Here is a 1,153,433-nt window from a genome sequence, read left to right on the forward strand (position 1 = left end):
GAACAAGGCCCAGTGTATGGAGGAACACAGCCTGGTCTCCCTGAGAATGGGTCCGGACGTGGGCAACCCTGCTGGTGCAAGATGATGCAGACACAGGACCGGGGACAGGATTACACACAGGCACCTCCGCGGCGGCCTGTGCTGCCTCCTGTCCCTGCCCCTGTGCTGCACCACTAGCACCAGTGGAATGCCCACCTCCAGACCCCATCTCAGTCCCTTGCACGGCCTCCTCCTCCACCAAACCCACCACCAACCTGGATGACTCCCTGCCATCTTCCGCCGCGGAACCCTGTGGGGTCTCAGCTGCCCCTTCTGCTGCCGAGGAGTCCAACTTCCTCCTGCGCCTCCTGGACCTCCCCTCGGCAGCTGCGACCTGGGACACAGCACCGGACTCCTCACTCCCCGACGAGATGACAACAGGGGAGGGGAGCCGGGCCTTGCGTCTCCGGCTGGCGGTGGCATCCCTGCCGCTGTGCTCCACAGCACCTTCTCCGCCCTCCACATCAGATGACGCTGCAGGCAGGGAGAGACAGGAGACAGGCATCAGGACACTGTACAATTGACTCACACACATAACAGTTGTACAAGAGTGGCATTGTCATACTCCAGACCTGGCATCACAATCCCCAACACACTTGTCTCCTCAACGCACACACATGAGTCATTCAACAGCCATATTGCTACAGCCCGCTACATACATTCACATACAGCAGCATGAGCAGACAAAGGTGAGCCACACATCACATGATACACACGGACTCAAATACACATGCACACATGCAAAGCACACATCCAAGCATGTGTACCACTCCGCAAACTGTCAGTCATGAGATGAACATCCATGTCACATTTGCAATTCACTCTCCAACATGACAGTGTCACCTGCATCCATGTAGCAACACTGTTGCACCCTTCACAACTACACACACGCACACGCTGCAGACTAATGCACCTGGAATCAACATCCATGTGTCACACCACAAGCATGCCAACTCACATGCACAGTCAAACACATGTGCCCACACACAAGCATTTGCACTGCAAGCACACACACACACACATGCACCATCCTTGTCTCACACATCCCAGGCACACATGTGCTTGTCTCACAGCCCTGCACACACACATTTATACATGGCCACACAAAGACATGTGCAACATGCACACTCCTGGCACACCACCACACACACAGCTTACAATCAGTATGCATGTACACTCACCGCTCGACTCCAGACGGGTCTGCCTCCCAAGGACCTGGACATGGAGCGCTGGGGATATGCGTTCCAGGACCCGAAGTTCATCTTGCGACAAGTGGCCCCGCCGCCCCTTGGCATCCACTGCCTTCACGAGGCGCCGGGCCTTGTTCAGGGTCCTGGACCTGTAGTCCTCCCAGCGCTTCTTGACTTGATGGAATTCTCGGACTGCCACCCCCTCTGCGTTGATGGCAGTCACAATGTCCGTCCAGATCCTGGTCCGTCCTTCCTTGTCGAGGCGCATCCGTCCGTAGAGGGCATCATACTGCCCCAGGACTCGCTCCACCAGGACACCAACTTCGGTGGCACTGAAGCTGGTGCCCCTCTGCCTCCCTGGCCGGGGGTTGCCAGTCGTGCCAGATGTTGTGCTCCCTGACATGGCAACCCCAGAGGCAGGAGTGGGTGGGCAACTGGGTCCTGGGGCTGGGCTGTGGAGCGATGGTACGGCTGTCGGGAGTCTTTGGTTCCAGCAGGGGTGGTCACAGCAACTGCACCCCTGGCTGATGTGCAGGCAGAAAACAGCAGGGCACGTGGGCAGCAGGCAGTCAGGCAGCAGCAGTTGGCAGGTGGGAGCGTGCTCGGGGCTCTGGGGGGCAGGATTCCGGCCTTCGGGGCAGGAGCGTGGTCTTCCGTGTGTGAACGCGTGGCCAGCTTGATACGGAGTGAATTGGCACGTGAAAATCATGCACGTCTGCGTGGAATCCGAGGAAAGGCCGCGTAAGCACGTCAGCACGCGTACGCGATTTCATTGGTCCAAAGGGACAGGCGCGTAAGCGCGTCTATAACGCACGCCCGTTTCCCAACCCGCGTGATTGGTCCAAAGGGCCAGGCGCGTAAGCGCGTCTATAACGCACGGCCGTTTCCCAACCCGCGTGAAAAAATAAACCTCCCGCGCGAGCGCGTCAGCACGCGTACGCGATCTCATTGGACCAAAGGGCCAGGCGCGTAAGCGCGTCTACAACGCACGGCCGTTTCCCAACCCGCGTGAAAAAATAAACCTCCCGCGCGAGCGCGTCAGCACGCGTACGCGATCTCATTGGTCCAAAGGGCCAGACGCGTAAGCGCAACCATGACACGGCCGTTTCCCATCCCGCGTGAAAGAAACACAAGCCAGTGTCAATGCGTGTGATTGGAGGCTGGCCCTTCAGCGCCTACACGCGGAAGTGACGCAGGACCTGTGGGCCTGCATAAAAGGTACATGTAGAAGGCCATTTCCTTGTACGTGCTTTTCGTGGAGAGCGAGTTGGTGTATTCTGTACTTCTTGTCAGTTGACACGCGATTTACTTCACAGCGTTCAAAGGTCGTACTCCCTGTTACCTCTGACAGCTTTTTCTCTTTTGCTCTTTTTCCTGGGCCTGTTTCCTCACACAGCGTTCCCTTCTACTGTTGTCCTGTCTCCTCAGACAGCGTACCATTCTTCTTTTGGCGGGGGTGTTGCCAACGCGCACACGCGCGTCTTTTTGACGCATTTCTCCCTGGCAGACGGTGAGTTGCGCACGCATCTATCATCTGTGCTTGCCCCGTGTGTCACGTACCTCTTCAGAGGTCAATCTAGGCTGCGTGTGACACGCATACGTTCATTCTTGTGTTACTGGATGCCACAGCGTAGTGCAGGGTTTTTTATACGCACACGTGGTCTAGGAGGGGTATCGTGCACGTTCCTTAACTTTTTTGGGGTGCCTGTGCGTTGCGTGACCCGTCATCTTTCCCCAGGGGTGTCATATAGCCTTGCCACTGCACTAGGGTACGAATACCATCTGGTACCCAACCCCTTTGACACCCAATTGCCCAGGACAATTGTGCACACTGACTCCCATACGCACAATAACATCAGTGCCATGGTTGGGAGGCGTGCAAGCCGTAAGGGTGGCAAAGGTGGCCGAGCCACACGTGGTGGCCGTGGAGGATCCACTAGGGGACGTGGTTGTGACTTGCAGGGTGCCCCTGTCCCCCCAGTCTGGAGGACCAGTCAGGGACACCCATGCCCCCCCCCTCCCCCCCTCTCCCCCCCCAGGTTGAGGGTCATGTGGCTGATACCAACCCTGATCAGCCCTTGTTGGACCAGCCCATTGTGGCACCAGACCTGTCCGAGGGTGACTCCATCGCTGACATCCAGGTCAGCAGGTCCACTGCACGTGCACCGGTGCACATTGGTGTCATCAGGACACGCGCATCTATGCCAGATAGGTCATCTGCTGCCCCCCGTGGGCAGGGTGTGGCTCCATCCACCCCACCTCTCATACACCCTGCCAAGACTGTGTCGGTCCTAGTTCATGCACCTCAGATCAGGCCTGACCCTATCCCTCTACCCCCAATGCCTGCACCTACTCCCATGCTGAGTGTGCAATCCCACACACCCAGTACTGAGTCCACCACGGCTCCTGCCCCTAGTGTCCACAGCGGCATAGGACACTCTGGATCCCCACCCCCTTCCAAGCGGAAGAGGAAGAGGAAGAGTGCACGTCCGGCACAGGCTGATGCCCCAGGCACGGCTGCACAGTCCGGCCCATCAAGGAAGCCCAGCTTCACAGACGCCGAACTGAATGCACTTGTTCAGTATATGTCAGACCATGATAGGGAAATGGTCATCGTTGCAGGGTCCAAGACCACACATGCCAGACACCAGGCACACTGGCAGACCATTGCTGACAAAATAAGTGCCCTTGGAGTAGTGAGGCGCACAGCTAGTGATTGCCAGAAGCGCTGGAATGACCTTAAGCGCAGGGCAAAGGATAAGCTGGCCTCAAGTCATGCCGCAACCTTGGTGACTGGAGGTGGGTCCCCAGCACAGGAAATAGAACTCACACCACACGAGTCCGTAGCTGGATCCTACGTCACCGAGGGACAACTCCAAGGTGTGGGAGATCTCCCTGATTACGAGGCATCATCCGCTGAGTGCACATGCATGTGTGTTATATCCATGTGCATGGTGTGTGTGCGAAGCCTTCATGTTGGGTGCCTGTCAAGGGGGTGTGTGGCAGAGTTGATAGTGTCACCCATGTGCCTCATCCAGTATGTTCAGTGCAACACCATGTGCCCACAGCACTATCCCTACTGCCAACAGTGCACATATGGCCCTACACCATGGAAGTTCCCCTTGAATTGTCATTTTGTCACGACATTGTTGCTCATTCTCCCCTGTCTATTCATCTTATGTCTTACATACCATTCCTACACTTTCCCCCAGCCATTCAAGTTCCATCGTCACATGCCTGACATGCAATGATACCACATGCTAATGCGTCCTCTGTATATACATGGCACTCAACATGCTGTCATACTGTGGAATTTGCCTTGACACCCACCTCCTACCTGTGTGCTCTTGTTCCGTCTGGTTTCAAGCCCCATTCCCTCACACTCCATGCTGCTCTTCATGGTCTATCTTCCCTGACTTCTACTGTTCAGACCATCGTGCCCTACTCACGACACCTGCTTGCAAACAGTCAAATGAGGGCACCCTGCCCTCCAATGCGACCCACCCTATTGCTGACAAGTACATCTGAGCCTACTCAAGGTTAACTCTCACTGACATCTGCTCATACATGCCTTTGCCTGTCCCATGGACCCTTCACATGGTCCCAGTCCTCTCTCCTTGCTCCTCTTCCACCATCAATGGTGTGACCCGTTGGGGTGTACTCTTGGCCTCCTTCCAATCCTCAGAGGCCACAATTGATGTGTATGGTAATGGGAGCATCTCAGTCCAAGGCCCTCAGGCCAACCTTATTCTCCTTGACAAATGCTACCCACATCTCATCAACTTCCTTTCCTCTCCTGCTGTCCCCCCTCCTCTCTCCTCATCTATCCTGCACTGCCTCCCTGCACCCTCCCATGATCCTTCTCCGCCTCCCACTCCAACTCCTACACATGCTGCACCTCTGATCTGTAGCACTCCCCGTAAGTCCTACAAGGCTGTCAACCTCCTCCACATTTACACTCCTTACTCTGCCGCTGCATCAGGCATTCCTCCAATATATGTCACTTACATGAGGTAATGCACCTTGACATCCTTGGTCTCATGGAAACATGTCTGACGGCCAGCTCTGTCTGCATCTTTGACACACTCCTACCTGACGTTCAGGAGATCCTCTCCTTGGCCCGGCACTACTGTGCAGGGGGGGGGGGTGCCCTTGCCTTCCCTGAGGGTATTCCTGCCACTGTCACTCCTACGTAGACCTACTCCCCTCTGAATGGCTTGTGTGACGTCTCTCTCCATCTCACCTCGACATTCACAAACTGTGCGTACTGTGTATCGGAAAACTGGTCAAATGTACTACTTCCTTTCTGAGTGGCCTCACCTCTCCTCCTCACTCATGTCCCCAGACACTGAAATCCTCTTCCTTGGTGATGTACGCATCCACCTGCATGCTTGTTGTCCCCCCCACGTGACTTTTCCGTGACCCCAGCAACTCCCTATCACCCTTTAAACTCCCGTCTGTCCCTACTCATTCTGCAGGGCACACTCTTGATGCTCTGATCTCATCTGACCTTCCCCTCTCCATCCCTCTCTGCACTCCTCTCTCCTGGAGTGATCACTTTCTCCTCTCCTCCCACCTCACCCTCACCACCCCACAGGCAAAGCCACCCTCACCACTGTCACACACCTTCTTGGTATTCCAACCCATGAAGTGTGTGTCAGTCGAGGCTTATGCTGCCAAAATCTCCCCCCCCCCCCCATCCAGCTCCCCCTTAGGCTCACTCCCATCCTGACAGGGCCCACTCCATGCTCCACTCTATGTCAGGTACACTGGATGTCTTTGCCACGGTCATGACAATCCGCCTGAAGCCCCATGCCAATGCTGACTCCTGGCATGACTCGGATCTTGTGAACCCAAAACACAGGTGCCGGGTGGCAGAGAGGAAATGGCCTGCATCATGCTCATCCTCTGGCAAACTGGCCTGCCGCCTGCTCCAAAGGCAATAGCGTCTCACCATTCTCACCAAGATGAGAGCCCCAATCCAAGGGCACATATCTGCGGCATCTGACAACTCTGCAGGACACATTGAAATCTGCAAGGACCTTGCCGAGCCAGATGCAGTGTGTACCTCCCCTGTCCCCTCCGAGCCCACAGCACTGCATGACTGTCTCTGTACCCCTATAGGCCACCCCCCCAGCACTTGTCTGCGCCTACCACCATCTGCCCTCGACGTTAAGTCCTACTTACCTTGTACAGCACTTCCAGCCGCCACTTCCCCTTGCACTTCATTGTGCCACCCACCTCTGCACTTGCGTTACATGAATGACACCAGCACCAGTAGGATTGTTGAATGGCATCCCCTTCTGCCCCACCACCCCTCAGTGCTCCGCTGTACCTTCATACATTTCTGTACAGGTGCTTCACGAATGCTATATGAATCCATTACAGGTGATGGGGAGGTGGAATCTCATTGTTTACTGCATTTTGTTAATGTTGACAAGGCACTGTGCATCGTGGCCAATTGGGACTAGCAGATCCATGTCCAACATGTTAACTTCTTGATGTGATGAAGCAATGTCAGGACCAGAGTGGCCAAAATCCAAATTAGTTGCCCTCCTCTCCCTCTTCACTTGGTGGCTATGTCACATGCCATGTGTGTGATGGCATGTGCATTTGACATGGCAATCACCGGCCAATGTGTGATGCCAGTGCTAGGCAGCATGGGGAGCAGGCGTTGCTCTCCATTCTCTGTGTCATCATTGTGTGCCCTGAGCCTCCCCTCCAGACCCAGTGATGGTGAATGCATAGGAGGTTTCCCAGTCATGTGGGACATGTGTCATTGAACTACTGCCTCTGTTGTTCATCAGCCCTTGTTGTATGCCATGGTGCTAATGCCTGTTTCCATTTCTCTCTTTCATGTCTTTGCAGGGGACGAAGCACTTGTTGATGCTGGGGATGTGGTGGTGGAGCCGTCCCAGGAGGGCAACCCGGGCCGACCTTCCACAAGTGAGGGATGTGGTGTGTTTGTGGGTGAAAACCCACAAGTGCTGCAGGTCGTGCTGTCGAGGGGTGTCTCTGGGGGTTCCTCCCCCGAGCAGTATTCAGGTGTAGACTCGGAGGATGACACCTATGTGCAGTCGCAGGTGAGTGTTCTTGGGAGAGAATCTCCTCTGTCCGACCCACCTGCAGCCGGGTTATTGCCCTCAATGGGGATGTCAGTGTCGGCAGCTCAGCCTCCGGTGGTTACGGATGCAGGGCCACACCACACAATCTCTGATCCTGTTCCTGGGGCTGCAGATCAGAGAGGGAATGCAGTCCTGCAGCCTGAGGCTTTGCCGGCACAGCAAGGCGCAGTCCGCCTTGCCCCAGGCAGGTGTGGTGCCCGCCAACGTGGTGGCCGTATGCCACCTGGCAATACCGCTTGGGAGCAATCCATCTACGGTATGGCCACCCAACAGGCAGCATCATCCGAGATGATTGCACAGGCCATGGATAGGGTGGCCACTTCCATTGTCCCCCCAGAAAGGCTGATGGAGCGACTGGAGCAGGCTACAGAGTCCATCTGCCAGGCACACAGGGAGGACATGTTGGCGTCCAACATGGACAGGCGGGCAGGACTGGCGACTCTGCGGGAATCACTTTCCATGCAGTCCCAGCGCCACAGGGAAGGCCTGAGGGAAGAATTCCATCACCTCAGGTCGACCCTGTCAGAGCTTGAGGCTTCATCCCATAGAAGGACAGAGGAGCAGCTGGAGCGTCTGACACGGACGCTCTCGGCCGAGATGCAGGCAACTCGTGCGGAGGTCAGGTCATCCCGGAAGTTACTGCATGGGGACCTCCGCATGATTATAATCCAGAACCAGACCTTCCAGACCCGCCTGCTTGCAGCCATGGAGGAGCAAACTCGGGCTTTGCGTGGGCTGCCTCCCATTGTCACACCATCTTCTGAGGCAGCTCCCCCACCTCCTGAGTCAGCTGCAGGGTCTGGCCAGAGCGATAGCGACTCATCTCCCACAACAGAGTAGCCGTGTGGGCCACGAGCCTATGGGGTGTTTTTATTTCCCATGATCCACACAGGTGGATTGTGGCGTGCATCCTGTCCTCGGACCTCATAGGTGGCCCCCCCCCTCCCCGCCGGCCCTTTCATGGCCATTTTTTCTTATCATATTTTTCTTTTTCAAGTGTGTTGCCTTGTGTGGGTACCTGGGCATACACTGTATTGTGGCTGGGCACATGCAGGCTTGTCCTGAGTTTGGTTTCGATGCTTGGGTACCTGACATCCACACCCCTCCTGCTTCCGTTTCCATGGGCTTGCAAAGGGTGTGCCCAAGTGACAGCAAATTACACGGTGACATTGGACTCCCATGAGCTGTTGGGCAGTCCATAGTCAATACTGTGTAGACATTCATAGTGTACATTGTTGTTGCACCTAACTATGCATGATGGTTTGATATGTGCCTCAACTTACATATGTTACTCATGTTTTGCAGGTATTTCACACAGTTCTTCACACGGGCATACTCTCTGGAGTCAGACTACATGTCGGTAGATGTGCAGTGACACTTTTGCGTGGCGCCATCACTGTACATCTGGACGGTGAGGACATACCAGCACAATCAGGTATTGAGACTACCATTGATTACATGCATTGTGTCTTGTTTTGGTGGGCTTCAGGGTGGGTTGGTGTGTAATTTGATTGAAATGACTCTTACACAGGTGTGTAGTAGTGCCTCCATCACGGTTAGCTGTTCAAGTGCGGCTATGTTCCATTTGGGGCACTGCAATTTGTGACACCGGTGTCATGTTGTGAGGGTCAGTTTGTTTGCTCTCACATACCATGACATGGTGTCCTCTGTGGCGGGACTGTGAAGGGATTGGGTGACATGGCAATGTTGTCATGTAGCAATTCGCCTGTGCCAATGCATATTTGATGAATGGAGTTGTGTCTTTTCGTAGTTATGCATTGCTGGTGTATGTGTAGGTAGGGGTGCACACATAGTGACACTTCCATGTTAACAATCTCAGGCTGATGTGTTTCTGACAGTTTATTGTCAAGAAATTTTGTGACATTGTCAGGTAGTGTCATCATTGATCGTCAGATGGTATGTGCCAGAGCAGTGTGCACTAGCCAGCACTGTGATTCCTAGGTGAAGAAGTTGGCCACCAGTTGCGTACGGGCTGCCTCCCCCCGTGCCCTTTCCCCTCCCATGCGCAGCGGGCGTGCATGTGGTTGTGGATGTGGGGGCACCACCATGTCCACGGGCAGGCCCCGGCGTGTTGCAACGTTGTGCAGGACACATGCTGCCACTATGATCCTGCACACTAGTGGGGGAGCATATAACAGCTGCCCGCCAGAACGGTCAAGGGAGCGAAAGCGTGACTTCAGCACTCCGAATGTGCGCTCCACTATGCCCCGTGTTGCAATGTGGGCTGTGTTGTACCTTACCTCGGGTGGCGTGGTGGGGTTCCGGATTGGGGTCATCATGTGGGGGCTGATAGGGTAGGCACTGTCCCCTGCGGAGGTGGTGATGTGTATCATTAGTGGTGTTGTGACATGACCCTGTATCTGACATGCATGCATGTGCAGTGGCATTCATGCTCTCCAAGCAGCCATGTATCTCCATGCCGGCCAGCCTCTAGGTCCCGGCTTAGGGTAGACATTCTGTAGATGAAGCTGTCGTGGGTGGACCCGGGATAGTTGGCATATACTGATGTGATGATTCCCTTGGCATTGCATACAACTTGCACGTTGATGGAATGCCAGTGCTTGCGGTTTCTATAGATGTGCTCTGTTTCCCTGGGGGGACGTAGAGCCACATGGGTGCAGTCAATTGCACCAAGCACTTGGGGGAATTGAGCCACACCATAGAATTCCTGGATGCACGCCCGCCTTTCTGCAGGAGTGCCTGCGGACTGATGGCCGTGCAGTGATGATGTTCAAGACCTGGTGTAGACAGCGTGACTGCGTGGCCTGTGACACACCACCCACTATGGCACTTGTCCGCTGAAAAGATCCAGTGCCCAAGAAGTGCAGTACATTCAGGACCTTCTGCAGGGGGCTGAGTGCTTGGGAGCACAGGGTGGGTGATGTGAGGTCATCCTCCCACTCACTGACCAGGTCCAGTATGATGTGTGCTGGAAACCTGTACCTCCCATACACCTGGTCATCAGGCATCCCGAATAGGCTGGATCTGGTTGAGAAAAATCTGGCCCTGACTCTCCTCCTCCTCCTCCTCCTCCTCCTTTGGTAACCCACAGCCACTGCTGCTAGGAACGGTATGTTCATCTTTGCACTGAGCTTGTAGGATGTTTTCACATGAATATTTAGACGTGCCGGGTCACGTACGCCTGCTTCCTGCAGGCGTACGTCTTTCCGTATTACCTGTTGTAATTTTGCACGTGTCGTGGCCGAGCGTGTGTGACTACATGCTCGAGGTTTACCAGGTTAAATGTACGTTATTAATATTGTAATTGTATTCAGATGTAAATGGTAACCGGGCGTTTTTCACGCGCGCTGTTGAATATGCGATTACTCGCTGTGTGCCTTTGGACCAATGAAATCGGGTACGCGTGCTGACGCGCTCGCGCGGCACGTGTATTTTTTCACGTGGGTTGGGAAACACCCGTGCGTCATAGGCGCGCTTACGCGCCTGGCCCTTTGGACCAATGAAATCGCGTACGCGTGCTGACGTGCTTACGCGCTGAGGGCCTTTCCTCGGATTCCACGCAGACGTGCATGATTTTCACGTGCCAATTCACTCCGTATCAAGCTGGCCACGCGTTCACACACGGAAGACCACGCTCCTGCCCAGAAGGCCGAGTTACTGCCCCCCAGTGCCCCGAGCAGCCTCCCACGTGCCATCTGCTGCTGCCTGCCTGCCTGCCTGCTGCCACCGTGCCCTGCCATTTGGTGCCTGCACATCAGCCATCTGCAGGCGTACAGTTGCTGTGTCCACCCCTGCTGGAACTGAAGACTCCCGACTGGAAGAACACCACTCCACAGCCCAGCCCCAGTACCAAGTTGCCCACCCTCTCCTGCCTCTGGGGTTGCCATGTCGGGCACTGAAACATCTGGCACCACTGGCAACCCCCAGCCAGAGAGGCAGAGGGGCCCCAGCTTCAGTGTCACAGAGGTTCGGGTCCTGGTGGAGCGAGTCCTGGGGCAGTATGATGCCCTCTTCGGAAGTAGCCGCGCCAACTATGAAGGACGGACTCGGATCTGGGACGACATCGTGACTGCCATCAACGCGGAGTGGGTGGCAGTCCGCGACAACCGACATGTCAGGAAGCGTTGGGAGGACCGCAGGTCCAGGACCCTCTCAAAGGCCCGGCGCCTCGTGGAGGGGGGCCGGGGCCACATGAGTTCGATCCAAATGAGGGTCCTGGCACGCATACACCCAGCGCTCCACTCCCAGGTCCTTGAGAGGGAGACCCGTCTGGAGTTGAGCGGTAAGTGTGCAGGCATTGCTGTGTGAGACAGTGCATGTTGCAGTGTGCTGGTTGTGTGATGCTGTATGTGTGGAATGGGCCTTGTAGGCATGTATGTGTGCAGTGTTGTCATGGCGATGCATGTGCGACCAGTAATTTGTGGATCACATGGTTGTTGTATGTGTTGCTATGCAACCTGAGGAGGCCTATGCAGATTGGACACATGTGAGCATGCAAGTGTATGTTCGTGGACATGGGTGTGGGTGAGGGATGGATGCTGATGCCAGGTACATGTATGGTGTCGAGGTCGGTGTGCTTGACCTGCATGTCTGTGACTTTTGAATGGCATGGATGCATGACACATGTCTGTGACACTGTACAGATTCACTGATGCTGCCTAATCATCCTTGTATCCACTGTGTTTGTGATGTACGAGGCCACATGGATGTGACAGAGGTGAAGTGTGTGCGTGTGATTTGCATGACCAATGATGCATGTGAGTTCCATGACATCGTACTTTAGAAGAGTGCAGTGGACATGTATGTTGATGTGCATGCCATGGACCATGGGTGTTGCGTGTGTGTATTGCCTGACCCATGTGTTGTGGAGGGACATGATAGAAGTGTACTTTACCATTGCCAGTCATCTGATATTGCTTCCTGTGTAGGGGACCATTGTACAGTGCCCTGATGCTTGTGTTCTATGTCTCCCTCTATGCAGCGGCTAGTGATGGAGAGGGCGGAGACGGCGCTGTGGAGGTAGACGGCGGGGATGCCCCCACGGCTGCGGCGGAAGGGGTGGGTGAGCCCCCACAGGGGCCAGCTACAGCGGAAGAGGGCAAGGAGCCATCCAGGTTGGTGGTTTCTACAGAGGAGGAGGCGGCGAGACTGAGGCACACCTGAGGCCTGGTGGGGGCATCCCTGCTGGTGCAAGTGGTGCAGTCCAGGGCCAGGGGCAGGAGGCAGCACAGGTCGCCGTGGAGGTGCCTGTGCATGTCACTGTCCCTGACCCTGTGAGTGCACCACCATGCACCAGCATGGATGCCCCGTCCCAGGCCCGTCCGCAGGTGGAGGGGGTGTCTATGTCATCTGACTCCCCTCCACCTGCGGACGAGGGGACCCGTGGGCGCATGGACAAGGTGCTGATTGGGGTCGCGTTGCGCACGGGGGTCATTCGTGATGACGTGCGTGCTTCCCGGGAGGAGCACGCACATCATCACGAAGAGCACCGTGCCGACGTGGCCCAGTTGGGATCTGCCATTGCCGCGGGTTTTCTGCAGGTGATGGCCAATGTGTCGGGCATCTCCTCCTCTGTGGAAAGTATGCGCCGGTCGTTCTCCTTGCCGTCTTCCGGCCCAGTTGACACCAGTGCCCCCTGTGGACCTGCCCCGACCAATGCAGCCGGCTCAGTGGGGATCCCATCCCTGCCACAGTCGGGAGTCGGTGGTCCAGCAGGTGTGGACACCATGGCAACTGGACCCCTGCAGGTGGAGGATGTGCCGGCATCATCAGGCAGGGCACGTGCACGACGGCGTCGGTGGATACCATCAGCCTGGATGCCGTCGTGCTGGCAGAGGCAGTAGCTGCAGAGGCAGCGGCAGCGACGTGGGAGGCGTCATGGCTCGGGGCCATCAACATCGGAGGGGCAGCCATCGGCTGGAGGGCAGGAGGACCCTGGACAGAATGTGTCTTCCGTGTGGCAGCGGTTAGGCCACGCAATAGATGCGGAGAGGCGGCGGGCAGAAGAGGGGCGGCTCGCTATGGTCAGGGCGGTGGACTCCATGCAGAGGGCCCTGAGGCGTGCCGAGTGCCTCGAGGAGATCCGCAGGGGCTTGGAGGTGGACACTGCGTCAGCCCTGCGGGCCCTCGGGGCCATTGAGGATGAACGCCTCGGGGAGATAGAAAGGGAGTTTGATGATGCCCTGGCCCATAACATCTCTCAGTGAGCCGCAGGACTGGCCCGCCGCCTTTGTATATAGTTATGTAGATAGTAGGTTTCCTTTATTTTTATTTATTATTTGGGTTGATTGGACAATGGCCCACGTTTTTTGTATATAGTTAGCATTAGTTAGGTTTTGGGTAGGTTTCATTTTATGGTTTTTATGGATATTGGACCCGGACAATCATCTTTGTACATAGTTTGTGGATATTTTCGATTTTATTATTTGGACCATGGGGCAATGTGTTTGATTTTGATTTCCATTTTGATTGACTTTGCACCCGTTCTTTTGGATTTCACCTTTCATTTGATTTTTTTTGTTTTTTACCTGTTACTTTGTGTATTCATTTAGGTGTTTCTTTTTTTTTCCTTCTTACATTTTAATACATTGTTCTTTTGATTCTATTGTGTGGACTTCTCTCATTGGTTTGTTGACTGTCACAATCTGGGTTTTCACAGTCATGTGTTGCCATTGTGTGAGTCTGACGGACTTGGACTCATGCACATACTGCTCATTGGTTATGTATCATGTAATGGGTATTTGATTTTTGAATGGATGTGTACCTTGGATGTGTGTATGGACTGGGGTGACATGGGTTGGGATGTGGTTGCCCATGGGATCCTGGGATCTGTATTGTGATTTCCTATTGGCAGGGGAACATCTGTGTGGGCCTGGTGGAGGGTGCCCCATGACTGCTGGGGGGTGGGGTTGGTGGGAGACATGAGTGGGACATAAGTGGGGGCCTGCTGGCAGGTGCCCCACAGTGCTGGGGGGTGGGTGTGGTGGGAGGCATGAGTGGGACATAAGTGGGGGCCTGCTGGCAGGTGCCCCACAGTGCTGGGGGGTGGGGGTGGTGGGAGGCATGAGTGGGACATGGGTGGGGGCCTGGTGGAGGGTGCCCCATGACTGCTGGGGGTGGGGTTGGTGGGAGACATGAGTGGGACATAAGTGGGGGCCTGCTGGCAGGTGCCCCACAGTGCTGGGGGGTGGGTGTGGTGGGAGACATGACTGGGACATAAGTGGGGGCCTGCTGGCAGGTGCCCCACAGTGCTGGGGGGTGGGGGTGGTGGGAGGCATGAGTGGGACATGGGTGGGGGCCTGGTGGAGGGTGCCCCATGACTGCTGGGGGGTGGGGGTGGTGGGAGACATGGGTGGGGGCCTGGTGGAGGGTGCCCCATGACTGCTGGGGGGTGGGGTTGGTGGGAGACATGAGTGGGACATAAGTGGGGGCCTGCTGGCAGGTGCCCCACAGTGCTGGGGGGTGGGTGTGGTGGGAGACATGACTGGGACATAAGTGGGGGCCTGCTGGCAGGTGCCCCACAGTGCTGGGGGGTGGGGGTGGTGGGAGGCATGAGTGGGACATGGGTGGGGGCCTGGTGGAGGGTGCCCCATGACTGCTGGGGGGTGGGGGTGGTGGGAGACATGGGTGGGGGCCTGGTGGAGGGTGCCCCATGACTGCTGGGGGGTGGGAGTCATGAGCAGGTGTGCAGGGTAATCCCCTGTGGTGTGGACTGCATGCAGGGGACGTGGAGGCTGTACAGGGAAGACCTGTGAAGACCCAACGATCGGAGTAGCGTGTTCAACTATCCACGCCCCCCTGAAATGGACGTAGCCTGGGATTTCACGTGTGAAACGTTCCCGCGCACCCCTGAAATGGAAGTAGCCTGGGATTTCACGTGTGAAACTTCCCCGCGCACCCCTGTAATGGACGTAACCTGGCTTTTCGCGTGTGGGACTTCCCGCGCACCCCTGGAATTCCCGTAGCCTAGCTTTTCGCGTGTGAAACTTCCCGCGCACCCCTGTAATGGACGTACCCTGGCTTTTCGCGTGTGGGACTTCCCGCGCACCCCTGCAATTCCCGTAGCCTAGCTTTTCGCGTGTGAAACTTCCCGCGCACCCCTGTAATGGACGTACCCTGGCTTTTCGCGTGTGGGACTTCCCGCGCACCCCTGGAATTCCCGTAGCCTAGCTTTTCGCGTGTGAAACTTCCCGCGCACCCCTGTAATGGACGTATCCTGGCTTTTCGCGTGTGGGACTTCCCGCGCACCCCTGGTATTCCCGTAGCCTAGCTTTTCGCGTGTGAAACTTCCCGCGCACCCCTGTAATGGACGTACCCTGGCTTTTCGCGTGTGGGACTTCCCGCGCACCCCTGGTATTCCCGTAGCCTAGCTTTTCGCGTGTGAAACTTCCCGCGCACCCCTGTAATGGACGTACCCTGGCTTTTCGCGTGTGGGACTTCCCGCGCACCCCTGCAATTCCCGTAGCCTAGCTTTTCGCGTGTGAAACTTCCCGCGCACCCCTGAAATGGACGTAGCCTGGGATTTGACGTGTGAAACTTCCCGCGCACCCTTGAAAATCGCATGGGCCGCTTGCCGTGATGGTCCAGGGTTAGCGCAGCCCCTTGCGCTGGTTTGGGATTTTTATGAGATTTCCCAGCGCAAGGGGCGTTCCTGGGGGCGTAACTGGCGCTGCAGCGAGTCGCTGCGCCACTGTGCGCCACGGCTGCCTGGGGAAGCTAAAATCCATGAATACGCTGTGCGCAGGATTCGGTTTTGGCGCACGCGGCTGGCGCAGACTATCGCACGCGCACGCTGTGCGCCAGCCGCGTGCGCTACTTGTGCGCTGAATTCTATGAATTACCCTGATAATCTTCTGCTGTCACATCTATTTTCAATAATAGATTCTTACAGTTGGTTACCCAGTTCAATAACACTTTACATTACTTCGATTCTAATTGAGAACAAATTCCATAATACACAGAATAACTTGGAAGAGAACATTTTTGCATCAGTTGGCAATTGATGCATGCTTTAAGTGAAATCAGACCTAATTCATGGCAGATAATACTCACCGGGAGTCGCTGCGGGAGGTTTAAGGTTTGCTTCCAGATGAAAGCTTCTATTTGGTTCCACTCAACTACGCACTCTACAATCTGCGCACCGTAGGTAATTTTGGAAATTATTTTTTGTTGGTAAAATTGCAACAATGGTCTAATTGAAAATTTACCAAAACGCTTATCTAACAGCCTTAATTGTGTTGCAGACATTTTTGCCTGGGCCATCAATCTATTAAATACTTTGTTTTTATTCCCAACTCCTTGGAACATCGCGCCCAGATAATTAAAATCTTCCACTGTTAACAGTTTTAAAACATTTAATTTAAGGTCAAAGCTATAACTTTGATTCATGGCATGTTTTCTCGGTTTCAAAATCATCACCATCTTTTTTGTGTTGACAGACAAATGTAGATCCTTTAGAAAACGGTCTACTGCCGCAAGACCCCTTTGTAGGCCTATTGCGGTTTGATCACAAATTATAAGATCATCTGCGTATTCCAAGCACTGTACATAAAACCTCTCTAATCATGGCAGATTAGTATTAAGATTATTAAAAGCCGATCCAATGCTGTGAATATAAAAGTTAAAAAGAAACTGTGCAAGTACGCAACCTCGTCTTATGCCACAACTGGTATTAACCCATTGGCTAGAGGTACCCCTATGGTCCAGTCTAATTCGTATATGTGTACCCTTATGTTATCCAATTAAAATATTAAGTTACCTGGACAATTCCTATTTCGCAATGTTTTCCATAGTTTGTTTCTGTTAATACAGTCAAAAGCTTGGGTGAGGTCTAAAAATGCCATGAATGTTTTTTTCAGGGCCATAACTTGCGCAGTTAGGAGCTGTAAAATAAAACAATTTTGAGCGGTGCACATGGCCATCTTAAAACCTGCTTGAAATGTATCCACTGCACCCTCCTGCAAAGCCCAATGTTCAAACTCCCATTCTGGGGGTAGCGAGCAATGAAATTGGCTGAGCATTTTAGGGATTCGGTCTCCCTCCCTTTTTAAAAATCACAACAATGTTCGCCCCCCTTCCAGGACAGTGGAATACAATGTGTATGAATAATGTTTTGGAAAAATCTTAACAATAAAGCAGATCATAATACCGGGTCAGATTTAAACGTACAATTCGATAAACCGTCCAGGCCCGGATCCCTAAAGGGTTTGCACTTCACAGTGTTATGGTGAATAACCTCCACCTCTAAATTCAAATACCAGACTTCAGGAATAGTTGCACAAGAAGTCGTTTGAGCTGAGTCGGCTTCGTTAAGGGAACCAACATACTCAACCCAGACTGGTTCATCTGTTGGGACAGCTTGTGAAGGGATAGTTGAGCTCCTGGATTTTTTATCGGAGTCCAAAACATACCTGGGTCTTTACATGACACTGCTTTTAACATTGATTCCACGTCTTTTTGAGCCATAATCAATTTGTGACTTCGAAGCCAGTTCATACATTTTTGTTTTGCCTTGAGAGACTTTGATATAAAGTCTGCGCAATTGGTGTTTCTGAGAATTAGATTGGTGCACGGTTATTTCTTTTTTTCTCAAACCAATCCATGAAATTTGGGCACGTGGTTTTTTTGCAAATGAGACCTTAGTAGTATCAAACTTCCCTACAAAACAATTTTAGTTTATGTTCTGGGGTATTTATGTATACAGATTAAATATGAAATTGCATCAGTAAAAGTGGATTCTGGACCCAAATATCAGCCGTTGAAGATTTTAATCAGATATTAAGGCTCAACAATCCCCCTTGGCATCATGGAGTTAGTAGAGCTAGTAGACAAAGAAAGGGTTTGTTAAATCATAACACCGAACAAGGGCCGGCTAAGCTTCAAGGCACATCAGGTAACCATGAAATCAAAATTAATTACCATGAAATCAATGGTTTAGCAGCTAGGTAAGGAAAACTTGAAGCGCCGACTTTGGATCTCCTTACTTTGGGCAGGATTAGGCGATCAATATAGGGAGTCCTACTGGGTCTTGAGGAGTAGGCTTTGGCGATTCTTTGAGATAGGTAAGGGGGCTGTGTGGGAGAGGCACTTATGGGCAATGGACAGGGTTTTGAAAGTGATGCACTCTTGGATGGGGAGCCAGTGTGCTTCTCTTCTTGCTTTGGAGATATGCTCTCTTTTTGGGATGTTGAGGGCTGCTCTAGACGATTTATTTTGGATGACATGGAGTTTGTGGATGTTAGCAAAGGAGGTGCCTACGAATAGTTCATTGCAGCAATCAATCCTGGCTCCAATAATAGAGTTTAGGGAAAGCAACAGTTCTGCAAATATTTTTTAGATAGGAAGGATCTGGCCGCATTTAGGACCTTGTTGACGTAGGCTGCTGAGGAAGCAATGGCGCTCACTTGTCTGGACATGGTGAGTGAGACGTCAAGGTAAACCCCTAGAGTCTTTACCGTAGTTGAGATAGGAATTGAGCAGTTGTTGATCTGGAAGCCAGTGTATTGCTTGTTAAGATTTTTTAGGGCACTCGTGGGCCAACAATTAAAGTTTCTGTTTTATCGCTGTTTAGGCATAGGTGATTGGCTGACATTGAGGCCTGTATTGTGGAGTAGATATTGTTGAGTGTGTCAGAATCATCTGCATAGTTGCCTGAGAGTGGGATCAGGATTTGGGTGTCATCGGCATAGTTGGTGTAGGCTATGCCAAGTGAGTTCAGTGCAATGAATAAGGGCCTGGTAAAGATGTTGTATAGATTCGGGGAGATACATGACCCTTGCAGTAGCCCACATGGGATGGGGGATGGAGAGGCTTTGGCGATCTCCAAGAAGCCCTCGTGACTCTTCCTTCCAGGAAGGATGCAATCCAGGCAGTGGGTGATTGGTTTAAGCTGGCATAGGTGATGGCAAAGGATTTGGTGGTCAACCAAACTGAATGCCACCAATAAATCTAGGAGGGGGAGAAGAGCAGAGTTTCCCTCATCTCTAATCTTGTCTAGCTGATTCTTTATGTCAAAAAGGGCAGATTTGGTGCTGTGCCCGGGGCGCAAGCCCGACTGCTGCATTCCTAAGATTTGGTTATCCTCAAGGAACTGCTGAACTTGCAGGTAGGCTGCCTGATCCAGTATTTTTAGTAAGTAGGGGACAGTGGTGATTAGCCTGTAGTTGGAGGGAATAGCTGGGTGTAATGATATTTTCTTTAGGAGTGTGTAATGCTTGTGCGAAATGCGAGCTAGAACAAAATGGCGTCAGTGCGCAGCCATTTTGGACACTCATCTCCCATCACTGCAATAAAAGCCTGTGTCTCTGTGGGCCTCGCCGAATAAACGAGCATTTCAGTAGTGAAAGCAGAGCAAGGTCACTTAACTACATACATATTGTTGGCGAGTAGACTTGCTGTTGCGAATAGTTATGGTATTGTCCACTGAAGGACGAATACGGTAAGGGAGTCGGAGCGTCCTGCAGGTGCATGATAAGGGGTTCTGGGAATGAATGTGAGGAGAGGGGCGCTGGGTTTTTCCACTCTGCCCCTTCCACTTGTAATCTGCTCTTTGGCCGAGGGCAGACACAAGTGAGAAGGGTGGGGACATGCCCCCCATAAAGAATAAGGCATTCTGTGGCAAAGTTAGTTAGAAATTGGACCCACGGGTGATGCAGTCTCGCTGAGAGGGGGGACGCTCCGCCTCAGACCTAGTTAGCATGAGGGATCTCTTTGCCTACCTGCTCTGGGACTAAGCAATGTCATAGTGGCCAAGATGAAGGTGTCTTCTGAGTCTTTGCTAACGGTGAAGCAATTAATATCTATATTTCTATATATCTAACTGTATGTTTGTTTATGTATGCTAAGTTCATATATACATATAGTGTAGATGAATAAAGGGCCTATAACGAGCCATATTCATTTTTTACTATAATAATTAGTCTATGTGTGATTTCTTGTCTGTCTTGAGTCCAATAACTTGTTTTGCCTGGGGCCAGGGAAACTAAAGTGTAAGTGTTCTCCTCACGTGGCCAAGCAAAGGCAAAACAGAGTGGGAGGACCCAAGCTTCTTTGAGGCTGGCTGGAACTGTGCTTTTGTCGAAGGAGGTGTTTATGAAGACTGTGATGAAGGGGGCTAGTATTTTAGCACAGTCTTTGATGAGGGATGCAGGGCATATGTCTCCTTTGAATTGTGAGGGTTTCAGACTTCTAATTAAGTTGGTGACTTCTGTTTCTGATAGGTATCTGAAGTAAACTGGAGGCTAGAGGGATTGGGGTGGATGCAACGCTGGTGTCTGTGGCTTTGGGGTATTTGTGGAATTTGGCTTGTTGTAGAAGAATTTTCATGTTCAGTTTATTTTCCATCATGAATAAGTAGCTTGTGCGTCACTTTGCGACCAAGGCAACGTAAACCTATTATCACCACCGTCCTTCTGCCCTGCTATATGTCCAAAAATGTAGCAAGAAAATCAAGAAAGGAACCCTTAGGGAAAAACCTGAAATGCCTTGAACTGATAGCTATCGGTCAACCAACGTAAAAGAATGATTAGTCGAAATCTCCATGTTCTCACACCACTCAAACAAATTAGACATAACTCTCAACACATACTTCGACGAATGATCAAGTCCCGATAAATGGGGATGAAAGCTAGAACATGTTCCTGCCCAAAACTAATAATAAGCGAGCATTGGCAAAGCCATCATTTTGGGCTTTTTTTGTGTGAATGGAATACATATTATCTAAGCACTGCCATAATGTTACTTCCCTCCATAAGGTGGAAACAGCTGGAAATTGGCGTGAGTACCTGGGCAAATGAAGTCAGTGTCCGCCAAATCACTAAGCGGGAAGTACCATTATGGCAGTGCTTAGAAAATATATATTGCATGATTATTCCATTCACACAAAAAAGACCAAACTGTTTGCTTTGCCAAGGCTTGCCTAATCGTACGTTTTGCTAGTTTCCCATCCCTTCGTCACATTAACAAAAAAATGTTCTACACAATTGCTTGTCAGACTTAAAATTGCAGTTTAGGCAAAGCTGCCAACATCTTGATTTTCTGTATTGGGGAAGGTGGGTAAAAGCAGTTTTAAGGTGCAATCGTTGACCGATACAGAAGGGCTGGTAAAACATGCATGCCAACGTGTCTGTCATTTGGAGGCTGCTCGTCCTGTAGCAGTTTTTCTCTTTGCACCTTCGCCTCGTAGTTTTTTAGTGTTATTATTATAAAACCAAAAGGGCAAGACCTATGATGAAAAATAAATAAATGGATTCCCATCTCCTGGATGACACTGGGTATGCCGGCTTATAGGGCAAAGGAAAGGAGGAGCAGAGCAATACAAGGAAAGGTGGGGCATATTAAGCCTAGGTTTCAAACCGGTTCCTTTCTAACAACCAAAAAAACACCTCTCTGCTCTTTCATCCAGTCAGTCACAAATAGAACAGTAGTCTGGAGAAAGAATAACGGTCCCACTGAAAGTGCTGCATAGTAATACTAATTTTTTAAAGATATACAAAAAGAAAGCTTGAATGTTGTCCTTTGTAAAGGTAAGTCCAGGCATATTTTCTGAAATCATTCTCTTTTATTGTACACTAGTTGCAGTTTTATTTTCCCACCATAAGCACCAGAATGCAAACAGATGTGGCCTTGAAAGTATTGCTTTAAATGTGCCGGCTTTAACCGGCCCTCAGTACTTGCACTTCGTATTTTTGCCCATAATGAGGTTCGGGGCTTCTCCTGGTTTGAAGAGAGTACCGGTACTCATTGCCAACATTCCTTATTTCCTTGACACATTTCCCCTGTGAAAGGTCTAAGCGCAAGAAAGCACAGAGGCTCCCCTTGAATTTTCGCTTCGTGCTAAGTAGGGCAATTAGGGGTTGCTAGCCCAGGCACAGGAGGACTGGTGTCCATTAAAAGGTGAGGATAAATGGGAGGTGTGCATTAGATTGCATGCTGTGTGAAATAGAAGCTTTAATAAGTGACATTACATTGCGTTGCACAGGCTTTTACCGTGATAGAGTCAGGATAGGTAAAATAAAGCTATGGTCCTATTTTTGCTCAACGTGTGTTTTTAAACTATTTACATAATGTCAGATTAGTGTTTTTATATAGTGTATGTACTTTCAAATGCACTGCTATGAACATATTATTTTATATTTTCAATCCCAAACCGTAAAAAATTTAACTGTAGACGGAAAGATATGTGGCCAAGTGTTTAAATGGTCGACTGGGCTCAAATTTTGGTTTCAGCACAAAGTGTGATATCTTGGACAAACTATTTGAAATCACTCACTCAAGCCAATGTGGAAAAGGAAAAGAAAGATGAAATTGCGCGATTTGCAAAGCTTTTCTTGTCAGAGTGCTCAGTACATGATGTGCGCTCGGTAAAAGGACACAACCACGATGGGAATGGAATTAAAATGTGAGCATTATGAAGCGTCTCATGGCACGAGGCTGCCGCGTGTGTGGAAGCTTCTATTAGCAGAAGATAAAGCTGCCACTGTAAGAACTGAAGAGCCTCTCATTACAGCTGGCTCTGAGAATGAAAGATGTTGAATCAATTACCACCAAGGAAGACCACGCATCCCTGCTCAGCTTATACAACACCTCATACAGCCAAAGAAGAGGGGTCCGGTGCTTAGGCTCACACAGCCTCTTATTCCCTGGCAAGTCTACTGCAGCTCTGTGGAGAAACAGCCAAGAGTCTCCCCATCCAGTTTCACGATCGCCCAAGAGAAGTGTGTCTTGCACACATTTTCATGCTAGGGTGAGAATTGTGACAAATAAAAAGAGCAAAGAGCCCAACTGCCATTACTTGATCAAAAGGGTTTCATGCGAGTTACTATCCTATCCGACATATTCCAAATATTAAATAAGGTGATCATTCTTACTCCCAAAATGCTCTTTCCACTTATGCAAATGAGCGGCCATGCATCCATTTCCTTCCAGCACTGGTCTGTCTGTGGATGCGGGGCTGCTGGAAGTTGTCATGTCTCTGTGACCCGAGACTCCTCGCAGGTCTGGTGGCTGGCAAGGTGTTCCCAAACGCAGGGGAACAGGAGGAAGGGGGAGCCATGGGGGAGCCATGACAGCTGGTTCGCTCTCAGTTTCAACACATGCTTCCGGCTAACACTCTGCTCGGCTCATACTGCTGCTGCCAAATAGGGCCTCAGAGTGCTTACAAGATGGTGTCCATTAATAATGCTATAAGCTGCCACAAAACAGGGCTTCATAAAGATTACTTAAAGTTGATGTGTGGCTTTTGGAAAATGATTGTTCCCTTTGCTGCAAAGAATTTTAGCAATAGGTAAATACATCAAGCACATAGTAAGTTAATACAAATAATGCCATTTTCTGCTGCAGTTCGGGAAGCATTTGGCACACAGCAGAATTCTTCTTCTGTGAGACAATCTTCATTATTATGTTCAATACTGGAAAGAAATAACTATGTAACCGGCTGCACAGTAGTTACCATGCAGTGTGCATGTGCAAACCTTTTCAAACATTTCCGCCAGCATGGAAGAGCTCAGAGCTCAAAGAGTTCCGAGATGTGCAGGAATGGGTGGGATTAGACAGAGGGATTTGTGTGGCTAGGGGCAGGGAATGAGAGGGGTGAATAACCAAACACCACCAAATATCCTCCTCAAATGTCATTCGTGTGTACACGTTGTCCAAAGCCTTCTTCCCTATGTACACATGATTCAGTATTTGAATGCAATAGTTTGGGCTACTAAAAATTAAAGATTTATTCCAATGGAAAGTTTATGCTCCAATCTACATACACTAGCATTGCCCCAGGCCACAATCCTACAAGACCAACAAAGTAAGGCAACTGATCCCCCAATACTAGAACCCCAGTAGTAGAAGCAACAGATTCTACTTCCCTCCCTACTGCTCTACTACACATTCTTAGTAACAACAAAAAGACTAATAGCCACACCATGGTAGACCGCCAGACGTCCACACCTCCTTCTCAAGAGATTCCAGTGCAATTCAATGCAATTACTGCAGAGGTCTTTAAGCAATGTTTTTTGTTGTGCTCCTTCAGTGGATCCAGACCATTCCCTGGCACCATCCGGTTCAATCTATTAACTATTACGCCATGCCTTTGCAAAGGTTGTGTAACGCTCCCAGCAATGGGCCTGCTTCAGCTGTCGGCAGGCCACAGTGCTCGTCAATTAATGCCAGTCTTGCATGTGAAACACACTATTCTGGTATTCGCCTCACGTTGCTTTTTACCATCTGATGAATAAGATCAACTGGGCTTTGAAAGCTTCTGCATAACTCCATATTAGCATAGTAGTGAAATATGTGTATGTGTCTTTTTTTAAGCAAAGCAAAATATATAAATACCCTCCTAATAAGGTTCTGGGATCTCGTGATGGGGAACTGAAAGACTGAATGGTATGTAGAAGCAAGATGGAAGATTACTGGATGTGATCTCAGACCCGTTTAATTATATCAGTATACAGAGTCTTTGCAGGTCTAAACGTTTGTATAAGTGCACATTACATTTTTTTGTGAATCGTGCAAACATGAAAGCAGTCATGAAATTAGATTTCAATATCAATGCGTTTACATGTTGTTTATGTCTTGCTTGTTTATGTAAAAAAAGTGTTCATGCACATTTGTTTAAAAGATTTGGCTTTGAAATGTTACTGTGCAATTCAATTAACTATTGTTTTTTTTATTCTAAAAAGAAAGGAAGCTTTAAAAATGCATTAAAAAATTCAATAAGTGGATGCAAGGTTTTTAGGTGTAGAACATGTTTGGCGCCCAACAAGAAGTCTAAATCCCAGAAAGTCAGCTCATCATTTCCCAGAGATCCATGGAGGATCAGCAAGTAAGCAACTAATAAGTGCAGCACTTTGATGTTCTGCTGAGATAATGCCGGAGATCTCGAGTATTCCTTTCCCGCCACTTCGCAGCTACTGGTCATGGCCTATCTTTGGCCAGACTGAAGTACTGGGTCTGATGAAGCAGCCCGGGACACTACAAGACACCCACCCGTGGTGCGGGATCGCGAGAGGAGTCTCGACACAAAGGCTGACTGACAGTGACGCTCATCATAAAAAAGGGAACAAAAACTATTCTCAGAAAAAGAAAGTCGTAATGAAAGGGCGACTATAGCTCATTCTCATTAAAGTGCAATTCAAATGTATGACGCATAACCGTATTCAGAACTTAATGTATTTCCGTAGCTACACGGCTCTCACTGATAGCTTCCGGGCATGCATTGGAGAAAACAAAAACATGTTGCATGTTAAGAAAGCTGATTAACCCAGAACAAATGGCTGTTTCATAAGTCTAGTTAAGATTATGGTAGTTATTGTTTGAGCGGTCATTTTGAAAAATAAATACACGCAGAACTCTGTGGACATTGCACAACCATATGAATAAACGTAAGCAGCAGTGTAACATTATTGACTGCAACTGTCACAGGTTATGTGTGATGCATGCATCCATTAACAAGAAAACAGAAAACCAAATGCAAGTCATTGCAAGAAACTACATGTATATGCCGTTGGCATTGCAGACCCCTATTATTATTGTTAGTGTATTTGAGGGCGGAGCTAGCTTTGGAAAGCAACGCAGCGCTTTACAATCGCAGGGGGAAGAACACAGTGAGGGAAGCAGAGAAAAAAGGATCAGGGAGCTAGCAGGGGGCGGGGCTGGGGGATGCAATTGGCAGCATGGGGGCGGAGACAGTGGGGAGCAGATCAGCGAGTCTCAGGTAGGGTGGGGGAGGGCGGGGTGTGTGGACCTAGGTGTTAAGGAGGAGCCATTCCATGTGCTGGCATCAATTCGAAAATGTGAATCCCACCATTGCGACCCCACCATAGAGAAAAGGTTTTGGAAAAAGAAATACATGGGTAAATTGGGATGGGCATACGAAAAGGTGTTAACAACTGGTTGTTGAGATGGAAAAGGGGGAGAAAGTACGGAGCTGCAGAGATGAGGATAGGCTGAAGCCCCCATTGAGAAAAAAAAGAAAAACATAATTCACTAAAAACAAAAAGCCAAAATGAAGGGCAAATATTGCCCACTCATTAAGGGGCAATTAGAGTGTATGGCACATAACCAGAAATAAGGGAGCATGTATACTTACCAGTAAAGATGAAGTAACCGGAAAAGAAGAAACATTTTTTTTAAAAAACAAGCTACATTTATAAAATCGGGGAATAGGCACCTTGCCCACACAGTATAAACGCTGATTCTTTTCTTAAGTCTGGGAGAAGGGAAGCAGGAGTACAGATGTGCCTCGGCAGGGTGGTAGGGGGGGGAGGGTTAGGCCAGAGTCAGGTGACGGACCAGGATCACTGAGAAGTCTCAGAGGGGTAAGATGTAAGGAGCGACGCAGAAACCAGGGTACCATAACGCTTATACGGTGAGAAGGTTTCTCTAGCCCTTGAAGAATGAGAGAACTGGGGAAAACGTCAGACATTAAGAGGGAACCAGTGCCTGAGAAGGGGCGGAGCCCGAGAGGTAGATATATTTTGAGAAGGAGGCAGACCCTGGGAGAAAACCAGACCCTGGCTGAGAGACAAAGGGGGGAAAGCCAGAGACCCAGACAAAAACCCAACAGCCTGTTGAAGGCTATATTTAAGTCACTGGTGAAGACATACCTGAAAGCGACAAGCACAAGAAGCCAACCTGCTGAGGGCTATATCTCAGATGCTGGCAGAGGCCAGCGTGAAAGGAGTACAAGTGGATACAAGCTCATTGACAACTGTATCTCAGACCATGGCAGCAGCCAGAGACTAGAAGAGGAAAGGCAGAGGCCCGTCAGGGCTCAATCGCAGAAGGGAAACCCCCAAACTGGTAGGGGATATCACCTTCAGCCTTACAATCACCCTGGGAAGGGAAGACAAAATACGTTCCATTAAGCTAACAGGAATACTCTGGCATGAGGAATGCAATTCCTGCTGGTCAGGAAATCCCATATGGCAGAGTGCTGCTGGTATGTATATTCTGTCATCATACCAAAGAGACTATGAAAGTGAAACACAGCCAGAGGGTGATGTGATCTGTGAAAAGAAGAAACTCAAAGGAAGTCAAGACATTTTTTGGACACTAAATGCCAGAGACTGCAAGTTGAACCAAGAAGCCGGGCCCAGCAGCAGTGGCAGAGGCTGGCACTAGCTACCCTAAGTAAACAGCATCTTTTTTGTGTCCACTGTTGCCTGGCCTTTGTCTCGCAGCCTTACTTCTCATGGCTAGCCCTTCCTGTGCCCTCACTGTTCCCCCTCATGGTGAAGCACATAGCTCCCACTGTTTCTCCACATCTTGCATCCCTATTTAACTCCTCTCTTGAGAATGTTACTTTTCACATGCTTTTCCAGAATTCTAGATCGAGTAGTATTCAATTGACTAATTGAGTTCCTTGATACTCACAACCTGTGGGAACCCTCTTCAATCTGGCTTCCGACCAGTGCATTCTACTGAGGCAGCTTTCCTCAATATCAGCAACTTCATCACTTACGCAAGTCATGCAAACCATTCAAATATTCATATTCTTCTCACCCTCTCTGCTGCCTTTGATATTGTGGGCCATTCTGACCTTCTCTCTACATTATCTCTCCTTGGCATCTGAGAGATGTCCCTTGCTTGGTTTTCTTCATGCCGTGCCCCTAGACACTTTCAGGTGTCCTGGGACAGCTTTATGTCCCCACTAACCACCCTTACTGTTGGAGTTACCTCTAGGTCTGTCCTAGGTCCACTTCTATACTTAAGCTCTTGGTACCCTGATCTCCTGTTAGAGCTTCTCCCATCAACTGATGACACGCAGATCTTATCCTTTTCCCTCCTTTTCTGATGAGCTGTTGTCAGAAATTTCAATTTTATCTCTGCACCATCAAATATTGGATGGTGTCTCACTCGCTCATGCTCAACTCCACTAAGACGTGGTCTCCAATTCCCAGCCAAACAGACTCTCTCTTCCTCTCCCCCTCTTCTTTTATCTCTGGACTATCTCCTGTACTCTGCTTCTGCTCATAACCTTCAACTCATCTCACCACTTCTCGCTCTTCATCTTGAAATCTGGCCACTACAGCCAGACTCAACTACCTCAATACCAGATAAATCTGTCATCTTCTTCCTTTCAATACTACTAAACAGCTATTCTCATCCTCAGTCCTTTCTAGATCAGACTACGGAGCCAGTCTCCTCTATGGCTTTCCCAACTATGAGTTTTCACCTCTGGATAAATTCCTGAACTTCGCAGTCCGCACACTGTTCAACGTTTCCCTGCTTTACCTCTAGCTTCTCGCTCTTCATCTTGAAATCTGGCCACTACAGCCAGACTCAACTACCTCAATACCAGATAAATCTGTCATCTTCTTCCTTTCAATACTACTAAACAGCTATTCTCATCCTCAGTCCTTTCTAGATCAGACTACGGAGCCAGTCTCCTCTATGGCTTTCCCAACTATGAGTTTTCACCTCTGGATAAATTCCTGAACTTCGCAGTCCGCACACTGTTCAACGTTTCCCTGCTTTACCTCTAGCTTCTCTGCCCGCCGCCAGATTGTCTGGCTAAGTATAAATGTATCCTCTTCAAAACTATCCATGGACTTGCCCCACCCTACGCATCTACTTATCTCACTCCCTACTCTCCCCCTTGCTCATTACGAGGATCCTCAGCTCACCCATCTTGCCACCACTGCAGCCTCATGCGCTGTCTCTCATCGCTCCCCTAATCTGGAATGTTCTTCTTCCCCCTCTCCATACTACTACAACTCTACCAGTATTTAAATCCAACCCCAAAGCCCTCCTACTTTCTGAAGAACCTGTTTTATAGCACTATATGTTACTACATCACCTGGATTCCATCTCTCCCTACCCTCACAGACAACCCTACTGCACCTTTGCATCACCCATTCATCCTTAATTTAGCACTTCCCCCACAATTCCGTTCCTATGTTATTCTGTCCTGCCCTAGTCTCCGATTTATGTTTCCACCTTCCCCTGCAGCATCTGGTCTTCAAGTCACATTCTCTCAACCCATTGTCAAGGACCCATGTCCTCCGCTCTGTTATCAATGTTAAATTATGTACGCGTTTTTGTGCCAAACATGCATTGCTTTCCTGTGATTTCAATAAATAAACAAGGACATGCCATCATAGGGGAAATCATGCAGCCAACTGGCAGTACATATCTCTTATCAGGCGTCGACTGTCAGACATCCCAACAATCCTACTTGGGCCTGGATGGACCGTTACCAGTTGATTTTTATACTGCAACCAGTTGATTTTGCATCCTAAGAAATAGCCTGTGCTTCACTACCGCGCCCCAGGGACCTTTAAACTATTCCATTCACCACAATCTATTATTATCATGTCACTGTCCTTCCAAAACTGCTACAGGAATATTATTCCACCGTCCCATAAATAAAAAGAATTGGCAAGAAATTCAAGAAAGAAATCCTCAGGGAAAACCCTGAAATGCCTTGCACTGATAGCTATCGGTCAACTATCGAAAAATAATGATTAACCAAACAAACGAAACATAAGACTGAACACATACTTCTCGATGAACAATCAAGTTCCGGTGTATGGGCATATAAACTGGAACATGCTCCTGCCCAAAAATAATAATAAACAAGCATTGGCAATGCAAACAGTTTGGGCTTTTGCGTAGGCATGTGAAATGCACTTACCAGGCACTGCTCTAGTTGTATTAATTGGCCATTGATGGTAGCAGGAGTAAAATGGTGCAAGCACTTGGGCTTCTAATAGCAGTACCTGGCAAATGCCAAATACTTATACACAAGCCAAAGCTGTTGGCTTTGCCAATGCTTGTTTTTAACAGGGCTTCAGTGAAGGGCAAGCATAGTGCTTATAAATCACCTGGCGGAAGGCAGACCTGGTTAAGACATTTTTATTACACCTCTCGTGTTTACTGCTCAAATTAAGTCATTAACTCTCAGAAGACTGCTTTGAAAAAACACTGAAAGGCACTTGAGTGCAAAGTTTGATGGTAAGGCGTGAGTGAAGTTCGCTCAAGAGTTTACACGAGATGGTGTTTTGGATGAGGAGTGGCAGCAAATAGGTGGGAATGGCCATAGGGATTAGCATTGACCATGGGCAGTCAATGGATGGGCAAATAACCAAACAACACCTACCTGGTGTATGTCCCTCCTCATTTGCCATTTCTCCCAGCTGTATTCTAATACAATAGTTTTGGTTTATAGCCCAAACTAAAAGCAAAGCATCTTTTGCAACAGAAAGCTTATGCTGCAATCTGCGCACGCTAGCCCCAGGCCAAAATCCTACCATACCAACAAAGTAAGGCAACTGATCTCCATATACTACAAATCTGGCACTAGAAACAATGACCTCTAACTCCATCTCTAAAGCTCTACGACCCATTCCTAGCAACAACCACAATAAGAAAAACCAATATACAAACCCTAGAGGACCAGCAGACTTCCACACCTCAGCCTCAAGAGATTCCAGTGCAATTCAATGCAATGCAATTACTGAAGAGGTCTTTAAATACTGTCTTCTGTTGTGCTCCTTCACTCTTTCCAGACCATTCCCCGGCACCATCCAGTTTAATCTATTAATTATTACACCATGCCACCATGCCTTTGCAAATATCTTGTAAAGCTCCCAGCAATGGGACTACTCCAGCCATCGGTAAGCCCCAGTGCCTCTTGGCACAGCCTTGGATGTGAGACTCTCACTAGTCACCCCCCTCACTTTGCGTTTTAATACGTGATGAATACGATCTGCGTGACCTTTAAAGCCCATGCACTATTCCATACAAGAGTATACAGTTAGTCTGATCAATCCAACCTTTTGTGTTTTTTTTTTAATACAAAAAACCAAATATAGACGACAGCACTGAAATGTCTCAAAATAACACAAAACAGCAACTTTTTTGTGGGCTGCTTCATCTCGGACTAAATGAATACCATCAACGAAGTGATGGAAACACTTTCTAAAAGTAGCAAGTAAAAGGATTTGCTACTGGGATTCCCGGAGGCCATATCCGTTGCATAATTGTATTCCCTCTTAATCGAGGGCCATTATTTAGGTTTGCAGATCTGTAAGAATCCTGGCCGCGGTATTGCCATTTTTAAGCAGAATATGAAGCTAGATGGATACTGCAACAGTTCACAGTCTGGCGAAAGGTTTAGCAAAATATATCAAGTATCTATAGGTGCTCAGATTACTATTCTCGTCAATAATGACTATATAACTAATATCAAGGAAATAATTACCTGATGTAGTTGTGGGTGCGGTTATCTCCTCCTTCTGTGTACACAAATAGTCAAACAGATTTAAATGTATCTCTTTACAGATGCTTTTCATGGAATGTACTAAATAAAAGTTCTTCCTGAGAAACTCCAACAATTTGGACGTATTCACATAACCGCACCCACAAAATATAGCAGTTAATTATTTCCTTGATATTAGTTATATAGTCTATTGACGAGAATAGTAATCTGAGCACCGATAGCTCATACTATTGTTTGTTTTTATCAACAGTTCAAAGACTAAATGCTGACATTAGCCAAAGGAAGGGAAGATTTAAGCTGAATTCCTAATCGCCTAAGTATCTACTACGCTTTCTTCCGATTCATGTACCAGACTCAAAATAGTGAACAGAAACATGTTGAGCTATATGCCCTGTATAATTGAGTGTGTTAGGGTTTATAGAAAATAGGTTGTAAACATCAACAGCCCAAATAAGAACTAAAGAGTTTTCCTTTACTTCTTGACAAATTCACTCATTAACAAGAGTACCATCAATAGGAAAATGCATGTTACAGACTATTTTTTTTTATAATAGTTTTTACTTGTATTAATGTATGAATTTTCATGATATTTCATTATAATTTATTAGATAAGGTGTTTAATAAATAATTGATATATTTTGCTAAAACATTCTCCAGACTCTTTGAGCTGCAGTATCTATCTACCTTCATATTGTGCTTAAAGATTACCCTTACCCGGAAAAAGGTAGGGATTTCACTACTTAATTAGTGTGTATTGGGATTCCCCCTAAAATTTAGAGTGGCGCGTTATTGCTAGCCATCTAACGTCTCCCAAGTCAGATGTCCTCCAATATTCTGTGCTAAGATGGGTATGGATACATATCTTTAATTTCGAGAACAGGTTTCAGGCTAACGCCCTGGGTATCTCATAAGTGGAGCTATATGAACTTCAATGGCTTCTAGTGCAGGCCTGACCAGAAACACTGTAAAGAAACATCTGTATTAAATACACACATATTTATCTGTTTCTTGTTCACAGAAACAATCAGAAAAGCTGAATTACTTTTACTGAAACTGTGAACACCTCCAAATTCTCAGGGATGGGAGAAAACCTCTGGGGTGTGTGGCTCGAAGACCTCATCAATGTTCACATAAAAAGAGGCACCTAGAAAGACCACTGGCTGGGTGTGTGCAGCCCAGAAGAGCACTCTAAAGCAATTCTGAACACAATGTGCACTCAACAGATTTTCAAAACACACAAAAGAGCACACTCATTTACTTTTCTGAGATGACAAAATGATAACCTACTTTTTTTTTTAAATGATTGCTATAGAGAATGCAACTAATAGGCCCAAAGAACAAATCTTTAATGAAATCATAGACCCCAAGCTGGAAGTGAAGATATAAAGCCTTTTCTGCCCAACAAATCCTTGTATTCTCAATAGAAGTGCCATACACAATTTATTTAATCTGCTACTACCGTTACGCTCTATTGAGATGAGCGATATTAAAATTGCGGACCAACCTGAAAACCAGCCATTAGCTGGGCGGTACACAACTTGAGGATCAGGAATGCTGTCCTTGAATCTAGTCAGGAATTCTTGAAAACGGGCTATAAATGTGATGTGATTGACAACGTATGGATGAACACTTCGATACCAAACATCAGGAACAGGAGTGGTGATAAATGTACACTTCAAGATGATGAAGTCACAGTTAATCAAAGAAATGTGAAGAAAACAGAGGGAACATATATCCAATGCACTAGAAGAGAAAAAATCAACAGAAGGCAGAGAGGGTCATGGCTAGCAGGGCTGCTCCAACCGAAAGAGCCGAGACGCCCCTGATGCATACAGTGTTGTACGCTCTTGGAAAACTCAAGGAAATGCGCATTATAGGAATTGTAGAGGAGCAGGTGGCCGCATTCTCCCTAGTCACCGCCCCTTCACCCCCATCCTATTGGAATGACAGACAAAGAGCCACAATTGGGAACCCATGCGCAAGTTTATGCGACATGTCAATACTGTGTCGATTATATGAAAGGCGATATGCACTCAGGCAGACATTCAGAAGATAACTTCACATTGAAACACTGGAAGAAAGCTACCAAGAAGGATGTCCCTTGCTGAGTTGCCGAAATGCAGCCATAAATTAAAATGGTGCATGACATGAATGTACGTTAAATAAAGTTTAATGACAGCCAAAAGTAGATGTATGAACCTATCCTGAAACAATATGAAAATACTTAAGACTGATGATGCAATTGAAGCACTAAGAGAAACATGTACTCCATGATGCAGTACTTACAAACATAAAGAGGAATGAAGAGATTCACTGGTCAATACGTAGAAGCATGCTTATAAGAAGTATATATTCAACATATAGGACGACCATTAGAAGGAAATGGACAACAGCTCATGTCAATCAACCCAGCTACCTCAAAATACGAGCCCAGGATCTTAACGTGGAAAAATTATGAAGAAGCTCTTTTCCTTTGCAAAATAAAGGAGTATATTGGCTTTGAACCAAGGATGCTATTTCAAGAGATGGAGGAACAGCACAAAGGGAGTCTATGAGCAGAACATGTGCAAGGACATATTTCCCAAATATTAGGAGGAACAAGAACATTTACTGATGCCAAATATTGGACAATTAAAAGGGCATGAAGTTAATATGGTATAGAGTGTGCAAGTCTCTAAAGGCCAAGAGGAGAAACTGCACCCAGCATCTTTGAATCAAATGGTGTTAAATGCACCGTCGATGTGGACAATTTCATGGTCTTGTAACACGTAATGAAGAGCTTGCAAACAAGGGCTATTAATTAAGTCTGAAGCTAAGATAAGGATGTGCCTACACTCCCTCGAATGTCCCGAGACAGTGCAGACTGGCAAGGTCAGTCTTCAAACAGAAGACACTGGCATGAGGCCTACCGATGAGAGGGTAGACTGATTGGGAAAACAAGGGGAAAGCTGACGTATCTGCAAGCATCTGAGTTTCGTTTCTATGTACGTGCTGCTAGCAAGCCAAACGTCCAAGGTTGGATTTGGGTTGCCAAACAATTAGAACAGCCTGCCATACACTTTTAGATACAATTTTGCAAAGTATTATTCTGTTGCCATATTCTCTGCTATGACGAATACCTTACACCACCTGTATAGAAGTAGCTCAGGGTGTGTCTCACAGATAAGAGACCACCAATGAGGGACTAACACGCACATTTTCTATTGGTACACATGTTCCCTTAATCCAATCCCACCCCTTGATGGGTTTTTGCAGCTTGCCACATAGAATTACGTCATAGATGACGCATCTAGCATTATATAAACTAAGTATAATCGAAAGGACATTGTGATCTTGCATGAATCGACTTTAGTGTTTATTCGCCCTGCTTTGCTTCTTTGAGATTAAAGCAGTATTTTACCATCCCCTTTGAGTCTGTCCGGTTATTTGGTCTGAGATATTTTATTGGTATTCCATCTAGCACACAGATGCTTCAAGGTGCTAGAGCACATTTGGTAGCAGTGCGTATGGTTCAGGTCTAATCGACCTAGAGCCCAGACAAAGAACCCAGACCAAGTTTCCTGGATGCTCGACGACTCCCGCCATAAGCCACACGAGCACAGAGTTTCCTATGGTGAGCAAACGTATCACATGATCAACATATGGTTTGCAGGTCCCCCTTTGAAGAAATTCCTGTTCGGTCCCTGCAGGTGCCCCGTGGGGAGAGTCGATGCCAGGGGACTCAAGCGGAGTACCAAAAGTGAGTAGACCATTGCAGTTGGTAAAAACATATGGGGGGAGGGATTGTAATTGTGTTACGTTGTAAATAAAAGGGACATAAAGAGTAACTGGGCTTTTGGGGATTATAAAAATAAAGAGAGATAAGGATACCTCGAATTCAGGGGCTTAAGAGAGACGGAAAGCGTACACGCTATAGTTCCATAATTGGAGCATTAAGGATTACTAAGGGCAGAGCCCATCAGAAGAGCATGCATCAAACTCTAAGAGGGGGTAATAAAAAGAGGAGACAACATCCACAAAGGCAGTGGGGAAAGACGTACGTAAAGGGAAAATATATATATATATATATATATATATATATATATATATATTTCCTTAACTCACCAATGTGGACCATCGGTGTGCAAAAGCCACACTCACAGGCAGTAGTAGTCAATAGATAAAGCAGTTGCAAACTCCATGAGAAGCACCAATGTCCAGAGTTTTTTTTTTTTTAACAGGTTTAAAATCACCTTTTTATTCTTCAAATTGCATTTAAAATAATTGCTTTCATTTCGCACCCAGCAAAGTTTCACGGGAGGCAAAGCAAACAGATGACGCGTTTCGCTACTCCTGGTAGCTTGTTCACATGATTTTGCAATTGTTGTTTCACACAATTTATTCCCACATGCTAGAAAAAATATGACAGAGAGGGGATTTAACTTGGCTTTTTCATAAGTCCCTCTTCTGTGTCAATTACATTGTAAAGCGCAGCAGTACTTCACAAATGCAGTACGGCAATATTGGCATTCTCACTTGTATACGAGGCATTTCCTACCGAACCTGCTTTACAAAGGAAGTTTAGAAACACAACCCAGATGGAATCCACTATAACAACATGTATAACAACCCAATTGGACCGCGACAGCCATTCTCTACAAGCGGTATGTTTATGTTTAATGCATCCGCTTCTATGCGAATAACATCCAACTGATATATTACATCACGTACTAGCAAAAAGTGCTGTGTGCTTATAAAGTGCATAAGGTATGTTCCTAATTATAAGGTGCCTGATTTTAAAGTATATATATTGGAAGTGAATATATGTAAAGGGTATAATATGATTGTATAGAAGGTAACGTGTTTAAAACTAATAACAAAAGAAAGTAAAAAAAAAGAATAGCGCAAATAAAAAAAATAAAAACATTAATTTACACTTTTTGACAAAGGATCGACATCGATCAAAAAGCTAGAATTAGACTAAACAAAAATAGAAGTAAAAAAGAAAGTTTGAAGATACTAAAAAACCAAGAACGATATCAAAATAATTAATGGAAAATGTAAACGAAGGAGTTAGAAACATAGTGTCAAATATATTTTGTTTTAAAAAAAAATAACAAACGAAGGTAGGACAAATATTCTGATCTCCTGGAATACGAGTGGTGATTGATGGTGCCTACCCAAATATATTGAAACGAGATATTTAATTAATTTGAAGTAAGAGAAAAAATGTGAGTAAGTATCAACAGCCTGAATTGGCTTGTCACAATGGAAGAAACACCTCTCACACATCTATGCACACACTGCCAAGATATACAGCCAAGATTATGCAGTACCATTCCAAATGGCTTAAGGGCACGACCAATAAGACATTTAAGCCCTGGCCTCCAGAAGGCTCGTTATCAAATACTGTATTAAAAAACCTGACAACATATTTACATGCCACGCATAAGGGAAAGAAGCTGGAGCAAAGATTGGCAGTACTAGAGCTTTGGAAAATGTATCAGAATGAGAAAGAAGATCCAGTCTATAGGGAGTGGATGCATAGTCAGCATAAAGGGGAAAACATTACGCCTTCAGCTCCTCTTTCCCCGCCTGAGAAACAAGACGTAGAAGATAAAGGGAAGGGATTTTACCCTCTAAAGGAATTGAAAGCAGCAGCAGGTATGTTAATCCACCATACAAACCCCTTGCCTATCCTAGTGAAGAGACAGAGGAAGAGAGCAAATGTAGAGAACGCAAATATATACAGACACACATGGAAATTGAACAGCATGATGATAAAAAGGAAAGGTCGAACAAACAGATCGAGATAGAAGCAGATGCAGAGAAACAAAGAAGAATAACAGATATAGCTAAGGGTACAACGATAGTACAGAACGAATCCATGGGAGGACAAATATTGCTCAAATTAGATGAGAAAGGTATTGGTAGAGTTCGAGAAAGAGAGGAAAGAGAAAGGGGTTATATAAACAAGAAAGACAAGGAATGTAAGCGAAGGGAAGAACAAACAAAGTATGAGGTCAAAAGGGAGAAGGAGAGGCTAGAAGAAGAGAAATGAGAAGAAATAGAAGCCCAAAGATTGAAAGCACGTAGGTTACAAAGAAGACGAGAGGAGGAGGAATTAAGGGAAATAAGGAGAAGGGAGGAAGAAAGGAACAGAAATAGGGGATTTAAAGATGAGATTGAATATTGAATATTTATGCCATAGAAGCATGATGCGCATAGAAAGCCAAGAGCAAACCGAAGAAGAAAGGGGGTCAAAACTGTCCCGTGGAGGGTGGCGAGAACCATTAGATATGCCAACATGAAGAGAAGAAGGTACAGAGACCATAGGAACAAGAATGGGGAAACTATATAAACATATGAGGGATAAGGAAGGGTATAGCACTCTAGAGAACGAACAAGGAGCATACGTTATGGGAACAGGAGGCAGCTTAGATGAGATCGGAGTAAACTATCATAGAACTATATCCTTAAGTGGATTAGATCTTGAGGACGCAGAAGAGGACAATAGTCATACGAGTTGTGGCATAATGATGTGAAACGAGGAAAGGAAACTAAATAAGAAGACGCAAGATGAGGGTGCATATGGATTTACAAGAGAATCAAGCTTAAAGGGGTAAAAGGGTTAGATCTAGACGACCCTATAAGAAAAACACCAGAACCAATACCATATACTGAACAACCACAAGTATGATGGCATAGTACAGGGGATGTGTCCCCGCCTTATGTAAGCAGACTAAGGGCATTGCCAGGGAGAAAACAAGCAGGCAATGGTAATGTTGCCTGGAAGACGAGGAGCGTGGGCAGGTATGAAAGGATCAGGGTTTTCACAATTGTCACTATTAGAGAAAGGAGGGGGGTCGATCACAATATATGCAATGGCCCCAGATGGATAAAGATAACTTAAAATGCACATTGCCGAGTTTGACTTCCGGTGCGGGAAAAGGGATTAAGGAACTGGAGAAAAGGACGTCAGGAATGATATAAAAGGTCTATTATCAGCCATCCTAGGGGAAAGATCTCTTGACATTTGGAAAAGAGTAGGGTATCCAAAATTAACTGCGCAAAACACAGTGCACGATGAGGTGCCATTTAATAACTGTAGAGCAGACCTATTGCGAGTGCTTAGAGTACAATATCCAGATACATCGGATATTGGAGAGATAATGACTAGGAAGATGAGGGAGGATGAAGACCCCATTGCTTTTATTCAAGATATTCAGGATAGCTGGAGTGCAAAGACGCATGAACCAGGGGATATAACAGTAGCGTTATTTTACCACATATTATGTCAGGGACTGCCAGAACCAGTACAAAGGCAGTTAAAGAAACAAGTGGGAATGGAAGCAGAACCATGTCCAGAGATACAATTGGCAAACGTGCGTTATGGCAGAATGCTAAAAGAGAAAGACACGAAAAAAACTGAGGGTAGAAAGCAAGAAAAGGCGAAGTTGGTGCAGATAAAAAGGATCAGTTCATCATAGAGGGAACAGTGTTGACAAGTAATGAGGGAAACACAGCGCAAATAGTGAAGTTCCCACAGCAAAATAACATAGCCAATGCACAAGATGAGAATGAATATAATTATATGCCCAGAGTCAGAGGGAATGAGCCTCGAAGAGGAGGATTTCAAAACCCTCAAGGAAGGGGAAGATTTAATGGTGGACCACCATTGGCATGTTGGAATTGTGGAACAATAGGACATGTGGCTACAATATACAGAAGTAGAGGAGGCATGCAACAACAGAATTGGCAATCTTCAAGAGGGGGATAGGATACGCTCCACAATATAATACAGATTCACAAGGATATTATGCCCAAGATAGCATGCAAAATCAGGCATATGTGCCACAACCAAAGCAGTTTCAGCAAGTGCCAATACATACACAATTGTCACAATTGCAGCAATTCCAACAAGCACTAATGCAGACAAAGTCACTATAGGGGCAGCAACAGCAAGCACCTATGCAAATACAACAGGCACCCACACATCAGATACAATATATCCCAATGTAACAGACAGGTGTATCACAATGGCAAAGGGACACAGGAGATACGCAAGCAGCCAAACCCAAATTAGGAACTATGACTGTGGTGGGAGGGAACCCTTTCACAGGCACGGGGACAAATTTATACCCACAAATAGGTCAGCCCACAGGACGACCTGATGTGTTCAGTACTATCTATAACACCAGACCCCCAAGAGGAATGAAGGGTCAAGGTGACGATAGGAGGCAAGACATTTTCATTTCTTGTAGACACTGGAGCGACTCGTTCCTGTGTCCACAAGGGAAAATATCCGATGTCAGGCATTGCCATGAATGCTCAGGGATTTACTGGGGCAACAAGTTTAATTCCATTGACAGACAAATTACCCATTTCTATAGGGAAACACGACATGTCCATGCCATTACTATATTCTAAACAGACACCTGTCATGGTCATGAAGTCGGGGGCACAGGCATGCAGGAGTCGCATGCACAGGAGACCTGGGTGGACACTGTCCTGGCGCCTTTGGCGCCAGGCTCATGAACAAAAGTAAACAAGAACATCCATTTAACACCAGAAGGCTTTTATTATGGACATAGCACTTCAGATGCATTAACCTTGAACATTCCATCCATTAAGCAGGATGCATTAACCTTGAACATTCCATCCATCAAGCAGCCCCAAGTGTATTCTTGGGTGTGGCTGCTAATGGATTGCCTTTGCACGTGCTCACTCTCTAGGAGTGGCAGGGTGTGGCAGGGTGTGACTGGTAACCCGGCCCTAATGGGCGTGCCCACGATCTCAGCTATATAACCTGCCTTGACCCTCAAGACAGACGCTTCACATTATTCTGCACTTGCAAGCAGCGTAAAGCTCACCGTCGCCTGAGGTCAGACTTACCTTTGAAGATCCGGATTCCTGGACATCCTGCTTCCTGCCAGTATACTTAACAACTGGGGGAAGCTGTTCTTACCTGTACATCTCTTCGGCGCACCAAGTATTAATCTTTACACTTTCCGTAGCGCCAAAATGTTCATCTTGGCACCGCAGCACGACACGCTCCATCGTCGACAGCAGCGCCTGCAAGGAAAAACAGACGACAATGTTAGACATCAGAAAAAAACAGTCCGTTTAATGTTGCGCCATCCTTCGCGCTTTTCCTTAAACCATCACTTCACTTACCTGCTGTCGAACATTGCGGTAGCATCCATTTTCCATCTGGCCGCGTCTCGCATCTCACAGCTGCATTGAGTCCGCATTTCCATCTAAGGGAAGAAAACAGAAGAGAGACATTATTGCGGGCATAAATAGGAGCAATATATAAAGACATTAAAGAGAACGAACAGCATCACAAGAGCTCAAGAAAGACTTACCATTCATAAGGAGAAGCATAGTCGCAGCTGGACTGGACTAATCCTTATCAGGGATCAGTGAAGGAACTAGACCCCATTCGACGCGCCCCTGCCAGAAGTAGCAGGACGGAGAGCTTATCTTCCATAATTCACAGGAGCAGTATCACCACGTACCACCGCTCACAGCTTTTCTACTGAGGGAAAGGCCTGAAGGGGGTAATTCAAGTTCAGGGAGGGCTGCAACCGTGCCCCAACGCCTCTGCATAGACCAGGTGGGCATAACACACCAGTGAACATACCAGGACGTGATTTAATGACAAAGCTTAACATGACGTTATCTTTTACTGAATTAGGCATAGCGTATTCAACCACGGGGATACATTATATAAATGTGAGGGAATTTATATTAGCCTTTGTAGGAAAGAAAGCCTTAAGGAGAGTCCCCCTAGACGAGGAAGTGTACTTGTATGGAGTGAATGTTTTATTATCATGGTTACCCAAATTGACAGGCAAGATAATAAGGATGCTGGATACATTTTTGTTTAAGCCAGAAATTCACATGGATGATGAGGAAAGGCAAGTTATTCCTCTGGAATTAGAAGCAACAGTGGTAAGAGAAGAAAGGGTGATGCTTCATGGGACAGATGAGGAAAGGGAATGGAGAACAGTGATAGCCCTCAATGAAGGATATAGACTGACAGACGAGGAATTATTTTGGGATGACTATTCAGATGACGAATTAGTATTCTTTATGAGTCTCACAAATTGGATTAAAGTTGAGAGCATAGAGGTACCACAGAGAATGGCGTTGGTAAAAACAAAGGCATCATTTTTTCAGGAAGACCTGGAAAAGGTGGCAAATATCTTATGGACCACAAGTCTTATGATTTGGGTCTATTGAAAGGAGTACGAGCAGTGCCAATTAAGCTTAAACCAGGATCTATTTTGCTACGTTCAAAACAATACCTGATGTCCGGAGAAGTGGAAGAGGAGATATTCGAAACTATATCCGCCCTAATGAAGCAAGGCATTCTGGTACAATCCGATTCTCCATGCAACACAGCCATGTACCCTGTCAAATAAATCTAAGGGGGTCGTGGAGATTTATCCAGGACCTTTGCCCTTCAAACCATATAGTCGTAGAGGTTTCCTTTACTTGCAAGCCCTGTGACAATATTGTGCAATGTCCCGTCGACAGCCAAGTGTTTTACTGTTGTTGATTTGAAAAATGCTTTTTTCTCAAATCCCTTACAAAAAGACTCACAGGATTTGACTTCCTTTTCATATGGAACAATTCGCCTGACACATACTCATTTGCTTCAGGGGTACTGTGAGTCCCCTTCGATTTTGAATAGAGTCTTTCAGATGGACTTAGAAAATGTTGAGCTCGTGAGCACCATAATTCAATGCGTGGATGACATTTTAGTTTGCAGTGAGAGAAGAAAAATGTAGAGAAGACTGGTAAACTTATGACTATACTTGCAGGAAAAGGGTGCAAAGTAGACAAAGGAAAATTACAATATTGTCAAAAAGAAATATTATACATAGGACAGTTAATCTCGCATAAAGGGAAAAGAGTGACACATGAAAGAGCAGAAGCAATTATGAGAACCGTGCAGCTAAACAAAGTGAGACAAATGCAACCATTTTTTAGGTCTATGCAATTATTGAAGGGCATGGGTCTTTGACGACAGTACATATATTCAACCACTTTTAAAAGTGCTTAAAGAAGCACAAGTGGCTAAAACTAAAATAGTGTGGACAGAAGACATGACTGAAGGATTTAATTAATTAAAAAATGCAATTAGTACAGCTCCTGTATTAGGGATTCCAAATTACAGTGAAGTATTTTACTAATTTTCCCATTCAAATGGAGAAGTCATGACAGAAGTTCTTATAAAGACGACATTAGGACATGGTCACCAACCATTAGCGTAATATAGTGGGATCCTACATCTGGTTATAAAAGGACACTATCCTTGCGTTCAATCTTCGGTGGCTGCTGCATTTGCCATAGAAAAGGCTTCAAGTATAACTATGGGATGGTCTGTAACTCTTTTTGTAGAGCATGCATTATTTACAATTCTAGAGAAACCCAGAAGTACATTGACCACTCAAAGAGCATGAGGATATGAAGTAATTATCTTAAATCCTGCGATCAAAATTGCAAGGTGTAGTATAGTGAATCCAGCAATGTTCATAGCTGAACCAATGGGAGAAGATGAATGTGCATGACTGTTACATATACTGAATGTTATATTTATATTCCCCATGTTAGAGAGAATGCTCTAGAAAGAGGGCAAGTGGTTTTCATTGATGGTTCATCTAAAATTGACCAACAAACTGGGTTGAGGCATACGGGATTGGCAGTAGTAAGGGTGACCTGAGAGGGAACCTTTGAAGTATTAATGAGCAGATGATTACCGCCAATCTATTCAGCAAAGGCTGCAGAATTAGCCATGCTTATTGATGCACTACGAAGTTTTAAGGATGAGGAAGTGACGTGTACACCGACTCTGCCTATGTGACGTCAACAGTACATGCAGACCTAGCACATTGGAAGAAGAGGGGCTTCCTCCACACAGACGCCACTCCAGTGCAACATGCAGGGCTATTAGACAAACTCATTGATGCCTTCAGCTTTCCAGCAACCATAGCCATCAGAAGAGAATCTCTCGCGGGAACGAAGCCGCAGACTTAGACACCAAACGTGCTGCATATTATTCAGCTATGTATGAAGATGAGTTAAGAGATTTGAAGAAAGCGGCAGGGCGATGCATGTTGGTTAAAAAAGGATTTCATATGACGTCCATTGTACAGTTAATTGAGACACAAGGATGAGCATGAAAAGAAGAAAAGGAGCTATGGAAAAATCAGGGTTGTTCTTTATCCACCACTGAGGCAATGTGGAGACAGGACAGTATAGGAAAGCCAGTTATGCCTCTAGCATTGTTAAGAGTAGCTTTGGAGCAGCTCCACTATCCCAAGCATGTGACTCGAGAGAGAGTCTAGCTGTTGCAATAGCAGAAGACTGGTTCGTACCGAACCTCAGTGAACATGTGGCACAGTTTATTGTAAACTGTATTGTGTACCATAAATTCATGGCAGGGCATACCCTGCGAACGGTGAGAGGAGTAATCCCCAGACCTAATGGCCCCTTCCAACATTTGCACATAGATTATGTGGATATGTTGCAAACATGTAATGGTTATCGATATTTCATAGTTGTAGTTTGTCCCTTTTTCAGAAGCATTAAAGCAGGTCCGTGCATGCATCCTGATGCTGCATGCGCTGGAAAGTTTTTAGTCTGCGAAGTATTTCCAAGATGGGGCGTGTGAAGTTTTGCAATCCGATAATGGACCGCATTTTGTGAATTAACTTTTTGAAAGTATAGTCTCACTTTTGGGCATTAAGCATAATTTTGCTCGGCCAATCACCTGTAAGCCAATGGAATATGTGAGAAATTAAATGGACTTCTGAAGGAAAGTATAGCAAAATGTAAAATGACATTGAAGAAGGGATGGCTGCATTTCCTACCACTTGCATTTTATACATTACGAAATAAACCTGGTTCAGATCACCATTTAACGCCCCATGAGCTGGTGACTGGACGCCGAATGAGAACTCCTCTCATACACCCTAACAAGGGCAAATACAGACGCCCATATCAAAGCAAGGGGATTAGGCGATGAGATGCATGATTATTTGAAAAGGCTGACTCAAAGTATTTTATTTCTCAACAGATCAAGCGTCAACAGGAGCGGTAAAATGTAAACAAAGAAGACAATTTGCCTACCAATTTGAAAAACGCATTAAAGACATTGGCAGTATATATAGGGGACCAGTTGCTAGTATGCAAGTCAATTTGAAGGTCCACATGAAGTGGAGGACATAACTGCTGTTAAACTGAAGGGAAGTAGGGCGTGGATCCAACTGCACATCAAAGCCTATAAAGGTGAAGCAACATCCTGCACCCACCCACAATGCAGCACGTACCCACAGTGAAGCAAATATTCACAGTGAAGTAAGAGAAGGGCAACAAAGAATGACCACGCAATCAAGTGCTTTGGTGTAAAGCGCTATATAAAAATGAATAAACACAAATACAAATACAATGGCCAAAACCTTGGACAAAGAAAGCGAAACATTTTTAATTCTGGGTTGACTAATGGATTAATTCATCTGCAGTGATCTTGAAACACTTTCCCTAGACTGAGATTGAGAAGACTATGAGATAATCAAAGAGGGAAAAGAATATTTGAGCTTTTATGTTACCAATTGTGCATACATTCATACTTGCTGTTTTTAGCTATATACTTCTGTCTTATCCAGCTTTAATATGAAGAACTACAAACATTGTGACATTTCTCGGAGATCCAAGAATAGCTTACTCGTTTTAAGAATTGCTTTGGCAATCATGTTACAGTTCTTGTTATAAATGTAGGATTTGCGGTTAAAATGATAAAAAAAATTATATTACAAATTAAGTGGTACCAATAGAAATGTTCCAAGAGGTAAGAACTGTAGCTCCACGAAAAAGATGTACCAAACGAAAAATAATGATTGGAGCTTTCTGTGGCATTTTGACCTTGACGGTTATCCTTATGACGTTGGCATTTATGCATGTTATAAGCAGCAAGGAGCCAGAAAATAAGACATCCCCCACTAGTCCCATTATTCATATGGTCCCTATTAAGAACCCCAAAACCCCTTTATGTTCTGATATTGAAAAAACCCTTTCCAGAGCAAAGAAAGATGCTGAGGAAGATAATGGAAGTATCAACACATACTTAGATAAATTGGCTCATTTGGCAAATAACTTATGGCACCAGCACAAGAAAGAGGTGGGTGAAAGAACATCAGAAGAAAGTTTCTATGTCTGTTCCTTAATACTGTATGCCAAGAATGCAACTAGAACATTTATTGCAAGACAAATGTCCCCACACAATGTAAAATGTCTCAGTCATCTAGCAGCCTGCACTACAAGAGGTAAATTTGAAGGGAAGTGCGCCGCTTTAAGATGGCGATCTAGACAGACGTTTCTATACGAAGATACATACGTAAAGACAAAAAGAAATGGGAGTGGATTAGGGTGGACAAACAAAAAACGTATATATCCATCCCAATTTGGAGAGAAGCTACAAGCTGTTGACATGAAGAGAATGAATTGCTCAGACATGACTGAACAATCAGGAGAGCCAGGATGCTGGGAAAGAGCACAGATGTTGGTGTATGGGCGTGTAGCAACTGAAAATGAATGGGAAGATGGACTAATATCATGCCCTGCACATCTACTGAAGAACGACTGTCCACAGAGTGCAAAAGGTGAACGATGAATGCTTGGAATCATGGACTAAGCATGCAAAACTACTAACTTCTGTTGACAATGAAGCAGGACCAGTGCATATACTACAATTAAAGAATGCAACAACATGCTTCTAGAATGATGGCAAGGTCTATGTTGGAAGAAAAAAAGGTTGTGGGGAAACAAATGAAGTACCAGGCATAAATGGAGGAACTGGAGGTCTGATGGATCGATATTGAGCCTGTGGAGCCAGAGCCTACATGTAGTTGCCTAAAGAGTGGGGAGGGTTGTGCTCCATTGCAAATGTACATATCCCAGCACTAGTGATTCCCCAAAGTGACCTCCACATTGAAGAGTTCCCAAAAACCAATGAATATAACAGAAGGAAGAGATCATTTCATCATCTTCGCTGACTGAAGAGAGATTATTACTTCTCATCAAAATCAATAAGGGCTTACGAAGACATTCCTGATGAGCACAAACTATTCAGCAAGACCACCATGACAATTACATATATGTTCACACCAGGAGTTCAAGCTGCAGGGAATGCCAAGTGGCTCCAGATAACAAGATGGGAGCTGTTGCAATAAAGGAAGAGTTGATGTATGTTCTGGATCTGATAACAGCCATGGAAGGAGGCGTGTGCGCAAAGTTTGGACCTTCTTGCTGTACATTTATACCTTCTCATGATGGAGAAAATGGGACCTTAACAGAGCCAATAATGATGCCGAAGACCCTACAGACAAAGATGGAAGATGACGCTGATGAAACGGCAAGAGGTGACTGATTTTTCATCTTTGTTTGGATGGATTCCATCTTGGTTGGCAAATACTTTTAAACTACTTGGAGCAGTATTACTATTAGTAATGTTGGGATTCTGTCTCGTAAGGAACATCTTGGGACAATGCCAGAAGACAGCTGAGAAATCTATTGCAATGAAGCTAATAATTGACATTAACAGTCATGCTGGCCTACAGATGCAGACAGAAGAAAGTACTTGAGAGAATATAAAGAAGAGTCCTCTTGCACCTCTAGGAACGAAGTTCTATTATCCTCAGGATCGGAAGAAATATGTGGGATGATGGATATTTTTTGCACCGGCAGGAGATTGTCATCTGATAACCTGGATTGTGTATGAACACAAAGAATGCTGGCCACCTGAGAGGGCCGACACAAAAATGGGTCTTAAAGAAAAGAAAATATGACAAGATGATCTAAGAAGATGAAGCAGGAATTGCAGAAGAGGAGGCGAAGAGTTTGGTCGAGAATGCAACCAGAGGGGGGAAATGTAGAGAAGCAGGTGGACGCATTCTCCCTAGTTACCGCCCCATCACTGCTGTCCTATTGGAATGACAGACCAAGAGCTACAATTGGGAACCCATGCACAACTTTATACGACAAGTCCATACCGCGTTGATTTTATGTAAGACGATATGCACTCAAGCAGCCATTCAGAAGACACCCTCATGTTGAAACACTGGAAGAAAGCGATCAAGGAGGTTGTCCATTGCCAAGTTGCCGAAATGCATCCATTAATAAAATGGTGCACAGCATGGATGTACGTTAATCAAAGCCTAATGACAGCAAAAGAATGTCCTAAAGAAGATATATGAACCAATGCTGAAACAATATGAAAATACTTCAGAATGCCAAAGTAGCTGAAGAACCAAGAGAAACATGTACTCCATGATGCAGTACTTAAGAACAGAAAATAATGAAGTGACTCACTGGTCAATAACTTTAAATAGACTGAAACACAAGATAGAAAGAAGACGTAGAGCTTGCTTATAAGAGGTATATATTCAACATTTAGGATGACCATTAGAAGGAGATGGACGACAGCTCATGCCAATCAACCCAGCTACCTCAAAATACGAGCCCAGGATAATTGAATCAAATGGTGTTAAATGCACTATCGATATGGACAATTTCATGGTCTTGTAACACGTGACAAAGAGCTTGCAAACAAGGGCTATTAATTAAGTCTGAAGCTAAGATAATGATGTGCCTACACTCCCTCGAATGTCCCAAGACAGTGCAAACTGGCAAGGTCAGTCTTCAAACAGAGGTCAATGGCATGAGGTCTACTGATGATAGAAGGTAGACTAATTGGGAAAACAAGGGGAAAGCTTACGTATCTCCAAGCATCTTAGTTTTGTTTTTATGTACATGCTGCTAGTAAAACGAATGTCCCTGGTTGGACCTGGGTTGCCAACCAATTAGAATACACTGCCATGCACTTTTACATACAATGTTGCAAATTATTATTCCGCTGCCATAGTCTCTGCTATGACGAATACCTTACACAAGGTGTAAGGAAGTAGCTCAAGGTGTGTCTCAGAAAAAAGAGACCACCAATGAGGGACTAACATTTTCTATAGGTAGACATGTTCCCTTAATCCAATCCCACCCCTCGATAGGTTTTCGCAGCTTGCCACGTAGGATGACATCATAGATGATGCATCTAGCATTATATAAACTAAATATAATCGAAAGGACATTGTGATCCTACATGGATCGACTTGATAGGTGTTTATTCACCCTGCTTTGCTTCTTTGAGGTTAAAGCAGTATTTTACCATCTCCTTTGAGTCTGTCCGGTTATTTGGTCTGAGATATTTTATTGGTAATTCCATCTAGCACACAGATGCTTCAAGGTGCTAGAGCACATTAAGATGGGGACAATTGGACACATATGGAGAAATTCTCCATCATTGTGTTTCAGGAAACCTGGGCCGTTGACAAACTATCAAGTGATGGGAGAAACCATATTCAGAAAATGGCTAGGAAGGGTCCTAAGGGAGGACTTTTAATCAGCCTTATTAATGACTTGAACATCGATGTAGTAGAGGTAGAATCGCATTACATTTCGGTTGGTGTTGTAACTGCGAAGTGGCTGAATGACAACTACTGCTGTGATTATCAATATCTATGATCCCCAGGAATTGATGAAACTCCTAAAATTCTGGTAATACTAGAAAGTGTGTCCAGGAAACATGCCCTTGGGCCTAATACCCACTCTAACAGTAGCGGACCTTAATGATTGGGAAGATAGTTTCCATGGCATCCCACAAGGAAGGGAACACTGTGAGGGGTTCCAGACTGAGGTAAAACTTGATAAATTCTGTTGTTCTGGACCATTTGATGGAGTCATCAGAGATATGAAAAGAGACATAAAGAAAACACTTAGAAGAGTGTTGAATTCAGGTATTGATAAGTCCCTGATTGCAGGACCATGCAAGGATATTAAACTCAACTATTGTAGGTGGTTATGCTATGTGACGAATCCCACGGTATTGTTATTGCTTACATGGAGGACGCTGCTTCACATGGGGATGGTATTCAGTAGGTGGATCTCATGGGGAAGGAAACCCTGCATGGGATCAGTGACAATAGCCATGGGAGAATGCAGTATTCAGTCCCTCCATTGGTGTCCCCATTGTCCTTATACACCTCAGTCCCCTCTGGTCCCCTATACCTCTATGAGTTATAGTAGAGTACAGAGTTTCATTAATCATACTGGGGCAAGGAAGAGTGAGGCATACCCTGGTAAAATACAAATTACCACCGACATGAAGAAGATGAAGAAAGGAGGCAAAAGCCTGCGGAAACAACACATGTGGTACAGCTTACAAGAGGCAGCCTCAATCATAAAAAAGGGAAGGAGGACAGGATAAAGCATCAAGCCAGCCCTGGAGGAGCAATTAACCAGATGCCAGTTCTGTGACAAGGGACCCGAAGTCTGGAAGAAGAGACACTGTCAAGGAGAGACGTGACTCTCCATGAGGTTCATGCAACAGGGAGCTGCTCGGTGGTGCAGAGAAGAGATGCTCGACTGGGAAAAAGCACACATAGAACGTTAACGCATGTAGACAAAGACATGAGGGAGAGTCGAACGGTGTGGAGCTGCAGAATGCTGAGTGTGGCAGAAACAAAGAAGCCCCACTCTGCCTCCAGGAGAGACCGTAGACTGTACCAAGACTTCCCAAAAGGTAGGGAAAGTGTCAGACTGGTTATTGGGACACTGAGGGGACTGAATGGATTAAAAGGGCAAATAATTACATCCCAAGAGGTAAAGGGGGCTAACAGAAGAATTATACAATTTGATATGAACTTTGGGAATCACATAAATACATCCTAGTAAAAGGGAATAACAGAGGAATTACATAATGTGATACTAACTTTGTGAACAAGCCTATGTGGAACAGTATCTGGCAGGTGAATATACCAGGTCTGTTCGAGTGGATATTAGGTGAAACAGGGACGGTGATCCCACAGAAACAGAAGAGCAGGGTCTGGTACACATATGAAAGCAGGAAAACCCTGCCAGTGGATATCAAGGTCTGGGACCCATGTGGAAACTGACAAAGATCACCAGAGAAGTATTGTGGGATGTATTGACCCACTAGGCTCTGCCCTGCAACATCACTGTGCGCTGCTTTCACCAGAACCAACCGAATGGCCGCAAAAAGCCCTACGCGCTCTAAACCTCTGAGAAGTGCGCAGTGAAACCGGAAAAATTGTTTGCTGATCTACTTTCCCGTGTCAGTGGGGAACAGGAGACCACACTGCCAAAACCTGTCATTGGGCTGCCCACAGAGGGAAATGGAACTACCTGAAAAGGCAGTGCTTCATTGCAAGGAAATGTTACGCTCACCTGGCTCCCACAGGGGCGTCGATCTGAACTGGACAGCTGCAGTCTCCACCAATGTGACACGTAGTGACGAGATGACGGACTGGACTGGCCCACCTAGCTTCGTTTGCTTGGCCCGTAGGAGTATTCTTCTGCAAATGGAGAAAGGGAATTAACCACCCGTGGAGTTGAGCGTAAAACCCCCCACCCCGCTGTTCTCCCCACTGATCACCTTTGATGTCCCCTCTTATAGTCTCACCTGATGGTTTGGAAAGATGAGCTCTCCATCCTGCATTGAGCACAGGGGCGCGTAGATAACCAGTTGCTTCACTGGTTCGAAGGAATTGGTGAGTTCCAGAACAATATTTTGCAAGACGCCGTAAGTATGTAGTTCGTAAGAGTTCAAATGTCTGACTTTCACTATTGTCCGATTCCTTGCAGGTTGCAGCTTGACCCTAGTGAAGAGTTCCTCGTGGCAACCGGTAATATTCAGGTAAGGATTTGTATTATCCAACACAGTTCGATAAAATAATGTCAGTATGTAACCTGTTGCTTTCTCCCTTATTCAGGTGCTGAGAGAAAGTATGAAGTCTCGGGGAATCTATTGTGGTGAGGAGGTTTCCCCTTGTTTGTCCCTTTGTTTCACCTTCCTGTCCTTTTGTTCCCCTTAGGGGCCGGGGTATGGCGAGGATGCGGTGGAGGATGCGCCGACCCGTGAAGAGGAATAGTACCCCGGAGGTAAAATCAGGTAAGTCTATGGGGGGTAACTAATATTGCCTCTGTTTATTCCCTTGGCTCACCTTGTTGTTCTTGTATTTCCCTTAGGTGCCGGAGTGCGACGGGAACATGCTGAAGGATGCCGAGTGATAGTGAAGATGCTGCGAAGGCCAGTGAGTTCAGTGCGGCGCTGCAGCAGGCGAGGCGACGAGCATAAAATAACTTCTTTCTTCCAGCTCGAAGGCGCGGTGGATCTGGAATTCAGGTAAGGATCAAAGGTATTGCTCTTGTTCTAACCTTTTCTCATTCTTCTAGGAGCTCCAGACTCGAGGCGGGCGTGGCAGAAGACTGGATGCAGACTTGCAGGCACGGTGAGCGTTACGCTGCTGGATGCAGAATAAAGCGAAGCGTGTGCTGCTCTTCGGGCGTGGTTTAAATAGCCTCCAAAGTAGTCCCAGGTAAGTATTCCTCCCCGACCCCACCCGAGTAAAAAATAGTCCCAAGGTAAAGTAGTCCCTTTCAAGCCTCTTTTGGCTTGGAGCTCTTGCAGCATGGTCTGCATCAGGTAAGTTTGCAGCATGGTCTGCATCAGGTAAGTTTTAATCTATGAGCCTGGCGCCTATGGCGCCAGGACTGACTCTCCATATGAGCCTGGCGCCATAGATGCCAGGACTGCACCCAAATGGCCCCTAGCAGGGGTTGTTGGGCTTGCTTGAAATAATTTGGTGCCTGCTTCCGGGGCTACTGGACTTGATCTGGATCCCCGGGGGTAGGCATCATGACAGGAAACCCAGAAGTGCTCTAAAATCCGTTTTTCCTTGGCTGTTGAAATTGCAAAATAATCGTTCTCAAACATCAGAAAAGATCCAATATCCTTGATGGGTGTTAACATCACCTTATTTAAGGAATCCACATAAGTGCACTATGTCAGGAAAAGCAGAATCTATCAGAGAATATCCACATTAAAAAGGTACTTGCCTGGGAAAATCTTGTCAGATATGGGCGCAGTACCGCTGGCCGCCTGTATCAAAGCTGTCATTAAAGTACACTGGCAGTTTGAAAAGAAGTGACTTGCCATCAAAAGCAATATAGGTTGCCACTATTTAATTTCTATGTTGAAAAAGACTGGAATTGGATATATGTATGCCTGTTTTTAAAATTATAACTTTAATTTCAACAGAGAACAATGTAACAATTTGCCTTAAAGTAACTTGATTCAGCAAAACTTCAAAGAAGCTTCCCCCACTGTGAAACACACCACCCTTCTCCTTCCCACCAAAAGGGCAGGAGCTCTCAGTCGGATGTTAATGGGGCGGGGGGGTAGATTTTGCTCTGCTTCTATGGGGAGAGACAATAGACTTCCTGGACTGAAAGGGTATGCAAATTCAAGTGTCAAAAGAAACCCCTGCCAGCAGGAAGAGAGGCCAGGATTGCTCTTTGCCCAGCAAAACTTTGGGGGCGGGCCAGACAGATATGTGTATCCTTAAACCACAAAAAATTAACTTTCTGAAAAAGACTCACAGAGAACTGTGCAAAACTGTAAAAATCTGTAAAATATAGTGTTGTTAATATGAAAATCCTGGTCACAATTTGAAACTACTCAGAATTCTGTGCTATGTTCAGAGACATGACTACAGAAATGGAGATTTTGTAGCAATTGTGATGATGCTAGAAATATGAAACTTCACAGGATTATGCCAGATGTCATGCGCATATATGTATAAAAATGTGGACAAATCTGACATTGGATACCCAACCAAAAGCATGAAAAACTGTCAAATCTGAAGTAAAGCTCTCACTGAGATGGAACTCAGATGAATACTTGCTCCACTAAATCTGTGATGTAAATATGTTATCGCTAGCAAGTTGGTAAAATTGTAAATATGCTTTATATGAAAAACAGATTTACTGTGCAGAAACAAAGGAGAAGTTCTCCCTGGATTGTAAAATACAGCATCATGATACCAGAATTCTTCTCAAATCAGGTGAGAGGACAGACCCTAACCAATAGGATTCCTAGAGGGTGTGCCTAGTATAATTCAGCCTACCCACCCCTTTGGGAAATAGAGACAGCTTAGGACCTAGACACACACACAGATACACCCATCAACTGACTGCTGGCGAAGCACTTTGCAAGACAAATCCAGATCCAAGACTCCAGAACTTTGAAAGCAGAGAGGCCCAATTCCAAAGCTGAACCCTTCTCAGCTTGGCCTTTTAAAATCCTGAAACCATATTTTACCCCAGACCTCCAAGGGGCACCAAAAGAACAGCCTGGCTGTGCTGTTTCTGATTTCTTGCCAATAACTCTTGCTCGAATCCAGAGATCCAAACCAATAGAGCAGAGCTGTAACCAGATAGCTGTGAACCAGAACCAACCCCTCAGATCCAGTCCAGAGTGCCATGCAGTGTCCAGAGTGCCCTGCTGAGTGCAGAATCCGAGCACCCTGAATCCTGTCCGGTGGGCTAGCAGAATTTCAGTCCAGAAATCTTTGACCAGATCCCTGACGGGTCCATTCAAAACAGTAGTAGTGAGTATCTATAGCATAGCATTGTCCCTATCATAAGTAATCCTAGCCAAACCCATTCTATCATATGCAGAACTGCATTGTAGAAAATCTTTTGTCTTGCCTGAATCTTTCTCTCATTCCTATAGTCCTTTGGTAATGGTAGTGATAATATCATCTTTGCACTAATATATTTGCTGAAGAAAGACAAGTGTCTCGGCGGGCAAAAGCCAGACAGAGGCGTCACTGATCTGGTGGCTGTACCGTTGGGTGTCTTGTATCTTCATAGACTCCCTAGTATAAGAACCTTGTTTGTCACTTAAAAAAAGCACATCTTTCATTTGAAAGTTTTGACTCTTTCTGAGAAGAACCAACCTCTACTATAACCTTCATAACTTCCGTACCGTGCATGCTAGAAACGAAATTTAAGTGTCAAATTGAAGCTAGCATCCTTTCCGCATTCTTTTAGTTTTTCCGCAATCGCGCTTCTCGCGCGTGGAAAAGTTTGCCGCAAATTTTTCATTTGGTTCAATTTCATCACGTGTAAAACAGCTGTTTTTTGCATCCAACCTCAGAATTCAGTTTTCAATCTGCTAGTGACTCAGTAATCATTGGCTCCCACTAGTTTTGACTCCAATTTAGTGAATGAAATACATTTTTCTGTGTTTTTAACCATTCATCCAAAGCCACATTCAAAAGCATTTTTAGCCCCGTTTGCAATCATTCCTGTTTCTCTCTGAGTTTGCTGGGAGAAGTTGGGATTGAAACTGTATTGGTTGAGTTTGTATTCCTGAAACCTGTTTTCTCTCCTTCCATCTCTTTATCTTGCATAAGAGATTGTTGATTGTAACATCACCCCATTGGTGATCATTTTATAAATATTAAATAGTGTGATATATATTGTGAAATCCATAAAATAAATCTTTTAACTTTGCAAACAGCCTGCTTCCTGGTTCAGTTAGACCAGGGGTGGGGGGGGATTCAAAGAGAGGGGCGTGATATAAGGGTACATCATTCAGAAATAAAAACTTATAGACAAAAATATATAATTAACGGTTCCAGCTGTGCATCACACGCTAGGCATTGACTTAGGTGGAGTGCCGGGTTGAAATCACTTACAAGATATATGGGTCAATGACCCACACCAGTATGAAGATACATATAATCAATGGGCTGGAGCCCAGAGTAAATCGGGGAGATCCCAGGGAAGTATACAAGGATCTGGAACTCAGAGAAAATAGAGAAATACGATATGGAGCTCAAAAATATTCAATCACGTCTGGTTGGATAGTGAACCAGACTTGATAGCACATTGGTGACCTGAGATATTTTCACCATTGACTTCTGTAAAGAGTAAATATCTGCAATCAGGTCTGGCAGGCTAGTGAACCAGACCTGATGGAACATTTATGAGCTGAATCAAGGACAGAGGAAGAGGTTCCCTCCAGAAGCTTGTGGAAATGTGTTGTGTTTGAGTTGGACTGAACATTCAGTAAGTGAACATTGAAGTTAAATATTCTTTCACAAGATTTGCTTATCAAGGATTGAACTTTTGTCTCTATATCCAGAATGAGAGGGGCCTCCTTCTGGATGAAGAAGACACCCAGTTTACTCCAGTTAGTTTAAAGTGTAAGGGGGGTGGAAATAGGTTTGGACACAGGGCGGTGCACACTTTACTTTATGGACATCGTGACAGAGTCCTTAGTATTTTTGTTGAGGTAGGGCAACCCCTCATAGTAATAGGGCAACATACGATTTTCTTTTTCTTTAACCTTTATAAATTAATGGTTTTGCCAACAAACATGCCACCACTTTGTCAGACTCGTACTTCTGCACCCTTACAGCCGTCATACAAATGACCAAAAGTTAAAACAATGGAAAAAGCGTATTCATATAGTACAGGAAAATGACTGAGGTGGCTTCTGTAGAGTAGTCCATTAGAAGACTAGAGGTACGGTAGCAAAAGTGGGCATGTCAAAAGAATCGTGAGAAACCTATGTGGCAGGCACTTTTGGTGTGATGGGTAGAACCACCTGGCTTGATTTTGAACCTGATGAGTCTTGGCAGTTAAAACATAAATTACAGGACATTGCTACCCTCATCAGAAATAGTAAGGATGCTAGAGCACCAGGGCCGGATGGCTTGTGCAATGCTCTGATGAAGGAAGACGTTGAAGGGTGGAGCCAAGTACTCTTTGCATTATTTAAGATTAGTAAGACTGGCTGGATCCTGGAAACCTGGACCAAAAGCATCATTGTTCTAGTGTTTAAAAGGGAGCGCTATCTGAGCCAAAAGGTTATTGCCTCCTTGCGATGCTAGATGCCCCAGCACAAATGTTCTGCAAGACGAATTATCAGAGTGGAGTGAGCATAACACACTGCTACCCTTCAACCAAACAGGCATTTACAAGACCTAGTCCATGGTAGAGAACATAATGACTTTATTTGCTCAGATCGAGAGGTCATGGAACGGTAAGCAATCGATTTACGTGGCCTATGTAGATTTCAGCGCTGCGATCGACGCAGTGGATCATTGCAGTCTGTGGAAAAAACTGCAGTCGTGGGGCATTCCAGCTAGCATCCTCAATATCATCGGTAAGCTGTACAGAAACATTGAGGGGAGAATTCGCCAACGTGGTTCGAATCAAGGTTGTATATTACCCCCTTTCCTATTCAATCTATATATGGTCGGATCTGTCCTTGACCTTGGATAAATTGATAACTGATCCTCCCAAACTGGGAAATATCAGAATTCCCTGGTGAGGATATGCTGACAATCTTCTCTGATTAATCAAACTCCTAAGGGGTTACAGAACTTATTGAACCAACTCCTGATATTTTCGGAGGACCATGATCTATTTGTCAACTTCTCTAAAACAAAGACTATGGGCCTCATTACAGGTCGGGCAGTCCGGAAATAACAGTGGCAGTAAACCCGCCGCCACTGTTAATTCCGGACTGCCCGATCCCGACTCCTGCAGGCGGGAGGTGATGTTCCCGCCTGGTCTGACCTGGCAGGTTTAACACCGCCCGCCTGCAGGTGGACGTGGAAACACCAGCACCATCACGAGATGCTGCCGATGTTTCCACTTCCCCATTACCACTGAGTCCTATAGGACTCAATGGGAATGGGGATGGGGATTTACCGAATTCCGCCTCCGGAATTCCCGGGACACCAGGGTCGTAATGCACTGGTATTTCTGGGTGTCACGGAGGCGGAATGGTAATACGAGTCCGGCGGTAACCAGGCGGTTTTACCGCCTCGGTTACCGCCGGACTCGTAATGAGGCCCTATGTCCTTCATTCCTGGCAAAAGATCAGCAAACAGGAACGTTTTATAGAAACTACAAGGCACTATTATAGAAAGCTTCCCAAATATACTCTAATCTAGTCTAAGCTACAAGAAAAAAGAAAGAGATAAACAGGTTATCCCATTTCCAAAGGGGTTTGCTTCACCAGTTATGGATTTTCCATGCATGTATGTAATAAAGTTTTTAAAGCCCACCAAGTTGGTTCCTTTGTTGTTCAATTCATTTTGACATCAGCAAGGATTTTGGTACCTTGTCATTAAAATATAATCCGATGTGTGGTCTGAAAAATCAAGTACAGACTTGATTTCCCAAGCAAGTACCTTGTCCGGCCAGACTAGTCAAAAGAATCAAGAAACCTTTCTAGAAATTGTTTGCCTAGTCATTGTCCACTCACAAAGGCAATGTGATTATTGCCACAATTTGCAACAGAGGCGCAGACCTAGAGGAGCTGAATTTAGGAGAAAAGTGACTGCTCTCTGTAGGAACCCCATCTCCACTAGTCAATAGAGGGTGAATGGTTTGAACAGTTCCAGTCACAGGATCTCACAGGGAAGCCCATAGCAATTTTGATGAATCCCATGATGTCACCACTGCTTTCGAAGGGGAAGCCCCTTCCCATGAGGCCAGGTTGGTTAGGCCTCTACTCGATAGTCCCGCTGGGGTTGGTACTCAGCAGGTGGATCTCATGGGAGGGGAGAACCCCTTTGGCACCAGTGACTACCACCTCGGAGGAACGCAGCATTCCCAACCACCACATGACCCCGGTGCCCCTTTCCAGAATTGCCCCACCTTTCCTTCCTCCCCTAATTCTTCTTCACACTTACAGTCACATCACATCTATTTTGCTAAGGCCACTCCAGTAGAGATTACTGAGACGAGGCGTACTAGTGAGTTACCATCTCAGTACTCACCAGGGGCTGAGACGATGAGGGAATGTAGAGCAATACCACCAGTAAGCCCAGCTGCCTCAATGGAGCCAGCAGTCGCATATACCATGCAACAAGGTACACAGGAAGCCACAGGGGCTCGGAAACCTCAAAGAGATCATTGCATAAGCCGGAGGCGAGTCTGGGACTCGCACCCAACTAGTACATGGACTTGCAATAAAGCTTGGCAGGAGAGTGAACCAAGTCTACAAAAAGTGGGAATACCACAGGAAAGGCGAGTCTGGGACTCACAACCAAATCGTACATGGAACTGTACCAAGGGTGGGCAGGAGAGTGAACTAGGTCTACAGCTTGGAGAGAATATCCAGGCAACACTTTTACAATGCTATCATTCGGTGAAAGGGAACCAGCTCTGCAAACAAGGATCAGTGATCCATACAGATTAGGGAGAGCATTCAGGCAAAGCTTTTCAGGACAGTAGCTGGCGAGGGTAAACCAAAGTTACCAACCAGGGTCTAGGATCCCAAAGAAAGGATTTGTAAGCCTGAGGAAGGCTGGAGAAAGACATTTCTCTGGCAGCCAAGGAGAGGCTAGAGTTAGATGAAGGGAATCTGCCAATAACTGCCTTTTGCCCAGGGGAAGGGAGACACTCATCTAAATCAAGAAGACACCTCCTTTTTGTTTAATTAGCTTAGTGTGTAAAGGACAGAGTTAGGATTTTGACACTGGACAGTGGGATTTTTACTTTGGACATTCTGACACTAGTTATTCCCGCTGAGGCAGGGAAACCCCTCTTAGAGTTAGGGAACGTTAGGGTTTTCTTTTACATTTGCACCTTTGAAAACAGGTTTATAGCCAATACCATGACCCCCTCAGTGTCCGTCTTACTTCTGCAACCTTACACAATACTCCAAGAAACTGGGAGATGATGCCTCAGGGTGCTTTGCCAGAAACAAAGCAATGGCAGTGAGTTAGCACCAACCACACTAAGGTCAGAGCAATAAATGAGCAAGACTGTCCTTTAAAAGGATTCTTCAAGAGGCGTCTGTCAAGAGCATCAGTCGCGACTGAACATATCGAACCATCATCAAGCACCGCCCTTATTTGAGAACAAACCGTGCCTTAAAACATATACTAACTTTAACTCTCTTCACCACGGCAGCTGTCAAGGAAGAATCCTGCTTCAGCATCCAGCAGAGCCTTCTGCTCTGAACATGACACTTATTCTGCTCAAAACCTCACACCACAAGAAACAGTCAAGAGTATCTGAGTATCTAAGGTTGTAGAATACCTTTGATAGATCGCAAATACCTGCTTCAGTGAAGATAGATCCAGAACTGTTTATGCATAACAATGCTGATACACTCAGAACACAGAGCACAGCATGGCTTATGAACTAGCCTTCAATATAAAGTCCAATATTGACACAGACTGTTTATTGAATCTATTTTTAGATCACCATAATTCAATAGGTCCATAAGATAACACATGCCCTAAAAGTCTAAAACTGAACAGTACTAATGCTATAGATTTTACAAGCAATTGCCATGACATGCTGCACATAATACTGGCTCACTGCCAACGTCTTCTTGCTCCCCAATGGGCAAATGCCAGATGATTTCAGCATCCTGCATGCTGACAGAATACTGTGCCCTTGTGGCAATGGCGCTTTCATCCTTTGGCCCTTTCTCTCCTTGAAAAATATAAATCTCAACTCCAACATCAAATATTTTCTGTATACCATACATTGCCAGCAACAAGTGCAGAAACTGTCTCCTCCCAAGCCAATTGAAAACTTTGCCCAAAAACAAATACCGTAAAACATGATCTATAGCCGTGGTCTGCACTCTTCAGCTCTCGAGATGTTGTGGACCACAAATCCCAACAGCCCTAGCCAGCGTAGTCAACAGTGTGTGATCATGGGAGTTGCGGTCCAAACATCTGGAGAGCCACAGGTTGCAGACTCCTCATCTATAGCCAACCATCATCGTGTTACTTGTTAACAGAAACTTATGCTGGGATGAACCGGACACTCCAATTGCTTATGACCAGAACCTTCGCACAGAGGAATCTTCATGCCTAACTCAACATGTAATGTTGCCTCATCTAGACAGGGTTGTCCAACTCCAGACCTCGGGGGCCGGAGACCTGACAGGGTTTCAGGATATCCCTCAATAATATTTATGAGCAAAAATGTGCATACATTTAGAATCATTGTATGCAAATGTATCTCAGGAATACTAATGAGGGGTATCCTGAAAGTCCGACATGGATCTGGCTCTTGAGGCTGGAGTTGGACAACCCTTATCTAGAACATACTCACAATCTAATACTCATACAGGAGAGAAAAGTTTAATCGCCAAACCTGTCCCTATTAATTGGTCTCATTATCCTGCAATTCCATTCCAAATATTTCAGGGCTACGTTGCCATTAAAGCTTGAGCTCAGTCCTTTTCCATAAAAGGGTTTCATTGAAAATATTACATTATGCAAATCCTTATAAAATGTCTCAGGCAACAGCCCCTGCCTCTAATAAAGCCAGTCAAAAATCCTTCAGTTGGAACTCTAAAACCGGATAACCTCTGCCATTGATGAACCCATCCAGCTCAAAACAAAAAGATCACAACATAACTCCCTCTCTGAAAATTGATCAAAGCCTTTTCTTCGAGACCTCAAAGGGGATTTACCCTCTTGGATTAACTTAATGTTCATCTAATTCAGGTGTGTAGAAACAAGGAATGTTGATCTGAACCATGGCTGAGCCCTACGAATCACAGACCTTTGCTTGTTTTGGCAGTGTGTGAGCTAAAGGAGTTCCGGGTGAAGGAACGGGCTGAAGGTTTGCCCGAGATGCTGCTCAGAGGAGGAAGGTGGTAAGAAAGTAGGGGTGCTATGAAGGGCAGGAGGACAGGACAGGGGCTGCGAGGGAGAAAGTGCTAGGGACTAGGATGAGTGGCAGGGGACTGGGTTTTGGGGGCAGAGCCCACACCAAGAAACAGGGGGGAAGGGACATATAGTATGATATATGATAATCCATTTATAACACGCCTGTACAAAAATGTTTCTAGCGCAACAAGAAGGGGGAAACAAAAGGAGGACAAAACAACAATCTTACTAGGCCTTGTGTGATTCAGATCGTGCAAGTGCGAGGAAGAGGGAGGGCAGAAGTGCCAGGGGGGGCGGTAAGGAAGAAGTGCAGGTAACTCGTTAAGTGCAGTCAGAGGGTGGGTCATAAGTGCAGAGAGAAGGGACTGTAGGGTTTCAGACACAGACCCTTAAGTGCTGGGGAAGTCCGGAGGCAGTGCGAGGGCACTTGGACCTGCAGTAGCCTGGGCCAGAGTTCAGAAGGTGGCCAGGTGACAAGTGCGCGGAGCAGTCTGGGACATCGGAAGGGGAGAGGGAGAGAGAAAGCAGAAGCCAAAAGGAAGGACTTGAGTTGCTTCCTGAATCAGAGGTGGCTTTGCTCAAGTTTGAGAGAGGCAGAGAGGTTGTTGCAGAGGGAGGTTCCAGCCGGGGAGAGAGATCTGCCCCGCACTCTCTGCTTGGCGAAGCGCCTGACCCTCAGAGAGTCAGAGGTGGATGAGCAGATAGCTCGAGAAGGAAGATGCTTAGGAAGAAAACGTTGAAGGTAGTGCGGTCCCAGGCCCCAGAAAGCCTTGTGGATGATGCAAAGGGTCTTGAACTTGATCCTTGCAGCCACAAGGAGCCAGTGAAGAGATTTCAGAGCTGGAGAGATACAATCCCTGGGCTTGAGCCCAAGGACAAGTCTTGCAGTCCTGTTCTGGATAAGTTGGAACGGTCGAAGAGTACAGACAGGCAGATTTAGAAGGAGGCTAGAGAGGACCAGGGCTTTGGAGACAGTGAGCTTCTGGGGGAAGTGAGAAAGGAAAGAATACCTCTCAGGAGGTGCAGCCGATAGTGTGACTTCTTAGAGATGTCAGAGGTGTGAAGAGAGAAGGAGAGGGTGGAGTCGAAGATGACACCAAGGTTCTTAGCCTCACAGGAAGGAGCAGGAAAAGAGCCCAGATTGGGTGGCTAGAGAGAGAGAGAGAGGAAAGGAGGGAGCAGGTGTCCTGATGAGGAGGATCCGAGTCTTAGTGGAATTAAGGCGATGACTGGCGGCACACCATTCCTGAATTGCTTGCGGCCAGACATTCTGGTATGAGAGAAGGAGCAGAGGTGGCTGAGGGGAGCCTGAAAGAGCGTTTGGTGTCATCCGCATAACACTGAAAATTGGAGCAGAGAGTAATGATGCGGTGGGCAAGAGGTGCCAGGTAGTGGTTGAAAAGCCAGGCAGAAAGGTTAGAACCCTGACAAGCACCACAAGTAGAGAGAGAGAGAGAGAAGAGAGGAAAGACCCCAGTTGGAACTGGGGGGGTCCGTCGGTGAGAAAGAAGGTCAACCAGGCCAGTGCCTGATCAGTGATACCCAGGTTGTCACAGAGGCAATTGAGCAGGATGGCATGGTTTACTGTGTCAAAAGCAGAGGATATATCACAGAGAATGAGGACAGAAGGAAGATTAGAGTCAAGATTAGACAGCAGGGCTTCACGGGTGTTCAGGAGAGCAGTTTTCATGCTTCTGGCAACTCTGAAGCCAAACAGGTGGTCTTGGAGACAACCAACAGATTCAGTATGCAGATTAAACTGGGAGATGGCCAGCTTTACCAGGAGTTTGACCAGAAAAGGAGTGATGGAGATGGTGCGATAGTTAGCCAGAGAGGAAGGATCGTCAGAGGGCTTCTTTAGAAGGGGGTGTACAAGGAAGTGCTTAAGGGGGTAGAGGAAGGTTCCAGTGGCAAAGAAGGGGTGATTGCAGAAATCGGCCAAGGCTGCAGCAAGGGTGTTGATGCAGTCTTTGATGGTTCTGGATGAGCCTGGGAGAACCTGCTTTGACAAGACTTTCTTAGATCGGACTGGTCTAGAAACATTGTCAGGGGTGAACAGGGGAAACGAGGAGAAAGGAGGAAGAGAAACAACCAAAGACGGGCCAGGAGTGGTAGAGGAGGAGGAAGAGAAGGTACAGGAAGAGAGGTTAGACGGGATATCCTGAGTTTTAGTGTGAAATGAGAAGCCAGGGCAGTGCAGAGGGCCTGGGAGGGAACAGGAGAGGTAGAGACTGGTTTGGCCAGCTCCTTGCAGATTTTGAAAAGTTCGGCCCAGTTGCTAGATGCCGCCGAGACGCAGGCTTGGATGTAGGCTATGTAAGGAAGGCATGGTATCAACAGTAAGACAGACACAAGTGACCACAGTTCAAGGGTGTTTACTGAACTTCAAAGAGGGGTTGAAAAAACAGCTATCTAATCCTAATCTACAGATGGGGGCAAACTACGACCATCAAAAAATAATAACGCAGTCCTAGTGGTGTCTTGTCAAAATGAAAGGGCCTATACTAATCCTTACTTCCAAATACAAATAGTGTGGGAAACAATGTTATGCAAATGAAAAGTGTTCACAAAATGATTTGTCAGGATGTTCAGGCTGTTGGCTTCCCTTTCTCATGTTTTCAGAATGGGACAAGGCTGTACACTCGAGCTTTGCACAGTCTCTGGCTTCTCTAGCACAAAGATATAGTTGAATCATTAGCATCAGGGCCTTCCGTGACCAGGTCACTCTGCCTTTCAAAGTCTCTTCTTTCAGAGGGCCTGATGCACGAAACAAACAATATGTTATTTTCCTCTTTCAGATTTTCACAAGTACTCAATTTCTGAGGCGATTCACTATTCACCTCGGATCACCCTCAGCCGGCGCAGATCCTCTTAACACAATGTTCGTAGACTATTCATGTATCCAATTTCTCATATGATATTCTTTCTCGGGTGACTCGCGGTTCACCCCGTATCTGCCCAATCAGGCTCAGATCCCAGATCCCCTTCAGCCGGGCTCAGATCCTTTTAACACAATGTTGATTTAGTATCAAACTGCTGGGTTCGGGCTAATTCCAATTTAACTTTTCAACACACACTTGCTTTAACCAAAAAGCTCTCAGCTGATCTCCATCCGCCGGGCTCGGATCAACTTCAATTTACTTTGTCACCAACTTTCTTTATACAATTACTATCGAAGACTTTCGAATGTGCACATGGTTTTGCTTGACCCATTGCAGGAACCCTTCGATGTCACAATTCTTTCTCACTCTTTAGCATTTGCCACTTTTCAGTTGGATACCTAACAGAGACTTTCGAATGAGCACACAGATGGTGCAGACCACTCTAAGGTATTGTATCTTGGCTTCAAAGTTCAATCACTCATCTGTTGTTTAATTTCATCTGCGTCGCTTGCCACATAAGCTTCATACACTGTTCTATTCAGCTTTCACTAAACAATGTTGCTGCTTGCAACTTTGGCTTCAACATAGACCGGCCTGGTATCAGTCTCCCCAACTCACCGGCTGTGCTTACTTCACTGGAGCTGCTTTTGTTGTAGGAGCCAAGGACTTTTCCACAGCAGCAAACTATTCTCCCCGCCTTGACTATCGACGCAGGACAGCCCCGGCTACCTCCGACACACAATGCAGGGTTCTTCAGCCTTGATTCCTGGTTTTACGTTTTCTATGGTTCATGAAAGTAAAGGTCTTTCATTGAAAAGGTCAAGAGCACTTCCCTCCTTGCGATCTCCTTCGGTTTTGCCGTCTTTTGCCTTGTTTAATAACTGCCATCTTGGAACTGCGTCTTCCTCGTGTGCTTTGCCTTGCTCAGAGTATGCTCTGCATTTTATCCATGTGGGGGAAGTGTAATGGAAGTCAGGTGTGTGTGTGTGTAATGGTCAGTAATTACCCGATCCTGCCTGACCATTGTACATGTCAGGTATACGGCTCAGGTGTTAGTCCGTTTTCTCATGTACTGAGCTGTCCGTGAGGAAGTGTTTGTGTTGGGAAAGGGGGTAGGGGTTAATCTCCTAAGTATCCTACTTGGTAGGATGGAGTAAAGGGGTTACAGGGAAGGGGGGATAACGCATCTCGCCATCCCATATCCCACTCCCACAGGACCCCTCACTCTGGTGATCCTCCCGCACTGGTCCACCCCCAGGAACTGGATCCAAAAGCGATGGCCATGTCCTGGCCACCTGGATGACCGATCCCAGGGGACTAGTGGGTGAGACACCTTGAGGTTTCTCACAGCTCTCTTCTTAGAGAGGACAGAGAGTCTGTACTGCCTTCGAGCATGCGGCAGGCTACTTTGTCAGAGAGTGGACCTGATGCCTTGCACTTCCTCTCAGCAGCCCTACACTTGCGTTTACGGGTGGCGAGATACATGGTTTAAAACCAGAAAATAGGGCATATGGGGGAAGAGACCCCCTTTAGAGAGGGATTAAAAGAATAGCCAGATCGGCAAATCCGATTCATTTGGTATAGCTGAACAGAAGATAGGGGAAGTCAGTGGGCAGGATTCACTGGGTGGAGTTTTCACAAGTGCTGCTTAGAAGAAACACATAGGTCCCTCACAAGAAAAGTCTGGGCTGTGGAGACAAACTGAATGCAAACCATCCTTAAGCAAGATAAAGAAGAAACCTAAGCCATGTCGGGTATTACAGAGCTTCTATATGGCAAGAAAAAAAAGGCACTATTACCCCAGTATATTTGAAGCCAGGAACCGCCAATGATATTTAACATGCAAACTGAACCCTCAAAACCCTCAGCGAAATACGTTCACATAAAAAACCTTTGAATTAGCCTGGCTCTTTTCTTTCTGACTGTAGTAAACAACGATTGACTGAGAACCCCACTACCTGCCCTCCTGCATTCCTCAGCTTCTTTGCTTGACTACTTCAAAACATTACTCAAAACGTCCAGAACATGTTTTCATTCTTGTTCTGAAAAATCTTCAAAATCCTCTGGCTTGCATCCTTCCAGCATATGTAGGACATTATAAACTACTCAGTCTCCTCCAGTGTTCATTGAAGATTTTAGAGAAAGGGTGTAATCCTTCTCTTGAAGTAACCCATTAGTTAGTACACATATATTGCAATTTCAGGTCCATCACAAATCTCCTACAGCATTTATATATACTACATGCTTGACTGCTATTAGGTGCGTTTCAGGCCAAGTGAATGCATTGAGTTGGCCCTTGCCTCCTTGCAGGAAGACATCCAGCTGACAGCAGGGACACATGGGGCCATGCCTTGATAATCCTGGGCATATCTTCTGCTTTTGACATTATCAACCACAATATCCTGCTAGTGAATGCTCAGTCTATCACCTCCATCCAAAAACCAGATTCCTCAATTTCTCTCTGCTCTTTTCACAGTTACCTGCAATGTCCCACAAAGTTCTGTCTTATGTTATCATTTTGAACCTCTACCTGGGACCTATGCAAGAAGGATGATATGTAGGAAGCTCCTCCACAAAGCTTCTGAGAAACACCCAACATCACCTTGAAATCTGTCGCTTAAATCCTCTATTCATACAACAAATATTTTGCATTCAGGAGTGGATACAATATGCTCCATATTACCCTGAACTCCTCCCTGCTATACCACATGGATACTGGAATAAATAGATTCCTGATATTCATGAGATCATACACCTTTGATATAACCAAATGCTTGTGGGACCCTTTCACAGTGCTCACATAACCTCAACGACAGCAAAGATGGGCAAGAAAGATGACTCCATTGTTGCATTCAGTGCCCTTACACTGAATCTGGATCCCACAACCTGCAGCTCAGCTGTTACTTCGGCAGAGGATTGGCTGCCGCTGCTATTTCACAAAGGCATCTGACCCCTTGAGAAATAGCTCAATTGTCCCAGAGAAAGCATCCACATTGCACCTTGCTTCCACGACCTGTCGCTCGTCTGAGACTTTCACAATGGATCAGATGCCAAAGTTGCTATTTTGAAGCCTGTAACATCGAGAGCATGGCTTGATCATTACACAGCTGTTCCAAAGCCTGCGCCAGCGTCCAATGGAGTCAAAGACGGTGAAATACAATCTGGGGTTGGGAGTCCCCGGGCCATAGGTGAAGATCATGCTGGATGTCAGTGGCCATCATGCCCCAACCTCCTAAGCACTGATTCAGGCAAGTGAAGGCGGTCAGCAGCCAACATTAATCTGTTATTGCGCTCAAAAATACCGGAGGCCTCAATTTGTTTCCTCTCCAACAATTCACCTGCATCAATCAAGAATGGCCTCTCATCATGGAAAATCAGTGGCCACTGTTAAGGTTTTATGATGGTACTACATGCACCTTCACAAATAAACCGACATAAAACTCCCTATTCCATTCTCACTTTAATGCATGATCGCTAGTGGCTTTGTAATGCTACTTTGGGCAGCAGTGGCCCTGTAAAGCTGTCCTTGGCCGCTAGTTGCTGTGATGAATCTAGTGAGATCCTCCCTAAGATTCGGACATGGGCCTCCTCTCATGTGGCTAGGGAAAGGCAGTCGCTACCTGATCCTGACCCTGGGGGTGGTATTAGGTGGGAGGATCACATGGGAGAGGACTCATGTCCACGGGAGTGGGAGATCTCTCTTAATGATTCTCCTAATATTCCTGAAGCCCTAATTGTTTATTGTAAACAAGCTGACAATTTTACAAAAAAACTATGAACTTCAAGTCCTATCATTCTTGTAGTACTGGGACAAGGAAGAGAGACTCAGAGTTGAAGTATAATGAGCGGTTTAGTGGTAGAAAGCACCTGAGCGGGACCTTTAAATATATAAATGGGTTCCAGGTGCAGAAGGAAGGAGAAGCTGATGGTGTAGTAGTGGTGGCAGCAGGACTCTGTGCGGAAGATGCAGAGGAAGTGTGAGAGTGCAGAGAATGCGCAGCAGGAAGCAGCTCTGAAGAAAGAGACACACTCCTGACATGCTGTGGATTGCTCCGGTATTGAAGTCGCACCGGAGAATAGATGGAGATGTCAATGCTCCCTTGAGGGACTGCACGCAACATGGCAGTCAAACCAGAGCTGGCAGAAGTGTAAAAGGCCCCAAAGAGACTCGCAGCAACACCAGCGAGTCAGAAGGAACCGCAGAGGCATACCAGTGAGTTGGCCTGAAGTAGGTACCGCTGGGCACTTTGAAGGAGACCGCTAGGTGAAATTGATCATTTTGAATACCAAACAAATTAACTAAGGCAAATTGCGTGCAACTCTCCTAACAAGGGATTCCAATTAGGGAACAATTGTAGCCTGCATTGCCAAAGCCACAGAAAAGAGATATTAAGGCAAACTGGGAGCAACCCTCCTAAGGGATACCACTTGGGGGGTGACTGTAACCTGCATTGCCTACAGCCAAAAGGCAGTAAAAGAATAACACAGAGACAGCAGGGGAACATATTCCCTTTCATGGAATACCAATTTGGGAAGAACTATATCGCACTTTTTTAAGAGTCAACAGACTATAAAGAGAAGCAGTTGTTGGTCAAACCTCCTCGCGTAGGATCCTGGTGTGGAGTGTTTTGTAACAAGCATTACCACAGAGTATAATTGTAGAAGTTGGGGTTTTATCCTGGCAGGCAAGTGAACCAAGAAAAGCACCAATAGTAGTTAGTCCTGTCAGGCGAGTATACCAGGAAAAAAGAAGATGATTTAAAGTACTGTGGTTGTGGTGTGGTGGAAAAGAAGTGTTAAATCCATCACCTTCTCTTGTATTTCAGAAAGAGTTTTCTTTGAAGAAGTATGATTACAAAGCTATCCTGACAAAAGTTTTTCTTTTGAAGAAGGAGGATGATTTGCTAATAATTGCTTGACCTTTTGAGAAAGAACATCTGTCCTATATTATGAACTTGTCTTTTGGGGAAAAGATATTTGTTTTTTCCAAACAAGAGACTGTGAAAAATGAAGTGTTGCTTTGATTTGTGAACAAGCCTTTGGTAGAGAGATATTCACTCTGCCAAGTGGAAGGATCTATTGCATGGAAAATACCTTAAGTGCTACGCTGAATCGAACTTTGTTATTGCACAGAACTTTCTTGAACTTGAACTTTGCTCAAGGTAATCCAGGCTTGATCCAGGGGAAGGGAGTCTGACCCCGGTCACAAGGAGTATTTTCAAAAGCTGATTCTGCTCAGTAGTGGCACTAAAATACTCTTCTTGGTTGCTATTGGAAATATCCTTGATCACGTATGGTCCTGCAAAGCTATCCATGATCGATAGTGGTACTGTCAAGCTGTCATTGACCACAAGAGTCCCTCCAATACTGTCTTTTGTCACTAGGAGCCCTCAAATGGTATTGTGGGTCACTACTGGCCCTGTAACACTGTTTCTGGTCACTAGTGGCCCCTCCTTGCCTCTATTGCTCTTACACTCCCCTACTGTATCATACATCTACAACTGCAAGGACTACTGACCGCTACTTGTGCCTAGAAACACTTGTGTACAGGTGTGTTATAAATGCCATATCATATACTCTCTCCCTAGTGCCCTCACAATACCTCTATCTCTATTTTTACAATTTTATTATTAGGGGATTTTTTGAGGCCAGGCCTAGCTTTGGGAAGCAACAAAGCAGTTTTCAAATTATAGGTTGAAGGGCACAGTGAGGGAAGAAGAGATACAAGAGAGTGGGGAGCTAACAACGGAGGAAGGGGGAGCCAATTTGGCAGCAAGGGATCTACAAGCAAACAGGGAGGACACAGGGGGAGCAGGTCAACCAGTCTCAGGTTTTATGGGGAGTGGAGGGTGTGTGGACCTAGGTGTTAGGGAGGAGCCATTCCTTGAAAAGGAGGTTCTTGAACTCCTTACCCGTGGAGTTCAAGTCTGCACATAGCCTTACTTCTGGTGGATCATAGGCCTCAGGAGATGCTGATTTTTCTCAGTGATGTAGCATGGGGACTTCAAGGTGACAGCCTTGTAGATGGTAGGATTTAAAGATGAAACTTGATTGCAGCAGGAGCCAGTGGAGTTTGATGAGTGTCGGGGTGATGTAGTCCAATTTGCAGAGTCTTTTGATGAGTATTGCTGCAGCATGAAGGACACATCTCGGGGGTGGCAATTTAGTCTGGCCCTAACCTGACCCTAATGGTCAAGCCAACAAATGGCCTGTCCCTCGCCTCCTTTGCTATTCTAATATTCTGGAATGTGTGATGATAAAAAGGATTACGAGTTACATTTAGACTAATGATGCCTGTGATCCTCTCCAATTTGGGATCTGCAAAAGACACTCTACTGAAATGACACTGACCCACGTCTCTCACTTTGTCTTTTGCCCACCCATCCAAACTCTCCTTTACCAACCAAAGCTCTTCTCTTCATCCTCCCGAAACTCTCTGCTGCTTTTGACATTTTCTACCACCTTTCTCTTCTGCTAACTCTCTCAAACCTTGGAATCCAACGTACCGCCTTCAACAGTATTGTGTCCTACCTCAATGGTCTTTCCTTCACCATATTCTATAACACTGGCACCTCTGAGCCTTTTGTAATTATTTCAATAATAGGAATGCCATTTTGAACAGAAATGTACAAAGGCAGTAATACAAATGCTAGGAGCAATCCCTTGGTAGGGTAACTTTACAATAGAGGATCAATGCCCGAGAGAGAGAGGGGGGTCAGGGGACCAGTTGTTGTAAGGGTAGTGAGAGACGGAGGGGGGACCAGTTGATGTAGGGGCAGTAAGAGGCAGATCAGGGTTAGAGACATGGGACGGAGACTAGAGACAGACAAAAATGGGTAAAACAAAAGGCCCTCGTGTCTTTACCTGTGAGCTATATACATATTTACATATAGTATGTGGATATTGGAAATAGTCAGGAGGGAGAGACTAGGGTCAGTTTGAGAGAGCCGGTGAACATATGGGATGTGCCCTTTCCTTGGTTAATGATTGGATCTTGCGTCTGGTCTTTCATATCTCTACTGATGGGCTGGCTTTAACGTCTAGGAGGGAAGGTATTCCAGTGGTGGAGGAAAGTAGTAAGAAGAAGCTAAAACAGGAGAGACAGAGGGGAGTCGGGGGAAAGAGGTTGGGTAGAAAGAAGGATTTAAGAGTTTGAGAGGACGAATAGCGAGAGATGGAGAAGGTAGCGGGGCAAAATCATGAATTACGAATTTAAAGAGTGATTTTGCATGGAAAGCCATCCAGCCTGGCATCAGAGTGCAGAGGGGGAGGACCTTAGTAGATTCTAGTGTGCACAAGAAGCGAAGTTGAGAACTTGGTTTAGGGGATAGATTAAATAGAGTGGAAAACCGAGGAGTAGTCTTGAGCAGTAATCAAGTTTGCTGATCACAATGGTCAAGAGTAATGTTTTGGTAGAGTGCTGGGGCAAATCATTCTAATATTGAGAAGCTGTATACTGCCAGCAATAGCTGTTGCAGTAATGAACTTTAAAAGTCTTCTATCACTGTCAGAGGACCCAAAGGTTGTGAGCCTTGGGCGAGGGTGTAAGTAGGTTAGGAGGGAAGGAAATGTGAGGGATGGAGAGTGGGGTTAGCCTTAGAGTCAGGGAAAAAGAGGAATACTGTCTTAGAGGAGTTTAGCCTCAGGCGGGGTAAAATAATCCATTGTCGGATGGCTGTGAGGCAACAGGTGATGCATTCAGAGAGGTCAGGGTGAATAAAGGAAATGAGAAAAAGATTTAGGTATCTGGAGCAAAGAAGCTGCAGTAAAAGCCAAAGGTTTAGATGTTTGCCCAAGGAGGAGGTGTAAATAGTGAATAGCGGACACAGAACTGATCCTTGGGTGACTCGCACTGGTAGGAGTGTGGGGGGCTGAAGTGTTAAAGTGCAGAGAGAAAGAATAGTGTGAGAGGTAGGAGGCTGTCCAGTTGCATGTAGTGTCCTTAAAGCCAAGTGGGGAAAGAGTATTGAGGCAGTGATGGTCGACAGTGTCAAAAGCTGCAGTAAAGTCGATTAACAGAAGGATGAAGTAAAGGGAAGAGTGGTGAGCAGTGGCTAGCAAGCCAGAGACATGTGGAGGGTTTACTCCAATAACCTCAAGATTGTCGACACTGCAGTGGAAAAGAACTCTGTCAAGGGTTTTGGTGTGGTGGGGCAGAAGGGAGCCGAGACGGTAGAAGGCAGGATTTTTATGTTTGGCAGATTGACTTTGTAGCAGGTAGAAAAGATGCCTGTGGAGAAGGAGAGATTAAAGGAGGAGTAGACATAAGATCAATTGACAGGTGCAAGCCCTTTAGAATTCTGTGGTGTGAAGAGGTCAGTGGGAGCACAAGATGGGTTAGCAGAGTGCAGAATGGGTAAGAGCTCAGCGGGGGGGTGGGAGAGAAGTACAATAATGAGGAGGCTAGGGGAGGTCAGAGGTGGTGCAAAGGAGAGTGGTGGAGGGAGAGAGAGAAAGTTGGACAAGGTCACGTATATTTTTGTGATCTTGGAGAAGTATTAGGCAATGATATTAAGTAGGAGAGTGGAGGTTAGAGAGAAGTGTTTTCGAGAGAGAAAACAGCTCGGGGAGTGACAAGAGAGGTTATAAGGTCAGTAGAGCAATAGTCGACAACAGTGGTGAGGGCAATAAGAGAATCTTTGTGGGCAGTGAGAAGACTAAGGGAGTCATCCTTGCACTGCAGCAAAGGTGAAGATGCATGGTTTGCGTCAGCTGTTGGATAGCTAGAGATGCATGATTGTGGGCAAGAAGGTTAGTAGGAACGAGCAGAACAGTGAAAGTCAAAGGAGCTAGGAAGTGTGACTGAACTTCCTAAACATGTGATAGATGGAGTCGGCAAGTGGAGCAGAGAGGTTATGACCTGGTACAGGTACACGGCTATGGAGTCAGCTTTGAACTTCCTTTTTGTGATAGAGGAAGAAGGTGCAGGAGAGTGGACGGTGCACAGAGAGGGTAAAGCGAATAAGTGATTATATGGGGAAGGGACATTGAAAGAGAGCAGAGGAACTCAGTATGGACAAAAGAAAGATGAAATCAAGGGAGTTCAGACATATGTGGAGGTTTTGTAGGCTTATCAGGGAGTGGTCAGATAGAGTGGATTAAAGCTGTAGTTAGTGTGCCTTATAAATGTTGAAGGGGTTGCGGTTGCCCAACATGTCCAACATGTCCAAGGGATCCTCTAGCAGTTGGAATTCCCTGGGGCTTTGTCCTCCTAAGCCCACTACTCCATCTTCAACGCCTCCTTCAAGTCATCACATCATTTCTGTTCTCAGATCACCCCTTTGTTGATGATACTCAAATATTCCCCTCCTCCACCTCTGGCAACTTCTTCAGAGTCTCAGACTGCTTCTCCGCCATCCATCACCGAATGGGGCTTGCATGACTTATGCTTCACTTCACAAAGGGTAAAAGTAATTATCCCCAGCCTTCAATCTCTTTCCCAGTCTTCCCTGCCCTACTTATTTGAGCTATTTGAGCTATCTTCCCGGCACCCTCTTACCGGAATTTAAATCTGTTCACATGCTAGCCTCCATCATCATTCATAATCTGGCTGCCTTCATCCCTCAATACTCTCCTCCTAGCACCCTTCTATCTAGTACCCTCTTCAATCTGCCCAACCATTGTCCACTTTGCGCAGCTTCTCAATTCCACCCCATTCAAATAAACCGTAAAGCTCCCCCTCATGCACTTTGGGGACCCCCTGCTGACCCCTACTGAAGCCACAACCTTTACCACCAACGAACATACACTGAGGCCTCTCTGGGAACATTGCTCTATTATAATCCAAGCATCTGTCTTGTTCTTTTTCCTTAAACATCCCGAGACGATCCCATATCTCCACCGTCAGATCTGACCTACGATGGCTCCCGGTAAAACAAAGAATTGCCCTGAAAACTCTAGCCTTGACCCACAAATGCCTGAATAACAATGCCCCAACCTACCTCTCCTCTCGCCTTACACTCCACACCTCCTCTCGACCCACTAGATCAGCCCAAATTCACAGCCTTACCCTGCCTAGATTCAAACTCCAAAAAGCGGGTGGTATGAGTTTCCCTGTCCTAGCCTCTAAACTTTGGAACACTTTGCTTTTAAGAACGCCAAATCTTGGCTGTTCTCTCATGAATTATGAGGCTCCTCACTCAGTCCTGCCTTCCACGTGTTATATAAATTATGTGTATATACACCCCATAATGTACTTGCTTTATAATCTGTAAATGATATTTTTGCTGTATACTGTGTATATTCGAGTAATTTTTCTATGTACTTACTGTCACTGTAACCTGTTTTCAAGAGTATGCGCCCGGTTGCCCCTGGGCCTGGATTGCGCTTTACAAATAAACAAAACTTCAAACTTCAAACTCCTGGCCTATTTTCCGCTAATCCACCACCCTCAACTGGTCATGTTGCCACTGTTTACTGCTAGAAAACCTTTGTAGGGACCTGCTTGCGGGTCTAATTAGTTATTTATTGATAATTTATAAAGTGATTGCTGCAAAACAATCGCTTCAAGGCATGCAACAATCGCTTAAAGCCAAGTGTCTATTGCTGTGCAAGGCTGATCGAAGCAGCATGTCCTCAATAAATATAAATACGAATGATCTTCTCCTTTGGATTAAACTCATAGATATGCACATTTGACACCCAGAACCTGCTCCTCTGTACAGAAAACAGTGGCAAGAAAGCCCCTTTGCACCAAGCTCCAGTCTGTGGACTCTTAAACATGCATCCACTGGTTGTAACTGAATCCTTCAAGCACAACAGGCATACTCATTGCTGAAGGCCCAAACCGCTGCAGTAAATCTTGTTTGACTCCTTCCTCAGAGACCAGCACCCACCCAGCCAAATACATCCAAGATCTGGGATTCATCATTGACAGGAAACTCTCGCTCACATCCTTAATGAATGCAGTCATTAGATCCTGTTTTTTCCAACACATGATACACTATAGAATCTCAACCTACCTCTCCTTTTCGGGCAGAGTAACAGCCATAAATACCTTGATCTATTTTCTCCTCTTTTATGGAACAGCTAGGCTCATGTCCAGTTTGGTTACCCGACACCTTTAAAGTGTCCCAAATGCAGCAGCAAGATTCACACAATGTCTTGAGCACAAAGGGTGCATCTCAACAGTCCTCACCGCTTTCCACTGGGCGCCTGTTGCAAAAAGTACCCAATTCAAAATAGCCTTCATTGCCTGAAAAGCTTGAAATAGACGGGCCCTGAATTCATAATTTCCTAATTCACAAAACGCCCACAGTGCAGACAACTGTATTCTGTAGATGCCAGACGTGTTGCATCCCAAAAATCAGAGCCAAATCAAAAAGACGTACCTTGGCAGTGAAATTCTGGACCTACCTCCTAACCATACTTCATCATGAACCTTGCCTCACATGTATGTAAGAGCTTGCTCATCATTCCTTATGGATGGTTAGGTCATTTTCCCAATTTGGTCCTATCTCGACTGCGCCTTTATAGTATTCTGCAGTGATATTTGTATAAAGCGCTTTGAAACACTTGTCTGTGTATAGGCGCTATATAAACAATAGCAATATGTTTGTGCTGTGGGTTTTGCGTTCTCCATTTCACAGCACGGCCCAACAACTGCCTTAAGGGGGATTCAAGCAGATCTTTAGTGAGCCTTGGCCGACATCCGTTTCCAGGGAGATGATGTGGAAATACAAGTAGGGCACCTCAAGCCGTACCTTTGTCCTCATCAACTACTATCTGCACTGGCACTTCCTAATTTCTTTTTTACACAACTAAAAGACAAAAGTGTCACAACTTGCAGATCTGCACGCCCGGGGACTTAACTCCTGCATGCAGAACTGGGTGTCGCCGTGTCTGGTGATCTTTTCGATGCCAGGGAGTTAAAACAACATCAGACACACATTTAGGGAAAGCACCTCTAACTGGGTTGCACAAACGTGCTTGCCCCGTTTGCCTTGTAAATTCACGCGCACAAAACTGAGTTTTCTTTCAAGCGAACCATTGCTATTTATTGATACAATCCCCGAATTAGATTTCCACTCTCAATAGATCAGGAGAACGATGGAGAAACATTCTTAATATTTTGTTTTGAAAGCCCACAGCTGGAAATCCAGTAATCAATGCCCGACATCTCTCAATGATGAACATGTGTGCCTTCTTCATGCAATGCTCCGTTGCCTTTGAGGATAGGTTCAGGTTCCCGTTCCAGAAAAGAAAGTGTATTTGTAAATAAATAGTAAAACAAAGCATGAATATTTCTAACTCCTTCCAACAAAGCATTGGTTTGTACATATTTGTGTCTCAGTTCTTCATGCCGGTTGCAAAATACAATATGTTCATAATACCTTGAGGTGAGAACTTGTACACACTTATCCCACCCACGTTACTATTTTTGTCCATTTGCAAGCATAAATTGAGAGGGGTGGCATGTGAAATCTGAAATATACATGCAATTTCTGGATCGGGGTTGGCCTTCAGTTTGACCTCAAGGATTCTTCTCAAAGTATACATTTTTAGTTTTGACTTACAAGTGGAGTTGTCCAAAATAAATCTGTCGGTGAGGTTTGCAGTATAAGGTGTTGTAGCATTGCTTGCCCTCTTCCATGGTTACAACATACATTCCCCACTACCTGACTCAGCCCAGAGGATGGAGAAACAAGCCATGTGCAGCAGACTTACTCATTGCTCTCTCGTCCTGCCCAGCCTCACCTCAAGTTGTGATTCAGGAGAAAAGTGTGGTAAACTGCAGGTGTATGTATTCCTCATTACCCGATTCATCCCTGAGCCATGCGAAGGGAGTTGCGTGTCTGTGGAGTTATCCGTCATTATTTAATTCTGCCCAGCCTCGCCTCGTGCCCTGATTCAGGAGAAATAAGCGGTGTGTGTGTTTGTGTCCGGTTTCAACTCTCTGCATGACGATCATCCTCTGGCCTCTTCTCAAATCTCGTGGCAGATATTATCTGGGCCTTTCTACAGAGGGAGGGCAGGTGCATTGGCAGGGCATGATTATCAACTATTGAAAACCAAAATGAGTGTTATATGGCCATTAGACGTAGGTCCACACCTATAAACCCTAAGGCTTTGCCATGGAGCTCAGAGACCTTCAGGAACGTTATCTTAATCTCATTTTTGGTAAAGTAATGATCCACATTTGTTGGGTTATCCACAGGTCTTTCAAACTCACTACAAAAATATTGAAACTCTGCCTCCAGTCCATTGCAGTTTTGTTAAGCTGCCAAGGAGCATTTCCTGGGAACGGAATTGATAACAGTGTCATTTACAAAACAGTGAAATACATATTTCATTATGTAGAATAGTTTGGGCTGACACATGGCAAAAAAATGATAGAAATTGTGCTTCTGGGTTTTGATTTGACATTTCCTTACATTTATGCAAATGAACCTAACCTGGGACTGGGCAATCCGCCCCCCCCCTTTCCTCCCCTGGTTGATTGTTTGTTTGTTTATTGAATTTATAAGGCGCACCAGACCCGGAAGTAGCAGGGCGCAGCAAGGTTATGCGAAGCTTACAAGTTACATAATGTACAGACAATATGCGAGTAACCACAATACATGATACAATATACAGTATGCCAATAAATTTTACAGGTGGCCGGGTTAATTACATTTGGGTACATAGATGAACATAATGATTGTAGTTCCTTTGCTGCCCAATTGTCTGCCCTTTACCTCCCCGGTTGTTAGCTCTCCGCTCCCCGTTATCTCTGCCTACCTCACTGTGTACTGTAAGGAAGACATGGTATCAAACAGTGAAGACAGCCAAGTGATCACAGTTCAAGGGTGTTTATTGAACTTCAATGGGTTGGGTAAATGCCTATCTAAACAAAAATCTAAGGATGGGTGCAAGCTATGACCATCAAATAATAAAGCAGTCCTAGCGGAGTCTGTCAAAATAAAAGGGCCTGTACTAATACACCTATTACCAATCCTTTCTTCTACATACAAATGGTGTGGGACAACAAAGTATGCAAAAAGAAAGGTGTTCAAGAAATGTCAGGATAGTTGAGCAGTTGGCTTCCCTTCCTGACGTTTTCAGCACGGGACAAGGTGGCACTCTTGAGCTTCTCACACACTCTGGCTTCTCTGGCACAAGGTTATAGTGCAAAGCATAGGTATCTGGGACTTCTGTGCCAAAGTGTCTTTCCAAATAAAAGGTCTCTTATTGCAGAGGGCCTGCTGTAACAAAACAAGCACCAAAGTTCCTTTCTTGTCAGGATTTTCACATTCACAATTTGTCTCCTTCGTTCGGGCTCAGACCCCTTAAAAACAATGTTCACAACTGGTCTCCCTCGTTCGGGCTCAGACCCCTTATTTCACATTCAAAATTGGTCTCCCTCGTTCGGGTTTGGCCCCTTGTTTCACAATCACAAATGATCTCCCTCGTTTGGGCTCGTACCTCTTTGCTTCAAGAATCAAAGACTTGCAATTGTGCCAAGGGTTTTGCTTCAACAGTCGCAAGACCACTTCTATTCACTACAGTCTTCATTCTTTTCATTTATTTTCTGCCACTTCTTGGCTGGATACCTCACAAAGACCTTCGATTGAGCACTCACAGTGCTGGACCCCTCTGTTCCTGGTTTTGTATCTTTCTTACTTCGAGTTCAAATATTCATCAGCAATTAAGCTTTCCTCACACACATTATTCACATGTCGTACTTGCGCTCTTTATACAATGTTGCCACTTGCATCCCTGACTTCAACACAGACCGGTCTTGCATTGGTCTCCCCAACTCACCGGCTGTGTTGATCTCTTTTCGGCTGCTTTGCTCTTGGAGCCAAGGACGGTACCATGGTGGCTGCTGCTCCTCCCTGACTCGACTAGCCATGTACGAGGGTCCTGGGTATCTCGAACACCCAATCCAGGATTATTCTATTCAGTCTGGTTTCCAGCCCTATGCTCTTTAATCTGAAGGATTTAGAAAATACATGGTTTCTTGATGGAAAGTCCAGGGTATTTCCCTCCTTATGCACCCTTCTAGGTTTGCCGTCTTTCTCCCCTCGTTCATCTGCCATCTGGAAAATGCTATTCCTTCACATGCTTTGCCTCACCTAGTGTGTGTTCTCGTGCTCCGCCTTTTATCCGTGAGGGTAAGTTTGATGGAAGTCTGGTGTGAGGGAAAAAGTGCATTGAGTAATTTTGCAATAAGTGGAAGAGTCACAAGGGTGAAATGATTTAAAGGATGGACAGAATTTCAGAAGTGTGTCTAGGTTGTATTAGGTTCGAGGGGGCAATGCTTGTTTTCATGGTGTGTATTCGAATTTGGTTATTTTAAACGTGTGGAGATGGGTTGGCTGTGTCCAGGCGCAATACGATTAGGTTTCGTTGTTATGGGGTGCTTGACTTTATATTGAAGAAACACTGGAATGTGGTTGTAAAAACTCTTTAGACAGAAATGCAATCACCACCTAGCCCGATCTGAACCATAGGTGCAGACAGATCTCCACCCCACCCCCACTGCTGCATGATGGCCTCTCTTCTGGGCCTCTATGACAAACCTTAACATACATGCCCAGGGCACATGCCTGGTGGTGGCCCTGAGCACACAGCAACAGGTGGTGTCCGTGTCCCGCACCACTCCAAGCTGCAGAGGCTGCAGTAGCCCAGAGCGGGATGGGACAGGGTGCCTTGAGACCATTAAAATGGACGATGTGTGCAGTATCAATCATAATAACATAACATGGTGTGGGATAAATTAACCCACTAAGCTGTGATTTACTACATCAATTTGCTGCAGTGGTGCAAGAAACAGCAAAATGGCAGCGTTGACTCCTGTGCATGCCAGGATCTCTAAACTGCATTTTTGAAACAACCATAAAATGGCTGCACCACCCTGCCACACACATTTCAGTCCTTATGAACCACTGTGATTAAAAAGGCCCTGCAATTCCCAGGATTATCCATTGTGTCTCAGAGGAACCAGGCCTCATTTGAATGATAGCTTCTGTCAAAAATATCTTTGATAAATCAACCAGGGGCTTTGTTTTCATTTTACACGGGAAACATGTCTATTTTCTTTGCAAAAGTATCTAAATCAGCTATTCAGAGAAAGACGCTAAATAGATGCCTGTGTAAATGTATCCATGCTGCTAAACAACTCCAGCACTCAAGAAAAGAACTATAGCTGCATAAAGTGTGTATTTGCTGGAGATGAAAACCGAATTTAAAGAAATAGTAAAATGTTATTTTTCTGACTGAAGTGAGAAAATCGCTTATGTAAAAGTAAATTGTTGTGTGAAAGCCTGTTTACTTAGCAATGTAAAATGATTTGTTGCTGGTAAAAGTACACCTATAAACTGTTTTGATTTCACAGGTTTAAGTCAATATGTAAAACTCATAAGTTGGCAAGCTAAAAAAAAAAACTTCCTCTGCCAGTTGCTAGCCTTCAGAAAGGGTGACACATCATAAACTTTTGGCACAGGAAAGCGCTAATTGTCAGCTTGAAAGACTGTGAATGCACCAGGACAAATAAACTTCACAAGCTCATCAGATATTCGTCTTTGCTCCAGGCTGGGACAATAGCAGGCTGAGACTCTCACCTTCAATCAAGAGAGAGGCCCCTCATCCCGCTTCAAAGGAAGTGACAATTAACAGCAGTTGGGGAAAAAAAGAAAAAAAACCTGAACAAGTGACACTGGACTTCCTTTTGGTTTTAAAGGCTATTTTGTAACTGAACTTTAAAGATGTTTAACTTTGCAGCAAGAATTAGGAAAAATAAGTTTGTAGTTATAAATCTAATGTTATGCTCTTTCTTTGAAAACGTGGTAGAACTCATTACTGCATATGGAAGAGACGTTCTAAAAAAAAGACAGATTACGGGGAAAGTATTGATGTTGCGAACATAACATTTTGTACATAAATCCCTGGGGTAAATGTGCATCTGTGTACAAAACTGTGGACTTTTAGGCGAAATCCTTCATGTCTAGAATTACCAAAATGTGTCAGAAAGGTTAAACCAGGTCCCACAGACTTGGGGTTTGTATTGAAATATGACGCACAAAATATGTAACCTGCGTATCTGAGTTTCTCAGAGGTTGGAACTGCATAAATATGTGTTTGTGGCAAAATTAGATTTTGGTTCCACTAGCTAGGGGAGGTTTCTAGACATTGTAAAAATCACCCCATAAACATGACAGCCTTTTGCTGTGATCCAATCAGCGAAGAGCTAGGAGGAGACTTCTACCTTGCCCAATCCCGTTATTTGAGGCAGTAGTAGTAAGCCTTCCCTGGTCATATACTTTAGTGATGTCATCTGGCATGATAAATCACGGCCCTTGAGAGCACACAGGACACACACTGATTCCGGACTTTCTTTCTGAATTCCTGCGTTGCGTCTGGTTCCTGATTTCTTCATCCCGTTTGATCCTGATTCCAGATTTTCATTACAAAGCCAATGCCTATGCATTGCTGACCCCATTTTCAGCTAGGCCTCAAATTCAAAAGAAATCCCAAAAGCCCAAGGGAATCATCCTGATCCAGCCTGGCTTGCTGCTATTAGATGCATGCCTGCTGCAAACTTGTCACCCGCTGATCGGCAGTATCCAGTTACCAAAAGTGCCAGACCAGTGCAGTCCATTGACCAGAACGGCCCAGCTGATCCTGTCCTGCCAGTTTAGTCCAGCTGTCCTGTGTTAGACCAGATCCGTGTGGTGCTCCAGAACCCTTGACGGTCCAAAATCCTAAATTAAAGTGGACTGTAAATATTAATTGGAATCATAGAAAACCATAGCCTACCTTGCCTTGCCCTATCCCAATCTCTAAACCATTCCATCCTTACCTTAATAACTTGTAACAGTGTAAGAATCCTTATTGCAATCCTGTCCTTGATTTATCTTGCTAAGCACCATTTCTTTAGTCATTTTTATCTTTGTAAATCCTAAACTATCAATCCTATTTCGAGTGATCAGACTGGTTCCGCCAGGGTGGGCGCTGGGGATCTGGGGTTGAAGTCATGAATCAACTCTAGTGCTTACTGTGTCCCTCTTTGGTATTCTAGCCGGAATGCTCTAGTATAGAGTAAAACATGATTTTTCTAAAAATGCCTCTTATTCTACATTGCATATCTCACTCAGTTTAATAGCTAGAGACCTCATTTCAATTCTTGATTATACATAAGACCTCTAGCTACACCCCAACCTACACTCAAATTCAGCCAGTTTTTATTGAAAACCGTTTGGTTAATTTTAGGCAGAAATAAACATTTTTGCAAAGTTTTACTCGTGTTATTTTTATTCTAAATTATTTTTAACCTACCATTCAAATTCAAATTGTTTATTTTTGCTCAAACTATTGCTTATGACTGCTAGTATCTTTTCAATTTTGCTTCCATAGAAATTTCTACTGATTTAGGGATTTTTGCACACTTTCACACTTTGTTTTGTTCAGCCATTTTCGAGTATCAGTTTATCATTGTAAGGTTTCAAATCTGTTTTTCTCTCTTGTTTGAGGAGGGAAGGTTGGATTTGAATTTTGTTTATTGCTCCTCATTCCTGATTACCTGTTGCTTCCTTATATCTCTTTAAAATTGCTTATTTGTGGGTTGAGGAATATTGCAGGGGGAAATTCTAACTTGCGTGCTATCTTTCCAAAAATTCAAAGTGTTCCTATTTCTCTGGTGTTTTCTATTTTTTGTTGCTAAAGAGTGAATTTAAGTGCATTACATACCTTCTTATTTTTTATTGTCACCACATTGGTGATTGCTGCCCCATATATTAAAAAGTGTTTGATTTTCTTGAATTTCTAAATAAATAAATGAACATTACCTTTACCTATCAGCCTGGTTCCTGGTCCATTGTGACCGGGGTATCTGAAAAGGGGGTGTGATAGGAGTGGTGTATCTCTCAAATATTGAACCTATAGATAACGAAATAAGCATTTCAGTTGTGCGCTGCATACTAGGCTGAGACCAGGGTGCATCGCCTGATTGAAATACTTCAATGGACACTTGTTTGTGGTCAGGCCCTGCTGAATTTCAAAAGAAACTGAATATAATTGTAGTTCTTATAGGACAATTTTAGAATTGGGTTGAAATAAGATAGTCATTATTGATTGCACCAAAGTTGATTTGGAAGACAAGTTATTTTGTATTTGCATTGAAAACAATTGCTGACCAGATGAACACTTCCTTTTTCCGCATGTATTCTTGGACGTTAAAATTTGCAAACAAATTCTAAAAGGTTACATTGAGAACGGGGTGTATTTACAGTAAAGAACAAAATAAATATTTTGTTCTTTGGAAGAGTTGAAATACTTTCTTATTTTCACTGCACAGCTTGTAAATGAAAATAGAAGATATTATTGTTCATTTTTTGTGGCATATGTTCCCGAAAACAAAACCTTGCTTTGGCAATTTGAACACACTATACAGGTTCTCTGTGATTTGTCCTGCAATCCCTCATACTAACAATTTGAAGGACACAATGTGTCGGACAGCCACAACGAATTGATAAGATTCACTATAATGAAACCCAACATGAGAAGGTGCAGTTTCTATTAATGAGCTCTGTTAATCGAGACGGTTGCTCGACTTAACAGAGAGAATGGAAAATCAGAAAATGTTGAGAAGGAGAGAGGGTCTTCCCAACCCTCTAGGCGATAACTAACGAGAACTAGACGCTAAGAGAGCACATGCAGGGAGGAGGAGGGAGGTGGAGCGCATGATCACCTTAGTGAACGCATTACAAGCTATATGGTAGACGCATGTATGAATGCCATCTTGGCAAGCGGCAGCCATCTTAGAAGTTAGGCCCATTCGCGGCAAACAATATTTTGTGTATTAGTATTAGGCCCCTTGCAGGAGCACAAACACCACCCCCACCCTGGCCTGAGAGATCCACAACCTCCTCCATTGTTCAGAGTTACAGGCCCTAGCGCCCTGGGAAGAATGTGCCCTGCAGAGCGCCTCTTGGCAGTACCATCCTACGAAGCAGATAGCAAGGCACTCCTACCCCCAATGATCCCCACATGAGAAATACAGATTAGCCGTGCTTTCATCCCATGACCCCCACATGCCACATCACCATCCAAACCCAGACCACTGACCATAAAACTCCCCTTGATCGATCACTAAGATCAGAAGGCAAGACTATGGGTCATGTGATTTGTGCAACGAGGCTCAGGGTGGCATCAGAATTATAGCTCAAAACTAAGGTGGAGGACCTTGGGGGTTGCTGATCTGTCTCTGCCATCCCTGTATCTGCCAGGTGCATTGTTACAATTATAAGAATTACATTGTGTGTTAGAGTAGCTAATTAATTGTTATGTCAGCTCACCACGGATGACAACCCCAACAGTACCCAGATGAACAAAGATGAACAGATGAAGATGGACCAATGGCTTGGCATCCCATAGGAGCAAGCCTTACATCTATGGGCCTCCTCCAATCCATATTGCAGAATTGTACTATATACAATGATGTCATTAGTGAAGCTAATTGTGTTTATAACGTACCGCACATACCAACGGACCTCAGACCGTTCCGCGGAAGCAGATTTCTTTGCTGATGCATTGCTATTTTTGTACAAATAAATACTTGTTACACTTGCAGAGTGTCATGGGCCTTTTTCCCTAGCAGGATGTATTTTTTCTGATGTGAGCGTGCAGGGGTGTGCCGTCACAAATAATGTAAGGAAACATTTGCATAATATTTATGCAACTGATATTGGCATATGTGCTATATGCTTGATTAACAATGTGCCACATTTATGTTCAAGTTGATGCAGAGACTAGACAGCATACATGTACATTTTACAGTAAATTGTTATTTAACTTGTGTGTACTGTGTATATATGTATCGTTGCAATATGCGTTTGGCATGGATACAACCTTCCCATGGACGGGTTTTTTTAACCAAAACTGGACAATAACCATCAGTAACAGAACTGTAATATCCATATTCTGAGATGATCGTCAGGCACCAGTTTGTCCATTTTCGGTGACAGTAATACGGAGCAACATGCAAGCCTTTATGGTATGAAAATGTGCAGATCGAAAAGTGTTGCATTTCAAAGTGAAAGAATTCCTTTGTTCTCACAAACGGAACACCATGTGCGTCGACCAAACATCGTAGATGGAACCCAAGTGCATTAGATTTAACCACACAGAAGTCTGACTTCACAATGCAAATACAGGGATTAATAGATCTGTGATAGTTTTGGAAAAAATGTGAAGCGTGGCATGTTTTCTGGCTATCGCTGTATTCGGAAAACGTTTTCAATGTTTTCGTGGATGCAATCTTCTATTTTGAGCATCATGTTAAAAACATAACTACTTCTTACATTCCCGACTATTCGTATTTTCTTAAAAGTATACATTGTTTTTGTGAAAAAAAGAACTTTCACACTGTGTGTGGATGTGTGTGTTGATCTTCCTAGATTTGCGTTCGATAACATTATGACGTAGGTGATGACTGGGTACAATGGCCTCGGCCGGCGCCATAGAAGAACGGTGTACCAGACTGGACAGAATTGTAAGAGTAAATAAAGGGGTACACCTGCACTCACAATCCCTGATCCTTCAGGTAGAGTATACAACAATCAAAAAGGTGGATCAGTGGAATAGGATGACACTGGTTAGATATAAATCACATTTATTTAGAAAAACTCATCACATGAACAATTTTTTTTCTTACATAAAAATTACCTAAAAAATCTTACATCAACTCATACCTTCATACGTATCCACATTCAGAAATACATTTCAACATCCATCGATACAACACCCTAGTGTAATAATAACACCAAATTGTGTTGTTCAAGAATTGCTTTCTAAAAATATTCAATTAACATTTCCTATGGTGACCCAGTCCATAATATCAGGTGTCATCATATAACCGGTGTCCAATATCACCAGATATCCCTCCTAGAGATCACGTCGACACGTGTTTCGGTCAAAGACCTTCTTCAGGACGTCGGGCTGGGAGCACTTGCTCCGCCCGGTTCTCCACGTATCTGGACCAGTAGCGAATCTAAAAAATGTAAAAGCCAGTATGTCATCCCTATTTCTTTTCACAGGTGACAGACAATGTCACAATATGCTTTCCAAAATAAGCACATAAAGCCCAACTCACCCCCACGTTTTCCGCTTGCGGGACAGTGAGGCAGGGCGTCGGAAAGGGCTTTCATATGTCCCCACTATGAGAGCCGATGCCTTTAATATGGAACTCGAGCTACAGAGATTTTTTAGGAATATTAGACTCAAACATTTTTTTGAGGTTTACCTTCCAGCGCACCCCTATGAAAAGGGTTCCGCTTTGGATACGGTACCCAATATAAGTGGGCTCAAAACGAGATCTAACTTCACTCCACCGCCACATACCTGTACACCTGAAATTATAGCTTTCGAGAACATTGTTACTCGCGAAATACTTGCAGTTATCAAATCTAAGAATCACAAACCCGATAATTTGACAAAAGCGGAAAGACACAAGGATTGTGGTACTAGACACGGTCAAGTATGTAGCAGAATGTTTGCCACTATTGGGTGACACATTGTCCTATAAGAAACTAGAGAGGGATCCTACAGGTCGTCTACAAGACGAAATAAGGAGTCTAACTGATCATGCAGTAAGAGAACGGTGGATAAGTGAAGAAGAAGGTCGCTTCCTTAATAAAACTGAGTCGAAAAAGGCGGCCTTCTATATATTACCCAAGATCCATAAAAATATCACTGAGCCGCCTGGCAGACCTATAGTGTCAGCCATTGACTCGCTGCTCGAACCATTGTCTGTTTATTCAGAGGTATTCCTTAAACCATTTGTATTGGGTATGCCATCTTATGTAAAAGACTCTACCCATATGATCAACATTATCAAAAACATTGAAATCAGAGAGCATGACATTCTCGTCACTATGGACGTAGAGTCGTTATATACGGCTATTCCCCAACTAAAATGCTTACATGTACTTGGCCAATTTCTGAACAAAAGAACGAGACCACATTTGCCTCCTACGGAGTTTGTTCAAGAATGTATTAGGCTTGCCATGACAGAAAACTTTTTCTTGTTTAGGAAACAACTTTACAAACAAGAAAAAGGCGTCAGCATGGGGGCTACTTTTGCCCCCGATGTGGCAAATTTATATATGGCTAATTTTGAGGATCAGTTTGTCCTTGGTGAAAATAATCAGCTCATGAACCATCCCACTCTAAACATGCATCTGAGGTTTTGGAAACGATACATCGATGATATTTTTGTAGTTTGGAGGGGTTCAGCGACATCCCTAAATGAGTTTCATGCCTGGCTAAACCAATGTGATACAAATATCAAATTCACTATTGAATACAACTTTCACCAGGTGAGTTTTCTTGACCTTGTGGTCAAAAAATCCGCGAATCAACTTATCACAACACTTTTTAGAAAATCCACCGATAAAAATTCCCTACTCCATTTTGACAGCTTTCATCCAGCTAGCCTCCGACAAAATCTACCCTATGGGCAGTTTTTGCAGATCAAAAGAAACTGTTCTGAGAAAGATTAATTTAAATTCCATGCAGGACATTTAAAGGAGAGGCTGAAAAACAGGGGATATCCAAATAGACTAGTGAAAGATCAATTAAAGAGAGCGGATAATACCAATCGGGAGATATGTTTGACCACCAGAGAAAAAAATAAGAATGAACGTTTGGTATGTGTTACCAATTTCAATCCTGTGAGTACAGATGTAAAAAGAATTATCAACAAGCACTGGAATTTAGTTAAACAGCCTGGCACATTACTGAAAAAGCCGATGTTTGCGTTCAAACGCAATCAAAACTTGAGACAGAAACTAGTGCACACCTATTTAGAGCCCAAAAAAGAACCCACTATTAATGACCAATGGGGACTGCCTCCCATCATTGGTCATTATAAATGTGGTAAATGTGTTGCATGCCCGTTGACCGAAACCAAGAAAGAAATCCATTATGGCAATAGAATATAGAAGATGAACTGTCACACTAATTGTCTAACGAAAAAGGTAATTTACATCATTAGTTGTCCATGCAAACTCCTCTATGTGGGTAAGACCACACGTGAAGTGAGACAACGGATATCCGAGCACAGGAGCTGCATACGCAATAAGGTGGCAGATAAGCCGCTGGTAGAACACTTTGTGAAAATGCAACACAAGGACACAGATATGAAGTGGTTTATACTCCAACATATCAAGAATACCATGAGAGGGGGCGATATTGACAAAATATTGCATTGTACGGAACAAAAATGGATACATACCCTTAACACAGTCCAGAAGGGACTGAATGTTTCAGTAGAATGGAACAATTTGGTTACAAAAAACTGAGGATGAACACCATTGTACTGTTGGGGAGGATAGATCAAACATAATGGAAATATACTTAATGATGTTAATAAGTTATGATGATCTATCCCCAGATATCATGAAAACAGTCCAACACTATGTCAGTATGTGTTACAATGGGCATGGATTTAATTCAGCTGGTCCGCTATATTCGAAGTTTAAGGGTATCTACCCCCAGGTGTGCAGATACCATGGAAGTAGTTCAACGGGTTAGACATGTTCTGGTATACTGTGTTACAATGTGTTATTATGGGTATGGATCTAATCCAGCTGTTTCGCTGTATTTTATGTCTAATGGTATCATATACTCAGTTGTTCACATAAATATAATATGCATATGTATGCAATTACCTTAGGTGTGTCCCAGTTCCTTTCATCAGGGTGTACATTTATTTGTCTCATCGATTGCTGTGTACGATTACATGCAGTACGCGAAACACGTTTAAGTGAAATTTGGGGGCATTTTAAATTTTCGCATTAGCTGGATTTTTCGATGGCTGCATTCATTTCTTACCCCTTCATTTTCTACCCTTCTTTATGTGTTGATTTTTTCTTGTGGTATAATACTTAGTGTGTACGTGTTTCCGTAATAATACACAATTGGTGCCACAATAAATATTACTCTTTATACTGTGCACCTAGTTTTGTGTTTTTATTAAATACTGAATGTGCAAGACACTGCTTTTCCATGCTTTGGCAGTGTTCTCTTGGGAGGACTGGTCCGCCCGTTCTTTTTTCGAGCCAGTGATGGTGGTCCTTTTTTAGTGTCTATTGTTAGTGCGGCTGGCAGGCATTCTGTGTCAGTCTTTCTTTGGTTTCCAGCCCGAGTGGGTGGGTTTGGAACGAGATTTGAAAGTTATAAGTGTAGATCCGCGGCAGCAACCATTGCGTATTTTTGCTGTCATTGCTTGAGATTCCGGCGCTATGTGAAAGCAGGAGGACCGGACGATAGGATTTATTTTCTATCCCGCAGGGAGCGGCGCGGTACGCTAGGTAAGGTAGGCAACTTTTTCGAGTTACTCATGATGTGATGACCGCAACTGAGTACTCGCATGTATGTACATGTGAGCAGATGTATGCGGCATTTGGAAACTCACTAGATGTAATTGGTGGTTGTTACTGATTTGTCACATATACACACATGTAAGTGCACATGGGAAGCGTGTTTCTGTTATAGTACACGGCGGGAGCACTCGGAAACTCACTAGATTTAATTGATGGCTGCTATGGACTCCCTGCATACACATGCATATAGGTGGATATATGAAGCATATGGGAAGTGTGTTTTTGTTACAGCTAACGGTGGTGCCACCGGGACACGTCACATTGTTTGATTTGTTTGGTACTTTTCCGATGGGTTCAAATATACGTTGGGTGCAAGAGTCCATAATATGGCAACAGCGGGCACACCCCTTTGGGATGGGTGTGTTGCCCCAATATGATATATTTGGGAACTGTTTATGACAGAATTAACAGTGAGGTGTTGTATGGATATATTACAATTAGTACACACTGCAATTCTGTTTCATCTTGTTACAGAGGTACGGAGATTTTTTGTGTGACCGACTCATCCGACATAGATGTACGTGGACTAGAGGTGCTCCTGGGTCTTGTGAACTATAGGAGTCTCCATCAGCTCCATCAGTGTTTGTGTTGGTTCCATAGGCTCAACAGTCATATTGAGGTCCATGGAGGATTGATTTCCGACGCCCTGCCTCACCGTCCCGCAAGCGGAAAACGTGGGGGTGAGTTGGGCTTTATGTGCTTATTTTGGAAAGCATATTGTGACATTGTCTGTCACCTGTGAAAAGAAATAGGGATGACATACTGGCTTTTACATTTTTTAGATTCGCTACTGGCCCAGATACGTGGAGAACCGGGCGGAGCAAGTGCTCCCAGCCCGACGTCCTGAAGAAGGTCTTTGACCGAAACACGTGTCGACGTGATCTCTATGAGGGATATCTGGTGATATTGGACACCGGTTATATGATGACACCTGATATTATGGACTGGGTCACCATAGGAAATGTTAATTGAATATTTTTAGAAAGCAATTCTTGAACAACACAATTTGGTGTTATTATTACACTAGGGTGTTGTATCGATGGATGTTCAAATGTATTTCTGAATGTGGATACGTATGAAGGTATGAGTTGATGTAAGATTTTTTAGGTAATTTTTATGTAAGAAAAAAAATTGTTCATGTGATGAGTTTTTCTAAATAAATATGTGATTTATATCTAACCAGTGTCATCCTATTCCACTGATCCACCTTTTTGATTGTTGGACAGAATTGTATCCACATGCAGAGACTGGATCAGGGAATGATCCTCCCCCTGCAATGGATATGACTTAAGACATGAAGCGGGGTACTGTAACCTTCTCGGCTCCTTTCAGTCCGTCTGAACTTCCTCAACTTCTAGGAACCCACTTTGATGGTATGTTTACTGTCTAGGAGCAGGCCAGGCCCCAGACACCATTGCTGAAAATCCATATAGTCTGCCACCTAAAGGGGTACTTCAGCTAGAGTCTTTTTCCAGCTACTTACCACTGGGATCATATGCTCAACACCATCCACTTAAGAGAACAAGGAGGAACCCCTACTAGAAGATGAGGGAGGATGAATAAGAAAGTTTGGATTTCCTACATTGGTGCGTGTCCAACCGCAACACCTCCCGGAAAATGCAAACCAACCTCTTCTCAGTAACCCTCAGCTCTGCTTGTTTTTCCGCAGGGACCCCTTCTTCCTGACAGGCAGAGAAGAGGGGGAACTAACAGACTCCACCATCGAGGAGAGGTGCTTCCTTTTGCCCACATGCTTTCCAGCACTCATGGTAGCACTGCTGTAATAAATAATCCAGCAGGCACCTCAACAAACTGCAGCTCCCAATAACCGACTTTAGGAAGAAGACCAGGAACCAAGTGTGCCCTAGTACACCTGCATCCTATTGTAGAGGCGCATTGGTGCGGAGCAGGTGAACATCCTTTCACCAACGTTTCACTAATGTTTTTCTATCCCTTCATTGCAGGCTCTGTGACACGCACCAGGGCCTCAGACACACCCAGCCCAGCCATGGGGTCAGACCACCTAATACAAAGTGTTGACCACAAACACACCCCAAGTGCAGCTTTAGGACAACCAGAAATGTTGCCTGGGGCTCAAGGACACCCAAACAGCAGGCACTGTGCCACCAAGACCCGGTCCTGGACCCCACGTGAAACAAATACACACAGGGGGCAAAGGCCCAACATCTTCCCCACTCATATGCTCCTGGATGTGGAGCAACTCTCCATTCCAGACTGACGCAGGGCAAGCCCCATTGGCAGGTTCTTCCACACTAGACAGCCAAGTACCCAATGCACCATTTCAACTGAGCACCCTGCTCACGAGACACTCCCACCTTCCCCAAACACCCAGAGCCCACCAGGGGGTGAAGGTAGGAAATTGAGGAGCCCAGTGCTTTAGGTGCGAGAGCCGGCCAATGAGGTAAGGCCCAGAGAGAAGGCCATCCCCCTGACTGAGCTGACCGAGCGCAGCCACGCAGCCAGGCGACGTCCTTATGCCCAAAAACTTCTGCAATTCATCTTGCCTCTAGTGCCCCTCCGGCTAGCTCAACCAGCAGTGCTTGACCACCTGCAATGGAAGGTAATCCACGCAACCTGGACCACCTTTAATGTCTTTTATTGACTCTGAGATACAGCGCTCTCCTTACCGTCTATAGTGCTCGCCCCCAGTTTGCTACCAACGTGCTCACCTGCAGCACCCCTCTTTAACACCTGCCATACTGCCTATGCTTTACCTGCTATGCTCCCTTATTGCGCCTGCCTCAGACTAATATGCGCGATTCTTGAGTTAGTCTGCCTACCTCCTGCATTATCCAAACCTGCTGTGCACATATTCTGATCTGCTCCACATGTATGCTACATCGCTCTTCTGCCTGATAATGCTCGTGGTGCAATGCCTGTTTGACATGCCACACTTTTGAATGGTGCCTTGTGTACTCTGCACTGCTCCTTACTTGATGTAAGTGTAGTATACTTGCATAACCTAACCTGCTGTGCCTCACTACTGATTGGTGCCCCATGTATGTTGCATTGCTATTTGCCTGATATTCCCACATTTGCTGCAAGCCTGGTATCTGCTTTGCCTTTTCTACCTCTGCTATGAATGTGCCCATTCATTCACCCAGTACTGCCTAGACTGCCGCATTGCTACAACTGTACCCTGTGACCTTTTTGAGACCCTTTTGGTCACCTACCATTGCACCCTGTGACCTATCCGAGACCCTTTTGGTCGCCTACCACTGCACCCTGAGACCTATCCGAGACCCCTTGGTAGCTTGCCACTGCATCCTGTTACCTATTTAAGACCCTTGGGTCGCCTGCTTTGCACGTTGCTAACTACTCTAAGTCGTGCATTTTAGTTCATATTGTGATTCTTGAATATCATGATCCATATCACTAGATGAACCCCTGGCTATAACTTGCCACCCGCAATCTATATTGGGACACCCTAGCAAGACATCCTAGCGAAGTAAGGGAAGTAACTTGAACCATTTAACTACTCTAACTACCATGTGTAGAAACCGGACGTCCCTGACCCTCCTAACTACAATCATGGCCTTTGCTACCTACAGCACTAGCCCCCCCACAGACAGAAACCTGAGACTTAGGGCAAGACTACCTTGCATTTATGAACCCAAAAGAAATAGCGCAAACAATACTGTTAGATCCCCAACTATACAGATGCACTTGGATAAGCAAAGTCAAGCCACGAAACCCTCAACTCCGACCCCGAATCCCACTCACTTGCATAAAAAGAAACCCCCGTGTCGAAACAAGCACACAGATAAATCTGCAAGCTATCCTATTCCTAAGAATACTTTATCACTTATTGGATCCCTTATCAACGCCAGATCCATGGTAGCCCATGCAACTGAAATTGCTGACATACTAAACAACAGCAGCATCAACCTCCTTGCCGTAACAGAAACTTGGCTCCACGAGGCAGCAGGACCCTCCCTGATGCTAGCCGTACCTGACAATTACCAGATCCACAGAGTAGATAGACCCAATGCTAAAGGCGGTGGCCTAGCCATCATCGCTAAAACTACTTTGCCTATCAGACTCACCACCTCACCTCCCTGTGCTTCCTGCAAAGTACCCTCAGCAAAACTGCAACTCTCTAATAACCGCACGCTAACTATTCACTTGATCTATAGGCCCCGAGGTCCCTTGGGAACCTTCGAAGATGACCTTACCACCCTTACCACCTCATAGCTAACAATACCCAAAATCACTCGCAAAAGCTGTTGCTGGGCGACTTTAACATTGGCTTCAATGAGCCAGATAATAAAAATGCCCTCTCTCTAACAGCTATCCTAAACGACCACGGCCTTAGTCATTACTGACATCATCCCTCAACCATGGACCGACCACTATCTAATACATTTCACTGCCACACTTGACCTCCTCAGCCCTAAAATTATCAAAATGATACCACCACTCCCTACCAGAAGTAAAAAAGACATTACTACAGAAAAACTCATCCCCCTCCTCCTGCCTACTATCAATGGGCCTGGAGAACAATACTGACCCAGACACCTTTAATAAAGCTATGTCTCATGCACTAGATACTATTGCACCACCCAAACTACGCAAAGCTAAACAAGAAGCCCACCTTAATGCTTGGTTCACACCCCAACTTAAGGACCTTAGAAAGCAGAAACGAAAACTCCAAACTATCTGGCGCAATTCGCCTACTGACGACAACAAAGTTAACTTAACCCAATTCACCATATATTACAAGACAGAAATGATCAATACAAAAGAAAATGTATTCAATGCCAGAATTACTAATGCCAAACCTAATACCAAGGAACTTTTTGCCATTCTCCGGGAAATGGAATCCCCCATCCAACCAACTGACACGGTCCCCAAGGACAAGATATAGTGCACTAACATACAGAATGCCCTATCGAATAAAATGTCCACCCTCCAGCTTAAAATAACTAATAAAAAGGATGCCCTCTCTCCTACTGATCAACAAGCACCTCTAGTGACTGAACCTAATACTATCCCCCCTTTTAGCTTCAAACCTATCTCCATCATCGACACTGAAAAGGTTATCCTCTCACTGAAGCCTTCCAACTGTAAGGGCGACAGTTGCCCAACTCAAATAATAAAGGACGCAGACAGAGATTTAGCCCCGTTTATCTCGAAGCTCATTAACTCCTCTTTCAAATCCAACACAGTGCCAGCTAACCTAAAAGAATCCTGGGTCCTCCCCCTTCTTAAGAAACAAACCCTTGATCCATCCATCCCAACTAATTATAGGCCTATCACCACTGCACCTTTCCTACTAAAAATCATCGATAGAGTAGCCTATCTCCAAATTCATGATTACTTAGAAGCTAACCATCTACTAGGCTTGCGCCAATCGGGCTTCCGCCCTCTCCATGGCACCGAAACAGCCTTGATAGATCTTAAAACTAAAATTGAGGAATTCAAGGATAGTGGGAAAACAGCGCTGCTACTACTACTGGACTTGTCAGCAGCTTTTGATTTGGTGGATCATGCAGTTTTATGCAACCACCTCAAGCTCGCTGCCAATTTCACAGGTGAAGCTATAGCATGGGTCCAATCCTTTCTAACCAACCGGACCATGAGAGTCTTTTCCACCTCTACCTGTGCTGATCCCATCCAAATTACATGTGGAGTCCCACAGGGCTCCTGTGTCTCACCCACTATGTACAACATTTTCACCAAGCCATTGTTCGACAAGTTGGACAGACTGGGTGTCACCTACACAAATTATGCAGATGACAACCAGATCCTCATACCCCTTTCGGGCAACTATGAAGTGGACATGGCTATGGTGAATAAAATGTACATCCACATTCAGGCATGGATGGCCACCCATGGCCTCTGCCTGAACGACGATAAAACTGAAATCCTGCTCCTCGGATCAGACCTTAACCTAACTAAACTTACTCCTGACTATGCCTCATTTAACATCGACAATAATACTATTAAGGTTATGCGAGAGGTTAAAATTCTAGGTTTTTACCTCGACTCAGCTCTCACCCTTAAAAAGCAAGTGAACTCCCTCGCCTCTACAAACACTTACACGTGTAAACTCATCCGTGCTGCCAGACCATTCCTGTCCAGTGCCAGCTGCCTCACCTTGGCCAATGCCCTTGTCATGTCCAGACTGGACTATTGCAACGCCCTATACTCAGGTGCAAATAAGTCGGTCATTGACAAACTCCAGAGATTACAAAATAATTCCCTAAGAGCAGCTTTGAATATCCCACGTAGAAAGCATATCTCCAAACACCAGACTGAGGCCCACTGGCTAAAGATAAAGGACAGAATCCTCCTTAAAACTATTTCTCTCACATCCAAATGCCTCAACAATCAAGCACCCCCCTACCTAGCTGAAAGAATCAACTGGAGACCCTCAAACCGACTGACGAGATCTGCCAACACCTTCTTACTTGAAGTCCCGAGATTCAAACTCACCACAGCGGGTGGATCTAGCTTCCCTGTTAGAGCTGCACAATCATGGAACATACTCCCACCTGATCTCAGACGCCCATTACCCTACACTAGATTTAGATGTAACGCTCTCAAATGGCTGCACAACAATGATATGTAACGATATTCACCCTTATCTAGCTGATCATGCTATACATATGTCAAGACGGTATTCTTCTACGCTTACCCATCTTGATCCTATATGTACTGTATCACTTGTATCATTTGTTGTAAGTCCCATCTGTTTTGTAATAGCCTGTGTCAGGCACTGTAACTAAGTTTCGAGTCTACTTGTATTGTTGCGCCCAGCTGCCCAAGGGCTTGGAGCGCATTATCAAATAAACAAACAAAGAAATCTAGGTGGGCAGCTTTGGAGAGGGGACATGGCCAAATCGTGCTGGCTGTGGCTTAAGTGGGGGAGGGTGGGCGGGGGGGTCAAGTGACTTAGGGAAGGCCCACCTGCCCCAAATAAGCAATTCATAATGAGGCCCTGCAAACATGTACTTTGGGCACTCCAGCGTGTTCTTGTTTGCATCCAGTCTGCGTTCTGTGAATAAAACTCTCTCTTATTCCGTTTCCAAATAAACTGAGGTCTGCAAATAAATCCCTTCCTGATTTCAGATGTAAGCAATTCAATTAGCGAGTAAATCACCTTCATTGTGTACATAAATGACCCAGCGCAGGTGCTCATTTAGGGTTTCAGCTCTCCTGCTGTCTGCCTATCCTGTGATAATCTGTAGTCATAATTGCCCCTGCAAACAAAGGTCAGCATGCACATATTCCATAAGGAGGTACCAGTCTTCTAAAACTAAAGTCCATGTCACTTAAATGTGCTTTTGCTGGCCAAAGACAGACCTCAAGGTGTAAACCTTTCTGTGACATCTTCAGTCAGCCCTGAAATCACCAAGGAGAGCAGCCGTGAGAAAGGGGAGGAGGCAGGGACATCAATTGGGGGGCTACCAGGTGTCGCAGTTGCGACCCCTGGCAACTCCGGTGAAACCCCTACCTCTGCCTCTGCGACCCCTGGTTAAGGGTTGCGGAGAGAAACTGAAAGTAAAGAGGGCTCTCATACTATAGCCCTCTCTACATTCATTTCTTTTTTAAGTCACTGACTTCAGAAAGAAATTATTTCTGTTACTGAATTTCTTTTTGAAGTCAGGACTTCAAAATGAGTCCCTCCTCACTCCCCACAGGACATGGAAGGCTTCAGCTCCCCTGCTCTGCGCATGACAGGAACCAGAGCTGGTTACTTGCGTGCATGGGAGCCAAAGAGGCCTGCCTGCAAAAGGAGTACCTCGGAGCAGCAAAGGATTCAGGAAAAGGTAAGAAAATGTTTTTTTGTAAACGTGTGTGCGTGTTTGAAAGGGTGTATGTAAAGGTATATTATGTAGTGTGTGAGTGAGTACATGATGTATGGATGTGTGAGTGACTGGTGGATGGGTGCATGTGTAAAGAGGCACGTGAATGCGTGTGTTTGTGCTCAATGTCTAGATTACTTACTGGTAATCGTCATTACTCCTAGTCCCACTCTTGGGGGTTGGGGTTGAGTGGGAGGGGAGAGGGTGTGTGTCGGGAAGGTGGGGCAAGAGATGATAAAGCCGGCATGATATGTTTTTTTTTAGGCTAGACTCGCATTTGGATGCAGCCAGTCTATCCATTTCTTACTTTATCGTGGCAAATTCTTCTGGGGATCTATAATGAAGTAAGCATCATAAGTGTTATTACATGCCTAGACTAGCATTTTGCTGCAGCTAGACTAGCCATTTCTTACGGTGGCTTGATTTTGGACTGGGTATCTCTGATAAATCATGATATGTGTAATTACCTGGCTAGACTGGCATTTAGGTGCAGCCAGTCCTTACTGTAGCATTGTATATTTTGTTTTTCTGGGCATCTATGATAAAGTAAGCATGATAAGCGTTATTATGTGGTTAGATTGGCATTTTTGTGCTGCCAGTCTAGGTATGTTTTACTATGGCATTTTTTACTGTGCATCATCAAGGCAACAGCAAACATAAGTGTTATTACGTATCTGGTCTACATTGTACAGTCTGTTTTGACAGGTCTTCTTATGGTGGCATTGCATTTTTAATAGCAAAGAGGTAAAATAGCTCAGTGGATTGAACGCTTGCTGCTGCGATCTGTGTGTTATCTACAGGTCATAGGTTGAAATCCTGGCACAGCCAACTCAGCCTTTCATTCTTCCGTTGTTGCTAAATGAGTACCAACTTCAGTTTGGATGATAATTGTATGTAAATATGTGCTATGTACAGCGCTTTGGTGAAAGCGCTATATATGAATAACAATCATGAATTAAAACATTAATGGTCCTGTGCACTGAAAGTGACTTGCATCTATTGGACTTTTGGATACTGTATTATCGCAGCAATTGGCAAAGTAGGGGGAACTACTTTTCATATAATGACAATACTTGTCATGCAGCTATAATTGGCATAGTATGGAAGTTGCTAGCCATACAATGCTAAAGTGGAATACCTATGGCAGTGCCTCAGTCTATTTTTTTGTTTGTTTATAGTTTATTAAAAACTTAACACATTTTTAATCATTTACTTCAAAACTCTTGTTCTTTACAAATGGCAGAAAATTCCTTCAGACACAACATTCTAAAACAAACATTAGAGAGATTAATTCATTCAACACAACACAATACCATATACTATATACCAATCAGGGCCTCCCATTCTAACCCCGAAGATTACATTTACCACCTAGCCAACAAATTACTACCTTCCCTACTTCATTATGGTGGACTAATCAAGATAAACATTTTCCCCAACTTTTTGTGCAACACTATTCAAATATTGACTAAAGTAGTGGTCGTTGAGGTAGAGTAGCTATACAAGAACCTAGCCCACATGACTTCACGGTTTAAAGCCTCTAATCTCCTTATGAACTTTCCCAACCACATTTTCCTTGGCCCTGGTGTTGCACTACAGCCAATGTTTTAGCGTTTCTATCTTCCCTGCCTTTTATAGAGCCAACAATTTCTTTCGTGCCAAGGATTCCTCTTATGGGACCCCACCTTTGTTGGGATCCTAGTAAGTTAAGAAGAAAGCGTGAATATATGTAACATATTTCGGCCCTGGGAATATCATCATGGAGGACTGTATCTCCTCATATTTTCTCAGTGGTGTGATGAATCCAATGGAGTCATCACCGGTTCCCCGGTGGTGACCTCTTCCCATGTGGCCAGCGGCCGACAGCCGCTTCCTGATCCCGACCCTGAGGCGGCTATATAAGGGAGGATCACATGGGAGGAGAAAAATACCATTGGGACGTCATAGCTTCATTGGGTGAGATGCAGTATCCCCCTTTTCCCTGAGGAAGACCCTCTAATGCCGAAAGCCTCAATGGCTTATTGTCAGGTACTGGGTCCCCCCTGTAGAGGGAGTAAAGAAACCTCTTCTCGCCATCCCTTTGGTTAAACCCCCGCCTATGACCTAAACACACAAAGCTCCAACACAACACTTTTTGCTTCTGAGGTACCTTTATGGAAATCTTTAAGAACTGTTTAAACACCATGGGCCTCATTACGGGTGTGCCGGTCTGGTAAAAATGCCAGAAAAATGCTGGTAGTACCGGCTATGGCATTTTTACCAGACCGGCACACTGCGTTTGCCGGTAGGGGCAGAGAACTACCGGCACTACTGACCTGCCGGGAGTTCAGGCCGATACGGCAAATAATTGCCTCGATCACTGGCACTTCCTTAGACAAAGCTGTTCTGCCAGCATCTCCTGACTCGGCAACCCTGGTCTGTCTCTGGGATAGCTTGATTGGTTTTAATACGAGTCTGTTGTCCATCTTTCCATCATGGCCGTCCCAGCCACATTATGCCTTCTTCTACAGCAAGCTTCTATATGTCTCATCTACCTTGCTTTTCTGCGTATATACATTATTAGTCAGCCATTAGTCAGCCTGTTACTTTATCTTCTTTGCATATATGATTTCTTCATATTCGATTGCATGTTCCTTTTGTTACTTCCGTTACATCTTCATTCTTTAAGTATTTACATACCTGTCCTTCATGACATCACTCTGCTCTCATCACTTTTCACTTATAACTGTTACGCTCACCTGGACCCCATAGGGGTGTCGATCAGACCCAGACAGCTGCGGTCTCCGTCAACGTGATGCGTAGTGCAGAGATGACTGTCTGGACTGGCCCGCCTAGTCTTGTCTGCTGGACCCGAAGAAGTATTTTCCTGCAAGTGGAGACAGGGATTAGCCACCTGTGGGTTTTAATGATGGCCTCCCAACTGTTCTCGCTCTCCCCCACTAATCACCTGCGATATCCCCTTAGTAACCTCACCTTATGTTTGTAAAAGATGAGCTCTCCATCCTGCGTGTCTTGCAGGGGCGCGTAGATACCAGTTACTTCACTGGTTTGAAGGCGTTGGGAGAGTTCCGGTAAGCATTGACTCTGAAGTCCCAGGCGGGATTGGTAAGTATCAAGTTCAAAGAGTTCAATGTGCCCAATGTTCACTCTTGTCCCCTTCCTTCCTTAAGTTGCAACTGAGTTTGTGAGAAGAAGGTCTCGTAGCTGCTGCTGGCGTTCAGGTAAGAGTCTGTGTTACCCAACGCTGTCCGGTAACTATTGCATGCGTTAACGTGTTGTTTTTCTCCCTCTTTACAGATGCGGCATATGAAGATATGGAGAATAATACCGCTGGTGGTAAATCAGGTAAGTCTATGGTGTTAAGAGGTATTTGTTGATTCCCTTGGCTCACCTTGTTATTCTTGTGCCCCTAGGTGCCAGAGTACGGCGAAGAAATGATGGAGACAGTGCCGGATCGAAAGATGCTGTGAGAACTGGCGAGTATGGCGCCATGCTGGAGCTGGCGAAGCGACGCGTGCAGGACTGATGTACTTTCCAGGTCGGGAGATGAAATGGATCCGGAATCAGGTGAGGAATTTGAAATAAGTTTGTTTTCTAACCTTGTCCTTTTCTTCCTCTTTATTCTAGGAGCTCCGGGTTCGAGGCGGGCGTGGCAGAAGACTGGATGCTGGCTGTAGGCATGCGGGCGTGGCAGAAGACTTGATGCTGGCTGCAGGCACGGTGAGAGTCACGCTGCTGGATGCAGAATAACACGAAGCATGTGCTGCTGTTCGGGCGTGCTTTAAATAGCCTCCAAAGTAGTCCCAGGAAAGAAGTTCCCCAGGACCACACCAGAGTAAAAAATAGTTCCTGTAGTAAAATAGACCCATCCAGGTCTCACGTTGGCTTGGATTTATTTGCAGCATGGTCTGCATGAGGTAAGTAATGTCTATGAGCCTGGCGCCTATGGCGCCAGGACTGTTTTTTATTATGAGCCTGGTGCCTACGGCGCCAGGACCGAACACAGACAGCCCCAAGCTGCGGCTGCTGGGGTTTTTGTAAATGTCTGGATGCCTGCTCCCGGGGCTGATGGGCTTGATCCGGATGCCCGGGGGTAGGCATCAAGACAATAACTCTATGATGTCCAATGGTGTGTGCCCTCAGTGTGAGGGTGTATTCAATATGGTTGTCTGAGTGCACATTGTCTTCTATACACTCAATGTGGTATTGGCATGATACCTGAGGTTCCACATAGGGATCTTCTGCTGTTCAAGCATAACAGAGGTGAGGGGGCGAGAGCTATGGGTGACATGTCCACCTGCTCCTCTACAACCCTCTGGATCCAAGGTCTTTCACCTTGGAGAACATTTTAGTTGGAGCTATTCTTATTTTCAGTTGTGAACACATTTCCTTGAACCCTTTATTGTTTGGTTCATAGTGTGAGGGTCATGATAGGAGGTTCTGGACACAAGGATGGTTTTTCAGTTATTGACATCCTGACACAGACCGATCCTTTGTGTTTGGTTTTTAGGTAGGGAAACTCCTCTTTAGAATAGGGTCAGAGAGGCATTTTCCCAACCCATTTTCATTTAATAAAAGTCTTTAGCCACAAAATGACAACCTTGTGTCTGACTCTCATTGCTGACTCCTCACTATGGTCTTTGTAGTTTATACGACATTCTCATAAATGAAAGTTTGTCTGAGTCCATTTCAGCAAGAATCAGGTCACAGTACTCCCCAAAATTGCTTAATGCTTTTTCATCATTATTGATTAAAGATATATTCAAATAGCGAACCCAACGGTGGAACCAATATTGCCTCGCCCTATGTTGCACTATTGGGTCTAACACTGTCATATCATTACCCCATCCATGGCATATGAATGGAGCGCCCTTGTTAAAATGTGGTTGGTATCTAAAATATTCTTCCCTGCTTCAGTACGTATTTGGTATTTTAAAATCTTTACGTTTAAGAACTTTCTTTTTTTTACGCCGGCAAGCCACTTCCAGTGAGGTCACCAAGGTTAAAGAAGAACTGATGCCATTCGGGTGACAGGTCAAGTGACATCACTACCTGTGATGTCATCAGGTCTGTGATGTCACTTCTGCTACCCCTGGCATTTCGGTGAATCAACGTCCCTGGAAGGAGGACAAATAACACCTATGTAAACTGCATGATATTTTGCATAAAATCAAAAGAGCATTTTGGAAACACAAGAACGAACACACATTTTTATATATGGCATATCCGGGACAGTGATTCCAGCTTGCAACCCTTCAAAGCACGTAATGCACACTGACCTTTCTGCTTATATCATTTATAATAATCAGTAAAGAGACAACAAACTACTTTTCACACGGGAAACTGTCCTAAAGCAGGCAGAATGTTTCCTTGAACACAGAGGGCCTGCTCAGGCCCACTTAAGGCCCTGCAGGTGCCCGTCTGTAGTGCTGCACACCATCTTGTCGTACCTCGGTTCTGCGTCAAGGCGCACGCGGCTCGTGGAGGAGGCACGGGCAGGAGGCACAGCGTGAGAAAGCGAGGAGAAGCAAAATGGGGAGAGGACGGCGCACAAAGACATACTGCTCCTGGGAGAAGTAAATAAAGAGCGCTACACTAATCAAGCAGGTGTCAGCAAGGAGAGTAATTTATGAAAGGCAATAAAGTAGCTTTCATACACACGTCCAGACTACGATTATTCATTTATGTATGTGTTACCATTATTGGATGAATGCACCCACTGTTTTAGGTGGGGTGGTAAATTGAGGGGAGTGGAGGCTTTCGTTAGGGGATGTTGCCCAAATACAAATACTTAGGCCACGCCACACAACAAGAGGTATCCCAGCCATTGCATTTAATGAGCCATGGTTAACTGCCTGCCAGGGTCGCTGAACCTCCCAGGCACCTCTTTAACCACACAGCTCCTTGAATGCAATGGGCTGCCTGCTGCTTGATGTCTCTTTATTCTAAAACAGGAGGAGGGCTGGGTTGGGCAGCCTCGCCTTTTGTTTCTGAGTAAAGACCAGACACACAGTGGAAGCCCTTTAACCAAGCACGGTAAAACCCTACTGTTTCTGAATAAAGAGACATCAAGCGCAGCTCGGTTACACGGCGACTTCAGGGCATTTTCCTTTTTCTAATCAGAAATGCTGACACCTGAGAGGTCGGAGTGGCTGGGTCTATTCGGGTGAGACCCGGCTTGGGAGTCCATCTCAGAGACTGCTGGGGATTTTCCCCGGCTAGCCCCAGACCACTTAAAGCCCTGAATGCACCACTCTACAAGCAGAAAGAGGATTGCATAAGCAGGCAGGCCAGACATCCATCAGAGTTCTCGTTAAACTAATGCATTTTAGCGGCGGAGAGGATTCTTCTCTCAGGAGATATGGGTAATATATATATATATATGTATATATATATTTGTATGAAATGTCAAACAGGATCCGACTCATCCTCATATCCCACCTGTTTCCCATGTCAATAGTTACGGCTTATAAGTACAGCAATACCCAATAGTCAAAACTAAAAACAATATATTTAGTATACAAAAAAATAATCATATTTATAATAAAGCGTCGTGTATGCACGCACACACAAATATAATAACGGAAATAATACATTATTTTCCTCTTGCTACAGCATATGTTGGCGTTATTATTACTAAAACATTACTATTACTAAAAGATACATAGTATATTGAAAGTGATATCTCAAAACCATCTTGAATTAGACTCGTGGCAGACCGTCAATCATCTACATGACGTCGGCATCCCATCCATCATACACAGTGCTCTTACCGATGATGGGTCTGTCATTGACGTGACCATGGCTCAAGCTGACAGCGGAATCGCAGAGAAGCAAGACACCGCCCAGGAACAGTAGAAGCATTGACCCCGGTACAGCAGCCCCAATGATTGTCATCTTGCCACTTGCCCTGCGACTGGTTTCGGTGATCTGAGCTAAGCTAAGTCGCGGCACAGCAGCAACTACAGATACTACTCTGCATTGCATCACCTAGTATCTAATGGTCATGACGTCAGCTTGAAACTGACATTCAGGGAACCGGGACATGTAGTCTCTCCTACACCAAAGGTGGACGGCGCTTAACTAATTGCCCCAGGCATATTCGTCGAATGAAGTGGCCATCTTGGAACATCATATTTTTATGTCCTTTGCTTATAAAACATTAATAAATAAAATGACTTTTTGTGTTTAAATGGGCATCACATTCGTAGAACGCAACTGTAATTTATGTGGTCATCAAAATGATTCCGTTCAAAAACTGGAAAACGCACCAAACACTGACATAACAATACACTTGGCATCGGACCCTTAACACGGAAACGTAATCGAGCCTAGATGGCATCCACATAATAGTCCATTAAGTCAGTGTGTTGTGCCCAAAAGCCGCTAATTTGATGAAAAAAAACAACACTGTCTTTTTCATGAAAAAGGTCGAGTTTCTTGCAAATTCAATATAAATGTGATATTTAAGCAGCGCAGTCGACCTATTCATGCGCGTTCTTTTTAAAAAACAAACAAACACAGCCTTATTGCGAACATGATATGTACTTCATAACGCTGGGACACTTCCCGTTAATATTTGCGGGGAAATTTAGCGTCCTATGACGGCCGCAGCATCATCACCAAGGAAACGGCACAACGGTGTCCTCCGTCCCCCAATAATGTCCTTTTTGTATGTCGATTGCATCTGTCATAGCTAGCAACACAACGACAGCTTCCATACATTAGGTTAGTGAAGGGCCGGACAGCAAGGAAAATACCTTCATTCGGCAGAAACCCATGTTTAATTAACGCCCGGATCTTCATTACTCATGGTCCTACTCTTCCTCGTCCCAGTACTACTTACCTTTGAGTATGTTCTACTCCCAGGAACTATTTTTTACGAGGTGGCCTCTTCTGGCCCTACCACACCAGGAGGTATAACCTCTCACCCACCCAATCCGAGGCAGTAACACCAAAGCCAAGAAATGGGCAATTTTGCTAATGGGCGGGAGGGAAGGGTAGTCCATACTGGGATGAGGAAGAGTAAGACTAGGAGTAATGAGGATTACCAGGAAGTAATCCTGACATTACCTCCACGTCCCTTTTCCTTGTCCCAGTACTTACTGTTGAGTCGTACCAAAGCAAAACAGGAAGGATCCCATACATGCCAACATTGAGATGCACCTGGGAGGGAGATTTCCACAGGGAGCTAGGGAGACACATATTTCCCCATAGGAATGCACTGGGACTACAGTTATTTAAGGCAGGAGACCGTGAAAAATAGCAATAATTTTCACCTAAAAATCGGGAGTCTCCTGCCTAAATCGGGAGGGTTGGCATGTATGGGATCCCCATGTACACCACAAAAGACACAGACACCAAGGGTAATGCCAAACCAACCCAACAGCAATGTATTCAAAGGAAGAACCCACCAGGAAGACAAAGACCCCTGCTACCACCTCAACCAGACACAGCCTCCAGAACCCCTGCGCCAAAGGAATTAGAACGGGGCCCCTCCACGTTGAGATGGTAATGACGAATGAAGGTGTTTGGAGTAGCCAAGGTGGATGCCCGGCAAATATCCAGCAAAGGCACCCGATAGCTCTCAACCATTTATGTTGCAAAGGCGGGTGAAAACACCCAATTTTATTTTTGGCGGGTGAGAGGCCCATTGAAACGAAAGAGCGTGAAGCTGGCTTGGCGGGTGAGTCAGCTGTTTGCAAGGCGGGTGTCACCCGCCAAAAGTTGAGAGCTATGGCACCCCACGCCGGTTAGCCCAGGAGGTGCCCACGCCCCTAGTGGACCGACCCTGGACCTGCACCGCCAGACAGATACTCGCTGAATCATAGGTAAGGAGAATCAAGGATTTAATCCACCGGCTGATAGTAGGAGTGGAAGCCCTGCACCCACAGCCTCAAGCCCCAAAGGTAACCAAGAGATGGTAAGTGAGCCGAAAGAACTCGGTCCGGGAAAGATAGTGCAGGATCACCCGCTTGACATCCAAGCAATGCCAAGCCTCCTCCTCAGACGAGGACGGACCAGGGAAGAAGGCAGGAAGGACCACCTCCCGTGACAGATAGAACCGAGAGGAGACCTTAGGCACAAAGGAAGGGTCACACTGCAGGACCAAGGCCTCCTCCCGGACCATCAAGAACTGGGGCGACACATGAGAGCCCCGATCTCCCCCAGACAGCGACATCCTCCAGAGGCTCAAAGGGAGGATTCAGCAACCTAGCCAGCACGAAGGGCAGGTCCCAGGGAGGATCTCCAAAAGGACCCAAAGGACGAGAGTCCGCCACCCCCTTCAAGAGCCTAGAAACCAGAGACCCCCGCCCCCCAGCCAGATGGAACCAGGAAATCCAGAAGGCCCGAATGGCAGCCCACTGAGAACAGAGAATAGAGACAGCCAACCCCTTCTCAGCCCCCTCATGGAGGAACTGCAAAATATCAGGCAGCCCAGAGCCAGATGATCCCTCGGAGAACACCAAGAAAGAAAATTGGGCCAATGACGGTCAGAAGACATGAGCATAGAGGACCTACGCGCCCTCTGGACCGTCCCAGCAACAGCAGCCGAAAGGCCTAGCACCTGCAAACCCCACCTCATTTTCCATACCCCCCCCACCAGAGAGGGGAGAAGTGGTGACCGCCCACCCTCAAGTGAGATGGCCAATTGGGCAACACCCACGGAGAAGACAACTGCATTTCCAGAAGACATGGGAACTACCCCTAACAGGGCCAGTAAGGAACCACCAGGACAAACACCCCCAGAGAAACCCTGATCCTGCTTATGACCCTCTTAATCAGGCGAAGTGGAGGGCAGGCATAAAGGAGCCCCGGGTGCCAGGCCAAGGAAAGAGCGTCCACTCCCCAGGCCCCTGGGGACGGAGTCCTGGAGCAAAACCAGGGAAGCTGGGCATTGCAGGGGGCGGCAAAGAGGTCCAACTAGGGACGTCCGAACCGCTGACACACCTTCAGAAAAACCAGGTAGTGAAGGGACAGCTCCACTGAGACCGGAAACACCCTGCTGAGATGGTCCGCAGTCACATTGTCCACCGTCGGATATGGACTGCCCGCAAGGAGACCAGACGAGCCTTTGCCCTGGAACCAATGGCTGAAGCAAGATCCTCCAAGGAGCGGGGCCCCGTGCCCCCCTGATGGTGGACATAAGCCAGAGCAGCAGTATTGTCTGTCCGAACCAGAACATCCTTCCCCTGGATTTAAGGCCGGAAGACCGCCAGGGCCCGCTGAACAGCAGCCAACTCCTTCCAATTGGTGGATCGTTCCAAGTCCAGAACAGACCACTGTGCCTAATGAGACAAGTCCAGGAGAGTCGCAGAGGCGTAGCCAGGATTGTCTAACAAGTGGGGCATGAAGCTAATGTAGTTGGGCCCACCGCAGTGACATTAACATCTGTAAATTCCCACAAAGCGACTGAGTGTAAATGACAGATTGTGGGTAAGCCTTGCCCACTCAGGCCCTACTCTGTCTACGCCTCTGGAGAGTCGACCACCCCCCACTGCCCCCACTCCAGGCCACTGGCATCAGTGGTAAGAATGATCGACAAGGGCACACCCTTCCTGAGATGAGACAGGACCAACCACCAGCGAAGAGACGTCCACAGGGCAGGAGAAACCGGGATCAGGGAGTCATACAGAAGGGACGCCGGGTTCTAGTGGGACAGCAGGTGGCGCACCAATGGTCTCAAATGCAGCCGGGCCCAGGGGACCACAAAGACACACAAAGGCATGTGACCCTGAATACACAGAAGGTCCCTGGCCGAAGCCCAAGACCGGCAACTGAGAACCTGCAGGATCGACTGGAGCTGGGAGGGCCGGTCCAGCAGGAGCTGAACCAACCCCTCCCTGGTACAGAACTATGCCCCGATGAACAGAAGAGTATGCGAGGGAGACAAGTGTGGCTTTGGAGATTGAGGAGAAACCCCCAGTGGAACAGAGCACAACAGACAAGACACAGATGGATAACCACTTGAAGCCAGGAGTGGGCCCGGACTAACCAATCGTCCAAATCGCACCTGAATCCCGGGCCAGGTGCAAAGATGCCCCCAGGGGAGCCAACAGCTTTGTGAAGACACAAGGTGCTGATTTGAGACCGAAGGGCAGAACACGGAACTGGAAGTAATCAGGCCGCCTGGCAAACATCAGGAACGTTTGGTGACTCTAGAAGATCGGGACATGATAATAGGCATCCTGTAGGTCGAGGGAAACCAGCCAATCCCCCATCGACATGGCCAGAATGACAGACTGGAGAGTCTCCAACTTGAAGCACAGAGAACAAACCAAGGCATTCAGACTCCTTAGGTTGATGAGACCCCCAGGCTTGGGGACCAGAAAAACAGGAATAGAAGCCAGACCCCCTCTGGCCTAACAGCACCGGGACCAGAGCCCGCTTGTGAAGAAGGTCCAGGACCGATGAGTGCAAGGTTGCCCACTGACGGAATTCCCTGGGTAGTGCAGAAGGATCCGGAAGGAACAAAAGAACTGCCTTGGATTGGGTGAGTAGGAGGTTATACCTCCTGGGGTGGTAGGGGCCAGCAGAGGCCAGCTTGTAACAAAGAGGTCATGGGAGAAGACGTGGAGGTAATTAGTGTGAATTGAGCATGTTTTAAACACGCTCGCCAATCATGGATCGTTTTTTAATAGATTTGATAGAAACTCACACACGAGCATTATACATGTTCTCTTAAATATTGTGTTTCCTTATTGTTTTGTGATTTCAATTTTTTTGTAAGCTTATGATCCGATTAAGACTTTTGACTTAGAGTACAGGGTGATATTTTTATTTTGCACTTAAGGAATTCTTAACGAATGCTGCAACAGTTCGCACGATTTGCACCAAGAAGTTGTAAACACCTTAAAATCGCTGGTTAAAACATAGGATTCTGTTGTAAGGTTTCTAAAAGAACATAGCATAAAGCTTTGCGTTTCATTCAGGAGACTAGTACAAACAAATCTTTCTGAATGTAATACACAGTTTATTGAAATTACAATTATTGCAGGCAATCCTTTTTTACTTAGTTGCCGTCTGAAGAATTCCATAATGGTGAGACGGTGCGCCCAACGGCACTGAAACACAGGTGCATACCCTTCCACCTCCATGCGCAAGTGGAAAGAGAGCTGCAAAGTCTAGTGGACACAGACATGATTGAAAAAATAGATGGCCCAACCCCGTGGGTATCCCCCATTGTCGTTGCAGATAAACCCAAGCAGCCGGGCTACGTACGCATCTGCGTGGACATGAGGCTACCCAACTTCACGATAAAGCGGGAACGTCACCTCATGCCAACACTGGATGACGTGGTGGGTGAACTGCAGGGAGCCTGGGTGTTTTCCAAGCTCGACTTGCGCTTCTGATATCACCAACTTGAGTTGCACCCAGACTCATGCTATATAACCACGTTTACAACACACAATGGACTGTACCGATATAAGCACCAAAGCTTTGGGGTCTCCTCGGCAGCAGAGGTGTTCCAAAACATCATCAGGGGTGCCCTCGCTGGCTTGGACGGCATAATCAATCTAAGTGCCGATATGTTGGTGTATGCAGCATCAGAGACGGAACTCATGGCCCAAGTGGAGAAGGCACTAGAGAGAATATCAGACTTAGGTTTCACTCTGCAACCCGAGAAATGTGAGTTTCTCAAAGACAGTATAGAATTCTTTGGCTTCATCTTTCACTCCAAGGGTATATCCCCTGATCCCTAGAAGGTGAGAGGCATTCGAGAGGCAAAGCCACCAGAGAATGCCTCGGATAGGAGAAGCTTCCTCGGCATGGTAACGTACTATGGGAGGTTCATCCAAAACCTGGCATCTCTCTGGGAACCTCTCCGGGCACTTATGAAGAAAGACATTGCATGGATCTAGTCGGGCACTGAAAAGATGGCGTTCGACACCATAAAGGCCGCCCTCCTGGGAGATGAGACTATGGCGCTCTTTGACCCAGGGAAGGAGTCTGAGCTGGTCGTGGATGCAAGCCCTGTGGAGCTGGGAGCTTTGCTACCTCAACCTGATCTCCACAGGCAAATGAAACCCATTGCATATGCCAGCAAGGCATTGACAGAAACAGAACAGAGGTACTCCCAAATCGAGAGGGCGGCGTGGCCATACTCTGGGGCTGTGTCATGATGCCTACCCCCAGGCATCCGGACCAAGCCCATCAGCCCCGGGAGCAGGCATCTAGACATTTGGTGAAACCTCAGCAGCCCCGGCTAAGGGCTATCTGGGTTCAGTCCTGGCGCCTTAGGCGCCAGGCTCATAGTCATTACTTACCTCAGGCAGACCATGCTGCAAATGACTCCCATCCAACATGAAGCCTGAAAGGGACTATTTTTCTACAGGGACTATTTTTTACTCAGGTGTGGTTCTAGGGACTTCTTACCTGGGACTACTTTTGAGGCTATTTAAACCACACCCGACCAGCAACATACACTTCGCGTTATTCTGCATCCAGCAGCGTAACACTCACCGTGCCTGCAGCCTGTATCCAGTCTTCTGCCACGCCCGCCTCGAATCCGGAGCTCCTAAAACAAAGAGGAAAGAAAGGGACAAGGTAAGAAAACGAATTTATTTCTATTCCACACTTGATTCTGGATCCATCTTGTCTCCGGACCTGTAAAGAACATCATTTCTGCAAGCGCCGCACCTCCAACTGCAGCGCTGCGCCATACTCACCAGTCTTCACAGCATCCTTCGGGTCGGCGCTGCCTCCATCATTTCTTCGCCGAACTTCGGCACCTAGGAGACAAAAGAAAACCACAAGGTGAGCCGAGGGAACCAACAAATATAATTCTTACCACCATAGACTTACCTGATTTACCACCGGAGGCATCCTTTTGTGACTCTCCATATTTTCACGTGCCGCATCTGTAAAGAGAGACAAAACAACACGTTTTCCTCGTGCAACATTTACCGGACAGCGCCGGGTAATACAGACTCTTACCTGAGCGCCACCAGCTGCCACAAGAGCATCTTTTCACGAGCCAGCTGCAAGACAAGAAAGGAAGGGGGGAACAAGAGTGCACATCGGACATATTGAACTCTATGAACTTAATACTTACTGATCCTCACCAGGAACCTCAGAGTCAATACTCTCCGGAACTCTCTCGAGCCTTCAAACCAGTGAAGTAACTGGAATCGACGCGCCCCTGCAAATCCACGCAGGATGCAGAGCTCATCTTTCAAGAATATAAAGTGAGATTGCTGTGAGGGCATTTTGGAGGTGATTAGTTGGGGAGGACTGTGGGGGTGCCATCACTTGAATCCACAAGTGGCTAAATCCATCCCTCCACTTGCAGGAGAATATTTCTACGGGTTAAGCAGACAAGATTAGGAGGGCAGATCCAGTCAGTCATCGCTGCACTACGCATCACGTGGGTGGAGACCGCAGCTGTCCGGGGCCGACCGACGCCCCTGTGGGAGCCAGGTGAGCATAACAGGCTGTCGCCACTTTTGCATTTATCTTCTGGGGAAACCTGTGTCCGTTATCACCGAACACAAACCCCTCATCCCTATCCTGACAGGATCGTCTTCCAAGCCACCACCGATAATAGAGGGATGGATGTTAGCTCTCATGGAGCATGGGGTGAAACTGCAGTACAGACCGGGAACCCACAACCCGGCAGACTACCTGTCACGTCACCCTAGGGGTGTCGGTGGTCAAGAGGCAGGATCGGTAGGGGATTGCGAGGACTATGTTCACCAAGTGGTAGATGCAGCCATACCAGTAGCTCTGAAACTTGAAGAGGTGGCCGATGCCTCACGCGCAGACGTATGCTTTCAACTCGTCCAAGGCGCTGTGGATAGCAGTGACTCGAGGTCAGCTCTGGCAGACATGTCCCACAAAGATAAGGTCACTCAATGTGAGATTCAACTACTGTGGCGAGTCCGACATGAACTGTCAAGGTCAGATGAAGGCTTGTTTCTTCGAGGGGGGCAAATTGTAATACAGAGAAAGCTGATTGGGCGAGTGATGGAACTAGCCTACTGTGGCCACCAGGGCACAGCAAAGACCTAGGCAAGACTTAGATCCAAGGTGTGGTTCCCGGGGCTGGAGGAAAGGGTCGATGACTATGTAAGTAAACGCATTTGGTGTCAAGCAGCCGCCCTTGTTAACAAAGAGTTGTGCATTGAGTCGAAGGAACGAAGTGACAGCCCGTGGGGCACAGTACATGCTGACTTTGGATCAACAGGGAAGGGGATGTACTTTTTGGTGCTTATTGACTAATGGTCATGCTATCCAGAGGTGGAGCATGTCGAATCCACGTCATGTGAACAAACCATACAGGCATTGTAAAAGATATTCGCAACTGTCACGACTCGCTCCCTTCGCTCCCGTTCCCACCACTTGGGGGCATGATTTGGGGTTTATTCCCTACTGGACCTTTCCTCCGAACCTTATGCTACAGTGCTATGATGAATTGGGAGCGCTAAATCCCTATTTTCCAAGCTACTTCCCTTCCGGATCCATTCCAGGTTTTTGGCAGCCAGCATGCTTCTTTAACCAAATGACTATGCTTCCCAGAATGCCTGGCCCACTGCTCCACCTCCACCCTTGCAGGACAAGGTTGGGTGGAGGATAGGTAACAGCTGTGGCTGCAGGTGCAGCAATCAGCACACCTGAGGCGTGTGCTTGTTAAGCAGCTTTAAAAGCCTCAGTCTTACTTCAGTCCAGCGCTGGTCATCGTTTGCAGTGTTCCTGTTGTGACTAGTCCCTTGTTCCTTGCCTTTGCACCTAGTTCCTAGTTCCTGTCTTCTTGTTCCTCCGCCCTGAATCTCGGATTCATGCGCTAATTGATTTCTGCTCCCTTGATTCCCTTTTTGTCTTCCTCTGTTTGCAGGCAGCATTTCTCAGTGCTTTCCCCTTTTAGATGCAGCCCAGTTTGTCTGTGTTCTATATTTCTTTGACTCTGTCCTTTGCTGCTGTAAACCCGTATGCCTTAGCCTTCCTCTTAGATTAGCTTCCTGTCTTTTCCTTGGAGGGGTAGGGAGAAGTTTGCATTGGTTATTTCGTTTTTCCCTGCTCCTGATCCTTACTTTCCATTGGGAACCATTCCATGTTTTCCATTGCACTTCTGCATTTATTTCCCATTTGATTATTAGGTGTGGTGTGCTGTTGTAGCTAGCTCCTGTGTGAATGCTTATGTTTTCCTCACTAATTTGTAATCACTATTCCAACTTAGGTATTTAGTTTTCCTCCCATTGCTGTTATAGCCTTTCTGGGTCCCAGTTTCATCAACAGGATTCGTGGGCTAGCTGACATTCAAGAGGTTTATCTCGTCCTCGTGAGTACTATTCTTTAGTTCCCGTATTTAATACCATCAAGAGTGTTAGTTCACAGATCCTGTCATTGCTTGCCCTCCACGTGGGTTTAGCGCTGTCAGTACCTGTAACAGCAATTGGGGGTAAGGCGCCTGCCGACTTTCCTCGCGGTCAGGTGCTTACCCCACATCCCTTTTCATATATTGGTTTTGTTGTCACACTCTATTTGCACTCCTGGGTTCTAGCATACATAAGTCGTTGTTCCTGTGTGCACGTAGTTTAATTCGAAGCTATTCACTGTGTGATTTAGTGCACATTTCCCTTGCCATATTCGCTGCCTTTGTACTCGCCTGACTAATCCTGACAGAATGACCAGCCCAAAATTCCCATTGAATATGGCAAGTTTAAGAAAGAAAGGCAGCAAGGCCTCTAACAAGTTTGTACAGAAAGCTTCCCCTACATTTACCTGTGACAATCAAATCACTAGTCCTGACTTAAATGAACTCCTTGTCACGAATGGGCATTTACGTGCAAAGTATTTTTCCCATAGGATGGCACATCCTACATTGCCTGATCCTAGTTCTATCTTTTGTTTTGATCCCGATTCTATGTCAGCGCAAGCCTTAGCCGCAGAAAACAACACACTGTTAGACTTATTATACAAGAGTACCTCTGTTGTTGAACCCCATGATTCCAGTTGTGCTTCACCTCAGATAGAACAGTTCCATGGTACAAACATAAAGAATGGAGGGGTTCCTTGCATAACTTCTGTTTTCTACCCTCAGTCTAAAGCATACTCCTTTGCACAGGTACATACTGTAGTCCCTAATGCCAAGAGGTCTAATGTCAATAGTCTGCTTAAGGGAAACACAGACCAAGTTGGTAAGAGAAACTATAAATCACAGAACCTGCAAGCAGTAGAGGACAATGTACAATCGGTGCACATCCAGATTGCTAGTGCAGGATCCAGCCCTGATGCCACTATGCCTCCCCCTGTGCCTACTGATAGTGATGTACAGTTAATGCAGGGCATGCTAAGAGGTACGCTTGAGGAGTTAAGACAAGAATTCATTTCTTTACAAGAGGAGAATAAAACCTTGCACTCTTTACTGAATACACCTCAGACTATCTGTTGATGTTGAGGAAGTGAACACTGTTCAGCCCCTGAGTGCAGAGACTTTGGTAAACCATGATATTTGTCAATATGTTAGATCTATTGGGAGTGAAGGTCTTTCGTCTAGCACAGCGCTTAATCTGGGCACAGTTTCTAACAATTGTTCTGCTGTTTGTCAGGGATTGCAGTTAGCTGAAGATTTACAAGCCACTCCTTTACCTAAAATTTCCTGTGTAGCAGTTTGTCATAATTCTGAGCTAGCACACATACAAGCTTCTGATTTCCAAACACAATCCACAATGGGGGCATTCACAGATTCAGTCACTACAGTAGGCTTAGGCCCTGCTCTTGATACAGCTGCTGAGACTGAAGTAGATGTTAAAGCTGATGTGGAAAACGATGTTACCTCTGGGTTCACTCTTCCTTCTGCCTATTCTGATCAATACGAACAGTCAGAGACAGTACAGATTTCATGTTCTGATGGACTCATTCCACAGTATACAGAACCAAAGAACCGGCAGGCGATTCCTGAACTGTTGATTGTTAATCTGCCTCTTTCAGAAGCTAAAACAGAGGAATGGACAATTGACGAAATCCTGATTAACAGAGACTTTACTATGGTGATTCCACTGGTTGATTTTGACTTCTACAAAGAAAGAGACTCTGTGTCACCCACTAAAGAAAGGGACTGCATGGGTACAGCTCAGTCTTTGGTTACTGGTGCCAAGGAGTCTACTGCCCTAAAGGTGCCCTCCATTCCTGAGCCACCAATGTGTCTGTCAACTTCTGAGACTTCTGTCTGTCCTCCTACAACCATTGACTCTTCTATGATCCAATCCACAGCCCTGCAGTCATCTTTGGCACACGTGTCTTCAACCAATGAACCGCTGCCATGTCTGCCATTTACTCAAGAGCCAGTCCCAAAGACCTGGACATGTTTGTATCCAGCAACCGAGATTGCTTCAGCTTGCATGCCTTCAGCCTCAAGGTTTCCCCTGGCCTGCCTGTCTTCAGCTACAGTGACTCATCCTGCAGATCATCCTTCAGCTTTAGAGCCTCCGGTAGTCCATCAAAAGTGCATGTCTTCAGTCCCGGAGTATACTGAGTATTTGCCTTCAGTTCATGAGACGCCTGTATCCTGCTTAGCCTCGCTGCCAATATCAGAGGTATACCTGTCTACACCATCAGATCCTGCTGTATTTTCTTCTGCTCCAGCGATTCCTCCTGAATCCCAACCATTTACTGTTGATGAACGTCTAGCTTGCCTTTCTTTTGCTTCAGGAGGAGCACCAGAATGCCTGCCTTTTCCACAAGACGATTCTCCCAACTGCTTCACTTTAGCATCAGAGCCTCCTAAAAATGCAGCATCAGAGTTTGAGACTTTTGCCAGCTCCCGCTTCAGAGTCATCAAGCTGGACCAAGTGGTGAGTCAGAACCACTCACCTGGGTGTGCACAGGGGGTGGTGCAGACCGGCGTATTTCCTACAGGACTTGTGCAACAGAATTCCGCCAAGAAGCACCAGTTGGGTGCTAGTAGCCAAAGGAAGGGAATGACTGCTGCAGTTCAAAATGTGTCTGTTATTGCTCCTTCTGCGAGTGTGCCTGAAATACCAAGTACTGCGTCTATCACTCCTATCAGTATGCCAAACGTCCCTGCTGTTGTATCCCACATGCAACAAGGTGGTTACACGACTGTCACCAGGAGTATCAGCCTTGTACAACCAATTGGACTTTCAGGTCTCCAAGGCGTAGAACATGTGCAGTCAAACCTTAGTCACTTTCAACCACAAGCCTTTTCCCAGATGGATGACAGAAGAAAATCTGAACCTCTACCTCAGCCGCCACCTTCTCTAATGGCTGAACATAAACCTTTCCTGAAGCCAGCAATTTCCTCACCTCCCGCATGTCCACTCTCGGCAGAAAGGCTAACAGGGCTTCTACCATTGTCTAAGGCATGTTGCACCAGCCTGCCTCCCTCCTCAAAGACTTACAAGGGTCCACTCCCAGTGACTGAGCTTCCTGGACCTTCCAACTGTGCTTCAGGTCCTGCAAGTCCTTCATGCCTTTCTTCGAACCATGAGTCTCTTCCTCACCAGAAGCCACCGTTTCCATCAGTACCACCTCCAAAGACAAAGCACTCCTATCATGGAAGTCCATCTGCCTTTGCCCACAGGCCACCATTTCCATCAGTGCCACCTCCAAAGAAAAAGCACTCCCATCATGGAAAGAAGATGTCTCGTGCGGGTGGCGGGCACCCGAAGACGGCCGTAGGAGGGGGTATACTGTCACGACTCGCTCCCTTCGCTCCCGTTCCCACCACTTGGGGGCATGATTTGGGGTTTATTCCCTACTGGACCTTTCCTCCGAACCTTATGCTACAGTGCTATGATGAATTGGGAGCGCTAAATCCCTATTTTCCAAGCTACTTCCCTTCCGGATCCATTCCAGGTTTTTGGCAGCCAGCATGCTTCTTTAACCAAATGACTATGCTTCCCAGAATGCCTGGCCCACTGCTCCACCTCCACCCTTGCAGGACAAGGTTGGGTGGAGGATAGGTAACAGCTGTGGCTGCAGGTGCAGCAATCAGCACACCTGAGGCGTGTGCTCGTTAAGCAGCTTTAAAAGCCTCAGTCTTACTTCAGTCCAGCGCTGGTCATCGTTTGCAGTGTTCCTGTTGTGACTAGTCCCTTGTTCCTTGCCTTTGTACCTAGTTCCTAGTTCCTGTCTTCTTGTTCCTCCGCCCTGAATCTCGGATTCATGCGCTAATTGATTTCTGCTCCCTTGATTCCCTTTTTGTCTTCCTCTGTTTGCAGGCAGCATTTCTCAGTGCTTTCCCCTTTTAGATGCAGCCCAGTTTGTCTGTGTTCTATATTTCTTTGACTCTGTCCTTTGCTGCTGTAAACCCGTATGCCTTAGCCTTCCTCTTAGATTAGCTTCCTGTCTTTTCCTTGGAGGGGTAGGGAGAAGTTTGCATTGGTTATTTCGTTTTTCCCTGCTCCTGATCCTTACTTTCCATTGGGAACCATTCCATGTTTTCCATTGCACTTCTGCATTTATTTCCCATTTGATTATTAGGTGTGGTGTGCTGTTGTAGCTAGCTCCTGTGTGAATGCTTATGTTTTCCTCACTAATTTATAATCACTATTCCAACTTAGGTATTTAGTTTTCCTCCCATTGCTGTTATAGCCTTTCTGGGTCCCAGTTTCATCAACAGGATTCGTGGGCTAGCTGACATTCAAGAGGTTTATCTCGTCCTCGTGAGTACTATTCTTTAGTTCCCGTATTTAATACCATCAAGATTGTTAGTTCACAGATCCTGTCATTGCTTGCCCTCCACGTGGGTTTAGCGCTGTCAGTACCTGTAACAGCAATTGGGGGTAAGGCGCCTGCCGACTTTCCTCGCGGTCAGGTGCTTACCCCACATCCCTTTTCATATATTGGTTTTGTTGTCACACTCTATTTGCACTCCTGGGTTCTAGCATACATAAGTCGTTGTTCCTGTGTGCACGTAGTTTAATTCGAAGCTATTCACTGTGTGATTTAGTGCACATTTCCCTTGCCATATTCGCTGCCTTTGTACTCGCCTGACTAATCCTGACAGCAACCCATGGGCTTCCTCGAGTCATATGCTCGGATAACGGGCCACCATTTCAGGGCAGGCAGTTAGCAGAATTTATGAGTGGATATGGCATCACGCACCGAAAGGTAACCCCAGGCTGGCGAAGAGCCAACAGAGAGGTGGAGCGCTTCATGCGCACGCTCAACAAAATATTATGAATCTCACAAGAACAAGGAGGCGGATTAAAGAGAAACCTATATCAGTTCTTCCGGGAGTATCAGTCGACCCCACACCAATCTACTGGAGTACCCCCAGCAGAGGCTTTGTTTAACAGGTGCCCGCGAGGGCCGATTCCGGAGGCAGACGGCCGACCACCGGATGTCATTGACAACCAGAAAACACTAGAGGACAGAAGGGCCCATAATGAGAAGGAGAACGCCAGGCGTGGGCTGAGGCCCCCGAACATAGAAGTAGGAGGCACAGTCCTTGTGATGAACAGACACCCGGAAGGGAAGTTATCCCTCAACTACGAGCCAACCCCTATGGGAGTCACACACGTAAAAGGGTCCATGGCAACGGCAGCTGACCAGAGGGGGACAGTAACAAGGAACTCGTGTTTCTTCAGGAAGATTGCAGGAGATGAGCAACAGCCGGAGCCGGCAGTCGGGATGTCCCCGGCCCAAGTGAGACAAAGGGGGCCCACTCTCGAAGAGGACATGGGTGACCCCAAACCAGAAGGACACAGCCCAGAGAGTGAACAAATTGAAGTGAGATATCCCCGCCGAGAGGGCCGGAGGTGTCCAGCCAGGTTCCAGGACTACATCATGGACCAGAGTTGAAGATGACCAGGAGTTGACGGTATCTGCCCACGTTGGGCCTAGAAACTGTTTTTTTATGTATGAACAATGTTTATATGTCACGTTGACATGCATAATGATAATGCATGATATCTGTTTTGTTATGAAAAGGAGGGATGTGACCGAGTCACGTGAGTGGTCATGTGAGCGCGGCGGCATGGTTAGCTGCCGCGCATGCGTTGAATAAAGGGGTGGACCGGCTCTCATCAGAGCAAGCTGGGAACCCGTGAGAGACAGACCTGTGTCCTGCGTATTATTCAAGGTACGGGAGGGCAGGGCCTGATCACAGGGGTTCCGGGTGCATATTAGAGGCCATTACACAAAAGTTGCAGTGTATTAGAATATCTATAATCTTCCCAAAAGAGGGGAGTCATGTATTCCATAATGCGTGCCCATTCAAGCCATAGCCTCACATCTGAGACAGCTAACAATGAAGTGTGGGCCAGCACCAATGTGCTGTGATTTGATATAAAGCACAGGCTTGCTCACTGACAATTAAAACTTGTGTCATACATAGACCCATTTCTACATTTTGATCAATACCTGCATGGATCAGATCCATGAATTATAGTCAAACCAACGACCATGGTTATTGTGGTGATGTCCGCTTTTAGGCTGGGTGTCATGCCATGCTCTTAATAAAAGGAGCCTCCTGCCAGCAAGTGCAGGAGTACGGTGGCGGATTCAATGTATGCAGTATCCGTGTCTGTCACTGTGCTGGCATAATCCGTGTGACCACAGATTCATTGGTGTTGAAAGTCTGTGTGATCTCAGCACCCCTACTGCCCCTGTGATCACGCCGGCAACCATCCATCCATCCATCCATGAGACCACAGCAACGCCATTTCCCACTGTGTGCACACGGAAACCATCAGGCAAGTCTGTGTGCCCACAGACTCCCCCACAACAATGAAAATTTCCGGAATACCAGCGATGTTTATGGCACTCACCTGGCAGTTTGTGATGCCCTGCAATGGCTGGTGTCGTGTCTCGCCTGAGACTGCAGCGGCTCCGTAACATGGAAGCCCTGCCTCGCTCCAGCAATGGTGGGTGTTGCTCGGACTGGGCCTGCATACGCACACAAAAAGGACGCAGAGTCGGAGGGAGTATGGAACAACCTTCTTTATTAACATATAAGCTAGAATCGCCAACCCACGCCAACACTCCTCCCTTCGACCCTCTGTCACTGAACACGCCCCCAACAGAGGGGCTTCTAAATTAAAGGAACAGGGGACAGTAACATCACCCCCGGACAAATGTTCAAACATCCAGATCAGCACTCTTTGACCCAGCGTCAATGCTTCTGTGTCACTTGCTGGCGTCTAACACCTCTTTCACTCGACTTCCCGTTCCTGGAGGGTCAAGTACTGCCCTTTCTCGATCTATGTCCCCACTGGACGGGACCCATGGGTCATCACGTGGCTTCCGCGACTCTAGATCCGATCTGGCGAAGGTGATTCACAGTCCTCTCTTTTGACAAAATGTTTGAATAAGGAACTGTTTCTCGTGACTTCCTTGTCCTCATTCGGGGCAGTTACCATCGTCCCTTTGACGGCAGTGACACTCATGGGTTTGGGGGCATAGCGTGAGTCTGTCTCCTTGACCATTGGCTGTTGGACGAGAACTTCGTCCCCGATCCGGAGTCCTTGGGCACCGCCCGTCGCCTGATGCCTGACTCCTGCTCAGTTTTCTCCTTCACCTGCGTGTCTCTGGACGATCTCAGCATCTACTTCTCCGGGGGTCGAGGAGTCTCTCACAATGCGAGTGTGCACATCCTATCGTACCATCAGTTCTGCCAGGGTTTTGTTGGTGGCCTTGTGCAGGGTATTAAGATAGTCCTGCAGAAGTGTACATAAGAACAAAAATATAAGAGGACCTGGTCGTTCCCTATGGTCCTCCAGGTGATTATACATGAACAAAAACAGAATCTGGACCAATAGGTTGAAAGATAACAGGAATCTTTTGTGATTTTTTCAAAAATTTCATATGATATGGTATTTATTTCACATAACAGAAAATATTAAGTATTTTGTTATACACCATTAACACTCTAAAATAAAGCTCAACCTTTACAAAACCTTTCCCATCATTCATCATTCATACTTCACTCATACAGATCATCTTCATACTAACATAATTTCAAGCAATGGGTGTTGATTATGCCCAAAACAAAACTGGTTTCTAATATCAAGTCCAACTCTCTTGTGTCTTCTAGATGTGGCCCTCTGTTTGTATTGCAAAGGCTTTCTTTCTTGTCATCTACACATGTTTCGGTTGTGGTGTGATGTGGGCTCGCAACGCTTAGCCCCAACAGTTCTAGCCAACCTTCCTCAGGACGGGATACAACACTCCAGTCCGTGTTGTATCTTGATAGGCTTCGTGAGCCTTTCAATCTAAAAGGATTACAGAATAAGTGTACTAGTTACCATCTCTCATCTAAAACCTGTTATCTTCATAATTTACTGACAATGAATATCTATGTCTCGACAACATGCTCTTGTCTGTTGTGTATTCAGGACTCACCTCCACTGTATGTTCAGCGGGTGGTGGTCTTGAAACCTTGGATGAATCCCTGCTGTGGATAAATCTTCACTCAATGAGTACCCGATAGATGTGGGATATATCTCTGAATTGGGAGAATCATGAAAACCCTCCATTAGTGGTGATAGTCAATAGAAACCACAATTAGTTCATAGATTGTGTGTAAAATATAGCTTTTTTGATGTAAGGAAATAACATTGTTATGTCCCTTGTGTACTTACTTCATTTGTACTTTACTGTTAACTAGCTCCAATTGAGTTTACTTGGTGCACTCCAGACAGTTAGTACCATTTACACATTTCGAAAAGGACACAGTGGTGGATAACCCTGAGAATCAAGGGTCTTTAATGCCCTGTGGAGAAGGAGACAAAGAAGCAAGCAGGGCTAAGTAGAATGCTCCACTTTGCAAGATATCTATAATGTAGAATGCTGTGGTACTTACAAGGCAATGTTCTATTCATAGATACCAACAAAGAGGTGTCCTGTGAACTCGGAATCTCTCCGTCTAAGGAGAAACAAAAGGAATGGACATCCATTAGTACTTAGTCTATCAGGCTCGGCATGAGCACCGTGTCCTATTTAGAATACCCCTTATGGTCGAGGCACTGCCTCCTCTGTGGACACTCACCATGCTGTGCGGGACCGAATCACGCACGTATGCCTCCGCGTCCGGGAATAGATGAGCTGTGTGTTCCCAGCTCCGATATGCTCATGCAATAATGGATAAGAAAGAGGACTAAATGTATACACTTCGCGCTGGTGGCAGGAAGGCACCAATGCATTCGCGTACATTTGTTTTATGTATTTTATATGACTGATGGCCCTAAAAGTCCCTAATGTTGAATGGTAGGTGTCTAGTAGCCCATATCTAACGATGATGAAATTGCAGACCCGGTGAGAGACACCAAGGGCATTGTGGGAATTGTGGTCGGTCAGAAAAAATTGTGTAATCATCTAAATTAGACCCACGGAGCTGGTAAAACCTAGTAAAGAAGTTCCTCCATGTAGGTGACGGGCATATCTATCATTGTCAGAGAGCACCAAAGTATTAACTGAAAAGGATACGGTACTCAAAAGGATACAGGTGGTAGGGTCTTCCGGATCCCTGTTCACGCGTTTTGATAGTTGTGAAGTCAAGTTAAGACCTTCCAAATGATACAACACTCTGACTGGTAAAACAGGCAGAGCGATGGATCACTGGAAAGGGCGTGGGTAAGGTATAGGAAGTCAGCCTAGAACAAAATAAAGTATCATGAATAACTGCCCCAACCTGGGTATGATGGAATAGAAAATGTCATGAATGCACACACTGACCTTGAGTCTAGGGCAGATGAATCCAGCAGAGTCTCTGAGGAATCCAAAGTAGAACAAACGACAAGGAAGGGAAGATTAGTAAGGGAGACTTATCCCGAACGGAACGAGGCTCACGCTAGATACCGGGTTGATGCACCACAGGATAGCGTCCAAAGTACTGTTCACTGTCACCTTCCAATTATCCTTGAAAAGCTTCCTTCCCACGTAGAGTAAAGTATAGAAATGAATCAATCCCCCTGTTAATATCACAGGTGCAGGAGTTGGAATTAGCGCTCCTTTTAAGGTATAAACAAAGTACACGCGGTTCTGTACAGCCGCGAAGAAAAGAGCGTGTGCGTGTGGATTTACACGCGATTAGGATTCACGCAGTCCAGGCCAGCAGCGCTCGAAGACAATATATGCGTGTGTATTTTACACGCGAGCAGGATTCACGCAGTCCAGGCCAGCCGTACTTGAAGATAGCGTGCGCGTGTGGATTTACACGCGAGCAGGATTCACGCAGTCCAGGCCAGCAGCGCTTGAGGATAGCTTGCGCGTGTGGATTTACACGCGAACAGGATTCACGCAGTCCAGGCCAGCAGCGCTTGAAGATAGCGTGCGCGTGTGGATTTACACGCGAACAGGATTCACGCAGCCCAGGCCAGCAGCGCTTGAAGATAGCGTGCGCGTGTGGATTTACACGCGAACAGGATTCACGCAGCCCAGGCCAGCCGCGTTTGAAGACGACGTGCGCGTGTGGATTTACACGCAACCAAACAGCTCCAGGAATCAGCGTGTGGCGGAAAACACGCTATAGAAGGCCCAAAAAGTAGCTGTAGTAACCTGCAAGGATGCAGACCGGAGGTTCAGCTACACAACGCCAAATGATTCGATCAGAAGCAGCGAGTGAAGTTTCCACGCTGCTTAAATACGTAATGCCGTAGTTCACGTGACGAAGCAGAATACACGTGAAGTTAGCGACGTGAAAAGTGCAAACGTCGTTTTCCCGGCAACGTATCGAACAACCGCCATTTGGAATAGAACGGTCTAGCTGTTCTACGAGCGTAGGAGGTAGGACCACGTCCAGCATGCATGACAGTGCCATCCTCCAAAGGGGCAACCTCTCCCCTTCTCGTGTGAAAACGCTTCAATAAAGCAGGAGCATGAATATTAGAAAGAGGTTCCCAGGCCCTATCTTCGGGACCATAGCCCTTCCAGTCCACCAGATAAAATGGCCTACCAGAACGTAGTCTCATATCCAGTATGTCCTGTACCTCGTATTCATCTGAACCCCGCACAGAAATAGCAACAGGCCGTACAGGCAATCTAGTAGCTTCAGAACATGGCTTAATGAGTGACACGTGGAATACGGGATGCACTCGCCATCGTTGTGGCAAAGCCAGACGGACAGCAGCCGGATTAATTACTTGGAGCACTACATACGGACCAATGTATTTAGGCAATAATTTCTTTTTGCCTGGAATTCTCAAGTTCTTAGTGGACAGCCATACTTTCATACCAGCCTTGTAGACGGGTGCGGGTATTCTATGAGCATCGGCATAGAACTTGTCACGTCTTTTAGCCTGCTCTAAATGCTGCTTCACTTTCCTCTGTAATTTCTTCAGATCACGAAAGGTACGGCCTGCGGCAGGAGTATCCAAAGACAAGCTGGAATCCAAAGGTATTGATCGGGGGTGCTGTCCATAAAGCGCATAGAACGGTGAAGTGCCTATGGCACTATGATAGGAGTTGTTATAGGCGAATTCAGCTGCCGGCAGGACCGTGAGCCAATCCGATTGGTACTGCAGACACAGACACCGCAGATATTGTTCCATAGTGCAGTTGACTCTTTCGGTCTGTCCATCAGTTTGAGGGTGATAAGCACTGGACATTCTATCATCAATCAGTAATGCAGAGGTTAGTGCTCTCCAAAAGCGTGATGCAAACTGTGAGCCCCTGTCCGTAATGATTACTGACGGTAGACCAAAGAAACGAAATACATGTTGGATGAATAGGTCAGCCAGAACAGCAGCGGTTGGTAAACCAATACAGGGAATATAAAGAGCCAATTTAGTGAAATAATCCACTACAACCCATATGGTATCGTACTCCTGGTTTGGTGGGAGTTCTACCACAAAGTCCATAGATATCATGTCCCATGGTTTGTTAGGGACAGGTAGGGACTGGAGTAAGCCCACTGGTTTACCAGGAGTGTTTTTACATTGGATGCATACAGAACAAGTTGATACATGATCTATGACATCTTTTGACATGGACGGCCACCAGCACCATCTTTTGAGTAGTTCTAGTGTTTTCTTCCGTCCAGGATGGGCTGCGATCAAGGAATCATGATTCCACTTGAGGGCTTTATTCCGCGTTGAAGACGTCGGTAGGTAGAGCACTCCTTGTGTGAATGGTAAACCGTTTGTACGTCCAGATTCATATCCTGGATAACTTGTGGATGATTTTTCACCCACTCTTGTACTTCGGTTTTTAAGGATGGTTGAACAGAACAACTACATATTACATGATCTGCCAACAACTGATTCTGTACTTGTGCTTCTTCCTTCGCCTCTTCACTCATACGGGACAACGCGTCCGACTTAACGTGTTCTCGGGCAGGACGATATGTGACCTGGAAATCGTATTGGGCAAAAAAGACATGCCATCTGGCCTGTCGGGCCGTAAGGCATTTCATGGATTTGAATGCTTGAAGATTTCTATGGTCAGAGTACACCAACACCTGATGTTTGGCCCCAAGAAGATGATGACGCCATTCTCGGAAGGCATCCTTGATAGCCAGCAGTTCCCGCTCAGTGACGGTGTAGTTTCGTTCATATGGGGTAAGTTTGCGAGAGAAGAAAGCCACTGGGTGCTCCTCCTTGGTTTCTGTGCAAACTTGTGAGAGTACCGCTCCAGTAGCGACACTGGATGCATCCGCTTCAACGATAAACTGGCGATCTGGATCTGGATGTTGGAGCACGGGTGCAGTGGTAAATGCTTCTTTCAACTTTTCGAATGATGCTTGGGCATTTGGGTTCCAACAGAAAGGAACTTTAGAACTAGTTAAGGCCGTCAAAGGAGCTACTGTTTTGGAGAAGGAATGAATAAATCTGCGATAAAAATTCGCAAAGCCTAAGAAAGACTGTAATGACTTGACATTGTGCAGAATCGGCCAATTCAATATGGCCTTCACCTTGGAACGGCTCATTCGAGCACCTAGATTGGTAATGTCATAGCCCAGGAATTCCACTTCCTGTGAATGAAAGACGCATTTCTCGGCTTTCACATAAAGAAGGTTCTCCCTGAGTCTTTGTAGGACTGTAGAAACGTGTTTGACGTGTTCCGAAAAAGATGATGAATAGATCAGAATGTCATCCAGATAAATCACCACAAACTGGTCCATTATGTCCCTAAATATATCATTCATGAAGAATTGAAAAGTGGCGGGAGCGTTGCACAGACCAAAAGGCATCACCAAATACTCGTAAAGACCATACCGTGTCTTGAAAGCGGTCTTCCATTCGTCGCCTTTACGAATGCGAACTAAATTGTATGCTCCTCGCAAGTCCAATTTAGTGAAGTAACTGGAAGTACCTAATTGATCCAATAGAACGTTTATCAGTGGTAAAGGATATTGTTTTTTTATGGTGATGTCGTTAAGTGCCCTGTAATCAATACAAGGCCTTAGATCTCCCTCTTTCTTCGGAACAAAGAATAGAGGAGACGCAGCAGGTGATTGTGATGGCCGTATGAAACCCATCGCTAAAGCTTTGTCAATGTATTCTTTCAACAGAACGTCTTCTTTTGGGGTCAGTGAATATAAACGACCTGTAGGGATTTTGGCACCAGGAATCAATTCAATAGGACAGTCGTACTGTCGATGGGGAGGCAATTGTTCTGCCTGGCCCTTGTCAAAGACATCAGCATACTCAGCGTATTCGCATGGTATGGTAGTGTCGCTTTGATGTACCACGCTGATAGTTGAAGCTCCCACCATAGAGGCCAATATGTGTTGTTTGTTTGACACCTCCTGACTGGTAAAGCAATGTTCATTGCAATGAATCGAAGGATACTGGAGCAATCCCGAAACCCAGTCAACGCGGGATTATGAAGGGTTAACCATGCAAGACCGAGTATGATCTCGTACTGCGGAGCCGCTATGACATCGAAGATGATTTCTTCCGAATGTTTATTCGATAATGTCATCTGAACAGATACCGTCTCCTGGGTTACCATACCAGAAGTCAAAACAGATCCGTTCACGGTATTAACCGTTTCAGGTTTGTTTTTGTTTACAAGGGGTATGGAACAGTTCTTGGCATATGTGATGTCTATGTAATTGTTGGTGGCTCCGGAATCAACCATGGCCTTGGAAACCAATTCTCGTTCACCACAACGTAATGTCACCTCAACAATTACGGGTGCGTGTTTAGGAATGGTACTGGAGTCCGATGAAACACTCGACATAGGGACTCCTGCTATTGTCGAGTTTTGGCGTTTCCCGAACGCTTGATGGGTTTTTTAGGACATGTCGCCAATAAATGCTCGGATGAACCGCAATGCATACATAAATGGTTCTTTCTTCGGTTCTCTCGTTCTGCATTGGACAACCGGCCTCTCACGACGCCAATCTGCATGGGTTCGGGGTCGTTCGAGAGGACTGCCGGTGTCTCTGAACGCCCCGAGGCTTTCATGAAGGGCTTTTTCTCTCCTTTCCGAGCATTCCTTCGGGCATCGATTTGTAAAACCAAATCGAGCAACTCTGTGAATCCCTTAGGAACCACCGGAACTGTAGATAAGGCATCTTTCAGTTCTTCTGAAAGACCCTTGTAGAAAACAGCCGTTTTCTTGCCGTCAGGCCATTGAGTTTCGGCTGTTAGTTGATTGAACCGGGCAATGTAAGGCAAAAGAGGCTGATTGCCTTGTTGTAGATTAAGTAACTCCAGATCCATGGCTTGAGTAGCATAACGCAAGTCAAAGACTTTACTCATAGCAGCCAAGAGATCGTCACAGTCGTACAACAAAGGGCTATTTGTTTCCAACAAAGGGTTAGCCCAAGCAGCAGCTGTGCCCCCTAAATGGGAAAGCACGAATGCTGCTTTTGTGGTTAGATCAGGAAAAGATGTAGGACGGCAAAGAAAATGGAGTCGGCACTGATTAACGAAGGTTCTATAGGTTTTGGGATCACCAGTGAACCGTTCCGGAGGGGCCAAGGGAAACTGAGTGGGCATAACCACATTAATAGTTTCCTGTGGGGGTGTCATAGTCCCAGATCCAGATGCAGTGGCCATTGGAACCTGTGCTCCCTGAGGACTACCGTGCATGGCGTCTTGCATAACGTCCATACGGTGCCGTAACATGTCCTGTGCCGTAACCATTTCATTTCTCAAATCGCTGATCAACTGAGTCAAAACAGCTAAAGGATCCGTACCCTCCATGGCTTCTGATTCTGTCAGAGAGCACCAAAGTATTAACTGAAAAGGATACGGTACTTAAAAGGATACAGGTGGTAGGGTCTTCCGGATCCCTGTTCAGGCGTTTTGATAGTTGTGAAGTCAAGTTAAGACCTTCCAAATGATACAACCCTCTGACTGGTAAAACAGGCAGAGCGATGGATCACTGGAAAGGGCGTGGGTAAGGTATAGGAAGTCAGCCTAGAACAAAATAAAGTATCATGAATAACTGCCCCAACCTGGGTATGATGGAATAGAAATGTCATGAATGCACACACTGACCTTGAGTCTAGGGCAGATGAATCCAGCAGAGTCTCTGAGGAATCCAAGGTAGAACAAACGACAAGGAAGGGAAGATTAGTAAGGGAGACTTATCCCGAACGGAACGAGGCTCACGCTAGATACCGGGTTGATGCACCACAGGATAGCGTCCAAAGTACTGTTCACTGTCACCTTCCAATTATCCTTGAAAAGCTTCCTTCCCACGTAGAGTAAAGTATAGAAATGAATCAATCCCCCTGTTAATATCACAGGTGCAGGAGTTGGAATTAGCGCTCCTTTTAAGGTATAAACAAAGTACACGCGGTTCTGTACAGCCGCGAAGAAAAGAGCGTGTGCGTGTGGATTTACACGCGATTAGGATTCACGCAGTCCAGGCCAGCAGCGCTCGAAGACAATATATGCGTGTGGATTTTACACGCGAGCAGGATTCACGCAGTCCAGGCCAGCCGTACTTGAAGATAGCGTGCGCGTGTGGATTTACACGCGAGCAGGATTCACGCAGTCCAGGCCAGCAGCGCTTGAGGATAGCTTGCGCGTGTGGATTTACACGCAAACAGGATTCACGCAGTCCAGGCCAGCAGCGCTTGAAGATAGCGTGCGCGTGTGGATTTACACGCGAACAGGATTCACGCAGCCCAGGCCAGCAGCGCTTGAAGATAGCGTGCGCGTGTGGATTTACACGCAAACAGGATTCACGCAGCCCAGGCCAGCCGCGTTTGAAGACGACGTGCGCGTGTGGATTTACACGCAACCAAACAGCTCCAGGAATCAGCGTGTGGCGGAAAACACGCTATAGAAGGCCCAAAAAGTAGCTGTAGTAACCTGCAAGGATGCAGACCGGAGGTTCAGCTACACAACGCCAAATGATTCGATCAGAAGCAGCGAGTGAAGTTTCCACGCTGCTTAAATACGTAATGCCGTAGTTCACGTGACGAAGCAGAATACACGTGAAGTTAGCGACGTGAAAAGTGCAAACGTCGTTTTCCCGGCAACGTATCGAACAACCGCCATTTGGAATAGAACGGTCTAGCTGTTCTACGAGCGTAGGAGGTAGGACCACGTCCAGCATGCATGACAATCATCCTAGAGCAATGAAGTTAGCATACATGCTGATTGTGACTAGATCACAATCAATTCCAGGTGTCTAGTGGCCACTATCTAGCAATGACATAATTGCGAACTGGGTGTGAAACACCAGGGGCATTATGGGATATGTGGTCCGTCAGAAATAATTATGTGTACAACTAAGTTAAACCCACGAAACCTGGTAAAACCTAGAAAAATATATCTAGAAAAATATATCCCTCCATGTAGGTGACATGCATATCTGTCTGCCTGGAGTAATGAAGATAACATGCATCCTGATTATAACAATGAAAGATCACATGACGTACGCATAATCCATACCACCGTGGAATCCTCCGGTCCAAAAATCAGTAAGTCCCTGGTAATGGCTCTGAGGGTAACCACTTCTCGTCAGGCTTCTAAATGGATAACCAGTGTGCCATATTTCACAAAATTATTTGATGGAGAGAGAATGAGGAGGGAATGCTCTTAGTGTCTATTGAGGGCATTCCACTCCACGGAAATATTGAGTCTGTGGTGTACTGCGTCTACAGAGGAGGCAGCGCCTCGGCCATAAGGGGTATTCTAAATAGGACAGGGTGCCCATGCCGAGCCTGATACAATACATAGATATTAATTGTCAGTAAATCATGAAGATAACCGGTTTTAGATGAGAGATGGTAACTAGTACACTTATTCTGTAATCCTTTTAGATTGAAAGGCTCACGAAGCCTATCAAGATACAACACGGACTGGAGGGTTGTATCCCGTCCTGAGGAAGGTTGGCTAGAACTGTTGGGGTAAGCGTTGCAAGCCCACATCACACCACAACCGAAACACATGTTGATGACAAGAAAGAAACCCTTTGCAATAAAAACAGAGGGCCACACCTAGAAGACATGAGAGTGTTGGACTTGATATTAGAAACCAGTTTAGTTTTGGGCATAATCAACACCCATTGCTTGAAATTATGTTAGTATGAAGATGATCTGTATGAGTGAAGTATGAATGATGAATAATGGGAAAAGTTTTGTAAAGGTTGAGCCTATTTTTATAGTGTTAATGGTGTATAACCAAATACTTCATATTTTCTGTTATGTGAAATAAATACCATATGATGAAATTTTCGAAAAAAATCACAAAAGATTCCTGTTATCTTTCAAACTATTGGTCCAGAAGTCTACATAAGGCCTGATGGGGACTAGTAGCCTCTTTGCGGGCCCTTTGGAGACTTTTCTTTATAGACACCATGAACCGCTCTGCCATGCCGTTCGCTTGCGGTCACCTTGGTATTATCTTGTGGTGTTTGAACCCTAGGTGCTTCGCCAGTGTCCCAAATTCGTGGCTATTGAATGGCAGGCCATTATCTGACTTTATCACTCTCTGGATGCCCCATTTACTGAGCACTTCCTCCAGGGTGGCCGCAACATGAGGAAAAGCTGTGGTAGCGATTTTCTTTTTTAAAACATCTTTTTCTTAGTATGTCAACAAATAAATTAGACAGCAGTATAATACAGAAATGAATAGCAAACCAAATAAAACAATTCAAAATCATTCAACTAAATTGCATATCAATAAACAAACATCACAATCAAGTAACCCCCCAGACTAAGACACCTTTAATTTATGCAAACAAAAAAGAGCAAAATACAATAGTTGAAAAAACACCCAATATAGAACACACACACAAACACCAACACCAGACCAAACCCCCCAAAAGTAGAACAGTGAATAAATAGAAAAAGAAAGAAAAAAAAAGAAAAGAAAATAAGTTTAACTATATATATTTTACCCACTCCTTACAATTATCCACAGCTCATATAATCAATCATATAAGGCATTGAATGGTCCCCAAAATAGATTGTACACCTCTTGTCTCTTACCTTAAATGAGAGCTTATCAAAATTCGATAAAGTGCGCAAATCAGTCCAGATAATTGACTTCGCCCATCTTGGAGATTATCCTGAAGGGTCCAGTCCACCTATCTGCCAAAGCTCGAGGCTTGGTAGGCTCCATCAGAAGGACCTCCTGTCGCAGAGTCCAATCCACTTGTGATGCTTTAAGGTCATGCCAGTACTTATTCAATTCCTGGCTGGCCTTGAGATTCGCTGTCACCTGTGTCATCCTCCGTCTGAGGCCTAGCACATACTCCCCCACTTGCTTGGTAGGACCTGGAGGGGTGGCTTCCAAACCTTCTCGGATCAAGGCAAGGGCCCCCTCATTGGATGTCCAAAGAGTAACTCAAAGGGGCTGAAACCAACACCCTCTTGAGGTACCTCTCTGTAAGTGAACAGCAGGCATGGCAGGAGAAGATCCCACTTCTTCCTTAGGGGCTCTTCCAAAGCACCTAGCATGCCCTTGAGAGTTTTATTAAATCTCTCAACCAGACCATTGGTCTGGGGATTGTAAGAGGTGGAGAACTTGTAGGTTACCCCGCACTCTTTCCACATGGTTTTCATGTAACTAGACATGAAGTTGGATCCTCTGTCAGAGACAACCTTCTTAGGGAATCCAACATGGGTGAAAATGCCCAGGAGAGCCCTGGCAACCATCTTGGCAGTAACAGTCCGAAGGGGTATAGCCTCAGGGTACCTGGTGTCATGATCGAGCAAGACCAGGATGAACCGATGTCCACCTGAAGTGGGAGGGTCAAGGGGACTGACAATGTCGATGTCGACCCTCTCAAACGGTGTGCCAACCACTGGCAATGACTGCAGTGGGGCAATGACACTGCCTCCAGTCTTGCCAGATAACTGACAAGTTGGGCAGGTCCTGCAGTGGGACTCCACTTCTACTCCCATCAGTAGCCAGTAGAAATGGGCAGAGAGCATCTGCTTAGTCTTCTTGGTACCAAGATGACCAGATAAGGGCACCTCATGCGCCAACTGCAGCAGGAAGGGCCTGTAAACCTGGGGTACCACCAACCTCTTGAGGGCACCAGGTTCAGGCTTAGTGGGCTCACTACAAAGGAGCTCACCCTCCCAATAGATCCGGAATGTCCTAGGCACTTCTCCTTGTAACTCTCAAAGTGGTTAATAACCACTGAACAGGTTATCATGCCGTGTTCTTTTCGAGAGAGGGGCGCCTGCTACCTTTTTTGCATTTTTGCAAGGAACTTGGGGTTGGTCACCAAAAATTACCTGGGGGCAACCAGACGTGGACTCCCTGCTCACTGTGCTCAGAGAGGCGCAGCTTCACCTCACTAATGAGGCCCAACAAGGCTGAAACACGTGTTTGGGGTTGCTGTTGGTACTCTTGTGCAGAGAGGAATTGCCATAGCATTTCGGTGCTGGACTGCCCATGTGGGCGGGACAAAGACTGATATGCAAATGGATATTTCCCATCTGTGAAAGGGAGAGTGAGCAAAAAGCAGACGGCTACGAACTATCAGAGTGGTTAATAACCACTGAACAGGTTATCATGCCGTGTTCTTTTCGAGAGAGGGGCACCTGCTACCTTTTTTGCCCTTCTCCTTGTGCCTGGGACAGGGCCTGTTTTCTCAGACCCTCGAGAGAGTGGCACTCTCTCTGACCCTTACAGAAGTCCGCCCGGGAGGGTCCTCCTTCACCTAACAAGCATTGAAGGTCAGGATGGTCCTCTGGGTTGAGTTCCTCTCCCACAAGAAAGTCTTCTGGCTCTTCTCCCACAGGAGTTGAGACTGGTTTCACCACTGGACTCAGCCCGTCCGGAGCATGAGACCCAGCGGATGCTGCAGCAGCGGCAGGAAGAGAAGGAGTCCCCTCCACAGAGGGGGCCTTCTTACCCTTCCGTTTCTTTCGCGCCTTGGGTTTCCCCGTCGGCGAGGGTACCGGGCTCGCAGCCAGAACCTTTGTGACCTGCGATCGGGTGACCAACTCAACCAAATCGCTGCCTAACAAAATGTTCACAGGCACGTTGTCCTGAACCAGGACCGGAAGCTTCGCTGTCTTGTCTCCAATCGTCATATGGACTAAGGCTACAGGCGATAATTTGGGAGGCCCACCAGTTAACCTGGTAGTTCTCAGAGGAGCACCTACATAGTCCTCTGGCTTGAGCAGGGTCCTGTCCACCACTGTCATGCTTGCCCCAGTGTCTCTCAAACCAGTAGAAGGCTGGCCATTCAAGAGGATACTTCTCAAAAACCTACGGGTGTTCTGTGGGATAGTTGCCAGTACTTCTGCGTACTGGTCCCAGGCCCCCAGGGACACTAGGGTAATCTCTACGGGGCACCGAATGTGATCCCGGTAGAAGAAGGGGGGACAGTGGCCTCCACCTCAGGTACGGAGTAGGGGTAGGTCAGGCTGACAGCCTGGACTCCAAGTGCCTTACCCTTACACTTGTGGTCACCCCTTCTGTGATCCAGAGCCCCACAATCCCAACAAGTGCCAGGAGTGTGGGGTATGGTACTGGAACCACTGGGACCCTGCTTTGCAGCAGGCGGACCACTACTCTTACTCCCACCCATAACAGACGTATCCCCACTAGGTTTTTGGGTCTTAGGAGAGGAAGGTTTTGGTTTACCCGACTGATTTCTTTTGGGACTCTTCAGCTTTTTGAGAGGTCCCATTTTCTTTGTCCTTCCCACTGGAGTCCCTAGGGGACACCCGGTGGGAGACCCACTTGTCAGCCAAACAAGCCAGCTTAAAGGGATCCAAAATGTTCTTGTCAGCAACATACTGAAGCAGCTCTGGTGAACAGGCTTCCGAAAAATGCTCAAAAAACAAAAGGTGGGACAATTCAACAAAAGTTTTCACCTTGTATCCATCAATCCATCCCATCATGTTCATGTGCGCAGCACTCACCTAGTCAACCCAAGACACATTCTCTCTTTTCTTAAAATCCCTGAACCTTTTAAGGTATTGGGTAGGTGTCTTGCCAGACTTGGCAATCAAAGCAGACTTCATGCACTCATACTGACCCCTTTCTTCCACGCTCAGATTCAGAATACATTCATATCCAGTCTGAGGCACTCTGCTTAACAAATACTTAGCCCGATCTCTTTTATCTACATCGTGAATTGCACAAGCCATCTCAAACGCTTCAATCCAATGGAGGATATCAGAACCCTCCATAAACACACCAACCAAATCTTTCATAAACTTGGTGGCTGGGAACCTGCCACTCTCAACTGGTTTCGCTGAAGTCTCCACTCTAGCTCTCTCCAGCTGAATCTTCTGGTGCTCAGTGTCCCTATCTTTGAGTATCACTTGCTGTGCCAACTCCTCTTTCTTTAACTCAGCTTCGGTTTGCAACTTTTTGTATTGAAAGTCTAACTGTTCCCGTTGTAGCTCCAATTTTAAAAGTTCAATCTTCAGGGCTTCCCCCTGAAGAGCAGTGCTGGGGTCAGAACAGAGGCAGCAGGAATGGTGGCATTCCCAGAATCAGATTCAGCTGCAACCGCAGGGGCAGAGTCCTCATTGGTTGCATCCCCCCTTCAAGAGTTTCACCATCAGTCTGATAGTCCACCAGGGCAGCTATCATCTCAGCCCTAGACTTATCCACAAGTCTAACTCCCTGGCTTCACAAGCACTCTGGAGAGCCTCTAAGCTCATCTGAGTCAATTTACCATTCGCAATAGATTCCATTATCTTGTACACAATGAAAACCTCAATTTAACAAAGTGCAGATATTTTGTAAGTGGCACCGTTATACACTGATTCTTAAAACTATAAGCATACCACCGCTGCCACCAGTGTAAAGACTGGAGGGGGGGTCTGTACTCTTGCTCTCTATATGGTAGAGGAGAGGCACAGAGGACCCCAGCCAAGATTCTCTATTGTTGGTAGCAATGGATGAGCAATCAAGGCCTAGCTTCTCAAGAGGTGATGCTGGCTGGTTCTTAAGTACAGTGCAGTCCCCAAGCACCCACAAAGGAATGTCCGCACACTGTATTAGTTAAAACACAGTTTTTATATAATTAATGTTCAAGGTTATGTACAATATCATGATAACTCACTTCGTACTCGGTTATATATAAAGGCAAATCTATACAGTTCTACGTGGTACCACAATCACTATTCAATCTCTTTAAAGTGCATCAACTGTACGGTTAAATGTGACACAAATCAGTTTGTGAAGGAAACCAACAATAGATATAAGAGGAAAGCAGTTGGTTAGAACAATTGTCAGAATACTGGCCCCTACCTCTAGACACAGTTCTGTGTGGAGATTCCCCCACCTGGGCAACCTGGAGAATAAAGATATATCACAAGCCCAGTCCATATATTGTTCACAAGAGTCTTTCTAACAGACGGAGTGTAGATGTCCTGCAAGGAAGAGGCGTTCAGGGCACAGCGATGTCGATAGTTCAGGACCGCAAAGAGTTTGAAGAACTGTGGCCCAGCAAGGGTGTCGAGTCGTCAGCGTCTCAGTGGTCTTTAGGTGGCGGGAAACCCACCGGTGGATGCTCCTCAGCGCTTCGACGGCCTTGACATTCTGCGGCGGGACAAAGTGATTGACGGTGCAGACGAGAGCGTCCTTGGATCAAATGTTCTAAGGCAACGGGAGCACTGCGGCTCTGGTCGGCGACGGTGACTGACAACAGTCCGGGCACTTCTCCTTGGGATTCCGCGGCAGTCCCCATCTCCGGTTGGCAGCCTTTCGTAGGTCTGTCTACCAGGGAGCTTTGGCAAGGATCAGCTGGTGCACGATGGTCCCTCGTAGCTCAGGGAGGGGACTCCTTACAAGATCCTGTCTTGAATCAGTACTTCGAGACACAACCGCTTTCAGATCGGTGAAGTAGAGCAACAGCAATTCTTCTCTTCCAGCAGGGCTTCAAGGTCAAGCTTCAGTTTCAACTCCAGTTACTCTTCAGCTTCTGAACGATTTCTAGCAGTGAGAGGCCCCCAGATATACTAGTTGATCTCCCATTCATTCTGCTGGGTCGCACTCAGGCAACCAATCACTCAGAAGGGCATTCAGCAGTCAGTCAGCCAAACAGGTGCACGGTGCATTCAGGTCATTCTTCTCAATCCAGACACTCAAAACACAGAATGTGGATTCGGACAAGTACCACGCCATTCAACACTACACACTGCATTCATACCGGTTTCGGGCAGGGCTGTCTCAGTCATTGTGTCAAACACCAGATACCAGACATCCATAACAAGAAGTGTATATTCATCACACACTCCATTCACCCAGGTTCCACCCACAGGTGTACCACAAAATACGGTTGTTGGGAAGGCTCCAGCCAGTCTGGTCGGCACTTCCCCACACTACCATATATGGAACTTCCACCCAACAGCCAGTCAGGGGGAAGGGACAGAGTCAGGACTTCCCGGGACTTCAGGAAGATCGAGGTAACAGGCGATGGAAGGCAAGAGGCCACGGGGGCCATCTTGTCTCCATCAGGAATCTACCGATTCCAATGACAGGGCCTGGGCATCCCAAAATGGAGGACGCTCAGGGCACCAGTCATTTCAGCACAGAGCTGCCACCAGCCTGTACCCTGCTCTGTGGGCCACCCACAGGTGCCCAAAAACATACACTAGGGGCACAGGGTTGTACCCCTCACCCATGGGTGCCATAAAGGTATCCCATGGGTCTGTACACCAAACCAAAAGAGAGAGCTGCACCACCAGGAGTCCCACATGAACTCCTGTGTGGAAAACACGACAGAACACATGATAAAAAGCAGTAAAGGCAAGGATACGGAGCCCTGCCCCTCTGATGCATTTCCAGCATCACAATGGGCCCGGGTGTCTTTCCCTCTGGATGGCGGCGTTAGCCATCCTCATGGCGATGCACAGGCGCAGTCTTCCCACCCTCTTTTGGCACAATGACTAGGTGGGAGACCCATGGAGTCGGGCTGGTGGCTGGTTCGATGATGCCATCCGTGAGTAGTTGGTTTAGCTCTCTGGAGACCGCCTTTTGGATATGGAAACCAACACGCCTGGGGTGTTGTGGGACCGGCCGTACTGACGGGTCAATATGTAGTTTGATCGGTGGGCCCTTTAGCTTTCCCAGGCCAGTCCATAGCTGGGGGAACTTCTCCATAATGTCGTGTTTGGTAATGAGTCCGTGGGGGTCACCAGCAGCGACGGCTCTTACGGCGTCCTCCCGCCTATGGCTGACAGCAGCTGATGTTATCACATCATCGGCACCGAAGTGAATGTCAAGGAGCCCCAGGCAATAGGCTGTGTAGTATCTGACGAGGCATCGACCCTTAGTGGGGCATCAAATGACATGGATGGTTGTGTCAGTCTGCCAACCTTTGAGGAGAAGGTGGCGCCTAAACTGGCCAATGGCATGTAGAGGCTTTGCTACTCCCCACTGGAAAATCCAGGATTGGGTCGTCTCTAGTGCTGGTTTGTCGGGGATTCTCGGGTATTCTTGCTCCCCCATGATGTTTACCGTGGCACCAGAGTATACCAGAAAGTGAAAAAGGCTGTTTCCCATCTTGATGGGGATCCGCAGGGTTTCCTTGGCCTCCTTCACTGTCTTGGATGAGGTCGACATATTCATCATGCGCCGGTGGGTCGTAGTATGGAGTTCCTGCATTGGGCATGAATGTATACTGGCTTTCCTCTTCCAGGTACCCCTCAGGGGGCTCATCATATTCGTCCACCAAGCGGGATGGCTGCTTATGGTACCCGTAGTCTTGTGGATAGTCTGAATAGTGGTATTCGTCAACGGCTCGAACATACCGCAGTTGATTGGGCCTATAAAACCTGTGTTGAAAGCATTGGGGTTGCGGTGATCGGTAAGGCATCCTGATGGGCCCCTGGGGTCTCGGGTTAGGGAACAGTCTCCCTTCGCTGCACAAAGATTGGAAATGTCCCTCTCTCCCACAGTTGGCACATCTTTCTGACAAGGCTGGACACGACCCAAATAGGGAATGCCATGCCACATCGGTAGCACTGTCTCTGTTGTCTGGGACCTGGCTGTTCTGTACTGTCATTTTTTAGTGCTGGTGTACCCGCCATCGAGGCGGCTTGGGCATCGACACCCTCGAAGATTCTCGCAAGTTCGCTGACTTCTGGGATCGTGAGGGGTTTTTTCAACAATTGTTTCTTGAGCAAGGATGACAGGCAGCCCTCAATGATGCGCAAGCGTATGGCCTCGTCTAAGGAGAAAGCATCAAACTGGCAGTGGGCCCCTTTGACTCTCAGGCGTGTTGTATATTCGTCAACTGTCTCTTGTGGTTTTTTGCATGCACTGGTTGAATAGGTATCTCTCATAGTCCCTGTTAGGTTCAAAGATGAGTAGTCTGTCAAGGGCGGCAATCAGGGAGCCAAAGTCAGGTTGGTAATCTTCTGGGATGGTTTTAACAATGGTTTTCACCTCCCCGCGACCAGAATGAGAAAAACATCCCGTAGATGAGGTGAGTCCCCTTCTCCTGACCCCCTCACAAAGTGGTAGAAATCCTCCATCCATTTGGTCCACCGTGGACCTTTGTTGGCTTGTGGAGTCATTGAAAATGGAAGAGGCATCCACAGCAGGACACATTTCATGCTGCGTGCAGGGGGTGGTGAAGCAGGTTGTTCCTGGGCCGCAAGGGCAGTGATGCATGGGTGCTCCATGTCCGGAGAATATGGACAGCTGAGCCCAGGCACCCAAGCCCGCGAGGGTGGTAAATTGTGTGCTCCGTGACCCGTGTGGAAAAAATAAATAAAAGGAAGAGTGGCTTTGGTGTGCTCGGAGCGAGAGAGAAAAAAACAAAACAAAAAGGGGCCATGTTGTCCGCTCTATGATCAGGGCTGAAGGGAAAAAGGTGTTGGTGCGCGTCGTGACCGGAGCTGAAATAAAACAAAGAGTGAGGTCTCTGTGCGCTTTGTAATAGGAGCTATAAAAAAAAGAAAAGTGAATCCCGTGCACTCTGTGATCAGAGCTGAAGGAGAAGGAAAAAAAAAAGGTTTCTGTGCGTAATAGGAGCTGGGGATAACATCATCAGGAGAAAAAAGCACAATCTTTGTGGCAAGCCAGACAAGTGTCGGTGCAAACACAGCTGGACACAGGCATTGCGCACATAGACCGCAGTCTCCCCACGTGGCATACCCAAGACAAGTAACCCCAACAGAGCCTCTCATGTGCTCAAGAGGATGGTGCACCGGCGGCTGGCAGAGCACCCCGTCAACAGGGACAATTGGCACCGCTAATTGAGTTTGACGTGTCTGAGGCCCCATCCAGCGTTGGATCTCAGTGGACCTCATTGGTTGAAAGACTCGAAATGTACTTTGAGGCTGTCGAGATAAATTAACGTGCTAAGCGACATACCATGCTGTACTCTGCAGGCCCTACGGTCCACAAACTATTCAAGATTCTTCAGCCTAGAGACAACTCCTACACTGCTGTCGTTGAAGGGCACAATGACTATTTTACTCCCATGGTCAATCTCGACTACGAGCGCTTCCAGCTGAGGTTGTCGAGACAGAAGGAGGGTGAGTCTAGATGCAACAGGAGATTGGGACATCTTGCATTGTCCTGTGCACTAGATGCTGGGAGCTACTGCATGTACATCAATGTCCTGCCAAAGGCCACACATGTGGGAGGTGTGGAATGGCTGACTGTTTTGCAAGGGTTTGTCGAAGCCACGTTACCAGCCACCCCATCAAGTGAATATGCCAGACCGAGAGCTGGGGAACTACGCTCAAACTGCGCCAACACCAGGTGAAGAGCCTAAGTAGAAAGAAGACAATCAAGATGTCCTCTTCTTTTTGGCGTACAAGAGGACAAGCAGGAAGTTAGACAGCACGTGTCCGAAGACTTCAGCTCTCTAAAAATTCCCACCCATGACAGAACATCCAGCAAAGAACTGGTCACCCTGTCCGAACTACAGAAAGAGCCTACCATCAAAGACATGCCGATGAAAGGTGCACTGTGGCCAGTTGCCTATGGTAATGAAAGAGGGCATTGCAGAAGTCCATGAACCAGGCCCGTCTGAGGTCATCATTGCAAAAGAGCATATGGTGATAGCCTCAAGTCGGCATGCCGCCTTAAGGGAGAACCCCTACTGGGTTAAGAGCCACCATGGCCTGGATAACGGGCAGAAGCAGCATTCCGTGTTTGGAGTTCCATCCAGAGGCTGGATCAAGACTCAGCAAAATGAACTAAGCAATGAATTTGACCCAGGAATAGAGGATCCAGTCCTGACCCAGGAGGTGGTCAAATAAGGTGCAGGAGAGATGGGCACATAAGTCGGATCCCCAGTAAAAGATTGTTGATGACCACCAGTCTAACTACAGGACTATTTGTCCCAGATAGTTAGCAAAGGGGGTGCAAGGACTTGAATGCACCCACGGTTGTGATGTTGGGTAACACATGTTGTTGTTGTGATAAAGGAGGAGTTTGGTGATGTACCAGTGTGACCACGGATTAATTGGTGTTGAAAGTCTGTGAGATCACGGCACCCCTACTTGCCCGTGTGATCATGCCAGCAACCATCCAGCCGTGAGTCCACGGCAACGTCATTCCCCGCACTGTGCCCACGGCAACCATCAGGCAAGTCTGTGTGCCCACAGACTCCCCCACAACAGTTCTGAGAAATGAATGCAAAGCAATAGGAAACTTCAGGGCTAGTTGAAAATGTGTTAGGAATGCTGGGGCCCATTTCAAAATGTTTTGGAGCTCTTAGCTTCAGCTGGTAAAAACAGTCCAAAGTACCAGTGGGGTGCATATATTTTCAATGGAGTCAAAATAATACAGCAAGGCGGTTAATCATAATAATAACATTATAATAGCTAATAGCTGCAGATTATCATGCAGAGGCAGCCAGCACGGGGCTGAAACAGTAAATGTCCACTGAAAAGATTGTAATCACTCAGACAGCAGGGTACTGATCTCAAGGGAACCGGAGTAAAAATGCAACAAAGTGATAAGAACGTTGCTGGATACTGCAAGAGGCCCAACGGTGGTGATGCCCTGAAAGCACCAGAAGAGTCTGCCTGTAAAGTATGCACTGCAAAATGGACACACAATTTACTCAATTAAAGGTAAAGGAGCATGTTGCTGTGTCGTAAAACTGAAAACACAGGGAGCTTCCCGGGGAGCAGGGAGGCTCTGAGGCTCAGTGCTCATTTCAACTGAAAAGTTTGAAAGACCATGACAATGTTCCTGGCAAACTGAAAACAATCTCTGGCTGTCAGTGTAACATTAAGGAGCTGGGGTGAACACCACCATGATTGGTTGGCGTTTTCTCAGCGCAGTTAGGAGTACCTCAGAGAGGCATTGCAGTTCAAAAGGTCTATGTTTGGAAGGTGGCAAATCTCTTCCTGGATCCTTGCTGACTCTGCAGGGGTATTGATTATTTTTCTGTTCTATGCCTTCCTGTTTCTCAGGGTTTGTGTCTGTATGTAAATGTTTGAGCGGCATGGGCGTACCATAAAAGGCCACTTCGCATATCTACACAATCCCTGAATCCGCTCCTCTGCACTTGCATTTCCTTATCCCCTGCTATCTCACTCCTTTTTCCAATATCCATCCGTTCTCCCACCGCCTATTGTCTACTTATTTGTCCTCTTTTCCCATTTGTCACTCCCTCTTCTCCCCTCTCCTCTCTTTGTCCCTCAAATGCTCGATTTTGTTCCCCTTTGCTCCTTCCATCTCACATTCCCTCAGACGCCCTCCCACTCACCCCTCCTTCTCTCTCTCCACCCATTACACCCTGTTCCCTAACTCATTCTTTCTTCCTTGCTTGCCCCTTTCCGACCCCACTTCCCCATGCACTCTCTACCCCGACACCCGTCCTCTACTCTCCACATTTCTATCTCTAGCCTTCTCCCTGCCTCTTCCTCTCCATGTCTTTACCTACCTTCCTCCCTCTATTTCTTTTCGCATGCTCCTTCTGTCCATATTTCCCTCTCTTCCATTCCTCTGTGCGAGCCTCTTAGGCAGGTGGTTGGTGGACTCTCTGGTTGCACACAGCATTCCACGGCAGGTGCATTAAAATGCCAGGCTATCTTACTGGAGACAGTCAGGGACATGTGACCCGGGAGAGTGTGGGAGCTGACTCCCTGCTTAAGAGAGGGACACTGAGTGGGCAGCAGAATCATTGGGTTCAGGTGAACGAGGCAATGAAAAAGGGTTGACAGGTGAAATGTTAAATGTTTCGCGCACTGTCACAAACGGAGTTGGTCCCCAGGCTCTCTGGCGGATCTGCAAACAGGAAGGTGGGATGGGTTAGTAGGTGAAACGGGAGTAGGATAGTGAGAGGAGTGGTGTTCTGTTGGCAGCTTCAACTCGGTATACACCGGGTGCTGAGCTTTGGAGCAAGTATTGAATCGATGTCAGTCCTCGTGTGCTGTTGGTGCGGCTTATTGTTTTAAAATATTTTTTTCTTTTTTATGTTTTATTGGTTAGACCGTTTAAACCTTTAACATTTTCCACATTCAATTTGTCTTTCAGTCTCGTCACATCAGGCAAAAGATCATTATTTTTCTGATCTATAGTGTTCTCCTTAGCCATTTTAGCAGGAAGATAATATGAGCCCGTTTACTTCCCTCTCCTGCTCCTTCCTCCTCCAATCTCAATTTCAGGGATTCCACAAATTTTGAAGCATCTATTTTTCTGCCAACCTTTTCAACCGTCAATAGTCTCTCCCAATATTCCTCCTCCATTTCTGGTGAAATCCTGAGAGTATAACTCCCCATTTCCTTCTGGCGTTTCAATGCAGGTTAGCATAACGTGTCTAACGGATTCCAGTTGCTCTCTGTTATCGCAGTGTCTGCAGTATGCTTTTGATTTTTCGAACTGCTTTCTCCTCAATTTAACCTCTGTAGAGTTCCAGATGTTCAGTCTGCATCTCAGTAGAAGGTCTCTGTAATGGCTTGATGGGAACTTCTTTATGTATGGTGGGAGGATGTTCAATGCTTTACGTTCCCATATGATGTTATGACACTGGTTTCTTGTCAATTTCTACTCTTGGGTTTCTTCCGAGTCTTTCTCCTGGATGGTTCTTTTGGCCTTGTCCGGATTGTATTTCAAGGTATCCTCAGAGATGCTGAACTGTTCTAGGATGGCCTTGCATTTCGTTTTCCAGTGTTGGAGTATCGTATCTCTATTTGTTGGCCCAGACTGGGCTAGTATTTCATATGGATGAGGTGGTTTGTCAAGGATGCATTTGCGGTAGAGAGATGGAGTTTTCCGCAGCACTATTGACGCCAGGGATTGGAGCCTTAATTCAGTTCTTATGAGCTCAATCGGCAGCGAGTTTGGAAGGCATAAGATTTTCCGCCAGAAGTAAGACTCACATACGTTCCATACTTCCCAGCTCAGGGCTAGCAAGGCCTCAGGTCCATAAGTGATTACCGCTGACACCTTTTGTTTATAGAAAGTTACAATAGGCGTCAGGGAGAACTTTCCGTATCTTCGATTTATTATCAGCCCTTGATTAGTTAAAGCCGTTAGTTTTTCCTGCATCAATGCATAGTGGCCTTCTTCATTACAGTTTTTGTTTATCCTTAATCCAAGATATAATGTTGTGTCCACCACTTCCAATTTTTCATTCTCTAATAACCAGGCATGATTTTTCATTACCCCTCTTTTACCACAGCTGGACTTTATTATCAGGACCATGGATTTCTTGATGTTTATTTTCATCTTGTTTTCTATTAAGTACTTGTTGAAGGCCTCTATCCTTCACTGTAGCCCGATGGGCATTTGGTCGGCGAATACCGCATCGTCAGCATACAGCATCCATGGCACTTCCGTCCCATTGATCTTTGGGGCAAAGGCACGGGTCTGCTCTTGCATATTCTTCATGTCTGCCATGTATATAACAAAAAGGAAGGGAGCCAAGGCGCATCCCTGCTTGATTCCACGGGATGTTCCGATCTTTCTGGTCACCCCTCCATTTGCTGTGGTTTGGACCTGTATCGTGGTGTTGGTGTACAGGGCTTGGATGGCTTCTAAAAGGTGTACCGGGCATCCCCATTTTTCCACAGGCGTTCCCGGTTTATCCCATCGAACACCTGTTCGAGATCAATAAAGGCTAAATAGATGGCTTTTTTTTCCTTCCAGGGCGTTTGCTTTCATGAGATTGATTAGGAACAAATTTAAAGCTGTTCCTACTCCACTGATGAAAGCTGTTTGTCTCTCATCCAGGATTTTGGACTGGGTCGCTCATTTTTTTTTAGGTCTCTTAGCATAATAGACACAAATAGTATGCCTAGAAACAAGATTGGTCTATAATTTCTGGGGTTCCCTCTATCTCTTTTTTTGTAGATTGGTACAATGTAAGCCTCTCTCCAAGAGGAGGGGATTTGTCTCGATCGTTTTATTTGCTGAAATAGTGCATAGATTAAATCTGACCATTTCTAGCAGCTGTCTTTTAGCATCTTATTCGAGATGCCATCTGGGCCTGCTGCTCTAGAAGCACTTAGTTTTTTTTTATCATCATGACGATGTCATCTCTGTCGAATTCTAGAGCCCAGGGAGTTACTTCAGGGGCCTTGCCTATAGCCATTTTCTTAATTTTCCTCTCATATAATGAGGTGTAGTGTTTAAACCAGTTTTCCTCCGAGACTTGGTTTACACCTACTACTGATTGGTTAAGGTCTCTATTATTGATTATATCCCATGTACTTCTTGCATTATTAGCGGACACTGTCGATAGCATTTTCTCGGCGTCTCGTTGAGCTCTTATAAATCGAGTTGAGCGGAGCCAGTTTTTATATGTTTGCCGACACTTCCTCCATTGTTTGTCTTTATCCCTAGAGTCAGCCTTTTTAATGCGGGTCAGCTCAGCTCTATATTGTTTCCTTCTGGCCACTAAGAGCTCATCATATGCATGTTTCTTTTGAATGGTTTTCACCTTATTTGGATCATACTTGACCTCAAAGGATTTAAGCAGCCATTTGTATTCAACCACATCCTCTCCGTTCCCAATGGAATTTTTATATTTTTGCAACAGTTGTGGAATTGACTGTGTTTTAATCCTTAATCGATTTCTTTCCCAGGAGACTTACGTTTCCATCATTTCTTTTCTCTTCAGTGGTGGTCTCATTTTCCAAGCGAGTTCCGTTTCCAGTAAGCTATGATCACTGTTTTTTTGTTTCTTAATTGTAAAGGAGTTTATCCATTCCAGTGTATTACCTCCTATGAAACAATAGTCCAGACAAGCTCTGGATTTCCCGCAGTGCCATGTATTAGCTCCTGGCAGGTCGCCTCTCGTCTGGCTATTTAACATCCTCATATTTCTGATTCGCATTTCCTCCATCCATTTATGTTCTTTCCCTATTAGATGAGCCGTCTTTTTGATCCTCCCCTCCATCTCCAGCAATTTGATGTTTAAATCTCCGCTAAGGAGTATCAGTTGGTCTTTGTCTTCCATCATTGACTTGTCGATGGCATTCATGATGTCTTTTAAATAGCCTTCCAGGTTAGGCATATTTTCGCTTCAGTAGGTGTTTATCATTAGCAACTTTGACGGCCCCTCGAGCCCCTCTGAGTGGAGTGCTATTTTTAATATTTGTACATAGGGATTTGGGGTATGGTGTTCCAGAACTTGCAGGGCACTGCTAGTTTTTTAGAATCATAATGCCCGTGTATGGTCTGCCTTTAGGCCCCTTTCTGGCTGGGTTAATGTACACTTCATATCCCTCACAGACTGGTGTGTCACGCAGCCAGGATTCCTGGATGGAAATGAGGTCATATTTGCCCAAGAAACTACAGTCATTAGTAAACAAATTTGGGTTTGGGAGGTTATCAGACTATTTAACACCTTTCCTCCTAGGCTAGGCTCTCTGGTAATCCAGTACTTATTGTATGCAGACGACATCGTTTTATGCGACTTGACACCTGTCGGCCTGCAGAGAGCCTTATCGGCAGTAGAGGGATTCTTGGGGAGTTTGGACCTAGCACTGAATCCTACTAAATCAAAGGTGCATGTTCTTAAAGGGGGGAAAAAAGGTTGCAAAACCTTACCCTGGTCCTTGGAGAATGGTAAGCTGGAGGTAGTGAATAAATTTGTTTACTTAGGCCTCACAGTTTATGATAAAGTCACAGGTCCGCAGCCGCAAGTGGATCTGAAGGCTAATTTTCTTGGGGCCCTCTGAGTGTTTGATGGTAAATTTGTTAGATATTCACTGCTACCGGCTTTGAAATTATACAAGCAGCAATTAGTTCCCAAATTAATTTATGGCGCTCAAACTAGGAGTCAGTTTATAGACTGGCCAAAATTGGAGGGTGTTTTGTGGCGAGGTCTCTTGCAATTGTCACAGTCAGTTCCTCTGGTAGGGATTCTGTTTGAGCTGGGACAACTCCCCGTCCAAACTCTGGTGGACTGGGCGAAACTCCAGCTCTTTATAAATATCTTGAACCCCCCCCCAACAGCTTCAGTTTTGGAGGAACTTAACCTGGTAAGGCTTCAGGGCGGATGTAGAGTCCTTAATGACTGGGTTTTAAGCTGTGAATCAATGCTCCGTTGTGCAGAAATCACGCTTGAACAACTGGGCTTTACACCTAAAGTGGCTAAATTAAGATGGTGTAGGTACATTTGGTCAAGCATGAGATCTACGATCATGGATGCCAAATGTTTTGGGGACCATTTTGTGTGGACTTGTAAAACTTTTAATGTGCTTGCCCTTTACTTGAAAAAACACCCTTCAAAGACCTATAGATCTCAAATATTAAGAATTAGGTTGAATTTGGCCCCAACCAACAAAATTATGGGCAGGCGTCTTAATACCCCTCGAGAACAAAGACTATGCCGCCATTGTAAGACTGAGATTGAGACTTTAAAGCCCCTGTGTGTGGGCTGCCCTAATTTGGCAAATCTTAGAATTCAAGCTTTTTCCAGGATAAGGTATTCATCGGAAGAAGATCTGTGGAGGAGAATTTTAAATTGCAATGAATTAAGTCTGAGTATACATGTTTTAGAACTTTTAAAGAATGCTGCAATACTTTTTTTTAGCTATTGGCGGGATATTTTCTCTGTTTATGTGTTTTGATTAATTGTATGAAATGTGAATTGGTAATGACTTGTATGATTATGAATATTTGAATTTTATGATGTGTTAAAAGTACAATTGTACCGTGGAACACAATAAATAAATAAATAAATTAGTAAACAAATGCTTGAAGCCTCTGGTTCCATGAGGCACAGTAGCCGTTTCTTTGGGGTTCCATCTCAATTTATTATTGTTTCTTTGTGTTTAAAGTACTTGCCATCCATGTCCAGTCAGTGAGGATCTTTTTTCCTTCTTTTAGGTAGGTTTTGCTCTTCCTCGTATTCCCCGAGTTATCCATCGTAAACCTCAGGGTTTTCATTTGTTCCTCACTTATTTTTATTGTAAAAGGGCTTTCCCTCTGAAATTTCGATTGTTCTTTGCATTTTCTCTTATGTCCTTTTTAACTTCACCCCCTGGGATCGGTCTGGATTTTTCACTCAGTTTCTCTTCTGTGTCTTTTTTTTCTTTTTGTGGTTTTTTCACCTCCTTGTGTTCTTTTATTTCCTTATTTGTTTCTTTTGAATTGTTTACATGTAATCTATCTTCCAGGGTTTCTGATTTTCTCAAGATATCACTAGCCTCCAACAATTTGTGCATGATTTTGTTGGAGTTTAGGTATAGAATAACTTGGTCCATCCGCCTTTCTTCCGGAAATTCCACAATTTTGATATCCTCTGTTGTTATCGTACGTAAGGTTGAAGTTTGCTTGAAGAGAGTCATCACGTAGCTCCTATTTAGCACTGCCCGTCTTGGGCCTTTTGATGTTGTATCAAGCTTTAGGTAGCAGCCTTTAGGTGGGCTTGCTCTCCTGGGACTCTGGGGACGGGAGACTTCACTCTGATCATCTTCCACTTGCTCCCCCTCATTTTTTTTCAATTTACATTTTTGGCTGGAGATTTCCTGGCTCTATTTGGGCTTTTTTTTCTTTGATGTCCTGCTGCTTCCTTTTTTGTTCCAAGGTTTTAAATGGGGAGGGGGCTCTTTGGTCTTCCCGGAGAGGAGCCCTCTGGATGGGGATTGACTTTTTATCTGGTTTCAGTGACGTCTTGATACGTTTCTCTCTTTGGAATTTCGACATCTTAAGATCTTTTGACTGGGCTCCCAGGTCAGCAGTCTCCCAGTTATCTATGGTTTGCCAATCGGATAAACTGATGCTATCCCATTCCTCCTGTTTGTTGTTTTTGTCTATTATTTCGATGAGGTCACTTAAATCTGCAGTTTGCTCCCTCTTGTCCCTGTCCTCCTCGTCAACTTCACTAGTGTTTTTAGTTCCATTTGTCCTGTGTTCATCCAGCGCGCCCCGCTTGCTAAGTGTTATTTCCCTTTTGGGCTTCTTTGCACATTGCAAGCTTTCTCTTTTAGGCGGCGTTCTTAAATTCCTCAGAAAAGCTCTGGAGCCGTTTACTTTCCGTTTTAGTGTTTCGTTTTTTGATTTTCTTTTCCTTTTCCATTTTTTTGGATGCCACCTTTCACCCTTGATGTTCCTGGCTATTTGAAGTACCGCCTGCGAAAATTGCAAAGTTTGTTCGGTCCTGTTTGGGCATCAGCCTTCTTTTGCAGAGAGATCAGGATTATGTTGTCTGTGGGATTGCCTGTTTGATCTGGTTGAGTGCCTTCTCCTTGTTTCAAATTCATTGGACCTTTTCCAGCCTTTATGTTACCTCCTGGCAGGTCCACCTCGTTCTTTTTACAGAGATTTCTCATCCATTTGCAGTCCTCAAGGACTGCCTCCATCAGTACTGATTTATCATTCGCGTCTTTTCTCGCAAATCACTAAGGCGGTTTTGCCAGAGTTGCGTTTGTTCTGCTTCCTTATTCATTCGTGTGTCTAATTTCTGCAGGGAGGATTCCATTTGCAAATTTGCCTCTTTAATTTGGATGTTAGTGCAGTTACTTCTTGTAGAGAATCTTTTATCACCTCAAAGTTTTAAGAATGGAGCAAGTGTGATGTTTAGAGACGCCATGATCACTTTTTGGATGTGTTCAGTATCCTTTAACCTTTCAATTATACAGGCTTCCTTGATTGTGAGATTTGCTCTTCAGTCATATCACCATGAAACGACCTTTCATCTGCATCAGCCAATGTTTGAGTCATTTTAGTTGATATTTGTTTTTCATAGGGCTTAGTCAGATTTTTACCATGGACTTTATCACCCAGAGCATCCTTTTTAGCTTGTTCTTTATCTAGTGCAGCCATTTTCTCTTTTATGAAGGAGCAACCTTTTCTTTTCTTTTCTCTCTTTCTATTTTCCCCGTCAGGATCGTAATATCTTGCATGATTTTATTTGCTAATCTTGAGTTACTGAGGTTAGCTACAGGCGTTTTTTCACTTTCGTTTACTCTGGAGCTTCCCGATGGTTTAGGGCTCTCTGCCAACATCGGGGTTTGATCATCACACCGCCCACCTTTAGGCACTGCCCTGCTCTTCTCCTGGTGTTGGTGTTGAAGCAGCTTATTTCCTTGGATTAGATTGTTTTCCTTATAGAGCAGGAAGATGTCGAACCCAGTGGGTTCGAATTGGTGGAAGGTTTTCCCCCTTGCAGGGTAGGAGTCATGTAGGGCTTCTTCCAGGTGGCCTGGATCAGCCTTATCCCAGGGATCTGTATTTTCCCATAAGGCCTCTGAGGCAGTGGTTGAGCATGGGGATTGTTCAGCCAAGGCCCTTGCTCCTTTAGGGCCATCAATAGGTAAGTTAGAGTCCTTCTCAGGGATGTTTTCCATCGCATTTCGCAGTTTATTTTCCTTAATTAGAGAGGACCTCCCCTCCCTATTTGGAGTGGCCTGCTTGCCGTCATTAACAGTTTTTAAATTGTGACCCTCGTCCTGGGCACCTTCACCCTGATCAGGGAATTAGGGCAATCCTCGAGGACAGAGATCGAGGCAATCATCTTTACTAGGTCTTGATTTTTCTGTTAGATTAGTAAGCTCTTCCTCAGTTACTTTTGCCGACCTATCTAGAATGTTTTCTGAGATCTCACATGGTTTCTCATTTGTTTGGCCCAAGGGGGTATCACGCTCTTTCATGGGTGGGGGCCTATGCATCCTGCGGTTTCCCCCTAAGTGACTGGTACCTTGGACACCCGGTTCGTCGCTGCCCAACCGGTCGACAGCGCTTTGTGTTCGACCAGCGTCCAGAAGTGAGTGACTTGTACTCTCCACTAAAACTGTGGAGGTAGGGGCACTTAGGGGATCAACCGATTTTATGGCAGGGTCAACTTTGTCCTCTAAATTTAAGGGTACCGGTATGTTCTTTTCAGTTATCGTGTCCTACCCCACTGAGAGGCTCTTTCGCTTCTTGGGGTTGAATGGTAGGCGTGTCTGTTTAAGCATAGGCAGGTCTTTATGCACCACTTTGGATAAGTGGTCAGGATTGGCCTCTGCTTCTGGGAGAGAGGTAATTCTTCATCTTACCTGTAGACAAGTTCTTAAAACCGCGGTCGGTGTTTCCATTGGTAGTAACTTCATTTCGTCGTGCAGCTCCTCGTGTAAGGTCTTACTCAAATTAGCATGGGCCTGACTTCAACTAACCCCCGTCGTTAGGGTGACCAGATTTTCAAAACAAAAAACCGGGACGGCCAACAACATAAAAGAGGGACTACCCCATCGCAGCCCACCAATTACCGCCCCTCTCCCAACACGCCCCCACAACGACCCCCCAACCATATTTCCAGCACTTCTCCTTTCTATAAACTGATTTACAACTCATTTGTGCAGTTTTGTCTGTGAATCGTAGCATGTTAATTGAAAACGAGCGTTAGCTCTAATTGATATCACATGGCTTGCTGTACAGATATTTCCAAGCCAGTCTCTGTGGCACAGTCAGTAAGTGTTCTGACTGGTACCTGAGAGGTTGGGGGTTCGAGCCAAACCTCCAAGTAAAAAAATTCCGTTATTTTTGTGAAAAATAATTACGGTTTTAATTACCGTAGCCCTGCAAACATGCAAACCCCGGACGCGGTTTCAAAAATGAAAAAACTTTCGGGACCCCGGGACGGAGGGTGATTTCCCCGGACTGTCCCGGGAAAACCCGGACGTCTGGGCACCCTACCCGTCGTACAGTTAGTTCGCTGCCAGAGCAACAGCAAGCAGCCAAACAGCACAACAGCAGGTACTCCTGTTTCAAAACGCCCTTTGCGCACACAGGCTTAGCCGCAAGGGTGCCTGGGAGAATGTTTTACTGGCACACTTCCTGCGAGGCCGGGCCCGGAGCGGGGGGGGCGGGGCTTCACAGCACGATGGCGCTTCTCCTTACACACTCGATTCCGCCGATAAACTCCTGCTGAGGAGCAGCTGAGGGGGCAGCTGATCCAGTGCTTTAAGTGGGCCGGGGCCAGGCCCTGGCAGTCTCCAAAAAGTGGGGCTGAGCCAGGGCCCTACCGGGGCCCCCCGGCCTCACCACACCATGGCAGGACGCATTATCCCACCGCGGCAGCATCCGCGACGGGAGATGCCCCCGCCACTTTAACGTCAGGCAAGCTGACAGAAGGCTGGCTGGCACTTCCGTCAGTCACTGTAACTTTCTCTGATGACCCCTCATCTGAGGGGCCATCAGAGGAAGCTAGAGTCCCTTAGTTTTCCCTCGCCAGGTCACTGACCCTCAGCGAACCAGTGGGCTTCATGATCTAATATGCAGATTAGATCACGGAGCCCGCGGGTTCGCAGAGGGTGAAAGACGCCTCGGGCTCTGTGATCTATCTGCTCTGAGCAGAGATCACTGAGCCCGAGGCGCCTTTCTCCTTTGGCAAGGCTTTATAAAAGATGCCTTCAACTGTGTACGTTTAAGCCATCTTTTATAAACGTAGAAATATTTCTATGTTTATAACAGACTGCTTGAATCGTACACAATTCAAGGCATCTTTTATAAAGCTTTGTCGACGGACAAAGCCACCTTGGGTTTTGTCCGACCTCAACGCTTTATAAAAGATGCCTACGTTTCAAGCCGTCTTTTATAAACATAGACATATGTTACAAATGTCTATGTTTATAAAAGGCAGCTTGAAAAGTACACAAACCATAGTAAGGTAAGCACACAAATGTGCGTAACTTACTATGGTTTGTGCACTTACAAGCCACCTTTTATAAACATAGAAATATGTAACATTGCTATGTAGATAAAAGAAGGCTTGAAAAATCACAAACCATAGTAGTACGCAAACAAATATATAAATGCTCAAATACATTTATATATTTGTTGGCGCACCTTACTATGATTTGTGCACTTTAGGCCACGCCCACAATGGAAGCCACACCCCCAAACGAGAGCCCCCCCCTCAATTTCTTACCCCACTTAAAGCACTGAGCTGATCCCACGCATCCACAGCACAACAGCAGGTACTCCTGTTTCAAAATGCCCTTTGCGCACACGGGCTTGGTGCGGCTTATGTGTTGTTGCGGTGTTGTGAAGTGCGTGTGGGTTGTTGGAAAAAAATTCAGAAAAAAAAAGTCAGGGAAGGAAGAATGGAAAAGTGAAATGCAAAAAGTCAAATCAGGGACATTGAAATAAATAAAGGAGGAAAAATTAGTAATGGCAAAAGGAGAACAAAAAGATTGGTGTATCCAAATGCTTTGGCCTGTCCCCCGGTCAAGGCTGAGGTGATGATGATGCGGCTTTCCCACTTTGAAGTTAGCAGCAGCACTTGCTAATACTGCAAAATGCATAGCCTGAGCACTGCAGGAGAGGAGCCAGAAGCTTTGCCTTGCAGCCCGAGTGTGTAGACTGTCACAGACTGCGTGCATTTTAAGCAGTGGCGGCTGCTATGATAGGGCGGCCGGGCGCCGCCCCCCCAAAAAAAGAGAGAAGCTAAAAGAGATTCAGTCAGAGAACTTCTCTGATTGAATCTCTTTTAGCTTTAGTGCTGCTGCATTTCCTTTGCCAACAGCGTGGGGGCGCTGTGGCAAGGAAATAGGCCTGCCCGGCATTCACAGTGGGACCGCGGGGCGCGTCCCAATTTAGTAATTTTTTTTCTATAGTAGAGGCGTGGAGCTCGTAGCTCCACGCACTCTACGTAGCCCCTTTAATTAGAAGCCTGGCGGGGCGCTTCAGGGGTGGCCCCGCCAGTATGAAATGTGCGCAAACAGCGCAGTTCCCCTCCCCTGCCATCGATACAGTAATGTCATTGGCTGACAAACAGCCAATGAGATTACTGTATCTATGCAGGGTGTGTGCGTGCGCGCGCCTGCGCGCCTTCACACCCTGTTTGTTGACTTCAGTTCTTTCTTTCCAGCCATCAACAACACAAGTGTGCTGCTGCCCCACCCAGTGACCAGGCGCCGCTGCGGACCGGTAAGTACCCTTTCTTCTCTGGGCCCGGGGACGGGAGTGTTACTTACATTATTACACTCCCCTCCCCGAGCCCAAACTATGTGGTCCACCACACGGCCAGGGCCAGGGCCCAACCCCACACTGAACGATGTGTAGGCCAGGGCCTACACGTTGTTCAGTGTTGCAGTGCCGAGCTGACTGCCGTCAGCTTGGGGCGAGACAGTACTAGAAGCGGGCCGCCCGCTACACAAGGCTCGCCCCAAGTTGACGGCAGTCAGCTCGGCGGGGGCCGCCTGCGGCCTGGGCCTAGCCTACTTTTGTTTACCCCTGGTCCGTGCGTGGCCCAAGGGCCTTGCCTTGGGCCACGCCGGATCGGGACGCAAGGCCCAGGGCAGGCAGGCGTGCACTGCTGCTGCACTGCAGTGCTGCAGCTGCCCATACAGCGGCCCGCGACCACTCCGCATCTGCTATTGTGCCGTTTTATATTTTCGGCATTTTTCAACAAAAAATGCCGAAAATATAAAACGGCACAAGTCACCCGGGAGAGCCCTGGCAGGGAGAGGCTCTGCCAGGGCTCTCCCTGCTGGTGACTTGTGCCGTTTTATATTTTCGGCATTTTTTGTTGAAAAATGCCGAAAATATAAAACGGCACAATAGCAGATGCGGAGTGGTCGCGGGCCGCTGTATGGGCAGCTGCAGCAGTGCAGCAGCAGTGCACGCCTGCCTGCCCTGGCCCTTGCGTCCCGATCCGGCGTGGCCCAAGGCAAGGCCCTTGGGCCACGCACGGACCAGGTAAACGAAATCGAAAAATGCCGAAAATAAAACGGCACAATTAGCAGATGCGCCGGGGCCCGGAGTGGTTGCGGCTGAGTTGCACTCATGTATTGCAAACGATGCATACACATTGTACAATCAGCCATGCGTAGCGTGCACACACCCAGCAGCCACACTGACTGCATAGCCTTGCTCGTACCTCAGTGTGGCTGGGTGTGTGCACGCTACGCATGGCTGATTGTACAATGTGTGTGTGCATCGTTTGCAATACATGAGTGCAACTCAGCCGCGACCACTCCGGGCCCCGGCGCATGGTCCATCAGACATGCCTATCTGGCTGATGGAGTGACGAGCGAGCGTGCGCACTCTGGAGGGTATACATAACCTATGTATACCCTCCAGAGTGCGCACGCTCGCTCGTCACTCCATCAGCCATGATCAGTCATGCTCTTCACACACGCAGCCTCGCTGATTGCACCCCTTCATAATCAGTACCATCAGCGGTGCTTATTTGAAAAATAAGGATGAAATTAACTTGGCAGTACTTTAAGCCTGCATACAGTTGCACTCATACCTGCCTAACCTCTGAGTTTAGCCCGCAGACTCAGGGTTTTCACGCTCTTCTCTGGGAAGAGTGTGGAGTCTCTGTTTTATCACACCAGTGACCAGGCTCAGAATTGCTGCGGCTAAGGGATTCAGATGGGCTGGCGCAGTCAACATTGAAGCGGCTATGGCGGCACTTGCCGCACCTGCACCCCTAAAAAAGGGTGTTTTTAAAATTGTCAATCATTTTCTAAAGGGTTACCTGTATTTGTTCCTGCCAGGGAAGCGCTGATCAAGGGCGTGATAAAATGTTAGATGTCTCAGCAGGACTATCCAGGCTGCGGGCATTTTCCCCTCATTCTGTTTCTTTTAAGTAACCCACTTGGCACTTCTTATTAAAGGCATTAGCAGAAAAGTGAATGGGAATGGTCAATTTCTCTGTGAAGCCACAGCTCATTGGGATGGGCTGCTTAGCATTTAAAACCCCCATAATCTGCATCTATGCTAAAGTAAATACCAGACTAACAATCCATACTAGTTTGTGCCTTGTCTGCATGGTTGACATGAAAACAATGTTTTTACCCTTTATGAGGCATTGCATATTTTTTTTTCGTCCTGCATAACAAGATGCATGCCAGTGTGAAATGACAGAACTGCATTCTGGGACCCGTAGTAGTCTTGTAGTTATAACAGGGAAACTAGGGTATATTCCCAGAATCAACTTAAAGAGGCTGGAAGGCCGTCTCTGAATGGAATGGTGTCTGGGCGCAAATTTCAAAATGATGTTTGGAGGTCCCTTTCCCTTCAGCTGAGAAGACCTGCCTGCACATGTGAGCAAAAATGCCTCTATCTGGAATAGTGCAAGGTTTTCCAGGTGCAAAAGGTCCCTGTCGAAATGGTAAATGAGTTTTTTTGAGGGTGGTTTCATTTGATGCAGTTTTCTACGCAGTTTATCCTTTTGACACTTTGGCAGAGCCTCGTGTGACTGGGCGGAGTCTTGTGTGGATATGGGCATACAGCTCACTCAGGGATTTTTTTTCTAAAAGTAGGCAGGCCTGGCTGCACTGCACGTCGTCTGCTGTGGGACTCCTCTCCTAGGAGGTGTACCCTGGCTTAGCCACCAGTGCTATCCTAGGCAGCCACTGGACACCTGGCCTGGGTAGAAAGGGCTGAACTCAAGCCTCAGGAGACCCCAGCACCTCAGATCAGCCTGGTTTGCCCCTGGGATGTATTTTTGGGATGGGGAAGGGTCGTCGTGCTACCATCTCCCCTCATTCAGTCCTCTTTTACAAACGATAGTGAGACTCCACTTGGCTGGAGCCTCAACTTGTAGAGTGAGAAGTGCGCAATACAATTTAACGCATGGATGGTCTGGCAGTGGCTGGCACACTCATAAACTGGTAGACACAGTGACCGTATTACAGAATCGGGCACGCCGAGTCAGGCATGTATCTTTAAGTGCTTGAGAAATTGACCTGTTTCGGATATGATTTCATTTATATCAATTATTTAAAACATGTCACTTGTTTCTTTGTCAGTCATGTATATATTCCATTATCGCAACACTTGTTTTTACTCTTCTGAGTGCGTATAACTAACACCCAAAAAAAGTATATGGCAAGTAGTACTATTCAAAACAATACTGCCTACTGTTTGTTTGCTTTATTCATGAACAACACAGAACAGGGAAACCTGGTAAGCACTATGAGAACTGGGTAAATTAATTAGCACAATCAACACTCTTCCCTAAAGGAAAACAGGCGCGCTATAAATAAAATATCATATCATGCCTCTGTCCTTCCCTGGAATTGGCCATTACCATTTTAAAGTGCTAGCAAATAGCTTACATGACCTCGCATGGGGTATTCTGGTCGCAGCACCAGTCATTATCCGTGTGATGTCATCTGTGTGTTCATTCCATAATCACTAAAGATGTTATGTTTAAAAACGAAAGACCCCCGAAAAACGGTCTTACTAGAAGCTTGCTGGTGTCTTGTGCTCATTAGCTTGGCGCACGGCAGCCTGACTGTTGCAAGGCTTCCTCGTGCAGCCATTAGCTGCGCAGCGCATGGCAGTGAACTTGCACAGCCATTTCATTAAAAACAGCCCGCGGGTGTATGTTTAATAGATTTAGCCTGTTCGGAAACCATCTGAAGGGTTTATATCTCATGATGGCACGGCACACTATTAATCATTAAAGTTCTCAAGCCTTTTAAAATCCCAACAAGTCCTCAGGCGGAAGCCCGGGTGGGAGCCGCAGTGAGGAGCTGCGGTAGCATCAAAAGCAGGGACGGCGTCAGGGCATTTCAAACCTTTCAAATGAAAGGGGCCTTGAGCCTCAGAGGGGCCCTGAGCAACTGCCCCCATGTTGGCAGTCTGCAGTCTTCACAAATAGCAACATATTCTTTTCATTCCTGGGTTTAAATGTGCATGTGTAATTAACTGTCAGCCTGTGCTTCTTCTTCTTGCTGTTTACCCACCTTCCCCTTTGACCTCGGCTCACTGCCTTGTGTTGTGCTTGCTTGATCTGTCTACCTTCATCCCTTCATTCCTTGTTGTGGCCAGGCACAGCTGTAGCACAGCTACACTTGCCAGGCACAGTGCCACTTGCCAGACACAGCTGTAGCAGAATTAACTACCCGTTGTTCTAGAAGCAGAAACATGGTGCAAGTTCCTGGACATCATGATCTAATAGCAGTGCCTGGCAGAAGCTTGCACCGTATGCACAAGGCCAAAATATTGGCTTTGTCAATGCTTGTGTTGAACAGGATCTCAGTGGCTTTGCCAATGCTGTTTTTAACAGGACTTCAGCGAAGGACACGCAGAGTGCTTATAAATCGGGTGCCTGAAGGGCTGCAGCAAATTAATTTTGTAATGTGAGCTCCGCAAAGCACACTTTTAAAGCCCCAGAACGAAAACATTACAAAAATGTATATATTGCAGCGTTATACAACTGATGACTGGCACATGGTGGTAGTTGCTGGTACTTTCTTTACACATTGTACTAATGATTATTCTGGTGCAGTTTCAATGTTACAAGCAGTTAACTCTCTCTCCTTCATGTGTGAAAACCATTTTAATACTGCTCTAAGCCTATGTTGCCCTTTCTCAGATCAGTCTCTCGCTTTCTCTTTACAGACCATCAGCAACACCTTACATGAACAAATCCAACCAGTCCAGGGCAATTGTGCAACTAAAAACATCAGACTTCAACCTCCACAGTGCACCTTCCGGGATTTGGATTTCCCATAGCCTGCGAAGGAGTTCATTGCAGTGACCATTCTCCAGAACGAGGTGAGCTAGCATGAGTCTTTTGTAGGGTTTGGTGCTCAGGGCACTCTAACTCTGTTTGTGTTCATCTGTAGTAAAGAAGGCACACAGCTATCTTGGTTAAAAAAAATGTGAAAAGAAGCCCATGTTTGTGGGGATCAATGAGGTGGGGGAAAATCTGATGAACAGTACAGACTACAGAATGGCATCTATGACTAGCTGAGAGGGTGGCATGTGAAAATCGAAAGTCATACATATAATGCAAAAAGGCCTGCTTATGGTTCAACGGAAGCAAACCTGTCCATTTGGAAACTGTTTTTCGAAGGATAGGATTGGGTGGTGGTTCCCACTTACCTCATGATGTCCTGGTATCATCCAGTTGAATGGTATACAGCCATTAGAGGTAGGACAAATATGTCGCATTAATTAAGTGGTTAAAAACTAAAGTCATATTTTAGCTTAGTTTCCCCCTTTCAGAAAATGCCTCAAATCCCACCTTAGTAAGAGGATGAACGCATGTGAATGCCAGTAACAGCATGACAAACATGTTTCCATCATTACTGACTATATAATGAATTTATTTATGCATACACCATAGTACCAGCTATTCCCAGTACAAGCTGCTGTAAAATACACCATCACACTTGCACACGTAAGAATAGTGTACCACCATTAATATGTAAAACCGAATGCTTTTTTCATATTTCGGTGGGTTTTTTGGACAGTAAATTGCACATTTTGTAGGCCATTTTTCCAAAATTTTCACGGGGGGAGAACCCCCCCGCACCCCCCTTGGGGGGGGTGGGCTCGCGCGCTGCGCGCGCTCGCGTCTATATTCGCCCTGGGAAATTTACGCCCGACCAGCTTTCAAACTCACCAGCCGCCACTGATTTTAAGATTGCCTTAGCTCAATCAGTATTTTGTTTTATGTTTATGTATTGTTGGCCGCACTTGCAAAGATCCTGGATGAAAATTCGTACTTAATTTTGAGGGGGGCAAAATTACACTCCTGTCCCCGTTGTTCTAGCAGAATGGGGGACACTGCCACCTTTCCCCTGAGTACTCACCGCCTAAGGTTAGGACTACCTCCCATCGCTCAGTCAAGTGCTGGACACTCACTGTATAAGCAAGCATTGGCAACGCCTTGTGTAATTGGCCTGGGACAACATTGAAATCAACGTGAAACAATTCATTTTTGAATGGTGGTCGAAGATTTCCTGGGCAATTAAGCCCATTGAAGTCTGTAGAAAACAGTGATCTGTTGGGAGAGTGACAATATGTCCAAGGCGGCTGGCACCAGTGCTTAATTTGTAAATTAATACGTACCAGTGCATACATATTTTTTATTGCTCCTTGGACACATGGCGAGGGCAACTCCTGGTCCCTCCACAGTGCCTGCATATTAAGGGTTAACGCTGAAACTCCCACTTACTATTGAGTGATGGATGGACTAGCCGTGGCAGATGTGCAATGTACAGATGACAAACAACATAAAATAACATACTAGATTAAGACACTTTTTTAAACATCATCGTTAACATTTTGCTCGGATTGTATAGGTAGCAATTGGAAGATGTTGACCATCTATTCACTGTTAAACTTGTCTGCCAAACATTACAGTAAAATATTGGTGTATAGGTTGACATTCATGAAAGGCACTCCTCTTAGGCAGCAGCTTTTCCCCTGGCCTTTCCCCTGTGTTGGTGTTGCTGGCTGGTGATTGTCCTCTTGTTGCCAACACTAATGTAGTAGTGTTGCTGTATATTGCAGTAGTGGAGGAGCTCCAGTGTTATGCAGGCGGACTGGAGAAGTGTGTGGGTGTGGCCAGCACAAGCATCAGCAAAGCCACCTTCCAATTTAGGGGGTAATTCATGGATTATTTGCGCAGAAAAAAACGGGATTTGTACGCCATTCTGCCTGCAAATTCCTGTTTAACAAATGGAGATTTGCGGGCAGAATGGGGCAAAAATCCCGTTTTTTTCTGCGCAAATAATCCATGAATTACCCCCTTATTGTCATCAATGATAATGTACAAATACCACTCTGCGATCTACTTCGGTCATCAAGTTCATGAATATGAATAAGGGCAGAATCAATACAATTTGGAATGAGACCATTGCAACTGTGTTATTAATGTTTGGCACAACATTACACTGCTTTGATAAGACAATAGGCCTTTTCATTATCCCAGATGGCACGGCGCACACAAGCTGCACCCCACACCGATGCATTGGCAACACCTCTTCACCTATCCCAAATAACATAACGTTCCAGACACAGCTGCCTCCTCTCTTTCAAACCCCAGATGCCCATTAACAACGTGACCGGGCACCACTCTTGAGTCTGAATTCCAAGGATTTATTTGCTTTGGTTGTGTGTCTACTTGTAATTCAAATGGGATGACTGCTCATTGGGGGGGCAGGAGTGCTCTAAATCCTCACCTGGCCTCTTGGCATCATAAAAACTCAGGCACTTATTCTCATGAATGTGTCCTTCAGAGGGCACATGCCTACCTGCTCGCATTGCAGATAACATTCCTTTCTGTAAGGGTGCAGAAGGAGGAGACAGACACACAAGTGGCATGATTCTTGGCAGACTTATTTGTTCAGAAATAAAGAGGAAACCTATCACTCCCTAACTCTAAGAGGGGTTTCCCTACCTCAACCAAGGAATCTGTCAGAATGTCCAAGTAATTGAAAAAGAGTCCAGTGTCGTGTGTCAAAAGGCCTACTTCTATCCCTTACACTACTAACTAAACTAACAAGATGCTGGATCTTCTTGGTCCAGAAGAATGGCTCCTTTCTTCTGGACAATGGATTATAGTTCCAATTGGCAGGTGGGAACTGCGCTTGAGAGAATGACTCCCTTCTCAAGCTCTCAGCTCCTTTCCAGGATATAACACAACATTCCAGCTTGAGGTGCTGTAAAGTTCTCAGTTCCCACTCAAATGTTCCAACTCAAACATCAATCCTTATTGCCCATAGTTTTCTTCACTATTGGGTTCCTGGAGAATGCCTCCTTTCTCCAGGTATCTTGTTCTTAATACTTGCACAGTGCCAGGGGAATGACTTCCTTCCCCAGGCCTTCCTCAACTATCCTTCACGTTACACAACACCAGGGGGTGTGGTCTGCTTCCCCTGATATTTCTTGGTTTGTAGTTTTCACCATAGTTTTCATGAATTTGCATCAAAGCTATGACTATTGTTCATAGATGCCTATACGGTAAGATTCCCGATTACCTGAGCGAATGTCAAAATCCAGCACCACTACAGATTTACTAGAGCAAGTGAGTCTGTATGCCACTCTATTCCTAAAAATAGATGAGCTAGGGGCATGGGCAGATCTTTTACCGTCCATGCTGCCATGCTCTGGAATCAGCTTCCTAAGGAATTACGTTCAGAGACAAATCTACTGAAATTCAGGGAGGGGTGAAAGACTAGTCAATTTGATTAGCTTTGGATTGGGTTAGGCCTATCTATGTATTCTGTTCTTCGCACCCTGATGGGATCTTACGGCGCCCTGATGCCTGTGGGCTTGGTGCCTTCTAAATTCAAATCAAATCAAATAGTAGGGGAATGTCTCTCTTTCCGGGTCCTTCTCAGGCTCATTACCACAGTTGTTGAAGGCTTGAGGAATGACTCCTTCCCCAGGTCCTTCTTAGGCTATTTAATGAATCGGGAGTAAGACTCAGACACAGGGGTTGTTTTGAGTGGTTGTTATAGACTTTTATTAAAGTAAAAAGAGGTTTGGAAAAATACCTACCTCGCCCAATCACTATGAGGGGTTTCCCTGCCTCAACGAAACTAAAGTTTCTGAATGTCAAAAAATAAAGTGCTCCGTCCTGTGTCCAAAACCCTAAATTGATCCTTACATGCTAAACTTCAAATAATCTGCAAAGGCACATAGTCTTTCAACTGGCCACCTGCAGCTATTTCCAATGTTCCGACACAAAGTTTGAAAGGTGCAAAAAAATCAGTTTCAAAAATGTCCACAATTCTCCAGGGGTTTTGGCGAGGGGGGAGCGTTCTTCCCATGAGTTCTTCAGCTTCCTTTTAATTTCCTCTCACAATTCTCGGGGAGGTGTTTCTCTTATATTAAGATCTTCAGGCACTTTAATCAACACAACAGTTAAAGGGGTATGGTTCCTCCCTTTCTTTCTCATAATATGCTATTTTCACATGCTGAAGGTATGATTCCCTTTTCCCCTGGATTCCACACACTTAATGGACCGCTCTCTCTCGCTTTGATTCTCACAGTTTACTCTACTTTTCCACTCCAGGGGGTGTGATTCTATTCCCCTTGATTTCACATCGTCAAGGGGTTTCTCTTTCTCTCCTTGATCTTTGTACACTCACAATCAGAATTCTCTTTCTCAGCAATATGCAATTTATTTTGTCCGGGGGTATGGCTCTATTCCCCTGGAACTCACATGCTATAGGTGTTTTCCTTCTCTCCTTGTTTTCCGCAGTCCACTCCACTGTCCATACCAGGGAGGGGATATGGTTTCCATCCCCTGGGTTTCCCACTTCCAAGAGGCTGCTCTTCCTCTTTTTGAATTTCACTGCTTTTTTGGAATTGGTGAGGGTCCCAGACTCGCAATCACACTGCCTGGTATACTCTCCTGCCAGGACTTTCACAACAGTCACCTTATGGTTTGATTTCCACAATGTGTTCACCCTTCCAGCCCAGGGGGTAAAGTTCTCATCCCTGGGGATTCACACTTTCAAGAGGCTCTCTTCTTCTTCTTGAATTTAAGAGTCTATTTGTAATTACGTGTGGGTCCCAGACTCGCAATCACATTGCCTGGTATACTCTCCTGCCAGGACTTCCACAATGTTCACTTTATGTTTTGGGTGCAAGTCCCAAACTCGCAACAGGTTGCCTGGCATAATCTCCAAGTAGGGCTTTCTCCACATGCAACAAATCAATTCACTCAGGTTTTGGATCTCCAACCTCTTCTCATTTATCTCATTCTCCAATATATATGGCGTTCCAGCTCCCTTGCCCAGGTATGCCCTGTGAATGCCTGTGCCCTTGCTCGGCATGCAGGACATGATGCAAAGCCGCCCTGGTGTCCCAACTCCCTGCTCTCGGCTGACTGGTGTGGTCTGGCTGCTTCAGCGTCAGTCTGCATTCCAGTACTTGCCGTGCCTAGGCCTCCTTTTTGCAACGTCTCCTGTTGTAGGCCCTTGTGCGGCATACCTTCTTCAGTTCTGCTTCTGGTGATTACACTGGTAGGAGCTCCTCTGCTCCCTTCTGTGAGAAACCAGAGGGTATCCATATGTTAATATCCCTGCAAATATTTCGCCATACAAGTATGGAGCCGTTTTTTTGTACCAATATTAAACCATTGAACCTATGGGGGTCACCCCCGCAAACCCCATATTTTTTTTAAGGGACCGTGTGACACTCTCGCAACCCCTGCTCCCATTTATCCCATAAATTATCCCCATAAATAATGTTGCCTATGGTTTATAGTGATTATTTCAACAGCCATAGTTTCGAATGGCAAAGTTTCGACAACAAATGAGTCAGAAAAATGCATTTCTTTTTAATGGGGGGGGGATGCCCCTGTTTTTTTACCCATTAAGACCCATTTTAGTAAAAAAAAAAAAACCTTTACCCACAAAATAAATGCATTTTTACGATGTATCTTTATTGAAACTTTTGGCTTTCGAAACTATTTTTTGGAAACAATGCCTGGATACCTCGCCTATGCCGTTTCCCAAAGACTATATGTATGGCAACATTGTTTATGGGGATATTACCTGATACCTGGGGATGTGTCTCTCAGGTGGCCAGGGCACAGCCATCGTCTTTGGATCCAGACCCTGGGAGTGGACAAGTGCGGGAGGATGACCAGGGGGGGGTCTTCAGGGAGTAGGGGTGAGATAGCCGCTGGTAATACATGGTATTCCCCCCTTTTTTGTTCATCTACCCCATCCTATTTTTTTCGGATTTTCCAAAGTCCCAACCCCCCTTTTTTACCCAAACACTGGGTAGAGGAAGATGGTGACAGAGAAACGAGACTAACTCTCTCACATCGTACTGGACATGTCCCGTTATCGGGTCAGGCCAAGTCAGGCACTTTACCATTAGTGCATACACCTGATACCAATTAGTTCTCCTCACACAAATAAAAGGCATAACCTGAAGACACTCTCAGCAAGGCAGAACACGAGAACAAGTAGTACGTCCGGGAGAAAGGCACACCTACTGGAGCAGAGTAACAGACCAAGGGATGAGAGCAGCAGGCCGAAAATCCCAAGGCTTCCCTACTGGAGGTCGTTGCCTCCGGCAGACCGTGAAAGACACATGGAGAAGGCCAGATCCCACAAGTGAACATTGCATTGTGTTTCAAGGGCGCCAGTGACCCTCCCGGGTGAACGGCAGAGTTGGGGAGGCGAGGTCAAGCCTGTGGTACTAACCTTGACTTGAAAATTGGAAAACGCAAAACAAGAAAGAAGCACACACAACTGGTGAGTTGGCAAGTGACCTGAGAGACCGGTGTGTGTTCAAGTGAATGAAGTAGCAACATCATATCACAAGTGAAGGCTGCACAGTGTGGATGAGACACGGAGAAAGGCAGACCTGTGAATGCACTATAAAGTAAAACAAAGCTGCAAGATTAGCAATATTAAGTAACGCAGTCTTCTGGGCGCAGACCCCTCACAGTCATGCTCAACAATCAAATAAACACTTCCTTTCTTAATGAACTTTGGGTGATGACGTTCCACCCGTGGATCTTCCTCGTTCGGGTTCGGAACCCAAATGACAAGCGGGATAGATCACTTCTCCTTGCCTTACAATGTCTCTTGGTTTCGTGAATCTTACTGTCTTTTTGAACAAGTCTTCAGAGTTCACCCATGTTCGTCGGCCTCCCTCCTCGGGGTTCACTCTGGCCACCTTTCATGGATCTTAGTGTCTTTTTGAACAGCTCTTCAAGGTTCACCCCTGCTTGTCAGCCTCCCTCCTCCGGGTTCATTCTGGCCACCCTTTGCCTTTGGTGGTCTCCCTCTTCTGGGTCACTCTGGCCACCTTTTGCACAACGGTTCACTATAGGTGTCCCTGGGTAGGTTCACTCCTATCAGCACACTATTTACAGGGATCTCAGGCCTCACCCCCTTCTCTTTAGCATCCCTCCTTCGGGTTCACTGCTGCCAACTTTGTACTTTTCATACCATGCAGGATTTGCTTCCCTTAGTTTCCCATTTATCTGCTGGTCAAATACTTTGACTGTAAGGAGGATTTGACAAGACCCCCGTAGGACCCCATTGACCCCCTTGTGCCTTTTCCTAAGGCCTTCTTGTTGCTGTAGTTCAAGAATACGGTAATTGCCATGAGCGCGCACCAACGTGGTGCCTGACTCTGGTCTGCTTGTTTTCCCTTGTTTTCTTAACAGTTCTTTGTATTCAAAGTTCAATTAGCCCCTCGCTACTTCTGTTCAGCATAATTCCGTTCCTTTATCGGTTTTGCCCCTCGACTCACCGATTTTGATGAACGGCATAGCTTTCTCGCCTGTCGTGTTAAGATCGGTACAATGGGGCCATACGTCTCTCGCCAGCTTGGCTGTCAGCAGACAAGGTGCCCGGGTACTGTTTGCATCTGGTGCGACACACATAGGCTATTGTTCCTGGTCTTACGATTCCTTCTCTTGAGGCTTTACGGGTCTCTATTGATAAGGGCAAGGTCACCTCTACACCTGGTCTCCTCTTAACTTGCACCATGTTTTGCCGCCTCTTGAACTGCCAGGCAGAACTGGCTCTCACGTTGTGCTGTCTGCCTTGCTCGTAGTGTGCTGTCTTGCTCCACCATTTATTGCTGTGGGGAAGGGAAAGGGTCGTCAGATGTGTGTGATTCTAGTCAACTGCCCGACTTTGCCTGACCTTTCTATTGGGACATGTCAGGTAAATGGCTCTGATGTTAGTCAGTTGTCTTTCGTGTTGTGCGAAAGTGTTCGTGTCAGACAATAGGGGGAAGTGTTTAGGAGCATCCTATGTGGTAGGATGGGGAAAAGGTGTTAGAAGAAGGAGGATACTGCATCTCACCCGTCGGTGCCCCACTCCCACTCCCCAAGGACCCCTCATCCAGGTAATCTGCCCACACTGGTCCACCATGTAAGGAAATCATGGTGGCAACAGTAAAGACAAACACAAGTGATACCAGTTCAAGGGTGTTTATTGAACAATAAATGCAGGTTGGAAAAACACCTAAACTATACCTAAATCTAAGATGGGAGCAAGTGTCCACTGTCAAATGAAAATAAGGCAGTCCTTGTGGCGTTATGTCAAAATAAAGGGCATATACTAAGAAAAACCTATTTGCAATCCTTACGCTAAATACAAAAGAAGTGTGGGATAGGGTTTCAATACAGTGTTCTCAAATCATAAGTCAGGATGCGATTGCCAGGCGTCTCCCTTCCACACGATTTCAGCATTGGAAAAGGTGGGTCTCCTGAGCACAGCACACACTCGAGCTTTCCCCAGCACGAGCCAACAGTTCTGCTCCAGCTATCAGTTTCTCTGATGGCTTAAAAGTCTCTTTGCAAAAAAGAAAAAAAGACTCTTGCCCTCGAGGGTCTGATAGTTCCAACAAACACACAGTTCTGTACTACAAATGCTTTGGGTGATGGCTTCACCCCTGGGTCCCCCTCTTCTGGCCGCTGACCGTAGAGACACTAATTTGGGTGATGGCTTCACCCCTGGTTCCACCTCTTCTGGGCGTTGACCCCTCAGAGTCTTACTCGACTACTTCTACAAATGCCTCTGGGTGATGGTTTCACCCCTAGGTCCCCATCTTCCGGTCGCAGACCTTTCAGACACTTTGGGTGATAACCTTTCACTCCTGGATCTCCCTCGGCCGAGGACAATCCAAATGACAATCAGGATTCACTCCACTTGCTTTCTCACAATGCGGGATTCACTTTCCTTGCTTTCTCTCAATGAGGGATTCACTTCCCTTGCTTCCTCGCGATGAGGGATTCACTTCCCTTGCTTTCTCTCGATGCAGGTTGCACTTCCCTTGCTTTCTCTGGATGCGGGATTCACTTCCCTTACTCTCTACTCTTCTTAGGTCAAAGGCTTTCAACTGTACAGGGATTTTGCTTGACCTCCTGCAGGACCACTTTGACCTATCTAGGCGGCTCGCCTACAGCCTTGTGGTATCTGTAGTTTACTTCTACATGGGAATGACCTGTCTCTCGAGAGTTAGCACCCACGGGGTGCCGGTTCCCTCTACAGCTGGTTCTCCCGTTTACAATTTACAGTTCTTTGCACTTTCTTCAAATATCCACTTTGCGACTTTCATTCAACACAGTTTGGTTCTTATCGGCTTTCCCTTCGACTCACCGGCTGTGATGAACCGCTTGGCTTTTCTTGTATCCAGAGTCAAGGCAGGCACCACAGTAGCAGGAGTTTCCCTCGCTCCTGCTTATCAAAGTAGGCACGCTCCGTGTACCGTCGGCATCTGCTGCAACACACATGGGCTATTGTCCTCAGTCTTACGATTCCTTCTGCATAGTTTTCACGGGTCTGTGTCGAAAAGGGCAAGGTTGTGTCTTTCCTCGTTAACCTCTCGATATTCGCTGCCTTTCTCCTCCTCTTGAACCGCCAGACCTCATTGTGCATTCTGCCTTGCTCGTACTGTGCTCTTTTGCTACACCTTTTATCCCTGTGGGGAAATGAAGGGGCCATCAGGTGTGTGTGATTTTGGTCAATTGCCTGACTTTGACTGACCCTGGTATTGGGACATGTCAGGTGAACGGCTCTGCTGTTAGTCCGTTGTCTTTCGTGTTGTGCGAAAGTGTTTGGGTTGAAAAAGGAAAGTGAGAGTTCTTGAGCATCCTACGGGACAGGTGGGGAAAAGGGGTTATAGGAAACAATAGCCTTCTCGATAGGGTTGTTAATAAACTCAGAAGGGGAAGATTGGTAGGTTTTGTGAAACAACTGGGAATGGCTAGGATTATTATTATGAAATAAACAAGGGGGATTGTGGGGATGGTAGTGTTTTATCAGAGCAGGTTGGGAGGGTGGGAAATAATTAAAGGGAGGAGGAGAAGAATGACCAAGAGTGTTCGGGTAGGTAACAGAAAAACAGGAATTCTGGGAGTTGTGGTTTTAGAGTGAAACCGGGTGTGGGCTTCTATGGAATTTGACAGATACGGAGGGGTCGTTGGATTTACCTTTGGGCAGGGGGAATTTAATGGGTCGAAAGGATGATGAGCGGGAATAGCTTATAAAAGCTTCAGGAACTCTGTTCCCCTCACCATGCTTCCTGTTATGATACTGTCTCTCCCCTGGGGTATTTCCCTGAGCATAACCACGGGCTCCCACCCAGGTGATCCTCCACCACTGGTCCACCCTCAGGAACTGGATCCAACAGTGATGGCCGTGTCCTGGCTACCTGAATAAGGGATTCCTGGGCTCTACACATGGGAGAATACTCTCTGGTTTTTTACAACCCCCAGAAACTGAATCCAAAATCCATGGCCATGTCCTGGCCACCTGGATGACATATGCCCAGGGATTAGATTGGGAGACACCTTCAGAAAGAATTTTAAAAAGCTAAATCTTGCATTATTAATTCTCGAGTTATAATTTTGGTTTTGGCCTCTGTAATAGCATGCTTGAATATTAGAACTGATTCCTTGTACTTGGGTTTGGGGCTGGCATTCTTATGCCACTCCCACTCTAAGGCCCTTTTCTCTTTTTTTAGCTTGTATGATGCTGTTGTCAAACCAAGAATTCTTTATATTATCAGGTTTGATCTTTTTAGCTTGTTCCGGTGCCGACACTTAAATAGTAGAGGTGTTGGCACATGAGAGATGTGATACCAGGTCTGAAGGGTTGTCGAAGGATTCCAATGGATCTAGTTTGGTGGTCAGAGTTGCTGAGAATTTGGTAGCCATGACATTTTTTGTTTTCTTAGCTGTTTATCTAGCTTAGATCAGGCCATAGGTAAGAGTACTGTAGTATTAACCATAGGATGGTCTGACCGAGGGCATACCAGTTTGGTAATGGATGTACTTTTGAGACTGTGTATCAATACCCACTCTATGGTATGGCCTTCTCTGTGGGTATGTTCCTCGACTAGTTGGCTGAAGACAATGGCATCAAGAGCTGAGAGTAGAGATAAGCATTGCATATCTTACTTGTCCTCTGCCCAGAGGTTGAAGTATCCTAAAACAATCACTGGTGTTTGGGGTTAGTTATGCGGTTAAGGAGGGCAAGAAGTTGCTCTCCGAACTGGGGCAAGTTTTTATGTGGTTTGTATAGAGTGGGAATACTCAAGGATGAGATAGCATTGACTAATTTTTATATCAGGCTTTCACAACCCTTGTGAATCGAGGAATTAATGGTATGGCAGTACAAGTGCTCTTTGGCAATGTGTGCCACCCCTCTACCTCTCTGACCCAGGTAGTCTGTTCTGTTCTCTGAAGTTACAATGCAGACACATAGTCATTCTTATTACCTTGAGAAAGTACACCAAGAGCTGAGAGCATTTGCGGATCCTAGGACAGGGGACGTCAGCTCTAGCCAAGCACATATCAGTATTCTAGGGGTGGGTAGCAACGGGCAAGAAGCAATGGTAAGACCCTCACACTGCAACTTTGTTACAGTGATTTGAGGATGGACCAGGCCAGCCATCTAACAGGTGAGAGCCAGTAGATTAACATGTATAGTGTTCACTATAGGTGGACTATTCATCAGTACCCAATCCAGTAGTCCGATAGGTTTTCTGGAGAGGGGCCCTGGTTGTGACGTTACTCACATGCAATTTTAGGTCAAAACTGCCATGCGAGCCAGGAAATGTTGAGACGTCCACGGATTTCTTCTGTCCCTCTACTGATCCCTGTTGGTTTTTGCTGTAATTAACCGCAGTTTGAACTTGCCGCTTGACTGAGTCTACGTTCCTCCTGTGGAATGTGTTGGGCATTCTGAGAGTCCGCAAACTCCTAGTGGCCCTCTGGCATGCCTGGGAGTTTATCCCAACACCACAAAAACCCCCTGCATGTACACAAACGCACATGCAAAAAACGGCCCCAGAAGCCCCTAATTCAAAGGGAGGCACATGAACACCCCTGTACAAATTGCACCCTCCAGTACACTAGCCTGCATCCTCACTGGGCCATGCAAGGTTGGGGAAGCAAAACACCCCCTGGCCCCCACCCCCGGTCCTCCCTATGCTTGTATGGCCCTTTGGGTTTGTATGGCTGGGATGCTGCACTGGAAAAAGTGAAGCCAGCACAGGAGCATGTCCCATTATTGGGCTGTAGCTGAGGGTGCAATCTGTTTTTGTTGGGATGGCTTGTTTTGCTCGTCCATAAGGGATGGCGGATTGGCACCCCATTGTCCATTATGGATAAGCACCCTCTGATGAGCAGGGATAAGAACGTTTCTCAAAGGGATTAAACTATCCCTGCTATCTAAATTTTAGAGGGAGACGCTTCAGACACCATTCAAACAAATGAATATATTGAAAGCACATGGAACGTGATCAGTACCAAAAGCCCATGTCTGGGGTGCTCCCTGTTGAGTTTATGAGACATTTGCTGACACACTGGAACCTACAGCTTCATAATGTCTTGAGGTGGCAATGTTCAATGGTAAACACCAGTCCTAAATGAGGGAAGCCCTCATAATATTGGTGCTGAAGCTCTATAAACCTGACATGAAAGGCTGCGTTCCTAAATTAACAGGGACATTTTCAGCAATATTCTGGCCGGCAGACTTTATACTGTTGCCAGTTTGGATGACAGGCCTTCCATTCTTTTGCCTGGAACTTTATGTAACTGATACTCTAGACTTCACCTTTGGACTCTGTATGTTGAAGTTATTATAGCTGTATCAGACCTGTTGCTAGGGTACAAAATGTCCATCTCTGCTCTGTTCAATATCGTTAGAGACACTGGGCAGGGAAGCCCTTGTCACCCCGTTAATCAAACTAATTATGCAGCCCTTAGCATGTAGGCAAAGGACCTTCATTGCTGATTGCGGCAGTTTGTCATGTTGTGTCTTTGTCCACTGATGGCATGCGGTATATAGAGCAACCATTAGTAACTGTGAAGATTGAAGAGTATGTTATGGTGTCTGGCTTTCAATGAATTGACAGAAGCCAATATTCTATCTATTGCTTGGTAGCATGGGCCTGAACGGTCTGTCTCTGCAGCATTCTAAAGTGTCTTTTAGGAATCAACAGTGATTTGGCAAAATTGGCTAAATCAGTAAATGTTTGATCTGAGCTCCCATTGTCTCTTGTAGTTAAAATATCCATGGCTGTTATGGCAATCCTTCCTAGACTGTCCTATTTGTTTTGTTATGTTATGCTGTTTTATACTGCACACCGCTATCACCCAGGGGCAGTCTCCAGGTGCTCACATGGCTCTGCAAGAAAAGAGGGTAGGGTGCGTTAGTGAGGAGAGGATAGTTTCAGAACAAGGATAAACTGGCGACTGTGAACGCAGTCTTGCATGCGGGTTGGTTGTGCGGTCCAGCTTGTTGTAACCGTAAGGGTAAGACTCAGTGCCTTGGATGCCTACTAGTGTTTACGTTGGGTGTGTGAGTCGCATGCGGTTAGGGTGGAAGTACAATCGTACGCACTGGTTTGTTGTAACCATAAGGGGGGTCCAGTGTCACAGTTATTTGTTAGATGTTTGATGGGTTCATTTTGGTGTGTGTCGTGAAGTTGGGGAGTTATGGATTATGTGCACTGGTATGTCCCGTCGGAGGGTGAACTTTTTGGGTGAGTCGTTCAGACATTCCTAGGCAGAGACTGTCAGGGTTCTGTGTGGAAAAGAGATGTATGGGAGAAATCCCCTAACCCCCTGAGGAGTCTCAGGAGATAGAAACACTTTTTTGTGATTGTGTTGACCTGCAGTTCCAGGAGATAGTCCGTTGTCCATGAGTATTCCTAGGTATTTACATTCAAAGTCTCTGGTTGGGTTCCCAGGCCTTGGGGCCAGTCCAGCTGCGGGTTGTGTGAGAAACCTGAAGGTGTCTCACCCACTAGTCCCCAGAGATCTGTCATCCAGGTGGCCAGGACACTGCCATCTCTATTGGATCCAGTTACTGGCGGTCGACCAGTGGGGCAGGATCACCTGGGTGAAGGGTCTTCAGGGAGTGGAAGTGGGACACCGAAGGGTGAGACGTGGTATCCCCTTCCTTATAACACCCTTTTCCCATCCTACCCCATAGGATATTCAGAAGCTCTGCTCCCCCTGCCCCATTTCCAACCCAAACACTTTCTCACACCGTGACAGACAACGGACTCACACCAGAGCCGTTTACCTGACATGTCCCAACACAAGTGTCAGGCAGTCAGGCAATTGACAATAACTACGCACACCCGACAGCGCTTTCCCTTTCCCACAGGGATAAACGGCAGAGCATGCTTTGAGCAAGGCCGAACGCATGAGGAAGCAGCTATTCCGGAGCAGCAGTTTAAACAGAGGAGAAAGGTGGCGAGACCTAAAAGGATGATGAGGGAATTGCTCTTGCCCTTTCCAACTCAGACCCGCGAATCCTCTGAAAGGGAGAATGTAAGATCCGGAAGTACAGTTGGCGTGTGGTTTGATGGGTGTCAATGGTGCCCGAGGCCCTCCCGCATGGATTGCCAAGGTGGGGAAATGCACCTGCTACCGTGGTACCATCCTTGACTCCAGACACCAGAAACACAGATGGGTTCAGCACAGCCGGTGAGTCTTAGAAAGCTGATAGGAAACTGGCCTTTGTTGAGCCCAGGTTTGCAAACGGCAACATTGTGTGAACAAAGAACAGGTGTATGTTTGAACTTTGAATCAAGCTCAGTGAAGGACCAGCCGCAGATTGGTCAGGTGCCATGTGAGCACTCAGTCCAACTCCTTCTACTAGCCCTTTCTGGCTGGGGACTTTTTTGCATCCAAGCTTGCTTAACAGGCTTCAGGTTTGAACCATTAGGCTCAATTGCCTGACTCCTACAATGGCTGCTAGGCTTGATTGCCAGACTGCTATACCTGCATGCCTCTTCAGTCCTCTTCTTCGACTCAGTCCCTCTAGGATTCCGGGACTTGTAGTATTTCCTAAAAAAAAAGTTTAGCTTTTCAACTTCAACAGTCTTTTTAAAGGTAGATGTTATTTTGTTAATATTTCTAACAGATGGGCTGTGAGATTAACTTTACCAGAGGAAGATGGTGTAGAGAAGACAACATTTCCATAATCCTTTATCTTGCACCTTTAGGTTTGAGGAGGGTATTTAGTTTGGGACACCAGTAAGGGTCTTGCTTTCGATTTCATGTGTTCTGAATTTATCTGTTAAGATTTCACAACTTTAGCTCTCATATCAGTGTGAGAGACATGAACAATGACAATCCAATACCTCCTTTCATACAGAGGAAAAATACTGTGGGCCTGATTCACAGAACGTTTTCCTATGGGACTGCACCATTATAGAACGCTTCTGTGAATCAGGCACTGTGTCTCATCCCTCACATTCCCCTCACCAACCTGGGCCCCGTCTCCTCCCAGGTGATCCTCCCGCAGTACACCAACTCCAGGGTTGGGCTCAGGAAGCGTCTGCCATCCCCTGGCCACTTGGGAGTAGACTTTCGGCAGGGTTTCAGTGAGGGATCCTTAGGATTCTTCAGAGTTTCTCCCCCTCCTCTCCTTCCTTCCCAATTACAGCTGGAGACTTCATCTTTTCGACTGATGACGTGGCCATCTCATCTTTAGGTTCATGGTTGAAGCAGCACTGCATATCATAGGAGGGGGAGGGAGCAGGGACGCTGTGATTTCTCACTTTTTAACCCAGCCACACACATTGTTACAACTGGGAGGCCTGATAGCTCGGTGGATAGCGATGCTTATCAACAGCAAAGTAGCAGATTGAAGTGCCTTATGAGTTAGAAAAACAAACTAAAAAAACATGGCTGAGCAGAGCTACCCATGGGGAGAAAATACATCAAGTTTAAACTGTCTTACTGTTTAAAATGGGCTTTTTTAGTTCTACTGTCTGTTCCTTTAAGTGTCTGTGCCTCTATGCATGTCTGTGGACAGTATTGATGTCCTGGCCTGTTTTTTTTGAGGAAATGTGTACATGTTCCCTGACTGGACAGGGTGTCACCACAGCAAGACACATTACCTATGCTATGTTATTCAGAGCATGGGCCTTTGTCTAGTGTTCTTTAATGTGGCATGCTCTAAAGGCAGCTAAATTACAGAAAACGGTCGCTGTTTATGTGATATTGGTGAACATGGTGCTCCGGCTGCTGCTGTATGGGGTACACAGGCATACATTATACAAGCGTACACCCCATCCCCTCAGTAGGCGTTTACCCAGGGCGAAGAAATCTGCCCTAAAACGAGTGCTCTTAAGGCCTAGTTAGTACAGGGCTGGTCTTCGTGGGTTATTCTATTTTCAGTTTTTGCTACACTGGTTTTGCAGTATTGCCTCTCCCGCTTGCAACATTGCTGGTAGTGCTGTACACGTGGTCCTTGTGTGTGAGCTTGCCCTGCCATAACATGTGCAACGCATGGCTTGGTCTCCGTTTGATGGGAAACATCCACTGCTATTGCTTGTGTTGCTTATGGGCTGAACGTGTTTTTACACAGCGAGAGCTGTATTTGTTCTCTGTGGAGGTGTGCACTTTGTTGGTGTGAGTAATATTGTGCTACAGTTTCTGTGAGTGATGACTTTGGGTGAAGATAGGTTTGCCCTGGACTTTTTCCACTTCCCATTTACTGTGTGAACAAGGGTTGCAGCTTTACTATTGCCCCTGCTTTTCTTGTTGGAATATGATTTGCATGTTCTAATGTAGCATGTTTTTCATCATACAAAGTCTCATGTCCCTCTTGAAAACCATTTTAGCATGCTTATCGAGGGGCAGGAGTTTCAAGTTGCTGGCTACTAGCCTGGCCTTGGGAGTCGCTCGCCCTCGAAATTCTCCCCATGCACAAGGCCTGCCATTTCATACTCGCCAGGAGCCAATTGTTGGTTTCTGTGGGGTCAGTGCACATTTTGCGGCCTGGCATTAATATTGGCAGAAGTGTTCACAAATTCTATGTTGAAAAATTGGACAGACCACAGTTTTACTCTTGGTACATCGCTTGCTTTGGGGATGCAGGAGGTCTGCGTCCAGTAGCAACCAGCATTTGTTTTTCTCTTCATATTTGTACAGATGGTTTGTCCTGTGATGTACAAGAATGCTAGTTCCCAGGCATTCGGGCCGTCACTCCACCACCGCTGATGTTGGTCCTGGTTAGGGCAGCTGTTCGTAACATAGATGTTTTTTCTGTCTCTCACTGACAGTCTGGCTCTCTTCTTTCAGATCTTTAGGAGTTGGGAATCCTTTCCCATTTCCTGCAGTGTTTTCATGGTTTCTGGGAACTGTTCCTAGAGATCCTATGCCTAAATTGGATTTTATACTCGGAGAACACGATACAACATATTCGGATTGTGGCACGTTCGACCCGTGGGGGTTTGATGGGACCCATATTGGGCTTTCTGTCTTGGTCTTCCCCAGATAAGTTAATTTGTGTCACTGTTGACGAATCAGTGCAGTGTTCATGCTTCCTTCCTGCAAGGTATACCCCTGGTTCCGTCTCAGTGTTGTAGCTTGGTGGCTTACTGTGTTGTGCTACATGGTTTGACATCTCTCCTGTTTCGCCCACAGTCGTTTCAGGATGAAGTGATCAAAGGGCCTCTTCCATGTATTGTCTACCCTGGTTGGTGCTATTATCCGTTGTTGGACCATTAAGCAGAGTACTGTGGTTTGCATTGCCCACAGAAGTACACTTGCATAGGGAATGCTCCCATTGTGGAGAAACAAGTGTAAATCTATGAGTAGGAAACTAAAACGCCAATATACAAGCTATTTAAGCCGTGGGCTTGGCTTTACCATATGACTGCTACTACTGAATATTGTTCGATTACCCTGGAGATACATGCTTGCTAACTGGAATGAAAAGACACACTCTGACATTATGTGGCATCATTTCTTTTAATGTTATAAATAGCGTTCTCAATAGCTCTGTATGTTGTGTCTGCTTTCAGAATACAGTGGATGGGTCATGCTCTTCTGATAGAAAGATTTTTCTGCAGCTGCTTGATTTCAGGTCTCGGAGATTTACGTTTTCTTAGGTCCTTCCACTGACCTCAACGGGCCTTGGATTCACAGGGTTATGGAATGGTTTTTGCATTAGGTTTCATATGCCTGGCTTTCCCTGATAAGTGTATGGTTTCCATTCTTCATGTGTTGGCTATTGTGTTCGGCTACTGCTGCTTTCCATGGAGGGCAAGTTGAGGCATTGAAGACAGCCCTGAGAACAGCAATGACATTCTGAACACTCTTTGTGGATGGCCACTTGGGCAACTATTTACTTGGCGTTGGGTGACATTTCCAGTTGATGACCAGTGGGAAGGATCTCTGAAGCACAGACCATGATCACATGTAGCAATGGCCGGGGCTGGCCCTTTGTTCCATACTGTCTCCTTGTGCAGAGTGCATCCCTTGCTGTCCCTCGCAGCTGGGCTTCCGAAAGGGGAACTTGCATGTCTGCTAAAAGCGGCAGGACATCCCGGTCCCTTGTTTTATGTCTTGCCTGGTGACTGCCTGCAACGGGACCATCTCTGGCGCCCACGGCTGGTCTCCAGCTCAGTTTGTGACTCTGGGTGGCTGCATCAAGTTTCCCCAAAGGTACAGGAGTCCCTGTTTGCTAGCACCGGGTCCGGCGGCTCTGCCCTGTGGCAGGGAAGAATTCCCTCGCCCTCTTAAGGTTCTACTGGGTAAATTGACTCATGGCCCAGAAGCACAGGCAGAACATGTCCTATTTTTGGTACTAGTAGAAGGTGGATTCTTACCTTAATAGCTTGTGTCCAGGGTGAAGGTGGAGCCTTTTTTGTTGCACTTCTCCGCAGAACAGACATTACTAAGATCAAGGGAGTGCGTGGTGCAAATTGCACCCAGGGTGCAAGAGACATTTGCACCTGTATTAGTCCATCCATCACAATAGACAGATTGCATCTGTTTTGAGTGACCCTTTTTAAAACATTGCATTCCAGGCAGCACCTTTGCACCCCTTAGCTTGATAGAAGGGGTCCACAGGCACCGTTTACAGGTGTGTGCAGATCAGCAAACAGGACTCCTAGTGACACGTTATCTGTCCACTGCCCACCAATGAATTTAAAACCATCACCCCATTTTCCAAAGGCAGCGGAGTCGCCCTCGACCTCCAGCTCCTTGCAAATTCAAGCCCAGGTGGGTATCGGCCAAATCCAGGTAAGGCGGCAGGCCCTGCTGTTGGCATACGGCTGTACACATCTACCACACCTGGATCTCGAGGCGGGGGGCTGGGGAGCTGGCAGCAGAGGGCTCCGAGCGTCGCACCAGGGCACCAGTAGTCCTCGATGGAACTCCAGTGTGGCTTCTGCTCCATGAATATGAAAGGCCGGGTAAGTCTGCAGCGCCTGGCATTGTTTTTTGTAAAACATCAAAAACAGCAACCATCTGCCGGTTTCTGTGAGAAGGCCCCAGATATTGGTCCCCATTTTAGTCAGGGAGGGGCATTCTGTGTGGGAGAGTTTGGAAATGTCTGTCCCCCCCAACTGTATTTACCTCATGAGATTCTAGTGTCCTAGCACATGTTCTATCTGACTCTTTATAAGGTTCTCCAATTCACACGGTGGGACTGTTTGGCACAACATTTGTCTGCCTGGCAGCACTTGACATCCATGTGTTTTTGCTGTTTTGCGTGAAATGGTTTACTTTTAAATAGTAGTAATCAATAGGGCTCCTGGCTAAACCCTGATCTACCCAGGTAGGTTAACAATCAAAAACAGCAACAAATGATCAGGGTGACCAAACGGAAAACAAACACTTCAATATTCATTCAAATCAGATAATGAATGCCGTTCTTTTGAGGTTGGTTAAATGAATTTTAGTTTCAACCAATTGCTTCAATGCATACATCCCTGACAGGATGAAATCATAACAGGACCTACAGTGGTGAAAATACAGTATCCAAAAATTGATACACTAACATTTTTGTCCATGCATTTTGGCCTGGACATATATTAAGAAAAACAACAGGGTTCCAAGTGACATTTCGGGATCAGGTGATCTGGTTTCACAGAAACAAAATAAGTTTAAGCCAAATTACAACATTTACAGTGTAGACATTAGACACTGGGGAGGATGTCGACACAAACGTGTTTCAGTGAATTGAGAGCTGATCTATTGTGCTGAAAATGGATGGCCTTCATCAGGACGAAAAGGAGGGTTAGGTAATTAAGTCCCGTTTCTCACGTGTTTTCACAGTGTCGGATGGAGCAGAGCAGCCTTGGCTTTACTCAGGGGAAGGCAGAAGACACAGCTGAGCAGTCGTGGCTTCACTCAGGGGCAAGTAATCTTGCTTTGCATCTATCTCTCAAATTCTAAAAATCGTTTTGGTTTGGGTGTATTTGTACATCTGTGCACCCCCCTCCTGCCAAGAGGGGTGCACAGATTTAGAGATTGTGAGATGAGAGGCACAAGGAAAGTTTCTAGTGTCAGAACAAATGATGACCTGGAATGACCTTCGGTGTGTCCAACTGATCATCTGTTAAACCCTGAGGAGACACAAAACGACCACCAGCATGTGGGGAGAAGGGTGTCTGCTGTTCCTGGGACCATTAAATCCTTAACAGATATGTGAGGGAGAGGGGACTTAAGGGGGACCTGAGAGGGGACATTAATTTAGAAGGTGAGTACCTGAGCCTGTAAAATGATTACTCACACTGAGATTCAAAATAGTCAGTCCTAAAGGTTCTGCAATGGTTAAACCCTGAGGGCAGTGGGGCTATGAAAAACAATCTTAGATGATTCATTTACCTCTTAAGGATGGGCAGGCCTGTGACTGGGAACCTAAGTTTGAACATGAGGCTGGGCAGGCTGAAATTATGTGGGGCTGGGACTCTCGTAATATTACCATTTGAGATTATACACATTGGTGCCTGAGAATATCAAATGAAATATTACCCTTGAAATTGGGAAGGCCAATGACAATCTGAAATGATGCATTAGACCCTGAGATTGAAGATTAATCATAGAGTTTACCACTTCCTCTAACAGAGAGTATAAGTGAATTAAGTAGCCCTTACATGAAAATCAAAGGGGATTTTGAGTTTTGGTTCCTATGGGCAGAACGAGCCAAAACTTCGAGCGGCATAGACAGTAGAAGGAGGGCTTGTCACTTTTTATGATATTTGCAGAGAGACCTACACGCTCACAAGTGGCACATTCTCTGTGTTATCACAATTGCCACTTCTTCCTGCAAGAACCAAATGAGCTGGTTTAGACCATCTATTTAAACATATTGACTTACAACAACACCTTTAGTATATGCAGTACATGCTAGCCAATGTTCCCACTGTTCTGTGCCCCCCCACGCCCCTTTGCACCAAGTTGGCGACTACTTGCAAATGCGGTCATATAACTGACACTGATGTTACTTCCTGTCTTTGGCCACCCCCCTGGAAAATTCATAAGTCGGCTCCCATGCAGTAACAGATCCCACAGGAAAAGTACATTGAGAAATACAGTACATAAAGCAGGTCACCAACCCCAAAAGGAACAGAGGTTCAGGTGTGCAAATTGTACAAAATGTTGTTAATGCTGAAGGAGTTGCAGTTTTGACTTGTGGCTTCTGTATAACCAGATGTGCCTCAGGAAAGTTGTGGAATCCGAGCGCCTGGATTGTGCATGCTGTTTACTGTAAAGGTGGGTGCGTTGGTTTATTGTCAAGGGGGTTGGGGTGTGTGTGCGCTACTCACCACATGACTAACATACAAAGCGCACCCCAAGACTGCACCTGGACAAGGGGGCAAAGTTGATTTAGGACATTCCAGCCTGCACTCCACTTGTGACCATGACCCAATTGATATATGCATTCATCCCCCACTCACATCAAGCTACCAGTGTCTCAGCCTCGCTGTCAGCTTTGCGTGGGTCAAAGTTGGCAGTTTCACATTATAGATGCGTTGCCATTCCAAGCCGTTGTTTGTGTGCTTGAAAGCACCCTTATAAATAAGCAACATGGCTCGGATAACCAGGACAGGGCTGCTGCAAGTAGGAAGGGCTGTTTAGTTGTGGATATGTTTCACAAACTGCCCACGTGCATCAGCTTTGTAAATTGCGCCAGATCAGCATTCCACCATTTTGTTTATAAATGACATGCACATTTTGCACGTTTGTGAATAGGCCATCGATTACTTTCCGCTAATCAGGAGAAGGGCAGCTCTTTGAAACCTAGGACTACTTTACCAGAAACGGAGCGAGGTCAGAACCTTTACCACTCTTATTTTGTAAATATAGTGATTGTGCCAGCCAGATTAATTTAAAACCGATGGAAACACAATCCAAAACCACATTAATTTGTCCAAGCTTCTAAAATGCCAAAAAGGAGTCATTCCTTAACAAAATAATCGTTCGTGTTTTATCTTGTATTTTCTTTAATAGCTCACATAGTATTACTTACCTTCTAGCTCTAAATCGATCATCCGATGTGCTCATCTTCTTATGTGAGAGCAGATGAAAGTGATGTAATCAGAGCCCCCTCCCATTTTATAAGCATTAATGAACAAATAACCCTTTTATAGTGTCGTTTGCCTTGCCAGTGCAATCAACACAAGTGACTAGCAGAGGGCCATTGTAGACCGGTAGATTCAAAAACAGTGGCCACCTCTTATTCCAGCTCGTATACGGGGTGGGGGGAGTGGCTAGGGGGGGCTGGCTCTTTATTCACCAAACGCCGTTTTAATTTGAGTGATACGAACAGTTCACTATGTGTAACGATGCAATTTAGCACAGTCTGAACATGAGGACCCGTATTACCCAAGGCCTGGGCAGGTTCAGGCATAGACAGTAGTGTGTCCTTGTAATGGGGACGAGCAGACGTGTGAGATTTAGCATCAGCAGGGCGCAACGGCTACCCAATCGCCTCTCCACAACGAAAGGCCATGCTGTGCCTACCTGCAGCAGCAGCGCCGAGCCTTTACATGTTATTATGTGTGTTATCTTGAAGATTTATATATACTGCGCCCCACTGCCCTTTTCATGGTCTCCAGGCGCTATCTGAGTTGATTGATAATGGCACTCGTGTTCAGGGTGAACAATGCAGCAAAACACTCCCCTCGGAAACACACTGCAAAGTGGAGGCACACGCTTGGAAACACACCCGGACGATACTCACAGTCCACCAGCTTCACCTCTGGGCTCTCACATTAGTCACGTGCACACGTGTCCATTGTCCACTTGTCTAACAGCAAGGGATAGGCCAGAACACATACACTTGTCCAAGGCAAGTGCGCCCAAGATCACATGCCTTGTGATCTAAAAAAGACACTGCGACACTCACGAGACCACTTATAAAGGGCTCGATTGGTTATATAACTGAACAGTGTGAATAGTTCTTCCTATTTATTCCTCACTCACGCTTTTAATGTTCTAGCATTGTAAACAATATCAGATTTGTGTATTTCCAGGCACCGAATCAGGGGTTTCATGTTTGAGATTGCAAATCTTGCGTTTCCACTCGAGAGTTGTCATGGGGTCTGCTGCACCCGAGTGCCCTGTGACTTTCTTATATAGTTAGAGTGTAACCTCAGTTGTAAGGTGGAAACACACCATTTTTGGAAGACCTAAGTAGTACAATAACCCCCCTTTCATCAACTGACAGGCCTTAACCACGACCTAACCGGATGTCCCGCCCCCTTTGGGTGTCCATGGCAACGCATGTCCCGCCTTAGCGGATGTCCCTGTGTTGTAGTGACGTCATGTGTTGCGTTGACGGGCGTGGTGGTGTAGGAAAGGGCGTTTCCCGGGGGTGATGTCGTGGGTGATGTAATATTTTGGGGGCTAGGCGTGTCCCAGCAAGGATGGTGACATCACGGGCATGTCCCTGATTTTTTTTGTAAGGCCTAACCTAACAGTGACGTCATGGATTGTGTTTAGGGCGTGTTGGCGTAGATAAGGGTGTTTCCCGGTGGTGATGTCGTGGATGAGGTAATATTTTGGGGGCTAGGCGTGGTCCAGCAGGGATGGTGACATCCCTCTGGGGTCAAGGTCCAGGGCTTTGATGAGATGATGTAGGTATGAAGTTGTGATGTCAGGGGGCAGGCCGGGGGGTGTTGTGGGGGTGATGTAGTTGTCGGTCCTCCCCTAGGGGTGGAGTATGTGTATATATACAGAAGGAGCTCTGGAGAGAGGTAGACAGCGCTCTTGGAGTCTGCGCTAGTATGCATGGTCTGACCCCATGTTTAGGTGGGCTATGGATCTTTTTTAATTGATAAATAGATTTCCAAAACCTGTAAGTTTAGGTATAGGGGGAGGGGGGTACCATTTGGAAAAGGCCACTTCCGCAGATCTAAGAGGTTAGGGTCCTGTCTCTGACGATACACGTTTCTATGTAAATTGATATAATGTGGGGTGACTAGCTAAACATTAAACAGTCTAGGTTATAAATATACCGGTAACAGGAAAGCTGCCTTTTCATTTACACTTTTGCGCCTGAAGTCATGGAGTTTGGAAGCGAAGTAAGTGCATTCTTTTTTGTTAATGTTTAAAAAATGTTTAAAAAATGATTTAAGGTGTATAATTATTGATTCCTTTTATTTAGAGATACGAAGCACTGTCCTTTTACGATGAATTTGACTGCCAAAAAATATTGTTAAGGGTATGTGTATTTTGTTTTACAAGTGTTGAATTAATGTTATACTTGGAAAAAGGTTACATTGTTTGAAAAAGAGTCCCCTGAATAAAACAAAAGGCAATGTAAACGTAGGAGGTTCTGCAAAACCAAAAGAATTGTATTTAGGGTTTGTGTATGAGGCTAATAAAGCTATACTGTGTGTTTTATTTATAATAGATACGACTAAATATGAGAACACATGTGCTTTCCAAGGTAATCTGGATGCTTAAAACTTGTTTGTTGGTTTGGCGCTCTGTGAAGGATATATGTGTAGGTAATCTCTAATATTGATTAGTTAGACACGCGGTGGAGAGCGAAGGACTGAGTTTTTTAAAGGTTTCAGGCAGTCATTGGTTTAGACTGTGAATTTGAGAGTTTTAAATGCAGGGTGGACAGAAGATTATTTGAGCCTATTCAAATAAAATATATTTTAAATCTAGAAATGAATGAACAAAAAAGAAAACAGCAGCCACATGCTATTTTAGATAAAATAAAGTTGTTTCAGATGCGTATGGGGACTCGTGCAATGTAAAAAAAAAAGAACCTGTATTTGACTAGCCAATCTATAATATTTATTTTTTTCTCTGACCAGGACACCGTGGATAAATATTGAACAGCAGTGTATAAATGGACATGGCCATCGTAACTTTTTAAAATGAATCATTTTGGTTACAAGTTAATGGCTTTTAGGAAAAATATGTGTTTAGTTTAAAACAGTAATAGAAGCAGGAATTTTTAACATGGTTTGCTTTTAAGCGGAGGGTGCAACCTTTAAATGGTATTTTCAGTTTGTATTTGGCTGTGGTGCGATTGTTACACTGTGTAAAGACACGATGCAGCTTATGTATTTAGACATGTGTGTTTCTATAATATTGATTTTTTTTTTCTCTGACCAGGACACCGTGGATAAATATTGAACAGCAGTGTATAAATGGACGCGGCCTGCGTAACTTTTTAAAATGAATCATTTGGGTTACAAGTTAATGGCTTTTATGAAAAATATGTGTTTAGTTTAAAATGGTAATAGAAGCATGAAGTTTTAAAGTGGAGGGTGCAGCCTTTAAACGGTATTTTGAGTTTGTATTTGGTTGTGGTGCGTTTGTTACACTGTGTAAAGACACGAGGTGGCTTATGTATATAGACACGTGTGTTTTGTAAATTATATTTTAGAGTGTTTTTTATTTGAACACCAGAAGTCTTAGGATATTAGGGTTCAAGGTGTAATCACATATGAATTAAAAATGTATGCTTTTGTATTAACATTATAGTAGACCGTGTCTATGGGAAAAAGGCTTCCCGAAAGAGGAAGCATGTAAATGCTGCAAATTCTAAACTTGTGAAAGACACACCGGCATGTACGAAAGGTAATCCAATTAATTTTAATTTTATAGTGGTGTGTGTGTGTGTGTGTTTGGCTGCATTATGTAAGGATTAATGTTATAATGTTTTTATATAGATTTACAATTGTTGGGCCGAGCAGAACATGTTGAGGGTCAGCTCAAAAGGAAGCGTTTAGAGGTCGATACGCATGGTACGTGGTTTATGTTTGCTTAGCAGCTTTAAGGCTTATTATAGTTTATTTTTTATTTTTTATGGGTTTTGTATGCTTTAGAAGGAAACAATTATTAGGATTTATGAGCTTCTTTGGTTATAAGGAATCCCACTTATGTTTTTAGTTTTGTAAACATGTATTTGATTATGTTATGGTCAATTTTTTAGGGTCTAGTGTTGTGAAGAAGTCTAAAGGATTAGCACATGGTACCTCTGGATGGCAGGCCGCCGATCGTGTGAAAAAAACAGGCCAGACCTTAGAGCATTTTGAGGGGATTTTGAAAAGGACCTATTCAGGGGACAGCACGCAATGTATGTTATTTATGCTTGCTAGCTTTATAGATTAAAGGTTTATAAAGGTATCTAGGGCATATATTATTATAGGTGTTTATGTGATTTGATTGTTTTAAAAGGAAGCATGTATTAGGTTTTAGGATGGTGTATGTTTATAAGGAATAGGCTTTTGCTTCGAGTTTGTAATGTTCTTTTAATTATGTTTATTTTTAGGGTCTAGTGTTGCGCTTATGCCCTTTGCGGTCCCACCAATGACTCGTGTGAAGAAAACAGGTCAGCCCTACACAGAACACTTTAGCACAACAAACGAGGGGGGTTACCAGGAGTGCTTGGGGCTCCAAAAATGTTTAAAGAACTCTAAACTAAGTTTGAAAAAAGATGTACGGTTTACAGGGGTTCAACATGTTTTAAATGTGACTAACTCTGAAGCTGTGGAAGATCAAAGTATTCAGGACACTCCGGCGGATCCCCCTCAGGCCCAGTCTATTAGCTGTGATAAAAAAACAAGGTCCCGTGTAAAGGTTATAACACCTATAGACCCATCAGCTAATAGATCGCAGCCGGAGAGTATAGGTTGTGGCGAGATTACCCCGTCTAATGTGCTTTCATCTTTAAAGGTAGTAGCCACTTTGGACCCAATACCGGCCGTCGTTAGGGCACGGTCTCCCGATTATGGATACTGTACACCGCCCCATACCTATTCACCCACAATCCCCAGCAGTGAGAGGTATGTTGATATTCCCCAAAATTTAGAACCAGCGTTGGTACCAGGTGTACCAATAGCCCCTGATTCTGAAAATGTTATAATAATTATAGACTCCCCTATAAAAGAACCTCTTGGAGATTTTCCTGCTTTAGACCCAATACAGGATACCACTAGGCAACGGTCTCTGGATTGTGGAGATTATTCAATACCCCATACGTGTTTACGTACAAGCCCCAACAGTGAACGGTGTGCTGATGTTTTCCAGAATTTCAAACAGGTCCCATTGGTACCAGATATACCAACAGCCCATGCTTCTGAACCTGTTATAATAATTATAGACTCCCCTGTAAAAGAGCCTATTGTAAATCCACCTATAAAAGAGCCTATTGTAAATCCACCTATAAAAGAGCCTATTATAGTTAACTCAGACTCCCACATAAAACTAGCTTGTGAAGAATTTGTATATGACTCTGTTATTTGTAGGTTAAATAACCCCCTAAGCCGTTAGATCTTTCAAGCACAGGGCCAAATGGTGTAAACAAACGGGTGTGTGCAGTGAACAATTTTCACAAGATTGATAAACCATGGTCTCCCCTACATACCTTTAAACATGTTAACACATCAGCCGCCAGGGTGACGGTTCCCTGTTATAAAAGGGGTGACACTGCTAAGCGGTTATTTGAGGTAGATGTATTAAATAGTAAAAAAGGAAAACATCTACCAGGTATACATAAGAAAGTAAACTTAGGCTGCCAGAGGTATAGATTAAAGCAAAAGTGTACTAAAAAAGCTTTAATTGATACACGTAGAGGTGTTTGTAAGGCCAAACACCTTTTGTTCAACATGAAATCTAAAACCAATGTACTGGCTCAAGACTATAAAAAACAATCTTTAAAAAATAAAGCTAGGGCTGCTCCAAATCAGTTGACAATCCCCATAACAGCATTAAGGACTGGGTTAGGTCCTGGGAAGTCCACAAATTGTATAGACGTAATGACACCCCCTAGCACCATAGGGCATGGTTTGGAAGATGTGCATACACCCCCTAAGCCTGTAGACATACCACGTTTACCTGTAAAAGGTACAAAGGCCTTGCGTTTAAAATGGCTTCGCTCGAGGAGACAGAGGAAAATGTTTTTGAAACGCTTAAAAAAAGCAAAAGCTATCATTACCCGCCGTGCAAAGAAAGACTTAGAGCTTCACTCTCCAGATACACCTGACACGTCTGATACAGAAACTGTTTTTTTACAGAGGTTGGGAACATACCATCATGATATACCAAAATATAAAAGTGTTGAAAACTATGAAGTTTTTCGTTTTATGAATCTAGATAGGATAACCTCAACAGGTCACGCACTATTACTGATAACAGAATCGGTTGAGAGGCTTGTTTCCCACATTTTGGAATCTGCTGGTCCTAATGACTTTGTCCAGATCCGTTTAGACAGTTCTAGTTTAAATAGACCTCTTTTTACCAGACGATACCACCGACAGGTGTTTGATGTTTTAGTTTTTTTAGAAAACATTGGCCGTTTGCTACAAAGTAAGGCTGAGCTTCTTGTAACGGAACCCTTAAGAATTGTAACTGTGATTGTTAGATCTACAGAGGGTTGCGTGTATAGGCCTTTAAAGAAAACATTCTACAGTATGATTGTGGCTAAGAAGAAGCGTTGGCTTTTGGATTTTAACTATGGGGACTTAAATATATGTATGGCTGCCAGTATCATACGTCTGCTGGATCCTACAACTGTTACTGACGGTTACATACAAAGAAAGGCTTTAGAGGTCCACCAGACTCTGGGTATACCCCCTGACGTCATGGTTGGTTTTAATGAAGTGTGCCTATTTGAAGATTACTTTGGGGTGCCTATCAAAATTTTGTATAATGAAGACCGGATTTGGAAATATTTTCCCCAGGGTGACACTTCTAATAAAAACACTGTCTACCTTTTACATCATGAGAAACACTATTACGGTATTTTAAACCTACAAGGTTTTCTAGGGGTAAAGAATTTATGTCCTTTTTGTTATCATATATACAACAATCGAATGGCTCACAAATGTAGATTACATTGTCACATGTGTCAAAGAGATGGGTGTCTTGTGTTGGATGAATCAAAGTTTAAATGTCCCAAATGTAAAACTTTTGCCCGGTCTGAACAATGCCTTAAAAAACACATTGAGAAAGCAGCGCAGGGTTTAGCCCAATGCTATTTGAAAACGGACTGTGTTTCATGCGGTCGCTTTATAAATGCTGATCATGAATGCCGTGGTAAAATTTGTCCTAGGTGTAAAATTGAAGTTGTTTCATTGGAGGACCATTTGTGTTACATGACCGTTCCAAAAGATGTGGCTAAAACTGAGGATTACATTGTGTTTGATATAGAGTGTATGCAAGAGACAGGCATACACATCCCAAACTATGTTTATGCCAAACATTTGACGGGTGATAAAACGTAGTCCTTTTATGATATAGACTGCATTAAGCGTTTTATTACTAATTTCTTGGATCAAAAATTTAGGGGGTTTAGCTTTCTGGCACACAACAGTCAGGGGTATGATTCTTTCATTTTGATACATGAAATGATTAAAGAACGAGTAGCAGTCAAACTGATAATGCATGGTGCAAAGCTAAAACCTCTAGAGGTAATACCCTTTAAAATTCGGTTTATTGACAGCTTGAATTTTTTGCTTTGCCTATGAAGTTAAGTAAGTTGCCTAAAGCTTTTGGATTTCCAGGGTCAAAAGGTTATTTTCCGCATTTTTTTAATACCCAGCAGAATCAAAACTATGTGGGTCCTATTCCTCCTGTGGAGTGCTATGGTTCAGAATTTATGATGTCTGAAGAAAAGGAGGCATTTCTAAAATGGTACTCAGAGGCCCGTAAAGATGTTTTTGATTTTAAGAGGGAGCTAAAAAGGTATTGTCGCGAAGATGTTAATATTTTGAGAACAGCCTGTAACATTTTTAGAAACGGTATCATTGAGCTAACCCAAAAGGAGCACATGTTGAAACCCAATACTCCTGAGGAGTTAAAATATGTGACGGATGTTGATCCATTCACTTTTATCACGCTAGCTAGCATGTGTATGCATATATATAAACAACTGTTTCTTGAGCCTGAAACAATAGCCCTAGTGCCAATCGACTTGTATCATGGAAAACAAAAACGTTTTTCTACCCCTTCTATACAGTGGTTGATGTACCTATACAACATGCCCTGCGTGGAGGGGAAAAAAAGATGGTCCCTATTTTTTAGATGGTTATGCGTGTCTAAATGGGGAGGAATTGGCCTACGAATTTAATGGTTGTTTTTTTCACGGGTGCCCCCGATGCTATAAGGAAAATGACTAACACCATGATGGGCTGTACTAATGACCATTTACATAGAAGAACACTTTTAAAAAAGAATTTTCTTGAAAACAAGGGTTTGCGCGTTATTACACTTTGGGAGCATGAATGGACAAATATGGTAAAAAAATGACGAGTGGCTAAACATTTTTTTGAAACAAACAAATCTACCAGAACCCTTAGAACCCTGTGATGCTCTCTTTGGGGGAAGGACTAATGCTGTTAAACTTTGCCACGCAATAGCTCCTGGTGAAAAGATACATTACTTTGACTACACCAGTCTCTATCCCTTTGTTAACAATTCAAAACCATAGCCGCTAGGACACCCCCAAATTATCTATGAAGATTTTGGAGATGTTAAACAATATTTTGGACTGATTAAATGTCAGGTGTACCCCCCTAAAAAACTTTATTTTCCAGTGGTCCCTCAAAGAGTTTCTGGAAAACTAATGTTCCCACTTTGTATGACTTGTGCCACTACAAAACAAACTGAAAAATGCACACATAGTGACGAGGAACGCTCTATTACTGGTACCTGGTGTACTGTTGAGCTACAAGTGGCCTTGCAGAAAGGATATCGGCTGGGTAGGATTTATGAAATATGGCACTTTGGGAAAGCTACAGTAGAGCTGTTCACAAAATACATTTGTCTTTTTCTTCAAGACAAACAGGAAGCGTCGGGTTACCACGAAAGTTGCAAGGATGATGAATCCCGACAGCGGTATATAGACGAGTATTACAAACACCAAGGGATACGGTTAAGACCTGAGTTCATTGAAAACAATCCCTCTAGACGTCAGTTAGCTAAACTGTGTTTAAATTCCTTATGGGGTAAATTTGCGCAAAGAACCAACCTTCCAAACACAACTATTATAACGGACCCCGAAGAGTTGACCGCTTATCTTTTTGACTTGGGCTATGACATTTTAAGCTTACAGTTTATAGACGAGGAAACAGCGTGTCTTTGTTGGAAGTATGCCAAAGAGTTCCCAACGTGCTCCAACAACAAACATTTTTATTGCATGTTTTACAACAGCCCACGCCCGTTTGGAGCTTTATAAAGTCATGGATGCCCTCCAAGACCGTTGTTTGTACCACAATACTGACTCTGTTATTTTTGTCAGCTCACCCGGTGACGAGGACCCGCCCCTGGGGGATTATCTAGGTAATTTAACAAGCGAACTAGCTCCGGGAGAGCACATTGTAGAATTTGTTTCTGCAGGTCCCAAAACCTATTCCTATAGGACATCCAACAGTGTTGTCTGTATGAAAGTAAAGGGTATCACTTTAAATGTTAGCAATGGTATAAAAATTAATTTTGACAGTTTAAAGGAGCTGGTGCAGGAATACTCTTTAAACAACATAGCCAGAAATATCACAGTTCATCAACCTTCAATAGTGCGTAAAAAGAAACAATGGGAGATTAGCAGTGAAACGCTGCAAAAAACCTTGAGGGTAGTATTTGATAAACGTGTGCTTACTGCTAATTACAAAACATTACCCTATGGTTATTGAAAAGGGAACAACGTATACGATGGATACCCTTTTTCATGCGTGTTAGCGGGACCTTCTAGCTGTGGTAAAAGCTATTTTATTAAGCAGCTATTAGAAAATGCACCCTCTGTTATGAATACCATTCCTGAAAATGTTATCTGGTTTTTTTCTTGCTGGCAGCCCTTGTATAATGAATTGGCATCTAAAATACCACATCTGAAGTTTGTGGAGGGCTTACCAAATTCTTTGAATGACGACCGCTTGCTACCACCAAATCTTGTTAATATGATTATTGTAGATGATCTTATGATGGAAGGAGGGCATAGCTTGGAAATCGAGAAAGCCTTTACACAATACTCACATCACAGGAACCTTAGCATTTGCTACATTTTTCAAAATGTATTCTACCGCAGAAAGGGCAACCGCTCCATAACATTAAACGGCAGCTATATAGTGTTGTTTAAAAACCCTAGAGATAAACACCAACTAACCGTCCTAGCGAGACAGATGTACCCGGGTAATACCCATTTTTTTATGGAGGCTTTTGAAGACGCTACCTTAAAACCTTACGGTTACCTCTTGGTGGATCTAAAAACAAACACTTTAGAAGACTACAGATTGAGGGCCGGTGTTTTCCCTCCTGATATACCTGTGGTTTACGTACAAAAGACGTCTAGAAAACCCTGGTGAAAAACAATCTTTCCTCATTAGCGACGACGACCAGCTACCATGACGGCCCGTATACGTAGGAACTTTGCTCTTCTTAAAATGCTAGTAACAGATCCACCCCAACAAAGGAAGGCCATTTTGTGCTCAGCCTCTGATGATCTAGTATCGGCTATAGCAGGAACGTTCCGTTATCCACCCGGCAACTAGGCGTTTTAAAAAAGAAAAAAACCCTCCTTAAAAAGCTGAGTAACAAGAGGTTGTCTGTAAAAACCAAAAGAAAGCTTCTAAAACTATCTGGGGGCTTTATAGGGGCACTCCTAGGTTTGGCATTGCCTAGAATTACTAGGCTTTTAGGGGGTGGTTAATGGAGCATGCCCAAAAGATGTATTTGGTTGACAAACGTCAGTTGGAGGGTATAAGTACCCCGAAGCGGGAAGAAGCAGATATCCGAAAAATCAGCCACTTTAAGGCTTGACTCTGAAATGCAAGAGGTTTTAAAGCGGCATGATTTATCAGACTATGATAAAGTGGGGCTCTATTCAACTATTCTACAAATATACTTAACATACTTTAGACAGGTTGAAAATGAGAAAAATAAACTGACGTTGTACATGCCCCCCGAAGACCCTGCAATTAGCTCTAAACCCTCCCTATCAACCTCTGCCCCGGATCCTATCGTAATGGAAGTTTTGGACACTATTAACCCCCGTTATCTGAAAAATGCAGAACTTTTGATGAACAAAATGGGAAGTGAAAAAAACGTGGCAACATGGAACAACAAGGGAGAATTTATCTATAAAGGAACAGTTGTTAAAGGATCAAATGCTCACGATTTAGTTCGCAGCATTACCAACCCTCAGGCTTTTGGAAGACACACAAAACCTTGAGGTTGGGACCTGTTTATGCAAGCAGCTGCCGATGTGAACCTGCCCGCAACCTTAATTGGAAATATGGGACATCGCGAACTGTTGGAAAATTTAAAAGACTCTGAGATCAAACCTTTAACACCAGCTATTGAATCATCTGAAATGTCAATAAAAAAAAGAAAAAAATTAAAGCCAGTAAACGAGCCTCTTGGTTTAACGTGTAACCCCATATTTATTTTCTTTGACAAAATCTTTAACCGTTGTAAAATATGTATATACATGTATATCTTTTTTTTTTTTTTACTATTATTACTTTTCCAGTCTGCAAAAAAAAAAAAATAAGTTCATTGCAATAAAAATATTATTCATACTTTCAAATGCGTTATGTCTAATCATTTCGATCATGTCTAACATGTTTATAAAATATTAAATACATGAAAAATAAGACAAAAAAGACTGTTTCAATTAAAAAGAAAATGTGTTTATTTATATGTGTACACAATTTAAGGTTTAATAACAAGAGTACATTTTTGCCAATGATCAAAAACATTTACAGGGGATCTCCGAAAGCTGTTCTTATTCACAAAAGCAGTAACCATGACATCATTTTGCCGGAGGTCCAGTGAATAGGTCTGCATAACCCTTATCAGCGAGTGTTTCTCAGACATGTTAGATACAAAGTAACAGGAGTGCTGGCCACACGTGATGTCTTCAGGATGTTGCACAGGTGTTTTATTATAATGTATAACGGGTGCTATATCCTTCACATATTCCAGGATAGCGCCTCTTTATATGGGGTGGCTTGGGAAACACCCCAGGCTGTCAAAGACTGTTATTGTATCCTTGTTTATAAACATACCTATCCAATGGGTGCCTTCCTGATCTTGGGGATCGGTGTTCGCCACAAGACTAATGGGTCGCTCATTACTTATGTCTCTTGGAAGGTTATCACATGAATACACACCCTTGAATGTTTTCTTGGCGTGTTTGTCTTTACTTCGAAAACGTTTGATCTGGTAAGTATCCATTACATGTCGTACAGGACTTGTCGTTGATTGTTGAGTTCCATAACCGAGTCAAATAGAGCCATAATAATTAGATTCACCGTGTTGGGTAAATTTGCAGCAAAGCGTACCTCTATGCGTAGATTACCATTTCTAATAAGATTATAATGGCCGGTTGATGTATTATCAGGCCTCAAATCAAAAGCTAACAGAGTATAACCCCCATCATAATCGTCCCGGGGTATCACAAAACCTTTATCGTGCAAGTGTTTACCGCTGATGGAGACAAGTCCCAAATACTCCCTAATTGTATTTTTTTGTTGAAAACTGGGACTGTATGCTTTAGACGGTATAACGACCCTGTCTTTAAAAAGAGCTGCGTAGTTGAAGTTGTATTGTTTAAAATTAAAAGGGTTGCTGGCGTAAGCCCCAGAAAAAGCTGTGTTGTCCACAAAACCAATGATGATTATTTTCGGTAACTGTCCAAGGAATAAGTTATCTTGACTGGCGACACGGCTACCCGCTGGAACACTGATAATTTTCAAAGATGTCCGCTCCACCGGATATTTTAAGTTTGATACTTGTAGAGCATCAGCATGAGCTAATCTGACCGTGGGTGACACATTCACCCTTTTAATAAATAAACTAGCTGATACTATGATCAGCTTGTAGGCTTCAGCATCATCGCTGTTGAGGCATAAAGCATCTTTATTTCCAGAAAGTTTAATTTTCAGATCAACACCGTTTACCATTAGTTTCTCCTGGAAAAATAGATTGGAGAGTAGACGGCTTAGTAAATCAAAATTTCTGCTCCCTCTGGCATGTGTAGCTCTTTTTATAAAACCTGCATTAGCCCCATCTAGAGCTTAATCCTCCATGTGTCCTGCTGTGTCCTTATAGAAAAGCCCCGCTGTGAGCTGAGTGTCCAAAGCGTCATTGCTGTAGTTCTAAATGCTTTCTATATAGGCCCTATACGCATACATGTTGTCGCTCTGTGTAATCAGCCGGTCGCCTAGAGTAATATCCACTTGATTAAAGAGGGTAGCCACAGGGTAAGCAATCGTAGCAACTTTAGCCGTTGCTGGGATAGCTGATCCATCAGCTTTTGTAATTTTACAAGTGAGGTAAAGTAACGTGTCATTTAAATCCAGATACATCTCTGTTGAGCCTGATATATAAAACTCTATAGGCGCTAGCGGAGATAGTTTAGCAAGGGGAGCCACTTCCATGAAAAAGCTGTTTTCAATGCTAGTTTGTGTCGGGGGTACAGCAAACAGATCGAGTTCAGATTTCACACATTACCCTGACGCACAATGGATAAACGCCATCTTTTAGAAAATATTAATGCCGGGGCTGTTTTTTTTTTTTCTTGGCCGACCTGTTCTTGCGAGTTCTTTTTCTCTTCTGAGCCGTTTTCGTTGCTGATCCTGGTTTTTTATGCATCCCTGGAGGGCCCCATCTGTGCAGTGTTTTCCTTTTTCTTTTGTTTGTGTTTTTTTTCACATAAACCAGCCCAGAACCCTCTTGCAGTGGTTGGTTAAAACGATTTGCGATGGAGGTTGTAGCCGTAGACACCACATCCTTAGCAATATTTGTGGCTGCTGTTTTCACATGTGGTTTGGCTAATTCAAACCCCTTTCGTAGAAACGGCATAGCCCTTCGAAAGAGGCTTCTAAAAATACTTCCGAAACCCGCACCATACATAACGGGTGCCCCTGGAAAGTAAGGTTGATTGCCATAACCAGCTTGTCGACGGTAATAATCCCTATAAACGTACGGCTCCCCATAGTTTTTCATAAACACCATGTTTTTAATAGTATTTTTCTCTCCTAGGACGGAGGTGTAGTTTCACTAGGACCTTCCCGTATTTAAATGACACCAACTCCCCCTGATCATCCCTTATCTGTATATTGATGGTGTCAAAATGACTCTTAGAAACCGGTATATAAATCAGCTTTAATATATTGTATATTAACAATGCCATTATTTTCACCTTTCACCTGGGCTGTTCTCATTAGCAGGGCGTACGAGTCACTGACCCTTTGATATTCTACTATATCACTGTAGATCATAAGACTGTAAAATCCCCCATCAATATCAGCATGTGTTTTGTCCAAATCTTTAGTACTTTTTACATGTTGAGCGGTTCCCAAAACACGAAAAAGTTTCCCAGTACATATAAACTCGGTGGTAAGATCCGTCGATTTTAGAAATACTTTTCTCTGCACCTTATCCAGAAACAATTGTATATCAGAATAGCGTTCAATGTTTGCGAGACTTTTATTGATAGCCTCTAACAAAGCTTATATACTGCTGTAAAATCCATGAGGAAAACCGGCGTGTAACAGTTCAATAGGACCTTCACGCTTGATAGTAAATTTGGCCTCTCTTCTAGACACAGTGTCCCAGGTATGGGGGTATTGAATCTCCATTAGACCCGCTTCCCACAATCCTTGTAAATCAACGGGTTTAGCCATTTTAATACAATAATTTGATATTTCATTGTTTGGGAATGTATCGAGAGAAGCGTTACTGGGTAAGGTGATATAAAATCCACTGCTTTCCATCTTCTCAGGGAGCGCCTTTGCTTTGTAGATCCTTTAGAGATGAAGCGCTAACCCAACTGTTAAATTTCTCAGGCCACCCTGTCCATTTCACCAGACTTTGTTTTTTATTTCCTTTACCTTTACTCTGAAGAATTTTCTCAACTCTATAAAAGCGTTGGGGCTCATTGGTGACCTTCTGTAACTCTTCGGTGTAAAAATTACCGCTCACACCATCACCATCATAATCAACCAGCTGATAGATGTAAACCCCCTCTTTCACAGTTACTTTGGTCACTATAAATATTTCATCCGTAAATGATTGCTGATACCCCTTTGTAAAGACACCTTTAAGCTTAGAAACTCGGACATGGTCCCCCACGCGAAAGGATGGTTTCTTGACCTTCTTCGTTACCATGTCAAGTTTTTCCAAACAGAGAATTTTCAGACGTTACAGAATTTGGAGTCATTTTTATAGAGCGATGATAGCTATGGTTGTACGCCTTTATGAAACGTTGTAATACGTCCACATAACGATGTGTATTCTTTGCTGTAAAATATCTCCAAATCTTAGATTTTAAGGTTCTATTAAAGCCCTCAACGACAGCTGCCTTAACTTCGTTATACGTTACAAAATGATACACGTTATGTTGTTTTAAAAGATTTTGGAAGGGTCTATTTAAAAAACTCCTTACCGGTATCCATTTGTAATTTTACAGGCACCCGGCCTTTGCTAAAAACATGTTTAAAAGCGGCCTTCACTCTTGATCCGGTCTTATCCTTCAAAACTTCGGCAAAGGCGTATTTTGATAAAATATCAATAACCGTCAAGATGTACTGCGCCCCGTTGTTCTGCTTCCCATAGGTCCGCATATCTACTATAACACCCTGCCATTGTTCGTCTATTTGGGAAACCACTGTTGTTCTTCTGTTAAAACGTTTTCTAGCATTTTTATGAAGACTATATGCCTCTTCACCAGATAACCATTCCTTAACAGCTCCGCGTGAGATAGGTTTCTTGTCATCTTGTAGTTTTTTATAAAGAGCATCAACACCCCCATAACTGCCAACACCGCTTTCATCATAATAGCTTTCATGCATGCTTCAATAAGAGATGTTCACCGCTGAAACCCTTCAAAAAATAAACAAAGGCATAATGGGTGAAAGATGATTTTATTACAACTCTTATACATATATCGTCTGGCACAACGTGACCCTTTTTGATATTTTTTCTGCAACCTTATAAATAGCATTATACAAAACCCCCCGTTCCTCCCGCATATAACTCTGTATACATAAAACACTTGAGGCATTTAAAAGTTCATACAATTCGCGGTCCTGTAAAACGTATCCTTTAATGCTAAAGTAATGTTCATACAATTGCTCCAACAGCTGATGTAACACCTCTCTAGGGTGTAAATATAAAGAACCCACATCATATTTGTACAAATGCCAGTATTCATCCAATACCGGGAGCCATGTTTTGGTACATATGTTACCTATACACATCAAACTTTTACAAAATGGCTCTGGTGGGGGGGTAGGTATCTGTAGATATTTCAGGGTATCTGGGGCAATTTCCGATATCCGCTCTTTCAGCATAGCGTATAACAGTTTTTCCACACATACACGGCCCGGTTTCAGTTTACGATCCACACGCCTTGCTGGCCCTTCAGAAATCCTATCCTAGAAACAAATATACACATATAAGAAACAAAACTCTGTATATTTCTCCTCTCTTTAAAACAGTTTACGGCGTGCTACACAAGGCTTCAGGGGATTCCCAAAAGTGTATAGGTCACAAAAATCTTTATCCATTAAACGGGCTACCCTGTTTCTAAAACGCACAGGACCAGCCATGTGTAAAGATCTCAATTTTTTCTCGGGATTGGGGCAATGGTATATTTCTATCCATGTTTTAGATAAAACACTCTCCATACTAGCATGTACACGCATGCCCATGCCTTTATATACAGCTTTAAGCAGCTGAAAACCTTTATATGAATTCAACAGAAAACATATCCGACGTATTGCTCTAGCGTGATAATTCAGAAGTAAACAGTCATGAGCATCCTGTTGCGGGTCATCACTTTTATGTCCATAACACCAGCGGTAATAATCACGCTTCAAACACACTTTCACTACACAGGCCGCAAAAGCCTGAACAGCTGAGGTTTCCAAAAAAGTCATAGCTTCCTCTTCTTCATCAGAACTTTCAAAGCGCTTTAAAAAAAAAAAAACACACTTCTTACACATATTACGGGCTTGTGTTGCTGGACTTTCGATCATTTTTGAACAGCACACACAGTAAAAATTGATGGTATTAAATGAAGAGCACTGACTTTCAGCACCGTCAACTTTATCTGCCGTTTTCCGCAATTCCAAAAAGAAAGAAATGTAACTCTTCAATACATATATATATATATATTTTTTTTTTTTAACACATAGTTCACACACACACACCTTTTCCTACATACCAAATTGCACAGAACAGGTCCCTCCGCCTCCGCCTCCATAGCAACAGCTGCATCCATAGACAATCCGGCCTCCACAGCATCAGCTGTCTCCATAAACAGCCTATCTTCATTGGCGCTTGTTTCCAACTCCGGGGTCATGGCTACCTCTGGAAACAGCTCGTCCAAAACCCCCAGATCCGCATACAAAGGCTCTTCAAAAGTCTTCATAGATTCGTCCATAGCCTTCAGATCGGCCTCTGTATAGTCTGCGTCCATTATACCAGCCTCTACACCATCAGCATCTTTAAAAGGATAAGAATCAGGAGGTGTCATATCACCCAGATTCATTAAAAAAATGCCCTGGCTCAACTCATCCTCATACGCCATTCCACTATAAGTGGGACCTTGCGATTCCTCATCAGCTACAGGAATTATTGTTGTCAGACTTCTAGGACTATCAGCCTTTTCAGCGGTGTTGCTGACTTCTTCCCCTCCTGTATTCTTAGAGTAGTAGCTGTAACGCTTCATGATTCAGGGGTATAGTAAGTGTTATGCAAATAGTACAGTCAGACTCCAAGAGCGCCGTTTACCTCTCTCCAGAGCTCCTTCTGTATATATACACCATACTCCACCCCTAGGGGAGGACCCACAACTACCTGACATCACAACTTCATACCTACATCATCTCATCAAAGCCCTGGACCTTGACCCCAGAGGGATGTCACCATCCCTGCTGGACCACGCCTAGCCCCCAAAATATTACCTCATCCACAACATCACCACCGGGAAACGCCCTTATCTACACCTGCACAACCCCATCGCAATGCATGACGTCACTGTTAGCTTAGGCCTTAGAAAAAACTTCAGGAACACGCCCGTGATGTCACCATCCCTGCTGGACCACGCCTAGCCCCCAAAATATTACCTCATGCACGACATCACTACCGGGAAACACCCTTATCTACGCCAACACGCCCTAAACACATTCCATGACGTCACTGTTGGGTTAGGCCTTACAAAAAAAAATCAGGGACACGCCTGTGATGTCACCATCCCTGCTGGGACACGCCTAGCCCCCAAAATATTACATCACCCCCGGGAAACGCCCTTTCCTACACCACCACACCCCTCAACACAACGCATGACATCACTATTGGGTTAGGCCTCAGGGGAAACTTCAGGGACACACCCGTGATGTCACCACCCCTGCTGGACCACGCCTAGCCCCCCCAAAATATTACATCACCCACGACATCACCGCCGGGAAACGCCCTTTCCTACACCACCACGCCCCTCAACACAACACATGACGTCACTACAGCACAGGGACATCCGCTAAGGCGGGACATGCATTGCCATGGACACCCCAAGGGGGCGGGACATCCGGTTAGGGCGTGATTAAGGCCTGGCAGTTGATGAAAGGGGGGTTATTGTACTACTGACCTACCCCCCACCCGTTGCTGACTCAGTGGCGTAAATTAGAATACTGGGGGCTTACACTTATGTTGTAGCAATTATTTCCAGCCATGTGTTTTCACAGTCTTGATAATGGCAATGCATGGTTCAGTGAGGGGTGGCAGGAACAAAGGTCTTTGAAAAATCAAGCTTCCCTGAAACGTGACCACATTAGGAAGGCCTGAGAGCTGAGGAAACGAAAGCCAACACAAAGAACAATCATTACTCACTGCAATGCCTTTTAGGAACACAGCAATATAAAATGTTCCTGCCTAGCATCCTGGTAGAGGAGATAGAGGAGTTGGCGCACACAGCGCAAGTCTGCCGTCCTGTCAACATGGGGCAGCAGGGAATGGCGCAGGCACTGGTGCGCTACCGCATGCTATGTCACTCCCACTCACGTGATATCACTGCGCCATTTCCAAGCGCTACGTCATCCCACGGTCAGCGTGCCACCTACCTGTTCCTTGCCTGGGGTGACGTAATGCTCATTCTCAGTGGTGAAGTCCTACAGTGGGTCGGGTCCACTCTCAATACAACCAAGAATTAGGGAGAAGTGGAGGGATCGGCACACGAAGCTGCCAGTGCGTGTAGATGTGAGCACTAGTCTGGACAAGTATGCATACGCACTAGGCTGTACTCCCAGGTTCAGAGAAGTGCAAACAGGTGAATTGCCATTGCCACACATCCCTAAAGGGCAAAGCTGTAAGCCATTACAGTGCAGCACAGCAAATGTGGTGAAAGGGCAGTCATGTGCCAGTGGTTCCAAGTAAGAACGCCACATCATGTGTGGTTTTGCTAGTGGGTGAAACAGATCTATAATGTTGCATTGGTACAATGACGAGCTGCAGACATCATAGTGAAGGTGCCAGGGCCACAGCAGGAACATTGTCATCTGACCTGATTACTGGTTTCACTACATGAAAATGTATTTTTCACTCAACTACAGTTTCATTCTATTCAGTAAGTAAGAAATGTATTTGGGTTCAGTCAACTGAATGTGCATTCTTCTCTCTACAATGTACATAACTCAATCGGTTTTCATTTGGAATTGTCAGTGAATGCATTTAAGTACAGCTTGTATGAAAATTGTATAATGTCACAAAGATTTTAATATTTAGCAAACTGTTTTTCACCATATACTATTTGACTTCACATATATCATATGGTATTCATTGGTGGGCATAACCATTTCAGAATATGTTATATTCTCAATTACTAATATACATTTTTATTTCGCCACATGACAGTTGAGTATTAATTGCTAATAACGTTTGACTTGCATGGTGTATTTTGCTGATATTTTGCCAACAAAAGGCATGTCAGCTGCCCCTTCCTCCCCCAACTGGAAATTCGGGAAAAATGTGTTTGAAAATTAGCAAGTTATTAAGAAAGCAAAAAAACACAGTTTTCGTCCTACTCACATTGATTTCCCCATAGAGGAAAAGTCTACATTTTTCAGCAGTGTACAGCAAAAACCTCTGGACGGATGGACCAACTACAACTTGGGCAGGAAGCGTGGACTCGATTTCTGGGAGGGGTTTGGGGTTATTCCATCCAGTAGTCGTTACAATATCTGACAGAGAAGGGGGTGCCGAGGATCAGATGCTTGAACAGTTTATACCATTCGGCAACAATACAAGTACCACGTTCATCAGGTTCATGGTGCATTATATAACTACTCAAATTTCTCTGGCTGTTCATCGCCCAGGTGAACTATTTAAAGTGATCAATCACCTTGTGCATCCTTCCCCCTACTCTTGCACTTGCAGCCAGGGCACATTCAGTGCAAGTCTTGTTCCGGCCCAATTCCTTCCCTGATACCCATCAGGCCCGGCTCTAGCAGGGGGGGTCAGAGGGGCCAGGCCCTCCAAGGCCACTCCCCCCCCCAAGGCCACCCTCTGCCCCCCCTAGAAAGTAGGCCATGCCAGTGGGACCTGAGGGAATATGGGTGTGGTAATGGATTTCACTCTACACATGCAGCAGCACCTCAGAGATATTCTGAAAGGCTGAACTGCAGTAGGTCGGCCAGGATTTGTTTTCATGCCCTAGATAATGTATGCCCTACTGCCATGACATGACCAGGGAGATGGAGGGCCATTCACACCTATAAATGAGGTAGCATACATATTCAAGCTGGCTGCCTACAACTGTTTTCTCAAACCTAAAATCACAGTTTTGCTTTCTGTAATTTAAAGCATGTTTATCTTTTGTGGGAATATAGCGGTTTTTCGCATCATGCTTAATAAAATGGTTAACTATATCAAACAATCAATGACAGATGATGTTGCTTGAACACAGATTTCTGCAGAAGGTACATCATCTGACTGGGGGACCTTACACCTTACAAATTACATTCAAATTATTTATTCTGCTGCATTAATTACTTGACTATACATAAAAAGATAAGGTTGATAATAACTTCTCATGCATACTTAACAGTGGGGCTCCGACCTAAATAGAATGCGTCTGTGTGGAAGCCTAGGATAGTTTGCCAGATCGTTTCATGATTCAAACTAAGTACCGACTTGATAAGCTCCCACTCTTCGAATAACTTAACAGAGTTTGCATTCCGACAGAAAACATCATGTACATTGTGGGTCTTGTTTGGAAAGTGTAATGTAGATCCTGAGTGCTGGGTGTTTAGGCCGTGAAGGAATCCCTTAAAGAGCACCTTTAAACAGACCCTCCAGCTTATAGCGATTTTGCAATCCCGCAAAATGCTGCGAAAACGGCCGTTTTGCACAAAACATTTTTTTACATTTTTTTTAATTAATCTGCAAAAATTACTCTTTTAAAAAAAATAATACTCAGGGTGCCAGGTTCTCAACTTTTTTTTACACAAGAAATGAAATACACTAACACATCTCATCACTTGCGCCCCAAAGAAGTGCAGCCCAATCCACAAGGATGGCCTTTTTCACCTCCTTGATCAAATAAAGTGGCGTTTCTGTCAATTTAAAAGCGCATCCCTCATTTCCAAGCAAGATGCACTTTTAAATGTGCAGAAATTGTAGGCAACACTACATGCACGGGATGTGGGGCTGCCACTGCATGACAGGGTCTTTCCTGACCCTGTCATGCATTTCTTTTAAGGTATGAATCGCTGCTGTGTCGCTTGCATTTCTGTTCCTCAAACAGGATAAAAATGCATTTTTTGGATCGCATTTTACAGCGGCAGGCACCTGGAGGGCCTGTCCCTGTGAAAGGCGCTGGGAGCTTGCAGAACACTGTTGGGAGAGCGAAGTACTGCCCATTTTTATGACATTTTTATGTTACAATTTGACCTATTTCGTCCAGTACTATTCGATCGATTTTTGTAAATACTGAACATGTGTTGTCACCCGCTCCGCATGTTCAGTATTTTTGTCTAGGGGGGTTGCAGAAGTGTTTTCCCCTTTTTCCTCAAAATTGGAGGCTGGGACAGAAAAAAAGAAAACGAAAAAGGGACCCTGCCGAGTCGGATCCGACCCGCGTTAGAGGGACAGATCTGGCACCGCAGGGTTGTAGGGGAAGCGGCAACGACCAAGCAGTTAAGTAGGGGAGGGGTGGTGGTGAAAGGTACATTTTGGGTTGTTTGGCTGAAGTGCAAATCAATTTGCAGCAAAATTGACTACGGTCAATTCCGCCACAAATAATTACACTTCGGTCAAACAACCCAGAACACCATTCAAGGCAGCTGGCCAGCGCACAATTTGCGCTACAGCTCAAGCCTGTGGAAATGAGCCAGTCACCTTTGAGAATAAGGTGACCTGCTCATTTCCAAAAATGGGTTGTCTAAAAATAGCATATCCTCCGTTCTTTTTTTAAATGCCCCATTATTTGAGGAACTGGGTCAAAATCTACATTTAAAAAAAAAAAGTTGGTTACACTATGAGAGAGGGAGAGTGATGGGTGAGATGTGAAGTGATAGGCAAGAAAGCAGAGGGAGAGCAGTGGGTCAGAGGAGGAAGCGCTGCACAAGAGAGCAGAGGAAGCAGTGATGCGGTGGGCCAGAAATCTGAGAGCGAGCAGAGGTATAGAAAGTAGAGGGAGCGTGTGGTCAGTGAGCCAGAAAGCAGAGAGGAAGTGGTTGGCCAGAAAGAGGCAGTGAGCTGCAGATTGGGAAAAAGGATGAGGGAAGAGTGCGATAGAATGGGAGAAAGGATGCAAGATGCAGAAGCAGCACAAAAGAATGAAGGACTGTATATTGCGGGAGGAATTGTAGAGTGTAAGGTGTGAGTTGGGAGTATGATTTGGAGTGTGGCAGGGGTTGGGCAGTGCAAATTGTGACTTAACAGTGTGACATAGCACGTGAGTATTTGTAGGACAGCGAGAGGTTAAGGAATGTAAGTTGTGATGGAGAGTTGGTGAGATGTTTGCTTGTGAGAGAGGTGTGTGGGTGTTTGGGGGATTGGAGAACATAGAAGGGGAATATTTTCAGCATTATAATTGATAATGATCAATTTAGTTAATACTATTAAATAGGCATGAACATTAAACCAGAAATGTAGCCAAATCAAACACTGTTCTGCCAAGCCAAAGACATCTGGGACTCTTCCTATTAAATTAATACAAAAGATACATAATAATGATACTCTGGCTCTCTTGTAGCCTTGCACTCTGCCTATTTCCTGCATTGTGGCAATCTTACACCCTCCTGATAATACAAAATGTCCCGCAAAAATGCTGCAATAAATAAAGGTTTATGCCGCAAAATAGGCCATTTCATGCCGCAAAATACGCCATTTCATGCCGCAAAATACGCCATTTCATGCTGCAAAATCCTGGAAGGTCTGTTTAAAATCGTTTAAGAGAGGAGCATTTCCTATAATGTTACGTGCAAAGTATAAAAGGTGTACATCTTTTAAAACTAAAAAGCAGTATATAATATTTCGTAAAGAGTGCAATCAGAGGTGTATTTAACATTTGGACCTGGGACAAATCCCCATGTCCCCCTGCTCTGCCTCTCTCCCCCAAATACAAAAAGCCAGGGCTGCACAGGCCTTCCCACTGAGGTCGTATCTTTTTAACGTGTTTTAGAGGCAACTTATTTACTCCAGGAAGTGATTAACAGAAAGTAATTAGAGATGAGAAAAGGTAACAGGTAGAGAACATTGCTGCGTCACTTTTTTCTTTAAATTATATAGGGTTTTAACAAGCTATTTAAGTGTGATTGTTGGGTGATTATGATACAGAACAAGCAGTGTCAAACAATGATCTTGTCATACATTTCATGTTGTGTCTGTATGAGATTTTTTGTAAACTCTCATTAATGTCTATGCTGGAGCCTGTATACTTCCATTCAGGATGGAGGGAAAAAAAGGAACAATCATAGTGGGTCATTTCATTTCCCAAGCAAAGCGGAGTGCATGAAGTGGTGATAAGTGCACTTATGTTCACTTTTTATGACCTGCAGGATTTTGTATGATTTGGCATGTAAGGTTGGAGACTAGAGGTCCCCCTGCCAAATCAGATTGGTTTTCCACCAGGTTTTCCACCAGCATGTATTTATGTTGGCAGAAAACCAATGGATTCCTCTGGGATCAGTCTGACATTTACGCCTGGTAAAAGCAGGCAGATTCCAAAGGAATCCATTGTGGTTGGCTCCCACAATCATTAATTGTGAAAGTGATTTACACTTTCACAGACACATGGTGGAAATGTAAAGAGCAAATGCAATTCTTTCCTTTGTTTTACACTTTACTTTTCCAGTACTTGGTTGAAACAATGGCAATTAATGAATTGCCCCTTTTGCAAAAAGTGCAAACAGGAGTGGTCCCTTCCTGTGCAAAATGCCCCTCTGACTCTTTTCATCAACACTTTTCTAGAATGATGAATACATTGTCAGGTTGATTTATCATTTGACGTGTGCATTTTTAAAGTAATCTGTATACAATTAAGTATTATTGTAGGTATTCAAAAGCAAACCTCAACTCATATTTCTACCAAGTTGAGCTTGGAAGATGCACGGTCAAGTATCTAAATTTCAGGCTAGGCTCACATTCTGGTTTTACCACTCAACCAAAGTGTGTGATCCTGTACAAATCATTTAATTTCACTATGTCATACCTGCTAAAATTAGGTGCCCCTAGAAGTGATTCATTTTGCATTATAATCTATTCCAAATGCCCCACAAGCATTGGAACCCGCCAAGAATGAACTAAAACACACACACACAAATATCAGGCTGCATTTATTGAACACAATTGAGTTATTCAATAGCAAATCAAAGTAAACACATCAAACAAAAAGTAATCATGGACAATTGCATATTATAACCAATATGTATCAAACAATGATGTACTGGAGCAAAGCAGGGGAGCAAGGACCTCTCCTCCCTGCCATACCGCACCACAAGTGATACCAGGGGCCGGAAACCCCACAACCTGGACAGTCTGCCTTCACATGCAGCACTCCCAGCCCTAGCATTCTCTCCTACATGCTAGCACGCCCTCATACCCTCAAATCAATTAAAATGTGCTGCAAAAATTCAACGTAATTTTCCAAGAAACACAATCTCCTATTCCTTACTTCAGTATTCTGCAGGGGGGTCTATCTTTCACATAAAATGGAGGGATCACCCACACCTCCTGTGGGGCCTCTAGGGAGTGTATACAGTGTTCAGGAAGGCATTGTTGGCCGAACACCATCATCTGAGATGTTACAAAGACTGGGGGCCTCACTGCTCAGCCCTCGCAGAGGTGGTGGAGGATGCATCACCCTCAATGTTCCCCAGCCAGGTTAAAAAAGACATGCTGAGGGCTGGTTGGAGTAGGTGGGAGTGGAGGTAAATGGGAATGGTGATTAGGGGAGCATAGGGAAGGTGACTGGGGGTGAAAGGTGGAGGAGAATAGGACATAATAGAAAGGGAACAGAAGATGGGAAAGGGAGATAGGTAGATTGATTTTGCAACACTATTTTCCTTGCTTCTCCTTTTACTCTCTACAGTTTTTTTTTTATAGAGGGGTGCAAATGTATTTTTCCAGATCTGGGAAGAGGTTTTTGCAGGATCAAGATCAGTGAAATCTGGATCGATGAGAGCACTTTCTTTAGGGTGCTCCTAGACCCAAACCCAGTGGAATTTGGACCCCCCTTATCACAAACCTGGCCCACCCAGATGAATAATCCTGGAGCCGGGTCTGATACCCATCCATAATGTATAACTGGGCTGTGGCAGACACAACCACAAGCATGAAATGGAAAGTCACAATGATTCCTTGTCTGTGAAGTCGCAACTCATTGGGCAGGTGGCAGTAGTATTCCAAAGCCCCTCATCCTGTGTGTATTCTAACTCCACAGTAAATACCACCACTACATAAGCAGTTTATTTTTTTACTTCTATGTAGTAGACAATAGAGCAGTATACACAAATGTCTGGTTGTCTCTTGGAAGGTAAGACATGTTCAAGCATAAGAGTGGTGTAATGTTTTTCAGATTCCTTGATTTTTTGAATAAGGGGTGTTTAAAATGAAGATACCGGAATGCAAAGACTGGCCAGTTTGGAAAAAAGAACGGCCCCTTACAATGCTTCAAGCATATCAGCAATTAAAGACAATGTGTATTTGCCTTTTTCAGTAAACCGATTAAGTCCACAGTAATCAAAACAGGGACGAAGCAGAGTGGGTTCTTTTTTCAGAATAAAAAAAGAGGGAAGCAACTGCCAGAAATTCAGAAGGTCTAATCAGGCCGTTTTCGTAAATTAATGTCGAGATATTCCTTTAGAGCTGCTTTTCTGGTGAGGAAATATAAACATCCTTTCAAAGGGGATTATGGCATCTGGTTGGGCATTGATTGCACAATCCTCCGGGCGATGAGGAGGTAGTGGTTTTTTTCCCAGTGACTCTGAGAAGACATCAGAAAATTCCTGCTATTCAGTCGGCACTTGATTGATATGCGAGACAGACTTTGCCTGATAATTGCACAAATCCACATTGGTGTCCACTGTTGGTTCGATATTCTCTTGAAGACAAAATTCAGAGCCAAGAAATAGGGTTCCGGCGGCCCAATTTATAAAGGGGGTGTGCCTTTGTAATCGTGGCATCCCTAAGACTACAGGATAGCGTGCAGCCTTTATGATGTTGAACTGCAGGACTTCATTGTGATTATTGATTACAAGTTTCACTGGTTTTGACTGTTGTGTGATGGGACCAGAGGAGAGTGGTCTATCGTCAATTGCTTCCATGGTTTGAGTGGGGTATGTGGTTTCACTGGCTCATGAAGTTCTGCCCATTCATCATCGAGGAACACACCCATTGCACCACAGTCCACTAAAGCTTGGACCGCAGTGACTTTTTTATCTTCAAGCTTCAATGTAACTGGAGTACCACCAAAGAGGTACAAATAGGAGTCACGAGGGACAAAGAGAAAAAGGAGCTGCTGTCATCCTGTTTCCTAGCTCCATTCAGGAATGGGAGCTGGTGTTCCAGCATGCCGCCAGGTACTATTGGACAGTTTTGTACTATAGACCCTGTTCAAATCTACTGGTTCTCCCTTCACTGGTTAAGGCACCTCGCAGGGAACCCATTTGCCTGGGTTCAGGGTCGGTTGAGGTGATTGATGCAGATCCCAAAGGAGTGGGTAACACTGGTGTTAGTGTTACTCAGTGATGTCTTTTCTCAGCTTTTCTTTCTTGTAGGAGAAAGTGGAGCCGCATGGACAAATCAAGGAGGGCTTGAAAACTATCAGGTCTAGCCACCGTGGCTAACTCATTCTTAATTTCTTCATTCAACCAATGTCCAATGAGAGTGAAACAGGCGTTCAGAGACCAATCTGCTTCTTTAGCTAATTGTTTGAACTTTGTGACATATGTTAACATATCCTGAGAGCCTTGCTGGAAGTCAAAACGTTTTTCTTGAGCGGTATAAACCACATCTGGGCGATCAAACATTGTTGTAAACGTAGCTAGTAAAGCTGCGTAGTTGTCCAGTTGTGGATCCCCAGCAGAAACAAAAGGTGTTGCTCAAGTAAATGTATTGCCAGGTAAATGTGAGATGGTAAACCCCACCTTTGCTCCATCAGAAGCAGAGAAATTGGGTGTTAAAGTGAAATGCACCAAACAAGAACCCAGGAATTACTTTAACTTACTTGGGGACCCATGGCATATCTCCAGTACTGTTCCTAATGTGGGGCTTTCTTGTGCATGTACATTCCTAGTCAATACCATCTGGCGAAGAGCAGCATTTTCTGCCTGGTGATTTAGCATTTCAGTATTTAGCTCCTGCATGCAATGCAACAAATCTTGAACTGGGTCCATTATCACAGATGTAGTGTTAAGTTAGTGTAATTTGTAGAGCGCAACGTTCACCCAAAGGTATCTTGGTGCTAGAGAGGGAGGGAGGACAGCAGTCATTCGACAAAGCAGCTAAAACAAGCATCTTTTAAGCACTTTCCTATGATATTTCGGAGGGCGGGCATGAGGTATCTCGTCTATATGAGCTACTGGGGACCAGGGTGGGAAAAGAGCTGCTCCAACTGAGGCGAGACTGGGAGGAGGAAGTGGGAGAACCCATGTTGGATGGGCAATGGGACAGAGCCCAAAGGTATCACAAGAAGGTGTCCCGAAACACCAGGCTTCAGCAGATTCAATTGTATGTCACTCATAGGCATACATGACCCCCAGTAAAATAGCCAAGTTTGGAGGATTGACAGTACAGAAATGCCCACGGTGCGGGGAGGAAGAAGCAGGGATGCTACACATGTTTTGGGCTTGCCCAGAGGTGGGGAGGTTTTGGACGAGCTGAAGGCTCGCCTCGCCACAAAAGGAATTACTTTTGAGGTAGAGTCAGCTTGGGCATGCATGCTGGGGAGTTTTACCAGACCACGTAACCTGAAGCACATCAGCAAAATGAAAGACCTGGCCTACATTCTGGCCAAACTGAGAATTGCAATGTGCTGGAAGGCAGCCCAACGCGCGAGAATTGAGATGTGGTGGGCAGACCTCATGAAGTTGGCAGAAGCAGAAACGGCTGCTTGGTACGAAGCAGTCAGCGGGGGGGGAGGTGGGACCCCTGATAGCATGGAGACAATTGGTGGCCTCGATGATAGGACCCTTCCAGGCCGACCACAGTGAAGATGATACGGAAGAGATAACTGAAGTAAACACGCCTGAAGATAAGGACAATGAAATGTAAACAGGGGCTCCGGTTAGGGGTGGGGAGAGGGAAGGACCGAAATGTTTAAATTGTAATATTATGATGCAAGCATATATGCAAATGTCCTTATAGTTGGTAATGTTTGGAGTTTTTGTTGAGAAAACAATAAAAATTGTTAAAAAAAATATAATGTTTTAAGCGCTCTACTGTACAGCAGGTGGTTTGACAAGTTTTTAACTGTCAGAGGAAGGTCGTTCCACATTTGTGCGGCAATAACAGAAAATGCGCGGCCTCCGATACGTGACCTACGAAACGTTGGGACCAGCAGAGGCTGAGAGAAGATGGCGAGTAGGGGTATACCGGATGAATTTTGCCTGAAGGTACTCTGCCCCGTGACCATGCAGTGCCCGTTGTACGATGAACAAGGATTTAAACTTAATCCACTGCATGACTGGAAGCCAATGAAGAGTGCATAATACGGGGTAGATATGGGACCCATAAGGGGACCTAGTGGCCACCCGGGCAGCAAGATTCTATAGGTGTTGAAGCCGTTAGATCATGCCCTTAGGCTGAGCAAGGTATAGAGAGTTCCAATATCCAAGTCTGCTCAGCACCAAGGCTGAAACCACCAGAGGATACAGCGTAGCCGGTAGCAGCGGGAGCAACTTCTTTAAAATGTTAAGGTGGAAGTGACCTGGCTTGCATACAGAAGACACTTGGTCTTTCATAGAAAGAGAAGGTGAGAAAATTACTCAAATTCCTCACCTTGGTCACAGGGACAGGAAGAGGACCAAGAGACAGGGGCCAAAAAGAAGACACCCAAACAGTGGGGTCAGGGGTGGCCCCTACAACCACCACCTCCGTCTTGTCCCCATTCAATCTTAAGCAGCAGTCAGGCAAAGAAGGAGGCACGACGACACCTCAGTCCGATCTAGATCTAATCGAGTTAGTATCTGGGTGTCGTCGGCATAAGAGTAGCACCTGACGCCGAGGGAGCGGATGAGACAGTTCAAAGGCCAGATGTAAATGTTGAAAAGAAAAAGAATGGGTGACAAGGCGGACCCCTGCGGGACACCGCAGGAAAGGCAGCAGGAGCCCGAGAGAAAGGAAGCCAGAGATAACACAACCGAGTGCAATCAGCCAAGAAAGAAGAAAACCAGGCCAGCACCTGGCCCGAGATGGCAATCTGAGACAGGCTACACAGCAGGATCAGCGGGTTTCTCAAACTGTCAGGTTGTCAGAATTAGCAGTTTGGCTCACCTGTGATTTCTTCTGAGACGAAGTGTTAGCTGCCTTTCCTTGGCAAATCTTCTGTTTGCGAATGTCATGCAGGTAAGGCGAGTCTCTCCGGATGCCATCCTGCCTGAAAGGTATCAACCCAGACCAGTAACCTCCAGAGTTGAATGCCGTAAAAACAAGAAACAAACCTTGCCAAAAGAAGTAAAACCTGTGTGAACTTTGACTGATGTGAAGTAACAATGTGGCTGTAGCAAAGTCCAGGTAAGACAAAGTTCCAGGTAAGTGCTACGGGCTGCCAAATGGGGGACGGAAGGAAGCAAATTCCCAATGAGGGCGCAGAGAACACAAGCTGGATCCCAAGCGAGTTGGGATGAGCACAGAAGAGGAACACTGACAGCGAGACGGGGAACAAGACAAAAAACGAGGAAGACACATGAACAGAGTACTGAGCAAGGCAAAAAGGAATTACCAAGCGTTGAGATGGGATGTCTCTGTGCTCACGTACCTGTTTTGTAAATGCGGATAGAGAGCAGCAATTGGTACGCTAGAGTGCGACTCCCGCTCCCACAAGGAACAATGGAGCGCCATGTTGGAAGGAAAAATCACTCCTATTCCTCAAGGTGTCATTCTCCAGGAAGTGACCATGATCTGTGTTTTATGATACCCCTATTCACTGTTGTAGCACTGAAAAATTTACCCATTTCATTAGTATAAAAGGAATAAAAGCTACGGTACGTTTCATTATTCATACTTTGTACACAATGTCTTTGAATAATCTCTCTAAATGCAAAAGTGAAAACTGAGCTTATTCATATCTATAAAAACATGGGGTAGTATTATTAAAGTGTTAAAGTGTTAGCAAACCCCCTATTGTTTCTGAGAAGTGAAGCAAAATAGGATGGTCTTCACTTTGCACTCTTTCAGTTCTGTGCAGTATTTCCAGAGGTACTGCTGTTATGTTCTTAACTAAAGTCCAGCCCACCACTTACCATCACTGGCTTGGTTAATTGACTATGTCAATCTGGAACGTGGACATCATTTGCTCAAGCAGTGGCATAGCAGAGGCCGCAGACACTCACAGTGAAAGGCCTTTGGCAACTGGAATACAGTGGTCACTATATACATCAGTGACAGTAAAATGAAACAACAGAAATGAAAGAGCCACATGTCTTCCATTCATACTTTGACATAATTGTTTCATGTTTATTTTTCTATTGCACGTTTAATATTGCTTGTGATTAATACCACACTTTGGCAACTTGAATGTTGGCAACTTGGCATGATTTATTTACATTAATAATTCCACATATTTCTCCTTGCTTAGGCCAACAAAGATCCATAACAGAGAGCCTACAGGGGACACCACAAGCACTATTTAAATTAACTGCAATCCTTTACAAATTCATAAAGTAAGACAATGAGCAAACCAAGGAAGTGGTTAAGATTGATGAAACTCGTAAGAGCAAACAGGCAAAAATGGAATCTATATTTAAGCCTAGAAGCAGTGTCCCTGCATTGTCTTGTGCAGAGCAAGAACTAGAGATGCCAATGCCAGCAGGACAACCATCCTGCTCTGGGCAAAACACAGCTGCTTTGCCTCACATAAATACTGCTCCATTGCCTACTGTTGAATTGCCAGCAGAGCAACCAACCTGCTGTGGCCAAATGCTAGCTGCTTTTCCTCCAGTACCTACTGCTAATTTGCCTACATGTGAAGTGCCAGTAGAAAAACCAACATGTTCTGGCCCAAACATAGCTGCTTTGCCTCCAGTAAATAGTTCTACGTTGCATACAGTCCAAGTATCAGCAAAACATCTATCCTGCTCAAGCCACGATTTACCTTCTGGAAGCACGGCTACATCAGTGATGTTCATAGATCCATTAACTGTTGATAAATATGGAGGAACTGAGACGGTGACTGTAATGGAATCTGACAATGACGTTGAAATAATTGTATTGACTCTCGCCTCTCGCGATGCATTGCCTAAAGATAGAGCAAACTTTCCCAATAGCTTTGACCAGAATACTGCCTTAAAGAAATTAATTCTTAGAAATTGTCGCTGCAAACCAACAGGACCCTTTCCCCAAGAGATTTAAAAAAGAGCTGTTTTTCAAATTAACACGATTATGCATTAACAAAGGCAGGGAAAAGGGTACCCCGAAGTTGGCTTTGCTACTCAGTTAAATTTGATTGTGTATATTGCTAGCCTTGCTGGCAATGTATTTCTAGGATAATTAAAGAACATAAAATGACAATCTCATTTAGGGGCTTGTGTTGTTCATGACATGTGGAAACATAACGCAGTTGACACAAAATTGCAATCTGAATACCGAGAACAGGTTAGCTTTTGGACTAAAATTATGAGAAGAATTATTGACGTCACTCTCACATTGGCTACATGTAATATAGCTTTCAGAGGATTAAGGGAAAAAATAGCAGTGAAAGATAGCCGGAACATTTTGTAAATCAGAGCTGTTAAGCAAACATGATTCAGTTCTTAATCAACTAATTGAAAAAGACAAGAATAAAAGCTAAGCCCACAAATACAAAATGAACATTAAAATAAAGTGCTAAATGAAACAGTCGGCGAAAATTAAAGATGCACAATTTAACTCCATCATAATGGATACGACACAGGACATTAAAAAACAAGATCAGCTAAGTCAGATTTTCAGGTACATTACAATGATGAAAATGAAAATCCAATTTAAGTGAAAATCAATGAAAGTGTTTTTAGGTTTTCACAATATAAAAGACCAAAGTGCAGAAGGCCTTATAGTAGAAATTCTAAAAATGATTGAAAATAAAGGATTGTCAATCTAAAAGGCCAAGAATATGATGGGGCTAGCTCCATAAGTGGATTATAATCCGGTGTCCATACTCGGACATGCTCTAGAGAGCCAAATGTGGTCTATGTACACTGCACTACTCAGAATTTAAATCTAGTATTAAAAGATGCCTGCATGAATATCTCTGAAATTAGAACATTTTATGATGTTGTACAATGCGTTCATACATTCATCAGTGACGGCATCAAACAGTGGGAACTTCTTATTTCAAGGGAAGTATCTTCATCTTCAAATCCCACATTAAAAAAAACTGTGTCCAACACGCTGGCCATCAAGACATGATGCTCTTCATGAAATAAATGTTTGCCTTCTGGATGTCATGAAAGCACCGATTAAAATAACACTACTGTCTAAGAAGGTAGATACTGGGTTTAAGAAATGCATGGAGACGTTTGAGTTTGTTGTAGTACAAAGCAAAGTTTTAGAAAATGTGAACATAGTTTAAAAACTGCAACAATCTAAGTATGTGGACCTTTTGCAAGCAGCTGGTATGTTGAGGACCACAACTAAAACTTCTTTAAGTCTCCGAGGACAGTTTGAAGATAATAAAAATACTGACTCTTCTCTTGCAACTGCTTAGGGAATGTAACCAAAATTTACTAAAAAAAGAATCTGATACACAAAATAACATTTTGACGAATTGTGTGCAGACAAAAAGATTTTCAGGTTTAATACCATTGTTCAAAGATTTAATTTCATGACTCCACCTGAAATTCTAAAAGCAACTGATGATTTGTTTTTTTTAAATCAGCAACATTTCTTGCAGCTCAATACAAGGATGACTCATTCTCAAACTTACCACTTCAACTTCTAAAATGCTGGGCAGCATTGAAAGGCCAAATCAAAAACATTTCAGGGGGGTACAATGAAAGATTTGGCAGATCTTTTATTTTTTAAAATAGTGGCATTCTGTCAAGTGTTTTGGACGTTGCAACAGCTATTGAATGTTTCCTAACCATTCCACTAACTGTTGATACTGCGGAACGATCTTTTTCTAAGCAAAAAGTCATAAAAAATTACCTTAGAAATTCCATGATACAGGAGAGACTGACAGGACTGTCCATTTTTAGTATAGATAGCGAAAGAGCAAGGAAAGTAGATGTTGAAGAGCTAACAGAGGAGTTTGCCCAAAGAAAGGCAATGAGACACACTTTATTCCAACACAGAACCAAAGTTTCAAAGAAAGGTGCAAACAACCTTTAGATTCTATTTCAAGGATTCAGTAATCTGCCATCATCTACTTGTGTTATTCAAGATCACAGATAAATATAACTGTTCCTTCTTGACTGCAAGTGAGGTAAACTGCCTAATAAAAGACATCTTTTATCTAGTTGTAAAAACATGTTCCTGAATACAGGATTACCCTGCTGCACTGACACTTTGAGACTCCAGATTATGTGAAAACGGAATCAAATAATTCAGCGATTTGATTGACTGACAAGTCCCCCCTCATGAGAGTATTGAAAATGACTAAACCGAGGTACCAAAATGTGAAGTAAGGAGAAGACAATTTGCCAAGAAGTCCTTAGGCCTGAAATTATTGACCTTTGGCTTTTCAGAAGTACAGATAAGAGACCATGGGCCTCACGGAGTAATCAGAGACCAATGAAACCGGCCAACCTCCCTTATAGGATGCTCATGTACAAACCGAGAACCTTTTTCAATTCTTTGTTTTTTGAAAATGAATTGAGCAGATGAGAAGGCAGTAATACAACATTAGCAAATAAATCCCCTCTGTACTCAGATAGTCGGCCTCTATGCACTGTTTTTTTTTCATGTCAAAAACGTACTTATTAGGAGACAGGGTTACTTCTCTCTCCTCTACCTTTCACCCTAGATAATGCCGGCACATCCCAGGGCAAAACAGACATGTGGGGTCATTTAGTACTGGTTGGAGGGATAGAATAGCGTATACAAAATTGAAATATAAGTCAAATATTTAAAATGGACCAACACTTTCAGTGTTATGTGTTGATTGGGGTAATGTGGTCGGTACAGTAGCTCTCTGGTCCTCTTGTGTGCTGATACCTAGAGAAAAAAAACTATTTAAAACCAACCTAAGTAGTGGAAAAGTAAAATAATAAAGTCATTTTCAAACCTAGAGCAATTAAAGAGTGCTTGACTAACAGCATGAAAGTGCTTAACTGAGGACAGTATGATGACAGTGCTTGAAAAACGGGACAAACAGCGTTTTTTGCACTAATACTCTACAACATTAATTTACCAGCAAATCAGTCATCAGTATCTAATTCAGTGTGCGAGCAAAGCAGTAACTGGTGTAGTCCAGTTTGTCTGCCAGCCAAGCAGCCACAATGCTCTAGTGCACTTTACCAGTCTGTCTGCAGTCCAGTGTGACAGTCAAGCGTTTCATAGATATGAGGTATTCATTATTTGTAATGTTCCTTTTTTCTCCAAAAATGTCATTTACAATTGATGTTGAAATTACTTTAATGAGCAGTTTTGTTTTTAGCAAACTTTCACTTAGCATTTTTAACAATGAAGTGGTGCTGAGTATCTCAGTATCTGATCAGATCTTCTGTTATGAAAAATATCGAAAGGCAGTTCATGTACAGATACACAATTACTTTCAAATGATTGTGTAGTTTGCTAGATGGTTTTACATGTGATGTGTATGTTGTTGGTAAGCCACTTCATTTCAGTCTTGTTTCTTTTCTCAAATTATAGTTCAAGGATCTATCACTGTGACAGTTAATTCAAGGGACTTTATTCATAAATCGATGTGCTGTCACACCGGTGAGATCATTTTGTTCTTTCTTTACCCTGCCCATTTCCCTTTTTGTTTCCCATTGATGTTTATGTACTGTAGATTGGCATACACACATACATGTTCTCTGAATTTATACATGAATATAAATATGTCATTAAGATTGTTTTTTTGTGTGAAATCTGCAATTCCAAATTTACAATACCTGATTTGGGATAATTACTATATTGTCTTACTGATAAGCAGAAGCATATATCTTTTAATATTTAACTTCTATCACTATGATTTGGGCTTGTTATCTTTATCACTTATTTATGCATATGTGCTTAGTTTGTATGCATCATAGAATAACAAGTATTGCATTATGTTCTGACTGTGCTATGCTTTGGATATAATACCCCTTAGGGAGGGCTACTCCAACCTTATCCAGGTGCCCAAAACCAAAAAAATCCGCGCAGGAGGATCCAGCTTCCCTACGATAGCTGCCTCACAGTGGAATGCCCTCCCGCCTAGCCTCAGAATGATTCAGATGTAACCACACCAATGAAAATTATTTGCAAACGTGCCACAATGCCCTTGGGCTGTACGTGCGCTCTACAAATGCGAATAAATAAAAAAAAAATACATTGTTATTAATTGGTAGCAATTTTAAAAAAGTGACTACGTGGTACTTCAGTGCAGATGCTCGTCATGGTATGAGTGGGACAAATGGCTGTGTGGAGCAAAAATTTACTAATGAAGCAAATGTGTATGGGCGGGGCATATGGTGGTAGGCGTCGTCTAATTTGGTAGGTGGAGATTAACTATGTTGATGCAGAGTTTAGGGGGCCCCCCCTTTGGGAGTTCTCGCATGGGAGCCCCCATATTTTGTGTTACATGACAGAGTGTGACGCTGGGGTTTTCTGGTTGAGGATTTCTTTGTAGATGTCTGGGGGGCAGGGTACACTTGGAGAACCTGCGAGGTTGGTGTCCTTTATAAGTGTAGAGAAAATGTCTTTATTTGGTTATTAGCTCGGTTTGCATGATGGTCTGTTGAATTATTTCTATTTTTTATCTCAAGTGGTTGGTGATGTCACATAGTGCTTTTGTTGGGATGAGGTCTTTGTTGCTGGATGAATGTTCTTTTAATCTTTGATGATTCTGAAGAGTACTTCTTGTGGGTTGGTTGCCGATTCAATTCTTGTAGATCTCTATTTGTATGTTTAGGAACTTGGGGTTTCACCCTATGTTACCCAGGGTTATCCAGACGTGGACCTCTTGATCACTGTTCTTAGCAAGGCACAGCTTCACCTCACTGATGAGGCCCGACTATGCCGAAACATATGTATGGGGTTGCTGTTGGTAATCTTGGTCAGAGGAGAATTGCCTAGCTTTTCGTGTTGGACTGCCCAAGTGGGTGGGACCAGACTGATATGCAAATAAATATTTCTCCTCTGTGAAAGGTACAGTGAGCTTAAACGTGATTGTAGACCCTCCAAAGTTGCCACCTTCCCAAAGAACCGGTTATTTGGCCGTGTTAATTCTTGGTAGAGAAGCTCCTAGTCCTCTTTTTCAATTCTTGCAATGTCGTTATTTTTGTTGCTTTCAGTACTGTTGATTTGTATAATCAGAGTTGCCTTTGGTATTTTATTTTGCCCCGACGGTTGTAGCATTCTCTCCATATGGTTTCCATTTTGCAGTTGGAGTTTTTGAGTTCTTTCAGCTGTTCCGTGAACCATCATGCAGCAAGTTTTTTGGGTGTGGTTTTGAAAGGTTTTGCTGGTGCTAGATGGTCTAAGGCCTTGGTGATCCAGGTGTTTCGCTCTGAGTCTGGGGTCATTTCGTTCAGCTCTGTGGTGTTTTGTTGCATTGATTCTAGCCGATCTTTTAAGGATTCCAGGTGTAGACATTTTCTTTTCATGGTGGCGTGTAGTACTGACTTTCCTGTCGGTTTGCTGATTTGTAGTTTTATGTAGAATGGTATCAGGTAGTGGTCGCTCCATCTTCCTCTGTAAAAGATTACTTCCTGGGTGGGTTTGGCGTTGTGGGTGGATAGGTTTACTATTTGCTTGAGGTGGAGTGTTTCCATGAGTGCGCAATGTGAATTTGTTGAGGTTTTGTTTTCTTTTTCAAACTAGATGTTGAAATCTCCCAATATGACTAGGTTGTCTTGGTAGGTTGATGGTATGGCTTGGCCCATGGGGGAAAAGGGTGTAGGTGTTTGCTTCCTGCAGGTGCTGGAGAGTAGAGGAGTATCCCTGCAGCAAGCCGCAACTAAGCCCCGCCCGCCTGCCACATCGGATCCTTCAAAATTGCCGGCATCCCCCATGAGGGCAAAGCGAGTGGTGGAATAGGGTGTCCGTGTTTGCTCTCCACTGGGTGTTCGCTGCCCTGCAGGAACAGTCTTTCAGAGTAATTAGTTGGTGTTGACTTTGCCGCCAAAGGCCTGAAACCAGCAAGCACTGGCCGGATGCTCCAGTCATACAAGCAGGGTAAGCGTGTGAGGACGGGAGCTTTTCCTCCTCCTACGGGCCGTTTTTGCTTACAACTTTGCCCGAGTATGAATCAGCCTGAGTGGAGTTGAGCTATAGATGACAGTTATGGAAACTTCTGATAATTGCTTTGACAATTGTTTTCTCTGAGAACTGTTTTATTTTATTGGAACCATCGAACTAGTGGACTTCAATTAACAGACCTAAAGGGGTACAGAGTGAAGGAGACTGACTCTGGCAGCCTCCTGAGCCATTCGGGTGTGCACTGACCCGCATCTTTGACTGACTTTTTTAAAGTCCATCATGCTTAGGCAGAGAGCCATATTTCATGTCTGGAATCTTAGCTTTTGGAATTTTAAATTAGGTTTTTAATTGTGTGGTGGCAAGGTTTATATTTTTGTGAAATGTACTAATATTCCTATCTTGCTTTAAACTTGCATTAACCTGCACTAATTTGCATAATTTTGCACCACCTCTGACCAACCCTGACCTAATTTTATAACCTTGTTAAACAAAACCTTCCATCATGTCTAAGAGGAAAGGGATGTCCTCATCTCCCCTGAGAATCGTCAGAATTATTTTTCTAAAATGTGAACATCATGATCACAGAAATTAAAGATTTAATTCAAGACATTGATTGCCTTGATACTAGTGGGAAGAGGGATGCAAGAAGCCAGGGGAGAGCAGATGCAACCAATTCGGCCTCTGATTGTGTTCCTAAATGTTTTATATCTGGGGGGGATAATGATGTTATTGCATGCATGCCGACTATCCAAACATCCACACTTGGGAGCTCAGTGAGGTGCCTAGTGGAAGTAACTTCACTAAAAAGATTGTGGATCCACTTAGGGCATTTGAAGTAGGAAAAAGCGTTGGCCAAGAATGGGGGAAGACATTTGTGCCACTAGCTACGGATGCACTGCAGGGGTAACCTTGTGATATATCATGGAGGTGTATGCTCAGCAAGTTACCCAGAAGGCGCCCGTAAAGCCCATGAGCCATAATACCATGACCCCACTTTAATGAGAGAGACTATCGAGGCAGATAATGTCCCGAAGATTGGGTCACAGGACGAACAGCCAGAGGAATCCATTATTGTTATTGATTCTAATGTCCCTCTGTCTCATAGGTTTTCAGCCTCAAGCCTGCCTGATTGCCAGGGCACCACCATCCCCAGAGGGAAAGCAAAGAATAGGACGTCAACTGACCCTTCGCATAGTTCCCAAAAAGCGCAGACTAAAGAGTGGTGGGAATCCTAAGTGCATAGCTCAAACGACTAAGCAAATTGATCTCCAATTAACCCAGGTGGGACACAGTTAAGCCCCTGTCACTTGAATATATATCCGCCTAGTGGTGCCCCTGTTACTCAACTGCATGTAGATGTAACATGGGACCCGGCAGGAGACTTCAATATGTGGCCGATTGTGGGTTTACTTCGGGAATTGATGGCAGAGGTTATACTCTTCAACTATAGCATTAATGACCTGGGAGTGAAGATTGTAAGTAGAACCGAACTAGGCAATAGTGAACCTCTGTCAAGGGAAAGTACTGTAAAAGGATTGTCTAATGACGCAAGACATTGTCCGATACAGGTGCCAATAGAGCAGACCGGAGTCCAACAAATTACTGCAGCCCCCAAACAGACAAATAGGCTAAATAGCTGGGAAACAAGTGATGTACCCACTAAATTTAGAGAACTGCAACCAATTAATATCCTAAGGCCTATTATTGAGGCAGCAGACTCCCATGTGCTGCGTACCACCAATATGGAAAGTCCACAGAACCCTTATGGTATCTCGAGGGTTAAGCTGTTTGGAGGGAGGCCAGACTATACAAGAGGGGGAGGGTTGGGGAAGAACTGGCCATATATGCTAATGCACAATGTACATAGGCTCCCACCAGATTGTTTATTAGAGAATCCTGATTTTCAAAAGAAACATACCCACCGGATAAGGACTGTAAAGGGGTGTGCATCAATAATCAATGGCCGGGCTGACTGTATCCAAATATTATTGACCAACCCGTGCATGACCAAGGATCTCCTGACTATAGACTATAGAACCTATACACCCAAGGGAACAGTAATTGCACCAATAATCTATTTGCTGGGGAGCGAGTGGTCAAAGTGCAACACAAGGGTATCACTGGAGGGAATAATCCCACATAAAACTTGCTGAACAGGAGGGGCATAGTACCAAGCAAACCTAGTCCTAATTTACAGGGAGGAAGGTTTAGAAGGAGTATATTGACCATCCTGAATCACCTTTATCAGGCAATTCCAACTAATTTTGTTGCAAGATACCTGGGCCATGGATCCGGTGGACCTACAGAGTTACTACGCATACCATATCCCTGCTCATAAAGGTCTGAGGGGCTGCCCAAGTGGTGGGCTATTCACTTTGATTGATTCAGCTTTGAATTGGAGGGTGGAAAGCTGTACAGCTAAGTCTGCAGATCTACAATATCTAGCAATAACTCAGAATGGACAAGGTATTCCAATTTCAATCTTTAATGTTTAGAACAGGCCTAACTGCAAGTCTGTTATTAATGAAATACATGAACTGGCTCTGTTTAGGGCAGGTATGACTATTAATAACAGATTTACAGAAGTAGTAGGGGATTATAATATGCAGCTTAAACCGCTGTTGGAGCTTGAAGGTATATGGGAGGACCATGACGAGGCTTAGGGTATTTAATCACTTCTCGTGCCAGGAAAACCCATACGTTGGTTATTAACACCATCAGAATTCTGTACGAGATGGAGTTAAGAGCCTGTAATGTCCCTTTTACCAGTGACCAGCGCATTTGGATGACGTACACAGGGCCTAGAAGTTCAACACTTATTGATTATATTTTTATATTCACTAAAAAAAAACTTTGTTAAGGGGACGTTATGGTTAAGTTGCCCAACCAAAAACCTGTGCTCTTCACTAAAAAACCTATTCAAAAGTGCCATTTTGGTTCAAAGTAAAACCGGCTAAGCAACCATAACTGGCCGCACCATTGTGCACTGCTAACACTAACACCCAGGACATCAAAGATGACATCACAAATGTCATTGATGACATCACTGATAACATCACATGTATATTTGATTTTCGGAGAAGGGGTTGTGAATGTCATGTTGGCAAAAAAATATCAGGGGTTATTAGGACATGTGTAATCAACTACATACTCCATCACGCAATATAGGGTGCTAAAGAAAATTCCATTGCAGTGTTCTTTCTAATACCGGAACCTACTCATATAGAAATGTAGGTAGAGCCTGCAGCATACACCATAGAGGTTTTATATTTGCACTTTCTAAAGTTTTACAAGAAAGTGGCGAATACCTCTGTATCTGAGTTTTCAGGTGTCTGAAACATGTACTAAATTGCTAATAATGCATCACTTACTTCATATTTCTAGTAATGCACACAAAACATAAATACACCACAATGTATACAAATATGGGGCTTACATATGGAGAGTACAGTAAACAAACAAGAGCCAGTATCATTAGCAACTGTGTATAATGTACACGATTGTATTCACGCACAAAAACAACAGCTTTCTTTCAGGTCTGCTTCACATGTACATTATAGGATGAGATTAAAATGTAAGGAAAGTTTTGTAAGATTATGTGAGAATAGCAATATCTATAAATGTACTAAGTTTTGAAAGTTACCTTTCCGACTGTCAGTAAATAAAACCACCTAGCCTAGAAGTGGCAGTGAGCAAAAACGAAGGGGCTACACATGTCATGTCATCAGTGATGTCATCAATGACATTTGTGATGTCATCTTTGATGTCCTGGCTTTTAGTATTAGCAGTGCACAATGGTGCGGCCAGTTATGGTTGCTTAGCCTACTGTTGTATTCTTAGTATTTATGTGATGTTGCTATTTTATGTTGCCTCGGTTCCCCGCCTGCACGAGCGTGTGGAATATTTGGGTTTCAAGGATGTGTGGATTCGATCGGGCATTTTACAGGAAAGGACGGAGCTGAGGAGTGAGTGTATGAGAGTCGCAGTGCGGGGCGCCAGGCTAATCACTTGATGTAAATAAACTTATGTTTGTTTTACCTACCGATTCCTGAATACATCACCTACCATAACTGGCGAATTTCAGGAGTTTTTGAGAGAATGAGAGAATTTGCCAAGAGATCGGGAATTGAATGGAGCTTCTCATCATTATATCATCCACAAACCAATGGGCTAGTGGAGAGATGATAGTGGAAACTGTGGAATTGGCTTTGAGAAATAACATGCCGGTAGATGAGGCTCTCAAGGAGAGGATATGGAGCATTAGGATGTCTGTCAAGAGGGGAATGGTTTCTCTCCTTTTGAATTAATGAGGGGGAGAGCCCCTAACACATTACTTAATCTGGAATGGGTCAATCACAGGGGAAGTTTAGAAGGTAAAAGAAAAAGTTCTGACACATATCAAGACAAGTATAAGTTGTCTCCAGAAGAGGCTAGGTTGAGAATTTCACCAGGAGATTTTGTGAGAATAAAGTTTGGGCGTAATGTGAGAAAGGGTTACTCTAAATACAGCAGTCCGGTTAAGGTGATACAAGTGTTCAGAAGAGCGGTTAGAGTTCGTGGTGGATCGGTGTGGAATTTGGATAGGGTCAGTAAATGGATGTGGAAAGGTGAGCATGGAAGGGATAGACAATTTAGACATGAGAGAAGAGCGATTGATTTATTTGGGGATGATCATATTCAAGATGGGAATGAGAATGTGAATGTGAATGGTGACATGGTGAGACAAGTTGGGGAAGCGGACATGCGACAAGATAATAATGCAAATGATGTTACAGAACATAGGATCTTACGTAGTTCAAGAGAGAAGAGACTACCGATATGGTCCAGAGATTACATCATGGAGAGTTAAGGAATTGTATTAAGTTACAGGTGGATTATCCTAGTTGCTGTTTTTAATTGCTAAGTTGTTCTACATGGGGAATGGGTATATTGTTGATTTTTGCTATGCACCGAAATGTGTTATTCTGTTTTATTATTTCCTTCTTCTGTTATTCGATATTAGAAGAGGGGGGATGATGTTGTATTCTAAGTATTTATGTGATGTTGCTATGTTATGTTATGTTGCCTTGGCTCCCCGCCTGCACAAGCGTGTGGAATGTTTGGGTTTCAAGGATGCGTGGATTCGATCGGGCGGTTGACAGGGAAGGACGGAGCTGAGGAGTGAGTGTATGAGAGTCGCAGTGCGGGGCGCCAGGCTAATCACTTGATGTAAATAAACTTATGTTTGTTTTACCTACCGATTCCTGAATACATCATCTACCATAACTGGTGAATTTCTGGGGTTTTTCGGTTTTACTTTGAACCATAATGGCTCTTTTGAATAGGTTTTTTAGTGAAGAGCACAGGTTTTTGGTTGGGCAACTTAAACATCACGTCCCCTTAACAACGTTTTTTTTTAGTGAATTGTGCGGGTTTTTAGTAGGGCAACTTAACAATAACGTCCCTTTAACAAAATTGTTATTGTAACTGAATTGCACACATTTGTTGAAGGGGAACCTAAGCATAACAAGACGTTAATGAAGTTTTTATGCTGAATATACACTATCAGCATGTGATCTTGCAAATATGTAGTATAGTTTGAGTACTTAAACATACAACGTAGACCATACAGAACCTCCTTGCTGTCGATATTGTGACGGCACGGACTGAGCGCCTGTCTGTGGACGGACGTAGATGAGGTCATCACTACCAAAACAATCAGCGGCCATCTGAAATTGTAATAATGTGTCACACAAAAAATGTGCAACTTTGAGAAAGAACACAGAAAGACATTACAATTAGTAGTAAATAAATAGAGAAACCTAAACGTCTGAAACAAAAACTATGCATTTAATGACCATGTAGAATGAAATGGATTGTACCATAAAAAGAAAAAGGATGACTCCAACGTAAGTACCTCACAGAAACTCTGTAGGCAGGACCGACCGTAGACGCACGCACTTCAAGGAAGACAAATTGCAGCAAAAAAGTAAGTTGACTTCTTTTTTCTTATATGTGCGTGCACTTTTTCTGGTATAAGGTGCAGAAAAAATAAAGTCTTTCTTTTCTTTGTGTACACAAATGTGCAGTACTTTGGAGTCGCTGGAGGAGAATTTTCCGCTTGGGGAAATGTCCGAAGATAACGACAGTAATGGTACACAGTGCTCTGTATAAGCAAAATAATGTGCTGTATTTTATGGCCATTTCACATATATATATTTATTTGTAGCAGAGCCTGAAAAAAAAGACGAGAAGCCATCAATGGACACAGATGAAGACAGGCTGAAAAGGATAGAACGTAAAATGGAGACACTGAATGACAATTTTAATAGTTTAATTTGTGCAAAAATTTGTTAGAGGAAAAGTACATTACCACTGCCCCACCTGTACCTGCCCCCCTTCTCCATTCCCAAGTGAACCGTTCCCAAACCTTCAAGAAGAAAATAGACGTTTTGATGAAATATCCATCACTACTTCCCCACACAAATCATCTCCTCACAATCAGCCCGTGTTGAACCCTAATTCCCCTATATTCGTGTCAGTGTCTGCACCCCCCAGAGTTTCTGTTGATTAAAGTGCGTGTCATTTTTATAACATTTTTGTATAGTTGTTGTTGAATACGGGTCAGAGAATTATTTTTTTTAAAAAGACTTCAAATGTTCGCGAACAGCGTGCCTGTTCGAGCTAGCCGTAAGCAATACAATGTGGATGTTCCAACGGCAATATACCTACCCGTACCAATGGCAACCAAGATGCAATTGATCTTAGAAGGCACCATCTGTGCAAGTTGTGTGTAAAGAAACAGAATGGGGCGTGCTAAGGACATTATACCTCTCCGTACGGCTCACAAACAAGTTAAAACATGTTCCTAGAACATAGTGGATAGGCAGGATGTATATAAATGAGGCAAATTAGAAGTGCTCTATGGACACTATATTTGTCCGTATCGTCCGCAGAAAGATGGAACCGTCCGTAGAACAGGCGCGGTGGCCGGCATATTCGTTATCAAACCAAATGGAGGTGTCCTAAGGAGACAGGACCTGTCCTTACAGTCATGAGATCACGTACGCACATGCGCAGTACACCCATAAGTACTGTGAACATCCCGCCTGTCGCTAACTGTCCATCTCGCGTGTGGCATACTTTTATTTAGTTGCAGGACCTGACCACTGTTCATAGAACACTGGCGCGCATGCGCAGGTGTGTTAGTCTGTATTTGCTGTTGTGCAGCCATGCTTTTCCCCTCGTGGATGTGTACTGGACGTCATCATGTGACCACACCCACGCTGAGCTTGTGGACTAATTTGCGCACTTTGCTTCCGCAACTCTGCAAAATAACTGACACATAGATGGGAAAGTATTTTTCAGTATATCACCACCATTTGACACTTCCCTACAATACCGCCACCTAGGATTGTGTCATTTCCAATTTGTGCAGCGTTTTACAGCGAGCAATGTGGTCACGAGCCGCATCCTTCGATCCCTATAAATAGCCACACCCCCAAGCTCATCTTCATTGTGCTTCTGGCTATAGCAGTTAGAGTTGTGCTGCCTTTACTGCTGTAGCGACCATTTGTCAAAAAATCCTTAATGCATCCATAGCTGCTACTGCTGCATTACCCTCAGCACCACCCCCAAACCCTCTACCAACTTCCCAAGGGCCTTCAGAGGGATATACCGGTGAGGATGTAGAGCTCGAGGAAGAAGCGGAAGAAGAGAATGAGGTGGAGGAACTCCACACTACAAACACTCGGCGGGAGTCGTGGATGTGGCTGTTGTTTTCCGTTTATGGGAACGTACCGAAAGCATTGCGAACCTGGTCAAGTGCAACCAGTGCCAGTTGGTGCTGAGTCGCAGGAGACCTGGTGCGTACAGCTTTGGTACGACAACCATGAAGCGACACCTAACGTTGTTCCACAGTGCGGACATTCGCAAGGTGGTGTCATGTGAAGAACCTAGTAGATTGAGTTCCTTCACAGCATCCTCTGTGTCCGATCCTCTAACCACAAGAGACACTCCTGTGGGTGAGCGCATTCCTCCAGCTGCGTCACAAGCCATTCGCGATGCTGTTGACCCTTACCTTTCGAGGGTCACAATAGTGTGTATGTACTGTGAGGCAGTTCTCTGCAAGGGGGAGAGTCTTCGAAGTGCTTTTGAGGCTACAGTCACTGAGCACGAGAAGAACAGCGCCCTACCTAAGTGAAGTCCACCCTATATCTTTCTATCTCCACCTGGCCCTTCTTATCCCCGTGGTTGGTGTCCCTTCCTTACCCTCCCTTGCCCTCCTCTCCTAGTGCGTCGTGTCCATAAAAGCAATGAACTGAAAAGTTAGCAAAATTTAACAAAAGGCTCTTTTCAGAGCCGCCTTTCTCAGTGCAACAATAGAGCTCTGAAATGACCGTTGTAGGCCCCCTCGTTTTTTTTTTTAAAAGTCCGCGGACAGTCATGGGAGACACGAAAATGGAGGGTGCAAGCAAAGCAAAATCAATGTACTTTTCGCTGGGAGTAAGTGGTGGCTCTAAAAAGAGCCTTTTGGTGGTGTTGAGTATGCTTAAAAAACTGTAGGGTGTAAAATGTAAAAAATGGATTACCAAATAGGTTACTATGATTCCAAAAAAAGTTGCAATGCATGTTGTACATTGCGAAGAAAATTTTGATTGCCAGCATATGTGAGATGAACTCCATCTCTGCGAAATATGAAAGAGCTGCGAAACAAAATGTTTTCATTGTGGAATGAGGACGTGCCAACATCTCTTAGGAATGCACAAACAGCCTTATTCACATTGCGCCACGCTTTCTCCATTTGTGGGCCAAATGCAGATGAATGCATCCATTTTTGTCTTTGAGCAATACGGGAAAAAAGTATATGGCAATTCGGAAACATGTCCATGACTTGCGCAAGTCCTTCCTTCATTGCAAATTGCAAAGAAATGCCAGAAACGTGGCCTAAACTATTGCCGCCACAATGAATGATAAGTATATCAGGATGACGCTCTGTCTGTAAAGTAATGCAGAGCGGTAACAAGTCCAACCACCTCATTCCGCGCACGCCATGCCAGTGCACTTCCACATGAGGAAATCCAAGATCTGCAGATGGACTGCAACTTTCCGCATGCACCTTCAGCCAATGTATCCACTAATCTCCCAAAATCCAGATAATCTGTTTTCGAGCACACAGAGCCATGGCTGTCTGGTCTCCTGTCACGGAAAAGACGTTCTGACTAAATATCTCCGTACAAAACACACCAATCCCTACCTTCGCACATTCTCATTTGCATGCGTCTCCACCCCAAAATCCCCGTTGGTAAAAGGCGGCGCCTGCAAACTACCGCCATGTTCGGGGACACGTACAGCACCAGAGCGTGCCGACTGTACATTTAAATATTATTCACCTTTTCCCCTTGAAGGTGGGCTCTGAAAAGTGTATTTTTTTTTGGCAGATGCCTTACAGACACCTGTTATTTTTCTTTTTTTTTTGTGCTATTTTTTGTTCTTACTTTACTCATACAACCATTACAGAACCTTCTCCAAAGCAAGTCTCACATTCCAAAAGAAAATGGCATTTCCCAAAGAAGATAACGCAACACCATCTGCTTTGAAATAAGCCGCATTACTGGGTACAATGTTCTCGTGGCTGCAGAAAAAAATACCAGCACGTAACATAAAAGCACACATGCCACGATTAATGTTACACCTCCCAATACGTTGATCAGGACAGAAAACAGAACTATTGTCCCATTTTCCTCTAGGCAGTAACCCAGAAAAAATTATTTTCGCAGTTGGAAAGATGTTCATGACTCCTTCAACCAACTGTTCCAAATCTTTCAACAAAGTACGTGAACTCACATAGCCCAATGGCAAGCACCATAGTGCAAAAGTACCACATGAGGACTGGTCATCGTTCGCATCTTGGTGCGAACTTGGAGAAGTGCCGCAACATTGCGATCAGTCTCAGCACTCCAAACCACCTCCAGTCCTCTCACATCAAAATGATGTGCCACATGCCTACTTTCGGCGTATACAGCTGTAAACCTTGGACAAAAATGTCTCCAAGGACCAAAACCGTGACCCTCCTCGCCTCTGCCATCTTCAGTATACGCACCGCCTTTCGCCACAAAGGAACAATGTGAACATCTGATTGGCTGATGGCCACAGTCCCTTTTCCATGTTCCATTTGCTGTAGATACCCATATGTGGCACGCCCTACCCGCGGACAAGCCGTGTCCTTCTACCCTTTCCACATCACTCGCGATTCCATTTCCTCATTGGACACAGCTAAGCAGTCACACAACCATCCACCAATCACATTAACTAGCCCTACATCTAACTCCCGTCATTAAAATGTTGCACTTCAAATGTACTACTGATCACTGTGAATGCAAGTCGCATATCATTGCAAAGCACCTACTTCAAAAACTACTGTGCAAGTGTCGCAGATTTTTACGTACAGCTCCATCCATGCGCATATGCACGCGTATAAACTACAGGTATGCATATTTTACTCAGAGAACATGTGCAACCCTTATGATTTCATTGAAACAAATTATTCTAACTGAATCTGCATAGGCAATACATACCAACGCTCGTCCTTCAAGTACAAGATGTCTGATTTTTCATTAACAAACTGCACTACTTCTTACTGTCTTCCGCATAACTTATACATACGTTAGAACCCTCCCTTTTTAGTGGGAAACTCGATTTTCCATTAGAAAATGGCACATTTTTTTAGTGTCTACCGTCTACATAAATGCTACTTCCAATGCGATCGTATGAGAAAAAGTAAACACTCCCGATTGCTGTGGTGACATCTCCCATCGAGGGTCTCCTGATTTTTCGAAAATGTACTTACAATCTGAAAGTACAGATTTTTTTCCCCATTTACTAAACTAACCTATCGCTTACAAACCTCTCTGCCATAGATAGCACAGCTTAAAAGAAACGAGACATTTGCGTAACCTAAAAAGTGTACGCAGTTCTGAAGCACGTCCAACTGCCATACTGCAAGTAACATAGAAAGTCAGCACATAGTGCAGTGAAAAGTACACATCCACTGTGTTCAAATGTCAAAGAAGAATACTGCAACGAAAAATACAACATTAACGTGTACTCTAACATCACAGCTTTAAACACACCAAGTTACTAACTTCTTTTTTTTACAATTGCAGATATCCTTACTATCCTGAAAATCAACAGCATCTACACTGCAAACGACATATCCGAAGAAACTTGGTCATTCTTCAAAAAAAGCAAGTACAGTACGGCCTTTATATTCTAGCTATTCCTCAAACAGACTGTGTTGGTTATGTATTTACTTTGTGCACCAAAGCAAATAGTGATTTCTGAACCATTCTACCCACAAATCGCCATTTACTAAACAAAGATTAACAGACAGAATGAATCACAAATCCCCGTATGTTTGGAACTCAAATAACATACAGATCCCTTAGAATGTTAGTACTAGAAAACAAATAGCTTCTTTCAATTTTATGCCACTACGTTCACTATTAATGCTTCTTCTCACCACTAACCCACTTTCTACTCTCATCTGAAGCACATTGCAGTAGTATGTAAACAGAAAAATCGATTTTCCAAATCATTTTTTGAAGCCAATACACATTCACACACCACCACAAAGTGCTTACCCAGCAAACTCATGCACACAAGCACACATCACACATACATTGTACAACAGACCAAACCATGCCTTTTTTTCTTCAACAGACCCCAAAATATGCAAGTTCGTAGAAAGGAACGCAGAAGTAATGCAAATAAAAATTAAAGTTTCCAACCTAAGCATCCATCTGTAGCAGAGTTTCTAGAGAACGTTGGAACAAAACAGCTAAAGCCTCAACTACCGAAACTTTACCTCCTCCAACAAAATGTGGCACAAAGCACAAAACCCTTCACAAAAAAAAAAAAACTACCAGTACCGGTAACAATGCACCTATTAATCCTGATATAGTAACAAGAACCAATAGCAAAAAAAATATTTTGTCAAAAATAATTCGCCACAGAGACCTTCAGAATCGAATAAGAAGAGGACCGAAATCATCCACACCCCTTAAAACCTACCTTAGAAAAATAATCCTACAAGCTCTCGTGGACAGTGCAATCATTCTCAAAAGGAAGTTGTTTCTATTGGAGTTAAATAGAATGAAACCACTAACAAAACTACGTACCAAACTGCAAAAGAAACTTATCAATAAAAGAAATGTGAACAAAAACAACTTCTTACATAATTCTGGAGGTGAATGGAGTCACACAACAACCACAGAACCATATTTTAATGAAGAAGCATACAAACAAAATCAAACAAACACAATTGCCATCCATAGCAGTGGACGGGGATATGAAAAAATCAATAATACCATCATGGAACAAGAAACACTGCTAGAAAAGTATCCCCTCAAAACTCAGAATTACCCCTCGATTCAACTGAATCAGACCATGCAGTATACAAATGGCTGTGCACGTCAATGTGTGCCATTCCTAATACATCTTTCAAATCTTTAGGTCATCTCCTCAATCAGTATGTGAAAGGTAAAGAGAAAATTAAAATGAAAGTGCTGGAAAATATGGATATCTGTCCAGAGCTCAAATACACAGAACTACAAGGACATTAATTAGCCTGCATTTCTGGACCTATTTGCAAAAGCACCTTCCATGATATCAAAAGGATATCAATACATCATTCGAATGTAAGAAACCTAGTGTATAAAATACACTATGCAAAAAGTCCAGCCTCAGAATTAGCCAATTTAAATAAGACTCTTCTGCATGGTATTCCCAAGTATCTACAAGAAGAAATTGACCGTATCCAGAGAAAATATTTTGGAAGTGAAAGTCACTTACAAAATGCAATAGTTTTAGAACAGACTACCAACATTTCTGCACATAGCAACCTTCTATCACACACATACAAAAAAGAAATAGTAACATTTAAAAGTGCATAGGCTGAAATACCAAACCGTGTGTGTGTTTGTTGCCGGAGAACGTTTTACAAAAGGAACATAAAAAATGTAGACATAGCATACCAAATAGAGTACGATGAAGATTCCAAATGGTTTGAATTAGCTCTCTACCTTTTAGCCGATAACAAATATGAAATAAGTGAACCCCTAATATGTTTTAGTTACTGCACTACAAAACTAGACAACAATCAAAGTCCTTCACGTGCTATCACACATAATTTGGACTTGTTCCCACTACCAAAAACCTTGCAACAACTCAATTTGTATGAGAGCATCATAATTCAAACAGTTCACCCATTTCAAGCAATTATACGCCTTCACCCAAAAACAGCTAAATTACCTCCCTCTGAATTGGTGAAAGGCATTTGTGGCAAAGTAGTTTATTTGCCATTAGATCTTACAGAAAATGTACACACTCTAGGACTGCAATGTTCAATAGAACATTCTTTAATTGTGTTGGTAAATGGTGTACCAACCAAAGACAAAAAGAAATTGGCAAAAACTGGTGGACTTACATAAAGTTAGACAAGCCTTGCAATATCTAAAAGACAATAACGAATACAACAAGGACATAAATATTGAAGAAAGCTTAAGGGAAACAACACATAATTGAACAGTCAGCAGAAACTGGACAATATGAACTTCTGGATCCTGCTGCAGTATCTACTCTTTTGGACCAGTACACAATTCATCCATTGCATTCCAATGAAAGCATACATGATGCACTAGAAACTTACCAAATGCGACAAACCATAGGGTCACCAATCAGCATATGGGAAAAAGGTATATAAGCATGTGCTTTTCCACTGCTATTTCCTACTGGCAAAGGTGGAAGTTACGATGATAGGCCCACTCAGATTATGGCATCAGAATACCGCTCATTTTGAATGTATTCCCAAGATCCCAGGTTTAGACAAAATGTGGAATACATATTCCACCTACTCTTTGAAAGTAAACTAGCAACCCTATGTTATGGAGTTGCAGACATTTTGAAATGTGGAACCCCCTTTCAAAATAGGTCAGCTACACAATTGATACAAAAAATACAAGATAAAGATGAAGGTTTACAGTCAAGTATAACAAATTTGTTTGCAAACATGCGTGGTACAAAAGAATACTGGTTCCGATGACACGGAGACGTACGTTGTATGATCAGAAACCTTGGACGACCGACCTGGTTTGTTGTTGGTCAGAATATGCATGGGAAGATTTACATGAGTTCATACGCATATCAAACAACAACAAATCCAACATACATTTATTAACACCTGGAGAACTTTGTTCTCTAGATCCAGTTAATGTGTCAAGATATTTGCATCATCATGTCATTGCTATGCTACACCTTATTTGCAATAAAACTGTTTCTCCCCTTGGAGAAGTGCAGCACTTCTTTGGGAGAAAGAAATACCAAGCGAGAGGAGCACCACATATTCACATGCTTTTTGGACCAAAGGTGCACCTAAATTTGGTCAAGACACTGATGCCACTGTTTTGCAGTTCATCCAAAAATATGTCACTTGCGAAATCCCTTCACAACGGACACATAGTGACCTGCACAGGCGGATTTTACAATTTCAAAGACACAAATGTGGCAAATATTGTCGTCGCAAATACAAAAACAAAGGGAAATACTACACCAAATGCCGGTTTGGTTTCCCCAGACCAGTTACAGTAACAGGTGAAGTGAACAACTTCATGTCTTCAGTTCGACATAGTGTGAAAGGTAAATCACCTAAAAACACGTACCACATAAAAAGAACCGAAGAATGTAAATATATCAATGATTACAATGCAATCATTGCCCTCTTATGGAATGCAAACATAGATGTGCAGTACATTGCAGATAACTCCACTGCTGTGGCACAATATGTTACCGCCTACTTAACAAAAGCTGAAAAAACGGAGCTTCAAAACCTCTGGGATGACTTATCAGACAAAACACTATCTCAGAAATTGTACAGTCTAGGCATAAAAATGCTCTCTCATAGAGAATGTGACGCCTATGAAGCGGCATGATCGTTTAACTGGTACTGATTTGTGCGGAAAATCAGACAACATAGTATGGCTAAGTCTTGGTCCTGCTAAATCTAGAAAGAGTTCTGAAATCATATGAGGACATAGAAACAATTGCCAGAAATGATCCCAACAGCCAAGACATTTTAAAAAACAATTTACTGGACACATACTATCCAAACAGGAGTAGCACTTTGGAAAGCATGTGTCTATACCACATACCTCAAAACCTTGGATACAAAAATAATGTAAAACCCGATGAAAGCAAAGGCAGATATACAGTCACAGATTGTGAAGGCAGTTTAGTGAAACTTACAAAACGAAGCTTGATTAATCATGTTAAATTGTCATTAAAAACTCCTCAACAGAAAGAACTGTATTACATGTCTCTACTACAACTTTTTAAACCATGTAGAAAAGAGGAAGAGATACTAGATAACTATGACTGCAATGAAGATGCTTTCAAAGCAAATGAAAGTACTATAACCGATGTGAACTTCACGCAGTACAAAGCAATGTTGCACAATGAACAAGTAACATGAAGAAAAACTTCAGGCCCAACTAGATAAGGACTCTTCCGACAATAGTCAACCTTCTGTAACAGGAAGTCAAGAACCACTAGGACAGCCACTATTTGCAAATGAGGTAGAATTAGCTATGACAGAAGTGGAAAACACCATGTGTCACTATCAAGAAAATATAGAAGACTTAACTGTACAACAAACAAAACTTAACAAAGAGCAGCACACCATTTTTGAAGACGTAACAAAACAGATTGCACATGGTGTCGAACACGAAAATAAAGAATGTACCTGCCAAAATTACAAACCAATACTACTGTACGCCAGTGGTGAAGCTGGGTCAGGAAAAACATTCTTAATCAAAATCATCAGCAAGTTCCTTAAGCAATTGACAAACAACAAACTATCAGCTGTTGTAACTGCCCCGCAGGTTTAGCTGCCTACAACATAGGCGGTGTCACTTTACACCGATTACTACTTCTTCCAGTAGAACACCAAAACAAATTAGACTACTACAAACTTTCTGCAGAAGCTGCAATGGAACTACGCAGAGTATTAAAACAAATGAAAATGCTACTAATAGATGAAGTGAGCATGGTCTCCAACCTAATGTTGGCTTTAATTCACCTCTGATTGCAAGAAGTACTTAAACAAACTATGAACAACTCTTTGCAGGGAAACACATTATCGTTTTCGGAGATCTTCTACAATTGACACCAGTGAAAGGGGAACCTATTTTTAAAACCGTAGGACAGAAACTCTGCCGTAAAACTGTTGGCAGCATAGGAAATGTCAACCTTTGGCAACATTTCCAATACAGAGAATTAATAGAAAACATGCGGCAATCTGCAGATCTCACTTATGCCAACATCCTGAAAAATATTAGAGTTGGTGTACTATCTCCGGAAGCACAAGCAATATCGAGAAACCGGCACATTCATGCACTTTACGGCGATAATGCATGTGCTACTGATGTTATGGAACAATTAGTGCACAAAAAATTCAATTGAATGGCCTTAATGCCAACTCTGGCAAGCTGTGTCAAATTCAATGAAACAATGTTAAATAAAGAAATGCAACCAATAATTGAAATTTGCGCCACAGACAAACTAGATGTACATGGTATGACACTACCCATCTGTGAGCAAGCCACAGCAAGACTAAGTAGTTAAGAAAATTCAATATACAACACAGCTGGGTTGGAAAAAATATTAAAATTATCCTTAAATTATAGAGTAATGCTGAAACGTAACCTTGTCATGGAGCAAGGGCTAGTTAATGGGTACTGGGTACAGTTGTTGGCTTTCAATCATACTCGCGTGACAGCAACATTCAGTTTGTCAATATTCGCTTTGACAAACTTTCAGAAGTGAAAAGAATAGGGCGCTCAACTGCTCGATTCCTTCTGTTCAAAGACATGTATGTACGTAGAGAACAATTTTCTCTGACTCTTGCATATGCACTCACCATTCATAAATCCCAAGGTCTTACCCTAGACAAAGCATTAATAGATATAGGAAACACAGTCTTTAAAGAAGGCATGAGCTACGTAGCACTATCACGCTTACGTACAATTGACAGTCTATTTCTAATCAACTTTGATGTAAATGAAGTGACCGCTGATATTCCTTGCATCTTGGAATACAATAGTACTGTACATCCCCATCTGAAACAATATCCTGTTCCAGAAAAGAAAGAAAAGGGTCATCAATTACCACAAGCAAAGAAGAACCTATTAGGGAAAGTAAACCAGGTACTTCTTCAAAGAAGGAAGAGAAACTCAGAAAAAAGCACTCTGAAACGGAACTAGCTGGTCCATTCAAATTTTCAAATGAAAGTGGTGTAAGTTGCTATGCAAATGTAGCAATGAATATTCCATTTCAATTGCCACCAATGGTGAACAATATTTACTTACACAGTACAGACCAATTGTGTTTGCAAATGTTAGTCCTTCATAGAAACACAACAAACAATCCTGACAACACGTACAGTGTTTATGGAATAAGACAAGAATTGGACAACTGTGCTGGAATGGTGAGATTCACTATAAACACACAGGAGGATCCACAAGAATGTTTAATGTACTTACTACAAGTACTGGAAAACAAAGGTATACCTATAAATGAAATCTTCCAGATTTCATACATGTGGAAACATACGTGTGCACTCTGTAGCAATGTCATATAGGAACAAATCCCAAATGAGCGGTTTGTGTATGTATCCATACCTAATTGTGAATCCATTCCATTTCAGCAACTGGTACAGAATGCAAACATGCCAGATTATGTACTATCTGCAATTCAGACAATCGCTCCACCTTACTGATACAAACTCATAGTAAGTACATAATACTTATGCTGCTACGTTATAATGCAGATGGTACCAAAAACAACTGCAAGCTGACCGGATTCACACACGGTCAAGTGTCACTGGGAAAGAAAACCTTTACAACAGTAGGTATAATCTACCATGCAGGAGCTACAACCAATGCAGGTCACTACACTGCATACATTAAAAAGAAATGTGGATGGGTGGAATGTAATGATAGCACCATTACTCTGAAGCAGAGATTGCCAGCTAATCTTACAAATGCGTATTTAATCTTCTTAAAGGCAAAATTTAATGACTAATGTGCACTTCAAAATTACCAAAAAAAGCCTGCATACAGTTAGAATACGCCAACAGGTATCTAACTGCTGTTAAAAATATCAACAAGGCTATAAGCATAACATAAATCAGAATGAACAAGGAAACACTCAAAGAAAGGAAAGAAATAGTTTGTACCATAGCAAATGAAGGTTTTTTTTAATCCGACAAGGATTTTTTTCTCCCAGAACCAAGGATTTCAAAAACAAACACAGAAACTGAGCACAATGCACAGTACACTGGTTTGTAAACTAAGTATAAGGGTAAAAAAAAAAGCTAAACTGCCTATTATATAATGTAAGAAGTCTTCATAAAATGCAAACACTAACATGCTTTTTTCTTTTATCACAGAAATTAAAAAAGTCTATGTGCGCCAAGTACTCCAGTCATGTAAAACATATGTGGATTCTGCACAAATTAAACAGTAAGTATAATTATCAGCATTTCATACATATGTGAATCAACACAGCTAATCTATAGCAGTAATATGGTACAGTGACTATAGGCTAGACGTAGCATCTTTGATGTATAACCCACCACCTACACCATACGGGCAAGCAACCCACACTATAGGTCCTACCCACAAACATTGCTACATATCAAAACCATGGTGCTTCTGATTTCACTAATTTTAAGGTTAGTTTTGCGTGCATGGTCTGCAGCCATACAACCAAGACAGTACAACATGCACACAAACACACCACCACACCACGGCCATGTTCACTTATACCCTCACTCCCTATAACTGCAGACTTGGGTGCATGGCTTTTGACCATGCACCCAAGACTCTGGGTCCTAGGCAGAAACAGCAAAGCATATCGCAACCATTGTGCCTTCTAATTTCACTACTTATAAAGTTGGTTTTGGGAGCATGGCCTTTGGCCATGCTCCCAAAACGCTACGCCCTCCCCACAACCACCTGACTAATGTTTCATAGTACGAGTGTACCTATGCCTGTTATATACTGCAGTAGTTGTGGTCACAAGCTACAGACTTGGGTGTAAGGCCATAGATTTTTTAATGTATGGCTATGCAGTGTATGAAATCCATAGTGGCTTACAACTGCAGTCCTTATAACTTTGTTTTTAGGTGCATCGCCCTTGGGCATGCACCAAACACTAAGTCCTTGCCACAACTACCACACCATATCACAGCCATTGTGGCTCGTAACAAAACTTGAGCCATGCAGCCAAGTCTGTACACACTCTCCACAACCATTTGACCCATAAGCAATACTACAATTGTATGCATTTCTATAATATGCTGCGGTGGTTGTGGCCAGGGCCTAGAGTCTTGGAAGTATGGCCTACGGCCTACGGCCACGCATCCAAGACTCTACACCCTGGCCACAATCAACACAGCATATTACACCCATGGTCGCTTACACATGAGTGACACACCCATACAATGAAACAATATAACTGTAGCATGTACTCAATTTGTACCCAGGACTCTAGGCCCTGCCCACACCTACCAGATTCATAATCGAATGTGTGGCTGAGATGTATGACTGTGATATCCTGCACTGCTGTTGGGCACGGCCTACACTCTTCAGTGTATGGCGTACAGCCTGCAGCCATGCACTCAAAACTGAACGTGCTGGCCACAACTACCCCACTATGTAAAATCCATGTTGGCTTATAACTTTAGAGTTGACAACCACCTCAGTGATGTGCGGTAGTAGAGGTGCAGCGATAGTTGTAGTATGCTTCAGTGGTTCTGGCCAGAGGCTAGACTCCTACCTGTATATCCATACATATTACAATTTATGGGTGTGCAGGGGCTTATACCTCCAGTGCTTATAACTTTGTTCTTGGGTGCATGGCCTGTGGCCATGCAGCCAAGACTGTACACACTCCCCACAACCATCTAATGGATAATCAATACTACAGGTGTATCCATGGGTGTGACATGCTGAGAGGTGCAGAGATAGTTGTAGTATGCTTCAGTGGTTCTGGCCAGAGGCTAGACTCCTACCTGTATATTCATACATATTACAATTTATGGGTGTGCAGGGGCTTATACCTCCAGTGCTTATGACTTTGTTCCAAGACTGTACACACTCCCCACAACCATCTAATCAATAATCAATACTACAGGTGTATCCATGGGTGTGACATGCTGCAGTGGTTGTGGCCAGGGCCTACAGTCTTGAAAGTATGGCCTTCGGCCTACGGCCATGCATCCAAGACTCTAGGCCCTGGCCACAACCACCGCAGCATGTCACACCCTTGGCGGCGTACTAATCAGTAGCACACCCATAGGAACAAATAATATAATAACGACATGTACTGAATTACAATGTTCGCTAACACCACGCGTGTCCTTAGAACAGTTTCAAGGTGCCTGTGCGCAGGAAGGACTGAAATAATACCCCTATTAAAACCCTCATTTTGTGTACAGACAAACATTCTGAACAAGGGGTGCATAGAGAATACAATATTAACACCTCCCGCCTGAACAAATACATTTTTTCACCTATCTCTCACAGTGTGAACCACTCCAAGCACTATGACACAGCAAACTAGGTTTCGAAATAGCATGTCGCTGCGCTGTCGGCGGATCCAAGATGTCGGGCGCAGCCAAACAATCTGAGGCACAACACGTCTCACTGCAGCCAATCCACAGACACGTTGCGTGTCCGCGGTCATAACGCCAGCCCCTTAGCCAATCGGTATCTTGTCCGCAGAGCGAACAGGGAAGTGTGACCGCGGAGCGGACATAGATATCACACATTTTTTTAGACCTACTTTTTGATAATTTTAAAGAAAAGTACTGCATGAATTGTCACCAAATTTACAAAAGCACGCTTTTGAGACCAAGCCCCTGCCACCAATTTGGTTAAAATCCATCCAGCGGTTTGGCCTGTAGCCGTGCGCAAAGTTTTCCCCCATTCAGTCCATGGGAAAAAAAGACGTTTTGGGACCCCCTCTATAACTTTTCCCCCCCTGGACGAATCCTCACAAAACTTTGCAAAAAAATTCAGAGTGGCCCATATACTTTTTTTTGCAAAGTTTGGTGAGGATTTGTCGAGGGAGAGCGAAGTTATAAGCCGCCCAAAAAGTGCTCTTCCTATGGAAACAGCAACTTAACCATAACTACACGGCCACTAATGTGGCCGTGTAATCAGTTGCTGAGTTGGATGAAAACTGCTAACTTTGAGGTCCTGGAAAACCATGAGAGTGACCATTGGTCATTAATAGCAACATTTGAGCCTAATCTTCCACCTACCTTGATTCAAGAAGAGAATGTATCAAACCAGGCCTCAACTGTTGTGGGTCATGGCCGCAGGGGCATTAAATGGGCAAAATTGGACCGGAGTGATTTTAGATCCAACCTCTATGAGACTATCCTCCCTCATATTGAAAAGATATGCTTTCCTGACATTAATGTAACTGAGGTCCTTGAAGAATTTGTAAGAATGGTTGCAGAAACAACCCCCTTTGCTACCAATACCAAATGTTAAGCTAAATAGAAATCTTTGTCCAAGGTTGAATGGTACGACGAAGATTGCGTCCTTGCAAAGCAAGAATTGGTGGGAGTCCTGGCACAAGGGCATATTGTCGATAGAACCTTATTATGCCTGAAACGGGTCGAGTATAAGATAGCTGTTAAAATAGCTCAGCGGGTTGAGCGCCCGCTGCTGCGATCTGAGCGTGATCTGCAGGTCGCAGGTCCCGGCAAGGCCAGCTCAGCCTTTCATCCTTCCGAGGTTGATAAATGAGTACCAATTTCGGTTGGGTGATATTGGATGTAAAATATGTGTTCTGTAAAGCGCTTTGGATTAAGGCGCTACATAAATAAAACATTATAAGAAAATAACTAAGGCAAAAAAAGAAATGTACCTTAGTCTAAGTTGGAACGTCTTGGATAGCCGAAATTACGTTATTTTTTGGGAAATTGGTAACAAGTGTTGAAGTAAAGGGGGACACATATATCCAGTGTAGTATAACTGCAGGGGCATGGTGGGAACAATTATCACCTTATTTGGAGGTGGGAAGCCAGATCTAGCAAAGGAGGACTGTGTTTCCACTCTGGCCGATGTAAGAATGCCCTTAATTTAGCATTGAGGACAAGGCAATTGTATCAACTCACAGAAGGCAGGCAAGGCGACAATTCCCAATAAAGTGCCGATAGATATCTACAAGTAGAAGCCTTCCATATGGGCACCAATATTCTGGAAACTTTTTAATGCCTGCGTTAACACCAATTCTGTTCCCGAATCATGGCGTCTTGGCCGAAATAGTATCAATTTATAAAAAGGGTGGGAGCAGCTGGCAAATTACAGACAAATATCTCTTTTAGACAGTTCGGGCAACATTTTTGCTAAGGTTATCTTGAGGCACATCCAGTTCTGGTTAACAGAAAATGAGATTATTATTACACTCCAGGCAGGTTTCCAGAGTGGTAAAGGCACAGTGGATCAGAGCTTCCCGTCTCTCTTCTATTAACCAAAAATATATCATCCTAAGGAAAATTAGATTGTATGCCACCTTTGTGGACCTTAGGACGGCGCGTGACTGTGTACCAAGGGATATGCTCTGGCGAGTTGTTGAAAAGGAAAAGGTTTAATCATGGTGATTGAATCTCTGCATTAAAAAAAAACAAGGCCGTTACTGGAGTGGGGCTGGGTCGAGAGGTCACTGCCCAACTAGATGTTACCAAAGGTGTAACGCAAGGATGTGTCCTATATATATATATATATATTACACAGCAGTGTAGTTATGGTTAAGTTGCTCAACTACTAGAAAGAGAACTTTTTGCGCAGCTTATACCAAACATTGCAAACAAATTATATGGCTACCTCAGAACGATCTTGCAAAGTTTGGTCCAGTTTAGTTCAGGGGGGAGGGCAAAGTTATAAGGGGGATCCAAAATGTTTGAAATCCTTATAGACATAATGGAAAACAAATTTGCCTTGAGCCTACAGCCCAAACTGCTGTACAGATTTGCACCAAACTTGCGCGTGGAGCAGCAGATTGGTCCCAAAAGCTTGCTTTTGCACATTTGATGTTCATCCATACAGTACTTTATTTTTAAATGGCCAAAAAGGAGGTCAAACAAAATTAGTGATATCTGCGTCCAGTCCGCGGACTCATTTCCTGATGCTTGGTCTGCGGACACCTCTGGGCCAATCAGAGAGCTGCCTGGATGCACGCTGAATGCTTAAAAACATGAGGTGCGTCATAATTATTGAAACAGTCGCCATATTGAATCTGCGGACCACAACCTTTGTCCGCGGACAACGGGGTGAGAAAAAAGTCTGGAAAATGTATTTGAGGTTATTGTGTGACCGAAAGAGGGCCTGGAAAGGGTGGCAGAGTGGGAAAATATGGAGCTCTTTTTATAGGTGAAAAAAGCTGTGCAGGTGCCACAGAGTCTGCAGGCAATTCTACTGTCTGTGGATGTCATTGAGAAGGGGTTGGGTGGGCAGTCTGGGGAGTCTTGTTATTTGAAGGTGTATTGTAGGTTCTTGTTATATGATTTAATTCTATCGTGGTGGTTGTGGCAAGTGGCCAGGTTGTTGGGGGCACGGTACACACACTATCGTAATGTGTATAGTAATGATAGGTACTATGGGGGGACGATACAGTATTTGTAATATAGTTTAAAACCTTTAAATGCATACAATTGTACATATAGATTTACTGTTTTGACCCTATTAAATAGACCATTCTATGTACTATATTTGGTACAACATTAGTGTGTGGTACACTATTGTATTAACATGAAATAATCATTGGGGAAGAAATTGATTAAAAAAGACTATTTACATGCAGTTATTGGCATTTATTGCAGTTTAAAGACTATACATGTTACAGAATACATGTGTGTGGTAGCAAGGATATATTACGAGAGTGTAAGTGTGACAGGATATTTGTTTGAAGTGTGTTGTAATTAAGGGTATGCTTAAAGTAGTTAGATACCTGTTGGCGTATTCTAACTATATTGGGTTTTGCAAGAAGTATTGCAGTAACAATGACTGAGGTATAAAATAAGTATACTTGTGTGATGGGGAAAGGGTAATAAACTATTGATAGTAGAATGTGTTGAGCACTACTGGTGTTAGTAAGGAAGTGGTCGTGTGATGTAATAAGTAGGATCATTATGATGTTTTGAGGAACACAGTGGTTGTTATAATGGTGTGACTTAGTGCATAGATGGGTTGTGAGGGTGTAATTGAGAAGGGGTGAGGAAATATGTATGTGTGTTAGTGATAAGGGTATGGAAGAGTAAGGAACATGAAAGTTTGGTATAGAAGTTGAGAGATGGATGTGTTAGGCAGTAAGGAATTGTTGGTGCATTGAATAAAGAGCAATGTTTAGATAAGAATAGAAATAGTGTGAATGCTGTATTTGTAATGTGTTGGAGTGTTTTTTTTTAAATAGGGAAACTGTGGCTTATTGGTAATGGAATGGCAGTTTGTAGTTGGAGCTGTGCACGGTGTGTTATCGTAGCGGTTGGAAAAGAACAGTACTTTATATGTAAGGAGAAGTGTTGTATATAGATACTTTGGAAGTACACACGTGTGAGCAGGTGGAGAATGGTTGCACTATAAAAGGATGTAATGAGAAAGGTTGGGAAGTATATGACATTTATATGAAAGGAAAATGAAAAAGTGATGTGCGTTTAAAAAAAATCCTTTCTGGAGCATTTTGTTAAAGTAAAAAAATGAATACGTGCATTTACAGCTGCACCGTGTGTAATTTTTTGTATAAGTAAGGGAAATGCAGATGCAAAAGATGTGTAGAACATTGGTAAACATGTAGAGTTTTTGGATGTGATTGGTGGATGGATGTGTGACTGTTTGAAAGGATTGAATGAGGGAGTGTTACAAACATAAAAGTAAAAAAGGGTAGAAGAGATGCCCTGTGAGATGGTGTCCACGTACCATCCTGGTCTTTTAAGGATGCCTAGAATGGAAACGGGACTGCAGAGACTGTGGACAGTCGTGAAGGTCCACAGATTATAGTCCTTATTGTATGCTAGAAAAAAGTATTTGGGACAGAAAATGGTTTCTGTCCTTTTTCTCCAGTATACAATTGTCCATTATTACCAGTAGTATAGTACAAAATGCAAATGGAAATGTTGGAGAATCGAACTACTTTACTGAAAAATGAAAAGCAGATGGACTCAATAAGATAATCTTTTTTGTTCTATTTTTCAACTGTGAAAGGTGGCTTTATCGGAAGCCTCGTTCTGGCCATTCAGAGCCATGGTGAAATCATGGCTATCAGCTTAAACACCTAGTCTCTCACCTACACGTACGGCCAGCCGCTTCTCTCCACCATGTACAAATGTTTACCCTATCTAAATCCTATTCAGGACCACCCTGTAACTCGGTACTCACTTTACACTGTAATTTATCTTGCACCAGGTATTCTGCACACTCTGTTCTCTGTATGTAACTGTTCAGAGCCTGGACTAAAGTATGCACCCTGCTTTTACTGCTGTATTAATGTGTTCGTGTAACAATATGTAACTCTGTTGTGCACATGAATATGCGCCCAGCTACCTGAGGGTTTGGACGCGCTTTATAAATAAACAAACTAAACTAATCTAAACTTTAAAAAGAACCCTTTTTTTGTTTTTGATTTTGTACTTTTTCCAGGAGAGGCATGGAAGTAAGGTGGGGGAGGGAAGGAGCACCAACCAAAGATACAGAGGGGCAGGTAGACAGGGGAAGATTTTGGGCGTGCCTTAATTCTAAGGTAGGGGGCAGTGTTTCTCATGCGCCTTCACTGCAGCCTCAAAAGCACTTTGAAACTGATCCTCCCTGTAGAGTGTTGTGTCGCAATATATATAGAGTATTGTTGGCCTGAAAAGATATGAATCAACAGCCTCTCTTTTGGCCTGCGAGGCAGCTGGTGGGATCCTCTGTCCCACAGGAGTAGCCTGTGTGGTGGCAGGAGCGGTTGAGGAACAGGAGGTAGAGGAGGACAGCCTACTACTCCCAGAGAAAGGAACAGCCTTTCTCAGAGCACCTGAGTCGTTCAAGGGGCTGTGGCGGCGCATGAAGGTGACACCAAAGGAGTACTGCCCAGATTGCCTGTGACTGAGTAGGATTCCACACTCAGTGCACTGAACATGGGCAGCACAAGCCTGTGGTACCCCTTGTACAGTTTTAAAGAACTGCTACACCCATGATTCTCTCAGTGCTGGAGGTAGGCATTTCCTCTCTATCTCATCTTGCTGGTCCTCTTGATCCTCCTCTGCAGCATTGTGCATGTTCCCCTGTCCAGGCCCGCCATCTGGTGGTTGCCACTGGTGAGGAGGGATGGCCATGACTGATGCCATTTTTTATGTTAAATAGTACGTTTGCCAATAGTCTTCCAAGCAGTAGAAGGGTAAACTTGAAAATGTGTCTATTTATGGTATAAAAATACATGTATACATGAAAGGGATGGGGTATCTGAATGGAAAACATAAATGGGAGGATTTGGAACTTCTATAAAGTTATCATTGGGGAGGGAGGGCGAGACGTTTCATCAAACCGAAATTGATTGGGGTGATTTTGGGGGTGAGGGGGGGTGGACAGGTACAAGTAGGACAGTGATGATCAACATTTCTAATATGATTTTTAACATAATATAGAAGTTCTTTAAAGTGTACTGGTAAAAAACTATGAAATTCAGTGAAAAAAATCTTGTTAAAGAGACGCTAAGGCTACAAGAAATTTACCAGTTATGGTAAATTAAGCAACCATAACTCGCACCACTACTGTGCACTGTTAAGACTAACACCCGGGACATAAAAGATGACATTGTTGATATCACATATGAAATACATTTTGATGAAGTCCCTAAAGGGGTAACAAGATGCCAGGGGTGATCGGGAGACCTCTCATAAACTACTCAGTGTATTAAAAAATATACTCATCTAAACAAAACATTATATTGGAGTGTTAGTGTTAATACAGGAACCTAATCTTTTTTACTCATTTATGTGTATAGTTCAAAGAACTTTCACATACGAAATACATAATTGTGTTATCAGCTTCATGGCAACACGAGAAGCTGACACGCACTGGTAGCGACGGACACACGTTGCTTATGAGGTCTTTTTAGAATGTAAGCAATGCGTGTCGGCAGTTGGAGAGAAGAGCGGCGAGTGAGAGCCACGACCATTGGGGCTCTCTCCTTTATCAACTTATTAACTTCTTCATTGTATTCTTTATATGCTTATCAATAAATGTATTACCTCACTCCGCCGTATGCCGCATCTTATAAGTGGCAACAAGGCTCTGGCACCAGAGAGCCCCGCTGCAGTCATCGCATTCTTTCCGAGGTGAGAAGCACTTCTCCGCAGCACCGCCTAGCATTGCGAGAGTGCCACGTTGAGACACTCCCTGTACACACATCAAAGAAAACGAGGGAAGTGCATTGGTTTAACTACATGTACGTGTGCGTCCACGTACCTGTCGAGGGAGATTACCAGACCTATATAATAGAGGCGAACTCTGAAATAACCACGTTCATATCTCCTCTTCACCGGAAGATTACCACACCTGTATAATAGAGGTGAACTCAGAAGAACTGCATTTAAATAGTTTCCTCATTAAACTACGCACACGCCAAGCAAAGGACATTCACCAAGCGCAGGTGATAGGTGCGAAATCCATTTTGCTGTTTCTGCTGGAGAACCACCCCATCATATAAAAGAAGCCCATTTGCCATTTGTTCTTAACCTGTTTATTAACTTGACTTACGAGCCAGGCTACATACACTGCCCAACCTGAATCTGTCTGAACTATCTGCCATCGGCAACCAATCTCACAACACCATGAATACTGACCAATAGCACCACGACCAGATCTTAATGTATCCAGAAATATTTCCAGAACAGCAGAAAGTCTACCGTTGCATATAGTTCCACAAATACCTATATCTCAAGCCTGCATGGCTTTAAATGGAGTACCACCTCCTGTGTTTTTCTTACCTGAAGATGCTTAGCCCACCATTCCATGGAGACAGTGGATAAAGTCATTCGAACATTATGCTCATATTGTTTGTGGGCAGACTTGCAATGTGGAGAAGAGGAAGTACCTTTTGTTGCACTGTTTAGGACCAGCAGGTCAGGAAAAGTTTGAAGACTTGCCAGAACTCGCTGGTGAACAAGCAGCAAACCTAAATGATTACGAGAAGACATTAGAAAAGATTGCCAAACATTATGAAAAGAAACTAAGCACCATCCCTGAACACTACAAATTCGGCAAGAGGGTCCAGGAGGATGGTGAGAGTGTGGAACAGTACATAACTAGTCTGAGGAAGTTAGCAAGGACCTGCAATTTTAATGACTAGCTAGACGAGCATTTTAGGGACCAGTTTATGCTCGAATGCAATAACCCGAAAGTCAGAGAAAAACTCTGGCCAAAAGATAACACGCCTTTAGATGTTGTGTTGCGTGTGGCGAAAGAATTGGAACACACCGACAATTGCATTAAAATATTGGAAGGTAGAACGAAGAATATGAGCATACTCAATGAGGAAAGCAAACCGAGGACGCCACACGCGCAGTCTGCCAACATCAATGAAAACATTATGCCTGTTGACGAAAAAATGGGAGTGAAGAAATATTACGATAGAGGGCGAAGATGCAACAATGTGGGTCATTGGGCAGATGACCCCAAAATGCCCCAGTTTAAAAATCATCTGCAAGTTGTGCAAAGGAAGGGGACACCTATCTAAGTGTTATAAAGTGAAGAAAATAACGACAAATCACATTGATGATGACCATAGTGAAGGAGAAGCAGAAGAATGTGTCTACATAGATTCAGGTGAAGTTGATAAACAAAAAATTGACAGCCCAGAATCTGCAGTGTGTCAATGGCATAGTCATGGACATGATGATGGACTCTGGTGCAAAATACACACTGTTGCCTAAAACCATTGGGATCAATACAAACATGAATATCTTCATGAAACGGATATCAATCCCAAAGTGTATGGAGGTGTGGCGATTGATATAATTGGTTGGTTTTGGGGTGATCTAAAGTTCAAGGGGAGACCAGCCAGAGGAAAGATTTATGTCACAAAAAAAGGAAGCACCCCTTTATTGAGTTGGACCCATCAACAGAAACTCAAGGTCACAATAGACCCCAACGCAGAAGGGTCAGTATTCGCTTTTGAGAGGCAGCAAGTTGTGAGTGAAGGAGTTTTTTGCAATGAAATTGAATGTTTGCAGAGATTGGTTCACAAGATTCAGATGATAGAAGGCCACCAGCCTGTGGTGCAAAAGCTATGAGGTATTCCTTTATCCATGAGGGATGAGGTGAAAACTGAATTGAGGAAACTAGAGTCACAGGGCATCATTGAGAGAATAGATGCCAGTGAATGGGTTTCACCGCTGATGGTTTTAAGAAAAAAGACAGGGCAACTCGGAATATGTGTTGACATGCGCAAATTAAACAAGTGTGTGATTCCCGAGAGACACCCGCTTCCTAATATTCAAGAGATAGTATCCACAATTGGCCCCAGCAAATTCATCTCCACATTGGATTTGATGTCTGCGTATCATCAAGTCAAACTACATCAAGAATCAAGAGCCCTCAGCGCTTTAATAACGCCTGATGGTATGTTTCAGTACAAGAGAATGCCTTTTGGCCTCATTTCAGCAGCATCAGTTTTTCAGAAGGTCATGCACAGGTTGTTTGATGGCACAGATGGAATCATATGTTTCCAAGACAATGTACTTGCGCATACTATCTAGAACTACATAACGAGAGACTGAAATATGTGTTTGAAAGGCTGAATAGTGCAGGAATGACCCTAAGCAGGGAAAAATGTAGAATTAACCATCCAGAAATTGAATACCTGGGCCACATCATCTCAGCAGATGGTGTACGCCCGAACAAACAATTGTTTGATGCGATTGAGAAGATGCCCAGGCTGACTTCCAAAGAAGAAGTTTGCACGTTTATTGGAATGGCAGAGTATTATTCAAAATGTGTACGAAATTTTGCAGAACACACATTGAGATGTTTTTGCATGGTCTTAAGAGTGTGATGATGAATTTTCAGCCATCAAGTCAGCTTTAGCCCAAGGCTCCTATTTTACAGAATTTTCAGAGGCGACCGCAAAACCATTGTTACCACTGTTGCCAGCAATGTCGGGTTGGGTGCTGTCCTCACTCAAGAATATGGCGGAAAAGAATTCCTTATAGCATTTGCATCCAGGTTACTGAAAAATGCTGAGAAATGTTATGCCACTATAGAGAAGGAAGCTTTGGCCATCAGGTGGGCGGCTGATAAATTTAAGAATTTCATATGGGGCACTGATTTAGAGTTTCGCACAGACCATAAACCATTGGTTGAAATGTTCACGTCGAAAGGCCTGGGCAAGATATCAGGACGAATCAGGAGGTGGGTCACACAGATGCAAGAATTCAATTATGTGGTCAGATATGTGCCTGTGTCATGAACAGGTCGGCTGTTTGCCTATCCAGACTCACTAGTGTGATGGATTCTGACAAAGAAGACCAAGACGGCGAAGTGGCTTTCAGCATGGATACTGCTCCCATTGTACGGGAAGAATGGGAAGGAGCCATGAAGGAGGATGCGTCTCTTCATAAGTTGAAACAGTTGATACAAGAAGGTAGAGTAGAAGTGAAGAGGAGAAATTATCTTGGTGACCCAAGAATAGCGCCTTGCTGCTACGTCATCAATGAATTGAGCCACCATGATGGTTTGGTTATGCGTGGGGACAAAATCATTCCACCTTTGAACGTACGATCCAGGATCATAGATCTTGGGCACAAGGGGCATCAAAGCATAATCAAGACCAAGCAGAGGATAAGAAGCGAATATTGGTGGCCTGGTTGTGACATCGAGATATAAAGAGCAGTCCGGGACTGTATCCTTTGCTGTAAAAGTGACAAAGTTTGTGCAAGTTCAAAGTATCCCATGGTTTTGACTGACATCCCTGTTAAACCGTGGGACAAATTGGGTTTGGGCGTTTTGGGCCCTGTGGAGTGAGTGTGAACAATATTTCTGTTTGTTGGTGATAGATTTATATACTCGGTGGGCAGAGGTACTGATCAAACCGGATTTCACCGCTAAGTCTGTTATATGTTTTCTTCATGAAATCAGTGAATGTGAGGGCCTTCCAAGGTGTATAGTTACTGATAACGGTACCTACCTAATTTCGGGCTAAGGAAATGGAAGAATATTGTAGAGCACATTCCATAGAACACAAATTTAGTGCCATATACCATCCCCAGACGAATGGCATTATGGAGAGGTTTAATCGCATTATCAAGGAGGCCATTCGCTGGGCATGGTCCAATAGTTTGGATTGGAAAAAGGCTGTGAGGGACATTGTTGCCCATAATTTTTCCCCCTCATTGTACAATGGGTGTTTCCCCCTTTGAACTCAGTCGAGGGCGTAAGGCCAATACTAAGTTGGTTCCTCCCTGGTTAGAGAGGAGTGCAGAAAGCAAGGTGTGAACTGAATATGTCAGGGAACGCATCAGAAGTGATCAAGTTAAGAACAAAAGGGTGCATGATCGTGCAGGAGTTTTGTGGGCCAAGATTATGGCACCTGCTGTAGGATACATGGTGAGAATAAATCTACCTCACGCTCTTAGGGATGGCCCTTACAGATGGTCTAAACCAATAGTGGTGGTGGAAGTATTTAAACATGCTGTGAGGGTTGACGATGGACGAGTTTGGAACATAGAAAGAGTGTGTGTAGTGCGAGATGTGGGTGGTGTCTCTCCTAGAGAGTTGAACAAAGATTGTGGTGTGAGTGACCAGAATGGGTGAGATGCAAAGTTATGATGTTTCCTTGCCTGGTAAAAATTCAGACAGTGTTCGTCATTTAAGGTGTGGGAGAAACTAACGCAGACCTCAACGTTTGGTGGAGTATCTATTTGACTAAGAAGAGTGCGTCCGAGTGATGGTCTTCACTGTGAAGAAGGGAGGATGTGTAGTATCACCTTCATGACAGCACAAGAAGCTGGCACGTGCCGGTAGTGAAGGCCACGCATTTCTTATGAGGGCTTTTTTTAATGTAAGCAACGCGTGTCGGCAGTTGGAGAGAAGAGTGGCGAGTGAGAGCCACAACCAGTGGGGCTCTCTGCTTTATCAACTTATTAACTTCTTTATTGTATTCTTTATATGCTTATCAATATATGTATTACCTCACTCCGCCGTGTACTGCAGCTTACAAGTAATACATAATCAATACCAATAGGACAATTGAAAAATAAACTACTTACATACAATTTAAATACATTCATTAATTATTTCACACCTCTCAATTCAAGGAAAAATAAAAAAAGAGTCACAGTTTCATTTTGCGGTGACTTTGCGTATAAAGGAATATAGAAAGGTAGCATTTATATCGAGTGAAATTAATTAGATTTTTAAATAAATGATGTGTTACACATTCCCCTAGTTCGGTTTGTTAGGTCTGTGAAGTTTGCCTTGTACAGATTTATTTCACGTATTTAAACAGTATGACCAAAAACGGTCACCTTTGATGTCATCATATCTTATGACATAAGGCCCAAGAAGATTCATATATAATGGGCGAAATCCTCTATATTCGGTGAAAACAAACTGGGCAGAATCGGGTTTATCCTGTACTCGGCAGTGTCAACAGGTCCTGGCTTCTTTTGGCATTGAGAGTTCTGGGCCAAATGTCGCTAGAACTGGGAGTTTGTTGATTCGCAGAAGTAACAGAAATGTGCGAATCATTGGACTAGGGCACAACTTCAAGTAGGGCTGGGGTACCCTATAGGTGTGTAACAAATAAGGCAGCACCTCACCGTAACGCTTTAAAGCACTCAGCTGGATAAGGTTAGAGCACCAATCCCACTTCTCTAGTTTAGTGACAAACGTATCTCTCTGAACATGGTAGCTCTCTTCCCAATTTGGAATCCATTCCACAAATTTAAAGGTTTCCTCAGCCAATGTGGTAAGTTTATTTCCATGCTTTCCCTTTGTCTTGCCAAGTAAGCTCAACAATGGACAAACAGGGGCTAGTTTAGCTTTTAGATAAAGTAAACCTCTTTTTTCTACTTGTGCTACTAGAGATGTCACTCCCAATTCCAATCTTATTATTTCGATTGGAACACTTGGGCCCACTCCTAGTACCCTCCTTCAAAATGTTCCCTCCACAATCTTAAACCAGGACAGATCTTTCATGCCTAAAGCCTCTAGACCATATAATATTGCAGCACAGAAACTTTGATTGTAAAGTGACAATATGCCGAGCAAGCTGAAGCCAGATGTCTCCTCAATACATCTTACAATGACTTGGGTCAGGCAATTGTTTGCATTTCTTGTCAGCTATAATTTCCCCGTAATCACATTCTGACATGTTTTCTAGTCCCAAATATTTATACTACTTTACTCTTTCTACATCCGCACCCTCTAACACCAGTTTTGGCACAGCCATGTTTTTGGCAGCAAAATGCATGCACTTGTTTTTTTCAAAGTTTATCATAAGGCCATTTTCTCCTACATAGTTACACAAAGAAGTCAGGGTGCGTTTTAGACCAGAATAAGTATGGTCACACAGAATAAGGTCATCTACATACAGGAGCCACTTTATCGGGACTCCAGCAATACTAGTTGGATGATTGGCCACCTGCCCCAGATATTCTGGAAGGTCTGCCAGGTACATGTTGAACAGTATACGGGCCAGAGCACATCCCTGTTTTACTCCTGTTTCAATGGGTAGGGTCATTGTTCTCCCACTGTCCAACCTGATTTGTACTACCGTGTCCTCATGTAAATTCTGTACGGCATAAAAGAGGTCAACTGGGCACCCGCATGTCTCAAGGTCTTTCCAAAAACGATTTTGGTCTGTTGTGTCGAAGGCCGACCTGAAATTGATCATGGCCATATGCAGGCTGGGAATGCCCTTGGTTTACCCATCCCTAGTTAACCTGTCATAAGCCAGTCACAATGTGTGGGCCCAGAGCCAGTCCTGAAGTCCATCTGAAAGTCATCTAATATCTTGGCACCATAAGCCCATTTTGTTAGGTCATCGAGTATTAGGGATGCAAATATCTGACCGGTTACATCAGCTACTTTGATGTACTGTATTTTTAATTAGCTCAAAAAAATCAAAATCTTTATTGTCTAGAATTCTGGGCGGCAAGATCTTATGAGTCAATGCTACAAATTCTGATCAGTTTATGTGTAGACGGGGGACCCCTTTTTCCTGGAGTTGCCGCTTTGTAGTCAATACGGGATCGTTGCTAGGAGCAGGATCTTCATTCGGTGGTTCAATTACTTTAGGCAAACCTACTCTTGCTTGTGTCACCAGCAATTGAGCATGTTGCAGTGGGAGTCAAATTCCTTGTTTGGGTTTAGATGTGCTTCGTGCCTCTCATCCAGACCAAACTCTTCTTCACTGTTTGCAGTAGCGACCTCTGCTTCCACATTAGCCTGTCGAGGCATGGAAATCTATTTTGCATTGCCGTTTTTCTTTTTCCATGTTGTAGCTCTTTTTGTTCTTCCCATTATTTTGCCATTTTTCCTTGATGTTCCTTTGCTGGTCAATTCCTTGAGGGCTCAGAGGTTCAGGTGCATCAGTAATATTTTAGCGGTGTCGTGTGTTTTGTTTTCGCTGTTTCCTGGAAAGATAAATAGTTGAGGCAATGCTGTCCTGTTCTATGCTTCCCATACACTCAACACTAACCTCCTCTGGTACTTCCAGGGAGGGAAGGGCTTGATCCCGGTTTTGTGGGACTTCATTAGAGTGTATGGCGTCAATCAAGGAGTCCAGCTCTTTATCAGGGCCTTCTCTTATCGTTCTGGTAGGAACGATCAGGGCAACTTCGTCCAATATTTTCCCATTGAGTCAAAGCAGAACTTTCATAGCAAACTGGATTGCCATCAGTTGTGCTTGAATTTCGCTGGGAAGTGTTGCTTGGTCTTGACCAGGGGTGGAGATTCTTGAATCTTCCTCTGTTGGTAATAGGTTCAGAGTAATTGAGAGTCTAGGAAGGGATGCCGGGTATTGTGAAATGATTGGCACCTCTTCAGGTGTTTCAGTAATGTCTGATTCAAGCCGATTTATTTTCCCCACTTGCCATCCTTTCAGCTTCAGGCATTTTTTCCATGCCCAGGGTATCTCGCAAGGAGTAACACAGAGCTAGGAGTGAGTTGTTACTGTCGATGGCAGCAAAAGACAGGTCAGTAGTGTTACTTCTGTTTTTGGAAGGGGAGTGGAGAGGGTGCTTAGGTAGAGATGTTACTACAGCTGAAAATACGGTTGTCGGATCTGCCGCCACTTCCACTTGATAAAAAGATTTAATTGTGCCTGCATTCCTCTCCTTGTCTCTAAAAGTTCTGCGTGGGGAGTTTGTGGTCTGAGGATTGGATTTGGTGGCTTTAGCTTGTGTAGCTGTAGTAGCCAAGTCTTTATTTATAGGGTGCATTTTTTCAAAGGTTGTAGTTGTTAGCCCTTGTTTGTAACTTCCCAGACATAATTGCTTTTTGTTATGCCGCGTCTAGAGAATTAGGGCTTAGTGCTCTGTGCTGAATAGCAACTAAGTCCACTAATACTCAATAAGTTAGTGGACACTTTCTAGCACTCGCAGCACAGACTTCAATACTATTTATATGGAAAGAGTCAGTAGTTTCACTCACCATTCTGTCTGGTGGCTTTAGGGCACGAGACGCCTCACTTTCTTTTGATGCAAGATCTGGGTAGAGTGTGGTTCAGGGGGAGTCAGTCTCCACTACACCCCTTGCCAAACACCAATCACTTGGCGCACACACTTCATGCAAGCGATTTGCACGAGTGCTCGTTTTTGAAGGAAGGTCCTCCTCTTTTCTTAAAGGACCAGTAAAATTCCCTTGTCAAACAGCCTTAGCAGGAATCACAAATGTACTGCTGTGCTGATTTTCCACAAAAAAAAGACTTTGCAATGAACGTCTTTCTCGTCCGTCAGGTACACAAAACACTTGGCTCTCACACTTTGTGCTAATCGTGTCCATATAGCTTGATGATCACAATAATTCAGAAATCCTATGGGATGAATGTCAGCATGTGATCTGATATGGAAAAGAGGTGAAAACCATGTCTGTTTGACAGAATGGCAAATGCTTGTCTGTTCAGCAATCTCTAGAGACTCCTTGGAGCCGGCATTCAACATAGCAGCAGAAAACTGCAAGGAGAGGGTATATTCTAAAGAAACAGGTCCGCCGAAGCACAGGAACCTAATCATACAAACACATAGGGCAATAGCTGCAGCATGTACCACAGAAGTACAGCTTTTTAATCTGGTAATTGTGGCCAGTAAAATAATAAATGCAACCCTATTATAGTTTAGACTAATATTAAACATGGAAAAAAAGCTAAGAATTCAAGACGTACTACACACTTGTGTTAGTACAAGCAATATATATGAAGACCCACAATGCATACAAATCAGGCGCACAAACAGGGAAACTAAAGTAAGGAAGAAAGAAACATTATGAGAACATGTCAATAACATTAAAGTTCATCATCACATATACAAATTAGTTGTGTGTTTGAGGCCTGCTTATTCCCCCATTTTGTGCACCATGAGCGGGGACAAAACCATAAGGAAAGCAATTTAAGAACATACAAGAAGGTCAACGTCTAGATATATAGGAACCTTTTGAATGTTCATATTCTGACTGTCAATTAACAAAAACAAGCGGCCTAGATATGTGATGTCATCAGTGATGTCATCAAAGACATTTGTGATGTCATCTCTGATGTCCTGGGTGTTAGTTTTAGCAGTGCACAGTGGTGGCGTGAGTAATGGTTGCTTAGCTTTCCATAACTGGCGAATTTCTTCTTTTTTCCCGATTTTACTTGTAACCATAATGCCCCTTTAACAAAGTTTGTTTTACTGTATATGTATATATATATATTTAGTAAAAAAAACTTTGTTAAAGGGACGTTATGGTTACACGTAAAACCGAAAAACACCTGAAATTAAGCTAAGCAACCATAACACGCACCACCACTGTGCACTGCTAAGACTAACACCAAGGACATCAAAGATGACATCACTAATATCATTGATGACACATGTCTGGCTCCCTCTTTTTCCTTTATTGACATATCTAGGCCACATGGTTTTCTTTAGTAACAGTCAGGAAGCAAAAATTCAAAAGGTACTATATTTGTAGACTTATCCTTCAAATATGTTCTTAGAATAATTCCCTTAGGGTCCACTCACATCATATGAAACATATACATAGGGGGAGACACAGGCTTGAAAGACCACAATCCTTTCTGTGCATGAAGATAATCAGTAAGGTTATCAACACTTTCTGACAGTTCTGCTGTTTTTTTATTACTGTACTTTCCCTCGATATGCTCATATTTGTACATATTGTATTCACACTACTTTCCTTAGGGTCCAGTCACATCATGTGATACTTATACATAGGGGAAGTAGCAGCTTTGAAGCAGAGCAATCATTTCGGTACATGAAGATAATAATCAGTTACATTATGAACATTGTCTGGTAGTACTGCTGCTATTTTGCTTACTTCACTTTCCCTGCTCATATTTGTATGTGTTGTCTCTTTGTGTTTTGTCTGTAATAATGCTATTATTGAGTAAGCGGGTTTCATTAGCTACTTATTAAATGTTTCACAGTACGCAAAACTCTAATAAGAAAGCATTTATCATTTTACTATTCAACATGGCAAGATTATTAATATTACACCTCCATCATGTATGCTGCACACAATGTCTATGTTTCTACACGAGTAGCTTAGTATACTGGAAAGAACTTCATAATAGAATGCTATTTATATCAATTCATTGCTTAATGCACTATGTACCTCATGATATTGTTTCCAATGATCCTTGACAGTTTTTGTCAATATTATAATAAAAACCCCTTGTACAGACTTTTCATGAAAAGTAAATGCACATGTGATGTCATCAGTGATGTAATGAATGACATTTCTGATGTCATATTTGATGTCCACGGTGTTAGTCTTAGCACTGCACGGTGGTAGAGTGAGTTATGGTTCCTTAGTTTACCATAACTGTCGAATTTCAGGGGGTTTTCGGTTTTACGTGTAACCATAACGTCCCTTTAACAGTTTTTTCACTGAATCTCATAGGTTTTTAGTACCGCATCTTAAGCATAACGTTCCTGTAAAAGTTTTTTCACTGACTCTACATATATAGATAATGTAAATTTGATAAACGTTTACTAGGATGCCCTTAGTCTATATACATAGAACATACTGAACCCCCTACCTGCGCTAGTGCGTCTGATATCCGCGAACCATGCGCCTGTTCGCCGACGGACTCGGACAACATCAACACTATCCAAAAACTCAGGGGGTATCTTACATTGTTATATCATCCAAACAAAATAAACGCTAAACATGTTCAAAAAGCAGCACATAAATTACATTCAATAATAAATAAGAAGTGAAACTGTGTATGTAAAACACTAACAGTCCAATTACATAGCATATGCAACATAGTGGAATATACCAAAGCACAATAAATATGCCTCCAACAGAATTACCAAACAGAAACTGCACAGCAAAAATCCACAGGACACCTACGCAGAAGTAACAGCAACACTTAGCAAGAAACTAGTGAGTACACTACATGTATTGTATATATTTATAAACTTTCTGTATTAGGTACACTAAAACTAATATTTATGTTTTTTACACAGAATTGTCCAGTACATTGGAATGGCTGGAAGAAAATTTTCCTCGGGATGAAATGAGTGAAGACAGTGATACTAATGGTAGACACTACACTTCTCTATATAAGCCAATTAATAACCATTACTTTATGTGTACTTAACACATTTTTTTTAACAGACTGTACAGACATTAAAAATAATATACTGAGAGAAACGTTAGAACATCCTCTGCAGCGAATGGAGCTAAAAATTGATCTGTTAATGAAAAATGTTATTCTTTTAAAACACTTTGCGGAGGACCATATAAAAGAAAACATCAAATATCGCTGTCCCACATGTACCTGTTCCCCCTCTCCATCTCCCAGCCAACTATCCCCAAACCCTACCCAGCAAGAAAAACATTACGATGAGACTTCCATCCCTTCCTCCCCTCCCATCCATCGTGTCCAAACCCCTAATTGCCCTGTATTTGTTTCAGTTTCTGCTTCCCCCTGACTTTTGTAATTTATATACTGTTATACAATAATAAAATATTAAGTGTGTTAGTATATTCCTCTGTGTGTTCTTTTTTTTTAAAAAGGCAGTTAGGGTGTCCGCGGACAGCGCGGCTTTCTGGGATGTCCACAATTAACCAAAACGGGGGTGTCCTAAGGACACTATGCCTGTTCATATTGTTGGCAATCAAAAATGGAGGTGTCCTTGGGACACACAAGATGTCCGCCTGTCCGTAATTAACCAAAACGGGGGTGTCCTAAGGACAGTATAACTGTTTGAATTGGATGTAGTCAAAAAGGGGGTGTCCGCAGAACACTTAAGACTTCTGCATGTTCGCAGTTATGCAAAATAAAGTGTCCTAAGAACATTCCCCCGGTTCTCATTGTCCGTAACCAGAATGAATATGTCCGTAGAACACATAGCCCATCCACCTGTCCACAAAGTTGTGACTCACATTCGTTTTGTTCGGGGACCTGAACACTGTCCGTAATACAACCGCGTGCATGCGTATCGCACCCTTGTCCCTACGAACATTGTGCCTGTCAGCAACTGTCTGCTGCACGTGTGTCACACTTAATTAGTTCGAGGACTGGAACACTGTCCACAGAACAACCGCATGCATGCGTAGACCCAACCTTTGGTGTCCTACGGAGAGCCGTCCCATTCGCCAATGTCCTCGACGTCATCATGTGACTGCACCCACGCTAAGCGGAATGAACACTGTCTGGGTCCCCGGACACCTAAAAAGTGTTTTTTTCAGCAATCCAAGGTATTTTCCTGGGAAAGTGCACCCTTGCACATGTCCTACACTATGTCCCTGGTGATCTACATACTTTTTAGAATTCTTTGATCCCTTTCTCGGTGTTCGAAATATTCGAGAACAGCACGGGTGTCCACGAAGCATGCCCCAGCACCCCTATAAAAGGCCACACCCCAGAGCTGCTCCTTATTCTGTTTTTGGGCTTCCAGGACAGAGACTGCTCCTTGTTCCATTGGATTGCTCTTGCTCTTTCAAACAGCTGTCCTGATGGCATCCATGGCTGCTGTTGGTGCTACTGCTGTCTCAGCAGGACCCCCCTGCCCCCACCACCAACACCTCCCTGAGGGCCTGGAGAGGGGAACAGGCATCAGGATACAGAGGAGAATGATGAAGAGGATGAGGTAGTGGAAGTCCCTACTACTAGTTCTCACCGTGAATCTTGGGTGTGGAAGTTATTTACCACTGTTGATGGAGTACCAAAAGCATGTGCACACAAGGTGACCTGCAAACAGTGCAAGATGGTCTTGGGTTGTGGGAAACCTGGTTTGTACAGCTATGGTACTACCTCAATGAAGCGACACCTAAAATCGTTCCACGGTGGGGCAATTCATAAGGTTGTACCTTGCGATAAATGTACTAGGTGGAGTTCCCCTGCAGCATCCTCCACTTCCGCTCCTGCCACCACAAGAGACACTCCTGTGGGACAGTGTATCCCTCCATCTGCCTCGCATGCCATACATGATGCTGTTGATCCTTTTTTTGAAGGCCATACTATTGTGCATGTACTGCGATGCAGTACACGGCTGTGGGGAGAACCTTCAAAGTGCTTTCAAGACAGTGGTCAAAGAGCATGAGAAGAACTGCTACCTACCTGAATAAGGCCCACCCTAGATCTTCCTCTCTCCACCTGCCCTTTCTTATCCCTGTGGTTGGTGTCCCTTCCTTGCCCTCCTTTCCCTTCCTTTCCTTGTGTGTTGTCTTTAAAAACCCCAAAAAAATATAAAACAACAAAAACCAACAAAAAAAGGCTCTTTTCAGAGCCGTCTTTCACAGTTCAAAAAGAGAGCTGTGAATGAAATGCACAGGGCCTTGTGCATTCTTAGAAGTCTGCGGACAACCGCGGTCTCCGCGGACAAATCGTAAAATCTGAGCTTGGGGAATTAAAATTTAAATAGTGTGTCCCATTTCCCTTTTGAGGTTGGCTCTGAAAAGAGCATTTTGGGGGTTTTTTTGCAGATGCTTCAGAAACACCTTTTATTTTGTATTTTTTTTTTTCCGTATTTTCCTCCAAAATTCTTCACATTAGCGTCTTCAAAGCAAACCTTATGCTCTAAAAGAGCATGGCATTTCCCATAAAAGATCAAGACATGCCATCTTCTTTAAAGTAATTAACATTACCAGAGTCAATGTTGTCATTGTTGCAAAAGAACATGCCAGCTCTAAGCATAAAAGCTAAAATGCCTCTGTTGATTAAACACCTAGCAATATTTTGCTGAGGACAAAAAACATAACTAATGTCCCATATTGCCCTACGTACCAAACCAGAAAAAATTACACTGACATTTAGAAGTAGTTTCATTACTGCCTGAACCAAGTTGTTTAGATCTTTTAACAAAGTAGGGGTACTGACATAGTCCAAATGCAAAGCACCACAGTGCAGGACAACCACATGTGGACTGTTAACCCTAGCCATATCTTGGCAAACCTCTACCATTGCCTGCAAATTGAAACCAGGCACAGTGCTCCACAACATCTCCACGCATTTTACATCAAAATTCTTTCCCACATTCCTACATTTTGCATACTGCTCCAAACCATTCACAAACGTATCTCCAAGCACCACCACCCTAACTTTCTCCACCTCTGCCATCTTCACTACACACAGCCTCTATCAATACGAAGCAGAACCTCAACACCTGATTGGCTAATCCTCAAAATACACTCCCATTTCATGCTCGGAAGCCCCGATGTGGCATGTCCTGTCTGCTAACAGCCACGCTGTCCGCGGAGCGCGTAAGTAACACTGGGGCAGCCCTTCTACCCTTTCCACTTCACTCTCTGCACCATTCCCTCATTGGATACTGTTAAGCAGTCACACAACCATCCACCAATCACATGCAAGACCTCTGCATCCAACTACATCACAATTGAGCACTTTAGATGTACTGTTGATAACTCCAAGTACAATTGCGCTGTGACTGCAAAGCACCTACAGCAGCTACTAGTAAACTCTCCAAAATTTCTACTTGCAGATTCATGCACATCCACTTGCATGAACACAAAGTACAGGTATGAATATTTTTTGCACAGTACATCATACATGGCAACATTCCAACCCACCTGGGAGGGACATTTCCTCCGAAAAATCGAGAGACATTTGTGTTATAAGAATGCATTGGGCAAAGGTGTATTTTCAGCGGGAGAATGTGAAAAAAAACAATATTTCCCACGGAAAAATCGGAAGTCTCCCGCCAAAATCGGGAGGATTGACATGTATGGTAAATGTACATCTCTTGTATTAATGCATATAAACGGAGTAACTGCCACTTACCCTGTGCAACCTGTAAAACTAGCTCACTGTCATTTCTCCCATCTGCTATCATCAAGTGTCACTTGCAAAGTTGTCTGGTCTCCAAATTTTTATTTACTCATATTATTAACTGCAATGTGCAAGCCGTTATTTTCTTCATTCATTCTATCATTTCTGTAACCACTGCCACATATTTACCCACATTTCAACCATGATAGCAGTTAATGCATTATAGTTCATAAGATGTACATACAATTTCCTTTCTATACATGCTGCATATTTCACATACATTCTATCATTTCAACATCCTTTACAAATGACTATATTAGTAATTAGACAACACACACAGCTATCTAACAAAGTGTCATTTCATGTTAAAAGATGGGTGAAATAACAGTATAATTATGGAAAAAGGCTTTCTAGTGTGTTATAAAATTACACACAGCCAGGATGAGTACATGCAACTTTATTTATGCACACAGATAGCCAATATCATTTGAAAGGCTCCCAGCTGAAACAACACCACTGCTTATACAACTGTTCTTCCATCGACTGCCCATTCCATTCTAGATTTCACAACAACATTCAACTATGCACAGGTGCAGTCATATCCATCACATCATCTACAACTATGTACAGTGTTGTAAAGCAAGGCATACAACATCTCCCCCTTCCCTTCAGTCTGCAACACAAGCACCAGATCCTTCCTTGCAACCCTTACTTTATTTCAGACTCTCCCATCTCCAAGCACCACAAAATCACCAAGTACTTTACTAATCACCTACTGAGTAAACTGCTGACCCCATCAAATCCTTCTTATTTATTTCCCACACCTTCACAAACACATACATTGCATACTTTGCCATACAGTTCCTGCTATTTATCCTGTAAAAATAGCAAACAAAGCATACCATTATTTCTTCTATCTCCTAACATCCAATAACACCGCCTTACGAACCCAAGTGTGCTCTGTGCGTTTACTATTGTACTAATTTCTAAAGCACATTGAACTAACAGATTCTAAATATAATATACAGAATGCACATAGGCAAAGAAAAGTGCATGTGCATGCTATGCACAGTTATCAGAAAGCACCATTGCTGCAAAAACAAACAAATCCATGTCTACATTAACAACAATGCTATTAACACACATATTTACTAACTTCTTTCTTTCACAATTGCAGTGAAGACCACTCTCCTGAAAGGCAGCAGCGTCTAAACCTACTCTTTCAATCCAAAAAAGTAAGTGCAATACTGCCATAATGTTCTGTTACTCAAACACTGTAGAATTCTAGTATTCTAAAACAAACAAATGTATTTACCCTGCAACATTAGATTCAGTATTAGTGCTTCCCAACAAAATTAAACTAAAACTCTCCAAAATAAGCATCCACCTCTAGCAGAATTTGTACAAAAAGTTCCAGCTAATACAGTCATTAAGCAAAAAAAAACAAGCTTCCAGTATAGAAACTTTGCCTCCTCTTTCAAAATGTAAAACAAAACAGAAAGTAATTAACAAGCCGACAGCTACCACTAGTGCTAAAACTGCAGCTATAAATATTGATGTAGCGGCAAGTAAGCATACCAAAAAAATTCTTTTACAAAAAATGTTCTGCCACAGAGTCCTTCAGAACCTTGTAAAAACAGGAGAGAAATCACGCACAACACTTAAAACCTAACGTAGAAAATTAATCGTAGAAACTCTCATAGACAGTGCAATTCTTCTCAAAAGGAAATTATTTTAGTTTTAAACAGAATGAAACCACTAACAAAACTAAGTACTAAACTACAAAAAAGACTTCTCAATAAACGAAATATCAACAAAGATAACTTCACAAACATCTGTGGAGGTGAATGGAGTCACACCACGAGCACAGAACCATATTTCAATGAAGAAGCATACAAACAAAAACAAATAAACCCAATTGCCATACATACCAGTGGACAAGGGTATGAAAAACTTAATACATTATGGAACAAGAAACGCTCCTCACAAAAATATCCCCAGAAAACCCAGTATCACCTGTCCATTCCACTCAACCAATCCGTCCAGTCTACAAATAGCCGTGCACATCAATGTGTAACATTGCAAAAAATCTTTCAAATCTTTACACCACTTCTTCAATCAGTATGTGAAAGGCAAAGACAAATCCTGACCAAATTTAGGAGGAACTTTAATCCAAAAAAGCATGTGGATGTGTGGTGCTCCTCTGGCTTGGTATTCCTTTCTCCAAAAGAGTGTTGCCCAGTAATTCCTCCCTCCAAGGACCCAGACCCGGACCTTTGCCATTCCCATTTCAGCCCCTATAGGGCTGAATGGGAATGGGAGAGGGAGAGGGAGAGGGAGCAAACAACGGGCTGATTACGAGTGGCCCATTGTTTGCTCCCTCTTCCCCTCGCGGGACCCGGTAAGCACGCCTAGTTTTACCAGGCGTGCTTACCGGGTCCCGCGAGGGGACCTCGTAATGTGGCGGTACAGGTTTAATGGGGCCGCATCCTTTTGCGGCACCCGTTAACCCGTTTCGCCAGGGTCGTAATGAGGCCCATAGTGTCATAGGTAAATCACCTAAGAATACATATTACATAAAAAGAGCAGAGGAATCAAAATACATCAATGATTACAATGCAATCTTTGCCCTCCTATGGAATGCAAGCATAGATGTGCAGTACATTGCAGACAATTTCACTGCAGTTGCACGATATGTCAGAGCCTACTTAACCAAAGCAGAGAAAACAGAGCTTCAGGACCTCTGGGATGACATATCATCTGACAAAACACTATCACAGAAATTGTACAGCGTAGGCATAAAAATGCTCTCTCATAGAGAATGTGGCTGCTATGAAGCTGCAGACCGTTTAACCGGTACCGCCTTGCATGGAAAATCTGACAATATATTATAGCTAAGTCTCGGTCCTGCTAAATCTAGAAAAAGAGTTCTCAAATCATATGAGGACATAGAAACAATAGCCATAAATGATCCCAACAGCCAAGACATTTTGAAAAACAATTTATTAGACACATACTACCCAAACAGGAGTACCACTTTGGAAACCATGTGTCTACACCACGTAGCCCAAAACTTTACATACAACAATAATATTAAACCAGATGAAAAGAAAGGTAGATGCAGAGTAGCAAATTGTGATGGCAGCTGAGTGGGAACCAAGCTGCACCTCACTGAGGAGACCCAACAAGGCCGAAACATGTCTGGGGTTGCTTGTGTTTCCGTGCAGAGAGGACCTGGCCTAGCAGTTTGGGCAGAGCTGCTCCCATTGGTGGCAATACCTGACTGATTTGCATATGGCTGGACTCCTTTTTCAATGGCGCAGACGGACTAAAAAAAATGGTGGTGGGGAAGGTTGCCCAGAGCAATGCCAGTTGTCCAGATTAATTCAAAACCTTCCACCCATCACTTATTTGGTTTGAGTTTGTCTCCCTATGCGAGAGAGGGTATGCCCAGACTTGGGTCCCTTGCTCGCTGCGCCATAGGGAACCAAGCTGCACCTCACTGAGGAGACCCAACAAGGCCGAAACATGTCTTGGGTTGCTTGTGTTTCCGTGCAGAGCGGACCTGGCCTAACCGTTCTGGCAGGGCTGCTCCTATTGGTGGCAGTACCTGACTGATTTGCATATCGCTGGACCCCTTTTGCAATGGCGCAGACAGGCTAAAAAACGGTGGTGTGGAAGGTTGCCCAGAGCAATGCCAGTGGTCCAGATTAATTCAAAACCTTCCACCGATCACTTTTTTGGTTTGGGTGAAACTTACCAAACACAGCTTAATCATATCAAATTGTCATTAAAAACTCCTCAACATAAAGAACTGTATTACATGTCCCTGCACCATGGAGAAAAGAAGAAGAGTTACTGGATAAGTATGACTCCTATATAGATGCTTTCAAAGCAAATGAAAGAACTATAACAGACAAACTTTACACAGTACCAAACTATGTTGCACAATGAACAGCAACACAAAGAAGAACTCCAGGCCCAACTAGATGTGGACACTCCTGGAAGTAGTCAACCTTCTGTAACAGGAAGCCAAGAACCACTTCGACGGCCACTAATAGCAAATGAGGCAGAATTAACCATGGCAGAAGTAGAAAACCCCATGTTTGAGTATGAGCAATCTACAGAAGACTTTGCTTTACTGAAATCACAACTAAACACTGAGCAGCGTACCATTTTCCAAGAAGTAACAAAACAAATTGAACATGCTGTGCAACATGAAAAGAAAAACTGTACCTGCCAAGATTACAAACATATACTGCTATACGTGAGTGGTCAAGCTGGTTGCGGCAAAACATTCTTAATCAAAATCATCAGCAGGTTCCTCCAACAATTGACAAACAACAAACTGTCAGCTGTTGTAACTGCCCCCACAGGTTTAGCTGCCTACATCATAGGCGGTGTCACTTTATATCGATTACTACTCCTTCCAGTAGAACACCAAAACAAATTAGACTATTACACACTTTCTACAGAAGCTGCAATGGAACTACACAGAGTTTTCAAACAAATGAAAATGCTGCTAATAGATGAGGTGAGCATGCTCTCCAACCTAATGTTGGCTTTAATTCACCTCACACTACAAGAGGTCCTCAAAAACAGACTACGAAGAGCTCTTTGGAGGAAAACACATTGTTTCAGAGATCTTCTTCAATTAACAACAGTGAAACTGAACTTATTTTTAAAACCTCAGGGCACAAACTGTGCCAAAAAAACTCTTGGCAGCATAGGAAATGTCAACGTTTGGCAACATTTCCAGTACAGAGAATTAACTGAAAATATGCAGCAGTCTGCAGACCTGACATATGCCAACATTTTAAAAAGTTGGTGTACTATCACAAGAAGCACAAAATATATTAAAAACCAGGCACACCCATGCACTCTATGGCCATAACTCATGTGTTACTGTTGTCATGGAACAATTAGCACAAAAAATGTCAATTGTATGTCCTTGATGCCAACTCTTGCAAGCTGTTCAACATTTAATGAAACAATGTTAAAAAAAGAAATGCAACCAACAGTTCAAATTGCCTCCACAGACAAACTGGACGTACATGGTATGACACTACCCATGTCCATGTATCAACAATCCACAACAGGGCTAAACACCTTGGAAAACTCCAACACAGCTGGTTTGGAGAAAATATTAAAATGATCTTAAAACTGTAGAGTAATGCTTAAATGTAACCTTGACGTGGACCAAGGACTAGTTAATGGAGCACTTGGTACAGTTTTTGGCTTTCAAACATACCCACATGACAACAATATTCAATTTGTCAATATTCTCTTTAACAAACTATCCGAAGTTAAAAGGATAGGACGCTCAAGTGCCCGCTTCCTTCTTTTCAAAGACATATATGTACTCAGAGAACAATTTTCTCTAACTCTAGCATACACAGCCACCATTCACAACTCACAAGATCTTACCCTAGATAAAGCATTGATAGATATTGGTAGCACAGTCTTTAAAGAAGGCATGAGCTATGTAGCACTATCATGCTTACGTACACTTGACGGTCTATTTCTAATCAAATTTGATGCAAGTAAAGTAAATGCTGATATTTCTTGCATTCTAGAATACAATAGACTGCGTTCACTCTACACCCTCCCATCTAAAAACCTATCCTGTTCCGCAAAAAGCAAAACATTGTAAAAGAAAACTACTTCAGACTCAATCTATGCAGGATCTCAAAGCAATTCCTCCAATTTTTTTTTTAAATTCTTTTTTCTCCCCTCGCAGGATTCTCAAACTTAGGTGGCCTCTCCACTGTGTACCTACTACGCATTTACTGTTGTTGTTCTGAAATGTGGTAAACTTGTGCTTGCCACTCACTTCCTGTCTGCGTGCTCTCGTATCGTCTGTCTCCCCCCCCACTCCCTCCTACTCCATGGTGCTCTCTATCTCGCCTATCTTCTCTAACTGCTTCTCTATTGACTATCCTGCTCTCCTCACTAAATCTGGTAGGAAAAAGTTTAAAAAGGACATTCTGGTCTCGAACCCAGGCCTCCCTATCGCTGACACCTACACTAGTGCCTGCTCGAAGGAAACTCTCACCGACATCCTCTTTTTTGTGCCTTCGCCTGACCTATGGACCCTTCATATGGTCTTTGTGCTCTCTCCTTTTTCCTCTTCTCCCATTAATGGTGGCACCCGTTGGGATGTCCTCTTGGCCCCCTTCTGCTCCTCTAAGGCCATCATTAATGTCTACGCTAATGGGACCGTTTTGGTCCAAGGCCCTCAGGCCAACCTTCACCTTTTTGATAGATGCTTCCCACGCCTCATCAACTTCCTTTCCTCTCCTGCTGTCCCCCCTCCTCTCTCCTCGGCTACCTTGCCTCTACCCTCCCTCCCTGCCCCCTGTTATGCTCCTTCACCTCTTTCTTCTACACCTCCGCAGGGCGTACCTCTGATCTGTACCCCTCCCCGGAAGTCCTTCAAGGATGGCAACCTTCTCCACATTGCCACTCTTAACTCTCGCTCTGCCATCAAGCATTCCTCTGATATCTGCCGCCTTCTTGAGGAACTGGACCTTGATGTCCTCGGTCTCACTGAGACATGGTTCACAGCCAGCTCTGTCACCAGCTTTGACACACTCCTACCTGACGGTTACAAGATCCTTTCCGTGCCCAGGCCCAACCGTGCGGGGGGGGGGGTGTTGCCCTTATCTTCCCTGAGTGGATTCCTGCCACTGTCACTCCTACACAGACCTACTCCTCTTTTGAATGTCTTGTCTGCCGACTCTCTCTCTCTCTCCTAGCCATTCCCTTACCGTGGCTACTATCTATCGGCCACCTGGTCAAATTGCCTCCTTCCTCTCCGAGTGGGCTGACCTCTCCTCCTCACTCCTGTCCTCAACCACACAACTCCTCTTTCTTGGTGACTTCAACATCCACCTGGATGCCTCCTGTCCCCCCACTGGACTCTTTTGTGACCTCTGCGACTCTCTCTCACTCTCTATTCTCCCGTCTGGGCCTACTCATTCTGCGGGCACACTCTTGATGCTCTGATCTCTTCTGACCTTCCCCTCTCCGTCCCTCTCTCTACTCCTCTCTCCTGGAGTGATCACTTTCTCCTATCCTCCCACCTCACCCTCCCTACCCCACAGGCAAAGCCACCCTCATCATTGTCACCCACCTTCTCAGTCATCCGACCCATGAAGCGCATGTCAGTTGAGGCTTTCGCTGCCACCTTCTCGCTGCCCCTCCCCCTTCGGCTGACTCCCACCCTGACACAGCCCTCTCCATGCTCCACTCTGCTATATCTGATACTCTTGATATCCTTGCCCCTGTCATGAGAATCCGCCTGAAGCCCAAAGCCAAATGTAACTCCTGGTATGACTCGGATCTCGTCACCCTAAAACGCAAGTGCAGGGTGGCAGAGAGGAAATGGCGTGCTTCATGTTCATCCTCTGACAAACTGGCCTGCCGCCTGCTCCAAAGGCAATACCGTCCCTCCGTTCTCACCAAGAAGAGAGCCATTATCCAAGCCCGCATCTCTGCGGCATCTAACAACTCGACTGAACTCTTTAAAATCTGCAAGGAGCTTGCCAACCCTGCTGCAGTCTCTACCTCTCCTGTGCCCTCCCAGGCCCTCTGCACTGCACTGGCCTCTCACTTCATCTCTAAAACTCAGGACATCCTGTCCTCACTCTCCTCCTATCACCTCCCTCCCTCTCTTCCTGGCTCTTCCTCTGGCCCTTCTGCAGCCACCCCTCCTCCCTCCTTCTATGCCTTTCCCCTTTTTTCTGCTGACGAGGTTTCCAGACAAGTCCGATCTATGAAAGTCTCGTCTAAACAGGTTCACCCCTGTTCCTCCAAAACTATCAAGGACCACATCGACTCCCTGGCTCCTGCCCTGGCTGACTTTTGCAACCACTCCTTCGCCTCTGGAGTCTTCCCATCCCCCCTCAAGCGCTCCCTTGTGCACCCTCTTAAGAAACCCTCCTCCGACCCCTCCTGCCCGGCTAACTATCGCCCAATCTCCATCACTCCCTTCCTGGGCAACTCCTGGAGAAACTGGCCATCTCCCAGCTTAACCTCCATGCTGAAACTGTTGGTAGTCTTCATGACCATCAATCTGGCTTCAGAGCGGCCAGAAGCACAGAAACTGCTCTCCTGAACATCCATGAGGACGTGCTCTTGAACCTCGACTCCAACACTCTGTGTGTTCTCATTCTGCTTGATCTCTCTTCTGCCTTTGACACTGTCAACCATGCCATCCTGCTCAACTGTCTCCGTGATAACCTGGGTATCACTGGTCAGGCTCTGGCGTGGCTGACCTCTTTCCTTTCCAATCGACCCTCCCAGGTCCAACTTGGGTCCTTCCTCTCTGACATCTTTTTCTCCACCTGTGGTGTTCCCCAGGGATCTAATCTCCATCCCTGGCTGTTCAACCAGTATCTGGCACTCCTTGCCCACCGCATCGCCGCTCTCTGCCCCAACTTTCAGTGCTATGCGGACGATACCCAGCTCATTTTCAGGCTACCCTCGGCCTCCTCCTCTCCTTCCCTCATCTCTGACTGTCTGTCTGCTATCCAGGAATGGTGTGCCGCCAATTACCTCTGCCTTAATGCCAGTAAGACTGAGATTCTACTCATCGGCACACCCACTCCCTCCTTCCCTGCAGCTCTCTGGCCAGCCTCTCTTGGCCCTCTTCCTGCGCCTACCTGCAAGGCAAAAAACCTCCGGGTCATCTTCGACTCCACACTCTCCTTCTCTCCTCATATATCTGACGTCTCTAAGAAGTCACACTACCAGCTGCACCTCCTCAGAGGTATTCTTCCCTTCCTCTCCTTCCCCCAGAAGCTCACTGTCTCCTGAGCCCTGGTTCTCTCGAAGCTGGACTACTGTAACAGCCTCTATCTTAATCTGCCTGCCTCCACTCGCCGCCCTCTGCAACTCATCCAGAACAGAACTGCAAGACTTGTCCTTGGCCTCAGGCCCAGGGACCTAACTCTCCAGGACTGAAATCTCTACACTGGCACCCAGTGGCTGCGAGGATTAAGTTCAAAACCCTCTGCATTGTCCACAAGGCCTTCTGGGGCCTGGGGCCTAAATACCTTCAACTCTCTCTTCCTAAATATCTTCCTTCCCGAGCCCTTCGCTCATGCGTCTCCAACTCCCTCAGGGTCAGCCGCTTCTCGAAGCAACGAGCTGTGGGTAGATCTCTCTCCGCGGCAGGGGCCTCCCTCTGGAACAGCCTTCCTGCCTCCCTGAAACTTGAGGAGAACCATCTCCGGTTCCGGAAGCATCTCAACTCCTTCCTCTTTGCTTCTGCTTTCTCTCTCCCTCTCCCCTGCTAAATTTTTCACTGAAACTGCACTGAATCTGCAACTGGGCCACTCTCACCGACCTTGGTCCTGGGCCCAGCCACTCTCCACTTGCACTGCCTCCCTGGCAACCCCTGCACTGCGGGACTGTCTCTGTATCCCTACAGCCCCCCCTTCCCAGCACTTGTCTGCACTTACCTTGCACTTGCCACCAGCTGGCCCTATTTATTTATTTTTATTCTACTTACTTTGTACTGCACTTCCCCCCCCCTCCCCTTCCCCTTGCACTTTTTCCCTTCCCCCTACCCCTGCACTTGCGCGGTCTGAATGACACCTGGCCTAGTAGGATCGTTGTCTGTCTTCCCCTTGTTCCCCCCTCCCTGCCTCGTCGCGCCTTGAAACACTTGTGTATAGGCGCGTTACAAATGCCATATCATATCATCATAAAGAAAGTAAAAGAAGGTAATACTTCATCAAGGACCACAACCAAAGGAGAATCTACTGCTCAAAGTAACTCAAGTACCTCTTCAAAGAAGCAACGCACACTCCCAACAAATGACTTGGACACAGAACTGACGGGTCCATTCAAATTTTCAAATACAACTGGTGTAAATTGCTACGCAAATGTAGCATTAAATATTCGATTCCAATTGCCACCAAATTATTGACAATATTTAATTACACGGTACAGACCAATTGTGTTTACAAATGTTAGTCCTTCATAGAAATGCAACTAACAATCCTGACAACACTTACAGTGTTCATGGAAAAAGTCAGGAATTGGACTACTGTGCTGGAATGGTCAAATTCACTACAAACTCACAAGAAGATCTACAAGAACTTCTAATGTACTTGCTGCAAGTACTAGAAAACAAAAACATAACTATAAATGAAATCTTTCAGATTTCATACATGTGGAAACATACATGCACTCTTTGCAGGCATATAGTACAAGAAGAAGTTCCTAATGAATGCTTTGTGTATGTATCCATACCTAACTGTGAATCCATTGCATTTCAGCAAAATGCAAACCATGGCAAATTATATACTACCTGCAATTCCGATAATCGTTCCACCTTACAAATACAGACACATAGTGAATACGTAATACTAATGCTTTTACGTTATAATGCAGATGGTACCAAAAACAACTGCAAACTGACTCGATTCACATATGGTCAAGAATCACTTGGTAAGAAAACCTTCACAACAATAGGTATAATCTACCACGCAGGAGCCACAACCAATGCAGGTCACTACACTACATATATAAAAAAGAATTGTGGATGGTTCGAATGTAATGATAGTACCATTACTCTAAAGCAGAGATTACCAGCAAATCTTGTAAATGCTTACTTAATATTCTTAAAACCAAAATTTAATAACATATCTGTGTATGAACATAAACAAAACTTGAACTTCAAAACTATAACCAGTTAGAATACGCCAACAAGTATCTAACTGCCCCAAGAATATGCAACAAAGAAACACATAAATGTATACCACTAAAATTAAACAAGAAATACACAGTTTGAATACGCCAATAGGTATCTAACTGACCCAAAAATCTGCAACAAGCCATCAGATAGAGGAATACCACTAAAATGGAAAAAGAAATAAACAAATAGAATATACCAACTGCTATCTAATTGCAACAATACTACCACCACTTCCAAATGAAAAACCATACACCTATTCAATTCCTCCTATTGAAATCAATGAAAGAAATCTATTGCACCACAAAGTAGAAAGCTTTGTTTTTTAATACAGCATGTATTTACTTCCCACAGACCCAAAGATTTAATCAACAAACGCAGGAACGGAGCAAATTGCAAGGTACTCTGGTTTGAACTATAGTACTAACTATGAGGGTCGACAAAATACAGAAATGTCTATTATGCAATGCAATACTCAAACTACCTACACTAACATGTGATTTTTTTCTTTTATCACATGGATTGAAAAAGAAGGTGTGCTCCAACTACCCATGTCATGAAAAAAATGCATACAACCACAAAAAGTCAAACAGTAAGTATATAATAATTGGACTCACAAAGATCACAGCATAACACGCCCTTTCAAGCAAACACCTGACCATAAACCACAATCCAAAATGTTTGCTTCCATGGGTATCTTATGCTGCAGCGCTTGTTGCCAAACACTACAATCTTGACTGCATGACCTGGCCTAAACTCTTCATACAGCCTTAACAAAGGAAACAGTAAGTATATAATAATTAAACTCACAAACACAGCAACATAACACAGCCATACAAATGAACACCTCACCCACAAAATACAACCCAAAATGCCTATAGTCTTCAATACCAACAATCTGAACGCAGTCCAACAAACAAACATACATCATCTCACTATCCTATAAACACTATTTCACTACTACCAATCAGTACTCACATTTTTGAAAACATATCCCCTAAGCAGCCCACATATCACAATCAACATTTTTGGTAGAATTGTAGAGTTAAGCTGCAGAGATTGTGGCCAGGGCCTAGAGTCTTGGGTGCATGGCCTACTGCCTACAACCTTCAGCCATGCACCCAAGACTCTAGGCCCTGGCCACAACCACCGCAGAATAACACACCCATAGAAAAACACCTACCAAATGACCACAACCCAAAAACATAATACATCCACCTCAAAATGATCCACTTCAATTAACATTCTACAAATAATTACAACCAACGTACACACTCTTTAATAGATACCCTCTTCGCCAAATACTCTTCTAGCGACCCAAAACCAACATCATACTAAAGTAAAATAGCCAGTAGTGCGCCCAGTGTTCGTATGTCGGCGTACAACCGCAGTGACCGCGGACATCGCAAACACATCACAGCCTTCTCCCACCTAAACAAATACAGCATTTGACCCATCTCTTACTCCTCACCCTCTCCAAGCACTCATACACACCAACATACTTCCTAAAATTGGATTTATGCTCACTTCCAGCGCATGTCCGCGCATCCAATATGGCAGGCGCATCAAAACAATTTGACACACCTCACACCTCATCCCAGCCAATCAGACAACACCTTGCGTGTCCGTGGACATGAAGCAACCCGATTATCCAATCGGTGTCCTGTCCACGGAGCGAACAAGGAAGTGTGCCCGCGGAGCAGACAGAGATCACCAATTCTTTTGCCTTACGTTTTGTTCGTTAAAAAAAACTACTGGACGGATTTATACCAAATTAACAAAAGCACGCTTTTGGGATCAAGCCGTCGCTCCTGCCGCAATTCAGTGAAAATGCGTCCAGCGGTTTGGGTTCTAGGTGCAACAGAAACTTTTTCCCATTATATCTATGGGAAAAACATACATTTTGGGACCCGTCCTATAACTTTGCCCCCCTTGACCAAACCTCACCAAACGTTATAATCCGCACAAAAAGTGCTCTTCCTATGAGTTTAGCAACTTAACCATAACTACACGGCCACTACCGTGGGCTGCGTAATATATATATATATATATGAGGCAGTTCTAGAATCCTTGCTTCTAGACAGTAAAGACCCTCCGAAGTTGAGCCAGAGGAATTACCCTACCCTTTCATTTCACGGACGATGCTGTGATCCTGTCCACAGACCCTCAGGGACTGAGATCATCACTGGCATCCTTTATGAGAAAATGCGAGGAACTAAAGTTGAGCCTGAACACAGACAAAAAAGACACTGGTATTTGGGTCCAAATTCGGTAAACAGCTGAAATTAGATATCAGGGTGAGGGGTACAATTCTTGAATAAGCAAAGACTTACGACTAGATCACTTTCAAGAGAACGGGAACTGGCCTGGAGAAATAAAGTGGCGAAACACATACATTTTTTAATAGACATGGGAGAGGGGGGCTTTATCGCCCAGACCTTGACCTGTATGGAAAACAGGCCACAGCTGCCACTCTTTTTGGGGCAGAACGCTGGGGTACATTGATTTGAAACCATGGAATATTGTGGAAAATAAAAGTCTCTTTTATGACTCCCTCAGAGCACACCCAATGCCCTGCTAAATTTAGAAGTTGATATATGTCCCATTGATTTGATAGCTGCATTTACACACTTCATTAATTGTTTAAGGCTATGGCAGAATCCAGAACTTGGAATCTTTAGGGATGATTTAATACACCTGCTGAGCCTTGAGGGTGCTACCCTTGTGTGGCACATGTCAGAAAGGGTCTTTGTGACTTGAATGAGCAGGACATTTAGCTACACCGAGCAATTAAACAAAACAAAAGCTAATAGTATAAAAATAAAAATATGTGATTACATTTTTAAAGAGAGCATGGTGGTGGCGTGTAGAAACCTCAAGATACCCTCAAATTATGTGAGAATAAAATCCGGCTTTGAAATATATCTTGATTTGATAAGCCCCCCCCCGCCCCTTTGCACGTGCACTGCTTATTAGTTTTATATAAGGCACACTGAAGGTTGCTACATTTACTACATCTACACCGACCCCCTGCTAAGACAGCAGGTAAGCATGCACCAACATGTGTTTACACCCTCTGTCCCAACAGGCCATCCCCCACCCTCTATGGTCCCCCCGTGTTGTTCCCTTGTGCACCCCCCCTTCCTGCACACAGGAGCCTGTCCTGATACATTCTGGTTTCACCATCACGGTCTTGTGGCCAATGCTGGATTTTACTCTTATGGACTTTATTGATTCACGGTGAGTCACCCTTTCTCAACTCTCATGCTGGACTTCCTTTGCATCTTGTACTCATGGTGGCCCTGAATCATGCTGTTCCATCTTCATCTTGTATCCTGGCTTGCAACAGTATGTGTTACTACTGACTTCTGCAATTGTATTCGCTCTCCTCTTTTGCTTTTCCACTCTTTTTGACTGCTTACTCTCTGTTCTCGCCTCCCCTCCCCTCTCCCTTTTCCTATCTCCTCCCCTCCTACCCTTACTTTCTTCTATGCACATACTCTATCAGAATTGTCCCTGGGCCTACTATGATGGCAACCCTGTCTGTCGCTCTCCTATCCCCTTACTGTTGCCCCCCTCCCTCCAGCACTATCTGAAACGTTGTCAGGCCTAGTACGATAGTCACTTGTTTTGTTCCTCCCCTCGCTTTCTGTACCCCTCTCCCTCACCTTTTGTTTTCCTCCAGCTCTAACAGAAATGTCATCAGGCCTAGTACGTTAGTCGCCTGTCTGTTTCCATTTCCTTCCCACTCTCCCCCTTCCTTCCTTATCTATGTTTTAGCACTTGCACTATCTGAAATGTCGTCAGGCCGAGTACGATAGTTAATTTCACATCCTTACTGTTCATGGCCTGTAAGAATGTCATTGTATTTTACCTTGTTCCCTTCCTTGCCTTGAAGCGCTTTGAAACACATTGTGTATAGGCGCTATATAAATAAACTATCATATTATATCATACATTTAATGCATCTTGGGGGCCAAGGAACTTGGGTTTATGCCCGGGTTGTAGTATTTGTGAAGAGACAGTCATCCACTTCCTGTTTCTCTGTCCTAAAACCCAGGGACTGAGAGCCCTATACCATAAGCCTCTTCTAAGACCTTCAGGCATCCGTATTGCTGCTGAGGTCTTCCTTGTAGTTACGTAAGAGATCTGATGGACCAGATAAAGCATATAGAATGTCTGAATATATACATACTGCTTGACTTTTGAGGGCCAAAGTGTAGCATGGGATATGCCCGTCTGCCTTTTTTCATGTTGTATTCAATGTTGTAACTAACCAAAAGCTTACTGTTTTGGGCTGCGTGGAATGTTTATAATCTTGCCTTTTAGAAAAAGTGGATTATTGATGGCTTTTATGGCTCTGAGTCGAATAAAGGTTATATTAATTCAGTATGGCGATGGAGTCTGCTAGTTTCGTTGCAATTTTCGGGTTGTAGGATGGTGGTCTGTAGATGAGGAGGAACACTATGTTGGCTTGGTCATTGAGTTCGATCTTGATGAGGAGGGATTCACAGTCTTCGATGTCGGGTGAGGGGAGTGCGAGGCGCAAATGTGTTCTTTGTGCACCATTGCAATTCCGCCTCCTCTTTGGATTTCTGTTTACGTGTATTAATTTGAAGTTGTCTGGTATGGCTTTGTGTGCAATGGTTTTGTAATTGTCAGATAGGCATGTTTCTGTGAGAAAGAACGCGTCTGTGCCACCCTCGCTTAGGAGGTCATGGATTTCTCTAAAATGTGTTGCCATGGTCGAACGTTGAGCAGGCTGAAGTGTAATCTATTTTCCCTTGTGGGTTATTGTTTGTTCTTTTGTCTGAGCTGGTGTGGTGTAGGTCGGGTTTTCTATGCTGGTGATTCTTCCCTGGCTGCGTTTGCTGGGCGGAGTTGTTCTTGAGAGGTCCATCGGTTCGTCGAGTAGTCTGATTAGATTGATGGCAGGATTGCTTGGTTTTGTTCCAAGCCGGTGAGCGAGTTGTTTGAGTGTTGGTCCTTTGTTCCAGTCTTTGGTAATGTAGGGTGTGTTGAAGGTAATGGACTCATGTTTGTCTATGATTCTTGTTGGTGTATTATCGAAAGTGCTAACCGGGTTGGCTGGTTTGTTTTTTGGAGTGCTGCGTCCAGCGTCCTAATGGAGTCAATATTTATTTTGGTTCTTGAATGAGTTTTATATTTGCCGGTTGTTTTATCTCTTGCAAATGAGCCAGATGTGGAGAGGAAGCAAGAGATATAATCTGGGTTTGCTCTTTTCTTGCTCTGTATCCTTTGTCCAATTGGCATGGTCTTCATGGTGTTTTTAGGTGTTGTGAATTCTTGATGATGGGCTCCTTCCAGTGGGGTTATGGTTTCCCCCATGTTTGTTTTCCATTCTTGCTTCTTTGTCTTTCTTGTGGCGAGGTGTTGTGTATTTTTAAACTTGTAGACCAAATTTCTTTTAACTGGTGTTGCTTCCTGGTCCCTGGAAGTGTTTCTTTACTTTAGTAGTTTAGTTTGTGGATGAGGTGTACGTTTGTTGTTGGTTGTCACTTGTAGTTGATTAATTGTGAGTTGTGAAACTTGAGGTGTGAGCCCTTGTAGTTCAGTTGTTTCCTGGTTTTTCTTTATGGCTCTGTGCGGTCTTGGTTTCATTTTAGGGATTGGTGTGGTCCGGGTAGTATTGTGATTATTGTAGGGCGAAGCACATATCTGGCCCATTGCTAAGTGAATGTGCACAGCACAGTACAATTCTGGCAAACTTGAGTTTTGAGGACTTTGAGGCCCTCTGTGGGGTGTAGCACAGTTCAGCATCTGTTAACTGAGGGGGACACAGAGGTTGGGTGCAGTCAGAGTGGTTCGGACACAGTGGCTAACTATCGGGTGCAGCGCAATAAATACAGTGGCTAACCAAAGTGTGCAGCACAGCTTGTTTCTGTGCCCGGCCAGTAGGGCGCACTACAGTTTCACACGAACCAACGATGGATTAAGAGTGTGAACATTAGTTATAGGTTGCAGCAGAGTTAAGCACTGCTGGCCTAACTATGGGCACAGCACAGTTCGAACACTGGGGTAGTGCACTTAAGCATAGTGGCGGATAGCTATAGGGCACAGTTCAATGCAAGCTTAATGTGGGGCCGGTCACAGATCGGCACAGACTAGCTACGTGGAGCATGCACAGTTGGTGAGGATTGGGCACAGTGCAATTCAATGCAGGCAAATTATGGACTAACTAGAAGGTGCCGCGCAGTTCAAACCAATTTCTAGCTGTAAATTACAGTACGTTTAGCACTACACTTCGAGCCTACTTTAGCCCAGCATTGGAGAGAAACTTAGATTTGATTTGGCCCCGGCACAGCTGTGGAGAAACACTCAGAATCCCCTATCACAGCTGTGTCGAGAGGATCCGAAGGTGTATGCTGGGGCTTCCCTCCTCGCTCAGCTAAACTCAAAGAAAAATAATATGGCTACCTGACACAGTTAGGCTAGAAGCAGAATATTTGCTACTTGACACAATTAGGCTAAAAGCAAGATATGGCCACCTGATACAATTAGGCTAAAACAGAATTTGGCTACCTGACAGAGTTAGGCTGAAATCAGAATATGGCTACATGACACAATTACGCTAAAAGTACAGTATGGCCACCTGAAACAATTAGGCTGAAAGCAGGAATGGCCACCTGACACAACTTGGTTAAAAGCAGAATATGGCTACTGGAGACAGTTAGGCTAAAAGCAGAATATGGCTGCTTGACAGTTACATTGAAAGGGGAATATGGCTACCTGACACAATTAGGCTAAAGGTAGAATTTGGCCACCTGACACAATTAGGCTAAGAATATGGCTACCTGACATGGCTAGGCTAAAAGCCAAATATGGCTGCTTGATACAGTTACGTTGAAAGCAGAAAAAGGCTACCTGATGCAATTAAGCTAAAAGCAGAGTATGGTTAACTGACGATTAGGCTAAAAGCAGAACATGGCTACCTGACACAGTTATAACAACAGAATATGGCTGCTTGAAACAGTTCTGTTGAAAGCAGAATAAGGCTACCTGACACAATTAGGCTAAAAGCAGAATGTGGTTAACTGGCTCAGTTGGACTAAATGCTTGTGAACATGTGATATTAAGTAACAGAGAGTGGATGGGGTTTTACTGGAGTACAGCAATGGTTGTACTCCCTGCCGCCACCACACTTACCTTATCAGTCGCTATTGGTTGACGCGGCAGGCGTCTCTAGCAAACATGGGCAAACACAGACTGGAGCTGCTTTGTCGGGAGCTGTCCTTTGTCTTTTTGGCCTTAGCCAATGGCTGCCTGGGCAAGTGCTGCCCTAGGAGAATATCTTAAAAAGGGATGCACGGGCCAATCACAGGGCAGTAGGTAGGCGGAAGGAAGGGGAGAACAGAAAGCAGGCAGGGAAAGGAGATGGGATAGTACTAGATGGTGTGGAAAGCGCCAAAAATGAAAAACAGTTTAAAGCAAAGTAAAGTGGGGGTCACACAATGGACAGCGGACTACTCACCTGTAGAAGAGGAGCCAAATGCCTACCAGAAGTCCCGCCCCTATACTGCCTATATGTTGGAAGTTGGAAATTGCGACATGCACAACACTGATAATGACACCTATACCATGAAAGATCTTTGAAATAAGGCATCCATTGACAAAGCCCTACAAAATGTACCCGCAGAGAGATGACGGTCTCCAGAGAGAGAGCCCAGAAGAAGTGTGAAGCTGTGAACAAGAGAGGCTGGTGACATCACAAGAGATGAGAGTGATGCACTGAGAAGGATGACCAGACAAGAGACTGCACAGACCTTATGGAATCTGATGATGAAATAAAGAATGGAGTAATCTTTCATGTGCGAAATGAAGATCGCACGTGCGAAGAACACTGAAGAAAATATAAGTCGCTTTATAACTGTGCAGATGCTGCAACGCAAGTAGACTAAGTAATCATGAAGGCTGGCTACACATAGTGAATAGACTGCAGGCAGTGCCGCCATTATATACATTTATATAAACACGTGTATGGAATCGCGATATTCGAAGTCGCAACTTTAGTAAGCCAGGACCCGTGAAAGAGAAGGTCTGAAATTATGGCACAGCAGAAAAAACAGCTGAAAATCGAGGAAGGATCAAGAAAGCTGTCTGGTCCAGTGTCAAGGGTTGGAGCAGCCAAGAACTGGTTATCTATTCAAGGAGATACAAAGAACGTGAGAAGCGAGGCAAGATGCAATGGAAAACTGCTATGAGTGCCAAGTTTTATTTATTTAATATCATTAAAAGCTCAAACACAGTCTCCTGTCACATGGGGTGGATGGAAATAGAACATGGGCAAGCAGCACAGAGACTTGAAGATAAGAATGTGCTCACGCTCCCTTCTATTCTCAGGAGCAGTGATACTTTGCAAGGCCAAGTTCAAAGACAATTCAAATGGCAGACGGCATGAGTAATGATGAATGATCGGCTAATTGGGTGGGGAGGCATGGTCAAGCCCACCCAGCAGCGCCTCAGGTACCAGCTTGCGTGCTGCTAGCGAGTCGAATATTCCAGATAGGTAAAAGTATGCCAACCAATTATAGAGGGCCATGTATTGAAGAGGCTTATAGTTTGAGATCCAATGGTGTGTCGTGTATCCAACAAATATTGAGGATGACTTGCACAAGGGGTGGGCATAAGTTGTCCACCTGACTATAGGGACCCAACCACAATCCAATCCCCTACAGAAAGTATGCTTCGATGTTCCCCGTAGACCAACCACAATCCTAAATATGTTTTCTTAGTTTGCCACGTAGTGTGATGTCATGTATGACAAGTGTTTACTATAAAAGTTTTTTTTTATGTGGTGCCTTGAGATTATGCTGCGAGACATCCGTTGATGTCTGTTGTACTCCCTGTTTTAGACAATTGAGAATAAAACAGATTACCTTTGTTAACTTCCTGAGTCGGTCTTGTTACTTTTTTTTAAAACCTTTATTTAGTGTTGGCATGGAAACAACAAATATCAGGCAAAACATTATGGACATTTAGGAAGCAAGGACACTTATTAAAAGCCACCATTTAAACATAAAGTGTTGCACATCGTACGTAACAATTATGAATTGTCTCTGTCCATCACTCCTCTTCATCCGACCTGTCCGCCGATGGTTGTAGGTATGATCTGAGTGGGGCCCAGATGTCTTTAGGCCTATAGTGAGTTTGTATGCCTTGCGTGTAAATCTCCTCACTTATCTGAGTGTGGATCAGGTCTCGAAGCCAGGTTTGGACTGTGGGGGGAGTTTTAGACTTCCATTTCATAAGTATGTGCCTCTTGGCCACTGCCCCTGCCACTGCCACTGCAAACAGTCTACGAACTTTTATTGAGGCCTTTCCATTATCTCCTGGTAGATATTTCAGTGGGGTCGCCGGGATATGGATATCCAGTATGTCACTCAGTCTCTGCTACGTCTTCCCAGAATCGTCGGATAGGAGAGCAATTCCAATACATATGGATTGGTCTGCCGCAATCGCTCCACACTTGGGACAGACTGCTTGCTTGGATGGGTTGAATTTGGTGATCTTTTTTGGGGTAATATGTAATTGATTTAAAATTTTGAATTGAATGAGCCAGAAATTGGCATTGAGGGAGATAGTTTTAGTGCATCTGCAGTAATGTGTCCAGTGTTGCTCATCGATTTCTATGCGTAGGTCTTTCTCCCATTTGGATCGCATTGTGTTGATAGACGGTGTGTGCGTCTGTACCATTCTGTATATTTGTGAGATGCCTCTCTTGAGCCCCGTTAGTGTTAGGGTATCCGCAAGGAATTTATGTACAGGCGGCTCCTTGGGGAACGACCGCCATATGGCTCTGCAGGCCGCCTTCAGGCGGTGGTACTGTAGTGTCGTGATCAGGCCGGTGCCTATTCTGTCCTGGATTTCAGCGATTGTGACAAAACGGTCCTCCGGAAATAGGTCACCCAGTTCGGCTTCACGTTCCGGGTCCCATCGGCTCTGAAGAGTACGGTCCATGGTTGGTTCAAGGTCTGGGTATGCCCACAGAGGGGCATGTGGCCAGTACAGTGTCTCACATTGGACTCTTTTCAGGATCTGCATCCACGCACGGACCGTGGATGACAATGGGTCTACCAGCACCTTCTATTCCCTTAATTTAGTGAACATCATACTCTGAAGATCTTTGGGTGCCGCTGCAACCTCTTCGGCCTGTATAAGTGCATATTGCTCAGTATCATTGAACCAATATCTGGCGAATTGGACTTGGGCCGCATAATAATATAAAAGGAAGTCCTGCGCAGCCAGGCCCCCTGTGTCATAGTGTTCGCACATCTTGGTCCAGCTAATCCTGGGAGGCGCCTCCTCCCCACACAAAGTGCACACTACCTTCTGTAAAGTTTTGAAGAATTTTTTGATCCGGCCAGATGAGGATGCCACTGAAGAGGTATAATAATTTGGGGACGATCACTATTTTTAGCAGGGATATTCGGCCATACATGGATAGCGGTAGTTTAGCCCATAGGTTGAGTTTACTTTCCAGCTGAGATAGGAACGGGCCATAGTTTTTGGAGTACAGCGTGCTCTTATCTGTCGCCAGAATGATCCCAAGGTACCAGTCCGTAGTTGGCGACCAGCGGACTTGAGTAGTGGCTTCAGTTTGTGTGGCGGAGTTGGTTAGTGGTATTATTTCCGATTTGGATTGGTTGATCTTGTATCCAGAATATTTTGTAAATTCTGCAATGTCTTGCATTATCGGAGGAAGATGTGTATCTGGACCCCTGATGTACAACATAGTATCATCGGCGTAGAGTGAAATAAATTGAGGTTTCCCTATGATACGGATCCCTCTCCACGCGTGTTTGGTTCGCAAGAATGCCGCCATTCCCTCTATAGTGAGCGCAAATATCAACGGAGAGATGGGACAGCCTTGTTTCGTACCTCTTTGTAGTACAAAACTAGCAGAGAGGGTTGCGTTGGTCCTGACTCTGGCAGTAGGGTTGCGGTATAATAGTTGTATAATCCGGATGAATCTCGAGCCAAATCCCATCTTCTGGAGGATGGCGTACATGAAACTCCAGGAGATGGAATCAAACGTCTTTTCGGCATCTAGTGTTACTGGAACGGTCTTCTTCTCGGGGTCCATTTGAGAGGAAATTGCGAAAAATATGCGCAGATTTAGGGCTGTGGAACGGGAAGGTATAAATCCGGATTGATCTGGATGAATCAGTTTATTCATATATGGGTTCAGCTTGTTGGCTATGGCCCTGGCCATCATTTTCACATCCACATTGATAAGAGATAAGGGCCTGTATGAGCCGACCAGAATTGCCCTGTCGTCGACTGTGAGCTTTGGAAGTGGGTAGGAGTCCATGTGGTGTCAAAGGTCTTCAGACGACTTTTGGTCATCGTTCTTGTATAGCTTGGAGTAAAAGAATAGGAATACCTTGTTAATCCCTCTGGTCCGTATGTGTTGTTCCGTATTCATCAGTGATGCTAGTAATTTGTCTGTGGCCTAGTTCCGATCTGATGAGATTGGCCAGTAATCTGCCGGATTTGTTTCCCTCTCCGTACCTCGTGGCTCTTATGGGTCGCATCATATAGAGGACTTCCTGGTCAGCCAGTGTTTTGAATGTTGCGGTGGCGTCCTGTAGAGGGGCCAAGGTGTCTTGCCCAGGTGACCTGCTGTATGCCTCTTCCACAGCTTTTATGCAGACTTCAGTCTGTGGCAGTGTCGAGCGGATCTCTTGGAGTCTGCCATGTACCGTGGCGATCAGATGCCCTCTCAACCAGACCTTAAAAGTTTCCCATATTGTGTTGAACGATTTCACAGACCCCTCGTTACGTTAAAAAAAGTCAGTTACTTCTATGCAGAGTGTCTACACCAGCGTCTCATCTGGCAGGAGATGCTGCGACATTTTCCACATCAGTGGGCCTCGGGTGTTGATCCAAACTGGATGTCTAATACGATTGGGGAGTCGTCCGAGAGGGTGTGGGGCAATATAGTGCATTCCTTAGTCTCCTGGATACACTCAGTGGAACATAGCCAGTAGTTGATCGGGGAGCTCAAACCGTGAACAAGTGAATGAAATGTAAACTCTCTGCGAAGAGGATGGAGTTCCCTCCATGCGTCAGCAAGTGGTATTAGGAGCATAGCATGCTTAATGGTTGATGCTGCCTTCGTCTCTTTTCTGCCACTTGTGGTTGTACTGTCCATCTCGGGATTGAGGATGGTATTGAAATCCCCTCCCCATACTACCTTTTCCTCTCCTTTTGCCAGTATCAGCATTAGCATCTGGTGGTAGAACTCCGGGGTGTCCAGGTTGGGGTCATACATATTGAGGATAATTATGTCTTGTCCCCGAAGCGTTCCCCATATTATTATGTACCTGCCTTCGGGGTCACACTTAGTTTTGGATATGACGAAGCCTATTCTGCGATGGATAATTGTTGCAACCCCTCTGGATTGCGACAAATAATCTGTGGCGATTACTTATTGACCCCAGGCGCGGCTTAGAGATGTAACTGTCTTCTCAGTAGCATGGGTCTCTTGCAAAAGAATTATGTCGATTTTGTGTCTTGCAGCATATGCCATAACCTTCCTGGCTTTAATTGGATTGGACAGGCCTCTAATGTTCCAGGACAGGAACCTTGTGTTCACCATCATACAATGTGTTTCCATTCTTTTCGCAATGTGATGTGTGTATTACGACTTGGTTGTCAAAGTGTCTCTCTCCCCCCGATTTCACCATGCCAGATTTTCTATTTAACTTAACATATGTTAAATGTTAAAGGTATTTGTACCGCGCACCATCACCAATGGAATTGGTCCCCAGGCGCTCTGGCGGATCTGTAAAAGATAAGGGGGGGTTAGTAAGGTGAAGAGGGAGTAGGACAGTGAGAGGAGTGGTGTTCTGTTGGCAGCTTCAGCTCGGTATACACCAGATGCTGAGCTTTGGTGCAGGTATTGGATCGGTGTCAGTCCGCGTGTGCTGTTGCTCCGGTTTATGTGATGTTGCAGTGTTGTGAAGTGCGAGTTTTTGAGTGAGATAAGTATGCAGAGTTTGAGGTTATATTGGTTAGTGGGTTACCTGACCTTTAGCATGCTAACATTCACAGTATTGTTTAATCGTGGCACCCGTTGGTCTTCACAATCCTATTTAGATGCGGCGCAGGCCAATGTTCAGAGTTCTATTTAGGTGTGGGCATGCCAACATTCACAGCCCCATCTAGATGCGGCTCAGGCTGGTGTTCACAGCTCTAAGTGTGGCACATGCCAACATTCAAGTTTCATCTAGGTGCGGGTATGCTATCCTTCAGTCAAAATCATATCTAGATGCGACGCAGGCCAATGTCCACAATTCTATCTAAGTGTGGACATGCTAATATTCACAACTCTATCCAGGCGTGGACATGCCAACATTCACAATTCCATCTAAGTGTGGACATGCTAATATTCACAATTCTATCTGGGTATGGACATGCTAATATTCACAATTCTAGCTAGGTGTGGACATGCTAATATTCACAATTCTATCTAGGTGTAGACATGCTAATATTCACAATTCTATCTAGGTGTGGACATGCTAATATTCACAATTCTATCTAAGTGTGGACATGCTAATATTCACAATTCTATCTAGGTGTAGACATGCTAATATTCACAATTCTATCTAAGTGTGGACATGCTAATATTCACAATTCTATCTAGGTGTGGACATGCTAATATTCACAATTCTATCTAAGTGTGGACATGCTAATATGGGAGGTAAGAGAGTGGCATGGATTTTCTGGCATAGAGTGATTGCTCTACTCCCCACCCATGCCACACTCACGGTTTTTGTTGGTGTCTGTTAGCTGCTGGCTTCCTTGGCGTCCCCTGCGGACATCTGCAGACACATCTTGGGCCGTCCTTTGCCTCAGGGTCCTTCGCTGCAGGGCTGCCAGGCAGAGGGCTGCCCTTGGATGTCCTTGAAGTGGGGTATGGGGACCAATCCGGATGGAGTGGGCGTGTTGGGAGGCGGGCACAGGGGAACCAGGAAGCGGGTGGGCTGGGGAGAGGGACCACGCGCCTAGTGCGCTATGTTGCTTTTAAGCACCTTTCCAATATTGAAATTGCAGGGCTTGGGAAGGTGGGGGTCAGGAGACCTTACCTTTGGCCTCGGTCACTGCAAATGGCGGAGAACGCCGGCTGCAGAACCTCGCCACGGCCTGTTTTTTATTTTATTTTATTTTTTATAAAAAAAGGACCAATCGGGACAGTGGGGAGGCGGGCACAGGGGAACCAGGAAGCGGGTGGGCTGGGGAGAGGGATCACGCGTCGAGTGCGCTATGGTGCTTTTAAGCACCTTTGCAATATTGAAATTGCAGGGCTTTGGAGGTTGGAGGTCAGGAGACCTTACCTTTGGCCTGGGTCACTGCAAATGGCGGAGAACGCCAGCTGCAGACCCTCGCCACGGCCTGTTTTTTTTTTTATAAAAAAAGGACCAATCGGGACAGTGGGGAGGCGGGCACAGGCGAACCAGGAAGCGGGTGGGCTCGGAGACCTTACCTTTGGCCTGGGTCACTGCAATTTCAACTGTTGCCCCCAATATGGGATGAATGTCCAACTCCCTCCCTCCCCCCACCCTCACGCTCACCAATCCCCCAAACGGCAGTGTATCCCTCATAACTACATGCAGTACTGCAATAATGGAGGTGGCGTGTTCCGTCGCCGTATCCGGGGCAGCAGCCTTCAAGGGAGCAGTCTCCTCCTTGGCACATCTCTTCCCGTGGAGTTTATGTGAAGGACCATCTGGGAGCCTAGCTCTGTATCATGCCGGTTGATGTTCAGCTGTTCTCGGCTGTGTTAGGGATGTTCGATTCAACATACGCCATCGCTTCGTCTGGTGTCTCCAAAAGTGGGATCTGCCAGCATGTTGGATGCAGAGTTTCGCTGGATACATCATGGAATAGACAATCTTCCTTTCTCGCAATGACATCTTTACACCATCGAAGGAGCGTCTGGCAGATTCCACTGTTGTCGAGAAATTTGGGTATATGTGCACACGAGTAGAGTCATACAGCAGCGGGGCCCTCTTACGTGCAAGTTTCAGAATCAAATCCCGATCTCTATAGTTTAACAAGCGTGCTATGATAGTCTGAGGAGGGGCCCCTGGCTTTGGGGGAGAGGTCAGCCCTCTATGTGCCCTTTCAACCAGGAATTGGCTGGAGAACTGGTTGTCAGGGAACAACGTGCAGAGCAGCTCCTCAAGGAAGTGTTCCATGGATATATTGAGTTTTGTTTCAGCTACTCCGACCACGCGTATATTACGCCGTCACCGGGATTCTAAATCCTCGAATTTTGCCTTTAGGGTTTTGATGTCCTTATGGATGTCTTCTATGCTCTTGCTCTGTGAGGTGGTCACATCTTCTAGGGTGCTCACTCTCCCCTCCACCTCCGAGACCCTGGAATTGACCTTCCGTATATCCAAACGTATGGAAGCTATATACTCTCCAATGTCGTCCAGCTTGTTGTTAATAGCTGCAAACCACTTTCCATCACCGCCATGTAGGGGGCCATGCATTGCTCAGGTGGTTCTGTCGAGGAGTTTGATGGTGATTGTGGCTGGGTTGGGTCCGAAGTAGAAGCAGAGGCAAATGCATACATGGGACCTTTCTTTTTGTTTTTGGATCGTCCACCCATCATGGGGCCCCTTAAGCTGGTTGCCTAGCGCTATCCCCGTATCAGGTAAGTACCTGAGCTGTTGGCAGTCTCTTGCAGTGATGAAATGTCCTGGAGTGGCTTTATGTTGTAAGTATAGCATCGCGCTACAGGAGCTTTGGACAGAGGGCTAGGGGTTGCTCTGGCCGTAGAGTTCGCAGGGCCGTCAAATTCCCCCAAAGGAAATGTCCCTGTCTAGTTAGGTAAACGGGTGGTGCGTAATCCTCCAGCCCGGGCTGAGGGCCCGGGTCAGCGTGGTGCTTGGAGTCCTGCGAGGCAAGCGGGACACTGCGCATACGTCAAGCGTAGACCAAATGGTGCCTCCACACGAAATGTATTGATCCGGGCCGGGGTATATGTGTTTATGAGGACTTGCGTAACAGTGCGGCTGGGGGCAGCGTTCAAATCAAATGGTAAAATCAACCTGGGCACTGTGTGGTCGCAGCCGTCTGCTGAGAAATTGTGCATATTTTGGGTAATTTGCGCCGGCACGTACCTCAGAGCCGTTCCAAGCATGCCCCGATGAGCTGTCAGCTGGAGACATCAGACCGGCATTGGGGGACTGATGCTGCTGCAGAGGTAGCTTGATCGATGTGCAGGTATCCGGGAAGCCTGCAGCTTTGGCGCTGTCGGGGAGTGGGATTGCACAGTCAATTTAGACTCATCACAATGGGAGATATTACTCCTCTGATGCACCTTTGCAAGACACCACCAAAGCACAAACATTAAAGCGCGGAGTGGGAAAAGGGCACAGCTGTCAAAAGCGGTATTGCAGCACATCAACACATACTTGCACGCAGCGTACACGGGGAAGAAATTGGAGAAGAGGTTAGCTATTTTAGAGCTTTTGGAAGATGTGATGGCAGAGTGAAGGTTTTTGGAGGAGGAGCCCTCCATTTAACATCCTTGCGGCCTTTGAGCGGGCCGCGAACTGAAGGCTGCAGAGTGTTGCTATAGTTGGTCGCAGTCCGTCTCAGGCCTCGCGACCTTGCATACGCTGGACCCCTGCTGTGTAGCCTTGCCCAGCTCTTGGGCTCTCGGGCCCCCAAAGTCATTTTTGTGGCTTTGGATGGTATGGGCTGTGTCTCACATGTCCGAGATTTGGAATTTGGTGTCAGTGTGCTTCCTCCTCCTCTGGTTTCACTTGTTCTGGACTATACGGTCTCTGCTTCCGCCTAATTAACGCTTCCTCTCCGTTCGAGCTGTCTGCTGGAGGGAAGACTCTCCCCCTTTGCTCAATTGCCACGGCGGCCTGGGTGTGCAACTCTCAGGGGCTCCAGGTGTCCTACCTTTGACCCGAGCAGTGTGCACCTTAAAAAGCCATGTCCCGAAGGCGCTTGGATTCGGGGGGTTGGCTACCATTGTGACAACAAAGCAAAAAACTTTGGCTTTGCACTCAGTTATGAGCAGAATAAAAATGTACAATATTTGCAGCACGTCCGCTGCCGCAGAATATCCTGCTCCTGCATGGCAGGAACCTTATCTAAAGGATATTACTTCCCTGCGTGTGAATTGATCTATATTTGAACCACTCCAGATTGAAAAATGCCACTTTCTCAGTAAACGAAGCATCTTTCCTATAGATGACCATTAGGTTCTGGTTTAATTTTTCCACCAATAAGGGACTTCAAATACTCTGGCATATCTACACCTATTGCTGGTCAACTAAAAGACTGTCTGAAAGCCAGCCGGGATCATACTCTCACGGCAATGTCGATAAAAAATACAATCTAAATTGCTTCCCTGTGGAACGGCGCGCTATTTGTACTGTCCCTCATGCTAAGAGTGTGTTTCTGGCTGAGATGACATAAATGTCTTACCTTCTCCTCCTTTGCATAAAGTAGCCCAAGGTAATCAAAACATTGATTTGATAGAGGAGGCAAGTGACAATACGAACATCTTGCCAAATTTCGATGCCTCCTTTGAGCTAAATGCCTTTTTAGCCCTAGTGGATGTCTCAAAGGAAGTCATGTTCTCTCGGCATGGTCTAACATCACTGCAGCCTCCTGCCACACTGGATCAAATCAGAGGGGAGGAGACGCATGACCAGATGCTGGGCTCTCCTTCAATTGTTGCCTTGAATTTTTTTTTAGTTCATTGGTTAAAGTTTTTGAAGGTTTAAAAACGGAAGTCCACTTACTTTTGGGATCCTTGTTGGAGATTTCCAACGATTTAGAACTAAACCCCTCTGGTGTTCTTAAAATTGGCAGTAAATGACTCTATAAAGAAAACTAGCGGGATGCAGACTGCTTGCAAGAGCACATGGTCTAAAAATTGACCTTTGGTCTGAGCATTGGGAGAGTGCAAAAATGGAAATTGCAATATTGAGTACAAAACTTGCTGAAAGTACTGCTCAATCTCTAGGCCCTCTGGTTCCAGTGGTAGCACCTGGGAGTGAGGGTCTTGATGATTCTCCGCTGGGTGCGTCCACTATGGAAGAAATTATGAGATTGGCCCAAGTGGTGGGCGTTGAATTGGCCACCTTGGGCCCGGTAGAGGTTCCTGTAGTGAGCTCTGATCTAGCCTCGAATACTTCCAGTGATCAGCAGGCAAGTAATCCAAAGAAGAAGCTCAATGGAAAATCTAAAAAGAAAATGAAACTGAGAAAACAGCTCTCACTATCCAAAAAGGAGTGATCAGGCAAACGCCTGCAATACAAGTGGTAAAGTTGAACATAGGAAAAAGAAATCAAACCGTTCAGGTAGTACTAATCGCTTTTTAGGCAATTTGCTAGGTCTTCAGAAGCAACTGGCCACCAAGTCTAAGAGGAAAGATCGGATGGGTGAAGCAAGAAAGTCTGTGGTTAGCAAATCTTGTTGCGCAACAAGCCCATGCTCTAGTAGCAAGCCTGTGCCGGTCATAGTAAAAACCACTGTGGGGAGCCAAAGGAAACCAATCAAATAGGCACTCAAGATAGCTCCAATCTTCTTAAAATGGACCAAAGTTGTGCCAAATAAGCCGCCCCTAAAGATTGTTCTAATTTTCTAAAAATTTAAGAGTCATGAGGTTTGCCAAAGCTCAAGTGATGTAAAACTGTTGGGGGGCTTGAATCTCACTCCTGAGGGTCGGGATCAATTGGGGAGCAGTTCTGCTGCTGCACTGGCTCTTCCCGTCTCCAGTTTGCTAAGAGATGATCGGTGTAGGCCTGCTGGGATTACTTTAAGTATTCCTGGGAGAAGTGATGCTTCGATCAATAAAGCCCCTTTAATAGCCACAAATCACCCCTGTACTCTGACAAATTGAAGGGCTTGCCCCAGGGTTTTGGATTACTGCACGAGATTGGCACGAGATACTTCAAATGAGGGATCTAAACTACCTCTCAATCGATCTGTAATTCTTGCAGAGATGAAAGCAATTCCAAGCTTAAAATATATCACAATGACAGATATTGAGCTGGTTGCTTTTCCACATTTGCCGAACACTGACATTGCAGAAGTGACATTGAGATCCAGACTGGGGCTTGAATCATCACTTGGGGCTAAGTCTGAATGTGGTCAGAGGGGCTTCCTAATAACACCGGAATGGCGAGACAAAGGATTTAACTCTGGCATCTCTATCCTCTGTTCCCTTCCCGGTTTTGTCCCAGGTGAAAGTTAAAACTCTGTCATCTACCCCAACAGTCCTGGACTTCGTACCAGAGATAGTTTCCCAGATCGTTCTTAAGCTTGGGCTGGCGGAGAAGAACATCTAACCAAGTCGCTTGTAAGAACTTTGTCCTGGAACTCGAGGGGTTTCTAATTCTTTCTGCAATGAACCCATGAAAAGCTATGTGTTTGGATCTTTTGATTTAATTTTTTTGCAGGAAACTTGGGTGAGATTGTCCTTTGATATTGATGGGTTTTTCTTTTATCACCAGTTAGCTACCAGTGTGGGAGTAGGGCGACCAATGGAGGGCCTTTGTATTGTGGCAATAAACTCAATTTATGAGGATTCAGTATGGTTCTCTGATGAATTTCCGGGCATTTTGATAGTAAGAGCAAAAGTGAAGAGCATATCTGGCATACAGGGTTGGTTGATGGTGAATATCTACTGGAACCCTGCCCTGGGTCCGCTCATGCTGTTTGTTCAGAACTTAGGTGATCTCCTTATTCTGGCAACTGCTCACTATCCCATGGACGATATAATCGTCATGGGAGATTTTAATTCATATTGTCTTAAATCTGTCTCCTCTCGAGGAAGCAGGGATAGTCGAGTGTCATGGGATGGTAGGGTTTGGTGCCAGTTCATGTAAGATTGGAACCTGTGGGCCCTTAGTGGAAACACAAGTAGTGACAACCCTGCGGCACCGACGTGGAGGAGGGGAACTATTGATTATGTTTTTGTTCCCAGGTGCCTGCTTGAGAACTGTAAAAACGTTCAGGTTGCGAAAGGGGGATTGAGCGATTATGATATTCTAGAGGCATCCTTTGAGGTGGTAAGGGCGCCAGGGATCAGCCACTCCTCTCCGAATTTAGCTCTCAATTCAGCAGGTAATAGACTCACAAGATTTAACAAAGGAGGTCAAATCTTGAACAATAATCTGGAGAACTACTTGGAGAAGCTTTCTGATCAGGAATTGGCCCAGCACTGTGCCCCAGAAACCTTTGTTGACTTGCTTTGGTCCCTTAATCCCTGAATATTGACCCAATGACTGTGAGACAGACTCAAACATTATCTTTACCTACAAATTCTGGTGAAGAAGAGAAAAGAGAAGATTGCCGGGACTCATCAAAAGAGCATGAGTGCAATGAAAAGAGCAGATCAGAAAAAATGACAACTTGTATAGGAACTGGTTGAGATCACACAGGGCTTTGAGATTACAGAAAGAGGGGGAGGATATGTTGAAGGCTGTCTGCCATAATAATTCACAACATTTTTGGACCGTGGGAAATCCGACGTCCAGTCAACCACTGGATGCAGTAATCCAAGAACAGGCCTGGGTGGATCATTTTGACAAACTGTATCTTAGTTCAGTATGCTTAGAACAAAGTAGCCCTTCTGCTACATTGTGGGCCTTAAGCTCCTCCATCGAGGAAATTGTAAACTTAATAATGAAGTGTGGAATTCCAGCTGAGTTTTAGGAGTGAGGACTGAGCTGTGAGCAGTGACTTTTCCATTGCATTACCTGGAGGTGGAGCTACTATTGTTGCGAAACATTCAAAATCCTAGACTCGCCGCGAAGCGGCCGCAGAGTCCAGCTGAGTCTTTGGAGGCGTGGGGGCTCTAGCGGCCCTAGAAACATGGACCTGTGCAGCAATTCACAACTGTCAACGCGGAGCAGAGGAAGATCTCTCCAACAACCACTGACACGATCACAGCTGCGTCGAGAGACTGTTGAAGCTGAACAGCCCAGAACCGCCCAACAAGTAAGTCTGTCGAGCGCTACGATATATGATATGGCATTTATAATGCACCTATATACAAGTGTTTCAAGGCACGACAAGGCAAGGGATGGGGAACAGAGGGAAGACAGACAACGATCCTACTAGGTCAGGTGTCATTCAGATCTTGCAAGTGTGTGGGAAGGGGGAGGGCGGAGGGAACAGTGCAGTACAAGGGAAAAAAGAATAAATAACAATAAGTAACAGTAAGGCCAGCAGGTGTCAAGTGCTGGTAGTGGGACTGTAGGGATACAGAAAACAGTCCCCAAGTGCAGGGTTGCCAGGAAGACAGTGCAGGTGTGCGACTGGCGAGGGAGGGGACCTGGGCACTGAGTTCAGAGGGTGGCCAGGTAACCAGTGCAGTTTCAGCCAGGAGGTCAGCAGGGGATAGGAGGAGAAAAAACAGAAGCAAAGAAATGTTTTGAGGTGCTTCTGGAACCAGAGATGAGTCTCCTCAAGTTTCAGGGAGGCAGAGAGGCTGTTCCAGAAGGAGGCTCCAGCTGAGGAAAGAGATCTCCCACCAACTCATTGCTTAGAGAAGCGACTGACCCTGAGAAGAGCTTGAGAAGGGAGATCTTTAGGAAGAGAGAGTTGCAGGTATTGAGGCCCCAAACCCCAGAAGGCCTTGTGGACAATGCAGAGGGTTTTGTACTTACCCTCGCAGCCACTGGGATCCAGTGCAGAGATTTCAGTTCTGGAGAGATACGATCCCTGGGCTTGAGGCCAAGGACAAGTATCGCAGTCTTGTTTTGGATGAGTTGCAGAGGGCAGAGAGTAGATGCAGGCAGATTTAGAAAGAGGCTGTTGCAATAGTCCAGCCTAGATAGGAGGTGCAGCTGGTAGTGTGACTTCTTAGAGATGTGAGGAGAGAAGGAGAGTGTGGAGTCGAAGATGAACCAGAGGTTTTTTGTCTCACAGGTGGGAACAGGAAAGGGCCAAGAGAGGCCGGCCAAAGAGTGACAGGAAAGGTGCGAAACATTCAAAATCCTAGACTCGCCGCCATTCAAAATCCTAGACTATGACAAGCTGCCACTCTGACCTCTACTAGCACATGTAAGGCTTGTTGGGGGTGTCTGGCAAACTTGCCCCCCCCGCCGACACCATGGGGCGTCCCTTTAAACTGTCGGTGTGTCCCTGTAATCAACTCTAATACACGTAATCAACAAAAACTTACCGGGGTGTGTGGCGGACATGGCGACAATCCCCCTGTGGGCTCGTGGTTGCCCTGTCTGACTGGGCGGGGCGTTGGGGGGGATTGCTGGGTGATCATACTGCCTGTCCCCAACTGCGTGTTCTTGCATGGCAAACTGCCGAGGCTCTGCCGTGTGACTGGCTGCGTGACTGGCCGCCTGAATGCACGCCGAATGCTGCTCCCTTCTTCTCCACAAATATTGCTCCTCAAGGAAGCAGAGGACAGTCTTCTTCGATCGCCTGTGATCCTAATGAGGAAATATTGAATGCAGTCAATAAGCTTATTGAATCTGATGTAAAGTCTATAGCCTTGCCCGCTTCAATCAGAGCCTCATTGGAGGTATTCTTGTCTGAAAAGTCAGAAACAGCAATGACAAACAAGACTCCGACTGATGATGAGGTGTTTGTTACCTTGGGAACCCAAATTGAATCAAAGGGAGTCTCAATATCCACCCATGCAGAGACAGTCTCTACCCCGGAACTTCCTTGTCAAGGGCCTCTCTCAAAAGACTGTAGTAAGTTTGGTACACACCCCACTGAGAGGTTGGTGGACGTTCAAATTGACATGGGATCGGTGGATCTGCTATTGCCAGAAACCCTCCCTTGCCTGCCACCCACCCCTGAAGGTTTGTGTGGCTCTTTGGAAAATGATCAAAGACTGGAGAGGAAAAACTTGATAGAAGTTGTCATCAAGGTTCTTCACGACCTAACTCGGATCAATACTGCACGCAGTGGGAAAGAAAATGAAAGGCCACCTGAAACAACAAGGAGCCTGGTCGAAACCGACCAGTCATCAATCACACAATTTAAAGTCCTACTGAGAATCGGTGGCACAGTGGCACCTTGAAACGCAGATGGATTGAGGATAGTGATTCTCCTGGAATTCATTGCTCTCAACAAAGAGTCAGTAAAAGTATAAAACAAAAGGTGCCATTGTATAATGTAGGTGGTCCGACCATGGATTCTCCAGTACAAAGACCAGTGAAAGAGCTGAACACACACAAGTGAGCTCTCGACAGACGATTCCTCTGTGGAGTCCTCCCTCAACAAGATTACCCCAAAATACGGACTTCATCACAGAGGTAATCTAAGGCGAAACAACCTAAATCAGAACCAGGATGAAAATGACCAATAAAATTATTCAAGAGTTGCAACCAATCCTGATGTCCTCAATGTCTATGACCATCTGTCCTTTTATAAAAATGTATGAACAAATGAAAGGCAGTGTCAAAGATTTAACTACGTTGGCTGCCCTAATGAATTCAAAATTGGTAAACCTAGAATGTGAATACCCTCTTTAAACAAATGTCTCACAAACTAACAAAATTGACAGCTCCTTGTCTGCGTTGGCAACAAAAACTCAATAACGGCGAGGACAAAAAGCTTCTTGCCAAAGTCTCAAAGGAAGTACTTGGACTCCTAAGACACCAAAAGGAGCAATTCCTCGCTGGAAAGGTGTCAAAATGGAAAGGAATCGGCCAAACCTATTCAGTCTGAAAATAAGAAAAGTGAGCGTCAATATGTGGAACAAAGAAACCAACACATAGGATGCCTGTCTGGAAAGCTTTGAAGATGTGCAAGTGTCCTCAGCAACAGAAGTGCAAGAAACCCCTGCTAATGGAGCCCCAGTGTTGCAACTAGAGGAGGAAATCTCCTCTTTTGCTGGTGCCCTCAAAAGCGTGAAACAGAGTGGAAACAGTGCAAACGCAGACGTGCAAATACCGTCCATGTCAGCAGACGATAAAGGTCTAGGTGACACTCCACCCGGGTTAGCCCTGGCTGTCTCTGGGATAGACTGTCACTGATGGGATGTTTTTGGTTTTCAATGCTAAGACTAAACAAGCTGGAAAATCGGTAGGCCCTAAACCAGTTCAAGTTAAAAAATCAAAAAATCTAAACGCAAAGAAATCGCGTATGATGAATAGCTCAAGAAAGTTCCTGCGTAACATCGAGACTATACGTTTTAGCCTAAATACAGACTCTTCAAGTGGCTCAGGAAAAAAACTGGAAGAGAGTAAACAAATCCGAACGAAACATCTACTCAAAGTGAAACTGCAGTCGACTCTTCTACCAACAACGAGACTTCGATCAACCTGTTAGACTTGTCGACATATGAAGACGCCGGAGTGGTCGAGGTTTTGCCTGAAATTTGTCGTAAAGAATGAATGTCTGGCATTGACATGGCGGCGGAAGTGCCAGCTACCCGTTTGCCGGCATGCACTGAGAAAAATCCGTCCAGAGTGTGCACTTTGTTTTTGCCTACCCTTGCAATCCATCCAAAGAATTAAAAACCAAGCAGTCCATTGTGACATTAGGTGAAAAATGGAAAAAACTAGCTGACGATCGGGGCCCCAGTGCACCAGATGATGAAAAACTGGAACTGGTCACTGTAACAATCGAAGACAACAACAAGGCCCCACTCGCTCAAGCTCACAAAATAGATGGAATTTTTAGGCCCCAGAATCTTGACAAGGATCCAGCCAGCGCACACAAGCTCCACAATAAAGATCAAGAGCTAAGGCTCCGAAACAACTTTTCTAAAAGTGACAAGCTAAACAGCATCAATAAAACCACACTCCAAATACTGCTTGATCTTGCAGCATATTATAGCAACCAAGGATGGCCTCATGTTGAATCGAAACAACATATTACGATTGTTACACTATGTCCCAAGCCTCCAGACAATTGAGTCAAATGACAAAAATAGTGGAATTCTTTTTAAGAACCTGAAAATGACGTGGTTAAATTACACATTGACTCAAGAATCATATGTAACATCTTATTAGAGGGGGCCCCTGTGTTAATCTCAATGGAATTCAACATTTTCGAAGTCCAAAAGAATCGGGACTTCGAAATTCAAGACACCTGCAATAGCCTAAAGAAAATGCTCGACACATGACAAAAGCCATTGCCCATTAACGAACGTGACGATAAGTTTAGAGTAGGCACAGATGTGCGAATGGTTTCTTGTCCTAAAAAAACAACTTCTGCAGCTGAAATTGCCCAGAAGGAAGCAACTGAAAGTTCCAAGCTGTTTCAGCCTGTTGAACAGATTAAAATCGCCTTTGCCCATGATGTCACAATTATTGGAGGAAATCAGGACGTTGAGGGCTCACACAGGATTTCTGAGGAATCAAATGACTGGAATTGGATTGCCAAAGCATTAGTCGGGCAGAAGTTAATGCCATAAATCAGAAACAAAGAAATTCATCACCTTTGGTTGTTGGAATACTCAAGGATTTTCACATTTCTTTCAATGCAACTGGCTAGAAGGTTTCGACGGTTTCGACATAGTTTGTGTACAAGAAACCTGGCTCTTGGACTGTCCGATACTCTATGAATTTGAAATTGCCATAAATCCTGAAATCAAAAAGGCACTGGGCAGATCGATGGCAGGTCTTCTAACTTTTGTAAGAAAAAGCTCCGGTTATAAAATCAGTGAATCAATAAACACCTAACCCTATATTCAAAAAACACTTGTGGTGTCAGAAGGTCCAACAAAAGCCGGAAATGATTGCCTTCATATCATCAATGTATATTGGCAGCACAAAGCAACTGGAACATCGGCATTCACTGATCAAGTAACAACTTTAATTGATGAAATTCATGAGAGCAAAACTTCACCAAAATGTTTATTTTGTGGAGATTTAAACATCAATTGTTTGAATGCAAAAACAAATCACCTGAATGATAACCTGAACACCCTAAATGTGGCGGCGCAATGGTGCACAGAAATGGAACTTAGAAACATGCACATGTTAAATGGGAACACAACAGGTGACGTTCCAGCCAAAGCCACATGGAAGAGGCTACAGCAGAAGACAACACTGGATTATTTTTTGCTTCTGACTGCCTACATGCGAGGGTTGAAACCCTCCAGGTGATACAAAAATCTGAGAGCGATCATTATTTGGTGATGTTACGCATTGCTGCATTGGCTAAAAATCCCGCTAGTCGGTGGAAACATGATATAGCCATTGAATCTAGCAGGATTAGACTGAGGCACAATGATTAGTGGAAATGCTCAATGAAGCTTACCAGAGTCAGTATGGCCAATTTGAATATCAACATCTTCTTACAAAATTCACTGAAAAAAAACAGGGCCTGAGAAATCCTGCGTTTAAATCCAAACACACCTTTGACCTATAAGTGTTGAAACACAAACGGAACAGGAGAGCGGATATCAGATTGTGCCTTAAAACAGACAAAGTCCAATATATCGGTGGAAAAAAACCTCATAAAACAGTTTTACAAAAGACGGATGGAAACAATGATGTCCAAATTGAGAAATAATAACACTTGAGAATTTGGGGGGCCTTATTAATTAACAGAACGGAACACACGATGCCCTTTAATCTAATATGGTGTCTGAGAAAGAATGGACGATACAACTTTACAGGAAAAAAGGAAACATAGAAGAGCCTACAATTCCCTTTATAGACCATTGGGATCTGAAATTTGATAAGTGACATTCTGGACATCATTAAAAGACTACGTTCAGCATGCGCCCCGGGACCCGACGGTTTGACTAGCTTTACCCTAAAAGGAAACCCAGAGGAATAGGCTGACTTTTGTTATTCCCTGTTTACGAAGATCGGCACCAATTGCGCAACCACTGTATCATGTAAAAGCACGATCATTGTACCTGTGTTTAAAAAGGGCAATAGTGCCAATCCAAAGGACTATCGCCCCATTGCACCACTGGATGTGCTTGGAAAAATATATGCAACCCTTCAACATCAGCTTTTGGAGTGACTATTGCAAGCAATCACATCGACTATAGACAAACCGGATTCGTCAAGGGAGTTGGGTGCAGCTTGAACCTTTTGATTGTAAACATCATGAAAATGGAAGCCATAAGAATGCGTTCGACAGTATAGATCAAGAGATTCTGTGGACTGATCAAGTGGAACTGTCCCTTAAGCCTTTTAATGGTCATAAAAGAGCAGACTTTTAACACCAATTCAAACGTATTGTGGAGTAAAGCAAGGATGCCCACTGGCTTCAATTAATTTCAACTTGTTTTTGTCTGCTATCGACCAGAGCATGGAAAGTGTTGCATCCTTTCCACCTAAAATGAATGTATCTCATAAGTCGACTGCTTTATGCAGACAACTTAATTCTGTTGGATGTAACACCAATTGGTCTCCAGCGAAAATTGAATGCACTTGAAACTATGTCATTGCCAATGGGCTTTGTATCAATACATCAAAGTCGGAAATATTAGTGCTGGAAGGAAGGGGACAAAACGCACGGCGACACACAAAATTCCAATGGCAAATAGGAAAAGTGACTCTAAAAAGCATACCACACACTCGGTACCTGGGCATGCAGATCAATTCCAATTTAAATGACCGGAAGCATAATAAAAGTCATCAATTGGCAATCCAAGCATCCGTACTGAACAAAAAGAATGGCAAATTCTAATTGTTGCCAGTTCTTGCCTTCTTCAAACAAAAGGCAGTTCCTGCTTTAATTCATGGAGCGGAATGTGCGCTGGGTTGCTCTTACGACTTATTGAGCACCCTAGAAAATATTTTTTTGTCTGGGGTCTTATGTTTACCTAGAGGAACTCCAACAGCATGTATTCGCCACAAGCTCAGTCTAACATCCATAAACGCACGAGTATGCTGGAGCACACTCAATCTTTATCAAAAAATGACTATGAAAGAGATTCTTCCACAGTTTAAAATCTTGCAAAATCCTGGAAATGGAGACGAACACTCTGAACTCTCCTTGTGGGGAAACCGATGAAATGAGACAATAAATGAACTTGATATTGACATTGACATCCTACAAACCAATCCCGACCAAGCTAAGAAAATGTTTTGGAGACTCGATTGGAGTACAACTGGTGAACAAAGACGAAATCACAACATCATGAAAAATGTCCCCAGTGAAAAAAGAGCCATGAATGAAATACAAAGCTTTTGGAAGAAATTCCCTGATCCACCCTTATACATGAAGTTTCGGATGAACTTGTTCAAGACTAAAGAAAGAGCAAGCCTTTGGTCAAAGGACGACAAAACCGTAGAGTCATGCAGGCTGTGCAATCTTCATGAAGAAACATTGAAACATTGAAACAGTTATTCTGCACAGCCTTACGTAACGAGAGAACAAAGTACCATGGAAGGTTTATGTTGGAGAGGTCTACACTAAGTGCAGAAGACTGGTGGCAATTGCTATTCGATGAAACTGACAGAAAATTACCAATAGCTTTCACTTTCTTCCTAGAAGAGATGCTTATTTGTCTGTCGATAGAGAATGACGAGTTGTAAAATGAAATAACAGAACTCAACACAACTGTTTCTTTTGCTCTGACTGGTTTGGATACAAAAACTCGTTCTAGTGCCCTAGCTCTGTTACCCTCCTTACCTTCTAAAGTCTCTCCTCTTTTTTCTTTGGTCCGTGTTCTGTAGTGCAGTGAATTATGGTATAATATGTTATAGTCTAAACACATTTGATTTTTAGGATAAACTGTATTTTAAAGGTTTGTAATAAACCATAAAAAAATATTAAAAAATAATAATAATAATGAAGTCTTCCGTGTCCTGAGCTGCAGGATCGAATGGTCTTACAAATGCTATACCAAAGGCTAATCCATTGGTTTGGTCTAGATTGCTGAAGGACCTCTTTGACCAAATCGTGGAGTTCAGAAGGTTCCCAGAGTCTTGGAAAAGTTTAATCATCGTAGCCATTTATAAATGCGGTGATCGTATAGCTGCATCCAACTATTGTCCAATTTCCTTATTGAACGCGGATGGCAAAATATTTGCTGGCCTTATTTTAAGAGACCTCAAAGACTGGGCCAAATCAAACCAGATTATCTCGAAATTCCAAACGGGATTTAGAAAGGGTCTCTCCACCTCCTTAAATGGCTTAGTCTTGAGCTGTGTCACTGCGAGTTGTTTTTCAAAGGATGGGAAACCTCTGTTTGGCACCTGGGTGGACTTAACCCAGGCATTTGATACCATCAACAGAGGTCGGCTATGGGAAAAGTTAAAAAGATGGGGTCTGCCAGACAGTTTGTAAGCAATTCCGATTGAACGTCACCACAATTCCACTCTCTGTGTCAGATTGTCTAAAGCCGGCAAGCTATCCAAAATGATGAAGATAAATAGAGGTGTTAGGCAGAGGTGCTTAGTTGCCCCATTTTTATTTAATCTTTTTCTGGCTGATCTTTTTGACTGGCTCCAAAGCTCTCTTCTGGCCAGCCCTAAACTAGACATGACAAATTTATCATACCTAGCTTATGCAGATGACATTGTCATCTTTGATTATATGCAAATAGGCCTTCAACGTCTCTTAGATGCTCTTGCAGAATACACGAAAGTAAAACTAATGATTAACCCCTTAACCCATTTAACCCCTAGTATTGTATTTTTCAAAAAGCCTCAGAAAAGCCTCAGAAAAGGGCAAAGCCCTTTGTCTGACAGTTAGATAACCAAGTTGTTCTGATATCAAATGAGATCAAGTACCTGGTCTCGAAGGTCTGTGCATTTCCAACCAAAACTTATTTTCTCCATCATTTACATATTAAGATTCTGAATTTGGGGTCACAGATGAGTAAAATTTAAAATAAATTGTGTAGGTTTTCCATCGTTCCTCTTATCCAATATTATGTAGGGAAAGTGGTGCCATCCCTTCTATTTGGTATGGAATGTAGTGCTCAGAGTCTCCTCATTGACTGGAATAAACTGGAATCTAAGCTGTGGAAGAGAACTCTCAAGCTCCCTAACTCAGACCCTATTGTTTCCATTTGTTATGAGTTGGGCCTAACATCCCTTCTAGCATGGATGGAATGGAGGTGGGCTTCTGCGTATAGATTGATTCTGGTCCCCCTCCTTTTCCCTCTATGAAGATATAGCAGTCCAGCTCTCGAAGAAAGATAATGGTTTCTTAAAATGCTTTAAGGGAACAGTCTCTAGAAATCCTCCTTAGAATGGATTCTGATGTCGACACGCTATGTATTAAAATCATTAAAATCAAAGGAGTGTATCAAGAAAGGTGACTGGATTAGAAAGATTGAGCAAATGAGATTATTAAAGCTTTCATTCTCCTTCTCTTTGTGCAATAAACCTCGTTCTTTCTTGGCATCTTATCTGAAGAGGTCTCCGGATCAGAGTGTCAGAGCCGACTTCCTTAGACTTAGGCTGAATATCCTGCCAACTCTCAAGATTCAACATGTGAGAGATAGGGAAGCCTTTCTTTCGAATATCTGCCAGGGCTGTGAGTTGGGAGTGAAGCATTCAATTCAACATGTCTTGACAGTGCCGAGGCACCTAGGCGCTAAGAGCCCTCCGACTGAGTAGAATCCCCTCTGTTCTGGGAAAGGCTGGTCTCGGGTAATGAAGTCTTTCTCACTACTGAAGTGGTTAATATTCTGAGGGTTCTAAAACTCACAAACAAGCCTGGTGGTGCACTAATTGACTGAAAGCTTTAGGATTTCTGCAAAATGTGAAAAGGTCACGCGGGAGGTATTTTATGAGAGACCAGAGTGTGGGGAGCGTATGGAAGGGGAATTTGTCCCTGCCTTGTTCCTGGCTGACAAGACACCCTCACCGCAGGTGATCGGAGTAGTAGGGGTGCAGGTTCCTCCTCAATATTCTGAGTTCATGGGGATCTTTGATAAGGGTGGGGCAGAAAGGTTACCCCCTCATAGACCCTATGATTGTGTCATTGAATTAGAACCTGGAGCCAAGTTGCCATGTAGCAGAATATATGCTTTGACGGAGACAGAGAACCAGCATCTGAAGGAGTATTTGGATGACATGTTGGGTAAGGGTTTTATTAGGCATTCCACTTCTCCGGTATCGTCCCCCTTATTTTTTGTGCCCAAAAAGGAAGGGACCCTCAGAACTTGTATAGATTACGGGGCATTGAATAAGGTGACAGTGAAAAATAGGTATCCATTGCCATTAATTTCTGTATTGTTGGACCGAGTAAAGACTGCAGTGGTTTATACCAAGTTGAACTTAAGAGGGGCCTATCACTTGATACGAGATTAATGGAGGGGGAGGAATGGAAAACAGCATTCAGAACTAAATTTGGATTGTTTGAATATTTGGTAATGCCTTTCGGACTGTGCAATGCGCCAGACACATTCCAATATTTCATGCAAGAGGTGTTAATTGAGTTTATTGATGTATTTGCTATTGTATATATTGATGATTTATTCATCATCAAAGCAACAGCATGTGGAACATGTGAGGGCAGTATTGAAAAGGTTGCAGGAATACCAATTGTCTGTAAAATTTGAGAAATGTGCCTTTCACACAGAACATGTTGAGTTTTTGGGGTTCATTCCGACTCCCACAGGCAGTGTTATGGACAAGACAAAGGTACTTGCGGTTACTGAATGGCCAAGTCCTCAATGTATTAATGCCATGATGCCTACTCCCAGGAGGCCAGTTCAGGACCAGCGTCCCCGAAAGCAGACATCATGTCCCCAGGGAGGGACCCAGCAACCCCTTATAGGGGCTCTTTGGACGTTGTCCTGGCGCCTTTGGCGCCAGGCTCATAGAAGGCATCAGTCCTGGCACCATAGGCGCCAGGCTCATTATGGGAGTGCTTGGATGGACTTACCTGATGCAGACCATGCTGCCGGATCCAGACCTCCTTGAGGTCTGAAAGGGACTATTTTACCTATGGGACTATTTTACCACTCGGGCGTGGCTGAGGAAGAATACTTACCTGGAACTACTTTGGGGGCTATTTAAACCACGCCCAGACAGCAGCTCACGCTTCGCGTTGTTCTGCATCTAGCAGCTGAACGCTCACCGTGTCTGCTCCTGCATCCTGGCTCCAGCCACGCCCGCCTGCAACCTGGAACACCTGAAAAGGAAGGAAAGGAGAGAAAGGTGAATAATTGAACTTTACCTACCTCCATCCGGAGTCCGGAACCATCACTCCGACTATCCTGAGAAAAGACATTATTTTTAGAAGCGCATCGCATCGCTCGCTGCAGTGCCGCGTTCCACTCACCTTCACGAGGCGCCCTCGGGCTCTTCAGCGACCATTGGCACCATCCGTCGCCTTTCAGCGCCTAAGAAGAAAAAGAGACAAAACAAAGGTGAGCGAAGGAACAGATTGAGGAAGGCCTGATTCTTCCACCTTAAGACTTACCTGATTATTGTTGGGACAATCTTTCCTCACCTCGGGTCGGCGCCGCTTCTTTGGCACTTCAGTACCCCGGCCCCTAAGGGGAAAAAGACGCACGCATTAGTGGGTGAAAGCAAGATCACTAAGGGAACCATCCATCAAAAAGACTCACCAGAGTTTACCTTCGGCGAATCCATTCCTCAACGCGGATTCTTCATCCTGCATCTGAAATAGAGAAAAGGACAACGGACAATTAAGGCTTGAACTTTTGCAACTGAATACTTATGGCCTCATATCGGAAAAGTCAAGCGGAGTTGAATACTCACCAAACCCGAGATCCAGTGAAGTAACTGGAAATCAACGCGCCCCTGCATCGGAAGCAGGATGGAGAGCTCGTCCTTTCAGACTCTAAGGTGAGATTCTACGGGGAATCGCGGAAGGGGTTCGAGGAGTGTGAGAGGGGGAAGGGGAGAATCCGACACATTATCCAGCAGACAGTTAATCCCCCTTTCCATCTACAGAAGGATTCTTCTACGGGCCAGACAGGCGAGGTTTGGGGGTCCGGTCCAGTTCGTCTTCCGAGTCCTGCGCATCACCTTAGAAGAGGTCATAGCAGTCCAGAACAGGTCGGCGCCTCCGTGGGAATCAGGTGAGCGTTACAGAACACAAAGCCTACCTACAATTTCCCACCCGGGCGCTATGGAGACTTCCGAGACAGACCAGCTGGCCCAGCTATTGGGGGAATTATGGGCTGAAGTTCATTCCGCTCGCCAGGAGACGAATGCCCTCAGGAGAGAGTTAATTGTATCTAAAGAACGAACTGATGATCTTGCCAGACAGCTATTACAAGGTCAGGCTGGTCAAACTCCTTTACCAGGTTCTGGGGGTAATTCCGCCCCAGTGGTTTCAATTATCCCCATGCAAATTAATCTACCTGGAAATATGCCACTGGCCCCACCGGAACGTTTTGCCGGGGACCCCAAAAGGTTTGCCGTATTCATGAATCAATGCCGATTGCACTTCCTCTGCAGACCTGGGGCCTTCCCTAACGACCAAACCAGGTTGCTTTTGTACTATCATATCTCAGCGGCAGTGCTGCGGATTGGTCAGTTCCACTGGTTACTCAAGATGACCCAATTTTTCAGAACTTTCAAGCCTTCCAGACAAGCATGGAAAGACTTTTTGCACGGCATTCTCAGGGACAGGCCCTGGACAACGAGCTTCTATCCCTACGACAGGGTAACCTGGACCTCTTAGCCTATATCGCGACCTTCAATAGGTTAATTGTGGAGACTGGATGGCCGAGGATAAAAAAATCACTTTATTCCATCGAGGTCTACGTGGAGAACTTAAGGATGTCCTGTCCCAGGTCGTAAATCCACCCCAAGACTGCTCTGAATATATAGACTTGGTGGTCCAATTAGATCACAGACTTCAAAACAGAAAGGCAGATCGGTCCAAGTTTGAGACCCGGGTTTTGGTCAAAACCCATGTTAACCCCAAGGGTGCCGATGTTACTGAACCTATGCAAATTGGAGGGGTTAAAGGACCTTTAACTCAAAAAGAGCGTGAACGAAGACGGCAAATGCAATTATGCCTTTATTGTGGTGTTTCTGGACACTTTTTACGAGATTGCCCTATAAAACCGTCTAAGAAGGCGGTAGGAGTCGCTGATAAGAACCTGATGGAATCTGAGTCGGGAAACAACCAAGCCCGACAAGCATAGGGGTCTGCTTGCCGAGCTTAAAAACTAACTCACTGACCTTGCATTTCATCATGCCAATGGTCCTCGTAAATCCAAAGCAGCCTGGGCGGTTACATGCCATTAAGGCATACATCGATAGTGGGGCTATAGGAAACTATGTGGATCGTGAATTGGCTTCCAGGATCAACCTCCCTCTTTGCCCTAAATCCAGTAAGGATGTCATCACCACAGTGGATGGAACCGAAATCGCCTCTGGGCCGGTAACACACTCCACTACTGAAGTGACATTGTTGGGTCAAGATGGACATTGCGAGGCAATTGTGTTTGATGTAATCAAGGCTCCGCAATTTCAAGTAATTCTAGGAATCCCTTGGTTGGAAACACATAATCCTCGAATTGACTGGCGAGCCAAGAGGATAACCTTTCCAGATTGTGCACAAACCTGTTATACAAGAAATCCAAATATTGGCCTAGCTACAGTAACCCCTGTCATTTTGCAAATACCGCAAGAATACCAACAATTTCAAGACGTCTTCCAAAAGGAACAGGCCAACACTCTACCGCCTCACAGATCGTACGATTGCCAGATCGATCTATTGCCCGGTGCACAAACCCCTTGCAGCAGGATCTATGCCCTTACCGAACCTGAGAATCTTCATTTACGACAATATCTAGATCAGTACCTAGCCAATGGTTTTATTCGTCCGTCTAAGTCTCCTGCATCCTCGGCTTTATTCTTCGTGCCTAAAAAAGAAGGCGACCTCAGAACTTGTATTGACTACCGCGCATTGAACCAGATAACTGTTAAAAACCGATACCCTTTGCCTCTGATCCCTGAACTCCTTGACCAGGTGAAGGATGCCTGCATATACACCAAGTTAGATCCCCGGGGGGCCTACCATCTGGTGCGAATAAGGGAAGGCGATGAATGGAAAACTGCCTTCCGCACCAAATATGGGCTATTCGAGCACCAGGTGATGCCTTTCGGATTGTGCAATGCACCGGCTGCCTTCCAATACTTCATGAACGATGTCTTTCGGGAACTCATCGACGTTTGTGTTGTCGTATATATCGATGACATTCTTGTGTACTCCTCTTCGGAATCTGATCATAGAAAACATGTCAGGGCAGTTCTCGAGAAATTGCGCCAACACAAACTATTTGCTAAACTTGAAAAATGTGTTTTCCATGCCACAGAAGCCGAGTTTCTTGGTTTCATCCTAACACCTAAAGGAGTCCGCATGGACTCACGAAAAGTGGATGCTATCCTCAAATGGCCATCGCCTATCTCCGTGAAAGGTGTTCAAAGCATGCTTGGCTTTGCCAATTTTTATCGCAGGTTTATCCCGGAATTTTCTCGTGTGGTTCAACCCATCACTGCGCTCTTAAGGAAAAATAAACGTTTCGAATGGTCTGAAGAAGCCGAGCAGGCCTTTCAGGAACTAAAAGCTAAATTTACCTCTGCACCTATATTGAAGCACCCGCGCCCAGATCTCCCTTATGTCGTCGAAAGTGATGCATCCAGCCTAGCCATGGGAGCTGTCCTGTCTCAAAGAGATCCCGAAACTAACCAACTGCATCCCGTTGCATTTTGGTCCAGAAAATTCTCGGCACCCGAGGTTAACTACGCAATCACTGACAAAGAACTGTTAGCCATTAAATCTGCCTTTAAAGCCTGGCGGCATTATCTACTTGGCGCTAGACATACCATCACAGTGATCACCGACCACCGGAACTTACAGTATTTAAAGACCGCCAAGGCTCAGTCATCTCGACAGCTCCGTTGGGCTTTGTTTTTTGCGGAATTCGATTTTGTAATCACTTACCGTCCTGGCTGTAAGAATGGCAAAGCGGACGCTCTATCCTGAATAGGAATGGGAGAAACTGATACTAACTCAGAACCTGTACCGATAATTCCCGAACAGAGAATTTTGGGCATGACTTCTTTACAAACGCTTGAAGACATTCAAGCTAGAGTTAAACAACTCCTGGACCCTGCAGACTTACAGGATTGGGTACAAAAGGGATCTGACTTGACTATAAATAATGATTTACCTTATTTCCAAGGACGCTTATTTCTGCCACACAAGGAATTACAAGAGCTCGTTATTTCTCGTTATCATGATACACTAATAGAGGGGCACCCCAGTATTGCCAAGAGGGAAGAAAAGGTGAAACGACAATTCTGGTGGCCTTCTTGGCGAAAAGATGTTAAATCATTTGTGATGTCCTGTGGTGTTTGCGCCCAAAATAAAGGCCAAAAGAAAAGACCAGCCGGTCTCCTTCAACCTTTAGACATTCCGCCAGCACCTTGGCACACCCTGTCATTGGATTTTATTACGGACTTACCTCCTTGTTCAGGATATAACACTATTCTTGTTATTGTGGATTTATTTTCCAAAATGGCCCACTTCATTCCATTGAAAGGTTTACCTTCAGCTTCAGTTCTAGCCAAAGAATTCCTTGAAAATATTGTTCGTTTACATGGATTCCTGTCTGTACTAATCTCAGACCGGGGAAGCCAATTAATTTCCCACTTTTAGCGTAGATGTTGTCAATTGGCACAAATCGATGTAAGATTATCGACTAGTCACCACCCTCAGACCGATGGTCAAACAGGGAGGACGAATCAGACCCTTGAGCAATATTTACGGTGTATGTTGCAGCAATCTGAAAGTAACTGGAAAGACATTCTTTGGATAGCCGAATATGCATATAATAATTCGGTACACTCTGGAACTGGGCAAAGTCCTTTTTATACTTTATATGGGCATCACCCTCAAACCTCAGACGTCGACTCGCCTCAAGGCCTCGGAATGCCCGCAGTGGACCATCTGCATTCTACAATTACCCAAGCCTTCAAAGAAGCAACTACACATTTACAACAAGCCAAGAGAAAATACAAGAAGAATGCTGACCTGCGTCGCAGTGAAGCACCTCAGTACCAGATTGGGGACCAAGTATGGCTGGCTACCAGGCACTTATCGCTCAAGGGACCTCGAACTTTTAATCCAAAATATCTGGGGCCTTACTCCATTACGGCCATAATCAATAGGGCGGCCATTAAACTTGATTTACCAGCTAACATGCAAATTCACCCTGTTTTTTATGTGTCACTTTTGAAACCAGTGCAACCTGGAACCAGACTAATCAAGCCTCCAGAACCCATTCAAATAGATGGAGAACCTGAATTTGACGTGAAGAACATTTTAGATTCAAAGATGTTAAGGTCAAAACTTTTCTATCTAATCGATTGGAAGGGATACGGGCCTCAGGAGAGGTCGTGGGAACCCAGTGACCATGAACATGCACCTCGATTAATTAAGAAATTCCACCGGATCTTCCCAAACAAACCAAAACCTCCAGAGGGAACAATCTTGGGAGGGGCCTTGGGGGAAGAGTGCTGTCATGATGCCTACTCCTGGGAGGCCAGTTCAGGACCAGCGTCCCCGAAAGCAGACATGTCCCCAGGGAGGGACCCAGCAACCCCTTATAGGGGCTCTTTGGACATTGTCCTGGCGCCTTTGGCGCCAGGCTCATAGAAGGCATCAATCCTGGCACCATAGGCGCCATGCTCATTATGGGAGTGCTTGGATGGACTTACCTGATGCAGACCATGCTGCTGGATCCAGACCTCCTTGAGGTCTGAAAGGGACTATTTTACCTATGGGACTATTTTACCAATCGGCCGTGGCTGAGGAAGAATACTTACCTGGAACTACTTTGGGGGCTATTTAAACCACGCCCAGACAGCATCTCAGGCTTTGCGTTGTTCTGCATCTAGCAGCTGGACACTCACAGTGTCTGCTCCTGCATCCTGGCTCCAGCCACGCCCGCCTGCAACCTGGAACACCTGAAAAGGAAGGAAAGGAGAGAAAGGTGAATAATTGAACTTTACCTACCTCCATCCGGAGTCTGGAACCATCACTCCGACTATCCTGAGAAAAGACATTATTTTTAGAAGCGCATCGCTCGCTGCAGTGCCGCGTTCCACTCACCTTCACAAGGCGCCCTCTGGCTCACCAGAGTTTACCTTCGGCGAATCCATTCCTCAACGCGGATTCTTCATCCTGCATCTGAAATAGAGAAAGGGACAACGGACAATTAAGGCTTGAACTTTTGCAACTGAATACTTACGGCCTCATATCGGAAAAGTCAAGCGGAGTTGAATACTCACCAAACCCGAGATCCAGTGAAGTAACTGGAAATCAACGCGCCCCTGCATCGGAAGCAGGATGGAGAGTTCGTCCTTACAGACTCTAAGGTGAGACTCTATGGGGAATCGCGGAGGGGGTTCGAGGAGTGTGAGAGGGGGAAGGGGGGGAATCCGACACATTATCCAGCAGACCGTTAATCCCCTTTTCCATCTACAGAAGGATTCTACTATGGGCCAGACAGGCGAGGTTTGGGGGTCCGGTCCAGTCCGTCTTCTGAGTCCTGCGCATCACCTTAAAAGAGGTCATAGCAGTCCAGAACAGGTCGGCGCCTCCGTGGGAATCAGGTGAGCGTTACAATTAAGGACATCCAATCCTTCCTGGGGTTTGCTAACTTTTATCGCAGATTCATTTCCAACTTCTGACACATTGTGGCTCCGATAACCAGGTTGTTGAGAAAGGGCACAAGGTTTAGTTGGGATGCAGAAGCAGAAGGAGTCTTTCAGGATTTGAAGAAGGCATTTACCTCAGCTCTGATATTGAGACATCCTGACCCAAAAAAGGCATTTCAGGTACAAATTGACGCTTCAAATACGGCAGTAGGAGCAGTGTTGTCCCAGAAGGATGAGCAGGGGGTTTGGCATCCGGTGGCATTCTATTCTCGCAAACTTACTAGTTGAAAACAAAATTATCCCATCACTGACAAAGAACTGTTGGCAATTCGAGCAGCCTTTTTTTTTAATGGAGGCATTATCTGTTCGGAGCTAGACATCAGGCGGTGGTAGTTACAGATCCTAAGAACTTGCAATACTTCAAGACAGCTCACACCCTCAGTCCATGCCAATTGAGCTGGTCACAATATTTCAATGAATTTGACTTTGTGCTCACTTTTCCATCTGGAAGGAAGAATGGAAAGGCGGATACCTTAACTAGGCAACAGAATCTAGAAATTGTGGTGACAGAGGTCAAGGCAATCCTTCCAGCTGAGAAAGTGGTGGGGGGCATGACAGAGAAACTGTTGGAACTGGTAAAGAAAAGTATGAAGTAGAGAGGGGTTTGATGGGGCGCGGAGGATCCATTACAAACTATGAGAAAGGGTCTTCCTTATTATGCAGGGAAATTGTTTTTGCCCACTCAGGAGTTACAAGAGAAAGCATTGTACTGGTGTCACTACTCGCCACTTTCAGGACATTCAGGATGCAAAAAGACCCAACACAGGTTAGAAAAGTATTTCTGGTGGCCAAATCTGAAAAAAGATGTGATTGAGTACATTCATGGATGTGAAACATGTGTTCGCAACAAGGCGGACCATGTTAGGAAGGCAGGTTTGCTCCAACCATTACCCACACCTGAGAAAGCCTGGACACATATCTCCATTGATTTTATTACTGACCTTCCTCCCAATAATCAACATGACACCATTTGGGTAGTAGTGGACTATCTAAACAGGCTTATTTTGTGCCATGTGTTGGTATCCCTAGCGCTGGGGAACTGGCTGAGTTATTTCTGCAACACATTGTAAGATTACATGGTCTTCCTCAAAGTATTGTTTCAGTTTGAGAGCCTCAATTTACTTCCAAGTTTTGGTGTGCCTTCTGTAGGATGCTGGGAATTAATTGCACCATGTCCACCAGCTGTCATCACCAGACTGATGGGCAGAGTCAATCAGACTTTGGAAAAGTATTTACGTTGTTATTTGGGGGATTGTATAGAGTCATGGGTACAAGCATTGTGGCTAGCAGAATTTACATTACCAAACATGCTTCGCTGGGTTATGGCGCCAAATGAATGTTTGTATGGACAGGAGCAAAACATGTTACCAGAGAGTTCACCAGAAGTGGAACAGATTCCTGTATTACAGGAAAGGAAGAAGTTGCTTCTAGACATTAGACAGAAGGCACAATCCAACTTGGAGCAGGGCAAGGCAGCCTACAAGAAGCAGGCAGATAAGAAATGCCAGGAAGTGAGGGGGGCGTGGCCAGCCGAGAACACCGGTGGATGTCTCCTCAGTGAGCTCTGGGACTCCTTCCCCGTCCCGATGCCCTAAAAACCCCTAAAAAGCAGCAAAAACCCTGGAATGCTGCCTTGCGGGTCCCCGAGATAGTGGGGAGCGCTCCATTCAACGGACAGTCCCAGGGATCCTGTCGTCAGGGAGAGAGAACTCCTTATAGCTGGCCACCACTCAGCAGGCCTATAAAGCCCACGAAGGGGAGAAAAGCGGACGGACCCGGTGAGGTGGGGAATTGAGAGGCCTGGCACCGGTGAGGAGTGCTCAATTGCATGGGGATGGAGGAAGCATCAGAGAGCGCCCCCACCAGCAGAATGGTCGGAAAGTAGCCCAAAGGCACCATGGAGCTGATGCTATAGTTGACGTCTAGGCATAGGGGGCCGGTACTTCGACAGCGGAGTGCTTTACTCACAATTGGACAGTGTGGATCTTAGGGGGCTTGGTTCATCGTCAGCAGGAAGGAAACTGAAAGGGGTTGCTTCGAAAAGTGGTGCAGAGAGCAGTGGCAAAATGTCCAAGAGTTCAAGTCAATGATGCAGTCCGCGGAGACCCAAAAACGCAGCCAACTGCAAGCGCAAGACCCGATCCACTCTCCTCCTTCGGGGGTCTTAAGGGATTGTGATGACCCGCCAATTCGCAGGTCAGATTTATTAGCAATGTTACAGGAGTTGAAAAAGGACATTAAAGATAGTGCCACTTACCTAGCCAAGTCCATCATTGACCTTAATAGGGGAATAGTGGCTGTTGAAAGAAGGGTTGATGAGATGGAGACCACAGTAGCCGACCAAAGCCATGACCATGAACAGTTAACCAAAAGGGTCCAGATCCTTGAGAAACAAATGGAGCGGGTTCAAGTCAGACAGGAGGATGCAGACAATAGATCCCGGCAGAATAACGTACGCATCCAGGGGATCCCGACATCTGTCATGGACGGAGACCTGCAACATACATGACGGAGCTGTTCTGGCATATTCTGGGCCTGGAGGTCGATCGGGATATCGTCTTGGGTCGGACGCATAGGGCCTATTCAACGCTCCAGCTAAAGAAAAACTTGGTCCCAGATGTGTTGACCCGGGTACATCTATTCCAACTGAAAGAGCTTATTATGCGAGCCACACGGGAGAAAGAACCCATAAACTTTCGATCTACACCCATCCCCCTCTTTCAAGATCTGTCTCAAGCTACCCTGAACAAGAGGAAACGGTTGAGGTTCGTCACAGACTGGCTGAGAACAAGGAAGATCCATTACCGTTGGGTGTTCCCGACCGGGCGGCACTTTGAGTCGAAGGGGCAGAGGTACACGATTACAAGAGAGGAAGATATGGACGAGCTCATGGCAAAGGGGGAAGGCAGTGAAGGCAACGACCAAGCGAGGCCCCCACGTGGGAATGAGGAAAGGGAAGACTCTTTGGTAAAGGAACAATGGAAGCCAGTGCGTCCCCGCCCAAGGGGCCACAAAAGGGACCCTAAAGTGAGAGACCCAGTGTGAACGAGAGAGACAGTGCCATCCCTCGAGCCACCTGGCTCATTCAAACTCAGGTTCTGGAAGGGCCTTACCTTGTCTCTAATCTGCAGGCCATTGGGGGCATTGCAGAACTAAGCAACAGTCACATGAGCATGAATAAGGGGGGAGGGGTGGGATGGGGGAGACCAGACCCTAAATTTCTCAGGGGATAATACGCCCAGTGACTCTCCGTGGTGCTGCCATGGGGATTGTGTTTGTTGAAGTTTATGGGGTTGAAGCAAGTTTAGGAGTTGGCGGGGGGGCAATAAAATATCCTTTTTGGGGTGGAGGCCATATACGATGGGTTTGAGACGCCTAGAGGGGCGACCCAGCTGGAGAATATGGGTTTGGGCATATTGTTACGGTATATTAATGGCTGACTTAACCTTCATCACATTAAATGTCCAAGGGCTTAACTCCCCAGTTAAAAGGAAATCTATTATGAGCAGGCTCAGGGACATGCAGGCCTCGGTTGTTTGGCTACAGGAGACGCACCTGCTCCCCGAGGATAAACATAGGCTGAGGAACAGGGCCTTGCCCGTGCAATATTTTGCCCCTAGGGGGACGAAAAAAAGAGGAGTGGGCATCCTCATGGCTAAAGGGATCCAATTCTAGAAACAATTTGTAAAAAGGGACCCTGAGGGCCGTTGCCTGATGTTAGGAAGGTCTTTGATGGGCCAGCAGGTCACGCTGGTGGCAATTTATGCCCCCAATGAGAGGCAGGATTGTTTTCTGCTAGAGGTGCTGCCCAAAATTGCAGAGGGGGGGAAGTCAAGCAGATCATGATTGGGGACGATTTCAATGGATGCAGTAATGGATAAAACTCTCCCTGCCACCTCCATGTTCAGACAGGCCCTGGCAAGATTCCTCAGGGAATTGCACTTACTAGAAACATGGCGGTTCTTCCATCCGCTAGAGAAAGCGTACACTCACTATTCAGCAGTACATAAGGGCCATTCTCGAATTGATATGGTATTGATTTCAGGCTCTCTGGTCCCGCAAGTCACGGGCCTGGAAATAGGGGTGCAGTGCCCGTCAGACCATGCCCCGGTTTCCCTAAAGTTGGAGCTGCCTACCCCGTGGCCGCAGACTCGTAGGCCCTGGTGTCTAAATTAGGTGATCCTAAAAGATTTGGCCCTAAGAGCAGATATAGAGCGAGTCCTGAGGGATTGCTTCCAAGAAAATGTCACATAGGAAGTAGACTGGGCTACAATTTGGGACACAAGCAAAGTGGTGGTACGGGGTGAGTTCATAACGCACACAGCGGGATATGTTAAGAGAAAGGAGAGGGTGAGGCGGGAGCTTGAGGCCAAGGTAAAGTAAGCAGAGGTGTAATACAAGAATAGAGGCTCACAAAGAACTCGGAGGGACTTTAAAAAAGCCAGAGCAGCCCTAGAGACGCACCTGGCTGATGAGTCTGCGCAACTCCTTTTACGGACCAAACAGTCCTATTACATACATGGGGACAAGGCCAATCGTTTCTTGGTGGCTAAACTGAGACAGCAGAAAACCCGAAATCGCTTTATACAGCTTATGGATCGGAGTGGGAACCTGGTGAGGGGGGAGAAGGAACTAGAGGAGGTCATGCACTTATATTATTATGCTGACATCCTAAAGGGGGAGGATTTGGAGAGAGAAGCACAGGTAGCATTCTTGGATCAGGTGACCCTGCCGCAAATTAGCGAGCCGGACAGATGGTTGCTGGCAGCACCCATATACGAGGAAGAAGTGGCGGAGGTGATAGGGGCCCTGAAAGGACATAAATCCCCAGGCCCAGATGGTTTAAGCAACGCGTACTGCAAAACGTTCCGGCCGATCCTGGTAGGTCCTCTAACAAAACTATTTAACTATATCTGGGATACAGGGCGAGCCTCAGGGGATATGGGCCCGGCTACCTCAGTTCTTCTGCTAAAACTAGACAGGAACCCCCTAGACTGTGCTAGTTACCGCCCCATCTCGTCGTTGAATGGGATTGCAAAAATGTACTCCACGGTTCTGGCTCCAAGACTAGCGAGGGTTCTTCCAAAGATAATTCACCCAGACCAGGCAGGTTTTATAAAAGAGCGGCATACATATGACAATATACGCAGGGCCATAGATACGATGGAACAGGAGCGGAGGACAGGGCAGAGGTTCTCGGTGCTGCCATTGGATACCTCCAAGGCTTTTGATAGCCTGCACTGTAGATTCTTGCGGCATACCCTTGAGAGATTTGGGTGCGGGCCGGTATTTACACATATGGTGATGGCTAACTTAGTGAATCCGTCAACACGATTGATGATCAACGGCCAGCTCACAGACAGTATTCTTATCCGGAAGGGCATGAGGCAGGGCTGCCCGTTGTCTACGCTGATCTTTGCCATGGCCATGGAGCCGGTAGCGCAGCGAGTCCGGGATGACCAGGGCATCCAAGGCGTGGAAGTGGGTACTAATGGGCCCCAGAACGTAGCCCTCTACGTGGATGACATCCTCATGTTCGTGAAAGACATGACAAACTCCCTCCCCAGAGCCATAGATCTGCTGGATGAGTTTGCGATGGTCTCAGGGTTTCACATCAACTACCTCAAATCCAAGGTACTTAACATCACGGAGGTTACGGAGCATGTGTCAGAATGGAAGAGCCGATATCCTTTGAAGTGGGAACAGAAAGCTATAAAATACTTAGGTGTTCATCTGACCCCCACTTATGAAAGGCTATATGGGGCTAATATCCCGGGCCTCCTGAATTCACTGACACAAGATCTTAAGCAATGGGATTTGCAGGAATTATCATGGCTGGCACGTATTACAGCAGTCAAGATGAACCTGTTTCCCAGGTTCCTTTAAGTGACTGGCGCCCTGCCGATACCTATACCAAACCCAGCAATTAAAAAACTACAGGGAGAGGTGATGTCTTATTTGGAGGGGAAAGAAACCAAGGGTTCCCAAGAAAGTCCTATTTAGACCACAAGCTCTGGGGGGTCTTGGGTGTGCCAGAATTTTGCAGATATTTATGGGCAGTACAGGTGGCGCCCATGCTGCAATGGTCACCCAGGGACAACCAGAACCGTTGGGTGATCCTGGAAAGGGAGGCATCTAAGATACCCCTGGAAAGCCTACGTTTTCTCGCAGCTCAGCATAGAGGCAAAGAGGGCACACTACTGGAAGCTTCCAAGGCTACCCTATGGTATTGGGACAAAGCTCTAAGGGGGAATAAGGTGGGGGCGGGGTGAGGCCCACTCGCACCGGTTGCCCACAATTCGCACTTTATGCCAGGATTACAGCCTAGTTTATGGGCGCATTGGGGATGGGGGTGTGGTGGGGGGGGAACAGGTCCTGGTTTTGGGTGAGGTTGGGTGAGGTTCTATGCGGGAGGGACGCGGTTAACCTTTGAAAATTGTAAAGCCACATTCCAGGTCCCAGAGAGGGAACGCTTCCACTATATACAACTCAGACATTGGATCAATAAAACACGAGGGTTCGGGAGGGAGTAACTGGGGCCCCTACAGCGCTGGAACTTACGGTACAAGAGGGACGGGTCGAGAAAGGGGCATCAAGATTGTACCGGCTGATGGGGAGGCAGACCCAGAGGAAATTCTCCCATACATGCAAAAATGGGCAACAGATGTGGGAAGGCTCATCTCAGGGGAGTCATGGGGTTGCATATGGCACCGCATCACTAGGGGCTCTAAATGAACTTCAATTAAAGAGGGGGCATACAAGCTTTGCATACGCTGGTACATGACTCCACGATGGATGCACTCCATCAACCCGGACTATCCCATGCTATGCTGGAGGAGTTGTGGACAACCCAGGGACCTAATTCATATGTGGTGGACGTGTCCAGTGGCTGAGATCTATTGGAAGGAGGTCCTAAACCATATAAAAGAGATAACGGGGACACAATTGCCGTTTGACCCGGTGGTGGTGTTGCTGGGTGAAGCGATGGAAGAGAGCTATGCTGATTTCCAGATCCAGAGCTGGCCTTATCATCCATATGCTGAGCGCGGCAAGAATCACCCTAGCGCAGGCATGGAAGGACAAAGAGGGGCCGGTAGTGGCCGCGTGGTGGGTGAGACTCTGGGGAGTGTTGGCCATGGAGAAGGTGACGGCAATGGCCTATGGCTCCACCTCGAAATATATTAATACCTGGACACCGTTTCATGAGTTCATGGACGATAGGGAACAGATGTACTTCAAACCTAAGTTAATGTACAATGGCTCTATCTTATGACTGGGGGGACTTGAGTTGCTTGAAGGACTGAGCCTCAAGGACCCCCTGGGAGGTCGGAAGACGACGCCATACTCCACCCAAATGTTGAGATGTTATTTTGGCGGGGGAGTTGGGGGAGGGAGTTCTAACCGTTAAATTTCAGCAGCAGACGGCACCTCTGATGGGGGTAGTTAGCGGGAAGGGTACTGATGATGTTACTGTTTGGTGTTCCTTGATGAATGTTTGTAACTTATGCTGCTGAGAAATGAATACAGTTGATAAAAAAAAAATTAAAAAGAAGAAATGCCAGGGAGCTCCCAAATACAGGGTGGGGGACTGGGTTTGGTTGTCCACAGAAGATACACCCGGTACTCCATGTGTCTCTGCTTAAACCCACAGCTCCTGGGATCTGTATGCGAGTGATTATGAGGGATGGGCCAGTGGAATATGAGGTGAAGCGGATTCTGAACTGTAGGAGATGTCAGCAGGGATTGTGGTATTTGATTCAGTGGAGTGGCTATGGTCCTGAGGATTGCTCATGGGAGCCTGCAAGTGCAGTTCATGCCCCCAGACTGGTGCGTTAATTTCATCCGAGACATCCCGAAAAGCCTGGTCCTGGGAAGAGGCCTGAGAGAGGAGGTAATGTCACGAATTGGGGCTTGAGAGAAGCCAGGAAACGTGTGGGGGCACTAGAGACTACAGTTAGCAGCAGGCTTTGCAAAAACTATAGTCATTCGCACTTCGCGCGGATTAACAGCTGAAGGCTGATTGCAGTTCCTATTTCAACCACCGGCCGCTGTTCAGAAGGCACTTTGGAGATCTGAGGAATGCCGAAGGAATGCTTCACTACATTCATTCCGGGCTGCGGCAGTGTTCTTTATCTGGAGGATTCAACGCGTGGTTACGTTTGCTCTGGGTCTTTTCCCACGGGAGAACCGGGCTGTCAGTTTAATGCTGGGAAATCTGATATGGGCATGTTTTTGATGTACAGGGCATTTCCTTTTCTGCAGGCTAATACGCATTTGGGAATCAGCTGGCATAAAGTAACATGGTGGAGTTAAATGCCTTTCCACGCAGAGTTATCCAATATGCAGCTTGCCTTCACAATTGCCTAAGAACTACACCTCTGGTGTCACGTTCATTTTCGGAGCATTAATGGCAGCTTTAAGACGCTCGATTCCACGTTAATGATTATGTTTGCTTATGCACGCCCACCGGGCCATGTGTGCGTCTCATTCATGAAGGGAGTAATTCCCGTGTATGTTTCATCTCGCTTGCTTTAGTCACTAAGTGTGGCAATGTCCCAATGTGCTACATGTTACTCGGTGTGGCAATATGTTCAGTGTTACTCTGTGAATCTATGCACATGCTTCATGTTATATATATATGCTTCATGTGTCAAATTCTGCTAAAGTATCAGGTTTTGTAAGGAGGTACAGGGCAGGAATTGGAAGTGGGAATATAGCTAAGAAAGGTGCATGCAGGAAATTACTGGCGTCTACAGGTATTAGGGTGCAAAGGTGTTGCAGTAGGCTGGTGTTAGGAGTGCATTTCTATGTGTTTTGTTCCTTCCCTTGCAACCCCCTTACCCTGTTTTCCGGTTTCCCTAATATCCCTTCCCTATCCACAACCTCTCCCTAATCTTTCGTTGCCCCATTGGCTACCACGTGGTCCCCTGTGATTCTAATATCAGGAGCCCGTGCCAACCACGGGTAGAGGGGTCAATCTATTCGGCTTCTGTGGTTCCGGGGAGGGTGTCGTACCCTTATCCCTCGTGTGTGATTCTTGACATATGGTCTGATATTTTATTTCTGTTTTATGTTAGTATTTCCATGATTTATGGGCATTGTATGTGAAATGAAATTGTGTTTTTTGTCGTTTGGTTATGATTATGGTGTAAAAAGTCAGAATTGGTTTTGGCTAATGCACGTTAAAAATAAAAAAAAAAAAGATGTACCAAGAGCAGAGAGAAGATCCACCAGCTGGGGAGTGGGTGCTTACTCAGTGTAGGGAGGAAGGTGTTGAGCCTTCTGCTACCCTTACCTCGCCAGAAGTGAATGGCGAAAGTACAGAAGACTTAGGATTGTGTCCGTTAAAGGAACTGAAAGCAGCGACACGGTATAGTAACCCAATATACGAACCGTCTGCTTATAGCGTTGACGAAAGTCCAGAAGAGATCAAAAGAAAGGAGGAGAACTTTAAAATCGTGCAGAACAAGGGGGAGAAAAGTGAGCGATCGAATATGACAACACACATAGAACGAGAGATTAAGAGATGGAAAGGAGAGAAGGATAAAGCAGATGAGGTAACGCTCATACAGAACAAATGGATGGGAGGACAGATATTTCTCAAGTTTGATGGGAAAAGTATCAAGGAAGTCAGGCAAAGGGAAGATCAAGACGAACAGGAAAGACAGAACAATTGAAAGAGGAGGAACACAAGAGAAAGAACAGGCAGAGGTGAGAACAAATGTATCAGAAAGAACAGCAAAAGGACAAAAGGGCAGAGGAGCAAGGAAAGTATGACAACAGGTAGAGAGCAATTGAACGAGATAAGCAAGAAAGGAAAAGAAGAGGAGGAAGCACAGTATTAAGGGATAAAAGGATACAGAGATGTAGGGAAGAGGAACAACAAAGAGCGAACAAAAGAAGAGGAGAAAAGACAAGAAGAGTAAAGAGGTAGATGGGAAGCAAGAAAGGAAAGAGAATTAGACAAAGAAGTGGAACAAAAAAGGAGACAGTGGGAGCGCGATATTGATCGCATTCAGAAGGCGTTAATGGAACCGAGTTCAGTATTATCATGGGGATATAGAGGAGTTTCTTCCGTCAAAGGAGGCAATGCCAAGGCCATCTAGAGAATTTTGACATAGGGAGCATTGGAGATAGGATCGACAAGGCCCATCAAGACTTAAGAGAAGGTAGCAAATTGGGAAGCCGAGGGAAGAGAGATCGATTTTTGGTCTTCCAATCACATAGTGAAGAAAGAGACCCGTTCAGTCTCGAGCATAGAGCTTTGTCTTTAGACAGGGTGACTTTAGATAAAGGTGAAGGGGATGAGAGCCATACCAGCTTGGGGCTAGATGTGTCAAGATGAAGAGAGAAACCTTCCACGGGGAGGAGGGAGGTAGTGCATGCAGCCCAAGGGATGTTTGCAGACAGACAAGGAAGTAAGATGGTCCGATTTAGAGCAACCTGGGCATAGGACGCCAGATCTTAGCATATCCAGAGCGTCCTAGAGGACGATCATATAGCGAGAAGGGAGAGTAAGCACCATATGTGAGCAGGCTGAGGTCACTGCCAGGTAGAAAGCTATCCGGAACCATTGTCCACACTACTGATAGGGAGACGATGGCAGCCAATTGAGGATTGGGATACACGCAGTTCCCTTTATTGGAGAAAGGTGAGGCCAGACCGCAGTATATTCCATGGCCACAAATGGATAAGGATAATTTAAGATGAACTCTCTAGTTCAATGGCAGCTGCAGGAAAATGGATCTATGAATTAGAGAAAATGACAGGGGAAAATACTCTGGCAATAGGGGACATTAAGGGTCTCCTAGCAGCCATTCATGGGGAAAGAGCGGATGACATTTGGATGACAGCATGCTATTCAAGTGTCACGGCACAGAACATAGCGCACGATGGAGCAACATTTAATAATGGTAGAGCAGATGTCTGGAGAGCTCTCAGGGTGCAGTGTCCCGACACGTCAGATATGGATGTAAATATGAAACGTTAGATCAAAGAAGATGAGGATCCACTTGCTTTAATTCAGGACATTCAGGAGTGCTGGACACTTCAAACTCGTGAGCCATGGGGAAAAACAGTGGCAGTATTTTACCACATTCTAGGTCAGGGGTTGCCCGAACAGGTACAGAGGCAGCTCAAGAAATTAGTGGGAATGGAAGCAAAGCCATGGGTAGAGATACAATTCAGTATAGTGCATCACTGGCAGCTGTTATAGGTGAAAATAGGAAGGAAGATGCTAGAAAACTTAAGGAAGAACAAAAATTGTTCCCAGTTAGGGAACTTCCGCCCCCTGCACACTTTCAATGGCTATATATAAGACCAACAGTTTAGAATACATTTTAGTTGTTTTGGAACAAGTGTGAATGATACAGTTACACATTTGTTATAAATAGTACACTTAACCAATAGGTTCTGAATTCAAATACAATTTTATTGATACAGATTATGTTGCCCAGAGGACCGAAGTTCCCTAACTGGGAGCTATTTTTGTTCTTGTTCATTTCACAACCCATATGCCAGGGTTGATTGTTATCCTAAGCACCTAAAATCCAACAAATATTTCACATTAAATTAAATATAAGACATTGTAAAGAAAAAACATAATTAGGAGTGCAAGGTGATTGCATCTTTAGAAAACTTGAGGAAGCCAAGTTAGTTCAGAAGAAATTGTCAAAATATGCCATAGAAGGGGCAGTATTGACAAGTGGGGAAGCACTGGGACTACAGGAAGCAGTGGGTACATCACAGGCGAATAATCAGCGCCACATGGGCCAACGAGGGATTGGATTTGTGCCATGAGGCAGAGGAATGGGAAGTAGCGGAAGAGGTAGTTTTCAGAATAATCAAAGCGGTTTTCAGAATATGCAGAATGATAATCCGAATGTGCAAGAAGGATTTAACCAAGGGGGACAGGTCAGAAGGGCTCCTCCTGTATGTTGGACATGTGGGATGACAGGGCACATTGCGTGTGTATGCGTGAGCCAAGGGTATGTACAGAATGGGCCATTTTCAAGAGGACGGCCGCTTATCCTTCAACATATAGCTCACAAGCTAGGGATGGGTTTGCCCAAGATCAGACAGTGTACCAGGCACAAGCGCAGCAAATGCAACAGGCATTGCAGCCATATCAGGCACCAGTGAATCCACTGCAAGGGCAGTCGCAGCATGCACCCATGCAGATACAGCAAAAGGCAAACAGAGGACAATTATTGACACCTAGAATAGCGGGTGCCGCTGTGGTGGGAGGAAGTCCTTTCACAGGTACAGGGTTATGTATGTATCCACAATATAACACCTCACAGGGCGACTTGATTTGTTTAGTACGATCAGTGACACCAGACCCCCCAAAAAGGAGCCAAGGGTTGATGTGACGATAGGAGGCCAATCTTTTTCTTTTTTAGCAGACACTGGTGCAACTCTGTCATGTATACGAGATGGGAAAATATCCAATGTCAGGAAATGCCATGAATGCTCAGGGATTCTCTGGATCTACAAGTCGAGTTCCTTTTACTGACGAATTACCAGTCTCCATAGGAGAGTGTGACATGTCTGTTCCATTATTGTATTCACGGCAGACACCAGTTAACATTTTAGGAAGAGATTTAATGACAAAGCTTAACATGACGATTTCTTTCACTAATGAAGGCATAATGTTCTCTATTCCAGGGATACAATAAATGAATGTAAGTGAATTAATATTGGCATTTACAGGGCAGATGGTTCTGCAGGGAATGCCACTGGAACCAGAAGTTTTTATTTATGGGGTACGCATTCTGTGACATGGCTACCTGTCTTAGTGGGAAAGATGAGAATACCTGACGAATTCTTGTTCAGGCCACAGACACAAACTGACGAAGAGGGGGTACAGACTATTCCCCTAGAGTTAAATGCAGCCATAGTACGAGGAGAAATGGCAATGCTCGAAGGAACAGATGATGAGGCCAGGCCATGGAGAACAGTGATGGCTATTGGGGAAGGGTGTAGACTGACTGACGTCACTGGCGATGACATGTTTAGAGACGATCCAACAGATGAAGTAATATTCGAGATGAGTATTACATATTGGATTAGAAAAGAGAGATCCCACAGCGAATGGCGGTAGTGCGGCAGCGTCCAGCATTTTCTGATGAAGACTTTGAAAAAGTGCCAAGGGCTTTATGGACTACAGGCCCATATGACATAGTGGTATTGAAGGAGATAGGGTAGGTTAAAATAAAGTTGAATCCAGGAGCAATTTTACCTCGAGCAAGACAGTACTCCATGTCTGAAGAGGAGGATGAAGGGATTTTTAAGACTATTTCAGCACTGATGGAACAAGGTATTCTGGTACCGTCAGAAGCATTGTGTAATACCCCAGTGTATCCAATCAAAAAAATCAAAGGGAGAGTTGTGGAGATTCATACAAGATATGAGACCGATTAACCAGATTCTAGAGGCAGAGTTTCCTTTAGTTCCTAATCCAGCGACAAATAACCCAGTAGAAGCGTGATATTTTACAGTGATGGACTTGAAAATGTCTCTCTCAATCCTGTTGCACAAGGACTGACAAGACTTCTTTCGTTCTGCCAAATCTGAGTGAAGCACATGTGTTTCCCTCAAGGGTACTGTGAGTGCCTGTCGATCTTTAATAGGGTCCTTCAGATGAACCTAGGCAATATTGATTTGAAGAGCGTTGTGATATAGTACGTAAATGAGATTTGTAGCACTACAGAAGACGAGTGCAGGAAAGACTCGATCCAGTTAATGATTATCCTAGCAGATAAAGGATACAAGGTAGACAAAGAGAAGTTACAGTACTGTCAAGAAGAGGTGTTGTACATAGGCCAGTTGATCTCACATGAGGGAAAAAGGGTCAGACCTGAAAGCGCTCAGGTGATCATGAAAACAGCAAAACCGCACACAGTGAAGCAAATGCAGCAGTTCCTGGGACTATGCAATCATGTTAGAGCATGGGTGTTTGATTATAGTTCATGCACAAGACGCCTTTTGCAAGCTTTAAAGGAAGCACAAGTAAACAATGAGAAAATAGAATGCATGGAGTGTCACGACCCTCAGCCCTGACCACCACTGGCAAGCCCACAAGCCAGGTGGGATGAGGGCTCGGATCTTTAATAAGGCCAGATTTCCACTTTTCAAGCCCTCTTGGGGCCAGTCCTGGTGCCTTTGGCACCAGGCTCATCAGTTGGGAGAGGCATCTGCTTAAGGGACTATTTTATTAAGGCTTTCAGCCAACATGGAGGCATCCACATAGCTAGGTTCCTAGAACCAAGCTATGCGGTCTAGTGTTTTGGGTGTGGTGGCCTAGGGACAACTTTACAGTGGCTTTTTAAACCACACCCGAACAAGAACACACGCTTCGCGTTACTTTGCTTCTAGCAACGTGGCGCTCACCGCGTCCAGCTTCTCGCGAACCCAATGAATTCCGGACCTGCAGAAAAAACAAAAAAACATTGTTAGCAGCAGAATCTTACCTGCAATCTTCATCCATCTCTGCTCACAGCTCCTGGGCATCTCTGTTGGAGGAGTTCGCCGCCCGAATCGAGGGACCAGAGAAAAGGAGAAAGACATTATTGACGGAGGTACTAGAGACATTACAACCATAAAAGCGCTTAAGGACTTACCTGGCTGGCTACTTCTCGACCGGCACTGCTCCGGAAACCCCATCTGCGCTGGGTACTCTCCGCGACCTACAAAAGGGACAAAAACAGGTCAGTGAGAACAAGGCATCGCTGCGCTACGCAAATCGCCTCCTTACCGCATCATAGCGCTATAGCGCGCCATCACCTCCCAGTGAGAATCAGCACATCCTGTTCTCCGAGTGGACACTCCACGCCCCTAGAGGAGATAAAAGAAACATTAGAACAGACAAAAGGCATGCAAGAAATATGACGCCATTAATTGCAATAAGACCTACCTGAAAGACACTACAAGGGCTGCAGTCAGTGAAGTAACTGGACCGCCAGCGCCCACAAAAGCCAACGCGCCCCTGCCCAGAGAGCAGGACAGAGAGCCCACCGATTCCGGCAACCAGGTGAGAAGGGTACCTGGAGGGGCTGGAAATATAAGGAGGTGGGGGATTAAACTGCTTACCTCGGTCGCCCAGTCCTGATATAGTCTTCATTTTTCAAGCAGAATTCCCTCGACACCGAGGCCACAGGGGAACCATCAGGAAGGGCATCAGCGACCAGCTGGCTGGGTGGCGTCCCCGCGGATACCAGGTGAGCGTAAATGGAGGGAGGGTTTGAAGAAAGCAATTTGTACAGCTCCCATTTTAGGAATTCCCCAATTATGCTGAGGATTTCTTTTTATGTTCACATACGAATGGGACAGTCATGCCAGCAGTACTTAGAGGACTACACTAGGGTATAAACCTCTTGCATATTACAGTGGGATTCCAGATCCAGTTATGAAGGGACATGTTCCTTGTGAACAATTGCTGGCGGCACCTGCATTTGCAATTGAGAAGTCTACCAGTTTTCTAATGGGGTGTCCTATGACGCTTTTTGTGGAGCATGCTTTGTTAGCTATTTTGGAGAAATCGAAGGATACATTGACATCTCAGAGAGCTGTGTATGAGGTGATCCTATCGAATCCAGCGATTAAAAATAGTGAGATGTAGAATCGTAAACCCTGCCACATTTGTAGCTGAGCCAGTGGCAGAGGGCGAGCATGCGCATGATTGTGCGAACTATGCCCGCGCGTAAAGGAAAATGTGTTAGCAGGGAGGGGGGTGATTCTTTTTATTGATGGTTCATCGAAATTGATCAAACTCGTGGAGAAAGGCATTCTGGCGCAGCAAATTTGATGTTGTTGCAAGTGCAAGACCACCATCTCACTTTTGGGCCCAAGCGGCAGAATTGGTAGCGCTTGTTGTCGTGCTTAAAAAACATCATGCAGGACAGGAAGTGATGGTGTACAGTGACTCGGCCTATGTAACGTTAACCATGCACACAGGACTAGCACGTTGGAAAAGGAGTGGCTACCTACGAGCGGATGGCACTCCAGTGCAACACGCAGCGTTATTGGACAGGCTTGTTAAGGCATTACAACTCCCAGTAGCTATAGCGATAGTTAAATGCCAGAACATACTAAACAAACTGACTTTCTCACAGGAATGAACCCGCAGATGTAGAGCTCAAAAGGGTTGCATATTCACCAGATATTTCAAGTTTTGGTACTCCAGATGTAAAAGAGAAAGTAGTCAGGATTATGGTACTAAATGAAGGGTTTAATCATTTACCGAGAACACAGTTGATGGAAATTGTGGGCAGTGCACCACAGGAAGAGCAAGAATTATGGAAACAAAGGGGGTGTTCTTTATCCCCCTCAGAAGCATTATGGAGACAAAACAGCACTGGAAAGCCAGTATTGCCAGTAGCATTGTTAAGGGTAGTGCTTGAACCCTGTGCATGTAACTAGGGAACACCTTGCAGCAACTATTGTGGAGGACTGGTTCGTACCGAACCTGTTAGAACACGTTGCATTTAAAGTAGTAAATTGTAATTTATGTCAAATGTTTACTGCGGAGCATACACTGCGTACAATTAGAGGAGAGATTCCTCGACCAAATGGGCCTTTTCAGCATTTATATATTGACTTTGTTGATATGCTGCAAGTATGTCATGGATATAGGTATATGATAGTGGTGGTGTGTCCCTTCTCTAGGTGGATCGAAGCAGGTCCTTGTACACACCCAGATGCCACTTGCGCAGCAAGGTTTTTTGTACGAGAAGTCTTTCCAAGGTGGGGAGTGTGTGAGGTGCTGAGATATGATAATGGGCCCCATTTTGTTATTGAAGTATTTGAACAGAGTAGCCTATTATTGAATATTAAGCACAAGTTTTCTTCTGCTCATCATCCGCAAGTGAACAAGATATGTGAGAGACTCAAGGGTCTCCTTAAAGGGGATTGAAAATCTCAAATAGACACTGAAGAAGGCATGGCTATATTTCCTACCCCTAGCCTTATATGCATTAAGGATTCAGCCTTGGTCAGACCACCAACTCACACCCCACGAGTTAGTGACAGGAAGGCAAATGAGAACGCTTTTGTCTCCTCCATCGAGGAGCAGAAGTGATGCCCAGAAGACTGCAGAAATGTTAGGAAATGAGTTATGTACGTACTTCACATGTATGACCGCTAGTATCTCTGTAATTTCAGATCAACTCAAGCACCAGGAGGTTTGCGGGGGGTCGGTCTCAGAAGAAGGATGAAGACCTTCAACAACCGGCATGTCTGAACTACTACCTGTACCTAGACTTTTTGCTTTAAACACAATATTGATTCAGAACTTTACCAGAAAGTGGAACAAGCTGCGATTTAGTGGACCTAATATAGTGGTGTACGTTACTCCCTCAGCAGTGAAAGTCCAAGGGAGACGTGCTTGGATCCATCTGAAGGACGTCAAACTCCTCACTGGTGAGACCGACGCACCTCTAATGATCAATTCAGAAGCAAGACAAGAAGAGGTTCAGCATGTGCAGACTAGATCAATGACGAGAAAGAATGACGCTAAGGTTGCCGATTAAATAAATGCAAGTGTGCATTTGGACTGTGGCTCGCCCCGGACACTCTTTATAGATATTATAGCCTGAGTGCAAACTCAGTTCTTAAGTCGCAGGAATCTTTGAAAAATGAACTTTAGAAAGGTGTGGATATGTTTGAGCGGCATGATTTCATAAGAGATTGGAAGCATGAACAATGCGCTGATTCTTTTCATACAACGCAACTTTTTGGTTGAGTCTATGGTTCTGACAAACGACGATGCCCATATGCTCCTTCTCACTGATTCCATATTTATTCTTCAAGCTTAATCTGCTCTTGTTGGGCGTAGTGTTGACATATGTACTTTTCTGCATGATCCTAAAAGTGGCCCTGCGATAAGGACCTGTGGCGATAGTTGAACAGATCCTGCAGCTACCCGATTTACCAGAATTGCCTGATCAAAAAGGTTTTTTCCTTCCTTAAAGCAGCATGCAGGCACAATGAGGAACGTTGAAAATGGTACCGTTTTTTTACAGTGAGCAAGTCCAACGACGTTCAGAGAATCGTAAATGGTGGGGGATAATGTATTGCTGTATAATATATGCGTGCTCAGCATTTATCCATGTTTTCCTGGTTCTTTTGATCCACACTGTTTACTTCATTGGTCCAAGCAAAGTATAAGCCCCCTTGATTCTGCCCACTCCAGTGACTCACGTAGAAATGTCTATTACTGAAAGGCCAATACCTTTTGTAATCCCCCCCCCCCTTTGGTAGCTCATGTAGGGTCCCCTATTGCTGAGACAAAAGTTCCTATGGTTAGTCCTGAAGGGAGGACTGTTACTGATATGCTTCTGGATTATTATGCAAGCACTTACTTTGCGAAAAGAGGACATAGGAGAAGCACAAGGGAAGATGATAATGAATTAAATAAATATCTACACAGTACTGCACACTTGACAAGAGAGAGAACGTTAAAAGAGAGTAGATATGTTTGTGCTCTCATAACTTATGCCATGGGGACATCCAAGATATTCATAGCTATAGAAGGAGCAGTTCGAAAGCTCATTGCCTGACACACCTTGCACTCTGCCAGACAAGAGGTCATTTCCATGGTCGACAGCATCCTTGGTATGGGTGACTGAGAAGACATCTCCAAGAGAAGATGACTATGTGCAAGTTTTAAAGACAAGAGAGAAATCAGAGACAAGGAATCAAGTGATAAGATATGAGCAGCCTGGAATAAACGAAGCTGGAATCAGAAGAGAAGAAAACAAAATGCCAAGGAAAGAACCCTGAAGAAATACAAAGATGCAAGGAAAAAGTCATCTGATAAAGCAAGGGAACAGTTTGGACTCCCGAAGGATGGGCAGAAGGCCCGATAGTGTGCAAGGCACCAGCACTAACCGGACGACCTGAAGCAATTGTGTGGCATGCAGAGAATGAATGCAAGCATCATTGGCCGAACATTGTGAAGTTGCTGATGTGGGTCGATGATAAAGGAGGACCTTTGCAGATAGTACCTCTAGCAAATGCATGCTTGTGTTTCAGAAACAATGGCACCAGAAAGGTTGGAATGAATCAGCAGTCTGGCAGAAGTTTCGATGTACCAGGCATGAAACATGGAACAGTAGTGTTAATGGATCACTTCTGGGTCTGTGGATCCAGAACTTATGTGAAGTTGCCCAAAGATCGGCTAGGGCTGTGTTCCATAGTACTTATTCATGTTCCAGCATTAGTGATTCCAAAGAGTGACCTGAACATTGGAGAGTTTCCAAAAACAGATGCTCATATGAGGAAGGGAAGATCATTTGGCTTTTTCAATCGGACAAGAAGGGAGAATTACTTTTCAGCTAAGTCAATAGAAGCCTTTGACGCTATTCCGTATGAACACCGGTTGTTCAGTCAGACTGCTGCGGTATTCACGGCTATCTTTATGCCAGGAATCCAGACGATGGCCAATGCTAAATGGCTACATTTTACCAGATGGGTACTCCTGCAGACGATCAACACTACTATAAAGAGATTCAACGCTATCTAGGAAGAATTGAGATCCATAAGACTGATGACTCTCCAGGATAGGTATGTCCTGGACAGGATTACAGCAATGGATGGAGGTGTTTTTGCCAAAATCAGGGAATCATGTTGCACATTTATACCTTCTTACGATGCCGAGAATGGGACCTTGACAGAGGCCATAATGTTTCTAACTAACTTGCACATCAAGATGGAAGATGAGGCAGAAGATCTTGCAGATGACAACTGGTTTGCATCGATCTTCTCATGGGTTCCACAATGGATGGCGAATATCTTCAAGTTTCTTGCAGCACTATTGGTGATGATCACGTTTGGATTCTGTGTGATCAGCTTAATAATCACATTGTAAGAAGATAGCAAAGAAAGCAGTAGGAAGGAAGGTCATGATCGATGTTGAGTCTGGGTCTGGAGCCAAGGAGCTGACAGATGAAGGAATCAGAACATATACAGAAGCAAGCCTTCTATTACCTGAGGGAGCAAAATTCCTGTATCTAAGGAACCACAAGAAGTATGTTGCACGATGGATTTACTGCAGCCCGAATGGACAATGTAGTCACATGACCTTGAGTGTTAAGGACAATGTAAAAATCAGCCAGATCTCTGAAAGGAGTAATGAAGATATGGACTCCAAATTAGAACTTTTTCAGACGAGGATGTCTGGATGTGAAGACTGATGGGAGAGCGGTCGATGAATCAACCAGAGGTGGGGGGTGTAGAGGAGGAGCCAAATGCCTCTAGCAGAAGTCCCACCCCTATTCTGCCTAGATGTTGGAAGCCGGAAATTGCGACATGCACAATACCGATAATGATACCTATATTGAGAAAGATCTTTGAAACAATGTATCCATTGAGAAAGTCCTATAAGATGTCCCTGGCAGAGAGATGACGGTCTCCTGAGAGAGAGCCCCAAAGAAGTGTGACGCTGTGAACAAGAGAGGCTGGGGATGTCACAAGAGATGAGAGTGACACACTGAGAAGGATGACCATAAAAGAGAATGCATAGACCTTATGGAATCTGATGACGAAATAAAGAATGGAGTAACCTTTCATGCGCGAAATGAAGATTGCACGTGCGAAGAACACTGAAGAGAATATCAGTCGCTTTATATATACATATTTTTTTATTTCTTTATTAAGCAATTCACATCTCATCAACACAAGCCAAACATGGTTACTATGCATTACAACATTGGATACCAGGTAGTTGCGTTCCGAGACAGTTACATCTTCAAGTAGATCACAAAATCAAATTACAAGCTCTACATTGGCACTATGCATGTGACATGGAATTCACGGAACCCCCAAGGAGCCCACAGTTCTCTTCAGGTCCACCTGCCCCACCCCCCAATGATACCCCATGCTGATGGTCCCAGACATTCTGCTCTGGAGAAGGGTCAATCCGAGGTGCTCTCCTGGGTGAATAGATAGGCCATGAGGAGGTTCCAAATATTTTTGAGACGATTTTGCAGCCTGCAGAGGGTTGGCATATTCCTTTCCGCAATTCATTCACTGCCGGGGGTGTTGCACTCGTCCACTTCATCAGGATAGACCTCCTTGCGGCAATCATGTAGGTCGATAGTAACCTTCAATACTGTTTTGGTGGTCCTGGGAGCCACCCAAACATACAGCACAGCAATACGCAGGGCACATCCTGCCCCAACAGCTCTGTGAAGATACCCACCACTTTCTCCCAGAAAGAGTGCAGCTTAACACAGGACCACAGCATATGTAGCAGGTCGGCTGGGTCTGCATTACATCTCGGGCAATTAGCGGGTTTGGTACTGTCATACTGGTGCGTGCGTGCGGGGGAGATGTATGCTCTGTTCAAAGTCTTAAGTTGGATATGCTGCAGCCGAGAGTTGAAGGCCTCCTTGTGTTGTGCCGCACATTGCCACCCATTGCTCGTCTGTGAGGGGCACCCCTGAGTCGTCCTCCCATTTACTCCTGCATTTCAAGGGTTCTTGGGGCGAATCAGTCTGGATGATCTTATAAATTGCAGAAACCACCCCTTTACCCCTGGGGAGTTCCTGATATATTGCAGCAATGGGGTTGTGCACGGGATTGCCGGGAACACTAGGGGCCCATTCTCTAAAAGCTGCTTTCATTCTAAAGTATTGCAATGTGCGCTGAAAATTACTTCCCATCTTGTCTATAAACAGTTCCTGAGAGACGACCACCCGGTCCTGGTACAATGTCATCCAGCCGGATAATGCCCACCCCCCCCTCCAATCTTGTATAACAGCCTCATCACAGGTAGGTGTCAGGATCTCTATGTTCCAAGGAGAAATGCCAGGGTTGAACAGATGTTCCACCCTAGCCTTTTCAAAGCTCTCTGCCAAGCATGCACTGTGAAAGCGACTGGGTCAAATCTGTATTTGTTCTCGGTTTTACTGGATATTAGCACTCCCTGGAGAGAGGATGGATGTACCCAGCATCGTTCTATGCGCACTTGTGGAGTTGTGCCGCCAATAAATACAATTCGACATCGGGGGCACCAATTCCCCTCCTCTCCCAGGGCCGGGTTAGTGCATCCCAGCTAATACGTGGGCTTTGCGGATATGAGGCTAATTTAATCAATAGAGAACGCACTTGCTTGAAAGATCCCATCCCCGGCCATACTGGTATATTCTGAAAAATGTATAAAAGTGTGGGGATCACTATCATTTTAGCCACTGCGATTCTACCCATGAACGTAAGGGGGAGTCTGCACCACCTATCGACACTAGACCTCAAGATCTGTAAATATCTTTTATGGTTGTTCTCTAGCAGGGTCTGCGCGTCTCTGCTCACCTGCACCCCAAGGTACATGACCTCAAACTATTCCCAGCCGTAACCCTCAGTGTTTGGGGGCCGTGGAGTAGCCTTGTTCAAAGGGAATAAGGAGGATGTGGCCCTGTTTATTCCGAGTCTGGAGCCCTCACCGAAACTCACGACTTCCTGCGTTCGCCGGGCTACGTTGCTTGCGAGGTCCCCAACATACACAATTGTGTCATCCGCGTACAGTGATATAAGTTCCCTGACCCCCCCCCCCATCGCCAAGCCCCTGTGACCGTGAAATCCCTGGGTTGCTAGCACTTCACTTGCCATAGCGAAAAGCAATGGCGAGAGCGGGCAACCTTGTCTGGTTCGACACCATAACCTAAAAAGGTCAAATCGTATGCCGCCAATGCCTATCTGGGTGCTCGAGCCTGCATATAGAAGCTGTACCGCCGACAGGTAGTATGCTGGGAACCCCAGCTGGAGTAGGACTTCAAATAAGTAATTCCATTCTACAGAATCAAATGCTTTTTCCATGTCCAACAGTGCTGCCACTGCCTGCGTTTTAGGATCTATTCGGGCCAATATTGGTTCAAAGAGGTCATATTGCCCCAAGGGTCTCATCAACCATGATGGGGTTCGCTACGGCCTCTATTGCATTAGAGCGAAGATTTGGAAGAGCTGCTGCTCTGATGTACTTCTTAAGCTCCGCTTTCAGCAACGTGGCCCGCGAGGCATACAGGGTTTCAAAGTAGTTTCGGAAGGCTTCTGCAATTGTACTCGGCTTCACGACCACCATCCCCGTCTACTGTTTTTACGGCCGTTATCCCCCTGTAGCCCCTCTCATGCCTTACCATTGCCGCTAAGTGTCTACCCAGTCTACCCTACTCCCCATACCTACGGGCTATCGCAGGCCGAGCTAAATATTTTACCTCTCTTTCAGCTAGCGTGTTGAAGCGTTCCAGCTCTTCCCGTAGTTTAGCAAGTGAACCAAATGTGCCTTCCTTGTCTACCACCCCCTCTCATAGTTTGATCTTAACCTTGGTGTCATTTAGCTGTCTCTGTATTAGTTGTAACACTCCCATTTCCAGGGACATACAACCTACGCGAAGCACCACCTTGAACGCCTCCCATAGTGTTCCCTTCCCCGATACCGTGCCCATATTCTCATGAAAGTAGTTCTTGACCAGGCAGTGGGGTTGGCTCCTGAACACCACAACTGTCATTGCCACTGGTTTGAACCTGCAGTAGGGACGAGCTGTTGCTAGGTCCAGGCGCAGGGACCACAGCACCACGGAATGGTCAGAAAGTGTTCTCGGTAGCAACACACAGTCTTCTGTCCGGTGTACGAGATAGGGGCAGGCGAGGATATAATCTAACTGGGACAAAGTGTTGTAAGTCGCCGAGTGATGCGAGAATTCTTCCCCCTCGGTTTGAACAGTCTTTAGACATCCCCCAATTCCAGGGCGGTCAAGACCGCCTCGGCCGCTCTGGAACGTGGCCCCTGCCCTGCCCTTTCATGGGTCTAGTGTCACATTGAGCTCTCCCGCCCACACAATGTTGGTGTGTAAGTATTTTTGACAATGCACTACAATGGTGTTAAAGAATTCAGGGTCATCCACGTTTGGACCATATATGTTAACAAACATGAGCATCATGGTTCCCAAGCACCCCCAGACGATAATGTATCCCCCTTGTGGATCAATCACAGTATCATTTACGTGAAACCCCAATGACTTGTGTACTCCCATTGAGTATGCTGAATATGTAGTGGAGTATTTGCAGTTCCCCCAGCTTCTGGTGACCCCCTCGTTTCCCTTCACCATGAGGTGGGTTTCCTGAAGCATAACTATCCTGGCCCCGTGTCTCTCACAGCATTATACTACCTTACGGGCCTTGCACCGATTATTGAGGCCCCGTATGTTCCAAATGATTACTTTATTCGCCATAACTAGGATGAGGGCCGAAAATAAAAGCAATTCCGTCCTGCTCGTTCAACCATCCTGAAACTAAACTTTTGGGCATTTTAGTGAGATGCAAATCTTTTTGAACTGAAACCACCAACACCAAGAACTTCCCCCCACCCATAACCCAACAAACACCATGCCGGCCACCCCCCAATCACACTGCCCACCCCCAACAAGCAGTGACTGAGGCACCCCTGAAATCCCTTAACAACCAATTTATCATGGGCTACAGCCCAGAGGCGCAGTACACTGCTGCCCAAGTGACCTCCACCTCTTCGGACCACGAGGGGAGGACTTGAAACATAACCATTCTTTCAAGAAAAAACGGACTGATTCATTACATTTCCAGCTTAAGTTTATCAAAACCCATGGGGGGAACCCCACATTTAGCATCTGTTTGATCAACAATCAGTCCGAGCAAGGAACGTGAAACCCTGGAGACAATGTCAAACCATTGCACCATTCCTGGTGCATAGTTTGTAAGATCCAGCAGGTCACTTTGGCAGGGATTCAATGAAGCCATGTACAGACCGTGGATCGGTGAAGAAGTGGGTCTGTCCATTATGTTGGACCCTCAATTTGGATGGGCATTTCATTGAATATTGTATTGCACAGTCTCGAAGCACCCTCTTTTCGCCATCGAAAAGGACATGCATGCTTTCTGGACCCCTGGGGTGAAGTCCGGGTAAAACGACACTTTGGCGTGCGCATATGTGAGGTACCCAAGTTCTCTCGCCCTGCACAGTATGGTGTCTTGGTCCCGATAGTTCAGAACTCGTGTAATAACTGGGGGAGGGTTCTGCCCCGGTCTCGGAGCAATTTGTGACACCCGTTGTGCCCTCTCCACCAGAAACTGGGAGGACAACAATGGATCCTATAGAACATCTTTAATAAAGTTCTCCATGACTACCTCCATATTTTGTTGTGAGATTGACTCAGGAATCCCCACTACTCTGATATTATTTCTTGTCGACCTTACCTCCAAGTCTTCGTTCTTGTCCCTGATGGTCTTTAACTCTCTTTGCATTTCCTGAATTGCATGAGTAGTATCGCTGCTGGCGTCTTCAAGTGCACTGACCCAGGTCACGACCTCGGATGTTCCACTTTCCTCATCTATGCGTCCTGCATTTTATCAACTTTGTACACTAGTCCGTCCAATTTTGTGTTGATAGCAGCGAATCCCGAGTGCATTTCTGCCAGCACTTGGCTTAGCTCTGACGCCGGGTTGCCTTCAATCACTTCAGCAGTTGTCTCAGTCAGGGGCATAGTAGACGGCATTGCGAGAGTTTCTAGGGGGGAGTCAGTTTGCAGTTTTCTTTGCGCAGCCCTTCCTTGTGGGTGAATGGTAAGCGAGATTGCCGCTTATTTCACTTCGCCATATAGCTTCTGAGGGGTGCTCTTCTTTTGTCTCTGTGCTTGTGCTTCTTGGGGGGTACACCCTGGGCCGTTAGCCAGCCCCTGATCTGTAGCCTATGTGCAGCTCTGACTCTGTGGTTGGCAAATTTCAGGGCGGTGTGCGTAGCACCAGGCACGGTTACCCAGCGCTATTCGAGCTGCAGCCCAGGGGGGTTGTGGTTATGTGTCCTGGAGGAGCACAGCCTCCAGTGATTGTGGCCTCCTCTTGCAGACCTGCCCGGTTCTCCAGTCGCCACTGCCAGCGGTCCACTTAGGTCTTTATTCTGTTGGGGTGGTCCAGAGTGATATTCGCTAGATCCTCCACAGGTGTTTCCTGTGCTGTGCCCAGGGTTAAAGCCCCCTCTGCGGTATCCCCACCAACTCTTCAGAGCTCTCCTTCTACACTCTGTTCCCCGGTCTTATAGTGGTATCTCGGTCCAATTATGGGGTTGTGTCCCTGCAGCTAACCGGGTTCATCGTAGCAGCGTTGTTAGCTGTGTCTGCACGTGGCCCGTGGGGGCTAGGGGCCACCCCGCTTTGTTTTCTCCCGGAGGCTGGGGAAATATTTGTTTCCTCAGTATAGGGGCCTTAGGGCTTGGCTTGTATGCATTTAGTCGCGTTGCCCTTCATGTATCCAATTCCTTCCCCTTATGTCTTAGAATGTTGCATCGGACTGCGGAGCCCCCATACATTTCCCACAGCCGGCAGCTGCTTTTCAAATGTTCACCAGTGGGCGCCGTGGCTGGCGCAGCAGTGTTTTCGAACGGTTGTATAGAGTAAAAATGGGATCACACCTCCCCCGCTCACAAGCAGCGAGTGTTTCTTGCCACTTCGGGGAGGGGAGCCGGCGCCATTGACACAGACAAGAGTCGCCACAGGGACTTACTTTTCTTCCGAAGAGTACCCTCGTCCCAGCATCCCCAAGGAGGTCAGGCGGGCGCCGCCGGCAGGTTCCTGATGGTACGCTCATCCCTCCTGTGCTTGCTGTGGTAGCTGGGGCTGATGGTCCTTCCTTCCCGCTCTGCTCTCCCTCACCCGTCAACTGGGCACCCTGCCCCCATCTGCATCTACGGGGACTATGGGCTCGCTGCACCATCTCACTCCAACGGGACTTGGGCTCCAGCCGCCCAGCTCTCTTCACTCGCTCGCAGTTTCTATGCTGGATGGTCCCGTTTTCGGGGCCCACGCAGGTTGCCGTCAGCCACTCTGGTGACACTGCCGTGCCCTCAGCGAGAGGGCGCCTTTAAGCTCTTACTCGGTCTCTCCCTCTCGGCTCCACAAGTGGAGAGTGCTCCCCTCAGCCGGCACCTCCTGGGTCGTGCACAGGCATTCAAGTGCGAAACCAAGCTGCCCGCCCAGGCCACCAATATCTCCACCTGATAGTCGCATTTCTGGGGCACCTAGAGTCACCAAACTCGGACCGCAGATTGCTTGTACTTAACTGGATTCCCTCACCGTTCTGACTTGCATGGTCCCCGATGGGCCGTGGATCTGCCTCCCCTCATCCGAGGTCCTGTAGGGAGCTCACAGAGATGCAGCCATCTTGGCTGTGGGCTCTCTAGCAGCCCCCTAAGTTGCTTTATAACTGTACAGACAATCATGAAGGCTGGCTATACGTAGTGAATAGACTGCAGGCGGTGCTGCCAATATATATAGTAGTGTATGGAATCTGGAAATTCGATGACGCAACTTTAGTAAGCCAGGACCCATGAGAGAGAAGGGCTAAAATTATGGCGTAGCAGAGAAAACAGCTGAAAATTGAGGAAGGATCGAGAAGGCTGTCTGGCCCAGTGTCAAGGGTTGGGGCAGCCAAGAACTGGTCATCTAGTCAAGGAAATACAAAGAACGTGAGAAGCGAGGTGAGCTCTTGTTAATGTGCAATGGAAAGACACCAAGTACAAAGTTGTATTCATTTAATATCATTAACTACGAAGGAGGAGCTCAAACACGGTCTTCTGTCACATGGGGAAGCTGGAAATACAACATGGGCAAGCAGCACCGAGACTTCTAGAAGAACATGCTCGCACTCCCTTCTATTCTCAGGAGCAGTGATACTTTGCAAGGCCAAGTTCAAAGACAATTCAAATGGCAGACGGCATGAGTAATGATGGATGATTGGCTAATTGGGTGAGGAGGCATGGTCAAGTCCACCCACCAGCACCTGGGGTACCAGCTCTCGTGCTGCCAGCGAGTTGAATAGTCCAGAAGAGTACAAGTGTGCCAATCAATTATAGAGCTGCCATGTATTGAAGAGCCCCATAGTTTGAGAGCCAATGGTGTGTTGTGTATCTAAGAAATATTGAGGATGACTTGCACAAGGGGGGGTAGGTCAGGTGGACAAGTTGTCCACCCAACTATAGAGACCCAATCACAATCCAATCCCCTACAGAAAGTATACTTAGATGTTCCCCGTAGACCAACCACAATCCTAAATAAGTTTACTTAGTTTGACATGTTGTATTTTTACTTTAAAAGTGTTCTTTTTTATGTGATGCGTTGAGATTATGCTGCGAGGTGTCTGTTGATGTCCGTTGTACTCCCTGTTTTAGACAATTGAGAATAAAACAGGATTACCTTTGCCAACTTCCTGAGTCGATCTTGTTATTGGTGTAAGAGTTATTCTGCATCCCCTTCCATCTAACGGTTCACACCCCTCAGCACGTAGAACTAAAAAACAATGCTCGGGCGAGCTGCAAAGGGCCTAGATCTTCACTGTGAATCTACTTTACAGCATGGGCCAATCACGGGCTGTATGCGGGAATGGAGGCGGGAGGAAGGGGAGACCAGGAAGCGAGGAGGGAGGAGAGCTGGGATACTGCTAAACGGTGCAACACCAATCATGCCCCCAACTCTCCATCCATCATTGTTTAAGGCTCTGGACAGCTCTTGCTGCGTTTATTCGGGGGCGGCCTCACTTATCACACAATATACATCGCAGCTCCACTGTAAGTGTAGTGGACTGGATGCCCTAGATTGGTTCAATTACTACCACCAAGCACAGCCCCTACAAGGGGTTTTGTGGTGGGTTGGCGGTGCACTAAACTTAACCTCTTAAGTGCCAAGGACGAGGTATCTCGTCCTTGGGATTACCTCCCTGTTGCCAAGGACGAGGTACCTCGTCCTTGGCACTTAAGGGGTCAATGAAGGAGAAAAGGTTAGAAGGCATTGAATGGCGAAATACCAAAATCACCAAAAAAGGTCTTGGCACTGGGGGTTGGGGGGACCCATAATATGGTATATCCTTGTACACTACCGAACATCTTGTGGTCAGTTAAAAGTGCTTCTGCTATGCAAACAGTTCAGACTATGCAGTGTTTGGGCAACCTCAATATTTGCCCTGGATATCATTTGAGGGGTAACTCTTTTGAAGGATTTTCTGGATTACATCATACAGTATTACAGGGCCCCACTGTCCACACTTCTTCTCATTGTTCCTTCCAACCGCCACTCACTCTCTCCTTTACCCATTCTCTTCACATTTTTGTTCACTTCTAGAACCCAAGTAAACACCACACCTCTCCCTCTTATCACTTAGTCACAAAATCACAGTATTTGTTTGGACGCCATTTTAAACTACCGGATACTTTACACTCTTCGTACCCACATTCCTCATTCCTGTACTCTCTCCTGCTCTGCTTTTCCATTCTCACACACAATCTATCCAAACTCCTTACTCTCACATTTTCTGTATGGATCGCTCCATACATCACTGGGCATACTTCTCGCGGTTCCAACCACAAAACTAACCATGACAAAGAAGTCGGCAGTTTTATCTGTACCCAATCTCCCACTCTTACAGCCAACTCTATTGGCCTCTTCCTCTCATCATGCATGGCTTTATTTTTCTTCCGTCTTTCCCCATATATGTATATGAGCCCATTTTGCCATCTGCAACCATAGTGGACAAAGCTTTGTGTTGGTCTTTGTAAGAGGATTCAATTCAGCACTACAGCTAAGTTAACGCCTAGTCTAGAATACTGAATGAAAACCCTTATTGATATATCTTTAGGTCCAGTTCATGCGTTCTGGATGACTACCCCTATATAACACCCCTCTCTTGGAATCCCCCTGACCCCACTGAGCCAAGAAGTAGTTCTGTTTTACAAGTTAAAAGGTTTATTTGATAATTTAAACAAGAGATATATAGATCACACTTTATAATAAATGAATAATTGATTAGCACACTTAATCTGATATGATAAAGATCAACAACGGAGAATCTGGCACTAGCACACTTCTTATAATCACTAATGAGTTGACATGAAATGGATAAGGTAGCACACTGGTAAATCGGAACAAAAGTATAATGTGGTAGAGGATGCTTTAGGTAAGCTCAGGTGGATGCAATATTCAATGAATGCAGTACAGAAAATACTCAATATGATTTCAACCAAACAATGTAATCACTTTTCTCTGGCAATCCCCTCCCCCCCTCTTTATGCAATGCAAGGAAATGGGAGGAAACACACAGTTCTCAGAAATGCAATCAATGTAATTCAGTTCAACCCAGCAAGCTTAGACAACAGAAGTTTAAAAACACAGGCCCAAATGCTTTTATATGTGTTAGCAATGGATGAGAAATATGCTGGAAATGCTGTTAATTCCCTTTCAGAGGTTCAGGGTGAGTGGTATCTAGTTAATATTAGTCCAGGCTCACACTAGCAATGATGCAGGGATAGTTAGCAGGTTAAACGAATTTCTGGCAAATGGAAAGCAAGTAGCAGCAGTTTTTACATGTGAAGAAATTGCAAATCGCGGTAAAATTCGCGGATGCGTGTTCCGCGATTGCGGTAAAACTATAAGGGGAAGGAATGCGGTTCTTGGTGCGATTCAAAGCTACGATTCTAAGCTATCAGAGGAAAGTTACTGCAAGTCTCTAGCCCAAACGGTCGCGGAGATATGAGCGATTTAATAAAGGTCGTTTTTGGGTTTGCAAATTTCAAAAGCTCAAAATGACAAGTGCAGCTTGCAACTAGAAATGACAGGTGACAGCTAGGAGGCAGTTCTCCTTAGGTTAAATAGATTGAATTAGATGAAATTAAACTAAGAGATGGGTTCTACACAGTTCTGCTGGGTACTCACACTATATTCTTGAGTGAAATGGGCCTCGCCATGGATCTGGTCAGGGTTTTGGACTGGACTCTGGTCTGGTCTGGCCTCTGCACTTCACAGTGATCTGGGTCAGCTCTCTCTGCTGGTCTGGGTCTCTCTGGGTACAGCACTGCTTTCTCTCTGGTTCTCTTAGTTCTGGATAGATTGAAGTCTCTAGTTTGGCTTTCTGGAGGTTGATGGAGGGAAGTATGGATTTTTCCGGCAGAGCGTCCCGCTGCAGATGGATTTGGCAAGTCCCTATCTGTCCTGTCTGTCTGCTTTTATGTGTTTAGAATGTGGGTGTGTTCTAGCATCACTGACCCTACCTCTCTCTCAGCTTCTAATTGGTCAAACTTCCATTTATCATTTGATTGGGGAATGAACTGTGAGTCAGCGTGATGTCATTTTACAGCCTGCAGAAAGTCCACTCCTCCTGTCAATTTACACACAAATCTAGATTTGAAACAAATACATATTTGCAGAGGTACATATTGTTTTAAAATCATATGCACCCATCATGCATTACAGGAGGTATACCCTGTTCAAACTCTGCTCTTCGTGGGAGCTTGCATTCAGAACTGGCACATATTTCACTTTTTAACTGATTTTGCAATTTCTGACATGGACCCAACTTTACATACATGTGTGCAGGGAGTAGGGACATTAACTGATGAAGTTTCAGATTTTTAACATGCATACATTTAGAGTAATATCCACTTTTCCGCTAAAACCCCCCTGAACATGCCACCGGGTCGAAAAACCTCTTAAAATGTGGGCAGAAAAATCACAAGAATTATGGTGTCATTTATAAAATTTTCACATGTCCGCTCTATGAGTTATTCATCTTTTTAAAGTTATGTTCTGGCTCCAAAGGGGTGTGGTTTTCCAGGTCACATGGTATAGAAACCAGTCTTTCCAGTTTCTGCCAAGCCAGCTTGCTCTCACAGGCAGTGCTCCTCCCAGCTCCTGCCAAGAGGAAGCTACAATTTACGACTGCGGTAATAAAAACCTTTGCCTGAGTGAAGAGGGCTTTGTTCACTCTCCTGCAGAGCACAGCTAATTCAATTATCAGATGGATGGCATATCCTTAGTGTGGGCAGCAAAAGGAAGGTTGGCCTGGGAACACAGTTGTGACTCAAGTTTCCCTTCTGATGGGGGTAGTTGCCAGGCAGAATTCAGTTCCTTAAGCCAGGTTTCAGATAAAATGTCACTTTTTGTTCCCCAGTTCCTGCATTCAAATAAAACTAAACATTTTCACATATGCAGCTAGAAGGCTGATTCTAAGTTTAAAACTATGACATTTAAACAATTGCAACCTATGTGATACTCAAAAGTAGGTCACTCAGTCAATTTAAACATTTTCGATTTTAGTGTCTTTAAATCCAGTGCAACTTAAACTGCTGACTCCATAGCAGTTTTGTTATGAGCATTGTTTTGGGCTCTTCATTTCCCAGATTTTGTAGGCACACAACACTCCATTCTACCAAATGTCTGCTGGTGTCCAGTGAGTTTTTAGATGTGTTGCAATGTTTAAAATAGACAGTTTGAGCCTGCCTTCAGAGAAACACAGGGTGGTTTTAAACTGCCGGCTTTTGGATAGTGGTGAGTACTGGTACTGCACCCATTTTTGGGATTTCAGAAAATGAATTCCCAACAGTTATGGGTTTGCTTTTGGCAATCAGCATTGCCACTCCCAATGGTTTCAGACTACTGTGCGGGTAGTCCAATGGTGGTTTTAAAGTGCTTTGAAGCTAACCGGCGCTACTGTTTTTCCTTTGGCAACCCATTTCCCTCATGGCAACCCAGCCTTTCATTCTCGCACTGGTGGGTGGCAAGTGAGGCAACCATTTTAGTGTGCGCACAAACTGCGCAGCTTTCCTGGATTTCAGCGCACATGTGGGTTTTCCGCCATCTTGAATTTTCTAAGCCCACAGCACCAAATGTTGCAGCATGATAGCTTAAACGTGGGTCAGGACACCCAACATCTTCCTACACCTACTTATCTCAAATGAAGATAGCCCAGTGGAACTGTGAGGAGTAAATACATATACAGTGACCCTCTCCAGGATCATACTTTTCCAATCTTGTCTATTGGACCATACCAACCTAATACTGTCCTTTATGGCTTTGTTAAAGCGTTGGCCAGTCCCATTTGTCTGGGGATGATGGATCAAGGTATGTTTAGGGGTTCCAATCTAAAATAAATATTTTTTGATTTTGCCTGATCTGCACATCTGTCGTGATAACTGTGGAATATCCTTCTCTTCTAAACCTCTCCTCCACAAATTATACATTTCTTTTAAATTTGACCTCCACCCCTTTCGTCAACACATCAATAAGCAGCATGCATTTGTGAGCCAACCCGTGGCTCTACACTAGACCCACTGCACCCATTGCTACCCCCACCCCCAAGGTAATAGTGGCACCAACATCTCCGTCATGGGTGCCGCTTGGACTTTCAAACCTTTTTCAAAGCCCTCACATGGAACACAGTTCTGCACAACCCTCTCAATGTGTAAATCGCACCCCAGCGACCAATAATACGTCCTGACCCTCTATTTAGTTTTTGGGATTCCTTGACCCCCCTGAGCCACATTGATTATTATCTTCATTCCGACATTCATGGGTGGAATCAAATCTCACCATAAGTACAATATCACCATTCAAATGAAATTCAGCATGAACAAGCCATAACCCCTCAATGTTGGTCCTCTACCATTTTGTTTACTCTTCCTGCACTACCAATTTCCTCTCACTTTACATACATTTGCATTCTCTCTGATCACAGCATACCATTCTTCCTTGGTCACCTACTCATAACTAATATCCAACACACATTCTTCACGCTCATCCTCTGCATCCTGTTCCTGTCGATTGTCCACTGCAAATTTGGACAGTCTGCATGTATATTCTACTTTCCTGGAAGGTATTCCACTTTTAACATAGATTCTTGTATTGCAACAACCCATCTCCAAATTCTGGAAGATACATTTTCTAAACCTTTCTTTTCTAGGAGTCTCCTTCACGGGTTTATGATTTGTCTGTACTGTAAATTTAGTGCCCCACAGAAATTGTATTTTCCAATTGCCCATTTAATTGCCAAAAGCTCGTTTTTGGATTGTCGACTAGTTCTCCTCTGCACCTCTAAGTACATGAGAACCGAATGCTATGACGTGTTCTGCTCCATGAACAACTTGTTTCAAAACCGCACCCACACCATATTTGCTTGCATCTGTGTATCTCTCCCCAGTATGAAGTTCCTCAAAGGGATGCACTTTATTCTTCTTCAAGCATTTCAGATTTGTTTATGTCTCATTCCAGTCATATTTTGTTTTATCTTGTAGAAATAGTCACATATTGATTGTCTTACCTGCAAATATGGCTATGAATTTAGAATAATAGTCTACGATTCATATAAATGAGCACAATTGACCCTTCTCACTTGATTCGAGGAATCCTAGTATCATGTTTACTAAATAACTCCTCAGTTTAGTGCCATTTTTCGAGAACATGTGTCCCAAATATTCAACACTTGCTTGACTGAATCTGCATTTGTCCTTGCTTAAGGTAACACCTTTCTTACCAAGTACTTCCCTTTAAGCCTTTCATCGTGTTCTTTAGGATCATTTCTAAATATTTCAGCATGTCATCTTGGAAACATACTTGCTTAATTCTTACAAAGCGCATACACTATTCTCTGGAAGACTGGTGCAACCGAACCTAAGCCAAGAGTCATGCGAGTAAATTGAAATAAACCCTCTGACGTAATAAAGGCTGTCAGCCCTTTTGATTTTCAATGAAGTTTAGCTGCTGGTAGGCTGATCGTAAATCAAGTGTTGAAAAAACATGAGCATCTCCTATCACAGTTAACACTTCCAATATATTTGGCAATGGATGCCAGTCAGGGATAATACACCTGCACATAGCTCATAGATTAACGCATAGTCTTACTTTCCCATTTGCCTTTGCTACCACCACTAATGGAGGCACCCACCCAAAAGCCTCAATATACTCTATTATCACTTACTTTTCCATTTCTTTCCAACTCCATCTTTACTTGTTCTCTGATTAACAAAAGGACATTTCTCACTTTCTGAACAACTGGTGCTGCATTCTCTTGCATTCTTATCTGGTGAACACCCTACTTCTTCCTTGAATACTCCAACTCCTTTCGTATCCTGGCAACTCTGGCCTACTTCTTCAGGATTTGAGATTAACTTTAGTTCTAACTTTTTTTGGGGCAGTAAACATAGCAGGGGTGATGCTCCCTTACTTGTAACATATATCTTCCCCATTGATTCACTTCCTTGGCACCATGCCATATCAATTTTGGCACTACCATACGCCACTGGTTTAATGTCAACTTCGTGGAGAACTTGTGTGGTAAACATCTGATCAAACATTCATTTAGGCAGCAGAGTATATTTGGCTCCAGAGTTCATCATGCATGTAGGCACTTAATTGATCCGTACTATGTCTGTTGCTTCTTCCAATTGCTCAGTCATCCAGAACTGTGAAAACAGCCTCCTCATCTTCAATCATTCCATCTACTACATTGATAATTTGAGTCGTACAGCTTTTGGCCATATGTCCCTTCCTTCTGCATTTCTGAACACCATGTTCATTGTCCAGCACAGAGGGTTGCTGGCCATCTGACCTATCACATATATTACATCTGCGTTGTTCGATATTCATTTTGGTAACTTGGCCTTATATCATGGTACAACATCTTTACTGCAGTCTTTCCTTTGTTTCTTGGATTCATATTTAATGGAGCTACTTCACTTGATCCCTAGGTGCTCTCCACCAGTGCTATATACTTGCATTTCTTTTCAAGAGCTTGGACGCATTGATTAGTGTGCGCCACTTTATTTTGCTACATGTAGCACTTCTTGCAATACCCGATCATCTTTAGACCACAGCTGTTCTCGTATTTGTCCATCACTACACTTTAACATAACATGGTCTCTCAATCTTTCATCAGTTTAAGGACGGAAATTGCATTTTCTCACCAACACCCTCAGAGATATCATGAGCTTCTAGACTATTTCACCTTCTTGTTGTGTACCATTACCAAACTATTACCACTCTAGTATCGTACTAATTTGTGCCTCAGTGCTTTTCCAATTTGGCTATACATTGTTCATATTCATTCAAAGCTGTGGTATTCTCTGTACACAATTCTGGGAGATCATAAACATTGTCTTGGCCAGCAGTTCCTAAGGAATGCATTTACAGAGTCGTGTTTCTTTCTATACTGTAATGGATCCCACAAACATCATTTCCATAGTGCTCAAATTATTTTTTCCACCTTTTCCATTGTATGGTTGGTTCGCATGGTGAAGCTAGAAAGGAGATAGGTGCAGATATATTTTGTAGCATGTTGTTCTTGCCACTATTGTCACCTCCGTCTAGGGGAGGGCTCATTTTGTTTCCTTTCAGTTATTTTTCCTTCCCTTTTTTATACCCTTTTTTTCAAATGCTTTTTATTCTTTTTCCTTCCTGTCAGTCTAGAAAAATGGATACCTCTACTGTGTGACCGCAAACATATTTTGATGGCCGTGGGCCAACCGTCTCATGCACGATATGACAGAATATAGGTTTTCGAGTTTGCCAATGAACGGCCATTTTGATGTAACAAGAATCGCCATTTTGTTTTCTAACCATTGCTCATTGCTTTCTGTTCTTATTGCTTTGCAGTACATTTTCCACTTACACTGCTCGACTGAAAACATTGTTGTCTGCATGTAAAAGGACAAGGCCGCAGGGCCGCGAGGATAACAAGAGTTCATTGAAACACAACTTAGGCAGCGCCAGGAAGAATGCCCGGCTCCCTCCCGAATGTAGCCTTGAAGCAGAGCTGCAGGGCATTTAATCATTTCACAGCTGCCAGCCAGTCTCGTTATATGGTATAATATGTTAGAATAAAGCAGCTAAAGGCTTGAATTATGCTCTTCTTACGGCCCCCCTTTGCTGAGCTCCGTTAGAGCGTGTCGGCTCCCAGGACACGAATAGCACCTCATATATAGCAAGGTCTGGAATGCAACTCTCCCCCCGTATTTAGCTCGCTTCCAAGAACAGAAGCGCTGTGTTCTGTTCAACAACTGAAAGATGCCTCCGCACTCACAAATTGCAAATTGTTACTAGAATAGATGTTTGAAGGTGTCATAGTTGTCGAAAGTGTCCATCATCACACCAAGTTCAAAGAAACCCAATAAAGGGGGGGGTGTTAAACATGTCATAGCCGACTGTTTGATATGCATTTTGTATATATGTAACTGATGTACGTAATTTACTCTCTTGCGCCCCTCGAGGTCTAGAGATAGACGTCGCGGGGCGTCAGACTGAGTTGGCCAACGGAGACTTTTGCTTTGCAATAAACCCTAGCTTTGGGAACACAACCTTGTGTCTGGCGTATCTATCGTGTGTGGTGACTCGCCTTGTTTCCATAGACGTAAGGGGCCCCTAGGGGCCCCTTTCATTCCCTCCATTTCCTTTTTTTTGTATTAGCTCTCTCTCACTCCTTATGTTCATGTCTTTTTTGTAGTTGAGGCACAAGTTCCATGCACGAATGTCTAAATAACCGCAGGCCTAACCAGCATCCCCTCTCTTCTTGGCAACGTCGCAGTGCCCTCACTTATGAGTGGTCCTTTCCGCTAATAGGAGGCATGAGCGTGGGCACACTCCCATTCTCTACAGGGTGAAACCTTTGCACCAATCAGCACAGCTACCCCATACTTCTATATCCCCAATACCATTCTGTCACATATGGAGGCACAGGGGGTGCCTCCATACCTTTCGTGCACTTTTGGAGGCAGGCTCAAAGTCCCACCGAAATAGCAGAGTGCTATGGTGTCAGCCGTGTGAAGGCCAGCCACAGCGGGGGCCCGCCATCACCTTATTACCACTTGTAAGGTCCATGCTTCACTCACAGTTAAGTTTCATTCGCAATTTATTTAGAATACAATATTACTGGGCCCCACCGTTTGCACTTCCATCCTTTGCTCCTTCTAACACCTACTCGTTCTAACCTTCACCTGCTCTCTCTCTACGTTCTTGTTCTCTTCTAGAACCCAAGAAACCATCACACACTGGCAAGGGTTCTTGGCTCAAGAAATAATGAAGTCAGTGGTTATTTTGTACAACGATGGTAAGATGCTTCCATTTCAGGATGTGCAGAATGAGGTGTCCACATGGGCCACTTTTTAAAATATGTGGCAACATTAGCCATTATCCACAAGGCATGGCTTGGATTTCCTGATGTGCCTCTTAAACATAATGTAGTTTTATCTTTGAAAGGCCTGGTGAATAGGGAATAATATTTACAAGGGGGTAGAACATGCTCTCATTCGTTACCCGAGCAACGTGCACCTAAAAAGCATGAACACCTGGGACAAGAACTTGGACATCGCATTGGAAGGTGTCGAATTGTCGTGTGTGTGAGCATTCACACCAAGGACGTTTCTATGAACGCTAGTTTTCAGTTGATCCATTACAAGTTTCTGCACAGGGTTAATCTTTCCCTACCTGTAATACATAAATCAACCTGAAACCAAGAGTTTGCCTGTGATCTGACTGCCACTGGCTCTTGAACAATCAGCAAACAACCAAATTGACCAATGCAATGTCTGAGAAGTGTGCCTCCCAATGTCTGTGCTGTATGCAGTTTGTATACTGCGAACATGCTCTTAATCTAGCAAACTTTAAGGAAGCACACTTGTAATAATAAAAATAAAATCATGTTTTTAATATAGTCTTTCATGCTGAAAACATCCTGCTCCTAAGCCTTGTAATATGTGATGAGTAGGGATGAACAGAACACATCTATGCTCAAAAAGCTTTAATTCAGGAATCAGCATGAAAAGTAACATGGGATGTAACTGTGTAAACTGGCCTTTCTGAGGATCGGGTTTGTAACAAATCGAGCATTCCCTTCTCTCAAAGGGGGAGCCCTCTGACCCCTTGTGAGACTTGGCAGGTGATCCAGCTATGCAATGCCCTCCCTAGGGATAGAGACAAGAAGCACCTAACCGGGAGAGACCCCCTTTGTGGACAAGGACTCCCGTTCCCAGGAGGAACTCTCTAGTGACCTTCCAAAATAACATCTTTTACCCTTTCTGATGAAAATATCTGTGAAGAGAACAATATGGGCTATTGCCAACACGAAATGGAAAACCTCTTTCTAAGCTCCCATTCCACTGGGATGAAGAGGACAAATGGAGAAGAAGAGAGCCCACAAGAGTAAGAGAAAAAGAAGTAAAGAATTACACAGGGGAAGCCCCATGGCTACCTCAATCCAAAAAGGGGAGGGGCCTGGGAAAATTAAGGAAGAGCCCGCGAGTTTCAAAAGGACACTCCCGCTCAGAGCAGCAGAGGCGAGATGCTCAGCATCTGGCAGTCTTAAGAGACCGAGAGGTGACAGGCGTGCTAACATCGTTAGCAAGGAAGCCAGACGACCTGAAGCTGGATGTGTGGCATCCCGAAGCCGAGAAAGACAAAGCCGAGACTGGTGGTGTGACCACAGGCGGTTCGTGGTGGACCAAGGGTCCTCATAACTTCAAGACCATTCTGCCAAGGCAGACTCGGGACAAGCTGATACCCGAGATACTGGATCGCCATCCAAGACAAACTGAGGGAGGAGAAGCTTGCGAAAGGGCACAAGACACCAGGTTAGGAGGAACAGAAGCCGACCCTCAACAAACAAAAATCCCAGTTAAACCAGTTATTACGGAAGGTAATAGGGATAACAGAAGACCCAAAAGAGTGAATGAAAACCATTATTGGAATGCTCATATTCGTCTGTCTAGAGGGAAGTGTTGTACAGTTAGTGCAAAGAGAAGTGAAAGAGAAATAGTCTGGGAATTACCCAATTCGTAGCAATTCATAGCAAGAAGGCCTAAGTGGAAAAAAGAGCAGGTTATACAAGAGAAAACTGAAAACATGTAGGACTTTGTAAACATATATACATACAAAGAGCAAAGGAAAATCAATGATTATGAACTATTCAGGGAAGTAAGAAATAGCCAAGAAGGAAAAGATATTTGTTGGATAAGTTTAGCATGGGAGGAGAAATGCGTAAAGCAGTGGAGGGGGGCGTCTGTACTTCTGATCTCTATAGGGCAGAGGAGAGGCACAGAGAAACCAAGCCAAGATTCTCTATTATTGGTAACATAGTCAAGCAATCAAGGCTTAAGATCTAAGGAGGTGATGCGGGCTGGTTCTTAAGTACAGTGTAGTCCCCAAGCACCCACAAGGGAATGTCCACACACTATGTTAATGAAAACAGTCTTTATATAAATATGGTTCAAGGTAATATACACAATCATAATAACACACTTTGTACTCTGGCAATACTATAATGGCAAATATATACAGGTCTACGTGGTACATCTCTTAACTATCGATTCCTTCAAAATGTGCCACGGCTAACAGCCCCAATAACATACGACTCAGACTGCAAGATGAATCAATGATAGACACAGAAAGAAAGCAAGTTAAATCGAGCAATGTCTATCCCACTACCATGAGACAGTTCTGTGCCAGGATCCCCCCCACCTGGGCAACCTGTAAATAAAGCGTATTTGACAAGCCCAGTCCAATTAGGTCAGCAGCCTTTTCGAGGGTCTGGCGTCCAAGGGGCTTTGGCAAAGGTCAGTTGGTGCACGATGGTCCCTAGTAGCTTACTTTTTTTAATTCCAAGAATACATTAGAGTCCAGCAATGGGCAGCATATATTTGGCCTGGGTACTCATTTCCAATACATTCATTTATCCCCCCCTCCCTCCATGTCCCCCTGGATGGCTAAGAGGACTGCACGTCCAATGCACAGACCAAAAGCTGAACGCCGAAGGAAGCAGGTGTGCGCAATAGGTCACCATGGCAGTGCAACCTCCAGGGCACTGGAAAAAGTAAGACAAAGCAATTATGTACACATTTCTAATTCCATCGGAACGTGTCAACATTTCGCCCATCATAATGCGTCACATGCACTTTAAATGCAGCAACCATGTTCAATATATCAGCCTTTGAAAATAAACAGTGTACACGCATTTACGATGAAATATCACCCTGTTTACCTCTAAACAGTGAATTGCGCGCCCCTTTCATGCATCAGAGGAGTTTACCACATTTCCGCTCGGAATGACTTCACTGCCACCGTCGAACGCAGAGCCTATACACCGGACCACGCGTAAAGATGTTTCTGAATGATTGGAGATGGAAGCATGCATGCAAGTAAAATTACATTGGGAGTTCAACAAGATGTAAACATCACCCTTCTAAAATGCTATGCAACTGCACAAGGCCGGAACGGCTGGGATTAGGGTGTCATTAGGCTGCTACGTTCTAGGTAACTGAGCTTTTAATGTAAAAGGAGTCCTAGCAGTGAAAGAAGGCAAAGGATGAATTTGGCGCCAGAGTGACATCTAGTGGGCATGGAGGGTGACTGCCAAGCATGCAAGAAGAAAGCAAGAAGGAAGGGCTAAATGCAGTTCAGAGTCACATTAATAGGCGCTGAGAATTAGCACGAGTACAACTTGAAGCGACAGTTTCTAGTCCACTGTGGTCCGATCCTAAATATTAATAAGCAAGATGGGGGCACAGCATATTCAATGTAACCTCGCGGAGGAGGTCAACCTTCTGTAAACCTGTTGTACCATCAGAGGCCATGTGTATTTTGCCAACCCAAATGAATAATAAACTTATTTTGTCTATAGCAATGTAATATTATAGCAATGTAATATTTACCCCCACTCGGGTAAACCATACAAGCCCCATGTATAGAAATGCAATGACGAGAATAGTTTTTTTTTATCAAACTCCAATCTAAAGACAGCAGAAAAAGACTGGCTCAAACCAGTAAGGTTTACTCCAGCAGCCACCATCGCCATCTGTGGCGTGTTAACCTGTACCCCATCACCCCAGAACTCAGATACGAGAACGAGAGATGAACATAAGCCCAGGGGAGGCTGCTTGGATTGCATGAGAATCTATCAAACATACCAATACTGGATGTTAGGAGGGTATTTCACACTGGAGTAGGTTGCTGAGAAGCGAACCTTAGTGGAAGGCCGAGGTTTGCACAAGGTCTAACTAAACTCTCACTGGTACTGAGGCTTAAAGGAAGGAGATGAAAGGGGGTGCGTGTGTGTAAATTACAGTTAGGATACACAATGGTTGTCAAGCAGTAAACAGTCCACACAGGTACATATACAATTAAACCTGTTAACAACAAATATGCATTAAAGATACCAGATTGATTTTTGTGTGCTTGTAATGTGCATAACCCAAGAGTGTCGGGCAGACATTGCTTGCATCTGGGTGCTGATGGAAAGAGGAGTGAACAAAAGGCCTAAACAGAATCAGGTGGTGAAAAAATAAATACATTTCTATATAAAAAGGTGAGTTTTTAACGGTTATCTGAACCTCACTAGAGAATTCAATGAGTAAAGTTGTATCCAAAGGTTTTACTCCATGTAAGTAAAACCATATATTACAGGGCCTGCGGTAGCGGCCCTGTAGTTATGGTTAAGTTGCTCAACCCATAGGAAGAGCAGTTATTGGGCGGCTTATAACTTTGCTCCCCTTGGATGAATCCTTACCAAACATTGCACACAAAAAAGATATATGGCCCCCGTCTGAATTTTTCTGGCAAGTTTGGTGAGGTTTCATCAAGGGGGATCTCAACATTTCTGTTTATTGAAGAGAAGCAATGGTAAAAAAAATGCTCACGTCTACAGCCCAAACCGCTGGATGGATTTTCACTACATTTGCGGCATTGGTCCTGAAAGTGTGCTTTTGTAAATTTGGTGTAAATTCGTTTAGTAGTTTTTATAAAAAGTGGCCCAAAAGTAGGTAAAAGAAATCGTTATCTGGGTTTGGTCCGCGGACGGCCATCGATTGGCCGACGTAATGTCCGCACATCGGACGGGCCTGCTGATTGGATGCTGAAAAGCGTGAAATGCGTCAGATTTTTGGAAATGCCCGCCATGTTGGATTCGCAGACATCTCCAGTGTCCGTGAACATTGCGGTAAAAACCTATTGAAAACACAACATTGCACTTGTCAAACTCAATCAATCTCTGGAGAGGTGGGGGCGATTAGGATGGGATATGGCCAGCCAAAAACTTTTTTTTTTTCATCCCTGAACAGCCTGGATGTTCGGGTACAGTCCTGTGATGTTCGCAACACGTAGATGTTCGTGGACATGCCTATTTCTGCATTTGGTGAAAAGCAGTTTTTGGATGGCTTATAACTTTGGCGTCACTCAATGAAACTGCATGAAATTTTTGAATATTATTCTAGGCTGGATTTTGAGTGGTTTTGGAAAGTGTGGCACTGTTTTGTTAAGAGGGCACATAATTAGAGGGGGGTCCCAAAATATTTGAAAGGCTTCTAAATGTGATGCCATTTGACAACTTTGCACAAAAGTTCTCAACACGATTTTGAATCTAGATATAAATGTTTTTGCAAAGTTTGGTGGGATGCTGTCAAGAGGGGGCAACATTAGAGGTGAAGTCCCAAAATATTGCAAAAGCTTATAAATGAGGTACCACTTATCGAATCTACACATAAGTTTGCAAAAAGATTTTAGATCTAGATATACATGTAGTTGTGAAGTTTGGTGGGATTTTGTCAAGAGGGGGCTAAATTAGAGGGGGGTCTCAACATTTTTAGATGAGTTATAACTTTGTTGTCGTTTGATGAATGTGGACAAATGTTTTCAGAAAGATTATAGACCCAACCTTGAATGTTTGTGTAAAGTCTGAATGGATTTTGTCGAGTGGGGCTACTTTATATGACTATTGTATGTACATACATTTTAACACTTTTGAAAAAATAAAAACATGGGCAGATGTCCAGCAAACTCAAGTAAGGAGCATTGGCAAAGACCTTAAAGCATGATTTTGTAAATGTGCCCGTGTTTTATTTTTTGACAAGTGTCATATAGATACAACAATTAGTGATATACCTTTGGTGACTAAGGTATAACCTGTGGCCATGGCCACGAGGGACGACAAATGCGGTTAAAGTAGCTATGTCCATCTGGGACCAGCTATGTGATAATGTTATTCAAAAGGTGGATAGGTTTGAAAGGGAAAAAAATGTGCTTGTGGTAATATGGTCATAGGGTGCACTCTTCGACTTCTGCAGGTTGCCATGGAAAGGGAAGAGGGGCTCTGTACGGAGACCCGCCTTCCCTTTCCATGGTGGCCATTCTGAAAAAGGATTTTGCTTCCTACAGCAGGACGCAAAATCCTTTTTTTTGGTTGCACCCCAGGGTGCTAAAGGCTTTCATCCCCCATTGCAGAGGATGTAATGGGGGATAACAGTCCGGAGCCCAAGTTTTGCCCCCTCGCTTCGCTTGGGCCGATAACTCGGGCTGCCGGGCCATTATCCCCTGTTCCAGTTCCTGGAACGGGGGATGAGTGCAACATTATTCCCATTAGCATAATAAAAAATGCTAATGGGAATGTTGGAAAATCTTATTGAGACTATGTACTTTACTGAGAAATGTAAAGTAGATGGAGTCTGAGATTTTCTTTTAGTCCTATTTTTTTAAATTGTGAAAAGTGGTTCCTAAAGGAACCTTTCTTGTGTTGTTTTTTGATGTATTTTTCTTTTCACGAGAGGTTAGAACATAAGGTGGGGAGGGAAATGAGGGAAGAGGCACCAAGAACTAATATGGAGGGGCAGGTGGACAGGGGAAGATGTTGCGCTTGTGTTACTTCTAAGGTAGGGGGCAGTGTTTCTCATGCACCTTCATTACAACTTCAAAAGCACTTTGAAATTGCTGCCCACAGCAGAGTCGTGTTTTGCAGTATATGCAGAGGACTGTTGTCTTCGAAAGTTATGGTTCAACAGCCTCTTTTATTGCTTGCAAAGTAGCTGGTGGGATTCTGTGTCCCACAGAAGTAGGCTCTGTGGTTACAGTATTGGTTGAGACAAATGAGGTGGAGGAAGACCGCCTACTACTGGCTAAGAAAGGAACAATCTTTCTAAGAGCATTGCAGTGGTTGGATTTGGTGAGGCGGTGCATGTAGGTGGTCCCGTAGGAGTACTGTCCAGGTAGTCCGCGACTGATTACAAAGTTGCACTCAGTGCATTTCACTTTGGTAGATTCCCAAAAGTGGTAAATAACTGTCACACCCATGATTCTCTCTGGGTGCTGGAGGTAGGCACTTCCCTCTACCTCACCTTCTTGGGCCTCTTCATTGTCTTTAGAAGTACTGTGCTTTTTTTGATGTGTAAGCAGGGTTGGACTGGGAAAGAAATAGGTCCGGTCTCCCAGAAAAAAGTGGCCCACCCCTCGCCTCACGACCCTTTACCGCTGATGAGATCAAGGGAAGTGATGTCATTAGATCCCCCCCAAAGTGACATCCCGTGAAGCGATGAAACACGAGCTTTCACCCCTTGACAAAACAGGAAGTGGCATCAAATAGCATTATTCCCAAGTACACTAAATTACTGTGAATCCAAGCAGATGTCCACGGCCAAATGATAATATGTTACTGTATAGCACTTCCAAATAAGCTCTTTTTTTATGGAACAAATATACATACAATATCACCCAACCTATGTTGGTACTCATTTATCGACAATAGAAGGATGAAAGGCTGTTTGAAAAAAAAAATGAAAAAAATTTGAAAAAGAAAAATATTTTTTCAGAAACCGGCTCCCACTCCCCATGGACGATTTTGGCCCGGCCATGGGCCGAAAGGCTGAGGAGCCAATCCGATCCTGTGTCTAAGTCCTCTAGCTGGTGGTGGCTCTTGGAGAGGAGGGATGGCAATAGCTGATGGCATTTTTAAGATAATTAACAGTTTTGCTAATATTCTTTCAAGAATGTGCTTTGTACTAGATTGTCAATGGTGAATGAGTAAGAATAGGTGTAGGAGCTGTGCAAGGGTAAAATCTGAGCCTGAAAGCTCCTAGATCAGTTGAAAATGCAGTTCTGAACTGTCATTGAAGCACGGATCTGATCGCAAAGTGTGGACACGTTCGTGGACACATTATGTTGCGCGCAATCGGCTGGCACTGTCCGGAAGGTCTGTGATGATGTCAGACGTTTGCAGACAAAAACAGTGGAAAAAGTTGCAAAAAGTGTACAGAAGTGTTCAAAATTATGTTAGAAGGTGGGAAAGGGCAGAGGTTTATGGTGAAACTTTGTAAATTGAACAGAAATGTTGCTATATTGAGGTAAGTATGATATTAATAATTTGTATGAAAATACCATGCACTGGTAAAAACCCATGAAATTCAATGAAAAAACTTTGTTAATGGGACGTTACAGTTAAGTTGCGCTAATAAAACCAAATGAAATTCACTGAAATGGGACGTTATGTTTACAAGTAAAACCGAAAATCATCCACATTTTTGCCAGTTATGGTACGCTAAGCAACCATAACTCGCGCCACCACCGTGCACTGCTAAGACAAACACCCAGGACATCAAAGATGATCTCATATATCTGGGCCACTTGTTTTTATTCACTGACATATTTAGGCCAGGTGGTTTTGTTCACTGACAGTCAGAATATTAAAAGGTGCTATATATCTAGAGTTTAACCTTGTCATATGTTCTTAAAGTACTTTCCTTAGGCTTTGGTCTCAGCTCATGGTGCACATACATGGGGAAATAAGCATGCCTCAAAAACACAATTCCATTGTATACACAAAGATAAACTTGAATGTTATCAACATTTTCTGATGCTGCGGTTTCTTTCTTCCTTACTTTAGTTTCCCTGTATGGGCCTCTGAATTGTATGCATTGTGGGTCTTCATTTGTATTGTTTGTATAGGTGATATCATGCAACCTACGTTTGATCCCCAGTCAGGAGCTTAGAAGCTGGAGGATTGCGGCATTAAGGGGACTACAAATTACAAATAAAACAAGCCAAAATACTGTTATTAATCAATACACTGTTACAAGGATAAAGTGGGGGGGGGGATCTTTAAAGGGAAATACATTAATTCTTAAAGTTCTCTATTTTATTACTTTCCACAGCTACTGGCTTGTAAGGTATGACTGACAAATTCTAGATCTAAGCAAGAGCCCTGACTTTCCACTTTTCCCAGTCTTTTACATATAAATACCGAAAGGAAAAAAGGTCATTTGTCTGTGTGTATGTTTAAAAATCAGTACACATCGGGTATGTTATTATGATTATTATTATTAGTTTATTTATAACGTGCAACCATGGACCCTAAGGCGTGAGGGCGCAGACAAGATGGAATAAAAGTACACAGAATAAAGACATGGGGCCATAGCCACCGGGAAATGAAGAGAACTTTGCAGCTAAGAGCAACAAATAGGTCTCTGTGCACTAATTATTGGAATAGAAAAGTCTTAAGTTCTTTCTTGAAAGAGAGGAGAGAGGAATAATCTCGCAGTGATGGGGGGTAGAGCGTTCTGTATCAATGTGGCAATGCTAGAGACGGCCCCTGTCTGTTCTTTCTTGGTTTTGCATCTTGGGATGAAGAGGAAATTCTGATTACTCGACCTTAGATTCATGTAGATGGATTTTTCCGCAATATGCTATTGTAGGTAGTCTGGCATAATACCCAATTTACAGTTGAACGTTATGACTGCAAGTCTGAATGTAATACGGGCCTCCACTGGGAGCCAGTGTAAGGAGCATCTTGCATCTGTAACGTGTGCCCGGTGCGCCAGCCCAATGGCGACTCTCACTGCGCCGTTCTGTACTACTTGGAGTCTATTGATAGCTGCTTTACTAACTCCTGCCAGGAGACTGCCACAGTAATCAATTTTCATTCCTATTATGGAGCGTGCTATTGTTTCAGCATTTGTTCGGGAAATGTACGGACGAAGATATGCCAATAGTTTAACATAGTTGGTAGTGGCTGCTACCGTAACTCCCACATGGGCTTTCATGTTAAGAAGTTGGTCAAGAGTGACGCCACGAATTGCAACTTTTGGTTGGGGAGCAATGTTCACTTCACCTAGTCTAAAGAGCTTGTATGATGGGTCCAGTTTGGAAAGCGATGCCGATGAGCCCACGATTATAAGCTCAGTCTTCCCTCTGTTAAGTGCCAAATTGTTACGCACCAGCCAGGTCTCTATGATGGTAAAGATTCTGTTAAGTTCGAATTCATCTTGACAGTGGGAACCTGTGAGCGGGATGACACACTGGGTGTCGTCGGCATAGTTGAAAAATATGATATCTTCTTGTTTCAGGTGGGCAAAGAATGGGGCCATAAACATGTTGTAGATGCATGGCGATGTACTGGATCCCTGCGGAACCCCACAGGAAATTGCCATAGGAGGAGTCATGGCTTCATTAGCGCAGACTCTACTTATCCTATTAGCAAGGAAGGAATCGACCCAACGAACTGCGGAAGGGGAGACGTTTGCGAGTAGATCTGAAAATATAGCATGATCCACGAGGTCGAATGCTGCAGATTGATCCAATGAAATGAGAAGCAAAGTAAGGCCCTTATCTATTTGGCCAAGTAGCTTAGCCTTCAACTCCAACAAAGATGTTTCTGTGCCATAGCCCTGTCTGAATCCCGATTGCAGGGAATTCAGAATGGGGTGTTGGTCGAGATACTGAGCTATCTGCAAGTAAGCAACCCTATCTAGGATTTTTAGGAGGAAGGGGGTATTAGTTATTGGTCAATAGTTTAATGGGTTATCTTGAGCAAGGCCTGGTTTTTTAGTATGGGGGTTATCCAAGCTTGCTTCAAGTCAGCTGGAACACTGCCCTAACCCAGGGATGCGTTGATGAATTTGTTCCAGTAAGTAGTTCTCCAACTCCAATAACAGATGCCATTGGTATATAACAGCCATTAACATATGTCCAGGCATTAACAGATGTCCTTTTAAGTGTAACATATGCTGCCGCCCGCAGGGTGATCCTGGCCCAGGGATGGTGCTTTAAGGATTCTCTGGTCTACCCTGCCATGCCATGCCCCAGCCTTCTGGCAACAGCTCTTCACATGGAGCCTGAGCATGCCACTGACACTTTGAGAGAGGATCTAAGCACAAAACCCAAGAACCCATGTGGTACAACCTTTCCCAAAAGTCATCACCTATAGTATTTGTGGGACCTCCATATCCCGCAAGGTGTCCTTGGCTGGTGTTCCTAAACCCCGACAAAGTAATACTTGGGCCCAGCAGAAGGAGGATTTGCCAAGTTTAACACGCAAAGAGGAAATGATAACAGAAGAATTAAAACCAAAGAAACACATTGTCCTTCTCCCCACCAAGCAGACCCATTATATCTGGGATCACGTCATTCAACAAAAAGATCTGGGAGTACATTCACTCTTTGCTTCAAGACTATATCATTGTACACAAGAGACAGCTTGGACATTCTAAATGGATCTGCCAATAGCAATTGGCAACTAGGTTTCACCCTTGTCATATTACACATCAAATCACTCTACACCTTCATAAGAAACAAACAGGGCACTGAAGCCACTAGAACATTCCTCAATACCGGATCAGTCAGCTACTTAGGACATAACATGCTTGCCAGTGTGCTGGCTTTTACTTTGTTTTGCAATGTATTTTTCTTTGATAAATAACTGTACCTGTGGATCTATGAATGTGACCATGCATGGCTGACTGCATTCTTCCCTGCATCTTCAATGGGCCGGACCCTCTGTCGGCGCCCCGCCGCCTTTCAACACAGCCAACATCCACCCTTAGGCCTGCAGTGTTCTTTGGAGTAGGAGTGAGACATTTAGGAGCATTTTCTCATTTTGTCCACTGACCTTGTTTTTGGGCTGAATACTTTTTAAATTGGTGCAACATCTGATTCTGCCTCCCCAGGCCAAGAATTGTTGCGCTTTGCGCATTACCCTCTTGGGGGTCCCCACATGTGCTATTGTGCGCTGCATGCTTATAGGCCTTTCAAGAAGGCCGGATCACAAACCCATTTGAAATGTGTTTGTTCCTGAGTTTGGGCCAGCCCCTGCCCCCTCTCCCATTGGTTGCATTGGCCTTCTTCAGCCACTTGGAGCAACAGGGAGGTGGGAGCTGGCCCAGACAACCAAGGCCCACAGCGAAGGCCCCCGTCTCTCCCTGTCCGCTACCGGAACACTAAAGTATTTTCTCGTCACCCCTGCACTCGAACTTCCTTATTGCTACAACCTCACTCTCCTATGAAATCTGGATTTCCATAACACTCCTCTCTAACTATGGGTACATTCCCTAGTCTGGACACGCTTTTACCTTCTTTTGGCCTCAGCGTCCTTCTCTGCTTGTCCCCCATGTTTGCACTTCTGATTACACTGCGTGTTCACACCCACTGCTAGCTTCTGAATTCTGCTTGCTATTCAAACTTGGCTGTGTTTTCATGCATTTAGCTTAGTTTTAAGTTTGGCTGTGTTTTCGTGCATTTAGCCTAGTTGAAATCATCTTTATCCCCTATCCTTACATCTCTTTCTCCTTTTTCTCAACCCCCCCCCCCTCCCGGGGGCCGGTTTGCTTGCCTGTTGTATCTTGCTCCCGTTTGCTTAATGTCTGTATTCCTGCCTGTTGTGTTTCATCCCCCCCGTTTGCTTGAGATGTCTGCCTATTTTAATCCTTCTTCTTGCCTCCACCTCCTCTCTCCTCTCCCCTCACTATATCCTTAGCACTTACTGTATCAGAAATGTCGCCTGACCTGTATGTTAACAGCTTGTTTGTCTCCCCCCCGCCCTAATTTGTTTTTTCCTCCCTCTCCCCCTCCAGCACTATCTGAAATGTTGTCAGGCCAAGTATGATAGCTGCTTGTTTTGTTCTTCTCCTACTCCCTGTCCCCCACTCACCTCTTGTAAAATTCCGGCACTACCAGAAATGTCATCAGGCTTAGTACAGTGCCACTTGTCTGTTCTCATTCCCCCTGCTCCCCTTCCCAGCCTTATCATGGTCAAAGCTCTTGCACTATCTGAAATGTCACTAGGCCAAGCACGATAGTTACTTTCACATTCTTAATGTAACAAGGACTTGTAAGAATGTCACTGTATTCTACCCTGTTCCCTCCCTGCCTTGAAGCGCTTCAAAACACATTTATATAGCGCCTATATACAATTAATCAACAGGCGTCTGTAAATTCATTGTGTTGGCACTATTATTTCATAATAATGAAGTAATAGATAATTTCATCAGTACAATTTAGAATTTTCCACCTCAAACAGAAGAAAACACGATCACCTTCCCAAATCTAAACTGCACATTCAGAAAAACATGCTACACATTAGGTTTGCAGAACATTCCCCAATTCCATTCGCAGGGAAGACAGAACCCATCCGACAACCTCATCATAAACATTCCTTATGAAGAATTCTTGAGAAGCAAGCAAAGCATGATCTCAGGACGTTGATTCAGAAATAGAAAGCAATCAGAGGTTAAACAGATTCCAGGGGAGAGGCAATTACAAGGAAACAGACCAAGAGCAAGATGGATCACATTCCAAGAACGACCCTATTCCACTGTGAATCATCGCTGTTTAACCAAATCTGATTCAAAGCCTGATAAGCACCTTAGTGAGGTTAAGCAAAGGCAGTGCAGGGGGTGGGGCAAATTAGATCTACAAACTGCAGGCCTTTTAGTGGCGAGTGTGGGTGCTTAGAGTCGGAGAATGAGCTTCGAAGAGAGTTGCAGCGGAAGCCAGTAGATTGAGGTGAAGCAGGGGGAATAGGCTGGAGAAAGGTGGCCGTAGGAAGGAGAAGGAGGGGGAAAGTGAGAAGCAGCAAGAAGGTGGCCGGGGGAAATACCAGAAGGGAATGAAAGATGAGCCTAGAGGGCGACCATTCGAGAGGCAGGAGAACTATTTTCGAGGATATTGGGGATTACTTCAAAGGAGAGGTGATATTCAGGGATAGATTGGAGGGAGAGTCAAGAGGAAAGAGTATTCAGGAGGAGACTGGGGTAGCATCAAGGGAGATGGAGATGTTGGAGGGGAAAGGGGGACATGTTAGTGCTGGTTAGTGGAGCAGGTTAGTGGAGGAGTTGAAGAAATTAAGAGACTATCAAAGAGGAGGCTCGAGGAGAAAACCAGGGTGAAGTGAAAGGGAAGCAGGCATACCCTAAGGCTAAGTTATGTGAGTGAAGAAGGAGTGGTGTGCAAACACAAGGCAAAGCTCCAAGGAAGTGAGAGAAAGAAGGAGAGGACAGAAGGTGCAGGAAAGGTAACCTTAGGCACAAGACTCTTGCTGCTCGTCAAGGAACTAGTCTAGGCCCGAAAAGTTGGAGACTAAAACCAGGAATGTAATACAGGGAGGTACTGAAGAAGGCACCTTAATCTAACTGGTTAATCTATTACTGGTATACAATCTGAAGTGGCCATTGTCTCGGTTAAAACTTTGGGGGCCTTTCCCAGTATCACCCAGCCCTAACTTATGTGATAACCCAGGTGCAACATGCGAGTGCATATGGGCCCCCGAAACCGAGGTGAGAGTTCTATCAGGTGCCACAGATGAGAAGCTGAGGGCCTGAATCTAAAGCATGTAGACTCAAGACACAAGTGGGGTACTCAAACCCCAGGGATGGGAGCGACAGAAATTTGGAGTATATCTCAGGAATGGATCCCCTGGATTGAAGATTACAAACACCAATGACTTTGCAATTTGAACCTGGAGGTGAATACATCCTGTTGATGAGCAACATTTTCTACAATTGGCTCACCCCGGGCTGAGGGTTTGGAAACTGAGACTTGTTGAAAAAGGAGCAGCTATCCTGTTTCTTTAGGTGCTGCCCAAGAGAACCCAATATGTTGATCTGAGTGCTAGTTACTTACGAAATATTCCCAGAGAGCTGGGAAGTATTTGTGAGGGGTTTACTTTGGCCAAAGTTGAAACTACTATTAATACATTTGTCTACGCACCTGTCTGGTGTTGATCCTGCTCGGCTTCATGGTACAACCCTCCTGGAATCTTCTCCCTTCACTTCCCTTCCACAGCAACACTTATGGGGAAGAATGCATACACAATGATCGCCCCGCCATAGATTGCCATGGAACAACAGCTTATGACCCCCCCGTTGCTCCTTCCCACAAACCCCTTAGTTACACAGCTGAATGCACAGTGCAAAGCCATGATAGACACCTTACCTGGGGTCCCCTTCACGTAAACGTCCTTCACATGAACTCTCGCCAGTGGCTTAATGCATCCGATGCATAGACGTGATAGCCAGCAAATACCTTTTTTGTTGCTTGCTGCCTCATCTCCCAAGTGACCACCACCCTGGCAGGTTTGACTTTGATGCTTTGCCAGTGTAACTGCTTCCCTTGGTTCAGCCTGCCTCCCGTCCCAGACCTCTAAATCTGGAGGAATTACTCTAGTGGCAACCTTCACAGCTAAACACATTTTGATACTAAGCCAAGCCAGAGAATCAGGACTTCTTGTACTAATCACAAAACCTGACCGCACTTCGACACCTCGCTTACCCTTTTCATCCCACACCAGGGCCCACACCTCCTGGAACAACCTCAACTTGGCGAACCTCCATAACGGCCGAACAGATTGTGCTGTTAAGCCATGGTTCACACATGCTTTGTAGTAAGCATAACTCTTACCTGTACGTTTTCCCTTCCCATTGCCCTCCATTTGTCTAGTCTTCCTTAAGAATGTCATGCCTACTAAATGTCCCAGTGTACCACACCAACAAATGGTCAGAAACGCCAAACCCTCATGATACAAACAATAGTATCCATAAAATACTAATTCCTGATGCTATACCCTTTTAATCATCTTTACATAGGTGTGCAGAGAACTCTGTCTTGTGTTCACAACTCCCAGTAAAACAGAGATAACCCCCAAAGAGAGTTTATATTTGCTGATGTTCACTGCTGTCCTAGGCAGAGGTTGTCACAGGTAAAACGGGCAGACCGGGACTGGGTGCTCGCCAATGTGAAGCATATATATTGAAAGTGTTCCTCTCTTGATTTAGTAGTCTTTCAACCATGTGTAACCCATTGCCACTCATCAAGCATCAGCCAAACAGCCCGTTTAGAAATCATTTCTGTTTACAGCAACTTGATGTAATCCAGCAGTATCTTCAAGCAGCAGTAGAACACCTTCCAGGGTTCAAGTATTGAAGCTGGACCTTCTTGTGCTTGAGGAGTTCTGCATACTGTAGGGCTCTGCAACCTATGGCTCTCTAGGTGTTTTGGACTACAACTCCCATGATCACTCACCATCGACTATGCCAGCTATGCCTGATGGGAGTTGTAGTTTGCAGAGCCTTTAAACGATTACAGTATGTGGGATCTAAAAGAGACTTCAGAAAATAAGATGGGATCTAGCTGAGAATGCAGATAAAACGGGGAGGAGGGAGGGCACCAATTCTGGATGCTAGTTGACAACACAGTATACCGTTATATGTACTTTATATGCATTACACATATTTACAGTTTGAACCAGAGAGCTGGTGACTAATCCAAAATGACATGCTTGTTATTGTCAAGTGCAGACGAGGGGAGTAGGGCGCAGATCGTCTGGCTCCAGTTAGTAAATTCGCCTCTGTGGCACAGTGTGCACTTGGAAATCCCTGCCCTCGCCCCTCTGGCAGCAGGGCACGCGGCGTTTCCACACATGTTGGCACTTGGGGAAATGAACAGGACAGAAAGTACCGCAGCTCAACCTCTGTGCTACTGGGCTTTCTGCAAATGGCAGACCGCGTGAAGAACGGGCTGTGCAAACGAGGCTCACATCATTCCTGTCGCGTGCAAGACACCAGGAAAGTAGGTAACACGGCAGAAGCATTGGGGCGAGCGTGCTTTTCCCATTTCATAGTGAGCTCGATTTAAGCTGTTCCCTCCACGCGCTGCTTTTTAAGTAACAGACGACCTTAAACTTGGAAACTAAGCCAGGATTTTCATTTAAGGACAAGAAAGTCTTAAAGATAAAATATACATGTATATATCTTCAACCCCGTTATATGGACAGGACTCCGGTTATATGGACAATGACATGTGTCCATGAAATACCACATGTAGCGAAACAATGTGCACCCTCCTCTTAGTGTTTGTACCTGTATCCATGGAACAAAAAAGCAAACAAGGGTAAAGCCAGTAGATTTGTCCTTGTAAAATGTGTTCTTTATTTCCGGAGTTGGTAGGGGTAAGCATTGACAAATAGGTGCTGCCAGACATTAATTAGCGAGTCCCGAGTGTGTGCTTTGTAAACAGAGGATTTGTGTGTTCGTACTTTCGTACTTTTTATATTTACATACCTCTTGGCGTCAGAAGTTCAGACACTAGAGCCGGGGGATCCAGCTTCCCAGTCATTGACGCCCGTTTGTGCAACAACTTACCCCTTCACATGCGCTCTGGGCCTCTATATTGGCCTTTCAGAAAACAACTAAAAGGCAGTTTATTCTGCTATGAACCTTTCTGGTATTATACTACTTCCCTCCTGCCAACCTCCCTCCGCCCTCGCCCACCTGACCTCCAGCCTCCCCTCAACCCTTCCCCATGCAACCAGCGCCTTGTGAGAGTAGGTTTTGGGCGCTCTGCTAACGTAAAATAAATATATGATGTCCTTTCTTTTTAGGGGCCCTTCCAACATTCTTAGAAACAGGGTTTTCTTTGTCCAAGTAGGACCAGGCAGATCCTTAAAAAAAAAGAAATAAATGCCACCAGCTCTGTGGGGGAAAAGAGCAATGTTGGCCCTGTCAGAGTTGTTATACTTCTTTTGTGGTTCATGTACCTCAAAGTAATGCTCACTTTCGCGTTGCAACCAGAAAACAAAAGTAGTCATGACTTGGAGCCCGGTGCGGGTGGAGCTGTCCTCTCCGCACAAACCTTCTATGGTTTTACAAGAGTGAAACTTATTGTATGGAATTTGTTTTGACCAACACAAAAAGAACAAATACTATTTCTATCGGTCCAGGTGTTTCCTTAAAAATGCGGTTACTAACGCTTGCAAAATATAATGTGGGTCTTGCAGGATAGGGCAGGTACATAGCAGCCCCCCCCCCCACGCCCTCTGCCCCCTCAGTTCCACTATATTTTTCCTAGCAGTTTCTTAAAAAATGTTTAACACTTTCAAAATATTTAGGTTCATGTGGAGGAGGGCAGGCCTCTGTAGGGCTACATACATTTTATTTTAAAGACCTGCCTGACCTCCTTTTCAAACAGAAAACTACCATTTCAACTGGAGTTTTTGTAAAGGTCATTAGGAACAAGTAAAATGCTCTTGCTCTTAACTTAAAGTCCCTAAATATTATTTTACTATGTGAATAAACGTCTTTTAAAACTGACTGCACCCATAGGACGTGTTAATTCTCTTTCAGCTGCAGACACACTGAACATCTTTATTCACACAATTAAAATCCTATTTTGGGGCCTGCAGGGAAGTGTTGTGGAAATGTGTCTCTTTTTGGCTAGAGTGGGAAGAGCATAGCAATGAGGGGCATGGCCAAGACGGAATAACCCAATGAGAAACATTGTGGGCATTATTACCGAGCAGCTGATTGACACATGGGTCCCTCTGCCACACACCACCAAGAGCTCCCAACCTAAAAAAGAAACCTATATTCGGAGAAGCACTATGTGGGGTTTATAAATAAATGAAACAACTTTGTCTACAATATATAGATTTTATTTATAGGATACGACTCAAATTAACATTTACAAAACATTTTAAAACAATGCAGTTTGCCTGTAGTGCAGCAAGCTTCTCATTAAGGCCCCAGTGGTACAGTGCAATAGCGTTGTATGCATGTTAAGGACACAGTGCTACTGGCAAACACACACAGAGACACCTTTGTTATGCTGGAATCCATAGACCTTGGGTGCCAATTTCATTGCAGGCTTGGATTAACATGTAAACACTTCCTGCCACCTCGCCTTGTAGTTCAACACATGTGAAACGAAAGGAGGATTCCTTAAAAGAAAATAATCAATGTTAAGTGCATGTTTTCTATATTTGCTGCTGCAAGGCATCAAGTATTCCTTCACGTTGATCAAGAATCTTACTCTACTGTGTTCCCCACCAAATCATGTAGCTATATCCGTGTCCCGTGCACACATGTCACACTGCACTCATTACACGTGGGCATGTAAGATCTTTTTTACATATGGCGTGAAGCACGCAACCAAAAATCTTTGATAGGGGCATATTGTTAAAGTAATAGTGCGCTCAGAAATATTATTGGCTAAAAAGATGGCCAATAATCAAAAATATATCTAAAAAAATATTTTTAAAAAAAGTCCCTATGTAAAGTATTGAGCAAATGAAGCTCAAACTTAAAAATGGGAAACACTAGGAGGCATCCATTTTGTGAAATGGATGCCTCCTGTGCTTGCCCTTGCGGCACTAATGAAGCAAAAGCCAGCCAGCTGTAATAAACAAAAGCTACCACTGGGTGGCTTCTGCTTCATTGGTGCCGGAGGACGGAGACCAGAGACTCTAGGCAGGAAAGCGGCATCTCGGCAAGTGCTTATTTCTTCATTTCTTAAGCACTAGCTGCAGTTTCTTTTCTATGTTTTCCGTGCTGGAGGAGCCTGGAAAACTAGAAAGAAAACTGCAGCATTTAAAACGTATTTATGTTTGCGGTAGCTTCAGCTTGGAGCCCGCTCCAAGCTGAAGCTACCACAAACATAAATACAACGTTGTTGTATTTAAAAACGCTGCGGTTTTCTTTCTAAGTTTCTCGCGCTCCTCCGAGCCGGAGGAGCCCGAGACACTTAGAAAGAAAAACCGCAGCATTTTTTAAACACAACCACGCTGTGTTTCTGCCTGCCGTGGCCATCACTTTGAGTCTCCCGGGCTCCCGTTGGGGAGCCCGGGAGACTGAAAGTGAAAGCTGCTGCAGTCAGAAACGCAACGCGGTTGTGTTTCCATGCCGCAGTGTTTCTGCCTGCAGCAGCTTTCACCTGGAGTGGTCCGGGCTCCCCTGGGAGCCCGGGAGACTCAAAGTGAAAGCTGCTGCAGGCAGAAACACAACGTGGGTGTGTTTTGAAATGCCACAGTGCTTCTCACTACGGCAGATTTCGCGTGGAGTCTCCTGGACTCCCCCAACCCTGAGGGAGTCCAGAAGACTCCAAGCGAAAGCTGCCTCAGTGAGAAATACAATGTTGTTGTATTTGTAAATGCTGCGGTATTTACAAATACAACAACGTTGTTATTCTAACTGCAGTGGCTTTCGCTTGAAGCCTCATGGACTCACCCAGGGTTGGGGGAGCCCAGGAGACTCCACGTGCAAGCCGCCGCAGTCAAAATAACAACATTGTTGTATTTATGATTTCCGTGGTTTTCCAACCACAGCAATCACAAATACAACAACGTTGTATTTTTAATTGTAGCGCCTCTGCTTTTTGTCTTCATTTTACGTTTTCTGTGATTGCTTGGGGAGCACCAAAAACGTAAAATGAAAGTGAAGACAGCCTCCTCAGCTCTGCTCTGGCTGCAGTAAGCAAAAGCTCCTAGTAGGGGGCTTTTGCTGCTTGTTTAGTGCCGCCAGGGCAGAGCTGAGCAGGCTGCCTGAAATGGTAAAATGGATGCTCCCATGTAAACGCTTTGAGCCTCGTTTGCTCAAACTGTTTACATAGTAACTTTCATTCAAAATATGTTTAAACTATGTTTTTGACTATTGCCCATCTTTTTAGCCAATAATATTTCTAAGTGCACTATTCCTTTAAGTCCTGATTCATGCACAAGTTACCTCCACTTGCATGTGCTCTGGGCAAGTCGAGAAAACACCTGCATTCTGCGGGCGCACTGGTGTGCAGAAGTGGGTGTGCACGTGCCCATGACTGTGCATACTCCGATCCACTGTCGTGATGACGTGCGCCCACAGAATGCAGGTAGTGGCCATGTGCATCCCAAACACAGAGGCGGGCTTCCCCCTACGCCGGTCCCTATGCACATTCCCTTGCACCTGTGTCTTCTCTGTTGGAAAGCAGGTGCAAGGGCATATTCAATGCAGTCGGGTTAATTTTCCCGCCTAAAACGAATGCGTGGCATACGCATTTCCATTTTTTTCTGCCTCACAAGGTGGTGTGAATATAAAAACTGCATTTGCATTGATAGCCCTTTAAAGTGCTTCACTGGAAAAGACACACTGAATATTCTATGGTGGATGTCCGACTAGCCCTTTATCAACTCAGCCGCGAATGTGCCGGACACTTGGGTATGCATGATGAGGCTGCTTGTGAATTCCTTGTGTTGGCACTAAGCCCTTCTCCCTCTGTGGTGAGACAATGCCCCCCTAAAAATCTGCACAGTCGTATGAGAATTGGCTTTTTTGCTTTAACGTCATTTCAGCTAGAAATAAATTAACATAAGCGCTATATTATGTAAAATGTTAAGGACACCATTTTGCTATGTTTAGAAATAGTGTCCCCCAATTGAAAGTGTGGTGGGGTTCCAGAAACACCAGAAGATGGGCACGTAGGGGTGTTACGGAAGCCTTGCACTAGTGCAAGTGCTATTTGCATTAGGGCATACACTGCCCTAGATGCCTTTTTGCATCAAGGCAATGCTTGCCCTAGTCAAAGTGGGCTTGCATTGGTGCAGACATATTAAAAGAATGTTTTCTGCGCCCTAGTGCGAATTGCACTTGCAGCAGTGAACATTTCTGTAATACAGACGTGGCTGTATACAAATTAGCATCATCCTAGAACTATGCCGCTACAAAAACATGACAGCAATAATCACGACCAACATAGGATTAGGCTTTTCTGTGCTCTTTCAGAAACAAAGGGGAAGACGAGCAGAAGGAGTACCCCTGCAAATCGCTGAAATACACAGAACATAAGAACTCTAATCTTTGTAAATAGAAATTGTGCCGCAGAGGGTATCCACTGGGCATTAAACTATGAACCATATTTGAAGATTCTCTTCCATGTGTTATAGCCTAGACCTGGGGGCAATGTATGTGCCCAGAAGACCCAAATTATGGGCCCGAGTAAAAACAGATGGCGCTAAAGAATGGCTTAGAGCATATAAATAGCCATATAGCCAGCGGGTTGACGGTTTGAGAGGGGCATAATTCTATGAGCACCGGGTGCTAGGCTGTCTCCTAAATTGCTCCCTTTCTGACCGCTGCACCCTCCTGCCAAGGCATCATGGCAGAGCGTTATGGACTTCAAAATCAACTGCTGTAACATTCCGGCAGGGGGATACAACATTTCCTCGGCAAGGATTTTGTTTAATTTCGATTGTGGGTTGTTATGGGGTGAGGAAACCTGTGAACTTGTAATGTTGTGTTTAGTTTAATCATGCCCCCACTCTACACCCCCTGCAATGCTGATCCATAAAGGAGTGCACAGGTGGTGAAAAACGAGTGTGTGTGGGGGTGGAGGCGTGCGGGTGGGGGGGTTTGAGACATCTAGAAGATAAAACTATAGATCGGTAGCTTTCAAATGCAGGGAGCATTTCACCTCGGGGTCCCGCTTGATGATCTATTAAACTCAAGGTTCGCTTTCATCGGCTACCAGGTGTCATTTGGAACCCAGCTACAGATCTATAATTCTATATACTAGTTTTACTTTCACCCCTTCTGCTGGCAGGACTGCCCATGTATTTAACTACCCTTTCTGTGAAACAATATTTTCAAACCTTACCCTCCCCCCTTTACCCCCTCTGCATTTCTAGGAGTAGTGTTATGCTGAAAGATCCTCAAGTCTTGTAATGAATTTGGTTATGGCCCTCTACTTCTTCCGTTTCCCTGGTGCATACAGTTATGTTATCAAGTCTCTGCTAATTTAATTACACTTTTACAATATGCACCGTTGTAAAGCTCTCTGCAGAACGGTGTCCAATGTGTTTGTATCCTAATGGAGATGCGACCTGGATACACTGCTGCAGATAAGGTCTAACCAGAGCAGTCCATTTACTGTCACTAGACGTATGTTTGGGTCGTGGATGTGCTTATCAGTGCAGAGGTCTAACTCAATTGTCTCAATGTATGCTGGTTAGTGCCAAGGAGATGGGAGTATGCAGGGGTGGGTCAAGGGGGTGGGGCAAGGTCGTGGAAAGGGGTGTATGCAGGGTACAGTCTCATTAGAAGAAAGAAGACCACGATTAAAATGGCAATGATGAAATTGCCTCAAGCAAACCGTCCACTATAAGAATTGTGGAAGAGAAACATAGAACCACATTAAGATGTAGGGGAACACAAGTACATATAAAGTGCTACATTATGTGAAGTGTTAAGGACACTGTTTTGCTGTTTAAAAATAGTGTCCCCTATTATAAGTAGGGGGTGGGGTTTGAGAAACCTCACAAGATGGGCACTTATGGAACTGGTTAGTGGACTAGAAAGATAAGGGTGTTATTACAGAACCCTTGCACTGGTGCATGTGCTAATAACACTACAGGATAAACTGCCCTAGTGCATTTTTGCACCAGGGCAATGCTTGCCCTAGTCATAGCAGTTAGCGTTGGTGCATAAACGCATTGAAAGAATAGGGTTTGGCACTATGTTTGCCCTAGTGCTAATTGCACTTGCAGCAGTAGAAGGTTTTGGTAATACAGCCAGAGCGGTATACAAATTAGCATCATCTGAGAACTATGATGCTCCAAAAACATGGCAGTAATCACGACCAACATATGATTAGGCTTTGCTATGCTTTTTTATAAAGGAAGAATAACACGGGCAGAAGTAAATTGTAAAGTAATTGTAAAGTAAACTGTAAATTGCTATTATAGATGCCCAGTAAAAAAGGCAAACCTGCCCCAAGGGACCCCCCAGCACCTTACACACAATCACGTTCATTGTGTGAGTGTGTTAGGCACTGTGAGGCCCTTGTCTTCAAAACTATTTTGAAGCATGGTAGGCTTTGTAAAGCCTCAGGTTGTGGGCTTGCTTGGGTGTTAGAGACACAAAGATGACTCCCAAAGGTTTTGCCTTCTTGTTTCTTTCACTCCCATTGTTTCTGGTCAGGTTTGCATTCATGGATGCTGTGTTCCATCGTACGCCAGTGTTGCTCAGGGTTATATGCTAAAGAGATGGTGCACGATATGCACATCTTGGCTGATGGATTCCGAAATTCTCTGGTGTTTTCGGCTCATTTTCTTTGGGGGCCTCAGCATAAGTTGTGGTGAAATAATCCAGCTGTTAAAGACCCAGCAAGGTGGTTTTTGCAACTGCTGTGATTTGGCGACAGAACGATCGAATCCGAACATCCAGGATCTTCAGTTTCTGACCTTGCGGGGGCAGTTTCCAACGCCTGTGGCCGTGTAATCTGGATGCAGAGCATCATGACCTCCGAGTTGGTGCTGTTCATGCAAAGACAGCAATCTTCTGGCACAGACCACTGGCAATGGCGCAGCATGGAGAGCCTTCTAGCAACTGAACAATGGTGATTATGAGAAGGCTCCTGTGACGATGTCATGTGAGCGTGAATGTAATGTTGGCCGTTGCGCATGTGCAGTTAATAAAGTGGGCGTCCCCAGGCTTGCCAGTGCGTGCCGGGAACCTGAACCATCGAGACCTGTGTCCCGCGTCTCCTTCCAGGTACGGGGGCGGGGTCAAGGCCTGACAATGGGGGTCCTGGGAGCTACTCATCAAAGCTAACTAAAACGTTGCCCAACAGGGTGCTGTAAAAATGTAAACATTGGGTGGGTGTGATTAGAGAAATCAAGCACCTGAATGACTACCAATGGATCCCAATGTGCGTTTTTGACATCCTCTTAAACTGCAGTTAGTTCTTTTCCATACTGGCTGACAGCTCAGCGTCGAAGGGGTAAATAAACTCTACATTCGTTAGGACACAGGCATACACTCAGTTGTATAATGACTGTGTAACTGCATATGACAAATACAGAAAGCAAAGGCCTGTAGTTGCATTTCACAAAAACAATGGTTTTACTTTGAGAAAATAGGGGTGGAAAATAAAATAGAAAGAAACGTGTCCCGTTAACTGTGGGCGCTGTGTATATAATGATAATGATGTGTTATTTATATAGCACCTTTATCCAAAGGGCTTTACAGAGCACATATTTACATACAATATCACCCAACTTAAATTGGTACTCATTTATCAACCTCGGAAGGATAAAAACCTGAGTTGGCCTTGCCAGGATTTGAACCTGCGACCTGCAGATCACGCTCAGATCACAGCAGCGAGTGCTCAACCTGCTGAGCTATCTTACCGGCATTATATGTTTGGATCTATAGCTTGTGTGGTGAGGTAGTGGTTTTAAATGGGTCCCCCTTTGACATTCAAGGTATTCACCTTGAGCTGTAAGGCATGGTAGTCTATGATCGGTGGAAAGCAGGCGTACAATGTAATTGATGGTCCCACAGTGGCAGCAGGCCCACCTCCGATGGAGCACATTAACACAGAGGCAGGTCTCTGGGCTTGTACCTTAAGGCACTAGGGCTGGCTTTGCAGGCTAGTGTGGCCTGATTTTATTTTAACCAGCTGCGCCAGCCGGATCAGGATTAATGCAAGCATTCTGCAGCTGGTAGTTTTCAATAGTGATGATGACCCAAGGTCCCTTTAAATGAACCATTTGTCGCGACTTTTCCCCAAAATATACCCATGGTCCTATTCAACCTTTTTTATCCTGAAAAAAGTCTCAAATCTCTGTTCTCAAAATTGTGGTCGATTGGTTGCTGCCTGGGCTTATTTGTGTCCCAGTCTTGACTCTGCAGGTCTCATGCAGAGCCCCTGACGCCCCACTCTCCGCAGTCGTTGTCCTCAGTAGCCAGGCTACACAAAGTGCAGCGGTATGCTTGGCACTGGCACACATAAGATCACCCTCCCGATGCTCTTCTTTTGGGCAGTGCCAGTGGAAGCCAGAGTTGAGGCCTGTGGACCCGTTTGGTGTGTCGAAGACAATGTTGGCTCGATGGAAGTGTGGAACCACACCAGCCCCCACTTAAAGTGCAATGATGTAAGGGACGGAGCAGCAGTATCATAGAAAAGGAATCTCCACATGCAATTCCTCTTTGCCAGACTATGCCGCCCTGACGAAGTAAAATAATAAGGGGGAGTGGTATAATGCATAGTAGGGCCTCTACAATCTGTAGGGGCCTTTCCAGTTTGTTATTAGACACTCCAGACAGACACATTTGAGTAGGAATGCATGAAGAGCGGTTATCCTGAGGTAAAGGTATACAATTGTACGTCGTTTAGAAAATCGTTATAATATTTGCAATTAACAAAAACACAACTCTTCAAACAATTAATTGGAGGATTTAAGGTCCATAATAGTTCAAGTAATTATGGCTTCAGATGCAAAGATCTTGCATAGTTGTCGCAAGCTTTCATAGAACACCAGACCCTGTGCAGTGTAACATTATTGCGAGCTTGGGGCAACAGGGCTCTTGCGCTCCCTCAAGCACCCACAGTAGACGCGTTGACCTTGAAGGTACAGCAAATCACAAGCAGCAATAGCACCGTTCAGAAGCATTGCATGTAACACTTCCCTGAAGTGCGAGTCCACAGAACATTCCGAAATGCGAAACTGCATTATCGGGATTCTTACTTTCTCAGTAAAAACTATTCGCCAAAACGATTTTAAAACCACGAAGGCAAATCTCTCCTCAGCTGAAAAGCAGTTGTTGATACTAGAGACGTGCAGAAGGGGTATGCATTTTCCCTCATCTGGAGCAAGATAATGGTAAATAAAAAGCATAACATTTAAAATGTTCTCACAGTATTATGGTTTCACAGTCACCGGTTTTTAAAAACATTGTAATTGTACATTTATATATAACGCGCTTAATACCAAAGAGGGGTTTCTAAGCGCAGGGTTGGGATTTGAACCTATGTTGCACTGCGTTGTCTTGCTTCCAAGACAAAGGCGTTGCCCTTCAGCCATCCTTCCTCAAATATATGAAACAATTTCAGCGTAGCTAGTGTTTTGCAAACCTAAAGTAGTAGTGGGAGGGCATTTTCCCCCATTCAGATCTGCAATGTTTATTGCAAAACACAATCGAGTTTACTCTATTTTCAAAAGAAGTGCATTTCATTATGTTAATCTAAACTAATGCAATGTGTATCCTTTTGAGGCGCGCTACTTTGCGTGCAGCCGGATGCACACAGCATGGACGGTTGCAGAGGCGTCACTTAGCGCAGCCAATCACATCAGGAATCTACAGAGAGCTGGGACTGGTGACTGTTCCACCAGTCAATCCAAACTAAAAAGGCACAACAACCATCCTTTTTCTTAATCTTACTCATCCAGCTCGAATTAAGTGAGCCGACAGAACCATTATACATAAGTTATATCTGTAAAATGTAAACTACAGTTTGACCCTTAAAATATAAAACAAAACACAAATTAATGGAAAATTAATCCCAGGCATAAATAGCTTGGTGCTATTTTTCCTGGGGTTGGGTAAACTCAGGGGCTTGTTAGTAGAAATCAGTTTCTTTCTCAAACTGTCAAATCAGTGTTTTTGCCCAAAATACTATATTTGTGTACAAAATAAAATAAAAGGGTACTTGTGAAATGGCAGTTATAAATCATACCCTGCGCTTCCCCTACATTTTGGTCATTAATATCCAATGACCAATTTGTTTTTCCATCCTGTACCATCGTCAGATTGCTCTATTGTAACTGTGCGTGTTATGTCTCTTTAAACCTCAAAGGCGTGTGCGCTGTGGACAGAAGTACAGTTTGTAGTGCTACATTCACCATGACATGAAAAAAAGGCATCCATTAGTCCAGAAGACTCATTTTACTCGATCGGCGTTGCCAATGCTGTGACGATCCGAGGGTATGATTCAGTGATAATTTGCACGCTCTGGCTAGGCAACCTGAGAAATTCCCAGAAGATAGTCTTCTGATTTCATTATAAAATCTGTCCACTCCTGGCACAGCTCGTCCATGCTACACCCCTCGCCACCATATTCCAAAGGAAGGATATCGGGTCCAAAGTTCTGCTGTAGACTCTGAACATAGTCACTGCCATGCATGTGGATCTAAAACAACAAATAAAAAAACAGTGATTAGGTGATTCCAAGCATTTGACGGTGCTCTGCTTCATGCCATGTATCACATCAGCTGTCACTAAGGCAATTAATGATTCACAGCTGCATGACCAAAGAGCTCAAGGCATCTTTGTATTGCAGTTTGAAAAAAAAGCGGTTCAGCCTGTAAGCAGCAGGTTGCCAATAACCATAACAGATGGCCGTGTGAAATATCAATGTTAGGATGCTTTGGAGGAGGGTAGTGGGGGCGTTGAATGTAAATGAAACTCAGTTTATTGAAGCAAACACCATGTGCTTGGGTGCATTTCTGTTACCTAAAAGCCCCCCCTAAAGTTATAGTAAGACTGATGTTAAAATAAGACCGGTTTATTCTGGATATCCCATTTGCAACTTCCGCGGCACCAGTAGTCCGGGGATGAATATCAGTTTCTAAACCATCAATCAGCCCCACACCTCTAGTACACCAGAAAGGATCCGCACAGATTGGAAACACAAATCAATTATAAACCTCCATGTCCAATTTTGGTAATGTGGACGGATACGCAGGCAAATCTCCGAAAGGTCATGAATCACTGGTTAGTTGTAACACAGAGAAAGAACAAGTTACTTTCTTACCTGGTAACGTTCTTTCGATGGGCTGGTCCGACGACGTATTCCATATCTATGACAGGTAATCACCACAGCTGTGCTGCTTCGGAAACTTTTCCGGCGTCTGCGTCCTGCGTCGATGACGTAGATGCGCCGACGTCGAGGACCTCCTCCGACGTCCGACGTCATCCGATGTGATAAGTAGGACGCACGACGCCTGTAGCCTCAGTTGTAGTTTTTTCCCCCCAGAACGTGTGACATAAGTCAACTGCCAGTCAGACACAAAGCCTTGCGGAACGTAAGCTGCAATCGCAAAAGAAATTCTGCAGCGGGGAAGGCAGGGCGGGAGCGATATGGAATACGTCGTCGGACCATCCCATCGAAAGAACGTTACCAGGTAAGAAAGTAACTTGTTCTTCGAGGGGATTGGGTCCTCCGACGTATTCCATATCTATGACAGACTCCCAAAGCAGTACCAGAGCAAGGAGGAGGGAAAGAATTTACAAACAAAATTTGGAATAGCCAATCAAATAGCAGAGCAAAGGACCGCCTTGCCAAAGGCCAGATCCTGCCCTCTTTGGAATCGAGGGAATAATGCCGTACAAATGTATGTACTGAAGCCCAGGTGGCTGCATCACAGATGTTGCGAATAGGAACACCCCTCTGCAGCGCAGTAGATGCAGCCACACCCCTGGTAGAATGGGCCCGCAAGCCAGCCGGTGGGTCCTTACCCGCCAAGCGGTAACACTCCGAGATGGCCAAAATAATCCAGCGGGACAAAGTCTGTTTCGTCACAGCTTGCCCCAAACGCTTACCAGCGTAACCAATAAAGAGTTGATCGTCCACTCTGACCCGGGACATGCGTGAAACATAAAAGCTTAAAGCTCTCCTAGGATCAAGCCTATGGAGCCTCTCCTCTTCCTTACCAGGATGCGGAGGAGGATAGAATGCCGGAAGAACAACCTTCTGGGCCAAATGAAATTCCGTCACCACCTTCGGAAGAAAAGAAGGACGAACACGAAGGACAACCCTGTCCTTGTGGAAAACAGTGAAGGGTGGCTTAACTGAAAGTGCCTGTAACTCACTCACTCTGCGAGCGGAAGTAACCGCAACTAAAAACACAGTTTTCAGAGTCAACAGCCTCAAAGGGCAAGAATGTAAAGGCTCAAACGGAGCACCCATAAGAAACCTAAGAACAAGGTTTAAATCCCAACCGGGCACTAGGAAAGGTGACGGAGGGAACACATTAGTGAGCCCTTTGAGAAACTGTGAAATTAAAGGGATCTTAAAGTAAGAACACTCATCAGACGAGCGCTTAAAGATGGACAGCGCCGCCAGGTAACCTTTAACGGTACCCACTTGCAAGCCCCTGTGGGCCAAAGAAAGCAAAAAGGACAGAACCATGGGGATGTCACATGCAAAAGGATCCACATTCCGAACTCTGCACCAGTCGCAGAACTTACGCCAACGGCAACGGTACAGAGACTTAGTTGCTGGCCTTCGGGCCGAAAGCAACACCTCCATCACGTCTTCAGGGAGGTCCCAATCCCTATACCTCAACCTTTCAGAAGCCAAGCGTGAAGGTTGAGGGATCTGACCTCTGGATGGAGAACCAGACCCCCCTCCCGTGAGAGCAGATCGTCTCGGTAGGGAAGACGACGTGGAGGGCAGATGGACAAGTCGAGAAGGTCCGGGTACCACGTCCTCCGAGCCCACGCCGGAGCAATGAGGATCATCCGGGAACCGAACTTCCGTAACCTCCGCAGCACTTGCCGGATGACGGGGACTGGAGGAAACGCGTACAGCAGCGGGAACGACCAATCCACCACGAACGCGTCTCCTAAGGCTCCTTTCGGAGGAAATTCCCGCGAGCAGAACCTCTCGCACTTCCGGTTGACACTGGAGGCAAAGAGATCCACTTGAGGGGTCCCCCAAAGGTCGAAGATCTCCAGGAGAATCTCCTGAGCCAACTCCCACTCGTGAGAGATCGCGCTCTGCCTGCTCAGAGTGTCCGCCGTCACGTTTTCGACTCCGGCCAGATGAACTGCCGAGACCGAAACTTCCTGCTGGATGGCCCAGAACTCGAGCTGCATCGCCTCCCTGCACAGAGGAAGTGACCCTGCCCCCCCCTTTTTGTTGAGGTAGTGCATGGCCACCGTGTTGTCCGTCAGGATCAGGACATTCCTTCCTCGCACAGTCGGCAGAAAAGCCTTCAGGGCTAGCCTGACGGCCCTCAGCTCCAACAGATTGATATGGAGTCTGGACTCCGACGGAGACCAACGACCGCTGACTGTCAGCCCGTTGGCATGAGCTCCCCATCCCGAGAGGGATGCATCCGTCACGATCGACACCTCCGGCCAGGGAAGCCAAAATGGAGCCCCCTTCATCAACTTGCCTTCGACGGCCCACCACAGAAGGTCCTGGGCGACCGAGGGCGGCACCTGAATCGGGTCCGACATCCTGCCGGAGGACTGCGACCATTGCATCTTGAGTGCCCACTGCAAAGATCTCATGCGCAGGCGAGCCTCTGACACCAGAAGAATGCAGGATGCCATGAGGCCGAGCAACCTCAAGAACTCGAACGCTGGGAGCGTCTGGGCATGCTGAAACTTGTGCACCATCTGCTGAATGTGAAGAGCCCTCACCTGGGGAGGAAAACACTGCCCCAGGGAAGTGTCGAGCACTGCCCCGATGCACTGGAGCCTCTGTGTTGGCGTCAAATGGGACTTCTTTAAATTGAGGGAGAAGCCCAGCCTGTGAAGGGAGTGGCAGGTGACGGACAGATGATCCAGGACTTGCTCGGGAGAGCTCCCCCTGATCAACCAATCGTCCAGGTAGGGGTAGACGTGAATCCCCCCTTGCCTGAGATGCGCTGCCACCACCACCATGAGCTTGGTGAAAACCCTCGGGGCGGAGGTCAATCCGAACGGCAGGACCCGAAACTGAAAGTGCGAGTCGCCAACCGCGAACCTCAGGTACTTCTTGTGCTTGGGATGGATCGGCACATGGAAGTAAGCATCCTTGAGGTCGAGTGATACCAACCAGTCCTGAAGCTGAAGGGCCTGGAGGACTTGAGAGAGAGTAACCATCTTGAACTTGTCCTTCCTGAGGAGTTTGTTCAAACCGCGCAAGTCCATGATGGGTCTCAATCCCCCGTCTTTCTCGGAAATCAAAAAATAAGGGGAATACCAACCCCTGTTCCTCTCCGCTACAGGCACCAGTTCTATAGCGCCTTTCTCCAGCAGGGCTTGAATTTCCTGCGCAAGGAGCGGATCCGGACACTTCAAAGAGAGGTTCCCCGGTGGATTGTCGCGAGGCCTGTGCCGAAAGGGAAGACAGTAGCCGTGGGCTATGATCTCCAGAACCCACACATCTGAAGTAATGGCTTGCCACTCTACAAGATGCTGCGCCAGCCTTCCCCCAACCGGCGAACCATGGGACATGGCCTCATGACTGAGTAGGAGCGGCTGCGGCGTTACCGGAGGGCAAAGAGGCAACTGCCCGAGCGGCCTTGGCACCACGGGTACCCTGTCGTCCACCTCTGGTACCCCTGCGCTGGCCTCTTTGACTGCCAGCCCCTCTCGCTTTATTGAAGGATGAGTAATAGCGAAAGGAACCACCCCTCCACTGCTGTCCCCTAGGACGAAAAGGCGGAGGTTGGCGAACTGCAGCGCCCAACGACTTCGCTGCAGCTTTTGAGGTCTGCAACCTCTCAAGGCTCTCGTCAGCCTTGCTGCCAAAAAGGTGTTCACCGTCAAAGGGCATGTTGAGGAGCCGGGACTGCACATCAGGAGCAAACCCCGACTTCCGCAACCACGCAAACCTGCGTATCACGGCGCTCGCCGCCATGGACCTACTGACGCATTCAGCCAAGTCCAGACCCGACTGAACGGACTCGCACATGGCATCCTTACCATCCTGGACCATAGCAAGGAAACCATCCCGTTCATCCCCTTCGGGAATATGTTCAGCCGCCAACGCAACACAGTTCCACAGAGTGTGCGTGAAACGCGACAAGGCGCAAATGGAGTTGGCCGCCTGAAGCGCCATACCACCAGAAGAAAACACTTTCTTCGCCCAGCCATCAAAACGCTTGTCGTCCCTATCAGGAGGGATGGTAGGGTACGACGCCTGCTGTGCCGGGGCCGTGGCCGCCTGCACCACCAAACTTTCCGGAGTGGGGTGCCTGGTCAAGTAGCAGGGGTCGCTACTGGCAGGACGGTATTTACGTGACAAGGACTTGCCCACCGCCGGGAGACTCTCCGGAGCAGTCCAAGCCGCCGCCACCCTTCTCTGTAAAGCCATATGGAACGGCAGTACCGGGTCAGTTGGGGGACCAACATCAAGGATGTCCGTCAGGTCATCCTGCACAAACTCCCCTGGGGGAGCAGACCATCCCAGATACTCAGAAACCCTAGCCATAAGGCGCCGGTAAGAGGAATCGGCATGGGAGCCAGGCTCAGGCCGACAAAATTCCACCTCCGGAGAGGTGTCCAGTCCACTGGCATCATGCAGAGACTGCCTCAAATCGTCAAACTGACTATGGCCCGGGACAATGTCATCTGGCACCTGACGAGGAACCAGGCCATCAGAATCCTCATCCGCCTCTGAAATATAATCCAGGAGGCGAAAAGAAGGCACCCGAGAGTGCCTGCTCTTAGCCAGAGCCTTCCTAGGGGGTACACCCGAGACACGGGGCACCTCCGACACAAAAGGCGTCGATGGCGTCGAGCGAATCGGCGCCGCCGTCGAGAAAACCGGCAACGGCGCCGAGAGGATCGGCGTCGACGTCGAGGAAATCGGCGTCGACGTCAGATGCAGCGCCTCCAGTATCGGCGGCGTCGACACAGCCCTCGAAGCCGGAGCCCCGAGCGTGTCCCTCGACGACCTGATCGTCGACGGCTTCGACGACTTCCTCGGAGCCGGAGCCTCGAGAAAGCCTGTCGACGCCCTCGACGCCTCAGACGTCGAGGTCTTCCTCGAAGATATCACAGGTGCACACGGTCTCGATCGCGTCGAGGACCGGGACCTGGAACGGGTACGGCGAGAACGAGCCTCCTTGTCTGAACGGGACCTCTCCCGTGACTCGCGCCGACCACTCTTACGAGCGGTGGCTCTCGACCTCTCACGGCCGACCCCACTCGGGGGCGCGGACGGCTGAGTACCCTGCGACTCAAGAATCGCCAACATCTTCTTCCCGAAGGAAGCCCATTCCTCCGGCGTCGCACGGCTAGTGGGGTAACCGACGGGCCGGGCAGAGTCCTCTGAAGAGGACCTGGAAGGCGACCGGTGCCGGCGCTTCCGAGAATGCCTCGAAGAGGCTGAGGAGTGGCGAGACCGACTCCTAGAAGAAGACCGACGAGACTTCCGACGATGACGCGGAGAGTCACCCCTCGAATCATCCGTCGAAAGCCCCGCCGACTTCGACTTCCGGGGCTTGGACACCCGACCTACCGACAATTTCTTCTTACGCTCGCGTAAGGCCTTGGACGTGAGCGACTGGCAGTCGATACAATCATCCGTGTCGTGGGCCTCCCCGAGGCACCAGAGGCAGGCGTCGTGCGAGTCAGTCACCGACATCTTGGACCCGCACTCCCCGCACTTCTTAAAGCCCGGACGCGGGGTTGAAGACGAAGTGGAAGACATCGTCGAAGAAACACACAAACGAACAGGTTCGAAGAACCAGAAAGAACAGAACTCCAAAGAGTCGAGGCGTAGAACCGAGAAACACGAAGCAACACGTTCGCGGAAAAAACGGAACTGAGGCTACAGGCGTCGTGCGTCCTACTTATCACATCGGATGACGTCGGACGTCGGAGGAGGTCCTCGACGTCGACGCATCGACGTCATCGACGCAGGACGCAGACGCCGGAAAAGTTTCCAAAGCAGCACAGCTGTGGTGATTACCTGTCATAGATATGGAATACGTCGGAGGACCCAATCCCCTCGAAATACAATTATTACCCAATGATAAAAGGGACTGTCCAGTCAAGGTTTTATACAAATATCTACTTTATTATTATGATAAAAGACAGTTCTAACACTACAAAATACAACCCACCCTGTAAAGGAATGCAGAGTAAACAAAGTTTCAAAGAAGGAAAAGGGTTGCACTCTGGGTACCGGACAGAGGGTAGTCGGTATAGTAATCATTCGTAATAGCTCATGGATACTTGGTTTCAACACAAAGGGAGCAATTGGTCGTAAAATGTCACTAGGGGCCTCCGGAGAAGGACCAGGGGGACAGAACCATAATGTACCTGGTGCTTGTAGGTGTTTTTGGTGCTCCACAGGGCCGAGTCGGTTTCAGGGCGCTTTGCAGCTTCTGCAAAAGAGTTCAAGACGGGAGACAGCTGCAGGTATCAGGCGGCAGGCAGTCTGGCGAGCGAGGCTGGACAGACGGCTGCAGGCTAGGCTACACGGTAGCTCGGGGTCAGGAATCGTCTCAGTGCTGGCTGGCGGTTCTGAAGCACTGGTTGACGAGATAAAACCGGGAAGGACATTACGTCCGCAATATGGTCCTCTGGGCTACCTACCACATGATAAGTAGTGTGGCCATTTGCATTATTTGCACCAAAATCTATATAACTGGGTCATCTGTGCTAATTATGGGGTTGATACACTCCAATGGTCTTGATACTTCTTGCTTTGAGTCCGTTTCCCCCCCACCCTCAATACAGGCTGCAGATTTATATCATTGCATATTGGCAGGTCTCCATGCGCATTGGGTTGCACGGTTGCACATTGCAGAGTTAACAGTACCTCATTTCTTGGGGGTAAGTAGATTCTTCAGGATGAATCCAGTTGTTTGATTAAAATCTAGAGATGGTTCCACCTGCTTGCCCAATTAATGGGAAACCAGATCTAATTCTCACTCATTGGCTAGAGTTTCAATAGCTGCAATAGTCAATTGGTGTACACTTCTGACTTGTACCCCCGGACATGCTCGGACCTCGGAAGCATAACACTCCCCTCCACTACAGGGGGCTACCACATCCATATAAAGCCTGGAGTCTGTCAGGCAACTTCCCAATCCAACTCGGGAGGTTGCTGCATCTTCAGTTTCCCTATATGCCACATCACCCTTACAATTCACGCTCAAGAGATTTAAAGAGACTGTGTTTGGCATTTGAACTGCCGAGGGCACTAGCCTTGTAATATTACCACCAGATGCAGAGGACTTACTTTGCTCATCCAGATCCATGTTAGCCTGCTGATTTCCTTTAGTTCGAGAATGGCAAGAATGGAACTAAACTAGGGGTAGGGGGTTCCCGTTAATAAAAATGGGGTAAACTGTTATGGGCAATTCAGGATTGAAAACTGTACAGCTTATACTACTTGCCAAGGGTGTTTACAAAATTGGTACAAGCATGATATGGTGCCAATCCAGTTAACAATTTATTGCAAATCGCACCACCTTACAGTACCACAGAAAGCCGATAGGTCCTCTGAAGCTAACTACTGGCCAATCTTTAGACATGCACGCCCTCACTTAACGACGAAGCGAAAGAGTTCGAAGCACTTCACTAAGTTGTATGGAGAGATAGATAACGATTTAAGAGATAAGCAGTTGCTGATAATAATATAACTGGTGTGCAATGTCCAAAGAGTGTTTCACCGACTAGTCTCTTGTGAGCGGTCATCCAGGTTGCTGGGGCATGGCCATCGCTACTGGAGCCAGACCATGGGGGTGGACCAGTGCGGGAGGAACACCTGGATGAGGGGTCCCTTGGGAGTGGGGCACCCGGAGGAGAGATGCGGTACCCCCTTTCCCATTTCCCTGTAGAACACCCACATTCCAGGTACTATACAGGAACGTTACCACCCCCCCTTTTTCCTACACACACTCTGCTGCATGGACAAAGCGCTTCAGGGAAAGAGACTCACACCCAACCAGTCTGTTTGACATGTCCCAACATCAGTGTCAGGCAGAGTCAGGAACATAACCTTAATGACTCGCACCTGAATCCTGATACCTTTCCGCACTGGGATAAAAGGTGGAGCATGAGAGCACCCGGAGAGTAAGACGAGAAGGGCAACCGAAGCGAGCAAAAACAGAAGGGCAGGAACAGAAGGGCAGGAAATCCTGGGAAAGTGAAGTGACTACAAAGTTTGCAAAGTTTTACACGTGTGATTTTTGTTTTAAATTATTTTCAACCTTCCATCGAGATTCAAAGTGTTTACCTTTGATCAAACTACCTCATGATTGTTAGCATCTTCCCAATGTTGCTCCCATAGAAATTTATATTGATTTAATGTTTTTTTGCACACATTCATTGTTTTACACAGCCATTTCCAAATGTCATTTTAAAAGTCGAAGATTTCAAATCCGTTTTTCCCTCTTGTTTGGAGAAGGGAGGTTGTATTGAAATTCTGCTTGCCATTCCTTATCCCTGATTACCTGCTGCCTCCTTATATCCATTTAGAATTGTCTATTTGTGGGTTGAGGAATACTGCAGGGGGAAATACTAACTTAAGTGCCTTCTTTCCAAACAAGCTAAAAGTGTTCTTTTCTCTGGTGTTTTCCTTCTTTCCTTTAAGTGCCTTACCTACCTTTTTATTTGTTATTGTCACCACATTGGTGATTGCTGCTCCCTATTAAAAGTATATATTTGATTTGAATTTTAAATAAATAAATATTACCTTTACCAACCAGCCTGATTCCTGGTCCACCGTGACGTGGGTTATTTGAGAAGGGGTGTTATATGAGTGGTAGATCACTCAAAATATTGAACCTATAGACATAATAAAATAAGCATTTCAGCTGTGCGCCGCATACTAGGCTGAGACCAGGGTGTATCGCCTGATTGAATTACTTAACAGATTTGGGGGCTTGTGCCGTGATTTTGAATTTGAGTTACCACCAGTGACAGTCTAGCACAGCGGACAAACCTGCAGGGAAGTGACACTTTGCTTGGTTGGTGTACGGTGCTACACTGTGCAAGCGCCTCTCAAAAACAAATACTCTAAAACCAGTCCTGTCTGTAAAGGTAAAAGTAAATCAACCCCGAAATAATTAATAAAGAAATTGATATTTCTAAAATGGCGATCCCAGTAGAAATCAAAATGGCTAGGGAGCACCACCTGCACAAGCTGTTTGCCAGGGGTGAGTGGCCAGAACATAATGAACAGGTCTGGCTGCAGGGAATCACAGAACAGGTCACTGCCATGGACCTGGATATATGGCAGGACAAGGGCCCATTACATCAAGCGCTTAATGAATTGTACATGGCCCCAAAAGTTAGAGAGGAGCAAAGTAAAATTGCCAGTATTGCGGCCTATCTATCCCTCCACATAGGAGTGATGCGGGAAAAACACGCTGAAAACATAGTTCTGGTACAGAATCAAATTGAATCACTAGAGAGAATCCAGAATGATCTAGACTCTGCAGAACAAAGGCTACTGAAGAGCCAAGAATTAGAGGCAGAATCTAGAGATTATGTCACAACATTAAAAGAAGAGCTGGTTCTCCTACAGCAAGAGAAGGCAGAGCAAGACACCCAATTACAGGCACTAAAAGAGGAGTGCCAGGAAAGGGTTGACTCTCCGCAACAGAGTCAACTGAAACTGGCGCAACAATGAAAGTATAATAGAGGCTGCGCAGAACAGATAGTTACCCTACAAAACCAGATAGAAACCTTGGAAGAGGAAAATAATAAAATTATGAGAGACCTACACTCTCAAACAGAATTTGATGAGGAGCGCCAGAAATCCAATGCCATCAAAAAACAAAGGGGATGTCCTGACTGAATAGAGGGGCACCCTAAGTCAGGAGAGAGACGCCTTAGGCCAGGACGTAAGCCAATTAAAAATTGAGCTAGAGGGAAGAAAGCTGGCCCTCCAGGAGCTCAGTGAATTAAAGACAGAACATGGGAAGCTATTAGAGCAAACAAGACGGGTGGAGGATGCTCTGGAAGGGAACACCCAGACCAAAGATGCTAAAACTCAGTAGGTGAGTCTCCTGCAGCAGAAATTGGCCCAGTATTCCCAGACCATGCAGGAAGCGCAGAGAGACAATGAGGCTCTCTGTGAAAATAATGATGTCCTCCACCAACAAGTAGAAATGCAAGAGCAAATTATTGAGACCAGTAAGGCCTTGATAGAGGAACAAAAGGCTCAGATGTTGGCTTATCACCAGGAAATAGGGGCTGAAAAAGGAAAGGAAAAGGGACAGAGCAACCCATGATCATCACAAGGATTCCTGTACTCAGGGACTCTAATCCCTTCAATACCATGAACTCTGTCAGCTTCATGTCTACTGGTTCATATGAACCAGGCGCGATGAGGAGAATTCAATAGAGATGGTAGGATGGGACTGACAGATCAGCGCCCCCCAGAAATTGATGGATGGGCGACCCTGTACAGATCCCCATATGTTAGGGCTAATATCTCTGACCAGGAAGACTCCTATGAGGTGAGAGTCAGGGAACTGGATCCACAAAAATACCGCCTGCCAAACGATCAGTTGGTGAAATTTGGTGGGGAACCCCAGGAAATAAAGCCCAAAAAGAGTATCCTGAAGACCTCTACCCAGTTAGGGTAGTGGGGGGGTACTCTGCCAATCCTGGGAGCAGGGGAGAGTCAGAAGACTCTTCTGAGCACCACAGGAAAAGGGAAACTAGGCCCCCACATTCTGCAAGCCCTTCTCAAGCTCGCAGAATCAGGGAGTGCCTAGAGGATCAAGAAGCCACCTCCAGTAGTGCCTCTGAGTCTGAGGACGAGTGGACTCGGGTGACTAAAACCAAAAAGGCAAACAAAATTAAGAGAGCTATGTAAAAAGATCCCCCTTAAGCAGATCAAGGCCATTACGAGTGTTACAACTCCATATCATAAAAATGCCAAGTATTCTGTCTGGGAATACCTAGAATTATATGAACAGATGATGGACACTTTTCATCTGAAGGACAGCCAGAATTGCATAAAGTATGTGAAATGGACATTCTCTCCTCTATACTCCAATTTCTTTGCGGGACTGGAGGATCAGAACCACTCAAGATGTTCCACCTACAGGGCGGCCATCTTAAAACATTTCTCTGCCCATAGAAACCCCCAAGAGGCCCGCAAGGCGGCTTACAATCTGCAGTGCAGGGAAGATCAGGCCCCACAAGAATTTGTGGAGCTCAAATGTGCCTTTGCGCAGACCACCAGGAGGGTGCGCAGAGATAGACGGGAGTTCATCACCACCTTCTTCCATGCGCTCCGCAAATATATAATGACCCAGCTGGTGAGGGACTTTCACAAGAAGAGATCACTGGACTGGGTCATAGAACAGGTGACCTGGATTTATGAGGTACAAAAACCTATCGATAGCAAAAACACCAACAAAAACACCAAACCAGCCAACACCCCTGCTGCTGCTAAGGTGGCAGAGGTGAAGGTTGCCCCATTTTAGATCTGGAGATGGGGGGCCTAAAAATATACATGTACAAGATCCATCCAACCAAAGAACCAGAAGACCCTCGGGCCACTCCCAGACAGGTGGTAGACAGGGAGGTAATCCCACAAATGGGACCCAAACTCCCCTGATTACATTAGCCCGCAATACAAGGGTAACAAACCCATCCTGAGGTATGTATGGACTCCCCCAGCACAAGTGGGTGGATCCAACCAGGTAGGTACCACCCCAGGAAACTTCCCTCCTAACTTTCCCCAGGAGGGCAGTAATCCCCGAAATGCCGGGTTGAGTTTCTTTCCCCGGTACCCTCAAAACGTCAACCTACAGATCAACCCTCCTTTCTTTCCCCACTTTCCAGAGCCCAGACAGCCCAATCCGGGAGAGGGGAGACTAAGGAGGGAGGGTTAACCCAATTTTCCAAACCCAGGGTACTATGGGAGAAGGGACAGTTGCCAGTGATGTCATTTCACCAAAATGTCAGGGGTAGCGGAAGTGACCTCACATGACCCCTGAACCCCCTGATGACATCCCAGGAAGTGACGTCATTTGACCCCACCCCGAAGTGATATCGCAGGAAGCGATGGAACACAGCCTTTCACCCACTGACAAAACAGGAAGTGGCATCACATAGCATTGTACACTATGAAAAATATGGTTACTATGATGTGATGTACATTTCATACAAGAATGGATCGCCATATGCATCTTTAAGATCAGTGTGTATAGGCCCATATTATCAAATTAATGTGAATGCAAGCAGATGTCCATGACCAAATGATAATTATGTGTTATTATATAACAGTTACGCTTCAACGCTTTATAGAGAAAAAATATACACCCAATGTCACCCAACCTGTGTTGGTACTCATTTATCGACCTCAGAAGGATGAAAAACTGAGTTGAGACGTTTAAGAACAGCCTAAATATTGACTCCCCCCCCCCTGAAGTGTGCCTGAAATAAACCTTTAATTAGTCTAGCAATTAGTGTATAGAATTCCAGAAAGACACATTATTTGGTATTCCTATTCTTTCTTATTTAGGGTCAGTGCTGAAAGTGTTAGACGTGTGGCACTCCTGTTATTTTTCTTCTTTTCTTGAAGGGTCCTGAACAAGAAAGCCAGCTACTCTAGAAGTAAAGAGCTACATGGTGCTGGCCACAGCCCAGGAGCTTGCATTTTGAGAGGTTGCAAGGGCGACCTCTGGCGACTCCTAAATGACGTCCCTGACAGTTACCCTTCCCCTTGATTCACATAGGATGGACCAGGGACCTCCGTACCAGTCGGAACAGGTGTCTCAACTGGATCGCCAGGTCCAACACCTGTCCCAGGATCTGGGTCGCATGTTGAGGGCTCAGCAGAACCATCAGATCAACATGGTGGCTCAGAACCCCACAAACCAAGGGTCTGGTTTGTTTGTTTTTTGTTTTCTTTTATTAACATTTATATAGCGCACATCAGCCTGAGGACATCGGGACATCGTGGCAGCCCGAGGCATCGTACTCCAGAACAATGACGGAGAGAGAACACCAACAACTCACCAGTTCCAAAGGAGGAGGCACGGGGGAGGGAGGTGTAAAGCATTAAAGGAAGCTTCCTTCCCCAATCGTGAAAAGCCCTTGAAAACCCAGGAACCGGAACCAAAATCTCCTGCCTCCGAAAGTCTGCAACCCAAAGAACAGAGGGTGGGTAGGAGAAATAAAGTACCCAAAAAGGCCCATTTTGTGGAGGAGGTTAGTGTCCTCCAATTTGAAGGAGAGGGGTCCCCTGAGGATTCTGGAAAAAAGATCTCTTTCAGGGACAGGGGAACTCCTCCCAAAAAAAAAATGGGTCCCAAGACATCCTAATGAAAACTGGGTGAATGTGGGGACTGAGTTAGAATCGCCCATCATTGAATGCCAGAATGATAATTTAGGAAACCACACTGCCCAATCCTATTGTGGGGACTGCCTCCACAAAGGGGGTGCGGCCAAGAATCAGAACTAGGGGAGCCCAAAACTTCCCCCAATATCCAACTGTCATATTATTCTTGCAAATTCCCAGTATCCCACACAGAATCATGCCCAAACTACCCCTGTGTAGGAATCAAGAATTAAAAAATTGACCAACCAACTGGCCCAAAATGCACATTATCACTGCCCCCTTGAGGAGGAGGGAAGATTTTATGCCCCGGTCCAAATACAAGGGCACTGTACAGTGTCGGCACTGGTGGAGACAGGATCCCAGGCAACTCTTCTGTCAAAGAGGGCCTTTGACCAGCTGAATTCAGGAAGGGGGAGAGATACCAGATACCTCTCACCCCTCTTCCTGGACAACTTCAGAACTTCGATGGAATTGAAATTCCTGTCCAGGGGACTGCGGATTTAGAAATTAAAATGGGCGACACAAGGTGAAACACCCGGTCATAGTTGTGACTCCAGAGGGCACACCATGTTTACTAGGGAATGACATCCTGCGTAGATTGTCTCCCCTCATAGACTGTGTAAACGAGGTTCTCTCGACCCAGACTAAACGACCTATAAAATTAAAACATAGTGTCAACCATGTTAGTTTAAATGGCACATGCCACATGGTTGAACAAAAACCTGACAAAATTGAATTCAATTTTCGAAACCACCAAACACCTGACGTGACAGTAATTGCAGTAGGACAACAAACTGGTGATGGGAAGGGTGTCTAGTCAAAGGATCGAATATAAAGGGTCGACAGGTCAAAGGATCGACACCAAAGGGTCGGCAGATCAAAGGATCACTTTTTTTTTTTCCACATTTTTTTTGTGTGAAAAAGGGGTTTTAGCAAAAAATGGGGGGTGAGGGGAGAACCCTCCCAAAAAAAAATGTGAAAAAAAAATTCGATCCTTTGACCTGTCGACCCTTTGGTGTCGATCCTTTGACCTCTCGACCCTTTTACTGTCTCCTTTGACCTAGAACCGATGGGAAGTCCTCTCTATTTCTGAAAATCAACCTTCCTTAGAGTCTCAAGTGGCATTCAACACTGGAAGGGAATACTCTGAAATTCTGTACCAATTCACAATCAGAAAATCCCACTCCTATAGTCCAAAATAATGAGAAATCAGCTCAAAGCTTGGCTGATCTTCAGAAAATTGGAGAGAAAATTGGACATTCAGTTAAATGGGGGGGGGGAGAGGACTGTTCTCGCCGGAGTGTGCATGAACAACGGTAAGAGCTTTATCAGCGGGGCCATGTTCCGAAAACACCCAAAAGATCCAGCCATTCCCACATTTCAATTGATAGACAAATGGGAAATGGACCTGGACACGCCCAAATCCAAACATCTCCTGCCTAGCAGGTGTATGCTCAAAATGTCCATAGGCAACAAGAGCATAGTCCATAATTGTTGGGTCGTGCAAGATGTGCCTGCTGCATTTTATTTAGGCAGTGACATTCTCAATCGCTTTGCCATTAGTTTGGACCTAATAATCTTCAAAGCCTGGTCCCGATTAGCGGGTAATCCCATGGATTTGATGTCCCAGAGAAAGCATTTCGGTCAGCTCAATTGCTGCCATATGCAGTTGAAATTCAGATTGGAGAGGAAGTCACCATCCCAGAACAGACCAGACAATTCACACAAAGTAAAAATTAAAAGAGGACAGAAACTGCAAAATCCTGACGCATATGTTCACCTCAATGCCCAATTCCAACAGCAAGGGTTGGGGTTAATCCCAACACCACTAGTCAATACAAAACACAACACCATTCCAATAGTGGTGGATAACAGCGACCTTAAGAGTATCACTCTGGGCGCAGGCACCATTATTGGAATGGCGGTTGATGACCGACATTTTTCCATAGATTTAGGTAATGAACTGATAGGACAAATCCCCATTGAGTGTTTTGACAGTGAGAGACAATGACATAACACTAGACAGGATCTTTACCCAGCAAGGGGGGAATTTCCTGTGTACTCTTCCTGCCCTTATGGTAAGGAAGAGGTGACCTGTGACTTCAGGAGGGATGAGGTGATCTTCCAAGTCCACAAGGACTGCCTTCCCTGCCTGAAACCCTCTGTCCAGGTCAATACTTTAACTAGGGACTTCTCCACCTAGCTGGAGGAGGCCGCTGAGATAGCCAAATCAGGGGTCTTTCAGGGCTTCAGGCAAATGATTGAAGAGAGTCAATCTAGCTGTTGCCTGTGGGACTCTGGAGCAAAAGCAAAAGTTGAAACAAGTTTTCTTAGATTTTCAAGATCTCTTTGCGGAGGACTCATGACTTGGTTGCACCGAAATCCATACAACAACAATTCCCACGACCCGGGTATGACCCAAGTGTTTGTGAAGCAATACCGCTTACTTCTCGCATCCATGGAGTCCTTCACAGAAATAATCAAAAACCTTGAGTCCAGGGAGATAATTCGTCCAGTCCACAGCACCTTTAATCATCCGTTGCTGGGGATTTCAAAACCCAACGGCCAGTGGAGACTCTGTGCTGACCTAAGGGAGCTAAACAAATGGGTCCATACGTCCCGATGGCCCCTCCCCTACATTGACCAGGGGCTGGCCCAGATATCCAGGGGTCAAATATATACACTGCCATTGACCTGACCAATGGGTACTGGACCGTTCCTGTAAGTAGGGAGGACAAATACAAGCTGGCCTTTACCTTCGGGGGCAGCAATACACATGGACCCGAACTCCCTTCGGATACATCAACTCCGGCAACAAATGTAATATTTTTTTACACAAGGCCATGCCCGACTTGGCTGAAAGGGGTAACCTGACCTATGTAGATGATGTCCTGATGAAAAGCTCAACTGTGGAGGAACACATGGCAGAAATCTGTTATGTTCTGACACAGTTGAGGGTTGCTAGAGCAAAACTATCCTTCCAAAAGGCACAGTGGTGCAGGACCCATGTCAATTTCTTGGGGCATGAGAACTCCTGAGGGTCTCTGTCCCCAGGAAAAGAAAGTGGAAGCACGCCTGAAACTAAAAGACACCACAACTCTGTGTGAGCTATGGAGCCTCCTTGGGCTGACTAATTACAGTAGAAAGTTCACTGAGGATAACGCAGAGATCACAAGATCCCTGATCCATCTGTTGAAGCGGGGGGGTCAAGTGGGAGTGGGGTCCAGAACACGCCGAGGCAGTAAAGCAACTCAAAAGAAGCCTCTCACAAACGCCTTGTCTAGCTTACCCTGTCAAAAACAAGGAGTTCTTCTTGGAGCCACAGTTCTCAAATACATGCCAAAATGTATACCAAAAGCATAACAATGTCAATAAAGTAATCTCCTATGCAAGTAAGACTTCATCCTCTGTGGAGGAAAAATTCAACGATTGTGAAAAGGCACTCCTGGCAATGGTGTGGGTATTGAAAAATTACCGCCCGTTCATCCGGGGGAACACATCATAGTGGAGACTCCACACCAGCCTTTGTAATATCTCCAAAGTGACAGAATCCGGGCTGGAAATGTGAGTAATTCCAGAATTACTGCCTGGATTCTTTCAATGCAAGGCTTTCCTGTGGAGGTCAGGTATGGCCCCTCGCGCAAGGTCTGGCTGACTTGCATGATCGTGCCAGAGAAAACTGTCTCGAGGACGAAAGTCTTAAAATCCAGGACAACATGGAGGCGTACCTGAATTCCCTGCACAAAGTCTATGAAGAAGACAAGTGCGAGGGAATGCCCACTGTTTATGCGGATGGGTGCTCCTAGCATGTTGACAACAACGGGGAAAAGTAACTGGTGGCCGGCGTTGGGAATGCCTGGGTGAATGATGCCCTGGAACCCTCCTGGGCACAAAAAAATTGGTCCTGTAGTAGTCAGGTGGCAGAACTGATGGCAGTTCATCAAGCCATCCTCAATGCTGTCCAACACCAACTCAACAAACTGGTCATAATCACTGATTCTGATTATGTCCGGAACAGGTTCGTGGAGCACCTGGTTAATTGGAAAACCGGAGGCATTCTATGTGCTAACAACAAACCACTCAAGCATGGCAAGCTAATACAAAATATTGATAATCTGGTCACCTCTAGTGGGATGACCATCTACTGGAAAAAGATCAAGGGTCATTCCAAAATAGAGGGACCAGACAAAACTGGAAATGACCTCGCTGATCAGCTGGCCAAAACGGGAGCCATCCAAGGGGGATCTCCTTGATATCGAGTCCCTGCTGGGGGAAATCCAGGTCACTGCTATCACTAGGTCCCAGACTAATGCTCACAATGAACTCTCAACTGCCCAGTGGAGTAAGGAGACCCCAGATGCTGATTTAATCATGGCTCAAAAAGTTTTATCAACACCTTGAGGACACTGAGAACTTTCCCCTGATGGATACCGAAGTGTTGATGAAATGTCCAAAAATGTTCCGAATCCAAGACGGTTTGTTGGTGAGGAGATCCATTTCTGGCTGTGACCAGTGGGTGGCCCCTACCCCATTGCGAAGCCTGATGCTAAATCACGCCATGATGCGGCCACAGGCAGTCATCGGGGGTTTCATACTACATTAGAAACCTTGTTAGAGGTTGCAAACTGGCCACACATGGGGCAGGACCTTGACCAATACTTGAAGAGTTGTCTTGTGTGTGCACAATTTCAGCCAACATCACTCACACACTGTGCTCCCCTCCAAAAGAGGGGGATGCCACTACCTTGGTCAGATTTACAAGTAGATTTCATTGGGCCCGTGATTCGCTCCTCTAGTGGGAACAAGTACATGTTAACCGTAACATGCTTGTTTACTAAATGGGTGGAATGTCCCCGACCCCAAATTGCAAGGCAGAAACAGCAGCCGCACTGATAATCACATCTTCTCGTGTTTTGCACTACCCCACAGGATTGAGTCATATCGAGGTAGTCACTTCACCAGCGAAGTGATGACAAAGATGTGGGAGATACTTGGGGTAAAAAGGAAACTTCACATTGCATACCGCCTGTCCTCTAGTGGTGGAGTGAGTTGAGAGGTACAATAAAATCATTGTGAGCATACTAAAAAAGTTTGTGGCAGACTCTGGGCCAAGTTGGGATATTAGATTACCCCTTGTCCTGATGGCAATCAGATCTACCCCTTCTTCTACAACTAAAATGTCTCAATTTGAGCTGATGACTGGACGAAGGATGGTGCTACCCCAGCACCTGCTCTACAGAACACAAGAGCAGACACTAATAAATGCCTCCACAACTCATGAGCATGTTGAGAATCTGAGAAAACACCTTCAACATGCTTTTGCTTATGCCCAGCGGAATCTAGAAAGATTTGCAGACAGCATGAAGACCCACTATGATCTAAATACAACCAAAAAGGAAAATGGAGACAGGGTCTACTTGTACAATTTCCAAAGGAACAAAACCAAACCAAAGAGCAAAAATTCTTGCCTAGCTGACGGGGGCCTTTTGAAATTGTGGACAAAATCTCACCAGTCGCCTACAGAATCTGCATCCCCAAGGGCGACTTGACAGAAGAAATGTGGGTCCACATCAAACAGCTAAAGAGTTGCACCCCAGACACACTTTGCAGCAAATATAAAGTCCACAGAAAACCCAGTGGGGGATACTTCTGAAGCATAGATATATTTCAATGTTCACTGAATGCATTTATATCCCACTGCTGAAATCCCGATAGGAGGACCGTTAGTGGTAAAATTGTCATAACCGGTTTGTGTTCTATTTTACAGATTTGCACTGATTATACCGTAACAACCAAGGAGGACCTTCTAGGGGACCCGTAAAGGAGCAACCCATGGAAATCTGGAGTGTCGCTACACACCAGAAAAGAAAACCTGAGAGAAGGCCGGGGTATCGTTCCACATTCCAACCAGAGGCAGCGAAGAGAGCGTGTTGCATCATCCACTTGCCCGACTCCCGCACCACTGGAAGTCCAGACGAAGTCAGGGGGGGATTCTGTGGGATGTTTTGACCCACTCAACTGTGCTATGCTAGATCACTTTACTATATTGGTGCAAGAAACAGAAAAATGGCCGTGCTGACTCTTGTGTGCGCCGAGATCTTTAAACTGTGTTTTATAACCAGAAAATGGCTGCAACCACTGCCACACACATTTTAGTTGGGGTGGAACAGACTACTCACTGCAGGGCTATGCCAGTGTGCTTTGCAACATCAAACATGGAGTGAAGTGAAAGAGGCAGCATCATTGTGCTGAAAACCCAAAATGCCTCTTTAAAATGACACTTTCCCAACCTTAAAAGTGCAGCTTGACGCTACATTCATCATTTTCTCATGAACCACTGTGATTAAAAAGGACCTGCAATGCCCTGGATCATTCTTTGCGTCTCAGAGGAACCGGGCCTCATTTGAATGACAGCTCATATAAAATGTATCCTTGAAAAATCAACCCAGGGTTTTGTTTTCATTTTACGCAGGAAACACGGCTATTTCTTTGCAACAGTATCAAGTATCAGCTGTCCAGAGAAAGACTCAAAATAGATGCCTGTAACTGTATCTATGCTGCAAAACAATTTCAGCACTCAAGACAAGAACTATAGCTGCACACAGTGTACATTTGCTGCAGATGAAAACCAAATTTAAAGAATGAGTAAAATGGGCTTTTTCCTGACTGAAGGGGGAAAATCACCTATTTTAAAGTACATTATTGTGTAAAGACGTGATTACTTAGGAATGTAAAGGATTTGTCACTGTTAAAAATACACCACCTATAAACTGTTTTAATTCTATAGGTTAAAAGTTAAGATTTAAAAGGAGAAAATCAAAGCTAAAACCCAGGCTGAGTTGGCAAACTATATTAATAAAAAAACTTGTTCTGCCAGTTCCTAGGCCTGAGAAAGGGTGACACCTCAAACTGCTGGCACAGGAAAGGCTAATTGCTAGCTTGGAGTCTTTGAATACCCAGGACAATGGGACTTCCCAATTCGCATCAGACTTTCGTCTTTGCCTCAGGCTGAGACAATAGCAGGCTAAAACTCTCACCTTTCAAGTGTGAGGGGCAGGAAACTTCAGTCAACAGTGAGGCCCCTCATTCTGCTTCAAAGGAATTGACATTTGCTGGCAGTTGGGGAAATGAATAAACAAACTGATCAAGTGACCTTTGGTTTTAAAAAGCTTATTTGTAACAACTTTAAAGACATTTAACTTGGCAGCAAGAATAAGGAAAAATATGAAAAGTTGTAGTTTAAAATCTAATTTTATGCTCTTTCTGTGAAGACTTAGTAGAAATCCTTACTGCCTAAGAAACAGAAGTTGTAAAGAATCACAGATTGTGGGGAAAGTATTGATGTTGCACACAACAATTTGTACACACATTAATTGGGAAATTTTAGGTCAAATCTTTTATGGTTAAAATCACCAAAATGTAGCAGAAAGGCTAAACCAGGTACCACGGATTTGGGGTTTGGATTGAAAGGTGACCCACAAAATATGTAACCTGTGTATCTGATTTTCTCAGAGGTTCTAGATGCATAAACATGTATTTGGGGGAAAGTTAGATTTTGGTTCCAGTGGCTAGGGGAGGTTGCTAGTCATTGTAAAAATCATCCCATAAACATGACATCCTTTTCTGTGATCCAATCAGCGGAGAGCAAGGCTGAAACTATGCTCTTGCCAAATGCAAGCATTATGGGTGTTGATAGTAATCCTGCCCCTGCCATATACTTTAGCGATGTCATTTGGCATGATAAATAAGGGAACCTGACAACACAAAAACACACCGATACCAGACGTCTTCCTGATTTCCTGCCTGGTGTCCTGTTCCTGATTTTTTCATCCTACTTGATCCCGATTCCAAATTTCACTGCAAAGCCAAGGCCTTTGCATTGCTGAACCCTTTTTCAGCTAGGCCTCAAACTCTAAAAATCCCAAAAACCCAAGGGAAGCATCCTGATCCAGCTGGCTTGACACTGCTAGATGCATGCCTGCTGCAAACTAGCCATCCCACTGATCTCCAGTCTCCAGGAACCACTGATCTCCAGTCTCCAGGAACCAGAAGGGCCAGTCCAGTGCAATCCAGTGCAGTCCAGTCCAGTCCAGTAACCAGAACGGCCTAGATGATCCTGTTCCGCCTGCGTTGCCCAGCTGTCCTTGGTTAGAGCCGATCCGGGTGATGACCAGAACCCTTGAGGGTCCAAAATTCTAAATTAAAGTGGACTGTGTATTAATAGGAATCATAGTAAACCATAGCATACCTTGCCTTGCCTCATCCCAATCTCCAAACTATCCTATCCTTAACTTAACTTGTAACATTTTCGGAATCCTCATTGCAATCCTGCTCTTGATTTATCGTGTTAAGCACCCTTTCTTTAGTCATTTTCATCTTGTGTAAATCTTAAACCATACATCCTACTTCGAGTGATCCGACTGGTCCCGCTGGAGAGGACACTGGGGATCTAGTGTTGAAGTCATCAATCAACTCTAGAGCTTACTGGGTCCCTCATTGGTATTCCAGCTGGAATGCTCTAGCAAAGAGTAAACTATAGTAAATATTTTCTTGTCCAAACTGAGTTTCTTTCCTGCTTTCACTACCCGATTTTTTTAAAAAAAGCCTCTCATTCAACCTTGCATATCTCCATCAGTTTAATAGCTTCTCTAGATTTTACCCAAGACCTATAGCTATATCACAACCTAAAAACCGCACTCCAAATCAGTGTATTTCACCAGTTTTTCTTAAAAACCATTTGGTTAATTTTAGGCGGGAATCCACAAAGTTTGCAAAGTTTTACACGTGTGATTTTAGTTTTAAATTATTTTCAACCTTCTATCCAGATTCAAAGTGTTTACTTTTGCTCAAACTATGGCTCATGATTGTTAGCATCTTTCCAATGTTGCTCCCATAAACATTTGTATTGATTTAAGGATTTTTGCACACATTAATTGTTTTACACAGCCATTTCCAAATGTCCTTTTAAAAGTCTAAGATTTCAAATCTGTTTTTCTCTCTTGTTTGGAGAGGGAAGGTTGTACTCAAATTCTGCCTGCCATTCCTTATTCCTGATTAACTGCTGCCTCCTTATATCAATTTAGAATTACCTATTTGTGGGTTGAGGAATATTGCAGGGGGAAATCCTAACTTAAGTGCCATCTTTCCAAACAAGCTAAAAGTGTTCTTTTCTCTGGTGTTTTCGTTCTGTGTGCTAAAGAGTGAATTTAAGTGCCTTACCTACCTTTTTATTTTTTATTGTCACCACATTGGTTATTAGTGCTCCCTATTAAAAGTATATGTTTGATTTGAATTTTAAATAAATAAATATTACCTTTACCAACCAGTATTTGAGACGGGGTGTGATATGAGTGGTATATCACTCAAAATATTGATCCTATAGACATAATAAAATAAGCATTTCAGCTATGTGCTGCATACTAGGCTGAGACCAGGGTGTATGGCCTGATTGAATTACTTAACGCGATCGCCTATCTGAAGTCTCTGTATCGAACTGGCAAGTATGTAAAAGTGAAAGCGTGAAAGACTGCAAAGTAGCAGGTGTAATGCTGGCAGTTCGAAGGCTCGCGCCTGATTTTTGGCAAGCTAGAACTGCCGACAAAGGAAGGTCTGAGCTCGGAGGAGGGGGACCATTGTGAACCGGTGAAATTGAACCAAATATTTGTTTAAAATACATTAAGAGTTCCTGAATGCTATAAGCTAGTAGAACTGATAAAGTTTACTGAACTCTGATTTGAGGCTATAGTGAACCCGACGGAGGGATGCCAAGAAAAAGCAAGGGAAAGCGAATCCCGCATTTTGATAAAGTGAATGAACAGTGGTGCAAAGACGAAGGTAAACCCAACGAAGTGGTTTCACGAAAAAGCAACTAAGAGGGGAATCCCGCATGGTGATAGCTTGGGAAAAGTCATGTGCGGCTAACCAAAAGACATTGATTTGAGGGATCCTGACTTTTCGGAAGAAACGGCTTCTTGATGCCTACACACTCAAGGGAAGCTCACAGTCATGCCACTGTTCCGCATTGTCCGGTGATAGGAGTGTATTAGTTCAGCAGTCCTGAACTACAGAAACCCTTTTGGACATTTCAGTTTGCATTACATTCTTTTGTTTTACATTTAGATGGAATTCTCAACTTTAGCCTGCGTCGCACATGGATAGAAATGTGAAAGTTAACATATGCCAAACTTCGATGGAATTCTTAATTTGAGCCTGCGTCACACCTAAATAGAAATGGGAATGTTAGCATGTGCCACACTTAGATGGAATTCTCAACTTCAGCCTGCGTCGCACATAGATATAAATGTGAAAGTTAGCATGTGCCACACTTATATGGAATAGTGAATGATAGCAAGCCTCACAGCTAGATATAATTGCAAGGACAGCAATGCCAATTAACCAATCCACTAACAATCTCACCCCCCTGCATACACCTCTCAAACTCTAACCAAACACAACCACAAGCCTCCACCACCAGAATCCGCACAAACTTCACTACACTGCAACAACAAAACAAACCACACAGACTCGCCAAACAGCACACAACGTCTACTGACCGTAAAACACCCCAAGCCCAGCCAACGGACCGACCGGATTGAGGCTGCCAACAGCACATCACTGCTCTCTTGCACCTTTCCAGCTTATTTCCACTAACACAGCCACCCCTTCCCTTTTCAGAGCCGCCAGAGCGCCAGGGGACTGCTCCGGTGGGGATAGTGCGCGGTACAAATATCCTTTAACATTAACATATCATTGATTGTCCCACACCCTTTTGTCATATAGAGTAAAGATTAAGCAATAGGTTTATTAGCATAGGCCATTTTTGTTTTGACACAATACCACTAGGACAGTGTTTTCTCTACTTTGATGGTCGTAGCTTGCTCTCATCTTAGATTAGGCATTTTTCTCACCCATGTACTGTTCAATAAACACCCTTGGTTTGTACTGCTTGTATCAGTTGTACATCTGATAGCCATGCATTCCTTACAGCACCATGCTGCTGGCTTCTAATTCTGAATTTTTAACTAAATTGTACATAAGCGTCACTACTTCAAAAGTAAGTGTGAAATGCTGACCAGACCACGTTTGTATTGTGACTAAAGGAAGCCTCGCCGCCTGATGCCGTATGGATTAATGAAGGCAAAGTCAGTTAAAAAAGGCTAAAATGAAATTGAAATCAGTTGCCACCAGTGCCTGCGGTGGCAGATCGCATTTGGTGTGCGGCTAAGAAAGACTGCGCCGTCCAGTATAATATGAAATGCTGACAAAAACAAAAACAAAGTCAATTTCACAAAGCTGCAACAAGTTCATGTCCCGTGGGTGCCTGTGGCGGCAGACCACATTTGTTGTTTGGTTAAAAAAGACCTTGTCATCCATTATAATATGAAGAATTTACAAAAGCAAGAACAAAGAGTTTCACAAGCTGCTGCAGGTTCAAGTGCCACTATCGTGAAGGCTACAATTAAGCTTTTCAATCGGATAATGCAAGTACAAAAGGTTGAAATATATCCAAGTGCCGTCACAAGCAAACAGCAGATACACAAAATAACAGTCAGGGGATACGTACTGCCTACTAGTCACAGGAATTGATCTTGATAGATGAAAAGCTTTTCTTACATCGTCCTAGAAACAGTTCCACAGGCCCCATAGACCACAAAGACCACTTTTCGACCACTTCCCGAACCGCGCCACGCTCATCGCTGGTGTGGAGCTTTCAGTCACTGTAACCGCAGCTCAGCAGGGCAGGCACCTTCCAGGACAGCCACTGAAGACAGACTGCTGTACACTGCAGAGACCAGTGTAAAGACTAGAAAGACCACTTTTCGACCACTTCCTAATCCGCCTCGACTGACTATAGCTGTACTCGGAGAACGGCTTTCTTTGCGTTGCACCTGCAGCACGTGCACAGCATTTTTGGTGTTGAATGACCAGCTGAAATAAGAAGTTCTCTTGTGCCATGGCACCACAAGGTAGAGAACATGTGCAAAGCATGGTACATGGTGTTGTGTTCCCCAGCCTTAAGGCAGAAATGAAATTGGAACATTGTCTGCAGACAAAAAGCCCATAGATAGTTGCCAGGGACTTAGCCACGCTGCCAACTCGTACTTCGCTTTGACCCGAGATGTTTTCTGCACCTGAGCTGCCCCTGCCAAAGCAGCCCTGCATGCACAAAGTGGCTAATTGGCAGATGGCATGTTGCAGCTGTGATGCCTCTTCTCACCTAGCCAGTGCTTTGGCCATTTGTCCATATATCCATTGTGAAGTGGACTTTCCTACCCTCTGACCTGTCTAATGTTTTCCTCACCACAGGAACTACTGCATCATACAACTCGGGTGCAGCCTTGTGTGCAAAGTAATTCCAGCTAGAAATTTGTCATTTGGGCATCAACACTTGCCATCAGCTCCAACTCCTTTGTTCTCAACAAGGACATATGGCAAGCATAAACATGGAGGGTTACGGGGTTATTTCTGGTTGTGTTCACATGACTCAGACGTGGCTGGTGTACACCGATTATTCCCCTGCCACTACTATAGATTTGTATCAGGTAATATCCCCATAAAGAATGTTGCCATACATATAGTCGCTGGAAAATGGCATAGGCAACATTTATGGAGATAATTGGGAGCAGGGGTGTCCCCCACAGGTTCCATGGGGTAATATCGCCACAAAAAAACAGCGCCATTCTTGTATGGGGACATTTGTGTGGGGGAATATTATCACCTGGAACCTATAGATTTGCATGCTGCTTGGAGTACTTTGCTGCAGAGCAACTCCCACTTGTGGGGTGTCCATGCAGGGAACTGCCAGCATGCTGCCCCGTGCTCGCCAATTGCTACGGGGGGGACTGTTACTCTGTATATTGGTCCCAATCCTGTGCAAGATGTTTTCATATGGCCAAGCGTCAAAGATACCCCGAACAACTTCCTACAGGACAACACTTAATTTGGCACAGTGTGCAGATGGCAAGATGCAGCTCTTGATCCTAAAAAAAACCACTGGTTGGTGTGAGGACCTGGTTGTGGCTGCCATTACTTGACGATGATCCACCCAACTGACAATGTGGGGTCTCCGAACAGGTGTCACAAGAGTGTAAACGGGATGCATGCTGTGTGGAATATCTGTACTCAGTTTACCAGCACCAGCCCTCCATGCATTTAGTTTGAGTTTGCTTGCTCCTCCATCAGAACCTCTGGCTAAATTCAGACGCAGATTCACTACTTTCAAAACCACCACTGCCATCATAGTATACACAGGCCAACAAAAAGGAATGGGGAGAGTACAGTGCAGATGCCAGTGTGAGAAACGCGAGTGAACAATGCCATTGATCTCATTGGCCTACTCCTGAGAGCTGCAACTCGAACCCCTCTTCATTAAGAACATCTACATCCCAAACACATTCAGTGGGCTACTTCTGCTCGATACCTGTTGCTGAACTATGCTGTTATCAGGCTGGGCTCCCTGTGAGTTCCGAATACCTGTAGTGCAGCGTGGTTTGTGATCCAGAACAACCGGTCCACTGGTGTCCCTCTGGTCCTAGAGATTCTGGTAAGGGTAAAATCTGCCTGGTCTAGAAGATATGTAGTGTGGGTATCCACTCCCGGAGTCAAGGTGGAATGTACAGCAAGACTGGAACAGGGAGCAGTTCCCCAGCACCACAGTAATCAGACCTCCCAGCAAGTCGTGGTGCCGAGCAGTGCAAGCACTGTAAGTGGGAGGCCACGTAGATCTTCACAAAGAGAAAGGGCGAGAAGAAAAAGGGGGTGGGGGAGAGGAAAGAAGAGGCTGAAGGCAGACCAACAATAGCAAGAACAAGTGGCAGGACAGCAAGGTAAGGCAAGGATCCAAGGCGAGCAGAAGAGCTCAACAGCGTTTCATCTTACGGAAAAGGTTGCAATGCATCGGGCTTACAAAGCGCTGCGTCTTTATGCAGTGGTGAAGCCAATGAGGAGAGAAAGCAGGGGCATTGGTTGCCCTTGGCAACGGACCAAGCAGTGCTCACAGCGCATTCGCCGATGTTGCCCGCCGGTCCCAGGCGCAGCACGCGCAACATGGCAGCCCCCAAGCACAGACTGCGACCAGCCCACTGGGGAATCGGATTTGCTTATCACGGCGAGCCTCCCAACGCTGAAAACTCGTCCTGCCTCTTCGTTTCTTCTCAGTTAGCTGCGCAATAATCACATGCAGCCTCGGGAAAAGGTGCCGGGCCCCTCCACACTCAGTCGTTGGGCTTGCGTCGCACCCCTTCGCTTCTTCTCGCTCAGCTGGGCGACAACCACACACAGCCTCGGCAAAAGAAATCTTCAGTCAGCTGTCAGCACATCATACAAAAACTTCTCAACCAGCGCAACGGCGCCTTTTAACATCAAAACGGTTCATTTTCTTTAGTTCAGTATGCCCACTCGTAACGGCCAGCCTCCTCCTCACACAGCTGGGCAGTCTCCTGGCAACGAACAAAAACCAAAAACAGAGCATTCCATCCAGGTTAGAAGAAAGTACCTGAGTGCAGGTGAAATAACACAACAGGAAATGTCTCCATGGAAACTACCGCCCTCCCTCTCCCTAATCAGCCTTTCTTATTCTCTGCTCTCAATTCATCACAGTCACAGACTGCTAATATGGGGCTAAATATTACATTTTTGTTAATGAGCAAAAACGTGTTTAAGTGTCCACGTGGGTCCGTGAAGATACATCCGGTTTCAACTGACAATGTGATCCAGGGCCTAGGTGAAACTTAAATTCTTTATATTGGGGACAATATTGTGTTAAAAAACTGTGAACTCTTAAAAACTTGCTCTATGCTCAGGCTATGCTGTTTAACCTTTTGTTCGCTTCAAGTTAGCTTGCAAGGCCTGGGCGTTAACCACAATATCCAATAGATGTCAACCTGGTCTCAAACGTGTCTGCACCTTATAACTTTTGTTGCAACTCAAGTGCTACATTATAGTAAGAAACCACACTCTTTTCTGTTATGTCAATTATCCTCTATCACAAGCATTGAGACCTCCTTAGTCACATGTCATTTTCAGAAAGATTTTCGCTATTAGGTAGTGCTTCCGTGCCACCTGCAAAACCAACACTACTGACATAGGTGTACACATGGAAGAGAGAGGGAATGTGAAGAGGGATACAGACTAGGTGTTTGGGTATTTACTCACTCACTAACTCAGTCCAAAACACACCTTGCTTGTATTTCTTTAAGAGAGCTCAGTTATGTAGTAGCATAGTACCACCAAGCTATGGGCTTTGAATGGCACGTCATTGTTATATCTTAGCAGTCTTCTTAAAGGTAATGATTTAATTGCATATGTAAATGAGCTGCTAGCATAAAACAATATACGAGTCACTTAATGTTTAGGAAATATGCATCCTCTACTCCTAGCACTGAATTCCTGTTAAAAGTAAGCATTGGCAAAGCCACCAGTTTTGGCTCCTGTAAACGCATTACTTAGGCATTTTTGCCATGATATGTCCAGCTATTCACAACCTCGGTCAGATGTTGCCACGTTATGGCCAGTTAGTACTAACTCTATTATTTTTTCCAACAACAAAACAGAAAAAAATACATCAAACGTCCCTTCCCTCCCCCCAACTAATACCCCCAAACAGCAACAGCCATATTACAACCCAAAGGAGGAGAGGAGAAAATAAAAGGGCAGTAGCGCAGCAGACACAGCCAACAAAAATAATAATCTAAGCATATCTGAGTACACAGTAGCCACTAAAAACAAAGTGTTCTCCCATGTGATAAAGAGATTGCACCCTCTATGCAGTCACAACAATTCAAGCCAACACACGAAAAGACATCTCTCCAAGGACTGCACATGCCCCCCCTAACCCACTTCCCAGGAATGCGGCACTGCGACCCCACTGTTACATTACCCCACCTCGCTATCAGATTGTTCTACGTTCCTAAGCATGTCGAGTCCAATAGTCTCTTGGCCTTCTCCTACATGGCAGCATGGATGCGTAATAGGTTTCACGTTTCTCACAATTATTAAGACAGTTCAGCCATTCTTGCACACTTGGCGCTTTTTGCCTCGCCTACGTCTTAGCGACCAGTGAGTGTGTAACAACGCAGGCCATTTCCAATAGTTTCCTCTCATCCCTGGAGCCAGTAACAATCAAGAAAAACAATCAGAACTCACTCGGGGCATATCTGTGGGCAATTGGAGACAAGATGACTCATAATCCCACTAATCTGCTCCCAGAAAGGGTGCATAGAAATGCAGTACCACACCACATGCCTGAAACATGCAGGCCCCATAAAACATCTATTGCACTTGGCTGACCTAGCCAGGTAGTACTTCTGAAATTGGTCTGAGGTGTAATAAACCTGGTGCAGAAACCTAAAGTGAATCAATCGGAACCTGTTTGTTCAGCGACAGTCTAGGAGTCTGCATGCATGTCTGTTTCCACTGTGAATCCGTCAACGCCCTCCCCAACAAAGTTTCCCCATTTCCTCTGAATATAGTCGCCCTGTCCACCTTCTGTAGTTTAATGAGCCTATACAACGTGAAAACTAATTTGGTGAATCCTGGAGGGTCAACCACAAATTGTACCAGTGGTGAAACAGGTGGTGTTGCAGGATAACGAGGCCAAACAATGTGACCCCCTATCTTAAAAAGCCCCTGTCAAGGCACTTTAGGTCTAAAATTTTAAGATTTAGATTAAATCTAATCCTAATTCAAGAAGTTTTAGTTAGACGAAAGAAAGTGCTGAGGACAGAGACTGTGCCGGCATTGTTATAAGGAAACAGAGACATTAAACATTTGTGTATGCATTGTCCTAACCTGTGGATATTGAGGGTTCAAACTTTATCCATGGATTTTAATGCCGACAGAACAGGAGCTGTGGAGGAGAATTTTAATTACAAATTAAATTTCCTTATCAATTTGCAACCCTCCAGATAAGGTGCGTATGAGGCCTTTTTACGCACAGAAATCTTGTCAATACGGCCCTTTTAATTCTTACTTGTGTACCACTTACACAGGCTATTTATGGCAGCACCCCCATAAATCATGGCACTCACTGGTGACAGCCTGGCCAGCAGCAGGTTGCAAATAACTTGTTAATTTAGCAATCCACACAGTTCTTTGAAAGAAGCAACTTGGACGAGTCCTGGTCTGTTCAATTTTTTTTTAACACTTTCCTCTGTTAATGATTCTGTTAATGATTCTATTGAGTAATGTAGAAGGGAATTTGTGTTTTGTTCAACTGCCTGCATTTTGTAGGTTACAGCGTTAATGAAGCATCTTGAATCATGAACATGCTTTTTACTTTGCTTGAGGACACAGGTATTGTGTAAAATGAAAATTGTCTTAAACAAGGGCTGCATGTCTGCTTCATTTTCCTCGGTCTTAATCTGCTTTACTGGAGGCAGCGCAGTTCAGCAGCATGGGCATTTCATAATTTCTTTTCTTTTCATCACAGAAGCACATCAATTGCATTCAATGGCTTGGGGTTCTTTATTTATGTCATTATTTATTTTGATATTTATAAAGCGCACCGAACCTGGGGGCATCTGGGTGCTTGATCTCTTGAGTTTTTAGGAGAGCCTCCCAGCAAGCAGTTGTTTGGCTTTTGTGAGAAGGAAAAACTTTTTTAGTCTTAAGATAGTATGTGTTTGTGTGCATGAAATGGCACTATACATAGTTTGTTTTCTTAAAGAGCAACAAATAGCTATGCATGTGGTCTGAACTTTCCTTTGCAGACTACCCACCGCACTCAGGTAGAATGGATACAGGTAGAAGCAGTGCTGTATATATTTTCAGTGGTATAGATTGTACCGGTACTTCTCAACAGGACTGTTATATATTCAGGCAAAGTAGTCTTATTTATCAACAGATCTGCTATACGCACGTCATGGCACAATGCCAAATATTCACAGCAGGGATGATTGCATCATGCCCACATTTCTCAGCAGGGCTGCTATGTTTTGGGACAGTACCTGAATTTCTTAACAGAGCTGCTGTTAAGAAAGCACAAACATGTGTTGGCATTTTCTGCAGCGAGCTAAGTACTGAGCAAGAACAGTTTCTGAGCTCTTCTCATCAACCTCTGACAGTGTGAGAAGGTGGCATTGCTATCATATACTTCAATCCCTTCTGCTCGGTCTTGCGCTTTTCAAAACTTCTGCTTCTCCAATGTCCGATTACGGAGTCCCACTGCCAAAAATCAAGCACATTTCAAAGCTGCATTGTGAATCTACTGACTAATGTTGGATAGTCCAAACAGGCATAGAGCTTTTGACAGCCATTTATATCAGGCAAGCCTAACCCTATGTGCCTTTCAGTGTCAACAGCCTGTTGCGAAAGGCAGCTCAGTGGGTCAATAACCCTGAAGCAGAGATTATTGTGCAACTTGTTAATTCAAATCCTGTTGATAAGTGAGTTCATGAGTCCGCATCAGAGATATGCATTTAAGATGCAGGAAAGATTCAATTCTAACCGAGTTGGCTCAACTTCTTACTTCTCAAAAGGACTAAATGTTAACTAATTTAGAACACACACATTCCATCTGGGATGCTCTACTTGCAATGACTCAGAACACACACTTCATCAGGACTGCTATACCTGTGATTGCTCAGAACAGACACATCTCATTTGGGCTGATATACATGTAATGGCTTAGATGAATCACATCCCATGAGGACTACTATATGACTAACAGCTCAGAACACACCTTATCATGGCTGCTGTACCTTTGATGGCTCAGAACAGACAACTCTTCAGGGCTGCTATACTTTTAATGGCTCAGAAGTCGAACACACACATCCAATGAAAACCGCTATACTTGTAATGGCTCAGAACGGACATCTCATTTGGGCTGCTATACTTGTAATGGCTCAGAAGAAGCACATCCTATGAGGACTGCTATACTTGTAATGACTCAGAAAAGACACATCTCATCCGGGCTGTTATACTTGTAATGGTTCAGAACACACAGCTCATATGGGCTCTTATACTTGTAATGGCATACAGTGTTGGTAAAGCATCTGCATTCAAACGAGTGCTGCATCTGGTCAGACAAACCTCTAACTCTATCATTCCCAGCCTAATGGCCAAAAGAAGGCTTGCACACATCTAAAAAGGAGCACCCAATGGTAAAGCTGCACTCGTTTTTTTATATAGAAAAGACATTTTCATTTTTTTGGATAATTATTGGGGATATGTTAAAAGACAAACAGAAAAACAAGAGAAAGAACAACTCAAACTAAGCAATACCACACAAAGGTATGGTGGGGTGAGAGGGGCGAAAGGACAGAGAACATACTAGACAATCCAAAACAAGAATTTCAGCACAGGAAGAGAGAGCAATGAGCTACATGATAGGGCAACAAAGAAAGTGAGAAGGGATACAGAGTTAATAATAGGACAAACACACAATTGGAGTGAAGCTAGATGCAGAGCAAAAGAGACATTTAGAGACAGTACATTAAAACAAAGATCAACAACAGCAGGTGGGGAGAGATGGAAATAGAAAAGCAAGAATAGGGAAGGGCAGGCCAATAGCATAAGAGACTGTGCAAGAAAGATAATCAAAAGGAGTAGCAATCACAACCAAGAAAATGAACGAACATATATATCCAGACTAATAACATGATGGAGGAAGAGGAGTTATATCAACTGATACAGTGAGATATAGTATATAGGAGGGAAAAAGCAACAATAGAATGCAGAGATGGGAGAGGCAGAGTGATAGAGAAACAGACCGCAAATCTTGGTATCGCATAAGGTGGCATCGCACCACTTAAGGGTGAAAGGTAGAGCGTCAGAAAGGGAGAGACAGGGGAAACAGTAGCAAAGGGAAGGCGAGATGGAGCACAAACATGGAGTGGCTGTCAAGCAGGTAGTGCCAGGCTGCAACAGTAGGCCCAAGAGGCAGAGAAGTGGTGCTGGTAGAGTGAGGGACTTGATTTATGAATCACCCGATGTAATTAACTGGCAGCTGTAGTAGCCGTTAACAGAATTTGTGCCCAAGTATCATGAAGATGAAGCTGGGTAGTATGCACCAAAAAGGTTCTTGTGTGGGGAAAATGTTTTCCACAGGTGCAATACATTATTTACAACCACTGTGAAATACAGCTATTTTGTCACTGTTTTCCAACAAAGTTTTAATTTTACGCACAAATTGGATAGTTGTCAGACACTTCTTACTCTCTTGCGAAGGTGGAAACTAATTTTAAGTCTCTTAAAATAAATTGGATTTATTCTCAAATTCTAAATATAGGGAGTAAAATACTCTCAATCCAAAATCCTATCTGGAGCACTTTTAAATTTAAATTCATATTTTAAAGTTTTTAAAGGCATGTGCAGTGGAATTTTAACGTTTGTATTATGAAATTATGAGATCATTTTAAGTAATATTGAATGTTGTTAATCTGGAATTGTTAAATGTCTTTAAATTGATGGTAATGGATTGTTGTGCGTTATGTGTTAAAAGTACAGATTTGGACTGTAATGCACAATAAAATAAATAAAATAAAAATGTGTACCACTTCACAGAACCTTAGATACAACAGCATAGTTCCAGTGTTCCATTCCCCCCCCCGTTCTTTAAGGGGATCCCATGTAAGAAGTATCCTATCTTGCACCATATCCTCTAGTGTATGCACACCTACCCTCTCAAAGTGGAGCCGGAAGACTCTCAGTAGAAGGCATGGGAGCGAGTGATGCCGTTGGTGGGTGCAGTGGCATCATATACTCCTGCTTTCGCCGTCTATGGGGTGCACAGCGTGGGTGTCACGCAGTAGACCCTTACGCCGAGCACCCCATAGACAGCGAATGCAAGAGCATATAATGCGCCTGTACCCACCAAAAGCATCACCCGCTGCCATGTCCTGCACACATTGTTCACAGGCTGTACCTCATCCTACACTGCTGTACGCCCCAGTCCCCACAATACACCCCGCAGATCATCTTGGCGGGTCACTGCTTTTTCCAGCTTAACGTGAGAGTAATCCGGCGATGGGTGGTACAGTATATTGTATTTGGGCAGCTAAAAAATACACATAAATTCGGGTATTCCAAGCCAGCCTTTCTCAAACAGTTGGATTAGGGTGTTATATGAAACCCTGGCCTGTTCTCCCACCCACAGTAATCGCAGCTTCATCTTGAAACATGTCCAGAACACGACTGGGGGGTACAGTCGGAAGATTACAAAATATATACAATTATTTAGCGAGTACGACTATCTTAGCAAGGGCTATCCAGGCTGCCTGCAAGAGGGGGAGAAGGATCCATGATTCCACCCTATGCTCCAGGTGCTCTAGCATCTTCACATAGTTAATATATAAAGAGGAGGCGGCTTTAGTCGCCACAATACCCAAGTAGCGGATTCCACGAAGGCATCACTGAAATTCATCCTCTATATCCTCACCCCGGGCTGTCGCCGTCAGGGGTAATACCTCCGATTTTACCCAATTCTCAATCCAGACAGGTCACCAAATCGGAAGATCTCGCACATCAGTGGTAGAAGATTGTGTTTGGGATGTTTAACACAGAGGAGCATGTTGTCAGCATAAGCATAAAGCGAAATGATTGAAACATGCAAGTATATTTTAACCCCTCTATTGGCGTCATACTCCGAGAGCAGGCAAGATGTTCAATTGCTAACATGAACAGCAGAGAACAGAGGGGGAACACCCTTGCCTGCTGTCCCTGGTTGGACTAATATGATCAGAAACCCCCTGGTTAGTTAATATACTGTCCCCTCAGTGCTGCGTAAAGGAGTCTAACCCACTGTAGGTAAACCAGCCCCAATCCCGTTCTAGGAAGAACCTCTAACAGAACACTCAACAGAGTCGAATACCTTCTCGGCATCGAGTGCAGCAAGGATAGAGACTCATCTATATTGTGCATCAGGGTGAACAGGCGCTGCAAATTATTCAGCATGGAGCATCCTCCTGCTTTGACTTTAGCAAGAATCTTATTGTCTGTATTTATTAAGGATAGATGCAGATATGAGGCACACCTCTGCAGGTCTTTGTTGGCCTTCAAAAAGACTTACCAGGGCAGAAAATGGCCAATCTCAGGGTCGTCATCAGCCACCTGTCGTTCCAATTCCTTGATCTCACCCTCGAGTAATACCATGGGTCTGCACAAATATTTCACCCCCCCCCCCTTAGAAATTCAGCAGTCCCTGATGTAAACAAACACTTCCCAAACTGTTCTCGGGTCAGGCACCAAGCCCAGATTCACCTGAAAGAAAGTAAGAATATCCTGCTCAATTTCTTCCCTGAAGATAACATCTTCAAGTGCACACCCCCTAAACCTCCATCTAAGCCCACAAGGAACTGGCGCAGGACTGGTAAAGGAAATCAGCACCGGGGAGTGGTCAGACAGTGTACGGGGCAGGATCTGAGCAGCAGTCAGAGCTCTAGCAATGACCGCAGACACCATGACGTAATCTATCCTGGAAGCACTATTATGCACAACAGAGTAGAACGAGTATTCATTAGCCACAGGGTTACAGAGCCACCAGAGAGGGAGTGGTACTCTGAGATATTTCCCCATGGCGCAGAAACCCTCGGGAGTGTGTGCTGTGCAGTGGATGATAGATCCATAGCTTCTGACAGAGCCAGGTTAAAATCACCTGCCCAAACAATTGGATATGAAGGGAATCTATATATCTAATTTACACATGCCTGAAAAAATTCTGGGAAGTCAATTTAAAGGAGCATAAATGTAAAGAGAATCTGCATATCCAGATATTCGCCCGCCAGGAGAAAAGACAGCCCCTCTGTATCTGTATCAGCTATCTGGTCATGCAAGCGGAAGCCCAGTGACCAATGGACATAAGTTGACAACCCCCTGGAGTGTGACGTAAAGGGGGAGCCACACCTATGGACGCCCCTCGCTTTGGCCCCCGGTAAAGCTGTGTCCTGTCCCTGTCCTGAAGGCACAGAACGTTCACCTGTTAACTCTTAGCCTGATTTACTATCAGCTGCAACTTTTTATTGTTGGTTAGCCCTCAAATATTCCACGTGATCCGCTCACCCATCATGATACAGCATTATCACAAAACCCTTCTTTCAATTACTCGACACGATAATTATGGACTTCTTATGGGGAAGAGGCAGACATAGGGTGGCCTTGTCCGCATTAGTCTTACCATACAAACAAGGAGGTATCCAACTACCTAACAGTATTATCTGGCAGCTCAGCTGGGATTCGTGTCCAAGTGGCTTGCAGACGAGACCACTTCAGAGACCCCTTTGTTACAGACCATGATCTCCCTGATAAAACTGAAAGAACTAATTTGGGTTCCCCAAAACCTACTAGGAAATGCACCCTACCTGGCGACACTGGGTTGGAAAATATGGCATAGAAACAAGACGATAATGCACTTTAAGCAACCATATTCCCCAGAAGTACCAATAGTCTCGGGGCTGTGTAACACGGATACTGATCTAAGCAATATCAGGCTTTGGGAAAATAAAGGAGTGAATACTTGGTGTGACCTTTATGCGGGAGGAACCTTCCAGGAGTTTTCAACGTTACAGGCAGAAGATGATATACAGGCCAGCCAATACCTATGGTACTGGAAGATACTCAATATAGCACAAATGAAATAGGATACCTGGCCAGAAGAACCGGACACAGACCCTTTCATGACGTTGCTGTATAACCTAGGAGAGGGAGGGAAAACAGTGTCCCAAATATACAGCCTCCTAAACGACACACCTAATCCTCGGAGCGCTGATCTAAAGAATAAATGGGAAACGGACACAGGTCACCCACTGACAGATAAAGAATGGGATAGAGCACTGACATTCCCCAAGGAGGTATCCAGAAATCACAGATTCCGATTGATACAGATAAATGTACTATATCGAACTTACTTAACCCCAAGCAAAATGGCCACATTCAGCAAGTCCGTGCAGCCTACCTGTACCTGGTGCGGAGCAGATGCCGCAAATTTGATCCATATGCTATGGGAATGCAACAAGACACAGAGCCTCTGGGCAAGAATCAAACAAACAAGTGAAGAAGCAGGTGCGACCAGGTATGATTGGACTCCAGCTGAATGCCTTCTGGGAACCTATCCCAGACTGGCCAAACTCAAACACTCAGTTAAACTGATGGACATAATGTGCATAATGGCTAAAGAACTATCGCGATGTCATGGAAAAAGCCCGCTGGACCGAACTACACAGTGTGGTGCAGAGAGCTCGAAAAATGGGCGAACGCTGAGACAAGGGTCTGGGAGGACAGTGTATCTAGGTCTACTGAAGAATCGAGCATGGCGCTAATGGCATGGAAAGACACCGTGACAAAGCTGTTTCGCGCCTCAGACGGTAAACCCCATTAACCAAATCACCTGAGCGGTCCCATGAACCAAAAGGCCTGCCAAGTCAAATGAGACGAAACCACCAAAAGACCAGATGACTCCTGTAAAGGTCTTGGCCTCCCCCATAAGCCCCTCTTGCCGGAAGTTGGGAGAACAATTTCTTCCGAGACAATTAAGGAGACAGGTTGATTTGGTTGTTGTTTGAAACGTTTTTGTTAAGTGTGGCACAGCATAACTGATGTAATAGCTATTTACTTGCACCCACAGAGGTACTGCTCTGTATATATAACTGAATGCCAATAAACACATTTAAAAATAAATTATGATACAGCATATACCACAACAATATGAAGAGGTGCCTACAACGTGCTACAAGGCCCCAACAAGGGGCACAATGTGCGTCCTGCGCCACCCTCCAACTCCAGAAATCCAGGGGGATCATGCCAGGTGAAATAGTTGAGGCAGTGTACGACCAGAACCATTTGCGCTATGCTGCTGTGCCCACAAACACCAACACCCCCCCCACAACCACCCACTCCTCATCCAACCCACCCACGCACAAAACACCAACATACCAGCTATTTCCCCTACCCTCCACCCCCAAATCAAGAACCAAACAAAAATCACACCCTCGTGCAGTTACTGCAACCAACAGGGGAACCGCCGGCAGCTGCCATTGCTCCAAATGACTGGCAACTGGACAGGATAACCATCTTCCAGTAATGACTGCTCAGTACAGATACCACTTGCCACATTGAGGGGACCGGCTACAGTAACAAACCTTATTGGCTCAATCTCTGAGTCAATAATACAATGATAATACCCTAATCAGCGAGGTGAACGTGGGGGGAGGCCCCCGGTTTCCAGCAGACCCGCTGCAAATCTTTTCGCTGACTCAGGTGAAGTAAATAACAGTCTTGCCATTGTGGATCACCCTCAGTTTCGCCGGAAACACATTGCGTATTGTATCTCCTTTTTCCTCCAGATGTTTTTAACCACCTCAAAAGTCTTTCGCTGTTCCTGGACTTGCAGACTAAAGTCAGGGAATATCCGAATAGTCGTTGATCCAAACCACAGCTCGCCGGTCCCCCTGACCGCCCTATGGAGCACGAATCTATCCATAAAGATAAACATTCTGGCGATTATAGCCGCTCAGGGGAGACCAGCGGGGGGCTGAATGCCTGAGAGCAATGTGCTCTTTCCACCAGGAACATGTTGGAGACAGAGGGGCCATCCAGAACTTCCAAGAGCAGTTGTTCAACACACTTTTCCATGTTGTTGTTTGCGGTAGATTCCAGCACCCCAAGGATGAGCAAGTTGGACCTCGTAAATCGACCCTCAAGGTCTTCATTCTTTGCCACCAACGTTTTCATCATCTGCTGGAGGAGCACCATCTCCTTTTGTAATTTCGACACTTTGTCTTCACCTTTTCCAATTCTTTGTTCTGCAGCAGACATGCGGCCATACAGCTTTTCAATTTGCACCGCCGAGACATCAACCTTACATGCAAGGACATTAATCCTTGTTCCCAGATTATCAGCGCTGTCTTTCAGAGCCAATAGGGTATGGTTCAACGCAGTCACATTGATCGCGGATGGGCCCGAAGTAGCCATAGCCGCCACTCCAGGCTGATCAGGCTTTATAAATTGCTCTATTTTGGATTGAAGATTAGGGTTAACCATGCTGGACTGTTACTCCAGGGGGCCTGATCAGACACCTCACAGCAGCGCCAGTGGGCACGCTCTCTCCTTCCAGATGGGTGGTACTGTGCCCCAAGGGTCAGGCCACAAACACCTACCCCGTCAGCAGAATTCAAACCAGGGGCCCCAGTGCACCACACTCCAAGGATGTATTCGCACTGGGGTGGGGAGCAGGGCTCCTCGCCCCACTGGGTTACAGCCCAAAGCCCTCCGCACATATAATGTTCTATCTACTTCTGATCGTGCCACCAAGTGTAACAGGTAGCAGCTCACCAGCACACTACTATCAAGGAGTGCACAGACCCAATGCAGTGCAGATGAATAAAGAAAGTCCTGCTGTTATAGTGGCATATGAAGGGAAAGAAAAATGGTCAAAAGTCATTGTAGAGCGTAATCTCACGAGAGGACACAATGAAACAGACAGTGTGGGCGCGTACGGCATTCGCGGCACGGGCTAGTGAGGGCCAGCACCACAGCCTCAGTGCTTTGACCAGCATGTCAGGCCCCATCTCCTGTCAGCCTACCGCCCTTATCACAACCCTTCTTAAAGACTCACCAAATAAGCCAAGGACTAAGATTACCACAGTGAAGCAACTGGGTGCAAGCAGTATTACTTTATTGGCAATAAAGGCAATGTCACACTAGAAAGTGTCCGTGTGATCAATGGGAGGCCACAACATAATTGGTGGCGACAAGGACAGAAGGGACGACCCACAGTGGACAGCATGCAAGGCACAACACCACCACCAGCATTTCTCCAGTCCCCAGGTAGGCCAACCATACCATGGCCACAGTGGGAACCCACGTTTGTGACGTATGTGGAAGCATTGGGTGGCGCAAACCTCGCGGCAGCAAGAAAGAGGGCCATGATGCCGAACACAATACTGGTGGAAGGCCAGAGAATCTTCTCAGGATTGAAACCCGAAGCGGCAGAAGGTGATGACGACAACGTCTATAAAGAGGCGGTGAAGCGGATCGTGAAGAGGTTTTCATCTAGTGAGAATGTCGTACTGCACAGAATTAGGTTCTGCAGTAAGAAACAAGAGCTGAGCCAGTGGATGATTATGTAACGAAACGGAGAGAACTGGCTGCATTATGTGCCCTTGGAGATACGTCAGAGGAGAGAATATGCAACATGTTGACCCTGCACATCAACAGCCGCAAGATACAGGATAGGTTAATCCTGGAAAAGACACTGCAGCTGGATAAGGCAATACAAATAGCCAGAGCAGTGGAAGAGACCTCTGGGAGGCAGAAAGAATTCAGGGGAGCTGTCCCGAGTCGGAGGTACAAGCACTTCAATTCAAGGAGAGACGAGAGAGATGGCAGCCGGACATCAAGGACATCAGATCAGGGAGAAGAGAACCTGCCAAATGCTACAGGTGTGCCAGCAATAGTCACCTTGCCAATGACGAGGAGTGTCCGGCCAGGAACAAAGAGTACTCAAAGTGCTGCAGATTTGGACATGTGGCCGCCGCCTGCACATGGAGAGGTAGGAAAATGGATGCAGCGATACTCGGCGACACCGCTAGAACGGAAGAGTCCTCGGAAGACGAGGGATGGCTTACTGTAATCATGGTCAACAGAATCACTGCTCAAAGGGAAAAGCCATACTGCATCATCAAAATTGACATCAATGAAACAAGGGCCATGGCTGACTCTGGCTCCGATCTAACCATACTACCCCCTCACTGTGTACAAAGAAATGGTAGGGAAAGAGAGTGGAAGTACGCACGACGAAGCACAGACCAATCGTCTTTGGCGGAGCCACAGTAAACTTGTTGGGCTACATACGAAGCGCCATTAAATTAAAGGGAGAGTAAACGAGAGCAAAGTGTACCTTTCTGAAAGAGGACTAGCCGTGCTGGGTTTGTACAATCAAGCAAAACTGCAGATGCAACTAGATGCCAACATGGGAGGACAAGTGCAATCATTCACCTCGGAGGGCCCACCAGTATCCAGAGAAGATTTTCGCAAGCTGTTCTCCAACGAACCAGGAAGAATAAGGAATTCTGTAAATAAAATAAAGCTAAAGTAGGGAGCCGTCTCAGTCAAAGTGAGGCCCATCTCTGCAATGGCAAGAGAAGCACTACAGGAACAGCTACCCAGGATGCTCAAAGAAGGGACAATAGGAATTGTAGTATCATCCGAGTGGTTGAGCCCGATGATCCTGATCAAGAAACAACACTAGAATGACCTGCACATATGCACAGATCTCTGCTGCCTGAACCTCAAGGTGGTGAAGGACAGCTACCCACTCGCCAGTATTAATGAATTACTCCCTCCTAATGAAAGAGGCCAATGTTTTCGCAAAACCTGACATGAGGGACAGATACCACCAAATTGGCCTCCACAAAGAGTTGAGGCCCCTGATGGCACATACCAGTTCACCTGCATGCCATTTGGTCTGTCGTCGGCCGCCTCAGCTTTCCAACGCATGATGTACTCTCGAATTGGCAAGGTAGTGTAATTCCAGGACGACATTCTGGTTTATGCAGCAGACGTCCAAACGGACAATAGGGTGCTTTGTGAGGTGCTGACACGTCTACAAGAAGCGGGAGTCCGTCTACGATTTGACAAGTGTGTCTTAAGGGCAGACGAAGTAGAGTACTTAGGCTACAAAATCTCAAGTGCAGGCATCAGCCTGAAGAAGGACCTGCTCCAGACTATTGTGGAAGCACCTGATCCATCCATCCATCCATCAGCGACGAACTGAGATCGCTTCTGGGGATGGCCGAATAATACGGCAAGTTTGTACACAACTTTTTGGAAAGCTCATATGCGCAAATTAATGAAAAAGGGGTTTGAGTACAAGTGGGGAGAGGAGCAGCAGGTGGCGGTTTAAAAAAGTGAAGGATTGCATCACACATGCCCCCTGCCTACAGCCTTTCAACCCACAATGGAAGACCATCATAACCACAGATGGCAGTTATTACGGCCTAGGAGCAACATTGACCCAAAGGCACTGTCACGAGCAGAGATGAACTACTCAACAAATTGAAAAAGAAACGCTGGCCCGCCGATTATTTCCATGCAACCGTCTGGGGCCCCAAATTCCAACTGGTGACGGACCATAAGCCGATGGTACACATGCTTAGCCCAGGAGGGACGAGAACTGCCACCCCTCGTCTTGCCCGCATAGCAGCAAAACTACAAGAATATACATACAATGTAGTACATATCCCAGGATGGCAAAATGAATAGGCGGACTGCATGTGCAGACTGCCGGAGCAGAACAGCCTAAACGAGAACTTCCTGAACGACGAGTGGATCGTAGCTTCATTGGAAGATCTCTGAAGCAAAGAATACCTGGAGATGAGTGAGAAGCACTGGAGAGAGGAAGCAACCAACGATTCCACCACAGCAAAACTAACACAATGGGTTTGAAATGGCTGGTCGGATGAAATAAAGATCCCAGAAGCCTGCGGCCGTACTGGAAAGTATCAGATGAGATATTTGAGGACCAAGGCATGCTGATGAGATGACCAAGCCATCCCGCCTGCTGCGTTGAGAAGAGCTATCATGTGCAGGGCCCACAGAGGGCAGTTGGGGAGCAACATGAAGAGGAGAAGAGGGAGAGAGTCGTACTGGTGGCCAAGCATGGACCCCAATTTAAGAATGATGACTGAAAGGTGCCACAAGTATCAAGAGATTTAAAGAGAGGCAAGCACCTCTCCATCTAACAGAGACCGCAGGAGTGTAGCAGAAGCTAGGACTTTACTTCATAGGCCCACTGGAACCGATGAGACCCGAGTATAAATACGGCATTGTGCTAATAGACTACCTATCGAAGTGGGTGAAAGTGGAGTTTGTCCCGGACATTACGTCATCCACAGTAATTAAAGTGTTGAAGAACAGCTTCCAAAGAGAAGGCCTGCCAAAGAATTGGTCACTAACAATGGTGGCCAACTAGTTTCTCGCGAGGTGGACACATTCCTCGGGAAAAACAACATCCACCAATTAAAAGCGGCCCAGTATCAACCCCAAGCAAAGAGGGAGCGATGAAACTAGCCACAGCGTCAGGGAAGGATCCCTTTTCCACAGCCAAGGAAGCAGTGGCAGCCCACCGACTTACCCCCAACAGGATCACCAACATGTCCCCATTACATGCATTACTAAGTGGATGCAGGGCAGCGTCCACATTGGTCCCTCCGTGGATGTCACGAGGAAGGCAAGACGATGAAGTCAACATGGAAGAATTGGTATGGAGAATGAAGAGCAAAGCACTCATGAAGGAGTAGAATGACAAGAGAAGGGCACCCCAGGGCAGAAGAATACGAGAAGGAGACTGGGTAAAGATAAAGCTGACACACAGAGAGCCTGTCACAGGTTTCAAATTCAGCAGACCCATCCGGATGTGCAAAAGGGGGACTAGTCACGTGCACACTCAGGATGGGAGAAGATGGAACCTGAAACAAGTGCTGCTGTTTGAGAAAAGTTTCAAGGAAACACCAGGACTCGCCGCTCGGGCCAAGTGCACGAAAGCAAGTTAAAGGGAGAGGAAAGAAGGATAGACAAAAAGCCACAAATCCTGAACAGGGAGGCAGGTGGAGCAGGAAGAGTACAGCCAGACACCCCAGGAGGAGGGAACGAACAGGGAGGAGGAAGCAGAGGACATGCAAGAAAGAAAAGAAAAGGTGGTCAATTGGACAGGGAGAAAGAGACCTACAAAATTCACAGACTTTGTCGTGGAGTAGCACCACCTGTTTCTGTCTAACAAAAGGAGGTATGTAGAGTGTAATCTCACGAGAGTTCACATGACCTTTCACGAGAGGCCGCAATGAAACCGAAAGGGCGGGCGCGAGAATGGCATTCGCGGCATGGGCTAGTGAGGGACAGCGCCGCAGCCCTGGTGCTCCAACGAGCAGGTCAGGCCCCATCTCCTGCTAGTCTACCACCCACATGACGACCCCTCTTAAAGACTCACCAAATATGCCAAGAACTAGAATTGCCACAGTGAAGCAACTTGGTGCAAGCAGTATTACTTTATTGGCAATAAAGGCAGTGTCACACTAGAAAGTGTCTGTGCGATTATTGGGAGGTCACAAAAGTAGTGCCTGGGTCCCACTCAGGCCAATGGATGTTACAGTGACCTGCACGCAGGGCAGCAAACTACATCCCATGCGGCTGCCTGGTCCGTCACTGTCAGTGACGCTTTGCACAGCGCTGCTCCCAATGCCTCCTAGGCCACCTCTGGCCTCCAAGGTGAGCAGGAAGTGATGCAGAGTGTCCTCCCAAGGAGGAGGGGTGCAAGCGTGTCCAGAGGATGTCATGATCTGGCTCCCCGCCGCCACGCAGGAGCCACCGCTGCTCCACCGCCACCATCAAAAGGCCGCACACATCGGAGAGGAGCTCTGCAGGAGGCCAATGACAATGTAGAGGCGCGTTTCCCTCAGGAAATATAACCCCACCCTAAAAATGGGAGCATAGGCCCCAAGCCAGAAAAGAAAGCCCCCCCACCCCCATGCCACATATCCTGCACTCAAGCCGTGCTCGGGCAGGGTATCCAACAGAGCACAGGGGAAAAGACACTGCCTCGGGCCGCACCGTCACAGGGTCGAATCGGGTGCCCCCACCACAACTCCCACCTCATTTTAACAGTCAGCTGTCACAACAAGGCCACCACTCCACAGATCTTCACACACGAGGGCCTTTGAACACAGGGATTAGTTCAGCGGGTGTCCCACGGATTCCGGTTGCAGGAGAATCTCCTTTTTTTTTTAACCAACTTTATTTTCATTCATTTTTAAACGTAAGACAACAATTAGCTTTCGATTACAGCAGTATTACAACCATTATCATCTGTGTAAACATATTATTTGACCTACCTGAACTTTGGCCTTGAAACTATTATTGTCTTCCAACTTTCCCCCCCCCCCAAGTACCCCCACCCTCGCCCGCCCTGTCCCACCCTCTACCCTTACAGTAATTCTGAACCAAACTGAATCAAGGTTATAACCAAAGCAAAGCTGTTTCCTGAGCTCCTCCCTCCTCAATGTCTTCTGCTGTCATTATCTGATGTGAATGTTTCTTAAAGACCTGGGTTTAAAGAATTGGACCTCCCTCTCCCCCACATAATCCTGAAGTGGATCCCATATGGCTAGGAATTTCAGGTATGTCCCTGACTTTGTGGCGCAAATGTTCTCCATCGCCATAACTCCCCACACTTTCATCCACCACCATGGGGCTGTAGGGCCTTCCACCGTTTTCCATCGTTGGGCGACTGTCATCCTTGCTGCAGCCAGTAGGTGGGTGATGAGGGCCGCACTGTGCCCTGAAGCTGCGTATGTCCCTTCTGCCACTGCCCCCAACAGAATGACCTTGGGGGATTGTGGTAGGTCTGCACCTGTTATGTCTTTGATTAGACTCAGTATTTCTTTCCAATACACCTTTATCTTTGGGCATGACCACCACATATGGAATAGGTCACCTCTTTCACCACACTAGCGCCAACAGTCTGAAGGGTACGTGGGGTTCATTTTATGTATTCTACTTGGGGGCCGATACCATCGATAGCATAACTTATATGCTGATTCTTTGATTGCGGTGGATTTGGATAGTTTGTGAGCCCTCCTCCAGATTTGACTCCATTCTTCCTGAGTAATCTCCTCCCCCATGTCCCGCTCTAGTATCTTGTACAATCTGGTGATCCCTTTTCCCTGTGCCCACTCCCGTATCCTGAGTTCTAGACCTAATGGGGGGCATAGTCCGGCCCTTTTAACTGCAGGGTGCGAAATCCAGTGGCGCACTTGTATATATTTAAATCTGTGCTGTTCGGTGATGCCAAATCTTTGTTTGCATAGATCAAAGGAGAGTGGGGCATCATCTTGGTACTCTCTCGTAAGGACATTGCGTCTGCTCCCTGCCAGCCATCCCAGAACCTCTGTTGGAGCCCAGGCGAGAAATCTGGATTGTGTATAATAGGGGACATTGGACCCAGACCTAGTTTGATCCCCCTGCCATGGATCGCCGTGTCCCAAGTGTGAAGTGCCGTTTTTGTCGCTTCCAATAGGATACCTCCCCTCTCTCGTGCTTTTGGCTTAAGGAATGGGAGCACACATAGTGGAGTGTCGGTCGCGGACTGTTCTATTTCCCCCCACCCTGGGAGGGGGTCTCTACCTGCCCATTTCAGAGCTGGCGCCAATTGGGCCGCTAAGACATATCTCCCTATATCCGGCACTCCTAGCCCCCCAGAAGTGTTGGGCGCATCATGATTTTTTTTTGGATTCTTGGCTTCTTATTCCCCCAGATAAATTTGAAAACGGCTTTTTGGAGTTGCTGAATCATTTTCGGGGGGGGATCACCACCAGGGTGGAGCTTACCACGTACAGCAGTCTGGGTAGCAAGGTCATTTTTATCGCCGCTATCCTAGCAAACCAAGCTAATTCCTGGAGGTCCCATCTCTGCAAGTCTCCTTGCAGGCGCTTCCAAAGAGGAGTGATGTTCGCTTTGAGCAGGTTTTTTGTGGATCTAGTGATGCGGATTCCTAGGTATTCCAGGGACTGTTTTTCCCACTGTAGGGGGTAGCGATCCTCTAGGTATGTTATGGTCCCTCTGCCCTTGGTTACATTCAGTGCTTTGGATTTGGCACAATTTATTGTGAACCCTGATGTTTTTTCGAATCTCTGCAGTTCTTTAATTATGTTGGGTCATGTGTGCTTTGGATCTGCCATGTAAAGCATAACATTGTCTGCATATAGGGCGATCTTATGTTGGGTCTCCCCTGTTTGCACCCCACTAATACCCGGGTCCTCCCTAATCCTGTGGGCAAATGACTCCATTGCCATGGCGAATATAAGGGGGGAGAGGGGGCACCCCTGCCGAGTACCTCTCCGGATATTGAGACTTTCTGATGTGTAGCCATTTACAATTAGGTGTGTGGATGGGAACTGGTAATTAGCCAGAACCATCTTAGTAAATGAGAATCTCTTTTTTACAGCCACATCGTTCGAAAAGAAGGATAGCATGTCACCACCCCCCCAGCCAAGTAGTACTATTGTGGTAGTGGTTGGCAAATGCCTAGCCATTGCCTTTGAAAAAGCCAACACTGTTGGCTTTGCTAATGCTTGTTTAAATATGGTTCGTTGTACAAGTGCCATGTTGAGGCATGTCCGAAGTATGGCAACGTGGTGAATTTCCTAGAGGTTTTAAGTCACCCAGCAGTGTATGGGTCCAAAAATAGCACTAACATTAATCATGTCCAATTGCTTGTACACGCTTTTTCTTTTCCAAAGGCTCAAAAGGTACTAAATCTTAATGCTGCATTTGAAGTGAATGCTCCACATTATTATAGGTACAAATGTTGACATACATCATCCCATAATGTCCAATTTTATTGGTCAAATGTTAGCATAGTGCATATCACAACTGCAGTTAAAGTTTAACTCAATACATCATGAGATGCCAAAATGTATGTTAAGATGTTTTGACTTCCTGCCCCAAGAACGTATGTAATCATGCAGAAACATGTTGCTCTCCCAAATTATCTCGCAACGCTTCCAGGCATAGCATCTTGTTTACAAATATTGGGTCCATTCATCTCTTCATAAACCAAGATTACCACAAATGGCCTATTGTAGTTTCTTTCCTCCATCTGGAACCACTCCGGAATGTTCCTCACACGTTTTTGTGTGTTATAATCACACTTAAAACCATAATACAGGGGCTGGCATCCATTTCTGAATGAGACTCCCTCCGTGACCACATTGACTCATTTTGGAGCGCATTGTTTTTCCCACAGGTTCAGTTCAATTGTATTCTATGTACAAGCACATTACACAGGAGGCTTAGCAAACAGCGATCACATAGTGGCATCATCGATCGTGTGGATAGGCAGTTGTACACAGTCTCACTCTTCCCAGTGGCGTAGCACAAAATGTGGGCCCCCCTGCGAGCCATGCTGAGCCCCCCCCCATACCGCAGCAACAAATCACGGGTTGCGCCACACTCTGGGCCGGCCTAGACGACAAGCTTGCGCAATACACTCAATCATGCTGCTGCACGGGCATGCCGCACACTGCACTAGGAGAAAGGTATGAATATGTGTTTTAATGTATTATACAGCACGCGTTCTTAGAAAAACTGGCTAAAAAGCCAGAGTGTATGCAATTGTTTAGTAGGGTAACACCAATCGAAAAATACAATATATGCAAGTCACCAACAGTGCACAGGAATATTAATGTTTTAATTCATATAATGTTTTGCTATTAAAAATGCCATGCCACAATGAAAACATGTCAAACTGGCTGCACAATGTAGACCAGTCTAGACACAAACATATTACAGTAAAACATGCTAGCCACATTAAGACATACCAAGACTGGCAGCACCCAATGCCAGTCTAGCCAGGAAATTACATTTAGCAAGACCGCTTTATCAGAGATGCCTATTTAAAAAAAAAGAAATCAAACCAAAATAAGAAACCATAAGAATGGCTTCACCAAAATGCCCATCAAGCCACTAACAACACATATCATGCCTGCTTAGCCTGAACTCTGGTGACCATTGCATTTAGTGCACAACCCCCGCCCCAGCCCATCCCCCCACACATACCCTCCCCCTGCCACACCCTACCCCAACCTCCAACATCAGATCCTCATCTCAGAATGACCTCCATGTCCCTCTTCCTCATCCCAGTGCTTACGTGTGAGGCTCCTTGCCTCATAAGTAAGTACTGGGACATGGAAGAGTGGGCCTAGGAGTAATGAAGATTACATGTAACTAAGCCAGACATTACCTCCACGACCCTCTACCTCCTCCCAGTACTTGTGTATGAGGCAGCATGCCTCAAACACAAGTACTGGGAGGAGGAAGAGTACGGATAGGAGTAATGAAGATTATGAATAAGTAATCAACTTTGAAAAATAATCCAGACAGGAGAATTTGCAATAAATATGCTGACAAAGTATAAAAGGAGCCCATCTTTTAAACAAGACCAATTATTATGAAATATTGCAAGGAATTCAAACTCCAAACAGGAAACGTGTGCTTTAATTACCCTTTTATGTTGTCTTGCAGGCATATTTTTTTTAATGTTCGCTTCAGAAACATTTAGCAGGAGTTGCTCTGTAAAAGGAGGGTGGGTGCTGTCCGCACACATGTATCCTCGATTTGTACCCTGAAAATCAGCACAGGACCAGAACCAAAGAAAATAACCCCTCCCATCTCCAAGACTGTAACCTCTTCTGCCACATCCTGGGCAAATATTAATGCCTCACTTGCCCCCTCTTCCTTTCCACTTTCACCCCCACGTTTAATACTCTGTTTTATAAAGATAGCCGCCCTATAGTTAAGGTGAGCCACTCTCCCATAGGAACTCCTCAAAATTCTATTGTTAATAAACTTGGATTGGAATAATGGATTTGACCGGAATTTCGAAAAGGGATTAAAAACCTGCAGCAGATTCGCCAAAAAATGAGAATGTTCATAAGCATCAAAAAACGTTTTTTTTCCCAAAGTGCGCCCTATTTCCCATTCATTTTCCCATAGACAAACCTGGTAAATTTTTGCCAAACACAGACCAAACCGCTGGACGGATTTGGACCAAGTCTGAAACAACTTGGGCACAAAGTGTTGACTTGCGATCCATGCGTGGTTTGGGGTTATCCTGTGAAGTCGTTTTAAAAAAAAATATTTCACAGAGAAGGGGGTGCTCCTTCACAAAAATAGAGCTATTTAGGGGATTTACCCGAAAACCAGTGTTTTTTTAGAAATGAAACATTTTATGTTTCTCTCGATGCGAGCAATATCCATGGCTATAGCCGAGGATAAGGGGAAATGAAACGCAGGTAAAAAGCTATTTTCAGGCCAAAAAACATGCAAATGCCATCAGGATAGAGGTGTGGGGGTAGATAGAGGGCACCAAGTGAAATTTGGGAGTTGGAGGGGGTCCAGGGACCAAGTTTGCAACACAAAGCTATCTGTAGCCTCAGCTATGGCCGCAAATAGCTGAAAAACTGCGTCACAGAAACCGCATCTGTTGTTGTGGGGGCAAGGTAGCGAGCAGGGAAGGTGAGGCCATCTGGGGAGCGGGGGGGAGCTGGAACAGATGAGTGGGCACTTGTTGAGGGCCTGGACCAGTAGGAAAGGATTTTTTCCACCCGTTTTGCCGATATTCGCGGCTAGATCTAGGGCTACGAAGGACTAAAGATATCTGCGGTAGGGATAGTTCTGTGCCCGCGGCTATATGTTTTGGGGTGTCAGTGTTTTATTTATTTGTTTAAGTTATTTTTATAGGTATAGTGACATCAGTGATGGAAAAACACTGACCAAGGTCAGTGACCTTGTAGGTAGTTCGGAATGTTATTTTGGCTTTGTGTTTTTGACTTTTGTATATGTGAGACTTTGGAGAAAAAGAGAAGAAGTTATAAGTTACAGTAGTGACTAACATACTCTTAGTCCATAGTCCCCTTTCCTCCATACTGTATGGGCGTCCCTTCCAAGGGACGGGAGGCAGAACCTTTTTCACCAGAAAAACCTTCGTCCCCTTTAAATTTAGAGGCGCACGGGGCGCGGTCCAGGGAACATGTGCTGCCCTGACTCTGCCCTCCGGCCCCACACCTCAGTTCCCATTGACGTGTCGACAATAGTTTTAACATTGCCTAAAAACACCAGTATTATTAGGGGGAGGTTGGTGGGACGTATAGAGGAAAGGGGACTATGGACTAAGAGTATGTTAGTCACTAGGGTGACTAACTTATAATTACTCTTACGTCCCGTCCCCTTTCCTCGATACTGTATGGGGGATTACAACTGATTGTAGCCCCAGGGTGGGGAGGAGACCCTGCTTAAACAAATAGGTTCCTGAGAACTGCCTGTCCGAAACCTGCATCAGATCTAGAGCCGGCATCAAAACAGTAATGCTTGCAGAAAGCCGAGGGAGAGGCCCAAGTGGCCGTTCTGCTTATGACTTGCCAAGGGACCTGGCGCTGGTATGCGATGGTCGTTGCCTTGGCCCTGACTGTGTGGGCATACATGTTGGCCGGGAGTGGCTTGTGCTGGCCCTCGTACGCTTTCTTGATGGCCAAGACCATCCAGCGGGATATGGAAGCCTTAGAGGCCCGATAGCCTGGCCTCGAGCTGCCGAAAGTTACAAACAGGGCGTCCAACTTGCGGAAGCCCTTGCTCCTGTCCAAGCAGAATCTCAGGGCATGCATGACGTCCAGGCAGTGCAGCACTCTCTGACCTTCGTCCTTGGGGTCGGGAAAGAACGTCAACAGGACTATTTCCTCGTTTAAGTGAAACGCAGAATGAACCTTGGGCAGAAATACCGGGTGCGTCCACATGACTACCTTGTCCTTGTGAAAGGTGGTATACAGTTCGAGGCGACCAGCATCTGAATCTCGCTGACTCTGCGAGCCGAGGTAAGACCGACTAGTAAGGCCGTCTTGATGGTGACCAGCCTAATGTCCACGGATGCTATGGGCTCGAATGGTTTGTGCGCCAGGGCGCCCAAGACTATGTTAAGATCCCACATGGCGTGCTGCCTCTTGACGGGCGGGTTGAGCCTAGCGAGACCAGTCAGATGTTTTTTGACGATAGGGTTGGAGGAGGAGAAAGTGCCCTCCTCTGAGTTCCTGTACGCCCCAATGGCTGCAAGGTTTGTACGGCAGGTGTCCACCTGTACGCCCGAATGAGCGAGATGCGCCGAAAAGGAGAGCACGTCGTCCAAATTGCAGACCAAGCGGTCAATTTGCTTGGAGTCTGTCCAGGGGCAGAACCTGGTCCATTTGCTCTTGTACTGGACTCTGGAGGCTTTGCTCCTGGCACCCTGTGTGATCTCAAGATTGGCCTGGGAGAGGATAAGGTGCGGAAGCGTTACCTGTTCAGGTACCATGCTGTGAAGGCAAATTTCCTTGGCGCAGGGTGGATGATTCTGCCCCCCTGCTGTGCCAAAAGATGTGCTGGGCCCGTCGGGAGGTGTATAGGGGGCACCTCCGATAGGCTGAGGAGCCCCGAAAACCATGATCTGGCCGGCCACCACAGAGCAATCAGAACGATGAGGAGTCGGCGCAACTCCTTGATTTTGAAAATTACCCAGTGGATCAGGGGAGTGGGCCGAAAGGCGTAGGCCCTCATGCCGGTCCAATGGAGATGAAATGCGTCACCCAGAGAGCCGGGGCCCTCTGTTGTGCCAGGTGGCAAAGAGATCTACTTGGGGGTGACCCCACCTGTTAAAGATCTCCTGAATAATGAGGTCGTTTAGCTGCCACTTGTAGTTGTCCGCTCCCAGCCAGCTGAGCATGTCCGCCTCCTGGTTGGATTCCCCCGGGAGGTGGACTGCTGAGAGGAAAATTTTGTTTTCCTAGGCCCATTCCCACATGCTGATCACCAGTCTGCACAGAGGAGGGGATCTGGTGCCTCACTGCTTGTTGACGTAGTACATGCTGGTCGAGTTGTCTGGATGAGGTCAACCTTGCCCTTGAGAAGTGGTGGGAATGCTAGTCAGATGGCGTTCAGCTCTAACCAATTGATGTATTCCTGCTCCTGTGGAATCCAGGTTCCGTGGACTTAAGTCCAGGGTGGCTCCCAAGCCCTCCAGCGAGGAGTCTGTGGTGATGGTGGCCTGTGGAGAGGGCGGCTGAAAGGGCTTGCCCGTCTGCAGGTTGCAATCCATGGACCACCAAGTAAGGTCCGGGTGGAGAGATGGAGGAACGTTGATCGTTTCGGATTGCGAGCTCCTCTCCTGATTCCATGAGGTGGCCCTCTTGATGGTCGAGATCTTGTCCTCCGACGGGAAGACCCTCTCGGAGCACGTGTCCAAAATGAGTCCCAGGAATGTCAGTCTGCATAGGGAGCAGCTGTGACTTCTTGAGGTTGAGCGAGAAGCCCAGGTCATGCAGTGTGTTCATAAGGGCCTGGGAAGAGTGGTGGACCACTTCCGGAGATGTAGCCCTGACGAGCCAGTCATCAAGGTATGGGTAGATGTGGAGGCCTTGCTCTCTGAGGAGGGCCGCTAGAGCGTTCATGAGTCTGGTAAAGATCCTGCGGGCCGAGTTGAGGCCAAACGGAAGGACTTTGTCATGAAAATGGTAGCCCATGATCCTGAACCTTAGGAAAGAACGATGGGGCTGTCAAATCGGGACGTGTAGGTATGCATCCTTCAGGTCCAGGGAGCACATCCAGTCTCCCTTGTCCAATGTCTCCGCTATAAAAGCTGGTGTAACCATCTTGAATTTTTGCAGGGGTAAGGAGAGGTTGAGGGTGGAAAGGTCCAGCACAACTTTCAGGCCCGCCTGGTTCTTCTTCTGAATGGCGAAAATCCTGGAATAAAAGCCAAAGCCTCGCTGGGAGGCTGGAACTTCCTCCACTGCCTGGCTTCTCTACGAGTGACCGGATCTCCGCCAAAAGAGTTGCTGTCCCAACTTGTGGGAGTGGAGATGAGGAGGGAGGAGTAGCTGGGATAGGAAGGCAGTACCCTGTGGATACTACGGAGAGGATCCAGGGGTCCGGGAATTTCTGGTGCCAGAATTGTACGTGGAGAGCAAGCCTGCCCCCCACCGGAGACACGTGGACCCGAAGGGGCATGTCATGCCTTCTTTCCCTCGGAGGCTGAGTAGGGTGACTGGAAAAAGCCCTTAACCCCCACCTTTTTGTTGTTTGCACCGGTTCTGAGACGACAAGTGGTCCAGCTGCCTGGATCTGCATTCCTGAAAGCCGCGGAACCCTCCATAGGTATGACCCTTCTCAGAGCGCTGCTAAGATTGGGTGTACGATTTGGGCATGGTCTTAGTAAGAATGGATAAATACTTTGCTGTTTATGAGCTGTTTCTCTTTGTCCGTAGAGGAGTGGAAGAGGCCCCCCCGCCTCGAATGGAAGATCAAGAATGCGCTCCTGGACATCCAGGTTGAACTTCGTTGCCCGGAGCCAGGCAGTTCTCATATCCGTGGCAATGCAGATGGCACGGCCTGAGGTATCGATATGAGCCACTGTGGATTCCATGAGGTCATGCGCCACGAGCTTGGCTTCCGCTAGCCCTGCCTTAAAGCGCGATTGGCATTGGATGGGGAGTTACGCGAGGAAGTCCGCAATTTCGCACCATAACCGTTAGTTGGTAGCAGCCAGCATGGCATCTGCGTTGGCTTGACGCAGGGAGGGGTTGGAGTAGATCTTCTTGCCATACACCTCCAAGATCTTCTCCTCCCTGCCTAGCAGCACCGCAGAGGAGGAGGCGGAGGACGACTGAGGCTTGGAGTATGGTGATGCTGCAGCGATCACCGAGGAGTGTGGCTTGAGAGCAAGAGTGTATCCCCCTCCATCAGCCTGTACTTGTCGTCCAGGCGTCGATTGACCAGCTGGACCGAGTGGGGCGTGAGCCAACCCTTCTTCACTAGGGAGACTACATCGGTTTGCAGTGGAATCCCTGTGTTGGCAGAGGGGCGACTAGTGAGGACTTCAGCCAGAACCCCCTCTGCCGGCTGCTCGACCTCAGGTTGGGCGAGGCCCAGGTACTCCTCCAGGCCAGCAAGATGTACATGGAAGGCCCTGGCTGAGGATGGCGTGTCCGGATCCTCCTACTCGTCTGTATCCTGCGGATCTGGAGGATCTTGTGGAGCAGGCGGGGTAGATGGTGCCGGAGGCTGGGGTACAGGGACCACAGCAGGAGGCGGCAGAGGTTGCGGAGTTGGCTGTGGAGACAGAGGAGGCCGCTGCACCAGGGCCTGGAGGCCCGATGGAGGCATCTGTGTGCCGTTAGCACAGCGGGAAGGACTTCCTTGACTGCGTCCTTGATGATAATCCCCATCTGCGGAGACTGCACGAGGACGAGAAACTTCTCGAAGAGCACCTCCTCACTGGCCAGAGAGGTGGTAGGGGGTACCGACAGGGAAGCAGGGGTCTGCTGGAGCCGCTGCATACCCTGTCCATATGGATGCAAAGGAAAGCTGCCCTGTGCAAATGAAGGGTAGACTGTAGGCCACGTACCTGGTTGAGGCCAGTCCCACCTCGACACTCGTTCTTCGCCGAATTTGTGGAATGGCGTCGGACAGGTTCCCCTTTTTGGCACGGAGGCCATTTTGTTGAGCTGCCTGCGAGGTGTTGCTTTGGCCTGCTGGGCCCGGCCTTGTCCAAGACTCTTGCATGTGGATCACAAGGCCTACCCTGCTCCTCGGGCCTTGACTCAGTAGGTGTGCCACCCTCGACCCAGGGGTCGGTAGAGCGTTTAGGCACCCCTTGGACATATTGCCGGTAATAGGGCGTAGCCTCTTGGACGTGTTGCCGGTAACAGGGTGTAGCCCCTTGGCCATTATGCCAGTAACCGGGTGTAGCCCCTCGGGTATAGACCCGGTACAAGAACCTTTCGGTCCCTCAACACTGCACCCGGGAGGATCAGAGGACCCCTCGACCCGAAGGCCGGTAGCTGTAGCAGCCTCGGGGCACATGCCTGTAGAAGGACCTAGCCAGTCCCTCCCATGCAGGAGAGGCCCTGGGATGGAGTCTCCCTTGCAGGGTGCGCTAGAAAATATTGGCCCTACCTTGGGCCTGGTTCGATGCTTCATGAAGTTCTTAAGATCCTTTGGAGGCGACCTCTGGAAGAACTTCCTCCACCTGGCTAGTCTGTTCTTCAGCGCCTTCGAGGACAGCGAGACACACGCGTAACATGATTGCCAACCGTGGTCTGAGCCAAAGCAACGTAGGCAGAGGGCATGGGGGTCTGAAGTTGGGAAGAGCCCATTGCAGGATGGACACCTGCTGAACCCTGCAGAAGTCGACATGCGCCTGGGAGGAGCGTGACGCCTGACAAAAACAAGATAGAGAGGAAGTATCTGCGCATTGAATTACATGGCCGAAGCCAAACCCAGGAATACTGCTGAATTTGTCCCGTTGCCGTCCACGCGGAAAAGAGGACTGAGGTGTGGCTCCGGAGGGCAGAGTCAGGGCCGCGCATGCTCCCGGGGTCGCGCCCCCACGCGCCTCTAAATTTAAAGGGGAAGAAGGTTTTTTCTGTTGAAAAAGGTTCCGTCTCCCGTCCCTTGGAAGGGACGCCCATACAGTATGGAGGAAAGGGGACGGGACGTAAGAGTACATAGTTTGACAAAATTAATATAAAAAGGATCAATCGTACTCTAGTTTTAGATCCCCCATACAATGTATTTTAGGTTGTGTATTCTCACTTGTGGTATTATATTGTGTGGCTGTGAAATGTTTGCATAACCAGTTTACTGTTATGTATTATTCTCTGCTTTCTTTATCTTTACCTACTTTACATAAGTACATGAGTAGTGTTGTACTTTATTGATCTTTTAAGTTTCATTGTAGTATAAAACCTGAAGGGAGTCCCCTTTTAAACCAATTTTTGTAGACGCGGTTATGATAAAAGTCAATGAACTGTAACCGCGGGTATAATAAACATGTTTTTGTTTATTTTATTGTATTTGTGTATTTATATGTCATAGGTAGTCCTTAAAAGGACTGTTTTGGGGAACACAGTGCAGTATTTTAGCACATCTGGAGTACTGTTTTGATGGAACACTGCATTTCCTTCATCAGTTAGGTGTACTAAGTCATGTGACTCATGTCTATAGAAATTGGCCATGTAGAACGGTATGTTGTTCATAATCCATCATTTTTTGAAGACTTTCATGAATGCTGAAACTGCTTTATTAACATTTCTCTGGGATTTCTCAATTTTGCCATTACATCTGGTGATCCATCACTATTTTTGCCTCCGAGTCAGATTGTAAAAGAAAAATGGTGCGAGGAAATCTTTCAATTAGTTTTCCAATGTCTTGTTTAATCATTAAAGTAAGGGACACACTATGTACATTCCCCAAATCATTGCCTCGACAATGAATTAGAATGACATCTGGCTGCCCTGTACTTCTCAGACTTAATTGTGGAAAAACTTGGAACAACGCATTCCCTGCAATCCAAACCATTTTATTGTAAAATCTCTCAAACCTAGGTCCATGTTAATATTTAGTTTCTCACAAAAAGCCAGCAACCAAAACGGCCAACTGTCTCCAATTAGCCACACAGTTTTCAAACCAGCCATGATATCTGCAGTCATACTCTGTTTTCAGGAAAGTGATTCCTAGTTTGAATTTTCTAATAGTTTGTATGAGCAGGGTGTGTTTGATGTGTGTGTGTTTAATGAGTTGACGGTATTCTGTGCATGCCGTGTTACCCGCGGGTAAATGTGACACAGTTTTGCAGCCACAGCTATATTATGACAAATGGGACGTTGTGTATTTGTAGCCACGCCTATTAAAAAGGACAGGTGTAGGCGCGTCAATACTTTTCTGGGTTTTATAACTTGTGGCTGGAACCGCGGGTATATTTAAAGCCGTGTCTTTAAACATATATTTTCTGTGCAATAATCTTGTTTTTATGTGGATGGTACAATACAGAATTTTATTTGGTTGCGTTAATGTACTTAGTTGTTCACTTATTTGATTTGAAGGTCAATTTAGTTTGATTTTGGGCTTGCAGAAAAATGTTTGTGTAGCCGCGGATAACGTTGTAAATGTGCACTTCTTTGTTGCAGTGAATATGTGTCGCCCATTTTATTTGTTTTTCTAGAATATAGTCCCCTTTTTCTGATTTTGAAAAGTATGAAACTCCCAATTTTGTTTACTTTTCTCCACATTTTGACTGCAGGGCTCACACTGTGCAGTTCATGTTACCTGTGATAAAATATGATTGGCATTTATCAGTTGTTTGTCATTGTTTCGTTGAAAGGTTTATTTGATAATATATTGATAATGAGGTTCTTTACTGCATTTGTTAACAATGAAGTGGTACTGCTGTATATGTAGAAAAAGGGTGGGAATCAATGTTGGGAGGTGTTTATTGTTAAGAAAAAATTAATTTCAGTACGGTGTACGATATAAAATCATTAAGTATACGTCTTGCACTCAAAATAAAAGAATGGAACTGAAAGAATTTGGGGAGGCATCAGGATTTCAGGTAAATCTCTCCAAGTCCACAGCGATGAGCATCAACTTGCCTCGGAATCTGATAATACAGCTGGAAAGCGACTATCTAATACCTTGGGTGAAAGGGCAACTGAGCTATCTGGGGGTCCAGCTACCAAACAAACCCAAAAGAATATACAAAGCTAACTTCCCCCCACTACTCTAAGAATTCAAAAGTGACTTGATACGCTTGAAGAAACAGGAAATCTCATGGTTTGGGAGGATCACAGCCCTGAAAATGAACTTGATCCCTAGACTGCTCTACCACTGCTCAGCCTTACCAGCAGCTATCCTGAAGAAAGCGGTACAGGAGTTGCAAAAGAACATCATGAAATACATATGGGAAGGAAAGAAGCCACAAATTCCGAGGAGGATTATGCTTCGGGGACGGGCGGTGGGAGGCCTTGGGGCTCCAGATGTAGCAAGATACATCCTTGCATGGCAGCTCTCATAGGCATTCGCTTGGAACACCATCACCCAGAAACCCCGTTGGCTGTAGCTGGAGGAAGCCTGGAGCCTGATCCCAATAGACTTACTGTCACACAAGAAGAGGCCCAGCGATCTAACAACCACGAATCCTCTCTCAGCAAACGAAAACACGGTTCTGAACTGGAGGAAAGCGGCGCAACTATGGAAATGCGGAAGCATGACAGGCCCACTCACCCCCATCTGGAATAACCCGGACTTCACTCCAGGTACTAGCCCAAATAATTTCCACAGATGGAAAGAAGGAGGGCTGGAGAAGGTCCAAGACTTTTTCGAGAATGGAAACCCCCTGGACTTCGAAGCCTGCAAAGCAAAATTCAAAGTTCCTGAGACTGAGAGGTTCAGAAACGCTCAGCTTAAGCACGGTCTCTCAAGCAACGTAATGAAAAAACACAGAAGCAGAGAATTTACAGCCCTAGAGCGAACCCTTACAGCGACTCCCCCCCAAGGGGAGAATATCACCCTCTACTGTTAAACGGGATATCATATCGTGCCTCCTTTATTGTATATATTGGCCTAAGCCCAGTCGCTCTGCGACGAAATCTGCGTTGCAAGCTTCTGACCTTAGATCGGTTTAGCCGCCATTTTAGGTTCATCTGTCATTTTGATTCTCACTCCAAAGTCACCCTGTGTTCTAAAATGGTGGTTAGTGTTCTTCTGTTTATAACTTGATCGTCTTGACCTCGACAAGAAGGTAATGTCTAAACTGCCAGTAGGCCAAAATGTTAGGGTCATGTAATGAGACCTTGTCCTTCGTGGACCTGTAGATCGAGGATTATCTGTGCCAACGAAACTGATCCGCAAGCATAAATTAAGCACAATGTTGTTTAAATATGGAATGTGAACACTTGTTTAACTACATTGTATAAAACATGTACGAAGGCTTAATGTTAAAGCCGAAGACACACTGTTGCCATTGTAACCTATTGGAGTATGTACTAGGAATAATCCATATGCATATAGATTAATAAATTAGAAGTGAACTCGGCATGAACCCCTAGTCCGAGAAATGGTTAACCTGTAAATGGGCTGGACATCATGTTACAAATTGCATAAAAGAATGAATGTTCTGATGTACAGTCACACTCACTTCTCACACTGAAAGGGCTGGTATTCGCTGTGATGTACTGAGGGCCAGATAGCTATCTGATACTTTGTTCCTTTGAAAACTGTTGAGTTATAGAATAAAGATCTGTGTATCTTGGTAAGCCCGCGTTTGGTGTATTTCCTTTTGTGGTACTCAGCCTCGATATTCTCTTTTTGCTTTTACACTACAAGCTTCTGGACAGAACCGACCCAGTCTACAAGGAAGCCTACATGGACAAATGGGAAAAAGGCATAGGGAAGGTTATTGAACCAGAGGAGTGGGGCCATATTTGGGCCAGTGGACACAGGAGCTCCAAATGTATAACTAACAAGGAGGTGGCATTCAGGGTATGCCTCAGGTGGTATTGAACCCCGGAAATGCTCAATAAATGTAACCCCACGATCCCTCCACTTTGCTGGAGAGGATGTCCAGACAAATGCACGCTGTACCACCTACTAAGGACATGCCCCAAGGCCACCCAATTTTGGAACTCTGTGCTAGATCAGATCAAAGCAATCACCGGCCTCACAATCCCATGGGACCCAGGAGTTGTCCTACTGGGTGCAAGGGGCAAAGGCAATTTCCCCTGACAGGCCATAGAGCAGAAATATGCGCTCATTTACTAACGGCAGCAAAAATTTCAATACCAAGGCTCTGGAAAAACCCAGAAAGGCTGGCAATCCAGATGTGGTGGTCGAAGTGTTGGGACATAATAGCGGCCGAGAAAATCACAGCCTTTCGGTTTGGGAACAGAGACACATTTTACCAAACCTGTGCCCCATTCCTAGACTACACACAACAATACCCAGGGCTGGCCAGACAACCTCCCACTCTCCGATGGATGGACAGGCAAGACTAGAGAGGAGGCCGGAAGAGCAGGGCACAACCCAGCGCTAGCTGAGCCCTGTGGGAAAGGCACAAGCAGATGGCCTAGTACGACCGGCTGCCTGGCCCCTCCTCCCCGTGAGAGAGCTAATGGCGACTATCGATGGACCATGGCCACAGAGACACAGCTCCCTCCCAATCCAGCGTCGAACTGTAAATGCCGGCCTCAATCTCCTTCCGTTTCCCTTCGACCCTGTCTTGCCCTCCTCCGTCCTCACTAAGACTTTAAAGACTTGTTGTTTATGTTATTTGTCTCTTCTGTTACCAAATAACCAAGTGTTGAATAAGGTGCATGCTATATAATGCCACGCTGTAATATTGTTTGTACAAAACCAGCAAAAAGAAATTTGGAAAAAAATAAATATAAGAATGATCACAGAGCAGTAGAAATGTGATTTTATCTACAATGCTTTTATAATCACTTATAGTGTGTGTTAAAGTGCTTTTTAGGCTGATATGAAAATGTGTGTGCTTTAAAAATGATTTGGTTTGCTGAAGTCCGTTACTGTGTGGTTATCAAAATACAATGTCTTCATTTTTTTTTATTGTTTTGTGAAACCTAGTGTTTAATTTCATGAAAAATGTGTGATTGATTTTAATTGTAAATATACATTCATAAAGTATATAGGAATGGTATTAGTTGTGCAAAAATGGCGTTTGTTGTGCAAAATGCTATTATGTAAAATAGTAATGGAATGGATTTTCTGGTGCACATTTCCGTAATAAATGCAGGTGCAGTATGTGCTTAGCAATCCAATTTTAGTACACAAATTAGAGGTCGTAACATTTTGGGATGGTTTGTTAGATGTTACCATGTGCAAAAGTTTAAATTAGGGGAAACATTCTTTTTTAAAAAGTTATTGTTTCTCTACTGCTACTTGATACAGAAAAAGTGGCAGCTGCGAATGCCAGTTTACTGGGCACACTGGTTCTTCCATGGAGTAAGGTGAATATTTAGCATGCTCATAGTTACAGGTGCGACCAACGTGAGGGCTTTAATAAAGACTGCAAGGCATTATCTAGGAATGCCCCCTTGGCTATGGGCTTATTGCTATTAGGACTGTGGCTCATTATACTGCAATAGATTGTGACCTTAGGCAGAGTCAACAAGTTAAAGGATACGTTGGATGCCAGGAGAGATCTCATTAAATCTACTTGAAGATGACAGGAGATTACATAAGTCAGTTACAGGATCAGAGGAGCCCACTGGCTCCCACCGCACAGGCTACACCATTGTCAACTGCCCTGGGTGGAATCTCAACTCGCAGCATTCCACTCAGTCATACCTCAAACATTCCATTTGTGACCTCATACTTCAAGCACTCAGCATACATACAGGAAGAAAGACAGAGCAGATAACTAAACAGCCTAGTAGGAGAGAATGATACCAATCCTAACACCTCTCTCCCTTACTCCAGACAACCAATCCTAAGACCTCTTCCTTACTTCAGACAGCAACCCTGACATCTCTTCCTACTTAAACATGATAACCACTCCCCAAATCAGAACAAACACACTACCCAGTTCCAAACACCCGAACAAATTGTACAACCAAGCGTAACTAACTTACTTGCAGAGGGACCAGACCACCACAACTACACTCCTAAACCAACATAGAACACAGACCTTCTTCTGCTCCCCACTGCCACCAGGGAACATCGAAACTGCCACCTTCGAGCACCACCAACCCCATCTTGAGCTACCAAAAAAACAACGGAACCATGTGCTAATATCCCCGCAAAAATATCGCCATATTTTTGCAGCGATATTGAGGCATGGACCCTGTGGTGGACACCCCCGCTCCCACAAATGATCTCCCCCCCCCCCCCAAAAATATTTCATATGGCGTTCCAGACTACCATATATACAGCGAAACATTTGGTGGGGATAATATGTAGGGATACCCAAACACCACCACAACCCTCAACAAACTCTAATCTCCTTTTATCCACCTCTGCCACATGTGAATCATGGGGCCGCCACCCCCAAGCACAAACTCCCCACATTGGGACTGGCACAAGGTCCTACTGCAGCTGAATGAGGAAACCAACTAACTCCCACACAATCAGCCCAGGAAGATCTGACCGGAACAGGAACAGGAACAGTACACCCACACAACATTCACACAAGGGCCACAACACGCACAGAGGAGTTCCAAACAAAACGAAACCCAAGTCACTAATCCCAGTCTGAAGGCTGTTCAAACTGAGCCATCAACAATGTTGGGCCTCAACCCAAAACACACAACTACCCTGAGAAAACCTCTGCCAGCATCATGGAACAAAGCTAACAGCCCTAAAATCACAGGAGTGCGCCAAGGTATTTGGCACTCACTGTGAACCAGAATGGAAAACATAAGAATCATGAAACTCTCACTTTGGCGAATAATCCAAAGTGCAACCAGTCCAGTTCAACAAATATCACTACAGGTACAGCACATTTCCAAAACCCTCCAAGCAGACTTACCACTTGGACACAAACACACCAACACACCCCCGTCTAGGAACTGGACAAAGAGTGGAGGCGTCCCTACAACCCTCGTCAAACGAACAGAGTGCAGGCCCCACACCCATTCCTTGAATGGGCTACACTAACCCATGCCTTAAAAACTACCTTCAATGGGTCACCACAAACCAATGCTTAATACAACTAGACATGCATAACGCACCTCTATACTACATCAATGGTTAAGTCTCACCCATGCACCACACAACTTCAATGAGTACTAAAACATACTTAAAACTACTTATACATGAACCACATGCCTGTACTACATCAAAAGATAAACCATAACCATGCACCACACCACCTTCAATGGCTACCACTAATAACACCTAGACATGCAAATCCATGCCTATACCATATCAATAGGTAACGGACACCCACGATCACATCACCATTAACGACATGCACCAAAATACCCAACAACCAAATCATGGGTACCCACACTCACCCATAATGGGAAACCACATTCAATACACCTCAAAACATGGTTATTATACATAACAGAACATTCCATTTCAGTGTTCATCAACATTAGCATGTGAACCCTACAGTCCATGTTGCCTTATTCCATGGTACAACCTAAACACCCTGAAAATTCTCAAGATGTTAAACTAGCGCAAACACTCATTCATGCATCCATGTATCATGTAAACCTAACACTTATAACAGGGCGTTGGCCAATTTAGACCGCTCTAAAAGACCATGTTGCAACTATAAAGACCTGCAAATCCTCAAAACCATTTCTCTAGAAATGCAGTATTGGCAGTAAACTAACTCACTTAATCAGCCACATAAACATGTAACTCACTTAGAACGCTTCATCTTTACCATCCACTCACAACAATGCAGTGCATTTCAAAATCTTTGACTCTACCATTGACATAGCAAAACATGAAAAATGAACTTCTCCAAATTCAACTCTGTGATGTCCACAATATACATTACCCCCCTTACTTTGCGTGGGTGCTACCCTGAAAATGACAAATGCAACAGCAATGAGTTAAATGACGCTCCGCTACCTTGCATTACAATCCTCCACTATGACTAACGCCAACTTACTTAATGGGATCAGGCAACACTTCCCAACAGATAGTACCCTTTCTGACCGCGCTTCAGAGCCAGTGCGACACAAATCGAAAAATGAAAAACATGCAGAGCAACAGCATAGTGCGCAGATTCCTTGCCGCACGTAACACAAGAGCAACAAACCCTGCTGCCAGCCGTGATTGCCAGGCCTCCAGAGACAACACGATCCGCTATGTCACAGTAAACGCTCTGTAGAATCTAAGGATGACCAATGATTTCCTGATTACGCTGGGGAACATTATCAGGTGCTTTACTCAAATCCTATGAAAGCTCAAACTGAGACGTCACAGTCGCAGATGAAAACACAATGCGGCGGCAGCATTATCCACGGTCGCCAACTCCAACATCGCTCCCTGTGACGTCACCATTCAGGAGCTGGCTACTGCCCCACTCAGAGGTCCCAGCCGCCAACCGTCACAACGGCCGGCACAAAAAAATACTGCAAATTGTACCCTGCAGCTCTCCTGAGCACCGTCCCACTTGAGCGTTGCAGAACTCGACCTATCAACACGCTCCTTCACTTCAGTGGGCTTCCAATGATGAACCGCCCAAACAGTCTCTGGTGCTTTTAATATTTCCCAAATAGTCCCCTTTGACGGACAGACACATTACAGCCCACATGGCTCTCTGTGCCCCTCTGCAGTCACTGACCGCTTTACTTAATTTGTAGATCTGCCAAGACACTCTTGCATCCCTCCTTCTGCTCCCCCTTGCAGCACTGTCATGGGTGCCTCCCAACCCAGACTCTCTGACTATTCTGGGTGCCTCTGCCCACTTCCACCTGGGAGCTATGCAAGGCACACTCTAGCACAATAGGAGTCTGGGTGAAATGGTCTCTGGCACCCTCAAATCCATGGTGCTTAGTGGAAAAGTGTCTGGCACCTTTTCATCATCTCTTACTACTCCCTGGGTATCCGGCAGGGTAAGCACTTTGCCATATAATGGCTGGCTGGCTCCCTGAGCCTCCCTGGGTGGTGGGGCTCATCATGGGAGGCAGTGGCCTCCTTCTGTGCAGTCTCTCAGTTACAACCTCCTCCTGCTCTGCACCCCCGCAGCAGTCTCCTTTTCTTCTCTTCCTGACCTTCATCCACACAGGTACCTGCCATCTCCACGGTTCTTCCAGGTCCTTCCCATCCTCGTCGCCAAAATATGTAGTGACCTCAGGAAGGGTCAACAAGCTAAAGGATATGCTGGATGCCAGGAGAGATCTTCAAGTAGATTTAATGAGATGACATCAGGAGATTACATAAGTCAGTTACAGGATCAGAGGAGCCCACTGGCTTCCACCACCTAGGCTACATCATTGTCAACTGCCCTGGGTGGAATCTCAACCAACAGCATTCCACTCAGTCACACCTCAAACATTCCATTTGTGATCCTATACTTCAAGCACTCAGCATACATACAGGAAAAAAGACAGAGCAGATAACTAAACCGCCTAATAGGAGAGAATGATACCAATCCTAACAGTAGTAATAGTGTCTATTTGGTTGGAGAACAGCAGCAGAAGTGATGCTTTTTCACAGTAGATTCCTGTGTGCAGATTACAGGCCATGCTTTAAAAGGGAGGCACAGGCTGTTCAGTGCAAATTGTGCATGACAACAGTACAATGTGGCCCTTCTAATGTTTTGCCAAAAATAGTGGGAACATGAATCATGATAAATCACTTGGTGTGCATCCCCTGGGATGATGTGGATGATGCATATTGGAAATTGTGTGAACACCCGAAAATAAAAATGCTTAAGGCCGATGTGTTACATGCATGGAAATTGGCACCATGTCCAGTAGGTGATTCCAGTAGTGTGATGCCACCAACTGTTAATTAACCCTCAACTTTGGCAGCAGTGTCAACTCCACATGTTCCAGTTTTACCGTCTGAAAATGTCTAACATACGAGAGTAATCTGTGATCTGTGCTACCAATGGGTAGCTGTGGGAGGTGGTGTAAGGAAGGATTGGGACAAGTTAATACCTCAATAATGATTTTACTAATGCTGCAGCCTTTTCTGGCTTATATGTGGTCTTATACCGTCAATGTAGCTGTCAGTATTTGTTGTGCAGAACCAGTCCATTATAGGTGCTGAAAGTAACAGCCAGAGTCCTCAAACACTTGCAACAGTGTTACACTTTATTAGAAGAGTATTTATAAATAATAGAGAGATGAGGCTTCATTTGCGTGGCATTTTCTTTTTAGAGTTGTCATTTCTGTTATTTTATGTTTTGCTCACCAGTTGGACATTTCAACATGTCTAACAATGTGCAAGGAAACAGTAAGGCGTTCTCCTTCTAATGCTGCGTCAGAAAGCTTGGGAACATCAATTATGATAAATCATCTGGGATGAGATTCCTGGGATGATGTGGATGTTGCGTATTGGAAATTGCATGAAATGGTCTGGACAAGACTGGGCTACAGAATTTGTTTGGCTTGTTTGTGGTATCTTCAATGCAGGTATGAGCAGTGGTTGTGCAGAATCAACCTCCATCCATTATAGGTGCTGCTAGCAACAGCCAGAGTTTTCAAATTTCTGCAGCTTTGGAACTCTATTTGAAGAGTTATTAGAAATGTTAGAGCGCTTCAGAGAGGAGGCTTTTCATGAAGTGTCTACAGATGTGCTGCTCCTATCTCCAGCAATACCACTTGGATGAGCGAGAGGCCTTGCCAGGATCTTTTCTTTCTGATGCAATGCATTTGCCAGAAGTCTTCATCCACTTCATACTGTACTAATACTGTGTTTATTCGGTTGAAGACATTCCTGCATTTCGCAACTGAAAAAAAAGGTCTGCCATGGAATGGGAATGAAGCCTGTTGACCTTTTCGATGGCGAAAAGAAAATGAAACAAAGAAGATGGCTGCCATGGAACCGGAGAAGGGACTACATATAGTTTCTTCTGCATTTCCATGATGGCCATTAAAAAGATAGAAGAAAAAAAACCAAATAGCCGCTATGGAAAGGGAGAAGGGAGTACATGTAGTCCATTCTCTATTTCCATGGCAGCCACTCTCAGAACAAACACCAAGGGATGTAGTGGTGACCGGTGCCTTGTCTGTATGCTATTTCAGATTGTAACAATCCGATTATCCCTTGTCAGGTAGTAAATGTACTTTAAACTGTCTATTTGGATAACATTAGAAAAATTTACAAATTCAGGAGATAGTGAAACACAAAACTGTTACATGATCCGATTAACTGTTACAAACAGTTGCAAAGCCACGTAAATACAGATTTCAAAGTGATTGGGCCTTTCCTCGACCTAGCTATGGCTATGTGCAGGCCCGTCTTCTCGTTGATTCAGGCAATTGGTCAATAATTTAGGCGTGAACACATCATTGCGTTTAGGCGTACCCGCGTGTACGGAACACACATTCTGGTTCGCTGCATCGCATAACCACAGTTATACCCCTCTCCCAAGCAGCATGTTACTGTTTTCGGTAATTGCTTTTTCCCTCTAGGTGGGTGAACTTCTGTGTAAGCCTTCAGGACCTTTTAAAAGCAGTACCTTCATTTATCCATTGTTTTTTTACCTTTCCTCTTCCTATAACTTTGTCTTGTGCTTTGTACTTGGTATTCTTTTGTTATTTTAGCTTGTGTAGATATATATATGGGTAGTAGTCTTGTAAAGATATATTTTAAGATATATTGAGTGCAGTCTTTGAACACAGTAACAATAATAACGTTCTATCCATCAACATAACAAATGTAAACACTTTAAAATGTTAAGCACATATGCAAACAAAGTTTGTTATGAACAGGTTTATTTTGGGGGCGGGGGTGTGGCTGCATAATTGCTTTCTATTTGACTTTGTAGACATGATACATTGTTTTCATTAGCCCAATTGTCTTTATTATTGATGTCAATTATGTATGGAATAACAAAACCCCTGAAATTCAAGGAAAAAAATATTTACTTGCAGAAACGTTAAAGTGAGAACTTGACACAACAAAACCACTGAAATTCATCTATGGAAACCTTAACTTCGCTCCCCTTGTTGCACAGCCTATGAGCGCAATGATGACATCACAGATCACATCACTGATTAAATCACCAATTACATCCCAACAGTAACTGGCATTGAGCATGGCCTTCAGCAATGGTCAGTGTGCATGGCCAAATATAGTTTAACACATAAATAGGTTCTAGTCATGGCCTTCAGTTATGGACAGTGGTCACAACCTTCACCTAAGTGCACTGAATATTTTAAAACACTAACAGGCTACCTACCATAGATTTTGGCCTTTACCAGTGGATACAGTTTTCAACCGTGTCCACTGTATATTATGTACACTGGTCAGGCACTAGCCATGGACTTTAGCACAATACTGGCCAGTGGCCACAATACTTGACTGTGCCCACAATATATTCCAACATATAAATGGGACACTAGCCATGGTCTTTGCCCTTGAGCAGTTTGTACATCTGTTGGACATGTCCACTATATATTTTAAAATAATTAAATGCAATAAGCAATGGCCTTCTGTGCATTATACAACTCTAACCAGCACTAGCTATGGTCTTCGTCCGTGCCCGCTGTATATTATATACACTAACCAGCCACTAGCCATGGTCGTCAACACAAAACAAGCCAGTGGCCACAGCTTGGCCGTGCCAACTGTGTATTCTAACATATTAATGGGCACTAGCTATGGCATTTCGCCATGGCCACTGACCACAGCTATCAACGTTGCTCACTGTACATTTTAAAACAACAATGTCCTACTAGACATGGCTTTTAACCATGCACATTGGTATTTTTTAACACTAACCGACCACTAGCTATGTCCTTTGCTGCTGGCCAGTGACCCCAGACTTTGTCATGGCCAAGTCCATAGCATAAGGTAATCAAAGTTTTCATGAGCTAACTTATAAATTAAGTTGTCTAATTCCATTATTGATGTAATCAGTTATATACAATGTAATTAGTGTTGTCACGAGTGATGGCATCAGTGATGTGATCTGTGATGTCATCATTGTGGTCATACGCTGTTCAACAGGAGGCGCAAAGTTAAGGTGGCTTTTGTTTAATTGTAGGTGGTTTGTTATGTTAAGTTCTCACCTTAACGTCCCTGCAACAAAAGTTTCTTTCCTTGAAAAAAAATATATTATATACTATATATATATATATATATATATATATATATATATATATATATATATATATATATATATATATATGGAAAATGTTATAATATACAAAAGAAATGCTTTTGGGTGCGTTAAATATGAACATTTTTTTTTAAATCTGAATTAGCTGAATTTAATCAACCTTTCAAAATGCATACATAAAATGTTACAATTATATAACAGAATAATAATATGCCTATTAATTCTAATCTACAGTCCATATACATATAAAAAAAGAAAAAAATCTACATCATACTACTAAAAATTCTTCACATATCAAATGACCAATGCTTCCAAGTTCAAACTTGTCAGGAAATTGTTAGTGGCAATTTGGATCGACATGTGCATAGAACTTAAAATTAGAGACTAACATTGTTCAACTTCCAATCCTTCTAGGTATTTGCAATGTCGTCCAAAATGGGTCTCTTTGAGACACATCAATGCTACACATTCTGTGACCAGATGGAATAAAGTTTCTCGTGTCTCACATTTCAAGCAAAAGTGACAATCATTGTAATGTGGCAGAAGTAACTTGCGTTTGACTTGTATGTCTTTTGTTACATTGAAACGAAATCGCAATATACCAGCACGAAATTTTGGAGACGGTGCTTTCACCAAATTATGGCAGAGGAATAAGTGCTTTTTTTGGAGGGAACCTGCATAAGTCACCATCTGTATATTGTAGGCATAATTCTCTTGTCTTAATCCAATCCACCTCAAAGACCTTGACTTTGGCATTTTCAGGATTATTGAGTAACAGTTTGATAGACACATCTGCATCGATCAACACTTGATAAACTTTCCTCGTCCAAGCAGAAACAAAAGCATGTTTCACTGAAAATACATAATTGGCTAATGTTTTAAAGATGACAAGTAGCTCTGTAGCCAATAAACATTTTCTAAACAATGCACAAAAGCACCAATGATAGAGCGCCTGGAGGGAAACCAGACCCAGCTTATATCTAACCCAGGCACCTGGAGTACATTGTGGTAAATCTAATGTGTGCTTCCAGGGTTTGGCCTCCCATTTGTCAAAATGAAAGCACGTCTTGGTTGATAGAGTTTCAAGACCGTACAGTAAACATGGAACTATCTTTAGGTTCCAAAAATGCCACGCCTGTATAATAGAAAATTTGCTGTATATGTACATAATAATTTTTGCCTGGGAGAATGCTGAGATTGCTGTGGCTAGTTTAGATTCCACCCGCTCCATCTGGCCTCTGGCATATACATTGCCTTCAAAAGTCATGACAAGATAGGTGTATTGTGGCTGGTTAATAGACCAAACAAATGTTTTGCGACCAGATTTTTTTGGAGAGTACATCACTATCTGTGTTTTTTATGAACACGTTAATATAAAGCAGGTGGAGGTGGTGGCGGTTGTTCCCCTTTCCTTCCTCCTCCACTTCTTTTTTAGTTTGGCTGTTAGGTGGTGCCCAAGTAGCACCTCATAAGCCAAAATGATTGCATTAGAGTACAGGTAGGAGGGCGATGGCACAAGAGGAGGGTCGCACAGCTTGTGACTGTTTGGCTATTTGCCGGCCCATTGGCTGCCCTTGGCCATGCTAATTCGTATGGCCATTCCCACCCACTACATGCCCCTGCCCCCTAAAACACCCTCTCCTGGGATCTCTTTCAGATAGCTCTATCAAGCAGTAACATCAAGCTATAAGCTTGGCAGAGTTATTTCTAAGTCGCCTAATGAGAGTGAATGGCTTAATTGCAACTGTAAAGGGCTAGTGCTATAATAAAATGTATTAACCAACTTTGACTTCAACAACTTGATTTATCTCTTCCTTGCACTGAAGTGCCATTATATAAAGCACAGCCAAAGCCAACAGTTTTAGCTTGAGGCATTAGATAGGCATTTGCCAGGTACTGCCATCATATGCCCAGGTAATCTCTTCATTTATCAGCTGTTGCAAACTTATGACAAGGTAGTACCATTATATCAAGGCCAGCAAATCAAATTCCTATCCCATACCTCTACAAAAGCTCAAACCATTGACTTTGCCAATGCTTGTTTGTATCCTGCATTCACCCATACACTGCCACATCCTGGCACTAGCACTTCTGCTCAGTTTGCTTGGCACCCCAGATTACACTCTGGTTTTAAGAGGATGTAGTTTAACAACCTTTCAGGTGAAGAAGACTGTATGCTTCAAGGGAACACTTGAGTACATTCCAAGGCCATCACGCAACCGTGCACCAACACTAGTACCACACCTGCAATGTTCTAGAAACAGCCTTCACTAACAATTACTGCCATCGGGAGCGGCTCCTTCTATTCGTTGGCTAGTCTTTCGTATGATCCAATTACCAATGACACATATGCACCCCTGCGACCATGGTCACAAAACCCTCTTCCATTAACCCTTTGTACCTAGCCTTATGTTTGTGCATTTCCTTTCTAGGCCTGTTCCTCCCTTCCCTCTCAACTATTCTCCTTTCCCCTTCCCACCCCAGACTACGGTTTGGTTTACCACAGAAGGTGGCATAGTATGCCATTATCCAGACAGGCTAGGCACCACACTGCGCTGCTGATGTATAACACAACGTGTGTTCAGGTAGGCTGCACAGCACCCTGTTGGCTGCTGGGGCTAGATGCATTCATTATATTAACAAAATACAACTATAATACGTTAAACTATTATACTAACCTTAACTCATACCTCTACTCGCCCAGTGAAGCACTCCAGGATACCCTAGTTGCTGCTTGCCCTTCTTCGACTCTGCTCTCCCCTTTCTTTCAGCTAATGACTTTGCCCCATACATTTCCAAAATAAGGGACCTCTCTTTCTCCTTCCTCTGTACCAGCTCCTCGCTTTTGCACTTCCCTCCAGCACAGAGGGACTGGCACCCATCCTCCAGGATCTTTTTTCGTGAAGAAACCCGCCACCATCTCCATCTACCTACCAAACTGCCTTTCTTCTCCACTAAATTGTTAAAGTCTTAGAGTGTGTCATATTTAATGATATCACGTCAAGCATCAATGTTTGTACTTGCAAAATCATTACATCTCTGGAGGCTAGCAGGATCAATGATCCCTCAAATCGGGGCTCCACAGAAGGCCCTCCTTGGAAATGGCACACACATTTCTCCAGCTCCCTCAACTCCTACTGACTCCACCATCACTCATCTATTCCTAGTCACCTACATATTTCTGCTACCTCTGCACTGTTGAGCCCCTGCCCTTCAAAAACTCTTTTTGCCAGGTGTCAACATCCATCATGGCTTGAATCAGAATCTGCTTGGCTAATGCCTCCTCCACCATCTCCTTAAACACTGACACCTCCTCCACTTCCTGCCACCCGTTAAGTGTCCCCCCCCCACAAAGGTCTGTTCTTGGTGGTCTCCTCTTCACACCTCATCTCTTGGCAAATCATTGTTCTCCTTTGGATTTGCTTATCTTTTTGCCAATGGTATGCCAATCTTTTTCTAATTTCTCTTTCAGCCCAGAGCAATCCTCCCAAAGCACCAGTAGTCACTCTGCAATCTGTCACTGGATACTGTTTTGTGTGAAGCTGAAGTCTTTTAAAACTGAAGTAATAAATACCTTATACACTAAAGCGTTACTATTCTATAACCTTACCCACTGCCTCCTTGCCCCATCCCACTGGGATCACAATCCAGTGATTATTTCACAGTGATCTTAAACAGATGATAACCTCCAATGCTATGGAGGCCAGGTTTAACCTACAAAACATCCAGAAAATTAATCCAAATTTAACCTCTCACTGTAGCACAGCTCTAATGACCCTACTTTCAGCAAGATCAATTACTGCTCAAGCCGTCTCCTGGGCCTCCCTCTATTCCCTTTACCTCTGAGTAAAGTACTGATCTTCGTCAATAGCACCCTCTTCAACTTCAAACACTTCTCATCTACATCCAAGTATAGATAGAGAACAGGTGGTTTTCCATGCAAAATGTCTCCTCTCCCACCTGGCTATTTCCTAAAATTCACCAAATCTCACTCTCCGGTCCCAATCAGTGCTCATACTTTCTCTCCATAGTCCACAATGCACAGCTTCTCCACAGGGAGGTTGCGGTGTAGGGGGAATTATACCACGTATCTCCCAAGTGTTGTCCCCTGTCCCATAGGGCGTTTCCCTCCCCTTGAGATCCACCCAATGACTACCACCCCCCAGGGGGACTATCAGGTAGCGGCCTCACCTTCCTGGCCCCAGGCAAAGTGCCTTCCCCCACAGAAGCAATGACGACATACTGTGATTCTTCGGAATATATTAGTGGTATTGTTCAAGGGAGTGGTCCATCCTGGGGGTGGCACGTCACAACTTGCAGATTATTGCGCCAGGAAGTATTTTTTCCCGGTTGTGGGAAGGACGTAAGGTTTGGGGCTCCGTGTAGATACCTCATTTCCACTCCATGGCAGCACCGGTGCTAAGTCGGCGCAGCGCACAGGCCTCTATCGGCAAAGCTGCGTATATGTTCATTCCCAGCTGCCGCGGGTTAAGGGTGGTGGCTCGCGGCTCCCCTCACTCTAGGTCCGGTCGGGACAGTAGAGTGTGGTCTCGTTCCCACTCATCAGCCTTTGATGATGCAACAGGGGTTCGCTGAGGGGCGGGGTCATTTCACTGGGGGTTTCCAACATAGAGGGCACAATATGCGCAGCGTGCCAGCAGGTGGCAGCGGATGCCCAATGCCACTGAGCGGCTTGTCAGGGGGGTTTCACAAAGCTCAAACGCTCGGTGCAGCAGGGGGCATGCAGGAACCTTTGGCATTGCAGGCAATCAGATTGTGTCTCCGGGCCAGTTCCGTTGCCCTCACTCATCCTTGGGTGCAGCGCCACGTGCGTGCCAGTGGGGGAGGAAGGCCGTCTGGTTAGGGCCTGGCAGCATGCAGGCTATTTTTAGTGGTTAAGTGTAAGTAGAGAGCACCAGTTTGGCCATTTAGGGGGTCGTTTATATGCGGAATATTTAGCAGCTGACTAGCCAGTGGTCAGCATGGCGCTTGAGTAAATAATTCTTTTTTTTTTAAATACAGGAATACATATAGTTTTAAGCTGAATAGAGTGCCTAAGCGGCAGGTGTTTCTTATAGTCTTGGTTAGTGAACAGTGGAGGTCATGACATGTCCAGTGAGCAGGTCAATGAGCAAGTCGGGTCCAGTTGTCAGAAGCGGTGTAGGAAGTTACAGGTGAAGGGGATGCTAGGCAGGGTAGTCCTCAGCAGTGCGGCTTCTGGCAGGGCCCTTGCAGCAGTGGTTGTTTGCAGCCCTTCAGCGGGCAGGGATAAAGAAAGTATGAGGGGGTGTTAGGAGTCAGGAATGAAAGCTATCATGTTCTGGTCATACATTTTCATTCAACTTAAATGGGTTGGGAAAATGCTCTGTGATCCCATTCGAAGAGGGGTTTCCCTACCTAAAAACCAAAGTAAGGATATGTCTTTGTCAGGATGTCGTAAATCAAAAGCCGTGCAGGTGTCCAGTTTTTCCTGACCCTCACACTGAAACAAAATAATAAAGTGATAAGGGAAATGTTTATAACCTGGTATCTGCACAAAAGTCTTCTTAAAAAAAGTAGAACTTCAACATAAATGTTCTCCAGAAAAAGAAAACACATTAACTCCACAGACGAAAAAGACCTTAACGACAGAGGTGATTCCCTTCCCCTGGATTCTTCACTGGTATCAAAGAAATTCCTATGGGGCCAACAGTTCCTTTGTCATCATCATCAAATACCTTTAATTCGGCATTGCCATAAAAAGTGTAATAACCATAGTCAGAAAATACATACATGAGTACATAAATACATGCTTCATACACCGCAGTAAAAAGGAATTACACCACAATAAAAGGAAATTACTTTAAAACAACATCCTAGTCGGGTCACTATAGAATGGCAAAAATGGTGATCTTCTGAGGACCAATTCCAATCCTTCGAAATAAAGAGTGGTCCAATTGTATGCCAGTACTTATGCCGACTAGGTGGATTTGAAGAACTTATTTCTAAGTAACCAAGCAACGGGTATATAAATCGCAAATGCAAAAGTCACCAAGTTGACAGTTCCCTTGTGTCTTTCTTGGCCTACAACAATCCTGTTAGACAAACACTATTCAGTCTTGTAATTTCCTCTTTAACAAAATGTTCCAGCTTGTCACACAAGTTCCTTCCTTGTTTAACAAATGCTGTGTCTGCTTGACACTCATTGTATGACTGTACTTTTCCTGCCAGGATTCTTGATGTATTTTTAATTGTCAGGACTTCGCTTGTGTTCACAACTGCATGGTTTACTCCCCTGCCAGGACTTCTCTTGTATTTCACAACTGCCCGGTGTATGCTGACCAGGACATTTATATTATAGTTCCTCTTTTCTCTTCAAGTAGCATATACCTTTTCTTGTTGGCTCGGTATATTTACTTGACAATTACTTTACTTTCCATAACTTCACAACACTCAAAATGTTCTGCCTTTGTGATTCATAGACAATCTTGCTGTCAATTCACTGTCTAACTGCACAATGTTCTATTTCTCTTTGGCGCTGTAGCCACAATGCCCCGGGGTCCCCACTCTGCTTTGGCAGACACTGGTTTCCTGTAGTGGTTTCAGGCTTGCTCACTCTTATGCAGCATACTCTCGATGCCTGCTTCCCACTCCGGCTGTTTTGACGTCTCTTCATGCTTCCTCGCGGCCCGCTTCGGCACACTGATTCTTCAGTAAGGACAGCCGTTCTTCTCTTGGCTGCCAGGCACCCAGTGACCCTCTCTCAGTTCCTGGCATCTCCACGGCCTGCCTCACTCGCACCACATTTCTCGCCTTCTCTGATGGGGAGCTTCCTCGCTTTGCCATGCCAGCTCGTGTTTCCAGCCTCTGTGCGCCGGCTCGTGCCTTGAGCCTCATCTGCCTTCACTGAAGCAGTCACAACTTCTCCTGAGCTGCATCTTACCGTGTGGTTCACATTTTTAAAAGAACACGCACACAGGTGTCTGTCCAAAAACTAGCACACTCTATAAATTTGCAGCTCTGTCAATTTCTTCATCTTCCTCGTCTCATTAGTTAGGTGGTTATGGGACTTGAAGTTCTTGGATAATTTTTGTTGCATAATGTTTCGATGGTCTTTTCCAAAGTTTCAATATGGGAAATCTGTTTTACCTGAAGGAACACCAACATGGCAATAGGCGATCAGGACACTGGGCAACATGGGTTCTTCTTCATGGGATACCGCGCCTTATCCAGTGTAGCCATGACATTTCCCTGGTGGCCATCTCATCCTATGTGATCCTTCCTTTTATAGCCAGCGTCAGGATCGGGTAGCAGCTGCCGCCCTCTGGCCATATGGGAGTAGGTGATCGCCAGAGAATATGTGATGACCCCTTTGGATTCATCACAGGGTCCAGGAGAAGAAAGGAGGGCATGCCGCGGTGGACAGGAAGGGGACAAGGTCCACTGTTAGGTCGGTTTAGCAAGCTCCATGAAGGTCAAAGTAGCATGGGGGAGTCGGCAGGCGGTTGACAAGATGCGGGGTGGGGTGAGGAAGGGGGACCTCAGAATCAGGCGGCAGGGAAGAAAGGTCAGTTGAGGAAGTTCTTGTGGAAAAGCTAGGGGGAAAGCAGCCAGATGCCCTCACCATCGGTGAGCTGCAAAGTGGGTGGGGCCAGGACGGTTTCCACAGACAACGACAGAGGACGGCGGAGAGGGCGCGGTACGGCCCCTGTGACGGCAGAACAAGGGGCAAAGGGCGGTACGCCCCGGGCCAGAGTAGCGGTGGGGGAGGTGGCTTGGATGGCCCCTCCTGGAAGAAGGCGCAGGAGCATTGGGGTGGACGCCCAGCGCTGGCTTGAGAAGAATCAACCTGGACCAAGTGGTTTAAGAGAGCAAGAGTAGTATACAGCAACAAAGAAGGATGTGGGGATTGGATGGTTTGGGAAGAGAAGGGGTGGGGGACACACTATTGATATAAGTCATTTATAACGCGCCTGTACACAAGTGTTTTTAGGTGTGACAAGACAAGGGAGGGAAGACAGAGGGAGGACAAAACGAACGATCTTACTAGGCCTTGTGTCATTCAGATTGTGCAAGTTCAATAGCGCAATGTGCTGGGGGGAGGGAGAAAGGGCAGTGCAATGGAGGGGAAAGAGGCAGTGCAATCAGGGCAGCATTGCTCAATAAGTGCAGCCATGGCAGAGCGGCTCTGGCTAAGTGCAAGGAGGTAGGGGACTGTAAAATAACAGTTAGTGTCCCTTAGTGCACGGTAGTCCCGGAGGCAGTGCAGGGGTGACTGGTCATTGAGGAGCCTGGTACCCAGTGTGAAAAACCAGAGGGTGTTTCACAACCTAGTCCCCAGGGATTCTGTACTCAGATGGCCAGGGAAAGGCCATTGCTTTTGTATCCCAACCCTGGGGGTGGAGAAGCGAGGGAGGATCACCTGGGTAGGGTGTCTTCGGGGAGTGGGGAGAAGCACCCGATGGTGAGACATAGTATCCCCCTTTTTTCCACAACCATCTAACCCCTATCCCTGTTTATTTTATGGGACCTACAACTCCCATAATATTTCCCCACGTTACATTGACAACACTACTGAGTTGAGGAAGATGAGGAATACGTTTAGGCAGATTACCTCTAATGACATTCAGTGGTTCTGTCCCTATAATGAGGCCAGGCAGAGTCAGGCACGTAATCCTAACTATATACACCTGACACTTATTAACACTCCCTGTCAGGCGAACAAAAGGTGGCGTGCACAGGCACACTGGGCGACGTTGGGTACGAGAAGGAACAGCTCTTTTGGGGCTGATGCAAACCAGGCGATGGAAGTCAGAAGGCCAAGTGGCTGATCAGCAGTTACGAAGATCGAAAGAGAGCCAGGCGAGAATCCCACACTTACGGGAAGCCGTAAGAGTTCTAAGACTGAAACCGAGTGAGCGGAAAAAAAGAAACCTTCAAGATACTTAAAAGCAGCCCGCAACCCTCCTGGGTGAACAACGGCGTTGGGGAGGAGCAGAGGAGCCGTTGGAAACTGCCTTGACTGCTGCATGAAGAGCGTTGATGAAAGAAGACTGATTAACACAATTATTGAGTTACCTAAAGGCAACAAATGGTTTGTGTAAAAGAAAAAGTAACTCAAAACTCGAAGGTTATGTGTGTAAAATATGTGAATTTTGAATATTCCAAAAGTACCAAGAGGCGTTGGTGTTGTGAGATTAGGAATATTGTGGATTGTAGAATTGAGAGAGGTCAAAGTGGTCATGCAGAAGTCTACGTAAAATCCTTGTAGTTTCTAAAGTCTTCGACAGTGAAAAGACACCCAAGACAAAACCTGGGCAAGGGAACCCCCACGAAGAGAAAGGCAAGCTTGAGCTCGGTAGAGGGAAGCCTGTGTTAAATTGTAGGAAAGTTAAAGGTCAAAAGTGGAACTGTACATATGATTGAACTACCAGATGCTGGAAGCCCAAGCCTGAACTGTTAAGTGTAGCAGTAAGCCATACACGTAGCACTTAAGAAACTCTCTGGACACTGTGGTGCTGAACGTGGGGAAGGAAGTGGTTATTTAAGCCCTTCTGACATTTCTTTTGAGACACTAGTTTCCTTTTTTATTCCTTTAACGCATTTGTCATTTTGAGAAGGAGGGCAAGGTATAGGTCTTTTTAGTTTGACTAGACTGACTTGGACTGTTTGTTATTTAATGGTCAAGATTACTCCCATTCTACAGTCAGGGGCAGTTAGGAATTCTATCAACTTAACCAAAATACCAAATAAGGTTTTTCGAAACTTGTATCCATTGTGTCTGTGTCTATTACTGATACCATGCCTTCCTTACACCAGTGAGACTCTAAGGGTATCCAGGACACCAGTCAGTGCTACAGACAGGTAGGTCAGCAGCGGAGAGAGAGAGAAAGCAGAGGTGAAAAGGAAGGTCTTGAGCCGCTTCCGGAACTTCTGGTGGTCCGGCTCGGGTTTGAGAGGGGCAGGGGGGCTTTTCCAGAGGGAGGTACCTGCAGAGAAGAGAGATAGAGATTTTCCCCCCTACTCTCTGCCTGGAGAAGCGTCTGACCATCAGAAAGTTAGAGGTGGCTGAGCGAAGGGCTAGAGAAGGAAGGCTACTTGGAAGAGAGTTGGATGTAGTGCGGGCCACGACCCCAGAAAATCTTGTGGACGATTGGGGAGGGTGAGTTGGTGGAGCGGGATGACGGCGGTCAAAGGCATGGCAAACGTAAGGGAGATGTGGGTCTAGGGTGGGCCTAGTGGCCAAGTTAACAGGCATAGTAAATCTGCTGGTATTTTCTGTTCCCGCAGCAGGAGTCCGTTCTGGAAAGAGTAAAGGTGGTGCTGCCAGGATGGCGCAAATGGTCAGTGTGGATTGGCCACTGAGAGAGGAGCAGGGGGAGAATGAGTGGCAGCATGGGTGGGTAAGGTTGGGGGCGAGGTGGTGGTCACAAGCCAGTGCAGGAAAGGGGATGGGTAGCAAGAATAAAGGTTGTGGGGGGCGGGGTGCAGACACATTGGCGTGGTTGGGTGTGCTTGGTAGGAGCATGGTAGAGGTACAAACTGACCTGAATCCAGAGAAGTGGGACAAGTATAACTGGAAAGGAACAAAGACGGTAAGAGCAAAGCAAAATTAAAGGTGGTACCATACATGGGCATTACAAAGCCACTGGGGATGCATTTGATGGCAGCTATGAAAGAAAAAAAGATGGAGGGAATTTTTGCAGGTTTTTAAGCTGCTTGATAGGAAGATGAGGGCGAAGGAAGAGTCCAAAGAAAAACATTTTGAATTGGGAAAACAAAATACTGTAATGCGCCAACTTTAAACTATACAAAGCTTGGTTGGTGAGTCAAATATTCTAATTTACAGAATATCTTGTTCTTGAAGGAAATAAATAATAACACAAACTTGATTCCAAAGGCATTGAAAAATATATTTTAAATTATACTCTGTGTTCATTGGGGGTTAGGAGTCTGAGAAAGTCTGATAAAACGGTTGGCTTTAACAATGTTATTTAACAGGACTTCAGTGAAAAGAACAGATATAGATCAAGGGTTTGAATTCACACTTTAAGACATTTTTATTAAACCAGTAGCATATTTTACAGCTGGTTTCAAACCAATAAACTCTCAGCAGACATCTTAGAAAAGATACTGGCAGCCAAGGTTTGGTGCTATTGCTTGATAAAGATAGCTCAGGGAGATCCCAGAAGGATGCGTTTTGGGTGGGAAGGGATAGGTACTGGGCGGAAATAGCCATAGACATTAGTATGGCCATGGGGAGCCAATGATTGGGTAAACACCCAAACAACATGTACAAGCTATGTGTCATTCCTCACATGCCATCTCCCTGCTAGGTATACACCAATGCAATAGCATGCACTCATGGGTCACGCTGAATCACCACATAATAGTCAAATCATTAAAAAAGTAATTGGAAAAGCTAACAGTTTGCCTTTTGTGTAGGTATAGGCTAGGCATTTGTAAAAGTTCTACCTGCTGATAAGAGAACAGCTGGAAAATTGGGTGTGTACCTGGTTATATGGTGTCAGTGCTTGGAAAATGCCTATCCAGTACTGATACACAAACCAAAACTGTTGGCTTTGCAAATGCATGTTAATGTAGTTACATCAGGGTGGTATGCCGACACATTTTACCATGTGCTAGTAATGTATTAAAAAAACATCTAAATCTCCATTTTCTCCCTTTGTGTACGAGTGTGTGCCTTGCAAGCCAACTGCCTTGTAACAGCTCAAATGTAATTGTGGTCAGTATTATTTTGGAAAAACATTAACAACTATATTCTGATTACAAGCCATCAGCTATTTCAGAGTGTATCAGACATCCAGGTATGAATTAATGCAAAGCCATTGGGCCTCATTATAAGTTTGCCGGTACAGTAACAACGGTAGTTTTGGGACTCAAGAGCAACGAAGTATACAGTGATTGAAGATGCCATGAATGTAGAGATGGCAATATCTTTGAACACCGTGGAGGACAACTTTGTTAAATAAAAGCCAATAATCACTATTGCATTGTATATGTTTAATCGCTGCTCCCCATCACATTGCCCTTTTAGCTCTTCAGCCTATAACCAAGGGAAAATACAGCAAAGCGTAATAGCCAAAAATATAGAAAACTGAGAAAGGCCTTTCTGAAAGAGAAAGAGGCACCATTCCAAATTATGTAATTTGCTGGAAAGTTCTGCTACTTGCTCGCTGGCATGATGAAAAAAAATGCAAAAACACACGCATGCACTTAAGAATATTCAAAAGTGTAAAAATGTACAACCTTTTCCCAGGCCTTGCATTGAATTTAGAGAATCGCTGGGTGATGCTAAGAACATGCACAAAAATGCAGAGATGTTACAGCTGTGTCATATATAAAAAGACAAAGCCAAGAACTTTGGAGTGCAGTTGTAGGTTATGTAAAATGCGTTCCTTTCAAAGGTGAACTCCTGTGAAAGTTCCAGACCCGTAACTATAAAAACTTTTTCTCATCATTATACCAGTACATCGAGAAGAATGATATGTACAAACAAGAGTAAGAAAAGCAGTTCAAATGCAAGTTAAATAGGGAAACAATGGAGATCACAGATCAATATATCTATTTGGGCTACACAATGTACAATCACCCCCAGATGGGCTCCCACATTGAGAAAGTGTGGGAGGTGTTTATCACTCAAATGAGGAAGATAAATAATATATATGGTCACTTCTCCCTGCTACCTGTAATCAAGTTCTACAGAGCAATGGTAACTCCTGCACTTCTTTATGATGCAGAGATACTCTCTAATACAAAGGAACTGGAGTGGCAGAAACTGGAAGGGCTATTTTGGCGAAGAGTGCTCGGTCTCCCAAATTTTGTTCCGGTGGAAATCATAAGATACAAACTCTTTTCCAAGGCAAGCATGATCAAATGGAGAGCCCCATCGTTCTATATGAACATTCTTGTCCCTCTTAAAAAACCATTCTTTATTGACTTGAAGTTGGAAATGGAGAAAAGACACATTTCATCTTAATAGCTGGGTGACGGATTGCGATTGCCTGCTGACCAAAAAAGGTTGACGCTTGCTCTTCAGCTACTTAAACTAAAGAAAGCCCTATGGGGCCATGACTGGTGTTGAACAAGAAATGTGATCGACAACTATGCACTCTACAGTAACCCGGCATGGAGGAGAAACGTTTCAACACACTTGAGGCATATATAATATACTTTCCAAGCCCTAACTGAATGCCTAGCTTCCTTAGATGAAGCTTGAGTCTACTGCCAACAATGGAAGTACTGGGAACTAGGCTGAATATACCTAGGGAAGAGCAAAGACGTTGAATATGTAACCATGTTAAGCTAATTGAGACATTGGAACACCTCTTTACTGAATGTACCAAAATGTATGGTTATAGACCTAAGCACTTTAATGGCTTTTTACAAAATTAAAATATTCATGCACTCTCACACTTTTGGACCAGGATATTGGCAGGAAAGCAAATATCTCTAATAATAGCTGCACTGATGTACATTGATTACATTTAAAATCATATCGAAGTTATCGTGTAAATGTGATGTTTATGTTTTTTTTAAGTGAAAGATAAATCGGATGAATTGCTTACTACGTGGAATGAATGTCTAGAAGAATGTTGTCACTTTGAAGACTTTTTAGGACAGAGTGCACTAACCTAATTTTATTAGTCTGTTTATATAGTCTCTTGCGTGTTTTTTGGTGTATTTTCTATTTATTTTTGTATGATTACTAAGAATTGTGTAAAGTTTGTCACAATTTTTTTTTTTAAATGCACAAGAAATGCCTTAAGTACATTGATTCGGACCCATTGAAAAAAGGAGAAAAAAAAGATGCACTTGTATATGTGAATTTACCACTATATTTAACAATGTTTTTACTTCACTTCGAAAAAGGCTGTGATTTATACAACTCAATAATTATATATTGCTGGGTGTAGCTTGGGGGAAACTTGAAACGGCTTGAACATAGGAATTTTTAAGGCTGAACTACGGTCCAGGAATGCAGTCTCATGGAAGGGGCCAAACAGTACTACTGCATTCACACGTTTAAACTTGTTTTTCACATTAAACTTGTGGCTACTGCCCAATGGCTTGCTTCATGGAGAAACTACAAAGAGACATGTCAAGTAAACCATACCATAGGCCTCTCAAAATCCATTAGCTAAAAGTCACTGAATTGTTATCGGATATTCTGTACAAAGAAACCTTGCATTGGAATTTTTTCATATTAAGAAGAAGGTGCTGGGGCTAGACCAACAGTGCTCTCAATTGTCCAAAGTCAGATACATTACACTTGCAAAATGAACAGAAAGTAACACGTGCAATTCTAAATCAAACATGCATTATTTAAAAATCATAAGTCGGGGGCGTGGCCAGCAGCGGAGCGATGCAGACGTAGGTCTACAGTGGTCCCGGGTTGCAATGTAAATCCTGAGGAAATCCGTATGGCAGATCCCCATGGTTTGGTGTTGAAACAGGGGGCTTGGTAGCCGAGGCACCAGTGACTTATTTGCTGCACCTGGGAAGGTGAGAACGGGGAAGAAACGACACGGCGGCCCGTTGGATGGATGCTGGCCCGCGACATGTCTAAGATGGCCGCCGGAACACTCGGAGGTGCTCACCCAACACGGCGAAGGCGCGAGGCAGGCAAGTGACGGACAACCGCCTCAGGGGGAAGAGAGGAGGCAGCCCCGCGGCGGAAGGTACCGGCGGCGGTGGGGCTGGAAACGATTGGCCAGCTGACTGGTGGTGGTGAGCCCTCCGAGAGGAGCGCTGCAGGAGCCGGAAGGAAGTCTATCGGTGTGTGGCTGTGGGGCGTCCAGGACCAGCGTGAATGTGAAGGGAGCCCGAGACGGGAGTGTGACCCGGGTGAAAAGGATCATTTCTACAATAGAGGAGGGAACCCCATTGGTACGGAGGCAGTAATTACCGACATTGGGAGCGGCAGGGCAGAGCTCCGAGGTCTGAGAAGGCGGCGCCGAGAGGGGGCGGCGAGCGGTGCAGAGCCCTGTGCACCCCGGCCCTGAAACCAGGTGGAGAGCCCGGGGAGCAGCTGGAGAACTGAACATTGAGGAGCCCATTGGTGCGGAGGCAGCACGTAATCACCGATCTTGGGAGCGGCAGGGCAGAGCTCTGAGTTCTGGGAAGGCGGCGCAGAGAGGGGGCGGCGAACGGTGAGGAGCCCTGTGTGGCCCGGCCCTGAGGCCAGGAGGAGAGCCCGGGGAAATGCTGCACTACTGAACATCGAGGAGCCCTCCTGCGGAGGTCAGTGTGGGACATCCCCCTGGGGGCCTGGCGTGGGTTTGTTGGGGGAGAGAGGGGAGGACACTGCATTGGGGGAACTCTCCGACGTTGGAGGGGGGCGAGAAGCCCCAGACCTCCCATGGCAGCGCAGCCTATAGTCAAGGAGTGGGCCAATTGAGGAGTGGAGTAACGTTGGCCCGGGCAGCACAGGCGCGGGGAGGGTCAGTCCACCCCGGTAGCCGAGGCTAGGACCGCGGAGAAGGAACAGCTATCCCATAGCAAGGGTGGACCCTGAGAGAGGGCCGCCCGGTGGAACTGAGGAAATCGGGGGTCCTTTACTGCCGGAGACAACACAAAGGCTAGCCTGCTTACATTGTTGCGCCCCGTCAAGGTTGGATACCTGCAGGGACAGTAAGTGAGACCGGACTTGGAGATGCAGATTGGGGGCACTCCTGGGGACTCAGGCGGTCGTGTGTTTGGGTCCAGAGGGAGCTCCCTCTACACCTGATCCATCATGGGAAAGAGTCAGCAGCGGATGGACAGATATACAGAGGCAAAAGACAGGCTGCCTAAGCAAGATAAACTGGAGCGGCCGATGGGGGAAAAATCTATTGATAGCGAGGAAGGGGGAGTGACTTTAGACTCATTAATGGCCGCAATACAGGCCTCGCGAGTCACACTCCAGGAGAGTATCACGGAGGTGGGGGTAGATGTCTCCTTGGTGAGAGCGGACCTCCGTAAAGTATGTGAGAGGGTGACGGAGGTTGAACAGAGGGTCTCCACAGTGGAAGACGAGGTTCAAAAACTCAAGAACCAGGTGGCGGGTTTGGTGGGGGCGACCCGTATGCTGGAAGTGAAAGCTGAGGATGCGGAGGGGCGTTCCAGGCGGTGTAACATCAGACTGGTTGGAGTCCTGGAAAGGGAAGAAGGTCCCAGTACAGAATTGTTTGTGGAAAACCTGATTCTTCAGGTGCTGGGCATTAAGGGGCTGTCCAAGCTCTTCACAGTGGAGAGGGCCCATAGGGTGCCGGGAAGACCTCCACCGCCGGGCGCACCGCTGAGGGTAATTGTGGCTAAAATCATGAACTTTAGAGATCGGGATGCTATTCTACAGGCTGCGCGGCAGGTGGGCATCTACGAAGTTTGTCAGGCAAGGCTGCAGATCTTCCCGGACTTTACATTGGAGGTGCAGCGGCTAAGGAGGTTGTATGACGCCGTGAGGGGATGACTCCGGGATCTTAACTTAAAATATATGATGTTCTTTCCGGCAAGGCTGAAGGTGATATCGGGAGGACAGTCATGGTTCTTTACATCTCCGGGGGAGGTATGGGACTGGTTGGATAGGAGGTTATAGGGGGCCGAGTCCCAGCCGGGGGGGGGGTCAGGTACATGTCAGCTAGGGGCTGAGGTGGGCAAAAAGTGGTAGGGAATCTTTGGTATTGGAGGTGTGACGCCGGCAGGGTGCGGAACCCCCAGATTTTATGACACTATTGGCTGCTACCCACATAAGAGGAGGTGAGGATGGGGTAGGTGAGTCAAGGGGTCTACAACAAGGGAGAGGGAAGGTGAAGAGGGTTAATCCTGTAGGGGGACCCGATGACCCACTGCGGTTGAAGGGTTCGGGGGGAGGCGGGGAAAGAGGGGGAAGGTATTAGGGGGGGGTGCTGGGAGGGAAGGGTTCAGGGTTAGCACACCAAGTTGGGGATAGGTGTGAGAGGGAGGGAGTCTGGATTCGGGGGCAGATAAGTCTGGCATTGCGATGAGAGGGGATGAGGGGGTGTGATGCTGGAAATGCATCAGAGGGACAAGGCCTCCGTATCCTTGTCCTTTACTGCTTTTTATCATGTTCTGTCGTGTTTTCCACGCAAGAGTTCGTGTGGGACTCCTGGCGGTGCAGCTCTCTCTTGGCTTGGTGAACGGACCCATGGGATACCCTTATGGCACCCATGGGTAGGGGTACAACCCTGTGCCCCTAGTGTATGTTTTTGGGCACCTGTGTGTGACCCACAGAGCAGGGTACGGGCTGGTGGCAGCTTCGTGCTGAATTGACTGGTGCCCTGAGCATCCTCCATTTTGGGATGCCCAGGCCCAGTCATTGGAATCAGTAGATTCCCGATGGAGACAAAATGCCCCCCAGGGCCTCTTGCCTTCCATCGCCTGGCCTGTTACCTTGATCTTCCCAAAGTCCCGGGAAGCCCTGACTCTGTCCCTTCTCCCTGACTTGCTGTTGGATGGAAGTTCCATATATGGTAGTGTGGGGAAGTGCTGACCAGACTGGCTGGAGCCTTCCCAACGACCGTATGTTGTGGGTACGCCTGTGGGTGGGACCTGGGAGAATGGAGTGTGTGACGAATACGCATTCCATGTTGTGGGTGTCTAGTATCTGGTGGTTGACACAATGACTGAGACAGCCTGACCGAAACCGGTATGAATGCAGTACGAAGTGATGAATGGCTCAGTACTTGTCCCAATACACATAACTTGTTGTGAGTGTCCGGAGAGAAGTGAATGGTCTGAATGCACTGTGTGCCTGATTGGTTGCCTGCCTGCATGAATGCCCTTCGTAGTGATTGGATGCTTCAGTGTGACCCAGCGGAATGAATGGGAGATCAACAGTATATCTGGGGCCCTCTCACTGCTAGGAATAGTATTCAGAGCCGAGTCCAAACTACGAGGAGTAACTGAAGTGAAACTGACGCTTGACCTTGCTAAAATGATTTTAGCTTTGTAAACTGCTTGGAGTACATACCATTTCTCCTTACTTGGGGCTATGGAATGTTTTAGCCAAGCATGTTCTGCACTTTTCTTTTGCTTTTTCAGGTTTGTGAGTTCCTGGGTAAACCATTGTTTATGATTCCATTTTCTTTCACTAGTTTCCTTGTTATAGGGGCGTCTTTGTCCAGCATGTTTGTCAGGATGTCATTATATGTATCCACAAGTTTCTCCGGAATATCAGAGTCATCAGTGGAGAGCATGATTTCCTGCAGGAAACTCTGAAAATGGTGGGACTTCGCCTTCTAATTAGTTGCGATTGTTTGCCACTATGGTTGGATTTGGGACTGTTTTTGGTATATTTTTTTGTTTGATGGTGAAATCTATTATACAATCGTCTGACCAGATGCATGGAGTGCTACTCTTCATAAACACTTGGAGATTTCTAGAGATCACCCAGTCTAAAATATTTCTGGATATGGCCATGGGGTCATTGTTGTGAAATTCATAACTAATTTCTAAGAGTTGTTCTTCCAAAGCTATAGCTTCTTTATCTCTCGGATTGTGAAGCCATCGATTTAGATCACCCACTACCAACGTAGAACAGTTTGGACCATTAATGGTTTTTAGAATTTTGATTAATTCCTCATTAAAATGGGGCATTTCCTGGGGGAAGGGGTCGATACACCAGGATAGGATTAAGGCTACTAAACGGGGATGGGGTGAGTTTTACATGCAATACCTTGCAATTATCGCAAACGCTTGTGCTTTCAAAAAACTGAAAATGTTTTTTTTGCGATAACTGCCACACCACCCCATGTCCCGGGGTTCACTTTTTGCAGATGATAAAATATCCATCTGGAATTGCCATGTCATAGGTAGGACCACTAGCATCAGTTAACCAGGTTTCAGTGAAACAGAACATATCAAGGTCATGAGAAATAAGATTTTCATGAATATCTAATGCATGTTTGTTTAATTATCTCACGTTTAAACAGAGCAATTTTTAAATCCTACCCATTCACCAGATTCAGAGCACAGCCTGAGACTGGGAATTACTAAATGGGGTCCCTGGCAGCTTTCAGGAATGTTTTGAGCCTCTGCTGCACCGTTGTCTGAGGCTTTGGGGTTACTTCAACCAACTTTGGGTCACTGAAAGTACTGTAGTGTGGTTCAATTGCCACCACTCCGGTCGCGGGTACATCTTGAGAGCATGAGTTCGCATTAGGTCCTGCCGTAGTCTGGCGCCTGCTAGTAGGAGGTGGAGCTATATCTAATTTCAGAAAAATATATTTATCGACGATTGCAAGTCTCCCAGCTTTTTGAGCTGCCAGAAGCAAGTCGAGGTCAGAATAATAGCCCATAGCTAAGGTGTGGTTCCTCCTAGAATCGTACACAATACGATGGGTAACAAAATATGCATACTTCCGTGGAAGCTCTTAAGTATCCTGACAATCTGACAACTCTGGATAATGACCGGCAAAGACCGGCTTGTTCCTGGTGCGCCAGGAAATTGACTAAATATGCTTGGGCTGATGGGATCTGTAGTTTCCCAGGAAGACCGTGCGTTCAAAGGCACGCAATGTTACAATGACCTGAAATCGAATGGAATCAAAGGTTGGTAAAGCAAAATCCTGTATTAATTCAACAGTAAAAACACCACACTATTCTTTTTATCTTCTTTAGAAATGAAGATGAAAATGGAACTCAAATTTAATGTGAGCTTTACCAATAGCTTTCACACAAGCACACTACCTAGTACTTCAATAAATGATAATTCTCTCTCAGATGATCTACAGATTAGGGAAATACTGATTTTATGAATCTCACACATGCACATCAGAAGTTAAGGCATAAAACGATATTGCCATTTTATAGTTGGAGCGAGTTCACCCATCTGTTTCATGATTCGGGGACATTAATACAGAAGAGCAGGTTTCCCATAACCCATGTAGAAAAAGGGCATAACTACACAGCTACAGAATACCATTTCCATGGGATGGATAGTAAACTCTTAACATCTATAAATCCAAATCATATCAAACATTTGAGAACATCTATCAAATAAACAGCAAGAATAAAGGTAAATATGCTTAGACATGAAACAATTTATTGCTAAAAAGGTGCATGTAAAGATGAACAAAAATGAAACGACGAGTGAAGGAAAACAATAGAAAAAAAGCATTCTGTTAAGACTGGGGAAGCCAAACCTATGTCACATGCACAGAGGAGGAGGAGCCAAACAAGATAAAATAGTATTTAGACAGAACAGGGGATTAATTAATATGGGGAGATCAATCTTGAATAATATTGGAAACAACTGGAAATGGTTGGGGAGAGTGGAGATCATTTGAGGACTGGTTTGCAGGCATGCATGCTTTAGACAGGAGACACTAGAGGGACAGATGAGCTGCTCATGTTGAATTTGTTCTAGATAAGCAGCTGTCCCTGCGGAGGCAGTAATCGGACTGAGGGAGCACCTGCCGATTCTCCACAAAAAGGGAAACCACATTGGAAAGAAAGAAGGACCCATAGAAACACCAATTGCCCCTAAATTATCCATAGACACCTCCTGGGAATAAAATGGAATGGGGATCAAGGGAAATGGTAATGTGTAAAAGACCCAGGGACAGTGTTCAATATAATGCACTGGGTCTCTCCTTTTGCATTGAATATAAAACATGTCATTTCTCTAAAGCACAATGCATTTGTATTGAGAGGCAAGGTTTAAATCTGAAAGCAAGTTTGGTGGAACTTGAATGCATATTTTGCGTCTACAAACCTAAGAACTGTTAAAAAGAATCCTTGGCTCATGCCAACAGATTCACACAGGCTGTAGAGTAGTGCATGCCTGGGTGAGTCTAGTCATAAATTATATGTTTCCTAAACCCAAAGTTATCACACAGAATCCAACCTACTCTTCGAAAATCACGCAAAGTGTTAAACCCTTGCAGTCCCTAATCTTTGAATGTATAGACGGAAAGTGGCGAGACAAGTAGTTGCTTATGGTTCCTTGGTGGGTCCCGGTGAGTCCCGAGCCCTGTGATTAGGCATTGTTCATCCTATTGTCAGATTCGACAGCTGGTACTTTCTCGCATTCGTAGTAAACCGGGGTGAAGCTTGCCTAAATATCCATGGTCTTCCTCTGCTGCAGTGTGACTAGTGGATTTCTTGTCATAAACAGGCCTAATGCCAGCAGCTTGCCGCAGAGTCTCGCTACGTACTAAGGAGGGTGCTGCCTGCTGTCGTATTTTGGGAGCTAGCCGCAATTAACAAAAAAGCTATTGCAAGCAACGCATCATCTTACCTGAGGTAACTGCAGCGGGTATAACAAGCTCTATTTATGAAATGAATGTGGTGGCGGACGATGAGTGAGGCAAGATCACCCCAGTTTTAAAACCAACTTCTAAAGTTATGATTGTCGAGTCATCACTTGCCAACATTTTGGAAGTAGTTACCACAACCAACACTGACCCCAATTCAACGATGGAAAATCCAATAGATAACAATGAACTCCTAGACTTGGTTTAGAGTTTAGCCGAGGCTAACGCTGCTAGTGCACCGACTTAAGTTGGAACCTAAGATGCAATGTCCACAAAAGGTTTTATTCCCTCTTCACTCTTAGCCAGAACTCCCGATTTGAACCAGATTGCAATGAACGCGTATGGCTCCCCTACCAGACATATCAAGCTCGTCTTCCTCTGACTCTTAGTACAGGGAAGACCTGCAACTTGGATCTGAGACTTTCACTATACTCGGCTCTTTTTTTCCCTTTGTAACAATTTACATAAAAATCAATTAACAATAAAACAGGACTTGAGTTGATTGATTGATATGAATACATCGAAACAAAGCTCATTTGTGCTGGAGAATCGGAATACGGACCCTGGCAAAAGTCCACCTTTGGACTCCTTGAGAATAGAGATTCAAGAAACGAAGCTCACACAAAATGCACATCCACAATGCATTATTGAAGACAGCGTTGCTGGAATTCAATCAGAGAGAGCTCAAGCACCAAATTCTGCACTTAAATCTACCAGCCCAAGCTGCTTCAGTTTCTATGTGGAAATACACTTTGCTAGAGAAGACTAAAAACGGAAATGTTAACATCTTTCTTCCAACCAACCTAGCTTAGTTAACAGGGGTGGCTCTTCTAGTGCAATTGCATCACAAGAATTGAGCTCTCCCTTCCCAAAGACATGGTGTGCCAAGAGACTAATAGCGGCTTTGAGATTGTGATGAAGAAAACACATGAGCCAAAAGCAAGGAATCAACAGGGATACATTTCTGGACTAAGAATGGGAAATAACCATTTCTTCTGAGGAACATCTACCTGACTGTTCCGAAGCTAGAGATGTCTTTTTTGCTTCAAGTAAAAATAATGCTGGTAGACATGTAGGTGCTACTCAGCTGGGCTGTTTGGCTGAGGTGAACATTGTAGATCAAAGCACGGGCATAACCTTTGTCCAAAAGTGTAATCTTCCATTGCCTACTTTAAATACTGGCAATTCAATACATTTAGATTTACTATCTGTGAATGCGATTAATCACACATCCAATAAGATACAAATTATTGATTTGTGTGCTACTACATCTAGCCCATTCTTGAATCAGTCTAATATGCTTGAATTAATCCACCAAATATTACCCTTAAAAATTATCACGACTCAAGACATCAAATTGTTTGAAATTCAGTATACACCTTGGGGGGTCTAATTGTGCTGTGATACATTTGGTTTAGCCAATTGTTACTGAATGTCTCATGACCCAGGCGCCTGTATTTTTGTCCCTGGTTCTGAATTTGTGAAAGAGGTAAAGTCCATGGAAGGGAAAAAGTTGAAAGTGGAGAGTACTGGTAGCCTACTAACGGAAGATGTAAGGATATTGTTCATAAGGTATGCTCTAACCTACAAACTAAAATAATCCCCACCACTAGTGAGGTTACACATTACTATGGGGAGTATGACTTTGATGGGGTTGAGTGACTGGAATGTGCAGTTAAGCAGAAAATTATCCACTCATGGAATATGAGGGAATATAGATCGTTTATAGCTAATCCCTTGGGATTTAATCTTTTGCTTAATGCTGATATTGGCTTCAAGAAACCTGGTTAATGCAAAATATGTATATTGATGGCTATGTTTTGTTCGAGCGAAAGGCACAAAACAAATTGGAGTGGACGACCTTCTGGGGGGCTGGTCTTTGCAGCAGTGATGAGACTAAAAGCAGAAGAGTTCCTCCCTACTCACACCTCTGAGTATGTTCTATCTATTACAATTGAAAGAGGAGAAGAGGGAACTAAGACAAGGCTGCTATTAATAAATGCCTATAATCCACCTGGTAATCTCCAATCTGAAATTATAATTAACCATGTAGACTCCTAGCTTCAGATATGGTTTAGTATTTTCCCGAAAGGGCAATACTATATAGTTGGGGACTTAAATTATAGATGCCCAAAGTTTCCTAATAACCAAGTTATCTTCTCTCAAGATTACATTCATCTTCGAAACACCTAGAATACTTGGGTTATTAGAAGTGATGAAAATGAATACATGACTCTAATCCGTGGTTGCACTTTATTCGCACACATCAAATGTTACAAATGGTTAATGTGGGTGTTAATGATGTCTATTATACCTGGTCTAATGGCTCATGCTTTTCATGGATTGATTTTGTACTGACTAATGATCAGAGCTTTGAAAATATTGCTAATTCACTCTCAGCAATGATTGTGGCCAGCCAATAAAGATGATTAAGGGCAAGTTTCAAATTAACAATGGAGGCAATGGACAGAATGGAATACATGTCAAATAAATCAGGGGTTACTGGATGTGTTGATAACCCATAACCACTTTATATTTAAGCATTTGGAAGAGTATTATGAAATTATTTATTTTTTGGGGATAAAGATGAGAATAAGGTGACAACGTTAATTGCAGTTAATAACCAGCAGCACAAGGTCTGTGAACATACAACAGTGCTGCAGAAAAAAACAAATAAACAAAGCTATACGTTGGGTCAAGCTAGATCTGCGGGACTGGCAGAACCAACTCTTACATATAAAAATATTAATGAGGTTTATGAACTGGCATAGAATGCATAAAGGCACAGCAAATTCTGCCCACTGGAAGATCATGTACATAGCTTTAAAAGATAAAAATATGCGTCCATTTTGGGATGTTTTCAATAGGTTGAATATGGGGCATTTGGCTGTGAGAGAGATAAACACCATATCATTATATTATTGGGACAACTACCCAGTTCTGTCAAATGATTATCAGTCTGTCCCAGATAAAAACTTCTTTATTTTCTCAGAGGAGGAAGTGGAAAATATAATAAAAAGTTTAAATACATTGCGTGCGCCGGGTCCGCGTGGCATACCAAACATACTCTTTAAAAAGTATAGAAAAGTATGGGTAAATATTGCATTTATTATTTTCCAAAAGGTCGGCTCAACAGGAAGTATACCTAAGTCATGGACTCTCTCTTAATATCGATATACAAAAAGGGAGCAAGAGATCTCCCGGGTAATTATCAAATTTTAGCCATGATCAATTTCAGTGCAAAAATCTTTTTACAATTGCTTTTAGGCTACATTAATAGGTGGGTAAAGGAGAAGAGGATTCTTAGTAACTAGCAAGCAGGTTTTAGAGAGGGTTTTAGAACTTTATGAAATCTTTGGCTTTTAATGTATTTTATTAGATCAACTTTGATGAACAAGGATAAAGTTGTGAACCTTTATTTTATTGATTTTTATCAAAGCTTTTGAAATGGTGGATAACCATAATTTATGGGAAAAGATGGCAAAAAGAGACATGCACCCTGAGATTTTATATGTTGTGAAACATGTTATAATGATAATGGTGTTCAAATTAGGATTAATCAGGAAGGTAGGACAAGTGAGCCATTCCAGGTGAATTATATATATATAAATAAAAGTCCCTGTACCAAGGTGCAGGAAAGGTGGAGGGCACTCCGAGAAGCAGTTTGCAGTTAGTAATCTTCGCAGAACACAGAGGCAGGAAACCGTAGCTTGTCAGGCAAAAAATGTACTTTAATAAATAAAATGTCCAGGACAAAAATCACACGAAAACAACGACTCGTTTCGCGGTAACAGACCGCTTGTTCACTAAAACAAAACTTGTTATGGGGACGTTATGGTTAAGATGCCCTACTAAAAACCTGTGCAATTCACTAAAAAAAACTTTACAAACGTGCCATTATGGTTCAAAGTAAAACCAAAAAACCCCTGAAATTCGCCAGTTATGGTAGGCTAAGCCACCATACCTGCCCCCACCACTGTGCACTGCTAACACTAACACACAGGACATGAAAGATGGCATCACAAATGTCATTGATGACATCACTGATGATATCACATGTGTAGCCCCTTTGTTTTTGTTCACTGCCATATATATATATGTATATTCAGTAAAAAGACTTTGTTAAAGGGACGTTATGGTTCACAGCAAAACCGATGTCATCTTTGATGTCCTGGGTGTTAGTTTTAGCAATGCACGTAGGTGGCGTGGGTTATGGTGGCTTAACTTAGCATAATTAGCGAATGGCAAGTGTTTTCCGGTTTTACTGTGAACCATAACGTCCCTTTAACAAAGTTTTTTTTAACTGAATTTCACGGGTTTTTAGAAGGGGAACTTAATCATAACATCTTGTTAATAAAGTTTTTTTGCTGACTATACACTTTCATCATGTGATTTTGGGAGACACGAAGTATAATTTCCTGACTTTATATACATTTAACATAGAACATACTGAAACCCCTCGCTATTGATATTTGAAAGGCAAGGACTGAGCGCCTGTCTGCGGACGGGCGCGGACGAGGTCAACAGTACCCAAACAGTCAGGGGGTATCTGAAATTGTACTATTGTGTTACATAAAAAATGCACAACTTTGAAAAAGGACACAAAGACATTATAAGTACTAATAAATAAATAGGTAAACCTAAACGTCTGAAACAATAACCATGCGTTTAATGACCATGTAGAATGAAATGGACTATACCATAACAAAAAAAAGTATGCCTCCAACGTAATTACCTCACAGAAACTGTGCAGCCAGGATCGACAGACGCACACAGTACAAGGAAGACACATTACAACAAAATAGGTTGTGAACTTAATTTTTCTTATATGTGTGTGTACTTTTTTTGTATGAGGTGCAGAAAAAATAATTTCTTTCTGTTGTTTTGACACAGAAATGTGCAGTACTTTGGAGTGGTTGGAGGAGAATTTTCCGCATGGGGAAATGTCCGAAGATAGCGATAATAACGGTACACACTACTCTGCATAAGCAAATTAATGATCATTGTTTTATGGGCATTTAACATATATATATATTTATTTTCAACAGACCAGGAAAAAAAAGAAGAAAGGCCAACAAATGACGCAGAGGAAGACAGGCTGAAAAGGATAGAAGTGAAAATGGACACACTAAATGACAATGTTAACAGTTTAAGGCAATTTATGTAGGAATTTGTGAGAGGAAAAATACGTTATCACTGTCCCACCTGTACCTGCCCCCTTCTGCATTTCCTAGTGAACAGTCCCCAAACCTTCAAGAAGAAAATAAACGTTTTGATGAAACATCCATCCTTTCATCCCCTCACAAATCATCCCCTCACAACCAGCCTGTGTTAAACCCTAATTCCCCTATATTCGTTTCAGTATCTGCTTCCCCCTGTATTTCTCTTGATTGATGTGTGTGTATTGAAAGTTTTTTATATTAGTTGTAGTGGAAGGGTTTGAGGATTATTTTTTTTTTTAAAAAGAGTTAAAATGTCCGCGGACAGCGCGCCTGTTCGAGCTAGCCATAAGCAATAGAATATGGATGTTCTAACGTCAATACACCTACCCGTACCAATGGCAACCAAGATGGAACTGATCTTAGAGCGCACCATCTGTTCAAGTTGTGCGTAAATGAACAAAATGAGGCATCCTAAAGACATTATACCTCTCAGTACCGCTCACAAACGAGATAAAACATGTTCCTAGAACACACCAGGTGTCCGGGATGTCTGTAAATGAGCAAAATGGGAGTGTCCTAAGGACACTATACCTGTCCGTACCGTCCGCAGCCAAGATGGAACCGTCCGTAGAACAGGCGCAGTGGCCGGCATGTCCGTAGTCAAACAAAATGGAGGTGTCCTAAGGACACTGTACCTGGCCGTACAGTCAGCAGATCATGTACGCACATGCGCAGCACACCCATAAGTACTGCGAACATCGTGCCTGTCCCTAACTGTCCGTCTCACTTGTGTCGCACTTTTAATTAGTTTCAGGACCCGAACACTGTCCGTAGAACACTTGCGCGAATGCGTACGTTCGTTACTCTGCATTTGCTGTCCAGCGGGCACCCATTTCCCTCGCGAATGTGTTCAGGACGTCATGTGACCGCACCCACGCTGAGCGTGTGGACTAATTTGCGCAATTTGTCTGCTTCCGCAACATTGCAAAAGAATTTATACAAACATGGGAAATTATTTTACAGTATAAAATCACCATTTCACATGTCCCATACAATGGCTCTACCTTTGAACGTATTGTTTAGAATTTTTGCAACGCTTTTGAGTGATCAATGTGGTCATGAGCTGCACCCCTCCACCTCTATAAATGGCCACACCCCCGAGCTCATCTTCATTGTGCTTCTGGCAGTAGCAGATTGAGTTGTGCTGCCTTTACTGCTGTAGCGACCATTAGCCAAGTAATCCTTATGGCATCCATGGCTACTGTTGCTTCATTAGCCTCAGCACCACCCCCAAACCCTCCACCGCCACCACCTCCCCAAGGGCCTGCAGAGGGAAATATGGGTGAGGATGTAGAGATCGAGGAAGCAGAGGAAAAAGAAAATGAGGTGGAGGAACTCCGCACTACAAGCACTCGCCGGGAGTCGTGGGTGTGGCGGTTGTTTTCCGTTTTTGGGAACGTATCAAAAGCACGTGCGAACCTGGTCAGGTGTAACCAGTGCCAGTTGGTGCTGAGTCGCGGGAGACCTGGTGCGTACAGCTTTGGTCCGTCAACCATGAAGCGACACCTAACTTCGTTCCACAGTGCGGACATTCGCTTGGTGATATGTGAAAAACGTAGTAGATTGAGTTCCTCCATAGCATCCTCCGTGTCCAATCCTCTCACCAGAAGAGACACTCCTGTGGGGGAGCGCATCCCTCCAGCTGCCTCACAAGCCATTTGCAATGCTGTTGACCCTTACCTTCCGAGGGTCACAATATTGTGTATGTACTGCAACGCAGTACTCTGCAGGGGGGAGAGTCTTTGAAGTGCTTTTGAGGCTACGGTCACGGAGCACCAGAAGAACTGCACCCTACCTAACTAAAGCCCACCCTACATCTTTCTCTCTCCACCTGTCCTTTCTTATCCTGTGGTTGGTGTCCCTTCCTTACCCTCTTTTGCCCTCCTTTCCTAGTGTGTCGTGTGCTCAAAAGCAGTAAACTGGAAAACAACAAAAACTACAAAAAAGGCTCTTTTTCTCAGTTTAACAATATAACTATCAAGTGACCGTTGTAGGCCCCCGCGCATTTTTTAAAAAATATGCGGACAGTCGTAGGACGCCTAAAAATGGAGGGTGCAAGCGTAGCAAAACCAATGGACTTTTCGCTGGGAGTAAGTGGTGGCTCTGAAAAGAGCTTTTCGGTGGTGTTTCGTGTGTTTCAAATTGGAAAAAACGGATTGCCAAATAGGTGACTATGAATCCAAAAAAGGTTGCAATGCATTTTGTACATTGCAAAGAAAAATCTGATTGCCAGCATATGCAAGATGGACTCCATCTCTGCGAAAAATGAAAGTGCTGCGAAACAAAATGTTTTCATTGTGGAATGAGGACATGCCAACATATCTTAGAAAGGCACAAACAGCCTTGTTGACATTGCACCTCGCTTTCTCCATTTGTGGACTAAATGCAGAAGAACGCAGCCATATTTGTCTTTGTGCAATAAGGAAAAAAACTATTTGGCAATTTGAAAACATGTCCACGACCTTCGCAAGTCCTTCCTCCATTGCAAATTGCAAAGAAATTCCAGAGACATGGCCTAAACTGTTTCCTCCGCAATGAATGATAAGTATATCAGGATGACGCTCTGTCTGTAAAGTAGCACAGAGAGGTACCAAGTCCAGCCACCTCATTCCACGCACGCCATGCCAGTGCACTTCCACAGGAGGAAATCCAGGATCTGCACATAGACCACATCCTTCTGCATGCACCTTCAACCAATGTATCCATGAGTCTCCCAAAATCCAGATAATCTGTTTGAGCACACAGAGCCATGGCTGTCTGGTCTCCTGTCAGGGAAAAGACCCTCTCACTAAATTTCTCTGTTCAGAACACACCCACTGAACTTTACTGACCAATCCCTATCTTCGTACATTCTTATTTACATGCTTCTCCACCCCAGAATCCCTGTTGGTAATACGCGCTGCCTGCAAACTACCGCCATGTCCGCGGACACGTACAGGATCAGAGCGTGACACCTGTACATTTAAATATTATTCCCCTTTAAGGTGGGCTCTGAAAAGAGCAGATTTTTTTTTTGGGCAGATGCCTTACAGACACCTGTTATTTTGTTTTTTTTAAAATATTTTTTGTTCTTACTTTACTCCTACAACCATTACAGAACCTTCTCCAAAGCAAGCCTTACATTCCAAAAGAACATGGCATTTCCCAAAGAAGATAACGTAACACCATCTGGTTCAAAATAAGCCGCGTTACTGGGAACAATGTTCTTGTGGCTGCAGAAAAACATACCAGCTCGTAACATGAATGCACGCATGCCGCGATTGATGTTACACCTCCCAATACTTCGATCAGGAGAGAAAACAGAACTGTGGTCCCATTTTACTCTATGGAGTAACCCAGCAAAAATTACTTTCACAGTTGGAAAGATGTTCATAACTGCTTGAACCAACTGTTCCAAATCTTCCAACAAAGTACGTGAACTCACGTAGCCCAAATGGCAAGCACCGTAGTGCAAAAGTAGCAGATGAGGAGTGGTCATCGTATGTATGTCTCTGCAAACTTGCAGAATTGCCGCAACATTGCGATCAGTCTCAGCGCTCCACACCACCTCCACTCCTCTCACATAGAAATTGTGTGCCACATGCCTACTTTCACCATAGTGCTGTAAACTATGGACAAAAATATCTCCAAGCACCAAAACCCTGACCTTCTCCACCTCTGCCATCTTCAGTATACGCACCGTCTTGACACAAAAGAGCAATGTAAACATCTGATTGGCTGATGCCTACAGCCCCCTTTCCATGCTGGATTTGCTGAAGAACCCCGAATGTGACACGCGCTACCCACGGACAAGCGTTGTCTACGTGTGGCATGTAACTCTTAGTCAGTACTTTTACCCTTTCCACATCACTTGCAAATCCATTCCCTCGTTGGACACAGCTAAGCAGTCACACAACCATCCACCAATCACATTCAACATCTCTACATCTAACTCCGTCATCAAAATTTCGCACTTCAAATTACTATTGATCGCTCTGAATGCAAGTTGCATATCATTGCAAAGCACCTACTTCAAAAACTATGATGCAAGTGTCGCGGATTTCTACGTACAGCTCCATGCATGCGCACATGCACGAGTATAAAGTACAGGTACGCATATTTTAATCAGAGAACATGTGCAACCCTTATGATTTCATTTAAACAAATTAATGCCACTAAATCTGCATAGCCAATACATAACAACGCTCCCCATTTAAGTGCAAGATGTCTGATTTTTCATTGACAAACCGCACTACTTCTTACTGTCTCCCGCATAACCTATACATACGTTACAACCCTTCCTATTTAGGGCGAAACTCGATTTTTAAATAGGATGAAACCACTAACAAAACTAAGTACCAAACTACAAAAGAAACTTATCAATGAAGAAGCATACAAACAAAATCAAACAAACACAATTGCCATCCATAGCAGTGGATGAGGGTATGAAAAAAATCAATAATACCATCATGGAACAAGAAACACTGCTTAGAAAAGTATCCCCTGAAAACTCAGAATTACCTCTCGATTCGACTGAACCAGACCGTCCAGTATACAAATGGCCGTGCACATCAATGTTTGCCATTCCTATCAAATCTTTCAAATCGTTACGTCAGTATCCCAATCAGTATGTGAAAGGTAAAGACAACATTAAAATGAAAGTGCTGCAAAATATGGAGATCTGTCCAGTGCGCAAATACAGAGGACTACAAGGACATTCATTAGCCTGCATTATTTGCAAAAAGCACCTTCCATGATATCAAAAGGATATCAATACATCATTTAAATGTAAGAAATCTAGTGTATAAAATATACTATGCTAAAAGTCCATCTTCAGAATGGTTTGAACTGGCTCTCTACCTTTTAGCAGAAAACAAATACCAAATAACTGAACCCCTAATATGTTGCAGTTACTGCACTACAAAACTGGACAACAACCAAACTCCTTCACGTGCTATCAAAAATAATTTGGAATTGTTCCCACTACCAAAAACCCTGCAACAACTCAATTTGTATGAGAGCATCATAATTCAAACAGTTCAACCATTTCAAGCAATGATATGCCTTCAACCAAAAACAGCAAAATTACCTCCCTCTGAATTGGTGAAAGGCATTTGTGGCAAAGTAGTTTATTTGCCATTAGATCTAACAGAAAATGTACACACTCTAGGAGTGCAACGTTCAATAGGGCATTCTTTAATTGTCTTGGTAAATGGTGTTCCAACAAAAGACAAAAAAATGCGGCAACAACTGGTGGACTTACATAAAGTTAGACAAGCCTTGCAATATCTAAAAGACAATAACGAATATTACAAGGAAATAAATATTGAAGAAAGCTTAAGGGAAACAACTGAACTAATACAAGAGTCATCAGAAACTGGACAATTTGAACTTCTGGATCCTGCTGCAGTATCCACTCTTTTGGACCATTACACAATTCAATGAAAGCATAGATGATGCACTGGAAACTTACCAAATGTGACAAACCAAAGGGTCACCAATGAGCATATGGGAAAAAAAGTATAGAGGCACATGATTTTCCACTGCTATTTCCTACTGGCAAAGGTGGAAGACACAATGATCGACCCACTCAGATTACGGCATCCGAATACCGCTCATTACGAATGTATTTGCAAGATCCCAGATTTAGACAAAATGTGGAATACATGTTCCACCTACTCTTTGAAAGTGAACTAGCAACCCTATGTTACAGAGTTGCACACATTTTGAAATCTGGAACCCACTTTCAAAATATGTCAGCTATGCAATTAATACAAAAAGTACAAGAAAAAGATGAGGTTTTACAATCAAGTATAACAAATCTGTTTGCAAACATGCGTGGTACAAAAGAATACTGGTTCTGATGGCACAGAGTCGTACGTTTTATGATCAGAAACCTTGGACCACCGACTTGGTTTGTTACACTAAGTTGTGCAGAATATGCATGGGAAGATTCACATGAGTTCCTACGCATATCAAACAATAACAAAACCAACATAGATATATTAACACCTGGAGAACTTTGCTCTCTAGATCCAGTTAATGTGTCAAGATATTTCCATCATTGTTTCATTGCTATGCTACACTTTATTTCCAATAAAACTGTTCCTCCCCTCTGAGAAGCACAACACTTCTTTTGGAGAAAAGAATACAAAGCGAGAGGAGCACTACATATTCACATGCTTTTATGGATCAAAGGTGCACCTAAATTTGGTCACGACACTGATGCCACTGTCTTGCAGTTCATCCAAAAATATGTCACTTGTGAAATCCCTTCACAACGGACACAGTGACCTGCATGGGCAGATTTTACAATTTCAAAGGCACAAATGTGGCAAATATTGTTGCCGCAAATACAAAAACAAAGGGGAATACTACACCAAATGCCGCTTTGGTTTTCCTAGACCAGTTACAGAAACAGGTGAAGTCTTCAGTTCGACATAGTGTTAAAGGTAAATCACCTAAGAACACGTATTACATAAAAAGAACAGAAGAATCAAAATATATCAATGATTAGAATGCAATCATTGCCCTCTTATGGAATGCAAACATAGATGTGCAGTACATTCCAGACAATTCCACTGCTGTTGCACAATATGTTACAGCTTACTTAACAAAAGTAGAAAAAAACAGAGCTGCAAGACTTCTGGGATGACCTATCATCAGACAAAAAACTATCTCAGAAATTGTACAGCCGAGGCATAAAAATGTTCACTCAGAGAATGTGGCGCCTATGAAGCGGCAGATCGTTTAACCGTTACTGCTTTGTATGGAAAATCAGACAACATAGTATGGCTAAGTCATGGTCCAGCTAAATCTAGAAAAAGAGTTCTGAAATCATATGAGGACATAGAAACAATTGCCAGAAATGATCCCAACAGCCAAGACATTTTAAAACACAGTTTACTGGACACATACTATCTGAACAGGAGTAGCACTTTGGAAAGCATGTGTCTATACCACATAGCTCAAAACTTTGCATACAAAAATAATATGAAACCCGATGAAAGCAAAGGTAGATATAGAGTGACAGATTGTGAAGGCAGCTTAGTGAAACTTACAAAACGAAGCTTGATTAATCATGTTAAATTGTCATTAAAAACTCCTCAACAGAAAGAACATTATTACATGTCTCTACTACAACTGCTTAAAACATGGAGAAAAGAGGAAGAGATACTAGATAACTATGACTGCTATGAAGATGCTTTCAAAGCAAATGAAAGTACTATCACCGATGTGAACTTCACGCAGTACAAAACAATGTTGCACAATGAACAGTAACACGAAGAAGAACTTCAGGCCCAACTAGATAAGGACTCTTCCGACAATAGTCAACCTTCTGTAACAGGAAGTCAAGAACCACTAGGACAGCCACTAGGACAGCCACTAGGACAGCCATAATTGCAAATGAGGCAGAAGTAGCTATGGCAGAAGTAGAAACTAGCTGGGAGGTAGCAAGGAGAATGCTGAGAAGCCAGCGTTAATAGGGAGGCTGAGAAGAAACAAGGCGAGTGGGGCTTATGAAGCCAAGAGTCTGTGAAGGAGCAAGCCGAGGGAGGCTTGCAATGTAGTAGTGACGTGACCACAGGAGAAGGGTGGTGGGCAGCAGGCCCATAGAACAATGCCAATACTGCCACTGGGCGTGACTCCCCGTTACCCTACCAAGTCACCAAGCGGACAAACAAAGAGTCAATGTGAGAGATTCCGAGAAATGGCCGTGCAGTGGAGAAGCAAAGCAAACATGAAGCCTGTAAGAAGCCCAGAGAGGTATTCAGATAAAGAGGAAGGTAATGGGAAACTGGGGAGGCACAGAAAGATCCCAAACAAACATTATTTGAACTGGCTAACTCGTCTGATACCGAGAAAGCCGTCAGAGGAGGTTTGTTGAAATTTAACTAACAGTCTGGGAAAGAAAACAATTCCATTCCCTGAAGGGGAGTCTAAGGGAAATGCAAATTCCTTGATAAACCTGAACTGTATGAATGTAAGGGAATGTGAGATAATGTATCCTGGAAAAAAGGAAATTGAAAGTGAGAAAAGCATGCCGTCAATATTCATGAATGATCTGAATCAAAGAGCTATTGAGATATTTGAAGGACTGAGTCATAAAGTGAATATATCGCTACCTTGCCAAGCAGAGTGAATCGGTTTTGTAACCAAAGAGACGGGAGTAAGAACGTGAAATATGAATAGTGGAAGGCTCGAATAGCCCTGCGGACAGATTAATCTGAATCAAGGACACTTGGGCCCAAAGTGGGAAACAAGTGGACAAAGTTGACAAAAGAACTGTATGACAAGATAAAAAGAGTGGCCACAGAATTTGGAAAGATCATCTATTAAGAAGATAAGCGCGGAAAGCACCAACCAACCAACCAGGAAAAGGGAGTCATTTTCCTGCCCTTTTGTTTTGTTGAATTAGTGATAGGGTTAGATGGGTACAGTTTGGAACGTATTGTTTTGCACATTGAGATAGACGACTAAGTACCTTCGCTATTCCTTTAGGTAGGGAATCCACCACAGCTATAGGGCTAGCTAGACCTTTACATGTATTATTTAATAAAACATGAAGTAACAATGTCCTTAAGAGTCTACGTCCTTCTGATCCTCCACAATACACTGGACAAAAAGTGGCAACATTATAATTTAAAGCCAATTGTGGGTTGCAAATATAGAAGGAGTGTATTTGCCCATTATCTGTTGGAGTATAATACATATACTTGAGTCTGTACATTAATGCCGATATGACTATCAGTAGTGACATTGATTTTTGCAGGGCAAATTCGTAAATCTACTTATTAATGAATAGATAACTTTGTAATGATTTCCTTGACAAAGCTGGAGACTATCTTGCTTTGAAGTCACTCTACTCTTTTAAATACATTTTACATTTTTGAGATACACACTGTTTTTTTGCCTGGAATTGTGGGGTGGGACTGTATATCAGAAATTATTAAACCAATCAAGCCATTCTAAATGAACCTATAAATAAACCTATCAAAAGATTTCTACATAAAACGCCCTGAAACAGCTGGTCTAGATTACAGAATGTTTGCACCGGTGCAAGCACAAATTTGCACCATTTTAGGACTAGGGAAAAGTTCGCTCTAGTCCAAAAAACATTGTGGCCATATTTGAAAACATTTGCACTGTGACAAGGAACAAGTTACTTACCTGTAACTGTTGTTCTCCAGCATGGGTCTGGCATGGATTCACATGCTCATGAATATTCCCCGGCGTCAGGCAGGGAATCCTCGGTAAAGAAAAAATCAGTATCAGTTTCGTTTCTGATCTGTCTTTCTTAGTAGTAACCAATCACTGATCTCTGGGTCATACTGCCCCCAGCCAATGACTGCCCTCTACCTAAGCCCCTCCCCTGGCAGCCATCCTCAGATTTGGTAGCATGTAAAGTGGCAGTATGACCAAGTGAAGAGCCGCAGAGGGAAAGGAGGGAGGGTTCGCATTTGAATCCATGCCAGACCCATGCTGGAGAACAACAGTTACAGGTAAGTAACTTGTTCCTTCCCCAGCATGGGGACTGGAATGGATTCACATGCTAATGAATATAGGAATACATAGCAGTATACACATGCACAACCACGGGAGGTGGCAACAGGCTCAACATTAAGCATCTCTTACCTCCTCACCAGGCTCACCTTAAGCGAACAGGTTGCGCAGCACTGCTTGGCCGACCATGGACTCATCCTTGGAGTCCCGATCGACGCAGTAGAATCTTGTGAAGGTGAGCGTCGACCTCCACGTAGCAGCCCTGCAGATGTCCAGCAGGGGCACACCAGACAGGAACGCCGTGGTAGCAGCGACCGCTCTGGTCGAATGGGCTCTCGGGCGGACGGGCAGCAGTCTGTTTGCCAACCGGTGACAGTGCATGATGCAGCCGGAGAGCCATCTGGAAATGGAAGCCTTCGAGAGAGCCTTCCCTTGATTCACAAGTCCAAACTTCACAAACAGCTGTGATGTCTTCCGAAAACTCCTCGTGCGGTCCACATAGAACTTCAGCGCTCTAGCCACATCCAACGAGTGCAAAGTCCTCTCGGCCAGAGACGAAGGCGACGGGACGAAAACTGGCAACACCAAGGGCTCGTTGAGGTGGAAGTCCGACGGCACCTTGGGCATAAAGGGGGGGTGCATCCTCAGCACCACCCTTGTGTCGTGAAATGTCAAGTATGGGGCCTTGCAAGATAGGGCCTGGATCTCTCCCACTCGTCGTGCGGAGGTGATGGCCACAAGAAATGCTGTCTTCCACGACAGGAACTTCAACGGCCCCGAATGCATAAGCTCGAATGGGGCACCCATGAGCCTGGTCAACACCACGTTGAGCTCCCACGCCGGGGCAGGGGCCTTCACCGGCGGGAACGATCAGAATAGTCCCTTCATAAATTCCTTCACCAGGCGATGAGACCACAAGGACGCCCGTCCTGTAGTTCTGGTGCATCGGGAAATGGCAGCCAGATGTACCTTGATGGAGGCGTGAGCCAGTCCAGCTTTGGCCAGCGACAGTAGGTACAGCAATACTTGAGGGGCTGTAATCCGCAGAGGGTTAATCTTCTGTGCACGGCACCAGACAGAGAACCTCTTCCACTTATGTCCATAGCATTTGAGAGTTGAGGACGCCCTGGCATTTGCAAGAACCTCTCTGCAGTCAGCCGGGATATCGTATCCTCCAAACTCTAGTGCTGCAGGAGCCAAGCCTGCAAGTTCAGCGACTCCGGGTCGGGGTGGAGAATGGCGCCTTCTTCTTTGGAGAGAAGATCTGCGTCCGTCGCCAGCTTGATAGGTGGGGACACTGACAAGTCCAGAAGGTCCGGGAACCAGATCTGTCTCGGCCACGCCGGTGCGACGAGGATCATCCTGCACCTGGACCTCTTGAGCTGGTTGATGAGACGGAGCAGCAACGGCAATGGAGGGAATGCGTACAGGAACAGGCCGTCCCAAGGGAACGAGAAAGCATCGCCCATACCCCTCGGTTGTGTGAACCTGCTGGCGAACCTCTGGCACTTGGAGTTCGTTGCCGTCGCGAACAGGTCAATCTGGGGTTTGCCCCACCGTTGAAAAAGCCGATCCACCTTGTCTTGGCGTAGTTCCCACTCGTGGCACGAGCGCAGCTCCCTGCTGAGTGTGTCGGCAATGGTATTTTTTATTCCTGCCAGGTGGAAGGGAACCAGAAACATCCCCTGGGCGACGGCCCAGTGCCACAGATCCTGGGTCTCCTTGGATAGGGCTGGGGATCTGGTGCCTCCCTGCTTCCGGATGTAGAACATCGTGGTGGTGTTGTCGGTGAAGATCCTCACCACTTTGTGCTTGAGGGACGGAAGGAACGATTTGAGCGCCCAGAACACGGCTCGTAGCTCCAGGATGTTGATGTGAAGAGACCTCTCCTCAGGGAGCCAGGGGCTTCTTGCGTGGAGATCTCCGGTGTGGCCCCCCCATCCCTCCAGGGAGGCGTCTGTCATTACCGTCTCCTGATACGCCGGGGCCTGAAAGTCCATGCCTGCCGCTAGGTGCGCACGGGCACCCCATCATAGAATCGCCCGACGGAACTCCTCGTCGAGCGGGATCCTGACTTCGAAGCTGCCCGCCGCTTGAATCCAGCGGGCATCAAGGAACTCTTGTAGCAGACGCATCCGAAGTCTGCAAAGGGGCACAAGGTAGATGCATGAGGACATCATTCCGAGGAGGGACTTGATGGACCTCACTTTGGCCACATCCGTGGCTAACAGGTGCTGCACCTTGCCCAAAATGGCCTTCGTCCTTTCTTCCGACGGAGATGCCAATCGCTTCACTGTATCGAGCTTCGCTCCCAGAAACAGTGCCACCTGCGACGGGACCAGATGGGATTTGGTGTAGTTGATGGTGAATCCCAGCTCCTTGAGCAGGCGGACGGTCCTCGCTGTGTGTTCGACGGCGAGTTCTCTTGACCTTGCATGGATTAGCCAGTCGTCCAGGTAGGGGTAGACGTGGATCCCTTGCAGCCGCGCCGCCACAGGTGCGAGGCACTTGGTGAACACCCTGGGTGCCGACTTTAATCCGAACGGCAGGGCTCTGAATTGGTAGTGATGCCCCTGGACTACGAATCTGGGGAACTTTCTGTGTCCTAGAATGGGGATGTGGAAGTAAGCATCCTCCAGGTTCAGTGACGATAGGAAGTCGCCATCCTCTAGCTGTCCCAGCACGTGCTGGAGGGTGACCATCCTGAATTTCTGTGCCTTGATGTACTTGTTCAACCGACGCAGGTCCGGGATGGGGCGCCAACCGCCTGTCTTCTTTCTGACAAGGAAGTATCTTGAGTATACTCCGGAGCCCCAGAGCCTCTTGAGGACGAGCTCGATGGCACCCTTCTTGAGCATCGGCCTTACCTCCAATAGCAGTTGAGGGACGTGATTCTCCTTTCTGGCCACGGGAGGAATGCTAGGACACTTCTTTTGAAATTCCAGCGAGTGTCCGCGGGCCAGGGTGTCCAGCACCCAACGGTCGGTGGAGATGGACTCCCACACGCTGATGAACTTCGTCAGCCGGCCTCCCAGCGGGGTGCTTAGGTGGGGGCCCGACGCCACGGCTGGTTCAGTCCTGCTTGGAAGAGGCCTTGCCGCTTTGGCCTCCTTGCCGACGGCTGCGAGACCCTCCTTGCTTGCCGCGGCCTCTGTAGGCCTCCTGGGACGAGGAGCGGGCCGCCTGGCGGTAAGTAGAAAAGCCACCGCTGGATCCCTTGGAGGCTCCCTGTCTGCCTCCAGCGCTCCGAAAGGGCCGCCGTTGCTGAAGGACTCCTAGGGCCCGGGCTGTTTCCGTGTCTGTCTTGATGGCCTGGAGGGATTCATCCACCGTCTTTCCAAACAGGTTGTTGCCGTCGAACGGCATGTCCAACACTCTGGTCTGGACGACCTGGGGAAAGTCTGTCGCCTTGAGCTATCCTCGTCGTCTGAGGCAAACCCCGTTGCCCAGTTGGTGAAATCCGGTATCGGCAATGTCCGTTGTCACCGTTATGGCGTGATCCGACGCCACCTCACCTTCCTGCAGAATCTGTAGGGCCTCTGCCCTCTTGTCGTCCGGTAGGAAGTCTAGCAGAGGAGCTATCTTGAACCAAAGCTCTCTGTCGTAACGGGCCACAATCGCTAAAGCATTGTCCGCCTTAATAGTCGTCGCCGCCGACGAGATGACTCGTCGTCTCATGGAGTCCAACTTCTTGCCCTCACTGTCCGGCAGTGAAGTGGAAGTTGAAGCCGCCGAACCCGCTGCTTTCTTCTTGGCCGCTGCCGAGACGACAGAGTCCAGCGTGGGCTGGGCCCTGAGGCACAAGGGGGCGGCATCGGGGACCCAGTACTTCTTCTCGTACCTGTCCCTCTTGGCGGGTGTCATAGAAGTGTTCTTGAGGACAGCCAGCCCCTCGTCCCAGATGTCGTCGAGCAACGGCACTGTGAGGACCGCCTTTCTCTTGGCCTCTCGTTGTTGGTAAATAAAACCTTCCTTTTTCTGTTCCTCAGGGCAGAGCTGGAAGAGCTCAGATGCCCTGGCTATCATGGCGTGAAAAGAGCCAATTTCGTCGGGCGGAGCGGCCCGGGGGGGGGGGGTGATGACGGGATGTCCGTTGTGTCATTGCCTCCGTCGTCGTCCGTCCCAGTCGCTGTATCCGTCGCCGTATCCTCCCGAGGGTCCGGCGAGGGGGGTGAGGGGTTCACAGGCCTCGCGGGCATGAAGGGCGGTGTGGGGTGGACTCTCCTCCGCTTGTTCGGAGGGCTTCCCGACGGGCCTGGTTCTGTATCCTCCGTTGGGGTCCGTGGTAACATCGTCCTTATCTCAGTACATAAGGATTGGATTGCCAACAAAATGGCCCCCGAGCAACCCTGGGGCTCGGTTAATGGCTGCGACGGACGGGATGGCTGCTCCACTGGGCCCTCGTCATCGCCGCTATCTTCGATCACATCAGCGGGAACCTTCCCCTGGGATTGAACCTTCTGGAACCTCTCGTTGAGGCCTATGAACCACTCGTTGAGGCCTTCCACTGGTTTCCACCAGATCCTCCTTGGAGGCTGAATCCGAGTCCGTAATGGCCACCGGCCCCCTCCCCTCTTCTTCCGCCGGGGTCTTCACGGGGGTCTTAACGCCAGTCTGGAAAGAGGATTCCCTCTGCGGTGGCAGGGAAACTCTGGGCCCCGAGGCCGCCTCCACTGGCGTAGTCTCTGCTGGCTTCACCAGGGCCCCTGTGACAACCTCGATAGAGGCCTTTGCCGGGTGGATCAAGGGCCTCACCACCTTAGGTGTGTCCTGGGCCTTCGCTTTGAGGGGTGGGTCGTCGCCTCGCTCCCCCTCGGCTCCCTTCGAGATCGACCGGGGCCTCTCCAGAAGCTTACCGGGGTTCTCGGACTTCCTCTTCCCCGAACCAGAGCGCTGGCTCGTGGTTGATCGTGCAGGGGAAGTCGCGCCCTGCCTGGCAGCCGAGGAACCCAACCTTTCGGCACTCCCGCGGACTCGCGCGCTTGGCCTTCTGTTGGGCCCCCGTAGCCGGGGCACCCTCACAGGACTTAGAAGACCGCTCAGACTTTTTCTTCGCATTCTCACCTGCTGTGCCCTTCTCCAGCCAGGCGGCGAGGCGGGAACGACGATCTTGCTTGGTCCATTCCGACAGGTTCTTGCAGAACGCACAGTCCTTGTCCGCGTGCGTCTTGTCCTCATGAAGGCAGTAGAGACATCTCGAATGCTCGTCCTCCTTGAAAACATTTTGCAATCCGCATCCTGGGCAGCTCCTGAACAGCTTGGATCCGGGCGTCGAGCTTCCCTTGTCCTGGGCCATGTCCGTTGAGGTAGGCCACAGATCTTCTGGTATCCTCCAAGAAGCGTAACTTGACGAAAACTTCATCCTTGAGGGGCGTAGAAGAATTCCGAAACGGGTCCCCATTATCGGAAGTAGAAATGGTGGAGCTTGAGGCTCGTTACTGAAAAAATGAGAAAAATCTCCTGAAAAAGCGCGAAAACGCAGTAAAACCTCGAGAGCTAAAACACGAGGACTCCCAACACTTGAACGTGCGGTAAAAATCTGAGGTTTGGCTGCCAGGGGAGGGGCTTAGGTAGAGGGCAGTCATTGGCTGGGGGCAGTATGACCCAGAGATCAGTGATTGGTTACTACTAAGAAAGACAGATCAGAAACGAAACTGATACTGATTTTTTCTTTACCGAGGATTCCCGGCCTGACGACGGGGAATATTCATGAGCATGTGAATCCATGCCAGACCCCATGCTGGAGAAGCACCATTTTCCAGGATAAAAGCATTAGGGAAAAAGTGCCCCAGTGAAAATAACATGCACTTTCAATGCATTTTTGCACCAGGGCAAACTTTTCCCCACTGCCAATACCATTCCTTATTAGCACTAGGGCAGACTTTGCCCTTGTGTACAAATGCATTGAAAGTGCATGTTTTTTGCACTGGGGACATTTTTGCCCTAATGCTTATAGCATGAAAAATGGCACTTGTCATGTGCAAATGTTTTCGGATATGGCTGCAAAGTTTTTTCCGCTAGGGCAAGCTTTGCCTTAGTGGTAATATGGTGCAACTTTAAACTTGAACTGGTGCAACGTTTCTGTAATCTGCCCTGATGTTTCATGATACAAGAGTTTCAAATAACGCAACAAACTCAAAGACAGCAGTCCATACTTCTAAATGGAAATTGATATTCATGTGAAAACCTTCAGCAGGACCATGCTAAACTCATTGAATGCATGGTGGAAGTTGCCATCTTAAATGATAAGGGTGGATCAAATGCAGGGACTCTACAAATGACCAGGTTTTAAGATGTCTGTCTCGTCCAGAAAAACAGCATTGGCATGAGGTCTGCACTCTTGGTCACCATGCTTGACTTTCTTTCAGATTTCAACATAGTGAGCTACAAAGTCCTCTGGTCCAAAATTAAGATCATGAAACTTGAAGAAGTGCTCCTGTAGACAATGTTAACGTTGTACACACAGATCCGGATGCACGTCCCCTTACCTAAGAGGATTAAATTATTCACTTATTTTCCAAAATTAAGGGGCCTGATACACGGCTGTCTATAGAACTCATTTTTTCCCCTATGCAAACTATATACAGTAAACATTTTGTTGCATCTGGCTTTGAATGCCATGTAGGATTGAGATATTGTGCTGTGTCTGGTTCTACTGGCCATCTATTCCTGTTAGTAGAATGGTGGTGCTCGAGAGCAAGGGCCAGCTCAGGAGAACTTTGAATGTGTGATGCGTGTAAGTATTCCATGAATGCCAGTTGGGATCGGAGCTGTGTCTGTGCGAGGATGACCAATTGGCGTCTCCATGTCTGTGTTTCCATGTCTACCTATTTAACTACAAGAGTAACTGGAATGCTGTAAATATCGTACAATAAAGTTGCAGGACTTTCCCGCTGGAGAGTCCTGTACTCCTGTCTGAGAAGCCTCACGTCCATCATAACAATGTTAATGAGTGAACATTATGAGACACCCAAGACACTCCAGCATCCTGTGGCTTCGACGGGGCACAGTAGAGGAAACAACCACAAATCTTTTCTTTTTCTTTTTAAGGAAAAAGGAACATGGTACCCAGTAGTGAGCCTGACCGAGCATTATCCTGCCAAGAGTATCAGTTGTTGGTTTAGAAAGAGTTAAATGATTAGCAGCACATGCAGTACTTGACTGATGCTAGACCAGAAGGTCTGGGGCGGTGGCACAGCAGTAGCTCTTGAAGATGGCTTATCTCGGCGTAGCCCCGAGAGCATGTGCGGGAAAACGGGCACCGTTCGCAGCAATATATTGTGTATGCATCTTAGCGAGACCTACCCGTCAGGTGTCCGCAATGTTGAGTGAGGTGTAAGGGAGCGCAGTTCCCCTAGGAGGGATGATGGAGACATTGTCAGGTGGTGAGGTACTCAAAAGGACTGGCCTGAGCTTCAGGAGTGCAGGGGAGGTGGGCTGCACCACAAGAGAAGCAGACTAGTACCTTGTAGCACTGCATCCCTGTGCAAACTCTGACACAATGACAATGTAGTGGAACATAGCAATTCAAAGGAACAGTCTTTGCCTGCTGGCCTCTGGAACACTTCACATCATGGGCTACCCAAAGCCAGGAGAAAATAGGCCAAAGAACTGTGCTGAAGACAAATTGTAAGATTATTATGATGGTATTTATTGAGCGCGGACCTAGCTTTAAGAATCAATGGAGCGCTTTACAGAGGCATACAACAATACAGATACACAATGGAGTGCTTTACAAAGGTGTACAACAGTACAGATGCATAACAGAGCACTTAACATTGGTATGAACAGAGCAGATATACGGGGGTTGGATACAAATGAGCACAGAGGAGGGGTACAGCTGTACAGGGTGGTGGGGACGAGAGGGGTGGACAGCATCTAGCGAGTCAGGTAGCACGGTGGGCGACGTGATGGCCTGGGTGTTGAGGAGGAGAGACTCTGAAGATGTGGGTCTTGAGTTCATTTCTGAATTGTAGGAGGGTGGGGGCGAGTCTGATGTGGACGCGGTGTGAAGCCCGCATTGTTCATGGTTGATGGCCAGGTCTGTATGTCTGGTGTTCAGTGTTGTTGGAAAACAAGTAATGAGGATCCAGTTTTGTTGCGCCAAATCAATGGATTTATTGGTAAATTAGGATTGCTTTTTCATCAATATTTCAATACAACTTGTTCAATCCCCTACTTCTCATTTATGCACAATATTGGTCCATCATAGTATTTAAATAGTGCTAATTTAATCAGTTCAACGCGTGTTTCTCCATCTTTCATGCATATGGTTCATCAGGAGGGTTAGAAATTGAATCGTAGTGTAAGTAACCTAGAACAAAACAAATGTAATAAGCCTTGTGTAAGTATTTAATCTCCGAGTTAACTTGAATCTAATATTGTGTGCCATTTAGTTGTACTCACTATTAGTCAAAGTTCTTGCACTCTTACAAAAATATGTCTAATATGTTCCCTCTCCTTCAATTCTGTTTAATTAAGTTGGCGTTTTCTCCTGCAATATGCGAAAAAATGAAGTAAAAAATGCTATCCCTTATAAAAAGCTAATTCATTTTTAAAACAAAAGGGATTTAGAACCTACAATTATTAAAACTGCCATGATTCCTGAAATTATTTTACCTGTCATTCAAAAGGTTTCCCCAAGAACGCTGGTTTCCTCGCGGTACGATTGCCACAGGAAATCTAAGATGGCCGTATTTAATAGTAATGTGATGACGTGGCCACACACGTGTGTGACCGCGTCATCCCTCAACCTCCATCTTGCCTTGGGATTTATGTGTATATTGCAGATGCGGTTTCCCATATATTTTTTTAATACAGTTGCCGTCCAATTCTATTACCACGTCTGAATTAGCATGTTTTTTCCTTTAGATATACATGCGGTTATGCTATTCATATCGCTCCACTTTAAAAATAAAAGCATTATCGATCAGTAATGATACTGCGAAATTGAGATCAGACTTTATACACAGTGCGACTACGTTTGCCTTCTTAAAATAAACATGAATAAACATGAATATCGTTGATTTATTTTGGTATATTTGTTATATACTATTAATATCTGTCTTCTTTGGAAAATAAATGCACTGGCAATCAGTGATGATGCTACGAAATTTCCAGTTAAGATAGGTATCATTGAGTATGATTTGCATGGGATTAGGTAGTTCTAAAGTAAACTCAGTGCGAATACCTTTAGCTTCCTAAAGTAAACTAAATATAGTTGGTTTGCCTTGGTATACTTACACTTATTTTGCACCTAATGCATTCACTGTCCCCAAGGCAATATCCTTAAAATTAAAGTAAACAGCATTACAATAACTTTAAATTGAAGTAAAATAAATTAAAATAAAATGAAAGGATGAACATACAAGCTACCACAACAATCACATTTCTAGTTTCATGGATTTAATTGATTACGATTTGCATGCAATTAGGTAGTTCATTTTTCAAACATGTGGGGGTGCAGCAAAGAAAATGGTGTATCTCCATATCTCTATTAAGACTTGAATGACAAGTGTAGAATACACAAATTCAGTATGCTTCTCTGCATATTTATTTTTCTTCTTGGTTGCCTTATCTGGGGGGGCAATTGAATTTTTTCCAATCCCAAAAAAATCTTATGTTATGAAGTGATTCTGTTTGATGGTTTTCATGAAAATGAAAGGCCAAAGGAGATCCAAGATCCCTGTTTTTGATTGCTCTCAGATGCTCACCAATTCTGATCTTTAATGGCCTGATGTGTGCTTCTGGTGTACTTTTTATTGCAAATGCATTAGATCTCATATATCACATATTTACAGGGTAATTCATGGAATTAATGTACGCTGAAAACGGGGGCGAAAGTGTGAAAATCTCACCACACGCCTTTGAAAGCCGCGCAAGCGCCCGTTTGGTGATTCATGGAAGGCGCTGCGCGTGGCTTACCTGTGATCTGCGCTGAATCCGTGTGTGGTGCACACGTCATTGCGACATCCCGAAGGCTGTGCGCGAGACGGGCAGTGAAGGCGCAAACTGCCCAGCGCACACACCTAAAAAGGGTGCGGAACACGCAGAATGGGGAACAATGTGGGCATTACGGGGGAAGTACCGCCGCCAAATCCTCGCAACGCCCACACGCGCGCTAACAACACGTAATCATGGAATCGAACAGGGGAAACCTGCGGGCCACAAAAGACGCGCTAAGCCGGAAACACATACAGCAGGCGAAAGCTGGCATAAGCCCCCCGCGCAGCATAAAAGTATGTCCAAACAAACAAGCTCATACCGCTACGATGAATGTACCGTTCCTCGCCGCAGTGGTCATGGGACACCGCAGGAGGATAGCCAGGCCCCGCATTTTTTCACCCAGGACCAGCCTTTTTTGGGATGCCCGATGACCAGGTCTATGGCAGGTACAGGTTTGCTCCCCGTTTCACCTGGTCGTTGAGTGGGAGGATGACCTCACATCACCCACCCTGTGCTCCCAAGCACTGAGCCCCTTGGAAAAGGGTGCTCAATGTACTGCATTTCTTGGCCACTGGGGCATTTCAGCGGACAAGTGCCATAGTTGGGGGCGTCTCAGAGCCCACGCAGTCATGCTGCCTACACCAGGTGTTGGCAATCATGACGGCACGCCCCTCAGTCTGCAGGCACATACATGCCCAGAACACCCCCAGAAAGGCAGACCATGGTCCAGGACTTTTACGGGGTGGCACACTTCCCCAAAGTGATTGGTGCCATTGATTGCACCCATGTGGCTCTGCGTCCTCCTAGGTCCACGGAGCACATCTATCGCAACCGCAAGCACTGGCATTCCATCAGGTGGTATGCGATGCCAAGGGAATAATCACTTCTGTCTACGCAAACTATCCAGGGGCCAACCATGATAGTTTCATATTCAGAATGTCACCCCTAAACCGGGACCTGGAAGCTGGGAGGCATGGTGACACATGGCTCATTGGGGAGTACAAATGCTGTGCACATGCATGCATGTCACACATAGAAATGGCAATACTCAACTAATCACAACCATTATCACCTCCCCCGGGGACAGTGCCTACCCTCTGATCACCTACATGATGACGCCAATATGGAACCCCACCACACCATCCGAGGTAAGATACAACGCAGCCCATATTGCAACCCAGGCCATAGTGGAGCGCACATTCGGAGTGCTCAAGTCACGTTCCCGCTCCCTTGACCGCTCTGGTGGCCAGCTGCTATATGCGCCCCCAGTAGTGTGCAGGATCATTGTGGCAGCAGTGTCCTGCACAACGTTGCAACCCGGCGGGGCGTGCTGTTGGACATGGTGGTGCCCTGCATCCCCAACCACATGCACGGCTGCTGCGCATGGGAGGGGAAAGGGCACGTGGCGAGGCAGCCCGTACCCAGCTTGTTGTAACATTTTTCACCTAAAATCTCAGCCTTGGCACATTCCAGGTGACAATCGATGATGTCAAATGATCAGTCAACTGTCACAACCCTACCACCCTGAGATTCTTTCCCTAGAAGTGCTACATTGTGTGCATCCCAAGCTACTTAGAGAGCCAATGCTGTGTCAGTAAAAGGTACACATTCATGCTGCATAAAGGAATACCCACTTGCAAAACAGCATACCCAAATACTGGTATGCCACCCAACCACCTCCCAAACCACATGTCACCCGCCCGAGACACCATGGCATGACATGCAATGTGAAAGCAACCAAATAAATGCACAACACATGACACAACTGTCACAAAGTGCACCGTCGCAAATGAAAACACGCCACAGACAATTCCCTCTCACATATGAAAAAGAAACTGCACACATGAACATATACTTACCAGCATGACAAATCATGAATACAGGACCCAACAGTGGCAACATCTGAGAGTGACCAATCACAATAGTCCAAGTGTCACAATCTGACAGAGGCAGCACATCAACCCCTCCTATCTTCAGTGTGTTGCTGGTAGTTAAATGTGGCAGGGTACTGCATAAAGCATGTACTGCATCTGCAATGGAGACAGGCAAGGTAACACATGAAGAAGCTACATGTAAATATGCATAATGAGCAATATTGAATACAATATACAAATCAACCATGCAGTGGAGAAACCATCATTAATCCCCACTAGGGGTGTATACACAGTTTGGACTACAGACTGGCCACACAACTGATGGAAGCCCTATGCCTCTGTGTAAGTTACTGTCACTCGGTGCCACCCTTGCGAGCCCATGGAAAGGGGAAGCAGGAGTAGCATGTGTGTCTGGACCCCAATCCTCAAACACAAACACAAGTCAAGCCTGTATAGGCCCAGCTGGAACACACAGTGGATGCCTACGGGTGCCACACAAAGCAACACACTGTAACATGAATGCACAAGACAAAAAAAAGAGGAAAAATTTAAATAAAAAATGGCCATGGCGGACCGGGGTGGGGGGGAGCGCAACCCAGGAAGGTGGAGGTGCAGGGTGCACCCCAACATCCACATGTGTGGATGTTGAGAAAAATAAATCCCTCCATGGGCTCATGGCCCGCATGGCTACCCGATAGTGGGAGAACTGCCGTCGCTGTCGTCACCCTCTGGTGCTACATGAGAAGGTGCACGTGGTACGGGAGGCAGACCACGCAAAGCCATGGCATGCTCCTTCATGGCAGCAAGCAAGCATGCAGGATTGAAAGGTTTATTTCTGCAGGATGATGGTCCGGAGGTCCCCATGCAGTACGTCACGGATAGCAGGGAGTTCTGCCTGCAAGGCCTCACGTGATGCACAGATCTCCTCACGGGTTGCCTGGAGCTCAGCTGAGATGGTGCGTGTTAGCTGCTCCAGCTACTGTTCGGACCGTCTACACCTCAAGTGCACCCACAGTAGCTCTGAGGGAGATGTTATCTTCCCTCAGGGCACCCCTGTGGGCCTGTGCCTCTGCAGATATGGCTGTGCGCAGAGCCCCCAGTTCAGTCTGTTGGTCCCTGTTGGCGGCCAATATGTCCTGCCTATGTGAGCGGCACGTGGACCGCGTTGCCTGCTGCTGGAGCTCCACCTGCATTTCAGGGGGGGAATGGAAGTGGCCACCCTATCCACGTCCTGAGCCATCATCTCACATGATGCTCCCTGTTGTGCAATTGCATACATGCAGTTCTCCCACACAGTATTGCCCGGTGGCGCACAGCCACTGCGTTGCCGGACACGACACCTGTTGGCCCAAAGGTGATGTGCACCTTGCTGTGCTGCCGCTGCCTGAGGCTGTAGGACTGCATTCCTCCTTTGATCTGCTGCCCCAGGAACAGGAGCAAATAGTGTGGAGTGTGACCCTGCATCCGTAACCACCACAGGTGGAAATTCCAACACTGAACAGGCCATTGAGGGGTCTACCTCCAGTGCATTGCGTTGGACAGAATAGCATCCCTGCCAGAAACACTCACCTGCGACGGGACATTTGTTTCAATGTCTGATTCAGCACCTGAGCCATAGAGGTCCTTGGAGGTGTACCCAGAGGACTGTAGAAGCAATGGATTCTCATGCAGGACCACCCCACGTCCTCAAGTGGTGCTTGGTTGGGGCTCTGAGTACTCCTGCGGCATCTCCTCCTCCACAGCATCTAGTGCCTTATTGCCTGCACAAAATGAAAGGAGAAATCATGAAGACACCCATGAACAGCATACATTAATCAGACATGAAACAAACTCAGCCATGCATGCAGTGGCAACGAAGTGGAAGGGGAGCCTGAAAGCAGACACTTATGACTCCAAAATGGAAAAGCAACACATGTGCTGCATGGTGCATAGCACCTGCATCACACATAAGCCTGTGAGTGGCATGGACCATCCACAAACATGACACATGCCAGCATACAGATGGCACGTAGCATAGCCATGGCAGAAATGACAAACACACCCAGATGGGAGTTAATCACTACTGTCCCCCATCCATGTAAAACGCATATCAAACAGAACATGGAAAAGAGTGGAACAAAACACACGTGTCACACGCTGCAACAACGCCAGTGTGTTGAAATACAGTGATGGGAGGCACATGGATACATCAATGGTAGGTCACTTGGACATGACACAAGTGAATTGTCATGTTGAAGGTTCAAACAGGGTTCAGAAGTGAACGTGTGCAGTACATGTGTAGGTGCGCAGCAGTCAATCAGTCTGATTGATGGAATTATTTGCGTGAAAAGCGCACATTTGTGTGCCTTTCTGGTCGAGAATCCCTGTCTGAAGTATGGTGATTTTGAGCCAGAAAGGCACGCAAATCTGCATTTTTCATGCGAATGATTACATGAATCAGGCTGAATAAAGAGAAAAAACTGTAATAACAATGTTGTGGCATGATGGCAGTTTATGGGCAAGTGCAGTCATCGTGTGCAAAGTGTTTGCAGTGGGCAGTAGGGATACAGTGAACCCCAAACCCAAGGGCGGGGGATGGCTTGGAGGCACTACATGGGTCACATATGGCAGTTATGACTACACAGCCTGTCCCGGCACTCGATCACAACACATCACCAAAGCAACATACACATGGTCTAGACACACACGCATGGGCACTCACCAGACATTGTCTCAAGATCTGGTAGGTCTCCCATGCCTTGGATCTGATCCTCTGCGATGAACCCTCCAGCGATTGCCTCATGTTCTGTGAGTTCATCCTCCTCTGGTGGTGACCCACTGCCAGTCACCAGAGTAGAGGTGTAATTAGAAGCCAGCTTGTTTTTTGCTCGGCGTTTGAGGTCATTCCAACGCTTTGAGCAATCATCAGCTGTGCGCTTCACAAATCCCAAGGAACTAATGTGGTCCGCGATGCACTGCAAGTGGGCCCTACGCTGAGCAGGTCTAGTCTTGCACCCTGCCGTCACCAGCATGTCGCGGCCATGTTCCGACACGCAGCCCACAAGCAACGGATGGCTATTATAGGTTAGTTGTCTAAGGACACCTCCTCCTTCGTTATCCTTGGTGATTTCAATCACTGGCTTAATAACACCCTTGACGAAGCCTCCCAGGATTTAATCTTATCCCTGGAATCTATTGGCTTCCAACACAAGTCCATAGTGCCACTCATAAGGATGGTAATAATCTGGATTGGGTCACTACTAAAAATCTTCATATTAATGTTTCTACAATTGTGGAATGCATCTGGTCTGATCACCATTTTATCAATTTTGAATGTTTGACTCAAGCACCAACAACCCATATGCCTAGTAAGAATAATCATTTGAAAACCTGGCGCAACCAGAAAAATGTGACACATGCTGCTTCCAAGGAGTTGGCGATTCCACGTCTTCCTTCACTTTAGAAAAACTACTCCCTTTGGGTCGCTGTCGGACGCCAACGAAGATGGCCGCCTGACAGAGTAGCTGCGCCGTAAATTTAAAATCCTGACAATATCCTGTACATCCAGAACTTAATCCCACCGAATCGAGGCATAGGGCGAAGTGATTGCCCCAGGGCAACAACTGACTCCAGAAGAAGGTGACAGCTGCCCTCTAAACCTGTTGGAGCCTGCTCTTGTGTTCCGGGCGGTGCGGAGCTGGCGAGGCCTCCTGCCCATCCCCCAACGAAGCCCACAGATAGTAGCCGGAGTCGCCGGAGAAGTAAAATCCTGTAAGGCTGCCCTCCCCGGCAGCCGCCGTGTGCGTTGTGGGCGAGCGGCTGGCCTGCAGGGTCGAGGGCCGCCCTATCATGCCTCCCCGACGCACCCTGGAGGACGAGTGATTAGCCCGGTGCCTGCCATCCGAGGCCCGCAGGGCAGGGGGTGAGTGCTGGGGGCGCGGCGTGGGGTGGGGTGGGGTGGATCCTGGCAGCGTGCGCTGCGGCACGTTTGCCTGTGAGCAACGACATACAGGAGCAGAAGCGGGCTCGCCCTCCCCGGCAGCTGGCGTGTGCGCTGGGATTGAGCGGCAGGCCGACCGGGTCGACGCTGGCTCCCCCTGAAAATACTGCCCGACGTCTGCCCCCTCTGCATACGCATACGGTCCACGGGCCAAGGGGAGTGAACAGCCCACTGTAAGAACGGGGTTCATTTCGTGCAGCTGCTGGGGCCGTGGGATCTGTGCCTCTCCATTCACTCCCCGCATAAAGCGACCCGCAATCACGAAGGGGCCCGCTGGGAACCGACATACCAGATAGGGAGGCAGGGGACGTGGAGCCCAGCAGACCCTACGCCCCAGGCCCCAACGGCAACCAAAACATTGGGACTGCGATAGGATTTACTCTGCACCACTTAGGACCATTAAGAGGTCTGGAAAGGGATCACCCTTGGGCGAGGACTCGAGTGCCCCTCACTAAAGACTACTGGTGGCACTGATCACCCCACTCTCCTTCATAGCTGGGGAGGACAGATTGCATCACAGAACCTAAAGCCGATACCTACAGACACAGGTGGGAGTGCCCACAGGCAATAACATTGGGTCCTAACTATTGTGCAATCCCACAGGAAATTACCCCGCCGGGCACCACCCTGAAGCTGAGTGCCCCGGTTGGAGGAACAGTTCTTAGCTGTGACACAGTACAACCGAACCCCGAGGTGCGACCGCAGCGACCCCCACAGCGCAGTAATCCCACGCACAACAAAGGCTGGTGGGCCACTGAAGAACAGCCCACACTGCACATAATATGCCCTGGGTCAAAAGGCACAACAAGAGGGGGCCCATGGACGCATTCACCAGCACCAACATGGGGGACCAAACAGCCGAATCATCACGGGCCGCCACTCCGGGGCCGCAGAGTCCTAGGGGGGACCTCCCCAGACCCTTACATGGTAGCATTGCAGAACGGCTTTGCAGCTGTAAATTCAAGGCTAGATGAGATAGGTACCACCATCATGTCCATTAAGGCGAATCTCCAGCAAGTGAATGCCTGGGTACTAGAGGCGGAGAACCGAATAAGCACTGTAGAGGACACAGTAACTACCCACGGTAAGGAGATAGAATCCATCAAGAAGCACCTGAAGATGGTCCAAACAAAGTGCGAAGATTTAGAATCGAGGTCCCGCCGCAACATCAGAGTAGTGGGGCTGGCCGAGAAACAAATCAATGTCCCGATTGAGGTCTACATAGAAGAGATATTCTGAACTGTGCTCCCGGATGCACAGCTTTCACAACAGTTCCTGGTAGAGAGGGCCCACAGGGTCATGGGGGCACCCCCGAAGCCTGGCGCACCTCGAGTCATAGCCTGTATCCTTAACTACCGCGACAGGGATACAATCATCTGACTATCGCGTGAAAAAGGCACCCTGATGTACGACTCAACGAGGATACACATCTACCCCGATTTTTCAAATGGAGTACAGGCGGCTTGTCGCAACTTCGATCAGGTTAAAAGAGCTTTAAGGGCCCGAGATATCCCCTATGCAATGATGTACCCAGCCAAGCTTCGAATACAACACACAGGCAAAACACATTTTTTTGAATCCCCAGAGGAGGCTATGGCATACATCGAACGTAACATCCCCCTTCCAATGAAGGGCAAAGACCCTGTGCCAGGTCACAGCAAATGAAAACACAAGTCTAATACAAGAAGGTCCAAACCTATGCAAATTCTGGATATGCAAAGTTACTGGTGCGGTGGCCCTTAGGCGGTCTGGTCGGCAGTCGGCGAAGGGAGTGCAACCGCACAGAGCCACCCACCGGTTCAAAGGTTGAACAGTTCAATGGGTCTTACACCGTCCAGTTGGGGAGATGGTGAGGATGGGGGGCCGGATGGGGGTTGGGCCAGTTACCCAGTGGGAGTTGAACAAAAAGCACAAACGTGCACTCTGAACACAAATGAATACCCTGCTAAGTCTGCGAGACACGACCAGAGACATAGACGAAGCACAAGAACAAAAAAAACTGTTGAGTACAGCATAAGAAACATGGAGAAACCTTGGCGGAGAAAGAGTTTGAGACATACCAGTATCAACACTGATGAGAACGCCGGAGATGCAGGGGGTTAGGCTGCTCAGGTGGAATGTGCGAGGACTGGCACACCCAATAAAGGCAAGAACGATACTAGCCTATACAACCCGACACAGTGTGGATATTTTATTCCTGCAAGAGATGCATGCCATAAAGAAAGTCACGGACACATTCCATAAAGAAAGTCACGGACACATTCGCGCGAAGCTGAGGTTACACAAAAGCTACTCATCAATGGTGGGGGGGGGGGCCTTAAAATAATACATAAAAGAGTGAACTTCCGGATGTCCAAGGTCCGAACCGACGAAGAGGGCCGGTACGTGATAATTTGGGATCAATTGCACAACAAGGAAGTTATACTAATTAACAATTATGGCCCGAACACAGATAGTCCCAAATTTTACCTCCACATCTTGGACCCAATATCACCAATAGGCGACGCAAAACTGATCTGGGGTGGAGACCTTAACCTGACCTTGAACTCAGAGTTGGATCGCTCTGCAGGAAACCATAGGCCAACCACCAAGGCGGCACTCACGCTCCAGCAAGAAATGGTCACTCTACGTATGTCAGATATATGGAGGGAACTACACCCCGATGAAAGGGATTACACATTCTACTCAGGGGTACACGGTACTAGCTCCCGTACAGATTACTGGTTGTTCTCCCCTGAGCTGATGCCACAGATGGAACAATGCACAATCCTACCACAAACATTATCTGACCATTCCCCCAATTGTCCTGTGTGTGATACCTAAAAACTCAGAACGTACCACCCGTATATGGCGCATGCCACAAGATATCCTGAAAGACGAATCGGTCAGAGAACCATTGAGAATAGAGATTCGAACGCAATGCGGGTACAGTGCAGACCATGGGCTCGGTATGGGAGACGTTTAAGGTATGGCTGCGGGGCCAGCTGATGGGGATGTCATATGGCACCCTTAGGGACATAAGGAAAAACTTTTCCCGGGTAGAACAGGAAGTGAAGGACTTAGAAGCCCAACAACCCATGCCCTCAGATCAAGAGCATCTACGAAAGCTACAAGAGCGGCTGGAAGAATTCAAAAAGCTTGCAGAACAAGAAGTCCTCCATATTTCCCAACCCATTAGGGCACGGAAATACAGCAAAGGGAACAAGGCAAGACAATGGCTAACCTAATCAGATCCGAACAAGGCTCAAGATATATCACCACCATCAATGATAGGGATGGGAATGTGCAGTCTACACCACGTGACATAAACAAAGTCTTCCGGCGATTCTATTCCAATTTATATGCAAATGCGGACACAGTCTCCCGAGCAAACCTCCTAGAATACATGGACTCTTTCCCATTACCGACATTAGGGGACGACGCAAGATCGATGCTTGATCTCCCACTGACAACTGGAAATCGACCAAGCCATCTCAGTCCTGCATGCAGGCAAAGCCCCCGGGTCGGATGGCATCCCACTCAACCTGTACAAGGTGTATAAAGCTGAGCTAGCCCCGAGACTACTTGAGATATGGGAGGAGTCACTGGAAAGGGGAAATTGCCTACCACCATGAGGGAAGCAATCATAACGGTCCTCCTCAAACCACAAAAACCCCTGCAGGACCCAGCATCATATCACCCCGTGTCACTGATAAACTCTGACACGAAGATCTTTGCAAAGGCAGTGGCAAACAGACTACTCCCACACTTGAACAAGCTAATCCACATGGATCAGACAGGGTTTATTCCTACCAGATGGACTGCACTCAATCTGAGGAGGTTCTTCACAATTACATCTCAGTTCGACCCGAAAGCCAAAGCTGGCGCAATCACGCTTGACGCTGAAAAAGTGTTTGACTCTGTATCGTGGGAATATATGTTTGCTATACTAGACAAAATGGGATTTGGGCCAGTCTTCAAGAGCTATATCCACATGTTGTATAAGAAGCCAACAGCCAGCGTCCAACTAATCACACGCTGTCCCCTCCATTTGAATTAGGTAGGGGTACTCGCCAGGGCTGCCCGCTATCCCCCCTTATTTTCGATCTTACTATAGAGGGTATGGCCGCCAAGGTTAGGCATGAACACATGTGGAAGAGCATTTGAATTAGAGGTGCCCCCAGATACTGTCCTTATACGCAGACGACACAATAGTGTACGTTAGACACCCGGAGGTACACTTACCGCCCATAATGCAGGAAATACACACATTCTTCGAGTACTCCGGGTACAAAATTAATCAGGCAAAATCAGAAATAATCCCCCTTACACCAGCCACAGAACAATCCCCGGCTACTGAGACATTTAAATGGTCCCCCACAACATCACAGTACTTGGGAATAATAATGTCCACTGACACACAGACCCTGTATACTAATAATTACGAGCCATATTTGAAACTGCTAGAGCACAAACTCGCAGTATGGACAGGCTACCGATCTCCATGTACGGCAGATTGGCCCTGCTCAAGATGGTTGTGGTACCCAAATTATTGTACATGTTCTGCGGGATACCCATTTGGCCAGGCAGAGACTTTTTCCAGAGACTACAGAAAATGGCAGTCAACTTTGTATGGGCCGGTATGGGAGACACCACATTTAATTTCATTGTATGCAGATGACATGTTACTGTATTTGTGCTACCCAGAAGAGAACCTCCAATATATATTGGAAGTGATGTGATGAAGAGGTTTGCAGAACTATCAGGCATAGCTGTGAACCCCAGTAAGTCCTGTATGTTCCCGTTGGGTAGATATAGAGGGCTCCCGTTAGAGCATTTGCTGGTCCTACAGATACCGTGGGAGGTTATCACATTCAGATATCTTGGGGTAGACATAAATCACACAGTAGAAGCTGAACATAGGCATAACATGGAAAGAACAGTTAAGAAACTGGAGAGTAGCATGAAGTTTTGGGTAAAGCTCTCCTTGGCAATGATGGGACGAGTGGCGATGCTCAAGATGGTGGGGCTGCCCAGATTGTTGCACTGCTTCGCGAACATCCCATACTCAATACCCAGGACATTCTTTGCTAGGCTGGACGGCATATGCAGGGAATTCTTATGGCACGGGATGAGGAACAGGGTAGCCCTGTGGAAATTACAAAATCCATACGAGAAAGGAGGCATTAAAATTACCAAACTGGGAAATCTATTATGTAGCGAGCCAATTACAATACGTAGCCAAATGGCTCTCTGATGAACCAACCTTAGAACACAGGCTTGTTTCAGAGGGAGTGCGCCCCATACTTTCTACAAGAGATGATATGGTTGCCTAAATCGGAGTTGGAAGGCCGCCCGGGGATGATGGGCCTTGGGTGGGGGATGTGGCGAAGAGCGTGCTGGTTAATGGAAAAGCCATCCCCGTGCTCCCCACAGTTCCCATTGGTCACAGTGGTGGGAAGAGAGGTTAATGATTAGGAAGCACTGGGAACCGGTGGGGATAGCAACGATGGGGGGGATGTGTGGCAGGAGGGGAAGATATTGGAATTTGGGGAGCTGGTGGAACTAATGGGGTTGAGTGTGGGGCAATATATTACATATCACGGGGTGGTGCAACGCATTAAAGATACCTGGCCTGAAGTGGCACTGGCTGAGGAACCGGACGCCACCATAGATACGATATATGACATAGCAGAAGGGGGACACGAAACATCTAGATTATATGAAATGATAATGTCCCAAGCGGGCAAGGAGGTGGTGCAACTTAGACTGGACGGGGAAGAAGAAGTAGGGGCCCCGATGAGTGATGGGATGTGGGAGGGAGCACAAGGATATAAAAAAGTATCGAGAAATGCTAGGTTACAGCAGATACAGTTGTATATAACTCACAGGGCATACCTGACGCCTCAAAAGATAGCTACATTTTAAAACGCCGGACGTCAAGTGTGCCCTAAATGTAATGAAGAAAATGCGGGAATGGTGCATAGGTTTTGGGAGTGCCCATTGATAATATTGGGGAGAAATAGCACAGAAAATGGAAGACAAAGGGATCCACATGAAGGTGGATACTGCATGGGCTTGACCACGTAAGCTTAAACATGTAAGCAAACTGAAAGATTTAGCGTATTTCCTAGCGAAGAGAAGGATTGCGATGGGTTGGAAGGCATGTCATAGATCCAAAATAGAAACGTGGTGGAGGGATCTGCAGAAGTGGGCAGAGGCCGAAACAGTGGTATGGCAGGAGGCGTGTAAAGGGGAGATAGAAGGAGAAGCCGGAACCCTATCGGGTTGGAGGCAACTGATTGCTGAGTTATTTGGGCCTTCGCATGATGGACCAAATGATGGAGACCCAATAAGTTATGTCGAAGAGGAATCCCCACCGCAAGAGGTAGAGACTAGAAATGAGGGGGAGTAGGCTGGGGAGGGGGGAGGGAAGGGGAGATACAGTGGGCTGGAATACAGCAATTTATGTTTATTTGTGATTGACATTATGCATCCACTGAAAGTTTGGTTTGAGTTGTTATTTTTTTAATAAAATTAATAAAATAAATAATCTTTGTATGGGCCAGAAAATCTGTGAGACTACGATGGCCTCGTCTCTGTGAGCGACATGAAACTGGGGGACTGACGGCCCTGATTTCATGCTATATTTCCACGCAGCACAGGCACACTTCACTAAATACTGGGGCGAAGGGGCTGAAAAACATGCTCATGTCCGGCCTGAGAAATTTGCCGTAGCCCTGGCGGATATTCGGACAATGTTGTACACAAATAGGAAGGGTAATATAAAAGAAGTAGACCCGGTTAGCTCCACAATCCGTGCCTGGATGGCGCTGTTCAATAGGGTGGGATGTAACAACCCATACTGGCCACAGACTCCCTTATGGCACCATCCCGACCTGGAACCAACCTTGGACACAGCCATACAACGCAAGTGGGACCCGGAAAAGGAAATTAAAATAGGAGATCTATTCGCGGAGGGCAATTTCGCAACACTAGATATAGTGCACAATAAAGTGGGGAAAGGGCTCGTTACTACACTACAGTACTATAGAATAAAAGCTGCATGCAGAAAGAAATGGCCATCCTTCCCTGTGGTCCCACCGACCCACGAGTTCTTAACAGCAGTAGTAACCCCAGAGGAATTCACCGGCTCAGTATCTAGCTTATACAAAGCGGTCCAGGCACACACCCCATCCAGGAATGTAATGAAAAGTAAATGGGAACAGGACCTGCACATTGACATAGAAGACGCCCAATGGTCCAGATATTGCAAATACACCAGAGAGATATCCATGAACGCAAAGTTCAGGTTAATACAGTTTAAAATTCTTAATCACTTACATATAACTGTGGTCCAGATATTGCAAATACACCAGAGAGAAATCCATGAATGCAAACTTCAGGTTAATACAGTTTAAAATTCTAAATCACTTACATATAACTGCTAAACAGATCTCCAAGTACGGCCCAGCAACCCTAACGATCTGCCCCAAATGCGGCAGTGAAAATGAAGACTCTATACCTATGTACTGGGAATGCCCCCCCATAAAAACCTTCTGGCAAGATGTAGCAGCAAAAACAAGCGACATTACAGGACTACAGATCCCAGCTCTCCTATAAAAATATCTCCTGGGCGACATTGGAAAGGCATCTGTAAAAATCCGGAGACTAGTGGCAGTGGGGGGGGTGGGGCAGTAGCAAAAAGAAACATATTACAACTATGGAAGTCCAAAACCGCCCCCACAGTAGAGACATGGCTACGAGACTTACTATATGTACAGGACACGGAGGAGCGATACATACACAGCATTACCCATACCGGTAGGCCGAAGGACATCTGGGCGCCACTGCGATCTTACCTTACGAACAATCAAGAAGAGGAATCGGAGGACTCCCCATAGGCAACTAGGACCACAAGTCTATACCCCCCAGATGGCATAAAAACAATAGAAGGGAACACAGCACGATGGGAACAAAAATTCAATGCAATGTTATATGACTAAAGTGCCTATGCTGTTATACTAGCAAATCGAATGTCTGTTTTTGTTTTGAAGTGTAATGTACAGGGAAAAATAAAGGTTTTAAAAAAAAGAAACACTACTCCCTTGATGAATTCTCCACGTTATTCAGGTCAGCTAACACTGTATTTGATATGCTCGCCCAGCTAAATTTAATAAATCCACCAATCAGAACAAGTGGTTTTCAGAGGATATTCTAATAGCCTGACGTATCAAACGGACAGCTGAAAGAACTTGGAGAAAAGCTCCATCCACTGAAAATATGTTATGTTCTAAACAGGCTGTCAAAGGTTATAAAGAAATAATCCAGAACGCCAAAGCTAATCACCTGAATGATAGAATTCATCACGCCAAATCTCATACTAAAGAAATTTTCTCCATCTTACAAGAACTGAAAAATAATTTGCCTACCAATCAGTCGCAAGAAAGTAATGCCTGGTGCCAAGCCATCCATGATGGCTTTAATAGCAAAACCGAGAAACACCAACAGGCCATTAAAGAGCAACTGCTCACTCTCACAAACCACCTCCCGACAGTAGAGAGACCTGACATGGGTGCTAAAACCTACCTTGAAGCTTTCTCTTTTGAAAGAGTATCAGACTCAGAGGTTCTCAACATTCGCAATTTAAAACCCTCCTCTTGCAAAGGGGATGCCTTTCCAGCTAAACTTTTTAAAGACTTTGCTGCTACCTTGGCCCCTGGGGTTACGCACTTCGTTAATCAATCCTTCGAGGAATCCCACATACCTAATAATATCAAAGAGGCCTGGATCACCCCTCTTAAAGAAAGATAATCTTGATCCCTCAATTCCTGGCAACTTTAGACCTATCACTAATGTTCTGTTTTTGCTGAAGATCGACAAGATTGCATATGTACAATATCAAAAATGTGTTGAACATAACATCCTTGCCGAGGAACAATCTGGCTTTTGTGCCAATCATGGCAATGAGACGGCCCTCCTCGACCTTCAGAATAATATCGATTCCATCATAGAAAAAGGTAACCCTGCACTGCTTCTCTTGTTGGATCTTTCTTCAGCATTTGATCTGATTAATCACAAACTTCTTGCCGAAAGACTCATCACAGTTGGTAGATGCTCCCAATCTGCGGCTGATGGTTTAAATCCTTTCTAGGTCCTAGATCTCAGCAGTCGTAAAGGGGAATTTCTCCTCCCTAATAATTCCACTCTTATGTGGAGTTCCTCAGGGATCCTGTTTATCGCCACTTTTATTTAACATCTTCTCCAAACTACTGTGTGACATGTTACGAACTATGGGTGTCAGGTTTACAAATTATGCCGATGACACACAGTTGGTTTTCACCCTATCTGGAGACTATGAACAAGATGCTTACGGAGTATGAGAAGTCTTTTTTTTCAGCTATACAAATCTGGATGGACTCTAATTTTTTTTTTTTTTTATTTTATTTTTTTTTAAGAATTTTATTAATTTTTCAACACAACCAACAATACAAACCAAACACGCAGTGCAATTCCCAACCATTACAGTAACATCAATTAGTCTTTGCCCACTGCCCCCCTAATCCCACCCCCCTTTACGAGCCTATTTGTCCATCACACTCAGTATCTGCTACACGCGGCAGGGCGTCACTTTCATCGGATTTCTCTGTATCTAATATTGTTCCAAATAGTCCAGATATTAATGATTTCCATGCCATCAGGATACCCGCTTCTTCTTCCCAAGTCATGCTACTTGCCTTCTGCCATACCACTGTTTCAGCCTCTGCCCATTTCTGTAATTCCTTCCACCATACCTCCACCCGTGGCTTGTGACACTTTTTCCATCCCATAGCTATCCTCCGCTTTGCAAGCACATATGCCAAGTCTTTCAGTTTCCCAACATGCTTCAGTTTTCATGGCCTGGGAAACCCTCCCAACAGGCAGGCCCAGGCTGTGTCTATGATGAGCGTGACCCCTTTCTCTGCTAGCTTTTGTGCCACTTCTCTCCAGAAACACTCGATTACTGGGCATGACCAAAACATGTGTGTCATATCAGCGTTCTCCTCATCGCACTTAGGGCACGCCTGTCTCCCAGCGCTTTTAAACTTAGATATCCTCAAAGGGGTCATATACGCTCTATGCGTTACATACAGCTGTATTTGCTTCAGTCTGGCATTCCTAGATACCTTCTTGTGGTATCCCAGGGCGCGCTCCCATATCCCATCCTCCATTTGGGCTCCCACCTCTGCTTCCCAATCCAATCTCGTGTGTCAATTCCTTCCCAACCTTAGTCATTACCATCTCATACAATCTAGAGATCTCATGCCCCCCTTCAGCTATGTCATACATCATCTCCATAGTGGCGTCTGGTTCCTCCGCCAATACTGTCTCAGGCCACGTTTTTCGAATTTTCCGCACCAACCTATGATGCGTAACATATTGGCCCCCATGTAATCCCGCCTCCTCCCCAAGTCCTTCAAAATCCTGGATGGTCCCCTCCTGCCAAATATCCCCAAGCGTTACCAGCCCTACCGACTCCCAGTAGGTTCTGATAATCGCCCTCAGTTGCTTATCTCCTTCTGCCAAAGCAACCAGCGGTACCTGCGGGGAACACGGGAGCGGGTTGCCCATCATCAGACATGCTCTACGCCACATTTTCCATCCCAGCATCATCATCCCTGGGCGCTCCTTCATTTCTGACTCAGGCAACCAGATAATTTCCTTCAGTTAAACCGGGGTACAGTCCCGCCCAAACAATCTAAATTCAGGGGTCGCTTCATCAGAGAGCCATTTGGCCACATATTGTAGTTGACCCGCTACATAAACCTCAAAATTAGGTAGTTTAATACCCCCTTTCTCATGAAAATTCTGCAACTTCCATAGCGCTACTCTATTCCGGGTACCATGCCACAGGAAATCTCTACACATACCATTCAGTTGAGCAAAAAACCTCTTGGGAATCATATATGGAATGTTACTAAAATAATGTAGGAGCCTAGGCAGAACCACCATCTTAAGCATCGCCCCTCGTCCCATCATTGCTAAGGGCAACTTCTCCCAAAACCTCATATATTTGCGGATTTTTCCAATGGCTATCTCGGTATTATGCCTATGTTCCTCTTCCGCCGTATGATACACATCTATTCCAAGGTAGCGGAAGGAACCAACAGTCCATGGCACCGGTAACACCGGCAACCTTTCTACAGAGGTTCCCTTGTAACTGCCCAACGGGAAAATGCTAGATTTTTGGGGATTCACCGCTATGCCGGACAGCCCCGCATACCTGTCTATCACCTCCAGAATATACTGAAGATTTTCTTCCGGGTATCTCAAATATAATAACAAATCGTCCGCATATAGGGATATCAGGTGTCGTTCCCCTCCTACCTCAATACCTATCGTGTCATATTGTTGCCGTAGCTATAGTGCCAGGGGCTCCAGGGCCAGAATGTACAACATCGGGGACCAGGGGCACCCCTGTCTAGTGCCCCTGCTAAGTTGCCATCTCTCAGATATCACTGTTCCAGTACGGACCCTGGCTAGCGGCGCACTATACAGCATCTCCGCCCACCTGATGTACCCCGGCCCCATCCCATACTCTCCCAAAGCCGCCAGCAGCCACTTCCATCTAACCGAGTCGAAAGCTTTTACTGCGTCTAAAGACACGATTGCCATTTCTCCTTCATTGTTGCAACCCCATTCGATCACTCGATGGAGTCGCCTGTGGTTATGAGTTATATTCCTGTTTGGAACATAGCCCGTTTGGTCTGGATGTATCAATTTGCTAATTACTTTCTACAGTCTATTCGCCAGGACAGCCGTCAATATCTTGCCGTCCTGGTTCAGCATCGACAACGGCCTGTATGATCCACAGCTGTGCCCAGGTTTATTAGGATTGGGGAGCGGTATTATGATCGCTTCTCTGAGCGACTCCGGCAACAGTCCCACTTCAAACGCCTCGTTGAGCATTTCTAGCATTGGGGGGGGGGGGGGGGGGAGTACTTCTGCACTGTATGCTTTATAAAATTCACTAGGGAACCCATCTGCTCCTGGGGTCTTACTCGTAGGCAGCTGCCTAACAACCTCCTCCAACTCCTCCAAAGTAATTGGTGCGTCTAGTTCTTCTCTTTCTTCTGCACTGATCTTGGGCAATCCTATATCCTTCAAAGTTTCAAGCATCTCATCCTGGCTGCCTCCTCCTCTGTCCTCGTATAGTTCCCTATAATAATCCGCAAATTCCCTATTGACTTCCTCTTGGGTGTCCACTACCTCACCATCTTCTCTGGTTATTGTCCGAATCGGGGGCCTATGGGTTTCACTCTTGTATAGCCAAGAGGCGGCCCGTTTTATCCCCACCCGCATGTTGTCTCTCAACGTACTTTTTATAATTAAGGTTGCAGAGCCTTGCCCAGTGTTCCGCACACTGCTGCTGTAGTTTTAGTACTAACGCAATGTCTACACTTCCACTTTTTAGTTCTCTTTCTAATTCATCTTCCACTCTTAGTAAATCAGCCAGGACCCCGCCCTGCAGGCCTTTCGATTTAGCGATGGTCATGCCCCGCATCACCACCTTGAAGGCCTCCCATAGCGTACCCGCCGAGTCAACACTGCCTGTGTTCATCTCAAAGTAGTTAATAATCTCATCTCTTATATCATCTCTAAATACTGGATCTTTGAGCCCCTCCGCACGGAGGCGCCATGTCGGAATCCGCGCACTAGGGCGGCAGTATTGCCACCCCAAGACCAGGGGCGAGTGATCTGACAGGACCCTCGCTTTATATTCTATGTGAACGATCTCTATCATTACATCTGGCGTGGCAAAAATATAATCAAGTCTTGTGTGCAGCTGCTGCGGGGCTGAATAATGCGAATATTGCCTCTCGTTAGGATGCTTTGTTCTCCACACATCTACCAATTCGAAGTCATCTAGCAACGTCTGCAATGCCCTGGCTGCTGGGGCGGGCCTCTCAATCTTGTTATCCGATCTGTCTACCTCGGGGTGTAGCACACAATAAAAATCCCCTCCCCAGATCACAGCGCTACCCACACACAAACCCAGGTTGGTGCACATGGTCCTGAAGTACGCCGCTGTGTTTTGATTGGGGGCGTACGTGTTAACAATGCACACCTCTTTATTTTCCACCAACCCTCTCACTATGACCAAACGCCCCACAGTTTCCACTATTTCTTTTTTTAGCTGGAACGGGACGTGCAGCGACACCCAGACCAGTACTCCCCTAGCATAGGCCGAGTACGAGGACCCCACTACAGTACCCTTCCATTTTCTCCCCACCAGCTCCAACTTTTCTCGTGTCAAATGCGTCTCTTGTAACAATGCAATATCTATCTTTTGTCTTTTCAAATACAGCATGACCTTATTCCTTTTTAAATAACATTTAAGTCCCCTGACATTCCACGTCACTATCTTAAGATCCCCCATAGCTCGTTAGTACCCATCTCCCTTCCTCCCAGCCACTCCCTCCCGCCCGCGCAATACAGACACAATTCCTGGACTATTCCATGTAGGCTCGTGTTTAAACTCAAACTCCCCAAAACTATATACACAACAAACTCCCCACCTCCCTCCCCTCCCCCCACCCGTCCCTTCCCCAACAACTCCCTCCCCAACTGTTGCCCAGCTCCATCCCTGGATCTCAGGCACCCCCACATCTAGCCCTGTCCAATGTGCTCAGAGCTCAGTAGGGTGAAGTCGCCCTAATGGCTACTTAACTATTAATACTACACGGGGGTGTGAAGGATAGCTCTGCAAGGCTCCTTAGTAAAGCACCAGTCACAGTGCTCACAATACATTATCTATTCTAATCTGGTCTCATCTACTAACAGGCCACATCAATGTCTATAGTCAAGTCCCATAGTCTTAAACCGCACCATCTTCCAGTACTCCCATTACTTATTACTTATCTCGTCCGTCTCCGTCTCTCGTCTGGATGTCGGGCTCCTGGGGGCAACCCTGCATGTCAAACCATCCCATGGCATCCGCCGGAGTGTCAAAAAACAAAGTTCTGTTTTTATGAAAAACTTTCAATTTCGCCGGGTAAAGTAGCATGTACTTATGGCCCGCTTCCCTCAGTCTCCTTTTAACAGCCCCGAAGTTCATCCGGCTCCGCTGCACCATCAGGGTATAGTCCGGGTAGGCCGTTATGTTTGCCTCCCCTCGCTTGATCGTTCCACCTTTGCGGAAGTGTTCCAGTATCCTCTCCCGGTCTCGGTAGTTAAGGATCTTGGCGATAACTGGCCTGGGTGGGTTGCCTGGCGGTGGCCTCCTCGTTAGAGCCCTATGCGCTCGTTCCACAGCGAATCCCTGAGATAGAACTCCTCCAGATATCTCCTGCAGCAAAATGTTTTCGACAAACTCCATGGGGTCTTGGCCCTCAGTTCCCTCCGGCAAGCCCACAATGCGGATGTTGTTCCTTTGGGCGCGCCCTTCCGCTTCCTCCGCCCTATTCTCCAGGTTGCCTACTCTTTGCACCAAGGCATGCAGTTCCGATTTGTGTGAGGCACAGTCCGCTGTATTCGAGCTCACTTCCTTCTCAAGGCTCTCTGTGCGCTCCGACAGGGACCTTACGTCCTGTCGGAGTAGATTTACCTCTTCCCGCACTTCACCAACCTTAAGGTCCAACGCTGTTTTCAGTTCAGACACAACTATTTCAAGCTTGGCCTTCCAGGCCGCTTTCAAGTCAGCAATCGCAGTCAGGACCTCCTGATTTGTACCCGCGGCGGCCATGCCACCCGCGGGGGGCTTGTCTTTGCTTCTAGCGCTTTCCGGGCCCGGCGGTGTCCTGGCAAATTCGTCCAGCGTAGGTTGCTTCCCTTTTAGTCTTGGAGGCTTGTTAGACATGACACAGCAGCCGTATGCTGTGGGGCAGCCCACCTCTTATGCGTCCACTTACACCCTCCTTCTCTGCTATTTGGGCAGCGCCGGGACACTCGCAATGGTCAACACCTTTGTATTATGAGCGCGCTAGCGATTGCGCTCAGAGGTGCTATGTTGCGGTGCAGAATGTCATCAGGGTTCCTTGCAAAGCATCCGGATTACCGTATTCCAGGTCGTTTGGTGTCTCACGCTCAAGGAGGCCACCTCAGGATGTTCCAAGATGGCCTTTGTTAGCCTCAATGGACTGTGCCCTCCCACGTACCGGCATAAATTCCCACTTCAGCTCCACCTCGGGGTGAGCGGCACCCCCTTAGTTCCAGTATCACTCGCTACTTAGTTACTTTTCTGTGTCACAGTTGGCGCACTCTCTCCCACCTATGCAGCACCACTGTAACTCGCGGTCAGCCTCCTCCGGGCGGGCCGCATTTGTGTGCTTTGTGTCTGTGTTCACTGCACCCTGTGGGAGGTCCCAATTCCACCCGTCTTGTACGTTCGTGTCGCTTGGTTGGCGCAGGTTCTTTAATTTGAAGCAATGATCCATACACTCAGGTGCCTCCAGCGTTCGTCCTGCTTCAAGGCCGTGTCTATATAGGTGTGGATTTCACTGCAGTGAGCTGTGCCTTAGTTTGTTGTGTCCCACGGTAGGCACCCTTTTCAGGTGATTTTCTGCCCGCCAAGCACCTCGAGGAGTACATTATCATTACATATTGTCACTTATTTGGTTGAGGCAATCAACCTTGTTGCAAATTTCTGTGTACTCCGACTCCTCCAGTACGATCATCCTACACTGCGTTGTCTCTGTATGATTGTGGATTGCTCTGCAATCGGCGGTGCGTTCCGGCGTAATATCCGGAGGGTGTGCGCCCTCTCTTGCACTCTGTCAGGGCTGCCTACTAACACTGCTCTGTGGGATGTCCCATACGAATGTACTGCTTGTTGTATCCCATGCGACATGCAGTATCCCCATGTAATTTCACTGCTGTAGCATAGGTTCTCAGTGATGCTACTTTGTGTCGTGTGCGTAGGCGCTTCCAGTGCTTCCTTCCCGCTTGAGCCGTCACTGCTATGGCTGTGGATTGCACCCAATCCACATTTCCTCCCTTTGCTGTGTCTGCAGGTGTATGCTTGCTCCCCTATTCCCCGATTCAGGGCTGCTCAATGCCTCCTTCCAGCTGCTCCTTTCTATCCTGGTCAGGCGTCCCGTATTGTTATCCTGCCAATCTCCCCCTTCTGTATGCAGGTGGGGGAGGAGGGGAACGTCCCGAACTCGCTGCACCAGCAGTGTCGTGAGGGCAATACCGCACGTATGCCCGTCTATGCCGCTCTCCCCTAGCCGCTCACCTCCTTAATTGCAACTTGCCGTTCCATGCCGCACAGTGGGCGGCCGCTTCAGCTATTTCGCTAGCTGTTTCCTTCACCTCCCTCCCACGTCGGCTCCAGGCCTTTCACCTCAGCCCTCGTTGAGCGTCTTCCTAAACACCGTACCCATTCGTCATAAGGGGCACCAGCGTTGGATTTACAATGTGTCAGCGGTCGCGCTCTATGCAAGGAGCACTTGATACATTGTAGCCCGCCGACTCGAATCCTATGTCAGTTTCAGGGCTCGGAGCTCCGTTTCCTCACCGCTCACGTTGCCACTCCATTCATCGTTCGGGTCCCGTCTCAGTTCCTCGCTCACTGTGTCTCTGCCTCAGCTTGCCCTATAATCCTCATTCCCTCCGTGAATGTATCAGGCCAGCAATGTGTCTGCGGGCCGACGCCGCACCTTATTCCGGGAAGCACTGCCGTGAGATATGATGAAGTTCTATAGTCGGGCACCCGAACTGCCCTCGCTCGTCACTTTCCTTTGTTTGTCAGCCGGCGGCCATCTTTCTGCCTGCTGCGGTCGATTCCCCAAAACTTTCCAAGCTTCTAGTGTTGGAACTATCTTGAGTTTCACCGCGGTAATGATTCTTCATGTGCCCTGAAGTATCCGCTGCATGATCCTTCAAGTGTGGGACCAAAGCATCAGTCAACACACGGTTTTAGCCAGGATGATGTACGGATCAGCAGGAGCCTCGGCAAGGACACGTCCACCTACATGGCTCTCTAGCCACACCCCTATGGACTCTAATTCTTTATCTCTTAATGAGGCCAAAACCGAGCTTATGATAATTGGTACATACCAGAGATTAAAAAATCTAGATGACAACTATCAAAGCTTTAAAAACAGCAACATCTTGGTCTCTGATCATGTAAAAACGCTGGGCATTTTTATGGATTATCATCTCTCCTTTAAAAGACACGTCTCATACCTTAAGTCTACCTGTGCCTTTTTCTCCAATCTTCTCTGTCAAATCCGCCCATATCTTTCTAAGGCCAATCTAGCTATCATAGCTGACGCTATAGTTAATTCTAAACTGGATTACTGCAACAGCTTGCTAATGGGCACCTCTAATTCGAACATAAGAAAACTCCAAACTGTCCGGAATGGAGCGGTTAGAGCCATCAATGGCCTTAGTAAGTATGCAAAGATATCGGCTGAGAGAAGGAAGCTTCACTAGCTCCCAGTTGGGCAAAGAATTAAATTCAAAAGTGCCGTAATGATCTTCAAATGTCTTTCTGGTATGGCTCGCAAATATCTTTCTGATAAAATACAGAAAGCACCTATCAGAAGAAATCTACGATCCAATAATAATCAAGAGCTGGTCCAACCTCGCCAACTCCAAGAGTTGGTAGCATTAACTTCAATTTCTGGGCTCCCAAGATTTGGAATTCACTGCCTCTGTCTCAGGAACTGTGGATCCATCAACTCCTTTAAAAAGCAGCTCAAGACCTGGCTATTTGATGTTGGCACTGAGCTTTCCCCTCGCTTGCCTTCTAGTTTAATGTTCTGGTCCTTCCGATTCTCCTGCTGCCTGCCCTTTGTGTTTTTTTTGTCCTTTTCTGTCCTTGTGAGCGCTCTGAGACCCTTCAGAATACAAAAACCAATATGGATAGACAAGTGTGTCAAGGAAACTCCGCTTCCTTGACGTGCCGGAGGGGCGAGCCGTGTCTGGGGTCCCAGCCTGTTCCGGAAGAGCACGCTTCTTCCTCTTGAGAGGTGGTGCGGACCCTGAGTGGCTTACGCCGCTCCGGTCTGTAGGGGCTGAAGCGCAGGTGGACTGGGCACTGGAAGCAGGCAATGGCACGATGACCAAGGTCTCACTGCAGGCATTGGCTGCTGGGTGCTGTTGCCAGGACCAATCGGCACAACTGCCTTGGCGTGAGGGGCCGGGACCAACACTGTCCCGGCTGGGTGACTCAGAGCCGGAGTGGTGTCAGCTGCAGCTGCCCCTGCAGCCTCCTCACCTGGCTACTCGGGCAGCAGATGACATTGCTGCCCCAGATCCACGTGGCCTGGTGACAGCAACTTTCACCGACACATGTGGCTTGGACTTCGTGACACGGAAGTCGGCCTGCGAGTCATCCCGTGCTTGTTTCGTGACCAATCCGGGCCGGGCTAGCAGGGCCTAAGCTGGGATGGTGTCAGCTGCATCTCCCTGACCCACTGGGGGGAAGGGGCATAGGTGTCCCTGAATGGTCCTGGACACACTGCCCTCTTGGGCCACCCTGCCCATGTTGCCCACCGCTGCCACCTTTGCCACCCTGGCCACCCTGCTCATCCTGGCCATGTCCCCTACCGCGGACACCTCTTGGAGGTCGCCCACCTTTGCCTCCCTTAACACTTGGTTGCCGCCCAACCATGGCACTGATGTACTTGCGCGAATCGGAGGTGCAGGAAACAATTGTCCTGGGTAATTGTGGTGAAGGGGGCAGGTTACTAGATGTAATAGGTACCCCTGTGCTCCTGCAAGGCTGTCTGTGACCCTTAGGGAAAAATGACGGGTCACGCAACGCTCAGGCACCCCAAAAACATATGTGCACGCGACCCCTCAGTAGCCCACGTGCATGTAATTAAGGATCCGCAGTTCGCTGTGGCACCCAGAAACACAGAAAATGCGTACGCGTGGAACACGCAGGCTACAATGACCTCTGAATGGGTACGCGACACACGGGGGCAACCAAGAAGTGAGCTCTGCCACAGTAAACAAGGAGTACACACTGCAACCGTTGTGAAGTAATCGCGTGTCAACCAGCAAGAAGTACAGGAATCACATGCTCGCTCTCCACAAAAAGGATGTACAGGAAATTGGCGTCCTATGCGGACATTTAACCCGTGTGCATAGCAACGCCTACGTGTGCCACGTCACTTACGCGCTAAGGGCCTTTCCTCGAATTACACGCACACGTGCTGATTTTTCACATGTCGAGTCACTCTGCATCAAGCTGGCCACGTGACAACACACGGAAGACCACCGCGCCCTGATGCCTGCGGGCTGCCGGCGCGTTACAAACACATAGACATAGACACTCCTGCCCAGAAGGCCATTTACCTGCCCCCGAAGCTCCGAGCAGCCTCCTACGAGCCATCTGCTGCTGCCAGACTGCCAACGTGCCCTGCAATTAGGTGCTTGCACATCAGCCATCACCAGGGGTCCAGTTGCTGTGACCACCCCTGCTGGGAGGCAGAGGGTTGCCAGCTTCACTGCTAAAGAAGTTGGCATCCTGGTGGACGAAGTCCTGGGGCATTATGATGCCCTCTTCGGACAAGCACGTGCCGACAAGGATGGACGGGAGAGGATCTGGTTGGACATTGTGGGTGCCATCAATGCGGAGAGAGTGGCACCCTGCGACTGTAATCACGTCCATAAGCGCTGGGAGGACTTCAAGTCCAGGACCCTCAGGAAGGCCCGGCACCTATTGGACGCAGTGGATGCAGTGGGGCGCCGGGTCCTGCTTATCACGGACCAGATGAGTGTCCTGGAGCGGATTCCTCCAGCGCTTCACCACCAGGTCCTCAAGAGGCAGACCCGTCTGGAGTCGAGCGGTAAGTGTCCATACGTTCTCATTCAACAAAATGCATGCTGCGGTCTGGCAGGAGTGTGCAGCTTGGACATATGTCTGACATGGCCCATGTATGGATGTGTATGTGTAGGGATATGACCGTGCTGCATCTGAGTCCAGTCATGTGTGCTGCACCTCAATGGTGTATGTGTTGCGATGCATGATGCACAACTGCATGTGAAGATGCACACGTTTCCATGCCTGTGTGTGGACTCAGTCATGTTTGGGGTGTGACACATGGATGCTCGTCCCACCTTCATGTACGTGCACGGTGTACATGTGCGTGTGTCTGTTCAGTGTGTGTGTGACTGAGATGCCATGGATGCATGTGACACGGACATGTAGGTACCCGATTGGCAGATGTGACATAGTGGACGATGATTGCACTGTGACAGGAAGAAGAGATAGCCAGATGCATGTCTGTCTGGTGGCGTGTGTGCATGTGAATGGCATGCTCCATGATGCTTGTGACGTCATGCCACCCTTAGGATGTTCATGCAGTTCCATGTGAATGGATGCAGATGCCTGTTGCACATTCCCTGCTTGTTTGTGCATGTGTATGGGTTCAATTGACCTGAGTGATGTTGAGTGTGATGCCGTCTGTGATGTCTGACACTGCCACTTATGTGCTATACTCATGTGTCTAGCAGACCATTGTACGGTTTCCTGTGTTGTCTCTCCCTGTCTGCAGCGTATACCGATGAAGAGGGCCGGGATGGTGCTGTGAAGCCCAGCGGCAGGGATGCCACCGCCATCCGGAGACGCAAGGCCCTGCCCCCCTCCCAGGTAATAATATCTTCCGTGAGTGAGGGGACTGGTGCCACATCCATGGTCGCAGCTGCCGAGGGGAGGTCCAAGAGGCCAAGGTTGGATGTGGACTCCTCGGCAGATGAAGGGACAGGTGAGCCCCCACAGGTGCATACTATGGGAGACGGCACATAGTCATCCAGGTTGGTGGGGTGTGTGGTTGAGGAGGAGGCTGTATCAAACCCACACATGGGGCCGGGAGGGGGTGGTTCCACTGGTGCAAGTGGTGCAGTCCACGGGCAGGAGGCAGCACAGGTCGCTGTGGAGGTGCCTGTGTGTAATCCTGTCCCTGATCCTGTGACTACATCATCCTGCACCAGCAGGGATGCCTCTGTCCAGGCTTGTTCGCAGGTAGGGGATGTGTCTACGTCAACTGATCTTCCTCTACCTGCGGACGAGGCAATCCGTGACAGGGTTGAGCCTGTCCTAGTCGGTGTCGCGTTGCGCACACGGGTGATTCGGGATGATGTGCGTGGTTGCAAGAAGGATAACGCACATTTCGGACACCTGTGTGGCCACATCCACTTGCTAGGACAGGTCGTTGGCACAGGATTCCTCCGTGTGCTGGACGCTCTTGCGACCACCCCCCTCATCTGCACACCCTATGCACCAGTCGTCCTCCATGCCGTCTTCCCGCCCGTGTCTCACCTGGGCACCCTGTGGACTTGCCCCATCCACCACAGCCAGGCTGGTGGAGAACACATCCCTGCCACATTCGGGAGTCGGAGGACCAGCAGAGGTGGTCACCCCAACAACTGGTCCGCTGCCAATGGAGGATGTGCAGGCACCTCCGAGCAGGGCACGAGCACGGAGGCACCGGGGGATCCCATCGTCCCGGAGGCCATCGTGGATGTAGAGGCAGTTGGCATTAAGGCAGTGGCAGGCTCGAGGTGGGAGGCGTCAGGCCTGTCTACATCACAGGAGCAGGCATCGGCTGATGGACAGGACGACACTGGACTACGTGTGTCTTCCGTGTGGCAGCGGCTGGGCCAGCAGGTAGGTGCAGAGCGGCGGCAGGCAGAGGGGCACAGCTCACGAGGGTCAGGGCAGAAAACTCCATGCACCGGGTTGAGGCGGATAGTGTTCCTTGAGGAAACTTGCAGGGAGTGGTGAAGACCTTGACGACGTCCCTGCGAGCCCTCGAGGACACATCCCAGGCCCGCCTCAGGGACATCAACATGGAGTTCGATGATGCCCTGGCCAAAGACATTAACATCAAGAAGTGAGCCGTAGGACTAGCCCGCCACCATTGTATATAGTTAATTAGGCTTTGTTTTCCTTTTGTTTCATTTTTATTTTGGAGTTGGTGGACTTTGCTCCACTTTTTGTACATAGCTGTTTTTCTGTAGGTATTTTGGTAGGTTTCATTTGGTTTTCGGATGATGGACCCTGAGAATTTTCATTGTATATAGTTGTGGAACTGTGGACATTTTTATTTTCAGATTTTTCACTCCCATGCTGGAATGTTTTTTTTTCATTTACCCTTTGGATTATGATTTTCATTTTTCAGGACATGGACCTCTGGGATTTCTTTCTTATTTATTGATGACATTTTTCGGAATTGCCATTTCAGTTCTGTTCACTTCCATTTTTCCTTGTCATTTTTGGTTTTCGTTTGTGAGATTTCTTTCAATTTTCATACATTTGCATCTGTTCATATATTTCGGTTGTGTGCTCTCATTGGTTTAGTGTATGTGTCAGTCGTCATTGCCTCAGTCATATGGCGGTGGTGTGTGGCCATGTTTGGCATGTCTGTGTGCATGCATGTATGCTTCTGTGCCTGACATGCCATGGGGACTGTATTGGGAAGTGGGGACAATGCATGGGTGTGGAGTTGCACTGTGGGGGGCAGTGTGGGGTGGACATTTGGTACATGCATGTATGTTGTGTCAATGTGTTGGTTGGGAGGACATGAGTCGGGGCCTGCTGGCAGGTTGCCGTCACTGGTGGGGGGACATGAGTCGGGGCCTGCTGGCAGGTTGCCGTCACTGGTGGGGGGGGGCATGAGTTGGGGTTCACAAGTGCATGGTGCCATGTGGGCTGCCTATGGGGCATGGTCACAGGTGTAGGGGGGTGCCCTGTGGTGTGGGCTGCCTCCGGGGCATGATCAGGGGTGTTGGGTGGTCTACTGTGGTGTAGGCTGCCTGCGGGGCACGGTCAGGGGTGTTGGGCTGCCTGCAGGGCATTGAGCAGGGGTATAGGGGGGTCCCCTGTGGTGTGGGTTGTCTGCGGGGCATGGAGAGGTGGGGAGGGCACACCCAATAGGGCACATACAGCCAAATCGCGTAAAAGGCACACTTGCGTACCCCGGAATACACGTACCCCGCTTGCACTGGCGAAATCGCATTAAGAGCACACTTGCGTACCCCGGAATACATGTTCCCTGCTTGCGCCGGCGAAATCACATGGAAAGCGCAGTCGCTTATCCCAAGATTCGCACACCTGTGTGGTGAGGTGCCACATGCACCACCTGCAGGCAGCCCACACCACTGTTGACCCCCCTACACCCCTGTCCAAGCCCCGCAGGCAGCCCACACCACAGGGGACCCCCCTACGCCCCTATCCATGCCCTACAGGCAGCCCACACCACAGGGGACCACCCAACACCCCTGTCCATGCCCTGCAGGCAGCCCATCACCCTTGACCATGGCCTGCAGGCAGCCCTCACCACAAGGGACCACCTAACACCCCTGACCATGCCTCACAGGCAGCACACACCACAGGAGACCACCCTACACACCTATCCATGCCCCACAGGCAGCCCACACCACAGGGGACCCCCCCCAACACCCCTGACCATGCCCAGCATGGTGATCTTTCAACTGGTGAGCTTGTGGACTGTAGGTGCGAGAGGCCCATTCAAGGTACTGTGATTTCGTAATTTATATAACGCCAGGATACCAGAGCGCTCACTGGACTCAAAGCAAGATGTGACAAACCTTTGGAATTCTTCCCTTCTCCCCAAGGGGGAGCCACCCCCTTTGGGACTAGGGAGGTGAATCTGCAACACGATAAACTCCCTAATGGACAGGGCAAGGGGAATCCCACTGTCGTGACACCCCGCACCCCATTAGGGGACAAAATATTGAGACTCAGACAGGCTTAAGAGGAAAAGGGTGCACATTGTGCTAACAGAACTATAAAAGGCGAACACACCCTGGAGGGGTGAACCTGCAACAGAAACCCCACAATGGGGTCAAAGCCATAAGAGAATAAGAAGGTCTGGAGCACCTGAAAGCCCACCCAGGTCTGAGAAACCAAATAAGCAACAAAAGGCTGAGAATTGTGATATCCCAAGACTAGCTGAAGAACCAGACGGTCTACGCCAGACCGAGAGAACTAGTAACCTAAGAGATTAGAACACCCTGGAGGGGTGAACAGGAAATGGAATTCACGAAAGGGGCTAAAACAAGACTGAATGATCTACAAATTGAGGGGGCAAGAATACCCTTCTCTAGAACCAGGAACCATACAGAATGTATTTGAACTGCAGCAGTAAGCTGAAGCCTGAACTACAAAGAGGGAGACCCGAGATGGGGTCACGCACCAGCCATTCCAACCTACGGGAGGGGCTAAAAACACGACATTAGGCTAAGTTATCTTTTCTTTTTTTAGTGGTGGGGTGAGTCAATAGGATATAATAGGTTTGGACAGAAAACAAAGTATATTTTCATAAGATTTTCTATCCAGCACACATTTGTTATTTTTCAGAATAATTAATGAATCTTTTATAATTCGCTTAATATGCTCTAATATGTGTTGCTTTGCATTGTCTTACTTGCAAGACAAACGCGTTGCCTCTAAGCTATCCTCACGGCCCCGGAATAAGGAACCACCATTGTAGAAATAGGAACAGACAAGGAATTTTCTTTATTTTACAAAAGCTGAAACATTTGATAACATGTCCCTTTCCTATGTTTGACTTACCACAAGGGATAATGCTCAACTGAACTGTTTTTACTTGCAAAAAAGTGCTGATTTGGGAAGGTGGTGTTCCATCTGAGCCCAAGATACAGTAAGTACGTTCTGAGGGCTTAGTTCAGGATTTGCAGCTGCTAGTAAATTAACAAGGCTTTCATCATAGGTTATCTGTGCCCAGTGTGACCATGAGAGTGGCACGAATGAGGAAGCCCCATGTCAGGATTAGTGATTTTAGGATAAGAGTAGTTTTGAGTCCTCAGTATATGTTCCGTTTGTATAAATGCCTACATGTGGTGGCCCCACTGCTCATTTTCAGATGAACACACTAGTCAGGATTGTCTAGGTTTGCATCATTAATTGTCCTTTGATAGTGCTTGGCTAATTAGTACCGTATTGTAGTTTTTATTCAATTGTTCAACTGTTGGTCATGGTGACTCCTCACGTCTCATATATGTTTCTGTATGCCCATGAGTTTACGTTGTGTGTGGCGTTTGTTGCAAGGCGTTTTGTGCCTGGTTGCTGTTGCGCTGAGGATTTTCTGGTGCGCATCTTCTATTTTATTGCCTTTTTTGCTGTTGGTAGCCTCCTGGTGTGAATGGGCGTAACTTTAATGTGGTCGTTACGAGTTCCCAAAGTATGCATAGTTGCATGAGTTTTGGCAGTAGGCCTGATGATTGGAGTTAAGAGGCTGCTGATATTAAAGGCCATGCTCTTTAAACCAGCCTGCGTAGTCCAGTCTGTGCCATGAGGACTATGACCATCTGGTTTGTGAGGACCGCGTGTATTGTTTTCTAGTGTGGACTTGAGTCGTAGCTTTTCGTTCCTATTTTTGCATCAGCGAGACACTGATAATATCCCATATCCGGTACCCGCAAGTGTGTGCTGCATTGACCTTCCTAGCGTTAATCATGTTCCTTTAGTGAGTGGAATTCGGTGTGTTGACTTCAATTGTAGTAGTCAAAGAGCTGTACCGAGAAACCAACACCCCGAATGTTGAAGATTTCTCTTGGTCAGGGTGGCTAAAGACTGGGAAGCAGAGAGCAAAACAAAAGAAAGACTGTGGGTTTCCATATTTGGCTGTACTCGGGTTGCGTTAACCCATCGCATGGTCTTACACCTGCACCGGTTCCGTCACACTGCTGGTAACTGCGCATCTTTATGGAACACTCTTAAACTTCGAGGGCCATTGTTCTGCTTGCAAACTCCTGCATCTTCACGTCCCTCTTCTTTATTTCCCGTAACTTCTCATATTCTTTAACTTCTATTAGTCTAATTGGGTTTATAGAGGGGTGCCCTGCCCCCTATTCACTTCTCCGTTTGACTCCATTTTATGTACGCACTTGTTTTATTTTCAGTCAATCAGTGGAGCATAATCAACATACTTTACCTGGTCTCCTTTTGTAATAAAGTACAACAACAAAAACACGTTTACTGCAAAACTCTAAAAGCTTGCCCCTTCACGCACAGGCAGCGAGCGTTCTAAAGATTGAGCGTTTTAGCTTCATGCTTGGAGTATGAGACTCCGGTCAAGAACGATAAACATTACAAAAAAGCAGTGCTCATTGACATAGCCAAATGCATCACACAGGTCCGGCAGTTAAAGGACCAACTTGCGTTTTAAAAAAAATCTATTTCATGGAAGCTGAATGCGCGATTCTAATGCAGCAAGCTTGAGACTACCAAATATTGGCCCTTATTATGCAGTATTTCTTTGGCAATATCACCTGTTACCGCCACTCGGTGCGGCAGAGATTTACTGGTGGTATGGTAAATCACCATTTTTGGTGTCCATATGCATCCATTGGGGATTTACCAGTGGTGGTAATCCTGTCTGTGGTAAATCTGCCCCTTTTTTACCAAAAGGTAAACGATTCACCTCTAGCACTGTGCTGCAAATTTAACTTCCACTCTAAGTTCAAACTTAAAATTATGGCAGGGTGGTAAACGTGGCGGTAATACATTTACAGCCAAAAAATTCGAATAAAGTAATTACTATCGTTTTTTTACCACACCACCAAACTCAGAATGAGGCCCATTGTTTTGAAATGCCAATCATACCAAATGGTGTGCAGTTCGGTAGAGCAGCTGCAGATGCCAGTCTTTGAAAGCCTAATGGTGTGCTCACATCTTGACTTTCATGCATCTCTCTAACTTGGGTACATCCTTTACCTAAAAGCAGAAGAGGATTTGGTAACGGCTTGAGAACATAAAACAATGCATGCCATTTTGCATGCAACCCAAGGCAAAAGTAGGGGACATGTTCCAACCGCACTGAATTCTTGAAACTTGAGAAACGTTTGTTACCAAATCATTTATTTCAGTGGGTGATTAGGTGATCGGTCTAGCAAGACTCTTTAAGCACATAATATAATGGGTGCAAAGCAGAAGAACACAAACATTTGTAAATGGCATTGGACTAGCAAACGCTAATGTTTACTCACCCGTTCCTTTATCTTTTCAGGCAGAAAAGGCCTAATTATTGCAAAGACTGGATGGAAAAATATGGGCTCATTTATCAGATGGATGCCGCGAACCTTGAGTGGAAACGAATCCTAAGGAGACAGCAAATCGTTAGAAAAGTGAGACGAATAGTCACATTAATCGCATGCAGGCTGCAGCTGGTCAGCAGTAAAGGTGTATTACTCTACAAGAGAATGACACCGTTTCGCCCCTCTCCCTTGCCACTGGCATCAACAGCTGCAGTCGGTGATGGAATGGTCTCTTAATAAAACAACCACAGGTGTGGGACCAGGAGAACATAAAGGGAGACTGGGGTACTATGGAGACCAGACTTAGCTACCAGCCAGCTGCTTCAACCTCAGGAAATGGTATATAGAAGATCCTATTGAACTCTGCCCCCTCCTGCAGTCACCCCACCAGGGAGTGGTCCCCAAGACAACCCATCAGAAACTATAGCAAATGGTTAATGAAGGAAAAGCGCTTCTGGTACCACAATCAGAGGAGTACGGTTAGGGGTAGTACCTTCTGAGAAATTCAATCTCCGATTTCACTTAATACAGAATCAGAATACATCGTCCATGAGTTCATGCATGGTGCAGTATTTCTTACCTGAGCCAACTTCGGGTGGGAGGAATTTGGGGGTGAGGAGAGGCAGATGGAGTCGAAACCTTGCAGTGGATTATGGAACAGAGCCAGAACAAAAGAAGTAAAAATGAAGGCACTCTACCTATGGTTCACAAGTAAGTACAATTACTGGAAGTCCCTGCAGCCATAATGTGGGACCACTCGCTCTTCAACATGCGTGAGTTGGACCCCAAATGGCAGATGGGTAATGGGGTCCTATGGTCATGAGAGTAGGAAAATTGGGCGAATTGTATTATCAGGGAATACACGCCACTGCTGCATAATAGGACAACTGGGGTATTCACATGGGGAGGGGGTGGAACCATTTACCACAGATCAATCAAACAAATCCCAGCTACCAGCAAAAATGACCAACCAACTCTTGATAGAAACCATACTCTTGAGTACCATACTCGCAACCGTCTCCATGACATAGCTACTCCGAAAGAAGTGTTAACCACACGAGATTGGCTTTGACAGCTCGGCTACCCACACATAGTGGAACAGAGGTTGTCATGGAGACATCCCTGCCCCAGGGTTAACACCCGGGGGTGGGGCGCTAGGCGTACATGCTCCTGCAATCCTGTTGGACCACGGCACCTCGCTACCGTCTCCATGACAACCTTTAAATAGAACTCAGAGACATGCGCGAGCACGTCTCTCCACAGAAGGCAGGACTACGCTGGAACTCAAGGTAAGCATCGGCGAATACTCGCCGTTTGATCTATAAGGAATGTGAGAATGGCTGCCTAATCGCCTGTTTCTCTAACAGAGACACGATTGACATATGCGTTTTGCTACGCATCCGAAACACACGTGGCTGTTAAGCCGTGAGCGTTGCAGCACGAAATAGAGGAACAGAAGCCCCTGGGGCTTGTAATACATTACAGAGATAGCACATTCAAAGCGATCAGGTAGGACATGTTTCTGTCCTTGATAACCCATACATATAGAGTTCATAACGCTGAAACTAAATGGCAATTTCTGTTTTTCATTTATTTTTTCTGGCGCAACAATTGAATATTCGTGGGACAAACCTAATGGTATGTGCGAATTTGTGAATGAATTGTATATATACCATCTGATGTATTTGAATTGACAAATATATTACAATGTTAAGATTGATGATGTAATCAAGTGCCCATGTACAGCCCTGATGAAGGTTCTTACCGAAATGCATTGGTAGAATGTATATTGATGGCAAAACATGATCGGCCAACACAGTATACTGAAAATTAATATTACTCCAAAAACGGGAATGTGAATAAAACATTCCTGGCCAAAACTACTTGGATATAACTGATGTTTTGATTTAACTAAAATATTGGAGAGAGAATTACACTTCTGGAAATTTGCAGCCCTATTTAGGGGCCAACTGAGATGCGCCAGTTATAATAAGGCAAAGTTGCCTTATTTCTGTTTGTGGTTTATCGAGGTCCTTGTGCTATAGGACCAGTTTTGAACTGGCAGCTCCATGTTAAAATTATATAAAACTGACCGAGATCTTTACACTTAATGAAAGCGATTAAACATTGTGGTGCCCACCACTCCGGTATTTCTCTAGTGTTGGAGACTTTAACAGGGCAGAGTAACAAAGTGAAAAGGAAAAGGAGGATGAGAGGGCCATAGAGGAAAGGGGGTGTTGAAAGCTGCAAAGGAGAAGGATGGGCCTATGGAAGGGGATAGAGTGAAATGGTCAAGAGTGACACACCTGTCTACATGCCTGGAGTGGTAAGGAGCAAATACGGCAAGCCCATAACAGCCTCACATCGGGGACAACAAGCCCAAGGGGGTGGAGGGTGTCATGTGTTTCACAAGGTGAGAGTGCCCTTCACAATATCCTAACAAGTGCAACAAAAGCAAGGAAGAATCATCGAAGCCAAGAAGTGCAGAAACACTTAAAACCCCAGACTATCAGAGACATTTCCTGCCAGGGACACAGAACCTTTGGAGAGGGCGGAGAACCACAGCTCTGCTAATTAATTGACACATTCATATTTGTGTGTTTAAGGCCCATCCCATGGCCTCGCTGAACCGGATTACATACTGTGTGTTGCAAATATACCACTTGAACTACACTCCTGGATTTGAAGTTGTCTGTTGATCACTTCGCTGTGACAGGAGGTTCAGCAGAAAATACATCTGAATCTCCTCCCAACAGATGCAGTGTGGCAGGTTCGGCAACAATGATTAGAAGGGCCTGTTTCTACATATGTGTTGATATACAGATAACACAAACCTATTTTTAAACTGACAGCCAGTGCGCGAATTGTTATATAGTATATGTAAGAAGCCCTATGCATTTCTAATTTGGAAATGATGGATCACTAATAGCTACTTGATTTGTAACTAAACTTTTTTATGAAAACTACAAAAAATAGTTCAACAAACATTATAAAATAAAGACTGAGGAAAGCTTTAAATAAAATAATAGATTCATCGTTAAACCCACTGTAAGTACTGCAGCAATCCTCTTCGCCATCATTGGAGTAATTTGAAAAGCATGTGCAAGTCGCCAGCCTTGAAGATCGAAGATTGCCTTGATTCCATTGCATTGCGTCTCTACCTCTTTCACAAGGAGTTCGGATGTAATGAGGCTTACACGGAATACTTCATATGCTGTAAACAACTTTGGATCCCATTGCGCTGCAAAAAAACAAAATATTGTTTATATTGAATAGAACTGCACCTTTTAGTTTGCACTGCATGCAAATTATCCTTACCTTACACTGTCACTACAGCCCCCTTTCTGATATATAAAAAAACACAAATCCAGGAACACATGGTAACCCATTAGCCTCCACACATGTACATATCCTATTCCATTATTTCACTAGTTCAATCACTCGAAGGGTCTCAATCCATGAGCGGTGCACTGGCTGCGCCTTTCCCTTCCTCCCTACCCGAATCAGAATTCTAATATTTTTTTTAACATCCAACGATTCCATACATCTGTATTGAATGCTTTTATAACCTGTATTGTGTCCCTGGGGATTGATGTAGCACTCTGCCCATTGGCCACTTTCCAGGTTATACGAGCCAGTATGGCCCTAAAAATCCACACCTGCCCATGCTTGCTGGAATCACTCCTCCCCCGGAGAGACCACGAGATGGCAACATCTTCGAGATAACTACACAACGCAAGGTAAGCCCAGTTGGGCTCTGCAAGACCGTTTAGCACAATTTCAACTGCACAAAGATATCAATCCCTTTTGGGTGGCTAATTTCTACATCAAGGTTTTTCTGACTAAATGTGTGCTTTCTACCATGTTGTTTGTAGTTGCTACTTCATTTCTATAACCATTGTGGCCTCAATGGGGCTTTTTTTCTATTGTGACCTTTCCCTTTCTGACCAATTGCAATTCTAAATTCGTAGTTTGTCATCTGGTGCCCCTGTAATGAAATCTATATAGGAAAGACCGAAAGAAAAGTCAAAATTCGGATCACGGAACATAAAAGCTGCATAAAGAATAGAGTTCACTGAGCTCCTTTGGTAGGACACTTCATAGAACAAATACACAAAATAGAGGACCTGAGGTGGTCCATCGTTTGTTTATCAGGTCAAAACTAGTAACAATATCAATTTGGATAGAAAAAGATTGATGTTGAAAGAAAAAGAACTGATGTTCCTGACTAAAAGTGTTGAACTGGGACTGAATGAAAGAACAGAATAAGTTATATGTCCAGAATATTGCTTAATACCAGAGATAGAATTTGACATTATGAATACTATCTATACAATCCATCTGGCTAACAGGAAGAGATTGGAGATAACGGCTTCCCCCACAATACCACCTATGGGATGGATGGTGCAATGACGACTCTACACAAGTCTGTAGTAGTTATAAAACCGAGAATGAAGGTTACGCCAATTAACTCGACCATACATTAGACATGTGAATCCAGGAAGTCACGATCTATGTAATAAAGTATCCCTGGAACAGTTTTGGATAGTTCGGGTTATGAAGAAGCCACTCGCCAAAATGACTTAGAGAGGTAAAACAAATTTAATTAATCTAGTCAAATGTTTCCAGTACAACTTGGAGATGTGAAGTAAAGTACTGTGCACAGAATGGAAATGACATAAAGAGTCATGGTACTTAACTGACAGCTTACTTAATACGTGCAAGAGTATACTGGGCAGTACTACTCTGTTCGATATGCCATCTGGATTACTAAGTCCACCATAGGTGAGATATTGAGGCACCATGGCAAAACTGAGCAAATGGCGCGGTACGCCACGGTACCTTAAAATATACAACATGTGATGACTAAGTTACTCATGGGCAGGAGACATTGCTGAGTCCTTGCAGTAAGTGTAGTCCACATGAGTGGACTTGTAGGTACACTATGTCACATCTTTTCGTTTTAATTTTAAAAAAAGAGACCAAAAGAGTAACTGAACTGGACCAGCTTAGAGAAAAGGACCCTGCAACCGTATAGGATCACGTGACTATGCGATCAAGTTATACATAGGGCATTAGAGAGACAATGTAAAAGGAGAGCCATACAAACGGAGTTCAGAAGCTGGGAGAGACACGGATAGAGTGGACGATATTCGTGACAGCGGCAATCCGCTGGAAGTCAGAAATCATAGTTGCAAGGATCGATGAATAACAAAGCGCTCAGGTAAGTGAACAGAGCCACACTACCAGTTAGGCTAGAACAGTAAAAAAATGTTAATAACGCTTCGATCATGATGGTAGTTGTCTTTTGAGCCAGAATAAGTACTGGTTTTGGTGCTGTCCTTACTTGTAGAGCGCCTAGGATATCGCACTAAATGGAGTTTTCAAAGAACAATAATAGTATTTAGGTTGGAACAGTAAAATATGTTGATAACGTTTCTATTAGTATGGAAGTTGTCTTTTGAGCCACAATAATCACTGGTTCTTGTTCTATCCTTAGTTGCAGAGCGTCTAAGATATCGTGCTAAGTGTGTTTTCAAGGAACAATAGAACCGCCATCTGCTGTGGCCGCCTAACCAACAGAGAAATGTGATATTTAGGACTAACAGGCTTCGGCCAGCTGTATTGCCAACATCAACTATCAGGGTAAGGATACCATTTGCAGTTATGTTATGTCACAATTTAGGATTGAGATGCTATACTAATTAAGTTCTAACATATTTTCAGCAGCTGTATAGATTATGAGACCTGAATGAATGTCATGATCTCTACTTCCAAAAGGTCAGGGTTTTCCCAACTCCCTTGGAAGCAGATCCATAACCCAGGTTCCGAGTGCCAACCAGTCCCAATTGGGACCTTTTGGACCCAGTCCTGGCGCCAGTGGCACCAGGCTCATAAATATGCCCAGTCCCAGCGCTGGAAGCCCCGGGCTCATAATGCTTGGGTGGACTTACCTGCAGCAGACCATGCTGCTTACTTGCCTGCCAGTTGAGCCTCTGATCCTCTTCTGTTTGGAACTACTTTTCCTGTTGGGTGGGGCAGGAGCCACTCCCTAGATTCAGAACACTGGAACTCTTCTGGAAAGCAGGAACTCTTTTCTTACCTAGGCGTGGCTGTGGAAGGAGACACCTAAGCACTACAGGAGGCTATTTAAACCACACCCGATGGATGAATCTTGCGTTATTCTGCATCCTCTGCAGCAGAACGCTCATCGTGTCTTCTGCATCTGATCCTGGGCCTAAGGAAAAAGGCTTACCATCCTGAATCCAGTCTTCAGCAACACCTATAAAGACAAGAAAGAACAGGTTAGCATTACGGTCTTCAGTGACAGCTCTTCACTTACCTGGTCCATCGGCTGTCACCAACGCCTCGCGCTGCATTCCGGCATCTGAAAGAGAAAGGCTTACCTACTCTTCGTGCGCTCCGGAGGTCTTCACACTGCATTCCGGCATCTGAAAGACAAAAGCTTACCAACTCTTCGCACGATCCGGAGGCCTTCGGCGCTGCATCCCGCATCTGAAAGACAAAACAAGGTGCGTTTAAAGACATTGGGGAACTTTAATACTCACGTGCCATTACTCCTTTCCACATCTAACCCAGTGGGTATTCCGGCACCCTGCAGCCGCTCCGAACTTGTACCTGCAAAATAAAAAGACAGTTAGAGCGCATCGTGAAGCAGGCAACAAGCGCTTACTTACGTGCTTCCAGGCGCTTCTATTCATCACACGGGCTCCATCTTCAACTCACTTCAGCCCGTCATCCGCCATTGCCGGAACCCTGCAAAACAAGAAACATCATTACTAAAGACTTTAAAGACATTAGAATTACTCGAAACTTACCGTTCGTGCAGTAAACGACGGACAGCAGTCGTCTGAAGTGAAGATGCATGCTCCACTTATGCAGTGAAGAAACTGGTTACAGCACCCTGCCCCGAGGCAGATGGAGAGCACGGCGTTCACTTACCTAAGGTGAGAGCGTTAACCTTTGGGGTTCTACAGGAGAAGAGAAAGTTAAGAAGAGAGAGACATTCAATAACCCAGTTCCTTAATCCCATATTTTCTATCTGCAGACATCTTACCCTTCGAGTCAGACATACAGTGCACAGAGGTCCAGCCCAAAGAGCCAGCCGTGTGTTACACATCACCTTTGAAGATACGGTATACGCCCAGTCAAGACCGGCGCCTCTACGGGAATCAGGTGAGCGTTACAGAACGCAAAGCCTACCACAAAACTCCCGTCCAGGCGCTATGGAAACCTCGGATACCGACCAGCTAGCCCAGTTACTTGGGGAACTAAGGGCAGAAGTGCATGCAGCCCGTCAGGAAACGAACGCTCTAAGAAGGGAACTGATTATTTCCAAGGAGCGAACAGATGATCTCGCTAGACAATTGCTACAGTCACAAGCCGGACAGACCCCGTTACCCGCATCTGGGGGAAATCTTCCTTCTACATCCTCTATGAATCCAGTGCAGATCAACCTACCTGGGAATGTACCTCTGGCTCCGCCCGAACGATTTTCTGGTGACCCAAAGAGGTTTGCAGTATTTATCAATCGGTGCCGGTTGCATTTCTTATGCCGGCCAGCAGCCTTTCCAACTGATCAAGCTAAAGTAGCTTTCGTGCTTTCGTACCTTAGTGGCAATGCGGCAGACTGGTCGATCCCTCTAGTATATCAAGATGATCCGGTCCTCCATGATTTTCAAGCTTTTCAGCTCAGTATGGAAAAACTGTTCGCAAGACATTCACAGGGGCAGGCCTTGGACAATGAGCTTCTTTCGTTGCGACAAGGTAATCAAGACCTTTTGGCTTATATTGCGTCTTTCAACAGACTGATAGTGGAAACTCAATGGCCTGAGGACAAAAGGATTACGCTGTTTTATAGAGGTCTACGTGGAGAGCTCAAAGATGTGTTAGCCCAAGTAGTGAATCCCCCACAAGATTGTTCGGACTATATAGACTTAGTCGTTCAAATAGATCACAGACTGCAGAACAGGAAGGCCGATCGTTCCAAGTTTGATGCTCGAGTATTTTCCAAACCGCCAACTCCTTCCAAAGGAGTAGACTCCGGGGAACCCATAAAAATAGGGGGACTGAAAGGTCCTCTAACACAAAAGGAGCGGGAAAGGAGAAAACAGTTGCAATTATGCCTCTATTGCGGAAACTCAGGGCACTTTCTTCGAGACTGTCCGGTGAAACCTGCCAAGAAGGCAGTAGGAGCTGCAGTTACCAAAGTTACAAACTCTGAGCAGGGAAACGACCTCGCCCGACAAGAATAGAGGTCCTCTTGCCGAGCGTGAAAACCAGTTCCGTGACCTCGCATTTCGTGATACCTATGGTCCTCATTAGCCCTGATAATCCGGATCGATTACATGCAATTGAAGCTTACGTCGACAGCGGTGCCATCGGCAATTATCTGGATCATGAAATGGTTTTGAGGATGAATCTAACTCTTTGTCCCAAGGCTGTAAAGGACGTCATTACTACGGTGGATGGTACGGAGATAGCCTCCGGGCCAGTAACGCATACCACTCAAGAGGTGACGCTAGTAAGTCAAGATGGACACCATGAGAAGATCGTGTTCGATGTGATCAAGGCCCCTCAGTTTCAGATTATTCTAGGAATACCTTGGTTAGAGAAACACAATCCTCTGATCGATTGGCGAGCAAGAACGGTCCAGTTTCCAGAATGTGTCTCTACTTGTCACCCTCCACCTGGTGTTGCACTGGCAGCAATTTCTTCAGAGACTCACCAGTTACCTCCCGAATACCTAGAATACCAAGATGTTTTCCGGAAGGATCAGGCTAACTCTCTACCTCCTCATAGGTCTTATGACTGCCAGATAGACCTGATACCTGGATCTACTCCTCCTTGTAGTAGAATTTATGCCCTCACCGAGCCCGAGAACCTTCACCTTCGACAATACCTGGATCAATACCTGGCAAATGGGTTTATTCGTCCTTCCAAGTCCCCTGCTTCTTCAGCTTTGTTCTTCGTTCCAAAAAAGGAAGGAGACCTTAGAACTTGTATAGATTATCGCTCCCTGAACCAGATCACCGTTAAGAATAGATATCCGTTACCTTTGATCCCTGAACTCCTGGACCAAGTCAGAAAAGCATGCATATATACAAAGCTGGATCTTAGAGGAGCTTACCACTTGGTACGAGTAAAAGAGGGCGATGAATGGAAGACGGCCTTCCGCACCAAGTATGGGCTATTTGAATATCAGGTCATGCCCTTCGGACTTTGCAATGCCCCGGCCGCCTTTCAATATTTTATGAACGATGTCCTCAGAGAGCTCATAGATGTGTGTGTTGTTGTTTACATTGACGACATCCTCGTTTATTCTTCATCGGAATCTGAACATCGGAAACACGTGAAAATGATCCTCGAAAGATTGCGTCAACACAAACTTTTCGCTAAGTTGGAAAATTGTGTTTTCAACGTGACTGAAGTTGAATTCTTGGGATTCATATTATCACCTGGCGGAGTGCGTATGGATTCAAAGAAGGTCGATGCAGTTCTCAAATGGCCATCACCATCCTCCGTAAAAGGTGTGCAAAGCATGTTAGGCTTCGCTAACTTTTACCGCAGGTTTATCCCCGAATTCTCTCGAATAGTCCAGCCCATCACTGCCTTGTTAAAGAAAAACAAACGTTTTGAATGGTCTACCGAGGCGGAACAAGCTTTCCAGGATTTGAAGACTAAATTTATCTCTGCACCAATCTTAAAACACCCTCGCCCCGAACTCCCCTACATCGTGGAAACTGATGCTTCAAGCCTTGCCATGGGGGCAGTTCTATCACAAAAGGACCCGGTAACCAATCAGTTGCATCCCGTGGCATTTTGGTCCCGCAAATTCTCGCCTCCTGAAATCAATTACACGATTACTGACAAGGAACCTCTGGCTATCAAGTCTGCCTTTAAGGCTTGGCGGCATTATCTGCTGGGGGCCCGACACACCGTTACTGTGATTACGGATCACCGAAACCTGCAATATTTGAAAACCGCAAAAGCCCAATCCTCTAGACAACTCCGTTGGGCATTATTCTTTGCCGAGTTTGACTTCCTAATTACCTATCGACCTGGTACAAAGAAGGGTAAAGCTGATGCCCTTTCTCGGATGGGAGTGGAAGAACACTTGATCAACCCTAAACCTGTACCAATCATTCCCGAACAAAGAATTCTGGGTGTAATCGGCACAGAATCCATAGAGGAAGTTAAGGATAAAGCCAGGCAACTTGTAACTCCAGCAGACATACAGAATTGGCATCTGCAGGGAAAGGACTTTGCAGTAAAGGACAACTTATTGTATTTCCAAGAACGATTATACCTACCCAGCACAGATTTACAGAAAAAAGTAATCTCTTGTTATCACGATTCTTTAATGGAAGGACATCCCGGTATGGCCAAGACCTCAGAAAAGATCAAGCGCTACTTCTGGTGGCCGTCTTGGAAAAAAGATATCAGAGACTTTATAATGTCCTGTGGAGTATGCGCCCAAAACAAGAGTCAAAAGGAAAGACCAGCAGGCCTCTTACGCCCTATTGACATCCCACCTCGCCCTGGGCATACGCTTTCTATGGACTTCATCACCGATCTACCTCCATGCTCCGGATACAATACGATTCTAGTAATCGTGGACTTATTCTCCAAGATGGCGCATTTCATTCCGCTCAAAGGCTTGCCAACAGCAGCAACTCTGGCCCGAGAATTTCTCGAAAACATCGTCCGACTGCACGGTTTTCCTTCGGTTCTAATTTCGGATCGAGGTAGTCAATTTATTTCTCATTTTTGGCGAAGTTGCTGTCGGTCGGCTCAAATTGATGTGAGACTATCGACCAGTCACCACCCTCAGACCGACGGACAAACCGAGAGGACCAATCAAACTCTGGAACAGTATTTACGCTGCATGCTGCAACAAACTGAAAAAACTTGGAAAGACATCCTTTGGATAGCCGAATATGCCTACAATAACTTTGTCCATTCGGGAACTGGGAAAACCCCTTTTTTTCTTTTGTACGGCAGTCACCCTCGGAGTTGGATCCCCTCCAAGATCTTGAAACACCAGCAGTAGACTACCTGCATTCTACAATCACCCAAGCCTTTAAGGAAGCTGTTTCTCACCTTCAAAGGGCTAAAGAACAATACAAGAAAGGAGCAGATCAACATCGGAAGGAAGCCCCTCAATATCAAGTAGGGGATCAAGTCTGGTTATCCACCAAATATCTACCTCTAAAAGGGCCATGCACATTCAACCCAAGATACCTTGGCCCCTATTCCATCACTACCATAGTAAACCCAGTAGCGGTCAAGTTGGACTTGCCCCCGCACATGAAGATACATCCGGTCTTCCACGTCTCTCTATTAAAACCCGTGCAACCTCAAACCCGACTAACTAAATCTCCAAAACCTATCCTAGTTGATGGAGAACTCGAGTTTGAAGTCAAAAGCATTCTGGACTCCAAGATCTCCAAATCTAAACTATTTTACCTAATTGACTGGAAAGGCTACGGCCCCCAAGAGAGATCCTGGGAACCTGCTGAATATGTCCACGCTCCTCGCCTAATCAAAAGATTTCACCGAACATTTCCTGACAAGCCAAAACCCCCGGAGAAGCCCGGTTTGGGAGGGGCCTTGGGGGGGGGGGGTACTGTCATGATCTCTGCTTCCAAAAGGTCAGGGTTTTCCCAACTCCCTTGGAAGCAGATCCATAACCCAGGTTCCGAGTGCCAACCAGTCCCAATTGGGACCTTTTGGACCCAGTCCTGGCGCCAGTGGCACCAGGCTCATAAATATGCCCAGTCCCAGCGCTGGAAGCCCCGGGCTCATAATGCTTGGGTGGACTTACCTGCAGCAGACCATGCTGCTTACTTGCCTGCCAGTTGAGCCTCTGATCCTCTTCTGTTTGGAACTACTTTTCCTGTTGGGTGGGGCAGGAGCCACTCCCTAGATTCAGAACACTGGAACTCTTCTGGAAAGCAGGAACTCTTTTCTTACCTAGGCGTGGCTGTGGAAGGAGACACCTAAGCACTACAGGAGGCTATTTAAACCACACCCGATGGATGAATCTTGCGTTATTCTGCATCCTCTGCAGCAGAACGCTCATCGTGTCTTCTGCATCTGATCCTGGGCCTAAGGAAAAAGGCTTACCATCCTGAATCCAGTCTTCAGCAACACCTATAAAGACAAGAAAGAACAGGTTAGCATTACGGTCTTCAGTGACAGCTCTTCACTTACCTGGTCCATCGGCTGTCACCAACGCCTCGCGCTGCATTCCGGCATCTGAAAGACAAAGGCTTACCTACTCTTCGTGCGCTCCGGAGGTCTTCACACTGCATTCCGGCATCTGAAAGACAAAAGCTTACCAACTCTTTGCACGCTCCGGAGGCCTTCGGCGCTGCATCCCGCATCTGAAAGGCAAAACAAGGTGCGTTTAAAGACATTGGGGAACTTTAATACTCACTTGCCATTACTCCTTTCCACATCTAACCCAGTGGGTATTCCGGCACCCTGCAGCCGCTCCGAACTTGTACCTGCAAAATATAAAGACAGTTAGAGCGCATCGTGAAGCAGGCAACAAGCGCTTACTTACGTGCTTCCAGGCGCTTCTATTCATCACACGGGCTCCATCTTCAACTCACTTCAGCCCGTCATCCGCCATTGCCGGAACCCTGCAAAACAAGAAACATCATTACTAAAGACTTTAAAGACATTAGAATTACTCGAAACTTACCGTTCGTGCAGTAAACGACGGACAGCAGTCCTCTGAAGTCAAGAGGCCTGCTCCCCTTATCCAGTGAAGAAACTGGTTACAGCACCCTGCCCCGAGGCAGATGGAGAGCACGGCGTTCACTTACCTAAGGTGAGAGCGTTAACCTTTGGGGTTCTACAGGAGAAGAGAAAGGGAAGAAGAGAGACATTCAATAACCCAGTTCCTTAATCCCATACTTTCTATCTGCAGACATCTTACCCTTCGAGTCAGACATACAGTGCACAGAGGTCCAGCCCAAAGAGCCAGCCGTGTGTTACACATCACCTTTGAAGATACGGTATACGCCCAGTCAAGACCGGCGCCTCTACGGGAATCAGGTGAGCGTTACAATGAATAGATGAAGGGACATCGCTATGTAAACCCGGTGGACTGACATACAGACACAAGAAAATAAATACTTCTGAACGACTAAAGAGCTTGTACGTTTAGATCAAGGTATTCCAAGAATATATGTACCTCCTTACAATAGGTTATATGTTTTCCCTTTCCCTAGAAGTAGCGGGACGACAACGAGAGGTTAATGCTTAGTTATGCATAGTAGCTCCAATATTGTGGCTAGCCCCAAGTGATATTTGCTTAATATGTTGTCTAAGCTATACTCACAGTGTTCTTCCCAAGAGAAATGAGTCTTAGATATTTTAGCAGGAAGTAGTTGTCAAGTCAATGGTTCCCTTCTGCTGTGATATGATACATAGCATGTTTTAGTAATAAGATTACAACAGAGAGTGGTTGAATAATAAAACCTTCTTCTCTAATACTTGCTTCCCACAGATACCTACTCGGTGTTTGTACCTAGATGAACGAAGAAAGGGTTTGGAACAATTGACCACCCCCCAACGAAGTTGTAAAGACAAGAATAGTGTGCACATTACAAATTGGTGTGGTACTCACCCCTGACGAATTTCCTATTTAACTGTGTAAAAATATAAGGAAAGAAACATATTGGGTGTATTGCGAATGTTGAATGAGAGGAGCGAATGAGTGACGGATGCACGAAGTGTGAGAAGGTGTAGGGACTTGTGTAAGATATCATGATTATAGATTGAGTTACACAATAGATCTTAAACAAAAACTTATTATATGTACTAAATATTAGCCAATTAATTGAAGTGCCAGACAAATTCTTTTAATGTGCTGCATGACGTTGGAGAAATTATAAAGTGTTTTAAGAATTTTGTTGAACTAATGGATATGAGAAATGTGATATATTTTCTTGTATTGTGTTAAGAGATATATTGATATTTTTGATAAAAATGTTGGAAGTGTATTTTACAATATAATGGAAATAGATACATACAATCTAGGCAGACACGAATGGGCTTGGGGAAGCAAGTGACCCTTTGAACAAACTATATTGTTATTTTGGCCTTTCTCTTTCAACATTGCTGCCGGCGCTGCAGCCCCTCCAGGCACCTGAGTGCTCCTTCCACCCTCTTTGGCTGCCGCTGCTGCAGTTGGTTTATTGCTTCTTCCTAAGGCCAATCGGTGAGCCGGCAGGCCAGCGAGTCGGCCCACCGACCCAAAGCCCACATCTAAGGCCACTGTAGCCAGAGGGAGCAACTCTCCCTGCAGCCACTCATCACCCATCCCAAAGGATTTTACGCAAACTTGCCCCCCTGCATGCTTTGACCATGAATCAAAATCCTGACTTCAATTACCCTGGTAAGCAATTATGGATCGCATCGGGCTACCCACCTTCCTTGGACACTAACTGCTCAAGTTGCTGCCTACTCCCTTCCTACCTGCCTAATCTGTAACCTCTGATCTCTGCACCAACAGTCCTATGCATCGTGATGTGCCTCATATTGACTCCTCCTCTATTTGACTCTAAAATGCTCTGCTTCATAAGGAAAAAGAAAACAAATAATGTATAACTCTTTTACTCTCTGGTGTGCTTCCAAATGTGGATCCATATTTTGTACTGCTTTTGAGTGCTTTCGGGCTACGTGCTTACCAATTTGTTAATGATCTGAAAACCTGGGCACTTCCAGGGTGCTCACTGATTTCTGTCTGCTTGGCCGCATTCTGTGATTATATTATTGCATGGTGTTTCTGCCCTCTCCCCTACGAGCCTCTGACCCCCCCAACCCTCTTTTCTCTGCCCCCATGGTTCCCTCTGTCTCTCCTATCCTCTCTAACTGATTATCCATCTCCTATTCTCCCTGTCTCACAAAGTCTGGAAGGAACTATGAGTTCCAACCCTGGTCTGCCCATCTCAGACACCTACATCAATGCTCATCACTGACATTATCTTTGCTGTTCCTTCTTCTAACCTATGGATACCCTGTTTGGTCTCTGCCCTCTCCTCTTTCTCCTTCTCACCCATTACTGGTGGTACCAGATGGTAAGTGCTCTTGGCTCCCCTCGCATGTTCCAAATGCACCATTAATGTCCATCATAATGGCATCATCATGGCCTAGGATTCTCAGACCTACCTACTCTGTGACAGGCGTCTTCCTTCTCTCTTCAACTTCCCCCCCTTTCCCTCCACCCCTCCTTCCCTCTTCCCACCTCCCACGGTGGGAGCACCGCACCCCTGTACCCCCTCGCAAATCTTTGTAAAGAGGGAAACCAGCTTCACTTAGCTACCCTCAATTCTCGCTCTGCTATCAAACACTCCTCTCATATCCGTCACCTCCTTGAAGGCTTTGACGTCCTTGCTCTCACTGAGACGTGGTTCAAGGCCAACTCGGTCACTGCTTTTGACACTCTTCTTCCTGAGGGCTACAAGATCCTGTCCAATCCAAGGCCCTCTCGGTCTGGTGGTGGAGTGGCTCTGATCTTCCCCGAGTGTGATCCTAACACCATCATTCCCTCTTAAACCTACTCAAACCTACTCATCCTTTGAAAGCCTAGTCTGCAGGCTGGCTGTCCCGCCTACTTTGTCTCTTACCCTCGCTACCATCTACAGAACCCAGGACCGTCCTCCCTCTTCCTCTCAGAATTGGCTGACCTGTCCTCTTTTTGCCTCCTCCCCCAAACTTATCTTCCTTGGGAACTTCAATATGCATGTAGACTCTCCAGATGTAGCCACCGTTCTTACACGCAACTTCTGCGGCACTCTTTCCCTCACTAGCCTCCCCTCAGGCCCAGCCCACTCTGCTGTACACACCAGGGATGCTCTCATCTCAACAGACATCCCTCTCTCCAACCCTCTGTAACGCTCACCTGGTATCCACGGGGATGTCACTCAGCCTGTTCTGGCCTCTTACAACCTCAAACCCTTCCCTGGAGTCTACTCGACGGGAGACTGGGCCTGAAACACAGGCTTGGTAGAGTTTAACTCCCTATTGTCTCTGTGTGCTTGAACCCCTTCTTCCCCGGGGTCCAACCCTTCCCTTTGATCCACAGCTCACCTTGTTTTCTTGGAAAGTGTGCTCTCTGTCCTGCTTTCAGCGCAGGGGCGCGTTGATTGATGCAGGCTTGTTGCTGCCTAGTTACTTCACTGGCAAGAGTCCGACAGGTAAATATAATGAGTCTTTTGAACAGTTCTCTAACTTTGTTCCTTTCCTTCCTTAGATGATGGCCAGCGTCCAGGGATGGCGACGTGCTGCTGAGATAAGTGGCGCTGAAGGTGAGTGAGAGCGTGATGCAACCCTTTTGTATTTGTATTGAACTGAGTTATTTTTCGGTGTCTTTTAGGTGCCGTGAAGTTTCCAGCGTGGATGGCGGTTATGAAGAAGAAATGCGGTGAGTAAGCGCGGTATGCGGTGCCTCTAGATGTTTCCACGCTACCCTGAAGTGCCTTTTCCCTCTTGCAGATGGATGAGAAGTTCCGGTGATAGAGTTCCCCCAGAGCGGCTGGGATTCAGGTAAGCGTTTTGAAGCTTGTACAGTCTTTAAAAATAAGCAAATATTTTCTGAATGCTTACTAATGCCTTTTTTCTGTTCTTTTCCCTTTTCCTTAGGAAGCGGCGTGCCGGGATGGGAATCACACCGCCGAAGATGCCCGCAGAACAGAAGGAGCGATGAATGATGGGCAGAAGCGCCGCAAAGTAAGGCTGTTCCTAACGGTGTTCTTGTTCTTGCAGGAGGTGAGCACAGAAGAAAGATGCAGGCCTACTGGAGACCGATCCGAACACAGTGAGTGTCACGCTGCAGGTGCAGAAAACGCAAAGCATATTTCTCAGCCTGGGCGTGGCTTAAATAGTCTCTGGGTATCCCAGGTGTCTCTGGGCTGAACCAAACCCAAAAGAGTAGACTGCACATGCAGTTCTGGGAACCGAAATATGTGGGGGGATCCATCTTGTCCCCATCAATGCACTACAAGTCCAATCCCCAATGTTATCCCATGGGAGTGAGCGAGTCTGGTGCCACAAGCGCCAAGTCTGACTCCAAGTGGGTCTTTGGGGGGATGGAGAAGCCTTTGAGGGCCATGTAGGTGATCGTGGCCTGGCTCCAGCCTGACATCTTGGAGGGCTGGGGACATGAGGGGCAGGAATCATGACACCCTCTCACTACCCCCTCTTCTCCTGGTCCGACCACTCTCTCCTCTCTTCCCACCTTGACCTCCACAGACTCCTTCTCCTGCACTGCAAGTCTCCTTCTCCGTCATTCGACTGATGAAGCGGGTGTCAGTCGCTGTATTTGCCTCTTCTATCATTCCTCCTCCGCCTCCTTCATTAGACTCTCCTGTCTCTGTTCTAGCTAACCTCCACCCCTCCATCTCCAACACCCTGCACATCGTTGCCCCAGTCATGAGGATCCGCACAAAGCCGGCCTCCAAATGCAATTCTTGGTATGACTTCGACTTGGCCGCTTTGAAACACAAGTGCAAAGCTGCAGAGAGGAAGTGGCAGCCATCCAGCTCATCCTCTGACAAACTGGCCTGCTGCCTACTCCAAAGGCAATACCATCGCTCCATCTGCTCCAAAAAGAGGGCTCATGACCAAGCCCCCACCTCTAGAGCCACAAATAACACTTCTGAACTCTAAAATCTGCAAGGAGCTTGCCAATCCTACCAGAGTATCCTCCTCTCCTCTCCTCTTCCCTCCCAGACCCTCTGCTCCTCACTGGCCGCCCACTTTTCCTCCACAACTCTGGACATCCTATCCTGTCCTCTCTGTCTTCTGCGCTTCCACAACCCCCACCTTCTCTTGCCTCCCATTGCCCTCCTCAAATACTCTCCTGCTTCTCTCCCATTGCAACTGATGAGATCTCTAGAGTGGTCTGCTCTATGAGAGTCTCCTCTAACAAGTGCTCCTCTGCTCCTCCAGAACCATCAAGGACAGCATCACCTCTCTCGCTCCAGCCTTGGCTGACATCTGCAACCACTCAATTGACACCGGCTCCTTCCCTTAACCCCTTAAGCACTCTCTTGTACACACTCTCGGAAAAGAGCCATCTGCTGACCCTTCTTGCCCAGCTAGCCCTTTCTCCATCACCCCTTTTTTGGGCAAACTCATGGAGAAGCTGGTCATCCCCAAACTGACCCTCCATACTGAAATGGCCTGCTGCCACCATGACCACCAGTCTGGTTTCAGGACAGCTAGAGGCACAGTAACTGTTCTCCTAAACACTCGTGAAGACCTACTCTCTAACCTGGATTATAATACTCCCTCTTTCCTGATCCTCCTCAATCTTTCGTCTGCTTTTGACACAGTCAACCCATTCCATGTTTTAGAACAGCCTGTTTGCCTGCCTGTTTCACCTCAGAAGACGCTGGATGTGACTTGTATGCCGATTAACAGACAAGCCCGCCACAGCCCCCAACCCAATGGTTGAACCGGCCTGAAACTGGACTTACCGAAGGGAACCTATGGTGGGGTAACTCCGACATCCGGATTGGCCCAGAAGCATTCCCCGGAGATAGGGGCAGGAGTGAGGTCCGAGACTTCGAGGGGCAGTCAAGTGCCTGCCCAATTCAGGAAGGCTGTGATGGGACTAGTACACTCCAACCTGATCGCTGGACGCTTGTTCCTGAAGACCTTACTGACAGTTCTACTGGATATGGGTGTATTGTAAAGGCATCATGAAGTAAGACACAGACAACAGATTCAATTTTCTAAACAAAATGGTTTCTTTTTCTTCAATTTCAGGAAGGAGTAAGCCCCTACTTGCCCTATGCGAAGGTGGGATTTCCCTACCTAAAGAAACTAAGGATAGTCTGTGTCATTAAGTTCAACTCAATAGTCTGTGTCCAAAACCTATGCTTGCCCTCACAACTAAAGCTATACAATGTGTATGTCAGCAACAAAAGAAAAAGTGTTCCAAATAAAGTTCCGAGCTTCTTGCAGCTCCTGGCTTGCTTTCCAGCTTCACCTTACCCAAATTCAAAACAGTTCCAAAAAGGGCTTGGGGTTCCCTTGCCCAAGAGGTCAATATAGTTCACCAAGTCTCAGGATTCCCTTCCCCCCAAAAAAATCAGCTCTTTCAGCTTTAAAACCTACGATCAGTTCAAATCTCGACTTTCAAAAACAGTTCAACTTCGTAGTCATCCAGGCTTTTCAATAGTTCACACGGATTGATCTTTCTCATTCACTTTAGCAACTGGTTTTAAAATACTGCTTATCTTCATCTTTGCTTTCCTTGGCTCTTTCCATGTAGGGGTCACTCTGTCTATGCACAATTGTGGGACCACACGGTCGACCCATCACAGGTAATGCAACCGATAACCCTTGACACTTTGTTATGCTGCTGTATTCTTCAGGCTTTCTTGCCAACACAGGTTCTCTCTCTCTGAACCTGTGTCATTGGTCAACACATTTCTGATTCCTTCTGGCAATCTTTTGGCTTTGCCCCAACTTGTATCTCATAAACCATATTCTCATTGGCAGTCCTTTGGCTTTGCCATAACTGGTATCCTCCCCAACTCTTCCACCACCTTACTTTCATATTATTCATAAGTGCTCATAACTTGCTTTTCACTTTGCTCTGTATTTTCATATGCTCATATCTTTCCTTTAGTTCGATATTCAATAATATGTGTTGCACTCTTAAAGTACCAATAGCAATTTGCAGCTTGTTCAGCATTTGAAAACACTCATTGTGGTCTCCAAAACCAACTATCATAGTTTTCAGTTCATTCAGCATTTACACAGCGCACTGGTATGAGTGTTCCCTACTTTACACTCACCGCTATACAGCCCCTCCTCCGGGCATCTATCTCCTTTACGGCTTCCTTTCGCTCTGCTTGTGCTTCTCGGGAGCCTTGCAAGCGACGCACACTGACTTCGAACCTTGCTGCTTGTTGCACGCAGCCCCGCTCTTCCTTCGTGGAAGCTGGCTTTGGTCTGCGGCGATGAAGAGACTTCAGTGCCCCACAGCTCCGACTGTGGACACAAGGCAAGCGGTATTGCAGGGGTCTCGGTCCTATCACGGCCCGCTCAGGCCCCTGCATCCCTTTCACCCTTCTGCTGCACACAGTGTCTTTCCCGACGGCTCCTCTCTAGCCTTCTCTACGTCTGCCAGCCGTGTCCTGTTCTCCAGGCTCGTTCTTTCCCCGTTTCCCAGGCAGTCTCTCATTTTATGCACCTGGGGCCTCTAAGTGGTTGCAAGTGCAAGTCCTTGCCTGACCATAGTTAAGACTATGAGCTGGGCATGACTGGTTATTGCAATGGTACTCCTCCACAATCCTCTTCCTCGTCTCAGTATCAAAGTCGAGTGAATGAATGGGAGTGGTATAACTCCCAGTTTCTTCCTTGTTTTGGTATTGATGTGATATTTCTCTGTAATAACAAGGGGAAGCTGGTGTGTGCTTAACCTGCCCAAATGAGGTGTCCTCCTAGTTGAGCTTTTCCTCATCCCAGTATAATATATTTTTCAGAGGATAATTTATTCAAAGGAAGGAAAGGGGAAGGGCTGACAGTAACCTATAAAAGCCGCTGGGATTGAAGGTTCATTGTGAAAAGGGAATGGGGGATACCATGTCTCACTCAACAACGTCCTCTCCCGACTCTCCAAGTCTCCTCCACCCAGGTAATCCTCCCTCGCATATCCACCACCAGGGTCGTGATCCAAAAGTGATGGCCTTTCCCTGGCCACCCGAGCAGAGGATGTTGGGGGGGAGGAAGTGAGGGTGCCCAAAGGTCCCTCACAGTATCCAGAGTTGAAAAATTGCACATGCTGCCCCATCTGTCAGAATACTTCACCGGCCCATCTGCAACCCCTGCCTATCATTGAAGTACTGGTCCACAGAATCAGCATGGATTGAGTCGGACCACTTGAACCCTCACAATTGGGGAACAAGTACTTTCTAGTTATCATTGACGATGCAACCCGATATGCATAGGCCCTCCCTATGCACAGTGACACTACGAAGGCCATTCTGAAGGTCCTAGCCACATTCTTCAGACAGGTGGGCTTCCTGGTGGAAATATTGACAGATCAGGGAATCCGTTTCATGCCCTGATTAATGGACAAATTAAAGCGCTCATGCAGATCCAGACAGTGTGTACCCCTGTATACCACCCACAGACAGACTGACTCATTGAAAGTTTTAATAAAACTCTGAAGCAGATGCTAAGAAAGTTAGTCACAGAGGACAGAAGGAACTGGGACAAACCAAAACTCTGAGCATGGTTTGCTGTCCAGAAGACCTCACGATCCTCCACTGGATGTTCATTCTTTGAGCTCATGTACTGAAGAACCAGAAGAAGGATGTGCCTAACATTGAGGGAAGAATGGGAAGGTCCCAACCGCCAGCAGACCAGCGACGAACCCCTGATCCAAAGTAATAGGGAGTACAGGGTGATGGTCAGATGCATTGTACGGGCACGTAAGAAAGAGGCCCGAAACAGACAAAAAGCTGCCTACAATATGAAGCTCCAACTACATCAATTTCAAGTGGGCGACCAACTAACAGTCCTCTAGCCACCCAAGCAAAATAAGCTGGTGGCATGTACCCTACTTGGTTACCAAGAAGGTCTACCCCAAACATATAAGGTACAACAAGCTGACAGAAGGAAATTATCTCAGTTGTACCACGTCAACAAGCTCAAAGCTTGGAAGGACAACAGCAACACCTGCCAAGGCAGCCCGATGGTTGCTGTGGCACTGATGGAAGCTCAGTGACTCCTCCACTGGTGCCGTCACGTCCTTCAGGAACTGTGTGGTTCTGGTCCAGTCTTTTCCTTGATGGAGTCCGTTATGGTCAGATTGGCTTACTTCAGATGCCTTTGGATTACAGTCTGAGCATCGCAAACTTCAGCGGCTGCTCGCCGTTGCTGAGGAAGACGCTACCTGCTCCTGTTTTTCCACCTTTTCCTTCCTCTTGCAAGTCTGTTCCGGTTCCCTCTCATTGCCTGTGTTCCTCCCATGTCCTTCTGAGACCTCCTGCTTCATTGTCTCCCATCCTTGCCTGGACCAGTGAATCCTTCTGATCCGATCATCCTTCAATCGACATGATCTTCTTGCATACCTACCTCTCTTGCTGGATGGGGTTTCTTCTGCCTGTTGACCTTTCCCCATAAACTATGTTTTTCCTATTGGTTCTTTGGATAGGATGGTAAGGTGGCGTCTGGACGGGATTGTCCCCATTTGTACTCCCATTACCTTCACTCCCGAGAAGAGAATCCTAGACATCGCCAAGTCCTGAACCCCAGGTAACCCTACGGGGTAAAGACCATAGATGTGAAAACACCAAACGCCTGCTGTTATATGCCAATAACAGCCACCAGAGTCCACTACCAAGAGGGAAGGCGGGTTGCAATTATATTGGGCTCAACAGGGATGAAGCCTTTTTTTAAAGATGCCTCTGCACATATATGTCCTGTGCAAGTAAAGTAAATCAGATTGACTACGGAAAGAGAACCAACCTGTGAGAAGTGAGTCTTTAATGCAGGAAAGGAGACAGGAAGTGATGGGTGTAGCAGGTGAGGTCAGCAGTGCAGGAGGTTGATGACCAAGAGACCAGCAAAAGGAAGGAAGGAGCAGCGGCACGTGAAAAAGGTCGTTGGAAAAGGTGAGGTGCCGGTTTAGGAGTGATAGTGGTTCTGCAGTGTAAGTGTGTTTGAATGTGAGACAGGTGTGTAGCGAGAAGTGACTGTGAGAAGATTGGTACTGGGCAAGAAGTGGTGGGAGATGTGATGAAGTCACCTTCCAGGACCGCCCTCTTGTGGCGATAAGTCAAGGGACGCAGGGAACTGGGCACTCGGATAAGCCAATATTAAAAAAATACAATTCCCACAATGCCCCTGAGAAACCAAAGCAAAACCCGAAAAAGATTCAGGAAGCAGAATTTGGGGTGACAGACTTTAAGCCTGGAAAAAAACGCACTGAAGACAGGCAAAATACCAGAGAGCCGGGCTCAAAGATCAAAATCAAATAGACAAACCACCCTCAGACCTCTCCCACAATTGATATTGATATTGATATTTTATTTATATCACACTCATACACAAGTGTTTCAGAGCGTGACAAGGCAAGGGAGGGGATCAGGGGAGAACAAAACAAGCTTACTAGGCCCAGTCACATTGAGAATGCGCAAGTGCATGGGAAAGGGAACAGGGGAAAAGTGCAGGGAAGGGTGGTGGGGAGGAGAAGTGAAAAGTGCGGAACAGAGGAGAAAGCAGATAAGCAAATAATAAATAAAGCCGATAAATGATGGTAGTGCAGCCAACAAGTGGCAAGTGCTGGGTTTCGGAGACAGGGTATATCAGATAAGTGCATAAGAAAAACTGATTGGGGATTGTATGGGTACAGAGATACAGACCCCAGTGCAAGGGGTGGCCCGGAGGCAGTGCAGGAGGGTGCCAGAGTGAGCAGGTACCTGGGCCCGGATGACAGAGGGTGGCCAGCTGAACAATGCCAAGAGAGAAAACAGAGCAACAGGGGATAAGGGGGGCAAAGGCAGTAGCAAAGAGGAAGGTCTTGAGGTGCTTCCGAGTGGCAGGGAGGCTGTTCCAAAGGGAGGCCCCGGCCACAGACCGATCTACCCCCAGCTTGTTTCTTTGAAAAACAACTGACCCTGAGGGAGGTAGAGGAGCAAAGAGCTCGAGAGGGGAGGTATTTACAGAGGGATAGTTGAATGTATTTTGGACCCAGGCCTCAGAAAGCCTTGTGGATAATGTAGAGGGTTTTAAATTGAATCCTTGCATCCACTGGGAGCCAAGCAGATCATGTGGGAACTTGAACACTGCTCGAGAATCCTTGGCCCACTTGCCAGCCGAACAGCAGCCCAGCATACAGCTTGTCACACAAGCTGCCTACTCAGATTCTTCCTGTATACATAATTTCAACATGGACAACAGGGTTTTTATAGAGTCAGCCCATAACTCAATCTGAATACCAGGAAATGAGAGGCCAGCCAATTCCAACACTCGCACCCTTTAAGCTCACAGCTGCAGGCTATTAGCCCTAATTCTAATCAGGGGAGGTGGGGGGAGTGTTGCTATAGTCCAGTGTGGGAGTTGACAGGAAAAGGCGGTTCCTGTTTGGAGAAGGTTGGAAAAAGGAGATTGCTGCGGAGAAGTGGTGCCAGAGAGATTTTGAAGACTGGAGACAGATCTGCCAGGGAGAGTAGCTGCAGAAAGGGCAGCAGGAGAGAGGAAGAGGTGATCCTTACAGAAGAGAAGAAAGTGGTGAGATATAAAGGGGAGGCAAACCCAGGATGGGGCTTGCGAGCGAATTTGAAGTAGAGGAAAAGAGGCCTGAAGACAACCCAGGGGGGGCTTGTGAGCTAATATTTGAAGTAGAGGAAAAGAGGGCTGAGGCAAACCCAGGAGGGGCGTTTAAGTCAGTACACAACGTAGAGGAAACAAGGGCAGGAGGGGCTTGTAACCCAGTACTTGAAAGAGGACAGAAGGGTGGAAAGAAAGCCCAGAGTGGATTCGAAATTAATATTGGTAACAAAACTAAACAGGGAAGAAGTAAACCCAAGAGAGGGTTTGAAATCAGTAGTACGAACAGAGGGCAGAAAGGGGGAAGAAAACCCCAGAGTGAAGTTGAAGAGGGGGGGAACAATACAAAAAGGAGGAAATGAGACTTAAAGTGAAGTTGAAGGATGGCAAGATATTAGAAGGTTGGCGAGAGAAAGTAATACCCGAAGTGGAGTGGGAGGCAATGACAAAAGGCCAAACTAGTAGTAAGGAAACAAACAGAAATCCGCATGAGGAGGGTGCAGGCAAAAGTGAGGAAACAGAGTGATACAACTTCAGTTGATCAGAGTGAAGATGATGATTTAGGGGTTGATGAGCTTTGTGAGAGAAAGAATAAAACCAAGAAGAAAAAAGAGGTAAGACTATAATGAAATACTGAAAAGAGAAGGAAGGAGTCAGAGACAGACTAGCTATTTAGAAGTAAGAGGTTTCAGAGGGCCAGGCCCGGCCCCAGGTAGGTTTACTAGGGGGTCGGGATGGGGGTGGAGGGGTTCCAGCAGGTTTCAGGGAGCATAGTGACAGCTCAGAGAGCTGTTGGAAAGAGCCAAGGCAAGAAAGAACGTTAGTACAGTGTAGCCCTTTGCTCCTCTCTTTGCTGACCTCAACAAGATCCCTAAACCATCCCCAAAAATATGATAGAACATTAAGAAATGGTGTAGACTTTGGGTACAGGACCCTGGAAAGCCTGCAACTAGGTTCAGAGGAGCAGAAGACAAGTTTGCAACATATTTAACTGGTGAGGTAACTTACATGAGACATTTGGAAACAGTAGCTGAGATCTGACAGTTTGAACTTGCATCCTGACATTGAGAAAACCATTGTAAGAGACGCTGAAGGAAGAAGACACTGTCTTTTTTTTGTTTCACTGGGAAATATCCTGTTTACCTTTCAGTTGGCCCTCCCCTGTACACAATCCCTAATAAAATTGGTTAACTTTGAGTACATAGTCTTAGCATACTTCTTGGTTCCAAATGTCCAGTTTGTGACAGAGGAGAGTAGTCGTGGTGGGAGGAAAGTAGCACTGGATGATGGAGAGCAGTACTGGTGGAAGGAGGAGAAGTAGTAGTGTGGGAGGAGAGGTAGTGGTTGCAGGAAGGAGAAGGAGTAAGGGGAGGATTAACATCCAAGGGTGGCGGCAGAAGGAGTGAAACATTCGAGGGAAAGTAGACCTGAGGGGAGAATTTAAGGAGAAGGAGCAGGTAGAGTAGAAGGGAAAGGTGAGATTGGGTGTGAGTGGAATAGTAGATTCAGACAGAGAAACTGTAGGCACTACTCCTATTCTCATTAGAAAAGTAACATGTGGTGAGAGTAGGGAAAGCTAGGGAGCTAGTGAGCCAGCATTAAGGAAACCCATTATTAGTAAAAGAACAAGGACTTAGACAATTCAATAGCAGCAAGGCGGAGTTACAGGCATCTGAGAAAGGGAAGGAATCCCAGGGAAGATGAGAGAGAGGGAAACCCCATAACCCCACAAATAAATTAATAAAAAGCCTTGAACTAGCCCCGAGACTCAGAAGTGGTTTCTGTGCCATCTGCGACACTCTGCAGTATGTATGAGTGCAACCACTATCTGTTCAAAGTTGCACTGAGATTTCTGATGTAAAACTAGTATACATTTTTGGGTAAACTCATTCATTCCCAAATTAAATTCAGTGAGAGAGAGAGGGAGATAGAGGGCAAGAGATATAGATAGAGCGAGAGAAGAGTGCGTTTAGACGGACAAAACAAAATGATAAATATGTGAGTAAAATAGAGGAAATTAGATTAGAGGTGAAAAATACCTGTGAATCGAATACATTTATCCACGTCCCAAGATTTTCTGTTAGAGGACGCTGTAGAATTTCCCTTATTCTGTTGGCTCTGCCACAACTTGTTCTTTCCATGGACCTTTCTGAGCATGCGCTCTTTTTTTTTATTGTTGCATTATTAGTTTACAAGAAACCTTATACAACATAATACAAAAAGTAAAAATATACAATCCATTTTAAACACATTATATTATACACATACAAAAAAAAAAAAAATCAACAGCCTACACATAAATGAATCCTGCATGCACTCTATTTTGGACTAAAAAGTGCTGTTTTGAAGAAACGCTTATCAAGGTCGCCGGCACCAATGTGATTGCCTGGACTGGTCGGAACTGTTATGAACAATAAGGTTGCTCAAACAAGTGAAAGTTATCATGTGGGTGGATGTCCAATGACCCTCAGCAGAAATCGTCAGACCGGAAATTGTCATAAGACGTTAATAAAAAATTAACAATAATGAAGGATTATGTGGGGATACAGGAGTTCATTGTTTTGGCAGGAGGTGGGATAAGTGTGCCAAAAGGCATAGTGATCTGTTCTTGAATGTTGCTTAAGTTATCATTGTGGCCGGTGACCGGACCTATAGTAACAACCAGTCTCTTCCGCTGTTCTTTCTCCAGTTCACAAATGTAACATCAAGCCTAGTGCCCTATCCTGCCAGACTTGACTATAGCTTTTAGTGTTCCAGTAAATGTCCCTTCTTTTGGCAATGGGTCCTCAACCCTTTATCTTCACTTTTTGCACCTCGCTCTTGTGTGGGTCCCAGACCCCTCTGGGATATCTCTGGATCTCCCTGACTTCTTGTGTAGCTTATCTCTTTTTTGTGTGGGTCCCAAACCCACTCTATGTTGTCTCGGGACCTCCCAGACTTGCTCTGGGCCACAGCCCCTTGTTTCTGTGCTTCTTCGAACTGATATGGGTCCTTGAACTCTGTGTGCTGTTCTCGCCGGGCTCCACTGACTCTGTGCAAGTCCCAGAACCTGATGTGCTGCTCTTGTGGGGCTTCCCCGACTTCACTTACCTACCAGGCACTGTTTCTCATATGTCTGTTTCTTAGATTTCCCCAAGTACTGGTACAAAGGAGATGGGGTTCTTCAGCCTTCCCTAACCATATCCTTCGTTCTCCGTTATCTCCACTATCCGCTATGGTAACCCAGGTACCTTTTGTGGTGTTACCAGCTTGCTCGGGCAGCTTCGCGGAGGACTTCTTCTTGCAGCGGGCTTCCATAGGCATTCCAGTCGTCTCCACACGTCCTCACAGTGTGAGGAGGTCTGGTCCCTTTAGGGTTGCGCTTCTCAGTCCGACCAATTGGTTTGACTCCTGGTTGCTCCAGGACCTTCGATTCTCCAACCTGGACAAACGGGGAACACAGCGAGCGTTTTCGGCGAGGCTCCATCAGCCTTTCCTGTTCTCCATGATGAACCTCCAACCGGCTCTCGGTTCCTACAGGGAGGATCCGACGTTCCTTCTTCCAATGAAGGATTTGGCAGTCTTAACCAGTGCCCCTTCCCTTGCCGGCTGGCAAAGGATTCCATTCTGTCTGGTGGGCAGATCGGCCCACAGCCCCTTCTTAGCAGCTCACAGCTTCCCTGCTCCTGGCTCCACAACGGGGGGCTTGACAACAATTCATGGTTTACCTCTTCTATTTCTACTCCCCCTTGGCCAATAGGGAGTTGGCAACCACTAGACAGTTCAATTTGCTTCACCCTAGTGCTCTCTATGCTTCTGCACCTCTTCCTCATCTCAGTGGTTGTCAATTCCTCCCTATTCCTTGTGTCAGTATTTCTACCCTTGATCTGCCCTTGGGTCGGTTATGCTCTTCATAGTCCCAGTACTTTCTAGGGAAACTGCAAGGTGACAATAACTCATGACCCTATTAGGGAATGCATTATTGTTAAGGTTGTAGGAAGGTGGTCTAGGGTCAGGATATTGGCGGGTATAACGCAAAATGGATGTCATTGGTCCCACAGGGGGTTTCCTCTCCCATGAGATCCACCCGCTGAGCATCACACCCATGAGACTATTGGGTAGCAGCCTGGCCTCATGGGAAAGGGCTGCCCCTATAAAAGCAGTGACGATACCCTGGGATTCGTCACAGGCGGCACACATATGCAGTCAACCCATATACCAATTAAATATATCTCTAACATTTTTTATCATAAACAATACAATGCCACCTCTTAACACCCTTGCCATTTATCATTCTATATATTCAAACCCTCTTCTATTAACATTTACATGAAATTAGATTCTTTATAAGCAACCAGCAAATTTAGAAGTTTAGAGCCTTTTTAATTTTCTCCAGTATCAAATATTGGTAGTAGTGAAAGGTTGCATAGAAAAATCACATTCATGTACAAATATTTACACCGATTCTCTATCCCTCCCCCCATCCCTGTGTGTGTACATGGGTTTGTGGGTGTCTAGCATGTACATGCAGGTTTAATGCAATCTAATTAGGCAGGTTTGGGTTAGAAAAACATCAATTTAGAATGTGCAAAATATTGATTCACGCAGCCAATGTAAAAAAATAGATGTATGTTTCCTAATACAAGGGTGAGCACCTCTCAAGTCAGTTTGCCAATTGGGTCCCAGAGGTGCAGAGCCAATGCCCTAAGGTGCAATATCAAGAAAGAGGAAAGGATGTATTTACATTAGTATCATTTTCCATGAGAATGAAATCGGGATGGGTAAACTCCCCATATTACCCCATTCACTTTTTAAAATATCTATGGCTTTCACAGGTTTCAAATTATAAAAGGAATTCTCTATTTAGGCTATGAAGCCTGACCGCTGATTCACAGAACAAAGTGTTAGGCTATACCTATGAAAAACGCAGGATTCTGTTTATTTTAGCTGTCAAAATGTTGCACTGCTGGTGCTGACAAGTGTTCCTGGATTTACAAAGTACAGAAAAATAATTTTTGTTCTCATCTAAATGTAATCATCCTTCAGCTTTAGTACAGTGAAAGCAGGATATAACTAACTAGCAAACCACTGTATTCCATTTTCATTCTGTTAATAATGTGTTTGCCCGTGCTCTATGCACAGAATAAATGCTATGTTTTCTACAAGAAGTCAAATCTCACTTGTCTTTAAATAAAGCACAGTTGCATTTCAAACAGAAATATCAATGAATCACCTCCCTAATCCCCTAGCAATCCAGGGACTTAGCAGGGCAATGGTTCTGGGGGATCCATCTAATTAAATTTGAAAGACATTTTTATACTTGCTTTGAAATAATTATTTACGCACCGAGTCAGGATAGACCCTTATAAGTTCATTAATTCCCAGTCAGCCTCTCCTCCCAGAGGAGAGCAGGGCTGTTACAGGTAATAGTCTCCTTATGGATAGGGCCCAACCCGCTAGATAATATCAAGGCTCAACTCATCAATTTGTAACAGGTGTTATCCCTTCTATGCAGCTTTTAATTCCAGAGAAAGAGAGATCTCATTCCCTTGTGTGTCTCTACTTTTATAAATTGGAATTATTCCGGGACTATGTCCTCGCTTTTTCATTGGCCAAATCTTTCCATCCATTTACTTAAGTCAAGCAGTCCCAAAAAATATAAACTCCCCAATCTTCATAGGATGATCAAAATTTCTATAAACGCAAAAAGGAAAATAAAGGTGGATGCTGCTTGCACTCACACTTCTGAATACAAAACTATTTTTTATTCCAAACGTCATCGTAGCAACATGCCACATCGATGAAATATGGATTTTTGGGATCAGGCTGCCTTTACGGACATCTGGATATACAGCATATAGTGCCATATTTTGTAATAACGCTATTAAATATTGTATAAAATACTAAAATATGTAGGCTATTTGAATTTGGATTCATATTATGGATGAATACGTCATAATCATTACACAATTTTCAGCTTTTTTCAAGATGATATGGCTGTGAATTTATAAGCAAAAATCCTTTCCCAGTACATGAGTTGTATTAGTCAAAGAACAATATTATAATTAAAAACAGAGATCCAGCCTTAAGTTTCTTTTCTTAGAATTGTGAAACCATGTGTTCAGCATGAGTCATACTAACAGCTCTGAGAGGCCCGACTGTCTATTTTCAATTACTGGACATCTGGCCAGCTGTATTGCCTTAACTGACGTCAAAGGTGACAATAAGGGCCTGATTCACAGAAGCAGTTTATAATGGCACAATCCTATAGGAAAACATTCTGTGAATCAGGCCCAAAGTGTAGTAATGTGTAATTTGTAGCTTGGCATGGTGGTGGGGGTTAGAGGGCAGGCTAGATGGGTATGTGAACAATTCTGATTCTTAAAAGCCTGAAAACCATGGATTTAGTCTTGGTAAGCTGTATTTATTAGAAATATTTACTTAAAAGTGGTGATATTTCTCTCATTAATTCAGAGGCCTGTCCCACATGGCCCTTTGTATTTCTGTGAACCTAATGTGTTTTCATTATTAAAAGAAAAGAACAAGTTACTTACCAACTGATAATGTTCTTTCGACTGGATGTTCCTCCAACATATTCCACATCTTTGACATGTAGCGTCCCATCCTGTGAGGGAAGCATCCGTCACTACAGTCACCTCCGGCCATGGTTGCCAGAATGGCTCCCCCTTCATCAAGATCCCTTCGTCGGCCCACCATAGAAGATCCTGGGAGACCGAGATTGTAATCTCACCAGGCTCCAACATCTTTCCTGATATATGCGACCACTGCACCTTGAGGACCCATTGCAGGGATCTCATCCTCAGCCTGGTCTCTGGCACCAGAAAAATCCAGGATGCCATGACGCAGAGCAACCTTAAGAATTCGAAAGCCAGGAGACTCTGGGCACGTTGAAACTTGTCCACCATCTGCACAATGTGATGAGCCCTCACCTTGTGAGGCGAGCACTTCCCCAAGGATGTGTCCAACAAAGCCCCGATGTACTGGAGCTGTTGGGAAGGTGTCAGAGGCGACTTCTTGAAATTGAGGGAGACGCCCAGCCTGTGGAGGGAGCGGCAGGTGAGCCCGAGGTGAGCCAATGCTTGCTCGGGAGAGCGCGTAAGGATCAGCCAGTCGTCCAGGTAGGGGTAGACGTGAATCCCCCCTTGCATGAGATACGCTGCCACCACCACCATTAGCTTGGTGAAGACCCTCAGGGCGGAGGTCAATCTGAATGGCAGGACCCGAAACTGAAAGTGCGAGTCACCAGCCGCAAACCTCAGGTACTTTCTGTGCGTGAGATGAATTGGTGCATGAAAATAAGCATCCTGTAGGTCTAGAGACTCCAACCAATCCTGAAGTTGAAGGGCCTGGTGGACTTGAGAAAGAGTAACCATCCTGAACTTGTCCTTCCTGAGAAGTTTGTTCAACCAACGCAAGTCCAGCAAGGGGCTCAATCCCCCATCTTTCATTCGGATCAAAAAATAAGGGGAATACCAACCTTTCTTCCTCTCCGCTACAGGCACCAGTTCTATAGCGCCCTTCTCTAGCAGGGTCAAGATTTCCTGCACAAGGAGCTGATCTGGAAGTTTCAAAGAGAGTTTGCCCGGTGGATTGTCGTGAGGTCGCTTTAGGAAGGGAAGGCAGTAGCCGTGGGCGACTGTATCCAGAACCCACGCATCCGAAGTAATGGCTCGCCACTCTTCAAGATGCTGAGACAGTCTGTCCCCAACCGGCGAACCATGGGACATGGCCTTATGACTGTTTTGGTGCGGCTGCAACAGTGCCTGAAGGCCAAGAGGCAGCTGCGTAAGTGGCTTTGGCACCTCTATTTCCCGGACCTCCACAGGTACTTTTTCGCTGACCTCTTTGACTGGTGGCCCCTCTCGTTCTACCAAAGGAGGAGTAGTAACGAAAAGAACCTTCACTCCACTGCTGTCCCCTAGGACGAAAAGGCATAGGTTGACGCACAGCTGCACTTAAAGATTTTGCAACCTCTCAAGTCTCTCGTCAGCCTTGTTGCCAAACAAATGTTCAAAGGGCATGTTCAAACGACGGGCTTGCACATCCAGGGCAAAAGCCGACTTCCGCATCCATGCAAACCTGCGAATAATGATGCCCGCAGCCATGGACCGGCTAACACTGTCAACCGTATCCAAACCCGACTGAAGGGATTTGCACATGGCATCCTTGTCATCTTGCATGAGAGCAAGGAACCCATCCCTTTCATCCCCCTCGGGAATATGCTCAGCCGCTAAATAAACAGTTCCACAGAGTGTATGAAAACCTTGCTAAGGCACAAGTAGAGTTGGCTGATTTCAATGCCATACTCGCCGCAGAAAATACTTTACAAGCCCAACTGTCGGAGCGTTTGTCGTCCCTATCAGGAGGGATGGTAGGGTACGCCACCTGCCTCGAGGTGGCCGTAGCCGCCTGAACCACCAAACTCTCAGGAGTGGGGTGAGTGGATAAGTAGCTGGGGTCGCCAACGGAAGGGCGGTACTTGATTTGTTAACAGCCGCAAGAGATTCCGGTGGCTGCCAAGCAGCCGTCCCCCTTTTCTGTAAAGTGAGATGAAAAGGTAACACCGGGTCAGAGGACGGACCTTGGTCTAAGATGTCCGTAAGATTATCTTGTATAAAATCTTCAGGAGGACTGGACCAGCCCAGATACTCCGTGACCCTAGCCTTGAGCTGCCTCTATGACGACTGAGCATGAGCCCCAGGCTCAGGCCTGCCAAATTCCACATCCGGAGAAGTGTCCAACCCACTGGCATAATGGAGGGTTTGCCTTGACTCCTCCAATTGACTTTCTCCAGAAAAGACAGGAGCCACATCATGCTCAAAAGGGTCCTCAAAGTCAGACCTTTCTTCCTCCTCATAAATGTCATCCAGAGGGAGGTGAAAACCTGGCCTGGGGACAGAAGAGGACCTGGAGTCTACCACTGGCCTCACAGACTTAGCAGTAGCCTTCCTTGGAGGAGCCACCAGATCAGGGAACTCCAACAGTAAATTTTGGGCAAAAATCCCCGGCAAAGGCGCCAAAGGCTTCGATTCCAAGAGCGTCGAAGGCTTCAGCGTCGACAACAGTGCCGACGGCGCCGATGGCTGATAAGAAGGCAAAGCTTTGACGTCCGAGTCGGACGGACACAGCGCCGACGGAGCCGACGCAGGCTTCGAGCCCTTAGCAGGTTGCAACAGTCTCGCTGGGGACGAGGACCGAGACCTGGAAGCACGTCTCTTGCGACTATCCAAAGCCTTGTCCAAATGGGACCTCGAAGGTTCCCGATGCAAGTCGCATCGTGGACCGAGCACGATGGGTGTGCGAGCCGAGCTACGATATATCGTTCCTTGCCGGCTTCATCAGAAGGAGTAACCGGAACTGTGCCCTGCGATTGAAAAATCGCCAACATCTGCTCCTTAAAGGCAGCCCATTCCTCCGGAGTAGAGGACTTCATCGGGCATGCCACTTTCCTCGCGGCTCCATCCTCCGAGGAGGACGGGGAAGGCGACCGGTGATGGCGCTTCTGAGAATGCTGTGACAAGGAAGAGGAATGGCGGGAACGACTCCGGGACCGAGAACCCCGGGCCGCCTCCTGACATGGAGAGTCACCCCTTGAGTCATCGGTGGACACCCCTTTGGATTTTGATTCAGATTTTCGGGACTTACTGGGCTTAGAGCCCCTATGTACCTGAAGCTTCCCCTTACGCTCCTGCAAGGCCTTGGCAGCCAGCGACTGGCATTTCGAACAGTCGTCAGTGTCGTGACTCTCACGCAAGCACCACAAACAAATGCAATTCGGGTCGGTGATCGGCATTTTAGACTTGCAGTCCCGGCAAGTCTTGCATCCAGACGGCGGAGTCGGGGGGAAGGGGGGTCAAAGAAGAAGACATCTCTACGATGAAATACACGAGGCGTGCTGAGTTCTCGAAGCAAACACGTTTGCGGAAAAAACTGAACTGAGGCTACGGGTGCCGTGCATCCTATTTAAAACATCCGGTGGCATCGCCCTCGATGGAGGACACAATCCATTTGAAACAAACCTTATTCACTCCAGGAGGGCCCAGCCAAATCTCCTGGGAAACATAAACCTCCCCCACTTGAACACGAAAACAGGGCTGAAGTGGAGTTTGTCGTCAAGTTAGCAAGAAATACAACAAAACATTTGCTAATCCGTCTCAAGACAATATATGATTTTGTATGCATGAAAGGCTTATTCACTTCTATTGTATTGACGGGGTGTAAGGCATTCTTATGAAATACTTTACAATGAATGCACACCTTTTTGTTCAACATATCCTACCAAAAAGACACACTGTAATTTAAAACAGTCATCCTTTAATTTCTTCATGATTACCTACTCATGTGCTCCATTTGGAACAATTTGTATGTGAGCTTAAAAAGATGGTTTGCTTTCTCGGTTGAACTACAGTTGATACCATTTCAACAATGTAAACTATGTTTTCTTCTTTGCTTATTGTAATTGTAATTGGTTATTTTTAATGCGCTTAATACCCAGCGGTTTCTAAGAATGGACGCAGGGATCGAACCTGTGCTGCTCTGTGTCGTCATGCTTCCAAGACATGCACGTTGCCCCTGAGCTATCCTCCCGAGAATCCTCTCACTGTTATTTTTGCGATTAAATATTACTGCTCTAACCTCTATTTTTCTTCTCTTCAATGATGCAAATCCTTCAAAACACATGGGCTGATAAATGTTTCGAAACTTCCACCATACTTTGTTGTGATGCATACAATTCTACAAAACCAAGTTTGTGGGTTAAGGGCGTCTTCTTGCCTTGTAATTTGGTAATAACCCATGTGTGGCAAACTCTGCACCATTTGTCGGGTGTCTCTCATGGAAGCAAGTAATTACGGTATCCAGTCATTTTATCGTAAACAAAACAGAGTGGTAAATTTCAGAATGGACAAAAACACAGAAACGTTTAAATATATAAAGGGTAGTGGGTTAAGGGGTTAAAATGGGTCTGGATGGGGTTGGGGTGGCTTTAAAAATGGTGGACAAATGGGGTTTTGGGAGGGGGGGCCCCCAAATAAAATAATTGTTTTTCGATATTGTGACCACTCTGTTATGTACCACTCTGTTTTTGTGGTCGGTAAGATCACATATAATTACCTGCATCCTTTTTGTGGCAACCAGTGAGAAACCTTTATTCAACTCTTCACTTTAAATTGAGGCAGTCTTCATGTCTCTTAATTTGTCTCCACAGAATTATATTGCAAATATGTTCTCAATGGCATAGTACTTTCTTGTCTAAATCGAGAATTTCACTGATGTTCTTTTTTTTTTAAACTTAATTATATCTTCATTAAAAGTTTTTAGAAATTACAAAAGCATCAAGATACCATGCTGAAGAGAAGAATAATGATTAAGATCAAAGAAACTGATGAGTGGAAGAACATTATGCCATCATCTAACTTTATAACATTAAGGATGGTACTATTGTAGTTGAAGCTCATCATGACTATAACGGACCACTAGGTGCCTTATCTTCAATAACAAACAAAAAAACTATGGTAAATGTGATGCGGCATACTAAACTAAAAACAAAATGAAAAAAAAGACTGCTAGAGCAAAGAACCCACCCTTAACTTAGTGAAAGATCACCAACCATCATGACAGTAGACCACGTATGATGAAGACGACAAAGGGGGGCGGCACAGAGTTTGAGTATCCTGTGCAGCCGTCGACCATCAGCATCCGAAAGAAAGGTGCGGGAAGTAGGAGCAGCCATTACTGCTCCCTGCTAAACTACCCGGCCTTTGCGCATACACCACCTAACCGTCTGAAATAACGTACTCGGTCTCTCTGTAATCTTAGGCTCTCCCATCTAGCGGTTAGCCGTACTTTGTATTTTGTCCCTCTCTAGGTCCCCTCAATTGTGATTACTGTTTGCTGTGAACTATGCCCCTCAAGGCTCTCTCCCACTCTCTAGGTCCCACCCACTGTTGTTACTGTTGCACTGTTATGTGTCCCACTAGGCTCTCTCCCACTCTCTAGGTTCCCACCCACTGTCATTACTGTTGCACGGTTATGTGTCCCACTAAGCTCTCTCCCACTCTCTTGGTCTTATCTATTGTGGTTACTGTTGTGTGTCACCTATCTGCTCCTCCTATGTTCCCTACTATGTGACCCTCACCCCACCCCTGCGCATCCTGTGCTGTGCTAGTGCAGGGCTGTGCGTCTCTCCTCTCTTTCGCTCCCTCCTCCTACTTCCCTCTTCGCACCCTCTATGGTACTTTCAGTTTCTCCCATCTTCTCTAACTGCTACTCTATCTCCTACCCTATCCCTCTCACTAAATCTGGATGGAAAAAAAGTTCAAGAGGGACATCCTGGTCTCCGACCCAGGCCTCCCTATCGCTGATACCTTCATCAGTGCTACTTCCAGGCAGACTCTCTCCGACATCCTCTGTCGTTCCGTCACCAGACCTTATGCACCTCTCATATGGCTCGGTTCTCTCTCATCTCTTCCTCTCCTCCAAGACCATCATTAATGTCTATCTGAATGGCACCGTCTTGTTCCAGGACCCTCAGCCCAATCTCTGCCTTTTTGATAGGCGTCTCCCGTGCTTCATCAACTTCCTTCCATCTCTCGCTACTCCTACTAGCACCTCTCAGGCTCCTCCTCCACCTCCTCCTTCCGCGCCTCTCTGGCACCTTCCTCCTCCTCCTCCTCCTCCTCCTCCTCTCTGGGTACTGTGCCACCTCCTGATACCACCTCAGCCCACTCTACCACTTCAGCTGGGTGTACCTCAATTCTGTACCCCATCCCAGCAGTCTTTCAAATGTGGCAACCTGTTCCACATCACTACTCTCAACTCTTGCTCTGCTGTCAAACACTCCTCTGACACCTGCTGCCTTCTGGAAGAACCTCACCGTGATGTCCTCGCTCTCACCAAGACATGGTTCATGGCCAGCTCGGTCACAAAATTTGACACACTCCTCCCTGATGTCTACAAGATCCTCTCCGAGCCAAGAACCTACCGACCAAGAGGTGGAGTAACTCTGATCTTTCCAGAGTGGGCCCTGCTTCTGTCATTCCTAGGCAGGCCTACACCTCCTTTGAATGCCTGGTCTGCACGCTTGCTACCTCTCCTGCCCTCTCGCCGACTGTGACCTCCATCTACAAGCCACCGCAGAGTGGGTCTACCTCTCATCTTCTCCTCCTTGGAGACCTCAGCATCCACTTGGATGCTTCTAATCCCTCCTCTGGGCTCTTCCGCAACTTCTGCAACTCTCTCTCTCTCTCTCTCTCTCTATCTCTCTCTCTATTCTGCCCTATAGTCCGACACACTCTGCCAGACACACCTTGGATGTTCTCATCTCCTCAGACATCCCCCTCTCTAACCCTCTCACCACTCTCTTCTGGACTGACCACTATCCCCCAGGCCAAGCCCACCCCAGCACTACCACCTACCTTCTCGGTCATTCGGCCCATGAAGCGTGTGTCAGTGGATATTTTAGCCTCTACCTTCTCTGCTCCTCATATTCCTCCGGCGGACTCACACCCTGACACAACCCCCTCTAACCTGCATCTTTCCATCTCCAACACTCTGGACATCCCTGCCCCCGTCACGAGAATCCGTCTAAAGCCTACCTCCAAGTACAACTCTTGGTATGACTCTAACCTCGCCGCCCTGAAACGCAAGTTCAGGGTGGCTGAGAGGAAGTGGAGGGCCTCGGGTGCATCCTCTGACAAACTGGCCTGCCCCCTGCTCAAAAGGCAATACATACTCTGTCCTGTCCAACAAGAGAGCCACATCCAAGCATGTATCTCTGTGGCCTCTACCAACACGGCCAAACTCTTAAAAATCTGAAATGAGCTGGCTAATCCTTCTGCAGTATATACTTCTGTTGCTTCCCAGGCCCTCTGTAAGGCTCTGGCTTCTCACTTCACCACTAATACTCAGGACATCTTGTCCTTGCTCTCCTCTTCTTCTCCTACCTCTTGTAACCACCCCCCTAACGACCACCTCTACCTCCTCTTTCTCTCTGACAACAACTGACGAGGTTTCTAGACAAGTCCGATCTATGAAAGTGTCATCCAAACAGGTGCTACCCTGCTCCTCCAGAACCGTCAAGGACCACATTATCACCCTCGCTCCAGCATTGGCCAAGTTCTGCAATCACTCTTTCCCCACTGGATCGTTCCCCCTCTCTCCTCAAGCACCCCCTTGTACACTCCCTCCTGAAAAAACATTCTGTTGATCCTACCTGTCTGGCAAACAATCACTCGATCTCCATCACTCCATTCCTGGGCAAACTCCTGGAAAAGCCTGGCCATCTCCCAGCGTACTCTCCACAGTGAATCGGTTGGTTGTCTCCATGACCATCAGTCTGGCTTCAGAGCATAATGGATCAGGCGACCCTCCCATATGCAACTTGGGTCCTTTCCCTCCACCACCTTTCTCTCCACTTGTGCTGTTCCCCAGGGCTCTAACCTCTCACCCTGGCACTTCAATGTCTACTCGACCTCCTTATCTCTACCTTCTCTTCTAACTTTCCATGCAGAGGACACTCCGCTCTCCTTCAGGCTCACCTTAGCCACCTTTCCTCTCTCGCTCATTCCGGACTGTCTATCCACGATCCAGGATTGGTGCGCCACCAACGACCTCTGCCTTAATGCCAGTAAGACAGAGATCCTTCTCATTGGGACCCATGCTCCCACTTTCCCTCTTTCACTCTGGCCGCCCTCCTTGGACCCTCTTCCTTTGCCTTCCTGCAAGGCAAAAAACAGTTGTCATCTTCGACTCCACCCTCTCCTTCTCTCTGCACATCACAGAGCTTACCAAGAAGGCCCACTGCCAGCTGCACATCCTCAGAAGTATTCTTCCTTTTCTCACTTTCACCCAGAAGGTCACAGTCTTTCGAGCCCTGGCTCCCTCTGGGCTGGACTGCTGCAACAGCCTCTTTCTCAATCTTCCTTCCTATACGCTCCGCCCTCTGCAACTAATCCAGAACCGGACTGCAAGACTTAGCCTTGACCTCATGCCCAATGACCGCATCTCTCGAGCCCTGAAATCTCTCCAATGGCTCCCGGTGGTTGCATCGTCCGCAAGGCTTTCTGGGGCTGGGGCCAGCACTACACCGAACTCTCTTCCAAAATACCTTCCTTCTCGAGCCCTTTGCTCAGCTACCTCCAACTCTGAGGGTCAGAAGGTTCTCCAGGCAGAGAGTGGGGGGTAGATCTCTCTCCTCTGCAGGCGCCTCCCTCTGGAATGGCCTCCCTGCCCCTCTCAAATTTGAGCCGGACCACCCGAAGTTCCGGAAGCAACTCAAGGCTTTCCTTTTCTCCGCAGCTTTCTCCCTTTCCATCCCCTGCTGACTGCCCGTGGCGCTGACTGGTTGCTTGTCTACTGTGAGAAACCTAAAGGTGTCTCTCTGTCTAAACCTCGAGGGTCTGTCATCCAGGTGGCCAGCACACGGCCATCGATACTGGATCCAGTTCCTGGGGGTGGACTAGTGAGGATCACCTGGATGGGTGGGTCCTGTGGGAGTGGGACACCAACGGGTGAGACGCGGTATCCTCCTTTCTTTGACACCTTTTCCCCTCCTCTCAGATAGGACATTCTAAACCACTGCACCCACCCCAACCCCACCACCGCCCCCCGTTTCCAGAGAAGCCAACAGCCAAGCAGTTCATCACAGCCGGTGAGTCGAGGGGAGAACCGATAAGAACCGGGCTGTGTTGAGTGAGAATCAAAGTGGCAAGTTTGGAATCAAAGCTGATGAACTTCGAAGGAACTGCAAAGAGTGTGAAGGGGAGACCAGCTGCAGAGGAAAACTGGCACCACGTGGGTGCTAAAACAAGAGACTCTGGTCGAGCCCCATATGAGAGAAACTACAGATCCCAGAAGGCTGTAGGAGGGCCGGCCAAACAGGTCAAAGTGGTCATACAGTGGGCCAAGCAAAATAACTGTACAATCGAAAGACTTTGATCTACAAGCATTGTGAAAGAAATGAAGTGAATACCAATGATATTGGACAGCTGTGAATGTGAAGTAAAGAGGAGTCCGAGCCCGACAGAGGGAGATCCAGAGATTAAGCTATCACCCAAGTACTAGCAGCCAAGAGAGGTCCAAGCCGGGCAGTGGGAGATCCAAGTGTGAAGCCATCACCCAAGTACTGCCATTCCAGAGGGGTCTGAGCCCGATGAGGGGAAATCCAGGGGTGAAGCTATCATCCAAATTTCAAGTAAGACGAGAACTGACATACATTTGTGGAATACAATTGAGAGGGGTCAGCGCCCAGAAGAGGGGAGGGACACAGGGGTGAACCCATCACCCAGCGAACATTGGAAAAGAACTTTAATTTGTTAAAGGAACTTTTGTTTTGTTGTTGGAACAGGTCAGGTCCTCGAAGGCAAGAGACAGTCAAGTGAAACAAGACTTGGCCATCGACAGCCCTGATAACAAAGTTTGGGGGTAAAAAGCTAAACTACCATCTCGTGCTATAAAAGCCAGAGAGCGTTGCCTGAGAGCTGGCATTAGAACTGCCGTCTCGTGCTGGAGAAGCACGAGACTGTACTGTGCTCCAAGCTTCCATTTTACCCTGTGCTCAACAGGTGGGGAAGGAAGACCCAGGCATCCTGACATATTATCTGCTAACACTTCTCTCTTTCCTTGAGAATTATCCCACACCCTTTTTGTGTTAGTTGTGAGGTTTGGCAATAGGTTTTAGTATAGGCCCTTTTATGTTTGACACAACGCCACTAGGACTGCCTTATTTTTCATTTGATGGTCGATGCTTGTTCCCATCTTAGATTTAGATTAGGCCTTTTTCCAACCTGCATACAGCATTCATTGATCAATAAACACCCTTGACCTGTGATCAATTGTGTCTGTTTTACTTGTTGTCACCATACTACCCTCAGAGTCTCAGTGGGTACCAAGCTCCTCCATGATCAGTCTCCCCTGCACTGCCTACTGGCCTATCACACACGTAGGGGCTGTAACTGTACCGTCTACAGTCCGTTGTCTCCTTGCACTTACCCAGAGCTGCGCTGCCCTGGCTGCACTTCCTCCTTCCCTCTCCCCGACACTTCCCCTTCTCCCTTCCCCCTGCACTTGGTGTTGTCACGCTTGCACGCTCTGAATGACAAGGCCTAGTACGATAGTTTGTCTTGTGCTCCATCGTTCTTCCCTCCCTTGTCTTCTCACGCCTGGAAACACTTGAGTACAGGCGCGTTATAAATGAATTATTTCATATCCATGATTAGGACAGCTAATCTGTATTCAGTTGTCTTGGAGAGGTTATAACCATTTTTTTACATTTTTTATTAGTATATGGTTCAAAGCAAAACCTTTTGCTTTTAGTTACAGAAGAACATTAGAAACCTCAAAAATAATTTTAAAAAAATAAAAACCAAGAAAACATAAATCAACACGACATAAATATATCACTTTGATCAAATAGTTTACATTCCTAAAAGCAAGTAAATTCCTTTCTTAATGTTACTTCTTAAAGTCCTGAAGATGTTTAGGGAACACTTATTTCTTAAATATTTTTGAAGATTTCTTCCACCACTTCCAGCAGGGCCAAAGTAAGCGAAATGCTTGTACCTTGCATCTTATATGCCCGTTTGTCCTTCTCGCTCATAGTTTGAAGATGGCAGAAGGATTTCTCCTAAGATATTTGATTCATGAGCATTCCATTACGAGATTATATATGGTCTCATTATTGTCCTTACATAGTCTGCAGCTGTAATCTCCAAGTTTGGGTTTTTTCCTTGTCTCAAGAACAGCCTTCATTGCCAACAAATTGAGCCGAAGTCTGAGAAATTGTTCACTACTTTTGTCTGAGGGGAATTTTCCAAGTAGGGCGGCAACAAGCTTCTCCTTCTGGTTTCAACGTGGCCTTTTCCATAGATCTTATATTGGCATGCCGCTTCCAAGGTGTTTATCCAATCTTGGTCAAGAAGTTTACGCTTTACCCAATTAGGGTTTTCCAAAAGCACTTTTTCTGTCGTATTTAGCTGGGTTAACTGACCTTTACACATCTCTCTCCATTCTGTAAGGATTGTCTCTTTTACCATTAACAATGAATGTCCAAGAATTGAAAAGCCCCCTTCAACTGGGGGCAGGAGACCTCTACGGTAGAAAGAGTTTTCCACACTGATGTCGCAAACATATAATTCAAACCAAGCTCCCTTCGTATTACGGCTGATGGTATGCAGTTTGGCAGACTAAGCACATATCTCCAGAATTGACCTTCCAGAGTGGACCACACTTACCTGGATAGGGTGAGAGGCGCTTCTGTCCCATAGGTCAGAATAGGCAGAACCTTCAACTTATAACATTTTAATACTGGGATGACGGAAAACTTACAATAGCGAAATGTGATTTTTGCTTATACTGCCAGAGTCTTGGTTTTGCCTCGTAGGCTCAAGATTCTATCGGAATTCAATAAGCTATCGTTGATTGACAAGCCTAAGTATATCATTGATTTCACTTCCAAAATTCCCACACCATCCATGGACGACCTTTTATGAATTGATCTTCTGGCGCGTGACCCACCGAGAATCAAAATTCTGGATTTTTTAGCATTTATCTGCAACCCATTTCACTTTATAAATGTGCATAAGGTGTCCAATTGGCGCTGCAGACCGATCTCTGTTTGATCCATAACATTATCCGCATACAAAAGTCAGTTTACTGGAGTCCCTAACAATCTAGGTGGGAAGCATCTTATATCATAAAAGGCATTTTCCACATCTGACACAAAAATTGGAAATTGCTGGTGCCAGACGACACCCTTGCATAAAACCAATAGTTGTACAAATAGGATCAGTACATTCACCCTGATTATTCAATCTGATTTGTATTTTAGTATTCGTATGGAGGGCCTTGATGGCTTCTCGCAAGTCTTGTGGGCAACCCCATGCGTCCTGTTTAGACCAGAGTAGAGCGATTTACTAGATCGAAAGCCTGTGATTGAAGCCAAGAAGCTTAGGTTTCCTTTAGTTGTAATTGATCTGATTTTGAAGAAATTAATTAGAAACAGGTTTAGGAATGTGCCAGTCACCTTGACAAATCCGGATTGCTAATGATCATAGTGCTGTGTCCCCGCATTCCATGCGTTAAATGTTTTTAGTACCTATGCTGCAAAAATGTTGCCCATCACATTGATTAGGGCTATGGGCCTATAGTTCGTAGGTACAGGTCAGTCGCCCTTCTTGAATATAGGTACTATAATCGATGTTAACCAAGATGATGGTATCTCTGTGGTATATTTGAGGTTGTTATACAGGTAGTGCATCACATCTGTCCATTGTTCCAGGTTGTCTTTGAGTATAACATTTGTCAGGCTGTCCGGCCCCACAACTCTCGAGCTCCTTGCGGTCTTTGTTAACTCCAGGATATCCGCCTTTTTGGTTTCAAAGAACCATGATGGGAACATTTCTGTTCTACCTACCTCTGCTACATGTGCATGACTTTTGAATATTGCTCTAAAATGACTTACCCTGGTACAAGGGGCCATCTAGTTTGCCATTACTGCTTGTTGTGGTCCGCTTAGTGCATTCAGAATCCTCCACATCTCTGCAGTATTTTTAGAAGAGACCAGATTCACCATATGTTCTGCATCTTGTTGATTCAGGGCATACTTGTGATTCCTCAGCCAGTTCTTGTACTTATGCTTACCATTTTTAAGTGCCACAAAAGAAGACACTGACCGCTCTTTTTATGCGTTCTAACTAGAACTTGTAGCTGGCGTTTTTCCGTTTGTATCACAGAATCAAACTGGTGACGATGAAAGAAAATTGGTTTCTTGCTTGTACCTTTCTTTTCACTATATGCAACCAGGTATCTGGGGTAATCCAGAGACGCTACAACTAGAGTCTCTTTGAGAGGATTTATACATTTGGTGATATTTCTGGGGTTCATTCTCAGTCTATTTCTACGTGCAGTTATTTCAATGGGCTCAATCTTGGAGTCACCTACTGCTGGGTGCTTACCAAAAGCAACATCTTCAAAATGTTGTGATCGCTGGTTACCGTATAAATCACTTCCATACTACCTTCTTTTCTTGAATGTTCTCAGTGAGGAATATATAATCCAGGATCTTCAGATAACCAGGTCTCCTGGAAGCAAATGACGGTGAAGTCCACACATGTAAAGTCCCCTTTGCCAAACAGATGTCTATGCCGCCTTGTATTCCAACATCCCAATATAAAATGGGATGGTTCCTGGTCTCGCATAATTTTGTGGTTTTCTGATTTGTGTGCCAGTGCCCCTGCAATCCATCCCCATCTTTGTCGACTGTCATGTGCATACCTGATCTCTGCAGTGTGCCTGGACTCTTATTCTCCACTACAATTCGAAAGTGAGGTATGTTGTTTTCCTCCAGTGTATCCATGAAGTAAACTTTTGGTTGTCGGTTCCATCCCTGTGCGCCTGACTTGTAAGACTTGTAGGATTGCTTTCTCAGATCAGCATTCTTAGGGTCTTTTTCCATTTGTGCTGGTCGGTTCTGGATAGCACCTAGCTCTTTGATCAGAAAGCTCATGTCTGTTAATTTGGTCTTATGATTTAAGAGAAGCTGTAGGTACTTGGGTGACGCAAGATGAATTATCAATTTATCTTTCCTCGATTCTTCTTGAAATTCTATTAATCTTAAAATCGGTGTATCTTATGTCAATTAGGGATGATACACTGTGGAAAAGACGAAGAACATTAGCCCTATTTAGGGTGAGATCATCATTTACTCTTTCCAGTGGAATTCTACAAGTGTCGTTTCAACCTCAATTAGACCTTTTGATAGACTGCTTGTGCCATCCGGCTTCTTTGGGGGACGCTTTTTTGTACATGGCATGCTCTTTTTCCTGTTCAGACCGTGGCTTATTTCTTAAGTTGTCTATGTCTCGCACTTTTGTGCCAATGTGCGAAACACATATTTTCCATGCCCTTGTTTTTCCCCTCGTTGTTTCCTTGTAGTGTGCTCCCCTTGCAGCGCTTTGCAACTGACTTTCCCGTTGGTCACAAGGCTCAAGTCATTGCCCAGAGATTTTGGCCCCTGGTGGTTCGAGTCTGTTTCTGTCCACCAACCTTCGGCGTCGTCCTCGTCTTCTGATGTTGCATTCCAAAGTTGTTCGTAACTGTCACTGCGATCCTGATTACCGGAGATGGGTTGAGATTTTAGTTTAACAGAAGTGTCAATATTCGTTACATCCATCACTGAGTCATACGAGTACGTAGAGAGATTTATGAACTCTTCAATCTCTTCTTCTTCCCTTCGTTGCTTGGTGGTTCTGACGTCTTTGTTGACCACAATGCCTTGGTGAGTTGCACTTTTCATCGGATGGTCCTCCTCCTCTTCCCTCACGTAGACTTTTCTCTTGGTCAACTTGCTTTTTCTGTGGTTGGCTGGGTTGTGGCTTTCCTCACCCTCTCCTGCCATACTTTTCACCATTTCAATTTGTCTCAAATCTGATTCTTTTAGGTTCCTAGTAAGTGATTTAGACCCCATCTTCGGGTCCATAAATTCCTTACGTGTTCCACTGTATTTCTCCAAAAATAATGATTTCAAAGCTTCCCTTTTGCTCTGTGGAAACAAGCCCACATTACCAATGTTCTTATCCTTTTCAGGTAATTTTGAAAATATGTCACAGATCTTCGGTTTTGCGGAGGTCTGAAGATTTGTGATCTGCACCTCCTCCATAGAATTAGAAGGGTCACTTCTTTCATTCTCCTTCTCAAGGGCATTTTCCGACCTCGTTACCAGATTTTCCACAGGTGTCATGTCACCCACAGGGACACTTAATGGGCTATTTTTAATTCATGGATTCAGCCTTTTAACTGTGCCTCTGATGTTTTTTTCTGGTAAGCCTTACTGGGCACTGGAGCCGTCATTACTTCCTTGGTCATCCTCGTCCCTTACTTGGGCTATGTTACCTGTCACCCCTTCATTGGACGATGTTTTCTGCTGACTTATTAGTAATGACCTTTGTCAATATTTGTCGCTAATAATTGGGCCAATAATACTTCTTAGAATATTAGCAATTTGCTCAGCGTTCTTGTCCATATTCCCTTGTAAAGCTGAAACAAACCCCTCCACAAAAAACATTTTTGAATGGAGCATCGCGATGATGGTAGTTTGATCTTCTGTTCAGCTATGTTTTCATATAGCTTCATAAATGGAGCCATGGTAATTGATAGAGAAGCTATCAAATTAGGGTCTAACCCCGGATGGTACGGGCATCTAGTTTCCTTTTGGAAAGTTGCCTGATCTTCCATTTGAGAAGCTGCCAGGTCTAGTGAGAAGTCTTCATCTGACAACGTTTTCTCATTATGGTTGTGTCGGTGGTCCACTTCAGTTTCAAGTGTACGCCGTTTTCGTACAGAGTCAGATTAAGTGTAATTTCTTTGTTCCTCGAGGTTTAAAGGGGGACATTCTGTCTCCTCAGCATCCTCTTCCAGAGCCATAACCTCTGGTGTTGCCAGTTCAACTATTGTGGGGTCTCTTCCACCAAAGAAATGGATATGGATATGGATAACCCGTACTTACAAGCTGGAGTTGTGCAACCTTTGCCACTTGCTACAAATACCTCATTTTCTTCAGTGACCAAAGCTGGTAATAATTGTTTGTCCTTTGACGTATTTCCTTTAAACTTTTAATCCCGTCGAGCCTTATTGGACTCTAGAGGCTAAGGTACATGATTGTAAAAGAAGCGTTGTTTAGCTTGTAGGGTAAGTGGCATCTAGCCCCAGGGCTTCCACGCGGTTTGCTCTCTTATTTGACCCCTGCTATTAAGATTAGTCCTTGTCCTTTACGCCAAAAGTATAAATTTGAGGCTCCTCTCCGAGGGGCTCTCCTTACGGAGCCACCTCCTTTGTTAGCTTGGTGGCGACTCTTGTCGTTTGCAAGTGGCAGATCTCCCCTTACACTGGTGACATGTCAGCTCCAGGACCAACACACTGTTGATCCACAGGCTCATTCAGAGTTTCTTCAGCAGGAAGCATGTCACTCTACAAAGACTCAACTTCGGTCTCCAGAATGTTACACAGTGAATTTGTTTTTGCTGCGATTTAAACCATTACATTGATAGGGCAGTGACCCTCCACCCCCCACGCTCCCCAGAAGAAAAAAAAGGGGGGTCTGGCTGTCAGTACCGAGCTCCTGTGTCCGAATGCAGGGTGCGGAATTCACTCGCTCCTAAGAATGGCACTATAGCCAAGCCTACGCCAAAAAGTCTTGGAGTGAGTGTGGGGGTTAGTGGCGAGTGAATGCTGCCTGCTCCATTACCTGGACAGCAGAGCAGAGGACAGAGAGCCTGTGCTTCTCCGATCATGGTCAGTCTCTCGTGGACTGCTTCTCTGACTCAGAAGTGTCTCAGCACAGTTGCTCCTTGCTCTTGCTTTCGAAATTGCTAGAGAAAAGCACCTATTGCCGTCAAGCCGCACCACAGGAGTAGCCGCTTCCGACAGCACGTATAACAATTATTTATAACAGTTAATACAGCAACTGTCCATTTAACACAAAGCAAAAAGTGTAACAAGAATGCTTATCTAGCTGCAAGCCAAAAAATAACTAGAAAGAACAAGAAAGGCTACCACATATTTCAGCATGCAACAATAACGTCCATTATCAGTATAGGACAAGGGGTAGTGTGGGGTCAGGGAGTAGGATAAAGAAAGAACAAACAGCTGGGAAGCGTCCCAAATGCGATGGGTGGGAGAGATGGATATCTAGGTCTTGAAAGAAGAACTGTCAGGGGATAGAACTGCCCTTCAGAGATGCAATTGAGAAATCTACTCCACACTTTCAGGAGCATGAGCCTGCGTCTTGAAGATGGGAGATCATCCACTCATAGAAGGCAAGCTGCACAATGTCAAGTAGCCAATCTCTCTTTGAAAAAATAGCACACAGGTCAGCAACCTTTGGCTCTCCATATGAATTGGACTACAATTCATATCAGCCATAGTCAGCATACAGTGGTCTTCAAACGTGTTTGGCCTGCCCCCCCGAGCAAACGTGGGAAGACCAGCCCCCGCCCCCACAATGCCAAATGGATAGCAAGTCCAAATGGCTATGAACTATCGTGTGTGGTCACTGCATCCTACTCCCAGTAAAGTCCCTGGGCTTCCCCAACTGGTACCATAACAGTTTCTGGGGTTCCTCATCCCACTCCTAGCCCAGTCCCTGGGCTCTCCTTAACCCACCACAGACCCTGGGCTCCCCCACCCTGCTCCCAGCATTATCACATGCCCCCCCCCCATCCTGCCCCCATTATAGTCCCCGGGCTACCAGCACAGCCCCAGGGCCAGCAGCGGATGGTGAATTGTTTTAAGTGTAGCAGCATAAATATTTCTCCCAGATATGCCATAGCGACCGAGCGTAGCGAGGTAGCCTGAACCAATCAAAAGGTTTCAGGGAGGTCGGGGGCGGGGTCTGCCCCTGTGAAATGTTTTAATATTTTAAAATAATGGGTTAAACTGTTGCATTTTAGAGTATACTTTAAAAAAGAAATTGGGTAAAAAGCCAAAACAGTTTACAATTGGCGCTGGGGGGCCCAGGCATAATATTTTTTACTGGACATCTATCATAGATGACCAGTAAAAAGATACCATCCCTGTCCCCTGTACCGCACAGCATCTAAGACACTCGCACAGAGATTATGTGTGTATGCGCGGCGCTGGGGGGCCCAGGGAGCAGGCATGGTATTTTTTATTGGACATCTAGGATAGATGAGCAGTAAAAACATAGCATCTGTGTTGCCTTGGCCTCACAGCGCCAAACGCATGCACACAATCAAAGTAATTATGTGTGTATGCAAGGCGCTGGGGGGTCAGGGGGAAAGCATGGTATTTTTTACTAGACATCTCTGATAAATGTCTTGTAAAAAATACCATCCGTGCCCCCTGGGATCCACAGCGCTTCAGGAAAGCTGATTTTGGCAGGTGCGAAGGGGATTGTGCAACAAAGACATTTTTAAAATGCTTTTGTTGTACAACACCTCCCCCCACACTCCCCAAAATTAGCACCACAGAGAGAGACACACACACACACACACACACACACACACCAACATCATACACTCACTCATAACACAAGCATACACACATCCCTACACATAAATAAATAAAAAATAAATTTAAAAAATTAACTTATTTTCTGCCCGGTACCTTACTCTCCAGCGCTCCAGCTCCTGCATCATTAACAGGAATCGGGACGCAATAGCTTCCTGGATCCTGCATATACGTGCAGGGGCCCAAGGTAGGTGCTGAAACGCCCTGCTCCAGCCTGCTCTGTCTGTCTGTATGTGTGAGGAGGCACAGGAGCTCCCCCTTACACAAACAGGCACGCAGTTCCCAAGCCAGCATTTCCAATGAGCTATGCAAGGATGGTGAAGCAAAGGACCCCCAGCCTTGTATGGCTCATTGAGCAAGTGCGGCTGAGCAGCTGAGGGAACGCTCAGTATGTCACTGGGCTGGCTCCTCCATAATGGGTGAGGGGGCCACTGGTTTAACGCCCCCTCACCCATTATGGATGAGCCGCACCTGCCCAGTGCTCGCTTCTGCCCAGCTTTTTCTTTCCTCCCATAAAAAAAAGTTTTAAATGTTTTTTTAAAAATAATATACATTTCAGGCTTGGGTCCCGTGCCTTGCCCCCTGGAATAAGGCTGCAAAAGAGGTGGATATAAGATGCTTCTGGTCACACCTAATCATAGGCAATCGCAACAGGCGACACCCCAGATGGGACTTTTTGGAGATTACAGTAGCATTGCTAATAACCTCATGCCCCAGTCACGATAAAAAAAATCCTAAAAAAGCTTTTTTATAATAAAGAGGTTAGGTGGGTACAGAAGATGGACCATCGGGAAATCAATATTCCTATCCATTGCAGGACTGCCGTGCATGATTGGCTATGCTATCACACTGTGAGGGACTAAATATAAACTTTACAGTAGCGATTGTGCAATTGGGAGGTTTGCCCGCCGAATCATTATACACTTACTTGAAAACCCAGCTGACAAGGTAAACTATGTATATGCCACTCTCCTGATAAGTGGAGACTTAAATGCCATCCAATATCGTCTATACCAGTTTCCTGAATTGGCTGTAGTTTGGAGGTAATCTAGTTTAACTAAAATACAGTGGAGACAGGCTTCCCCACCCTTCCTCACGTGAGTAGGTAGAATCAAGCTACAGAAATTACTGTTATTTACCACTTATCAGCACACATGGTCAGAAAGATCAACACAGTTTATTAATACAAAACAATGTTCCTCAATATCAAAACATGTATGCATAATTCATCACAAAATATTTATCCCAAAAAAGACATGGACATCAATCAATATTTGTACATAACAGCCACTGGAGACGGCTGTACTAAACACTCACCTAATACACGAGCAAACCAATTATTGCACATGATTCCTACATTTTAGGTTAGTACAAGTGTGACACAAATCCCACCATCAATGTCGACACATTGTGTTTCAGGCTAGAGGGAGGGCTGTGTCTTTCATCAGCGCACACATTTATTGATCCCAACAAGCTTTTGAAGAACACTTATGTGGGGAATCCTATCTGCATAGACTATGTTGGGATCAACAAATGTGTGAGCTGATGAAAGACACAGCCTCCCGCTAGCCAGTCACACTTATACTAACCTCACTTAGATGTAGGAATCGTGTGCAATAATTGGTTTGTTCATGTATTAGGTGAATGTTTTAGTACAGCCGTCTCCAGTGGCTTTTTATGTACAAATATTGATGTCCATGTCCTTTTTGTGATGAATTATTTGTGATGAATTATCTATACATGTTTTGATATTGAGAAAAATTGTTTTGTATTAATATCTTTCTGACCATGGGCGTTGATAAGTGGAAAATATCAGTCATTTCTGTAGCTTGATCCCCACCTACTGACGTGAGGAAGGGCGGGGTAGCCCGTCTCCACTGTATTTTAGTTGGATTGTCTCTTCCCTTAAAACACAGGCCCCCTCGGTAACAAAAAAGTGAGAAGCACCCAGATTATATTTCAGGTAATCTATTATCAACAAACAAATGCTAGGCATGGCCATTAGCCACATCCAACCTGCCACTAGAATTCCTAGAAAGTTTTCATTCAAATCGCAGAGGCCCCTTTTTACAAGCAGACTATCAACTCCAGGCTGCACATTTTGACACTTGCATTACAATATGCTGTCCTACATGGCATAGCGCCTGGCCAGCAATAACAAGGACAGACAGGAGGAGTGCAGCTACAGACTGAGAATATTAGGGTCATGCTCTTCCAAAAATAAGGACATACTCAAGTGGTATTCAGAAAAACTAGGACATCTGCAAGCCGCCTATCCCCAGGTTACACAACAGCACAGGGCCCTAGCCATGTTTCTTCCCTCTGGCTGTACACCACCCTTAGCATGCTGTGACAGCTGGATCTCAATGTATAGCTGGCTTTATTTACAGCTGTTAGGCACTCCGTCTATTACATCTTTGGCATCAATATTGGCAGACATTATGGAAACACAGGGTGCAGCTGCAGCCATGACCTTAGGCAGGTCCATAGCATCCAATAATTATCAAATGGTTTTGAGCATAATTTTACCTTTATTGAAAGGAGAGCCTGCAAGATTAGAAGTTCAAAGTAAATTGTCCAAATTGAATGAGCAAGAAAAAAGGGAGCAATTTGGGGACATAGTGACTGCTACTCATCAGTCACTAGGCAGAGATCAACTAGGCAGGAGAATTGCATCGGCACAGAAAAAGGCTAACAATGATAGTAAGCCAGACAAGGAGACACCAGCAAGGGAGGCCCTCAAGTGGAAGGGGATCTTTTGCAAGGTAAAAGGGGTGGTAGAACACACAGACAACAGCTTCCCCCGATAGCGGAAGAAAAATACTAAGAACATGAATCAAAGAGTGACAAAGCTACAAAAAAAAGGGATACCCCTCAGTGGCAAGGCACTCACAAGGGTAGACTACCTTGGGTTAAACCAAGGGGGCAGCCCCATTTTAGGCCACCAGACTATGATTTCAGAGACCTAAAACAAATGAGAAGTCCACAGAAATATGATACTGATGAGAGCTCATCTCATTCCTCACAGGCAAAGACGCCATACCCTTCTAAAGCACTGGGGAAGGATGTGAAGGTTGAGGAGAAAACACACAGAGGCCCTCCAAGGACAGCAACATGCAGAGTCCACACACTAATCAAATCATTCCCAAAACTAAGCGACACACTGACTGGATAGAAGTCCTTTTAGATTCTGGGTCTGATATTTCCATATTTGAATGCAGCCACAATGCACTGCTGACGCATACAAAGGCACTCAGAACTGCACAAATAACTACACCCACAGGGCAGACTTTAGCAGATAATGAAGTGTATTTTGTAACCATTCAGCTAAAAGGAGAAAATCCCAAGGAAATCGAAGCACTGTTTTGGCCACAGTTACATATCCAATTATAAAGGGCTTCTAGCATTTCAAGATTGGCCACAATTGTATGCGAGACAAGTACCAAGAGATGAATAAGTAGTGATGCCTGCATTTTCAAAAGAAGTGATTGGGGAATTAGTACAAAAATATACACAAGAATAGGTAGCACTGGGAACAGTGCAACTGTTTCAAAACAATGTAGGACATGATCTGGAATGTCCAGCGCATGAGATTCCAGTAATAAAACTACAAGCAATTGTACACATACAAACCATAGTGGACTATTTAATGCACCAAGGGGTAATTATAAAACAAGCAAGCCCACATAATAGTCCTTTGTTGCCGGTTTTAAGATGGTACTTTCCGTTTTATAGTTGATTATCCAATTTTGAATTCACATTATACGACTGAAGCAGTCCAAATTCAGCACAGTTTGGGACTTCTAGCCAATTTACACTGATGCAGATAAGAAACAAACCTTGATCTAGGTAATGGATATTTTACACAACCTTTAAGTGTGGAAAGCCAGAGATATACTGCATTTATTTTTAAGGGAATGCATTTTCAATTCACTATAATAATGCAGGGGTATGAGACTTCGCCATGCACATTCTCAAGTAGAATACAGAGCTTGCTAGCAGACCTTCCTAATTGTTGCCAATAAGTAGACAACATTTGCATTGCCCAGGAGAATCTCAATGAACACTTGCAACAAGTAGACTTAGTCATTCACACATTGGCTGCAAAAGGGTACCTGACCAAATTGAAGAATAGCTTATCGTGAGGTTACCTTCTTAGGTTTTACTCTTACAGATGAGGGAAGTGGCTTTTCAGCAAATTTTCTAAAAGGGTGTGCCAGGATACGACCTCTTAACACACTTAAACAATTGCAGGAAATCTTAGGTCTTTTACATTTCGGCAGATGTTATGTGTCCAATTTTGACCAGCTGGTGAAACCATTGTATGCGTTAATAAAACCAAATTTCAAAGCAGTTCATTGGCTGCCAGAGCACGCTCACATTTTACACCATGTGTACTCATTGATGAGGCAAACTGGTCCTTTGCAAGAAACACAGAAAGGATTTAGAAATAAATCTGTTGGTGGGAGATATTGCTTTTACATACACAGACTGTAATTTAGGGGAGACAAAACCAATTGCTTATAAGGCACACGTGTATTCCACACCTGAATTAAGATTTACACCGGAGGAGAAAATTCCCTCTTCAGTTCAGATGATCATTCAGAAAGAAAGTCCCCTGCCAGCTAATAGAACTAAACACAAATGCACAGTTCAACTTGAGGCTGCCATAAGAGCTAGCGTGCCCATTGCAAAAGCATTACACACTAGATGGATTCAATGGTCAGCATCTCAACATGCTCCAGATGTGAAATATCATTATAAAGCAGAATTGCAAAGAATGAGTGGTTTGACTTGAACAATAGCTACAGAGCCAGACACATCATTGCTTGAAATCCCATTGTTTGATTATTTCCAAGTAATTTACTGGGATGGCTCTGCACCACCAGCTGTTGGAACACATTCCAAGTATGCAGCTGCATGTGTGGCCATAGTATGACATTTTATATACATACTGATATTGCAACTAAGCACCTGGGAGACATGTCCGCCCAGACTCCTGAATTACATGGATTGTTGCTTGCATTGAAGCAAGCAGACTCAGAAAAGCACACACTGGTGGTTTCAGATTCAGATTACATTGTCAGGACTTAAAACACTGATTTGCATTGGTGGATTCAAAATGACTTTAGAGACATTAGGAATAAAACTATTGCTTAGAGGCAGCTCTGGAGAAGTTTGGGACCTCTATCAGACTCGCCCTTTGCTATAGGTGATGCACACAAGAGCACACACCAAAGCGCCCATTCATAGCATTGGCAATGCACTGGCAGACAAATATGCCAAAAGCACACAGTGAGAAAAACAGTAGCAGCCATAACTTGCTCAGCAACTGCAATGGATGAGGAAATAAAATAAGCTTGTTTGGGTATTTACCGAGGCCAAAAGGTTTCCCAAGTAAATACATGTATGGCATTGGGAATAACAAAGCAGTAGTCACAATTCCTATGAAAAAAGGAGATCCTATTCAAAGATTAATCCCCAATGGATCAGACAGGGAAAAGCTGCCATGCATGCTGGACTTGCCGGTAACACATTTTGGGGTTACTGCAACCACACAGCTACTTCTTGATAGGTATTGGTGGCCAGGTATAACACGTTAAAATGTACATAGTGGATTTCAAGATGGCCGCCGTGTAGAAGAGGCGCGCTCCTCTTCCGTCCGTCTGAGCGGGAACATATAAAGGTGTTAAAAGCAGCCAAAAATCCTCCAACCTGAAGAAATAAGTGTCGGAGGTTGGATGCTAATAAAGATATTGAGAATTGTGCGAGTGACATCGACTGCGGTGCTGATTGTAAGGGGCGAAAGCTCCGCAATCACTGCGTAGCAGAGAGACCCGAAGCATTGGGCGCCCATAGCTGGAGGCGGCAGCCCGGACTGTAGCAGAGAACTAATTCGCTTGCGGCGTCAGAGCTCTGCTTGAAGCGCGGCGCTGCATAGTGCTGTGGGGAAGAGTGCTGCTGGAATGCTGAGAGAAACTGAAGCCCTGGTGTACGAGGAGGAGCGGAGCTTCGCGGGATCTTGGCCGCCCTACGCCGGGTGAGAACACAGCATATTTAAAGCAGGCAGGATCGGGGTCTTCGCCCTCTCCGCATACCGAAGCTAAGGCTGGGCAAGTGGATGAAGGTACTGCAGCCTTGGGAGACGGAGCGGCCAGTGAACACAAAATACATTAAGTAATGAAGGGAGGAGGGAGAGACGTTTGACTGGCCCTGAACGTGGAAAGCATAAGGGAGGCACAGCTCAGCTGCTTGTGTCTTGGGGGTGATCCTGGCGGCATGGCCCCCTCCCAGGGAGCGACAACTGGATTCCCTCCAGCAAGTCTGCAATTGTGAAACCTGATCAGATGGCCCTACAAGAATAAGGGCAACCACAGATAGCAGCCCCCACGCAAAGTCGTGGAAGCTGAAGAATAAAGGTGGACCCCAGAATCTTCGGGCTGAAGTGTATAACCTAATTTGTGCATAGCGGAGAACACGGGAGTGGCTGAAATAGTGTTGTGAAGTTCTGAACCCAACAGACCCACCCTAGGTGAGATAATGGCACTGCACCCCTGCCTCGTCCTCACCCTGGAGTGTGGTGCTGGCCAAGACCGAAGTGAGAGTTGGGAACAGCTGCAAGAGGATCTGTGCAGATGGGAAAACCGAGAGCTGTCTTGGTTTGCCAGAATAGCAGCAGTGAAGATGACTCTACTCCCCCGTATGCTCTATGTCGTCAGCTCCCTCCCAGTAGAGATCCTGCCTGCACTTCTAAAGCTTTGCAGTCAGCAATATCTGCCTTTGTGTGGCAGGGTAAAAGGCCCAGGATTCAGAAGATTATAATGCGATCCCCACTCCTTGGGGGTTTGGGCGTACCAGACGTAGAAAGATATATCCGGGCGGTACACATAGCACCCATGCTACACTGGGCGAGACAGGATAGGGGCCCGGGCTGGTTCCAAATAAAACAGGAGGTCACTACGTTTCCTGTGAAAACATTGCATACCTTTGTACCCCACAAATGCCAGGGAGGGGGAAAACTGCTCAAAGCCACTATGGTGGCCCTTAGTAGTTGAAACAAAGTGTTAGGGAAGAGGAATATTCACTGCGGACTGGGCCCCCCACACTCCCCAATAGCATACAACCCTGAATTCATCCCTGGGCTTCAGGCAAAATTCTGGGAAGGATGGGCAGCCGCAGAAACTTTGACCCTAGCAGACATGTTCCAGGGATGTGGGGGGGAGGGCACTATCTTTTGAGGAATGCAAACAAATATTTGGCATTGGGGAAGACGAAAGATACAGATACACTCAGATTAGGGATTGGATTACACACCCGATAGTTAAAAGAGCTGCTAATAGATCCCAGATAGTCCTTGAACTGACAATACAGGAGGGTTCAACTAGGAAAGGAATATCTAGAATCTATTGGACAAAGCCGTACCGGAAGATACCCTACAGTATTACGGTGGAGGAATGGGGACAGATATGGGCGAGGGCACATAAAACTTCTAGATGCACAGCAATTAAGGAATTGGCCTACAAGGTTTGCTACTGATGGTACATGTCCCCCAGTAGACTGCATAAGATATATTCTAAATACCCTCCATTCTGCTGGAGGGAATGTGGGAGAAGGGGAGACTTTTACCACATGTGGTGGACTTGCGCAAAGTCAGTGATATTCTGGAAAGAGGTACTGGGACACATAAAAGCAATGACAGGAATTACCATGCCATACGAACCAAAAGTCATCTTGCTGGGAGCGGTAGCTGAAAACTCATTTGCAGCATTGGGGCATAAGGCCGCGCTGATCACGCACCTACTGTCTGCCGCTAGACTAATGCTGGCCCAGGGATGGAAAACGGTACAGGGCCCAACAATTGCTTGGTGGTGGATAGACATGGGGAATTATGGCAATGGAAAAGATTTGCACAGTGCAGTCTGGCAGATATCTAAAGTGTACATAGCAAACTGTGACACATGTCTGAAGACGACTGTGGACCACAGCAAACAACCTAAAGAAGCTCCTTTAAGAAAGGCAACCTCACCTTTTGAGATTCAATATTTGGATCAGATAGGCCAACTACCACCAGTAAATAAGTACAAATATAGTATAGTAATAGTGGATTCTTGCACTAGGTTCCCCTGGATGATTCCAATCAGTCATGGTGTCACTCCGGGGTGTAGTAGCCATCACAGCAACTCAAACGTTCTATGCTGATAATGGTCCAGCTTTCGCAGGGCGGGCCCTGAGAAAGGCATTAGAGGCTTGGGATCACAGCTGCACTTTTCTAACCTGTATCATCCAGAGATGAAATGGGCTTAAAGAAAAGGCAAACCACTCAACAAGTTGTGCCCGACTAAATGCATCCTTTCAATGGGGCGGGGGGGGGTAACTGGGAAGACCATGTGCCTCTAGTAATCAGAGGTTTAAATCATTTACCACACCAGTCTTTATACAGCGGTAAGACTCAATTTGAACTCCTGTTTGCAACAAACATTTTTATGCCTGACCTGCACACTCACCCTCCTCGCTAGGCAAGAGCAGCTGCTGGCGACAATGCTGCAGAGGGAACCCCTCCAGGAGGAAGCTGCTGAGACCTCCCTCAAAGCAGGAGACTGGGTTGTGGAAAGGATCCATAAGACTCTGTTTGGCCCTTCCTATAGACTGGCAGTACAAGTAATCGGACTGAAAGGTTCCAGAACTGCTGTCCTGCCCTCAATACCACGCAAGAGAGGCACCAGACAAGTCTTTGTGGATCACCTGAAAACTGCTCCAGATGGTTACTGCAATGTTTTCATGCACTCATCCTCTTCCAGTTAAGGAGCCTGAAGAAGAAGAGATAGAACTTGTCTAGGGTTGCAATACGCCAAGGCAATGTCAGGCTCTGCTTTCTTGTTGCATAGTGTACTTACAATAGGTTTTGTGGCATCACCTGCTTGGGTACTGGGATTGACAAATTGATTTTGCCTGGTGTTTTAAATATTCCTCTTCAACCATACCTTCCATGGTTTGTCAGGAGCTGCATTCCTGGGGTAATGTGCACTTTATTAAGAACACATGGATCAGGGAGGCCTATGTTGTGCCTTATTCACATGCATTTCTTTAACCTTCAAGTCCTGAAATAACACTGTACTCAATACAAGAATGCCAAGGCTCCACTCGCATAGTTTGTGCGCATGCTGAACAAGTGTACTCATGTCACAATAACACTGAATGCACACTCCATGTTACACCATTTGCATTTTTTCACAGTCAAGTACATAGCTTATCTAATGGCTCATAGTTTAATTAATCATGTTGTAATGCTGAAATTGGTATACCAATGCTGGTCACACTGAGCACAAGCCTCAAGCGAAGACCCTTAAAATTTCAAAAACTGAGGTTGCATTTGCCACACCTGCAAAACATGCATTTAAGAGTGTGCAGCAGTGAGAAATCTTATCTGGAAACACTCCGAGTGGTCAAACAGATTGCATCTCTCCTAGCCTTTGAAGATGCAATGGAAGAGGCCATAGACTCTTATTAAATCGACAGCTTACAGTTAATTGGCATGAATACCGTTTTCTCTGCGGTAACTATATTTGGCATAAAAAGCCTGCGAAAAGCCCCGAGCACGATCAATGCGTTCATTAGAACACCAACTTATTTGCAACTTGTTTCACTGTGTGGACTGCTGCTAATACTCAAGAGTTTCTCTTTTATCCTGCTGTAGACACTGAATCATGAATGTTAACAACATGAAGCACCTTGAAGCAACCCGTTTTTGGTTCAAAGCTGAACTATGAAGAGGCCTGGGGTACCAACAGTGTGGCCAATTTTAAAAGCATTTTATTGTTTCATTGATCAGAACAAGTTGACTGTGTAAGCCATTGCCAGATGCGTGGTGTCTACCAAGGATTTCTCTTTTTTTTTTTCAAAGAACTTAGGGGGTCAGAATCTCACCATCCATAATTGCATTGTGACAAGCTTCACTCTCCAAGACTCTGTTTGTGCATAGAGACGTCTGTGGGATACAGAGATTCTTCCCTCAAGTGTTCAATTATGATTTTATTGAAAACCCTCCAGCCGCCACAGCTCGCAATGGGATTGTGTCAGGGAAAAGGAAACTGCTCAGAGGACGAAAACAACCATTATGTCCAGATGTCTCCTGTGAAACCAACACAGCATCAAGTGGAACAAATGGTGCTCCCGTCGCAAAGCCTGATTCAAGCCAGACACAAGATGACACCAGCTTCCTCGCTAATGCTGGGCCCAAGGAGCAAACTGATTCGGGACAAGTGATGTATACTTCTGGTTCCAGGAGTACACGGCATAACAAGGCAATGCCCATGTCCTTGCAGAAATCTGAAGTACAAATTATTTTTCTTTCACCAGTTTGTTTCCCTACACACATCAAGAAGATTAGCAGCAAACCCTGAGTTCAGTAAGGCTGAAATACTACTGAATCCGCCACTATTGGCATCACAATCTGGGTCCAAAGAATTTGAAAATATACTGCATTATACCTCAAAGCCCAGGTTTTAGCACAAGTCATACGTACTTATTGGATTACCTTTACCTGCAAATCACTGTGGATGACAGAGGGACCCATACATTGGTCTACCCAAGGATAACCAATTTAAACTTTGGACAATTTACACAAGTGGACATAATCTCAAAATCACACATTCTAAATCTTGTTGGGTCAGAAAGTCAGGAGCAAATTTGTGCTGGATGTTCATTTCTAATAGGATCTCAAAGACACCCACACCCCTGTCTTTCCACAAGGCTATAGCCAGTAATAGGAATTGGAATTAACCTTAAAACTTCACAATTCAATACGTGTTCACTTATGTTTTGATTTTCTCTTAGCCATAGCCACTGGTAGAAATTACTCTGAATGCTTCCTGTTACATGTATTATTTATTTATGTTTTTCTTAGCTACTACAATATGTTTTCTAGGTGCTCATGTATGCACTCCAACTCGGATACGCAGTGATTATTAATCACAATTGCTGCCATGTGCATGCCAATATAGGCTGCTTGTTTTTGTAAATATAGCTCCTAAAAGTGCCAGTAAGGGTTTCAGAGAGCTACAGATCTCTGATCTATTACGACTGCGTTTAGGGGGGTGCCTTCGTAGCTCAGACAGCCTGTGCACCATTATGATGGGGCATACGCTTTAAAGGCGCATAAGTGTGCCAGGTCTTCTTAGCGCCATAATCCAAGAGCTAACCCAAGTGTCATAACCAGCACGTGTAAAGACAGAGGCCCAAATTTGCACTGCGGTCGTACGTTCCCTAGCTTAGCTAAGAACAAGGAAATGGTACGTTTTCTGCCTCAAGGGCCGGCTCTCCACAAAAGGTTAGTTGGCAGCTTTTGGCAGTGCACGGTTAATTCTTATCTGATGCACTCAAACTGCAGGACATCGCCAGCTAACAGGAAAGATTTGCGTGCCACACTTCACATTTACAAACCCAAAATGCCATAGATTACAATGAGAGGCGCTGGCTAACGGATAAGAACACGTCACCGCTTCATAACAGAAGGCTTTCTAGCATAGCTTACAAATGAACTTGTCTCTGTAATGTTACAGAGTTCTATCTCTTATGTGACACTCATTACTTTTGAAAAAAGCAGATATGACGAATCCACACGTGCAAGGCGGCCATTGTGCAGTTAATAGATATTTAGCACAGCACATAAGGAGACAGAGGGAACGGAGGGCCTGCAGACTTGCTTGCTCATTGAAGCCAGAGGGGCTGGGGAGGAACGGAGAAGAGACAGATAGCCAGGTCCAGCAAGGCAGACCCGGTCAACCTCAGACACTGCAGCTTGCTTTGAAACAGAATTCTCTCTAAACCTGAGTGACAAATGAATTTTCCCCGTGTGCATGGAGACTAGAGGCCGATAGTGCAGAGTAGCTTAGTGAGAGATGTGTTACCCATGCTTTTAAACTAAACATCTCTTGTTCTATTATTTACATATTCAACATGCTGGTTGCTTATATGACACTCTTGTTAATAGGTGTGATGATATGTTCTATCTGCTTTCGTTTTAGCATGTTTAATGAGGATAAGAACCCTCAGAAGACAGGGGATCATATTAAATGCATTCAAATGATAACTCCTTTGTCAAGTGTATATTTCAGGGCAATGAGTCAGATTGGTGTCTCTAATTAAGTCCATGAACCTTCATTTCCTGAATGTGTATGTTTAATCATGTTGATAAGCACATGAGCCTAGGCATGCCTGTCTTTTAGCGCTGAGAGATGGCTAGGGTGTTTTTTGACATTAATGACTGATGACAACGGGTCTGTTGTCACAGCCTTCAAAGAGGTGGAGATAAGAGGCTTGTGGTCACGCCCAATCATAGACAATCACAATACCCCTTTGGGGACAAGGACTCCCGTTCTGATGAGGAAATCCATAAAAATCCTATTCATAATAGCTCGGAAAACATCTATTGTGTAACCATAAATGAAGAAGAAACCTGTATCTAAAATTTTCATACAAAAACCCAAAATATCTTTGTAAATGGAATATTCCATTCCACTGGGACGAAGAAACCAATCAAGAGTAATAATGAGACACCGGGAAAGTCCCTGACGCACGTCATACAGGCGGAGGCGGGATACTGGCAGAAAACGCATGTGAGTTTCAAAGGGCTGGCGTTGCTACTGAGAGAGAATCAGACGAGCAGCGCCCTGCCTGGAGAGAAGGAGAAATAGACACTTAGCGTCTACATGGAGAGAGAGAGAGAGAGAAGGAAGAGAAATAGACGTGCAGCGTCTTATAGATACAAGAGAAAGAGTTGGCTAGGCAGCGTACCAGATCTAACGGAGGCCAAACAACTGATACCAATGCGCAGCCTCTTACCTGAGGTAAGATGAGGGGGAACACACTGACATGGAGTGTCCTGGAGTACCAAAAGAGAATAATATACCAAAAGGTGGTGGCGAGACCACAAAATCCTCATAGTAGACCAGGAGTCACCCAAACAATGCTGAAACAAGCCTGCAGTGAAAACCACAAAATATACAGGTACAGGAAGTACCTTATGGTCATCCGCATATCACAAGTGAATATGGAGAAACCTGACAATATAGAGAAGCAACCCCAAGCCACAAGAGGCCCCAGTGACATTATCCAGAGAAGTCACAAGTAAAGGGGGAAACGACAGACCCAGGAGGGGAGATGATAATCGTTGTGGAACTAATCTGTCATGACTCAACTGCCCTCAGCAAGGCCTCGATCCACACATCAACCTCACGCACTCCTATGGCAGTGGCTCTTTGCATGGCATCTTGTTGGGAGCACAACGGGTTATGCCACTAAACTCATGGCACACAGCAGGCTGTGGGGGCTACAGCTGCCATGATGCTGGGAACTAGGTCATGTGATGTTGCGACGTCCCTGAATCACAACGCTACCCGGAAGCCCTCTGGACACTGCAAGTATTCATATTTAGTCAGCCACAGAGCCGTGCGGTGCTCCTTAACAGTGTGTTTCCATGCAGTGAGCATTGTTACTCTGTCCATTGTTGTGATTTGATCCTGCTTTTTTGACCCTTTTTGTTTCCTGGATTGGTCGTTCTTGCTCCTTGACTGCTGGGAAAATTTGTCTTGCTCTTGGACTGATTTACTGGTTTCTGTGACCTGTTCCTTTGTATAGCAACTGCTGTGACGCCTGCACACTTAGTCATTTTTGGATTCTTAGTTTTTTGCCCATTTTTCCTGTTGTGACGATTGGAGAGTTTTTGGTGTATCTTGGTTCTCATTCTCAGAACTAGTGCGCTTTTGGATTGATTCAACATTGACTTGTGACCTCACAGGAAGTCTGGGAGAATTGTTTTGTTTTCTTTTTGGGGTTCTCCGCCAGACAATGATTTTTTTCTTGGATTTTTCTGGACTGAACTTAATGACTTTGGACATTGTGTTCTCCCTCAAGAACTGGATATTCATCATTTCCAATGTTTGTATCCCATTAGATTGCACCCTCGTGCGGTACGGGTCAGGTTTATTCTTCAAACATGCACCTTCCGTGTCCATCATTCTATAACGAAGTTGCCTGATGAATTACTACATCATTGGTACATTGGTAGAAGCATTCTGTGTCTTATTAGGTTTACCGGCATTATTCACTGGAAAACAGGTAGGAGTTCGGTACAAGGGGAGGGTGGTGGTGCTTTGTCAACAATCATGCAAACATAATACTGACATCATTCATGTTTATGTTTTCCCTCGAGCACTGCTGGTTGCACCTGCCTTTTCACCTGAACCCCCAGCCAGTCAGGTTGTTACTCTTCTCTGCCGGCTGCGCTCTTGGGAGAAAGGTCACTCTGTGAAAGGAGACCCCAGTCATTTTATTTTGGTGGCTGGGGTTATCTGAATCCATGCATATCCATGACATAATCCTACTCATTCCTGTCAAAGTGGAGAGATTGTGATACTTGCACCTAGAAGGGGCAGTGATAATCATTGTGGGATTGATCATACTCATTGCAGTCATAGTAAAGAGTATTTAATGCCCAAAGCAAGAGAAGTGCATGGAAATCATTACGAGAGTAATCTTACTTGTCTCAGTAAAGATAGAGCAACATATGTTATAAAACCTCAAGAAGTGAACAGGAGTCAATACTATAATATTCAGTCTCAAGTGAATAAAGCTGAAAAGAGCAGAGTGAAAAGAGAGACTGGTATTGAGTCTCTGGGGGAGAGTGAATGCCATCAAAATGACATCAACACCGCGAATCAACTATGTGCTCAGTGTGCTTCCCCTGGACGTAAAGAAGGGCCATTGGCGGAAAATTGAGAGTTTAATCCAGTCTTTTCTCTGGGAGAACAAACAGCCACGCCTCAGCTTGTGGAAATTGCAGCTGCCCCAAGACTGTGGAGGTTTGGGGGTTCCTGACTTTGAGAATTATCATTTGGCCTTTGGAGCCAGGCATCTGGTTCCATTTATTGAAGATTCGGAGGATGTTTGGACGCTGGCGGAATCAAGTAGTTCTTCTCCGTTGCCGCCTAGGGCCATACTGTCCACGGTGGATGGATCTGGTTATCGCTCATTTCCGCCGACAAGATTCCTGAGAACTTGTTGGAGGGAACTATGGAAGAAAAGTAAGCGTAAGGTATGTGATAATGATTACATCCCTATCTGGTTGAATCCAGGTATTTTGCTGAATGGGAGGCCGCTATTGTGGTTGAACTGGCTGAGTGGTGTACTATGGTTGAGTGATCTGATGGAAGACGGCAAATGGATCAGCTATAGAAGACTTTCACAAATTAAAGATCTCAGAGACTGTACAGTGGGTGAACACAGAAAACTGAGAGGTTTGCTGCGGAACCAGATAACTGTTGATGGCGGTGGTTGGCAGTTATGGCTACCTGAATATAAGACATTAGGAGGTATGGCGTCCAAAGTATATAGAAATCTGAGCCAACAGTACACGCCAGCAGAGGGGTTGTTAACTAAGTGGTCTGAGGTCCTTGGCTCTGATATGACTGTGGAGAGGTGGAGGTTTCTTTGTAAAAACGTAACTCTGACATCCATTAATCTTGGAGAACAATGCCGCCAAATCAAAATTCTTAATAGAGTGTTTTGGACTCCCCAGAGACTTTATGCGAGAGGGATGATTGACTCAGAGTCCTGTTGGAGGTGTAAGCATGATGTCGGCTCCTTTGAACACTTGATCTGGGACTGTTATGAACTGAGGACATTTTGGAGGAGTGTCACTGAAAAGATTAATGAGGTTCTATTACTGCAAGAGGATTTTGATTATAACACTATCATCTTGGGTGAGGATGATAAAGTGGAAGATCTCACTTATCCACAGAAATGCTGTTTTTTTAGGGCTACAAATTCTGCGAAAAAAATTGTTTTGAGAAAATGGAAATGTGATGAGAGACCGACCTGTTCAGAATGGGTGGAGGACTTGAGGCAAGTGGCCAGAATTGAGAAGGTTATCCTTCGCAGGAACAAAAAGTTGAAATTGTTTGATGATATGTGGGGTGGGTTTTTGGATGACATGTGATATAATAAGTTGGCCTGTTTTGCTTTTTAGATTCTGTGAAGGTTGGGGATGGATATGGGGTGTGGATTCTATGCAATGAGTTCTACGATTACAATGCTGATAAGTTTGTTGCTTGTATGTTTTCTATAAAATTCAATAAACTTAATAATTAAAAAAAAAAGAAAAGAGAGACTGGTAGATGGTGGAACTGTTTATCCCAGGAAGAGAGAAATATATATATTTTTTAAAAAGGATCAAGAGAAACGAGACAGAGCCAAAAAGGATAAGCATCTCAGAAAGGAAAGGTCGAGCCATGTAAACTGTATGAACTAATCAAAACCATAACCAGAGGTTACTTGAAGATTCATTAATTTGCATACAGCAAACCACATCACAAAAGAAGGGAGTCACTCTCCTGTTCTTAATTATTATAGAGGTAGGTTCAGTCAGGTTAGTTGTAGACGGTGGACAGTTTCTGTTAACACATTCATTGACTAGAACCTTATTTAGTTGGTTTTATAGGGACGCCTCATAGAATAGGGAGAGTGAGGCATTTAACTTTTCTTTAATACAGCTGAATATAAATTGGTATATCAGAGTCCACCTCCTTCTAATCCGCCACACTGTGTAATTTGTGATGAACCTGATGTATTTGTCTCTTCTCCCCAACAGGGAGCTGCCCTGTGTGAGACTCGGGAGGTGAGCTCACAATACAAAATCCTGCCTATGTGTTGGGCAAGGGGGCTCTCACTGGGAGGGACTCCCAGTGGGACAAATCTATTCTAGTTCCCTCAAACCCAATACCCAAAATGATTTCCACCTATTTGGGAGCAAATGTTAATGATACAACTTTGAAACCTGTATTTAAGTTTAAATGTGATGCTGACCCCTCCTACCAACCCATACCCCAGGTCCAATGGAAATACATTTCTCGCTACAGCAAAGAACCTAAAAAGGGAGAAGATCCTTACCTGGGCACAGAGCAAAGAGACACCCTGACGTAGAGTCATTCAGCTGGGGTGGAGACACACAGAGCGGATGCCGCTGTTATTGTGTGAAACCAGTGCTGCCTGGAGGCGGGACCACAGAGGGTGGGTGGTGGGCGAGCAGCCCAAGCACTTCGCAGAGCCTAAAAACACTGACACAACAAAGTTTTCCACTCGTGTCCAAAGAGACACTAGTGTGCCAGAGAAAGCAAGAGGAAGAAACACAGGCGAGCCCACAAGAAGGCTGCCACCAGATAGAGCAAGAGGAAGAGACACCAGCAAGTCCACGAGAAGGCTAGCTCCAGAGAGAGCCAGAGAAAGCACCGGCGAACCTACGAGAAGGCTGCTACCAGGGAAACCAGACGAAGAGGGATGGACAAGCCCATGAGAAGGCTACCACCATAGAGTGCCAGGGAAAGTGCTGGCTAGCCCACGAGAGTGTGGAGGAAACCAGAAAAAAACACCAGCAAGCTCACAAGAAGGCTACCATGGAAAGGGCCAAAGAAAGCACATGTGAGCCCAGGAGAAAGCTGCGAACGGTGAGAGCCAAAGAAACATCTGTTGAGCCCACGAGAAGTCTGCAATCAAAAAGTGCCAAAGCAAGCACTGGCAAGCCCATGAGAAGTGCGCCACTGGAGGACACTAGCGACCGAGAAGGCTGCTGCCGGAGAACGACAGAGAGTGGCCTGATGCGAGGGGGTACACCGTCACCACAGCCACTAAACCTCCTTTGGAAAGAGCATTGCCGAGTAACAGGTTTGCAGTTTGGGCTGGAGAAAAGGAGATGTGTGATGAAGCTCTGCAACAAATATGGGAAAGTACAAGACTCAATAATATCTGAGGTAGGCCAAGCTTATGAGAATGCTAGTCACCAATGCCATGTAAACGGACATTAAACAGGAGAATCCCAAGCAGGGTGTAAACCAAGGGGCTAGAGGGGCCAGTACAAGTCTAAAGCGACCAAACAAAGAAACAGGTAATGAGGTGGGCCCGGAGGTCCATAAGAGAAGGTTGACCATAACACAAAGACTAACTACAACCATGAGAGGAGGCAGAGTGGTTCTGGAAAGTGGACAGTCAAGATACATCCTCCTTAATTGTAAGGGGTTGAGAAATGTAACCTATCTTCTGCTTCAGTGAAACTTCCCAGTTTGTGGATGACTAAAAGTGAAACCAGCTCATTTGACTTTCATTAACTGCAGCAGCACTGAGTGACTTGTGCAAGGGCCTGTTGGTGAAGTCCAACTACAGAGAACTGTAATTAATATTTGATTTCAGGAACTGTTAGAGGAGTGGGTCAGCTACAAACCACGCCTAATGGGCATTCATCTTAGAGGTTATTGTTTTTGTTTGTAGTGGCAATGCCATCTTAGTGAAATTAGGATTTGCTTTGAGGACACACTTTCTACATTGATAAAACATCATGACTACCACCTTAGGTTTTCAGTTATAGATAGGGAACCTCATCGTAGGAGTAAGGCAAGTTTTTCATTTGAGTTAATTATAATCCTCTGTTTAAATCATGTCCAGTGGTCCGACTCTTATTTCTGGCCCACCACAAATTGGAAAAGCAAATCACTCTGTATCCAGTGTAAGAAAGGCATGGTATCAATAGTAAGACAGACACAAGAGAGCACAGTTCAAGGGTGTTTATTGAACTTGAACAAGAGTATGATAAACGCCTATCTAATCCTACATCTACAGAGGGGAGCAAGCTACGGCCATCAAATAATAATAACGCAGTCCTAGTGGTGTCTTGTCAAAATAAAAAGGCCTATACTAAAAAAACTATTGCCAATCCTTCCCTCTAAATAGAAATAGTGTGGGGGTAGTGTTGATGAAAAAGAAATCAGTGTTCAGTAAAATTATATGCCAGGATGTTCAGGCCGTTGGCCTCCCTTCCCCATGTTTTCAGCACAAGAAAAGGCGGTTCATTGGAGCGTAGCACAATCTCTGGCTTCTTTGGCACGAGGATACATTTCAATCACTAGCAACAGGGCCTTTTGTGCCCAAGCCTCTTTGCCTATCAGAGTCTCTTGATTCAGAGGGCCTGAAGCAACAAAACGTTTTTTTCCTCTTACAAGTACTCAATTCAGGTGATTAACTATTCACCCTCGATCTCCCTCAGACGGTCTCAGATCCCTTTAATACAACGATTGTCACTTTGGATCCCCCTCTTCCGGGCTCAGATCCTCTTTCACAATGCTCATAGAATATTCTTTCTCGGGTGACTCATGGTCCACCCCAGATCCCCCTCAGCCAAGCTCAGATCCTCCCTCTTACACAATTAGTCTCCCTCAGCCGGGTTCGGACCAATTTCAGTTAGCATAAACTATCAAAAACTTTCGAATGTGCACAGGGCTTGCTGGACCTGTTGCAGGGCCACTTCAATTTCACAAATCCTTTTTATATTTGCCACCTTTCAGTTCGATACCTAACAGAGTACCCACGTGGCGCCAGACCACTCCATTTACATTATCTGTCTTGGCTTCAAAAGTTAAGTCACTCATCTGCTGTTTAATTATAGTCGTGTCGCTTGTCTCATACGCTTCACGCACTGTTCTCTTCAGTTTTCTCTATACAATGTTGCTGCTTGCAACCTTGGCTTTAACACAGACTGGTCTGGTATCAGCCTCCCCAACTCACTGGCTGTGGCGACTTTACTGGCGCTGCTTTGTTGTAGGAGCCAAGGACAGTACCACAGCGGCAAACGCTCCTCCCCACTATGGCTATCGATGCGGCAGAGCCCTGGGTACCTCCGAGACACAATGCAGGTTTCTTCAGCTTTGATTCCGGGTCTTATGTTTCTTATTCTTGAAGGCTCATGAAAGTAAAGGTCTTTCTCTGAAAAGGTCAATGGCACTTCCCTCCTTGCAACCCTCTCCGGTTTTACCGTCTTTCTCCTTGTATTAAATACTTATCTGAGTGGGGAAGTGTGATGAATGATCAGTAATTGTGTGACCCTGCTTGACCATTGTATTGGGACATGTCAGGTATTTGGCTCGGGTGTTAGTCCACGTTCTCTCACAGTGAGAAAGTATTTGTGTCAGAACAGGGGGGAGGCGAGTTCCTAAGTATCCTACCTGGTGGGGAAAAGGTGTTACAGGGAAGGGGATATCGCGTCTCCCCGACCGGTGTCCCACTTCCACTCCCCGAAAACCTCTCATCCAGATGATCCTCCCACAATGCTCCACCCCCAGGAACTGGATCCAAAAACTATGGCCGTGTCCTGGCCACCTGGATGACAGCTCTCCGGGGTCTAGCGGGAGGGACACCTTTATGTTTCTCACACCAGCCTCAAGGCATTGTTTGCAGATTTTACACCAGAGGTTCAGCAATCTATCCGCCATTGTGCCTTGCCAGAATATTTCCTTGGACCTTTGCTGTAGTTTAAAGTAAATTCATTGACTGTTCAAGTCAGGTACAATTGGCACTCTTAATGAAGTCTGTTTGTACACAGTTTGTTCCCATCCTCTACCCTGGTGCCCTTCTGCAACCATCCCTCAATGTATTTGCCAATACAGCTCTCATGGGTCACATCAACAAACCCATATGCAGTATATTATTGATACTAAATAGTGACTCTGAACTCCCTCCCTTCACACCTACTTCCTCGTACCTTCACCTGGCTGGATGGCTTATGCAAAACAGGGCCAGATTTAAATGTATTTTCCTGGTTCACAAATCTATCAACAGTAAGGCATCACTGTATCAATCCTCCTCTATTGAACTCTACAAGCCTTCTCATAATGTCCACTCTGCCTCAACTAGCCTTGTGACTCCTCACACTCCCTGTGCTTCCTCTCACTTCCTCTTTCTATTTTCTTGCTCCACTTGAATGGTATTCTCTTCCTTCGGACATCAGTAAAACAATCTAGATGGATGTGTTCAAAACCAAGCTAAAAGCCTACCTCCTCGCCTCTGAGTTACCCTCTTAACCTTTCTCATCTGCCTGCTAGCTAACATTGTTCCCCTTACCACTAACCTACCTCTATCCCTCACTTCCTCTGCCTCCACTCTAGCACTTCACCCATCATGGTCACATCCCGAGCACAGCGGGCGGTACCACCTACCTGCACTTAGAAATGTCCAAGTTTGGTTGTCTGTAATCTATTTATGTCCACTTATGTATTATCCCCAGTGACTTTTCCATTTACTTCCCTCCACAACCTGGTCAGAATGTCCCTCAAATACACCCCATTGTAAGAAGCACACTGCTTACCGTCAAATCTGATTTTGTAGCTATCATACATTCTTTTGTGATCAAAAGAGCATTGTTCCTCCTGTATATACATTTTTTTTAAATGTAAAGAAATTGTGGCAAGCACTGGGCATCAGGCAAAACACCATTGTAAGGGCTGTTCTTAGTCTAATCACCTGCAGTACTGCTGAGCACGACTATAGCCAGCAAATCTGACTAACTGAATGGCTGAGTCTGCACAAGCAGAAGCTTTAGCACATTGGTATTTCTGAGCAATCTCCGACTATTTACTGTGCCTTTCCTAGCCCATCCACTTTATGCTTGGCTTTTCAAAACTTGGTAATTCCCAACCACAAGGTCTGTATCTGCCCCTTTCCTTGGACTACGTTGTGCTTGATTTCATTTAACTGGTAACACCCCCACAGACAAATGCATTATTGTAAATAGTTGTATTTCGTCAAATGGCTTTGGCCATGTCTCTCGCACACTCATTGTGCTCCTCAGACCTTTGTGCAGTCCTAGTAGACCAGAATATCTAATCTGTAGAGAGTGGGGCACACAACACTACTGGACTCTACACTCTCTGAGAATAAGTTAGGCATTTGTAAATGGCTTATTTTTTCAGAACATGTTTTCAGCTTGTAAATGAACTCTTCCTGTATACACGCCTTCCATGGACAGTGCACATTTTCCAAACTAAATCTCCAAGAGTCCTAAATCAGGCCTAACTATGGTCACCTACGCTTCTCTCTTAAAACAAAGGCTCTAAAACTGGACTAACTGAATTGGCCAGGTTTCATTTGCTAGGCCACTAGACTGTTCTGAGCAGCTGTCCGGAAGGAAAACCCATTTTATACATAAAAGCACAACAGCAATGGAAAATAAACCATTAACTTCCGTTTATAATGGTGTCAGGATAATTAGGAAAATGTTTAGTGCCTGCTGCCACTGTAAGAAGAAGCATTAACATGGCTGTGCATTTTGTAAAGCGGAAACGGTATTTTGCAGCATTAACAAAACATGGACGTGTGCAAGAACTGTCACGACCATAAAATTATTGTCTCCAGAACACACGCCTCAATATCTTCGATATGCATGGGCACAGATTCCCAAGAATTGTAGGTGCACCAAGGAGTGCAAAAAAGTTGTCCCGGGAGGATAGCTCAGCGGCAGCGTGCACGTCTTGGAAGCAATACCACATGAAGCAACAGAGGTTCGATCCCCAGGTCTGCGCTTAGAAACCTCTGGGTGTTTAAGTGCGTTATAAATACGTAACTAAGACAAAACAAAACACAATTGTGCAACTAAGAAAAACAAACAATTCCTGTAACAGCCTCGATGCCCGTGGGCTGTGTGAGCGCTTTATAAATGTAAAATAAATAAATAAAAAGGTGCTACCACCAAGCATGCAACTGTACCAAAAGTCTCCAATACTGTATCTGAACTGTACACAACACGAGAATGGAAGCATCAAAAGTGGTCAACTCTTACGTAGCTGTGGCAAGAAACACAAGACTCAAAGATATGGTTAGACTGCAGCTTTATTCTCAAACACAGGATCAGCAGGAGATTAACACCTGTCGACACTAGCGGTTGATGAACACGGAACTAACAACCACCTTGGGATTGGTGTTAATCAACAATGTCAGGAAGAGACAAATAATACAGTGTTCTAGATTATTCCTATAATGGGGATACAGGTCTCCCAGAGAATCACGAAATTGAACAGTATCCAGGAGAGAACACACAAGCGCCTCTTGGTTCCAGTCCACAACAAAAGATGGGTGGGTTGGCATAAATGCACAGAAGGCCTATAGTTTTATCTGGAACACAAAATGGACCCGCTCATTGGGATTGAGCTCTCAACAGTGTCGGGATGAGATAAAACAAAATGTTTGGGGTGTTCTTACTGTGGGGATAATATTCTCCACTAAGATCTCTTAAGTACAACTGTCTCAGGGATCGAGCACCCAGCCATTTCTTTGCTGAAAACTTAGTCTCGGGGATATAGCATCCAACTGCAACAGGTAATATTTGCAGGTATATAGGCCCAGCTGTTTCTTCTGCCAGAGGTTATCAGAGGTATAGAGCAGAAGCACACTCTTTGTAATCCATACAAGACAGATAGTGTCTGGCACACTTTTTCGGACTCGGTGTACAACAACACTGTTCCTTCTCTGCAACACTTCTTAGATCACTGGCTCCCTCTCATTTCACAATCTATTTCCCCTAAAATGAGTACAGTGTCCTCCACAATATTTGGTTCAACAAAGGATATACAGCCCTTCCTACTCTTGCTTTTTCTCCCTCACATTGAAGGAGGTTAAGGTTTCACTGGGTCAAAGATGTCTGTGTCCTTATGTCTCACCAGGGTTCTGCAGATTACCCAACTGGGTGTCCAAGGTGCCCCAGTTTCTTCTACACAGCTGACTCGGCTCTTTGTCTCCACCTTATTTTTAGTATGCCTTGCACCACTGTCTCCTGCAGGTCTTCTGGCTTCCCCAATCTTTCACAGGGCCTTAGCTTCAGGGCTCTCTGCTGCTAGGCTCTCTTGCTCCCACTGCTGCTCTCTCCCTAGAGCCACACAGCTGTAAAACGTTCTCATGATTCTTTCTGGGCTTCCACTCCCTCTCCTGCCACTGTCTACCCAGTGATTGGCTCCACAGTTAAGTTATCCACCAGCAAGTGTCTTTTCCCCACTGATGTGGCAGCTGAGCTTGTCTGACACAAACTGCTTTATGTAAATCTGGTAGAATTTTGGCAGATTATCCTGTAAACGGGTCTTCTTTCGTGGGTGCATCTTGCTCCAAACAAGTATAATTTTTGGGACAGGACTGCTTTCTGATCTCTCTGCTGCACAAAAGACTTAATGCACAATGTAAACTGGGTGAGGTGATAAAGGCCAAGATCCTTAACTTGCATATAGGCACTCAGGCAACAGCCACATAGCAAAGGGATAACTTGTTCTTCAGAGTCCTACATTACATCATTTAAGTCTCCCTGAACAGAATGGGGTCTCTACAGGATCCCTCATAACGCCCTCAGAGAAATCAAAACACTGGCTCTGAAGCCCTGGAAGGTTGGCTAGCCTGGGCCGCAAAGGTTCTTCTACGTCAAGTGGTAAATATCATGTTCGGGTTTCCTCACATAGCCCAACGCCAAGTGGCTGAAGGGCCAGATGTTGAGTAACCTGTATTTGCCTCCCAGTCTTATTTGGTGAAGTTTAAACCTAACTTATGTTTGGTAATTTCTTTAACAAGATGTTAGGATAACTGTGCTGCTTTCTAAGATAAACAATAAGATAAACTGAGGATTGTAAAAACAAATGAGGGGTGAACTATAGTTAAGATGTTTAAGGACAGATGATAAAGAATGTAGTATATAGTGCATGACTAAATCTATGTTAATCAAGAGGACTTATTGGATGTTTGGACAAATTAAGGCAAACTGTAATTTTATCTAAATTTGCAGTTCAGTTGATAATAAAATAGGCTTATGAGTGAAAGTTGGGTTATTGGAATGTGTCATTTTGTGCTTCCTGTTTTTATTTCCTTCTTTTTTTATATATTCTTGTATATAGCTGCTGATATTTGGGATGTTAAACACCCTAAAGAAGCTCACAGTTGATAAAGTACAAAGAAAGTATCCTGCCTTGTGAAACACGAGTTGGTCGTATAATTATTTATAGCGCTTATATTCTTGAATTCTGATCTTTAATTTGCATGTAGTGCTTCCTATGTACCATTTGTTACATCGACATAGTATTGCATAGACCACAGATTTTATATTGCAGTTAATGAATTTGTTGATGATGTATATTTTGCCATCAGGTAGGTTTATTACTTTGTTCTTGTCCATCATGTGTTTGCAAGTGGCACAAGAGCCACATAGTTGCCATTTATGGATTTTACTCAACTAGATGCAGATCTATTTCAATCAAGTTCACTAGCTATTTTGAGAAAACTAGGACTGATCTTGTTACGCATTTTTGGTGCTTTACAGTGAATAATCTTTGGTTTGTCAGTGAGATATTGTTTTAAATCTGTTTGTGCACTTCTAGGACATTTCAATGTTTTGGCACTATTTTGTATAGCACAGAGATTAGTGTGGTTTGCATAGCAATACACTTTGGGTGTTGTCTTTGGGTTTAGATTTAAAATGTTAATCTCTTTTTAATGTTTTTGCTCTGATCTATGCTATGTTAATAGTCCTCGTATTGTATCCTCTTTCTTTGCTTTTATGCATTTTCATTAGTGCATGTCTTTTAAACTAATTTTCTGCATTGCAGTTTTTTTATTCTAATGAATTCCCTACATGAGATATGAGAGTTTATAGCATGATGAGGATGGTTGGTACTTATGTGTAGAACACAGTTGCCTGCAGAGGGTTTGACATATAGGAAGGTATATATTTGTGTGTTGTTCTCCAACATATTCTAAATTCAAAATTGTATTGTTTGTTTACTTTTCATTGTTAACTTGATAGAATATACATTTCTGCTGAGATATTCCACATATTCTTGGGAGTTGAGGTTACCATTCAAGAGAGTGAGAATGTCATTGATGAACCTTCCCCAATACACTGTAATGTCATTGCAGGTAAATGCACTATGTGACCAAGTGTGTTCGATTTCATAGTCCTCCGTGAAGATGTTCACATAGGCATGGGCTTATTGTGAGCCCATGTCGGTTCCCTACACTTGTTTGTAAATGAATCCATTAAAAATAAAGATGTTCTAATAAGAGAAACTGAGCATTGCTTTAGGAAGTGTTTGATAAGAGATTGTTTTCTCATGCTGAATGCTTGTATAAATTGATGTCACATCTAGCGAAACCAATCTGTAGTTTCCCTGCAAAATTATTTCTTCAAGTGTATAATATCTTTAGTATCGTTTATATATCATGGTAGTGATTGGGGCAGCAGATTAAGGTAGACATCTATATATTCTGTGAGTGACTCAATTCCATTGATTGATCAGCATTTTGGAAATGTGTCATTTTTATGTTTTTTGGAATGACATTAATGGTGGCCATGATAGGATGTCTCACTGACGTATTAGAGTATTCAGGAGTTATTTACTTTTCGTATCAATTTGTTGCCTCGTAAAGATTGCTATGATATAGAAACTCAGACCATTGTTGAGGGTTGCAAGAAAAATGGGATACATCATAGTTTCAAAGAAATGAACACCATGACGCACACCTTTTAGTATAAAAATGATTTACTGAAACAATATATTTCTAAAATGTAACAATTACATGTCTTCATGCAATACTTCATTTTGAAATGATGCTCAATAACCGAAAAAAGTAAGTTATAGAAAGGAATGAAAAGTAAAGTAACCACTTCCCCCACGTGACTTACAATTTGAAAATTAAGAATAATAACTCAGTGTTTTTTGTCAGAATTGTGTGGTAGTGGAATGTGTTCATCACTATTTAAAAAAAGAATGAATAGCTTTTGGTAACATTCATACATGTTCGTTCTCTTGGCAAAACAAGGGCATCTAATCCATAATTTGAAACTACGATGGAACACATTTTTCTAGCAACCCTCAACAATGGTCTGAGGTTTTATATTATAGCACTCTTTACGAGGCAACAAATTGATGTAAGTAAATAACTTTTGTGTTCTGCCATTGGAAACTGTATATTTCTAGTAAGAAATCTGCCACAGCCAACGTCATGTTACGCTCACCTGGTCTATGCGGAGGCGTTGGGACACGGTTGCAGCCCTCCCAGGGGTGCGGTCGCTTGGGTCCGGCTTCGCCCTCTGCGCTTATGTGGTGACTGGTGGTAATAGGTGATGCTGCTCGGGACTGCTCCTGCGTGGAGAATAGGGGGCGTGAGCATGCCAGCTTGTGCGCATGATCCCCTTCCAGGCCCCTTCTCCCAAACCGTGATACCCGTGGGATGCGCAGTCCCTGGAAAGCTTACCTGTTGAATAGTTCCTTCACTAGTCCCTTGCACGTGGTAGTCCAGTCCTGCTGTGACTAAGCCACTATACTCCAGGTAAGTGTTCCCGTTTTCCTTTGTCTTCCCTCGTCTGTTTTTGTTGCATCGTTAAGTTTGTTGTCTTGTATTGCTGTCCGTTCCACTTTTGATGTTTGCTCTTTTGCTTTCTTCCCTTGCAGGTGATGTTGCCGGCCCGGCAGAAGCTGCGGAGCTCGAGTCGGCAACCGGAGGGAATGAGGAACGAAGCTGCAGCGGTACAGTAGCTGGTAAGTTGTTAATTAGGGAGCACAGGGTTCAAATGCGGCCCAGCCTTAGGACGGATGTTCTAACCTTGTCTTTATTCTTCTTCACAGGGTCCGAGTTCGTGGATGTGGAGTGCGGTGCAGCGGCATTGAGCTCAAGATCACTGGATGTCAGGAGATGAGTTTGCAGATGAAGCGATGAAACACTGGTTTCCTCGAGGTGAGTATGCAGGAGAACGCCTGGTTTCAAAGGTAAGTAAAGTGGTCCAAGCGGTGGTGAGCGTCACGTTGCACGCAAGTGCACAGTAACGCAAAGCACCGGCCTTAAGGATGGAGCAGCTTATATAGCTGAGCTTTTGAAGCCACGCACACCAGGTTCAGCCTCCCTGCCATACCCGATGAGTCAGCACATGAGGATATTCTTGTAAAATAAAAGCACTCCTGCACTGAAATAAAGTGTTCCTTCTCACATCTCTATATGAGCCTAGCGCCAATGAGTCCAGTCAGGGCCCCTGTGTTTATTGGTCCCGAAGGTACATAAATGAGTCAAGTGACCCATTGCCCCCCCATCACTAGATGGTTTGGTCTTTGTGTTCTGGGGCCTGTGGCCATGACACGTCAGTAGGGGCTCTACCTTCAATACAAACTAATATTACAGTATTCATCATCATCATAAAGTCCTGCTTTGTTCCATTTTTTCAATTGCTCAAGCCAAGTTTTGTACTAGCTTCTAATGGATTTGTAGAGAGTGATTCATAACTTTGCGTTACATTAAGCTGTATCGTTGCCTCTTCAATGTACTCTTTTCTGCTCACGAGGACTACCTTGTCTCCTTTATCGGCAGGTTTGATTATTATATTGTGATTCACATGTATGTCTTTGAAGGATTTATTTTCCACTTCGGTTAAGTTGTAGAATGGAGTCTTGTTTTTCTTTGGCTTCCTTTTCTCAGCCTGTTTAAGATCCTTAGATACGAGATTTTGAAATGTGTATCACATTATCTTGTCGTGAACACGAAATATATTTCGATTTCATTTTTAATGTAATGCTTATCATCACATCTTTTGATATATTTTGCTATTCGGTATTCACATTGTTCATCTAAATTCAATAAAGTAAATGTATAATCTACATTCCAAATGTATTTAGTTTTTCCATTTACTTATTCTGAAACTCCAGAGTGTTTTAAAGATTTATTACATTTTAAATATCTGCAAAATGTCAGTCAATATGGATTCATTTGTAATCGTTGTGATTGGTAGGGCTAAATGTGAGCCCATGTGTTAATGCAGTTTGTAATTCTGTTGATACTGCTATATCTGATAAATTACACATTGCACTTTCTTGCTGTACTGGGAATTCCTTTGAATCTCATCAGAACGCCTTGACCTTTGATTCTTATTTGCTCCACTTTTGCCCCTTCTGGTAGGGTAATTTTTGTAGATTTTTTTTGTGTACAAGACATGTACGTTTGATTTGCTGGTAAATTGTGTTATTTGAAATTGTTTCTCTACCTTAATTCCTCTAAAAAGTGCATTTCACTTCCTTCAGTGCTGGCTGTACTAGGTAATTGTTCACTATTGATGTATCTATTTCACTTTCACTGGTTGATGCAGACTCCAGTGATGGTATCTCTGGGACTGTTGGTGTACATTTAATTTTAGTCTTCATAGTTCGATATCTGTGATCATTTTTCTTCTGAAAAGTGAAGATTCTCCCTTCTTTTTAATCCTGTTCATCAATTCTAAATGCCTGCTTTTTTTGTTTTTTATTTTGGTAGCAAACCGGGTTAGAATTATGTCTAGGATTTCATCTTTTTTTTTTAAAGTAGCCACTACAATATTAATGGTTTCCATTTTTGTTTTGATGATTTTAATTTCTTCCAGAATTTTGGTGTGTAATTTCCAATTGATTAATAATTCATGTCATCATTTTATTAGAGATTGCAACTAAACATTTTGAATCGTTATTTTTTTGGGGATAGATATTCTAGTCATTCAAATTTGCTTTTAAATTAATGACTTTTGTGATTGTTGGATTCAAAGTAGTGGGTATATCTAGAATTTCCAAATAACTCATCAGCTTCTGCATTTCTAATTTAAAGGTTTCAGATATTTTTGCAGGGTTTGGGTGCTGCACAGGGAATTCTACTGGGAATACTGGAAATAGTAAGCGGGAGACCAATTCTCCAGTGCGCAACTCCCAAAAATTAAATGAATGTTGCATTGCATACCATTGGGAATTTGTGCTTATAGGTTTCCAAGTTAGATAGAATTATCAATTATTGTAGATGCGTATGCGCATTAACTTCTAACAATTTTTTTTTATAATAAAGTATTTTTTCAGGTTTCTTTCTTGGTAGTGGTTCTTAGCTTCATACATGAATTAATTTTTTAATTAGTTCGCGATTGATTCAATCAATTTTCCATGCAGGTCCAACTTGTAAATTGATCAATAAAGGGGTCACTCCTTACTGCATAACAATATTTTAGATAAATCCTTTATTTTCTTGTTGCACTGTGAAATGACCAATAAACGTTGCATTCCACATTTCTCAATAGAAGGCTCACTTCATTCCTTCATTATATGAAATAACTCATCAGGAGGAAGTAGTAACTGTAGCTATAATTATTTCTCTGTGTACCTTGGCTGTGGGAATTAAAATGTTGTCGATTTAATGGTCTAGTTTGCAAACAAATAACACATTAAGTGTATATCGTCAACAATATACATTATACATCCCTGAAGACCTGCTCTCCAACATTGATTCTAACACAACCTGTGTCCTCATCTTGCTTGATCTCTTCTTCCGCCTTTGACACAGTCAACCATGCCATCCTGCTCAAAAGTCTCTGTGATAACCTGGGTATGACTGGTTAGGCCCTGGCGTGGCTGACTTCTTTCTGCTCTGACCGACCCTTCCCGGTCCAACTTGGGTCCTTCCTCTCTGCTATCTTTTTCTCTACCTGTGGTGTCCCTCAGGGGTCTAACCTCTCTCCCTGGGTTTTCAACCTATACCTGGCACGTCTTGCCCACCGCATTGCCGCCCTCTGCCCCAACTTTCAATGCTATGCTGATGACACTCAGCTCATTTTCAGGCTACCTTCGGCCGCCTCTTCTCCGTCTCACATCTCTGACTGCATGTCTACTATCCATGAGTGGTGCGCCGCCAATGACCTCTGCCTCAATGCCAGTCAGACACATTCTCCTCATCGGCACACCCACTCCCTCCTTTCCTGTCGCCCTCTGGCCGGCCACTCTTGGCCCCCTTCCTGACCCTACCTGCGAGGCTGAAAACATCGGGGTTATCTTCGACTACACACTGTCCTTCTCTCCTCACATCTCAGACGTCTCTAAGAAGTCATACTACCAGTTGCACCTCCTCAGAGGTACTCTACCTTTTCTCTCCTTCCCCCAGAAGCTCACTGTCTCCAGAGCTCTGGTTCGCTCTAGTCTGGACTACTGCAACAGCCTCTTTCTAAACCTGCCTGCCTCTACTCTCCGCCCCCTGCAACTCATCCAGAACAGGATTGTGAGCCTTGTCCTTGGCCTCAAGCCCAGGGATCGTATCTCTCCAGGAATGAAATCTCTGCACTGGCTCCCAGTGGCTGCGAGGATCAAGTTCAAACCCCTCTGCATTGTCCACAAGGCCGCCTGGGGCCTGAATACCTTCAACTCTCTCTTCCTAAATATCTTCCCTCTCGAGCTCTTCGCTCATACGCCTCCAACTCCCTTAGGGTCAGTCGCTTCTCCAAGCAATGAGTTGGTGGTAGATCTCTTTCTTCGACTGGGGCCTCCCTCTGGAACAGCCTCCCTGCCTCCCTGAAACTTGAGGCGAACCATCTCCGGTTCCGGAAGCACCTCAAAACCTTTCTCTTTGCCTCTGCCCTTTCTCCTCCACTACCCTGCTGACCTCCTGGTTGAAACAATCTGCACTGGCTACCTGGCCACCCTCTGTTCTCGGGACCAGGCCCCTCCCCCGCCAGTCATACACTCCAGCACTGCCTGCCTGGCTACCCCACATTTGGGGACTGTTGCTGCATCCCTACTGTCCCTGATGTCTGCACTTACCTTTGCACTTGCCACCTTTGCCGTTACTTTACTATTGTCATTATGCTATGCCCATTTTCTGCACTGTCCCTTTCCCCTTCCCCCGGCACTTACCCCGTCCCCCATGCAACGCACTTGTGCGATCTGAAGGATACCTGGCGTAGTAGGATCGCTGTCTGTCCTGCCTTTGTTCCCCCTCCCTTGCCTCGTCGAGTCTTGAAACGCTTGTGCATAGGCGCGTTATAAATGTAATATATCATACACACAATTGATTATGAACAGTAATTTAGCCACAATAATTGACATTCTACATATCGATAATTGACATTCTGCAGGCAACTCGTCTTGGGCCACCTTTTTCTACCAAATACCATTACAGGACAATATCCATCTCCAAAAGGTGAGGTTTGTCCCTGAGCAACCAAATACTGGGATCCTGCCACTTGGCTGAAATGCCAGCCCCACTCTGCCATACATTGTAGCTTGCTAAAACTACACAATGTACTCTCTAAACAAACCGTTAAGTTTCCTTAGTAAATATACATTATTCAGCCTTGCTTTTTTCTAACAACCGTGAAACACATTATTAAGAATGTTAGCTGTGGTAAATATGGATCTATGACATTTCCTCAGATAGGTTTTGTCGAATGCAACTTTGGCGAATTCTTTTGGTAGATTTTTATCCATTTCTTATCACACAAAAAAAAAATCAGGGAGACCCGCCGACCCCCATTCTTTATCAGAAACCCCAAAACATGCCATCTAAAGTCTAAAGTTTGTGGTAAACAAAACAGCAAAATAATAATAAATCGCCCAAAATAAATTCTGCAAAGTTGCATTCGTGGAAAAGTGAAGAAACCATAAATACAAAACAACAATGGGCTCCCCCCCTTTCCTTTACTTTAAAAAGAGGTGCTTTTCATGCAGAATGTCTCAGAGGACCCGAATCTCGCAATATGAATGAAAGTGTTCTCAGCATTTCGCAGTCTACTTCACCACTGCGCTTGTACCTTAACCATTAGCAAGGGACTCTGGTTGTGGCTTGGAGACTGGCAATGACTTTTGAAAAAACCGAGTGAAGATGAGCATTCCTCATCAAACTTTGCTCTGCATTTTCGGTTTCCGAGGTCTTGTCTCCGTTAACAAAATGCTGCTTACTTCTGTGTGGCTACCAGCCTCAATCTGCACACAGGAGAAGATTCTGTGTGGAGAGGCGGGACAACCGTCGTCAAGTTCAACAACTTAATAATGATGCTTACATAAATGTAGGACAGCCTAACCTTTGTCACATTGTTCAATTGGCCATCATGCTCTAATAGCAACGTATAGCAGAATATAAATATTGCACAGAAATAGAAATATCCCTTTCAATGTTTATGCGCATGCATGCTCGGAGAGGCCGCCACTGTGTTCCTGCAGCCCAGGCAACAGTTAATAATCACCTTGGCTAATTATGAAGATTCATTATCTGGGCATAAGAAGCATCCACCAGGCTGCGGACTGGGCGCAAGGGGGGGAAACAATGGTGGCACGTGACCAAAAGAACACTTAAGAAAGGGGAAAAACCGGAGGGCAGCAGCACAGCTTTTACAGGGGGCAGGGCCATGTTGCAACGGGCCAAACAGATGCGCATTCTGCAGCACGGCCTATATGGTTGACATCAGTATCCCGCTTTAGATGTGCCCTGGCAGAGTGCTAGAGAGCTTTCTTGGAAAATCTAAAACATGTAGAGTAAGCAAGCAAAATCTGTGAAAAATTGGGCTTTCCACAACAGCTTCAACAGACATGCATTGCACTAGTGCATGTCCACAGTACACCACAATTTTGCAACAGGAAATTTCACTACACCCACCCAAGATGTTCAAGTACACCATATATAAACTGTTTAAGCATCTAAGAAATTGTTAAAAGTAACCATATCTTAGGGGAATATTTACTTGCCAGAGAAAAACAAATGCGACACTTTGTATTGGCTTCTTACCAATCCTGTAAATGAGAACTCTGCTGCCTTTAGAGTCCCTTGACCTCAGCAGTCCATGGTAACCGGCGCGCAGGAGGTGGAGTACGGAAGATGGGCGCAGGTCTGCAGTTATCTCTGGGCACTCCGCTCGCCATTTATGATAATTTTTTAAAAGCTGCAAAGAAATCCAAGGTAGAATGTGAGTAGGTTGATAGAAAAGCAACACATATTTGTGTAAGCCCAAAAGCATGAAGACTCAAAGCAAACTTAATGGCTTCTTGGTGGGGGTGTGCCTTTCCATAGAAGTTCCGTAGATCGTCGCACGGAAAGCAAGCCCTGCAGCGCTTTAATTTTCTTACTAGATATTTTAAGTCAAGCTGAGACCAGAGGGAACTGAGTCAATTAAGCAATAATATCAAGCCGGGGCGGGGTGAAATCACCAGGGGGAATTACCAAGTCAGGTAATGCCCCAGGGTCCATAGTTACCCCCTCCCGCAGCGAGGGGATTATTGCCATTAGTACCTTGGCCCGTTGGACCGGGGTACTAACATTGTTTTCTTCCTTTCTGAAGGAAGAAAAAAGTAAAAATTGCCCCTTTCCGTGGCAGCCATTGAAAATTAAAAAAAAAGTAAACTAACATTATGGCCGCCATGGAAAGGGAGAAGGGACTACATGTAGTCCCTTTGCCCTTTCCATGGCAGCCATTCAAAAAATAGGACAAAAAGTAAAGAATAAAATAACTGCCATGGAAAAGAAGAAGGGATTACATGCAGTCCCTTCTTTTCCAGGGTGGCCTGTCGCAGATCGGAAGTGGACGACGAGTTTCCAGCCATGCCTTCCTGACAAGGATCTTAAAACCAGGTAAGTGGAGGGAAGGGGGGGGGCTCGAGGGAAATCTGTGGAGGGGAGAGGGGAGCATTTACCTGAATCCCCCAGTGGGGGAAGATGGCAGCCTCCAGCCGTGAGAAGGCTCAGAACGGGGGGATTACCATGTGGCAATTCCCCCGTTCTGAGCCTCCTCATTGACTTGAAGCTGCCACCGCTTCCCCCGCCAGGTATTAATACAGAATAAAGACCACAGGTACAAATAATGAGGCAGTTTGTACTATGCCATGAAAACCTTCTTTGCAAGACAAATTTGTTTGCTTAAAACTTTAGTATATTTCATCAGAATTAAGGTTGTATCTATTTTGAAACCCAGACTGCAATCATTTGACAGATCTCACATTTTCCCCTTTGAGACCTTTTCCATTCCTGGTTGTCACCTGTGGCCTCACTACACAATCTCCTCCAGAAGACAGGCCATTGCTAGACACAATATGAAACTGGCACTCAATAAAAAAAAAAAAAAACAATAAAACAGGCCTTCCATTGCTACATCCCTGCCTACTGGAACACCATCCCGGAGACAAATCGAACAGAGCCAATGCTCTTGCAGTTCAGGAAGGAACTCAATACCTTTCTCTTCAGCCACCTAGGCTCCTTGCATTCCTTCATCACATCTTACATCCATGGTCGCAACATTGTGCCATGTATTGCAACTCCTCCTCCTTTTTCCATATGTTAACCTCAATGACATGTACAATGCACTTTTGCTTCCCAATTAGGCTTTGCAATATAAAACCGCAAAACATTGAGAACCGAAGCATTAAACAAAAACCTGAGGCATGCTAAGGATGCAGGCTTCCCCGTCAGATTTCCTAAAGACAAAGCCTTTAACAAGCCTGTAGTAATGAGTATGGGCAATGCAACAATATTGGCACACTAATGGTGAACACCCTGGTCGGCAGAAGGCCCTCAAAAAAGTGTGCTTCTGACAAAGTTGGGGAGGGGGGGAAGAGGGAGATACTCCAGGTTTCTAACCAACAATAAAATGAAGCCTTAGATGTAGCCTATGGATGGAGAAAGAGGAAGGATCCTCCAGATAAGTCTTGGGGGGACTGCCACTGGTACAGTTAGACACAAAAGATTATTTGTGGTGGGTGGTGAGCACACTGTTGTGGGAGCCAAAATCAAGAAGGGACCGATAATGCAGGGATGTCTGAAAAAAAGGCAGGAAATGAGGAAAAAACACACTTGTGTCTCAGTGTTCAGAGAAAGACCATACAAATCCAAAAGGACGCCTGAAGGATGCAGGAAGACCAACTACTGCGAACATGGGCTGGTGGGGCACAGTTGGGGTACGGGGTGTACCCTGACAGAAGGCAAGTTCTTGAAAGAAGTCTTAAGATTATACTTTGGATGAAGGCAGGCACCAGATTTATATAGTAGATCGGCCATAGAGGAGCTGAGTACTCCAATAATAACAATGTAGAATTATATTGATTACCATCAAGGTTTTTGCAGATTTGTGGCAATGTAAATGACAAAGGCTATTAATATCTAATGCAATAGATACTCGTGAAGCGGCTGCTTGAGGATTACGTGAATGCATGCCAGGGGCCATTGGAAAGGGGCGGGTATTTGGATTTTGCCCTGCTTATTCCACAGAAACCAGTCTACTCCCACTCATTAACCCACCACACTCCCGATCCTATTTATTAATATGTCTATTCCTCTCTGCTGGGTGTAATTCCATATCTGCCTGTGTTCACTATCACTTCCCCCAACCTCTGACTGCTTCAGTGCTATTCCTGGGCATGGTCTTCTTCTTCCTGCCTTCTAGCTTCTAGTTTTATACAGGGTTGCGTAATGGACCAGTAGCTTCTTCCAATCACCATCATATTGCAATCCTATAAGCCCTGCCATACAACTTCTTCCTTTTCCCAATCCTTTACAATTCACTCTGTACGGCCTCAATTCCTTTATGTCATCCCTCCCTCCGAATCTCAAAACAAATGCTGCAGTTTCAGAAGTTGGATATATAGTGTTGTGTGGTTGAAGTGTTTTCAAGAAGATTACGAAATGTTAGGTTTTTGATGAAATGTGCTGTAGCATTTGGTGCTTCTAACACTGTTAAAAATGTTCACGTGTTAGGGATACAGTGCACGTGATGTTGCGTTCTGCACAGAGCTTTTTGTGAGTTTTGATAACGGTTCCAATGAAACTGACTTTTTAAGGCATACACACATTGCTTTTTGTTGAAATATTTGTATGGCCTTGCCTAATAAACTAAACCTTGAAATCAGATACAATTCCCTGTCATAGTCGAGTTAGAAATCAATAAAAAAGTATAGCTTATGCTCTGACACAACTGGTTTGCAGCACAACTGCCACGTCCTGCAGTATTCCACAATCTCGTCCTGCAGTATTCCACAATCTAAAAGGCTGTCGAAGAAACCATTTAAGCTGATGCAGAATGATTTCCTTTAACCCACTATAGAAATATTCCCTTTTCTGTTCTATATTTAGGATGGCATTTGTTTTAAGTTGTTATCCACCCAATATTTTCTTTGTTCCTTAACGGCATAACAGACTAGGAAAACGGTAACTTGTGATTGAATGTGCAAATTACGCAATCGGCACACCTGCTCTGGTATCTTGTTCCCCTGCTATGCATCCTCAACTTTGCTTAACAGTATTTTTAAGCAAAATTTCAGAAACAAATATTTATCGGATTACACACAGACACACACACACACACACACACACACACACCCCTTTTGATGGAATCCTAGCTTCTACTTGATGATCTCCCATGAAATGATTAAGTGATTTGTTATACATCTGTTGATCCAACTCATTTCCAGCTAATGGAAGATAAGATTTTATTTCAAACTAGGGATAGGTTTATATGCTTCTCCCTTTATTTCCAGCTTTGTAACCTGATTTAATTTCTAATATGTACCCCTAATGTCCTTGCCATGTGACCTAAACTCACTTTTAAGGGGATCTATGTGATTATTGCGACCCAGTTTACTGTGCCGGTCGAAAATGACAAAATCTTTTTTCAACCCCCTTTTCACAGACTATATATGCGGGGGGATACCCCCACAACCCCGCATACTCCCCCCAACATTAATTATTTACTTTACCCCATCCCCCACATATATATTCTGAGAAATGGGGTTAAAGAAAAAAATAATAAAGTCCGCATTTTCAGCCAGCGCAGTAAACCCGGCATAGTAATTGTATGATTCCCTTTTAAGGTGTTTATATAGTTTTCTTTATACGTTTCCCTCTTTAGCACACCACATAGCCTTCTATTAAAGTAGGATCACAGCTTTAATTTTTAAATGCATCTATGTGATACACATCTCTAGTCTGATATGTGCTGCACTTATTTCTGGACCTGACTATTTTTTTACAACTAGACTGCAGATATGATCCATCCACTTGTGTTCCCCGCTTTATAGAGGGCAGCCATGCTGTATTAGAGGAATGATTATTTCATGCAATTTGATTAAAGGCTCCAGGAATGTATACTAATTATATCTTTGAATATAGTGAACTTTCTTAAAATAAATGAAGCTTTAATTTTCATAAAATTACTTTGTATTTTCCAGTTTAAACTCTGTGTTGACTTTATTTTTTTATAGAGTTACAGATATTCTCAAGAACACACCATCTCTCAAAAACAGTACAATGGTTTTTATTGGAAAGATTGAGGTTTTTTATTTTATTTTGATATGGCTGAACAAACCTTTCAAAAAACAGAAAATAATATATATTTACATGTACAATATATTACAATGAGATCAACAAATAAAAAAGTAAAGTATAAAGCATGAGGGATAGAGAAAGAAAGAAAAAATAAATAAAACCTACACATCTAAAAATGTTTACAGAGGAGTATAACAATTCAAGTTTCGTTTCACAATTTGATTACACTCTCGTCATATCTAATCACAACTCTCAATACTCAAGTTTAAAATTCATTCAATTTACATTAGTTAAAATGAGTAGAGAAATAGAAAAGAGAAGCATAGTGTTATATCACATTTAGGATTACAATCTCTACTGTTCCTCAGATTCATGCAAATTAACAGACATCAAAAACTTAACTACCGCTATATTCATAGATGTTTTATGCAAGTTAAAAATGTTTTTCCATATCGTCTCAGATATCATATTCTGGATTATGAAAGAAAAAAAAAATGAAGAAATAAGCAGTTCTAGACTTAGCTAATGCTGGACATTCTGATATTACATGCTTAATTGTCTCTGATGATGTTGTGTTTACACAGAATCAACATCTATTTTCTTCCATTGATATTATTTTCCACATAGAGAACTTCTCTTGTGTGCCATAGCTTTAATCTAAATCTCATATTGTATTCTCATTTACAAATCTGGGAATTTAATTATGTGTGGTTCTGGTATGCTCCTTCTTTGTGCATAAAATCATGATTTATGAACAGAGTTAAATTTACACATTGTTCTCTCGTTTTGATCCAGTCACTTATGCATATTTTTTGTTTAACAGCATTAGGATTTGTGATCAAGACAGATCCCAATATACCTTCTAAGTCTAAACACTTCTGAATTTTTGTTCTCCATTTTTGAGCTTTCTCATGAGATGTTTCACAGACCTAGGCGGATATTATATTCAACATTAAGTTTTCCTTAGAGGGCAAGATATACTTTCTGTAAAGGGAACAGACTCTCCAAATGTACATTGCAATGAGGGAAGTCAATCCTAATTAATGGCGAATCGCACAAATTGAGGAGGATTTAGGTAAGCATAAAACTGACTTCCAAAATGTTCCCTCAATGCGTGTCTATAAGGTTTCAGGCAACCAAGCTCTTGTCTCAGCACCATACAACGAAATTGGTGCTACTTTTTGGTTGTAAAATGTTATTGTTGGTTGTAAAGAGAATTTACCAAATATATACTGCAGTATTTGTGCTTGCAATATGGCAGTATTTAGTTTTCTCTCCATTTCTACATGGTAGATTTTGTCAAGTGGATGGTTGCTCATCATGATACCTAAATATTTTAATTCATTGATCACTTGCAGTGGCTTTCCTTGTAGAAACCACCTATGTGTTTTCTTTTTTTTCCCTTGAGAGTTATGAAAAGTGTTTACCTTGCACTTGGATTCGTTGACTTTTAATCGATTTTTGTTAACATATTCACCCAACTGATGCAACAGAGCCTGAAGTTGCCTTGGTGTCTTCGCCAGCAGGACTAGATCATCAGCGTAGAACACCCAGGGGACCGAAGCACCTTTTAATTTAGGAGGATCAGATCCCACAGCTGCGAGGTCATATTGGATATCTCCAATGAAAAAATAAAAAAGTGTAGATGCCAGGACGCAGCCTTGTTCAAGTCCCTTAAAAGTGGTAATAGGATCGGATGAATTACCATCCGCTGATATTCTGATTTGGATACTCGTATTTGTATGTAATTGCTTTATCCAAAAGATGAGATTAGTGGGACAAGCATTGCTTATCAATTTTTCAAATATCTCCCTTGACACGGAGTCGAACTCAGCGTGGAAGTCAATAAAAGCTATATATAGCGATTGGTTTTTCTGTCATTCTTGGGATTTTATGGGTTCTAGAGCGTGCAGATTTATTGCCGTTCCAAATCCCTGTATAAAGCCCGTTTGATGTGGGTCTTGTAGATCGGTTTATTCAATCCAATTAGTACATTCTTTTAGTATAATACTGGCAAATATTTTCCCAGGAATATCAAGCAGGGTGATAGGCCGATAGTTTTTCAGGTCATAGCTATCTCCTTTTTTGTAAATAGGAATTACGATTGATGTTCTCCAAGATAACGGGATCAGCTGTGAGTTAATGGTTTGTGAAAAAATAGTCATCAGGATTTTCACCCAAGCATAAGGATGTGCTTTAATGGTTTGATTAGAGAGGTCATCATGGCCAACAGCTTTTGAAGAGCTTAATCTCAATATATAATATAGCACATCATCAATATCAAAATGCAACGAATGCTTCGCATCATTAGTTTGAATATTATTAAAAGTGGACAAAGGGCAGGCTGCAAATAGTGTTTTATAATATGCAGTCCATACTTCCTCCATTATTGCATTAATCTGCATGCTCATCTGTGTTGAACTCATGGCAGAGTTGAGAAGTGTCCAAATGAGTGCAGATTTTTTTGTCGCTAGAGCACGTAACATCTGTTCTCCATCCTGCTGATACAGTGCAACCCTTCTTGTTTTTATCCAACTTTTGTGTTGGTATTTTAACATGCGCAGTGCGGCTGTTATATTGTTAGGGCTCTTAACTTTCAAGTTTCTTCTTTCAGCACGATAAATGTTTTTTAGCTAGCTCATGGTCATATATATGAAATCTATGTATATTAGACCAGGGCCCTTTTTCATGGGGCGTGCACATATTTGCATGGCTGTTATATAGGAGTTTTGATTATTCTTGTCATCTTGTGTCAGTTAATATTTTTTGCATTCAGGGTTTCATTAAGCAAATTGAGGGCAGGTATATCCCATTTAAATCTATTCCGCTCATTAGACACCATGAAATTTTGAGCATTAGATGGATTTGTCTGCTTTTCAGGTTGTCATCCAAGACCACTGTATTGCCAATAGATCATGATCGCTGCAGACTTGTTTTTTTATTTTAAAGTGTGTTATCTGTGAAAACAGTTGCCTATTCACATAGATATAATCTATGAGGGCAGACTGTTTCCCTCTATGCCACGTATCAACAGGTGGAATATCATCTGTTACCGAGCCATTGACCATGCACATCTGCCCATCTTCCATAATAGATATCCACTGCTGTGCTAGTGCCGATATCAGTTTTTGTTTTCTAGGCAAACTGTCATGCACAACAAATCAGTTGCACAACCACGCACCATATTGCTTGACACCCCGACACACACTGCTAGACTCCCCGGGTCACAGTCCGCCTCCCAAGTCATCACTTCACCTATGGTGCGAGGGAGTCGTCAACACCGGCGGTTTCGGGCTGTGCGCAGAGGCCGGCCCGGTTTGTTGCCTCGTTTTCATTGGCAACTCCCGTGGAGGCTGCGTTCGGGCTTGAGCACCCGATCACGGTTACTTCCTGGGTTCGCGACGATTTCCCGATCACGTGGTCAAGTTTCCGCTCACGTGACTGGGAGCCGACGCACGTAAAAGCCGGGAAGTTCGAGTGGCTCACCGCTTCACAGCCGTTTCACAACTCTGTTTGGCGCTTTCAGGATTTTCGTTGTTTGCTTCATCGGATTTTGGACTCAGGCTTACGAACCACGGATTTGCTCTCTCTTGCTCCACGGATACTGTCACTAGGAACTTTGTACGAATTTTTGGTACTCTTTTGCTACGCTCAACGGATTGATTTTGGATTATCCCTTTCTGGCTTTTGATCTTCCGACCATAGACTACGTGACCAGTTCCAAGTTCCCTTCGGCTACGGAAGGGCTACAGGCACCAGCCGGTACCTACCATCTAGAACACGGCTGTCCGGATCTTTGACGCTCCCTCGCATCTGACCCTAGGCACCCTAGCTCCATCACGCTAGATTTAGGTAAGAAAGTTATTGCACACTCTTTCATATCAAAGTACTGTGTTTGCCTGTGCTAACCCTAACTTCCTCTTAACAGCCTCTGGGATCCTCGGCGTCATCAGATCCAGTGAATCATCAAACCACCTGTGGCCTCAAAGCTCGCACAGGGAGTTCCTTTACTCTTTTCCTGTGGGTGATTTGTGGACAGAGGCCCCTTTATTCTTCACTACGCGGCAAGTCACGACACAAACAAGTTATATTTAGATCTCCTGCTACTATGATGTAGTTTATCGAGGCATCTAGAGCGATCAGATCTAGCAAGTTAATAAGGTCTCTTAGAAAGATTGAATCTTTTATTCCCGCATGCTTCGCTCGATTTTATTCTTACTAGTTGCAAGAACATATTGGGGGATGCCCAAGGTTCCACTAGTAAATTCGATGTGGTTTCAACAGCTACTAGTAAGCCTGCCATTGGTCGACCTCTCACCGGCAACATCGCAGAAATCAGAAACAACGTGTACTTTTCCCATATAGGGATCAAGGTGAGCCACACCTCTTGTAATGCTACTATATCGTAGTCTTTTAGTGGGCTCAAGTTCTCATCCATAAGGTGCTTATGCCCTCTAGTGTTCCACGACGCTAGGGAACATATAGTGAGAAGGTTGGATTGTTAATAGCCATTCTGAATTGTTCTTTTGATCGAAGTTAGGTCAGAATATAATTGACCTTTTTCCACCTGGTTGATATGAGCACATTTTACCTTCTACCTGCTCATTAAAGATGGGTTTATTTATTTGGCTAATTATGTACGACTCCTTATCTGCTGGGTTGATCAGTATAACGCCTAAAGTGTATGTCTCTGGTTTAGCTTGCCACAGCATATTTCTCATCATTCCTGATCTTAACCAAATTTTGGCAACAGTAAGATCTTGGTCATGAATAAACTCAATCTGTTCAAGATCAACTGACTCCAAGTCCTGTAAGGATAGAATATTGCTTAAAATGAACAAGTTACTTTCTTACCTGGTAACGTTCTTTCGATGGGATGTTCCGACAACATATTCCACATCTATTACAGGTAATCACCACAGCTGTGCTGCTTCGGAATTTTTTTTCGGCGTCTGCGTCCTGCGTCGATGACGTCGATACGCTGTCCTCGAGGGCCTCTGTCGAGCCGACGTCACTGGATGTTATAATGTTATAAGTAGGACGCACGACGCCCGTAGCCTCAGTTGCAGTTTTTCCCCCAGAACATGTGGCACCAATCTTCTGCCAGAATGACTACAGAAAGCCTTGCAGAAACGTAAGCTGCAATCGCATAAGAAATTCTGTAGAGGGGCAGGCTGGGAGGGTACGATGTGGAGTACGTCGTTGGAACATCCCATCGAAAGAACGTTACCAGGTAAGAAAGTAACTTGTTCTTCGAGGGGATTTGTTCCTCGGACGTATTCCACATCTATGACAGACTCCCAAAGCAGTACCAACCTATGGAGACGGGAAAAGAATTTAGAAATTTAGAATGCCCAATCAAATTGCAGAATAGAGGACCGCCTTACCAAAGGCTAAGTCTTGCCCATGTGGCTGCTTCACCAATGTTCCGAATGGGAAAACCCCTCTGCAGAGCAGTGGAGGCAGCCACACCCCTAGTAGAATGGGCCCTCAAGCCTACCAGAGGGTCCTTACCCGCCAGATTGTAGCATTCTGAGATGGTCAAGATAATCCATCTGGACAAGGTCTGCTTAGTAACAGCTCGACCCAAATGCCTTCCAGCGTATCCTACAAAGAGCTGATCGTCCACTCTGACACAGGACATGCGTGAGATGTAGAAGCTTAACGCTCTCCTAGGATCCAACCAATGGAGCCTCTCCTCTTCCTTACCAGGATGCGGAGGAGGATAGAATGCCGGAAGAATTACCTTCTGGCTTAAATGAAATTCCGATACAACGTTCGGAAGAAAAGAAGGACAAACCCTAAGGACAACCCTGCCCTTATGGAACACCGTGAAGGGTGGCTTGGTGAATAGTGCCTGCAACTCACTCACTCTGCGAGCGGAAGTAACCGCAACTAAAAATACAGATTTAAAGGTAAACAGTCTCAAAGGACAAGAAAGTAAAGGCTCAAACGGAGCTCCCTTTAGGAATTTTAGAACCAGGTTCAGATCCCAACCGGCACCTGTAAAGGTGATGGTGGGAACACATTAGCGAGCCATTTAAAAAACTGAGAAATCAAAAGGAATCTTAAAATAAGAACACTCCTCAGACGAGCGCTTAAATATTGACAGCGCCACCAGGTAACCTTTAATGGTACCCACTTGCAGGCCCTTGGGGGCTAATGAAAGAAAAAAAGACAGAACCACAGGAATGGCACATGAAAAAGGATCCACATTCTTAACCCTGCACCAGTCGCAGAAATTTCTCCAATGGCAACGGTACATGGACTTTGTTGCGGGCCTTCTGGCCGAAAGCAACACCTCCATCACGTCTTCAGGGAGGTTCCAATCCTTATACCTCAACCTTTCAGAAGCCAAGCATGAGGGTTGAGGGACTTGACCTCTGGATGGAGAACCTGACCTCCGTCCCGTGAGAGCAGATCATCTTGGTAGGGAAGACGGCGTGGAGGGCAGATGGACATGTCGAGAAGGTCCGGGTACCACGTTCTCCTGGCCCATGCCAGAGCAATGAGGATCATTCGGGAACCGAACCTCCGTAACCTCCGCAGCACTTGCAGAATGACGGGACTGGAGGAAATGTGTACAGCAGTGGGAAGGCTACTCCACTACGAATGCGTCCCCTAAGGCTCCTCTAGGAGGAAATTAAATTCCCGCGAGCAGAATCTTTTGCACTTCCGGTTGACACTGGTGGTGAAGAGATCCACTTGTGGGGTCCCCCAAAGGGCGAAGATCTCCAGGAGAATCTCCTGAGCCAGCTCCCACTCATGAGAGACTGTGCTCTGCCTGCTCAGAGCGTCCACCGCCACGTTTTCGTCTCTGGCCAGATGAACTGCCGAGATTGAAATTTCCTGCTGGATGGCCCAGAACCAGAGCTGCATCGCCTCTCTGCACAGAGGGAGAGACCCTGCCCCCCCCTTTTTGTTGAGGTTGTGCATTGCCACTGTATTGTCCGTCAGAATCAGGACATTCTTTCCCCGCACAGCCAACAGAAAAGCCTTCAGGGCTAGCCTGATGGCCCTCAGCTACAACAGATTGATATGGAGTCTGGACTCTGACGGAGACCAACGACCGCTGTCAAATCGTTGGCATGAGCTACCCATCCCGTGACTGATGCGTCTGTCACGATCGCCACCTCCGGCCAGGGTAGCCAAAATGGAACCCCTTTCATCAGATTGCCTTCGACGGGCCACCACAGAAGATCCTGGGCGACCGAGGGCAGCACCTGAACTGGATCCGACATCCTGCCGGAGGCCTGCGACCACTGCATCTTGAGAGCCCACTGCAAAGATCTCATCCGCAGCCTGGCCTCTGGCACCAGAAGAATGCAGGATGCCATGAGGCCGAGCAACCTCAAGAACTCGAACGTCGGGAGACTCTGGGCACGTTGAAACTTGTCCACCATCTCCAGAATGTGATGAGCCCTCACCTGGGGAGGCGAACACTGCCCCAGAGATGTGTTGAGCACTGCTACGATGTACAGGAGCCACTGGGTAGGTGTCAAGTGGGACTTCAAGTTGAGGGAGAAGCCAGGCTTGTGAAGGGAGTGGCAGGTAACTGAAAGATGATCTAGGACTTGCTTGGGGGAGCGCACCCTGATCAACCAATTGTCCAGGTATGGGTAGACGTGAATCCCCCCTTTCCTGAGATACGCTGCCACCACCACAATGAGCTTGGTGAAGACCCTTGGGCGGAGGTCAATCCGAACGGCAGGACCCGAAACTGAAAATGCAAGTCGCCAACCGCGAACCTCCAGGTACTTCTTGTGCTTGGGATGAATCGCCACATGAAAGTAAGCGTCCTTGAGGTCGAGAGACACCAACCAGTCCTGAAGTTGAAGGGCCTGGAGGACTTGAGAAAGAGTAACCATCTTGACCTTGTCCTTCCTGAGTAGCTTGTTCAAACCACGCAAGTCCATGATGGGTCTCAATCCCCCGTCTTTTTTTCGGGATCAAAAAATATGGGGAATACCATCCCTTGTTTCTCTCTGCTACAGGCACCAGTGCTATGGCGCCTTTCTCCAGCAGGGATTTGATTTCCTGCGCAAGGAACGGATCCGGACACTTCACAGAGAGATTCCCTGGTTGATTGTCGTGAGGCCTCTGCCAGAAAGGAAGACAGTAGCCGTGGGCTATGCTCTCCAGAACCCACACATCTGAAGTAATGGCACGCCATTCTACAAGATGCTGCGCCAGCCTTCCCCAACCGGCGAACCATGGGACATGGCCTCATGACTGAGCTGAAGCGGCTGCGGCAGTGCCTGAGGGCAAAGAGGCAACTGCCCGAGCGGCTTTGGCACCTCGAGTACCTTGTTTTCCACCTCTGGTACTCCTACGTTGGCCCCTTTGACTGGCCGCTCTCCTCGATCTACCAAAAGACGAGTAGTATCGAAAGGAACCTCCCCTCCATCGCTGTCCTCTAGGACAAAAAGGCAGAGGTTGGCGGACTGCAGCGTTCAACGACTTCGCTGCAGCTTTGGAGGTCTGCAACCTCTCAAGGCTCTCGTCAGCCTTGCTGCCAAAAAGATGTACACCATCAAAGGGCATGTTGAGAAGCCGGGCTTGTACGTCAGGAGCAAACCCCGACTTCCGCAACTACGCAAATCTGCGCATCACGGTGCTCACCGCCATGGACTGGCTGACATAGTCTGCCATGTCCAGTCCTGACTGAACGGATTCACACATGGCATCCTTGCCATCCTGAACGAGGGCAAGAAAACCACCCTGTTCCTCCCCTTCGGGAATATGTTCAGCCGCCAAAGACACACAATTCCACAGAGTGTGAGTGAAACGTGCTAAGGCACACACGGAGTTGGCTGCCTGTAAAGCCATGCCCCCATGAAGAAAACACTTTCTTCGCCCAGCCATCAAACTGTTTATCGTCCCTATCAGGAGGGATGGTAGGGTACGACGCCTGCTTTGCCGGGGCCGTAGACGCCTTCACCACCAAACTCTGCGGAGTGGGGTGCGTCGTCAAGTAGCAGGGGTCGCTACTGGCTGGACGGTATTTTTACGGCAACGACTTGCTCACTACCGGAGACTCTCCGGATCAGTCCAAGCCCTCGCCACCTTTCTCTGTAAAGCCATATGAAATGGCAGCACCGGGTCAGTGGGTGGACCTTGGTCAAGGATATCAGTCAGATCACCCTGCAGAAAATCCACTGGTGGCGCAGAACACCCCAAGTTCTCCGTCACCCTCAACATGAGACACTGGTATGAAGACTCGGCGTGCGTGCCAGGCTCATGCCTACCGAACTCAACCTCCGGAGAGGTGTCCAGACCACTCGCGTCGTGCAAAGACTGACGCAGGTCTTCCAACTGGCTATGACCAGACAAGAGTTTGTCAGGAACCTCATCAGGAACCAAACCTTCAGACGACCCTTCATCCACCTCAGAGATGTAATTCAGAGGCTGGAATAAATCCCTGGATGAAGGCACAGAAAAAGGTTCAAATACAGGCCTCACTGACTTCTTCAGGGCCTTCCTCAGAGTTTCCACCGATGCACGGGGTACCTATGGTAAAGCCTCCACAAAAGGCGTCGAGGGCTTCGACGGAATTGGTATCTACGTCGAGCGTGGCGGCGATCGCTTCGACACAGGCTTCGAGGGCGGTGCCCCGAGTGTGTCCTTCGACGGCCTCGGCGCCAATGATGCAACGACTTCCTCGGAGGCGGAGCCTCGAGAGAGTCCCTCGACGAACATGGTGCTCATGGCGTCGACGTCTTCTTAGAAGACCTCATAGGCTCTGATGGTCTCGAGGGCGTCGAGCACCGGGACCTGAACGGGCATGGCTAGAGCAATCTACCTTGTCCGATCGGGACCTCGATGGCTCCCGATGATGGTGCCGACCACCCGAGCCCGAAGGCGTGCGAGCGGTGGCCCTAGCTCGTTCCTTGCCGGCTTCTTTCGAAGGCACGGACGGAACAGAGCCCTGCGATTCGAAAATCGCCATCATTTCCTTACTAAATACGTCCCATTCCGCAGGAGAGGAATGCTTGGTAGGACAAGCTACCCGCCGTCTGGTGGAGTCCTCGGACGAGGACGGGGACGGGGAAGACGACCTGTGACGGTGCTTCTGCGAGTGCCTAGAAGAGGCAGAGGAATGGCAGGAACCATTCCGGGACCAAGACCCCCTGGACTTACGCCAACACGGAGAGTCACTCCTCGAATCGTCGATCGAAAGCCCAGCCGATTTCGACTTTTGGGGTTTGGAAACCCTACCTACAGATAGCTGCTTCTTCCACTCGGCAAGGCCTTCGACGTCAAAGACTGGCAATCGTCACAGTCATCCGTGGAGCGGTCCTCGCCGAGGCACCAGAGGCAGACGTCATGCGGGTCCGTAAGCAACATCTTGGAACCGCAGTCCCGACACTTCTTGAATCCCAATCGCGGGGTAGAAGACGAAGACATGATATCTTCACAAACAACCAAGTTCAAAGAACCGATAGAAATCAGAAGAACCGAGGCGTGCCGAGATCTCCGAAGCAACACGTTCGTATCCTACTTATAACATCCAGTGACGTCGGCTCGATGGAGGCCCTTAAGGAGAGCGTATCGCTGTCATCGACGCAGGACGCAGACATTTTTTTCCGAAGCAGCAGAGCTGTGGTGATTTCCTGTCATAGATGTGGAATACGTCGGAGGAACAAATCCCCTCGAAGTTTAAAATACAAGCTCTGTAAAATTCATATTGTGGAAATGGGTGGTTTCTGCAGCACAATATTAAGCTATATTATTTTTGATTAGCATTGAGTAGATGTTTTTTTCCAGAAATATTCTTATTTATGGGTAAATAATTCTCACTGTATTGGGTTTGTTTATTTTGGTTTTCCTTTACATTTTCAGTTCAGAAATGCAACATGCTTTGATGGTTTGTACCTATATTATCTCGCTCCTGAGCATCAATTTTTTTGGGATAGGATACGCTAGAGGATATACTCCCTACAGATGTCATGTAGCATGCTGCAGATGTACTTGCAGCCATTGTTATCAATTTTTTTTTCCATTTTGTTCAGACACTGTCACTAAGGCATTCAGAGGTTCATAATCTAGGAATTATTCCAATGATTTTTTAAATTTTTTTATTAAGTAATGTAGTATTACCCTGCCCTCATGTTGCATACTTTTTTGCAATGGCTCTTCTCCTTGTCATCAGATTGGAGTTAGGCACCATTCCTCTAACATATGCTTCTTCTTTCTTTTTTTTTAAGACATGGTTTCCCTACTTCGCATATTTGATTCGAAAAATGACTTTGGATAGTAGTTTGTTTCAGTTTCATTATTTTTACTGCATCCAGTGCAGATGTCGTTTGACTAGTCTCCAGTTCCTTTTGATGTTCATGTGTATATGTATGTAATTGTTCAACGTCTTCCACATTATTTACTTGTGAATTAATAAGCTGATGTAAAAGTTTGGTTTGTATATTTTATCTATCATCCAGAGTATATCATTTCACAATGGAGAATAGAGACGTATTTATTGTCAGTAATGTTTCAAGTTTGACATTTTGATTTTTACAAACTAAGTGCATTGTTTGATCCGGTGTCATTGTTTTTCGCTTGGGAGTAGGCTCGGCAAACGAGATTGATAGTATGGACGAATTCCTAGCCGTTGGAGAGAATAAGGCTGGCGATTGAGATGGGTCACTTGTCGGTAGTTTTCTTGGGGGTGTTTGTCCACTTCGCCCATCAGTTTCCTCATTTACATGCACTTTGTATCGCCACGGCGCCACCTAATAATGTGTTATTGTCATTTACTAGTTTATTTGAAGGAACTCCTCCACAGCTAGTTTCTGGTATTATTTAGCCGGGTCAGATGAATTGTTTGTAATTGACAAGGAGGGTCCCGGGGGAACGTGCAGCGTTTCCCTGCGGGGTGGTTTTGGGCGCTGCACAGGCCAGCGAGCTGGCCTGCGCATAGCGCCGCTGGGGGGTGGGTATTTAAGGGGGCAGGGAAGGTTCGAGAGCAGGCGACCGTTGAAGGGGAGTCTTTGTCCAGGTCACCTGCTTCGATCCTTCCCTGCGTGAGGCCGGGATTTTGGCTAGCAAGGTATGCGGGTATAGCGCAGGCAGTAATTCGGGTGGGAGTTTACAGTAAAAAAAAAAAAGAAAAAAGAAGAGATCGAAAGTTAGCATAGTGGTACGATAGGGGACCTGCTGTAAATAAAGCGGTCCCAGTTGACATACCTTCAGGGGTAGGCAGGGCCTTCAGCCGGCGGGTTTTGGCAGAGCTGGGCAACTGGGGGTGGGTTCTTGGTTGGGGGCGGCTCCAGGGAGCGAGGCTCATAGGTTGGCTGTTCCGCCAGGCTGCACGTGGCGCAAGGCTGCTGGCTCGGAGCTTGCTGGCTCCGCGGCGGGTCAGTGGGTAGGCGCCGGAGGTGGGGGGAGTGTTGTTGAGAGCCGCGGGCATCGCCAGCTGGTTGACGGGGGTGGGCCTGCGCCCCTCGGCAGCTCCCACATTGGTGGCTGAGCGGCGTGGACCTCAGTGCATGCCGCATGTTGTGGGCGGATCGCCCGCTGGGTGCGGGAGGGGCCGGGGGGAGGTAGCAGAATATCTAGGCAGCAGCTGCTGCTTTTCGTTTGGCACCTCCGCGGAGCCGGTGGTGCAGTGGGACGGTGGCGTTGGGGGAGTTGGGTAGGTGGAGGGAATATAGAATATAAAAAAAAAATTAAACAAAATATATATATATATGGTATAAATGTATGAATAAGCAGTTGGTATTTAGGTAGGTTAGTCAGTTTCTTAGGGCAGTTTTTTCCAGGTGTCTTACCTCTTATAGGCAAGGTTAACGGATTGGCAGGGATACCTGCTACTTTCCCTCCTTTTTTATTGGCAGGGCCGTTGCGCCCAGTAGTGGGGCCCCATTGAAGTAGGTTATTGTGGGGCACCGACTGTGACGCTTTGTTGAAGTATTGATTTCTCATTTGGAGGGAAACCAGCAAATTTGTCATCCTGTGACGTGCTTTGAAGTTTCACCATTTAAAGGCTTGGAGGTTGTTTTCCTTTTACCCTCTTGGGTGCCTGAATCTACCCTTTCAACACGGTGTGGAAGAGATTAGTGGATGCTTTTAAATTTATCCCCTGAAGAATGTTCGCCTGAACTGGGCAGTTAAGAACAGAAACATGTTGGGATGCTTGTTGTTTTAGTGACACATTGAGATTTTTTTGTGTGTTATGTGATATCTTCTGTGTCGTATAAATAAGTTATCTGATGTTTTATATTTGTTTTATATTTGTTTTTTAATGTTTAGTACACTGTGTTAGGTGAGGGTAGTGTTTTTTGGTTAAATTCAGTTTGAATTATTTGAATAATAAACTTGTCAGACATTTGTGTAAATTAGTTATAGCAGACGGTCCATTTTTTAAGGACTAGTGATGCTGGACAACCTTATAGAGTTCCTGTGTGAGGGGGTTGGAGGCAAGTAAACAACACGTATCATCTTGCTCTTTATTGTATTACATATATCTATATCCCTGTTGGTGGAGTAGGATGTCTCCATGTTAATAGGGATTCTTTATACCTATTTAAACATATTATTAAGGTTTGGGGGGCAGCAGCTGAACGGCCAGGGAAACATTTGGTTAGGCAAGGGTGCTGACTTGTTTTCTTCCCGCAGCAGGAGCCCCTTGAGGAGGGAGATGAGGAGCGTTGGAGTGGAGGCAAGGCTACAGCCTGGCGAGGGCAGGGCAGAGCGAGGTGAGCAGGGTAAGGAGTGGTCAGCTGTATGGCAAAGGGGTGACATAAGGTCAGGGTAAGTGGGGGGGATGAGGGTACAAGGGTTGGGGAGAGATGTGGGCACGCAGGCTGCGGGGGTTTCTTGCGAAGAGGGAAAGGTGTTATCAGTGGAGGTCCAGACTGACGGGGTGATGGAGCTCGGGGCAACGGAGGTGCAGGCAGCGTAAGATAAGGAGACAGAGGGTAAAGTGAAGGACAATAAGTTGCCGTATATGGGCATCACTAAACAATCGGAAGCACATTTGATGGCTTCGACAAAGGATAGGATTTGGGCCGGCAAATTTTTGGATGTTTTCAAGCTGTTACACAGGGAGGTCAGAGTAAAAGAGGGTTCGAAGGAGGAGGAAAGGAAGTTAGCTTTGCGTCCGAAGGTTCTGGTGACAATAGAGAATTGGACATCAGCGTTTATCATATACACAAGTGTTTACTGCGAGAAATTCCCGGAGAAGTGTGTAGCACTGTTGAAGTATATGGATGTCATTAGGAAGGCTTTCACGAGCTTTGGTGGTTTTGCTTTGGTGAGATATGACGAGGAATTTAGGGCGAGATTGGCTGAGGATAGCCAGGCGGTTTGGGGGGAGATAGATATGGACCTTTGGCTGCAATGGATGGCGCCGACAAGGCCCGCGACACAGCAAGTGGACTACCCGTGCCTTACCGGCCCTTTCTTGGTCGCCCCGCTCCCGAGGGGGCGGGGAAGGAGGCAGGGGTCAGCCGTCAGCAGTGTGTTGGGGTTTCAACAGGGATGGATGCACGGACGGCGTGCAGGTTCAGGCATGAGTGCACCAGATGTGCAGGGCGGCACCCAGTTAGACAGTGCGTCCAGCAAGGAGACCGTGGGTGAGGGAGGGTAGCGGGACGAGGGATTGTGGGAAAAGGCTTCTACTCCAGTTAAGGTAGAGGTTCTGGAGAGGTGGCTCAGTTTTTATCCGGATAGGGAAGGGGCGAAGATCCTGGGGGATGGTTTTAGGCACGGTTTCAGGTTGGGGTACCAAGGTCCGAGGGTGCGCAGATGGGCGGAAAATCTGAAATCGGCCAAAGAAAAGGGGGATGTGGTTAAGGAGAAGTTGCGCAAGGAAGTGGCAGCCAGGCGGGTGGTTGGTCCATTTGTGGATTTACCGGGCGATTTGGTGATATACCCATTGGGGCTGGTGCATAAGAAGGTGCCGGGAGAATTCAGACTGATACATCATTTAATATGGCCGGAGGGTTTGTCAGTCAATGATTTCATTGCCCCGGAGGATTGTGGGGTGTCTTATGCGAGCGTGGACCAGGCAGTGGAGTTGATCAGGAAGGTGGGGCGCGGCGCATTTTTGGCCAAGTGTGATATCAAGGCAGCGTTCAGGTTGCTGCCGGTGCACCCGGAAGAATTATGGTTGCTGGGAATGCAATTTGAGGATTGCATTTATGTAGACAAGGCTCTACCGATGGGATGCGCGATTTCTTGCGCTTTGTTTGAACGTTTTAGTTCATTCTTGCAGTGGGTTTTTACTTATAGTTCAGGTTTCGGAGGGGGTTTTGCATTACCTGGATGACTCTTTGTTCATCAGCAGGGCAGATGATGAATCTGAGTGCAGGAACATGCTTCAGACTTTTCAGGCGTTGATGCAGGAGCTGGGGGTGCCCTTGACCGAGGATAAAACGGAAGGGCCGGTGGTGGTTTTGACATTTTTGGGGATTGAGCTCGATTCCAGGGCAATGACATCACGCTTGCCGCACGACAAGGTGATTCGTTTGGTGGGTTTGCTGGAGAAGGAGGTGGGGGTGCGGAAGGTGACTTTGCTTGAGATGCAGCAGCTGGTAGGTCATTTGAATTTCGCATGTAAGGTGGTGGCCCCAGGGCGTACCTTTTGCAGGAACATGTCGAGGGCCATGGCAGGGGCTAAATGCCCAAATCATCGGGTGAGGGTTTCAGGGGCGGTGCGGGAGGATTGCACGATCTGGTTTCGTTTCTTGGAAGGGTTTAATGGGGTGTTCATATGGCTACAAGGAGATCCAGTATTTTGGGAGGTGCAGATATTTTCGGATGCAGCAGGTGCGGGTGGTTTCGGAGTCTTCTGGCAAGGTAGATGGTGTGCAGAGAGGTGGCCGTCGAGGTGGCTGGAAGAGGGGAGGAGTATTGCATTCCTTGAGTTCTTTCAATTGTTGGTGGCATTGGATTTGTGGGGCGGGGAGTTGGCAAATAAGAAGGTGACTTTCAATCTGGACAATGAGAGCGTGGTCAATGTCGTCAACAGGCAGTCAGCAAGGGACCAGAGGGTGGTGAGGTTATTGAGGGAGTTTGTATTGCGATGCCTTGAATGGAATGTGCTGTTCAGGGCTACGCACGTACCGGGTAAAGATAATGGCATCGCTGATGCATTATCTCGTTTTCAGTGGCAGAGATTCCGTGGATTGGCACCTGGAGCAGACCGGATCGGGCAGCAGATCAAGGAGGAGCTCTGGAAGCTAGGAAACAGAGCTCTGTCGCTAGTGGAGGGCTCTCTGGCACCGTCGTCTAGGGCAGCGTACAGGAGGGCGTAGGGAGAATTTCTAAGGAAAGGGGCTCGTAGCTGGAAGGGCTGGGAGGTTGCTGAGGAGCGAAGAAGGGATGATGTGGTTAATTTTCTGTTGTGGTGTATGGGTAACGGTTGGTCGAAGGCCACCATAGCGGGGAAATTGGCGGGAATAGCCTTCTACAACAAATGGTTTTGGGGGTTTTCACCTAATGGTGGGGAGTTGGCGAACAGGATGTTAGAGGGCTGGGCGAGGTAAAAAGGTGGGGTGAGGGATAGCAGAAGACCGATATCAGCAACCCTGTTGGTCAGATTATGCCGGGCCCTGGAAGTAGTTTGCTGGTCGGGTTGGGAAGGTGTTATGTTTCAGGCTTGCTTTACATGGTTGTTTTTTGGGGCATTCAGGGTGTCGGAGCTTGTGGGAGCTAAAAGGGGTGCGGGTGGGTTACAGTGGGAGAATGTCAATTTTTCGGATTTGGGAGTGGGTTTTTGGATTGAAAGGTCAAAAACTGACCAGAAGGGGGAAGGGCTGCTGGGTGTCGCTGGGGTGGGGAATTAATGAGCTGTGCCCGGTGAGGGCGGGTTTGGCATGGAAGGAGTTATCAGGGGGAAGGTCGGGTTTGGTTTTCAGACATGCTGAGGGGTCAGGGGTGTCGGCAGCGCAGGTGCCGGGGGTTCTGAGGAAAACATTGAGGGTGGTGGGGGAAAAGCCTGAGGATTTTGGTACGCATTCATTTAGGATGGGTGCGGCATCTGAGGGTAATTGTTTGGGGCTGTCGGAGGAGAAGGTCAAGAGTCTGGGTAGGTGGAGGACTAGGAAGTATAAGGGTTATATCAGGGAGCTGGGGAAAGGGTCTGGTTGAGAAGGTGCAGCAGGGACGTGGAGAGGGGGGGTCTCATTTGTGGGGGGTGGAGGTTCGTAAGTGACACTGTGATTTCGTTTTCAGAGACGGCGAGGAGGCCGGGGCAGATTCGGCAGATTTGGATTGTCGGGCACTCGATTGTGAAGTGAAAGGGGATTGTGAGGTGGTCAGGTCTAAGGGGGCTGCGCTGGGATCAAATGCTGCCCATGATAGCGGGGATGAAGGAGCGTTTTGGGGCCCCGGACGGGTTAGTAATACATGCTGGGGAGAACGACCTGGTGCGGGATAGGAGGTAGCTTTGTTGAAGAAAATGAAGAGGGTCCTGGCATGGCTGAGGGAAATTTGGCCTAAGGTAAGTTTGGTATGGTCTAAGTTGTTACCGAGGAGAGTGTGGAGGGGTGCAGTGAGTGAAGGTGCATACCAGAAAGAAGATAAACAGGGAGATGATAAAGTTCTGTAACCTGGCAGCGATGCGAGTTCTTGAGCACAAGGAGATTATATATGAGAACTTTGAGGTTTTTAGGGAAGACGGAGTTCATTTGTCGATTTACGGTAACAGCTACTATCTCCTGGACTTGAGGTTGTTGGTGGAGGATATGGTGAAGGGTTGGAAGTGTTGAGCGACTCAGTGGTGGGGCAGAAAAGAACACCTCGGGGGAGGGTTTTTTCTGGTGGCGGGGGCATGGCCCCTTTGGATTAGGGGGGAGGCAAGCAATGGGGGGGATAGCGCGGGTAAGGGTGGAGGTGGTGCTGTTTGCACGAATGGGCTACCCCGGGGGTGCAGAGAGACGGAGCAGGTATGGAAGATGGAAGGGCATGGCCCCGGGGAGAGGGTGGCAGAAAGTGGGGACGAAGGCTGGAGAGGATGGTTAGGGGATGGTAAGGACCTGGAGATAGGTAGGGAGGAATTGGAGTTATTCATTCAATTGTTGGGGGATTTAAGAGTTAATTATTTATTTAATGTTTGGCGAAATGTTAAAGTGGTTAATTTAGTCTGTAAGGCCAGGGGCCAGGTTAGCGTTTATTTGTGAGCTTTGGCCTGTCACATTAAAGCGGCCTTTTCCACTTTTAAGCGAGTCTGGGTTTTTGTGCAGTAAGCCCAAAGGATGGCATCTCAGCTAGATTTGATTGCTGCTGCAATCTCGGCTGTTAGAGAAGTGAATCAACAGAACACCTGCCTGCACCAGCGAGTCGGTGGGAGTGTCTGCTATCGTAATGACAGGGGACTTTGTTGTTCTCTTGTCCGGCATAGCAGAGGGCGTGTTTGCAATATCACGCATCGATAAAGGTTAGGCAAGTATTTTGCTTTCAGGTGCACACAAATTTTGAATGTCGGAGGTAAATGAAATAGATCGCGCTTTTGGTTTTGCATTTCTATTATCATTTAAATTAATTGACTGCCAGGTCGATTTGGGAGTTATCTGTACCTTGGAAATGCATTTCCGTATTTCCTTAGCTGGCGGCATTTTAGAGACTAGCGTATGTGGTTTTTCGCATATGTCAGATTCAGAAGCAACTGAATTATGCAAGAATTGTTCAAAGTTTATGAGTATGCAACTTACAAAAGACGAGAGACAAAAGCTGCTATACACATTAAAATGAGTATAATCTGGCGCTCCTGCACCCAGCAACCAGCAAGACAGCTAGACAGCACTTGACCACAGCAATTCCACCAACAGCGCGCACCGGCTATTTTTGTAGAATTCTGGGTAGGGGGCGGGGCCAACAGAGTTATATACTGTAAAAAGTGACAAATACAATATATTACAATATCCGTTGGTGTTTCTTAGTATACAATGACTATTTGATTGGGTTATATCCAGTCCATACCCAATTTAAAGTCCTTGGTAAAGTTGAAAGTGTGGTCCAGCAGGAGCTTGCAGTCAGGAGACAGCTGGACTGCACTTCACCACAGCACTTCTACCAACGCACGTGCTCCTTCAACGCGCACCTGCTGTTTTTGAAGAATTTTGGGTAGAGGGCTGAGCCAACAGAGGTACATACCAATTTAAAGTCCTTAAGTAAAGTTGAAAGGGTGGTCCAGCACGAGCTTGGGGTCAGGAGACAACTAGACAGCACTTCACCACAGCACTTCCGCCAACAGCGGATTGAGGTCAATATGGGTGGTTCCACGCTCGCTCTCGTCTTCACTGGACAGTTGAATCCCTAGCTCAGGAATCCCTAAACCACATGGTGGTCACTAGAGATTGAGAACTCTGACTGTCCAATGCCTGACTGCAGTGCTTACTGCGTAATTTGTAAAAAAATAAGTGCCAATACCCAAATATGTTCTTACATGGGGGAGGGACAGCTCCTAGTGTACTGTTGACACCACCCACTGTTGCTCCATACGGTGTCAACATATTTGGGGTTAGAGCTCCAACTCCCACTGTTTCATTGGGGGTGAAATCAACATGATATATTAGTTGTGTCTTGAAATCAAATAAATGTTTAAGGTTTTCTTTAAAAACACATCAATAGCATTTTGCTCTAATCCTAGCGGTGGCAAGTGGAGCATGTTAACCATCTAACCACAGGAAAAAGAGAAAAAAATGATTTCCTCCTATGATAAACTGATGGACGAATATAAGCAAAATAATTACTGAACTGATGAGTTGCCTGTCAAACACTGCAGCAAGATCATCTTAATCACTCATGACTGGCTCTCCTGTTTGATATGGGCCTTATCACTTTTGGGTGGCGACTGTCCTGTTGTCATCAACCGACCCTGCTAGAGAATTTGCAGCAATGTCGCACAGCTTAGAGCAGCTTTGAATATCCCACATAGAGAGCATATCTCCAAACACAGGACTGCGGCCCACTGGCTAAAGATAAAGGACAGAATCCTCTTTAAAACTATTTCTCTCACATCCAAATGCCTCAACAATCAAGCACCCCCCTACCTAGCTGAAAGAATCAACTGGAGACGCTCTAACCGACTGACGAGATCTGCCAACACCTTCTTACTTGAAGTCCCGAGATTCAAACTTATCACGACGGGTGGATCTAGCTTCCCTGTTAGAGCTGCACAATCATGAAACATACTCCCACCTGACCTCAGACGCCCATTACCCTACACTAGATTTAGATGTAACGCTCTCAAATGGCTGCACAACAATGATATGTAACGATATTCACCCTTATCTAGCTGATCGTGTTAAACATATGTTAAGACGGTATTCTTCTACGCTTACCCATCCTGATCCTATATGTACTGTATCACTTGTATCATTTGTTGTAAGTTACCACTGTTTTGTAAAAGCCTGTGTCAGGCACTGTAACTAAGTTTCGAGTCTACTTGTATTGTTGCGCCCAGCTGCCCAAGGGCTTGGAGCGCATTATCAAATAAACAAACAAACAAACAGGCTGACTGGAGCAGTGTGTATGTACATGGTCAGCATCAGTGCCCAGGATTGTCTCCCTGCATCTCATTGTTTTTCATGAAAATTGACAAATACTCCAGCCCTGCCAACCTGGGTCATCAGGTTTGTGAATAACAATGAGCCAGGCCAGGATGCAGAGACCCCGGCCAGTGCACACTGTGGTTGATTGTTATGTTACTATGACCGACTGACAGATGAAATAATAAAGTTGCCAAAAAAACATAATCGAGCAGTGCTTAACAAAAGTGCCTGGGCTGAGCCCTACAACGCCCCCCACAAATTAAGCACTGTCTGCTCATGATGGTCTAAAGGAAAACGCCTCATCTCCCGCTCTTTCTCTCTACTAGTCTTTGAGAATTCCTAGGTTGATCGGAACCTTGTTCCCCATGAATTGAAATGTTATTAAGAAGTGGTGCCTTCCAGTCACTCACCCAGGTCTCACTTTGTCGTCCTTACACACTCTTGTACTCCTCACACTGAAGTTCGATCCTTCCTCTATAATCAATTTGTACTAACAATTTCCGCCCTCCGCATACATCTCTCAAACCCCAAACCAAACAACCACAAACCTACAGCACAACAAACCGCACAAACTTCACTACATTGCAACAACAAAACAAAAACACACAGACTCGCACAACAGTACACGACGACTACCGGCCGCAAACACCCCAGGCCCAGCCAATGGACCCACCGGGCTGAGGCAGCCAACAGCACATCACTGCTCTCTTGCACTTTTCCAGCTTCCTCCCACTAACTCCCCTCCCTTCCTCTTTCAGAGCCGCCAGAGCGCCAGGGGACCACTCCGGTGGTGATAGTGCGCGGTACAAATGTCCTTTAACATTAACATTCTTCTCTACTCCCGTCTCATCCTCCCACTCCTCTTTCTTTCCCTCTCCAACTCTCCCTCTGAAGGTACTACTTCCGTTCTCTACAACTCCCCCCTCTTCACTCCAATACTCTTCCCTCACTGATCTACTACTCTCCCCCCTCTGAAACACTACTCTCCCTTTCCACTTGCTCCCCTCCCCTCTATACCTCTATACTACTCTGCCCACTACTAGACTCCACCCACACCTCCCACAGACACCCTGCTTTCACTCTCCCAGTCACCTTTAATTCATTCCCCCATTTTCCCCTGCTTTTAGTCTCATTCACTCACTCACCTTGCACGCACTCTCACACCATTCAATACCTCACCTTGGACGTACTTTTGGCAATCTTCAGTACTGTCCTTCCTGAGGTTGGTCCTCCTCTTCCCTTGACCTCATTCGAACAACCAACACTGCCTTGATGTGCCTTTTTATCCACCCCCTTCCGTTGGTTCTATCCCTCAGCTGGTTTCCCGGGCCAATCACTGCTTTAATTCACCACAGGGGCTGGATTACAGGTATATGAGCACAAAGCAGGCCTCAATCCCCGCCCCTTTTTTTTGCAAGCAAGTCAGCTGGTGTTTGGTAATGGTGGCCTGCTCAAAGTATATTTCATTTCAGATTGCGTATGCCTGCTAGCATTTCACAGTAGCAGCTCACTCAAGGTGTAGTCAATTGCAGGATTCTTATCAGGACTAAACGGCGTGTCTGAATTGCCGGTTTCGATATGTGGACCATGCTGCAGGCCATCTGAAAGTACAAATTTCACAGTTTGTGCCCGTATTACTCCGACTATTTTGATAGCCGGTTGGATGTGCTGATTGCTCAGCGGTCTTGCATTTCCCTCACCAGTTCTCTTCTAGGTAATGAAGTACAACTGGACAAACTTGCAAGCCATGTGCATGGCAAAAAAGATGGTACTTAGTTCATTTAACCAGGCACAGGTAGAAGGGACAGAGACTGGAGCACTCCCAACTCCTACACCCCGCCTATGGGGCAGAACTGGTTCAGAGTAGTACTCCTGCCCAGGTTGAGAGGACCCATCTCCTCAGCAAATGACAAATAAGGAATCTGATAATTTCCTATTTTAGATATAATACATTTTTTATTTTTCTTAGAGCCCTAGACGGGCTGTATATACATGATATAACAGAGGTATTCAGTCTGTTATAAATCATAATTTTCTCTGACGGGCCTCCTCCAAGTATTAATCTAATCCTAGACCAGCAATTTGTCTGAAGTTCTGCCAATGTGGCCCTGGCCACCCGCTCCTTCTCTCCAGCATTCTGAGCAGGCTGCCACTCCTGCTTGCAATCTTTTTGGGCTGCTGTGCCCTCTGGGTGTCTCCTGGCGGTGCTGACGCCTCTATCAGTCCAGATAACGATGGGCATGCATTGGGCCTGCCTACACGCATGCCCACACCTGATGGGGTGTTTGGGGTCAGGTTCCCTCGCTTCCCTAACAGGGCCTGACTACACATGTGTCACTCTCCACTGGTTTTCCACCAACAGGTATTTATTGTTGCACTTTCCTTTATAAATCTGTTGATGAAATACTTTCCTAATTCATATGTTCTTGAAGTTTTTTCGCTACGACATTCTGGTAGGTTTCAAAAATATGATTGCATGGAAGAGGCACAGCCTTTTGACTTTCCATCATTTTGTCCTTTGCGGATAGTGATTTCAAAGATGTAACATCTTCAATTTCATGCTTTAAAGAGCAATTTCACCATGGATATCATTTGTTTTTCTTGTTTTTATATGCTCAATTTCTAAGTATTTTTACTCCTACAACAAACGTTGCTTTCGTTATTTTAGGTAGGTTTTTACCTAGTTCTCCACACCTTTATTTCATTTAATTTATTTTTATTTTTATTTATGTGCTTATAAAGCGCTGAAAGCCAGCAGGCATCGGGCGCATAAACACGAAACTGGGTTACAACATGAAAGGTAAAGACAAGTCTAAGCTGTCTAAGGTATTCTTCCTAAAACGGTGGGGTTCTACTAGAAGAGGTGTGTTTTTAGGCTCTTTCTGAAAGCCAAATAACTGGGTTATAGTCTGATGGCTAGAGGGAGGCTATTCCATTATTTTGCCGCCAATACGGGAAAAGCCCTGCCTAGCCCTGTCGCTTGTTTGTGAGTTGGTACTGTGATCATGCCTAGTGCCTCCGATCTCAGGGCCCGGTTTGATGTATATCGAGCAATTTCTTTCTTCAGATATTCTGGTGCCCTACCATGTAGGCACCTATGAACCAAGGTTAGTGATTTAAATTGGATCTGGTCTTCGATCATTAACCAGTGGAGTGCTCTTCTGTCCATGGTGATGTGTTGACTTTTCCTCTTTCTCTTTATTATGAAAACTGTGTTGTTTTCCATAACCTGGCATTTCACCACGCAACTCTTGCCGGCCCAAAGCATGAGTGCGTTCCCATAGTCTAAACGGCACAGAATGGTGACCCTCGCGATCGTGGCGCAGTTACTCTTGCTCAGGAAGGGTTGGATGGCTCCAAGTAGGCGTAGATGGTATAGGTTGCTCTTGTGAAGATGATAAACCTGCACGTCTGCTCCCATTGAGGCTTCCAGGATAAGCCTGAGAGTTTTCACCTTCCCCGAGACCTGTATGTGAGTGTCCTTAATAGAAAAAGCCTAGTTTGGCTCGGGCCCGACGGGTACCAAAAATCATCATCTCCGTCTTATTGCCATTAAGGCACATTCAATTACTCTCCATCAAATTCTTTATGATGTTATACAGAGTTGCGATTTTGGCGCTATCCTCTGAGTATTTACCACTTAATTCAATCACCAACTGGGTATCTTCAGCGTGTTTTGTAAAAAAATAAAAAAATAAATAAAAAAAACATGAGTTGAGGGCCTTTTCCTCCAACTCATCATCGATCATGGACCTATTTATTCCCTTATCTTTACATAACGGCTGACATTTTTCTTGGTGTAGAAAAGCCACTCAAATCACCGTTTTACAAGAATTTTCAATAAAAGTAGCTAATACATTTTCTTGACGGTCTGACTCGAATTAAAGACCCAATTTAAACGTTCACTTGGGCCCGCCATTAACGCTCGCGTTTCAAATGGGGGGATGGGTTTGCATGCATGGAATCAAATCTTTTAACATGGTTTTAAATTCACCTTTAGTTTTTAATCGGAGTCCCATTTCTTTCTATTTTGGAGATTAAAGATCAAATTAAGTCGTCTAGCAGTATATTCGCTACTAGTTATTGAGGATTTCTACTGGGGGTTTCGAAAAGCATTCATTATTCCTTCAACTACAACCCAAGGACCGCCTGCCACATGTTAAACTATTTTAACAGGTGAGGCATACACAGACTTCATTAGTTTCAATGGATACACAACATCCACCTTTTAACCTTCAATGGCTACACTAGTCTAATTACAATGATCGTGTTCATCTCACAGTCACTACCTGAATACGCAGCTAGATGTTTATTTCTCGATTGGGACTAGCACAGTGCAAAAGGCCACAAAGGTCTCAGATGAAAAAAAGGTCAGCCTCCGAGCACTAGGGGTGGCAGAAGTAAATATACATGCCAACATGCAGTCCTGGGACAGGATTTCCTCCTGCATTTAGAAAAAACTAATCTCAGATTCCAAAGGAAAAAAACAATCCATGAACCTTTCTCTAATGGAATGTGGCATGTATGTAAAATGAGTATGCAGAGGGGTGATTCAGTAATACATATTAACATTAGGCGAAGGGCGGTTAGGATGCGCCTTTGTTATTTACTCTTGGATCTTGGTTCCCTTCTTAATGTATGTAGAAATCCCAAAACAAATCCCTGAAAGATCTCGTCTTCAACTGTTTGCAACCCCTTCTGAATCTTTAATTATGGGGATACACCTTTTATGTAGCTTAGTCTTTAAATTGAAAATGAATAACCTATCTGATTGATTACTTCTCCCATACATATTCTCTTAAGTGCTAGTCTGGTTCTCTCCGCTTTGTGAATTTGTAGCATCAAAAATCCTCTCTGAACTCCCTCAGCTTTCTAAAATGTTTTCCTGCTCCAGTATCTCTGTATATCGCCTCTAGCTCTTTCTAGAGTGGATCTCTAGCTTTTTGTCTTATTCTAGCAAGTCTAGAGGCTTCAGCTAGAAGGCATCTCCTTTCTAAGGCCTTAAAGGCATCACAGGTGGTGTTATACAATGGGTCTCCTGGAAGGGTTAAAATTCAGTGATGTGTATTTTTATTTTCTCTATACACAATGTATCTCTTGTAATGTGGCAGCTCCCCATGGCTTCCTGGCCTTCTTCCCTATATTCATCTCCAGAGCTAGTTCCAAAGACCTATCACCTGATACCCCTCATAGAGCAATGCACACCTCCCCACCACCCATTCTCAGGTATTAATGTAGCGCTTATCAATAGATAATCTATTCTTGTAAAGTATTGATGTGTATATCCTGCAGTACTATATCTATTAGCCGTGTTATTAAATCTGTGCGGCCTACACTCTGTTGGCTTTACCGTTACAATGCTCTAATTCAGCAGTCATTAACATATAAAAAAATCACCTCGGACTATAGTTTCATATCCAGAAAATCCCTGCAGGCTTTTAAGAAATTCTATCATGAATTTCCCTGGTCCTACATGCGGGTCATAGACTGAGGCCATAGTCAGCTGTCTCCCTGCCAAGCAACCCTCCACAATTATAAATATACCTGCCTTATCTTGTAATTCACCTTCCAATTGGATGCATGTCTCCCAGCACATTTTAATTGCTACCCCTGCTTTCTTATTAGGTCCAGATGCCTGTCATACATGTGGAACAGTGTGTGTCACAGCCTATGTTTGTCTCCCTCAATTAAGTGCGTTTCCTGAGTAAATGTTGTTTTAGACTCATCTTTTCTCAACAGATTAAACAAGTGTGCCCTCTTGCTAGTGGAATTCATGCACACAATATTGAACGTTATACATTTGAATTGGAAAACTATTTGAACTGTAGCCAAACATCCCGCTTAAAGAAACCAGTGCTCAGTGAGAACTGTAAGGGTGTAGAGCAAGAAGATTAACCAGGAGGTGACATGTTTGTAGGGATACACTTTTAAATAATTCTTTAAAAGTAAAACCTATCTATCCCCATTTCTATGTGGGGATTCCCTGCCTCAACCTAAAACTAAAAGTCAGAATGTCCATTCAAATGAAAGTTCACCATTCTGGGTCAAAATCTCTCTCCATCCCTTACACTACAATTTAGCAGGTTTGAACAAAAAAAGTTCTCACACCAGGAGGTGCATATTACACGTTCGCTTGACAAAAAGACAAGCCAGGGTGAGTGACTCCCTTCCCCTGGCACACTGGTTTCCACAAAGTGGAGGAAATAAAATGTCCCACTCTGGTGGACAAGGAGAATGAGTCCCTTTCTGCTGGGAAATGTTTGGTCTCTAATCCAGGGGGAAAGACTCCCTTCCCAGAGGGGTCTTGTGGATATAACTGACAGTATCTCTCTACCAGGAGAACCACTCCCTTCCCCTGGCACACTGGTTTCCACAAAGTTCAAACCTAAACCAGGGGGAATGACTCCCTTCCCCTGGTGTATTGGTTTTCACTAAGTAAAAAAAAAGAAATGTCCCACTCTGAGGGACAAAGCGAATGACTCCCTTCTCCGGTCTTTGGCTTTCTTCTGGGAAATCTTTGGTCTCTAAGCCAGGGGGAATAACTCCCTTATCCTGGCTGTCTTGTGAATATAATTGTCAGTATCTCTTTAGCCGGAGAATGCCTCTGTTCCCCTGGTACTTATGACTTTCTTACAATGTTTGCAAATTATTTGCCAAGGGGAAATCACTCCCTTTCCCTGGTTGAGTGCTTCTCGGTCTTGAACGTTCTGAATTTCTTCCTTGGGTTCAGTGGCCCTCTTCTGGTCACTGATGTGAGGACATTCTCCTTGGGTGTTTGTTTTATCTGGGTTAGGGTCCCTGACCCTTCCTCTGCTGATCAGCGTTTCTAGGAGCACCACTGGAATCAGAACGCACAACCCTTCTCTGGTTGTCAGCGGGTTTATGGATGGTTTCTGGACGCCACTGTGACAAGGACACACTCCTCGGATGCTTGTTTCGCTAGCCGTCTCCCTCGTATGCCCTACATGGCCTCCCCTGCCCTCCCTTTACCTTCTGCTGGAATAGGGCACTGCTCTGGATCTTCCTGAGATCGGGTCTCCAGTCGGCCACTTCAGCGACACTCCTCCTGCAGTCTTCTGGTTTCACGGGCCTTCCACCGGCAATAGTGCTTCGAGGCCTTTGCGTCGTTGACAGACCACGCGGTCCACCCTGCAAGGGTCATGCCACCACTCTGCAGGTCAGGCAGAGTTGTGCTCTGGCTGGACCTCATCTGGACTCCCACAGCTTCTCGCTGGCACTCGGTGCACTGTCTGATTCTTCCTTGGACACAGTTCAGAGCTCCCAGGTTCCTTGCTGGAAGACTGAGTCCTTTCTCAGTTTCCCTTCTGTATGGTTGGTCCCACCTCAGGGTACCCTCAACACCCGTTGTAAATGACGGGCAGGCAGTCTTCATACTTTCTGAGAGCCACCTCGTGGCAGTACTTGCACCAGGAGTAATCCTTTTACTCTTATTCGTCTCAGTAGGTGTGTTGACTCTAGTCAGAGTGGTGTGGGCAGATGGTAAATGTCTTGTGAAATTAAGGGTAGAGTTGCTGTGCCCAATGTGACTCAGGTGGTCATCCTTATCCCTAGGAAGGGAGTGCCTCCCCATAAACCACCCCTAGGGGACTATTGGTTAGCGGCCGGACCTCCCTAGCCTCATAGGAATGGTCTCTGCCTTGGGGAAAAGTGACGGCACCTAGTGAATCACCACAAGAAGCAGCTATGATTTGATTTCCCCCCCAACATATTTCACTTATTTCTCCTAACCCCCCCACTTTTCCATCATCTTATCCTGTACCTTTCTCAGCAGTGCAAACTCCTACTGAGTAAGTTCACTGGCTCCCGACCAGCTCGTTGCCTTTCCTTTCTGTGGCAATGCATTCACTCACTAAAGAAACGTTCATGTTTCACACGTGAATCCCAACTTGTCAAAAAAGTTCCATTCATCATGTTGCATACGTTCCTTGTATGTATTTTCCCCGTTTATTGAATTACAGTGGTAGTCTTTGCACAGGAAGATCTCTATGCTCCATTTCTTTTTCTTTGTAGCAGAGTTCAATTTGTCTCTCAACTCCCTTACCTTTTGTTCTCGAGGTGACACTTCAAGACTTTCTTGTCCGATTCCTAATAAACGAGCACCCTTCTTTGTCCAAGGAAATTCTATGTGGTATAACTTTCTATGAAACTAAGTTGAAATAGGAAGGTCCACTAGTATGGTATTTTGCTAAACTGAAGGAGTGCTGTCACTATGCCAAATTCCTTCCTTCTCAACCGAGTCCAAGGGGCGACAACCTGAAAAATCAACTTTAAACCCTTCATAATCAATTAAAGGTTTGTTTCTTGATATTGAGAGAATGCAGTGTATTACCGTTGCAAGAAGGAAAGTCACTACCGCGGTTTACGTTAGTTTAAGGAAATGTTTATAGATCTAGGTCTCTAAGAAGATAAAATTTATGTCATCTTGTACTTGTGATTCAGCTAATGTTATTTATGCTTTGAAGTGCCTATTTGGATTATTTTACGTGGGTTTGACGACACACAAGCTACAAGATAGCACACAAGTTCCAGATCCGCAAACAGAATTTGAGATCTTCAGTGGCTCTACATTTTCAAGAAAAAAGACATTGGGTGGTGCAACTTAAATTTGTCATCTTGAAACAGGTTACTCCTCCTAAAAGGAGGCGGCAATGCGGTTTTACTGTTACATCAACTAGAGCTTTATTGGCTTGAAACACTCTCTGCACTACACCCTAAGGGGATGAATTTGGATTTTGATTTGAACGGTTTCATTTACTGTCCTTGGAGATGTACATTATCTACAGTACTGTTGATCTTTGGGTTTCACTCCATTGGGAGTGACCATATTTGGAAATAGGCTTTGATGGTCGAATGACATGCATTACTTACCGTAATAGCATTTCCGATGATTGTATCTGCTTAGATTCACATGCTGTGCATATGGTCCGACATCCAGTGGTAACCGCAGAGTATTGCATCTTGTCTTTTGAGGATCGAAAGGGGACGTCAGCATAATTGTGTCTGTAACACCATCCCTAACGTGGCGTGTAGTGTACCCAAAATCCCTCATGCGCCGAGGTCCCTCCGATTGTATTTTTTCTGCCTTATGCATAGGTTCAAAGGGAAACCCCAGTCAATACCACATTTAGGTCCCATCCGGGAGCTGAGTTTGAAATGGGGGGATGAATCCTCTTAACCATAAAAGCCTTAATAACTGGTATTTTCCAGCACAACACCTTCTGTTGTGACGTAGTGTAGGCTGAGAGAGCAGCTAAGTGAACCTTTAGGGAATTAAACACCAGGCCTGAGTCTAATAAGTGAGTCAGGTACAATACAATGTGAGTAGGAGAGCAGTCAATGGGATAGACGCCCTTGGCGTTGCACCAGATAACAAAGCGTTTCCATTTACTGGAATAGCAAAATCGGGTGTTAGGTTTCCTCGCTTCCCTAAGTATGTCCATGCATCGAGTTAAAGGTGTCCGAACTCTATGACCTCAGGAGGCAGGCTGCTAAGTTCAGAGTTTGCGGGCATGGGTGCAGTGTTTCTCCCCTGTCCTGAGATAATATGTTGTACGGGCAGGGCGGTTTCATAAGAGGGGAGAAGGACATCTCCATCAGATGAGAGAACCAGGGTTGGCGGGCCCACACGGGGGCCACCAATATCATGGTGACTGGTTCCTGGTGCATCTTGTGCACAATCTTGTTGAGAAAGGGAGTCGGGGGAAAGCGTAAACAAATTTCCCTGACCATGCTATCCAGAGCCTGTTCCCCTTGGAGCGGTTCTGTGGGTACGTGGAGGCATAATCTTGGCATTGAGAGTTCTCCAGAGTTGCAAACAAGTTGATCTCTGGGAAGCCCCATTCTGCAAAACGTTGGAGGCGATGTCTTCGTGTAGTCGCCATTCGTACTCTACGGGCAGTGGGAAATCTCTGCTTAGCAGGTCTGCCAGAAGAGCGAGTTCCGCTGGAACGTGTTGGGACAACAGGAACATCCTGTGTTTGAGAGCCCACATCCAAATGTTTTGTGACAGGTTGGATAGCCCTAAAGAGTGCGTGCCCCCTTGTTTTTTCAGGCATTGCATGGCTGTGGTGCGGTCTGTCAAGATCAGGACTGTCTTCACTGTAACTGTGTCTGTAAAGTTTTAAGTGCTTTGAATACCGCTAATAGCTCCAACAGGTGTATGTGGTTGGACACTACTTGTGGGGACCACACGCCGTGAGCCGTCTGATGAAGCAGGTGAGCCCCCTACTCCGTGAGAGATGTATCTGTCGCGAGAGTGGCTTCTACTGTGGTGGTGGTGAAGGCTTTCCCCTTCAAGAGGTTTTCCCTCGACAACCACTGCCGAGAGAGAACGAGGGCTGGCGAGACAACTACCAGATCTTCCCATTGTCCGCTGGCCTGACACCACCGGCTTTTGAGCCACTTTTGCATGGGACCCATGCACAGATGCGCGTGAGGAACTAAGTTAATGCAGGACGACATCATTTCTAGCAGTCGCCTGGCTTTGCGTACTGTCACTTCCTGACTGGCTGCATACTGAGGGATCTGAAACAGCATGCTTTGAACCCTCTCGTTGGATGGAAAGACGAGACCGTCTTTCGTCTGAATTAGAGCCCCTAGAAACTGTTTGACTTGACTGGGGTCTAAGCTGGATTTCTTCTCGTTGATGGAGAATCCCAGACTGAATAAGATGTCTATTGTCTTCTGAGAGTTCAATAAGCATGTTTCGAGGGGACCCCCCTATTATGAGCCAGTCGTCGAGGTAAGGGTAAACCGGGACAGATAGTCTGCGCAGGTGTGCTGCTGCTACTGCCAGCACCTTTGTAAACACCCTTGATGCTGAGGAAATGCCGAAGGGGAGTACCCTGAACCGATAGTGCTTGTCCTCTATCATGAACCTTAGGTATTTTCTGTGCGCTGGCAACATTGAAATATGAAAGTATGCATCTTTCTAGAAGATCTGGCATAGTCACAAAATACATGCTATTTTAAGTAAACATTGGCACTTGTTACATCTCGACAAAGACATCTCAAATTGGTTGGACACTAATGTCAGTGTGACTTACAGCAAAGGTACATCCCTTAAAAATGTATTGAGTCCATCATTTATGAGCCCCTTATCTATACCCAAGACTTGGCTCAATTCCGCCAGAGTGCTTGGTTTTCATAAATGTGGTGTTTGTAATATGTGCAACTTTACATTTGAAACATCCGCAGTCTCTTTTGGGCTACGAGGTAATCATGAAATCAAGTCTTTCATCAATTGCAATTCTAAGTTTGTAGTGTATTGCATTATATGCACCTGTGGCCTGAAATATATAGGGAGCACTATTCGCCCACTTAAAATTAGAATTCGTGAACATCTGGCTTCCATTGGGAGCCAAGTTGCCAAATACCCCCTTGCCTATCACTGGAAAAAATCTCATCAAATCGACTGCAAAAATGACATTCGTTTTGTGGGGCTGTGCAAAGTGTCATTGCCCCCACGGGGTGGTAACCTTACATTAAAATTACGACAATTGGAGGCCAAATTAATATGTAAATATCGCACTGTTTCTGAAGGACTTAATTCGGATCATGAGTTTGCCATATTTTTATAATTCATATTTCCTCTGTTGGGGTTGACAAGTGCCTTTAATTATCCTCTTGGGGGGATCCCCTCCTGTAATTATATTATTGTTCCACGTGTATTATTACTGTGCAATGTGCCTTTATTTGTAATGTTGTTCAGTAGCAGCGCACTCAGGCCCCACACTTTTTTTAGTGCATTGGAATTGTTGGTTTATTTAAATACCACTTCAATTATTAATGACTAGCTGAGGCTTGTTACTTTTAAATTAATTTTGTATTTACAAAAAATAAAAAAAAATAAAATATATATATATATATATATATATATATATAGAAATAAATTAAAACACAAAAATAAATTTCCTCAGCAAAACATGAGTAATAATTGTTTGCTAAATTCTCCTTTTTATTTTTTGGCTAATTTGGGTTTATGGACCGGTTTCACTAAGTTAGGCTTTTCTAAAGGTGTGTTTAGTTCACCCAACATGGCGATCCTTTTTGCCCCTTTCTGTTTGTCTTACTTGGAAGGCCATGCATTGTGCTATACTGCATTCCAGTATATTTAGTCCTACCTTTCTTTCGTGCATTGTGCAATGGTAACACGAGTAGACTGAAACACACGGTCATTGAGGTAGGTCTGTTTATTTTGCTCTCCCCATTTTGTAGTTTTAACTTTTAATTGGCTTTTTTGGTTAACCAGTTAGGAATTGTCCACAGTCCTTTTGAATCACGAGTTAATTGGAGTTAATCTAATGGGTACTTTGGTGGTTTTTTTAATACTAATTTGAGATTTATTTTCTCTTTCTGGTTTCTTTGGCTAAATTAGCTTTCTGCAACTGCGAGGCATTTTGAGGTATGTTTTTATTGATTTTATTGACAGCATTACGGTTTGTTTTGGTAACTTACATAATATTTTTCTGCAATTGGCTTTCCAGTAATTACTTAATCTATCTGCCTACAGAACTGTATCTGGCATTGTCCTACTTTAAATGTGGAGTTCTTATTGCTGCAACCTAAGGTACTTATTTTTGGAATACATTACAGTCTTTGATTTAAGACTTAGCTTACTAAGTGGAACGTGATTGCGCTGCTATGGCCAACTTTTGTTTCTAAAATTATGTTTCTTTTTCTCTTTTTGTTTTGTCCGTCAACGGACTACTACGAATGAAATTGGTTAATTTGTGGTAACTTAATTTCTACTTTTTTACTTTTTCTACATGTGATGTACATGTGTTTTATTTTTTGTGGTTGCATCGCGCGCTGGACTGCTTGCCCACAACTTGTGCCTATGTTCTTTATGTAACAATTCTTTGCACAAAACAATCATGTGTATGTTTTATTTTTAACTTTACCCAATTTGTATGGAAATGATGTACTATGCAATTTAAGCCTCTGATGAAAAGCTGTACACAGCTTGAAACAAGTGTCAGGCTTCTCTTCGCACAAACAATAAAGGCTTCTCTTTGCACAAACAACTAATTATAATTTCTTGGCGCAGTGAGACTGGGAACATCTTTGTTTTTCTTCTGTTTTCTAGTAGTGGTAACCACTAAAATCTGGAGTGACATGTCCCTTGATGTAGGTAAGGTCGGTCGGAGAAAGATGAAAACAGCTTCTCCACCTTAGTGTTCACCGCCCTGGTTTGATGCCAATCTCCTCTTGATAGAGTTAAACAAAGGGATGGCCTGACTGGCCAGAGGTTTTTCTTTGAGTATATCCTTCATGAAATCAGCATCTGGTAGAGCTTCTTGAGTGGCGATCTGAAAATGGTCAGCCACCTTCTTCAAGATGCCGTTAAACGCCATTTGATCATCCACTAGGGAGGCTTGGCGTACCGGAGTGGAGGGGGTGGGGATCTATGCACAGGGCTTTGGGATCCTGGGTCGCAGTAGGGGGTGTCCAAGGTTGAGCATCAACCTGACGGCTGTCTTCCCAATTGTCCATAAGGTCTGCCTGGTCATCCACATTGTAGTTTTCCAGAAAGGTGGCATCCTCATCCTGATCAAATGTGTCCATACCATCATCATCTGTGAAGACACAGGTATACTCCTCATGTGAATCCTCCAAGGTCCTTTGAAACCTGGATACAAGCGTAGAAGGAAGGTCTTCAAGGTCTCTTGGGAGCAAGCTTCTCAGAGTTAGAGACACATTTTTCTAATCTGTCCATACATCCCTCACTTTTCTCCCTGGTCCATAAGGATGAACTAGAGGGGGTCCAGGGGAGGAAAGGGTTCATCTTCTTACCTGTGACGTCAGGATTTGTCCCCCAATCTGCCTGACAAAGGCCCAGGACTCTCTGTGTACTCCTTGCAGTGTTTGGGATGCTGTGGCATGTCTTTTGGCATGTCTCTAGGCCGTTTGTGTTTCGCCGCCTCCTTCGACCATTCCTTCAGTTTAACTGGAGGCAATTCTTGCGATGCTATCGCTAATGCTCGAGGAAACAGAGCGATGTGCCGGCTGACCCGCAGGCTGAGCGGCTGAGCGGCGGATTTCAACGCCACCGGGGCCTTAAGCAGTGTCTGCCTGGAGCGTTTCGATGGCCGCGTGTTTTAGTGCTAGCGCCCTTTGTTTTAGATTTCCCAGTCACAGGCCGCGGCTGCAGTTGCGGGGAAGGCTGCCAATCGTAAAGTTCAGCGGATCCCGCCAAAGTTTTCAACGGGTCAGTTGGCACTTTGACACGCTTTGACGGTACCGCTGAAGCAGAACCTTGGGTTGTGTATTGGTGTTATGATCGTTTATGCCCCCGTCGCCGGGTGTTTTCCCCATAGCCTGACTCGCGTCAGGCCTGGTGGGGTCGGGCATGGGCGTCGCGGACTGAGAGCTGTCCGCCGTTAGGTCAATGGCTTCCGACACGGAGGCCTGGTCATCACTAGTCCCCCCATCACTTTCGCCGATTGCGATGGCGGGGGAAGAACATTCAGCCTGCGACATGCCGTAGGCCGCCCACCGTTCCAAGTGGCGCTGCTTAAGCATCTCTGGGCGCAGGAGTTTACAGACCGCGCAAACCGCCTCGTTGTGGTCGAGGGGAAGACAATTGTTGCACTGAGAGTGCTAGTCTTTCCATGGATATTTGGCCTTACACGAGGGGCAAAATCGAAATTGCGTCTTTTCCATAGTGAAAGACAGGTATAGCAATGACAGAACCCAGGGAGCAAAGAGGGTGAAAGAGGAAAGGCATACTTATAAAGAATATGGCCAGCCCCACCCCACTCTCCCTACTGTATAGGCCAGCCAGAAGGCCAGGCCACGTGGACGGCAGCGCCGGCCGGATCAACAGGCGTCGGAAGTCCTCAGCTGTCTTCGGCATCGTACAGGATTCACCCGTCTAAGTGATTTAATGGGAATAACGACAAAGTTGATAAATATGACAATAACGCTATCTCTATGCAAGAGTATTAGGGCGACCAGTAATCTGGGCGGATAAAAACAATCTGAGGGACCTCAACATGTGTAGGAATTTTGGGTACACTACACGTCACGTTGGGGATAGTGTTACAGACACGCCTATGCAGACATCCCCTTTCAATCCTCGAAAGACGAGATGCAATACTCTGTGGTGACCACTGGATGTCGGACCATATGCACGGCATGTGATTCTAAGCAGATTAAGCATCAGAAATGTTATTATTTTTCAAGCATGGGGTCTGGCATGGATTCACATGCTCATGAATATTCCACGTCGACAGGCTGGGAATCCTTGATAAAAGAAAAATCAGTTTCACTTTCACTTTAAAACTGTATTTCTCCTCTAAACCAATCACTGTCCTCTGGTCATACTGCCCCCCCACTCCCCATCCAATTATAGCCCTCTCCCTAAGCCCCACCTCTGGCAGCAATCTTCAGATTTTTACTGCACACTTCAATGTTGGGAGGCCTCAAGTTGCTCTCCGAGCGATTTGTAGAAATGTTCGCATTTTTCGATGGGAAAAGTTAAATTTTTGTTCCAAAGAGCCTGTTTGCTCTTTTCCTCATCTGCCGGCAACAGGGATCTGTGTTAGTGTAGTTCCGTGTCCCTCAAGGGCGAAGATTCTAGAAAATCTTGGGCCTACATCGTGCTCTCCGACCATGTCGGAAAAGGAGGGAATGTCCCTCTTCAGGCCCTGCACCAAATGAAGGCTATGGAATATGTTTGTAGAAAACAAGCACCTGCAATGCCTCGACTGCCTACACCCGGACCATAAGGAAGTTGAAGGCGAGATGTGGCAAGGTTTTTCTAAGAAAACCACAAGGCTTCTGAACTGTGCTCTGAGCAGGGTCATGCCTCGTCCAGGACCTGCCGGTCCGAGGAGCAGTCTTCCAATCCTTTGAGGGTGACCCATCCGTGGGGGTCCAAGATAAGGCCAAGATCTGCAAGTCTGAGTCCACTGAGTTAGCTGCTGATGAGGGTCCCAAAGTGGATAGGGCCCAATCAACATCACCCTCTGCATCAAGCTCCTCTCCAGAGAGGAAGTTTTCCACCCCAGCAAAACTACGGGAGACATCTGATAAATCAAGGACGGAGGAGAAGAAGGGTGCGCAGCCCAAGCAGGCTCAACCAGCTCAGTCGAATCTTAGTCGACGACTCAGTCAAGGGCTACCACTACCACGGCAGCTGCGGGCACTGATCCTACGAGGGTGGCCCCCACGGCACAAGTGTCCCATCCCCCACAGCGCAACACCGCTGCAGAAGCCTTGACGAAGGCTGCAGGCACCCTAGAAGGGATTAAGACACAGACTAGGGTCCCGGTGCAGGCCCCTTAGCTGAGAGGGCAAGGCGGACCTGAAACAGTCCTCGTAGGTCACCACTCAAACAATGGAGGTTTCGTCCACGGGCAACGAGGATCAAGAGTACATGCATAAGGTCCACCAGGAGGATGACGGGGGCGCAGGGCCTAGTTTTCCTTCTCTACCATTTCAGCCAAGGGACATTTCCGTGGACATTCTAGCGACTCGCCACAACTTGGTGTTGGAGATCCAGATGAGGATGCCTCCGGCACCGGTACATGCAGCGCCCCAAGACCTCGATCAACCCTGACGAAAAAGATGTTACACTAACCTGGCTCCCACAGAGGCGAAGATCTGAACTGGACAGCTGCGGTCTCCACCAATGTGACGCGTAGGGCCGACATGACGGACTGGACTGGCCCACCTAGCTTCGCTTGCTTGGCCTGTAGGAATATTCTTCTGCAAATGGAGAAAGGGAATTAACCACCCGTGGAGTTGAGTGTAAATCCTCCCCAACCCCCTGCTGTTCTCCCCACGGATCACCTTTGATGTCCCCTCTTATAGTCTCACCTGATAATGAAAAGATGAGCCCTCCATCCTGCATTGAGCGCAGGGGCGCGTTGATAACCAGTTGCTTCACTGGCTCGAAGGAATTGAAGTGAGTTTCAGAACAATATTGACTCCGAAAAGTATGTAGTTCGTAAGAGTTCAAATGCCTGACTTTCACTCGTGTCCGATTCCTTGCAGATTGCAGCTTGACCCTAGTCAAGAGTTCCTCGTGGCAACCAGTAATATTCCGGTAAGGATTTGTATTTCCAACACAGTTCGATAAATAATGTCAATATGTAACCTGTTGCTTTCTCCCTTATTCAGGCACTGAGAGAAAGTATGAAGTCTTGGGGAATAATACCTCCGGCGGTAAAATCCGGTAAGTCTAATGTGGTGAGGAGGGTTCCACTTGATAGTCCCTTTGTTTCACCTTGCTGTCCTTTTGTTTCCCCTTAGGGGCCGGGGTTCGGCGAAGATGCAGTGGAAGCGGCGCCGACCCGTGAAGAGGAATAGTACCCCCGGTGGTAAAATCAGGCAAGTCTATGGGGGGGTTACTAATATTCCTCTGTGTATTCCCTTGGCTCACCTTGCTGTTCTTGTCTACTCCTTAGGTGCCGGAATGCGGCGGGATGTGAAGATGCTGCGAAGGCCGGTGAGTTCAGCGCGGCGCTGCAGCAGGCGAGGCGACACGCATAAAATAACTTCTTTCTTCCAGCTCGAAGGCGCGATGGATCGGGAATTCAGGTATGGATCAAAGGTATTGCTCTTGTTCTAACCTTTTCTCCTTCTTTCTCCCTTTTTCTAGGAGCTCCAAACTCGAGGCGGGCGTGGCAGAAGGCTGGATGCAGACTTGCAGGCACGGTGAGCGTTACGCTGCTGGATGCAGAATAACACAAAGCATGTGCTGCTCTTTGGGCGTGGTTTAAATAGCCTCCAAAGTAGTCCCAGGTAAGTATTCTTCCCCAGCCCCGCCCGAGTAAAAAATAGTCCCTAGGTAAAATAGTCCCTTCCAAGCCTCATTTGGCTTGGAGTTCTTGCATCATGGTCTGCATCAGGTAAGCTTGCAGCATGGTCTGCATCAGGTACGTTCTACTCTATGAGCCTGGTGCATATAGCGCCAGGACCGCACCCAAACAGCCCCTAGCAGGGGTTTTTGGGCTTGCCCGAAATAACTTGATGCCCGCTTCCGGGGTTGCTGGACCTGGTCTGGATCCCCGGGGGTAGGCATCATGACAAAAGAGGAAGCATTATTTGATGCCCCCATATCAACCTCCTCCTCGTCGGGCCCCAATCCCCCAGCGCACCCCGATATGGGTACGGGAATGCATACGCCCACGGATGAGGATGAAGACTGTCCCAGCAGACAATTAATCACCACATTTGGATGCTCCTCATAGGGTTTCCCCACCAGATGAGGTGGGATCGTTCCACTCCATGATCACCAGGGCATCCAAGCTCTTCCAGCTGATACCCGAGGAAACCAAGATGGAGGGCTTCTTGTATCAAAGGTGAGAGGCAAAAAGGAAGAAGATCATCGCAGTGCCCTTTCTGGACAATATTTGGGCCTCATGAAGAACCCTTGTATGGCTCCAGCCAAGAGGGACAGGCTAGAGAAGAAGTATAGAGTGCCGGATTCCGTACCCGTGGGCCCGAGGTCCCATCCATCACCGGTCTCTGTGGTGTTGGCTGCTGTGAGAAAACGGTTGGCTAACCAGTCTTCATAGCCAGTCTGTCCGGACAGTGATGGGAAAAGGATGGACGTCAGGGGGAAAAAAAGTGATTTACACAGCGCCATCCACAATCGGTCTGAGCCCGGCTGAGACAGACTAATTGGGAAAAGGGGATCCAAGCCCGCAGAGGGGGATCGAGGGTGAACCGTGAGTCACCGACCTATGTGAATATTTGGAAAGGAACTTTGTTTGTTCGACACATTCGGCCCTCTGAATCAAGAGACTTTGATTACATAAGAGACTTGGGCATAGAAGGCCCTGATGATTGGAACAGAACTGTGCCCTCATGCCGAAAAAGCACAAGAGTGTGCTATGCTCGAGTGAACCACCTTGTCCCGTGCTGAAAACTTGGGGAAGAGAGGTCAATGGCCTACACATCCTGACTTATTTTGTGGAACTTCTTTCTTTTTCATGAACATTTTCCCACACTATTTGTAAATTAGCGAGAAGGATTGACACTTTTTTTTTAGTATAGGCCCTTTTATTTCGACTGCACTCCACTAGGACTGCATTATTATTTGATGTCGTAGCTTGCTCCCATCTTAGATTTAGGTTTAGATAGGCATTTATCACACCCTTAAAAAGGTTGAATAAACACCCTGGAACGGTTGTCACTTGTGTCCGTCTTACTTTGATACTATGCCTTCCTTACACAAGACGTTGGGCCCCCAATCATGCACCCCAGTGGGAGGCCGGCTGACTAGGTTTGTCAGCGAGTGGAGAAAGATCATCACCGACAGATGAGTGCTAGACGCTCTCGCCCAGGGGCACAACTTGGAGTTCCAATAGAGGTGTGCTTGTATTCAGCCAGTTCCCCATCAGGAACAGCACATCCCTCAGCTTTTGGAAAGGGTATGAGCCATGCTATGAAAAGGTGTGATAGAGCTAGTTCCCAACGGTTCCAGGTTTCAGGAGTCTATTCCAGGTACTTTCGAGTAAGAAAGAAGACAGGGGGCTGGAAACCCATCCTGGACTTCCGACGTCTGAGCAAATACTTAAAGTCCTAAAAATTCAGGATGCTTACGTTGCAGCACATGCTCTGCCAACTGGAGAAAAGGAATTTCTGGATGTATTTGTACCTAGAGGACGCCTATTTCCACGGTTTAGGTCGATTTTACCGTGAATAAAATGGTCGTAATGACCAAAAGTTCTAAAAATGCTACCACCAAAAGTTCGTACCTTTGGTGGTAGCATTGCAGGTAAGTATAATAAAAAAAAAAAAAGACTGCGGGTGTGTCCCCCGCAACACCCCGCTCACTATACTCCACAGTATAGTGAGCGGGAGTTGCGGGGGACACCCCTGCAGCCCCGTAGTACGTGTGTTCTCATGAAAAAGGTGCAAACTTTTGGTAGTTCGCACCTTTCTCATGCAAACGTTCCGACCGCGGCCAAATCAGCCGCAGTCGGATCACTCGGATTCTATTTCCACATCCCCATTCACAAGAAACACCGGAAATGTCTACGTTTCGTGATGCAGGGACAGCACTACCAGTTCATGGCCCTACCATTCAGCTTGAAGATGGCCCAAACAGTGTTCACATAATGCCTGGCACCTGTGGTGGCCCATCTACGCCTACAGTACATACACGTATACCCGTACCTGGACAACTGGCTGATTTGCGCCCGCTCGCAAGGCTGACGAGCACACGAAGGCGAACGTCCGTTTGACAGATCTGGGATTCTCTGTGAACTATCCAAAGTCATGCTTAACGCCATCGCAGAAGGCGCTGATCCACGCCACCAGACTTCCGCATGGTGCTTTGCCTGGTATTGCCCTCAGAGGAGAGGCTAGCAGCCATTCAAGGAAAGGTGTAACGACTGTCGTCAGCGAAGGCCATGGTGTGGGCCATCAAGTCGTTACTGGGCACAATGTCGTCCTGCATCTACCTTGTCCGTCTCTGCAGGTTGCAGATGCGACCCCTACAAGAATTCCTGGATGCCCCTTGGATACAGGTGTCTGGAGGTTTCACGGACAAGATCCCTCTCAATGAGGAGTTCCGACAGGCGATAGAGTTAGAGTGGTGGGGGATCTGCTCCTTCATAGCCCAAGGCACAGGATTTCAAACCCCCCCATACCAGGAGACAGTCACCACGGATGCTTGCCTGGAAGGTTGGGGAAAGCACACCGGATGTCTATATTCCAGAGGTCTGAGGCTATCGGAGGAGAAGGATCTGCATATATTCTGGGCCCTCAAGTCGTTCCTACCGTCTCTGAAAGGCAAGGTGGTGAGGATATTCACGGACAACACCACTACCATGTTCTATATCAGGAAGCAGGGGGCACTTGATCCCTGGTGCTCTACAAGGAGGCCCAGGGCTTGTGACACTGGCCATCGGTCAGGGGATGTTCCTCGTCCCTCTTCACCTGGCGGGAGTTAAGAACACCATTGCAGACTCCCTCAGCAGGGAACTGCGCTCCTGCCACGAGTGGGAGCTTTGTCTGGATCAGGTGGACCGCCTGTTTGTCAAATGGGGCAGTCCCCAGATCGATCTGTTTGCGACGGCGGCAAACTCCAAATGCCAGACGTTTGCCAGAAAGTTCCACCAGCCAAGAAGCTTGGGGGATGCATTCTTCTTCCTGTGGGAAGGACGGTTTATGTATGTGTTCCCTCCGTTCCTTCTCCTGCTACAAGTCATCAACACACTCAGACAATGCCAAAGCAAGAGGATACTCATTGCCCCGGCATGGCTTAGGCAGATTTGGTATCCAGACTTTCTCGTCCTGTCGGCGGCAGCTCCAGTCAAGTTGTTGGTGGTTCCGATCTTCTCACCAGAGAGGGAGGTGCAATCCTTCATCACGATCCAGGATCGCTGAACCCGAAGGCTTGGCTCCTGCAGCCTTAGAGTTTGGAGGTTATGAGTTGCCAGCAGACTACAGGGAGGTCCTCGCCAAGGCCAGGCCATCATCGACTTTGAAGTGCTACAACCATAAATTTGGAAACATTTTGCTACATGGTTCAGATTACCCCTCTGAGGGCCATGGCTCCTCGGATCTGGCCGTACCTGCTGTCCTTGGCAAAGGCTCGGATGGCTCACGCATCCATCAAGGTACATCTGGCGGCTATCTCCTGCTACACCAGATCCCCTGGGAGATCCTCGCTGTGGTTGCACAGACTCGTCAAGGAGATTCTCTAAGGGCTTTTCTGATCTTTCCGGCCAGTGAAAACTCTTTGCCCAGCGTGGGAACTCAACATGGTTCCGATGAGATTCAAGGGGGATTCATTAGAACCTATGCATCAGGCCCCATGCAAGTTTCTCTCATGGAAGACTGCTTTCCTTGTGGCCATCACCTCTGCCAGACATGTAGGTGAGATCCAGGCCCTATCTTGCAAGCAACCGTACCTGGCTTTCCACAAATCAAGGGTGGTACTGCATACACACCCCTCTTTCATGCCGAAGGTTCAGTCAGAATTCCACCTCAACAAGCCTTTGGTGTTGCCTGTTTTCTCCCCGAAACCTTTGTCGCCGACAGAGAGGACCTTGAATTCGCTGGACGTTGCTCATGCCTTGAAGTTCTACATTACATGAACAAAGAGGTTTTGGAAAACTTCTCAATTGTTTGTGAACTTTGGTCCTGTGAACCATGGGAAGGCCTTGTCCAAGGCATCCATTTCAAGGTCGCTCTCCGGCTGCATTATGCACGGCCATTAGTTGGCGAACCGACCATTGCTGGGCCGTCCAAGAGCCCACTCCATCAGAGCGATCGCTGCGACGACGGCGTTCCTGTCTGGTGTGCCCTTTCTAGACATCTGCAGAGCTGCTACATGGAGGTCCATGCACACCTTCACAAAGTTCTACTGTGTCGACAGGGATTGCAGGGAGGAGTCTGCCAAGCAGTGCTGCTCAAGCTTTTTGCTTGAGGTGAGTTTGCACCAGGCGAAAGTGTTAATTACTTCTGTTGAGCCTTGCCACCTCCTATGGTTGAGTAATGTGTACTGCTGTGTATTCATTATTCATGAGCTTGTGAATCCATGCCACACCCCATGCTGGTGAAGGTTTAAGTTACTGACCTGTAACTATTGTTCTCCGGGATGGGTCTGGCATGGATTTAAAGGCGAACCCTCCATCTGGCCCTTCTGCGGCTCTTATTGGTCTCTTCTTGGTCATACTGTGACTTTACGTGCTTACCAAATCTGAAAAAGGCTGCCAAAGTCGGGGCTTAGGGCGAGAACTGTCATTGGATGGGGCAGTATGACCCAGAGGACAGTGATTGGTTTAGAGGAGAAATACAGTGTGAAAGTGAAACTTTTTTCTTTCACTGAGGATTTCCAGCCTGCCGACAGGGAATATTCATGAGCATGTGAATCCGTTCCAGACCCATGCAGGAGAACAATAGTTACAGGTAAGTAATTTAAACCATCTATTTCTTTAGTGGCTCAGTATCTGAGTTTTATGGGGGTGTTCATTTTTAGTCTAGGCTAGTAGCAACACCTATAAAGCTCAAACTATTGTATTCATATCCAAAATCAAGTACACATAGGGAAAAAGGAACAAGTTACTTACCTGTAACTGTTGTTCTCCAGCATGGGTCTGGCATGGATTCACATGCTCATGAATATTCCCCGTCGTCAGGCCGGGAATCCTCGGTATAGAAAAAATCAGTATCAGTTTCGTTTCTGATCGGTCTTTCTCAGTAATAACCAATCACTGGTCTCTGGGTCATACTGCCCCCAGCCAATGACTGCCCTCTCCCTAAGCCCCTCCCCTGGCAGCCATCCTCAGATTTGGTAGCACGTGAAGTGGCAGTATGACCAAGTGAAGAGCCGCAGAGGGGTAGGCGGGAGGGTTCGCATGTGAATCCAGGCCAGACCCATGCTGGAGAACAACAGTTACAGGTAAGTAACTTGTTCCTTCTCCAGCATGGGGTCTGGCATGGATTCAAATGCTCATGAATATAAGAATACATAGCAGTATACACATGCACAACCACGGGAGGTGGCACAAGGCTCAATATCAAGCAATACAACAACTCAACATTAAGCAACTCTTACCTCCTCACCAGGCGAACAGGTTGCGCAGCACTGCCTGGCCGATTCTGGACTCCTCCCTGGAATCCCGGTCGACGCAGTAGAATCTCGTGAAGGTGTGCGTCGACCTCCACGTAGCAGCCCTGCAGATGTCAAGCAGGAGCACACCAGACAGGAACGCCGTAGTAGCAGCGATCGCTCTGGTCAAATGGGCTCTCGGACGGCCGGGCGGTCGGTTTGCCAACCGGTGACAGTGCTTGATCCAGCCGGAGAGCCATCTGGAAATGGAAGTCTTCGAGAGAGCCTTCCCTTGATTCACAGGTCCAAAGTTCACAAACAGCTGTGATGTCTTCCGGAAACTCTTCGTGCGGTCCACGTAGAACTTCAGCGCTCTAGCCACATCTAGCGAGTACAAAGTCCTCTCAGCCGGCGACGAAGGCGACGGTAAGAAAACTGGCAACACCAAGGGCTTGTTGAGGTGGAAGTCCGACGGCACCTTGGGCATGAAGGAGGGGTGCGTCCTCAGCACCACCCTCGTGTCGTGAAAAGTCAAGTATGGAGGCTTGCAAGACAGGGCCTGGATCTCCCCCACTCGTCGTGCAGAGGTGATGGCCACGAGAAATGCTGTCTTCCACGACAGAAACTTCAACGGCACTGAATGCATAGGCTCGAATGGGGCCCCCATGAGCCTAGTTAGTACCATACCACGCCGGGGCAAGGGCCTTCACCGACGGGAATGATCGGAACAGTCCTTTCATAAATTCCTTCACCAGACGATGAGACCACAAGGACGTCCGTCCTGTATTTCTGGTGTAACGTGAGACGGCAGCCAGATGTACCTTGATGGAGGCGTGAGATAGGCCAGCCTTGGCCAAAGACAGTAGGTACGGCAATACTTGAGGGGCCGTAATCCGCAGAGGGTTAATCTTCTGTGCTCGGCACCAGACAGAGAACCTCTTCCATTTGTGTCCGTAGCACTTGAGAGTTGAGGATGCCCTGGCCTTTGCAAGAACCTCTCTGCAGTCGGCCGGGAAGTCGTATCCTCCAAACTCTAGCGCTGCAGGAGCAGGCCTGCAAGTTCAGCGACTCTGGTTTGTGATGAAGAATGGCGCCTCCTTCTCTGGAGAGAAGATCCGCGTCTGTCGGTAGCTTGACTGGTGTGGACGCTGACAAGTCCAGAGGGTCCCGGAACCAAATCTGCCTCGGCCACGCCGGTGCGACGAGGATCATCCTGCACTGGGACCTCTTGAGCTGGTTGACGAGCCGGAGTAGCAACGGCGGGAATGCATAAAGGAACAGGCCGTCCCAGGGGAACGAGAAAGCATCGCCCATGCTCCTCGGTTGGGGAAACCTGCTGGCGAACCTGCGGCACTTGGAGTTCGCCGCAGTCTCGAAGAGATCGATCTGGGGTTCGCCCCTTCGTCGGAAGAGTCGGTCCACTTGATCCTGGCGCAGTTCCCACTCGTGGCACGAGCGCAGCTCCCTGCTGAGTGAGTCGGTGATGGTGTTTTTTATCCCTGCCAGATGAAAGGGTACCAGAAACATCCCTTGTGCGATGGCCCAATGCCACAGATCCTGGGCTTCCTTGGACAGGGCAGGAGATCTGGTTCCGCCCTGCTTCCGAATGTAAAACATCGTGTTGGTGTTGTCGGTGAAGATCCTCACCACCTTGCCCTTGAGGGACGGAAGGAAGGACCGGAGGGCCCAGAACACTGCACGGAGCTCCAAGATGTTGATGTGGAGAGTCTTCTCCTCCGAGCACCAAAGGCCTCTCGCGTGGAGTCCCCCGGTGTGCGCTCCCCAACCTTCCAGGGAGGCATCCGTCGTCACCGTCACCTGGTGGGCCGGGGCTAGGAAGCCTGTTCCCGCTGTCAGATGAGCGCCGACACCCCACCATCGTATCGCCTGACGGAACATTTCATCGACCGAGATCCTGTCCTCGAAGCTGCCCGTCGTCTGGATCCAGTGGGCGTCGAGGAATTCTTGCAAGGGCTGCATCAGAAGTCTGCAATGGGGCACCAGATAAATGCAGGAGGACATCATTCCGAGGAGGGACTTGATAGGCCTCACTTTGGCCACCTCCGTGGCCAATAGACGTTGCACCTTTCCTAGGATGGTCCTTATCCTTTCCTCCGACGGTGAGGCCCGCCGCGCCACTGTGTCGAGCCGTGCTCCCAGAAACAGGGCGTCTTGCGACGGGACCAGGTGGGATTTTGGAAAGTTGATGGAGAACTCCAGGTCCGTGAGCAGCAGGACGGACTTCGCAGTGTGTTCCACGGCGAGCTCCCTTGTCCTTGCCCGTATGAGCCAGTCGTCCAGGTAGGGGTAGACGTGGATCCCCTGCAGGCGCAGCCGCGCCGCCACTGGTGCTAGGCACTTGGTGAACACCCTGGGCGCCGATTTTAATCCAAACGGGAGGGCCTCGAACTGGTAGTGCCGCCCTTTGACCACGAACCTGAGGAACTTTCGGTGCCTCTTTAGAATAGGGATGTGGAAGTAAGCATCCTCCAAATCCAACGACGACAGGAAATCGCCCTCCTCCAGCTGTCCCAGCACGTGCTGGAGGGTGACCATCCAGAACTTCTGTGCCTTGATGTATTTGTTTAGTCGTCGCAGGTCCAGGATGGGACGCCATCCTCCTGTCTTCTTCCTCACAAGGAAGTATCTTGAGTAAACTCAAGAGCCCCGAAGCCTCTTCGGGACGAGCTCGATGGCACCTTTCCTGAGCATCGCCCGTACTTCCAACAGCAGTTGAGGGACGTGATTTTCCTTCCTGGCCACGGGAGGAATGCGGTGGCACCTCTTCTGGAATTCGAGGGCGTGCCCCAGGGCCAGGGCGTCCAGCACCCAACGGTGGGTGGAGATGGACTCCCACACGCCGACGAACTTCGTCAGCCGGCCTCCCACCGGCGTGCTTCGGCGGGGGCCCGACCCGACGGATGGTTCAATCCTGCTTGGAGGCCGCTTTGCCTCCTTGACCACCTTGGCGACGACGGCGGGATCCACCTGACTTGCCGCGTCCCCTGTACTAGTTACTAAAATGTGGCGTGCTGTCAGACTCTGCCTTTGGCTGCAGTGCCGAGCCTTGCGCGGCTCCGAGACCCCACACTGCAGGAACAGGCAGTGATGGGGCGAGCTGGCCACTTTACCTTTGGCAGCTGCTGATTGGCCAGCAGTCACCACTCACCAGTAATGGCTTCCACAATAGTAGATAGGCATGACCGTGGAGGGAGGGATTTTCTGTTCTGGAGCCCAATCGGGTCCCAGTCGTATGTGTAAACAGCCCCTGGCTGAAATGACACACCAACATTCACCTGGAAAGGATATTTCCACACATATAATAGTACTAAGAAATGCATTACTAAATATAAGGCACCTGTAGTTCCATGCAAGTTGTTCTCCATCAGTCATGTGCTACAAGTACATCTATCACCCTCGTGTTCCATAAGCTTCTGCCCTGAACTTGGCAGAGTGGCAAAATAATCAATCTATGGATACATTAATGGATGAGTGAGTAGACAAAATGATGTATGGTTGATTTAGCAAGTGTTTGACAGGGAGAGGCAGTATTAGATAAAGGACTGCAAGACAAAACCATGACACTCTCCAATTCTGCAAACCTCAATAATGCAATCTGCGCCTGCAACACAAGAACAAGGTTCACGCCAGGTGGTGATGGCATTTTCTGTAGGTAGGCAGGACACTCCTAGGAGGGCTGGCAGGTAGCGGTTCCATTGTTTTGGGGGTGGTGGATCACATGGGCATTGTACTGTTGGGAACTGTTAAGGAGGCCGAGTGCCTGGTAACCCCCCAAACCCCACACCTTAACCAGGGCCCTCCCCATTAATTCCCTGGCTCCCCAGCTCTACTGCAGGGATGATATGTATGTAAAGGTTGGCTACCATGAATTCCTCAAAGCACCTAGATGTAGTCCATAAAATATGACAAGAATAAGTTACATTGGCAAATGGTTATTGGCACCCTCCCAACCAATCACAATGTTTAGAATTCAGTCCATAACTACTGTTATTGACTGCATTTGGCCTTCAAAAGCAGACCGGGAAACCACAATGCAAGGTTTCTTTCAACAAGACACTTCCTTTTTGTGAGAGCCTTTTTAGTTTGGGCTATTAGGTGTTGCTTGCGACATGTAAGCTGAAACTATTGCGGGACACAGCGTGTAGGTCTTTGGTTCTGTGCCCACCCATTGCCTGGCTAATCCCCCCCACCCCCGATTCCTGCCTCTGACCGCCCAAAACACCTCATCTTGGGAACTCTTTGCGCTTGCTTTAATCAAGCTTTACCATCAGACTTTGCATTCAAAATGCCTGCCAATGTTTGTTCAAAGCAGTCTTCTAATATTTAATGACTTAATTGGAGTTGTAAACACACTTCAGGTGTAATAAAAACATCTTACCAGGCCTTCCTTCACATACTCGATTTATAAGCACCATTTGTGTCCTTCACTGAAGCTATGTTAAAAACAAGCATTGGCAAAGCCAAAATGTTTGACTTGTGCATACGTTTTAAGGTTTTGCCAGGCACTGCTATTAGAAGTGCAGGTACTTGCACCATTTTGCACCTGCTACCAACAATGTGTAGTTAATACCGCTATGGCTGTGCCCAGCCAGTGTCTTTCCCATGCCTACCCACAAGTTCAAACCTTTGGCATTGCCAATGCTTGTTTATTAAAAGCATTTTTCTGTATGAAGAATCATTTAAAAATGAATTGAACATATTTTACTATGAAGTTGCTTTTGAAAAACCATTACCGAATAATTGTGAAGCACAGTATCCTAAATCAAATGATATGCACTGTGGTAAGCAAGTGAGACTAGGGAGTCGGACAAGGTCATGATTCTTAAGGTTTCTTTATTATAAAAAAGGAAATAAGTCCCATATTTTTCCTACTTCTAACAAGGTCTTTGCCCCTAGTTTATAACAGAAAAAGGTCTTACATCATGACAAGCACTTTTATGCAGTCCTCGGTCATAAGGCTAGTCTACCTAACTCTAAGTTTGTCTCTACCACTAACAAGAAAAGAATAACAAATTCTACCAGAAGTCTAGAAAGTGATTTCTCCTCATTCATAGAAAGTCTTGACTGATAAGACCCACGCCCAAATGTCTATCGGGTGTCTTTCCAAGCTACACAGTTGAAAGTTCCTTATGAAAACAATGTCTCTTTACTCGGATAGATAGATAGACTAGATAGAATTGTGAATGTTAGGAAGTCCCACATCTAGATAGAATAGCAAATATTAGCCATTGCCATATCTAGACTGCATTGGGAATATTACCAATGCCACATTTGGATAGAATTATGAATGCTAGCTTGCTTCACATCTAAACAGGATTTTAAAGGTGGGCCAGTGCCATATTTGCATATAATTGTGAATATTGGCGAGCGTCATATATAGAAAGGATTGTGATTATTAGCCTGTGCAGGACCCAGATAGAAATACAGAGATATTCACGAGCCACATCTAGAAAGAATGTGGAAATTGAACACATCACTTCTAGATAGCAAGGCCAATAACCAATCCACTAACAATTTCACCCCTTTGCATACACCTCTCAAACTCTAACCAAACACAACCAAAACCCTAAAGCGCAACAAACCTCACTACGCCGGAACAACAAAACAAACCACACATAGCTTTGCACAACAGCACACAACGGCTACCGACCGGAAAGCACCCCCAAGCTCAGCAAACCGTGTTAACCGAACTGAAGCTGCCAACAGCACATCACTACTCTCTTGCACTTATCCCACTTGTTCCCACTAACTCAAACCCCACCCCCTTTCCTTTTCAGATCCATCAGAGCGCTAGGGGACCACTACGGTGGTGATAGTGCGCGGTACAAATATCCTTGAACATTAACCTCTCACAAGCCATGTGCTTGGTTTTAAAGTTCTGAATTCAGGGTCCTCCTTTTTTCTACCTGTCCTGGGTTTTTCTCTCCACTGCTTCACTGTCGAGTATTGTGAGTCTCATCTCCATTTGGGGTATATCATTTCTCGTCCCTTGCTGGGTTGCAGTATTTCTCAACCCCTGTTAGGGTCCCCGGGGTTCTTCTTATCCCGGCTTGGGCCTCATTTCCCCGATTTGGGACACTTTCCCTCCCGCCCCAGCTTAGGGTTGCTTCCCCTTTTCCCCAGCTTGGCCTATCCTCTCTGCCCTCCATTCATGTCCCTTGAACAACCATGTGCCTTGGCTGCTGTGGCAGTATTCCTCTGTGGAGGCCGTCTCTTGGCCGGATGCAGGACCATCGCTAATGTTCCTTCTTGTCCTTCCAGGTCTGGTCAGGCTCAGCTTGTTCTGTCGGTGCTCAACAGGTATTCAGCATTGTCGGTTCAAGGCACCTGTTGACCAGCTTTGGCGTGGTCTAATCACTTCACGCACGGTCGAGCACACTTGACTGAGGACCCTTGATTGAGGACCGCATATGGGAGGGCAGAGTTACGTGGATCCCTCAGCTCTTCAGCTCTGAACGCTGTCTCCGTGAGGTTGTCTCTGGCCTTCGCTCTGCAGTGGGATGTGTCTTCCTGCTGTTTAGTCCATGGGAATTAATTCTCTCTCTTTGCTGCTTTCACAAGTCTTTTAAACTCCAGGTTAACAAGATTGGACAACCTCCTGTTTTTGTGAGCCAGACACTGTCGTTTTCATACAGGGATCAGAAATCCTAGCAGCAATGTCTAAAGGAACTTGCATCCAATTGTCCATTTAATTCCTATATTATCAATAAATACATGTGACTTTTCAGCAAGGGAGGATGAATAAAAACCCTGCTTGTGAATTCCTTGTCCTCTAAGGAGTCAAAGGGGTCTCTGCCAGTGGGGTCCCATTTGTCTTGTCCTTTAGGATTGTTGGTCGTAGCTGTCACACCTGCCTAGTCCCAAAGGAGGTGGGCTCCCTTGGGAAGAAGGGACAAACTCCCTAGATTCATCACAGCCCCCTTTAAAGATTTCACATAAGTGCTTTATGTAGTTTTAAATCTTGTGACATGTAACAAAATTAATTGTTTTAGAAAATGTTAAATCGATTTTCTTGTATGCTTTTATGGTGCTAGCCAAAATAAAGCTAGAATTGATTTTCAGAGGATTTCCTCTTTGGTTGTATAAGAGTGGAAATTAATAAGGTCTATCTTCTCGGTCATCTGTGTCCTTGTGCCTTGGTCCCACCCTGTAAACTATAGCGATGGACATATCCAGGCCATGTTACACTGGTAAGAGAAGCACAAAAAAAGTTCTGCAAGGATGCCTTGAGATCGGTGTGTGTTCCATTTCCTCCTTCACTGCTTTCAATCTCTGATTGCCTGCATGTCACCTTGAAGTTTGTGAATCTTGCTTGTAACTTCAGTAATTGAATCGTCGTTGGCTTGCACTCCTTCCCTAATGATTGAACCTCCCGTTGCAAAGTTTCCAGAGAATACTGCATTTCTTCTTTTTAGGGGTTAATTTCTTGGGATATGGTGGTCTTCCAGTCCTCCATGCAGTATGTCAAATCTTGCTCTGTAAGCACCACTTTGGTGTTTTTGTGACTTTGGCTCAAGTCTTGTCTGTTCTATGCACGATTGCCATGTTGGATCTAGGCCTTTGAATTCTTTCTTCCCTGCATAGGCGCACAAAGATATCCAGGGTGTTCCTTGGTTTTCTTTTTTGATTCCATGACAAATAATGTCATTCTTATGCTTTGTTCTGCTACTGTATATTGTTCCAGTCTGTGTATTCTGAGTGGAAGAGACTTATTCCTGTTTGCTCAATGTTTTCTTCCCCTCAAGGTTTTGGCTCATTGGGGATTGTGAGAAACCTGAAGGTGTCTCCCTGTCTAAACCTCAAGGATCATGTTATCCAGGTGGCCAGGACACAGCCATCGCTATTGGATCCAGTTCCTGGGGGTGGACCAGTGAGGGAGGATCACCTGGATGGGGGGTCCTTGAGGAGTAAGAGTGGGACACCAATGGCCGAGACGTGGTATCCCCCTGCCTTTGACACCTTTTCCCCATCCTCTCACGTAGGATATTAAAAAATGCTGCCCCCCCCTTTTGCGACACAAACACAATGGACTAATATGCAACCCGATTACCTGACATGTCCCAATCCGAGGGTCAGGCAGAGTCACGCAATTAACCAAAATCACACATACCGGACGGACCTTTCCTTTCCATGCACGGATAAAAAGTGGAGTAAGAAAGCACAATACGAGCAAGGAGAGCACAGAGACAGCACAACGAGATGGCTAAACCGACGCGGCAGTTTAAGCGAAGTAAAAAGGCGTCCGGAATCGAGAAGGTGGCAAGGAGAGAAGTGACCTTGCCCTTTTCATCCCAGGCCCGCGGAACCTTCGAGGAAGAAAGCCTAAGACCGCAAACAATTGCACAAGCGTCATGCAGCAGATGTCAACGGTAAACGGGGCAATCCTATGCCAGTAAAGAAGAGCAAGGGAAGCTCCCATGCCTGTGGTACCGGGCTCGACTCCAGAAACGTCAAAATAACAAGTGGTTCATCACAGAGAGTGAGTCGAGGGGAGAATCAGGCTTCGTTGAGTGAGAGAATCGCAAAGTGGCAAGTTTGAACCAAGTCCGAGGAACTGTGAGTGAACTGCAAAAGTGTTAAGGGGAGACTAGCTGGAGAGGGAAAACGGGCACCACATGGGTGCTAACTCAGACTCTGGTGGATCCCGATTTTGAGTGAAACTACAATTACCAAGAGGCTCTAAAAGGGCCAGCGAAATAGGCCAAAGTGGTCATATAGATGGTCGAGCAAAATCCCTGAACAATCGAAATACTTTGATCTACAAGCACTGTAGAAGAATGGGAAGTGAATCCCACAAATAGTAAACTGTTTAAAAAGAGAACATGGAAGAAGAGGGGTCATTGCCTAGAAGAGGGGGACCCAGGGTTGAGCCACTATCACCCTGATCGAGAGCCACAGTAAACCCGGTGAAGGGAGGCTAAAAATCCAGAGGGGGGCCCAGGGGTGAGAATTCATCACCCAAAGATTGATAAAAATGAAAGCAAAAGTTACGAGACACCAAGATGACGCTATCACCCAAGTACTAGCAGTCAAGAGAGGTCTGAGCCCGGCCGAAAGGAGATCCAGGGGTGAAGCCATCATCCAAACTTCAAGTAAGAAAAGAACTGACATACAGATTAAGGAATACGATACATAAAGGGTTAGCACCCAGAAGAGGGGGGCCAGGGGTGAAACCATCACCCTATCTGAACTGTGGATTATAAATGAGAAGGGTCAGGGCCCAGAAGAGGGGAACCAGGGGTGAACCATTATCACCCTAAAAGAACTTTCATTTGGTTAAAGGAACTTTTTTTGTTACTTGAACACGTCAGTCCCGAAGGCAAGAGACTTTCAAAGGAAACAAGACTTTGCCATCAACGGTCATGAGAACTGCCATTGGAACTGTCGTCTCGTGCTGGAGAAGACCAAGACTACTGTGCACCAAGCTCCCTTCTTACCCCGTACTCAAAACGTGGGGAAGGAAGGCCCAGGCTGCCACATCCTGACATATTATTTAAGAACATTTCTTTCTTTTCTTGAGAACTATCCCACACCCCTTTCTGTAATAATTGGGGGGGTTGGCAATATGTTTCTTAGTATAGGCCCATTTTGTTTTGACAACGCCACTAGGACTGCCTTGTTTTTCATTTGATGGTCAAAGCTTGCGCCCATCTTAGACATAAGTTTAGATGAGGCGTTTTTCCAACCTGCATACAGCATTTATTGCTCAATAAAAAACCCTTGAACAGTGGTCACTTGTGTCTGTCTGTCTTGTTGTCACCATGAGTTCCTCACAGGAATTCATTGTTTCCTCTATGTCATCACCATTAACTCCCCCCAAGTTTACGCAGTCTGTTCTGGCGGTCTCATGGGTTTGCTTCTTTAATTCGCTTATTGTGGTGTGTCTCCTGTTGCCAATTGCTCAAGGTGATTTTCCATACCTTGAAGTGTGTCCAACCTTTACCCTAGGCTTCTTTTGTAGCTATCCCCTTTCATTGCAGAGTGCGTTACCGATCCATCTTATTCACCACTGACTAAGGATTAGAGCCTTCAATACTTTCCTAATATTCCCCATCAAGGGCAGTCCGGATGGTCCTCCTCACCTTGCACCGGGGGCTGGAGTAATTCCTTGGCTTTCTAGGTGACTCTCCCCACTCCACGCTGGATATTTGCATACTGTTGCATTTTCCTCCAACAGTCTTCCGGGTGGTTCTCCTCATTCTGTGCAGATAGGTGTAGTCTTTGAGTTCACTCCTGCCAGCCGGTCTGTCTGTCTGTCTGTCATGACGCTGCATCGATGCCACTTGGGACTCCCTCAGCCCAAAGTGTATTTTTCTTTTTAGTACTAAGTAATGGCAGCTTGCCACTTCTGTCTCGGGTGCCACTCTGAGTAAGCCACTGAAGCTGCTCTCTCTGTAGTATTTTCTCATTTCCCATACGGTCTCAAAGTGCAGCCGGTGCTCTACTACTAATACTGTGTTGTGGGTGGATACCTCACACCCATTTTTATTGACAATGCTTCCAGGTTGGATGGGAGCTCTGCGGGTTGCTGCCTATCGTGTCAACATCTTGGCTTTGCCGTTATTGAAGTTTCATTTTATTGGTGTCTTTTATTTACACACAGATCGTACCAGTGCTTCAAGGGGCCGAAGACATCTGGCCGCAGCCAGAATGTAAAAGCGCTTTTAGACCACTGACAGTTAGTGTTAGTATGCAAATGTTTTCAAGGCACAAGAAAGTATGTTCCAGAATTGCTAAGGAGAGAGGTGGAAGAGTAGGAGGGTAGGTTTGGAATGAAAGTAAGTGCAGTTTACTAAAGAGGTAAAAGTGCTATGGGGTCTGAACATGCATATCAGGTAAGTGCTATTTTGGAAAAGGGAGATGGAAGGATGGAGAGGGTGAAGTGGGAGGGGGGAGTTGGGAAGTGTATCTGGAATGTCTAAGTGCTCATATAGTTGAAAAAGCGTGTGTCTGGATGAAGGAGGGAATGGAGTCATGTGGGTAAAGTGTTGGATGTATGAAGGTTCAAGCAGGTGATGTTTTAAGTTTGTGATTGAAAGTTGGCATTTTTGGATAGTTTTTTGAAGATGTTGATTTTGGGTTTTGGTGGGATGTACTCAGATAGTTTATCCCATACAGCAGGGGCAATGGAAGAGAACAATTTGCTTCCGTGTGTTTCTGTGCCACAATTTGAGAGTGGTTAGTTTGGTCTTATTTTATTTACTGTAGGTATCTTCGTGGGATGGCAAGCTTAAGGAATGATTGGAGGCTTGAGAGGCTAGACGAGTGGATGGCCTTGTGGGCAATGTTTGGGATTTTGAGTTCTACTTTAGTTTTGATCGGTAACCAGTTGAGTGCTTTTAGAGCTTTAGTGATCTGGTCGGAAGGCTAGAGGTTTAGTACGCATCTTGCAGTTTTATTTGGAATTATATTCTATTTTCTGAGAACAGATCCCGATTGGGAGAATGGCAGTATTCCAGTCTGGACAGTACTAGGGCACTGGGACACTGGTGATGATGATCTTTTGGTGGAGTTCCAAGTAGGGGAGTATCTTCCTGAGGATGTCTAATTGTTTTTTTTTTTTTTTTATGGCGTCCTTTACTATGTGGTTTAAGGCATAGATGAGTGTGTTAAGGATTTCAAGGTTCCGTGCTTCTGAAGAAGGATCATATAAAAAGGAAGGTGGTGAATGTGTTTGGTGCCAAATATCATGACCTCAGTCTTCCTGGGGTTGGGACAGAAGTTATTTTGGGACATCCATTTTTGTATGGCTGTAAGGCATTGGCCAATAATGTTGTTGGACTCAATGTTTGGTGAAATTGATAAAACAACTTGTGTCTCTTCTGCATATCCTTGAAATGTGGGAGTGATTTGTACTAGAATGTGCATGAGGGGCTTGCCATAGCCATTAAAGTCCCATGGGGATAAGGTGCATCCCGGAGGAACCCCTTGAGTAATTTACCTAAGAATTTCTAGAAAAACTGACATTTAGTCTTGTATAGCTAGGAGGAAATGCAAGTGTTCAAGAAGTATGGGGTGACTGTCACACGCTGAAGAGAGGTCTAGAAGGATCAGGCAGGGAAGAGTGTTGCTATATAGTGATAGTAGGATGGCTTCTCATGCATAGAAATGCAGTTTCAGTGCTTCTCTGGGTCTGAAACCAGAGTGATTGTTGTGGAGGAGACCGTTTCTGAGAATTGGAGGAGTTGGTCTCCATGACTTTTGCTTTGATTGGTAGATTTGGTGGATTGGAAATTGGTCTGTAATTGTTTGTATACTTTTTTTTATCAAGATTAGTCTTTTTCAGGAGCAGTCTAATTACTGCTTTTTGAGTTCTGTGGGGTAAAAGCCATTTGTTTGAGAATGCAGCATTGCAGAGTTGTGCTATGCAGGGGGCTAGTAGGGATCTATTTTCTTTGATTATTGAAACTGGGCAAGGGCTGGTTTGAGCAGAGGGTGCAATCAGGTTCATTATGATATTTTGCACTTCCCATGCTAAAGGAGGGATGACGGCTTTGAATGTAGGTGGACTAATGCTGAGGTTGAGCATTGGGGTTGTTAGAGGTTTGGTAGGGGTGATAATTATCAAAGTTAAAACATTAAAAACAATACATCAATAATAATCAACAAACCATATAAAAATCACAGTATGAACAGATTTTAAAATCAGTAGGAAAAAGTTCAGGTTAAAATACAAGTTGAAACTTGCCCTATAGCATCTTTTCCCTTTGATACCAGGATTATCTAAAAAAATTCCAAGCAGCCCCATGCAACTGGTATTGTTTCTGCACACAACAAGAAAATCAAAGCGGGTTGGGCTTGAGTGAAGCCTGTGATTTTGAGCAACGGGACAATAGTCCTCTTTCTGATATCATGGTAAAGTGGCCAAAATAAAACAAAATGCATGAGATCTTCTTTTGGAGTGCTGCACCCCGGGCAGACTGGACTGCTCATCGCTCAACCAGCTTTTAGTTATTGCTCTAAGCCATAATAGGTTGAATCGAGCCCTAGTCAATGCCCATCGGTCTGTTATTTTGTTGCTATGCAAAAGATATGGTTGAAGGCCATCTGAGCCTGAAATTAGCAGATGTTTCCTATTTGATTCAATCATAAGTCCAGTTGTTTCCCTATTGGCCACAACAAAAGATAGAAACATCTGCTTATATGTGTTTGTTCGACACAGCGGAAGTTAAAAGGACAGAGGGACACTGCAGACTTCGGGCATTCAACTGTAGTTAACATCGGAAAATAAAATTCAGCCAGGGTATTTTGCGCCAGGATGAACTCTGCATCAGGATTTTAATAATCATGTGCGTTAGGATAGCTCTTGAGTTTGACCAAAGGGCCAACCAATGCGAGAGTGGGGCCGTGTACCAGTCATCACCTATGTGCAGGGTTCCCAGTTAAGTGTCTACGGCATAATTTGGTGCTGAGCTGGGAAGACCAAGAAGTGTTTTCTATTACTTCATTAGGTGTGGTTTTCTCATTGCCCCAAAGAGCTGTGTCAGTTTGATTTTGGAAGTCTATAGAGTACAGACTAAGGCTGCAACAGTTTAATTGGCTGGCACATGTTCTTAAAGCTGGACAGACTACCCAAGGGCCGTTTCATTTTGGAACACTGTTTCTCTATGTGTGAACACCCCCCTGCCAGTTTCACTGAAAGTAATGCCCAAATAGTCACATTTTTCCACTCGTGGGATGGTTTCACCGTTACTCAACATTTTTCGAATTTCTATCCTCCTATCTCTGCTATTAGAGCACGCCATCATTGCCGTTTTTTGCAAATTTAGCGATAACTTTAGATCCGACATAAAAGCAGTATAGGTGTCTATTAAATGTTGCAAAGCAATTGGAGTGCGAGCAATCACGACTGTGTCGTCTGAATATGGCAATACAGGGAGGGGCAATACACCCATTCTAACAAAAGTCAGCCGTTGTCTTAACCAAAGCCTTATGTAGGAAATTAATGTAAAGAGCAAACAGCACACGGGCTACAACACAACCTTGGCGCACTCCCGAAGCCACCTCAAAATAACCTGTGCATTTGCCCCATTCCCCAAATCTTACACATGCTCGTGTATCCTCATGGATAATCTGAAATACCTTTACCAGCTCAACCGGGCGCCCCATGGACCCAAGCACCTGCCATAGCGTAGCTCTATCAACTATAAAAAAAAGGCTGTGCTCAAAGGAAGTTCTTCCCATGCGTGGTTTTCTAGGCAGTTCTTTCTAAAACCCGGAGCACGTTTATACTGGTCCCTTGCACCGATAACCTCTCCCTTATTGCTAGCCTTATCCCACAGGATCCCCTTCAGATTATTCTGTGCGATCCTGCTTGTTTCATGAAACCAGCTGGGCATGGTGTTTCTACTGGTTTTCAAGTCATGTTGAAATAAATCTGTCAGGGAATTGCATATTTTTTGTGATGCAAGTATATTTGCCTTGGTTCTGCATTAATAGAGAGGATATATACAATATGATCCGAATTTGGTTGGATCGCCTTAAACTGCGTAGACACTGGGTCAATCTTGGCCCATTTTGCCCTGCGTTAACATAGGGGATTAATATCAAAGAGGTCCAGTTGCGGGTACATAACAGTCATAGTCCCAGGATGTCACAGACTCAACCCCAGCCTCAAAGAGAAGCGGTCACTATGGATCTCGTCTATGACTCCAAAGTCCACAATTAGGGGCCATTGTTGCACACAGATACAAAAATAATCAATTATGGATGTACCTTGGGTACTTGCGAATGTAAGCTTAGCCTGTACATCCAAACCTACACATCCATTCAGTGAGCAAAGTCCCCAATCCACAAAGCATGTGTTGAGCTGCAGGCCCCAAGAGCACATTCTCTCGTACTAGGGATCCCATATACAAAATCTCTGCCTGGATCCACCATATCAATTGGATCCCACTAACCAGTTTGGCATTAAAGTCCCTTCCCAAGACCACAATCAATGGTAACTGCCTCTTACACCCTTCCTCACTGGGGTACATACTGAGACATAGCCATCCAAACATGCAGGGTTCGTCACCCATGTTTCCTGCAAACAAAATTATGTCACAGGACATCAACTATATCACCACTTCCCTCCTCAAAAATGTAAACACAGCACCAGCGATGTTCCAGCAGAGGAATGTTGTGACAACCCTGATGGGGAGGACCACACACTCAGTTATAGGGCAGCACCTCGCCTTGGGGTCCTCTGCAAGCCCCTTAGAGTCTGGCGCTGGCTCCGGCTCCCCCGGGGGAAACGGGTCACACCAACTCCTCAATGCCTGACAGGGCGTCAAAGCGATTTGCAATAACAGTTACTCCCTCCCACCTCCCTGCCCATACTCCTCCCTGAGACCCCCCCTGGCATGCCCCTTAACCCCTCTCTCATCGTATGGAACCTCCTACTTCTGTTGTTGGATTAATGGGGCGGTGTACGACAGATAGAAAGCAACCCGGGGAAGGAATTAACTTGTATGAGCACTGGTCATCTTGGTCCAGCAAGCTGGATTATGTGCAGAGACAAGACAGTGCAGCATAGTCAGGGCTATCATTGGAAGTATTTCCAACCCAAAACACCCTTCTTGCCATCAAACTACCCCTCGGATTGATCTTCATCCCCGGTAGAAGAGTATTAATCCACTGGGAAGTTTTATTGATCAGGGAAGTAGTTTTTTCCATGCCTTTTTCTAGACTGGGCAATCCTGTTATAACACCTACCGGGGTGCTGCTTCTGGCGGGAGATCAATAAATACTTGCGTTAAGCCCCGAGCAGTGGGTTTCCATAATGGATGTGGTCCAGGGGTAGGTGTTAAAATTGATCCATGATTAAGTGTCAGAGGATCGTTCTAAATCTTCCCTGTGCTGATGAATACGCACAGGCACAACCGTAGGTTGAGGCTGTTAAGTTCCACAACTCTCTTTCTGGACTTGGATAGGGATTTCATTCATTACAGTCATGCCATTGCCAGCCCAAGTGGGTGATGATCTACAATTCCCTTAAGCTCCTGAACATCGCTCTTTAACACCCTGATTAGATTAACAATAACACAAAGAGAATGTTCAGAGTCTTTAAGTGAAGAAATACCAGAAAGGACAGGGGCCAGTTTTTTATCCAAAACCTCATCCAATATTTTAAAATCACTGGAAATCTAGTACAATGTATTATCGATGAAACTTGATAGTGGAGGCGGCGGCCCTATGCCCTCCCTGCCCTGTGCCACCAGGTTGTGTTCAACAAACACAGGTTCCTGACCCAGAGTGCCCGTAGAAAACTGCTCCCATCACCACTCGTTCGCTGGAATTAAAAGGCATTGGGATCAACTGGGAGGACTGCTGTTTGGCGAGGCCAATAGTAACAGTATACGCTCGCAATCACTTGTATGAGAGATGGTGACTTCAATTGCCCTTTAAGTGTTCTGGATACGTTCCTCTATTTTCCCGGCCATCTGTTTTAAATAATCATTCAAAGTTGGCTGATGGGAAATCAAGCCGGTCCCGTAGGGAACCCAACTGGTTTTACATTTTTTGGTTTTATTTGTGAGCAAAAGTGGGTCTACCCAAACAACCACCTGACTGGGATTACTTTTTTTAGTTTTGTTCACAACCAGAGGTAAATCTCTGGCCTTATGTTTAGACATAGTATTGCAGGTACGGAACAACTTGGTCAACAATATAAGCAAATGTTGTAGGCAGAACCAAAGTGCTAAGTAAAATGATACATAAAAAGAGCAAGATTAATTAAACAAGCTCCAGTTGCCAGAAGTTGCCAAAAAGTCGGTAGGAATTTAAAGGTGGTCACGGTTCGAAAGAACAGCACACCACCATAAATAAATCAAAGATAAACATCTGCCATGGAGTTAAAGAGAAGGCTGACTGAGTACAGGGCACGCCCGACAGCTTAAGTAGCTGCCTTAGTCCACCTCCCCCACTGTGCCCTTCGGGACGGGAAGGGTTGGCGTTCGGCTAAGAAAAAAACAGCAAATTCCGGTGGGCTAAATTACGAACTGCCTGATTTCTGGCGCCAAATCCACGTTATCCGCATGTGCTGCACTGGTACTCGGGACTCGGCATCTAGGCGAGCTGTACACCACATGCCTCACACAGACTGCGCAGACTGCAGGAGGACTCGGCCCGGACTCTGCCACGCTACGCTCTGGGTCCTACGTTTTGAGTAAGGAGCCCTGCCTCCAACAAAGAGCACCGCAAACAGACTGCGGGGAGCACACAGCAGACTGCAGGAGAACTCTATAGTGTTCTGTATTTTTATTTAGTGTTTGTTTGGAAAGCAAGAGCTAAATTGTTTGCCCAGTCTTGGGTAGGCGTCGGGCGCTTGTTCAAGGTTTCAGGGTTGGTGATTTCACTGTATATTTTGAAGAGTTCAGCTGTTTGGGATTGAGCTGTGGTGATAGTGGATTAAGAGAATCCTTTATTTTTTCTCTTGAACGTTTGTCTTTCTCAGATTTTTCTCAATTCGTGTTTTTTTTAAAGTGCACATTTATGGGGGTTTAGACAATTTTGTAGATCTTTTATCTGGTGGTTTTGGGTCAGCGTGTTATTAGGGGAGAGAGGGTGTCAACTGTGGAGGTAGTTTCGCAGTCAATGCTTTGCAAGATGTGTTTGGATGCGTTGATGGACGGTATGGAGTTGGAGAGAGATTCATCTTTGAAGGTTTTTCTGAAGGTTTGGCGGGGTGAAGTTTTTCACTGACCTGAAGGACATTTTCTGGGTTATATTTTTGTTTGCGAGGTGGGAGTAGGTGGTATTGAGGAGTTACTGGTCGGTCCACACTAGTGCAGTAGACATTGCTTTGGGAGGGAGATTTCAAGGTGAGATAATTTCAATGGAATGCCCTTTCTGGTGTGCTGGGCTTTGCGAGAGAAGGTTCATGTTATGGGCAGATAGGCAGTTGTGGAAGGAGCATGACAGTATTGTTGTGATCATCTAGCCTGATGTTGAGATCATCTACGATTAGGAATTTATTTATGCTGGCGGGCATCATAGAAAGTAAGGAGTCCCATTAATTTTTGAAGTGTGATGATGACAAATATTAGTGCAGTGTTAGGGTTGATGATGAGTTTGCTTTCAAGGCTTTGTAAGTTAGCTGTTGGGATGGTGGTACCAGCAAGTGCAGTGTATGTTTTGTTGTATAGGAGTGCTATGCCTCCACCTTCTTTATATTTCCTGTTGAGTGTTTTAATAGTGAAGTCGTGGGGAAGAAATGTCAAGAGTTGCAATCGTCTGTAAACCATATTTCGCTGATGGCAAATATGTCTAGATTAAAGTCTTCTATAACAGCCGAGATGTGATGTGCATTTTTCATTGCTGATCTGGTATTGATTGAGCCTATGTGAATTTGGTTTGGTAGTCTGGTTGTGTGTGTATTAGATGTAGAGGCGTTATAGTCGGGTAAGGAGTGGAGGATAGGTTGTTAGTGTGATTTTGGGACATGCACCCATTGTTGGATCCGAATGGCTGAGTGTCTCTAAACCTGTTTGTGGAGCCTGTGAGTGGTGTGAAGCTGGGTGGTGGGGCTGTTGGTGTAGATATGAAATGGGTGATAAAGAGTGTGTGGTAATCTGTCATGGTGAAGTGTGGTGTGGGTGTTTGTGTTGGATTTGGTATGTTCCACACTTGTGACTTATGGGGATGAATAAAATTGGTACTGGTTAGGTAGAGTGTGTGTTTGCTTATGTGTGTGTCTTGTCCAAGTACTTTTTGCTTGGCCCGATTGAGAGTGCTGGTGGACTTGTTTGAAGGCGAGTTGTTTGAATTAGTGCGTTATATGTTATAAAGGTTGTATTTTAACTAATTGAATAGCATTTTAGAATATTTATTAATTAAATGAGTATTGAGAATTAGCTTTAGGTACTGTACTAAAATGTGATTGTGTAATGTTAAATATTTTATTTTTAATTGTAATGTTTTCATGGAATTATAAAAGTCCAATTCCATTTCTTAGGCTTTTTAATTTTTATACGGCAGATCCTGTAAACCACAAATTTCTGGTCACTCAATGGCCTATTTATACCACTGCACAGGTCTACTCACTGGACACCCCTTTCACTTTACATTTAATGTCATTTTGTGAGTTAGCAGTGCACAAATATGGATGTTTCACTATCCGCCTCTCCTGTAGCTGCTGAGATGGTCCTTTCTTCTCTTGCTGTTACCACAGTCTAGCCAACATAAACAGAGTGCACCTGAGCATTCCACTATTCGTTAATGTTTAATTCCTCGGTTCATTCTTTAAGTACTTTTCTGCTGCTTCCTCTCAAATGGATAATTCAGATCGAGTCTGCCTGAACCAACCTGGCTGATCTTGCACACAGTTCTGGATGCTCAGATATATTCTATGAGTCAGAGTGACATGCACAATTTGTCACCCAAACATGCTGAGCTTCTCACCCGCTAGTGGGCCAGGGCAACACTGGATAGACTTGCTCAGCCGTCTGATGGTGATCCGAAGAGTATGGATGTTGTGGCACCACCTTGCCTGTTTGGTGCATATACTACCGCTGTAAACAAACACACTAGAAGGGAGTAAGCCAGATCAAGTGTTTTTTCCTTCCAACCCATTGGACACTAGTTTCAATATAACAGACCAAAGAAAGAAAGGAAGGAAAAGAATCACTCATTATGCGGATATCCACTAAAGAAGAACAAGTTACTTACCAACTGGCAACTTCTTTCGAGTGGATGTTCCTCCAACATATTCCACATCTTTGATATGCAATGTCCACAGCTGTGCACTTCGGAAACTTTTTCGGCAGAGGGCGACCTGCATCGATGGCATCAGGTCGATGTCCCTCAAAGGCCTCCATCGAGGGCGACATCACTGTATGTTATAAATAGGACACATGGCGCCCGTAGCCTCAGTCTATGTTTTTTCCCCCATAACGTGTGGCACCAATCCAATGCCTGCTTGACTGCACATAGTCTTGCGGAAACGTAAGTTGCAATCGCATAGGAAATTCTCCGTTGGTAAGTAACTTGTTCTTTGAATGGATTGTGTCCTCCAACGTATTCCACATCTTTTACAGACTCCCAAAGCAGTACCAGAAAATGGGGGTGGGAAAAGAATTTACAGTACCCAATCAGATGGCAGAATAAAGACCTGCCTTACCAAAGGCCATATCTTGACCATGGATCGTATCCAGGGAGTAATGTTTAACAAAGGTTTGGATAGAAGCCCATGTGGCTGTATCACAAATATTCCTAATAGGAACTCCCCGTTAGAGGGCTGTGGAAGTAGCCACTCCCCTAGTGGAATGAGCTCACAACCCTTCAGGAGGGGCTTTACCCGACAATTGGTAACACTCAGTAATGGTGAGGAGAATCCACCTGGAAAAGGTCTGTTTGGTAACAGCCTGGCCCAAACAGTGTCCAGAATATCCCACAAAGAGTTGATTGTCCACTCTGACCCTGGACATCCTAGAAATATAAAAGCTCTGAGCTCTCCTAGGATCCAACCTATGGAGTCGCTCCTCTTCCTTACCAGGATGAGGAGGAGGATAGAAAGAAGGAAGAACCACCTTCTGGCTCAAATTAAGTTCAGACACAACTTTAGGTAGAAAGGAAGGCCGTAACCTTAGTACCACCCTGTCCGTGTGGAACACAGTAAAGGGTGGCTTTGATGAAAGTGCCAGTGAAAGTAACTACAACCAAGAACACTGTATTGAAGGACAACAATCTCAAAGGACAAGAGTGCAACGGTTCAAACAGAGCACCCATTAGAAATTTCAAAACCAAATTCAAGTCCCAAACCGGCACCTGGACAGGGAACGGCGGGAACACATTAGTCAGTCCTTTAAGAAATTGAGAAATTAAAGGAATCTTAAAGTAAGAACATTTTTCAGACGAGTGCTGAAATATAGACAGCACCGCCAGGTAACCCTTAATGATACCAACTTGAAGGCCCCTGTGGGCAAAAGAAATTAAGAAAGACAAAACCATTGGAATGGAACACTGAAAAGGATCAACCTTCTGTCCTCTGTACCAGTCGCAAAACTTATGGCAACGGTACAAGAATTTTGTCGCTGGCCTTCTGGTCGAAAGCATCACCTTCATCACATCATCCGGGAGGTCCCAATCCTTATATCTTAACCTTTCAGATACCAAGCATGAAGGTTGAGAGTCCCGACCTCTGGATGGAGAACTTGACCCCCCTCCCCCTCTCGCGAGAGCAGATCTTCCCGGTAGGGAAGACGGCGTGGAGGGCAGATGGACATTTCTAGAAGGTCTGGGTACCACGCTCTCCTGGCCCAATCCGGAGCAATGAGGATCATGTAAGATCTGAACCTCCGTAACACTTGAGGGATGACGGGGACTGAAGCAAACGCATACAGCAGTGGGAATGACCAATCCACTATGAAGGCGCCTCCTAAGGCTCCTCTCGGTGGAAATTCCCTTGAGCAGAATCTCTTGCACTTCCGGTTGGTACTGGTGGCGAAGAGATCCACTTGCGGGGTTCCCCAAAGAGCTAAGATCTCCAGACGGACTTCCTGAGCCAACTCCCACTCATGAAAGATCGTGCTCTGCCACCTCAGACGTCCGCCACCACATTTTCATCACCGGCCAGATAAACTGCAGAGAACGTAATTCCCTGCCGGATGGCCCAGAACAAGAGCTGCATTACCTCTCTGCACACCCCTTTTTTGTTGAGGTAATGCATGGCCACTGTGTTGTCCGTCATGATCAGGACACTCTTCCCCCGCACATACGTAGAAAAGCCTTCAGGGCCAGTCTGATGGCCCTCAGCTCTAACAGGTTGATGTGGAGTTTGGACTCCGACGGAGTCCAACGACTGCTAGCGGTCAAGTCGTTGGCATGGGCACCCCATCCTGTGAGGGAAGCATCCGTCACTACAGTCACCTCCGGCCATGGTTGCCAAAACGGCTCCCCAGTCATCCAGTTCCCTTGTTGGCCGACCACAGAAGATCCTGGGAGACCGAGATTGGAATCTGAACGGGATTCGACACCTTGCCTGAGAACTGCGACCACTGCATCTTGAGGACCCATTGCAGGGATCTCATCCGAAGTCTGGCCTCTGGTACCAGACAAATGCAGGATGCCATGAGGCCGAGTAACCTTAAGAATTCGAAAGCCGGGAGAGACTGGGCATGTTGAAACTTGTCCACCATCTGCACAATGTGATGAGCCCTCACCTTGGGAGGCGAGCACTTCCCCAAGGGCGTGTCCAACACAGCCCCGATGTGCTGGAGCTGTTGGCTAGGTGTCAGATGCGACTTCTTGAAATTGAGGGAGAAGCCCAGCCTGTGGAGGGAGCGGCAGTTGGGACCGAGGTGATCCAATGCTAGCTCCGGAGAACGTGCACAGATCAGCCAGTCGCCAAGTAGGCGTAGACCTGAATCCTCCCCCCCCCCCTTGCCTGAGATATGCTTCCACCACCACCATTAGCTGGGTAAAGAACCTCAGCGGAAGTCAATCCGAATGGCAGGACCCGAAACTGAAAGTGAGAGTCAACAGCCGCAAACCTCAGGAACTTCCTGTGCTTGGGATGAATCGGGACATGAAAGTAAGCATCTTGTAGGTCCAGAGACACCAACCAATCCTGAAGTTGAAGGGCCTGGAGCACTTGAACAAGAGTGACCATCTTGAACTTGTCCTTCCTGAGAAGTTTGTTCAACCAACGCAAGTCCAGGATGGGTCTCAATCCCCAGTCTTTATTTGGAATCAAAAAATAAGGTGAATACCATCCCGTGTTCCTCTCAGCCACAGGCACCGGTTCTATAGCGTCGTTCTCTAGCAGGGTCAAGATTTCCTGCACAAGGAGCGGATCTGGAACCTTCAAAGAGAGATTCCCCGGTGGAATGTCGTGAGGCTGCTTTAGCAAGGGAAGGCAGTAGCCGTGGGCTATGGTATCTAGAATCCACGCATCCGAAGTAATGGCTCGCCATTCTTCGAGATGCTGAGACAGTCTGCCCCCAACCGGCGAACCATGGGACATGGCCTCATGACTGTTCTGGAGCGGCTGTGGCAGCACCTGAAGGCAAAGAGGCAGCTGCCTGAGCGGCTTTGGCACCTCGATTTCCCAGACCACCACGGGTACTTATACGCTGACCCCTTTGACTGGCAGCTCCTTTCGTTCTACCACAAGAGGAGTAGTAACAAAAAGAACCTCCCCTACACTGCTGTCCCCTAGGGCGAAAAGGCAGAGGTTGATGCACGGCTGCGCTTAAAGATTTCGCCGCATCTTTTGAGGTCTGCAACCTCTCAAGGCTCTCGTGAGCCTTGCTGCTAAACAAATGAGCGCCATCAAAGGGAATGTTCAAAAGACGGGTTTGCACATCCAAAGCAAAACCAGACTTCCGCAACCACGCAAATCTGCGTATAGCAGTGCTCGCAGCCATGGACCGGCTAACACTGTCGGCCCTGTCCAAGCCCGACTGAAGGGATTCACACATGGAATCCTTGCCATCTTGCACGAGAGCAAGGAACCCATCCCTTTCTTCTCCCTCTGGAATATGCTCAGCTGCAAGAGAAAGTTCCACAAAGTGTGTGAAAATCTTGCCAAGGCACAAGTGGGGTTGGCTGACTTCAACGCTATACTCCCCGTAGAAAACACCTTGCGTGCCCAACCGTCAAAGCATTTGTCGTCCCTATCAGGAGGGATGGTATGGTATGCCGCCTGCCTTGAGGTAGCCATAGCCGCCTGAACCACCAAACTCTCAGGAGTGGGGCGAGACGAAAGGTAGCTGGGGTCGCTACCGGAAGGGCGGTATTTTCTGGTCAACAATTTGTTAACATCCGGAAGAGATTCGGGTGACTTGCCACGCAGCCGCCACCCTTTTCTGTAATATCAGATGGAAAGGTAACACCGGGTCAGAAGACGCACCTTGATGTAAAACGTCTGTTAGATCATCTTGCACAAAAGCTTCAGGAGGACTGGACCAGCCCAGATACTCCGTGACCCTAGCCATGAGCCGCCTATAGGACGACTCTGCATGAGCCCCAGGCTCAGGCATGCCAAATTCCACTTCCAGAGAAGTGTCCAACCCACTGGCATCATGAAGAGTTTGCCTCAACTCTTCCAAATGACTGTCTCCAGAAAAGACAGGAGCCACATCAGGCTGAACAGGGTCCATATCAAAGTCTGACCTTTCCTCCTCCTCATATATGTCATCCAAAGGGAGGTAAAAGCCCTGCCTCGGGATAGAAAAGGGTCTGGAGTCCACCACCAGCCTCACAGACTTAGAAGTAGCCTTCCTTGGAGGAGCCACAGTATCAGGGATCTCCAACTTTAAATTTGGGGCAAATAGCCCCGACAGCGCCGCGGGCTGGAACAAAGGCAAAGCTTCGACATTGGTATCCGACGGACATGGTGCCGACGGAGTCGACGCCGACCTTGAGCCCTTATTCCAGGTTTCTGCGGTCTCGCTGCAGGCGAGGACCGAGACCTGGAAGCACATCTCTTGCGACTATCCTGAGCCTTGTCCGAATGGAATTTCGAAGGTTCCCGATGAGCGTTGCGTCGAGGACCCGAACCCGAAGGCATGCGAGTCACAGTACGAGAGCGTTCCTTGCCGGCTTCATCAGAAGGCGCGGACGGAACAGTGCCCTGTGATTGAAAAATCGCTAACATCTGCTCCCTAAAGGCAGCCCATTCCTCCGGAGTCGAAGACTATGTCGGGCAAGCCACTTTCCTTGCGGCTCCATCCTCCGAGGAGGACGGGGAAGGTGACTGGTGACAACGCTTCCTAGAATGCCTAGACAAGGAGGACGAATGGTGGGAACCACACTGGGACCGAGACCCCCGGGACTCCACCCGATGTGGAGAGTCGCCCCTCGATTAGTCGGTGGATATCCCCTTGGACTTGGATTTATGGGACTTACTGGATTTAGGAGATTTACCATTCTTTTTTTAATGAATTAAACATATTTGAATGATACATATACAAATTACACTGTGTCCATTGTTTCAAGACTGACGGTGTGAGGATTATCTTTAGCACCAGACTACTGCAGATGAGAAAGATGTTAGGTTAAAATGTACAGATCTCTCCTTTTTTGCATAGATATATGTGGTCTGCCCCTGACCGGGAAGCTAGGTGGTTGTTGAAGGGGGCGCAATCGCAGCTTTTAAAAAATATATATATTACCTTAAGGAAGGCCATAATGTTATCAGGTGTTCTCAAATAGGTTTGCCTCCACACATAGCTTGCACATAGTTCCTAAAAACAAGTGAATTTAGTTGGTGAATGCATCAATGACAGCCTTGTGCCGTAATTAGCCGATATGTATGCTCCTTGTTACTTTGCTATAGGGACAGCATTCTGCTTACCTCGAAAATCCCATGTTATGCCAAGGACATTCTTAAAGGCCTATTAGGAAAAACACCAGTCGTCCCTCTGAATGTATCAAATATTAGCGGGATTCACAGTCGAAAAGTAACTTGACGCAGTGATCTCACACCACATGATGACATCACCTGCTTCTGTCTGTCACGTTGTAGTCTATACCTCTGGGAAAGAGCCATCTTGTAACAGCATTCTGCTTGCCTAAAGAATCCCCTCTTTCTTGTAGAGGAAAGGGATGCTTTAGGGACTATCCCACTGTATTTCATTTTGTTGGAAAAGATGAATCATATTGACAAGTGAACACTTTTGAAAAAGTACATGATCAAATTCATTTGATGGCAAAACTAGTTCTGTAACCTGCAGGTTGCATACATCTTGCAACTCATGTTCAACCCATGTTCCCCAGCACAGCTCGTTCCCTAGGTTACGACCGCGCGGAGCCACTGCCTGCCGGTTTCAGTTTCCACTAACAGTGTTCCCCGCACTGTACAGGTGCCAGCAGTACGTGTCTCTTTGCAGATGCCCTGCATCGTATAATTGTTTCGAATACTTGTTGACCACACGGATGCCCCTGTTGCCTTGGCTACTCGTCCCGCAACTCGATTCAATTGGGCCCTTATGAAGAAGAGGTTACCCTCGAAACGCGTCGGCCACTCCACAATTGGACAGCATCACCTCTCCATCATTTATTGCTTCTTCGCAATTTGTTTTAATATGTTAAACGTCACGAATTACTTTGTACAACAGAATGTGCCTTTTGGCAAATTTTGTTTTCCTCTTTGCCAAATAAATTGTTATATGCTCAACTAACAAACTGCTGTTATATATCTATATCCATATATTTGAAGGCCCTATGTGGCATCAGTAAACAGTGTGCAGGGGACGGGAGGGCCCCACTTTTTGGGTCCTCTTCTATTTTCTCTTTTCTGATTTAGGCTTTGTGCCAAGGCCTTTTTTCCTCCCCCGCACCTTTAAATTCTTAAACCAGCTCTTCTGTACATATAATGATGATTTGAATTTCTATATCAATTGTTACCAGGTGTGCACCACTGTCAGCATTTTTGGGTTCAACCCATGAGCAAACCCATATTCCTTGGTTGGTTTAAACCAGGTACCCTGAAAATACAATGACCACAAATTACAACATTCCACCTAGATTGCCCAGTTCTCTGCCTGCTACGCAATCCACTCTGCTTAGTCTCTTTCGTACCGCTTCCATAATGAATACATAAAGCAAATTAGATGCTTACGCAAAATAGTGATCAATAGTTCCCTCCAGTCTGTACATCTACAGATCTACTGCAATACCAAACACTGTAGTTGGCCTGCAGAGTGCGCTTTGCTTAATGATTGTATTATGTATAACTACCTGTAGGAGACAGCTGGCCAAACAGTTTTCATAGCCTTTTTCTAATCATATATACGTGTGTCCATTCATGCAGCTAACCTTTTACATTTTACAGACACTCATCTATGGCTCGCAAATTCTTTTCGCTCACTTGCATAGTCAAGTAGATTTTTATTAAGGGCGAGTAGCATTTGCAGGAGATGTTTGAAACTTTAATTTAACATTTACTTTGCAGAAAAATGTCAAAGACATGTTTCACTGTGCATTGCTGGCCTCTGGGTGGCAGCAGTGTGAAAACAAAGACATCTGCAACGACTGAACCACTGGTGAAGCCCTGCTGCAGCGTCTCACCACTTTTCTCCACACAACGAGAGAAGATCTTCACCTGCAAGAGCCTTCTTCCCTTGAGCTGGTGGAGCCAACCAGTTTGCCAATCGCCTTCCCGGACCTGCCTTGGTCTAGTCTCCCATACCCTGTACTCAGAGGCCAGATAGCCAGGGTCCAGTCCACCCGGACCGCGATTTTAAGGAGGGTACCTTTTATTCGTCGGGCAGCCCTGCGGCTGGTTTCATGCCTGGCTAGTGCAGTAACTCGAACCTTCCTCCATGACAAGAGTCTCTTCCTCTGCTGGATCACCCGAACTGCAGGAACTATCAGGAACAACCTCCACCGCAGAAGCCACTTCTTCATTTAAAGGTTCATTGTTCCGCCAGGCCGCCCTTTCTTCGCGGTAGCACTAAAGGTGTTTTAAATCCTTTACCTACCTGTTGGGTTGGGCGCCCCTCTCTCTTAACATTGTCTTTTCAACTTCTGCATCCACCTTTTCAACTTTGTTAACCAAAGACTTGACTGCAGCTACAAGAACATTTTGCTCCTGGGCCCTTGTCCTGTACCACTGACTCTGGCACAGACCTACTGACTCTGGCTACATTTGTTAGATCTGCCTTCTATAGATTGATTCTCATCCAGAACAGTGGGGTGCACCTATTTCTTTTTAACTACCCTTTCCTTCCCATTTTTAAACCTTGTGAAATGCCATTTTGCTCAGTTTTCATTTTAGTATTGCTGCTGAAACTGGTCCACAAATTTATGGGAAGTGTTGCTAGGGTGTGTAAGAACCTATTTCTATATAACTTGTGCTTTCCCTCCCTTGTGAGGAATTGTTAGAGGATCCCTTGTGTGTAGTTGTCACTGTGCCGTTTTGCTCAGTTTTCACTCTGGTTCACTTGGTCTACAATTTAACTTGGGAGTGTGTATATTTTTGCTTTGACTTAATTTAACTTGCTTGATGACTGCGATACATGTGTTTGATTAGAAGTGTATAAAATAAATATATAACTACGTTTTAATACAAAGCTTTGGTCAGTGTTTCTTTGTGCCATAGTACTGAAGGCCTATTGTGTAAACCCTGAATACTGCTCATCTCCCTCTTGACATAAGTCTGACTGCTCAGCCACAGCTACCAACTAAATCTTTGAGGTACAGACTGATACCAAAGGGGATTTTATTGCTCTCACCTGTAGTCCTAATCTTGTGTAGTGCCCCCTAAGGGAACTGCACAGGATTCTGCCTAACAAAGGGCTTCGCCCTGAGGAATGTTAGAATAAAAAGATTCAATATCTAACGTAACCAGTAGGTCACAAGAAGGGGAAAAAGATAAACCCCTCCACGATGTTGACATCTCTCGAATCAGTCAAAAAGGTAGAAGTCTCCATAGCTAGAGGTCTGAAAAAAAAATACAATATCTTCCAAGGTGTTCCAAAATGGTGCTACATAAAGAAACAATGGGACTTCCAGGGGTTCTTATAGCATCTTTGTGGATCTTGGGTAAAATACAAAACTGGGGGGATCTGTGATTGTGAAACTCAAATTCCTGATTGGAGAGGAAAATCTGCATCAAGGCCAGACTTGGCAATTACACTATTGAGGTCTTTGGTGTCTCCTTCGAGCAAGCCATAAGTCTCTGCCTTATTTAATAGTTTCAGTGATTCAGAATCGTAGTACGTATGCACTGTCCATAAACACAATGCCCCTACCCTTGTCTACCCACGCCCACTAATGGCATATGCACATTTCTGTCTCTATTATGTCTTCATCTTAAGGGTCTTTGTGATGAACACTAGCAATCTTCTTGCACATTAAACCGTTTTTTATGTGTATATATATATATATATATATATATATATATATATATATATATGTATATATTATGATGTTTTTAACTGTGATTTATTGTGTGAATTACGTGTAGTCAATTAACTATAAACCAGCTATGGCAGCTTGATAAAGATAAATGTTTGAATAAATTAATTCTTGTATTTAAATGAAACATCCTCATTCTACATTTGTTTAGTATTAATTTTTGTTTTTTACCATTAATCACAAGATCATTAGTCGACATGCAATTTTAAAACACATTCAGCAATCTTTGTCAGCCAGTTTGAGTACAATCAAACAACTTAACGTCAGCTGCATATGAGATCCAAAATAATTTTTGCGCAACCACTTTTAGTAAATAACATTTATTTTTGCTAAAATGTCTCCTATGTCACGTAGATTACAGAGGCTTGGGGCCAAGATACATTCTTGTCTCAAATCTCTATACATGTTAATTTCCTTAGTGAAGTGCTCTTGCAAGTTTAACCTTATTTTTAATGTCTCTGTGAGCAGATATTCTAAAATATTCAGCAATTTAGATGGCAAGCACAAGTTGCTTAGAATAGATTTCTATTAGGATTATCAAAGGACATTGAAAGATAATTGCTTGCCATATATACATGCTGGCATTGTGGTGGGTCGGAAGAAGGAGTCAGACAAATTTAGGATATTTCTTTGTTCTTTCAGTAAAATAATAAAGAAAAGGCCCATCTTTCCCTATTGCTATTGTATTTTATATATTTGTAGAGCGCAACAAAGACCGCGAGGCATCAAGGTGCTAAAGTAAGAGGTAAAGGCCACTAACAGACAAGGACTAGGACAGATAGGTTTTTAAAGCTTTTCGGAAGGGAAGTTATTCAGAAAGATTTTGAAGATCAGATGGTAAAGCATTCCAAAGCGTAGCGGCAAGCAACGTAAAGGATCTTTCCCCCACTCTGGCACGACGAAACCTGGGAACACACAGTGAAGAGTGGTAGGGCACACATTTAGAACGTACACATTCTGCCCTGGTGCTGTGAGTAGCACGGTGAACGAGACAGAGCACCTTGAACTTGACTCGACTCCTAATGGGAAGCCAATGCAGTTGATAAAGTAGGTCCCGAGAGTGAGCCAGTCTGGGGGCTCCCAGAGCAAGGCGTGCCACTGTGTTCTGGAGAGTTTGAAGGTGTTTTAATAGGGCCTCTTGTGGGCCCAGATAGATGCCATTGCAATCATTCAGGGAACTCATGATAGAAGCAGTGACAGTTTTGGAACTGGATGCAACCTATGCTATAGGGTTGTTACCCTACCCAAGTAAAAGGTGCTCGTCTGTCGTCAGCTTGAAACAATGCAAATGATATGCACTTCGCAGGAGTGAAAAAAGTGCATTTTGCCTATAATTTTTACAATGTAAAACAATGTGCCGCTTAAGAGCCATCAAGGTGAATGAAATTCCCAAAAGAATCAGAAATGATCCTTCTCTTCACTACGTTTCCCTCTCCGCTTGTTCGGAAAAGGGGCAGTGGAATACATAGCATTTCCATGTAGGTCTGCACACATTAAGTTGATGATTTAGGGTTGCTCATTTAAACGCAGGAATCAGCCCATCCTTCAATTTGAGAACTGAATGCGTGGCTGGCATCGGAATGTGTGCATCACACATTCAGAGACCCTATTTTACGTCAAGCCTTCATATTGTTGATTCAAGTGAAGAGCAGTGCACTACAAAATGTAACGGAAATCTGGGACATACGTTTCAAAAGAATTGTGTGTACACATGACGTATCACAAACGCATTTACTTCTGTGTACACCCGAAATAACATGTATACAAAAAGGATCGTATACATTTTCTAGTCCAAGAGGTTACAATATGTACTATGCCCTTAATCATTAAGCCTTCTGTGTATTTATCTGTGGCCGCCCTGACCCGTTCGGCCCCCCTGCTGTACAAATGACCCAAGTCCTAGACGGTGAAACATTCGAATGACGCCCAGATAACTTCATGCCAATGTCAACAGCAAACATTTACCAACCTTGAAAAAATTAGTTCAGCTGGGTCGATCCGCTGTGAATCACTGTTCAGCACACATCAAACAGCCTACGTAGTAAGTGACACGGGACATAACCATAGAAATATTACCGTGTATTTGAGCAGTATTCTGGGATATCGACTAACACCATTTCTAATGTCAACGAGGACGTTTCCCGCTCACGTATGCAAGTAATCACACGAGCATTTTAAATTACGTTTTTTCTTCTGCTTCAGAAGCAGCTTTAATTGCAGGATGTGCTAGTTTATACAAAGCAATACTTCTTCCCTTCACTTTGCTCGCCCCAGCATGCGCTCTCTTGACCTACAGGTTTGTCCTGACTTCCCTCTTCATAAAAGGTTTTCCCTGAAAGGAAAATTAAGGTGCCTGGGTATTTCATGTGGCGTCTAAGACATCACAATTAAAAATATAAATTATTAAACTGTAAAAGAGATTGCATTTGCATTCTACAAAACAGAAGTAAAAGCTACAGCAGGCTCTGACTGACTTCCAAAATGCTCACTGCTTTTCTGATTGTCCGTTCAACTAGGACATGGTAGTATGCAGTTAAGTAGGTGATTTTATGCTAAAAACTGTACCAAGAAAAAGATCAATTCTAAAAAAAAGTTCACAAGGAGGTCAAGACTTCACAATCATTCAAAAATACCATACATGAAATGTGTACGCATTCACCCAAAAAGGTATTTCAAAGGTATTACACACATACATATTAGCATAAAGTACCCGTACTTCACACTTGTCCTGTAGACAGACATGATTAACACAATTGTTAACAATCAATGATCTTGAAGGTCCCTTATGAAAATCAATGGTTCTGTAGGTCCGTGTGCTGAGTCGGTTATCGTTTCATGTGCTTTGCACTCTGAAGTCAATTGCACTGATTATGCGGGCGTGGTGTTGGCTTACATCCTACGCAACAGACGTGGAGGGGAGAGTTGGCTTGGTGCAGCATGATGGGACCTTCTGTGCGCTCTCCCCACCCGACGCCTCACCCTGGCGTGGTGCAATGCGTTGCGGTGCAGATATTTTGGTAACAGTGTGTCCCAAGGCATTGACACAAGTTTTGTTCCTGTGGAGGCGCTTAAAACTGAGCTTTGTCCGGTCCTTGTTTGACCACATTGATGTCTCGTCAACTGTGTGGTGTGGTGCAAATCTCAGAAACGGGGCGTCCTATGTCCTTGAAATGTGATTTGAGGCCTTCGAGTTTTGTTCCTGCTTAAAACTGAACTTGGTCAGGGCAGTCTACTACCACATTGATGTTTCGCCGATTGTGTGCATTGCGGTGCACATATACCCGTACTCCGCATGGCTTCTGTAGACAAACATGATGGCACTCTCATCAAGTGCTGAAAAACAATGATCCTTTAGGTCCCTGTTGTGAGTCGCTTATACAAATCAAATGATCCTGTCATTGACTGTTCCGAGTCGCTTATCGTTTCATGTGCTTTGCACTCTGCGCTGAGAATTGCGTGTGGCTGGCTTACATACCCCATAGCAGACATGGAGGGTAGGTGAGGGACCATCTGTGCGCTTTCCCCACCTGTTGCCTCACCCTGCCGCAGTGCAGTGCGTTGCGTTGCGTTGCGCTGTAGTTATTTAGGAAACTGTGTCGTAGGGCCTTGAAACGTGGTTTTGTTCCTCGCGTCCAGACACTTCAAATTAGCTCTATCTGGTCCTTATATATATAGATTTAGTATAAAATACAACCACACCAAAGAGGCAATCACAATCTACATCACTACAACAACTACAACACAAAAGAATAACATACTAAATCATTTAGAATAAACTCAAACTTGATTTGAATTGTTCCACCTTGGATATTAATCCGGTGTCCTTTTTTCTCAGGATTAAGGCCAGGTACTATTTTAATTTTTGTGTCTCTTCACGTCAAATAATATTCTATTACATTACTTTTGTAAATGGATTTGGCCTTGAGGGCATACATGATCCTAATAAACAGCCTTCTTCAGAACTAACAGATGTCTCTCAATCATTTTGGAGCACAGAATTTCAAAATGTATTATGAGAGGAGAAGAAATGTGCATTTTGATTACTTATCTGAATTCGTTAAATATTCTTTTAATCACACAATTGAATTCAACACAGTTTTAATTAATTCAACAAGTTATTTACATCTTCGTAATTTCAGGTTATGTTAAAAACGTACAGAGACTTAGAAGCGATGGGCCGACCCTTACATTTTCATTTGAAATGGAAACTCACATTGAAAATGCCCATAATCTAACCAATATCACAACAATGGGGGTGGGGAAAAGGGTTTAATGGTTTTAGTGAAACCTTTGGGAAAATAATACATTCTCGGTTATCAATTGTATGGAGCGGGCACCACTGTTGTAAAGCAAGGTCTTGGAAACGTCAGGTAAGTCTCCATGTAAGTAGGTTTAATATACATGTTAAGATACATTTTGTCAAGTTACAATGGAACTGGACCCACAGGTGCCCACCACCCAGGCTTCATCCTTAAATTGACAGTCCGGGAATTCTAGGTGGAACAGCTGGGTCACTACATTTCACACACCACTCTTAAACACATACTAGATACAGACACCACATGCATCCCTTCTTTCACAACATGCAGCGCTGGGATAACAGATAACATATAGCCCCTCACAGACACTGCAATAACACTAACGATACTTCTTTAACTACAACATACACCCAGACTTGGCATATACATCTCTGTGTTGCTACTTTAATCAATATACCATCCAGATTCAGCATACACACAGGATCGGACTGGGGCATAACATTGTCTCGGGCACCAACGAAGAAGTGGCCCACAGTTGCAAATCAGTATTCATTCCTTTTGTGACACTGTTTGAATACTACCCAAGGGGGAGTTTTCTGATAAAATGTAATGCGAATTGTGCATTTTAAATAATATTTATTCAGCAACACTGGTCAAAACTACTCGCTGCATAGTGAAGTAACTCCTCAAACTGGCCCACTTTGCCCCAAAAAACTGCCCAACCCAAGCATTTTGCGTTTCTGGCTCGGCCATGAGCCTATTGCCCTATAGGCCAGTTCGAGCCTGCACACACATCTATCTACATGATGCCTTTTTAAGCACTGCATCCAGACCGTACTTTCACTTTACTATTTCAGAGTTATTTTCCTGATATTATCAGAACTTATTCTGAGATCTTCTCCTCAGAATACCAAGACCTCTCAGGGCTCCCCTCTACAGAGTTCTGCTTCAGCTTGCTGATTGATTCATTAATGTTATGTTATAGAAATGTATGTAGCACACGGTCATCCGAGGGTATCATGGCGCTAGAGAGCAGGGAAGTAAACCACCAGCCCATCAGCAACACTCATCTAGAACAGATACGTTTTAAAGCCTTTCTGAATGCCAGGTGGTTTGGCAGATCTTTCACTGCCAATGGGAGGTTATTCCATAATTGTGCAGGGGCCACAGAGAAGGCCCGACCACCAATACGAGAACGGCGGAAGGATGGCACACATAGCAAACCTGCCGAAGCTGATCACAATAAGCGATTTGGAAGATAGCGGGTAAATTTAGTCCGGAGGTATTCTGCCCCTTGATTATGCAGTGCCCGATGGACAATGCAGAGCGCCTTAAATCCGATGCACTGAGCCACAAGAAGCCAGTGCAGGGAGCGCAGAACTGGCGAAATATGGGCCCCATAACGTGAACCCATTGCCACCCGCGCGGCAAAGTTTTGCAGGCGCTGGAGCCGTTTCACTATGCCCTTAGGCTGAGCTAGATAAAAGAGCATTATATTAGTCTAAACGGCTAAACACCATGGCCGCAACCACCAGCGGATGCAGACTGGCCGTTAACAGGGGAAGCACCTTTCTCAATATTTTAAGATGGAAGTGGGGGCGGTTTGACACACCACTGATACTTGAACATCCATGGAGAGAGAGAAGCAGAAATAACCACTCCTAAATTCTTCACCTTAGCCGCCGGAACGGGAAGAGGACCAAGAGAAGAAGGCCAGAAAGAAGACACCCAGAGTGAAGGATCAGGGGGAGGGGCCAAGCCTACCACCAACAGCTCCGTCTTGTCTCCATTCAACTTCAACCAACTGTGGTTCAACCAATCGCCCACGCCCATCAGGCACTGGTGAAGACACAATGACAGCTCAGCCTGATCAATATCTAAACGGATCAGGCTCTGAGTGACATCTGCATAAGGATAGCACCTGACACCGAAGGAGCGGATGAGACACACTAATGGCTAAATATAAATGTTAAAAAACATAGGAGACAATGCAGAGCCCTGCGGCATCCCGCAACTAAAGTGGCAAGAACCGTAGAAAAAAAAGGCGAGAAAGGATTTGAGTTCTATCGGCCAGGAACGAAGAGAACCAGGCCAACACTTGACCAGAGATTCCAATTTGAGCCAGGCGGGTCAGCAGGGTGTCAAAAGCCGCCGACAGGTCTAGTAAAATCATAACTCCAACCCCCCCCTGCATCCACTAGCCTGGCCACATCGTCCTGGACCGAGACCAAAACACTTTCAGTACCCCGGCCGGGCCTAAAGCCTGACTGAGCGGGTTCAAGAAGTTCAGAAGACTCCAGGAAGGAAGATGGAAGCGGTGAAACCAAAGACTCCAGAAGCTTCATGAGGAAAGGCAGTAAAGAAATGGGACGGAAATTTGAAAGAAGGGAAAGGTCCAATGAAGGTTTTTCAAAAGGGAAACCACCGTAGTGACCTTAAGTTCCGGAGGGATTCACCCTGACTGGCAAGAGGTATAGCCATTGTGATCTCCCTCGGTAACTTGGGGTAGATGTCCTCCATGACTGCCAGTGGAACTACATCTGATGGAGCACCCAACTTGATTTGTTGAATGGCAGTAGATACTGGTAGAAATATGGTACCAGAATAATTCATAAATATGCTACTGATCATATTCACCAACCCAGAGTTTTGCTCTAGATAACATCCACACTACCGTAAATATATCCCAGTGAAAACAACCTGGGTCACTCTGTGCTCTACTCCAGACCATACCGGACTCACTCAGAGCTCTGTTTCTGTTAATTATAGACTCACCTTGAGATTTATGTGAAAGCCGAAGACTCACTTAGCACTCTTCTTATTAAGTTGAAGTATGAAAATACCCCTACTCCATCGGTACTCTGGTCCTAAAAATACCCATGCACCCTTCGATCTCTGTGCATGTTAATACTCAATTTCACTTCAAGCACTATACCCAATAATACAGAAAATCACTCAGTTCTGATCCTATTAACCCTAAAATTCAGACATAGCTCTGTTCTAAAGAAATGTTGTCTCATGGCTTTAGTCCTGAATATAACCAAAACTTCCCTAGTATGTGGAGTTATGTACCCCTTCCATGGGCATCACCGGGGGTAACGGCCCGGGACCAGAGTTAACAGACCGAGAGAAACAAGGGCGAGAGAAACAAGGGCAGTCAACATGGGCCAGGGCCGTTGCCTCCTGGTGATGCGTGTGGAAGGAGTACATAAGGCCATTAGCACCCATCCCAGCCACGGGACGGGTCTAAATTACAGTATTTTCGCTCTGTCAATGGGGCACCTTGTGGCGTTCCCTTTGATGGAGCAAAAAGACTGTTCCAAGATGGCTGCCAATGAAAGGGTGAAAGGGAAGGCAGAGCCCTGTACAGAGCCCCTCTTCCCTTTCCATGGCGGCCGTCGGAAGCAGAGCGGAAGGTGCGGCTGCAAGTACCACAGCAGCCGAAATATGTTAAGTGGGGTGGGTGGAATAAAAAATAAAAAAAACAAGTGGACGGAGGGTGGGGAGATGGCGTCGGGGGAGCCGGCCCTCAGGTGACATGGACCGCAGGCTTTCACCAGCCGTTCAAGCCTGTGTTCCTAGTCATCGGATTGGCTGGCTCCCCCCGTCAGGGTGCTAACGCTAGTTAATGGAACACATGAAAGGGAAGGTATGAAAAGTAGCAACAACCAATCCTGTGGCAATAAAATTAAACTAAGGAATAACCAGTCAAAACCTTAATAAGCTAATCAAGTTAATCAAGCCAATCCGGGCTGCAGACCAGGAAGCACACTTGGCAGATGGAGCTCAGGTTGGAGAGTAGGAGCAAGCAGGGGAATCGTTGACTAGTAAAAGGTGTATAAGAGACCTGATGAGTGCTTTACATCACTCATGTCTGTGGCTGCCAGTGGGTTTAGCCCAGGCCTGTAAACAAGCCAAAAAGCTACCCAACTGTCCCAGAAGGGTGACCTTGGCAGAGGGGGAAGTCTCTCTTGCGAATGCAAGCCTGAGAGGAACAGCAGGCCTAAGAGTAGGGCCTGCTGTTCCTCTCACCTGGCTGGAGGGCGAGACAAAAACCCTAAGCAAGGGGGATAATACTTGCTAGAGCTATTGATGATTGCTCAAGAGGGCAATATGTGGCTAGAGGATGAAAATCTCTAGGCCTAGCAATTACCCTAAAGCAACGGGGATATGGGTTTAAAAAGAAATGTGATGCAAATAGTGAATTTTAAAAAATACGTATTCAGCAACACTGGTCAAAACTACTAGCCGCATATTGAAGTAACTCAAACTGGCCCACTTTGACCAAAAAATACTGGCCCATACCACCGTTTATTGGTTCAGGCAAAGCACTATTGCCCTTTAGGCCAGTCTGAGCCTGCTCAAGTATCTTTAATAAGGACCTCTTGGGGAAGACTAGTAGTGAAATAGTTAAGCCCTCAATGCACTGAGCATTCCCACCCATACACCTTTAGCATATTGACCCTTATGTTGCAAGATGGATTGCCCTAGATCCCAACAGCATTAATCATACACATCCTGACTAAGTTATTAAAGTTGTTGAACTTTACATGTTGTCTTGTGTTCTGTTTTTCCTATGTCTCAACGAGTGATATTCGAATCAGTCCCATTGCAACAAAAACATTAGATAAATGTCTGCTACATATTGTCTCTAAGCTCTCAGGCTACTCTGAGGCCTCCTGTGGCTTTCTCCTTCTCGGTCCTGATGTCACCCTGCCCCTGCTGGATTCTGGGAACTGTCATCAGCCCCAACATGATTGATTCAGCAACTTCAACTCTTCGATAGAGTCTGGATGATCATGCTGCTCTGTGAGAAACCAAAGGGTGTCTCGCCGACCAGTCCCTTGGGATCGGTCATCCATGGCCGGGGCGCAGCCATCGCTATTGGATCCAGACCCTGGGGGTGGACCTGTGCGGGAGGATCACCTGGATGGGGGGTCCCTGGGGAATGGGGCACCCGAAGGAGAGACATGGTATCCCCTTATCCATTTTCCTACAGACCCTCCATGTCCCGTTTACTATCTAGGAACTTTGCCCCCCAATCCCCCCCACCCCTTTCCTAGACACGCACTGCTGCATGGTAAAAGCGCTTGACCCCAACGACTCACACCTGAATTCTGGTACCCTTCCCCACTGGGATAAAAGGCGGAGCATGAGAGCACACTACGAGAAAAGCGAGAAAGGCAAACAAGGCGATCAAAACCAGCAGAGCGGCAGGAGAATAGATCCTGTGGAATTGAAGCGACACTGGTAGAAGAGCAGGAGGGGCCAAGTGGCGAGAGAAAGGCTGTGGTCCTTCCAGCTGCAGAGCGAAGGTCGCTACACACTTTGAAACGGAAAACTCCTCGCTAATGCACAAGGTTAAGGCTACACCTCTTTCGGGTGAAACGGCGGAGTTGGATGGAGGCGAGCCGCGCTGTGCCAATAGCCTTGACTTCAAAGGAACATTTGATAAACTGTATCGAACACTACTAGTGAGTGGAAAGAGAGACTGGCTTGCGTTAACGAGTTAAAGACACAATAGTGTTTGAAGGGCTCGCTGGGTTTCGTGAAGCCGCGAGAGAAAGTACATTGTAGCAAGAGTGAGAAACGCAGAGGCTGCGTGTATAATGAGAAGCAGCGAGAGAAGCCTGAAACAGTGATTGTGATGGAGAAAAGAGTATTGAAGAATAACGGAGTGGTCCGGTAATTAAGAATTACCTTATCGAAAGGCTCTGCATCCAAAGTGAAACTGTTAGATTGAAAGTAAGATAATTGGAAAGACTGCAAATACCAGAAGGCCTTAGGAGAGGCCAACAAAAGTAAAAGAAAGTCAAAATGGTCATATGAAGGTGCAAGCAAAGTCCTTGTACAATCGAAAGTCTTTGACAAGTGAGAAACTAAGTGAAACACTGAAGTAAAGCTAATCGAACTATCATGTAAGGGCAAATGTGAACCCGACGGAAGGAGGCCAAGAGAAAGCTAAAGGGGAGCGAATCCCGCATTGTCATAAAGCCTTTAGGCAAGTGTGAACCAGACAGAGGGATGCCAGGTGAAAGCAAGGGAATGTGAATCCTGCATTTCGATAAAGTGACTGAATAGTGATGTAAAGATGAAGGTGAACCCAACGAAAGAGTATCACGAGAAGGCGGGGGAAGAGGGGATTCCTGCATGGTAATAGCTTGGGAAAAGTCTTGTGATGCCAAGCAAAAGACATCGATTCAAGGGATCCTACCTTTTCTGAAGAAACTGCTTCCTGGTGCCTATAGACTCAAGGGGTGCTCATAGTCATACCACTGTTCCACTTTGTCCCGTGATGTAAAGTGGGGAGGGGAGTACACTAGTCCTGAACTAACAAAGCCCTTTTGGACATTTCAGTTTGCACTACAATCTTGTTATAAATATCATTGTCCCACACCCTTTTGTTATATAGAGTACGGATTTGGCAATAGGTTTATTAGTATAGGCCAAAACATCACTAGGACAGCATTTTCTTTACTTTAATGGTTGTAGCTTGCTCCCGTCTTAGATTTAGGTTTAGATTAGGCATTTTTCTCACCCATATACTGTTCAATAAACGCCCTTGGATTATACTCCTTGTGTCTGTCGTACTTCTGATAACCATACCTTCCTTACAGATGCTACAAGGGCACTGGTGACCCCAATCAATTTACTTTTTAATAGTTGGTCTATTACCCTAATGTGGTACTCTGTCTCACCTTTACCGTTCAGGGTCTAAATGGCGCAGCAAAAACTTTGGGATCAAGCAGGAGATGAGGCTCGTTGCGAGGCTCAGCGTCTGCTATTTGGTGTATCGCTAGTACAGAGCCTTTCAGCATCATGTTTTCCTGAGTGGCCTTTGACTGGATGCAGTGAGCGTGCTCCAAGGGGAAAATTCTGTGCTCTAGTCTTGATGGTTGCACAGCTCATTACATGTGGAGCCCAGGTCAGTGTCAGTATATCGGTTTGTCTCTCATACAGTGCCATTAACAACTCTGTTGAACCAGCAGAGAATGTGACCTGAGAGGACAACTTCTGAGAAACTCAACCCTCCGAGGCTTCGGGTTCTAGGTGGTTAAACAATGTTAAACCTTTTCTTTTTTATTAAGTGTCAATTTTTTACAATGTAACCATATACAATTAATGTAAAAGAAAATCATTGAGAACATAAATTGGAACACTTTAACAATTAATACAATAAGCAAAATGCATATAAATGCATAAAATAGGTCTCATGAAAAATGTTACCGCTACATAAAATACTGTACACAATAATGGGATGTTTAAAATGCATTCTTTAGTAAAGTCGACTGTAAATAAAAGAGAAAAGAGGAATTCAATCTAGCTTGTAGATGCGGCCAAAACCGTGCTACGGCCAATACGTCAGATTAATGCGTTGCCCATTCATGAAATGTGGCCAAAACTACTCAGTTGTCAAGGCGTTGACATCATATAATTATTAAAAAATAAAACCCTGTCATCAGTTGTGGCGGGGCAAAACAAAACCAAATGTTTTCATTTTTCCATCTTGCTGTCCTTTTTCTACAAATCTGCACGTTTTTCTAATACCCAAATGAGAACGCATGACCTCCAGTGTTTTGAACAAGTTTAAGCTAAATTTAAAAATATACGTGTCGAAATTCCGGTAAACTCGTGGTGGAGGATCCTGAGGTGGCAAGAGATAGAACCGCCACGCTGCCGCAATGCTCATATCTGGGGCATGTTAGATCTGAAACCTACACTAGACAAAGCGTTCAGCACGGGATGGCTGCTGCGCGGTATCGCGCAGCTGGGAGATCTTTTCAAGGATGACATATTTATCACGATCAAGGACCTTAAAGAGGGGATTGAGGGCGGCTCTCTAGTACTGCTTCAATACCTGCAGATTCGGGCAGCTTTTAGCTCAAAATGACAAATGTTTCCAGAAGAACCAACCCTGCACGAGTGTGTGGCCTTTATGCATACAGCACATGCACGCAATGAGTGGACCAAAAGAACATAAAAAACCTGGATACCTGGCAGGAAAGTGTATGGGAGGACAGGTCAAAGAGACCCTCCCTCCCCTGCAGTCCCCTCCTTGTGATGTCCATGACTCAGCAGGGGCCTCCCTGCCACCAGGGCCCAGGTGGTGGGTGGACCACTGGCCGACACATCGACTAAACATACTGTATTAGGCTAGGCCCAGGAAACCATTTTGAAAACCAGAACGCCATCTTAAGACATGACTCCTTGTGCGCTGCAGCACGGCCCCCACCTTTAGAGAGTCCTCGTCTACCCTGTTGCCTCCGCTCCCTGGCAGATCCGCTGAAAGCCTGTTCCCACGACCAGTCGGACATGAGCTAGTGTTAGAGCAAACACTGTATCTTTCACCTTCCGCAGTGCATCATTAGCCTCAGCGTGACCCGGGCAGCGGGGCTGGCTTGGAAAATAACTGTAAACCGTCCTCGATGAAACAAAAGCCTTAATCCCACACCAGGAAACTGCTCATACATATATACATATATACATATATTGCATTACAATAATATCCCTCTTGCACGACTTCCGTGTCAGAAATCTACAAACCCTGTACGAACCGAAGAATGTGTCATTGTGCGACCACATGGTCACAATACCCAAACCCCCTCAGTATGCACAATACACTCAGGGTCCCGGCCTCCAACTATGTGCCTCTCTTGGAGTAATGTAAAGTGAATGATACCAAGTCCTTATGTCATGACTACCCTGATGCTGCTAGAATGCAAAGGAACACAAGTGCGACAGAATTGTGAGCTCATGTAAATAAGATACATCGAAGGTCATGAAGTGCAAATGTACAGGTTTAATGTGTATTACTGCTGTCAACCGTATTGGTCTGTTGCTCCTGCGTGCTCCACCAACCCTAATGCTACCTCACGTATTGTGTTTACAGTGTGATGCTAAAACTGCTAATATTGCAAATACTTACCCTATAGTGACTAATGGAGTTGTAGATATAGTTAACAAATTCTGAAATGAATATGTACTGCTGAAAATGCTATAGATGTGTGACCCCTTAGCCATTTTATATTATGCGAATCCCTTCGTTTTACAGTTTGCAGCTTGCTAGAAGAATATCATTGTGGGCATATCCAAGGCCACCTCTCCTCCCTTCCCATTGAAGCCTGCCAGAGAAAGCAAAGGCCCGAGCGACACCGCCTCACCTCCCCCAATTCGGCTGGAGCCGTTTCAGTCATTCATGATTCCCCCCGCAGCTCACATGGCCACGAACAGCCACCTGATTTATTTACAGCCCAGCAGCAAAATCCGGCCATATCCAGAGGCCAGAGGTGCCCCCTTATAGGTCCCACGACCCATCAGTTCACCCCAGATTAGAAGACACCTAATATTGCACCAACATTGTGTAAAAGCATCCGTCATGACTTCTAACGAGACCCAAAGCCTGGACAGCTTACCCCATGCCCTGAGAACCAACCCCGTGGCCTATGAAACCTAGTCAATAGGATAATAGCAACCCTGTATTGATGTATCACCAAAGTACCCCACCTAATGCGCATTCCTCCTGTGTTATATTAACCTGTAATATAACCTATTGTAGGATTTACAGGACAACTGACATTGCAGCATTGAATGAATGCGGTGTGCCTGGCCCTTAAGGCAGAAAGCCAAGAAAGACGTCCATCAATGACACTGACCACGGCTGACCGGACAGCGCCTCCCGGATGAGCCCAGCTGACCTGCCCACCCCACGTTGGCACCCGGCGGTGTCCACCAACCACTTTGAGACGCATCACAGCTGCACATATAGTCAGTCGACGCCACCCAATCCCCATGTACATGTGCCCCCTATAGTGTGTAGGTGCCTAGGATACTTTTTGTAAATATAAATGGTCTTTGCTATTGTCAGACAGAGCGCTCTCGGAGTTTGCAGAGTTCTTTGCATGCCCTATTTTGACTTAGATAAAGCTTCCCTTAAACTCACCCGCACTTGGTCCTAGCCTTATTCCCATTCGTGGGAGAGTCCATTCTTGCCTCTCATTGCAGGGAGGGTTGTGCTATCTGAGGACGCTCGCCTTCAAAAGTATACCAGGGGATCCACAAAACCCAAAAGGGGGTTCCTGGGAGGGGAGTATACCAGGTTATCCATTTAAAACAAGAGAAAGAGAACATTGTAGGAAGTGCAGGTGAAAGAAGCACATCAGGCAGTGAGCCACTGGGGAGAAAGATACCTGGCAAGAGAGTATACCAGGGGATCTGCCAAACCAGAAGGATTCCTACCAGGAAATCATCCATAAGACAGTGTTGTGTGAAAGAGACATTTCTACTACTTTTCAGGAATCATTGTGTGGAAAAGACCTTTTACCATTCTTAAGAGTTGTTGTTTAAGAGAGACACTTTTTGTTATTCTTCAAAATGACACTTTTTTGCCATCCTTAAGAAAGTGTTATGTGGAAGAGAAGAACAAGTTACTCTCTTACCTGGTAACGTTCTTTCGATGGGATGGTCCGACGACGTATTCCAGATCTATGACAATAATCAACACAGCTGTGCTGCTTCGGAAAATCTTTCGGCGTCTGCGTCCTGCGTCAATGACATTGATATGCTGTCCTCGAGGACCTCCTCCGACAGCCGATGTCACCAGATGTTATAAGTAGGACGCACGACACCCATAGCCTCAGTTGTAGTTTTTTCCCCAGAACGTGTGGTACCAGTCTTCTGCCAGTCTGACGCACAAAGCCTTGCGGAAACGTAAGCTGCAATCGCATAAGAAATTCTGTAGCGGGGAAGGCAGGGAGGGAGCGATATGGAATACGTCGTCAGACCATCCCATCGAAAGAACGTTACCAGGTAAGAGAGTAACTTGTTCTTCGAGGGGATTGGGTCCTCCGACGTATTCCATATCTATGACAGACTCCCAAAGCAGTACCAATGCAAGGAGGTGGGAAAAGAATTTAGAAAACAGAAATTTAGAATGCCCAATCAAATTGGGGAGTAAAGGACCGCCTTGCCAAAGGCCAGATCCTGCCCACGGATGGAATCAAGGGAGTAGTGAAGTACAAAAGTATGTACCGAAGCCGAGGTGGCTGCATCACAGATGTTACGAATAGGAACACCCCTCTGTAGGGCAGTAGAGGCAGCCATACCCCTGGTAGAATGGGTCCGCAAGCTGACCGGTGGGTCCTTACCCGCCAAGCGGTAACACTCGGAGATAGCCAAAATAATCCAGCGAGACAAAGTCTGTTTCGTCACAGCTTGTCCCAAACGCTTTCCAGCGTAACCAATTAAGAGTTGATTGTCCACTCTGACCCGGGACATGCGTGAAATATAAAAGCTTAACGCTCTCCTAGGATCAAGCCTATGGAGCCTCTCCTCTTTCTTACCAGGATGTGAAGGAGGATAAAATGCCGGAAGAACAACCTTCTGGCCTAAATGAAATTCCGACACCACCTTCGGAAGAAAGGAAGGACGAACTCCAAGGACAACCCTGTCCATATGAAACACAGTGAAGGGTGGCTTAACTGAAAGTGCCTGTAACTCACTCACTCTGCGAGCAGAAGTGACCGCAACCAAAAATACAGTTTTAAGAGTTAACAGTCTCAAAGGGCATGAATGCAAAGGCTCAAACGGAGCACCCATCAGAAACTTGAGAATAAGGTTCAAATTCCAACCGGGCACCTGGAAAGATGATGGAGGGAACACATTAGTGAGCCCTTTCAGAAACTGAGAAATTAAAGGAATTTTAAAATAGGAACACTCTTCAGATGAGCGCTTAAATATGGACAGCGCCGCCAGGTAACCTTTAATGGTACCCACTTGAAGGCCCCTGTGGGCCAAAGAAAGCAAAAAAGACAGAACCATGGGAATGTCAAATGCAAAAGGATCCACATTCTTAATCCTGCACCAGTCGCAGAACTTACGGCAACGGTACAGGGACTTTGTTGCGGGCCGTCTGGCCGAGAGCAACACCTCCATCACGTCTTCAGGGAGGTCTCAATCCTTATACCTCAACCTTTCAGAAACCAAGCGTGAAGGTTGAGGGATCTGACCTCTGGATGGAGAACCTGACCCCCCCCCTCCCGTGAGAGCAGATCGTCTCGGTAGGAAAGAGGACGTGGAGGACAGATGGACAAGTCGAGAAGGTCCGGGTACCACGTCCTCGGGGCCCACGCTGGAGCAATGAGGATCATCCGGGAACCGAACCTCCGTAACCTCCGCAGTACTTGCGGGATGACGGGACTGGAGGAAACGCGTACAGCAGTGGGAATGACCACTCCACCACAAACGTGTCTCCTAAGGCTCCTTTTGGAGGAAATTCCCGCGAGCAGAACCTCTTGCACTGCCGGTTGACACTGGAAGCGAAGAGATCCACTTGAGGGGTCCCCCAAAGGGCGAAGATCTCCAGGAGAATCTCCTGAGCCAACTCCCACTCGTGAGAGATCGTGCTCTGCCTGCTCAGAGCGTCTGCTGTCTCGTTTTCGTCTCCGGCCAGATGAACTGCCGAGATCGAAACTTCCTGCTGGATTGCCCAGAACCAGAGCTGCATCGCCTCCCTGCACAGGAGAAGTGACCCTGCCCCCCCTTTTTGTTGAGGTAGTGCATGGCCACTGTGTTGTCTGTCAGGATCAGGACATTCTTTCCTCGCACAGTCGGCAGAAAAGCCTTCAGGGCTAGCCTGACGGCCCTCAGCTCCAACAGATTGATATTGAGTCTGGACTCTGACGGAGACCAACGACTGCTGACTGTCAACTCGTTCGCATGAGCTCCCCATCCCGTGAGGGATGCGTCCGTCACGATCGTCACCTCTGGCCAGGGTAGCCAAAACGGAGCCCCCTTCATCAGATTGCCTTCGACGGCCCACCACAGAAGGTCCTGGGCGACCGAGGACAGCACCTGAACAGGGTCCGACATCCTGCCGGAGGACTGAGACCACTGGAGCTTGAGCGCCCATTGCAAAGATTTCATCCGCAACCTGGCCTCTGGCACCAGAAGAATGCAGGATGCCATGAGGCCGAGCAATCTCAAGAACTCGAATGCAGGGAGGCTCTGGGCAAGCTGAAACTTGTGCACCATCTTCTGAATGTGATGAGCCCTCACCTGGGGAGGAAAACACTGCCCCAGGGACGTGTCGAGCACAGCTCCGATGTACTGGAGCCTCTGAGTTGGTGTCAAAAGGGACTTCTTGAAGTTGAGGGAGAAGCCCAGCTTGTGGAGGGAGTGGCAGGTGTCTGACAGATGATCCAGGACTTGCTCGGGAGAGCGCGCCCTGATCAACCAATCGTCCAGGTAGGGGTAGACATGAATCCCGCCTTTCCTGAGGTGCGCTGCCACCACTAGCATGAGCTTGGTGAAGACCCTCGGGCGGAGGTCAATCCGAATGGCAGGACCCGAAACTAAAAGTGCGAGTCGCCAACCGCGAACCTCAGGTACTTCTTGTGCTTTGGATGTATCGGCACATGAAAATAAGCGTCCTTGAGGTCGAGAGACACCAACCAGTCCTGAAGTTGAAGGGCCTGGAGGACTTGAGAGAGAGTAACCATCTTGAACTTGTCCTTCCTGAGGAGTTTGTTCAAACAGCGCAAGTCCATAATGGGTCTCAAACCCCCGTCTTTCTTAGAAATCAAAAAATAAGGGGAATACCATCCCTTGTTCCTCTACGCTCCAGGCACCAGTTCTATGGTGCCTTTCTCCAGCAGGGATTGAATTTCCTGCGCAAGGAGCGGATCCGGACTCTTCAAAGAGAGATTCCCCGGTGGATTGTCCCGAGGCCTCTGCCGGAAAGGAAGACAGTAGCCGTGGGTTATGATCTCCAGAACCCACACATCTGAAGTAATGGCGCGCCACTCTGCAAGATGCTGCGCCAGCCTTCCCCCAACCGGCGAACCATGGGACATGGCCTCATGACTGAGCTGAAGCGGCTGCGGCGTTGCCCGAGGGCAAATAGGCAACAGCCCGAGCGGCCTTGGCACCTCGAGTACCTTGCTTTCCACCTCTGGCACTCCTACGGTGGCCCCTGGCAGCTCCTCTCGCTTTACCAAAGGACGACTAATAACTTTCCCTTAGAACGAAAAGGCAGAGGTTGACGAACTGCAGCGCCCAACGACTTTGCTGCAGCTTTTGAGGTCTGCAACCTCTCAAGGCTCTCGTCAGCCTTGCTGCCAAAAAGATGTTCCCCATCAAAGGGCATGTTGAGGAGCCGGACCTGCACATCAGGAGCAAACCCCGACTTCCGCAACCATGCAAATCTGCGTATCACGGTGCTCGCCGCCATGGACCGGCTGACGCAATCTGCCATGTCCAGACCCGACTGAACGGCCTCACACATGGCATCCTTGCCATCCTGAACCATGGCAAGGAAACCATCCCGTTCATCCCTTTGGGAATATGTTCAGCCGCTAAGGAAACACAGTTCCACAGAGTGTGCGTGAAACGTGACAAGGCACATTCGGAGTTGGCCGCCTGAAGCGCCATACCCCCTGAAGAAAACGCTTTCTTCGCCCAGCCGTCAAAACGCTTGTCGTCCCTATCAGAAGGGATGGTAGGATACGACGCCTGCTTTGCCGGGGCCGTAGCCGCCTGCACCACCAAACTCTCTGGAGTGGGGTGCTTGGACAGGTAGCAGGGGTCGCTACTGGCTGGGTGTTATTTTCGCGGCAAAGACTTGCCCACTGCCGGGAGACCAAGCCGCCGCCACCCTCCTCTGTAGAGCCATATGAAACGGCAGTACCGGGTCAGTTGGTAGACCAAGGTCGAGGATATCCGTAAGGTCATCCTGAAGAAACTCTCCTGGGGGAGCAGACCATCCCAAGTACTCCGTGACCCTAGACACAAGGCGCCGGTACGAGGAGTCGGCATGAGTGCCAGGCTCAGACCTACAAAACTCCACCTCCGGAGAGGTGTCCAGCCCACTAGCATCGTGCAGGGACTGCCTCTGGTCCTCAAATTGTCTATGGCCCGAGAGAATCTCGTCTGGCACCGCATCAGGAACCATGCCATCATCAGAGCCCTCATCCACCTCTGAAATAAACTCAAGATGGCGGTAAGAAGGCACAGAATGTGAACCAAAGCCATGCTTGAACTTGGCCAGAGCCTTTCTAGGGGGTTCCACCGAGCCCCCGGGTACCCCCATCGACACAGCATCAAAAGGGGTCGAGGGCATCGAGGGAATCAGCGTTAATGCCGAACGCGGCACCGACAGCATCGATTGCGTCGACACAGGCCTCGAGGCCGGAACCCCGAGCGTGTCCCTCGACAGCCTGGGCGCCGATGACTTCTTCAGAGGCGGGGCCTCGAAAGAGTCCATCAACGACCTTGACGCCACCGGCGTCAACATCTTCCTCGAAGACACCACAGGTTCACACGGTCTCGAGCGCGTGGAGGACCGGGACCTGGACCGGGCATGACGAGAACAATTCCCCTTGTCCGAGCGGGACCTCTCCCGCGAATCGTGCCGACCACCCGAGCCCAAAGGCATGCAAGCGGTGTCTCTCGATCAATCACGACCGACCCCACTCGGAGGCGCGGACGGACCGTTGCCCTGCGATCTGAGAATCGCTAACATTTTCTTCCCGAAGGAAGCCCATTCCTCCGGCGTCGCATGCTTGGTGGGATAAGCGACCCGCCGACAGGCGGAGTCCTCGGAGGAGGATGGGGAAGGCGACCGATGACGGCACTTCCAGGAGTGCCTCGAAGAGGCAGAGGAGTGGCGGGACCGACTCCGGGACCGAGACCCACTGGACTTCCGACGACTATGCGGAGAGTCGCCCCTCGAATCGTCCGTCGAAAGCCCCACAGACCTCGACTTCCGTGGCTTGGACACTTTACCTACCGACAACTTCTTCTTGCGCTCCCGCAAGGCTTTGGACGTGAGCGACTGGCAGTCGACAGAGTCATCCGTGTCATGGGCCTCCCCGAGGCACCGGAGGCAGGCGTCGTGTGAGTCTGTCAACGACATCTTGGACCCACAGTCCCCGCACTTCTGAAAGCCCGGACGCGGGGTGGAAGACGAGGTAGACATCCTTCACGAAGAAGAAACTTCACAAGATGAACAGGTTCGAAGAACCGAGAAACAACAGAAACTCCAAAGAGTCGAGTTCGCGGAAAAAACGGAACTGAGGCTACGGGCGTCGTGCATCCTACTTATAACATCTGGTGATGTCAGAGGAGGTCCTCGAGGACGGCGTATCGACGTCATTGACGCAGGACGCATAAGCCGAAAGATTTTCCGAAGCAGCACAGCTTTGGTGATTACTGTCAGATATGGAATACGTCATAGGACCCAATCCCCTCGAAATGTCTGCTACTCTTGAAGAATAATCATTTGAAAGGGACCCTTTCAATATCCTACCTGAAACAGTCCAGGGGAAAGGAACCATCTCCTGGATTCAAGGATTTTTTGTTCAATTTTCATATAGATTTTTACACACTTTTTGTTAAATCAAAACCAGAAACACTTGCCTTACAACTTTGATTGTTTATTTTTAGTGTGAGGGTCAGATATGTTTTGGACACAAGGGCAGTTTCCAAAATATTGACGAGACACAGACTGATCTTTATTTTTAGTTTCATAGATAGGAATACTCTTTAGGATAGGGACAGATAGGCCTTTATCCAATTCATTTATTTTAATAAAGATGCCTGATGTTGAAAACATTACCACTTTGTCTCTGCCTCTCAACTATGACCCCCTCGCACTGGGTTCTGTAGTCTGAGAGAGCTCTGCCTCCTTCTGCTCTGCTACGAACAGGGGAATTCCCTGGGTTCTCTGCTTTCTGGCTTCTAAAACTCTCTCGCCATCTCTCTCTGTCTCTTGTCAAATCCTCCCTTTTCAGCAACCTCTGCAAAGTCCATTGGGGGGACTGATTTAAAGGGTTAGTCTTAGTTTTCTGTTGTGGATAGCGTAGGTTTGCTTCATCTTTATGGAACTGATAATGTTCGGTTATGTTGGACAAATCCATGTACACCATCACCCTGAGGGCACCAGGGAGTTCCTCACGGGAACAGAGTCCTTGACCCCAAGAGGGGAGTCTCTCCAGGGAGGTCCCACTTGCCTCAACCCCTAGGCAGGGTGTTGCAAAGTGGGCTCACTTCCCTAGCCTTCACAGGGGGGGGGGGGTTGGGGAGGCTCCCTGTTGAGGAGAAGGGACAAATTCCCTCAAGTTGTCACATATTGCACTCCTTATTTCTGTGGCTTCTCCTTCTTTACTGATAGGGAACTAGCTTACAAAGTCAACGTTCCCTTCTTCTTGTCCTTTCCGATGTTCTACCCTAAAACAGAAGGGTTGTAGGTCCAAGAGCCACCTAATGACTCTGGGATTGGTGTTCTTCCTCAAACTCATCGAAGCAAATGGGGAGTGATTCATGATTAACAGACATTTTTGGCCTGTGAAATAATAGTACAAGACCACCCACTTTATGGCCACAGCTTCCAGTTCTACGGTAGCGTAGGATTATTGCTTGCGGAAGATTTTCAAGCTCGCATATAATATTGAGTGCTCAACGCCAGACCCATGGGTGTCAGGGCGCAGCAGTAAGATGATGCAAAGCTTACATGGTTACAACATAGAATGATATGCAGTGTACAATAAAGGTCTCTGGTTCACAAATAATTATAGAATATCCAATGTTCAAAGGTAAAGTCAAACGGAATTGCAGAAATTTACATTGAAATTTAACGCGAATGATTGTAGTGGGAAGTAGGTGACACAGGTCAGCTCAGGTCATTGGAGGTTAGGAGTTGGATGATATTTTTTCTGAAGCGAAGGTAGGGCAGGTCCCCTCTCAGGTCATGTGGCAGTGAGTTCCAAATTTTTGCAGCCTTTACAGGGAAGCTATTTCCACCGATCGTGGTGAGTCTGAAGTTAGGTATTATCAAACAGAATTGACAGCTCTGGTCAGTCTGAGAGAGGTTCTCCTGTGAAATTTGTCTATCAGGTATCTAGGGGCAGAGCTATTTAGGGCTTTATGGGTCAAGGATAGCATCTTGAGTTGTATTTTGTTGTCAGTGGTCAGCCATTTGTGATGTCGTCTGGCAGATGAGATATGGGTTCTTTTGTTTATGCCTAATGCTGCTCTCAAGGCATTGTTTAGTAATATTTGTAATCTTTGAATTATTGTTTTGTTGGCTCCAGAATATAGTGTATTACAGTAATCAATTCTGGAGAGTATTAAGGCTCTGACCAAGATTAAACAACTGTTAGAAAGGAATGGTTTACCGGCTCTTATCAATTTGCAGGTGTAAGCCCTAGAGGAGGCAAGGGATTTTACCTGTTTATCAAGTGAAATCAAGATAGAATCCCAGGGTTTTTACATCCTTGGAGACTTGGATGATGTTCCCATCTATGTTGAAGGAGGAGAATTCCTGGCCTAGTTTTTTAATATTGGCTAGGGTGCCCTAGATTATCAACTCAGTGTTATCATTCAGACAGAGGCCATGAGTGGCCATCCATGCCTGGATGATAAGATATACCTTGTTCACCAATTCCGTGTCCTTCCCATGATCCCCAGAAAGCAGGAGGAGGATCTGTGTATCATCTGCATAGTTAGTGTAGGTGATACCTAGATGGTCCAGATCATCAAACAGGGGCTTGGTGAAGATGTTATATAGAGTTGGGAGACACAGGATCCCTGGGGGACACCACACGAAATGGTGGTAGGATCTGCCGCTGCTGAGGGAGAGAAGACTCTCATGATTCTTTCACTCAGGAATGACTCGATCCATCTGATGGCCTCCGGGGAGAAGTGGGCGGCAGAGTCCAAGTGACTGCAGAGGACTTTATGATCCACTAAATCAAAGGCGGCTGAGAGGTCCAGAAGTAGCAGGAGTACTGTCCTCCCTTTGTCTCTGAGCTCGTCGATTTGGGATTTCAGATCAATTAGGGCAGTTTCTGTTCCATGTAAGGGACAGAAGCCCGATTGTCTCTCTTAGGTAGAATTCTCTGTATAGGCTAATTTCCAAAACCTAGGGAGTCCCCCAGCAGCTTTGCTGGATTTTTGGGGTTTAATTTTTTCTCCTGCTAAGAGTGAGACTCTTTTTCTCCCATTCTTAGGCATGATTTGAGAATGTCCTTTGACTTTGTAATGTGTTTTATGGGCTATGGGGTCTTTTACTCCATAGAGCTTCATGCGTTTTTGGTAAGTGTGTTACACAGCACCCTCAATGCAGTAACACATGGGTGTCATAGTGGCCCCCAAACATAGACTCCATACCCTGGGACTGACTACTGTCACCCAGGGCATGTAAAGTCACCATTGACTTTACTAGTCTTAAATTGTGAACAGAACCAGTACAAAGCATCATATTGTGGAAGTACTGGTAGGGGTAATTCGTTTGCCCCTGGGTCTGTTTTTCAAGGGGGCACTGTCCAGTCCCCCCCTTGTCGAGTTTCTGGAGGTGGCAGTGGTTACCACGCAAAATATTCCACCAGAATATTTCCTATGGGATTTTCCCATTCATTTTAAACGCACCACTTTTTTGGTGCAATGTTAAAGATACCGCCGGGTTATTTATTTAATATTTATTCCCCGGTTGGGTCTTTTTGCCAGGACTCGGTTTTAAAATGGTGTTTGTGTTCGCCTCTGTAACTCCAACCCAAGTCGAGCCCTTTGTTCCACTTTTGGCGGGCTTCTGCACAGAAGCCTCCAAAAGTGGTGCCACTCTGTCTGGGTCTACAGGATGTGTGGGAGGGGGAAATAGGCACCCTGGACTGAGTTGCCTCGGCAACTCAAGTCGAACTCTTGTGTGATTGGCCCAGTGGTGAGCCGCCCGGCTTAGCATGTTTGAGTGACAGCTAGGACTGATGAATGGGGGTTTTCTGCATAAAAGCAGGGCTTTGGGGACTGGAAGTTCAGAAGTCGCCACAGGACCTAAATAATCCGAAGAGGGAGAAGCTGAGCCGACCTGCGACGACGAAACGACCGGTGGAGCCCTGCTGAACCGAACTCACCACTTCCCAACGACAGAGAAGATCTTCTTCCAGGAGAGTCTTCTTCCTTTGAGCTGGTGGGGTTAACCAGTTCGCCTTTTTCGCCTTCCTGGATCGTCTCGTGGTCGAATCGCCCGTGCCAAGCACCCCGGCGGCCGGATAGCCACGCTGCACCACTACCGCAAATTAAAGGGTAGTACCTTTTAACCGGGAAACTCTGCGGCTGGTTTCTTCCGTGGCAGTGCGACGACCTCCAGCTTTCCTCCACGTCGAGATCTTCTCTTCCCCTGAACGAAGCACCGACTTGCACCCGCTGCCAGGAACAACTGCCCCTGCTGGAGCTTTCTCGCCATTTCAGGTACTGTGTCCTGCCTGGTCTCCCTTGCAACAGACTGTTCAAGGTGTCCCGTAAATCCTTGACTCTCTATCCTGGGGTGACCTCAGACCCGTTAACATTACCTTTCTGAACTGATCTAACTCCTTTTTTAACTATCTGCAAAGACTTTTAAAGTGTACTTCAACTGTGTGATCTTGGGCACATTCCGCCTTGCTCTCTCCAAGAGTGGGCCTGGCCTATGAACTTTTTCCTCTACAGTAGACCCTGCCTTTCTTGACTTGCTGTGGTTCTTTAAAAGTGTTGGTATTGTGTGTTTTCCTATTTCTGCCTTTTCTCTCCCTTTTTTAAACTGAATTATTGGAGTGCCATCTAAGGTTACGCGCTCACCTCTGTTTTGCAAATAAGTGGTGTCTTAACTTAGACTTGTCGAATAATTTAATCAGGGAGGTGTATATATTTCTAGTGACTGCGTTTGAACTTGCTTGACCTATTAGTGCCAGTGTATTTTTACAAGTGTGTCTTTAAATAAATAATTATATACTTTTATACCAAAGCTCTAGTCAGTGTTTGCTTGTGCTACTGTATTTTTGTACCTAATCTGTATACTCTACATACTGCCCAACTCTTATTGAGAGAAGTCTGACTGCTCAGCCACAGCTACCAGGTAAATCTGGGTGGTACAGACTGCTACTAATTGGGTTTGCTGCTAACACCTGTAGTCTTAAACTTTTTGCAGTGGTCCCTAAGGGAATTGCACAGGTTTCTGCCTAACTGTCTCTCTCCTAGGAGGGTGTGTAGTTCTAGATGCTTTTGAATCTGGTTATATGCAGATTTGTCCAGTATCTTGAGAAGAAACAGTACTGTGGTAATGGGGCGGTAATTGGTAGGGATGAGGGGGTCTAAGGTCTGCTTTTTAAGGAGGGGGAGCACCCAGGACTGTTTAAGGTTGGCAGGGATGGTGCCTGAGGCAAAGGAGGCGTTAATCAGTTTAGAGATAAAGGGAGATAATTCTCTGGCAGCGTCTTTTATTAGTTGTGCTGGGCAGATGTCACCTTTACAATTGGAAGATTTGTGCGAAAGGATGATTTTTTCTACTTCAAGGGTAGTCATTTTGGAGAAGTGGAAGGTATTGCTGTGCGCCAATAAATTATTAGTGTGAGGCATTTTAGGCGAGTCCTGAATTTTCAGTGTTTCTTTTTTTTGCTGTATTTTATTTTGGAGTGTGACAATTTTATTTGCTAGGGCTTGTTGGATATCTGTGCACCAGGATTTGTCCTTGGTGCAATTTTCCTGTATGGCAATTGGAGACTCAAGTTCTTTTAGAATGGAAAAGAGCTCTTTCATACTAGAATTGGATTTGTCTATACGATCGTCGTGCGAGTTACGTTTTGCCTGGCAAACTTCTTTTTTGCATAGCGCAGAGAGGGAAGTTAATTTGGCTTTGTTATCAACTGAAGGGCAGAGCCTCCAAGTAGTTTAGCTAATTACTAATATGTAACAAACCCCGAGTTCGGATGTTTCTAAGGGGCCCACTATGTCCATCTCAATGCTTGAAAATAGAATTTCAATGATGGGCAATGGTTGCAATGGAGCGGGCGGACTATGAGTGGTTGCTGTTTTCTGGGACATTTCACAAGTTAAAACAAAGTTCTTGACATGAGCAAAGACTCCTGGCCAATACCAGGGAACCATTTGGCTTCGAGTTTTTCCTATTCACTGGTGACGGCTGCCAAATGGGAGTGAGCCAGTTCGAGGACCACTCATTTATGGCTCTGTGGGATAACTAACTGTTTACACCATACTCCCCCTCCCCCGATGAAGTTAACAATTTTTGGAAAAAAGAAGCGACTAGCTTGATTTTGTCCTCTCTCTTCGATAATGACTTTACTGGAGGCCTCTGTGAGAATGGGGTCATTCCTTTGGGCAAAGGCTATGTCATGATCACTACTTCCAAGAATGCAGGACCTGCCCAACATCCTTGGAAGCAGGCTCATAACCTTCATTCCGGGCACCAGCCGGCCCCTATTGGGACTTTTTGGACCTTGTCCTGGCGCCGGTGGCGCCAGGCTCATAAAGATCTTCGGTCCCGGCACTGGAAGCGTCGGGCTCATAAGATGTGTAAAAGTGCTTGGGTGGACCTACCTACAGCAGACCATGCTGCATACTCACCAACAAGATGACGTCCACATCCTCTTCTGACAGGGACTACTTTCTTACCTGGGTGGGGCAGGCTCCACTCCTTGGATCAGGAACACTGGGACTCTTCTGGAAACTGGAACTCTTTCCTTACCTAGGCGAGGCAGTGGAAGAAGACGCCTAAGCACTCCTGCACACTATTTAAACCACGCCCGATTGATGCAACGTGCTTCGCGTTATTCTGCATCAGCAGCAGGACGCTCACCGAGTCAGCTCCAGTCTTCCAGTGAAAACTCCAGCTCCAGCACCTGTGGGAACAAACTCTTACCTTCCTGGGATCCTGTCTTCAGCCGCACCTGCCAGCACAAAAAAACAACAGGTTAGCAAAAGCCAACTTAAAGCCAAAAGCCAGCATTTTTACTAACCCGATCCCTCAGCATCTTCCAATCCTCACGCCGCATTCCTTGGCAGTCCATCGATCCCTGTAAAGGCAAAGAACATTGATCAGTCATTTTGCATATTTTGATCTGCTTACCTGTGCGACGCACGATCCGGATTCCAACAAGCGCTGCATACCCGCACCTGCAAATAAAGAAAGACAGTAAGGAGCTCTTTTAAAACCATCAGCCGCCATTCTACTTACGTGCCTTCACGCGTGCCATCTTCCTACTTACGCGCTTGCACAGACTTTGGCGTCCATTAAACAACGCCTACCGCATCCAAAGCCTGTAAGAGAAAAGGACTTCATTAAAGGTGTTCAGATACATATAAGGAACCGATCGTGCAGTTAACGACGGCCTCGCGCTCAAAGTTGTCCTCTGCAAGTAAGAGGTTTACAATATCACCAGTGGAGTAACTGGTACCCGCGCCCCTGCACCAGTCGCAGGATGGAGAGCCCAGCATTCACCTACTTAAGGTGAGCACACCTATCCTTTGGGCCTCAAGGAAAGAGAGAGCGAGGAAGAGAAGTCCGTCCAACCACCGTTCATTAACCCCTTGTTCTTCTGCCTGCAGACACCTCACTCTTCAAGTCAGGCATACCGTGAGAAGAGGTCCAGCCCAGGGAACCAGCCGAGTCCTGCGCTTTACAATTGAAGACACGGTAACAACCCAGTCAAGATCTGTGCCTCCGTGGGAATCAGGTGAGAGTTACAGGCTAGGTCAGTCAAGGGAATGATCTCCACTTCTTCATCTGGAATTTCCTCTACTTGGGGAAGGTCTGCCTCCCCAAACCCCTCTGCTCCCTTCTCTGTTTGTTCTATAACTTCCTGTGGTTTTCGGGAATCAGGTTTTTTCAAGGATCCCTTGGGCCATCTGCTCGCTCTCTTTTATGGTACACATGTTATTCCTATCGTTATGTATAAGGACTTTGATGTCTCCACGGAGGTCCGGATCAATGACTCCTCCCATCACATCTGACACTTATTTCCAGGACAGACTTGGATGCTAATCTAATATAGGTTCCTTGAGGAGGAGTTAAGGTCAGTCCTGTATGGACTAGTTGTCTTTTGCCTGACAGAATTACAATTTTCTCAGTGCTATATAAATCAAATCCTATGGATTCTGCTGTGACAACTGTAGGATTTTTGGCTTTGGGGGTAAATAATACTGTCCCCAACGTATATCAGTCAGGATAGATACCACTCCCGACACCATATGTGGATGATCAGAACGACACGGGGGCTGTGTAGACATTTTATGCATGATTTTTATTCTAGAGTAAAATAAGGCCCAATTCTCCCTATATGTATGGGTTGCTCCCTATCTATTTTACTAGGTGCTCGTCAGTCAGGGTGAACGTACAAAAACAAGTCTGTCCACTGTCCAAATGTAACCTATATGACCCTACCTCTAATGTAACTAAGAATAAGAACGACTCCCTTCTCGTGGTTGCTGTGTTTGGTCACAGGGTTTTCAATGTTCTTTCGGTTCACTCAATAGACCATATGCAAATAGTCTCTTGTTATCTTCTGGATTAAGTTCTGTAACTCTTGTAGGGCACTAATGGCTTTCCTCTCCCCTTGTATGTCAACAATCTTACTTTTCTATAAGTTCCTTCTCGCTTTGTCAGGTTCTAGCTTCTTTTCCCAGACTGCAGTTTCATATACGATTCTTGACTTCCTGGTCTCATGGGGGTGTTTTCCCTAAATGTCTTTATTACATTCTCTTTCTCATCTTTGGGACTTGGATTGACTTTTCCCAAGGTAATAGGTTTTCAATTCTACTCTTCTCCCACTTCGTTTATTTCATATTGCTCTGCCTTTCATAAGCATGTTTCTCATTCCTCGGCTAATTTCCAATACTTTTCTCCCTCATTAGCACTGTGACATTAGTCCCTCAACTCCGGTGATCCCGTTCCCCGTATTACCTTCTGTTCCGAGGGGTACCGTCACTGGTACTGGTAAGGTCTTGGACACTCTTTGTACTTCCTCTTGGCTCCGCAGCCCACTAGTCGCGTTGTCTGGTTCATGAGCGTTTTGTTCTTGTCCTTCGGATTTAACTTGCTCTGCATCTTGGGTCACGAGTGGTTTTCTCCAGTTAGTGGTATCAGCATTGTTCTGTGGGTGGACTACCCTCCACTGTTGCTGTGTGGTCATGCTACCACCAAACTCTGTGTTCACTCGTGTTGTGATTTTTTCTGTTCTTATATGCCGGTCTCCCAGCGTCTTTGGCTCTACGCCAGAACTAGACTGCCTTACATGGGCTCTGCGTTCTGCGAGAGCTCTACCTCCTTCCGCTCTGCTATGCACAGATGACCTTCCCTTGGTTCTCTTCGCTTTCTGGCTTCTCTCAGCATTACGACCTCTCGTCCCTCTCCTCAGTCTCTTGTCATATCCTCCCTTTTCAGCATCCTAGGCAGAGTCCATTGGAAGGACTGATTTAAAAAGGGACAGTCCTGGTTTTCACAGAATTTTGCATAATTACTAAAAATGCTTGTTGACTACTATGTATTCCAAATTGTTATTCTAATTGATTTCATCTATCATTTGTGTTCGATTGTGAATCAATTTGGAAAGGTTTTCTTTATCCTCATTGATCAGGAGGCGAAGGCTCTTTATGCACTTTATACATTCCTCTCATTATCTTTCCCCCAGTCTGGGAGATGCACTCTTTGCACATTGTACTTCACATATTTACTGTGTATTTGGGGAATTATGTAGGTTGTTCACCAGTTTTTTTTATCCTCTTGTGCCAAAGCCAGCTGAACACGGCCATCTATAAATGACCAAAAAGTAAACAAAAAAACAATGTTCTGGTCTCAAATCACCTTCATTCCTATTTTTTTATATTGACTTACATATAATTATGCCCATGAATTGTCATCAGATATAGTAAAATTGTCGCTCGTTTTGTTCCTCTCCTTCTTTCCAATCCCCCCACCCCACCCTACGCCTGTTTACTTGCCGGCACAACCTCAATTGCCATCAGACATAGTAATATAGCTGCTTGTCTGTTTCACTCTCCCTCCCTCCCTCCCTCCCTCCCTCCCTCCCTCCCCATCCCCTTAGCACTTGCACTATCTGAAATGTCTTCAGGCTGATTATGATAGTTGATCTTTGTTCTTTTCACATTCTGACTATTTCAAGGACTGAAAGAATGTTCAGTGTATTTTTTCCCATGCTCCCTCCCCTCCTTGAAGCGCTTTGAAACATGTTGTGTATAGGCGCTATACAAATAATCAATCAATCAACCTTAACCCATGTAGGCCATCATCTTGAGGGCATCCTTGTCCCCAAGAGGGCAGTGTCTCCCACTGAGGTCCCCCTTGCCTCGACCCCTATGGACGGTGTTGCAAAGCAGGCTCACCTCCCTAACAATCAGGGCAGGGTGGGTGGTGGGGGGGGCCTCTCGCTTGCAGAGAAGGGACAAATTCCCTCAATTCGTCACACTTCACATCACCATCAACACCTGGTTATGTAGCAGATAATCCAAGCTCCAAGACTGCAGTTCTCCAAGTGTCCTACAAAGAGCCATTGGCACATAAATGAAGTGCTGCAGATGGTTTAACATATGGTAAGAAGGCTACGCAGAAGGTTAGTGTGCATTGAAACTTCCCTGCAATGCTACTAAATATTTGCTCATCAAAAAGGAGACACTGCATGCACTGCCTGCTTTTAAGCCAAAGTTGAAGTATGTAGATACGTGGAATCTTCCCCTTTACATACACCTGAACCCTTGTCATGCCTAACCTATTTGCATCTGTAGCACCTGTTTTAGGGATGCATCAACTACACCCATTTTGCATGTGTGACGAAGTTCTCTGCATTTGTGCAGGGGACAGACAAAGGCAAGCTCCCATGGCCCTGCATTAGCTCTTCCAAGCCAGCCAGCTGGCTTTGGAAGAGCTGGTAGTAGAGCAGCCTTGTGCTTGAGACCACAAGTGAGTAGAGAACGGTGGTGGAGACCAGGAACGAGAAGGCACCGGTGTGTGGTAAAGTGGAAGAAGCGTGGAGTAGAGTAAGGGATTTTCTTAGAGAGCTAGGGTTGTTATAAGAGAAGAGTTTTAGTAATGTGGTGGAGAAAGGAGATCCTGTTTTTTTGAAGAGAGACAGATAGGGAGTCATTCAGAGTTGGGCGGTAAGGGTTTACTGGCACCGGTAAGGATGCCTGTGCCGGTAACCCCTTACCGCCCTATTCCGAGGTTCCCCAACGGGACCCGCTGAAAATGTCTGGTCAGATCAGGCGTCCTTAGAGGGTCCCGTTAGGGGACAAGGGAGCAAATAACAGGCCCGCTATTTGCGGGCCAGTTATTAGCGCCTTCCCCATTCCCATTGAGCCCTATGGGGGCTCGAATGGGAATTGGGAATGGTATTCAGCATGGGGACTTACCGGGTCCGCATAGGTCGGAATGTCCCGATAAGTCCCCATTCCACCTATCCGGACCCGAGTTTGGAGGCAGCCGTGGTGCTAACAGCACCACGGCTGCCTCCAAACTCGGAATGACCCCCATAGTGTTGTGAAGGGAGGTTTGGTTGGCTTGAAGAAGGGAGATTCTAATGCAAAGAGAAAAGGAGGAGATACTACTTTCGTAGAGGAGAGAGATATTATCTGGAAGCAGAGGGTGAAGTAGACCACCTTGAAGAAGAAAATCAAGGGTATCTACTGAGAAAAGGAAGATGGACATTGTGCAGGAGATAATATCAGGAAGTGGAAGGAGAGAGAACTGATGGAGAAGTATCCATTTTCTCTTTGCATTAGAATCTCCCTTCTTCAAGCCAACCAAGTTGGTTCAGGGGAGTTTGTAGAGGAAGGTGGAGGAATGCAAATGTACTACTACACCTAGGAGCAGGGAGCTCATCATAAGTGGAAACCGGTCAGAAAAAGACCCCAAATGGACAAATGAGAGTGGAAAGGGAAGGAAAAACCGTAAGGCCATGCTTCTCCACCAAACCCTGCCACGGCACACTGAAACCCCCTGGAGGTGGAGAACTTGTGCTCAGCCTGACAATAAGCCCTTGCCACGCCACAAGAAGAGAATACCAAGGACAAACCATAGTAGGCAGCAGTCAGGACCCCCAGAAACATGTAGCTGCCCAAGAGCCATGGGTCCATGGCTGAGAAAACGCTACAGCTCCAGCAGATGATTCAAGAAGACTGCACGAATGTGACTGATTTTGTATGGGGCAACACCATACTTGAAGAGGGAAACTTTTGGCATTTGAGTTTTAGAGAGACTTTGGGCACTTTAGTTTGCATCAGTCACCAGGTTTGGATTATTCTTGGCTTTTGGGAACTTTCAAAAGACTGAAAACTCCCTTTGCAAACTCCTTTGAAGCAGGAGGGTAAGTCCTGTTTATGTTTACCTCGTTGTTGACAACCACTGGCCCTTCCTTTATGTTATATCTGGGCACTCAATGATCCTGAGGCCCTTGTTTATCGTTCACTATTGCCATCCTGACACTTACTGATTTAGTTTTACCGTCACCCTGACACAAGTTTTAGCTTGGCAACAGGTTAAGAAAAATCCATGAAATGTAAGACTGGTGTCTGGTCTCAGTTCTGGAAACACAGTGATGGTCCGAGCGGGCCCGTCACATTAGAACGGGTTCAAAATTGCTGTGAGCTATTTAGCTCCAGGTAATAGCCTAGGAGGGCCCAGTTGGCTTGACAACAATTACCTGAAACTAAATGTGGTTCCCGGGCCAACTGGTGCTATACAAACATGCCTATGGAACATTAAATATCTGTTGGAGTTGGTATAAATGAGTATTATGGCACATCTAGAAGACATTTGAAGCATAATGGGTTTTATGATGGACATGCAGTTATAGTTTGCATCCGATAGGTAGTTCAATTTGTGAAACGCCATGTAACAGCACCAGGTTCCTCCTCTGCAATTACCATTCTGGCTTCTGCCCCAAATGCAGCTCTGAGACTGCAACCATCCAAGGGATGGACAATGTGCTCTGAATCACCAGACAATGGTGATACTTGTCTCCTAATCCTCTTAGATCTCTCAGCTTCCTTCGACACTGTTGATCACCAACTACTCCTCTACTTCCTCACCGACAGGATGGCTTCTCTGGAACTGTCCTAAAATGGTTTGCATCCTACTTCTCTGATAGGCACCAGGTTGTACAGATGGGCTCATTCAGATCCAAATGACTCCCAGTCACGTGTGGGGGTTCTCCAAGGTTCCATTCTCCCCCCAATAATTTTCAATCAACACATGGAACCCTTGGGAACACTCCTAAATGACCCCAACATAGCCATCCATCGGTATGCCAATGAGACTCAGCTGTACCTTCAGGTCAGTGACCCCCCCCAGGACACTGCTTGCCTCCGTGAATGCCTGGTAGACCTCGGGAATCCCTTACTCGGGTGGCCAGGGAAGGGCTGGCGCTCTCAGATCGTAACCCTGGGGGTGGACAAGCGAGGGAGGATCACCTGGGTAAGGGAGCCCAGGGTTATGCTCGGAGAAATGCCCAAGGAGAGACGTGGTATTCCACCAGGGACGATGTTCCTGAGGCCTTTTTTGGTTATTCCACTTCTACCTCTCTTCCAACTAAAGAAGCTCCCTTAATAAAATCCAACCACCCCTACACCTCTGAAATACCAACTAGGAACCCAAACCCTGTTACACTCAAAAACCACAACTCCCAGAATCCTTGTTTTCCTGGTTTCCACCCAAATACTCCCCATCCTTCTTCACGTCCCTCAGATTATTCTTTCCTGAACTCCCAGTCTACTTTGACAAAACATTACCATTCCCACAATCCCCCCTGTTCCTTTTACTACAATAATCCTGGTAATTCCTGTTTGTTTCACAAATCCTACCAATCTTACCCTTTTGAATTTTCCAAACCCCTCCACCATACATTGTGAAGACCAACAAACAAATACTAGAACTGTTCACCTGACATATCCCGATAAAAGGGTCAGGCAGAGTCAGGAATTGACCAGAATCACTCACACCTAACAGCCCTTTCCCTTCCCCACAGGAATAAAAGGTGGAGCACAGGAGCACACTACGAGCAAGGCAAACCGCACGACGAGAGAGCTAACCCAGCACGGCAGTTCAAGAGGAGCAGAAAGGCGGCCACAACCGAAAGGGTGACGAGGACAGACACAACCTTGCCCTTTCCAACACTGGCCCGTGCAACCTTATACTTCGGGTAACCAATGGTCAGTTTCCAACAACTAGACTGCAGTGTTTGGTTCTTATAAGTATTCCTCATTATTCCATTCTTCCTCCTCATCTCAGTACTGGACTAAAGCTCACCATAGAGTTCAGTTTCATTCTTCCTCGCCTCAGTATTTTTAGAGGGTATCTGCAGAAATGATGGAATACAAAAATACCTAATGACAAATGACCGATTTTTTTTGGTCGAATTCACTAGGGATTTTTGTTCATTTTTAATAAAAATAGATGTGGGGTGAGGGGATTGGTTAAGGTCGGGCGTAGTGGAGGTGGTGCGGGGATCTTCCCCCACATTATTAAAAAAATAATTTGGTTAAAAAACAATTCGGTCATTTCTCAGTCATTGTTTTTTGAGAATTTCACGGTAATCGGAAAGGAAGGCGGGGAATGAAAGGAAGGTGGGAAATATTGTGCCCTCCTAAGGTGATTGTCACTGGTCCCATAGAGGGCATCCCTTCCCATGAGATCCATCTGCTGAGTACCACCCCCAGGGGGCCTATTGGGTAACAGCCTCACCTGCCTGGCCCCATGGGAAGGGGCTTCCCCCATGGAAGCAGTGACAATATCCTGGGATTTGCCACATTCCTTTGAGCAAAGAAGTTATTTTATGCCACGTTAACTTTAAACTATTTGCGATAGGCCTATGGTCACTGCATCTCGCCTCAATCACATTTATTTTAGTAACTGCATATTGGTTTCCTATAGAATGCTTAATATATCTTCTAACACATTTTCAGCTGTGTCTGTAAATACTTAGGTTGCCTTTGCAGAGTCTGTTGGAAGTTAGTAGCCACCATATTTGTAACCGGAAGACAATGATTGGCTTAGAACTCAGAGGCAGCGCACAGGGATAGCTGGAAAACCCTGATCCCTCCTAAAATCCTTGCCTCATCGCTGAAAGATACCAACAACCTGTATTTTGTTCTCATTTGCAAGGAAATGCTGGATTGTATTTTTTTTTTAAAACGTTGTGCTGCCTTCTAAACAGGGCCTTAAGTGTACCCAACTGTCACTACCCTCCGTGCACGTCGTTTGTTTAGAAAGAAACTCAAAGTGTGTGGAACGTGTTCTTCGTTTCACCAGTTTCCCATGCATACTTCCTAAACAGCATAGATAACGTGGGGCCATCTTACAGAAACTTTGGACAAGTGTATTTTGCAATACATCAAAAAGTCTATTCATTACTTGTACAAATCCTGAACTAAATCAACGAAAGCCTGAACCAGGAGGGTCAGTGTTCCTTATTGCACATAGACACGAGAAATCCACACTGTTCACCTCTAATCCTGTTCTAGGTTGGTGTTGCAGACACATTAAACCCCATTGTATTCGAAGCATCTGTACATGTCTGTCTTCCTGGAATTCTCCCAGGTGTATAGCTTTACTTCAGTTCGAGAAAGAAAAACACCTCTTTGTTTGCACACTTGGGTCTCCTCGCAAAGCATTAAGGAGCTAATTGAGGGAGTAAAATACTTATGAAGCATTGTTATCATGGTATCGAGTGTACGTCGTCATCCCTGGGGTTTAGCATAAGAAAGCAGACATTTACTGAATACAAAACAACAACTTTGCAATTCAGACTGGAAAATGTTTGTCTCAAGCCAGAAAAACTAACGATTAGGTCAACTCTACAATAAGGGCTACAATTCTCAGGCGTATCAGTCACAGACCACCAATAGCCCAGCTTCCAGTCACGTTATTTTCTTCTTGTACTATTCAGCAATCGTAACAAAAAACAAATTTGTATTACCTACTGTGAGCCATTAACTTTTTGGGGCCTAAATTGATTAGTTAGCAGACTGTAAACGGACACCCTCTCTGCACCCTACCTTCTCTCCCTGGTGACAAAAGACATCAGTAACAGATTGTTCTAGAAAACTCTGGAGAACAGGTCTAGCACTTGCTTGGATGAAATAGCAAGCCAGGAAAGCAGGTTGTCATCACATCCCTGATTCAACCGACACACTAGAGCAGTGGTTTGAAACCTTTGAATCTCCTAATGTTTTGGACTACAGCTCCCATCAGTGCTAGTCCAATACATCTGTAGGGCCACAGGTTTCAGAACCATGCACTAGGAGGTACTAGATCTTTCCTGCGAAAGGTCCTCCGGCCTGTGTGGGATCTTTATGAGGAAGTTGGCATGCCTGTGATGACTTATTTAAATTGCTCAAACTTGTGCAATAATCACACGAGAACCCCTCACATGATCCAACAGCCGGGGAGGGAGGGGTAATTCAAATACTGCTGGCATTCCTACTTATTAAAGCCTGTGCGCACCTGCGTGACTATAGCAGCCTTCCCTGCATGCTTTAGAATGGGCTGTTGGCGAACAGAGCTCCGAATTTGCGCTCCAAAATGTGGCTCCAACAGAAACATTTCTCCTGCTCTACGTACCTGCCGAGAATGAGTCTGCCTGTAATACTACAGTGAGGTGGGGAGAGTGCTGCAGTCTTCTCCTCTAACACAGGCGCACCCACTTAATACTATGTGATATGCAAGGCATCTGTGGCCCTTGGGTGATGCACAACATAGCTGGGTTGATTCGATGCTACACAGACTGTGCTGCCTGCCCTCATGGCTCACAGAAGAGACAAGAGTGGGCCAGAGAGCACTTCTGTATCCACAGTAGGAAAAATAGAGGGGTTGAACCTTCCCATGTTAACACTTAAACGTAATGTGCACTCAATATCCTGCTGTCTGATTAAGGTTAGGAGCAGGCTCAGACTGGTGTGTAAGGCAACAGGGCAATGCCTGCAAGCAAAATACTAAGTGGGCCCGTTTTTTGTGGCCAGTTTGAGAAGTTACTTTGCCAGGCGGCTAGTAGTTTTGGCCAGTTTTACCGAGTCCATTTTCCTTAAAATGCACAATTTGCACCGCATTTTATTAAAAACATCTGCCTTGGGTACTACTCAATCAGTCTGTCAGAAAAGGAATGAATTGCCATTTGTAACTATGGGCCACGTTTTCATTGGTGCACGAGACAGTTTTATGACCCAGTCCAACACTGGTCAGGAGCAACTATCAGACACCAAAAAGATGAAATGTCAAATCATTTTACTGTCTTCATAACAAAGATACACCCAATGACCATGAAACGAAAAGCAATACTTATAAAGTTCACATCAATTAGATCAAAATAAATGGATCAATTTAACACCACCCTAACGCAAGGGAAGCGATGGCAGTTATGCTAAAGCCTCCCCCACTCAACCAACTCTCATTTGCAGGTGATGTCACAATTCTAGTCAACAATGAGAAAATGGATTCATGTCCATCCCTCCCGCGTCTTCATCAGAGTGGACGGTGCACCTGTTAAATTCTCTAACAAATATATCCACAATAAAGAAGTGTTACCTAATTTGTATGGTGTATGTGATTGATGTCTAATCAACAAGAGAAAATGTCACATTGGAAAGGTTGTCCTAATTAAAAGAAAAGAAGAATTGCTCCAAAGACTCAGATCTGTAAAGTTGGAAGTGACAACACGGTGCCTTAGTTATATCCGTGGTAACTCCTGCGGTTGTCCATGATCAAATACTTCTGTGTTATCCAATTGGGGGTGTGTAGCAACATTAGTTATTCCTGCTTGGTTACCCTATTCACTGCATAGATGCATCTTGTGTGTTATCCAATTGGGGGGGGGGTAGTAGCAACATTAGTTATTCCTGCTTGGTTACCCTATTCACAGCATAGATACATCTTGTGTGTAGGGTTGTGCATTCGTTCCCAGTCCCTTTGGTAAAAAGATGTTTTTTATGCTGTACCCCTCCAGTGACTGCACGGCGTGTGCACGGCATGTCGTTGTAGCTCACCCGATCGTCATGGGTCTGCTTCAAACATTCATTTTCTTCCTTTCTTTCCTGCGAGCTTCTAAGCTCGACCTGTGTCTAAAAGTGTCCCCCTAGAAAAATCTGTACCTATATTGAGGATTCACAACTGATACCCGTTCTGGTCGGATTTGTGCATTGACGGCTCATCTCTTACCGATCGTTTTAAAGGGGGCGTCAAATGCCGTGGCATGATTTGCTGCTTAATGATGGCTGAAGAACAGAAAAAGTGAGTTTATTTTGCAAACCGATCCTCGTCGGTAGATGAAAGCAAGAGAAAAAAAAGGGTCGTTTTCACCTCCGTCCCAACGCATCAGATCATGCACGTGCTAGTGTAGTAATGTGTTGGAAAACACATCTGTATCCACACCACAGGTCAGTGCACAGGGTAGTGCCAAAAGGTCAGGTGGGGCAAGTTGTTTGGCCTACTCATTCTGGAAAACATGGTGGCCATTCCCCACAGCATTAGAACAGGTTCCCCTATTAACAGCGCAAATCACAAAATAAGTCACCCATGCAGTTTGTATGCTGGTCAAATTTGTATAAGAATTCTGCTTCTTTACATCACATATTGCAGTGCGTTAGTAGTAACTTGGTGACTGGTCATCCTTACATGTTAGTCTAGTGTGCCGTCAACTCTTATGGCCAAAAAATGTTAATCTTTCTCAAGGCGGTGTACAAATAATAAATCTGCTACTCGTTCATTTAATAGGTGTGGTATATGCTCACCATTTCCATCCTTGTTGCTTCTTGTAGTTTAAATTCCATGGCCTTGTAGCCCTTCAAATTTGGCACAATCTTGTATTCATCTGTACAGTAATTGTTTGTTTGGTGCAGTTCTCAGTTTCAAATCTGTATCCTAATTCCTTGATCTGCAAAGTATATTCAGCCACTTCCGGCACAGTCACGTGTGCATTTCCTGGTGCCTCACAGCCTATCTGCAGACCTACCTTTGGCCCGAGAGGATCTATGGGGCTCAAGAGATTGCAACTATACTTAATATCCACATTTTACTAGGGACGCTACCCATCAGCCGTTGAAAAGTTAGCGATGATTCGTTTGTGATGCTGTGCACACGACTCTCACAACATATTTCAACCCTCTGGCTAATGAAGATTGAGGGTTTCAGACGGTGGCAAGCAGTACAAAAGCCAAAAGAAAACATGGATGTGTATCATGCCCACCTCTGGAATCTGGCACTTATCTGCACCTTAAGGGACGAATATTATGCAGGAGCTCAAATCATTCAAGGATGGCCAGTTACATTTCTTATGCGCATCCTAGAACTGGCTAGATTACCCGAACTGGCGAAAACTATGCACACAATTCATTTGGAAAAAATCAAGGTGGTGAGAAGTACAATTTCCTAAAGATTCGACAAATACTTTGATCGATACAGATCTATACTTACAGTCGAACTATACCTCGGCCTGTAAAAGATGTTTCACATCTAAAGTTTCAACCCAACGTCACCAGTCGCAGGAAAAGTCTATATGACACCATTTGAGAAAAAGACATTACTCAGCAGGGACACAGCTGAAGCTGTAAGCCGGTTCCAGTTTGCATAAAATGTCTGCGAAGATGTGGCATCACTTCTTTCATCATTCCATTGTTTGTTCACAGGACTACTGTGCCTCAAATCTCATCCGGTAGGACTTCATATTGATAAAAGCTTCCAACCAGTTGCACTCTGACAAAAGAGGGTACAGTTCCCCCGGAGGCCACAGTTTGAACACAAACTGGTCAAACATGAAAAAGAAAAGATCATTAAACAAGTGACTGGTCAGAAGTCATGCATCTCATATGCTTATTGCACAGAATCCCAAACAACCTAATGCAGCAAGAATTTCCATCAAGATGTGGTTTCCCCAACAGGGCGATTCAGGAAGAAAGACACTTCCCTTTAACCATTGATATGCTGGCGGATCTAGAGGGAGCAGGTTTCTTTTAGAAAATTGCCCTCACTGCCGGATACCATCAAAGAAGACTGCATCCATAGTCCCTTTGCACAGCAACCTTCTCGTGTCACATTGGCCTGTTCTGCTGAAAGCGACTCCGTTTTAGGATGTCTTCCATTACTGGCATGTTTCAGCGCATAAAGCGGAGTCATGGCAGACTTGCACGGTGTCAATGTGAATGATGACATGTTAGTCTACCCTTTAATCGTCCCAGAACATATAGTGAGGCTGGTCTATGTAGTACCAAAACTCTAGGATCAGGGTCCGAAACATTAAAAAAAAAAAAAAAAAGTGTGCGTTTCTTTGCATAAAAAGTTGCATTCTTCGGATATGTATTTCAACTTGGCGGCCAGTCTCCAGATCCATTGAAGGTAAAAGACATCAAAGAAGATCAAAACCCTTATTGAAGTCCAACGTGCATAGCTTCCAAGGGCTGGTGAACATTTGCGAGAGTTTCATTCACAGGGCTAGCCACCTCTCTGGGAATGAACAAGAAAAGGACTGCGTGTGGCAGTGGGATTCCACAGAAGAGACAGCTCACCAAAACACTAAAGATACACAGACGCAGACTTTCATAGCATTTTTTGACCATGGTCGATCCTCCATGGTGGTCATAGATGCCAGCCAGGCTGGGTTAGGTACGATTTTGCTACAGAGATATGATAAAAAATACCAATGGCCCTCACCTCCATTGAGCAGAAATGCTCACAAATCGGCAGGGAGGCTCCAGCAGTGATGTGGGCGTGTCAGCACTTTTATCTATGAATCTTTGGGTGCCCTGTTCTAGTGGCTAGAGATGACAAACCTCTAATCCCCATCATGTAAGGATCCTCTCAATGCCGGTCTGCCAGGAATGAAAGATGACTTTTATAGCTCTAAGAATACTATGTAACACTATGTATCGGACCAGAAGTGACAGTGCGGCAGACATTTTGTCACCCAATACCATCCGTCGATAGGGGGGATGAGCTAGAGAAGACATGACAGAGGTTTATGGCGATGCTATCACTGAAGCTGCAGTACCAGTGTCTAGATCTTTGGAAGAGATTGTAGCTGCCACTACAAACGATGACTGCCTCCAACAAGCAATGCAAGTACGAGATCTGGACAGTGGAACACTTGCCTAAATTACAATCCACATCACAACCCTGAAGCAGCTACAGCCGTGGTGGATCAGACCAGGTCTATCCTCGGCCTCCAAAAGGAATTCTACTACGAGATCCCAGAACTGTGACTCTTGCTGAGCTGGTGCACAAAGTACAAATCTTAGCCCACACAGACCACCAGGACCTGGAAATCCAGATTAAAGGAAAAAGTCAGGCTGAAGTAAAAATTGATAATCTGGTGAGGCAATGATATGTGGTTTTAGGCAACTGTACGTCCAGATTGTGGAAGCACCAATATACAGTTCTACAGCATGGCAAGTGGGAAGTGTAGATTTTGGAACTATTCTGACAGATCAACACTTCCTGGCAAAAAATGATGAATTGTCCGACTTCCCCAAAGTGGAATTTGTAGTGTAGCAGGCTGTATATTAATCCCTTTAAAGAACATAATTTTGCACGTCACAGCATTCCAGAAGAACTCTTTGCAATATCCCATTATTTAGTACAGCTGACCTTTGTTCCATTTGTACAAGAAAATGGCAAAATCCACAAGAAAATAACCCCCAGCATGGCCTTGTGTGAATGGAAACGCCAAAATGTTCACGCTTACGATAAAATAAAAGATCTTCTACATGGTCTTATTGCAGCGAGAGGCTCTGCAGCAAGTACTCGCAGTGTTCTTGAGGCAATATCACCAAACACCTCGTTGCAAAATGAGAGGCTTCATCGAACCACATGCCTCTTCCTGCTTGTTCAAACTATTAATGTACCTTGTGTTCGACAGAAAATGAGGTGACAAACATCAAGAAGAGTGCCATGAGGGGTGCTCAAGCTGTGTCTCTTAGAAGAAAAAAAAAGAAAAAAGTTTATGTATTGTTTTTGAGTCTCAAGTAAAATACACGAGAAACGTTCACAAATACATAAAGGAAAATAAGGAGAACAACATGGACAGAACTTAGTCCAGTTACATCTCACATGATTGATGGAATCAACAAGCTCCAAATCTAATTTATCTACCCCTTAGTTCCTCCTCTTCAAGTGTAAGATTGTTCAGCCTGTTCAATAAACTGTAAAGGAAGTCACAACGCCAAGATCAATCCCTGTGTTTGTCCATTCATTAAACTACTCCACCAGGCTTCATTGCCTAGTGTCAAACCTAGATGTTTCACCCGTTCTTCCTCCAGGGCTTTACACCCCATCACCCAGTGTCTGGAGGTTTCTTTAATTCCCACCATAGCACAAAATCTGCAGCACGGATTTCCTGCTCCCTCTTTCCAGTTGGCCACTCTTTCCAACGTTGGTCATTGATTTAAATGGAAGAGCAAGTGCAACGATCGCCTTCTTGCACATGGGAAAATATGTATGTATTTAGAGAGTTGGTCAAGTTTATAATCTAGTTTTGCATATTACCTATAGAAGGAGTATTGGGCTAGCTCCTCTATTGTTTTCCCCCAATCATATTGAAAGAGCTTTTTTTTTTTTTTTAACTTTAGCTGGATTTACGGTAAGATCCTCACCAGAATATCCTATTTCTATCAATAGCGTATACATTTGTTGTTTCAAATCTGTAATAGATGCCCCTGAGGCACGCACTTGCGCTTCTCCCCAATTCTCATAAAGCGAGTGTGGTGGTGGGTTTAACAATTTTGCATATACTAACATTTTTCTTCAATAGGGCCCTAGTTGCCAATGAGGCCAGCTGTAAAGACTGGAGGGGGGTATCTGTACTCCTGCTCTCTATATAGCAGAGTAAAAGTACAGAGCACCCCAGCCAAGATTCTCCATTTGGAAAACGTGGACGAGCAATCAAGGCCTAAGATCTCAGGAGGTGATGCAGGCTGGATCTTAAGTACAGTGTAGTGCCCAAGCACCCTCAAAGAAAACCACACACTATGTTAGTGAAAACACAGCTCTTTATATAAATAGGCTCAAGTTATGTACACAATCACAATAACACACTCTGTGCTCAAGTTAGTCTAAAATGGTAAATATATACAGTTTCTATGTGGTACCACAATTACTCTTTGATTCCTTTAAAATGCATCAACTGTACTCAGTTCAAATGTCATAGAAATCAGTTAATAATGTGAACCAACAATAGACACAGGAGGAAAGCAAGTTTGTTAAACAATTGGCAGAATACTGGGCCCCCACCACTAGGCACAGTTCTGTGTGAGGACCCTTCCCCCTCCCCCCACCTGGGCAACCTGTAAAAAAAGATATAATACAAGCCGAGTCCATATATTGGTTATATGAGTCTCATTTCCTACTAAAAAGGTCTACCACCCCAATGTAACTGGACTAGCAGAGTTCCACGTCGGGTCATCGACGGATCCTCTTCTTGAGTGGCTCCCTTTAAGGCAGGAGCCACGGATCGTCGAGATCCCTCAAAGAAGTGGTGAACAAAGGTGTCGATGCAGCAGCTTCGGTCCTGGCAGTGCTCGTCGACTATCGGTCGTGGACGTCCTGCGACGACGAGGCGTGCAGGGCACCTAGACGACGCTAGTTTGTTGCTGCAAAGAGTCTATGAAGAACTTTGGCACAGCCACGGCGTCAAGTTGTCGGCGTCTCTGCGGTCTTATGGTGGCAGGGAACCCACCGGCGGATACTTCTTGGCGCGTTGGCAGCCTCAACTTTCTCTGGCGGGACAAAGCGGTCGGCGGTGCTGGCGAGAGCGTCCTTGCATTAAAAGCGTCTTAATCAATGAAGTGTTGTGGCTCTGGTCATTGGCGGCTTGGCGTCAAGTGGTCCCAGCTTCTGGGCAACACAGCTTCGACGGGCCTCCAGCGGGTATAGCAAACCTGCGAACCCTGGTCGACGACGGTGGACGGCTGTCTGGTGCTTCTCTTAGTTCTCCTCGGCGGTCCCAGTCTCCGTTTGACAGTCTTTCGAAAGGCTGACTTCCAGGGCGCTTTGGCGAAGGATAGCGGTACATGATGGTCCCTCGTAGCTCAGGAAGAGGTCTCCTAGCCAGGTCCTCTCTTGGATCAGTTTCTCAGCAACACAGCAGCTTTCAGATTGCGTCAAAGGTAACAGCAGTCAACCTTCTTCAGGCTTGGCTTCGAGATTAAGCATCAGTTTCGACTTCAGCTTCTGAGCTATTTCCATCAGTGAGAGGACCCCATATATACTGTTTGGTCTCTCATTCACTCTACTGGGTCAGACTCAGGCAACCAATCATTCAGAAGGGCATGCATGCAGGCAGAGGCCATTCTCCTCCCTCCAGACACTCACAACAAGAAATGTGTATTGGGACAAGTACCCAGCCATTCAGCACGCCACACTGCATTCATACCAGTTTCGGGCAGAGCTGTCTCAGTGTTTGTGTCACATATCAGAAACCAGACACCCATAACAAGAAGTGCATATTGGTCACACACTCCATTCACCCAGGTCCCACCCCAAGGGTGTACCCACAACATACAGCCACTGGGAAGGCTCCAGCCAGTCTGGCCTGTACTTCCCCACAATACCATATATGCAACTTCCACCCAGCAGCCAGTCAGGGGGAAGCGACAGTCAGGGCTTCCCAGGACTTTGGGAAAACAAGGTAACGGGCAATAGAAGGCTAGAGGCCACAAGGGCCATCTTGTCTCCTATCAGGAATTACCTGATTCCAATGGCAGGGTCTGGGTGTCCCAAAATGGAGGATACTCAGAGCACCTGTCGAATTCAGCATGGAGCTGCACCAGCCCATACCCTACTCCGTGGGCCTCACACAGGTGCCCAAAAACATACACTAGAGGTACAAGGTTGTACCCCCACCCATGGGTGCCATAAGGGTATCCCAAGGGTCTGTACACCAAACCAAAAAGAGGAAAAGCTGCACTGCCAGGAGTCCTACAAGGACTCCTGGCAGAAAACAATACAGAACACACGAAAAAGGACTACAGAACAAGGACAGGGAGGCCCTATCCCTCCAATGTATTTGTAGCATCACACCAGCCCTAACTCATGTCGAATTACAGAGTTTGGTATAGCAATTGCCAATCTCAAGGTGTTTTTCCAGAGTAAGCCCTGGACCTTGTTTAGTATGTCCCCTAAATCAGTAAGATTTATATTGAGTCTATACAGAATTATTGGCTCAACCTGCATTAGGTAAAATTGGATGAGTGGGGTCAAGGAAAATGCACATAAACTGTGTCACTATGCAGAGAAGATCAAGTGCTATTGTGCAACAGAAACCCACAACAAACTAATCATGACATTTGAGTGAGAACATGGGTAGGTGTATTAATCAAGGGATCCATTATTACGGTCAGCAAGGGTCATTAACTGACCACCTGTATGGTGTATAAATTCAAACCGTTGAGTGGCCATCAGAAGAAATGCCTGACCCAAACACCCAAATGGAAGATGACCAGGATTCAGAGAACTGTAATCCGATAGGGAATAATGTTGAATTCATGAGGGGAACCGGTGTGAATGACGAACCACTGGTGGGCAAGAACAAGAGCGTCCCACAGATGAAGACCAAGCAACAAATGAAACACCTGAACTGGAAAGCCCTTAGGGAGCAATGACAATACCCAGCCAGATCAAGCAGGAAGATGTCTGCCAGACTGAAAGATGTAGTTCAAATGCAGTAGCACTGTAGTTGGAGGACACCGTACAAGTGTGTTTGTTTTTTGTTATGTTGAGGAGGGGTGTTAAACAATTGTGGGTTTGAGGGGGCGGGGCCAAGAGATGTGGCCGCGGCTAGGTTGCCCAACAAAGTATCCCTTCATAGAACCCAATCCTAGCGACTTGCATAAAAGGAAAGAGCATTATGGGAACATCACAATGTCCAGAATTCTAAAAGTTAAACATGTCTTAAGAGTGATTCAATAAGAAGCCCTTTTAATTGAATAATGGACTCTTCTGTTTTGAATGGTCACAATATTCAAACTAACAAAGATGTTTGTACATTGCAGGACATATATACTAGTTTGGACAACTGTATGTGAGGATTTGGTAGTTTCAGGTCCTGCTGCTCGTTGAGGCAGCAGAACCTGGGCGAGTCATGTGCTGGCCCCTGGGTCTGGGAGACGGAGCGGTGCTACGGCAAGAAATGTTTTGCCAAAGCGCCGCTCCGTCTTGTTCCGGCTCATTCCCTGCACTGCCTGTAATGTCTTAAGACAGTTGGTCATGGGGAGCTGGAACAAGGCTACAGAGAAGGGATTTGCAACCTCTGGTTTGGACTAGAACTCCCACCAGCCCTAGCCAGCATAGTCCGTGAGAGCTCACAGGAACTGTTGTCCAAACATCTGGTAAATCGCAGGTTGCAGATTCCTACTATAAAGTTGTGGAACGGCATGTGCTGGTATTAGGTCAAAAGAAATTTTATCTTTTCCCGAAAGGAAAAAAATAAATAAAAAATAATCTATTTTAAAAAACTGCTCCGTGACTGCACGGATCGGATTTTCTAAATTGAACTGTCACGCCCTTGCCGCACACGAGTGTGCACAGGGTCTGACAGTGCCGGGTGTCTATGTGTGCGTGTCTGTGAATACGTGTGTGTATGCGGGACGTGGAGAAGGGGTGGGGTGGGGAGAAGCAAAGGGGGACTCGGGTGGTGAACACCCCCACCCCTCCCGAATTTACACAAAAAAATACTTTTGTCATGTCCTTTTCCAGCTTTCTGGGTGCCGCACAAAATCAACCGAAATAAAATCGGTCTTTTTTAGGTACGACCTTCAGAAAGTGGAAAAATGACACAGAACCCATATGCTCCAGCACAGTCCTTCCCTCTTGTAGGTAGCTGGGCAAGGTAGAAGGAAAGAGTCTTTTTTGAGAGGGACATTGAAACGTGTGGGAGTGGCTTTGCACTGTGTGAGAGCTGGAAAAACTGGGAGCTAGTGACACCGCCCTGTGTGAGAACCCAACAATTGTGGGAGTTGCTTCACTCTTGGACACAGCATCAAAAAATTGCGGGACAGGTTTCGCTCGAGCCCGACAAATGTACAGTAATGGTTTTGCTCTATGGCAGAGCCTAAATTAATTGTAGGAGTGGCCTCACTCAGAGCCTACAAACCATGGTAAGGGGCACTGCTGTGTGGGAGAACCTGACCAATTGAGAGCTTAAGCAACTGTCCTGTATGTACTTTGGGTTCTGCTCAAGTATATTACAAGCCATTACACCTCCCAATAGTCATGAGTTTAGTTCTTCACTCATGCTACACACCACTACCAGACACACTGAAATCACCATAATTCCCACTGCACGTATGCATACTGGAATAGCACTGGGCATCACAACCAACTTCTGCCTGTCCAGGGTCTTGTCACTGGGATTGGAAGAGAGGTTTATAGCCATTGCCTACTGAGATTTGTCTCTGGGTGTTTTGAAAAGATTTAGTTTGACACAAGACTTACAGGCTTCTCATGTGGCCAGACAATAGCTGTGATAGTACCAATACCCTTTGGCAATGGAGACTAGATAATGCATTCAGGGGCCAACTGCACAATCACTGGTGGCGAGATAGCTCACTTACAGAGCCAGAACGGAAGTGATCATCCCCTGCTAGATGGTATGTCTCGATCCTATTTACATTCACCATCTGGGCTGCTCGTGGCCTACTTCTTTATGTTATTTTTGCCCCAGGTGCACAGAGTAGGATTCTGTCCCCCAGTCTCCTCCCTCTCTCTCTCTCTCTCTCTCTCTCTCTCTCTCTCTCTCTCTCACTCTTACTGGAGAGAGACAGAGAGAGAGAAACAGCTGAACTACCCGAACTTCAATCATATGTAGGCAAAAAGGGGCAGGTACCTATGTTTTTTGAGAGCTGTGGTGGAATGCACTGTTCAGGAGATAGTACATGTTCTTGCTGCCTCTCGTATTAATGTAACTTGACTCAAAGTGCCTCTGCTCAGTGCATCCTTGTATAGAGTGAACTTGTCTTGCTCACGGTGTGGAGTGCCCACCCCACCCATATGCTGCTTGAATTTGGCCACCTTTTCTTTAACGCATGGGTAAAGAAATTTACCAATATGTATTCCATGCTCAATCTAACAAAAATATGGATCCTCACAGAAAGTTTAAATAAGTTCTCTAACCAGCGGTGCTGCATTTGGCTTATCTACCATGTCATGTTCTCGAACTGTGTTGGGAAGTTCAACTTGGAGTACACACACCATAGGCAGGACCTCACTGATTGACAACCTGTACATGCTAACAGACTGGGTAACCACCTCAAATGGCTGCAACATAGATCAAACACTGGTAAGCAACTGCTATTGAGTTGGTGTGAGGTGTGCTCCATCCAATTGCTGGCTGCAACAGAGTTTAGGCTCACCTTGGCTTTTAGTTCCTCTTGGTGTGCTGTGTGAAGGTTGTTGTATTCGTGCTGTTTCTGTTTCTTTTGGACTGGAAATGATTTTATGCATAACCTGGCACATGCTGCCTGGGCACTGTGCTTGGATTAATCGCTCAAATGGTTTCCTCCATTCTATCTTGCTCTGCGCCTGTGTGTAATACGTAAAGTTTCCGTAAGTGATATAAACAACTGAATGGTTACCTCAAGGGATCACCGATCGCTCTTCTTCCTTATCTCTTCACTTCCTTGTCCCGAAAAAGGGTCCGACAGGGGGTGAATGCGAATGCCTCCCCTAGACCCTTCCTCCGCCTTCTGGTCAAGAAGAGAGGAGGGGAAAGGCCTCAGGGAAACCCTCTGGGGAAGAAAACCCTGCGTCGACAGCCTCTGGATTGATGTCGTCTGGGCGGAGAAGACTCAGGTAACCGCAGGTTAAGAGCCATCTAATGGGAGAGGCAGAAGAGTATGGTGAGTATGAGATGGGTAAGTAGAAGGTAGAGTATCAACAGCGGATGGCAAGGAATTACCTGAAAAGGGGGGTGTCGGCCTATCAAGCTGGAAAGGAAGTTCCCCGATAAGAACCTGATGGAATCAGACTCGAGGATGTATAAGGAAGTAAGATGTTATCAAACACCAATAGAGCGGGCTGGACCACGGGACTCGCGGCTCCTAAAGATTGTGATAAATTGGAAATGTCAGTTTTAATTCTCTCTCTCTCTGGGGACTTTATGGAATGTCTGACTATTCTATCTAACGTACCGAACGTTAGGGGGAGAATCTCTTTAGCGGACTGTTCCGCAAGATCCGGCTCGTAGCGGGTGAGTGTAAGAGCGCCGGCTCGAGTCCCCTGTATCGGGAAGGAGTTGGGAAAGAAGGTCGAGCCTGAATGAGGGAAATGGGAGGACAGGGTTAGACAGAAGGAATACAAGGAGCGGACAGAATTAGCAACAAGAATGCTAGAAACGAACTCACGTAACGTTGTTGTTGAAGAGTAGCAACACGTCCGCGCATTTCTGGCAAGACCAGATGTACTGAATCCCGAGCAGGAGGGCGGTCCTTCCTCGGCGCTGGGTTGTTCAACGTCTAGACCCACACCTTCCATAGCGGCGGCCATCTTGGTAGTGAAAATGGCCGAAATCCGTTTATGGGACCACCGATGCCACAACGACCACGGTCTCCGGAGAGGCGTGACACTGTGCCAAGGTCCTCTCATGTCAGTGCTGTCCTCCACAAAGATGCCATGCCCCCTAGACCTAGGGAAACAGGAATAATGTGCATCTTAATCATTACATTTATCTGACTAGGTGGAAAGTGGAGGCACTAGGGACTTTTACAAAATGCCCCTCGCCATTGCGTGTTGGTTAACTTCGCCCTGGGGAAACTACATGGGAATGGTTCCACTTTCTTTTGCGACTCAGTTAAAGTGGACTGAAAAATCTCCTCTTGAAACAATGCCTTTGTCATGTGATGTCAAAGTTCCCCATCCACCGTGATCCTCATTCACCCCCCTGACCCCACCCAACACATGACCGTACCGTTCTGGGTACCCACACAGAAATGCCTAGGGTCGTGGCAGAGCCGCCTTCAGATTTCCGCATGCAGCAACTGAAAACTCTCCCAATGTGACACCATCTTCCGGCCTCATGAGTGTCGAGCACACATTTGCACAGAAAAAATTTTTAGACGCATATCGTGCGAGGAAGCTAAAGCCAAAATACATAGAGCCTCTCGGAAGAAGGGTATACAAACGGATCACCACCCACCATACTCTGCATGCCAACCTCACTCGCCCCCCTCCCACATCTCTTCTGCCAGCAATGCCCCTCAAACTGTCTAGCCTTTTCCCCAATTCCCCCTCTGGATTCCAGTCTCCTGAAGTACCTTAAATTAAATACCATTGCAATCTTAGTATTCCCGTATGTTGCGATTCTTACACTCCAGTCTTCTACGTGCCTGTTTCTACACTTTATTCTATGCTGTATGAAGTTTTCAGCCAGTGGTCTGACATATTTCTGGAGTGACAAATGCACCATCAGGCTTCCTCCTCTAATCACTCCTCACCCTTGTCACAAAGTTACACAACGATCCCCTTCGACATTCCTTTGCTTTTCCCACCTCACTCCAAGACACCCTTCTCCCCCCCATCCTGACTCTGCCCTGTATGGCTCACTAAACCCCAATCCCACCGCCAATTCCTCTCTCTCTCTATAACACCACGCAACCCAACCATCCCCACCACTGCACATTCCTCTCCCCCATATCTAATAAAACCTCCATCCCTCAGCACAGCAGCGCCCTCCCTTTACATAACTCCAGCACTGCTCTGGAACATCTCCCTCCCCTCACTACCATACACTGTACTCTCTCATCTTCCCTACATTACTCAATCATGCCTCATTGTAATATGAACCTCCTACCGTATCTCCCCTCCCCCCCAAATAGTGTAATTATCTCTCTTATATTCAATCCCATGTATACCACCACTCCTTTCACTCTTCCTATGGTAAGGCCCACAACCTGTGGCTCTCCAGATGTTTTGGGATATGACACCAAAGGTGCATCACAATTTACTAGGTTGGCCAGGTCTGATGTCAGTTGTAGTCCAAAACATTGGGACAGCCAAATGTTACAGACCTCTACAGTATAGTCCCCTCCTGGCTCACTGAACCATATCCTCTAATATTGTACCATAAACCACTCTCCATTCATGCAAACAGGAAGAACAACTCTTGCCAATCCCCTTCCCTGCATGTCAGAGCTCAGAACCATAAATTCTCAAGTGCCTCTTGTTGAAAGAGGGAACAATTTACCTTTAACACACTTCCATCTTCCTTAACCTCCCATGTTCCTCCTCCAGTCTCATGCACTAGGCACGAAGCTTCAATTACTCTGTACCCCACCCTTCCCAGTCCCAAAGAACAACTGAACCTCCTCTTCAGGACCAAGATCCACTAATGGGTGTCTATTTGTCCCATTTCTCTCACCTCATTTGTACCATCCGTCATACCCTTAAACCACATCCCATCCCTTGCCAACCCATAACAGCTGTACCCATCCACCTCTGCCCTTGCTCATTTACTGCCCATCTATAACATTTCTCCCTGCTTTTCACCCATTCTTTGTTACAAACCTCCTCAACCCATTTCCACATATACTTTCCTTTAACTGCTCAGGTCTGAGTGCATGGCGGCCTGCTAAGCCTCATGCGTTCCTTATGCGATGCTGCCCGATACGAAATCCTGCTGTGGCGCTGCCCCGCCTAAACTGGAGACAATCACCCTGTATAAAGAGGAGTTAAACGTTTTGTGTGCGTGCATGTTTGGATGGAGTCTGTGTGCGTAAAGCGTGATGCATGCGTTCTGTGGGGGCAAGGGCCACACTATTAAAGTTATTTACAGCGGCGATGCTGTCAAAGATCCCATGTGTGGGACAAAGTAATTTACAGTGGTAATGCTGGCATATATTGTCGGTGCAGCCGCATGAAAGATATATACATTGGCAATGCTGGGTTATTGTACTTTGACAACTACATGAAATTAATGTATAGGGCTAATGAAGGCTAGTTTATATGGTGAAAAAGAATAGTCCATAGGTGCCCCTCTACGAGAACGAACACGGCTAAATGACCTGTTCTTTGGGAAGGTACCCACTCGAGAGTCTACAGCCACACACTGTACCTTTCACAAAAGGGAAAAACCCATTTGCATATCAGTGTTTGTCCCGCCCACATGGGCAGTCCAGCACCAAAATACTATGGCAATTCTCTTCTGAACAATAGAACCAACAGCAAACCCATACACATGTTTCAGACTTGTTGGGCCTCATCAGTGAGTTGGAGCTGTGCCTCACTGAGCAAAGTGAGCAAGGGGTCCATGTCTAGATGACCCTAGGAGTGACTAAACTTAAGTCCCTAAAACAATCAAAAAATATGAGGAGGCCCAACATGTTTGATTATTCTTTAGTTGTAGTGCAAGGGATAGAAGTAGATTGGGACACAGGATTGTGGAGTTTGATTTTGACAGACATTCTGACAGATCCTTTAGTATTAGTTTGAGGTAGGGAAACCCCTCTTAGAAAATAGTGATGGGTAGTGAGGGTTTGTTTTTTATGACAAACAGCAGTTAATAGCAACCACCACACCACCTTTATGACACCTTCCTTGTTCAACACCGTTACGCATGATATAAATTGGGGAACACTGAAATATTCCAAACTGAGCAGCATGGCCACAGGTCCCACTGTAGCTACTAGTCGGTCTGTAGGTTTCAAACTACACAACAGTCAGGCTGTCTCTATATAGGTAGGAGACCGCTAGTTGATCCCCATAGGACTGATCCTATCACCAACTATGGGCACCTACATCCGCCTAGTATCCAAGTCCAGCCTAGCTTGAAGATACGACTTGGACATAATGGCTGGAGTAATAGACCAAGACTACAGAGGCGACGTAAAAATATTAATTCAGAACAAACATACTATGTGAAAACTGGGTACAAAAATTGCCCAGAGAATCTTAGAAGGGGCCCTCTTTCCCATACCCACAGAGGTTCAGGAACAAGAGCTCATGGAAAGAGGTACTAAGAGTTTATGAGAGGCTAATAAGAACCTCCATCTATCGTGACCCCAGTAACCCCCAGTACCACTGGTGAAGAGGCACAGATAATTCCAGACCTAGCTTTCGCTCAGCGAAATAACCCTATTCTGTCCAAGGCCTTCTTAAAAAAGGTAGTTCTGTAGAGGAGGGAAGGTCTAAAGGTTTTTAAAGACATTTCTTTCCTGAAACATGGCCTTCTCTATTGGAGAGATCTCACACCAGAAGGGATAACCAGGACCTAGATGGTCATCCCTGGGAGCCATAGGAGGGTTATCCTGTAGATAGCTCATGCCCAGTTGACTTCGGGACACTTCGGAACTGCAAAAACACGTGGGCAGATTATCAACAGGTTTAATTGGCCTGGGGTTCACGCAGACGTCAAGAACTACGTAGCCACATGCACCCTATGCTAGAAAACAGCTCCCCACTCCCCTCCACCAGTCCAGTTACAACCTCTCCCTATAATAGAGGTACCCTTCTCTAGAATTGCAATTGACATAGTGGGACCATTAGAATCATCCAAACTAAGAAATAATTATATTCTATTGATTCTAGATTATGCAATTCGGAATCCGGAGGCCATCCTGATGAAAAAGAATACCTCAGAACAGATTCTTAAAACACTTAATCCCTTTTCTGTCACGGGTGGGCTTTCCGAGAGAAATATTGACTGATCAATATTAGTACCTTGATGTCAAAATTGATGGTAGAAGTGAAACAGATTAAAACCCTCTACAGGTCTAATTTCCACCGACAGACAGACTGGTTAGTAGAAAGTTTTAATAAGACCTTAAAGAACGTTCTAAAACAAACTAGTGGAAGCAGATGGACAAAACTGGGACACAATGATCCCTCGGGCCCTTTTTGCCATCAGAAAATCCCACCAGACCTCCCTAGGGGTTTCCCCTTTTGAGCTCCTTTATGGACACGACCCCCAAGATGTACTATACCTGCTCTGCAAGTTCTGGGAATAAAGGGAAGAGGCATTGTTAACTATGTCCCAAACAGCCCAACGACTTAAAGAGCACAGTGCTATTGTGCGGGACAAAGTCCCAAAAAATCTAGGGCAGGCCAAGGAAAGTCAAAAGACCCATTATGACAAAAAGGCTGTAGCACGGTCCTTTTCCATAGGACAAAAAGTGTTAGTCCTCTTACCCACCTCAGAGCACAAAAAGCTTTTGCGATAGTACGGAACTTATGAAATATTAGAGGCAGGCAATATGGCTGCCTGATCTGTTAGCTCCCCGAATGGCCCCGGGAGAATCGTGGAGTTCGTCGTGAAAATGGAGCAATCGTTTCCCCATTCTTGAAGAAACAGTTGTGGGAAGCCCCCAGGACCCAGGCGACACCTTTTTGAGCCTCCATGGTGAGACACAGCGGGAGATATTCGGTTTGGAGCGTTTGCGCTCCCCCTCCCCCCTCCGAGCCAGCGTCGCGGGCGGCCCGGCAGAGCAGAGCCGCCCACCTCCCTAAGGCGGGCTGGCCTGGAACGGCAATCAGCGGACCGGCCATACGCTGCACTCGCAAACACAGACGAGCTGGGAATCGGAGTGCCTTCCGCTCGCCAGCCCGAGACGGCCCCACACGTGTGAGAGATACTGCACGGTAGAGCGGCCGGAGAGGAACTTGGACGCGGATCACGAGGAGCACCGCTGAACCCACCACACACCCTCCAGGCGACCCCAGCAATCGGTCCGGGCCGTCGCGGGAGCGCGCCTGGGCCCCTCTTTCTCCCCCCCCCCTTGGGCCGCCACACTCAGCACCTGCTGGTCCCCGGAAACCTGCGAGAGGACCCACATAGACACAGGCCAGCACGAGAGCAGACCGGGGCCCCCCGGACCACCCATAGCCCCCAGCGGAGCTTGTCACAACAGGGTAAGTGATACCCCACTACACAGCAACGAGGGGCACGTGAAACCAGAGCTGCCCCCTCGTGGGGCTGGGCCGACGCGGAGCGCGCCCAAGCTCCCCACTGACAATCCAGTGCCTACTATGGAACCGGCCACCAAGAGGTTCTGGACACAGGGGTGCAATTACGTGGGGGCCCCCTGGACTCCCCCACAGAGCTTGCCACAACAAGGTAAGTGGTGCCCCGCAACTAAGCATCGAGGGGCGCGTCGGTCCGGGGCGGCCCCTCCGTGGGGCCGGGCCGACGCGGGAGCACGCCTGGGCCTCCCCCAACACATCGGCGCCCATCACAGAACCGGCGATCAGGAGATCCGAGATATAGGGGCACAACTGCTTGGGGACCGCCCCCCCCACCCTTCCACAAGACCTGGGACTCCCTCCTCGAGAGACTCTCAGATATAGTTTCCCGAGACCACGGCTGGATCAGGACAGGGGACGGGAAGCTGGGTAACAGGGGGGGTCACGGGAACCTGCCCACCTTGCAGCACCGCACCACTGAGACCCAGAAAACTGCCAAGCACACCGCCACTCCCAGAAGGTACCATCAAAGACACCTGAAACCGGTGGATATCTGAAGAGGGTAACATCATATGAGCTGGAAAGAAACCCTAGCGAAATACCACTTTACCCCAGGAGCTCCAAAGATGGAGACGGGCACCTCTTCCCCCTCTGCCCCAGACATGAACACCATGCAAAACAATATCCAGACCATTCTAGATGAAATCAGGGGCATGAGGACAGACATGGGTGCTAAACTGGCAAACCTCACCGCCAAAGTCTCCACACTTGAAGACCGAATAGAGGGAGTAGAGAATAACCAGGCATCTACAGACCTACTAGAGACACAAATGGAGATGCGGTTCAGAGATATGCAGAGACGGGAGGACGAGCTTCGCCTCAAGGTAGACGACATGGAAAACCGGGAACGGAGAAGCAACCTGCATATTTTTGGCCTGACAGAAGCGGAAGACGAGACCCAGACCGGTCTAGAGAACAAAGTCCAGGAAATCATCAGAATAGTCTTGGGAACCGACTCTGGGGAAACCGTTCTAATCGACAGGGTCCATAGAGCTGGCGGAGGAGGTAGAGGCCCGCGATCGGTTCTGGCAAAGTTCCACTACTACAGAGACAAGGCAAAGATACTGGAGAGAGCGAGAACTTTAAGAGACATAAAATACGACAACGCAAACGTGGCAATCTACCAGGACCTGTCCGCATTCACGCTACAACTGCGGAAAAAGTGTGGGGCAATCACCAGGTGGCTACAGGAGAAGGGAGTCAGATACCGTTAGGGTCACCCCTTTTATCTGGCGTTCGAATGGCAGGGTGAAAAATACCAGCTTGTGACTGAGGACGATATTCAGAGAACCGCGGAAGAGCTGGTTGGGGACCCCTCTAACCCATCGGGGTCACGCACGGGGTCGGACAGAGACCCTGCCCGGGGCCCACGAGGTCCAGATCCAAGTCAAGGAAAGCAAAGTGAAAGGCACCCGCAAATTTCAGAAAACCAGACACCCCTCGAGGAGCCGAGATGAACCCACTTGACCACGGAGGGAGGTCAGGGGAACGAGATAGAGGGGGGAAAAAAAGATGGTTGTTGTTTAGAACGTGGTCGCTTTTGTGGCACAGGGGGACTCCCCATTGTGCAGGGTAAACATACGCTACCACAGGATGTTGCCACAGTTGGCGAAGTTTTGGTTTAAATGATACAATAGAAAAAGTTTAAAATTCGCCCCACAAAGGGTTGGAGGGGTGCGGATCCGTCCAGAGGTAACCCGCGGTGGTTATCCGATCTGGGGTGATCCCCTTCGGTCCTGTATTGAAAATCAAGGTACAAGCAGTCCCATGGTTTCTTTAGAAGCGGTTCATGTTGTTGAATGGGAGGGAGGGGAGATTTAAAAGAAAGGTACCATGAAGCGACCTAACACCCAACCAGACCTGGGACCCACCTCACATTGAATAAATGGAAGACATGCTCCATATCAATGTATCTCCCGAGGCCAGGGCAGCGGCACTGGTGGTTCGTTTACTAGACCCGATGTTCTTCGGGCTGTGGAAACGAACGCCTTACATAACGGGTAAGGGAGACAGGGGACAGCGGGGGGATGGGGAGGGACAGGGGAGATGTTCATACCATACCATGGAACGGGGGCCTGATCACAAGATTAACACAAGGGGAACTTACTTTGACTCTACAGGGCATGGGCTGCAATGATCATGGTTGAGGGACGGGTTGGCACACTCAATGTCAAGGGTCTCAACTCACAGAATAAAAGATCTCTCACAAGTAATATGTTCCGCAAACAAAATTTGCTAATCCTCTTCCTACAAGAAACACACTATAGGAGGGGGGCCGAGTCAACAATAAGGGGAAAAGAAATTGGCAGGAACTTCTGGGCTTCACACAAGTCATCAAAGAAGGAGGGAGTGGGGATCCTCCTTAGCAAATCACTTCATCTTACAGATATTGAGACAAAAAGGGGCTTCGGGGGCAGATTTCTGGGGATCAAGGGACTATCCCAAGGCACACGGATTACTTTGGCCACCCTGTATGCACCAAATGCCGGCCAAACCAAATTCATTCATAAAATCCTCAAGGTCATGGACGAATGGGCCGAAGGGGCCACGATCCTGGGGGGGGGCTTTAACCTCATTCAAGACCCCCAACTAGACTGGTGGTCCGCCAAGGGGACGGGTCCGAAGGCCCCCACTAAAGATAACCTAGCCATGGGTGACCTGCTGCGGGAATACTGTTGGGTAGACGTGTGGCGAAAATGCTGGCAGACCCCAGGGGGCTACACGTTCCCCCCCCCAACAGACATACACCAGGATTGACCTACTACTGATATCGGAGGAGGGCGGAGGGGAGGTCAGTGGCCCCACGGTCGAACCAATAACCTGGTCAGACCACGAACTTCTAGTCATGGGATGGTGTTTACAAGATGTCCCAAAATCATACAGGTGGCGCTGCAACAACACTCTCATAAGGGACCAGGTGTTCAAGGAATTGTTACGGAAGGAAATTGAAGCCTTCTTTGAAACAAATGACAGGGGATAGGTCCCCATGTCTACCGTCTGGGAGGCAGCGAAGGCAACCTTTGGGGGTCTCCTTATTGCGGAGGGCTCACGTAAGAAACGCAAGAGAGCCCTAATAGAATCCAAACTCCGAGACGACCTAAAGGCCCTGAGGGCACAGCTCACCAAAGACACCGTAGACCGTGAAAGCCTCCTCAGCAAAATGAGAGATAAAAGACAGGCCCTACACACGACTCTAATTGGAGAGGTAGTCAAGAAAATGAGATACACTAAACAACGATACTATGAAAGGGGAGACAAGGTTGGAACACTACTAGCACATAGGCTTAGAGGTAACAGAGCTGACAGGCGGATAGAGAAGGTCAGAGATGGGTCGGGTACAGTCCATTCGACAGCCAAACACATAGCCACATCCTTTGCGGGCTTCTACAAAACGCTCTATAGCGCACAGGAGGGAGAACCACTAGAAGACATCCGTAGCTATCTTAAAGACCACCCCCTACCCAAGCTTACATACCTAGAGAGGGAGACTTTGGAAAGGGAAATAACGGAGGAAGAAGTGGAGGAGGCCATTAAAAAATTGAAAGTAGGTAAGACCCCCGGGGAGGATGGCTAAACAGCCGACTTCTACACAGTATCAACTGGTACTGACACCACCACTTGCCAAACTCTTCAACCAGATTAAAACCCCAAAAACTATCCCACCAACATTCCTACATGCCTTGATTACGGTAATCCCCAAACCTGGCAGGGACCCAACGGAATGTGGCTCATACAGGCCCATTTCACTCCTTAACACAGATGCTAAGATCTTTACGAGGATCCTAGCGACACGCCTAGAAAACTACCTCCCTAGACTGATACATCCAGATCAAGTCGGCTTTGTGATGAACAGACAGGGAGCCGACAGCATGCGCAAGACCCTGCATATACTGAGCTCAAAAAAAGTTAAAACAGAGGGTGTCCTTCTCCTGTCGCTGGACGCGGAGAAGGCATTTGATAGGGTGAGCTGGGCCTTCATGGAGGGTGTCTTGTCGTCCCTGGGGATGGGACCAAAGTGGCGGGGTTGGTTGTCAGCGCTCTACTCTAACCCCACAGCAAAAGTGGTAGTGAATGGGTGTGAATCGGAAGCCTTCCCATTGGGAAGAGGTACTAGACAAGGGTGCCCACTGTCCCCCCTTGTTTACACCCTTGTAATGGAACCCTGGGCTATAGCAATCAGGAGTAACAACAAGGTCCAGGGCATCAGGATGGGGGAAACCGACCACAAAATAACTTTATTCGCAGACAACGTACTACTATACCTCTCCAACCCATCCCAATCAGTCCCAGAAGTGATGCACAGCCTAGAGCAATACGGGAGCCTGGCGGGCTATAAGGTAAACTTAGATAAATCAATCGCATTCTCAGTGGGTCGCCTCGACGAGGTAGAGAAGCAGTACATTAAAACCCTCCCATTTCATAAGCAACCTGAGGTGTTCTGCCATCTGGGGATCCAGATACCATCGGACCTAGCAGATCTTTTTAGAGCAAATTACCCCCCCCCCCCTCTGGTCGATACCAAAGTCATTCCTTCTGGAGATCAAACAGGCCCTCCTCCGTTACCTCTGGGGGGGAAAATCCCATAGAATTGCATATGACACTCTAATACAACCCAAAGAGGAGGGTGGAGTCAATTTCCCAGACCTAGACACATACTACAAGGCTTCACAGCTCCGAATTCTGGTAGATCACTTGACGATGGGCCAGAAAAAGCAGCGGGTAGGACTAGATAACCTGCCCTTCTCCCCAGTCACACTGGATGAATGGTTGTGGGTCCCCAAAGCCAGTATCCCCAAAACAATTCTGAGACACCCGGTCCTGGGGGTCTTGTGGTCCATATGGAAGGAAGGGGGTTCCCTTAGATGGCTCACAACATAGCCCTCACCCCTTTGCTGCATCTGGGCTCCTCCACTTTGGGAAGGGATCAACGAGCCACTGGCGTTCCAGCAATGGTACGAAGCGGGCCTCTGTAGAGCTGGGCAGCTCTGGGGGGAGGGGGTGTTCATATCGTTGGGGGACTTGAAGGAAGCTCTCGATCTTCCCAACCTCCCCCCCTTTCGCTACCTACAACTTAAGGGGGCCTTGACCGAAAGCAGATGGGGTGACACACTTAGACGAGACCTAACGGACTTTGAGAAGTTCCTCATCACACACAAGGGAACCAGAGGGGTGATAGCACGACTTTATAGCTTTCTGCTACTCTCTGTCCCGCGGGACCCCACTCCTGCCCAGCTCCAATGGGAGAGGGACCTGGGTGCACCCATTGCCGAAAAAAGGTGGCTCAAGATATGTAGACAGGCCAACCACTCCACGACTGCACCCCAATACCGCCACCAGGCTCTCAAGCTAATCCATAGATGGCATTACCCCCCACAGAGGATAGCCAGAATGAGAAAGGGATATAACCCACACTGTTGGAAATGTCATACTGAAAAGGGAGACTATATACATATGTGGTGGAAGTGTCGGGTGGCACAAACTTACTGGAATGAGGTTCTGTCCTGGATAAAGGAGGTGGATGGGATGGAGAGGACTTTATCCCCCTGGCTGATGTTGTTTGGCATTGAAGTGCAAGGGGGTCCGAAGGTTAAACATGACCAAATGCTACAGGTGATGTTGGTAGCCGCCAGAAGTTGCTGGGCCCAAAGGTGGAAATCGCCCCAAACCCCTGGGGAGAAGGAATGGGTATCAAAAACACGGGCAATATATGACATGGAGTTTTTGACCCACCTGCTCGATGAATCCAAGTCGAACATAGAGTCCCTATGGCTTCCCTTTTTTTGACAAATATGGGAAAACACCATAAGACATTCACCTCACCTGAACCGTGAAGATATAGCCCAGACCGGGAACAGCCCCCCGGCCGTGTGGGCCCTGACGCGTTGAGTCACCCATGCCCATCCTGATTTCGCCCTATGCCCGTGTCACATCTTTCTCAGACTCCGAAGTAGACTCTATTGTTATCACTGCTCTCTGAACCATGGTATGGGAGAGGAAGGGGGGGGAGGGAAAGGCTGGAATAGGGGAATAAATTGTATTACAAATTTTTCTTTTTTTTTCATCTGTAATGTACACTTTGCTGAACTCAAGCTTGCATTATTTGTTATGAAAATGAAAACCTTAATAAAAACTACATTTTCAACAAAAAAAATAAAGAAATATTAGAGAGGACAAGTCCCTATAACTAGAGGGTCGCCCAGCCGGACAGAAGACACAAAACCCACAAATATCATATAAACCTTTTAAAGGAGTGGAAGGAGGACCCGGTGGAATCCTCTTCTGTTCTAATGGCCACCTTATTAGCCAAGGAGAAATCTGAACATACTGCGACAACAGCAGGATATCCAGGATCTAATAGATCAATTCCCAGATGTCTTCAATAGTGATCCCGGGTGAACGAAAGGGATTAAACATTACATTCACCCCCCAACTCCCAGGTAACGAGATTAAAATGAGGCCTTACCTTATTCCGGAGGCAAGGAAGGAAGTGGTCCTCCGGGAGGTGGAGAAAATACTAGCTGCAGATATAATTGAACCATCACAGAGTCCATGGCCATCGCCAATAATCCTTGTGGCCAAACCAGATCAGTCCTGGAGGTTTTGTTTAGACTTCCAGAAGTTGAATACCATATCCCAGTTTGACAACTATCCGACGCCTCGGATTCACAAGCTCATATGTCCACAATTGATCTACCGAAGGGCTATTGGCAGTTGCCACTTAACCCCTCTGATAAAGAGTTTCTCCACCCCTAGAGAAACTTTCACTTCAAAGCCCTTCCCTTCGGACTTCATGGAGCCCCAGCAACTGTTCAGAGGCTAATAGACCAGATACTGCAGCCCTTTGCCCACTTCTGTGGTGCGAATCTGGACGACATTGTGATCCACAGCAAAACCTGGGAGCACACCTGTTTCACTTATACGGAACCACCAGTGCTCTGAGGAAAGCCAGCCTAACTGCTAATACCAAAAAGTCTCACCTAGCACAGTCTGCGGTCAAATATAGAACAAGTTAGTTACCTGTAACTGTTGTTCTCGAGCATGGGTCTGGCATGGATTCACTTGCTCATGAATAAAGAATACTTAGCAGTACACACCTGCACAACTACGGGAGGTGGCAAGGCTCAACAGGCTGGCTCTCTGGCCAGCCTCTCTTGGCCCTCTTCCTGCAAGGCAAAAAACCTCGGGGTCATCTTCGACTCCACACTCTCCTTCTCTCCTCATATATCTGACGTCTCTAAGAAGTCACACTACCAGCTGCACTTCCTCAGAGGTATTCTTCCCTTCCTCTCCTTCCCCAAGAAGCCTCACTGTCTCCCAAGCCCTGGTTCTCTCGAAGCTGGACTACTGTAACAGCCTCTATCTTAATCTGCCTGCCTCCACTCCCCGCCCTCTGCAACTCATCCAGAACAGGACTGCGAGACTTGTCCTTGGCCTCAAGCCCAGGGACCGTATCTCTCCAGGACTGAAATCTCTACACTGGCTCCCAGTGGCTGCGAGGATTAAGTTCAAAACCCTCTGCATTGTCCACAAGACCTTCTGGGGCCTGGGGCCTAAATACCTTCAACTCTCTCTTCCTAAATATCTTCTTTCCCGTGCCCTTCGCTCATCCGTCTACAACTCCCTCAGGGTCAGCCGCTTCTTGAAGCAACGAGCTGGGGGTAGATCTCTCTCCGCGGCAGGGGCCTCCCTCTGGAACAGCCTTCCTGCCTCCCTGAAACTTGAGAACCATCTCCGGTTCCGGAAGCACCTCAAAACCTTCCTCTTTGCTTCTGCTTTCTCTCTCCCTCTCCCCTGCTAAATTCTTCACTGAAACTGCACTGAATCTGCAACTGGGCCACTCTCTCCGACCTCGGTCCTTGGCCCAGCCACTCTCCACTTGCACTGCCTCCCTGGCAACCCTTGCACTGCGGGACTGTCTCTGTATCCCTACAGCCCCCCCTCCCCAGCACTTGTCTGCACTTACCTTGCACTTGCCACCAGCTGGCCCTATTACTTATTTTTATTCTACTTACACTGTACTGCACTCCCCCCCTCCCTCCCCTTCCCCTTGCACTTTTCCCTCCCCACTTGCAGGATCTAAATGACACCTGGCCTAGTACGATCGTTGTCTGTCTTCCCCTTGTTTCCCCCTCCCTGCCTCGTCGCGCCTTGAAACACTTGTGTATAGGCGCGTTACAAATGCCATATCATATCATATCATTAAGCATCTCTTACCTCCTCACCAGGCTCACCTTAAGCGAACAGGGTGCACAGCACTGCTTGGCCAACCCTGGACTCCTCCCTGGAGTCCCGATCGACGCAGTAGAATCTTGTGAAGGTGTGCGTCGACCTCCACGTAGCAGCCCTGCAGATGTCCAGCAGGGGCACCCCAGACAGGAATGCCGTAGTTGCAGCGATCGCTCTGGTCGAATGGGCTCTCGGCCAGGCAACGGTTTGTTTGCCAATCGGCGACAATGGGTGATGCAGCCGGAGAGCCACCTGGAAATGGAAGCCTTGGAGAGGGCCTTCCCTTGGTTCACAGGGCCAAAGTTCACAAACAGCTGTGATGTCTTCCAAAAACACAACGCTCTAGCCACATCCAGCGAGTGCGAAGTCCTCTCAGCCGGCGACGGGAAGAAAACCGGTAACACCAAGGGCTCGTTGAGATGGAAGTCCGATGGCACCTTGGGCAAGGAGGAGATGTGCGTCCGCAGCACCACCCTCGTCTCGTGGAATGTCAAGTAAGGTGGTTTACAAGAGAGGGCCTGAATCTCTCCCACTCCTCGTGCGGAGGTGATGGCCACAAGAAACGCTGTCGTCCACGATAAAAACTTCAGCGGTGCCGAATGCATAGGCTCGAACGGGGGACCAATGAGCCTAGTCAGTATCACATTGAGCTCCCATGCCGGGGCCAGAGCCTTCACCCGGGGGAACGAGCGGAAAAGTCCTTTAATGAATTAATTGACCAGGCAGTGTGACCACAACTACGATTGGCCCGGAGTTCTGGTGTAGCGGGAAATCGGCACCAGATGAAGCTTGATGGAAGCTTGGGCCGACCCTGCCTTGGCCAGCGACAGCAGATATGGCAGCACCTGCAGGGCCGTAATTGGTAGAGGATTGAGTTTCTGTGCACGGCACCAGACGGCGAACCTCTTCCACTTATGGCCATAGCATTTCAGTGTAGACAAAGCCCTGGCCTTGGCAAGAACCTCCTTGCCGTCCGCCGGGAGATCGTACCCATCAAACTCTAGCGCTGCAGGAGCCAGGCCTGCAAGTTCAGCGACCCTGGGTCGTGGTGCAGAATCGCGCCTCCTTCCCTGGCGAGAAGATCTGCGTCTGCCGGAAGCTTGACTGGAGGGGACGCTGACATGTCCAGAAGGTCCGGGTACCATATCTGCCTCCGCCACACCGGTGCGACAAGGATCATCCTGCAACGGGGACCGCCTGAGTTGACTGATGAGTCGCAGAAGCAACGGCAACGGGGGAAACGCATAGAGGAACAAGCCGTCCTAGGGGAAGGAGAATGCATCCCCCATGCTCCCCGGCTGGGGAAACCTGCTGGCGAACCTCCAGCACTCGGTGTTAGTCGCCGTCGCAAACAGATCGATCTGGGGATTGCCCCATCGTCGAAACAGTAGTTACACTTGATCCTGCCAAAGCTCCCACTCGTGGCAAGAGCGCAGCTCCCTGCTGAATGAGTCGGCAACAGTGTTCTTCACTCCTGCCAGATGAAAGGGTACCAGGAACATCCTCTGGTTGATGGCCCAGTGCCACCAATCCTGCACTTCCTTGGAGAGGGCCGGGGATCTGGTGACCCCCTGCTTCCGAATGTAGAACATCGTGGTGGTGTTGTCGGTGAAGACCCGCACTACCTTGCCCTTGAGGGATGGAAGGAATGATCTGAAGGCCCAAAACACAGCCCGGAGCTCCAGGACATAGATGCGCAACGACTTCTCCTCGGGTAGCCAAAGGCCTCTTGCGTGGAGATATCCCGTTTGCGCGCCCCATCCCTCCAGGGAGGCGACTGTCACCTTCTCCACCACCGAATCGCTCAACAGAATGTCTTGTTGAGGGCGATCTTGTCCTCGAAGCCTCCCGATACTTGGATGCAAAGGGCTTTGAGGAACTCTTGCAGCGGCTGCATACACAGCCTGCACAGTCAAATGAGGTAGATGCATGACGACATCATGCCAAGCAGGGACTTGATGGACCTCACTCTGGCAACTTCGATGGTCAACAGCCGTTGTACCTTGCACAGGATGGCCTTTATCCTGTCCTCCGACGGCAAAGCCAAGCGCGACACCGTGTTGAGCCTGGACCCCAGAAACCGAGCGTCCTGCGATGGTACCAAGCAGGACTTCGCATAGTTTATCGAGAGCCCCAGTTCTGTGAGCAGGCAAATGGGCCATCGAGCGAGTGTGCTCGATGGCGAGTTCCCTTGACTTCGCTTGGATGAGCCAATCATCCAGGTAGGGGTAGACATGGTCCCCCTGCAGGCGCAGCCACGGCACCAGGCACTTGGTGAAGACCCTTGGCGCTGAGTTCAGACTGAAGGGAAGGGCCTTGAATTGATAGTACTGCCCCTGAACCACAAAGCGTAGAAACTTTTGATGCCCCTTGTGGATGGGGATGTGAAAATAAGCATCCTCCAGGTCTACCCACGACAGGAAATCCCCTTCGTCCAGTTGTCCCAGCACGTGCTGAAGGGTGACCATCCGAAACTTCTAGGACTTTATGTATTTGTTGAGGCGGTGGAGATCCAGGATGGGCCGACCAACCGCCGGTCTTCTATCTGACGAGTAAGTACCGCAAGTACACTCCAGAGCCCCAGAGCCTCTTCGGGACAAGGTCTATCGCGCCCTTTTTCAGCATCGCTCGTACCTCTAGAAGCAGTTGTGGGACGTGGTTTTCTTGCCTGGCCACTGGTGGAACGCGGAGACACTTTCTTTGGAACTGCAGGGTGTGTCCGTGGGCCAGGGCGTCCAGCACCCAACGGTCGGTGGAGATGGACTTCCACACGCCAACGAAGTTCGCCAGCCGGCCTCCCACGGGGGTGCTCGCGTGGGGACCAAATGTCACGGCGGTTCAGTCCTGCTTCGTTGTGGACGACCCAATTTGGGTGCCTTGGCGACTATGACTATTTCCTCCGGTTTTGCTGCGCCCCTGTAGGCTTCCTGGGCCGAGGAACGGGATGGTTGGCGGTACGAAGAGAAGTTGCCACCAAATCCTTTGGAGGTACCATGGGACTTGCCTCCGGAGGCCCGAAAGGACAGGCGTCGCGGTTGCTGGAGTGTTCCCAAGGAACGAGCCATCTCGGTGTCTGCCTTGATGGCCTGCAGAGATTCGTCCACTGTCTTGCCGAACAAGTTGTCCCCGTCGAAGGGCATGTCCAACACCCTTGTCTGGACGTGCGGACGGAAATTGGTGGCCTTCAGCCAACCTTGCTGATTAAGGCAAATGCCGTTGCCCATCTGGCGGAAGCCGGTGTCGGCGATGTCCGTGGCCACCGTGATGGCACGGTCCAATGCCACCTCGCCTTCTTGTAGGATTTCAAGGGCCTCCGCCCTCTTGTCGTCCGGAAGGAAGTCCAGGAGAGGGGCGATTTTAAACCAAAGCTCTCTGTCATAGCGAGCCAAGATGGCGAGAGCGTTGGCCGCCTTAATGGTCGTTGCCGCCGACGAGATGACCCGTCGTCCCATGTTGTCTAGCTTCTTTACCTCGCCGTCCTGTGGGGAAGTGGAAGTCGATGGCGCCGACCCTGCTGATTTCTTCCTGGCCCCCCACCGAGGCCACCGAGTCCGGGGACGGCTGAGATCTGAGACACTTCGGAGCAGATTCTGGCATCCTGTATTTCTTCCCATACCGGTCTCTTTGCCGGGACAGAGGACAGGTCCTTCAGGAGGGACAGTCCTTCGTCCCAAATGTCGTCCAACAGGGGGATCGAGAGCACTGTCTTCTTCTTTGCCTCTTGGCACTGATAAAGGAATCCCTCCGTTTTCTCAGGGGTTCAGTTGAAATAGCTCCGAGGTCCTAGAGATCATGGCGTGGAACAAACCGATCTCGTCGGAAGTCCAGAAGGTCCGGGAACCAGATCTGTCTCGGCCACGCCGGTGCGACGAGGATCATCCTGCACCTGGACCTCTTGAGCTGGTTGATGAGACGGAGCAGCAACGGCAACGGAGGGCACGCGTACAGGAACAGGCCATCGCAAGGGAATGAGAAAGCATCGCCCATGCACCTCGGCTGTGTGAACCTGCTGGCGAACCTCTGGCACTTGGAGTTTGTCGCTGTCGCGAACAGTTCGATCTGGGGTTTGCCCCATCGTTGAAAGAGCGATCCACCTGGTCCTGGCGTAGTTCCCACTCGTGGCACGCGTGCAGCTCCCTGCTGAGTGAGTCGGCGATGGTGTTTTTTATTCCTGTCACGTGGAAGGGAACCAGAAACATCCCCTGGGCGACGGCCCACAGATCCTGGGCCTCATTGGTTAGGGCTGGGGATCTGGTGCCTCCCTGCTTCCGGATGTAGAGCATCGTGGTGGTGTTGTCGGTGAAGATCCTCACCACTTTGTCCTTGAGGGACGGAAGGAACGATTTGAGCGCCCAGAACACGGCTCATAGCACCAGGATGTTGATGTGGAGAGAACTCTCCTCCGGGAGCCAGAGGCCTCTTGCGTGGAGATCTCCGGTGTGGGCCCCCCAGCCCTCCAATGAGGCGTCCGTCGTCACCGTCTCCTGACACGCCGGGGTCTGAAAGTCTGTGCCTGCCGTGAGGTGCGCATGGGTACCCCACCATAGTATCGCCCGACGGAACTCCTCGTCGAGCGGGATCCTGTCTTCGAAGCTGCCCGCCGCTTGGATCCAGCGGGCGTCGAGGAACAGTTGTAGCGGACACATCCGGAGTCTGCAAAGGGGCACAAGGTAGATGCATGAGGACATCATCCCGAGGAGGGACTTGATGGACCTCACCCTGGCCACATCTGTGGCTACCAGGCGCTGCACCTTGCCCAAAATGGCCTTTGTCCTTTCTTCCGACGGAGATGCCAATCGCTTCACTGTATTAAGCTTTGCTCCCAGAAACAGTGCCACCTGCGACGGAACCAGGTGGGATTTGGGGTAGTTGATGGCGAATCCCAGTTCCGTGAGCAGGCGGACGGTCCTCGCTGTGTGTTCGACGGCAAGTTCTCTTGACCTTGCACGGATTAGCCAGTCGTCCAGGTAGGGGTAGACGTGTAGCCGCGCCGCCACTGGTGCGAGGCACTTGCTGAACACCCTGGATGGCGACTTTAATCCGAACGGCAGGGCTCTGAATTGGTAGTGACTCCCCTGGACTACGAATCTGAGGAACTTTCTGTGCCCTTTTAGAATGGGGATGTGGAAGTAAGCATCCTCCAGGTCCAACGACGATAGGAAGTCGCCCTCCTCCAGCTGTCCCAGCACGTGCTGGAGGGTGACCATCCTGAATTTCTGTGCCTTGATGTACTTGTTTAACCGACGCAGGTCCAGGATGGGGTGCCAACCGCTCGTCTTCTTTCTGATGAGGAAGTACCTTGAGTATACTCCGGAGCCTCTTGGGGACAAGCTCAATGGCACCTTTCTTGAGCATCGCCCTTACCTCCAAAAGCAGTTGAGGGACGTGATTCTCCTTCCTGGCCACGGGAGGAATGCGAGGACACTTCTTTTGAAATTCTAGCGAGTGTCCACGGGCCAGGGTGTCCAGCACCCAACGGTCGGTGGAGATGGACTCCCACACGCTGACTAACTTCGTCAGTCGGCCTCCACCAGGGTGCTTCGGTGGAGGCCTGATGCTACGGCCGGTTCAGTCCTGCTAGGAAGAGGCCTTGCCGCCTTGGCCTCCTTGACGACGTCGGCCAGACCCTCCTTGCTTGCCGCGACCTCTGTAGGCCTCCTGGGACGAGGAACGGGCCGCCTGGCGGTACGTAGAAGAGCCACCGCTGGATCCCTTGGAGGCTCCCTGTCTGCCTCCGGAGCTCCGAAAGGGCCGCCGTTGCTGAAGGACTCCTAGGGCTCGGGCCATCTCTGTGTCGGTCTTGATGGCCTGGAGGGACTCATCCACCGTCTTCCCAAACAGGTTGTTGCCGTCGAACGGCATATCCAACACTCTGGTCTGGACGTCCTAGCGAAAGTCCGTAGCCCTGGGCCATCCTCGTCGTCGAAGGCCAGCCCCGTTACCCAGCTGGTGAAATCCGGTATCAGCAATATCCGTTGCCACCGGTATGATGTGATCTGACGCCACCTCACCTACCTGCAGAATCTGTAGGGCCTCCGCCCTCTTGTCGTCCGGTAGGAAGTCTAGCAGGGGAGCTATCTTGAACCAGAGCTCCCTGTCGTAACGGGCCACAATCGCCAAGGCATTGGCCGCCTTAATTGTCGTTGCTGCCGACGAGATGACTCGTCGTCCCATGGAGTCCAACTTCTTGCCCTCGCTGTCCGGTGGGGAAGTGGAAGCCGCCGCACCCGCCGCCTTCTTCTTGGCCGCTGCCGAGACGACTGAATCCGGCATAGGCTGGGCCCTGAGGCACAAGGGGGCGGCATCGGGGACCCGGTACTTCTTCTCGTACCTCTCCCTTTTGGCGGGTGTCGTGGAAGGGTTCTTCAGGATAGCCAGCCCTTCGTCCCAGATGTTGTCAAGCAACGGTACCGCGAGGACCGTCTTTCTCTTGGCCTCCCGTTATTGGTAAAGAAACACTTCCTTTTTCTGTTCCTCGGGGCAGAGCTGGAAGAGCTCAGATGCCCTGGCTATCATGGCGTGGAAAGAGCCAATTTCGTCGGGGGGAGAGGCCCGAGGGGGTGGGGGGTGATGAAGGAATGTCTGTTGTATCATCGCCCCCGTCGTCGTCCGTCCCCGTCGCTGTATCCGTCGCTGTATCATCCCGAGGGTCCGGCGAGGGGGGTGAGGGGTCCACAGGCCTTGTGGGCACGTAGGGCGGTGCGGGGTCCGTGGTAACCTCGTCCTTATCTCAGATCCTTCCCCTGGGATCGAACCTTCTCGAACCTCTCGTTGAGGCATTCGAACCTCTCGTTGAGGCCTTTCACGGTTTCCACCGGATCCTCCTCGGAGGCTGAATTCGAGTCCGTAATGGCCACTGCCCTCCCCCCCTCTTTTTCCACCGGGGTCTTCACGGGGGTCTTAACAATGGATTGGAAAGAGGATTCCCTCCGCGGTGGCAGGGAAACTCTGGGCCCGGAGGCCGCCTCCACTGGCGTAGCCTCTGTCGGCTTCGCCAGGGCCGCTGCGACAACCTCGATAGAGGCCTTTGCCGGGTGGATGAAGGCCCTCACCACCTTAGGTGCGTCCTGGGCCTTCACTTTGGGGGGAGGGTCATCACCTCGCACCCCCTCGGTTCCCTTCGAGATTGACAGGGGCCTCTCCAGAAGCTTACCCGGGTTCTTGAACTTCCTCTTCCCCGAACCAGAGCGCTAGCTTGCGGTTGATCGTGCCTGGGAAGTCGCACCTTGCTTGGCAGCTGAAGAGCTCGACCTTTCGGCGCTCCCGGTGCCTGCGGACTCATGGTGCTTGGCCTTCTGTTGGGCCCCCTTCGTCGGGGTGCCCTCACAGGACTTAGAAGACCGCTCAGACCTTTTCTTCATCTTCTCACCTGCTGTGCCCTTCTCCAGCCAGGCGGCGAGGCGGGAACGACGATCTTGCTTGGTCCGTTCCGACAGGTTCTTGCAGAACGCACAGTCCTTTTCCACGTACGTCTTGTCCTCTTGAAGGCAGTAGAGACATCTCGAATTCTCGTCTTCCTTGAAAACATTTTGCAATCCGCATCCCGGGCAGCTCCTGAACAGCTTGGATCTGGGATTCGAGCTTCCCTTGTCCTGGGCCATGTCCGTTGAGGTAGGCCTCAGATCTTCTGGAACCTCCAAGAAGCATAACTCGACGAAAACTTCACCCTTGAGGGGCGTAGAAGAATTCTGAAACGGGTCCCCGTTATCGGAAGTGGAAACGGTGGAGCTTGAGGCTCGATTAAACCGAAAAAATTTGAAAATCTCCTGAAAAAGCGCGAAAACGCAGTAAAAGCTCAAGAGCTAAAGCACGAGGACTCCCAACACTTGAACGTGCGGTCAAAATCTGAGGATGGCTGCCAGGGGAGGAGCTTAGGGAGAGGGCAGTCATTGGCTGGGGGCAGTATGACCCAGAGATCAGTGATTGGTTACTACTAAGAAAGACAGACCAGAAACGAAACTGATACTGATTTTTTTCTTTACTGAGGATTCCCAGCCTGACAACGGGGAATATTCATGAGCATGTGAATCCATGCCAGACCCCATGCTGGAGAATGGGAGGTACGAGAGACCCATAGGGGAGACAGGGTGGTAGAGAAGCCGACTCTAGCGGTTCTTCCCTGTCCCAGTAGAAGGAAGCAAACAATTGGGAACAGTTAACCAAGCATTTGCGGAGAACTTCCTCGTCGCAGTGGCATCGATAAGACCACTGTCCACCATAGATGGATTGGGGACCCTAGCAACAGTGAATCGAGCAATACGCAAAGAAGTTTCTCATTGTAGTGGCATCAATAAACCCACTGACAACCAGAGAAGGGTCTGGGACCCCAACGTAAGTGAGCTGATCATCCAAGGAAAGCATCCATGTCGCAGTGGCAGGGAGAGATCCACTAAAACCCAGAGAAGGATTTGGACTATACTAATACCGAGACAGCGTGGCAAAATAAACATCAAGTTGAAAGATATGGAAAAGAATTCTTAAACGCCAGAAGAAGGAAGTCATTCTCCTGGTGAAGAAACTGAAGCCCTTTTAATATACACAAGAGACGCCAGGGGAAAGGAGTCATTTCCCCTGGCTTTGTTGTGGACTATATTGGAGTGTGCAGACCAATACACGGAGAAGGGAGTCAATCTCCGGGTGTCTGGGTCTGAGTAGTATAAAGGTTTTGTAGGAACCACAAACCAAGGGAAGGGAGTAATTCCCCCTGGCATCGTTTGTTTGTGCAAGAGAACATTTTGGGAACATCACCCAAATACCAGGAGAAGGGAGTCATTCTCAAGGAGACAAACTTTCTGTTGGATTATTCTTTAGCTGTAGTGTAAGGGATAGAAGTAGGTTGTCACACAGGACGGCAGAGTTTGATTTTGACTGACATTTTGAGAGATCCTTTAGTATTACTAAGGCAGGGAAACACCTCTTAGTATATTGGGATAGTGAGGGTTTCTTTTTATGACAAATAAAAGTTTTAAGCAACCACCATGCCACCTTTGTGTCAGCTTCCTTCTTCGACACCCCTACAGCCCCTAAATCTTTGCCACACATAACTGACCATTAATACCGAATGCCCCTCAGATGCCAAACATCACAGCGTACCAAAAGCTGCCTTTGTTACTGCCGCTCCTTATTCCCTCTTCTAATTGTTTGCTCAACAAAAGGGCAGACAGTAGAACCAATGTGCACAACTACATTTTTCTCCTGAAGTATGGGCCACATCCATCCAACACCACTTGTGTAGATGTGTTCAGTTATGCCATTGCATCCATCAAACTGTTGACCTGAGATGCATGATTCTTGGTGATTTGAATATCTGAATGAACAAGCAAAATAGCAACACAAAACTGCTATTGGAAGCCCTTGGAATCTCCTCCTTAAAGGTGACACGTTCCAATAATTTTCCAGGTATAGCAATTTCTGAACATAGATGTGTTAGACTAAACCTAAATCGAGTTCAACAGCTTTATTAATGATCAAGCTTGTCTGCTGAATATTTACTGTATGTGCTTTCTTGCCTCGTTTGTGTCAGGATTTGGGTTTCAGTTTTGAAGGTTCTCGCTGTCTTTTTATAATTTGAAGTCTGCAACTTTGAATTCGAGCTCCGGGCTACTTTCGTTCTTCCTTCAGTCTCTCACTTGGCTCTAGCAACTTTACATTTGTGCTCAAATGTTCAACATTTCTCTTGTGAATCCGTTTCTCAAATCCGTTTCTCAAATTCGTTAGCTGTTGGAGCTTTGCCTTTATATTCCCGCATGTAGCGCTTCTCTATTTAACCACTTTCTTAGTCTGCTTTATGAACCTTTTGTCCAGGTTCCACGCGGCCAAATCCCCCTTTCCAGTCAGAATTGACTCCAGGAACTGTCCCTCCAACTTCCAGCATGCAGAGTTGCTGGTCACACCCTGAATTGCCTCGATTCTACTTTTAACGTCTATGCAGTGTAATGTATGGGCCATGTGGCGTTTGTATGTATACCAAAATGAATTATGTTTTAAGTAAAAGATGTGTAGCATGAAATAACCACATACTGGGAATGGTTTACAGCAAAACCCTGCATCCTGCTAAACAGTGTGTGCATGAGAATCCAAGCCTTTAGGGGTAACTAGTATATTTTGAAAGTGGTGGGATGAGAAGACACGATTTGCTGCTTGTGCACGCCTTGTTGCTGCTCCATCAGGCAGGGGTCCTGCCTCTCAGATGGGCCTTTGTGCTCCTCTAATAGCCCGTGTTGCTGCTAGGTCAGGATCTTCCTTCAATACACCAGTCTGTTAGACATGCGGCTCAAACAGTCCAAGACTATTGGAAGTGGATGGGCTGCATAGTATGCCAGTGGTGCTCTCACTTAATGGTCCAGGCCTGGGGGTAGGTTACAAATGACCCCTTAAAGGGGTAGTCCAGCTAAAAAGTTTATTTAAAAAATAGATAGGCAACATTAAAAAAAAATACGAGCACTTTTTTTTTTAAACTTCCTATGTAAAATTGTGAGCTATTCAAGCTCAAAATTCGCGAAAGCAAGCACATGGGCACATCCATTTTGTGAAATGGATGCCTGCCTGTGCTGGCTTTTGCTTTTGCGGCACTAATGAAGGAAAAGCCAGCCAGCTGTAGTAAACAAAAGCTACCGCTGGGTGGCTTTTCCTTCATTGGTGCTGTACGCGGAGAACGGGGACCGGAGACCAGAGCAGGAAAGCTGCAGCTGAGTCTCGCTAAGTGCTATTTTTTTTTTTTTTTAAATAAGCACTTGCTGCATTTTTTTTTCTAAGTTTTCCGTGCTGGAGGAGCCCGGAAAACTTAGAAATAAAACCGCAGCTTTAAAAACGTATTTATGTTTGCGGTCGCTTTTGAAGCTACCGCACACATAAATACAACGTTATTGTGTTTGAAAACGCTGCAGTTTTTCTTTCCAAGTTTCTCAGGCTCCTCCGGCTCGGAGGAGCCTGAGAAACTCAGAAAGAAAAACCGCAGCGTTTTCAAACACAACCGCGTTGTGTTTCTGCCTGCTGTGGCTATCACTTTGGGTCTCCGGTGCTGCCCCAGGGGAGCACCGGAGACCCAAAGTGAAAGCCAAGGCAGGCAGAAACACAACGCGGTTGTGTTTGCATGCCGCAGTGTTTCTGCCTACAGCTGATTTCCTATTTGGGGCTCTCAGGCTCCCCACGGGGGGCTCGAGAGCCCCAAATGGGAAATGCTAAATGCTGCAGTGTTTCTGCCTAAATCTGATTTGCCATGGGAAAGCAGATTTAGGCAGAAACACAACCGCGTTGTGTTTCTGCCTGCCTTGGCTTTCACTTTGGGTCTCCGGTGCTCCCCTGGGGGAGCACCGGAGACCCAAAGTGATAGCCACAGCAGGCAGAAACACAACGCGGTTGTGTTTGAAAACGCTGCGGTTTTTCTTTCCGAGTTTCTCAGGCTCCTCCGAGCCGGAGGAGCCTGAGAAACTCGGAAAGAAAAACCGCAGCGTTTTCAAACACAATAACGTTGTATTTATGTGTGGGGTAGCTTCAAAAGCGACCGCAAACATAAATCCAACGTTTTTAAAGCTGTGGTTTTATTTCTAAGTTTTCCGGGCTCCTCCAGCCCAGAAAACTTAGAAAAAAAAACGCAGCTAGTGCTCATTTTTTTAAAAAATAAATCGCACTTACCGAGATTCAGCTGCAGCTTTCCTGCTCTGGTTTCTGGTCCCCGTCCTCCGCGTACAGCACCAATGAAGGAAAAGCCACCCAGCGGTAGCTTTTGTTTACTACAGCTGGCTGGCTTTTCCTTCATTAGTGCCGCAAAAGCAAAAGCCAGCACAGGCGGGCATCCATTTCACAAAATGGATGCGCCCGTGTGCTTGCTTTTGCGAATTTTGAGCTTGAATAGCTCAAAATTTTACATAGGAAGTTTAAAAAAAAATAGTGCTAGTATTTTTTTTTAATGTTGCCCATCTATTTTTTAAATAAAAGTTTTAGCTGGACTACCCCTTTAAGTGCAAATACAGGTGTCTGCGCTATCCATCGCACCATGCCGATCATACTGTTTGCACTTCAGTGCTATCCCTTCAACTGCACAGCTCTCAAAGGCTGAGGCTTAAAGTAAAAGCTACCTATCATATAACAGTCTTTACAGAGCAGCCTCTCTGCCTCCCTCCTGCAGCCTCTACCTAGTTGCAAAAGAAGCATACTAAATTGTGTTGAAGCGAAACTCAAGCTAGCGAGTGGTTTGCTCGAATGGTTGCATTAATTGGTTAATTGAATTGCAGGACAACATGATCCTTTTTTGTGTGTGCATGGGTGTCTATGAGATTGTATTTTGCTCCTGTATTTCTCTATCCCTTGGTGGGTGTCCATGAGATTGTCCAGCACAGGTTCCACTCATCCCTCCCACCTCCGTCTCCAGGTACGATTGCTCACGCACCGCTCAGTAGGAAATCTGTCCCTTGGCTTGGTATGGTCACAGTCTGGCATCTCCTCTACCTCCTGCTCTCAACCGCATTTGATTTGGCATAGCCCTCTTTTGCTGCATAGATCTAGTACTTTCCTTGTCCTCTCTGGTGCATGGCTTTCCTTCCTTAACTATGTGGATTTGATTTACCCAGGTCTTCTGAAATCCTACTCAGTCAGGACTACACACTCACGAGTTTCCTCGGTTTGCTTTTCTATGCTGCTGCGGGCTGTGCCACATGAACATGGTGGTGAGAAAATACTCCTCACTGTTTCCCCATGTCTTGGAAGGCACTATTCTCTGTGCCATTTTCTTTCTCCCGACTGCCTAATGAAAAACGTCCAACCTTTTTATTTATTTTCGGACATCACAATGCCACTCCTTTTAAAGTCTTTTGGCCTCATCACGAGTTGGGCAGTAGCCCTTAAATGCGGCGGTAATGCCATTACTGCCGCATATAAGGGCTGACCCAATCTCGAGGTCAGCAGTAAATTGGAGTTTTACCTCCAGGAAAAAGCTGGAAAAATGTCCACTTACTGCCTGTTTTCGGTGCTATTACCGCCAGACTCCTAATGAGGCTCTTTGACTCTTGCAATCACCTACTGACCTCTGCTGCTCATTTGAAAGGCAGTTGGAATGGATTCCCCGTCTTGGCATGGATCCTTGAATTCTACTGCTCTGAATAATCACTTCAGTTCTGTGGTGTGTAACCCCTTGACTGATGCCCCCTCCCTGACAACCAAGCTCATGGGAAAAAAAGGTCACCCAATCTGGGAACAGAAAAACAAATTGGAGGTTCTAACCCTGACCCGCACGGACTCAAAAGTCATCAACTGATCTACAGTGCAACAATGGGCACACGACATGCACACTGACAAATGCACGGCCAACTTAAACTCGGCTAAGGGGCAATCCGCAAAAAAAAAAGACTGTTGAAATCATATGGCATCTACCCAACAAAAGTAACTCTATAACCCGTCTCCGATTTCAGTAACCCTACATGCACACACAAACAAAATTATAAATAAAAAAATCAAAAAGTAAAAAGGGATCCTGTTGTCCTGCATTTCAATTAACCAATTAAAGCAACCATTCGAGAAAACCAACTCACTAGCTGGAGTTTCTCTTCAACACAATTTAGTACATTTCTTTTCCAACTAGGTAGAGGCTGCAGGAGGGAGGAAGAGAGGCTGCTCTGTAAAGACTGTTATACGATAGTAGCTGTTACTTAAAGCCTCCGACTTTGAGAGCTGTACAGTTGAAGGGATAGCTCTGAAGTGCAAACAGTATGATCGGCATGGTGCGATGGATAGCGCAGACACCTGCATTTGCACTTAATGAGTCATTTGTAACCTACCCCCTGGGCTGGACCATTAAGTGAGAGCACCACCGGCATAGTATGCAGGCCATCCATTTCCAATTGTCTTGGACTGTTTCAGCTGCATCGCTAACAGACTGGTGTATTGAAGCAAGATCCTGACCTATTTGAGAAGCATTATGGCTTTTGAGCAGCATCATAGGCTCTTAGAGGAGCACAAAGGCCCATCTGAGAGGCAGCACCACTGCCTGCTGGAGCAGCACCCTGGCGTGCACAAACAGCAAATCGGGTACATTTCTCATCCCAACACTTTCAAAATCTGCCAGTCACCACTAAAAGCTTGGATTCGCATATGCACACTGGTCAGCAGGATACAACTCTTTGCTGTAATCCAGTCACAGTATGTGGTTATTTATGCCACAAAAACAGTTTATTTTGGTATACATAGAAACACCACATGGCCCATACATTACACTGCACAGACGTAAAAAGTAGAACTTACACACAAATGGAATAAGTAAATAAACGTGTATGCTACGTGGCACATACATTTCACATATGCAGTTTTTTTTATTTACGAGCTTTATTTAAGTTGGCCAAATGTAATTGTCAGAATTCCATTTCTAGCCATAAAATGTATCCTGCTGATCGTCTGAGAAATGCCATTTCCCAGAATGCAGCATCAAGCTCCATTTCTCTGTTTTAAGACTCTTTGGTACTTTGGCTGCATTTGCCAGAATACATTCCCAGCACCACAGCTCTTGCTTTCCCAATGCCTATTTTCCAACATCAAGCACAACTGGTACCTACAGGGTCTCTCTGTCAAATGGCCCTTTCTTGTTCTGTCATATTGTTGCTCGGGGTGCCCCTTTCTTGTTTGTTTTCCTGCAAACCTGAGATATCAGCAGGTTCTCCGGCTTCTCATTGCATGCCAACCTCCTCTAGATAGCAGTCATACTGTTCCAACTCCCTCAAGATCCCTCAATGATCTTGTGGTGGTGTCTACGATGTCCCTTACTCCTCTGGTCATGATCTCTACTTGATAATCTGCAGACTACCCAGCCTGTTATCTAGGCTTCAGAGCCAGCCCTACCGACGTCAGGGCACTACCTGAACCCAGCACTATTAAGGGACCTCTTCACCAAGCTTCATCAGCTACTGCCTCCATCTTGCTATTTCCAGGCCTTCTCCGCTTTTGTCCTTCTGCTGCAGCACTTTTCCTGCTCATAGCACTGATATTTTGGCCCCATTGTTAGAAAACTTTGCAATGTCATCATTGGTTTACTGGCTTCTGGCTCCTCCTCAATCAGGCATGCACACGGTCTGATACACAAGATCAAGGGTGGGGAGATTATAAAATGTCAGGCATTTATCTTGGACTTCATGGCCATTTCTCTCTGGAACAGAGGAGCGTGGCCTTTTCCCGGTTCTTAGTTCATCCGGGGTGCGGTCATCCGGGGTGCATAGGTGTGCTCGTTTTCACCCGTACTTGCAGATAACAGCTAGGGCTCTTACTATGTGTATTTGCGATGCCAGAGATAAGCATTCCACCACAGCCTACACCTCTCAAGTGTCCAATTTCAAAACTAAAATCCTTATTAAAACATAAGTATCAACATAGGTCTTAAGAGGTCATTCATTTTCTTACATACAGTTTTCCAAATGCAAACAGGTCTAAAAGCACACCATTAGGCTATGCGTTCATTAAAAAGCATGTTTTATCATCATTTGAATATTTATTCACTTTGATCAAATCATTTTGATCAAGTTAATATCTTGCTTAACAGTGTACACAATTCAAAATACAATCTCTTATGTATGTTATTGTTTATGGTTTCAATTAAACTTTACACAAATCATATTAAATGAAAAGACACGGTCAACAATTATAATCCTGACAATACAACATACGTTATCAAATCCCAAATATACAAAACTTCCAATAATCATGTATTTGCAACATTTTAAATTGACCACGAGTCACCACATTAGAACATTAAATAAAAAAAAACCTTCACAAGACAGCAGATAAAGTGCAAGTGCACTTGCGTATAATTAGGCTATTTCACAGCATATAACACAAAAGGCCCTAAAAGCAACTCTGTAAACGCAACAGACACTGAGTTAAGTGGGAATATCCTCCAGTTTGACAGAAATCTCTTTTAAAACGGCCACTAAAGCATTCACTAACCTCTGCCATAAATTAGGGGAAGATTACTGCAGAAACAGACAGCACACACTTGCCCAAAACTAAGATTCTCCTCTGCAACAGAAATGGACATTCCATCACTAAATGATGGAGGGATTCCAAACCATCCTGCTTATACAGTCCACACGTACGCCTGTCACTAGCCAGGCCAATGCGAAGGACTATGACTTCCAAAGTGTGCAAACAGTTCAATCTGAATTTTAAGTACCAAAGTCGGATATTCTTGGACAGAAATTAAAATCAAATGGTAAAGTAAGGATTTAGAGGCTTAGAGCTGCTGAAAGAAATAGGCAAGAGAGACCGACCATTTTCTTTTTTGTCCCAGTCTCTCAGCTTTGATTTTATTAGTGCCTTAGAGGAGGATGCAGCAATGCCAGCCTCAATCAAAACAATTCACACAACCTCATGAATTCCATTAAGTAATTATCCGCCCCCCAACTGAAAGACGTCACCCAATTTAACAAATCAGGCATCACCAGTCCACTCTATTAGCTTTAAAAAAAGCCCCAATTTGTTGCGCTTGTACATCAACCACCATGAGTTGATACTCCGGATAGAGCTTAAATGATATGTTACTCACCGCAGTGGCTAACGTACTCCTAGTCTATAGTCCCCTTTCCTCAATACTGTATGGGCGTCCCTTGATAGAGACAGGAAACAGAACTTTTTTCACCAGAAATAAATGTCTTCCCTTTAAATTTAGATGCGCACAGGGGCACGGCCCTGGAAGCATGCGTTCCCCTGACTCCGCCCACCGGCGCCACTCCTCTGTCCCCTTTGACGCATCAGCAATATTACAATTGCCTAATGACACAGGTTTATTAAGGGGGAGGATGGTGGGACATATAAAGGAAAGAGGACTATGGACTAGGAGTATGTGAGTCTTTATGGTGAGTAACAATTACTCCTCCGTCCCATACCATTTCCTCCATATTGTATGGGCGATTACAACTGAAAGCCGCCCTGGGGAGGAGAGATGCCCCTCTAAGAAAACAAGTTCTTCAAAACTGCCTGGCCAAATGCTGCATCCGATCTGGCGCTGGCATCCAAGCAGTAGTGTTTGCAAAAGGCTGACGGGAAAACCCAAGTAGCCGCCTTGCTGATCGTCTGACATGGAATGTGTCTTTGGAAGGCCACAGCCGTGGCCTTGGATCTGATGGCGAGGGAGAAATGCAGGGTGTGTCCTGAGCACCACCTTGTCCCAGTGAAATATGGTATATGGCTCTGAAGCCACCAGCGCCTGTATATTACTGATCCTCTGCACTGGTGAAACTAGTAGAGCAGTCTTCATAGTAACCAGCCCGATATCCGCTGACACCATGGGCTCAAAAGACTTGTGGGCCAGGGCGCCCAGCACCATGCTAAGGTCCCAGACCAGATGTGGATGCTTGACCGGGGCTTACAATCTAGTCAGACCAGCCAAGTGCTTTTTGACCACCAGGTTGGAGGAGGAGAAGAAGCTATCTCCGGAGTTCTTGCAAGCCCCTATGGCCGCCAGATAAGTACGACAAGTGTCTACCTGCACACCAGAGTGAGCCAGATGCACAGAGAAGGATAACGCTTTGTCCAGCGAGCATGCTAGAGGATCTATCTGGTCTGCCTTGGCCCGGAGACAGAACCTGGTAAATTAGCTTTTGTACTGACTCCTTGTGACACTGCTTCTTGACCGGAATGATAGCCAGGTTGACCTGTGACAGGTGGAGATGTTTCAGGGCGACTTGTTCAGGAACAACGCTGCCAGGGCTATTGTTTGCGGAGCGGGGTGAACCACTGTGCTCCCCTGCTAGGAGAGTAGGGGGCTGAACCCAACGGAAGTGGGACCGGAGGTTGATCCGACATTCGGAGTTCTAAGAACCGTGGTCTGGCTGGCCACTACAGTGCTATCAAGATGAGCCAAACCTCCGACTCCTTTGCCTTGCAGATGACCCTGTGAATCAACAGTGGTGGGTGGGGGGGAGAGACCCGGTGAATCAACGGAGTGGGGGGGAAGGCGTATGCACTCATGTAATTCCACTGAATCTGCAACACGTCCCCCAGAGAGCCCCAGCCGAACCCCATCCAGGACGCAAACTGGTGGCATCTCCTGTTGCTCTTGGTGGTGAATAGGTCCACCTGTGGAAGGCACTACCTGATGAATATCTCCCTCAGGACATCCTCGTTCAACTGCCACTCGTAGTTGTCGACCCCCAGCCTGCTGAGTCCGTCTGCCTCCAAGTTGGATTCCCCCAGGCGGTGGACTGCCGATAAGATGTTGTTCACCAGTGCCCACTCCCATATGTCGATCGACAGCCTGCAGAGAGGAGGAGATCTGATAGCTCCCTGCTTGCTGATAGAATACATGCATGTGGAGCAGTCTGAATACAAACCGACCTGTTGCTGACCATGGGGAGGAACGCTTTGAGAGCAAGCCAGATGGCCAACATCTCGAATCAGTTCATGTGTTGCAGTTGTTCCTGCCGTGACCAGACTCCATGGACACTGGTTGTCCAGGGTAGCCACCCGTCCGTCTTGAGACCAGTCTGTGTTAGTGGTGATCTCGGGGGCATCTGCCTGAACGGCCTGCCCACTAACAGGTTGGCGTCTGCCCTCCACCATGAAAGGTCCTGGTGATCCTGACCCTGTAGTTGGAGAAGCGAGGGAGGATCACCCGGGTGGGGTGTCATTGAGGATTGGGAGTGGGATGCCCCTAGTCGAAACATGCTATCCCCTTTTCCTAGTAACAGTCAACCTAACCCTCTCCCACCCTTTATAGGCTGGGACAAGACAACTCCCCTCATGATTCCACATAACACCTGACAGTACGGAGACGAAGAAGAGGCAACTGAGTAATGAAGAGTACCCCTCTTCACCACTTCGGTACTGAGACGCGGAAACAGTATCCCAAACACTGGGAAGGTCAGGCATGTCTGCAGGTTTATTTAACCTGACCCACCTGCAGCCTGGTAGAGGGCTGCAGGTGTATTGTCATGGGTATCAGGCAGGTAGTTGGTGCAAGCTGGTGGAGGCTTGGCAAGCCTGGCATAGGCACACAAAGAACCCATAACAAATCCCTCCTTTCATTCCTTCCTAGTGTTTGTAGTAACTTCCTGGTTACCACTTCCTGTTGCCAAACAGGAAGTGCATGATAATTCATGAGCTCTCTAGTGTTTGGGTGTGGCTGGCTATATAAGCCACACCCAAGATTCTTCCAGTGCTTTGTGTTGCTTACTGTGAGCTGTATCAGCACCACACTTGCCGTGCTCTGGATCAGCGAGCATCTGCTTACCTGCTCCGGATCATCCTGCTTCTGCTTACCCGCTCTGGATCATTCTGCTTTAGCTTACCTGTTTCTTACTCCACGCCGCAGCTATCTCCAATCAAGAGGGGACTTCTACACCGACACCTGTAAGAACAAAGAAGAACTGCGTTAACACACGCACATCAGTAACGCTGCGCATACTCACCGAATCTTCCCGCAATGCTGGAATCCAGTGTAGTTGTACGAGCGCACAAACCCCTGTAAAAGAAATAAGAGACATTATTCATAGCACTCGCCCCAATAACGTGGACACTTATTTCACTGCACTCTCTCTCTCTCTCTACGCGGTGCATATTTACCAAAAGCCTCAGTGCAAACTTACCTAACCACCAAGTCTCCAGTAGCGCTGAACCCGGACTCAAAGCGCTAATACCACATAATTTCTCCTGCAAGGGAAAGGGAGAGACATCACCAGGCGCGCTCGAATTGAAGGCGCTGCGCAAACCTAACAGCAGCTAGCTTCTACACGCAGCGCTACTCACCCACAAAAATACCGGCAAACAAAGACAATACGGACAATTTTGGACACTCAACATTCTCCGTGCAACGTTCACTTGTGGGAAGGACTTTCTAGCCAGTGAAGAAACTGGCGCCTTGAACTCTCTGCCTCGCTGTGAAGTCAAGGGAGGCTCGTCCATCGCTCCTGCAGAGACACAGGTGAGTGTGACATGTATAAAATGAGTGACCAACTAGGCGGGAGAGAGCCCGCAAGAAGATGCAAAGAGCCGTGAAGGAGAAGCCAAGAGAGCAGCAGGGGATCTGCTCTTCAAGGGACAGCTGTGGTGGGACTCAATGCCAACCCAGGAGCCGGCAGACCCGGGCCTCACAGAACACTACCCACGTTCATAAGAAGCAGCAAGGCGTGCAGGGCTCGCATTAGCAGTGTTCTCTGTCCAGAAGTGTAGCGGAGACCGCAACAGAAGCTGTTGGGAGCAGGAGTAGGCAGCTGGTGAGTGTCGGAGGGACACGCACACACCAGCGAGCAACACGACGTCCCAAAGGCAACAGGAGCAAACCAATGGGGAGTGTCAGAGGGACACACAGACACCCGGGAGCTCCGAACAGGACCAATGGCAAGTGCCCATCCACATATTGAACTTTATGAAAAACTTAATCTTGGAAGAAACCAAGGTATACTGAACATGAACTAAAAGAAATGCAGATATATTGAATATCGATCTATACGAGACTGACTTTTCAACACTGCATTTTAGGGAAACTTCCCATTGAGATACAACTCAACACCTATACCTTGAAACAATGCAAGTGAGCATTCAAACTTGAATTTGATTAAGAAACATAAGAATACTTTGGAACTCTTGATAGTTGCACAGTGAATTAAATCCAACCTTTCAATTGACTACAGTAAAGACTAAAGAAAGCAGGAACAATGAACTTTCATGAATGAATGCAGTGTGGCAAGACAACTACTTGGCGAAGGGTGCGTGATACATGGTGGCAGAGCCACGAGGCAATTCAGGAAAAATCAAATGACATAGGATTGCACCCTAAACGCCAGGAGACCAACAGAGCAGAGTCAAGTAAGGGCAGCTTGGCACACAGAAGCAAGGGCCAAGGAACTTGTATGTTGGGCTGAGAAGTCCAGGGACCCTGGTTGTGCGACCAGTGATGGGTGGGCTGTGTGGTCTGACAACTGCGCATAGACCAGAGGACCCTAAATGGTGAAAGCAAAGGACACCCCGAAACCAGCCTAAGGAGAGTCCAGGAATCTTGGTTGTGTGGCCTGTGATGGGTGGACCGTGTGGTCTAACAGCTGTGCCCAGACCAGAGAATCCTAATTGAAGAGAGCTCAAGACATTATGAAACCAGCTCAACAAAACCACTGCAATACTTTTGAATTATACTGGTTGTCTCGGGAACAGACTCCAGAGACCCTTTTTGTGCTGGACTCTGCTTCTTAAAACTTGGGGAAGGGAACAACAAGGATTGCTTTGGAACTATATTGCCTTGAACTAAAGAAGTTAACCTTTGAGTCTTTTCATTCATGGAACTTTCTCATACTTGGGGAAGGGGAGCTGAGAGAAGGCCGTGAGCTGGAAGCTCGGAACTTTGATTAAACACGGTTTCTTTTGAGTTTGACATGCCTACACATTGGTTTAATAGTTGCGAGGGCAAAGATAGGTTTTAGGCACATACAGGCTTTTAAGTTGAAAACTTTGGCACAGACATTCCTTAGTTGTATTCCAGTAGGGAAATCCCATATTAGCATTGGGCAAGTTAGGCCTTCAACCATCCTGAAATTTCAATTAAATACTTATCTTTTGTTTAAATTTGAAGTCTGATGTCTGTGTCATACTTCATGATGCCTTCACAAATGGTGTTAGAGTGGGATGCGGCTCAAATGGTACAAGTTGGGGAACCCTAAAGTTTGAAAAGTTGAGTGCCCAAGCGTCAGACCCCCTCAGTAGCCACCGAAGGCTCTATTGAGTTTGAAATTTGCAGTACTAGGGATGAAACGATTCCTCCAGGTGAAAGAAGATTGATACCCAGCGACTTAATATGGATTCCTTCTCCTGATACTTTCATTGGGCTGGCACCCAAGATAGATCTAGCATGGAAATTTGGGGTTGATGATTGGGCAGGGTTGATGGATCCAAACATCGAGGTGATGTCAAGGTGGTTTTACAGAATCATGGAAAGGACCCATTTCCGGCTTTTCAGGGTCATAAGATTGCTCAAGGAATAATTGAAAGAGTGATACTTCCCAGAGTTAAGGAGGGAATAGAGGAGAAGTGTACTGATAGAGGAATCCAGGTGTTCTGAGGAAGCTAACGAGACCTTCGGTGGCCCTTCAAACTCAGAAACGAACCAACTACTTGTACAGGTTTAGCCACAGCCCAAAGAAAAGATCCCCTCACTGATTAAGGCATTTTTACAAATAATTCCAGAAACTGAGGGCCAGAAGAGAGAAGAGCCTTTCCTCCTTGTGAAACAGGGGTTTCTACATCCAGGAGACCCTTCTCCAGAACTCAGGATAAGATGCCAGTTAGTGGTCCCAGAGAGTTATAAAAGGTAGTCGAAAGCCCAAATACATCTGAATGAGAGCCATCTAGGACACTCTAAACTTCGAGTTATATATTGGAACATTTTTACTGGCCTGGAATTCATATTGATGTTAATACATTCATGCATATATGTATAATCTGTCAAGAAAATAGTCAACCTACACCATCTCCAGTTAGCAGCCCTATAATGACATCCCAATAAGTAAAGACAGGCCTACATTTTTTCCATTATAAAGACCAAAGCCATGGGAAGAGAATAACTTTCCAAACCCGGATTCTCCTCGGGTAGGAGTAAGTCTTTCAAGCATTGATTTCACAAGCCATTTTTCACATCAGGAAGTCCATAGAAGGACATTATTTTTATCATTTATGTCCCTATAACTGTTGAGTACCAGAAAGAGACAAAATAATTTCCTTCGGTCTACAGCTCCATTTCCCCCATGGTATGGGCATTTATGCATTACCTCCTCAAAGAACAGGATGGCAAATACAACCTATATCTTCCTGGGAAGACGAATTAGTTAGTCCTTCAGAATTTTTCCGATAAACCTATTAAGGTACAGCGAGGTCAGTTAATAGGAATTTTAAGATATGAAATCCTAAGGGATCCTCCCTGTAATTCAACTTCACTTAAAAGTGTCAGGAGGAAGTCTTTGGTAAGGAAAGAAATCAAGGGTTTATGACGGATTCCGTAAAGTTGGAAAAATCAGGGGCCCAGGGAGAAAATAGGTAATTGTCATTGGCTATTTTCTCAGAAAATGTATGAGTCCTGAAGTTCAGGAGAGAAGTGGAAGAAGGTTTCAATTTCGACAATACTTCTGAAGAGATCTTAGACAACTCAGATAAATCATCATCGCATAATCCATCTTCCTCACCAGAATTCCTCGATATCCATCTTCCACAAATGACAGCAAAGAAAGGGCAATATCCTTCAGTAATAAATACATCTAATGATCCCTACCGAAAATGTTACTTGTGTAAAGGATTTACACACATTGCAAGATGCTGTCCATTGAACAAAGTTGACTTTCCCAATCGTTGGTCGTCTATAGACCTTGATCAAACTGAAGGAAAGAAGAAAGATTGTAAAAATCAAAAAGATTCTTCTACTTTTTTGTATACTGGGGGAAAAAACACTTAAAATCCATGTGACCCTAGAAAGAATCATTTCGGTTGAATTGGATACAGGAAGTAAAAATAATGCTGTTTTAACAGAAGAACAAGTTACTTACCAACTGGTAATGTTCTTTCGACTGGATGTTCCTCCAACGTATTCCTCATCTATTACATGTAGTGTCCACAGATGTGCTGCTTTGACATTTTTTTTTGGGAGAGGGTGCCCTGCGTCGATAGCGTCAGGTCGATGTCCCTCGAAGGCCTCCATTGAGGTTGACGTCATTGTATGTTATAAGTAGCACACACGCAGCCCGTAGCCCCAGTTCATGTTTTTCCCCCACACAACGTGAGGCGCACATGCCCATAACACAGCATCGACTGCACTTAGCCTTGTTGGAAAGTAAGCTGTAAAGGCACAGGAAATTCTTGAGAGGGGTAGGTTGCGAGGGCGATGAGGAATACGTTGGACGAACATCCAGTCGAAAGATCGTTATCAGTCGGTAAGAAACAAAGGGCATGTTGAAAAGACAAGCCTGCACATCTAGTGCAAAACCCGACTTCCGCAACCACGCAAATCTGTGCATCACGGTGCTCGCAGCCATGGACCTTGCGACACTATCCGCATTATCCAACCCAGACTGAAGGTATTCACACATGGCATCCTTGCCATCCTTCACAATAGCTAGAAAGCCATCCCTTTCTTCCCCCTCAGGAACATGCTCAGCCACCAAAGACATGCAATTCCACAGTGTGCGCGAAAACTTTGCTAAGGCAGAGGTGGAGTTGGCCGATTTTAACGCTATACTCCCAGCAGAAAATACCTTGCGTGCCCATCTATCCATGCGCTTATCGTCACAATCAGGAGGGATGGTAGGGTACGATGTCTGCTTCCAGGCGGCCGTAGCTGCCTGAACCACCAAACTCTCTGGAGTAGGGTGAGTAGACAGGAAGCCGGGGTCGCTACTGGATGGCCGGTATTTCTTTGAGAACGACTTGTTCACCGCCAGAATTGCTTCCTTGGCATTCCAAGTAGCAGCCACCCAATTTGCAATGCTACATGAAATGGCAACACTGGGTCAGTGGACGGTCCCTGGTCCAAACTGTCTGTAAGATCATCCTGGTCAAATTGCACCAGAGGCTTGGACCATCCCAGGTACTCCACCACTCTCAACATTAACCTCTGATAACAGGAGTCAGCATGATCTCCTGGATCTGGCTTGCTGAACTCCATCTCAGGGGGAAGTGTCAAGGCCACTGGCATCATGCAAAGACTGACACAGATCATCCATCCGACTCTCTTCAGAAATAAGACAGTCCCGAACATTAGGAGTCGCATACGAAAGACCAAAAGGACCAACCTCCTCATCTGACCTTTCTTCATCCTCAAATATTCTGGAGGGACTGAAAAAAGTCCTTCCTTGGGAGAGGAGTACACCTCTTATCAGATACAGGCTTCACAGGCTTAGAAGTAGCCTTCCTCACAGGATCCACAGCCACAGGGACTTCCACCATTAAATTCGGCCCAGATGGCACTGACGGCTCCGATGACTCAGACGGCGTCGACAGCTTGGAGGGCCTGACCGGGGGTAAAGACCCGACAGACGCACTCGATGGGCATGGCGCTGATGGCGTCGACACCTTCAAGGGCTTCGACGATTTTGCAGGCTTCGACGGTTTCGTTGGAAAAGAAGACCGCGACTTAGACCTGGCACGTCTCTAGCGATCCCCCTATGCTTTTTCCGAACGGGTCCTCGAAGGTTCCTGATGCTCATCGCGCCTTCCATCCGGGCCCTGAAGGTGCGCAAGTATCTGGCCGATACCGTTCCTTGCCGGCTTCGACCGAAGGCGTGGACGGAACTGTGCCCTGAGATTGAAAAAGCTGCAACATGTGCTCTCGGAAAGTATCCTACTCCTCTAGGGTCGAGGATTTAGTGGGGCAGGTCACCTTTTTCGGGTAGGCGTCATCCGAAGAGGAAGGCAAACAATCACTCTGCTTCCTGGACCGCCTCAACTAAGTGGAAGAGTGGCGCGAACCACTACGGGACCTGGACCGATTAGACTTCTTCCGACGAGGAGAGTCCCCTCTCGACTCGTCGGTCTACAGACCAGCAGACTTAGATTTACGAGGCTTGGATACGCCGACTACCTTCAATTTACCCTGACCTTCCTGCAAGGCATTGGCAGTCAACGACTGGCACTTCGAGCAGTCCGTAGCGTGGTCCTCGCCCAGGCACCACAGGAAAATACGATGTGGGTCTGTGATGGACATCTTGGAGCTGCAGTCCCGACACTTCTTGAACCCAGACTGTGGGGTCGTCGGGGAAGAAGACTTCATACCGAATCAATAGGAAACACGAGGCATGCCGAGTTCTCGAAGCATGCACGTTAGCAGAAAAAAGGAACTGAGGCTACGGGCGCCGTGCATGCTTCTCATAACATCTGATGACGTCACTCTCGACAGAGGCCTTCGAGGGACATCGACCTGATGTCATCGACGCAGAGACCCTCTGCCAAAAAATATTCCGAAGCAGCACAGCTGCGGACACTACATGTCATAGATGATGAATACGTTGGAGGACACAATCCACTACTCCCTCAGGGGTCGAAAGAAGGAAGGAAAGAGGAAGTAACTTGTGTACATGGCCATACCAAAAGACGCCGTTTACCCAGATTTCTATCACCATTTGGGAACTAAATTAGATCCGATTGTAGCAGTGATTGCTAACTTACCATCTCAATTAGTCCTGGGAAGAGATATACCCCAAGTTGATCAATGGGCTTTATGAATAGTGCCAATAAATTCTACACACCCGGTAGTTGAATCTCCTTACCACATAAAATTAGAACCTTCCCAATTGAAACAAAAAGCTAGGGAGGAGGAAGTTACTGAAAATGGATCCAATATGTCCTAAGGGATATTTCTGGACCATCACACTGGTTGCCCTACAGTAGAATCCTGAGAGGATCGTGAACATAATAAAGTTAACTTCCCCTCTCGGTTTCCCGGTGAAGCGCCCCGGTGCAATCCACATTAGGGAAGGGTACGTGAGAAACCTGAGGGTATTCTCACTCCCACTCCACTTGGATCATCTAAGCAGGTGACCAGGGAAAGTCCATTTTTTGGATCCTGACCCTGAGGGTGGAGAAGCGAGAGGGGATCACCTGGGTGGAGGGTCCTTGAGGATTGGGATGCCTCTAAGCGAGATATGCTAGCCCCATGTTCCTAATAGTCAACCTAACCCTCCCCCAACCTTTAGGCTGCTACAAGCCAATTCCCCTCATGATTCCACACAACACCTGACCATACTGAGATGAAGAAGACGCAACAGAGTAATGAAGATTACCCCTCTTCACCTCCTAGGTACTGACATGAGGAATCTGTATCCCAAATACTGCGATGGGTAGGCATGTCTGCCTAACTATATTCAGACAGGTTTAATTAACCTGACCCACCTGCAGCCTGTTAAGAGGGCTGCAGGTGTAGAAAATGAGCCACGAATGAGGTGGGACAGAGCACGCAAGGAGAAGCAAAGAGCCATGAAGGAGAAGTAGAGAGACCAGCAGGGGATCAACTCTTTGAGGAACAGCCATGGCGGGACTGCCAGGCCTCACAGAACAATGTCCACGTTCGTAAGAAGCAGCCAGGCGAGGCTCGCATTTGCTGTGTTCCCCACCCAGAAGCGGAGCGGAGACTGCAACAGAAGCAGTCGGGAGCAGAATCAGGCAAGCTGACGAGTGTCAGAGGGACACACGCACATCAAAGAGCTCCAGGACGACCTGCAGGCAACATGATCAAACAACTGGTGAATGTCTGAGGGACACACAAACACCGGGGAGCTCCAAACAGGACTGCAGTCAAGTGGCCATCCACATATTGAATGTTGAACTTTATGAAAAAACGTAATCTTGCAAGAAACCTATACTGAATACCGAACTGCATTAAATTTTTACGTTGCGCGAAATAAAGGCATACTGAATACAAAACTTTACATTACAAAGAAATGCAGATATACGGAATACCGACCTTTATGAGACTGTCTTTTGAACACAGCATTGTAGGGAAACATCCCACAAAACACATTGAATTGCGAACTCTAAAACACCTTTACTGTGAAACAATGAAGCTGTACCTCGAAACTTCAATTTGATTAAGAAACATAACAATAATTTTGAACTCCGGATTGAAATTCAAATCATAACAAAGCTGTGTTGCACAGTGAATTACATCTAACCTTACAACTGACTACGTTAAAGGCTAAAGAAAGCATGAACTATGAACTTTCAAGAATGAATGCAGTGTGGCAAGACAACTACTTGGCGATGGGTGCGTGATACATGGTGGCAGAGCCACGAGGCAGTTCAGGAAAATCCAAAAGGATATAAGATTGCACCCTAAAAGCCATGAGACCAGCACAGCAGAGTCAGGCAAGGGTGACTTGGTGAAGAGGAGCAAGTGCCAAGGAACTTTTATGCTGGGCTGAGAAGTCCAGGGACCCTGGTTGCGCAGCCTGTGATGAGTGGTGTGATGCTGGAAATGCATTGGAAGGACAGGCCCTCCATGTCCTTGTCCTATACTCCCTTTTGTGTGCTGTGTGAAGTTTTCTGCACAGGAGTCCATTTGGGACTCCGACAGTGCAGCTCTTCCTCTTTTTGGTCATGGTGAACAGAGACCCTTGGGAAACCCTTGGGTGGGAGTACAGCCCTGTACCCCTTGTGTATGTTTTATGGCACATGTGTGTGGCCCACAGAGCAGGGTGTGGGCTGGTGGCAGCTCCATGCTGAATTTGACAGTTGCTCCAAGTATCCTCCAAATTTGGGCTACCAAGGCCCGGCCATAGGAATCAGTGGATTCCTGATAGAAGGCAAGATGGCCCTGTGGCCTCTTGGTTTCTATTCCCTGTTACCTTGTTTCCCAAAGTCCTGGGAAGCCCGACTCTGTCCCTTCCCCTGACTGGCTGTTCGGTGGAAGAACCATATATGGTGTTGTAGGGAAGTCCAGGCCAGACTGGCTGGAGCCTTCCCAGTGACTGTATGTTATAGGTACAGCCTTGGGGTGGGGCCTGTGTGAATAAGTGTGTGACCAATATGCATTCCATGTTATGTGTGTCTGGTTTCTGTGTGGATGCCACAATGAATGAGACAGACCTGCCTGAAACTAACATGAATGCAGTGTGGTGTGCTGAAAGGCTGGGTGTTTACCCCAATCCACATTCCTTGTTATGGGTGTCTGGGTGGATGTGAATAGCCTGAATGCCTGTGAGCCCGATTGGCTGCCTGTCTGCATGAAAGCCCTTCTGTCTGATTGGCTGACTGAGCTTGGTTCAGCAGATTGAATGAGGGACAGATGTGTATATTTGGGTCCTCTCACTTACCAATTTGTTCAGTAGCTGATGTCGAAACTTGAAGCGCTTATCCTTGAAGCCCAGCTGGAATAAAAATTGCTGCTGCTTTCCTTCGACCAAACGTAAAAGCTGTTAAGTCTGTCGAGGACCCGATCCAAGAGAGGACCTGGCTAGGAGACCTTTCCCCGAGCTTTGAGGCAACATTGTGCAGAAGCTGATCTTCATCGAGGCACCCTGGAAGCCAGGCCCGCCGAGAAATCTTGAAGTAAAGCACCAGGACATGGAGGCTGTCTAAGTCCATCGCAGTCAACCAGGGTTCGGAGGATTTCCATAACCGCTGGAAGCCAGTTGAGTCGCGTTGCCCAGAAGTGGGGACAGCTTCACGCTGTGCTGCTCGACGACCGGAGCCACAACAATCCACCTTGCCTAAGAACATTAAACAAAGGGCTCCCTTGCCATCACCGTTTACCGCTGTGCGCCATCGGAGAAAGTCAAGGTTGTCAACGACCGAGGAAAGTCCGCCAGTGGGTTTCCCGCCACCCGAAGTCCACAAAGACGCCAACAAGTGAAGAGACGAAATCCAGACATGGTTGAGTAACGATCGGCGCTGCCGACACCCGACTGCCGGGCCTACATTCCTCACAGAGTTTTCTTTGTGGCACCACACTCTTTGCATCGAGGTGCACTGCACGCCTCATCTTCCCAGGACTTCCTAAAACGATTGTCAAAGAGCACCGTGAAGATCAAAGCTGCTTTCTCAACGCTAGCATTCACAGCTTCGAGGAATCTCAACGCCCTGTGGCTCCTGCTTTAAAGGGAGTCCAAGCTCGAGGGATCCGTCACAGAACCGTTGAAGAAGCTCTTCTACCTCAGGTACATTGGGGTAGTAGAGCATTTTAACCATGAAACAAGACTATTTAAACATTAATGGACTGGGCTTGTTAATACTCTTTATTACAGGTTGCAATCCTCACTTAGAACTGTGTCTTAGTAGCTAAAGAACCATTCTGCCATTGTTTAACCTAACTTGCCTTCCTTCCTATGATCTATTCCGATACCCATTGCTGTATGATTTGTATGCCATTATAACTGTCAGCAGTTGATACATTTTAAAGGAGTCAATAGCTAAGTGTGGTACCACGTAGACATTTTATAAATTTGCCATATTGGAACTGCCAGAGTAAAAAGTGTTTTATTAATTGATGTATATATCTTGAACCTTATTTATATATAAAGAACTGTTGGCACATAACAGTGTGTAGACATTATTTTGTGGGGGGCACTGTACCAGCCCGCATCACCTCCTGAGAGCTTAAGCCTTGGTTGCTCGTTCAAGCTACCAAATCGAGAACCTTGGCTGGGGTGCTCTGTGCTTCTACTCTGTCATATAGAGGACAGGAGTACAGATAACCCCCCTTCAGTCTTAACACTGCAATAATTTTGAACTATACTTGTTGTCTCTGGAAAAGAGTGCAGAGACCCTTTTTGTTCTGAATTGTGCTACTTAAAACTTGGAGAAGGGAACCCCAAGGATTGGTCTGGAACTATATTGCTTGGAACTGAAGGTAAACTTTGAGACTTTTCTTTCATGGAACATTCTTATACTTGAGTAAGGGGAGCCGAGAGAAAGTGGTCAGCTCGAAGAAGCACAGAACTTGAGTTAAACAGTGCTTCTTTTGAACTTGACATTCCTACACATTGGTTTAATATAGGTGTGAGGGCAAGGTTAGGTTTTGGACACAGACATTTAAATTGAACACTTTGACACAGACTTTGCGTAAATAAATATATTGTTTAAACTTGAAGTCTGTTATCTGCATGTACTTCATGATGCCTTCACACCATTCATTGTGTACAGATAGGCAAAAACCAAAACATCCATCCACACAACAGCACACCACCCATCTGCACACTCACCACTCATCCGTACACATGTAAACTCAACCATTCATTGAGTAAACCTATTCATACAAACACACACATGCCCTCATGCAGTAACTAAATCACTCCACCATACATACATTAATTCTTTCAGCCAAGGACACAAGTACACAAACATACACACAAACTAAACCATCCACCTACGAACTAACCCATGCAGCTCCTTAGTTTTGGCTCATAGGTTGCATTTTTAAAAACTATTTAAGACAGCTGTGGCTTTTGGATTGCACTCAGTGCCACAACTAGTTTTTGTTCATAGTCACGGTACATAGTATTGGCCTATAAATTGTGCTGTAACACAATTCGTTATGGCTCAAAGATGGTATTTTAACATTACAATTAGTTTTGGCCAGTATGTGGTGTTGTAGCATCACAACAAGCTTTGGCTCAAAGATAGCGCTTAGTGCCACTATCAACTATGGCTCATAGCGGGAGCATTTGTGACAGTTTGTGTTAGTAGGTGAGTCTTCAAAGCCCCAATTCTTTTTGGTACCCAACAAGGGTATATAGATTTGGCTTAAAGTTGGTGCTCAATTGTGGCTCTTATAGCACAATTAGCTTTGGATCATAAATGGGGCTCGAGCACCAAATTTCTCCTTGGCTCACAGATGCTACTTTACAACAATACGGTTCAACTCCGGTAGTGATGGTACATAATGTTGGGGTGCAAATGGTGCACAAAAAAAGCGTTTCTTGAGGCTGCTTAGTTTTGTGATATAGATGGCGTTAGCACCGCAGTTGGTATTCACTCAGACACATTGCTTTAGATCTACAAATCGCTTATTTGTGGCCCTTTAGTGTCACAAACCGTTCCAGGATAAAGGTCTCACATTTGTAGCACAATTCACTTTGACTCAAAGATGGCACTGTAGTGCTAGCCTTTGTTTTGGTTTATTGTGCCACAATTAAAGTGAGCCCATAGGTGGCACATTGGTGCCGTAGAAAAAACAAAATGGTTGGCTTTGCCAGTACTCAATGTACATAGTCGACGGTTTCTGTTCTGTAGGCTCTGGTGATATAAGCAAGCAAAGGTCATTCAAATACTGGCCAACTCCTCTTGGGAAAATTGTTTCGACACTTGCTTGTAATGAAATGAGAAATAGTCTGTTCATTGTTCTATGCACAAAAATAGCCTTGACACACATGAACTGCAGTAACACTTAAATGTATTCCCTATGAACATAACTTGTAATTCGGTGCTGGGAACATACTCTGTGTTGCGGCTGCCTCTTTTTAAATTAGATATACTTAATATGTCCTATATTGTTTACACTGGTTGATGTACTGCTTTTTGTGCTTCTTTGCCCAGCTTATGAATGTAATTATTAGCCAAGCGGGAAACGCTTTAAAGCAGCAGCAGTGCATACATTAAAGCATTCGGCTCTCTTAGTATCCATGTAAATCTGCCAACTTCACTATTTATTTACTGATTGCCTGCAGAAATGTATCTTTATGCCGTTTTATAATGCAAGCATTTACACAAAGTTTTTTTTTTATATACAGACAAGGAGTTCATGTCCCCATTTGCCCCAAAAGCACTCCAAAAGCTCCTCAAATTTCCACTGACTGATCCCTGCCCCACAATTCCTCCAACACCAAACTTTAACCGTTTTATTTGGGTGCAGCGAACTGGCCACATTTTTGAATAAATTATAAAACAGAACCAATCCAAAACGGAGTTCGTCCTCAACTGCCCAGGCAGATATAAACCGCTCCTCACCCACGGGTCATATAACTAAGAAAACAAAAACAAAAAACACACACATCCCTCTCCACACCAGTGAAGTCCCCAGGCTTCACCATCTATCCTCGCCTATCCTTCACGGACCACATAATAGCGGTTATCAAAGCATGCAACATACTGCTACACCTCCTACGCAAGATACAGCACATCCTTCCCATTGACAACTTCCGTACTGCAGTACAGGCACTAGACCTCTCCAAACTGTACTACGGAAATGTATTTGTCACTGGATTCTCCAACAACACTCTCAATCCCCCATGACAGCCATACAGAATGCAGGAGCAAGACTCATTCTACACTTAAACGCTCACACATGACTCCCAGCTCTACTGTCCAGGCAGAAATGCTTTCGAAATTAATCTACACCATAGACGACGCAGACCACCTCAAATCCCCATCCTACCACCACAACAAACTTAAATCCATCACCCACAAAAACACCAGACAACCCAACCAAAATCTCCTACGCTTTCCGAACTGCAAGCTAACCCGCACCCAAAAACAGGCCTTCTCCCAAGAAGCACCCATATATGTAGAGCTCACTTTGGAATGAATTAAACCTTTCAAAAATATTGTAAAGGGACTGTCCTGATCTACCGCGATGACCAACCGTATCCCATAGTCCTTTTCCCGAGAGCACTCTAACAGGGTGGCCATTGTGTTTTTTCTTTCGTTCCCTTAGCTCTAGTTGCTCTGGCTCCTGCCACACGTGGCACAGTGTAGCATTCAAACCTTTAAGACTGCAATCTGTAATGTGTGCCCCTCTGAGCAAGCTACACATCAGGTACACAGAAAGGCACAGATAAGGAAAAAGGAATCCTAAGGGGGCTATTTAAGCTGTAATGTAATATTTTTCAAAGGCTTTATTTCATCCCTGCCTGAGGTAGTGATCAAGACCACTAACATTTGCAAATAGCCTAATTTAGGAGTAGACGGGTTTACGTAATTAACAGATTAATTGTATATATTATAAATATATATATATATTTCTTTTTTTTTTAAAGAGTTAAGCTGAAACCGATCCATTGACCAAACTTCTATGGTTAAAAAACCTTCATCCCTTTGATCAATCCGTATAAAAATTTCCAAAACTATTGTTTTGCCAAGGGCTGTAATACAGGAAAGTTTGGTGGCCAGTTAATCCCATGGTTCAAAGATTATAAAGCATAAAACAAGCACAAGTGTGACAGGGTCAGTAATCAGACCTTGTTACGAGGGAACAGGAACCACTCTCAGCCTGAGGCGGGTGCCCTACCAGGCCAGAGCCAGTCCTACTCCAGGAGGAGAAGGCGGCAGCTGAGGGGCCCCATTTCCTGTCCCCTCGTCAAGTGCCTGCATATATTTGTGCAGTACCAACATGCATCGCCCCGTGCCTCTTCAAGAAAGTGCTGGCCAAATGTGTTCTATCGTTTCTACAGTTACAAGAGAGGCAGAAACAGTACAGCCTCAGAGCCAACAGAGAGCGAGAGAGAGAATGCAAGGGAAAGAAGAGCCAGAGACCTTAGGTGGCTTCCCAGGTACTGTGGATTACTCCCCAGCCTGGGTGCTCTGAGCAGCTGCTCTACAACGCCATGGACTTACACTCTAGCGGAAATAGTTCAGCGAGTCTTCACTTACCCTAGGGGGTGACCACACAGTGCCCTCCCAACACAAACTCAGACATTTCGCATTGTGGGCTGCCATTGTTACAGCACAGCAACCCCACATGGAGAAAAAGGGAAGGGCGTAACCCACTTTTTGTAAACTTCCATGATTGTAACCCTGTGGTAGAGATGACCGGGCCAGGCATCCAATGCGAGAAGTGGGGGCAGGGTCGGACTGGGACAAGAACTAGGCTAGGTCACCCAAAAAAAAAGTGGTCCACCCCTCGCCTCACGACCCTTGATCATTGATGACATCACCGGAAATGATGTCATTTGACCCCCACCCCAAAGTGACATCCCTGGAAGCGATGAAACACAACCTTTCAACCCTTGACTAAACAGGAAGTGCCATCAAATAGCATTGTTCCCAAGTACACTACGAAAAATATGGTTATGATTTCACCAATGTGATATACATTTCATACAAGAATGGATCACCATATTTATCATTAATATCTGTGTGTATAGATCCATATTGTCAAATTACTGTGAATCCAAGCAGGCGTCCAAGGCCAAATGATAATATGTTACTGTTTGGCACTTACGCTTAAGCTCTTTTTTTATAGAACAAATATGCATACAATATCACGCAACCTGTGTTGGTACTCATTTATCAACCTAAGAAGTATGAAAGGCTTTATTTTTTTAAAATGTTTTAAAGAAGAAAAATTGAAAATAAAAAAATATTTTTTTCCAAATTGCCCCAGGCATCGCCAGAAACATTGCCTCCGATCCCCAGGGACGATTTCGGCCCAGCCACGGGCCGCAAGGCAGAGGGGCCTATCCGTCCCTGAGTGGGAGATAAGAGGGGCAACAAGCAGGATATTGTGGGTCGTTTGGGTGAGGTCAGAGGAAGAGTATGTGGAAGACCAAGAGACAAGCAGGATAAAGCTCAGTGGATTGGAGCCCAGAGGCGAATTATAGAAAAGGTGAGGTTTTTGGTTGGTGAGAGCAAGTTTTACCGTGGGGAGTGTGCGTGCAAGGTGGTGAGAGTGTTAGAGGGAGTGTAGGGAGTTAATGGAATGTGGTTGTGAGTGAAAGGAACATGACTTGGGGGAAGGTGGGTAGGAGTGGTAGTAGCAGTATGGAGGATGAAGTAGTAGTGCGTAGGAATAGTATCAAAGCGTGGGGGCAGGAGAAAAAGACATTGGAGGGACAGAAGAGGAAGAGATAGGGAGCAGAAATAGAGAAGGTGGATGGTGTTGGACAAAGCAGAGAAGTGAGAGGAGAATATCAGAGAGTGAAAGAAAAACATGGGTGTGATAGGAGGGAGGCAAAATCGGGCAGCACATCTGAAAGGTGCATCCTATAATCCTTTTAGTCTCTAACAACATGAATAGTGTAGGTTTAGTTTAGGAAGTCCCGGGAGGAATATAGATTGAAAAGGTATTTGCCTTAAAAGAAATTGAGAGATTAGCCAGTAAGGGGCAACAATCTCTACATGCTAACTTGGGGACAAGGGTGCCTGGGCTGGGTAGAAATTATATATCAAGAGTACAGAGTGAGGAACGGCCCAAGCTCAATAAAAACCCTAGAACTTTCTCTGGGAATTGGAGTATTTCTTGAGCCATCTATAACTTCATTTTACAACTTTTACTCCTGCCCACAGGCAACAATGCTGGATGTAATACTCACAATTATTTTTGGGAGTGATAAAGTGTGAGAATAGTTTGCTAGCTTGGTTCAGTGGCAATCCGTCCAATAGTTTTTTTGTTAAAATTAAGCAGAGAGGCGTACCAAACTCTCGCAGAATCATTGCAGCAGCTCAGGCTTTTCATAAAAATAAAAATCTGACATTGTTACTTTTGTGATAATATGCAAGAGTATGACAGTGTATGCTTAAAATGATATTTGGATGAAGGTAATGGGATGTTTCACACCAGGGGTGATGTGGGGAAGGTCTGCATTATTTGTGAAGGTTTGGAGTGTATAAGTAGCCTGTAAGCATGGTTTGTATGAGCATTCGCAAAAATTATGAAGACAAGCCCCGGACCCTGAACCCAAGCAGGTGATGATACATCTTCCCCGCACTGGCTCAACCCCCAGGGGAACCAACAAGGTTGTCATGGAATTGGATGAAAAATCAGGAGGAGAACTCTTTGGCTCCCCATGGGCTGATTGAGAAGGCAGTGATCCAGAGCGGAAGCAGGACGATGAGGCCAGCTGGAATCCTCACAATAATCAGTGTAGAGATGTTCCATTAGCCAGGACAGTCCACGATCAACAAACTGTTCTAAAAACCAAGATGATAGACCAAACAACCAATATAACAAGGGAAATCCAGCGCAATTCAGGGAAAGTTCAAAGCAAGGGTTACAGGACCAAGAACAATCCATATCCGAGCAAACAAATCCAAGGGCAAAGACTAAACAATCCTATGTCCAATGCCAGGCTCCATGCATAACAGCCTGTATGCCAAAGCAGAAGGGAAATCCAAAAGAAAGTTAGAAGCTGAACTCAAACAGCACAGAACACACCAATGACGCCAAATAACCGCTGCAACTTGTTGAGAAGCGCTGCTTTTCTGGTCGGCTTCGTTTAACTTCCTGGATGGCCACCTTGGTGCCTCACGCCGTATGTGCCGACGTTCGCTGTGCGGAACGCCAGGTAATATGGCCCGAGCTCCCGGATGCTCCGCAAGCCGCCATGGCAACCGCCAGCACTGTCATGACGCAGAGGTGACCCATGCAACTCGTGACAGTCTGGCACAGGAAACAAAATATGGATTTGAGGATCAAAAATATTATGCACAAAAATACTCACCATACCGTAATTGGGGGTCCAGAAATAGATATTAAGATCAAATCCACAGGGTCCAAGGCAATTGAATAAAATGTGTGTATTTTGTTATAAATTACCTTTAAGAATCATCGGGCATTTCTTAATAGGGTATAGCCTTTTAGATCAAATCCTAAGGGTCCAAGGCAATTGAATAAAATGTGTGTATTTTGTTATAAATCACCTTTAAGAATCATCGGGCATTTCTTAATAGGGTATAGCCTTTTAGATCAAATCCTCAGGGTCCAAGGCAATTGAATAAAATGTGTGTATTTTGTTATAAATTACCTTTAAGAATCATCGGGCATTTCTTAATAGGGTATAGCCTTTTGTCATGCCAAAAAAAAAATAGAATGTTTATAGAAGTAATGTTAAAGAATTGAGCTGCAAATTGCGACCATGAGATTTACTGGCATGAGTTATAAGGATGCTTTGAATTGATTGGATGAGACTTTTTGATATCTGTATTACAAAACCAAGTATTTGTAGGAAAGTCACCAGGAAATTGAGTGAACATGAAAGTAATTAAAGCAATATAAAAAGGGGACTGCTTTTTCCTAATCTTAGTCCCTCGTGCAACTCCTTGTCCCAGTCCTTTATGCACCTTTGCATTTTATGCACCTTCGAGCACCTCCTCGTCCCAGTCCCTCTTGCTCTTGCTCTTCCTCAGGTGGCTTTGGACCTTAATGGGGATAACCTCATGGTGCATAGATTATGAACACACTGATAGCGTCAGTTATATCAGGAGAAAAATCTATAGCACTGCAGGTGGAAGCTATTCATAACAAAACCCTTGGCAATCGATGAAAAAAGGTTAGTTGAAGCCCTTTAATGCCACAAAACCTCTGCAGTCTGGCAGATGTTGGAATGCCACTAACTCCTAGACCCCCGTTGTACAGCCGAGGAACACAATGATGGCATCAACAATGACATATGACATCACTGAAAGCCAGATTGAAAAATGTACTTGCTCCATTTCAAGAATTATGACAAAAACTGATCTCAGAAGGCCAAGTCCAAAAAAAAAAGCGTGAGGACATACGCAATTGGATGTAACGTCACCAGAAATTAGCATATCAAGGTTAAACTATGCAAAGTTCATTCCATTGGCTTTGCATAACCATACAAATTGCACAGGGCTAATGATATTTGCCTTTCATAAAGTCAACACACAAAAAACCAAGCAAGGGTATTTTCTTCTAGTAGCGTTTTGGAAACGTTAAAAGGTGTGCGTGTTTTAAACTCCCAGAATCAATAACAATGTTTTCCCTGGAACTTGCAATACCAAAATGGGACATTTCACCTTTAGTTGTTTGCGATTTTTCAACAGCTTATCTGTTGGAGTGGTAAGCCAGCATGTGAACCTTGCAACTGCGGTTCAAGTCCCAAGGACGGCGTAAATTCGTGAGTTAAAGAAAAAGCAATACATGCTTCTCATTTTACAAGGGGACGCATCCGCCCTCTGAAAAAGGTGGGTGGACCCCGTCCACCGGCATGTACCCTCAACTTGACCACTGCCTGTTCTACAGGTGTACTGGTCAGTATGCTGTGTATACTTATTTCAAAGGTTTAAAGTATTTTTCCAGCATTCAAAATAATGAAAGAATACTGCTTAGAAAGCAGCTCATGCTCCCAGTAATCAACAATTTCGAATACACTAGAATCATCCAAACTTTAAACCCTTCTACTAATAACCCTTTGTCATTGAAACATGTCACTAAGTTTCTGTGTGATTGGCCTTTGCAGAGCCCATCTTCTCCATGGCTGAACTGACCGTTTGATGTGCAAATAAAGTGACTCAGCAAACCGTTCCCTCTCACTTAAGTTGCAAACCTTTTCTGTGCTGCTGCAAAGTTATAGTTACATGACTCTCACTGTCCATTTAGTTCTTAACTATGCGCTGAAAAAATATAATGTGGCCATTTAAACATGTGACTGCATCCAAACAAACAACATTGCAACATGTCCTGAAGGCCAAAGTTACCACTTTGAGCATCCAACTTACTGGACTGTTTTCATAAAACAGGCAGCATTTTAACCGAGTCATCAAGCGACTGGAATATCATGGTAGAAATGTGACAGTATATTTAGACATTTTATTTTAGTATTTCGCAGGAATATCATGGTAGAAATGTGACAGTATATTTAGACATTTTATTTTAGTATTTCGCAGTGATTTCTTTAAAAAATATTCTATCTCTCGCTTCCAAATGTGGTTCACTCTGTCATAAGTGATGCCATCATCTGTGCCTCTAGTTTCCAATGATATCATTAATGAAGTTATGGATTACTTCGTAAGTGATGGCATAAGTGCTCTTGTAGTCAATGTCACCAATGTGCTCATGTGCTGTGCAACACAGGGCTTGTTTTTTTTTAAGTAGCATAGCCGCCAGCCCCTGTGGAAATGTAGAGGGTTGGTTGAACAACACTTCAATTAAAGATTTTTCACTGAATTTCAACAGTTTTGCTAGATTGATCGGATTCATTGTAACTCCCTCAAACAAAGCTTTTGTACAGAATATAGATCAATGAAAAAACCTAGCTAGAAACGTTATGGTTAAGATACCCCAATAAAAATCTATGAACAAAATCAACAAACTTGGTTAAAGGTACGCTATTGTCACAACAAAAAAAGAGCAAAACCCCCCAAAAGTTCCAGTTATGATTCCTAAAGAAACCATGACACTGCAGCTGTGCTGCACTGCTCATTATGACATGCATACTATCATAGAGGACATTACAAATGATACCGTAAAATATGCCATTGTGTTGCCGTTTTGGGGGGCACGTTGCACCCCACTATGAGACCCCCCCCCACCCCTGCCCATCAAATCTTGGCTTTGAGTAAGGGGGTAGCCCATGGGGCAGCAAGATCCCCCTTTTCACAAGATGTGCAGTGTGATGCCCCAGGATCCCGAAAAAGTCAGCGAAGAACAATGGGGGCCGTTGAAAACATTTCATATGCCACCAACCAATCAGATTCGACATTTCTCAACTACCGAAAACGCCTTCTTAAAATAAAGTGTCTGAACGCAGACACTCGGAAGTAAGTCCATGAATCAGAACTAATTTTCACAACTTTTGGCACAAATTAAACTGCTGGCCCGATTTACAGCATATTTGCAAAAGCATGCCATCAGGACCATACAACTACTTCTCACAAAGTTTGGACGCTGTAGTGTTTTGTAGTGTTTTGGGCTGCAGGCAAGAGATGTTTTTCTATGGAGAAGGACTTTATAAGGTTTGGGCTCCTATAACTCCCATTCCCTTGATAAAACCACCTAGAACTTTCTGAAGAACTTTCTGAAGAATTTGGGTCTATTTTCACTTTCTGTGCATTTGTTGAATGACACCAATGTTATGCATTGCCCAAAAATGTGCTCTTTCTATGAGAAGTGAAACTTAACCATAACTTTAGGATTTCTATTGCGACCTTGTAAAACCATATATATGGATGTAAAATTTTAAGTGGCAGTTAAGTTAAATCAGTTGGATTCAACAAAACACTTTCAATCTAGTGAAAAAACCTTAGTTGAAGGGTTAAGGTGATGGTTTAATGTAACAAAAGCTTCGTGTTTCAGCAATTGTTGGAAGTTATGCCACCTCAACTCTGCCCTACCACACTTTGCTGCGCAGTCAATGAGCATTCTAACATCACCAAGGACATCATGGAGGGTCATCAGGAGAAGCATGTGCGCCTTTTAGCTCCCAATGCCAAACTAAATGTTGAATATTTGAAAATCTGTTTACTGGTATAACTAACAGGATGACTGGCTGTATATCATCAGCTCAGAAAGAATGGAAAGGTTTTCCTACAGTATCATTACTGGCATAACTGGCAACGCAATCGTGAACATGTTTATGTGTGGCAATACTGGCATATATTGGAACCTGTTCGGGTACATACAGCATGAACTTTTGTTTTGTTTTACACTGCCAGAATACTGACATATTATGGGCAAAGGCATCATGAGGCTGTGTTGCAAAACAAATGCTACTGTGCCGTGTTGGAGACCTGGCATCTATTGGACTTTTCATCTGTTACCTAACAAAACCGATTGTAACCGGTGTGACGTTTTGCACACTTTTTCCACATAAAGTGTGCTGTAAAATGTACCATTTTCGGCCATTATTGTTTCAAACTCAAATCCTGCACAATATCAGACTGTACACAAGACAATCAGGATTCCGCTTAGCAAAACTGAAGTTATACTCATTTCAGTATGGTGCGGTTCATGAGATGCTAAAAACAAAATACAGATGTACTCACTTTACTCAAATTGGAATCTCATATCAAACAAAATGTACTTGTGCAGAGGGCGAGTTTCGTAATAGATTAAAAACAGTGTTCTTACCGATCAACAGGCCACGGCAAAACCACAGAAGAGAAGGGTATACACAAATGTTGGGGGTTTAGGGGGTAGTGGACAAACGGAATTGGGAGGGAGGGGGAAAGGATTGGCAGATTGAGATGTCAAGAGCATTAGAGTGTGTGTAAGGCCGGCAACAAGGGCAGTCTCTGGTAGGAAGACGGTAGCCCGTTCTCCCGGAAGCAAGGAGCCAATAAACGCCTAGGCTTGGCATGAAGTGCTGGCATGTGAGGGCGGCAGCTCTGGAAGGAAGAAGGGAGCCCGTTCCTCTGGAAGCAAGGACCCAAAAAGAGCAGCTATAGGCTTAGCATGGCACGAAGCGCAGGCATGCGAGGGCGGCAGCAAGGGCAGTCTCTGTCAGGATGCAGGTAACCTGGTACCTCGAAGGACCCAACTAGAGCAGTTATCTGCTTTGCATGGCACAAAGTGTCGGCATGTAAGGGTGCCAACAAGCGAAGTGTCCAGCAGGAAGAAGGCAGTCTGTTCTCCCAAGGACCCAACAGGAGCTGTTCATGGGGCGCTACACACCGTCACATTTAGGCAGCAGCAAGGTCTTGCTCCGGCGATCTCCCAGTGAGTCCCAGAGTGTAGCGTAGTGTTTGGAGACCTTTTGTTCTGACTTTCTGGAGTATTCCCTAAAGGAGAAAGTAGAACTTGGAAACCAGCGAGTTGAGTCAGGCTACGTACTTAATTTTTTTCAGACTTGATTTGCGCCATTGCCTTAGTAGATACATGCTAGAGGGCTCAAGGTGATATTGTTCACAGTGATTATTTGTGATTTTTTTGACATGATGGGATCTGTTGATTTTTGGAGGAACTGAAACAGCTGCCTAGTGCCCTGGAGCCTAGAGTGACTGATGAGTGAAGAATTAAGAGTCCAGCTGTGTTCATTTTAATGGATGAACTGTAATACCAGCATTGTGAACCATCCTTAATTCACTGAGATTTTAAACATAATTAAGGTGTAAATCCACGGGCAGAGGAAAAACCCCCACAAAGCTGTCCCCAGCCCAGGCACTGAAAGAGTCTTCTATAATCTCAGTGCCTAACCTAGAAGACAATAGACGGGTAACAGTAATCAAAACACTTCTATAATCTTGATCTTGAGCAGGATTCGTAATAGTTGTCAGAAGCCCCTAAACATCCTAACCGGCTGGGAGAACACGTTTGTGCTGTTCCAGCAGAGATTCAGAATTTGTAACTTACGACTTTGACCCCTGCTCTGGAGTGCAGTTTGACTACCGTTCCCCGTACCACTACTTCATCTCAAAGAGTTGACTCCAGTCCGTCTAATGAATGATGCTGGTGTTCTTGGCGCTACTGGTGTTCGAAGTGCCCCTTCTGAAACAAATGTTGAGAAAGTAGAGATGCAGACTGTTAAAGTAGAGCAGCAAGTTGTGCTCACAGATCTGTTTGAGGTAGGAATATCATCAGCATGAATGGCAGATGCTGGTGACCAGGTTATATCCGCCCTGGAGCAAACTCCTAATTACAGTTCATTAAAGCACTCACACCCAGGGCAGAACACTCGACTGGATAGCACAGCACAACTGCCCACTCATCATCACAGGAAACAATCCCACCCCATGGTCTGACCACCACATCATCACCTTTAGCATCCTCACCACTAGCTCCCCTGCTGCCCCCTCACCTCAACCGCTCCCACCCTGCCTCGCCAGAAGCTCCCGCCAGCTCACGAAGGAAAGGCTACTGCCCTTCCTCCAAGGCCCAGCCTTCAGACCACCTTTTTCATCAGACCCAGAAACACTTGCAACAACCTATGATGTTGCCATTAAAGCAGCTATCAACTCCATTGCCCCTCTCAAACCTCGCAAATCCAAACCCACTACCCACTCCAACTCTTGGTTCACCCCTGACCTCCTCACACTCCGAAATGAGATAAAAGCCGCACTCACACAGTGGCAAACGTCCCACTCTGAAAAAGACAAGATGATCTTTAAAGCCCTATCCACCAAATACAAAAAGGCAATCACCCAAGCAAAGGCCAAATCCTTTGAATACAGAATCTCGGAAGCCCAATCTAGCACAAAATAAATCTTCGCCATTTTCAGGGAGATCGAGACACCCACTCCCGCACCCCAGAATTCATCAAAGACAAAGACTGGTGTGATGAACTACAAACGGCCATGCTAACCAAATTAAGCCTCCTCAAAAACAAAATACTAGTCCCTAAACAAGCCTTACCCAATAAGCATATCCCCTTCCCACCACCTGCCCCGGATCCCCCCCTACCCTTCTCCTTCAAACCCATTCAGGAAAAAGACATCATCAACATAATGAGGAACATCAAACCCTCTAACTGCAAAGGCGATGCATGCCCAGCCTCCATTATCAAAGACTGCACGGAAGCGCTAGCTCCCTTCCTAACAGCCTTTGTGAATGCCTCCTTGACCACAGGGAAAGTCCCCGCCTCCCTCAAGGAAGCTTGGGTACGCCCTCTTTTGAAAAAGCCAACTCTCGATCCCACCTCACCCAACAATTACAGACCCATCACCACTGTCCCATTCCTCCTCAAAATACTGGACAAAGCAGCCTACCTGCAGGTCCAGCACTTCATTGAAGAGAACAAACTCCTTGGACTCCGCCAATCTGGCTTCCGCCCCAGACACGGGACCGAAACCGCCCTACTTGACCTGAAAAACCAGATGGACGATGCTAGAGACTTGGGTAAACCAGCACTTCTCCTACTCCTTGACCTATCCGCGGCCTTCGACCTCGTGGATCATAGTGTCTTATGCCACCACCTTTCCTCCACTGCCAAATTCTCCCCAGAGGCCACAGCCTGGATCACCTCTTTCTTACAAGACAGAACCATGCAAGTATTCTCTGACCTAGCCGCCGCATCACCAACCATTATACTTTGTGGTGTACCCCAAGGCTCCTGTCTCTCCCCCACCTTATACAACATCTTCACACGACCCCTCATCCTCGACGCTATGGGCATATCCTACACCAACTACGCCGATGACACGCAGATCCTCCTCACTCTCACAGGGAACTATGACACTGACTCCCTGACCCTCAACAACCTCTACAACACCATTCAAGCCTGGATGGCAGACAACGGTCTATGCCTCAACTCTGACAAGACAGAACTCCTCCTGGTAGGTTCCCCCGACACACTAAAAAATCTAGATGCCCAATTCAGCCACTTCACCATTGACTCCATTAAAATTCCGGTCTCCGACTCTGTCAAAACTCTGGGAGTCTACCTGGACTCCAGCCTATCCATGGATAGACAAGTCCGCGCAATAGCCTCAGCAGCTGCATGTCATGCCAAACTTATCAACGCAGTCATACCCTTTCACTCCAAAGAGAACTGCACCAACATAGCCAGAGCAATCACTGGCTCTAGGCTAGACTACTGCAACATACTCTTTCTAGGAACCTCCAACAAAAACTTAGAGAGACTACAAGTAATACAGAACAATGCTCTCCGGGCAGCCCAAGGCATTGCTAAAAGAGAACACATCTCTGAAGCCAGAAAACTAGCCCACTGGCTCCCAATAAAGGAAAGGATCGTATTCAAAGCCCTGACACTGACCCACAAGTGCATTCACCTCACTGCTCCAGCATACCTCTCTCAAAGGATCCACCCAGTCTCCACTACCAGGCCAACCAGATCACCATACACCAACATGCTCTCGGTGCCACTAGTAAAAAGAGTAAAAGCGGGCGGATCCAGCTTCCCCTATCTAGCGCCCACTCACTGGAATGCCCTACCTCCCACTATCCGAGGGGAGGCCTCCCTCACCACCTTCCGCAAAACTCTGAAAACTACCCTCTTCACATAAGACCCGACACACCAGCACGAATACTTATCATATATGTTGTAATATACGTCCCAATGCAATATCTGTAACAACAGTATGATATCTTGTAGTATTCATAATGTGTTATCAATCGCTTTCATGCCTGTACCATGTAACTAAGTTATTGCAAGTAACAGCGCCTCAATGCCCCTGGGCTTCTTGCGCGCTATATAAATATAAATAAAAAATAAAAAGCCTGCATTGCACTATATTGATAAAGAAGCACATGGCTTGCATGTGGTGGAAGATGCATTTACACTTGCCCCTATAAATGGGCAAGGAACTGCTCCCACAAGTGTCACCTGGGTGAACTATCTACAGTTCAAGTTTCATATAGTCACTGTAAGATCATTAATTTATCATATCATAGCTATGTCCGGGAGGATAGCTCAGGCAACATGTCTGCCTTGGAAGCAAGACGACATGAAGCAACACAGGTTCGATCCCCGGGTCCGGGCTTTGAAACCTCTAGGTATTTAAGCTCGTTATAAATACACAACTAAGACAAAAAAAAACAATTACGCAACAATTCCTGTAGCAGCGCCTCGATTCCCGCGGGCTGTGTGAGCGCTTTAAAAATGCGAATAAATAAAAATAGCTAATCTGAATATGTTCAAATCTAAATTAAGATCCCTTTCCAATCAGAGTAGGACTATAATTCAATCCCTTTCAAATCTTATTTTGCTAATATAGCACTACTTGCCACCCCAAGGTTCATATTGTGGAGAAGCTAAAGAACTCAGCAATCGCAAAGAAAGTACACAACCCTGGGCACCCCAGGAACCCAGAACCAAACCTCAAATTGGCACTCAGCAAACAAATCCCTCTGCTACGAAACCCCATGAATCCATGCAAGTCTACACATTGTAGGCCATCCCTCAGATACATTGAAGGGAAGAGGAACTTTAAATATTGTTTGGTGCTCGCAATACTTTTTACAAGAGTACTCGGCCAGTTAGGTAATCAATAGTGATAGAAATCAAACTTGGAAGAATATTCACCAAGTAAGTAACAACTTAATACACATGAGAGGGGTAACTTGTTTAGGTCTGAGCAAATTGGAAAACAGATGCAGGGATAAAGCATGTTCTCATTGGCTTAGGCACGTAACAGCGTGCAAATCTAGAAATAGAAAGGATATCATGCATGCCATCAGGCTCCAAGGCATTTCTAACATCCCGCTCCACACTACAGAACCTAGACTAGTTCATAGATGTTTGATTGTTGGTCTACTCAGGATTGATCTTAGATCACTTCCACCATATGGCTATGGTATTCAATTGCAGTCATATCCCCCTTGCACAAACACGAATCCCCAATGAAATGCAAGGGTGAATATAAGCCCCAAGACTAAGGGTCAAGATATCAGTTGAATGGTGTGCCTGCTTTTGTCTCTTAGTAGAATAGGTGATCCTGCCATGTTGGACTGATCTCTTGCCCTTCTTCAGTTCCACCAATCTTTAGCTAGAGTTATTTCCCCCCTGTGGTCAATTTGAACATTTCCTAGCACTTGGGCTGGGTAAAGTTGGGAATTATTATCCTGGAATATAGAGGGCATCTCCAGGAAACTAGAGGACTTCAACTCGCAAAAGTTTATAAGTAATTTCGGGATTATTTGTTTCTAGAAAACATGGGCCCAACCTAATATACATAAGCATGGTAGTACATGTTTCTTTATACCAACTGAGAAGGGAAACTGAGCCGGACCCAGCGATGGTTTGAAGATCTGGGTAGCACATGATGTGTTTGGTATTTCTTCTACGGTAGAAACGAGAAGTCCCGACATGCTGATGTTAACATGGGAACTAGATGTTAATACTGTTATATTTGTTCTATTTGGGAAAGACTGTTTTATTGGAAGACCTAGAATATAGGAAAATGAGTACTCATGAGTACTCATGAGGACTAATTGCCAACTTATGAATATTGGCCAATAAGACTATTTGCATGGTGAACTTGATAAATTCGCTGATATTCCACCCACTGTTTGTGACATTACAGCCCCTCAAACTAAAGCAGCAAGTATGTTAGTGCCCATTATTGGGGATTTTAAGGTGATTTGTGGGTTATAGAGTAATCAGGATCCCTTTACGTGCATCTTTGATGCCTGTTGGTAATTAACATATTTCTCTGGTTCAAAAAAATAATAGTATTTCTATTTCTAATTGCAAGAGACCAGTAAAATGGACACATTTAATTTCACAAAATGAAATCCCAGTGATGTTTGCTAAACTCTTACTAGTCCTCGATCAGTATTTAGATAGTGTGAGAAATCTGAAGGCGTCCTCACTTCCATCTCCCCAGAAACCTCTACTCAGGCGGCCAGGGAAGGGGCATCGCTTTTAGATCCTGACCTTGGGGGTGGATATGCGAGGTTGGATCACCTGGCGGAGGATAATTGGGGAATGGAAGAAGGATGTCTTTAGGTGAGCCACCGTATCTCCTCTTTCCATTGCACAATGAACCCTCAGTCCTTGAAGCCTTCATAGGGTATTGTCAAACCCCCCTCCCTTCCATCTTTACCAAACAAACCTCATGTAAAACATCCCTATAAAGGAACAGGTAAAAGAACAAGGAGAACATCTTCTCTTATGGGCAGACCAGACCCACATTCACCTCCTCTGGGTAGATCGAGAATTAGGAAACACACATCCTACACTTCCCCGACCTTTATAAATTATTACCACTCTTCCGCTCCGTCACACATTCCACATATATCCAATTCAGGAGCCTTTCTGACTGGGACGAGGAAGCAGCGACTAGGAGGATTGCGCACTTCCACCTAAACACACCACTTTGGTGCTGGGACCAAGAAGAGGATTGTAGAATACCATTATGAAAGTCAGTCATGTCCCAGTGATAGAGTTAATTGGTGTGAGGCAAAGGATTTGCACCTGCAATCCCTTAACAAGCTACAAGTGCATATAAAAGGGAGTGACCCACATGAGAGGAAAGAACCGCCTGGGAAGCCAGGGGGCCGTGGAGCAGGCTGGAGAGAAGAAGCCGATGAAAAGGACGCCGGTGGCTGCAGGAGGGCAGGAAGGGCGCCGAGACTGGAGAGAGTCGCGAGAGAGTTCAGAGCCCTGTGGAGCTCTGAGCCGTGTTTCCCCAACTGGAGCTGGGGGACACAGAAGTTTCCACTTTGCTGCAGGAGGCAGCAAAAACGTCAGGAGGAGGCGAGCGCGGCTCGCCGGTGCTCCTGCTGGGAAAGAGGTGAGCGAGCAAAAAGAGGATCGCACAAGTACCCGCTGGGGCTATCGCATACTGGTGAGTGGCTGGGAGACAGCACTCCTACTACGGTGCTCCAGGAACTTAATCGAGGTCAAAGAAGTGGCCGAAAAGTTGAATGAATATAATGAAGGGGTCTGCAGACCGAACAGACATTGTTAAGTGTCAAGAGTATTGAATATCGAAGTAAAAGAAAAGTTATGCACAAGTGAAATTAAAATATTGCACGATTGGAGAGAAAGTAATGTATATTTACAAACAGAGTGAAAGTAAGGAAAACACATTTATGAACAATGTGAAAGCGAAAAAGCCAAGTGAAAAACAGCAATGAGAATTGGTGAAACATGTGAAAGGCAAACAAGCACTATTGGTTAGTGTGAAAGCAAGGTGATAACAAGGAGCAAACACAACGAAGTGAAGTGTGTGGCAGGCCTTTGTTGGCAGTGTCAAGAGACTGCCAAGAAGAAACCAGAGCACACAAGTGCAGAAAGGAAACATTTGGTGGCAAAGTAGTCCAATGAAAATCAGTGATTATAAAGTACTAAGGGTTGTGGTTGCGTGACCTGTGATGGGTGGACCGTGTGGTCTGACAACTGCACCTAGAGAGTGTAGCCCATACTTGGAGTGAGTCAAGGAAAGCAAGTAGATGGAAGTTGTTTTGTTTCATCAGTGGGGAAGTGACAAAAAGAGAAAGAAGAGCTAAGTGAATGGTGCGGAAGCCTAAAAGAAAACCATTCATACTGAAAACTGCTGCTAAAGAACTTACTGTGTACTTTGTTGAACTTGGAGAGGGTAACCCAGAGGTTGTTTGGAACTTTGTTGAACTTGGCGAAGGGAGCTCCAAGACTTTTTTGTGGAACTGTTTTGAGTCTAAGGAAGAAGAATCTGAAAACATACCAGGAGCTGGAAGAGGCTCGGAAATTTGCTTTGAACACTGTTTCCTTGATTGCTGACATCCCTACACATTGTATAGATTTAGTTGTGAGGGCAAGCATAGGTTTTGGACAGACTTAATTTGAACTTTATGACACAGACTATCCTTAGTTTCTTTAGGTAGGGAAATCACACCTTAGCATAGGACAAGTCAGGCCTTGCTCCATACCGACCTTTAAGAAATAAAATATCTATTTTAGAAAAGTGAATCTCTGGTCTGTGTCTTACCTTATGATGCCTTCACTGTCAGGACACCAATGAATCATCAACATTGATCTGGGATCTACTATCAACTACATTAAACCCCTTTTTCAGTAGGAGTCATAACAATTAACATAAATTAATGTGTAGCTGATCGATGGTTTCATCATGAATGTAGGTCTAGTTAGCTTAACATTTTGTCAGCACAGAAATCCATAGAAGGGAGAGGTCAGGCATATTCCATCTGGACTACTCACCCTAGTCATGGGATTATTCAGTAAAACAATATGCATTCGCCTTCACATTTGGGGTACTTTTACCTCAAGTAGAACAACAACTTGTGGATCAAAACAAGGCTGCATGTTGGCCCCCATGCTGTTCAATATATATTTGTCAGATCCTCCCAAAACATTAGACACAGCAAATTAATTTCCACACAACATTGGAGGAAGACCTGCCCACTGGCTTGCATACGCAGCTGATGTGCTAATTTTAGACTACATGATTGGCCTCAGCAGAGCACTTAAAGTAGTAGTGAATTATCGTGTGCAAAATAAGCTGCTAATATAAATAAAACAAACATCATGAGAGTGATCTGATATTTGATTTATATTGCGCCAACTCACAAGTGTTTCAGGGCGTGACGAGGCAAAGGAGGGGCACAAAGGGGGGACAAAACAACAATCTTAATAGGCCCAGTTTCATGGAGAACGTGCAAGTGCAGGAGAGAGGGAAGGGAGAAAGTGCAAGCGGCAGGGGAGGAGTGGGAAGTGCACAGCAACAGGTAGTGCGGGCAACAAACAGCAAGTGCAAGAATTATGTGCAGACAACGGGTGTCTAACAAGTGCGGGTAAGGGGTCTGCAGGGTTGCAGATACAGACCCAAGAGCAAAGGGTAGCCAGAGGCGTGAGGGTATGCAGCTGGGTGGCCAGGGATCTGGATCATTCCGAGGGTAGCCAGGGGACCAGTGCAGAAACAGACGGAGATCAGCAGCGGAGAAGAAGAGAGTGGGCCCAAGAAAGGGTAAAAGAGTTGTGGAAGAATGGTACCCATCCATTGGAGTCTTTCAGACATTACATTATTTAGGTATCATGATGGGTAATAAGCTAAAGAATGATATGTTACTCATCGCAAGAACACATTTTCCCTGGTGACATCTATATGGAGTTATTTCACCAGCACAGGTGGGTTTAGTATGAATGACCTTCATAACTCTTGTGCAGAGCTGAAGATCACCTATGGCCTTGAAACTTTCAACTGTAATACAATTGGTTACAAAATCTGGAAGGGAAATTGTCTACAGCAGTTCCTGGACAACCTCAATGTGTACCTATGAAATTCGCCTAGAATTGGGTCTAACGTCAATGAACACGCATCTCACACTCAAAATGAGCACTTACAGAGAAGTCAAGGACTTTACCAGTATTACTTTATAATTTTTGTAATGAAAAAGACAAACTACCTGATTGGACTGATGCCCAAAAAGTGCTCATCAAGTCTTTAGTAGAAAAAGCCCAGTTGTCGGACTGGCGAAACAAATAGGACTATGCATGTTGACAAGTTTCCATCTTCTAAACATTGTAGAAATGTTATGATGTTGAGAATGAATGTACTTCCTAGTATTGAAATATTAAGACCCAAAATTAATATTCCTTAAGAAATCAGACACTGGAATATATACATATTCCATTTAATTTAAATAAAAAAATAACAAAAAAAAAAACGACATTTGTTAACACCATGCATAGTGCTTTAATCTCTACATACATTCTTCTTAGGCAAATTCGTTTACAGGGAAGGTCAAATGAAATCCGAGGAATTCTGGAGAAGGTTTTTACAGGTACAGTCAGTTTCTCTTAACTTAGTAATTAATCTATTCTGAACTATACATTTGAAAGGGCTAAGTAATAACGCAGATATTAAATGGATACATTTAGTTTTTTTTTACCTTGTTGCAGTATTTTGTGTTATTGAAGGTTTTGCCATCATCGGTTATTGAAGACAATTCAGTTATTCATATTGGTTATTAGTACCCAGCGAGATGGGTTGGGCAGTCAACCAGCTAATCAGGAGGCTCAGAACAGAGGCTTTACCACACAGTAAAACCCCCGCTCTGTGCCTCATCGCAGCGGGAGGCCACCATCTTCCCTCGCCAAGAGTCAAGTAAGTGAGCTCCTCTGCATCCCCTTCCTCCCACCCTCACGCCCCTTTTCCAGATCTTCAATCTCCCCCCCACCTTGGCCCCACTTACCTGGCGCTGCCTTGTCCCTCGCTGACACTAGTGTTCCCGGCACGTCCCAGTCATGGCAATGGCCACCATGGAAAGGGAGAAGTGACTACATGTAGTTCCCTTATCCCCTATCCATGGAGACCATCTTGATTTGTAGTTTTTCCTCAATTTGAGAAACAGCAAACACCCTGTTTCTCAATTTCAGAAAATCATTATTAGTACCCTGGTACAACGTGCCTGGGTACCAATAACAATATAACACTCACAGTGGGGGCATTTAAAGTCAAGTAATGCTCTGTGCCAATGTTAAAGCCCTCGCTTTGCTCGAGCTTCTAACTTACGCCCCCCTGCTTGGGTTATATTGCTTGAGTAAGGAATGGTACTACTATTTATCACTCACGACTTGGACCGTTTATCCAACATGAAATGAAATGTATGAATTGTAAGAATTACATGAATTGTTTGTTTTGCTAGTTAATTGAATGTTTAGGCATTACTGATGAAACATTTAATGTATGGTTTATATCTAAAATGTTAATTGTTTCTTTTTTTTAATTGATGATTTCACATATATTTCAAACAATAACCAAAACCAATCCATAAGCAAGTTTCAAGAACTCATAATCATGGTAAGAGCCACATATATGCAATTGTCTAAATGACTTAACCCGGTTACATTTCTAGTAGTTAATCTATCTAAATCTGATCTAAAACAGATCCCCCAAAAAAGCTCACTATTTTACACATCATATGGTACTGTAAAACAATGTTTCCCTATTAGGGTAGTGTAGGGGTGCAGAAGTAAGGCTCGGAAACAACAGTGGCATGTTTCTGGATATAAACTTTTATTAAATAATAAAATGTTGGAAAAATGCCTCTCTATCCCTAAAGCTAAGACGGGTATCCATACCTAAAAGGAAACGAGTGAAATTGTCAGGAAGTCAGAAAATAAAGAGTCTGTCACTGTTGTGTCCAAAAACCTGCTTCTATCCCCAACAATAATAATAATTTTAAAGTAACTGTGCAAGGATAGTCTCTTCTTAAAATAACAGGTGTTCGTTATGTTTTCAATCAACAGAAAAGTTCCAAGTCTTTTTGGTAATAAAAAGTGATGAAATAAACAACGTTCAAAAATGTCAAATTCCTTAGCTCGGGTTGTGCTCCTTTCCCATAGAGTTCTTCACAGTTTCCCTCCTTTGACAAATGCCAGTGGACAATCCAAAAGGATATGATGTTTAGCTTCACAATTATATGTCTTGTCAAATTGATACAGTTCATTATAGACTGTGCCTCTTTCAGGTGGGTCTCAAACCCTCTTTTCCTGCCATTTATTAGGCCCTTGTATTTCCTATGGGTGCAGGTAGCAGACAATTTGTGATGATAATGTTTGGTTCACTCTCGTGCCAAACATGGGACTCCTGTTTATTCTTGTGGTATCATAGGTGTCTGGTTCACTCTCCTGCCAAACGCCTGATCCCGTTATCTTGGTTGCTCTTGGTTTGTTATATGGGTGTGGGACCCAGACTTGCAATGTCCCTCCAGGGTCCTTGATCCTCTTTCTCCAATGTATATATACACTCTCTAGCTCCCCCAAACTTCCAATCCCTCCAGGCAAACCTGCATACCCGTTTCCCTTCTTTTTATAGGTACGAGCGTTTCCCCAGTCTCTGCGTTGATCTTTGAGGCTACGGCAGCTCTCTGGTGAAGGGCAGGGTCTGCAACGGTCCTGCAGATATCTATCTGTCCGGTTGCATGTCCTATCTTGCAAGCGGATCACCGGAGCCTGTGGTACCCAGAGGTACGTATCGGCAGCAACATGTACAGTCTCTCCAACTTGGACTACGTTCCGGTTCTCCTCCTCCTCGCGCTTCTTCCCCTTTAGCTTCTCTCTGCCCACCCGGTGTAGGAGTCCCACAGTTCCTCCTCGGAAGATTGTTCACACTGTCTCAGAGCTGAATTAGTTTTAAACTCCTGCGCCAGCCAGCTGTATTCGTTCGGGCAAATGACATTTAGAGAAAAGTCAGACCGCTCCCTCTGCTTCTTCAGAGTGATCCTCTTACTCTCCAAGATCATCATCTTCACAGTACTAATTTTCAAGTCAGAGGCAAGAAACGTAATATTCTCTTGTATTTTAGGTTTGTCAAGTATATTAAAGTGACTGACCTTGCAACAGAGTACATTTGCTTTACCTATAAGGGGTTGGGAGGGAGGAGGATTTGGCATCTGAGAAGGGATTGGGTGTATCAAGGCGGGGGAAAACCACGTTCCCTCAGAATAGCCGTCCCCAATCACATAGAAGTTTCCATCCCCATGTGATCCTCCCTCGGTGCACCGCCCCCATGGGGACTATTGCACGGTGAACGCAAAGCCCTGTCCCCATGGGAAAGATCTTCCCCTAGGAGAGCAGGGACCACATCCTCAATTTGTCGCAATATGAAGACACATTGTTTGAAATTGCCAGGAGCTATTTAGAAACTGGGGGAGCCTGGGTAGCTTGAAACCAACAGCTACCAGGAGCTATTTTTGACTCCTGTTGTAAGTGGTGCCATACAAACATAGCTATCAGATATTGTGCATGTATTTAATGGAAAATAAAGAACACCCCCAAGGGACATTTAGAGCGTATTGGAGAACATAAAATGGACAAAATATGTTTGCATTTAGCGCAAAGTTAGATTTGCTGCACACTATGTACTGCGCCTGGTTCCCCATATGTAGCTACTGCCCAACTGGTTATGCCCGATACCCAGGAGCTGCTTTTTTCTCCTGGTCAACAAATCCATATTTTGATCCATGCAGACATTTGAATGAAAGGGGGCATTCTGTGTCTTAAGATGGGGTTAGACATGGAACGGTCCCTACATCAATGTTCAAGGTCAAATGACCTGTAAAGCTAAAAAGTAGGGTCTTAAACATCTGTAGGGCTCTTAAACCCATGCTACGGGGACAGATACATGTACCATCATCATCTTCGTGGGTGGCTCTACAGTGTTGAACACAGCTTTATAGTGCGTTCCAATGGGTCGAGTCAGGTGCACCAAGTGGATCGATTCATTGTTGGGACGGTAAAGTCAATTTGACAATGATGCGGTCCTGCAGCAGTGATAAGCTCAAATAGTTTTAAGAACAGGCAGGTGATGGTTGAGTCAGCGGCTCAAATCAATTGAGTCAGCCAGATCAGGGCTCAAACTAAGCACTCTCCACTAGCCATTAGCTAGTCATAAATGACTCATGGCGAGCACAACATGTGTGCTGAGTGTATATGGAGAACTGAGGGGCTGAGTGACTTTTATGCCCGGTTAGTAGGTAGAAACCTGGAATATTCTCAGGCTAGACTCAGCTTGGTGATGAGATGTGGTACTGCAGTATTGATTGGCTCGAAGATGGCTGGAGCCCAAGCAGGTGATAGTGAAGTCAGCGTCTCTACGGCAAAGGCAGCCCTGCGAATCCTGTTGGGGCTCAAAATGGCTCAAAAGTGGTTCTAGGTGGGAAATGGAGCCCAGACCAGCTCCTTGGCTTCTTGGTTGCTGGGGGAAACATCTGGTCCACCAGGGATAAAATGGGCCCTTTGTCTCCCCATCCTAGCCAGGGAGGTTGCCAGAGAACACTTGCAATGGCCATCACCTCTAGTGAGAAGGATTCTGGTTACCAGTATTCAGGCAGCAAGCAGTCCTCATCCAAACAGCAGTTCACACAAATGATTCTCTGGGACAGTCGGGCAGATGGTCTTGCCCCTTCCTTGGAAGTCTTTACCTTGACCTCTTTGGCAGAGGACTTTGGAAAGGCTGCACCCCAATAAAGTTCGAGATGAAACCTACTTCTGCTGTCCAAAGATGATTCTTCAACTGAGCATTCTGGGGGGGTTCACCACCTTATATAGTAGTTTTACCACAGTCGATTGACCTTTTCAGGGCCTCTGTAAGGGTCCAAGTCTGGATTTTGTGACAAGAGGTTTGTGTCTGGTGACATCAGTCCCAGCTGGCTTTGTCTGCAGAGGTGCGTTGGCCTAAGAAATTCCAATATGGTAGAACCCCTGTCTTGTCTTTCAATGCCTCATTATCCCTAATCTTTTGAAGATTTCCCTGCCGAACCAAATAAGGGGATACACTAACACAGAATGTCTGGCCCTCACACTTAAATACAGTAGCTATATTTGTCAGGATACCTTTACATTGCTGCTTCTCTACTTCAACAACTTCACTTCTACCACAGTTTACCCTGAGGACAATATCCTTTGTCTCCTAGTATTCCACTTCACTTGGGCTACTGAAGTCTTGCATCAACTGACAACCAGATATACCACCTCAACCTCAGTGTTTTGTGACATCAAACAGGTTATGACAAGATTCACTTTCAGGTACCCCAACACCTTTAAATAGGCAAGGCACTATTCCTCTGATTATCCCGCTTACAAAGGGGCAGTCTCTTTGCCACTCTCGTCTACCAGTAACCAACAGCAGCAACCTAAGTGTGCCTTCATGACCCACTTCTCTCTTTCTCTGACAGTTTTTGGCAATATAGGTTGTGTCAACTTCAAACATTTATAAACAAAAGATTTCCCTTCACCAACTTTGCCTTCACCTCTCTGCCAATGGTTAGCCAAAATAATTACCCAGAAGCCTTGGTGCCACTCTTGGCTTCAGGTAATGCTTGCACACTTGAATATTAGGCAAGGTTGAACTTCTATTAGGCTCACAGTATTGGTTAGATAGTTTTCTGGCTTTGAGAAAGGCCCCTTTCAGTCTTAATAGGGGAATGCTCTTGGCTTGGGCAATGCTTGCTCTCTCTCCAACAGCAGATACAAAGTTTAAATACTTGACAATTATGTATAGGCACTTGGCGTTCACATGAATACAGATTAAAAGTTCACTCTTCTCTCAAAAAGTGAAATTAGGCACATGTGGCCACTTATTAAATTTCACAATGTTTAAATGTTCAACCATTTCAGTAGCGTTTTCTCTTCACGCGAGTGAAAGAGAAAACACCCGATCATACATGAGTGCTAAATTTTTCCATTGTCCGATTATTAAGAATTCAATGAACAAATTCAACTTTCTTCTGCTGAAACATGAGTGAAAATTAAACTGGATACTGCTGCAGGCAGTGCTCGCACAAGGAATCAGAACGCCAGGTTTAACCCATCCGCTTCTGTGATCCTTGTTCCACACGTTGCACAACTTCTACTACTTTGGGCTTCACTTGGGACCCACACCCTTCCTCTCTGAAGGTGCCTCTGGTCAGGCCACTCAATTAAGGAGCCCCTCTCGTTCCCAAGACCCATAGCGTTACAACTGTTCCTTGTCTCGGTCTCCGACACACTTCTTGCATTGCAACCTCTGCAATTAGGCTCACACTGGACAAGGCAGCCTTCCTGCATGCCTTCCGCTGCACAGCCTCTGCACTTCAAAGGGCTTGAGGGGAACAGGACCCTCAGAGAACAAGCAGGTGAAATCTGCTCCATCAGAGTTCCGGCATCCATTCGGTTCTCCCACTTCTGCCTGGATTTCCAACACTGTGCTTTGTTCTTTTTGCCTCTGCTACAACTACACAAACTCTAGCCACAGTTTGAGCTCCTTCCTCTTGCTCCTTTTCTTGCCGGCACCTGAGGGGGGCCTTTTAGGCCTCTCAGATTCCTTCAGGTGTGGGCTCTTAGGCTTAATTGCCGGGCTACTGCCAAAGAGGAGAATTGCCTAGCTTTTCGGTGCTGGACTACCCCAGAGCAGGACAAAGACTGATATGTTTGGGATATTTCTCCTCTGTGAAAAATATTGAGCTAAAGACTCTGGGTAAGTCTCTCGTAACCAGGACTAATGTCTGGCAGAGGGACTCCCAGGACCCCCCTTGTTATTTGCATATTTCAAGTAACTTTGGGTCTCACCCTAAGTTACATGGGGAATCCAGACGTGGACCCCTTGCTCACTATTATTTCGGTGCTGGACTGCCCCAGGGCAGGACAAAGACTGATATGTTTGGGATATTTCTTCTCTGTGAAAGATAGTGAGCTAAAGACTCTGGGTAAGTCTCTCGTAACCAGGACTAATGTCTGGCAGAGGGACTCCCAGGACCCCCCTTGTTAATTTGCATATTTAAGTAACTTTGGGTCTCACCCTAAATTACTAGGGGAATCCAGACGTGGACCGCTTGCTCACTATTCTTAGAGAAGCACAGCTACACCCTACTGATGAGGTTCAACCAGACTGAAACACGTGTCTGGGGTTGCTGTTGGTACTCTTGTTCAGAGGAGAATTGCCTAGCATTTCGGTGCTGGGCTGCCCCAGGGCAGGACAAAGACTGATATGTTTGGGATATTTCTTCTAAAGATAGTGAGCTAAAGACTCTGGGTAAGTCTCTTGTAACCAGGACTAATGTCTGGCAGAGGGACACCCAGGACCCCCCTTGTTAATTTACTACCAAAGCATGCCTCTTTAGTCCTCTTACTCGTCCCAGTACTCATGGGATAATGGGATTTGTAGTCCACAACAGGAAAGTTAGTTCTTTTTAGTAACTTGTTTTACGGGTAGATTTATTTTGCTTAAAGTCATTCAAAGATGAATTGTTATAATTAGTTGTTACAGAGAAAGACAATTTACTTAAGGCAATCTTTCGGATTTCTTTTTCATTATACCTTTGGGAGTAGGGAGGGTTTCAATCCTGAATTACCTTACACGGTCTGTTATTAGTACCCGTTGAGAGGGGGGTGGACTCCCAGCCAATGGGCAGGCTCAGAACGTGAGCGTTACCAGACGGTAATCCCACCACCCTGAGCCTCTTCAGGGATGGCAGCTGCCATCTCCCCTCGACGGGGAATGAGCAAGTCTTCTCTAATGCCCCCCTCCCCTTCCCCACATTTCCCTCCCCTCCCTGCCTCCCACACTTGACTGCTTTTCGGGAGGGAAAGTGCTGGAAACACTTGTGTCTCCAGCTTCTCTGATCCCGATCTGATGTCCCTTCTCCCTCTCCATGGCAGCCATTTAGTTTGTTTAATTTATTTTTTATTTTCAATGGCCGCCATGGAAAGGGAAAACTGACTTCATTTCACCTTCCCCAGCCGCCATTTATTTCCTTTTTATCTGTTCTGAAATGCTTCGGAACAGAAAAGAAAATGATTTTAGTACCACGGTCTTATGGGCCGGGGTACTAATATCAATAAGCCCCGAGCTGGGGGGGCATTGCGACTTCAGGTAATGCCCCGGGGACTTTGTTAAGTGACTATACAAATACAAATACAAATATACAAATACTATACTGGTGATGCCCCCCCTCCCCTTCTCTGGGATTATTGCTTAATTAAGGTCTGTTCAGGTTTAAAGGCATTTGCGTTCAGAAACATAGATCTTATGTGTGGTTCAGATATATCATAATGACAATAAGCCATTACCTGTTCTGAAATTTAGAAGGTTCTTACTTTTAAATGACAAATACCATATTTCATACCACAGGATCTCCTTACCACCCTGGGCTTCGTCTTCTCCCAGGTGATCCTCCTGCAGTACACCACCCCGAAGTTCAGGATCAGAAAGCGTCTGCCTTTTGCTGGTTACCTGGGAGGAGACTTTAGGCAGGGGTTTAATGAGGGGCCCATAGGATTCTTCACTCCCCAAAGGGAACAAATGAGGCTTTTGGGACAGAAACCACAGTTTTGTTTTGGGTGAAACCCATCCCCAGACAGTGGTACGCAAAACTGACAGCTGAATTGATCATTAGAAACCAGACTGGCAATCAAATTACATCAAAAGGAGTTTGGCCAGTACAAATGTGCATTCCCATAGACCACCACATCAAATCAGAAATGGTTTCTTTGTATGTATTAATTGGACACCAGGTCTTGAGGGTACACTAGTATATATCACAGCAGGCTATTGCAGGAATATATGTTACTCTGTAACTACCATATTGCCCAACTACAAAGCAGCTGCAGGGGATACAAGTAGACAGGCCCAGCAGAGTTAAATGTTAGTTATACTATGTTACAGGGAATTTGTACTGCGCCCCTCACCACCATAGAGGTCTTACAGTGCCAAAACCTTGTCTGAATATAAAGCGTATTGTGACTCAGCAATGGTGTTACCAGACCTTGGTCTGAGTTTGAAGTAGGAAAGAAGCTAGAATAGGAGGAAGTGCACAATAGGACAAGTGAGGTTGGGAAAAAGAAAATAGGAAAGAGGGAGAATACAAAACACATTCTGAGGGAAAAGACACAAGGGATGAGGGTGTTAGGATGTGGTTGAATGGGTTCAGGTGTGGTAATCAGTAATACTTGGGCAGATGATTCAGAAATGTGCATTACAGTTGTCTTTGAAGGAAAAATCTACGTGCTCAAGCGGGCCATAATATTGTGTGGATTTTACCAGGTCAGATTGTAATAAAAAAACAAAATAAATAAATAAATAAATAAAAACCCTTCTGCAAGGGCAGAACTCTGGTTTTACCACACCAGCTGACCTAGGAGTCTGCACCAAAGGAATGGATGTGTAAAGATTAATGCATGGGGAAATCATGAGGAAAGTTGGGGTGAGGGGAAGATGGGACAACATAGGATGGAGTCCATCAAATTCAGGTTGTCAATACTGTGTATTAGCTAAAGATTTGATCAACATACGAAGTTGGAAAACTGAAGTCGGCGAGTCTGTGAGGATCTGGATCCAGTATAAGATGCATCTCTGCCAGATATTTGTGGCTTCCCATGTACTTGGGTGGTATATTGTTATATAGACTATTTATTTATTTGCATTTTTAAAGCGCTCAGACAGCCCGGGGGCATCGAGGTGCTGTTACAGAATTTCTTGTTGTTGTCTTAGTTGCATATTTATAACGCGCCTAAATACCCAGAGGGATCACACCTGTGTTGCTTTGTGTTGTCTTGCTTCCATGGCAAGCACGTTGCCACGGTGCTATCCTCCCAGGACTTATAGCCAATGCAGATGGTATAGAGTGTGTGGTGCCTAAAACGCTTGCCAAGAAGGCCAAAGAGGTTTGTGTGTAAATAGAAGGGGTGAATAAGCAAATAATTGAGATCCTGTTATCAAACTGCAGTGAAATGTCAGAGAGGAGATGCAGTTTGTCCTCTTCCCCTTCCCCTATTCTTTAGCTGAAGATTATCAATTAACATTCACCCTAAAATCCAACAACCAGAAGCACGTGTGAGGCCCACCAGCTGCTGCATGCATGTGAATAGGCTGCTGCATACACGAGAATAGGGTCTCTCAATGCAGCGAGAAGCCACTTGAAATCACTAGCATCTACACACCTCTAGGCATCACAATCCCCTGCTCCACCCAATGCGAGACCTAGGAGACCGTGTCCTGAGGCTACAGTAGTCCTAGTTAAGGGCCAGCTATGACACTATGTGCCCAGCTCAGGTTTGTGCAACAACGTACCCTGTAGTGTACAATCTCTGCATTTAAAAATCAGACCCATGTGCGGGCCGATGTCCCCATCCTAAGCAAGACTGAGTGGTTTTTAAAATACCCTAGTGTCCCAACTAAACGTTTTTTTGTTTTTGGCACTATACTTTTCAACATAGAGCAATATGAAAGTGAGGTCTGATTAGCAGATCTCACTTTGAGATAACATTACCAGCATAATTTTGTATTAAAAAAATCAAAAAAGCTCAAGCCCTCACAGAATGCATGTTGTCACTGCCAGGGACAACCACCAGAAGGGGTGGTGTCCAGGGGGCCAGAGACATGGGTGATAATGTGGGGTCCAAGCAATTCCCCCTCCCCACATGGAAGTTCAGACCCTCTTTATCATTTAATCAAGAGCAGCAGAACTTCAGGTGTGTGGTGTCTTTGTGCACAGTTACGGCTCTGTGGGAGACCAGGAGTTTGCAGGGTCCAGGCATCACCTTGCCCCTGCAGCCGACATTTGGTCTGTGTAATCCGAGCTGGGTCACTGTTAGGCAGACACCTGTGCAGTTCCCTTAGGGACCACTGCAAAAGATTTAAGACTACAGGTGTTGGCAGTAAACCCACTTGGTAGCAGTCTGCACCACCCAGATTTACCTGGTAGCTGTGGCTGAGCAGTCAGACTTCCCTCAAGAAGAGTTAGGCAGTATGCAAAGTATACACAATAGGCACTCAGATACAATAATACAAGCAAACACTGACCAGAGCTTTGGTATCAAAGTATATAATTATTTATTTAAAAACACAGTTGAAACACTCCAGCACTCTTATTGTAAAATATTCTAAACACAGTTACTATTATAATATATACACCCCTTTTTCCTTATCAGATAAGTCACAGTAAAACACCACTTATTTTCATACAGAGATGAGCGCTTAACTAGATTGCACTCCAATAAGTTTGTGAGAAAGGGAGGGAAAAAGACAGAATATGGAAAGGTACACCACTCTAAGATTCAGGAACACTGTTAGCAAGGCAGAAGAGCAAAAAGTCACTAGTGAGCCAAAGTCCAAAGGCTGGGCCCACTCTTAGAGAGAGCAGAGCACAAACGCGCCCAAGATCACACAGTTACATAGGCTTAGAAAATCTTGCAGAGGGTTCAAAAAAGATTTTAGAGAGGCTTTAGGAAAGTTTATCCAGGGTGTCCCAGACTAACCCAGGTTCGAAAGCCGGGGGCTAAATCTAACCTGTACAGTCGGTAGCAAGGGAAGCCAGGCGGGACACGGTACCTTAAGTGGGAAGGATCCTCCAGCGGTGGCAGTTTTTCCTGGTAGTGGGTGCAAGTTGCGTCGTCGTCCAGGGGAAGAGAAGATCTCGACTTGGAGGAAAGATGAAGGTCGTTGCACTACCAGGGCAGAAACCAGCCGCGGAGTTTTCCGGTTAAAGGTGGTACCTTTGTTTCGCGGTCGTGGTAAAACGTGGTAACCCGGATGCCAGAGTGCTTGGCACGGGCAAGGCAGCCACGAGGTACGTCGGGAAAGCAAAAAGACGGTGAAACTGGTTATCCCCACCAGTCAAAGGAAGAAGACTCTCCGGCGGGAGATCTCCTCTGTCGTTGGGAAAAGTGGTGAGGCAGTCCAGCAGGGCTCCACCGGTGGTGGTGTCGTGGCAGGTCGGCTCAGCTTCTCCCTCGTCGGATTCTTAGGTCCTGTGGCGAATTCTGAAGTTCCAGTCCCCAAAGCCCTGCTTTTATGCAGCAAACCCCCATTCACTCAGCCTAGCTGTCACTCAAACATGCTAAGTGGTGAGCCGGCCGGCTCACCACTTGGGCCAATCAGGATGGAGTGCGACTTGAGTTGCCTAGGCAACTCAGTCCAGGGTGCCTAAATTTCCCTCCACCCCTCCTAAGTACCCCAGACAGAGTGGCACCACTTTGGAGGGCTTCTGTGGAGAAGCCTGCCAAAAAGTGGAACAAAGGGCTCGACTTGGGTTGGAGTCACAGAAGAGAACACAAACACCATTTTAGAATCAAGTTTTGGCAAAAAATACCAACCGGAGAATTAATATTAATTCAATAAACCGGCGGTATGTTCGAGGCTACCGTAAATAATTAAATAAAGGTAGTAGCCTAAAACAAAGGGAAATCCCATAGGAAAATATTCGCGGTAGAATATAAAAAGTAGTATCCACTGCCATCAGCCAAAACTCGATCAGGGGGGACGGAGACGTGCCCCCTCGACTAACAGACCCCGGGGCAATTGAATTGACCCAGCCAGTACGTCCACAATATGATGGTTTGTACTGGTTCTGTTCAGAATGTAAGCCTAGTAAAGTCAATGGTGACTTTACATGCCCTGGGAGACAGTAGTCAGTCCCAGGGTATGGAGTCTATACTGGGGGGTCACTATGACACCCCTGTGTCACTGCACTGAGGGTGCTGTGTAACACACATCACAAAAACATATGAAGCCCTATGGAGTAACAGACCCCATAGCCCATTAAACACATCTAGATTCAAAGAAACACACTAAAATCATGCCCGAGAGTGAGGGTAAAAGAGTCTCACTCTTGGCAGGAGAAAAAAATAAACCCCAAAAATCCAGCAAAGCTGCTGGGGGGACTCACTAGGTTAGGAAATTCAGCCTAAACAGAGAATTCTCCCTAACAGTCACTTCTGGTAAAAGGCCCACACTCTGAATCCAGAGCTATACAAAACCCTAGTCAATGGAAGCCTTCAACTGATTACTGCAAGAAACCGTTGGCCAAGCTACCATGTTCTATGTGCCTGAAAACATTAAATGTATATAATTAAGTACAGATCTAAATGCCACAGCTGCCATAAATGCCTAAAACATTCACATGGGTTTCTAAATAAGCGAATATATTTGTAAAGTAGGTGCGGTCTGATGAATATGGACAATTCGCCTTAGAGTCGTCGGATAAGGAGGTGAGCAAGCTCAGAAAGACGACCTAGTCCTCACTGGGATTGACTCCTGTGACTAGTGAGACGACATTACGGACAGAAGAGTCTCAGACTTCACCACTAACTGACAGTTACTCCAAAGTACTAAAACCCTGAGAAAAATCTCCCTCCACCGCTCTTCTCACTCTCCCTCTTTATTTCCTCAGGCAGGTCAGCCTTCACCTTTCTGCCTGTAGGTATTCTTCTTGCCCACTGGGTTAGTCAGTTTCCTCAGCCGCTTCTGAAGCAGGCCAGCTCTTCTACCCTTTTGGCTTAGGGGGGCTACAGTGGTACTCTCCTTTTTCCACTGGGTCAATCAGTTTTCTTCAGGCTGCTTGTAGGCAGGCAGTGCTCCAGGGTAGTCCAGGCTCCTTCACAAGGCAGCCAATCCTCTTCATACAGATATGTCTGGAGAGAAGTAGAGGCAACCTGTCCCTGACTAAGACAGAATGAGCTGGCTCTGCTTTTATAGTCAGACTCCTCCTCATCCTGTTGGCTACCGATTGGTGCAAAGCCTCGCTTACAGGATTGGTTGGCAGGGTGTTTCTACTCTGGTCATCCTGTGTTTAGGCTCTTTCTATTGGCCAGTTGGGCTTCTATTACTTTAATTGTAGATTCACTTTCTTCATTTGCTTTCTGTATTGTTGTGTTATCCTGGGCTCCTTTTAAATATTATTTGTCTGATCCTTGGGGGCTCAGGATTTGTTTGTATTCGTTTAAGTACCCTTCACATTTTCCCAGGTTTCTCTATGGGGATTTGAACCCAGGTCCTCCCATAGGCTCTATGGAGTCCCAAGCATCCAGGACTTCTCCTGGCGTTGTCGAAGGAAAAGACTAGGGCTTTTCCTCCGAGGTCCTCCGAGGTCCTGCAGTCTTCTGCCATCTTCTCATTAGCTTCCATCTACTGAGCAGAGCACGCCGCCATCACGGCTCCCGTTGTTCCAGCAACGGTACAACAATGGGTGGATGCCTATTGGTTCCTCCACGCGTTGTGAGCTGCACCACTACTGCCGCCCTCCCGCTCCAGTGGGTAGCGTCACTACCGCTGCCAGGCAGTCCTGGGTAAGGCTCTTGTATGGATCGCGACATAGCAATTCACCACACTCCCCTCCTACAGACAATGACTACCATTCCGATAAGGAACTCTCAGTCTAGAGTACATTATCCATCTACATGAGAACTGGAAAGTGTTACTTCTGTTTTGAATCCACCGAATGCTGAAATTTCTTCAATCTCTTTGGCATTCTGGTAATGCTAGACCTCGCGTGAACACCACAGTCAAAGAAGGACACACTCTTTGTGATGTACATAAAACCAAGAAGAAGTTTGAATCGAGAAAGACTCCTACGTAGAGGTGAGCCTCTGATGGGAAGACGGCCTGGGCAGAGCCACACAACACTGCAGAGCCAGCAAATTGCTAGTCTAACACCGGAAGGCTGGCATCCTACCCAACAGAGAAGCCAGTGTCAGGAAGGAGATGGGAAAGCAACCGTCTCATCTGGTGGCACGACCAAAAGGAAGCTGTGATATGCCAGGGTCTGGTAACCGAAGCTGTGACCAGACTGCAGAGGAGAGACTGGATCTGCAACCTCTGCATGAGAAGTGCATTTGTCGCTGAGATGAGCAACAGAGGTGAAGCAAACACTCCAGGAGGACAGAACACATGCGAGAGGTACGAACATGGATAGCCAAGGATGGGGAAGCAGACAGGGTTACGGGAGCCTGACAAAACCCAAGCAGAGAGAAACAAGCCTACAAAAGAACAGATGACTTCGGAGCGTCCTTACAAACAGACTTTCAAGGCTGGGAAAGTGGACAAGGTTACAGGAGCCTGATAAACTCGAGTGAGTGGACACAGGTGCCAATCAAAAAGGTAATAACTATGTGGAGCAAACAAGCATTTCAAATGGCTGTATCCCTCTTAATTAGTCCCTCGACATAATGGAACCCCTTCAGATTTTCCTGAGCCTCGAAACAATCAGTAATGGTGTCCATCTTTCCATCCATTACTACTGCCAAAATAGTTTTTGCACCATAAAATAGTTAAAGCCCTTCTGCTCTGGCCAGTTCAGAGATTAGAAAGGGTTTCCTCTGATTCAGCACTGACTTGCAGAGGTAATTAAAAAACAACATCCTGCACTTTGAGTCTTCCCGGGCAATTTCCTACAAATCATTAGCTTTCTTAAGTATCATTTCTTTCAGTGTTAACAGACACTGCCTGTTAACATGTGATGAAGAATATCTGAGACTTTTGAAAGCGAATGATTTTTCCATGACAGCAAAATATTCTCAGTCCAGTAAAAGGTATCAAAATGTTGTGATTTATTTAAACTTGGACTTACACGGCAACAAACATTTTTGCACAGTGCACCTTAAAAACTTCACGAGTAATGTCTTTGGGCGTTGACCTAACACTGGTGAAAGGGTAAGAGTGCATGTCAGTGGAGTCAATGTCGAGCACGTTTCCAGGCACTAGGTTGAGGATGTTCAATAGGCTTTTTTTTTGCATAAACTCAGATGGGTTCCCTTTTTCAAACCCTTCTGGGAACGTCATAATGCTTAAATTACTACGCCCTGAATAGCATTCTGGTACAGCTTTTTGTTAGCTAGGTCCAGCTGGATGGAGAGGGACAACAGCCTTTTCCAGGCACCCCCCCCCCCCGCCCTCGTCTTCAACATCAGAGGGCCTACTCTCTGGGCAGGGGGCACAAATTCAAAATGCAAGCTATTAGCCAGCCATAAAAAAAATTTACTTGCCACTGCAATTCTATACCGCATTTCTTACTCACCAAGTGTCAAACATCACTAGCCGGAGGCTACTGCACATTTTGCACCTGGCACTAAGATTAGTCTACTCAGAAACGTAGTTCGGTCTCCATCTCTATCGACTCTTTGAATTCATGAATGGAGATCTGAACATTGCCCATAATCCGTCTTCTAGAACCAGGGGTTTGAGTTCCCATTCCTATCTGCATCCTGTTTGCGGAGTGTATGCACCTCTCTGGTGCCACCTTTTGAGTCATGGTGCCTAAACCATGTGTCAAGGTTTACTTCAGGCTATCTCTACAGAGGGCTGCACCTGGCCAGCAGCCGGTCCCGAAAAATCCATCTAATCTGCCCTTGGTTGCTCGCCCAAATTTATTTATAGCAAATGCTTACACGCTGCCAATTAAAACAAAATTCACCATCGACTTAGTATACAGGAAAAACCAAAGGTTTAAAACTCGTTTTTTAAAAAGTGTGTTTCGGCCAACATAAATAAGCCTAAATTACGCCAATAACAGATTTCTCCAATTCGGCGTCATACTTTTCTTCTATTTATAGGTCAATGTAATGAACCTTCAATATCACTCGTTTGGTGGCACCCATCACGCTGCTAACAAGTGGAGAGCTTCATTGAAAGAGGCATTCATCTTGGCCCAAACATTCCCTTTTCCGTGCACTTAGACGAGTGCTAGAATTGGGGACCGATTAACCCGGATTTTGAACATAGCAAAAAAAATGCACATAGATTCCTTATCTTGGAAAACAAAAAAAAGGCCCAGGCTGCCCTAATGCATTGCGCCCAGAGCGATCAGCTGTTCCCAGCGCCCACAGGCATTCCGAACGCAAAAGAACTCTCCCTGGTAAAAATGTAAGGTATTCCTGAAGCGCCGATTATTTACCCTCCCACCCCAAACTCCAACCACCCCAAACTCCAATCCAAGGATGTTACGGCCATGTGCTGATTAGCAGTTTTGGTAGTGGTCTGAATTTTGTGCGAGATTCGCGCTTTACTGAGGGATAATCCTGGATTTCAGTCACTACAGTGCCGGGGATGCAACAGCAAACATTGGCACCCTTTTTACACTGATCACATCGCCATCACCAGTATTCAGGGCAGACTCGAATTCTCAGCGCGGAGAAAAGGATCTGAGCCTGGTCAACCATGTGAGTGGGGAGGGGACATTATCCCACTCTGACCAAGTTAATGAGAAATCATGCTTTTTTGTTGCCAGTATCATTTTGGTCTTGTTACTGACAACATGGGGTCTCACAAGCCATAGGCAAATCATAGACTCCAACTCCTTCAGTTCTACTGCACCCTAAAGGAACACGAAGAGGACCAACAATGCAGTATCTCCACTCAAAGACTCTGCTCCCTCATAAGACAGTCTATAAATGAGGAACAAAAAGAACAGACAAGAGAAGGTGCATACGGAAGCAAGGCGTGCAGGGGCAGGAACCCCCAACCCCTCATCTTTTCCTCCAACTCTTTTCAAACGAGAACTCCAGGGAAGAGCCATGGGGTTAATACCTGGAAGAGGACCTGGTCAACAAGGTGTATGAGCATGTCTCCACACATTGATTTTTATAATGAAGATGTACCAGACCCTAATTATAAGCCTACAGTGAGTTAATTTAAGACCATCAAGAAAGGTCTTGCTCTCTTATAGCAGACGTGAACCAAAATCATGAACGAATGGCGGGAGCTAGATTGTATTTCCATTTCAGGGTTCAGGAGCAAGCTCTTCCCGCTCAGAGGGACGGCTCAATATCTTCTATAAGTGCCCAAGGAGGACTCTTACTTAGCCTGATGGGATGTCCCTCCAGGTCCCCTGGGAAGCTGTAGCCCATGATCCGGTGGATAAAAAGGATGATGGTGCTTCGAGAAGAAAACTATGCTGAGGACCACCTCTCTCTCATACCTGTATGTATTCAAACACTTCATAGACTCCTCTGGTGAACTTCCAGGTGTAGCCCATGATGGAGAGAGGAATCGGTCTGCTCTCCGCTTCTGACAATGCATTAAGCGGCTGAGTTCTCTTAAGAGAACTTATAATTGAATGTAGCCAGCCACGCTCCCCATTGGTACATCAATCTCTGCCAAGAGGCAAATCCACATCACTGACTGACAGAATAACATCACAGAAGACAGTGGCTCTCCATTGTCCCTACAAATGAACAAGTGGAGATAGTTTACTGGGTCTATAAGGAAGAAAAGGGCTCAGGGACCACAAGACAGAAGACCAGGTCCTAACAAACTTGGACTAGATCCCCCTAACATAGATTTGCTAGGGCACACCCCCAAGTAACACGGGGCAGGTCACATTGGAAAGACAGGGACCCCAATCAAAGGTCCATGACTTTTACACCTACAAAGACATCCCACTCCCAATTGGCTGAGCAGCCCAGCAGTCTCGCGTGTTGGGAGACTTCTGCGCCCGCTTCACATGTGGCACGTCCGGTAGCCCCCAGATCGAGGAGTTAGATATGCAGGGGCGGAGAAAGGTTTCAGAGCATCCGCTTAGGCTACAAGTTAGGACGCATGTAGGTGCCCAGTGGGTGTGCTTCAACAAACGCAGCAGTATGTGTGGGGTGTTTGGCCATGATGGCTTCAGGCTAGCTGGAGTGCTTCTCTATATCTGAGTCTCGGCCTTTCAGTATAAACAAGTAAGCAGAAGAAAAGGCGAGTCAGCTTATAACTAAGGGTCCTTCAGCAAGGTTGAGTAGGGCCCTGCAGATATGCCATTTGCATGGGCAGGGCAGATTGCCCATGCTCAGTGTCTGTACTGATGGGGGGGAGGGGGTTCTCCTTCTGCCAGTTATTGGAGCGCGGAGTGCAGGGCGGCCACAAGAGTGCAAGCCCGCTGGCGAGAGAGGCAGGGGGGCACTATGACCTCACAGAGCGCTTTACATCATTTAATCCATTGAGGTGTCATTTCAATAGCTATTATGTATCCCTCTCTTTGCCCAGTGCCATCTGCAGAGTGTCTGTTGCTATCCAGCCCTGTTATAAGTGTTAGGAGGGAGGTTCATCAGGCCCAGGTGCCCTCGTCACCCAAGACCGGCATCTGGGTGTACAGCTTCCACCTCACCCTCATCCAATGGCCCCCACTGGTTTAGCAGTCTGACTCTGTGTGGGCAGCCCGGCTGTTATACCCCGACATTCGCCTAATCACACTCCCCGGTGTCTGCCCCGTGCCTCTCCGGTGTTCCGCGTTAACAAGGACAGTTGGGAAAAGCTCTATGTAAAGCCAGAAAGAGGAACAAGAAAGTGGTTGCTCTTCATAAGGGGCTACGGCGCTGTCATGCACCTTTTTTGTCACGGTGGCAGCTGCCATGGAGAATAGCTGCAACAAACTACATTTCCCAGAAAACCTGACATGAGTTGTAGTTCCCGGCATTAATACAGGAGCCGCGTTTTCGATTATGTTCCGCCTCCTTGTTGTATTTAACCTACAGCGGTTTTCAGAACACCGCTTCTGTTTTTAGTTGCAACCGGCATTTTTCTGAAGTGCTACTTTCTGTACCTTAATTCCGGAAGTCTCCCGTTTTCTCCGTGTACCGACCTTGCCGGCACACTGACTCCTAAATCTTGATTCTACCTTGGTATTGTTTGCTGTCCGCCCGTGTACCGACCTTGCCTGCACACGGACTTCTAGTTCTTGATCCTGTCTTGATTTTGTTTGCTGACCGTCCGTGTACCAGACCCTTTGCCTACTCCTGGACTCCTGGATTGTGATTTGGATTTGTTTGCTGTCCGCTCGTTTACCAGACCTTTTGCCTGCTCCTGGATCCCTGGTTTAAGACTTTACTACTGCTACTTCCTGTATGAATACCATATCTCACTTGACCACGGACTCTTGAGCCCATTCCTCACAGTGTTTGCGTTCTCCTGGGGAATAACACCGGTAAGGACAATTCTTCATTTTGGAATCCTGTTCTTCATCAAACTGTTACCTCATCTTTGGATAACATTGCTTCATTTCTAAAGTGCATTTTGGAACGCTTTGCTGTGGTGCACCATCCCAAAACCAGTGCGACCCTCATTCCGTCCGGAGATAGCTACCCTACTAACCTTCCTTTTTTTTGTTTTATACTTTCGTTGTTTGCATTATTCTTACCTCCACCAGTGGTAAAGTATTATTCCTTGATTACCATCATTGGGAAGTTTTCACATTTAGCTAGTATCTAAAGTCTCTTCTGCTTTATAGGTTTCTCCAGGTCCTTTTTGTGGCTTAAGGGGAACTCACTCAGGTACTCTATTAAGGGTAATAGTTTTGGGGAAAGCCAGGGTTGATTCCGCTAGAATATTCATCTCTTGTCTTTTCTTTACAGCTGGGTCTGTGGCGGTGTGTTCTCCCCACTCTTTTGATTGATCGGTCCCCTTGTCTGTACAGTTCAGCAGGTGGTCATATCAGTTTAAAGAGTTAATTCCCTCACAGAGAGGAAGGAGGCTCCAACCCGAGCTCTTCAAGCAAATCCCCAGCACAAGAGGACCGGTCTGTTTTTTATGCACTCCCCATGCACCGCATCCATGATGTTAATATATCGCCGGGTCCCAAACGTAGGTGTGTTGCATGGGTTCTGCCGTGCTCTGTTCACCCGTGCGGTCCGGGAAGAGCTGGGGTGAGCAGGAGCCTTGGATGGGAAGGAGTGCGCGCTGATCCACCCCACAATCCCTCATCAACCGCAAGGGTCAGTTCTTGCGTCGCTTTGCCGCACTGCTTGGAGAGTCTGGTGGCTTCTCATCTACCTGTGGGCCGTCTCACGCACAGGCTCCTCCAAGTCCGCGCGCATCGGAGCCGTTGTCTCCCTCGCGGCTCAGCACGGTCTTCCGCATGCAATCTGCACATAAGGCCATCCCCGGCCAGATGAGCGTTTGGAGTCAGCGCCAGTCTGGAGTCCATAACCTGCGATTACCATCCCTTGGATTCCAATCACTAACCATGCGGGACAACTTGGATAGAATTAAAAGTTTTCGGCCGCCTTCACCCGAGCAGCATCACCACACCGCCATCTTGCTCGGGCTCTTGAGCACCCCCTCCCCTTCCCCTAATCTTGACCAGTCTAGCCCTTCCCCAACCTTTAGGGGTTATGGCAAGACCTCTCCCCTCATTTCCCCACATTGAACACTTGAAAATACTGGGACGAGGAAGGAGACTAATAGTAATTAACACTGCACATTCATTTTACCACTCTGGTACTGAGATGAGGAAGATGCCTGTTAAGCATAATGGGAGTCCGGCAAGTCTAATTAGACATCCACAACCGCAGCCTGTCAAGGGGCTGCAGGTGAATAAAGGGAGACCAGTGAAGAGAGAGGGAGCAACAGGGAGGCCTGTGTAGGAGAGACCAGGGGACCCTTTCCTTGAGGAGGCAGCCGTGGTCGGACCTGAAGTGTGACCAGGATGCCAGCCGACATCCCCGAGGTGTGGGAGCCTCCGTGGCAGAGGCCGAGCAGCTCGGAGCTGTGAACGAGCAAAGGAGAAAGAGAGGATGCCGTCCGTGTCCACCCAGAGGCAACAAGGATGGCGGCACATGCAGAAGTCAAACCGGCATGCGAGTGGGGCTCACAGAGGTCAGAGCACCAGCCTGGGAAGCCAGAGAGAGCAGCAAGAGCCTCCAGAGCAAGACGCAGCAGACCAGCGAGTGTTGGTGAAAGACACTCGGAAACCGGGGCAATCCGGGCAGGCTGCAGACAACCAATGAAGCACCGTATGAATGAACGCTTCAAAGCAATATGAGTTACGTATTCAATACTGAACAGAAGTTTTTAAATAGCGCTACACTAAATATATATATATATTCACTGAAAAAACGTTGTTAAAGGGACGTTATGGTTTCAAGTAAAACCGAAAACCGCCTGAAATTCACCAGTTATGGTAAGCTAAACAACCATAACTCGCGCCACCACAGTGCAATGCTAAGACTAACACCCAGGACAAAGATGACATCACAAATGTCACTGATGACATCACTGATGACATCACATGTGAAAAACATTTTGATGAAAAGTCCCTACAAGGAGTGTTGGTAACAAGATGTCAGGGGTGATCGGGAGACCTATCATGAACTACTTAATCTATTAAAGAATGTACTCATCTAACATCATTGTATTGGAGTGTTGTTGTTAATACAGAAACCTAATCATATATAAACATAGGCAATGACTGCAGCATGCACCATAGAAGTACACTATTTATAATCTTGTAATTTTGGATAGTACAATACTGAATGCTACCTTATCAGAGTTTTGAGTAATGTTAAACATGTAATAACCAGCTAACAATTCAAGACTTACAGCACTTGTGCTGGTACAAACAATGCATATGAAGAACCACAATGCATACAAATCAGAGGCACATACAGGGAAACTAAAGTAACGAAGAAAGAAACTGCATCATCAGAAAATGTTAACAACATTAAAGTTTATCTTCATGTATACAAATTAATTGTGTGTTTGAGGGCTGCTCATTTGCCCATGTATGTGCACCATGAGCTGAGACCAAACTCTAAGGAAAATACTTAAAGGACATATGACAAGGTTAATGTCTAGATATATAGCACCTTTTTCAATTTTATTATTCTGAATGCCAGTGAACAAAACCACCTGGCCTATATATGTCAATGAACAAAAACAAGTGGCTCAGATATGTGATGTCATCAGTGATGTCATCAATGACATTTGTGATGTCATCTTTGATGTCCTGGGTCTTAGCAGTGCACAGTGGTGGCGCGAGTTACGGTTGTTTAGCTTACCATAACTGCCAAATTTCAGGGGGTTTTCGGTTTTACTTGAAACCTTAACATCCAAGTTTTTTCTTTGGATTTTATAGGTTTTTATCAGTCCAACTTAACTATAACGTCCCTTTAACAAAGTTTTTTCAGTGAATTACCCAATATAGCAATATTTGTCTCCCATTTACAAAGTGTCAACTTAAAACGCTGCTATTTCCCGCCTTCTGGAATCATTTTTAACACTTCTATACACTTTTTGCAACTATTTCAACTAGTTTTGCATCCATAGACGTCTACGAACAGCTGACTTCATAGCAGACCTTCTGGACAGTGCCACATGACCATACGCTGGCGTGCGGCATGACGACGTGTCCGAGAACCCGTCCGCACTTCACGATAATATCTCTGCTTTACAGATAGTTCGCAATTGCATTTTCTACTGATCTTGAAACTTTCAACTTCAAAATTTCCCTTGCACAGCTCCAACACCTACTCCTACTCATTATCCATTAACAATCTAGTACACAGTACATACTTTTAGCAAAACTGCTATTCATCTTAAAATGGCATCAGCTAATACCATCCCTCCTCCCCAAGAGCCACCACCACTGCTTTAATCAAGGAGCATGAGAAACACTGCCCCCTACCTTAGAATTAACAGACACTCAGCATTTTCCCTTGTCCACTTACCCAACCATATTAGTGTTTGGTTCCTCTTCCCTCATTTCCCTCACCACCTTTCGTACTTAGCTCTTCTGCCAAATAAATACATCCAAAAACAACAAAAGAAATGTTCCTTTAGGAACCACCTTTCACAGTTAAAAATAGAACTAGAAAAAAAAAGTATAGACTCCATCTACTTTATATTTCTCAGTAAAGTACACAGACTCAATAGGATTTTCCAACATTTCCATTTGCATTTTGGGTTCTGCTAATGGGAATATTGTGGTGTTCACCCGCCGTTCAAGGGACTGGAACGGGGGATACTGGCCGAGCAGCCCAAGTTATCAGCCCAAGCGAAGCAAGGGTGGATACCGAGGTCTCTGGACCATTATCCCCCCCATTTGAGCCCCCGAAATGGGGGATGAAGGCCATTAGCACCCGAGGTTCCCAAACGGGAACCCGGGGTGCTAAAAAAGAGGATTTTTCTTCCTACACCGGGATGCCTGTGGTGTCCCGGTGTAGGAAGGAAAATCATTTTCCAAGATGGCCATCATGGAAAGGGAAGGTGGGGGTTCCATACAGGGCCCCTCTTCACTTTCCATGGCAGCCTGCAGAAGGCAAAAAGAGAACCCTATGACCATATTACCACAAGCACATTTTTGCTTCCCTTTCAAATCTATCCTAATTTCGAATACCTTTACCACAAACCCAATCCCAGGTGGACATGGCCACTTTAATCCTATTTTTTGTCCCTGGTCGTCATGGTCAGTAGCCAGATTGTCCGGATCATGACCTTATTCCATGACCCGGTCAATCTGGCCACTGCCCATGCCCACAGGCTACCCCTCAGTCACTAAAGGTATAACGCTATTTTTTGTAGCTACATTATGATACTTGTCAAAAAATAAAACACCGGCACATTTGCAAAACCATGCTTGCAGGTCCTTGCCAATGCTCCTTATGCAAGTTTGCTGAAAATCCACCCATGTTTAATTTTTTCAAAAGTGTCAAATGTATGCACATAAAATCATCATATAACCTAGCACTCAATTGACAAAATCCATTCAGACTTTATGAAAACATTTATATCTAGATCTATAATCTTTTGGCAAACCTTTGTGTAGATTTGTCAAATGGCACCTCATTTATAAGTCTTCACATTATTTTGGGACCCCCCTCTAATTTTGCCACCTCATAACAGAATCCCACCAAACTTTGCAAACTCATTCGGAATCAGGTCAGAAATATACATGCAAAATTTCATGCAGTTCCATTAAGTGGCGCCAAAGTTTTAAACCATCCAAGAACTGCATTTCCCCAACCCTGTAATGCTGAGTTGTCCGCGGACTTTTTAGGACTGTTCGCAAACATCCAAACTGTTTGCGGACATTCGTGGCAAAAACCACCCTTTTTTTTGCTTCTTGCAGCCATATCCCATCCCATCCTCATCACCCCTCAGCTCCCCAGAGATTATTTGATAAATTTGATAAGTGAAATGTGTTTTTGAATATGTTTTTACCGCGATGTCCGCGGACACCGGTCGCTGTCCGCGAATCCAGGATGGCGGGCATTTCCAAAAATCGGACGCAATTCATACTCTTCACCATCCAATCAGCGAACACGTCGCATGTTCGCGGACATGACGCAAGCCGAATAACCAATCAGTGTCTTGTCCGCGGAGCGAACAGGGAAGTGTGTCCGCGGAGCGGACATAGAGATCACTAATTTTTTTAGACCTACCTTTTGGTCATTTTTTTAAAAACTACTGGACGGATTTTCATCAAATTTACAAATGCACGCTTTCGGCACCAAGCCGCTGCTCATGCCGCAAATTTGGTGAAAATCCGTCCAGGGGTTTGGGCTTTAGGCGTGAGCAAAGTTTTTCTGAATGGGGAAAACATTTTTTGGGACCCCCCCCCTATAACTTTGCCCCCCCCTGGACCAAACCTCACCAAACTTTGCAAAGTCTGGTGAGGATTCCTCCAGGGGGAGCAAAGTTATAAGCCGCCCAAAAAGTGCTCTTCCTATGAGATGAGCAACTTAACCATAACTACATGGCCGCTACCGCAGGCCATGTAATATATACACACATATAAAAAACACATGCTTGAATAAAGTTGTAACACTGCAAAAAACCTTACATACTGCATATATACAAAAGAGTCCCAAGCACACACGACCTGCCACTTTAAAACATATTCTTTAATTCATATAGGTACAGTGCATCACAACAAAGGTGAACATGAAAACACGTTCATCTAAATGGCTACCAATATTTTAACAAAACACTCACCCATAAGGGTGGAAAAGCAGTATGTAAGGTTTTTTGCAGTATTACAACTTTACTCAAGCATGTGTTTTTTACATACCCAATGAATTTGGCCGAATTCATATCCTTAAGCACCAGCTACATGTTTAGGCAGAGCGCTACTTTTGGCTAAATTCAGTTATATATATATATATATATATATATATATATATATATAGTAGTGGCCGTGTGATTATGGTTAAGTTGCTGTTTCCATAGGAAGAGCACTTTTTGGGCGGCTTATAACTCCGCTCCCTCTGGACGAAACCTCACCAAACTCTGCAAAAAAAAAAATATGGGTCACTCTGAATTTGTTTGCAAAGTTTGGAGATGTTTGGGCCGGGGGGGGGGGAGTTATAAGGGGGTTCCCAAAACGTCTTTTTTCCCATAGACTGAATGGGGGAAAAACTTTGCGCAAGGCTACAGGTGAAACCGCTGGACGGATTTCAACGGAATCTGTGGCAGGTACAGGGGCTTGGTCCAGAAAGCGTGCTTTTGTAAATTTGGTCACCATCCCTGCAGTATTTTTATTTAGAATTATCAAAAATTAGGTCTGAAAAAAAGTGTGATATCTAGGTTCACTCCACGATCACACTTCCCTGTTCGGTCGACGAACAAGATACCGATTGGGTAAGGGGCTGGCGTCATGACCGCAGACACACAACGTCTCTGCCCATTGGCTGCTGCGAGACATGTTCTGCATCAGTTGGTTTGGATGTGCCCGACATCTTGGATCCGCGGAAAGCAGAGCAACAACCAGTGTACACATGCTTTTTTCATGAAACTATTTTGCTGTGTCACAGAGCATTGGGAAAGGTTCAGACAGTAAGACATGGGTGATCAATGCATTTGTTCTGGGGGTCGGTCGTCATGATGTAATTTCTATGGACACCTTGTAAATGTGGGGTTTAATAACGATAGCACTTCAGTCCATGCAGTGGACAGGATATTTGTAACTGTTGAAGGCACACGCGTATTGGTAGGCAGCATTGGCCGTGAATGCATTATTTTTTCCAATGGCTATAATATTCTGAAGGCCTTACTTCCAAGACTGTAGGCCCTGGCCACAACCACCACCGCATGTGCCACCCATGCATACACCCGTATTGTTGCGCTTTGACTGGCAAGTTGTGGGGAGTGCGTGCAGTCTTGGGTGCATGGCCAAAGGCCATGCAACCAAGAACAAAGTGGTAAGTACTAGACTTGGAAGACACTGCACACCCATCCCATGTAAGATCTACAGACATACAGCTAGGAGGGAAGCCTCTGGGCAGAGGTACTGAAGGATAACACCTATAGAATAACCCCCACTACCACACATCACTGAGGTGGTTGTGGGGAGATCCTGCACTCTTGGGTGCATGGCTAAAGCCCATGCACGCAAGACTGACGTCATAAGCAGTGGAGTTAAAAGTCAATATGGGTGTGGTGGAATGCGCTAGTTGTGTTGATGCCCTAGTGTCTTAACTTCATGGCTGCAGACGATGGTCCGAAAAGTAAATTTATAAGCAGCTAATTTACAAGAACCATGGTTTTCGTATGCAGCGATGGTTGTGGATAGGAACTATACTCCTTGTACCTTGGTTGTAAGGCATAGGTGGTAGGTTACTCACCGAAGATGGAAGGGCAGCCTACAGGCACTGCAGCATATTAGTACCATAGATTAGACGTGTAGATTCCCATGTGTAGAAAATGCCTGCAGATGTTTGCAGATACGCAGCAAGGAACATTACTATAAAAGCGTCTCCTAAATTTCACACTGCATGGCCGAGACCTTATAACTAAACAAGACGAGGTCTCGCAATCTTTTCCTTTGCAAGGTTCGCATAGGGTAGGAATGAAATACCTCCTCTCTACAACATCTGAAGTTACTGGGATAAGCCAATATACAAAAAAAAAAAAAAAAAAAAAACACTGAAGAACGTGTTTGGCCAAGTTCACTAAAATGCTGTTTTAAGCTGGAGTAACCATTGAATAAACACTGCGCAATTTTCACCTCGTCCGCCTTTCTTTTGATTTCACTGGATGGGGATCTACGGCATACCGTAAGGCAGATACACCAGCCCACAGAGGCGGCGCTAGAGGGGCAGCTGGCATAGCGGGCCGCCCCTTTTGCCCCCCCTTTCCGTTGACTTGCCTCCTCTTACTGAGGGTGCAGAAGTGCGCGCCCCCTATAGTCTGGCCGGAAACAGTCTGGACTAGGGAGGCACTTAAATAGCCTGCTCTGAGAGGGCCGGTCTCTTTTCCGGTCCAGCCACCAGCAGCTGAGCAGTTTGTATATGCAGATGTCCAGGCGCACAAATGGAGCAGCAGTATTAAATATGTCATCCTACTATATTATATTACAGTGTCAGGCTGTTAACTAAAAAAACTGTCCTTGTGTCCAAAACGTCCTATCCTGACCCTCGGACTATAAACAAATGAAAATGTGTAAGGAAAAATATCTTTAATTGGTCAATATGTGTTCACAACTAAAACATGTATAATTCCAACAAAAATGTCCAAGACGGGAGCCTTTGGCTCCAGAGGGTGGATCCCTTCCCCGGGATTCCCAACTGTAGGAAGAATAGTAACTTTTTTTTTTTTTAAATAATTTTATTGGTTTATATTCAAACCTTTAAAATATTATATACAACAAATCTCAAGACAAAAACAAATCCATTAACTCAAGTGCAAAAAATACCCCAAACAACTCCACCCTCCCGTCCTCCCTTAACTTCTAGTTCCAGTCTAAGTCAATTTATATGACACTCCCTTGGTTTGTTTGGGATCTCTCAGTTCTGCAGTTTGACCATCCATGTTTAGCCTCTCTTCAATTGATACCAAAAAAGATGTAAATGGGAAAATTAATTTCATATCAGTACCATTCCATAAACTCCTCCACCATTCTTCTGCACACAAAAGTTGATGATCATCTTTCCAACGACCCAGGTGGATTGATCGAATATCCTTTAATCCGGGGCAGAACAGCACCAAATGTTTAAGTGAATACACTTCTTTTTCACAACATCGACACATAGAATTCGCTTCAGCATTGCAAGCCCAGTGGCTGTACCGTTCTTTAGTTCCGAAGGCGTTTAAACGAAACAGCAAGAAGAGTTTGCGGGCTTTAGAATTTGGAAATAATTGCAGATACTTATGTAAAACGTTGAAACCTCTTGCTTCTGCCGGGGCGTTTATCATTGCTCTTGAAGCAAGTCGCTCCCTGCACGTAGATTCCCAGTCTGCCCGCCAGATCTTTACTTTTGCTGCCGTAGGTTTTCCGTGTAAGGTAACCAAACTGATGTTATAGGCAAGTAAGAGATCTTCACAACGTTTTCTCCAGAGGGAGACCACATCAGAACCCTGCAAGGTTGCATTGTGCACTATCTTAAATTGCAGAATTCCTTCTTGAGCTCTAGTTTTCCGATATAAGGCCAGTTGGCTCCAGATGATCCGTGCCTGTAAAGAAATTAATGCCAGTTCATATCTTATGCATGCAGTTGAAATTCCAACTGGCAGACTTAAAGCTTTGGTCCAAAACATGTGTTCAAGCGATGTCCAATGATTAAATTAGCATCCAAAGGCATTTTCAGCTCCATATATAAGGATCGATACTACTTTGTGTTCGTAGAAGTTTCTCAAAGGTTGTGTCTAGAATCTTCCAAATTTCCTGTGCAGCAAAAGGCCCTGGCATGCCAACTGGACACATTTCCTCTTTGATTCTTGGATCCAAGGGTCATCACAAATACTGGTATTTATCATCATGCCCAAGTACTTCACATTATTTGATATGCGTAACCTATCTTGGCCAAGCTTCCACACAAATTTTTGTCTCTAGGGATTTCAATGTTATGCTTGAGCTACGAAATATCAAGATTTTGCTTTTTGTGGTGTTGATTTTTAAATTGTTTGAATTTACATAACTTTGAACAGCATCTAATTTACGTTGGAGACCAATTGGCGCCAAGTCCAAGATCACTAGATCATCAGCATACAACATCCAATGTATTGGTGATAAGTTGAGCTTCGGAGGAAACGCCCTTACAGATGCCATTGAGTCACCAATGTCTGAAATGAAGAGGCTAAATATTGCCGCTGCCAAAGGGCAGCCCTGTTTGACTCCTTTGTGTGTTTTAATCTGAGCAGATAGAGAGCCCGATTGGTCTAGGCGGATAAAGATCGATGTGTCCGTGTGTAATTCCTTAATGGCTGATAATAACCCAATCGGACAACCCCATCCGCCTAGCTTTTGCCACAGAAGCTCTCGGTCAATCATGTCAAAAGCATTGGAGAAATCCACAAATGCAAGGTAGATTTTGCTGTTTGTGCGCTGTGCTTCTAATTTCAGTAAGTTCAAGATAAGTAAATTCAGCGAGCAACCAACATTTTTGACAAAACCGTTTTGCCTTTCGTCAATTCTTTTTGCAGCTTGAGACCAAATAACCAATTTTTTTTGTAGCAATGTGGCGTAAATCTTACCTAGGACATCAAGTAAGGCTACCGGCCGGTAATTGTCAGGTGACCTTCTGTCACCTTTTTTAAAGATTGGAACAATGATCCCTGTTTTCCAAGAACTTGGCGATTGCCGAGCGATACTTATTCTGGCAAATAAATCCACACATAAGTCAACCCAAAGATCTGGAAATTGTTTGATCATTACATTCGACAATCCATCCGGGCCAGGAGCCCTAGAGTTTTTGGCTTTCTTAATGACCTCGCGAATATCTTCTCTCAAGAATTGTAAGTCCCATGGAGTAGTATCAACCACTATTAGAGTCCGTGGCCCCTGATCTTTGTCGTAAAGTGTTGTAAAGTGGTTCACCCACTCAAGTTCAGTTACTGGGCATGTTTGCAAAGCTTCTTGAGGTGCTTCCATGTGGTTAATGACCCAACAAAACTCTCCACTGTTCTTAATTATTAGGGTTTTCAACATGGCCTCCGCATCTTGCTGGTATAATAAAATTTTATGACATTTTAGCCAATTTTTATATGCTTGTTTCGTAGCTCTATTTTTTGCCGCTATTTCAGACTTAGGCCCTTGCTTGTTGTTCTGGATTTCGGCCCGCATCCGTCTTTTGCGGTGCATTACTGTTAGATCAAAGCAATGTTTATTATACAATGTTAGATTTTTTTTGCCACTGTTTTTTACTTTGAATTGACTTAACAGAGAGGCATATTCAACCTCCTCCCGACTGCTCATAAATTGGTTACATAGCTTTACAACCTCTTGTTCATCCAGCCTTACTCTTAAACGATTAGGTTCCACCTGTACTTTTATTTTCCATAGCCAAGTTTGATCTCCTGTCCAAGATTGGAATTTCATCTCTAGCAGGTCGTGGTCACTGTGTTGCATAGTCCGAACTTTCAAAGAGTTTATCCTGCTATGTATAGCATCTGAGATGAAAATATAGTCGATCGTTGACGATTGATCGTCACAGTGCCACGTAGATTTTGCTGGAATATCTCCTTGCGTGCAGCCATTAGCCATAGTCAAACCTCTTTCATTCAGTTCATCCGACCATTCTATCGCCAGTTGGGATTTAGCTGAATTCTGTGGTTTAAAAAAGTCGATGTTTAGGTCACCACATATTATAATGCCCGCACCTTTGTTTGCTTCAAGAATATTGTCAATGATTGTAGTGACTTGATCAAGAAACGGGTAGGAGCCTGTCCACCGGTGGTTCCTGTACAGGTTCATTATCTGCAGTGTGTCTACCTCTTTTCCTTCTGGGTTCAATTTACCAATCTCAGAAACCTGAATGTAAGGAGTATAATTTTTGGAGTTCAATAGCCTAAAACCCGACGACCGTTTAATCATTGTTAACAGACCAGCTGTAGGTCTCCCTTTTTCCGGTTTGGTAGCCGGGTTCAGTGCACATTCAAATTCTGAAACTACTGGTGTTTCCAACATCCATGTCTCTTGAAGACACACTAACTGCAAATTAAGAAGCCACTCGTTGTTTAGCAAATGCATAAACCCACGCGTATTCCATGACGCAAATGAGCAAAGCTGTGATTCCTCATTCCTTGGGCATTAGCTTGAACATTTAGTGTTCAGCGCACTCGCAAGCCAAGTCCAATCTTGGCTACTTTCTCCACCTTTCATGTTGCTTGCCAAACTGGAGACCCTCCCATCACTTGACATAGCACTGTTTAAAGTGATTTGGATTTTCTCTAATGAGTTGTTTTTGGGCAACAGTTTCTTCTCTTCTAACAATTCACTGTGCCCCATCGAATCTGCCCCACTGGTTTTAGATCTCGCTCCACTCTCGCACAGCACTCCTTTCAAGGTTTGATTCATCAAACCATTTGTAGATGTTAAATTTCTGAGGTCAGGATTAATATTTTGAGTCATCGAGGCTCCGCTTATTGCTGCAGGGCACTCTGATGGGCCACATTTGGGAGGGTCAATTACTTTAAAGACGTCGAACCCTAAGGATAGGAGATCTTCTTCTGCTTCTACTATTGCGTCTGTAATTATGCCAGAAGCTAAAATGTAATATGACCCTGTCATTACAGGTTTCATCTGGAAATTCCACAATTTTTAGGTCTTTAGAGGCCAATGCTCTTAAATGGGGTACATGATGTAGCAATCTTAATACATTTGTGCGGTTCAGGATCAATTTATCACCAGACTCTATCCTTTCCAGCTTCAATTTGAACGACAGTATTATTTCCATAGGGTGAACTGTTTCATTCCTAAAATCAGTCTTCTGTTCGGTCACTCGGACTCCTTGTTTTTGATGTTCAATTTTTTGTGATAAATGCCCAACTTCCTTTTTCTGAACCACCTTCGGTGCAGCACGTATTTTTCCCAAATTTGCACAGTTAGACGTGGATTTACTAATGCCCCCCCTTCCCACATGTATCGATTCATGAGGGCATTCAACACGTTCCCTTTTTTCTTGAAGTGTGAGAAATGCTGGACTTGGTGGGGCCAACTCACTTTTGGCTGATGTTTCAACCTGCACAATGGAACAAATTCTGCCTCCCAGATCTGATGTAGTGATTTTTATTTGCGTTAGGGCCTCTTGTAATGCAATCGCATTTGAAAGTTCTTGGTTCTCATCGGCATTCTTAGGAGAGGTAAATACCACCTGTCTAGGTGCTCTTCTACCCTCATTTAGAGTCCCTGCCACATCAGGCGGTTTGAACACAGCCAACCCTTCATCCTCCACATTGTCCTCGTAGACAGATAGTTCCAACAGTTCCTCTTGGATGGCCTTTTCTTCATTATTTAAATTACTGCTTGTCAAGTTCGGGTTACAAGACGAGTTTGGCGTGGTTTTTGTTGTCGACTCTTTATTAGATTCATTCAGTTTTCTACATGTAATGATAGCTTTATCCACGAATTGTGACATGTTGATGTTACGGAAACATTTTCGTGCGGCTCTCTGTTTGTTCAGTTTTCGTTTTTTCATTTGCAAAGCCTTTCCTTTTTTGCTTTCCACCTTTTTTTGTAGTTCAACTTCTGAGCCACCAAAGATTGAAAATAAGTTCTTAGACTTTACATTGACATGTGAACTGTTTCTGGCCCCGAAGCTTGCTCAACGCATGGAAGTTGAGACGTTGAGTCAGACGCCTTTTGGTTGTCCAACAAAGCCCCATTCATTGCGCTTCTGGCCTGTATAAATGCAGTATGGAAGGACGTATCCAGTATTTCGCCATGATCTCTAATGCCATGCTCTGGGACTCCGGTATTTACCAAATGTCCTAACATTACTAATCGCTGGGTCCGTGGCGTCTTCAATCTCTATAACAGCATTATTTTCGATACTTTTAGTATCCAAGAGAACTGTTTGACTTTCCAGTGGATTACTCGCCGCGGTTATAATTCCTTTCACCAACAGCGATTCTGCACTTGTCAGCTCATTTAATGATATTTGTGGCTCCGTGTCGGCTCTAGCCGCCCTCTGCCTTTTAAGTCTGGGAGGACTTTCCTGAACAATGACAGTGCTTCCTTTGCTACTTCTGCAAGAAGTTTGTCTAGCATGTCGTTATGTTTTCCATCCTTAACTGAAGAGAAGCCTGCCATTAAATTCTGGATGACATTTTGTTTTAAAGATTGGTTGGTGTACATTGATTCCATGTATACTAATTTTGAATTCATTAAAGCCAGCAAAGTTGTGACATCGTTAACATTTCCACTTATTGACTCAGAGTTTCGTGAAAGGCGCCAAAGAGATAGCCATCGCAGAGGACACAGCCATTAATAAGTCATTCAAAAGGCACATGTACACAAGGAATATGGCCACCACCTCTATCTACCTTTGTTTCACCATGTGTAGTATGGGTAAGTGCCGACTGTTTCCTTCTGATCTTTGGGAAATCTCGCTCTACAAACGAAGAATCTCTAGACGTAGACTCATCCGTTGAGTCGTCGCCGTTTACATTCAGTGGCTTATGGACTAATTGAGGCTGAGTGATAATGTCATTTGCCTTATAAGATGGCGCCAGGCGTTTCTGAGAGTCGACCACATTCCCATGTAATGATTTAGAGGAGTCATCAGAATACTCATCCTCAAGAGTTCTTACTTTTTTGTAATTGACAGACCCCCAAATGTCTCGATTTACGTTGAACATATTACTATATTGCCTTTTCTGGCTTATCATTGCTGTCTCTTTAAACACTGGCGTACTTTCAGACATTGTTTTACTGGCACACACTTTGTTTAAGGCAATTAAGTTTTCTAATACAGTCGAGACAACCTCTATGGAGTTTCTTCGATCATTAGTGGGTATAGTATACTGATCTTGCACTGGTCCAAGTTTATCCTGTACCCTCATTGCATTCAATACGGTTTAAATTTGCGTTTGACCACTCGCACTGTGTGCTCGATCTCCTGTTGCAATTTCTCATTTTCATTCGTAACAATGCTTATGTTAATTTTTTCATGTGGGCAAGCAATACTGCTTACCTCGTTATCCTGCTCTCCGGCACCGAGCATCGTAGCTGTCATATTATTGTTTCCAGGGCTCGCAGTAGTCGCAGTATCAGCTATTGGACTCTCCATAACCGAGCCTCTTGAGTGTCTAGCCTGACATACCTTGCCCTTACACCACTGGTGTGGGCATCCCGTGGACTCCTCATTTGAGGAAAACATCTCCCCGGTGCAGCCACGCCCCTCAATGACATTGACCAAGATCGCTACCGTAGGCTGACACACCGTTGTTGTTAGAGGACCTCCCATAAGCGGCTCATCATGAGCCTGCTGGTCGCTATTACACTCTCCGATGCATTGCGAAGTCGCTACACCAGCTCCAGCTTCCGCGGTGACGACCTCGCCGTCCAAAACAGTGCAGGTGAGGCTGTGTATATCCATTTGTCCTACAACAGGATATCCAATTGCACTGGCAGTTCCATCGCAATTATATTTCCCCCCAGTGTGGTTGTAATGAGTGATGTGGATCGTGGATCAAGTGGGGCAAATACATCATCCACAACATGGGTCTCCGTAATCTCATGTTCTTCCGTTATTTCCGCTATAGACGCACACGAGAAGTATTGACTCACGTGTTGTTGACGGGGCAGCTTTGTCAATTCCTCCTGTAAGGGCATTCGTTTTAACTGAGCTCTAGTTCTTGAAGATGAAGGTACTGCCTCCATCTTTCAGGGAAACCTCCGCACCAACTCACCAAACAGCCAAACAGCTGCTCCTCACCCTTGCTCCTGAGGGCTTACGCCGCAAGGGTGGTGCGCGGCTCAATTTAGAGTTGCAAAAGTCTCACGTGACTCTCCTCGGCGCCGCCTCCTCCAGGAAGCGGCAACAACGTCCAGCAAGAGCTCGATGTAGGTCGCAGCGCTGGGCAAGACAAATACTTCAGATAGGATTGGATTGGATTTGCAGGCAAGTTCAACCAAGCACGCACATAGTCACTTGTGTAAACCGTTCCTTGAGATCTTGTTTGGACTCGCAAGATTCGTGTTTAGGCAACCAATCTTTAACAGTCTTTTCTTTAATGCAACTTTCTCCATGGTCTGGATACCAATGTCTTTCTTTAACTTCAAACTTTCCAGGGTTCAATAAATAAACCACAATATTTCATTTACTTTTGCTTAGGGCTTGCACATTGCCTGGTTTACTATCCTGTTAGGTTCCTTTATGCAATTCCAACTGCCTGGTGTACTCTCCTAGCAGGTCTTCACTTGGGAGTTTCACTTGCCTGGTATACTCCCCTGACAGACCTTTTACATTTATATCAATTGCTTGCTCTCTTGCTCGTCAGGATTTCACATATATACTTCACTTGCCTGGTTTCTTTGGTTTACCCAGACTTTTCATGTGCTTCTCAGTTTCATCAATATTGTAGCTATGGCCCTTGACTAGATTACCTGTGGTAAGGTTTAAGTGTTGGCCCGCCTTCACATTTGAGATATTCATATTTATTTTTTTATTGTAACATTTAGTTTATGACAAACTTTTATTACATTGCATCCATTTCAATTCCAAGTCTATAAAACATTTGTCAGGCCTCCTTTTTAACAATGGAACAGAAGTAGGAGAGTCCAGGCTTCAATGGATAATTTCCTTAATCAACTGCCAATATCTTGTCCAAATAGTCAATCATTGCACACGTTAACTTAAAGTTATTGCATTCTAGTAACAAACCACCAAACCTTCATATTTTCGATTTGGGGGGCAAATTTCAAATGTCTTTGATAGCTCAACTCAAGCATTCTGTGATCAAATGTTTAGAGGATTCAGAGGCATTGCAGAATCTACATAAGTTGTTTTGAGTGTCTTTATCGTGCTTCAAGAACAACATCTCTTGATTTATATAGATTTAATGATGGTCTCAAAAACTGATCTCTATGGTAGATTATGCAAACGTTACGTAGTCACTTCTCTTGATCTGAGCCTTCCAACTTTGTGTTTGATTCGATTTTTCAATGATTTTCCTTGACTCACGTTTTCTGGTTCATAAGTATTTAATTTGACTTGAAAATATACTTTATTTGATGTTAATTCACATCAAAATGGAGTAATTGTTTGACATTAAAGGCATGAATTTCAACAAAAAAAACCTCGGCACGTGTTTCTCCAAATACAATTGTTTGGTTCCTCAGGAGGGATGAGTCTAACATTTAGACATTATGATTCTGTAAATACAAAGTGACATGTGTGAACGTCTTTTCTCTATGGTAGTGTAAGGGGAATTGTGTTAGATATTTCGGTGTCTGATCGATTCCTTGTGCAACAGGACCATTGCAGAGTGATGAAACTAGCTTATTTCGCTTTTCGATGGTTTGAATCCAGTTCCACCACCTTAACTTTTTCTTTGCAGCCTGTTAATTAGACAGAACTTTTTCCATTGTGACGTCTGCTCGATTCAAGATTTCATCAATTTTATTTGTCCAGTCTTTCAACAGCCCAGTGTAAGGATTCTCTAATGACAGGGCTAATATGCGATATGGAAGAGGTGTTGGCATTATTCTCGTTTTCCTTAAGGCTGCCACAGAGTTCCAAAGGACAGTTCCATACAGATATTCCAAGCCTAATTCAAAGCAAATTGCTGTCATTGAAACATTTGAGGGAATTGAGAATTTTACGCCCAAATAAGCCCTCTAGATAATCCCAAAAATCTTACTCATATTGAGGCCGGATTCAATTCCAAAAGGTAATAGTTGGTACAACTTTTTGAGTATAAAACATCAACACAAGTTTTAAGATGAATTTACCATATGTTGCGTGTAGTTTTACACTTTGGAGTGATACATTGTGCATTCAGGTTTTCAACTCTTGGGACCAGTCCCCTTCGCGTATGGATTTTTAAAATGGGATTCCTAGATAGCGAATGCAGTTTGTGGTCTCAAGAGGCTCATTAGCGATGAACCATTTAAAGTTCTTGCCTCTTTTCCCCAATTTTGTTCCAAAGGCTACAACTTTTGATTTTTTTTACATTTATTTGGAGGTCATTTGAATTTAAATACTCTTGGAGATTGTAAAAGCCTTTGTAACCCAATTTGTGTGGTGTCTATCACCACCAAGTCATCGGCATAAATGGCCCAACTAATTTGATGACCATTTATTCGCGGTGGAAATTAATTTGTTTTTTTGAGGGCTGCCGGTAGATCTGAAATGAGCAGTTTGAAGATCAGGGCCGCTAATGGGCACCCTTGCTTTACACCTCTTTTTGTTGGAATTTCATTAATGAGATCACCTTCTGCGTTGAGTCGAACTCTGATCGTTGTATTGGAATGCAATGCAATCAGTGGTTGTAAAAGGTCTGCTGGACATGACCAGATTTGCAATTTTTTCCAAAACAGTGCTCTATTGATACTATTGAATGCTTGCCGCAGGTCAACAAAGGCGAGAAACAACTTACCCCCCCCTTTAAAGTCTCTAATTTCAATAGATTTTACAAAATTAAATTTACTTCAGTGCCCACTCATTTTGCAAAACCGGTTTGATGGCAATCTATGATTCCAGCATCAGTGGCCGAGGATACATTTTTTTTTTTAAGAAACGATGCAAAGTTCGTCCCAATGATGTCAAGTAAGGCAATTGGGCGATAGTTGGAGGGATCGTCCCAATTGCCTTTTTTAAATATTGGTACTACCACTGCAGATAACCATGAAACAGGGATTTTATTTGTTGTCGATAATTTTTTCGAAATAGCACTTCAATAAATGGCACCCAGTGACTTTTGTTCAGTTTTAACATGATGTTTGTGAAGCCACCAAGGCCTGCAGCCGTTGAGTTTTTTAATTTTGCAATTTGTAAATGACTTCAATCCAGCACTCCAACTAAGTCAATGCCTAGTCTGGGATGTCCAATGAAAGCTCTTATTTATGTATTTTTATGTCAAAGTTCTTTAAATCTGGATAATGAACCCTTATATAACGCCCCTCTATTTGAATCTCCCCGACCTCACTGAGCCAAGAAGTAGGTTTGCTTTGCAAATTAAAAGGTTTATTTGAAGAATTGAACAATATATCACACTTTTATGAATAAAACAATATCTGAATAGCACACTTATGAATATGAACAGTAATCAGTAATGGGTAATATCACAACATCAACAATATCACTTAGGAGTAGGAATAGAAAGGATAAGGTAGCAGAGAATACGTTGCATGGGTTCAAGGAAATGCAAGGATGGGAAAGAATGCAACTTAGAAATAAACCTGATATGGTTTCAATCAAAAGACAATATGATCACTTTTTCCCCTGTTATTACTCACTCCCCCCACTACGCAATAAAAAGAGGTGGAAATGAGGGCACACATGTTTCAGGAATATTAATCAACAATGCAGTTCAATTCTAGTTCCCCCAGCAAGCTTAGAGAAAACAGGTATGATTTTAAAACAGGCAAAAATACTATGCAAAAATAGCAATGAATGGCAAAATATGCTAAAATGATTTTAATTCACTAAAGGAGATTCAGCAGTAGTGAGAATTACTTTGGATTGGTACAGGTAAACACTAGCATTGATTCATGAGTGATCATCAGATTGAAAACGAATTTCAGCAGTTGCAAACAAGAAACAGCTATTCTGACAAGTGGTGAAATGGAGCTAAATTGCAATTCGCGGCAATTTTTTCGCGTGCGTGAAACGCGATTACGGAAAACCTATAATGAATTGGAATGTCGTTTTAGGTTCGTTGGAAAGCTTAGGATCTTAGCTTCAAAATGACAGTTCTAGGACGTGTGGTTCAAAAGTTAGAGGTAATTATGAAGGTAGATTTTCAGAAATAAAGTCAAGATTTCAAAATGATAGATTGCGCTTTACAGATTTGGAATCAACAAGATGGACACAGGGTTCGATAATGCAGTTCTGGATAAGTGGAATGGTTGGAATAAGATTACTTTAGACTAAGAGATGACTATGCACAGTTCTAGACTAGATACTCACTCCTAGGCTTTAGAATGGAGTGGGCCTCGTCAAAGATCTGGTCAAGGGTTTGGCTTCACTCTCGCCACGGACAGGTCTCAGGCACTCTGGGTTCTGCTCTCAGCACTGCACTGCGGTCTGCACGACCTCTTGAACTGGATCTGGCGGGTTCTGGATACAGCTCTGCTTTCTGGGTCTGGACCTTGGTTCTAGCACAGGGTTCTTGGCTAGAATAGCAAAACACCTCAGCCAGGCTGTTGAATATTTTAGTTAGGCCCAGTGGACGTTTAGGGGTTAGAATCAGTTTGCAAAAGATTCTGAAGGCCTGCTGCAAAGAGTTCAGTTTGGGTTAGGCCTCTGCTTCAGGGTTCTAGAGTTTGGTTCTAGAGTTGGTTCTAGATCTGGAGTCTGGAGTCTTCCTGCAGGGTGCTGCGCCAAGAAATCAGTTGAGTAGTGGAAAAATGTGTGTCCTAGCTGTCCTTATTTATGCATTTCCAAAGTGGGTGGGGAGGCGGATTCTCTATGCCCAACCATCTAAGGCTCTGATAGGTTGGAGAATTCCTATCTCCTGATTGGAGAAAGGATCAGCGTGTCAGAATGAGTCAGAGTGATGCTGTGTTTATGGTCCACAAGAAATCACTCCCTTTTGCTTTTACCTAGAAAATCTATTTTTCCCAAAAAAACGTATTTCCCAGACACACACGTTGTTGAGAATACACAATTACATGACATATTGCCTCAGGTGCATTTCTGTTCAAGTCCCATGTTTCTACGAGCTTGGGTTCCGAAATGACAACATTTTCGCGCTTTTGGAGGGTTTTTCAATATTCATTCTGCACCAAATTTGATAAATGCATGCATATCCTCTCTGAGCATATTACTGTGATTTCTTAGGTTCATAGCAAAAGTACTGCAGCTACAATATGAATAAATTCCGGGGTTTAGTCTCAGAACATCGCACAGAGTCCAGCTTAGTCTTAAATAGTGAGTGAATTTTTCATTTTCACAATCTCAAAGTTTTACATTTTTGTCAGTTCAGTGCACTTTGTTATAAGCATTTTTATAAAACACACATTGCTTTCAATTCAATTCACATCTCAGTCTGGTCCACCTCCTAGAGCTGGGCTGACTCAGAGGGTCACATGTCTTGTTTCCTGCCAGCAGTTTGTTGAGAGTTACACCCAAATTTAGCATATTCCTATTCATCCCAAAGAATCCATTGTCTTGATTGAGAGCAACAGACCAAGGTGCCTCTGCTAGTTCCTGTTCACACCAGCCTGTCAATCTCTTGGCCAAAGGCAGGGGAAGCTTCCTTTGTCCAGGGAACAGGTGTGAAGGGTTCTCAGGGGAAGCAAGCCTTTTGGAGTTCTAACTGCATCAGGTAACTTTCTGATCAATTGTAACATAGTTCCTTGCGAAAAAAATAACATTTATAAACTTAAAATAAGCAACATATATCTTTAAATCAAGTCTTTTTCAACATGAAATCCCTGTGTGGCACTCTATATGGCATTTTGATGGAATTCTCTTCTTTTAGCATAGTTTGAGTTCAATTGTTTAACTTTACAAAAAAATGGTTTTAAAAACGCCGGCTTTCTGGTGGAGGAGAGGCGAGCAACGGTATTACACCCATTTTGACAGCTGTCTTTCCATCAAGTATCTTTAAAATAGGATTTTGTTCTGAGAACATATGATTTTTGCTAACATGGTATTTGTGTGGATTCTTGCAGTAGAATAATGTGGAACACCCAACAAAGAGGTTGGATCTTTTAGGTGATTTGTGGGCCATGATTTTAGCAATTTTTGACAATCAAGAAAACAGATTTTCAAACAGCTCTGCGTTTCTTTTTCAATCAGCATTGCTATTTCCAAGTGGTTTCAGGCTACTTTGTGGATAGCCCAATGGTGCTTTTTGGCATTGATCTCCTGTGCTCACTAAAATAGGCAAAAGTGGATGGTGGCCTATTTTTCAGGTTTTCACTGTGCACTTTCTGGTGATTTCTGGCAAGCAGCATGCTTTCCAGTGGTCATTATGATGTTTCTGCTGCCAGCAATGCACAGTGATGTTGCAGGGCTTGGATGAGTGGGTTGATACATCCCACAAATTGCAGTTTGGCTATCATCCGTTGTTTCACAAACGTTCCATGGAACTGAAATCTTTGTCTCAAAAGTAGCAGTCGGTAGCTTTTAAATATGTTGGTAAAATGAGTCCCCGAAACGTTGGAATTTACGCCATTGGTCATCATGGCATTTTGGTTTAGTGACCCTTTGTTTATTATTGCCCAAACGTCTCTGCTATGATGGTTGAAATTAATCTGAGAATCTCCTCGGCTCTTTCTTGGTCACGAATCAAGGCAAATGATTTGAACCAATTTCGATATTTTCGCTGCCTTTTCTTGATCGCCTCAGGTAAATTGACATGAGCAACCTTTTTTAGGAGTTTTATGTCTTTATGCAAGATCTTCTTGGCTTCCCATACTTTCAGACTAAAGGTATATTTGTTGGTTTGAGGGTTAGTTTTAAATCCACTTTTTCTGATTGATTGCAAGATTTTCGGAGTAACAGGCAGGCTGGCTGATGTTCATTTGCCATGTTAACTTGACAGCATCATGATCACTACTAGGTCATTTTATTGTCGTCAGCTGATCTATTCTAAATATTAGATTTCTTGATGACCAAATGTAGTCCAGCATTTCATGACTGTTTCCTGTGCCAGATGTAAGAGATAGGAATGTCTCCCGTAGTGTGACCATTTAGCATTGTGCAGTTCCTCATGTCTTAATTCGGATTTCCACCTTTGCCCTCGTTCTAACCTATGGTAAGACTGTTTTGCGTTGAGAATTCTCAACTGCCTGTTATTGTCAAACCAAGAATAGTTCAAATCGCCACATATTATAATGGTCGGGTCACTAAATTCAATCAGGCAATTTTCGATTAAAGTGGTAACTGATGTAATGTACTTTTCGGACAATATCATCGCCGGATTCCAATAGATGTTTACGACAAGCAACTGTCTGATCATATTGGGGGTCTTTTGAGTTGCTTTGCAACGTTGTTCCTTGGACATATAAATTTGGATTGACAGATTTTACTCCTTTCCATTTTTTATTGTTCCCTATCAACGTTACCAACCCTGAAAAAGGGTGCCTGGACGATGTTTCCCCGCTGTATTTAGCAAAATTGTGTATCCATTGCGGATTGGAATTTCACGCAGCCAAGTTTCCTGAAGGCAGATCAAAAAATGATGTTCAATAATTTGGCAAGCGTCATGAAATAAGTGCATGAACCCTTGAGTATTCCAGGATATCAAGGAGCACATTTCACCATGCGTTGCTAGATTTAGCGCATGTCGATTTGCTTACCCATCTGTAGGGACGTTCGATCTTTTAGGTAAATCAAGCCATTGTCGTGATACATTACTGTCAGATTGCTTGGCTTTTATATGTTCCCGTAAGAAGCTTCTTCTCTGTTCATTGGAGAACTGAGCTTCTAATCCATTTCGAGAGCTCATTGGATGATTTGCTTTAGGCTCTATGAAGGGGGATAACTCAAATCCAAAGAAAAGGAGTTAATCTTTGGCTTCTCTTAGCGTTTTTTCAATCAACTGGGATTAACATGCAGAAAAACCAAGTCTGAACGATTCTCAGAGGCATATTCTACATTTGCGATATCTTCCAATGCAATAGTTCGCAACAAAGGGATGCAATGTAGGAGTTTCATTGTGTTGCATCTGTTCAATTGTAATTTGCAATAAGAATCAGCATGTGATGTCTTTTGGTAGTGGTCTATGTTCGACAATTGTGCCCCTTGTTTTATCATCTGTGCTGAAGTAAGCTTTGGATTTACATTAAAAGTTGAACTTTTTACCTGAGTTTCATTTGGTTTTACTAAGACTTTCGCCTTTTTTCAGGTGAAGGCTGGATAATGAAAATATTTTTTTTGCTCGGATTCTTTGAGATTCAAATTCCCCTTTTGAAGTCGCAACGTCGTCTCCTGCAGACGTTTTCCTTCCTCAAATTTAGAGATAAATTGATACTGTTGCTGATTGACAAGTCCGCGGCCGAGTTGTTGGCAGAGGAGATTTCTTCATCATCAATAGAGTATGTAGATAAATCACATAAGTCAATTGATGTTGGCTTCGATGGAACTTCAAATTCTACACTTGGTCTTTTATTAGGGTTGATCAAGTCTGTAAGAAGATTCTGAGGCAAACTGATAGTTCTATGAGGCATTTTAACTTTGCTCTGGAGCATTGCCCTTATTGGTCATTCGAACAGTCCAATTTGAGGAGGAGTTGACAAGTTCCTGATACATTTTTAGAACTGTTTGATCTAGACTTTGGGCCGGAGCTCGGTTTTTCCTTTCTTGATTTTAAGGGTCTGTTAGCTTGATTAGGAATCCTGTTTTTTTCCATTAATCAACGAAAGGTTTGAAATTCCAGAAAAGATTCCGAAACACTGTTTGTTACCAACGTTAGTCGATGAGAAAGTTTGTGGATTTCCTGTTTCGCATCCATGTGGGCCATTAGCCATTGCTAAGTCAGAGGCAGTGTTTAAACCTGAATTGCAGTCTGAGGCCTTCACAGGGCCCAACACGGTTGTTGGCAATGGTATGATATTTGAATCAACCGCCGTCGCATCTTTTGGATTTTTTAAATGTGAAATCACAGGGCCATTTTCTTTACATGTTGGTATAAACGCCAAGGAAGATGTCTAATTCGAACCTGGTAAGCTGTTAAAATACACATTTTCCGGGTTAGAAGAGCTCTTCTCAGGAAGAGGCATTGATGAGAACGTTGTGCATTTAAGGTTGCATGGGCATTAATGTTTTTTTGCATCTAAAGTGGAATTCTTGAAGTTGTGCCTCATCCATTTAGTACAGTCTAAAACTGCTTCCATCAGATCTGACTTTTCAGCCAACTCATTCCTCGCTAAGTCACTTAAACGATTTTGCCATTTTAGTGAAGATTCTGCCTCACCGTCAAGTCGCTGTTGAACTTGAGTTGTAAAATTTTCCAAAACAGAGTTTGGAGTGTAAAGTGGTCAATCGAGACCCTTGGTCTTGCAACGTGTCATTAAGTGATTTGTATAATTTCACAAATGGAATGAGAGCAATTGATGTAGCGGCTAATGCATGATTATGTAATTGAATGCCTGCAGCTATGGCTAGATTGATTGTGTTTACAGCTTCGCTGTCAGCAACCACTTGTCGGGGAGATGGTGGTTGGAATTTTGATTTCGGGTCCGATATGAGTCACACTTCTCGTGCAGTGTCAACAAGTACAGATGTTGAATCTTTACTGTTTGAGACCGGTGGAGTTTTTTGGACTTGGCTCCCTTGTAAGGCAATAATCTTTTGAATCACAGGCCTTACTTGTGGCATGCTCGTAAGATCTTTATAGGCATTGTCAGCCACCGAACTTTGCTTGTGTTTCGTCGCAGAATCTAATGACTTCACTTCTTTATGCCCCACTGGAGTGTTTTAATTTGTGCCTAAACTGCTTTCGTTAAGCCACTCTCGCAAAATTTGGAAGTCTGTTTTTAGACGTTCCGTTAGACGGGCTTCACTTGCTGCTGGATCGTAGCTAAGCAGGCTGTCATATGTTTGGTTTGGAGCAACTGGTTTATTTGGACTGGTGCAGAACGAAACGACGAGAGACGGTGCCAGTGCCTGCGGAAATTCGGCATTCTCAGTGTTGCTTCCTAGCAACATGCCTCAGGAGTGTCGACCTGCATCGACAGAACGACAGGGTGTATTCCGATTTAAAACCACTAGGTACCGTGTTGCGTTCAGTTAGCATTTCCAAGTTGCTATGTGCCGGGGGAACACTTGCAGGTGTTACGGGCGTGTGTCGTGATGGCATTTCCAAAAGTGTGTTAAGAGGAGTCAACGTCGTTTCATGAGCCTCAATTTGTGATTTTGAAGAAAACAAAAAAAAACACCGATTTACTGCTTGTGCGATTTTCAATTTTGTGAGCGGTAAGCATTTTTTTGTCTAGCAAATTGGTTGCTTTTTCGTAGCACATGTTAAACAAGTTTGGGATACAGAGTTCTAGTAACTCAGTATCAGCAATGTCAAACGGTGATTGAAACATATCCAGGTCCACTTCCACCGACTGGACACACACAGTTTTTTTTACAGCGTCAAGTGCACATGTAGGTTTTGCAGATTGTGCGGCAAAGTGTGTGGTTAAACTAGGAGTAGACAAGGTGATTGGCTCTAAAGCAAGATTCATATCGAAGAGTCGAGTGCAGAGAGCGAAAGCACCAGCGAAACCACTGGTACAGTTTCAACATGAAACGTATCTTTGAAATTGCTCACCTCCACTTGGAGGTCTTGAAATTGGTCAGTTTCCAATCGGTGCCGGTGCTGCAGCGACGTGCGACGAGCCAGGTGGCTGGTTGCCCCATCCATTTCCAGTCAAGCTCTTACCTCGTGTACTAGAGCGGAGTGGAGCAGACTGGACTCTCCTCGCACTCACGCACAGCAATACGCGCCGGGAGTCAGTTCGTAAAGGCAGTCCTTTCTGCTTAAAGACACAGTACACAATAGCAGATTCCACCGTAGCACATAGCTGCAGCTCCTCTCAACAGGAAAATCACAAGGGGACTGGAGCAGACTGGACTCTCCTCAGACTCACGCACCAATATCTTATTGGGGTTTGCCTTTTCCTTTTGTTATTCAAATAAGCCTTTTTCGTAAATGTACAATATTCAAATTGCTGTTGGTGCTGTCGTCGGAACACCCTGCGGTCCCCACTAGCCCTGTGTAGACTTGCCGGCTTTCTCCAGCATCTCCGGTCAAGTTTGTGCTTCTACCGCTTTCTGCTGTCACCAGCTTTCCAATCTGGAGGCTATAGACACTCTTCTGGCCTCCCTTGCGGCTCAGCGATTGTACGTGTGCTTCCCTTCGGGATCCGCAATGGAGAACGCCAGCTTCTTGACTCGCAAAGCACCCTGGACCTTCCTCACGGCTCCTAGCGTCTTCACGGCAGTGCAGTCTATGCTTCAGCAGCTCTACTGAGGCAGCCTCTTCCACACCGCTACGTACCGTTTGTGAGCCCTTGAACAGGAGCCAACATCTTCTCCTTTACTGCCTCTCAGAACAGTGCAATTGTGATGTTTAAATGTCCCATGGACACGTACCTTTGAAAAAACAACTGGCCCGCTCATTGTGATTCAAGTTCTTGCACTGTTTGCATCTCAGTACTTGGAGAATTCTGGGAGTTGAAGTTCCTAGATGTTTTTAAACACATGGTATTGGAAAAGTTCAGTTTACTGGTTTTACAATAAAAAACTTTAGAAGAAAAAGGTGTTTGAGCAGTGTGCGTTAGTGTCATGGTTGAGGGTTTGGCCATAAAAATAAGGAGAGGGTTCACTTCTCCCACCATTAGGAAAACGTACGTATCTGACAGTATGCCATGAGGGTCTGGGGCATCCGAGGGTTGTCCTCATCGAAAAGGGTCTTGGGTATAAGGAGGTCTTCCTCATGGGAAAGGGGGATATACCAATACTCGTCCAGTGAAGTCATGACATCTCCCCCGCTAGTTGTCTGCTCCCATATGATCCTCCCACATGAAACCGCCACCAGGGTCAGGATCAGGTAGCAGATGCCTTCAACTGGCCACATGGGAGGAGGTCACCGCCAGGGAATTTGTGAAGACACTGGAGTCATCACAGTAACGATGTGAACAAAGATGGATTTACGATACTAACTCGGTAAAGCAAGGCCTTAATGTGGCGGTAGAAGGGAACATATTTCTATGAAGGACACCATCTTGTACCAGCTGGGCACATTTAACAATGCCAATGTACCGCCATGACAAAGTTTATTTTTACAATAAACCTCACAAATACTGTCCTAACTGCTTTTGCAATGCAGGAGGTGTCCCGGGAACTGATCCAAATAACCTCATTATGTACACATTTTGTATGCAGTGAAAAATTCTTACTATCAGCACTTGTCTCTCCATACATGGTTTGTCTGCTCCCACACAAGGCTAGATGACAAATACAGAATTTAATGAGACTAATCTCGAATATTAAGTGTATCCGGGCTGCACTTTGCCTAATTAGAACCTCTATAGAAGTACGGACATTAACATAGCCCACGTGACCAATGGCTAACTGTAAGAACATATTCGGACTACATCTGTCACAAGAATTTTAATCCTTCACTGAGATTCAAGTTCATGCCTCTGCATAATAATAAATAAAACACAGGGACAATGTATTGTCCTTGATGTTGACAATATTCTTCAGCAAAGGTTTTTCCTGTTGTCATGTTGCTGCGGTTTCAAAGTGCAGTATGGCCTTAATACCACACTTTTACTAACTTTAGATAGTTAGTAAGCCAAATATTTAGTATGCATCCTTTCGATGCAGCACTTGATTACATATCCCATCAGATATGTAGTCCTCGCGTATCAATATGCCCAGGTGCCGATCTAGTTCAGCAAAGGTTTTTCCCTTCGGTCATGTTGCTGCGGTCTGAAAATGCATTATGGCCCCAACACCATACTTTTACTAACTTTAGATAGTTAGAAAGTCAAATATTTATTATGCATCCTTTTGATGCAGCACTGAACTACATATCCCATCAGCTATGCAGTCCACGTGCATCAACAAGTCACGTGACCGCCCCCTTCACCTCTGGTTAATAAGGATGGGAATGAATGGATCCCTTCCTATGGCTTGCATAGCAGTCATGTACTACAACTAGGAACTGGTGGCACAGCAGTTTTGAGGTAAGCGCTACCATATTTGCTTCATATTGGAGAATATGTTAAACGAAGGATGTGCTCCACAATAAGGAAAACCGCACATTCTGGCGCACCCTTTAACAGGGTGTTTGTCGTGGGAATTTTTTTCCACACACTTCCGTCTATCTTTGCAGTAAATCTTTGTAATGTGGATTTCCAAATTACACGCCCCAAAGTGTCCAGACAAGGATAGACAGGTTTGATATAGATGGGGCCAACATTTTGAGTGGCCTTGACATGACAGTTTTATCTGCCTCCTTATGCAAAAGGTTACCGGTTTATATATGTACGTCAGCACACTAGATCAAGAGATTAATGCATGTCTTGTGTTTTGCCTTTCACATCAGCTGATGCAAATTCACATTAAAAGACGAAGTTAACGTACCGACAAAATCAGGCCGGTCTACCAGTGTTACGTTGTGGAGACAGCACAATAAGGACTGCCCTTTAACAGACACTTAAGGTACCCTTCCATATTATTAACCAACTGCTGCATTATACACTAGCCTATGTATCACTTTATCCTGAATGAGAATTACACTGACAAAGGCATGTATATCCATAGGTATGGCGAATTAACACCTTCTGAACTAAGCATCCGTTAAGGAGCCAGATGGTGCTAAGAACCATCGTATTAAGATTTCTCCTAATACGTCCCGAAGAAATCTGAGTCACATACAGGTTAGTCCATGGAGTTGCAGGGTAAATACATCCCACTACCACAACTTCTAGCTAAGCTCTGAAAAAGAGTCCTTTTTAAAACCTTTCTTTTAAATATCTTCTAGATTGCAATAGAAGCACTTGGGAATTCGCACTTGGGAAAGTATTAACTACCTTTTTGAAAAAACATGTTATTCTGTCCTGAAGACGGCCAGCACCAACAAAACCGACAGCACTGTGAGAGTGAACGTATGAGTTAGTAGGGCCGAAACATGTCGACTTTATACTAGGAAATCATTATCTTTTTTCCTATCTCTCAATCCACACCAAGAACACAAAAATGGTATTTTTGTTGAATGTACAACTTCATACCCTATATCGACATTGTAGAACAACACAGAGAGGTTGTAAATATGTATTAAATGAACAAATTAACAGCTGCCTCTATAGACCTCTGTTGTATGCATGAATGCAGGAGGGATCAAGGTCATTGATCCCAGAATTGGTGAATTAACTAACTTTTGTCAACAGTATTTTATACTGCTTTTCCCTGTTTTAAGAATTATTCTTTGTTTACGTTTATTTGTTCCTATTTCACTATGGAAGGTATGGTGTTACCACACCATTTAGATTGTAAGCGGATAGCACAAATTTGGTTTTTTTAGTCTTTTGTATATATGACTCATTTACAGTCCTTTTTAAGTTTTGCACAAGGTGTATTAAAATAAATGAATATGTTATTTCAATGTTAAAAAGGTGTGGTATGATTAATCAAAGAGTTTACTAGATTACCTTGGACTCTACCTGTTGTTACACAGGGACTAAAGGAAGGTTTTTTGTCATCACAGTAACTTCAAGATGGAGCTCAGAAATCCATTTATTTCCTTTGATCAGTGCATGATCACTCCGGATGGCCACGTTTGTACACAGGAATAGACTTCATGGATCCAACACAGATGCTTCTCCTGGGATCATGAGACTGCATACAGTAGCTCTAGGTCACGTTTGAGGTGCTTTGCGATCATGCAACAGCCCTTAGAATAATATTTTTGACAGCAAATATATTCCATTCCAACTCACATACTTTAATTATTTATCTTGGTTATATTGCAAACGAGAACCGAGAGACCCAAAAGAGCGGTGTACAACGTGCAAATGATAAATTTAAAAAAAGTCTGTGTAGAGAGGGAGGAGAAAGGTAGTGCAATTATAAAATTATCAAATCAATACAACCATCATGCAATAAAAATTATAATGAAAAATGTAAATCTGTAGAAAAATCTCAGATGGAGATGTGTTCAAAGCCAGCAATTTTCTTGTTTACATTTTTTTAAAACATTTTTTTCTTTTTTAAAGTAGAAATCATTTCCCTCCATCCCAATGTGGGATTTGGATCTACATGGTGTAGCCACTTTCCCAGGAAAATGATGTTCGAGTTTCCCACTTCAGATAAGCAAAAGCATATAATGTACTAGTTATATTGGCTCCTCTTAAGCTTCGTACCACCTATCATTTCAAGCAGAAGGTTATGATTAAAGAGCTAGATTTACTGCTCTATGTATCACGCATGCAAACTGAAAGATGTACAAGCAAGCAGAAGAAGCCAATGTAGATACTTTACTACTGTATATTATTGAGATGGGTTCTCTTTGCTACCGATGCCTTTGTGGCTTTGGGATGCAACACCAGGTTTAGCAGTGAGAGCGGGATTTAGAAGAGCAGCAATTTATATAGTGCCTTTTACCATTGCTATAGTCTCAACGCATTTGTGGTGGGAACGCCCTTGGGGACTGCAGTCCAGAGTATGGGAAATTCTCAGAGGTTTAGAACGCGTGTGTGCATATGGCCAAGATTAGAGACTGGATGGGCTGGCTAATCTCCGGTAAGCAACCCAAGAGATAAAGGCATGTGGTTGGGTGCTGAGGGTGATCACGATAGTGTGCAAATACAAGAGACTCGTTATGTATCCAGCTAAGCGGGAATGTTGTAATAGAGTGTCACTGTATTCCAATGGCAGAGGTGTTGAGGCAAGGAGTGAGTAGGCTTAAAAACGTTAAGTGTCCAGCTAGAACGAATTTTGTCATAGGTCGTAGCTGCATTCTAATGTGCGTGGATGGATAGCCGTACCTGCGGCAGATGTCCGCCGAAGTGGTGCGTTTATAAGTATCCGGAGCTCTGCTGTAAATTGCCTTTGATGTCTCTGTCATCAGATCTTCTATCGGGACAAAAAGCAGGCTACCTTCGCACACTCTTCTAGGCACTATGGAGAGGCTACCATCAAGTCTTCTAAGTGCAGTACCCCTGCTAGGCATGACAGGCAGGCTACAATGTGATCAAGGGTATGGGATTATGAAAGTGTCAGACAGGCTACCTTGAGAGTCTTACTGAACTATCTTCCCAGTTCTATAAATGTTACTAGCAGCCATCTATTAACTGCAGCAACAGGATACCAATATCAATTTAGGATCTTTGGGTGCAATGAAGGTTACCAGCATAGTTCTAGAGCGTAAAGCGTGGGCTAACATTACATGCTGTCTTATGAATCTCTTCTGAATGCAAGGCATGTGCTAGTCTTAGATATTCAAGTGCAGCGCAAGTTGTAACTTACACCGTTAGCTGCAAGTGCAATACACGTGTTGGCCTACATGTGCAGTCTTCTAAGTGCAATGTCCTTGCCTACCTCCCAAAAACCATCCAAGTGCGATGACGATACCCATCGCAAGATCCGTCCAAGAGCAATACAATGTCCATCCCCCAACCATGCATCTAGGTGTGACACATTTCTTATCCCTAATGAAACCTAAGTGTAGTACATATCCTACCACCGCAATCCATCTAAGTGTAAAATGTTTCCTACCCCAAACAGTCCATCCAAGTCAACACAATTCCTATCCCTGTGAAAAACGTAGGTGTCTTCTCACGTCTACTCTTCAGGGATTCTCTATGCAGGTGGCCAGGGAAATGCCATTGCCTTTGGATCCTGCCCCTGGGGGTGGACAAGAGAACAAGGGAGTATCACCTGGATAGAGGGTCCTCTGGGATTGGAGGTGAGATGCCCATAGGCGAGACACAGTATTATATATCCTCCTATCCCAAAGGAACCCCTATCTTGGAAAAAGGTTATGGGATATTGTTCATCTAGTTCCATGGGTTTTGAGAAGGTTAGGAACCAGTATTACACCAGACATGTTAAACAAATCAAGAGAAAGGGTAGGGATGAGATACATGGGAAGAAATAGTACGCCCCTTATCTTCTGGATAACCAACCTAACCTTCCTCCAACCTTTATCGGTTACTATAAAAGTATTCCACTTCCCTGCCCCTTTAAGATGCATGGCAATACTGAGAAGTGAAGTGTGAAGTGAAGCGCCCAGTTATTTGGCTGTACTTCGGAAGGAGGAAAAGCAAAGAAGGAGCTTCCGGAGGAGCTGCAAAGACTGGGTAAGTGTCAGGGACACTTAAAATACCCGGGGCGCTCTAAGGAGACCGTGCAGATGATAGAAGTCAATGAAACAGACCATGTTACTTTATTGAACTGAATGAAATAAACGAAAGTAACATTGCTTTGAATGAAACAGACCTACTGAACTGAATCAATCAAGTAAAAATAACTTAATTTTGAGTATCAGATAGAATGAACTGAGCTACATTTATTGAATACTAGTCTGAATAAAAGAATGCTGGCCTTAGTTGAACACAGAATTGAAAGGCAGAAGCAAATATATAATTCATGGAGTGAAAGCCACATCTGTAGCAAACTGAACTATTTATCAGAATGCCATGATGCCATGAGTGCCATGATATACAAGGAGTACCAAGGTGAAACATTGAAGTAAGAATCGAACAGGACGCTCAATTAAAGGAAAGAAACAAATGTGGTGAAAGTTGTGAAGCTACACTTTAGGAAACCGTTTATCGAGTCAAACATTGGACTTTGAAAGAAACCTAAAAGTTCCTGGTTGAGTGACCTGTAATGGGTGGACTGTGTAGTCTAAAACTGCGCCTTGATGAGAGAACTTTGTTATGTCAACAAGGAAGCTTTCTGGGGTGAAAGCAGAAACTCACTATTGCTGAACACTGAACTTGGGGAAGGGAGCCCTGAGTTGTGAAAGTCCAGCTGAAAGAAAAAAAAAAGCTTCAAGATATTTCATTTTGATATTGACATTGAGCTTGGGAAAGGAACCCTAAGTTTTGGTGTCCTGGAACTGTGTTGCCCTGGAATTGTGTTGGACGTGGGCAAGGCCACCCTGACCTTTATAAAACTGGTTTTCATCTAGTACTCAAAGAAGGAGAAATTTAACTTGGTGGTGAACTTAAGCTGAAGAGTAAGCTAGAGCTGGAACTGGCTCAGAACTTTATGTTTGGAACTCTATTTGAGTTATAGTTGATGTCCCTGCACATTGTTTTTGTATTAGTTGCGAGGGCAAGTATAGGATTTAGACACAGACAGACTTTTTAAGTTGGACATACTGACACAGACTTCCTTAGTTTCTTTTAGGTAGGGAAATCCCACCTTATTATAGGGCAAGTTAGGCCTTAATCCACCCTGACCTTTTCTTTTAATAAACATTGTTCGACCTTTGAATCTGTTGTCTGTGTCTACTTACATGATGCCAACCTCACATCCCTCAGAAACCCTCCAAGTGCACTACATTTCCAACCCCTGGCAATCCATCAGGGTGTAACGCACGTCCTACCCTCAGCAATCCATTTAAGTTTAACACAATTTCCATCCCTCGTAAAACATCAAGGTTTAACACATTTCCTACCCCCAACAGTCCATCCAACTCAACACGTTTCCTATCCTGCACAGCCCTTCGAAGTGCAATACATTTCCTATCCCAAGCAATCCAACTGACGTATTTCATACCCATAGCAGTAGTATTAGCAACAGCCTGGCATGTCCTTAGTCAGTAGAAGATGGAGTTGTGCTCATAGTGGTTTGTGGTTGCCAATTTGCAAGGTGGGTTCTCATGACAACAGCTGGCACCGCCTGGGTGTCAGGTCATGTCCCTGAGTAGTTTTTGCACTGTCGCCGTTGGGGGATGGCTGATCCGTGTTATGCTACACCTTGCAGAGTGAACTAGTTTGGATAGGGGCATGGCTGTGGGTGGAAGAGAGATGTGGCAGAGATGGGGGTGGGACTCCCTTCCACTACATGCTGGAAATAGCCATGTTTTTAGGTCCTTTCTGAAGGAGAGTGTTATGCTCACCTGGTATCCACGGGGACGCCACTCAGCCCTGGTTGCTGGATTCGCCCTGGACGCCTTCCCGATCCCGAATGGTGCCTTCGATAGAAGTCAGGCCTGAAAGCACAGGAGGACTGGATTTAGGATCAGATTCAGTCTCCTCCCACCTGCCCTGGGTTCGACCCGATGGCCCTCCCCTCACTTTGTTGTGATGTCTGGCATGCTCTCCGTCCTGCCTTCTTTGCAGGGGTGCATAGTCTTCTGCGGGCTTGAGCGACCAAGTTAACTTCACTGGTGTGAGCCCATTCAAGTGTCTTTTAAGGTAGGTAAGTCTGATTGCAGCAGTCTTTATATGTCCTTGCCTTTCTTTCTTGTGATTAATGTCTTTTCTTATTCCACCCTAGGTGAGCGGAGGTTCGCGAGTGCGCAGCTTGGACCGGGCACTTGCCAGAATGGAGGACGCAAGAGCATACTAAAATTTTGGTAGGTAATGAAGTGCGGCGCTGTTTTGCCTTTTACTTGCTAACCTGTACTCTTTCTTCCTTTTTAGGTCGCGATGGTCTTTTCTGACATGCAAGGTGTTCCGGAAACGATGCCGGCCGAGAAATGCCCAACCAGGTGAGGTTCTCGTGATGACTGCGGCTAGCGCCGTAAGTAACTTGTTTCAACGTTGTCTTTCTCTCTCTCTCCCTCCAGGTTGCTTCGTTCCGGTGCGTTCGTGGTGTCCCGAAGCTGCTGATGACTGGATGGATGACTGCGAGCAGCAGAAGGTGGACGAACGATGGACAGAAGCGGGATGGAATTCGCAGCCAAGTAGAAACTAATAATGACGTTCTTTGTCTCCTCTGCAGGTCCGTTGTTCAAGGATCGCCGGTATCAGGTCACTGGACACGATGAGCGTTACGCTGCTGGCTGCAGAATAAAGCGAAGCATGTTCTGTAACTTGGGTGTGGTTTATATAGCCCTCTGTAAAGTAGTTCAAGTAAAGTAGTCCCTTCAAGGAGGTTTCCCATTCTGAACATGAGCCTGGCGCCAAAGGCGCCAGGACTGACTCCTGGAGAGTCCAGGAAGATAGTGCAAGGCCCCTGAGGCCCCAATTGAACCCAGAGTCCTGGCCCTACTGGCATGTGGGCATGCCAGTGGGGTTTTGGGTCAAGGGTCATGACAGCACTCCCCACCCCCCAACCCCCAAGGCCCCTCCCAAGGTGGTTATTCTGCCTGGTCCGGGTTTGGCTGGAAAGTTCTGATGAAATGTCCTAATCAAACGTGGTGCATGAATGTTCTCGCTGGGTTCCCAGGATCTGTCCTGAGGGCTGTAACCCTTCCAATCGACTAAGTAGTATAGTGTGGATCTGATATATTTAGAATCCAAGATTTCTTTTACTTTGAACTCTGGTTCCCCATCGACCATTACTGGTTCTGGTGGTGGCATAACTCTTTTACCGGGTTGTACTGGTTTTAGAAGTGAGACGTGGAATACCAGGTGAATCCGCATATTGGCTGGTAGTGCTAGTTTAACCGCTGCCAGGTTGATGATGGCCTTGATGGAATAAGGTCCCAAATAGCGAGGAGGAAAGGGCTGGGTTCCTATTATGGGTATTATTTTGCAAGCCAAACCTGGTCTCCTACTTGATAGTCAGGGGCCTTCTTCCGATGTTGGTCAGCAAATTTCTTGTGCTTGGCTTGGATTAAATGCTCTGTTGCCTTTTTAAAGGCCTGAGAGATGGTTGCATGAGGAGCTTTCACTGCTGGCATTTCTAAACAAGGAGGACTGTCTAGTTTGGAAGTACGTGGATGTCTGCCATAGAGGGTGTAGAAAGGGGTTTGTCCAGTACTGGAATGCAATGGGTTGTTGTAAGCATATTCTGCTATCCATAATAAATCTCTCCAAGTCCCTTCTACTTGGTGCAGCATGCACCGCAAGTATTGTTCGAGAGTCTGGTTGGTTCTCTCCGTTTAGCCATCCATTTGGGGGTAATGGCTGGTGGATAATCGGATGTTGATTTGAGCCATAGAACAGCATTTCTTCCAAAAGTTGGACACGAACTGGCTACCTCGGTCAGAGACCAGGACTGATGAGAAACCATGTAGTTTAATAATATTTTCCAGGAATGCTTTTGCTAAGCAGGATGCATCCGGGAGGCCCTTGAAAGGGATGAAGTGTGCCATCTTTGAGAATAAGTCTACTACTACTAAAATAGCATTGAATCCTTGGCTGGGAGGCAAGTCTGTGATAAATTGGAGAGAAAGTGTGTGCCATGGTTCAGGAGGAATTTCCAATGGCTGCAGAAGGCCAGCTGGTTTCTGTTTTAGCGACTTGTTTTGTGCACACACCCCACACAACTGGACATATTGGATGACGTTGTGACGCCAAGTAGGCCACCAATAGTTGCGTTTCACTTTGGCTATGGTTTTGGCAATCCCGGGGTGACCCTCCATCAGGGAATCGTGATAATCCGAAACGATTTGCTGTTGTAGCTCTGTTTTAGGCACATACAGATGTTCACCAAAATATGGCAGTTGGTCCTTAATGGTATGTTTTTTTCCTCTAGTATGCCATTCCAGTAAGGTATCAGGAGTCATTTCACGTCGAATCTCGTTTCTGAGCTCAGTTTGTGTTAAAGCTGTGGTGAGGCCTAAGAGCTTGTCTTCAGGAATGATGGCCACCGGATCTGGAGTTGCATACATCTTCTCGTCAATGCCCATGCGAGATAATGCGTCAGCTTTCCCATTCCTTACGCCTGGTCAATAAGTGATCACATATTCGGCAAAGAAAAGGGCCCATTGTAGTTGGCGTAAGGATTGTTCCTTGACTGTTTTCAAATATTGTAGGTTCCGATGGTCCGTGATTACTGTGACCGTATGTTTGGCCCCCAAGAGATAATGTCACCATGCCATGAAGGTGGATTTAATAGCTAGAAGCTCCTTGTCGGTGATGGCATAATTGAGTTCAGGAGGTGAGAATTTGCGTGACCAGAAGGCCACGGGGTGCAAGTGGCCGGTTTCAGGATCCTTTTGAGAAAGAACAGCCCCCATAGCCATGCTGGAGGCATCGGTTTCCACAATGTAAGGGAGGTCCGGACGAGGATGTTGTAAGACCGGGGCGGAAGTGAACCTTCTCTTAAATTCTTGGAAGGCCCTTTCGGCATCTTCTGTCCACATTAATTTTTTATTGTTTTTTTGTAGGAGTAACGTGATCGGGTGCACAATCTGAGAGAAGCCTGGGATGAACCGACGGTAGAAGTTCGCAAAGCCCAGCATGCCCTGGACCCCTTTAAACGAAGTTTGAGAAGGCCACTTAAGAATGGCATCCACTTTGTGTACATCCATTCTGATGCCTTTCGGAGTGAGGATGAAACCAAGGATGAAACCAAGGAATTCTACTTCGGGTAAGTGAAAAAAGCATGTTTCAAGTTTTGCATATAGTCGATGTTGGCGAAGTTTGGCGAGAACGGAGCGGACGTGCTTGACATGGTCTTGTCTTGAGGCTGAATACACTAGGATGTCGTCTATGTAGACCAGGGCGCAAACATAGATCAATTCCCTCAGAACTTCGTTCATAAAGTATTGGAACGCTGCGGGGGCGTTGCAGAGTCCGAAAGGCATTACCTGTTACTCAAACAACCCATATTTGGTACGGAAAGCCGTTTTCCATTCATCTCCTTTTTTAACTCGGACTAGGCGGTACGCTCCTCCGAGGCCTAACTTGTTATAAATCTGGGCATCTTTGACTTGGTCCGGCCTTTCAGGAATGGGTGGCAGGTGGCAGCGATTCTTCACGGTGATCTGGTTTAATGCGCAATAGTCGATGCAGGTCCTCAAGTCCCCTTCTTTCTTCGGTACGAAGAATAGGGGACTGGCTGCCGGTGATTTAGGTGGGCAGATAAACCCATTTGCCAAGTACTGGTCCAGATAGGATTTTAGATGCTGGTTTTCTGGTTCTGTGAGCTCATAGATTCTGCCACAAGGGATTTCCGCACCAGGTATGAGGTCAATCTGACAGTTATAGGGCCTGTGCGGTGGTAGTGTGTTAGCTTGCTCCTTCTGGAACACGTCCTGGAAATCTTGGTATTCTTCCAGGAGAGTACTAGTTGCACCAAGTGTAGATGCGACTGTTCTAGGATTCCTAGGGGTGTTGAAAATGGATTTTTCTTCCTGGTAATAACAGGTGGGAGCGCAGTCATCGGGGAAGGTCAATTTTCTTGCACGCCAATCTATCCAAGGATTATGAGCAACTAACCATGGCATCCCTAATATTAGCCGAAACTGAGGTGCCTTGATGAGATCAAAGAAAATGGATTCCCGGTGTCCATCCTGGCACAACAGGGTTACCCCTACGTACATTGGGTTACTGGGCCGGAAGCAATTTCTGTCCCATCCACAGTGGTTACCTTTTCTGTGTTCGGCTTGAAACATAAGGGAAGCCCCATCTCTGCTGCCAGTTCTTGATCAATATAGTTCCCAACTGCTCAGCTGTCTATGTAAGCCTCAACGGTGCGTCCTAGATGGTAGTTGGTGATTGATTAGGATCACTGGTATTGCAAAATTTGAGGTCGGTGGGTGGCTCATTCTTCTCACTCGACAAACTGACCTCTACGTTTGTCGAGCTAGGCAGTTTTCCGACTCTTTACTCTCATCCCTTTCCGTGGCTCCTACAGTTCTCTGGGGAGATTCTACTGGACAGTCTTTTAGGAAGTGCCCTGGTTTTTCCGCAGTACAAACATAACTGCTGTTGCCTTCTATTGTCTCTTTCTGCTTTTGTTAACGGTGGTCGTATGCCTCCGATCTGCATGGGCTCTGTGGTATTCTCTGACATGCGTGGAGCAGCATCCTTAGTCCGCAGATACACAGCCCGAGTGTCTGACCTGGACCGATCAGTATTCCGAACTTGTAATTGTTGATCTAGTTGCACAACCAGGTTGATGAATTCACTAGAGTCTCTAGGCGGATCAACCACCTGGGCCAGGACGTCCTTCAATTCCCCTCATAGGCCTCGGTGAAACAATGTGGTTCTTTTGTCTTCAGGCCACCTAGATTCAGCAACTAACCTATTGAAGTTTGCAATGTATGTTAATAAATCTTGATTCCCCTGCCGGAGTGACAGGAGTTCATTGTCTACAGCTTGTTCTTGGGTATGACGAGCAAAGAGCTTTTCCATTTCCCTTTGGAAGCCCCCAAAGTCACGTAGTAAGGGATCATCATAGCTCACAAGCGGCACTGACTAGTCTGCTGCACTTCCACTCAGGTATGACAGAACAAAGGCTACCCGTGCCTTATCGTTGGGGAACGCACCTGGTCTGCAGAGGAAGTGAAGATGACATTGATTCATGAATGCAGCATACTTCCTGGGGTCTCCTGAAAACCGTTCCGGTGGTGCTAAAGGAACTGCTCCGGGTAAAGTAATCTGCACTGGAGCAGTTGATAACGTGGGTGCTTGTGCCAGTGGGTTACTTCCAGGCAATGGAGTCTGCCCGGCTTGTGATTGTAGCAACTGCCTGCCGTTTTATTCGGTGCGATCCTTGGTTACGACTAGATCCCTTCGTAGGTCTCTTGCCTAGCCGAATGAACTTCGGCGCGTAATTGTCCTAATAACTGAGCCAGTTGGTCCATTTCTGAGGTCTCCATGGTGCCCAGGTGCATGAGGTTATAAAGGCTTCGCGTTCTGCTAAGCTCACCTGGTATCCACGGGGACGTCACTCAGCCCTGGTTGCTGGATTCGCCCTGGACCCCTTCCCGATCCCGAATGGTGCCTTCGATAGAAGTTGGGTCTGAAAGCACAGGAGGACTGGATTTAGATCGGATTCATTCTCCTCCAACCTGCCCTGGGTTCGACCCGATGGCCCTCTCCTCACCTTGTTGTAATGTCTGGCATGCTCTCCGTCCTGCCTTCTTTGCAACTTCACTGTCTTTTAAGTTAGGAAAGTCTGATCGCAGCAGTCTTTATATGTCCTTGCCTTTCTTTCTTGTGATGAATGTCTTTTCTTATTCCCCCTTAGGTGAGTGGAGGTTCGGGAGTGCACAGCTTGGATCGGGCTCTTGCCAGAATGGAGGACGCAAGAGCGTACTACATTTTTGGTAGGTAATGCGCGAAGTGCGGCGCTGTTTTGCCTTTTACTTGCTAACCTGTACCCTTTCTTCCTTTTCAGGTCGCGAAAGTCTTTTCTGGCGTGCTAGGTGTTCCGGAACGATGCCGGCCGAGAAATGCCCAACCAGGTGAGGTTCTCATGATGACTGCGGCTAGCGCCGTAAGTGAATTGTTTTAACATTGTTTTTCTCTCTCTCTCCCTCCAGGTTGCTTCATTCCGGTGCGGTTGTGGTGTCCCGATGCTGCTGATGACTGGATGGATGACCGCAAGCAGCAGAAGGATGGATGAACGACGGACAGAGGCGGGATGGCATTCGCAGGTAAGTAGAGACTAATAATGATGTTCTTTCTCTCCTCTGCAGATCTGTTGTTCAAGGATCGCCGGTATCAGGTCACTGGCCACGATTAGCGTTACGCTGCTGGCTGAAGAATAACACGAAGCACATTCTGTAACTTGGGTGTGGTTTATATAGCCCTCTGTAAAGTAGTCCAGGTAAAGTAGTCCCTTCAAGGAGGTTTCCTATTCTGAACATGAGCCTGGTGCCAAAGGCACCAGGACTGACTCCTGGAGAGTCCAGGAAGATAGGGTTTAATTTGGGCCTCAGGGGCCTTGCACTGAGTCCTGACCCTACCTGGCATGTGGGCATGCCAGTGGGGTTTTGGGTCAAGGATCGTGACAGCGAGGTGGTGTCTGTTGCTGCAGATGTGTAATAGAAGGGAGTTCCAGATGGAGGGGGCTTGGATAGAGAAGGTGGATCCTCCCAATATGGTGGAGTTGGGGGGCGGGGGTTTACAAGGAGTGCCAAGCCTAATCAGAGAGATCTGGTCGGATGGTAGCGAGTGATCTTGTCCTGGAGGAACACTGGTCCAGTGTGGTAAAGGTGGCCAGTCGCTGATAGGGAGCCACGATAGTGTTCTGAGTGCAAGGATAATATGCTCTCTATGTGAGAGGGCGAGGAGCAGTCTGTCCGCAGAGTTTTGGATTTGTTTGAGTTTCCAGAGCTGATGTGCTGGGACGCCTAGATAGAAGGAGTTGGCATAATCTAAGCGGGCGAGAATAATGGCAAGCATTGCAGAAAGTCTGAGGGTAGGATAGGTAATGGATGATTTGCCTTAAGATGCATAAGTAGAAGTTGCATGTTCTGGATACAGAGTTGGTGTGTTGGGAGAGGACTAGCTCCAAGTCCATTGTACATCCCAGATATTTTACAGAGGCAGAAACTGCTGGTGGGGCTCCTAGGGAGGGTATTGGTTGGGGAATGAGGGCGGTATTGCTGCATAGTAGTATTTCAGTTTTGCCAGGGATGAGGAGAAGGTGGTTGGCTGTCATCCAGTGATCGATTGCAGAGAGGCAGGAGGAGAGGTCGGGAGGATGTTGGTTTTTTGGGGATCTTGACAATGGGCGTCATCTACATAGTTACAGCATGAAAGGTTGTGAGAGCTGATGAGTGCAGACAGTGGGCTGAGGTAGAGATTGAAGAGAAGGGGTGACCAGGAGGCTCCCTGAGGGACCCCCATCAAGACAGGGCAAGGGACAGAAGTGAAAGGTGGAAGGAGTAGTATTTGTGATCGATTAGAGAGGACTGATGAGATCCATTTCTGGACAGAGTCTCTGATGCCTAGTGTGTGAAGCTTATCCATGAGAATTGCATGGTCAATAGCGTCCAAAGCAGCAGGTAGATGGAGCAGGATGAGTGAGTCAGCTGTTCTTTTTAGATCGTCCCAGGTGGACACAAGAGCAGATTCAGTTCCTCAAATGGGTCTGAAGCCAGATTGGGCTGGGTCGAGGAGCATGTTGGCTTCTAAGAAAAGGCTGAGTTACTTGTAAGCCGTACGGTCAAGAATTTTGGCAATGAAGCGTGTGCTGGAGATAGGTCTGTAGTTGGAAGGAAGGAGTGGGAAATCGAGAGAGGGTTTTCTGAGAAGGTGACTTTTGACATATGAGGTTTTGAAGGCTTCCTGGAAGATACCAGCTGAGAGAGAGGTGTTAATGACCCGAGCCGCGTTTCCAGCCCATGTTGTAGTTAGGATAAGTGTAGCAGGACAGGGATCTCCAGTGCTCTTAGTGCCCAGAGAAACTCAGAGTGGGAGATAGGTGAGAACGAGGGGAGGACATGCAGATTCGAAAATAAATAAATGTAAACTCTCCTACCATGATCGCTTCAGGCATACGAATGGCATATGTAACCACCCTCCGCTTTCTATCTCTGTAACTAAGTAGCTATGTTTTCTATGTTTACATAATCTTGCTTGCATACACCTTCATGTAACAGCGCCTCGATGTCTATGGTCTGCAGTGCGCTCTACAAATGTAAAATAAAATGTCCAGGTCAAGGCCTATGAACCTGGCATATTTAGCCAGAGATGGATTCTGGGCATCAACCACAAGCTTCCGAATTTAGGGCACAAAGCATACACATGTTGCTGGCAACAACAGCAATTTGTATAATGAGTTTACATAATCATCAGCATGTTCCAAACTTTGCCTCAAATCTATTGTATCCGAGATGTACAACACCAGCAGGACAAAGAAGTGTCTGTTGCATACTGGTGTACAGGGACATGCATTTGTATCATCTAAGATTCCAGAGTCTCTAAGTACAGATTAGAAAGCACAAGCAACAGGCATGACAGTCAGGGAACACCATATTACATCGGAATAGTGCCATAATCCACTTCTGTATCCCTGCATGTTAATTATGATTCAAGAAATAGGAGGATCACTCTTATTATCATGCCACCAAGGGATGTAAAGGCTTGTGATGGTAAATAAAAGCCCTCGATTAGTAGTGTGAAGGCCAACAGAGGTTCAATAATTCAAGTAAACCGCATCAACAGCATAGCCCCCGTACAGCATTCATAAAGAAAGCCTGCTGAAAAGGAGAAATATCACAAATATGTTTTATCCATCACAAATTACACTATGACTGCAAAGATCTCATCTATAAAGACGAGAAGAAATTGGATGGTAAGCAGCAAAGTGTTCATAAAACCAATCTGCTAAAACCAGATTGGTCGGAAGAAGATTTATCCTGAACTGGAGAAAATGTGGTCCTCATTGAGGGTTTGGGAATTTCGTCAAATATAAAGGAACTGTTCCTAGAAGTTCATTACTCTTTGACAGCTATAAAGAGAATATGATGATCTCATCCTGTCAATAGTGAAGATCTAGTCTGTTATTCTTATTTACTCCATCCGCAATCAGGGTATGGCTAATTTAGGGTTCTTCTTAAACCACATTTTCAGCCGTTTGCCAATTTATAGGCAGCAACAATTAAAGTCCTGACAAACCTAAGGAAAGCTCGTCTTACCCTTTGGCTTTTTAGAGAAACAAACGATTTGATGTAAAGTAGGAGGTCAAGGGGGGGGTTCTATAGATTTGTACCTTATGGTTTCATAGATGAACAAGTTACTCTCTTACCTGGTAACGTTCTTTCGATGGGATGGTCCGACGATGTATTCCAGATCTATGACCGTAATCACCACAGCTGTGCTGCTTCTGAAAATCTTCGGCTTCTGCGTCGTGCGTCGAGGACGTCGATACGCCGCCCTCGAGGACCTCCTCCGACGGCCGACGTCACTGGATGTTATAAGTAAGACGCACGACGCCCGTAGCCTCAGTCGTAGTTTTTTCCCCCAGAACATGTGGCACCAGTCCTCTGCCAGTCTGACACACAAAGCCTTGCGGAAACGTAAGCTGCAATCGCATAAGAAATTCTGTAGCGGGGAAGGCAGGGAGGGAGCGATATGGAATATGTCGTCGGACAATCCCATTGAAATAACGTTACCAGGTAAGAGTGTAACTTGTTCTTCGAGGGGGTTGGGTCCTCCGACGTATTCCATATCTATGACAGACTCCCAAAGCAGTACCAATGCAAGGAGGTGGGAAAAGAATTTAGAAAACAGAAATTTAGAATGCCCAATAAAATTGCGGAGTAAAGGACCGCCTTGCCAAAGGCAAGATCCTGCCCCCAGATGGAATTGAGGGAGTAGTGACATACAAAAGTATGTACCGAAGCCCAGGTGGCTGCATCACAGATGTTACGAATAGGAACACCCCTCTGTAGGGCAGTAGAGGCAGCCATACCCCTGGGCCCGTAAGCCGACCGGTGGGTCCTTACCCGCCAAGCGGTAACACTCAGAGATAGCCAAAATAATCCAGCGAGACAGTCTGTTTCGTCACAGCTTGTCCCAAACGCTTTCCAGCGTAACCAATGAAGAGTTGATCGTCCAATCTGATCCGGGACATGCGTGAAATATAAAAGCTTAACGCTCTCCTAGGATCAAGCCTATGGAGCCTCTCCTCTTCCTTACCAGGATGTGGAGGAGTATAAAACGCCGGAAGAACAACCTTCTGGCTAAATGAAATTCCGAGACCACCTTCGGAAGAAAGGTAGGACGCACTCTAAGGACAACCCTGTCCTTATGAAACGCAGTGAAGGGTGGCTTAACTGAAAGTGCCTAAGAGTTAACAGTCTCAAAGGGCATGAATGCAAAAGCTCAAACGGAGCACCCATCAGAAACTTGAGAACAAGGTTCAAATCCCAACCAGGCACCTGGAAAAGTGACGGAGGGAACACATTAGTGAGCCCTTTCAGAAACTGAGAAATTAAAGGAATTTTAAAATAGGAACACTCTTCAGACGAGCGCTTAAATATGGACAGCGCCGCCAGGTAACCTTTAACAGTACCCACTTGCAAGCCCCCGTGGGCCAAAGAAAGCAAAAATAACAGAACCATGGGAATGTCACATGCAAAAGGATCCGCATTCTTAACCCTGCACCAGTCGCAGAACTTACGCCAACGGCAACGGTACAGGGTATCAGGTAATAATATCCCCAACAAAAATATCGCCCTAAATATGGCCGTTTGGTTCGCCATAGCGATATTTTTATTGGGGATATTATGTGGGAGCGGGGGTTGCGGGCGTGTCCCCCGCACATTAAAAAGTGATGCAGGGGTTGCAGGGGTGTCCCCCGCAGGATCCATTGTGAATTTCGCAACAAAAAAATGGCAATATTTTTGTATGGCGATATTTTTGCAGTGAAATTATCACATGGAACCCGGTACAGGGACTTTGAGAATGATTGATGCACTTGTATGCATATGGGGATAGACAAATACTTAGGGAAACAATGAGGACAACTACCAGAAAGCATAGCGGAACCCCATGGGAACACAAGGGGGGGATGAGGGATGCATGGTGGCGCACTATAACATGGCGTCTTTATACCTATGTAAACAGATAGAACAAGCTTGTCCCAGGAAGGAAGCTCGGAGAGGCACCAGCAGCTACAATAGAATCACTATATGAAATACACTCCGTTAAAGACAGCAACACTAACGGTTGGAATCCAGGCACCCTTTGGCTCCTTGCAGTCGTCCCTCAAATTGGGGGTAAGAGGAGGTTTGGAACCAAATATTGGTTTGTTTTCTTGATTGGCTGGGAATTGAGACAAAAGGGGACTCTTGTTCATTTGGGAGACCATGTGCTCTCACATTTTTGTGTGTGTTGTTCCCTGCCGGGTGGGAAAAATGCTCCAATATGCTTAGTTAGCCACATCACCTTTCCGAATTTAAGGAGAAGACTTTGTCTCTCCTGTTAAAATAAAAGGTTTTTTACCTAGGCCTGGCCATGCCCAGAACGATGGAGGGGCATGGGGAAGATGATTTGGGGTGTTTTGTTTTTGTTTTTAGGCATTAAGTTCAGCAAGCCATGAAAAGATGTTGAGAATAGAGAAACAGGGTCGAGAGCAATTTTAACTAAACAATTGTTTGTATTGTCTTGTCTTGTCTTTTTCTTGCTGCTCTCTTTCTCTGCCGGCCTTTCCTTCTCTGGCTGAAGTAATCTCCACAGAAACACACTCTGACCTATAGAAGTGTGAATCTCTTTTTAATGGAAAGAAGTTGCATATGGAACACCTGGATAACACGCACTACATAACAAGCTGAATTATGCTAACATGAACTAGTTTTTTGTATTAAGAAATGTGTGTCCTGATGAGGTGCACCAGATAGAAAGTTTTTTGTCTATTGTGGTGGCCGAAACTCGAGTAGACAACACCATAGCACCCACTGTTTCTTAGTTGGGCCGCCTTGAATGGCTTAGGTTCATAAACAGGTTTTTTTTAACACTTGCCTTGTTTAACTTTGTGAAAGAAACACTCAATGTTTAACATGCCCTTGTAAATACAACAAAATCCTAGCCCTAATAGATGGGTGTTCTATTTTTAGAACAGAGCTATTAGCATTGGGGTTTTTGCACAGTACGAATGGCGGATGGTATGAATGTGGATGAAAGTGGATGTGAGCAAGAATGGGTGAGATGTGATCACGGGTTTTGACATATGTGTTTTCTCTAGATGTGAGATATGTACTATCAAAATTGGCTTTTAAATATATGAAATGTCAATGTGTTATATGTGGTTTTTTCTTACAAATGAATGTTTTTTATTGAAATTTGAATAACGAATGTAAAGGCCATACGGCAAGCCTTTACTCTTGCAACAAAGTAAACCAGGCCAAACTCTTCACAAGAAGCTCCCTCTCTCCCTTTGCTTATGTCAGTTGCAAAGAACCCTTGTGTTGAACAGATTCCTGTGGATTAGAAAAAGACCAGAGCTATGGAAATGTTAAGAAGAAATATTCGAGGAAAACCGCATTTGTAAAGTGACATCCAAGAAAAATGAACCCACGTGTAAAACTGTGCTTTTGCAAAGCAGGAAAATGCCTTTTGAAAGTGAAATGTTAAAATGATGCCCTGTATTTGCACTGAAATGTGATGGAAGATGGGGGTTTGCTCTAAAATATACATATTTATTCCCAAAAAGACTTGGTTTGTGTTGAAAGAAAGAAAAAAAAAATAACTGAGACCAGCATAACAGGTTTGGCAGGCACTGACTTCAGAGGTGCCCTGCCTCCCATGGGAACAGAATTACCTTTCCCAAGTGGACCAGCCCCCTGGGCACATGAAAGGGGCCCAAGGTGAAGAATCTAGCGGCTTTGTCAGACTGACTGGCATTTCTCCAGCCAGGAACAATGGATCAGGTTAACTGGCCTTGTCACAGGCAAGTGTGAATTCCTTTGACACCTCTCCTCAGCTTCAACTGCCTAGGATCAAAGGCAAATCCATGGCAACCCTGTACAAATCTGACCAGAGCATGACATTTGGCTGGGGGGGTTTGAAAAGCCAGCCCATATGATTGAAAATACTTTTTATATCCAAGTATTTATTTCAATAACCTAAAGAAGCAGTAATGTAAAATGTTGACAGCTTGAATGTAATTTGTGCACCATGAAAATGAGACAAGGTGTGTTATCCTAGCATGTGGGGGGCGCGAACGACGGTAAAAAGACATTTCTGGAAAAAGCGTACATGACACTTATGAAACTTAAATGCAAATATGCCCGATGCTGTTCGGCTCATGTGTATCTATATGTGGGATGTTTGATAAAATATTTTCCAAAGAAATTGCGAAAGAATGCCAGGAGAACAAAGCAATATCACACAAACTTGGCGTTTAGACAGAAATGTTCCTTGTGAAATATGCAATCTGCCCATCTAATTTTCCTGATGATGACATTTGTGAATATTAGCATTTTGTGTCATAACTGATTTTGGCAAAGTAACTTTGGTAGAACAAAGCACATTGTAAAAAACACCCAAACTAAAACTGAGTCACTTCCTTCAGTCCAATCTGCTTACAGGGAGGCGGCGACATCCACAGACTGACCTATCCCTTCTTAGAGGTAGGTCTAGCTTAGTTCTGCCCACATAGTAAAAATCCTCTGATGTCATCCGGTTTGTAAAAGGAAGAAGCTTATGGGGAGTCAGGACATACAAAAATCCAGACATTCAAGAATACTTAATTCAAAAATCAACATCCAGAGATCCAGACATTCCACATTCACCCTGCAAGATTCCGGATTCCACTGCCAGGCCAGAGGTAGCAGATCCAGGCAGACCCACTGATCCAGAATTAAAACCCTACAAAATCCCCAATAATTCAGGGAGAGCCCAGCTGATGTACCCCACTGTCTACTCTGACCAGACCCCGGTTGCCCCGCTGTGTCCCTTGAGGAGAGCCCAGCTGTTGCCCAAGTGACCAGATCTTTGTCCTGTGTCCCAAGGCACAGCTGACTGTCCAAACTACAGCATTCAAGTGCTTTTTGTAAGTATTACCCCTTCCCAATATAACGCTGCATCCTTTACTCCGTTACCTTGCCATTTGTCAAACCCTATAAGAAAACCCTATAAGAAATACTATAAGTGTCCTAGTAACTTCATAAAATTGTTAGAATCCTCTGTGTATCCTGTCCTTAGAAAAATCCAAGTTAGTCTCTATGTGTTAGCGCAATTCTTTCCAACTCATTCAGTTATCTGTATAAATCCCTAGTATTATTTGAAGTAAATCAATTAATTTCTCAGTTGAAAATTCACGTTCATTATTGTTGCTGTTCGAAAACAATTTTGGTTGAGTGTTTTTACTAATTATAGTCACTAAAATACCCTCGGTAAACAAATAATTTTTGCTAACAAAACAGTTTGCCCGCAAAATTGTTTCTCTTTTAAAATGAAATTTCCTTTCCTTTAAAGAATCCCATACTGTCACCCATCTAAAGTCACCCTTTCACTTTCATATCACACCTGTTATGTGCCTTTGTACATTAGCATTAAAACCGATTTCCGATTAGGTCTGTTTAGTTCATTTTCCAAGCAGTTTTGATATTTTAAACCTGTGAAACGAAGCAATTGCAATTTTGCCAAGTGTGATTCTTGCTGCACTACTTTTCCTTCCAAAGTCGATTTCCTAAACTGTATGCCCGTTAGTAAGTTGCCTTGTAGCTTGTGAGTTTTCTTGCTTCTTTGATACAGCCACTCACATTCTTGCCTTCCCTGTTCAACCACACATGTAAAATCCCCATTCAGTAATTCCGAGTGCCATTTTGCTAATTCTTCAAGGGAGCTTAATCCGATTTTGGCCTCCCATTCAGGGGTGGTAGATCGGATTCTCATTCCGATTTGTGCCTAGTATACCCGACTCCTTGTTACTCCTCCACACCCACACATTTGGTTCACAGGGACTTGGGGGGTGGGAGAGTGTTGCAGGGGGAATGCTTAACTGTGGTGCCATCTGAAAATACCACTTGAAAATGAATCTTACTTTCATTCATTTGTGTATTGTGTATCCAATTCTAGAAGGTTAAACTAAGTGTATTCTATCATTTCACTGTGTAATTATCACCGCCCTGGTGACTGCTGCCCTATATTGAATGTGTTTGATTTTTACTCAAAATTCGAATAAATCAATATTTCATTATTACACACCGGCCTTGTTCATGGTCCATTGCGACACATGGTGTACATTAGGGGGGGGGGGGCAGACGGGTTGGTTGCCATCTCAAAAATGTAATCTGATTGAATTAAACACAAAAGCGTTTTATTGTGCGCCGCTTCCCTGGCCAGTAGCAAGAGTCCTGGTCTGGAGTGTGACGCATCTTTAAAATTCTTAACAGGGATTTGGTCTACAATAGGCCTTTTATCTTCATCATTCTGAAAAATGTCCTACATGCCTATACAACAGTGGGTCTAGTGAGAAGGCACGAGCACCACAATGTACAAAATTAAGCCCCCCTATGATAGACAGAACATAGCCTTACACAATGGCTTGAACGTTAACTGCTGCCTTTGCAGCCATGATAGTACCGATGACATCCTCCACCTTGTGCCAGTGTAAGGAACCTAACTCGTACAGGGAGATCTTACATTTAAGGGGAAGTCTACTTTCAAACAATGATCACCGGAAACGGGATGGATGGAGAAATGGGGAAGACATAACATAATCAAACGCAGAACTCCAAAATCCATGGCTAATGACCATTGGCCAGACCACATTTGACATGCAGGGCCTACAATCAAATAGAACTTGTGTGAATTGACTCTTGGCGAGTACAAAATGGCGTAAGAAATGTGGAGAACTGAAGGGCCAAATTATTATGCAAGGCTTACAACTTGAAATGGTATTCCCCCGACTTAACCCATTCAAAGGCACAGGCCCATAGTTAGTTTATGATCTCTTATTTAGCGCCTAGGTTTTAGACGACTAAACATGAGCATCCAAAGGAAGCATTAAATCTGCTATGTGAGTTGGGGAGAATGCTAAACTCATAGCAAGCCAGATCCTTCACACATTTCAAAAAGAGAGGGTGCTTGGTGGGGGAGTGTCTAGAATAATGTAGATTACTTTTCTCATGTGGTTTCTCACCTGCAGTATACGACCACTGGACACACATATTTAAGAATACATATATTGCAAATATTTAACTACAGAGAGAAAAAGCTTTAGTTTGTTATACATACAACTTTCTTTAAAGGAGGAGCAAACTCTACGTCCCTATATAGTCTCGCGGTTCCTTCTTTTCAAACCTTTTAATCTTTGTGTCATAAGTAGATTTAATGCTATAAAATTAACAGGATAACCTCGAATGAGAATGTTTTAAACAACCCGATTAAAAGAAAAAAGACTGGATGTATTTAAAGAAATGTATGGTGGATATAGCTACATCACAGTAGATCCACCTGGCCCATGCAGAGGCACGCTAACTGAAAGTAATGGAATTTCGCAGTGCCCAGAACCAATGTACTCTTGTGGCATTTGGGTGCTTGCCAAGCTGGATGGGAAACTAGTTACACTGGTTAGTGCTTAAGTACCCAGCCAGAGAGTGAATGCAATACCAAGAGACATAAAGACTTCCACGCCATACTCAAACAATCACAATAGAATTTTAGAAGGAGGCTTTAATGTTTGCACAGTCAGTAATCTAATCACAATAGCACTGCCAAAGCCAGCAAGGAAAGAAACAGGAAGTCTGCATAATTTTAAAACCGTGTTAGTCCCATCAGACTCAGAGGCTCTGAAATTCCAGAGAGAGAGACTACATCTTTTCTTCAGCAGCACACAAGTGAAACTCTAAGATATACATATTCCCCACTAATAAGGAAGCCACTGGGAGCATTAGGACCAGTGGAATTGTGCACTAGGAGAGGCCTGTGGAAACGAATAATGCCACAGTGGCAGCTCAACCCACTGATACTACAAAACAAGGGAATGGCAAGAATGGTTAAAACATACATTGTATACTTCCTCAACCCCAATACAGGCTCAGTCGGGCTCATGAGCACTCTTAAAGGCTTTCACAAGGGGAGTACCAACATGCTGATAAGACAAATGTTGAACAAAAAAAGAAAAACAAAAAGATGTGTGCCTCTACACTATCTGGAAGAGATCACATAATTGAAAAACGACCATCAATCAGAAGAACTCTGGAAACATAATGTACGGCATGAACAAAATATACCCAGGTAAGGCTGAATATGACAAGTTATGCCAAAGATACTGGTAAGAAGGTGAGAAATCAGGAATGTATTGGCTCATGAATTTAAAAAATAAGCTCTAGAAAGACAGATTATCTGTGTAGCCCTCCACACAAAAGATCAGGAAAGAAATCACTTGTTCCAAGACTACTACAAACTACTATTGGGGGTCATAAAGGCTCTGGAAGCAACATGCTAGACTGTCTGGATGAGTTGCCTCTCCTAAAGGTGGGAGACACTGAAAGGTCCATCTAAAGAGCACAGCCAGTTGGAGTGAGGTCAAGAGGAGCAAAAAAACATAGCTTTCACAAAGAACACTCAGACAGCCTAGTACTGACCTTGACAAAACCTTCAACAAAGCGATTAATTCTGGTATATTTCCATCCAAAATGAAAGAACATCCAATAGTCTTCCAAAAACCAAGGAAAATACTCCATTTTATTGTTTTATCTACAGACCAATCTCACCAATTAACCATGATGAAAAACTTCTTACAAAGATAGGGCTGACAGACTGGGACGCTTCACTGAAAAGATCATTCCTCCTCCAAATCAGGGCGGCTTCATGAAACGACCCAAAGGAAGCTCCAACATCAGACAAATACAAAATGTAAATAACCAGACTAGGCAGCAATTAAATCATAACTTGCTGGTAAGCTGTAACAAAAATTAGTTTCGACAATGTGCTGTGAGATATATAGATTTGGTTTGAATTAGATTCTATACTAGTGTGATGCCACTAATATAACACCACCTACTGAGCCAGTCTGACCCCACAATGCTACAAGAATTAGACTTTGTTTTGAAAACTCTAATTTATTTAAAGAAAATTAAAGTCAAATAAAAACAAAAAGGTGGTGTCCAGCTAAGTCACAACAAAATTGCACAAACAGTTGGTCTACAAAAACGAAATTTAGTTGCCAGCATGAATCTATTTTTCACACGCAAGCACTCACTTGTATATAAAGTTTCGAATAATACTAGACACCACTGTACTTCTACTTCTGTCGCGTAACTTACAAACACATCTCAATGCAACATATAAAGTAACATTGCAAATGCATACAAATAAACCTATACATCCCTGAAGACACCCACCATTTACAGAATCAGCAAACTGTTATATAGATATACTCAAATAAATGGCACAGGAGCTTCCCTACATGTGTATGCAATTTACAATATGCTTAAAATAACTTTGATTTGCAGATTGGTTTTTATTCGGGGATAAAGAATACAATTTCAGTTCCCCTATCCAACCTGGAAGAGTGTTCGGGATATTTTAAATGGATCTAAGCACTCCTGCCCTGTTTACTTCACAAAGGAACCACCTGGGCATTTCAGAATAAGGGATTTGCATGGGATTCAGACTTCGCACTATTTTCTGTGAATAGAAGCAATCCCTTTAAACTACCTTTCATACACAAACTTTTTTAGGATGTTTCTCATTGGCAACAAATTATTAATAATCTTCTGTGAGGCTATGGACCTTCATGCCTGGTTCATTGTCCTGAAAGATCGACAAGCTTGGAAGAAACGCACTGATTCTATTTTAAATGGGCTCAAATTTACAAAAAAACTGTGCTCAAGTTGCACAAAATTGTTGTTAATTTTATATTGCACACAATATTTAAAAAATTGGTTTAGAAATCAACTGGACACTGGACACTGGACAGTGTATTTTTTATATCTTACACTATTCCTGCCTCCCTTTAAACTGGCATACTCCTGTTCACCCAAACCACCCTCCCTTGAGAGAACCAATAGACAGGACTACAGTGCAATCTGGATTTATATTGGGATTTAGTACTTACTTTCAGATTTTGCTTTCTATTTTTAGGAATCAGCTTGGACCTTGTCATGATACATTTCCTTAATCAGCAAGTTCTGCAAGCTGTTCTCGACCGGCTCCTATTATGGGCTGCGCCATCTCCTTTAGAAAAGGCGCCATCCCTTCTGCAGCCTCTACGGAAATCCAGTGCCTATGTTGGTATCACTCCGCCAGCCAGCCAACTCCTATGGTCATTATTAATGTTCCTCTCCATGTGTGTGCAGTCTTGTATAATCAGATATATCCTCCCCTTTAAAATGCATCCATAATTTTCATTAGAGGCTTATGCATCTTAGTCTTGGGACTTGAAACATGTGGGGGTGGGGAGGAAATAAATCACTCCTCATGCAAAACTGCAACTTAATTTTGTCCGTGTAATGTTTGACAGAAAGTGCTAATTCAATAAAAACCTATCAAACTATGTGTTGCCATGCACACAAAGACAACTTACACGACTGTGGCATTTTTCTTTCAGCAGTGACTGATTTTTCATAATAGTAACCAGTTTCAATTTCATATTTACATAAACTTTTTTTATCTACAACACACAATTAGTTTCAGGTTCCTAATGTCCTCCATTACTTGGCACGACAAAGCTTTTTGCTCATTTTGAACTTCATGCATCCAAATAAAATGCTGTTTCCGGTCACAAGAGGTCTTCTGTGTTCTTTTCCCTGATATAGATTAATTCAAGCTCAGATATGTGATTTTCAAATGAACAACAACAAATCTGTTTCAAACAACTTGTGACTTGCATTAGCCTTGATAACTGGTTTAAACAAGCTCAAGCATGTAATTCCCAGTTGAGGAAAAAAACTTGGAATGAGTCTTATGACACACTCATGACTCAGAAAATTCTTGCGATGGGGGCAAACTTCTCCAAGTTGAATTCAAGTTCACTTATATTCAGAGCCATTTCAAGCTAAACAGAATGCAATATTACTCAAACAAATAAAACTAAAGGAGCTCTAAATGGGGCTAATTTTCTTCATTTAGGATTGCATTATTTTTCTGATTAACATTACTTCACATGAAGAAATCACACTTGTATTCTTTTGCATGACTTCAGGAATATGACATGGTAGAAATCCTGGGATTATTCATTTAAGTTTCATACCTGCAAAATACATGTTCTGTGGCCCGAGCTGATGATGGCATTTGAAATGCTTGGGCCCTAACACTTTTGAATTAACAATGCTTGTATTTCAACAGATATTTTTTGTGCTCCTGGTGCGGTCTTTCAATTAAGTAAATGGCGGACAGAAGTGTATTTTGGTTGACATGACCTGTTCCTTCAGTTCGGCTACCATTACATTGAGGCAGTCCCCATGTAGTTTGCTTTAGGGAGATGGTGTTAGGTTCCATTTGTTTCCACAGTGATATGGGAATAGATGTTCAAAGTCAAGTAACAGTTCAATCAAGGTGAATATTTAGTTTGACAAATAAACAAAGATGTCTTCACCAGTGTCAATGCTAATGGTCAGCTCTTGGACTAAATTGTGAGTCATTAAATCATAGACCATGGCCACCTAATAACCTTTTGGAAATTACAACTCAAATACAACCTCTAGACAGGCGAAAGGAAGCGGTATGTGCAATCAAAGAAGCATCACATTCATATGTGCTACAACACGCTCAGGATCCATTAACTTGGGTACTAATCTAAACATCAGGGTAAAAGATGGCAGAAGGTCAATTTCAGCATCCAGCAATTAGAAATACATTAGGTATCTCCTGTCTAGACAACATTAATCAGACTGGGAAACTGAACGTGTAACAAGATTCTCTGAAAAGAACAGGCTACATTACTAAATATCAAGGAAGCAAGCATGAATTTGGAAACCATTTACAACCAAAAGAGGGTAGTATTGAAACTATACTGGGCACATACTGTTAAACTGCTCAAACTATTCCTAATAAAAACAGCTAATGCTGGCACTGCAATGAACCAGGAGACAGCCTGGGATATATGTTCTGGGAAGATGACAACACTGCTAAACTACGGGACTCTCTTGGCAGACTCATGATAGGTACTCTGGAAACAGTTAGAAACTGAAGCAATTCTATGTTGTTGTTCAGTGTTCTAGAAGAACAGCATGCATGCACAACCGCTCAGAAAGCTTGAATGGTCAGGGGCTTAATGATGGCGAAAAAATATTCTATGCATGTGGAAATCATGTAATTGTGCCTCAGTCATAATATGCAAGAGTTAAATGATGCATTTTGTCTCTCACAGGCTTATCAGTTTGAGGGCTCATATCTGTGCTTGAAGAAGTTAATGCTAAATCAGGGATCAAAATTAAGATTGGGTAAGCGGGAGATAAAAGCAGCTCCTGGGTAGCATGCATTGCAAGTGACCAGGAGGTTACCACTGGGGAATGTGGAGTTACTTCACAGCGTTTCCCAAGCCTAACTTCCACATGAGATGCAAACCTATCATCTTGTCCATTATTCATGACCTCTCATGCTTTAAATCTCCTATAGCTGTCTCCTAATGTTTATTTATAGATTGTCCCAAACACACAGAGTTAAATTCACATAGGTGTGTTTGTTCAGCATCAGTTGGCCAGGGGAGTGTGATGGGTCAGAAGGAATCGGATAATGTATGGACATGGTTGACGAGATTTTTATTAAAGTATGATAAAGCCTAACTTTGCCTGTCTCTATGGGTGGTCCCTGCCTAGATTTCTAACTAAGGTGTTCATCCGTTAGTCGTGAATGTCCAAAAGGAAAGGTCAGCTGTCCATAAACGAATTGACCCACTATGAAAACTAGCTTATAGGTGGAGAAGGACTCCCTTCTCCTGAGGATACTTCTAGTAGCAGTCTGTACAATTCTTCACTAATAGGTAATCCTCAAATAGTCTTTTGTGATGTCTTGCATCAGTCTCTGTAACTCTTCAAGTGCAATTTGTAGTTTTTCCTTCTCCTTGGAAGTCCCTTTTGGGGCTCTTATGCCAGCTACAAGGTCCTGGTTGTTATCTCCATCAGGTCTGGGAAAGATATCATGTTTTGAACGGTTTTTTTCTCTTAGCCAATTGTGGCTTAGTCTACTTTGGTCTATTTGACTCTTTTTTGGCTTTACTTGTCTAGTTTCTCTAAACACGGGTTCAATAGAATATCTCCTTTTGATAATCTCTTCTCGTACAACTTGTCATGAGACTCTCCCAGTTTCCCGGGGTATTGCTATCCACGATTCTGTCCTCTCTGTGTATTATTATTTTCTCTTATATTCCCATATATTAAGTTCATTTCCTCCACAGAGAACTTTATCTCATGACTTCCACTGAGACAAATTATTTGTTTAATATACTGATCCCTTCTAGGCTGCCGGTTATTCCCGTTCTCTACGCTACCTTCTAGTGTGAGGGCAACACTTTCGGGAGCCTTGTTCCTTTGTGACCTTGCCTCAGGTCTAGGACTGCTGTAACCTACGCGTAATTCTCCTCTCTTCTGTATCCTTATGTCCTGACAAGGCGTTGGATGCGCTGCATCCTTAGATGCGCAGTGGTATCTGTGATGTTGGAAGAACTGGCTGTCCACCATGGGGTTCCCGGGTCTTGCTACCACCTTTCTCCTGGCTCCTACCCTGTGGGTTTCTCATGCTGGGTCGTTGCAGTGACTCTGGCATCCCAGTATCTCTCTGGGTTTCTTTTCTTCTGATTTCTTGTGCTGCGGGGCGCTCTTGTGACTCTGGTGTCCCAGCCCCTTTCTCTGGTTTCCTTCTCTGCGGATTTCACATCTACGTCTGTCTCCCGCTTCATGAGCGTTTCAAACTCATGGACTTGATGGCTTGTGCCAACTCTCCCTCTCTCCGTTTCATATGTCGTGTGCATTATTTAATCTACCCGTCTAAGATTTTGGCATTTATCAAGAGTTTCTTCATCCAAGTCATGATAATGAAATGTTTCTGTTCTTGCGGAACATGCCATGTAAGCCATAATGTGGACGTCCCTAGGGAGTTCCTCACAGGAATCCGAGTCCAGGTCCCGAAAGGGGGAGTTTCTCCAGGTGAGGTCTCACTTGCCTAGACCCCTTGGGGCAGGGTGTTGCGGAGCAAGCTCACCTCGCTAGCATCACAGGGGGGAGCTCTCGTTTGGGAGAAGGGGGGCAATTCCGCAATTCATCACACGAGCCAATCGGTAGCTCCTGGTAGCTGTTGGTGCCAAGCAAACCATGCTCTTCTAGGATGCAAACAGGAGCTAAATAGCTCCCAGCTCCCCTCAATTTCGAACCCTGTCAATGAAAAATGATGATATGATGGGTCATTTATAATGCGCCTGTACAAGTGTTTCTAGGCGTGACAAGACAAGGAGGGAGAAACAGAAGGAGGACAAAACAACAATCTTACTAGGCCTTGTGTCATTCAGATCGCACAAGTGCAGGGAAGAGGGAGGGGGGAAGTGCCAGGGGGAGAGGAGGGAGAAGTGCAGGTAACTCAGTACGTGCTGCCAGAGGGTCTCTAATAATTCCAGTGAGAAGGGACTGTAGGGTTGCAGATACAGACCAATAAGTGCTGGGGGATCCCGGAGGCTGTGCAAGGGCAACTGGACATGCAGCAGCCTGGGCCCAAAGTTCAGTGGGTGGCCAGTGACTCTGGAGGATTCATAATCTTGTGACACTTGACAAGTAGCTCTCACTATAGTGTTAAACTGAATGTTTAGTATATATTCCCGCCTCCTTCTGCCTTCCTGACCAGACTTCAAACCCTACCAATGATGGCACTTGTGTCAATCTCAGAACATACTAACTTGTAAGAGACTGATTTGTTTGCGAGATGCACGCTTACAAAAATAATAACATATCAAGTTTTGCATTCATCCGTAGTTTGTGAAATCATAAACGGTTTTAAAAAACAAGACAGTATTGTTCTTGAAGGATACAGTTATCTAAGCTTTAAAAAGCTGTTTCTCATAAAAACAGAGGCATGCTTCTGCTATCAGACTTTCCAGAAAGTCCAAAATGTTCAATGGAATGCTTAAGGGATTTTCTTAATGATTGTTCCATCACATCAGTTCATCTTTCGTGTGGCTTCTATAGTAGGTACCACTTGAACTTCTCTTACTTAACATTCACGTTTGGTCGGCTTCAATAGAAAGGTGGCTAACAATCAGCTTTATGATCACAGGCCTTTCCAACCCATTCCAAGACATGGGTGGATGTTCACATTTAGTGGAGTAAGGCTTCACTGCTGTCCATCTTCAGTTCAGAGTAAAACTGCTGTACAGAACAACGACAGCCTTACTAATTGAGGACTCCACGGGCCTATACGGCTTCCTCCTTTTTGTTTACTAACCAAATGTCGCAGTCCTGTGCAGAAATGAGATTTAACTTTGAGCTCAGGCTGAAACTGACCCCTCAAATACACCTGGCCCTGCAATCAGTCACATTTTGCCAACAATTATAATTGTAATCATGTGGCCTCTACAATTCCATCTGATCTCTGCTAATGAGCACCAAGGCCGGATGACTACTTACACCCACACTATGATATCTCCCTATCCAAGGGCTTACACTGGCACTCACCTTTATCTCTACAGATTCTGACTCTGTGTGAACAAGGTTTCCACCCAAGGACTCTCCAGTAGTCTCTGATTATTTGGCTAATCGAATTCAAGACTATTTGGACCACCTTTGGTGGCTCCTCCCGGACATCATTAGAACAGCGGCCTACTATACTCAAGAACACATTCACATATAGCCCAAACCTTTTCATTGTTCGGGTCACCTCCTACTGAGATAGTGCCAGGCAGCATCATGATTCTGCTCAGTCATTGGCGAGCGCTAGAAATACTGCTTTGCCACAAGGATTTATGGCACAAGAATATTGCTAAATAGACAAGAAGAAATCAAATTAAGGAAGCATTAAGAGCAGAGTCACACGGTTCAGAACAAAGGAAACTGACAATTTCTGATCATGTTTATGCAGGAATGAGAATTATAGTTAAGGGACAGGAATACAAAAAATAAACAAAGCTACAAATTAGAGAAGGGCAAGCACATGAGTGTAATACTGCCAAACATCCATGGTGCCCAGGCATAGCTCAATGCAGACTTTTGTGGGAAGACTAGTTAGGAAGTGAGAGGGCGCATTCTGTTACTCGTTAGCTTAGCACAAGTGTACAAATCACATTTAAACGTCATCATATGGCCCAGCAGAGTGCGCTACCATTTTAGGAAAACGGCATGTGTACAGTCCTCTTGGTAAGTGGGTTCCCGTAGGTTTAGCTCCTCGATAGTGACCTAGAGCAAGCCAGGAAGCTGAGAAACGAGGCCTTGGACAAAGCAGAGACTAAATGATATTTCTAGAACATCAAATGAGGTTGCCCAGGTCTGGATCCAGAATGTATCCTTTAGGTGGGCCAGAGGTGTTATTGGGGGGGCCCAATTTCCAGTTGGTGTGAGAGTAGCCTAACCCACCCAGGAGCTACATTATATAGCCTTCCAAGCCTCTGGCACAAACAATACACAGGTTAGATTCTGTTTCCATACAGACATTATGGACAGTTATCCAAACTGCATGCGTTAAACTGTCCCAGCCACGGAATACTCTAGCCGGGCAGTCTTCCAAAATAGTTTGGTCAGAAACCCTCCAGTAAGTCGTACGACAGGAAGCACTGAAACATGGCCCATACTCACCATCTTGCCCTAGGGGTGTGTGCGTGCATGCAAGGGTCGTAGGCGCACCCATGTTTTGTGCATCCATGGCATATCGTATGTCCCGACCCAGTAGTACACAAGTCTGGTTCTCTCCATGTTCTCTGCCTCTCTCTTCCGCTTTCTTCCTGCCTCCTTCATCCTTCTCTTGCTGCCCGTTTACTCTGTTCTACCTCTCCCTGCACTGTCGCTTCCTACTTGTCCCTTCCCCTCTGTCCCCGTCTTTTTGACTGTTCCTTCTGCCTTTTGAGTGCCCATCTCCTCCCATACTTCTCTTTCTTCATATTCATTTCACTCAGCTCTAACCCTCACGTCCTGCCTATACCTTCTGCTTTCTGTCTGCCCTGCGACTCTCCTTCCATCCTTCGCATCCTCAGTGCCTATTCGCTCTACTGTACCCCACCCCTCTATTGCTGCTTGTTACTTCAGTTATCTTCCTGCCCCCATTCATCCTTCTCTTCGTCCCTGCCCCTCTCTCGTTCTTCCCCCTCATCCTCGTACTTGCCATTGCCTGGCTCATCCTTGTACTTGCACATCTCTCCCCCTCATGCCTCCTTCCTGCCCATTATCTTGAAGATAGGCAGTGACAGCCCCAATGCCCCACAATGCATGAGCGCTGAAGCGCATGGGCCTAAGGGATGCCCCTCGTATCTTAAGGCCTTATGCCTCTTCTCCAACATTGATTGTGCATCGCGTGTGTTGCTGGTGTGTCCCTGGGACCCACTGCCCCACACCTGAATATGCATGCACTCTCCTCCACCTACATGAATAATGGGAGAAAGTGGCACAGGCAAGGTGCAAGGGAGGTGGCATAACAGGGTGAACAAGAGTCCACACAACACAGTGGTAGCAGGGGTAGGAAGAAGGAAGAGCAGGGTAGAGGGGATGGTAAGGCGACAGGGAGAGGTCACAAACATGGGTACGTGTGAGGATGAGTAGGATGGGGCAGGGTGAGACAAGCTGCAGTTGCTAAGTGTATGAAGAGTTTGGGGAAATATCTTCCAGACAAAAAAGAGACTAAAGGAGAGGCAGAGATGAAAAAGTGAGTGAGTCTGGAAGTAAGAGAGGGGGCGCTTGGGGAGCTGGGGAGACTGAACAGGGTGATCGTGTGATTATCAGAGAGAGCGCGAGTAAGGGAGAAAATCTGAGGCCAATCCATTGCAGTGTTGCAGGGGGGTCTTGCACCTCGCCTCCCAGAGTTACAGGAGGTGCCCTCGCCCACCAGTGTTGCATCCAGTGCCTACTCCGTACTCCCAGTGTCGCAGATGGTGCCAGCTCCTCTGCTGGAGCTGTGGGCTTCGACTGTGCCCCTGACTGTTCAAGCAGTGGGTAAATCAACCACTGCTGACATAATTAGCCTGAGCAAGGAGTCACTACCATAGATACAGTCGGATGTAGTATGGGATTTCTTCAAACCCCATGCAACAAGATGGAGGCCTCCATGGCTCACTCAGTGAGCAAGGGATTAATCAATGTCAGTACAGCTGTGTGGACATTAGCCATGGCGCCGCTGACAAGTACTTAAAGGTTTCCATGAACCCAAGACTTTTCCAGCAACAAGCATATATTGTATGACACTGTGTGAAGCGCGGGAGACAGTACAGTTTTCTCTGCAGTTCACCGTGGGAGAAACGGACAGAAACTGGTAAGCCTCTCTCATATTCAACTACTCAAATCACAGTTATCAGACATTGAGGCCCGGGCATCCAGAGCCAATGGCCTGAAACTACCCATCATTAGTCCGCCTGTCACTTTCAGTCTGCTTTCAATAAAGTGAACTTAGCAACATGGATAAGCAAAATGCTTCTCTTGCGATGTCGCAGTTAATCCAAATTCGAATGGACACCCAAGAACAAAATACTCTTTTCTACTCCTCCCATGCCATGTAGGAGTAGTGGAAAAGAGTATTTTGTTATGTGTTGTCACTCAAATTTGGATTATTTGCAACATCGCAAGAGAAGCATTTTCTCAATACTCATAGAAGTGCCAGCCAATTAAAAAAAGTAAGCAAAATATCAAACTCCCGTCTGACTGCCCCGGGGCTAGGGCCGACTGCCTCTGCCTCCTCCACCTACCTGCAACTCCTACTCCGATCTTGACCAAGTTCCAAAGTGAAGTGTATGCACTGCAGCTGGCCCCGTGTCTGCATGCAGTGCGATATTGACTTTGCGGCTGTCGCTTGGCCCACGCCTGTGCATAGTGAGGGCACGTGCAGAAATTACAGAATGTCACTGCTCAATCAATGCGCAAGCGTGGGCCAAGGCTGTGCGATCCCACAGCCTTGTTCTATGTGTTGCTCTGCATTGTCTTAATTCCATGACAAACGTATTGCACCTGAGCTATCCTATTAGTGCTGCTTATTGTTTGGTACAGCACAGTGACAAAGTACGGAAGTGCTACCTTAAAGATGTCAGTAAGCCCCAAAATTGTGCATTTCCTCTGCGCCCAAAATCTGCTAGGCTTATTCTCAATGCAAATGCATACGCGTAGCCAACTGCGATTTTCAAAAGAAAGACTACCCATTTCTAATAGAGCGGAAGACTCTTCAGCTCACCTGTACCCTGCACCAGAAGTCTCAGAGCCCTGGAAAATCATGAGCTCCTCTAAAGCGTCCGGGATATCGCAGTGCTCCGGCAACACTGTGCGCGTGGGGCAAAATAAAATATGGTGACCATGTGCCTGTGGGGCAAAATCAAAATAACTACTATGTGAGTAACTACGTGGCCGCGTGGTTGTAAAGCACCCAAGGACATTGACAGGCCTGATTACACAAAAATTCGGACTTGCGCAATTGACTTGTCCAGAGATAGAAGTAGTGTAGAGCGTCATTCCACATGGCACTGTGCAAGCTCCGTACCACAGGGTGACTTGCCAATCAATCGAAAGACAAAGAAAAAAAAAGTGAGTAGCGAATATCCTGAGCGATGGAAATACGTACAGTTTGGGCTTTTGTGCAGGCATGGAAAAGTATTTGCCAGGCACTGCTGTAGAGGTATTAACTGGCTATCAGGTGCAAAAAGGTATGAGTACATTGGTATCTAATGGCACGCATGTATGCCTCATATGTAACACTAAACTAAGCTGGTGACCACTGTGCGCGCGTCTGCAGTGTGTGTACCGTTTTTTTTTTCGTTTATAAACGGAACGAAAAGAAAACTGTACAGCAACTCTTGGTCAGAGGCCTACTTTCTAGGGGGGGGGTCCATAGCAGCTCCTTGGGGGGGCCTGGCCCCCCTGCTGCAGCCAGGCCTGAGGTTGCCATGCCATGCCATGCAACGAGTGGGCAGCGCTCTAATCACATCTATCCAACTGGGTTCCGAGAAGAGCGCCCGATAGTGAAGGGGTACTTAAAACTGAAGGGGACGGAGTAATTAGTAATTAGCAGCAAAGAAATGTCGTGACAGTTTAGAGTTGGCTGGAAAGACTTGCATTTACATCAATTAGAGGTTTTGGGCGTGAATAATTGTGTTCTTTGCAGTTACGAACCGTTGCCTTTGGATTATGAAATATGTTCCACCGGCGACAAGTGAATGTGTCCACTTTAAAAAGATTCGCCATATACCGTCCTGTAGCCATGCAGATACACAAGCACATGTAAACAGCAATTAGTATTGTAAAAGAGTAAACGTCACAGCGTTGCCAGGGAGCATATACGGTTTTCTATTCTGCCCCCCAAGTCCCCAAGCCGCTTTCCTGGGATGGGCATCGTTGTTGTCTTCGTAATGTGCGCAATAATTGCCAGGGTTTTCTCTCGAGAATCTCAATCAGATGGTTTCCAGCTAAGGTTTCACTCGACACGTGCTGCAGGTGAGCGACGGCAGGTTTTGGAGAGGCTAATAACCAAGGTTATCCATACTACGACTTAGCACTAGAAAGACGGACAAAGGCAGAGCGGGCCCTCCCGTGTTGTGGTCCACCACCTTCCAGCCAGGCACAGCGGATAACACAGCATCTTGTGCTCTCTCACAGCTGAACATTTGTCGGGGCTCGTGGGGGCCCATTTCAATATGTTTGGGCCCCCCCTTGCCACTGTTAGGTGTTAGGTGGGGTGCACATAGTCTGTGGCACCCTTGGGTAGCTTAAATAAGAATGGATACAAAGTAATTTCTCTTTAATCTCAGGAGACAGGCAGCCAGAGGGGTGCTGAAACACTGAATGGTCACTGAAAACTTAGTAATTGCTCTTTGTTAGCAAGGTGCTAATGCAGATGAACCAAAGTCAAAAGCAAAGCGATAAGAACACTGTTGGATGCTGGGTGCTATTAAAGGCAGCCTGTAACCTGCTGCAAAGCCCACATTTAAAGCCTTCAGTTAAGGTGAGAGCAGCCAGCAAAGGGCAGCCTGTAACAAGCAGGCAAGGCAAAGTGCACATATAATTCCATGAAAGAAAGATGCTGCTGCGTAGTAAGCCTGCCAAAATAGGGGCAGCTGTTCTACGCATGGCTCTTGATCACCTACATAGCACAACAAAATCACAACACTGTGGGACGGACTGTTAGGCATACAAGGCGCAGACATGATTGTCTTTGGCGCCTGTCGAGCAAAAGATATGTAGACCACTAGTCTGCATGAGATGGAGTGATATGATCAGAAGCAATATCACAGAAAACAACATTACAAGCAGTGACAGTCTTCAATACTCTAGGGCACCATTGGTAAACACATTAAAAGAAATGTGCATGTGTAAGCCAAGAGCATAATGTGGTGTGCAATATATGAATGGTCCCCATTAATAATATGCAACAACTCAACAGTTTAGTAGTAAACAATTAGGGGTTTTCTTCGTAGCAAAAGTTGCAAACTAACCAATGTCAGCAAATCAGGCACAGTGAGATTAACGAAATGTGTGATCCTGGGCAAGTGTTGAAATCAGTATTTGGACCCAGGCTGTGATTCAAGTGCTTGAGTCACAAGTAATTTTTAAGGATTGGATTTCCAAAAATTAAATAATTTGTTTTCTAGCATTGCCTTAAAAAGTACACAAATCACAAGAAACCGACATGACATTACATGCGTTGTTCTAGAAATATGTCCAGCAAAAAGACATAGCTTGATTTTGGCCATCCTAAATGCAAGATTGCAGCAGCTGCCTGCAAAGGCATGTGGGTCTGAAAACAATCTAATTTTTTTTTTTTTAAGTATTCACAGCGAAAAAGAGAATGCAATAAATTAATTTACTTGAGCCATTATTTCTCACAGCATGCAGTCTTATACTCCCCTCCCATTTATTATCCACCACCATTCAAACATTTTAAGTGACCAAAGTCCTTACCCGGCAGCTGCCCCTGTGCCTGGGTCATCAACCTCTGATCTGTTTATTGAAATGCAAGGTTTACATAAAACCTGGAGGAGCAGTGGGAAAGGCGCTGTGCTTCCCTGCACTTTTAATGGGTGGCCAGTGATTTAGTTACTTTTAAATAAAACTTAAAAACCTATTTAGGGAAAATGATTTTCATTGATAATGTTCCATGTTAACATCGAATGCATAACATGCACACAATAAGAATTGGAATGTTTAACAATCGTTTTCATTCAGGAAGTCCTCTAAAAACTAGATAGAACCCTGCACCGAAGTACGCTGAAAACTAAACACCAGACCGTGCCTGGGGACGCTCTCTTTTTTCTCTTAGCCGGCAGCTCACAAATAATAACGCGAAGCTAGCAACGGAAGTTTAAGAAATTGAGAGGTTTGTTTAAAGAGGCACCAGCGAGGGCTGAAAGTCAGTGTATTGAGCGAAACAAAAAATAAAGGTTTGCTAGCTTTTATAATCGTACCAGTCATGCTCTCTGCGGAGCACGCCATGCGGTTGTCAAACTTTTTCACGCAACAGATTTGCCTCAGGCACAATTGGCGCGATCCGTCACTTAATAATTTCGACCCACGTTTCTTTTAAGTTCTAAGTGCGTTTCGGAATGCTTTAAGACCTCTTGTTCTATACGAGCGAGGTTTAGTAAAATACACAACTCTACATTTTCACACTTTTAGAACATTGATGACAGCTACAGGTCTTTTAAATTCGATTTATTAACATATTATACTATTTGAATATGAGACCTTTATTTCAGTGCTCATTATTTTTTTAAAACAGTATTGGCGGGAATAGATATTGTGAACATGTTTAAATCACACCCAACCTTTTAACCGTCACACGAAATTTTCGCTGGGAAGACTTTGGACAGCTGATCCATGCTTCAGAAGAGAAATATCTGGGCTTATTCCTGTCCTCGAGTGTGATCCTCTCCTCGAAGCTGCCCGTCGTCTGGATCCAGCGCGTGTCCAGGAACTCCTGCAACGGGCGCATCCGGAGCCTGCACAGGCGGATGAGATAAATGCAAGAAGACATCATTCCGAGGAGGGACTTGATGGACCTCACCCTGGCCACGTCCGCAACCAGCATCCGCTGCACCTTGCCCAAGATGGCCCTCGTCCTTTCCTCCGACGGAGAGGCCAGAAGTGACACTGTGTCGAGCTTCGCTCCCAGAAACAGTGCGTCTTGCGCGGGCACCAGGTGGGACTTGGCGTAGTTTATGGAGAATCCCAGGTCCGTGAGTAGTTGGACGGTCCTTGCCGTGTGCTCCACGGCGAGCTCCTTCGTCTTTGCTCGGATGAGCCAGTCGTCCAGGTAGGGGTAGACGTAGATCCCCTCTCGGCGCAGCTGCGCCGCCAATGGTGCGAGGCACTTGGTGAACACCCTGGGTGCCGACCTCAATCCGAAGGGAAGGGCTCTGAACTGGTAGTGATGCCCTTGGACCACGAACCTGAGAAACTTTCGGTGTCCCTTTAGGATGGGAATATGGAAGTAAGCATCCTCCAAATCCAACGACGACAGGAAATCGCCCTCCTCCAGTTGACCCAGGACGTGTTCGAGGGTGACCATCCGGAACTTTTGTGCCTTGATGAATTTGTTCAGTCGTCGTAGGTCCAGGATGGGACGCCATCCTCCCGTCTTCTTCTTCACGAGGAAGTATCTTGAGTAAACTCTGGAGCCCCGAAGCCTCTTTGGGACGGGCTCGATGGCGCCCTTCTTGAGCATCGCCTTTACCTCCAAGAGCAGTTGAGGGACGTGATGTTCTTTCCTGGCCACAGGGGGGACGCACGGGCACCTCTTTAGAAACTCGAGCGCGTGACCCTGAGCTAGGGCGTCCAGCACCCAATGGTCGGTGGAGATGGACTCCCACACGCTGACGAAGCTCGCCAGCCGGCCTCCCACCGGGGTGCTTCGGTGGGGGCCCGACCCCACGGCCGGTTCAGTCCTGCTTCCACGAGGCTTTGCCGCCTTGTCCTCCTTGGCGACGATGGCGGGGTCCGCCTGACCTGCCTCGTCCCCTGTAAGCTTCCTGTGACGACGAACGGGCCGCTTGACGGTAGGTGGAAAATCCGCCGCTGGAACCTTTGGAGGCACCCCGTTTGCCTCCGCCGCTCCGAAAGGGCGGCCGCCATTGCTGGAGAACCCCAAGAGCCCGGGCCGTCTCTGTGTCCGCCTTGATGGCTTGAAGGGAATCGTCCACTGTTTTCCCAAACAGGTTGTTTCCGTCGAACGGCATGTCCAAGACTCTGGTCTGCACGTCCTGACGGAAGTCAGTAGCCTTGAGCCATCCACGCCGCCTAAGGCACACGCCGTTGCCCAACTGGCAAAATCCAGTGTCAGCGATGTCCGTCGCAATCGTAATGGCGTGGTCCGACGCCACCTCTCCTTCCTGCAAGATCTCTAGGGCTTCCGCCCTCTTGTCGTCTGGTAGGAAGTCCAGCAGGGGGGCCAGTTTGTACCACAACTCCCTGTCGTATCGGGCTACGATAGCCAAGACGTTGGCCGCCTTAATCGTCGTCGCTGCCGACGAGATGACTCTGCGTCCCATCGTGTCTAATTTCTTTCCCTCGCCGTCCGGCGGGGAGGTTGACGTAGAGGCCGCGCCCCCCGCTTTCTTCCTGGCCGCCGCGGAGACGACCGAGTCCGGGGTCGGCTGTGCCCAAAGGCACGAGGGGGCCGCGTCCGGGACCCGGTACTTCTTCTCGTACCGATCCCTTCTAGCCGGCGTCGTGGATGGGTTCTTGAGGAGGGCGAGGCCCTCATCCCAAATATCGTCTAGTAGAGGTACAGCAAGGACCGTCTTCCTCTTGGCCTCGCGCCGTTGATAAAGGAAACCTTCCTTCTTCTTCTCTTCCGGGCAGAGCTGGAAAAGCTCGGATGCCCTGGCGATCATGGAGTGAAACGATCCAATCTCGTCGGGCGGTGAAGCCCGGGTGGGAGGTGACGACGGGAGATCCTCATCGTAAACCTCGTCGTCTGTACCCGTCGCGGCCGTGTCAGTCCCCGTATCATCCCCACGTGTCGTGGACGGGGAAGAGGGCTGAACAGGGCGTGATGGCTGAAAAGGAGGTGGAGGATGAATCCTTCTTCTCTTAGGGGGGAGGGCTCCCAGAAGGGCCTGGCTCCAGGTCCCCCGTCGGGAGCGGTTCCTCCATTGGTGGTAACGGCAGTCTCGTCCTTATCTCCGAGCATAAGGACTGTATAGCCAACAAAATGGCCGCCGAGTTGTCTTGCGGCACTGGTTGAGGGGAGTCCGACGGGCAGTCAGGAGCCCCGTCGGCACCCTCGACGTTCTCGTCGTCTCCTACGTCGGGGTCCATCCCGACGGGCTGGTCTTCTTCCACGCCAACGCCGTGGCTTAAGACTTCGATCAGCTCCTCCTCAGAGGTTGAGGCCGAATCCACGACGACCTCCTGCCCCCCCTTTTTCTTCTCCATCGGAGGTTTCACGGGGGTCCTGTCGATGGGCATGAAAGAGGACTCCCTCCGCGGTGGCAGGGAGACTGGGCCCCGAGGTCGACACCACTGGTGTAGCCTCCACAGGCTGAGCCAGGGCCGCCGCGACTGTCTCGATAGAGGCCTTGGCCGGATGGATTAAGGCTTTCACCACCTTAGGTGCGCTCACCGCCTTTTCCTTGGGGGGAGGGTCACCGCCTCGCTCCCCCTCCGATGGGGCCTTCGAGCTCGACCGGGGTCTCTCCAGGAGCTTCGCCGGGTGCTCGGCCTTCCTCTTATCCGAGCCAGAGCGTTGGCTCGTGGTGGATGGCGCCGGGGAGGATGCGCCCTGCCTGGCGCCCGTAGAGCCCGACCGTTCGGCGCTCCCGGTGCCAGCGGACTCACGGTGCTTGGCCTTCTGTTGGACCCCCGTCGCCGGGGCGCCCTCAAAAGGTCTTAGAAGACCGCTTGGACTTCTTCTCGCCTGACGGGCTCTTTCCTTCCAGCCAGTTGGCGAGGCGTTGATGGCGGTCCTTCATGATCCGCTCCGACATATTGCCGCAAAACGCACAGTCCTTCTCCACGTGCGTCTTGTCCTCATGTAGGCAGTAAAGGCAAAGGGAGTGTTAGTCCTCCTTAAAGACATTCTGAAGCTGGCATCCAGGGCAGACCCTGAACAGCTTTCCGGGCGTCGAGCTTCCCTTCTCCTGGGCCATGTCCGAGATGGGCCTGAGAAACTTCTGGAGTCCTCCAAAAGCGTGGCTCGACGAAATCTTCACCCTTGAGGGGCGTAGACGAATCCGACACGGGTCCCCGTTAATCGGATGAAAGAACAGTGGAGCTTGAGGCTCTTTTGACCGAAAAAAGGGAAATTTTTCTGAGAAAAAACGTGAAAAAAAGCACTAACGCTCGAGAGCAATAGCACGAGGATCCCAACACTTGAACGTGCGGTAAAAATCTGAAGATGGCTGCCAGAGGTGGGGCTTAGGTAGAGGGCAGTCATTGGCTGTGGTCAGTATGACGCAGAGATCAGTGATTGGTTACTACTACGAAAGACAGATCAGAAACAAAACTGATACTGATTTTTTCTTTACCGAGGATTCCCAGCCTGACGACGGGGAATATTCATGAGCATGTGAATCCATGCCCGACCCCATGCTGGAGAATAGGTCTGTAGTTACTCGCAGTCAGGGGGCATAAACCTGTTATTTTTTTTTTAAATCAGGGGGAGAATCCATGCCATTTTTAGACTACCAGGAACATGATTTTATGCGAACAAGAGCCCGTAAAAGTGGCGCAGGGCAGGTTTTAATGATCATAGATCATTGATAACACCTGTCCAGTGACACTAACAAGGTGGCAGCACTACACATTTAAAATACTGTTATCAACACTTCTGGCCAAGTTGCCCACCACTGCCATGAAAGAATACTGCTATAAATGTATCTGCTGCTCATCTTGAACCCCCTGAATTGCAAGGTCATCTTAGTCCCTATTGTGGGGGTATTTAACCCTCGTCTTTTCACGTAATTGTTTTCAATTATAATGTCCTTCTTATTCACACATACTGATCATAATCTTTGCCTTTCGGCTAACATGCATGATCTAGATATAATGAATGGCTTATTGGCATACATTGTGTTTCCTTTTGACCATTCGTATACTTTCCATACCTTTTCACATTTCCTAATCAGAACATGGAAGCTGTAGAGTAAATCTTTATGCAATGGAACCCTTTGGGGTCCCGTGATGCAAACTGGCTAAGACTGTGACTGGCGCATGGAATCACAGAAACGTACCAGTGCATGTTAAGAGAAAGATTGCGAGCTGGTCATCAGTTAGCAGGAGCTTTCCAAGAGGCTCCAGGTCAGAGGATAGACAAGCAAGAGACATGGTCTTCCCAGCTTTATTGGAGAGGAAAGCGGAGTGAGAGCCCCCTCCCCAATAAGAGTGGTTGTGTTTTGCCTATGGAGGAATCTTGGATAGGCAAGGACATGATCTATAAAAAGATGGAGGACTGGTGGGTGTCAGGCTGTTGAGATTGCTCCGGTAGAGTAAACATGTAGCTCTCTGGACAGTCTTGCAAGACAATGAAGATGTCTCTGTCTTTGCTATTATCCGAGAATTATTTTGTGAGCTCCACTTCTCCGGCACTACCCAGATTAAAAGATGTATTTATGAATTAATTAAAATCGCCACAGAGTGAACAAGCAGTAGGACCTTTCTGCAGCGAGTGGACATGGCCTTCTTCCTTGCAGTTACCAACTGACTGGTAAGTAGCCACCTGCGTGTTCGACCACAAGAATTCACAGGGAAATTGATCTATGCCGGGGAAAGTACACCTACAATGCTCACCCTTGCTCTGCCCTAATTTCCAACATAATTTAATGGCTGTTCCATCAATACTTTGTAATCTTTGACTTAAGCTGCCAAAAGTTCCAGTCTTAAAAGGGCTGGTGTAATGTGGCTTTCATGCCCGCTCAGGAGGGCGGAAATGGCCGATAACGACCTGCCAGCCCGAGTTAGGTAGGCAGAAGCGAATCGAAGGTCTCAACTCAGGCTGTGGGCCGTTACCTGCAATGCCCGCCCTCCTGAGTGGGCATGAAAGTCATTCGCACCCCGGGGTTCATCTGGGGTGCAAATGGCTTTCATTATTTGTCCTCTGGAGATTCTCACTGCTTGCGCCCGGCCCCATGAGGGGCTTTTCCATCTCTATGGTGGCAGCCGGCAGCTGAAGGAGCCGAGCACAGAGCTCTGGGTCCCGCAGTAAGTGGGGATGGCGGGAGGGGGTGGGAAAGGGGAATCGGGGGATTTTGGGGGGAGGGTTGGATGGGGACGCAACAAATTGCCTCCCCACATTAACAAAAACAAAAAATAAAATGGTGCCACCCAGGGAAGGGCCTCGGCTGGCTGGGACAGTGGGTGGAGAATGTCTATTCTCACCCGCTATTCCAGCCACCTGATTGGCTGAGCGCCCTTCCCAGAGTGCAAATGTTTTTATCCAACGATTTCAGTATTTCCTCTTTTATAAAATGGTGCTTGTTTCCATGTTCCTATTTGGGTAGAATCCAAATATATTTTCATTGAGGACTTTGTTCTCTTCATTATTTCTTGTTAGTTGGATTGTGTTCATTTACCCCCAACCCTCTTAGCGATGAAAAAGTATGTTGGATATTGGGTGGTTGTTTTCTGGGATGTTGGCGTCTGCATTCCATTTTTTTTTTAGGAACTGTGCTATGCCAGTTTTCAGAATGAGGTGTACCCGCTATTATGGAGATCGATCATGTCTTTGGGTAAAATTCTATGCATCACCATTGTGATTTTCCTGGACAAGGGGTTTCGATAATTTGCACGAGTTTATGTTAGGTTTGCATGATCTCCATGGAAATGTGACCGAAACAGGATGATTCAGTCATCTGCCCAAGCATCAGGGAATGCAAATGCAACCTGCTGGGTGTCCTACATTATGGTGGCTAGTTCGAGGTGAGGTGGGTGTCTGGCCTACATTGGCAAAAGTTGCAGAGAGATCCAGAGGTTTAGGAAGCATGCCTTGCCATCAGCTGCATACCTCCCAGACCATTGAGGGACCTTCCTGGACCAGGCAGCACTAGGCTGAGTAAGATTTGTCAACCAACAATTGTTTGAATGCTCCAAAAGTGGCACTTGTGCCAGCGAATAATATAAACACCAAGAACAAGTTCTTTGAAAAAATATAAACACCAAGAACAAGTTCTTTGAAAATAATCACATACAAACTCAGTGGCATGACTGCCTTGATCCTTGATGGCCGAGATGCCCTGCTTTGCTCAAATAGTCCATCTCATGACTAACGTTAAAACTGCAACTTTACATTTTAGTCTAACAGTCCCTCATTCCAGTTAATTAATTGAATGTTACGCAAGTGAACGTTTAACATTGTGCCAGTCTGAAAATTATGCTACCGTGACAGGCCTTGAATGCACTTGCAGGGTTTGAAATTGAAGGGACCTGGGAGTCATTTAGCTCCTGCGTGTAGTCTACAAGAGCTCAGTTAGCTTGAAACCAACAAAGAACTACTTTTGGTTACCAAGGCCAACTAATCAATCACGAACAAGCACACCTAGGTCAATCTAACTCTGCATTTGGGATAATCTATAAATAAATATTATGGCACCTCTACACGACATTTAAAGCTTAAAGGGTAATATAATACAATGATAAGTTTGCTCCTAATGTGGAGGTTAGATGCTATGTACTTGCTCCTCGTTCTCCAGTGGTCGCTCCTGGTCACTGATTAGTGTGGGATAGCCAGGAGCTGCTTTTAGCTCCTACTTATCCAATCTTAATTTCGAAGCCTGCACTTGGATGCTTCATCTCAGTTGGGATATTGGGGGACAAATTCGGCTTGTCTACTTGTTGATGATTATTAAATTATACCAAAACATTTAATAGCTTGCACGTGTTTTCAAAGTCTCAAGCCAGCTTCCTATTTCGGACACCTCCATAAAACAGCAGGAGTGCTCCTAGTGAGCACACCAGAACTCTCACACATACCATCCTCGTCACCTAGTTGGGGAAATCTGGCCGATGGACTTGTGCAGCACACTCTCAGGACACCAAGAAGCCAACGTGAGTATCACTGTTAGAAAATCCTGCTCATCTACTGGTTATGGAAAGATTGGTCCGCATGAAGATGAAATAAGATGTGGCTGTGTTCTCATGGAGTAGTCAAAGGTCTCCGGCAAGTTCCACAGGTACATCCATACCCACAAGTGTAATTAACTAAAGAAATAAGTAGAACCCACCGAGCATACCATGCAGATAATGATCCCCAATGGGATGAAACAAGGACCTCTTTTATGTTTACGAGGGGCTTGTGAATGATGACAGAAAAATGAGAAAACATAAGTTCCACAAAAGCTACCTCACTCTTACACACAGGGGCCGTGGCCAATAGGAATCAGATTAGTATGGGTCTACTAAACATTACTAAGTTGAGCCGGAGGATCAGCAACAATTTTGACACATTTTATTCATAAAGTGAGATAAAAACAGCAAGCATAGACAAGCGCTAACTGTGACATTGCTTGCAAGTGAGGGAAGCGAAGAAGTGGTTGAGCTGCCATTGGGGGGAGGGAGATGCGACATGATTAAACACACATAGTAAAATATGCTATGAAGGCCGAGTTGAGGGTGTGAGGGGTGGTAGAGTTAGAAACATATATACGAGATGATGTATTCGTTTTGTTTGATGTTTAAAAAATGTAATAAAAAAGTGAGATAAAAACACTAAAAATAGAAATAAAATACACAAATGTTGACATTGTATCCAACCCAAAATAACGTACAAAACACCACGAAAACAAATTGTGGTATCACCTGCCTCTGATAATTAGGAACAGTTCCGTTTCAGGTGTTGTTAGTAGCACACAAGCATATTTCATAATGCATATATGGTGACTATATGACATTTGATTACCATACTTCCTGCCAAGTGTAGAAACGATTTATATGAATATGCCTGTAAATTTAATGTTATATATGTCTGTAACTGTAAATACTCCTGTACTAAGAAATTTGCTCAGTTGCCCCAGGGCTCGAAGCGCTATACAAATAAATAGAATACAATACACGAGAGAGGAACAACTAGAAATTCATATGTAAAGGACCGCTGGCTGCTGCCCTGGCGCCTGGCTCAAAGGTCGCTCCAGCGGCGAAGGACTACATTTCCCAGTTCCCCCATACACCCGAATCTCATGTGCATCGCCACATCATCAAGCAGCTAACAGGGCCCGGAAGCAACTGCACATAGCAACTGTGCGGTTGCCGGGCAACGTTCCTTAACCATCGCGTTTGCCCGGCAAGGTTGCTCCGGTCCTTGTGTCCGGTTTCCTGTGATTGCTTAATTCAAACTCTTAGTAGTTTTGACCCTCTGGCTACCGTCTCTGGAATTGCTACCGCTTATCCCTTATCTGGTCTCTGGCACTTGTTCCCCCTTAGACTGGTTACCTGTTCTCTCGACCCTGGCGTCCTGTTTCCTCGACCACAGCTTATCTCATTGTTCACGTCTGGCGTAAGGTTCAGCTTTCCCTTCCCCGGCACTTCCACCCGCCTCAGCAAGTAACCGCTGCATCTCTGCATCTCCTGCCGTGAATGGGTTAGCGCTTACGCTCCACCCTGGTTCTCTCTTTCCTACGAACTGTTTGCAAGACATCTTTCAGTATATTACTTTTGGAACATCATCAAGAACCTTGTACTACTTCCTGGAACTTTGGACTCTCATCTCAGCACCTTTAGATTCTGGTTCTTTGGACTTTGTTTATGGATTTTGGACATTGCAGAACTGACAGATGCCACTGGTGGAGGGTGAATTAGTTGCACTCTTGTTCCGCCCGGGTTAGGTTCTCCTACCTGCTTCTTCCTTCCTCCATTCAAGTCATCCTTGGCAGACCACCGACCTCTTGACCCCAGCACTGGATTTGCCTTATCCTGCAGCAGTCCACTTCGGCTGGAGCCCTGCAAGTAGGTTCCAGGATTGCACTACAACAACTACAGGTAGGAGTTGGGAATTGCGATGGGGGTGGGGGCTATTGTGCATCTGGCGTAGTCTGACCTACGGATATATTTTTCTCCCTCTAGCTCTGCTGCTGCCTGGCCTTTTCACCCGAGCTCCTGGCCTGACAGGTGTTTTATCACTCTGCAGGCTGCACTCTCTGGAGAAAAGTCTCTCTGTGACAGGAGACCCCAGACAATTTCTGACACTGGGGAGTCACCGTTGGATCCTGATCTCGACAGTTACATAGAGTACTCTGTACACCAGCAATCACCATCTTGTTCTTGGACGACAATTGGATTTCCCATATTTTTAATGTGGATTTGTTAATTTAATCCATGGCACGTTTTAGCGGTTTACCAATGCTCTGCAGTTGAAAAAAGAGATTTTATTTAGCACATGTATTTTCATAGCTTTCCCTGCAGCATGCTTATTTTGTATAAAGAGTACGACCGGTGTCACACAGACAATGAGAGCATCTCATTTTCTAAAATACTTGACTCTGTAAATCATGATAGCATCACATTGTTATGAGGCATGTCTGTGTGTGTATTTTCCCTTCATTATAGCAGGTTACGCCGGGTTCATTTAATAATAACAGGTGTTATGCCCTTTCTTTTTTTTAAAGGTTATTTTTTAGCGACCACGAAAGAATGAAATTTTAAGTCAATCTGGCCACAGGATATCCTCATTTAAGAGGCCGGGCTTTACGCGTTAGCCAGGGGGTGCTATGATTACACAAATTAATGGTACTCAATGTATCAATTGTGGATGGCACAAGAGCCATATCTACCCTGCCACCGGTATTCTAACTGAACAGAGATATCTGATCCGCTGAGCTATTGTGACAGCCATCTTTTCGTCAAAGTTCGTAGTCTTTGCTAAAGCTTGTACTCTTTAATGGCAATGGTGTGCGCAGTGGTCAACTTTTTAAAAATGAGTGCCTCGGTGGGACCGATCCCCAAAGGAGGGGGCACCACCCCCCTTTGGGACTAGGGACGCGAGATGACTACAGTCAACACGCCCTAGGGGACAGAGCAAGTGGGATCTCACTGGGAGACCGGGGTTGGTGATCTCCCTCAGCCCCCTGTAGTGGGCAGGCAATCCCATGGTTGGGGTATTTGTTATCCTCCATCATCCCGAGAAGACAAGACCTTTGTTGGCAATATAGAAATTGAATGGTGTACTGACTCACTACTGCATACAGGAGTGGTTGACTTGTCTTCTGACCCCTTCAGAAATAGAACCAAATAAAGTATAGTCAAATATGAAGGGAACTTAAAAACCCCATAAAAAGACATCTACCCTGAAAATCTCACAGAAAAGCATCATGATGGACCGGAATATCCAGGAGGAAATCTTTATCTACAAGAAAACCCTATATAGAAATCCATAACAATGTAAGAATTAACAGAAGGCATTTAAAAACCAAACTAAAGTAATCTTCTGGGCCAAGAAAATACTGAAGGGGTAATTTCACCTGGACAGTGATTTTGGAAAAAATGTTTAAATATACACAGACAGTTAAGGCTTTGTATATATACATAACGTATCACAGCACAACAATATAAAAAGAAACCAACACTTCTGTTACCACGCAAATTAAGAATACATTGTACCCAATGACAATTCACTTAACATGTTCATGGCCCATTCATAAAAAATCATCATGTGATTAATCAGATTCACATAATTTTCTTCTAACAAACGTTCCCACATTAAACATCTATCACTTCTCTTGTACTTGTTACAGTAAAATGTCATATATTTGTAGTAAAACTCGTATGCCAAGGCATGCAAAAAGATCCAGGACAAAAACGCCTTGATTGCAACATGAATTTTAATTTCAACGAGTGCAGCCGACGCGAGAGATTTTTGTTCCTTTTGAATATGGATGGGATTGGACCCAATATACTATTCCTGAGAATGAAAAGTCAATGACCCCCGGTGCGGTTTTGATTACACCAGCCCTAATTTGAAAAAGGCCGAAACACGTGTAATTAGAGGGCACTTATCTCATCATAGTTGAAATTAAAATTCATGTTGCAATCAAGGCGCTTTTGTCCTGGATCTTTTTGCATGCCTTGGCATACGAGTTTTACTATTTCTGACGGGTTTCCTGTGGCTCACCGTCGATCCAGTTACTAGCGGCATATCGATACCGACAAGAAACAGAGGGGTTATTTGGTTATTACCATATTTCACTTTCAATTAATGCTGAACGAGTCGCCCAACGGACCAGCTGTCACTGTAAACCCAGTACATTCTTTTGTCATATATTTGTAGCTTACAGGCTCTAGTCCGGTAAAATGACACATTATGTGTTCAGCCGATTCATAGAACATTTAACCACAGATGACACATTGCGGGGTATCCCTCTTTGCGCACCCATCGTTTCCAAAACCTGAGTGCAATTAAACTTCTACGGTACCGTTAGGGAATGCCTCAGGGTAGTTTGGAATAGAGTATCGCTCCAACGAGTACTGTATGAAAGTACCACTACGTGCAGTTGATGCTAAATGTACCAACACAACCTCAGTCCAGAACTCAGGTGTCTGCTCCTTTACCCACGGTTTAGGTTTACGGTTTACTTCCAAGGCAGAGACCTACTTTGAGTTTCACACCTTGCAGACCATCACAGATACTCAAAGCGTATTTTACTCATTGTCCGAAATTTCTCATAGTTGCTTTATATGCTTGAAAGACTGCAACCATTATTGTCGAGTTATAGACTTTTGTGATAGCCCACGGTCAGTTTGCTGGAAATTGCTGCCCTTATCTAACATTACATTCTAACATGATATACCCAACAGAGAGTGACTTTGGCATTTGAAATAGCATTTGCAAGATTTTACGTTCAAATTTCTCTATTTTATCGGTCAAGGTGTGTCCCCAAATCTCAACTCCATATAGAATGCAAGGTACAATTTTGGCTGTGTATAGTAACAGGACAGTCTTGAAGGAACAACCTCCTTGTCTGCTGATAAACACACTCAGTGATCGCGTGATTTGCATACACTTTGCCATAGTATCCTCCCAATGTGATAATCTCTTTAGTCTATTATTTATCAAAACACCTAAATACTGGTAACAGTCCACCACTTCCACTACCTTATCAGGCCGCCATACAAGATTCAAGCCAATTCGATTTCTACTGTTTGCCAAAAAAGCAACTATATTGGTTTTTGAGATATTGACTCAGTGGCGTAGTCACCAAGGGCATCGAGCATTACTAAAAGGCCCCTACGGGTGTGGCGCAGGAGGAGCAAATCATCTGCATATGCTAGCATTCAGTGCGCCGATCTTCACAGGACACGCAGCTAGCGGTTGCAGCACTGCAGGCAAATCTGCTAGATATAAATTGAAGAGGGTGGAAGCTAGAATGCATCCCGGCTTCACACCCCGGAATGTGCCAAACAGCCCAGACACACTGCCTTCACCATCTAGCCTCACCCTCACACTGGTGTCTACGTGAAGTAGCGGGATCATTGTTAACAAGCCATGAGGAATATTCCATGAAACAAGTTTGTTCCATAGTCTATTCCTCATGACTGTCAAACGCAGCGCTGAAATCTCTCAATGCTACATAGACAGGCAGCTGCCGCCTCTGCCATGCATATTCAAGAATAGTCATCAAAGTCAACAAATTATGCGTGGTACTGGCTTCACGTCTAAACCCTGTTTGATTTGAGGGTAGGATATCATTAGCCAGCATCCACTGGTCCCACTCATTTAAGAGTACACTGGCAAATATCTTTGCCGGTATATCTAGCATCCCTAGCATAAGATAGTCTTCCATGAACCTTTTTTTTCATAGATGGGCAGGATTGTGCTCGCTTTCCATGTAGGTTGAACTTGGCCAAATTCACTGATGTTGACAAACTGGGTGTGCAGCACCTGGGCCCACACAATAGAAGACATCTTGACCAAGCCATTACAAGTACCATCGGGCCCAGAGGCACACAATGTCGGAAACTTGGCGATCAAGTTGCCAATGGCGTGTATGGTGGACATACATGTCCATTTTGTATCAGCCGCTAGATGAACATCATCAATGGGTGTGTCACAGCTCCCAACGTATTCTTAATGCGTCTGGCCCATCCTTCCTCCGAGACACTATTAATAGGAAATTGTTTTTCAGCTGTCCCTCTGAATACCATCCACATGCCTCTATTACTGGTTCTGGCATGATGTGCTAACTTCATCCACAGCTTTAGCTTGGCAGTCGCGAAATGGCGTCTCAACCAAGCTCGATATCTCAGTTTAAGTTCTTTTACGCTCTGCGATAGTTCAAGTCCTTCTGGTATTTGTACCTATTTTCAGGAGTTGTCTTATATCATTTCTCTATTGTTTTTTGGACACCTAGATTGGCTTATCAAAGGGCTGTTTGGAGTCTTTTTCACAGTTCCAACGTTTGCAAGTACTAATGTATTTGCGTTTCTTAAGAGTCACATACTTGATACTCTCCATCATCTGAGCAAACTCAGATATTATGTGCAGCTCCTGCAAGGTCTGATTGTTCACCTATCTCTCAAAAAATGGGGGTAAGGCTAATTCACCGACTGCTGTTCTTTCTTGATTGGTGGGATTCCATTTTATCCAGTTAGCCATTGTTAATGTATATGTCTCCATTTAGTTCATATACATTAACGCTTCTTGGTGTGGTGAGTAGTACACCGACAGGCAAGTGATCACTTTCTTCTCGTATCAGCACAGCCATGTCCATCACTAGCCTTAATGCTACTTCATTGACAAATATGTAATCCAAGGTGGAGACAAAATTACCACTGACGCAGGTATTTGCTTTTAAAAGGCATCACCCCCGAAAGTACAGCGCTGCACACCTCTCGAGTGTACATGACCGCCACTGATCCTCCCAGAAGCCCAGATAAGCGCCCCACGCAGATAGAATGAACTCCAACAAGGTAACCGTGCTCACCTGGAACGTCAACGGCCTCGGCTCCAGCATAAAGCGAAGACTGGTGCTCCAGTACCTTAACCGTTACTCGCCGGACATTGCCCTTCTAAATGAAACACATTTGCTAGGCACGAGCACAAACTTTTTCAGAAGGTCCAACTACTCTCACGCCTACCAGGCTGGATTCACGACAGGAGCTAGGGGCACGATGATCCTTGTCCACAAGCGAGTCCCCCTGCAGGTCAGGAAGGTCAAGACCGACCCCCGGGGCCGCTATGTTATGATACTGGCTGGCATCTGGGGCGAGAAATGGGGCCTCGCTGCAATTTACGCCCCCCCCTCACAGACGAAAGAACTACTCTCCGAGCTACGGAGCCGGTTACTGGACGATGAGGCCGATGTATGGGTGATTGGCGGGGACTTTAATGAAGTGATGAACACTGCAGTCGATAGATCTCACAGGAGATCAGGTACCTGCTCTGCCCCCACACCACTCGCCATGTTCGCCGAAGCTCTGGGAATGAAGGACACATGGCGCTCGCTCCACAACAATGAGGCTGGGTTCTCCTTTTTCTCTGGCGTCCACAAGTCATTCTCCAGAATCGATTATGCCTTTATCCCCCGCAGTATAAATCACAGGCTCCTGGACGCTGAATTCCTCGCAAGGGGTATTTCGGACCACTCTCCGCTCCTATTGTCCATGAAGAACTCCTGCCGTGGTCCGGATCGTAACTGGCGCCTGAAGACATATCACCTACGTCTCCCTGAAATTGCGGAGGAACTGGAAAAGAAGACAACAGAATATTTTGAAAACAACGAAGGATCAGTGGATTGCCCGATCTCGCTCTGGGAGGCGTATAAGACTGTCCTCCGCGGGGAAGTTATCTCGGAAGTTTCAGCCTACCAACGACGACAAGTCCAAAAGATCAAAGAGGCAGAAGCGCGTGTCCTGGAGTGCGAACGGCAAACCCTAGAACACTGCACCCAAGAAGCGAAAGAGGATCTGCTTACAGCACAAGAGGCCCTTAGCAACCTGGCTCTAGACAACGCACGGATAGCCCATCAGTTAGTCCGGAGCCAAATCTATGAACGAGGCGACAAGGCGAATAAGACACTGGCCTGGTTGGAACAGCGCGAACAGACCAAGGGACACGTGCGGGCAATTGAATCTCCAGACGGAACACTCCTCACAGATGACTCCAACATTGTTGCGGCATTCGCCGCCTACTATGAGAAACTCTATACTCCACCGGCCGAGAGCCCGCCTTCCGAACCCGCATGCTACCTTGACCAGATCGAGATCCCGAAGCTCTCCCAGCGCCAAACAGACCTCCTGAACGCCGAAATCACTGTAACCGAGGTGCAAGAGGCGCTCGCACAGCTCCAACCTGGGAAGACCCCGGGTCCTAATGGGTTCCCCACAGAAACATGGAAATGCCTCGGCGGTTCACTACCCTCCCACATGCACCGTATGTTTCTAAGCAGCAAAGAGCTGGGGGCACTCCCCCCGGACCTCAGGAAGGCATGCATAATCGTCATACATAAGCCCGGGAAACCCCCGGAGGAATGTGCCTCCTATCGCCCAATATCCTTGATCAACGGCGAAGCCAAGGTCCTCGCAAGAACACTAGCCAACAGACTACTGCAAGTTATAGAGACCCTTTGTCCACCCAGACCAATGTGGATTCATGCCCAACAAATCCACCCGCATGAACCTGCGTAGAGTTCAGCTGGCGCTGAGCAGAGCCAAGGAAATACCAGCCCCACTGGCCCTCCTGGCAGTGGACTTTGAAAAAACATTTGACTCTGTAGAATGGGAGGCTTTGTGGGCAATCATGGCTCGGATGAACCTGGGGAAAACGTTTATATCGTGGGTTAAACTCCTGTATGCACACCCGGAGGCCATGGTAAGGGTGAACGGCAGGTCTTCTGGATCATTTCCCTTGGGTCGGGGTACGAGACAGGGGTGCCCCCTCTCCCCGCTGCTTTTTCTCTTGGCCATAGAACCTCTCGCAATTGAGCTTAGAGCTAACACTAATTGGACAGGGTTCGCCTGGCCTGGGGGGGTGAGAGGACCGACTATCCCTCTACGCGGACGACCTCCTCATATACCTCAGTAACCCACGCACTTCCTGCCCGATTGTTTCCTGCATCCTTAGGGAATACCAGCTCTTTGCAGGCCTTAAGGTAAATGAGACCAAAACCATTTACTTCCCGATCCAGGGCGGCGAGTCTGCGATCCCTGAAACCTGCCCATATCATGTCTCCATTAGAGAACTTAAATACCTGGGTATAAGACTCGACCCGACACTGGGTGGGTTCCTGCAACTCAACTTACAACCAATAATTGACCGGTTCAATAGGGACACCTCCCACTGGCAATCACTCCCACTATCACTAATGGGCAGAGCGGCGCTATTCAAAATGATGACCCTCCCCAGACTGTTGTATGTACTTCAAAACGCCCCCCTTGCCATCCCCCGAGACACCTTCGCACTCATTGACAGACGCCTTCGCACACTGCTGTGGGGAGGGAAACAACCCAGGATCGCCCTTGAAACGCTGCAGCGATCAGTGTGGGAGGGAAGCATCGGTCTACCATGCATACGCACCTATTACCTTGCAGCCCAGATTGGGGTGGTAAACGAATGGATACACGCAGACCCCACACTCCCCCACATCCGCCTTGAAATAGAGAGCATGACCCCACTAACCCCACTACAGATCCTGTACGCCACCCACGACCAACCCCCGATGTTACCCAAAATGACACGCCATATTTGCCGGGCCTGGCGGGATGCGCACAAACTAATTGGCTGGAAAGGTAAACCAACACTATCTCAACCCCTATGGCACAACGCACTCCTCCCGGAAATAGTAAAGATGGGCCCCTTCGGTCACTAGCGCATGTGATACAAGAAGGCCACCTCCTGGACTTTGAGGCCATGCAAGAGCAATTCGACCTCGCACCCATGGACCGGTTTCGACATGCGCAACTGGCCCACGCCATCCGCACCCAATTCCCTGATACGACAACCATACCCCCCTGTACTCCCATTGAGACCAATATCCTTCCGCAATGCATTGCCTCCAAGGTCACTTCCACGCTCTATCAAGCCCTTATCTCCTTTGGGGCGGCGCAGCTAGATGGGCTCAAGGAAAAGTGGGAAAAGGACATAGGACAAATGGAACCAGAGGACTGGGTAGAGGCATTAATGTCCCCTAGAGAAATTGGTATAGACTCTAAACTCAGACTTATACAACTGAGGATCCTCCACTGCACATACTATTCACGTACTGCCATGGCCAGATGGGGGGGACTGGAAGACGGGACATGCCTCAGATGCAAAACGGAACCTGCCACTTTTTACCATGAGACTGCCGAGTCTTACAGGTCTTCTGGGAGAGCTGTATTAACATGATCTCTGCCACCCTGGCGACACCAATCCCCAGGGATCCCAAAATGATACTGTTGGGAATCCGGGGTGAAGTAGATCTCTCGAAATATGAAAAAATATTTCTGGCACTGGCATTCGGGGCAGGCAAAAGATTAATCGCGACTAGCTGGGGCTCTGCTGACCCTCTATCTGTGAACCGCTGGAGCAATGAGTTGGACAGATGCGCGGCCTTGGAGCGCCGGATTTATAATGCACGGGGTTGCCCCCGCAAATTCGAAAAAATATGGGGTAAATGGCTTGACGCTAACTGAAAGGCGCCGATGAAAATAGAAATGTACTGTGGTTAACATTGGTTACCTGCCTTATCCCACAAATGTCTGATGGCTCTCGGCCCTACAGAGTTCCTTTTGCTTTTTGAAATTGCCTTACCACCATGATCTGATGTATGCCTTTGATTTATGTCTGTTTTGTTGTTGTATTATTAAAACGTAATAAACAGAATTATTTTTTAAAAAAAAAAGGCATCACCCTTACAGTTCCCATTTAACATTATCATGGAGTGGGACTAAAAAACCTCAGCCCATCCTTTTCCTTGTTTATTACTCTCCCATAGCCTACAGGGGCTGAGGAGCGCTTGTCAAGAGACTCTTCCAGATTAAACCAATTTCGCCATTGAAATCGCCTACTACCACAATAGGGGTTTCTGGAGCGATCTGCCTCAGGAGATTACTAACAACTGCTGTATTATGGAGTGTGCTACTGGATTGGGTGGATCGTAGACATTAACAAGTACCAACATACTGAGCTTGAGCAACACACATTTGTCACTGCTTGCACCATGAGCGTGGAGCATATGGAGTCCACTATTTAACACAGATGCTGGACAGTCACCATGAGACCTCCTTTCGATCTCCATTTGGGCCCTTTGGTTGCCAAAACCTGTTGAGTGCTACAACCATCAATGTCGCAGTGATAGGTCAACCAAGTCTCTTGCAGAGCTACAATGCAGAATAAATTGATGTTTGCCAATACACAACCATCATCATCAGATAGGCGAGTATGCCCTCTGGTGTTCCACAGGCAAATAATACATTGGCTACCGACTATATGAGAAAGGCATGGCATCAAAGTAAGACAGACACAAGTGATCACAGTTCAAGGGTGTTTATTAAACTGTAAAATAGGTGAGATAAACGCCTAATCTAAACCTAAAGCTAAAATGGGAGCAAGCTACGACCATCAAATAATAATAACATCCAAGTGGATTCTTGTCAAATAAAAAGGACTATACACAAAGAAACCTATTGCCAATCCTTACCGCTATGTTACCAAATAGTGTGGGATAATGTTCATAACACAAGAAAGAAGTGTTCACAAAATTATAAGTCTGGATGTTACGGCCCTTGCCCATGTTTTTTGCACGGGACAAGGCAGGACTATCAAGCACAGCACACTCCTCAGCTTCTCCAGCACCAGCTTACAGTTCCTTTTCTTAGTATCAGGGCCTACTGTGCCAAAGTCTCTTCTCATGCAACCTCTCTTGCTTTACAGGGCCGGATACGCCAAAACAACAAAACACATGTTCCTTCAGTTAACCTTTAAGTCGGGTGATTACCCTTCACCCTTGGATCCCACTGAGCCGGGCTCCGATCCTTCTCTCAGTCAGCCTCACTCAGTCGGGCTCAGACCAACCACTCACTGTGGACATCCCTCAGTCAGGTTCATACTTAAATCACAATGTTGCTCACTTAGCTTTTTCACAGTTCAACGAAAAGGTCATTGTAGACCCCTTAGGTTCTTTCCATTACCTAAATCAGGGACTCAGCCCCAGTCAGGCTTTGCTGAGTTGTAATATTCAACAAAGTCTTAATGTATTTTTAAACAACCCCTTAGGTAAAGTGAGGTCCCCCTCATCCAGGCTCCGACCTCCCAAACACTGGCCAATCTTTAAACAGAGACTTTCGAAGGGCGATCTCATCCCGCTGGGTCACTGTTAGCCTACGGCAAGCATGGGCTTCATACATTCACAGTTCACACAGCGTTCCCATCAGCCGCGCGCAAACGCCGGTGTCACAATAGCTAAAGTTCTGCAATGTGTCAAGGACTTTCGATTGTAAAAGAGATTTGGCTTAACCCTTATATGACCACCTTAACACCTTATACCGGCCTATGGCCTTTTGGTACTTGTAGTTTTAGTCACAATGTTCAAGACAGTCTCTTTGCTCAGGAGAAGGGCACCAGCCAGAGACCTTTCACTGAACGCCCACGTGGCGCTGGACTACTCAGACTCTGGTACCAAGTTTATTCACAAAAGACCTCTTGTCCATTTATCTTATTAATGTGTCCACTGCAACCTTTAGCCTAACACAGTCCGTGTGACTATCAGGTTCTTACAACTCACCGGCTGGCTGTGCTAAACTTGTTGGTAGTTCCTTTGCCGCTGGAAGGACATGACCACGATGACAACCACGTCTCCCCGCCCTGGCTAATAGTGTGGCAGTGTGCCATGTACCACTGACATCCGTTAGACCATTTGCCAGCTGTGATTCCCGGTCTCATGTTGCTTTCATCCGAGGCATCGTAGGTCTGGGTTGAAAAGAGCATTGGCAACTCCCTCCCTGACGTCCTTTCAGGTCTCGCCGCTTTTCTCCTCCGTTTGAACTGCCATCTTGGAATGGCTGCTTCCTCGTGCGTTCGGCCTTGCTCAGAGTGTGCTCTGCCTTTCATCTCTAAGGGGAAGAGGAAGGGTAGTCATGTGTGTGTAGTTATCGGCAATTGGCAGACTTTGTCTGACCGTTGTGTTGGGACATGTCAGGCATACAGTTTTGGTGTTAATCCATCTTGCTTCAAAACTGGGACACCTTGGCATGCTTTCATAAGGAATTATATCCCTCATATTTCCCTGGGGACTCTTTCTACCTCCTAGTTTGTTAACCTTCATCCTAGGGGGGGGAGTTGGTAAACTCAGAAGGGTGAGATTTGTACAGTTTGTGAAATTAATAGGGGGAAATTGTGGGAACAGTGGTGCTTGGTTAAAGCAAATGGGGAGTTCGGGAAGTAATATTCAGAGGGACGGAGAGAAGAATGACTCGGAGTATTCGGGTAGGCAACCGGAAGATAGGGATTCTGGGAGATGACGTTTCTCACTGCAACAGGGTTTGGGTTGGTTTTTGGTAATAGAGAATCATTGGGCGGAAGCGAGGTAGATTTGGAACAGCCTATAAAAGCCTCAGGGACTTTGTCCTCTTCGCCGGTGTAATAACGCATCTCACCTGGGACATTCGCCCGAGCATAACCACGAGTTACCCTACCCAGGAGATTCACCCTCACTCATCCACCCCCTAGGTTGGGCTCCGAGAGTGCCAGCCCTTCCCTGGCCACCTGAATAAGGGATTCTCTGGGTCTAATTGGGAGAACACCCTCAGGTTTCTCACAACTATATTTAACAAAGTGGACCTTAAAAAGCATTTGGGAGCCAATGCCAATGTTCATTATCATCAGTGTGTTGTGGCTTAGGTTGTTCTATGACATTAGTAGCTTTCTCAGGACGGAGGTCCTTCTCCTTCGCACCATTAGTGGCTAGTGGATTGTTATTTGCCATGGATGTAACACCTATTATCTTCGGTTCTTGGATAACTTGCCGGTCCAAACAGTGCTTAATTGCGGACATATTTGTGTCCAAACAGCAATATCCAAGCTTGAAGAGATTTTCCTCGTGACGTAGGATATAGTCAATGGTACAATCAGTGTTGTACTATATCTCTGATGTGACATTATTACTATCTCCAAATTGGTCAACCACCAAGATGTCATCAGAAGCAATGCCATGAAGCGGTACCAGTTTATGTAAAATAGCTAGAACCACACCCCTATTTAAATGGTATTACCCAATTTGTTGTTTACTTTTGTTCGTTAAGTCTTTTTGACCCAATTATAGCTGTACATTTTTACCTTCTTATCTTTTGACTTACATGAGGAGCAAGTGAGCGCTGCTCCTCATGTTCAGGTAGGTAGGTCGAGGGAGTTGCGGGAGTGTACCCTGCATCCTCAACAATGCAAGCGGTGGACAAAATACCTCGGGCCCCCATTTTCAATGAATGATCAAAACGGGGGTCCGAGCAGTTTTACTGCGGACAGTCTGCCCGCAAATAAAACTCTTGCGGGCACATCACATACATCCGATTTAATGGGGGATGATGATCTATACCATGAATAAATGGACCAAAGTTGGAGAGCTCTGACCATCGCAACATTCACTCCCATTAATTTGTTTTGATTGGTTTGTTCCTGCTCTACAATTTTCATGTTTTTGTTACCTGCATTCATATTCTTATTTGCCAGCATGCTAGTCTGGGACACAGCATTTACTTTATCGAGGGGCGTACTGTTAGTGGTCTCCAAGTCTTTCAATTTATTCATATCTGTTCCATCTACTTCACCACATTCATTCTCTCTATTTGCATCAAACAGACAGTGTACAGCCTCTAATACACGGTCACATACCCACACCCCCGGTTTAGATATTGTCTTGATGCCTTTTTTTGCCCCATTTGATCCCAACTTTACCAACTGTTTCTTGTTCTTACAAACATCCTTAACGGTGGAGTTACTTAGATATTGTTGAATATCAGTCAATTTCTTTGTATTGTTAACCCTGGGTTCTCCATACCCCGGGGACAATTGTCCACATGCAACACATCCACACTCTTGGTCAGACTGAGATCTCCCACTGCCTGATTTAGTCAGATCTAATAGATGTTCATTACATATGCAGCCATTACTGGCTTTCTGTTCCTTCCTCGAATCATACATCATAGCTTGAAAGATTTGCTTTTTTTTTCCTTCTTCCTTGTTTACTCACTGCTTTTTACAGATGGGCGATTTTCATTTTCAGCAAGGTTCACATTCAGAGGCACTGATGCTGCTGACGCACACATATTTACAGTTGCAGTCACACTAGTTAGATCACCCATGAGCCCCACAACATTTGAGGCAGCAAAGACTCCCTCTTCCCCCTCTGCATATGACTCAACATCCTCATTCTCCCCATTCACAACCCTTGCCACGGCACCATTATAAATATCGCCTAGTGTTGTTTTTGATTCTGTATAAGTCCCACAATCTCTGTATGTTCTTCTACTACGATTAATACTCTTATGCAGCAGTAGAGATTTCACGTCCAATTTCTTTTCCACATTCACACATTTTTCAACGCTTTTGGTTAACAGATTCACAAATATCTCAAACTTCGCTGAAGAAGATATGCTCGTATTGCTACCAATACTTGCAGTGGACAAGTCAAGATCATCATCATTGTCCACATTCTCGACTGCACTCCCCATTGATTGCTGAGCATGAGTTCTAAGCAAGTTCCTTTCACGTGAAAGAAAGGGACTAAGATGAGTCAAAGTAGCTGTGTATTGTGTCATTGGCTGAAGTGGCATTAGTAAATTATTCACTGTTCCCAAGTCACTTTTTTCGCCAACCACACACTCAAATAACGTGTTCACGGTCGTCATCAAGCAGGTTTTACAATTAGCCACAGTTCGCACAGCATTAGCATTAATGGTGCTCTCACTAATCAGAACATCCAGTGTACTATTAACCATTGCACCAGCCCCACTACCTTCATTTCCACTACTCCTGTCACTCTCAATGTTCACACTACCACTTGAGTCACTGAGGCACTTGCTTCGACTGACACACGCACAGCCACTTCTACTCCCCCTAACAACCCTGTTTTTTTGTTTTCCAGCATGACATGCCATCATGGGCATTTTCATACCCATCACGTTAATTAGCATAGGAGTGGTATCTACAGTTGGTTCAGACTCAACCGAGTCCAGGTCTTTTGCCTCTGTTTGCATTGCTACTGGCCATATTGCCTTTTCAATCAGTTTCAAGCCAATGCATGGAAGCGAGGCACTCAACTCCAATACAATTTCATTCACTGCTCGTATAGCATTTAGCTATTTTTATTGAATTTTTTGCAGCCTTGTCACCTTTATCAGCATTAATTGGCCTGCTAATTGTTTTTGGAACACACATGCAGCTAGTTTTGCGAGGATAAGGATGACCAGTTCTCAAAATTTGGAACGGCACCGGCACCACACCCACCGCATTTTTGCAGTTAGTTTCAACATTAGTTGTCCCATTAGCTGACCCATTGCCTTTAGTCCTCGTCACCTTCTTATTTATGGCTATTCCCGCTCTATGAGCTGTCTCATGACGCACTCTCACCAGTACCATCTACAGTGATATCTACTATGTTGGCGCCGTCATCTGAGTGAGTCGCCATCTCCAACATCAACTCAGTATTTCAATAATGACGTTAACTCACCAGTGCCGAAATCGCTCGTAGAGAGGATACACTGGTAGTTGGTGAGTCCAGAAGCTTAAGGGTTGAATCCAGGGAGCTCCGGTAGGATTATAACTACCAGAGCCCTTTTTGCACCGGCCCGCCGTACTTGTGCCACTGCCTACCCCCACAACCAACAAACAGCAAACATGAATACTGAGCACTTCGTGATGCACGCACGCTGATGCACGCAGCCTGCTCTAGATAGAGGTCCTTCAGGGTAACGGGGGGGAGCCATTTTTATAATTGGCCAGTATCTTAAAGAAAGAATAAAAATGGACACTAAGGGCCTCATTACGCGTTTGGAGGCAGCCATGGTGCTATTAGCACCATGGCTGCCTCCAAACTGGGCTCCAATACCGGGTTCCTTCAATGAGGAATAATCGGGTCATTCCAAAATTGGAGGACCCGGTAATTCCTCCTTGAAGGAACCATTCCACTACCCATTTGAGCCCCCATAGGGCTCAATGGGAATGGAGGTAATAACGGGCACATTATAAATGGCCCGTTATTACCTCCCTCTTCCCCTCGCGAGACCCGGAAAGGACGTCTGGTTTTGCCAGACGTCTGTTCCGAGTCCCGCAAAGGGAACCTCATAATCAGTGCTCCCGGGAGCGCAAGGGTTATAATGAGTATTATTGGAAGCCTTCAATACAATTCACAGTGCATTCAAGGAGACTCGTGCTTAAAGTATGTCCAACAAGCACGCTCGTAGAGAATCACTGACCGGAGACACAGATCCAGTGCTTCCATCAAGACAGCAAACAGCACTTCTGAGCACTTTGTGATGCGCGCGTGGTCTGCTCTAGATATAGGTGCTTCTGGGTAAGAGGGTGGAGCCAATATTATAAACACCAGTATTCGGGAGACACAGATCCAGCTCTTGCAGCAAGACAGCAAACAGCACTTCTGGACAGTAACTGCCTTGAGAGGGCCATGGGTGTCAATACTTATATGTCTGTAGCCCTCGCTCATGTAATTTTGCTTGTTTTTGTTAAAGGGCGTTATTGAAGCATAGAAAAGAGCGACTGACATGCAAGTGTACATGATGAGTCACATTATCATGAATCTCTAAGGATTCCGCCTCGGTTTTTGCAGGTTTTGAATGCTCCAGCACATCTCATACCAAATTACAAAAGCACTAGTAAACTATTGTGAATGTGCGGACTCCCTCCTTAGAAACTGTAATGAAGTAGAATTATGTCATAGCAGGAAGATGCCTGCGTGGGGGATGAAGAGGACTGGGAGATATCGGTTTTTGTACTTATGATAGTTTGTTTCTATGTGTTTGTTTACTTGCAGGGTTGAAAATACGAGATTACAAGGGTCTACTCTGTCCATATATTTCAGTTTCATCACAGGGAACCATCTTCTGCTTGTCCTGATGAAGGCCTAATCAAATTGAGGTGAGGCAAAGTCATAAATCCTCCCACACAAGAGGCCGAAACCCATGTCTTTCAACATTGTTTTGTTTAGTACACAGTGCATTAAGTGAAGTAATGCAGATCTGAGACTGTGCACATGATATCAGAGACTTTGTTTAGATTGTCATGTGCCCGCCGACATCATTTGGTCATAAGAAAACATCAATGTAGAGTGTGAATTTTGTACATGGCCAGAGGAAAAACATTTAGGCATGTAAGTAGTCCAGACCCACGTTTGTGTCATAGAGAAGTGAATTTGTTGAGAAGTATTGTTAGTCATGTTCTTTATATATTGGTCATGAGCATTTTGAGTCAATTTTACTAACCACCTCACGAACACTGCGTGAAAAATAGTCCACTCATAGTGGATGTGAGACTGTTATTTGGTTTACTGATACACTTTACCCTTTTGGATATAATAAAAACATTTATTTTTGTACATTAAAGCACATTGTACAGAAGCATTCCTGCAGGATGGGAATGTGTTGAATGGAGTGTGACTAAGACTGATTATGATAGAAGAATGGTCAAAGCCATGACAATTATACGTGTCTCCTGTGGGTGTTCTTTTTTCTAGATTTTTATACTGGTAGAGGGAGCACAAGTCCAGTCGCCACCTTTTTCAGGGTGTGCTTTATAAACTCCATACATGCAAAGCACCAAAGTGTGGTCCTCCATAAGAAATAGAAGAACAGCAGAGACAAATTCAAACTCTTTCTTAATGGAAAAGAAGCCAAGCACACAACCTAACATCTACCCGAGACCTTTCAGAAACACACCTGGACTGGAAGTTTGTAAATGCTAATAAAAGCAATTTAAAAATCCCATTCAAGAACTGCTACACTTAAATCTACTTAAAAAAATTGATGCTAAAACTATGATAGAATAATCTCCCCAAATACATTTCAGTACCAAAATCAAAATGAAACAAAAGTGCATTGAAAGCGAGAATCTCCCACAGAAAACCAGCATCCCTTAGCTCGACAAACAAACAACTCGCTCACTCTTCGGGCCGAGGAGATGGTGACCAAGAAGGCAGTCTTCCAGAAAAGAGGACTCCTAGGACACGAGTGTAAAGGCTCAAATGGGGAAGTCATGAGAAATGTTACACCAAGTTTAAGTCCCATATAGGTACCACGAAAGATTTAAGAGGGAAGGTGTTAGTGAGGCCTTTTAAGAACTGCACCAGCAAAGGGGATCGAGAAGTATAATCCTTGTCCTGGAGTATGCTTATAAACGGATAGCACTGCTAAATAGCCCTTGATGTGGAAACCTGAAGGCCCCGTCATGCCACATGAAGAAGGAAGGACAACACCCTTGAGGTGCCACATAAAAATGGATCCACATTCTGTGCTCTGCACCCGCTACAAAATATATTCCAATGGCAGCAGTATAGAGCTTTAGTTCCCTGCCTTCTGGCCAAAAGCAACACCTGCATGACGTCTTCCGGAAAGTCCCAATCCCTGTACCTTAGCCTTTCACAAGCAAGACGTGCAGGTTGACCGTGTGTACGCTCGGGTGAAGAACAAGTCCCCCCTCCTGAGAAAGAAGGTCTGGTCCTTGGGAAGATTATGTGTAAGGCAGATGGCCATGTTCAGAAGGTCCTTCTGGCACAGTCCGGGGCAATTAGGATCATGGTTGCTCCGTACCTCTTCAACCTCCTGATAACTTTAAGGATGATGGGAATCAGAGGGAACGCATAGAAGAGGTGGAAGTTCCAGTCCACCACCAACGTGTCCCCAAGTGCTCTTCTCGGGGGAAATTCTCTGGAGCAAAACAGCTTGCACTTCCTGTTCACATTGGATGCGAGCCGATCCACTTGAGAGGTTCCCCAGAGGGTGAGAATCCCGAGAACTTCTCGCAAAGCTCCCACTCGTGAGGGACCAAGCCCTGCCTGCTCACAGCATCCATTATTGTATTATTCTTCAAGGCGAGGTGAATTGCTGAGACGAAGATTATATTCTCTAATGCCCAGAACCAAAGCTGCATCGACTCTCTGCACAGGGAGAGTGACTCTACACCCCCTCTCTTGTTGATGCAGTGCATGGCCACTGTGTGGTCCATCATGATCAGGACAGTCTTCCCCTGTAAGGAGGGCAAGAAGGGAATCAGCGCCAGTCTGATCGCCCTCAACTCCAACAGCTTCATATGAAGTTTTGTCTCCACCGGGGACTATAACCGTCTCACCGGCCACTCTTTCAGCATCTTTGCAAGCCACCTTTGGAAGCACCTTGTGTGTTCCAGAGCCACTATGGCTTGCACCACAGTTCTCCACCCATTTTGTTTAGTGCACCAGGTAAGTCACAATTATGGGGCATAGGTGACCTCCCAGAGTCTTCTAGTTATGGCAATTCCTCTCTGTCAATTCCGATATGGGTGTTTTCAGGCTATATAAGTTGATTAGCTGAGGCGGAGAGAGCATGGAGATTACATCTGTTCTGGCTGGCGCCAAGCATCACCACCCAACGATGACTACTGTTGAATGAAGAGGAGGGAACTAGAGAAAACAATAGATGGCACCCTGCATGGTTGTATGGCCCAAAATGGTGGAGATGTGCTGATAAAACACCAGTTTTGGTTGAGAGAATTGACAAATCTATTCAAATTTCATTCTCTGTGCAAGTCCACCACAGGAGATCCTCAGCGACTCTGCTCGGGACCTGAATCAAGTCCGTCATACTGCCAGAGAACTGGGACCATTGAGATCTGAGGGCCCATTGGAGTGGTCTCATTCTCAATCAGGCTTCTGGTGCCAGAAAGATGCAGGATACCATGACACCGAGCAACTGTAGGAAGTCTAGGACTGGTAGCTATTGGCCGTTCTGGAATTGGTCACCAATTTGCCCGAGGGAGCATCCATGACCGCTCTGATTAACAGGAGCCTTTCAGAAGGTGTCAGCTGAGACTTGATTCAGGGAGAAGCCCAGCTTGTGGAGGAGGCGACCCAGGTGCGAATGAGATGATCCAGGGCTTGATTCAGAGACTGTGGCCTTAGTAAGCAATCGACCAGGTAGGGTAAGACGTAAATCCCTCCTTTCCTGAGATTGGCTGCCACTACCGCCAACAGCTTGGTGAAGTCCAACGTGGTGGAGGTAAGCCCAAAACACACAACTCAAAACTGGTAGTGAGCGTTGCCTATGTTGAACCTCAGGTGCTTCCTGGATGGATCCGCACATGGAAGAAAGCCTCCTGTTGGTCAAGTGACAACAACCAATCCTGAATTTCTAGGGCCTGGAGGATCTGCGAGTGTGTTACCATCTTGAATTTGGCTTTCCTGAGGAAGTTGTTCAAGCGCCTCAGATCCAAGATGGGTCACTGATCTCTGTCCTTATTTGGGACCAAAGAATAGTGGGAGTACCACCCTCTGTTTCTTTCCTGTATCTGCACCAACTCTATGGGGCCCTTATCCAGAAGAAAGGGAAACCTCTGGCCAAACCTGTTACATTCTGGAGAATGGTGCTACAGATGCCCCCCTACTGGCGTATTGTGGCAAATGTTCTTAAAGATGTTTTGCGGCGGGGCTGCACTGGAGGGGACAGACGTGGAGGAGGTCTGTGTTTTAGCTCTACCTCTGAACGTCGAGAGAAACACCTTTGGCCTTGACGGCGGTGGACTGTTTAGCTTTTTGTCCACAATTGTAATAAACACAGGTTTTGCCCTTACATCGAATGGATGGTTGAGCAGGCTGCCTTATTGCCGCACCCAAGGACTTTGCTGCAGCCTTGGGGGCCTGCAATTTTTCAAGGCTGTCATCTGCCTTTTGCCCAAAGATGTGTGCTGTCAAAGGGCATGTCAAGCAGCTTTGCCTGAACATCCTGCGCAAACCCTGACTTTCCAAGCCAGGCGAAGCTTTGCATAACCGAATTCACTGCCAACTCACTGCCACAGATCTCCCAACTGCCGGGATTGGCGCATTGCTTCCTTTCCATCCTCCACTATGTTGGGGACACCTTTCCTCATTTCACCCTTAGGGATGTGCTTGGCTGATTCAGCTATAACAGACCAAAGGGTATGTGTATATTTCGACATTGCACATGAAGCATTAAATGCTTTAAGTGCCGTACTTTGCCAAAACCCGTCTTTGCCAAAGCATCATAACGCTAGTCATCCCTGTCAGCAGGTAAGGATGGATAGGCACTTGTAGCACATGTGTATACGTGCTTAACTCAGCAATAGAAGGCATCAGGTGGTATTTGTTGATACAAGCTAAACTTGGTTATAGCCGTCATTAGACATGTGTGGATACGTGCCTAAATCTAAAATGATCGACATTAGTATTTCTTGCGACAGCTATTAAACATATCTAAAAAATATTCTGTCTGGCTTTTGATTCCTTTAAGGATTAACTTGTGTGCACCAAGACTGGAGGGTTTTCTCTCAGTTTTAGTTTAGGCTGTTTTCTGTTACAGACTCCTCGGACCAGGTGCTGCCAGTTTCATTGTGATTAAACCAAGGTTCTCCTTTGGTAGATTGGATAACGTTGATTTTTACTCAAGGTGCTGCTGTGTCTACTTAAAGGAATGGTTCGGTCAAAAGTTTTTATTGCCCCTACGGGTGAGCCATGTGTTTTTAAGCCTAAGTCGCGTGATTTTAGAAAAATTTCCTATGGACCTTACCCGAGTTTTCGTCCATTTAACGCACTTGAAAACAGGCACCAGGGAGCTGCCATTTTGTGATAATCCTATCATTTCCCCCATAGCCTGGCTGACCTGCTTTTGCGGCACTAAATCATATCCCCCGCCCCCGAGCCTGACATTATCAAAACATTCATATTCCCTGCCTCTCTCCGTGACGTTACTCTGCTGCGTAGGCAAACGCGCCCAGTCGTCTTCTACGCGACTTCACACAGAACCCGGAAACCAACACAGATCAGCTCACAACACAGCGCGCCACAATTCAGAATATGAAACTGTACTTTAAAATCAAACAGCAACACGGTAAATTTGGTAAAGTACATTTATTTGACATTAAATGTTAATAGAATATTCAGCAATTGACATATGAACACCCGAAAGTCATTTATTTTCTTTTATCTCTATCCGCAAATCCTTAAATTTTTATCGTGAGTCACGCGCTGTTCCTATATGGTACACAGGGTGTTGGTTTTCGTTCAAAGAGGCACTTTTGTCGCACGTTGAACCGCAAGGCTGTTCCATCAAGTAGGCACTAGGCCAGCGTAAAGGTTGATAAGTTGCTTCTAGCCGCTAGTACCGCGTAAGGGCAAATGGGCCCTTGGCGATCGTCCCATAAGATCATCAGAATGGTGCAGTTGTTTACATTAAGCTGCAGCTGGCGGCTGAAGAAACCGTCTGCCGGTGTCTGAAACTGGTGGCAGGGGCAAAACGAGTATGTACCTATTTTGAAAACATAAAATTTATAATTAGTCTCGCCAGCCCATCTTTATTAATATTATTCATTTTATTTATTACGGCCAAGCGGAAACTATTTGCTTTCAAGTATAGTGCAATGGAGTATGTTCGGCTCTAAAATCAATGCGAAAACTAACTAAATAAATCGAGGTTGGTACACAATGAGAAACGACTTTTTGTCTACATGCGTGTGGAATGTGGACCTGCATGCCCATGTGCTCGCTACAAGGACGATCCCACAAACCTTTTCAAAGCTCTTCATTCATTCATTCATGCATCCGTTCATTAATTCTTCATTCCGGTATAAAAGCGTCTAAAGAGTTACTTACATTATATTTGCAATTTCCATTGTGTCTCTGCGTAATGCAGTCCGTAAATCCCACTGTGCTCTTGACAACGATTTTTCGTATACTGAACTAACATGAAACTCGGTCTAGTTTAAGAATTTTCTGCCTTATCGTCTCAAACGTTATTGCACCCCCCAAGCCCCCCTTCTAATGAAGTTCTTTCTGCATGGTCCCCGTCTCTCAAGGTCAAAAAACAATAGAACCTTATACTGCCAGTGCGAGTTGTGGGCCTCTTCAGGGCGCGAGCTGAAAATCAAAGCCGCTGACCTTCACTAGAAATTAGCATACATTCTTTCTTTGCAACATACCGTAGTAAAGCCATAAAGTACCCGAACAGTTGATTTGAAAGTGAGATTGTTTGTTTGTTTTATCATTTTCAATACGCAAGCCTCCCCTCAGTTAACAGTGCCCAGAATTTATAAGAGATTGCGAAAATTAGTTACATCAACAAAAATATATACATACACAAATAGACAAGGTCAGCAATATGAGGTGAATAGAGAGAGAATTCAAAGATGACACCCAGGTAGTTCGGCACCCAGGATGGTGAAGGTAGGGGTTAGGGTTAGCGTACTTTGTATGCACACTGTACAATAAAAATTTACAAAAAGACAATCGTATTACAATTATTTAAACCGGGATTTGTACTTCACAACCAGCTCTCCTTTGGGTGGACATGGCACAGTGGCAATGTTGGGTGGCAATGGATCAGTGCTCTGCACAGAAACGTTCAAAATTCCATATCTGTGCTTCTCTAATACAGCAACAATAAGGCTTTTGACAAAGTCGAACTCCATTTCCTCATAGACTGGTTTGATCACCCATTGCTTACTTCTTTTTGAAAAGGCCTTACTGTAGCGAGGCATCCTTACATTACCCTTAGTCCTAGATTGTTCACGGCCGAGATTCTCGTTATGGGCCAAGACGGCAAGTAGAGTCTTATGTCTCATGCCCTGTATGTTGAAATGCAAGCGCTTTGGCCTGTACTTTAGGCACATATTGTGGAACACCTCCAAACCTCCTGTGTGACAGAATTCTGTCAGTCCCCTCAAATCTCTTGATAGAGTTTTATCGAAAACAATCTTCTCACTGGCTTTGTGTGTCGGTGAAGATGGATTCAACCACTTCTTCTTCCATGCCTCCACTGGGGATAAAGGGCCATGTTCACATTGTTGGAAATGTAGGTTTTCTGACCAGCGGTGCACGTTGGTACAGTGGTGCATCAGTGACCGCCATTTTTCAAGTAGTATTTCCACTGACCCTTCACAAGTTTTGGAGCTCCACCAAAGACGGTTGCTGATAGACTGGGACCACTCTGAAATACTTTCCAAACCTTTTTTTTTCCCTGCAGTCGAGATTTTCTTATTGATTGATTTAGCAAGATGCTATACGTCAAATTGATGTTTAATATGTGGGAACTGCTCTCTCATTGTCTTGGCAATTGAAACGTGTCTGTGCGTGGCTATGAGGTCGATGTGCATTCCCCTTGAATGTAGATATTCCACTGATTTTATAAATCCTAGTTTCTCCATGGCCACTGAGGATGTACATTGTGTTACCTGCACGACCACCAAACTCACAATTTTCTTACTATCCATGTCCTGAAAGTGGTAGGTGCAGTACTTGGCAAAAAATCCAGGGCTGTCGCACTGTCCATCGCCAGGTAGACAATCGTTTGCCTTCGAATGTACTTGCTAGAGACAATTGTTCAATTTTCCAAGTATCACTAATGGCTGGAAACAGATAATCATGTTGGTATTTGTAGTACTGCGTTTTCTGAAATGACATGGAGTCCCACAAACTGAAAGAAAGACTCTAACTTTCTAAAACTGGAGCCACTAAAAAGTGATGCAGCTGCACACAGTAGATTGCCTGCTGGCAGTTTCCCCAGCATCGGTTGTGCAGACCATGAGAACGTATGATGTAATCTACAGGCGGCATGTATTGTGACGTTACTGCCTTGTTTTTGACGAGTCACATGAATCAATGGCTTCCCACATACTTTCCCTCTGACGGAATGCCCACATTTCAGCATACTTATAATATCCATCAAACAACTGTCGAATACTATGTCTTTGCCCTCTTTCATTAGACTGTCATCCTGCGTCAAAGTTGATTCGGCCTGTGACGTTGAGGACATATCACCACATTTGAAAGAAATATCGCTGCTATCAAGTTCTGATGCGTCGTGAATGCTGCTGCTGGTTCATTCTCTGTCATTTCAACATCTGTTACTTCAACATTGATGGGAGAACACAACAATGTCGACAGCTTTTTTGGTGGCAATTTTTTGGCGGGTGTAAATTGTGTGAATTGATCTGCGACTACTTCAGAGCTATCTTCAATACTTCCAGTATCATGTTGTTGCGGCGGTGCGGTCGTACTGTAGCAATGGTCTAATAAAACTTTGCTGGATTCTCCGGACACATTCATTTCATGTTCTGGCCATTGGACATGAGCATCCCGAGTCTCAACACGCTGCGTCTGAATTAATAGTTCCTCCATAGCCTCCATAGTGTAAATGCTCTGGCAAGCAACATCTCTCATTCGCTTCACTGTCTGTTTATGTATAGTTCGTAGACCCACGGGTAACTAGAGGACAGATTGGAAAAGGGATGTTCAGTTTAAACACAAGATAAAGTATAGTACAATTGACTGGAAAAAAGCATAAAATAGTCCCCAGCACAAAACAATTTCTAAAGTTATGAACTGTTTGTAACTAACTTTATTTTGGTTTCTTTTCTTTACAACTTTTTTGACTCGACCTTCAACATCTGCACGCTGTTGCTCTGATACGTATCCGCATGTCTCCCCTTCCTCTTGCGCTGCAACGTCTATATTATCTGTATCCACATAGACAGCACGGAATGAGGCTCCATCGACTCCCTGAAACATAGTATTTTCATTACTGTGTATCAAAATAGTGTTAGCTTAAAACGCACGTGAGGACGAACACACATGTACATCTCAATAGCCAAACACGATTTAAACATTCTGGGAACAATCAAACGACAAGTATTCGAGCTCTGATGACCTAGTTCGATGGAGATGTCAGTATACATACCTCTGGCTCTACATGGACTGCCACAAATGATTGTATTGAAGAGGAGGCATCAGCAACTCCCTGAAACACAGTACTTGCGTTAGTATGGTTTTCAATATCGTAAACATAACACAAACTTGGGGTCGACGGCACAGGTACATATAAAGAGATAACAACAAATGTTGCATTATCTAAAAGAATCAAGGAATATTTAGAAATGATCAGATTTAAATCGACTTATTTCTCCGATGTCTTTACATCTGCATCATCTAAATGTGATCTTGTGATTGTAGTGGAAGCTCCATCATCTCCCTGAAACACAGTACTTGCGTTAATAGGGAAGAAAGTATAGCAAATGGAATCACGTTATATGATCACGCTCGATGGAGCTGTCAGTATCCATACCTCATGCTGCTGAAGAATATCTAAGGCTGTTGTCAATGTGATGCGCACTTCCGAAAGCTGTTGCGCCGATTCGTATCCGCATGATCCCGCTTCCACCGGAATTACTTGAATGTCAGGCTCCGCATCAAGTGCGTGGGTTGACGATTCAACAACAGCCTGAAACATAGTATTTGCATTAGTAAGGATTACAATATTGAAAACACAACACACGCTTGGGGTCGACCGCACAGGTACATATCAACGGCTAACCACAAATGAAACACGGTGTAGAACAATCAAACGACAAGTGTTCCAGTCCTGATGATCACGGTCAGTTGAGATGTCAGAATCCATACCTCGGGCTGCCCAAGAACATCTAGGGCTATTGTCAATGTGGTGGACGCTTCAGCATCTCCATGAAAGACAGTACTTGCATTAGTATGGATAACACTAATTATAACTGAAAACAAACACCAGGGGACGACAACTAAGGTGTATATCAATTGGAAAGCACTAACCAAACAAACGTAAAATAATCACACGATACATACAAACTATTACTTGGCTATTCCGCTACAGACTTGTTTTATGCATGTCAAGTAGGATTACCTGATACGCGCTAGAAGTGGTTGATAACTGCGAGCACGTGACGGAAGTAGAATGTTCTTGCTTCAGATTCAAGGGTTAGTCAAGAAGTTGTAAAGGTAAATTATTGTTTGATAATGAAATGCCAATATTTAAAATTGCCATGTAAGGAGACAGAATACTAGAGTAATGCGCAATATAGCACAGTTCCCTGTGCCCATATATAGATTTCGTTTGTGGGTTATGAAATCTAAAAATAATATATTGATAAATGTCATTATTCAAAAAGCTATACACTCATATCAATGTCGAAAGTATTACAAATTGGAAACAACACCTAAAATATCAATGAATCCATTCGGCTACCTACACACTACTGCAAGGCCTAAAGCTAAAAACGGACACTTCACTCACCAGTGGCGGATTGTGGATGAATAGAGTGGGAATAGCGTTTGCAAGCAATTTTCGTGTCGATCGCCGTTTGTTCTTCTTTGTTACCCAAGATGTGGTGTACATGTTCGAGGGAAAGTGCCGGCTGCAGATGCGGTATCGATCACCCCTCTTGTCCTCAAAGACTTGTTGGACTCTACTTTCCAGCTCATCCAGTGGATATCCGCAATGTCTGACCCATTTTCTTATTCGAGCAACAGTTTTCGGAATACATGCATTGTAGTGCCTTCAGATTTAGCATGGATCTTCGAAGGGCAACCGCTAATCGAACAGGCAGGCATTGTTGAAAATTCTGAAAAGTAAATATCAAGATTATTATAAAACCTTGATGAATAAAAATGTCATAAAAAAGTAAATGAACCATACCATGTTCAATGCAAGGTTTGTTTTGGTCGCCGGAACTATACCAGTTCATCATGTGCGGCTTAGTATTTGCATAAGTTACAGAAATTTCTGTTTTGTCTTGCACGAAAAGGAACCATGCTACATTATAGACTGGACCCCCGATAGATGCAATTCGATGACAATTGACACAGATGAAAATAAATAGATCTATTGATAGCATAACAATTGAAACTCAAGTCAATAGCAATGAGACCAATGACCATAGCTCTATTGGGTAATGTAATAGCAAATAGATTGAAATGTAAAAATGACCGAAATATGACTAGGATACATGGCCTTACCTTGACCAACAAACAGTTGGATTCAGCAGGCCAAGCGGTATGTTGCAGGAGAACAGGTAGATGGCCACAGGTAGCACACTGACGAGTTTGCTCGAAGCGGTCACAGATAGCACGCAACGAGCAGATTAGCATAGATCTCAGTGCTTCTCAGGTAGAAGGTTCAGGAGTTGACTTGCAAAGCACAAAGATGTTCTCATGAGACATATCAAGTGGTTTATAAAGTATTAGAAACAGGGGTGTGTTTGTGAATGAATGACGTGTGTATGTCTTGTTATTATGTTTATTGCAGGGGGCCGGCCTGCCTCAGGGGAGGCCTGCCTGGAGAAACAGGGTCTGAGGAGGCCATGTGAGCGATGTCCCCTGGGCGTGGGATACCTTTTGAAGTGTACATGCTGTTCGGCACCTTGGCCGTTTGCGCCCGTCACAGCCCCCCATGCCAGCACTCATCCCCGGGTGCGAACCGCCTTTGAAAGAGGGGGTGGGATGGATGGGCCTGGGGCGTGCAGATAAGGCACAGGAAGACTGCTGAATGGAGACACACTTATGTGGATTGCAGGGGGGCGGCCTGCCTCAGGGGAGGCCTGCCTGGAGAAACAGGGTCTGAGGAGGCCAAGCGAGCGATGGCCCCTGGGCGTGGGATACCTTTTGAAGTGTACATGCTGTTCGGCACCTTGGCCGTTTGCGCCCGTCACAGCCCCCCATGCCAGCGCTCATCCCCAGGTGCGATCTGCCTTTGATAGAGGGGGTGGGATGGATGGGCCTGGGGCGTGCAGATAAGGCACAGGAAGACTGCTGAATGGAGACACACTTATGTGGATTGCAGGGGGGCGGCCTGCCTCAGGGGAGGCTTGCCTGGAGACACGGGGTCTGAGGAGGCCATGTGAGCGATGGCCCCTGGCCGTGGGATACCTTTTCAAGTGTACATGCTGTTCGGCACCTTGGCCGTTTGCGCCCGTCCGTTGCCCTTATGTGATGTTAAAGGACACGGGGCATCCATTTTTGTACCCCCTTTCCACTCCATTTTGGTGACCAGGCCTCACTGCGATAGTACAGCGCGCAGAGCACATGGCCCACAGCCTCGTTCCCACTCTGACTGGAAAACTCCAGGAGGTATTTGCAACAGCTAATAAATGTAACACATCACTCTCTGAGATCACGGTCCTGCATGTGAACCGGCTTGAACCATGCACATGGCTTGTTCATCTCCACAAACGTGTCCTTGCCCACGCACCCTCGCCAGTGGAAAGTAACTGCCATTCTGACCCTGTGTCCCTGCAAGGTATTCTCTTCATGTGCCAGACCACGGACCACGCCATGATGGCCACCTAGCAGATCCCCAACTAACATTAGACCCCTACTGCAGTATATCGTTGCCTATCAATAACAAATGCCAAATATCGGAGATTCTTGTGAGCACAGACCCACACTTCAAACACTGTATTATTTTGGTCAAGACCCTTGACCTAAGGCCTGTATAATCCAATGTTCATTGATAGTATTGATATATGTGTGACTTTTATTGAGACATAACCGACTGAAAAACTTTGAACAAGTGTTATTTAGTGCATGCATTATTGATAATATATTTGGTTAGCTTAGATAGTGACCACCCCGCTTCACAGCGACCTGAACTTCACCCATTTCGAGCACAGGTGTCTGACGTCCATCCTTGAATGGAGACACACTAGATTGATTTAAAAAATTGAAACAACCGTTCTTAAAATATATGTGGTGTTTTATTTTGTAGCTTATTTTGATGGCACAAAAAAGTACAAAAGTTTACACATTGTACAGTTCAGGTTGCAGCACAGTGAGAGAAAATCCCCTGTACTGACCGCTGTCACTCGGGAATGTTTCTCTTATGGCACGAACGGCACAGGCGAGTATCACTCTTTGAACGCGGTGTACAAGCCTCCCGTGAAGCCACCATGTAAAGGAACGATAGGCCACCAGCATGTACCACCTGTGAAAAGGAATGAAAAACTGTTTTTAAATGACCAAGATAATTTTAATAAACATTAGTTGTCAATGACAATTCGTGTAACTAATGGCATTCTGCTCAGACAAATGCTATCTAGACACTGCACACTATTGAACGACTTTCATGCGTTACAATGATATGTATATGTAATTTTGGGTATAGTAGAAGACCATGAAATAGTAGTGGCATCACAAGCAGAGTATACTTACTCGTTACTCGGATTACGAGGACGAACAGTTGCGCGAAGTTCGTGCATAAGCACCATCATTATCCTCAACACGGACCGTGTGAGGCAGGCTGCCCTGAAGTCCGGCAGCTCGGTGATGCATTGCGGTCGTGGCTCGCCTTCCGAAATGTAGGCCACGCATCCCGAGTTTTCACAGCAGCAGCATTTCTCCTCCTCGGTCGGCATTAGCTCGCACCGATTGCATGTGCACCAGGTGGAAACACCGTCCATGCGACTAGGTCCAGTGTCTTCATCCATTGATTCGTCCTGCCAACTGCTGTCCGAAGCCCCATCGTTTTTGCGTGTTTCCCTTTCCAGTAGTTCCTACTCGGTATACTCGGGCTCGTACATGTAGGGCATTATTGTATCCATTGTGTGTTGCACAAACTAAAATAATTGATAGCGGTGGTACTGGTATCTGTCCACATGGGCTACAAGCAACGAAGGTAGCTGACCAGAGCACAGAAACGAGTCACAGAATGCTCAAAGTAACACAGAGAGGAATGGAATCGAAAATCTGCTGCTGTGTGTTGTGAAACGGTCTGTTTATACTTATTGAGAAATAGGCGTCCTGCCATTTCAATGGCGACACGTCATTAGCTGAAGCGCAGCGAATGTTGACACGAGACGTGCTTTGGCGTTGTGAAATGGGCGGTACGCGTCTGCTGATGACAGGCTCAGGGGCGGGGGATATGATTTAGTGCCGCAAAAGCAGGTCAGCCAGAGCGATGGGGGAAATGATAGGATTATCACAAAATGGCAGCTCCCTGGTGCCTGTTTTCGCATGCGTTTAATGGACGAAAACTCGGGTAAGGTCCATAGGAAATGTTTCTAAAATCGAGCGACTTAGGCTTAAAAACACATGGCCGACCCGTAGGGGCAATAAAAATTTTTGACCGAACCATTCCTTTAACACTGTGCACAATTATCGCTTGCCTTGTTATCCACAGTCGCAGCCTGTACTACCAGACATCATGCCGGATGTTTGGTTCGGGATCAGATAGGGCTGCTCTGTACTTCTTAGCAACATCCTTGTGGACTGCTGGGAGTCTTCCATAGCTCCAGAAGGGGATTTTTGATGGCATTATGTAAGGGAAGGATGGGTTCAACGGTTGTGCCCTTACCTAGAATTTCAGTGAAGTCACATTTCGTTATATAACCAGGTGGGGGGACCCAAACTAAGGCATCTTTTACCTTAGCCATCATTCTCCTATACGCCACATAGCTCTCCCTGTGGGAATTCCACCTCAGGAGAGGTGTCCAAGCCACTTGTGTCGTGTAGGGCTAAGGCTAAATCAGACAGCCTCTTTTCCTCTTCCTGAAACTCTTCAGAAAGTCGAGGAAGGCTAATGGGTTTAAACCCAAAAGGAAACCACCATCATCATCGAAAATGCCCTGGAAAGAGGACATAAAATCCCTCGTAGATTTTGGAGTGAATCTACTCGAGGAATCCTTGCCCATCTATGATGGAGCCAGTGGGACGTTGAAAAACACATCAGCCACTGATGGCGTTGACAGTCCTCTAATCGAGGGTTTCACCAGTATCAGGCTCTTAGGCGCACAAGGTGGTTTGTGAGTCAAGTCCCTGCTGGCCTTGTCAGACACAGTGGGCTTGATGGTCTTCTTCCTGGAGAAAGAGAGAACAGGTGGACGCTTTCGAAAAGAGCTGCATCATTTTGATGAAAAACTCTTCCCATCTAAAAACCTCCTCGGCGCAGAAGTAGGAACTTTACCTGTGTCTCTGGGGATGACTCCATTGACAAATGCTTTCTCCTTCTCTTCTTCGATGAGGAAGAAGGGTGACACAGTCGCTCCTCGAGTGGGATCTTTCACAGTGTTTTTTCAACTGTTTTTTCTCCTACTGTGGCGATTTATCAGCCGTGAAGCTCTTTTCGTTGGGTTGCATCTTTGAAGGCGGCATACTTGAGAGGCTCTCTATTTTAAGGCAATAAGTGTCATAACCTGACAAAATCCGCAATCCACTATTACATGGTCGTTACCGAGGTACCATAGATAAACTCTTGAGTATCGGTGAGCAACATTTTTGCACTGCAATTAAGGCATATTTTGAAACCAGAGGGTTTTGGAGTAGACATACTGAAAGAATCTACTAAAAATTCTATTGAATTTTGAAACAATTAACTGCGCCAGAAGATTTCTCTGAAGCCAAGGTCCCGAAAAGCATGCTGGGCATGTGGAAAAAAGGAAAGGAGGTCACAGGGCGCTGAGCACGCCATTTGAACCTGCATTGACGTCACGTCCGGTCACAGAGGTGACAACTCGACAGCCATTGACGTCATTGCACACAATGCCCCCGGCTTGGAAAAGGTGTCAGAGAGCTGCAAAACAAGAGAATATATATCTAAGATGAGGAATCCGTGGGAGGATACAATCCATTAGAATCAAAAGTCTCAACTAGAAACAATGGTCAGCAGCCTAAACAAAAGAGTTGAATCAATGGAAACAGACAATGCAGTTTGAATGAGAGTACATTCACAGTTGGTCTAGAAGTTCCTACCGGGGGCGGGCATGGGACAGATTAGCAAGGTACACTTGCTAGCAAGATAGCTCTGTAAACATTCATCCTTACTCGTTTCATTATCAGTGATGCCCCTAGACTGCAAGGGATTGGCATGCTTAAAGCATTTCAAGTGGCAAGACAAAAAGGTGGTCACAACCTTACAATTAGACAAAGGAATACTTCTGTATGGGCACCCCCTGTAGTGGAAGTAAACTGGACAGACTGGAGCTTACAATTCAGTATGGAGAGGCAAAGCTATAACTTTTGTGCATGCTAGATATGAACTGTGAAAGGCTGATATTGAGAAAATGGCATGAGAAGTTGTAAAACAAGAGAGGGACAATGGGGAGACCAACTTGAAGTACACTACAGCAGGTTGGACATATTAGGAAATAACTTTGTAGGAGGGTCATTGAGGACACAAAAAGCCAACTATGTGGCGGGGGATAGTGCACGATCTATGAACAAGAGGAACAAATCAGAGCGTAGCTCCCTTAGAGCGATGAGGAGAACCAAAACGTTAATATTTATGATGATCAATGGTAGCGCAGGAACTCCAGACACTACAGCTGTAAAAGAGACATTCCCGCAATGCTGCAAAAGGCCATATACCTCCCAAAAAATAAGGACGACAGGGAGTTTGGGGAATTTATAAGAGACATATCAATTCAAAGTCTATCAGACATGAAAAGGGTAACACTGGAAGGCGTAAGCACGAAGAATAAGCTGGTCTCTATGAATGAACAGATGCAAAAGGGGAAAACACGAAGACTCAAATGTTCAGAGTGAAAAAGCAAAAGTTAAAAAGGATATCGCTAGATGCATGCTAGAGCAAATTCAGAATAATCTAAGAACAGCTACAACAGTGGTGGTTCTTAAGGCAGAGAGGCTTCATATAGACCAGTCTCTAAAAATAAAATTGTGTAACAAAGCTTTTACCAAAAATACCGGCAAACAATAAAAGGGGATCTCATACAGCCGCATCATAATGGGTATGGCCCCCATCGTGGTTCACAAGGCTCAGCCTCTGCCATCTCCATTTGACACTTGCCCATTCGCACTTTTTCAACAGATTACATCTCCTTCCATCCAAACTATAGGTTTTAAAACAATGTACAATGCTTTCTGCATAGCTGTGTTTCAAGGACTAACTTACGAAAAAAAAAACATTTTTTTTCTAAACATGTCTATATACCTAGTCCATGTATGCAGAACGTGTGCAGGTACAGCTTATTTGTAAATTACCATATGCTGTTCTCTTAAGGAGACCATGTAGTTGCTTTTAAAAATTGGGATACCCTCTCTGTGAAAAAGATCCAGTCAATGTGGCAAAGGAACCTAGCACTTTTATGGGGTGTTTGGGCTGAATTCTACAATTTAAAAGTGCGTACCAAAAAAGGGAAAACTTGTCACTTCTTATAGATTACAGGTTAAGCTAAAATCAAAATCGCAGTTCACTAACATGCCATGTCCCCCAGTTTCTGAATCAAAACATGTTCCAAATGTCCAAATGATGACATGGCCACTAACTATAACGGAATGTCAAAGATTTCCATAATCACGGCATGTCCAAAGATTTACTCTCCATGGCATGCCAACCAGATTTACGATCATGCACGGTTACTAGTTTCAGAATCATGGTGCGTTTATCAATTCTTAAAAGGGGAGGTTCACTCAAAAATGTTATTCTTTTAAAATATGGGCCATAATAAAAAATATACATAATATTTGTACTAAAAGTTCCTATGTAAAACTTTCAGCAAATGAGCCTCAAAATTCAAGATTTCAAGCACAAGGAGGCATCCATTTTGTGCGATGAATGAGCCTCCTCTGCTTATGTTAACTCTTCTCTTGCGGCAATAATCAAGCAAAAGCCCCCTACTGGGAGATTGTGCTTATTGCTGCCAGTGAGTAGGGAATACTGGCAGGCTGTGTTGTATTGATAATTGCAGTTACTTTCTTTTTAAGTTTCCAGGGCTCCCAGAGAAAATATTAGCATTGTAAAATACTAGCCAGGCATAAATAAAAGTCATTTGTCCCCCAGAGTTGACGCATGCACACAGCACACCATTTCTCACCAACAGTCAACTATCACTAGCCAAAAGCTAGTGGCAAGTGCCAATATTGTGGCTGGATATTAACATACTCCATCCATTGTTGTTTTCTACGCACATGCATTTGCTTAATTGCAATATGCACAGACCTCTCCAATGGCATGCCCTTATCTGTAACCTCCCAGGACTAACAGCTTCAAAATTCATGCCTTAACCCCCACTACCCTTAGGTTATCATGCATATGGATTCTGGGTATATATCACAGACGACCTTGGTCAGATGTGTGAAGGCAATTCAATCATAAATTCGCACTTATACTGCCCATGAAGCTTGTAGCTGCCCCTCCATGATGCCACGCCCACCACCAACTCCTTGCCCACTGTTCCATGCGCTAGCTGGTCAGCTTATTCTTGTCTTGCTGCACAGAGTTTGGTGCCAAGGTGTATGCAATGTCATGTGTGCCTTGACAAATACACGTTTGAAGATTTATTTAAGATCATATTTTGGGGGAGAGGAGACTGGTATGGTTTAGACGGAAGAAATGATTTAGCTTGCTGCAAGGTATATATGCATATACACCTGACTAAATGCAGGCCATGAAATCAGGTCAACATGTAATCACATGACGACTTCACACAGCTCACCTCACATCCGAAGCTATACCAATAGGCCACCCAACAATGGTGGACGCACCCAGAGTCACTTCACCAGCCAGCTTCGACCCTCTTGGCTCATTAGTTTAATACAAGCAGTGCAAATTTGCTTTTTTTTTTTAACTGTGCAGTGCTCCTGTGGCTGCCTAGCCATATGCAAAGTGGCCACCCCAAGCCAAAATAGCCATGTTCCTCCCCAGACTCCAACCTATCAAGGCCACTCTGCACATAGCTTTGGAATTACTGGTCTGGAAATACAGGGGACCCAACGCAAAGGAACCATTTTTCCAGTGCACATGGTTTGAAACGTTCTTCTTAATCTACTGCCAGTACTGCATCGAAAACACCAATCTGAGCCCCAGGATGCAACCCTGGGACCAGAGTGGTGGGCCAGAGTCCTGCCTGGGTCCCCTTCAATCCACCAATGCTCTTTGTTTATATTATGTGTTGCTCTGGAGATGCACATCTTGCCATCTGCTTTCAGTAGTCAGCATGCCTTAGCATATCCATAGGCTGCTCTTTTACCCATTCCCTTTCCTCTATCCCACCCTCCCTGGTTGAAGTTGCTGAATTGTGGCTAGCCAATACACACCCGACAGCTACAATAAACAATTTTGAGGGGGCCTAGACAGTCGCGGGTGCATATCACTGGCCTGGGCTTTTCTTTCTCAACGTACTGCATCCTGAGAGCTGCAGTCTTAGTTTGCTTCAACCGAACGTTTTGCATTAAAATTAGAGATGTGTGGGAGATGGGGTAGCTACAGTGTAAAAAAGAGGTCTTCGGTAACATCTCAGCTCTGCCCACATCAACTGTGGGTTTGTAGCTAAATTATTAAAGCCTGATTGTACCAAGATTTATAAAGGCACAGTACACTTGGCCGAGTGACCACTTTTTAGGGTTGCATAGGAACCAGGACATGGACGTTTCAGGAGTGGCAGGGGCATAGAGGCCACTAGGCAACACAGCAGGCTATGCCACTTCAGAAGGCTTGTGGGACCAGCCAGTAAGATAGCTCAGTGGGTTGAGTGCTCGCTGCTGCGATCCGTGTGTGATCTGCAGGTCACAGGTTTCAATCCCAGCATGGCCAACTCAGGCTTTCATCCTTCCTATGTTGATAAATGAATGCCAACTTCGGTTGGATGATATTGTATGGAAATATTTTCTCTGTAAAGCGCTACATAAATAACACATTACCAAAGACCATGTTCCTACTGTAGAGACCACTGGAAGTGGTTGGCCACGGCCAGTGGCCTCTACAGTTAATTTGATGACTCTGGGGCATAGCTGAAGGCCATGCTGCTGCCTTAGTCACCACTCTCCTTGCCTAGTGCCCCTTAGGAGAGGAGTGTAGAGGTTGTTTTACAATGGCAGTGGCAGAGATACATATGGTAGCGTTAAAGAACCATACCTGCCATTACCTCTAGTTTTGTTTTCGCATAAAGTCCATTTCAGAATGTTTTTTGCTCTCAATTTTTATGTCAACTATGTTTATTTCACCATTTGTCCATAGAACATGCTCAATATAAACAAGTGTCACGAAATCATAACAATGGTGCACATTTTTTTTAAAAATAGCCCCCCCCCCCCTATAATTAGAAATTATGGCTGTCTGGCAGGACATTCCTTGTCTAATAATACGCATCACTACATCAATTATCAACCGACTCCGTTCTTCACCCACATTGTCACTTTTCGAACCTTATTATATATGTTTGAGACATATTTAACACACACTGCTACAACACCAACTTTGCATCGGTGCAAGTGCAATTAGCATTATTGAAAAATGTCCATAGTACAAAAATGTCATTGCGCGTTGTGGCACCAATGCAAGGCTTCTGTAAGAGGGCCGTTATTGATGCCTATCACAAATGCACACAATGAACAGCATTCCAATGAAAGCACCAAGTTACGTGACAACCCCGAACTCCAATATTTGCCTATAGTGAAAACTTCATGCGTGATGCCTCAATTTTTAGAATGTCTTCAAACCCGAAACATTTGCTCGTTAATTATAGTACTGTAACGTGGAGAGCAGCAGGACAGCGTGCGCGCGTGTTTACCTTGTAGGACAGCTCAATGTGGAAATCTCGGGCTCTGAGAAACCGGAGCAAGAACTCATCAGACAAGCCAAGCGGCCAGCAGAGGTTCTCGTTCTCAGCCTTCTGCCTTAGGAACCCGATTGCCTTCCTCACTACCAGCGAGCGGTCGGGCAAATCGTTGAGCTGCGGGTTCCCTCTAATGAAATCTGCCTGTTCCTCTGACATTCTGTTGTGGTTGAACAAATAGAGAAAGGAAGCATGGACGGGTGCTGTCCGTAAAACCGCTCCTCCCACCGTAAATTGTAAACCGTGCCTGAACGTAACATGCCTACACCTCGCTCCAAGCCTGTTCTGCTGTGGAAAATCCCTGACAGAACCCTCCCATAGGACCCACCCACCACCGTTGTCTCTGCCTCCTGGGTTACACGCAGCGTAGTCACGTGACACGTTTACTGTTTGTCAACCTGGTGCGATTGTCGGAGAAGTCGTGATCTGCAAGCATCGACATTTCATGATTGCAACATTTCAAACCTTCCTTAGGGGAAAGGAGACGAGGTACAGTGACTTGTGCATATCATTTCCTGAAATGCACGCCGCTGCTAACCGTCTCCCACACATTCCTTCTATTTGTTTTGTTGTTCTTGAAATGGGAAAAACTACCCTCTGTCCAATATGCCTGGTGTGTGTGTGTGTGTGTGTGTGTGTATGGGGGGTGCATAGCTCCCAACCTTTTTGTCACCAAGGCGGGTGAAAACACCCGATTTTCTTTTTGGCGGGTGAGAGGCCCATAGAAGTAAATGGGCGTATGAGGGACTTGGCGGGTGATTCACCTGCTTTCGAGGCGGGTGACACCCGCCAAAAGCGGGTGAGTTGAGAGCTATGGGGGTGGAGGGGAGGGTGCCATGCAGGTGACATAAATAAGTATGACAGTAATGATAGTGTTAGGAATGAGGAGGGCAAAACAGGATGTGAGGTGGAAAAACTTTGGCCACAAGCTTTATTGTAATACAAGCCATGGTGCAAAAAGAAAACCAGCCATCACAACATCATATATAAAATAACAAGAATATATTTTGGGGACAGAGGGATCAGGTGAGCGGGGGGGGGGGGGGTCCTACTCACACGTAGGGCCAACTCGAGGCTGATCCCTGCTGCCCTTCATACAAGCTTGACATTTGGTGGACACAGCGTGTGAGCTGTGTCTGTTTTTTCATTTTTGGCTTTGCAGATGTGACCTTCCTCTGCATTATTTTGTCTTTTCCATGTGAGGTGGAGAGGTATATGCTTGTTGAGGGGTTATTCTATAGCAAGATTGGAGGCGAGCATTATGCTTCAACTTCTTTTATTTTCTCTTCAGCAGTTTCAAATATAAACATGAGAAAAAACAAACTGAAAAGGTAACTTTCTTTTCAGCACTTTCTTTTTTTTCTTGTTTAAAACTACAAATTCCATGATTTCTGTAGTCCCTCTAGCATTGTCTCTTGCTATGACCACATCCTCTCCTTAAGCTCCTCTTCTTTTCCTGCTCTTCAAGCAGATAAGTACATTCTTACCTACTCTGGGTTATTCTGTGATAAATTAGTCAGACCAGGGAGTAGGAATTCATGGAAGTTAAGATTTACTAATAGAGGGCATATTAAGTAAAGTGTCAACACATTGGAAAGTCGTGTTTACCTTGCTAGTACGCCCTCGTCGGGCGTTGTATTTTTCCTTAGGAGGCCGGATAATGATGGTTTTCGTCACAGCGCGCGTGCGCTAGGATTTGTACCCTGATTACACTTTGCAGGTTCGCCCCATTTACTAGTTGCCTGCAGCGTTCGGCAGTCGGAGGGAGAAGAGCCCTTTGTCGCATTCTCGACATGCCCGGGGGCTCGTCCTCCCTCCCGGCCTAAACGTGCAGGCCCCCACCTTTTTGGGGGCAGAGCAGGGAATGGAGCGACACGCCAGCCCCCTCCTTTGGAGAGGCGTGGCAGCAGCCGTGTTGCGCTTCCTGCTGACGCACCCTGAAGGAGCCCAGAACCGTTATTTCATTTTCATATGTTTGCAGGGCCGTGGATCAGAGTGCTGCACATCAAAGTAATTTCCTGACTAAAATAAGGCATTAGTCATCATGAGCAGTCGGCATGTTCAGATTTCAATGACATGGTGGAAATAAGGAAATATGTACGGACAGGACCATTTGCAGGTAAGTGCATACGAAGGTGTTCCCCTCCATGCAATTTGAAATTGAATTGAAACTTACCCCCAATGCCTTATGCCTGATGAAACTTGGCTAGCACCTTCGGAAGGAAAGTTGGGTTTGATCTAAGGATCAAAGCATTTTTATAAACCAGCAGAAATGGAGCCGAACACAACAGTGACCCACTTTCCCAAAGTCTGCGGGCCGAATTCATGGGCACTAAAACTACAGTCTTTCTCGTCAGATGTTTTATACCCATAGTCTCTATAAGTTCAAAAATACAATCTTGCAGAACCCTGAGTACTAACGGCAAATCCCATGCTGGAACACATTAATAAATTATGGGCCTAGCAAGTAGAACATTCCTGAGTAAACTCTTCACCAATTCCTCCCCATCCGGACCCAAGGATGTTGGTTCCTCAAAGGCCCCAATGGCTGCCAATTGAGATTTCAGTGTTGATACAGCCAACCCCATATCAAACTGGAACTGCATGATTTGTGGAACAAGCCACTCAATGACTTCACAAGCATTCCTCTTGCTACATTGTGAAAAGTTACTCAAATCCCTATTGTTTGCCTTCAAAGTAGCAGGTCTTTTGAGTTTTGAGCTTCCACTGTGAGCTGAGGAGTCAACCCTCTGCTTTGAAGACTTGCCCTCTCGATTTCTAAGCCCCCCGAGGGTGTAATGCTGGGCCTCTGCATAAAATATTTGAGCAGGAATGGCTATAATCAGAGGAGAAGCACAGTTGCAACTGCTAATTCCACAAGGAGATGGAAGCAAAACCTCCTCACCATACTGAAGCTAACAATATTACCTTGGGTGATGAGCCCCTGATCTTTACTTTCTCCCTGAAGATCATTGGAAAGGGTTGGCGATTACATTAAGGAGCCCTCTTGCCATTTCACTACCATACCATCTACTCCCCATTGTCTGAGAAACCAGGCTGACACTTCAATTTAGGGTAGTAACAAAGGCATAGACTGCTTGCAAGACAAAGACCAGACAACACAACCTCAAAGTACAGGAACAAAGAGCAACAACCTGATCCACCCTCCATGTCGATGGCAGACGGAAGATCTCTTGAGGCATCTGGACAAACTTTTTAAATCCTAGTGGACAGATGAACACCGATACATCGGGATCTGGTAATACAAACTCTGCAAGTCCAGGACTGAAAACGTGGTGTACTGGTCTGGAATAGTACAGGCATTAAATATACGTTAGTCGATGCATCCAGATCCTCTTCTGTTGAAGGAGAAAGCTTCATCTCAGCCACTATGACACTACCCAGTCCCAATGGAGGTAGGCAGAGAGATCACACATGCTAACGGGGTCTGGAGTGCAGCGTCCTGTCTCTCAGCAAGACTTCATCACCTGGGGTTCCAATTCTCTATTTACCACCAGGATACCACTCAGTTTGCCAACCGTCCCCGGCCGAAGAATAGACAGCAAGCATGGGAAGCACAGAGCGGAAACATCCAGTTAGTAGTGGTAAAACCCAGTTGGTCTCTCTCACTCTCGTTCCCAGCACCCCTTATCACTGCACCTGCACAACTCTGACTCCCTCCTTGGCTGATCTTTGACCGAACAATACACCAGCTATCTTCCACAGTGAGCTCATCTGCTTCAAAATATAATATTGCAGCTGTGGCAGAATTCATGCCTGCTCACTGAGCCCACAGAAATGTAGACTTTCATTGCGGTTTGGAAGTGAATGTCCAAAATGGCCGCGCATCAGCGCCTTGCTTTTTAGTTCATTTTCACACATGCATTACAGCCAGGCATCATGATTGCTCCCTGAAGGGAGTGTCATCGCTCATACAGATCTTGTGCTCGGCATTGCTGATGTCATAGGGGCTAATGGAGAAAGCCTCAGCGTGCAGGGCAAGCTGTTCCATCACGTGGTCCTTGATCCTTTCCACGATCGAGGAGTCTCCAAAGTCCAAGGTCTTCGGATGCAGCACCGACTTGGATGGGCTGGTGGCAACACTCGCTGGGGCTACAGAAGCAGGTGGAACTGTGCGATGACGGTTCATGCTGGTAGGGGGATGGTCCTATTGGTCACATTAATGACCTAGACCTAGATGGTCATTACCTAGACGGTCTTCAGGTTCATTCCATCCGTCCTCACCAGGGTCTGCTTTACCAGTAAGCCCTCTGGTAGTGTCCCACGTTCTGGGGCCTCCATCACCAGGCTTCTTGGTAATTGCTCCCGCTGAGTAGCATTCTGCCAGGAACCATCACTGTGGTGTGTCCCAGGATCGATATCTGCCTGAAACAGGTGGTGCGAGCATCTCCAGTGGGTCCATCAAATGGAGGTCTGGACCGGATTCCCCTTTGAAGCCAGACGAAAGGGTTTTTATCTAATAGTAAAGATTATCCAGTGGGAAGGATCCCAGCACGGCTTATCGCGCTCAGGATCCTTTTCTTCTTTTTCTCTTTTTTTTTATATTTCCCGCAAGGGGGGATCACATATTCAAGTAACACTTTAGAATTATTTCCCACAGGATAGAGTAGGGACAGCCTAGGAAGTCCCTGATGGAGTTTAGATACAAAAGGCAAACCGCCTTTTATTCTTCCCCTCCAGTGGAAGTTGGAGCTTAAACTGTATGGGACACCTGAGTTATGAACTTTTCTAGACAAGAGTGAGTGAATAAAATAAAACTCGGTTAAAGAGGTGTAGTGTGTTATTTTGTACTATTTGTAGCAAAGTGTGTGATACTACATTGGTAGATAATGTACACAGTGCTGGAATTGGGCTGGATTTTTCCGGACTCGGAATCCGACAAACAATCTCTCTATGAATCTCAAAGCAAGGAAACAAACAGCCCATGGCATTGCTGAGCAACTACAATAGACTGCACATAGAGTGATAAACTATTCTCAGCGGTCAGAGACATTCTGATTTATTTTTTAACTTAATCACATGTAAGTGCAATTAAGGTTATATGGCTGCACACATAGCAGCATGGAATAACTCTGCGCACAGTTATTGTGTTTTAATAGGAGCAAACGGCAGGTGATAAAAAATGGGAAGGTGCATAAAGATCCATGCTATGCGACACCATGACTAAAAACAGTTGCATTTTCTTGCACTGTGTTGCTTTCTAGAGTCAGAGGCAAATTTGGTCTAGGATTACATTAATCTGAATGCTGGTTCATGGTAGGCTTCCATTCAGGCTGTGGAAACTAAAGCAAGACTTGTATACTCTATTTGCTCAATGGTATTGTGAGATTGGTTTATTATGCCATGTGTTGTTTTATTATGTTATTTTTGCACATTTCAGGTCCAGTGGCGTAACACAAGATCTGGGGGCCCCCCTGCGAGCCATGCTGAGGACCCACCCCAACTTGGCAACAAATCACGGGTCGCGCCACACATTGGTGCGGCCTAGATTACCACGCTTGCGCAATACGTACAAACCTTCTGCTGAAGGAGTATGCCACACACTGCACAAGGAGAAAGATATAAATATGTGTTTTAATGCAATATACAGTACACTTTCTGAGAACAATTGGCTAAAAAGCCACAGTGTTTGCTATTGTTTTGTAGGGTAACGCCAATCCAATACATGCAAGTCACCAACAGTGCACATGAACATGAATGCTTTGCTATTAAAAATGCCATGCCACAATGAAAACATGTCCAACCGGATGCACAATGTAGACCAGTGTAGACACGTAATAACATTACAGTAAAGCATGCTAGGGCACATTTAGACATACCTAGACTGGTTGCACCAAAATGCCAGTCGAAGCAATAAGACTCATCAAGAAGAGAGCACACATTCAAGCCTGCGTCTCTGCGGCCTCTAACAACGCAGCCAAACCCTTTAAAATCTGCAAGGAACTGGCCAATCCTTTTGCAGTCTCTACCTCTCCTGTTCCCTCAACAGGCCCTCTGTACGGCTATGGCCTCTCGCTTCTCCACTAAAACTCAGGACATCCTGTCCACTATCTCCTCTTCCTCTCCCCCTTTCTCTCTCGGCCTCCCTTTGGCCATCTCTCCCTCTCCTCCTTTCTCCTCTTTCTCTCTAACACCTGACAAGGTTTCTAGACAAGTCCCATCTATGGAAGTGTCATCGAAACAGGTGCTTGCCCGCTCCCCCAGAACTATAAAAGACCATATTGACACCCTTGCTCCAGCCTTGGCCGATTTTGTTAAGCATTCTTTTGCCACTGGAACTTTCCCCTCTCCCAAACACTTGGAAAGCTGGCCATCTCCCAGCTTACTCTCCACACTGAATCTGTTGGTTGTCTCCATGACCATCAGTCTGGTTTAAGGGCTGCCAGAGGCACGGAAACTGCTCTCCTGAACACCTGTGCAGATCTGATCTCCAACCTTGATTCCAGCATTCCTTCCGTCCTCATCCTCTTGAACTTTCCTCTGCTTTCAACACGGTCAACCACGCCATCCTGATCAATCGACTCCGTGAGAACCTGGGCATCATGCATCAGGCCCTGGAGTGGCTGACCTTCCTCTTGGACCGCCCCTCCCAGGTCCAACTTGGTCTTTTTCACTCCGCCACCTCTCTCTACCTGTGGCTTTTCACAGGGCTCTATCCTCTCACCCTGGTTTTTCAACCTCTACTTGGCCCATTTGGCCCACCTGATCTCTACCGTCTTCTCTAACTTTCAGTGTTATGTGGATGACACTCTGCTTTCCTTCAGGCTCCCTTCAGTCTACTCTCCTCTCTCGCTCATTCCTGGTGTCATCTTCAACTCCACTCTCTCTTTCTCTCCTTGCATCTCATACGTCGCCAAGAAGTCCCACCACCAGCTGCACCTCCTCAAAGGCACTCTTCCCTTTCTCACTTTCTCGCAGAAGCTCACTGTCTCCAGAGCCATGGTTCTCTCTAGGCTGGACTACTGCAGCAGCCACTTTCTCAATCTGCCTCCCTCTACTCTCCGGCCTCTGCAACTAATACAGATCAGGACTGCGAGACTTATACTTGGCCTCAAGCCCAGGGACCGTGTCCCTCCAGCCATGAAATCTCTCCACTGGCTGCAATGATCAAGTTCAAGACCCTTTGCATTGTGCACAAGGTTTCTGGGGCTGGGATCCGCACTACATCGAACGCTCTCTTCCAAAATATCTTCCTACTCAAGCCCTAAGGGTTACATGCTTCTCCAGGCAGAGAGTGGGGAGTAGATCTCTCTCCTCTGTAGGCTCCTCCCTCTGGAAAGGCCTCGCTGCCCCACCCAAACTTGAGCCGGACCACCTGAATATCCGGAAGCAGCTCAACATGTTCCTCATCTCCTCTGCTTTCTCTCTCTCCCTCCCCTGCTGACCTACCTGTCTGCTGTACCAACTGGTTGCTTGGCTACCCTCAGTCTGACTAAGTCCAGCCTCTTTCTTGATCAGTCACCCTTTCACTGCCTCCGGGCCTACCACGCAGTTATGGGCTGTAATTGTAACCCTACACTCCCTTGTTCTCCTTGCACTACCCAGAGCCGCGCTGCCCAGGCTGTACTTACACAGAACATTGCTGCCCTGTTTTCCCTTCCCCTCTCCCTTGCACTTCCCCCCTCCCTTTCCCTTTGCACTTCTCGTTCTCTTACTTGCACAATCTGAATGACACAAGGCTTAGTAAGATCATTTGTCTTGTCCTCCCTCTGTTTTCCTTCCCTAAAAACACTTGTGTACAGGCGGATTATATATGACTTATCATATCATATAATTTTATCACAGATGCCCAGAAAAATATACAGTGCCGCAGTAAGAAACGGCCAGACTGGCAGAACCCAAATGACTGTCTAGCCAGGTAATTACACTTAGCAGGACTGCTTTATCAGAAATGTCCAGTTAAAAAAAGTCATACCCAACTGAGGAATGACTAGACTGGCTGCACCAAAATGCCTCTCTAGCCACTATTACCACATATCTTGCCTGCTTAGCATGGACATGGAAGACCATTATGATGTATTGCACAATACCACCCTCCTCCCTCCCTCCCATCCTCTACCCCAACCTCCAAAATCAGCTAATTGGCCCAAAATGTCCTCCACGTCCCTCTTCCTTTTCCCAGTGCTTACCTATGAGGCTCCTTGCCTCATAGGTAAGTACTGGGATGATGAAGAGTGGGACTATGAGTAATGAAGATTACAGGTAGCTACCTCAGGCATTGCCGTTATGTACCTCTACCTCGACCCAGTACTTGTGTATGAGGCATAGTGCATAGGGCATAGTGCCTCATACACAAGTACTGGGATGAGGAAGAATAGGGCTAGGAGTAATGAAGATTACTAATAAGTAATCAAGGCATTAAACACAAGTAGTGGTGCAACACCATTGAGCTGACTCGGCTTCAGCACTCCGCCCGTGCAATTGTGGGCTATGTGGACTTGACCTGGCTGACCTACAGAGCAGTTGCCGGACAGAAAAGGACACAGATGTTAAACGGCACCTGGGTTTCGCTGTTAACAGGGGCCCGGCCCAGCAATTACTAATGTACAGCATTTCACTGTTAGTATCTGCATTCAAATGCCAATTTTTTTAGGTAATTGAAATTGTGATGTGGCTTTAGTACTTGCATGCCAGGGGAGTGATTGGAAGGGTAGAGAGGGAACAGGAGACCAGTCATTCTCACAGCAGTCCATAAGTGGGTGCTTTCAGACTTAAAGGAGAGAGTTAACTGCTTGTAACATTGAAGCTGCACTAAAATAGTCTCATTAAAATGCATAAAGAAGTTAGATGCCCCCATACAAATAAGTTTTCTCCTCCCCACCACACGTGAAGTTAGAGCAGCTCCCAACATTTGAAGGGTTTGCTCCCCTGAAATGTAGGTTTTGTTGCGCCACTGAAAACAAGCACACACACCATTCACCATATATACACACGCACACCCAGCCATCCATACATTTAAGTATGCACCCTTTCACCTTACAGGCACACCCAGGCAGCCACCCATACACTTAAGTGTGCAACCTTTCACCATACATCCACACACACCCAGGCACCCACCCATACAGATAAGTGTGCACCCTTTCACCATACAGGCACACCCAGGCAGCCATTCATACATTTAAGTGTGCATCCTTTCACCGTACACGCACACCCAGCCACCCCTACATTTGTGTGCACCCTTTCACAATACACTCACACAGGCAGCCACCTATACATTTAAGTGTGCACCCTTTCACCATACAGGCACACCCAGGCAGCCACCCTTACATTCATGTGTTCATCCTTTCACCGTACACGCACACACGCATACCCAGCCACCCATACATTTGTGTACACTCTTTCACCATAAACTCACACACGCACACGTCATGGGGGTGAGGGGAGACATAAAACCTTTTTAAAAAATGGTTTCTTTTTGAAGTCACTCTGACTTCATAAAGAAATTATTTCTGTTAAGGACTGAACCGTGACGGAAATCATTTCTTTATGAAGGCAGAGTGACTTAAAAAATAAACCATTTTTTTTTTTTTTTAAGTCCTAGGGCTTCCCCCACCCCGTCACATGGAGGCTTCCAGCATAGGGTCTTCATGTCATGGGGTGGCGGCAGCCCCCGGACTTCAAAAAGAAAGTTTAATTTTGTATTCACTTTGCTTTCATAAAGAAATTATTTCTGTTACAGAAATATTTTCTTTATAAATGCATAGTGAATTCAAAAAGAAACATTTAAAAAAAAAAGTTTTTTTTTTTTTACTTCATGTGGGGCCCCCTCCCAGGCCATGTGGTCTCGGGCCCTCGCACAGCGGGGGCTGCGGGGGCCCTTGTTATGCCAGTGTTCAGGCCACAGCTGGTATTTTAGAGCTGTGCTTTTACACTTTTTACAAGTCTGCCACTTGTCCGTCTTAACTGGTATCCAGTGATTTTAACGAATGCAAAATAACGAAAAACAATTACAGAGAAACAATTTGGTCGAAAAAAAGGTATTATACTTTTTTACCAAATCTAAAAGTCTAAAAGTTTGCATGTACAAAAAGTCCTAAAAGTGCTACCACTAAAGGTAAGAACACCAGAAGTTCGAACCTTTGGTGGTAGCATTGTAAGTAAGTATATAAAAAAGAAAGACTGCGGACCCTGCAGTGCCGGTTTCCGATCACGGAAGTGAAAGGGAACTGGCGCCGCAGGGACACAGCATCTAAAAAGGTAACTAGGGTTTAGGTATGTTGGAGGTATGGGTGGGGGTGTGTTAAGGGTGTGGGTGTGTGGTGGGTGTGTTGTGGGTGTTTGGTGGTGTGTGGGTCTGTGGGGGTTTCAATGCGTGTTCGCATGGGAAATGTGCAAACCTTTGTGGTTCGCACATTTCTCATGCAAGCTTTTCCTTCGCTGATTTTTCCGCGACGGAAAAATCACGTAGATCCGAAAAAAATACAGAAAATGATTTAAATACATATATGAGGGTGGTGTAAGGGGTTAAAACAGGGGGGAGGGGATATCGGCGGGGTTAATATAAGAAAACCGGGGGGTTGGGACCCCCCCAAATGGAAATTTTATATTAATTCGCAAAATGCTTTATTGTAAATGTTTTTGTTAAAATCACATAGATCTGTCTTAACTCCACCCCATCACCGTCCCTCTCCCCAATGCTATACGAGAGCAGTTTTTCCAATTTCCAGAATTCAATCTACAGCTAGAAGGAATGTGTGGGAGATGGCTAGCAGCGGCTTGCATTTGAGCAAATGCTATGCAAAAGTCACAATACCTCGTTGTCTTACCATAGGGCCCATTGAATTCTTAATAAAAATCCCTGAACCCAGAGTTGAAGTGTTTGTTGAGCCATCTGTCACATGATGAACAATGCTGCTTCAACAGTATCTTGCCAACCTTAGAAGCAGCGAGCAAAAGGAGAGCACCACTTTTATTTCTGTGTTTCATAGGCTACAGTGGCGTCAGGGATTAATGTGAGCTTGTTAGGTTAACAGAACTTGGTATAGCGCAACTATCTCCCAGAGGTATATTGGCGCTGCAGAGGGGAAGCCCTACAGGGGCAGAGAGAGAGAAAGGAGCATAAATACTGACAGGTAGAAAAGCTTTTGCAGGCGGAGGAAAGTCTTTAGAGCCTTGCAGAACTTGAAATAGTCATCCACGAGTCTCAGGGCCATGTGGAGGGAGTTCCAAAGTAAAGGACCTGCACAGAGAATGCCTGACCCCCAACCATGAAATTCCTGGGCTGTGGTACAAGGAGAAGCGGATGGCTAGCCCAGCATAAGTCTCTGCTTGGAACACATGGAGCAATATTTTCACAGATATACATTGCCCCTCGGCTCCTCCAGCCCGGAAAACTTAGAAAAAAAAACGCAGCTAGTGCTTATTTTTTGTAAAAAAAATAAATAGCACTTACCGAGATTCAGCTGCAGCTTTCCTGCTCTGGTCTCCGGTCCGCGTCCTCCGAGTCCCGGCACTAATGAAGGGAAAGCCACCCAGCGGTAGACTTTGTTTACTACAGCTGGCTGGCTTTTCCTTCATTAGTGCCGCAAAAGCAAAAGCCAGCACAGGAGGGCCTCCATTTCACAAAATGGCGGCGCCCCTGTGCTTGCTTTTTCGAATTTTGCGCTTGAATAGCTCAAAATTTTACATCGGAAGTTTTAAAACGGAGGATGCTAGTATTTTTTTTTAATGTGGCCTATCTATTTTTGAAATAAAAATGTTTACTAGAGTATGCCTTTAAGATTATGATCAACTCTAAGAATAAGCTGGTTATCATCCACATAGGCTTATAACTGGCAGCCATGAGCCTGTATCAGGTTGATCAAAATGAGTGGCCCATGTAATAACATCAGGGCTGCATGGGAAGTTGGAATATATAATCTACATATGCATCAGTGCTCGCCAACCACCACAGCAACTGCCACCGGCCATAAATTGTTCTAGATGTGGGGGGTGGGTGGCGAGTGACCTGGTGGGCATCAGAACTTGACAAAGACCAAGGTTCTATTGTTGGGCCCACGCCACTTGCGGTGTTATTCGACCAACTGTAGAGGAGGTCCCAGACATGGCCTTCACCCCTACCCCTCATTTCGAGGTACCAAGAGAGTACTCGCCAAGGTATGTGACGTATGATGAGCAAATGAACCTACCAAGAGCTGCACTGGGACTCAGCCCAGCATACATCAGAAAATCCATACCGGTTGAAGCACCCATAACCAGACAACCCTGGGCAGCACGGTACCCTATCAGACAGCCATATCAGCCGCTGATGCGAAACGAGGAGTACCTACAAACGGTCCATGAAGAGACCCAAAGAGCCCTAATGGAAGGCCAGTGGAAATGACACAAGGGCCTGAACAGACTTGTAAATGAACAAAATCGGCTATCGAAGAAAAGCACGCCAGTGCGAGTAACTACGAAAATAAATGTAATGGACACAGAGAAGAGACAATGTTAAAACGTAAGGAAACGGTGCTACGAGACAAGATGGAAGCAACCGACCTGTTAAACGTGTGTAAATAGGCTTGAAACGCAAGATGCTAAGAAATCGATACTGCTTGCAATGCTTAGTAGAAGATAGAGCGGAAAGCGCCAACAATATATCTACCTCAATAAGGCACATTATACAAGTGTGACTCCATTTTGTAAAAGCAGAAATGTACCCAGGCAGCCAGAGGCCTGACAGGCCAAGTTTCATAACCCAGCCAAAGGCAAGAGAAGGAGCAGAATCAAAACTCAACAAAGAGCGGCTAATGCCTAGGAAATCGAGGTCAACCAGAGAAGGGGAGGAGAGCATCAGCTAACAAGACTAAAATTTCAGAGCATACCAGCCTGCCTCATGAAGGTCAAGATAAGGGGGGCCCATGCAGGTGGCGAGGCTGAAACAGAATTAAATGCACTAAAAGCTGGAAACTGAAGCAGATTCATGGTGAAGTAACACGTGACCAGCCAGGCGCGAAGAAGTACCACCGCCTGATGTCATCCAGGACCCGAGGATGCCATAACTTTTCCCGATAAGAGACTACAGTTTCGAGGCCATCCATAGCAAACTAATTGACACATCGCCCTAAAACACTGATTGATGGAAGGGAGGCAGGGTGAAACTTGGGACACCAGGCACAGGGGTGTCCATTCTGCATGCTGCTAATTAAAAGTGGAAATTTATATCTAGGGGTGTAACCTGCCCAATCACAATGGACCAAGTTATCTGGAGTCCTATAGATAGTAGAACCAATAAGACGTCGTAGTTGTAGTGATGTCTATCACGCGTGACGTAGAGGGATGGGCGTGGACGCCCATCCGATAAGAGTTATCCAATCCGCATGCCCTATTATCATATACAGATATAACACCTATACTTCAGTTACCTTTCCTAACCAATTATATTGCATAATGATTTGTTATAGAATTAGACATCAGTGATGACGAGTTTTGCCTATAACAATGACTGTTTGACTGAAGTTTGAGGAAGTCGGAGCGAGACAGGTGATCGCAATGCTGCTGATTTCCATTTGTTTCTCTGTTTGATGTACTTGTCATTTAACGGACTTCCCTTTGCCAACTTACTAAGTCCTCATTATTGAGTCGTGTTGGAGTAATTGAATCCTGCACCCCCTTTCCTCACATGGTGCAGCTATCTTGTCTTACAAGTTCTAGAGGGTGAGCGCTGACCTATGGGCCCATCAGTGATTTCCTCTCCTCCGGAACACTTGGTAGCGTGAGGACGGTTTCGGCCATTAAGTATTGATTATATAATAATAAGACACCTTAGACCGACGGCACGAAGTAGCTCCAGGCCTTCGGCAAGATCTTGAGTCCTTTCGCCATTCCGGCTGATTAGACTGAGAAGCTCCCCGTGGACAATTATAGAGTAAAATTTCAAAAATCTGCAGTGGGTCTGAAGGAACCCGCCTTTCCAAGCATAACCCTTCTCATTCTCACAGGCAGCCAATCGGACGAAAACCTTAAAAGCTGGAAGAGGAAGGGGCAGTGATTCAGAAGTTCCAGAGAGGAAAAGATGCGATCAGTGAGTGAAACAATAAACTCGTTACTTTGGCAAATGTCTTGTAGGCATTAAAGCAAGTAGGGGAAAGGTAACGGAGGGCGGCGGAGAAAAACTAAAGTAGTTAGAAGTAGAGAAGACTGTATATATATATATATATATAGGGGGTTAATGACTCGATCATAAGAAATAAAGAGTGGATATCAGAGGGCACCTGAGATAAAAATGTAAGGATTATCAGGGGGGCACCTGAGATAAAAACGTAAGGATTATCAGGGGGGCACCTGAGATAAAAACGTAAGGATTACTAGGGGGGCACCTGAGATAAAAACGTAAGGATTCGCCTTATTCCTGCGCCTCAAAACAGCGGTCAGAAGAAACGTGAACTCATAGCCCACAGAGGGGGGACGATTAGGCTACGGTGACGATTAAAGACGGCATCAAAGGGGTTTGTTTACACCCCATGTCGGGGTATTGATTAGAAGGCAGATATACGTGTGTCCAGCTGGTGATCGTCTAGTCTGTCAAGTGTCTCTAATACGTGTCTTGTTGTATGTCAAATGTAAAATAATTGTATTAATGGTTGGTTGAAATGCATTTTGGCTTTACGCGACTCTGTAACTAAGAGGGAATCGCCATTGAATTGATGGGTTTTGAGTAAATTGTTGGTATAAATTTTGGTGGGAAAAGATTGGATTGGAGCTTGCGTATGTGGTGCTCGCTCATACTATTGGAAGGTTAAAGAACTGTATAAATACTGTTAGTGACAAAATTAAAAATGGAGGAAGTTACCCCGCTTGCGCATTTGTGCAAGCAGCTACCCAAGCATGCACCAAAACTAAAGAAATACAGCACGGAGTGGGTTAAGGGTACCGCCAATAAGATGTTTATGCCGTGGCCCCAGAACCAGTCACTCTCTTTTACAGCATATGACGACCTACCTACACGCCACATATACAGGCAAGAAGCTAGAGAAACGTCTTGCTGTTCTAGAATTGTGGAAGATGTTTGAAGAAATGAAGGTGGAAGAACCACCCACAGACTGGATACTAAATGTATGTACGGAGGGGGGTGAGACACCTACCGCGCCACCAGCCCCGCCTGAGCCAGTCATTGAAGGAAGTAAGTCAGAGGGTCTTTACCCACTAAGAGAACTTGAGGCAGCCACGGGGTATAGCAACCCCGCATATGAGTCGCCTACATAGAGTAGTGATGCTAATAAGGGAAAAGAACAGGAAAACAATATCGCCTCCCCGGTCTCAAGGGACAAAGAGAGATGCGAAGATGAAGGGAAAGATTGGGCACAGAGTTGTGCACCTCCAGATAAGGAAAAAGAGGGAAATAAACTTAAAGGAAATGAAGGTAGAGGTGATGAGATAGCATTCACGAAAGACGAATGGATGGGAGATCAGATATTACTGAAGTTGGATGGAAAAGGAAGTGATGATTTGAGGCCAAGGGAGAGGTCTGATGAGACGCAATGGAGAGAGAGAGAGAAAGGGATGGAAGTAAGGGATGAAAGGACAAGAAAGAAAGATAGGGTACGGCGAGAACAACTATATCTCGAAGAGCAAGGAATACCGCTCAGTCGCACACAGTACGCAGCCTATGAAAAGTACAGGCAGAACATGTTAAGGTTAGAGGAAGAAAGGAGAGTGCACAAAAGGAAAGTAAAAAAGCGGGAAGATGAGGAGATTAGAAGGGCAAAGGAACGTAGAAATGAACGGATGAGGGAGGTACATAAGGCTAGAGAAGAAGCAAAAAAGCGAAAAGAAGTAGCTGAGGAAGTAGAACGTAAGCACAGACAGAGGGCACGGGATCTTGAATATTTGGAGCGGGAAGTGATTAAACCCAATCCTACAGTAGAATGGGAAGACATAGAAGAATTCTTTCCTGCAAGCGATGCGGTACCAGGTACAAGCGGGACAAATATTGAAGATGACTCCGACACCACAAGCATCGGGGAAATGATTGATAAAATCTATGACGAGATGGGGCTAGAGCAGATATTCGATGGGGAAAGGGAAGATGAGCGCTTAGAGAGCACTCAGCTATATGACACTGAGGATGTCACCCGAAGTAGTACGAGTAGGGGACTGTCCCTAGACAGGCTGGAGATTGGGCAGAACAAAGAAGATGCAAGGAGTTTTGTAAACTGGGAGTATTCAAAATCTGGCTCCGGTGGGGAAATGGAGGATGTGGCACATGAAGAAGGGAGACGGTGCGAAAAACGGCTCCCAGGGGACCGAGGGGTAGGATGGTCAGACACTAGCGAGTCCACAAGTAGGACACCGAAGTCTGCCGCGCAGTCCGGCCGACATGAAGGAACACCCCACGATCAGAGGGGGCATCAGCACCAGCCTATACAGACAGACTAAGGGCATTGCCAGGTAGACGGCAAGGCGGGAATGCCACCCCAGCAATTGACCGGAGAACTATGGGGAAAGAGAAGGAGGACTGTGCATTCCAATTCCTGTTGCTAGAAAAGGGGGGAGCAAGACCACAATATATTCCATGGCCACACATGCACCGAGAAAACCTTAAAAATAAGCTTCCAATGCTGACGTCGGGATCCGGAAAGTGGATACATGAGTTAGAGAAAATGACGGGGGGTGTCACCTTAGCTATAGGGGACATTAAGGGCCTCCTAATTGCCATACTTGGTGAAAGAGCAGATGATGTATGGAAACGCGCAGGCTATCCTAGGGTACCCCTAACTAACACCTCCCATGACGCAGCGCCATTTAATAACTGTAGGGCAGCAGTGTGGAAAGCTCTGCGAACACTATATCCAGACACTTCTGATATGGGGGCTATAATACTCGGAAAATGAAAGAGTCCGAGGATCCGTTGATTTATATCCAGAATTTTCAAGACGCGTGGGTGCTCGAAATGCATGAGTCTTGGACGAAATCTATCCCTGTATTCTACCACATATTATGCCAGGGGTTGCCGGAACTGGTGCAGAAGCAGCTCAAAAAATTGGTAGGAGTAGAAGCAAAACCATGGGCTGAAATACAGTTGACAATTGCACACTACTGTAGATTGTTGCAAGAAAAGAACCGGAAAAAGGAGGCAACTCGTAAGGGCGAGGAGGCAAAGCTGGTGCAAAAGAAGCTCTTGAAGTATGCTCTCGAGGGAGCCATGCTCACCAGCCCAGCCGAACCAAGCGCACAACAAGCGACCAACCCATCACAGAATAATCAGGGTAACGCAGGATTTTACCCAAGAGGAAGGGGATTTGGAGGAAGAGGATGGCAGAGTAATCGAGGAGGGTTTTGAGGTAACCAGGGAGGATGTCAGAATAATCAAAATGGCTTTCAGAACACGCAGATGGCCGGTCCAGCTATGCCAGATGGACAGATGGCCCGACCACCGCCAGTGTGTTGGCTGTGTGGAATGTCAGGACATGTGGCGTGTATGTGCAGAAGCCAAGGCATGTGGCAAAACAGCCAAGGGATGGGGCAGGCATGGTGAATCAGCCTGCCGTCCCGCAACAGGGCGGTGCACAAAATTGCACAGTGCAGCCGCAGGCTTCAGGCATGCAGCAAGGTTCACAGCAAGTGGTTCAACCACCGAACATGGGGGACTTGCCACAGGGACAATCCCAGCAGGCACCACCGCAAATGTCACAGGGCGATAGCTCCGGAGGGGGAGTCAACCCTCGGGCTGAGGGAAATCAACAAGTATACAGTGGGCTGAACTTATATATGAAATAGGACAGCTCACGGGGGACTCTGATGTGCTCTATCCTATCAGTGACACCAGACCCTAACAGGGAACCGGGGGTGAATGTCACCATTGGGGGAAAAGAATATTCCTTCTTAGTTGACACGGGTGCAACGCGCTCGTGCATACGAGAGGGCACATTTTCCTTGTCCGGCGATGCTATAGATACTCAGACTTTCACCGGAGCTCATAGTAGAGTTCCCTTTACAGACGCACTCCCAGTCTCAGTGGGAGAATGTGAAATGAATGTACCCCTATTATATTCACGTAAGACCCCAGTAAATATTCTGGGCTGAGACCTGATGACTAAATTAAACATGACCATCTTGTTTACTCCAGGAATGCATTATTCAAACGTGTGCGAAATGATCAGAGCATACTCAGGAGGTATAGCCATGAGAGCTGTACCGTTAGAGCCAGAAGTCTTTGCATATGGCATACGGGTGCTTATGGCGGGACTGCCAGGCCTCGCAGACAAAACTATGAGAACCCCTGAAGAGTTTTTGTTCAGACCAAGAGTACCCATGCACGAAGAGGAGGGACAAGTATTTCCCTTAATGATACAATCTACTGCAGTGCGAGGGAAAGTGGTATTGGTAGAAGGATATGATGACGAAGGCAGACAATGGTGTGCGATTATCGCCATCGAAGAAGGGTATCGAGTGACTGACGTCACCGATGACGATCTGTTCGAAGCGCACACTGACCTAGAGGAGACAAGAGTGGAAGTAAGTCTCACATTTTGGGTCAAAATGATCAAACGGGAGGTGCCACCGAAAATTATGTTGGCGCTGGTACGTCCAGAATACTTTGATGACGACATGGCCCAATGACGTAGGACTCCTGAAGGCAGCAGGTGAAGTGAAAATTAAACTGAAACCAGGAGCGATTTTACCACTAGCGCGACAATGTCCCATGTCCAGAGAAGCGGATGAAGGGATCGCAAAGACAATTTCTGCCATGATGGAGCAGGGCATCCTAGTAACGTCAGAATCACCTTGCAATATGGTGAGTTACCCTGTCAAAAAATCAAAGGGAGGGTCTTGGTGTTTAATCCAAGATTTACGAGCATTAAACAATATAGTTGAAGCCGAGTTCCCTCTAGTCCCTAATCCATCCACAATACTGTGTAACATAGCCACTGAGGCAATATATTTCACGGTGATCGATTTGAAAAATGCGTTTTTTACAACCCCGTTGCACCATGACTCTCAAGACTTGACGTCATTCACTTTCAGATAAATGCGCCTGAAAAGTACGAGGTTGCCACAGGGGTATTGCGAGTCCCCGTCTATTTTCAACAGAGTCCTGCAAATGGACCTAAGCAATATTGCTGTGGACAGTGTTGTTTTGCAGTATGTAGATGACATTCTGATCTGCAGCACCACTGAAGAGCAATGCAGGTGCGACTCTGTCCAGCTATTGACTATACTGGCTGAGAAGGGCTACAAAGTTGATAAGGAACAGTTACAGTACTGTCAACAGGAGGTGTTGTACATAGGGCAACTGATCTCTCATGGGGTGAAAAGGTAACCCTAGAAAGGGCTGAAGCCATCATGAACACGGCCAAGCCGTGCACGGTAAAACAAATGCAGAGCTTCTTAGGCCTGTGCAATTATGTCAGAGCATGGGTCTTTGACTACAGCTCGTATTCCAAGCCCTAACTTCAGGCTTTGAAGAAAGCCCACGCAACAAAAGGAGAAATTGAATGGACTGAGGCCATGGAGAAAGGGTTTACAGAACTTAAGGGGGCAATTTGTAAGGCCACAGTTCTCGGGATTCCTAATTATGCAGCGGAATTCTACCTGTTCTCACACTCTGATGGTAATTTTATGATGGCAGTGCTCGCGCAGCGAACCTCGCTGGGGTACAAGCCCCTAGCATATTACAGCGGGAGTCTGGACCCGGTTATGAAGGGCCACTTCCCATGCGAACAAAATATAGCTGCTGCCGCATTCACTATCGAAAAAGGCATCATCCATTGTGATGGGGTGCTCCATGACATTGTATATTGAACATGCACTGTTCACCATACTAGAGAAACCAAAGGGCACACTGACATCTCAGAGAGCATCCGCCTATGAGGTGATTATCTCTAACCCATCAATCAAAATAGTGAAATGTAAAACTGTAAACCCTGCTAGATTCATAGCTGAGCCAGTCACAGAGGGAGAACCTATACACGACTGTGCGAACTATGAGGAATTCTATGATGAGATCCCCAGGGTAAAGGAAAACGCCCCTGGCAAGTGGAGAGATCGTCTTTATTAACGGTTCTTCGAGAATCGACCAAGAAGACGGACAAAGGTATACAGGCGTGGCCGTGGTAAAACACCTAGGGAATGGAGAGTTTTGAGTACTCATCAGTGCGCGAATACCCTCTTACTATTCTGCGCAAGCTGCAGAACTGCTGGCACTGATACTCGCCATGGAGAATCATGCAGACCAAGAAGTAACTGTGTACAGTGACTAAGCCTATGTGACGTCCACAGTACATGCAGGTCTAGCGCGCTGGAAAAGGAGGGGCTACCTCCGAGCAGACAGCACGCCAGTGCAACATGCAGCCTTATTAGACAGGCTGATAAAAGCACTACAGCTCCCAGTGGGCATAGCGGTTGTGAAATGCGCTGCTCATACCAAGGGGACAGATTTCGTGTCACGTGGAAATCATGAAGCAGACACCGAAGCCAAGCGCATGGCATCCAAGAATGAGACAATCATGGACGTGGAGGTGGCACGTACCCATGAGCGGATGATGGTAGCGCGAGCCACACCACAAACCTATAGCAATATGGGGCAGACTCAGCTAATGGAGCTCCAGGGGGAGGCACCTCAGGAAGAGAAAAATTTGTGGAAGCATTGAGGGTGTTCTTTAAACCCCTCTGACGGGTTGTGGAGGCAAGCCAGGACTGGTAAACCAGTAATGCCTGTCGCCCTTCTAAAGGTAGCATTAGAACAACTACACTACCCCATCCATATGACAAAAGAAAGTCTTGCTGCAACGCTCGAAGAAGACTGGTTCACACCGAATTTAGCACAGCTTGTTGCATTTTTTATGGTGAACTGCATAATCTGCCAGCAATTCACCGCTGGGCACATATTAAAAGTAGTGAGAGGGATCATCCCCAGACCGAATGGACCATTCCAGCACTTGCATATCGACTACGTCTACATGATTCAAGTGTGCAACGGGTACAGGTATTTAATTGTGGTGGTGTGTCCATTCTCTAGATGGATAGAAGCAGGTCCCTGTACACACCCAGATGCAACCTGTGCTGCCAACTTCCTAGTGAGGGAAGTATTCCCTAGATGGGGGGTGCGAAATAATGAGATCAGATAACAGGGCTCACTTTGGTAATGCAGTGTTCGAACGGATTAGCTTGTTGCTTGGTATAAAGCACAAGTTCTCATCAGCGTATCATCCTGAGGGGAATGGGATATGTGAACGGATCAACGGCTTGCTTAAGGAGAGGATAGCCAAGTAGAAGCTCACATTAAAGAAGCGATGGCTGCACTGTCTAACATTGGCATTTTATGCACTTCGGAACCAACCCAGCTCTGACCATCATCTCATGCCGCACGAGATAGTTACAGGCAGAAGGATGAGGACCCCTCTTACCCCCCGAGATAGAGCTAGTTGTGATGCCCAGCCAACTAGAGAGGTTCTGGGAACAGAGATGCAGAAGTACCTTAACTGTATGACATCCAGCGCCTCTGTCATTACAGGCCAGCTGCAGCGACGGCGAAAAGGGGACGGCGCAGCACGAAACACAGCAGGAAGTGCTGAAGCAGACACCGAGCAAGGTGTACATGCGCCCCTCGTCTTCCCTGGTGACAGCGTGCTTGTGAAGAACTTTACCAGGAAAAGGTGGGACGAGCCAAGATTTTTTTTTTTAAACTTTTATTTTTGCAGGCAGAGGTTCACAAGGCACATACATCAAGGCAACAAATGTGTATAACATATTATTCTTGAGCAACACAGTAATCACAGTACAGCAGTCATAGCAATAGCATTAGGGCGAGCCTTAAGAAGAGGATATAAGGCCTCATGATGTGGGGGATGTCCCTTGTGGGGCAGGGTACAAGTCAGTTGTGGGTGTACTTTCACTTTGGTTGTTAAGATAGGTGTTAAATTCAACCCAGGTGTTCTTGGGGCGAGAGTGGGGGGGAGCATGGTCAGGTATTCCTCCTCGCAGTTTCGTGACCAGGTGAGCAAATTCAGCCATTTCTGAAAGGCCGGAGGGGAGGAACTTTTCCAACTCTGGAGTATGCATTTCTTGGCTATCATACAGTTTATGTTTAAAAATTTAGCCAGACGTCTAGTGTCCTCCGTTCTCCAGGCCCCGAAAAGGACTGCTAGAGGATCAGGGTCGACCACCGTTTCAATAATCTCGGTGAGTGTATTTAGGATGCTTTCCCAGAATTCAAATAGTCTGTTACAGGACCAAAACATATGTAGATGGTCAGCTCCCTCTGCTCCACAGCGAGGGCAGGGGTGCACCGTGGTGCGGGTGAACTTCGAAGTCCTGTGCGGGGTATAGTAAAGCCTATTTAGGAGTCTGTATTGCATGGCCCGGTGGCGGAAATTGAGAGAGACCTTTTGGGTGTGTAGGCACATTTCCTCCCAGACCCTGTCGGATATTTCTAGGCCCAGTTCAGCTGCCCAATCGTCGCGTGCCCTGAGCACTGGTATCGGGGTGATGTCCTGTAAGATCTTATATAGTGAGGAGACGATGCCGCGGGCGCCGCCAGAGTTGGTGATATATGCGATCGCCGGATTATCAGGGGGCTCATCTGGAAATGAGGGCCATTTAGTGCGAAACGCAGCCCGGAGCCTATAGTATTGGAGGGTCTCTAGAGCGGATCTGGTGTGCCACTGTTTCCATGTTTGGGGGTTAATGAACCTGCCTTTCGGATAGAAATCTGATAATGCCTGGTATCCCAATGCGCCCCAGTGACGGGCAAGAGCAGTGTCATGCGTGGGTTCCAGGCCCGGGAAAGCCCACACAGGGAGCCATTTATAGTAAGGGAAGGAGTCGGATGTCAGACACAACAAGCGTGTCCAGGCACGCAGGGTCGCGCTGATTGGATCGATAGGGGAGTCAGATATATAGTGCTGATGCAGTATGAGGGACATTATGTTAGTGCCGGCGGCTGCCAGTCGTTCCAATTTAACATGTGGACGAGCAGGAGAACCGGAGTACCAATGAGTGGCGTGTTGGGCCTGGGCCGCAGTCCAATACAGCATCAGGTCCGGAGCAGAAATTCCCCCTCGTTTGTATGGAAGCACCATATCAGTCCACTTCTTGCGTACCGCACCGGAGTGCCATAGGAACTGTGCGCATAGTGCATGTAGTTTGGAGAAGTATTCCACCCCAGGCCATACGGGTATGTTGTTGAAAGTATAGAGGAGCTTAGGCAGCAAAATCATTTTAATGAGGGAGAGACGACCTGTCATGGATAATGGGAGGGTGCGCCACCGTGAGAGCTTAGTTTCAACTATCTGTGCTACAGCTGAGTAATTATCGGCGAGCAAGGTGGATTTGGTTAGGGATATTTGTACACCCAAATATTTGACACCATCCGGAGACCAATGAAGGGGGTATTCGGTGGTGGGTTGTATGGTAGACTTAGTAAGAGGGAAGATCTCAGACTTCGAGTAGTTAATTCTGAACCTGGAGTGGGTGCCGATGCGGGTGATATCTCTTAGTATAGGGTCAAGATGGGTTGTGGGTTCCCTGATATACAGTAGGACATTGTCAGCGTATAGGGAAATGATTTCGGGATCATCAAGCAGTCTTATTCCTTTGCGGGCATGGCGTGAACGGACATAATCCGCCATCGGCTCTATCGCCAGTGCAAAAAGGATCAGGGAGAAGGGGCAACCCTGTCGGGTACCCCTGAAAAGTGTGAAGAGGTCAGATGTCAGTGAGTTAGCTCTTACTCGTGCAACAGGGGAAGTGTATAGTAATTTGATGAACCCGATCATGTTCGGGCCAACGCCCATTGTTTCAAGTACCAGCCACATATAGTTCCAGGAGACCATATCAAAGGCCTTTTGAGCATCCAGAGTGACTGCCACAGCCTGGACGTCCTGGTCTATATGGGACATAATGTTGAACAACCTTCTGATATTGTGGGAGGTGGACCTACCGGGGACGAAGCCTGCCTGGTCCTCGTGAACCAAATCTGTCATGATGGGTAGAAAGCGGTTCGCTATGATCTTAGCAAAGATCTTTGTGTCGAGGTTCATGAGGGAAAGAAGTCTGTAAGACCCACATTCGTCGTCAGGTTTGCCAGGTTTGAGCAGCACCGTGATGACAGCTTCACGCATGGAAGGGGGAAGGACGGAGACGCGTAGTGCTTCGTCCCAGATCTCGAGCAGCCTAGGGGCAAAAATAGCGATGTGCTCTTGGTAAAATTCAGTGGTAAGCCCGTCGGGGCCCGGTGCTTTACCTTTGGGTAAGTCTGAAATGGCCGTCACTATCTCGTCCAATGTAATCGGGGAGTCCAGTTGGTCCCGGGTATGAGGGGATATCTCAGTGGTGGGGATCTGGTCAAGGAGCTCGCGCATGTGTTGTTCGGTGTGTTCGGCAGGTTGGGAGTAGAGGGACCTATAAAATTTGGTAAATATGTCTAAGATACGTTGGTACGCCCATTGTGGGTTGCCGTGTTGATCTTTGATGGAGGTCATCTGCGTCCGGCCAGATTCCCTTTTTACTAGTGTCGCTAGCGTTCTCCCGGGTCTGTCCCCCTCCCCATACTTCCTGGCGGCCTATGGGCGGCTGAAGTATTGGACTTCGTTGGTAGCAAGTGTGTTATATATCTGGAGTTCATCACTGATTTGGGCGAGTGTACCGGGGTCAGCAGCCGTGGGGCTTTGCAGCTCTAGTTGTTTCAGTTTGGCTTCAGAGCGCCCAAGGGCAGCTCTTATAGCTTTCAGTACTCCAGCCTCTCGGGAGATAGACATTCCCCTAATATATACTTTAAAGGCGTCCCACCTTACCGCGGCTGATGTATCTTGAAGAGAGTTGCTCTCAAAGAAAGACTCGTTGTCAGCCAATATTTCAGCCTTGAAGACAATGTCTTTGAGGGCCTCAGATTTAAAGCGCTAGGTGCTGAACGTCGGGATGGGCATCCCCAGCTCCACCGAGACTGTAATTGGAGCATGGTCTGATAGTGTGCGAGGCAGGATCCAGGAGCCCCCCACCCTGCCCATAATTTCCCTTGATAGCAGGAACAGGTCTATCCTTGATGAGCTGTCATGCACAGACGAGTAATAGGTGTACTCCCGCCGCTGGGGGTGCAGTGTCCTCCAGACGTCGCAGATGTTCAGTATCTGTATATGGCTGCGTAACTTACGTGCAGCACTGGACAGGGCTCTGGTAGCAGTTCCAGTTCTGTCCAGGACAGTGTCCAGAATAAGGTTCAGATCTCCTCCCCATATAATTGGAACACCCACGAAGCCCAGCAGTATGGTGGCTACAGCGCCAAAGAATTCGGGAGAGTCTATGTTGGGGCAGTATGTGTTGACCAGAAGATATTCTTTATTAATCAGAGTGCAATGTAATATAACGTAACGTCCTTCAGGGTCTATGTAGCTTTTATGCAGTATGAATTTGATTGATTTATGGATCATCGTGAGTACGCCCCTAGATTGGGAGGAGTAGGAGGTGGAGAATCTGGCGGGGCCCCATGATGGGGCTATGGTCCTTGGTATGTGACCATTGGAGTGTGTCTCCTGTAAAAGTAGTACCCTACAGCTATGCCTATTAGCATAGGCCATGATTTTACGGGCCTTGGTGTGGTTACTTAAACCCCGGATGTTCCAGGACATTATGACGGTAGACATTTCATTGGTAAATATCTAATCCCACAACGCACGACTCAGTGAACATCCCATGTCCAGTGATAGTGTGAGCCCAAGGAGTTGGGATTGAAAGTGCGCTTGCTGCCCTTCAATACACGCGCTGCGAAACCTCGTGTGCCTTTTTGGAATAACACCCCATTCCCGCCCGCCACCCTCACCACCAACCCGAGATTAGTGAGGGAACATCACCCTCCCCGAGCTGTACACAGCTGAGCCGTCCCCAACTTGGCTCAGTCTGTCCAAAAGCCCAACAGGGGCTAACCCACAACAAAGGTGTATCCAAGAACAGTGCAATCGCAGTGGGGTGCGCCGTTGCCGTGCACTAGCACGCTTGGAACCAAATGGTTCCGTTACAAGATGAGCAGTGTTGGCGGTCATGTAATGCATGGCCCCGCCTGTCTAAGTGGGAAACAAGGACCAGCTTATGCGTCGTAGCAATTCGGTTACAATACAAACAGTTACAACAGTCACGTGGTGGATGCCCCCTCATCTCAAGTGGGAAATAAGGGCTGCCGCAGAGGCATCGGAGCGTTGCGATTTAAGCAACAAGTGACAGTGATTATTAAAGGGCAGGCCAAATCAATAATGCATTGGCCCCATGGAGTGTATCTCCGAGATGACAAATGAAGTGTGTGTACCAGAGCTATGTATCATGGTGAATACAGAGACAAGGTTAATAGGGGGTGCAAGCATTGCCTAGTAAGATTCCTGGATCTCGTGTAAGCAAAGCACCTATAAGGCACGGGCCATGGTTTTGCATTAGTGGGATGAGTTGACACCACGCAGCCGTCAATTTAAGCATACTAAAGGCAGCATGTGCTGGCCGGGACATGTTACTGCAACGGGCGGATTATAGGGTCGGACCCCGGAGCCCGAGAGCACCTCCCAGGTCAGCCAAGACCAAAGGCCGGGGCGGTTGGTCAGCCCCCGAGTCCAGCAGAAAGGAGTGACCAGCACCTACCATTCAGGAGCCGGACCACGACACAAATGCATGCAGTAGCGGACCACAAACTCATAGTAAACAGAACCATGTTGCCAATAGCATATCACAAATCAGGGATCAGCAGATACAGTAAGTTCCGTTGGGCCACACAGTGCGTGTTCAGATGCCGTCAGCGTGGCCGTCCCTCGGACTATGGAGGGTATTTGCATCTCGATGAATTTTACCGCCTCATCTGGGACGGTGAAAAAGTACAATTTGCCATTATGGGTGATCTTGAGCCGTGCGGGGAACAGGATGGCATATGGGACATTGCGCTCCCTGAGCAGTTTCTTAACGCCGAGAAATTGACGTCTCTCCTGCTGCACCGCCACCGAGAAATCCGGGAAGATTCTAACGGTGTGGGCCTCCAGTCGTAGGTCACCCTTCTTCCGTGACAGGCGGAGGATGAGGTCCCTGTCGCGGTAGTTGAGAATTTTGGCGATTATGGGCCTAGGGCTGTCGCCCGGTTTAGGTCGTGGTGATAGGGCCCGGTGAGCTCGCTCCACCGTGAAGTATGGGGAGAGGTCTGGATTATCAAGCAGGTCTTTAAGCAGTTTCTCCACAGCGTCTTCCATCCGCCCTTTGAGGGCGTTCTCGGGGACCCCGATGATGCGCAGGTTATTTCTGCGGGAACGAGATTCCAAATCATCGCATTTCGCCCTTACACTCTGCATGTCACGTGACAAGGAGGCCACAGTGTCTTGGAGCGTGTGTATAGCATCTTCATTAGTGGAAATTCTATTTTCGGCCTCCGTGATTCTAGATCCCGCCTGATCTACACGAGTTTTAAGTGAGGCAACGTTTGCATTGATGTCGTCAAGCTTTTCGTAGAATGAGGCGAAGTTTTTGGCCATCGATTCCATTAGTGTAGTAAGATCTGGTGCCACAACCCCGGGAATGGTGTCATTATCGAGCTCCTCTTGTGGGGGCGACATGTGGGCCGCTTCAGCTCGAGGGATCGCCTTAGCGAACTTATCCATGGAACCCCCTTTGGCAGTTCCTTTGGAGCGGCTCGACATTGTAGGAAGTGGGAGTCTGGGTGCGGTGTGGGCGCACCGTGGGAGAAGATGGTGGTGTGGAGGAAGCGGGCCTCTGTGGAGTGGAGGGTCTGCAGCGAATGTGACAGTGTCGGCGGATTGCACTAGGCGTAGTGAGGGCAACCAGCTACGGTGAGTCTGCAGCTAATTGACCATCCAGTTGGTCGAATTATAGAGGGGTCCCAACCTCAGGGAACCCAGTTGCGCAGCCACCGGGTGGGGCGGGGGGCCCGCATTGATGTGAGCAGCTCCAATGGGTCACACCCCCATAGGGACCGAAGTTGTTATTAGGCAGTCCGGGGGAGGGGAGCAGCCGCAGCGGGGACAGGGCTGGCAGATGGACCCACCGCAAAGCTCCTCACCTGTAGGCCGCAATCCCAAGCAGGAAGAACTCAGCAGGGAGCCCCAGAGTTCCAGCAGTGGGCAAAGGACCCAGGACAGGAGCGCCGCCGCGCACCCCCAGCGGCTCAGCGGAGGGGGAAAGCCCACACGTAGTAGCGGGATGAACTCCCGCCGTAGAGCGCCGGGCGTGGGCCCCTGCAGGCGGTCAGAGCGGGATCTCCGCTGCAAGTCCACAGAGCAAGGGAGGCAAAGTACAGCCCACCGCAGCGGCCCCGCTCGCTCCCTCCGATCGGCGTAGGACCGGAACACCCTACCGCCAGGGCGAGCAGCAGCCGCGCGCCACACGCGAGGGGCGGGGGTCTCTGGCAGCCCGGGTCCAGTCGGGAAGGCTGCACGTGTGGAGCGGCCAGGTTTCCAGGGAAAGTGTTGGTTTTGGAGGCGCCAGGTCCGGGGCAGCAGACGGAAGCTCCAGAGGGCGGCGCACAGCCGGCTCGCAGCGGTCACAGCGGCACCCCGCAGGCCCAGAGTCGGCCTCCAGTGAGGCACAGCGTAATAGTCAGTTGGGGGCCTTGGGGGTCCGATTCGCTCCAGGATCAGGCGTGAAGGTAGCCCAGGCAGTCAGCAACGCAGGGGGCAAGATGGAAATGGAGGATTATGCCAAGAACCGCAGATGTAGCCGGATGATCAGCGGCTAGGCACAGAGCTTTAGAGCTAAGCAGCCATTTTGTAGGCTGCACAACAGCGCCCCTGGACGAGCCAAGATTTAATGGTCCTTTCATCGTAGAGGACTGCACCCCTTCCGCCGTCAAGCTTCAGGGCAGAAGGGCATGGATCTTCATAAATGACATTAAACCGTATATAGGGGAGAGCCCTCTTGCTGCATCCAACTGCGAAGAAACCACAGACAACGGGGAAGAACCTCAGCACGTGCAGACAAGATCCATGGCGAGGAAGAAGGACGCATGAGCAGAAAACCAAGACAAAGAACCCGGATGCAAGTTGTGGCATAAAACCGGACAGGTTCCCCAAGCAAAGGGGAATAAGGACATAATGAACACTCTGTACATCCCAGTTGCAGGGTAAAGAGAAGCACATCCAAAGCCACAACAACATGATAAAATGAACTTTTGAAAGCACGACATGCCCAAGTAGTACAAAGAATCAAGACTCTGATAGACTGCAAATACGACATTGCCTGAGAGTGTAACACAGTATCCTGAAGCAATCAGTATTGAAACTTTGTTCACAGAACTTATGGTACATTCCAGCAGAAGTCTCAAATGGGATGTGCTAACCTATTTCCAACTCGTGGTGTTATCATACCCATCACTCATAGGGAGAGGAGCCAGTGTCACAGACTTTATTCAAGATCCGGCCAACAAGAAAATAATCTGGCAACTACTGACTGTCATCACGGAAGCCTTCATTGTACTGCCCGAGTACGGTGATAAGGGTACAGATGCTTCCACCACAAGTGATCATTGATGAGTTGACATACACGGTTTTCTTTCGCATCATAGAGGAATGCCCAGGACTTGTCGGGAGAACCACACATACCTTATCCTTTATCAGAGATCCAAGAAACAATGAATTCCTAAACCGAGTGTGGTACAAACTGAATTACGTGGTCACAATCCACGCAGCAGGAAAGACTGTTCACGTCACAAAAAAGGCCTATGATCTAGAGACCAGAAAATCAGAACGAATGTCGTTGTCACCAGAAGACAGCAGATATGCATACCATGTCTTCTTTCACCTTATTGAGAACTTTCCAGAACTAGTGGGTAGACCAAACAATGTTGACGTACCCGCATTCCTCAGAGACCCAGTAAAGAAAGCACAAATAAACAAGCTCCTGAGAGCCATCATAGCACAACTGAGAAGTAATTATGTTCATCAACTGCTGAGGAGAGCCTTGTGAAGAGGAGATCCCAATAAACTTTCCGCCGAGGACAGATCGAGAAGAGCAGAAACGAGGATTACGACATCTTGATCCTAGTTATTTTTATTTTTTCTTCTATTTTTCTTATTATCCTTTTCGTCATCCTTCCGCCGTGGAGCAGATCGAGGAGCAAGACACTGTTCTTCAATTTGTCACTGAGAGAAAGGAGCGGACACAAGAACTTCACCATCTTATTTTCCTTTTCTTCATTTTTCTCATTTTTCCTATTTTGCATATGGTCACTTTTATTTTAATTTTTGTTTTTATTTTTACAACATTTTATTTTGTGTGATTTTTAGCAGTTCCATCTTTTCATTTTTTTGCATTGAGCAAGTGCCAGCATGGCCTCGGGACCAAGGCAAATTCGAGGTGTGCATTTGGACCTCACCTATTATAGATATGCATAATGAATGTGATGTACCAAAGTTGCTAGCCTACCCCTTTTCCATAGTCTAGCACAGGAACTGTACTGAGTACCCAGAGACTACCGTCGTCACTCACATGAGGGGGGACATTTGGAGAAGCACTCGTCACTTTAATAGTAAAGAACTCTCGAACTACGAGACCAGAGCAAGAGAAGGAATAAATAACTGACTATGAACTCATTCGAAATGGGGGCCCAGAACAGTAACTTAGTTTTACCCCCAACAGAAGGGCGCCCCCACTTCCCTGGAAGAAAATGCTGCAAATTGTCGTTCCGAACGATTATGTGTATATGTATAGTTATTATTATTGTTTTTCTGTCGTTTACAATCAGAACTGCTTTCTTTATTGGTGCACGAAGTGTCCCAATTTCAGTGCACCCACCAGATAATGAACATCTGGGGCCTACGAAAGCATCCAGACCCTATATAGTCATCCCAGTCCCAAGAAAACCTTTTGATAAAAGTAGCGAACTAAATTTAAATGTAATGAGCAATGATTTAGACACATTTGAGGTAACAAATGAAGAGAAAATCTGGAGACAGAGTCAGCACGGAATGAATGAAAACGCTGCATTGACCACCGCGCACACCCACACACAGGATACACACAGACAAGGGCAAATGTCAATGGCTGCAGGGCCTCCAATGAAGGCAGCAGAGAAGGGGAGACTGCCTACCGAACAATCAGTTCCAGAAAACAGTGGAAGTACCCAAGAGGAGCCAAGTGAAACACTAGAGAGAGAGGGCATAGCAAAATCCCTCAAAAGAACAGAAGTAGCCACAAAGGAATTCACAGAGAAAACACAAATGCTGATAGACTATTTGCTCCCTTTCATAGTCAGAGCAAAGAAACTGCACGAGGAGCTGAAAGGCAGGACTATAGAGATTATAACAGCAAGCACACCTGCTCCAAAGCAAGGAACAAGCCTCAGGCCTACAACACGACCACGTGTTGGGAGGTTGGGGAGCCAATGGCGGTTAGAGGAAGTCTATGACAACATACAAAAGGGAAGGAAAGGAAACACAAACCCTTCTCCTACCACAGCGATGCAGTCGAGGCAGCCTGCTCCACCGAGACACCCAGAGAGGAAAAGCAGCACAGACGCATTTGGAGACATAATCATAGAAAACTACAGAAGAACGCTGAGAATCAAGAGAAGCCCACACGAAGATAACAATGAACTTAATGATTACCTGGACAGCACAGCCCATCTCGGAAACAACATATGGTACCAGCACATGAAGGAAGTAGGACGAAGAGAGTCGGAAGGAGAATGCTTTGTCTGTGCTCTCCTACCATACAGCATGGGAAAATCCAAGATCTTCGTGGCTGTAGAAATTGATGTCCCTACAGCACACTGTATGTCACATGTAGCAATGTGTAACACCAGAGGACAATTTATGGAAAAAGACTCCTCGTTGATACGGGCCAACGAAAAGGATTACCCGGATGAAGATGGCTACGTCCAGGACATTAAAACAAGAAACCGAGCGCACACCAGAAATCATGTGATCAGGTACGAGAACCCTGGCATCAAAAGATCAGGGATAAGATGGGAAGTTAACCCGAGACTGAACGTTCAAGGGAAGACTGCAGAAGAGGCTCAAATCTGGAAGAACAGAGGCCAAATGCAGATCTGGGGGACAGTGGTCTCCCCAGATGGATGTGAGGACGGAGTAGTAATCTGCCGAGCGTGGATGGTCTTTGGAGCCTCCAAGGAAGCAATAGAGAATTCGCAGAGGTTATGCAAACCTCTGTGGCCAAAGCTAGTAAAGCTAGTAACATGGGTTGAAGATAGAGGGCGACCCCTGCAGATAGTGCCACTGGAGAGCCCGAAACTACGTTTCAGAAACAATGGCACAAGGAAGATGGGAGAGAATCAAAACTGCGGACAAATCTTTGAAGCTCCAGGAATGACACGAGGAACCACAGTTATTATGGACCATAACTGGGCGTGTGGATCCAAGGCATACATAAGAGTGCCGAAAAACTGGGGAGGCATATGCACACTTGTGAACGTCCACGTTCCTGCACTAGTGATCCCTAAGAATGACCTGAAGTTGGACAGTTTCCCGAAAGCAGATGCTCATCTAAGAAGAAGGAGATCTGTGGAACTGGAATCCAGGATGAAGAGGGAAAATTACTTTTCTCCCAAATCGGAAGAGGCATTCCATGCAATCCCTTACAAACACAGGCTGTTCAGCCTCACCTCAACAGTATTCACAACACTACTCCTGCCCCACACCCAAGTTAGAGTGAATGCTAAATGGTTGCAGATAACCAGATGGGAGTTATTGCAGACCATCAATACCACCATAAAAGGATTTAACACGATCAAAGAAGAGCTGAGAGCAATCAGACTGATGATCCTCCAGAACAGATATGTGCTTGACATGATCACTGCAACTGATGGAGGTATTTGTGCAAAAATCGGAGAATCATGTTGCACATTTGTACCATCACACGATGAAGAAAACTGAACCCTAACAAAGGCCCAAAGCATGCTGACAAGCCTGAAAAACCAGATCATCGATGAAAGTGATGAAGTGGATGATGACGGCTGGTTTGGAGACCTATTCTCATGGGTCCCACAATGGATGGCAGATATATTCAAGTTTCTGGGAGCTATAATAGCAATGGTATCGCTAGGATTCTGTGTTATCAAGATAATCATTACACAGTGCCAGAAAACTGCAAAGAAAGCCATAGGGATGAAAATAATGGTTGATGTCGAGCCAGGGTGGAAGCCCAGAGACCTGACTGATGAAGAAATAAGAGACTTTGTGAAAGCCAGCACATTTGCGCCAGAGGGAACAAGGTTCACATACCCCGAGAAACGAAGAAGGTATGAAGGAAAATGGATCTACTGCAGCCCAAATGGACAATGTCAGCTAATGACATGGAACAAGGACGAACATGTAAAAACAGCAGGGAGTTTGAAGGGAGTGATAAAAATATGAACTTCAAAGGATCACGTATTCACACCATCATGTACAAACGCTGAAGACGATGAGCTTGACACCGAAGAATCAAAAGAAATGAATGCAAAGGAGGTTGCAGAAGTGGTCGATGAACCGACCAGAGGGGGGAGTGTAGAGGAGGTCCCAGACATGGCCTGCACCCCTACCCCTCATTTCGAGGTACCAGGAGAATACTCACCAAGGTATGTGATGTATGAAGAGCAAATGAACCTACAAAGAGCTGCACTGGGACTCTGCCTTGAAACACTTGTGTATAGGCGCGTTATAAATGCCATATCATATCATATCATACATCAGAAAATCCATACCGGTTGAAGCACCCATAACCAGACAACCCTGGGCAGCACGGTACCCTATCAGACAGCCATACCAGCCGCTGATACGAAACGAGGAGTACCTACAGACGGTCCGTGAAGAGACCCAAAGAGCCCTAATGGAAGGCTAGTGGAAATGACACAAGGGCCTGAACAGACTCGTGAATGAACAAAAGCGGCTATCGAAGACCAGCACGCCAGTGCGAGTAACGACGAAAATAAATGTAATGGACACAGAGAAGAGACAATGTTAAAACGTAAGGAAATGGTGCTACGAGACAAGATGCAAGCAACCAACCTGTTAAACGTGTGTAAATAGGCTTGAAACGCAAGATGCTAAGAAATCGATACTGCTTGCAATGCTTAGTAGAAGATAGAGCGGCAAGCGCCAACCATATATCTACCTCAATAAGGCACATTATACAAGTGCGACTCCATTTTGTAAAAGCAGAAATGTACCCAGGCGGCCAGAGGCCTGACAGGCCAATTTTCGTAACGCAGCCAAAGGCAAGAGAAGGAGCAGAATCGTAACTCAACAAAGAGCGGCTCATGCCTAGGAAATCAAGGTCAACCAGAGAAGGGGAGGAGAGTGTCAGCTAACAAGACTCAAACTTCAGAGCATACCAGCCTGCCTCATGAAGGTCAAGATAAGGGGGGCCCATGCAGGTGGCGAGGCTGAAACAGAATTAAATGCACTAAAAGCTGGAAACTGAAGCAGATTCATGGTGAACTAACATGTGACCAGCCAGGCGCGAAGAAGTACCACCGCCTTATATCATCCAGGACCCGAGGATGCCATAACTTTTCCCGATAAGAGACTACAGTTTCGAGGCCATCCATAGCCAACTAATTGACACATCACCCTAAAACACTGATTGATGGAAGGGAGGCAGGTTGAAACTTGGGACACCAGGCACAGGGGTGTCCATTCTGCATGCTGCTAATTAAAAGTGGAAATGTATGTCTAGGGGTGTAACCTGCCCAATCTCAATGGACCAAGTTATCTGGAGTCCTATAGATAGTAGAACCAATAAGACGTTGTAGTTGTAGACATCTATCACGCGTGATGTAGAGGGATGGGCGTAGACACCCACCCGATAAGAGTTATCCAATCCGCCTGCCCTATTATCATATACAGATATAACACCTATACTTAAGTTACCTTTCCTAACCAATTATATTGCATGATGATTTTTTATAGAATTAGACGTCAGTGATGACGAGTTTTGCCTATAACAATGACTGTTCGACTGAAGTTCGAGGAAGTCGGTGCGAGACAGTTGATCGCAATGCTGCTGATTTCCATTTGTTTCTCTGTTTAATGTACTTGTCATTAAACTGACTTCCCATTGCCAATTTACTGAGTCCTCATTATTGAGTCGTGTTGGAGTAAGTGAATTCTGCACCCCCTTTCCTCACATAGTGCAGCTATCTTGTCTTGCAAGTTCTAGAGGGTGAGCGCTGACCTATGGGCCCGTCAGTGATTTCCTCTCCTCCGGAACACAACTCCTGGACTCTCCGTTCCTTCCAGAACATGATAAACAAATATTTGTATTATTATATGGTTAAAATCATTCAACCTTTAATAACCAATACAATGATTACAATCTAAATTCCATTAAAAGTCAAAAAGTTAGAACATTTCCTCTCATAATGCATCAGTAAAATCAAAATATATAAACAGCTCATTTTGTGAACAGAATTCTAATATACCTTAAAATCAGAACAAATACGCATTTCATTCCATAAACAACAATTAAGAGTAAACAATGACATCCAATATACTAAAAACATAATTCATCTTAATCTTACATTTCATTTAAAAAGGAGTAGTTACTGCCAATTCAAGAGATTTTATAAAACACCCTACAGTAATTACTACAGAGGTTGACCTCCCCGCCAGCTGTGTGTGCCAAAATTGTTCTACATCCGCAAAAGGGTTTTGAGGTAAACGCCTCACAAAATATAACATGTGCTTACCCTGCAAAGTCTTACAATCAATCAGACAATGTCTCAGAGTTTCACAAGAACCCACTAGATGACAAAATCGGTGCATGACCTGTCAGCTAGAATTTGGCCATATCTTGCGAGAATCTGTTTTGTGAGTAGAAGATTCCAACAGAATCATAAGAAAATGGCCCTTGTTAACTTGTCTAGATACATGCCTAAAAAAGCGCTGTAATACCCCACTTCTTTTGGTCAGTGTACAAGTGGCTTAAAGAAGGGTATGAGTGCAAATTTATGAAGGTAAACTTGTACCCAAGCTTCTCTATGGTATTGATAAGTATGAGTGCAAAGCATCAGTTCTTCTAATCCAGTCATAATTGTACAGATATCATTTCACCCTAGCTGAGTATGCACCAGATCTTCAATAGAGCAACCAATAGTATCTAAAATAGCCACGCTTCTTTCAAGGATCGAATTTATCCAAGCGCAGCCTTCAATCTGAAGGATTTCTTTAAGGTTCACAAAAAGGGACCCCATAGGTGGACACAGTATCTTCCGAAGGAGAGATAGAATTCTCCAATCTGCTCTTGCCTTTAGGGATACGATACCCAACTCGAAACGTATAGCTGCTACCGGCAAAGAGTTTGGAAACCTAAGTGTTCTCCTCAGAAATATCTCCTCAAAGGCCACAAGGGGGATACGTTTCCATACCATAGAGAAGCTTGGGTACAAGTTTACCTTCATAAAATTGTATAGCTGGTTTCAAGGGGAATTTACAGTATTTCTGGTCAACTGTTACCAGCTGGGAGGAGAGAGAATTGACGCGGTCTTTAAATCGCAGTTTCAGTTTCCCTATACCAGGTGTAGAGTTAATCATAAAGCCTAAATAGGTCATAGAAGATACAATATCAATTTTTACATGGCGTATTTTCCATCGATATGAACTCTTGGTCCTTAGTCTAGTGAACTGCATCACCTTAGTCGTTTCGGGGTTGACTTTCAAAGAGTGTGCCTCGATGAAATTGACAAAGGAATGAATTAGTCACTGAAGGCCAACCTCAGTACAATCGAATAATAAATAGCCAACCAACATGACCTTAGGTTGCCCAGTTTAGGTGAAAGAACGCAGGAAGGAGTGCGTTAGTGGCCTGAAGATGGAAAAACTCAGAGTTGGTCTACCTCTGCATGAGGGATAATGCCCTCAAGTGTAATTTATTTATTTTTATTTCATTGGTCATTTGTAAGGCACTTATACAGCTAGAATAGATGAAGATTCTCTTGCTGGGGCCTCACCAAAAACTACAAAGTTCAATCCAACTCCAGGCACCCCCGTTTCATCTGGGCCCCCATCATCAATTCTTGGAAAAATTTAGAACTTGGATTTACTTTAAGATTCTGATCAAAGTTTCTTTTTTTAACTCTGCCACCAGAGATGTGCTCTTCACATCATTCTGCGGGGTCTTCACCATATTGTGGCAGGCTCATGGGCTCCTGCATCAATTCCATGTACATTGGCTTCCCATCTTCCAAGATCCACCGTCTTAAGCTCCCTGGAAGGTGAATTGCTGTGATGCAGTACAAGTTGTTCTTCTGCTGATGACCCTATCTGTAGGGCTATAGAGGCCAGATGTTTGTACCAGAGACCTCTGTTTGATCACATGGCCATAGCTGTGACATTGTTTGGCCTCACCTGGACATTATTACCCTGAAGAGAAAAGGCAACCCGTGAGGAGCTGGACGGATCACTTTGAGCACCCGCCAGCGGAGGACCGAGTTGCTTTCAGTATTCACAATTTTCTCTCTAAGGAGAGAGATCTCAGTGTCACCCTACCCCCGTAACCTGAATTTCATATGAGGCTGGAACTATCCACCACTGAAGATTTCGTTTGAGATCAGGATAGCCATGTGTGACCCTTTCAAAGTTTCAAACAGCCAGTGATCACAAGTATATGTGCCGTTAAGGGAGATATATACCATCTTCCCCGGGTAGCCTTGAACACACTGGATGGTAGAAGTCCCTGGAGATTGTGGTTGCAGTTTGCCAGAGGAAAGGAGAGTAGAAAAACATTTTGAATATTTTTCCCCTGGGTAATGGTCTCTAATGAAGAGCAATGATTGGATGGTACCAGGATTAAATTACCCTGCAGGCTATTTGTATGTGAAGGGGCCTATTTGGAGGGAGGGTGGATCTTGGAAGTACATCTCGAATCACCTGCAGCTCCGATGCATCCTCTCTTGTAATGAGGACTTGTAAAAGGACTTAAGGAGGGAACATAGAGGGAGGACAGCGAGTCCTCTTTAGACTTTTGTGACCCGTTCATCCATCTCGCCCCCCAAAAGATGAATCTTGGAAAAAGGTAGCTCAGAAGTGCTATCTTCCGAATATTCTCTACCTTGCCATTTTTCAGGTACTGCCGGGGTCTTCTCCATAGAAAAGCGTATCCCGGGCAGTAGCTCTGAGTGCATGTGATATACTGCCTGGGAACTGGTCGCCCGCCACTTCATGGTTGGTTGTTGTTCTCAAGCGTCTGCGCATGGGTGCCTGATGTAGGGAGGGTAGATCTTGGGAGTGACTTTCGAGTCATCTGCATCTCCGGTGCATTGTCTAAGTAACCCTCTTTTATAATGCACCTGTCACGTTGTCTCAAGTCAGGCCCGTGTAACTTATCTTGGTTTTATATTTTGCTGGAGTACGTTATTTGTCTTACAGGCTTAATGCATCTAAACGAATCTTCCAGGGAGCCTGCTGATTACGGAAGCATCGTTTTTTTTGTGAGCAAAAACATTTACATTTTATTGCATTGCCTCACGCAGTTGGTGAATATTCACTTAAAGACTGGGTTTGTTTTTGTTCCCCCAGACTTGTGATGAATACCCCACTAGGCACTCCAATGCAGGCATGTTTACTGTGTTTCCAAAAGAGGAAAACCAACATCCATTTGTCTCTTTGGCATAAACTGTGTTGCCCTTGCGGCTGTGTTTGATGCAGTGCCCCGTCAATACATGTGTACATGGTACAAACAAATATAAGAAAGTGTGTTCTTTCAATTTTTTAACACAAATACGTAACCTGTGTCGGCAGAGCACAAGCAAGTAGACAAACAGTATGTTTTGTCTTGCACTCACTGAAGATGTGTGTAGGATTTATGACGCATTTTGCAGCACTCGTAACTAGATGTTCAAGTTCCGATGATTACATGTGGCAACGTGTGTGAGTCTGTCAAAGGTATGCGAGAGAGCAGAGCACCTGTGCTGGTGTAAAACATTGATTTCTGATGAAAAGCAGTGTCAACAATCTTACACGCCACCTAGCAAAGCAGAGTGCACTTTCAGGAATACTGCATAGTGAACGAGCAGAGCTTTCAAAAATGGTAGGACTATCGGGAACGTAATAATCAGGCACAAAGAAAGAGGCACACTTAGACCACAAGAATACCAATAAATCCATTATTCAATCAGAACATTTATGATATGATGTGGCATTTATAACGCGCCTGTACAAGGCGCAACAAGACAAGATAACGATCTTACTAGGCCTTGTGTCAAACAGATCACGTAAGTGCGGGGAAGACAGAAGGGGAGAAGTGCCAGGGGGCACTTATTGCATGGCCCTATCCATAGCAGCACACAAACACACATATTTCAACAATTCCAATATTATTCTTCTAAAAAAATACAACCAATAGCATTGACACATATTTGTAATAATAATAATAATATTTAAACAAGGATAAACATAGAGTAATGCGACCAAACATCAACAGAACATATGGGACAGAATTGTAGATCATCACCTTCATTTAGAATGAGTATGATGTGTGACGAATCTGAGAATGTTGTCCCCTCTCCTCTGGGGGCAGACCTTTCCCACAGGGCGAGGGCGGTGTGTCCACAGTACAACAATCCCCCTGGGGGTGGTGCATGGGGGAGAATCAGCTGGGAAGGAAAGCCCATCATGGGATTAGGCACAACCGTCCCCAGGAGATGCAGTATCTGCCCGCTATATTAAACCCCCACACCTCCCACAATCAGAAACCCCCTTCACTACTACCATATACTAGTACTATCTGTTATGTTGAGGCCAATTCACATCAGGGTTTAGAATGGCTGGTAAGCCTAGAAATACTATAACGAAGAAGATGACTGGAGGTGTGAGGATCACTCCTCAGAAACAGGGTGACTGATCTAGTTGTTTTTCATCACTGATTGGCCCGTGAAAATACAAATAGGTCGAGAGAAGTCAAAGAGGGGAGAGACAACTTCCAGCTAGGAAGTACGAGAAACACATAGCTGGTATGCAAGGGACCACAGTCGAGGACGCTGAATGCGGGAAAGGAGAAGCCTGTTCGAGGAGGAGGACCTCCTGGACACAATGCCCCAGTGAACCGTCGGGCGCCTCAGGGTCCAGTCTTATAGCAGGGAGCGGACCCCCATTTAGAGCAGGAGAAGCCACCGGGCGGACAAACCGTCCACGAGCAACCAAACCCGAACGAAGAACAAGCGGCAGGGACGCTGCCGACCAGAAACACCACCCAAATGCCTATAGACGCTGGAAGATAAGGACTGCTGCCCAAGAGTCGGGCACTGGAGAAACTGGTACCCAGGCAGAGAGAAGGGTGCTGGAGGTTTGCAAGGGCACGGGAAGCCACCAGAGACTGAGAATAAACAGATCTGGGACCCTGAGACAAAGCACAAACTTACAAAAACAAAACCATGCTTGGCAGAACAGAGTGCTGAGTTGTTATAAAGAAACAGTAAAAGTTTGTGATCTGTATCCAATTTTGAGCAAGAAAGCAATTAGGAATACAGGGAAACAGGGGTCAGAGACCCCAAATAATACAGAGATGTTTAAGGAGAACATGCCGACTTGGCAGAAGAGTTCACCAAGTCTGTGTTGCCCCTTTGCGATTCTGGGACCCGCACCCACATGAAAGAGCAACATTGGAAGAGGCTAGGAACCTGAATGCCTCAGAGACATGTAAGGACAATACCACTAGTTGGCAGGGGGGTATAACAAGTCATTGTATTGCCACATTGCGAGTCTGGGACCTGAACCTCAACCTATATGAAAGAACACTATATGAATCCTTGTTAAAAGCCTGAGAATATGAAGGAAAAAGGCGAACATCATTTACATCAAAGTCTCAGGTAAGAATAACCCAGGGGAAGGGAGCCCTTTCCCTAAGGACTTGGCTAGGAGTGAATAATCACTTGGAAGATTGAGAGGGCTCAAAGAGAGCCAGAGACACTAACAAACTTTCCTTCTTTTGTGGATATATCTTCCACTATAGTTTGCTAAGATAACCCCTTACACATTAGGGTAAATTACAAGTGTTAGGGTCAGAGGTGGGTTTTGGGACACGACTGTGACTTTATTTTATTTTGACATCCTGACTGTTTTCATTACTTCTTTGGAGGCAGGGACACCCCTTAGATTTAGGGATAGAGAGGCTTTTTTCCCAACCATTTGTGAGCAATAAAAGTCTATACCCAAAAACATGCCACTCTTGTGTCCGAGCCTTACTTCTGGTACTTACAGATGGGTTTGGGCAAATGTCTATTGGGCCTAGGGTTCCGGCTAAAACTGAAAGGGATAACTACTGTATTCTAAAGGTGCCTGCATGAAGAACCTATAGGCTCCTCCTTTCCTGTTTTCAGACTTGTCCTCCTAAAGAACATACACCGGGCTAGCTTATAAAACCATGTTATCACCCTTCCCTAAGCAATAGAGTGTCCTTGCTTAACTAATAAAAAGGAAGGAATCTAAAATGTTAAAAATAGCTCTTTTAAAAATATAAAACAGTTCTTGTTCATGTCAATATAACTATTTATAAAAAAACATACTTGGGAGACAACCAGACTAGGGCTGTCTCAAGGTTCTTGCTACTGCAGTTATTCATGTTCTTGTTTCTGTATACAGCAGGCAGGGTGCTTCTCTGGCAGGCAGACAGCAGCAGCAGCGTGTGTGGTGGCACCAAAGTCCTTTTTTGGCTGCGTATATCAGATGCAGCCAGCAAACACCTGCAGTGTGGGGGAGAGTACCTTCAATTCTTCTGGCTGGCATGAGTATGCCCGGCATTGATTGCAGTAGTGGCCCAGGAAGACCTTGTGGTCTGCTGAGCAAGGGGCGGGCTCTATAACACACGTTGGGCTCTCCCCAATTGGGGATGCTGATAATTATGAAGCCCAGCGCACAGAAGTAACAGGATATGCACTGGGGAGGTGGCAGTGATTAAAAGGCGCTGTCCTCCCTGTCAGGGGAGCGCAACTATAAAGCCCGGGCAGCAGACGCTTGTGCTGGGCGGAGCGCCGTGCAATCCTCCTATGTGAGAGTTGAAAAAGCCGTTATCCCAGCATCCGGTCATGCTGAGATCAACGTTTTTTTTTCTTTTCATTAGATTAAAGGGTTGCTTACGCAGCCACGTGCGGGGCTAGTTTAGTCTAATATTTTTTTCTTTTTATTGAAAGGATCCCCACACGGCTTCACATGTGGGGTGTCCTTTTAAAACAAAAAAATCTTATATTGTTCCCCATAGGGGATTACAAGCCCCCCTTTCGAACAATCATAGGCCCACAGGATAGCCTTGGTGTGTTCTATAAACATATCAAGCCATGGTTTTGATTTAAAGGCTACCGCTTGCCACCCAGTACCCTGAATCTCAGGCACGGGCCACAGTACCTCTGAACATCTAGGAACCTGCTCTAAAGAAGGAGGAACGGAAAACGGAGAGGAACAGGCAATGGGATCCTCACATTGGACCTGTGGTGAATCATACGTCAATTTCATGTCAGTTCTGTTCTCCTTGGTTGAGTAACAGAGAGCAGCTGAGGCCTCATCTAGGGTTTCCTACTGACCCAGCATCGTACACTGTACCAGGCGAGGGTCCCTATCTTCCAGATGAGTAACATGGAAAGGTTCCTCTACCACCTCCATTGTAGCAGAGGTGATTGGGGCAGTATCTGGATTAGACTCAGAAGGAACATTCTCAGGTTGAAGTTGGGGTTACCTATGAGTGGGATATGGATATGTGGGTGTACAGATCCACACTAGTGTCTGATCTGACAGATGATCTGGGTAAATGCCAAACTGATTGCCCTCGGCATCCTCACTGGCTTCCGAGTTGCCTTCCCCTGGTCTCACAGTCTTGATAGCTTGAGATGCTTCAGGGGATTGAGCCATCAAAAGGTCTTTTCCTTTGGGCCTTTCAGCATGGAGTCACTGCTGTCTAGTCATTGGCCCCTTGACCGATTGTTCTTCATTCATTGACCCTGTCAGCTGAAACTCATCCCAGAATTGGAACATGTGGTTCTGGTGCAAGGTCTTGAAGTTCCTTGGCCGTCCTTCCTCTGGCCGTCTGTATAGCGGGAGCTCTAATAGTTGATGCTCAATGATGAAAGGTTGAGACTCCCACTTCTCACCTAGCTTATTGCATCCTCTCTCTCCCAGGCTGCAAATCCATACAACATCCCTAAGATGGAGTTCATGAAACTTGACCTTGGCATTGTAGCAGTTTTTTGTTTCTTCTGCTGCCTTTTCCCCAACAGCTTGCGTAAGCTGATGTGCTTGCACTGGTTGACGGTTTAGCTGCTTCACATAACTGGCATCATTCTTGCTGCCTGCTCCATCTGCGGACACTCCAGAATACAGGTCTACAAGCTTCTGGGCGTCCCTTGTGAACATCAAAATGTATAGTGCAAACCCTGTGGCATCGTTCTTCATACATGTCTTATTGTGCTTGGTGTGATGCAGGTGCTGGGTAATGCATGAGAGAATGTTGGTGTGTCTGAGAGAATGTTTTCACTTTGAGTGAAGGAATGCTTGTAGCGAAGGTTCTACAGAGAGTCAGTTGGAGAGCTCCTGTGTGGGTGATGGGAGCCAGTGGTTCATACTCTATCATCTTAAAGGAACTTATGTAACAGGAATAAAGCTAACTGATGGAACTTACCCAAGGTGTCCAAGGATCTTTCTTTATTACACTGGCGACAAGCTGGTCTTTCTGCTAGGCCAGAAAACAAAACCTACGTGGAAAAGGTGAAGTGTCCAGTCTGCTGCATGGGGCGCAGAGAAGGAGAGAGAGTAACCACTGCCCCCACAAGTAAGTCCCATCATCAATGGCTACATAAGGGGAGGCAAGCCCACCAGCTGGAGCGGGAGAAGAGGAGAGAAGAGAGGGGATCTCCATCCCAGTATAGAGCCAGCGCCAACAGAACTTTCCAGGGTCAGGGATACAAGGAGTGATAGCCTGTATATGGCTAAGATATGACCCAGAGCTAAAAGAAAAGGGGGAAGCTGTACCCCATTAATTGACCAATAGAAAGAAAGGCAGAGCTGCACCCCATTAATTGACCAGTAGAAGGAAAGGGGGAGCTTCTCTCACAGCGGAAGACCCAGCAACATGCGAAAAGAAGAAGGAGCCCAATGGACACAAGAGCAAATGTCGTTTCTGGCGACCTGAGCTCTGCTGTCATTGTAATAGTGCTAAGTAAGGTAGATAGCCATCCACTGCAATTTACCGGTGTGTGAGGAGCAGGCAGAGCAGGTCTGGAGGATGCTACTAGCGTTGGAATAGAGGGCTCCGCTGGCCAGAGCGGCGGTTGCTCTAAGGGAGCTCCATTACCTGCTGCAACGAGAAAGTCAATGGTGACGTCACATTTGTTGCTGGGGGAGTTGGCGATCATTTTGGAACGCGACGTACACATCGTTCAGTTGCAGTGAATGGCAAGAGCAATGCTGTCACCGCTGCCATGCTCTCAAGTGTTAGACTAAAGGACCATATGGCGTTGGAGCGGCGTGCCTTGCTATGACAAAGATTTTACCGGAAGAAGATACGGGAGAAGGACACCCAAAAGTGTTTTCCTGCGTGCCTGTGTGTTGCTTCCTAAAGGATTTTTATGCAGGCGGAAATGTCAGTGATTTGCACAATGCACGAGAAAATGTTTGTGATATGATATGATATGGCATTTATAATGCGCCTATACACAAGTGTTTCAAGGCGTGATGAGGCAAGGGAGGGGGAACAGAGAGAAGACAGAGACAATGATCTTACTAGGCCAGGTAACATTGAGATCGTGCAGGGGAAGGGGCAAGGGGAAAGGTGTGGGGGTAAAGGGGAGGGGGCACTGCAGTGCATAGGATAAACCGTAAGTAAATAAAGGCAATCAATAAAAAGTGTGGCAAGCTAGTGGCAAGTGCAAGGGTAAGTGCAGACATCAGGCGTCAAGTGCAGGTAGGGGGCTCTAGGGATACAGAAACAGTCCCTGAGTGCAAGGGTTGCCAGGGGAGCAGTGCAGGAGTGCAACTAGATGGAAGGGAACCTGGGCCTGAGATCATTGGGTAGACAGGTAACCAGTGCAGTTACAGTTTCAGCCAGGAGATCAGCAGTGGAGAGGAGGAAAGAAAGCAGAAGCAAAGAGGAAGGTCTTGAGGTGCTTCAGGAACCGGAGATGGTTCTCCTCGGTTATAGGTAATAGTTTCTAATGCATAGGATCGAATGCCAAAAGGTCGAATCAAAAGGACCTAAAACCAAAGGGTCGAATTTCTTTTTTAAATAATTTTTTTTTTTTAGGGGTAGGGTCCCCCCTAAACCCCTTTTTTTGTGGTAAAACCACTTTTTTTCAATTTCGATTCTTTTGTATTAGGTACTTTAACTGGACACCATTCTCCTCAAATTTCAGAGATGCACGGAGGCTGTTCCAGAAGGAGGCCCCAGCAGAAGAACGAGATCTACCACCAACTCGTTGCTTGGAGAAGCGACTGACCCTGAGGAAGTTGGAGGCGGATGAGCGAAGAGCTCGAGAAGGAAGATATTTAGGAAGCAAGAGTTGAAGGTATTGAGGCCCCAGGCCTCAGAAGGCCTTGTGGACAATGCAGAGGGTTTTGAACTTAATCCTCGCTGCCACTTTCAGTCCTGGAGAGATACGATCCCTGGGCCTGAGGCCAAGGACAAGTCTCGCAGTCCTGTTTCGTATGAGTTGCAGATGGCGGAGAGTAGAGGCAGGCAGATTTAGAAAGCAGCTGTTGCAGTAGTCCAGTCTAGGGAGAACCAGAGCTCTGGAGAGACTGAGCTTCTGGGGGAAGGAGTGGAAAGGAAGAATACCTCTGAGGAGGTGCAGCTGGTTGTGTGACTTCTTAGAGACATCAGAGATGTGAGGCGAAAAGGAGAGTGTGGAGTAGAAGATGACCGTGAGGTTTTTAGCCTCACAGGTGGGAGCAGGCACAGGGCCAAGAGAGGTCGGCCAGAGAGTGACAGGAAAGGAGGGAGCAGGTGTGCCGATGAGGAGAATATCAGTATTACTGGCATTAAGGCAGAGTGCATTGGCGGCACACCACTCTTGGATAGCAGACAGACAGTCAGAGATGAGAGAAGGAGAAGAGGTGGAGGAAGGGAGCCTAAAAATGAGTTGAGGGTCATCCGCATAGCACTGAAAGCTGGGGCAGAGAGCTGCAATGCAGTGGGCAAGAAGTGCCAGGTATTGGTTGAACAGCCAGGGAGAGAGGTTAGACCCCTGGGGAACACCAAAGGTAGAGATCGAGATAGAGGAGTTGGGCCTAGGCGGGTCGATCGGAGAGGAAAGAAGTCAGCCAAGCCAGGGCCTGATCGGTGATACCCAAATTATCACGGAGAAGGTTCAGCAGGATGGCATGGTTGACCGTATCAAAGACAGACGAGAGATCAAGTAAGATAAGGACACAGGGGGTGTTGGAATCAAGGTTGGAGTGCAGGTCTTCACAAATGTTCAGGGAGCTGTTTCCATGCTTCTGGCAGCTCTGCAGCCAGCCTGAGGGTCAAGGAGACAACCAACAGATTTATTGTGAAGATTAAGCTGGGAGATGGTCAGATTTTCCAGGCGTTTTCCCAGGAAAGGAGTGATGGAGATTGGTCCATAGTTAGCCGGGCAGGAAGGGTCGGCAGAGGGCTTCTTAAGAGAGGGTGCACAAAGGAGTGCTTCAGGGGAGAAGGGAAGACTCCAGCGGTGAAGGAGTGGTTGCAGAAGTCATCCAGAGCAGGAGCCAGGGTGTCAATGTGGTCCTTGATGGCTTTGGAGGAACAGGGGTGAACCTGTTCTGACGAGACTTTCATAAATCAAACTTGTCTAGAAAGCTTGTCTGGGGAGAACAGGGGAAAGTCAGAGAAGGGGGAGGAGAGATGGCCGAAGAAGGGCCAGAGGAAGAGCAGGGAGTAGAGGGAGGCGGGGGAGAGGAAGAGAGAGAGGACAGGATGTCCTGAGTTCTAGAGATCAAATGAGAAGCCAGGGCCGTGCAGAGGGCCCAGGAGGGGACATGAGAGGTAGAGACTTCAGCAGGATTGGCCAGCTCTTTGCAGATTTTAAAGAGTTCGGCCGAGTTGTTAGATGAAGCAGAGACGCGGGATTGGATGTGGGCTCTCTTCTTGGTGCGGCCAGAAGTCGGTATTGCCTCTGGAGCAGGCGGCAGGCAAGTTTTTCAGAGGTTGTACCGGAAACACGCCATTTCCTCTCAGCCAGCCTGCACTTGTGTTTGAGGGTGACGAGGTCTGAGTCATTCCAAGAGTTGTACTTGACTTTGGGCTTCAAACGGATCCTCATGACAGGGGCAAGAACATTGAGGGTATCAGATATAACAGAGTGGAGAATGGAAAGGGCTGTGTCAGGGTGTGAGTTAGCCAAGAGGGGAGGAGGGTGGGAAAGCGGCGGCGAAAGCCTCAACTGACACATGCTTCATGGGTCGGTTAACCGCAAAGGTAGGTGGCAGTGCTGGAGGAGGCTTGGCCTGAGGGATAGAGAGGGTGAGCTGGGAGGAAAGGAGAAAGTGATAACTCTAGGAGAGAGGAGTGGTGAGAGGGGTCGAAAGGGGAAGGTCTGAAGAGATCAGAAGATCCAGAGTGTGCCCTGCAGAGTGAGTCAGGCCAGAGGGGAGAATAGAAAGTGAGAGTCGCAGAAATCGCGAAAGAGTCCGGAGGAAGGACAGGAAGCATCCAGATGGATGTTAAAGTCTCCAAGAAGGAGGAGTTGAGTGGTTGAGACCAGGCGGGAAGAGGAGAAGTCCACCCACTTAGAGAGGAAGGAGGAGATCTGACCAGGTGGCCGATAGATAGCCACAGTAAAGGAATGGTCAGGAGAGAGAGAGAGCCTGCAGACGAGGCATTCGAAAGATAGTAGGCCAGCGTAGGAATGATGGAGGCCGGAATCCACTCAGGGAAGATCAGGGCTACACCCCCTCCAGAACGCTGGATCTGGGCGCGGAGAGGATCTTGTAGCCATCAGGGATGAGAGTGTCAAAGCTCATGACAGAACTGGCCGTGAACCATGTCTCGGTGAGACCGAAGACATCGAGGCCAAGTTCCTCCAGGATGTGGCAGATGTTAGAGTAATGTTTGACAGCTGAGCGAGAGTTTAGAGGGGCAATATGGAGAAGGTTTCCATCCTTGAAAGACTTCCGGGGAGGGGTACAAGTCAGAGGTACGCCCTGCGGAGGTATAGAAGAAGCCAGAGGGGGGGTGAACGAAGAAGGATGAGAGGACAAGGTAGCCAAGGAGGAGACAGCAGGGGGTGGCAAGGAAGCCATGGAGGGGAGAGAAGGGACAGCAGGAGAAGAAAGGAAATTGATGAGGCGCGGGAAGCAACTATCAAAGAGGAGAAGTTTGGCTTGAGGACCTTGGACCAAGACTGTACCCTTCAAGTAAACATTAATGATGACCTTAAAGGAGTGGAAGGAGGCCAGGAGGGCCTCCCAGCAGGTGCCACCATTAATGGGAGAAGAAGGGAAAGGAGAGAGCGCAGAGACCATATGTAAAGTCCGTAGGTCTGGCGAGGGAACAACAAAGAGGATGTGACGAGAGCTCAAGAAGAAGAGGGTCAGAAGCTTTGTGAACTAGGTCTGGAGGACAAGGTACTGTTTAAAGTTGTAGCGAAGAATTTACTTTGTTTCGTCTGTGCAGCGTCGCTGAGCAGAAGGCATATAGTTACTGTGGCGCTATCAAGATGCAGCGTGTCCGTCTGTACAGCGGCATGGAGAACCAGATGGACGGTTTAGCATTGGGTAAATGGAGCAGCGCAAGAGCACTCAGAGAGGATCGGATGTAGCTGTGGGGGATTGGGGATTGAACCGTTAGCTAGAGATAGTGGTGTTTCAGAGCGGCACTTTGGAGCTGCCTTGTGCTATGTCCGCACGGCATCCTTTGGCGAGGAAATACAGTTGTTATATGTTGCAGACAAAGAGGACAAGCTGTGACTAACGCTCGACCTGTATCCTTTATAAAGTGTTGATCAATTCCATAATGTGAGTTATGAAGATGTTAAAGAGGAGAAGCTAAGGGTTTATGGGTTCAGTCAGAGTGACGTGTGTGTTTTAAGAACATAGAAAAGTATTAGGTTTTGCCCAACAGGTTTGGTTGGGGCAATGGTTAGAAGCTGTTCCTTTATATTTCAGCTGTATGTTGCTTGGCAACAAAAAGGACTTTTAGGTTTAAGGTACGTGTTGCTTGGCAGCAACAAGGATTTTTAGATTGTTAAAAGTGGATGTGTGGAAGTGTGTCAGGTGTGAGAGGGTTGAAAGTGTGTTAGCTTAACTTGATTGAGGAATTTTAGGAATAGAGCTGATACACAGCTATGGACATTTAAGACACTGCCAAAGTTTGAAATGGCTTAGTGAGAGTACTTCAAGAGCAGGTGTTGTTGGGTGAAAGTGAAAGTGACCTAGTTTAACCCTATTGAGGCATTTAGGAATAGAGATGCTACACAGCTATGGACTTTTAGGACACTGCCAAATTTGAAATGTCATTGTGCGAATGGGTCAGAAGCAGGTGGTGTGCACCCATTGAGTATAGTATGAGTGAGGTATGTATGGTACAGTGTGGTACCTCTCCTGTGTGAGGGGTGGTTACTGGTTTGTGGTGACTGTGAGAAACCAGAAGGTGTCTCCCTGTCTAGTCCCAGGGGATCTGCCATCCAAGTGGCCAGGACATGGCCAATGCTTTTGGATCGAGTTCCTGGGGTTGGACCAGTGCGGGAGGATCACCTGAATGGGAGGTCCTTGGGGAGTGGGACATCAATGGTTGAGATGCAGTAGTCCCCGCTTTAACACCGTTTCCCATCCTATTACGTAGGATATTCCAAAACACTGCCCCCCTTTTCGCACTGACACTTTCGCACAACACGTAAGACAACAAACTAACACCAGAGTGTACAAGGGTCAGGCAAAGTAAGGCAATTGACCAGAATCACACACACCTGATGGCCCTTTCCCTTCCTCACAGGGATAAAAGGTGGAGCACAAGAGCACAGGGCAAGCAAGGCAGATGGTACAGCGCAAGGGCTAACTCAACACAGCAGTTTAAAAGGAGGAGAAAGACGGCGCAGAGTGAGAGGGTGACAAGGAGAGAATCGACCTTGCCCTTTCCGACTAAGGCCCGGGGAACCTCCGCTGAAAGAACCTTAAGTCTGCAAACAATAGCCAGCGTGCAGTGCAACAGATGTCAACGGTACGAGAGACCATCTTCCGTTGATAACCAAGGCAGGGAGAGACACTGGCCTGGTACCGACATTGACTCAAAGGATAAAGAAAGCAAAGCAGTTCATCACAGCCGGTGAGTCGAGAGGAGTATTGATAAAGAAACAGAACTGTGTTGAACGAAGAGTAGCAAGTAGCTCTTTTGAACTTTGAACAAACAAGAACTATTGTTATTTAAAGGGAGAAAACCAGCCGCAGAGGAGTCGGACACCACATGGGTGTTCACTCGAGATACTCTGGGCGATTACCCAAAAGTAGAAAAACTACAATAACCAGAAGGCCTTAGAAGAAGGCGAAAGGAAGGTAAAAGTGGTCACAGAGGAGTCTTGTAAAATCCTCTGTACCATTGAAGGTCTTTGACCGACAGATGATTGTGAAACGAAAGGACAGGCGTCCCGCCTGATGAAATGAGCGCATGAACAGGGTATTGGCTTAAAAAGACATTAAGATTCACAAAACATGGAATGGTGCGAGACAAAGAGAAGTGAACTATCCTGCTTGTCATTTGGGGTCCAAGCCCGACCGAGGGAGATCCAGGGGTGGAATGCTATCACCGAAAGTTCATGGCAAAGGGAACTGTTTGAATAGTCAAGTAAGACTGTGAGAGGTCTGCGCCCGGAAGAGGGGGACCCAGGGGTGAAGCCATCACCCAAAAAGGTCTGAGTCTGAACGAGGGAGACCAAAGGGGTGAATATCCATCACCCGAAGTTAATGGAGAAAGGAACTTTAAAATGTGTTTATTGAGACTGTGAGAGGTCTGCGCCCAGAAGAGGGGTAGCTAGGGGTGAAGCCATCAACCCAAGTCATACATGAAATAGAACTTTTGTGTTTGTTTTGTTGAAACTATCAAGCCCTCAAAGGAAAGAGACTTTTTATTGGAAAGAGAATTTTAAGCCATCGGAGAACCTGATAACTGGAGCGGAACTGTCGGCTCGTGCTGTGGAAAGCTCGACTGTGTGCTGTGCTCAGGAGACCAACCTTGTCCCGTGCTGAAAACGTGGGGTATAGAGACCCCTGGAAATCACATCCTGACTTATTATTTGAGAACACTTCTTTCTTTATTGAAACCCTATTCCCACACTTCTTCTGTATTTAGGTTAAGGATTGGCAATATGCTTATAGGCCCTTTTATTTTGACACAACGCCACTAGGACTGCCTTATTTTCATTTGATCGTCGACGCTTGCTCCGATCATAGATTTAGGTTTAGTTTAGGTGTTTTTTCCACCCTGAATTCATTGTTCAATAAACACCCTTGAACTGTGATCACTTGTGTCTGTCTTTACTGTTGCCACCATGAGTTCCTTACACGACACAGCGCCAGCACATAGTGTGTGTGTATGGTATGGAGTGGGTCCTCTCCTCCGGTGTGAGGTGTGGTCACTGGTACTGTTGGACATGGGAGCGTTTAATATATGTTAGGCATGAATGAGATGCTGTTGGGTGAAGAAGGGGAACGCCTTCCTATTCATGTGAAAGAGATGATGAGAGTATGTGAGCAGAGTATGGGCAGAAAGGGTGGACGCCTTCCGCCAAGTATGAGTGGATGTTGTGTGCAAGCACAGACAGAGTAGTCAAGGGGGATGTCCTCCGCCTTATCTTGAGTTGCACCTCTCACTAAAAAGGTGCACTGTGTGAGTTTTTCCTGTATGTTTTCCTCTTGTAGACCTGTGTGTGTGAAGGTTGTTATGTTCTGTGAGCAGAGGAGATCTGTTTATTGTGTGATGTTGTGATGTACTCGGTTGTGTGTGTGAAGAAGAGAGATGTGTTGTATTGTGCTTGGTGTGAATGCAGGTGCTGGGTAATGTATGAGAGAATGTTGGTGTGTCTGAGAAAATGTTTAGGTGTGATTGAAGGAATGCTTGTCGGGAAGGTTCTACAGAGAGTCAGTTGGAGAGCTCCTGCCTGGGTGATGGGAGCCAGTGGTTCATACTCTATCATCTTAAAGGAACTTAATGTAACGGGAATAAAGCTTACTGATGGAACCTAACCAAGGTGTCCAAGGATCTTTCTTTATTACAGTACAGTTGTAAGCATGAGTCAGGGTAGTGACATGCTGACTCCACCTGTTCTTCTGCACTGGCCTCATGGTGCCCAGCATCGCCAAGAGAGTGCAATTGAACCTCTCCACTTGGGTATACCCCTGATGGTGGTATGGGGTTGTATGAGTCTTCTTGATGCCAACCAGCTCCAGCATCTGCTTGACGAGTGTCAATTCAAAATGTCGTGCCTGGTCATAATGAATCCTGGCACAAAGTATTTTTCCCACAACACTCAGGAAACAGTGGTGGCATGCTGATGTTTAGTGGGAAACAGCTGTGTGTACCGAGTAAAGTGGTCTGTCACCACCAGGATTTTCTGTACAAATCACTTGTCCATCTCCAACTTGAGGAAGTTGATGTAGGTGAGGTCCATGGGACTGGAACTCTTTAAGTGATTAAGATAGCCTTGTTACACTTCAGGCTTCCCCGCGGGCATCCTTGCGGAATACAACTTCTTTACAGGCTCCTCCATGGTCCAGGTACAAGCTACCATGGCGTCTGTACAAACGTCGACGCACTCCAGGTCACCTGACACGTCTTGTACGTGGAAGACGTACAGCAAGCCACGCCCCTCTTACGACTATAAAACCACCGTCTTCCAAGGGGCTCGTTGCTGCTAATTAACGTTACCAGCTACACACGGTTTCGTCCGTTACCTCTTTGTGTCTCCCTACACGAATCCTTATCTGAACTCCTGGTTTTGACCTTTTGCCTGACTTTTGGATTGCCTCGTCTCCTCCTTTATTCCTGTCGTGCTCGTCTGGTTGTTGGACTCGGAACGCTACTGGATACGGCTCTCTTCTGTGTCTTGCGGTTCTTTCCTGGTTGCCGCTCTGCACATCATTTTGCTGTCTACTATCCGGATCATCTCAACAGCTACTCAACTATACTCGTGTACTCGGGTACATACCTATTGTCTTCCATGGATATTGTCTTCTGTTGGATTCTGGGACATTGAGTGACTTTCCTGTGAGATTGCTCTTAAGTGCATATGAACGCCCTCCTGAACTGCACCAACCCGGCACTAGTGCGTCCCTCGTGCCGTTCGGGGCTACTTACCTGTACTAACTTCCCTGTTTGTTATTTTCTCCTGTCGTTGTCTGCAGTATCCTGGACTCCTCTTACTCCATTATCTTTATTCAGGTCAGTTGTTATCAATTCTATAGCTATAGTGGGAACCGATACTGATTTAGTTCAATTCCACTCATTTGTGTTATTTTTTGTAGCTCATCCCGGGGAAACTCAACTCCACTCCAATATCTATCTAGGTAGTTGTCCAATCATTTCAACTGTTCTAATCACTTGTATAATATCAACACTGTCTAATATTTTGGTATTCTTTTGCAGCATTGGTATTGGCGGTGTGTGTTCTCCCTGCTCTTTTACTCAATTGAAATCTCTGTCTGTTCTAACTAAAACAGCAGAGAGGTACATTGTGGAAAAGAGCCCCTCTTTGAGGAAGCCTGAGTCTTATACTCAGTGGAGCTGGGATGGAAGGCTGAATTCAGAATCTTCTACCACCAACATCTCGATCATTTTCTCGGCATCTTCGGCCTATTCGGAGTGGTGAGTAACAGAATTAGCAGCCATAAAATGTCCACAGAGGCCAGTGATGCTTTGAATCAAATCGTGCAAATGGTCATGGATCTATGTACCGACTTGACCAATGGACAAGAAGCACTGCGCCAACGCATGGACGCCATTCAGTCTTTGGTTACCACACCAGCGTCACAGATGGCTGGTGCTGGAGCTCCAGCATCAGGTTCAGGGTTTCCACCTCCACAGCAGGAACCAAACCCGATCATGTTTACAACCCAGTTCCCTCTAGCTCCTCCTGAACGCTTCCTAGGCGACCCTAAACAATACTGAACCTTCATTAATCAATGCAAATTGCATTTTCTGTATCGCCCGCTTCATTTCCCACATCTACAACCAAATCGGCTTTTGTTTTGTCTCATTTGGGAGGCACTGCAGCCGCATGGGCTAACTCGTTGTTGGAATCTAATAGTCATGTTCTTTACACTTGTGATGCCCTTCTTGCTATGATGAGTAAAGTATTTGATACACGTTAAACTACTCAAGCTACTGATCTGGAACTCTTAAAACATTGACAAGGAAACAATTCTTTATTGGTTTATTTGGCACGATTCAATCAGTTGGCAGCAGAAACTGACTGTCCTGAAGAAAAGAAGACAGCTGTCTTCTATCAAGGCCTCTCAGATGAACTAAAGGACATCCTCTCCACTGTTCCTGTAATTTCCGCGGCGTTCAGGGAACTGCTAGACTTAGTCCTTCAGATTGATGCTCGTAAGTTCGAAAGACGCGGCGAAAAGAAAACAGCATTGTTCAGCACGCTTTCAGCAGAAGCCTCGTCCTCGTCATCGCCTGCGCCTGAACCTATGCAGATTGGGATGGTTAGGGGGCCACTTACACCTGCTCAACGAGAATATCATCGATCACACAATCTCTGCATGTATTGTGGGGCCTCTGATCACTTATTACCTGAGTGTACCAAAAAACCTAAAAGAAAGGCGGGAAACGGCAAATCCCGACAGTAGACAGAGTCCCTATGTCGGGAAACTCACCCTTGGACTCTACATTACAGAATCTGAGTCATTTAGTCCGCCTACCTGTTACATTTTCCTTAGATCATGGTGTTTCATTCCAGACAACAGCCGTGATTGATTCAGGTGCAACAGGTAATTATGTTGATCAATGTTTTGCCGCCATGTCAAGAATACCACTGGTTCGCAAAACTATACCTGAAACAGTGAATGCAGTGGACGGTTCACTTCTTGTCTCAGGAATGGTAACTCACCAAACAGTTCCACTACATATGAGTACTGATGAAGGCCATGCTGAAGACATATCATTTGATATCATTAAAGCACCAGTTTACAAAGTCATTATGGGCATTCCATGGTTGAAACTTCATAATCCTGCCATCAACTGGTCGACATCTCAGATTCAGTTCCCTTCCAATATGTGCAATACTCGATGTACTACATTACTCGGTATTACCCATGATAGTCCAGTCAGGGCCCTAGTTTAACCTACGATGCATATCGGAGCTGTCTCTAAAAATGTTACCTCTGTGATACCTTCTCAATATGCAGATTACACAGATGTTTTTGACAAAGGGATGGCGGAGACTCTACCCCCACATAGAGCTTATGATTACCCAATAGACCTAATTCCGGGAGTAAAAATACCATCCGGCAGAGTGTACTCCCTCACTCTCAAAGAAGACGAAGTTCTTAAAGATTACATAGACAAGGCTTTGACCATGAGATTCATTCGTCCTTCCAAATCACCAATTTCATCACCACTTTTCTTTGTCCCTAAGAAGGAAGGGGATCTACGTCCTTGTATTGATTCTCGTGCTTTGAATGCAGCAACCATAAAAAACCAGTATCCTCTTCCTCTGATTTCTGTCCTTCTTGATCAATTGGGTTCTTCCAAAATATTCACTAAGCTTGATCTCAGAGGAGCTTACAATCTCGTCCGCATGAGAGAGGGGGACGAATGGAAGACCGCATTTAAAACACGTTACAGTCTATTTGAATATCTTGTCATGCCTTTTGGGTTATGTAATGCCCCGGCCACCTTTTAAGCTTTCATGAACGATCTGTTTTACGACATTCTTGATCAATTTGTTGTTGTCTACCTGGATGACATTTTGATTTACTCTCAAAACCAGGAAGAACACGAAAAACATGTCAAGACAGTACTCCAACATCTGAGGGAACATAGCTTGTTTGTTAAAGCCGAAAAGTGCATATTTCATGCCTCAGAGGTGGAATTTTTGGGATATGACCTTACTAACAATGGAGTGCGCATGAGTCAATCCAAAATTAGTGCGATCCTGGAATGGCCTGTGCCCAATTCAGTCAAATCTTTACAATCATTCCTGGGATTTGCAAACTTTTATAGACGCTTCATCAATGGGTTTTCTGAAATATCTGCACCACTTACCTCTCTGACAAGTGCCAAAGTATCATTTGTATGGTCTTCAGAAGCTCAGAGAGCCTTTGATCAATTAAAATCAGCCTTCACTTACGCTCCTGTCCTCAAACATCCTGATCCCGAGCTTCCTTTTTTTTTTTAAGCTGATGCTTCAGGTTATGCCCTTGGGGCGGTATTGTCTCAAACCTGTCCGCATTCAGGAGAGATTCATCCTGTTGCCTATTTCTCTCGTAAATTGACAGCTTACGAAAAGAATTATTCCATCACAGAACGCAAACTTTTAGCCATCAGAGACGCATTCTTGGAATGGAGGCATCATCTTTTGGGGGCCAAACACCTTGTAACTGTATACTCGGATCACCGCAGTCTGTTAGCCTTCAAATCTATGAAATGTCTTACGGCTAGACAGGCGCGGTGGGATTTATTCTTTTCACAATACCAATTTGTTATCACATACCGTCCTGCTAAAGCTCAAGTTCCGGCTGATACTCTCTCATGCTTACATGCGGATGGTCAGTCTCAACAGGTCGAAGCTCTTCCTCTTCTACCAAACAAGGTTGTTTGTGGTTGTTCGGTTCAGCCCTCTTTGCGTTCAATCATCCTTGATTGGGTTTCAAAACATCCAAAAGAGATCACTGACCTCAATCTGGAAATTATTCAGGGTATGCCATTCATTCAAGGGCACGTCTATATACCCTCAGGTCAAGCTAGAGATTTAGCGCTTCAGTGGTCTCACGATTCTTTGATTGCTGCACATCCAGGAAGTCAAAAAACTCTTGAAGCCTTACGGCCTTGGTGGCCTTCCATGGTTCGTGATGTAAAGGATTACATTTTGACTTGTTCCATATGCACTCAGTGTAAAACTTCTAGAGCCAAACCAGATGGATTGTTACAACCTCTTCCTGTGCCGTACAAACCTTGGCAGATGCTGTCAATGGATTTCATTGTGGAACTTCCTGACGTTCAGGGCTATGACACTATTTGGGTAATCGTTGATTACTTCACTAAATATGCATTGTTCATACCTTGTTCTGGTTTGCCTGCAGCTCCAGAATTGGTGAAACTGTTCTTGACGAATGTGTTTCGTTTCTTTGGTCTACCCTCTGTTATTGTTTCCGATCGTGGCACACAATTTACGTCACGATTCTGGAAGGCTCTTACAGCTTCTCTGGGTATTGAGGACAGATATTCCTCGGCTTACCATCCTCAAACGGATGGGCAGACCGAGAGAACTAATGCTACCATCAAACAGTATCTATGCTGTTTATGCCTTCAGTACCAACAGTCTTGGTTTACTTCTTTGCCTTATGCAGAATTTGCATACAACTCTATGCATACATCAACTGGAGTTTCTCCCTTTTTTGCCCTGTATGGTGGTCATCCTAGGGCACTTTCACTTGATCCGGTATTACCGGCCATTAATCCTGCAGCAAAAGATTGCATCAGAGATCTCGATAAGATTCATCGGGATGTATGCTGTCATTTACTCCAAGCTCAAGATCGTGCCAAGAAGTATGCTGATGTGCATCGATCACCTGCTCCAGTCTATCGCAGTAGCATGAAGGTGTGGTTATCGTCCCGCAATTTGCGAATTGCAGGCAAACGCTCGCTTCTGCCCAAATTTGTGGGACCCTATGTCATTACTGATGTCATCAATACTGTGGCAGTTAAGCTTCTCTGCCGCGATCATGGCGCATACATCCAGTCTTTCATGTCTCCTTGATCAAGCCTTTCATCCATGGGACCCGTCTGCCTACTCGTCCTTCGCCGATCTTGGTGGATGGTGAGGAGGAATATGAGGTCTCGCGTATCCTGGACTGCAGGGTGTCTAGGGGTACGTTGTTCTACCTCGTGGATTGGAAGGGGTATGGGCCTGAGGACCGTACTTGGGAGCCACTCTCCAATTTGCATTGTCCGGTTCTTCTGAGGAGCTTCCATTCTGCCAGGGGGTTGCCGGAGTCTTTGGGGGAGGATGCTGTTACACTTCAGGCTTCCCCGCGGGCATCCTTGCGGAATACAACTTCTTTACAGGCTCCTCTATGGTCCAGGTACAAGCTACCATGGCTTCTGTACAAACGTCGACGCACTCCCGGGCACCTGACACGTCTTGTACGTGGAAGACGTACAGCAAGCCATGCCCCTCTTACGACTATAAAACCACCGTCTTCCAAGGGGCTCCTTGCTGCTAATTAACGTTACCAGCTACACGCGGTTTCGTCCGTTTCCTCTTCGTGTCTCCCTACACGAATCCTTATCTGAACTCCTGGTTTTGACCTTTTGCCTGACTTTTGGATTGCCTCGTCTCCTCCTTTATTCCTGTCGTGCTCGTCTGGTTGTTGGACTCGGAACGCTACTGGATACGGCCCTCTTCTGTGTCTTGTGGTTCTTTCCTAGATGCCGCTCTGCACATCATTTTGCTGTCTACTATCCGGATCATCTCAACAGCTACTCAACTATACTCGTGTACTCAGGTACATACCTATTGTCTTCCATGGATATTGCCTTCTGTTGGATTCTGGGACATTGAGTGACTTTCCTGTGAGATTGCTCTTAAGTGCATATGAGCGCCCTCCTGAACTGCACCAACCCGGCACTAGTGCGTCCCTCGTGCCGTTCGGGGTTACTTACCTGTACTAACTTCCCTGTTTGTTATTTTCCCCTGTCGTTGTCTGCAGTATCCTGGACTCCTCTTACTCCATTATCTTTATTCAGGTCAGTTGTTATCAATTCTATAGCTATAGTGGGAACCGATACTGATTTAGTTCAATTCCACTCATTTGTGTTATTCTTTGTAGATCATCCCGGGGAAACTCAACTCCACTCCAATATCTATCTAGGTAGTTGTCCAATCATTTCAACTGTTGTAATCACTTGTTTAATATCAACACTGTCTAATATTTTGGTATTCTTTTGCAGCATTGGTATTGGCGGTGTGTGTTCTCCCCGCTCTTTCACTCAATTGACATCTCTGTCTGTTCTAACTAAAACAGCAGAGAGGTACATTGTGGAAAAGAGCCCCTCTTTGACTAAGCCTGAGTCTTATACTCAGGGGAGCTGGGATGGAAGGCTGAATTCGGAATCTTATACCAACAACATCTCCAAGGTCATTTTCTCTGCATCTTCGGCCTATTCGGAGTGGTGAGTAACAAGCCTGCAGGATGAGCCACTGTCTTCCTGTAGGACATCTAACGCAGTGCTGGCAACAGTATGTTATGTTATGTTATATTGACTTATACTGTGCACCGTTAACATAAGTATGGCTTCCTGGCACTCACGTAGCTCTGCAAGAATAAGGGCGGGGTGGGTTAGTGAGAGAAGAGTGATAGGATGGGTCCAGAACCAGGAGAAACAGGCGTCTGTGAGTGTTTGCTTGCTGGTCAGTTGAAAGCATACACTGGCTTGTTGTATCCCTAAGGATAATGCCCAGTGTCTGGGTTGTTTGTTTTATTCAAATGTTTGTTGTGTTGGGTGTGTGTATCCTGTATAGTGTGGCTGGTAGTTTCATCGTATGCACTGGCTTGTTGTATCCGTAGGGGAAAGGTCCAGTGTCTGGGTTGTTTGTTGTATGCAAGTGTTTGTTATGTTAAATGTATATTTGTGTACTTCATGTGTAGTTTGGCTGGTAGTTTGATCCTGTACATGGGCTACTTGTATCCATACGGGTAAGGTCCAGTGTCTGGGATTGTTTATTGTATGCAAATGTTAGTTAAGTTTGGTGTATATTTGTGTGTAGTTTGGCTAGCCTGTATGGCGTGTATAGTATTTGGGATGTATGTTGGAAGGGAGCAGGAAAAGGGTGGTTAGTACATTGGCTACTCTCAAAGTTCTTCTAAGTGTGTCTTCAGAGCTCATCCAGCTGACACAGTGCTGGCAACAATACTCAACATCTGATGCTAGTCTCAGCCTGAAAAACCTTTAAGGGACCAATTCAAAGGTTCTGTAGCTGCCAAGATGTCCATGCTGGTTGTGGAGTGCATACAATACAGCTCAGTGTAATCCCTGTGGTCACATCAGGCGGCCTCTAACTTTGCTCTCCTTATACAATATTCCATCATTCTGCACAAGCATCCTCCACTCCTTCAGCATTGCATGCTTGTTTGGGGACACAATAGATCTCTCTGGGCATGGACACATCCACTCCCATGGTCTTAGCTTTCAGGAACGGAGCGATGCCATGATCCACTAGATTTGCCAAACAGATTTCATCTTGAGTCAAACATGATAGTTCTGATGCCTCCAGACTGTTGATGTTGCTATATATGGCAGGTACCACCTCAGCTGAGGATTCCAAGTAATACATGCCCCTGGCTCCTGATGGCTTGCAGCCTGGTAGATAGCTCTGATGCCTGCTTCCACAAGGTGTTTCCAGTTGTATCATCTGGCAGAGGATGAGGCCTCTGAGAGAGGATATCTGCATCAGTGTTAGTGTGCCCACTAACACATACGTTAGAGTTTTGTTGTCCATCCTCACCATGAAAATGAGGGTATTGTTCTCCATCCTCACCATGAAAGTGGCACCATAGAGGTAATCCTGGAACTTTTCTGTAATGGCCAACATCAATGACAGAAACTCCAATTCATGGACTAGGTAGTTCCTTTCTGCTGCATTTAGTCTTTGGCTGGCAAAAGTGACAAGTCTCATCTCACCATTGGTCTCCTGATACAGGACAGCTTCCAATTCACCCAGGTTTGTGTCCATGTGCAAGATGTAATACAACTGAGGATCCACTTAGGCCAGTTCTGGTGCTCTGGTGAGGGTCCACTTGAGCTCCTCGAAGGCCTGCTGGCATCAGTCAGTCCACACTCTCTAAGGGGCTCCCACGGATGGTCTAAATGATCCGCTGAATTGACAGTATTCCTCTGGCTCCTCTGGGTAGGTGGGTATCCTTTGGTGAGGTCCACAAGTGGTTGGGTGATGTTCGCATATCCTGTGATAGTTACAAAAGTAGTAGTTACAGAATCCTATACAGATTCCTAGGAAACTGTACCTCCTTCAGAATCGGAGGTCTTGGACAGGTGAGGAGGGAGTCCATCTTTGCCAAATCCACGTCGATGCTATCTGCGGATACATTGTGTCCGATGTATTTGACGCTCGCCTGTCAAAAATGGCACTTGTCCACAATGACCTTTAGCCCTTGCTCCGGCAGGTGATCCAGCGCCTTCATGAGTCTATGGTTGTGTACTTTCAGGGTCCTCCAGAACACAGTGATGTCATCCAGCTACACAAGTACCTGAAGGAGGTTCATGTCACAGACTTTCTTTTCCATGAGGCACTGGAAAGCTTCTGGCGCACTGGGTATCTCCTGTGGCATCTTGACAAATTCATAGAATCCTAACTTCTCATGATCCGCTGGATGCATCAGGATTAGGTAATACCCACTTCACAAGTCCAGGACCGAAAACCACATACTCCCCTTCAGGCAGTCTAATGCGTTGCTCACCCAGGGCTTGGTGTATTGGTCCAGAACATCCAGGCATCCCTGTTCTTTTTCAGGGCGGTGACGATGTTATAAGCGTAGGGGCTCCTGTACTCATTGATGGTCCTTGCCTGCAGAAGATCGTGCAGGTGGCAGCGTACATCCTTCAGGTCTCCAGGGGCTAGGTGTTGTGATCGCTCCCTGAAGGGTGTGTCGTCTTTCACATGGTTCCGATGTTCCACTGTGAGAAACCCGGAAGGTGTCTCACCCACGAGTCCCAGGAGATCTGTCGTCCAGGTGGCCAGGACATGGCCATCGCTATTGGATGCAGTTCCTGGGGGTGGAACAGTGGGGGAGGATCACCTGTGCGAGAGGTCTTCGGGGAGTGGAAGTGGGACACCGAGGGATGAGACGCAGTACCCCCTTTCTTGTAATACCTTTCCCCATTCCTACCCTGTAATATATTTCAAAGCTCTACAACACCCCCTTTCCCACACAAACACTTTCTTACACAATAACAGACAACGGACTAACACGAGAGTCGTTTACCTGACATGTCCCAACCCACGGATCAGGAAGAGTCCGTCAATTAACAACAACCAAACACACCTGACGGGCCTTTACCTTCCCCACAGGGATAAAAGGCGCAGCACGAAAGCACACTTGGAGCAAGGCCGAACGCAAAAGGAGACAGCTACACCAAACCGGCAGTTCAAACAGAGAAGAAAGGCGGTGAGACCTGGAAAGATGACGAAGGGGGAATTGCCCTTGCCCTTTTCAACTCAGACCTGTGAAGCCTCCAAAAAAAGGGAAATCATAAGACCGGGAGTTACAGCTGGCATGCAGAGCAGCAGATGTCAATGGTACACAGGGGCCTCCTGCATTGATAACGCAGTCGGAGAGGCAAACTGGCTACTGTGGTAGTATCCTTGAATCCGGAGATCAGAGAAGCCAACGAGTTCAGCACAGTCGGTAAGTCAGAGAAAGCTGATGGCGAACCGAACTTTGGTGAGGCCAAGACTGCAAATGGCAACATTTTGAACACAAGGAATTTGCAAGAGAAGGAACTTGTGTGTGTTTGAACTTTAAAGAAAGCCAGTTGAGGCCCAGGTGCAGAGGGGTCCGGTGCCACATGGGCGCTCATTTGAAAGACTCTGACAGGACCTGTTTTTAAACTAGAGGAACCAGAAGGCCGTAGGAAAGGGTGGCGTGAGGTGTCAGAGCTGTCCTACATGGGTCACGTCAAATCCCTTGTACAATGGAAAGTCTCTGACCCATTGCCAGGAGGAAAGTTAGGGGAAGGGAACTCTGATTTCCGATAAGATTGTGAACTGTGAAGTAAGGCAAGTGTGAACCCAACAGAGGGATGGCGGAAGAAAGCTATGAGAAGGAAAGCCCCGCTTTCTGATGAGAATGCGCAAAACATGAAAGACGGAGGGAGGCCCTATTTTGCAAGGAGGACCCGAACCCGGTGGAGGGAGATCCAGGGAACGAAAAGCAATTGCCCAAGGTACAGGCATACCAAAGGAACTTTTGTTTGTTTGTCATTGTGAATCTGCAGACCTTTGCAGGAAAGAGACTTAGGGCCTCATTACAAGTCCAGCGGTAACCCTGGCGGTGCTACCAGCGGGTTGCCGCCGGACTTGCAATATTTACCGGCGCCAGACTTGCTGGTAACACCGGGGGATTACAACCCCGGCGATCCGGGAAGTCAGGCGCCGGTAAATTGTTAACCCCTATTCCCATTTGAGTCCCATAGGACTCAATGGGAATGGGGACCAGGGTGCCAGTGCTTCTGTGAAACTATGCGGGCGGGTGCCATTCCACCTGCCAGGTCTGACCCTGGTGGGCGGGACGGCACCCGCCCGCAGAGTCGTACTATGCCGGTCTGTCTGGTAACAATGGTGCTGGAAGGCTTACCAGCACCGTTGTTAACGGACTGGCACAGTTGTAATGAGGCCCTTAGCCTCCGAAGGCCCAAGAGTGTGCTGTGCTCTTAAGTCCCACCTTGTCCCGTGCTTCAAACGTGGGGAAGGGAGATGCAGCCAAACCATCCTGAGTTATCATTTTGTGAACACTTCTTTCTTTCATGGTGAACACTATCCCACACTCTATGTGTAACTTAGGGATAAGGATCGGCAATAGGTTTTTTAGTATAGGCCCCTTTTCTTTGAGAAGACGCCACTAACACTGCCTTATTATTATTTGATGGCTGTAGCTGTCTCCCATCTTAGATTTAGGTTTGGATTAGGCATTTATCTCACCCATTATAAAGTTCAATAAACACCCTTGAACTGTGATACTTGTGTCTGTCTTTACTATTGCCACCATGAGTTCCTTACACCACTCTGTGGGCCTTGACAATGTCCCATGACCTGGTGGAGAAAGCCTATGCGTGCAGGGTGCGTTTTTCCCTCGGGTGGTCCTTGTCCTTGTGTGAGATCAGTGTCCAAAGTCCAAGATCTTTGGATTCAGCACCATCTCGAATGGGCTGGTGGTAACATTTCCTGGGGCTACAGAAGTGGTCAGGTGGAACTGTGCAATGATGGTGCATACTGGTAAGCGGATGGTCTTATTGGTTGCATTTATGAACAGTGACTTGATGGTCTTCAGGCCCATTCCATCTGTCATTACCAGGGGCCGCTGTATCAGTAAGCCTACTGGGAGCTCCTCCCGTTTCGGTGCCTCCATCACCAGACGTCTTGGGCATTGCACCCCGCTGAGTCATAATCTGCCAGGAACCAGCACTAGGGCATGTGCCGAGATCGTGATCTACCCGAACTGGGTGGTATGAACATCTCCAAAGGGTCTATCAGTTGGAGCTCTGGACCGGATCTCTCTCTGCAACCATGCCTGCTGGCACATGGGTTATATGGACACCCCAGGCGCATGGACAACATGCTGGAATATCATGGTCCAGCCATCTCCCGACATGATAAAACCAGTGCCACCAGTGCATTGACCATTGAGGAATGGGTTCCAATTACCACCGATATAGCAGGAGCTTCAGTTCGACTGCTGCAGATCAGAGCCAGGGTGTCGATACGAGTGCTGACTCCAACTACATCCCATGGAAATTGCAGTCTGACAAGGATGTACTCCAGATATTTGCAGGGGGTGTCTCCCAGGCAGAGAAGTTTCAATACAGCCCAGGGTTCCAATGGGATATTCAATAGGTGTTTTCTGTAGAATGACTCGTACACAATGGTCACCAGTGTACCACTACCAGTAGCACTAGTGTCTACCAGCGAAGGTGATTGTCACAGAGGCTGGTGGTCCTACGAGCCCGTTATCTACTTTCCAGGAAGTTTGGGGCTGCACTTGCTCGTAGTTAGGCTACAAGTGATCTTCCTCTGGGGTGGACTAGCCAGTCTGGGTGGAGGATGCTGGTTCCCAGATGACTTGCCCACCGTTGGTGTCACTGCAATGTTGGGCCTGGTGGTTGCCTCTACTCGGTCGGAGGGTAGTAACTGTGAGGATGCAGGTGCTCTGCTCGCATTTGTTGGAGTATTCAAGGCTTAGAACCTCTGCACCACTCTAATGTAATCCAGTGGGTTCATGGATATACATGTCATGAACGTGCCCTCCTGGAAGTTATGGCATGCATGGAGGCACCGCCATTGAACGTTCCCTCACGTTCATCATAACATGCATCAGCAGCCCAGCATTTTTTCCACTTACGTTCTTTCTCTTACTTAATGTTGTTGGCTCTGCCCCCTCTTCGCGTTGCAGCCCTCGTCTTCTGTGGGCAGACGCTGTTCTCTGTACTTTCGGATTACTCCTAGATTCTTCCTCTTTTTGCTTACCTAGTCCCTCTGCTATTCTGCTACCCTGTCTAGCCTTCTACTCACCCTCTTGAAGATCTGCTCTGTCGCCGTGCCTGAACTCAAGAGCCAACGACTTGCCTACACTTCAGAATTCTCAGACGGCAACATCTCCCTTTGTGATACTTTTGGAGTTGTTTTCTTTTATACCTGCTGGCTTTTTCCCCAAAACAAGCTGTTCCCGGCAGGAGCACCACTCTTCCTTGATTGTTACGCATACTGGGCATAGTGGCGACATCCCGGAACAGGCCATTCCTCTTCGATAAGAAGCGCTCTCCGAGGACCCGGATGTCTGCGCCTTCGCCTGGACCATCAGCTCCCCTTCCCTTATCAGACTCCTTAGGTGAGTCAGAACACAAACATTTTGAGAGATTGCAAAGCCTACCCGAAATGGCTACGGCTGAACAGGTCCAGGAACTGCTGACAGAAGTACAGGGGTTATCCTTAGAGGTACAGGGGTTAAAGGCTAAAAACACTGTACTCCGCCAGTTGATGGCCGACAGGGACATGCACCAGACGGATCTACACCCCTTGGGACTGGCCTCTGGGAAGTTTGATAGATCACCAAAGAAGCTAAAGGAATGTATTGACGCTTGCATGGCCTATTTTACTTTCTGACCCACAACATACACGTTTGACTGCTTACGTGTAGGATTTTTGATTTCCAGCATGGTTAGCAATGCTTTAGCCTGGGCTACGCCCCTTGTGACTTCAGCTAACCCGGTCCTACAGGATTACAATGCCCTTATTGCCCTACTCAGACATACTTTTGAGAGACCAGGAGTAGCACATGCTGTCTGAGAATCCCTTCTGGATGTTTGACAGGGGTCCTCATATTTGATGACATACATCACAGACTTTAAACGCATCGCGACAGAGGCAGGATGGCCTGAAGCAGCGTAGCTCACCGTCTTCAGGAGAGGTTTACATGAGGATTTGAAGGACGAGTTGGCCCTCAACACACAGCCCAACTCACTGGAGGAATTGTTTTATTTAGTGCTTCAGATAGATTATCGTCTTAGTGAACTGCGGGTGGAACGAAAATGTGTGAAAGGTACCTTCTCTACACAAGCACTGCCAAGCCCATCTCCAACTCCCCAAGGTGGAAGCAATACTGAAGAACCTATGCAGATAGGAATAGCCAGAGGGCCTTTAACCCCCATTGAAAGAAGAAGATGATGGGGCAGGGGTTTGTGTCTGTATTGTGCCTCATAAGGTCATCTGTTGCAGGGGTGCCCTGAGGTACCCTCTTGAAAATTGGGAAATGGAAGACCCCAGCCCTAGGAGGGACTACTAACCGGGGTGTGCACAAGAGTCCCACCGTTTTGAAGCAACCTATAGAGAAGGAAGCAGATTCCTGCTTGATGGTGGTTAAGATCACTCTGCAATGGGAAGGCAAGAAAGGAACTGAACAAAGAAAGGACCTGATGGCAGGGACATCCTAGAGTGACCCTAAATTACAAATAATAGGAATAACAAATAATTTGTCTTTTAGGAATTCCATTCAATAATTGATAGACCCATCGCAGGTTTATTTCAGGAACACTTCAGGGAGTGAGTCACTGATTTAGTCTGTTCTCACCTCAAATTCACAATGCAGACAAAATACTCCAAAAAGCATTTAGAGTAGAATGAGCTTCCATTTCGGACCATGTATTTTGCTTTTTCGCAAGTTGCAGTTATAGCATGTTTTTCTGTCGATACATATGGTGACCTATTCTTGTATGAAATGTTTATCACGTTACAGTGATAGTGTAACCATATTTTTCATAGTGTACTTAGGAACAGTGCTATGTGATGCCACTTCCTGTTTTGTCAAGGGGTAAAAGGTTGTGTTCCATCGCTTCCTGTGATGTCACTTCAGGGTTGGGTCAAATTACATCACTTCCTATGATGCCATCAGAGGTCAAGGGTCATGTGATTTCACTTCCGCTACCCCTGACATTTTGGTGAAATGACGTCCCTGCCTGATGGCCTTGCTTGGTAGCGGCACAGCTGGGAATTTCCTAGATCTCCTTTTGGCAGAAAAGGAGGGTATTCCAACATTGGCAAGGACAGAACACCAAACTGTGGAAGGAGTCGATGGTCAGCCACTATGTTCAGGACCCATCACACATACTTTGGTACCCTTGCAGGTTTTCAGTCTTTAATCATCTGGAGAACATATTGTTTGACATGATTACAGCGGCCCATTTTCCAGTAATTTTGTTTATCCCTTGGATGCGCCTGCATAATCCTCTCATTGACTGGACAAAGAACACTGCATTTCCAGTCTGATTATTGTATGTCACAATGTCTCAACATTCTTCATAGAGTTTGTACCCCAGGGACATTTTTCACCCAGGAAGATAGGGGAGTCAATTGCATCCCTATGAATTACAGGGTATTCGCAGACATCTTCAAGGACAAGACTCCTAAAGAATTGCCCCCTCACAGACCTGAGGACTGTGCTATCGATCTGCTTCCCGGTGCTATGGTATCTTTCGTATGAATGTATTCCCTGACACTACCGGAGAAGAAGGCACATAGGGAGTACTTGGATAACAACCTCCAAAATGGTCTCATCGACCCTCCAAATATCCAGCTGGAGCATCTTTATTTTTTATACCCCAAAAATGCACCCATGAACTTAGACCTTGCATCGATTACAGAGCCTTGACCAAGTTTACAATACAAGATCACTACCCCATGCCTCTTATAAAGGATATCTTGGAGGCAGTACATGGTGCGATTGTCTGTAGCAAGCTGGTCCTGCGAGGAGCTTATCACCTCCTTAGGATACGCTCTGGTGACGAATGAAAGATGGCTTTTTTGTACCCTGTATGGGCACTACGAATATCAAGTGATAAACGCCCCTGCCGTCTTCCAACGATTCATGAACCGGTTGCTTGCTGATCTATTATACCTATCGGTGATCACCTGTTTAGATGATATCCTGGTCTTCTCATCTACTGTAGACCGGCATTGCTTCACCTCTCTGAAGTTTTGAATCACCTTTGTTTCCATCAGCTATTGACAAAACCTGAAAAATTTCTCTTTGAAGATACCTCAGTACTCTACCTAGGTTATATACTCTCTAATAAGAGAGTGGAGATGAATCCCTGAAAAGTTGTGTCTATACTTTATTGGCGTGCTCCCACCACAGTCAAAGAGATTCAACAGTTCTTGGGATTAGCCAATTTTTATCCTAAAGACAAGATTCTGCTCTGCTCCAATCTTAAAACAACCGGATCAAACACTACCCTTCATAGTTGAGACAGATATCTCTGCCGGAGCCCTTGGGGCGGTTCTCAAGCAATTGAAGAAGGGAGTGGAGCATCCCGTCACTTATTTTTCTAAGACCCTAAACTCAAGTGAAACAAACTACTCCATGATTGAAAAGGAGCTTTTGGCTATGAAGCAAGCCTGTTCTGAATGGAGACATCTGCTGCAAGGAGCTGTACATCCCTTTGAGAATCACACTGACCCTTGCAATCTCTGGGTCTTGCAACAGATGGAATGTTACATTGCTCGGCAGGCTAAATGGGCCTTTTCTTTTGCCCATTTTAAATTTTTCCATCACTTATCTTCCAGGAAGAGAAAACATTGTAGCAGACATTCTTTCCAGAAGCCTGTCAGTAAGTCATGAGTTTCTGTTTTCGAGGGAACGCATTATTGCAGAAGATAGATTCATTCTTACGGTTTCTTCCTTTCTGCAAAAGGTCAAGAAAGCCAATCCAGGAAGACCTCCTCCTCTCCTTTTCCTTCATAGTTTGAGATTCTCAAAAAAGGATGGCCTGTTCTTTTAAGGGGATTGTCTATTTGTACCCAGCCAAACCCTTGAGCGTCAGATGCTTTCTTGGGGAAATGGTTCCAAGTCGGCCGGACACAAGGGTATAGCTTCTACTTCGGATCTAATTACTCAATCCTTTTGGTGGCCTTCCATCAGACAGGAAATCAAACAATACGTTTTGGCATTCCCTATATGTGCTCAAAGCAAATATTCCACAGCTAAGCCCATTGGGTACCTTGAACAAGGCACTCGCCCCATCAAGCCTTGGAGTCACATCTCCACAGATTTCGTGGTGGATCTTCCCCTTTCCAAGGCTGTACCACCATCATGGTGACTGTTGATAGTTTTAGCAAGATGGCCCATTCACTCCTTTAAAAGGAGTCCCTTCTGCATTGGAGATGGTTCAAGTCTTCCTGAGAGAGATCTTTTGCTTACATTGACTACCTATTTCCATATTGTCTGATTGGGGGTCACAATATACCTCTCGTTTTTGGAAAACCCTATGCCAATCATTGGGTATTGAAAGAGCACTTACTTCTGGTTGCCATCCGCAACCCAATGGGCAAACTGAACGTCTTAGCTACACAATGGAACAATACCTCAGATTCTTTACCAACACCAAACAGGTTTACTGGGTGGAGCTGCTACCCACAGCAGAATTTGTATACAATAATGCAACCCATTCAGCCATTAAGATGAGCCCATTTTACTGCCTTTATGGTAGACATCCACGCTCTTTTCCTGCACATTCCATTCCTTCTTCTGACTTACATATTGATTCCTTACTTGATAAGATCTCGACTACCCAAAAAGAAGTGCAAAAGAATCTGGAAGAAAGCAAACAACACTACAAAGGCAAGAGGATTCGCACAGGGGAAAGGTCCCAGGTTGGACGGTAGGTTCACAAGTATGACTATCAACACAATACCTACCAAGATGGGTTCATCCATTGAAGTTATCTCCACGATACATTGGATTTTTCCCCATCGTAGCTCAAAGAAACCCTGTGGCTTTCAAATTGAAGTTACCAAGAATCTCCAGCGTATCCATCCAGTATTCCACTCCTTGTTGCGCTCCTATATACCTGACAAATATTCTAGAAAAAGAAGTCCCAGGAGTCCAGCCCATGCGTGGTCCTTCTACGGAGGAGTACGAAGTGGCACGAATATGTGACTCCAGATATCGGAAGGGGAGGCTTGAGTACTTGATTCAGTGGAAGGGTTACTAATCTTCAGAAAACTCCTGGGAACCTTTGTCCCACATGAACGCACCAGACCTTATCCAATGATTCCACGGGTTATACCCAGGAAAACCTGGAACCATCTCCCATAGAAGGGGGCATACTGTCATGAACGTGCTCTCCTGGAAATTATGGCATGCATGGAAGCACCGCCATTGAACGTTTCCTCACGTTCATCGTAACGTGCATCAGTGGCCCAGCCTTTTTTCCACTTTACTTTCTTTCCCTTACTTAACAATGCTGGCTCCGCACCCTCTTTGTGTTGCAACCCTAGTCTTCTATGGGCAGACGTTGTTATCCTTACTTTCGGATTAATCCTAAATTCCTCCTCTTTTTGCTTACCTAGTCTCTGTGCTATTCTGCTACCTTGTCTTGCCTTCTACTCACCCCCTTGAAGACCGCTCCGCTGCCACTCCTGTACTCAAGAGCCAATGACTTGCCCGCACTTCAGACTTCTCAGACGGCAACATCACCCTCCGTGATACTTTCAGAGTTGTTGTTTTTTATGCCTACTGAATTTTTCCCCTTTTATGCCTGCTGACTTTTCCCCCAAAACAGGCTGTTCCCGGGAGGAGCATCTCTTGCCCCTGATTGTTACGCATACTCACTGGGCATAGTGGCGACTTCCTGGAACAGGCCATTCCTCTTCGATAAGAAGCGCTTTCTGAGAACCCGGGCGTCTGCACCTTCGCCTGGACCATCAGCTCCCTTTGCCTCATCCGACTCCTCAGGTGAGTCAGAAGACAAACATTCTGAGAATACGTAAGGTGTGGCCCTCCTTTCCACTCCTGTGGCAGAATTGCCAGGGCTGCAGTGGTATGGTACATCATTGGTACACTTGGGCGGCCTTGGTTCTTGAGAGAGCCGGAAGAGCTGGTGTTCTCTCTATTGGGATGGTAGCCTGGATGTCACTACAGGCGGTGTCTCAGGCAGTGCCTTCTGCAGCTGCATCGCCTGTATGGTCTGGCGCAACTCCTTCACTTGATGCCTAAGGACATACTTAGGTGCTCTGTATGGAGCATGCCTTGAACGCATGTGCATTGGAGGAGGCAATTGGTCTGGCACCTCTATCTTCTGGTTTAGTACTGGCGTGCACACTAGAACTTGATGAATTAGGGTGCTTCAGGATGCAGCCAGCATGGCACCTATTGTGGGCATTGTGGGATGACGGGCACAATGCTGGGCAAGGCAGGGGTTAGGCTATGAATAGGTGGTGAGGATGGTAGGCTAGCCTGTAACCCTGTACAGGTGTTCAATGCCCACAGAGGATAGGACAGTATAGGGTCTCCTCTGAGGATAGTAAAGGACAATATCTCAGGGTCCATTTCCTTAGTCCTATAACAGACCAATATACTGGTCCCTGCTAGGCCAGGGGCTTTATCCAGGCACTTGTCCCGGCACAGTGAGGGACTCTGTCAACTTGAGCATTTGGTATAGAGGTGAGTTCCGTGGCACGTCACCTATAATGAAGCAATGGTCAGGCTTGTTAGGAAGAATTCTCAGACATGTGCTAATTCCCTTCTATGTTAGAGACCCCTAGATCTTTTTGCTCGACTTTAGGATTTTTTATTTTTATCCTGGAGAGAGTGAGACCCTTTCCCCACTCTCTCATGTATTTTTGGTTAATTTGAACTCTGTGTTTCTTGTGGTTTTGGAGCCTGACAAACTCCACAGGCATCATCTTTATGCGTTGTGACACATAGCACCTTTAGTGCAGTGGCACAGGGAACTCTCAGATTTCCCAAAGATTTAAATACCTTCTCTTGGATAAACTACTATTTCCAAGAGCAGTGAAGTGAAATTGACGTGGGTGCTGGAGGGGTTACTTAGTATCCCCTTTGTCTAGTTTCTCATGCAACATTTTTATGTTACCCTTTCTACAATTAATGGCTGGTGGCAGTGGTTTACTTTTTACTACCATTGAGTGTGTCTACCGCGGACTGCAATTGCAGCTGCAGTAAAGCACCCATGGGTGCCCATTTTGTCAAAATGGCCCCGGTCTTCTTTTTTCGCCATTTCTTGTTGGAAAGATCCTTCTTGAGATTTACTCTGCGCGCCAAACCAGGTTTGGTCCCTTTTTTCGCTTTGTCTCTGGCAGGTTCACTGCTGAAGCCCGCGTATCTGGCAGGGCAGGATGTGAGGGAGGTGCCCGATACTCCCTGTGCTTAATGCCCTTAGTTACAGGAATGCACCCAAAGGTGATTGGCTAGCTGGCTGTCCTTGGAGGACAGCCACCCTGCTGTGTGATTGAAAGCAAGGCTGCGAATGAATGGGAGAAACCTGCCTTAAAGGTGAGGTCTTTTGCTTGGAAGGTAGAGTCGACCACTGGACGAAGCGTATCTGGCAGGGCAGGATGTGAGGGAGGTGCCCGATACTCCCTGTGCTTAATGCCCTTAGTTACAGGAATGCACCCAAAGGTGATTGGCTAGCTGGATGTCCTTGGAGGACAGCCACCCTGCTGTGTGATTGAAAGCAGGGCTGCGAATGAATGGGAGAAACCTGCCTTAAATGCGAGGTCTTTTGCTTGGAAGGTAGAGTCGACCACTGGACGAAGGAATCCGAAGAAGAACTTGGAAGAGATGCCTGCTGCAACTCCTGGACCGTTGGTTTGACTGGTGAAGCCCGGCTGCTGTGCTGAAGCTCCGAATACCCCTCGACTAGAGAAGCCCTGCAAGGATGACTTCTCCCCTTGGGTTGGTGGGACCAATAAACCGCAAAGCGAACTTGTCTGGTTCCCGCAGGGGCGTTGAACGGAACTGAACAGCAGTGGTCTCCACCAGCGTGACTCGTAGGGCGGAGATGGCTGACTGGACTGGCCCTCCTAGTTTTGTCTGCTTGACCTGTAAGAGTAGTTTCCTGAAAACAGTAGAAGGGAGTTAGCCACCTGTGGATTGCGAGGATACCTGCACCCAATTCATTCCCACTGAACACCTCCGATATTCCCTTTATGTCCTCACCTTAGTGCTTGAAATTATGAGCTCTCCATCCTGCGCTGATTGCAGGGGCGCATAGAATGCCAGTTACTTCACTGGATCAAAGGAATAGGGTGAGTTCCAGATGAATAAGGGCTCTGGGGTATGTGGCGTGGAGCCGTAATTATATAGTCTTTAGAGTTCCAATATCTGCTATTCACTAATTTCCCTTTTCCTTTATTTATCTTGCAGCTTGGTCCGAAAGGAATTCTCCTGATTGGCAGCAGGTCGCGCTAAGGTAAGAGTCTGTATTACCCAGCACTGTCCGGTAGAAAATAATGATGCTAAATGTCTCTAACCAAGTGCTTTTGTCTTCTTACAGGTGCGGTGTAAGAAGATGTTGGATGCCGAAGAACTATACCTCGGGCGGCAAATCAAGTAAGTGCCTGGCGGTAACCAAGATTGTCTATGTTTGCTCTCGGCTCACCTTGTTTTTTCTTGTCTTCCTCTAGGTGCCGTGAATGCAGCTACAAAGAGATGTCAGCTGCGCCGGATCGTATAGATGCTGTGAAGACTGGTAAGTATGGCGCAGCGCAGCTGCTAGCGGTGCGACATGTTTATTTTTTCAAAGTCTTTTTCCTTGTGCAGGAATGCGGTGGATTCAGGAGCCGATGAAGATTAGAAGGTAGGTTCTTCCTCTAACCTTTTCTTCTTCTTCCCTTCTTCCCAGGATACGGTCCGGATTCGGAGCGGGCGTGGCAGGTAACAGGATGCTGGCTGTAGGCACGGTGAGCGTTGCGCTGCTGAATGCAGAATAACGCGAAGCGTGTTCTGCGCTTCGGGCGTGGTTTAAATAGCTTCCAAAGTAGTCCCAGGTAAATAGTTCCAAGCACCACACCCAAGTAAAAAAATAGTCCCTGAAGAAAAGTAGTCCTTCCCTGGCCTCACAAAGGCCAATGCTTGAGTTCTTTGCAGCATGGTCTGCATGAGGTAAGTTTGACTGTATGAGCCTGGTGCCTACGGCGCCAGGACTGATCCCATATATGAGCATGGCGCCTATGGCGCCAGGACTGAATCCATAAAGCCCCTAACTGGGGCTTTGCTGTTCCAATAAGGGGCTGGATATCTGCCCTCTGGACTGATGGACTTGATCCGGAAGTCCGGGGTAGGCATCATGACAGCACTGCCCCCCAAGGCCCCTCCTAAGGTTGTCCTTCTCTCTGGTCCTGGCTTATCTGGGAAATTCTGATGGAATTTCTTCACCAACCGGGGTGCATGAATGTGATCACTAGGCTCCCATGACCTTTCTTGTGGCCTGTAACCCTTCCAGTCGACTAAGTAAAAAAGTCTTGATTTGACCATTTTAGAGTCCAGAATGTCTTTAACTTCAAATTCGGGTTCCCCGTCTATTAAGATGGGGCCTGGTGGTTTGGCTGGTCGTGTTCCAGGTTGCACTGGTTTCAGGAGTGAAACATGAAAGACGGGGTGAATACGCATAGTTGGAGGTAAGTCCAATTTAACGGCCACTGGGTTGATAATGGCTTTAATAGTATAAGGTCCCAAGTATCTAGGGTTAAAGGTCTGAGTTCCCTTTAAAGGTATGTGTTTCGAGCCAACCAAACTTGGTCTCCAATCTGATAATGCGGGGCTTCACTTCTATGTTGATCTGCAGTTTTCTTGTATCTTTCTTTAGCTTGTCTCAAATGTTCTGTTGCTCTTTCAAAGGCTTGTGTAATAGCAGCGTGTAGATGATTTACTGCGGGCATTTCTAAGTGTTGAGATGAGTCAAGTTCGGAGGTCCGAGGGTGACGCCCATATATGGTATAAAAGGGACTTTGTCCGGTTCCTGAATGTAAAGAGTTGTTATATGCATATTCAGCTATCCATAAGATTTCCTTCCAGTTGTTTTCGGTTTGATGTAACATACAACGCAGGTATTGTTCATGAGTTTGGTTGGTCCTCTCCGTCTGACCATCGGTCTGGGGATAATGGCTGGTTGACAGCCTCATGTCGATTTGAGCCAATTGGCAGCATTTTCTCCAGAACTGTGAAATAAACTGGCTAGCTCGATCGGAGACCAATACAGAAGGAAATCCATGTATTCAAACTATATTTTCAAGAAATTCCTTGGCCAAGGTCGAGGCTGTAGGTAGTCCTTTCAGAGGAATAAAATGAGCCATCTTGGAAAAAAGGTCCACTATGACGAGGATGGTGTTAAATCCGTTACACGGAGGGAGATCAGTGATAAAGTCTAAAGATAAGGTGTGCCATGGTGTGGGTGGAATGTCCAAAGGTTGCAACAGGCCAGCTGGTTTCTTTTTCAAGGTCTTGTTTTGGGCGCAAATACCACAGGACATCACAAATGTTTTCACATCTTTTCGCCAGGTTGGCCACCAAAATTGTCTTTTGATCTTGGCTTCTGTCTTTGCGATTCCAGGGTGTCCTTCAATTAGAGCATCATGGTAATTGGAAATAACTAATTCTTGTAATTCTTTGTTTGGTAGAAATAGACGAACTTGATAGTACGGTAGATGATCGTTCACTGAATAATCCTGGCCTTCGTTTGACCAGTCCTGTAAGGCTGCCTGATCGAAAAGTTGTTGGACCTTTAAATGGATGTCTTCCAAAGTTTGTCGAGTTGTTATGCCCAGGATTCTTTTCCCCGAAATTATAGGCACTGGTTCAGGGTTGGAATATGCTTCTCCCATACCAATGCGAGATAAGGCATCTGCTTTACCATTTTTACAACCTGGTCGATAAGTAATCACAAAGTCAAATTCCGCAAAGAATAAGGGCCATCTAAGTTGACGTGAAGATTTGGCCCTGGCTGTTTTTAAATATTGCACATTTCTGTGATGGGTGATTACAGTGATGGTATGCCTAGCACCGAGAAGATAATTCCGCCAGGCCTTGAATGCAGACTTGATAGCCAATAGTTCTTTGTCGGTAACTGCATAGTTTAATTCGGGTTCCAAAAATGTTCTTGACCAGAATGCTACTGGATGAAGTTGGCCAGTTTCAGGATCCCTCTGGGAAAGAACAGCCCCCATGGCTAAACTGGACGCATCTGTTTCAACAACGTATGGAAGCTCGGGACGTGGGTGCCTTAAGACAGGTGCAGACGTGAATTTTTGTTTTAGATCCTGGAAGGCCCTTTCTGCTTCTTCTGCCCATGAAAAGTGTTTATTCTTTCGCAAGAGTGCTGTGATGGGATGTACAATATGTGAGAAGTCAGGGATAAATCTGAGGTAGAAATTAGCAAATCCAAGCATGCTTTGTACTTCTTTAACTGAGGTGGGTGAAGGCCACTTAAGGATGGCGTCCACTTTTCGAGAGTCCATTTGAACTCCATTTGGGGTCAGGATAAATCCAAGGAATTCCACTTCTGAAGAGTGAAAGTTCATTTTTACAATTTCGCATATAGTTTATGCTGGCGTAGTTTTTCAAGAACTGCACGAACGTGCTTAACATGGTCTGATTCAGAGGAAGAGTACACTAGGATGTCATCTATATAAACAACGACGCAGACGTCAATGAGTTCCCGAAGGACATCGTTCATAAAATACTGGAAGGCTGCCGGTGCATTGCTGTCATGATCTCTGCTTCCAAAAGGTCAGGGTTATCCCAACTCCCTTGGAAGCAGATCCATAACCCAGGTTCCGAGTGCCAACCAGTCCCAATTGGGACCTTTTGGACCCAGTCCTGGCGCCAGTGGCACCAGGCTCATAAATATGCCCAGTCCCAGCGCTGGAAGCGCCGGGCTCATAATGCTTGGGTGGACTTACCTGCAGCAGACCATGCTGCTTACTTGCCTGCCAGTTGAGCCTCTGATCCCCTTCTGTTTGGAACTACTTTTCCTGTTGGGTGGGGCTGGAGCCACTCCCTAGATTCAGAACACTGGAACTCTTCTGGAAAGCAGGAACTCTTTTCTTACCTAGGCGTGGCTGTGGAAGGAGACACCGAAGCACTACAGGAGGCTATTTAAACCACACCCGGTGGATGAATCTTGCTTTGCGTTATTCTGCAACCTCTGCAGCAGAACGCTCATCGTGTCTTCTGCATCCGGTCCTGGGCCTAAGGAAAAGGCTTACCATCCTGAATCCAGTCTTCAGCAACACCTATAAAGACAAGAAAGAACAGGTTAGCATTCCGGCATCTGAAAGGCAAAGGCTTACCATCCTGAATCCAGTCTTCAGCAACACCTATAAAGACAAGAAAGAACAGGTTAGCATTCCGGCATCTGAAAGGCAAAGGCTTACCTACTCTTCGTGCGCTCCGGAGGCCTTCGGCGCTGCATCCCGCATCTGAAAGACAAAACAAGGTGCGTTTAAAGACATTGGGGAACTTTAATACTCACATGCCATTACTCCTTTCCACATCTAATCCAGTGGGTATTCCGGCACCCTGCAGCCGCTCCGAACTCGTACCTGCAAAATAAAAAGACAGTTAGAGCGCATCGTGAAGCAGGCAACAAGCGCTTACTTACGTGCTTCCAGGCGCTTCTATTCATCACACGGGCTCCATCGCCGGAACCCTGCAAAACAAGAGACATCATTACTAAAGACTTTAAAGACATTTGAATGACTCGAAACTTACCGTTCGTGCAGTAAACGACGGACAGCAGTCCTCTGAAGTCAAGAGGCCTGCGCTACCTATCCAGTGAAGAAACTGGTTACAGCACCCTGCCCCGAGGCAGATGGAGAGCTTGGCATTCACTTACCTAAGACATCTTACTCTACACGTCAGGCATACAGTGCACAGAGGTCCAGCCCAAGAGCCAACCGGGTGCTACACATCACCTTTGGAGATACGGTAGTCGCCCAGTCAAGACCGGCGCCTCTGCGAGATTCAGGTGAGCGTTACAGAACGCAAAGCCCACCGCAAAACTCTCGCCCAGGCGCTATGGAAACCTTGGATACTGACCCCCTAGCCCGGTTACTTGGGGAACTAAGGGCAGAAGTGCATGCAGCTCATCAGGAAACGAATGCTCTAAGAAGGGAACTAATTATTTCCAAGGAGAGAACAGACAATATTGCTAGACAAGTGCTACAGTCACAAGCCGGACAGACCCCGTTACCCGCATCAGGGGCAAATCTTCCTTCAACATCCTCTATGAATCCAGTGCAGATCAACCTACCTGGGAATGTACCTCTGGCTCCGCCCGAACGATTTTCTGGTGACCCAAAGAGGTTTGCAGTATTTATCAATCAGTGCCGGTTGCACTTCTTATGCCGGCCAGCAGCCTTTCCAACTGATCAAGCAAAAGTAGCTTTTGTACTTTCGTACCTTAGTGGCAATGCGGCAGACTGGTCGATCCCTCTAGTTAATCAAGATGATCCGGTTCTCCATGATTTTCAAGCCTTTCAGCTTAGTATGGAAAAACTGTTCGCAAGACATTCACAGGGGCAGGCCTTGGACAATGAGCTTCTTTCGTTGCGACAGGGTAATCAAGACCTTTTGGCTTATATTGCATCTTTCAATAGACTAATAGTGGAAACTCAATGGCCTGAGGACAAAAGGATTACGCTGTTTTATAGAGGTCTACGTGGAGAGCTCAAAGACGTTTTAGCCCAAGTAGTGAATCCGCCACAAGACTGTTCGGATTATATAGACTTGGTCGTTCAAATAGATCACAGGCTGCAGAACAGGAAGGCCGATCGTTCCAAGTTTGATGCTCGAGTATTTTCCAAACCGCCAACTCCTTCCAAAGGAGTAGACTCCGGGAAACCCATGCAAATAGGGGGTCTGAAAGGTCCTCTAACACAAAGGGAGCGGGAAAGGAGGAAACAGTTGCAATTATGCCTATATTGCGGAAACTCAGGGCACTTTCTTCGAGACTGTCCGGTGAAACCTGCCAAGAAGGCAGTAGGAGCTGCAGTTACCAAAGTTACAAACTCTGAGCAGGGAAACGACCTCGCCCGACAAGAATAGAGGTCCTCTTGCCGAGCGTGAAAACTAGTTCCGTGACCTCGCATTTCGTGATACCTATGGTCCTCATTAGCCCTGATAACCCGGATCGATTACATGCAATTGAAGCTTACGTCGACAGCGGTGCCATCGGCAATTATGTGGATCATGAAATGGTTTTGAGGATGAATCTAACTCTTTGTCCCAAGGCTGTAAAGGACGTCATTACTACGGTGGATGGTACGGAGATAGCCTCCGGGCCAGTAACGCATACCACTCAAGAGGTGACGCTAGTAAGTCAAGATGGACACCATGAGAAGATCGTGTTCGATGTGATCAAGGCCCCTCAGTTTCAGATTATTCTAGGAATACCTTGGTTAGAGAAACACAATCCTCTGATCGATTGGCGAGCAAGAACGGTCCAGTTTCCAGAATGTGTCTCTACTTGTCACCCTCCACCTGGTGTTGCACTGGCCGCAATTTCTTCAGAGACTCCCCAGTTACCTCCCGAATACCTAGAATATCAAGATGTTTTCCGGAAGGATCAGGCTAACTCTCTACCTCCTCATAGGTCTTATGACTGCCAGATAGACCTGATACCTGGATCTACTCCTCCTTGTAGTAGAATTTGTGCCCTCACCGAGCCTGAGAACCTTCACCTTCGACAATACCTGGATCAATACCTGGCAAATGGGTTTATTCGTCCTTCCAAGTCCCCTGCTTCTTCAGCTTTGTTCTTCGTTCCAAAAAAGGAAGGAGACCTTAGAACTTGTATCGATTATCGCTCCCTGAACCAGATCACCGTTAAGAATAGATATCCGTTACCTTTGATCCCTGAACTCCTGGACCAAGTCAGAAAAGCATGCATATATACAAAGCTGGATCTTAGAGGAGCTTACCACTTGGTACGAGTAAAAGAGGGCGATGAATGGAAGACGGCCTTCCGCACCAAGTATGGGCTATTTGAATATCAGGTCATGCCCTTCGGACTTTGCAATGCCCCGGCCGCCTTTCAATATTTTATGAACGATGTCCTCAGAGAGCTCATAGATGTATGTGTTGTTGTTTACATTGACGACATCCTCGTTTATTCTTCATCGGAATCTGAACATCGGAAACACGTGAAAATGGTCCTCGAAAGATTGCGTCAACACAAACTTTTCGCTAAGTTGGAAAAATGTGTTTTCAACGTGACTGAAGTTGAATTCTTGGGATTCATATTATCACCTGGGGGAGTGCGTATGGATTCGAAGAAGGTCGATGCAGTTCTCAAATGGCCATCACCATCCTCCGTAAAAGGTGTGCAAAGCATGTTAGGCTTCGCTAACTTTTACCGCAGGTTTATCCCCGAATTCTCTCGAATAGTCCAGCCCATCACTGCCTTGTTAAAGAAAAACAAACGTTTTGAATGGTCTACCGAGGCGGAACAAGCTTTCCAGGATTTGAAGACTAAATTTATCTCTGCACCAATCTTAAAACACCCTCGCCCCGAACTCCCCTACATCGTGGAAACTGATGCTTCAAGCCTTGCCATGGGGGCAGTTCTATCACAAAAGGACCCGGTAACCAATCAGTTGCATCCCGTGGCATTTTGGTCCCGCAAATTCTCGCCTCCTGAAATCAATTACACGATTACTGACAAGGAACTTCTGGCTATCAAGTCTGCCTTTAAGGCTTGGCGGCATTACCTGCTGGGGGCTCGACACACCGTTACTGTGATTACGGATCACCGAAACCTGCAATATTTGAAAACCGCAAAAGCCCAATCCTCTAGACAACTCCGTTGGGCATTATTCTTTGCCGAGTTTGACTTCATAATTACCTATCGACCTGGTACAAAGAACGGTAAAGCTGATGCCCTTTCTCGGATGGGAGTGGAAGAACACTTGATCAACCCCAAACCTGTACCAATCATTCCCGAACAAAGAATTCTGGGTGTAATCGCCACCGAATCCATAGAGGAAGTTAAGGATAAAGCCAGGCAACTTGTAACGCCAGCAGACATACAGAATTGGCATCTGCAGGGAAAGGACTTTGCAGTAAAGGACAACTTATTGTATTTCCAAGAACGATTATACCTACCCAGCACAGATTTACAGAAAAAAGTAATCTCTTGTTATCACGACTCTTTAATGGAAGGTCATCCCGGTATGGCCAAGACCTCAGAAAAGATCAAGCGCTACTTCTGGTGGCCGTCTTGGAAGAAAGATATCAGAGACTTTATAATGTCCTGTGGAGTATGCGCCCAAAACAAGAGTCAAAAGGAAAGACCAGCAGGCCTCTTACGCCCTATTGACATCCCACCTCGCCCTTGGCATACGCTTTCCATGGACTTCATCACCGATCTACCTCCATGCTCCGGATACAATACGATTCTAGTAATCGTGGACTTATTCTCCAAGATGGCGCATTTCATTCCGCTCAAAGGCTTGCCAACAGCAGCAACTCTGGCCCGAGAATTTCTCGAAAACATCGTCCGACTGCACGGTTTTCCTTCGGTTCTAATTTCGGATCGAGGTAGTCAATTTATTTCTCATTTTTGGCGAAGTTGCTGTCGGTCGGCTCAAATTGATGTGAGACTATCGACCAGTCACCACCCTCAGACCGACGGACAAACCGAGAGGACCAATCAAACTCTGGAACAGTATTTACGCTGCATGCTGCAACAAACTGAAAAAACTTGGAAAGATATCCTTTGGATAGCCGAATATGCCTACAATAACTCTGTCCATTCGGGAACTGGGAAAACCCCGTTTTTTCTTTTGTACGGCAGTCACCCTCGAACCTCGGAGTTGGATCCCCTCCAAGATCTTGAAACACCAGCAGTAGACTACCTGCATTCTACAATCACCCAAGCCTTTAAGGAAGCTGTTTCTCACCTTCAAAGGGCTAAAGAACAATACAAGAAAGGAGCAGATCAACATCGGAAGGAAGCCCCTCACTATCAAGTAGGGGATCAAGTCTGGTTATCCACCAAATATCTATCTCTAAAAGGGCCACGCACATTCAACCCAAGATACCTTGGTCCCTATTCCATCACTACCATAGTAAACCCAGTAGCGGTCAAGTTGGACTTGCCCCCGCACATGAAGATACATCCGGTCTTCCACGTCTCTCTATTAAAACCCGTGCAACCTCAAACCCGACTAACCAAATCTCCAAAACCTATCCTAGTTGATGGAGAACTCGAGTTTGAAGTTAAAAGCATTCTGGACTCCAAGATCTCCAAATCTAAACTATTCTACCTAATTGACTGGAAAGGCTACAGCCCCCAAGAGAGATCCTGGGAACCTGCTGAATATGTCCACGCTCCTCGCCTAATCAAAAGATTTCACCGAACATTTCCTGACAAGCCAAAACCCCCGGAGAAGCCCGGTTTGGGAGGGGCGTTGAGGGGGGGTACTGTCATGATCTCTGCTTCCAAAAGGTCAGGGTTTTCCCAACTCCCTTGGAAGCAGATCCATAACCCAGGTTCCGAGTGCCAACCAGTCCCAATTGGGACCTTTTGGACCCAGTCCTGGCGCCAGTGGCACCAGGCTCATAAATATGCCCAGTCCCAGCGCTGGAAGCGCCGGGCTCATAATGCTTGGGTGGACTTACCTGCAGCAGACCATGCTGCTTACTTGCCTGCCAGTTGAGCCTCTGATCCCCTTCTGTTTGGAACTACTTTTCCTGTTGGGTGGGGCTGGAGCCACTCCCTAGATTCAGAACACTGGAACTCTTCTGGAAAGCAGGAACTCTTTTCTTACCTAGGCGTGGCTGTGGAAGGAGACACCGAAGCACTACAGGAGGCTATTTAAACCACACCCGGTGGATGAATCTTGCTTTGCGTTATTCTGCAACCTCTGCAGCAGAACGCTCATCGTGTCTTCTGCATCCGGTCCTGGGCCTAAGGAAAAAGGCTTACCATCCTGAATCCAGTCTTCAGCAACACCTATAAAGACAAGAAAGAACAGGTTAGCATTCCGGCATCTGAAAGGCAAAGGCTTACCATCCTGAATCCAGTCTTCAGCAACACCTATAAAGACAAGAAAGAACAGGTTAGCATTCCGGCATCTGAAAGGCAAAGGCTTACCTACTCTTCGTGCGCTCCGGAGGTCTTCACACTGCATTCCGGCATCTGAAAGACAAAAGCTTACCAACTCTTTGCACGCTCCGGAGGCCTTCGGCGCTGCATCCCGCATCTGAAAGACAAAACAAGGTGCGTTTAAAGACATTGGGGAACTTTAATACTCACGTGCCATTACTCCTTTCCACATCTAATCCAGTGGGTATTCCGGCACCCTGCAGCCGCTCCGAACTCGTACCTGCAAAATAAAAAGACAGTTAGAGTGCATCGTGAAGCAGGCAACAAGCGCTTACTTACGTGCTTCCAGGCACTTCTATTCATCACACGGGCTCCATCTTCAACTCACTTCAGCCCGTCATCCGCCATCGCCGGAACCCTGCAAAACAAGAGACATCATTACTAAAGACTTTAAAGACATTTGAATGACTCGAAACTTACCGTTCGTGCAGTAAACGACGGACAGCAGTCCTCTGAAGTCAAGAGGCCTGCGCTACCTATCCAGTGAAGAAACTGGTTACAGCACCCTGCCCCGAGGCAGATGGAGAGCTTGGCATTCACTTACCTAAGACATCTTACTCTACACGTCAGGCATACAGTGCACAGAGGTCCAGCCCAAGAGCCAACCGGGTGCTACACATCACCTTTGGAGATACGGTAGTTGCCCAGTCAAGACCGGCGCCTCTGCGAGATTCAGGTGAGCGTTACAAATGCACAGCCCGAAAGGCATCACTTGATACTCGAACAATCCGTACTTGGTGCGAAAGGCGGTCTTCCATTCATCGCCTTTTCTTACACGTACCAGGTGACATGCCCCTCGGAGGTCTAACTTAGTATAGATACGAGCATCCTTTACTTGGTCCAGTAGTTCCGGGATAAGAGGCAGCGGGTATTGTTTTTTTACCGTAATTTGGTTTAAAGCGCGATAATCTATTCACGTTCTAAGGTCACCTTCTTTTTTTGGCACGAAGAATAACGCTGAGGCTGCTGGAGACTTGGATGGGTGAATAAAACCATTGGCAAAATATTGATCCAAATATTGTCGAAGGTGAAGGTTTTCGGGTTCCGTAAGGGCGTAAATCCTATTGCATGGAACTTGGGCACCGGGTATGAGATCGATCTGACAATCGTATGATCCGTGAGGTGGTAGCGTATTTGCTTGATCCTTCTGAAAAACATCCTGAAAGTCTAGATATTCCTGAGGTAACTGAGTAGTTGAATTCGTGACTGAGGCCAGGCTTTTGTTCAAAGTTATTTTTGGATAACAATTGTGCACACAATTCGGGAAGGTCATTCTCTTTTCTCGCCATTCAATACAAGGATTATGCGTTTTCAACCAGGGCATTCCCAGAATTATTTGGAACTGTGGGGCCTTGATTAAGTCAAACACAATACTTTCTCGATGCCCATCTTGACCCAACAGCGTCATCTCTGTTGTGGAATGAGTTACTGGTCCAGAGGCAATTTCAGTTCCATTGACAGTTGTGATGACCTCTGTTGCGATCTTTTTGCAAAGAGGTAGGTTCATCCTTGAGGCCAGTTCGTGGTCCATATAGTTTCCTATGGCTCCGCTATCAATGTATGCTCTTACTGCGTGCATACGAGATGGCTGCCTAGGATTAATAAGGACCATTAGTATGATGAGATGCGAGATCTGAGCGTCCTTCTTCATGCTCGGCAAGCAGACCTCTACTCTTGTCGGGCGTGGTCGTTTCCCGAGTCGGACTCCATGAGGCTTTTGTCAGCAGCTCCTACCACCTTCTTGGGTGGTTTTACTGGGCAATCCAGTAGGAAGTGTCCCGAAGATCCACAGTACAGGCACAGTTATAACTGCCGTCTCCTTTCTCTTTCCTTTTGAGTCAGAGGTCCCTTAACCCCCCCGATCTGCATAGGTTCTGATGCATCTGTTCCATTGGGGGTGACATTATCCTTGGGCTTAACAAATACCCAATTCTCAAATTTAGCTCGATCAGTCTTTCTATTCTGAAGTCTGTGATCTAACTGGGCCACCAAATCTATATATTCAGAGCATTCCTGAGGTGGATTCACCACTTGTGCTAAAACGTCTTTGAGCTCACCTCAAAGTCCTCGATAAAATAACGTAATCCGCTTTGCCTCTGGCCATCCAGTTTCCACCACCAACCTATTGAAGGTTGCGATGTAGGTCAACAGATCCTGATTACCCTGACTAGGGACAAAAGTTCGTTATCCAGGGCTTGTCCTTGTGAGTGTCGGGCAAACAGTCTTTCCATGCTTAATTGAAAACCCTGGAAATCCCGAAGAAGAGGGTCATCCTGATTGACTAGTGGAATTGACCAATCTGCTGCACTGCCGCTGAGATAAGATAAAACAAAGGCTACCTTTGCTTGGTCATTCGGAAAGGCTCCAGGTCTACATAGAAAATGCAAGCAGCACTGGTTCATAAACACAGCAAACCTTTTTGGGTCCCCTGCAAAGCGTTCAGGTGGTGCTAAGGGAATATTTCCTGGTAAAATTACTTGCACAGGGTTACTTGTTTGAGCGTGAGTTGGGGTACCCCCCGAGTCCTGGTAGGGGTGTTTGCCCAGCTTGGTTTTGCAATAGTTGCCTAGCAAGATCGTCAGTGCGTTCCTTAGACACAATCAGCTCTCTCCAGAGAGCATTGGTGTCTTGGCGGGCGGAATGCACTTCGGCCCTGAGTTCTCCCAGTAACTGGGCTAGTTGGTCAGTTTCTGAGGTCTCCATAACGCCCAGGTGGGAATTTGTATTGAGGCTTCGCTCACCTGGTTCCCGCAGGGGCGTTCAACGGAACTGAACAGCAGTTGTCTCCACCAGCGTGACTCGTAGGGCGGAGATGGCTGACTGGACTGGCCCTCCTAGTTTTGTCTGCTTGACCCGTAAGAGTAGTTTCCTGAAAACAGTAGAAGGGAGTTAGCCACCCTTGGATTACGAGGATACCTGCACCCAATTCGTTCCCACTGAACACCTCCGATATTCCCTTTATGTCCTCACCTTAGTGCTTGAAATTATGAGCTTTCCATCCTGCGCTGATTGCAGGGGCGTGTAGAATGCCAGTACTTCACTGGATCGAAGCAATAGGGTGAGTTCCAGATGAATAAGGGCTCTGGGGTATGTGGCGTGGAGCCGTAATTATATAGTCTTTAGAGTTCCAATATCTGCTATTCACTCATTTACCTTTTCCTTTATTTATCTTGCAGCTTGGTCCGAAAGGAATTCTCCTGATTGGCAGCAGGTCGCGCTAAGGTAAGAGTCTGTATTACCCAGCACTGTCCGATAGAAAATAATGATGCTAAATGTCTCCAACCAAGTGCTTTTGTCTTCTTACAGGTGCGGCGTAAGAAGATGTTGGATGCCGAAGACTTATACCTCGGGCGGCAAATCAAGTAAGTGCCTGGCGGTAACCAAGATTGTCTATGTTTGCTCTCGGCTCACCTTGTTTTTTCTTGTCTTCCTCTAGGTGCCGAGAATGCAGCTACGAAGAGATGTTAGCTGCGCCGGATCGTGTAGATGCTGTGAAGTCTGGTAAGTATGGCGCAGCGCAGCTGCTAGCGGTGCGACATGTTTATTTTTTCAAAGTCTTTTTCCTTGTGCAGGAATGTGGTGGATTCAGGAGCCGATGAAGATTAGAAGGTAGGTTCTTCCTCTAACCTTTTCTTCTTCTTCCCTTCTTCCCAGGATACGGTCCGGATTCGGAGCGGGCGTGGCAGGTAACAGGATGCTGGCTGTAGGCACGGTGAGCGTTTCGCTGCTGAATGCAGAATAACGCGAAGCGTGTTCTGCGCTTCGGGCGTGGTTTAAATAGCTTCCAAAGTAGTCCCAGGTAAATAGTTCCAAGCACCACACCCAAGTAAAAAAATAGTCCCTGAAGAAAAGTAGTCCTTCCCTGGCCTCACAAAGGCCAATGCTTGAGTTCTTTGCAGCATGGTCTGCATGAGGTAAGTTTGACTGTATGAGCCTGGTGCCTACGGCGCCAGGACTGATCCCATATATGAGCATGGCGCCTATGGCGCCAGGACTGAATCCATAAAGCCCCTAACTGGGGCTTTGCTGTTCCAATAAGGGGCTTGATGTCTGCCCTCTGGACTGATGGACTTGATCCGGAAGTCCGGGGGTAGGCATCATGACAACATCCTCTCGGAGCTGGCTGTACTTCCATTGCTGCTGCAGGAACCGATTGCCAGGGAGAGGAACAACAGGATCGAGTGCATTGTTTTTAAGTCGGACCCGAGCTCCAGGAAGATCCTCCGGTCTCTCATGAAGCAGGACTGACCAAGCCTGAGCCAACTCAAAAGAGTGCTGGACCCCAGATGCGAGGAAAGTCCATAGGGTATTCGAGAACCGCGGTTGTACTATTCACGAGAAGCCGAAACCGGAAAGTGCTGCTGATCTGAAGTTGCTGCCACCAACCTTCAATTCGTAGTGCAGGAGTCCCCAGACATCCTCCCTCTTGTCCCCTGGACTGAGGCCCAGGAACAACAGGATCTGCCATACTATAACTGGAACAGAAACCAGCTGGAACCAATTTCTTCACACCTAAGGTACTGTAAACCTATGAGGACTTACCTCTTGTGTAGCCTTGCTAGTTCTCAGTTGAGACTTGTCTTGGTTGCCATTGCAAGGTTGTTTGCAGCTTTGCCCCTCACAAACCTCCCAGCTTGGGCCCTACAGTGATTTCATTTTCTACAAAGATTTCTAAAACAGTGTGCACAACTTTTTACTTACCTTCAAGAAGTGCTTCAGCTCCCCAAGACTTTGTTCAAGTGACATTGGCTGTCCTAGCTCCCTGAAAGACTCTTCTTACCTCTGACTTTGTGCTTTAATGATCTTTCAACAAAAGTCTCACGTTCTATAACTTGTGTAGTTGGGAAACGATTAATTTACTTTTCATTGGGGGTTCAAGATTACTTACCTGCTTAAGAATAGTTGTTAACCATTGTTTTATTCCCTCGTCTTTTTCTTTTGACACTAATCTCAGTATTGCTCTAAATGTGCCTGTGATATATCAATGTCCACAGTGTACTAGTTATTTAATTCACCTCAGGGTGTAGGAAGTGTGTGCCGTCCCCAAATGGGTATCTACTGATTTAAAGAAACTGAGACTGTGTATTTTGAAGTATATTTTTGTATTACATAGATTTGCTCACTTCTAAAGAAGGCTTGAAAAACTGACTGTTAAATTAATAAATGATTGTGTAATCTAGAATCCTTCAGAGTGTTTATTTCAATACCTGTCACTGTGAGTCTATGTGCTATAACCCTACAGCTCATATTGACCACTCTTGAGATAAGCCTGGCTGCTCAGTCACTCTACCAACGTGTGTAGTGCATGCTTATACCAAAGGTTGGGTTAACTATTTCCAAGAGGACAAGGCTGGTGCAGTCTCCCAGAGGGTACTGCATACAATCTTGCCTAACAATGCTTACTCCCGTCATTCTGACCCCTGCTGGCTACCCAAAGCTGTCTCTCAAATTGGGTGGCAAATCCAGTAAAAACAGACAACAATGATTATAACAGATGTGCACAAAAGAAGTATTTACACAAGAAACAGAAACTTATACTAGCAATCTGTACACTAACACTTGGAGGGAAAAGTGTATGTACAACTAGGTAAGCAGGTAACATGCAAAAAATGTAATGGGGGATGTTTACTATGCACTGTGAGGTGTCTCTAATGTGAGGCAGACAACTGCTTGTGTTTCTCTCAGAATTTGGCATTTTATGAAAAGAAAAATGTGCAAATAAATCCTTGCTAAACCTACTCTATCAGGGACTTCCCTACATAGTCTTAGACCTAAGGGGATCACTCCTAAAATAAACAAAACTGTCCCTCACACTAAACAACATAAACATTCAAAGCAAATCCTAAACAACATAAATGAGTGAATAACCATCAACCAATAATTCAAATGACCTTCACCTGTCCTGTCTAAATCCCTTCCCAGGATTGTGCAAAGTCAATTTCCCCAAATGTTCAAAAGGAAAAGGAAAGTCTTGAACCAGTTCTTGTAAGTTCTAAATGAAACACAAGTTCACCAAACAAAGTATCCACTGGTAACAGTTCTTTCAATTCCAGCCAAGAAAACAGCACCAATGGGAAATCCTGGATGTTCTCTTTCAAGATTGTTTTGCCACAGTTCAAAGAATAAATGAATGATTTCTTCGTCAACAACTTTATTGATGACCTCTGCAGTGTCTTTGGTATAATTATCAGAATGCTTCTTCTTAGGGTTTTGCTTTCCTCTCGACAACCACCCTTCTGCTACTGTGAGAACAGAATCCCTTGTTCCACAGTATGGGCCTCATTACACGGTAGGTGGTAGGGGTTTACCAGTACCGGTAAGGGCACCGGTACCGGTAAACCCCTACCTCCATACTACAAGTTCCCTTTGCGGGACCCGACTTTAACGGCTGGTTTTACCAGCCGTTACAGTAGGGTGCCACAAAGGGACCTCGGAGCTAAGTACGGTACTGCAATTTGCGGTACCGTAATTAGCACCTTCCCCATTCCCATTATGCCCTATGGGGGCAAAAATGGGAATTGGGAAGAGCCTTGGTGAATGGGGAATTACCGCCCCCGCTCACCTTGAAGTAGGGCGGTAATTCCGCCATCCACCAAGGCGGACACGGTAAAATACCGGCGGCAACCATGGCACTATTAGCGCCATGGTTACCGCCTATCGTGTAATGAGGCCCTATGTCTCTACTCCAACCACTGTTAATCTAACATCCTCTGACAGTATTTTACAAAACCACAGTTCTGGCATCTCTGCTTCAACTTTGTACTGTATGACTCATAGGCATTTTAAAGACAAGACTCTTTGACCTCCACAGGTATGCTGTGCTATCAGAAAACGACAGCCTCTTTTGTCTATCTTACTGCCACCAATATAATATGTCTTTGCTTCCAGATGGCCTTCCTCTCAACTTCAACAGTCTCAGCATTACAGATTGATGAATTAATCTTCTTACAAGCACCCAGCTCCCGTCCCCAGCTTTATTCACACCTTCTTGGTTCCAGTAGCTACCCTGAAGCTGTATTTCCACACTTCCAGCTTTGGATAACAATGTCACACTTGTAACAGAGGACTCTGGATCTTTAACAACTTTAACAACCTCAGAATTCAGGTTGATAGATTTCAACAGGGCTGGTTTCACTACGGAAAGGATTTGCCTCTTAGATTGGGTAATGCTTGTTCTTCCGGTCAGTCTAATAACTTCTACGTTTACAGAATACTAGTTCTTGATGGCACATGGTTCAATCTTCAAAAGGAGAATCAGATTTAGGTACACACAACCATTCTTTAAAGAGATCTTTAAGTTTAAAGAACCATAAGTAATTGTATCTCAATTGTTAACACAGATATTCTTTGCCTCTTGTCAGGAACTACAATTGTTCACACATGGCCTCTCTCTGATGTAATAAGTCTTGTAACAATTTGTGAAAGTCCGCTTTAGGGTTCCCAAATGGTTTGAAAAGTGTTCCCCTTCTCAATTGGAGATAGGTGACCACTCTGGTAACGTTCAACAGTTTAACAATGGAAAACTAAAAGCTTTTACTTATACTCAAGCACTTCAACTTGTACTAGAAGTGCACGTGATACATTTCCATTTTCTACAGGACTCTTCACAAGGCTAACAACTTCTACTCGCACCCGATCATGAGCAAGTTAAATTAGAGCTGGTAACAGTTACCAACATGGTTTCAAAGTGAAACTGAACACGGAGCTTCAATCACTGGCTCCAGGAACACTGTGGTTGTAGGCTGTTTCCTCTTCCCAACTTCTTCTCTTTCTGTTACCACTTTAGGCACACTTGGGACCCACACTGCTCTGCAGCATTGGTGTCCCCAGTAAGGCCTTGTCAACAAAGAGACTCCTTTACTCCTCTGTCCCTAGGCTTTCTTCTTTATACAGGCCTCAGGTTGCACCACAAGCACGGCTCTGCATTCACAGCCACTAGGCGCACCTCAGAAGACCTTCAATTTCAGCACGTCTCTCTCAGTGCAGTGACGTCAAGGCAGGGTTTGTGAACACAGGACTCTCTGAGAACTTGCAGACATAATCTGCTCTCATTGTGTCCCGGTGTCCCTTCCTAAAACTTCCTCATGAACTGCCAGCCTCATGCTCTTCTCCTTCTGCTGCTACTGCCAGCCTTCCATCTCCTGCTCCACCTATCTTCCCCCTCCTACTGCAGCCTTTTATGCCTCTCAGGTGGGGCAATTGATTTCAGGTGCAGGCCCTTATTGTTAATTGCATGACGCTGGCAAGAGCTGTTAGGCCCAACTGCCTGTCCTCTGCTTCTACATGCCTTTTTAGCCCTCTTCTTTGTCTCAGTCCCTAAGGGATTCTGGGACAAGTAGTTCACGTTAGTGAAATAAAAAAATGTCTACTTCTAGGATAGGCTTAAGGGTAGATTTAATTCCCTTATTCATTTTAAAAGAGGGATTGTAGTTTTTAGCCTCATTGGAGGAAGAAGGTGTAGAGAAAGCAACATTTCTGCCATTCCTTGGAGTATACATTTGGTATTGAGGAGGGTGTTTGTTTATAGGGATACAAAAGATTTTTTTTTTTTTTGAAGTAATAGGTTTGGATGTTACAACCTTAGGTTTTACCATCTCAGTTTAACAAGGAGGTTTAGAGATTTTAAAATGACAATACGCCATAACCTCTTCTGGCATAGTGGTAAGAGTATCCCTTTCAGAGGAAAAATACCATGTCACCCCACGGGATCAGGAAGTGTCTTCCCTACCCTGGCCACCTGGGAGAAGACTGTAGGCAGGGTTTTAGTGAGGGATCCGCATGATTCTTCACAGTACCTATTGGGAGACAGGTGTATGCTGGCACAACAATGTACCTTTAGGTCACTTGCTTTAACATTTGACCTGGACTCTTCTCCAACCCTCACTTACCTGAGCCCAATATCACTTTGGTAGACCTCGCTTGGAAATTGACGTGGGATGGAAAGGCAAAGTTTAGGATGGCATCCCCAACATCCACAAGGGAGAAAACACTGGGTTATAATAACTTGGCACACAAAAGGAACGGAGAGCAACAATATGCTGGTGTTTAGTCTGTTTAGTTGTTCTTTTGGTCAATTATACCTTTCTTCCAGTAAATCTTTTTTTTAGAAGTTTTATAAAAAGGGGACAAATGCAAGACACTACTTACCCCATAAACCTATCTAAGCATCTGCATTACCAATAGAAATGAAAGGTCCAAAATTTCAAAAATAGTCAGTTAAAAAATATAAAACAGTTCTTTAAAAATATATTAAAAAGTCCTTAAAATATATACAGAAGAGTCTGTATAGTGCACTGTAACTATTTATGAACTATTTGTAAAAAGCCACACTTAGGAGACAGCCTGGCCAGGACTGTCTCAAAGACCTGGCTGCTGCAGTTCTTGATGTTCTTCCGTCTGCTTTCTGATGACTTCAACAGACAGGGTGCTACTCTGGCAGGCAGGCAGCAGCATGTGTGGGGGCCCCAAAGTTCCTGTTTGACTGGGTTGCATCTATAAGGTGCAGCCCAGCAATCACCTGCAGCGTGAGGGAGAGCACCTTGAATTATTCTGGCTGGGCTACGTATGCCAGGTGCAACCCGACATTGATTGCAGAAGTGGGGGGGCCCAACGTCTTAACTCAACTTGGTCCGTGTCTGCAGCAGCAGCCCGGGGAGTGGCCCACCTGTCAGATGCACGCCTTTCTTGTTATAATATGCAGCCCCGAAATGCAGCATCACGTTGGGTGCTTCCCAATGGGGGATCGTCTGTAATTATGAAGCCTTTTAAAATAAAAGTACAGTGAACCTTAAAAAGGTGCTGCTGCCCATAAGGCTGGCCCTGCTGGTATTCCTTCTTAACTTACATTTTACATTGTCCTCCACAAGGGGTTGCACCAGGGTTATAGTGCCTACCTCGCCTCTTGACTTCACAATCCTGGGGATACTGCCCAGCTCACCTCTTGACAAACTCCTCCCATCAAGTATTTTTTTCTTCCTTGCTTGGGATACTACCATGGCAAAGATATTCTCACGCTCTAGCCAAGGGTCACCAGCCTGCGCTGATGGGCAATGCTGCAGGGCCGCCCAAAGTGAGGCAGGGTAACTGCTGGTACCATCCGGCAAGCATGCCTTCCCCCCCCAAGCCTGCTCCCCTGCTCCCCTCTCCCCCACAACTCAGAGACAAGCAGCCTCTCCTCACTACAAAGCACAGGAAAGTAGAGGTGTAAACAACACCTCACCCTTCCACAAAGCAACAGAGTGCTAATCACCCAGAGGAAACCAACAGCAGGCAGGAAGGAGTACAAAGACCTGCTCCCCCCCTTGGGGGGCCAGACAGTCAGCTACAGCCGGCCTGGGGGCTGGGCCAGCCCCCACAGCTACACATAAAAGACACAGGGCCACCCCTGGATCTTCTATAAGAGCTGCACATCTCTCAGAAAAATACAAACTGTTTGTGGACCCTGAAGGGCACCCAAACAGTCAGAGTGTTCACTCACCGTCCTCCACTCTCTTTCTTCTTTAACCTTTCTTTTAATCTTCAGGTTTGCTGTGCTCAGCATCATGTAGTTATCTAATTTTCATGTTCGCCGTACACGCGGTGTCATTTTCCTTTACCTGGAACATTGTCACTGTTCCTTTTTGATCCCCCGGCAGCCACGCTTCATGCTGCAACACAGAAGAACAACAAACATATCCCTTCGCAGTTTAAGGAGGCCCCAGCGGTGCACGGAACGTGAGACATCTTGAAGACCAGGGAATCGTGAAACTGCAGCGAGCCCCCGGAGTTGGAACGCTTAAGAAAAGGAACCCGGCGCTGCAGCGGCATTTGCTACATTATCTCAAGTAAGTCACCCGCGGCGCCTGGCGGATGCAACGTGGGCCACTGCACATAGCAGAACGGCCGAGCGAAATAGACTCAGCCTCTCCCTCTTAGACAAATCAACGCAAAACAACAGGCCCGCTACTTATGTAGCCGTGGCCAGCTTGGCAAGGAGGGGGGTTAAGAACGCCACAGGGTGAAACTGACAATGACTTCGCTTCATTGGAAGCAAGTCAGCACAAAGCAACACGGTCCGCTACAACGCAGCTGAATTTAAATGCCGTAGCGTGGGCACTCAGCGCCTTGCCTTCCCCCCCCCCTTTATCCATCCTTTGTTACCCCCCCCCCCCTCTACTCCTAATCAGTCATACCATGCAAGCAGTAGAAAATTGACACGACACCAGTTTGGGTTGGAAGGTTAACATGCCTCAGCAGCTTTATTTGCAAAAAGTCTTGGAGTTATCTTACAGGCGATCCGTAATTCACCGTCACCGATACACTATTCCGAGTGCGGCTACCTAGGGCTCCCCCCCCCCCCCCAATCGTACCAAGGCTATCCACCTCTCTCTACCCCGGCCGTAGTTGCAGTCAATTATTTGTGCCCCCCATTTCACCCTGCCCCTTGCTAGGTCTTGTAGCGGGTGCCCGACCCCCCGCACCCTTGCCCCGTGTCCTACGGGCTCTAGCTAAAACCGGCAGCCACGCGGTGCCTCGCTAATGTTCAGGTTCCTATACCGGCACCATACAAGTGCCCTTACAATTTCCTATACCGGCACCATACAAGTGCCCTTACAATTTCCTATACCGGCACCACCACAAGTGCCCTTACATTTTCCTATACCGGCACCACCACAAGTGCCCTTACAATTTATTTACGTATCCGTATTTGGGCCGGCACCGCCCTCCGATGCCGGCCCCCACTTTCTGCCTGCCTAGTTGGCCGTCGCTTGCGACGTCCATCTAACCTTTTCTTGCCAAACTCTGCTCAGCCCCCCCCTACGCCTTCGCGTTGTTCCGGTTATTGGCATCCTAGTCCTACCCCCGCTATGCCAAAACCCCCCCCCCCAGGTCTCCCTGCTGTGTCCCCGAGCCCCCCAGAAACATCGCAATTCCCTCTCACTCAAGGCGCCCCCCCCTCCAACTGCAGCCTTAGCAGGTGTCCTCCCCCCCTTGGCTGGTGTCATATCTCTTCCAGATTCCCTGTCCCTCGTACTGTCTTCCTTTCCCAACTGTCTCCCCCATTCCCCCGGTCCCCTATGCTGCGCCCCGCCAGGCCCCCTCTTTCCTGTCCTTGCTGGCCCTCCTTGTCCGGGCTCCCCCCGCCCCCGATGCTCCTACCTTTCTTCCTCCCTCCTCCAGCTCCCCCCTCTTGCCCCTCCCCCTTCGTGACGGCTTACCCCTGCTGTAATTTTTGGTCCCGGTAGCATACCCCCCCGTATTCTCCTCTTGTTCCCCTCCAACCAGCTTCACTTGCTGCCCTCTTTTTAGTTTGTTGTTCGTTCCCTCCCCCCCCCGCAATTTGGGTCTTGGAATTGCCTCCCAAGTCCCCTACATCCCTCCCCTTTTTCCCCAGGGCCTCCCCCAAGCCTATTGCTCTTGGGGCGCCGTGCATCTAAACTCTTGGCTGCTCGTTCCCCTGTGGGTCTGCTGGCAGTGCTTTGTAAAGGGATCGCAATGTAACTCCGCTGGGCGACCTGTAAGACAAAAGAGAACATTATTCACATACTTTTTATCGGGAGGGTGGGTGGGAAAACGACGCAGCTCTGGCAAGACGGGAAACCGAGGGAGGATGTGTGAATGCTCACACCAGCACGGGCTTTTATGCCCGGCTTCTCCCCGGTTTCCCGCCCTGCCCCTGAAGCTTTCGCGCCCTGCCGGGGGGGCGGGCCCCCTTTTCGTCATCAGCCGCCCCCCCCGGCGCATTTTCCTTACAGGCCTGGGGGAAGGGGAAGGGCGGCCTGTACCGCCCCCACTAAGGGGCGGCGCCCGCCATGCCTGCTTTCGCTGGCGCGTTCGCCCGCCGTAGCGTGGGCACTCAGCGCCTTGCCTTCCCCCCCCCTTTATCCATCCTTTGTTACCCCCCCCCTCTACTCCTAATCAGTCATACCATGCAAGCAGTAGAAAATTGACACGACACCAGTTTGGGTTGGAAGGTTAACATGCCTCAGCAGCTTTATTTGCAAAAAGTCTTGGAGTTATCTTACAGGCGATCCGTAATTCACCGTCACCGATACACTATTCCGAGTGCGGCTACCTAGGGCTCCCCCCCCCCCCCCCCAATCGTACTCGTCCGGTGGACGCCTCGGATTGAGCCCGGCCCTGGCTATCCACCTCTCTCTACCCCGGCCGTAGTTGCAGTCAATTATTTGTGCCCCCCATTTCACCCTGCCCCTTGCTAGGTCTTGTAGCGGGTGCCCGACCCCCCGCACCCTTGCCCCGTGTCCTACGGGCTCTAGCTAAAACCGGCAGCCACGCGGTGCCTCGCTAATGTTCAGGTTCCTATACCGGCACCATACAAGTGCCCTTACAATTTCCTATACCGGCACCATACAAGTGCCCTTACAATTTCCTATACCGGCACCACCACAAGTGCCCTTACATTTTCCTATACCGGCACCACCACAAGTGCCCTTACAATTTATTTACGTATCCGTATTTGGGCCGGCACCGCCCTCCGATGCCGGCCCCCACTTTCTGCCTGCCTAGTTGGCCGTCGCTTGCGACGTCCATCTAACCTTTTCTTGCCAAACTCTGCTCAGCCCCCCCTACGCCTTCGCGTTGTTCCGGTTATTGGCATCCTAGTCCTACCCCCGCTATGCCAAAACCCCCCCCCAGGTCTCCCTGCTGTGTCCCCGAGCCCCCCAGAAACATCGCAATTCCCTCTCACTCAAGGCGCCCCCCCCTCCAACTGCAGCCTTAGCAGGTGTCCTCCCCCCCTTGGCTGGTGTCATATCTCTTCCAGATTCCCTGTCCCTCGTACTGTCTTCCTTTCCCAACTGTCTCCCCCATTCCCCCGGTCCCCTATGCTGCGCCCCGCCAGGCCCCCTCTTTCCTGTCCTTGCTGGCCCTCCTTGTCCGGGCTCCCCCCGCCCCCGATGCTCCTACCTTTCTTCCTCCCTCCTCCAGCTCCCCCCTCTTGCCCCTCCCCCTTCGTGACGGCTTACCCCTGCTGTAATTTTTGGTCCCGGTAGCATACCCCCCCGTATTCTCCTCTTGTTCCCCTCCAACCAGCTTCACTTGCTGCCCTCTTTTTAGTTTGTTGTTCGTTCCCTCCCCCCCCGCAATTTGGGTCTTGGAATTGCCTCCCAAGTCCCCTACATCCCTCCCCTTTTTCCCCAGGGCCTCCCCCAAGCCTATTGCTCTTGGGGCGCCGTGCATCTAAACTCTTGGCTGCTCGTTCCCCTGTGGGTCTGCTAGCAGTGCTTTGTTTCAGGGATTGGCCTGTGATTCCTCCAAGACTCTCTGCTGGCTGCCGGCGGCAGAGAGTTCCCCCCACGCCAGCTTGCTTCCACAGGGCACTCCCTGTATTTTAATGGCTGGCATCCTGGGAGGTGCCCCACCCCACTCGGGCCTCTCATACACATCCCGCATTTTGAAGTGCCGTCCTCCATTCTAATGACGTCAAAGCAGTGCCCACCTCGGACAGGTGGGTCCCGTCCCCTTCAAAATACCCTGGTACTTTTCAAGTGATGAGGGGATGGCGAATCCAGAATCATCCCCCTGCCTTTCAGAGAACCGCCTACCAACCTGTACCTATTACCAAACATGGCGTGATTTTCCTGATGAAACGATATGCAAGGCCATCAAAGCTCCAGCTAAGCTGCGCACCACTGTGTGTATTAAGCACCATCCTAGCGAGCCTGTAGCTAACCACAATCACGGGCAGTCATACTGTGTAACCAAACTACCAACACCTGCCCCTATTACCCATGCAATTCATGAACACACGGCAAACAGGGCGATAAACCGTACAAATCAACCTATCTTACCCAACTTGTTTACCAATCCCTGTTAACTGCCGCACCACGGGCAGCTGTTAATTCTTGGTATGCTCTTGCCACTGCTGACTATTACCAAAACCCACTTATGTATACAGCAGCGAGCCCTCTATCGCATCTGCCATTGTGGCACCCAGGCCACGTGTAACCCAACAACCTCCCCAAAACGCTGTACGCTGCCGGCTCTTGCCTATGGCGCTTGCCTGAACCCCCCCCCCCCATGATGCCCCTTACAGCAAGGCCGTGGCATGTGATCTTATAAGCAAACAAAGTGCATTCCGAAAACCCCCTTTCCATGGACCCCCCACCCCAGTTATTCAGTCGTGATTAAGTGATTTTTCCTCACGCCCCGCATTTGCTGCCCCTTATCCGTCTGCAGCCTCGGGTTATGGCATCAAAGGCACTTCACATGCACAATAATAGCGCGTTTAAACATAGCGCTTCGCATAGCACATATTTGCATAATCATATTGATAAAGAATGCCCTTCTACATAGCAATGTCCCTAGCATTACCCCCGCTTTTCCTCACTCCCACTCCTTGGTCCCCCGGCCCCATCCCAAGATTACCTTCTGGGACCCCCCCGTCCGAATCTTGCCCATACTCTAGAAATAGAGTCTCTCAGCTCCGTTCCTCATACTCCAAATGCACACACCCGACGTTGCGTATGCTGAGCCTGGTGATGTTCACTAGTCCTTCGATTATCCCCGCTTTTACTTACTCCCACTCCTTGGTCCCCCGGCCCCATCCCAAAATTACATTCTGGGCACCCCCCCGTCCGAATCTTGCCCATACTCTAGAATGATGGCCTCAACACCTTAGGCAAGACCAGACGCCATGGCGACGCTCCTTCCCGTCTGGAACCGGGCCCTCGCTCCTGGCATTCGCCCTCAGGCACCTCACTGACCCCCACCAGCTCTTCGGGTACCACAGGACCCCAACTCGAACAGCAGCACGCACGAAGCAGCAAAACAAGTGTCCTTAATGTGACCCCCAGGCTGACCCTGCATTACCAGCGGGCCCCAGAGCCCACCCCCATGTGTGCCTGGCAAATAACACTGCGGATCTGTGACCCTTTCTACTGCGCACGACCCTCGCTCACCTGTGCCTTTGCTTCTTTACGACTGGAACCGAACCCTGCTGGCGCTGGAAAACCCGGAAACCTGACCTCGAACTTCTCCACTGGCGCTAAGGCCACTACTGCAGACAAAATCGACGATCCGGAGGGGGCAGGGAAAACTACACGGCTCCAAATTTCAGAAGGTGGAGGCCGAACTGCATATATGGCCTTCTGGCTGTGCTGAATATGTACCGTATCTTTTTTTTTTTTTTTTTTTTTTTCTTTCTCTCTCCCCCCCCCCCCTCTCCCCATTCATTTGGCTAGGGCAGTCCCTTCTACAGATGTCGTGTCCCCCCCAACATTTTCAGCAAAGTTACCCCTTGCCAACATTCACCCTGATAACACCACTACCCGAATGTTCTAAGTGTGCCTTAAACCACCACAGTCCCAGATAATCAACAAACAAAACCAGTTGTTCCCCTGCCGCTTCTGGACACATGTACTAACCACTCGGTGTCAAATTTCCCCCCCCCCCCGAATGTATTCTCCTCGCCCTGTGCGCCCCTTTTCCCACCTGTGTACTTTTCACCTTGCAACACCCCCCCCTCCCCCCGCCGCCTCCTCCCGCCCTAACCCAGCTCCTCATGGCCATATCCGTGTGCCTGCTGTTTAAATGCTACTATAATGAGGCGAAATTCCCCAAACACCAACTGCAAACCGCTTTCCCACCCGCCATCCCGTCAAAACCGGTAAAACCCACAACTGCCCCCCACCCTCACACATCCGCACACCAAACCACACGGGCATGAACCCGATCTCGGCGCGTGGGGCTGAATACATGCGGCACGGCGCTCCCCGCAAACCCCCCCCTTCACCCGCCTAGCATTTGACCCGCCGCCGGAGCTAGCCGTCGTGCCGCCGCTAAAATGGACGCGGCGCAGCAGCTCCAAGCGGCCCACCCATCCGAGGCAATACCCTTAGGTATTTGCTTGTGGTGCGCGGTGCTCATTTATCAGCTCGGCGTTTGACCCCCTAGCCCCCCCCCCCGAGATTTGGACCTCACGTATATCAAGAGCAATCGACCAGCTCCTATTTACACCTGCTGTTCACAAAAGACCAATGCAGCACGTAAGCAGACCTGATACCTTGTGGCTTCAGAAAATTAAACACGGCACAGCGCCGTAAATACAACGAGCCGGCCATGTGAGGCATCCTCATTACCCTGATGCACGTGGGAAATAAACCCCTGGAGCGGCCAATGCAGACAGAACATGCCCAAACTACTAAGCGCTGCGGCAATAATATAAACAAAATTGCGGCACTCCCTTTTAAAAACAACATTCCCGCGATACTCCGAACCTTGTCCTCGAACTCAGGTCTCCCGCATTCCAGTCCAAGCCCTGACCTGCCTGCGCCACTGGCGGCTGCGCTAAACAAACATAAAAATCAGAGCATATAAATCTGCTTTCAGCGCACGATGCACAGAAAGCTAGTATTGTTGGCCCTAATGTACACAGACACGCCGTGAAACGGTCATTGTGACCAAACATTACTTTGTGGCATACGAGGCACAGCGGCCCTGTTGCATGCCTCAGGTGCTGATATCAGTGCGACCATCATACAAACAAAATTTTAGCGCGCCATAATAAAGGAACATGCCCACGAGACTCCGCACCTTGCATTCGAGCCAAGGTCTCCCGCATTACCAATCCAAGCCATTACCGCTTGCGCCACTTGCGGCTGTGCTAAACAGACATAAAATTCAGAATAAATAAAGCGAGCTTTTGTTAAACGACGCACTGAACACCTGGATGATCGTCCTTATGTAAAAATATCCCGCCATGAAAACGTATTCAAAAGTACATTTTTAGAACAAACGAGGCACGGGGGCCCAGATAATCACGGCGGCCCCAATTGAAAACGAAAACCCAATTGAAACCGAAAACACCACAAATTCATCTGGGTTTAAGATTACGTTGTGGACACACGAGGCCCGGCGGCCCCGGTGCCAATTAACCTCAAAGTCAGGGGGCCAAACGCGAACCCACGACCCCCTCGCGCTGGTTTCTTTCCCCCTCCCACACAACAACCAATGGCTTGTTTGTCAAGACCATATGCCATAACGACGACTGCCATCAAATGTTACAGCCTACATACGGCCGCCGTTTTGTTGCCACTGGCGATGTTCATCTTGCAATCCCGCTTTAATATTGATACCGTTTCATATCATGAAGTAGTGTACCTCACAACGCTAACCCCCTGAACACAATCCCCATGGTAGATGATTTACCCCCCCAACTCAGTTGTACATTGACGCTCCTTCTACGGTTGACCACCTGGGCGCCATCATGGCGACAAATGGCTCCTCCGCCCCCCCCCACACCCCCCCAAGACGGTGTATGTGAAGTGGCACAACCAGCCCCCTTACAATAAGGTCAACCTGAGACCGCCTAAAATCGCGTGATTAACAAAGCCCCCCTCCCCCTACCGACGCAACGCTAAAACGAATTTACTTAATACGAAGTCCCCAAAACATCAAACGAAACGTATCTCAAAGGGGCGACCAGCAGAGAGCCGTGCCACTCCCCTACGTACCTTCAAATTGTCCCGGCTGGAACCGAAACCTGCTGCGGCAGCAACTCCCGACAGATCCCAACGTTTCGAACCCTGGACCACGCCTGAAAACGACCGCGATGCCGACGGAGCCCGAGGATGCAAGAGGGTTTCTCCACGTGATGCAGGATGCCACCCCAAGCCACGATCCGACGATGCAGGAAACTGGAAAATTCAACAAAAAACGACGCAGCTCTGGCAAGACGGGAAACCGAGGGAGGATGTGTGAATGCTCACACCAGCACGGGCTTTTATGCCCGGCTTCTCCCCGGTTTCCCGCCCTGCCCCTGAAGCTTTCACGCCCTGCCGGGGGGGCGGGCCCCCTTTTCGTCATCAGCCGCCCCCCCCGGCGCATTTTCCTTACAGGCCTGGGGGGAGGGGAAGGGCGGCCTGTACCGCCCCCACTAAGGGGCGGCGCCCGCCATGCCTGCTTTCGCTGGCGCGTTCGCCCGCCGAAACATCAGTTTCCCAAATTAATAAACAACAATGAATATGGGAAAGGCAGGCCAATAGTTTTTGTTGCAGGAGCCCCGGGAGTCTGTTGCTACACTTGACAGGGCACCAATTAACCAATCGGTGAATGAAGATTGACGGTATATCTACCAGGCTATAATTTAAAGAGCACTGCAGTCTGTCAAATAGCACAACGATCAGAGTGCTCACCCTGAGAGCCGGCAGACGCAGTTTCGAATCCTGGCAGGGCCAAATTCAACCTTGCATTAGTTGGTTGTCGTGATGATGCACAGTGAAAGTGGGAAAGCGCTGCTCTTATTTGGAAAACGATGCTGTTTCGGTAGTGCTACATAAATGCTAAATTGTACAAAACCTATGATACATCGTTACAGGGAATTGCATTTTACTAAACAGTATAGTCAACAAAGAACATAGAATTGGAGGTATACAGGCACAACAACAGCCAGTTACCCAAAGCAAGCAGCAGCATAAACAAATATTTGCATATATAATTCTAACGGCACGGGCAATTGTAAAATATAAACAGAATGTCAGTAAGCCGGTCCAGTGGCACAGCGAGTAGAGCTGAGCGTGCAGAGCCTGCTAATGCAGGTTCGAATCCCGGCAGGGCCAAACTCAGCCTTTCATCCCATATATAAATGCTAAATAATTATTAGCAGAGTGCATGCTCTTAACATTTTGTTAGAGCTTGCCATCACAGATCAAATACAGGCAGGCCCAAACTCAACTTTTTATCCCTCGAGGTCGATAAAAACGGCACCCACACACCGTGGGGAATAAGAAGCAATGCTCAGATGCCCGAGGGTTGTAGCACTAGTTAAAATGCACATTTTTACAGAGCTGGGCTACAACTAATAAAGACGAGGGGATTGTTCTCGTGGTTAGCATAATAACAATTGCACACACACCGCAGACCAGAGGAGGAGCAATAAAACCAAAAAATTGTAAATTGTAGTTTGTTTCTGCTAAGGGGGAGAAACAGGGGAATGTTCCCATGTTTATCATAATGACATTGGCACACACAGAAGAAGCCATTAGTGGAGCAATAAAACCACGATGGACCCCAGCATTCCAGACACCTCAGCATGGTTGTTTAAACACCAGACACGGCAGGTACCTGTGGGGAAGCCAAGAAAGCGAAGGGAAGCAAAGGAGCAGAGGAGCTGACCCCGACCCAAACCTGATCGAGTAGAGCGCTCGCGTTGGCATTTGTGCAGATCCTGCTGACACAGGTTCAAATCCCGGCAGCGCCAAACTCAGCCTTTCATCCTTCTGAGGTCGATAAATGAGCACCACCCACCTTGGGTAATAATAAGCAGCGCTCAGATACCCGAGGGGTCGCAGCGCTAAATAAATGCTAAATTGAGACGATATGACACAAAAGCAATGGGCCGATGTCCAAAGATAAATGAATAAAGAACACGGGCAAGTAAACACCAAAACGCGATGCAATCTCGCAATAGCAGAGCACGTTCTATTTTACAAAATTACTGCAGCATCCACTAGTACCCTGATACGGGGCACGGCATATCATTTAGCCTGACACTGTCAAAAAGACAGTGGGCCTCATTACGACCCAGGAGGTAAGGGGTTAATGGCGCCGTAAAAGGTGTCGGCGCCGTTAAAACCTTACCGCCTAATTACGAGGTCCCTTTGCGGGTCCCGACCTTAACAGCTGGTTTTACCAGCCGTTAAGGAAGGAACCCGCAAAGGGATTTTCGAGGTTATTACGGTACCGCAATTTGCGGTACTGTAATTACCACCTTCCCCATTCCCATTGAGCCCTATGGGGCAAAAATGGGAATGGGGAAGGGCCACTGGTGAATGGGGAATTACCGCCCTGCCAACCTTGGAATGGGGCGGTAATTCCGCCATTCACCATGACGGAGTTGGTAAAATACTGGCATCAACCATGGTGCTAACGTCAGGATCATATTGAGGCCCAGTTTTTCAAACTGCTGGTCGGAGAGCACAGCGTTTAGAACGCTTGTCTGTGGCATCCACACAGAGTTTGCCAACGCAGCCTCGAATCCCGCCAGGCGCCAAACTCAGCCTTTCATCAGGGCCAAACTCAGCCTTGCATCAGGGCCAAACTCAGCCTTTCATCCTTCCGTGGTCGATAAATAAACATCACATACCTGTGGGCATAAAAAGCGTGCAGAGGCCCGAGTGCTCTTAATGCCATATAGATGCCAAAACAAACAAAATAAAACAATTGGTTATCATGCCCATGAGACAAGGGTTTGCTATCTACATACCTGTACCCTGTTAAAGGTCACAGCAAGACATAGAACATGCCACCCAACAAAGAGGGTGGACCCGGGACAGCACACAACAAGCCAAATTAACATAAAAACGTGCAAAAGCCCTACAAATCAGTGTAACCAACCATGAGACAAGTTTATATCTACAACACAGTACCCTGATACGGGGCACAGCAAGGCGTGGAACATGCCACCCAACAACAGGGGTAGGCCATGCACAGCACACAACAAGCCAAATTAACAACAAACAAGGCAGGTTCTCGAATTGCCAAAGTGTTGCAGCACAGGCAGCGGCAAGACACAAGCCTCCCGCATAACACAGGAAGTTTGAGGGTGGAGCAAGGGACAAGCCGATACCTTGGACCTCAGGAACGAATTGTGAAACCACTCATACAAATGCCAGCATAAACACTAAAAATTTGGTACACCCGGACAGAGCATACTGGTGAAATTTTGAAGCCTGGCAGAAACAACACACAAGCCAATGCATAGCAGCATCAGCCTGAAACAAAGGCCACAAAAAAGAGAACCCCGTTGAAAGGGATCTCCAACTAAATACAGCTATCCAAAACGGAGCTGGCCAAATATTTCTGTATACGCAGAATAAACACAGAACCCTGAAACGGAGTCCAAAACAACACACAACTAAGGAAAACCTGTACTCGGGGGACCCAGTTGCAACAATACTACTGAAGTAGTGCAACAGATCCAGACCACAGGCACTGAAGGGGGCAACGACAATACGACAAAAGAGCACAGAAGCATCCTGTACATTGGGGGCTAGCAGTCGGGTGCCAGGTGAAGAAGGGGCGATGACACCAAAGCCACCACGGCAAGGTAAGTAAGATAGCACCCACACAGGGCACCAGAAGACACAGATTCTGCACACCCACCAATGGTCACAACCAGACAGGGTCCCCAAAGACACACACATGCAGGCAGACGAACGGCGAGCCAGCCCCATAAACAGTTCAAAGAGCTGAAACAAACAGCTAGGACAGGACAGACAACCTAACAGTCAGGTAACACAGCAAGCAGAGCATTTTGCAGCCACAACTCACACAAAACGGTGGTTCCAGAGCCCAGTCCAGCCCATACCAAATACAGCTCCACCTCAGGGGCAATAATAAATACGCAGAACCAAAGTGAGAGCTGAACGATTACAACAAAACCCAGAAACTAAGGCACCAATAAGCGAGAAGTGTTCCAGACCATCAGGATCCCCCGCAACACGCAGGTAGTACTCAAGCGGATGACCAGTTTCCCCAGCGGCTTGAGGTGGCCGAGATTGGAGTAGAACGGCATCAACACAGGTAACAGGACAAACAAGCACAAACCAGGGGTCAGAATAACTACCCAGGTTTGCCGCTAAGGGCAGCCAAGGTAACAGATAGAAGATATATTTCCAAAATATAGTCACACCCTACAAAGCGGTATAGCGAGTCAGATAGCACAGCAAGTAGAACGTGCACCTTGACATCAGGGCATAGCCTGCTGACGCAGAGTTGAACACTGGCGGAGCCAAACTCAGCCTTTCATTAACTTCAAGGTCAATAAATGAGCACCACACACCATGGAAAATTAGCAGTGCTCAGATGCCTGAAGATCTCTCTGTGCAGAGAAGCCTGAAGATCTCTCCGTTCACAAGGCACTTCGTGGGATCAAAGAAATAGCTGCGCTCAATGCCTCACTTATTTTTGAAGACTGCACAGCAGCTTTCTGCCTACAGTAAATGATGGGTGAAGGATGCTATTATAAGTAACAAAAACAAAATATGTGATGCATGTGTGTCTAGAACAGAATAGAGATGGAAAACAAAAGAGGTAGCAGAACATACAAGAGAATAAGGTGTATTTTGTAAAGGAAAGACCATTAACACATGGGTAGCATCACAAGTCAGGCTGACAGTACACCAAGATGCCAGAGAATAAGGTAACACAGCCTACCAGGCAGCAAAAATACGCAGAGGAAAATACAAGCGAGAAACAGAAGAAGGCAAAAATCCAAACAACCGAAGGCTGGGGCCCGAAAACTGCAAGTAGCACTGAACCCAAAAACAGGTTTTACAAAAATAATAAGCACTGAGGAATAAACACCACACAACACAACAGGCCGACGCCTGAAGGCCGAGGCCAGAGTGCTGCAAGTAGCACAGAACCTGAAAACAGGTGCAACAAAATTAGGATGCAGTGGGGAACAAACACCACATAGCACAACAGGCCAATGCCAGAAGGCTGGGGCCAGGGTGCCACAAATAGCACAAAACCTGAAAACAGGTTCAAACATAATTAATAAGCAGTGCGGAATAAACACAGCACAGCACAACAGGCCAATGCCCGAGGGCGGGGGCCAGAGTGCTAAAAGTAGCATGGAACCGGAAAACAGGTTCAACAAAATGAATAAGCAGTGGGGGAAAAGCACCACACAGCACAATACAACGGCCAACAAACGCCTGAGGGCGAGGGCTAGGGAGCTACATCGTTGCTCGGAACCAAAAGGCAGGTACAAAACTACCTCTTGTTAACAAACATGAGTAAAACGGGGTGGACCGTCCCTTAGAAAACCCGTGAAATTCCACAATGGTTACTGAACCTCGGGGCACAGGGGGGAGCTACCCCACCAAGTTAAGATACAGTTACCTTGGTCATTGGAAACATGTTCCAGGGTCCAATATGAACAAATACTCCCAGGGCTCCAACCCCTGTCCACAAATCCACCTCAATAATGTTTCTAAGATAAATAATCTGGCCGCCTCAAACCATAAAGTTTTGTAAAAAATAGATAAACAGGCCAACGCCACAAAGGCCGGGGTCAGAAGGCAGCTAAACTACAGTTTAATGTAAACTGTTTTGTTTTATGAGCAAACACTAGAATACAGGGGAACCAAGCGGGGCTCCCCGGGAACATGCGCAAACACTAGCATAAGGTGGGAATCAAAGTATAAAACAGAGACAGCGTATGGGCCATAAGGCTCCCCCAAACTGGGCCATCTTAAGCACGGCACCAAGCACGATCAAAGGAATAGCCAAACTAAGGGGAACAGGCAAGGCAGCTAGGACAAAGCAAGCAACAACTTTTGGGGGAAACCTGGACAGCCGGTAACCCATCCAGGTTGTGGCGGCACGGGCCAGAGGGGGCAACCTCAGGACCCGGTGCCCAAAAGTATGATATTATTAGGACATGCGACTATTGTTATTGTTTCCATAACCATATCTGTAACAATAAAATCCTACAGCCTTTTATTGCCAACACTTGACAAATGTGTCGTCTAACCTTTCTCTGGGGAGGTAAAGGGTCCCGGCAGCCCACAATCACCGTTACGAAAAGCACTAAGGTAAGTTGCGTGCATATGGGTCCAGCAGTTATGGGCAATACTGCAGGGCTGCCGAAAGCGAGGCAGGGTAACTGCTAGTACCATCCGGCAAGCATGGGAGAGGGACAGCTGTCTTTCCCCCAAGCCTGCTCCCCTCTACCCCACAGAGACATGCAGTCTCTCCTCACTACAAAGCGCAGGAAGGGTGAGGTGTGAACAACACCTCACCCTTCCACAAAGCAACAGGGTGCTAATCACCCAGAGGAAAACAACAGCAAGCAGGAAGGAGTACAAAGACCTGCCCCCCTCCTTCAGTGGGCCAGACAGTCAGCTACAGCCGTCCTCGGGGCTGGGCCAGCTCCCACAGCTACACATCAAAGACCCAGGGCCACCCCTGGGTCTTATATAAGAGCTGCACAGCTCTCAGAAAAATACAAACTGTTTGTGGACCCTGAACGGGGACCCAAACAGTCAGGAGGTTCGCTGTTCACTCAGCGTCCTCCACTCTCTTTATTCTTTTCCACAAAGCCCTCCCACCCTAGAAAAGAAGGGAGAAGAACAAGGAAGAGAAATCCAGGACACTGGACGGTGACCATAACAAGTCGTGGGACAAGAAGGCAGCACGGACCAGAGGGGGTAACCTCAGGACCCGGTGCCCAAAAGTATATTATTAGGATATGCAATTATTGTTATTGTTTCCATAACCATATATGTAACAATAAAATCCCACAGCCTGTTATTGCCAACACTTGACAAATGTGTGGTCTAACCTTTCTCTGGGGAAGGAAAGGATCCCGGCAGCCCACAACCACCGTTACGAAAAGCACTAAGGTACGTTGCGTGCATATGGGTCCAGCAGTTATAACAATACATTTCAGAGGGCGCTGCATTTTGAGAGCGCTACAGCGAGAGGCAGTCACAGGCTAGGCATCCTATAAATAGTATCCTTCACCCATCATTTACTGTAGGCAGAAAGCTGCTGTGCAGTCTTCAAAAATAAGTGAGGCATTGAGCGCAGCTATTTCTTTGATCCCACGAACTGCCCTGTGAACGAAGAGATCTTCAGGCTTCTCCCCGATCCTTATGGCAGCAGGAAAGAGCATGAACAGTGGAGGAGCCAGCAAAGCCCACGGAGGCCAGACGGGGGAACTAACATCATGCAGAGACGGGTATGTGGTCCGCACATGACCGCTGGGTTCTGCCCCCGGCCCCCGCCCACAGTCCATGATCCATGTGAAGAATCTTGCAGATAGGCATTCATGGGCTGAGCGGCTACCGTCGCAGGACAACGCGACTCTGTAATATGCTGTGGGTGGCAGCACCCTCTGCTGTCTAGATCACCAGGGATCACTCATGTGGTGGGGACACCCAGCGATGCACGTCTGCATCTGGCTTGGTGGGCACACCAGCCAGGACCGCATTCAGGCCGTGGTCACACGGTATTCAGACAGTAAGACAGGACACCAACTGGGTCTCCACTGCAGTGCTGCACGTGCCTGCAGTGGCCCCTTTAATTAACTTACATGGTGCAGTGATGACAGGATTCAACATGCCCCCATTTAAAGGGGCACTGCATTACATCCTTCATTATTATAACGAAACAAACAGGACAACTTTTAGAACAAAGGCCTTAAAGCCGCTGCCATCTTTGGTGCATTCAAGTCCACACCGCTTCTAACCAACAACAACTCACAACAGGCATTTTCACACCATTCACACAAGTGCTTCCTTCCTGGTGGCTGCTCACTGTATCCCTGGGTCAAACTGTCCTGATCCATTCCAGGAAGACCTCCTTCGCAGAGGCTGTCCTTGGCCGCAAGTGCTGCCACACGATAGGAGGAACACATCTTCTTCATCCTCCTAGAGCATATACTTCTGCCCCTGGTTCTCAGCTACATGGACCACTTCGCCCTTGGGCGACTTCCTCCCGGATGTTTGTCCTTGTTTCCCTTCCTCCTTGGGTGCTGGCTTCCCTGTGCTGGCTGGTGCCGGTGCGAGGCACACCCTTGCGAAGTGTCCATCTTTTCCGCATCTGCCACATGTGTGCCCTTTTGCCGGGCACTCACTGGCGTGCGGCAGGTCCCATCCGCACTGGGGACACATGTTGCCCGCCTCCCTCTGTGGCCATTCCCCTCTTCTGGACGTTTTGCTGCCTTGCCATCTGCCTACGGCGCACGCCCCCTCCAGCTTCACCCGTTGTAAGGGATCTTCTAGCTTGATGAACTGACTTGAGCTGTTCATTGCTGAAGCACGCACTTCCGCCAGCTCTTGGGCCCAGCCCAGCTCCAGGATTCTGTCTAGGCTCAGCCCTGGTTCTCTGAGAACCTGCCTGCGCAGTTTGGTGGAGCTGCATCCGTATATTATTTGTGCTCTCACTTCGTCCTCCTCAAAATTTCCCAGGGCACAAGATAGCAAAGTGCCCCGAAGCTTTCCCGTGGAATGCGTCCAGGGGCTCCCCTTCTTCTTGTCTTGAGCTGCGCATCCTGAACCTCTCATAGTCCCTATTTACCATGGCATGAAATACGCATTCAGTGCTTCAATGGCTGCAGCATATGACAGGTCCCTGGGCCGCAATGTTTTAAACAGTCTCTGGACCGCGGGGCCGGCCAAGTAGAGGAGGGTTAGTCGTTTCGCTTTTTGCCCTACCTCCACAGCCTCAAAATACAATTCCAGGTTTTCAACCCACACCAACCAGCGAGGACCTAGATAGGCAGGTGCTCCCACCACGTCAAAGATGCGTAATGGTGCGAGATGTCCATTTTGTCTATATGCCCCAGGGCCGTAATTTTCTTCCTCGCTCATGATGGGTCCTTGATGCAGTACTGTATGTTATGCCTATAGATGAGTCTGTGCTATGGGTCACCACCCTGTCACAAAAGGTGGGCAAGCACTCCAAGGCGGAGCCGTTACCCTTCTTTCCTTGTTTCCAGTGGGCCAGGAGGGTGCTACCTGCATTCTGGTGGGCTGGTGAGGTGTTCCTGGGGAAGTCCTGCCTTTGTCAGTGTTTTTTTTTTCACCTGGACGGTCCGTGTGGGCGCTGGCAGCCCCTTGCTCCTACCTCAGGCACCGTCTTCCTCTGAGGATCACAGGGAGTTGGCAGCTTTAAAAGGCTGCATTAATTTATGTGTGTACTGCCCACCTGGAGGGGCTGTGTGAGCGTTGGCAGCCCCTTGCTCCTTCCTCGGGCACCGTCTTCTTCTGAGGATCACAAGGAGTTTGCAGCTTTAAAAGACTGCGTTAATTTATGTATCTACTGCCCACCTGGAGAGGCCGTGTCGTCGTTGGCAGCCCCTTGCCCCTGCTTCGGGCAGCGCCTTCCTGATAATCATAGGAGATGGCATCTTCAAAAGGCTGCGTTCACATATGTAGACACCGCCGCGCTCCAGGAAGGAGCTGAGTAGTTCTTTCTATGTACACCGCCGAGGGCCCAGGAAAGAGCTGCGTTCTTTTTCTTCTAACATGCAGCCAACGCAGCTCGCCTGTTCATCGCGGCTTTGCCTCTCCTGGGGAGCACTGCAGCTCACACTGCCCACTGGTCTCCTCACCTCACGGCCACGCCGCAGCCGTGTTTCTTCTGCGGCGGATGCCGCCCACCCTGCCCATGGGACTCCTCACCTCGCGGCCAACGGCCCCCAGCAGCCTCCACCCGATTGGCACGGGGGCTTGGCTGTACTCGCTGCTGGCTCTGCGTTCTGCTACACGCTGGGGCACCAACAGCCCCTCAGCGGCCCACACCAAGAACAGCAGGGGGGCTGTAGCGACCCTGGGGCGCAGCAAGCCTGCGGTGTCGCAGGAATAAAAGGGCAGACACGGAGCTCTTAACAAACGTCTGCTTTATTCCCCTCTCCATACAGGACTCCCGGATCCCGCCCCCCAGGCGTCACTTCCCTTTCCTTCCCTCAGCCCTCCCCCCCATCGTCACGGAGACATCAATGTGACATCTCCCCCATTTTTAAACAGTTACCAGGTCCTTCGCAACAGGCGGCGGCCTGGTGGGCTTCTAGTCCATTTCCTCTATCCATCTCCGAGGTCTGTTCCGAGCCCTTTGTGGTCGTGTTTGCTTTCGCCCTGGTGAAGGCCCACTCTCTTCCACTGCATTCCCTTCTTCATGTTCCGACTCAGTCGAGTCCCACTGGTCAGCCTGATACGGATCATCCGATTCATACATGAGGGGGGCTTGAACTCTGCCACTCAGGGGCCGAGCTCCAGTCAGTGGAAGCTCTTTGAAATGAGAGGAATTCCTTGTGATTGATCCCTCTGCCCCTTGAGCCGTCAACATAGAGCCCTTCTTCTGGGTGACTAATAACGGTTCATCGCGAAATGCCGAGGTACACTTGTGTGTCGGAGGTTGGCGTACTGCCACAACGTCACCCACCTCGAGGTGTGAGGGCTGCGCCTTCCGGCGGGTGTCGGAATATTCTTTCATGCAAGCTTTTGCTGCTCCATCTTGTTCTTGTACCACCTGATCCAGCATCGGTGGCGGAGAGATGCCGTTGGTCTGGGGAATGCGTGTTTGTGTATTCCGGCCGAACATCAGTTCTGTTGGGGTCTTCCCTGTGGTGCTGTGAGGAGTCCCTCTGTAATCTCTCATCAGTTGGTTCAGGACTTGTTCATAAGGCTGGCCAGTTAGCCTAGCTGTCTGTAGGGCTCGCTTTAGGTTGATAAATCGTTCGATCATTCCATTGGCCTGAGGCCACAAGGGGGTGACCTTCCTGTGATGGAATCCCAGATAGTCAGCAAATTGTGCGAATTGATGTCCGCAGAACAGAGCCCCATTATCTGTCTTCAACACTTTCGGCACTCCATAGGCTGAGAACAACTGGTCCAACGCGGGGATGACATGGTGAGCAGCCGTTGACGATACTAGCCTCACATCGGGGTATCGTGAGTACTCGTCCATTACAGCCAGGACATATTTCCCCCCTTCGATGGGCCCGAAGAAATCGGCCGCCACTGCTTCCCATATCCTCTGTGGTAGTTCCGACATGAGTAGTGGCGCTGTATGGCGGTTTGGTGTGATCGCACAGCACGTGGGGCATGCCTTCAGTGCAGCTTCAACCATGTTGTCCATGTGGGGAAACCACACCTTTTGGCGCAGCATGCGTTTCGTTGATACCATCCCTTGGTGAGTCTCGTGAGCTAGTTCTATGACTTTGGCTCTCATGGCTTGGGGAATGACGAGCTTGCAGTCCTTGACGAGCAGGTGATCATCCGACACTGCGAGTTCCTCCTTTACCTGCAGTAGTCTCTCCACTTCCTCTCGCACCATGCCCCCTGCGGCCCTCCCCCTTTCCTTTGCCCTTCGCCACAGCCCCGACTCCATTCCCTCACGAATGATGCTGTATGCTGCATCTTTCTCTGTTTCTGTGGCGTGCGCCTCCATGTTTATTCCTTCTGGCGCGGACTGATGGATAAGGTACCTTAAGTATCTGTCGGCTACAGATGGTTCCGGAGCGCTCTGCTCCCGAGGTCTCCGGGATAGGAAATCAGCCGGATTTTCGCCCTTTCCTGGCCTGTGAATGATCTCTAACGCGTAATCTTGAAGTCTCAGGCCCCATCTTGCAATGCGCGGGGGCATTTTGGCCTGAGGGTTGCCGTACAGAAATAAGAGGGCCTAATGGTCCATAATGACCTGGAATGGTTTGCCATACAGAAACAGGTGGAAATGCTTGCACGCCCATACCACCGCAAGCCCTTGTTTTTCTGCTTGCGAGTATGCTTGTTCCGTGGTGGATAGGCTGCGATTGGCGTACGCCACAATGTGTTTCTGTGATGGATCTTTCGGATCAAGTTGCGCCAGGATGGCTCCAAGGCCCACCGGACTGGCGTCCACAGTAAGCTCAGTCTTCCTGTTGGGGTCATAATACGACATGTTCTCCGCCTTCGCAACTCGCTCCCTGATCACTTCGAACGATCTCTGGCAGTCGCTGGTCCATTCAAATTTTGCATCTTGATGGGTTAATTGCCGTAACGGTTCGCTGACTGACGCGAAGTCCCGTATGTATCGGTTACAGTAGCTGGCCAGGCCTAGAAAAGACCGGAGTTCCGACACATTGGATGGGGCAGCAGTGTCATTCAGCGCAGCCACTTTATCCGGGTCCGGTGTCATGCCAGATTCAGAGAAGACATGGCCGAAGAATTTCAGTGTCGATTTTCAAAATTTGCACTTGTCTCTGTTCAGAGTAAGGTTGGCATCATGAAGGGCCTTGCATACTTTCATTAGGGTTTCATCGTGCTTGTTGACATCGGTCCCGAACACTAGTATGTCGTCCGAGTAGTTGAGGCAGTTTGGCATGTGCTTTATGATGTTATGCACTTCAGCTTGGAATATCTCCGCTGCCGAGGATACCCCAAAGCTTAATCTTTTGTACCGAAAAAGGCCAACGTGTGTAATGAAGGTCGTAATGTTTCTTCTTTCTGGATGTAGGACTAGCTGGTGGTAGCCTTTTTGTAGGTCAAGCTTTGAGAAAACTTTTGCTCCGTTTAATAGATGTATCATGTCGGCTATGCGTGGTGCAGGGTGCCTCTCTCGTCTGATGGCCTGATTCGGGCGTAGCATGTCAACACAAAGTCTAATCGCCTCAGAGCCCTTTTTGGGGACCAGGACAATCGGGGACACCCATGTGGTGGGGCCGGTGGCCTTCTCGATGATGTCTTGTTCTAACAGTTTTTGAAGCTCATCTTCGACCTTCTTTTGGATGTTTACCGGGATCCCGCGGTATGGCTGGGCTACTGGCCGGATTGAGCTGTCCACGTGGAGTTTTATTTGTCTATCCCGAAGTTTTCCAATGCCTCTGAAGATCTTGGGATACAGATTGTTTATCATTTCCACTGGATCTATGTATTTGTGGACCATTATGTTGTACAAGATTTGTATCAGTCCCATGTCAGCAGCCGCTTTGAAGCTGAGGACACAGCCACTGTCCGTTTCCATGGCCAGAACATGGATGGGTATCTTAATTTCATGCCCTTTGTAGCGGCACAAACCACTGAATTGTCCCAGACACTTGAGCAGTGTTTTGGCTCCATATGCATATATGTCCACCGTCGCCGGGATCAGCTTAGGTTTTTGTAGGAGGTCAGCGTAGACTTTTTCACTCACCACGTTGACCGTGGCTCCTGTGTCAATAAGAAACTCTGTCGGCCTTTCTTGCAGCTTGATTATTAATGTTGGGCTGTCGCTGTGGGGTTGCCCAGAGCATACACGTAGGCCTTTTTCCTTTGGTCGCTCCCGGATGAGCTAGGATCGGAGTCCGTGGGGGATTGTTCCACCAGGTATCGCACATGGCGTCGGGACCTGCGCTCTGGTTTTACGCGCATTACAAACCTCCTTCTGTCCTTCCTCCTCTGCCGATCTTCTCCCGAGTCGCGCTCTCGCTGATCACCTATGGGCTGGTTCGGGGTGGCTGACGTGGTGCGGGTTGGGTTGTTGCTGGATGTTCCCCCATATCGGCTTCTCGGGTGAGCCGTATTGTCCCTGGGTCGGTCTCTCCCTGGTCACGGAACAGCCTGCATACTGCTTTGAAGTGTCCCTCTTCACCGCAGGATGTACATCGTTGTCCTATCGCAGGGCAGGTTCCTTCATGTGGGTACTCAAATCCGCATTTATAACAGAAGAGTTCCTCTGACTTTTTCTATAGCTGTATTCTGTTTACGCTTTCCCCTGCATTTGTGCTTCCAAAGCTCTCTACTTGGGAGTCTATGGCTCTCTCGACTCTGGCCAGCGCTAACATTTCCTCCAGCGTGCGCGATTTTTGTAGCAGCTTCCGGCAGAAGGCCTGGGATTCGCATCCGGAGATAATTTGTGACCTTAATGCCTCCGTGTTAGAATAGTTCGCAAAATCACAATGTTTCAATTTAGTGCGTAGGCGCATCACATATGCATCCATGGTTTCCCCTTTGGCCTGCTTGGTGCTATGGAATAGATGCCTTTCGTAGTCCACATTGGTATGTGGTGCGAAGTACGCAGCAAGCGCATCTTTAAGGTCTTGGATTGAGTCAATAGAGTCTTGGGGCATTTCATCAATTATGTCTCGGGTGGCAGATCCTACAGCTAGTTTGAGTAGGCATACCTGTCTTGCATCGGCAATAGGTCCTGTGGCTCCCATGTATAGGTCAAAGTCTCTGATCCATTTGGTCCATCTCGGACCCATGTTGCTGGTGTCCGTCACGTCAAATGCCCCCGGTATCTGGGCGGCCAGCGTGTCCGGCAGCTGGTAGGGTACGTGGTCCGTCGCTGGCACGCCTGGAACCGGCGGTGCATTTGCCTGCGGTTGTCCTCCTTGCCCATCATCTTGGCCTGACATGGCGCTGAGGGTATTGGGTACTGATGATATTCCCTTAGGGGTCTCTGGTGGCAGTTACCCACCTCCTCCTAGGATTGGTCTCTTCACTGGTCCATGAGGGATGGCCACCAATTTGGCACGAGCACCATCCGTTGGTCCTACCCCTTCTCGGGGTTCTAGTGCCCTCTGCTGTTGGGGTCTTGGTGAGCCCTTTGGTCTGGGCTGCTGGACTGTGGTGTTCCCTGGCCCTGCAGGGCACATGTGATGAGTGCCTCTCTTGCCGTGTCCCTTGCCCTGGGATGTGAGGGCTTCTGAGGCACACGGGCGATTTAGGCCACAGCTGTGTGCTCAGCACACGTGAGCTCGTGCTGCCGGCACCTGTTGCTGTCGTCGGGAAAGCACGTGTTCAGTGGGCTTACCCGTCGGTCGTTCAGCGAGGTCTTCTCGCTCCCCACGTGTTTTCACCGCCGTGGCCCGAGCCCCGTAGTAGTCCAGCGTTCTTTGGGCCTCTTCGTGCTGCGCGCGCGCTCACTCGTGGGGGTCCATGGGTGGGCTACAGCAGCTTCGTTGTGTGCTGCCGTGCCACCGATCCCACCTTCGTCGCCAATGTAGCGACCCTGGCGCGCAGCAGGCCTGCGGTGTGGCAGGAATAAAAGGGCAGACAGGGAGCTCTTAACAAACGTCTGCTTTATTCCCCTCTCCATACAGAACTCCTGGATCCCGCCCCCCAGGCGTCACTTCCCTTTCCTTCCCTCAGCCCGCCCCCCCATCATCACGGACACGTCAACCGGGGCCACAAGCTGTGTACCTCCTTGTCGCCAATGTTACATCCTGCTTCCAGGGCACGCAGCAGGAACAGGTATCTGGGTGGGCAGTCAGGTCCTCCAGGTCCGCTACCTCCTGTTCAGCTGGCAGTGGTACCCGTTTTCCAGCTTTCCAATTCCTCCAGCTATGGCCCAGCCTCGTGCGCAGGCGGCCCTGCAGCCCATTCCGGAGTTTGATGTGTCGGGCCCACCTTCCAGCTTGGGGCCCAGATGGAAGACGTGGGTCGACCGCCTGGACATGTACTTTCGAGCCGCTCAAGTGGCTGATGATGACTCCAGACTGGCGACCATGTTATATTCAGCAGGGCCCTCAGTTCAGAAAATGTTTGAGTCTCTTCCGCCGGGGGATGGGTCCTATGGTCAGGCGAAGGCCGCACTTCAAGCGCATTTTCTACCTCTAGCCAACGCTGACTATGAGCACTTTGTGATGCTATCCGCCAAACAGAAGGAAGACGAGACTCTGGACACTTTTTATGGACGCCTGAGGCACCTGTCGTTGGCTTGCATGTGGGGTGATGCTGAAGATATGATCAGGACCATGCTCATACAGGCGTGTTCTTCAGGAAAGCTCAGGCGACAAGTGCTAAGGGAGCCTGGAATCACACTCCCACGCATCCTTGACCTGGGTAGGTGCCATGAGGTGTCCGAGGCGAGGGCAGCGAGAATGGAGGCTGGGTCGCGCTCCATCAAAACCGAGGAGGTATGTGCGATGTGGCGCGGTGGCAGGGGCACCAGAAGACCTGGCGGTGGCCCCCGAGACATAGCTGGGAGGGCAGGTGAGTCTTGCTAGAAGTGTAGCTACGACCTGCCCCACCCAACGGAATGCCCTGCGGCCGGAAAGACTTGTGGACGGTGTGGGCTACCAGACCATTTCTCAAGAGTGTGCAAGGCGGCGATGCCTGTGCTGGTGCCACGAGGCCCGGCCCATCTTCAATCGCCAGGGCCGACCGCCCAATGTCGCTCAAGTAGACCAGGGCGAAGAGGATGTTCACGCAGAGGAGGCTGACGAAGATGAGGAAGAGAACATCTTTTTTGTCTCAAGTGTGGAGGTCCTGAAAGGAAAGAACAGGAGACAGCCACGATGTGTGGTGGAGGTAAACCATTCTTCAGTCCCGTCCTAGTAGGCACAGGGGCGTCTGTCAATGTGATGGCCGTGGACACTATGACGCCATGGACCGGCCTCCCAAATTGGTCGCACCCAAGGCCCGCATCTTCGCGTTTGGTGGCGTTGACCCTATCCCATTAGACGGCGTCTTCGTGGCAAAGGTGGAGCACGATGGATCCCAAATCACTGCACGGTTCTATGTGACACCAGTGAGCAACAACACCTTGCTGAGTCGTGCAGCGGCGGAGGCCCTTGGCATTGTCAGCTTTGCGTACTCCGTCTATCTAGAGGACATCAATGACTTGCTGGAGAAGTATGCCGCACTATTCAAAGGGATTGGACAGATGGCTGGCGATCCTGTAAGGCTGCACATTGACGAATCCGTGCAGCCCATCCCCCTGAAACATCGCAGGGTACCGTTTCACCTAGTCAACATGTCGATAAGGAGCTGGACAACTTGGTCAATCTCGACATCATAGAGAAGGTGGAGGGTCCAACTCCCTGGGTATCCCCAATCGTGGTGGCACGAAAACCCAAACAACCTGATGCCGTCCGGATCTGTGTGGACATAAGGTTGCCGAACAAAGCAATCAAAAGAGAAAGACACCTCACCCCGACGATAGATTGCATCATTGCCGAGGTACAAGGCGCTCGCTTCTTCTCAAAGTTGGACCTCCGAGCGGGTTATCACCAGGTCGTCCTACACCCTGAGTCGAGGTACATTACTACCTTTACCACCCACCAAGGTCTGTACCGTTACAAAAGACTGAGCTTCGGGGTGTCCTCGGCAGCTGATGTGTTTCAAAACATCATCAGGGGCGCCCTAGCAGACCTGGAGGGCGTCCTGAATATTAGCGATGACATCTTGGTGTTTGCCAGACCGGAGGTAGATCATCTGAGACTCCTGGCAAAGACGTTTGAGAGACTGCAGCCCCTGGGCCTCACCCTCCACAAGGAGAAGTGTGAATTTCTGCGACCATCAATAGAATTCTTTGGCTTTGTGTTTAAGGAGGGGTCGGGGGGTGTCAACTGATCCTAAGAAGGTCCAGGACATCAGAAAGGCGCAGCCTCCAGAATCCGTGTCGGATGTGAGGAGTTTCCTGGGCATGGTTACTTACTGTGGAAGATTCATCCAGAACCTTGCCTCCTGGTCGGAAACCGCTCAGGGTGCTGACAAGAAAAGACACCATCTGGAACTGGGGCCCGCTTGAACAACGGGCCTTTGACGACATCAGGGGCACCCTGGCAGCAGAGGACAACATGGTCTTCTTTGATCCTGTGTTGCCATCAGAGATCATTGTCGACGCCAGTCCGTTTGGTCTGGGCGCCGTGCTGACACAGATCGACCATGATGGGGGTGTCCGCCCTGTGGCATACGCCAGAAAGGCGCTTTCGGAGGCGGAGCAGCGATACTCGCAGAATGAGCGCGAGGCGCTGGCCGTACTCTGGGGCTGCAGGCACTTCTGGCTCTACGTTCTTGGACGCCAGGTGACGGTGGTGACGGATCATAAACCGTTGATTCCCATCCTGGCGGGTTCATCCTCCAAGCCGCCAGCATGAATTGAGAGATGGATGCTCGCCCTCTAGGAATATGGAGTCACCCTGGCGTATCGGCCGTGGGCGAACAATGCGGCAGACTATCTCTCTAGACACCTGGGGGCGCCTGGAGCGGAGTACTTTGACACCTGTGCGGAAGAGGCCGAAGAGCATGTCCGGGTGGTGGGGGAGGCGGCCACCCCGAATGCCATGCCTTTAAAGGAACTCGAGACAGCTGCAGCAGATGACAACTGTTTCAGGATACTGAGGCAATCCATGCAGCAGGGAACCTGGAAGTCGGTGCTGGAGGCCCTAGCGGGGCGCACCCAGGAGGCCAGAACTGGACTGGAGCAGTTATGGAAGGTCCGGGAGGTGCTGTCGTTCTCAACATCCGGCCTCCTATTCCGGGGAGATCGAATTGTGGTGCCCCAGTCAAAGGTGGGGGAGGTGATTGCCCTTGCACACCGTGGTCACCAGGGCGCGGCCAAGACCAAAGCACGCTTAGGACTGAAAGTGTGGTTCCCGGAATTGGAGCGGAAGGTGGACGATTTCGTGGCAGCCTGCGTCTGGTGTCAGGCGGCGTCACCCCTGCAGCGGGAACCTGTCATAGAGGCGATGCCTCGAGGGACGCACCCGTGGGAGGTCATTCATGGAGACTTTGGCTCCACCACGATGGGCACCCACTTCCTCGTGCTGGTTGACGAATACTTGAGGTACCCCGAGGTGGAGTTCGTAGAGTCAGTGGTGTTTGAGCATGTTGTGGTGGCCGTGGAAAAGGTGTTCGCGGCCCATGGTTTCCCACATACGGTGTGCTCGGACAACAGGGCGCCGTTCCAGAGTGAACGATTCGCCAAACTGATGGAGAGCTACGGGGTGGTGCACAGGAAGATCTCGCCCCTCTGGCCAAGAGCAAATGGTGAGGCAGAACGGATGATGAGAACCTTCAATAAGACATCTCGGATTACCCAGTGCCAAGGACAGTCCCTCCAAAGAGCCCTCTATCAGTTCTTGAGAGTGTACCGTACCACACCGCATGCATCCACGGGAGTGGCCCCAGCAGAGGCGTTGTTCAAGCGGTGTCCTCGGGGGCTATTACCTGAGGTGGGAGAGAAAGAACCGGGGGTGATTGACAATCAACAGGTTGAGGCTAACTGGCAAATAAGGATTGAGCAAGAGAACCTTCGGAGGGGACTTCGCCCACAGCGGCTGGAGCCGGGTGATGAGGTCCTCATTCGAAATAGACATCCCCATGGGAAGCTCTCCCTACCGTACGAGCCAGAGCCGTTGGACGTTGTTGCGGTCAAGGGATCCATGGTGACTGCATCGGATGGCCGGTCTGAGGTAACTCGCAACGTGAGTTTCTTTAAGAAGCTGCGGGATCCCAGGACTGATCCACCCCCTGATCCGGACCAGGAGAATCACCATGTCTGCCCAAGTCCCCAGTCCGGGGGATGCCTGTGGACCGATGACCCGTGCCGGAGGTGAGTAGGAGGTACCCCCAGAGGACTGGGCGAGGGAAACCTGCTCACCTCAGCGATTACGTTCTGGGACAGGTATCTGATCATCCTGACAATGGGACCGGTTAATTAAGGGGACCCGGGTGGATGTTAATAAAGGGGTTTTCAGAATGGGACATGTGAAGTGTTATAGACATATAGTGTATTGGTTTGCAGTGCATAGTTTTTTAATGTTTGTTGTTTGTCCTCCCGAAAAAGGAGGAATGTGGCGCTGCCCGATGACAGGGCGCGCACGCGGCGGCGTGACGTTGCACGCTGCCGCGTGCAGTATAAATAAACGGGGCGTTTCCCGGCCGCGCAGAGCGACCGGGAAGCCCGAACCACAAGGAGGTGTGCGGCTGAGTCCTTGGGGGAGCCGGGGCTTGCGGACAGTGCTGGGGGGGCGCCAGTAACCCCCAACACCCTGTAAACTCTTTCCGCAAAGCTGGGTGTATCGTTTGAAAAGGTTGCAACCTCACTTCCCTTTAAGTTAGTGAGTGGGGATGTTGGGAGTGTCACAATGTCGAGGTCATTTATACAGGTCACTGGGGGCTTAATCACATTCTCTTGGTTACCCCCTGTGGGCACAGATGAATATGCAGGAGCGAGGGGGGTAGTTGCAACAAAAGGCGTGGTAATTTCTGAATCCGGAGCCCCTGAGGAGACGTCATCAAAATCCAGCACCCAATGGCACCTTAAAATCGGTGAAAATACATAGCTTGTCCCAGGGCTCACCCCTGTATGGGCTACACATCCCTTCCCGGCGCTGTGTATAGCCACTGCATAGTCCTTCCTTCCCTCGCTCTTAACAAGGTCACCCTCTGTGGTAGGATCACATATATTGTTTCCCTCCACAATCGCAGTGCTTTCCCAAAAAAGGTTGATTTAATTAATTAGGTTATAGCTGTCCCCATGATCGTGCTGCTGGCCCCATACTTAGAAACACCATAATCGGAGGCTAGAGAGAGCGGGACCAGCCACCTTCATTTTACAGTCACACGTTTCCTCTGTATTGTGTATTGCACCCGGGGGCTTCTTTGTGGTGAGGGGGGAGCAACAGCCTCCAAATCAAAAGTTGCATCCGGCATGTCAATGCATGCAAATACTCTGGGAAGAGGAGGGAGTGTATGCAGCACAACAAGCGCGGGCAGTGACAGCAGTTCAAAGAGGAAAATAAAATAAAGAACGATAACCTTGACGCACACCTCACCTAGCCCCAGTGTATAGCCAGGCAGTCAGCGACCATCGCCCCTTGACAGAAGGTGAGCTGCGGCAGACAGGTGACCACCTGTGGTGGCTGCCCCTTTAAAGGAGTACACTTGCGGTGGAGTGACGTTCACGCCACCGTGTGTTGTATATATAAAGGGGGCATTCCCGGCTGCTGCACAGTGACTGGGGAGCCTGAACCGTATGCGTGTGTGTCATGTGATTCTGTGTGCGCTGGGGAAGTCACAGGGGTGCCAGAGGAAACCATAGCCTTGTAAAAGTGGCGACAAGGCGGGACACCAACCCGGGCACAGGCGGTGAGGGGCAGTGCATTTTTTTTTCTATGTCCTCCGTATGCAGCAGAGATGGCAGTGTCCATGTGACTTGGCTGCAATTATACCCACATGTTCAGAAGAGTTGCGGCTCTGCTACAGAGTGCCTGTGCGCCCATCTGCATGCAATTTATGGATTCCCTGATGAGGGAACAGCTGATACTGCATATTTTTTGTTTTTGAAGTGTTTTGCGCACTTTCATCACGTCGAGTGGGAGGTGAGGAGCTGGGGGAGGCCCACCCAACTCAATTTCTGGAGCCACTAAGGTGGCATGGAAGTTCCTTCTTTGTTACTCCTGACTGTTTTGGGCATTGGTGAAGGAGGGTTACTGTGGTGAATGCCAAGTGGTGCGGTGACTCAATTTTTGGACAGCTCGAGAAGGAGCCTGGGAGGGCATTTTGGCTGGCTGTGTGGTGGTGGAGGAAATCCTCAGAAGTATCTGGAAGGGGTATCTGACTAACATCAGCACACTCAGCACCTGTCTGCAGCTTTACCTGAAGAAGCAGATCAGTGAGTTGCGGCCCAGTTTTCTTTTGTGTGGAGTGCCTGTGCGCTTGCTGGCTTGAATGCTGACGGCCAGGGTGTCGTAGCACCTGCTGCTCCCCAAGCACCACTGGTGCCGAGACAGCAAGGGGACTGACATCAATGCCTGAATTCGACATCTCGGGGGGCCCCATCAAGCCTGGGACCGAGGTGGAGGATGTGGATCGACAGGCTTGACATGTACTGTAGGGCCATTGTAGAGACAGACGAGCACAGTAAGGTGGCAACATTCCTGTACTCGGCAAGACCAGAAGTTCACAATGTCTTCCAGTCCCTGCAGCCTGCAAATGCTACCTATGCCGCAGCTAAAGATGTGCTGCAGGAGTACTTCATGCCACCAGCCAATGCAGATCACGAGCGCTTTGTCATGTTGTGCCAAGGTTTCCTTCCTGCTGCCCTCCTCCCCTATGCCCACGTTCTCCTCACCTGAGCTGTTGGATTCACTGGTTTCCTGTAGGCGTCGCCGGGTGAGGTAGTCTCTTTTCTTTTTGGGATGCACTTGCTTGTTACGGAGAGAAGCCACAGATACAGCTAAGGAACAGCTGTCCTGTGGCTCCCCTTGCGGAATCAAGCCGGAAAGGGAAAAAACCCCAGAGGGAAAAACTCTTGATGAAAGACAGGCTCTTCTTTAGAAGTCAAAATCCCCAATGGTGCTGACTGGAGGAGGTGGAGAAAGTTCCAACCGGAGGAAGTAAGGAGCGATGTCACAGAAGGTAAATTGCAATCCAGTAGATGGAGATTCTGGACGAGTGAAAAGGAGTAGAAGACTCCGCCGGAAGAAGCAGCCGTCCTTACTGTGCAGGGAGGAGAAGGAGGCGGTGGATGCACCAGGTCCAGGAGCGCCGGGAGCAGGTAAGGGCACTTTGGAGACCCAGGTAAAAGGGAAAGACCCTGAGAGAGAAACGAGAGAGCGAGAGAGAGATAGCGAGAGATAGAGAGAGAGAGAGAGAGAGAGAGAGAGAGAGAAGGAGAGGCTGCGTGGAGCCGGAACCGAACACGAGTGAAAAAATATGTAAGCAAGGCACGGCAGAGAGCCGTAGAGAGAGGAGGAGCAGAGGAGGGAGGAAGGCACACAAGTGCAAAGTATCGCTGAAGCAAAACAGCTAAGTCACTGGCAGAACCGAAGGAAGCCAGAAACATGAAGCGAGAGGGGCCTGGAAACAGGAAGCGTCCTGAATCGAGGGTTGCAACGCAACGCAACTCCTGTGGGTGGAGATTAAATGCTGCACGGAGCTGTGCGTAAGGAAACAAAAGAGGGACTAAAACCCTCTATGTCGGTTTCGCCAATTCCAATGAGCAAGAATCCGCCAATCTCGTCCTCTGCCATAACGGCAGATGACAGTATGCCCCCTCCTAGATCGCAACCACCCCGGCTTCCCAGGGTGTAAGCGATGGAACTTGGCGAGCAGCTGAGGAGCATTTATCTGAGAAGCCGGTTCCCATGAGTCCTCCGACTCTGGGTACCCCTTCCAGGATAAAAGATATTCCAGCCTGCCTCGAGAGAACCTGGAGTCCCTGATGGCTGAGGCCTCATACTCATCTGGTCCAAGATAGGGAACCAGAGTTTGCCGAGACTGCAATCTTCGGTAAGAATGTGGGACGTGAGGTTTGAGAAGGGAAGAGTGAAAAACAGGATGAATGCGTTTGAGAGAAGGGGGAAGCTGTAGACGGTAGGCCACAGGGTTAATCTTCGAGAGAATAGAGAAAGGACCCAGACACCTAGGAGACAGTTTAGAAGGCCTCACCCACTTGGGCAAGAATTTGGTAGATAGCCACACCTTGTCCCCTGGTGACCATGTAGGGCACTCCTTGCGATGTCGGTCTGCTTTCTTCTTCTTCTGCTTCCTGCTGTTTTCCAATTTTAGTATGGGAGAACTCAGAGCCTCTTGGATGTTTCGAATAACCTCCTCCGCAGCTGGGGAGTTAGAGAATCGTGGGACATCAGGAATGATAAATCGGGGGTGAACCCCGTAGGTGCAAAAAAAAGGAGACATTCCGGTGGCAGAATGTTTGGCATTATTGTAAGAGTATTCTGCTGTGGGAAGTAGAGAGACCCAATTGTCCTGGTGTTGGGTGATGAAGCACCTAAGGTACTGCTCCAGAGTGGCGTTGAGTCTTTCGGTTTGGCCGTTGGTTTGAGGATGAAAACCCGAGGAAAGTGCTCTCTCTATTGTAGTCTGAAGACATCTCTTGCAAAGGTCTCTGCCATCTTAGTGGATGTGGGAACTCCCGGAAGGGGTGAAAAATGCGCCAATTTGGAAAAAGTGTCCACTGTCACCATTATACAGGTACACGCCTCGGAAACTGGGAGGTCCACTATAAAGTCCGTGGAGATGAGCCCCCACGGTCGAGTCGGAAGTTCCGCTTGTGTGAGGAGACCTAAGGGCTTGCCTGAGGCACATTTAGATCTGGCACAGACCGGACACGAACTGACATACAGCAGTATTTCCTTTCTCATACCTGGCCAAAGGAAGGACAGTGAAAGGATTTCTAGGGTGGTCTCTGCCCCTCGATGTCCTGCTAGGCGAGAATCATGACCCCAATTCAAGATCCTCTTGCGCAGTGGTCCTTCTGGGATGAACAACCTCTTTTTATAGAATAACCAGCCATCTTTGACTTGAAAGTCAGAATCTGAGGAGAGCTGGGGCAGGTGATTCATGGTAGCGGTCTTCACGTCTTGGAGAAAAGAACCTATCATCGCCAAGATCTGATTACGGTGGAACATCAGCTCAGCTTTGATCAATGCTCGTTCGATGCGGGAGTCCTTGCGAGACAAAGCGTCCGCCAGCTGATTATGAGTTCCCGGAAAATAGGTGATCTGGAAGTCATACTGAGAAAAAAGATAGGCCCATCTTGCCTGTCGGGAGTTAGCACATTCCATCTCTTGTAATGCCTTCAGGTTCTTGTGGTCAGTGCGGATTAAGAATTTGTGTCTGGCCCCCATGAGGAGGTGTCGCCATTCCTCGCATGTAGTTTAGTTGGCTGGAAGAAAGCGTCTTGGATAGGTATGCCACCGGGTGTTCCACTCCCTGCACTTTCTGTAGCAGAACTGCCCCTATGGCAATGGCTGAAGCATCTGTTTCCAAGATAAACGGTAAAGATTGATTGGGATGCTGTAGAATGGGACCGGAACAAAAAAGACCTTTGAGGTGACTAAAACTCCTTTCTGCCGCGGTAGACCAGGAAAAGGGGAGAGCTTCTTTCTTGAGTAGTCCCGTTATGGGGTAAACGACTTCTGAGAAATTGGGGATAAACCTTCGGTAGTAATTAGAAAGACCTAGGAACCTTTGGACCTCTCGAACCGAGGTGGGGGTTGGCCAATCTAGAATTGCCCGGACCTTGTCCTGATCCATAGCAATCCCCTCTTCCGAAAGAATATACCCCAGGTAGTGCACCGTGGGAACTGCAAATATGCATTTTTCCGCATTGACATTCAATTTGTTCCTTTGTAGACGATCTAACACTTGTCTGACCTGTTCGATATGAACCTCCATGTTGGGAGAAAACACCAGAATGTCATCCAGGTAGATGATGACTGAAAGAGATAGCAAATCGGAAAACAATCGGTCCATGAACCTCTGAAATGCTGCTGGTGCGTTGACTAGCCCAAACGGCATTACCTGGTATTCATATAGGCCGAAAGGGGTGCGAAAGGCTGTCTTCCACTCGTCTCCCTTGGTGATGCGGAGCAGATGATAAGCATTCCGAAGATCGAGTTTAGTGAAAACTTTGGCACCTTGTACAGCCTCAATAATGTCCGAAATGAGAGGCATGGGATACCTATCCCGAATAGTGACCTTATTGAGACCCCGGTAATCAATACAGGGACGGAGCTCCGTGGTGTCTTTTTTTTTGATGAAAAAAAGGGGGGCACCTGCTGGTGATTTAGAAGGTCGTATGAGTCCATTCTTCAAATTTACGTCTAAGTACTGCCGCAGGACCTGTTTCTCCATCTGAGTGAGGGAAAACATCCTACCAAACGGAACCAGGGCATTGGGTTCCAGATCGATGGAACAGTCTTCTGGCCGATGAGGTGGCAGACTGGCATGGGGGCATTCTTGGAAGACTTCCGAAAATCCTGAACAGAAACTGGGTAGGATGTGGATACCGATGTGGTTTTCTGTGCAAATCTTTACCGGCTGTAGATCACCCCTACTTTCCAGCGGAAAACAGTTGGAGGTACAGTAGGGGGAAGTGAAGCTCAGTTGATTCTCCGTCCAGTTTATCAACGGATTGTGTCTGCGAAGACAAGAAATGCCTAGAATGATGGGAAAATGAGCTGCTCTGATGATGTCAAAATACAAAACCTCTGTGTGATGGTTTATAGTAAGAGAGAGACCCTCTGTGGTATGTGTGATGAGGCCAGTTTCTGTCCTTCCTTCCTGGCCACCCTACAAAGACCCACCTTGTCGGCCCATAGGGTGTCTATAAAATTCCCAGCTGCTCCACAGTCCAATGAAGCTAAAGTCTGTACTTGTCTGCCCTCTATGTCAAGGTGAACCGGTATTACCATGAGTCTAGAGTCTTCCTTGGATTCGGAGGAGGAAACAGAGAGGGAGACATATGGACGATGATGAAAATCTGGAGACCCCCGGTCGCTGGTCCCTACTGGCGCCGGGGGGAAGCGTTTCCCGAACTCTTGCCTGGCAACGCAGTGCATTCTTTCAGAAGATGTTGATCTGAGCCACAGTAGGCACAAAGTCCTTTCTCACGCCTTCGGCTTCTTTCAGCGGCTGACAGGGGAGTCCTGGTAGCACCGATCTGCATCGGTTCATCCGAAGAGGGAGCAGCAGGATGACTGGGAGAAGTGTGCGTAGAGGGGTCAGGAAGGAAACCTCTTTGCTTTCGGTGTTCTGATCTTCTTTCTTGCAGACGAAATTCGATGTGAAGGGCAGCAGCAAGCAGATCTGAGAAAGTGGGTGAGCGTGGGGATCTGGGCAGCTCATCCTTAATTTCCTCCCTCAAACCTCTCCTAAAGATAGCATATTGGGCAGTCTCTGGCCAACCTGCTCCGGCTGCTAAGGTCTTAAATGAAGAGATGTAGGACAGAACATCTAAAGAGCCCTGCTTGGCATCCAATAATTCCTCACAGGCTGTAAAGGATAATTCTGGCCGCTCGAAAGTTTGCTTAAGTAGGGTTTGAAACCTGGCAAAATCCTGGAGGATGGGGTTCCCACTGGTTACTAATGGAGTCGCCCAGCGCAATGCATTGCCAGTCATGTTAGAAATTAGGAAACCCACCTTGGCTTGATCGGTAATGAAAGTATGAGGCCGGAAGATGAAATGGACCATACAGGCCTCTAAGAATTCTCTCACCTTCTTAGGAGAGCCATCTAACTTCCCCGAGGACAAAGCCATGGGAGGTAATTCGGGGGAAGGGGCAGGTTCCCTGGCCGACACCATCTGTTTGAGTAGAGCATTTACAGTCTTAACTCCTTGCAGTTCCTGGGACATGGCCTGAAAGGCCTGCCACAATTCCTGTACTTGTTCCTCTGCGGACATTTTTGACCTTGTTGGCGTTGCAAACTGTGCCGAGGTTTCCTTCCTGCTGCCCTCCTCCCCTATGCCCACGTTCTCCTCACCTGAGCTGTTGGATTCACTGGTTTCCTGTAGGCGTCGCCGGGTGAGGTAGTCTCTTTTCTTTTTGGGATGCACTTGCTTGTTACGGAGAGAAGCCACAGTGACAGCTAAGGAACAGCTGTCCTGTGGCTCCCCTTCCGGAATCAAGCCGTAAAAAAGGAAAAAACCCCGGAGGGAAAAACCCTTGATGAAAGACAGGCTCTTCTTTACAAGTCAAAATCCCCAATGGTGCTGACTGGAGGAGGTGGAGAAAGTTCCAACCGGAGGAAGTAAGGAGCGATGTCACAGAAGGTAAATTGCAATCCAGTAGATGGAGATTCTGGACGAGTGAAAAGGAGTAGAAGACTCTGCCGGAAGAAACAGCCGTCCTTACTGTGCAGGGAGGAGGAGGCGGTGGATGCACCAGGTCCAGGAGCGCTGGGAGCAGGTAAGGGCACTTTGGAGACCCAGGTAAAAGGGAAAGACCCTGAGGGTGAGAGAAACGAGAGAGCGAGAAAGAGAGAGAGAGAGAGAGAAGGAGAGGCTCCGTGGAGCCAGAACCGAACACGAGTGAAAAAATATGTAAGCAAGGCACGGCAGAGAGCCGTAGAGAGAGGAAGAGCAGAGGAGGGAGGAAGGCACACAAGTGCAAAGTATCGCTGAAGTGAAACAGCTAAGTCACTGGCAGAACCGAAGGAAGCCAGAAACACGAAGCGAGAGGGACCCGGAAACAGGAAGCGTCCTGAATCGAGGGTTGCAACGCAACGCATCTCCTGTGGGCGGAGATTAAATGCTGCACGGAGCTGTGCGTAAGGAAACAAAAGAGGGACTAAAACCCTCTATGTCGGTTTCGCCAATTCCAATGAGCAAGAATCCGCCAATCTCGTCCTCTGCCATAACGGCGGATGACACATGTGTAGTGCCCGCCAAAAGGATGACGAATCCCTGGACAACTTCTATGGCAGGCTGCGTCGCATGTCTCTGCTGTGTGCCTGGGATAATGCAGACACAATGATATGGAACCAGCTGATACAGGGGTGTTCGTCAGGCAAGCTGCGCATGCAGGTTCTGCGAGAGTCTGGTATCACTCTGCCTCGCATATTGGAACTTGGACGCTGCCAGGAGGTAAAGTGTCAAGAATGGATGCAGTACTGCGCTCAGGGAAGGTGGAAGATGTGTGCTCAGTGGGCCGTGCTCAAGGTGGTAGAGGAGCGAGATGTCCAAGCGGCAATCAGAGGAACCAGAGTGTGAGAGCCATGGATTTGTGTACGAAGTGTGGGTACGATCTCCACACACCGATGAATGCCCAGCGCAGGGGAAGTCGTGTGGATGCTGCGGGGCGCTGGACCACTACGCCCAAATGTGCAGAGCTCCAATGCCGGTGGTGGTCCCAAGGGGGCCAATGAAAGTGGGATTCTAAAGACAACAGCACCCGCCCAACATCGCCCAGACAAGGCGACGAATGTGCCCCTCACGATGACGACGATGAAGAGGAGGAAGAGAACATTTTCTTCATCTCAAGCATCAGTGCTCTGCGGTTCACCAACAGAAGACCACAACGATGCCAGGTGAAGGTAAGTGAGTCCACGGTGCCGGTGCTGGTGGATACAGGGGAGTCTATTAACATCATGGTGAGGGTGCATTACAATGCCATGGTGGTGCCGCCTAAGCTACAGAAGCCAAAAGCATGCATCTTCATGTTTGGTGGTGAACAACCTATCCCGCTGGCTGGGGCATTTGTAGCCAATGTGGAACACGGGGGGTCGTCCATCAAGGCCTGTTTCTACATTACAACGGTCAGCAGCAACACCCTGTTGAGTTGTGCAGCAGCAGAGGCCCTGGGCATTGTGAGCTTTGTGTTTGCAGTGTACGTGGAGGATGTTCAGGGGCCCCTGATGAAGTACAGCCAGCTGTTTGAGGGCATCGGCCGCATGACAGGTGATCCGGTGAGGCTCCACATCGACGAGTCCATCCAACCAATCGCCCTGAAACACTGCAGGGTTCCATTTGATCTGCGGGACTTAGTGGATAAAGAACTGGACAGTCTGCTAGAGTTGGACATTATCGAGAAGGTTGAGGGCCCGACCCCCTGGGTGTCTCCCATAGTCCTCGCCAGAAAGCCAAAACAACCAGACTCTGTGCGCATCTGTGTGGACATGAGGCTCACGAATAAGGTGCAAACATCACGTCACCTCCACGATCAGAAACATTATCACCAAACTGCAGGGGGCGCATTTCTTCTCCAAGCTTGACCTTCGGGCTGGATATCATCAGGTGGTGCTACACCCGGAACTCACGATATATAACAACTTTCACCACGCACCGCAGCCTCTACCGGTACAAGCTTTGGTGTGTCATCGGCGGCAGAGGTTTTCAAATCATCCGTGGGGCCCTCGCTGACTTGGATGGCGTCTTGAATATCAGTGACAACATCCTGGTGTTTGCAAGGACGGAGGCGGAGCACCTGGACAGGCTGGCCAAAACACTAGAACGGCTCCACACTGTTGGGTTAACACTGCACAGGAACAAGTGCGAGTTCCTTAAGAAGACGATTGAGTTCTTTGGCTTTGTGTTCAAGGAAGAGGGTGTGTCACCGGATCCTCGGAAGGTAAAGGACATTGTTGAGGCACCCGTATTAGAGGTCCGAAGCTTCCTAGGAATTATCACATATTGTGGCTGGTTCATTAGGAACCTTGCATCCAGGTTAGAACCATTGCGTGCGTTGACCAAGAAGGACGCAGTGTGGCAGTGGGGACCCCTTGAACATGCTGTGTTTGAGCACATGAAGGGGGCGCTGACAGCAGAGGACACCATGGCCTTCTTTGACCCGGCCCTATCATCAGAGATTGTGGTGGATGCCAGCCCACTTGGTCTGGGGGCGGTGCTCACGCAAACGATTGCCAACTGTGAGGTTGGCCGGTCGCCTATGCAAGTAAGGCACTGTCAGAGACGGAACAGCGGTATTCCCAGATCGAAAGGGAGGCTCTGGCAGTCCTGTGGGGATGTCGCCATTTCTGCTTATACGTGCTGGGACAGCTGGTGACCGTGGTCACGGACCACAAGCCCATTCTGTCCATCTTCGCTGGGTCGTCATCTAAGCCTCCGGCTCACATTGAAAGATGGATGTTGGTACTTGAGTATGGAGTCTCCCTGGTGTACCAGCCCGGCAGCAACAATGCGGCCGACTATCTATCTAGACACCCGCGGTGTGATCCAGAGGGACAAAGTAGCATCAGTGCGGAGGAGACCGATGAGCATGTCAGACTGGCAGCCACTCCCAACTCAATACCTTTCCACGAGCTGGAGCAGGTGGCGGCCGATGACGAATGCTTTCATATCCTGAAGGAAGCCCTTCAACAGGGCTCATGGAAGTCTGGTTGTGGACACGTTGGCTCTGCGTACCCAAGAAGCGAGATTGGCGCTGGAACAGTTATGTAGGGTCAAGAAAGACCTGGCGTTCGTGGAGTCGGGGCTATTACTCCAAGGGGACCGAATCGTGATATCACAGAGCAAGGTCACCTGGGTCATTGAGTTGGCATACCAGGGGCACCAGGGAACTGCCAAGACCAAGGCTCGTCTGCGACAGGTAGCGTCCCCAGCCCAGAGGGAGACCCTGATTGAGACAATGCCAAGAGGGATCAAACCCTGGGAGATTCTCCACGCCGACTTCAGGTCCACAGGCCGGGACACGCACTATCTAGTGGTTGTGGACGAGTGGTCCAAGTATCCGGAGGTGGAATTCATTGAGTCTTTGTCATTCGACAAGGTGGGTGTGGCAATGGAGAACATTTTTGCTACCCACGGCCTGCCTCAGACTTTGTGTTCGGACAATGGTCCACCATTCCAAGGGGACAGTTTCACCCAACTAATGGAGGAGTATGGCATCCAGCACCGAAAGATCACTCCTCTTTGGTCTCGGGCGAATGGCGAAGCGAAACGATTTATGAGGACACTGAATAAGGTCTTCCGCATCGCTCATGGCCAGGGACATGGCTTGCAGAGGGCATTATACCAGTTCCTATGGGAGTACCGGGCCACCCCACATGCATCCACTGGTGTGGCCCCGGCTGAAGCCATGTTCAGGCAATGTCCCAAGAGCCTTATCCCGGAAATGGGTGAGAAAGAGCCAGCGGTCATTGACAATGCGCAGGTTGAACGGGAGAGGAGCCTCGGTTGAACACTAGAATATCAGGAGAGGACTCCGGCCCCAGCAGCTGGCCCTGGGGGATGAGGTGCTGGTAAAGAACAGGCAGCCACAAGGAGAACTGTTGCTGACATATGAGCCTGGTCTGATATGATATGATATGGCATTTATAACGCACCTATACACAGGTGTTTCAAGGTACGACGAGGCAAGGGAGGGGGAACAGTGGGAAGATAGACAACGATCTTACTAGACCAGGTGTTATTCAGATCGTGCAAGTGCAGGGGAAGGGGGAAAGGAAAGTGCAGGTGAAAAGTGCAGTACATGGGAAAATAAAATAACAAGATAAATGGAAGAACGGCCAGCTGGTGGCAAGTGCAGGGTGAGTGCGGACATAAGTGCTGGTGGGGAGACTGTAGGGATACAGAAAACAGTCCCCAGGTGCAGGGGTTGCCAGGGAGGCAGTGCAGGCGTGCAACTGGCAGGGCTTGGGCCCGAGACATGTGGGTGGCCAGGTAACCAGGCAATCAGTCCAGGTGACCAGTGAAGTCTCAGTATCAGCCAGGGCTTCAGCAGGAGAAAGGGGGAAAGAAAGCAGAAGCAAAGAGGAAGGTTTTAAGGTGCTTCCGGAACTGAAGATGGTTCTCCTCAAGTTTCAGAGAGGCAGGGAGGCCGAAGAGAGAGATCTACCACCAACTTGTTGCTTGGAGAAGCGACTGACCCTGAGGGAGTGGGAGGTGGATGAGCGAAGAACTCGGGAGGGAAGATATTTAGGAAGAGTGAGTGGAAGGTATTGAGGCCCCAGGCCCCAGAAGGCCTTGTGGACGATGCAGAGGGTTTTGAACTTAATCCTCGCAGCCACTGGGAGCCAGTGCAGAGGTTTCAGTCCTGGAGAGATACGATCCCTGGGCTTGAGTCCAAAGACAAGTCTTGCAGTCCTGTTCTGAATGAGTTGCAGAGGGCGTAGAGTAGAAGCAGGAAGGTTTAGAAAGAGGCTGTTGCAATAGTCCTGCCTAGAGAGAACTAAAGCTCTGGAGACAGTGAGCTTCTGGGGGAAGGAGAGGAAGGGAAGAATACCTCTGAGGAGGTGGAGCTGGTAGTGTGACTTCTTGGAGACGTCAGAGATGTGATGAGAGAAAGAGAGTGTGGAGTCGAAGATGACCCCGAGGTTTTTAGCCTTGCAGGTGGGAGCAGGAAGAGGGCCAAGAGAGGCTGGCCAAAGAGCTGCAGGAAAGGAGGGAGTGGGTGTGCCGATGAGGAGAATCTCAGTCTTACTGGCATTAAGGCCGAGATCATTGGCGGCACACCACTCCTGGATAGCAGACAGACAGTCAGAGATGAGGGATGGAGAAGAGGTGGCCAAAGGTTGCCTGAAAATGAGCTGAGTGTCATCCACATAGCACTGAAAATTTGGCAGAGAGCAGCAATGCGGTGGGCAAGGAGTGCCAGGTATTGGTTAAACAGCCAGGGAGAGAGGTAAGACCCCTGGGGGACACCACAGTTAGAGAAAAAGATAGCAGAGAGGAAGGACCCAAGTTGGACCTGGGAGGGTCGGTCAAAGAGGAAGGAAGTCAGCCACGCCAGGGCCTGACCGGTGATACCTAGGTCATCACAGAGACAATTAAGCAGGATGGCATGGTTGACAGTGTCGAAGGCAGAAGAGAGATCAAGCAAGATGAGGACACAGGGGGTGTTAGAGTCAAGGTTGGACAGCAGATCTTCACGGATGTTCAGAAGAGCAGTTTCCGTGCTTCTAGCAGCTCTGAAGCCTGACTGATGGTCATGAAGACAACCAACAGATTCAGAGTGAAGATTAAGCTGGGAGATGGCCAGTTTCTCCAGGAGCTTGCCCAGGAAGGAGTGATGGAGATTGGGCGATAGTTAGCCGGGCAGGCAGGATCGGCAGGCGTGGTGGCGGTGCATGGCTCCATAGTGACTGCTTCAGCCTCTGTCACCCGCAATGCCAGCTTCTTTAAGGAAGTCAGAGAAGCCAGACCGGAGGTGTTACAGAGAAGGGACTTCAATAATGTACCAGATGAGGGCGGTGGCCTGACCCATCCGCCGAGTTCCCCAATACCGGGGAACACAGACGAGGAGGGCCCAATCCGGGAGGCGGGCAGGAGGTATCCACAAAGGGTCGGGAGGGGGAAGCCTGCCCACCTGAGTGACTATGTTTTGGACCCCTGAGCTAGTGGGACCAGCCCATGGACTGGAAAGTGACTCATGGGGCTATGGGTAGCTGTGATTAAAGGGGTCGTTTATTTTGTGTGCAGTGTGTTATGCCTTGTGTGTACTTTACCTCTTTTCGGTTTTTGTTATGAAAAAGGAGGAGTGTGGTGGCTGCCCCTTTGAGGATGTACACACGCAGTGGAGTGATGTTCTCTCTGCCGTGTGTGGTATATATAAAGGGGTGTTTCTGGCCGCCGCAGAGCGACCGGGAAGCCTGAACCGTACGCACGTGTGTCATGTGAGTCTGTGTGCAGTGGAGGGCTCACAGGGGCGCCGGAGGAAATCAGAGCCTTATAACAACCCCTGCGGGAGCTCAACACCCCTGCGCCCTTGTCCCGTAGACTTCACCCTATGGGTGGTTGTGGGTCTTTTATCCTCCATGGGAGCGTGGCAAATGTGCAGACAGCACAGCAGCAGCAGGCAATGAAATGTGGAAAGAGCCCCTGCGGGAGCTCAATACCCTACGGGTGGTTGTGGGTCCTTTTATCCTCCATGGTAGCGTGGCAAAAGTGCAGAGAGCACAGCAGCAACAGGCAATGAAATGAGGAAAGAGCCCTGCGCGAGCTCAACACCCCCGTGCCCTTGTCCCACAGGTTTCACCCTACGGATGGTTGTGGGTCCTTTAATCCTCCATGGGAGCGTGGCAAAAGTGCAGACAGCACAGCAGCAGCAGGCAATGAAATGAGGTGAAATGAGGAAAGAGCCCCTGCGGGAGCTCAACACCCCCGTCCCGTTATCCTGCAGGTTTCACTCTACGAGTGATTGTGGGTCCTTTTATCCTCCCTGGGAGCGTGGCAAAAGTGCAGACAGCACTGAAGCAGCAGGCAAAGAAATGAGGAAAGAGCCCCTGCAGGAGCTCAACACCCCACGCCCTGGTCCCCTGGGCTTCACCCTATGGGTGGTTGTGGGTCCTTCTATCCTCCATGGGAGCGTGACAAAAGTGCAGACAGCACAGCAGCAGCAGGCAATGAAATGAGGAAAGAGCACCTGCAGGAGCTCAACACCCCCACGCCCTTGTCCCAGGGGCTTCACATCCTCCAAGGGAGCATGGCAAAAGGGCAGACAGCACAGCAGCAGCAGGCAATGAAATGAGCAAAGAGCCCCTGTGGGAGCTTAACACCCCCTCGCCTTTGTCCCACGGGCTTCACCCTACGGGGAGTTGTGGGTCCTTTTATTCTCCATGGGAGCTGGCAAAAGTGCGGAAAACACAGCAGCAGAAGGCAGTGGAATGAGGAAAGAGCCCCTGCGGGAGCTCAACACCCCCGCACCCTTGTCCCGCCGGCTTCAATACTACTCCCATACCTGAGGAAATCAGGAAGGTGATTAAAGCACTCCCCAATAACAAGACTCCAGGACAGATGTTATATCGGCTGCAATTCATAAGGAATATGCAGATATCCTTATCCCCCATTGAATGCAGATGTACACCTCTGCATTTGAAACTAGGACTCTACCTGAGTCCACGTGGTCAACCTTGGTCATGGTACTGTTAAAACCACACACAGACCCTACTAATTGTGCCTACTATGTGCCCTTGTCATTGGTTAATGTTGCGCACCGAGAAGCACGACAAGGACTGTTGACTGTGGGAAAGGCTGTTGGAAACGCTGCTGGTGTGAACGCAACAGAGCGGGTCTGATTGTAGCGTGCAGCATTGCCGACGAACGAAGGAGAGTGGAAGGAGGACTTCTTGTAACGCAACACAGGAAGCTGCCTGGAGGCAGCTGCTATTGGTCTGGTGTGGTGTGACACTCCCCCGCTAACCCCACCCGCTTGCTATAATTACCCAAGGTGCAGCGCACCTGCGCGCGCACCGAGAAGGACGACAAGGACTGTTGACTGTGGGAAAGGCTGCTGGAAACGCTGCTGGTGTGAACGCGACAGCGCGGGTCTGATTGTAGCGTGCAGCATTGCCGACGAACGAAGGAGAGTGGAAGGAGGACATCTTGTAACGCAACACAGGAAGCTGCCTGGAGGTGAATTGTGAAAAGACTGGCATGGACTGTATACAGAGAGCATGTCAGTTAATAGCCACGAGCGTGTCAGTTAATAGGCACTTAATGGACTGCCTGATTACAAACATACCAACGATTTGATAACTCTTTTCTTTTCTATAGGCAGCTGCTATTGGTCTGGTGTGGTGTGACACTCCCCCGCTAACCTACCCGCTTGTTATAATTACCCAAGGTGCAGCGCACCTGCGCGTGCACTGAGAAGGACGACAAGGACTGTTGACTGTTCACTGTTAGCTGTTAGCAATAACACGATAGCTATTCCTACATTAGAATATATTTGAACAGAATTCAATCTAAGACTAGTGCAGGTAAGGAAAAAAGCTAATTTTTGACTACGGTTGCGAAAAGGTTGTATTGTTGTTAAAAATGAAAAATAAGAAATCTAAACTGCCAACTGTCATGAAAGACCCACGGGTGGACTTTTTTGTGGCAGTATCCACGCGCAGAGCGAGCTTAGCTAGGGCTGCGGCTTTACCACTCCCCCCGCAACAGCCCGATGAAGAAGAAGAACTAATTGCATGTGCTATTAACTGTTCAAATAACTTGAAAGAATTGTGGTCCGAGTTAGCTAATACACAAGGCGAAGTAGGCTCAATTGAGCAATTGGATGACGACACCCCTAACGTTTTTAGAACAGCTGACTTAGAAACCTTTCAAGCGGACGATACTTCTGTTTCAATAGTCTCCAATGGAATGGACTCGAATAATGTGTTACCTTTGGACAAGTCTGACAATACTGACATTTGCACACAGATGGGGATTTTTAATCGCTTAATTTTAAGTGAATTAAAAAGACAAACAGATCTACTATTACAAATTAACATATCTGTCCAGCAGGTACCGGTTAATCTTAATGAAATCTTAGCTAAACCAGTAATAAAACTGGCAGCAAAACCTGCAACCGGTAAGAAGTCAGAAGACACTCTTATGAATTCTATTCTGAAAAAATATCTAATCCTGTAACTATTGTTATAGAAGACTCGCAGAAACAGAGTAACCCAAATAAAACAAACTTGGCGGGGTCTAAGACTACGGTATTAGCAACTGAACTTTGCCTCCATCCAAATGTGTAAAAATTAGGAGGAAAAGTAAACATATCAAAAAAAGAAAAAAAAAGCTAACACAGATGCAAAATAAAAATAAAAATAAAAATTTCTCTAAAACATCGCGTACATTTTTAAGAGATGTGAATTTCAAAAACATGATAGAAACTGAACGGCAAGATCTGATAGGTCCGGACAAGTTTAAAATTGCAAAGAAACACACAGATAGGGAAGAGACCACTAGTGTAAGAGGTGAGGAGGCTAAAGCTAACCAACTCTTGCAGAAGGAAATTTATCATGAATCTGAAAAAACCATCTCTGAAACGATGAAAAAAAAAAGAAGGAATCCTTAGATATCGCATCACAGCTGTCATCGTTAAAAAATGGCATGCAGATATCTTTGAAATTTTTAAAGCCAATGCGATGATACCTATTGCAATACCGAAATCTAAAAACCCGACAGTTGGGAGTGATAGGTTTCCGGTAGGCAACACTGTAGGCCCAATAAAATTTTTTGAACACTACAACACGAGACAGGTGTTAAACTCGAATATAAGTCTTAAAACTAGATCGCCTGGTGTGGCTACACCAACCTCCGCAGGGTGTATGTGGCAACAAAATGAAATCCCAACTTCTGATAGTGAAATTGTGAATGCTCTTTTAGAAGATATTGATAATAAAACGGAACTAAACAAGAAGGAGCACATTAATAAAATCGAAGAAGTGAACAGTAAATGTGCAAATGAGACGAAAAGCGAAAAGGGTCTTAACCAACAAGACATTACTAAGATAGTAAGAAACATTTTAGAAGAACATAATAACAATAAAAATTCACTCGAAGAAACAAAACCTGGTCTAGAAGTGAGAAATACACAAAAATCGTACGAAAACTACAAAGAGGACGACGAACTTCTAGATTTGAAAAATCCAGCCAAGGCCGAATTGCCAAGCCTAATACTCACTACATTATTTCCAGAAGGTAGAAAGATAATCTTGAACCGCCCTTATATCATGTCACTATTTGCAACGATCCCTGCACTTGAAATGATATCCCCTGCTGAAATTGTATTGGTGGACTTTATTCATAGAAAAAGATTGGACTATGTCCGACTGGTAATTCCATCAGCGCTAGTCAGAATGTTGCTGTTAAAAGAGGCCGAAACTTTGCACTGTAAAGGGTTCGACATATATCAATTTGTTGACCCTGACTTCAAGCAAGGTGGGAACTATGCCTCATATGGGAAAGAAACATATCCTAATTCAGAAATAGCTAAAGCATCGGAAATAGTTGCTATACGCACAGAGAAGGTGGAACTAAAAGGCCTGACCCTTGCCTTGACAAACGCAATCGAATCACTGAAGGTTTTGGCTAAGCCACTTTAGCAATAAAGATAAAGTCTCTATAGCATCCTGGAATTCGAGAGGTCTTGCCCAGTTGTTATGTAACACAGATGTAATGGATTATTTGAGTAATTTTGAAGTGATTCTTATTCAAGAAACTTGGGCAACTATGCAATTAGCTTGGGAAAATTATTACACTTGGCAAATACCCGCTGTCAAAGGCGAGAAAGGAAGACCTATGGGTGGTCTCCTCACTGCGTGTAAATTTACCATGGAACCCGCCAACATAAATGTATGGGCAGACCTAGGGGTTTTTCTAGCAGTGACTTGTAACATCAGAATAGGAGACACCCGTATGAATGTATGCATCATTAATATCTACTGGAACCCTCTTAAACACACCGAAAGTCAACTGTTAAATTAATTAGACACTGTAACACATAAAATTGATGTATGGAGGGAAACAAAGTCCAACAACGTTGTGTTAATGGCTGGTGATCTAAATGCTGACTGCAATCTTAGTAAGGCAGAGATTAATGAGTTGCTATGGAATATAGATGGTGCAGACAATAAATCCAAATCTATGTCATCTAGCAATAAACGAAGAAGCGCAATTTGGATGAACTTTCTGGAAGTGATGGGGTTAACCAAAATTCATAATGACAAACAGACATGGCATGCTAGGGGTTTTTGCTCTATAGTAGACTATCTTTTTGTAACTGACGGTTTGGAACGTTTTATGTCACAGCTAACAGTAGTAGAAATGCCTACTAGTGACCATAACTTACTTTTAATAGAAATCCCACATACAGAGAATTTGAAAAAACACTCAATCTATGATGAAGAAATACTTACCAACATCAAAGGTACGAGGCTACGATGGTCTTATACCAAAACTAAAAAATGTACTTCGGTACTGTATAAAGATTGGGGATTCATGTCGAATGAAGAGAAAATTACAAATCTGTCTGTAAATGGATTACTGATTATATAAACACGATAACACAAAAAATATGCACAAACAAAGTAAGTAATACTAAAAGAAAGACTCATATTCATGTGTTTGATAACCAGACCTTAGTAAAAAAAAAAGAGTTGAGACAAGAAATTTGCAAGTTGAATAACGGTACCGATTCCATATCCGAGAAAACTAACCAAATAAAAAAATTAAAACAAGCATACAAAACCTGGCTAATTGCTAGAAAAGTGTATAGGGACCAAACTGATGGAGAAAAAATGCTTGCGGTAATTAATAGCAAAAACACTTCCAATTTCTGGTTATTGTTAAATGATACTTTGATTACGCAAAAAGAGATTCTTTTCACGCAAATTAGTGAAGACATATGGAAAAAAACATTTTGTAGCTTTATATGAGACGCCCTGTGATGAAAAATTATCTGAAACTAATCTTATGAGAAAAAATGAAAAGGTTATATGGGATCTGGATATATTGTCACGCCACATTGGAGACCGGGGTCCGCCGCGCCCGCGCGTCCCTTCACCTCCTGGCGAGTCTACCCGCGCTTCCGCGCTTGGGGGCTCGCCAGGGGGAGGGCGCTGGGTGTCGGGGCCGGAGGGTTACGGCGCATGCGCGGAAGACCTCTGTCTCGGTTCCGCGCATGCGCCGTGGACTGGGCTCGAGCCCTAGGAAGGGCTTGCCTTCCAGGACTCGCTTTGGGTACGCCGGCGCCCGGAGGTGAAGCGGCTTGCGTTCCAAGCCTCACGGGCGCCGGCGACCCATAAAAGGAGGTCGCAGTTCGAGGCAAGCCGCGTCTCAACGCGGTTTGCTTCGTTCTGCGAGCTTCCTACCTGGGCCGCCTGTTACTCCCCTGAGCCCGCTCTGGGCTGCCTGTTACCTTACCTGAGTTCCTTCCTGGGCCTGCCTGATACCTTACCTGAGTTCCTTCCTGGGCCTGCCTGATACCTTACCTGAGTTCCTCCCTGGGCCTGCTTGATACCTTACCTGAGTTCTTTCCTGGGCCTGCCTGATTCCTTACCTGAGTTCCTCCCTGGGCCTGTCTGATACCTTACCTGAGTTTCTTCCTGGGCCTGCCTGATTCCTTACCTGAGTTCCACCCTGGGCCTGCAGCATACCTTTCCTGAGTTGTTCCCTGGGCTAGAAGCATACCTTTCCAGAGTTCCTCCCTGGGCCATCCAGCTACCTTACCTGGGTTCTCCCTGGGCTAGCCAGCTTTCCATATCTGGGTTCCCCAGGCTCTGCCAGTATTTACCAGAATACTCAGGTTCTGCCGGCATACTTTTACCTGGACCTTTCTGGGTCTGCCTGCATCCACTGACCTAGGACCCCTGCGTTTGCTGCCCTAGAGTACCTTTCGGGCTCCTTCTGTTTGATATCTTGCTCAGCCTTGGTTCCTTCCTTTCCTGTCCGGCCTTACCTTCTTCATCCGTTCCTGTGGACCAAGAAGATACCTGCCTCACCGGAATATAAGACCTACGCTTCAGTTCATGTACTTTGGACTTTATTCCTACGGACTCCATCCCGGCCCGTAATCTGTTACAAGACCGCTGCCTCTCCTGCCTGTGCTTGCACAGTCTCTTCGTCACGTTAATCAGGAGAGTGCCTTCCGTGACATTGGGAATCGGCCCATCCTCCACCCAGTATCAGTTTTTGGGTGGTGGAGAGGCTGGTCTCTCATGTCACAAGCTCATCTTTCAACTGGATACAGACTTGCGACCCCGGCAAGATCTAAGACCAAGAAACCAGGTACGCAGCCCTCTCGTGCTTCCCAACTTGACATATATCCCCATTCTATATATCGAAGACGATTGGGAAAGCTAAAAAATCGGGAGTCGCCGGGCCAAACAACTTATCTAGTTTGATAATGAAAACGGATATTTACCTGTGGGGGGAACATTTACATATACTGTTTACCGACATCATTGTTAACAAAGTAATCCCAGAATCATGGAAGCTTGCTATTGTGATTCCTATTTACAAAAAGGGCCTAAGCAAAGTTAAAGGCCTATTGCAATATCAGACCCTGACTATAAGATGTTTACGTCAATCATACTAAAAGATCTGGATGAATGGATTATCAGATGTAATGTTCTTGATATCAGACAAATAGGTTTCAGGAAAAAACTGGGCACAGACTGTGGTGGTTTGGTCTTGAAAGGTTTGCAATCAAAAACTCTCAGAAAACAAGGTGCCTCAATTTTTGTGGCGGCGATGGATCTCTCTAAAGCTTTTGACCTGGTGGATCGACACATACTATGGGAAACATTAAGAGATCTATCTATTCCTCCTCATCTTCTTGAAATGATTATAGAGTTATACACCAACACAAAAATCAAAATCAGACTTAACTCTGAAGGGAAGTTATCCTCCGAACAGCTAATTCCGAACGGATTGAGACAGGGCTGTAAACTGGCTGCCACTTTATTCAACCTTTATGTTTGTAGAGCTGGCAAAGAAATGTAAGGCAAGGGCTTGATAGCACCCAAATTAGGTGATACCGCCATAGAATGGTTAGCCTACGCCGATGATTTTTTACTTTTGGATTGCACCAAGGTTAGTCTGCAGAGACTCATAAATGCTTTTGTGCTGTTTATCTCCGATATTCGGTTAAAGATCAATGCAGATAAAACAACTATTATGTACCTGGGTAAGACTTGTAAAAATCATTAGCAGTTATCTTGGTCTTGTCAAGGAAAAAAAAATCACCTGCCAAAAGTCTTTCAAATATCTAGGATATCATTTTGTAGGTAATAGCTCTACGGTGATGGTGAAAAGACTGTTAAGAACTAAAGCTGACAAGATTTTAAGACAGATGCGTAAATTTGATGCGGAATTTGGGAGATTTACAGCTATACCGTTAAAACAATTTTACATCATGTCATGTATCCCTAAATTGGTATATGGTCTAGAATTTTATGAGCTGGAAAATACTGATTTGATAAAAAAACTGGAAAGTGTCATCTGGAAAGGGGTTTTATACTTCATACCGAAGAATATTTCAATCGAAGTAATCAGATATGAATTTGGTTTACAGTCTCTGAGATCCATTATTGCTTGGAAAAAAATACTATTATGGAGAAAATGTTCACTCACAAATATCAATTCTCTATATACATTAGCGGGGAAGGATGCAACAAATGTCTTTTGTTCAAAATTGAAAGAAGACACTGAAGAAATACTGGGGAATGCAGGTATATCGTTTGAGCTGCTAGTAAATAATCCGCTGAAAGTAAAAAACATTTTGAAATGTAATGATTGGCAACTGACGCTTGATGCAGTAGCACAATCGAAAACAACGAATCAAGTATATTCATGCTGGAAACTCAAACCACGATTGGAATTTTATTTGGAAAAATATCCGTCAAGAAACTTTAGAAATACTTTTATGAGATTCCGTTTTGATGTTCTTAAAACTAACTATGTTTTAAAAAGATGGAATATGTTAAAAGATGAGTGGAGCTGGTGTAAATATTGCAAAAAAGAAGGGGTTGAAGAAACCCTGTTGCACCTGATTCTGTTATGCCCTGCACTACTGAAGGAACGAATACGATATTTTCAGCAATTCATTAGACACCTGCACTGTGTAGACAGGGACTTGTTATGGTTTCAGATTCAACATAATAACTCAACGGTATTGAAACTTAGAATCATAGCTTTTTTAAAGAACTTCTGTGCACTTTCATGAAATGTTATACTAACTTTGATATGTGAAACTTGCATTTTATGAAACTAAGATTTTAGGAAAATTCAGATGATAATTTAACATTGGTGATTTTAAACTGGTTGTTTATGTAATATCTATTATGTGATTTTCTATTTTTCTATGCGATTTCTATTTTGTAAAGGTTTATATAAACCATATACAAATAAATAAATAAATAAAATACTGATGATATCCACTCACCTCTTGGCGACCTGCTACAGCCGCACATGGCCGTACTGGAACTTCCGGAACAAGCAGGATTTATTCCCGTTAGATCAACCCAAAACAACCTGCAGAGGCTCTTTACGATAATGCACAAAATTAGAGAGGAGAAGCTGGCTGTGGTGGCTTCCATTGACGCGGCAAAAGCCTTTGACTCAGTCGAATGGCTGTTTATGTTTGAGGTTCTCTGGCGCATAGGTCTGGGTACTTCCTACCTGCACTGGGTACGATTGTTAAACACGGCTCCCAGGGCTATGGTCCTAACAAACAAGTTGGTATCAAGACTGATACTCCCTCTCGTGGGACAAGACAAGGGTGCCCCCTATCACTGTTATTATTTACACTGGCGATGGATCCCCTAGCGTGCTACATACGGGAACACCATGCGCATAGAGGAATAAAGATGCGTTCCGTGTTAAGTGTCAACTCGCGGAAACAACGCCAGATCATGAGTCGGTGTGCACATGCACACGGCCATGGTGTTAACGCAAATAGCACCTGGCGGAAAAAGAGGCTATCAACCCTTAAATCCAGCGTGCATTGCGTTACCGCCGAGCCACAGTGCTAATAGCGGGCGCTATTAGCGCAGCAGGAAACGTGTCAACGCCGGAATGGGAAATAAAGTGGCGGCCATCTTGGAAATCACAATCCACCGAAAATCGCAGCCCCTGTAATCCATTCACTCCTTTAAAGCTTGGAAAATGTCACAGGAACGTACCAGGGGCAAGTCAGCATGGACAAGGTGAGAAAACCCAAGTTCACAAACCAGGAGCTGCCATACTTGTTGAGGAGGTTTTGGGCCATCAGGAAGAGCTGTATGGCCCCCAGCAGCGCAAGACAAGTGCACAGCGGCGAGCACAGATCTGGAGACAAGTGAGCCAAAAGTTGTCAGCGGTGGGCCGTGTGATCAGGGATGGGGAGGACTGCCGCAAGCAGCTGAATGACTTGCGGGTCCATGTCTGCGGTCTCTTGGCCCAGCACAGGAGTGAGAGCTTGGGGACTGGAGGAGGGCCAGCACCACCACCACCGGAACTCACCTCGTGGGAGGAGCAGATGACGACCCTGATAGACATGGACACAATTCAGGGAGTCAGAGGAGCGGAGGCTCGCACCGGTACCCAGGAAGCAGCAGGTGAGAACCTCCCCCCAACCCCTGAAAATGCATAAATCTGTTTGGCCCACGCCTCCAAACCCAGTGTGAATGTATATGTTTGCAATGTGTGTAATGCACTGCTGCCACCCATTAGTCTCCCCTCGTACCACCGTACCCTAGCAGCACCTTGTACCATAAGTACCTACAATGTTTCAACCTAAGCCCCAAGGGAAAGACATCCATGGGCATGGCACAGCAACATGATGTGTGGGTGCATATCAGAGCCCCCCCCACGCACAGCGATATGGGAGCTGTGCATTTACAACAGACATCTAAATATGTCATACCAACATGTCCAAGCAGTGTCCCTCCCCTGTAGCACGTTCCACCAATCACAAAATGGGGATGACTAATATGCAATGACCAACCATGACAGAAACTGTGCCCTAACCCACTGTAAGGCATGCAATGCATGAAACAAATGTAAGCTGCCCTCAACTCATACAACACCCTATGTACCCTACAGGCACGCATCGATCATCGCAGAGCAACGATGATGGTGAAGAAGCATCCACATCCAGCTGCAATTCCCGACGCATCAACCAGCACCACCACGCCACAAAGGGACCGGCATCAGAAGGCAAGATGCAGGACACATCCTAGGTCACCCCACCAGAGCCCACTCAGACCGGCGCAACATCCACAAGGCCGCAGGGGGCCAGCGCCTCAAACGCCAGAAGCCACTACAGGTAATCAGGATGTTGAGGGAGCCACCAGTGGCTCTAACTTGGATGAGGGCCACAGATCCACTGCCGTACGACACACTGCACTGGTGCCCTCACCCAGCCAGAGTGCCACTCATGAGATGGGCACACCCCAAGGGAGCCCGGAGCATGTGGCAGTGGAAGCACACACTCCCCATGTACCTGTGCGTGTACGTCGTGCCCACACACCTGTGGCTGATGTGGACACACCTTCATATGGTTCCCATGAAGGCAGCCCCTACAACCGCAGCAGCCCCAGGATAGATGCCGCCATGTCCCCCAACGGCCCCCCTGCCACCCCACACATCCCTGTCAGTACAATTGACAGCACACCTGACAGACCCATCATCACGGGAGGTGCTGTCATGGGGCAGCTGGATGGCTGAGAATTGAGGCCATGTTGGGTGAGCACAACCGCCACATCAAGGCTATAAACTGTGTCATACGCAATGCTGCCAAGACCATGGCACGTGATAATGCGCGCACCCTTAGAGTGGTGGAGAGCTCTACAGCGGCCCGGACAGGATTTGGGCAAAGAGTACACGAGCTGTGTGAGGGCCAATCTGCACATGCTGAGCAGATGCGGGAGGCAAAGAATCTGCTCCACCAGCAGCTGCAGTTTTCAGGAGCTATTCCATCTACCTCTACAACACCCACAGAGGGATCCCTGGAGGCTTCACCCAAGCGCCTCTCCCTTGCGCAATCTCCCACGCCGCTCACCAGAGGGACCAGAACGTGGGAAGCCCCCACGAGCATCTTAGATGGACATTGCACAGTTGTGCCGAGCCCTGGGCACATGGACCCACTTTCACTGTTTTGGGGTATTCTGAGGGGGTAGGCTGTATTGTCTGCTGGGGTGTTCTGAGGGGGATTGTGTGCTAGGGTGTTCTGGGGGGCAGGGGGGACTGTGTGCTGGGGTGTTCTGAGGGGGAGGGGGATTCTGTGCTGGGGAGTTCACAGGCAGAGGGGGGATTGTGTGCTGGGGAGTTCACAGGAGGGGGGATTGTGTGCTAGGGAGTTCGCAGGGGGGACGGGGGGATTGTTCAACTAATAATAAATCACGTTCATTATGCATACAAAGCATGGACAGTCATGATTGTGTCCAAGTGCTCTTTATTTTACAAGTGATATGTGTTACATGTACCCATCCACCGGATCAAAAATAATTGTCTATCAAGGCCTGTCTGGCCAACCTCCCCTCCCTCACCCCATCCCTGTGTGCATGTGCCCCGGCTTCGGGCACATTTTCATCATCACTCCCATCCCCAGGTGGCTGGCCATCAGCATCGGGGGGCAGTGGCACATGCCTGCGACAGCAAATGTTGTGCAGCATGGCACAGGTAAGTACGATTTTGCCAACTTTCTCTGGTGCATACATCAATGCCCCTCCCGCACGGTCTAGGCACTGGAAGCGTGCCTTCAGCATTCCAAATGCCATTTCCACACAGATGCGTGTACGCCCATGGGCAATGTTATATGCCAGCTCGGCTGGAGTGTGTGGATTACGCACATGGGTCATGAGCCATGTGTACTGCGGGTATCGAGAATCATCTTCAGGGGAGAGAATGCGGACATTAGGCCAAGGTTGGTTCAGTGGGTGTACAAGGCTCAGACATCAGTGACATTGGCAGCAGAGTGAAGTATGTGTTGAAAAGGTTAATGCTATCTCAGTGCAATTTTGTCATACATCCTTCTACGTCCGGAACAAGCATGGGATTAGGTTTACATCCAGCAGTGGATCAATTAATATGTTAATGCTTATGTGTGTCACACTCATGTAGTACGCGTACGCTATTTTTCATATAGCTACTTTCATTGTGGTGTGTGCTGTGCAAGGTGCAGTATTCAATCAATGGACTACTTACTGCATGCACCACCCCTGTGTCTAAATGCCACATTATTCTTGTCCCCTTTTTCTGGATGAGGGTACCCTTTTATTTGCATTTTCATGCGGCTTGTTGTTAGGCCATTTGTTGTGGCATTTTGCTATGGCTGGTGTTGCATTTGCTACTTGGTACAATCATGTACATTTGGCCAGGCATGTTTTTGGCCAATCAGGGGTTCCTATCTCAGGGATGGTCATTGTCGTGACTCCAACTACTCGTGTATAGTGGTTCTGTGGATGTGCCTACATTAGGACTCTATTGGCATGACTGTCTGGTGGCCTGAGTGGGATATCTCTTCTGTGTGAGGGTGAGGAGCAGCACTGCGACACACTAAAGATGCTTTGTGGTAATTGGGGTTCCATATGTGACTGTGCTTTCACAAGTGTGTGTCATTCATGGTCTGTTCTGCTGTGTGGAAGATGTGCAAGGGTTCTCTTGCGATGCACATGCATGGAAATGGTGCTGTGTTAGTGCTGCCTGTGTCTCCTGCTGGCATGCAGTGATTCCTGTGTGTATGCCCCCCCAACACGTTTGATTTGGCATGCATTTCAGGCAAGATTTGTACTCACCCAGCATCCATGTGTTTAGCCTCAGTGACTCTCCATGTAGGCTGGCAGGGTACTGTTGCACAGGACCATGGCGTCGTGGGTGGATCCTGGGTAGCAGGCACAGCAGTGGGTGAAGGTTAGGTCGGGGCTACACATCATCTGCACCTTCATGGAATGTTAACTCTTATGGTTCCTGTAGGCTGCCTCATGTTTCTGGTGTGCTACTAGTGCTAAATGTGTGCAGTCTAGGGCTGTTATGACATTCAGGACTTGGGCACTGGCATGGAACTGTGCCTTGAGCTGGTTGACCTGTGCCTGTGTGGCTGGCAATGCAATGTGCTCATTGACATGGAGCAGCAGTGCATCCAGCACCTGTCCCAGCATGTCACTGAAGGTGGACTGGGCCATACCATGCATCAGGGCAACGGTGTGTTGGAAGCTGCCAGTCCTGAGGTACTGTAGAATGGACACAAGCTTCACAAGTGGGGGCACAACAGTGCTGATGGCTATACGGCTGCCTATGTCAGCCTGGATTGTGTCCAGCAACTGGGTGATGGTTGCCCTGTCCAGCCTGTACTCGGTCTCCAGCTGCCCTTCAGTAAGGGCACAGGGTGTTGGCCTGACCCTAGGGATGGCTTGCTGGTGTTGTTCTCCTCCTCCTCCTCCTCCTTCTCCTCATCCCCACCAACCCCTGTGCTCCCAAGGCCCTGGGCTGGTTGGCAGGCCTCTGTAACTCCAGGCGCAACAAGTACATCACATCAAGGCTCCTGGCTCCAAATGGCAACATGGTGTTGGGAAGGGTGTGTTGTGCATGGGTGGGTCTTGTTTAGGCCTCTGGTGTGCATTGTTTTTACCTAGGCCCTCATTGCTGTCTCCTCCCTGCTTCTGATGGTGAAATGGTGTTGGGAAGGGTGTGTTGTGCATGGCTTGGTCTTTTTTTTAAAAAAAACTTTATTTAATGATTGTGGTACACAACATTGCAACAACACGACATTCCATATCTATCCAGATCAGAGACATTCAGTTCAGTTATATAACATAAAGTGCGGTATTACAGAATAGACATATTACTGGGCCCAGCCGGGCTGCTACTGGTCGAGTCCGCTTCGCATAGATATACTCTGAACGGGGCCCAAATGTCCTTTGGTTTACATGAGTTCAGGAGTGACATTACATAGTGTTCCTCACATTCATTAACGTACATCAGTTCCTTAAGAAAGTGGCTCACTTGTGGTTCCTGTGTACTCTTCCATTTTTGAAGGATGCACTTTTTTGCCACCGCACATGCAATATTAAAGAGCCTTCTGGTTACCTCTGACTGTTTTCCTATGTCCCCGAACAGGTATTTTTGCGGGGTGAGGTCCGCCGGTATCTGAGTTACTTCCTCTAGTATTTTTGGCCAGCTCCTCCCAGAATACACATATGTGTGGGCAGCTCCAGTACATGTGTATCGAGTCTGCCTGATCCGCCCCACACTTCTGACACCTGCTGGGACTGCTATTTGTGAATTTCGCACTTTTTTGGGGGGTGTAGTGCAGCTTATTCAAAACCTTAAATTGAATCAGCCGGAGGCCCGCGTTCATGGATACCCTCTTCGTCAGTTCACAGTACCTCTCCCAGGATCTTTCAGTTATGACAGCACCCAAGTCCGTTTCCCATGAGGTCTTTATTATGTTTACTGATGGAGTGTTGGCCTGCACAGCCATGTATAGCCCTGAGACACTGATTCCCGACCGGGTTGACAAGGCCACCAGGCACGGGTGCGGTGGGGGTTCATCTGGGAACATTGGCCACCTAGCCTTGAAGGCCATTCTCATTCTATGGTATTGTAATATCATCAATTGGTCCCTTCCCATCCCTGTTTTGAACTCTTCCAGCGTTATAAATCTGCCATTGGGAAATATGTCTTTGATTTTGAATTCTCCCTCTGGATCCCATGTCTTCTGCACATCTGGATCATATGTGGGTGCTATACCTGGGAAGTTCCAGAACGGGGCCTCAGAATAATAAGGTGTTTCCAACCCGAGCCTACGGTAAATTTTGGACCATGCATGCACAGTTGTACTGACTGGGTCGAATGGACATTCATCTCTGTGTTTTCCTTTAAAGATGACTGACCTTAAGTTGGTTGGGCGTGCAGCGTATTTTTCTAAACAAATGTGGGGTGAGGTGTCCTGCTCATCATGCCAGTGTTTAACAAACTGAGCCTGCGCCACTAGATAATATAATTCAAAGTCTGGGGCTACTATACCACCTTTGTTGTAGGGTTCCACCATTTTTTCCCACTTCATTCTGGCCGCCCGCCCGCACCAGACAAACTCCACCGCTATGGATCTGAGAGTATCAAAGAATTGCCTACCAGGCCATATTGGGATATTAGTAAATATATATAGCAGTTTGGGGAGAATGACCATTTTCAATATAGCGACCCGGCCGATAAGTGAAATGGGAAGTTTATCCCAAAAGCGGAGTTTAGTAGAAATCGTGGTCAACAGGGATTCGTGGTTGTTCGAGAATAGGGACGTTCTGTCTCCCGACAAAATGACACCCAGGTATCTTATCTTATCAGGGGACCATTGTAGGCCGTGCGTGTTGTTTGGACATCTAGTGGCAGGGGTCAGGGGAAAGATTTCGGATTTGGAGCGATTAGTCTTGTAACCTGAGTATTCTGCGAATGTGTGCACGGTCTCCATCACTGGCCCCAGGTGTATGTCTGGCTCCCGAATGTATAACAGGGGGTCATCTGTGTATAGTGATATTGATTGGGTCAGGCCCGACATCCATATACCCCTCGGTCCCTGGTGTTCCCTAATTGCTGCTGCAACCGGTTCCATAGTAAGGGCGAACAGTATGGGGGAGAACGGGCAACCCTGTCTCGTACCCCTGACCAGCTCAAACCATTCTGACATGGTGCGATTGTCAGTACCTTGGCTCCCGGGTTAGTGAATAGTACCTTGACGCATTTTAGGAAGTATGAGCCCAGTCCAAATTTCTCAAGCACCATGAACAAGTATGTCCATGACACTGAATCAAACGCCTTTTCGGCAACTAAAGATACAGCCACCGCCTGGCCTTCTGGCTTAATCTGAGCCATGACACCAAACAACCTACGCAGATTCAGTGCCGTCGATCTGGTGGGGATAAATCAACATTGGTCCGGGAGTACCCACACGGGCATGTTGGGCAGGAGTCTAGTGGCCAGAATCTTTCCAAATACCTTGGCGTCACAGTTTATAAGGGATAGGGGTCGGTACGAGGACATCTCGTTCGGCGGGCGCCTGGGCTTGAGGAGTACCGTTATTATGGCCTCTCTCATGGACGTTGGAAGTGTCCCTACCTCTGTGGCCTCCTCCCACACGGACAGTAGTATCGGGGCCAGCTCCTCACGGAGTTCCTTATGCAACTCAGCCCCCAGTCCGTCTGAGCCGGGTGCCTTCCCGTTGGCTAGCGATTTAATCGCTTCCTTTATTTCATCGACCGTTAGGGGCTGGTCTAGCAGCAGTCTATTTTCTGCTGACAACGTCGGGAGTGTGATGCTGTCTAAGTATTCCCTTATGTCATTGGTAGTTTTCAGGTCATGATTGGCATACAGTTCTGTGTAAAATTGGGAGAATTCTCTGTTTATGCCCCCCTCACTTGTGGTTACCGTGCCGTCCCCTGCTACTATGCTGGCAATCGTAGTATGGTGTCTCTCAGCCTTCAGTAGGTTGGCTAGGGTGCGACCCGCCCTAATTCCCTCGCCATACCGGCATGCTCTAACTGGGGTAGCCATATACAGCAGTTCCCTGGTAGCCAGTTTATTGAATTCTTGAAGGTTACTATTGATGTCCGCAAGGGTGCTGTCTTCATGTATTGCTGTATATCGCTGTTCTAACTCACCAAACCCCTTCTCTACTTCTGCCAGTTCCCCCCTGACCGCCTTCAACAACCCCGTGGATTTGGAAATCAGGATCCCCCTCACCCATGCCTTAAATGTCTCCCATAAAATTGCAGAGCTGTTGACTGAGTCTCTATTAGTTTCAAGGAAGAATTCTACTTCTGTATGTAATTCCTCTGCCACTGTGGGATCCTTAAGGGAGGCATTCTCCATCTCCTGACTGGGGGTTTCAGGTTTCTTAGTGTCATGTCTAGCAGGATATGGGAGTGATCCGACAGGGTGCGGGGAAGTATTTTGCTATTGTCGATTTGGTTCATAAGAGATGCGGAAACCAGCCAGTAATCTATGCGAGATTCGGTGTCATGCACCGAGGAGTAAAAGGAATACTGTCTTTTATGGGGGTGTAGTGTTCTCCAGGTGTCTACCACTGTTAGTTGCAATATGATATGTTGTAAAATAACAGCTGTTTTTGTGGGATTCCTGTGTGTGGAGGTGTAGCGATCTAGGGTAGTCTCTAATATGGTGTTAAAGTCTCCCCCCACAATATTTGCTTGCTTCCAGAGAAGCCAACCTCTTGCATTACATTTGTGTAGAAGTCGTCCACGTTTGGACCATATGTGTTTATTAATATCAGTTCTTCCCCAGCGATGTTGCCCCACACTATCATGTATCGACCCAGAGGGTCTATTTTACTTTTTTCCAATTGAAACCCAATGGAGGGGTGGATCAGGACAAGTATCCTCTTGCCTCTGAAGAGTATTCAGTATAGTATCTATGCTTACCCCACCCTTTCATGAGCTCAGTGTTGACCTTCTGGAGCGCATTAGTTTTTTGTAACATGATTATCTGGGGATGGAGTCGAGTGACATAGGCTCCCACCTTGTTCAATTTGGCTCGATTGTTCATCCCATGGACGTTCCATGTGAGAAGTTTCAATTTAAGTCCTCGGGCCGTCGTAACAGGATTAGCCATATCTGTATACCCTTGTTGCGTCTCCTGACTTGCTGTTGCTCAGGAGAGTTCCATGTGCTGCAATGTCACCAAGATTTTTAACTTGTAGGACTCCTCCAACTGAGTCCCAAACCCTCAAACCTCCCACCCCTTCCCGCATTGCTCATTGGAGCTGAACATCCTGTAACACTTTGATCCCCCACCCACATCATCTCCCCCAACTTGACGATGCTGCCCTGTAACGTTCATTCCCTTAAACTGGTGGAACCTTCCTCAGGGTCGCCCGTTGCTTACACCTGGCTTGCCTCGATTGAGGCTCTCGGCTCGGCTAATCATAGGTCTTCATTCAGTCTGTCCATAGTACCGAGTTTTCCTTTCTCTGGGCGGTAAGGAGCTGGCTTTCCCTTTTCCCTCCTGATTTTTTCCCCCTGTGTTGGGAGCAGATAGTTTACTCTGGTCAGTCAGCTGAGTCTGGTATCTCATCTCCGGGTTGTGGTCTGGCATTCTGGTTGACTATCCGGTCTCTAGGAGGTAGCAGATGGAGGCCTCTATATATGTCATGGCTTCTGCAGGGTTTTCGAAGAAGTGAGCTCTCCCGCCATGTTGCATTCTCATTTTCGCTGGGAAGATGAGGGCATACGGTACATTGCGTATCTGCAGCTGTTTTTTTACCAGTTTGTAGGATCGCCTCTGTGCCTGTACACCAGCGGAGAAGTCCGGATATATATGGATTCTGTTGTGTTCAAAGTGTAGAGTGCCTTTCTCTCTGGATAGTCTGAGTATCGAGTCCCTGTCCCTGTATTTGGGGAGGCGTGCTATTATGGTACGGGGAGGCGCCCCAGGTTTCGGTAATGGTGCCAGCGTACGGTGGGCCCTCTCCACAAGGAAATGTTCGGAGAAAGAGTCTACTCCCAGGATGTTTCTCAACAGGTTTTCCTCTTGCCTCTCCATGTCGCCCTTGCCAAAGTTTCTGCAACTCCAACAATCCGGATGTTATTCCTTCGAGATCATGCTTATCCTGTTCTCCGCTTCTGTAATACACGTGCTCTCCTTTTCCACTCGAGCCTTCAGGGACCCAATTGTTGCGACTACGTCATCCAGTTTTACATTTACTGCCATTAATCCATTTTGGACCAGTGTCGCCAGGCGGTCTAGGGGATCTTCCCCTTGCTTTTCGTCTTCCTGTGGCGCCCCATCGGCCGCCCTGTGTGGATGGGAGCTGGCGAAGGAGCCCATCGGGCCGGTATTTTTTCCTCCTGTGCCTTTCCTCTTGGTGCGTCCCATGTGGTGTGGTATACGGCCTGAGAGTGGAATGTGTCCTCCCACGTATTGTATACTGTTGTGTAAATATTCAAATGAGAGCAAAAGGGCGGGTAGTGTGGAAGTGTTTGGCCTTCTGCACACCCTCTTTCCTCAGGGTGATTTAGTATTTATTCTGCGGGGCCAGGATCTTTGCCGGGCAGGTCCCGAGAGTTTGATTACAGAGACTGCCCCCACACGGCTCTCAGGGGGGTGTCCCTCTGCACCACTCCAGGATTGATGGGGTTTTACTCAGCGGTATACCGGTAACCCCACCATGTGAGGTGTAATGTTAACTTGCTCGGCGAGCCCCATCAAGTGCCAGGGGTGGTGGGGGGGGGATGCAACCTCCTATGCCCCTTCGACGGTTTCCGCTGTGCTTCATGAGCTGTGCAACCAGGGTGTTATGCTCATTTAATTTTGTGCCGGCAACAGTTCCTGGGATTTGTCCCTGAGCCTCCCCATGGTCTCACACCAAGTGTTATGGCGTGGCACTGGTGCTTGTCGTCGTGAGGGGGGGCCTCCCTGCCCCGCTTCACTTACTTGGTGTGGGGGGTGTGACACGACCCCCCCGTGTGTCTTTGCGGTTCTCCTCTGTGTTCTCCTCGGTCCGCCAGTGCAGGGGATGAATGGGCTGGCCCACCGGCAGCGGCTGCAGCGCCGCGTGTAGCACGGCTGCGAGAGCCGTATAACGCACCCTCGGCTGCCCAGCTGGCCTTCCGCTCTCCTCTCCTAATGTAGTCGGCTTTGGGTGTTGACGCTCCCCGCCGGCAGCTCCTCCACGTTCCAAGCCGAGGACGGCAGCACTGCCCTTCGCTTAACGGGCGACGTGGCACGAATGTTACAGCAGCACCCCTCCCCCACTGCGGCCCGCTCTTCCCGGCGCACTTCCGGCACACAGTAGATGTTCTGTGGAGCCGGCGGGCGGCCACGTCAGCACCTCCTATCTGCCAGAGCGCTTCCTGCCAAATATTGTGGGTTCCCTTCAACGTAGTCACTCGACTCCTCGGGTGCTTGCTCCGGAGGTCTTCCGCCACATAATTCTTCCTCTTTCAAGAGTTTGGAGCGGCGCTGAAAGGATTAATTAGACACAGGATTTATGTTTGAGCCAGAGCTCTCCTCTCAGGCGGCCATCTTCATTGTGCGCAACAGCGCCCCCCCAAATGGCTTGGTCTTTTGATGGCCTCTGGTGTGCATTGTTTTCACTGGGCCCTTATTGCTTTGTGTAATGCTGTTGGGAAGGGTGTGTTGTGCATGAGGGGGTCTTTTGTATGCCTCTGGTGTGCATTGCTTTCACCTGGTCCCTTATTGCTGTCTCATGTGTTCTTTTACCTCCAGCATTTTGCCTGGGGTATTTTTGGTGGTTTGCCACCGGTTTTCTGGTGCTAAGAGCGCCAATGCCGGACTTGTGATGGCCATGTAATAGCGCGTTTGGTTGCCGGCACTATTACAACCAGCTGTACTACTGCCGGCTGTAATAGCGCCGGCAGGATTTACAGTCGTGATCTGGCAGAGCTATATTGGCGCCGCTAAAACCGTTTCCGCCGGATTTAAGGGTTATCGCCCAACTCGTAATGACCCCCATAGTACGGCATGTGCAGAGATTCCGGAAACTGTCGGGGCTCAAAATAAATTGGGGCAAGTCAGAGATCCTACCACTGACCCAGGCTGCAACGCAACAGGGCTGTAATCTGGGGTTCAAGTGGTGTCCCAAAAGGGTCCGATACCTGGGTGTGTGGGTCACTACTGACAGTTCATCGCTATATGCTTGAACTATAAGAAGATTCTTGTACAGCTGGAGCAGAAGGTGTCCATGTGGGTACGGTTGCCTCTGTCCCAGGCTGCTAGGATGACCCATGCACAAATGGTGTTAGTTCCCAAATTACTGCACATTTTCAATAATGTACTTGTGGTTCCTCTGGGAACATTCTGGGCCAGAACTAAGAGTTTACTGATCACACTGGCATGGGCGGGAAAGAAGTCCAGAATAGCGTATGGTGTACTCATTAATACGTGGCATGGTGGTGGGAACCGGTGTGTGAGCTCCCGCATGTGGGGATAGAGAGAGCAACAAACCATCCTGATGCGCTGCGGGTGATACTTTGGGGTAAGCCTCCAGGTGCGAGGAGAGAAATACAACCTGTGGACACCATGTGTTGGGCGTGGGAGAGAATGGCGCAAGTAGTGGAGGAGGAGCACCTATACACACCAGATTTGACTATATAACAAGCAAGAGGGCTCCTGGTGACCCACAATAAATTATTCCAATAACACTTTCAAACACTAGGTATTCAAACACTATGCAATTTGTTTGTGGATGGAAGATATTTCATGTTAGAACAGTTGAGGGAAAGAAGTGACTGCTCCCTGATTACAACTCTATTGTATTATAGGCTTACTCGTGAGTTACGAGCACAATGGCCATTTGTGCGGGGCAAACTGGTCCATCCGCCATAACACAAAATGTTGTATCGCCACCTCATTATAATAGACTTGTGTCTTCTCTGTATAAGATTATCAAAACACTAAAGGTGGAACCAGAGGATAGTGCACAGGAGAGGTGGGAAGCAGTGCTGGGCGTGGCCAAACTGATCAACAATTGAGTTTAGCATGTCTCCAAACAAGGAAGATATCCAAGAACTGTTGCTCCCGGCTCACCCACTTTAAATACCTTCACCAGATGTACTGTTGTGAAGGCATCATAAAGTAAGACACATACAACAGACTGAAATTCAAACAAAATATATTTATTAACTTAGATGTCAGGATGGTTGAAGCCCTAACTTGCTCTATGCTAAGGTGGGATTTCACTAACTGAACAAAACTAAGGAAAGTCTAAGTCAAAGAGTTCAACTTAAAAGTCGGTCTGTGTCCAAAAAGCTAACAAGTGTGTCAAAGTCAAAGAAAATAGTTTTCAACTCAAATTTCTGAGCTTCTTCCAGCTCACAGCTTTCTCTCAGCTCCTCTTCCCGAAGCATAACAAAGTTCCATGAAAAGAAGTCTCAAAGATTGACCTTTCTTCTTTCAAGGTGATATAGTTCAGAACCAACCATTGGAGTTCCCTTCCCCAAGTTACAAGTAACACAATCCAAACGAAAAGGGTCTTGAGACTCCGGTCCAAGACAACAAGTGCAGTGCTTTAAGTCTCAGCGTACTCTTCCGCAAGACTTCAATGTCACTGTTTACACCTGTTTCAGTCTTCTCTAAAAGTCTTAACAAAAGAACACCAAGTCGAGGTGACCCTCTTTCTGGCTTACCTCACCAGTTCCTTTGCAGTGCTTTTATTGGGCTGTTTCACCTTTCATGAATCAGGGCTCTCTGGTGTAGGTACAGTTGACAGACCACACAGTACATCGATCAAAGCTTGCACAACCAGGATTCCTGGCCTCCTCAGCCCACATAGTTGCCTTGACACTTGCTCCTGACATGATATGATATGAAGTGGCATTTATAACACTCTTGTACACAAGTGTCCTGTGCACCAAGTCACCCTTACTTAGTTCCTTTATTGGCCATTTGGCTTAGTGTGTAATCGTGTACTCTTCTGGCTTCTCCTTGATAGCCTTGTGGCTCTGCCACCGTGTGTCACACACCCCTTGCCAAACCTTGGCCTTGCCGCAATGCATTCACTCATAAACGTTCACTGTTTGGCTTTCTTCAGCCTTCAATGTACTTGACTTCAAGGTTTGAGTTAAACTGTTGTGCAACATATATTCAATATTATTTACTTTCCGTTAGGTGTTCAACAGGCACTTATGTTGCTTAATTATGTTCGCTAATCCATGTGCACTTATTTGCTTCAATGTTAAGGTTTAATTTAGTTCAGTGTTCAATATCCATTTGTTTGATTCAATATTAAGTTTCCTATTTGTTTGGTATTTAATATACATTTGTTCACTTCAATATTAAGTGTCCATGTATTTCAATAATATTACATTTCCATTTAGGTGGGTATTCAATATGCATTTGTTGGCTCCCTTTTATGGACCGTTACTCACCAGCCTTCCAGGTTTCTCTCCAGTGGCTACCACAACTTCCTCACAGCTTCCTAAAATGTGAAAACCACTGGCAAGAGCCTGCTCCATTGCTATGTGTTTTCTTCCACCATCCAGCACCGCCAATGTTTCTTCCTGGACGCGGACAGCGTTTTCTGAGCTCCAGGCTTTTCAGCAGCTCGAGCTGAATAACAGAGGCTCCCAGGCTTGTGGGAGGTACACAGCCCACTCACATTGGGTCCCACAAGTCTTCTGGGGTTGTTGCTGGCATCCTGGCTCAATCTCCGGTCCCACCATGGCTGTCTCCTCTCAAGGGTCTCCTGCTGTCGCCCCTGATGCACCCTTTCCTGCTGGTCTCCTTTAATACACCTGCAGCCCCTTAACAAGCTGCAGGTGTGATTGTCCGATTAGCCTTCCCTGACCACAATCAAAGGGACATATCTGACATTCACAACTCTTAGCAAGCATCTTCTCTGTCCCAGTACCAGAGTGGTGAAAGAGTGTAATCTTCATTACGGTTGTATACAAATTGTTTGAACTACAATTGTTCGAACTACAATTGTTCGAATTACAGTTGACCTTTGCACAATTGACCGAATAGTGAAGGTCAATTGTTGCATATATGCGGGGGGAAACCCCCCGCAACCCCCATTATATATATATATATATATATATAAAACCATATATATAACCAAACCTATATATATATATATATATATATATAGATATATATATTACGGTAGTCCAGCGGGAGCGGAGTTATAGGGGGGGGATCCAAAACATCTTTTTTTCCCATAGACTGAATGGGGGAAAAATTTTGCGCATGGCTACAGGTGAAACCGCTGGACGGATTTTGACGAAATCTGCGGCAGGTACAGGGGCTTGGTCCAGAAAGCGTGCTTTTGTAAATTTTGTCACCATACGTGCAGTACGTTGATTTATAATTATGAAAAAGTAGGTCTGAAATAATTAGTGATATCTATGTTCGATCCGCGGTCACACTTCCCTGTTCGGTCGACGAACAAGAAACCGATTGGCTAAGGGGCTGCCGTCATGACGCGTACATGCGACGTCTCTGCCCATTGGCTGCTGCAAGACATGTTCTGCGTTAGATGGTTTGGATGCGCCCGACATCTTGGATCCGCGGAAAGCGGAGCAACAACCAGCGTACACATGCTTTTCTCATTAACCTATTTTGCTGTGTCACAGAGCATTGGGAAAGGTTCAGACAGCAAGAAATGGGTGATTTTTGCATTTGTTCTTCGGTGGTCACCTTGCACGTACAGTAAATGTGGGGGGTAATAATGGTAGCACTTCAGTCCATGCAGTGGGTAGGACATTTGTAACACTTCAGTCCATGTAGCGGACAGGGACATTGTAACTTGTGAAAGCACACAGGTATAGGTAGGCAACATTGAAATTGACAACATGCCGTGAAAGTATTCTTTCTCACAATGGCTATTTTTATATTCATTAGCACGCTGCCATGGGTGGCACATGCTATGGTGGTAGTGGCCAAGGGCTACAGTCTTAACATATGGGTAAATAATGCACTTGTTCTGGGGGTCGGTCGTCATGATGTAATGTGTATGGACATCTTGTACGCACATTACTCTTATACCTACTTAATGACGTACATTCTATGGTCTCCAGTGCTTAAAGTGGGCTGGGGCCTGCCGGGGCCGGGGCCTGGCCCTGGCAGTCTCCGAAAAGTGGGACTGAGCCGGGGCCCTGCAGGGGGCCCCCATCCCACACAACTTTGGCGGGATGCATTATCCCGCCGCGGCAGCAGCCGCGACAGGAGATGCGCCTGCCAGTTTAATTGCAGGCGAGCTGACAGAAGTGCCAGCCAGGCACAGCGTCGCTGAGGCTGGCTGGCACTTCTGTCAGTCACTGTAACTTCCCTGATGACCCCTCATCTGAGGGGTCATCAGGGAAGTTACAGTTCCTTTGTTTGCCCTCGCCAGGTCACTGCCCCTCAGCGAACCTGCAGGCTCCATGATCTAATATGCAGATTAGATCACGGAGCCCGCGGGTTCGCAGAGGGTGAAAGGCGCCTCGGGCTCAGTTGTCTATCTGCTCAGAGCAGATAGATCACAGACCCCGAGGCGTCTATCTCCGTTGGCAAAGCTTTATAAAAGATGCCTTGAATTGTATACGTTTCAAGCCATCTTTTAGAAACGTAGAAATATTTCTACATTTATAAAAGACCGCTTGAAACGTGCACAATTCAAGGCATCTTTTATAAAGCTTTGTCGATGGACAAAGCCACCTAGGGTTTTGTCCGTCCTCAACGCTTTATAAAAGATGCCTTGAGTTGTTTACGTTTCAAGCTGTCTTTCATAAACATAGAAATATGTTATAAATGTCTATGCTTATAAAAGGTGGCTTGAAAAGTGCACAAACCATAGTAAGGTAAGCATTCAAGTGTGCGTAATTTACTATGGTTTGTGCACTTTTCAAGCCACCTTTTTATAAACCTAGAAATACGTAACATTGGTATGTTTATAAGGCTTGAAAGGTACACTAACCATAGTAGTGCGCATACAAATATATAAATGCTCACATACATTTATATATTTGTTTGCGCACCTTACAATGATTTGTGCACGTTTTAGGCCACAACCACAATGGAAGCCACGCCCCCAAACGAGGGCCCCCCCTCAATTTCTTACCCCACTTAAAGCACTGATGGTCTCCTTGTACGAACAGAAAAGGAGGGGTCCAATGAGGGCAGTATTTGAGCCTGTGCACTGCATGGGGGAGTTGTTACATTTGTAGGGGCACGTGTGGTGTTAGGGAACATTGAAATTGCCTACATGCTGTGAATACATTACTGTTTCAAATGGCTGTTATTATATTCATTAGTACGCTCACATGGTTGGCACATGCTAGGGTGGTTGTGGCCAGGGCCTAGAGTCTTGGATGCATAGCCGTCGGCCATGGTTTGCATTTTGTACCAGTTGCTGAAATGGAATGCTCTCACAATTTGGTATGGTAATATACACAAATCGCTCATTTGGAATTTCTTCCTGTATCACTTTGTTACAGAGAGTGCATGTATGTTTCCACATGTACGAAATTTGGAACATTTCATTTACAGGTATGCTTTTGTTTTCCAATACTAATAGTATGTACATTAGACATTCTTGTGGATCTTCTTGTGAGTTCATAGTGAATCTCACTATTCCAGCACAGTCGTCCAATTGTTGCCTTACTCCATAAACACTGTTTGTGTTGTCAGGATTGGTTCTTGCGTTTCTATGCAGCACTAACATTTGCAAACACAATTGGTCTGTGCTGTACAGGTAAATATTGTTAACAATTGGTGGCAATTGAAATAGAATATTCATTGCTACATTTGTATAGCAACTTACCCTACTTTCATTTGTAAATTTGAATGGGCCAGCAAGTTCTGTATCTGAATGCATTTTTCATTTTTTCTGTTGCTTCTTTGCTGATGTGTCTGGTTTACATTCCCTAATAAGTTCTTCTATGTTTGCGGCTATTGATGAAACTTTAGCTTCTTTTCTTTTTTTTGCGGAATTTCCTGTTGCATTTTGTTGCATTTCTGTTTCATTTACTTTTCTTTTACCACGTTTCACTTTATCTGGAACAGGGTATTGTTTCAGATGAGGGGTGTACAGTGAACGCAATCTATTGTACTCTACAATGCAAGGATGATCAGCTTTGACTTTACTTGAATCAAAATTTATTAGCATTAGACCGTCAAGTGTACGTAAGCGTGATAATGCTACGTAGCTCATGCCTTCCTTAAACACTGTCTTTCCTATATCTATCATTGCTTTCTCTAGGGTAAGACCCTGGGATTTATGAATGGTAACTGCATATGCAAGAGTTAGAGAAAATTGCTCTCTACGTACATACTTGTCTTTGAAGAGAAGGAATCGAGCCATTGAGCGCGCTATCCTTTTTACTTCTGAAAGTTTATCAAAGCGAATGTTGACAAACTGAATGCTGCTATCACGTGGGTAAGATTGAAAGCCAACAACTGTGCCCAGTGCTCCATTAACTACCCCTTGCTCTACGACAAGGTTACGTTTAAGCATTACTCTACAATTTAATGATAATTTCAATACTTTTTCCAATCAAGCTGTGTTGGAGATTGAATTTTCTAAACTATTTAGTCTTGTTGTGGCTTGCTCACACATGGGTACTGTCAAACCATGTACGTCTAGTTTGTCTGTGGCGTTAATTTCTATTATTGCTTGCATTTCTTTCTTTAACATTGTTTCATTGAATTTGAAACAGCTTGCAAGAGTTGGCATTAAGGCTATACAATTGACATTTTTGTGCGCTATTTGTTCCATAACATCAGTTGCACATGCATTATCGCCATAAAGTGCATGTATATGCCGCTTTTTCAATACAGCTTGTGCTTCTTGCGATAATACACCAACTCTAATACTTTTCAAGATGTTGGCATAAGTGAGATCTGCAGATTGCCGCATGTTCTCAGTTAATTCTCTGTATTGGAAATGTTGCCAAAGGTTAACATTACCTATGCTACCAACAGTTTTCCGGCAGAGTTTGTGGCCTAAGCTTTTAAAAATCGGTTCACTTTTTACTGGTGTCAATTGTAGAAGATCTCCGAAAAACGACAATGTGTTTCCCTGCAAAGAGTTCTTTGTTATTACTTTTAAGTACTTCGTGCAATCTGAGATGAATCAAAGCCAACATTAGATTTGAGACCATGCTCACTTCATCTATTAGCAGCATTTTCATTTGTTTCAATACTCTACGTAATTCCATTGCAGCTTCTGCAGAAAGTTTGTAGTATTCTAATTTATTTTGATGCTCTACTGGAAGCAGTAGTAATCGGTGTAAAGTCACACCGCCTATGCTGTAGGCAGCTAAACCTATAGGGGATGTTACAATAGCTGACAGTTGGTTGTTTGTCAATTGTTGAAGGAACTTGCTGATAATTTTGATTAAGAATGTTTTCCCTGATCCAGCTTCACCTCTGACGTACAGCAGTATAGGTTTGTAATTGTGGCAGGTGCATTCTTTATTTTCATGTTGTATGCCATGCACAATTTGTTTTGTTACCTCGTCAGAAATGGTGCGCTGATCGCTGTTAAGTTTTCTTTGTTGTACAGTCAAGTCCTCTGTATCTTCTTCATACTGATACATGGTGTTTTCTACTTCTGCCATAGCAACTTCAGCCTCATTTGCTATTAGTGGTTGTCCTAATGGTTCTTGACTTCCTGTTACAGAAGGTTCACTCTAGTTGGGCCTGAATTTCTTCTTTCTGTTGCTGCTCATTGTGTAACATTGTTTTTTACTGCGTAAAGTTAACATCGGTGATAGTGCTTTCATTTGCTTTGAAAGCATCTTCATAGCACTCATAATTATATAGTATATCTTCCTCTTTTCTCCATGGTTTGAAAACCAACAGAGACATTTAATACAGTTCTTTCTGTTGAGGAGTTTTTAATGACAATTTCAAATGATTAATTCAGCTTTGTTTGTTAAATTTCACTAAGCTCCCTTCACAATCGGTCACTCTATATTGATGTCTGCTTTCATCGGGTTTTACATTATTTTTGTATGCAAAGTTTTGAGCTTTGTGGTATAGACACATGCTTTCCAGAGTGGTACTCCTGTTCGGATAGTATGTTTCCAGTTTTTTCGAATGTCTTGGCTGTTGGGATCATTTCTGGCAATTGTTTCTATGTCCTCATATGATTTTAGCACTCTTTTTCTAGATTTTGCAGAACCAAGACTGAGCCATACTATGTTGTCTGATTTTCCATACAAAGCAGTGCCGGTTAAACGATCTGCTGCTTCATAGGCCCCACATTCTCTATGAGACAGCATTTTTATGCCTAGGCTGTACAATTTCTGTGATAATGTTTTGTCTGATGCTAGGTCATCCCAGAGATCTTGAAGCTCTGTTTTTTTCTGCTTTTGTTAAGTAGGCTGTAACATTGTTGCTGTTTGCTATGCGTAGGAACTCATGTAAATCTTCCCATGCATATTCTGCACAACTTAGCGTAACAAACCAAGTTGGTGGTCCAAGGATAATGATCATGCAACGCACGTCTCCGTGCCGTCTGAACCAGTATTCCTTTGTACCGCGCATGTTTGCAAACAAATTTGTTATACTTGATTGTAAAACCTCATCTTTTTCTTGTACTTTTTGTATTAACTGCGTAGCTGACATATTTTGAAAGTGCGTTCCAGATTTAAGAATGTGTGCAACTCCATAACGTAGTGTTGCTAATTCACTTTCATAGAGTAGGTAGAATATGTATTCTACATTTTGCCTAAATCTGGGATATTGCGAATACATTCGTAATGAACGGTATTCTGATGCCCCAATCTGAGTGGGTCTATCATAGTATCTCCCACCTTTGCCAGTAGGAAATAGCAGTGGAAAAGCAAGTGCTTCTATAATTCTTTCCCAAATACTCATTGGTGACCCTTTGGTTTGTTGCATTTGGTAAGTTTCTAGTGCATCATCTATGCTTTCATTGGAATGCAATGGATGAATTGTGTAATGGTCCGAAAGAGTGGATACTGTAGCTGGATCCAGACGTTTGAATTGCCCAGTTTCTGATGGCTCTTGAATTATTTCAGTTGTTTGCCTTAAGCTTTCATCAATATTTATTTCCTTGTAGTACTCATTGTTATCTTTTAGATATTGCAATGCTTGTGTAACTTTGTGTAAGTGTACTAATTGTTGCCAATTTTTTTTATCCTTTGTTGGTACTCCATTTACCAAGACTATTAAAGAATGGACTATTGAACATTCCAGTCGGAGAGTGTGCACATTTTCCGTTAGATCGAATGGCAAGTAAACTACTTTGCCACAAATTCCTTTCACCTATTCAGAGGAAGGTAAATTTGCTGTTTTTGGATGAAGGCGTATAATTGCTTGAAATGGGTGAACTGTTTGAATTATTATGCTCTCATACAAATTGAGCTGTTGCAGGATTTCTGGTAATGGAAACAATTCCAAATTATTTGTAATCGCACGTGAAGGAGTGTGGTTGTTGTCTAATTTTGCAGTACAGTAACTGCAACATATTAGGCATTCGGTTATTTCATATTTGATTTCAGCTAGAAGATACAAAGCTAATTCAAACCATTTAGAGTCCTCATTGTTTTCTATTCTGTATGCTATGTCCACATTTTTTGTGTTCCTTTTGTAAAACGTTCTGCGGTAACATGCACACACATGGTTTGGTACTTCAGTCGATGACCTTTTAAATTTTAGTATTTCTTTTCTGTATGTGTGTAATAGAAGGTTGCTATGTGCAGAATTGTCGCTACTATGCTCTAAAACTGTTGCATTTTCTACGTGGCTTTCACTTCCAAAATACTTTTTCTGAATACGGTCCATTTCTTCTTGTAAGTATTTGGGTGTACCATGCAGAAGCGTGGTATTTAAATTGCCTAATGCTGAAGCTGGACTTTTAGCACAGTATATTATGTACACTAAATTTCTTACTTTGGCATGATGTACTGCGATTCCTTTGATATCATGGAAGGTACTTTTGCAAATAGGGCCAGAAATGCAGGCTAATGATAGTCCTTTTAGTCCTTTGACTTTCCGCATCCAAACAAATATCCATATTTTGCAGCACTTTCATTTTACTTTTGTCTTTACCTTTTACATATTGATTAAGGAACTGACGTAAAGATTTGAAAGCTTTGTTTGGAATGGCACACATTGATGTGCACAGCCATTTGTATACTGGACGGTGTGGTTCTGCTGAATCAAGAAGTAATTCTGAATTTTCAGAAGACAGTTTTGTAAGCAGTGTTTCTTGTTCCATGATGGTAGTATTGATTTTCTCATACCCTCGTCCACTGCTATGGATGGCAATTGTGTTTGTTTGATTTTGTTTGTATGCTTCTTCATTAAAGTATGGCTCTGTGCTTGTTGTGTGACTCCATTCACCACCACAAACATGCAAAACATTATTTTTGTTCACATTCCGTTTATTGCTGAGTTTCATTTGTAGTTTGGTACTTAGTTCTGTTAATGCTTTCACCCTTTTCAACACTAATATGAACAACTTCCTTTTGAGAAGGATGGCACTGTCCACGAGTGCTTGTAGAATTAACTTTCTACGGTACGTTTAAAGGGGCGAGGATGATTTCGGTCCTCTTCTTAGTACATTCTGAAGGACTCTGTGACGAAACATTTTTGCTAAAATACTTTTTTTACTATGGGTTATTCTTACACTATCAGGATTATTAGGAACATTGTTAGCTGTACTGGCAGCTGTCTTTTTGACAACATTTCTGTGTTTTGTGACACTTTTTGATGGAGGAGGTACAGTTTCAGTAGTTGAGACTTCTTTTACTATGTTACCCAACTGCATTAGGTGGTTTGTACCAAGATTCTCCACTAACTCTACAACAGGTGGATGCTTACATTGGGCACCTTTATTTTTATTTGCTCTAATTCTGCATTCCTTTCTACGGAGCTGCTTTTTGGTAGGCATTCTTTGGTGTCTGTTGAGAAAAAAAGTATACTTTGGTCTGTTGTCCAATGTATGTGTGCTGTATGCATGTGTGCATAAGTGTGATGGGGCAGCTCTTTGGCATGGTGTGTCAACGCACAGTGACCTCTAAGTATCATTTGGTAAGGCTACTTTACTGTTTGTATACTAGTACAATGTGCTTTACATGAGAGTAGAAAGTGCCCTACTTGTGGCGAGACGCATTATTAATAACCGAAATGCCAAAAACTTGCTACCACAACTTACTTTCACAATCTAACCTTCTAAGGATTCCCTATGTTATTTCAGTACCAAACACACAGGGATTTGTCAGCCATTCCACCTGTTATTCTTCGTTCAATAAATGGATTTTTTTTAGGTAGAATGGTTTACAAATGAATGCTTGCTTTGGTGCCCAAAACAAACAAATAACCCACGCAGCCTCTTTAAGAAGTAGTTACAATATCAAGGTTGTACTGTTCTTACTTCTTTGTACAAGATGACCAGGTTTCTTCGGATATGTCATCTGCAGTGTAGATGCTGTTGATTCTCAGCAAAGTAGTCTTCACTGTGAATTAAAAAAACGATATCAATTAATTTGTGTGTTTGCAGCGGTCACGATACTGCAGAATTTACTTCTACTTCTTTCGTCAGAGGATTTAACTTTCATATTTGAACCCAGTCCACGTGCACATTTCACTTCTCTCTATGCAGTTTTTCCATACTACTTTCAATATGGTACTTGAAAGTCCTTCAATATAACTACATTTTTTAAGGGTTTGGAAAAGCCTTGTTCTTTACAAAATGTAGTATGCATAGGAGAGAGGTTTGTAAGCGATAGGGCAAAGTACTAGATGGGCAAACATTTTGTACTTGTTAATGAAAAGCACGATGTCTAAAAATCGGGAGACCCTCCGAAGGACATGTGAGCACCACAATCGGGAGTGATTACTACTCTCATGCGATCACATTGCAAGTAGCATTACTGTAAGCAGTATAGAGTACAGAGCTCTGACATTTTCACTTACAAAATTGAGGACTGCCCTAAATTCTACTTCTCAACTCACACGCTTTTGGCGGGTGTTACCCGCCTTGTAAAGGGCAGACTCACCCGCCAAGCCTCCTGCACAGCCATTCAATCCAATGGACGTCTGACCCGCCAAAAACAAAATCGGCTGATTTCACCCGCCTTTAAGAAAAAAATGGGTGGGAGCTATGCCTAAATAGGCATGATTGCAACATATGTACAGGTTATGCAGAGGACAGAAAGCGGTCGTGCGATTTGTTAATGACTAATCGGCATTGTTGCACTTTAAAAGGGGGAGCGTTGTTATGTGTTCCCTATGGAAATTTACCACCATTATTTTGTCTATTTTACATCATAAGGTTTCCACATTTACTCTGATTAAAATGTACATATCTGTACTCTATACTGATGCATGTGCACATGCATGGAGCTGTACGTAGAAATTTGTAATCCTTGCACAGTCGCTTGTGAAGTAGGTGCTTTGCAATGGTATGCGATTTTCATTAAGAATCATCAACAGTAATTTTGAAGTGTGCAATGTTGATGACGGAGTTAAAAATAGCGATGTGGAAGATTGTGCACCCGCTTAGTTGTGTCCAATGAGGGATTCGCTTTGCTACCACTGTAGAAATGGTGGAAGGACTGGGTAAGAGTTACGTGCCGCACGTAGGCAACGCTTGTCCGCTGGTAGGGCGTGTCACATACGGGTTTCTACGCAAATCCTGCATGGCAAAACAACTGTAGGCATCAGCCAATCAGATGTTCACATTAGTCTTTTGTGTCAAAAGACGGTGCGCACACTGAAAATGGCAGAGGAGCAGAGGGTCAGCGTTTTGCTGCTTGGAGTCATTTTTGTGCAAGGCTTACAACACTATGCCGAGAGTAGGCATGTGGCACACCATTTCAATGTGCGAGGAGTGGAGGTTGTCTGGAGTGCTGACACTGATGCCAATGCTGCGGCAATTCTCCAAGTTTGCAGAGACATGTGTCGAATGACCACGCCTCAGTGGGTGTCTCCGCCATTTTGAACCAAGAAGACACATCTTACCATTTGAGGTAAGATTTTCCCATTTTCCATTCACTCATACATGGCACCACGATCTGTACAGAACTCTTACAGATCTTTATATGTCGTTACAGGTAAACATTTGTTCCCTCAACGGCGCATTGAATGCCCCAAAGATATCTATACCCATGATGGATTATCTTACTTACCCTTACACTGGATAAGTCTTTGGTAAAATCTAGGCTCCTCTACTAGGGAGTTTCCTGTTTCTTTTTTAATGAAGCATCCTATGGGAGCTTTGTGAATTATCATTTTACTTGAGGTCATTGTTCCACTTACCCCTTCCCATTTGTTGTTCATAGATAGAGACCCCGGGACTACCATCCATTCCATCACACGTCCTGATAAAGGCCTGCTCATAAAGCTGCACTATACAGCTCTTCGAGGCCGAAACACCTTTGTGTCGACGATATCACCATTGAAGCATTGTTAATGTGCTTTTTGTATATATGTCCATTTATGTGGGTTTATGTTTATTCCTGTGACTGCACAATTGAAATGATCAACCAATAGTAGCAGTTTTCCGTTGTTGTTATTGCATTGAGATCCAGCCTGTCTAACTGGATCATACCTATATGTATCGTTTTTTCTAAATATCTCTGGGTGCTCTATCCCCACCAACATTATCCAGATGTCATTAAAATACATTTTGTGAAAAGAAATGCAGTAAGAAATGACTGTTATATTTGTTATAATGTTGGAACTGTGTGACCTCTCACCCTGAAGTTTTGGTTTTGTTTATTCAAGTATACCCACCTGGGTTTTTCAGGGCTCTGCCAGGTGCCCTAATTTTCAATCTAGGTTTGGGGGTGGTGCAGAGGCTAATAACCCAACAGCAGCCATGGAAGCCGTACCGATTAGTTTCCTTATCGTCACTACAGCAGTAAAGGCAACGCACCTCTATCTACTATAGCTAGAAGGCCAATGAAGATGCGCTCGGGGGTGTGGCCTTTTGAAGAGGTGCAGGGGTGTGCTTCGCGACCGTCTTCATCCCTACAAAGCGGTACACACATTTTACACAGCAACTCCTGAGGTGGTCTATTGTTTGGGATGTGTCAATTTACATTTTTACACTCCTCAATAGTTTGCCTTGTGTTTACAAGTTTATTTTTAGTGATGCGGAAGCACACAAACCACGGAAACCATTCCCCACGCGCAGCATAGGTGCGGTCACAAGATGTCGTCCTCAACACATCCGCCCCCTTAATGAAAGTCCCCTGGATAGCACATGCAAAGAATCAAACATGCACATGCGCACAAATGTCCTACGGCCAGTGTTCTGGTTCTCAAACTACTTCAAAGTGCGACTCAAGTGAGACGGACAGTTAGGAACTGGCGCAATGTTGGCAATCCTTTCGTTTGTACTGCGCATGTGCACGCATGCAATGTTCACTGTACTGACAGTTCCAGTGTCCTTAGGACAACTCAATTTTGTATGCCTATGAAGTTGCCAGCCACCGTGCCTGTTCTAAGGATGGCACCATTTTGACTGCGTCCAATATGGACCGCTATACTGTCCTTCACACACTCCCTTTTTACTTATTTACACCCATTCCGGACAACTTGTGTGTTCTACGACCATGTATTATCTCGTTTGCAAGCGGTACGCCGAGGAAGTATATCCTTTGGACACCCCTTTCTGTTCATGTACGCACTTTTTGCAAAGATGGGGCGGTCACACATCACATCCGTCTTACTTGGCATAACACAGCACCCACATTCCATTGCTTGCGGATAGGTCGAACAGGCGCGCTGTTCGTGAACATTTTACGTCTTTTTTAAAAAAGCTTTTACACACAAACTCTTTCTCTACAACTACTATACAAAACCATTTACTACACACATACACACACATCAATCTAAAGAAACAGTGGGTGAAGCGGATACTGAAACAAATATGGGGGAATTTGGATTTAAAATGGGCAGGTTATGAGGTGAAGATTTGTGATGGGAAGAAGGGATGGATACTTCGTCGAAACGTCTATTTTCCTCTTGCAGGTTTGGCGATGGTTCACTAGGGAATGGAGAAGCCGGGCAGTTGCAGGTGGGGCAATGGTACCAAACTTTTCCTCTAACAAACTCCCGTAAACTTTGAAAATTGACATTCAACATGTCCATTTTCTGCTCTATCCTTTTTATCCTGTCTTCTTCTGTCTCGTTTGTTGCCCTTTCTTCTTTTCTTTCCTGGCCTGTTAAAAAAAATAATAATACATAAGTTGAATGCCCCTACAATACTGGTCACTATTTTGCATATGCAGAGCACTGTGTACCATTATTGTCGCTGTCTTCAGACATTTCATCATGTGGGAAATACTCCTCCAGCCACTCCAAAGTGCTAGCCATTTCGGAGTCAAAACAACAGAAAGAAATTATTATTTCTCCACCATATACCACAAAGAAAACCTCATCCATATAAAACAATGACCTGGACTCACTCTTTTGCTGTAATCTCCCTTCGCCCTACTGCGTCCGTCCACTGTCGTTCCAGGCTGCCGAGTTTCTGTGAAGTGATTACGCTGGAGGCATCCTTTCTTTTTTATGGTACCATCCACTTCATTCTACATGGTTATTAAATGTGTCGTTTTCTTTTCCCAGCTTCAGGTTTCCATATTTACTTATTACTACTTATAACATCTTTATGTCCTTCTTCTACGTTGCACACTTTTTGTGTAAGACTGTCATGATGCCTCACCCCGGGCATCAGGACCAAGCCCATCAGCTCCGGGAGCAGGCATCCAGATACTTATTAAAACCCCAACAGCCCCGGCTGGGGGCTGTTTGGGTTCAGTCCTGGCGCCTTAGGCGCCAGGCTCATCATAGAAATCAGTCCTGGCGCCGTAGGCGCCATGCTCATAGACTTTACTTACCTGATGCAGACCATGCTGCAAGTGAGTCCAAGCCAACATGAGGCCTGGGTGGGACTATTTTATTACAGGGACTATTTTTTACTCAGGCGTCGTTCTGGGGAACTTCTTACCTGGAACTACTTTGGAGGCTATTTAAACCACGCCCGAACAGCAGCACACGCTTCGCGTTATTCTGCATCCAGCAGCGTAACGCTCACCGTGCCTGCAGTCTGCATCCAGTCTTCTGCCACGCCCGCCTCAAATCTGGAGCTCCTAAAACAAAGAGGAAAGAAAAGGACAAGGTTAGAAAACAAACTATTTTTGAATTCCTCACCTGATTCCGGATCCATCTCGCCTCCGGACCTGGAAAGAACATAATTTCTGTACGCGTCGCATCTCCAGCTGCAGCGCCGCGCCATACTCACCAGTCCTCGCAGCATCTTTCGATTCAGCTCTGCCTCCATCATTTCTTCGCCGAACTTCGGCAACTGGGGGACAAAAGAAAACAACAATGTGAGCCAAGAAAACCAACAAATATAACTCTTATCACCATAGACTTACCTGATTTACCACCGGAGGCATTATTCTATAACTCTTCACATCTTCATGTGCCGCACCTGCAAAGAGAGAGAAAACAACACGTTAAACACGTGCAACATTTACCGGACAGCGTTGGGTAATACAGACTCTTACCTGAGCGCCACCAGCTGCCACGAGAGCATCTTCTCACGATCTCAGCTGCAAGACAAGGAAGGAAGGGGGGACAAGAGTGAACATCGACATATTGAACTCTATGATACTTACTGGTCCTTGCCAGGAACCACAGAGTCAATACTCTCTGGAACTCTCCCACGCCTTCAAACCAGTGAAGTAACTGGCATCAACGCGCCCCTGCAATCCATGCAGGATGGAGAGCTCATCTTTCAAGAATATAAGGTGAGATTGCTGAGAGGGCACTTCAGAGGTGATTCGTGGGGAGGAATGTGGGGGGTGCCATCACTTGAATCCACGGGTGGCTAAATCCATCTCTCCACAAGCAGACAAGATTAGGAGCGCCAGTCCAGTCAGTCATCTCTGCACTACGCATCACGTTGGTGGAAACCGCAGCCGTCCGGGTCCGACCGACGCCCCTGTGGCAGCCAGGTGAGCGTAACAGAACACGAAGCCTCTCTATAAATCCCCACCCGGGCGTTATAGAAACCTCAGAAACCGACCAACTGGCCCAATTATTGGGGGAACTTAGGGCGGAAGTGCACTCCGCTGGCCAAGAGACTAATGCCCTCAGGAGAGAACTGATTGTCTCGAAGAAGCGCACTGACGATCTGGCTAGGCAACTGCTGCAAAACCAAGCAAGGCAAACACCTTTACCAGGACTCGGGGGGGAATCCAACTCATGTTTCATCGAGCAATCCGGTGCAAGTGTTTTTACCAGGGGCTATTCCTTTAGCTCCACCTGAACGCTTTGCTGGGGACCCGCCGTGTTTATGAACCAATGTCGCTTGCACTTTTTATGCTGACCTGGAGCTTTTCCAAATGACCAAGCCAAAGTAGCTTTTGTATTATCATATTTGAGTGGCAGTGCAGCTGATTGGTCGATTCCACTAGTCAATCAGGATGACCCTCTTCTTCGGGACTTTCAGGGTTTTCAAATGAGCATGGAAAGACTATTCGCCAGACATTCCCAGGGACAGGCCCTGGATAACGAACTTTTATCCCTACGACAAGGTAACCAGGATCTGTTAACCTATATTGCAACCTTTAATAGGTTGGTGGTGGAAGCCGGATGGCCAGAGGTAAAACGAATTACACTATTTCATTGTGGACTTCGGGGAGAACTTAAAGATGTTTTGGCCCAAGTTGTGAACCCACCCCAGGATTGCGCAGAATATATAGACTTAGTGGTCCAGTTAGACCACCGACTTCAGAATAGAAAGGCTGACCGAGCTAAATTCGAGAATCAGGTATTGGTTAAACCCAACGTCACCCCCAAAGGAACAGATGCAGCAGAACCTATGCAGATCGGGGGGGTTAAGGGACCCTTAACTCAAAAGGAAAGAGAAAGGAGACTGCAGATGCAATTGTGTCTATACTGTGGGGCCTCAGGACATTTTCTACGGGATTGCCATATAAAACCATCCAAGTAAGTAGTCGGAGTTGCTGATAGAAATCAAACAGAATCTGATTCGGGAAACGACCACGCCCGACAAGCGTAGAGGTCCGCTTGCCGAGCTTGAAGAAGGACACTCAGACCTCGCACCTAATCATACCAATGGTCCTTATTGATCCAAGGCAGCCATCACATATGCACGCAGTAAGGACATACATTGATAGCGGGGCCATAGGAAACTATATGGACCACGAATTGGCTTCTAGGATGAATCTACCTTTCTGCAAAAAAACCTCTTTGGATGTCATCACCACAGTTGATGGAACTGAAATTGCCTCTGGGCCTGTAACTCATTCCACCACAGAGACGACACTGTTGGGTCAAGATGGGCATCGAGAGACTATTGTGTTTGATTTAATCAAAGCCCCGCAGTTCCAAATAATACTGGGGATACCTTGGTTGGAAACACATAATCCTAGTATTGATTGGCGAGAGAAGAGAATAACCATCCCGGATTGGGGGGCGTGGCCTGGCAGCCCTGGAGTAGGCTGTGTCTCCATCAGGCTCCGAGATCCGAGGACAGATCCGTCGTAGCGTGTGCTACCAGCTGATAAATTGTTCCGTGAAACTGACGTTATGGATGCATGAAGATTATTGCTGCTGAACGCGACTACCCGCGAGCGAGCCGTCCCTGAAGAACGGGAGATGTGCCACATTGTGTCGGAAGCGAACGCGGCTGGATGATCCTAAAATGGCGGCTGCCTGAAGGAAGAACAAAGGGACGATAAGAAGAGCCGGGCGCGAATGTGAGGCGGACCACCGGAGAGCGAGCGTTTGCCTCGCGAAGCGGACGTGCGGACTCTTGGCAGCACCGGGCTGACGGCGGGTGCAGGAGAACATCCTGAGGAGAGCGCAGGCGTATAACACGGAGCGGCGCTCGTAGAGAAGTGTACTGCGGCCGGCGGCCATTTGTGGTCAGGCAGCCGCTGACCCGACCCCCTGTGACAGCAGAGAGCTGACGGGTCTTACCCGCGGCGAAGCCGGCAGCGCGAACACGCATGCAGCGTGTGGGGCTGCTGGAGAAACGTAACGAAAGGGGCCTGTTACCCGCGACTGCACGTTGAGCGATGCCATCATGTACGTATGGCAGACAAACAAGCACCTGAGCTCCATCAGAAGGCAGATGGCATTGGACATTATTAAGATGCCCCCAAGTGTAATGTTCTGGGGGGTCTAGCACTGATGGATCCTGTGCCACCTCATTTCAGCAGACTGTGTACTACTGATGATGTAAGATGGGGGGACCCTGCACATCAAGGAGTTACTGATCTAAAGTAACGGGACTGTGCTGGAGAGTGGCCCTGGCAACGGGAGAAAGGGCCTGCATAAGATATTCCGCAGTACAGTGCCCCAGAGACAATAATGAACCCATAAGCTGGACTAAGTGCACAGTAATGGGATGCCGGATGGGGGAAGTGGCAGAGCATGCATTTGAGAAGATCGGGATCCTGAAGTAAACTGATACATAGTGGCAAGTAACTGGCAAGTTTGCGACCAGTGGGGCAGACAGTGATACAAAATGGCTAGTGCTGAGGAACAAAGGGCGGCCTGGTAATTGCAGCGGATGTCGAAGGGCAGTAGTGAGCAATGAACGATTGCGCACATTCACAGCTGACAATCAAGGTGCCTGTCTGCCACAACGCCGTCGCTGATAATTGGTGACTGCGCCGGGCAGTGATCGCGACCACAGTAGTACGGTTGCGGAGTTAGAAAGAAACTGTGAGAAGCGGAACGGACTGCTGGGAGCTTATGCCCTAAAGGGTGTGGCGCAAACAGAAGAGTGGCCGGAGGATATTACAGAAGGCCCCTCGGGAGGCGAGTGTTCAAGAGCCAGGCAAAGCCACTAAAGGAAGTCGGTCATACCCATCAGAATCCGTGGCTATATAGACACTAGCCAGAATTTGATAAATGTGGGAGGACATGGCCCACTTGAACCGTGATTTTTTGAGCCACTGCATACTGCAACCGACGGAGGTAGATACCCCAACACTTAACTGAATTGTAGAAGTGAATTAACTTTGCAGACCTGACGCCGGGCACGTAAGGAAGATCACACGATGTCAGTAAAGGGCCTGAGGACCAAAAGCAAGCAACAGACAATGGAGACCTTTGCAAAGGCGCAACCGCAGCGAGCCCCCTCGACCCAGATGCAAGGTGCGACGGCGCACTCGGCGGATAGTGCCCCGGAGGGAGACAATCATCAGGTCCTTGCGGCCATAACAGAACTAAGTACTAAGTGGGGCACAGCGATGGCTGACCTGCGTACGGCCCTTGAGAACAAAATTGACGCAGTAGGAATCGAGGTCGCCCTGCTGTGACAAGACGTCAGAACGCTGGCAGAAAGGACAAGTGGCCTGGAGAGCGCTGTTAAGATTAACACGGATGTCAGTACAACTAATGCAAAGGAGGTACACGTCCACAAACAGCAGGTGGCTAACCTTGAAAACCGAGTGGAAGAGGCGGAAGGACGGGCATGTAACGCTCACCTGATTCCCACGGAGGCGCAGGTCTGGCTTCGAGTGCTGATGCTTCTTCAATGGTGAAGCGCAGGACTCTGAAGATGGACAGGAAGGGCCCCTCTACTCTGGCTTCTCCGGCTCGCAGGAATATTCCCCTGTGCGTGAAAAGGGAGTATTACCTACTGACTGAGTTATGCTCAAGCCTCCCACTCTCTTCCAACCCTCCACGATACCCTTCCACGATTCCCTGTGAAGTCTCACCTTAAGGTCAGGAAGGATGAGCTCTCCATCCTGCTTCTGATGCAGGGGCGCGTTGAAACCCAGTTACTTCACTGGATTGAGGATTATGGGAGTTCAGGTAAGCTTGACTATTCAGGTAAGGCTCTGTAAAAGTTCTGTTGCAAGTTCAAAAGTCCAAGCTTAATAATAATGTTCATTATCTTTTTCCCCTTAGGGGCCGGGGTTCGGAATGCCGGAGATATGGCGCCGACCCGAAGTGATACGTGCAGTTCCAGTAAATGACAGGTAAGTTCTGGATGAGCGCTCGGGTAATGTCTTTGCATTCGCTCATTCAATGTCTTTGTCTTTTTTCCCCATAGGGGCCGGGGTCCGGATCCCTGGAAGCGGCAAGACCCGAAATGAAATGGGAATGACCCAACAGGTAAGACTTAGAAGGAAACTGAGCTTTTCCTATTCCCTTCCTTCTCTCACCTTGTTCTTGTCTTTCTCTCTAGGTTCTGGGAAGTGGCTGTGGATCCGGATGATCGCTGCTGAAGATGGTGGCGTCCAGGAAAGGTGAGTGAAATGCAGCGCTGCAGCGATCGTAGCGAAATGCTTTTAAAATCATGTCTTCCTTTTCAGGATCGTCGGTGTGATGCCTCTGTGGTGCTGATTTAGCAGGTAAGGTCTTTTATTTCCCTTTGCAGGTGACCCAGGATACTTACAGGCGTAGCTGAGGTCCAGATGCAGGAGCTGACACGGTGAGCATCCAGCTGCGAGGAGCAGTACAACGCGAAGCGTGAGTTGCTGATCGGGTGTGGTTTAAATAGCTTTGGAAGAAGTTCCAAGTGTGTATCCTTCCTCTGATCAGGTATGTATCCTTCCCCGACCACACCCGGGTGGAAAGTAATCCCACAGGTAAAGTAGTTCCATTCAGGCCTCAAGAGGGCCTGGATGTGGCAGCATGGTCTGCATCAGGTAAGTGCACATTAAAACACTTGAACACATGTCTAGCTTTATGAGCCTGGCGCCTAAGGCGCCAGGACAGGGGTCCAACATGAGCCTGGCGCCTAAGGCGCCAGGACTGCGTCCAAAGGGCCCCAGCTTGGGGCCGCTGGCACTCCCCTGGGGGAAATGATGCCTGCCTCTGGGGTTGCTGGGTCGGACCTGGCTCCTTGGAGGTAGGCATCATGACAGGGCAAGATGGAACAACATTCGCGTGGTCGGCCTGCCGGAGGGAGCAGAGGGACAGGACCCCACGAATTATGTGGAAAACATGATTCTGCAAGCTTATAGGGGCGGACAAGCTCTCGCAAGGCTTAGCGGTCGAACGTGCGCATCGGGCTCTGATGAGGAAACCACGAGCTGGGGCCCCACCGCGGCCGTTAATAGAAAATCGTAAATTACAAAGACAGAGAGAAGATTTTGGAATATTTTCGCAAGGGCGGCACAATAAACAGAGCATCCTCGAACATCACTGCATACCCTGATGACACTATGCTGGTGCAAAGACAGCGGTACAGTTACATGGCGATTAAGAGAAGATTACGTGCAGCTGGTATAAAATACATGCTTTTGTACCCTGCGAGGCTGAAGGTCTTGCATAAAAGCAGGGCCCTCTTTTTGGACACCCCAGAGGAAGCGACGTCTTGGTTGGACTTGCAGGGATGCCCGGAGCAGGATAAGGAGGAGGATCGCCAGAAGACGTGAGTAATGGGAATGTATCAGGAACAATGTGGGGATAAGCGGGAGGGGAGTCCTAGTATGAAACTCTGGAACACTGGCTTGATATGATGTGTCTCTCGGACTCCTCAATTGTTTGAACTGGAATATAGTGCATTGATTGCATAAGCGAACTGGGTAGTGCTAAGCGCAGCAAATTTAAGACAACTAGGAGCGATAGGGTGGAGACCCTTCTTCTCTTACCCCCAAGAGTTAGCAGTAAGGTCGTCGCTAGGGCGCCTTTACCCTGCTGAGCCGCGGGCGTAGGCTTTTGCCGGACGGGGCTAGATGCGGGGGTGCCTGAGATCCAGGGATGGAGCTGGGCAACAGTTGGGGAGGGTGTTATTTGGGGGAGGGGAGAGAGAGGGCAGGAGAGGGGTGGGAGGGTTGGTGGTGTTAATGCAGTGTTGGGGGTGTGTAGTTGGGGGACAGGGAGGGGGGAATTGTTGATAGTTATGGGGAGATTTAGTTTGAACATGGGCCCATATAGTGGAATTGGATGGTTGAATCTGTGTCGCGCAGGAGGGTGGGACCTGCTGGAGGTAGATGAGAGGGACGGTGATGAGTTATGAGGGATCTTAAAATAATCACGTGGAATGTCAGGGGACTTAACAGCTACTTGAAAAGAAACAAGGTCATGCTATATTTGAGAAGGCAAAGGATAGATATCGCGCTGTTGCAGGAAACGCATCTGAATCGGGAGAAGATGGAACTGATTGTTAAGAAATGGAAATTCTATAAGACATACAGGGAGGAAGTGTTCCCCCTGATGTTAGAAATGCTCAATGAAGCGCTTGAGGTGGGACGGTTGCCGGAATCACTGAGAGAGGCGATCATAATACCGCTTCCCAAGCCTAATAAACCTGCACACAGTTGCGGCTCTTACAGACCTCTCTCGATGTTGAATCAGGACAGCAATATATTAACGGCTGTCCTGGCAAACAGATTGCAGAGAGTGATTGTCAAGCTAATACACCCTGACCAGACGGGCTATGTCCCGAATAGGAACATAACTCATAATCATAGGCCACTCCGACGGGTTGTTGAATGGGGTAGTATGGCTGAGGGCGAAATGGCGATCGTGTCCTTAGATGCGGTTAAAGCTTTCGACACGGTCAAGTGGCCGTGGTTGTTGGCGGTCTTGGAGAAATATGGCATGGGGCCCGGTTATATGAGATGGGAGAAGATGTTATATAGTGAGCCACTGGCCAGAGTTAAAACGGGATCAGTAATATCGGAGAGGTGGCAACTTAGTAGAGGCACCAGGCAGGGGTGCCTTTGGTCCCCGATGCTCTATATATTAGCCCTGGAGCCCCTAGCAATATACCTCAGACAGCAATATGATACGATAGGTATTGAAGTGGGGGGAGAACGACATCTGATCTCCTTATACGCAGATGACCTGTTGCTATACTTAAGGTATCCAGAAGAAAATCTCCAGTACATACTGGAGGTGATGGCGAGGTATGCGGGGCTGTCCGGGATAGCAGTGAATCCCCAAAAATCTAGTATGTTTCCGCTAGAGCATATATGACACCTATGAGGATATCCAAGTTTGAAAACGCTGGACGACAAGCGTGTCCCAAATGTGACAAGGAGAATGCTGATATGACACATATGTTTTGGTCATGCCCAGTAATCGAGCGTTTCTGGGGTGAAGTGGCACAAAAGCTATCAGAGAAAGGGGTCACGTTAATCATAGACACAGCTTGGGCCTGTTTGCTGGGAGGGTTCCCCAGATCATCAAAATTTAAGCATGTCGGCAAATTGAAAGATCTGGCATATGTGCTTGGTAAACGAAGGATTGCCATGGGATGGAAGTCTTGTCACAGGCAACGGGTGGAGATGTGGTGGAAGGAGTTACAGAAATGGGCAGAGGCAGAAAGGTGGTATGGCAAGAGTCAAACACTGTAGGGGTGGAGGAAGAGACAGGGACCCTGATGGCATGGAAATCATTAATAGCGGAATTGTTTGGAGTAATACAAGATGGGACAGAATCTACAGGAAGTGAGACCCCGCCGCGTGCGGCGGATACAGAGAACGATGAACAGACAGGCTCATGAGGGGAGTAGGAGGGGGGAAGCAGTGAAAAAGATTAAGAATTAATATAATTATTTTGTTGCAAAATGCACTGCGTGTTTGGTTGTATTGTTGTATTGTGTGATTAAAATTAATAAAAATTGCTTTAAAAAAAAAAAAAAACATCCCGGATTGTGCACACACCTGTTACCCGGAAAAAACCTTCAACAAAGGCCTGGCCACAGTCGCTAATCCAGTCGTGCAGTTACCTCAGAAATATCAAGAATTCCAGGATGTTTTTAAAAAAGAACAGGCAAACCCCTTACCACCTCACAGATCATACGATTGTCAAATCGACCTCATGCCCGGTGCACAACCTCCATGCAGTAGGATCTACGCCCTTACAGAACCCTAAAACCTTCACCTACGACAATACTTGGACCAATACCTTGCTAATGGCTTCATTCGTCCATCCAAGTCCCCTGCATCCTCAGCTTTATTCTTCGTGCCTAAAAAGGAAGGTGACCTCAGAACGTGCATAGACTACTGCGCATTAAATCAGATTACAGTGAAGAACCGATACCCATTGCCTCTGATCCCCGAATTACTAGACCAAGTAAAGGATGCTTGCATCTACACTAAATTAGATCTCCGAGGGGCATATCATCTGGTACGTGTAATGAAAGGCGACGAATGGAAGACTGCCTTTCACACCAAGTACGGATTATTCGAATATCAGGTGATGCCCTTCGGGTTGTGCAATGCACCAGCAGCCTTCCAGTATTTTATGAACGATGTCCTTCGTGAACTCATTGACGTCTGTGTTGTCGTATACATAGACGATATTCTGAGAGGGCACTTAGGAGGTGATTAGTGGGGAGGACTGTGGGGGTTGCCATCACTTGAATCCACGGGTGGCTAAATCCATCTCTCCACTTGCAGGAGAATACTTCTACGGGTCAAGCAGACAAGATTGGGAGGGCCAGTCCAGTCAGTCATCTCTGCACTACGCATCACGTTGGTGGAAACCGCAGCCGTCCGGGTCTGACCGACGCCCCTGTGGGAGCCAGGTGAGCGTAACAAAGACAAAAGTACATTTTCACCTACCCCCCCACCTCTTTGGGTAATGTTGATCCTGTCCAACCCCGTCCACAAACACAAAATATATATATATATATATGACACAGCCCGCGGTAGTGGCCGTGTAGTTATGGTTAAGTTGCTAATCCCATAGGAAGAGCACTTTTTGGGTGGCTTATAACTTCGCTCTCCCTGGACGAATCCTCACCAAACTTTTCAAGTGAGGTTTGGTGCAGGGGGGCAAAGTTATAAGGGGGTCCCAAAATTTATTTTTTTCCATAGAGTGTAACGCTCACCTGGTATCCACAGGGACGTCACTCAGCCTGTTCTGACCTCTTACGACCTCAAACCCTTCCCTGGAGTCTACTCGACTGGAGACTGGGCCTTGTTTTCTTGGAAAGTGTGCTCTCTGTCCTGCTTTCAGCGTAGGGGCGCGTTGATTGATGCGGGCTCGTTGCTGCCTAGTTACTTCACTGGCAAGAGTCCGACAGGTAAGTATAATGAGTCTTTTGAACAGTTCTCTAACTTTGTTCCTTTCCTTCCTTAGATGATGGCCGGCATCTGGGGATGGCGACGTGCTGCTGAGGTGAGTAGCGCTGAAGGTGAGTGAGAGTGCGATGCGCTATACAACCCTTTGGTATTTGTATTGAACTGAGTTCTTTTTCTGTGTTTTTAGGTGCCGCAACATTTTCATCGTGGATGCTGGTTATGAAGAAGAAATGCGGTGGGTAAACGCAGTATGCGGCGCCTCCAGATGTTTCCACGCTAACCTGGAGTGTCCTTTCCTTCTTGCAGATGGATGAGCAGTTCCGGAGACAGAGTTCCCCCAGAGCGGATGGGATTCAGGTAAGCATTTGAAGCTTGTACAGTCTTTAAAAATAAGCAAAGATTTGATGAATGCTTACTAATGCCTTTTTTCTGTTCTTCTCCCTTTTCCTTAGGAAGCGGCATGCCGGGATGGGAATGACACCGCCGAAGATGCCCGCAGACTGTAATACTCTGCAGCTTCCACTAGATGTCAGCCTATGCACAGTATGTGTCTAAGCAGATTCCACAAGCCTCAGAAATAAATATATATATATATATATATATATATATATATATATATATATATATATATATATATATATATATGTATATATATATATATATACGGTCAATTGTGCAAAGGTCAATTCGGACCCTTGACTTTTGGTCAATTCGGTCATTCGAACAATTGTTTTCGAACAATTTGGGTAATACCTTCATTACTCTTAGTTGCTTCTTCTTGGTTCCCCCCTTTCCGTATTATGGGAAATACTTGTGCTATTGGAGGGGAGTTGGTTCCTGGTTATCAGAAGTGACTACAGCTACCAGAATTCCCTGGGACCTAAATTGAGACTAATTAGTAACACCTGAAAAGACTGCCTCCATGAAGATTGTAAGAGACATGCAAGCTCTTGGAGGAGAAGAGCAACTGAACTGCAGCAGATGGGATTTATCCCTGTTATTACTTGATCATTGATGGGATTTAACCTTGTTACTACTTGCATCAGGTATACAAAACTGGGAACTAGAGTGCGCGCCTCACCCCCTCTTTGTTCTACCCCTTGCCAAACCTTGGCCTTGCCACAATGCATTCACTCATAAACGTTCACTGTTTGGCTTTCTTCAGCCTTCAATGTACTTGACTTCAAGGTTTGAGTTAAATTGTAGTGCACCATATATTCAATATTATTTACTTTCAGTTTGGTGTTCAACAGGCACATATGTTGCTTAATTATGTTCACTAATCCATGTGCACTTATTTGCTTCAATGTTAAGGTTTAACTTAGTTCAGTGTTCAATATGCATTTGTTTGTTTCAATATTAAGTTTCCTATTGGTTTGGTATTCAATATACATTTGTTCACTTCAATGTTAAGTATCCATGCATTTCCGTAATATTAAATTTCCATTTAGTTCGGTATTCAATATTCATTTGTTGGCTCCCTTTTATTGACCGTTACTCACTTGCGGTCCTTTTGGAGCGCCCTGGGGCTTGAGCGGCCGTCCGCGACTCACCTGCCTTCCAGGTTTCTCTCCAGTGGCTATCACAGCTTCCTCCCAGCTTCCTAAAATGTGAAAACCACTGGCAAGAGCCTGCTTCATTGCTATGTGTTTTCTTCCACCATCCAGCACCGCCAATGTTTCTTCCTGGATGCGGACAGTGTTTTCTGAGCTCTGGGCTTCTCAGCCGTTCCTGTTGCTCGCACTGAATAACAGAGGCTCCCAGGCTCGTGGGAAGTACACAGCCCACTCACATTGGGTCCCACAAGTCTTCTGGGGTTGTTGCTGGCATCCTGGCTCAATCTCCAGACCCACCATGGCTGTCTCTTCTTAAGGCTCTCCTGCTGTAGCCCCTGTTGCACCCTTTCCTGCTGGTCTCCTTTAATACACCTGCAGCCCCTTGACAAGCTGCAGGTGTGGATGTCCAATTAGCCTTCCCTGACCACAATCATAGGGACATACCTGACATTCACAACTCTTAGCAAGCATCTTCTCCGTCCCAGTACCAGAGTGGTGAAAGAGTGTAGTCTTTATCACTCTTAGTTGCTTCTTCTTGGTTTTCCCCCTCCCCCTATTATGGGAGAAAATTGTGCTATTGGAGGGGAGTTGGTTCCTGGTTACCAGAAGTTACTACAGCTACGAGAATTCCCTGAGACCTAAATTGAGACTAATTAGTAACACCTGAAAAGACTGCCTCCCTGAAGATTGTAAGAGACATGAAAGCGCTTGGAGGAGAAGAGCAACTGAACTGCAGCAGATGGGATTTAACCCTGTTATTACTTTATCATTGAAGGGATTTAACCCTGTTACTACTTGCATCAGTTATACAAAACTGGGAAATAGAGTGCGCGCCTCACCCCCTCTTTTTTCTACACATTGGTTTGAGAATCCCGGGTTCTAGAGGCAGCGGCACTGGGGTCACCATGCCCTACCTAGGAGAGCCACATTGATGGTTTCCCCCTCCCCCTATTATGGTAAACATCTATGCTATTGGAACGGAGTTGGTTCCTGGTTACCAGAAGTGACTACAGCTACCAGAATTCCCTGAAACCTAAATTGAGGCTATTAGTAACACCTGAAAAGACAGCCTCCTTGAAGATTGTAAGAGACATGAAAGCACTTGGAGGAGAAGAGCAACTGAACTGCAGCAGATGGGATTTAACCCTGTTAAGTTTCCATGTATTTCGGTAATATTAAATTTCCATTTAGTTCGGTATTCAATATGCATTTGTTGGCTCCCTTTTATGGACCGTTACTCACTTGCGATCCTCTTGGAGCGCCCTGGGGCTTGAGCGCCCGTCCACCACTCACCAGCCTTCCAGGTTTCTCTCCAGTTGCTACCGCGACCTCCTCCCAGCTTCCCAAGATGTGAAAACCACTGGCAAGAGCCTGCTCCATTGCTATGTGTTTTCTTCCACCATCCAGCACTGCCAATGTTTCTTCCAGGACGCGGACACCGTTTTCTGAGCTCCGGGCTTCTCAGCAGCTCCTGCTGCTCGCACTGAATAACAGAGGCTCCCAGGCTTGTGGGAAGTACACAGCCCACTCACATCCGGTCCCACAAGTCTTCTGGGGTTGTTGCTAGCATCCTGGCTCAATCGCCAGACCCACCATGGCTGTCTCTTCTCAAGGCTCTCCTGCTGTAGCCCCTGTTGCACCCTTTCCTGCTGGTCTCCATTAATACACCTGCAGCCCCTTGACAAGCTGCAGGTGTGGATGTCCAATTAGCCTTCCCTGACCACAATCAAAGGGACATACGTGACATTCACAACTCTTAGCAAACATCTTCTCCGTCCCAGTACCAGAATGGTGAAAGAGTGTAGTCTTCATTACTCTTAGTAGCTTCTTCTTGGTTTTCCCCCCTCCACCCATTATGGGAAAGAACGGTGCTATTGGAGGGGAGTTGGCTCCTGGTTACCAGAAGTTACTACAGCTACGAGAATTCCCTGAGACCTCAATTGAGACTAATTAGTAACACCTGAAAAGACTGCCTCCATGAAGATTGTAAGAGACATGAAAGCGCTTGGAGGAGAAGAGCAACTGAACTGCAGCAGATGGGATTTATCCCTGTTATTACTTGATCATTGATGGGATTTAACCTTGTTACTACTTGCATCAGGTATACAAAACTGGGAACTAGAGTGCGCGCCTCACCCCCTCTTTGTTCTACCCCTTGCCAAACCTTGGCCTTGCCACAATGCATTCACTCATAAACGTTCACTGTTTGGCTTTCTTCAGCCTTCAATGTACTTGACTTCAAGGTTTGAGTTAAATTGTACTGTACCATATATTCAATATTATTTACTTTCAGTTTGGTGTTCAACAGGCACATATGTTGCCTAATTATGTTCACTAATCCATGTGCACTTATTTGCTTCAATGTTAAGGTTTAACTTAGTTAGTGTTCAATATGCATTTGTTTGTTTCAATATTAAGTTTCCTATTGGTTTGGTATTCAATATACATTTGTTCACTTCAATGTTAAGTTTCCATGTATTTCCGTAATATTAAATTTCCATTTATTCGGTATTCAATATTCATTTGTTGGCTCCCTTTTATTGACCGTTACTCACTTGCGGTCCTTTTGGAGCGCCCTGGGGCTTGAGCAGCCGTCCGCCACTCACCAGCCTTCCAGGTTTCTCTCCAGTGGCTATCACAGCTTCCTCCCAGCTTCCAAAAATGTGAAAACCACTGGCAAGAGCCTGCTTCATTGCTATGTGTTTTCTACCACCATCCAGCACCGCCAATGTTTCTTCCTGGACGCGGACAGTGTTTTCTGAGCTCTGGGCTTCTCAGCCGTTCCTGCTGCTCGCGCTGAATAACAGAGGCTCCCAGGCTCGTGGGAAGTACACAGCCCATTCACATTGGGTCCCACAAGTCTTCTGGGGTTGTTGCTGGCATACTGGCTCAATCTCCGGACCCACCACGGCTGTCTCCTCTCAAGGGTCTCCTGCTGTCGCCCCTGTTGCACCCTTTCCTGCTGGTCTCCTTTAATACACCTGCAGCCCCTTGACAAGCTGCAGGTGTGGATGTCCAATTAGCCTTCCCTGACCACAATCAAAGGGACATACCTGACATTCACAACTCTTAGCAAGCATCTTCTCCGTCCCAGTACCAGAGTGGTGAAAGAGTGTAGTCTTTATTACTCTTAGTTGCTTCTTCTTGGTCCCCCCCCCCCTATTATGGGAGTAAACTGTGCTATTGGAGGGGAGTTGGTTCCTGGTTACCAGAAGTTACTACAGCTACGAGAATTCCCTGAGACCTAAATTGAGACTAATTAGTAACACCTGAAAAGACTGCCTCCCTGAAGATTGTAAGAGACATGAAAGCGCTTGGAGGAGAAGAGCAACTGAACTGCAGCAGATGGGATTTAACCCTGTTACTACTTGCATCAGGTATACAAAACTGGGAAATAGAGTGCGCGCCTCACCCCCTCTTTTTTCTACACATTGGTTTGAGAATCCCGGGTTCTAGAGGCAGCGGCACTGGGGTCACCATGCCCTACCTAGGAGAGCCACATTGATGGTTTCCCCCTCCCCCTATTATGGTAAACATCTATGCTATTGGAACGGAGTTGGTTCCTGGTTACCAGAAGTGACTACAGCTACCAGAATTCCCTGAAACCTAAATTGAGGCTATTAGTAACACCTGAAAAGACAGCCTCCCTGAAGATTGTAAGAGACATGAAAGCACTTGGAGGAGAAGAGCAACTGAACTGCAGCAGATGGGATTTAACCCTGTTATTACTTGATCATTAATGGGATTTAACCCTGTTACTACTTGCATAAGGTATACAAAACTGGGAACTAGAGTGCGCGCCTCACCCCCTCTTTTTTCTCCACCTTGCCAAACCTTGGCCTTGCCACAATGCATTCGCTAATAAATGTTCACTGTTTGGCTTTCTTCAGCCTTCAATGTACTTGACTTCAAGATTTGAGTTAAATTGTTGTGCAACATATATTCAATATTATATACTTTCAGTTTGGTGTTCAATAGGCACTTATGTTGCTTAATTATGTTCACTAGTCCATGTGCACTTATTTGCTTCAATGTTAAGGTTTAACCTAGTTCAGTGTTCAATATGCATTTGTTTGATTCAATATTAAGTTTCCTATTGGTTTGGTATTTAATATACATTTGTTCACTTCAATGTTAAGTTTCCATGTATTTCGGTAATATTAAATTTCCATTTAGTTCGGTATTCAATATGCATTTGTTGGCTCCCTTTTATGGACCGTTACTCACTTGCGATCCTCTTGGAGCGCCCTGGGGCTTGAGCGCCCGTCCACCACTCACCAGCCTTCCAGGTTTCTCTCCAGTTGCTACCGCGACCTCCTCCCAGCTTCCAAAGATGTGAAAACCACTGGCAAGAGCCTGCTCCATTGCTATGTGTTTTCTTCCACCATCCAGCACTGCCAATGTTTCTTCCAGGACGCGGACACCGTTTTCTGAGCTCCGGGCTTCTCAGCAGCTCCTGCTGCTCGCACTGAATAACAGAGGCTCCCAGGCTTGTGGGAAGTACACAGCCCACTCACATCCGGTCCCACAAGTCTTCTGGGGTTGTTGCTAGCATCCTGGCTCAATCGCCAGACCCACCATGGCTGTCTCTTCTCAAGGCTCTCCTGCTGTAGCCCCTGTTGCACCCTTTCCTGCTGGTCTCCATTAATACACCTGCAGCCCCTTGACAAGCTGCAGGTGTGGATGTCCAATTAGCCTTCCCTGACCACAATCAAAGGGACATACGTGACATTCACAACTCTTAGCAAACATCTTCTCCGTCCCAGTACCAGAATGGTGAAAGAGTGTAGTCTTCATTACTCTTAGTAGCTTCTTCTTGGTTTTCCCCCCTCCACTCATTATGGGAAAGAACGGTGCTATTGGAGGGGAGTTGGCTCCTGGTTACCAGAAGTTACTACAGCTACGAGAATTCCCTGAGACCTCAATTGAGACTAATTAGTAACACCTGAAAAGACTGCCTCCATGAAGATTGTAAGAGACATGAAAGCGCTTGGAGGAGAAGAGCAACTGAACTGCAGCAGATGGGATTTATCCCTGTTATTACTTGATCATTGATGGGATTTAACCTTGTTACTACTTGCATCAGGTATACAAAACTGGGAACTAGAGTGCGCGCCTCACCCCCTCTTTGTTCTACCCCTTGCCAAACCTTGGCCTTGCCACAATGCATTCACTCATAAACGTTCACTGTTTGGCTTTCTTCAGCCTTCAATGTACTTGACTTCAAGGTTTGAGTTAAATTGTACTGTACCATATATTCAATATTATTTACTTTCACTTTGGTGTTCAACAGGCACATATGTTGCCTAATTATGTTCACTAATCCATGTGCACTTATTTGCTTCAATGTTAAGGTTTAACTTAGTTAGTGTTCAATATGCATTTGTTTGTTTCAATATTAAGTTTCCTATTGGTTTGGTATTCAATATACATTTGTTCACTTCAATGTTAAGTTTCCATGTATTTCCGTAATATTAAATTTCCATTTATTCGGTATTCAATATTCATTTGTTGGCTCCCTTTTATTGACCGTTACTCACTTGCGGTCCTTTTGGAGTGCCCTGGGACTTGAGCAGCCGTCCGCCACTCACCAGCCTTCCAGGTTTCTCTCCAGTGGCTATCACAGCTTCCTCCCAGCTTCCAAAAATGTGAAAACCACTGGCAAGAGCCTGCTTCATTGCTATGTGTTTTCTACCACCATCCAGCACCGCCAATGTTTCTTCCTGGACGCGGACAGTGTTTTCTGAGCTCTGGGCTTCTCAGCCGTTCCTGCTGCTCGCGCTGAATAACAGAGGCTCCCAGGCTCGTGGGAAGTACACAGCCCATTCACATTGGGTCCCACAAGTCTTCTGGGGTTGTTGCTGGCATACTGGCTCAATCTCCGGACCCACCACGGCTGTCTCCTCTCAAGGCTCTCCTGCTGTCGCCCCTGTTGCACCCTTTCCTGCTGGTCTCCTTTAATACACCTGCAGCCCCTTGACAAGCTGCAGGTGTGGATGTCCAATTAGCCTTCCCTGACCACAATCAAAGGGACATACCTGACATTCACAACTCTTAGCAAGCATCTTCTCCGTCCCAGTACCAGAGTGGTGAAAGAGTGTAGTCTTTATTACTCTTAGTTGCTTCTTCTTGGTCCCCCCCCCCTATTATGGGAGTAAACTGTGCTATTGGAGGGGAGTTGGTTCCTGGTTACCAGAAGTTACTACAGCTACGAGAATTCCCTGAGACCTAAATTGAGACTAATTAGTAACACCTGAAAAGACTGCCTCCCTGAAGATTGTAAGAGACATGAAAGCGCTTGGAGGAGAAGAGCAACTGAACTGCAGCAGATGGGATTTAACCCTGTTACTACTTGCATCAGGTATACAAAACTGGGAAATAGAGTGCGCGCCTCACCCCCTCTTTTTTCTACACAATCGTTTGAGAATCCCGGGTTCTAGAGGCAGCGGCACTGGGGTCACCATGCCCTACCTAGGAGAGCCACATTGATGGTTTCCCCCTCCCCCTATTATGGTAAACATCTATGCTATTGGAACTGAGTTGGTTCCTGGTTACCAGAAGTGACTACAGCTACCAGAATTCCCTGAAACCTAAATTGAGGCTATTAGTAACACCTGAAAAGACAGCCTCCCTGAAGATTGTAAGAGACATGAAAGCACTTGGAGGAGAAGAGCAACTGAACTGCAGCAGATGGGATTTAACCCTGTTATTACTTGATCATTAATGGGATTTAACCCTGTTACTACTTGCATAAGGTATACAAAACTGGGAACTAGAGTGCGCGCCTCACCCCCTCTTTTTTCTCCACCTTGCCAAACCTTGGCCTTGCCACAATGCATTCGCTAATAAATGTTCACTGTTTGGCTTTCTTCAGCCTTCAATGTACTTGACTTCAAGATTTGAGTTAAATTGTTGTGCAACATATATTCAATATTATATACTTTCAGTTTGGTGTTCAATAGGCACTTATGTTGCTTAATTATGTTCACTAGTCCATGTGCACTTATTTGCTTCAATGTTAAGGTTTAACCTAGTTCAGTGTTCAATATGCATTTGTTTGATTCAATATTAAGTTTCCTATTGGTTTGGTATTTAATATACATTTGTTCACTTCAATGTTAAGTTTCCATGTATTTCGGTAATATTAAATTTCCATTTAGTTTGGTATTCAATATGCATTTGTTGGCTCCCTTTTATGGACCGTTACTCACTTGCGATCCTCTTGGAGCGCCCTGGGGCTTGAGCGCCCGTCCACCACTCACCAGCCTTCCAGGTTTCTCTCCAGTTGCTACCGCGACCTCCTCCCAGCTTCCCAAGATGTGAAAACCACTGGCAAGAGCCTGCTCCATTGCTATGTGTTTTCTTCCACCATCCAGCACTGCCAATGTTTCTTCCAGGACGCGGACACCGTTTTCTGAGCTCCGGGCTTCTCAGCAGCTCCTGCTGCTCGCACTGAATAACAGAGGCTCCCAGGCTTGTGGGAAGTACACAGCCCACTCACATCCGGTCCCACAAGTCTTCTGGGGTTGTTGCTAGCATCCAGGCTCAATCGCCAGACCCACCATGGCTGTCTCTTCTCAAGGCTCTCCTGCTGTAGCCCCTGTTGCACCCTTTCCTGCTGGTCTCCATTAATACACCTGCAGCCCCTTGACAAGCTGCAGGTGTGGATGTCCAATTAGCCTTCCCTGACCACAATCAAAGGGACATACGTGACATTCACAACTCTTAGCAAACATCTTCTCCGTCCCAGTACCAGAATGGTGAAAGAGTGTAGTCTTCATTACTCTTAGTAGCTTCTTCTTGGTTTTCCCCCCTCCACCCATTATGGGAAAGAACGGTGCTATTGGAGGGGAGTTGGCTCCTGGTTACCAGAAGTTACTACAGCTACGAGAATTCCCTGAGACCTCAATTGAGACTAATTAGTAACACCTGAAAAGACTGCCTCCATGAAGATTGTAAGAGACATGAAAGCGCTTGGAGGAGAAGAGCAACTGAACTGCAGCAGATGGGATTTATCCCTGTTATTACTTGATCATTGATGGGATTTAACCTTGTTACTACTTGCATCAGGTATACAAAACTGGGAACTAGAGTGCGCGCCTCACCCCCTCTTTGTTCTACCCCTTGCCAAACCTTGGCCTTGCCACAATGCATTCACTCATAAACGTTCACTGTTTGGCTTTCTTCAGCCTTCAATGTACTTGACTTCAAGGTTTGAGTTAAATTGTACTGTACCATATATTCAATATTATTTACTTTCAGTTTGGTGTTCAACAGGCACATATGTTGCCTAATTATGTTCACTAATCCATGTGCACTTATTTGCTTCAATGTTAAGGTTTAACTTAGTTAGTGTTCAATATGCATTTGTTTGTTTCAATATTAAGTTTCCTATTGGTTTGGTATTCAATATACATTTGTTCACTTCAATGTTAAGTTTCCATGTATTTCCGTAAAATTAAATTTCCATTTATTCGGTATTCAATATTCATTTGTTGGCTCCCTTTTATTGACCGTTACTCACTTGCGGTCCTTTTGGAGCGCCCTGGGGCTTGAGCAGCCGTCCGCCACTCACCAGCCTTCCAGGTTTCTCTCCAGTGGCTATCACAGCTTCCTCCCAGCTTCCTAAAATGTGAAAACCACTGGCAAGAGCCTGTTTCATTGCTATGTGTTTTCTACCACCATCCAGCACCGCCAATGTTTCTTCCTGGACGCGGACAGTGTTTTCTGAGCTCTGGGCTTCTCAGCCGTTTCTGCTGCTCGCGCTGAATAACAGAGGCTCCCAGGCTCGTGGGAAGTACACAGCCCATTCACATTGGGTCCCACAAGTCTTCTGGGGTTGTTGCTGGCATACTGGCTCAATCTCCGGACCCACCACGGCTGTCTCCTCTCAAGGGTCTCCTGCTGTCGCCCCTGTTGCACCCTTTCCTGCTGGTCTCCTTTAACCCCTTAAGTGCCAAGGAGGAGGTATCTCGTCCTTAGCAACATGGAGCAAGGACGAGATACCTCGCCCTTGGCACTTAAGGGATTAATACATCTGCAGCCCCCTGACAAGCTGCAGGTGTGGATGTCCAATTAGCCTTGCCTGACCACAATCAAAGGGACATACCTGACCTTCACAACTCTTAGCAAGCATCTTCTCCATCCCAGTACCAGAGTGTTGAAAGAGTGTAGACTTCATTACTCTTAGTTGCTTCTTCTTGGTGCCAGTACTGTCAAGGGTTACATGTGGGAAAATGAGGGGAACTGGCTTGTAATAGCCCATAAAGGTTGGGGGAGGGTTAAGTTCCTCGTCAATAGGGAAAGGGGGATACCATGTCTCGCCCAAGGGCACCCCACTCCCACTCCTTAAGGACCCTCCACCCAGGTGGTCCTCACTTGCTTCTCCACCCCCAGGGTCAGGATCTGTGCTCTAGCACCTTGAAGCGTCTCTTGTGCTAGATGGAATTACCAATAAAAGATCTCAGACAAAATAACCAGACAGAATCAAGGAATTTGGCAAATACTACTTTATTATTATTTTATTAAAGCAGGGTCAACCGACAAACATCAGACAGATGCTTGCACACACAAACTTAACTACACAGAGGTCTTATACCCCAATATACGTCATCTATGACTTCCTATGTCACAAAATATAAAACCTACTGGTGGGAGGAATTGGGTAAGGGCACATGTGTACCTATAGAAAGTGTATGAGTTAGTATTTCATTGGCAGTCTCTTATCTGTAAGACACACCTCAAACTACCTCTAAATACGTACAATACTTATTATAGCAGACTAAATGGCCGTGGATTTGTCTATGGACATTGTATAGCAGATTGCCCCATAGACTCACTGATTGGTTGGCATCCCACCCAAACTTGGACTTTCTGCTCAATAGTAGCATGTAAGGAAATCATAACCCAGGTGCTTGAGTCATGTCAGATTACTCCCCAGTTTCCCATTTAGCCCATCATCTCTCATCAGACCGTCCATGAGCCAAGGTTTCTCCTCTGTAGTTTACCTTGCCATTGCTCTCTGTTCTAGGACATTCGAAGGAGTGGAAGCACATCCCTTATCTTCATTCGAGGCTTAATGAATAGCGCTTGCTTTGGACTTCTGAATCACGTGTGTGGAGACCGCATATTTGTTCATTTCTGAACCTGTGCTGGTCTGCCTTGTGGTCATTCCAAGGCGAGCACGTTGCCCCTGAGCTATCCTCTCGAGACAAATTTGTGTTTATCTTACGTGCCTTCATGTGGACTCTACTCCTATGGCTCTTTTCCCGTTTGTCATTGTGATGCTGGAAATGCATTGGAGGGACAGGGCCTCCATGTCCTTGTCCTGTATTCCTTTTTCATGTGTGTTCTGTATTGTTTTCTGCCCATGAGTCAATTTGGTCAGAGCAGCTCTTCCTCTTTTGGTCATGGTGAACAGACCCTTGGGATACCCTTATGGCACCCATGGGTGGGGGTACAACATTGTACACCTAGTGTATGTTTTTGGGCACCTGTGTGTGGCCTGTGTGTGGCATCTGGTTGCAACTACATGCTGAATTTGACAGATGCTCTGAGTATCCTCCATATTGGGATACCCAGGCCCTGCTATTGGAATCGGTGATTCCTGATAGGAGAGAAGATGGCCTCTGTGGCCTCTTGCTTTCTATTGCCTGTTAGCTTGTTTTGCCAAAGTCCTGGGAAGCCCTGACTCTGTCCCTTCCCTGTACTGGCTGTTGGGTAGAAGTTCAATTCCATATATGGTATTGTGGCGAAGTCCAGGCCAGGCTGGCTGGAGCCTTCCCAATGACTTTATGTTGTGGGTACGCCCTTGGATGGGACATGGGTGAATGGAATGTGTGACCAATATACATTTTATGTTATGGGTGTCTAGTTTCTTGTGTGTAACACAATGAATGAATGAGACAGCCTAGCCCGAAACTGATATGAATGCAGTGTGGAGTGCTGAATGGCTGGGTGCTTGCCCCAATCCACATTCCGTGTTGTGAGTGTCTGGATAGAGAAGAATGGCCTGAATGCACTGTGAGCCTGATTGGCTGCCTGCCTACTTGAATGCCCTTCTGAATGATTGGTTGCCTGTGCCTGAGTTTGACTCAGCAGAGTGAATGAGAGACCGAAAAGTATATCTGGGGATCTTTTACTGATGGAAATCATTCAGAAGCTGAAGTCCAAACTTGATGCTAACTTTCAGAGCCGAGCCAGAAGAAGAAGAATTGCTGCTGCTTTCCTTCGACGCAATCTAAAAGCTGCCAGGCCTTCAAGAAACGGATCCAATAGAGGACCTGCCTAGGAGACCTCTTCCCGAGCTACGAAGGATCATTGTGCACCAGATAACATTCACCAAGGCTCCCTGGTAGCCAGTCATCAAAAGGCTGCCGACCAGAGACGGGGACCGCCGAGGAATCTGAACCGAAGCACCCGGACATTGAAGTCCATCGCCGTCGACGATCATCATCGCCGACCGGAGCCGCAATGCTCCATTGCCTAAGAATACTTTGAATCAAGGGCTCCCTTGCTCATCACCATCAACCACTTTGTCCCGCCCGGAGAAAGTCCAGGTCGCCGCCGAACCGAGGAGAATCCCCCAGTGGTTTTCCCGCCACCCGAAGTCCTCAAAGACGCAGACAAAGATCTGAAAGCCAGCCGGGTCGAGTCCCGATCGCAAACGCAGACGACCCGACGCCCTTGCAGGGCCTATGTTCTTCATTGACTCTTTGCGGCAATTAACTATCGTCGTCGAGGTGCACCGCACACCTCATCTTCGCAGGACGTCCATGACCAATTCCTGACGAGCACCGCCAGGACCAAAGCTGCTGCCTCAACGCCATTGTTCACCCTTTTTTTCAAGGGATCTCGACGATCCGTGGCTCCTTGCCTTAAAGGGAGTTCACTCAAGAAGGGTCCGTCGACGACCCATCAACGAACTCTGCTAAACCAGGTACATTGGGGTAGTAGAACATTTGTAGAAGGAAATAAGACTCTGCTAAATAATATATGGACTGCGCTTGTCAATATACTTTATTTACAGGTTGCCCAGGTGTGAGGATCCTCACACAGAACAGTGACTAGGGGTAGGGGCCCAGTATTCTGCCAAATGTTTAACCAACTTGTTTTCCTCCCAAGTCTATGGTTGATACTGATTTGTATGCCATGTGAAACTGTCAACAGTTGGTGCATTTTAATGGAGTCCTCTGTGGTACCACGTAGAGATTGTACATTTATCATTATGATATTTCGTGAGCACACAGTGTGTTATTGTATGTGTATATAACTTCAACCTTATTTATATAAAGAACTTGTTATCACTAACATAGTGTGTGGACATTCCTTTTTGGGGGCTTGGGAACTACACTGTACTTAAGAACCAGCCTGCATCACCTCCTGAGAGATAAGCCTTGATTGCTTGTCCATTGCTACCAACAATAGAGAATCTTGGCTGGGGTGCTCTGTGCTTCTACTCTGCCACATAGAGGGCAGGAGTTCAGATATCCACCCTCCAGTCCTTTTTAGTGGTCCATTTGAGTGAGACAAGTGATCACTGTAGAGGCCTAGACAACACTGCATGCACAAAGCAGTTGAAATACGTTACTTTTACCTGCTGCCTTCCGATATGCCCTCCTCATGTTAGTCCAAGGCCACACCTACCCATCATGTGATACATGTTACTGTGTGCTGTATGTAGAGAGAACAATCGAGGACTGCAGAAAAATTTGGGATGCTTTGTTACACAATTGCCTTTACGAAAAGAAGCAAAAAAATGGGTGGTCGAGCCAATACACCAGGAAATGGAATTCGATTTTGTGAAAGATCTCACTTTGACTGTGTTGGACATACATACGCACGGAATCGCTCATGATTTTGTTCCTAGGACACATACATTGCCACAAAACATTGCAAACGTGCCCTGTCCACCGAAAGCAGACCTCGTGGAACAGTTCACTTCCCGGTTCAAATGATTAGCAGCTATTTATTTGTTCAATAATTTTTATATAAAGTGTTCAAATAAAACATCCAAATTGTCTTTTGAAATGTATCCTCTTTGTCAATTTCTTTTGCAAGAAGTGCCTTTTGGAGGATGCCATACAGTGTAACACTGTGCTTTCACACTTCCCGCTTTCGTCGAGCTCTTGTGAGTCCTTCATTGATCAGGGGAGGGTCAGATGGATATCAGCATGAAAGCAACTTTGGGGTTCTGCAGTTGCCTTACCAAGCACTTGTCCAAATAGCTGAATAAATGCGCGTCCTACAAAGGAATGAGACCTAGGCTAGATAAGAAACTTGGTATGCAATAACTACTATCTGTAAGCAAAACAACGCATGAAAGGGGGTTGTTGGTGAGAAATAGGTGCATTCTGACCAATATTTTATGGGGCAGGTGTTAGGGGTCATTGATATTGGATGCCTTATCAAAGGGGTAGATTTTTGATTTGCAGCCTTTGGAGTCTTACAATTTCAAACGGAGTGGGCATAGGTGTCAGTGTTACCAAAATATATGACCGCTCCTGATTAGGTAAATGGGAGGTGAGTTTGAGGTGATGCGGAGGTAGGGTCTGGGGAACAGATGCGTTCAAAGGCAACAGGGGTCATAGGTTTAGGGGACCGCAGCCTGGCAGGAGGAGGTTGGAGATGGCATGAGTCAGTGAGCAGAGACGGATTGTGCACTGAGGTTGCAGCAGTGACCACAAAAGTGATGGGTGGAAGGTTTCAAATGAATCTGAACCACTGGCAATTGCTCTGGGCAACCTTCCACACCACCGTTTCTTAGCCCGTCTGCGCCATTGCAAAAGGGGTCCAGCCATGTGCAAATCAGTCAGCTGCCGCCACCAATGGTAGCAGCCCAGCCCGAACTGCTAGGTCAGGTCCCCTCTGCACAGAAAACCAAGCAACCCCAGACATGTTTCGGCCTCTCAGTGAGGTGCAGCCTGGTTCCCTATGGCGCAGTGAGCAAGGGACCCACGTCTGGGCATACCCTCTCTCACATGGAGAGACAAACTGTGACCACAAAAGTGATGGGTGGAAGGTTTCGATTGAATCTGAACCACTGGCAATTGCTCTGGGCAACCTTCCACACCACTGTTTTTTAGCCCATCTGCGCCATTGCAAAAGGGTTCTAGCCATGTGCAAATCAGTCAGCTGCCGCCATCAATGGTAGCAGCCCAGCCCGAACTGCTAGGCCAGGTCCCCTCTGCACAGAAAACCAAGCAGCCCCAGACGTGTTTCAGCCTTGTTGGACCTCCTCAGTGAGGTGCAGCCTGGTTCCCTATGGCGCAGCGAGCAAGGGACCCTGGTCTGGGCATACCCTCTCTCACTTACCCTCTCTCACTTGGAGAGACAAACTGTGACCACAAAAGTGATGGGTGGAAGGTTTCGAATTAATCTGAACCACTGGCAATTGCTCTGGGCAACCTTCCACACCACCGTTTTTTAGCCCGTCTGCGCCATTGCAAAAGGGGTCCAGGGGTTCATTGATCGGGGGAGAGTCAGATGGATATCAGCATGAAAGCAACTTTGGGGTTCTGCAGTTGCCTTACCAAGCACTTGTCCAAATAGCTGAATAAATGTGTGTCCTACAAAGGAATGAGACCTAGGCTAGATAAGAAACTTGTTATGCAATAACTACTGACTGTAAGCAAAACAACGCATGAAAGGGGGTTGTTGGTGAGAAATAGGTGCATTCTGACCAATATTTTTATGGGGGAGGTGTTAGGGGTCGTTGATATTGAATGCCTTATCAAAGGGGCCGATCTTTGATTTGCGGCCTTTGGAGTCTTACAATTTCAAACGGAGTGGGGATAGGTGTCAGTGTTACCAAAATATATGACCGCTCCTGATTAGGTAAATGGGAGGTGAATTTGAGGTGATGCGGGGGTAAGGTCTGGGGACCAGATGCATTCAAAGGCAACAGGGGTCATAGGTTTAGGGGACCGCAGCCTAGCAGGAGGGGGTTGGAGATGGCATGAGTCAGTGAGCAGAGGCGGTTTGTGCACTAAGGTTGCAGCAGGGCTTGCTCTGACATTCTCATACAAGCACATTTTGTCACGGCTCAAGACTCGCTACTTGCAAAAATGATTAACTGCATTGCTTTGAGAACAGGAGACGGACTGAGCAGACAGGTGGTGGAGACTGGCTGTGCGAAGCGCTGGGAGAGTGAGCAGTTCAACAGAGGGACAGAGGGACTCTAAAAATAAGGCATTTGGAAATAAACTAACTGTAACTGTTTTCATTAAAAAAAGTAAATCACTAGAAATTTTGTACAGCATTGGTGGATGCCAGCAAACAATTAGTATTTTTTTCAAAAATATTTCACATGCCAAGTTGTTCTGCAGGGCTATTCGTTCCCATGGGAGATAAGGTCAATGCGTTTGAATTCTGCTTGTGAGCTGTGCACACCCACGCATCCTGCACAGTAGAAGGTTCGATTGTTTTTCGTCCTTGGAAGAAAGGGAGGATTCGGAATGGAGGTGTGTAATACCGTCAAATATGATAAGGTTCACCATTCCAAAACTGCGCAAAGGAACATGTAATTTCAATTTATGAAAATGTGTTGATTTGAACGGACACTTTGCGTTATGCCGAGGGAATGGAAATGCCGAATATTATGTACGTTTTGGTGTAGACGAGTTTCTAGACGAACGAGTCAAGGTTTCATTTTCTGACCGGTATTGCTATCTTACATTGTAATGGGTTGTTGTTTGTGGCATATTGCAATGACACGCAAAAACAACCTGTGTGTACTCGTCTTTGTCCCGGGCACATGGGCAGTCCAGCACCGAAATGCATATAGTCCACATCTGGGTTCCCCCAGGTTCCACCAATGCCAAAATCTATGCTAATATTCTGTTAAAATGTCATCTATGTGTTCTTCGAATTCGTCTGTCAGCTTCCGCATCCCATTGCGAGCTGAACATACTCCATAGCACTAACATCTCAAGGACATCGTAGACTCCAACTTTCCACAATGTTTTCTATGTGTTTCCGTTGTTTTGCGTTGTTTGTGTTCATCATTAGTTTTTACACAGTGCAGAATTAATGGGTAAATCGATAAATTAGAATAAAGAATGGCTACTGAGACACATTTCTGTTATGTTTTCTACACAGCTACATCCTCCCGTTCTGCGAATGTCATCGTTTCCAGATACCAATTGATGGCTTCTTCAGCCGGCAGCTGCAGATACACTTAGATGGCTGGATTACAATCACTCTGTTTCGGGTCAATCACCCAGGGCCGATATGCCCTTTCGCGATACCAGCGATAAGGAGCAACCTGACATTGTTTACAGTGGTCTAGCGCCAAGCTGATGCCGAAGCCTTGCGATTCACGGTGCGTCCAATGCGCTTCTTATACCCAAAGGAACACTGAGTGCCACACGATAAACATTTGTGGATTGAGAACAAAGAATGAAATTACCCATGTGGTTGAATATGGAAATCGGCGGGTGTTCTCAGAGTGTTTATTGTGAAATAAAAGCCCATTATAAATTGCAGAGTATTGTGGTTTCCTTTAAAAATAATGTTTTATATTCAAAATTGGGATGCGCTGTGTTGTGAGGGGATATGTGTTGATATTTTAGGTTCTGCGTCAACTGACGTCAACACTTAGGTGATGACTGGGCGTGTTTGGCTAAACTGCCCAGTAACGTCATGGAGATAGGCGAGGAATATTGCTAGGAATGGTGATGTCAGCTTCAGGGGCGGGGGATATGATTTTGTGCTGCTAGGGCAGTTCAAGCTAAGGGCGATGCGGCAAAAGATAAAATTAGCACAAGATGGCCGCGCCCTGCTGCCTGATTTCGCATGTGTAAAAGTGAGGAAAACTACGGTAAGGTCCATAGGAAATGTTTGTATGATCAATCAACGTATGCTTAAAACACATGCCCGAACGCTCGGGACAATAATATTTTTGAGCGCACTATTCCTTTAATTCTCCACTTGGGGAAATTACACTGCAACACCAATTATCAGTGTTGGTTCGGCGAGAACAATACGAGAAGTGGCTTCCACCAAGGCAATGCCGGGTGTGCTGATCCAACATGGCGTTTCCGCTCACATACGCACGCACAAGACTAGCAGAGAATCCAAGATGGCCGCCAGGCCTTATGTAGGTCAGTCTGCCAGATGTGGGAGATCCGCGCAATTGAAATAGATGGACCAGAGACAAAGACTCATATACAGAATGTCCATTTCGGCATTAGTAATAGAAATCATAGACATATGTAAACCGTCACAAGGTGCCCGGCCCAAGGAGAAAAATAGTGCCATTTAAAATAAATCCCAAAGAGCACCTTTGTGAGGATGCTGGGAGAAAGAGTTTCTGGGAGTTTGGAAGCAGTTGGAGGAATGAGAGGCTGGAGCCAGATGGAGATTGGAGGTGACAGGATGAGCAATGGAGGTGGTGGAGACTAAATGCTCAGAAGGAGGAGGTGACAGGAAGTTAGAAGTTGTTGGTGGAAAGAGTATAAGCTAAGGTAGAGAATGTGGGGGAGAAAAGGAGGATTTTGGAGACAGTAAGAGCTAATGAGAAGGAGGTGACAGAGGAGCAAAGGAGATGCTAGATAAAGTAGAAGCTGAGAAGAAGAGGTGGTTGAAGTGAATACACAGTAGGAGGTGACTAGAAGAGTAGATGGAAAAAATAAAGGTCTATGGAAACAGAAAAGAGGCTAGAGGAGGCTATAGAGGAAAAAACATACTCCACACCGAGGTACTAGGAGACACAAGCATGTGAGGTCTAAGACATGTTCCTAGGCCAAAGGGGAAGAAAGGAGCCCTTTGGAGAAGGCCTCATAGGTACAAGATGACAGTAGGGTGATAAGATAGAGAGTAGGAGTAGACTTAGAAACCCTTAGGCATCAAACCCTCTGCTAGTGGAGGGTCAGCGCACTAGCAAGCAACCCCCAGTGCCTCTGCCCCAGCCTACCTCTGATGCGGACCCAGATACCTTTTGTCACTGAAAATCAAAGGCTGACAGCTTGGCTGGTAAAAAGCTAAAAACATAATGGTAAGCCTGACTGAGGTTCTTCTGAATTTCTTACATCAACAATGACCCAGCCAGGAACTCAGACGATGACATCCGTACCTTTGAACACACAACCCTACAGGTACAATGTATGTCTCTGAGAATTGGCTGTTGTACAAAGAGACTGTGAGTGGCACCAGGGAGAGACCTCGAGAGACTTCCTGAAACTTCTTATAACTTTTTTAATTAGCCCAAGACATTCAGAGACTTTACCATTCACCAACAATGGTAAGGTGGGTTTCACAAAAGCATAAAAAAAGACATACTAACTGCAATGCAATGTGATAGTAGAATAGGCAATATCAGCTTAAAGGTCCCACATGAACAGAACCACCTAGTAGCCATCACTGGAAGTTCACCTCCAGATCAGCGCCACACAGTAACGCATGGTGTGCATGTAAATTAGCCAAAAAGCTTGCTTTTTGCCCCATATGAGGACATTATCATTGTCTTACAGGGCAGTTCTATTTCATAGACAGCTACATCAACCCAGGCCTGACAGCTGTCAGGATGAAACAACCAACCACATACACGTTTCCTCCACATTGTGGATCGTCTGTATGGTGTAGGCTGACATCCTTGATATTTGAGCTTTGGGGCACGTTTACTATTCCCCATCAAAGAGATACAAGTTTGCCGGTCCGGAAACAACGGTACTGGTAAACTTGCTGATACCTTTGTTTCCAGACTGGCAAACTGCGAGTTCTGTGAGCGGGTGCCTTTCTGACCTGGCGGGCGGAACAGCACCCGCTCGCAGACCTCGACGGATGCACCGGCACCATTCGTGAATGGTGCCGGTGATCCGTCCTCCCCATTCCCATTGAGTGCAGTGGGACTCAAATGGGAATGGGGAGTGATATTTTCTGGCACCCGGCAATGGGGAATTACCGGGACGGCCGGGGCTGTAATGCCTCGGTAAGTCCTCATTGCCGGGTGCTGTAATCAAAATTACTCCTCTGGCTGCAGTGCCGGTATTTAACCGGCACGGCTACCGCCAAAGTCATAATGATTGGTCATCCTGACTACTTTTGTGGAAGCTTTTGTGTTATTGCGCATGTTCCATCATGTCTAAGAAGAGCAAAGACACTGGGAAACGAGAAGAGGATTCGGCGGAGTGGAGTAAAGTTACTAATAACAGGGAGGCGATATCTCATCTTACTTCTGCTTCTCTTGAGTTGTCTTATCGTTCCTCACTAGTTGAACCCTTAGTATAAAAACCCAGCATTAACCTTATTTGTAAAACCATCACCAGATCTGCCCTGGTCTTATGTCCCAGAAAAACATGCTGACACCTTTTAGCCACCATTAATGCTAAGGTTGTTTTCGTAGAATTCTGTAATGGTAGCATTGCCAAATGTTATGTCATAATACCCGTAATGTCATTGACATTTGTACGGGTGTCCTAATGATTAACGGATAACCCTACATTGTTATCAGGGATGATTGCTGACAGAGTGACAGAGTCCATGGCATGGAAAGCATGTTCTCATCTCAATATATTAAAGTTCAAAAAGGCTGTTTTCCAACATCAAAAGAAAACAAATTTTAATGCATGCAAATGTAATTACAAGGTATTGTTATATTCTTTGAAATGATAATGGGACCTTTTGGAATTTCGGTACAAGTTTGGTGGTATCCCGCCTTTAAATCAGGCGGGATTCCAGCAAACGGAATTACCATTATTGGGACCTGGTCTACTGGAATTACCGGCAGATTACAGGTGCTACTATGTGGGGTAAATCCCCATTCCATGGAGTCCTATAAAACTCCATGGGGAGATTTGCCGGTATTATGATGGTGGGGTCCCAGAATTACCTCCAGATCCGAGCTGGAGGTAATTCCGGTCACCCCACCACCAAACTCGCAGCATGCCGGTCCGGAAACTTGCCAGTAAATGGAATTACCGACACGTTAATTCGGGACTGGCATGATGGTATGCCAAAAATTGCAACTATTCTCGTTGACTCCCAGGAGCTCATGCCTTTTTAGGCAGTGAACCAAGAGACCACTTTAGGGGCGAATGCTGCTCTCTAGAACGTTCTTATAATATTAACAACAAGCATTGGCAACGCCAATATTTGTGGCTGATGCATAAGCATTTGGCTAGCAACACTCACACCATTTGCGAGCTAAGCATTTAGATATCAAACGAGCGCCATCTGTTGTCACACATTGCCACACTATGCTGTGGTACTCACATGATATGAAGGCGTTGCCATCATATAACAGGTGTTCACATGTCATGTTTAGGAAAAGCACAGGTATTCAGAGCATGATCGGTATTGCCAACACAACTCCAGCTACTGGGGCCATTTTCATGCAACACCCATGTACTCAAACCATTATTAAGGGCAAGTTGAGTTAATTTAGCAGTTTCACAGTGCGGCCAAAGCAGTGCCATACTCCATAAGACTAATTTAGTAAATACATATCAGGTGCTGCTATGCTCAGTTAGCCTAAGGGGGTGGGTGGGATCCTTATGCTCAATTAGCACTATAAGAGCAGGATCTATTATTCCCAGTAAGATCAGCAGAGACACATTCCAGTACACCCATCTAACACAGTAAGGTCATATTCTAGTATGCCAGTTAGCACAGTAGATTCAAGTATACTCAACTGGAATAATAAGATCATGTTCAAGGGGCCCAGTTATTACTGCCTGACCCACGTTGCACATTAAGGGTAGACCCCATTGTACCTTGACAACAACAGCAAGTGCCAGTTCCATAGTCAGAGGTAAATGAGTTTGTCTAGCATGATATGTTCACCCCATGTGCTACCAGGTGCTCTTTAGACAAATAACTGAATGTACATTCTTAACCATCTCTATGGAACTAATGTTTTCGACCTTGAAGAATGAGAGGCTGAGTGGACCGGCTTGGATTCAAACCTTTGACCTTCCGATTACACAAAGATCTCTGTAATGCATGCCCCAGTGAATGTGTTTGGTCGTGACTTTATTCTATTGTATTTATTGGTTTATAAAGTGCTTTCGCCATAGTGCTGCACAGAAATAAAACGGTACAATATGATTTTGAAAACTGACATTTTCATGAAATAAAACAATTACTGGAGACAGGAAAGCAGATGAGCTTAAAGAGTAGAGTGAAATCTAATAAGAGTGGGGGAGGAACTAATCTGAAGAGGAAAAGAGTGCCAGTGTTTAGGAGCTAGAAGACAGAAAAAGCGGAAAAGCAGAAAAGGGATTGCGCATTGTTATAGTTATAGTGCATTTTGCCACCATTTTTCCTTTCACAGAGCTGTTTTGATAATTTAGAAAAGTGGCAGTGTTCTTATTTACCATGTTTTTTCCCCATTGTTCCCTGCAAGAAGGGCACCCAAAAAATCCTTAGCAACTAAGATCGTTCAATTGGATACCTCTGGAAGGACGTCTGAACTAGTTTTGATGCCATTTTGATGGTGATTAACAACATACGCGTTAAAGGCCCTTGTTGTGCTCCAAGCAGGCTCGGACTGGCCTATAGGACAATAGGGCAATACCTGAACCAAAGACACAAAGGGCTGTATCACAAGTTGGGCAGTAGGCCTTATATGTGGTTGTAACGGTGTTAACACAACGTTTAAGGGTCTGCCTAATGTCGAGTCTGGCATGTTTACCCCCAGCTAAAATCTGGGGTTAAACACGCCGGAAAAATGCCAATTTTTGGCACAATTACTGCCGATAACAGTTAGCACCCAACCCGTGACCCGTCAGTAATACCGCCGCACGGGTAGGCGCTAACTCAAATAAAGTTTGGTGGTATCCAACTCGTGATCAGGCCCAAAATGCTAGTGTGGGCCTGTTTTTTGGGACAAAGTGGATCCCTTGTTTGGCGAATGTGGGCCAGTTTGGTGAGTTACTTCACTATACGGCTAGTAGTTTTGAACATTGTTGCTGAATAAATATTCTTTAAATTGCACATTTGTATTCCATTTTCTCCAAAAACTCCCCCTTTTCAAACAGTCTGTCACAAAAAGAATGAACTGCCATTTGCACCAGTGGGCCACATTTCAGTGGTGCCCGAGACAATATTATGCCCTAGTCTGACCTTGCTTTGAGGCTGTTTCAAGGTGTGGTGTTTGGCGTTGTTTTTGAAGGCGTTGAATGATAAAGGAGCACAAGTCAATACCTCTTCACCTCCAAGCGAATAGTAGCAGCTGGTACAACGCTATGGGCCAAAGTTTGTGCAGAATGGGGATATGAAGAGAGAAGGCTAAACTCCTTGCAAAAAATACATGTTGATATTGTTGTTGCTGTAGAAGGCACGTGCAAGCTGAGCTGTGTGTTTATACACTATACACTAGGGGCTAACGTATGTAAAGTGTCTGATGAACATGAATTGAAAATGTACAGATGGGAAAGGCCGCTATTTTCTATGTGTTTCTGTGTGTTGGATCATATTATGGTGGGTTTGTAGGCCAATTGAAGCGTAAGTACTTTAGTACTACCGCTGGTGAAGCTTTTAGCTTTTTGACATGTTCACCATTTGTTTTTTTTCCCAAGGTGTTGTTGCAGTCACTTCTGTTATTTCTCAGTCTATGCCGAACACCATTTACTAGCACATGGTTGGCGCGTTGTTTTTAGTTGAATTACTTTTTTCATGGATGCTTTCCCTGATGTCGCTGGCGTTATCTTGTCCTGCCAACAAAGCTTTAGGAATCAGTAGCTCCGTTAACCCAGTGTTAGAACTCTGAAGGATTCCTGGTTGGAGTTCTGCTCCGGCAGTTGAACCCGTCGTGTAGCCGACAAGTTCTTTCTGCCAATGTACCCCTCAGGGATGCAAGCACAATCACCTGAGGAGTTAATTGGCCCACAGATGGATCGACGCCACAGGATACCGCTGACCTGCAAAGGAAGGTCAAGATTAATACCAATGTATGCACATGAATCACTGACAGGACAAAATCAAGGAAAAGTACCTTTAGGTAACAGGTAATGTTCCAGTATTAATATCTATGTTCCTGAAATAAGAAACAGGCGTATCCTATGAAAATGGACATCCGGATAATAATTGAGTTGAATTAACCAAGGAAATTAGCAGTATGACAAAACAAGACAAGCAAGACAACACCTTACCATATGTCCAAGAGTGGGTACTGCAGGGTGAAGTAGGCTTGGGAAGATTGGAGAAGGAAGAACCGATCCTCTGTTATACCGTCCTTGTACCAAAGAGGTGAAGAATGCTCCTCCTAACACCCGCCGGCACGAGGACGCCTAGCAGAGTTCCCAGAAGCAGACCAAGTTCCAGCAAAGAAATGATCCTCCTAACATCCGCCGGCATGAGGACGCCTAATAGTTTCCTGAAAGCAGTCCAGGCACACGCGGTGGAAAGAGTCACAAGGTAAGTTTGTGCGGGGACTGTTATAGCTGAGTGCAAGAACCGCACGCTGAGCAAGTATAATGGTCAAGTGTTCCGGGTCGATATCCGTACAGGCAGGGAGAAGTACAGAATCAGCAGGCGTGGCGTGTCAAAAAGCGTTCCAAGGTCGTAAACTGGATATTGCAAAGAGACAGACAAGGAGCAGGACAAGACGAATTTGTGGAGCGTAGCCGAGTAGGTAATCAAGAATGTAGTTCCAAACAAGGTAGCAATGGCCGTAGAAAACAAATTCAGAAGCAGGGATTGAAGGAGGGGCGGGGCATGAGTAGGAAACATTAGTCACGTGACAGGGTGAACCAAGGCTTAACGTGAAAAGACATGTGACTGATTGAACACAGAAGGACTGCGTCTCCATGGTAACTTCCAACGCTGTTTACCTGCTAAACGGCGGATTCTCATGGAGTGAGATGTACGTGGTGCAATACACTGAGAGTGTAAACGAGAGAGGAAGCCATGGATAGGGAACCTAGCCCGTAAATGAGCCTTAATTTTGCCTGAGTGTCGGGACCGAGGCGGTTTCCTGACAGCATCCCATCCTCCCCCAATGATGCCACCCCCCTACTTGAAGCAAGAAATCGGGACATGAGAATCGGGGCATGGATATTAGAAGTGGGGTAAGCCCTGAGATAGAAGGGCTGGAGTTAAGCTGTTGGGCTGTGGCGGCGCCGTGAACTGTTGTTTTATTTATTCCTGGAGAGAGACTTGAAAGCATTGATCTGCGGGAGGGCTGCGGTCTGAGAAAACAAAGGGAGCATAACTCAGCACCGCTTGCCGCTCCCCTGCAGCTGCCTGCACTATTATCATTAAAGCCAATCAAGGCAGAAAGGTGAAAAGGACGCCTTTGCCTTGAAAAGTTTGAACCGTATCCCGTGTGAAGCACGAGCCACGTGACATCCAGCTGGGCTCATTAACACGCCTGGAGCGCCCTTGCGGCGTAAGCCCGGAGGTAGAAGGGCTGGAGTTAAGCTGTTGGGCTGTGGCGGCGCCGTGAACTGTGGTTTTATTTATTCCTGGAGAGAGACTTGAAAGCCTTGATCTGCTGGAGGGCTGCGGTCTGAGAAAACAAAGGGAGCATAACTCAGCACCGCTTGCCGCTCCCCTGCAGCTGCCTGCACTATTATCATTAAAGGCAATCAAGGCAGAAAGGTGAAAAGGACGCCTTTGCCTTGAAAAGTTCGAACCGTATCCCGTGTGAAGCACGAGCCACGTGACATCCAGGTGGGCTCATTAACACGCCTGGAGCGCCCTTGCGGCGTAAGCCCTGAGGTAGAAGGGCTGGAGTTAAGCTGTTGGGCTGTGGCGGCACCGTGAACTGTTGTTTTATTTATTCCTGGAGAGAGACTTGAAAGCCTTGATCTGCTGGAGGGCTGCGGTCTGAGAAAACAAAGGGAGCATAACTCAGCACCGCTTGCCTCTCCCCTGCAGCTGCCTGCACTATTATCATTAAAGGCAATCAAGGCAGAAAGGTGAAAAGGACGCCTTTGCCTTGAAAAGTTCGAACCGTATCCCGTGTGAAGCACGAGCCACGTGACATCCAGCTGGGCTCATTAACACGCCTGGAGCGCCCTTGCGGCGTAAGCCCTGAGGTAGAAGGGCTGGAGTTAAGCTGTTGGGCTGTGGCAGCGCCGTGAACTGTTGTTTTATTTATTCCTGGAGAGAGACTTGAAAGCCTTGATCTGCGGGAGGGCTGCGGTCTGAGAAAACAAAGGGAGCATAACTCAGCACCGCTTGCCGCTCCCCTGCAGCTGCCTGCACTATTATCATTAAAGGCAATCAAGGCAGAAAGGTGAAAAGGACGCCTTTGCCTTGAAAAGTTTGAACCGTATCCCGTGTGAAGCACGAGCCACGTGACATCCAGCTGGGCTCATTAACACGCCTGGAGCGCCCTTGCGGCGTAAGCCCTGAGGTAGAAGGGCTGGAGTTAAGCTGTTGGGCTGTTTGGCGGCTTTGAGGCATGGAGAGTGGCGCACACTGACTCTGTGTCCGGTGTTTGCAGCATACGCAGCCTCTTAATTTCAAGTACGTACTGCTATTTTGGCTGCTCTTCGGTCCCCAACACTGTTTTTGTACCTGTTTCTTTAAGTTTCAAATCATGCAGTGTGTGTTAATGTCCCTAAAATCAGGAATGCCAAACATGGGGCCATTAACAAGAAGCACTAATCAGCACAGGCCACAGGCTTATGCCTTGAAAAGCTTGCCTAGAAACTGTACGGGCACCTCAACCCCGCTTGCACATAATTCTCACATGTTACGAAAGCGGAGTTTGAAACTCGTTGGAAATGCTGATATCCGTCTGTTTTGCAAGGATCCATCTGAGATGATGCAAAACTCCATTAACAGCAGGGCGGTAGAAAACCTTCCTCTGCTCATCTCAGATTCAATATCTCCGACTCCCTCAAATGTGAATATTAGTTCTGTTGGTGCTCCAAATGGGTCTGCCAACACAAATGAAATTATCGCCCCTGCCGCAACAATTGCTATTACTGATAGGTCACTCACTGATAGTATCATATTGGGCAACATATTTACAGCTCCTGCCCAAGAAACCATTGCAGATATACATGACACAATCAGTGATCTGGCAGCCTGACCACAAGAGAATGTCACTCCTTCTCACCTATCCCATTCATCTATACAAAATCTTTCTGCCTCACCTGACTTATTCACAAACAATACTCATTCACGTTCTGCCTCTGAAATCTTATACATGGCTCCAACGCCGCGCAATCCGCGTACTATTGGCTCTAATACCCCCAAAAAGGATGATGCCATACTAAAGCCCAATTTACTAGAAATCACTTTAAATTCCGTAAATTTGGCCATCCAATCTATAGCCAAACTGTTTGAGACCCTTGATTCGAAACTGTCAAAACAAAATTTGCAAATTGAAAAATTGTTAGCGTGGCAATCCGCCTTCATGCAAACTACGACGTTAAAAATACAGGTTGTTTCGAGTGGTGCCAAATGTAAATCAAACAATGTTAACGTGGCCACACAAACTGTCTGCTGGCCCATTCTTGCCACTGGTCCTTCTATCACTCTTCCGGTAGCTCTGCAGAACAAGCGCCCCCTTCTCCCGCACTTTTCAGATCCTATTCGAGACAATTTTCAAATGGCTCCTTCCTCTGATATGGGAGCCCCGTCCACATTTACACAGCCTCTTACAGACATGGTTAATCCGATGGACGCGAGTCTGGACAGACAATCTGTGAGTCCTCATAGCATTGTTGAGGTGCTGCAGGTTAATCCCCAGACCAGTTCAGAGCTGCCAGTTCAGACACCAGTATACACACTTTTTGAATCAAAGCGGTCTGACAAACAGAAGACTGTCAGATTTTTGGATGTGAAGAAAACAAAAAACATGCCAACTCAAAAGAACAATGGTACTTCAAGAACTAAACAGTTTATAAAAGCAGTTACAAATACACAGAAAGGAAAATTGTTAGCTTCTACTGCTATTGCAAAAAAATATCAACAGCAAGCACAAGTTCGGAAAGATAGTGCGGGAGTTAGGCCACCAAAAAAGGTTAAATCTTACGCTCCTCTCAATGATCTGTTAGCGGTGGTGGCCGACATGCATGGAGCTGAAAGCACACAGATCACAACTGTCCCCTCAGTTGGTAAGACAGGTCTTGTAGACCAGTCCGATGATCCTACACAAGGGGCACTTGATCTCAGAAGGCAGGAAATTAGACATGCTGTTGATGAATATATGAGTAAACAGCAGTTCCAGAAAGCTTTAAATTGCTGTAAATCTAAAGACACAACAGACATCATAAAAACAGCCCTCCCTCATGCAATTCCGACAAAATCATCTTTAGTGGCTAGCATTTCCTTAAAGCATGCAAGCACTGAACATAATTCTCCATCTATTGCTATTGGCACTAATGTGCCTACTTCGACTCCAACGTTACCTTTACGGGCTGACTCTTGTCATGCTCACTGCTCTTGTTTAACCCAACAACAGAAAAAACAAACAACTTGGAGTCCATCCTCCACCCCACACCTCCAGAACAGCCTTCTATCTCATGTTCCCTGTCTATCAAAAACTGTTGAGGAACTGGATGCGAGGATTGAACATGAAGTTGGCACGGTTTCTCTACCACCCCAATTTCTTCAAATACTTCAATTGGCATTGCAGAAAGCCAATGAAGTTTCGAATCAGGTAGCCCCACTTCTTGTTGATGCACCACCTCATCTAAACACAGCGAAAAAACAATTGCAATCAAACATTAAAAGACCCACTTTATACTCTTTAACCATAGCCTGCAGGCCTTCTCCGAGTGTTCAATATGATCTGAACCGCAGGTCAATACTAACAATCTTCGCTGAAATCCCTGCACTAGAAAATATTAATTTGGTTGATTTACAGCTAGTTGAATTTGATAATGAGCATTCACTCTCTTCAGTGAAACTATGGATCAATTCACAGGTTGTTTTAAATACAATCTGGCTTGCCAAAAGACAACTCTATGATTTAGGTTTTATCATTGAAGTAAACTCATCGATCATACCTTTACCAGAAGTTGCACCACAATCAGCTACAGCTGAGATTAAGTGTGGCACATCAAAAAAATCAAATATAAAGGACTCAACCAAACCGAACTGTACATGTAATAGAGAGTCTCACATGCATTAACTATGCCATCCCAAATCAAAAACATTATTGGTCACCTTAGCCAGTTGGAACACGAGAGGACATTGTCATCTCATTAACAATCCCAATTTGGCCATTGCGAATGCCGACATAATTATGATGCAGGAAACATGGCTTGTGGATCTCCCAATTTGGGATAACTACGATCTATATCTTAATCCCGCTCTTAAGAAAAAACTGGGACGACCAACCTCAGGCCTGCCTATCGCCATTAAACAACTTCCCTCATTTTCCTCTGAACACTGGCTCTCTCCCAGCTCTTTTCTACAACCGTGAAGCTCAAAGCTGGTGGTTCCAGCTATGTTCTAATTAACATGTACTGGAACCCGATAGGAATATCCGATCATGCTTTCATGAAAGATTTAAATCATTTACTGGATTTAATCTGTGTTGATAAACCAGTGCCACATGTTATCCTGGCAGGTGACCTTAATTTACATTGTTTAGAACCATTCTACGACAAATGTAGATCGGATCTATGGTTGCATTTTGTTGATTCTCGAAGTCTGCAAATGTTAAATGGTACTTTTGCTGATGACATTACCCCTCACCCCACATGGCATAGAGGTACATCCACGGCAGTAATTGATTATATATATGTCAACAAGAACCTAATTAATAATGTGACCACATTTAAAGTTATAGACACTAACTTAAGCGATCACAATATTCTATTTGTTAATTGGACTATATCAGACATCTTGGAAAGTCCATATTCGCAATGCGCAGCTGGCCTTCTTTCCATCAACCCAGGCTGCAATAGGTTAAGATGGTCTGCAACGTCCTTACAACGGTTTAATCAATTCTATGCTATGGAACTACTCAAATCCAGTGGGGTGAAAACAAAACATGTTGCCTATCACAACTTGATGAAATTGTTTCAACGCAAAGTATCACATGAGGCAAAGCCAAAATCAGTACATTTGCATGTGTTCAACAAAGAAATTCAATCTGCAAAAAAGTTATACAGATCCTGCAAAAGGCAAATTCTTAAAACAGCATCAGAACAAAAGAATGGCCTATTGCTAAAGTTTAAAACTAAACATAGGAATTGGATGCGAAGCATGAAAGCCACTCTATATCAAAATGACAGTGCTTGTATGCTAAGGAATCTTGCTGGGACAAACACTGCCCAAATATGGGTGACTATTAATCAGAGTTCAACAGGACACCAAATTGCATTACAATGTAATAATGTCCCACATCAAGCTTGGGTTACACATTTCACGCAAATGTACGAGCTCCCGCAAATTTCATCTAATGATTTAGCATCTGTGGAAACAAATACATTCATTTTGAAGTTTGATAAAGAGGACATCTCATACTTCATAAAGAAAGCTACCACTTCTAGGGCTCCAGGACCCGATGGCTTGTCCAACTTTGCTTTGAAACAACACCCAGATATTTGGACTGACATTTTGTGGAACATGTTCAACAATATGATTCAGACTCAAACAATGCCAGAAAGCTGGACCCACTCCATAATCTTACCAGTTTTCAAGAAAGGTGACAGAACTCATCCCGCTAGTTATAGGCCCATAGCACTGCTGGATGCACCCAGTAAAATTTTCAACCGCATCGTACTTAGAGACCTTAATGCCTGGGCCACCAATCACCAAAGAAGGGATCCTTTCCAGGCAGGATTTGTATCTGGTTTGGGTACTACCCCAAACATAGTCGCCTTGAACATGATAAGATCGCACTGCTTTACACAAAATCAACCCTTATATCTAGCATTCATAGACTTTCGGGTTGCATTCGACTCTATTGACCGCAATCTTTTGTATAAAAAACTACTGCGATATGAATGTCCACCTTCACTTCTTGCAATAATTAAACTTCTTCATACTAACCCCACCCTACAAGTTAGATTGACAACAGAAGGGTTGCTATCTGTGCCTATTCATACAGCTCGAGCCCTTAAACAGAGTTGCATCCTGGCCTCGTTTCTTTTCAACCAGTTTATTTTAGATCTTGGCGAGTCCTTTCCCGTCGTACTAACTGATGCACCAAAACTGGGACAACAACTCATCCCATGGATGCTATATGCAGATGATTTAGTTCTTTTATCAACAACTCCACGAGGCTTGCAAAATCTACTTGATACCCTATCCACCTATTCTTTAAATAACAATCTTACCATCAATTTGGAAAAAACACAAGTAGTGACCTGTTTGACAAATGCAAAAGCAGCTGGTAAAAGAACATATAAGTGGCATTTGCAAAACGTTGAATTGCAGAATGTTTCTGAATATAACTATTTGGGCATTTCAATCTATAACAAAATCTCAGAAAAATCATATATAGATTCTTTGTCATACAAGCTTCAAACATTAAAATCACAGGCTATTATCCTAATGTCCAAATTCGGTAAATTCTCAATTCACCATGTTATGTCATTCTACCAAGCAAAAGTGGTTTCTATAATATTGTATGGTGCTGAAACTAAACTAATACATAGCTCATCAGTATGGGACATGCTTGAGTCTAAATTTTGGAAAGCATTGCTAAAACTTCCTAACTGTACCCCATTGCCACTCATAAGGTATGAACTTGGTTTAATTACACTTCATGTTCAATTAATATGGAAAATGTGTTCATTCCTACGCAAATGTCTTTTAGGTCTTGAACATCGTAATATCTTGAGTCCTGTTGCATACTACCTTGTGAATTCTAACCATCTTTTTCCACGCACTTGGAGAAACTGCGTCTTGAATGCTCTATCTGATGCTTCTATACCTTCACTTGTCCTTTTGACAAATCCAAACCGAGCTAAACTAAAATTGTATCAAAAAGATTGGATATGCACCAGGGATAAATGTTGCACTTACAAGGACTTTGACACTCAGCTATTTGGTCACAAAAGATTCCGGGTAATGTCTGATTACTTACTGAAATTTCCCTCACCTTATATAAGGCAACAATATCTGCGTTTCAGGGTTAACCTATATCCGACAATGGAAATCATGGCCAGGAGGGGCTTGGCCACTGATGATTTAAATCATTGTCGCTTCTGCCATGACAAAATGTGCCGTGAGACATTGAAGCATTTAATAGTGGTTTGCCCAGCTTTAGATGTGACAAGAAAGAAACTTTTCAGTAAGCAACTGCGAACATATGTACCTTTGACTGTTGATGAAATCTGGCACAGAATCTTTTCAAGCAACAAGCTGGGACTTAGAATTTCAATTGTACAATTTTTGGATATAGTGTTGTCGGAGGACACTGAAATGTATAAATAACCTACTTAAATGAGGCTTGAATACAGCACCCCGTGAATTGTTACGAATATTGAAATATGCAACTGTTCAAAAGCTGTGAAAAAAAAAAAAAGAAGTTTTTTAAAATGTTTTATTTGCAATTTTAATTGCACTATGTATATTGTGCATTGCAAATTGTTCTCAATTGTTCTTAAATAATCGTTATATTGTTATATTTGAAAGGTTGATTTATCAACCAACCAAATAAAGAAAAAAAAAGAAAAAAAAAAAAGAAGTGGGGTCCCAGGTCCGATCTGCTGGACCATACCCTTTCCAGTTCACCAGAAACAGCCTAGTGCCCCTGGATACCTTGGAGTCCAGAATGGCATTAACTTTGTACTCCTCAGAACCCTGAACCATAACAGGGGAAGGGCGAACAGGCAATCTAGTGGAGTCCACACAAGGCTTGAGTAATGACACGTGAAATACAGGATGTATTTTCCAAGACTTAGGCAACTCCAACCTGACCACCACGGGATGTCACGGTCCATACCCCCAAACTTCAGGTGCAGACCAACATGGCCAGGGCTTTGGGTTCCATGGGGGCCTTAAAGGCCCCAAAGGGTCTCACAGGGGCCTCCTGGACCCGGTCCTGGCGCCGTTGGTGCCAGGCTCATACTGCCATCACCAACATGACAAGGTTCAAACCCAGTGAAGCATGTGTAAACTAATCTGAAGTGGGCTGAAGGGACTACTTGCCTAAGGAACTATTTGCTTGGGTGTGGTTGCTGGGACTACTTTTCCTAAGGACTACTTTCTGAAGACTATATAAGCCACGCCCTTTGTACAGAACACGCTTCGCGTTATTCTGCACTCCTGCAGCGAAACGCTCACTGTGTCTGCAAACTCCAGGCCAGTCTTCAGCTACGCCCGTTCAGTTGTCTCGAGCTACCTGCAAGGAAGAAAGAGAGAAAAGAAAGCAGAACAAAACACTTACCTGATTTTCCATCTCAGTATTCCTGGAGTCTCTGTTACTGCGAGCTGCAAGGGAGACGACACCTGGTTAGCTGCGCAGACCACGCAAGCTACATCGCTATTCAGCGCATCGCTAATACTTACCAGAAGCCTGCTCCGTCCAGTGGTCCATCGGAGCACCATCACGCGATCGCCGCCCATCATCCGATCGCCGCTCCGGAGTTGCCACATCTGTAGAAACATAAAAGAAGACATCAGGTTAGCCGCGCAGTGGGTGTTAAGACGGATTTCTGAACTCTGCCCTGGCGGTGCAGATGTTCAGAAGGCCAACCTAATTACTTGGAACAGGGTAACCTCTGGACAAGCCAGACCAATCAGGGTAGCGATCGCGGCGGTCAAGACTAGGTCTCAAGAGGGGTGAGGGTGACTGAAAGCCCGCAATGAGCACACAAAGCAAGGACACTTACAAATTACTCCAAACAGGTGTTATATTAAAAATATATACACATTTATTCCAAGGCCTTTGCAACAATGACCGTAGCGAGAAATCACAATAAAACTCTAGTAAACCAACACATACCAAACCAATACAATATATATACAAATACAAACAAGTCTAAAGCGTTAGATGCACGAAATGTGTAGTCCACCTAGAAGGGGAGGAAAACAGGCAGTGCAAAATAATGATTAGACCCAGTCCGCCTTCAGAGGCACCTAACTAAAAGGAAGTCCAAGCCCTACGAAGAGTGGAGCCTTGTGCTCAAAATTACCTGCACACGCTGGTGCCAACGGGCAAAAAGGGGAGTCTCTTCGAGGGAATCAGGCAGTTCAGTTTAGTGCACAAATGAAGAAGAACAGAGTTCCGCGACTCAAGCGCAGCCTCCACTGTGGGCAGAAGCAAAGCGCGAGTACGGAAAGGCGTGCTGTTTGACACAGCGGGGAAAAGCTATGGGCTCTTGTAGGAGGGCGACCAGTTCCTAGCTATGCTACTCACCGGTCCCCGATGCAAGCAGACCCAGGCTTCTCCGCGTCAGTTTCAGTGCTGGCAGGTTCAGGGGAGCAGGGGACGTCTCGTCGTCGTGTAGATTCTGCAGCAGCAGAGTTGAGTTAAAGATGTCCCAAACGAAGTGAACCCGCACAGTTTGTTACAACAGCAGGGCAACTAGGGGCTGTGTGTATCTCAGCCAAAGGTACACTACTCACTTCAGACCTGGGAATGCCAAGTGTACGAATCGTGTGAGAGTGACAAAGACTCGAAATACAACACAACCTGGCGGCGGTTACAGAGCAAGACTCCTGGGTAGGCTGGTCAGTCTGCTGGATGGCCCAGAGACACTTCCGAAGGCTTACGTGCAGGAGATGGTGAAGATGCAGAGAATAGCTGTCCCGCTATTCCAAGGGTCGAAGTACCAGTACAGACCTTCTGGTTCGATCAGAGGTAGAAAGGGTTTCACAAAGCGACAGCAGTGCAGAGGAGCAGTCCTACAGCGGGTCACCAGCGATTCCTCGGTTTAGCCTTGTGGTTGCAGGATACTTGGCTCCTGTATTCCTTTGTTTGTGAGAACTCAGGAGATCGACCTGGTAGTGGCGTTTCCAGCCCCCTCTTATCCACGGTTCCCTTTGCACCAAAAGGTGGGGACCCAATGGGAGATCCGCTCATCAAACACTCACACCATACGTGGACCTATCACGGAAAACGGTGGTCCCAGGCATTCATACCACACTAGACTCTCTGGCACCCCGGATGTGTATTGGGACCACCCATCCCAGCCCACATCCTGGAGGCACACACAAGGCCTGTAGAAGCCCGCGAAAGCATCTGTGTTTCGCGGGAAAGTACATGCCCAAATAAGGAAGGCCCCGGGTCGGCTCGACCTGGGGAAGGTGAAGGGGGCAAGACGGTCAGCGGACAGGACAAAGAGCCTCGTGTTCTGGCCATTTTGGGAGCCAGGCCACCATTTTGGGCTAAGCGCGAGAAACGCGCTTAAAACGCCAAAAGGAGCTCAAAAACACAAGAAACGATCGCTGCCACCATTCCCGTCCGTGATTCACTTGCACCAATCATTTACAATCCAAACAGAGTATCCAGGGCCTGTAGAAGACTAGAGACCCAAGAGAGCAGTAACTTAGCTTACAGTGCCCTCTTGTGTCATGTTTCACGAAAGCTGCAACATGATAAAGAAACTACGGAAAACAGCGTTTCCCGGTACTGACTGTCTTAAGGGCATGTCAGTTTCCCCATAAGAATGGAGCGAAAGCCCAGAGGAGTGCGGCAGAAGGCTGCACTTCTCTGGCAAAGTCTAGATCATGGTGAAAACAACAGCAAAAAGTTTAGGGGTTGCCACATGGAAGGAAAATTACCCACAATTAAGAAATCTTTCCTAACAGTGGGGAAAGCCTCATTTAGACTTAAAATCTTACGCAACGCCGCTACTCACCCAGAGACAGCAATTCTTCGTGAACCCGCAATACATCTTCACGCAAACTCTGTTCTGGAGATTCCACACCTGCAGAATGCAAAGAACAGCAGGGTAGTTGTGCAGAGAACAAAACCGTGGGGAAAGACTTTCGCATTGCCCTGGCGCAAAACTTACCTTTGGAAGCCAGCTACCATTCCTGAAAAGGACCTCGCTTCATATTAAGCATGAGGGGAAACCTGTAGGAATGGGCACAGGAGTGGACTTACAACTTGAACTCTTAAGCAATCCATACGATTGGAAAGAGACTTACCTATTGAGTCACAGTTGTTTGGAATTCTGAAGGATCAGTGAAGTAACTAGATCCTAGAACTACTATGCACCCCTGCATAGAGATGCAGGACGAAGAGGCCACCATTCACAATACAAAGGCAAACCTGCTTTCGTGACAAAGTCAGAGGGGGGCACAAGGAACCACTCATCACCAGAACGTCCAGGTCCGTTCGGCGTCCCCGTGGAGATCAGGTGAGCGTAACAGAACGCGAAGCCTCACACAAACCTCTACCTGGGCTCCATGGAAACCTCGGAGACCAACCAATTAGCTCAGCTTTTGGGGGAACTCAGAGCAGAGGTGCATACCGCTCGACAAGAGACTAAAGCTCTAAGAAGAGAACTGATTATTGCAAAAGAGCGCACCGATGATTTAGCCTGCCAACTACTTCAAGCCCAGGCTGGCCACACGCCGTTGCCAACAATGGGGGCATCAGTCCCAACTCAGTCAAGTAATCCAGTGCAAGTGGTCCTTCCGGGAGCCATACCTTTGGCTCCACCAGAACGCTTTGCGGGGGATCCCAAACGGTTTGCGTTTTTTTTTAACCAGTTCCGCCTACACTTCCTATGCAGGCCAGGGGCCTTTCCGAACGATCAAGCAAAAGTGGCTTTTGTTCTTTCATACCTCAGTGGGAGTACGGCGGATTGGTCCATACCACTGGTTAATCAAGACGACCCCCTTCTTCGAGACTTCCAGGGGTTTCAGCAGAATATGATATGATATGATATGATAAGGTATTTATAACGCGCCTATACAAAAGTGTTTCGAGGCGCGACGAGGCAAGGGAGGGGGAACAGAGGGAAGATAGATAATGATCTTACTAGGCCAGGTGTCATTCAGATCACGCAAGTGCAGGGGGAAGGGGAAGAGGAAGGGGGAAAGTGCGAGGGGGAAGGGAGGGTGGAAAGTGCAGTACATGGGGGAGGGGAAAGTGCAGCACGTGGGATAGTAGAATATTAGGATAAATAACGGCCAGATGGTGGCAAGTGCAAGGTAAGAGCAGGCATAAGTGCTGGTGGGGGACTGTAGGGATACAGAATACAGTTCCCAAGTGCGAGGGTTGCCAGGGAGGCAGTGCAGGTGTGCAAATGGCGGGGCCTGGGCCCAAGGTCACAAAGGGCGGCCAGGTAGCCAGTGCAGATTCAGCCAGGAGTTTATCAGGGGACAGGGGGAGAAAAAGTAGAAGCAAAGAGAAAGGTTTTGAGGTGCTTCCGGAACCGGAGATGGTTCTCCTCAAGTTTCAGGGAGGCAGGAAGGCTGTTCCAGAGGGAGGCCCCTGCAGAGGAGAGAGATCTACCACCAACTCGTTGCTTGGAGAAGCGACAGACCCTGAAGGAGTTGGAGGCGGATGAGCAAAGAGCTCGAGAGGGAATATATTTGGGAAGAGAGAGTTGAAGGTATTGAGCCCCAGGCCGCAGAAGGCCTTGTGGACAATGCAAAGGGTTTTGAACTTAATCCTTGCAGCCACTGGGAGCCAGTGCAGAGATTTCAGTCCTGGAGAGATACAATCCCTGGGCTTGAGGCCAAGGACAAGTCTCGCAGTCCTGTTCTGGATAAGTTGCGGAGAGTGGAGGCAGGCAGATTTAGATAGAGGCTGTTGCAATAGTCCAGCCTAGAGAGAACCAGGGCTCTGAAGACTGTAAGGTTCTGGGGGAAGGAGAGGAAGGGAAGAATACCTCTGAGGAGGCGCAGCTGGTGGTGTGACTTCTTAGTGACATCAGAGATGTGAGGGGAGAAGGAGAGTGTGGAGTCGAAGATTACCCCAAGGTTTTTAACCTTGCAGGTGGGAGCAGGAAGAGGGCCAAGAGAGGCCGGCCAGAGAGCTGCAGGGAAGGAGGGAGTGGGAGTGCCAATGAGTAAAATCTCAGTCTTACTGGCATTAAGGCAGAGGTCATTGGCGGCACACCACTCATGAATAGCAGACAAACAGTCAGAGATGAGGGAATGAGAGGAGGAGGCCGAGGTTAGCCTGATAATGAGCCGAGTATCATCCGCATAGCACTGAAAGTTGGGGCAGAGTGCAGCGATGCGGTGGGCAAGGAGTGACAGGCATTGGTTGAAGAGCCAGGGAGAGAGGTGAGATCCCTGGGGGACACCACAGGTAGAGAAAAAGATATCGGAGAGGAAGGACCCGAGTTGGACCTGGGAGGGTCGGTCGGAAAGGGAAGAGGTCAACCACACCAGAGCATGACCAGTGATACCCAGGTTATCACAGAGACGGTTGAGCAGGATGGCATGTTTGACAGTGTCAAAGGCTGATGAGAGATCAAGCAGGATGAGGGTGCATGGGGTGTTGGAGTCGAGGTTGGAGAGCAGGTCTTCACGGATGTTCAGGAGAGCAGTTTCCGTACTTCTGGCAGCTCTGAAGCCAGACTGATGATCATGAAGACAACCAACAGATTCAGTGTGGAGATTAAGCTGGGAGATGGCCAGTTTCTCCAGGAGCTTGCCCAGGAAGGGAGTGATGGAGATTGGGCGATAGTTAGCCGGGCAGGAGGGGTCGGCAGAGGGTTTCTTAAGAAGAGGGTGCACAAGGGAGTGCTTCAGGGGGGATGGGAAGACTCCAGTGGCGAAGGAGTGATTGCAGGAGCCAGGGAATCGATATGGTCCTTGATAGTTTTGGAGGAACGGGGTGAACCTGTTTTGACGAGACTTTCATAGATCGGACTTGTCTAGAAACCTTGTCTGCAGAGAAAAAGGGAAAGGCAGAAAAGGAGGCAGGGGGATGGCTGCAGGAGAGCCGTAGGAAGGGCAGGGAATGGGAGGAGGGAGGCGATAGGAGGAGAGTGAGGACAGGATATCCTGAGTTTTAGAAATTAAGTGAGAAGCCAGTGCCGTGCAGAGGGCCTGGGAAGGAACAGGAGAGGTAGAGACGGCGGCAGGATTGGCAAGTTCCTTACAGATTTTAAAGAGTTCAGCCGAGTTGTTAGATGCCGCGGAGATGCGGGCTTGGATAAGGGCTCTCTTCTTGGTGAGGACGGAGAGCCGGTATTGCCTTTGCAGCAGGCATCAGGCCAGTTTGTCAGAGGATGAATATGGAGAAGCTGTTTGCCCGGCACTCCCAAGGCCAAGCTTTAGATAATGAACTGCTGTCTCTTCGTCAAGGGAACCAGGATCTGTTAACTTATATTGCAACTTTTAACAGATTAGTGGTGGAAACCAGCTGGCCGGAAGAAAAAAGAATCACGTTATTTCATCGTAGGCTGAGAGGCGAATTGAAAGATGTCTTGGCTCAAGTGGTCAACCCACTCCAAGATTGTGCGGAATACATTGACTTAGTGGTACAACTAGATCACAGACTGTAGAATCAGAAAGCTGACTGAGCTAGATTTGAGAATCGAGTGTTTTTGCGTCCGAAAGATAACACCGCCAAGACGACAGACACATCTGAACCCATGCAAATTGAAGGTGTGCGAGGGCCATTATCTAAGTCCGAGAGGGATAAGAGAAGACAACAACAATTGTGTCTATAGTGCGGCACGGCCAGCCATTTCCTCAGAGACTGTCCAGTGAAGCCACCCAAGAAGGCAGTCGGGGTTGCCGATAAGGTCAGCACCGAACCTGAGTCGGAAAACTACTCCGCCCGGCAAGCGTAGAGGTCCGCCGGTCGAGCAAAAAGAAGAATTCCCAGACCTCACATCTAGCCTTGCCAATCATCCTCATTAGTCACCAGCACCCGTCTCGTATGCACTCAGTCAGTGCTTACCTCGACAGTGGAGCTATAGGTAACTACATG

General features: G+C 46.0%; 2 protein-coding genes across 2 annotated transcripts in view; both read right to left on the reverse strand.

Moving 5' to 3' along the window:
• GGH (gamma-glutamyl hydrolase) overlaps window positions 1-104,225 on the reverse strand; it is a 367,715-nt gene extending 263,490 nt beyond the window's left edge. Inside the window, exon 1 of the mRNA XM_069622120.1 lies at window positions 103,978-104,225. Coding sequence (XP_069478221.1) covers window positions 103,978-104,191 — 214 coding nt within the window. The 5' untranslated portion in view covers window positions 104,192-104,225. The remainder of the gene's footprint in view (window positions 1-103,977) is intronic.
• A 262,711-nt stretch (window positions 104,226-366,936) lies between these two features.
• Window positions 366,937-931,161, reverse strand: TTPA (alpha tocopherol transfer protein). The gene is made up of 5 exons (XM_069621108.1): window positions 930,829-931,161; window positions 607,647-607,800; window positions 527,954-528,147; window positions 524,859-524,969; window positions 366,937-376,242 (listed from the first exon to the last, which is right to left on the reverse strand). The coding sequence occupies exons 1-5, from the start codon at window positions 931,030-931,032 to the stop codon at window positions 376,069-376,071; spliced, it is 837 nt and encodes a 278-aa protein (XP_069477209.1). The 5' UTR covers window positions 931,033-931,161; the 3' UTR covers window positions 366,937-376,068.
• Window positions 931,162-1,153,433: the final 222,272 nt, after the last annotated feature.

This window comes from Ambystoma mexicanum, chromosome 5q, assembly GCF_040938575.1.
Source record: "Ambystoma mexicanum isolate Mex_15411 chromosome 5q, UKY_AmexF1_1, whole genome shotgun sequence".
Classification (NCBI taxonomy): Eukaryota; Metazoa; Chordata; class Amphibia; order Caudata; family Ambystomatidae; genus Ambystoma; species Ambystoma mexicanum.

Coding starts and splice junctions, on each gene's coding strand:
- TTPA (XM_069621108.1), bottom strand. CDS start 931,032: ATGTCAGAGGAACAGGCAGATTTCATTAGAGGGAACCCGCAGCTCAAC. Junction 607,801..930,828: donor ACATTGAGCTGTCCTACAAG/GTAAACACGCGC, acceptor ATTTCTTTGCAG/CTTTTAAAAAATTATCATAA. Junction 524,970..527,953: donor GGATTGCTGCAGTACTTACA/GTGGGTTTAACG, acceptor CTGTCTCCTTAG/GATTCGTTTCCACTCAAGGT.